The sequence below is a fragment of the Pleurodeles waltl genome, chromosome 2_2, assembly GCF_031143425.1.
Source record: "Pleurodeles waltl isolate 20211129_DDA chromosome 2_2, aPleWal1.hap1.20221129, whole genome shotgun sequence".
Taxonomy (NCBI): Eukaryota; Metazoa; Chordata; class Amphibia; order Caudata; family Salamandridae; genus Pleurodeles; species Pleurodeles waltl.
The window spans coordinates 878,573,018-879,726,450 of NC_090439.1; the positions used below are offsets into that span (position 1 = coordinate 878,573,018).

At 45.1% G+C, this 1,153,433-nt stretch overlaps 1 protein-coding gene across 2 annotated transcripts; it reads right to left on the reverse strand.

The window, feature by feature from the left end:
* Positions 1–55,028: 55,028 nt before the first annotated feature.
* Positions 55,029–537,671, reverse strand: RNF19A (ring finger protein 19A, RBR E3 ubiquitin protein ligase). 2 transcript variants are annotated; one of them, XM_069220555.1, is made up of 12 exons: positions 537,383–537,671; positions 469,160–469,261; positions 394,921–395,106; positions 388,803–389,553; positions 351,342–351,550; positions 320,269–320,416; positions 290,850–291,012; positions 249,466–249,580; positions 164,608–164,769; positions 136,008–136,221; positions 76,292–76,435; positions 55,029–57,534 (listed from the first exon to the last, which is right to left on the reverse strand). In XM_069220555.1, exons 4-12 carry the CDS (start codon positions 389,396–389,398, stop codon positions 56,847–56,849), a joined length of 2,439 nt encoding a protein of 812 aa, XP_069076656.1. In that variant the 5' UTR covers positions 389,399–389,553; positions 394,921–395,106; positions 469,160–469,261; positions 537,383–537,671; the 3' UTR covers positions 55,029–56,846. The 2 variants fall into 2 exon arrangements, with proteins under 2 accessions (XP_069076656.1, XP_069076657.1); XM_069220556.1 differs by lacking the exon at positions 394,921–395,106 and having other exon boundaries at positions 537,383–537,590.
* Positions 537,672–1,153,433: the final 615,762 nt, after the last annotated feature.

The following is a 1,153,433-nucleotide window of genomic DNA, read 5'->3' on the forward strand; positions in this document are numbered from 1 at the left end:
AAATGACTGGGGTAATATGAAGACTAATGCATTACTAATATAATACAGCACAGGAGACAGAAGGAGGAATAAAGAGAGCTCTGGTTCCATTCTCTTTATTTTATTCTGCAAAGGTTTTGTATTGCTGGGTGACAGCTTCCTCAGCTATAGTTTTCTTTATGTTTTCATGTACTGCTAAGTATTTAGCAGCTTTATCTGACATGCCATGTCATTTACAGGTTTCTCTTCATCAGTTTATAAGCCTGTCTGTATGTGTTTTTCTCTAGCATGTTTATGCGCTATTACTGTGTGTTTAGTCATTGTCTGATTTTACCATTGTCTTTTTATTATCACAAGGCTTTAAGAGGAGGATGGTCCTTATGATCTTGTGGCCTTTACCATAACTTGTCTTTAAGTTTGTGAGACATAGAAATAGAGCCTCATTCGCATGAGCAGTAATGTGAGGGTGGGGTGCTGAAGTGGGATTGATTGTGAACAGGCATCATGACACAATATTCAGTGAAATGCAGGTGCATCTGCTTAACACTCAACTCCCTTTGGTAATTTGGAGAGTGACCTGTTGTGGTGCAAAAGTTCAAATACATCATTAAGAACCTATAAAACTCTAAACACTCTGTTCCAGGAGCTTTTAGTCATTCTTGGTATATTTCAGCAAGTCACTCCAGTGCATCCAGTCTCCTGGATTAATTTTCCTCTGTTGTATCCCTCGCAGGGTACACTCCACCATCTCTTCTTTTAAGAACAATCATTTGAGTATAATTAAACTGGGAAAGAGTAACATCAGATATTTACAACATATTGGATTTGAAACTGCAAAACTGCAGAATAGGGTGTGTTAGAAAGTCAATTATTAGTTGGGGTGGATGGAAGTCCACCACAAGTCATAGGGCCTCATTCCAACTCCGGCGGGCGGCTGTCGCCGCCCGCCTGGAGGGAACCGCCATTTGGCCGCCCGCGGTCAAAAGACCACTGGGGCCATTCTAACTTTCCCGCTGGGCCGGCGGGCGCTAGCCAAAATAGCGCCCGCCGGCCCAGCGGGAAAGAGGCCTGCAACACTGAAGCCGGCTCCGAATGGAGCAGGCGGTGTTGCAGGTGTGCGACGGGTGCAGTTGCACCCATCGCGCTTTTCACTGTCTGCTAAGCAGACAGTGAAAAGCATACTGGGGCCCTGTTCGGGGGCCCCTGCACTGCCCATGCCAGTGGCATGGGCAGTGCTGGGGCCCCCAGGGGCCCCAGGAAACCCGTTCCCGCCATCCTGTTCCTGGCGGTGAAAACCGCCAGAAACAGGCTGGCGGGAAGGGGGTAGGAATCCCCATGGCGGCACTGCTTGCAGCGCCGCCATGGAGGATTCGGCCAGCTGGGGTTAATCCGGCGGGAAACCGCCGGACCCGGTTTTCCGACCGCGGCTTTACAGCCGCGGTCGGAATGGCCCAGGAAGCACCGCCAGCCTGTTGGCGGTGCTTTCCGTCATTCGCGGCCCTGGCGGCTTTTACCGCCAGGGTCGGAATGACCCCCATAATGCCATTATTTTTGTTAGGTGCAGTAAAGTTTTCAGTAATTTAAACCTGAGCCCAACCCTTCATAGCTATGGCAGAGAGCAGACAGGCTTAGCTTAAGAAAAATGTGTAAAGCATGAAGAAATACCAAAATAGTTAAACAGTTGAAAACACAATGCAGTGAAAATTCCCACTGGAATGTATAAACATGAAAAATAATTTAATGAACAAAATGACACTGAAATGACAAACATCCAATAAAGGGAACCAGAGTTATGAATTTTAAAAGTTTTAAATATAAATAGCATTAAAAGAGTGCAAAGCACCAACGGAGAGTTACTCGCTGTGCTAAACAGAGACAGGTATATTTTCAGACTAGCTATGATACAGTGCGGGTTGGGTACAATGACCTGGTTCGTCCCTCTGGAAAGGTTACCTCCTAACGTCAACAGTCATCAGAGAATGCAGGAAGTGGGCTGGCACTGAGAGAAGGGGCTCAACCTCAAAACATTCTGACATTTGAGAAGGAGCCTCAGTGAAACTGTTAGCTTATGGAGGAAAAACTCCAGCAGCAGAAGTTCAACTTTTCGCTCCCCAATGGTCTTCGGTGTCGATCAGGTCTCCTTCAACAGCAGTGCCGATAAAGCTGGGGTTGGGAACCGAGGAGGGCTTGGTGTCAACAGATTCCGGCATTGACAGGAGAACACAGTGGGAGCTGTGGTGACATCTGACCCACCGGCAATGCACCTTTGGTGGATTGGCTGGCAGGTTGGCCCTAGTCCCTCAAAGGTTCTCCAGGAGAAAAGTTAGCAGGACGTTTTCTAAGTCCCCAGGTTTTAGTGTTAAGCAGGAGCAGTACAGTCTGACATCAGCAAAGGGTTACATGACTCCAGAAACAGCACTTGGGGGTCAGGACCTACTCCCTAGAAGCCACCAGCTGGGCTCTGGGCCCATTTGAAACTAGTCAGTTGGGCTCTTCCAGGAAAGTGGGCTTCTTACAGCTTTTGTGTCGCTGTAGCTTAACAGGCGGGCAGGCAACTGACCCTTGGAGTCCACTTCTTTGTCCTGGGTAGAAGTGGGAGCAAGCCCAACCCTTAAGAATTCTCCTCACTGGTCTCAATGGCAGGTACAGCCTTCCTGCTGTCTTACACAGGTCCAGTAGTGTTCTGAAGAGGGGTGTTCAGGGGTACTGCATTTTGACTGGCACCAGCCTTTGAGTGAGTGTGACTCCTAGATCCTCTCTAACCAATAGGGAAAACATTCCTAGGGGTAACCTTACCTACTTCTGCAGTAGTTTCTGGTGCACTTCTGCAAACATTCTCACTGTTTCCCTCACTACCTAAATCCATGACGTCAGAGCCTTCCTCTTCCTTACCCTGTGCAGATCTCCTATGCCCACACTTGAGGTATAGGGAAATTAGCAACCCCACTCTGTGGTCACTCAAAACTTTCTGCAACAGCTCCTATTCCACTGAGATTGGTGCATGGATGAGTAGAGTAGCAAAAGAAGGGGCAGGCCAAGGTGCTAGCTACAGCTGCCTGTGAGAGGGCAGACCTCTTTGCGGTTAATTTCTTAGACAATGCTCAGATGGTCATCTTGTCAGAGGAACAGAACACCCGCCAGTCAAGGTCTTTTTCTCAGCTCTGAGAGCAAGTTCACACCTCATCAAAGGGACTACTAAGCTTCTGGGTGATATTTGGAAGCTCGTGCAAATAGGTTTCCAGAGACTTTAGGTGGGTTAAAGGTGACTTTTTAAAAGTTACTTTTGTATAATATTTAGTACAATTGTAACTTAACCAATGGATTGGTTTTGTAATAAAAATTTCAAAAGTCCAAGAATTAACTTTTCAGCTGGTTCCTAGGCAGAGATAACTTTATTAACTTGAATAATGTAGCTCAGTGCTATCCTATGAACAGCTAAACATGCTACAGTGAAAATAGTTTTTAGGGCTTTGTCACTCTCGGGACATGTTTAACATTAACCCTTAACTTGTCCTACTTTTAAGTACTATGCCCCCTGCCTAATAGTCTTTTAAGGCCTACTTGCAGGTGACTTATTAATATTTAAAAGGAGGGTGTAAGCCTGTTAAATAGGGTTATTTTGGCAAATCAAATTTGAAGTTCTAAAACTGCACAGACAGGCTACAGCGGTAGACCTGCAGTCATGTTTTGCATTGTCACTCTAGTGGTGGCACAATTTTTTCCGCTATCCACTAGTGACACATAACGTACAGACCCTGGGTAGATTGTATAGCAGATACTAATGACTTATAGGTAAATTAAATATGGCAATTAGGAATAGAGCAAAAAGGCTACAGGGCCTTTGTTATGCCACTGGTGGCAATGTGTGCTTTTTGAGAAAAAAAACATTTTTTTCTTTTTGCCAATGTTTGTTACAATGGTGAGGGCTTGGCAGCTCCCACAACAGTAAAGTGTTACAAAAGCCATGTCAAAACTAGACACATTGGCGAAACCAAAAGACTCGCAAAAAATGTTGCATCGGTTGGCTTTGCCAGTGTTTGTTTATTTTCATGCTTCCCGTAATCTTGTTGAAAATGGCTACACTGATTTTCCATTAGGAATATTTTTGGGGAAATACTAGCATGCATCAACACATTTTACTAAATGACGCTTCAAAGAAATATCACCTAAAATTTCATAGTAGCGAAAAATTCATTTTTTCCTACAGCATTTTTTTCTGAACGTTTTATTTTGAAAGGAAAGAATCATCACTCTTGTGTACAAGCATCTGCAAACATTTGCATCTAATCAGAGAGCATTCTGGGAGCCTTATACTTATACAATCATATTGTTAAACGTTTCAGATGTGTGTACACTTTTTTTTGTTTTTACTGGAACCACTGTCAGTAGTGCAGTGTGACCTTAAAAAGTTTATTTACAGTGCTCACCCTAATAATGAAGGTTTTTCATTAATGAATCATAAATACAAGTGCGAACAACATTAACTTATGGACACACATATTACCTCAACTACAGACAGTTTCCTTCTCTATAAACTGGCAGCCAAGGGTTTGGGATGCAGGGGGTTGGGCATACTTGTCCCGAGGACAAAATAAACATGAAAACTTTTTGAACTTGACCCCAAACAATATATCTCAGGGATGTCTGGTCATCCGGTGATAGCCCTTGGAATATGTGTTCCATATTGATGTACTTATCAGAAAGGTGAAGTCTTAAGAAAAAGATGCAGGCCTGAATGTGGAATCAGTGAAGCCTATTCAGTGTTCAGGTCATATGTTTGAATTGGATCATGTCCACAGAAAGAAGGATGCCTTTCAGCCATGACAGCATGGAATAAGATAAACCCCTGAAAAGTTTTGCTTTCATCCAGGTTGGCATGGACCAGTTCCTGCAATGATGATCTGAAGTCATATTTGAGAAGGACGTTTCACTTTTTTTTATGGTATGCCCACAGCTAGAAGCTTATTATTACTTCCATGAGTGCACTGCATTAGTGCCTGTTGAACTATGAACTTTGGGATATGGGGAATGGTATATCTTTGATCACATGCTGACATTCAATCGCAGTTTACAATGTCCTGTGCACTCCTTAGTAGTCCCTATCAAAACGGCATCTTTTTGTTTACATTAATAACTCCAATGGTGCAAACGTTTTATAAAAAATAATTATTCTGGTATCATACACTCACTGCCCTGTGCACCCAGCCCATGTAGTTTCCTTCATGTTACTACAGGGGGTCATGCCCACATAAACAAATATTTCTGGCTACAGGCCTGAATCCCACTGGGGCATTATGAACAGAGTAGGTGGAAACATGTGGGTAAGACCCTTGAGGAATCCCCAACAATGGGTGATTTAAACAAGGAGGGTTGATCAGGTAGCCTGAGGAAAGCAAAGATGGCAGACAGATAACCCTTAAGGGGTTCCAAAGCAGAACTCTGCTGGGCAAGAGAGAGTACAAACAAAAGAACCTCAGACAGAGGTGAAGAAAGGGCATCAACAGACTACACCATGCCACAAATTTGTTCCAACGACAAGTGTATACCCTTTTGGTGTAGGGTTGCCTGGCTGTGAAGATAACATTACAGACTTTGGGCGGAAGGTCGAAAGCTGTCAATTGCCGCCGCTCAATTTCCACTCAAGAAGGTGGAGACTGTACAGGTTCAGGTGGAGAACCATCCCCTGCTGCTGCAACAGAAGATCCTCCTGAAGAGGCAGTATGAGTGGAGGATCGATGGCCATGCTCAGAAGCTCAGGAATATAGGAGGCCTAAGTTCCACTCAAGATGAAAAGAATCGCCAAGTGAGTGCCACTTTAGAAACTGCAGTGCGCAAAACAGCTGACATTGCATGTTCGCTGCAGAGGTGAACCGGTCTATCCAAGTTTCTCCCCACTCCTGAAAGAGACCTTGTGCTACTGCCAGATGGAGACGGCATTCATCATCGACCATGTAATGACGGCTGAGTTTGTGGGCTCTGGCCTTCAGAGAGCCCGCCAAATGTTAAACGACCAGGGAAATGCCCTGGCGTTCCAGCCATGTCCAGAGGCGAAGAGCCTCCTGACAAAGTGTCCACAACCCCACCCCACCCAGCCCTTCTTATTGCAGTACCATATGGCGGTGGTGTTTTCCGTGAACACCTGCACCACCTTCCCTTTGAGAGAGGGAAGGAATGCTTTCAATGCAAACCTGATCACCCTGAGCTCCAGAAGATTGATGTGGAGCCCAGTCTCTGCCAGAGACCAGACGCCTCTGATTTCCACTTCCCCCGTGTTGCCCCCCACCCCAGGAGTGACGCATCTGTCACTATTGTCAGATCTGGTTCTGGAAAGGAGAGTGATCTGCCTTTGACCCAATTGCGGTTTGAAAGCCACCACTACACATCTTGTGCAGTTTCCTCCGAGATCAGGACCATGTCCGAGAGATTCCCCTGATGTCGCACCCACTGGAACTTCAGGAGCATCTGAGAGGGAGTCAGGTGTGACTTCAGCACATTTAAAGTGAACCCCAAGAGTGCAGGAGGTTCGCCGTAGTCTGGAGGTGGAAGACAACAGCCTGAAGCAAGCCCGCCTTCAACAGCCAGTTGTTGAGGGATGGGAAGACTGAAACCCTTAACCTGCACAGATGAGATGCGACCACCGGCATCACTTTCGTGGACACCCCATGGGCGCTGGTACTGCTTGTGACCTATCACGAACCGCAAATAACGTCTGTGGGCAGGCAGGGCAGGAATGTGAAAGTAGATGTTCTGGAAGTCCAACGCTACCATCCAGTCTTCAGGGTCTAAGGAAGATAGGACCTGAGCCAGAGTGAGCATTTTGAACTTTCTGGGCACGAGAAAATAGCAGGAATAACAACTAAAACCTACTTCTGGCACAGTAAACTTCTGTAAGGCTCCCTTGGCCAAGAGAGCGTAACTTACTCATAGAAAAGTTCCAAGTGATCCTCCATCATCTGATCGTAGGATGGTGGCATGGCCAGATGGGTACTCTTGAAGGGGAGGGAGTAACCCCTTCAGACTATAGGCAAAAGCCATTTGTCCATCATGATGGATTCCCAGTGGGGCAGGTGATGGCGAATCGTGCCTCCAATTGGTCTCTGGAGGAGGGATGGACTAGGAAGGTTTGGACTGGGCCGACTGCTGGCTCCCTGATCAATGGGGATGATGGATCTCACAGAGGCTAGGCAGCATGAGTGGCACGGTGGCTGGAGGGAAATGGACATGGCAGGCCACCCCGTCCATAACCACGAAGGGGCGAAAAGCAGACTGAGGGGGCGAGGAGCAGCTGCGAGGCCATGGAACCGAGCCGTAGCGATGGGTGTCATCAAAGGGCATGTCCATAAGCGATTGCTGGACATCCCCAGAAAAGTCAGATGTCCTCAACCCAGTGTGACGCCTCAAAGCCACCATCAATACAACCGATCTGCCTAGTGACTCTGTTGTGGCCAGCCCACAACGAATCGTGAACTTGGCTGCATCTCTCCCGTCAACAACAGCTTGGGAGAGAATGGCCCAGGCCTCCTCCGGGACCTGTGGCAGCACATGCGAAACGGTATCCCAGAAAGTATGGGAATAGTGGCCCAAAAGGCATGCAGTGCTCACAGACTGCAACGCCAGACTGGAGGAAGAGAACATTTTCTCCCACGTTGGTGCAGTCATTTTGATTTCCTGTCCAAGGGTGTGGAAAGGGATATGCCAGAAGAGGGAGAAGCCTGGATCACCAAACTCTTAGGCGTAGGATGTTGGATCAGGCCTATGGCAGTGGGCGATTATCCTGTTGACAGGAGCCCCCTGTGCTGGGTTTAGACCATGTCTCCCGCAGGACATCAGTAAGGGCTTCATGGAATGGTAACAGGAGTTCAGACATAGATGCCCCAGGCTGAAGCACCTCAGTCAGGAGGTTAGTCTCTGACAGTCACGAAAGGCAGCTCAAGGCCCAGACCTCGGGTGATCTTCTCACCACCATTGAATATGCTCCTCCGTAGCCACGGTAGGGGAAGAAAGCATGCCAGAGTCAGGGGAGGTGTCAAGTCCACTGGCTTTGCCCAATTCCTGAGCCCAATCCATTTCAGGATCTTCTATCTGGAATTCTAAAGTATCCCGCAACCTCTCCATACAGTCACCATACCCATAGGCATAAGGGTCAGGTTTCAATCTGGGGAACAAAGTCCCCATCGAAGACAGATTCAGTGTTGAGCAACGTTGTTCCGGCTCAGGATCGCAGTCAGGAATTAGTCTGGGATCGACACTGATAGTGGCCCAACAGGCATCGGAAGCGTTGACGTCCTTATGTCACTGAGGAAGGTCACAATGCCATGACCCGCATTAGCACAGATCTGGTAACAGATCCTGGGTTGCCCTCCAGAGCTGAGGTCGAAGCTGCCGGCATGGAGCCCGAGGGGGGCCCCTACAACCCCACTGGGACAGAAGGCATTACAGCAGGGTCAGACTGCCTAAATATGAGGTGCATGGTGTTGTAAAACTCTCTCTGAATTGGGCAGGGGTGGCTCCAGCTCCCAGAAATTTGGGGAGGCGTGGAGCCGATCCAGGAGCAGGACCCTAAGGATGGAAACCTAGAGCATCAATGCTCCTCCTTCGTCGTGCCATCTGAGCGACAGGGTGAAGTCAAAGAATGTTTGTTCTTCTTCGACTTCTTCTTGTGACCTGAATGTCCTGACGATTTGGAGTGGGACGAGGACGAGTGGTGATGGCTCTGCGAAAGGTCTCGTGACCTTCCTCTTGAATGAGACCGGGAGTGCCGCGGAGCCAAGCAACAGGCCACCATGAGCTTTATTGACTGCTCCCTCAAAGCCTTTTGGTTCATGGCCCGGCATTCGATGCACAACTTCGGGTCGTGGCCACACTCCAGGAACCACAAGCACAGAAGGTGTGGATTCATCACCAACATCAGGTGGTGACAGGAGTCACACGCCTTCAATCCAGTCTTGCGGGAAGACATCTCAACGCTCCAAGTAGGTCAAAAACGTTGACAAAAAGGTCGAAAAGTCAGTCAAAAGGAAACTGAGGGTAACTCTTCTCCGGATCTGTGTGTAGGGTTGCGCAAACAGAAAATAACTGACGTGAGTGCGTTGTGGTGGCGTCTATTTATGACCGTGACATCATCATGGCGACCACGACGCCAACGATGAACATGGAATCGATCAACGTCACCTGACGGTGCGCTGGGGTACTGCCTAAAGAAAAATCTCTGGATCAAGTCTGACGCCAGGGGGAAATTTTAAGGTAAGGAATGTGCAACTAGAAGTCTCTATCAAATTTAGAATGCAAATGCTTCAATTAACAGGCAATCAAATTATCCTACAATCTTAAGAAATGGAGGATGAACTAGCATGGCATCGCCTCAAAAGGAAAGGACAAAGGTAGGCTTAGTCTTCTCCTACTCTCCTCTATTTTGCTCTGAACTGCATTAAAGATATACAAATGTTTACACACCTACACACTTATCAGGAAGACTGTCCAATCAGGTTAAAGCATGTTGATACAATCATACTTTAGGGTTTCAAAGTTTCTCACAGAACAGTTTCTCTCAGCGTCCTTCAAATTTACAGCAACTCAAACTAGATAAGATATACGGACTCACTGACTCACTGGAAGTATCTTTTTAAATGTGTTATTCATTTGAACTTGCCACGATAATCTCAAAGGAAAGAAAACATTTCTTCACATGGCCTTGTCTGCACATTGAAGGTGTCTTTTTGAATGTGCTATTCATTAAAACATCCCACTAGAATGTCAAAGAAAATAAAACATTCTTCACGTGTGTTGGAAAATGGGTTATTGGTAAGGGCAGGTAGGTACCTACACCTAGCAACAAGCCACCAACCTCCACTTAGGTACAGTTAGGTCTCAGTAAATTAATCCCAGCTCAACCCTTGGTAGCTTGGCAACGAGCGTCAAGGCTTAACTTAGGAGACAATGTGTAAAGCATTCAAATATCACAAAACAGTAATTAAATAAAACACAGGAAACAGTTTAAAAAATCCAAAACCAATTTATAAAAATAGTTTATATTTTTATCTTTAAAATGACACAAAAACGAATAAAATCGGAAAAAGGGAACCGGAGATATGAATTTTTAAAGAATTATTATTTTTCTAGCGCTTAGAAATAAAAAGCGCCAATCGGGTCATCTGGTTGCACCTCGACCGGGGCAAAGTCAAAGTTTCAGGCCGACCGCGATGGAGCCCCGCTCGGCTACAAGTCGCGGGAGGCCTCGGTTAAAAAGTTACCTTCTGACTTAGTCTTTATTTTGAAGATTTTCTTTAGCGGGACGAACCTGCCAGACGAATCCGACCTCCTGGAGCCCTTGTCCGGATACGCGATGCTGGATTCCTCGGTGGAGATTTTTAACTTCGGACTTAGTCGTTTTTTCGAGGTGAAAATCCTTCGACCGGGGTAAACCTGGATCTTGATCCGACGTCCGTGGAGCCCTTCTCGGATACGATGGTTGGGAGGTCCCGGTCAACTTTTTACCTTCGGACTTAGTCTCTTTTTCTGAGATTTTTCTTTACCGGGGCGAACCACCAAGTCAGGCCGGGTCGCGGTTGAGGCAAGCCGGCTAGAATTGCTGCGGCGGGTCGGTCCCTCTATGGAGCTTTTTTACAAAAATTCTCAAATCTTCTCCAAACTTCTGGGGCTTCACCCAGATGTCCTTTTAAGGTTCTTTTGGGGTCCACAGCTCACCCCAAGAGTCCAGAAGTTCTGAGATGGTCCTTGGGGGGTGCGGACTACAACTCCCAGAATGGACCTGGCGCAAACTCCTTTTTGGCCACTGGGCTGTGGTCAGCTGGTCGCTTTCTTCAGGAGTTGGTGCAGGGGACTCTGGTTAGCAATTTTTCACCTGTAGCAAACAGGGAGTCCCTCCTTGAACCAGTTGAAGCCAGGCAAAGTCCTTCTTGTGGTGAAGCCCAAGTGTGCAGCTGGTGCAGTCCTTCTGAGTGCAGGTTCCAGGTGCAGGCCAGGGGTCCAGCAGGGCAGTCCTTCTTCTCCTTTAGTTCTTTTCTTCTTGAAATCTGGCGGGGATCTGAGGTGTGGGTGCAGGTCTGCCAGTTTTATCCTTGTTCCTGGGTGAAAAGCAGGGGGGTCCTGGTTCTCCAATCAGGTACAGGGTCGTCCCCCTGTGATGACCACTTCCTGGGAAGTGTGGCAAAAATCCATCCCAGAGGGCAACATTCTCTAAAAATCCAACATGGCTGAATCTGATTTTTGGAGGTTACATCTGGCTGAGCCCACCCACTGGTGTGGCTAAAAATCATAAACACACCCCTCTCCTGCCCTCTCCTAATCTAATCAAGGGGGCACCTAGTTGTCTGGGGTTGCAGGATGTGGGGGTTTTGCTGGTTGCTCCAAATGTCCTTCTCTGCCTTTGAAGACCAGTTTGGCAGCCCTCCCCCTTCCTGCCTCACCATCTGCTGAGGGGAGATTCTCTCCCACAGGCACATTCCTTTGTGTGAAGCCAGGCCACTTCACACCTCATCAAGGCAGCTTGGCTAAGCTGCTGCAGGCAGGCCAATCAGAGCACAGCAGCAAAAACAATGCAGGGCTGAAATTGGCAACTTTTTAGGTAAAGTCTAAAACTCTTTACCTGAACAAGTTATATTAAATCCAACAACTGGAAGTTGTGGGATTTATTACAACAATTAATTTGATACCAAATTCTTGGTATGCAACATTTAAGGAGACTTTAAAATTTTAAATAAAGTCTCCCCATTCTAGCCTATGAAGGCCATGTACTTCAATGAGGGAAACACGAATTTGGCTGTTTTTACCTCACCAGGGTTTATAAATCTATTTTTATAAAGTCCCTGCTTATAGTTACATGGCACCCAGCCCTAGGGGCACATAGGGCACACCTTAGGGGTGACTTATATGTAAAAATAAGGTAGTTTAAGACTTTGGAACTACTTTTAATTCCAAAGTCGAATTTGCATATAACTTTAATTTCAAAGCAGCCAGCAAGGCAGGCCTGCCTTTAAAATGACACTGGGCACCTCAGCAGTGCACCTATGGGTGCACTACCTATGCTGTGGTCCCTAAACCTACATGCCCTACCATATACTAGGGACTTATAGGTAGGTTAACTTAGCCAATTATAATTAGCCTAATTTGCATATCCATTTTACACAGAGCACAGGCCCTGGGACTGGTTAGCAGTACCCAGGGCACCATCAGAGTCAGGAAAACACCAGCATAAAGTGGAAAATGGGGGCAAAAAGTTAGGGGGCCTCTGCAATCAGCCCTGTTTTCTCACAACGTGGGAAGAAGGAAACAAAGTAAAGATGGCAAACCACGTTAGCATATCTCTGCATTCAAGTCATGTTAATGTAAAATATGTATTAAAAAAAAAACTTCACCAGGGGTGAAATAGGAGTGCAGAAAGATGCTGATGATGGGGAAACAATGAGGGAAAAGGCTCTTTGCTCAGGATGCTACACGGCGCAGGTGTGCGCATGGACACAGAACAGGAAGAGCCCGATCATGGCCGGCAAGGGAGAAGATTCTATGGCTATCGATCAGAATTTTGAAGGGAGAGAATTCTACGCTTCTGAAGGGATACCAAAAAGATATTTAGAGAATTTTGAGGCTTTATAAAAGGCTTTAAAAAGAAGAGGTACCAATTATGCGTAGATAACGGTGAAACCTATTTGCAAATGTTGCTAATGAAACCGAATAATGTAGCAGCTCTTGATATGGATGAGTCAATCCGTGCTGGTTAATATGAGCGTGAGCACCAAGGTCAGATGGTTTGGCAATAGAGTTTTAAAAGACATTTGCCATCACATTGGCTCCTAGATTACTTGAGGTGTACAACCATTAACCTATGACAACCACTAAGTAGTATGCAAGTGTACACGTGATGGTGCTTCAGATGTCCAACCAAACCCCAAGAAAATGAAGATTGTACCAACTATTTATCTAACACCGCCAGTACGTCTGGCTTATAACTGAAAGTGCCTCTTCAATCACTGGTGAGTTTAGGCACTCATTACGTTCTATATGCAATCTCACACACATCCTTGTACTCATTCATCCATTTATTCATCTAGTGACTTATCATTGGTGTATAACTATTTTAAAGACCCAAGCTATCACGTTTAGAAGCAAATGCTGGCCTTCTTTGAACAATAACATATTGATACACTATGCTGAATACCATTCCAAAATGGCCACATAGTAAAAAGTCCACTGGGTGGCCACCTTTAGCTAATATTGTCATAGCATATCATTGTTTTACAATTTCAAGGCAGTCAGAATGTTGGAGCTAAACATGGCGGTATTCTTCGAACAGTAAACTAATGATACATTCTAAACAATACCATTCAAGATGACTGCTTTTAGCAGCAGTGGCCACATGGGATGTGGTGCACTGCAGACGAAATGAGCAGTAAGTAAAGCAGTAAGGAATAACTATCTAGAGAGCTGACAAAATAGCAAGAAGTAAAAAAATTAAATGAGGCTTATACAAGGGGAAAATAGTAATAGAAAACTACCCCTATTCCTTCCGTCCATCTGTAAAACTGGCACTCTTACACAGTGCGATGATAGAAAAGACAACCTCACACTGGTGCCAGTGGATACCTACTGCCCTGTTCACAGATAAAATATGTAATATCCGGCATTGGAAAAAGATAACTATACCATGTATGCCTGAATTGACCGCACAACATCTACAATTAGCAGCACATGAACATATTATATTTAAACAAAGGGGCATATTTATGAGAGGCTTGCTCCACTGATGCGTCACTTTTAGTCATGCAAGCGGAGCGCAAACCTTTCAACCATATCTATGAGGCCAATCAAAGCCAGTTGGCATGGCTTTGAATGGCCTCATACTTATAGGGTAAGGCAAGGCAGCACAAATCGCTGCGTTGCCTTACTCTGCGTCAGGGAGGCATTCCATGGGCATTTCAGTGGGTATTTCCACGCAACATCCATGGATTTTTGATGCATCCTCAGGGGAGCCGCAACAAGAGGAAATATCTTTATTCCTCCTTGTTTTTTACTCTTTCTGTGTGTGCTGCATTTTGCAGCACGCATAGGAGGAAAACATCTCCATTGTTTGTTTTTGTGCAGGAAGGTACCCCTTTTTGCACAAAAACAATCCTGCATTTAACGCAAGCACAATTGCCTCTTGGTGCAAGGCAGCTGTGTTGGTGCTAGGTTGCGGAAACTGCCCTAGAGCGGGGGGGGGGGGAGGGCAGGAAAGCATTGTATGCCATAGATACGGAACATTCCCGCCCTTTCACTTTGACGCAGGGCAGCACAGTAAGGTGACTTTTTGCGCTGCCTTGCGCCAAAACTCCATAAATCTGGGCATAAGAGCCAAATGGCAATTTTTGAGTACACATGGGAATCGTTTCTCAACAGCTGTGACAATGGCACCATCCGTAGGCTGGAGGGCCAAGACTAAGCACTGCATATTTAACTTAAGGCACAAATCACTATAACCAATTATTCTACTTTACTAGGTATATGCAACAGGACAAACTATAACCTTTGCGAAGGGCATGAAGGAAGCCCTTCTTTCCTCCCCAAACAATAATTACTCTAGTACTTCCCCCATCACTACAGAACAAAGTATGTTTGTCTCCAGCGATTATAATACCTAGTATTGTATGTAACATCTTTGTAATAAAGCTCCCTACATTTTTCAGTTGTGCTACTGCTACTGAAAAATATTTAGCAATTATAAGGAAGAAGAAATATTATGTTTCTGTGTTATTCCAAATGAATTGTATGGAATAAAAATCTAAAAATATTAAAAAGAAGAAATATTTAAAACAAAAGAAAACTAGCACTATCCACAGCCCTGACACTTAGGCAATTCGATTTCAGGTCGATGTGCATATGTGATCAAGCAAAACGCCATCTCTCACAGGGCAGTCCAGCCACTGGAAGAAGTGGGCTGACTCACTGACCCATGCTATATGCTGTAAAGGAGGAAAAAAGACTCTGTGAATGGCATTCAAAGAAGCCAATTGTTGAAAGTGACTGACCAAAAGTGCTTCTACGTATGCATATACACCTATTGTAATGATTTTTTTTTAAATCACAGAAGCCTTGCAGACAGCCAAGGCTGTCATACTACATATCTAAAAAGTACTTTAATACACATGCAACTAAATACTATGCATAACATTAGAAATATGTAGACAATTACATTAGGCAAAATAATATACAATGGTCTAGCACAGATTAGCACAGTATAAATCCCCCCCTAAGGGTTTGCCAGCAAGTGGAGTTTACAAGTGTTGTGTAGCCATTTTAGCTATAGCTCCATGCACGTTATTTTAACACACTAGGCCAAGCCGTAGTGCACTCTAACCTAGATATATTTTATTCGGCTTTATTTTATTATTGTTACAATAGCAACTTTTACGGTCTTGTTTTATTTTCTGTTTATCTAGCTGTTTTGCCTAGGCCAGCACTCTGTTCTCAAACAAGACATTCTTGCTCACTCTGTGCTTCTTCCAAGGCTACAGCAAGGTACATTGTCGGTGAACGTGGATTTGGAGCGACAGGTGTCACCTGCAGTCGGTTAGACCTAGTCTCCCACACTGCGGGCGATTCTGCCGCTCAAAATCCAGTAGTCTAATTAGAATAATGAAAGCCTATGCGACACCAACACCTATACCAACATATTTGAGAGTCCATGTAACTAAATACATGTCTAGAGGCTTAAACATAGTGCAATAACAATCACACCTTAAAAGACTATTGTCTTTAAAATATGCAGTTCTCTATAATGAAGAGAGCGCTATTTCCTTTGTCATAACTTCTCCAAAAAGACAGATCAGACTTATAGCTTCTGAAATATCTTTTTTTTAAATAATGAATCAGGGCTAAAGCCTTTACAACTGGCCTGTCACCAGAACGAATTCAGACCTATTGTATTGAGCATTAGCATTTCCACAAAACAACTATCAAGCATGCTGTCATAAAATTACAAACTTGTACAAAACTACAGTTTTCAAAACAATATACAATTTCTCCTCATGGGGCCTAACACTCTATAAGAATACATGTAAATTGGATGCAGACTTTAACACATTGTAATAATAATCCACCTCTATTCGCCCACTGTAAAATGTTTTTCACAATAAATGGATTGGTCCTACTGCCTTCCTCTTAACTTAATATTAAACAAATCAGATCTATGGCATCTAACACATGGCATCAACGGTTTGTCACCCTAACAAACTCAGGCCCACTGTTTTCAGCATAAGCTTTCCAACAAGGCATAAAAGTGCAATACAAACAAAACACTCTTCTTCAGTGGGAGCACAAAATTTCTGCCTAATCAAATGCTGTAGGGAGTAAGATCAACATGTGGGTAGACCCGTCTCTATTAAGCACTTATATTATAAAGAGTTTAAAAACATCAAAATCGCAAATAGATATGAGGGATAAGAGATGTATTTTATTGATATATAATGGAATCTTGGTTAAAAGACGATTGTGAAATATTAATAATTGCTTTGTCCCCCAGGTTACCAAATAGTCAGTCTGCAGAGAAGAGAAGTGTGGAGGGGGATTAGCAATAAATGCCAGACAGGCTCTGAAATGTGAAAAAGTTACTAAAGATCTTGAAGTGGTTATTAGTGGTTTGACTGATCTCATGGTACATTTTGATGGCCCTGCCGATGCACAGCAGAAAAAGTTTAGATAGACAATGTTGTTTAATCTTAATTTGCCTTAGATATCTCCAACCACCAATTGGGTGATATGCTTGATATGCTTTTCTTTGAGTGTAGGAAGCTGGCCTGGTGTGTGGTGGACACCTATGGTGTTGCCACTTTATACCAGGTCCAGGGAACCCTTGTTAGTGAATGAAGACAGTGTCTAGGAAGCCAGGGCTCTCTAGAGGTAGCTGTGGATGAGCAGCCAAGACTTACCTAGGAGACATGCAAAACTTATGCAATACCACAATAGCCACACTGTAACTTATCACACATGAAAGGTTACAAAAATAAAAATACTTCATTACAGTAACACTATAGTAGATTACTTATATGCAGTCCCCCCTCACTGGAGGTAAGTATATATATATATATATATATATATATATATATATATATATATATATATATATATATATATATACATACACACACAGTAGCATTCAGAAATCAGCATAGAAAACAACAAGCATTGGGAAGAATGGTAGAAAATAGCTAGGGCCCTAGGGGAGGGTCAAGCCATATACTAAAATAGTGGCATGCGAAGTGAAGTCCCCCACCCAAGGATAGGGAGTAGTTAGAGGGGAGCTGAGAGAACTTGGGACCCCAAGAGGTGAGTACCTTAGTGACCCGCAGCGACTAGGAGAGCAGAGGTAAGTACCTGGTTTTTCCAAGGACTTACAAGAGGACTTAGAAAATGGATTGTGCAAGAACAGGACCAGACCAGAGGAACCCAAAGATGGATTCTGGAAGAAGAGGACCTACAAAAGAAGGGGACAGAGTCCAGTCCATGATGGAGTGTCCAGTCGGGGCAGGAGCCACTACCCACTACTTCTGTGGATGAAGATCCAGGTCGACAAGGGAAGGAAAAGACTAGCTGTAGAGTCCAGGAGCTGCAGAGGAGTCCTTCGAGCAATGCAGATGGTGTCCCACGTCGGTCGCAGGTGGTCAGTGGTCAGGAGAACCCTCAACAAGCCTTGGCAAACGCAAGAGGAGGCAAAAGAAGAGTTGCAAAGCTGAAGAAGACTACCAAGTTCCAGGGGAATCAACCTTTGGAGGGGAATCCAAACTGACCCTCAGCAGTCAGGAGAGCCAGCAGAAGCAGTCGCAGCCCCCACAGGCAACCCACTGGCAGCAGGCACATTGAGTTGCGGTGAGGCCCAACCAGCACATCTGAAGCAGCAGAGAAGAGACTGTCCTTGCAAGGATGAATGCTGGGGGCCAAGGCTACTCAGAGCCTGAAGATCCCTTGGAGCAGGAGACAACAAGCCTTGGTTGCTGCAAGAGTCGCAATGCACAGGGGTACTGTCCTGCAAGGAGAGGCAAGGGCTCACTGTCTCCCATTTGGACAGCGGGCACAGAGAACCAGAGGGACCACTCCAGACCACCACCTGGGATGCAGGATCCATGCAGTTCCAGATGAGAGCAAATCCACAGCTAGACGTCATTGTTGTAGGTGCCTGCAGATGCAGGGGAGTGACTCCTTCACTCCAAGGGAGATTCCTTCTTGCTTCTTGGTGCAGGCTGAAGTCTCGTCGATCCCAGAGGATGCACAACCATGGAAATGTTGCAGTTGCTAAAAAGAGCGAGGGAAACAATGTTGCAAGGTGAGGTCGTCTCTGGAGTTGCAGTCTTGTCAATTCCTGAAGTATCCAGTTGCAGTTCTGGTGGCCAGGATCAGAAGTAAACGTTGCAGAGGAGTCCTGGTAGGGTCTTGCAAGTCGAATAAGGAAGGAAGTCCCTAAACAGTCCTAAAAGGGTGCTTGATCACCTTGCATGGTGAACACCTATCAGGAGAGGTCTCTGATGTCACCTGCCTGACCTGGCCAGTCAGATGCTCCCAGGAGCCTCTGCACATCTTGTTTCAAGATGGCAGAATCAAGTGGCCACCTGGAGCAGCTCTGGGCACCACCCCTGGAGTGGTGATGGACAGGGGATTGGTCACTCCCCTTTCCTTTGTCCAGTTTCATGCCAGAGCAGGGACCAGGGATCCCTGGGCTAGTGCAAATGTGCTCTTCAAAGCAAACCGGTGGCTTGGGGAGGTTACCCCTCCCCTCCCAAGCCTTGTAACACCTATTTTCAAGGGAGAGGGTGTTGCCTCCCTCTCCCACAGGGAATCATTTATTCTGTCTTTACCTGCCTGAGCTGGTCAAGCAGCAGGATGGCAGAAACCTGTCTGAAGGGCTAGAGCAGCGGGGGCTGCCTGGAAAACCCCGGAAGACTGGTAGGAGCAATACTCGGGGGTGCATGAAATCATACAACCAATACTGGCATTAATATTGGGGTATGATTCTGACATGCTCGTTGCCAAACAAGCCCAGGTTCGGAGTGACCATTATGTAGCTGGACAGGTGTGTCCAGAACATGATTAAAATGGTTTTCCGCGCTTACGAAGTCAAGGGCAATGGTACTAAAGTTTGTAGGGGCACCGCTGCTTATGGAGGGGTGCCCACACACACAGGGACCTGCACCTTGCCCTTTGGGCTGGAAGGGCCTACCATAGGGTTGACTTACAGTGAATGGTGTAGTGACCTGTGGTGAAAGGGTGCATACACCTTTTCACGCAGGCTGCAGTGGCAGGCCTGCAGACACATTTTGCATGGGTGCCCAAGGGTGGCATAGTACATACTGCACTCCACAGGGGACCCCTGGTGTCCTAATGCCCTGAGTATCTAAGTACCATATACTAGGGACTTATAAGGGGACACCAGTATGCCAATTGCAGAGCGCACAAAGGTCGAAGGTAACCAAATTTGGAGGGAAAGCGCACAATCACTGGGGTCCTGTTTAGCAGGATCCCAGTGGAAACAATCTAAGCATACTGATAGCAAAAAGTGGAGGTAACCATGCCAACAAAGGGTACTTTCCTACAGTGAGGATCTATGGTATTAAACCAGTTTTTTCTGTCCCTTGGATGGAACATTGTACTATCCCATTTGGCAGCATTCAGAACTAATCACAATAAGGAAGACAGTTACAGGGGTTAGTAGTCTCAAAGAGCAGCTGTGCAAATTATTAAACAACATGCACATTAATTCAGTAAGAATCAAACTGAGATCCCAGTGTGGCATCACATAAAAGGGAGTTGGAAATATATATGTAAGTCCTTCTAGAAATGTATGACAACTGGTGACTTCAATAGTAGGGGCTGATCAAGAAAAAAAAAAAGGGTGAGAGGGCCAACAGATAAACCTTTTATGATGCCCACTGCAAAGCTTGCTGGCACAAACAAAGTATATCACAAAGTTTAGCCTTCCGCTCATCAACCCAACAGTCATTGGACCAGGCCACAAACTTTGCCCAACATCCAGGATGAACTTCAAGGATAGAAGAAAAGCAGCCAGGGTGACATCCACCTCTTTCTTGGGCAGATAAAAGCCTCTCAGCTGGTTCCACTAACTTGAATTGTAGATTGTGGCGGTTCAGGTGTAGGAACCTTCCCCTGTTGTTGGGAGAGCAGGTCACTCCAAAGAGGTTAAAGAAGTGGAGGCAGATGCCGAGACTCAGCATGTCAACTTACTAGATCTTCTCAGCCTAGTCATGGAGGTTATTAGGATGAACTAAACCCAGTCCATCCTGACATTCATGAGAATCCACTGAAGTAGTGGTAGAGAAGAAATTGGAACGCATTTCTCAGGAAAACCGAGGCAGAAACTTTAGAGTGCAAAAAGTTCAATAATGAGCATTCCTGGATGTAGTGAAAAGATATACCCAAGGCTCACTCACTTGACAAATATGCCAAACTACCTTCTTGTGCAGACACCAGTTTTGGGCAGCTAAATGGTGTCTACTGAGCTCATCCATCTTGAGGTTTGGGGACTAAGATGGTTAACAGTCAAGGAAGTTCCCTGAGGGTCGAGTCAGTGCAACAGCTGTAGGCCCTCTTAGCACAGTATGTTACCCCACACAGCCTTGTTTGTCACATTACCATAGGGATTGTGTTGTCTGCCAGAACTTGCACAGAGCTGCCTAATGAAAGGCAGACAGTGCTTGAAAGCAGACCACTTAATTGCCTTTGCATATATCCAAGGGGCCAAGGGGAGGGCAAAAGACAGGATAGTGAACTGAAAGTGTTCCTTCCAAGAGCAAAGCAGAAGAAACCCTTGAGTAACAGAGGATAGGTACATAAAAGTAAATGACATGACATGCACCAGACGTGACAACAAATCACTGTACCAGTGCCTATATCACTGCCTACACACTCTGCAGCATGCAAAACGTTTTTGGCTACATTTGGTCCATCATGGACAGATCGTCAGTATTTTTAAATTCCTTAAGTAGGGTGGGCAAGATCTATTTCAACATACTCCAGAGGGTTTAAGTGCATCTGACAAACAGGTACTGCAATGCCAAATTGGCAGACAATGTACTTTTGCCACGCACATCAACGTGCTTTGATTCTTTATCGGGGCAGTATGGAAGAAGCCTATACCACAAGACTTACCAGTGTTGGGTGCAGAGTTAAAAAGTCTAGGTCACCTGGAACAGATCTACGATGCCTAGCAACTTTGGGAATGTCTGTCAGGGCTTCATTGAAAGGCTGCAATTGTTCTGTAGTGGAAGTGCCAGTTTGCAAAGTTTTAGTAAGCAGATTAGCCTTAGTTTCCACAGTTGATAACTGCAGTTCCAACACCTCTACTTCCCTATAAACTACAAGAAATTTAAGGGCTATTGCAGATGGCTGACGTGTAGCCAGATACAGTCTTTTCCCAGCTGGTGATGCAGAAGACAACCCAGTCCTTCCGGGGCTGTGGATTTGGCAAGCAATGCACAAGCCACCAGAGACAATAGTTCTCCAACTCGTCTTCCCTTGCTACAACATCAAAAATCAAGTTTTGTTTGCCTTCTACGAGCATGCCCTTACAGTGTGTGGGGGGTTGTATTCCAACATGTCTGACAGATAGGTCTTGCAAATTGTTCAAGCGGGATATGTCCTACCAAGTTATTCTTGTGGCTCCAGACTGGGCAGGAGAGTGTAGTACCCAGATCTCATGAGCATCTGTCCTCCGATCAGGCTGCCACTTCACCAGGACCTCCTGTTGCAGCAGAAAAGTGGAGTCACACCAGAATCTATGTAATTTACATCTCAATGCATGGAGATTGACCCACAACAATTAATTAACTGCTTTCGATCTGCTGCTGTAGCTGTCATCCTCACCCCAAGACTCCGGTCCATGAAATCTATTACAGGCACTGGAACACATCTGTAACCAGGTATGGTGCTCAGATCACTTACCCCTTACAAGCAAAGCTGGTTAATGTCCTTTTGTTTGTTTTGCTTTAACCCAGCAAGGCTTGCGAGTGGGCAATGTAAAAGGTTATTTCTCAGGCCACTCTACTTTTGCTGGACTAACTGTCCTTGTTCAAGTCCCCAGTTTTGAGGTGCTTTATTAAAGGTTTTACACACCAGTCCCCTCCTAGACTATTTGTCATGCCCTAGTGAAACCTTACATTATTGTTTGATTAATAAAAAACATTAAATTATATATGAACAGAACAGTTGCGGCCGAATTGAAATAAAAAATAAAAAAAAATCTAAAATATTATCCATTGTTCAAATATCGGACAAAATAAAAAACAACATTTATTGTCAAAACTATAACATGATGTGAAGTGCAACATTAGTTCCTATAATAAAAATGTCACCGTAAAGTCAAAGCTCGAGTCAGAAGATGTTAATGCTAAGGTGCCTAATTCTCATTATATTCAGATTCCTGACACCATTTACTCTCATAATCATCATAAAAAGCATGAATTTATATTCCTATCATGATTGCCTAAGTGCATAGAGTTCATAGCCTACTCCCTATGGCCACTAGGAAGAATGTAAAGTCGAATTGGAGACTCCTGAATGCATTTGAGTAACATCAATAAACTCCTAATGGTCTATTCACTACTCAGATTTGGTGTACATGTTCTATTAGTGTAAAATATTTGCAAAATCACACTGTTAATAAGTGAACTACTTAGATTATCCCCATCTATGTTTTTTTGCAGTAGATATACCTTTGTTACATAATTGATAAAATAATTGCAGTCAGAAATATACATAAGTGATGCAATTAGTAGGCCAGACACCTTGCGGGATTTCTAGATTACAGTGAATAAAAACAACGGTCCCTTACCTAGTTGTAGGGAGTCTACTTACAAGGATGCCTGTTTCATCAGAAGTGATGATCGCCCTCTATACGGTCTGTAAAGTTCTGCATCTGGGCTGAGCGAGAGAGTAATTAAAGGATGATTGGTTAGCCATGGGCTGAATATCTTCCTCAGCTTTCAGCGATTGTTGGTGCTTGTTTTAACAGGAGATCTGCTTTTAATAATAATTTCGCTACACATGCCATGAGCTGGAGTGTCAGTCTTTTGAGGCAAAAAAACGATGGCTTGTTGGCATGATTGAATGCTGTTTGCATTGAACATGTTTTTAAGGTACAGTTTGCGCCAGGGTTCCAGTGCGGGTCATATGCACAGAAGGTGTAGAAAATCTTCCTGATGATATGCACATAGCCTGCATTTCTCGGTTTGTGAGGGGTTGAGACATTTTGGGATTGGTTTAGTGTTTCTCCCATGTACGCTTGTGCTGTCAGTACCTTATACGTGTTTATAGTCATCCAAGAGTGGAACCGTGACCTGAATTTGCCTTTGTCCTTGCGCCACGATAGTTGTTTGATTTGCTTATTTATTAGCTTCTTAAAAGTACTATGTGGTAAGGTCTTTTGCCAAAGCTCTTCTGCCTGAAGTTGCTTGATTGAAGGTGATTTTGTCAGACCAAGAATTTGAGTTGACCTGCAAGTTCAGACCTGATTCCTCCCCGATTAGTGCTTTTAGTGTGTTTGGTGGTGCTTGTCTTAGTAGGGAGGCATATTTAAGGATGGCTCCATTCTGTGCCTGGGCTAGGTCTTGTAGCCCAAATTCTATTCCGATTTGCGCTGGTGAGGAGCTGTGTGGTAGGAGGAAGTGAAGCCGGAAAACTTTACTCTGGGCAATGTTCAGGAAGTCATTAAACTTGCCAGAATAACTTTCTAAGCCGTATGTCAGGGAAGGCAGGAACTCTGCTTTGATCACAGTGAGGAGCAGCCTCCAGGTAGGACTTTGCAGATTTAGGAATAGTTTTTGAAGAGCTGCTGGTTGTACTTCCCCGCTTGCTTTCAGGGTGTTTAAATGCAAGCGGTGAGACCAACTTTCCAGTAGCCAGACTCCCAAATATTTGTAGCTATTACTTCTGTCCACAAGATGGTTTCCACATAGCCATAGACCTCGGTTTTCTCTGGGTTAACCAGCAACATGTTGTATTTGCAATACTGATCCAGGCTCTTTAGCAGTTTTTGCAGTCCCAGGCCTGATAGGTTCAGGAGGACGATGTCATATGTGTAGAGAAGTGCAGTTAGAAGTTTGGAACCTAATTTGGGGAGATAGGACCTGGCAGAGTTCATATATGCACACAGGTCTGCAAGATATAGATTGAAAAGCATCGGGGCTAGGACGCAGCCTTGCTTTACTCCTCTTTCTGTCAGAATTTTTGTTGAGACTCTTTCATTGCAGCCAACATTTACTCTAGCCCAGTTGTCAGTATTCCCTTTAGTAGGTTTGGTGGAATATTGAGATCTGCAAATTTTTTGCATAACCTATACCATTCCACAGAGTCGAACATTTTGGAGAGGTCTACAAAGCAGGAGTACAAGTCCATTTTCTTTTTTGTGTACTTTTCCGCCAGTATTGCTAACGTTACCAAGTTGTCGGTGGTGCTTGATGAGGGACGGAAACCTGTTTGGTTCAATGGATTAGGTTCTATCTAGCAGCCCAGTCTTTTATTTCCACTAGCAGGGTTTCCGCGAATATTTTTGCATCGCGGTCGAGGAGAGCAAACAAGCGATAGCTGTCAGGGTTCCTATAGGGGCCTTTCTTGTAAATTGGATGGAAAATCGCCGCTCTCCAGGAGTCAGGGATTTTATTTTCTGTGACGCAAGAGGTGAACAGATTAGTAAGTGGGTTGGACCAGAATTCCAGATCGTGTTTTAGGACCCCCAAGGGGAGGCCATTTGGGCCGATGCCCCATTGGGTCTGCAGTGCCTAAGGTGACCTTCGATCTTATGTGCTTCGAAGGATAGGTGGTTTAGTTAGTCATTTAGGCTCAAGTTGCATTCTACCACTTCCTGACAGTTGTATAGCATGGAGAAGCATTCAGCCCACTTTGCTTCTGGCAAGGTGTTGCTTAGGGTTCTAGCCACCCCAGGCTCCAGTAAGTTAATGATAAACCAAAGGGGGTGGATGTTCTTTTGTTTGCATGCCTCAATAACTTTGATCCATTCTTGCTCTTGGTGAGCGTGCTTTGTTTCCCAGAGTGCCTTTTTGTATCTCTTCCTTAAAGCTTGGAAGGTACTGAGTTGCTTTGTGTCCATGTGTTGTTTCTTTAGGGCTCTTGCCACTTTGTTGAGCTGTTGCCTTTGTTGCTTTAGAGATTGTGTGAACCACTGTTTTTTATTCTATGGAGGTCCAAGTCTGTGCAATTGAAAGGGAGCTAGCTGGTTCCTTAGTGAAGTTAGCATTGCTTCCCACCTGAAGAATATGTAGCGACTGGGTCCCTGGGTTGGATAATAAGCTCACTTTCCAAACCTCATGTTTCCCCATGTACTGGGTAGGCCATCTTATACGGCGGAGGTGGCTGCCTGGATCTTTGCCCCTATGTTGTGCATTTGTTCCATGTAATGGTTGTTGTTCGTGATTTTCATGACTTGCGGGTGATGATCGCTTTCGCATCGTACTTCTATGCTGAAGCCTTGAAAGTATTTGAACATTTTCATGGATGTAAACGTGTAATCCAGGGTGCTTGCTGATCTCTGTGCTATGTGCGTAGGATTTATTGGGCTGTCTGTGGGGAAGCGACCGTTCAAGGCCCTTAATCCAAACGCCTCCAAGGCTCTCACCAGAGGGTGATTGCATTTATCCGTATCACTGAAGCATGATACTTGCTGTGGAATGCCCAAGCGTTGATCTAAGGCTCCTTCTCTGGAACTTCTGTACCCATGGTTGGCCATATTTACAATGAAGTTGCCTGTTATTAGCCAGGATGCATTCCCGTACAAGGTAATTAGCGATTGCAGTTTGTTTTCTGTTGTATCTAATAACTGCAATTTCTGGGTTGATATAGATGTTTAATATTATGACCGCAGTTGATACCTTGTCCAAATCCCAGTTTTCAATGCTGATGGCTAGCATATGGTTTGGAAGCAGGTTGATTTTCCTTGCCGTTAAAGATTTACTTGTGATTTTGTAAGTGGAAATTCCTCCCTTGGGGTGTCTCTTTCTCTTTGCTTTTGTCGTTGGCCTGTAGAATTCTTTGAATCCTGCTAACGGATTTTCTTCTACTCGCCAAGTTTCTTGCAGGCAAATGATGTCAAAAGGTTCTCAAAAAGGATTCCAGGTTCGGATCATGAGTGATTTTGGTTGACCCTGCTATGCTCCAGGATATTATTTTTGAGTTGCCCAGTGCCTGTTTGGGATGTGGTCCAGAATTTGAGCTATCTGTGGTCCTGGATCCCCACACCTATCTTGGGGTGCAGGGCTGCATCAGGGACGACAGAATAATTTTTTCAAGCTGATTTCCTCTTTTTGCTGGTCCATGACCTGGTCTCATCTTATTACTTGGTGTTCCTGTGTAATGGAGACTATCAAATCATTTGGTCCAAGGGGGAGGGAGGAGGTTGCCCCCTCGGCATCTTTTAGAATTGACCTCTGTGTGACGTCCCTAGGGATTGCTGTCTGCGTTCGGACATAGTTTCGCCTCGTGCCCTGTGGGATGAGAAATGATGGGTACTTTGCCTTGATCCCTTCTTTGAGCTCTATTCCCCAAAGTTTAAAAGTCTCTGATTTTGACAGTATGAGCTGCACTTTTTCTGTGCTGCTAAGGCTGACTTCCGTGCATTCGCTTTTGTTGCTCTTACTTGGTGGTAGAAAGGCTATGTACTTGAGATCTTTGCTGTTTCATTGTTCCAAACCTGGGATGCGGTGCACATTCTCAGGAGGTTGCCTCTATTTAGGATGTCCCAAGGGCCCTGAGATTTGTACGTGGGATGAAAGATGAGGGTATGAGTGCCTTTATCCTTTGGGGTCAGTGGAGGATTGGGCATAATTGTTTGGGGCTTTGCTAAGTGCAGCAATTATGTGATTTCAACATCTGTAATTGTCATTTGCAATGCCTCGCTGGGTGTTCACTCTATGCAGTTTGAATTAAACGCACAAACTGAGCTCTTTGTGATGGGTCCCGAGGGTCTAGGTGTCCAGGGTGAGAGACCCGTTGCGAAAGGATCGCTCAATTGTACCCTTGTGTTTTCATGGACTAACCCCGGACGGGTGGCCTGGGTGGGGATTACATAATTACCCGGTTGGGCGTGGTTCATGTGACGCTCCATTCGATTTGTTGATGTGGGGTGTGCCCCATGGAAGGCTATTGAGCCAAGATTCCCTTAAGGCTCAACCGAGGACCTGGAGGGTGAGATCTGAAAGGGTGAGCCAGAGGGGGCCGACCGCTGGAGGGTGTTAGGCCAGGGGTGGTTTAATTGGTGTTCGTTGGACCTATCCGGTTCTGCAATTTTACCGGGAACTCCTTGGTTCCTGCTTCCTGTAGAGACAGTTACTTCTTCTAACTGCTGTTGTTGCAGATCATTGCCACTTAGTAGCCTTGGGTGGAGTTTTAGTATTTGTCGATTGGGCGGGCGTTTGCCAATTCCTCTTTGATGCTACATCCTTTTTCCAAGTTCACTTCCAGTGGGTTATTACACTGGTTCCTGTGTATAGGCTGGGTTTTGCTTTCCTGACCCATTGATGGTTTTTGATGCATTTTCCTTAGCCGTTTCTTGTTTTTCCTGGACAGAAATGGGAGAAAGGGGGCTTCTTCTTGGATGTATGCTTTTTCTGGACTTTCCGTTGTTGCTCTCAACGTCTGTTCTGCGCATCCTTCGGGCTGTATAGCAGCATTGGGGACTCTCATTTAAGGTCTGTTTGTTGTTACAGGGGTTGGTTGACCTTGTGTTTGTAGCCTGCCATTTCTCCTCTGTTCAGCTTCCTGTTTTAAGTTTCCTACTATTGATGACATGATTGATGACAATTCTTGAAGTTTGTCCAAGATTGAGCTTTAGTGGGTAAGTAACTCCTTGTCGGCCTCTACTTGTGCTTGCACTCTTGATTGGTGGATTTAGTCTGTCCAGCTTGTTGTCAATGGCTATAGTTGTGGTAGCCAGATCTAGATTTGAATATCTAGTTTGTCTGTATTAAAAATCGTGGCATTTAGTTGTGAGGGTTTTGTTTAAGGCATCCCCTCCTGGCAGGAGAAGAGAGTCTGATTCTAAGGCTTTGTGTAGTTTCAGATGAGAACAGCAAGTGTGTGTAGGGTTGGTTGATGTTCCTGTTTGTGGGTGTAAGTTGGCCCTCCCCTTCATCCATATCAGTATTGAAGACCTCCTCTAACTCCTCCTGATTTAGAGAGGCCTTACCGGTGTGGTTGGGCAAATTTGACCTTGGGGTGATAATTTTGAGGCCAGATTTTACCAGCTGCATTTCTGAATTTCCTTTGTGCGATGCCCTTTAAAGAGCAGGTCACTGGTGACTATGGTTCTGTTTAGTACCACTATGGAGGGTGATAGGGGGATTGGCTGGAGAGTAAGCCCAGTTTTGTTGAGTGAGGGATCCAAGCGGGCAGAGAGCTTGGTAGTGAGAGTTCAGGCAATGATTCTTGGGCTGTATTACATGGAGGGAAGTCTGCCCAGTGACTGCCTAGGGTGATTGCACTGTCACTGAAGGATCTCCATCCGGGAGGCCGTTTTGTGGCTGGTGTTTTTCTACAGTGGCTTGAAGTACTCAAGGATTCCTTTGAGTCCGCCCTTCACCCTCTGGGTTCCCTTTTGTGTCTTCTCCAGAGGGTCTGGGGAACCCTCTGTTCTGTTGGGGCAGTTGAGGCCATTGCCCCTTTGGTGACCCCCGACGCGTGCATTGGGGCTTTGAGACCTGCCTTGTTTTGCCCCGTTTGGTCCGCCCCCCCTGTTTATTAGGAGCAGCCTTTTCTCTCCTCAATAAGTTTTTAACTCTGTCGTGGGCCATTAAGAGGAGAGAGCTGCGGGTCCTCATGGTCTTTCAATACTTCCCCCTCAAGGGTTTCGAGGTCTGTGGACGCTTCTCCTGCACCTCTTGTCTCGTGGAGTGAGAGTCTGATGGGAGTGTAAAGGGAGAGTGGCAGAAGATGGGCTGTTGGAGCTCCCCTGACTTCCAGTGCGTGGCTGAGAGGGGGCTATGGGTCAAGCGGGTGGGCCTCGCCGGTCCTCGCAAGCCCCTAGACCCTCGGGACCCATCACAAAGAGCTCAGTCCGTGCATTTAATTCAAACTGCATAGAGTGATCACCCGCGCGCCCACTTGCTGAGTACTTGCTAGGCTAGGTAGGGCACCATGGACACGCTCGCTTGCTACTACTACTGCTGCTACTGCTACTGCTGCTGCTGCTGCTGGTACTTGTTGTGGCTGCGCACCTGTAGTTGAAGCCAGGAGTGTAATCCCGGTGGCTGAGGGTGTGTCTGAGATTGTGGATCCACCATGGGGCGGCCAGGAACCTCCAGGGCTCAGACTGGGTGCTGTGGACAGCAGCCGCCGAGTTCTGCTGTGGCCCTCCTGTGGTCGCCTGACGTCCTGTGCAGCTCTGTTCGGAGTGTTAGTGTGGCGTTGCAGCTTGACTGTAGACAACAGCAGTCTGAATTTCACCTACTCGGCATGCGGTGATAAGGTGATGCTGTGTTCCCAGGGTGAGGTCAGTTGTGGCCTCGGCCTGTTCTGTGCAGCGTTCAATGCTCTGGTGGAGCTGTGGCGGTGAAGCTGTCTGCTTCGGTGTTTGGCTATTGAAGTTGCCTCTAAGATAGCTTTTCAAGGATTGATGGCCAACTGTGAGACTGGTTCCTGGAGGTAGACTCAAGGTAGACTGCTTGTTGGTGCACCCCCTCTAGTTTTGCTGCTAGCGCCTGCTGCGATCCTCTGGGCCATCCTGGGTCCCGGGTCCTACTGAGCCCTCCTGAGCCTTTTGCGGTCCTGTTGAGCCCTGCGGGGGGCCTGACGGGGATCTGTTGGGTCCTGGCAGCTCCTTCAGGCCTGGCCGTGCTAAATGAGTAAGGCGAGGGGGCGCTTGATTCCTTTGCGTGGAGCCTCCGCAAGGGCTCACTGCTGGTGGCAAGTGGGTTTCACCGGTACCCCCACAAGCTGCACCCAGACCTGGCTGGGCTGCTTCTGTAGGAGACCGGGGATCTCCCTTAGCAGCAGCTGCCTATGGCTGCTGCGTTTGCTTGAGCTCCTTGTGCTGCACTGTCAGGCGTCTGACAGCTGTCTTATTTGCCTGCTTTCTCCCCCCTCCTCTGCTGTGCTCCAGGGAGCAGAGGTTTTTGTGGAGCAGCTGGGGACCTGGGAGGGCCACGGGAAGGCCACGGGGGCGCAATGATTTTTCAGAAGGCGGGCGGGCAGAGGCACGGGGAGCAGAGAATCGCGTGTAGACGATCCGGGTCTGTCAGTGCTTCTGGATCAGACAGCAGTGCTTCTGGTTCATACATTCAGGTAACAGTACATTACTCTTGATATTCCTCAACTGAGCACCTTTCAAGCTTGGGCATGGTTGCTCTCTGCTTGTGTTGACTTCGAAAACTGTCTTCCTTATTGCGATTACGCCAGCTCATCATATGAGTGAATTGCAGGCACTTTGAGCGCAATGCACCTTACATAACCTACTTCCCAGATAAATTAGTGCTTAGGATTCGGCCATCCTTTTTGCCTAATGTTGTGGCTCCCTTCAACATCTGGCAGTCAATCACTCTACATACGTTTTTTTGCTCCCCACACCACTAGAAAAACGAGAAGTGGCCCTATTGATTGGTCCACAATAGGGCTTTAATTATTTATATTTATCATACCAAGGCCTTTCGAGTGAACTATCAGCTTTTTGTGGGATGTTTGGAGCAGGGAAAGGAAGGGCCGTGCAGAAGAGGACCTTGTTGAGGAGGACAGTCCTCTGTATCAATATTTGCACCACCCTGGCCAAGAAGCAGCGCCAGGAAGCTCTACGAGTCCATTCTGTTACGGCTAAAACAACAACAACTGCATTTGTGCAAGGGGTGTCTTTTTCTTATTTTTATATATACCCAACGCTGTGATGTGGGTTTCTGGGTGTATGTTTACAAAACAGTACCTTGACAGTGAGATAAGGCAGGAAGGAAACTACACCTGTGCGGTTCTGCAAGACGTTCTGGTTTGACCTCATTCCAGAAACTTCACTTTGAGGAAGTACTGCTTTGGTATTTATTCTAAGGTGATGAATCTGTAGTTAGAAGTATCCATCAGAAGAGCTAGTTATTAACTTATGCTAAGTCCTTCTGGTGGATATTCTAACTGCAGATTTCTCATGGCCCTCCCACCTCCTCATACTGATTCATGGCCTTTCTTTATCCTCTAAAAGACACAAGTTATTGATCATCATACTGTCACTTACAATTGTTTAAGCTGTGTATCTGAGGGTGCGGAAACAGGAACATCAACCAACCCTTCACAAACTTGCTGTTCTCATCTGAAACTACACAAAACCAGGGGCACTTAAGACTCAGACTCTCTTCTCCTGCCAGGATGGGATGCCTTAAACAAAACCCTCACAGCCATAATAAATGCCACGATTTTTAATACAGACAAACTAGATATTCAAATCTAGATCTGGCTACCACAACTATAGCCATTGACAGCAAGCTGCACAGACTAAATTCACTAATCAAGAGTGCAAGCACAAGTAGAGGCCGACAAGGAGTTACTTACCCACTAAAGCTCAATCTTGGACAAACTTCAAGAATTGTCATCAATCATGTCATCAATAGTAGGAAACTTAAAACAGGAAGCTGAACAGAGGAGAAATGGCAGGCTACAAACACAAGGTCAACCAACCCCTGTAACAACAAACAGACCTCAAATGAGAGTCCCCAATGTCGCTATACAGCCCGAAGGATGCAAAACTGGCAAAATAAAACATACACAGGAAGGTTACTATGTTTATTTATTCAGATGGATACTTCTAGCCACAGATTCCTCACCTCGTGAATATCCCTGGTGCCAGTCTATATCCAGAAATTTAAAAGCAGTGCTCCGGGGTGCTGGTAAGTGGCGGCATGCGACTACACATTAAGTGACAAACAGAGCACATATAAGCTCCACCTATGCATGCTGTCATCTGTTCCTCTCTTTCCACGCCTTCAGATGCCGATCTCGAGCTCCACTCCTTGTCTTCACTCATTGAAGACATTTATGTGAACATTTTCCAGTGTGCAAGACATCACCACTATATGACACCATTTAAACCTTGGAAGGGTCTGTCGCAAAGAGACATCTGTGACAGATCACCTTAAGGTGTGCCTCTGGTGTCTGGGTTCTTTGCATGACTCCAAGACCTGCAACAACTGCTCCCAGAACAATCCAAAAGCCAACGTGGACTGCAAAGCTCTATGTGGTGAAGCATGAAAAGGCTTCACAACAGTCCTGCTGCAAGTCAAAGTTGTTCTTGTTGCACATCTTCATGATTGAACTCTTTGGGTAAGTCAAAAAGAAACACAAAAAGTTCAAGCAGGACTCTGCCCCTTCTCACCATTCTCACTCTGCAGAGAAGGTGCAACAGCATCACTGTGTTTCTGGGGAGGTATCCAACCCACAGGTATCTAGTAAGTCCATGTACCTTTCACCTTCACCATGCATCAATGTGCCTCCATGTCTCACTACCATGCGACTAAGGAGCCGATTCCTTCATTGGTCCCAATGCACATAAAGTTTCTGGGTCCATCTGCAATGTCACAGTAGTTCAAAGCCTTTCTAGAGGCCATGCTTGCGCATCTTTGCCACTCTTCCAGCTCCCTCTCGCATACCTTAGGGACCCAAAGACCCACAGGGACCTTCTGTCAGATAATTGCTGATTGCTTCACTCTTGGCACCATCTTTGAGTCCGATATCAGCTTGGGCATGGCACTGAAAGCCACACTAACCTACGAAATCCTCCTACCCAATCCTTCTGCGATGCTCCCAACTCATTTTGTGTTGACAAGATCAAAGCGATTAAAGATTGCATCCCCCAAAGCCCTCGCCCCAGGAAAACACTCATTATTGATAAGAATCCTAATCTACTGGCCGAGCTGCCCCTATCAGTGAGGTGCGCCTTATGGACCTACTAACAAAAGTGAAATTGGATGCCCCTTCTGACGCTTGCCCTCCAAAATTGTTACAAGTTCCCTGATCTTGTTTTATTCCAACTCAATGACTCTTTGAGCCAAGGTTTGGTCCCTAGCCTGTTTAAGGAATAAATAGTGGTTCCATTATTAAAAAAACACCGGTGATGATCCATATGTGTTGAAGAAATATTGCCCTATCTTGCTGTTTCATTACTTAGCAAAAGTTTTGAAAGCACGTGCTGCTAGTTGTCTAAGTTCCTTCCTAGAGGTAACCCGCTTTCTCGACCCCCATCAAGATAGTTTCCAGGAAGCCTATTCTACTGAAGCTGTGATCCTTTCTATTGTAGGCAATATGAAGGCAGAAGTTGATAGGGGCACCACCCAGGCGTTGGTGCTACTGGATCCTTCTGCGGCATTTGACACAGTCAATCATGAGCTCTTAACGGAGCGTGTCGAGGCCGCGGGTCTTCCTACATGGCGTTTGACTGGTTTGCCTCCTTCCTAAAGGACCACTCGCAGTCGGTCCATTTATCAGGAAAATTGGTAAATTCTTTACCCCTGAAGCTCTCATCCAGGTCATCCTTGCATTAGTCATTTCACTGATCGACTCTGCCAATTCACTCTATGTAGGTCTCCCTGAAAGCAAAGCCTTATTCAGAGACTACAATTGGACTAGAATCAGGGTGTCAGATTGATGAGGGAACTACAAAGATTGCCAGTACAACAGAGAACAGCTTTTAATATGGGATGCATTATTTTCAAATCTCTTTATGGCAACTGTCCAGAGTATGTATCCTCCCACATCCAAATGTATGCGCAAGCTGAGGTCTACCTACTTGAACTTTCTTACTATCCCTTCCCTCAAGAAGAAGAGAATTGGAATTTCCAGGTTTTCCATACTGGCCCCCGCTTCTGGAACTCACTTCCATCTGACAGCAGAACAATCTCTTGCTGTCCTAGATTTAGTCAACTCCTAAGAACATGGCATTTTATCGAAGCATATTAGTGAAACAATGAGCAGTAGGTTCGGTTCTAGCGCCAAGAACCCGGCTGGTGTATGCGTGCTCTACTTACATAACATAACAGCCCCTTGAATCTTGATGCTGCCACCGGTAAAGCAACCACAATCTGTTGTGGTATCTGTCGACTAGCCAGATTCGTCTTGATCAAAACCACGTCCAGATCTTGTTGTGACGCAGCATGTAATGAATCCATCAAACTCAGGCACAGAATCTACACTAGGTTTCTGGCTCAGAAGCCAGTCATATAGAGATGACAGTGGTGTGGATGGGGAAGAGTTTGCCTCACTCTATTATGACAACAACTGGTATATGGCCATACAGGATGCCTACCCTAATACTAGGCTGGTTTCACCCCTGGCCCAGCAACAGAAGAAACTACATCTTATGACACAGTGACTAGAAGGGCTGCTGAGGTCCTTGACGTTCACCTCTCCACTATAAGGGTAACAACAAATGTGCTGACAAAGGTCTTGCAGTTGTATCTGACCAAGCCTCTCTTGCCCTTCAATGAAGCCCTCAGTTACACATTGGTGGGTAAATGGGCTAAACCATGCTCTGGTGCATATTCATCATACAAGTCATCTGTTGCCATAGACTAGCCCATGGTGAACCAGATTTCATGACTTAGCACCCAGTCCCTGAAAGATTGGTGGTAGAGGTGTCAACTAGTAAAATAAACCCCAACGTCTTTCCAACCACTCCTCCTGAGAGCGAGTCAAAATGTGTGGATACCTTTGGTAAACAATTATTCTCCTTGTCAAGCCTTGCTTTGAGGTCACTTAATGCCAGCTGTTCACTTGGTTGTTACACCATTGTACTTTCTGACATGGCTGGTGAGATCGTATTGGTGGTCCCAGATGACTTACCTGCTTCTCTAGCCCATATCATTCAGGATGCAGCCAAAGCAGCCAAATTTGTTATCTACTCAGACCCCACAAATTGCCTGGAAACAGCTACGGGAGTGAGCGAAGTGCTTTACTGCCATTCATAGATGAGGTCCACAGGCTTCTCCGGGGACATGCAGTAATCCTTAATGGACATGACTTTCGATGTTTCCCACCTGTTTGGTGCTTACTAGGTTGTTTTAAGAAGAGTAGAGTCACAAGACGTTCTTTGAGCCTTTCAGCTCCACTCTGGGAATCCCTCCCTTCCCCTGAGAATGTTGCCCTTTTCAGAGATATGCCAGATGCTTGGAGTATCCACAGCATCGCCCTCACAACAGGTCTCCCAGTCCTGTCAACGTCAGAACCATGGGCCCGTCAGACAACTACCTGGCCATCACCATTAGATGCACCACACATACCATTCCTTCGCCCCCTTAACCACAACTTTGAAACCCCTTTAGAGCGCACGAATACACAGCCATTCAGTAAGAGACAGAATCAGACACTTTAAGCAAGGGTGCAACACACACTGCAGTCGACAAATGAGTCCTGCAGATTGTCCAATGAGGCTAAGCCCTGCCATTCCATTTCAACCCACCGCAACTGCCACCTATATCTGACCACTTCACTGGGAATTATATGTCTGTTTTACGCCATAAAGTAAAGGCTCTTTTGGCCTGGGTGCAACTTCCATTACTTCCTTGTGCCTTAATCCTATTCTCGATCTTTGCCCACTCAACGCCTTCCTGTGGAGGGACAAATTCAGAATGCTCACCCTGGCCCAGGTTCTCTCTACCCTGTATCCTGAAGACTGGATGGCACTGTCGGATCTGCACTATGCACATTGTTACATCCTTGTCCTGAAGGCCACCAGGTGCTACTTGGGGTTCAAGGTGGCCCATGAGCACTTTCAGTTTGCTGTGCTTCATTTCAGCCTCCCCAGTACCTCTCCAGTTTTTACAAAGATGATGGTGGTGAAATTGCCCATCTGCAGAGGTCAGGGATACCAGTCTCTCCCTGCCTTAGGCTTGCACCTCCAGACGAATGTGAACCCCTTGACATCTTTGGAATTCTCAATCAATTTGCAAAAATCACATTGACTCCTTAACAGAGGCTCCAGAGGATCTGGACCTTCTGTGATATGATGTGCTTTTAAATGTTTCCTCCGGATCAAGGAGTCCAGGATATTTGGGCTATGATCCCAATGTTTAAGTCTCTGACCTGGGTCTCCGTGAGGATGCCTCCAAGGTTCTGATCTATTATCCTCCTGCAGTCTGCTCAACCAATCATGTAAGATGGCACACGCAAGCCTTCAAGAGGGACCCGAAGTCTCAGTGGCCTCAACACCAAGGATAAGTGTCGGAGTCTATCCAGGTGTCAAAGGAGACTGTGGAATACCTGCAGTATGACCCAACTGGACTAGCAGCAACCCCCCCCTAACCCCACCTTGCAGATTTGATGGTGACTATCTGCCAGAGGTAGAGATCACAGGACTCAGTCCCTGGTAGAGCACCACCTCCACATCAATTTGCCAGAGTTGGAGGCATTTCCTAGACATCACAGGCCTTCCAGCCATCCATCAAGGGACAGCTGGTCCAGGCTCTCATGGACAACACCACAACCACCATGCGGTACTGAAACAAGCAGGGCGGGATCATGTCTTCAGTTACTAGAGGACTTCCCTGTTGGTACATCACCTTGCAAAATCTTTAAACACCAGGGAGGACAAACTCAGCAGGTGGTGCCTAGTGGATCATGAATGACAGCTACACCCAGAGGTGACACAGGGCATCTTCTAACAATGGGGTGAACCCTGTTTTGATCTCTTCGCCACTGCTGAGAATGCTCTATGAGACGCATGCTACTTAGAGTGTGTCACAGGACTCCTGTTTGCCTTCCTGCAGCTTCCTCTCCTGCCCGTCTTCTGAAGATCAGGAATGACTGGGCCCAAGTCATCTTACTAGCTCCGGGTTGGGCCAGGAGAGATATGGTCAGCACTGGTTTCCAAAAGATAGTATGTCCTGCTGTTTTAAGATGGCAAGGGTGGCTCTGCTCAACCTCATTCAGACCGGACGTCCAACATTGGATTTTGGATTTGCCGCTTGAGGGATGAAACTCTCTTCTGAAGTCATGCAGGTGAGGTCCAGCAATCTATTACATCATAAAATGAGAAAGTTTGCTGTTAGGATGTGTTGCTGTACCGATGGCAGGTACCTTTTCATGGAGAGAGGGAGAACAGTACGTCCTTCTACAAAGGCAGTTTCCAGCCTATCATAGCAACAGAAGTCCTACTATAGGTAATGCTACCATCTGCTGCACTCTAACAGGGCATACTTCTCCTCCTACTCACACAGCCACCTAGGAACAAAAACACTAGTCAAAACAAACCAAATCCCTTATGCCATCAGTGACTGATTGTCTATCAGTAACTTTTTTTAATGCCACCCATCCCTATGGTTCAGAAGTGAGGCAGAAATTCTGCCTTCAATACACAATAGAAAGCTGTCACCTCTGATAGGTGGGTGGAGTCTGATAAAGTATGGGCATAAGATTTTACAGGAGATGTGTGAACATACCTGGGCACCACCTGCTGGGCCTGTTCCAGGAAGTGGGAGAATCAGGGGAACTCCCCCCCCCCACTCCCTCCCCCCCCAGATCTCCAGAAAGCCACCATGATTGTACTACCCAAGGAAGGGAAACCCAAGAACAGATGTGAGTTCCAACACCTGATGTCCTTACTGAATATGGAAATAAAGTAGCTTGCTACTATCTTGGCCACATGACTCTTACAAATTATATCCCCATTAATTCACTGTGATCAATCGGGATTTATGCTGGGCAGGTCTACATGGCTTAATCTCCGACGAGCACACAAGTAGCTCACTACAGTGCAGGCCCATGCAACACCACACATTTTTCTTTCCCTGGATGCTGAAAAAGCATTTGACACAGTCCATTGGCCATTCCTGGACCAGACACTGAGAAATGTGGGTCTGGCCCTCAATTTTGGAAATGAGTATCAGTACTTTAATGTAACCCCATTGCGGCTGTTAGGGCCAATGGGAAGACCTCCACCGAGTTCCTGATAGGCAGGTGTACTAGGCAGGGGTGCCTTCTGCCCCCCCCCCCCCCCTTCTGTTTGCCCATACGCTGGAATCGCTAGCATGTGTGGTGCGGCAACACTCTGGAGTATGTGGGTTCTGGATAGCAGGAACAGTTGAAGAGGAGGAAAAAATATTGCTCTATGGTGACAATGTACAGTAACAAAATATCTGGTAGAGACATATTGTAGTTGCAGATTCCTTACCTTCAAATTTCCCCCAGGCATCAGACTAGATCCTGAGATTTTTCTACGAGCAATACCCTTGCGTGTCGGTAGGTGCCATTGGTCGACTCCGCAGGCATTGTAGTTGCCATGATGACATCGGGAGTAGTATATGGACGCCGCCTTCACGCAGTGATGTCCGTTTCTTTTAATGACTTTCCACGCCAAAGCGCAGAGCCGCTAAGAACACTGAGATTGGTGTGCAAGAGCTAAGGACCTGAAACGGGAATCCCTGTCCCTAGAAATCAGTTTGCATGCGGGGAGGATGGGTGGGCGATAAGGAATCTGCAACTCGAATATGTCTCCACCAGATATTACGTTATCGAAGGTAAGTAACTTGTACATCTGATAGAGACTTCTAGTTGTAGATGCCTTACCTTAGAATAGATACCCAAGCAATGCCATCCTCAGTGGTGGGCTGCAAACCAAGATCATTCTAGGAAGTCCTGCAGGACCGAACGACCAAACGGACCTGTCCCAACGGACCGGACTGTCCAGACAGTAGTGTTTAGCACACGTGTGCAGGGACGCCCATGCAGCTGCCTGGCAGATATCCAGGACAAGAACTTTGCGTGCTAACGCAGTGGAAGCAGCAGTTGCTCTGGTGGAATGAGCACGGAATCCCTCAGGAGGTCGCCAAAGCGTAGCACATTTTGTTGCAAAAAAAAGCACCAATCGAGAGATGGTACGCTTTTGCACTGCCTTCCCTTTTTTGCACCCACATACCCAAAAAAGTGTTGATCGTCCACCCAGAAATCTTTAGTACAATTGAGGTAGAACGCCAACGCTCTTTTTGGGTTCAGACGGTGGAGTCTAACCTCCTCATGGAAAGGGTTTGAGGAAAGGGCATAAAGTTCACTCACCCTGCGAGCAGAGTTGATAGCAAGAAGAAAGGCATTTTTGAAGGTGAGGAGCCCCAAGGGACAATTATGCATTGGCTCAAAGGGAGTTCACATCAAATAAGTGAGGACAAAATTGAGGTCCAACTGAGGTATGATAAATGGAGTGGGAGGAAATAAATGGGTGAGGCCTTTTAGGAATCTACTCACAGTAGGAGATTTAAAAAGTGAGGGCTGATCAGGTAACCTAAGGAAGGCCGAAAAGGCAGATGAATACCCTTTAAGGGTGCCCAAAGCAGAGCTCTGCTGGGCCAAAGAAAGAATGAACAGAAGAAGCTCGGATAGAGGAGCAGAAAGGGGATCAACAGATTTGTTGGTACACCATGCCACAAATTTATTCCAACGACAAGCGTATACAGTTTTAGTTGAGGGATGCCTGGCTGCCAAGATAACATTGCAGACTTCGGGTGGGAGATCAAAAGTCGTCAACTGTCACCACTCAATCGCCACGCGCGGAGGTTGGACAGGTTCGGGTGAAGAACCGTCCGCTGCTGCGACAGAAGATCCGCCTGAAGAGGCAGTCTGAGTGGAGGATTGATGGATGTGCTCAATAGCCATGGAAACTGAGTGAGTGCTGCCTTGGAAACTCCAACGTGCAACACAGCTGACATTGGGCTTCTCTGCAGAGGCAAACAGATCTAACCAAGGCTCTCCCCACTGGTGAAAGAGACCTTGCGCCACCTCCGGATGGAGACACCATTCGTGATCGGCTGTGCATCAATGACTGAGTTCGTCCGCTCTGGCGTTGAGGGAAACCGCCAGATGTTGAACCATCAGGGCAATGCCCTGATGTTCCAGCCATGTCCAGAGGCGTAGTGCCTCCTGATAAAAGGTCCAAGACCCTACTCTGCCCTGTTTGTTTGCAGTACCACATGGCGGTAGTATCGCACGTGAACACCTGCACCACTTTCCCTTTGAGAGAGGGAAGGACTGCTTTCAAACCCAAACCTGATCGTCCGGAGCTCCAGAAGATTGATATGGAGCCCAGACTACACCAGAGACCAGTCCTCTGATTCCCTGCCTCTCCCATGTGGCCGCCCCAACCTAGAAGTGATGCATTTGTCAGTATAGAGAGATCTGGTTGGGGAAGGGAGAGGGATCTGCCGTGGACCCAATGTGGATTCGAAAGCCACCACTGCAGGACTTTCCCAGTCCCCTCCGAGATCTGGACCATGTCGGAGAGATTCCCCTGATGCTGTGCCCACTGGTCCCACTGCTGAGTCTGAATATGCCATCGGGCATGTGTTACTAGCAGGATGCAGGAAGCCATGAGGCCCAGCAGCCTCAGAGTCAGTCTCACCGAAACCCAAGACCGAGGCCATACTCCTCTACATAACTGATCCCTACATAACTGACCCTACGAACACCATCTCAATACTCTTTCAAATCTTACAGGAATACAGAACCCACTCTGGCTATAGGATTAACTGGGTCAAGTCTGTACTATATTCCTCCCGGGGACGGCAGGATTCCCTGCCACTGCCCCAGGGGCTTCACGTGCCCAAAGTTGGGTTTAAATATTTAGGGATTTTTGTAACAGCGCAGATGGAGCTATGTTCCAGCTGTTATATTGGTACATATGTCGAATTTCCAGACTAATGTAGTGAGGTGGTGATGATGGAGGTGTGGGTGACTTCCACTCTCCTTGATGGGACAACCAGCCCTTTTCAAAATGGCCACTCTCCCCAACTTACTATATGTGCTTAACAACACATGCTACCCTGTTTCCCAGACAGTGCTCACCAAAATCAATGGGGAACCGTGGACCCTGTTGTGAAATGGCAGACACCTTAAGATAACGATCAGAACACTGCAGCATAATCCTTCTAAAGGAGGGCTAGCTCTCCCAGATGTTGAAGGTGTTAATTGGGCGGCACACCTGATAAAAATCAATGACTGGATTTTCGCCCTGTAAGACCACCTGACTTTTCACCTCGAGGATGATGCTGAGTCAGAAATCCCACTTACACTATCTATACGGAGGGACGAGCTCTCAAAGTCTGCGCCCAGCAACACAGGTTGCACTGGCGGCGTGGCTTAAGTCCACCAAGACACTCTGATGGGCACACAATATCACTAAAGAAACACCCTTAAGGAAAGGTAAAAAACTGAAAAAGTAGACAAATCTGCTGGGTTTTGAGATCTGGGACGCAATAGGCATCTCTACAGTGGGGGACATCATTGGAAATGGAGACATTATGTCCTTCCCTTCAGCGCAGCAGAAGTACAAGATTCAATATTTTTGGAATATGCACAGCTACGCTATGCTATGCTTGGCGGGCAGAGGGGCTGGAAGTGACTGAGATCCTGGAACACACTCCATCGGAAGGGTGGAAATTAATGCAGGAGTTAGGAAAGGGCGCCATCTCCTCCACGTAAAATAATATGCCTGACACACTGGGTAAGCTGAGGGTCAGATAGGGACGGGATGTGGCTGACCTAAAAAATGTAGGTTGGGAGGTGGCATTAATGCACCCACAGGAATTAGTGATTAAATTGCGCCTGATTAAATTAAAAATACTCCAGCGAGCATACTATAACCACCAAAGCCTGTACAACATGGGAAGGGCCTCTACGCCGCTGTGTCTTTGGTGTTATAAAGTGATTGGTGCAAAAGATGCTGGACCTAAGAGTCACTGAGCACTCTGACAGCCCCTGGGCTAGCACAGTGGTGCTGGTTCCAAAGCCTCACTCTCAAAATGGGAAAAGAGAGATGAGGTTATTTGTTGATTACATAGGGATCAACATGGCCACAAAAGCTGATGCTCATCCTATCCCTAGGGCAGATGAGCTAACAGATACACTGGCATTTGCCAAATATTTTAAAACAGTTGATCTGACTGCAGGCTATTAGCACATCAAGTTACGAGATGATGCTAAAGCAAAAACTGAATTTTCAACCACTGGAGGGCATTATCACTTTACAGTGATGCTCTTTGGTTTGAAAAATGCACCTGCCACTTTTTAGAGGTTGGTGAATACAGTCCTCCAAGGTTTGGAAGCCTACAGTGCAGCTTTTCTAGACAATATAGCTGTCTTTAGCTCCACCTGGGATGGCCACCTGGTCCACCTCTGGAATGTTCTGGAGGCCCTGCAAAACACTGAGGTTCAAGACCAACCAGTTGCTTTCATAAGCAGAAGGCTGACCATCCCCACCAAGGAAAGGCCTTGGTCAGCCATAGAAAGGTAGGCCTTTGCTGTGGTCTGGGCATGGAAGAAGCTGAGGCCATACCTCTTTGGCACTCACTTCATTGTTCAAACAGACCACAAGCCCCTTCAATGGTTAAAACAGATGAAAGGAGAAAATCTCAAACTGCTGAGGTAGTCCTTAACCCTACAGGGAGGAACATAGACCTGGGAGTAACCGCTCCAATGCAGATGGGCTGTCCAGATATTTCCACTTAGACAATGAAGATTCATCTGGGCAAAGTTAGACTTCTTGTCCTTCGCTTGGGGTGTGTGGATAGGAAAGTACCCTCTTTCTTGGCATGGTTACCCCCATTTTCTGCCTGTTGTCAGTGTGTTTGACTGTGTCCACTGGGATCCTGCTAACCAGGACCTCAGTGGTTATGCTCTCTCCCTTAAAAGGTGTTAACTGTACCCTTTTCTCCGCACATTTGGCATACTGGTACCCCCATGTAAGTCCCTAGTATATAGTACATAGGTCCCTAGGGCATTGGGGTACCAAGGGATCCCCCATGGGGTGCAGCATGTATTATGCTACCCATGGTGAGCCCATGCAAAGTATTCTGCAGACCTGCCATTGCAGCCTGCGTGAAAGGGTGCATGCACCCTTTTTCACTATAATTCTCTGCACCAGATCACTATAAGTCACGCCTATGGCAGGCCCTCCGAGCCCAGAGGGCAGGGTGCAAGTACCTATGTGTGAGGGCACCCATGCGCTAGCAGAGGTGCCCCCACGCACTCTACTGCCATTTTCTTGAACTTTGTGAGTGCAAGGACACCATTTTACATGTGTACTGGACATTGGTCACTACCTATGTCCAACTAAATAATGGTAATTCTGAACAAAGGCAGTTGCCAGTAGTGGAAGTATGATTCCATGCATTCTGGGGGCTACTTAGAGTACCCCCAACATTGCTATCACCGGTCTTCTAGGGTTTTCTGAGCAGCACAAGCTGCTGCCACCCCTCAGACAGGGTTCTTCCCTTCTGCTGCTTGATCTGATCAAGCCCAGGAAGGCAGAACAAAGGATTTCCTTTGGGAGAGGGAGGTTACACCCTCTCCCTTTGGAAATAGGTGTGACTGGCTTGGGAGGGGTAGCCTCTCCAAGCCACTGGTGTGCTTTGAAGGACACATTTGGTGCCCTCTATGCATAAACCAGTCCACACTGGTTCAGGGACCCCCTCAGTCCCTGCCCTGGCACAAAACTGGACAATAGAAAGAGGAGTGACCACGCCCCTGTCCATCATCATCCCAGGGGTGGCGCCCAGAGGATCCCTGGGAGCATATGCGTGGCCAGGCAGGTGATGTCAGAGCCCCCTCCAGATAGATGGTCACCTGGTCTCTCTCTTGGGCAGGTCCTCAGATTCGGCTTGCAAGATTGCAGGAGGATTCCTCTGCAACCTCTGGCCTCTGGAACTGCGACTGGACCCTTCAGGACCTGACAATCCGCCTCCAAGAATAACTTTCTGCAACATTGTTTCCAAGGTTCCTGCCAGCTTTTGTAACATTTCCACCAGCTGTGCATCCACTAAGGGCGGCGTTTCTTCAGCCTGCACTGAAAGGAATAAGGGATCTCCCTTGGAGTGGAGGAGTCACTCCACTGCAACAACGGCTGGCTGCGTGGATTTCCTCTCATCCTGAGCTGTGTGGTTCCCGCATCACGGGTGGTGGTCCGTAGTGGGCCTCCTGGCCCTGTCTGCCAGCAGTCCAACTTTGGTGGAGGTAAGCCCTTGCCTTCCCACCCAGGACGTTACCCCAGTGCACCATGTCCATGCAGCTGCCAAGGCTTGTTTGCATCCCCTCCAAGGGAACTTCAGGCAACGTGCAGCTCCAGCCCTCAGCACTCCTTCCTGTGACACAGCCCTCTGCATGGTTCTCCTGTGGCGAGGGACCCGCCTTCTGGGGGCTGCATGCGGCTGTTCCGCAACTTCTGTGTCCCCGTCCTGTGGGACTCCTGTGGGTGCCGCTTCTACTACTGTGGGTGTTGCTTCTGTTCCTCTGGGTCGTTAAGGGTCACCTGTGACTCCCTCCTCCTGGGTTGAGTCCTCCTGGGGCTTGCTGGTCCGTGGCAGCACCACTTTCCCACTAACTGCAAATTTGCCTTAGCCAAGACTTGTTAGAGGAAATTCTGCACTGACACCCCTCTACAATCTTCACTCCAGTGTGGGACATCTTCTGCATCTATCAGGAACTCTTCTCCGGCTCCACAGCCGCAGTGCTGACCTCTTCTGCCTCACAGCCGACCAACTCCTACAAGTACAGCTGGGTGAGTAGTAGTTCCTACTTCTCCTGGACTACACCGACTCTTTTGGACTTGGTCCCTCTGACAGGTCTTCCTCTCCAGGAATCCACCGCTGGTTTCTTGTCTGCGTGTCTTCTTTTCTTTTCTGTTAAGTGGTTTGGGGAAATTCCAGTGATTTACTCCTGCTTTCCTGATTGCTGGAGGGTACTGTGTTACTTTAAATCTGTGGTTTTCTAGTACTCCCAGCTCCCCTCAACACATTCCACTTACCTAGGTGTGGGTCCTGTGTTCGCATTCCATTTTATTTTTATTTTAGTATGTGGTTTGGGCTCCCCTTAGAGTCACTATTGGTTATCTATATTTGCACTGTTTTCTAACCATTTCTGTGCCTGTTACTGTTTACTAGTGTATATAATAAGTGTATTAACTTCCATTGGAGACTTGCCCCTCGAGAATGTTGTGGTACTGTGTGACCAAAAATAAAGTACCTTTATTTTTGTACAACTGAGTGTTTTCTTTCATGTGTGTAAGAGCTGTGTGACTACAGTGGTTTTGCATGAGCTTTGCATGTCTCCTAAATGAGCCTTGGCTGCTCATCCACAGCTACCTCTAGAGAGCCTGGCTTCTAGACACTGCCTACACTACACTAATAGGGGATACCGGGACCTGGTATAAGGTGTAAGGACCTTAGGTAGCCACCAAACACCAGGCCAGCTTCCTACAGGTGTGTTTCTGGTAACAGCGTCACTTGCACTTCATGCCACTCCAGAGGGATATGTGTGCATTGCATAACTCTTGGTATGATTCTCCAGGCCTTGTATATTCCAGGTCATAAAAGGTGTAACTCGTTGGGTTTTGTTTCATAAGTTCAACCCCAAGCCGCTGCATGTGCAGTACCCTAGGGTTAGATTTTGTGACTGTCGCCCTAAAGGAGTCTGCTCTGACAGTAGCTGTATCGACCATGTAATGACTTGCATTGTAAAGCGGACTGTTAAGTAACATCTAAAAGTGTCCCATTAAAGATGGCTAACTGAATGGGCCTTGTTCCTCCACCAAACCCAAGCCTTTCAACAAACTGCTCACCCAGCATTATGGGAAACCATGCAGCAGTCATCCTGTAAATAGAAAACAAGCATAAATACAATGTGGCAAATAGCTTAGTGAGGGAAGGAAACACAAGAAAACGTGTGATAGAACCAGTTGAAATCAGTGGCGGCCTCCCTCCTGGGTCGCCCAAAACCCTATGCTCCTTCACACAAGGTGAGGGGACAATTATATTGTTGAACCACAGTTAGTGCATCAAGATTGTGTGAGTTGCAGCCGCTCTATAGCACAGATAGTACGCTAGCTGTGGCGTAATGTGAGGAAATTCATCGTCCGTGGCCTTATATCTGTCATAAGAGGTCATCTCGTTGTCGCTTGTGTCACTGCTGTCCTCTTCACTGGTTAGAGGGTAGGTCTTTTGAGCCATTGCGGGCACAGAGGTCAAGGCATCGTCCACACCATCCACGGCACACAGGGGAGTAGGGCCATTCTTTAATTGGTCTTTCCCTGGTCCTCCTTGCTTGGAGTCTCAGTTTTGGGCCTTGTTCTGAATGGGGCTCTGTAGCAGCTTCCCTCATTTGTACCCAGCTCCAGGCTTTTTTTGTGATCAGTGAAAAATAAAGACTGACCATCCACCATGCGTGTTAAGTATGCCAGGTACAGCAACGTGGGCGATATGTCTAGTTTGCAGTGCGATGTCTTGATCCCTCAAAATGAGTTGTGCTGTTCGATGGCCGCAGTGTAATCTGGGAAGACCATCACACTAGAAGTTTCAAAGGGCAGAGATCCTGTTTCTCTGGCCTTTATCAGAACCATGTCCTGGTGTCTAAAGTGAAGCTGCTTCATAATGAAGGTTCAGGGTAGTTCTCCTGGTTTTGGGTAGATGATCTGATATCCTTTAAGCTCTTTCAACTGTGAAAAATTTAGTAAGCCTATTTTAATCCACAGCTATTTAAATCCAGTGCTCAATGAATGCCATAGGGTCAGTATCTTCGCTCGCCTCTGGGATCCCTACAAAATTTAAATTTGTGCAGCACAACCAGCCTTCAGTCTTCTACTCTGTATTTAAGGAAGATGACCTGCTCCAGCAGTTCAGCAGACAGGTACTTCAGTGCCGCCACCTCAAGGGAGAGTTTGGCCATAGCTGATTCAATTGTCATTACCCTGTCATCCAATTTTCTTTTATGTGCATGCACCAGCATGAGGTCAAACACCACTAAATCAATCTTGGAATCTAGGGCCCTTTTGGTGTTCATGACAACCTTTAGTATGGCGTCCAATGTTGCTTTGTCTGCTGGTGTCAGAGTCGTTTATGAGGAATGGACTGAGGTGGCAGGCAAGAACAGGCGCATGCAACCCCATCCCCCACCTACTGGAATTTGTCAGAACCACAGTGGTTCACAAGAGCGACTGCTTTCAAGCTGGAGGCCTGTACGATTGCTCTGTAGTGGCAGTGCTGATTTGTTGCACTATGGCACCTAGGTCAGAAGTGCTGCCTCATATGTTAATCCTTAGGGCACAGTTCAACTCCTCCTCCACTTCTGTGGTGCACCAATCGCCACCATGGCCACTGTAGGATGAGGTGCCAGGTAGTGCAGTCAGTAGGAGGGGATGGAGACAAGGGTACACTACGCAGACACCCACTCTGTAAGGATCTTTTTATTGCCTCACCCGTCACTACCTGTATCTAAAGGCTCCAGGGTCTGTGCTGTCTTATATAGGCACCATGTTCTCCACCTCTCTCCACCACTGGGTGACTCAGTCAACACACCAGGCCTCACCATGTGCTTCTATGTGTGCTACTTCAAAGCAAGTGATGCAGTCTGAGGTGGGTTTTGGACTCCTCTGCTACAATCTTTGCCTGTCCCAATCCTTCTGGTATGCCCACAACTCTGATCTCTTGCCTTTAGCCATGTGGGATCCACACATGGCAGTTACGGATTCCTCTCGACTGCCCAGTCGGCCTCCAAGACCTACTTCAGTAGTCAAAAAACTAGAGCTGGCTCTGGACTGTGGTGCAGATCAAATTTCTCCATAAAGTGTGAATGCTATGGCTGCCCGGCAGTAAACTATGATTTGCCAGGATATCTAGCCAGTAATGAGCAAGGAGTAATGTACATTTGGTGTGGCATCCTTTGAGCACGTCTTACTCCATCAGCTTCTGCTGGCAAACCAAGACCACCCCCTCACTTTTTTAAATAAGTTATGTTCATATCGGACAGCTAAATGGCAAGAAAAAGAAAAGGTTACTTAGTTTTTGTCCTAGTTTTGAATCATAGCACTCTTCATTGCAGTCCTAAGCACTGAAATAATTTACTACTGCGTCCAGAGAACTTTTCACAGATGTATTGTCCACTGAAATGTCACACAGGGTGTAAGAATCCATCTGTCTTCATGATGAGCAACACCTAGTTAGCATATAACTGTATCAGCTTTTATTGGAATTCTTTTTTACGTACATTGAACAGCAGTTTCATGACTGCATTGAGCTATTGTGCAAAGGGTATGTGAAAATGTAATGTATGAAAGGTGAGAACTCCAAATTTACGACTGCCAAGGCCTACTTTAAGTACTTGGACCCGACAGTCTTGAGAGATGCAGTGTTAAGCTGAGAACTTAATATTAACCCTCTACTTATCAAGAGTTCTTCCAATGTATACACTCTTTGCTTGTGGGTTTCGTTTGGGAGGGTAGAATTCCAACAGTCTCTTTCACAAAGTGTATGTAAACCCTCTTGTGGTAGAGGATTGGGGTTTCCCAATACCCACCTGTATTATTGTGCTTCCCAAATAATTCTATTTAATGACTGGCTCTTCTGTGACAGGAGAAGCAGCAGTGTGGCTGAAGCTGGATACATTGGATCCATCTGGTCTGTATTCCCTGCTACATGATGCTCTGGTACCCCATGCACTGCCTCCAAATACCAAAATCCTGACAATGTTGGAAAGCAGCCCTCATATATATTAAATGGGATGGCATGGAATGCTCCTCGCTCAGGTAAGAAGGTAGCAGGAAATCCATTTCTGGTAACTCATTGGTATCTTGAAGCTTGGAGACATCAGGGCAACAAGTCATGTCAAATTATTACAGCAATTGACCAATTAATTTGCCCTTCACAAAACTCAATTCTTTTGGTACTTTCAACTTAGGCATATGCTGGAGCGCTATGGAGTCAGATTTGAGGCAGTACTTGAATTTCATCCACTTGAAGAAAATAGAACTCTCGACCTGCTAGAAAGAAGGGGGATCTCACAAGTTTTGAGGTCACCGGTACTCACTGCCCCTTCTTGAACCGTAGGGAAATGTGGGAGATAGAGTATGGCGGGTAGGTGGACAAAGAATGAATTGAGGCAAAGATGGCAGCATGAGTCCTGGTCATCTCACCACCCGCTAGATTAATACATTTTACGTTCCTACACAGAGTTTATTACCAACCCTCCATACTGTGGCTTCTTCACTCTCATGTTTACACCTAAAGACTGCCGGGGTTACATCTAACATACTTTTTGAAGTTGTCAGGTAATATCACAGTACTAGACAACAGTACATGGATGCCTACAGAACGGAGGGTCACACCTTTCCCTCAACACAGTCAAATTGCAATAATCGAAATAATGGATGGCTGGGAGGGTTAGTGGGCCCTGGTAGAGAAAGGACTTCAGTTGGTGAAACAAGACATTGCAAGACCAGAGTCCCAATCCTCCCAATCCTCCCACTCCTCCCACACTAAAGGAGCAGCAGAGGAGATGAACAGGTGTGCACTGGCAGAAGAAACTGTGAAAAAGGTACGAGGCTGCCTGGCAAAATACCTGAAGGTCTAGCTCGGCTGGAGGCAATATTGGGGAAGCACCTGAGCTCTTTTGAGGGTACTTCACACATATGACCACTGGGTGGGGGCAGAGTGGGTGACCAGGCGATTCTGGGTTTGGAGGGGTTATCTAAATCTATGTTCTCAAATCTAACACTACTGTGTAGTCTACTTGTTGATGCCTTGTGTATGCGAAAAAAGAGAAAAAATGACAAAAAAAAAAAATGTATAAAAGGAAAGGAAAAAATGCAGCCTCTTATAGGTGTAGAATTTAAAGTGAGGAAAAAGCATCATAACAGTTCAGAAGTTTCCCCATACTCAGGATGCACTGTATTGGCAGTTACTTCAGAAAGCTAGTTCTTTTCAATGATAGAATTTATTTCATATTTGCTTTCCTATGCTCAACCAGGAAGGCGGATGGTTAAAGTATGACTTTTATTTTTTTTTGAAGATTTCTACGATGCAGAACTAGGACTACAAGTAGGTAACCTTTTCTTTTGCATCATAGGATCTTCATTGATAGCCATAAATGCTAGAATTGAGTAACAAACTAATCTCTTCAAACCAAAAGGCAGTTGTTGGGCAGCAGGAAAAAACCTTTGTTATTAGTGTACACAAACTAGTTTGGCAAAAAGAAATTCTCTATTTAAAGTGATTTCTCAGGGTTTCCTGGCCAATCGTACCTTTTGGCTGAGTGTTGGAATTTAAGCATTAGTCTCTTGAGAATATGTTGAGAGACTTCTATGTAGCTGCCTTACGTATGTCAGCTATTGGTATATTACTGATCCAAGCTGTTGTGACTGCTTTCCCTTTGGTAGAACGAGGCTTATGTTCCCCTGCCAGGGGAGCTGGTAGCATAATGTGATATAGGATACTATCCATCTAGAAAAGAATTGCTTGCATGTTGGCTGATCCGGTCTTATTTAACTATAGTTAACAAAGAGATCGTGTTTTTTCCTTATGTCTTTTGTTGTATACAGATAGAAGCAAAGGACTTTTATAATACCTGGTGGAGGGAAGGCACAGTCTACAGGTGAGGAAGAAAGAAAGTAGGCAAAGTAATACTTTGGTTAATCTGGAAGTAAGAAACGACTTTTGTGAGGAACAAGAGATGTTTTCTCATCACCACACTACTAGAGTGAAAAACAGTGTATGGCTCTACTGCAGACAAATCTTACAACTCATTTACTCTCCGATCACAAGTGGGAAAGCTGTATTGTATGAAAAATGCGGTCTTGTGAACTGGCTTAGAAGGGGTGTTAAACGTAGACAGGTGGTGGAGAACTGGAGGGACTACTAAAGTCCTTCCAGAAAATCTTTGATGACTGGAAATTAAAAATTAATGTTGGTTTCGAGATTTTCTGTATGCTGTAATGGGAGCCAGATTAACTTTTAATGATGCAAACTGAAGTTTGGTTAGGGCTGAATGAAGTAAATAAGATAGCATAACGTCCGCCTAACAAATCACTGGTTTGTGCCCTTTAACTTGGCACCATATACAGAGTATTTTCCATTTAATGGAATAACAGTCTTGTGGCAAGACATTTCCCCTCTTTCAATATCTATGTTGGGTCAGCAGATCTGGCAGCCCTAGCACAGAAGTCTCCTTTGTGGTTTCAAAGACATCTGGAGCTGTCTGGATTTCAAAACTGCTTCAGTAACTCTGCTGCTATAAATTTATTATTTGCTCAGTATCTTCACAGTTTCAGTATTACTGTTGGAATCAACATAATCAGTGGAAAGGGGTAAAGAAATGGCCTCGGCCAATTGCTCAAAAGGACATTACATAGAGACATTCGTTCTGGTAGCCTGGATGTGAATAACTATTTTTTTGTTTTCTGCTGTTACAAAGAGGATTAGAGAAGGTGTTCCCCACTCTTCGAAGATGTTAAGACTTCATTGTCTAGGACCCATTCATTCATGAGGCTCTTTGTAACATTGACTAAGAAAGATTACTTGTTGAGTCAGTCTTCCTACAAAGTGCACCACATTTAGGTTTAGTTCCCTGGCTATGGCCCAGTGCCAGATTGTCTGTGTCTCCATGGAAAGAGTTTTATATCTGGAGCCTCCTTGTTGTTCAGCTAATGCTTAAGGTGATGCTGTCTGTCGCTGGTATCTCTTGATGAAAACGAACTCCATTGATAAAGTTGTGCCTCTTGCACCAACATGTTAAAAATTGTTTTACTGCAGAGGTTAAGGTCAAATCGTCTTTCCAATTGTTCCTCTTTTGACATGACTGGTCCTCCAGGAATTGCTTCACGAGTATCATGTGCAATGTTGCAGTTAGGAAAATATACACAGGATGCAAGCCTAGAAAGGAGGCTATTCTTCTGCTGTTGGGTTGTAGGTTGCACCACGGATATGGCATTTGTTTTGGATAGATAATACATGCTACTCCGAAAGAAACACTCATTTGAAGGATGTCTAACGTTGCCCTCAAATCAGAATCTTTGCACTTTTGTTGAGATCATTTTTTACGTTTGATCTGAAGACCTACTGAGCAGATTTACAGTTGTCACAAAATCCTGTTTCACTTTTTCCTGACTGTGAACTATTAGCAGCAAGTCGTCCAACTAAGGGTAGATGAAAATTACTCTCCATCTTAGGTGGTCTGCTATTACTGCCGTGCATTTTGATAATGTGTGTGGAGTAGACTTGAGGCCAAAGGTAGGATCGTGTATTGTTAGCGTTTGTTTCCTCCTATGAATCAGAGGAATTCTTTGAAGGGCTTTGCTATTGGGATGTGAAAGTATGCATTTTCCAGATCTATTTCACATATTCAAGACCTGATGTAAGCCCAACATTTGAAATGTTTCTTTCTTGATGAACGTGCTTATGAGCTGCAGATCTAATATTGACTTGTATTCTTTCTTCAGGCCTTTTTTCTGGACTAGGCAATACATGGAGTAGACTCTTGGGCATTTCTGGGCAAATGGAACTGGCTCAATCAGCCCTTTTTTGTAATATGATTCATGTTTCTTTCCTAAGGATGGGCATCTGGTGTTTCAAAGTTAGTTTTTAAGGGACTGGCAGTGGAATGGTCTTGAAAGGTAGAAAGTATCCACGAGCTACAATATTCAATTACAAGAGACAAATGGGTGCTGAAGTCCACTTTGCCATAAGCAAAGATACAGCTCTCCCTACTTGAGTGGGAAATGGAGAAGCGTATTAGGTCTTTCCTGACTATTACCAGATAAGTGCCTTCCTTTGGAGGTGGAAGGCTTCGCTGAGGATTATTTTCACATTGACGACCTTTCTGGAAAGAGTATCTCTAACCTTTGCAGTATTGTTGTGGCTGCAGTTGAGTAGTCCAGCACACCATCTGTCTTTTACCTGGAATTGCTGCCTGATTAACTTATTTCTTACCTCAAGGCCGACTGCCTTCAGAGTATCTGCCTTGCTTTTCATTTTAACATTTCCATTCAGTGCGTTGCCTAAACAAAGTGGACCCTGAAAAGGGGAAGATCATAATTCTTAGGTTTGACTCCAGTTTTAAGGCAGGGTCAGTAAGATCAGTGAATGGATACACCATTAGAGTACACATGAGCTGACAAATCTGCTGAATCAACAACAGCTCTAATAATCTGGTTAGAAACCACTGAGTTTTCATGCAGCATTTCAGAAAGTTCTGCTGCCGGTGTTTTGGCAGTTGATAGAAAAAGGAATGGATGCCCTCGCAGATTTCCCTTTGGTATCTTCAAAGAGTGTTGTAGCACTGGTACTTTTAAATGTATAGCTGCAGTCCAACACACTTTCCTTCCAGTAGCATCCAGACGTTTGATTTTGCACTCTGGAGGGGATATAGTTTACGGCGGTGAAGTGTGCATCATAACTGAAGTTACTCTTATTGAATCCAGTTTCGATCCTGTTTTAAGGAGTCGAGATCCTGCTACTGTGCTTTGTACTTCTTCAAAAGGCATGGTGTGGCACCTTTGACAATGGCAATAGTGAGGATGTAAAGTAACCCTAGCACTAAAGGTAGTAATAGCTTTGAAACTGCTTTTGGCTGCAGTTTCCAGATTTACAGAAATTGCTGGTTGTGGAGCCTCCAGAGCAGGCTTCTCCACTGAGTACCTTGTGAGCTACTGGTAGCTCTACAGCTACCTGTAGGTAGCGCTCCTGTGAGGCACCCCAGCCTCTTAAACTGGAATCTTTTGTTATATGTCTATGTGAACAAAAATTAGAAAGTGTGTATGTAGAGGCATTAAAAACTGACAAAAACTTTTTTTTACATCATTGTTGGAAGCCCTGCCTGATTAACTGAGATGATCATTACTGACAATTGACAAAGCCGTTCTTACATTATTGTTGGAAGCCCTGCCTGATTGAGTGAGGTGATCATTACTGACAATCTTTAATCTAATTGTGTCTCACAGGGTCACTATTACAACACAAATGTTACTAGTGGATCAGGATGATTTTCATTGAACATAAGTAGGTCTTACTACATAAAAGTCTGGAGACCCCTGTTCCAGAAGGCTATTTAGTTTAGGTGCTATCCTGGCCATCAAAGATCATGATGTCTTCAATGGTGGAGATGTGGGACAGGTTTGTCGCTGGCAAAGTCAGAATGTATGAAAAGAGTGCTGTCTGAATATAAGAAAGGATATCTGGATCTTCAAGAAGATCTGCCATTTTTCTCAGGAGTACGTTGATATCAAGAGTGTCTTCCATTTAGACAGCTAAATCATGATGCAAACGGTAGGTTGTCCTTGATGTATAATGATGGACTGTCTTCAGTGTCAATATTGAAGGATATGGGTGTTTGGCATGTTGTCAATGACATCAAAGGGAAGCAGACGTCGATCTCACTTTTGACGGAAAACAAGAAAGGCCAATGCTCTTGACATCGTTACCTGTGACAGTGATCTTGAATGATGTTGAGAATTATGTTGATGTTTCCCTGAAGATATAGTTTCTCTGAATCTCCCTCTTTGGGAGTCCTTTTAAGGAGCAAGCTGTTCTACAGAAGAAGCATGAGGGTGATCTTTCTAGTCTACTTTTCTTATTCATTTCCCTTCCACTCTCATGTACTGCATTATTCCACTGAGCCTGATGCCTTTTCTGTCCTTCAAACTCCTTTTGGACTGTTGACTGAAAATGAAAAGACAATTCTGCTGTCAAACGTAAAAAAAAAAAAACGATGTGTATAACCTCTCATGTGCTCTGAGATCCAACTCAGAGGAGCCGGAAAAAGAAGGGACTGTGAGGTAACTGGAAGTACAGTGCATCATGGGCAGTGGAAGCTCTTGGACTCTGAGATAGCATACTTTTTCTCACCTTTCTACATTAACCTGTCAGGCTGCTTAGTTTCATTATTTTCTTCCCCTTCATACATTTTGCCACCCTCCTTGCTCATTAGATGGTACAATGTAACTGCTCCTTAAGGGTCGTCAAAGGAATACCTAGAAAAAAACTGAGCCACTCATAGGCTTTTACAGGATGTTGCTCATCATGAAGACAGATGGACAATGACATACTGTGCAACATTTCAATGGACAATATCTTCCATGAAAAGTACTCCTAGGTCCATGCATGCAGTGGGGATTTATTCGACGATACAAGAGCTATTTTATATTTTTCATTTGAAAACTATTTTATGATCAATGATGCAGCAAGAGAGAGATTACATAACATTTCCAGAAATATGTTTTGAAAACCTTATTTTTTGTGTGAAGACGCTATGGTTTTTAAAAAAAACACAAAAACAACAAAAAAAACAACGCAGTACTGGTACGTTTATTTCAGATCTGCGGTTTACACACATACTTTTGAGTATCACAAGATTTCAAACAAATTTACAAATACCATACCAAGCATCATCAAATATCTGGCACTAGTGTTGTAAGCGTATAAATGAAAACTGGTGAGGAAAGATTACGGAATAGAACGGATTGCCGTGGCATTATGTCTTTTCAGTAGCACCATTATGGCAATACTTACAAGAAACAGAAGACAAAAATATTAACAGTTTGAATACCCACACTGTTTTGCATCTTACTGAATTATTTAGCATACTGTACTTTTGACAGTGCACGTACTTTGTCCAACTTAGCCCGTGAAGCTGGTGCATTTCCTTGAAAAGCAAAAGCTGAAATAATGTTGAACTAAAAAAAAAAAAAGCTGCTAGCCATATCTGATTCCATTTGTTATTGTTTCCACCAGTGTACTTGTGCAAAGCTCCGCACTGTGCTTTAAGTTTGTAACTGAAGAGGTGCATGTCTATTGTGAACAGTGTAAAGTAAAAGTGTTTCCACTAAAGCCTGAGTGAGTCTTTGGTAGGCTAAGATATCTTTGTGTTGCACACGTCTTTTCTACCACACACTTTTGATTGGGTAGGACTATTCTTTATGGTCCATGATGAGCAAAGAGGATTTTCTGGAGGAAAAGATACAGTGAAATCCCCAAACAACCAGGCACTTAAAACTGAGCCTTTTCCAAAGGCACCAAAAGTCAGGTGAATGTATTTAAATGTTCTCATTTTATAATTTACAATTGTCACGTACTGCATCTTTAGTTTTCGCTAGCTATAAAAAATATGACCGCTGCTCTCAACATTGTGTGAAGTCATCCTTTCAAAGGTACCAGATTTCCCTCCGTAAGTGTAGTGCAAAATACCAAAACCCTGATCAAAGTATACATCTGTGACATTTCAAGCGTTTGGGGTGCATAGAGTACAATATCTGCTTTGTTTGGAATAAAAGAAATAGTAAAACAACGGCTCAATGTTGTCAAGGTGCTTCACTGTCTAAAGCAACCAGTGTTGATTGTCCAAGGATTACGAACATACTATTTTTTTTATGATAACTGAAATAAAATTACAAACTAAAATATTCAGCGGGTCTAACAGAAGATTTATTTTACAAGTAAAAGCAGGGCCCTCTGTACGTTTAGTGCAGAGGTGACTAAAGCTGCTTTTTAAAAGCAAAAAAAAATAAAAAATTCAAGCCCGATGGTAACCAGTCTGTCCTTCCAGACAGAGTTAGAACAATCAACTTGGTTGACAATCTTACAACGAACGCATCTCTGGCGAACAAAATGAGAACGTAAGGCAGATTTTTTCTGAATATTTAAGAACTACATAAAACAAACAGCCAAAAGGTAGTTCCATATTTTGGAAGCCAATTCTGAACATGACCGCTGTTTCGTAAAGAATCGTGCTATCCCGAAACAAATTATCTGGAACAGGTCTGTTCATCTTCATGTCGATCACGCCAATTCAACCTTGTGTACCATATTAAAGACACCCTCCAAGCACAGGAAATGGGTTGTGGCGCAGGTCAGACCATAGAGAACACAAACTCTGATCCCAAGCTTTAATTTGCATCAGTAAACTTGTTTTTCGGAAAGTCTCCAGTCGTTCACTATTTTGTATTGTAAGAAAGATCAGTCGATGATGGAACCACACCACATGCACTTGGGTCGCAGTGTTAGGGGCACAGCTGTAGTACACACGGCTTGACATTCACCCACACCTTCCCTCTGAGAGCAGGGTTCTTTCAGTAGCCAGTCCACTGCTGCAGCACACTTGCAGATCTAGATTTCAGTCTGGATTCCAGGGTTCTGTCCCACTGCCAGTGGCGAATTGTTATTTGTCTCTTTTTTTGTATCACCTGAACATAACTCTACGTCGGGTGAGATTTCATTCCCAGTGCTTTCTTCAGCAATATAATTCAGAGGTGCGATGTCTGTGGTTAGACCAGACGGAGCAATCCCACTTATCCCACTTTGGTGTGGAGAATTTTCCAATCTGTCATTTTCTACTTCGGGGAGTGGGCTGACTGTAGCGAAGCGGGTGTGATAATCATTTGAACCGTGGCTACAGGACGTCTTCATACTTTCCATGTCAGAGCAGCTAAACTCGGAGAAATGACTAGAGTGCGAGTCTGCTACTGATGGTATACTGTCACTTAAGGAAGGCGAGTCAAATTCACTCGAGTTTGTGCTTTGCTGTTCTAACAGCTGCGCGTCCATGTCCTCTCTGGTCTCGTTAATCTTCATGCTACTCTTCTTTCTCAGTTTACCTTTGCATTTCTTGCCTGCGGTTGTTTCCTTGGACCACTTGGCAGCATTACATTTGCTCTCTGGAACACACGATGACGAGCACCCTGCATTACCCCGACAAGGAGCACTCCCATCATCAACACTACTGCTCCCACTGTTGTGTCGGAACTTTGCAGGCTTTGACTCAATGTCCACTTGCACCTCCATGCTGGTTCCTTCCCTGGCAAAAGAAAGGCATGTGTTTAAAGGAGTTTATTACGTACTAATAAAACATTTCAATTTGCAATATGAAAGATCTATTTGCTTAAATAACAAAAGTTGTAACTTTTCTTCAGCTACTGAGTTAACTCATCCAATGTGAAATTCTGTAAGAGTTATTCACCATCCTTGTCCATCAGTTCCTTTTCCCCTCTACCGGGTGAATATTCTCCTGGCAATGGCAACTTAAGAAGCCTACGAACATGCATAGGTAAACCTGCTTACTTTCAAAGTCATGTCTTTAACTCTAACAAGACAGCAAACATTTACAGACTCAAGAGTGCTGGCTCATGGGTCGCTTAAAGAACAGAATACTAGAGCACTAGGAAAACCAAGGGTGCTAGCTCCTGGGCCGCCTCAAGAACAGAATACTAATGCACCAGGAATGCAGCAAAACTGTGTTTAGTCAATTCCTCAGACCCTTCCTGCTACAAAGAATGCTCCACACCCTTTCAAGGAAAGGCAAAAATAGTTCTCAGCATGGCATTTGTCATATTAAACATTATATTTAAGTTACATCACAGAAATAATACTTACAGAAATGAAAGACCCAAGTACTTGCCTTGCAGATCACCAGAGTAGGAGCACGCCTTTAGAAAGCAGAGGTTGCTCCTTTGGCCTTACCCGCACAAACAGATTCCAAAGGGGAGAACAGTTCTCAAATAAAAGACAGTTACTTACCATCATTAACTGTGGTTTGAACTGACTGACATCATTTACCCCCTCTTCACAATGTTTTAACCCAGCTTTTCAATCGACCCCCCCAAACTCCAGAAATCACAGCTTAAAACAGGAGCTGGTGCTGCTGGGGCACCACTACTGTCAAGGTCATCCTGCGCCACTTCTCATATGTGAAAATACCACAACAGACAAGCGCCAAAGCCTTACCAGTTTACTTCCCAGAATCTTCAAGCATGCTGGGTGGCAGAAGATCCTAAGGACTCTGAAGGGAGGTAGGCGATAAAGAATCTGTAAAGGGATCACAGTATCTATCAGAGTCATAAAATTATTACTCCTATTGGATACTATACTCTCTGCAGATCATTTATCTAAGAAACATCCTGCACCAATACTTGAACAAAGCTTCTGCGCTGGCATAAAGGCCCAGGCAATAGTGCTTTGCAAAAGTATGGTGAGAACAACTAGTGGCTGGCTTACATATTGCCTGCAAAGGACCACCTCTGAAAGAAGTAGCATTGGTCACTATGCCCCTTGTAGAAAGCACAATTCTGCCAGAGGCTGCCTTCTTGACTGAGCGAGGGCAGTTTCCGATGCATTACATCACATATCATGAAAATGTCTGCTTTGTAATAGCCATGTCATTGGGAGCACTTCAATAAAAGACAACAAAAGTTATCTTGTCCATCCTATATTCGCCTGTTTTCCAAATGCACCAACAACTATTGTTTAGTTCCAACCTACTAGGGATGAATGTGGGGGTCTGAAGAAGGCCAAGAATGGAACAGATTGGTTTAAATTAAATTATGTTACTCCTAAGTAAGGAAAGATGGCTTCACTCTTAAAGACTTCTGTATGCAACTTCCTTAACATTGCCTCAAACGTATTCCCCCAACTAGCTAATGCAAATGTAACCAGAAAAACAATCTTTAGGGAAAGGATTTCACATAACAATTGTGTATATGTTCAAATAATGGAGCCACCACCTGCACCAACAATACATTTGAGTTCCACAGATCTGCAATATATAGCATTATGATGAAACCTATTCAACTTCTTGAAGAACACAAACACACCAGTGGAATCTCAAATCCGAAGTCCTGTTAGGTTCCTCAAAAATATAAAATTAATCACCATATATATTCTCATGGTTGGACCTACAGCCTCTGGCAAGTTAAGAAAATTGTAAGACCTCTGCCAAGGAAGCTCCAATGGGGATCAATATGCTGAAGGTCACACTAATTACAGGTAAGTAAGTAAATGTTTATTGTATACATATAATAAAATATCAGTTACAATCATAAAATCATTTAAAACCCCATCACAGGGGTGTGGAATTTAATAGAATATCTACTTGACCTGGGACAGGTTACTTCTTAAATCTACTTGTCCGGTAAAAAAATCTACTTGTCCCTTTGGTGCCATGTAGTGTGGCGACAAATTATGGCAGCAATCTCATTATGTAAGAGATTTGATAATAGCCTGATTAACTACTACTATAGTAGGGGTTGAACACTTGCAATTTCAATCCCTACTATAGCAAATTCCTTATTTTGCCACCTTTCCGCAGATCTACATACTGAGGCTTGAGGAAGCAGTAAGCAATAGTTCCAGGGCTCGAATGCCTTTGAGTCTGAAAACCTTGCATGTTTTATGGATTTTCACCAGCTCTTCTCTAATCTTTTCCCATAATGATAAAGGTTAGAAATTTACTCCTGACAAGGGCAGAAGCAGAAGTTCTTCCAGGGTTGGGGAAAAAAGAGGTTGGAGGGAAAGTGAACTTGTAAACGCTCAAAAGATTTTCACATGAGCAAATCTATACATGCATATTTGCTCATGCTAAAAATCAGTTCACAAATATTTTATAGGAGTACGATTTCCTGGTCTACTTCTGTAAGTTCTTGTGAATACATGAAAGCCACTAATTCAAAGACATACCATGGATACACTTTATTTACTTTCTTTAATTAAGAATTGGGTCCCTAATTAGGTCTTGTGTTAAAGACATTTTGGCCCAGATTCAAGAAAAGTGGTGCTTCACATCGTGAACCGCCACTTTTCTTGTGCCCCTCCGACACCTCCATGTGTGCCCAGAATGTAAGATACGGCGCACCACGGCGGTATCAGGTACAATAGCACCAACATTTTTTATGCTATTGTGGCACTTTGCAAAGTGCAAGGATGCCCTTGATTCCAATTGGTGCCTCCTTTTAGCGCCTACTTTCACCAGGTGTTAAAAATGATGCCAAAAATGGTGCAATTAAATCTCTTTAGATTTCACTGCACCGTTTTTGCAGGCCTCCTTGTGCCGGAACACCCCTTTGCATACATTATGCATGGCGCATCCATAATGTGGCGCAAAGGGTAGCAAAGTGGCGCAATACATACATTGTGCCAGTTTGTTGATATGGTGTGGCGTTTTTGGCAATCTAATGCCACATTAGCGTCAGAAAAATTTAACTAATGTGGCGCTAGATGGCGGAAGGCCATGCTTAAATTTGGGCCTTTGTTTTTATTAAACTTCTATTTCTCTATCTATTGGCTGGCTTTACTGCGAGTGATTGCATTCTGCACTTCCACAAAGAGCATATTGGCACACCAAGTAGTTTTGTTCTGAGCTAGGAACCACTGTGACAATCAGTGGCATAACAAAACTGCAGCCCCCCCCCCCCTGCAAAGAACATGGAGGGCCCCTCCTTCCAGTCTCACTTAGGGCAGATGCTGTGCTGAGGGAGGCCCTTAGAGGCGGGCTGTGGGACCTTTGTTACGCCACTGGTGTCAATCTGTACTTTTTGAGACCAAAAACGTTGTGTTTGTTACAATTGTAGGGGCCTAGCAGCCCCAACAGCACTAAAGTGTTACAAAAGCAATGTCAAAACAAGACAAGCATTAACAAAACCAAAAGACTCACAAAAAATGTCAGATAAGTTTGGTTTGGCAGTGCGTGCTTATTTTTATGCTTCTTATAATCCTGTTAAAAATGGTTACACTGATTTTCCATTAGGAATATTTTTGGGAAATACTAGCATGCATCAACACATTTTACTAAATGATGCGTCAAAGAAATAGAACCCAAAATTTCATAGTAGCGAAAGCTTTTTTTTTTCCTACTTGCATTTTTTTTCTGAACATTGAATTTTGAAAGCAAAGAATCATTACTCTTGCTTACAAGATGCTGCAAACATTTGCATATAATCAGAGAGAATTCTGGGAGCATTATAGTTAGCCTAATATTGCTAAGCTTTTCAAACAAGTGTGTACACTTTTTTTTTTTTTACTAGACCCGTCAGTAATGCAGTGTGACCTTAAAACGTTTATTTACAGCGCTCACCCTAATAATGAAGACTTCTAATTAATGAGCCATTAATACAAGTTCAAACTTTATTAACTTTTGGACACACATTACCTCAGCTGCAGACAATTCCCTTCTCTGTAAACTGGCAACCAAAGGGTTTGTGCTGCAGGAGGTTGGGCCTACTTGTCCCAAGGACAAAATAAACATGAAAACGTGTTGCCCTCAACCCCAAACAATGTGTGTCGGGCGATAGGAATTCCACATCCATGCACCTTCAATAATTTCATAGTGAAAAGTTCCTAAGATGTTACATTGTAAGTTTAAGTTTAAAATACACAAATAACTAAACGGCAATACACAAGATCAAGAAATGTTATAAGCTTTCTAATTAACTGACTGTTGTGGAAAAGCAATATCTAACAGCTTCATGGATTATTCTGCAGTTTGCTTTAATAGAGCCAGACTTCAGGTATTGTTCCATTAAGGGCAATAACAGTCAGCATGAGCTCACCATATGGTGTACAGATTCATTCTTGTAGCCACAAAGTCAACATGATCTGGTTGCAAGACACTTTTTATTCCATGAGCCTTCAAATTGGGCAATTGGAATATACAAAAGGTAAAATCTCAGATACATGAGTGTAGGAAGTTGGCTCTGTATATACTATCTCAAAGTGAGAGATAGTTTGCACAGAGTTCAAGGGTTCCCCTTAGAGGTTGATAGTGGAAAAATTAGATCACTCTAATGCTCTATTTTGTAGTAGTGTGGTCGAGCAGTAGGCTTATCAGAGGGTAGTGTTAAGCAATTGTTGTACACACAGGCAATAAATGAGTAAAACACACTCAAAGATTTAACTCCAGGCCAATAGTTTTTATATAGAAAAATATTTTTTCTTAATTTATTTTCCAACCTCAAGATTTTAAGTAAATACATACAATGCAAGGTACTCCACACTGGTAATTAAGGAACTTTGAATTAAAGCAGTAGTACACACAGTATAGGTTAAAATGGCAATAAGCTATTTTAAAAGTGGACACTGCAAAAATCAACAGTTCCTGGGGGAGGTAAGTATGGTTAAGTTTGTGAGGTAAGTAAGGCACTTACAAGTTCAGTTTCCTGGGCATAGGCAGCCCCAAATTCACTGCACCAGCAACACAGGGCCAGTCAGGTGCAGAGGTCAAAGGAGGGCCCAAAACACATAGGCACCTATGGAGAACAGGGGTGCTCCGGTTCCAGTCTGCTGGCAGGTAAGTACCCGCGTCCTCGGGAAGCAGACTAGGGGGGGTTTTGGAGAACACTGGGGGTGGGGACACACACACAAAACACACCCTCACAGGCGCAGGGGTGGCCGGGTGCAGTGTGCAAAGTTGGCATCGGGTTTGCTATTCAAAGCAATGGAGGGACCCGGGGGTCTCTTAGGCGATGCAGGCAGGGCACAGGGGTGCTTCTCGGGCCAGCCACCGACTGGGCTATGGAGAGGTCTACCTGATGGTCACTCCTGCACTGGAGGTTGGTTCCTTTCGGGCCTGGGGGCTGCGGGTGCAGTGCTTGATCCAGGTGTCAGGTTCTTTGTTCCAGGCAGTCGTGGTCAGGGAAGCCTCTGGATCCTCTCTGCAGGCGTCGCTGTAGGGGTTCGGGGGGGGGGGGGGGGTCGCCTCAGGTTACTCACGAGGTCGCAGTCGCCTGAGAGTCCTTTCTGCAGTGTTGGTTCCCTGAATCTCGAGCCGGGGGCGTTGGGTGCAGTGGGTGAAGTCTCTTCTGGCGGGAAGAGTGAGTTCTTTATAAGTTGTTTCAAAGTTGCAAAGTTGTTGCAGTTTTTGAACAGTGCTGCGGTTCTCAGGAGTTTCTTGGTCCTTTGGGTTCAGGGCAGTCCTCTGAGTCCTGTGCAGGTTCTTTGAGTCTGGAGACAGGCCGGTAGGGCTGGGGCCAAGTCAGCTGTCGTCTCTGCGGGGCTTTCAGGTCAGCAGTCCTTCTTGTTGTAGGGTGCAGGAATCTGATTTCCTGGGTTCTGGGTCGCCCCTAAATACTAAATTTAGGGGTGTGTTTAGGTCTGGGAGGACAGTAGCCAATGGCTACTGTCCGGGAGGGTGGCTACACCCTCTTTGTGCCTCCTCCCTGAGGGGAGGGGGGCACATCCCTCATCCTCTCGGGGGAATCCTCCAATCTCAAGATTGAGGATTTCTAAAGGCAGGGGTCACATCTGCTCAGGACACCTTAGGGGCTGTCCTGACAGGTGGGTGACTCCTCCTTGTTTTTCTCATTATCCTCTCTTGCCTTGCAGCCAAAAGTGGGGGCAGTGGCCGGAGGGGCGGGCATCTCCATTAGCTGGGATGCCCTGGGGTGCTGTAACAAAAGGCTTGAGCCTTTGAGGCTCACCACCAGGTGTTACAGTTCCTGCAGAGGGAGGTGAGAAGCACCTCCACCCAGTACAGGCTTTGTTCCTGGCCACAGAGTAACAAAGTCACTCTCCCCATGTGGCCAGAAACTGGTCAGCCTAGCACTAGGAGTCGGACTGGTATTCAGGGGGCATCTCTAAGATGCCCACTGGGTGCATTTTACAATAAATACCACACTGGCATCAGTGTGCACTTATTGTGCTGAGAAGTCTGATACCAAACTTCCCAGATTTCAGTGTAGCCATTATGGAACTGTGGAGTTTGTGTTTGACAAACTCCCAGACCATATACTCTTTATGGCTACCCTGCACTTACAATGTCTAAGGTTTTGCTTAGACACTGTAGGGGCACATATGCCCTCACCTATGGTATAGTGCACCCTTCATTAGGGTTGTAAGGCCTGCTAGAGGGGTGACTTACCTATGCCACAGGCAGTGAGAGGTGGGCATGGCACTCTGAGGGGAGTGCCATGTCGACTTAGTCTTTTTCTCCCCACCAGCACACACAAGCTGTGAGGCAGTGTGCATGTGCTGAGTGAGGGGTCCCCAGGGAGGCATAAGACATGCTGCAGACCTTAGAGACCTTCCCTGGCATCAGGGCCCTTGGTACCAGGTGTACCATTTACAAGGGACTTATCTGTGTGCCAGGGTTGTGCCAATTGTGGGAACAAAGGTACAGTTTAGGGAAATAACACTGGTGCTGGGGCCTGGTTACGAGGGTCCCAGCACACTTTCAATCATAACTGGCATCAACAAAAGGCAAAAAGTCAGGGGGTAACCATGCCAAGGAGGCATTTAGTTACACATGAGCTTACAGCCTGGTGTTAAAGCGTGAGACAAATAACTAATATGTCCCTGACTATCACGAATTTAAACACCTACACGCGATATCAAGCTTCGGATAGGACGGAACGTTATTCAAACTTTAGCTTCTAGAGGACCCACTCGACTGTGGAAGGCTTCTTGTATCGGATACAAATGACTGACCACCTCCTATGACAAAGAAAAAAAAACCAACACTAGCAGCCTACTTTGTCATTTATTTACTAAGTAGGGGATGTATGCACCAGATCCTCCCTGTTCCATTTGAGACCTTCTACATTACTCTCACATGACATTTCATGAGTTCACTAAAGACCATGTTTCTGACTGAAAAATGCATAAATGCACACAACACACAGCATCTACAATGGATCAGCACTGAGTCTTCTAGAGCAGCATCTACGGGATCCACACTGAATCTCCCAGAGCACCTCTACTGATACTGAAGCCTACAAAACATCAGTTACTTATGAGCTTAGAGAATCACAAAGAGAGCCACCTGTGGTTATTCTCAAATGTCAAGACGCTCTGAAACCACATCCTGAAGGAGAATACTTAAGTCAAGAGGTCTGAAGAGCTTCAGTAAGGGAATTGCTTTTCCCTATTAGGCTGGCCTGCTCAATGCCAGAGCACTACTGCTTCAATGCACAATTTCAAAGTGTCTTTTCAGCTGCACTTGTTGATATGGTGGATTACAATTGCATTGTCCGTCAACGCTCTGCACATACGTAGGTAGTGCCTCCAGACCTGAGAGCAGCACAGCCTAATACGGTAGTGACTTTTGCCCGTAGTAACGTCACCGCCAAAGTGAAGTCCATGGAGGTGCACCAAGAGACATTTGTGGAGTCTCTCCCATGTGACAATTTTGGCTTCAAAGAGAAGAACGTGTCAGGGAAAGAGACCCAAAGAGGGAAAGTGGCTGGTGACTGCAAACTGATTCCCTGATGGAGTCTTAAAGCTTCAAAGCTCAGGTCATTATTCTCAATCACCCAGGCCAGATTAGCCATGGATATACTCCAGTACTGCCATCTACTCAGATGGTTTAACATATGTTTGTCCTACCTCAAAACCCACATACATTTAGGACCATGGCTGCTTCCATGCTTATTGTACTGGTGCCCGTGTTGCGAACACCTGCATGCCAGCTACAGAGTCATAAGTGGATACGCAGTGACAAGTATGGTGTTGCACAAATCCCTTAATCCTAAAGTGAGGAATCTGAAGGATCCAGCATAAGAGTTTTTTTTTTTTTTTAACCTTTGTTAACAGTAAGACATTGGGTTACTAGTTGTAAAGGATGGGAGCCCTTCACAACTAAAAGGTCCACACTTTACTGGTAACCAAGTACCCCATTGTAACACTTGACTTCTTCAGGGTAGCAAAGCAGAGCAATCCATGGCAAAGAGAAGCAAGAAAATGGACCTGCACAGGGCCTTATAGGGTGCTTCTTGCCTGTTTTAGTGCATAGGGCCCTGTTGGTTCTCCACACAGTGCACTCAAGTGCACAGGAGCCGGCATCGAGTGATACGCTCTCACTGTGCATGTGCAACTGTGCAGGTCATTTACTTCACCTGCACTCCTGCTGCAGCGGGCAGAGAACACAGTGTCCTTGGCATCAGTGTCCAAGGTTGGGGTCCCTGGCCCCAGTCAACCCCATGCTGTCTATAATGCTGCCCCAGTTTGTCACCACTTTGGGGTCCCCAGGGCCAGTGCCTGGTTTGAAGAGGGTGGCCGCACGCAGTCTCCTCTTTCCAGACAATTAAAAAAATAACCCTGTGCTGACCACCAGGCCCTGAACCTCCCTGGGGACAATCGTAAGATAGTGTCGGACCACTATACGGTCCGTTTTCCATTTCCAAATCTTTCAAGAGGCATAACTTTAGCCTCAGAGGGCTGATTTCATCAACACGTGGCTCATTTCACTCCTGGTGCCAAGATCTAGCCACCAGGAGAATTCTCATTGGGCTTCCTGGCCTCCAAAGGGTGCCCTTTGCAGGAAGCTGGGCCTTCTGGATCACAGTGCCAGCCTTCTCCTTTGCCTGGTTCCTGCTGCTCCTCTGTTTGTTGGGGCATGCTGTGCAGCCTCTCTGCAACTAGCAAGCAGAGCACTCTTCTGCCTGCACGCTACTGGCTGTCAGTAAGGGCACCACCCAGGGCATTAGGTTCCAGGTCTTCTCCCAACTGTTCCTCAGGGAATAATAGGTGCCAGTGCCACTGGCCCTGGAGAGACCTATCCAAGCCCTGGGGGGTCAGCTGGTGACTAAGGTCCTGATTTAGAGTTTGGTGGATGGGATAATCCGTTGAAAATGTGACGGATATCCAGACCACCGTATTTCAAGTGTCTTATACCCAGTGACACTTGTAATACGGTGGGCGGGATATTCTTCACATTTGTGATGGCGTATCCCATCTGCCAAACTCTAAATCAAGCCCAAGTCCCTAGTCTATTTTTGCAGGGCATCAACAGGTGGCTCCTCTTTCCAGCTGGCCATATCCCCTGCTGTTGTCACCTCCCAGGTTCAAGGGTTATTCTCTGTTTCTTCCTTGTTCAAAGGTTTATAAGAGAGGGTAGAAAGTTCTAAATGACTGGTATTTCTGGCCAGTCCTAGGATGCCGCAACATCCCTACACCCCTGTCCCATCTCTCCTGAACAGCATTCTGGGTTAATCCAAGATGGCGCTGTTGAGTTTCTTCTATGAAGAGCTCCTCTGAGGGCCTTAGCTCCAACCCGAGCCGACATCACTGCCAAAATACCCTCCCACCAAAAGTTCAAAGGGGAGCCTCTCAAGTGTTGGCTCCACATGTCTAAGTTTCCTTTTTTGTCCAGGGGCTTGAGCTGTCCCAGCCCAGGTGCTTTTGACAAGCTATTTATGAGGTACAGATTAGCTCCAGATCTTTCATCTTTCATCTACCAGGAACTGTGTCAAACACCAATAATAACTCCCCTTGTGTTGAGAGGCCTTTGTTCGCTCTGCTGAGGAGAAGAGTAATTAGCTAAAGTAATTAGCGCGATCAATTAGGAGGGAAAAAGGCCTGGCATATGATTATGAGCTGAGCCAGAGAAAGAGGACAATTCTCGATGCCCCATAAGATCTATATGTGTGTTACTGGAAACTGCAAAATCAAACTCTGCATGCATGTTTCAACCTCGTTTGACATCATGCTGGACTTTGTAGAGCTAAACTGCACTTGAAGGCAGATTTCATCAATATATATTTTGTACAGTGAAAACACTACAGATTTTCAAGTAAACTCTACTGACCTATCTATGAATGCCCACTAATATAAGGCCTACCCAAGGTCAGCACTAGTCCTAGCACAATCCATTCTGTGCTAGGTTACCTGTACAGAATTACACTGCTGTACAAGACTGTTGCCTCCCACGAGACACTTGTGTAATCTACCCAGTGCCCCATGCTCTATCAGCACCCTAAGCGTTAAAAGTGGACCGTGGCAGTAGAAATGCTCAGACATATGATTGTGAATGTACCTGGAGAGAGACTGACGAAGTATAAAATCGGGGTGATCAAAAGTGAAATAGCCCGGATGGAACCAATTAGCAGCGGTAAGGAAAATGTTACTTACCCAGTAAGCATCTGTTTGCGACATGTAGTGCTGTAGTCTCACATGCTCTGCATTCTCCTGCCATCCAGTGTTGGGTTCAGAGTGTTGCAGGTCGTTTTTCTTTGAAGAAGCATTTTCGAGTCACAGGATCAACTGGCTCCTTCTGTGATACTGTGCATGGCCTTATTAGACTGTTTTCCCACAGGTGGGTGAGAAAAGGAGTGTAGCAGAATTACAGTGAAAGATGTACATATATAGTTAGATTTCCATGGACAACTATAAACAAGTATAAGGTAACAAACAGCCACAGGTGTCTGCGGAGGAGAGAGGGAGAATGTGAATCTACAGCACTACATGCCATGAACAGATGCTTATTGGAGTAGTCCCTCCATGAAAGCAGTGGCTAGCCTGTGGGAGTTGTAGTTGTCTGGAAAAAACGTCTTAGTACCACTTAGCCTACATTAACTTGCAGGTGTGCAAGTACATCTACATAATAGTGTTTTGTAACTGCATGTGGTGTAGACCATTTAGCTGCCTTACAAATGTCAGCTATGAGTATATTTCCAAGGAAAGCCATAGTGGCTCCCTTTGTTCTGGTAGAGTGTGCTCTGGGAGTAACAGGAGGCTGTCTTTTTTGCTTTAGTATAATAAGTTTGAATACATTTTACTATCTACTCAGCTATGCCGTTCTTGAATATTGGTTTGCCTTTAGTGAGAAGGCTATAAAGTGCTGTTTAGTCTTCCTAAACTCTTTAGTCCTGTCAACGTAGAACATTAATGCATGTTTAACGTCTAAAGTGTAATGGGCTCTTTCAGGAACTCAGTAAGGTTGCAGAAAGGAGACTGGTAACTCAAGCGATTAATTAATGTGGAATTGAGAGACCACTCTAGGTAGGAACTTCGGATTAGTGCAAATAACCCCCTTGTCCCCATGCAACTGGAAGAATGGTTATTCCAAGATTAGTGCCTGGAGCTCACTAACATGTCTGAGGGATCCGATAGAAACTAAAAAGCCACTGTACTAAAGAGGACATGAGTGAAGTGTCTCAAAAGGAGGACCCAAGAGCCTGGTAAGGACAATATTGAGGTTCCATGATGGTGCATGGGGCACTCCTGGTAGAATTATCTGTTTAAGGCCTTCCATTAATGTTCTGATTACTGGAATCCTGAAGAGGGATGTATGTTGTCTGTTTCATACGTATGCAGCTATCACTGTGAGATATAAGCTAAATTAGATTTTTATAGATCGAGCAAATAGCAGACAATGTCTTGGACGTAGTTTTAATGGGAACAATTTGTTTGTGTTGACAGTAGCAAACAAAGTATTTCATTTTAGATATGTTTTAGTTTATAGCATTTTCAGGCTTTAGGTTTGGACTTGGCACTCTCTTTCCTGCAATGGGAGCGTGTCAGGGTCCATTTTATTCTTGTTCGGGCAAATATATTTTAGCTTGGCAGAGGCCTTCGGCCTGTGCCCTCTTACCTAGATAAGATGCTCTCTTTTTATTTATTCATTTTAGAATAGCCTACTTTCAGTTGTAGTGTTTTATTTTCCTAACCAGTTGCCATTTAGCAAACACATTTTCATGGTTTTGTATGACATTTCATTGTGCTCTTTGCCTCAGGGTTGACAAGAGCAGATAAGATAATGAGCACAAGATAATGTTTATGATAATGATAATGTTTTGTATTGCTGCTGCATAAACAATAGAACACTTAGGCACATGTTCACGTCAGGCCTGCTTCGCAGAACAAAACAGGTTTACCTATATAAACACATTGTGGGCCAAGGGTCGTTAGAGGGGTCCTTCTGACTAGGAATTTCCACCGATGCTGCAGGCCATTTTGCATTCAACCACACCCCCTGTGTCTGTAGCTGGATTAAGAGACCCTTGTGCCAAGGTAACGGGAATGGTTGCATCTCTCAGACTCAGAACTGACATACTGGGTTAACACTGCCATGCTCTCGCTACATGCTAGAGGTTAGGCACTAGGTTGGAATCATTTATTTATGTTCATTGCAATATGCTGGGGTTATTTATATTTACATCACTGATTTTCACAGTCCTAATTTTATTATGTCTCATTATTATAGCTAATGTGTTTAATCAGAGATTGCAGTCTATTCAATAAATCTATTAAAAACTATCCTGCATCTCCTTCTTTGCCTGTGTGTGCATACAAGACTCATTGCTGATGAGAGAAAAGGGTATGACCAGTTCACCGTGACTCCACTGAGAAGTCACTAGAGTGCATGCGCTAGACTGCCACAAATCACCTTCACCCTTTGTATCTGGATGAGGTGATGCTAGCAAGCTGGTGGGGTTGGGCTCACAGCTGCCAAACTGGTGTGGAAGAGACTCAGTCACCCACAAGCGGCGGTGCTGGTGCCCCAAGTCCAGCAGAGTTGTGGAAACATGAGAGTTACAACACTTTGCAGCATAACATGCTCTGATAGTGGACTTACGAGCTTCTCTGAGGATGTCCATGCATTTGCAGGTAAATCTAAATAACCAAACTCTATGACCTCAGGAGGCATATTGCAAGGTTGAGAGATTTGGGGTCTGGGTGCTTGACTTGGTTTCGAGTGAGAAGGTCTGGCCTGCTGGGAAGCTTCTCATGGAGGACTACTGAAAGGTCCAGTAGAGTAGTGAACCAGGGCTGGCATGCCCATGTGGGAGCTGCAAGGATCATGTTGAGAGATGTTTGCCTGATCCATCGAACTAGAAATGAAATGAGAGGGAGAGGTGGAAAAGCATAGGCAAAAATCCCTGACCAGTTCATCCATAGTGTTGCCTTTGGATAGAGGATGTGGTTACCTGAAGGCGAAGTTTTGGCATTTTGTGTTTTCTGCTGTGATGAAGACCTATTTGCGGTGTACCCCACTTCCGGACATATTTTTGAAGGACTTGTGGGTGGAGTTCTCATTCATGGACTTGTTGCTGCATCGTGCTGAGCAGGTTTGCAAAGTCATCCGTTCCTGGGGGATACTCTGCCACTAGGTGAATGTGATTGTGGAGAGCCCATTTCCATTCTGTCTGAGAGAGTTGTGACAACTGGAGTGGCTGCCCCCCCCCCCCGTTTCTGAAGGTAGTACATTGCTGCCATATTGTCTGTGCAGACTAGGACACATTTGTGAGAGGGGTGATGAAGAAATGCCTTCATGGCTAGAAATACTGTCTGAGCTCTAGGAAGTTTATGTGTAGGGATTGATGAGGATCTCAATTGTCCTGTACTGATAGGTCTCGAAGGTGAGCACCTTAGCCTGTGTGTGAGGCGTCTGTTGTCAGAATGATGTGTGGCACAGAGTCTAGAAAAGGCCGTCCTTTAAACAGGTTGATGGTGTTCCATTGCAGAGAGCAGTGAGTATGGTAGTCTAACACTAGATTTTCCTAGTGACCCTATGATTGAGCACACTGACACAACAGACACTGCTGTAGGGGATGCATTTGGAGTCTGGCATGGGGAACGATGGCTAAGTAGGGGGCCATCATCCTTAACAGGTGCACCACAGTCCTGACCATGTATGATGAGTTCTCGCGAAACTGAAGGAGAAGAGACTGAAAGGTCTTAACACGAGCTGGACTGGGGTATGCAATCCCTAACTGTGCAATGAGTATAACTTCTAGATAGGGCTGTTGCTGGAGAGGTTGAAGGTGGGATTTGAGAAAGGAGTGTGAAACCTAAGTTGTTCAGAAGATACACTCTCATCTGAGTGTGGCGTTGGCATTGTGACACCGTACTGGCTTTGATGACCAGTAGTCTAGGTAAGGGATGCGTGTAAGTTTTGTCTCCTGAGATGTGCTGCTAAGCACTTTGTGAAGACACTGGGAGCTGGGGTGACTCCGAAATAATGTTGAGTCGGAATTGTTTTCCCACAATCGTATATCTGAGACTTTTGTGGTGTGCAGGGTGGGTGGGGTTATGGAAGTAGGCATCCTTAAGATGTAGGGCAGTCATTAAGTCACCCGGTTCTAAGAGGGGGGGCTAACGTCTTGATGAGTGACCATGTGAAAGTGTTCTAAAAGAATGTAGTGGTTTAGGGCCCAAGGTCCAGAATGGGTCTGAGAGAACCGTCTTTTTTGGGAATGAGGAAGTATACAGAGCATACTCCTGTTCCTTGGTATTGTAGCGGAACTGGCTCAATGGCTCCTTTGAGAAGAAGGAATTGTACCTCTTGTTTGAGAAGATGGCTGTGTTCTTGAGATAGCCTGTGAGAGCGAGGGGGAAAGTTTGGAGGAATGGTAATGAGCTCCAGAGAGTAACCATGTTGGATAATGGAGAGGGCCCACTGGTCCGAAGTGATGTTGGCCCATTGTGTATGGAAAATTTTAAGGCGTCCCCCGACAGGTGTGGACTGGGGGGTGGGATGTCATAGATAGTCACTGTTTAGATGTTGATTTAGAGGTGCGGGTGGTGGCGCTCTTACCACTACCTCGTGTGTTGTTCCCTCTTTAAGTGCCTCTTTAGAAGCCTTGCGAGTATGAACTGGAAGGCTGTCTGGCCTGAGATGTGGAAGCCTCCAAGGTAATTGGTTTGTAACGACCTCTGAATGTGAAGTGACAAAAAGTACCTCTTTGGGAGGGGGGACTGTAAAGCACCCATGGCCTTTGTGGTATCAGTGTCTTTTTTTCAGCTTCTCAAGGGTGGAGTCACTTGAGGGCCAAATAGATGCTCCTTGTCTAAGGGCATGTTTAGTACCACTTGCTATACCTCCGGTTTAAAACGTGAGCATCTAAGCCAGGCATGTCTCTTTACTAGGACAATACTATTGTTACCATGAGCAGCAGTGTCCACAGCATCCAGGGCATATCTGTTGGAGTTATTACTGATTCTCTGCCCTTCTGTGACAGTCTGTTGTCCACTTTTGCAGTGCTCATCTTGGAGATATTGGAGGAGCTCCTCCATTTCATCCCACCGAGCCCAATCATATCTTGGCAGTAAGGCTTGCGAATTGGAGATGCACCAGTGATCCACCCTTTTACCTGCGGCGTCAATCTTTTTGCTCCCTTTATTGGGGGGGGGGGGGGGGGCACAGGGGGAACGGGGGGTAAAAGAGTCCCCTGTGGCCTGACTACTGGCCCATTTAAATGTGGTAGTAGCCACAACAGAATCTGGCAGGGCTTGTGATCTTACATATGGCGGATCAGAGGGAGCAGCTTTGTATTTTTTGTCAACTCTAGGGGTGACAACGTCCACACATAGGGTTATCCAGTTCCTCCCCATGCTGCCAGGGAGCATGGGGAGGAACTGGATAGCCCTATGTGTGGACGTTAGGGTAACAAAAAGAAAGCCTTGTTCAATGGGGTCCTTGTGAAGCTTGACACTGTTTTTCGGAGTCACCCATAGTCTGGTAGCAATGGTGGTCCGGCGACCTTGGTAAAGAGTCAGAGTCCTGGATGGAAAAGGCCTCTTCCCGTTCCGGCTATTCCTGCGCGTGCTCCTCCTCAAAGATGTCTGGAGTCACCTAGCTCGAAGGGTCTTTTTCGACTAGAAAGATCTGCAGGCGTTGCAGGTGGCTTCTTCATGGTTGAGGGAGAGGAACAGGTTACACACCAGATGATGATCAGTGTGTGGGAATTCAGAGTGGCATCAAGTACAGCAGCAAAACGACCTCCATGCCATCAGAACAGCATACTGGTTGGTGCTGTGCATTGAGGTAGGCCCGAATGGATGAGGACACCCCAGACAGTGTTTGGTGGGTTCCTGGAACGACAGATTGAGACGAGCGCGAGAATGTGAGAAAGTGTGGTAGAGAACAATATAGTTGATGGGAGTAAAGACAGAAAAGAAAGGTTTGGAAACCAGAGCGAGGGAAAAATGGTGCAAAGAGACACACGTCTGAACCCAATGGCAGAGAGCAAACAATCTAACAAAGGAGTTGATGCCCATGCGCAGTATCATCAAGGAGGAGAAGGAGAAGTCATTCGATCCTGTGACTCGAAAATGCTTATTTGAAGAACTCAACCCAACACTAGATGGCAGGAATATCCAGAGCATGTGTATCTACAGCCACACAAGCCACTGAACTAATATTTCTGGTAGTTGCATAATCTCAATTCCTCACTTTACTTCCGAACCCCAAATCCAATGAGCTAATGCATAAGGTCTCAAGGTACACAAACATGTCATGAGCTGTACTGTTGCTGTTGGTTCTGTTTCTCGCTGCACAACTCGACTGACTGCAGAATGAATATCCAAATCCACTTAGCCTCACCTAGTGGCGCTAGGGAGTGACTGTTGTGAAAAAGTATTCCAGACTAGTCTGAAGCCTGGAAGAAGTATTCATAAGATGAGGAATCTGTGGGATAATGTATTCATCAGAAACCTCTTTTCTTGGGAGACATCCTTTAAAAGTCGGTCACTCAGACAAGGTAATATCAGCTATCCTGTCATCACTTCCAACACTTGCAAACAGAGACAACACCACAAGGCAAAGGGCAGGACCAGTGCTTTCCACTACAAACTGCCAAAACTATTAGAATCAATCAAGGTGCACCTTATATGTCACCATCCAGGTGGGTCAAAAATTAAAATCTGCAGAACTGTCAAATGAAATGGGACTGGTATTAGGTGAAAGGATCCTATTGTGCTGTATAAACAGTTTTCTCGCTGGCCTGCACAACTGGACGGGCACTGCTGAGGTAGCAGTGCAAGGAATAGAGCAAAAGTTAGAAGGTTGGGTGAGCAGGGTGTTACCAGTTACGAAACGACATGAGACACATAAAGGTGACCTATGAAAACTAGAAAACGTTGAGAGAACACTGGTAGGTTTTAGGACCTAAAGCCATTAAGGAACTGTGCTGGGCATGCTCGGACGTGCTAGGTTATATGGGAAGAGGCAACCATTTTTTAACTCCGGGCGTACCAGGGAGAATTCTGCAGAGCACCCTCATGTGGAGTATGGAAGAGGTTATAACAGAGCTCCAGAGAAGTAGACAAGACAGTCAACAGAAGGTGGTGGTGAAGGCCTATTGACTACCCTCCAACTACAAAGAAAACGTGAAACAATATGGATGGCATAGTGATAGTCCAGTCCCTGCAACAGACTCTCCATGCAACTATGTAGAAAAGAGCTGTTATGATGGGAGAGGATCATTTGCTGTTGTAACAGATTTAAATTGCAAACCTTTGGTCACAAAGAAATAGTTGATATCGGGCATCTGTGAGCTATCTGGCTCAACTGCAGGTGGGAGCAAGGAGGAAAGAACTACTAGCTTTTGTAGTGTAAGTCAGAGAGGGTACTCAAAGGATGTGAACCATCATTAAGGCTGACTTCTAGCATTGCTGGGCATAGGGCCTCCTTGCACCTATCCAAAGGACAGGGAAATTAAGTTTTCCTCAAGTAGGCGGGCCAGGGAGCCTTAAGGATCAGTATTTCTCTGCAAAAACAAATGGTATTTATGCAGCGGAACACTGTGTGCTTACTGCAAAGACTAATGTGTGGCATATTACTAAAACATATATGAAACAATGCCCTTCTACTAATACTGGAAAACACGGACTGTGGAAATGGCACCAGAACACTGGGTCATGAAAGCTAACACGTCACTGAGCCTAGAAATAGTCAATTGCAATAATACACAAGGAATCTAAAATTAGAAAGTAAAATAGCAACCAGTGTTTTCAATATATATCAGTGTTGCTCAAACAACCCACAGTGCTGTGATTTTGCCACTATATGCAGGTACTCCTCACCATATACGCAGGTGCTCTGAAACATGAAGACGCAAGCACAGAGAATCACACATGAACGATCTCTCACACATCCACACTTCAGTTAAAATGTCCAACTACTTAACATTTAATGGAAAACACTGTCTAATAGTTCTGCTTGTTATAGCAAGGAGTAAGAAAGAGAAAAAATAAGCAATGCTACATAACAGTTAATAACATTATATAGAAAGAGAAACAAACTAAACACTTTTGAGAATGTGAAATGCAACTGTTGGCTCGTTTCTTACCTGTCCAAAAGTGTGTAGGAATTTAAAATGGATCCAGCCATTGCTTTGGTACTGGCATTATCACTAACTGTTCCCAAACTTACAGTGCCAGATTCACCACTTAGACTGTACTGTTCTTTTTGCACATCTGCTTGAATTTCCAACCTTAAAAAAGTAAATTTCCAACAAATATTTCAATAAACATAGATAAGTTACCAAAATAAATTACCTTTAGCACAGTGGCTATGCTTTTCAAATGTGGCTGCAAATGTACCTATAGCATGAAGTAAATATGTTTTCTTTCTAAAATTCTCAATATTGTCAAATTGAATTCTAAGAGTACAAGACACCAACTAAGGACAAGATATTTATCTGTAATGCTAGTTCTTTTCTGAGGGAATCTACATCATATGCATGGCATTTTCTCACCACACATGATATTGCAGTGGGCTGTATAAAATATATGCATAGAAATTTACATATGAACACATGTGCAAAGCTTTTCAGCTGAAAAGTATGCTTAAATGGATGAAATACGGTCTTTCATTTTTCAATTACAAAAAGACGACAACCTAAGAAGTCACTATATAAGCAACCTATGACTAGAAATAGCTTCTACAAACCTTTTTTTTTTTTTTTAAAGGAAAAGAAAAGACATTACGGGTAATTTTAGTAAATTTATTGCACTATACATTAGACCAAAAAATTGAGCTGTGCTTTATGGCCCTCATCCTGCCTCATGCTATTCACAACGCCCAACAGGTGACAACTCAGTTCACTGGTACGTAATCAAGAGGATCCTTGGTGCAACAGAAAAAAAAATACTGCACTCTTTCCTGTCACAGGAAGGTGGGAGAGTTGCTTACGAATGTGATAAGGTTTGCACTAACATTATAGGTAAGCCCCCTTTCCTTCTCCTCCAGGGAATCCTCATTAACAATCATAAGCACTAAAAAGAGTAGGAAGCACATCAAACTAAAAATGGTAGGCAAGAAATAAAAACATCATTGACCATCACCCAAACAGATTCCTCACATACTCATGACAAACTTGGGCACCTGCCCTGGAAGCCGACTCAAAATAATACTGTCTGATAAACCTGTGTATGGACCATATTTCTGAAATCAGACACTTCTTTAAATCACTGTGACAGCAACCTTTCCCCTGGTTGAACGTTCCTTAAGTTTTACCAGGCGGGGATTTATTTGCAAATTGGTTTGATAGCAAAAATCAAGAACTATCCATCTTGAAACTGATTACGTTGTCATGGCCAAGCCTGTTCTAAAGGTCAGTAGCTTACAAAAAATAGGTTGTTTTACATCGTTTGCCGTGCCAAGGGAGAACCTTAATACTCCTTCCACAATTAATGTGTGAAGAGCTTTTCTGATAGACCATAGGGTTCAGAAACAATGTTGGTGAGGAGACTGAGTGATTTACATGGAATATTACTTTAGAAAGAAAACTAGGAGTTCTCATCACCACCCTGTTCCTATGGAAAACCGTGTAAGGATTTTGAGAACACAAATCCTGAATTTCACTCACTTTACAACCAAAAATGATGGCTACCAAGAAAGCAGCCTTACAATATAACTGTTTTAGTGCAGTCGTAAAACTAGCTCAAAAGGTGGAACCATTAGCTTATAGCGAACAATATTAAATTCCAAGAGTGGAGATAGGGATTCAGAAGGAAATAATATATTTTAACAACGTAAATGCTTTAGTGCAGCCCTGAAGCTAGCTCAGAAGGTGGACCCATTATTCTTGTAAAGAATATTCAATTCCCAAAGTGGAGCTAGGGATTCAGAAAGTGAGAACACGTTTTTAACTCCCTCCAAGAAGCCTTTTACCAAAGGCATCTAAAAGTTTGCAAAGATTTCTTGTATGCAGTGATTACTTCAAGGAGTACCTTTATTGATCTAAGTCACAGTCGAGACCTTGCTAGATGAATGTAAGGAATCATAGCTTCTGCTTGGCATTTGGAAGGGTCATATTTATTCTGAATACACCAAATGCAGAATCTCTTCCACTTGAAAAATCTATCACCTTCTAGTGGATGGACACTTTGCCTCACGTACAATGTCAATACGATCCTGTGGTAGGCCAAGATGTCCATTTTTAGGGTCGAGTCTGCGTATCGCTTGCGTGACGATGTAGTAGTTAGAAAAGGGCCTGGAGCCCCGTCCATGTCACGTCAGTGTCTTTCATTGGTTCATGGGCTTGCCTTTTAAAATCTGCTTGCTTTCACTAGTGGAAGGCATGCAAACGTCATGCCTTTTCCGGTGGTTAGCCCTCCTCGAGCGCAGAGACCAAGTGTTGAAAACATATGAGGCTCGCTGTTTTCCGGCCAGTTTGTGGACTACTTTTTCTTGTTTTCTCGCAGCGCGATCTCGCTTGTTTAGCAGCGCAATCGCGCTCGTTCCCCTCCCCCCATTTAATGAGGCAAGAAAAGTCCGGTTGGGAGTTTACAACTGCTAATAGCTCTAACTCTGAGGAATGCGAGACGCGTTGCATTGCAAATGCTTGTTTGATAAGTCAGAGGCTGTTTTATTTTTATGTTTATTTACATTCATAAGCAGCATTATTTACAGGAGTGAGTTGTGAGTCATTAAGTTTCTTTAGCTATCACAATCATATTTAATGCAACAAAACATATGAAAATATAATTATATTTAAAAACACTTTTTCCACTGACTCCGTACAATACAATCACTACACACAGTGTAACACAATAGTCCTATCCTTTCCTCTTTAATACTACCGTCACAAAGAATAGTTAAATAAAAACTGGAATTGCAGGTTTATATTTGGAAAGAATTCACATCCAACAATAACATTATTTAATGACCGTTGAACTAACTTATCCTCCCTGCTGTTTATGCCCTAGAAGGAACAGACCCAATAAAAATAAATGCTGTACTGAATTGCTGCCAAATAACCAGCAGAAGGGAAACGGTCAAATAGGGTTTTTATGCACAAACCAACTCATTCTCATGTCTGGATCATTTCTAAAATTCAACCAGCAACACCGTATTACAAACTACAGACGCTTACAACAGACTAATGGCATGGGTGTTTGTGGAACAGGCCGCAAACCTGCAACCGCACTATGCGACAAATAAGATCTCCATGTGCATAAACAGGGAAGGAAACGTTTTCAAAGTTTTACAAGCTGCTCATCATGTATGTGATTTTCTTTCACATATGGGGCTTGCAGGACATGGTGGACGGTGGCTCTGAGACTAGAGAGAAGGGGTTGTGGTTTAAAGCTTACCAAGCGGTAATGAAATGGGAGTTATGTTTTATTTTTGAAACCTCTGCTTTATTGTGACACATATGCAGTTTTTAATCATAAGTAGGCAGCAGGTAAACTCTTGAAATATAAGCACTTGTAATGAAGAAATGTTCAAGGCATGGCGACAATCATTTTATGTGGGAAGCTCACCAAGTAAATACTTCTAATGCTAAATCTCCTAATATGTTACCAGATTCCTGGTTCCTATGTTGAGGATCTGGACCAATGATTATTCATCTGAACATTTCAAAATATGAAAGAGTTGTACATGCAAGACAATTTAATATTTATTTCTGGAATCCAAAGTTCAGATCCAGAAGTATACCCCTAAATAATTATCTCAGTTTTGACAGTGGGGTTGAGTCACTGAGAAGTATTATCCCTTTAACAGTGGCCTAGGAAACTAAACAGAATGGAGTTGGGTGCCAGTTTCTTCCGTGCCAAAGATTTTGAAAAAAAAAAAACCAGAAGTAGTAGTACATTTTATATATTTGAGCAAAATTCCTAACACATGAGAACAATGATATGCAACAGGAACAGGCAGCTGTGAGGCTACAGAATGTGTGTAAGCTCTACACTTTTGTCAAAGAGGTTTAAAAGCGAAGTCTGTCAAAGGTAGGTATACATTCTGAATGTAGTTCCCCTGATGTTAGTTGCATTAGCTGTTGCACATTTGCAGATCTCACAAGCAGAGATGCTTCCTCTGGGAAACTGACGTTTTTCTAAATGTTAAGCAATGAGATCTGGTCTGCGTGGTTCAGTGGCATTGGATTATTTATAGCACACAACTATTTAATACAGAATGCAAGATGCCACTGACATATTTTCCATTTTACGGAGGCCTGAGAGCAAAGAGGAAAAATATAAACTAATTCAGGCGGAAGTGTGACACCAAGTTGGTGTGAAAGAGAAGGCATGCCTTGTTATCTTGGCTAGTTGGAAGTCTGAAATAATAATCGAGAGAAATAGGAGTGCCTCTTCATTGCTCCTGATTAGATGTCAAAGTTGTGATGGAAGTCCGTTTTTCTCACCTCGGGGGACTGGAGAGAAGTGGGCCTCTCTTTTGCTGCACAGGATCGGTGATTTGTGTACCTTGGAAAACCTTGTAACTTTTTGGATTTTGTGGACTATTAAATACGTGGACATATGATCAATAAGCACTTCAACATGTTTGAAAAGCCAGATGTCAAATACCTAGCAAATGAGTGGGATCCTAAAACAGCACTTCTAAGGGGCTAGTGTTCTTCTATTTGTGAAAACGAACTTTCTTTTTCAATACTGAAAATGAGTTGTATTTAAACATATAGCAAATGTTGAACTTTTGTAATCAACAATGGATGAAGCAAACAATTATGAATGAAATTAAAGCAGGTTCCTGTGTTTTGTACCGATTACTCATAGCCACTACTTTAAGGGCAGTCAACGTTGAGTAAAGAATGCAGTGCATGCAATTCAGAAGAGGCATAGGAAAGGAGAATACCACAGAGCATAAATAGTCGTGTTCAAGGAAAGTATGGACTGTGCAAAGAGGTAGACATCATAGTTCAGCATCTACCTCTGCTGACAGACATTTGGTACCACACTCAAGAGGTGAAGCTGTACCTCTGGCTTATAGTCTGAAACACCTTGCCATGTGTGACAGCGACAAAGGACACTAATTGTTAGGCCTCAGGAAGCTGTGTCCGCTATATCTAAAGTGCAGCGGGAAGTTATTGTCAGAGAAGATCTTCCCTTCCGCCCCTAGCGTCTTCCCTAGTTTTTTTTATATTTGTCTGGGAGATGTTTGACGAGGCCCTCCATCTGATCACCAGTGGGCTCAGTAGTACTGGGAGAGAAGGCCTATGGAATTTGCAATGTGCCAAAGGGTGGCAGACTGTGATGCAACATGTTTGCCACCAGAATAAATGTTCTTACCTTCCTAGGTGTCTGGGAGTCTTCATGCTTCCTGGCTGCATGAGCGACTGAAGAGTTGGAGGGGGATAGCGGACACCTGATGTAGGGCGGGTCAGAGGGAGAGGCCTTGTGCTTTTTGTCCACCTGAGACGTGCTGCTTTGTGTCTTCACAGACTCCCTAAGTATGTGCCCAGCGAGCTTAAGCGCGCTCCTGAGCATTGGGATGTATTAGAGGGACCGCTGCGTGGAGGAGAGGATTTCCATGAGATTTTCTTCCTCAGGCTGGCTATGTACCTCCACCTTGTGGAAGGTGGCTGCTCTGTTTAAGACCTTCTGGTATGAGGCAGTGTTGTCCAGAGGTGAGAGCTTTGCAGGGTGTACATCAAGGTCAGTGTCAGAGCTGAGTCAATCATTCGGGGGACTGGGCATTATATGGTGGGTCATAGGAGTCCGAAGGTGATCCCCTCCTCTCAAATGTGAGGAACCCTGTGAGGAATGTTGAATGTTCATGGGTATTATTGGAGAGGTAAGGACAGGAGGAGGAGGAGGAGGAGGATGGGAAAGACAGGAGGTACTAGATAGGTGCCACTGTCATGACACCAAGGCTCCACAGAAGGGTTGAGTGCCTCCTCGAAAGTAAATGACCTCTTGTGAGGAACCAAGTCTTTGGATGCCGTGGGAGGCTTGGCCAAGATCCGCCTGGTGCCAGACTAGATGTGGATGTGTTGTTGCCTGGCGTGGAGGTGTTCTTGGAGCAGTTGAAGGACTGGCTGGTTGAGATCCCTAAGGGCAGTAGAGGATGAGGCTGCTGATGGCGGTCTGGAGGGAGCTGAGGAGGGGCCACAGCTTGAGGGCACGAGGGGTGCTTTAGGTCAGTGGGTCTCGGCTCAGAGTGCTGCAGCTCAGTGGATTTGAGCTCCAAGGGCTTTGGCTTGGTGGTTCTCGTCACCGAGTATCTTGGCTCTGACAGAGGCTGAGAGGGTATCTTCTGGGCCAGCGCTGAGGTGGTGGCTGACGTATGAGGCTTTGAGGAGAAATTTGGCACTGAATGCAAGAATAACATCGGGTCCGGCTCAGGCGGTTGGGCCAACCATCGCCGTGAGGAAGGCGGACTGGAGGCCTCTGATAAGGCACAGGAGCTCAAAGCTGGTGGCTCTGTGGGGTGAGTGGTAGACGGGAGCGCGGTACTCTCTGCTGTAACCTTCTGTGGCAGGTGTTCAGCAGGTTCTGGGGGCCTCTCTGCATTGTCTTCAGCGCTTGCCGACGGGAAAGCCTCCTCCATCTTGATGCCAGAAACTCCAGGAAGCTGTAGATCTTTGTCCCAATCTCCAAAGAGGTCGAAAGTATATTTTTCCTCCCGAACATGCACCCTGGAGGCCAAAGCAATGCACCATGCCCATCAATTCTGAAGTGTCTTCTTATTTTGAGTACTCTTAGTGATCAGGAGACAAACAGAGGGTGCAAACTTTTTGCAGGTCTGTCCTCGAATATTTTGTGCGGCAAGTGAGACAGGAATAGAACAGAGTCCTTACCATCATGTGGGTATTCTTTTTTGTCGAAGTGATGATGGTCTAAGGGGCTGTCCCCCCGCATTTTATAAGTCGTTGATTGCAGAATAGAGTCAAAGGAGTGTGTAACGTGGGGACCGACGCGTAGGCAGGATTGTTGATTCAACTGGTGAGGAATGGATCTGAGACCCAGGTGAGTACACCACTCTGCGACAAACCAGAGTGCACACAGACCCAACTCGACAGTGGAGAAAAAAACGATCTAAAAATGGAGCAGATGCACATTACCAGGAGACAGGTGGAGTACATTGTAACGTGAAAATACATTTTTGTTTAAAAACAAGTTGTACACGTCTGAGCGTAACACTAGATGGCAGAAGTCAGCACAATATGTATATCTATAGTTACACATACCACAATTGCTATTTTAAATACTTTTTTAGCCTGTTAATTGATGACAGATGAATTCTATATTGATAATGTTTGAAAATGTTGAGTGTCAGCATGCACCTTCTAAAAGAAGAAGCCAAGCAAAAGGACTTATTTGCCATCATCCATCTGCACAGGAAGTGACATTAGATTTCCACTAAAACTGTGTTTAAAAGAAGAGGCAAAGCAAGACGTCTAATTTCCCAATATTCATCTGCACAGAAAGTGACATCACTGGATTTTTTATCATGCATCTGCACATGAATTAACATCTCTGGAATTCCCATCATCCATCTGCACAGGAAGGGACATCACTGGTTTCCCATCAAAACTGTCTTTAAAATAAAAAGCCACGCAAAATGACCTATTTCCCATCATCAATCTGCACGGGAAGAGGCATCACTGGGTTCCTGCCAAAACTGTCTTCGCTCAATGGCAGCAACAGTGTGGACTTGTGGCAGGCACAGTGCTGGTGCATCAAGGGCAAGTCCATCTGCTCCCGTATGCACTCAGCACCGGAACGATAGGTCCTCCTACAACCGACCCCCCCGCCCACCACCTAAGCCACTAGTCCACTGAGACACTCTAGTCTCCTGAATCCTGGTTGCATCTCCAAGCACTGCTGCTATGCCTTGTTGCTCACAACTCACTAGGTGTGTTCTCCAGTCCCAACTGCCATACACCCTCCTGCACCTACCAGTAAATTGTGCAGCCCTGACACCCAATAAACACACTTGAACTGCCCCCCCCCCACACAATACTGCAACCTCCCAGTCCTGCAAACACCTCACTAAAAATGCCACCAAAATGTGGGATCTGCTAGGAGACTGCTCACTGGACCTCCTCTTTCTGAATGAAACCTAGCTAACTCCCTCACTGGCCCCCTTTCATCGCCACAGGCGATCCCCCTACATACAAGATCACATGGCACAATAAAAAGACCCAGGGGTGAAATCTCTAATCTCTATCATCTTCAAAGAATCCATCCAATGCTCCACCACCTCAGAAAGCACCATCAGCAACATGGAACACTGGACCTTCAAACACCTCATCACTGCAAACGACACCCTGAAAGGCACCTTACCTACCGCCCCTCTAGCCACCCCGTCCACCCCCTTGGACCACATGCCGAATTCGGTAGTACCTCTTCCAGCAAGCTCCATCAGTGTACAGCAAAATCCCTTGTTAGGACCTCAGCACTCAGCTGTCCCTATTCTTCAGCAACAAGATCACCAGCATCTAAGAAAGCTTCAAGCCCCAAGCAGACCATTCTGCTCATGCAGCCCTCCTGTGCATCTCAACCAACACCCAGAGGACCACCTGGCTAACTATACCCACTCAAGATACGGCAACGACCCTGCAGTCCATACACTACAGAGCACTCTTGGACCCCTGAACTAGCTGATTATCTCACTGCTACCCTACCTAACAAGAGTCATGGAAAAGATGATAAATGCCTAGCCACCCACCTCAACAACCACGTCCTTGATACAGCTCAATCCAGATTCAGGCCCAACCACAGTACAGAGAGCTCCCTCATTGCAGCCACAGATGACATCCGGATGATCATGGACAGAGGTCGTGGACCTTTCCACCACTGCCTTTGAATCAGTCACCCACCCTATCTTTATCCAATGACTACATGAAGCCAGCATCCAACATACACTTCACATGATTTGCTCCTTTCTGACAGGCTGCACCCAGTCGGTCAACCTGCCCGCCTTCATCTTGGATACTGTCAACCTCATCTGAGGAGTTCCACAAGGATTCTCACTCAGCTCCACTTTATTCAAGGACTACATGGCCCCACTCGCTAGCATCATCCATCCCCATGAAATCAAAATTATATTCTTCACTGACAAAACCCAGATCATACTCGCCTTCTCTGACAAGACGCCAAACACCAGGACCAATTTCTCCATGAGCGCGACTGAAGTCACCAGATGGATGTAAACCAACCGCCTAAAGCTCAACACAGACAAGACAGAAGTAGGTATGCCTGGCAGCAACATCTTCTGGGACTCCACCTAGTGGCTTGCCAATTTCAGGCCCACATTCCTCACAGGAATATATGCGAAGAACCTTGGAACAGTGATCAACATATCCTGCTTCCACATACTCGAGATGCTCAAAAATATATTCAAATGGCTCCCCCACCAACACTTGCAGAACTTAACCAGCAAGCTGGTCTATTGCAATGCACTATATACTGGAATCAATGCCCAAATGACCAGAATACTCCAGATGACTCAAAACTCAGTGGCCAGGCTTACACACAATCTCCCACCCTGCACTTCAAACTCCTCACACAAACATACACAGCTTTAGCCACAAATACCTCAACAACAGCATAACCATTCATACGTTTAACAGCCACCTCCACTCAAGGTGGACTCCTATTTGCAACCGCCCCATTCGATAGGAAGACCCAGATCCAGCAGTCGTGCCTTCTCTTGCTTCTCTTCAGAAGCCCGGAACAACCAGCCCTTGCACATCAGAGCCACAGCCTTAGTTCTTGAATTCCGCAAGAAATTGAAGATCTGGCTCTTCACCTAACCCCAGCTCTGCCTCAGTCCATACAGTGCCTGCTTTAGTATCGGGATACCCTCCCGGGTGAGTTGTGGCTATATACAAGCGAACATAAGAAACTTCCTTTTTTAATCATTAGCAAGGTGGACTGTCTTGAGTTAAAATTCTTAATGTTGTGGATAGCACATATAAAAACTATATCCTTCAATACTCAGTTTGCCAACGAATCAATTAGCATTTTTTTCAGGGGATGATTGTACTTCAAAGTTTGTCAATAATATGATTAAAATGTTATATCCACATATTATAGAAAACACCTAATTTGCACAAAATACGCAAGTAGCCACCCTAACATTATACATAAATGTACAGCCCTATCTAATGTATTATATAAATGAACGTGTTAAACTAATTCTTTTAATTGTATTATATATGTAATTTGTGTAGATTTATCACCTGATTCCATGTATTATACAGATCATACACAAGAATGGGCAATAGTTTTATGTGTGTTATGCTATGCTTCTATATAACACATGAGATCTGGCAGCAGATTTATCCAACATAATAGGGAGTTTACTCAAAGTATGCAAATTAAGTGCTGATTTCTGCAATCTACGGAACTAAAAACTGTAAAAACTGTACTCTTGCTATTACCAAGCTTTAAACTAATTAAAGTCAGGTGCTCAAACAATGACTATTTGATGCTTTACACAAGTGATAAAAAAAAAAAAAAAAAAAAAAAAAAAAAAATCGACAAAGTTACTAGGTGTAGCTTTAAAAATGTCGACAACTACCATTAGAGACTAGAAGGGTAACAACGTTTGGGTCTGAGAGTCTTAAAATAAGGACTGGCTGTGTAGATATCCTTAAAATAATCGTTCTTTTTGTTGTCAGGTTTACAATGCTTCACTATAAATATAAACATTTATTTCATATTCTTATTTCTTTTTATAACATTTTATTGGTTTTCATTAGCTACAACCACATCAACACTGTATAACCGTTCTCCTTCCTTACTCACTCAATATCGATCCTTTAGCCAAAGAAAAGTGAACAAGAACAAAAAATGTAGATTTAGTTCATAGCTAACAAGTACACATTATTTTCTTTAGGTTATATTCTGGGATCGTTTGTTAACATCCTCTAGGGTCCAATTTAGTCTCAGAGCCCTCGACGTTTGTGGACGTTACAGGTCGGTTGACTCGTCTTGAAAGCAATCCATCAACCACATCTCTTCATATTTCCTGCGTTTGTCTCTCAAGTCATATGACAATTCCACTGCTATTAATTCCAGATGGAAGCCCAGATGTGGGGGTTTGAGCCGAGGGAGGGAGTCTTGGATGAAGTGGAGCTGTACACAGATGACATCCTGATTTTCCTGACCGACTCAGAGGTCACTGGCCTGAAAGCCTTGCAAATCCTTAGATATTCGACGAGACATCGGGTCTGCACCTTAACGATGCAAAGGCCTCAGTGTTCCACCTAATTAATACCCCAAGAACTTAGGTAGGTGGTAAATCTTAAGGTAGTTCACCCTGGATTCCACTATCTAGGGGTGTACATCACTTTGCACACACAGACAGCCCAGAGCGTAACATGAAATTACTCACTGAGAGGCTAGCTTCATACATTAAAACATGTTCTCCTTTGCCCCTGTCGCTGCTGGGTATATCTGCCATTTTTAAAATGGTAACTCTGCCAAGATTCGTACATCAGTTACAGAACTAACCCTACGAGACCACCGCTCCCTTTTTCACAAAGTGAACTCCATGCTGCACAGCTTCCCGTGGAATCAGGGGTTCCCCCACACTGCTTTTGTGAAATGCTATCAATCGACATACCTTGGGGAATAGCGACTGCAAATGTTGACGCATATTATAAAGCATCACACTTATTGGTTGTCAAAGAATGGTAGAGTGATACCCAAGGTGACCCTGCATATGCATAAGAGAAACATTCTGGGAGGCATCCCTTTACATTCCCTTCTTTATATAGGGGAGAAGGGTCTGACACTCGCCAGTAGCCGCGGTGGTATTGAACTTATGGAAGTTCACCTTGAAACAGATGGGGCAGGAGAGTAGACTTTCAGAACAGACGCCTCTGTGGGGGGTATCTAGCTGCTACAGGTGGCAGTGCTAGCGGGGTTGCGACAATGGGATCTCATTGGTATCACTACGCTAGGGAACGTAATGTAAGGAACTACCCTTAAATCATTCCAAATGCTACAGACCGAATACGTCCTACACCAGTCACAATTTTATTGATATCTATCCCTCAGTCATGCTTTAATGCCATACATTGCAGAGTTAGAGGACCTCCCCGCATTGAATGCACCGGAGGGCAAATTGCTCATGGGAGAGTTGGTGGGACCATAAACTGACAAAGGTGTATCGCTCATTGCTTCTCAACCAGCCCTACCCCCTCAGTGCACTGCGCAACACTTGGACATAGGGGAAATTACAAAGGAGTGGGTGGAGGATAGGATGCCCCCACCCCTGGGATCAGTAATAGCAGCCAGATTCAGTTTAATACAAGTAAACATCGACTGGGTATACCTGGAGGTTGTGGAAGATGGGAGAGGGTGACTGTGTCCCCCTTTTGCCTCCGATGCCATACCGATGAGGGTGACTTCATACATACGGTCTGGGAATGGGACATACTGGCCCCATTCTGGATGAGTGTCGCCTAGGCTCGGTCCTGGGCTTGAGGATCCCGATGGACCTTAAATACACCCTATTGCACACAAACGATGACTTAGCCAAGAATAGATATAAATGGGCACTACTTCAACTGGAACTATTACTTGCCAAATAAAAAATAGCTCGACATGGAAAAGAGACGGCTCCCCTGTAGTTGGGGGAAGTGGAAAATGGGATTAGACCACTGTACGGGTATGGAGAGATTGTTGTATGGGGCCAACGCTGTACGCGCAAATCCAACAAAATTTGGTAGGTATGGACAGATTACAGGGGGGCTTTGCTTAGAGCCAATAAGATCTGGGATTGAAGATCTAAATGTGGAAATCAGGAACTATAGAGAACGCGCGGATAGAAGAGAACTTCACGAGGTTCCATCCTGAACAGAACTATTTTGCACGGGCTGCAGGGAGGTGGGGGAAGGGGGTTGTGAGAATGGGAGGACTGGGGATAAAATGTCAGACTACTGTTGGTTGTTTACTTTGTTATGTGATGTAAATGAAACACTTGTTGGGGCACTGTGTTGCCAGATATTCAGATGGTGTCAATAAAATATGTATTTAAATCCATTGCTAATAATGTCCATAGTCTACGAGCCCAGAAAGTGACATCCAGGATCCCTACATTTTTTTCAATGTGCTACAATTGCTTTGTTTTGCTCTCAATAACATTTCCTGATAGTCCAGTTCCCACTCCTGATTCCTCCCATTTTCTAGGATGGATATCCAGCGCCACTGTGGCTGGGTTTGATGGAATCAGAAGACCGGTAGCCTTTTTTATGTTGCTAAATATTTCTTTCTAGAATAATGTAAGGACCAGGCATGTCCACCACACATGTATTATAGACCCCTCTTCATTACCAATCCAACATTTTATGCCAAGTCTCTCTACCATGTACATTTCAAACGGTCTTTGGTATTTGCCTCAACTATTTGCTCCATTAGTCCTGTGCTGTAATTTTTGGCATTGCTATATCTGTTGGCGTGATGATCTACTCCAAAACGCCAGCAGTAAGTGCGCGCTGCTTTGAGACCAATTTGTGTTGTTTGTTTGTGTGTGTGTGTGTATGTTCCGCTGCAGATTCACATGCTATGCACAGGTCCTGCCATCTAGTGTTGGGCTCAGAGTGTTACAAGTTGTTTTTCTTCTAAGAAGTCTTTTCGAGTCACAGACCGAATGACTCCTTTTCGGTTCCATTGCGCATGGGCATCAACTCCATATTAGATTGTTTTGCCGCAGAGGGTAAGGTAGGAGTGATAGAGTGTAAAGAAAGAGATGTCCATGCAATGGAATGGAAAAGGTCACTTACCCAGTGTACATCTGTTCGTGGCATTAGTCGCTGCAGATTCACATGCTGTGCACATCCCACCATCTGGTGTTGGGCTCGGAGTGTTACAAGTTGTTTTTCTTCGAAGAAGTCTTTTCGAGTCACGAGATCGAGGGACTCCTCCCATTTCGGCTCCATTGCGCATGGGCGTCGACTCCCTCTTAGATTGTTTTCCCCGCAGAGGGTGAGGTAGGAGTTGTATATGCTAGTAATAGTGCCCATGCAATGGAGTGAATACATATGTACATAATGTAGTTTAAAGTAATATATATATTTACAAATATACAGATGTTCAAGATCAACTTCTAAACGGCTACAGGCTCCCGGGGAGGCGGGTGGGTGCATGTGAATCTGCAGCGACTAATGCCACGAACAGATGTACACTGGGTAAGTGACATTTTCCGTTCGATGGCATGTGTAGCTGCAGATACACATGCTGTGCATAGACTAGTAAGCAGTTATCTCCCCAAAAGCGGTGGTTCAGCCTGTAGGAGTTGAAGTTGTTTGAAACAATGTTCGTAGTACTGCTTGGCCTACTGTGGCTTGCTGTGTTGTTAGCACATCTACACAGTAGTGTTTGGTAAATGTATGAGGCGTAGACCATGTAGCTGCCTTACATATTTCTGTCATTGGAATATTTCCTAGAAAGGCCATGGTAGCACCTTTCTTTCTAGTTGTGTGCCTTTGGTGTAATAGGCAGTTCTCTTTTTGCTTTAAGATAACAGGTTTGAATGCACTTAACTATCCATCTAGCAATGCCTTGCTTAGAAATTGGATTTCCTGTATGAGGTTTTTGGAAAGCAATAAATAATTGTTTTGTTTTACGAATTAGTTTTGTTCTGTCAATGTAGTACATTAACGCTCTTTTGATGTCTAATGTATGTAGTGCTCTTTCAGCTACAGAGTCTGGCTGTGGGAAGAACACTGGTAATTCTACTGTTTGATTTAAGTGGAACGGTGATATGACTTTTGGTAAAAATTTAGGATTTGTTCGTAGAACTACTTTATGCTTGTGTATCCGAATAAATGGTTCTTGTATGGTAAATGCTTGAATCTCACTTACTCTTCTTAAAGATGTGATGGCAATTAAAAATGCAACTTTCCATGTTAAGTATTGCATTTCACAAGAGTGCCTGGGCTCAAAAGGTGGACTCATGAGTCGTGTTAAGACAATGTTGAGGTTCCATGAAGGAACTGGTGGTGTTCTTGGTGGTATAATTCTTTTTAGACCTTCCATAAATGCTTTTATGACTGGTATCCTAAATAGAGAAGTTGAGTGCGTAATTTGCAGGTAAGCTGAAATTGCTGTAAGATGTATTTTAATGGAAGAAAAAGCTAGCTTTGATTTTTGCAAATGTAGTAAGTATCCTACGATGTCTTTGGCAGATGCGTGTAAGGATTGAATTTGATTATTATGGCAATAATAAACAAATCTTTTCCACTTATTTGCATAGCAATGTCTAGTGGTAGGTTTCCTAGCTTGTTTTATGACCTCCATACATTCTTGCGTAAGGTCTAAGTGTCCGAACTCTAGGACTTCAGGAGCCAGATTGCTAGATTCAGCGATGCTGGATTTGGGTGTCTGATCTGTTGTTTGTGTTGCGTTAACAGATCTGGTATGTTTGGTAGTTTGACATGAGGCACTACTGAGAGGTCTAGTAGTGTTGTGTACCAAGGTTGCCTTGCCCATGTTGGTGCTATTAGTATGAGTTTGAGTTTGTTTTGACTCAGCTTGTTTACTAGATATGGAAGGAGTGAGAGAGGGGGAAAAGCGTAAGCAAATATCCCTGACCAACTCATCCCTAACGTATTGCCCTGAGACTGATCTTGTGGGTACCTGGATGCAAAGTTTTGGCATTTTGCGTTTTCCTTTGTTGCAAATAGATCTATTTGTGGTGTTCCCCAACTCTGGAAGTAAGTTTTCAGTATTTGGGGGTGAATCTCCCATTCGTGGATCTGTTGGTGATCCCGAGAGAGATTGTCTGCTAACTGATTCTGAATTCCTGGAATAAAATTGTGCTATTAGGCGAATCTGGTTGTGAATCGCCCAATGCCATATTCTCTGTGCCAGGAGACACAACTGTGTTGAGTGTGTGCCTCCTTGTTTGTTTAGGTAATACATCGTTGTCATGTTGTCTGTTTTGACAAGTGTGTTTGTAGCTTATTATGGGTTGGAATGCTTTCAGCGCTAGAAATACTGCCAATAGTTCTAAGTGATTTATGTGAAACTGTTTTTGGTGAGTGTCCCATTGTCCTTGGATGCTGTATTGGTTGAGGTGTGCTCCCCACCCTATCATGGAGGCATCTGTCGTTATTACATATTGTGGCACTGGGTCTTGGAAAGGCCGCCCTTGGTTTAAATTTATACTGTTCCACCATTGAAGCGAGGTGTATGTTTGGTGGTCTACCAACACCAGATTTAGAATTTGACCCTGTGCCTGTGACCACTGTGATGCTAGGCACTGGTGTAAGGGCCGCATGTGCAACCTTGCGTTTGGGACAATGGCTATGCATGAGGACATCATGCCTAAGAGTTTCATCACCATTTTGACTTGTATTTTTTGATTTGGATACATGGCCTGTATTACATTGTGAAATGCCTGAACTCTTTGTGGACTTGGAGTGGCAATCCCTTTTGCTGTGTTGATTGTCGCCCCTAAGTATTGCTGTGTTTGACACGGCAGAAGGTGTGACTTTTGTGTAGTTGATTGTGAAACCTAGTTTGTGGAGGGTTTCTATGACATACTCTGTGTGCTGTGAACACCTTTCTAGCGTGTTGGTTTTGATTAACCAATCGTCTAGGTACGGGAACACATGTATTTGCTGCCTTCTGATATGTGCAGCTACTACTGCTAGGCACTTTGTAAAAACTCTTGGCGCAGTTGTTATTCCGAATGGTAACACCTTGAATTGGTAATGTATCCCTTGGAATACAAACCTTAAGTACTTTCTGTGTGAAGGATGTATCGGTATATGGAAATATGCATCCTTTAGGTCTAGTGTTGTCATGTAGTCTTGTTGTTTGAGTAGTGGGATTACGTCTTGTAATGTCACCATGTGAAAGTGATCTGATTTGATGTAGGTATTTAATGTTCGGAGATCTAATATAGGTCTCAGACTCTTGTCTTTTTTGGGTATGAGAAAGTACAGAGAGTAAACTCCCGTTCCTTTCTGGTGTTTTGGTACTAATTCTATTGCTTCTTTTAGTAGTAATGCCTGAACTTCTAGTCCTAGAAGATCTATATGTTGTTTTGACATATTGTGTGTTTTCGGTGGGACGTTTGGAGGGAATTTGAGAAATTCTATGCAATAACCATGCTGGATAATTGCCAGTACCCAAGTGTCTGTTGTTATCTCCTCCCAATGTTTGTAAAATTGGCTTAGTCTCCCCCCCACAGGTGTTATGTGTTGGGGATGTGTGACTTGGAAGTCACTGCTTGTTTTGAGGGGTTTTGGGGCTTTGGAACTTCCCTCTATTTTTTGGGAATTGTCCCCCTCTATATTGCCCCCGAAAACTTCCCCGCTGATATTGGCTTTGATAAGTGGGCCTTGCTTGTGAGGTTGTGGCCCCTGTAGGTTGACCTCTAAATCCTCCCCTAAATTGTGTTTTGCGAAATGTGCCTCTGCTTTGTGGGGAGTAGAGTGCGCCCATGGCTTTTGCGGTATCAGTATCTTTCTTGAGTTTTTCAATAGCAGTGTCGACTTCCGGCCCAAACAACTGCTGCTCATTAAAGGGCATATTCAGCACGGCTTGTTGTATTTCCGGCTTGAACCCTGACGTACGCAACCATACGTGTCTCCTTATTGTTATTGCAGTATTTACTGTCCTTGCAGCTGTATCTGCTGCGTCCATTGATGACCGTATCTGATTATTGGAGATACTTTGTCCTTCTTCTACCACTTGTTGTGCCCTTTTCTGGAACTCTTTGGGTAAGTGTTCTATGAAATGCTGCATTTCGTCCCAATGAGCTCTGTCGTATCTTGCCAAAAGTGCTTGTGAATTGGCAATACGCCATTGGTTTGCTGCTTGTGCTGCAACTCTTTTACCCGCAGCATCGAATTTGCAACTCTCCTTGTCTGGAGGTGGTGCATCTCCCGAGGTATGAGAGTTTGCTCTCTTGCGAGCTGCCCCAACAACCACAGAATCTGGTGTTAATTTCTGCGTAATATAAACAGGGTCTGTTGGTGGTGGATTGTACTTCTTTTCCACCCTTGGAGTTATGGCTCTGCCTTTAACAGGATCCTGAAATATTTGTTTGGAATGTTTTAGCATTCCCGGGAGCATAGGTAAGCTTTGGTATTGGCTATGAGTGGAGGAGAGTGTATTAAACAAAAAGTCATCCTCAATTGGTTCTGAATGCAAGGTGATGTTATGAAACGCAGCTGCCCTTGAGACCACCTGCGTGTAGGATGTACTGTCTTCAGGTGGTGACGGCCTCGTAGGGTAACAGTCTGGGCTGTTATCTGATACAGGAGCATCATAAAGGTCCCATGCATCAGGATCATCTTGACTCATTGCAGTATGAGTCGGGGATTGCATCAGTGGTGGAGTGGCTACCGGTGATGTGTGCATTGATGGTGGTGGAGATGGTGGTGGAGTTGTTTGTCTTGCCACCTTTGCCTGTGGCTGCTTGTCCTTTTCTTGAAAGGCAAGTCTTCTTTTCATCTTAATTGGGGGAAGAGTGCTTATCTTCCCTGTGTCTTTTTGAATGTGGAGCCTTCTTTGAGTGTAGTCTGGCTCAACAGATTCAAGTTCCTCTCCGAACTTATGTCCTTGCATCTGGGAAGACAATCCCTGTTCCTCTGTGTAGGAACCTGTTTTCGGTTCCGAGGCTGGATGTTTCTGGATCGAAATCTTTTCGGTTGCCTTTTTGGGCTCCGAGGCAACCTTCTTTATTTTCGGCGTCATGGTGTCTCGGTGCCGAACCATTTCGGTGCCACTGTCTCGGTGCCGAATCTTTTCGGAGCCGCTGTCTCAGGCCCGAGATTGCTGTGTGGCGGTATCTCGACCGGAGTCGGATGACTTCGCCACATGCATGCCCTTTTTCGGTACCGATGATCGGTCACCTATTTTTTGGGTTAAGCCATGGCCTGTTGGCGGTGGCGTCCCCTGGGCTTTTGTTGTCTTCTCGTGAGTTTTATGTTTCGACGTCTTACTCACGGTTTTCGGCGTTTCTTCGGGATCGAGCTCGTCCGAGTCCGATTCATGGATGGAGAAGGTTTCTTCTTCCTCCTCGAAACGCCCTTGTCCTGTCGGCGCCGACGCCATCTGCAGTCTTCTTGCTCTTCGGTCTCTTAATGTCTTCCTCGACCGAAACGCTCGACAGGCTTCACAGGTATCCTCCTTGTGCTCTGGAGACAGACACAAGTTACAGACCAGATGCTGATCTGTATATGGATACTTGTTATGACATTTTGGGCAGAAGCGGAATGGGGTCCGTTCCATCAGCCTTGAAGAGACACGTGGCCGGGCCGACCAGGCCCCGACGGGGGGATCGAAAAAAACCCCGAAGGGCCACCGGAGCTCTTCAAAAGTCGGTGTCGATCTGTTTTAACTAACCCGATACCGAACGCAAACAATACCGACGATTTTTCCGAGATTCTAACTAACTTTCTCACCCGAAACACGGAGCGAAAAGGAACACGTCCGAACCCGATGGCGGAAAAAAAACAATCTAAGATGGAGTCGACGCCCATGCGCAATGGAGCCGAAATGGGAGGAGTCCCTCGATCTCGTGACTCGAAAAGACTTCTTCGAAGAAAAACAACTTGTAACACTCCGAGCCCAACACCAGATGGCGGGATGTGCACAGCATGTGTATCTGCAGCTACACATGCCATCGAACAGAGATATATATACACATATGTACAAATGTAAATGTAACTTAAAGGCTACAGGCTCCCAGGGAGGAGGGACGGCGCATGTGAATCTGCAGCGGAACTTGTCACAAACAGATGTACACTGGGTAAGTGACATTTTCCGTTCAATGGCATGTGTAGCTGCAGATACACATGCTATGCATAGACTACAAAACAGTTCTTACCCTAAGCGGTGGTCAGCCTGTAGGAGTTGAAGTTGTTTGGAATAGTGTTCTTAGTACAGCCTGTCCCTACTGTGGCTTGTTGTGTTGCTAACACATCTACACAGTAATGCTTGGTAAATGTATGAGGTGATGATAAAAAGTGGTTGCTTTACAGATTTCTGTCATTGGTATATTTCCTAGAAATGCCATTGTTGCTCCTTTTTTCCTAGTGGAATGTGCTTTTGGTGTTACTAACAGCTGTCTTTTAGCCTTTAGGTAACAAGTTTGGATACATTTCACTATCCATCTGGCTATGCCTTGTTTTGATATAGGATTAATATGGGGTTTGATATAGGATTAGTATGGGGTTTTTGGAATGCAACAAACTTTTTAGTTTTCCTACATTATTTTGTTCTGTCGATGTAATAAATTAAAGCTCTATTAATATCTAATGTATGTAGTGCTTTTTCTGCCACTGAGTCTGGCTGTGGGAAGAAGACTGGAAGTTCCACTGTTTGATTTAAATGAAACGGTGAGATGACTTTAGGTAGAAATTTTGGGTTTGTGCACTTGTATAAAGGGTTGTTCAATAGTGAATGCTTGTATTTCACTAACTCTTCGTAATGAAGAGATTGCCACTAGAAATGCTACTTTCCAAGGTAGGAATTGAATCTGGCAGGAGTGCATGGGTTCAAAGGGTGGACCCATGAGTTGTGTGAGTACAATGTTAAGATTCCATGAAGGTACTGGTGGCGTTCTAGGAGGTATGATGCATTTTAGACCCTCCAAGCAGACATTGCTGTGAGTTAGATCTTAATGGATGAAAAAGGTAAATTTGCTTTTTGTGGATGGATTAAATAGCCTACAATGTCTTGTATGGTTGCATCTAAGGGTGTTATGTGTTTTGCTTGGCAGTAGAAAACAAATCTTTTCCATTTGTTTGCATAACACTGCCTGGTGGTAGGTTTTCTTGCCTGTTTAATCACTTCCATACATTCTGGTGGAAGATGTAGATATCCAAACGCTAAGATTTCAGGAGCCAGATTGAGCATTGCTGGATTGGGGTGTCTGATCTGTTGTTTGTGTCAACAGGTCCGGTCTGTTTGGGAGTTTGATGTGTGGTACTACAGGGAGTGCAGAATTATTAGGCAAGTTGTATTTTTGAGGATTAATTTTATTATTGAACAACAACCATGTTCTCAATGAACCCAAAAAACTCATTAATATCAAAGCTGAATATTTTTGGAAGTAGTTTTTAGTTTGTTTTTAGTTTCAGCTATGTTAGGGGGATATCTGTGTGTGCAGGTGACTATTACTGTGCATAATTATTAGGCAACTTAACAAAAAAAATATATACCCATTTCAATTATTTATTATTACCAGTGAAACCAATATAACATCTCAACATTCACAAATATACATTTCTGACATTCAAAAACAAAACAAAAACAAATCAGTGACCAATATAGCCACCTTTCTTTGCAAGGACACTCAAAAGCCTGCCATCCATGGATTCTGTCAGTGTTTTGATCTGTTCACCATCAACATTGCGTGCAGCAGCAAACAAAGCCTCCCAGACACTGTTCAGAGAGGTGTACTGTTTTCCCTCCTTGTAAATCTCACATTTGATGATGGACCACAGGTTCTCAATGGGGTTCAGATCAGGTGAACAAGGAGGCCATGTCATTAGATTTCCTTCTTTTATACCCTTTCTTGCCAGCCACGCTGTGGAGTACTTGGACGCGTGTGATGGAGCATTGTCCTGCATGAAAATCATGTTTTTCTTGAAGGATGCAGACTTCTTCCTGTACCACTGCTTGAAGAAGGTGTCTTCCAGGAACTGGCAGTAGGACTGGGAGTTGAGCTTGACTCCATCCTCAACCCGAAAAGGCCCCACAAGCTCATCTTTGATGATACCAGCCCAAACCAGTACTCCACCTCCACCTTGCTGGCGTCTGAGTCGGACTGGAGCTCTCTGCCCTTTACCAATCCAGCCACGGGCCCATCCATCTGGCCCATCAAGACTCACTCTCATTTCATCAGTCCATAAAACCTTAGAAAAATCAGTCTTGAGATATTTCTTGGCCCAGTCTTGACGTTTCAGCTTGTGTGTCTTGTTCAGTGGTGGTCGTCTTTCAGCCTTTCTTACCTTGGCCATGTCTCTGAGTATTGCACACCTTGTGCTTTTGGGCACTCCAGTAATGTTGCAGCTCTGAAATATGGCCAAACTGGTGGCAAGTGGCATCGTGGCAGCTGCACGCTTGACTTTTCTCAGTTCATGGGCAGTTATTTTGCGCCTTGGTTTTTCCACACGCTTCTTGCGACCCTGTTGACTATTTTGAATGAAACGCTTGATTGTTCGATGATCACGCTTCAGAAGCTTTGCAATTTTAAGAGTGCTGCATCCCTCTGCAAGATATCTCACTATTTTTGACTTTTCTGAGCCTGTCAAGTCCTTCTTTTGACCCATTTTGCCAAAGGAAAGGAAGTTGCCTAATAATTATGCACACCTGATATAGGGTGTTGATGTCATTAGACCACACCCCTTCTCATTACAGAGATGCACATCACCGAATATGCTTAATTGGTAGTAGGCTTTCGAGCCTATACAGCTTGGAGTAAGACAACATGCATAAAGAGGATGATGTGGTCAAAATACTCATTTGCCTAATAATTCTGCACTCCCTGTATTGACAGGTCTAGCAATGTGGTGTACCATTGGAAGACGTGCCCACGTTGGTGGTATAAGTATGAGTTTGAGTTTGTTTTGACGCAGTTTGTTTACCAGAAATGGAATGAGCGGGAGAGGGGGAAAAGCGTAAGCAAATATCCCTGACCAGTTGATCCATAGAGCATTGCCCTTGGATTGAGGGTGTGGGTACCTGGACGCGAAGTTTCGGCATTTTGCGTTGTGGTTGGTGGCGAACAGATATATGTCTGGTGTCTCCCACTGACGAAAGTATTTGTGAAGTACTTGGGGGTGAATTTCCCACTCGTGCGTTTGTTGGTGATCTCGACTGAGGTCGTCTGCTAATTGATTGTGAATCCCTGGAATGTATTGAGCTAACAGGTGTATGTTGTTGTGAATTGCCCAATGCCAAATGTTTTGTGCTAGAAGACAAAGTTATGATGAGTGGGTTCCTCCCTGTTTGTTTAGGTAGTACAGTGTTGTCATATTGTCTGTTCTGACAAGAATGTGTTTGTGAACAAGAAGAGGTTGAAAGGCTCTTAGTGCAAGGGATACTGCTAGCAGTTCTAAGTGATTTATGTGAAGTTGTTTTTGTTTGTTGTCCCATTGTCCCTGAATATTGTGATTGTTGAGGTTTGCTCCCCATCCAATCATTGAGCATCTGTTGTAAGAACAGCATGAGGCACAGGATCTTGAAATGGCTGCCCGTTGTTTACATTTTTGGGATTCCACCACTGAAGCGAAATGTGTGTTTGGCGGTCTATCAACACTAGATCTTGGAGAGGACCATGTGCCTGCGACCATTGTTTTGCAAGGCACTGTTGTAAGGGCCGCATTTGTAATCTTGCATTTGGGACAATGGTGATGCATGATGCCATCATACCCAGGAGTTTCATGACAAATAGGACAGTGTACTGTTGGTTTGGCTGGATTTTTGGCAATATGGTGTGGATCGATTGCACACTTTGTGGACTTGGGCTTGCAAGTGCTTTTTGGGTGTTCAATGTGGCCCCTAAGTACTGCTGAATTTGTGCTGGTTGTAGGTGTGATTTTTGGTAATTTATTGAGAACCCTAGTGTGATTAGGGTGTTTATTACATAACGTGTGTGATGTTGGCACTGTTTTTGAGTGCTGGCTTTTATTAGCCAGTCGTCGAGGTATGGGAAGACATGTATATGTTGTCTCCTTATGTATGCTGCGACTACGGCAAGGCATTTTGTAAATACTCTAGGAGCTGTTATCCCGAAAGGTAACACTTTGAACTGGTAATGTTTTCCCTGTATTACAAATCTGAGATATTTTCTGTGAGCTGGATGGATGGGTATGTGAAAATACGCATCTTTTAGATCAAGTATTGCCATAAAATCTTGTTGTTGTAGCAGTGGGACTACATCTTGTAGTGTTACCATGTGAAAGTGTTCTGATCGGATGTAGAGAGTGAGAGTCCTGAGATCTAATATTGGTCTTAATGTTTTGTCCTTTTTGGGAATGAGGAAGTACAGGGAGTAAACCCCTGTTCCTTTTTGATGATGTGGCACAAGTTCTACGGCTTGTTTGAGTAATAGTACCTGTACGTCTTTTTGCAACATTGAAATGTGTTGAGATGGAAGTTTGTGCGTTTTTGGGGGAATGTCTGGAGGAGTTTGTGTGAACTCTATGCAGTAACCATGTTGGATAATGGATAATGCCCAAATGTCTGTTGTGCTGGGTAACCAGTGGGCGTGGAACTTTTTAAGTCTTTCTCCCACCCGGGAAGTGTGGTGAGGGAAGGTGGTGGTAAAGTCACTGTTTGGTATTAGTGGGTTGTTTTGAGGATTGGTATTTTCCTCTAGATCTGGGGAATTGTCCTCTGTAGGATCCCCAAAACCCCCCCTCTCTGGTATTGTGCCTGGTAAGAGGGTTTGGCTTGTGAAGTAGATGGCTGGGATGGTTGGGGTCTGAAGCCTCCCCTATATTGAGGCTTTCGAAATGCGCCTCTGTAGTGGGATGAATAAAGCGCACCCATAGCTTTGGCAGTGTCGGCGTCTTTTTTCATTTTGTCGAGGGCTGTGTCAACTTGTGTGCCGAATAATTGTTGTTGGTTAAAAGGCATGTTGAGGACAGCCTGCTGGATTTCAGGTTTAAATCTTGATGACCTAAGCCATGCATGTCACCTAATGGTGACAGCGGTATTAATAGTTCTTGCGGCGGTATCTGCGCAGCCTAGCGCCAACCTTATTTGGTTATTTGTGATTGCTTGCCCCTCCTCTACTACCTGCTGGGCTCTCTTCTGTTAGTCCTTGGGGAGATACTGAATAATGTCCTTCATCTCATCCCAGTGAGCCCTGTTATATCAGGCTAGTAGGGCCTGCGAATTGGCTATATGCAACTGACTGGCTGCCTGTGACACCACCCTTTTACCTGCAGCATCAAATTTTTTACTTTCTTTATCTGGAGGGGGCGCGTCTCCAGAGGACTGTGAATTAGCCCTTTTTCTTGCTCGCTGACCACAACGGAATTTGGGATAGCTGTTGTGTAATAAAAATGGGGTCTGAGGGTGGTGGCTTATATTTCTTCTCTGCCCTTGGAGTTATGGCTCTTCCCTTAACTGGTTCCTGGAAGATTTGCTGCGCATGCTTTAGCATGCCAGGAAACATGGGTAGACTCTGGACTATTATCTGAGACGGGATCATCATAGAGATCCCATGGATCTGTGTCATACTGTGATTGCATAGTGTGTGATGGAGACTGTGCAGTGTGTGTAGCAGCCGCTGCCCTGGCTAGAACCTGTGTATATGAGGTGCTATCCTCAGGGGGTGATGGCTTTGATGGATAGCACTCTGGACTATTATCTGAGACTGGATCATCATAGAGATCCCATGGATCTGTGTCATGTTGTGATTGCATAGTGTGTGATGGAGACTGTGCAGTGTGTGTAGCAGGCGGGGAGACAGTCGAGGAGAAGACTGTTGAGGTGAAAACTGAGGAGGCGGAGATTTTTCTCTTGTTTTTGGCACTTTAGCCATTGGCTGGTCATGGAAGGCCAGTTTCCTCTTTGTTCTTAGAGGAGGTGCTGTGAGGATTTTGCCAGTATCTTTGTGGATTTGTATTCTGGTCTGTTTTTCATCTAAATCCTCCATTTGTGTCAATTCCTCATCAAATCTATGGCTTTCTTTTAATTGCTTTGAAAGTCCATGCTCCTCAATGTAGGTATGCTTTTTCGGCTCCAAAGCTGTTTTATTCGGCACCGAAGGGCCTGGAGTACTTGTTGGCCTCGGCTCCTAAAGTGACTTTCGGGATTTCGACTCGATGGGTCGGTGCCTTATAATTTCGGAGCCTGTGCCTCGGCTCGAGTCCGAAGGCTTTGTTGTTGGCATGGCCTTTTTCGGTGCCGAAGATTTTGCTTGGTCACCGGTAGCTTTTTTACGGGTGGAGTCATGGCCTTCTGGCAGTGGTGTCCCCGAGGCCTTGTATTTGGGCTTGGATTGGGTTGGGGCAAACGTACTCACGTGCTGGCCCGCTGTTATCGGTCGGTCTATGTCGGACTCTTGTTCGGAATCAGACCCCCGAACGGAGATGGCGGTGTGGATCATCTCCTCTTCTGCGTCAAGGCGTTCGGTGCTTCTGGACGCCATCTCTAATCTTCGCGCTCTTCGGTCTCTTAGAGTCTTTGTCGAGCAGAAGGATTTTACAGGCCTTGCAGGTATCCTCTCAATGATCCGGAGATAAACACAGGTTACAAACCAGATGTTGATCCATGTAGAGATACTTGGCGTGGCACCGAGGGCAGAACCTAAACGGGGTCTGGTCCATGAGGCTTCAGCGATACTTTTGGTCGGGCCGACCAGGCCCAAGTTGGGCACGGGTGCCCCGAAGGGCAAGTAGAGATCTGTATCCACCGGTACTGAGGTGTCAATGATAGATGATACGCGATCGAAAACAATACCGACACATTTAGAGGGTTTGTAAGATTTTTCCGACTCGAACAACCGGAGTGAAGAGTAACACGTCCGAACCCGATGGCGGAAAGAAAACAATCTAAGATGGAGTCGATGCCCATGCGTAATGGAGCCGAAAAGAAGGAGTCACTCGGTCCGTGAATCCAAAAGACTTCTTCGAAGGAAAACAACTTGTAACACTCCAAGCCCAACACTAGATAGCAGGACCTGTGCATAGCATGTGTATCTGCAGCTACACATGCCATCAAACATATATATATATATATATATATATGGAAAATGTCACTTACCCAGTGTACACCTGTTCATGGCATGTAGTGCTGCAGATTCACATGCTGTGCATATCTTGACATCTAGTGTTGGACTCTGAGTGTTACAAGTTGTCTTTCTTATAAGAAGCCTTTTTCTGAATCACAGGATCAAGTAACTCCTCCTCTCGGTGACAGTGCCCATGGGCACAGACTCCTTTGTTAGATTGTTTTCCCACAGGAGGGTAAAGAAAGGAGTTAAGAATTGTGTATGTACAACTATAGCTATATAAAAAGTAAAGATGTCCATGCAACTGTATATACATACGTACAAATAGGTACTGCAACAACTACAGGCTCCCGGGGAGGAGGAAGGGCGCATGTGAATCTGCACCACTACATGCACATAAACAGATGTACACTGGGTAAGTGACATTTTCCGTTCAATGGCATGTGTAGCTGAAGATACACATGCTGTGCGTAGACTAAAAAGCAGTTCTCCTCCCAAGTAAGCGGTGGTTAACCCGTAGGAGTTAAAGTAGTTTGAAACAGTGTTTTTAGCACCGCTTGTCCAACACTGGCTCGTTGTCTAGATAACACATCCACACAGTAATGCTTGTTGAATGTATGTGGTGTGGACCATGTGGCTGTTTTGCATTTATTTGCCATTGGCATATTTCCTAAGAATGCCATGGAGGAACCTTTTTTCCTAGTGGAATGTGTTTTTGGAGTTAATAGCTGCCTTGTTGCTTTGAGGTAGCATGTTTTAATACATTTTACATTACATCCAGCTATACCTTGTTTTGAAATGGGGTGACCTTTAATGAGGTTGTTGGAAAGCAACAAAAAGTTGTTTAGTTTTCCTAAAGTCCTTTGTTCTGTCTATATAAGCTCTTTTGAGATCAAGAGTGTGGAAAGCTCTTTCAGCAGTAGAGTCTGGCTGTGGAAAGAAGACTGGCAATTCCACTGACTGACTGATTTTAAAAGGTGAAACCACTTTAGGCAAACATTTTGGATTTGTCCTAACTACTACTTTGTGTTTGTGTACTTGGAAGAAAGGTTCTTCTAGAATAAATGCTTAAATTTCACCTACACTTCTCAGGGAAGTAATTGCTGCAAAGAAAGCAACCTTCCATGTTAGAAACTGAATAGTACAAGAGTGCATGGGTTTGAATGGGGGACCCATAAGTCGTGTGAGTACAATATTAAGATTCCATGAAGGAGCTAGTGAAATAACGTGTTTGAGCCCTTCCATAAATGCTTTAATTACAGGGACTCTAAACAGAGATGTCGGTTGTTTGTTTTGTAGGTAGGCTGATATGGCTGTTAGATGAATTTTAATAGAGGAATAGGCAAGATTTGCTTTCAGTAAATAAAGCAAAGAACACACAATATCTTGTACCAATGCTTTAAGTGGATCTATAGTTTTAGGTTGACAGTAGTATACAAACCGTTTACATTTATTTGCATAGCGCTGTCTGGTTGTTGGTTTACGTGCTTGTTTTAGAATGTCCCTATATTCTAATGGAAGCTGCAGGTATCCAAATTCTATGACCTCAGGAGCCAAACTGCCAAGTTGAGCACACTGGAATTGGGATGCCTCATTTGATCACTGTTCTGAGTTAATAGGTCTGGTCTGTTTGGAAGCTTGTGATGTGGTACTACTGACAGTGTTGGTGTGCCCATGTGGGAGCTATGAGCATCATGGTGAGGGATGTGTGATGCATTTTGTTGACCAGGAGTGAAATTTAACGGGAGCGGGGGAAAAGCGTAAGCAAATATCCCTGACCAGTTGATCCATAGAGCATTGCCCTTAGGCTGAGGATGTGGGTATCTGGATGCAAAGTTTTGGCATTTTGCATTTTCGCTTGTTGCGAAAAGGTCTATGTTTGGTGTTCCCCACATCTGAAAGTAATATTGAATTACTTGTGGGTGAATCTCCCATTCGTGTATTTGTTGCTGCATCCTGCTTTGAAGGTCCGCAAGCTGGTTGTGGATCCCTGGGATGTATCCCGCTAGCAGGTGAATGTGATTGTGAATTGCCCATTTCCATACTGTTTGAGCTAGAAGGGACAATTGGGATGAAAGTGTTCCCCCCCTGTTTATTCAGAAAATACATTGTTATTATATTGTCTGTTCTTATTAAGACTATTTTGTGTATGATCTGTGGTTGAAAAGCCCTGATGGCTAAGAACACCGCTAATAATTCCAAGTAGTTTATGTGATGTTTTTTGTATTGAGTCCCATTCCCCTTGTATCCTTAGATTGTTGAGTTGGGCTCCCCAGCCTGTCATTGACACATCTGTTGTGATTACGGTCTGTGCCACAGGGTTTTCAAATGGTCGCCCCTTTGTTAAGTTGTAGTGATTCCACCATTGCAGAGATTTGTAAGTTTGGCAGTCTAACAACACTAGATCCTGTAGCCAACCCAGTGCCTGCGACCATTGATGGGAGAGACACTGTTAAAGTGGTCTCATGTTTAGCCGTGCATTTGGTACTATCGCTACTGCATGATGCCATCATGCCCAATAGTTTCATGACAAATCTTACTGTGTGAGTTTGATTGACCTGGATTTGTGATATGAGGTAGTGAAAGGCTTGTATTCGTTGTGGATTTGGGTATGCTAATGCTGACTGAGTATTCAGAATTGCACCTAGATAAGGTTGAATTTGTGCTGGTTGCAGATGAGATTTCCAGTAACTGATTGTGAACCCTAATGTGTGTAGGGTATCTATTGCGTATTATGTGTGTTGTTGGCATTTTAGAATGGTGCTGGATTTTATTAACCAATCGTCTAGATAAGGGAAGACATGTATGTGCTGTCTTCTGAGGTATGCCGCTACTACAGATAGACATTTTGTGAACACTATTGGTGCTGTTGTTACTCTAAAGGGTAGTACCTGGAATTGGTAGTGCTTGCCTGAAACTACAAACCTTAAATATTTGACGTGAGCTGGATGTATGGGAATGTGGAAGTAAGCATCTTTTAGATCTAGCGCTGTCATGTAATCTTGTTTTTGTAGTAGGGGAATGACACCCTGTAGAGTGACCATGTGAAAATGTTTTGACAGGATATATAGATTTAGAAGTCTGAGATAGAGAATGGGTCTGAGAGTACCATCCTTGTAAGGAAATGCCTCCTTGGCATGCTTACCCCCTGACTTTTTGCCTTTGCTGATGCCAAGTTATGATTTGAAAGTGTGCGGAGGCCTGCTAACCAGGCCCCAGCACCAGTGCTCTTTCCCTAACCTGTACCTTTGTTTCCACAATTGGCACACCCTGGCATCCAGGAAAGTCCCTTGTAACTGGTACCCCTGGTACCAAGGGCCCTGATGCCAGGGAAGGTCTCTAAGGGCTGCAGCATGTCTTATGCCACCCTGGGGACCCCCTCACTCAGCACAGACACACTGCTTGCCAGCTTGTGTGTGCTGGTGGGGAGAAAATGACTAAGTCGACATGGCATTCCCCTCAGGGTGCCATGCCAACCTCACACTGCCTATGGCATAGATAAGTCACCCCTCTAGCAGGCCTTACAGCCCTAAGGCAGGGTGCACTATACCATAGGTGAGGGCATAGGTGCATGAGCACTATGCCCCTACAGTGTCTAAGCAAAACCTTAGACATTGTAAGTGCAGGGTAGCCATAAGAGTATATTGTCTGAGAGTCTGTCAAACATGAACTCCAGCGAACCATAATGGCTACACTGAAAACTGGGAAGTTTGGTATCCAGTGTACATTTTATTGTGAAATACACCCAGAGGGCATCTTAGAGATGCCCCATGAAAACATACCCGACTTCCAGTGTGGGCTGACTAGTTTTGCCAGCCTGCCACACACCAGACATGTTGCTGGCCACATTGGGAGAGTGCCTTTGTCACTCTGTGGCTAGTAACAAAGCCTGTACTGGGTGGAGGTGCTTCTCACCTCCCCCTGCAGGAACTGTAACACCTGGCGGTGAGCCTCAAAGGCTCACCGCCTTTGTTACAGTGCCACAGGGCACTCTAGCTAGTGGAGATGCCCGCCCCCTCTGGCCACGGCCCCACTTTTGGCGGCAAGGCAGGAGGAGATAATGAGAAAAACAAGGAGTCGTCACTGGCCAATCAGGACAACCCCTAAGGTGTCCTGAGCTGAGGCGACTGACTTTTAGAAATCCTCCATCTTGCAGATGGCGGATTCCCCCAACAAGATTAGGGATGTGCCCCCCTCCCCTCAGGGAGGAGGCACAAAGAGGGTGTAGCCACCCTCAGGGCTAGTAGCCATTGGCTACTAACCCCCTAGACCTAAACACACCCCTAAATTGAGTATTTAGGGGCTCCCAGAACCTAGGAAAACAGATTCCTGCAACCTGAAGACGAAGAAGGATTGCGGACCTGAAAGCCCTGCAGAGAAGACGGAGACACCAACTGCTTTGGCCCCAGCCCTACCGGCCTGTCTCCCCACTTCAAGAGAAACTGCAACAGCGACGCGTTCCCCAGGGTCCAGCGACCTCTGAAGCCTCAGAGGACTACCCTGCATCTAAAAGGACCAAGAACTCCAGAGGACAGCGGCTCTGCTCCAAAGAAGAAACAACTTTGCAACAAAGAAACAACTTTTAAAGGACCACCGGAAGCGTGAGACTTTCCACTCTGCACCCGACGCCCCCGGCTTGACCTGCGGAGAAACAACACTACAGGGAGGACTCCCCGGCGACTGCGACCCTGTGAGTAGCCAGAGTGGACCCCCCCCCCCCCCCAGAGTCCCCCCAGCGACGCCTGCAGAGGGAATCCAGAGGCTCCCCTGACCACGACTGCCTGCTTCTAAGAACCCGACGCCTGGTAAAGACACTGCACCCGCAGCCCCCAGGACCTGAAGGATCCGACCTCCAGTGCAGGAGTGACCCCCAGGTGGCCCTCTACCTTGCCCAGGTGGTGGCTACAACGAGGAGCCCCCACCTTGCCTGCCTGCTTCACTGAAGAGATCTCCCATTGAACTCCATTGCAAACCAGACACCTTTATGCACTCTGCACCTGGCCGCCCCCGTGCCGCTGAGGGTGTACTTTTTGTGCTGACTTTTGTCCCCCCCCCCCCAGTGCCCTACAAAACCCCCTGGTCTGCCCTCCGAAGTCGCGGGTACCTACCTGCTGGCAGACTGGAACCGGGGCACCCCCTTCTCCATTGAAGCCTATGCGTTTTGGGCACCACTTTGACCTCTGCACCTGACCGGCCCTGAGCTGCTGGTGTGGTAACTTTGGGGTTGCCCTGAGCCCCCAACGGTGGGCTACCTTGGACCCAACTTTGAACCCTGTAGGTGGTTTACTTACCTGCAAAACTAACAAATACTTACCTCCCCCAGGAACTGTTGAAATTTGCACTGTCTAGTTTTAAAATAGCTTATTGCCATTTTTGCCAAAACTGTACATGCTATTTTACTGATTCAAAGTTCCTATGATACCTGAGTGAAATACCTTTCATTTAAAGTATTGATTGTAAATCTTGAACCTGTGGTTCTTAAAATAAACTAAGAAAATATATTTTTCTATACAAAAACCTATTGGCCTGGAATTGTCTTTGAGTGTGTGTTCCTCATTTATTGCCTGTGTGTATGTACAACAAATGCTTAACACTACCCTCTGAAAAGTCTACTGCTCGACCACACTACCACAAAATAGAGCATTAGAATTATCTTTTTTTGCCACTATCTTACCTCTAAGGGGAACCCTTGGACTCTGTGCATGCTATTTCTTAGTTTGAAATAGTACATACAGAGCCAACTTCCTACAATCCTTCTTTGGTATAAGGAAGTATACAGAGTATACTCCTGTTACTTGCTGTGAGATGGGAACTATTTATACTGCCTCCTTGAGTAAGAGATTGTACCTCTTGTTTTAGTAGAATAGTGTGTTCTAGAGAGTCGGTGAGTGGAGTTGAGCTCTAGGTAATAACCATTGAGGATAATTGAGAGTACCCATTGATCTGTGGTGATGTTTTGCCAGTGAGATTGGAATTGTTGCAGTCTTCCTCCCACAGGAGACGTATGGGATTGTGGAATGACTGGGAAGTCATTGTTTGGTGGGTGTGGAACTACCCTTTGAGGCTGCAAAATTTAAGAGCCTTTAAATGACCCCCTTGGGTAGTATACTGTCCTTGCTTTGGATGGGAGGTAGAAGCCTCTGTAGTCTGGGTTTTAAAACCTCTCCTAAATTGTGGTTTCCGAACAGAACCCCGAAATGGTGTGGTGTAGAGGGCTCCCATGGCTTTTGCTGTGTCAGAGTCTTTTTTGAGTTTCTCTATGGATGTGTCTACCTCTGGACCGAAAAGCTGCTGTTTGTTAAACAACATATTAAGGACCAACTGTTGTATCTCCGGTTTAAAACCAGAGAACCTCGACTATGCATGTCGTCCAATTGTTATGCTAGTATTAATTCCACTAGCTGTCAGATGCATCTAGAGCAGACCTGATCTGATTTGTTATGGCCTGACCCTCTTCCACAATTTGTTGCACCCGCTTGTGGTGTTCCTTGGGTAGGTATTGCAGGAATTCTTGCATCTCATCCCCAATGTGCCCTGTAGTATCTTGTTTAGAGAGCCTGGGAACTGGCAATATGCCATTGGTTGGCTGCTTATGTCGCCACTCATTTCACCACAGCATCTAATTTTATGATTGCTTTGTCAGAAGGTAATTTTCAGCTCGACCCGACACTGAAACAGGCATGGTAACCTGTTGGAGTGTTTTGGCCTTTTTCAGGGCCAAACCCAAGGCTCTCTCGACAATTCTTTTTGGGTGGAACCATGGCTTGACAGCAGTGATGCACCCAAGGCCTTGCCTGATCTTTTAAGAGCTGGTGTTGGGGCAGGTGTACTCACGTACTGCGCTACTGTTATTGGCTGGCTGTCAGCGTCTGAACCCTGCTCAGATTCGGAGTCTGGGATCAAAACTGCCGTTTGTGTCTGCTCTTCTTAGAGGGTGTTGGTGGTGAACTCCGTGTGCTTGGACGCTATATCAAGTCTTCGTGCCCTTCGATTACGTAATGTTTTCTTCGATTGAAAAGACTGACACGCCTCACAGCTTTCTTCTTGATGTTCCGGAGAAAGGCAGAGATTACAGATCAAGTGCTGATTGGTATAAGGATATTTTGCGTGGCACCAAGGACAGAATCGGAATGGAGTCTGATCCATCAGGGTATAACGCAGTAGGTTCGAACAGGCCCATGGAGGGCACGAGCGCTCAAAAGGGTTTTTCCTTGATCCCAACAGTACTATCAGATCGAGTTCAGAAGAAACCGCATTCAAAAAATGTTTAAGAGGATATAGAGTTTCTGAATCGAAAGTCTCGGAGCGCGAGGGAACACGTCCGAACCCAACGGAAGAACGAAAACAATCGAACAAAGGAGTCGATGCTCATGCGCACTATCACCTAGAGGAGGAGTCCCTCAATCCCGTGACTCAGAAAAAGACTTCTTCGAAGAAAAAAACTCGGTCTCGTGACTCGAAAAGACTTCTTCGAAGAAAAACAACTTGTAACACTCCGAGCCCAACACTAGATGGCAAGATATGCACAGCATGTGTATCTGCAGCTACACATGCCATCGAACATATATATATCTATATCTATATATATATGGAAAATGTCACTTACCCAGTGTACATCAGTTTGTGGCATGTTCCGCTGCAGATTCACATGCTGTGCATTATACTTCTGCCATCTTGTGTTGGGCTTGGAGTGTTACAAGTTGTTTTTCTTCGAAGAAGTGTTTTCGAGTCACGGAATCGGTTCCATTGTGCATGGGCATCGACTCCATGTTAGATTGTTTTCCCGCAGAGGGTAAGCTAGGAGTGATAGAGTATATAGGTGAAAAGAAAAGAGATGTCCATGGTAATGCAAATCAATCTATATATATATATTATATATCTCTATAAATATATTCATATGTTCAAGTGTTTTTTAAAAATTAAACGACTACAGGCTCCCGGGGAGGTGGGAGGGTGCATGTGAATCTACAGCGGAACATGCCACTAACAGATGTACACTGGGTAAGTGACATTTTCTGTTCGGTGGCAGGTGTAGCTGCAGATACACATGCTGTGCATAGACTACAAAGCAGTTTGTCCTCCCATAAAAGCGGTGGTCAGCCTGTAGGAGCTGAAGTTGTTTGAAATAATGTTGAGTACAACTTGACCTACTGTGGATTGTTGCCTTGCTAAAACGTCTACACAGTAGTGTTTAGTGAATGTATGTGGTGTTGACCAAGTAGCTGCTTTGCATATTTCAGCCATTGGTATATTTCCTAAAAAAGCCATTGTAGCACCTTTTTTCCTTGTAGAATGTGCTTTAGGAGGGATTAAGAGTTGTCTTTTGGCTTTAACGTAGCATGTTTGGATGCATCTTACGATCCATCTTTCCAACCCTTGTTATCATATGGAGTTCCCTGTATGAGGTTTTTGGAAAGCTACAAACAGTTGCTTAGTCTTTCTGAATGGTTTTGTTCTGTCTATATAGTACATTAGAGCTCTCTTAATGTCTAATGTATGTAGAGCTCTTTCTGCCACAGAATCTGGCTGAGGGAAGACGACTGGCAGTTCCACTGTTTGATTTATATGAAAAGGTGAGACGACCTTTGGCAAAAATTTGGGGTTTGTTCTTAGTACAACTTTATGCTTGTGTACCTGGGAGAACGGTTCTTCAATAGTGAAGGCTTGTATTTTCGCTTATTCTTTGTAAAAATGTAATTACGACTAGGAAGGCAACCTTCCATGTTAAGAATTGCATTTGACATGAGTGCATAGGTTCAAATGGTGGGCCCATAAGTCGTGTAAGCACTGTGTTTAAATTCCAAGAGGGAACTGGAGGTGTCCTGGGTGGAATGATGTGTTTTAAACCTTCCATGAAAGCTTTAATAACAGGAACTCTAAATAAGAAGCTGTGCTGTATATTTTGTAAATATACTGAAATTGCAATGAGATGTATTTTTATGGAAGAGAATGCTAAATTTGATTTTTGTAAATTAAGTAAATAGCATACAATATCTTGTATTGATGCTGTAAAATGAGCAATCTGTTTAGATTGACAGTAATATACAAATCTTTTCCATTTATTAGCAAAGCACCGTCTAGTAGTGGGGTTTCTTGCTTGCTTAATAACTTCCATACATTCTGATGGGAGTTGTAAATATCTAGATTCTATGACCTCATGAGCCAAATCGCTAGATTGAGTGTTTTGGGATTTGGGTGCCTGATTTGTCCTTTGTTTTGTGTCAACAGATCTGGTCGGTCTGGGAGTTTGGAGTGTGGTACTACTGACCGGTCTAACAATGTTGTGTACCACGGTTGGCAGGCCCACGTTGGTGCTATGAGTATCATATTGAGTGAGTTTTGACGCAACTTGTTGACTAGAAATGGAATGAGTGCGAGAGGGGGAAAAGCGTAAGAAAATATCCTTGACCAATTGATCCAAAGAGCATTGCCCTTGGATAGAGGATATGGGTGTCTGGATGCAAAGTTTTAACATTTTGCGTTTTCGCTTGTGGCGAACAGATCTATGTTTGGTGTTCCCCATTGTTGAAAGTATTTTTGAAGTACTTGAGGGTGAATCTCCCATTTGTGTGTTTGTCAGTGATTTCTGCTGAGAATATCTGCCAATTGGTTGTGTAGCCCAGGAACGTATTGTGCTAACAGGTGAATTTGGTTGTGGATTGCCCATTTACAAATTTTCTGGGCTAGAAGGGAGAGTTGGGACGAATGTATCCCTCCTTGTTTGTTTAGGTAATACATGGTTGTCATGTTGTCTGTTTTGATAAGGACATTCTCCTGTGTGAGAAGAGGCTGAAACGCTTTGAGTGCTAGGAAGACAGCTAACAACTCTAAGTAATTTATGTGTAGTTGTTTGTGTTTGGCGTCCCATTGTCCTTGAACGTTGTGATTGAGGTGAGCTCCCCAACCAATCATTGATGCATCTGTTGGAATTATGGTCTGAGGCACAGGGTCTTGAAATGGGCGCCCTTTATTTAGATTTGTGAAATTCCACCACTGAAGGGACATGCATGTTTTGCGGTCTATCAACACTAGATCTTGAAGTTGACCGTGTGCCTGGGACCATTGTTGTGCAAGGCACTGTTGTAAGGGCCGCATGTTTAGTCTTGCGTGTGGAACAATCGCAATACATGATGCCATCATCCCTAACATCTTCATGACAAAACTGACAGTGTACTGTAGATTTGTCTGTATCTGTGTGATTATGTTTTGGAATGCTTGAATTCTTTGCGTATTTGGAAATGCTAACGCTTTTTGAGTATTTAGTATTACACCCAGATATTGTTGTATTTGTGATGGTTGTGGATGGAACTTTTGGTAATATATCGAGAACCCTAGCGTGTGCATGGTTTGTATTACGTAATGCGTATGATTTTGACACTGCGTATGACTGTTTGTTTTTATTAGCCAATCGTCTAGATATGGAAAGACATGTATATGCTGTCTTCTTAGGTAGGCTGCGACTACCGCTAGGCACTTTGTGAATACCCTTGGAGCTGTTATTTCTAAGGGTAACACTTTGAACTGATAGTGCTTTCCTTGAATGACAAACCGGAGATATTTTCGGTGCGCAGGATGGAAGTGGTATATGAAAATACGCATCTTTGAGGTCTAATGTTGCTATGAAATCGTGTTTTTGGAGTAGTGGGATAACATCTTGAAGTGTTACCATGTGAAAATGTTTTGACAGGATGTAAAGATTGAGGGTCCTGAGATCTCATATTGGTCTCAGGGTGCCATCTTTTTGGGGAATTAGGAAGTATAGTGAATACACTCCTGTCCCTATTTGAGCTTGTGGCACGGGTTCTATTGCTTGTTTGAGTAATAGAGATTTGACTTATTCCTGTAACAGATTGATGTGTTCTGTAGATAGTTTGTGTGACTTTGGAGGAATGATTGGGGGAGTTTGCATCAATTCCAGGCAATAACAATTACGGATAATTGATAGTACCCATTTGTCTGTGGTCATGTTTTGCCAATTTGTGTGGAACTGTTGTAGTCCTCCCCCCACAGGAGAGGTGCGGAGTGGAAGGGGATGAAGCAAGTCATTGCTTAGGGTGCTGTGGAGTTTGCTTAGAGGTTTGAAATTTTCCTCTATTTCTGGGATACTGCCCCCTATATGTGCCCCTAAAACCACCTTGTTGGTATTGTGGTTGGTTTTGCCTGCGATGTGGATGCCTCTGCTGTTTGTGTTCAAAATCCACCTCTAAACTGAGTTTTCTGAAAGGATCCCCTGTATGGTGTGGAGTATAGTGCACCCATTGCTTTTGCGGTATCAGAATCTTTGCACAATTTCTCAATGGCTGTATCAACTTCTGGGCCAAAAAGTTGTTTTTTATTGAACGGCATATTTAACACCGCTTGCTGTATTTTGGGTTTAAAGCCCGAGGACCTGAGCCATGCATGCCTGCTTATTGTTACTGCAGTGTTGACACTTCTCGCAGCGGTGTCTGCTGCGTCTAGGGCAGATCTAATTTGATTATTGGTGATAGCTTGCCCTTCCTCCACTATTTGCTGTGCCCTTTTCTGATGTTCTTTGGGGAGATGCTGAATTATGTCTTGAATCTCATCCCAATGGGCCCTGTCATATCTAGCTAACAGTGCCTGTGAGTTAGCTATCCTCCACTGATTCGCTGCTTGGGATGCAACTCTCTTCCCCTGCAGCATCAAACTTCCTGCTTTCTTTGTCTGGTGGGGGTGCATCACCCAATGACTGGGAGTTTGCCCTTTTTCTGGCAGCGCTCACTACTACTGAATCTGGAGGAACTTGTTGAGTTATGTAATCAGGATCAGAGGGAGGTGGTTTGTATCTTTTCTCTATACTGGGCGTAATTATCCTTGCCTTAAATGGCTCATCAAATATTTGATGGGCATGTTTCTGCATGCCTGGGAGCATGGGGAGGGACTGATATTTTGAATGTGTAGAGGAGAGTGTATTAAACAAAAAATCCTCTTCCAACGGTTCAGTGTGCATGGTGACACCATGGTATGCTGCAGCCCTAGCTAAAACCTGATTGTACACTGTTATCCTCAGGTGGTGAAGGCTTAGAGGGATAGCAGTCCGGGTCATTGTTGGGAATGGGATCGGGATCATAAAGATCCCATGGATCTACATTGTCCTGTTGTGAGTCAAAAGAGTGTGATGGTGACTGCACTGGTGTGGGACTGGTAGGAGAGGTATGCAGGTGTGGAAAGAGGAGTTGAATGAGGAGGAGAAAATTGAGGAGGTGGTGGTTTCTCTTTCGGTTTTGGCACTTTAGCTGGAGGCTGCATAGTGTCCAATTCCGCCTGAAAGGCTAGCTTCCTTTTTAGGTTTTAGTGGAGGTGCTGTTAGGATTCTGCTGGTTTCCTTGTGGATATGAATCCTGGCTTGCCTCTCATCCATTACTTCAAGTATTGGCTGTACTTGAGTCTCCTCTTCAGAGGTTTTGTGGCTTTCTTTTAGTCTTTTTCAAAGTCCATGTGCCTCTGTGTATCCTGCTCTTTTCGGTTCCGAAGCTGGCTTTTTTCAGTATCAAAAAAGATGGTATAGTGGATGTTCTCGGCTCTGAAAGGGATTTCCGAAATTTCAACTCTGAAAAATTGTGTTTGCTCGAGTCAGACACGGATCCTTTTATCGACTCCGATGGTTTAGGAGGAGTGGCCTTTTTGCGGTGCCGAACTCACAGTTTGGTCACAGGATGTCTTTTTTTGGGCTGAGCCATGGCCTTCCGGCAGTGGCGTACCCAAGGCCTTATGTTTCTGTCTTTGTGATGGTACAGGGGCAGGCATACTCACATGTTGTCCTGCCGTGACCGGTCTGTCTTCCTCGGATTCCTGGTCATAGTCGGAACCTCGGACGGAGACTGCTGTCTGCATGATCTCTTCCTCCTCCACGTCGAGATGTTCGGAGCTTCTGGACGCCATCTCAAGTCTTCGTGCCCTCCTGTCACGAAGCGTCTTTTTGGACCAGAAGGATCGACAGGCCTCACAATTTTCTTCCCGATGATCTTGGGAAAGGCAAAGATTACAGATGAGATGTTGGTCTGTATAAGGGAATTTTGGTGGCACAGAGGACAGAATCAGAATGAAGTCCAATCCATGAGGCTTCCACGCAGTCGTCCCGACTTGGCTCGAGTTGGGCGCGCGCTCCCCGAAGGGCGAGTAAAGTTGTCTTATCCGACGGTACTGATGTGTCAATGGAAGATGTAAACTCGATCAATACAATACCGAAGAAAATAAGGCGTTTTCTAAGTTTTCCGAATCAAACTTTCGGAACGAAGGGAAACACGTCCGAACCCGACAGCGCAAAGAAAACAATCTGACATGGAGTCGATGCCCATGCGCAATGGAACTGAAGAGGAGGAGTCACTCTTTCCTGTGACTCAAACCCTTCTTCGAAGAAAAATAACTTGAAACACTCTGAGCCCAACACTAGATGGCAGAAGTATAATTCACAGCATGTGTATCTGCAGCTACACATGCCACCGAACATATATAGATTATATTTATATGGAAAATGTCACTTACCCAGTGTACATCTGTTCGTGGCATGTAGTGCTGCAGATTTACATGCTATGCATTATTCTGCCATCTAGTGTTGGGCTCGGAGTGTTACAAGTTGTTTTTCTTCGAAGAAGTATTTTTGGAGTCACAGGATCGATTGACTCCGCCTCTCGCGCATACTGTGCATGGTCATCTACTCCATTGTTAGATTGTTTTCCTGCAAAAGGGTGTAGGAAGGAGTGATAGAGTATAGTAATATAAACGTTGTATAGAAATAGTAAGTAAAAATAGATGTCCATGCGAATGTAAATGTATATACATATGTACAAATTAGAAACGACTACAGGCTTCTGGGGAGGAGGGAGGGTGCATGTGAAATCTACATGCCACGAACAGATGTAGACTGGGTAAGTGACATTTTCCGTTCAATGGCATGTGTAGCTTCAGATACACAGGCTATGCATAGACTACAAAGCAGTTACTCTTCCAAAAAAATGTGTTGGCTAGCCTGAAGGAGTTGGAGTTGTTTGAAATAATGTTCTTAAGACAACTTGAACAACACTGGCCTGTTGCTTTGAAAATACATCTATACAATTATGTTTTGTAAATGTATGAGGAGTAGACCATGTGGCAGCTTTACGTATGTCTGCCATTGGTATGTTTCCTAAGAATGCCATAGATGCACCTTTCTTTGTAGTGGAATGTGCTTTGGATGTGATTAAAAGTTGTCTTTTTGCCTTAATGTAACATGTTTGTATACATTTAGCAATCCATCTTGCTAACCCTTGTTTAGAGATAGGATTCCCTTTATGTGGTTGTTCAAAGGCAAAGAAAAGCTGTTTTGTTTTTTCTGAATTGTTTGGTTCTGTCTACGTAGTACATTAGAGCTCTTTTAATGTCAAGAGTATGAAGGGCTCTTTCTGCAATTGAGTCTGGCTGTGGAAAGAAGACTGGCAATTTCACTGTTTGGTTTATGTGAAAAGGTGATACCACTTTTGGCAGAAATTTGGGATTTGTTCCAAATATAACTTTATGTTTGTGTACTTGGAAAAAAGGTTATTCAAGAGTGAATGCTTGTATTTCACTAACTCTTTGCAATGAAGTGATGGCTACCAGGAAGGCAACTTTCCAGGTTAAGAATTGAAACTCACAAGAATGCATGGATTCAAAAGGTGGGCCCATAAGTCTGATGAGTACAATATTTAGATTCCAAGTAGGAACAGGTGTTGTTCTAGGGGGAATAATACATTATAATCCTTCCATGAAGGCTTTTATAACTGGAACTCTGAAAGGAGAGGTATGTTGAATAGTCTGCAAGTATGCTGATATTGCAGTAAGATGGATTTTAAGGGATGAGAAAGCCAGATTTGATTTCTCCAAATAAAGTAAATAGCATATAATATCTTGTATTGATGCTGTAAGTGGGTCAGTATTTTTAGATTGACAGTAGTAAACAAATCTTTTCCATTTGTTAGCATAGCATTGTCTAGTTGTAGACTTACATGCTTGTTTGAGAACTTCCATGCATTCTAATGAAAGTTGTAAGTATCCAAATTCTATGACTTAGGGAGTGAAATGGCTAAGTTGAGAGCACTGGGATTTTGATGTCTGATTTGTCCCTTGTTTTGTGTTAACAAATCTGGTCTGTTTGTAAGTTTGGAATGAGGTACTAGTAACAGGTCTAGGAGTGTTGTGTACCAATGTTGTTGTGCCCACATTGGGGCTATGAGTCTCATGATGAGAGAGATATGACGTAGTTTGTTGACCAGAAAGGGAAGGGGTGGATTTGTGCCCCAGTACTTTTGAAAGTACTGTTGAAGTACCAGAGAGTGAATCTCCAATTTGTGTGTCTGTTGGTGCGTTCTGCTTAGGAGATCCGCTAGCTGATTGTGTATTCCTGGAATTTATTCTGCTAATAGATGAATGTGATTGTGAATAGCCCATTTCCATATTGTTTGGGCTAGAAGGGACACTTAAGATGAATTTTCCCGCCTTGTTTCTTCAGGTAATTCATGGTCGTCATGTTGTCTATTTATCAGAACAAGTTTGTGTTTGAGAAGGGGTTGAAACGCTTTTGGGGCAAGGAACACAGCTAATAATTCTAAATGGTTTATGGGAAAATTTCGATGTTTTGAATCTCATTCCCCTTGAATGGTAAAGTTGTTGACATGAGTTCCCCAACCTAACATTGATGCATCTGTTGTTATTGTGGTCTGAGGCACAGGGTCTTGAAATGACTGCTACTTCAATAAATTGCTGAGATTCCACCATTGAAGGGACTTGTGCGTTTGGCGGTCCAACAACACTGGATCTTGCAATTGGCCCGGTCCTTGAGACCATTTCTCTGAAGCACTGTTGTAGTGTCCTCATATTTAGTCTTGCATGCAGTACTATTGCTATGCAGGATGCCATCATGTCTAATAGTTTCATGATAAATCTTACAGTGTATTGTTGTTTTGGCCGCATTTGTGGTATGAGATTTTAGAAAGATTGTATCCTTTGTGTATTCAGATAGGCTAAGACTTTTTGCGTATTTAAAATAGCACCTTGGTAAGGTTGCACCTGTGCTGGCTGAAGATGAGATTTTTGGTAGTTGAGATTGAAATCTAGTGTATGTAGACTCTCTATTACGTATTGAGTGTGTTGTTGGCATTGTATAAAATTGCTTGATTTTATTAGCCTATCATCTAGATATGGAAAGGCATGTATGTGTTGTCTTCATAGGTAGGCTGCCACTAGTGCTAGACATTGTGTGAATACTCTTGGAGCTGTTATGCCGAATGGTAGAACTTTGAATTGATAATGCTTTCCCCGCTATCACAAACCTTAGGTATTTTCTGTGAGCTGGATGGATGGGTATATGGAAATACGCATCTTTGAGGTCTAGTGCAGTCATGTAATCTTGTTTTTGTAGTAGTGGAATAACATCCTGAGTTACCATGTGAAAGTGTTCTGACAGGATATATAGATTTAGGGATCTGAGGTCTAGGATGGGCCTGAGAGTGCCATCCTTTTTGGGAATGAGGAAGTATAGTGAGTATACTCTTATTCCTTGAAGAATGTGGGACCAATTCTATTGCTTGTTTTAGTAGTAGCGATTGTATTTCTTGCTGTAATAGAACCTTGTGTTCTGGGGACAGCTTGTGGTAACGTGGAGGAATGTTTGGAAGGGTAGAAACCAATTCTAGGCAATAGTCATCGCGGATAATTGACAATACCCAATGGTCTGTGGTGATATTTTGCCAATGGGAGTGGAATTGCTGCAGTCTACCCCCCACAGGAGATGTGTGGGGCTGAGGGATGGCAAATAAGTCACTGTTTAGGTGGGGTAGTGGCTTGTTTGGAAGTTTGGAACTTGCCTCTGTTTCTAAAGTACTGGCCTCTGTAAGACCCTCTAAATACTCCTCTCTGGACCTGCTGTTGCCCTTTCTTTGCCTGGGAGGTAGAAGCCTCAGTGGACTGTGGCTTGAATCCTCCTCTGAACTGCTGTCTGCAAAAGGAGGCTCTATTGGGCGTTGTGTATAATGCTCCCATTCCTTTGGCAGTCTGAGTCTTTCCTCAGTTTTTCTATGTCCGTATCGACTTCAGGGACAAACAATTGGTTTATATTAAAAGGCATTTTGAGCACTGCCTGCTGGATTTCTGGTATAAAACCAGAAGAACGTAGCCACGCACATCTACGTATAGTAATGGCCGTATTGACACTTCTAGCTGCTGTACCTGCAGCATCAAGGGCAGACCCTATTTGCTTATTGTTTATGGTCGGACCCTGTTCCACAATTTACTGTGCCCTTTTTTGGTGTTCCTTTGGGAGGTGCTGTATGAGTTCCTGCATCTCGTCCCAGTGGGCTCTATCGTACCTTGCTAGCAAGGCTTGCAAATTGGCAATTGCTTGGCAGCCTGTGTGGCTACCCTCTTGCCAGCAGCATCAAATTTCCTACTCTCCTTTTCAGGGGGAGGAGCATCCCTTGATGACTGGTTATTAGCCCCTTTTCTAGCCGCACGTACTACCACTGAGTCTGGAGGAACTTAGTGTGTAATATAATCACGGTGTGTAGGAGCAGGTTTATACTTTTTATCAATGCGTGGATTTACTACTCTAGCTTTGACTGGCTCACTAAATATTTGGTCTGCATGTTTAACCATGCCAGGTAGCATAGGAAGGCAATGATATCTTGAGTGGTTGCAGGATAGTGTGTTAAACAGAAAATCCTCTTCTAGGGGCTCAGTGTGCATAAGCACCCTTTGGTCTGGTGCTGCCCTGGACACAACCTGCGTGTATGTAGTAGTGTCCCCTGGTGGATGAGGCTTAGAAGGGTATAAATCATGATCATTGTCCGGAATAGGATCTGGGTCGTATAGATCCCAAGGATCAACTGTAGCACCATGTGAATATTGCTAATGAGTTTGTTAAGGTAAAGGTGGTGGGCTAGTGGGTGGAGGCAAAAAAGAAAGTTTTGGTTAATGAGGTAGAGAAGTATGGGGAGGCACTGGTTTCTCCTCCTGTTTATACATTTTTGCTGGTTGTTGAGCAGTGTCTAATTGTTCTTGAAGAGCCAACTTCCTTTTGGTTTGTAGAAGCAGTGCAGTAACAAATCTGCAAGTCTCTTTATGGATGTGGATCCTTGATTGTCTTTCATCCATAACTCAAGGATAGGCTGAATCTCAGTGTCCTCATCAGAAGGTCTATAAGATTGTTCATGCAGTGATTTTGAGCTCTGTTTAAGATGGCTCGAAAGTCTTGCTCTTCTGAGTGAGATTTTTTCGGCTCCGAAGATGGTAGCCGCCTTTTCCGGCTCCGAAGCAGGGTGTCGAGGCTTCGACTCCGAGGAGTAAGGACGCTTGCTCAAGTCTGAAGTAGAACTCTTAATGGATTTACTAGACTCCGATACCGACGGAGTGGCCTTTTTCGACGTCGAACCTGAAGGTCGGTTGACGAAAGTCTTCTTGCAGGTCGAACCATAGCTCTCTGGCAGTGGTGTACCCAAGGCCTTCGATTAATTTTTATAAGTGGGCGTAGGAGCAGACGTACTCACGTGCTGTCCAGCAGTTTTAGGCCTATCTTCTTCCGATTCTTGTTCGGAGTCGGTGTCTCTGATTGAGACTGCTGTCTGCGCCTGTTCCGTACCCTTCGACGCCATTTCGAATCTTCAGGTTCTCCGATCATGCAGGGTCTTCTTGGATCGAAACGATCGACAGGCCTCACGATCTTCTTTGTGACTGGGAGAAAGACACAGATTACAAACAAGGTGTTGATCTGTGTAGGGAAATTTTACGCAGCATCCAGGACAAAATCAAAATTGAGACCGGTCCATCAGGCTGACTCAGTAAGCTCGAACAGGCCCGAATCGGCACACGCTCCCAGAAGGGCGAAATCTAGTTTCTGACTGTACTACTGGTTCAAGGCTAGGTGGAAACACAATCGAAACAATACCGACGATTAAGGGAGTTTTCTACAACACGTCCGAACCCGACAGCAGGAAGAAAACAATCTAACAATGGAGTCGACGACCATGCACAGTATGACCGAGAGGAGGAGTCACTCAATCCTGTGACTCCAAAAAGACTTTTCCGAAGAGAAACAACTTGTAACACTCCGAGCCCAACACTAGATGGCGGAATAATACATAGCATGTGTATCTGCAGCTACACATTCCATCGAACATACATACACACACACACACACACACACACACACACACACACACACACACACACACACACACTCAACAGCTCCACCTTGTTGCCCAACCTTAACTAGTATTGGCTTGAGTTTTAAGTAGCTAGGGAAGGAAGGTATACATTTACTTGGCAAGTATATGGGATTAGTCAGGACTTTGATGAGTACAAAGACATGAATAAGTAGGAAAACCACGTGCTTTCACAGGGATATCGTACAGTTAAAAGGCAGATAGTCAAGGAAGGACAGGTCTATATGCCATCACTTCATCTACAGATTCAAACCCATTGGCGCCACACTACCCCGATACTGAATTACTCTCTCACTTTACTAAGCATAAGACTCCAAACCATAGAGCATGCAGCAGGCAGCCTCCGTCCTCGACATCCCAACATGCACACACCCTACACCTCAAACAGCTTCACTGACCCCCTCTTCAGAGCTCTTTTTAAACTTCTGACACACGCATTGAAAGCCTCACACCGCACTGCCCTGCATATCTCAATACCACCTCAGATTTCAGAAGTCTTTCAGACACCTTTGCTTATCCTGACTCGTACTCGCACACATGCCATGCATATGCAGTGCCAAAACAAGGAGAAGTGATTGGCTCCAGAATATGCCCCTACACATATGCGCCATCTCTAAAATTACTGCACTCCACACAAACCTGAAGACTTGGCGCTTCAGCTAGGTTAATCTATGGATCAGCCTGCACTGCTCCTGCGTCAGTAGGAGGATACCCTCCCGGTGATAGTGTGCATTACAAAACAATCACATAACAACATTACAGAAAACTCTGCACCCAATGCTACAAGTATTGGGTAAAACGTTTGTCCTGCTTACTTACCTTGTTCATCCTCCTTCAGAACTTGGCGGATGTTCAGTCTGCTGTATGACAAGTGTCTTACAGTCACAGCACTGCAGTTAACGGTGGACAGGACATATGCTACATTCTCACCGACTACCCTGTGTGTCAAAAATGAATGTGATCGCGATCAGCCCCCCAGGGAAAGCACACATTTCCAAAACAAATATCGGCCCAACAGGAGGGTGGCCCACATAACAAGAGAGCCAAACCCCTAACAACGTAACTTTTTTTATTTTATGGTTTTACTATTTAACTTTTATTGTTTCTGCGATGGCTGACCACTCCCAGCCCGAAAAACATTTTTTTATATATATATATATATATATCGCGTGTAACAATTTCATAATCCAGAAAAGAATAACCGGACACCATGACCATGCAAAATTACATTTATTGACGCGTTTCGGCCGTAGCCTTGCTCACAATACTCCTCCAATTCATTCAAAGCACATATAAATCTAATTTATACAACATAAAGAAAGGACTAATTTACAAAAAACAAGCTCCTAAAGAGGGAAAGCGTGGCGGCCATTTTGAACTGTATATTTTTACTTCTTATAACGTAATAAAATGTTAAAGGCAACACAACATATTCAACACTTTTGCCTATAATAGGGAACTGTATTTATCTTTATATTACCTTCAGTTTGTCAACCTATAGTAATAGTTCATAATAATGCAGGTTAAATATATTTGCCCTCTGTAATTTTTAAAGATGTTATAATTCTTTTTATTAACAAAACAATAGTAAATCCACTTATCCCCTCTGGCTATTTTTCAATTAATTTACATAAAATGTACATAAAAATATTATCTTCACATTAAGTCCCTAATCACCCACTCTTAACTCCAATATAAATCTAAATTCAATTCTAAAAAACCCATTAACAGTGTTATAAAACCTAGATTTTTTTTTTAATATTTAAAATATTACAAATATTTTGAATATTTTATTTATTTTGTTTTAAATATCTTAAATATTTTAAATATGCCTCATATATAAATAAGACTAATTGGAAAAAATAAGACCAATTGAAAAAAAATCTAAATTGTTAAGAACCCAACTGCAATGGTTTACTCTTGTCCATCTTAACTACTTATTATTCCGTTATTTAGATAGACATCCCATTTAAATAGCTAACAATAGTAGGGTATCCTTACTATATATAAGTAATACCTCAATCTAAATAATTATAAATATTTAAATATATTCAGAAATCTCAGAATAAATAGATAAATAGACAAAAAGCTAAGTCTGCAAATTGGAAACTTCCTATAAATACCAATACTACACAGGTTCCCACACCGCACATGGCTAGCTTGTACACATATTTAAATGGGATGTCTATCTAAATAACGGAATAATAAGTAGTTAAGATGGACAAGAGTAAGCCATTGCAGTTGGGTTCTTTACAATTTAGATTTTTTTTTCAATTGGTCTTATTTTTTCCAATTAGTCTTATTTATATATGAGGCATATTTAAAATATTTAAGATATTTAAAACAAAATAAATAAAATATTCAAAACATTTGTAATATTTAAAATATTTAAAAAAATATCTAGGTTTTATAACACTGTTAATGGTTTTTTTAGAATTGAATTTAGATTTATATTGGAGTTAAGAGTGGGTGATTAGGGACTTAATGTGAAGATAATATTTTTACGTAAATTTTATGTAAATTAATTGAAAAATAGCCAGAGGGACTAAGTGGATTTATTATGGTTTTTTTAATAAAAAGAATTATAACATCTTTAAAAATTACAGAGGGCAAATATATTTAACCTGCATTATTATGAACTATTACTATAGGTTGACAAACTGAAGGTAATATAAAGATAAATACAGTTCAATATTATAGGCAAAAGTGTTGAATATGTTGTGTTGCCTTTAACATTTTATTACGTTATAAGAAATAAAAATATACAGTTCAAAATGGCCGCCACGCTTTCCCTCTTTAGGAGCTTGTTTTTTGTAAATTAGTCCTTTCTTTATGTTGTATAAATTAGATTTATATGTGCTTTGAATGAATTTGAGGAGTATTGTGAGCAAGGCTACGGCCGAAACGCGTCAATAAATGTAATTTTGCATGGTCATGGTGTCCGGTTATCCTTTTCTGGATTATGAAATTGTTACACGCGAGATTTTGGGCTCCTGGAACCCGTGCCGGACCGCTTAAGAATTCGCCTCGTCACTGACCAGGAGTGTGAGTGTGAGTGTGAGTGTGTGTGTGAGTGTGAGTGTGAGTGTGTGTGTGTGGAAAATGTCACTTACCCAGTGTACATCTTGCTGTGCATTATCCTGCCATCTAGTGTTGGGCTCGGAGTGTTACAAGTTGTTTTTCTTCAAAGAAGTCTTTTCGAGTCACGAGACCGAGGACTCCTCCCTTTCGGCTCCATTGCGCATGGGCGTCGACGCCATCTTAGATTGTTTTCCCCGCAGAGGGTGAGGTAGGAGTTGTGAATATACTAGATGCGCCCATGCAATGGAGTAGGTATGTATGTACATAATGTGTATTAAAATAATATTTATTTACAAATTTAGAATTTACATCCAACTAGTAACGGCTACAGGCTCCCGGGGAGGGCGCATGTGAATCTGCAGCGTCTCATGCCACGTACAGATGTACACTGGGTAAGTTACATTTTCTGTTCGGTGGCATGTGTAGCTGCAGATACACATGCTGTGCATAGACTAATAAGCAGTAATCTCCCCAAAAAGCGGTGGCTTAGCCTGTAGGAGTTGAAGTTGTCTGAAATAATGTTCTTAATACAGCCTGTCCTACTGTGGCTTGTTGTGTTGTTAACACATCTACACAGTAATGCTTCGTGAATGTATGAGGCGTAGACCAGGTGGCTGCCTTACAAATTTCTGTCATAGGTATATTCCCCAGAAAAGCCATTGTGGCGCCTTTTTTCCTAGTGGAATGCGCTCTTGGTGTAATAGGTAGATCTCTTTTTGCTTTAATGTAGCAAGTTTGAATACATTTAACTATGCTTCTGGCAATGCCTTGTTTGGATATAGGATTACCTGCATGAGGTTTTTGGAAGGCTACGAACAATTGTTTTGTTTTACGAAATTGTTTTGTTCTGTCAATGTAATACATTAGTGCTCCTTTTATGTCTAATGTATGTAAGGCTCTTTTGGCTACTGAGTCTGGTTGTGGAAAGAAGACTGGGAGTTCCACTGTTTGGTTTAAGTGGAATGCGATATGACCTTTGGTAGGAATTTGGGATTTGTACGGAGAACCACTTTATGTTTATGTATTTGTATAAAGGGTTCTTGTATAATAAATGCTTGTATCTCACTTACTCTTCTAAGTGATGTGATAGCAAATAGAAAGGCTACTTTCCAAGTTAAGTATTGCATTTCACAAGAGTGCATGGGTACGAATGGTGGTCCCATGAGTCTTGTTAATACAATATTAAGGTTCCACAAAGGTACGGGTGGTGTTCTTGGGGGTATGATTCTTTTTAGTCCTTCCATAAATGCTCAGATGACTGGGATTCTAAAAAGCGATGTTGAATGTGTAATCTGCAGATAGGCAGATACTGCTGTGAGATGTATTTTAATTGAAGAGAATGCTAGCTTAGACTTTTGTAAGTGTAATAAGTAGCTTACAATGTCCTTTGTGGAAGCATGTAGTGGTTGATCTGATTAGTGTGGCAGTAGTAAACAAATATTTTCCATTTGTTTGCGTAACAATGTCTTGTAGTAGGTTTTCTAGCTTGTTTAATGACCTCCATACATTCATGTGTAAGGTCTAAGTGTCCAAATTCCAAGACTTCAGGAGCCAGATTGCTAGACTGAGCGATGCTGGATTCGGGTGTCTGATCTGTTGTTTGTGTTGAGTTAACAGACCTGGCCTGTTTGGTAATTTGATGTGAGGTACTACTGATAAGTCCAGCAGTGTTGTGTACCACGGTTGGCGAGCCCAGGTTGGTGCTATGAGTATTAGTTTGATTCTGTTTTGACTTAGTTTGTTTACCAGATAAGGAATGAGTGGGAGAGGGGGAAAAGCGTAAGCAAATATCCCTGGCCAACTGATCCATAATGCATTGCCCTTGGACTGAGGGTGTGGGTACCTGGACGCGAAGTTTTGGCATTTTGCGTTTTCTTTTGTTGCACATAGGTCTATTTTTGGTGTTCCCCATCGTAGGAAGTAATCCTGTAGGATCTGGGGATGAATTTCCCATTCGTGTGTTTGCTGGTGATCTCGACTGAGATTGTCGGCCAACTGGTTCTGACTGCCTGGGATGTATTGTGCTATTAGGCGAATGTGATTGTGAATTGCCCAATGCCAATTTTTTTGTGCTAAGAGACAGTTGTGACGAGTGTGTCCCTCCTTGTTTGTTGAGATAATACATTGTTGTCATGTTGTTGGTTTTGACAAGAATGTGTTTGTGGGCTATTAGTGGTTGAAATGCTTTTAATGCTAGAAACACTGCCAACAGTTCTAAATGATTTATGTGGAGTTGTTTTTGTTGATTGTTCAATTGTCCCTGTATGCTGTGCTTGTTGAGGTGTGCTCCCCACCCCATCATGGAAGCATCGGTTGTGATCACATCTTGAGGCACTGGGTCCTGGAATGGCCGCCCTTGGTTTAAATTTATAGGGTTCCACCACTGAAGCGAAAAGTGTGTCTGGCAGTCTATCAACACTAGATCTTGGAGTTGACCCTGTGCTTGTGTCCATTGTTTTGCTAGGCACTGTTGTAAGGGCCGCATGTGTAATCTCGCGTGTGGGACAATGGCTATGCATGAAGACATCATGCCTAGAAGTTTCATTACAAACCTTACTGGGTAGTGTTGGTTTGGCTGTATGCTTGATGTTATATTTTGGAACGCTTGGACCCTTTGTGGACTTGGAGTGGCAATCGCTTTTTGTGTGTTGAGTGTTGCTCCCAAGTATTGTTGTATTTGGGATGGCTGCAGATGTGATTTCTGGTAATTTACAGAAAACCCTAGTTTGTGTAGAGTTTCTATAACGTATTGCGTGTGAAGAAGACACTTGTTGAGTGTTGGTTTTTATTAGCCAGTCGTCTAAGTATGGGAATACGTGCATGTGCTGTCTCCTTATGTGAGCGGCTACTACTGCAAGGCATTTTGTGAATACCCTTGGGGCTGTTGTTATCCGGAACGGTAACACTTTGAATTGATAGTGTACACCGTGTATTACAAACCTTAAGTATTTTCTGTCAGAAGGATGGATGGGTATGTGAAAGAAGGCATCCTTGAGATCTAACGTTGACATGTAGTCCTCCTTTTTTAGTAAGGGAACCACGTCTTGAAGTGTTACCATGTGGAAGTGATCCGACTTGATGAAGAGATTTAGGGTTCTGAGGTCTAATATAGGTCTTAACGTTTTGTCCTTCTTTGGAATTAGGAAATATAGTGAGTAGACGCCTGTTCCTTGCTGATGGTTGGGTACTAACTCTATTGCTTGTTTTTATAATAATGCTTGGACCTCTAGTTGTAATAGGTCTAAGTGTTGTTTGGACATATTGTGTGCCCTTGGGGGCACATCTGGCGGGAAATTTGTGGATTCTATGCAATAACCATGTTGGATAATGGCTAGGACCCATGCGTCCGTAGTAATGTGTGTCCAGTTTTGATAGTATGCGGTAAGTCTCCCCCCACTGGTGTTAAGTGTTGCGGTTTTGTGACATTGAAGTCACTGTTTGGTTTGGCTTGTTTTAGGTGTCTGGAACTTTCCCCTTCCTCTTGGGAATCGTCCACCTCTATATGAGGCATGAAACCCTCCCCTCTGGTATTGTGCCTGATAGGTGGGTCTGGTTTGCGATGTGGAAGGCTCTGGTGTTTGCATTAGAAACCCCCCTCTAAATTGTGGCTTTCTAAATGTGCCTCTGCCCTGTGGGGAGTAGAGCGCGCCCATGGCTTTGGCCGTGTCCGTCTTTCATTTTTCAATTGCTGTGTCCACTTCCGGCCCAAACAATTGTTCCTGGTTAAAAGGCATGTTCAACACTGCTTGTTGGATTTCTGGCTTGAATCCAGAGCTTCGTAACCATGCATGCCTGCGAATGGTTACCGCAGTGTTGACCGTTCGTGCTGCCGAGTCTAATGCGGACCTTATTTGGTTGTTGGATATTGCTTGTCCTTCCTCCACAACCTGCTGGGCACGTTTCTGGTGTTCTTCGGGCAAGTGTTGTATAATGTGTTGCACCTCATCCCAGTGTGCCCTGTCGTAGCGAGCAAGTAGGGCCTGTGAGTTTGCAATCTGCCATTGATTGGCTGCCTGTGCTGCCACTCGTTTGCCCGCTGCGTCAAACTTCCTACTCTCTTTGTCAGGCGGTGGAGCGTCTCCTGACGATTGAGAGTTTGCCCTCTTTCTTGCTGCTCCTACAACCACCAAGTTTGGTGTAAGTTGCTGTGTTATAAACACCGGATCTGTTGGGGGAGGCTTGTATTTTTTCTCCACCCTAGGCGTGATAGCCCTTCCTTTAACTGGCTCCTGGAATACCTGTTTTGCATGTTTGAGCATGCCCAGGAGCATTGGCAGACTCTGGTAGGAAGTGTGGGTGGATGCCAAGGTGTTAAAGAGGAAATCATCCTCTATTGGCTCGGAGTGCATTGCTACATTGTGGAACGGAGCTGCCCTTGATAGTACCTGCGTATATGCAGTACTGTCCTCTGGAGGTGACGGCTTTGTTGGGTAACAGTCCGGAATGTTGTCTGATACTGGTGCATCATACAAGTCCCATGCATCAGGATCATCCTGCGTCATCCCTGTATGCGTAGGTGAATGCATAGGAGGTGTTCCCACCGGAGACAACTGTGGTGAGTGTAGTGGGGAAGGTTGTGGAGAAAAACTTGGTGGTGGTGGTTTTTCTCTGGCCACCTTCGGCTGCATTTCTGACTCTTGAAATGCCAGTTTTCTTTTTGTTTTAATTGGAGGATGAGTTTGTATTTTTCCAGTCTCTTTCTGGATATGCAACCTCCTTTGCGTATGGTCTGGCTCAACCATATTTATTTCCTGTTCAAATCTGTGCTTTTCATGCATTTGGCTGGAAAGTCCTTGCTCTTCGGTGTAAGAGCTTCTTTTTTGGTTCCAACGTTATTTTTCTCACCTTGGGTGAGTCGAACTCTTGGTGTCGAGATCGTTCGGTGCCGGAATCTCGACTGGAGTCAGAAGTCTTCAGCAAATCTCTGGCCTTTTTCGGTGCTGATGTTTGGTCACCTTCTTTTCGATGGGTTAAGCCATGGCCTGCTGGTGGTGGCGTCCCCTTGGCCTTAACGATCTTTGTGTGAGTTTTGGACGGGGCAGTTTTACTCACCGTTTTCTGCATCATCGTGGTTTGCTCACTTTCGGAATCGTCAGAGTCCGTCCCCTGGATGGAAATTCTTTCCTCCTCCTCGGCGTCGAGTTGTTCTCTCAGTGTCGACGCCATTTGTAGTCTTCTCGCTCGATCAGAAGGGTCTTTTTTGATCGAAACGCTCGACAGGCCTCACAAGTATCCTCCCTGTGTTCTGGTGAGAAACAGAGATTACAGACCAGGTGTTGGTCGGTATAAGGATACTTTGAGTGGCACTTCGGACAGAAGCGGAAGGGGGTCCGATCCATTAGTCTTCGTCGATGGATGCGTTCGGGCCGACCAGGCCCCGCTGAAGAGCGGAAGACCCGAAGGGCCGCCGGAGCGCCTCTGCGATCGGTGTCGATACGATAACACTAACCCGGTACAGAGCGAGAACAATACCGTCAAATTTTTTATATTTAGCTAACTTTCCCAATTCGAAATACGTAGCGAAGAGGAACACGTCCGAACCCGATGGTGGAAAGAAAACAATCTAAGATGGAGTCGACGCCCATGCGCAATGGAGCCGAAAGGGAGGAGTCCCTCGGTCTTGTGACTCGAAAAGACTTCTTCGAAGAAAAACAACTTGTAACACTCCGAGCCCAACATTAGGTGGCAGGATAATGCACAGCATGTGTATCTGCAGCTACACATGCCACCAAACATACATACATACATATATTTATTTCTTTTTTGTAAACTTTTTTTTACTTTTCTCTGTGGACGCAATTGCACCACCCAGTGGAATACAGTTTAAAGAAAATTATTTGAGCCCCAGAAAGGGGTGTGGAGTCTGGTTAGGCCCATCCTCCATGAGGGCAGACTCCCCCTAAATACTAGTTGTTGATGGCCTAGTGGGGTTCCTGGCTGTGAAACACAGAACGACCACGATCACAGCCAGGAAACTGTTTCAGGGAGGCCTCATTGAAAAAGGTAGACTCTTTCCTTTCCAGTGAGGTCGCCTTGAAACATGTGGACATCGTTTTGGGAATTAGTTGGATAGGGGGGAGGCGGGGTCAGACACGGAAGTGATTCAGTATCCCTCCCACCCTTAGTGTTAAAAAATAATAATCCTGCAGTGCAAAAACCGTAACATTCTTTCCAGTCCTCCCCAGGTTTGGCCAATGCCCAACAGGCGCATTAGGGAATGGCTGATGGCTGCACTTATAGGGCTAATATTTATGAACGCTACAATATTCATAAGTATTAGGTTTCTTGCAGCAAATTATAGCCTAGAGTTAAGTACACTTGGTACTCAAATATCTGTTGTTTTTCGATCTCTGTCATATTTAGTACATAATAATTACAAAGTTGCATTTGCAAAATGTTTCTTTCGTGCTTCTTCAGAGCACTCACTTTGTTAGATCCAACTCCTTCCAGTTTGTGATTGTAAGTTAGGGGTGTCCGTTAATGCATTCCAAGGCTTACATTCCTTGAACTGAGTGGGCATATCTATTTTTTAAACTAAGGCAAACATACTGGGGAATACTCCCCTAAGTTCCCTAAAGTAATTAGTCAAACAAATGCCCCATGAGACTCATTCACAGACACTTTTACTTCTGTTTTGAAGTGTGAAAACTCAATTAGTAACTTGCATCATGATCAATGCTATAGAACAGATGTCTCCAACCAGTCGATTGTGATTTAAATTAAGCATAGGGTCACATTTTCCCTTTTAAAGTTAAGGGAAGGCAGCGTCTATTTTACATTACTATCATCAGGCTTCAGATAGCATAGCCTGATAAGGAGCACTGCTGGAGTCGGTTTGATGACCCATGACGAGGCACAGAGGTGAAGAATTGAAGCATTAAGTTATTTAACTCATTGATAAAAGTACTTTTCAAATCAGTACTGGAGATGAGAAAACAAATGATGCTTCTCAATGCTTTTAAATCAAAGAAAACTGAAATAAGTTACCTTATGATTAAGTTAACTTTTCATTTTAATGTTCTCAGTTTGTTTCCAAAGTGTTGCATTTACATACAGCAGGCCTCTTGCTCCCAGTGGCAAGTAGAACACTGTACATATTTATAACAGAAAAATAGTCATTTTTTAAATGAGAGAAATTTAAAGTGTAGAACAATGCTCCAAATTGTGAACATTTTGGCACTTTAAATTTCTCCCATTTAAAAAAAAAATGGTTGCATGTTTGTGTGATACGTGAAACTGTGCCACATATGGCGAACTGTGTTATAAGTACATTTAACACAGGCTCTCAGTTACCCATACAGATATATCACATTTACATGCACACGTTTATACATCCACAAACCCCACTCTCCCTAAGACATATAGCAGCCCTGTCGTAGTGCCCCTAGTTAAAGCATTTTGTTCAAACCATAGTATCTGGCTCTATGGACATTAGGCATAAAGCCAAGAAAGCCTGGAACAAGGGTGTCTGGTAAAACTGTGCAAGTTGTTAAGCCTTTGGTAGCTCACAATGCTATTCAGTGATCAGAAGTAGCTATCACTACAGAAACAGTTAGACACCCCTGTTATAGAAAAAGGGAACGGACACAATATCTTGTATGATGATGATTTTCGCATTTTTAGTACAAGGATATTATACATTTCATTATGTATCAAAATTGGTGCAGACAAGGCAGTGCTCAGACAGTGAACAGATGTGTGGAGATATATATGTATATATATATACACACACACACACACACACACAAACACAACATAGAACAAGACACTGAACCAATCCCAAGTTTGTAGAGGATTTTATATCAAACAAACATCAGAGTAGATTCTTTCTCTTCCTTTATCATATCTCCTAGTGAATCATAACATGTTTTGAAAGGAACTTAGGGAGATGTCGGCAATGTTTCAAACCGTTGTTACTTTTCGGATCACATCAGGTCAAACGCCGCCCGAATAAAGTTCCCTAGAAACTATGGAATCCTGGGCCCTTCAATAATACATCCTCTAAGCAATATGTGCTAGAGTACTTCAAAACAGTGTCTACAATGCATAATAAACTGCTCAGGCAGTCGGACAGTTCCGGTGGGGTAAACAAAAAATTCAGGAGAAGTAAACCTTTTTATTGTGTGGAAAAAGTGGCCATACTCACAAACACACAAAAAAAGAGTATATTGTATATAAAGCCAACAATGAAAAATGGGCTGCTCGGTTCCATAGAGGTAAATGGATTACTTAGGAAAAGCACACCTTTGGATTATGCCATGCCGCTGCAATGATCTGCAATCATAAATCCCTCGCCAGGGAACTCCTATCAACGTTGGTTTGATCTGTTTCTGCCACATGCATTAGGTCCAGCCACACAAACAGGGTAGTGGTTTTATTGGCACAAGCACGGTAATGTAGGGTGGTAGGAATTTTGTAGATTACTGTGGATTCTGTCAATTTCCATCACAGAACTGAAAGAAAACTGCATCGTGTAAGGCAATGTTTGAGCATTTTAAGGCATTATAGGTAAGAAATCCTTGTGGGATCCACATAGGGAAACACCACCTTGACTCCCCTGTTTTTCTAGATTCCACAAACGACAGTGAAAACTTAGGGTGGGAGGAAATTTGTAGCTCCCAGAAGATTCCAGAAGTTTTCCACAAAGCAATGTGTGGAAAATGTTTTTAGTAGAAGTTTGAAGTTTGCAAAGGCTTACAGGGAAAATTACCTGGCAAGAGCCATGCAAACCATGCACTGCTGGGCATCCAATTTTCAAAAATGTGCAGGTTTGCTAAGTTTACCTAGGTACTGGCTGAGCTGGAGCGCAAACTTCACGGCTATACACATCGCAAAAAAAAAAGTGCCACTTTTCAGTGTAAAAATGTTATGTGTCCTTTCCTGTGATGGGCACAAGGCCTACCCAACTAAGGGAGGTACCATTTTTATCAGGAGGCTTAGGGGATTGCTGGGTGGAAGGAAGTTTGTGGCTCACCGCAGATTCCAAAAATTTCCATCACAAAAATGTGAGGAAATGTGTTTTTTTAAGCTAATGTTTGAGGTTTGCAAGTTTGCTGGGTATCCTGATGTGCTAGCTGAGCCAGGGCTCAAAATCCACAGCTCCCAGTTTATAAAAAAAAAAAAAAAAGGGTCAGTTTTGAGTGGAAAAATGTGATGTATCCATGCTGCCTTTTGGTCTATTTCCTGTTGCGGGGACTAGATTCACACAAGGGGTGTACCATTTTTATTGTGAACCTTCGGGAAATGCCAGGAGAAAGGAAGCCCATGGCTCCTCGCAGTTTACAGAGCTTTACATCACAGAAATGTGAGGAAAATGTGTTTATTTTTTTTCCTGTCAAAGTTTGAAGTTTGGGTTAAAAACTTTGTGAGAGCCATAAAAGTCACCTTAAGTGTTTAGTTTTCAAAAATGTACAAATTTTCTAGGTTTCCCTAGGTGCCGGCTGAGCTAGGACTCAAAATCCACAGCTACCCACGTTGGAAGAAAAGGTCAGTTTTCAGTGGAAAAATACAATATGATGCATCCATGTTGTGTTTTGACCTGTTTCCAGTCGTGGGCACTAGGCCTACTCACACAAATGAGGTACCATTTTTATAGGAAGAAATATGGGAGCATATAATAGTAGAAAATGTGTTATTACCAATCAGATTGTATTGCATTTGTGCCTTTTAAATGCAAGCCAGTGTGCAAGAAAAAATACATTTTTAAAAATACCCTCTAAATCATATGCCAGTTCAGGTACCCACAAAGTCAGAGATGTACAAATAACCACTGCTCTTAAACTCCATATCTTGTGCTCATTTCAGAAATAAACAGGTTTCCATGATACTCATTATCCACCCTACATATTCCACTATATAAATTGTTATATACTCCGTATACAATGAAAAAACATTCTATAGGGCAGCTCAGCTGTTGTGTCTGTGTAACGGTGGGTTCTTGGAGACCCTACAAACCCTACATATACCCGTAACTAGAAGGGTCTAGTAGGTCATAATGGCATACTGTCTTTGTAAATTGGCCATTGTGAAAAAAGGTTACAGATGAAAACTGTCACAAAAGATCGTTTTTCTGTACTCATTTTCACTATCTCTTTATTCAACAATTACTTTATTTGGGAAAACCTTGAAGGATCTATCTACACATGACCCCTTGCTGAGTTCTGAATTTTATATTTTTTTTCTACTGTTCAGAAAACATAGCTTTCCTGGATCCCCCAGCGGTTTTATACTGTTTCCCCCCACAAACTGGAAGTAGGTTGAGAGCACAAAAATAGGAAAAGTGGGCTACTGCTTTGAAAAATGCCAAAAGTGTAGAAAACATATGTGTTTTTTATTCAGCTGTGCATGTTCTTGAAAGCTGGGAAGATGGTGACTATCACAGCAAAACGTTCACTGATGCCATTTTCAGGAAAAGAAAAAACAAACACTTGCCTGGAGGTAATTTTTTTTTGTTTTACTATTTTTCCTAAAAAAAACTCAACATTTAGCTATATTTTCCAATTTTCTTGACCCTTCCAGGGAAATTAACAACCCCTGGGTACCTTTAGAGTCCCCAGCATGTTAGAAAAAAGGATGCAAATGTGGAGTAGATACCCTTATGTGGACAAAAATGTATGCAGCCCTAAATGCGAACTTCCGCAAATAGCCAAAAAGGGGCTCAGCACTGAGGAGGGACAGCAGTTAAGGAGTTAGAGGATCCCAGTATGGAGAATGTTTGATTACCTGGCTCTCCCTACAATGTTTTTGTGGGTGGAAAAGGAAAAGCCATTCAAAAATATTTAATTTAAATAAGTAAGCAAAACCACATCAATGTCTTACTAGGAAAACAAACTAGGGACACAGGCTGATAATACTTCGGAAACGTATTTCACACATTACCTGTTAAAACAGCTGACCATGGCACTTCCTGACAGACTTCCTGTGATACTGGCTCCAGCTAGTGCCATTGTACTGGCAGTTTCACTTAAGTTGTCTCGGATCGCGCCTATTCTATCCATGTGACTCCCGCTAGCGCTCAGGCTGCCAGTCAATCCACCAACACTTCCTTCCCCTATGCTGGGATTATTACGTGCTTCTGCTACTGATGTAGTGTCTACAATGAAATAACAAGAAAGGATAAAACATTATCTGCATCACAAATACTAAGCTTAGCTATTAGTCTGACAAACGTTTTACAAAGTCGTAATCGAAGACTTGAACATTTTAAAATGGAGAACTCTTCGATGTAAAAATCGTTTTTCTAACCATGTGTTTATGTAGACAGCACACTTCGGAATGGTACTTTTAATAACGCCTAAAAAACACAACCCAATCTAAAATAAATACTTGGTACGTTAAATGCTCAGAATGTACACAGCCAGCGGAAAGATATCAACCGGATTAAACTAATGTTCATTTTTAAAGTCTATTCTAACACGATAGGTGGTTTTTACGAAGAAAGTTGGGTTTCTGTGTGCAGCTCTAACAGAAGTCGTCAAATTAGCATGCTCAATAAATAATGTGGTGTAGGACAAATGCAATCAGCCAATATAGGCATATGTATGATACAATATATTTTTTTCAAACACATTTTATTACTCGTGGCAGGTAACAGTGACACACACACACACAACATCTATGAGTAATATATCAGCGATCATAAATTCTCAACTAGCATAGTAGTAGTGTTGGCAATCATTCGCCCCGTTACAGAACAGACATAATCGGCGTCAGTGCCTTTGTTTTAACATGGCTTTTCCCATCTTCTCCAGAATTTTATTAGTAACCGTATCTCCTCTGCCAATTCGGGAACCCCATCAGCCTAGGGCGCCCGATCGGACGAGTGATGTGCAGGACACCATGACACTTAAATTCACCCGATACCTGGAGCCATGCATACATATGGAGAGTGTAAAATGTTCAACTAATATGTAACTTATCCCCTCCCCCCCCCCCTCAGCTTATGGCCTGTGATGAAGAACTATCCCGTCTGGTCGTGCTAGATCCTCCCCGGTCGTGCTAGTCGCGCGGTGTGTCCCGGATAGTTCCTCTGGTGACCCGTTCTGCTCTGTTGAGTGCCACGTGGTTTGCCCCCTGTGAGGACATCAGTCCGCCAGTGTGTCAGCCTGCGTGGGGGGACTCCTGCTCTGGCATATGTATGATACAAAACATAAATCATGCTTCTTAGTACAGTAATAAGCGCTACACATACTATACTACAGAGTATTTTCTGAACAAATAACCTTTGAATGGGTCGTTTGTTCAGTCAGCATTTATTGTGTGAACATGAATACCAGAAACGTATCATAAAAGGAGAGCTCTATCATGGTAGCATTTTGGTGGAATCAAAGATAAAAAAAAACATGAGACCACAAAAAATGATAACGCATAATACAATGCATTTTATTTAATGATTACCGCATGGACATTAATACTCTCCTCATGAGACTACGGTAATTCATTTTGAGGAATCAAACAACCTTCTGAAACTCCATGAGGTCCACAAACATTTTATTAGAGTCAGCTGACTCACTCTGGGGATCTGACAACTAGTATCAACAATATTTAAAAATATGTTACATTTATCTCTACAGTAGTGTCTGGAACCTGACATTTATTAAAGATTGACATTATTTGCGCACTCGTGCTGCCTGGAAATCGGATTCAATTAGCCTTCACAAACTGAAAACCAACCTATGGGTGTCAGCATGGGACCATTTTGACAGGAACCTTACATTTCTATCAGGTTGGACACAATCTTCAGTTTATTTTCTGAACTAGCACAGAGGACAGCAATGTTTTCCGTTGACTCTTTAAAGTGAGGTTGTGTACATTTTATGCAAATCCAATTTGTTTGAGATAAATAAACTGCCTGGGATAATCCTGTGGTCGAAATTCTTGTAAAGCTTAGCTGCTTGAGCAGTCCTCATTAATTAGGAGAACCTGCCACTTCCAAGGGGTAGTCACGTTTTGGAATCATGTTTTATATTTGCCTCTGTAAAAGAGTCATGGGTGACAACCTGTTTTCACCTTCTGACTACCTTTAGGTAGCCTGGGATGAGAAGACAAAAAAAGGAACAGTATACTGAATACCTAGAGAAATCAGGAATTCTAAGACTATTTATTTATTTATTGGAGTGGGAAGCTTCCATGTTTTAAGGTATCCCTTTGCGTAATTTGTGCATTTATGCATAAACTCCTTATGGGTCAGTGCGTCTTTCTTCATGGATGCTATTTATAGAACACCAGGTGGTAGCACCTTTTATCCCTGGCCATCCCCAGGCTGGGGACGAATTAAATAAGGCCCAATAGCTAACAAAGCATAGGGTTTCTGTTCTAAATGCAAGCGAATCCTGTTTAATTTGCATCAGTATCGCACTGCAATTTAGCCTACAGACGTTCCATGCAGAGCGAAGCGAATAAATCGTGACAATGTATGCACAGCAGAGTGGCCCCAAAGAGTTAACAGATGCAGTGCAAAACGTTTCCATTGTTATGGCACCCTCCTGCAACATAAACCTGTGTGGGCTTGATTTCTAGAGGTGCACGTGGTACTGCCCCATCCGTGGGCATAAGGAGTCGACCTTCTTTTTTATCCCCCCCCTCCACCCCACCCCGACAGTGACTGCTTTTGTAACTTCAGGTACCTTAGTCTTAGTGTGATCGACATTTGCTGTATGGGTACCATTCTGCACTGTGAATATTGTTCATATTGTGCATATTGTTATCATGCATGCTTTCCTTCTGCAGCTAGCACATTGTGGCGTGTTTAGTATGGGACTAGATTATTCCAAGAGCCCAGCAGGAGATAACTTGGTAAGTAAGCAAGCACCATCTACAATTAACATAGTGCTTGACAACAGATGTTGCCATTCATGTGCTTCCCGAGTCCAGCTAGCCACTCACTTGTCCTTGTTACAGTCAACCCTGCAAGTGCATGCACCTCGCTTGTGAGACTTAGCTAAAAAGGGCTTGGAGCCTGCCTGTCGCTTACCATTTGTTGGCACTCTTCTTTACAGCCTTGTAATTCGTCAACGCAGGCCAAGCATCATTTCCGTTCCTCTCTGTGGAGCAGGGACGAAGCACTAATTGAGTAAACGTAATCAGTGGCAATGTGATGATCTCAGTGCGACTGAGGTACTATTTTGTTCTTTCTAACTTCTAATTCCCTGCAAACAGAAGGCTTGTGACGGGCAAAAACGTGCCCATCAGGACACACAAAATTGCAAAGTTATTTTTTATAGCTAACTTTCTTTTATTTTGCCAAAGTAGTCTTTTCTCACTTTGCACTCATGTTTTCTTTTGTTTTTGCTGGTGTGCGATGTTCTCAAAAGATGAAAATTATCTTGTCCTAAATATTGCAAAGCAACACTGGTTCTTTAATATGTGTAATTTCTAAAATGATGCTTTAACACATAATCGTGCAGGGCGCCCCAATCCACCCCACTACAATTCACCCCACCTCACACCAATTCATCACTCTCGAATCCAAACCACTCCCCTAATCCACTCCAACCTACCCCACTCCACTCCACACCACACACCAATCCTCTCACCCCACAACACTGCAATCTGCCCAACTCCAATCCGCCCCACTCCAATCAAAAACAATCCGCCCCACTCCAATCAAAAACAATCCGCCCCACTCCAATCAAAAACAATCCGCCCCACTCCAATCAAAAACAATCCGCCCCACTCCAATCAAAAACAATCCGCCCCACTCCAATCAAAAACAATCCGCCCCACTCCAATTCGCCCACGCCGCGCCAATCCTATCCACCCTACTTCATCCCAATTCATCCCACTCCATCTTAAGTCACCCCCACTCCATCTTAAGTCACCCCCACTCCATCTTAAGTCACCCCCACTCCATCTTAAGTCACCCCCACTCCATCTTAAGTCACCCCCCACTCCATCTTAAGTCACCCCCACTCCATCTTAAGTCACCCCCACTCCATCTTAAGTCACCCCAACTCCAATCTACCACAAACCACTACACTACAATCCAGTCCAGTCCACCCCACACCAATCCACCTCAATCCAATCTCAATGCATTTCCACCCCAAACCAAGTCACTTCAATCCAATCCACCCCACTCTAGTCCAGTGTAATCCAACCACCTCCCCCTCCAGTACAATCCAACCCACTCCAGTACAACATAATCCAACCCACCCCACTCCAATCCATCTCACTCCAGTTTAGCCCACCCCACTCCTATCAACCCGATCCACCTCACTGCAATCCAATCCACCCACGCCACCCAATCAACCTCACTTCAATACAATCCACTTTGATCCACCCTTCTCCAGCCCTATCCACCCCACTCCAAGCCACCTTAATTTACCCCACTCCAATCAAGTCCACCCCTCTGTAATCAATCCACCCCACCGCAATCCAATCAACCCCACTCAAACCCAATTAAATCCACCCCATAATACACTCCACTCAATCCACATCACTACTGTCCAATCATCCCCACTCCAATAATCGACTTCAATCCAATCCAGCTCACCCCTATTGAATCCACCACACTGAATCCAATCACTCCACCCTATTCCACCTCACCCTAATCCCCATTCAATCCAATCTAGTCCACCGCCCTCAAATCCACCCCACTCCAATGCAATCCACCCTCCACTGCAATCCACCCCTCCAGCCCATCCCACTCCGATCCACCTGATCCCATTTCACACCACTCCACCCCATCCCATCTCAGTCCACCACAGTCCAGTCCAATCCATCAAGCCTACCCCCACACGCCAATCCATTCCACCCCATGGCAATCAGATTCAATCCATCCCACCCCAATTTGATCCACCCCACTCAAATCCACCCCATTCCAATCTAATCCACCCCACTATCGACCACACCCCACTCTACTCCAATCTACCCCACTCAAATACAGTGAATCGAATACACCCCACTCCAATGCACCTCACGCCAGTCCAATCTAATCCACCCCAAACCACCCACCTCAATTCAATCCACCCTACGTCTAGCACACCAATCCAAACCACCCACTCCAATCCACTTGACTAGATTCCACCCCAATCCACCCCACTTTAATCCAATCCACCCTATTCCACCCCACTTTATGACACTCTGCCACTGAACCACAGAATTCTATTCCCCTCTACTCCAACTCTATGACACTCTACTCCCCCTACTCCATTCCAACAAATCAACTCTACGATATCATACTCCCCCATTTCATTCTGACACTCCATATGTGGAGCTTATAAAAGCACCACTCCCACAAGCAGAAGTCCATTGCTTTTAGGGATGCCTGTGTCCCCAGATTCAGAACCCCAAGAGCAATACTGATCGAAAGCAGTGTGCAAAACCCTAGACTTAGGATCTTGTTCTTTTTCTTTTGTTTATTAATATGTCTCCACACAGGTACATCATGAATTAAACAATGATCATACAGACTATGATTCATATTACTACTTGATTATCACTATAGAACAGCATCACAGTTCAACATTCTGACCTCTGTTTCTCTTTTGTTACGTTGCCTTATATGAGAAATAGGAGCATTAAACATCCATAAAAAGTAAACTCCTGATGCTTCTGACTTCCCCCTCCCCAACCCCTATCATGCCTGAGCCCGTGCAAAGAATATCTACCCCTCACAATGCCATTCATTTCCGAAGTATTTCTTTTGTTTCTCCCCCAAGTGGGTTATTGACCAAGATTATGGATTCATCTATGGGATATATTCTAATGCATTTGTTCATTCATCCTCCCCCCCCCCCTTGGGACTGTGTAGGGGGGCAACCCGATCGCCGCCCCCCTTCCACAGTTCATGACAACTCTTGTATCATGAGACCCCATGCCAGCAGCAGTTCTGGTAGTTTTGCATCTCTACTTGGTTGTCTCATATGTATTTGTTCCACCCCTGCCCACTCTCTTAAGTCTGCCAGCCAGCATCCTTAGTCAGGATCTGATTACTCATCCAGTGAATTGCAAATCTTCTTTTAGCCACGGCAAGGCCTACTACTGCAAATTTCCTGCTAAGTCTACGCTTTGGATCTTGGAGCAGCAAACCCAGGACACAGCCACTGACCGTACGAGGAATGTCTCATCTCCTGGTGTCCCTAATTTGTTCTGTGACAGCCCTCCAAAACGTACGTAACTCCCGACATGACCAAAGCATGTGTAAAGAATCAGCCACCAGATCAAGGAATTTTGGGCATCTGGAGTCCTGTGTCCGGTAAATTATGTGAAGCCGTTTGGGTGAGAGGTAGGTCGTGAATTATGTTGTATTGTATTTGTTTAAATATGGCACAGACCGATACCCTCTGTACTTCCTCGTGGATTTTGGACCAATCCTCTGGGAGAGCGGTTCACCCCCCCCCCCCCCACCCCCCCGACCAACTCCCATTTTTGCAAAATTTTTAACTGTTTAAACGGTCTAGCCTATTAAAATGATCGGTATAAGTGTGTCACTAATTTACGCCCACCGGCCATGGATAAACAGTGGAGTGTTTCTGTGAGGACCAGGAATGCTGCCCATAGCTGCCTCACCGTGGCTCCAATCTTTGCATATTGAAGGAACTGTCCCCTACCTAGCACAAAGGTTTCCATAGCATCTTGAAGGGATATAAACCAACCATTTGGATACAAATCAGCTATCGTCAAACATCCACCCGTTGCCAGCGATCTATTGACATTGAGTGCTGGATCCGTGTAAAATGGGGTAGGATCCACACATCGAGATCAGGGGAATAAGGGTGCTTCTGCAGGACCCTTTGTACGGTTCTCCTCCACAGCCTCGCCATTAGGCATCTCAAGTCGGGGCAGGCGGTCAGAAGCGTCTCCCCTCGATGATAGTCCCAGTGATTGCCTAGCGTCTGTTGTATTCAAGAGGGATTGTTACCAGTTCGGGTCAAACCAACTCACTGTGTGTTGCATCTGTGCCGCTAGATAGTATAACTCCAGGTCTGGTAATTTAAGACCCCCATTCCCATCCTCTCTTCACAGTGTGTCAAGACTCACCATGCTCCTTTGTCCGTTCCAAAGTAGGTTCACCAAGAGGGAATCCAAGTTGCGGAACGTCTTACGCTGTTTCTCATAGAAAGTACCTTGCATAATGTACAGACAACTCGGCAGCACCACCATTTTTATAAGGGCAATCTTGCCCATCATGGATAATCTCAGAGTGTTCCAGAACTGGATAGATCTCTGCAAGCCGCCTATCACTCTGCCCATATTCTTTTCATAGTGGGAGGCTTCGTCAAAAGTGATATACATTCCCAGGTATTTTATTCCATTCGGCACCCAAGGCAAGTCTACCCGTGGGAGTCATTCCTCCAAGGTGCCAACCAATCTGCCCAAGGGAAAAAGGAAAGATTTTGTTTGATTCACTGTGAGGCCAGAGGCTATTGCAAATGCCTCAAGCTCCGTCAACAGCCTCAGGACTACTTCCGCTGGCTTCCGCATATAGATTAATGCATCGTCTGCATAGAGGGAAATTATATGTTCCAGAGCTCCCACTCGAATCCCCCAACCTCGGAGTCTACAGGCGCATGGATCAGGGGCGATAAAGGGCAGCCCTGACGGGTACCCCTCTGAAGCTCAATTGCAGCCAAGACTGTGCGGCCTGTATGCACCATGACCTGTGGGTTCTTATAGAGAAGTTTTACCCATTTAGTGTATTGTGGGTCCAGGCCCAAAGCTTCCAAACTTCCCAGACATACCTCCAACTAATGGTATTGAACACCTGCTGTATGTCCAAAAAGGCCAGGACATAATATTCATCCTCCCTCTGTAGGGAGTGGATGAAATGAGTCAGTCGGCGAATATTACGCAAAGTATTTCTGCGCGGAATGAACCCCGACTGGTCATCATAAACCAAATGTGGGCGAAGAGGCAGCAACCTTGTCACTAGTACATGACTAAGCACCTTGAGATCTACGTTCAACATTGAAATGGGTCTGTAGACACCCGGCTCGGCAGGATGTTTGTCTAGCTTTGGTATCACCACTATGAGGGCCTTTTTCATGGATTCAGGCAAGTCCTCCCTCTCCAACGCCTCGTTATAGACTGCCAGGAGCCTATCTACATACATTTCAGAGAAATGATTATAGAATTTGGACGGGAATCCATCGGTACCAGGAGATTTTGCCGATTTTAAATCTCCTATGGCTTCCAAGAGTTCCGACCGACCGATCGTGCCTCTAGGGTACCGCTAGACTCCGGGGTCAGTCTCGGAAGCGGGACCATCTGCATGTAATTGCGCAGCCCCTGACCGCTGCTACTCCATGATCGTCTGTGTATACTCTCTGTAGGTGTGCAGCAAATATCTTATTAATAGCCTGTTGTGTGTGTACTAATTTTCCCTGCTCATCTCGCATTTCTAGGTTTGGCTGACGTTAGTGTTCAGTCCTGATAATGCGCACCAGTAGGCGTCCCCATACCACCGACCCCGACCGACCAGTTATGCTTGTCGAACCGGTCCCATAGCTCTCCTACCTTCTGACGTTGGATATTCCACTCCGATTTTTCTATGCTCCCTGTCAATAGAGATTTTTCAAACTCAGCTAATTTGTTTTCTTGTAGGGTCAGTTCTTTTTCCAAAGCGTGTCTTATACCTTTTGATGCTGATATACAAATTCCTCTTACTACTACTACTTTAATCACATCCCATTCCAGGGTCCTCTTCTCAGGAGATCCCCAGTTGTCTCTAAAGTAATTTATAAGTCCTTGTTTAATCTGTTCTCTAAAGACCGGATCTTTAAGCGCTGGTGCACACAGACGCCATAGTGGTTTCGGAGGGGGCAGAACATGATGCAAGTATGTGACCAGCAGTGGTGAGTGGTCTGACAGGTACCTCCCCAGATATTGGCCCCAGAAATATTGTGTTCTTCTGATGCTTGTGTAAACACATAATCTAAGCGGCTATGTGTATCGGCTGCCGGAGAGTAACAGGAAAAGGCCTGGGCTGTCGGGTTCCAACTCCTCCAAAGGTCTATAAGCCCAAGAGCTTTCTGCAACATCCTCAGGGCTGCTGTGGCCTTTGGCTTAGTGCCGAGGCGTGGTGGGTTTCTGTCTAACTCGCCATTCAAAACACAGTTAAAACTGCTGCCTTTAGGATCCCTGTGTCTGGGGAAAGGTGAAGTTGTCACAGCATCCCCCCTCAAAGAACTCCCAGTCATCCCCATTTGGAGCATATACATTCACTATACTCAGAGGGTGGGCATCAAGTGTGCCTTCAATAAGTGTATATCTGCCTTTCTCATCATTGAGAGTCCTAGTACGCCTAAATGGGACCCCCGGAGCAACACATATCAGAGTCCCTCTCGCGAAACCAGAATACGAGGTGGCGTACAACTGGCCCCTCCGACATCTTCGTAGGTACTGTAGACACTCACACCACAAGTGTGTTTCTTGAAGCAAAGTGAATACCCCATACCTTTTCAGATAAGCATACACTCTGTTACGTTTGACATAGTTATTTAACCCACAAACATTCCAGGTCATAATTCTGTAATCATTCTGTAGACTCAACATTTGTTTTGGTGGTGCGGTAAACAACCCCTGGGCAAAGTACTAGTAAGTGGCATGTCGGCAAGGTCAGTTACACCCCCCACCCAACACCCTAGCTTCACGAACATAAGCATTGCTTTCAAACTAACAACAAAAAAGCCAGCACACAATACCAACACCACCCTCCCGCAGACAGTGACCCACCCACCCCTCCCAGCTCAACAGTAAGCAGGAGGGCAGCAAGTGCCACCCCACTGTAGTAATCCCTGCCCTTTAATTCAAAACAATATGTAGTATGAAACTGTTAGATAAACAAAGTAACCAGAGTGCTCGAGCCCACACCCGGCGCTAACTCCCAATGAGGGATCATCACCTTGCATAAGCCAGGCCCCTGGTAATACCTGCAGTTTTTACTGCTGCATGTCTAGTGGTGTCCTTATGAAAAACTGTCTTTGGGACCGAATTCTGCATCAGTACCTCCCATGTCGGCCCTTCAAGTCACTCTTTGCGACTAAGTTCCATCCTGCCTTTTACAACTTCAGCCTTGGCTATCAAGTCCTCCATTCTCCTCCTCTCTGTGCATGTCCTGTCAATATGAGCAGTGAGAAAAGATTTCTTGTTTTTAAATGACTGGATTTTGCTCGTAATGTGCCGTTGTCCAAAACCACTATTTTCTCCGTAGGTTTGCCCCCCTCTCAGTTCTGCAGTTCTCTGCACGTCACAGATCTTTCCTTTGGGTCACCAGTTAGATTACGATTGGGTAGTGTAGGAAGTTGCACAGATTCCAAGGGTTCCCATTAGAGGTTGATAGTGGCAAAATTAGATAATTCTAATGCTCTATTTTGTGGAAGTGTGGTCGAGCAGTAGGCTTATCGGAGGGTAGTGTTAAGCATTTGTTGTGTACACAGGCAATAAATGAGGAACACACACTCAAAGACTTAACTCCAGGCAAATAGTTTTTATATAGAAAAATACCTTTTCTTACTATATTTTAGAACCACAAGATTCAAGATATGAGGTAAGTACATAAAATGCAAGGTACTTCACACAGGTAAGTATAGAACTTTGATTTGAAACAGTAGTACACACAGTTTTGGTTAAAATGGCAATAAGCTATTTTAAAAGTGGACACAGTGCATAAATCAACAGTTCCTGGGGGAGGTAAGTTTGGTTAGGTTTCTCAGGTAAGCAAAGCACTTACACAGTCAGTCTACTGGGCATAGGCAGCCCACCGCTGGGGGTTCAAGGCAACCCCCAAAGTCTCTGCACCAGCAACACAGGGCCGGTCAGGAGCAGAGGTCAAAGGAGGGCCCAAAACATATAAGCGCCTATGAAGAACAGGGGTGCTCCGGTCCTGGTCTGCTTACAGGTAAGTACCTGCGTCCTCGTGGAGCAGACCAGGGGTGTTTTGTAGAGCACGGGGGGAACGGGGAGACACGAGCCCTCAAAACACACCCTCAGTTGTACTGGGGCGGCCAGGTGCAGTGGACAAAGTAGGAGTCGGGTTTGCTATTGAAAGCAATGGAGGGGCCCGGGGTCACTTAGGCGAGGCAGGCAGGGCACGGGGGCTTCTCGGGCCAGCTACCGACTGGGCTAGGACGAAGGCCACCTGCTGGTCACTCCTGTACTGGTAGGTGGTTCCTCTCGGTCCTGGCGGCTGCGGGTGCAGTGCTTGGTCCAGGCGTCAGGCTCCTTTGTTATCAGGCAGTCTCGGTCAGGGGGAGCCTCTGGATCCTCTCTGCAGGCGTCACTGTGGGGGTTCAGGGGGGTCGATTCAGGGTGTCCACGTCGTTGGAGTTGCCTGGTAGTCCTCTCTGCAGTGTTGGTTCTCCTGAACTCGAGCCAGGGGCGTCGGGTGCAGAGTGTGAAGTCTCACGCTTCTGGCAAGGAAGGGAGAGTCTCTTTCAAAGTTGCTTATTTGTTGCAAAGGTGTTGCAGGTTCTGAACAGTGCTGCTGTTCTCTGGAGTTTCTTGGTCCTTTAGGTTCAGGGAATTCCTCAGAGGTTGCTGGTCCCCGTCGGATGCGTCGTTGTGCAGGTTCTTTGAGTCTGGAGACAGGCCGGTAGGGCTGGGGCCAAGTGAGTTGGTGTCTCTGTCGTCTCTGCGGGGCTTTCAGGACGGCAGTCCTTCTTTCTCCAGGTTGAGGAATCTGATTTCCTGGGTTCAGGGTCGCCCCTAAATACTAAATTTAGGGGTGTATTTAGGTCAGGGGGCAGTAGCCAATGGCTACTGTCCTTGAGGGTGGCTACACCCGCATTGTGTCTCCTCCCTGAGGGGAGGGGGGCACATCCCTATTCCTATTGGGGGAATCCTCCAAAACCAAGACGGAGGATTTCTAAAGGCAGGTGTCACCTCAGCTCAGGACACCTTAGGGGCTGTCCTGACTGGTAGGTGACTCCTCCTTGTTTTTCTCATTATCTCCTCTGGCCTTGCGGTCATAAGTGGGGGCAGTGGCCGGAGGGCCGGGCATCTCCACTAGCTGGGATGCCCTGGGGTGCTGTAACAAAAGGCATGAGCCTTTGAGGCTCACCACCAGGTATTACAGGTCCTGCAGGGGGAGGTGAGAAGCACCTCCACCCAGTACAGGCTTTGTTCCTGGCCACAGAGGGACAAAGGCCCTCACCCAATGTGGCCAGAAACTCATCTGGTTGTGGCAGGCTGGCAGAAACTGGTCAGCCTAGCACTAGGAGTCAGACTGGTATTCAATGGGCATCTCTAAGCTGCCCTCTGGGTATATTTTACAATAAATCCCACACTGGCATCGGTGTGCCTTTATTGTGTTGAGAAGTTTGATACCACATTTCCCATATTTCATTGTAGCCATTATGGAACTGTGGAGTTCATAACTGACAGACTTCCCAGACCATATACTCTTTATGTCTACCCTGCACTTACAATGTCTAAGGTTTTGCTGGTCATGCAACTATGCCCTCACCTGTGGTATAGTTCACCCTGCCTTAGGGCTGTAAGGCCTGCTAGAGGGGTGACTTACCTATGCCACAGGCAGGGAGTTGAGGGCATGGCACCCTGAGGAGTGTGCCATGTCGACTTAGTCATTTTCTCCCCACCAGCACACACAAGCTGTGAGGCAGTGTGCATGTGCTGAGTGAGGGGTCCCAAAGGTGGCATAATACATGCAGCAGCCCTTAGAGACCTTCCCGGGCCGCAGGGCCCTTGGTACCAGGGGTACCAGTTACAAGTGCCTTATCTGTGTGCCAGGGCTGTGCCAATTGTGGAAACAAAGGTACAGTTTAGGGAACAAACTGGTGGTGGGGCCTAGTTAGCAGGGTCACAGCACACTTTCAATCATAACTGGCAAAAGGCAAAATGTTAGGGGGTAACCATGCTAAGGGAGGCATTTCCTTACAGGTAGAGTCTGTTTCAGCCCTATTAGTCCATCCAATCTGTTGCAGCACGAGGGGTCTCAAAAAACAATACTTTTGCCACATACTGCACTCGCAGTCTGGCCGGGATGATCAAGCTATACTGAATATCATGCTCCGTTAACCTACGCTTGAATCCAAGGAAACTGTTACGTAGATCTTGGACTTTTTAGTCTGGGTAGATATGAATCTCCCGGTCCTCATAGTGGGGGGGGGGGGGGGGACCAGCTCTTCTAATGTGCTTGAGTATCACATCTCTGTCCCTATGATTGAACATTCAGGCCACAACTGCCCGTGGGGGAGCTCCCACTTTGGGGTGGGGTGCAAGAGTTCTATGCGCTCTTTCAATTGAGAAAAAGTGTGACAGTCAGATTGATTTCAACACTTACGGATTCCTTTGCACCAGGAACAGCTCGGCCGAGGGTTCTTCCTCCCTCTCTGGAAACCCAAGGAATCGCAGGTTATTCCTCAGGAACATCTCTCCGCGTCCTCGACACGGCTGTCATTTGTGTTGCTTCAGCTTGGAGCATTTCCATGTTGGCTTGAAGTGTTAGGACTGTATTTTGAAGTTCAACTACTCCCTCTTCCGTGGACATGACTCTTTCTGCTACTTTGTACAGGTCGAATCTCAAATTGTAAATATCTATGGCCATTGTGTCCATTTTACCCTCAAGCGCTAATCTGGTGCTGCGTATGGCTTCCAGGATTTCATGTGTGTCCTGTGTTTGAGGTCTGTCTTCCACATTATGAGGGTCCTCCACCCCTCAGTCACTTGTTCCTTGACCAGGAATGATATTCTGCACTATTTTGTTAGATTGCGTCCCCCTCTGAGGTTTATCTTTTCCTATCTTTCTGCGACCCCCCAGTGCATTACAAGGAGACCTAGATTTGGGGGTAAAACTATTGACATAGGAGCACTGTCCCCATGCACCTTACTATTGTCCAGGACTATGTCACTTCACCCACCACCGCGGGTGGGTGGATGCTGCAACACTGTTGCACAATTACTCCAGGAAGTAAGAAGGGAGGAGGGGCCCCCATCCAGAGTTACTGTCTACTGCAGGGCAGAGGAGGAGTTCCTAGTATGTGTGCCAGTGCTTACTGCGGAGTCTCTCATGTATTGTTTCTGGACCTTTCCTGGTCTTGTTGGGATAAGACGTCCCGGCAGAAAACATGTGGAGGGGCGGGGTCAGGGGAGGGCCTCTGTCCACCACCACTCAGTGCGAGCAGTGCTGTATTTCTGGGTAAGGGTTTGAATTGCTCGATCAGTTTGTTCACAAGCCCATCCAAGGGCCGTGAGCCCCACATCCCCCAGTTCCCCCACACCCTACCTCCAATTCCAGCGACAATGCTTCTCCTCACTCTCTTGGGCCCCAGCCGCCTCGTGTGGGCATGGCCCACAGCCCCTGGGAAGCAAGGCCGGCCTCCTACCGCCTGCGATAGTCACAGTGCCGCCAATTAAGCACCACAGGGCCCCGCCACGGAGCGCCGCCAGTCCAGATCGTCGACATGAGCGGATCTCTCCCAGGAACGGTCCGTAAAGGCCCACTCTCAGTGCACCGCTCTCAGGCCTCCGTGTTCAGGAGCGAGACAGGCCCCCCAACGGTCTGGCTCCACCATCTTGGAGTCAGGCGGCTCCAACACGGCTCAAAGGCGTCCCAGCAGCTCACAGCTTCCCCTCTTTGTTGAGGCACTGGTGATTACTGTGCCTTCCATGTAAACACGTCCATGGCGAGGTGGGTTAACAACGGACCCACTAAACTCGCCAGGATGTCACAGGATGACTTAATGCAGGTGAGAACCAGATTGTCAATGCAATAGTGCTTCGTAAATGTGCTGAGGGATGGCTGCGTAGCTGTCTGGCAAATGTCTAGGGCAGTACTCAAAGTGCTAATATGCAGTGGGACCAGCTTTGGCCTTAGTAGAATGAGCATGCAGTCCTTCCAGAAACTGCTTTTTGGCCAGTGCGCAGCAGATTTTAATGCAAAGCACTATCCGATCAGAGACAGTTCTCTTCTGCTTTGCCTTGTCTTTCCTTGCCAGAGAAAACCCTGCAAAGAGCTGATCATCCAACCAATTTTCTTTGGTACAATCAATGTAAAAGCTCAGTGCCCTTTTGGGATCCAAGCGATGGAGCCTCTCCTCCTCCTTAGAGGGGTGAGGTCGAGCATAGAACGTCAGCAGGGCTATGCTCTGCCGACCTGGAACAACGTTAACTTTCAGCAGAAAGAAGGCCTGTGTCCACAGAACCAGATTGTCTGGAAAGAAGGAAGTGTACAGTGGATTAACACAAAAATCCCTAAGCTCGCTCACACACTGCACTGAGGTGATGAGGAACACAGTCTTGATACTGAGGAGCTGCAAGGAATAGCTATGAAGTGGCTCGATTGGAGTGCACATCAGCTAAATCAGGATTAGATTAAGGTCCTATTGTGGCATGACAAAGGGGGAAGGTGGAAACAAATTTTGCAACTCTTTCATAAATCCCATCACAACCAGTGGTTTAAACAATGAAGGCTGATCTGGTAGGCGTAAGAAGGCCAAATGATAATATTTAACTGTGCCCAGAGCCAAAACTTTCTGGCAAATAACAGCAAGTCCAATAACTTGGTTTGGTGGGGGTCTATCTGGCAGGTGCTGCACCAATCTCCAAATTTGTCCAACGATACAGTTTTCACCAAGGGAAGCCTGGCTGGCAAAATGACCAACCATTTCCAGGGAATGATCGAATGCGTTCAGCTGTCACTGCTCTGTCTCCAAGCATGAAGTTGAAGAATACGAAGGCCTGGGTGCAGAACCCTGCCCTGTTGCTGCAACAGCAAGTTCTCCCATAGGCACATCCTGATTAGAAGACATGCTCAAGGCCAAATTCTGAATACCATACTCTACTGTCACAATCCTGAGCCACTAGGATGACTTGGGCTAGGTCAGTCCTGATCTTCGTGAGAACTTGGGGGAGAAGTGGTATCTACAGAAAGGCATACAGTATATACTTGATTTCCACTTGAGGTTTATGTGTCTGCGCGAGAGACGACTTGTAAACTCCAATGCTCAAAAGTGCATCCTCAGCGGTGACAAAAAGATTTAGTCAAATTCTTACCATTAGTGGAAGCGACCCTGTGCCACCTCTGAGTGTAACTATCCTTCATGATTTTCTAGGCATTGACGGCTGAGCTTGTCTGCCCTGTCATTCAAGGATTCTGCCAGGAGGTTCCCCACCAGGGAAATTCCTTGGCAGTCCAGCCATTTCCAGAGGTACAAGGCCTCCTGGCACAATGTCTGTGAGTCCACCCTGCCCTGTTTGTCACAATACCACATAGCAGTGGGCTGTCTGTGAGTACCTGTAACAGCCTTCCTTTGAAGGAAAGCTTTCAACACCAAGTGGATGGCGCTCAGCTCCAGAAGGCTGATGGGAAGCTGGGACTCAGCTGGAGACCATAGGCCTCTGATCTCTACTTCTCCCAGATGGCTGCCCCAAACCAGAAGTGCGGTCTCGGTCACCACTGTTAGCACTGGGTGGGGAAAGGAGAGTACTCTGAATTAAGCACTTAGAGGACTAGAGGCTTATGCTACATTTCCAAACTGTGACAGGAAAATCATTGGCTTAGTTATTTATCAACTTCTACTATGATGCATATCACTTAACTGTGCTGCTGCACAGTGGGAAGTTTTGTGATTCATTTTTGTCTCTTTTGATTTCTGATGCAGCAGTGCCCCTCTGTTCCACAAACCTGCACTAAGAAATTTAACATTCACATTTGTGGGCTCAAGAGACAGACTTATTTCTCCTGAAGTTGCAATGTGTCCTTATGTTCTGCATAGATCTCGTAGTAGAGAGTTATTAGCGTGCATGACTGGATTATAAATCCAGTAATTCAGTTAGTCAGTCAAGAGAACTTTAGTTCGGCCACAAGAGCCATAAATGCACATAGCAGCAGTAAATTAATACACAAGGTTATATTAATTATGTCAAATGCATGTGACTAGATAAACTAATACAATTAAATGCACTCCCAGAGTGAAATGATCCATTCTTGCTAAAACCATTATACAGATAAACATTTTCCTCTGACAATTTAACTTGCCCCAAGGAACTTGGCAACAGCAATCACTAACGTCGGGCAAGTGTCTGATCTGAGAATTCGGAGGGCTATGTCGGACATGCGAACTCCCAGCAGTCTACAAGCCGGGGCCAGCCATTTCCTACGAAAGGCAACGTATGCAGGGCAGACAAATAAGACATGAGGGAGGTTTTCTATGGGTGCTTTGCAAGCTGGGTAGATGGTTGTTTCTTCATGTGACCAGCAACTGGTAAGTAATCTTAGTGGCAAGGTGCCAATGCAGAACTGGAAGAACAACTTCCTTTACCTTGCCACCGTAATTATGTCCCAGAAAGCCTCATATTTGCACGTCTCTTTTACGTTGGCAAAAACACATGATAGTGTAGAGTGAAGTGCAAACCCAGATCTTCAGAGTCTGCCATATGCCAATACAATTTTTTGAGGTCGCTTTTTGAAGGAAAGGAGGTAGTAGTTGGAGAATCCCAGAGTTCTATAAGCCCAAGCGAATAAAGTAGCCCCTTGATGTGTCCGAGCCAGGGGATACTATGAGAATGGTCAGCTTCTAAAATGACCTGCAGGGCTACAGTAAAGGAGGCAAGCTCTGGGGTAGTCCAAAGACGCAATCAGTACTGGTTTGGTATACGAGAGTTAAAAATCCTTCATTAAAACCCCTGTGGTTTGCTTTAGTTTTAGTGCTTGCAATATGTGATTTCCAAGACATTTTTCAGTTAACGTTAGGCCCAGGTAACTAAATGTGCCCACCTTTTCAAGTGGAGTACCCTCGAGAATAAACTTCCCTCTGAAGGATCTGTGGGGATTGAGTCATCAATTTCGTTTTAGAAGCATTGATTTCAAGTCCACGAGTGGAACAAAATCCCCCAAAGCACGTGAGGTGTTTCCGTAACCCGCTTGGGGTCTTGGATATCAGGAGTGTATCATCTGCAAAGAGTAAGACCAGAATTTTCTGTGTGCCTAATGATGGTGTGTCAGCCTTCACTCTGAGTAGAGAGGGGACGATATAATTGATCTACAAGGAGAAAAGGGTAGGGGCAAGGACACACCATTGCCGTACACCCCTTGACACCTGGATTCTGTTAGCTAGCTGCCCCTTGTCATCCCACCTGACACTTCCATAATTACCCTTGTGGAGCCGAATTAACAGTACAAGAATGTGCTTGGGGATATCCATTAGGGAAAAGACTTCCCACAGCTTGTTACGGAGTACTAGATCGAATGCGGATTTCAAATCCACAAAAGCAACATACAGGTTCCCTTTGCTAAAAAAAACTGTTTTCCAGCATAAAAGCAAAAATCGAAGGGCTTGCTCAATGGTAGACATTTTTTTTATGAAAACCTGCCTGGAGGGGACTAAGGATGTTGTGTTCAATCATCCAGTCTTGAATCTTGCCCAAGAGGCAGTGACAGAACACTTTCTGCATCCAATCTATTAAACTAATTGGCCTATAATTAGTGGGGAGAGCTCTGTCCACCCTTTTGAAAAATTGGAACAACAATGGCCCCCTTCCAGGACTAGGGGATTGGCACCCCAGGTGTTATTGCATTCGCTATGATGGCGCTATATCTTGACCAGATTGCAATGTTGGTTAAGAATAGGTCTGCTGGAACACCAACCAAGCCAGGTACCCTACCACGCTTTAGAGTACCTAAGGAATATGCTACATACGCTTGGGAGAACAGTTACAGCACTGGAAGAGTGGGTGTTAAAGTAATATTGGAACAAGGATCCTTAAGTTCAGAAGTTGTACTATCATGGTCATAAGAGTACAACCCACTAAAATGGTGTACCCAGTCCTTTGGGGCAATATTAGTTGTAATGTTCAATTTGCTGTTTTCTTAACCGCGCGCTGCCAAGGACCAGAACTCATTACAGTTCCTCTCCAAACAGTATCACTAAGTGCTGCCCACCACTTGTTATCTAGTTCACGCTTGGCTTTGCAGACAGCTGACTTGTAAGACTTTCTAGCTGAGAGAATGGCGTTTATATCCTTAGATTTAATAGCTTGGATTAGATAATTGTTTGATGACCGGCACTCTTTGTTAAACCAGCGATGCCTAACCTTAAGCCTCTTGCCATCAGGAGCTATATCTACTAAGAAGTGGGCCGCAACACCCTTGAAGCATGAGGTGTGAGTTAAGCTTATTTCCTCATTGGGGATTGCAGGACCCGCCTCTAAGCCCATCAATGTGGTCCTCAAGGTGGTGTTAGCGGCAGTGATAAGCACGGGTCGAGCCAGAACCTTATTCCACTTTAGGTGAAGTTTGTCATTAACCAGACTAATTCCCTCTGGTGCTACTACTGAGGTGTTAATCATGGACAAATGGTTACACAAAGCTGACATAGGGACTGAAAGAGGGTTATGATCGCTTTCAGATCTCTGAATAACTATCATGTCGATGACCAGGAGCCATAGTCTTATGTCAACAAGACAGAAATCAATTCTACTGGCATGGTTCATTTTGTTATATGTGTGACAACCCTTTGCATCTGATTTGATCCTGCCGTTATGCGCCCAGAGTCCAAATTCCATAGTCAATGATTTTACTTGGACAGCAACCGGCGTCCACCTTTTGATGGGCGGGATATTCAGGGCAGGGATAGACCATGCCCGATCTTCCTCGTGCGTGGACCCAAGATCATCCCAGTCAAGAGGTTCAAATGTGACATTGAAGTCACCTGCCACAATGATTTTATATTGCTGGGGACAGTTTTGCAAATATGCCTCCAGAGCACAGAGGGTTTTGGAGACCGGACCCCCATAACCCTTCTAGTGTAGATGTTAAAAATGACTGTGTCTGTCCCGAATGATAGGCGAAGACCTAACAGGTCGGGGAATCAATAGATAGCTGTGATATGCGCCAGTTTAGTGATGTTCTAGTCCAAATGGTTAAATCCCCGGAAAGCCTGCCCCTGATACTGGGCAAAGCAGGGATATAAAAATGTGAGGAGCCAGTTCGAAAGAGTAGATCGGTCGACTATATCTCCTGGAGAAGACATATATTATGTACCTCAATGAAGGAGGTAAAGGACGGGAGGTGGAGGATAGATCTCAAACCTGCCACCCTCCATGAGGCAAGTCGTACCCCAGCGATTGGAGGGACCGCCCTGTCCACTGGCGTGATATCTGAAGGTTTAGGTACCGGAGATTGGTTTCGCAGGTGGAGTTGGTTGAGGGGGTAGGGATCGTTATCACTATTGTCCAGCAGGTCCTGGGCTGAGTGGTGGTATCCATCTAGGGGAGCTGGCCTAACCCTAGATGAGGTGTTCTCATGCTTGGCTGTCTGTTCTTGGATTGGTAAGTGATGTTCCTGTGAGAGGGAGAGTACAATGTTATCACGGTTGTGCAATGGGTCATGGGCAGTCTGGTGGAATCTGCTAGGAAGAGGACAATGTGGTGACAATGTTGGGGGACATACAGCCAGACCAGGGACAGTTTTATGTAAGTTGGAGGGTAGTTCAACATGTGCTTCAGATGGTACATCAAGTCAACCATTCTCACTGAGAGCAGATAGATTACCTGCTGGACAATGAGTGGGGAAAGCCTCCTAGTGACCAGGTGGCCTAGGGTATTTGAACTTGATACAGGATTGCCCTGGAGCACTTATCCTTGCACCAAGGGCCACCAGGTTATCAACCATGCTCCTGTCCCTAAATGTCAATTTTAGCATGTCAAAGCGTGTGCCTGGATCAGGCCTTCTGACCGCATCAATTATATCCTCACATATTACACAGTAGCAGCCTCTTACGTGGCGAATCCAATGAATTGCATCATTTCTGATAGAATCTCCACCTTCCCTTTGTGCCAGTGGGTGTAGCTCGGGAACGCTGACCACTAGAACAGTGTTTTTAGATTAAAACCGGTCAATGGCGGGCTGTGCAGTACATTTAGGGACAGTGTTGCTTGTGAATTTGGGGATTTGGTAGCAGGCATCAGATGCCTTTCCTGCACCTAAGCTGTTGTGAGGAGCAGGCTGATAGGAATTCTTGATCTTGGCACCAGCTAAAGGTTGGCCAGCACAACTGGCTGCTGGCGATTTGGGCAGCTTCATCGAGGTACCTAATAGATTTGGCATTGGGCTACGGATATGATTCATGATGGCCGTGGCGTCTGAAGGAAAGAGCTGCTTGACTAGAGCAATTAAGGAATTAGCCATAGACTTTAGTTCTGACACCTCCTCTTTAAATCTTGTATGCTTAGGATGTGCTGTGCATTCATCTGGGCTGAATACACATTTACGTCTACTGACCCACCCACCCACCCTGATGCCTCAGTTGGGGTCGTCATGTGGGTCTGAGATATTTATTAAAGGGCTAAAGCGGTTTCTACACTGAAGAGAGTCACTAGGATCTAGTGGTGGCTCTTCGCTGATAATGAGGGAGCATGGGTAAGGACATTCCTACCCTCCCCCTGCCCTGGAGTGGCTGTGACCTGTTGGCCGCGTCTTATGAATATGTCAGCAATTTTCTTGTGACCCCTTCCTTACTAGGGAGCACTCGCCCCCAGTTTCGTTGGGGCCGTTATCTGGGGAAGAGGTTAACATTTCTTTGCATTCACCAAGAAGGTTGCAATTCTGTCCATAACACAGTTATTAGTTGCATGCTTATGTCTTTTCCGCTTAATTTTTAACAGCGCCCCTGCCCCACCCTCTTTCCTTTTACCCAAAGGACTGTAATTGGTGGATAAGTATTCTATAGACAGTTCAATGATACAACCTGTAGGAGGATACAATAATAAAAACAAGAATCAATGATTCCTACTAGGAGTTAAATGTTAGGGGAGTGGCCCAGCCTCCTCTGGGCTCCGACAGGCCCACCCTTGGCCCAGGCACGGCTCATGCCCTTTATAGTGCTCATTGGTCTGATCAAGTGGATGCAGGTGCTGGTGAAAGTGGCCGCCTCTTGGGGCCTCCAAGCAGTCTGGGATATGTAGTCCCTTGTTAAAGTTTCTAGTGCGTCCAGTAATTCAATGCTATAACACAACACCAGTGAGTAACAGAACATGTTAACTGCTGTTGCTAGTCAAAATAATTCCAGACTGCACTAGCAAGGCTCTTGAAATAGCCTGTCAGAGCAGCTCTAGAAAGCAGGAAGCAAAGCTACTGGATGGGAAGAAAAGCAAAGCATAGAGAGTAGTGGTGGGCGTGGGTGGCAGGAAACCACGTATTATATTTTAAATTAGGACAGGCCACGTTATGTATGGCCTCTCCATTACTCCTGTGTAGCTGCTGAATGCAGGGGAAGGTGACTTGGGGCTCCTATATAACCTAACATTATAGATGGGTAAAAAGTGGATTACAGAGATGTTTTTTTTACCTTGAGGTTAAGAGTGACAACATCTACATTCTAGTTGTCTATTTGATGTCACTCAGTACTCCTAGGTGAAAAACATACCTGCAACTCACTGGTACCCATCAATAATTTTATATGTTATGTATGGAACTTCTATTGTTTACATCAGTTTCTTAATCTGGTAACTCACTGCTAAGTTACAGCAACAGTTGATAACACAACTTGATACCCACTGTTGGTATGTCAGAAAGGCCTTCCAGGTCAGGCTGTCAGAGCTCTCTGAGAACCTGTCAGTGCAGCTCTACTTATCTGCATTGACTGAAAGCAGAACGCACAGCTTGGAGGGTGGGGGGTGGGAGGTGTTGAATGGAACTCAGGGAAACTGATGGGGCTGGTAAAGAATGGCAGATAAGGTATTTATTTTTCACATGTAGGTCAAGGAGAAAAGGGCATGTTATGTACAGCTCCCCCATTACTCCTGTCCAGCAGTTGAAGGCTGATGATTTTGGGAACTATACATATCATAAATTTAGAAATGGATAAAAATTGAATTACAGGCATGTTTTTCAACTGGGGTTCTGAATGATCTCTGCTTTTAAAGACTAAATATTTGACTTTTGACAACATCTACTTAATACATTTGTGAAGAAGCAAAAGAGGAGACAATTTAGCTCATTCAAATTTTACACTTGAAACCGAAAACCGCACATCACAAACACCTCTACGAGAACCAAGTTTACTACGACATTCAGTAACATTTTATTCATACCTGAGGGGTGGCCTGGAAAGGGAAACAGGGAGCTTTCCTTTTACCCAATGTGCCACATCACCTGTTGTGAGAGCAGAGGCAGAGAAGTATTTCTTTGATTCAAGGCTCACTCAACACCAAGACCAGAACCTATCTATTTTGTGGCTCTGCCACTGCCACAACAGACCTTTTTCACAGACTCAAGTGCACATGAACTCACTCAGCCCCTTCTACCCTTATCCCCAGACAATCGTAGCTGAGCTATATTATGCTGCAGCAGACGTACTAGCAAAAATCCACCCAAATTCAATCACCTAAAATCAAAGCAAAAGTAAGGAGAGGGGGAAGGCAAAGTAGCTATGTCTGGGCAAACGAAAACTTTTCCTAAATAGAGGACACTGCTGGGGCTGATGAGTCTGTAGATAGGTATAGGAGTCAGTATAAGGTAATTTTAAGCATCCTTGATACCTTGATTCTCTGAATAATGGGCATTTGAGATTACTGTTACTGTACATGGGTGCCTGGGCAACTGGGCCTGTGTCTGGAAGTATGATGCTAGTGTTTGGGACATGAAGTGCTTCCTTGGCATAGGATGGAATTACCTGGATACAATATGATGCACCTCGATGCTGGATACATTGTGCCTTTGTAGTTTGGCTTCTAAGAATATTGGCTGTATTATGACACAATGTATGATGGCTGCAATCAAACATATATGCCAAATAGATCACAGCTGTATCCAGGACATTTCACTCCACAATTCATTATGGGTGGTAACCAAAACAGACTGATCAGTCAGTTATTTATTTCAGTTTTTACTTGAGTAACATAACTTTGCCTAGTGTCAAAAAGTATCAAAGAACACTTGACATCACTCTTTTGTTACATTATTGGAGTCAACGATTATGTGGTCAATTTATGTGATGTCCAAGGGCATAATATGCTATTTCCAATATGCCTGGCAATTTGGTGAATCAATCATTTTACTATTTAACACTGTATTATATTTGGTAAAAATGTTTATGCAGATCCTCATTTTTCCCCCTCATATTTATTTTGTTTAGTTTTTGTTATTACATAAATTGAGAGCATAGAAAAACCAAACAATGTTTTGAGCATGTCACATGTCTTTGAAAAAATGTAGTATGTTTCTAGTGGTTTGATTTTAAAGGAACATAAGGAGGCAGTCTTTTTATGCAAATTAGCCTGTTTTTACTATCTCGCTACAGCAATATACAAATAAAGTAGCACCAATCATAGAATATAAGGGTATTGCAAGTCACCTCGGATTTCTGTGACCATATACAGGTAAGAGGCCACAAGTAGTAAATCCAGAGTCTTAAGACATTAAAAAGCATGGGAATAAAATTATTCATGATAGTATGACCTGTCTGTGTCAGCAGTCAACCAACAATATGAATACAAAACTATCTGCACAGTTAATGCGATACGAACCCATGCATGAGCAGCTCATAAGAACTGTGGAAAGGACCACAGTAATGAAAGATAAAGACAATGAAAAGATGGGGAAAACGCTACCCATGACAGAAGGACAATTTTGACAAATGACCCAATGAAGATAAATGTATTTGCTCTTATATCCAGACCTGAACTGCTTGTGCGACAGTTTTGTAAAAGGGAGCAGCAGGCCTTGCCATTGAGCAGAGCCTCTGTCATATAAAGGTATACTCTAACCAGACCTACCCCACAAACACAGAGCATGTACTTCTCCTGTGGAAAAAGCCTAAAAATGCTCACTTATGAAAGATGTTGAAGATAACAGTAGCAACCATTAGCATCTAAGCAGTCTTTTCCCTCGGACAATTAACTAGAGATAATACAAATACATTTAGGATATCCCCAATATATATACTGACATCGGGGGAAAATAAACGATTATGCAGCGACAAAAGAAAATTTATATATTTAGATATTAGGAAACCACAGAGTAATTAGTCAGACAATACTGATATAGCAGAATGGTACCTAAAGTGGGTATCATATTGCTTAGGAGTATCATACGGCTGAATAAGATAGTAGGTAAACAAAAGACTCAATTGTCTAACGAAGACCAATGATAGTACATGACCCTACTATATGAACGGAAACCCATCTACCAAAGATCTAGAAAGGTCTCCATATTTAAACCACAAAATGTAAAAGATTCTGTAAGAAAAAGAATAAGACTGATTTTGTATATTCCCTCGAAAGACAACACTTCACAAAATGTGAGCATAAAGCACAAACAACTAGAGGTAGTCAAATGATGAAAACAGTTGTCCCCTAGAAGAGCAACAATCTTTTAATAAGGAAATAAAAGTCTTCAACCACAAGTAGACGTAATTTGGCAACACCTATTGCTCTCATGTACTATGAACATTAACATCTTCAAAGAACAGAAGAGTACCCCATAAGAGGGTAAATCCCTTAAGAAAAGAAGGAAATCTTAAATAATAATGCAGACGCATCAGAACAACTCTGACAGAGTGAAGATTTTTAATTACTCTGTACACATGAGTGACTGGACTCATCCAAGAGCCTACATCTCAATGGAGAACCATGATAATGTGACAAGGCTGGGACATTAAAAGAATAATGTTCAAAGGACATGTCGAAAATATACAAATCTTTAGATAAAGGTGCAGAATGTACACCAACCTGTGACAGCTAGGCAAGTAAACCTTTAAGACCAAAACAAATAAAGTCTCAAAGCCCACAGATCGTTACCGTCGGGTTTATAATGAATCAAGTCTAGCAAAAGTAGAAAACGTTTTACCACTGAATATCAGAAGTATATGGCAAACACACCTGAACAAACAATGTAGACAAAAGCTACCTTGTTTGAAAGTAAAAGAAGGACTTAGTATAAAGTATTAGTGTAGTATAGTTTCTTCATTGGGATATTATTCTATTAACATAAAGGAGAACAAGAAACTCTTCTTAGAAATCATGATTCATAGGAGGATTCTATAAAATACCTCTTATAACAGAAAGAAGATAATATACCGATACTCCCAGGGAGTTGCTAATAGTAGAAGGGATACAAAATTTTATTATTTTATGTATATAAATGTGCATCAGGCATACAAAACCCAATACTCCACCTACAGTAAGGCACATACCATGAAGGTATTACTTCTTGAGTGCAAGCTTTTCTTCGGAGTAAAGGAAACGATATCACCCTTATATCAGGTATTGTTAAGTATCAAAAGAAACAAACGGCTAAAAGCCTGACCTAGACCAACAATGTGGAAAGCCACCACTTCTACACCAAGTAATAACAATATTGAAAGTAGCCTTGTAATATCAGGCATGAAAACCTCCATAGGGTCCAAGGGTAATACATACCCCAATAATCTACCCTTGACAATTTAAGGAAAAATAATACCTGCCGAAAGCAGAAACACCCACCGGGTGCCACCATTAGGTGGAACAGACACAGAACTGAAAAAGCCTCATGGCACTGCCAAAGCATGGCTCTTCTGTGAAAAGTAAAGACAAATAACTCTCTACAAACCAGTACAGGAGGTATTCACTAGGCCAAAGGATAGAGAGGAACCAAACTAATTTGCTGTTCCACTCCTAATATCACGAAAACGCCTTCAAGTAGAGTCAACCTGTGCATAAACTAAATGGGCATCATCAAAAGGCATGTCAATCAACCTGGCCTGAACTGCCTTAGAATATCTGGAGGTATGTAATCAGCACGGTGATGAAGTGCAACTGAAGAAGCCGTAGCCCGACCCGCTGAATCAATAGTATCCATACAACAGCTAATCATTTGTTTAGTTGCTTGTTGGACATCTTGAATCATAAGGGCAGGAGTGTACCTGATATTATCCAAAAGCGTAGGCAAGATGCTTGCCAATGAGTCTCATAATGAATGTGAGAAATGGCCAAGAAAGCAAGATGCATTAATAGAGCGTAAAGCAGAACTTGGAGGAAAAAATATGTCTGTCACAAAGATTTAGACTCCTGGAATCTCTATCAGATTGGACATGTGGGAGAGACTCAATATCATGGGAGGCCAAAGCAGCCTGTACCACCAAACTTCGATGAGTAGGATGTCTTAGGAGACAAGTAGGCTCACCAGGATCAGGTCGATGCCTGTGAAATGTAGCCTGATCAACACAGGCCCCTGTATCAGCCTTAGCCTAAGCCCCCCAACAACATTCCATGTAGGGCTTCACTGTAAGGAAGCACTGGTTAACCCCCTGTTTGGCCTTGGAGGACATCAATAAGAGGACCAAAAGTTAATTCCACTGGAAAAAAAGTGTTATATCCAAAACTACAGCAACTCTTCCCAGCATGTCAGCAAAAGAGGAACTGCTTCCATAGCAAGGCCAGGGGGAGAAAGTAGGACTGAGGCTGGGAAAGAGCCCAAAGCCAATAGCTGCAGCCAGATCAGCCAGCCAGCTACCCTCTCTCTCTGAGGCTGATGAATAACTATACCCTCCAACTCTCACCATGTCTCTCAGAACAATAAACAGAGGTGACTCCACAGAATGTGGGGGAGGTCAGAGATAACCGGTATGACTGGTGCCGTATCCAACGAGAAGATGATTCCTGGATGTCAATTGCAACTTCAGACAGGGAGCGACTCAACATCAGTCCTTGCCACCAGCAGGGCGCCGGAGTCAGCTGATTGGATACAGGCACTGACGGAGGAAACACTGAAGGGCTGTGCACCAGCACTGCAATGACTACATCAATTGAAGTGGAAGGCCTAACTGAAGTAGAGGGCCAACCGTAGACACACGAAGACATGGACAGGAAAAAGCACATTGTTCCACCAACAACAAGGTCGCAGTAGGCCGAAAATGGTCTGATAAATTGTTACCGGATCCGCATTGCAATTGCAGTGTAAAAAACAAAAAAAAACAAAAAAGAAAAAAAAGGAACGGACGTTGGTGCACCAGCGAGGGGGTTATATGGACTCCGCTGATGTCACATCCAGTGGACGACATCTATACAGAGTCGCACAACACCCTCTTCTGATGTCCAGATGTGCTATGGAAAAAAGTTTCCTGATCCAGGCTTGCGCCTGAGGAAGATTCTAAAGTAAGAAAGCAGCAGCTAAACGTCTATCAGATTACTGGTTTATGCATATGCTCAAACTGTGTTTTTATACGGTCCTTTTTTGCCATGCATGAACTGTAATGTTTGCCATACCTGTGCAAATCTACTCATTACAAATTAAAATGCAGGTATATTAGAGAATAAAGAATACCCACCTTCTTTTCTTTATGTTGTGTTGAGTTTTAGCCTTCTAATCAGCATTGGTAAATTCACAAACTACGACAGAAAAGGGTACTTAACGTTCAACATTTAAGACCTTATGTTCCAAAGTATAAGGTTTCAGTACTATGAAAAAGTAAAATCTTGTAAGACCATATTAATCATCAAACGTAAGAAAATATTTGTGAATTCTTAGGCTTTTGATACAGAAAGAAAGTAAAATATATGGTTAAATGACTGAAGTACAAGTAAAGTGTAAATTATCATTCACCTATTGCTGCATTTGTACCACCAACGTTTATATCATTTTCCTCATCAAATTCTATCCGAACTCCCTTTCCATTGCCTGCAGACACACCACAGCCTCCACTTCGACAGAGAGAGATGGGAACAACTCCATACACATATGCCAACATAATAGGAACACCAATACCTAAAAAATAAACAATGTATTGAATAAACATGCTACAGTGCTATATAAAACATTAACATTTTGCTGCTGTTCTTGTATATTGATGTCCACAATTATACTTTAAACAGATAACACATAAATATACCCCCAAAATAAAATTTCTGCAAGTGGGTGCGCAACATTATAGAACATTTTTCTAAAGAGTCAAACAGAGTAGGAAAAGTTAGTAAGACAGGGCACCTTTACCAAACATTCAACACAGGAAAAGGCTAAGAAGTGTTGCATCTGGATCCCTCCTGGGATCTTTGCCTTTAAGTATTTGTCCGATTGACATTACTAAGAAATGCTATAATTAATCAGGATAAAAATGTCTTTAAGCATTAAAAAATGCTTGAATAAAGTCACCAAGTTTCTTTATTGATATAGTTGCATGCTCAAACTATCAAGGACTGACTCATTTACAATTAGATTTAAAAAACATCATTTTATCAGATCATGGACATTTTAGCATTTTAAGATTTTAGTACTGGTGATTTGCTATCAGAGGGATAGGGAGGTGGGTGGGCAGAGTGTTTGCAAGAGAAAGAGATGACAAAGGAATACCTACAAACAAGTAGCAGTAGCATTCTGGTCCACTCTGACTGTTCTCTAACACGTAGAATATAGAACATGCCGTTCAGTATCCTTCGTTTCAAAGGAATTATGAAAGGCCCATCCTTTAAAGGGTTTCTTGGTTCAGAAGAGGGGGGAGCTATCGATTGGATAAATGTAATCAAAGTATAGCATCATGGAAGAATGTTTGAGATTATTGGACGATTTCAAATCCCAGAGTGTATTCCCTCAAAGGTTTCTATCATGGACCGTGGTGGTGGTGTAAGTGAGATTCCAGGAGGTTCTCTGAGTGTGTTGCTGTAACTGGATGCCACATGTATGAGTGTTTGCATGGTAAAAAATAGTGAGAGAGAGAGTAGCCTTCCCAGGTCCTGTCCTCGAAATAAATATGAAATCGGATTTAAGCTCAATAATATAATGCTGCAGCAAATCAGATAAGGCAATGGACCTATAAGTTCTTAGAGGATAAATGAGCAGCAGTAGTTTGACAGTAGTGAAGGTGGTCATCTGAAGAACAACAGTAAGTTCTGTGTAAGTGAACGAATGATACTCCAAGCACAGACGTTCCCAATACTTTACCAACAGACTGATAAGGTTTGGCTATTAAGCCCTGGAGAATGCCATACACCTCTTCGTAGGCTCATTAGGATTGGCAGAAACACATTGAACCCAATGTCACACACTGGATGAATTCACATCCCTTTTCAGTTTTAATGTGCTCCATGGGAACATTTAATAAAACATGAGTTATGTCCACAGTTAGGATATTTTAATTTTCTTTTTACATTCTTTTTATTTACACTTTGTCCACCCTCACCAACACCATACAGAGCACGCTGGTGTACCCTCTGATACACAACACTTAAGTGTTCCTCCTTTTTTGGAAGAGCTGAAGCCCACACAACTACCATATGTTCTAGTGGTTTGAGGAGGAGCCCTTTAATGAAGCATGCCACACACAAGTGGCTGAGGGGTTTCATCCTTAAACCAAAAACGTTTTCATTTTCAAATCTTCCCTTCCTTTCCTTTCAAAGAGACTTACAACCTTAAAGCACAACAGATTAGTCTGTCGCTTTGTGTAGACCCCCACGTCAATTTGGTGCTTCACCTGTGTTGGGAGTGAAGTACCTTGTCTTTAAATGCTCCCTCCTGGCCCAGTGTGTGAAAATTTAAGTTAGGTTGCCATGAAAGGCATACAGGATGTGCACAAATGCTATGGCATCTCAAACATTTGTTCACCACATCTATACTATTGGCAATGTAAGTGGCTTCAACAAAGTGGTAATCAGAAGCTGGGCAGCTGAGTAGACTCTGTTGCGCTAAAAGATTTGAGAACATTCATGCTTTAAGCATAATTCATTCCTTTCAAAGAGACTTAAACTTAGGAAGCTAGACTAATTAGTCCGTTGCTTCATTTTCAAGTTGTTCAAATCGTACTCCCTTACATTTACCTTAAGAATTAGGCTCTTCACTACTCTGTGACCAAATCATTCACTTTGAATTTACTCTTTGATAGTGTTCTATCATGTATTCCTAGAGTAAAAACAGTCTCCAAAACTGTACTGCACTGTCCACATCTGCTGTAATGAGTTCTGCCATTATTACTGTGTTCCCATTAAATGTCACTAATCCCAACTATGGTCAGGTCCACCCTGGACTATTGAAACCTCTTAATCAACGAGGATAGGAGCATCTTCAAACAGGCCTTTAGACTTTTCAACCAAATGATCTGCTCCACCTTTACACCTCATACATGGACCACATAGATAAAAGAGCAGCTGCCTCAAACCCAATTCCGACAAGACGGATATCCTCATCTTCGTCTCCACCCCCTCCGCATGGGATGACTCCCGGTGGCCTGCCACTCTCGGAACCACTCCGACTCCCACCCACCAAGCATGCAGCCTAGGCTTCAAGTTGGACCCTTCACTATCCATGACCCAGCAAGTCAATGCCATCTCCTCCACCTGCTTCAACACCCCCCGCATGCTCCGAAAGATCTACAAATGGATACCCACTGCAGCCAGAATAACAGTCACCCAAGCCCTCGTAAGCAGCAAGCTGGACTAAGGCAATGCCCTCTATGCAGGAACCACAGCCAAACTCCAGAAGAGGCTGCAACGCATCCAGAACACCTCTGCACACCTCATCCTGGACATCCCCCGCCACTGCTGCATCACAGACCACCTAAAAAAAACCTGCAATGGCTCCCAGTCAACAAGAGGATCACCTTCAAACTCCTCACCCATGCTCACAAAGCTCTGCACAACACCGGACCAGAATACCTCAACAGACGACTCTCCTTCTACACCCCGACCCAGCATCTCTGCTACGCCGACCTCGCAACCATCCCACGCGTCCGCAGAACTACAACCGGCAGTAGATCATTCTTGCACCGCGCCGCCAAAATGTGGAACACACTTCCCACCCACCTGCGCCAGACCAAATACCTCCTTACCTTCAAGAAACGTCTCAAGACCTGGCTGTTCGAGCAGTAGCAGCACCTCCCCCTCTCCACTCCCCCCCCCCCCCAACTCCATCTCCCCCCCACTCCTCAGTGCCTTGAGACCCTCACGGGTGAGTAGTGTGCTTTACAAATTCCTGATTAAATCACTCACCTCCCTAAAATTTCTGTCCCAAAAATCCCAGAGGTCAAAACTACACATGCAAAATATTCTCATTGTAACTTTCTAGACACTATTTATAATTTCTTTGATAAAAATACACCCCTAATGTGTTCACTTACTGCAGTATCCTATGTAGGAATTGCTTTTAGTTTTACATATCTGGTTCTATCAAAATAGTGTTCAGGTGTGCCCCACATTTGTCATAAAATGATTCCCAGGCTGAGAACATAGGTGAATGAAGAAGCAGATCGCTAAGCCACTAGCTTGGTCTCCCGATGAAGACATTTCTCAAAATTACTATTCATAGCATGTACTGGCAGCAGATAAACATGCTATGCTTACTCCTGCCATCTAGTATTGTGATCAGACTCTACAACAGCTTGTTTTTCTCAAAGAAACCTTTTCTTGCCAATGTGATATCTAGTCTCCTCCTCAAGAGAATTAGCATGCTCAACGGCTGCATGAGTGTCTGAGTGCCTCTGTGAGTATGTCCATGACTGTTTGGCACACTCATCCACCTACTCAATGTATTTTCTTTTAGTTTTTTTCCAATATTTGCTAATTTGCAGAGTTGCTAACAAGGGGCCCACGTTGGGCGTCATGGCGTATTGGCGAATATCCACGTTGTGGGAAAAAAAACACCTTCCAGTTTTTAAAATCCATGTCAGTCACAATATCATTTTTCAATTTCATTCATGGGGCCAGAGTACCTCAACGCTGACCCATAATCCCACCTTGCCCATTTTTTCTTCCTCATTCCAGTCCCAAAAACCATTCCACATTTTACAAAGTGGCAACTGCAACTTTCAGATCAGGTTGCAGCCAGCCAATGAGAGCATTCATGTGGATCGGGGGTATGCAAATATGTCACAAGTTTATTTCTGAATTGTTCGCACCTCCAGATATCTATATTTAGTTTTCTTTTAATATTTAAAAAAAAACTACTGAATGGATTTACATCAAACAACAAAAAGCACTCTTTCTGGACTAAGAGCAGATGGTCTGTTGGAATAAATTAAAATTAATACTGCAGACCTGCTCTGTGCTGTTTCCTGGTGGGAACTCTGTGTGTGTGAGAGAGAATATTATTATATATTATTATATATTCACCCAACAAACTCCCGAAATAACGAGGCTCATCGCGTGGCGGTCCGACCATGGAGTCGGGAATTCCATAAATTATATCCATATAATTCCATAAAATATACACGTCCTTGCCCAATAAAAGGAAAGGAACAAACTTGGTGACAAACATATCTGCAATTTATTGAAAGCGTCCTAACTGTGTATATCTATATATATATATATGGCATAAGTCCGCAATCTAGTGTTAGGCTCGGAGTGTTACAAGTTGTTTTTCTTCAAAGAAGCTTTTTTGAGTCCCAAGATCAAGTGACTCCTCTCGGTGATAGTGTGCATGGGCATTAAGTCCTTTGTTAGATTATTTTCCCACAGGGGGGTGAAGTAGGGAGTGAAGAAATGTGTATGTACACACACACACACATATACATATATATATATATATATATATATATATATATATATATATATATATATATATATAAAGAAAAGAAGATGTCCATGCAATGTATATACATATTTACATAAGAAAGTACCACAACGGCTACAGGCTTCCAGGGAGGACGCATGTGAATCTGCAGCACTACATGTCACAAACAGATGTACACAGAGTAACTGACATTTTCTGTTCGATGGCATATGTAGCTGCAGATACACAAGCTTTGTATAGCCTCCTAAAATAAGCAGTGGCTACCCTGTAGGAGTTGGAGTAGCTTGACAAACATGTGTACGTTGGCTAGACAGCATATCCACATAGTAGTGTTTAGTAAATGTGTGTGGTGTGGACCATGTGGCTGCTTTGCATCAGTCTGCCATTGGTATATTTCCTAAGAATGCCATTGAAGCTCCTTTTTTCTAGTAGAATGTGCTTTAGAAGTTACTAATAGTAGCCTTTTAGCTTTAAGATAGCAAGTTTGAATATACTTTACTTCCCATCTGGCCAATCCTTGTTTTGACATAGGATGACCCTTATGAGGCTGTTGAAAAGCCACAAAATGTTTAGATTTTTAAAAATCTTTGTTCTGTCTATATAATACACAAGAGCTCTTTTAAGATCAAGAGTGTGGACAGCTCCTTCAGCAACTGAATCTGGCTGTGGAAAGAAGACTGGCAATTCCACTGACTGACTGATGTGAAATGGTGAAACCACTTTGGGTAGAAATTTTGGATTTGTCCTAAGTACTATTTTGTGTTTGTGAATTTGGAAGAAAGGCTCTTCTAAACTGAATGCTTGAATCGCACTGACTCTCCTTAAGGAAATAATTGCTACCAGGAAAGCAACTTTCCATGAGAGAAACTGAAGAGCGCAAGAATGCATGGGTTCAAATGGTGGACCCATAAGCCTTATGAGCACAATGTTAAGATTCCAGGCAGGAGCTGGTGGAGCCCTAGGTAGAATAACTCTTTAAAGGCCTTCCATAAAAGCTTTTATGACAGGGATTCTCAACAGAGAACGTTGAGATCCGTTTTGGAGGTAGGCTGATATTGCTGTTAAATGAATTTTAATAGATGAATATGCAAGATTTGCTTTTTATGTGTAAAGCAAATAACACACAATATCCTGTACTGATGCTTTAAGTGGATCAATGTTTTTGGGTTGACAGTAATATACAAAAGTTTCTATTTAGCTGCATAGCCCTGCCTGGTTGTAGGTTTACGTGCTTCCTTTTGAATGTCCATACATTCAGACGGAAACTGCAGATATCTGAACTCTATGACCCCAGGAGCCAAATCGCCATGTTGAGCATACTAGGATTGGGATGCCTGATTTGACCTTTGTTTTGAGTCAATAGGTCTGGCCTGTTTGGGAGCTTGTAATGTGGTACTACAGACAGATCCAATAGTGCTGTGTACCAGTGTTGATGTGCCCATGTGGGAGCTATGAGGATCACAGTGAGGGAAGTGTGACGGATCTTGTTGATCAGAAACTGAATTAGTGGGAGAGGGGGAAAAGCGTAAGAAAATATCCCTGACCAATTGATCGACGGTGTGGGCACCTGGATGCAAATTGTGGGCATTTTGCGTTTTCAATTGTTTCGAAAAAGGTCTATGTTTGGTGTTCCCCACATGTGAAAGTACTGTTGAATTACTTGTGGGTGAATCTCCCATTCGTGTATTTGTTGCTGCATCCTGCTTAAGAGGCCCGTTAGTTGGTTGTGTATCCCTGGGATATACTCTGCTAATAGGTGAATTTGATTGTGAATTGCCCACTTCTAAATGGTCTGTGCTAGAAGGGACAATTGGGATGAGAGTGTCTCCCCTGTTTCTTTGGAAAATACATTGCTGTCCCTCTTAACACTGTCTTGTGTGTGATCTGTGGTTGGAATGCTTTGAGTGCTAAGAACACTGCCAGCAATTCCAAGTGGTTTGTGTGGTAAGTCTGCTGGATTGAGTCCCATCCTCCCGGTATAGTGAGATTGTTGAGATGGGCTCCCCAACCTGTCACTGATGCATCTGTGGTGATTATGGTTTGTGGCACAGGGTCCTCAAATGGCTGCCCTTTTGATAAGTTGGTGTGATTCCACCATTGCAGAGAGGTGTAAGTCTGGCGGTCCAACAACACTAGATTGTGAAGTTGACCCTGTGCCTGAGACCATTGTTGTGAAAGACACTGTTGTAGGGGACATATGTTTAGACGTGCATTGGGCGCTATTGATATGCATGATGTCATAATTCCCAGTAGTTTCATAATAAACCTTACTGTGTAAGTTTGATTGTATTGTAGCTGAGATGTGAGACTGTGGAACGCTTGAATTCTTTGTGGGCTTGGGTAAGCAAATCTGACTGAGTGTTCAGAATTGCTCCCAGATATGGTTGTATTTGTGCTGGCTGAAGGTGTGACTTCGGTAATTGATTGTGAACCCTAGACTGTGGAGGGTATCGATGGTGTACTGTGTGTGTTGTTGACCGATTTGCATGGTGCTGGTTTTTATGCGCCAGTCATCCAGATAGGGAAAGACATGTGCATACTGTCTTCTGAGATATGCTGCAACCACTGTTAGACATTTGATAAATACCCTTGGTGCTGTTGTTACTCCAAAGGGTAGCACTTTGAATTGGTAGTGCTTGCCTGCTATCACGAACCTTAAGTATTTGCAGTGTGCTGAATGTATGGGAATATGGAAGTAAGTATCTTTTAGAGCCAATGCTGTCATGTAGTCTTGTTTTTGTAGCAAAGGAATGACATGCTGAAGAGTGACCATGTGGAAATGCTCAGAGAGAATGTATTGATTGACGGGTCTGAGATCGAGGATTGGTCTGAGAGAGCCATCCTTCTTTGGTATGAGGAAGTATAGAGAATATACTCCTGTCCCTTGTTGAGTTATAGGTACTACCTCTATTGTACCTTTGAGTGGAAGTGATTGTACATCTTGTTTTAGCAGAACAAGGTGTTCTGGAGAAAGCCTGTGTGAGCGAGGGAAATATTTGGAGTTGAGGTGAGTTCTAGGCAATAACCATTATGGATAATTGACAGTACAGATTGATCTGATGTAATGTTGTGCCACTGATGGTAGAAATGTTGCAGTCGTCCTCCCACAGGAGATGTGTGCTGTGTGGGGATGCAGAGTAAGTCACTGCTTTGATGAGGTGGATGCACCTCTCTTGGCAGTGGATATCACCCTAATTCTAAATTTGTGTCCTCTATAGGATCCTCTGAAAGACCCTTTAGAATAATACTGTTGTCCCTGCTTTTGTTGGGACGTAGAGGCCTCTGATGTTTGGGGTTTAAAACCCCCTCTGAATTGGGGCTTGCCAAAAGCACCCCGAACAGTTGTTGTGTAAAGGGCATCCATGGTCGTTGCTGTGTCTGAGTCCTTTTTTAATTTTTTAAAGCTGGTATCACCCTCTGGTCCAAATAGCTGCTTTTGTTAAATAGCATATTAAGGACCGCTTGCTGTACCTTAGGTTTGAATCCTGAGGACCGCAACCAAGCAGGAGTCTATCATGGCGCTAGTATTTATACCCCTAGCTGCGGTGTCTGCTGCATCTAGGCTGGATCTAATTTGATAGTTGGCAATAGCCTGTCCTTCTGCCACTACCTGCTGTGCCCTTTTTTGGTGTTCTGGTGGGAGATATTAAATAAACTCTTCCATCTCGTTCCAATGGGCCCGGTCATACCTGGCTAAAAGAGCTTGGGAGTTGGAAATTCTCCACTGATTTGCAACTTGAGTTGCCACTTGTTTGCCTGCTGCATCAAATTTGCAGCTTTCTTTATCAGGGAGAGGAGCACGGTGGACTGACTATGCCCTCTTTCCAGCTGTACTGACAACAATGGAATCAGGTGGCAATTGTTGTTTTATGAAGAGTGGATCTGATGGTGTAGCTTTATATTTTTTCTCCACCCTCTGTGTGAGTACCTTAGCCTTTGCTGGGTCTTCATCAGCATGTTTTAGCATGCCTGGTAGCATTGGTAAACATTGGTACGGTTATGTGTAGAGGATAGCGTGTTGAATAGAAAGTGATTCTCTATGGGTTCAGAGTGGAGCTGCACATTGTGGTATGTGGCTGCTCTAGCAATCATCGGATTATAGGCCATGGTGTCTTCAGGTGGAGATGGCTATTGGGGTATAGATCAAGGTCATTAGGTGAGATACGGTCTACAGTATAAGTATTGTCACTTATATAATCCCCATGTGAAGAGACAGGAGATTGCATAAAATACTGAGTAGGTGAAGGTGGTGGTGGAGTATCATGTGGTGTAGAAGTAGGAAGCAAATGAGAATGCGGTGGAGAAGTCTGCTGTATCGCCTTTGGTTTCTCCTTGTCCTTAAATATTTCTGTAGGTGAAGGACCAGCTACCAAAATCTTTCTTGGAAATACAGTTTCCTTTTGGTTATTGAAGGAGGAGAGGCAATCATTTTCCCAGTCTCTTCCTGAATCTATATTTTCCGTTGTTTATCGTCCATCACTTCATGAATGGGCCTAATGTCTGTTGACTCCTCTGCAGATGGAACATGTTTATTTCCCCTATTTCTGTGCTCCGAAAGCGTGGTGACTGTCTGCTTTAATCGGGCTGAAAATGTGGACTCTGAAACAGATGGGAGTTTTTCCGGCTCCAATGAGGAGCTTGGATGCTTCGGTTACGAGGCGGTATGCAAACATTTCTATTCCGAGGTGGCAGTCTCCACTTTGCGACTCAATCCTGAAACAGGTGTGGCAGTCTATTCGGTCAAATGCATTTTGGTATTTTTCTACGCCGAACCTGAGGGCCGGTCGTCAAGGTGTAACTTTCGGGTCCGACCATGGCCAGCAAGCAGTGGTGGACCCAAGACCATTTGTGCTGACTTCTTGGAATCTTTTTGTTGATAGGAAGGGGCTGGTTTACTCACGTACTGCGTTGCAGGAATAACTTGGCTGTCTCCATCTGAATCTGAGTCTATGATGGAAACTGCCGTCTGCGCCTGCTCCTCACCAAAAATGTCAGCAGTTTATTCCGTCGACTTTGATGCCATCTCTAACTGATGCGCTATTTGATCCCGCAGAGTGTTCTTGGAGCAGAAGGATCGACACGCCTCGCAGGTTTCTTCCTTGTGGTCCAGAGAGGCATACGTTACACATGGAGTGTTGGTCAGTGTAGGGGAACTTGGCATAGCACCGAGGGCAGAATCGAAACGGAGTCTGATCCATGAGCCTGTGACGCAGTAGGCCAGTGAAAGGCACGGGCACCTAAAAGGGCGTTTAATCGATACTGATGCTACAACTGAATCGAGTGTAGAATGGAAAACGCATTCGAAAACTACACTGACATTTGAAGGAAAGCTAGGGAAGTTTAGATAGTACCGAACCGAGATCTACTGGAGCAAGAGAGAACACTTCCAAACCCAACGGCGGAAAGAAAACAATCTAACAAAGGACTCGATGCCCATGTGCACTATCACCGAGAGGAGGAGTCACTCGATCTTGTGACTCGAAAAAGCTTCTTCGAAGAAAAACAACTTGTAACACTCTGAGCCCCACACTAGATGGCGGACTTATGCAAAGCATGTGTACCTGCAGCTACATGTCATTATTATATATATTTATATATATATATACATACATACACACACACATACACACACACACACAAAAAGTTAAGGTGATGTTATAACTAGCTGTGGAAACAACACTAACATTAATGGAAAAAACATTCACTGAACAAATAATATTAAAGTGACATAGTTAGGTATGGAAAATCAATTTAACCTACATATAAAAACATAAATTCACCGAAAACATACAGTTTAAAGTGACTGTTGGGAAATATGGATTTTCCACCTTGTCACACTGGATTGTTAATCTTTTGCTGGACCACATACTTTTCCTGTTTTTAGGACTCTACACTTTATTCTTGCTAACCAACAGTAAAGTGCCTGTGGTCCTTTTAAACATAGTCAAATTGACATGTTCTTAATTGGTATATTTAACTTACCCATAAGTCCCTAGCACATGGTACAATATGTACTTTAAGCTTAGAACTTAAATGCCTCCAGTGACCTGCAGCACCTACTGACCCATTCACAACAGTGCAAACAAGTCTTCAGGCCTATCCTGTGTAGCCTAACCGCAGCAGAGTAAAAATTTTAATTCTACCCATCAAAACAAATCCTTTGGTCAGGTAAAAACATTGTTTTAAGTATTATTAAGTCACTGTTATGAAGGAGTTGTAGCCTGCAAGGTAGGGGGACATGGTACTGAAAATAGAACATGTAGAAATGTAATAATGTCAACATGTCCTGACAGTGACTTGCACTGTGGCAGGCCTAAATGTCCTATGTATAAAAACAGACTACCGATTAAAATCCTAATACTGTATCTGTCGTGTAGCCATTTTAGTTATAGCTCCATGCACGTTAGTTTAATACATTAGGCCACAGTGCACCTTGACCTAGATATATTTTATTCAGCTTTGCATTGTTATTTTTACAATAACCAGTTTTACGGTCTTGTTTTAATTTCTTCTATCTAACTGTTTTTGCTTAGTCCAGAACTGTGTTCTCAAACAACACATTCTTGATCACTCTGTGCTTCAGTCAAGGCTACAGTTTGGTACATTGCCGGTGAACGTGGTAGAAGTTTAGTCTCCAACATTCGTAGAAAATACACCTCCTTATGTAAGGAATTTTTGTTTAGAATATCAGCTATATTATAAAAACACTTCCTAGTCCCATTACACGTCAAGAGGGAGATTCTAGCCAGGGAACCACAACTATACGCTGAATGCTTCGTTGCAGATGCTAATGCAGACTACAGGCCTTTGCTCAGGTATGAGGGTTGAGGTCCTTCCGGGGGAACCTGAAAGGCAGGATTAGAGCTTAACATGCTGTGCTCAAAATATGATTTAGATGGAAAATAGCCCATTGATTCTAGTGGCAATATGATAGCATTATTCTTATGCTTCACTCTCATCGTCACCATTTTAATATTGTTTTGTTGTGTCGTTTTGGTAATTGAAGCTCACGCTTTGCTATCTAAAATGCAGTTGTTTTATTAAACCAATCTTTAAAGCGTATACTGCTTTTATTGTCATTTATATATGAGACCGAATTGTGAATGAGAGAACCGGATGCGACCTGAGTGACCACGACTTCCCTGAGAAGTATGATATGTCATGTGCTCAGCTGCCCAATCATCTCTACCTTTTGGGAGAGATGAGGCACTGCTAGTTAGCCGGAGCAAAACCCGGATTTGGAGCAACAGGTGTCACCCACCGTGGGTCAGACTCAGTCTCCCATACTGTGGACGATCTTGCTGCTCAAAATCCAGTACTCATTAGAATAATGAGAGCCTATGCGACATATCTTGAAAATGGAAATAGCTACAACAATAGATTAAACATCTATTTTTTATAATTATTAAAAACTCTACTCAATGATGAAGTTGGATTTTTAATAAATATTAACCGAAGTAACTTTTAGAAAGTTCTCTTTTCTCTTCTTGAAGTTCTTTGAAGGCTAATTTGCATTTGCTATTCAACTTCTCCCAGCCACTGATCAACATTTGAGTAGGTGTGAAAGAGATGTGAAATTCCTCCCAGGAGTTACACAATAAGTAACAGTGTTTGGCAGGCTGACAAGAATGGGCAGAAAGGACTCCTCTGAGCCTCACAGAATATGCAAGGTGGGGGCTGTGGGCATCCTTCTTGACATTACAGTGTCAGATCTTGCTGGAGTTTCAAAATCCTTCTGGACAGGTCTGCTGGGGTTTACACATTCAGTGGCTGCCTCAAAGTGGCTTTTAGTGCTAGATGTGGGAGGACCCTAGGATTAGCATAGTACACTCCCCACAATATTTGGAAGGACACTAGGATTACCATAGTAAACTCTCCACAAAACAAGGATTACCATGGTAAAATCCCCCCAGACACACCCCTGCTCTCCGAGACTAAGTTAAGTGTAGAAAAAGACTTCTTGAAAATTCAGAAGTGAGTAGTTTTGGCCCTGGAAACGTTTACTGCACTGGTTAAGGCTTCCCCAGGAGTCATTCCCACCCATTAGCTCATTCCAGACATACATGTGGGATCTCCAGGCACCCTGAACACTTCCTGGATCTGAGGAAGATCAGAAGTGGACTGGACCTACTGTCTGTGACCTCAGAGAAGCACTGGACCTGCTCCCTCCCGTACGAAGAAGTGGACTCAAAGGGTCTACTGGTAGACCTCACGTGTGGCTAAAGGGAGACTACAAGAGGAATCTCCTGTAACTGCCCAGCTGACCAGTGGCAATTGAACTGGACTGGACTCTGCCTGTGAGTCTCCGACTGCCTTCCCCCGAGGTCCTGAGGGCTTTGAAAGTGCAAGCCTGTTGCGGAATGAGACTTAAAGGACTACATAAGAAGGTAAACTCTGACCAGGACGAGCCTGGTGTGTATATATGACCCGCACTCAATGGCAGCCAGCCTCAAACAGTGTCTAGGTCCTGGTACATGAGACAAATAACTAATTGACACTTAGTGCCTCTTGGCCCTATTCCTACTTAAAACATCATTGCTCTGGTCCCTCATATTGGATTTATTTTCATTTCAGAGTCATTTTGTTCATTAAATTTTACTGTATTTTTCAAGTTTAGTGTTGGATTCTTATTGTGTTGCTTTTGACTTTATTACTGTTTTGACACTGCATACATCCCTTTACACATTGCCTAAGTTTACCCTATCTGCTCCGCCATTGCAATCAGGGGGTTGATCTCAGGTTAATTTAGTGTCTTGGAAAGTTCACCCTGACAAGGGTTGTGATTACCTGAGGAGTTTAGTCATCCACCCCAAATAATAATCCCATTCTTATCGTGACATTATAGTTAGGTGAAAACGAAAAAGCACTAGACTCAATGTTCTTTCACCTTTGTAGGGCTAGTGGGAATAACCTTTTGCAGGACATGAAGCTTATTTGTGAAATCACACACATTTTGTAGATGTTGTTTGTTTTTACAAGTATTTTAAGTGCATTATGTTTCTGCAAATATTAATGTGATTAGCAATTTGTGTAAGAATGAACTCAAGTGTGTAATTACTGACAAGTGTAAGTTACCTTTGTGAACAGCCCCAGTAATGTTTCCATGGACATTAATGCGATCAGCAATTTATTAAACCTCAAATAACATTCGCAAGAGTGCTTGGTTATTAGTTTTCTTAATGAGATGTACCAGTTAAATACCTCACCTGACATAGAATTTTAAGTCAAAGGTTTTACATTTATGCCTTGGCCAAAAAAATAGGGCACGTACAACCAGGTCCTATGCAAAACCTGATGTAGTTTGTATATACCTTTCACATATTCCTGAACTGAGCAGGATAACATACACCATTAGAACAATGTTTACAATCATACATCAAACTTGAACCGTATGCGAGTCATTCCCATGCAAGTCCCGCAAACCCAATCACCTAGATATCTATACATTTCAAACCTTCATTTCACAAAAACAGATTTACAACAAATCGCAAAAAGCATCCTTTCTGGGTAAAGATTTAGCTTTCTGCTAAATCTGGTGTACTTCCATTCAGTCATTTTAGTTTTAGCTGTAGAGCTGTTCACAAATCCCTATGGAAATTGGGTGTCACCCCTTTCCCCCTCCACTACAACCCCTTTTTCGGCCCCTGCTTTCTAGATCACCCCAAAATGTTTCATGAAGGAGCAGAGGTGGATTAACTTTTTTTTAAAAAGTTTTGTTAAGATTTGTCAAATGGCAACAAAGTTATTATCAAACCAACAAATCAATTTCCTATGGTAACACATGCCATCGAACATATATATATATATATATATATATATATATATATATATATATATATATATATATATATATTCACACACATATATATATATAGAAATGTCACTTACCCAGTTTACATCTGTTCATGCTGTGCATTATCCTGCCATCTAGTGTTGGGCTCGGAGTGTTACAAGTTGTTTTTCTTCGAAGAAGTCTTTTCGAGTCACAAGACCGAGGGACTCCTCCCTTTCGGCTCCATTCCGCAGAAGGTGAGGTAGGAGTTGTGAATATACTAAATGTGCCCATGCAATGGAGTAGGTATGTATGTACATAAGGTGTATTAAAATAATATTTATTTACAAATTTTCAATTTTCATCCAACTCATAACGGCTACAGGCTCCCGGGGAGGTGGGAGGGCGCATGTGAATCTGCAGCGTCTCATGCCACGAACAGATGTACACTGGGTAAGTGACATTTTCCGTTCGGTGGCATGTGTAGCTGCAGATACACATGCTGCGCATAGACTAATAACCAGTAATCTCCCCAAAAAGCGGTGGCTTAGCCTGTAGGAGTTGAAGTTGTCTGAAATAATGTTCTTAATACAGCCTGTCCTACTGTGGCTTGTTGTGTTGTTAACACATCTACACAGTAATGCTTCGTGAATGTAGGAGGCGTAGACCAGGTGGCTGCCTTACAAATTTCTGTCATACGTATATTCCCCAGAAAAGCCATTGTGGCACCTTTTTTCCTAGTGGAATGCGCTCTTGGTGTAATAGGTGGAACTCTTTTTGGTTTAATATAGCAAGTTTGAATACATTGAACTATCCATCTGGCAATGCCTTGTTTGGCTATAGGATTACCGGCATGAGGTTTTTGGAAGGCTACGAACAATTGTTTTGTTTTACGAAATTGTTTTACGACATTGTCAATGTAATACATTAGTGCTCTTTTTATGTCTAATGTATGTAAGGCTCTTTCGGCTACTGAGTCTGGTTGTGGAAAAAAGACTGGGAGTTCCACTGTTTGGTTTAGGTGGAATGGTGATATGACCTTTGGTAGGAATTTGGGATTTGTACGGAGAACCTCTTTAGGTTTATGTATTTGTATAAAGGGTTCTTGTATAGTAAATGCTTGTATCTCACTTACTCTTCTAAGTGATGTGATAGCTATTAGAAAGGGTACTTTCCAGGTTAAGTACTGCACAAGAGTGCATGGGTTCAAATGGTGGTCCCATGAGTCGTGTTAAAACAATATTAAGGTTCCACGAAGGTACTGGTGGTGTTCTCGGGGGTATGATTCTTTTTGATCCCTCCATAAATGCTTTGATGACTGGGATTCTAAAAAGCGATGTTGAATGTGTAATCTGCAGATAGGCAGATATTGCTGTGAGATGTATTTTAATTGAAGAGAATGCTAGCTTAGACTATTGTAAGTGTAATAAGTAGCTTACAATGTCCTTTATGGAAGCATGTAGTGATTGAATTTGATTAGGGTGGCAGTAATAAACAAATATTTTCCATTTGTTTGTGTAACAATGTCTTGTAGTAGGTTTTCTAGCTTGTGTAATGACCTCCATACATTCTTGTGTAATGTCTAAGTGTCCAAATTCTAAGACTTCAGGAGCCAGATTGCTAGATTGAGCGATGCTGGATTTGGGTGTCTGATCTGTTGTTTGTGTTGAGTTAACAGATCTGTCCTGTTTGGTAATTTGATGTGAGGTACTACAGATCGGTCCAAGAGTGTTGTGTACCACGGTTGGCGAGCCCATGTTGGTGCTATGAGTATTAGTTTGAGTCTGTTTTGACTTAGTTTGTTTACCAGATAAGGAATGAGTGGGAGAGGGGGGAAAAGCGTAAGCAAATATCCCTGACCAACTGATCAATAACGCATTGCCCTTGGATTGAGGGTGTGGGTAACTGGACGCGAAGTTTTGGCATTTTGCGTTTCCTTTTGTTGCAAATAGGTCTATTTTGGGTGTTCTCCAGCGTAGGAAGTATGAATTTCCCATTTGTGTGTTTGCTGGTGATCTCGACTAAGATTGTCGGCCAACTGGTTCTGAATGCCTGAGATGTAGCGTGCTATTAGGCAAATGTGATTGTGAATTGCCCAATGCCTAATTTTTTGGCATAAGGGCCACAGTTGTGACGAGTGTGTCCCTCCTTGTTTGTTGAGATAATACATTGTTGTCATGTTGTCGGTTTTGACAAGAATGTGTTTGTGGGCTATTAGTGGTTGAAATGCTCCTAATGCTAGAAACACTGCCAACAGTTCTAAATGATTTATGTGGAGTTGTTGTTGATTGTCCCATTGTCCCTGTATGCTGTGCTTGTTGAGGTTTGCTCCCCACCCCATCATTGAAGCATCTGTTGTGATCACATCTTGAGGCACTGGGTCCTGGAATGGCCGCCCTTGGTTTAAATTTATAGGGTTCCACCAATGAAGCGAGAAGTGTGTCTGGCGGTCTATCAACACTAGATCTTGGAGTTGACCCTGTGCTTGTGTCCATTGTTTTGCTAGGCACTGTTGTAAGGGCCGCATGTGTAATCTCGCGTTTGGGACAATGGCTATGCATGAGGACATCATGCCGAGAAGTTTCATTACAAACCTTACTGGGTAGTGTTGGTTTGGCTGTATGCTTGATGTTATATTTTGGAAAGCTTGGACCCTTTGTGGACTTGGAGTGTGTAAGGAAATGCCTCCTTGGCATGGTTATCCCCTGATATTTTGCCTTTGCTGATGCCAAGTTATGATTTGAAAGTGTGCTGAGGTCTGCTAACCAGGCCCCAGCACCAGTGTTCTTTCCCTAAAACTGTACCTTTGTTTCCACAATTGGCACACCCTGGCATCCAGGTAAGTCCCTTGTAACTGGTACCACTGGTACCAAGGGTCCTGATGCCAGGGAAGGTCTCTAAGGGCTGGAGCATGTCTTATGCCACCCTGGGGGCCCCTCACTCAGCACAGACACACTGCTTGCCAGCTTGTGTGTGCTCGTGGGGAGAAAATTACTAAGTCGACATGGCACTCCCCTCAGGGTGCCATGCAAACCTCACACTGCCTATGGCATAGATGAGTCACCCCTCTAGCAGGCCTTACAGCCCTAAGGCAGGGTGCACTATACGATAGGTGGGAGCATAGGTGCATGAGCCAAACCTTAGACATTGTAAGTGCAGGGTAGCCATAAGAGTATATGGTCTGGGAGTCTGTCATATACGAACTCCACAGCACCATAATGGCTACACTGAAAACTGTGAAGTTTGGTATCAAACTTCTCAGCACAATAAATGCACACTGATGCCAGTGTACATTTTATTGTGAAATACACCCCAGAGGGCATCTTAGAGATTCCCCCTGAAAACATACCCGATTTCCAGTGTGGGCTGACTAGTTTTACCAGCCTGCCACACACCAGACATGTTGCTGGCCACATGGGGAGAGTGCCTTTGTCACTCTGTGGCTAGTAACAAAGCCTGTACTGGCAGAGGTGCTTCTCACCTCTCCCTGCAGGAACTGTAACACCTGGCAGTGAGCCTCAAAGGCTCACCCCCTTTGTTACAGCGCCCAGGGCACTCCAGCTAGTGGAGATACCCGCCCCGTCCGGCCACGGCCCCACTTTTGGCGGCAAGGCCGATAACGAGAAAAACAAGGAGTCGTCACTGGCCAGTCAGGACAGCCCCTAAGGTGTCCTGAGCTGAGGTGACTCTGACTTTTAGAAATCCTCCATCTTGCAGATGGAGGATTCCCCCAATAGGATTAGGGATGTGCCCCCCCTCCCCCCAGGGAGGAGGCACAAAGAGGGTGTAGCCACCCTCAGGGCTAGTAGCCATTGGCTACTAACCCCCCAGACCTAAACACACCCCTAAATCGAGTATTTAGGGGCTCCCAGAACCTAGCAAGAAAGATTCCTGCAACCTGAAGACGAAGAAGGACTGCTGACCTGAAGCCCTGCAGAGAAGACGGAGACACCAACTGCTTTGGCCCCAGCCCTACCGGCCTGTCTCCCCACTTAAAAAAAAACTGCAACAGCGACGCATCCCCCAGGGTCCAGCGACCTCTGAAGCCTCAGAGGACTACCCTGCATCTAAAAGGACCAAGAGCTCCCGAGGACAGCGGCCCTGTTCCACAAAGACTACAACTTTGCAACAAAGAAGCAACTTTTAAAGACCACACGTTTCCCGCTGTAAGTGTGAGACTTTCCACTCTGCACCCAATGCCCCCGGCTCGACCTGCGGAGAACCAACACTACAGGTAGGACTCCCCGGCAACTGTGACCCTGTGAGTAGCCAGAGTTGACCCCCCTGACCCCCCCCCAGCGACACCTGCAGAGGGAATCCAGAGGCTCCCCCTGACCGCGACTGCCTGCTTCAAAGAACCCGACGCATGGTAAAGACACTGCATCCGCAGCCCCCAGGACCTGAAGGATCCGACCACCAGTGCAGAAGCGACCCCCAGGTGGCCCTCTCCCTTGCCCAGGTGGTGGCTACCCCAAGGAGCGCCTCCCCCTCCCCCCCTGCCTGCCTCGCTGAAGAGACCCCTGGGTCTCCCATTGAAACCTATTGCAAACCCGACGCCTATTTGCACTCTGCACCCGGCCGCCCCCGTGCCGCTGAGGGTGTACTTTTTGTGCTGACTTGTGTCCCCCCCGATGCCCTACAAAACCCCCCTGGTCCGCCCTCCGAAGTCACGGGTACTTACCTGCTGGCAGACTGGAACCAGGGCACCCCCTTCTCCATTGAAGCCTATGCGTTTTGGGCACCACTTTGACCTCTGCACCTGACCGGCCCTGAGCTGCTGGTGTGTTAACTTTGGGGTTGCCCTGAACCCCCAACGGTGGGCTACCTTGGATCCAACTTTGAACCCCGTAGGTGGTTTACTTACCTGAAAAACTAACAAACACTTACCTCCCCCAGGAACTGTTGAAAATTGCACTGTGTCCAGTTTTAAAATAGCTTATTGCCATTTGTGTGAAAACTGTATATGCTATTTTGCTAATTCAAAGTTCCTAAGTGAAATACCTTTCATTTAAAGTATTGATTGTAAATCTTGAACCTGTGGTTCTTAAAATAAATTAAGAAAATATATTTTTCTATACAAAAACCTATTGGCCTGGAGTAAGTCTTTGAATGTGTGTTCCTCATTTATTGCCTGTGTGTGTACAACAAATGCTTAACACTACCCTCTGATAAGCCTACTGCTCGACCACACTACCACAAAATAGAGCATTAGAATTATCTCTTTTTGCCACTATCTTACCTCTACATGCTATTTCTTAGTTTGAAATAGTACATACAGAGCCAACTTCCTACAGAGGGGCAATTGCTTTTTGTGTGTTGAGTGTTACTCCCAAGTATTGTTGTATTTGAGATGGCTGCAGATGTGATTTCTGGTAATTTATAGAAAACCCTAGTTTGTGTAGAGTTTCTATAACGTATTGCGAGTGAAGAAGACACTGTTGTTGAGTGCTGGTTTTTATTAGCCAGTCGTCTAAGTATGGGAATACGTGCATGTGCTGTCTCCTTATGTGAGCGGCTACTACTGCAAGGCATTTTGTGGATACCCTTGGGGCTGTCGTTATCCCGAACGGTAACACTTTGAATTGATAGTGTACGCCTTGTATTACAAACATTAAGTATTTTCTGTGAGAAGGATGGATGGGTATGTGAAAGTAGGCATCCTTGAGATCTAACGTTGACATGTAGTCCTCCTTTTTCTAGTAATGGAACCACGTCTTGAAGTGTTACCATGTGGAAGTGATCCGACTTGATGAAGAGATTCAGTGTTCTGAGGTCTAATATAGGTCTTAAAGTTTTTTCCTTTTTTGGAATTAGGAAGTATAGTGAGTATACGCCTGTTCCTTTCTGATGGTTGGGTACTAGCTCTATTGCTTGTTTTTGTAATAATGCTTGGACCTCTAGTTGTAATAGGTCTAAGTGTTGCTTGGACATATTGTGTGCCCTTGGGGGCACATCTGGCGGGAAACTTGTGAATTCTATGCAATAACCACGTTTGATAATGGCTAGGACCCATGCGTCCGTAGTAATGTGTGTCCAGTTTTGATAGTATGCGGTAAGTCCCCCCCCCCCACTGGTGTTAAGTGTTGGGGTTTTGTGACATTGAAGTCACTGGTTTGGCTTGATTTAGGTGTCTGGAACTTTCCCCTTCCTCTTGGGAATTGTCCACCTCTATATGAGCCACGAAACCCTCCCCTCTGGTATTGTGCCTAATAGGTGGGTCTGGTTTGCGAGGTGGAAGGCTCTGGTGTTTGCATTCGAAACCCCCCTCTAAATTGTGGCTTTCTAAATGTGCCTCTGCCCTGTGGGGAGTAGAGCGCGCCCATGGCTTTGGCCGTGTCCTTTAATTTTTCAATTGCTGTGTCCACTTCCGGCCCAAACAATTGTTCCTGGTTAAAAGGCATGTTCAACACTGCTTGTTGGATTTCTGGCTTGAATCCAGAGCTTCGTAACCATGCATGCCTGCGAATGGTTACCGCAGTGTTCACCGTTCGTTCTGCCGTGTCTGCCGAGTCTAACGCGGACCTTATTTGGTTGTTGGATATTGCTTGTCCTTCTTCCACAAACTGCTCGGCAAGGTTCTGGTGTTCTTTGGGCAAGTGTTGTATAATGTGTTGCATCTCGTCCCAGTGTGCCCTTTCATAGCGAGCAAGTAGGGCTTGTGAGTTTGCGATCCGCCATTGATTGGCTGCCTGTGCTGCCATTCGTTTGCCCGCTACGTCAAACTTCCTACTCTCTTTGTCAGGCGGTGGAGCGTCTCCTGACGATTGAGAGTTTGCCCTCTTTCTTGCTGCTCCTACAACCACCGAGTCTGGTGTAAGCTTCTGTGTTATAAACACAGGATCCGTTGGGGGAGGCTTGTATTTTTTCTCCACCCTAGGCATGATAGCCCTTCCTTTGACTGGCTTCTGGAATACCTCTTTTGCATGTTTGAGCATGCCCGGGAGCATTGGCAGACTCTGGTAGGAAGTGTGAGTGGATGCCAAGGTGTTGAACAGGAAATCGTCCTCTATTGGCTCAGAGTGCATAGCTACATTGTGGAACGTAGCTGCCCTCGATAGTACCTGCGTATATGCAGTACTGTCCTCTGGAGGTGACAGCTTTGTTGAGTAACAGTCTGGACTGTTGTCTGATACTGGTGCATCATACAAGTCCCATGCATCAGGATCATCCTGCGTCATCCCCGTATGCGTAGGTGAATGCATAGGAGGTGTTCCCACCGGAGACAACTGTGGTGAGTGTAGTGGTGAAGGTTGTGGCGAAAAACTTGGTGGTGGTGTTTTTTCTTTGGCCACCTTCACCTTTGGCTGCATTTCTGACTCTTGAAATGCCAGCTTTCTTTTTGTTTTAATTGGAGGAAGAGTTTGTATTTTTCCAGTCTCTTTCTGGATATGCAACCTCCTTTGCATATGGTCTGGGTCAACCATACTTCTTTCCTGCACAAATCTGTGCTTTTGATGCATTTGGCTGGAAATTCCTTGCTCTTCTGTGTAAGAGCTTCTTTTCGGCTCCGAAGCCGCTTTTTTCAGTACCGATGTTTCCGATAGTCTTTTTCGGTTCTGACGTTATTATTCTCACCTTGGGTGAGTCGAACTCTTGGTGTCGAGATCGTTCGGTGCCGGAATCTCGACCGGAGTCGGAAGTCTTCGGAAAATCTCTGGCCTTTTTCGGTGCCGATGTTTGGTCACCTTCTTTTCGATGGGTTAAGCCACGGCCTGCTGGGGGTGGCGTCCCCTTGGCCTTAACGATCTTTGTATGAGTTTTGGACAGGGCAGTTTTACTCACTGTTTTCTGCATAGTCGTGGTTCGCTCACTTTCAGAATCGTCAGAGTCCATCCCCCTGGATGGAAATTCTTTCCTCCTCCTCGGCGTTGAGTTGTTCTCTCGGTGTCGACGCCATTTGTAGTCTTCTCGCTCGTCTATCACAAAGGGTCTTTTTTTTATCGAAACGCTCGACAGGCCTCACAAGTATCCTCCCTGTGCTCTGGTGATAAACACAGATTACAGACCAGGTGTTGGTCTGTATAAGGATACTTTGAGTGGCACTTCGGACAGAAACGGAAGGGGGTCCGATCCATTAGTCTTCATCGATGGATGCGTACGGGCCGGCCAGGCCCCACTGAAGATCGGAAGCCCCGAAGGGCCGCCGGAGCGCCTCTGCGATCGGTGCCGATACGATAACACTTACCTGGTACCGAGCGATAACAATACTGTCAAATTTTTTATATTTAGCTAACTTTCCCGATTCGAAATACGGAGCGAAGAGGAACACGTCCGAAGCCGATGGCGGAAAGAAAACAATCTAAGATGGAGTCGACGCCCATGCGCAATGGAGCCGAAAGGGAGGAGTCCCTCGGTCTCGTGACTCGAAAAGACTTCTTCGAAGAAAAACAACTTGTAACACTCCGAGCCCAACACTAGATGGCAGGATAGTGCACAGTATGTGAATCTGCAGCTACACATGCCACCGAACATATATATATATATATATATATATACACACACACACACAAACACACACAGTATAGATAAATTTATATATGTGTACACACAGAGTATAGATGGATTTATATATGTACATACACACAAAAAAGGTTACAGGGATGTTATAGTTAGGTGAAAATGTCAGTTAAAACACAATTTTAAACGATAAAACCACTGACATTTACCAATTATATTTATTGTAAGTAACTATAACTCGTGCCCTAAATTAACTACCTCGAACCATGCCATATAGTGTTGTCATCAATGTCGTCTTTTCAGATGTTGCACTGATGTTATCAAGGGGGCCAGAACACGGCATGAGTGAGGTAATATGTGAGGTAATTATCTGTTCATGGCGACGGTGCAAGGTATAGTTAATTTAGGGCACGAGTTATAGTTACTTGAGATAACTGGTTCATTTCTGTAGGTTTGTTCTTTTAAAACAGTACGCTTAACCTGACATTTTCACTAACTATAACACCCCTTTAACCACAGTTTTTTCAGTGAATTTCTAGAGGTTTTTTTTTTTTCTTAAAATGATATTTTAATACCGTACGTAATGCCAACCCCATATCGGGCATGGTCTTTGGATGTGTGAAGCGTGAGATTGGCCACAGGACGTGGCCTTTGGCCAGGCTCTTCACCCAACCCCCCCCCAAAACGAGCACTGCGAAGGCTGTGCACAGCAGACAACAGATGTGCGTGGCAGTGTGGGAAGGCACTGGCCTCTGCACTGAGACTTCTCTCCAGGGTGCTGGACAAGTGTAGTAGACTGTAGTGATGGAATGCTCTCCTCTGCGAGATCTCTCCCCTAGATGATGGGTGTGCACAAAAAGTGAGTGTGAAAAGTTCTGGCCTCTCTGTTCAGACCTCTCCTGGATGAGATCTCTCCCCAGTGTGATGGTGTGTGTAGCAGGGTGTAGGGAGGCACATGCCTCTCCATTGACACCTCTCCCCAGGGCAACGGGTGTGAGTAAGGACTGGTCTCTCCACTAAGAACTCTCTCCATGATGATAGGCATGCACAGTAGGGTGTTGGGATGGAATGTCCCCCCCTTGCAGAGACGTCTCCTCGGGGTGACATGTATGAGTAGTAGGATGTGTGGAGAGACTGGTCTCTGCTGAGATTTCTACCCAGGGTGACAGGCGTGCATAGTAGGGTGTTGGGATGGAATGTCCCCCCCTTGCTGAGACGTCTCCTCAGGGTGACATGTATGAGTAGTAGGATGTGTGGAGAGACTGGTCTCTGCTGAGATTTCTACCCAGGGTGACAGGCGTGCACAGTAGGGCGTGGGGATGGATTACCCTCCCAGCGATCTCCTCTCCCCAGGGTGACAGGTGTGCACAGTAGGGTGTGTGAAGGGACTAATGTTTCCGCTGGGACCTCTCCACATAATGAGCGTGTGTAGTAGGTTGTGGGGGATCAACTGGTCTCTCCACTGACCCCTTTCACATAGGCAACACGTGTGCTACTAGTAGGTTGTGGGGAGGGACTGGCCATTTTATTTTCACGATCCTGGGAGCGTCTCAAGGTAGTTCCCGCAAACACCTGCAGGATTGCAACTTTTTTTGGGGGGAAGAAGAATTTATAGTTTGCTTAATCACACTATGGGAAAAAAGCCCTCTTGACAAATCGGATGGCTCTATTTTGAATTGTCGGTGACTGCAGGACTTTCGCAAGATGCTCGTGAACCCAACCGTCCAGATAAACAAATATTTTTAAACCTTAATTGCTTGAAAAGTACTAAACGGATTTCCACCAAATCACAAAAAGCACACTTTCTGGACCAAGATCTAGCCTCCTGCCAAATTTGGTGTAATTTTGCCTATAGGACATTCCAAAAATCCTTATGGAAACTGCTTGGGGAAATTTGGGGTCTCCCTTTTTTCTCAGTCTCCAGTTCACGGATCAATCCAAATCTTTCCAGGAAGGAACTGAGGCAGATGAACTATTTTTTGGAAATTATTGGGAAAATTCATCAAACGGCACCAAAGTTATCATTAAAATTTATTTTCTATTTACACTTGGTCCTAACTATAACTACCCACTTGTGACCGAGTGTGCGTGTGTGTTTGTGTGTGTGTGTATGTGTATGTGTATATATATATATATATATATATATATATATATATATATATCCGGGATTCACTGAAAACAAAAATCAAAGTTTAAAGGCCTGCTATAGTTAGGTGAAAATGTCAGTTAAAACATAACGTTTTACACAAACAAAGCCACTGAAATTCAACAGTTATAGTTATCTTGTGTAACTGTAAAGTAACTGTAACTTGTGCCCCTGCCATGCACAATTTTGTTATCAATTATGTAATTCCGAATGTTGCAGCGATATTATCAACGAAGTCATAGAACATGTCATGAGTAATGTAATACATGGGCTAATTACCAATGTATGGGAAGGCACGAGTTATAGGTACCTTACAGCACGAGTTTAGGACAAGTCTGAATCAAACCAAGGTGAGTTCCAGTTAAACTTGACACCTTCATGTCACAATCATCCAGTGGTAAATCCAATTAGGAACTCCAGGAGCATCCCAAGGGTCAAAACTGCAGATGATTCCATTTATCAACACTCACCTTAAGTACTGGGTTTATTAACCTTCATCCAAAGAAAGCCTACTAATCAGTGCAGTTAGGAAGAACCTGAGATGCAGGGATATGATCCTGCTAGTCAGTATCTCTACTGCCAGGCTGGAACCAAGCTTGGTCCAAAGACTCAAGAAGTGTGACAGTGACCGCCTTGCCTGGGGAGAGACAGCTGCTTGTGGAAATGGCACTGGATTGCAATTTTTAGGTAGCATGTTTGTCTCATTGTGAGGTCTAAAGATCACCTGACCAACAGGAATTAGTGAGGAGTCGTTTTACTGTACCATCCCCAGGATACAAGCCTCCCATCCAACCAACTGCTGCAGTATTTACCAACAGCATCTACTACATCACTGGGAGCCCAGGAAAAGAGCCAAACCAGTTGTTGCCATTGACTTTGATTCTCCAACTTCCCAGATCCCACCTGTGCTGCAGGGACGCGTGCACAGTGGTTCCAGTTGTTTTTGGCACCAATAACTACCTTGCTCTGTAAAAAGTATAGTCACTTTTCCGGAGACTCCAATCCCCATTGTCCACCATGCCAAGAGATGGCAATGAAGGAGGGGGAGGAGCCATACCCCCAGCACTCAAAGCACCACTAAATTTCCCACTGTGCAAGACGTAGCAACAAGCACCGGCACTTTTTGAAAGACTCCAATCCCCATTGTCCACTTCACATGGAGGGTGCCAATGAAGGAAGGGGGGAAGCCATACTCCGAGACTCAAAGTGCAGCTGACTCTCCTGGTGTGCAGGCTGCATCCAGGCCAAGGGCAAGCCCATCCTGTGCCTGTCAGCACCAGGGGAGAGCCAACACCCTTGGTTGTCCCTTTTGGGACAACTACGTGCCCAGGTCCAGCAAAGAAGGTCCCACAAAGACGTGTGAGTATTACTGAGTGCCCATAATGGGGAAAAAGAAGGCCACAGAGGCCATTAGAGGCTCAGGCCTAAGCCCAACTCAGCTAAAAAAAAATGCTGCCAAAAACTGTACATTGGATGTTATAGATTAACCGGATAGAAGAGATAGAGGATCTGTTAAGCAAGGGGAAGTGCGAACTGAGAGTAAGGGTGAGAGATCAAAAATAACTCATGTACTTAAAAACAAAGAGGCTAAGGCCAATTAACCAACCAACAGTCCTACTTCGAATTTTTCGCCCTTGAAGTAACTGAGACTGATTGTTTAAATTTTACACAACTACGGTCATCTGCAGGTGATCAACTGCCATTGTTAAAAACACCCGAAAATCAAACAGTTCCCATCCTTAATATATTGTGCAGTAATCGTTTTGCTCCACTTGCCGATCCAACAAATGATCTACCCCCACCAACCATATCAGAAACAACATCAGTAAAAAAACTTGGTGGGTACAACCCTGCTTATTGGCAAACTGTGGAAGGACATTGGCAACTTGAAGATTACCCTGCAGTTAACACATAAAACGCTATCAGACCGTTACGAGCTGAACACAACCTTATGGAGAGAAATTCAAAAAACTCTAAATGGCACATGTGAGACGCAGCAGTACTCTTAAGACTGCCAGCCACACCCCACTAAGGCAGGGGTGATAAATGTAGGTCAAAGCCAACTCTTACCTTACCCAAAGCTTACCAATTTACAAATGTGACAGATCATGGATCCAATCCAGTGCAACGAGGTGAGAGAAGAGCTAAAAATCACTGTCGCAAGCTGAAACTCAAAGGCCAGTGACTAACCAAATAAATTACGCCTCCCTCGTTTCGTATTTGTGAGTCTCCTACCCATTTAACTGAAGCAGACATTACCCATGGATCTAACACTGAATAGCATGCCAGGAAATGGGACACCTCAATCTTAGCCTCTAATCGGATGATACCCACCCCTGGTGAGATGATAATTTATTTTTTTATCTTCATGACCAACGTTCCAAGGCTTAAACCAGACCAACTGGAGACTACAGAATCACTGGTGAACAAGGTAACTCATTGGATTAGAACACGTTTGATTTAATCAGTCACTTTGACGAGGCTATATTACACGAGACATGGGCTCTGCAAAAAATCTTCAGGCAAGGGTACTCAAACCATAGTGTAGAGGCAATACCATCTAAAATAGCTTGCCCATCTGGTGGGCTACTGATCAGGGTTAAAAATATGCCAATGTTACTATAAAGAGATTAGAGCTTGACAGCAACGATATTCTAGGCTTGAGCATTAGTGGGCAAAGTGGGCGTAGTGTAAAGGTTTTTAATACCTATAACCTATCCAAGCACAGGAACAATGACTCACCTACATTAACATTAGTGGCCCACCATCTCACAGACTTCCTAAAAAAAGTGCCTGTCATGCTCGCAGGTGATTTTAATACCACATTCGAGTCTCTAGAAGGCCCACCAGCCATTACTGAAGGGGAGGATGGGTCAAGGTGTATCCACAGGCTTAAGTCAAAACTACTTAGAAACTGGTCACCTACTGCATTACAAGTACTGACTTTTAGTATAACCTTTGGCTTACAGGCTTGTAAATGGTGATGTTGGTTAGATTACCATTTCACTCCCACCTTTTTGAGAGGGAACAGCCACAGTCATTGATGACATCATTGTAGACACTGACCTCAGGCATTTCATAAAAGATTTAAAAATTGTGACCCAGACAGATGGCAACCATATTGCCCTTAAGCTAACAATAAAAGACAACTTGTTTGTGATCAATACAAACAATGTTTCTCAATCTGAAGTGGCTCTTACCCTTTCAAACAAAAGGCAAGCTGTGAAATGGTCCAAGTTAAGTCTTAACCACAACATATTATCACAAATATATGCCGCATTCAGCAGCATTTTGAAACGTTTCCAACTAACAAGATTCCATTAGGCAAAGTGCAAAAATATTTGTTTATACTGCCTGTCTACAAGGGGAATTGTGATTAGAAAGGGAAGAACAAACCAACCTCACCCTTGGTACTCTGGTGAGTGTTGCAGGGCCAAAGAGCATCTAATTAGGGCAATCGAACGGGGTGATTGTGATCAAATCAAGCAATCCTGTGTTAATCACTAAAGAATTATCAACATACATAAGAAAGAATGGATTATTCAAAGTGGCTAGCCCTTATTGATGTATTCAAAAACAAATATCAGAAATCCTTTTGGCAGATTTTTCTCCATGGTGATCTATTCACCCAAAGTAATACTAAACATGCAGTACCCCAGTAATAGGTAGAACACTTTTCAGATATCTATGCTGCAACACCTTAGATGGCACTTTCTACAGTCAAACAAATAATTGCCATGAATGACTTGGATAGTAAAACTAATGACAAATTCTCCCCATTTTCAATGGATGAAACACTCAGGGCCATTCAATCTTTATGCCCCGGGAAGGCACCAGGCCCGACAAAGTTCCGTTTAGAGTCTGAGGTATGGGGACCTTACTTTAATGTACTTTCTAATTAAATCATGGCAGGTGAAAATATACCAACTTCCTGGCAAGGTGCTGAGATTATCCTTATCTATATTAGAGACACGAAACATATATTAAGCATACTTTCAGATATACAATGGGATAAAGGAATGATTATGGTAACTTTAGATGTGGTGGCACTGTATACAAGTATACAACATAAATTTGGTATTAAGGCATTAGAACATATCTTGTATAAGAGGTCTGCTAGTTTGATGGAACATACGAAGATGATAATTAGTATGATAGAGTTTATACTTAATAACAACTACTTTCTATTAAAAAATGAATGGTATAAACAAAAACAAGGAGTAGCCATGGGATCTAAATTTTCCCCCTCATATGCCAACCTGTTTATGGGGTGGTTCGAAGAAATCTGGATATGGGGCCCAAATGCAGCAGAATGGCACACCAATATTTTATACTGGGGACGATACATCGATGATTGTTTTATGTTATGGACAGGAGATGTTAGTACATTGGAGGAATTTTGTAAATATCTAAATGGTAATGATGTCAATATTAAGTTTACATACAAACATAGTGAAACTTGCTTGGAATTTTTGGACGTTGAATTATTCGTTGAAAATAATTCAATAGAGAGTAGATTGTATCGTAAACCAACGTCATGTAATAATATATTGCATTCCACCAGTGCTCACCCACAGCATCAGATTGAATCAATACCACTTGGAGAAATGATAAGAGCGAGAAGAAATTGCAGTAAAAATAGTGATTTTCTCCAGGAAATTGATAATATGGGACGTAGATTTCTAGCTAAGGGATATTCTATGAACACAATTAAGAAGTCCATGCAGAAAGTTAAGAGAATATCACGTGGACAGACACTAGGTTGGGTCGCACAAAAAAATGATACCCTAGGTAGAGATGAGGCTCGAAAGATTAGGATTATTTTAGACTATACTGAGAAATCTAAGATTACTTAGGAGTATGAAAAAATATTGGTCGATACTGACACAGGATGATATACTCAAGAAGTACATTGGCAACAGACCTGAGGTTGCTTATAGAAGGGGTAATACCCTTAATAATATATTGAGTCCAAGTTACCCTATGGAGAGAGTGAATTTGGATTGGCTAGGGAAGCGTAATTTAGTTTTTTTCAAGTGTGGTTCGTGTACAGTATGCAAATGGGCATGGCAGCCCAAGACGGAATTCATGGACTACTACGGTAACCCAGTGTCTATCAAATCACATATTGATTGTAATACAAAATTTGTGATATATATGATCATATGCAATTGTGGTAAGATTTATATAGGTAGCACGATTCGTCCATTAAAGCTTAGAATTTCCGAACACTGGAGGGCAATAAATTCAGAAGATGAACGTTACCCCATAGCCTCACATATTAAGATTTGCCAAGCACAAACCAAATATAAAAAGTTTAAATTTTTTGGTTTTGACCACTGTGCAGTTAATCCACGTGGTGGGAATAGGGAATTAGCCTTGAGGAGAAAGGAGTCTTACTGGATTTTGAAGTTCAGAGCTGTAGAGCAGGGTTTAAATACCGATCATGAAATGGAGTACTTCTTGGGAGATGATTAAGTAGTTATTGGATAATACTATATATCAGGTAAGGTTGGGCTATACCCTACTACATAATAATTTAATGTTTAATAATTATTTTAGGTTTAATTCTATTTATTGGCACATTACAATATGATTATTGTGATACTGATCATAGGGGTTACTTATTCAACATAGTGGTAATGATACAATGCAATCGGGGGTCTATAGGGAGCCTAAGTTCGATTAACACATATTACTAATATAGTTAGTTTCAGTATGTCTTCAATATACCACTTGAAAATTAAGATGATAGCTCATAATTTTAGGAGCTACAGTGAGCCCCGATATTTACTTGTACAAATAGTGACAACTCGTTGGTATGGGAGTCTTTCATTTATTTCTATTATTTGGAAGACACGGACGCTCCTGAGCTGTTGTCCGTTTTCTATTTCTACATCTTATTGTTGTATTTAACGCGGGCAGCTGAGGCGCCGCGTTGCTAGATACTGCAAGCCGTCGGAGCAGCGTACTCGTGCGACGAAGATAATATCAACAATATATAAAACAGCGGTAAGCATTGAGATAGAGCCCAACCTTAGATCTCTTGTGATATTTCAATGAATGAATATTAGGAGCATATATTTTAAATTATGTTCTGTCTTACCAAAGGATCGTGGACTATTGGACAGATGACAAGGGACACATCATCACTTTCAGTAGTGGAATAATTAGCTAAAGGTACGACTATGGCATGAACTAATTATTAAATAGAAAGAGGTTAAGGGTCACGTTATAATAGCACTAAATGACTTGCTTGATCACAGGGTTAGTTTTAGTCACAGATAATAGTAAGGTCACCTAATTTTATGATAATTGTTAAGAATACACAACTTGGGGTTGATGAGATTTAAGTGGTAATATTGGGTTCTCACAGTACACCTATTTAGATGTAAATTGAAAATGTCACTTACCCAGTGTACATCTGTTCGTGGCATCAGTCGCTGAGATTCACATGTTCTGCATAGCTCGCCATCTGGTGTTGGGTCGGAGTGTTACAAGTTGTTTTTCTTCGAAGAAGTGTTTTCGAGTCACGGGACCGAGTGACGACTCCTTCTGTGCTCATTGCGCATGGGCGTCGACTCCATCTTCGATTGTTTTCCCCGCAGAGGGTGAGGTAGGAGTTGTACTATAGTAATAGTGCCCGCGCAATGAAATGTGTAAGTATGTACCTATTAAAGGTTTAAATAATATATATACAAATGTACAAAATTGAAGGTAACTTCTGAACTGCTACAGGCTTCCGGGGAGGTGGGTGGGCACATGTGAATCTCAGCGACTGATGCCACGAACAGATGTACACTGGGTAAGTGACATTTTCAGTTCGATGGCATCTGTCGCTGTAGATACACATGTTCTGCATAGACTAGTAAGCAGTTATTTCCCCATAAGCGGTGGTTTAGCCTGTAGGAGTAGAAGTTGTCTGAAATAGAGTTCTTAATACAGCTTGACCTACTGTAGCTTGTTGTGCGGATAGCACATCTATACAGTAGTGTTTGGTGAATGTGTGAGGCGTAGACCATGTGGCTGCCTTACATATTTCATGCATTGGGATGTTTCCTAAAAAGGCCATTGAAGCACCTTTTTTCCTTGTTGAATGTGCCCTGGGAGTAATGGGCAGTTGTCTTTTTGCTTTAAGGTAGCAGATTTGGATGCATTTAACTATCCATCTGGCTATACCTTGTTTTGATATTGGGTTACCTGCATGAGGTTTTTGGAATGCAATAAATAGCTGTTTAGTTTTTCTGATGTTCTTTGTTCTGTCAATGTAGTACATTAATGCTCTTTTGACATCTAATGTATGTAGTGCTCTTTCAGCCACAGAATCTGGCTGTGGGAAAAAAACTGGTAGTTCTACCGTTTGATTTAGATGGAACGGTGAAATAACTTTTGGTAAAAATTTTGGATTAGGTCGTAGGACGACCTTATTTTTATGTATTTGTATAAAAGGTTCTTGTGTTGTGAACGCTTGAATTTCACTTACTCTTCTTAGAGATGTAATGGCGATGAGAAAGGCAACTTTCCAGGTTAGGAATTGTATTCCGCAAGACTGCATGGGTTCGAAAGGTGGGCCCATGAGTCTTGTTAGGACCACGTTTAGGTTCCATGAAGGAACAGGTGGTGTTCTTGGTGGTATAATTCTTTTAAGACCTTCTATGAATGCTTTGATGACTGGTATCCTATACAAGGAAGTTGAATAGGTAGTCTGCAGGTATGCAGATATTGCTGCAAGGTGTATTTTAATAGAAGAGAAGGCTAGCTTTGCTTTTTGTAAATGGAGCAAGTAATTTACTATATGTTTTGGAGTTGCGTGTAGTGGTTGTATCTGATTATGATGGCAGTAACAAACAAATCTTTTCCACTTACTTGCGTAGCAGTGTCTAGTGGATGGCCTTCTGGCTTGCTTTATGACTTCCATACACTCTTGGCTAAGTTGTAAGTGTCCGAATTCTAGGATTTCAGGAGCCAGATTGCTAGATTCAGCGATGCTGGATCTGGGGGTCTGATCTGTTGGTTGTGTTGCGTTAACAGATCTGGTTTGTTGGGCAGTTTGATGTGGGGTACTACAGAGAGATCTAGCAGTGTTGTGTACCAGGGTTGTCTTGCCCACGTTGGTGCTATTAAAATGAGTTTGAGTTTGTTTTGACTCAATTTGTTTACTAGATAAGGAAGGAGAGGGAGAGGAGTAAAAGCGTAAGCAAATATTCCTGACCAGTTCATCCATAGGGCATTGCCTAGGGATTGCTTGTGTGGGTATCTGGACGCGAAGTTTTGGCATTTTGCGTTCTCTTTTGTTGCAAATAAGTCTATTTGAGGTGTTCCCCAGAGTGTGAAGTAGGTGTTTAGAATTTGTGGGTGGATTTCCCATTCGTGGACTTGCTGGTGATCTCGAGAGAGATTGTCTGCCAGTTGATTCTGGATCCCTGGAATAAACTGTGCTATTAGACGAATTTGATGGTGGATTGCCCACTTCCATATGTTTTGAGCTAATAAGCTTAACTGCGTTGAATGTGTTCCTCCTTGTTTGTTTAGATAATACATCGTTGTCATGTTGTCTGTTTTGACAAGGATGTATTTGTGGATTATGATTGGTTGGAAAGCTTTTAGTGCTTGAAAGACTGCTAATAATTCTAGATGATTTATATGCAGTTTTGTTTGATGTATGTTCCATTGTCCTCTTATGTTGTGTTGATTGAGATGTGCTCCCCACCCTGTCATGGAAGCATCTGTTGTTATTACGTACTGTGGCACTGGATCTTGGAAAGGCCGCCCTTTGTTTAAATTTATACTGTTCCACCATAGAAGCGAGAGGTAAGTTTGGCGGTCTATTAACACCAGATCTAGAAGGTGACCCTGTGCTTGAGACCACTGTGAGGCTAGGCACTGTTGTAAGGGCCTCATGTGCAGTCTTGCGTTTGGGACAATGGCTATGCATGAGGACATCATGCCTAGGAGCTGTAGTATTGTTCTTACTTGTATTGTCTGATTTGGAGACATGTGTTGAATGACTCTGTTGAAATTGTGAATTATTTGTGGAGTTGGCGTTGCTACTCCTTTTGTCGTGTCTATTATGGCTCCTAGATATTGCTGTACTTTGCTTGGCTGAATGTTGGATTTTGCAAAGTTGACGGTGAACCCTAGTTTGTAGAGGGTTTGTATGACTTGATTTGTGTGGTTTGAGCATTGTGTGAGCGAACTGGTTTTGATTAGCCAGTCGTCTAGATACGGGAATACATGTATTTGCTGCCTTCTGATGTGTGCAGCGACTACTGCTAGGCATTTTGTGAATACTCTTGGAGCGGTTGTTAAACCAAAAGGCAATACTTTGAATTGGTAATGTATTCCTTTGAATACAAACCTTAGATATTTTCTGTGTGATTGATGTATTGGTATATGGAAATATGCGTCTTTGAGGTCTAGGGTTGTCATGTAGTTGTGTTTTTTGAGCAATGGTAACACTTCTTGTAGTGTGACCATGTGAAAGTGGTCTGATTTGATGAATGTGTTTACTACTCTGAGGTCTAGAATTGGTCTCAGTGTTTTGTCCTTTTTTGGTATCAAGAAGTACAGTGAATAAACTCCTGTGTTTATTTGTGTGCTTGGTACTAATTCTATTGCATTTTTTTGCAGTAGTGCTTGAACTTCTATCTCTAGAAGCTGTGAATGGTGTTTTGATAAATTTTGTGATTTTGGTGGTATGTCTGGAGGGAATTGCAGGAATTCTATGCAATAACCATGTTGGATAATTGCTAGGACCCATGTGTCTGTAGTTATTTCCTCCCATGCTTCGTAATATTGGCCTATCCTTCCCCCCACTGGTGTTGTGTGGGGGGGGGGGTGAGTGACGTGTGAGTCACTGCTTGTTGGTAGTGGTTTTGGGGCTTTGAAATCTTCCTCTATTCCTAGGGAATTGCCCTCCTCTATACTGGCCCCGAAAGCCTCCCCTGTACTGTCCCTGGTAGGTGGACGGTGCGGACTGTGAGGTACTAGCTTGTGTGGCCTGACCCCGAAACCCTCCTCTAAAAGGTGTTTTGCGGAAGGTGGTATAAGATCCTCTGCTCTGCGGGGAGTAGAGTGCGCCCATGGCCTTGGCAGTGTCAGTGTCCTTTTTGAGCTTTTCTATGGCTGTGTCGACCTCCGGACCGAACAGAAGTTTTTCGTTTACTGGCATGTTAAGTACTGCCTGCTGAATTTCTGGCTTGAATCCAGACGTTCTGAGCCATGCGTGCCTACGGATGGTAACCGACGTATTAATGGTCCTTGCGGCTGTGTCTGCTGCATCCATAGAGGAGCGTATTTGATTGTTGGAAATGTTTTGACCTTCCTCAACAACCTGTTTTGCTCTTTTTTGTAGATCTTTTGGGAGATGTTCAATGAGATGCTGCATCTCATCCCAGTGGGCTCTGTCGTATCGCGCTAGCAGCGCTTGTGAGTTTGCGATGCGCCACTGGTTTGCTGCTTGGACAGCGACCCTCTTCCCGGCTGCATCGAACTTTCTGCTTTCTTTATCTGGGGGAGGTGCATCCCCAGAAGTGTGTGAATTTGCGCGTTTTCTGGCAGCCCCTACCACCACAGAATCTGGTGGCAGCTGAGAGGTGATGAATACAGGGTCCGTAGGAGGCGCCTTATACTTTTTGTCCACTCTAGGCGTTACTGCCCTACTTTTAACTGGCTCCTTGAAGATCTCCTTTGCATGGCGTAGCATGCCTGGGAGCATAGGCAGGCTTTGGTAGGAGCTGTGGGTGGAGGAGAGGGTGTTAAATAAAAAGTCATCCTCTACTTGTTCAGAGTGTAGTTCCACATTATGGAACTGTGCTGCTCTAGCCACCACTTGTGAATAGGCTGTGCTGTCCTCAGGTGGTGATGGCCTAGTTGGGTATGTGTCTGGGCTGTTATCAGACACTGGTGCATCGTACAAGTCCCACGCGTCTTGATCTTGGTCATCGTGGCTCATGGCGGTGTGAGCTGGCGAATGTGACGGGGTGTAAGTTGGCGAAGCCGGAGTTACAGGTGGAGGCGAGGGAGGAGGTGTTACCTTCTTTGCTGTTTGTTGCTGAGGAGCCTCTAGTGCTATAAACTGAAGTGTTCTCTTTCTTTTGACAGGTGGAAGGGTACTGATCTTCCCTGTCCCCTGCTGAATAAAGATACGCTTTTGCGTGTGATCCACTTCAGTGGATTGCAGTTCCTGTTCGAATCTGTGTTTTTTCATTTGTGAAGACATAGAATGTTCTTCAGTATATGAGCCTGAAACTGGGTCTGTTGGTGCTTTTTTCGGCTCCGAAAACCCTGTTGTTTGTTTTTTCGGCTCCGAGGTAACCTTCCTCTTCTTTTGTGCCAAAAAATCTTGGCCTCTATGGTCTTCGGCGCCACTGTCTCGGCGTCGATCCGTGTCGACACCGAACTCTCGGTGTCGATGCTTCTCTTTAGCACTCTCTCGGTCCCGAGGAGGCTGCGTGCCGGTGTCTCGACCGGAGTCGGACGATCTCGACACTGAATGGGCCTTTTTCGGTGCCGATTGTTGGTCACCGGGAATTTGGGTTGAGCCATGGCCGGTTGGCAGTGGCGTCCCCTGGGCCTTTTTGCCTTTTTTAAGTTCTGATCTCGACGTCTTACTCACAGTTTTTGTATTGTCGAGTTCGTCGGAGTCTGAATCCTGGATGGAAAAGGCTTCCTCCTGTTCCTCTTCTGCCTCGAACTGTCGATGCTCCTTTGGCGTGGACGCCATCTGCAGTCTTCTCGCTCGACGGTCGCGCAGAGTTTTTCGGGACCGGAACGCCCGACAGGCCTCACAGGATTCTTCGCTGTGCTCGGGTGACAGGCACAGGTTACAGACCGAGTGTTGGTCCGTATAAGGATATTTGTTGTGGCATTCAGGGCAGAATCGAAACGGGGTCCATTCCATCGGCGTTGTTCTCCACGCGGTCGGGCCGACTAGGCCCCGACGGTGTGCCGAAATCTACCCCGAAGGGCACCGAAGCGCTTCGATGTTCAATGCGTCGTCGTATGTGTTTATCTCGAACCGGATCGCAACGATACCGTCGAAAGTCTTCCGTTTTCAGCTATCTTTCCGTTCCGAAACTCGGAGCGACAGGAACACGTCCGAACCCGATGGCGGAAAGAAAACAATCGAAGATGGAGTCGACGCCCATGCGCAATGAGCACAGAAGGAGGAGTCACTCGGTCCCGTGACTCGAAAACACTTCTTCGAAGAAAAACAACTTGTAACACTCCGACCCAACACCAGATGGCGAGCTATGCAGAACAAACATGTGTATCTACAGCGACAGATGCCATCGAACATAAATATTTCATTATGACTAAGTATATTACTTGATTACACACATAATATTGTTGTAGGAGGTCCTGAAGAAATCCGTGGGCACTCCCAGGATGAAACACGTGTTGACAGCAGGGACAGCGTGACGTTAGGATGGATACTCACACATGAACCATATTGTATTGGATTATACCTAATTGGAAATTTGAAGAACTTTTGGGATTTAAATTGATGCAACTGTGACAGCGGGACGATGAAATGGAATAATTCTTAAATTGGATTATATTCATTTTGGAATTCAATGAATGTTTGGGATTTAATTAATGCAACTGTGACAGCAGGACAATGAAATGAACATTCTGTTATGAAGAATTTGTAAATTAGATTATATGTATTCTAGAACTGGAGTAGTGATAATAATTTCATGAACTATATTGTATATAACGGTTTGATGAAATCCTTTTTGGAGCATACTAACTTGGTTAAACTGTAATTTGTTGTTTCTTTTGGGATGTGGATAATTATATGCAAATAATCAGCATGTGAACTTACTTATCATTATTGAATTTATATATACTATTGCATGTGTGCTAATACCGTGTATCTTATTATAGGTAACTTTGGATTACCTTTTTAGGGGAGATTTGAGGGTGCAACCCCAGTATTTGGCACCGTGCACTATAATAGTAGTGGTATTAAATTTATAGAGGCAGGAGCGCCATATCATTCTTATCCACCCCCATTTCAGATTTATCCTTATCTACTAAAAGGGCAAAATAACACTTCCTAGTAACCACAGCCCAATCAGCCTGATTGACAATCTCCAGAACGTTTTTAACTACAAGACTGGTTGGATAAATCCAAGGTCCTGTCACCGCTTCAAGCGGGATCCCGTCCCTAAAGGAAGTGCCACTGACCAGATCTTTCGACTGAATTTTATAGTTGGGAAATATCTGGTGCTCTCTAATGACCTTCTATATACAAATTCTGTAGATATAAAGGCCGCCTTTTATCTGGTCCTCAGACATCAATCATGCCCCACCCAGTCAAAAATGAGTGTAGAACCTAGCTTGCTTGATGTCCTAATTAGGCTACATGAAGGGAATTTTACCCAGGTAAGGTGGAGCTGGGGGGCTCACAGAACATATACTCATCAATTGCCATGTGCACTAGGGATGTGTGCTCGCCCCCACACTGTTTTCCCTTTACATAAATGAAGTGGCCAATTTTCTATCTATTTGCATCCACAACTGCCCCAAACAGGGGGGTTTGCTAATTCCCTAACTATTATTCGCGGGTGACACTATGCTTTTATCTTGCATCACAATTGGGCTGCAGAATCTTTTGAATGGCTTTTCTGATTACTATGACTCTTGTGGCCTGGAAGGAAACTCTTCCAAAACAAAGATAATGGTCCTGCAAGCACATAGATCTTTTAAAGGGGGATTCCATATGAGAGGGACTAAACTCCAACAGGTAGATCATTCTGATTACCTGGGAGTTAGAACTGATAAATCCACCAAACGGAAAGCCCAAACACTGAAATCAGAATGGTCTGTCCTCCGCGGTGTTTCTGTAGTCAAATGCTATTAAGCCACCATACCGCAATCAGTATCCCCAGCCTCTGAGATCTATAGGGCAAAGGTGCAATTTGCATCTCTTTACGGTGCAGAAATCTGGGGTCTCTGGAATTTGAGTGGGCTGGTCTCCAAAATGAACCGTCTTCTAAAATGATAGTTCAAACTGCCAAGAAGCACCCGGGCTGTCTCTATATTCTTTAACACGGGCCTTAAAAGGATTGGAGAGGCAGGATTGGGCAGGCTGAAGCGGCTAGTCTTCTGGGCCAGACTATTGTGTAGCCTGGAACAGCTTCTTATAGAACAGCATTGCAGGAGGCTGTTAGTTTAGGGACTATCAGCTCCATTCCCTAGCTCCTTTATATTAAACAACAGCTGGGGATGCTAGGTTTGGGTGTGTTCTGGTCTAATCCTTCCTTAATAGATAATCATACAAAGGCAGTTGTCAAAGAGAAGAAAAACGTTACTTACCCAGTAAGTGTTCATGGTATGTAGTGCTGTAGATTCACAAGCTAAGCATAATTCCGACACCTAGTATTGGGCTCAGATGTGTGCAAGTTGTTCTTCAAAGAAAGTCTTTTGAGTCATGAGGTATAGCGGCGACCCCTCTTGCTAGCAATGTGCATGATCATCAACTCCATTGTTAGATTGTTTTCCTGCACGATGGGTAAGGATAGAATGTGTGGGATAATGAGATGTTCATCCTGAAAAAGTGAGTGATATGGAAAATGTCACTTACCCAGTGAACATCTGTTCGTGGCATGTAGTGCTGCAGATTCACATGCTATGCATAGCTCTTCCGACATCTAGTGTGGGGCTCGCATAGCTCTTCCGACATCTAGTGTTGGGCTCGGATTGTTACAAGTTGTTTTTCTTCAAAGAAGTCTTTCCGGAGTCACAGGATCGAGTGACTCCTTCTCTCGGTTACAGTGCGCATAGGCATCGACTCCATAGTTAGATTGTTTTCCCACAAAGGGTGAAGGAAGGAGTGATAGAGTATAAGAATATAAAGAGATGTCCATGCAAATGTAAATGTATCTACATATGTACAAATGGTCAACTTAAACGACGACAGGCTTCCGGGAGCAGAGAGGGAGCATTTGAATCTGCAGCACTACATGCCACAAACAGATGGACACTGGGTAAGTGACATTTTCCGTTCAATGGCATGTGTAGCTGCAGATACACAAGAAATGCATAGACTATAAAGTAGTTAGTCTTCCCAAAAAATACCAGTGGCTAGCCTATAGGAGTTGAAGTTGTTTGAACTAGTGTTCTTAAGACAGCCTGGCCTACAGCAGCCTGTTGTGAGAAAACATCAACACAATAGTGTTTTGTAAATGTATGAGGAGTAGACCATGTGGCTGCTTTACATATATCAGCCATCGGTATGTTTCCTAAAAATGCCATTGACGCACCTTTCTTCCTTGAAGAATGTGCTCTAGGAGTGATGAAAAGTTGTCTTTTTGCTTTGATGTAGCATGTTTGCATGCATCTAACAATCCATCTTGCTAAGCCTTGTTTAGATATAGGATTGCCTTTATGTGGTTGTTGAAAAGCAACACAAAGTTGTTTTGTTTTCCAAAAGTCTTTAGTTTGGTCTATATAGTACATAAGAGCTCTTTTGAGATCTAGAGTATGAAGAGCGCTTTCTGCAACTGAGTCTGGCTGTGCAAAGAAGACTGGCAATTCGACTGTTTGGATGATGTGAAAAAGAGATACTACTTTTGGTAGAAATTTTGGATTTGCCCTAAGCACAACTTTGTGTACTTGGAAAAAAGTTACTCAAGAGTGAACGCTTGTATTTTACTAACTCTTCGTAAAGAAGTAATAGCTACAAGGAAGGCAACCTTCCATGTTAAAAATTGAATTTTACAAGAGTGCATGGCTTCAAAAGGTGGGCCAATGAGTCTGGTAAGTACGATATTTAAATTCCAAGAAGGAACAGTTGGTGTTCTAGGTGAAATAATGCATTTTAATCTTTCCAGGAAGGCTTAAATAACAGGAACTCTGAATAGAGAAGTGTGTTGAATAGTTTGTAAATACGCATATATTGCAATAAGGTGGATTTTGATGGATGAGAAAGCCAAATTAGATTTTTGCAAATGAAGTAAGTAGCATACAATATCTTGTATAGATGCTGTAAGCGGATCAGTGTTTTTGGATTGACAGTAGTAGACAAATCCTTTCCATTTGTTAGCATAACACTGTCTAGTAGTAGATTTAAGTGCCTGCTTAATCACTTCCATACACTCTGATGGAGGTTTTAGGTAACCAAAATCTACGACTTCCTGAGCCAAATCGCTAAATTGAGAGCATTGGGGTTTGAGTGCCTGATTTGACCTTTGTTCTGTGTTAACAAATCTGGTCAGTTTGGGAGTTTGGAATGAGGTACTACAGACAGGTCTAGGTGTGTTGTGTACCAATGTTGACGTGCCCATGTTGGGGCTATGAGTATCATGGTCAGAGATGTCTGATGTAGTTTGCTGACGAGAAAGGGAAGGAGTGGGAGAGGGGGAAAAGTGTAAGCAAATATCCTTTAACCAATTGATCCATAGAGCATTGCCCTTGGATAGGGGATGTGGGTGTCTGGATGCGAAGTTTTGGCATTTTGCATTTTCGTGAATAGGTCCATTTCTGGTGTTCCCCACTGTTGGAAGTACTTCTGAAGTACTTGGGAGTGAATCTCCCATTCATGAATTTGTTGGTGATTCCTGCTTAGGAGATCCACTAACTGATTGTCTATTCCTGGAATGTATTCCGCTAATAGATGAATGTGATTGTGAATTGCCCATTTCCATATTGTCTGGGCTAGCAGAGACAGCTGAGATGAATGTGTCCCGCCCTGTTTTTGAGGAAATACATGGTCGTCAGGTTGTCTGTTTTTATCAGAACAGTCTTCTGTTTGAGAAGGGGTTGAAACGCTTTTAGGGCAAGGTACAAAGCCAATAATTCCAGGCGGTTTATGTTGAAATTGTTTCTGTTTGGGATCCCATTTCTCTTGAATGGTATGATTGTTGAGATGAGCTCCCCAACCTATTATTGATGCGTCTGTTATTATGGCCTGAGGCACAGGGTCTTGAAATTACCACCCCTTCGTTAGGTTGCTGAGATTCCACCATTGAAGGGACGTGTGCGTTTGGCGGTCCATCAACACTAGATCTTGAAGTTGACCGTGTGCCTGAGACCATTGTTGTGAGAGGCATTGTTGTAAAGGCCTCATGTTTAGTCTTGCATGTGGAACTATGGCTTTGCAAGATGCCATCATCCCTAGAATTTTCATGATAAATCTTAAAGTGTATTGTTGATTTGATTGTATATGTGGGGCGAGATTTTAAAATACCTGTGTCCTTTGTGTATTTGGATATGCTAGGGCTTTTTGAGTATTTAGTGTAGAACCTAGGTAAGGTTGTACCTGTGCTGGTTGAAGGTGTGATTTCTGATCATTTAGAGTGAATCCTAGTGTATGCAAGGTTTCTATTACATACTGAGTGTGTTGTTGGCATTGTGTAAAATTGCTTGATTTTATTAGCCAATCATCTAGATATGGAAAGCCGTGAATGTGTTGTCTTCTTAAGTAGGCTGCTACTACTGCTAGACAATTTGTGAACACTCTTGGAGCTGTTATGCCGAACAGCAAAACTGAACTGGTAATGTTTTCCTGCTATGATGAAACTGAGGTATAAGCTGAATGGATGGGTATATGGAAATACGCATCTTTGAGGTCTAAAGCAGCCACGTAATCTTGTTTCTGTAGTAGTGGAATAACATCCTGCAGAGTTACCATGTGAAAATGTTCTGACAGGATGTATAGACTGAGAGGCCTGAGGTCTAAGATAGGCCTTAGAGTACCATCTTTTTGGGGAATGAGGAAGTATAGTGAGTATACTCCTGTTCCTTGCTGAGAATGTGGGACCAATTCTATTGCTTGGTTTATTAGTAGGGATTGTACCTCCTGTTGCAACAGAACGTTGCGTTCTGGGGACAGTTTGTGGTAATGTGGTGTAATGTTTGGAAGGATGGAGATTCATTCTAGGCAATAGCCATTGCGGATAATTGATAACACCCAATTGTCTGTGGTGATATTTTGCCAATAAGAGTGGAATTGCTGTAGTCTTTCCCCCACAGGAGATGTGTGTGGTGGAGGGGTGGGAAAGAAGTCACTGTTTGGATGGTGTAGTGGCTTGTTTTGAGGCTTGGAACTTGCCTCTGTTTCTGAAATATTGTCCTCTAGAGGACTCCCTAAACACCACTCTTTGGTATTGTTGCTGCTGTTGTCCCTGCTTTGTCTGGGAGGTAGAAGCTACAGAGGATTGTGGTTTGAATCCTCCTCTGAACTGTGACCTGCGAAAGGAGCCTCTATATTGTGTGGTATATAATGCTCACATTGCTTTGGCAGTATCAGAGTCTTTTCTTATTTTTTCAATGGTGGTATCTACTTCAGGCCCAAATAAGTATTTCTTTTTATCAAAAGGCATGTTAAGTACTGCCTGTTGAATTTCTGGTTTAATACCAGAAGAGCGTAACCATGCATGCCTTCTTATTGTAATGGCAGTATTTACACTCCTTGCACCTGTATCAGCAGCATTGAGGGCAGACCTCATCTGGTTGTTACTTATGGCCTGTTCCTCTTCTACAACCTGTTGTGCTCTCTTTTGATGCTCCTTTAGGAGGTGCTGTATGAATTCTTGCATCTCATCCCAGTGGGCTCTATCACATTTGGCAAGAAGTGCTTGCGAATTTGCCATTGGTTAGCCGCTTGCGTGGCTACTCTCTTGCCAGAAGCATCAAACTTTCTACTCGACTTATCAGGTGGAGGAGCATCCCCTGATGATGTGCTCTTAGCTCTTTTCCTAGCCGCACTCACCACTACTGAGTCTGGAGGAACTTGATGTGTGATGTAGTCTGGGTCTGTAGCAGCAGGTTTGTATTTTTTGTCAATTCTGGGAGTAATTACTCTAGCTTTGATGAGCTCACTAAAAATTTGGTCGGCATGTTTGACCATTCCAGGTAACATGGGGAAGCACTGGTGTATATAGGGTGAGTGGAAGACCGTGTTGAACAAGAAGTCCTCCTTTAGGGGCTCAGTGTGCATAAGCACTCCATGATAAGCAGCTGCCCTAGAAATGACTGGAGTGTAGGGAGAAGTGTCCTCTGGTGAAGAAGGCTTAGAGGGGTATAGGTCAGGATCATTATGTGGAATAGGATCTGGGTCATATAGATCCCAAGGATCCACTGTATCTCCATGAGGGTGTTGTGAGTGTGGTGGAGAAGGCAATGGTGGTGAACTATTGGGTGGAGGTGAAAAAGAAAGCTGCGGAGAATGAGGAGGAGAAGTAGGGACATGTGCTGGTTTCTCCTTTTGTTTTTGAACTTTTGCTGGTGGTTAAGCAGAGTCTAATTCCTCTTGAAAAGCCAGCTCTCTTTTAGTTTTTAAAGGAGGTGCAGTAATAATTCTGCCTGTCTCTTTATGTATATGAATTCAAAATTGTCTTTCATCCATAACCTCCAATATTGGCTGAATCTCAGTGTCCTCATGAGAAAGCTTGTAAGATTCTTGCATCGGCTTCGAGAAGTGTGCTCGAAAGTCCTTGTTCCTCTGTGTATGAGGATTTTTTTGGTTCCGAAGTCTGAATCTTTTTTGTTCCCGAAAATGAAGTCGGCTGTTTCGGCACCTAAGCCGGGCGTCGAATCTTCAACTCCGAGGAGTGAGTACGCTTACTGGAGTCTGAAGTGGAACTTTTAACCAACCTGCTCGACTCCGAAGTGGACAGAGGAGTGGCCTTTTCTCAGCACTGAACCCGAAGGTCGGTCGATGACAGTCTTTTTTCAGGCTGAACCATGGCCTACCGGCAGTAGTCTACCCAAAGCCTTCGGTAGTTTTTTGTTTTATATATGGGCGTATGGGCAGACGTAACTCATGTGCTGGCCAGCGTGATAGGCCTACCTTCTTCCGATTCTTGCTCAGAGTCGGTATCTCGCCTGTTCCTCTTTCATGACGTCGTACTGTTCTGTACTTTGACGCCATTTCTAATCTTCGGGCTCTGCGATCTCTTAAGGTCTTCTTGGATCGAAACGATCTTCTCGGTGGTCCGGAGAAAGGCACAAATTACAAACCAAATGTTGGTCTGTATATGGGAACTCTGGGTGGCACAGAGGGCAGAATCAAAATGGTATCTAGATTCTGACAGTACTATGAGTTCGATGCTAGATGGAAGATGCAATCGAAACAATAAAGACAAATAAATAGGTTTTCTAAGGTTTTCCAATTCAAAATCTCAGGGCAAGAGGAAACACGTCCAAACCCGACAGCAGAAAGAAAACAATCTAAAAATGGAGTTGATGCCCATGCGCACTGTAACCGGGAGGAGTTATTCGATCCTGTGACTCCAAAAAAACTTCTTCGAGAAAAACAACTTGTAACATTCCGAGCCCAATGAGTATCTACAGCTACACATGCCATCGAATATATATATATATATATATATATATATATATATATATATATATATATATATATATATATATATATATGGAAAATGTCACTTACCCAGTGTACATCTGTTCGTGGCATGAGATGCTGCAGATTTACATGCTGTGCACATCCCGCCATCTAGTGTTGGGCTCGGAGTGTTACAAGTTGTTTTTCTTCGAAGAAGTCTTTTCGAGTCACGAGATCGAGGGACTCCTCCCCTTTTGGCTCCATTGCACATGGGCGTCGACTCCATCTTAGATTGTTTTCCCCGCAGAGGGTCAGGGAGGAGTTGTGTATATAGTAATAGTGCCCATGCAATGGAGTATGTATGTATGTACATAATGTGACTAAAAGTGATATATTTACAAATTTACAAATGTACAAGTTTAATTTTTGGTCAACTTAAAATGGCTACAGGCTCCCGGGGAGGTGGGAGGGCGCATGTGAATCTGCAGCGTCTCATGCCATGAACAGATGTACACTGGGTAAGTGACATTTTCCATTCGATGGAATGTGTAGCTGCAGATACACATGCTGTGCATAGACTAGTAAGCAGTTATCTCCCCTAAAGCGGTGGTTTAGCCTGTAGGAGTTGAAGTTGTTTGAAATAATGTCCATAATACTGCTTGTCCTACTGTGGCTTGCTGTGTTGTTAACACATCCACGTAGTAATGCTTGGTAAATGCATGAGGCGTAGACCATGTGGCTGCCTTACAGATTTCAGTCATTGGTATGTTTCCTAGAAAGGCCATGGTGGCACCCTTCTTTCTAGTGGAGTGTGCCTTTGGTGTAATAGGCAGTTCTCTTTTTGCTTTTATATAACAGGTTTGAATACATTTAACTATCCATCTGGCAATGCCTTGTTTGGATATTGGATTCCCTGTATGAGGTTTTTGGAAAGCAACAAACAATTGTTTTGTTTTGCGAATTTGTTTGGTTCTATCAATGTAGTACATTAGTGCCCTTTTGATGTCTAATGTATGTAATGCTCTCTCAGCTACAGAATCTGGTTCTGGGAAGAACACTGGGAGTTCCACTGTTTGATTTAAGTGGAACGGTGATATGACTTTAGGTAAGAATTTAGGATTTGTGCGTAGAACTACTTTATGTTTGTGTATCTGTATAAAGGGTTCTTGTATTTCACTTACTCTTCTGAGAGATGTGATAGCTATTAGAAAGGCTACTTTCCATGTTAAGTACTGTATCTCACATGAGTGCATGGGTTCAAATGGTGGACCCATGAGTCGTGTTAATACGATGTTGAGGTTCCACCAAGGAACTGGTGGTGTTCTTGGTGGGATAATCCTTTTCAGACCCTCCATAAATGCTTTTATGACTGGGATTCTGAATAATGAAGTTGAATGCGTAATTTGCAGATAAGCCGAAATTGCTGTCAGATGTATTTTAATGGATGAAAAAGCTAACTTGGACTTTTGTAAGTGTAGTAGGTAGCTTACGATATTTTTTGCAAATGCGTGTAATAGTTGGATTTGATTATTATGGCAGTAATAAACAAATCTTTTCCACTTATTTGCATAGCAATGTCTTGTGGTTGGTTTCCTAGCTTGTTTTATGACCTCCATGCATTCTTGTGTAAGGTCTAGATGTCCGAATTCTAAGATTTCAGGAGCCAAATTGCTAGATTGAGCGATGCTGGATTCGGGTGTCTGATCTGTTGTTTGTGTTGAGTTAACAGATCTGGTCTGTTTGGCAGTTTGATATGAGGCACTACTGACAGGTCTAGTAGCGTTGTGTACCAAGGTTGTCATACCCAAGTTGGTGCTATCAGTATTAGTTTGAGTTTGTTTTGACTCAATTTGTTTACCAGATACGGAAGGAGTGGGAGAGGGGGGAAAGCGTATGCAAATATCCCTGACCAACTCATCCATAACGCATTGCCTTGAGAGTGAGGCTGTGGGTACCTGGATGCGAAGTTTTGGCATTTTGCATTTTCTTTTGTTGCAAATAGGTCTATTTGCGGTGTTCCCCATCTTTGGAATTAAGTTTGTAGTATCTGGGGATTAATTTCCCATTTGTGGATCTGTTGGTGATCCCGAGAGAGATTGTCGGCTAACTGGTTTTGAATTCCTGGTATGAATTGCGCTATTAGGCGAATGTGGTTGTGAATCGCCCAATGCCATATCTTTTGAGCTAAGAGACAAAATTGTGTTGTGTGTCCCTCCCTGTTTGTTCAGATAATACATTGTTGTCATGTTGTCTGTTTTGACAAGAATGTGTTTGTGGGTTATTAGTGGTTGAAATGCTTTCAACACTAGAAATTCTGCTAGTAGTTCTAAGTGATTTATATGAAGTTGTTTCTGTTGAGTGTCCCATTGTCCCTGGATGCTGTCTTGGTTGAGGGTTGCTACCCACCCTACCATGGAAGCATCTGTTGTGATCACGTATTGAGGCACTGGGTCTTGGAAAGGCCGCCCTTGGTTTAAATTTATAGTATTCCACCATTGAAGCGAGGTGTATGTTTGGCGGTCTATCAACACTAGATCTTGAAGTTGACCCTGTGCTTGTGACCATTGTGACGCTAGGCACTGTTGTAAGGGCCGCATGTAATCTTGCGTTTGGGACAATGGCTATGCATGAGGACATCATGCCTAGTAGTTTCATCACTAATTTTACCTGGAACCTTTGGTTTGGGTGAATGGCTGCATTACATTTTGGAATGCCTGTACCCTTTGTGGACTTGGAGTGGCAATCCCTTCTTTTGTGTTGATTGTTGCTCCTAAGTACTGTTGTATTTGACACGGCTGTAGGTGTGATTTTTGGTAGTTGAGCGAGAACCCTAGCTTGTGAAGGGTTTCTATAACGTATTTTGTGTGTTAAGAACACCGTTCTTGCGTATTGGTTTTGATTAACCAATCGTCCAGATACGGGAACACATGTATTTGCTGTCTTCTGATATGGGCTGCCACTACGGCAAGGCATTTTGTAAAGACTCTTGGCGCTGTTGTTATCCCGAATGGCAACACTTTGAATTGGTAATGTACCCCTTGGATTACAAACCTTAAGTATTTTCTGTGGGAAGGATGTATGGGTATATGGAAATACGCATCCTTGAGGTCTAATGTCGTCATGTAGTCTTGTTGTTTGAGCAAGGGGATTACGTCTTGAAGTGTCACCATGTGAAAGTGATCTGATTTGATGTAAAGATTTAGTGTTCTGAGATCTAAGATGGGTCTTAGAGTTTTGTCTTTTTTGGGTATGAGAAAGTACAGGGAGTAAACACCCGTTCCTTTCTGATGATTGGGTACTAGTTCTATTGCATCTTTTTGAAACAACGCTTGGACCTCCAGCTGTAATAGATCCATGTGTTGTTTGGACATGTTGTGTGTTCTTGGTGGCACATTTGGTGGAAATTGTAGGAATTCTATGCAATAACCATGGTGGCTAATGGCTAGGACCCACATGTCTGTTATTTCCTCCCAGTTTTGGTAAAAATCTGTTAGTCTCCCCCCCACTGGTGTTATGTGTTGGGGATTTGTGACACTGAAGTCACTGTTTATTTTGAGGGGTCTTGGGACTTTGGAACTTTCCTCTAGTTTTAGGGAACTGTCCACCTCTGTATTGTCCCCGAAAACTTCCTCTCTGATACTGGCTCTGGTATGTGGGTCTGGTTTGTGAGGTTGAGGGTTCTGTGCTTTGTCCCCGAAACCCCCCTCTAAATTGTGTTTTCCGAAATGTGCCTCTGCCCTGTGGGGAGTAGAGCGCACCCATGGCCTTGGCCGTATCTGTGTCCTTTTTAAGTTTCTCGATAGCAGTGTCCACTTCCGGCCCAAACAACTGCTGTCCGTTAAAAGGCATATTGAGCACCGCCTGTTGAATTTCGGGCTTGAATCCTGAGGTGCGTAGCCATGCGTGTCTCCGTATGGTGACCGCTGTATTTACAGTTCTTGCAGCTGTGTCTGCTGCATCCATTGCCGACCGTATCTGGTTATTAGAGATACTTTGGCCCTCTTCCACCACTTGTTGTGCACGCTTTTGAAACTCTTTGGGTAGATGTTCTATGAAGTGTTGCATTTCGTCCCAATGAGCTCTATCATATCTCGATAGCAAGGCCTGTGAATTGGCAATGCGCCATTGATTGGCTGCTTGTGCCGCAACTCTTTTACCTGCTGCGTTGAACTTGCGACTTCCTTGTCGGGTGGTGGTGCATCTCCCGAGGTGTGTGAGTTCGCCCTTTTGCGAACTACACCTACTACCACTGAGTCTGGTGTCAATTGCTGCTTGATGTACACAGGGTCTGTTGGGGGAGGTTTGTACTTTTTATCCACCCTAGGGAGTGATGGCCCTGCCTTTCACAGGCTCTTGAAATACTTGCTTTGCGTGTTTCAACATTCCTGGTAACATAGGAAGGCTCTGGTACTGACTATGTGTGGACGACAGAGTATTAAACAAAAAGTCATCTTCAATTGGTTCTGCGTGCAGGGTGACATTGTGAAATGCGGCTGCTCTGGACACCACCTGTGTGTAAGCAGTACTGTCTTCAGGTGGTGATGGTCTTGCTGGATAACAGTCGGGACTGTTGTCTGATACAGGCGCATCATAAAGATCCCATGCATCAGGATCACCTTCGCTCATCCCTGTGTGCGTTGGAGACTGCATCATCGGTGGGGTAGCCATTGGTGATGGTTGTGGTGAGCGATGTGGTGATGGTGGCGGAGTTACTTGTTCTGCCACCTTTGCCTGTGGTTGTTTGTCTTTATCTTGGAAAGCAAGTTTCCTTTTCATTCGGATTGGAGGGAGAGTTCTGATTTTTCCTGTCTCCTTTTGAATGTGGAGCCTTCTCTGTGTGTAATCTGGCTCCCCTGCTTCTAGCTCTTGTCCGAATTTGTGCCCTTGCATTTGTGAGGACAGGCCTTGTTCCTCAGTGTAGGAACTTGGTTTCGGCTCCGCAACCGGATGTTTTGGTATCAAAACCTTTTCAATGTCTTTTTCGGCTCCGAAGACACTTTTTGGGCTTTCGGTGTTCCGATATCTCAGTGCCGACTCATTTCAGTGCAGGTATCTCGATGTCGAGATTGCTCTGACCTGGTGTCTCGGTGCAGAGTCTGTTCTGTGCCGGTATCTCGACCGGAGTCGGATGACTTCGAGACATGTGTGCCCTTTTTCGGTGCCGATGGACGGTCACCTAATTTTCGGGTTAAACCATGGCCTGTCGGCGGTGGCATCCCCTGGGCTTTAATGTATTGTCCGTGAGGTTTGGCCAGGGGTGTTTTACTCACGGTTTTCGGCGTCTGTTCGGTTTCAGCCTCGTCCGAGTCAGCAATGGAGAAGGTTTCTTCTTCCTCCAAGTCTTGGTGTCCTGACGGTGCCGATGCCATTTGAAGTCTTCTTGCCCTCCGGTCCCTTGGCGTTTTCCTCGACCGAAACGCTCGACAGGCCTCGCAGGTATCCTCTTTGTGTTCGGGAGACAAACACAAATTACAGACCAAATGCTGATCTGTGTAAGGATACTTGTTGTGGCATTCGGGACAGAAGCGGAATGGGGTCCGTTCCATTAGCCTTGAAGACGCACGTGGTCGGGCCGACCAGGCCCTGCCAGGGAATCGAAACCCCAAAGGGCCACCAGAGCTCTTCAAAATTCGGTCTCGATCTGCATTAACTAACCCGATACCGAACGCAAACAATACCGTCAAATTTTCCGAGATTTAACTAACTTTCCGAACCGAAACACGGAGCGAAGAGGAACACGTCCGAACCCGATGGCGGAAAGAAAACAATCTAAGATGGAGTCGACGCCCATGCGCAATGGAGCCGAAAGGGGAGGAGTCCCTCGATCTCGTGACTCGAAAAGACTTCTTCGAAGAAAAACAACAACATATATATATGTGTGTGTGTGTGTGTGTGGGTGTAACAACCACAGGTGTCCAGGGAGGAAGGTGGGCACATGAGAATCTACAGCACTACATGCCACCAACAGATGCTTACTGAGTAAGTAACATTTTCCGTTCAGGGCCTGTGTGGCTAGAGATACACATACTTAGCACAGACTGAAAAGCAGTCCTCCTCCTTTGAGCTGCGCCAAGAGACTTCCAAACTCTTTTTGTAGAAAATTGAAAACTGCACTATTTTCAGTATAGTCCTAGTCTTATCTTTTTGCGGTCCTCTGTCAGCGCTGGGAAGCCTTCTGGTAGCCATGCACTCTATGAATCCCATAAACTAAACTAAACTTCTTAAGCAGTGGATAGCCTGTGAGTGTTGCAGTTGTTTGGAATAAAGTACGCAGGACTGCCTGGCCGACATTAGCTTGTTGGCGAGCCAGTACATCTGCGCAGTAATTCTTTGTAAATGTATGTGGTGTAGACCAAGTAGCTGCTTTACATGTCAGGTATAGGTATATTTTGTAGAAAAGCCATTGAAACTCCAATTTTTGCGAGAGGAGTGAGCTTTAGGAGTAGGTAAAGGTCTTTGAGCTTTGGATACATTTGACAATCCAACGTGGAATCCCTTTTTGAGGGAGGGCTCTTCCTCTATGTGGGAGATATATATATATATATGGAAAATGTCACTTACCCAGTGTACATCTGTTCGTGGCATGAGACGCTGCAGATTCATATGGTTTGCACATCCCGCTATCTAGTGTTGGGCTCGGAGTGTTACAAGTTGTTTTTCTTCGAAGAAGTCTTTTCGAGTCACGAGATCGAGGGACTCCTCCCCTTTCGGCTCCATTGCGCATGGGCGTCGACTCCATCTTAGATTGTTTTCCCCGCAGAGGGTGAGGTAGGAGTTGGGTATTATAGTAATAGTGCCCATGCAATGGAGTAAATATGTATGTACATAATGTAGTTTAAAGTGATATATTTACAAATTTACAAATGTTCAAGATCAACTTCGAAACGGCTACAGGCTCCCGGGGAGGCGGGTGGGCGCATGTGAATCTGCAGCGTCTCATGCCACGAACAGATGTACACTGGGTAAGTGACATTTTCCGTTCTATGGCATGTGTAGCTGCAGATACACATGCTTTGCATAGACTAGTAAGCAGTTAGCTCCCCAAAAGCGGTGGTTCAGCCATTAGGAGTTGAAGTTGTTTGAAACAAAGTTCGTAGTACTGCTTGTCCTACTGTGGCTTGTTGTGCTGTTAACACATCCATGCACTAGTGCTTGGTAAACGTATGAGGCGTAGACCATGTGGCTGCCTTACATATTTCAGTCATTGGAATGTTTCCTAGAAAGGCCATGGTAGCACCTTTCTTTCTAGTTGAGTGTGCCCTTGGTGTAATAGGCAGTTCTCTTTTTGCTTTGAGATAACAGGTTTGAATGCATTTAACTATCCATCTAGCAATGCCTTGTTTGGAAATTGGATTTCCTGTTTGAGGTTTTTGGAAAGCAACAAATAATTGTTTTGTTTTACGAATTTGTTTTGTTCTGTCAATGTAGTACATTAACGCTCTTTTGATGTCTAATGTATGTAGTGCTCTTTGAGCTACAGAATCTGGCTCTGGGAAGAACACTGGTAGTTCTACTGTTTGATTCAAGTGGAACGGTGATATGACTTTTGGTAAGAATTTTGGATTTGTTCGTAAAACTATTTTATGCTTGTTTATCTGAATAAAAGGTTCTTGTATCGTAAATGCTTGTAACTCACTTACTCTTCTTAGAGATGTGATGGCAATTAGAAATGCAACTTTCCATGTTAAGTATTGCATCTCACATGAGTGCATGGGTTCAAAAGGTGGACCCATGAGTCGTGTTAAGACAATGTTGAGGTTCCACAAAGGAACTGGTGGTGTTCTTGGTGGTATAATTCTCTTTAGGCCTTACCTAAAATGCTTTTATGACTGGTATCCTAAACAATGAAGTTGAGTGCTTAATTTGCAGATAAGCTGAAATTGCGGTAAAATGTATTTTAATGGATGAAAAAGCTAGCTTTGACTTTTGCAAATGTAGTAAGTAGCTTACGATGTCTTTAGCGGATGTGTGTAATGGCTGAATTTGATTATTATGGCAATAATAAACAAATCTTTTCCACTTATTAGCGTAGCAATGTCTTGTGGTTGGTTTCCTAGCTTGTTTTATGACCTCCATACATTCCTGTGTAAGGTCTAAGTGTCCGAATTCTAAGATTTCAGGAGCCAAATTGCTAGATTCAGTGATGATGGATTTGGATGCCTGATCTGTTGTTTGTGTTGGCTTAACAGATCTGGTCTGTTTGGAAGCTTGACATGAGGCACTACTGAGAGGTCTAGTAGTGTTGTGAACCAAGGTTGTCTTTCCCAGGTTGGTGCTATAAGTATGAGTTTGAGTTTGTTATGACTCAATTTGTTTACTAGATATGGAAGGAGTGGGAGAGGGGGAAAAGCATATGGAAATATCCCTGACCAACTCATCCATAACGCATTGCCCTGAGATTGATCTTGTGGGTATCTGGATGCAAAGTTTTGGCATTTTGCGTTTTCTTTTGTTGCAAATAGGTCTATTTGTGGTGTTCCCCATGTTTGGAAGTAAGTGTTTAGTATTTGGGGGTGAATCTCCCATTTGTGGATCTGTTGGTGATCCCGAGAGAGATTGTCTGCTAACTGATTCTGAATCCTTGGAATAAACTGTGCTATTAGGCGAATGTGGTTGTGAATCGCCCAATGCCATATTTTTTGTGCCAGGAGACAACTGTGTCGAGTGTGTTCCTCCCTGTTTGTTCAGATAATACATCGTTGTCATGTTGTCTGTTTTGACAAGAATGTGTTTGTGGCTTATTATGGGTTGAAATGCCTTCAACGCTAGAAATACTGCCAGTAGCTCTAAGTGATTTATGTGAAACTGTTTCTGCTGAGTGTCCCATTGTCCTTGGATGCTGTGTTGATTGAGGTATGCTCCCCACCCTATCATGGAGGCATCTGTCGTTATTACGTATTGAGGCACTGGGTCTTGGAAAGGCCGCCCTTGGTTTAAATTTATATTGTGCCACCATTGAAGCGAGGTGTATGTTTGGCGGTCTATCAACACTAGATCTAGAAGTTGACCCTGTGCCTGTGACCATTGTGATGCTAGGCACTGCTGTAAGGGCTGCATGTGCAACCTTGCGTTTGGGACAATGGCTATGCATGAGGACATCATGCCTAGTAGTTTCATCACCATCTTGACTTGTATCTTTTGTTTTAACCTTTTGTTTTGGATACATGGCCTGTATTACATTGTGAAATGCCTGTAGCCTTTGTGGACTTGGAGTGGCAATCCCTTTTGTTGTGTTGATTGTCGCCCCTAACTATTGCTGTGTTTGACACGGCTGAAGGTGTGACTTTGTGTAGTTGAGTGAGAAACCTAGTTTGTGGAGGGTTTCTATGACGTACTTTGTGTGTTGTGAACACTGTTCTTGCGTGTTGGTTTTGATTAACCAATCGTCTAGATACGGGAACACATGTATTTGCTGCCTCCTGATATGTGTAGCTACTACTGCCAGTCATTTTGTAAAAACTCTTGGCGCTGTTGTTATCCCGAATGGCAACACTTTGAATTGGTAATGTACCCCTAGGAATACAAACCTTAAGTACTTTGTGTGTGAAGGATGTATCGGTATATGGAAATATGCATCCTTTAGGTCTAGTGTTGTCATGTAGTCTTGTTGTTTGAGCAGTGGGATTACGTCCTGTAATGTCACCATGTGAAAGTGGTCTGATTTGATGTAGGTATTTAACGTTCTGAGATCTAATATAGGTCTTAGAGTCTTGTCCTTTTTGGGTATGAAAAAGTACAGAGAGTAAACTCCTGTTCCTTTCTGTTGAATTGGTTCTAATTCTATTGCTCCTTTTTGTAGTAACGCTTGGACCTCTAGTCCTAGAAAATCCCTGTGTTGTTTTGACATAGTGTGTTTTCGGTGGGACGTTTGGAGGGAATTTGAGAAATTCTATGCAATAACCATGCTGGATAATTGCTAGGACCCAAGTGTCTGTTGTTATTTCCTCCCAATGTTTGTAAAACTTGGTTAGTCTCCCCCCCACAGGTGTTATGTGTTGGGGATTTGTGACATGGAAGTCACTGCTTGTTTTGAGGAGTTTTGGAACTTTGGAACTTTCCTCTACTCTTTTGGCATTGTCCCCCTCTATATTGTCCCTGAAAACTTCGCCGCTGATATTGGCTCTGATAAGTGGCCCTTGTTTGTGAGGTTGTGGGTTCTGTAGTTTGTCCTCGAAACCCCCCTCTAAACTGCGTTTTGCGAAATGTGCCTCTGCTCTGTGGGGAGTAGAGTGCGCCCATGGCTTTGGCCGTATCAGTGTCCTTTTTAAGTTTTTCGATAGCACTGTCCACCTCCGGCCCAAACAACTGCTGTCCGTTAAATGGCATATTCAGCACGGCTTGTTGTATTTCTGGCTTGAATCCTGACGTACGCAACCATGCGTGTCTCCTTATGGTTACTGCAGTATTTACTGTCCTAGCAGCTGTATCTGCTGCATCCATTGCTGACGGTATCTGATTATTTGAGATACTCTGTCCTTCCTCCACCACCTGTTGTGCCCTTTTCTGGAACTCTTTGGGTAAGTGTTCAATGAAATGTTGCATTTTGTCCCAATGAGCCCTATCATATCTTGCCAGCAGTGCCTGTGAGTTGGCAATACGCCATTGGTTGTCCGCCTGTGCTGCAACCCTTTTCCCCGCAGCGAACTTGCGACTCTCCTTGTCTGGAGGTGGTGCGTCTCCCGAGGTATGAGACCTTTCTCTCTTGCGAGCTGCCCCTACTACCACAGAGTCTGGTGTTAATTGCTGCGTGATATATACCGGGTCTGTTGGCGGTGGCTTGTATTTTTTTTCAACCCTTGGAGTTATGGCCCTGCCCTTCACAGGCTCCTGAAACACCTGTTTGGAGTGTTTTAGCATTCCAGGTAGCATAGGTAGGCTTTGGTATTGGCTATGAGTGGAGGATAGTGTGTTAAACAAAAAGACATCCTCAATAGGTTCTGCATGCAAGGTGACATTATGAAATGCCGCTGCTCTTGACACCACTTGTGTGTAGGCTGTACTGTCCTCAGGTGGTGACGGTCTCGCTTGGTAACAGTCTGGGCTGTTATCTGACACTGGCGCATCATAAAGATCCCATGCGTCGGGATCATCCTGACTCATTCCAGTATGAGTTGGGGATTGCATCAGTGGTGGAGTGGCTACCGGTGATGTGTGCGTGGAGCGTGGTGGAGATGGTGGCGGTGTTATTTGTCTTGCCACCTTTGCCTGTGGCTGCTTGTCTTTTTCTTGAAAGGCAAGTCTTCTTTTCATCCTAATTGGGGGAAGAGTACTTATCTTCCCTGTGTCCTTTTGGATGTGGAGCCTTCTCTGAGTGCAGTCTGGCTCCATTGACTGTAGTTCTTGTCCGAACTTATGTCCTTGCATTTGGGAGGACAGTCCCTGTTCCTCTGTGTAGGAACCTGATTTCGGTTCCGAGGCCGGATGTTTCGGAATGGAAACCTTTTCGGTAGCCTTTTGCGGCTCAGATGACTTTTATTTTTATTTTCGGCGTCCCGGTCTCTCGGTGCCGACTCGTTTCGGTGCCGCCCTCTCGGTGCCGAACTTGCTCGGACCCGCTGTCTCGGGGTTCAGCCTGCTGTGTGCCGGCATCTCGACCGGAATCGGATGACTTCGACACATGCGTGCCCTTGTTCGGTGCCGATGATCGGTCACCTATTTTTTGGGTTAAGCCATGGCCTGCTGGCGGTGGCGTCCCCTGGGCTTTTGGGGTCTTCTCGTAAGTTGTTTGTGCCGACGTCTTACTGACGGTTTTAGGCGTCTCTTCGGGATCGACCTCGTCCGAGTCCGACTCCTCGATGGAGAAGGTTTCTTCTTCCTCCTCCAAGTGTCTTTGTCCTGTCGGCGCCGACGCCATTTGCAGTCTTCTCGCTCTTCGGTCTCTTAATGTCTTCCTCAACCGAAATGCTAAACAGGCTTCACAAGTATCTTCTCTGTGTTCTGGAGACAAACACAAGTTACAGACCAGGTGCTGATCTGTATAAGGATACCTGTTGTGACATTTGGGGCAGAAGCGGAATGGGGTCCGTTCCATTAGCCTTGAAGAGACATGTGGTCGGGCCGACCAGGCCCCGCCGGGGGATCGAAAAAACCCCGAAGGGCCACCGGAGCTCTTCAAAAATCGATGTCGATCTGTTGTAACTAACCCGATACCGAACGCAAACAATACCATCGATTTTTCCGAGATTCTAACTATCTTTCCGAACCGAAACGCGGAGCAAAAAGGAACACGTCCGAACCCGATGGCGGAAAGAAAACAATCTAAGATGTAGTCGACGCCCATGCGCAATGGAGCCGAAAGGGGAGGAGTCCCTCGATCTCGTGACTCGAAAAGACTTCTTCGAAGAAAAACAACTTGTAACACTCCGAGCCCAACACTAGATGGCGGGATGTGCAAAGCATGTGTATCTGCAGCTACACATGCCATCGAACATATATATACATATATATATATATTTGCATTTAGTAGATATTGCTCCATACAAATAATCAGTCATCATACAACACAGTAAGCAAAAACATTTACAGCTCCATCTGTAGTTGGTCAAAAACATACAATATACATGTTACAGTCTCTTCCATATGTAGTCGATGTGGCAGGAACATATTAGTCCATTTTAATCATCTGATATTGAATCTGTGTGTTCTAGCAAGTAAACTGTGTGGGGTTCCCAAATGTATCTGGGGCGAGACTGCATAGGACGGTCTGCATACTTTTTAAGATTGTCTTTGCAATAAACCAAATCTCTCAACCATTAGTTGTATGTGGATACTGATCTTCTTTTACGGCAAATTGCCACTGTCCATTTTGCTAATAAAATGCTACTGCCACTAGCCTACGATTGGTTGCGTTATAACTAAGCCCAAGAAGCATATCTGTATTTTGCAAACCACTGTATCAGATGTCATTAAACATAATTCATGTACCACTTGTTTCCAAAACACGTGTATATGGGGAGAGCGAGATATACAAAGTCTGCATCATCACTCCCACATGTATTAATACATCAAGTGCCCTCCCGCAGCCCATAACTATAAAGCCGCACTGGGGTGTAATACATTTGAAGTGTATAATAGGTAGGTTACAATTAGGGGTCAGTAGGATTGTCAATGAGTAACAATGTTCCCATTCTGTCTGTGTCAATGGCAAGTCTAGAACATTGTTCCATTTCTCCCATGCTTTGTCCACTGGGAGTGTACCCTCTAATAGTGCAGTGTTGTACAATATAATAATGAAATGACGTCACGTATGGCTAGTAAGCATTGCCTGTAGGGTATTTAACGTCAGCGGTGTCTCTGGAATCAGGAGGTATAAAGCCTTAAGCGTTGATCGAAGTCGATAATATAGAAAGGTGAATAGGGGTGTTAGGTTATGTAGAAAGAACATGTACCAAAGCTCTAGGAATCTACTTTCTGGATAGAGGTCGCCCAATGTTTTAATGCCCACTTGATTGAGAAGAGGCAAGCTAGCTGTTTCCTGTGGTACTATAATATCAGGAGAGTGCAGGCTCCTGAAGAGGGAATTTATAGATCTTACTGTGCCATGATAGTATTGTTAATTGTGTTTATTTCAGCACGTGTAATTTCTTGCTTCTTATTTGGCAGGATATAACGAAGGGTGTAGTGTGTGCATCATCATCTTCTACAGCCAAATAAGTAGATATACTTGGGGCTGTACCTGTAATGTGGGTATTGGGCCTGGGCACACATAGGAAAAATACATATCTGGGACACCAAAGCCACCCCTTGCATATGACTGTGTCATTATCGATCCCCGAAAACGGGGTTGCTTACCAGCCCAGATTAACCGTGTGAGATGTTTGCGCAAAAGTTTGAAGAAACTGAGTGCGAGCTGCACTGGTATAGTATGGTAAAGATATATAAAATGTGGCAGTACCACCATTTTTATAACTGCTACTCTGTCAGCTAAGGAAAGGGGCATTCTTATCCATCACTCCACTTGTGTTTCCAATATCTCAAATGCATGGCCACAGTTATCCTTGAGTATCTGGGAGGGGTCTCTGTGGATCATTATCCCCAGCTATTTAATCAAATCAGTATGTCATTTTAGCGGGTATTCTAGGTCTGGGGGTTTTGTATTTGGTTTTAGTGGAAATACCGCTGATTTATCCCAAGGAATATACAGACATGAAAGGTCACAAAACCTAGTAATTTCTCGCAATAGACGTTGAAGATTTTTGGCAGGGTTACATACATATACCACCATGTCGTCTGTGTACATGGAGACTGCAATAGGGCGCTGGCAGATTCGGAGGGCCACAGTGGAATGTTGTTGTCACAGCACACAAAAAAGTGGCTCAAGTGCCAAAACAAACAGTATCGGTGATAGGGGACATCCTTGTTGGGTGCCCCAGCATATACACAGCGGTTCTGAGATGATCCCATTTGCATGGACTCTAGCCAGGGGATCAGTGTACAGTGGCCTTATCCACTGTATAAAGATAGGGAAGGGTGCCAAGGTGGCTTAGGATTGTGAACATATATGACCATTCAATAGAATCAAAGGCCTTGACAGCGTCCAATAAGACTGCTGCTGCCTCTAATTGATGCTGTAAGGAAACTATGCTATGCAAATTATGTGAAGTGGACCGTGCAGGCACAAAGCCTGACTGGTCTGGTAGCACTGTATTCAGCAGGAGGGGTTGTAGTGTGTTGGCCAGTATTTTTGCTAATATTTTAACCTCTGTATTTATTAATGGTAACGGGCGATATGAGTCACATCTCTCTGCACATTTGCCCGGTTTGAGCTATGTTATTATAAGAGCTTCGCGAAGAGTTGGAGGGAGGCTATGATTGTTATATGCTAACAGAAACATGGCATGCAGGTGGGGCAGGATCAAGTCTGTGTATTCTTTATAAAATTCACTGGTCAGTCCCATCTGGTACTGGCACCTTACCGGTGGGCAATGCATGGCTAGTTTCCTGCACTTCCACCTACTCTATTGGTTGAGATAGATACTCCAGTTGCCCTGGTGACAGCCATGCAAGAGCTATATCATCTAAGTACGCACATATGTCCGTGGATGAGAATGCATATTGGAGGCATAAAGCTCTCTATAAAGGTCAGTAAATGCTTCAGATATTCTTAAGGTGCCAAAGTGTTCAGTACCTTTTTTGTTGATGATTCGGATCACATGTGGTGGCCCCCCACTTAGTCTTAGTTTTGCTGCTACCGTACTACTGGGTTGTCCGCCCTCTCCCATGAGCAGGCTTTATACCTACTAGACATATATTTATGTTCCCTCTCAGCCATGTCCTGATAGTTTGTGATATAATCACGAAGTTCAGCTAATGTCTCAGATAGGGGTTCATGCTCATAATTTTGTTCAAGCTGGTGTATTGCATGTCCTACTTGGGATAGCTGGGTTCGGATGTCTGAGTATTCTAGCTTTAGTACTAATGCAGATTCCCCCGATTGAGGCCTTAATGGCCACCCACAATTTTCCTGCCTCAGTAATGGAGCCTACATTTATGTAAATAAATTCTACAATAGCCTTGTGAAAAGTATCTCTGTAGACTGAGTCTAGTAGAGCTGGGCCTGAAATTGGCATGTGTATAATGTTTGACCGTCGGTTTGAGAGGCGGGGGGGGGGTGTCAATTTCCAATACAACTGGTTTGTGGTTGGATAGCGTCTGCGCCAAATGTTGTATAGCCCTTGTCTGGGTACTTGTCTCTCTAGATAGTAACCATTAATTCAGTCTAGACCATGTGCTATGGACTGTTGAAATATAAGTGCCTTCCCTTAACTTGGGGTGTCAAGATCTATCATATTCAGTTCCTCCATACCCTCATTGAGTATTCTTGCTGCCTAACGGTTGGTGCCAGACATCTGATGTGATCTATCCCGCACATGGTCTAGTGTCACATTGAGGTCACCACCCCACAATATCTCAGTCTGAGGCACGGGCAGAGATCGTAGTGTGTTCCAAATAGCAATGTAATAGTTAGGCTTGTCAATATCGGGTCTATAGACACTGACCAGAGTAAGACAGGTTGATCCCAGTATGCCTTGCAATATTGCATACCAACCCTGATCATCTGTAAGCATGTGCGTAACCTTAAATGGAATTCCTTTTTTTATTAGTATTAATACTCCCCTTGAATAGGAGGAATATGAGGATGCCAATCGTATTCCTGCCCATCTCGCCCCTATGGCACCCTCCGTTGTCTTAATCAGGCGAGTCTCCTGGAGGAGTGCAATGTGGATATTGTGGCAATTTAAATAAGCCAGCCCCTGGCGAACCTTCTGCAGGTTGTTTAAGCCTCGCACATTCCATGTTAACATTGTTATGGGTAAATAGTGCTTGGACCTATTCATCAAGAAAGACCGTGTGGGATGCCATGTATGTTGGGTGTGTAATTATAAGCATATGGATTTAACATGTTCCATGGTGTTAAACTGCAATAACAATCAAACAATACAACTATCCCTCCTACTTCTGCATCCCAATCATGCTACAGGTTATCCCAATTAACATAACAAAATGGAACTGCATCTTAATCAAAATGCAGCATCACCTTCTACACTCATTACAGTGTGCAGTTCACGTGGGGTGCACCCATATGAGGAGTTCCTAGCAACCCGTGTCACCCCGGTGTGCGGGGGTAGCCATGAGTCTCCAGCGTGTTCAAGCATCATCAGAGACTCTAGCGATGTGGTTGTGCACAGATATAGGGCGTAAAGGGGAAACATACCCTTTCACATAGTAAGGAATGTATATGTTAACCAGATAACTGACCACTTCATCACAGCAACAGCGCTAGATCATCACAGTCAGTATATAGAAAACCGGGCGCCTTAACAGGTTTGTAGTGGTCAGGATTAGTCTGTGCACTCAGCACAGTCCAGTGGCAAGAGTTGTGGCATGTTATTAAGTCGCTTGTGATCAGCTATTTAAGCCTTGCCCACTGCCAGCATTTATTCCTCTGTTTCATCTTCCGTGCATGGAGACGGACGCTTCAGTTTGTGTGAGGATAACTGGTTGACATAGTTCATCACCGCATTTGGAGGACTGAAATATTCTTGTTTTACCTAGGTGTTCAATTCTAAGTCTCTCTGGGTAGAGCATCGCGTACAGAATTTTCATGTTTTGTAATTTTTTCATGACAAAGATTCCTTACGTGGTGTTTTGACTATAGCTGTGGAGTCGAGAAAGAAGGACACTGGCTGCCATCATAGGTTAGGTCTTTTTTCCAGGCCAGCAGCAACACTGCATCACGATCTCTATAATTAAGCAGCTTAGCAATTATAGAGCATTGTGGTGCCCGTGGAGGTGCACACAGTGCTAATGACCTGTGTGCGCGCCCAACCACAAGAAGGCAAGACATATTATCCACGCCAAACATAGCAATCAACATACACTCACCAAATTCTTCCAGCTTTCCCATGTTTGTTGATTCAAGGATCCCCATAATCCTTATGTTATTTCTTCTGGAGCGAGCTTCCAGATCTTCATTTCTTGCAGTGATTGTCGCAAGTGCCTTTTCAATAGCGCTGTGGTTACTGGCTAAAGTTTGGGTGGTAGCTTCTATGTTTAAAAATCGCTGTTCTGCTTTTGTTAATCTGGCTGAGCGCTGTTCAAGTTTAGATGCCAAGTGATTTACACGCAGATTTAGACCGTCTATTTTGGCATTGATTGCCTGCTAACTCTGTTGCATTGCCAAGAGGGCACTTTCCAAGGGGCCATGTCCCTGGGCTGCCTCACCCAAGTTAGTTTCCATTAACAATTCCGATACAAGCTTGGTCCCACCTCTGGGTTGAAATGTGTTCATTGCATGCGTTTAGTCCTTCTTTCCCATTAAGACTGATGCACAGGTGACAGACCCATGGGGTGATTTACAGCTTGCCAGAGACCACTGATGTGTAGTATAAAATTAGGCACTTCTTAAGATCATATTACGCACAGAGCTTGGGAGAGGACTGTTGCAGCAAGGTAAGTTGTAGCTACTCAGTGTCAGATAAATGAGGCACTTTTTATATTCTGGAACAGATAGCGTGGATGTAGTGATTAGGAGATCTGTGGCGCAGGTGTTACAGGGATCTGTGCCACACCCCCTCAACCCTTGTGCGCCCTGATGACAGTGTCCACCCAATACAAACAACAGCAGCTCAGTAAAGGGCCTACTAAGTGGATATCATTAGTTACTGCCTTGAGAATAGCTTTCAGGCGTTCAATCGTCTTGCTATGATGCCATCCAGAGCCAGATCGGGCCTCACAATATCCCATAAAACAGAATGCTGCATATCAGTGTACACTACTGCATTAGCCGTCCACTATGCCTGCGCTTCTGGGAACAGACTGGGGTGTGAGCAGACCCAAGGGATGACTCTTAGCTGTTCAGTATTCATTTTATAAAGTAAGGCAACAAAATAATGAGCCTATTTTTTGGGGTTCTGCAGGTGAGCGCGATGGAGTAGGCCGCCTTTGGCCTCCGCGGGTCTGTTGTGTTGGCCTGTGGTGCCGCTGTTTTGTAATGTAACAGACAAGAACTGCCCAGCGGTCTTCGGGCTGCCTGTCAGGTGTGCTATATTTAGGCTGTCACCCTGCTCATACCAATACCTGCGCGCGTCCTTATGGGCTGGAACCAAGGACCAACCACAGAGCCAGTCTGCTCTCCTCACCCCTCTGCAGATCAGACGCCCCCCCCCCCCCCAGCTATGTACCTGTAGTTCTTTCGGTGAGTCCTAAACCAAGATGTTGCTGCGGCTGCAGGCAGGTATTACGTTTTGTGTTGTGACACCGGGGGAGAGTTGTTGCCGGCGCCCCTGCATCTCAGCTGCCACCTTCTCCACTCAGCCGCACTAATTACTGGTGGGTGACATCTTGTTGAAGGTGTTAGGGTCAGTCACGTGACTTCTGTAGCTTTAACTGACAAAATCAGAGATTTGATTGCTTTACGTGCAGCGTTCACTTCTGAAATGTTCTCTGTCTCCGCAGGCGCCAGGTGCACAGGATTGCAGCTAGAATAAAGGATAATGACAGGATTACGTGCTCATGCCTGGCAAAGCTGCACTAATGTGCGGCCATCTTGCAGTGAGCTCGTCAGCGCCACCTCATTTATGTGGGTTAGAGAAAGCAACAAAGAGTGTTATGTCTCAGTAAATATCTTGGTTCAATAAATATAGTACGAGGGCACGTTTGGCATCTAGATTGTATAGAGCCTTTTCTGCAAATGAGTCAGGTTGAAGTAAAAATACTGGTAGTGCTGTAGTTTAAGGTGAACTTGAGATACCACCTTAGGAAGAAATAAAGGACTGGTACATAGTACCACCCTATCCTTATGTAGTTGGAAGAATGGTTCTTCTAAGGATAATGCCTGAAGCTCAATGAAACATCTAAATGAAGTGATAACCACTAGAAATGATTGTTTTCAGGACAAGAACTGCAGGGGTTCGGACACATTAACGTTGTTAATATAATATTAAGATTTCATGCAGGAGCTTGAGGCATCCTAGGGGGAATGACCCCTTTCAGGCCTTCCAAAAAGGCTTTAACAACAGGGATCTAAATAATTATGTACGTTGTCTGTTTTGCAGATATGCGGCTACTGACGTTGTGTGTAACCTTATAAATGTAAAGGCTAGACCACAGGTATGCAGGTGAAACAGGTAACAAATGATATCCTGAACACAGGGTTGCAAGGGATCAAGTTGCTTGGAATGACGATATTGGGGGAAAAAAAAAATCTTCTTTGCTGCACAGCATGAAGAGTGGGTCTGCATATTTCTTTGAGAATGTCCATACAGGGTTGTGATAGATTTAAGTAACCAAACTCTAGGACATCAGGAGCCAGAGGGCAAGGTGGAGGGACCTAGGGTCCAGATGTCTGATTTCTCCATGGTTCTGCATGTGAATGTCCTGTATGTTCATTAGTACCTCTTGGGGACCTACTGAAAGTTCCAGGAGTGTGGTGACTAACGGTTGTCTGGCCCATGTGGGAACTACAAGGATGAGGGTGAGATGTCTGCCGAAGTTTGCAAACCACAAACGGAAGCAGTGGGAGAGGTGGAAAAACATACGCAAATATCCCCTACCAACTCATCCATAGTGCACTGCGCCATGGACTGTGGGTGCGGGAACCTGGAGGCAAAGTTTTTGCATTTTCCATTATATGCTGTGGTGAAGAGGTCTAATTGTGGTTGACACCAGAGCTGAAAGTATGGGAAGACGACCTGCGAGTCGAGTTTCCACTTATGGACATGTTGACTGCTCCTGCTGAGATCTCCAAAGTTGTTGTCTGCTCCCAGAAGATACTCTGCTAACAGATGGATATTGTATCTGAGAGCCCACCTCCAGATGTTCTGGGCTAGATGAGATAGCCAAGGGGATTTGGTGCCCCCCCAACGTTTGTAGGTAATACATGGCAGTCATGTTGTAGGTCTTGATGAGGACTACCTTGCGAATCAGGTGAGGAAGGCTTTGAGCACTTGATGAACAGGTAGCACCTTCAGGTGACTCGTATGGAAATGTCTCTGGGTGAGTGTCCAGGATCCCTGGACTGTGAGATCTTGTGAATATGCTCCCCAACCGCTGATACTGCTTTCTGTGGACTGGGTCTAGAAGTGGCTATCCTTTGTGGAGATTGTTGGTGCTCCACCACTGCAAAGAGTGATACGCTTGACAGCCCATCAACACTAGATCTTCCAGTTGACTCTCTGCTTGAGTCTATTTGTGTGCTAAGCAATCCTGTAGCGGAAGCATGTTGAGTCTGGCATGGAGTAATATGGCTTTGCATGAAGCCATCAGATCGAGAAGACCCATGACTTCCCCGACTGTTACCTGCTGGAGGTTAGAACTGTGCATTGAGAGCCTGAAAGAATTGAGACTTGGAAGCAGTGTGATAAGCTATCCCTCACTGAGAGTCCAAAATGGGTCCTAGGCAGGGTTGTACTTGGAGGGGTTGGAGGTGGGATATGACTTCATCAATGGTAAAGTCTAACAGATAAAGCAGGTTTATGGTGGCCTGAGTATGTTGAAAATTGAGTTTTGAATTGCACTGTTCATGAGTCAATCGTCTAGGTACGGAAAAACGTGCATGTTTTGTTTGAACAGGTGGGCTGCTACTACTGCGAGACACTTAATGAAAACCCCGGGGTCAGTTGTAACCCCAAAGAGGGGACATTGAATTGAAAATGTTGGTTGTTTATTATGTATCTGAGATATTTTTAATGCGCTGAATGAACAGGAATGTGAAAGTAGGCATCTTTCAGATCCCGTGCTGCCATGAAGTCTCCTTGTTGTAGTGATGGAATGACATCTTGCAAAGGGGCCTAGTGAAAATGCTCAGAGAGGATGTACTGGTTTAGGGGTCTGAGGTCCATGACTGGCCTTAGGTACCCAGAAGTTTTGGGTATAAGTAAGTAGAGTAAATAAATGTCTGTGCCTTGTTAGTGCATAGGCACAGGTTCTCCGGTGCCTTTATTGAAAAGTGCCAGAAATTGCTCTTTGAACAACTGTTGATGTTCTGTTGAGTCTGTATTTATGAGGTGGGATGTTTGGAGGTGTGGAAGTGAGATCCAGTCACTCATGCTGAATAATATTCGACACCCACTGGTCAGAGGTGATGTTCCGCCATGCGGGAACAAACTGTTGTAGTTGCCCCGCCCCCCTCCCCCATCCCCCTTTCCCTCCCAACAGGTGTAGTGAAATCAGGGGTTTGGGAGGGGGACATTTAACGTGGAAGTTTCAAGGGAGGTTGTTTTGGATCCTCCACTATAAGTGGGGGGGAGAAATGAACTACGTTGCAACGCTATTTGCAAAGCTCCCATAGTCTTAGATGTTTGTGTCCTTTTTTATTTGTTCTAATAGGGTGCCTACCTGGGACCCAAAAAGATGTCCAAAAACTGACACCCTTAGCCAGGCATGGTTTCTAAGGCTCAGGTTTGAATTACTGCCCCTAGATGCTGTGTCAGCTGCATCGATAAGCTTACCCTCGGAGGCAATCTGAAATGCCATTTTTTTGTGCTCTTTTGGAAGATGCTGGAGATTTTTCTCCATCTCGTACCAGTGTGCCCTATCGCACAATAAGAAACCAATGGAGTTAACATTTCTCCAATAGTTTTCAGATTGTGCAGCCACTCTCATCTTTACAGTATTTATCTTCTTACTTTCCTTATCTGGTGGGGGTGCCTCACTGAATGTTTGAGAGTTTGCTCTTTAACAAGCTGTGGCCACAACTAGGAAGTCAGGTGTAAATGTCCTTTGATGTATGCTGGGCCATTTGGTGAAGGCTCATATTTTTTTTATTGACCCTGGGAGTGATAACTTATTGAATATAGCTGCTATTTATGAGGTCATGATAAGTTGTTGTATCACCCGGTGGGGAAGGTCTAGCTGGATACAGATCGGGATCCGTATTATCAAGTGGGTCTACATCATAAGAGTCCAATAGATCATCCTTAAGTGGATATGGTATCTCCATCCTTCCATCCCCTGTGTAGGAATGTAGTGAACCCTCGGGTGACTCAGTAGTATGAATAGGTAAGAGTTGTGGTGATGGGGTGTGCACAGCATGCTGTGAAGGTAGTGAACTGATGTGCAGTTGACTTATCCTCCTTTTTCTTGGTGGAAGAGGAATGTCCAAAGCCTCTTCAAAAGACAGCTATCGTTTTACAGGGTGTACCCCTGAACGAGGGTGTCTGGTATTATACGTCCTGTATCTGGATGAATCATGAGGTGCTTTTGCCTTGAGTCCAACTCCTCATGAAGTTTTTCAAGTACTGGTTGCACTGTTTCCACTGACTGTTTAGCATCTGGCAGAGATTTCCGCTCCGATACGGGTCTAGTCAATAGTATTTTCTCATCACAGAGGTAGAATGTTGTTTTTGAGCTGAAGCTTTCGATCCCAAAGTTCGACTTGCATCTGATGTGGTGGGTTCGGAGTTGACGATGTGCTGCTTAGGCTGTTTTTTTCCAGCGCCAACCAGAGGCTGAGCATGCCTGAATCATCTGGTTGGTGCTGACCATGGCTTAAAGGAAGTGGTGGCACAACAATAGTCTTTGCTTTTTGGTGCAAGGGTAATCAAGTTTTCATCAACGTTTGCTGTAGTCAGGGTGAGGGTGGATGAAGCACAGGACTCATGAGCTGACCGGGAGTGATGTCCTGCATTTTCATATTGGTCCCGGAGCTCTCATCAGGAGAAAGATTGCCTTCATCAGCAGCCGATGGATGGGTCCCCTCCTTGAGTTCGGGGTCTTCTGAACCGAAAGGGTCCAGCATGTCTTCAGTGGTGCGTCGAGACATTGTGAATCTTCTGGCTCTTCGATCTCTTAAGTGTCTTTTTCAGTCGAAAAGACTTGCAGTTTGTTTCCTCATGTTCGGAGGGCAAGCACAAGTTGCACACCTTGTGTAAATCGGTGGGTGGGAACTTGGTGTGGCAAGACTGACAAAAACGGAAAGGCATCTATTCCATCACCAAGTGGATATCTCTTGGAGAGAACGTCAATGGGAAACTGTGCCCAGAAGGGCAAAGGCCCGAGATGGCCAAGGATGAATGGGAAACACCGGACAAATTCAATGTTGATGTCTTAACAGGAAGATGGGAATCGAGCCACGATTGAGAACAATACAGACGGTATAAAGCAATAACCAACGACTGTGTCAAAACGGAGTAGGCCGAGCACATGCCCAAACCCGATGGCTGAAGAAAACAATCTAACAATGGAGTCTATGATCACGCGCATTGCTAGCAAGAGGAGGAGTCACTCTACCTTGTGACTCAGAAGACAGTACACATCCGAGCTCAATATTAGATGGTGGTATTTTGCTAAGACTGTATATCTACAGCTAAACATGACCCGAACATATTGGTTTGACATGATCCACTCATATCACCAAAACGAAAAGGCAGGCAGGCTGGTTGAAGAGTTCCTATCTTTCAAACCCACTCTGAAACTAGAAACGTATATGGATACCTACATATCGCCTCTAGTTCGCACTTTGCTTATATAACTTAGGAGTAGGCACACTGCTTGTGAATAAATTCAGCTACAATTGGGTCTCTAATCATCCTACATCGCAAAATTGTTCATTCTGCAATATAACAGGATGAAGAGCATGTACTATTTTTCTGTCCAGCTTATGTTAAACCAAGGAGATTTTGGCTGAGACCTATTTGCATTTGTTTAGGTGTGAAACACTATAGAGAAGCTTACTAAAACCCAAAGATAGCTTGTAGGACTTTGATTCCATTAGGCCTTGGCAGGCACCTGCAAGCTGTTTAGCAAATACGGAAATCCGTAGGCATCCCCCATAGCACTTTAAATTACTCATCTATCTGTATAGTTTTGTTTAACCTGTTTACTGAAAATTGCATGTACTTGTTCTTAAACCACCACAGTCACATTCTTCATCAATACTGTATTTTAGGGTGTTGAATGATTTACAGATATATTGTACTTCGATTTTAGTTTAAGGATGTATTTATGAGTGTTTTTATCATTTTTGTATGATGTATTTCATGGGCTTGAGCCCTAAACAAACATTACTAACTTAACATTGTTAAACCTGGATGAATGGTTCCTGTACCATAAGAGCTTGAAGCTTAACGCATCTGATGGAGCAGTTGCGAGAGGAAGGCCACCTTCAAAGAATGATTAATTAATCACAGGATTTGTAGAGCGCACAGCTACTCAGAGTGTCCTGGTGCAAACAAATTCACTGACCAGCAAAGCTGAACCAATTATTAATATGCTAATTCATAGCCAGGTTTACATTCTTTCCAGCCTGTAGATGAACAGGGAGGGTATTGCAGTCCCTGGGAGCGAGAAAATAGAAGGAGGTGCCATCCCAATTCTTCCTTTATATTCACAGGACCACTGCCATCAGAGCGTCAAAGCAGCAAGAGGTTCTTGCCGGCTGGTAAGGGATAATCTGACTAGCAGAACAGCACAATGGAAGGCCCTATGAGCCAGCATGAGCCCCTTGAACCACACTCTCTTTGATAGGTAGCAAGTGCAGCTCTTTAAGGTGAGGATGGATATGGAGCCCTCGAGGGAGTTCAACAGGAGCCTTTGAGCGGCATTCTGTACCAATTAGAGTCGCCTGAGTTAAGCTGGTTGGCCCCAGTAAAAAGAGTTGACATAATCAAGCTGAGAATTGAGAAGGGTATGTATTACAATTTTCTGACACTGCACTGAAAGCAAATAAACACTTTTTTTTTCCAGGGATTTCATCAATTCAAAACATTAGCCCACAACACCAGCTACCTGCGGACCAAAGTGGGCTTGATTGTCAAACTTCACTCGTAAATGACGTGCAATTGTGGCTGGAGTAGGTTGGTTGAGGGACAAAACTAGGCCAGCGTTCACCATTCCAAGGGAAAAATGTGGGTTATGTTGAATAACAGAATTTTGGTTTTGCTTGGATTAGAAAATTAGTTACTTACCTGTAACTGCCAAAAGAGTCAGCGACATTCAGGCTTTCACTGTCAAACAGCCTTTCCTCCAATTCACAAACTCAGGTGTGATCCTGCGAACAAATCCTAAATTCATCCCGAAAGTTCCCTCAACCTTTCACTTGAATGAACCAGTCATCTTAAAAACCTTTTTTCCAAATCCGCAAACAGTAGCCGAAAAGAGATTACATTCCCTTGATATTAAAAGATGTTTAAAGTTTTATCTACAGAAAACTCAAGCCATCGCTAGTCTGATCAATTATTTGTGGCATTTGGCGGAAAAAGAATGGGGCACGCGGTGTCCAAACAGACTATAGCAAGATGGATTGGCCTGGCAATTCAATTCTGCCATTCAAAAGCAGGAAAACCGCTCCACACCAAGGTGAGAGCCCACTCTACAAGATCGGTAGCCACTTCAGCTGCACTCTTTGCAGGTGTACCACTACATAGCATCTGTAGAGCAGCAACATGGTCCAGCCAGCATACATTTACGAGGCATGACTGTTTCGAGGAAACTAACAACGCCGATACAGCAGTGGGACAGGCAGTGCTGAGGCATCTATTTCGTTAAGGTAAGCCTCTTACACATCCCACCACCACACTCAAGGTATGTTCGATATTGGTTCTTAGTCTAGTTAATATCTAATTTTATATCACAGTGTGTTTTACTCTAATGATGTGCTTCAGATTATTCGCTTTGTTATATTGTGTTAACATGTCGTAGACCTCAAAACAATAACAAAACAGATTGTGTCAAAACTTTATGCCACACAGCTTTTCTATTGCTCTTCTATTGAGATATCTATGGATATATATATATAGAAGAAAGATGGACTGAACATCACTGACAATACCACTTGATTTCTGCATATCTGAAGAGTTCTCAGGACTGCATTGATTCCACATTCCAATTGGAATCTTCACTCATGATGCTTTTTTTTTTTAATCCACCAGTGTGAGCTGTGCAGCCACTGAGAAAACCATCTTGTACTACCTGAGGAAGGCGGAAGCTGAAACGTTGTAGTAGAAATATATTTTTGTTCTTTAGTGAGATCATCTGTTTGAGTCACTTCTTTCTTAGATATTAAATTTTCTTGTGGCTCTTTGTATCCTTTGGGATCCAGATTTTTGCCCTGGCTGGCTGTTGTTTTCTTGTGATCCTGCATCTTCCAGTATGTGTGTGTGTATATATATATATATATATATATATATATATATATATATATATATATATATATACACGTGGATGTATAAAGCTGAACTAATGTGAGTCACATCACTTATAAAATTACGATAAAATTACAGTCAATGTAATTCACTAATTAAGAAGACATTACTGCTTGTTATTCTGATTCAAGCATGTGAATCTATGAAAGATCCAATACTGGAGAAGAAAATTAGTTACTTACCTGTAACTGCAGTTCTCCAGTATTGGTATCTTTCATAGATTCACATGCGACCCACCCTCCTCCCCTCAGAGGCTACCCTATTATACAGATATTAAACTTCACACTCCTACTAGAAAATCTGAGGGAATTCAGCCTCTGTTGGGAGTGTTTGGGAGGGGCTGAATTCTGATTGGTTGATACGGAAGTTTGGGTCTTTTCACAAAACAAAGTGGATAGACTGTAAAATACCCTATGAGGCCTACTGGTTTTACTTTTACTGGCTTACTGCTTTATGTATTTAAATTTACCGTGAGGCTCCCACCTCGACGACGGGGATGATTCAAGCATGTGAATCTATGAAAGATCCAATACTGGAGAACACTCTAAATTAATAAAACGCATCCAATGAAATATGGCTGTTAGGCATGACTTAAATCTGCTGAAAGCATTAGGAAATTTTTTGACAAGGGTGAGGAGAATTTGAGTGTCATCAGAGTAGGACACAAATTGCAAGTTGAAGGATTCTACCAGAGCAGCCAATAGTGTCACGTATATATTGAACAACGTCAGACTCAGGGCAGTGAAGGACACAATTTGCACGTTGAAGGATTCTACTAAAGCAGACCAAACGGTCATGTATATATTTACCTTTGGACTCAGGACAGAGACCTAAGGGACACCAAACCTTAAGGGTCTAGGACCCGAGGCACAACAGCCATCCTAACCGAATGGCTTCTGCCAGACAAAAACAAGGTATCTATATTGACCAAGTCAGGCTCAAGGCATAGCCCTGAGGGACAACGAACCTTAAGTGTTTAGGATGACACATAAGGAGCCATCCAAACCGACTGGCTTTTGCCAGATGGAAACAAATGGAACCAGACTAAGGTGGCTCCACTAACGTCTGTGTTTTCTAGTCCTTGCAAGCGAATAGGGTGAAATACTGCATCAAAAGCCACAGACAATTCTAAGAATAGTAGAGCAACCTGTTTCCTTAATCTACCGCAAGCTTAATAGTGTTTGTGACCTCTACCAAGGTGGCTTCAGTGCTGAAGCTGTGGTGGAAACCTGATTGAGAAGAATGCAGCAACTGAAAATGTTCTAAATAATTAGATTAGTCAGCAATTGATCAGCTTCTCGAGTATCTTTGTGAAAGCCAGTAAGAAGGAGATAGGTCTCAAGTTCGCCAGAATCTATCTGTCTGCAAGGCAAGAACTGTAGATCACGTGTGCAGGTGCTTAAGTGCAGGACCTATGTGTCATGTGAGGACCACATTCAAGTTTCTCACAAGTACAGAGGTCGATGTCGGAGATACCACTCTCTTAAAACTCTCCATGAAGGCCTTGATGACTGGGATCCTAAAAAGAGTTGAGAGCTGCTTTTTCTGTAGGAAGGCTGCAACTGAAGTTCAGTGTAAGCATATGGCAATGTGGGCAAGAGTTGCTTTATTTATGTGCAGAATGTAGCAGACAATATCACATGAACATTAAAGGATATAACTGTTTACAGCTACAGTGCTGCATAAACCTTTCCATTTGGCTGTATAACAGACACGAGCAGTGGGGTTACACACCTCTCTGAGGTGCATTCGTCTGGACATTTGAGGGAGCCAAATTCCAAGAACTCAGGTGCTAGATCAGAAGGTTCAGCTACCCGAGATCTGGGTGTTTGACAAGGCTGTGAAGTTGAGGGAGAGGGTCTGGTTGGAAACATTTTGTGGGGCCATGACTGGCTGACCTCTCTCTAGGAGCAGTCAAAATAAGGTCTGTCTTGCCATGGTAGGTGCTTGCCTCATCTTCTTGACTACTTACTGGATGAAGGGGAGAGGCGGAAAAGCTTAGGTAAATATTGCGGACCCATTCATCCATAGCATGCTGACCAGGACTGTGGCTTGAGGCACAGTTTTGTCATTTTGCATTTTCAGAAGTGGAGAACAGGCCAATGGATGGGGTACACCACCACTGAAAGTAGTTGTGAAGGACTTGAGTGTGATGTTCTCACTCATGAACTTGTTGATGAATCCTGTCTGCTGAGAAGGTCCACAAAGTTGTTCACCTCTCCCAGCAACTGCTCTGCCAACACAAATGTTGCTGGGTGCCCAGTGCCAAATTTCCTCAGATAGTGCAGAGAGCTGGGGTAGTGGATGCTCCCTGCTGATAGATGTAGTACATGGCTGTCATGTTGTCTTTATTAGAACTGTTTTTTCTTGAAGACGTTTGAGAAACGTTATAAAGGCTAGTATGATGGCTAATGGCTCCTAGTAGTTTAAGTGGCATCCCTAAGGGATGAGAGATCCAGGTGCCTTGGACAATCATCTTGTGGAGTTGAGCAACCCAACACACGAAAGACATGTCGGTTGTGATGGTCATCCACAGAAGAGGGAGTAGAAAGGACCTGCTGTGCAATAGGCTGGTGCTGTTCCACTAAAGCGAAGTGCGTTGAACTACAGTCAGTACCAACAATAGATCATCTCTATGCCTTTCCGCTTTGTAACCTGTAGTATGGCACAAACTCTATGCATGAAGTCATCAGTCCTAACAGTTTCATCACAGTTCAGCCAGTGATGGGACACTGTCTGGAAAGGAGGAAGGAGCCGTCAGAATGTCATCAACCTCTGTTCGTTGGAGTATGCTGTCCCTGTTACCGGAAGCATAGGAAAGGCTGCATCTACTGCAGTTAGAAAAATCTAGCCTATGAAGTAGAGAGACCACTGTTTGGGTGAGTGCTAGACACTGACATTCGTTGCTGTCTTTGATGAGCCAATCGTCTTGTATGGAATTTCTGTGTAGATGCACTGCTACTACTGTTAGGGACTTTGTAAACACCCTTGGAGCAATAGTGACTCTGAAGAGCAACATTTCTAACTGGTAGTATTGTCTACTTACCACAAATTGAAGGAACTGGTGAAACTCTGGGTGGATTCGGTTGTGAAAGTGTGCATGTTTCAGATTCAACACTGACATGAAGACGACATAGCGGAGTAGTGACATGACGTCCAGCAGGGTGATATTGTTAAAGTGTTTGTCTTTCTCCAGCCGATACTAGGCCACTGGCCATTGAAAAGTTTTGTTCTATCCACTCTCTTTTGGAGATGAGGTAGTAATGGGAGTACACCCCTTTTCCACACTGATATGCAGGTACTGGTTCAATGGTGCCCCTCCCGAGGGGCATTTGAACATTTTCTTCTTGAAGGCATATGTGGTCTGAACGGAGTACGTAGTGGCCGGGTGGGATGTTGAGGGATGTGTGGAATTTGAGGTGGTAACCTTCGCACACAATGGAGAGGACCCACTGATCTGAGTTAACGTCCTTCCACTGAGCAAAGAAGAGCCTCAGGCTTCTCCCAAAAGGTGTGATATGATAGAAAGAAGGGATAAGGCATTACTGCTTACCAGCGGAGGTACCCCTTGAGGTGCTACTTATGCTTTTATCTCAGCCATTTTTCCAGTAGAACCCTTGTTGGGAAGTTTTGGCTTGTTGTGGGTCGTGAATGAGCAGTCAGTACTGTTGGTGTGGGGGTCTCTGGCCTGAGCCTACTGGTTTAGACCTACTTCTTGTTTGCTACACCCATAGACTTTGCAATGTTGGTGTCCTCCTTTATTCTGTCGAGAATCTGGTCCATTTGAGGCTAGACAGATGGTCAAAGTCAAACGGGACATTCAAGAGGTTCTGTTGTTCTGCGGGCCTAAACCCCTGACACCTTGAGCCAGGCTTGCCTGCAGAGAAGGATGCTAGTGCTGATCCCTCTAGCAGCAGCATCTGCCACGTCGAAGGAACATCTGATATTAGTTTCTAAGTTTTAACCTCAACAACTAGCTCCTGACCTCGTTTTTGGTGGGCCTCATGGGGGTGGTTCATCCAGTCTTCCTCAGTTTCCTTCCAATGATGAAGGTCGTGCCTAGAGAGGAAACCCACAGAAATGGTAATGCACCAATGGGTGGTTGTTCCAAGCACTGCACATGTTTGGGGAACAGTGCTGGGCTGATGGCCAAGCCCCTGACCTGTTTTGGGGGTGAATTGCCACAATAGGTTGAGGAGTAGTACCTCTACAAAGGCCAGATTACGTTTCTTCAGGATTTGGATAATTGTTGCAAATGGGTGTTTGGCAAGAACTTTGCCAGTGTTGGGATGTTTAACCAGTGTCTGTTTTTTATTGAGTACCACTGACTGTCAAAGCTTCATGCAGTTCAGTAACTTTGGATGGGTGCCTTTTAATGGAGCCACTGCTGCCATTGACCAATCTCTCGAGTCCAAAGCAACCCAGTCAGAAGAACTAAACTTGAAGGCATTTGCTGTTTCCAACATACCTTGGGGCTTTGTTTTTTTAAGTCTACATTCTTTCCCTCTGGGAGGATGTTGTAGCAGAAGCACAGCAGTCTTCATAAGACTTCTTGTCATCTAGAGAGGTACAGATCACAAATAATGTGTTGAGTGGTGCAGAGGAAGTTGATACTGCACCTAGAGCAGAACTGGAAGAGTGTATGCTCCATAACCTTGCTAGAGAAGCATTCTCTGAGAAAATACCAAGAAGACTCGAGGCTTGTGGAGGAGTAAAGCCCTAAGGCATGGTATGCTGAAGACTAACAATTAGCAACAGTCAGGTCTGTGATCTCAGATTCTTCAGCGGATACTCTAGGCAGGGCAATAATGCTGTTTTCATCGCAGGATTCGAAGGGCGAGCAGAACAAGTTGCTTGTGCAGCAACATTCCGAAACATCCAAGCCAGATGGAGGTAGAAAATCTGAATAAGAACTAGTTTTATGGTGTACTGTGGACCAAGGGTAAAGTCACAACAAGTCTTGTGACTCAGACTTTGTCACAGAAAAACAAGTTGCAAACATCTTGGTGGAATAATAAACGGCAGGATTATGCAGAGCACATATATCCATAGCCACACATACTACTCACACAAACATATATATATATATATACATATACATACATATATATATATACACATACATACATATATATATATATACATACATATATACATACATATATATATATACATACATATATATATACATACATATATATATACATACATATATATATACATACATACATATACACACATATACATACATACATATATATATACATACATACATATACATATATACATATATATATACATACATATACATATATACATACATATACACACATATACATACATATATATTTATATACATACATATACACACATATACATACATATGTATTTATATACATACATATATATATATATATATACATATATATATATATATATATATATATATATATATATATATATATATATATATATATATATATATAATAATATGTCACTTACCCAGTGTACATTTCTGTGGCATGTAGTGCTGCCGATTCACATGCTATACATAGCTCTTCAGATATCTAGTGTTGGGCTCCGAGTGTTACAAGTTGTTTTTCTTCGAAGAAGTCTTTTCAGAGTCACAGGATCGAGTGACTCCTCCTCTTGGTTACAGTTCGCATGGGCATCGACTCCATAGAGATTGTTTTTCCGCAAAGGGTAAAGGAAGGAGTGATAGAGTATAAGAATATAAAGAGATGTCCATGCAATTATAAATGTATCTTCATATGTACAAATGATAAACTTAAATGACTACAGGCTTCCGGGGAGGAGGGAGGATGCATGCGAATCTGCAGCACTACATGGCACGAACAGATGTACACTGGGTAAGTGATATTTTCCGTTCGATGGCATGTGTAGCTGCAGATGCACATGCTATGCATAGACTACAAAGCAGTTAGTCCTCCCAAAAAATAGCAGTGGCTAGCCTGTAGGAGTTGAAGTTGTTTGAAATAGTGTTCTTAAGACAGCTTGGCATACAGTGGCCTGTTGCTGTGAGAAAACATCAACACAATAGTGTTTGATAAAGGTATGAGGAGTAGACCATGTGGCAGCTTTGCATACATCAGCCATTGGTATGATTCCTAAAAATGTTATTGACGCACCTTTCTTTCTTGTGGAATGTGCTCTAGGAGTGATCAAAAGTAGTCTTTTTGCCTTGATGTAGCATGTCTCTATGCATCTCACAATCCATCTTGCTAAGCCTTGTTTAGATATAGGATTGCCTTTATGTGGTTGTTGAAAATCAACAAAAAGTTGTTATGTTTTCCTAAAGTCTTTTGTTCTATCTATATAGTACACAATAACTCTTTTGAGATCTAGAGTATGAAGAGCTCTTTCTGCAACTGAGTCTGGCTGTGGAAAGAAGACTGGCAATTCCACTGTTTGGTGGATGTGAAAAAAAAGATACTACTTTTGGTAGAAATTTTGGATTTGTCCTAAGTACGACTAGGTTTGTGTACTTGGAAAAAAGGTTCCTCAATAGTGAAGGCTTGTATTTCACTAACTTTTCCTAATGAAGTAGTAGCTACAAGGAAGGCAACCTTCCGTGTTAAAAATTGAATTTAACAAGAGTGCATGGGTTCAAAAGGTGGGCCCATGAGTCTGGTAAGTACGATATTTAAATTCCAGGAAGGAACAGGTGGTGTCCTAGGTGGAATAATGTGTTTTAATCCTTCCACGAAAGCTTTAATAACAGGGACTCTGAATAGAGAAGTATGTTGAATATTTTGTAAATATGCTGAAATTGAAGTAAGGTGGATTTTGATGGATGAGAAAGCTAAATTTGGCTTTTGTAAATGAAGTAGGTAGCATACAATATCTTGCATAGATGCTGAGAGTGGATCAGTATTTTTAGATTGACAGTAGTAAACAAATATTTTCCATTTGTTAGCATAACATTGTCTGGTAGTAGGTTTACGTGTCTGTTTAAGCACTGCCATACATTCTGAGGGAAGTTTTAGGTAACCAAATCGCTAAATTGAGAGCATTGGGGTTTGGGTGCGTGATTTGACCTTTGTTCTGTGTCAACAAATCTGGTCTGTTTGGAATGAGGTACTACAGACAGGTCTGAGTGTTGTGTACCAGGGTTGGCGTGCCCATGTCGGGGCTATGAGTATCATGGTAAGTGATGTTTGACGTAGTTTGCTGACCAGAAAGGGAAGGAGTGGGACAGGGGAAAAAGCGTAAGTAAATATCCCTGACCAGTTGATCCATAGAGCATTGCCCTTGGATAGAGGGTATGGGTGTCTGGATGTGAAGTTTTGGCATTTAGCATTTTCGCTTTTTGCGAATAGGTCTATTTCTGGTGTTCCCCACTTTTGAAAGTACTTGGGTGTGAATCTCCCATTCGTGAGTTTGTTGGTGATCCGCTGATTGTGTATTCCTGGAATGTATTCTGCTAATAGGTGAATCTGATTGTGAATTGCCCATTTCCATATTGTTTGGGCTAGTAGAGACAGTTAAGATGAATGTGTCCCGTCCTGTTTTTTGAGGTAAATACATGGTCGTCATGTAGTCTTTTTTTTTTTTATCAGAAAATTCTTCTGTTTGAGAAGGGGCTGAAACGCTTTTAGGGCAAGAAACACTGCCAATAACTCTAGGTGGTTTATGTGTAGTTGTTTCTGTTTGGGATCCCATTTCCCTTGAATGGCCTGATTTTTTAGATGAGCTACCCAACCTATCATTGACTGCCCCTTTATTAGATTACTGAGAGTCCACAATTGAAAGGACATGTGCGTATGGCAGTCCATCAACACCGGATCTTGAAGCTGACCATGTCCCACAGACCATTGTTGTGAGAGGCATTTGTTGTAAAGGCCTCATATTTAATATTGCATGTGGAACTACGGCTATGGAAGATGCCATCATCCCTAGAATTTTCATTATAAATCGTACAGTGTATTGTTGATTTGGTTGGATAGGTGGGATGCAATTTTGGAAAGCTTATATCCTTTGAGTATTTGGATATGCTAGGGATTTTTTAGTATCTAGAACAGCACCTAGGTGAGGTTGTACCTGTGCTGGTTAAAGGTGTGATTTCTGATAATGTAGAGTGAACCCTAGTGTATGCAGAGTTTCTATAACATATTGACTGTGTTGTTGGCATAGCATGAAATTGCTTGATTTTATTAGCCAATCGTCTAGATAAGGAAAGACGTGAATGTGTTGTTTTCTTAAGTAGGTTGCTACTACTGCTAGACATTTTGTGAACACTCTTGGAGCTGTTGTTATGCCGAATGGCAAAACTTTGAACTGGTAATGTTTTCCTGCTATGACGAACCTGAGGTATTTTCTGTGAGCTGGATGGATGAGTATATGGAAATACGCATCTTTGAGGTCTAAAGCAGTCATGTAATCTTGCTTTTGTAGTAGTGGAATGACATCCTGCAGAGTGACCATGTGAAAATGTTCTGACAGGATGTATAGACTGAGAGGTCTGAGGTCTAGGATAGGCCTTAGAGTGCCATCTTTTTGTGAATGAGGAAGAATAGTGAGTATACACCTATTCCTTGTTGATGTGGGATCAATTCTATTGCTTGTTTTAGTAGTAGGGATTGTACTTATTATTGTAACAGAAAAGTGTGTGCTGGGGACAATTTGTGGTAACGTGGTGGAATGTTTGGAGGGGTGGAGATTAATTCTAAACAATAGCCATTGCGGATAATTGATAATACCCAATTGTCTGTGGTGATGTTTCGCCAATGAGAGTGGAATTGTTGTAGTCTTCCCCCCACAGGAGGTGTGTGTGGTGGAGGGGTGGGAAAGAAGTCACTGTTTGGATGGTGTAAAGGCTTGCTTTGAGGCTTCGAATTTGCCTCGTTTTCTGAAATATTATCCTCTATAGGACCCTCTAAAGCCCCCTCTTTGATATTGTGTCTGTTGTCCCTGCTTTGACTGAGAGGTAGAGGGTTCAGAGGATTGTGGCTTAAATCCTTCTCTGAATTGGGGCCTGCAAAAGAAGCCTCTATATGATGTTGTATATAATGCTCCCATTGCCTTTGCAGTATCTGAGTCCTTTCTCAGTTTCTCTACAGTGGTATCCACCTCAGGCCCAGATAAGTGTTTTTTTTTTTTATTTTATTTTTTTATCAAAAGGCATGTTAAGTACTGCCTGTTGAATTTCTGGTTTAAATCCAGAAGAGCGTAACCATGCATGCCTTAGTATTGTAAGGCTGTATTTACACTCCTTGCGGCTGTATCAGCAGCATCAAGGGCAGACCTTATCTGATTATTACTTATAGCCTGTCCTTCCTCTACAACCTGTTGTGCTCTCTTTTGATGCTCTTTTGGGAGGTGCTGTATGAATTCTTGCATCTCATTCCAGCGGGCCCTATTGTATCTGGCAAGGAGTGCTTGCAAATTTGCAATTCGCCATTGATTTGTTGCCTGCGTTGCTACTCTCTGGCCCGCAGCATCACATGTCCTACTCTCCTTATCAGGTGGAGGAGCATCTCCTGATGATTGGCTGTTAGCTCTGTTAATAGCCGCACCCACCACTACCAAGTCTGGAGGAACTTGATGTGGGATGTAGTCTGGGCCTTTAGTAGCAGGTTTGTATTTTTTGTCAATCCTATGAGTAATTACTCTAGCTTTGACGGGCTCACTAAAAATTTGGTCAGCATGTTTGACCTTTCCAGGCAACATTGGGAGGCACTGGTATCTAGAATGAGTGGAAGACAGAGTGTTGAATCAAAAACCTTCTTCTAGGAGTTCAGAGTGCATAAGCACCCCATGGCAAGCAGCTACCCTAGAAACTATCTGAGTGTAGGCAGTAGTGTCCTCTGGTGGAGAAGGCTTAGAGGGGTCTAGATCCGGATCATTGTCGGGAATGGGATCTGGGTCATGCAGATCCCAAGGATCCACTGTATCCCCATGCGAGCATAGTGAGTGTGTTGGAGAAGGCAATGGTGGTGGACTATTGTGTGGAGGTGAAAACAAAGCTGTGGAGAGTGAGGAGGAGAAGTAGGGAGAGGTGCTGGCTTCTCCTTTTGAAACTTTGCTGGTGGTTGAGCAGAGTCGAATTCCTCTTGAAAAGCCAGCTTCCTTTTAGTCTTTAAAGAAGGTGCAGTCAAAATTCTGCCAGTCTCTTTATGTATATGGATTCTAGATTGTCTTTCATCCATAATGTCCAATATTGACTGAATCTCATTGTCCTCATGATCAGGATTGTAAGATTCTTGCATTGGCTTCGAGATTTGTTTAAGTTTATTCAAAAGTCCTTGTTCCTCGGTGTATGAGGCTTTTTTCGGTTCCGAAGTCTGAATTGTTTTTGGTCCCGAAAATGAAGTCGTCAGTTTCGGCTCCGAAGCAGGGCGTTGAATCTTCGACTCTGAGGAGTGAGGATGCTTACTTGAGTCCGAGGTGAAACTTCTGACCGACTTGCTAAACTCCAAAGTAGATGGAGGAGTTTACTTTTTCGTCGCCGAACCCGAGGGTCGGTTGCCTACAGTCTTTTTTCGTGCCAACCAATGGGCTTCCAGCAGTGGTGTACCCAAGGCCTTCTGTAGTTTTTTATGTATGGGAGTAGGGGCAGACGTACTCATATGCTGGCGAGCTGTGATGGGTCCATCTTCTGCAGATTCCTGCTCAGAATATGTATCTCGAATGGAGACTGCTGTGTGCGCCTGCTCTTCTTCCATGACGTCAAGATGTTCTGTGCTTTTCGACGCCATTTCCAATCTTCGGGCTCTACGATCTCTTAAAGTCGTCTTCGATTGAAACGATCGACAGGCCTCGTAATCTTCTTCTTGATGGTCAGGAGAAAGGCACAAATTACAAACCAGAAGTTGGTCTGTATATGGGTACTTTGTGTGGCACCAGGGGCAGAATCTAAATGGAGTCCGATCCATCAGGTTTCCACGCGGTAGGCCCGAATTGTCTTGAGTCGGGCGCACGTGCCCCAAAGGGCAGAATTTAGGTTCCAACTGTACTACCGGTTCGATGCTAGATGGAAACGCGAACGGAACAATATCGACGATTAAATAGGTTTTCTAAGGTTTTCCAATTCAAAATCTCGGAGAGAGAGGAAACCCGTCCGAACCAGACAGCTGAAAGAAAACAATCTAACAATGGAGTCAATGCCCATGCGCACTGTAACTGAGAGGAGGAGTCAGTCGACCCTGTGACCCCCGAAAATACTTCTTTGGAGAAAAACAACTTGTAACACTCCGAGCCCAACACTAGATGTCAGAAGAGCTATGCATAGCATGTGTATCTGCAGCTACACATGCCATCGGACATATATATATGTATATAAATGGAGTGCTTTAAAATGACAAATGTGGGTTACAGAAGTACAGCTGGAACTTTTTCAAATGGGTGAGGTACACATTTCTTTAGCCAGGGGTGGAGCAGCTGGTGTATATACAAAATAGACCAGGAACTGGCCAGGGGCTCAGGAGAGATGAGGGTGAGGTCAAGAATAGGGGAGTTTGATCGATGGAGAGGAGAAGGCAGTCGGAGTAAATGAGTTCTCCTCTTAGATGGTGGGATACATTTTTTTCAAAGGATAATGGCAAATGATAAAAGGCCTGTCATTCTTGTCTTTATTTTAGCAATCTCACTTGACACCAGATTTGTGCTGAAGCTGACGTGTGGCCATATAAAGACAGTCTTTTGCAAAGTAATCTGATTTGTTGGTGTGGATGGCTGTCTTTATTGCACAGGAGGTCTATAATTTCATACATCCTACTATCAGGAACCACTGAAGTCCCATAAGAGGAGGATTGATGTGGTTGTACTTGCGCTCATGAGAGGTTTTGATCTGGCAACCCAAAAGGATGGTGTAATGCATGGGGGGGGGGAAGCAACCTGAACTGATGGCCAACAGGCGCTTGTCCCCATTAACGTGGAAGGGGACAAGAGCTTGCACCCCGGAGCAGAAGTGGTGGGCTGGGAACAGGAGTTTTAGCCATTGTAGTCGATGAAAAGAAGAAACCCTATATTCTGAGGGGGGGTCTTTAGTGTCTGACAAATACAGACAACGACACACAAAAACCAAGCCATTAAAGGAACATAACTCCATTTAGAATGGCTATTTATAGGTGCATGCTGTCAGCCCCAAGCAGGTGTTCACAAATAAATTTGCCTATGAACAGTAAACAAAATCTCTAAGCAGATGCAGGATCCTTCTTCAAGATATCCGAAGCCTGCAAATCAAACATTAAGACTGTGCTGGAAACGTTGCTGTAAAACAGAACCTTTTTCATGTTTGTAAAGTCTAATGCTTCAGCATTTACAAATTGGTTAAACTCATATGAAGTCTAGTCGCAAACAGAGGCTCTCTGATGACCTGTCCTCCATTTCACAAGTGTTGGAGTGGAAAAGGTCAACAAACAGGATTCAAGTATGAAAGAAAAAAATAGCATGCAGAGTTTTACTGGTGACATGGAGTCTAAAGAAAGCAACAGTGTGTGTGTATAGCCCCTCACTCTCAAAATCTAGGTTGCCAAACCAATTGCAATGTTAACTTCTAAATGCAACATATTTCAAACATTCAACACTTCATTTATATGAACTTTAGTCACTAGTACTTTGAATTCTGCACATCATAGAAAAGAATCATGGTGCTTATTCAGGATAGAAAGGATAATAGTTTCTTTTTACTTACCAACAGTGACTGCAGCAACAACTGGAGACACTATCACGGACAATGTAACACCACCTGCAATGGCCAAGTTGCGCTTATGCTTTGAAACGTCTTTGCCTTCATATCGATTATGAATCTTAAATATTGAAGTAGTTGGGAAAAAAGTAGAAAGGATGTATACACATCAGTCTTTAAGCAAAATTCAATCAAGTTCCATGTACCTTAAATTTATAACTGAATAGTTAAAAATATATAGAATTTAATACCAGTTGAAAAGTGACAAAATACATTTTTATTTAAAAACTAATTTTATTAGGAGTTCCATCAGGAGTGGTATAAGTAGTGAAAACTGTGATATAGTGAAAGAACAGTCTGACATGTTTCAAAGACTACACACATGTTCATTCATTCTCCACATTAGGATGTAGGAAACTCCCTAGCACAATAGCATTCATGTACACAGTATATACATATCCCCTCCCACCGCCCAATCGCTCCCCTGTCTGGGGCCTAACCACAACATTTGTAAATATTTTTCTGACAAGGAGCACCCTATGAATTTGTGTAGCCATTTTTTAAACTTTTTTTGTGCGGGTGAGATCGTCTTTTCATAGCTAACTAAACAAAGGGATTGCTACTAACAAGCTCTCCGGCACTAGGGACAGTAGCAGCCACCTCTCTCACAAACATGACTGCAGCATGATTTACAGTGACACTGTACGCAAGAGACTTTTCCAAACACTGAAGCACAGGGAAGTGCAAACCAAGCTTTCCGAAATACTCTTTAAACCTCACAAGATCTTAAAGCTAATTCTTAAGAGTGAACAAATGGAGAAATTCCAGACGTACTAAAAGGTGGATGAAAACTGCAGCAGAATCAGTTACATGAAATTGTAACACAGGTTATTCTCTTGCAACTTAACTTCTATCAGAATACACAAGGTCCCTTTCTTATAACCATAAAGTTACAAGCACAGGTAAAGCCAACTTGTTTGGGTCTAATGCGCTAACACTTGAAACAACACAGGCTGCATAAGTATGCATTTGTGCATGCTTAAGTAACGAGGAGCTGGAAGAGGGAGGAAGATATGAAACAGTGGCTCGTACATCTCAATGTACTCCAGAAAGAAGGATACACCCAAACTGCTTATAGCACTAGCTAAGGGTAAAATATTACTGTGGGCTGTACCAAGATTTGATTGACAAAATATAATCACTATGGCAGAAAGGGGTCAATGGATGAAAGGGGGAGGCAGGAGTTCCCTGTATGTGTATTAAAAACAGATATACTTAGATAGCTGAGCTGACAAACCCAGATCTAGAAAATTATCATTGTATCTCACCTAATTTGTATTCACTCTGCTAGAGCATCAGAGGCAGGCTAATACTGTCAAGTATGCTAGTATTTAAGTCATAGTACTGAAAATGGAAAAAAGTGAAGACGTTCAATGACCGTAGCATAAGAGAAGATTACTTGCCTGTAAGCCTTGAGGTACATCAGGTTAAACTCTTGAATCTTCCTTGCACTCCTATTGAGGCATGGGATTTCAGTTACCCTGATGTTTTCCAGCTAACATTTCCTAGTGTGGCCCTGAAATCGCTGCAAAGTGAAGTCAAATGAGGCAGGTTGAACTCCTAACCTGCTTGCGCTATATGCCTTGTGGATCCTCAGTAGTAGATATCTGTACAGGCACAGGTAGGCTGCCAAGATTTTCAAACTACTTTATACTACGCTCGACGCATGAGATAAGAAGAAACAAAGATGAGCCTTAGCAGAAAAGATCATTTAAGAGGAATCTGACAATAGCTGCTTATAGTCCTCAAACTAATATTGATGTTAATCATGGACGAAAGATTGGAAAATGCCACAAATATATGGTAAATTAAGATTTGTACAGAAGAAGACCACTCACCACAATATGTTGGGTTATTTCTTTTGGGAAAATTGTTTTAGGCCTCTGTGGAAAAGGGGTAGCGGGAGAGAGAGAGAGAGCTATACAGAGCAGAAAATAACATATCTTATAAATTAGAGACTTAGTAAAATGCTTAAGTGAATGGCCATATTATTAATTAACTGGAGTCATTTGACAATTTCCTTAGTCAAATAAATTAGTGGGTGAGTATAAACAGTGGGTTCGTGAAGTTATTAATTAAGCCTAGAGAAAGAACTACATGGGGTGACGGTGGATGTTTAGAGGTTAAACGTTTTCAGGAGGAAAATGTGGCAATACACACTAAATATGTAGGAAAGAAGTGTAAGCTCCCCATAAAAACATTCTGAATTGAATAAAAACTTACAATATATAGCCCACCGAACAATCGGATGTAAGCTAATCAAACAAAAGATGTGAATGCCTTCGGGAAATTTCCAAACAAAGGCCTACGTAAATCTTGGAACAGCAACTTCTCCAAACATTGCTTTTGGAAGTTGGAAACTACCTGGGGGAAAGGTAGAGGCTTTGTCTCAGTGCAGGCTCTAGTAATTGAAAAGTTCACTAGACTGGTCAGTGACATTCATGAGGAGTCAAGTCATTCTAGGTATCAAGTCATTTAAATTAAGGAGTGCCCTGAAGCTCACAACTGGGGTTATAAAACATAATATAGTTGGGTAAAGTAGATTTTTATTGAATGCTTCCAAGGAACTCATGAGGTTGGATACTATTTCACTACAATATATAGTAGGGTAACAGGCCAAATATACAGGCCAATATATAGTAGAGTAACAGGCCAAATTTATAAAAAATAAAAAAGACCAATAGGAGTCACAGACCTAGGTGCTGTGTTTGACAGCCAAAGACCACAAGTAGATGCTTTGATGGTCCACCAACAATATCTTCTAATGGCCTCTCTGATATGCTTTAAGCCTCATCAAGTAGTAAAAGACCTTTGACCTGGTCACTGTGGAAAGCTGAGGGATTGTTTCACTGAAGCGCCTAGAAGATCACAGACAGAGAAAAATAGGAAATGGGAAAAGCTAGGTGTTCAGTGCCTTAAATGTCCAAACGCCATCACATGAAGCAGCATTTCACCATCTGTTTACATTGGGGAGCCTGGTTTATCGGGGAGCTATTGTTTGCGGGGGTGGGGGCGGGGGGACAGCCTGATCCAGTTGGTCGCCTGGATGATAACCATAAGGTGAGTAACATGGGTGAAGATGTATCCATCAGAAACTCAGCACATTCAAACATTTGAAATTATCATTGCTTCTGTGACAATGTCTTCTCCTTAAGAGGCTATTTGATTGCAGATATTATGCAAGCTCTGTGTTCGCCTTGGAATCTGGAGATACATGCATCTCAATGTTAAGGGAGTCTTGCTGGCTGCTTTGTACTTGCATTCCACTCTGGGTTATTGTTGTCTTTGTTGAAGCAGAAGCAGTTTTGCTGCTTCAAGAATTCTGTCGATTCACATCCGACCCTCCTAGAATTTAGGTGCTTTATCACACACAAGGTGCCAAACGATAGGATACTAGACAAACAGGAAGCCCAAGTACAGATCAGTCACCTAGGAGGGAAAAATCTCAACATGGTGATCACATTCAGGAGTTTCAGGGCTGTACATCTGTCATCACAAGAGGATGAACATGACAGCAAATGGTGGTAGGGATGCCCAGAAAGATAAAAAAGGGATTAGAGAAAAGAATTTCAGAACATACCAGTAAATTACAAAGTCACGGGCAGCACAGCATATGAAACTTTTTCATTTTGCAACTTGAATCTTTTCTTGATTTACAAGCTGTGCATCTATTTTGTAGCATTTCTCCCTTGGGAGGTGGGCTGAAAACAGGGAGTATAGCACTTTGTACCTCCTGAGCGTCTCTTTTGGTGTGAATGTCCTCACAACAATGTTTGGTGAAACTGCCATGCAAGTAATTAATTTAAAGGTTTGCCAAGAATGAAATGCTTCTCATTTTTGACTTGTAGACTAAGCTTTAGTTTCTCTTTGAATGCAATAAGTACATTATACACAACTATAATATCGGGGGGAGGGCCTAGAAGGATAGGCGTAGACTCCCTTCTCTGTCGAATCTGTATCCTAGTCTTGCCAGACTTCTTAAGTTTGTCTCAAGGTCGTGGAAAAGACCCTGCTTGCACTGTTGTTCTTAGATGCAGAAGAGTTCTTGCTCTTCTTCTTGGGGCTCAGGTTTGGTCAGTGTTTCAAGGTCAACTTGCTCCTCTACTTGTCCTCAGGATCTTTTGTTTGGCTTCGAGGGTAAGCTGCTTCTTTCTCTTCGCAGTATAGGCTTCACCTACAGACTATTTTCCCTCCTTATATAGCTTTGTGGCATTGAACTGGTGTCTACTGGGTTGTGTCCGGCGGTGTCCTACTGACAAGACCCCTGGGGCTCTTTGTGCTTCGATGCCCTTTCGTGGTTGAGGTTTTTGCATCGCAGGGGTTTTAGGTTTGAGACCAAAGTCTTTATTGGCATCTGTGTCTGCTGATTTTTCAGTTGCTTACTTATTGTTCCGTTGACGCATTCCTTTAATTCCGCTTTGACGGTTCTGGAGCTCTGACCTTAGCTTCCTGACACAATGGTGGAAAAAATTATCTAAAAAATGGTAACCATGCTCAGGGGCTTCAAGGACATTGCCTAACTTCACAGGCGGATGGAGAGGACACCAAATGGTGGCTAACAATGCCAGAGGAGGAGTGAAAAGGGACTTGAGAAAAACTATTTCAAAACCCACAGTAGGCAGAATAGTGCACAGCTTGCAAATCCAGAAAAGGTTCACACTGCAAAAGCTGGTTTTCCTACATTTGAAATGTCATGGTGATGCCCTGGTGCTTTGCAGCCATTTTTATCACTCCATAATACCCTTAACGTACGCCAGAGGGGATGCACTACTGGGATACTGTTCCAAGACATTCTCGTTTGAGGAGTCAAATATGTACTTATTCGTGTGTCCTCTGTGACCTTCTCACACGGCTGGCCCTAGTCCTCCTCTTCATCTATGTCTGTGTGATGGTGTGACAAAGATAGTTTTGACATCTTGAGGACTAGGTGACTGATAAATGAAAAGCTGACACTATTTGGCTGAGCGGATTTGGTAAGCACTGTAATTTAACAGTGGCACGAATCTGGTGAAGGAACTTTTTCAAAAGATATTTTGCACTTAATACCAGTTGTCTCAATGTGATACATTATTTGATAATGGAGTAGTTGATTTGGAGGTGTCTGTGGGCCTAAACATATCCTTCTTGTATTTTGACATTATAGGGCCTGCTTCTGGGCCAATAAGAATATCTTTGTTTTAAGTTTATTTGATATTAGTGTTTCCTAAATGGGTTCCTCGAATTGTCTTTGGGATCAAGGGTGTTTGCGAAGTTGAGCATCAGATGGTAACCAACAGAAGTGAATATCTGCCTGCCAATCACCCAAAAACCCTCTACACCTAAATAATTCAGTGTCCTGTATTTCTACGAGGAAGTAAACTACTTTAAGTAAGTTATTTCTCCTAAGAAATCCAAGGCATTGAATTATTTAGGTGTAGAGGGTTTTTGGTTGATTAAGTGGTGGATACTGACTTGTATTGGTTAGTGTCATGGGAGAATGTATCAGTCTTCCATCGCAGTCATTAGAAGGTCTCTCCTCCCTCCCAGGGGGTCTCACCTATCTTTTAAGGGGCCTCACCCTTTGTGTTATTTGAGCTTTAGATGGTATCAAAGCAGGCTCTGAAATGGTAGAACCTCCCATGGTGATATTCTGCAACCAGTCATCCTTCGGCATGGAAGGTATTTCTTGAAACTGAACCTCATGCTTTGCTCAAAGGTGGGTTTTCAAGTCTGCTCAGGGGACTGAAGTGGAGACTTAGAATGAGTCTGTTTGGACACTGCACAAAGTACCATGTGTTTCAAGCAACCCTCGAGTGGATGCAGTGCTCATTTTGTTAATCTAAGGTGCAGCATCTGCACATGTCTGCAGTCTTCTTTCCTCTTGTATCTTATTTGGCTTATTAGCGTCTTGGACAAACTTTAAAAATAAATTCACAGTGTGAGAGAGGATGAAGAGAAGTAGAGGGCAGGGCAAGTCACTGTAAAAGCAGCCATATGGTGGTAAGGAAAGAAAAAGAGGGAGGTGAGGTTTTAGACACTCAGCACTCACTCCTACTCACTCCCTGCAAAACACAAGTAGCCTCCTGCACTCAATGGAATGGAATGGAATGCACTTATACAGAGCCTTCATACACAAGCGGGAAACTGTAACCCTGCATAGGTGACCTTGTGAGTTGCTTCTTCCAGGCTTTGAAATCTAGAAGGTCTGAAAGAGCCCTTGTCGGAATAAATGTCCTCAGGTACCTAAAAAGCTATTTTGATTTGATCATAGGATGCCATAGTGATGTATTAAGCCCACCTACAATCAAGTCAGTTACAAACAGTAAATTTACACCACGAATACGGAGAAGACAACCGCTTTCTGGCATTGGACTTGTAATCGGACTCAAGAAGACTGATTACAAACCCAATGCCAATCAGAGTGTGCCCACTACATGTGACATCAAGGACAGAACTGAAATGGTGTATTTTCTCCCCCCAAACACCAGGGAGTAATTCTTGAGTGACCTAAAAGTTGAGTATATAGTATCCAAGAACCTTTAATGTGTTAAACCAATGTCTTCTCACCGGTGATTCATAGTAGAGGTCATCAAAGTTGTTTAGTACGGTCTATTGTTGTTTGAGGCACTTACTGTTGTTTTTGCAATGGCGATTCAGTTCCTAAGACTAAGAACACAACTTTATCTCCAAATTGAATGGCTTATGACAAAAAAAAATCTAAGGTGGAGTCTGTGAGCTGATGTATTGCTAGTTTTCATTATGTGTTCACGTCACCATCCATACCAACTGTTTGTGGACTGAGTTTAGAAAGGGCCTCATGACAGTAAGTTCACATGAGAGAAAAAGAGAACTATTTGCTTGTAGCTCCCTTCTCTTCCAAGAAAAACGACTCCTAGTTTCTGCAACAACCAAGTTATAGTTCATGGATGAAAAAAGAACAAGTTCCTTTCCATCAGTGCTGTTCTTTCCGAATGATGTCATTATTGCCATAGATTACATACGTGAACCACTTTCCAGGTGCTAGACAGGATCTAGAAACATTTCTTTACAGCACATACCGTCAAAGGAGTCAATGGAAACTGCATGGCATCTGTTTGACAACAGAGTTCACCTAAGACAGCCCACTCAGATACTACACCGACTTGTTCCCCACTAGATGAGCTGATTACAGCCCAATTTGCTTGTCTAGGAGCCTCCAAGAAAGGGCAACACACACTGCCCTCCTCTGCTTCTGGATGAGTCATATGGCTGTTAAAATCTTCTGCTCTATACTCTAAACCATAGGTAGAAATGCTCTCAGCTAATTCTAGAATATTTATATAACGTCTTTTCCTGATCTGATTACAGAGCATTGTCAGATTCTGCAATTCTGCACCTTATCCTTCCGGAGAAGACACACCGAACTAGCTTCAAAGAAGAAATTCCTTGGGACCACCTTAACTCCATCTAATAAGTTGTTTCAAGTGAGTCCTGAAAAGCTATGTGTGTCTTGCCCTGCCAAGGCTATAGGCTCTCAGTGGGTCTTCCCTCTATTTGATGACTCTCCCAATTAACAGGACTTCTGCTGACCAACGGTGCCATTCGCCCTCCTTTTCTCAAGATCCATTTCCCCCCCCAAGATTCCTTTGCTCACCCTTCTACTGTTCGTAACCTGGGTGAAATTTATAAAAAACATTAGACCATGCCCCAGCGAGAATTACTGCCTCTCCTATGGATCTTAGAGCCTTTTTAATAATCATTGCCACTTATTTGCATAGCAATGTCTAGTGGTAGGTTTCCTAGCTTGTTTTATGACTTCCATACATTCCTGTGTGAGGTCTAAGTGTCCGAACTCTAGGACTTCAGGAGCCAAATTGCTAGATTCAGCGATGCTGGATTTGGGTGTCTGATCTGTTTGTGTTGAGTTAACAGATCTGGTCTGTTTGGTAGTTTGACATGAGGCACTACTGAGAGGTCTAGTAGCGTTGTGTACCAAGGTTGTCTTACCCAAGTTGGCGCTATTAGTATGAGTCTGAGTTTGTTTTGACTCAACTTGTTTATCACATATGGAAGGAGTGGGAGAGGGGGAAAAGCTTATGTAAATATCCCTGACCAACTCATCCATAACGCATTGCCCTGATACTGATCTTGTGGGTACCTGGATGCGAAGTTTCGGCATTTTGCGTTTTCCTTTGTTGCAAATAGATCTATTTGTGGTGTTCCCTAACTTTGGAAGTAAGTGTTCAGTATTTGGGGGTGAATCTCCCATTCGTGGATCTGTTGGTGATCCTGAGAGAGATTGTCTGCTAACTGATTCTGAATCCCTGGAATAAATTGTGCTATTAGGCGAATGTGGTTGTGAATCGCCCAATGCCATATTCTCTGTGCCAGTAGACACAACTGTGTTGAGTGTGTCCCTCCCTGTTTGTTTAGGTAATAAATCGTTGTCATGTTGTCTGTTTTGACAAGAATGTGTTTGTGGCCTATTATGGGTTGAAATGCCTTTAGCGCTAGAAATACTGCCAGTAGTTCTAAGTGATTTATGTGAAACTGTTTTTGCTGAGTGTCCCATTGTCCCTGGATGCTGTGTTGATTGAGGTGTGCTCCCCACCCTATCATGGAGGCATCTGTCGTTATTACATATTGTGGCACTGGGTCTTGGAAAGGCCACCCTTGGTTTAAATTTATATTGTTCCACCATTGAAGCGAGGAGTATGTTTGGAGGTCTATCAACACTAGATCTAGAAGTTGACCATGTGCCTGTGACCATTGTGATGCTAGGCACTGTTGTAAGGGCCGCATGTGTAACCTTGCGTTTGGGACAATGGCTATGCATGAGGACATCATGCCTAGGAGTTTCATCACCATTTTGACTTGTATTCTTTGTTTTGGATTCATGGCCTTTATTACATTGTGAAATGCCTGTACTCTTTGTGAGCTTGGAGTGGCAATCCCTTTTGCTGTGTTGATTGTCGCCCCTAAGTATTGCTGTGTTTGACACGGCTGAAGGTGTGACTTTGTGTAGTTGATTGAGAAACCTAGTTTGTGGAGGGTTTCTATGACATACTTTGTGTGTTGTGAACACCGTTCTTGCGTGTTGGTTTTGATTAACCAATAGTCTAGGTATGGGAACACATGTATTTGCTGCCTTCTGATATGTGCAGCTACGACTGCCAGGCATTTTGTAAAAACTCTTGGCACAGTTGTTATTCCGAATGGCAACACCTTGAATTGGTAATGTACCCCTTGGAATACAAACCTTAAGTACTTTCTGTGCGAAGGATGTATTGGTATATGGAAATATGCATCCTTTAGGTCTAGTGTTGTCATGTAGTATTGTAGTTTGAGCAGTGGGATTACGTCCTGTAATGTCACCATGTGAAAGTGATCTGATTTGATGTAGGTATTTAATGTTCCGAGATTTAATATAGGTCTTAGAGTCTTGTCCTTTTTGGGTATGAGAAAGTACAGAGAGTAAACTCCTGTTCCTTTCTGTTGAATTGGTACTAATTCTATTGCTCCTTTTTGTAGCAACGCTTGGACCTCTAGTCCTAGAAGATCCATGTGTTCTTTTGACATATTGTGTGTTTTCGGTGGGACGTTTGGAGGGAATTTGAGAAATTCTATGCAATAACCATGCTGGATAATTGCTAGGACCCAAGTGTCTGTTGTTATTTCCTCCCATTGTTTGTAAAACTTGGTTAGTCTCCCCCCCACAGGTGTTATGTGTTAGGGATTTGTGACGTGGAAGTCACTGCTTGTTTTGAGGAGTTTTGGGACTTTGGAACTTTCCTCTATTTTTTTTGGCAATTGTCCCCCTCTATATTGCCCCCGAAAACTTCCCCGCTGATATTGGCTTTGATAAGTGGGCCTTACTTGTGAGGTTGTCGCTTCTGTGGGTTGACCTCGAAACCCCCCCCTAAATTGTGTCTTTCGAAATGTGCCTCTGCTCTGTGGGGAGTAGAGTGCGCCCATGGCTTTTGCTGTATCGGTGTCTTTTTTACGTTTCTCAATAGCAGTGTCCACCTCCGGCCCAAACAACTGCTGTTCATTAAAAGGGATATTCAGCACGGCTTGTTGTATTTCCGGCTTGAATCCTGACGTACGCAACCATACGTGTCTCCTTATTGTTACTGCAGTATTTACAGTCCTTGCAGCTGTATCTTCTGAATAAATTGCTGACCGTATCTGATTATTTGAGATACTTTGTCCTTCCTCCACCACTTGTTGTGCCCTTTTCTGGAACTCTTTGGGTAAGTGTTCTATGAAATGCTGCATTTCGTCCCAATGAGCTCTATCATATCTTGCCAGAAGTGCTTGTGAGTTGGCAATGCGCCATTGGTTTGCTGCTTGTGCTGCAACCCTTTTCCCCGCAGCGTCGAATTTGCGACTCTCCTTGTCTGGAGGTGGAGCATCTCCCGAGGTGTGAGAGTTTGCTCTCTTGCGAGCCGCCCAACAACCACAGCGTCTGGTGTTAACTGCTGCGTAATATAAACAGGGTCTGTTGGCAGTGGCTTGTACTTTTTCTCCACCCTTGGAGTTATTGCCCTGCCTTCCACAGGATCCTGAAATACTTGTTTGGAGTGTTTTAGCATTCCAGGGAGCATAGGTAAGCTTTGGTATTGGCTATGAGTGGAGGATAGTGTATTAAACAAAAAGTCATCCTCAATCGGTTCTGCATGCAAGGTGACGTTACGAAAAGCAGCAGCCCTTGAGACCACCTGCATGTAGGATGTACTGTCTTCAGGTGGCGACGGTCTCGCAGGGTAACAGTCTGGGCTGTTATCTGATACCGGGGCATCATAAAGGTCCCATGCGTCGGGATCATCTTGACTCATTGCAGTATGAGTCGGGGATTGCATCAATGGTGGAGTGGCTACAGGTGATGTGTGCATTGATGGTGGTGGAGTTGTTTGTTTTGCCACTTTTGATTGTGGCTGCTTGTCCTTTTCTTGAAAGGCAAGCCTTCTTTTCATTTTAATTGGTAGAAGAGTGCTTATCTTCCCTGTGTCCTTTTGAATGTGGAGCCTCCTTTGAGTGTAGTCTGGCTCCATTGATTCAAGTTCTTGTCCGAACTTATGTCCTTGCATTTGGGAGGACAACCCCTATTCCTCTGTGTAGGAACCTGTTTTCGGTTCCGAGGCTGGGTGTTTCGGAATCGAAACCTTTTCGGTCGCCTTTTTGGGCTCTGACGAAACCTTCTTTATTTTCCGCGTCGTGGTGTCTCGGTGCCGACCCATTTCGGTGCCACTGTCTCGGTGCCGAACTTGCTTGGAGCTGCTGTCTCGGGTCCGAGATTGCTGTGTGCCGGTATCTCGACCGGAGTCGGATGACTTCGACACAAGCGTGCCCTTTTTCGGTGCCGATGATCGGTAACCTATTTTTCGGGTTAAGCCATTGGCGGTGGCGTCCCCTGGGCTTTTGTGGTCTTCTCGTGAGTTTTATGTTTCGACGTCTTACTCACGGTTTTCGGCGTTTCTTCGGGCTCAAGCTCGTCTGAGTCCGACTCCTGAATGGAGAAGGTTTCTTCTTCCTCCTCGAAACGCCCTTGTCCTGTCGGCGCCGACGCCATCTGCAGTCTTCTCGCTCTTCGGTCTCTTAATGTCTTCCTCGACCAAAACGCTCGACAGGCTTCACAGGTATCCTCCTTGTGCTCTGGAGACAGACACAAGTTACAGACCAGATGCTGATCTGTATATGGATACTTGTTGTGACATTTTGGGCAGAATCGGAATGGGGTCCGTTCCATCAGACTTGAAGAGACACGTGGCCGGGCTGACCAGGCCCCGACGGGAGATCTAAAAAAAAACAAAGGGCCACCGGAGCTCTTCTAAAGTCGGTGTCGATCTGTTGTAACTAACCCGATACCGAACGCAAACAATTCCGATGATTTTTTTGAGATTCTAACTAACTTTCCGACCCGAAACACGGAGCGAAAAGGAACACGTCCGAACCCGATGGGGGAAAAAAAACAATCTAAGATGGAGTCGACGCCCATACGCAATGGAGCCGAAATGGGAGGAGTCCCTCGATCTCGTGACTCGAAAAGACTTCTTCGAAGAAAAACGAGTGTTGGGCTCAGAGTGTTACAAGTTGTTTTTCTTCGAAGAAGTCTTTTCGAGTAACGAGACCGAGGGACTCCTCCCTTTTGGATCCATTGCTCATGGGCGTCGACTCCATCTTAGATTGTTTTCCCCGCAGAGGGTGAGGTAGGAGTTGTATATATAGTAAAGGTGCCCATGCAATGGAGTAAGTATGTATGTACATAATGTGTATATGAATAGTATATATTTACAAATTTACAAGTTTCATTTAACTTTTAACGGCTACAGGCTCCTGGGGAGGCGGGAGGGCGTATGTGAATCTGCAGCGTCTCATGCCACGAACAGATGTACACTGGGTAAGTGACATTTTCCGTTCGATGGCATGTGTAGCTGCAGATACACATGCTGTGCATCGACTAGTAAGCAGTAATCTCCCCAAAAGCGGTGGCTTAGCCTGTAGAAGTTAAAGTTGTTTGAAATAATGTTCGTAATACAGCCTGTCCTACTGTGGCTTGTTGTGCTGTTAACACATCTACACAGTAATGTTTTGTGAATGTATGAGGCGTAGCCATGTGGCTGCCTTTCAAATTTCTGTCATAAGTATATTCCCTAAAAAAGCCATTGTGGCGCCTTTTTTCCTAGTGGAATGCGCCTTTGGTGTAATAGGCAGATCCCTTTTTGCTTTAATATAGCAGGTTTGAATACATTTCACTATCCATCTATCAATGCCTTGCTTGGATATAGGATTCCCTGCATGAGGTTTTTGGAAGGCTACAAATAATTGTTTTGTTTTGCTAAACTGTTTTGTTCTGTCAATACAATACATTAGTGCTCTTTTTATGTCTAATGTATGTAAGGCTCTTTCAGCTACTGAGTCTGGTTGTGGAAAGAAAGAAGACTGGGAGTTCCACTGTTTGGTTTAGGTGGAATGGGGATATAACCTTTGGTAAGAATTTGGGATTTGTACGGAGAACCACTTTATGTTTATGTATTTGTATAAAGGGATCTTGTATAGTGAATGCTTGTATCTCACGTACTCTTCTAAGAGATGTGATAGCTATTAGGAAGGCTACCTTCCAAGTTAAGTATTGCATTTCACAAGAGTGCATGGGTTCAAATGGTGGTCCCATGAGTCGTGTTAATACAATATTAAGGTTCCACGAAGGTACTGGTGGTGTTCTCGGTGGTATGATTCTCTTTAATCCCTCCATAAATGCTTTGATAACTGGGATTCTAAAAAGCGATGTTGAATGTGTAATCTGCAGATAGGCAGATTTGCTGTGAGATGTATTTTAATAGAAGAGAATGCTAGTTTAGACTTTTGTAAGTGTAATAAGTAACTTACAATGTTCTTTGCGGAAGCATGTAGTGGTTGAATTTGATTATTGCGGCAGTAGTAAACAAATCTTTTCCATTTGTTTGCATAACAATGTCTTGTAGTAGGTTTCCTAGCTTGTTTAATGACTTCCATACATTCTTGTGTAAGGTCTAAGTGTCCAAATTCTAAGACTTCAGGAGCCAGAGTGCTAGATTGAGCGATGCTGGATTCGGGTGTCTGATCTGTTGTTTGTGTTGAGTTAACAGATCTGGCCTGTTTGGTAATTTGACGTGAGGTACTACTGATAGGTCCAGCAGTGTTGTGTACCACGGTTGGCGAGCCCACGTTGGTGCTATGAGTATTAGTTTAAGTCTGTTTTGACTCAGTTTGGTTACTAGATAAGGAATGAGTGGGAGAGGGGGGAAAAGAGTAAGCAAATATCCCTGACCAACTCATCCATAACGCATTGCCCTTGGACAGAGGGTGTGGGTACCTGGACGCAAAGTTTTGGCATTTTGCGTTTTCTTTTGTTGTGAATAGGTCGATTTTTGGTGTTCCCCAACGTAGAAAGTAATCTTGTAGGATCTGCAGGTGAATCTCCCATTCGTGTGTCTGTTAATGATCTCGACTGAGATTGTCAGCTAACTGTTTTTGAATCCCTGGGATGTATTGTGCTATTAGCTGAATGTGATTGTGAATCGCCCAATGCCAAAACTTTTGTGCTAAGAGACACAGTTGTGACGAGTGAGTCCCTCCTTGCTTGTTTAGGTAATACATTGTCGTCATGTCTGTTTTGACAAGAATGTATTTGTGGGCTATCAGTGGTAGAAATGCCTTCAGTACTAGAAACACTGCCAACAGTTCTAAATGATTTATATGCAGTTGTTTTTGTTGAACGTCCCATTGTCCCTCTATACTGTGCTGATTGAGGTGTGCTCCCCATCCTATCATGGAAGCATCTGTTGTGATCACGTATTGAGGCACTGGGTCTTGGAATGGCCGCCCTTGGTTTAAATTTATAGTGTTCCAACATTGAAGCGAGAAGTGTGTCTGGCGGTCTATCAACACTAGATCTTGGTGTTGACCCTGTGCTTGTGTCCATTGTGTTGCTAGGCACTGTTGTAAGGGCCGCATATGTAGTTTTGAGTATGGGACAATGGCTATGCATGAAGACATCATGCCTAGAAGTTTCATTACAAACCTCACTTGGTAGTGTTGGTTTGAGTGCATATTTAATATTATATTTTGGAAGGCTTGTACTCTTTTTGGACTTGGAGTGGCAATCACCTTTTGTGTGTCCAGTGTTGCTCTCAAGTATTGTTGTATTTGGGAGGGTTCTAGATGTGATTTTTGGTAATTTATAGAGAACCCTAGTTTGTGTAGAGTTTCTATAACGTATTGTGTGTGTAGAAGACACTGTTGTTGAGAGCTGGTTTTTATTAACCAGTCGTCTAAGTAGGGGAATACGTGCATATGGTGTCTCCTTATATGAGCGGCTACTACTGCAAGGCATTTTGTGAATACCCTTGGGGCTGTTGTTATCCCGAATGGGCACTCCCTGTATTACAAACCTTAAGTATTTCCTGTGAGAAGGATGTATGGGTATATGGAAATATGCATCCTTTAGATCTAACGTTGACAAGTAGTCCTGTTTTTTGAGTAAGGGAATCACGTCTTGAAGTGTTACCATGTGGAAGTGATCTGATTTGATGTAGGGAGTAGACACCTGTACTTTTTTGATGTTTGGGCACTATTTCTATTGCTTATTTTTGTAACAATGCTTGAACTTCTAGCTGTAACAGGTCTAAGTGTTGTTTGGACATATTGTGTGCTCTTGGGGGCACATCTGGTGGGAAATTTACAAATTCTATGCAATAACCATGTTGGTGCTATTAGTATAAGTTTGAGTTTGTTTTGACTCAACTTGTTTACTAGATATGGAAGGAGAGGGGGAAAAGCGTACGCAAATATCCCTGACCAATTCATCCATAGCGCATTGCCCTGAAACTGATGTCGTGGGTACCTGGATGCGAAGTTTTGGCATTTGGAGTTTTCCTTTGTTGCAAATAGATCTATTTGTGGTGTTCCCCAAATTTGGAAGTAAGTGTTCAGTATTTGGGGGTGAATCTCCCATTCGTGGATCTGTTGGTGATCCCAAGAGAGATTGACTGCTAACTGATTCTGAATTCCTGGAATAAATTGTGCTATTAGGCGAATGTGGTTGTGAATCGCCCAATGCCATATTTTCTGTGTCAGGAGACACACTGTGTTGAGTGTGTCCCTCCCTGTTTGTTTAGGTAATACATTGTTGTCATGTTGTCTGTTTTGACAAGAATGTATCAGTGGGTTACTATGGGTTGAAATGCTTTCAGCGCTAGAAATACCGCTAACAGTTCTAAGTGATTTATGTGAAGCTGTCTTTGCTGTATGTCCCATTGTCCTTGGATGCTGTGTTGATTGAGGTGTGCTCCCCACCCTGTCATGGAAGCATCTGTCGTTATCACGTATTGTGGCACTGGGTCTGGGAAAGGCCGCCCTTGGTTTAAATTTATACTGTTCCACCATTGAAGCGAGATGTATGTTTGGCGGTCTATCAACACCAGATCTAGAAGCTGACCCTGTGCTTGTGACCATTGTGATGCTAGGCACTGTTGTAAGGGCCGCATGTGCAACCTTGCATTTGGGACAATGGCTATGCATGAAGACATCATGCCTAGTAGTTTCATTACCATTTTGACTTGTATCCTTTGTTTTGGATACATGGCCTGTATTATATTGTGAAATGTTTGAACTCTTTGTGGACTTGGAGTGGCAATCCCTTTTGCTGTGTTGATTGTTGCTCCTAAGTATTGCTGTGTTTGACACGGCAGAAGGTGTGACTTCGCGTAGTTGATAGAGAAACCTAGTTTCTGTAGGATTTCAATGACATATTTTGTGTGTTGTGAACACCGTCTTAGCGTGTTGGTTTTGATTAACCAATCGTCTAGGTACGGGAACACATGTATTTGCTGCCTTCTGATATGTGCAGCTACTACTGCCAGGCATTTTGTAAAAACTCTTGGTGCAGTTGTTATTCCGAATGGCAACACTTTGAATTGGTAATGTATCCCTTGGAATACAAACCTTAGGTACTTTCTGTGTGAAGGATGTATTGGTATATGGAAATACGCATCCTTTAGGTCTAGTGTTGTCATGTAGTCTTGGTGTTTGAGCAGTGGGATTACGTCTTGTAAAGTAACCATGTGAAAGTGGTCTGATTTGATGTAGGTATTTAATGTTCTGAGATCTAGTATAGGTCTCAGACTCTTGTCTTTTTTGGGTATCAGAAAGTACAGTGAGTAAACTCCTGTGTTTAATTGTTGTTTTGGTACTAATTCTATTGCTTCTTTCTGTAGCAATGCGTGAACTTCTATTCCTAGAAGATCTATATGTTGTTTTGACATACTGTGTGTTTTCGGTGGGACGTTTGGAGGGAATTTGAGAAATTCTATGCAATAACCATGCTGGATAATTGCTAAGACCCAAGTGTCTGTTGTTATTTCCTCCCAATGTGTGTAAAACTTGGTTAGTCTCCCCCCCACAGGTGTTATGTGTTGGGGATTTGTGACCTTGAAGTCACTGTTTGTTCGGAGGAGTTTTGGGACTTTGGAACTTTCCTCTACTTCTTTGAAATTGTCCTCCTCTATATTGTCCCCGAAAACCTCCCCGCTGATACTGGCTCTGGTAAGTGGGCTTTGTTTGTGAGGTTGTGGCTTCTGTGGTCTGCCCTCGAAAGCCCCCTCGAAATTGTGTCTTTCGAAATGTGCCTCTGCTCTGCGGGGAGTAGAGTGCGCCCATGGCTTTGGCCGTTTCAGTGTCTTTCTTAAGTTTTTCTATCGCAGTGTCCACCTCCGGCCCAAACAACTGCTGTCCGTTGAATGGCATATTGAGCACAGCTTGCTGTATCTCTGGTTTAAATCCTGATGTACGCAGCCATGCATGTCTCCTGTCCCTCTTCTACCACTTGCTGTGCTCTTTTTTGGAACTCTTTTGGTAAATGTTCAATAAAGTGTTGCATCTCATCCCAGTGGGCCCTATCATATCTGGCTAACAAAGCTTGCGAATTTGCAATGCGCCACTGGTTTGCTGCCTGTGCCGCCACCCTTTTGCCTGCAGCATCGAATTTTCTACTTTCTTTATCTGGAGGTGGTGCATCTCCTGAAGTATGTGAGTTGGCTCTTTTGCGCGCTGCTCCCACTACAACAGAGTCTGGTGTTAGCTGTTGTGTGATGTACACTGGGTCTGTTGGTGGCGGTTTATATTTTTTGTCTACTCTTGGAGTAATGGCTCTCCCTTTGACAGGCTCCTCAAACACTTGTTTGGAGTGTTTGAGCATTCCGGGTAACATCGGAAGACTCTGATATTGACTGCGTGTAGACGACAGTGTATTAAAAAGAAAGTCGTCTTCAATGGGTTCTGAATGAAGGCTGACATTGTGAAATGCTGCAGCTCTCGATACCACTTGAGCGTAGCCTGTCCTGTCCTCTGGTGGCGATGGTCTTGCTGGATAGCATTCAGGGCTATTATCTGACACTGGTGCGTCATAAAGGTCCCATGCGTCAGGGTCATCTTGACTCATTCCCGTATGTGTTGGGGATTGCATCATTGGTGGAGTGGCTACAGGTGATGGTTGCGGAGAGTGATGTGGGGATGGTGGTGGTGTTACTTGTTTAGCCACCTTTGTGTGTGGCTGTTTGTCCTTGTCTTGGAAGGCAAGTTTACGTTTCATTTTGATTGGAGGAAGAGTGCTGATCTTCCCCGTATCTTTTTGAATAAAGAGCCGCCTTTGTGTGTGATCTGGCTCTATTGTCTCTAATTCTTGTTCAAATCTGTGTGTCTTCAGTTGTGAGGACAGTCCTTGTTCCTCTGAAAAGGAACTTATTTTCGGTTCCGAGGCCGGATGTTTCGGTACCGAAACCTTTTCGGCTGCTTTTTTCGGCTCGGACGAAACCTTCTTTACTTTCGGCGTCGTGCCCTCTCGGTGCCGACCCATTTCGGTGCCGCTGTCTCGATGCCGAATCTTCTCGGAGCCACTATCTCTGGCCCGAGATTGCTGTGTGCCGGTATCTCGACCTGGGTCGGATGACTTCGACACCAGCTCGCCCTTTTTCGGTGCCGATGGACGGTCACCTATTTTTCGGGTTAAGCCATGGCCTGTTGGCGGTGGCGTCCCCTGGGCTTTAGCGGTCTTCTCGTGAGTTCTTTGCTTCGACGTCTTACTCACGGTTTTCGGCGTTTCTTCAGGATCGATCTCCTCAGAGTCCGATTCTTGGGTGGAGAATGTTTCTTCCTCCTCCTCGAAACGCCCTTGTCCTGTCGGCGCAGACGCCATTTGCAGTCTTCTTGCCCTTCGGTCCCCGAGTGTTTTCCTGGACCGAAACGCTCGACAGGCCTCACAAGTATCCTCCTTGTGTTCTGGTGACAAACATAAGTTACAGACCAGGTGTTGATCTGTATATGGATACTTGTTATGGCATTTTGGACAGAAGCGGATTGGGGTCCGTTCCATCAGCCTTGAAGAGACACGTGGCCGGGCCGACGGGGATCGAAAAAAAACCCGAAGGGCCACCGGAGCTCTTCTTAATTCGGTGTCGATCTGTTGTAACTAACCAGATACCGAACGCAAACAATACCGACGATTTTTCCGAGATTCTAATTAACTTTCCGACCCGAAACTCTGAGCGAGAAAGAACACGTCCGAACCCGATGGCGGAAAAAAAACAATCTAAGATGGAGTCGACGCCCATGCGCAATGGAGTCGAAATGGGAGGAGTCCCTCGGACTCGTGACTCGAAAAGACTTCTTCGAAGAAAAAAAAAAATATATATATATATATATATATATATATATATATATATATTTTTTTTTTTTTAAATCAGACCAGGAATTTGCATAGGATGGGAGTCTCTCTGGTTTGGCTGGAGAAACCCTTTATAGTGTGCGTTTGCTATAGGGAGAGTGTATGTTCTAGACCTCCCAACTGATATATCTTCCTTTCCCTCTTAAGTGCTGGGGATGTAGTTGGCCTATGTCCATTTTTTGTGGATTTAGCATCAGCTCTGGCCAGTGATTGAAACTGCCCCCAAATCTATTATGAATGGTCGTCCTGCATCCACCACTAACGCTGCCTAAACAGGTCATGCCTCATTAATACTTTGTTTATCAGACTTCCATAATACTGATTAAACTGACTACAAAGGGCACTTAGGGTTTTCCGCCGCAAAAGGTCTGAGGAATCAAAAATAGACTGCAAGCCACGAAACTAAAAACACACAAGCTGACCAGACTGGCTGAAAAAGTTTTTCGAAATTGAAAGATCTGCCTCTTCCAGCTAAAATCCTCTGGAGGGGGAAATGTCCACATGATGTGAGTGTACAAAACCGTCCACGTATACCTAATCAACAGGGCTGGGAACAAGATTGACTTTTTTCCAGTTTAAAGACCAATATATCTGAAAAGTTGGTTGTAACCAATACACTCTTGGATTCCAGAGATTAGTTAGCTTTTACTGTCCAATGACCCAGATATGGAAAGACTTCAATGGAACATTGTCACAGATGCTCTGCTACCACTGTCATGCCATTTGTCAAGACTCCCTGAGACATTGACAGGCCTAAAGGAAGCATATTGCACTGATAATGCATTTGTCAAATACTGAACCTCAGGAACTGCCTGCCAGACTAGACAATGGCATTATGAAACTAGGCATCGTTATCAAGAGATACCATCCAAACCCAGTTTCTGCAGTACTTACAGTACCAGACGCAGTCAACATTTGGATATTCTCTTTATTTATAAACTTGCTTAGAAACAGAAGCCCATATGTCTACCCCCTCCTCCTTCAGAAAAGACAGGTATAAAGAACCTTCCTATCTGAGAAGGCAGATCTAGCTCTATAATTCCTTTTTACAACGAGGATGCTGCTGCACTCACCAAGATGTTTGTGAGGGGTGGGGGAGCGGCACAGCAGAGGAGACAGGGGCAGGACTCTTGCCAGAAAAGGCAGTCTGTTACCTCGAGCTATAAACTGCAAGATGCACTAGTGTGAAAAAATCTCCTCCCATTCACTGTAGCCATTCAACTGCTGGAGGCAAATTAAAAACAATCAAATGAGGACTCAGAGGGGTTTTGCTACTACAGGGATTTAAAGTGTTCAGTACAAGTCGATGGCTAGTTAGTGAACCATGTCTTCCCTAATCCCTAAGGAACTGCTTCTGCAACGTAGGTTGATATGGTGCCTGCTGCCTTCAAACATATATCCCTGAAAACGGTGTTACTGTTAATGAAACTCAGGTAGGTGAAGAAAATTCCAGCACCATTGCTGCTGTGTGAAGTGACTGCCTTTCCACTCAAGAGACACTGTCTAAAGGCATAGCAAAGAATTCTGTGTCTACATCCAACGAAAATGAAAATGTTACTTACCCTGTAAACATGTTGGTGGCATGTAGTGCTGTAGATTTACATGCTGTGAACACTCTTGCCATCTAATGTTGGGCTTGGACTTGTAAAACGTGTTTTTGTTCCAAGATGTCCTTTCGAGTCAGGAGGTATAGTGGCTTCATTTATCTCTGCACATGGGCATCTGCTTCATTGTTAGGTTGTTTTTTTCTGTACAGTGGGCAAGAATGTAGAAGAAGCATAGAGGTAGAGAGAAGATGACCATGCAAAGTAAAGGTAAAAAGATAAGACTATCTGCCACGACCCCTTTAACCTGTTGGGGGGGGGGGGGGGGGGTGGAAGCTTACAGGGCAAGTAACATTTTCCTTTTGTGGCATGTGTAACTGTAGATACACAAGCTGTGCATAGACTGTAAAAGCAGAGGTGGCTTAGCTGGAGGATGTTGCAGAAGATTGGAAAAGTGTACAGCCCTGCCAACATTAGCTTGCTGGTGGGCCAAGACGTCCACACAATAATATTTGGTAAGCATGTAGGGGGTAGACCATGGAGCTGCTTTCCAGATGTCAGCTACCCAGAAAATCAAACGATAGATACCCACGATGATAATTTTCTTGACCTCATAGTTATTTAGTTAATATTCTTAAAACAAACATCACACTTTGACAATATTTTAAGACCACTAACTCAAAAGGACATAAATCATATCATCATACATCAAACCACTAACAAAACAGTACTATAAACAACATTAAATTATACCATCATTAATTCAAGAAGTGAATGGAGTTGTCCTATTCTGCTCTATTTTTAAGCACACTCCTTACTTATACGCATTTAGAGGGGTTGTACCACCCCATTTTGTTCGGATAGAGCAAGGCATCCAAGGTTCCTTTTTGGATTGCCTGTGTGTGGTTACTGATCGACGCCAACTCTGTTGCGCAACACGGTCAACGTGTTTCAAATTCCCCTTATTATGGGTTATCCTCAGGACCAAGACTAGTTTCTAGACCGATGCCGGTGTTGAACTACAAAAAAACATAAGTTAAAACATTTTTGTAAACTAAACTATTTCAAAGAAAGGGGCTATGTGTTATCTTTGCCATTTAATTTTTGACATTTACCTTTCCTTTTTCCCCTTTTTAAAGGGCTGTTATTTCCAAGAATTGTATCAAGTACTTCAAACCATCTGTGGACTTTTTTTTTACTCGTTTCTTTACCTTAGTTTTGAATTTTAGTTCGCAGTCACCGTTCTTTGTATGAGCAGAAAAAGGAAAAATGGAATCCCATCTTCTAGGTTTATTCACATCGTGTTTGAAACATTGTTTGTCATACATATGTATTTTTGAAAAAAATCAGTTTACTTTAAGCATAGCTGTGCAACTGTGTTAATTATTCGTTTTCCAACCTAAATTCAATTGCCTCTCTGGTTAAGTGCAGCCTTTCCAACTTCAATCTGTAGCTCAGTGCTGGGCTGAGAGGAAATACGTGAAAGCATTTGTTCCCTTCTAATCTTTAAACGAAGGTTTCAGTATAAAGGCCTGGGGTTCCTTTCATGAAGCGGTCACTCTGTTTATGTGCTGCCTTATCTAAATTCCATCTATGACTTTACCTGGAACTCGTCAGAGATTTCACTTTCTCTCAGCCTTCGAAAGCAAAGTTTCAGTTGCTAAACACACATCGAAAACTCGAGCTTCATTAGTTATCAATCGGTAAGTCCTGTTACATTGTTGCGATGAATCTCAACTTTTGTGATTTAAAAGAAATGCTTTTTCAACACAAATCGCCTTCTATTTGTTACTTCTCTACGGCTGAGCTCCTTGGCTGCAGCGTTCTCTGCCTTGTGGTCATGTCATTAATTACACTAGCAATGTTGTTCTTAGGACTATACCTTAGTAGTTGATTTACTGATTATGCCAGTGGCATTTTGGTCTATGTAGTGATTAGTGCCCTTTATGTCTCCACTTTTTAACCTTGTTTTGGTCCTTACGACATGATACTATGTATGTTGTCTTGCTATGATTTTCACTTAAAGTTCATTTTACCATCATTGACAATGTTGTGTCTGATCCTAGGGGACGCCCGGAATATTACATTTCTTGACCAACTTGGGTTTATTTATATTCCTTCTGGTTCTCTTTACAGTCAATGTAATTGAGACATTTGATTTAATCCCATTGCTGGAGTATTTAAACGCAAAATTAGATAAGCTTCCTTTTGTTGGAGAACTGCCTCTAAATCTCTGGCACTCGGGGTGTGCTGGACTACCATCAATACTGTCTATTTAAAGTGATTTCGGGCCAAACTCATTGCTCTCAGCAGTGATGGAACGCAAGCAACCTGTTGCGCAGGCGGCCTTTTTTCGACCCAGTTCTGCATGAGACCATCACAGATGCGTCGCTCACTGGCTGGGGGGTGCACCTACAGCACCACAGCATCCAAGGGGTGTGGACACCTGCCCAGCAGGATCTCCACATCAACCACCTAGCGCCGTTAGCTACACAGCTGGCCCTCGGGGCATTACTTCCCTTCCTGCAGCAGAAGGTAGTCTTGGTCCAGACGGACAATATGACTGCTATGTTTTATAATTATGTGAGAAAATTAAAAATAACTAAGATGCCCCAAATCAAATTTAACACAGGGCTCCCTTGTTATGATTAGTGTAGTTCTTAAAGAGTGGTCAACATGTTTCTCGCTTTTGTTGTCAAAAACATGATAGCAATTCTTCAGGACTGGCAAACCTAATCTACATAATAGTGAAGACAATATCCTAAATCACATTATAACCACTGGATCCCAGTTGTCGTCTTCAAGTCACTTATAAACTGACCCTACTCAGGTGTAATAAGTGCAACCTGGGTTGTCGCGGAGAAGGGCTCAACACTGCAAAATAAGGAGTTGACGTATTGCACCTCTGGCTGCAACCTACCCTTCTCTGCGTTGCTGAAGACTTTTCTTTTGTTATTCCTTTTATACTCGCCCCACGAGGGTGTCTGTTGCTGTTGTCTACAGAGAAGTGGAAACCTCAGGAGTTGGAGTTTATGATGTGCTACAATACTGGGAAAAGCTAAAAGAGACCCGGGCAGTTGGTGTTTGAAAGACGCCCATAGCTTTAGCCATATTGCTGTCATTCTTACATTTTTCTAGCATGTTATTGACCTGAGGGCCAAAGAGATGCTCCCCACCAAAGGGCATGTTAAGGAGGTACTGTTATACCTTTGGCTTAAAGCCAAAAAAGAGCAGCCATGCGTGGAGGCGGTGAAGGACACAAGTGTTTAAGCCCTAGGCAGTTGTGCTTGTGGCATCTAAAGTGCAACAGATGTTAGTGTTGGACAGCAACTCACACTACTAACTCCTACTCATGCTTTTTGTCTGGGAGATGTTGGATGAGTTCCTCCATCTGATTCCCGTGGGCTCAGCTGTACTGGGAGAGAAGGTCTAAGGTACTGGCAAAACACCAACGGGCAATACACACTTGTCAACAACATCCATCCTCACACTTTGCGGACGTGTGCACGACGAGGTAATTAGGGGTCCAGTTATGAGGGGTGGTCAGCGGGGGTGGAGGGTTTAACTGGCCCTTGATATGGGGCGGGTCAAAGGGAAAGGCTTTTTTTTTTGTCCAACGAGGCATGACAATTTGCGCCTTCACAAGATCCTTAAAGATGTTCACAATGAGCTTAAGCATACCCTGAGCATTTAGAGATTTCTGAGAGACCACTGTGTGGAGGAGAGGGTTCCCATGAGGAAGTAGCTTTACAAGAGCTGGACGTGCATTCCCACCTTATGGAAGGTGGCAGTCCCGTGCAAGACCTCATGGTAGAAGGTGGTGTCACCTGGGTTTGAGGACTTTGCATAGTATACATCTGGGTCACTGTCAGCTGGGGTCTCTGTCTCATAATCATCCCAGTGTTAAGGGGCATGGGGAATATATGGTGGGACATAAGGTGATCCCTGGCTCTGTCATCCCTCCAAATGTGAGGAACCCTGTGGAGAATGTTGAGGGTCCACAGGCAACAGAGAGGAGTAGAGATAAGAACAGGGGGGAGGAAGAGGCTTCTTTGGTGTTGGTACCACCGGAGGGTTGAAGGCTTCCTCAAAAGTCAATTTCCTTTTGTGGGGTACCGAGTCCTTGGATGGTTAGGGAGGTTTGACCAAGATCTGACCGGTGCCAGGCTATATGTGGCTGCGTTGTTACCTGATATTGAGGTGTTCTTGGAGCCATTGGATGATTGGCTGATCAAGATTATTGGAGGCAGTGGAGGATGTGGCTACAACAGCAGTTTGGAGGGAGCAGAGGATCGGCTCGAGGAGTGCTTTAGGTCAGTTGTACTTGGCTCCAAAGGCTTTGGCAAAGAGTTTCTTGGCGGGTCTCGGCTCCAACGGAGGCTGAGAGAGTCTCTTCTGGACTGACAACGAGGTAGCTATTGACTTACAAGACTCAGTGGAGGATTTCAGCGCCGAATGGAGAAGGGCATCTGGTCCGGGCTCAGACATTTGGTTCCAACCAAGGCAATGAGGCTGCGGTGGACCAGAGGCCTATGAGCAGGGATGGGAGCTCGATGCTGATGCTTCTCTGGGGTGAGGGGTAGGCAGGAGAGTAGTACTGACCGTGGCAACCTATGGTAGCGGGTGAGGAGCCAGCGAGCCCCTCTGCTTCAGAGCTTTCCTGCGAGAACACCACCTCCATCTTGATGTCAGAAATGTCTAGCAGCTACAGATCTTCATCTTGTTCTCTTAAGAGGTCTTCCTCCTCCTAATGATGAGCCATGAAAGCCAAAGCGATATTTCACACCCATCGTTTCCTAAGTGTCTTTTTGTTTTGAACCCAAGGGACAACATGCAAGAGTCCTCTCGATGTTCAGGGGACAAAGAGAGGTTGTAAACTTCATGCAGGACTGTCCTTGGATGTTTTGAACGGTAAATGGGACAAGAACGGTCCTTTCTATCATGTGGACATTCTCAGTCATGAAGGTGATAGTGATCAAAGGTGCTGAGCCCCTTATTGTAGAAGTAGTCAACTGCGGGACGGTGTGAAGGAGAACGCAATGGTGGGGACTGGCGTGTATGCAGGATTGTTGATGCAACCGGTGAGGAAAGGATGAAAGGGCCCGATGAGAAAACCACACAGTGTTGAACCGGAGCTCATATAGACATGTACGAATCCAACAACTGAGAAAAAAAACATCTAACACTGAAGCCGTTGCCCATGCGCGTTACCAGAGATAGGCGGAGTCACTATACTAAGTAACTGAAAAATACATCTTCGAACAAAAACAAGTTGTACATGTCCGAGCCCAACAATAGATAAAGGAGTATGTACAGTATGTGTATCTAAAGCTACACATGCAACAACCACTATTAGTACACATCCATGGGTGCCTCCATAACACAAAAGAAGACTTCCATTGAATGAGCCACAGTACCCACTGTGTCTAGAGGCACGTGCATACTTCGATGGAAGTATTCATGTTGTCTTCTATGAGAAAATGTTTGTTTTAAATGCTAAAATGCATTACTTTTATTGAAGAAATCTAACAGGAAAAAACAAACAAAGCATGTGGTCAGAAAAAACAAAAGTATAGGCAAAGCAGTACATGATAAAACACCAATCACTCTAGTCCACAACCTGTCCACCCTCAACCTCAAATCTTTGTGTGTTTATGGGGGTACCCTCTAGCAGCTTACGCTGGTTCTTCAACTTTAGAGCAGCAGTCCATTTCTTTATGCCATGCTAGTATCAATGGCAGGTTGGCCACGCTCCAGACTCCAACGAAGTCCGGTCTGGTACCCAATCCCACCAGCCACCTTTCCCCGCTGACCACCCCGAGCCAAACAACCATACCCCCCTTGGAGCTGGCCCTCTAGACCACTCAATGGGAAAGATCTATGGGCCAGGGCCCATGACAATGTGCCAAAGACATTCCACCCGGTATCAGGTTATCGCTGGGCAGTACATGACCATGTGAAAAAATCCACTCTCTTCCTTATTGCACCTACAGCATTCAGAGGATGGATGTAGGTGAGCTTGGCACGGCCCATTGGTGCCAGATAGTTGATATGAAAATATCTTAATTGAATCAGGCTGCACCTAAAGGATATTGTCAGTTCCCGAGAAGCCATTACAATCCTCCCTCCACTTGCAGTTCTCAAGCATTCCCACCTACTTTTCCCATCTGGTTTCATGAAGATAAAGAGGTCCAGTGAATTAAATACCAAGGATTTGAATAAGTGTGATATTAGCTTTTTCCCTAGGACCCCATCCAAGGGGCTAAACTTGGGGATCTCGTAAACAGACTCCCAATAGAACCCAAGGGTGTGACGCAGTTGCAGTGATCTATAAAACTGCAAATGTTGAAGCCCAAAGTCTACATGCAACTCTTGAAAGGTTTTCATGTAGCAGCCTCTCCATACAAACCCCAAACTGAAGATACCAATTAAGTCCCTTTTACCATAATCTTCTAAGCCAACTGCCTGTCGCAGCCTCCTGCCGCTCCAGAGTGGGTATCCTCAGTTAATTTCCCATCACAGCCCGTCCAGGGCAGTGACAATCACCACACCATGAAGACCTGTGACAGACCTGACAGAAATTGGGGATTCAGTGCCTCATACACCATATCCATAATGGAATTCCAATCCATGGCCAGTACTTCAGTCAGAAGCGCTGGGTCCGCCCAGCCTCCGTGAATCAAATCATTAAGGACTACCAGATGGGATGCCCAGTAGTACAGTTGCACATCAGCTATAGGCATACCACTATTACAGGTAGACTGAGGACATTTGCCAAAGGCTATGTGCAGCACTTTACCCACCCAGACAAAGGACCTTACGCTGCCTCAACGTCCGCAAACCATATCTGTGGTTTCACATGTGGGAAGTTTTGGAGCGTATATAGTAACTTTGGCAAAACAATCATTTTAAAGAGGGCCGACTTCCCTAGAAAGCCGAGCAGTAGATGAGCCCCTCACCCGTGTCTTTCTTCATCTTCACTACTAGTGGAATTATGTTCAAAGTCCAAGGAACATCCAAGAGTAGGGAGATATGGATTCCCAAATACTGAAAGCTTAATCACTGTGTAGGCACCAGGTTCTGCCAACCCCTTTCACCTCAACATCACCAGTGTTTGGCGACAGCAGGGATTCTGACCATATGACTAAAAGTCCCAACACCTGTCCCTAAAAGACTAGCATCTGGAGCAGCCTGGGTTTGGCAGCCTCGGGCTGAGACAAACAGAGTAGAACGCTGTCCGCATATAAGGCAATGTGGTCTTCCGGCCTGTCTCCCACTCCCGTTCCCAGACCTGTGCATTACATCTGACACACTTTGCCAACATCTCCTCTGCTAGAGGAAAGAGCAGATAGGATAGGGGAGACACCTTCTTCCTGGTGCCCTGCCCGACACAGAAAGCCTGAGGCAGAACTCTACTCACCCGAACAAGAGCTGTGGGGTGGGTTTGCAACACCTGCAAACTTATAAACCACAGTTCAAAGCCCATTCACCGGAGCATATCCCACAGGAATTCCAGTCAATATCATGCAAGGCCTTCTCAAAATAAAGGAGAAAGGTGATACTTCCTTAATAACGTTAAAGGAACCTTTGTGTGCTTCAAAGAAATTAAACCAAATGCATGCTGTTTCCCATCAAGCATGACTGCGAGGAGCCACAAAACAGGTGGCACTAGCACAAGAAGTCAAACTCTGAAATGCACACTTCATCTTCCCTAGAAAGTCTAGTCTCTTAAATTCTCTACCAAGGGTATTTGCTAGAAATGTATTCTGCTTAAGCGTTCTAGCTGAAGTCTACAAATAAGGGTAATCAAAGTCGCAAGCAAGAACATATATGGAAGATTAGCAGACATGCCAGGTACTTTTTTTTAAAGTTGATCTAAGAACTGAAATAGCTGAAAATGGCTGTGAATAAGAATCCTTTGCCTGGTCAGTTTGAATCTCATTGAAAGGCAATGTCCTCCAATTACTATTTTCATGTTGAATCTAGGTGTAAAGAACTGTTTCACGTCCAAAATCAGATTTAAAGTACCAGTTCCTTTCTTGACCACTGCAGCATGGGCCTGCTCCATAGACACAGGTACCTTAATGTCTGGTAGCTCAGCCTCAATGGATGTATTAAACCATTAGTGTTCTTCAGAGCAGGCTACCCCAAGTACCTAGTGCCCAAATCAAACAGTAGTTAAAATCATCAAGGAATGAGAAACATGCACAGGATTTAGAAACTGCAGAGCATCCTAATTCAACCCCAAAATACCAGCCTGTAGAGAGCAGTACCTTAAATGATATTTGCAATGCTCTAGAATGTTTGCTTTTCTAAAAAGCTTCTCACTCCTGCTCCCAATGTCAACAAGCTCCTTCTGATCTAAAAATGAACCTTCAATGACATTGGCCATCATTGAAAAAGGCACTGCTGGCTCTGAGGAGAACGAGGCCACTGGCTTTGAAGCATGTTTAATATTTAACTTCAGCCTGGTCTGGTTCTGGTGTCCACTTTTACTTCAAAATTCAGAGTCACTGACGTCAGTGCATCATCTGCCAACATCAAAGGCATCTTTAGAACTACATGGGCCCAACTGAGGTATCATAAAAGGAGAGCCAAATACTGTGAACAAAGCCTTCAAGCTTGTTACAGGAAGAACCAAAACTGGGAAAGTGACTTTAGGAACAGTCTGCAGTGTTGGTACTCACTGTGAAGATAAATTGGAAGAATCAAGCTTATCCCTCTCTCCCTTCCTTGTATGATTTATCCTTTCATTCCACTGCTTGATGAAGCACCACCAGCACATGTGGGGCATTATATGGTGTTTGGCACATAACGTCTGCTAGAATCGGCGGGGTCCCTAATCTAGTAGTACCGGAGAAGGTAAATTCTGTAAAGAAATGTTTCCACATCTAGTCCAGCAGCTGGGATGAGGTTTGTGTATCTTATCCTGCACAACTATCAGGATGACGTGAGATCTTGACACTGCATGGAGATCACTACTTTATAGATTGTAGACTATGATCTATTGACCACAGATGATGACCCATGCCTCCTGATATTGCAAGACCTCTCAGCAAACTTTGACACAGTCAACCATTCCACCCTAGAGTCTAAAATGGGATTCACCTGCAATGACCTTCACTGGGTTTTAGAATTACTTTTCGAATCAGCACCAGTTTGTTCACATGGGCATCTCCAGGTCCCAGACAACCCATATCACCTGTGGAATCAGCGTAGTATATTGTCCTATCTCTTCTACTTCTACATGGAACCACATGATGCTCCAATACAGACAACAAAAAATATAATAAAGTGATTGACGGATTTCCTGACTGAATCTCAACCGTTGGTAATTACTGTGGGTCACATCCCAATCCATTTTTTTTTGCCCACCATGCCACCTCAGATTAGTGTCAAACATGTGCAAATCAGCCATGGTCCTACTCTAATAGGAACAGTGCAGCCCAGGCTGACATGCCAGGGCCTCTCTGAACAAGAACAAACGCAACCCAAAGCTGGTTTCAGTCTAACTGGGAATCTTCAATTGGGTACAGCTTGTTTCAACTTAACACTTTGCTACACTTTGACACAGCAATCCCTGCTGAAAGTATGAGAAAGTGATAGGCTGCTATAATGAGTTTTTCATGAAGGCAACAAAAAAAAAACAAAAAAAAAGACAAAAAAAAAAGCTTTAGCATTTTGCAGTTGGCCTCTACTTAGTGTGACATCCTTCCCGCTGCTAACTGGTGTCGTCTGCTGTTGGCAGAGGTGACAACCAAGAGACAGGGACAACAACTGGAATGATTGCCGATCTCCAGGAAAAAAAAGGATGCCCTAATTTAGCCTAAATTACAAGTACTCAAGAGGAGTTTTCAAGCCCTCCCCATTCAACAAGCATTGCCAAAGTAAATCGGTTTTGCTTATGCAAGATCTATGGGCTTTGTCAATGTGCAACAGTGTGTGCTGCAGTGTAACATGGCTTAAAGTAAAAAAAAAAAAAAGAATAAAAAAAATAAAGCACTGGCCGCGTCATAGCACTTTTTCCTCCTTTAAGCCATGCTACACTGCACCAGGTTGGGGTGGGCAAGCAACCTGAGGGAGGAAGGCGAGGTGCATGCTTGAAGTAACCACAGAAAGCAGGGGTAAGGTGATGGGCAGGTGGGAAATAATGACATTCGGAGGAGGGTGGAGGAAAGCAATACGACGGAGTAGTAACAGTAGAAGGGCGTGGCAGGGAGACAGACTGCAGAGACCCTCACTCTCTAAGAGTGCATGTTAGAAGTGAAAAAAAACGAGTGCCTGCTGGAGTCTGCAACCAGTGGAAGGCCATCAGCCAGTCAGGAAGCTGAACCACATGAAGACCTAGAAGGAGGCTCAGACCAATAAGCCAAAAAACAAACAAAAAAACAACAACAAAAAACACAAGAGTGACGTTTGAAGAAACCAATGGTAGGAAATAGTAAGTTAGGGGTGGACTAAGTCAATGTTAAGATTACTACTTTTTTTTTTTTTTACAAGATATTTCAAAAGCGCAACTTCTGAGTGTCTAGGGAGAGTTGTGGTAAGCAGCATGAGCGGTGCATATAATATTCAGCTATTACATGGTTGAGAGTACATGTCTGGATGTGTATTAAGTATGGGTGCAGTGACTGTAAAGACAACGTTTTCAAGGACAAAGAAAACAAGCAGCTGACAAATCCTTACAAGTACGGCCTGATGTTGCTGGAATCTCTGGAACCAGATCCCACAATAAGCTACCTCCATGCAAAGAACCTCAAATTGAAAATGTCACTTACCCAGTGTACATCTGTTCGTGGCATCAGTCACTGTAGATTCGCATGTTTTGCATAGCTCGCCATCTGGTGTTGGGTCGGAGTGTTACAAGTTGTTTTTCTTCGAAGAAGTCTTTCGAGTCACGGGACCGAGTGACTCCTCCTTTTGTCTCCATTGCGCATGGGCGTCGACTCCATCTTCGATTGTTTTTCCCCGCAGAGGGTGAGGTAGGAGTTGTATTGTAGTAATAGTGGCCATGCAATGGAGTGACTAAGTATGTACCTATTTAAGGTTAAAATAATATATATACAAATAGTTGAAGGTACCTTCCGAACTGCTACAGGCTCCCGGGGAGGCTGGTGGGCACATGCGAATCTACAGCGACTGATGCCACGAACAGATGTACACTGGGTAAGTGACATTTTCAGTTCGATGGCATCTGTCGCTGTAGATACGCATGTTTTGCATAGACTAGTAAGCAGTTATCTCCCCAAAGCGGTGGCTCAGCCTGTAGGAGTGGGAGTAGTCTGAAACAATGTTCTTAATACGGCTTGACCTACTGTGGCTTGTTGTGCGGATAACACGTCTACACAGTAGTGCTTGGTGAATGTGTGAGGCGTAGACCATGTGGCTGCCTTACATATTTCTTGCATTGGGATGTTTCCTAGAAAGGCCATGGTAGCACCTTTCTTTCTGGTTGAGTGTGCCCTTGGTGTAATGGGCAGTTGTCGTTTAGCTTTAAGGTAGCAGATTTGGATGCATTTAACTATCCATCTGGCTATACCTTGTTTTGATATTGGGTTTCCTGCATGAGGTTTTTGGAATGCAACAAATAGCTGTTTAGTTTTCCTGATGCTCTTTGTTCTGTCAATGTAATACATTAATGCTCTTTTGACATCTAAAGTATGTAGTGCCCTCTCAGCTACGGAATCTGGCTGTGGGAAGAACACTGGAAGTTCCACTGTTTGATTTAGATGGAACGGTGAAATAACTTTTGGTAGAAATTTAGGATTAGTCCTTAGGACGACCTTATTTTTGTGTAGTTGTATAAAAGGTTCTTGTATTGTAAACGCCTGAATCTCGCTTACTCTTCTTAGAGAGGTAATGGCGATGAGAAATGCAACCTTCCATGTTAGGAACTGTATTTCGCAGGAGTGCATGGGTTCAAAAGGTGGACCCATAAGTCTAGTTAAGACAACATTTAGGTTCCATGAAGGAACAGGTGGTGTTCTTGGTGGAATAATTCTTTTAAGGCCCTCCATGAATGCTTTAATGACTGGTATCCTATATAAGGAAGTTGAATAGGTAGGCTGCAGGTATGCAGATATTGCTGCAAGGTGTATTTTAATGGAAGAGAAAGCTAGGTTAGATTTTTGTAAGTGAAGCAAGTAACCCACTACATGTTTTGGGGTTGCGTGTAATGGTTGGATTTGATTAATATGGCAGTAGCAAACAAACCTCTTCCATTTACTGGCATAGCAGTGCCTGGTGGATGGCCTTCTGGCTTGCTTTATGACTTCCATACATTCTTGGGTAAGTTGTAAGTGTCCGAATTCTAGGATTTCAGGAGCCAGATTGCTAGATTCAGCGATGCTGGATCTGGGTGTCTGATCGTTTGGTTGTGTTGTGTTAACAGATCCGGCCTGTTGGGCAGTTTGATGTGGGGTACTACTGATAGGTCTGGCAGCGTTGTGTACCAGGGTTGCCTTGCCCAAGTTGGTGCTATTAATATGAGTTTGAGTTTGTTTTGACTGAGTTTGTTTACCAGATAAGGAAGGAGAGGGAGAGGAGGAAAAGCGTAGGCAAATATCCCTGACCAGTTGATCCATAGGGCATTGCCGTGGGACTGCCTGTGTGGGTATCTGGATGCGAAGTTTTGGCATTTTGCGTTCTCTTTTGTCGCAAACAAGTCTATTTGAGGTGTTCCCCAGAGCGTGAAGTAAGTGTTCAGAATTTGGGGGTGAATTTCCCATTCGTGGACCTGTTGGTGATCTCGAGAGAGATTGTCTGCGAGTTGATTCTGAATTCCTGGGATAAATTGTGCTATTAGGCGAATTTGGTTGTGAATTGCCCAACGCCATATCTTTTGTGCCAGCAGGCTCAATTGCGTTGAGTGCGTCCCTCCTTGTTTGTTTAGATAACACATTGTTGTCATGTTGTCTGTTTTGACGAGAATGTATTTGTGAACTATTATTGGTTGAAAAGCCTTTAGTGCTTGAAAAACTGCTAGCAGTTCTAGGTGATTTATATGCAGTTTTGTTTGATGTACGTTCCATTGTCCTTGTATGCTGTGTTGATCGAGGTGTGCTCCCCACCCTGTCATGGAAGCATCTGTTGTTATTACGTATTGTGGCACTGGGTCTTGGAAAGGCCGCCCTTTGTTTAAATTTATATTGTTCCACCATAGAAGCGAGAGGTAAGTTTGGCGGTCTATTAACACCAGATCTGTAAGGTGACCCTGTGCTTGTGACCACTGTGATGCTAGGCACTGTTGTAAGGGCCTCATGTGCAGTCTTGCGTTTGGGACAATGGCTATGCATGAAGACATCATGCCTAGGAGTTGTAATATCATCTTTGCTTGTATTTTTTGTGTTGGATACATGCGTTGTATGATGTTGTTGAAATTTTGAATTCTTTGTGGACTTGGAGTGGCTACTCCTATTGTTGTGTTTATTATGGCTCCTAGGTATTGTTGTACCTTGCGCGGCAGAATGTTGGATTTTGCGAAGTTGACTGTGAACCCTAGTTTGTAGAGGGTTTGTATGATTTGATTTGTGTGGTGTGAGCACGTTATTAACGAATGGGTCTTGATTAGCCAGTCGTCTAGATACGGGAATACATGTATTTGCTGCCTTCTGATGTGTGCAGCGACTACTGCTAGACATTTGGTAAAGACTCTTGGTGCGGTTGTTAAACCGAAAGGCAGTACCTTGAATTGGTAGTGTATTCCTTTGAATACAAACCTTAGGTATTTCCTGTGCGATGGATGTATTGGTATATGGAAATACGCATCTTTGAGGTCTAATGTTGTCATGTAGTCGTGTAGTTTCAGCAATGGTAACACTTCTTGTAGTGTGACCATGTGAAAGTGGTCTGATTTGATGTATGTGTTTAGTATTCTTAGGTCTAGGATTGGTCTTAGCGTTTTGTCCTTCTTTGGTATTAAGAAGTACAGTGAATAAACTCCTGTGTTTATTTGTGTGTTTGGTACTAACTCGATTGCGTTCTTTTGCAATAGTGCTTGAACTTCTATCTCCAGGAGCTCGGAATGATGTTTTGATAACTTTTGTGCTCTTGGTGGTATGTTTGGAGGGAATTGTAGAAATTCTATGCAATAACCATTTTGGATAATTGCTAGAACCCAAGTGTCTGTAGTGATTTCCTCCCATGCTTTGTAATAATGACCTATTCTTCCCCCCACTGGTGTTGTGTGGAGGGGGTGAGTGACATGTGAGTCACTGCTTAGTTGGAGGGGTTTTGGGGCTTTGAAATTTTCCCCTATTCCTAGGGAATTGCCCTCCTCTATATTGGCCCCGAAAGCCTCCCCTGTACTGTCCCTGGTAACTGGATGGTGTTGCCTGTGAGGTGCTGGCTTGTGTGGCCTGACCCCGAAACCCTCCTCTAAAGGGTGTTTTGCGGAAGGTGCTGTAATTTCCTCTGCTCTGCGGGGAGTAGAGTGCGCCCATGGCTTTAGCAGTGTCTGTGTCCTTTTTAAGTTTCTCAATCGCCGTGTCCACTTCTGGACCGAACAGTTCTTTTTCGTTGAAAGGCATATTGAGAACTGCCTGCTGAATCTCTGGTTTAAACCCAGACGTTCGTAGCCATGCATGCCTTCTGATGGTCACAGATGTATTTATTGTTCTTGCAGCTGTGTCTGCTGCATCCATGGAGGAGCGTATCTGGTTGTTTGAAATGTTCTGTCCTTCCTCAACCACTTGCTTTGCCCTCTTTTGTAGGTCTTTGGGTAGATGTTCAATGAGATGTTGCATCTCATCCCAATGGGCTCTGTCATAGCGCGCAAGAAGTGCCTGTGAGTTAGCGATGCGCCACTGGTTTGCAGCTTGTGCTGCGACTCTCTTTCCAGCTGCATCGAACTTGCGGCTTTCCTTATCTGGGGGTGGTGCATCCCCAGATGTGTGGGAGTTGGCCCTTTTCCTAGCTGCTCCTACAACGACAGAATCTGGTGGCAGCTGTGAAGTTATGAAAATAGGGTCTGTAGGAGGCGCTTTATACTTTTTTTCCACCCTTGGTGTGATTGGCCTACTTTTGACCGGCTCCTTAAAGATGTCTTTTGCGTGCCGAAGCATACCAGGGAGCATAGGCAGGCTTTGGTAGGAGCTGTGGGTGGCGGAGAGGGTGTTGAATAGAAAGTCATCCTCGACTTGTTCTGAGTGGAGGCTTACCTTGTGGAATTGTGCTGCTCTAGCCACCACCTGAGAATATGCAGTACTGTCTTCTGGTGGTGATGGCTTTGTAGGGTATGCCTCCGGACTGTTATCTGACACAGGGGCGTCGTATAAGTCCCATGCGTCCTGATCCTGGTCACCTTGGCTCATGGTGGTGTGAGCCGGGGAATGTGATGGAGTTTGTGCTGGTGAGACGTGAATTATAGGTGGAGGAGAGGGTGGCGGAGTAACCCTTTTCACCATTTTTGTTTGTGGTGTTTGGTCAGTTTGAAATTCCAGTCTTCTCTTTCTCCTAATAGGGGGAAGGGTGCTTATCTTTCCTGTCCCCTGCTGTATAAAAATACGTTTCTGCGTATGGTCTACATCAGTGGATTGCAGGTCTTCCTCAAACCTATGCTTTCGCATTTGGGAGGTCATTGATTGCTCTTCTGTATAAGAGCCTGAAACTGGGTCGGTTGCAGGTTGTTTTGGCACCGAAACCCTGTCTGCATCTTTTTTCGGCTCCGAGGTGACTTTTTTCTTTTTCGGAGTCGAAACATCTCGACGTCTATCTTCGTCGGTGCCGCTGTCTCGGCGTCGAGCCGTGTCTACACCGCTATCTCGGTGTCGATGTATGTCTCCAGCACTTTCTCGGTCCCGAGAAGGCTGCGTGCCGGTGTCTCGACCGGAGTCGGACGGTCTCGGCACTGTTTGGCCCTTTTTCGGTGCAGACGGTCGGTAACCGAATTTATGGGTGGAGCCATGGCCTGGTGGCAGTGGCGTCCCCTGGGCCTTGACAATCTTCTTATGAGTGGTTTTCGACGTCTTACTCACGGTTCGTGGATCGTCGAATTCCTCGGAGTCCGATTTGTGTATCGAAAAGGTTTCTTCCTCTTCTTGTATCTCGAACTCTCGGTGGGCTGTCGGCGTGGACGCCATTTGAAGTCTTCTGGCTCGACGGTCTCGGAGTGTTTTTCGGGACCGGAACGCAGGACAGGCCTCGCAAGTGTCTTCACTGTGCTCAGGTGACAGGCACAGGTTACAGACCAAGTGTTGGTCTGTATAGAGGTATTTTTTGTGGCATTTGGGACAGAAACGGAACGGGGTCCGTTCCATCGGCGTTCTTCTACACGCGGTCGGGCCGAGCAGGCCCCGACGGGGGATCGAAAACTACCCCGAAGGGCTCCGGAGCTCTTCGATCTTCGATGCGGTGTTGATTCCAACTACGCCGATCCCGAACGCAACAATACCGACGAAAATCTTCAGAAATTTAGCTGTTTTTCCGTTCCGAAACTCGGAGCGACAGGAACACGTCCGAACCCGATGGCGGAAAAAAAACAATTGAAGATCGAGTCGACGCCCATGCGCAATGGAGACAAAAGGAGGAGTCACTCGGTCCCGTGACTCGAAAGACTTCTTCGAAGAAAAACAACTTGTAACACTCCGACCCAACACCAGATGGCGAGCTATGCAAAACATGCGTATCTACAGCGACAGATGCCATCGAACTTAGGTTTTTAGAGGGTATCAATGGAGTCTCATCAAGGCTTACTACTAAAGTGCTGCTACATCAGAATGTCATCGAATAAATTTAATACCGAACTTTGATAAGTCTCATTCACAATTGAAGGGGCATTTCCAAAGCAAAGCTTTCAACACAAGTGATGTGGATAAGCTGGCTTTTACAGGTACAAAGGGGGACCTTATGTATACTAACAATATCTGTGCGGGCAAAGCTCAGTGTAATAGTTGTATCTGACCTGCCTGCTTCTTAAGATGGTTGCTTTTCCTAATAAGCACCTGCTGGTACACCCTTGTTGTGAACCTCTAAAGTGGAGTAGAACGTAAGTGCCCATCTGTCAATTGTATACTTTCCACGCTTTAAACTGAACACTTTTGTTCACTAAGGAAATGTGGCTGGAAGGGAGTGAGACTGGCCTGAAAGATGCATGTTACCAGGTTTTGCTCTCTCAGCAGAGCACGGCTTAGCAGGTGTTTAGACCCTATTAGGTGCAATGGCAAGGGGCGGGGGGAGTGTGTGTGTTAGTGAGGGTGTTAATAAAAAAATTAAAAAAAATTATAATTAAAAACAAAACACAAAAAAACACTTATGGTTCCTGTCACCACCGCTTAGCTGCTTTTCTGGTGTCCCAGCAGTCCCTTGGACACCAGCACAGGCTCCCCCATGCAATCGTGGCACTGCTCTCATGCTGAACCTAGCATGATAGCAATGCCAGGATTGGTCTGAGTGGTTTGGTCTGCCGCTCAGACATTGCATGGGAGTCTGTGCAGATTCTCTACACAGCCGGGTTGGAGAAACCTAAGTGCACACATGTGTTTGGCCAGCCTAAGACAGACGGCCAAACACACATGTGGACTTAAGTGCACTCCATTTCCCCCCCTGCACATGCTGCTGGCTGACCCAACAGCTGAAAAATAAAACAGTGGTAAACTATCATTTTATTTTTTCAGCTGCTGGCTTAGCCAGGGAGTGATTCTCATTCGCCACTGTGAAGAAGCTGCCCCTGCCTAGCTGGTTGAAGAACACAGAACTGTCAGAGAGAAAACATATTGTTTTAATGTAAGAAGGAGTCCATGGTCTAAATGTACCCTTCACCAATTTGCTCGTATGTAACATTCTACATGTATATGTTACTTCGTTAATGCTACAGGCGAAATGGTTGTGTATGATCTTAACATTGTGGGTAATATCAGGGACACCAAGTAATATTGTAATAACAAGACATCCTTCTTTAAGGTCAGCATTCAAATCAACAACATATAAGACAAATAATGAAGGCACAGGGTTTTCTTCACCTACTTCTATCCTAACCCAGTTCTCTATATAAAGCTTGCTAATAATTGTAATCAATACGTTTGGGAATTTAGCTGTATTAGTTTTTCTTTTTTATAATGTGGGTCTGTTCAGTATCACTGCCTTGAGGTAACTAAAACTGCACAGTACAGTGGCCTGGTCCTCCCACAATCTTTCTTGTAATGATGTTTAAAGGAGCAGTCCAGTTTAGAGAGAAAAACAGTTGTCTTTACCAGTCACGCAACGCTAACAATAACAATCTATAGGCAAGCCAGAATGTTTGCTGATCTTTTCCACAGATCTGGATATAGGCCTTACTGCAGTGATACACACACTGGAAGCAAAGTGATGCCCCACCGTTTTCAAGGCAGTTCCTACTCCCAACTTGTTTTCAACAGTGGCTGGAAGATTTGGTCGATCAAATATGTTTCATATCTTCTCTTATTGATATTTTAACAGATTAGTTACCTCAGTGTATTATCTAATGGTCTGGTTTACATTTGTAGTATAAATTGAGGTGGCTAAATACTTTCCTCGATTGTCTTCCATTAATTTGTTTAGAAAGGTATGCCTTTTTCTCGCCTTGTATCAAAATTCCTTTACCCATCTGCTTTGAATAATTTCAAGTATTTTCATCCATCAGGAAGTAGTATAGTTCTTTATTGATTACTTTTTTTATACATTCATTTTGACAGGTTCACTGCAGTCTTATTTTTTAGATTGTAAAAGTTATTTTTCAATCCCCTGTAAGTTATTTGTAATATATACAAGTAACAAGCTGCAACCCTCTGAAAAGCCCCACTTAGGACATAAGCAGTCTTGTGTTGCCTGTGTTATGGTTAAGAGGCCATGGCTTAGCAGTTCATGCTGGGCTCTTCCTAGTGAAGCAGGACCAAGGATAATTTGCATAGACCTGGTTTAATCTGCAGCGGGATAGTGGGCAAAAAGAAACTAAGGACTGGGATGCAACCACAGTAATTATCAATGACTGAGATTAATTCAAGCATTTTATTCGTTATTTGTTTAATTTAATGTGATACCCTAAGTGCGAGAGGTATGCACAGAAATGGGTTCCATGCTCACTGTGTCACCGGAACCAAGTTGTACCTTACTAAGGAGCCTAGACTAGTGTGAAACTGGTCTGGGGTTGTTGTGTTCTGGTTCAGAGAGGACCTGGCATAGCAGTCTGGACTGGACGGGGTGTGATCTGAGGTGGCATGATGGGCAGAAAAGTGATACTCAGATGCAGCAAGAGTAATTATCAGTGTTAATTCAAGCATTGCATCCATCACGGTTTTGTTTACTTTAGTAATCTATGGTTCAGAAACGTCATAAAACAATGCTTATTTAGGATGAATCCATATTTCCGGCCTTACTGATGATTCATTCTGAAATATTTTTCAAGCATATATACACAACGTTTCCTACTTTTGGATCTTTCTTGAAATGCAAGTAAAGACTGCTGAATTGGATAATAAACACTTTGCTACATTTTTACTGAATGTCAATGTGAAGGAACTGATGTATGAAATGTGTAAATTCTGGAATGTTTTTAACTGTTGATTATGTGATACCTGAATTAATGTACGTAATTGTGTAATATTTATCATTACAAATGAGTATCTTCATAGGGATCAATAAACCCTGAATTATATTATTAATGGAATACAAAAAAATAACTTGGTGTGAAGGGCATTGTCCAGCTGCTTTTCAAATATAGCCAAATAAGATGTCCAGGATTTCTTCTGAACCTCTGCTCTAAAGCCTTGAGTCAAGCTTGCTTCCTCATTCTTTTTTGCCACTAAGGGAATAACAATAAGTGAGAAGAGAGTAAAACATTAGCCGTCTCAAGGGTGGGAGCAATGTGAAGGAACAGAGGTGAGGATGCACAGGTAGGTGAAGGAGGCAAACGGACATCTTGAAGTAACCTAAGCAGTACACAGTTTGGCAGGGTTGAAGGTCAAGTATGCTGATAGGAAGTTGCAATGAATTGAGAACGTTTGTATCTCCTTGTCAGTTGTGGTCCAGGACAAGACGCAATCTCGCTGCTACAATGAACTTACATCATTGTGTGGGGTTATGTAAGGTGCATCTTGTATTTATACATTAAAGCCTTTCAGTCACCTTTAATGGTCAACCTTCTTGCTTCCTTTCACATTGTTGCATCAGCAGTCATCTTAGGACAAATTGTTAACTATATGGGAAATCCTAAAATACCTGCCGAGCCAGTGAGCTGTCAATCTGTAGTATGGAGGGTTAGGGATGAAAGGGAATTGAAGGTGCAAGTGCAAAGTGACTTGGTTTGCCTCTCTAAATTTTATTTACACATGGGTAGAATAACCATTTCCATGCTCCTATAAACATGATAAATTGCGGGGGCGTTTTTATTGTTCCACTTGTCCTTTCAAAACCTGCATTAAGCATATTACCATCAAGGAAGTTACAACACAGTTATCCCTTCTGTAATCAGAAAGTTCCACTATGATGCAAAAAATATACTATTCAGATTGTCATAAAAGTAAGGAACGCTTATGCCGGAATAAACAAAAGAAGTTGAATACAATGAAAAAGTGTAAACTACATTTAATTTACTGAAATAGTATGTAATTTACCTTGCGTCCCACATAGACAGGAATTCCAATAATCATGGCAGGGATAGCAATTCCAGCAATTAAGGCAATGCCCACAGGGGCACCCACAAGAGTTCCCAGTTGCCATAAAATTTTCTTTTTTCTGCTCCATGGTTTTTTCCCCCAAAATGTACATCCTGAAGGGCTGAAAAAAGAATTTTTTTTTTTTTTTTTTAAATCATGAAAAGTATGATTAACAACCTAGACACAAATCTTGGAGTTCTTCAAATATGTTTCTATTTCGAAATCTCAATTCTTCATTAAAAATTAAGTTAAGGAACAGTTTACATTTCTGTTTCACCACAAGTATGCAAAGCGTGCCACAACAATTGAAGTGTAAAATGTTTGGCACATGTACCCTAATCAAACGTTTACTACTGCGAGCATTGCTGGAGTAGATGTCTCATGCCCACCTACATTACAGAACGTAGGTACAGCAAAACTACTTACAAAGCCTGATGTGATGGAAATATACTCTACACCACTTGTGCACATGCAAGTCTAGTTCAGATTCACTGCAAACTATGATTTCTACTCAGTCAAAAAATACATAATTTCTAAATGTGAATATTTAGCTACATCCTTATAATGGTCAGCTTTGCCCAAAATTGCAACTGTATACTTTTCACTCTCAATTCCAAGAACAAAAGACCTCATGAATTATTTTGAGCTCATTATAAATACATCTGTACCGTGTGCTGCAAACTCTAAGGCAGATAGAATAACTATATATTGAAACGTTCAACATAATTAGACCTCACTGTGGTGATAAACCTTGATCATTTTGATTTGATTTTTCCTCAAGTTCCTGCTACTGAGCATACTACAAGGGGACTGCAGCTGATAAACGTCCTCAGAGAATAATGTATAAAAACAGACTGCATACTAATCCACGACAGCCCCCTTTATATTGAAATTACATGGAGCAGCGAGTAAGGGGAAAAAATTGCAACCTAATTTATGAAAAGTGAAACAGATGCATCAATGTGCTGAAATCCAATGTTAATTAACATTATGTGAATGAACTCAGAGCAGGCACGTTGATTAAGATGCTTTCTACTAGATTACAAGCATATTCAGGAAATATTTCAAAAGAGACAGTAAAGATTTTAAGAACCATTCTTAAGAGTAGAAAGATGCCACAGAACAGGATAATCTCAAACACAACAGTAAACAGATTCATAGATACGGAGTAGAAGGAGCAAAGGTGGTTTGGTACTATGATTCAAACAGCACTCGACACAGTAATGGCAACTGCAGACAATTCAAAGGCAAGGTGGCCCCACATTTAGAAAGCAATCCGTTCATCTGGAGATTGAATAAAGTGATCAATCACATGGTTAATTCACTGGAATGATACATGGAGAAGCTAGGCAGTCGGCAACTGAATCGTGTACTTGGAAAAACAGAGCATTGACTAACATTCAAATGTCCTAATATTTTTGGTAGTTCTAGTACTAAATAGGAAGATACACTGAAAAGAAAAAAATGGTTTGCATAGGAACTATTGAAAGTACTAAGGATCTATGTGATCTTAGAAGCGCCTAAGTCCTACAACAGAGTACAAGGTTTAAATATTGATTGAACCTCGACTGAACTGATACTACATGCCTATCTTGTAACCACCAGAAACGTCATTTTCACAACCAATATTTAATGCCACATTTGTGCCTATGTTGAAACTGACGGTCCTTAAGGTTTGTCGATACAATGGGGCTGCTTCATTCAGTGGGGAAACAGTTTTTAAACTTCCAATAATTACACAGCAAAGGCAACCTGAACCATGATAATATGCCTGGAATTTTTACTTTACTATAGGTTGTAAAAAAATGTTCACTGGTATAAAACGACAGAAAAACATTCAATTTATTAAAAATAACAAGTACCTAATTTGAAGTTGTTTTCTTTTCCTCGACCGTGCTCTGCCAACAGGAATTTATTTCCTGACACATTCCAAAACCACAGCGTCGGAGGCCTTGTTTCAGTATGTAGCGCATTGTTTATTTGTTGTGCAATCAAATGAGAATTAATTTGCAACAGTCTCATTACTATCAGCGCACAACGCTGAAATTGTTGCTACCAAGTGATTAGCAACTAAAAGGAAAGTAGATAAAGATAAGGTAGACTATTAATAAGTGATTGCTTTTCTTTTAAAAGATAATTATTCTCCTGAGAATTAAAGGGAAGGGACATCCCCTTCAGGCTTTCCTGTTCTCCAGGGCGGTGACTTCAAAAGGACGTGCCCCTCGCGGGACGCGCTTGCTGACATTGTTGCCGGGGGAAAGGATCTTCCCTTCCGGCTTCCCAGTTCTTCACGGCGGCGGCTTCAAAAGGACGCACCCCTCGCGGGACGCGCTTGCTGACATTGTTGCCGGGGGAATGGATCTCCCCTTCCGGCTTCCCTGTTCTCCACGGCGGCGGCTTCAAAAGGACGCACCCCGATCGGGACGCGCCCAGGCGAAGACCGGGCCAAGTCTGGCCCGTCATCGCCCGATTGAGGCAGGGCCGCGCGCCTAGTCTCTTTGCAGCAGACCCAACAACAAGTAAGATTAGTACTTTATTATATATTGGGTTGCCATTTTTTTAACTATTGAAACATGGGGAAAAGGAAGGCTGTTGATTTGCCGGCACCATTGAACGACACTGAAAAACAGAAAAAGCGTCCCAGGAAACCAGCTAATAAGGCCGTAGGATGTGGCCCTAAATCACTCGAGGAGCTTGATCTCCTATTTGAGGAGATGGAGGCTATTTTGAACAGTGAAATGAATATTAATGGAGCCCTGCCCCCCAAGAAGGCTTTGCTTCAACCTAAAAGGATCCAAGAGTTTTTTAAAAAGAAGAAAAGGGCCAAACCTCTGACACTGTTAATCAGACTGATGACGCAGGGAACTTGCCTAATACTAATGATACTACTCTTTCCTTCCCACAGGGAACTGTGGGCAGTGCCACTAACCCCTCACTTAGTCGGAGGATATCTCAAGTAGAGGAAGTAGAAAGTATACCCCTTCCACTTAGTCCTGAGATAAGGCTGGTTCCCAATCTACCATGTAGAAACCGATTTGGGCCTTTGGCTGAGGAGGGTGATTTGACTAGGGACCATGAAAATCCTATGGTTGTGTTGGATACTGAGGATGTTACTTCCCCGCCAATTCCTACTACTACCCTCTCTGAGCCACCTGTTAGCGAAGTTAATTTGTCTCTTATTCTGCAAAGAGTTGACGAAGTTAGGAACCTGGTATTGCAGCTAGCTAAATTTCTCCAGGGGAAAATGGTATACCCATCGAGATGCAAATGCCAAATGGTAGAGGTGGCTGGAAAAGGAGGAACCTTGGTGGTTGGACCAATTACACCCACCTCAACTGTACATGGGGGATCAGCCAACCAATCCCAAAGCAAAGGGATATATATGGGTGATACAGAGGCCAATCACTCCCCCCTTGTGGATAAATTCGTGAATGAGCGGTCGGGTACCGTTAACATTTCAGTGGAAGGGGTCCCTACGGTGAATTGCGCCGGCAATATTAGTAGTCCTCCCGTCCCTCTGAGTAGCCAGGCCCCTAGGAGGTGTAATGTTATCACTAACACATTAGGTAAGGGGAATCGTACCTCCTTTAATGTTAGTAGGCCGGCTGCACCCCCCCCTTCTTGTGATCAAGTCTGTGCTACCTCCTTTCTTAGAGATTATAGTGACCCAGCTATCTCAACAAAAAGCTTAGGTACCAAGAGCGGGAATAATACCCCTTTTTTGACTAATGTCCCGAAGTTGTTGTCAGGGTCTGCCGAGGATCATGATTCCCGGATCAACTAGGTTACTCACTAGTTACGCTTCTGATGGAATTGTCTTTCGGTTATACGTTTGGACATCTCTAAAGCCAAGAGATGGAGCCCCTTGGGGTTAAATTACAACGTAATTTCAATTGAGTTTTTCAACAAGACCTTGGTGGACCAACTCATTGCCTTTGATGCACGTACGTACCAGCACAGGGGGCAAAAAAGGGGAGGTATTACCTTACTGCCAGAATTAGGTGATACAAGTCTGGCCCCTGCGCATGGTCAGTTGGCTCACAATAATAGGAGGGATCCCCCGAAACTTGCTGAATCTATGCAGTCCAATTTTGTATGACTGTCTTCAGTCCAGGAAGCACTTCCCAGGGATAGACCAGAGGAGCCACAAACGAATAGCCTTGATGAACCCATTACGAATGAGTTGATACCAGAGGATGTTTGTTCCCAACCTTATGGTACTGAGTTAGATAACACTGGTCTCTCAATAATGACTTGGAATCTAGCTGGACTCGCCAGGAAATTGGATGATACAGATTGGCTTACGTATTTAAAGACTCAAGACGTGTGTCTTTTCCAAGAAACCTGGGTTGAGGATAGAATCGATATAGATGGGTTTCTTTCTTTTGATATCCCTACCCAGTCATCAGAAAAAGCGTCAGGTCGCGCAAAAGGGGGGCTTTTAATTCTTTTAAACACAAAACTGCAATGTGATTATAAGATTTTAAAATTTGATTGCGTTGATTTGATGGGTTTGCAAATTTCCTTCCAACAGAATTTTAATGTAATTTTTATTAATGTTTATGCGCGATCCGTTCCTCGAGGATCAAAGTCTCAGTCCTTAACCTCGCTTTCTGATTTTTTAGATACCCTACAAACTAAATGTTATTTAATTGTAGCAGGGGATATAAATTGTACCTTCGAACCTTCTGCGCTGCTTAGTGGCCTAACAGTGGAGGAGGACGAACTACGGGGAAATGCACAATTGGATGGCAATCCTCCGTGCCCACATTCCCGAGTGGCTGTTCAGTTGGCCTCCCTATGTTTAAAGTATGGCCTTAGGGCCTGTAATGGTCGCACACCCTCTGATTTAAACCTTGCACCCACATTTAAACGAGGTCTAATGGCAAGTGTTATTGATGATTTTTTAGTGGATGTGCGACTATGGCCCTTGTTGAGAGACATCAGGGTGGACTTGAGATGCGAGAGTGACCACTACCCACTGCTACTCTCTCTTTCTGGGAACGCATTTGGAAGAACCTCAAACACACAATTTACAATGGTTCCCTCTCCTACTCTAAATAATTCATACACGAAGGTTGGGTGGCCAAAGGTGATGTCGAACCCTTATCTGTTACGTGAGATTTATCAAACGTTTATAGATAAAGTGAAAATTTATGAAGATCTTGATTCAACGGATATTCCTCTTCTTTGCATACATGAAACCATGACTGTAAAATTGCAAAGTATTTTTTATTAAAAAAACTGGGGCAAGATCGCAAAGCGGGGCTCCTACAAACAACAAATGGTTTGACGAATCATGTTCCAGGGCCAAGCCTGGGTTAAAAAAAAGCTATTATGAATAGGCCCCTGGGGGAAATCCAACAAGCTAGACGTACCTACAAGGAGATTACCTTATGAGCAAAGAAATCTTGGGAAGATTCTATTTGGCAGGAGTTGCTGGATGCCACGAAATCCAACAACAATTCATTGTTTTGGGAATTGTTGACCAAACGAGAGAAAGGGGGCAGATTCAGCTAAAGGAACCATATTCAACCCGAATCTTGGGTGGAACACTTCTCTTGCCTCTATGATAAAATTGATACTCCTGCAGCCCCTGACACTTATGATGTGTGACGTGATTCCCTCTCCTTGTTAGATGCGAACTTTGCCAACGCCCCCATAGATGGGAGCCTACATGACACTGAGGACCATATCTGTTTTTCTTTAAAAGAAACTGCTGTTGCAATTCACTCCCTAAAACCTGGCAAAGCTCCAGGACCATATAAAATCCTAGTTGATCTCTATAGATCAGAGCCAGCTATATGAACCTGGTACATCAATTTACTCTCAAACAAAATTATCGAAGGAAGACAGATTCCCATTACATGGAAGGGTGCTGAAATTATTCCTATCTAGAAAAAGGGCAATGTAAATCTCCCAACAAACTATCGACCGGTTAGTCTCATAGATAATCTGCAAAAAATCTTTGCTAAACAACTCTTAGGTAGATTATCGAGTTGGGTCATGGAACATCAGATTCTCTCTCCCCTTCCGACCTAGAATTAGCACGGTGGACCAAGTCTTCAGGCTGGCCGTGCTATACTGGAAATATGTAGTTTTGGCAAAGCAACCCCTATATGTGGTCTTTGTTGACTTGCGATCTGCATTCGATTTGGTCCCAAGAGAGAAGTTGTGGGAAGTGCTATATAGAATAGGGACTCCAGCTAGCATAATCTAATTACTGAAACTAATGCACGAAGATACATATGCGCAAGTGAGATGGGGCAACAAAGGCGAGTTGACTGATAAATTCCCCATAAAAAGGGGCGTCCGCCAGGGTTGCGTGTTAGCTCCGCTCCTGTTTTCCCTTTTTATTAATGAGGTGGTACAGGTACTAATGGCATGTCAGAATGATGCCCCCTCTCTAGATGCCCAGAAAATCCCTATCCTCCTCTTTGTAGATGACTCACTACTCATCTCAAAGACTCCTATGGGTCTGCAAACTCTTGTTGATAGATTTAATCTATTCTGTAGGAACTATGGTCTAGAATTGAATTTCAAGAAAACGAAATTAATGGTATTTTGCTCTGGCCCACGGAAGAAATGCACTATTAGCTTAGACAGCAATCTTCTGGATAAGGTTAATTCCATCGATTATTTGGGTGCGAGGTTCACAGATACATTACATTGGGAAGAACAGGTTACCAAAAGTGCTGGGCTCCTGCAACAGAATGCAGCATCTATACTGCACTTTTATAGGAGTACGACGGCCAAAACTGTATCTCCAGCAACCAAGATCTATGTGGCCAAGGCACAGGGAGCTGCTGTCTATGGTGCGGAGATATGGGTTTTTTTCAACAGTAACAGGATAACCACTGGTGAGAACAATTTTGCGAAGGCTCTATGCGCGCTCCCTCCTAGCACCCCATTGTTTTTAGATCTGGGATTAAAACGGATAGCAGATTTAATTATTTTAAGACCCTTGTTATACTGGGTAAGGCTATGGATTGTTCCTGAATTGGTTGTATATAAGAACTCACTTCTAGAACTGTTAAAATCCCCCAATTCTACTTCTATTCCATGGGTTAAGCATGTATCTAGCTGGTTCTGTACCTTGGTCTTAGGAGACTTCTGGGAGAATCCACATAACCTTGAGAAATCTCATGCAAAAGTATTTACAGTGTGTCTATTGGGCCTATGTACGAAATGACTATATTAGCCGTAAATCACATGGCCGTTTAACTAATCTTTTTATTGACTTCATATGGTATCCACAATTTGAATCATATTTAGATGTAATACCTGATTTACTAGGCAAAGGACTATATGCCAGATTTTGTTTTTGTAACATTGCCACTGAAGACCCTGACGAGCAGATGGGGACCAAATGCCACATCCGATATTTGTCCTGTGCGTGGTAATACTCCAGAAACAGTTGAAAATGTTATGTTTTTTTGCCCTGCATATTCATCCCCTAGGTCTAAATGGATCCGTAAAATTTGCCGGGAAATGAAGATAAGGAAATGTGTCTTAGCCTTGAGGCTTTTAAAAAGCCATTGCTCCAATGTTTTAATTTATGCTGTTAGCAAGTTTTTAGTGGCAGCATGGCGCATACGTAATTCTTATGTAAACAATGATTTTTAATGGGTTTTATAGACTGGGTGATTGTGGTATTACTATTGTTAGATACTGGTTTTAGGACGGAATTGTACTAACTTATTTTATGATGATATTTATTGTTGTATCGCTTTGATGGTCTTTTGATCGAATAAAGCTTGTGTTGACTGACTGAAAGGGAAGGGATAGTATTATTTTGTAATCAAATGGTCTTCGATTCCTGTCAGTAAGGTGTTCTAGAATGTAGTCTTATGACTTCTTTTAAGAGGGTCATGCAATATCAAGTGCAATCTTCTGTGTTGTAACCTTGACATTTGCAAGAGTTCTGGATATTAAACCTGAATCGTCCAGCAAATGTAAGCTGTCATTTGTAAACATTCCTTTTTTTTTTTTTTTTTTTTTTACACAGATACTCAAAAGAGAAGTGCACAGAAAAGGAACCGCCCAGCAATCACTTTTCATCCTAGCTGCAAACAATCCTTTAGCACGTGTTAATTTTGTCATCGCAAGAACATCACTTTATGACAGAGCCCAGTTAATCGTAGCAACAGCTGGTCAAAAATGGACTCCAGTCTCTGGATGTAATCAATGGAATTAAGATTTTGTGCACTGGTGGTAGGCTGTGTAACTTTTCTTAATTGTTAATTGTATTGATTTTTGGAAGGCATGTAATGGGTGCTTTGGAAAGTAAGTAAATAGGCAACTTATAGATTGTATGTTGACAAAGGCACATCCTGGTAAACATCCATTTTTATGCAGCTCACCGAAATCAATATTACTAACATTAATCTGTAGAAAATATAAAAAGTTCCCTTTATTTTTAGTCCATTAGATAGTAAAAAGAGGGCGGCGGCACAGTCAAGCAAAACACATCAACAGTTCACCTGCCTCAATTTACTTTCTCAAGTCAGCTCTGGCACGGGCTTCCTCCACCATGATAAAATGATGGCGAAGGAGTGATATGATAGCTCACAAACGCCTGGCTGCCCTGTGCACTTTTACATACAGGATAGTTGTTAACAGATAGGTGGTCTCAATTACAGACCTTTCTCATTCCCTTGGGCTAGGCTGGAGATATTCGGGATACATCTACATCAGTCTGCCTTTCACTAAGGCAAGAGGTGTTGGGGCGAGGGGGTGGTAGGTATTGCTCAGTTTTCTACCTTTGTCACCCTTGACTGCAGCAGAGGGATTGTCTTCTAATTCAACCAATCATATTTTGCTACAACGCAGTCAATAGTACAAGCCCCCATCCAACCCATCATAATCTCAAAGATGCTGGCAAAAATACCAGAGGATAATTTTAAAACCTCGATACCCACGCACCACATACATGGAAAATGCTGCACAACAGTCAACACCACTGCAGTGGTCATTTCCCACATATCCATTTGAGGCAGAGATATGAAAAGGGGCAAGACCCCAATAGGGTCAGGCTCTTGAAGAAAATTACTTCTTATAAAAGGACACCCACCACGTAACACCAGTAGGGGGCCCAATAGGAGATTTTCCCCAGGAGTGGAGGGACATCACCTCTGACAGATATTGTACATCATCTCGCATAGTTACTTCACTGATCGGTTAAAATCTCCTCCAATCTTGAAACCAAAAACAGAGCACATACTAAGGAGGAGCTACAGCGTCTAAAGGATGAGGTGGAGGAGATACTGCAAAAACAAGTAATAAAAGAGGTACTGAAGGCAGAGAACAGCCAGATAATCTATTCCTAAACAAATTTGTAAAAACTCAAAACCTCACGATGACAACGCTTCAAGAGGTCACACCGCTTTAAGAGGTCACACCGCAGCTACAGGAAAAAGGTTGTCTTTGAGATCCATTGTTGCCAAATTGTATATTTCCGTGAGTATGAACAAGCACCACAAAAAACATGATTTGCTTTCTGGTGCACCAGATACACTATCAATTCAAGGTACTCCCCTTTTGCTATGAAGTCAGCACCAGCAGCATACGTACGACAGCTCGTTCACTCATTGCCAAAGGAGCATAAAGACAGTCATGCACATACTCCACAAACTGAGCCTCTCAATAAATGTGAAAAAATCCTCTCCAATACCAATATTCCAATAAGAGAGAAAATATCTTTTTAGGATCAACAGTCAATTCATGGGAGGCCAAAGCTTTTGCCACAGCTAAGAATATCCAGGCATTGACAGAGCAAGCTTGCCTTTACCAGAATGGACAATCTCCGACAGTGAGCACAGTGGGAAAACTGATGGATGTAAGGGCCTCTCATTTCGTTGATCCCACTTCCAGGTTACGCATGAGACAACCCAAAAAAGGATGAAGGATCAAGAGTCAGAAGCCGTAGGGAGTTGAGACGACTTAGTGCTTGTTACACAGAAAGTACAAAAGGAAATTGTATGGTGAAACTTCAGCTATGTAACAGTAGGTAGACACTCTGTAAAACCAACTCCATCAGTGACCATCACCATGACAGCATCCCACAAAGGACTGGGAGCACGCGTGGTGACCCTCAACCTCAGAGGTTTGTGGAACACAAGGGGGGCCGCCCAATACATAAAAGTGTTATAACTAAATATTGTTTTCCTAGCTTTAAAAGGCCTTCCAAATACAAGTAAGGGGAAGGACTCTACCAATCCAAACGTACAACGCAACTGCAATGTTTTACCTCAACAAACAAGGACGGACAAAGTCATAAGCACTGTCAAAACTAGCCCAAGACATCTGCAGCTAATTGAAAGAGATTTGGAAATGGGCCATCGAAAGACAATCTTTATAGCAATACACCTACTAGGCATACAAGATTTAAAAGCAAACACTCTCCACAGACAGACAACTGTTTCTCACGAATGGGGTATTAAACAAATGCTAGAAAATGTTTTCTAACAATGGGGTACACCAAAGGTGGACCTATTTCCAACACCAGAAAAGTTGAAATGCCAGGCAACCACACCAACTGTCCCTGTGGAATGCTCTATCAATGGACTGGTCGGGGAATGTTATATATGCACTTCCCCCAAAACACTAATCTTCATAGCCCTGCGATGGGCAAGACAAACAGTTTTTAAAACAAATGAAAAATGTCACTGTGGGAAATAATAATATTCCTAGCAGCGACAGACCTACTTTGAATACAAAAGGGCAGGGTCTATTAACTGGCGGCAACCAACCTCAGCCTAGCAGTTTGGCTTCTGAAGACTTAGTATTTGGACAGCTGGAACTACAAAACAGAGCCAATGATGTTCTCGGAGAAGCTAGAAGATCAAGCACAAGGGAACATGATCCATCTGAATGGAAGAGAGATATCCTATGGTGCAACAAAGTGGATATTTTTGACAACAGAACACAAGACACAACAGTCATTAGATTCGCAATATGCTATTAGATGAGAAGCTAAATGTGCTAAATATCCACCTGTAAGGTATAGCAGCATTCACAAGGGGACACATTGGTTGGCGTTTTTTCAGTCTTCTAGTCATCAAAAGATTCCTAGAAGGAGTAAGATTAGCTCTATCCAGATCTGCACCAACCCCCATGTGGAACCATAATCTGGTGCTCACACAGCTAATGAAGAAACTCTTTAAACTGCTGCATAAAGCATAACAAAAGTTCCTTATGCTAACAACATCATTCCTAAAAGCATTTACATCATTTTTCAGGGTAAGCTTGCAGTAAGTGCTAACCACTCAGGAACCCTACATTTAGGACATGCAAACTATCCCGCAGTTCCTGCCATAGGTCTAATAATATTTCTATGAAAATCAGGGTATCAAACTATCGAGTTTTCCGACAACCAAAGGCACATGTAAAAGGGGCCTGCCATACTCTGAACATCCGTAGGCCAATCATGTATTATTGAGAAACAAATAAATCAGAAGGCAAACTAGTTCTTTGTCTCTTATTCACAAGCAAAGAAGCGCTTACCGTCACAATGGATAGTTTATACTCTTCAAATGTTACATAAGTGCAGGCATTCAGTTAGAGCAAAAACCACAAAGAAAAACTGAGCCAACAACCCTTACTTTCTTAGTAAGTATGTATATTAACAAACATACGGATGGCAGCCACTTGGTCGCCCATACACACTTTCACAAAACATTTTTGCGTGGACATTAAACTTAACAAGGAAACACAAGTGGATCAAAGCCTATTAAAGCATCTGTTTGCAAGCATAAACTAATTTCAACTCAGCCTCCAAGAGAAGGAGGGTACTGTTACATAATGAATGCACAATATGTGAATCCAGACAAAAATCAAGCGTCAAATGTAAATGGTTACTTACCTGTAGGTGTAGTTTGCAGCTTGAAGAATGTTTTGGTTTCACATGCGACTCTCCAAACTCACCAAAAAATGAGGTGCCTTCAAATGAACTATAGAGGAAAAAACATTTGTGCATGCAGAAAACAGGAAACCGAAGGAAAACATGGGCACAAAGTCATAAAGATGGAAAAGGGAATAGGAAGATGGTAATGGCACAGAGGGGTTTCCGGGGCAAACATCTGACATCCCCAAGGGGACGGATCTACCACCAGATGGTGACTGGAGATGCCCCTATGAAGGGTAAAAAAAGATAAGAGGACGAAAAGAGAAGCATTTTAGTCCCAGTAACCATTTGGATTTTGATACATCTGTTTGGGAGATCTAAGCAAAATGTGACTGGCCAGCCCATAGGCATAGCTATGTATGTTTTGGTAAATATTTAATATCTCTGGAAAATTATGGCTAGTAATTGAATATAAACAAAAGAAAATATAATAAAGTGTATTTGCCTTTAAGTGCTTGCTTACTGGACATTCAGAACCCTCCCCCCTCCCTTTCAAGTGCCCATGAACACTGGGATGAAAAAGACTAAAAACTGCATAATGCAGTTTGGCCATCCATGTATATAGTGCTTTAAATGGGCCGGTACTGTCCGGTACCGAGTACCGGCCCTTTTCTATTTTGAGCGGGAGTACCGGTACATCTCAAGAAAAACGTAATACTTTCAATTGGAAGGTACCGTCACTTCTGAGAAACAAACAGGTACTCTAGCACAGAGTACCTGCACTTTATTTTTTCAATTTCAAGCACCCCATTAAGCTGCAAAAGAGCCCTCTCACCCATCTTCCATCTCCATGCTCAAGGCCTGGCATGGCAGTTAGAGATATCCCCCGGCTGGAAAGTGAGGGGAATTAATAAATTATAAAAAAACTGCCTTGGCAAGTGGGTATCTTGGTTCCTCTATTTTTTTTGTTTGAAATATCCATACCCTTTTTAATAGGGGGGATAGGGTGGAAATTTTGAGAACCATTTTTCTTCTTTGCCCAAAATTCACAGCTGCCCTGGTGCGATTATTACCCCCATGCGCATCCACATCATGTTCATGTACAGAGGGGTATTTGAGCACCCCACATCTTGGTCTAAGGGCCTAGGGCACTAATGAAACACCCTCACCATATTCACCAACATCAAGGATGTATTTTTGCATTCTATGTACGCCAGGGCAAATAATCAGAAGGTCAAAGGTAATGGCATTAGTGAAGGCGGCTTCAATCAGCTGCCATCGTCATCCTTCACTGCAGCAAAAACGATGGCGTCCGCTCACAGTTGTCCCACTGCCCTGTCAGCAAATGTGTGCACAAGGGCACACATGGCATCAGGGTCCGCTTTAGCGCTGGCGGCGCTTGTTGTGTCACACATACATTTCATTTGTTTTAAAGGACTGGTAAAAGCTGGCTTTACTAATCCATCTCTCTAGCAGGAACATTAATCACAAGGGTAATCTTGACATTTTTATTGCTGCCTGAAAGCTGGGCGCACGAGAAACTGCATCAGGTGCTTTTAAATAATAGGTTATTGCTAAAAACTGCGCCTCCCCTTCCCCTCCCTCCCGAGGTCAGTGACCCACCCCCCCACCCCTGCTTAGTGCGGCCGCACCAGCTGCACTGCAATAAAGCCGGCCCTGCCTCACCTGTTGCCATTCTCTGTTGCCCACTTCTGGTATTGTTCATGTAGCTGCTCCTTTAGTTACTTAATCTTTTATCACAGTCGGTGGGCAGAGCGGTCAAGAAGGGCGGTTAAGATACCAATTCTTCATTGCGGGGTGGCTGAACTCTTGACTTCGCAAGCCACCATCGTCACGCTTTGGCTCTCCTCGTCATGTAGTGGGCCTGTCAATCTCGGGACATTAGCTTTCTTTGTGGCCTTGACCACAATAATTGAGTCTGCCACTTCACTGCCCTTAATTAGGGGGTCTTATTTTTCTCCACACTTGAAGTTAGTGGTTTGCATGTTGATGATTCCCTCAAAGACCCTCTTCCTTGACCCAGAAGGTTTGGCAGAATAGGGAGGTATTAACGTCTCCTTTTTTATGGTAAAAAAGTATCAAGCAGAAAGCAAGCCTGCTAGTATTCCTTTTGCAATCGCACCCCATGTTTACCAGCAGCTTTAGATCATTGCACTGCACACTACAAAGTCATCTGGGGGTGATGGCCTCGAAGGACAGGATCCAACACCCTCCCCTGAAGAATCGGCATTGAGGTCTTGCCATTCTCCTTTAGTGCTTCCTAGACCTTGAAACTCCCTACCCCTGTATTTATCCTTTCATCGAAGAGCACCGTTTGCTCCTCTTCCTTTGGCTGAGGGTCAGCCTGCTTCTCCTTCTCATGTGTCACAGGGCACATTTGTGGTGGCACTTGGGACATAATCTTAAGTTAGGGTATGGAGTCTCTTGCTTAAGGTTTAACAGATAGTGTCAGGCTATGGTGTAAACTCCCTGGACTGTTTACCTGGGGTGTGGAGTAGTTTGTCTGTGTTGTGGTGGGTCATGTCAGTCAGGGGTCGGAAATTACCTGAGCCAGCGATTATGCTGCAAAGTGTGCAAGCACTGGATATCTGGGTGACCAGAGAGCAAACACACTGTGACTGCTGTATTGTCTGGTGTAGGTTCTGTCAGGCAGGGAGTATGGACTCCCCGTATGTCTTTGCTTCTACGTCAGCAAGCCCAGGAGGTCTGGGTAGAAGGCTGGACAGCCAACATAACTTGTAAAGAGATCGGTATTAACTGACAGCCAGCTGGCTCGGTAGTGGAACTGTGAAGTACGAGTGTACCTGGTAAGATAGTTGAGTCCATGCACAAAATCTAGAATCTGTTCCAGAGGGATAAAATATGTTCTAGGGAACCTATTAGTAAGCAGTTAATGTAGTCAACTTTGCAAAGATGAGTGATGCGATCAATATCTGTGCTATAGTAAATGAAAATGTTTACTCAGTTTTCCCTGTATGCAGTACTTGAAATCTGGCTGTTGTGGCTGTGTTAGTTAAGAATGTTCCTATATGACTAGCTTTACCAAGGGTTTGTAGGGTCCCCAAAATTTCAGGCTGAGACGGTCCTAAAAATGTACTGATTTTTAAGTACGTGTGTAGGAAAATGGCTCCTTGTTGCAGTTACCCCCCACACTTTTTGCCTGATACTGATGCTGACTTGGCAGTGTGCGCTGGGACCCTGCTAATCACGTCCCAGCACCAGTGTTCTTTCATTAAAAATGTACCATTGTTTCCACAATTAGCCCACCCCTAGCACACAGATAACTCCCTTGTAAAAGGTACCAGTGGTACCAAGGGCCCTGTGACCAGGGAAGGTCCCTAAGTGCCGCAGCATGTTTTGTGCCACCCTAAGGGACCCCTCACCTAACACATGCACACTGCCACTGCAGATTGTGTGTGCTGGTGGGGAGAAGAAGACAAAGTAGACATGGCATCCCCCTCAGGATGCCATGCACACACAATACTGCCTGTGGCATAGGTAAGTAACCCCTCTGGCAGGCCTTAAAGCCCTAGGCCAGGGTGCACTATACCCCAGGTGAGGGCATAGCTGCATGAGCATTATGCCCCTACAGTATCTAAGTCTATTCTTAGATATTGTAAGTACAGTGTGGCCATATTAAGTATGGTCTGGGAGTTTGTCAAAATGAACTCCAGAGTTTCATAACGGCTACACTGAACACTGGGAAGTTTGGTATCAAACGTCTCAGAATAATAAACCCACACTGATGCCAGTGATGGATTTATTAAAAAATGCACAGAGGGCATCTTAGAGATACCTCCTGTATTTTACCCAATTCTTCAGTTCAGGACTGACTGGTCTGTGCCAGCCTGTTACTGAGATGAGTTTCTGACCCCCTGGGGTGAGAGACTTTGTGCTCTCTGGGGCCAGAAAAAAGCCTGCACTGGGTGGAGGTGCTTCACACCTTCCCCCTGCAGGAACTGAAACACTTAGCAGTGAGCCTTAAAGGCTTAGGCTTTGTGTTACAATGACCCAGGGCACTCCAGCTAGTGGAGATGCCCGTCCCCTGGACACAGCCCCCACTTTTGGCAGCAAGTCTGGGGAGATAATGAGAAAACCAAGGAGGAGCCACCCCCTCAGCCAGGTCCACCACTAAGGTGACCAGAGCTGATGTGACCCCCTCCCTAGAAAATCCTCCATCTTGCTTTCAAGGATTTAGCCCAATAGGATTAGTGATGTTCCCCCCCCTCCCCATAGGGAGGAGGCACAAGGAGGGTGTAGCCACCGTCAGGGACAGTAGACATTGGCTACTGCCCTCCAGTCCTAAACACACCACTAAATCTACTATTTAGGGGCGACCTGCTAGCAGACTGGAACCAGAGCACCCCTGTTCTCCACAGACGCCTATGCGCCTGTGGAGAACAGGGGTGCTCTGGTTCCAGTCTGGACAATCCCCTTCTAAGGGCTCAGTATGCATAAGCACTCCATGGTACGCTGCAGCCCTAGAAATAACCTGCGTGTATGCATTTGTTTCTTCTGATGGAGAAGGTTTGGAAGCGTATAAGTCCGGTTCATTACTAGGCATGGGATCCGGATCATAGAGATCCCAAGAATCAACCGTATCACCATGAGAATATTGTGAATGAGTTGGTGAAGGCAAAGGTGGTGGGCCAGGGGATGGTGGCGAAGGCTTCTCCTTCCTTCCGTATATAAATGTTTGCTGTTGGTGGAGCAGTGTCTAAATGTTCTTGAAAGGCCAACTTTCTCTTGGTCTGCAGAGGAGGTGCAGTAATTATTCTGCCAGTCTCTTTATGGATGTGAATCCTTGATTGTCTTTCACCCATGATCTCATGGATAGCTTGGATCTCATAAACCTTTTGGTCATATTTCTGAGGGCACTATGACTGTTCATTGAGAGATTTTGAGCTTTGTTTAAGATGGCCTCGAAAGTCCTTGCTCTTCTGAATAAGAAGAGTTTTTCGGGTTTGAAGACGGTAGTTTTTTCAGGCCCAAAAATACAGCCGGTTGTTTTGGCTCCGAAGCAGGGAGTTGAAGCTTCGACACCCCGAGGAGTGAGGACGATTGCTCGAGTCGGAAGTTGATCTTTTGATGGACTTACTCGACTCCGATATTGATGGACGAGTGGCCTTCTTCGACGCTGGACCCGAAGGGTGGTCGACGATTCGTTTTTCAGGTCGAACCATGGCTTTCTGGCAGTGGTGCACCCAAGGCCTTCGAGGACATTTTATAAGTGGGTCTAGGGGCAGACGTACTCACGTGCTGACCAGCAGTGAAAGGCCCATCTTCTTCGGATTCTTCTTCGAAGTTGGTGTCTCTGATGGAAACCGCCATCCGCGCCTGTTCTTCCTCTGTGGTGTCGAGATGTTCTGTACTTTTCAACGCCATTTCCAGTCTTCTGGCTCTCTGGTCACGCAGGGTCTTTTTGGGTCGAAACGATCGACTGGCCTCGCAATCTTCTTCTCTGTGATGGGGAGAAAGACACATATTACAGACAAGGTGTTTGTCTGTGTATGGAAATTTCGCGGGGCATCGGGGACAAAGCCAAAATGGAGTCCGATCGATCAGACTTCGACATGGTAGGTCCGAACAGGCCCGAGTCAGGCGCACGCGTCCAGAAGGGCAAAATTTAGTTTTCAACTGTACTATTGGTTCGAAGTTAGGTGGAAACACGATCGAAACAATACGGACGATCAAGGAAGTTTTCTAAAGTTTTCCAGTTCGAAATCTCGGAGCGAGAGGAAACACGTCCGAACCAGACAGCAAAAAGAAAACACTCTAACAAGAGTCGATGCCCATGCGCAGTATGATCGATAGGAGGAGTCACTCGATCCCGAAAAGACTTCTTCGAAGAAAAACAACTTGTAACACTCCGAGCCCAACACTAGATGGCGGAATAATGCATAGCATATGTGTATCTGCAGCTACACATTCCATCGAAAATAATATATATATATATATATATATATATATATATATATATATATATATATATATATGGAAAATGTCACTTACCCAGTGTACATCTGTTCGTGGCATGAGACGCTGCAGATTCACATGCTTTGCACATCCCGCCATCTAGTGTTGGGCTCGGAGTGTTACAAATTGTTTTTCTTCGAAGAAGTCTTTTTGAGTCACGAGATCGAGGGACTCCTCCCCTTTCGGCTCCATTGCGCATGGGCGTCGGCTCCATCTTAGATTGTTTTAACCGCAGAGGGTGAGGTAGGAGTTGTGTATTCTAGTAATAGTGCCCATGCAATGGAGTAAATATGTATGTACATAATGTGGTTAAAGCGATATATTTACAAATTTACAAATGTTCAAAATCAACTTCAAACGGCTACAGGCTCCCGGGGAGGCGGGTGGGCGCATGTGAATCTGCAGCGTCTCATGCCACGAACAGATGTACACTGGGTAAGTGACATTTTCCGTTCGATGGCATGTGTAGCTGCAGATACACATGCTTTGCATAGACTAGTAAGCAGTTATCTCCCCAAAAGCATTGGTTCAGCCTGTAGGAGTTGTAGTTTTTGAAACAAAGTTCGTAGTACTGCTTGTCCTATTGTGGCTTGTTGTGCTGTTAACACATCCACGCAGTAGTGCTTGGTAAACGTATGAGGCGTAGACCATGCGGCTGCCTTACATATTTCAGTCATTGGAATGTTTCCTAGAAAGGCCATGGTAGCACCTTTCTTTCTAGTTGAGTGTGCTTTTGGTGTTATAGGCAGTTCTCTTTTTGCTTTGAGCTAACAGGTTTGAATGCATTTAACTATCCATCTGGCAATGCCTTGTTTGGATATTGGATTTCCTGTATGAGGTTTTTGGAAAGCAACAAACAATTGTTTTGTTTTTCGAATTTGTTTTGTTCTTTCAATGTAGTACATTAACGCTCTTTTTATGTCTAATGTATGTAGTGCTCTTTCAGCTACAGAATCTGGTTGTGGAAAGAACACTGGTAGTTCTACTGTTTGATTCAAGTGGAACGGTGATATGACTTTTGGTAAGAACTTAGGATTTGTTCGTAAAACTACTTTATGCTTGTGTATCTGAATAAAGGGTTCTTGTATGGTAAATGCTTGTATCTCACTTACTCTTCTTAGAGTTGTGATGGCAATTAGAAATGCTACTTTCCATGTTAAGTATTGTATCTCACATGAGTGCATGGGTTCAAACGGTGGACCCATGAGCCGTGTCAAGACAATGTTGAGGTTCCACGAAGGAACTGGTGGGGTCCTCGGTGGGATAATTCTTTTCAGACCCTCCATAAAAGCCTTTATGACTGGGATCCTAAAAAGTGATGTTGAGTGCGTAATTTGCAGATAAGCTGAAATTGCGGTGAGATGTATTTTAATGGATGAAAAAGCTAGCTTTGACTTTTGTAAGTGCAGTAGGTAGCTGACGATGTCTTTAGCAGATGCGTGTAAGGGTTGTATTAGTTTATTATGGCAGTAATACACAAATCTTTTCCACTTATTTGCATAGCAATGTCTTGTGGTTGGTTTCCTAGCTTGTCTTATGACCTCCATACATTCTTGTGTGAGGTCTAGATGTCCGAATTCTAAGACTTCAGGAGCCAAATTGCTAGATTCAGCGATGCTGGATTTGGGTGTCTGATCGGTTTGTGTTGAGTTAACAGATCTGGCCTGTTTGGTAGTTTGACATGAGGTACTACTGATAGGTCTAGTAGTGTTGTGTACCAAGGTTGCCTTGCCCAAGTTGGTGCTATTAGTATGAGTTTGAGTTTGTTTTGACTCAATTTGTTTACCAGATATGGAAGGAGTGGGAGAGGGGGAAAAGCGTATGCAAATATCCCTGACCAACTCATCCATAACGCATTGCCTTGAGACTGATCCTGTGGGTATGTGGATGCGAAGTTTTGGCAGTTTGCGTTTTCTTTTGTTGCAAATAGGTCTATTTGTGGTGTTCCCCATCTTTGGAAGTAAGAGTTTAGTATTTGGGGGTGAATCTCCCATTCGTGGATCTGTTGGTGATTCCGAGAGAGATTGTCTGCTAACTGATTCTGAATCCCTGGAATAAACTGCGCTATTAGGCGAATGTGGTTGTGAATTGCCCAATGCCATATTCTCTGTACCAGGAGACACAACTGTGTCAAGTGTGTTCCTCCCTGTTTGTTCAGATAATACATTGTTGTCATGTCTGTTTTGACAAGAATGTGTTTGTGGCTTATTATAGGTTGAAATGCTTTCAACGCTAGAAATACTGCCAGTAGTTCTAAGTGATTTATGTGAAACTGTTTCTGCTGAGTGTCCCATTGTCCTTGGATGCTGTGTTGGTTGAGGTGTGCTCCCCACCCTATCATGGAGGCATCTGTCGTTATTACGTATTGAGGCACTGGGTTTTGGAAAGGCCGCCCTTGGTTTAAATTTATATTGTTCCACCATTGAAGCGAGGTGTATGTTTGGCGGTCTATCAACAGTAGATCTTGAAGTTGACCCTGTGCCTGTGACCATTGTGATGCTAGGCACTGTTGTAAGGGCCGCATGTGCAATCTTGCGTTTGGGACAATGGCTATGCATGAGGACATCATGCCTAGTAGTTTCATCACCATCTTCACTTGTATCTTTTGTTTTGGGTACATGGCCTGTATTACATTGTGAAATGCCTGTACCCTTTGTGGACTTGAAGTGGCAATCCCTTTTGTTGTGTTGATTGTCGCCCCTAAGTATTGCTGTGTTTGACACGGCAGAAGGTGTGACTGTGTAGTTGATTGAGAAACCTAGTTTGTGGAGGGTTTCTATGACATAATTTGTGTGTTGTGAACACCGTTCTAGCGTGTTGGTTTTGATTAACCAATCGTATAGGTACGGGAATACATGTATTTGCTGCCTTCTGATATGTGCAGCTACGACTGCCAGGCATTTTGTAAAAACTCTTGGCGCAGTTGTTATTCCGAATGGCAACACCTTGAATTGGTAATGTACTCCTTGGAATACAAGCCTTAAGTACTTTCTGTGTGAAGGATGTATCGGTATATGGAAATATGCATCCTTTAGGTCTAGTGTTGTCATGTAGTCCTGTTGTTTGAGCAGTGGGATTACGTCCTGCAATGTCACCATGTGAAAGTGATCTGATTTGATGTAGGTATTTAATGTTCTGAGATCTAGTATAGGTCTCAGACTCTTGTCTTTTTTGGGTATGAGAAAGTACAAAGAGTAAACTCCTGTCCCTTTCTTTTGGTTTGGTACTAATTATATTGCCTCTTTCTGTATCAATGCCTGAACTTCTAGTCCCAGAAGATCTATATGTTGTTTTGACATATTGTGTGTTTTCGGTGGGATGTTTGGAGGGAATTTGAGAAATTCTATGCAATAACCATGCTGGATAATTGCCAGTACCCAAGTGTCTGTTGTTATCTCCTCCCAATGTTTGTAAAATTTGCTTAGTCTCCCCCCCACAGGTGTTATGTGTTGGGGATGTGTGACTTGGAAGTCACTGCTTATTTTGAGGAGTTTTGGGACTTTGGAACTTCCCTCTACTTTTTTGGAACTGTCCCCCTCTATATTGCCCCCGAAAACTTCCCCGTAGATATTGGCTCTGATAAGTGGGCCTTGTTTGTGAGGTCGTGGGTTCTGTGCTTTGCCCTCGAAACCCCCCACGAAACTGTTTTTCGAAATGTGCCTCTGCTCTGTGGGGAGTAGAGTGCGCCCATGGCTTTGGCCGTGACAGTGTCTTTTTTAAGTTTCTCGATAGCAGTGTCCACCTCCGGCCCAAACAACTGCTGTCCGTTAAATGGCATATTCAGCACAGCTTGCTGTATTTCTGGTTTAAATCCTGATGTACGCAGCCATGCATGTCTCCCTATTGTCACTGCTGTGTTGACAGTTCTAGCAGCTGTGTCTGCAGCATCCATTGCTGACCGTATCTGATTGTTGGAGATAGTTTGTCCTTCTTCTACTACCTGCTGTGCTCTCTTTTAGAACTCCTTGAGCAAATGTTCTATAAAGTGTTGCATTTCGTCCCAATGAGCCCTATTGTATCTGGCCAACAAAGCCTGTGAATTTGCAATACACCACTGGTTTGGTGCCTGTGCCGCCACCCTTTTGCCTGCTGCGTCGAATTTTCTACTTCCTTTATCTGGAGGTGGTGCATCTCCTGAAGTATGTGAGTTCGCTCTCTTGCGAGCTGCCCCTAATACAACTGAGTCCGGTGTTAGCTGTTGTGTGATGTACACGGGGTCTGTTGGTGGCGGTTTATATTTTTCTCCACTCTTGGAGTAATGGCCCTTCCTTTTACAGGCTCCTCAAACACTTGTTTGGAGCGTTTTAGCATTCCGGGTAGCATGGGAAGACTCTGGTACTGGCTGTGTGTGGACGACAGTGTGTTAAATAAAAAGTCGTCTTCAATGGGCTCTGAATGCAGGCTGACATTATGAAATGCCGCTGCTCTCGACACCACCTGTGCGTAGGCTGTACTATCCTCTGGTGGCGAAGGTCTAGCTGGATAACAGTCTGGACTATTATCTGACACTGGTGCGTCATAAAGGACCCACGCGCCAGGGTCGTCTTGACTCATCCCTGTATGGGTCAGGGATTGCATCATAGGTGGAGTAGCTACCGGTGATGTTTGCGGCGAGCGTTGTGGAGACGGTGGCGGGGTTACTTGTTTAGCCACCTTTGCCTGTGGCTGCTTGTCTTTCTCCTGGAATGCAAGTTTGTGTTTCATTCTAATAGGAGGGAGAGTGCTGATCTTCCCAGTTTCTTTTTGGATGTGGAGCCTTCTTTGGGTGTGGTCTGGCTCCATTGTCTCCAATTCCTGTCCAAACCTATGTATTTTCATTTGTGAGGACAGTCCTTGTTCCTCTGTGTAGGAACTTGATTTCGGTTCCGAGGCCGGATGTTTCGGTATCGAAACCTTTTCGGCTACTTTTTTCGGTTCCGACGAAACCTTTTTTGCTTTCGGTGTCGTCGTTTCTCGGTGCTGACTCATTTCAGTACCGCTGTCTCGGTGCCGAACGTGCTCGGAGCCGCTATCTCGGGCCAGAGATTGCTGTGTGCCGGTATCTCGACCGGAGTCGGATGACTTCGACACCAGCGTGCCCTTTTTCGGTGCCGATGATCGGTCACCTATTTTTCGGGTTAAGCCATGGCCTGTTGGCGGTGGCTTCCCCTGGGCTTTTGCGGTCTTTTCGTGAGTTTTGTGTTTCGACGTCTTACTCACGGTTTTCGGCATTTCTTCGGGATCGATCTCATCCGAGTCCGATTCCTGAATGGAGAAGGTTTCTTCCTCCTCCTCGAAACGCCATTGTCCTGTCGGCGCCAACGCCATTTGCAGTCTTCTTGCTCTTCGGTCTTTTAGTGTCTTCCTTGACCGAAACGCTCGACAGGCTTCACAGGTATCCTCCTTGTGCTCTGGGGACAGACAAAAGTTACAGACCAGATGCTGATATGTATAGGGATACTTGTTATGGCATTTTGGGCAGAAGCGGAATGGGGTCCGTTCCATCAGCCTTGAAGAGACACGTGGCCGGGCCGACCAGGCCCCGACGGGGGAACGAAAAAACCCCGAAGGGCCACCGGAGCTCTTCAAAAGTCGGTGTCGATCTGTTGTAACTAACCCGATACCGAACGCAAACAATACCGACGATTTTTCCAAGATTCTAACTAACTTTCCGACCCGAAACACAGAGCGAAAAGAAACACGTCCGAACCCGATGGCGGAAAAAAAACAATCTAAGATGGAGTCGACGCCCATGCGCAATGGAGCCGAAATGGGAGGAGTCCCTCAATCTCGTGACTCGAAAAGACTTCTTCGAAGAAAAACAACTTGTAACACTCCGAGCCCAACACCAGATGGCGGGATGTGCACAGCATGTGTATCTGCAGCTACACATGCCATCGAACATTATATATATATATATATATATATATACACACATTTACACACATACACTAAAAAATGTATTCAAGACAAGAAGCTGATGTTTAGAGAACAAAATATACATTTCCACAATGTATTTAAAGCCGATTTTGAGTGCTAAATCATGTGGGGAGGCGGATTACTAATATTACTTTCATGCCAGTGGCACTGCAGCTGTGGCTGGTACGTACCAACTACTCAGAGGCATTCCCTATCGTCAAAGTCTTTTTACACAACCGCTAGCAACCCTGCCTAATATACTGAGGTGATCACTACCGGTAACCTTGAATTTGGTGGCCACTAAAGTAATCTTTTCCGATGAGGGCACTATTACACCACTAATAATATTAGCTGTAGCTAATATGCAGCTTTTAATGATTTTCATTAAACATGGGTAACTCTTATCACACACTAGCTGGGAGACCCCTGGTTTAACCTTTGTTTTTAAAGTGAATTTTTTGGCTTTTTAGTATCCCTAACTATAACGTCACTTTAACTTTTGTTTTTTTCAGTAAATATAAGTGTATCAAGACCAAGGCTACAATGGCTTGTGAAAGTGAAAATCAATTTGCTACTTTGCAAATGTCAGAAATAGGAACATTCCATAGCTAAGCTATGGTTGCAGCCTTAGCTCTAGTAGGTCTGGAAGGGGCTTATTTGTGAGTTGACAGCAGGTAATCATACACAAAAATATTCATATAGCAATACATTGGTTTGAGGTACAAAACCCCTGCCTAATACGGCCATAATTTATGAAACATGAGATTGCTTTAAGTCCCTAATTTTATGAAGCTTGAACTTCAAGACCCTTTTAATATCTAATGAGTGAACGGATCATTCAGCTGGAGTAGAAAGGTTCAGCAAAAATGATGATAAAGTAATGTCTAGTTAATGTGGAAACCGAAACATACTTTTGGTAGGAACAAAGGATTTGTACTCACCACTACCCTAGAAGCATCAAAATAAAACAATGTTCTATAGAAGACAAAGCTTGAATCTCGCTAACTCATCAAGTTGAAGTAACAGAGATTAAAAAGGTTGATTTTCAAGAAAGATGTTGCAACAAAGCCTTATGTATGGGTTCAAAAGGAGGGCCCATTAATTTTGATTGTACTGATTAAGCTCTTTTAATCGGAGGCAACACTTTCTTCAGGCCTTCCAAAAAGTCTTTGACTGATGGAAGTTTGTAGAAAGCATGATTGGGAGGCCATTAATTAAGTTGGAATCAATGCTAGAGGGACCTTTATCAGAGGAAACTGTAATTTGGACTGGGCGAAATGAATTAAATAAGGAAGTATAGTATGTTCTTGACATGTAATTCGATTGTGCCCACTGTTATGACAAAATATGCAAAAGAGCGTTCACTTCATGGAATAACAATGCCTAGTAGACTGATGTTTTACTTCTCTTACTTTTCCATGCATTCAGAAGATAAATCTAGAAGACTATACTGACTGATTTTTGGAGCTGTGCTGGCAAATTCAACAAAGATAGTTTGGGCAGAGAATCTGGCTCTGAAATCTCAACAAAGGCTGGGTTTGAGTGGAAGTCTCCTGTGTGGTTTAATGAGCATTTGGAAACCACCACTGCCTTGGCCATTCGGAGTGATCAGGATCATCTTCCGTGAAGATGTTTTTCATTTCTGGATTACCAATGGAATTGGGAGCCATGCAGGGAAGGCATACCATAAATATTAGTGTCGTGTTTTCAAAAGGGCATTGCCTTTCAACAAGTGTTCTGGTTGCCTGGATATGAAGTTTCCCATTTGCGGTTTTAGCTGAGGCGAAGAGGTCTATAGAAGGTGTACTCCACTGTTCAAAGAGAATTTCATATTTAGCACCCAAATGTGACGGGGAGAGTTCACTGCCCCTTGGAATATAAATTGCTGTTAACAATAATTTCCCTGCTGTTGCCCAATGCCAGCTCACTTGTGCTTCCAGTGATAGTTTTCTCAATTTGGTGCCTCCCTGCTTGTTGATGTAAAAATGCTGGTTGTATTGTCCATTTGAATCCTGATTGTCCCACAGGCTTTCAGAGAAAGAAAGCAAGATATGACAGCAAATCTCAATTCCAATAGATTTGTCTGATAATTCTGTTCCTTTACTGTGCATTGACCTTGGATGGTGAGGTGCCACAGATGATGAAAATAAGCATCTGTGACAATTGATTTCTCTGATTTTTCTTAGTTAAATGTAACTCCCTGCAATAGATTAATCCTACAACTAGCTTGGATATTTATTTGCCATACTTGCTAGCATCAGATCTTCCCAGATGTCTTTTTGAACCCACTGATCCTCCGGGCACTGGTGGAGTGGTCTCAGGTGTAATCAAGCAATGTTGTCTCACTTGCAGTTGGTTTTGAGTACTTTGCTCAGAGTGCTGCATTTGTTCCAAATTGTTAAGCATGTCTCCTCCAAAGAACATAGCTTTTCTTTTACTGTTTCCAAATTCACACCTAGATAGGTCAATCTTTAAACTTGGGTCAGATGTGACTTGTTATGGAGACTTAGGTTGTTTCGCAGTCTGCAAGCTTACCTGAGATCTTGTTCCACCTTTTGTTGGGTGCTTGCCTTCAGAAGCCAATCATCCACGTTAGGATAAATAAATATTCCTCTGTTTTCTTAAGTGAACTGTTACTACCGTCATACATTTAAAAAAAAAGTTTGTGATGTCCAATTTAGGCCAAACACGAGAACTACTAAAAAACTTCAGACACTTCCTGTGATGTGAATTTATTAAAAAGTGGAAGTATGAGTCTATAACGTCTAAGGAAAAAAAAAACAATTATCCGTTTTATAGGAGGAATGATTTGATGTAATGTCGTAATGCAAAATTTGTCTCTTGATATATTTAATAGACTTAAGCGTAGAACTGGTCTTAAGCCTGCTGTTAGACCTTTTTTAAAAAAATAAAAAAAAAATATCCTGAAAACATGCCCTGGCCTTTTTGGTTGCCTGGTACAGTTTCAATGGATTTTTGAAGGAAAAGGTTTGCCACTGTCTCCCTGATAAAGGGCTTCCCCTTCTGGGGGCTCATGACTTCGGAGCAGTCATCTTAAATCTTGCCTGCGGCTTTAGGTATTGATACTTCAGCCGTTGTAATACTGGTGGTTCAAGTGATCAAACCATCAAGGGGATTGAACCCTGTGTTGGTAGGATTTTCTTTGGTAACTCTTAAATTGAAGACTCTTATCCTCTCCTCTAGCCCAACTGTAGGAAGAGTTTCTGCTTCACTCTTCATTTTGAGAAGTTCATTGTCTGAGGGCTGGCCAACCAAAGATAAACCTGTAAATGGCTGACTTGCTAAAATTAGTTGTGCCTCTGGCTTCAACAATGTTCTGATAGCCACACCATGGCAAAAGAAGTGCAAGCTACATCTAATGAGTCTACTGCTGCATTGATAACTTGGTTGGATTTTACCTATTCTACCTAATCTTGTAGCCCATGTTTGGGCAAATCGTCGACAAAATACTTCATACAGTCTCTTTCAAATCAACCCAAAAAAGCTGCATCACTTGCATTTTTAAGATGGGCAGCAGCTGTACCACATACTTTTTTTACCCACCAAGTCCTATTTTCTTACATTTGTTTTCTGGAGGAGCAGTCTTTTTCGGAGCTGATGCAGGCTGTCTTTATACTGAAGGGACAATGACAGAATCTGGCTTAGGGTAATTAAAAAAACAAATCTGGATCTTAATGTGGAACGTTATATTTCTTTCATAACCTTGGTGCAGCTGACTGAATCATTTCAGGTGTCAGGATTTTTTCTTGAGCTATAGTCAGAAGTCCTAGCACCAAAGGGAGCAGGGGTTTTGGAGCTGGTCTTGGCTGCGACTGTTGGTTTTGTTGTGCATTTTGATGCACCTCTAGATAAAACCTCATGAAAGGTGTTAGTATCATACATGGAGGACGCATGAGAAGGAGTATTTGTAGGTGACTTTGGAGTATACGACAAATGTGTATCATCAGACTCTGAGAAGGAAGGTCTTGATCGAGAAACATCAGCTCTCTGTTTTTCAGCAGTGCATCCTCAGTGAGATAAAGGAGATCTGGGCGGAAAAAGACATGGGCAAGACAACTATGTAATCTTGGAAAACATACTCAGACGGTAACTTGTACAAGATGAAGAAGTTCCTGAACTAGATCCTCGAAGGAAACGACTGGTCTAATTGACTTGCATGGTAATTAATGACAGTCTGGTTTAAAAGAAGGCCTCATTCATCACAGAGGCTTAGAAGTTGGTTGCACCTCAATACCTGATGTCTTAATCCAAAGTAAAATCAGAGATCGTGATAAGCCTGCCATAGGAGTGTCTTGTTAAGAGTCAGTAGGCGATATTGAGAAAGATACCAGAGAACAGGACTATGATGGAGAGTGGGTTATTTCTGCACTTGAATGAGACAAACCCACTGGAACATATGGGAATTTCCCTCAATGTTGATGAAGGTGGTTTTGACAGAATGGAGACACTTTTTTGAGGTCTAAGGGTTTGTCAACATCACATTGTGATGTATTGTCTGCATCAGATGACACAGGTCACCACCGAGGTCCCCATTCTGAAAGGGATCGGTAAGAAGGCTTTGCCATCAAAGACTATCTCTGGTCTCCAATATAGTCGTCTTCCACATCAGCAATGCGGCATGCCACGGACTAAGGCTTACTACCAGGTCTTCCAATGATGTTTTGAGTCATGACAGAGAACATGTTTGTCTCTTCTTTTCTCTGATCTCCCTCTTGGGGAATCCTTAACAGTGTTCTCTCTTCTACCTCTTCTCTTCACCCTCCAAGTCTTGAAGTACCCCTCAAAGTCTGATCCCCTCTCTGCCTTCAAGTGCTGTATTGGTTATATTGGACACTTTCTGGCAGATACTGCAGTCTTTAATATTATGAGATGGAGGAAGGCATACAAGACAAGCACCAGGGAGGGTCTGAGACTGCTCTCTTTCTACCATAGGAGGGACACTTCTCAAAAAGAGAAAGCATTTTTAAAAAGAAAAAAAACAACCCCCAAAGGTGGTAAAGAATTACCCACTCGGCAGAAGGGTGTTAAAAACAGAGTGAAAATAAAATTATGTCTAAAAAGTTAACTTAGAAAGAAAAAAATTGAAGCATGAAACTCTGATTACTCTCACAGAAGCCAGAAAAAGAAGTGTCTGGGTAACCCACATTCCAGGATAATGCATTATGGCTAGAGGAATCGCCTGGTATCCTTAAAGAGACATGACTCTGATCCCTCTGTTTGCAATACAAGTTATGTTTTTTTTCTTTCTTATTTTACATTTTAACCTGTCTTACAGGGTGCTATTCATCCTCTGGACAAAGCCACCCTGTGCTATATTCTATGAACAACATTTATAAGGTAAGTGCTGCAGGTGAACACAGACAGCAGGATCTCCTCAAGCATTTAGTACTATCAATGAAGATATTACAATACAAAATAGAGGTTACAATACTATCATCACAGCTCGAATTGAAGTTTTAAAATTTAATGAAAAGCTAACAGCATTTTAGTTCTAAAGTGTCAAGGTATAAAAGAGTCAAAGCTATGTTTAGGGAAAAAAAAACTGAAATTATTCTTAACAGACTTAAAGTGTATACAATGCATCCATACATAACTAAACAAAATTGGCATGCTCACCTGAGATAATGAAGGTCAGAGATCTCCTTCATGCAAAGCCAACAGAACTCACAACCACAGACAGCACAAGTCATGTGATTACAGCTACCATCATTCATCTTTATTATGTAGGCAGCACATCGTGGGCATGGTTTTATGTCATCCGTAGCTAACAATCAAAAGAAAAAGAAGATTTGAGTATCAGCCTTCTAGTACCATTACTCTGATCTATACACAAGAAAAACTTTAGGGGCAAACCTATTCTAGAAAACGTCTAGTGCCCTTTTCCGTTTGCGTCTTAAAGCTCTGGTGCAAGGATTTTTTGGAGCCCAAGGCATAGTGAATGTTTACAGTCGCCACTCCCTCTGTCTAGGGACATATTGAAGCCCATTAGCTGCAATCTAGTGACATATAGTGATAGAGTGCTAAGTTGGTTGCTTACTATCATGTAAGGGAGCCTGAGTTGTTAAAATTCTTTTCACCTGTCCAAATAGTAAAAAAAAGAAAAAAACTGTTGCAAAGAAAATTTGATTGTGTAGCCTGTGTAACTTCTACAGAGTAACAAACCCCACAAATCCTTTCATTTCGGCAAGGACATTGAGAGCAATATTTTAAAAACTCTTTGGCTAACCCTTCAGCACCAAGTTAGACTAAAAAAAAGAAAGTTCTTTTTGATTTCCAAAAACCGTTTTATCACTACACCTTTTCAACAAAGTAAGAAGCATTCCATCTCGGACTGCAGCAGTACCAAATTATGTACTGAAACGTTTTAAAGCATATTGGTCATATGCATAGCTATTAGAACTTAAGGGTGGATGTCAACTCCATCGACCTGTGCTTAGAAATCCAAAGTTTTCAACCTCAAACAGCTCTTACCGTATTGTAGTGAATATTCTGCACATACGGAACAGTTAGGGTATGAGGTGGAGTTAAAACACTAGACAGTTATTATTTTTTTGTAAATGTATCATAAGAAGACAGGGTCATAATGTTCAGTGGGAAGGAATTCCAAACTCTAGGGGCACGCATGGAAAAAGATCGCTTCAGTGTCTTTTTGCTTTAACACAGGGCTATCAAGAAGGAACGTTTTCATTTCACTGGCCACAGAAATTGTACTTTCCAGGCTACACAGGGTGGAGAAACAAACAGGATAATGCAGGCACCTTTTGCTTGAAAATAAAAAGTAATTTTAATGTAGTTAGGATTGAGGAAATAAGGCCAAATATTATTGTGCGAATGGCTAGGCTAGCCACTGGGAGGAATGCTGCTTTGAAGTGACCAGGAGTAATTTAGAAATTCCTACAAGCAATGAGATACTATACTCCACTGTTGATAACAAAACAGTTATAATAACATTTCAGTTAAACGTAATCACATTGGTCAGTCATTCTTGAAACAAAATGGGGGAGACGTGGCCTAATTGCCAGAGCTGTTGACTTTGGAATTGGGGATCCACATTAGTCTCGGAGTCACTAAATCTCCCTGTGCCTAAAATTAAATAAAATAAAAAAAGACATAATATAATGTAATTTGGGGTTCATATAAAGCAATCTGATGCACTTGGGCCATGTTTCAGCTATATAAAAACTGCAACAAAAAAAACTGCAAAAAAGAGCAAACATTTTCAGACAAATGACCAATGCGTCTCAAGTAATTGTTTTATTTCTTAGACCATATTTAACCTACATGCATGAAGACAAATCAAATGTCTGGCTAATAGCGGTCCAACACTTTTACCCTAAATTCTCCTACTTATGAAGGTGTAGTACAGTATAGCCAACAATAGCCTGCAAAATAACTATAGTTGGTTCCTTAGAAAGGCAAATCTACCGGACAGGATGTACAGCAGTAACGGCTGACACTTTCTGTCAGGGGTTAATTGGCCAGGTTTTAAATATAAAGGAAAACAATGGGCAGTCCATCTAGATATCAGAACAAAATACTTAACCTGTAGTAATAGCTTTGCAGCATGAAAAATGTTCTGGTTATGTCTGAAGAACAAATGATTTACCTTCATTAACGCGGATTCTGGTGGATGCTGTTGCTAACCACAGATACTCACCTTGTATATACCCTAAGGTGCCAGACTGGATCCAGAAAGCTTTCTCAGGATTGCTTCCGTGGGGCAGCAGCTGTGTGTCAGATCAGTCTAGCCCTGGAAGTGATACTTGAGCTGGATATATACACCAAACCTGAGCTGATGTAAGTTTATTTGTGGACTCTGTCCGTGCTGTCGGATGCAACGCTTAACTATGGATCAGACGTGACAGTGTGCAGATTCCTAGATTGGAACCTTCTTAGTTGGAAGAGACAATTCCACAGGGTAGGTAGGTGGGAGAGCAGTTAGGAATCTGCTGTTAGATTGAGTATTCATCAAAAACAGCATACTCTTTTGTAAGTGTTACCATATCTCACCCCTTAAGTGCCAACTTACAGTGTCTGACACGGTGGACAGGTTGCTATCCAACATGGCTGTTTAAGCTCTATCAGTGCCATATTCCAGTGATAAGCTTGAGAATACTTGTTTGTCACCTTATTTTTTGCAGGTAACACATTTCTGTTGTGTTATCTGTACAACTCAAAACATCTTATACAGGTGCATCTAGAATGCCACAAGAGATAATTCAGGACAATGTCGTTTTGGAGAAATTTGTGCTTTCCTAGACTGAGGGTAATTTTCTGCTTGACGGACTGGTATGGCATAGTAGACTGAAAATATCACTGGTAATGATGGTAAAGGAATGTTGGCTATAGTGGCAACAGATCTCAAAATGGTAAAATGTTCTCCTGGTAGGATAACAGCTCTCACAAATAGCCTCTGCTGATTTGCAAGGATGCTAAAGTTATTGCTATCTCACTGTCACCTCAAAGACCACATCCACGTGTTTTCCAAACAAAGTGCAATATTCATTTGTCATGTCCATAACATTACTTTGGAATTTTGTTCTAGAAAATGAACCATGAAGCCATCCCTGGTGCTGTAAATTATACTTCTGGCAAATGCTTGGGTATTCTTCCTCCTAGTTTCACACTTCCACTTTCAAAGTTTTGGAACATCTTCATCAGGGTCTGGTTTGAGATCTTGAGCATGTTCTGCTCCATTCTTGAATCAAGTTCACTCTGTGGCACAGACTGAGAATTGGTGGCAGAATCATAGGAAACAGGGTATATTCTTGTGAGCAGTACTAGAATGACTTCACCACGGTTGTGCAGGAGGAAGATCGTGCCTAGATGGCATCTAAACAGGCAGGGCTGGAAATGTATGAAATTTATGTAATTAGCCAGCATCATTACTTTGAGAAAAATAGAAAATACATCAGCACCTGAACCCCAAGAACGAGGTCTGCTGGCGGAATACAGCATCAAGATACCTACAAGAATAGTGAAGTCTGCAGTAGGCATTCTCATATTCTCCCTTCACATAATACTTTTATTCCATCTCGAATTGATAAGACATCTATGTCTCGCTGTAGTGGAGCCAGGGTGGCGCTGGCCATCTTCAACTGGCTGACAGACCATGGAGGGCTGAGGGTTCCTGATTTTGAGCTACATTATTTAGCAGCCCAGACACAGCGGCTCCACCGTTGGGTGGCGCAGCTGAACCTTTGCAAACTTTGGAGTGTTCTGCAGGCGACTGAGTTGACATGTCTGGCTCGATGTGTATTATGTCCAAACTGGCCTCAAACCAACACACCCTGTCTTATACGAGTAGCACAATATTCCCACTGGAAACTAGTACAGCCTCGCCTGTTATTCACTCAGTTGATTGTGCTAGATAGCACTGCGACCACTAGAAAGGGAACACGATGAGCTAATATCGATAGGAGAGCTTTTTGAGAACTGATCTTTAATTCTTTTTGAGTCATTAACACAAGCGAAAGGGCTCCCTCTGGCTTCCTTCCGTGCCCACAGCATGTTTATAGCTTTGATGCATAACGTCTCGGGTATCACTAGCACCGATCCTCGGCCCCATATTTGTATGCAGACTCTTACACATGAGAAGAGATCAAAAACGCCTTACGTGGTTATATTTTCCTTTATTGGCTCAATCCTCCTCCCCTTTACTCAAACTGAGATATCACCATGAGAAAGACCAGAATCACCCTCTTAGTGATAAAGACTAGGATAGATTCCAAGAATATCCTAAATAAGCCTCTCATAAAGTCATGGTGCAACAAATTCAATATTTTCAATCACACAGGGCCTAAATTCCCCTCATGTGATCAACAAGCTTCAACATAAAAGGGAGTTGCCCTTGATGACTATTCAACAACCCAGATTTCTATCACATGATGTGGTACTGAAAGATAACAGGGCTCTTTAAAGACAGTAACTGGTAAGGGCAGTTATACTACTCCTGAAACCTGTCTCAGAGACCTTCACCCTCTTCCTCAGCAAGGTAAGGCTGAGCAAAATTGGCAGATTTATTATTGATATTTGCGAGGAGTGCCATTACTATGCCTTGAAAGTCTGCCATGGGACCACACATTACACAAAAGGAGACAGGAGCTAGAAAGCTCAGATCCAGTGAATGTGCAGCATTACATAAAGAAGAAGCCCGGGGCCTCTGCAAGTTTCCATAACTCATCCAGCTGATAGAGAATGGGAGTTACGAGAGGCTCTAGCGTGCTGCAGAAAGGATGACACTAGACACCCCCAGAAGACCTAGGTTAGGTTCACCGTTTTCCGGAACTTACACAATTATTGCCCCATTGTAGGTCTCAAACAAGTTAACTTCTGAGTAATTCTATTGTATGGCTCTCCAGAACAACATAACTACCCACACACACACTTTATCCATGTTCTTTCTGAACACTTAGCTCCACCTAGCGATACAAGTCAACCCACGTCGAAAAATTAACCATTGATCGATGCCATCATAGGGGATTGCCACACCTTCACACTCAATTCAATAGGAACCTGTTTCTGTTACATGATTTTATTACTCCTGAATTCGTAGGTTAATATAAATATAGCATATCCTAGGATTTTTTGACCATTTGTAGGCTACTTCCACTACAAGACATGTGAAAACCTCTGCCTGAAACAGATCATTTTATGGGTACACATTCACAGACAGAAAACATAGCCTGCAGAGAAGTATGACTCGTATTGGTTTTCTAGAGCGATGTCAAAATATGTATACCTGTACCATTAACAATCTTATGTGAAAACAGTATCCTACAACTGAATGCCAACAAAAACATTTGAAAAAAACGTTCCTCTCTTTAGTCTGGACAGAATGACTGTTAATCCCTAGGTGTGCACTTGAGAGGCCGAAAGAACATTGGATACAGCCAGATCAATGCCACTGGGATAGGCACCAACTGAGTAAGAGTTGCGTTGCTCCCTGCCAAATTCCACCATCCAAAGCCATCCTGTTGCTAATTTGCTCGAGATCTAGATTCCACCTTGGTTGCTGAGTCCCTAATCTACTGGGGCAATGACTGCTGCTGCTGCTAAGGGCTAGATGCATGCAGTGCAATCAATTGTTCTCCCCTCCAATGACAACCCAGGTGGCTATGACAAGATGGCAGTGGCACCCAACATCGAGCCCGAGACTCTTCCCAGGCCACTCCAGCTGCCTACAAGGACCCTGCTTTGTGATCGAGATTCCAGATAGAAGCGGGCAAGGTGGTGGAGGCTCCGTCTAGAGGGGCGAATGACAACAACTGAGACCCGAGATCGCCTGAATCAGAGGAATACTGGCATGCAGCATCATGACTGCATGGCGGGTGAGGCAGCTGACCAGAGCTACTCCCCGCCATCCCTGAGACAGATGGAACAGTGCAGAGGACCGCACCCAACCAGACTGTTGCCCCGGCCTCATTCGCCTCATTTCACTGACATGCTGGATAAGGGGGTGGGGAGAGAGCTACACTGACCTGTTGGCACTATTTCCTTGTTGCACGCAGCCCGCCTGGAGCAGCGCTTCCTATAAACATTGAGGAGGGGTGTCATGCACCTCTTGGAGCAAGGAAGGGGCTGGGGCTCGCTCTTGGGCCCCTCGAACATTGTGATGCTCACCTGACCATCAGTTTCTCTGGCCAGCACAGAGGTATGGAGAGACTGTTTCCTTGTGTGCATTGACCCGAGTAAAGTTGGAAGAGCCGAACCCAACTACACCTTGCTTTGTGGTGCCCTGATGCAACTAACATTCTAGGGCAATGTGGGGGGGAGGGGGCACTACTATCCTTGCTCGGTCGGCTGGTCATCACATTGGACTTGTGAGGGCATAAAATTATTTCAGTGCTCCAGGGCACCTGGCAGTCTTGCACTGCACTTCCAGGTAGGGACTCCATACAACCCCTCCCCCCCCACCACTGTTGTGCCTTCCTTGTAAGAAAGGTCCTTCAAAGAGACTCTGCTCCCGCCCATTGCTGGACAGGACTCAAGGTGATACTGAGGAGATTGCGCAGAACCAGGGGGACATTGACCCAAATTTCACTAGTGTACAGAGGAGCCAAGTGAAAATGGTGACAACACTATTGGGGCGGGTGGGTGTCATAATGCTGCACCTGGCCCTGTAGGACCACTGATGTTGGTGGCTCAAGTGAATTGTACTTTCCTCTTGCCCCCACACGAGAAAGACACAGAACTTACACAATGGGCAAATACACCAAAAAGAAAGATGCTAGAGAACTTGGATCATCTCAGGAGTCACCTCCCTTGTAATACGTGCAGGGGATGCTGAAAATAGAGCTCGAAGGAACAATATGCGCATCATAGGGTTACCGGAGCACACAGAATGTCCCACTGCAAACAAGACTGTATTTTTGGAATCGTGGCCTAGAGATAAAATGACCCGGAGGGTCTTTCTCAGTTCTATGCCCTTGAGAGGGATCATCGAGTACCAGCATGACACCCCTCCCCTCCTCCCCCCAGTGGTGGCTAGGCTTTTACATTTCAAAGATCCTGACCATCTCCTGGCCAAGTCCAGAGTCAAAGGGAATATTATGTTTGAAAACCAAAAAGTAATGATAATCCCGGATTTTACCAGGGAAGTCCAGAAACAGAGGGCCTCCTTTATAGATGTTAAACATTTTTTTTTTTTTTTTTTTTAAAAGCACCTCTAAGAAGCGGGGATTTCCTATGCCATTCTGTTTCAGGCGAGGTTCCAAGTCACCCACAGAGAAGAGGCTCTGTTCTTTACTTCCCCTCCCCAACTTTGGGATTGGATTGATATTCTGCCCCAGGACGTGGGTGGCCCCTCCAGGAACAATAAATATTCTGCCCGACAGCCCCACAGAAAGAAGGCGAAAAGGGGAGTGGGGGTGATCCGCTCCCGGTTGCAGGCTCGGCAAGAAGAGCAAAACGTGGTGAAGGAGGTGAGTGATTTGGATGGGGAGTCGTTTTTTTATTTCCTGGTGAAAGGGGCTTGGGTTTTTATATGTTATGTTAAGGGGTTGAGGTTCGGGAGCGGTTCTTTGGGTCCTCCCTTGGGTCCGTAAACATATGGACTTAATAAGTTTGCACTTGAGTATTTTAAACGTTGCCATACCCCAGCTCCATGATATCAACATCGACATATCTTGAAAGCTGGAATGTCAGGGGCCTCAATAGCATGGCTAAAAAATATAAGGTCCCCACTTATTTAAAACGGCAGGGCGCACACACAGTGTAATTGCAAGAAACCCACCTTATCACTGAAATAGATGCCCTGAAAAAAAATTGGCGGGGTCACCTTTATGCCACAACATACTCCACATTTGCCAAAGGGATCTTGCTATGGATCCACGCAGGGGTGCCCTTCCAGAGAACAAGTGAGATTATTGATCCCAATGTGAGGTATCTAGAGTGTTGGGACGCCTTGCGGGCCAAGACTTAGCGCTGGTTGGAATCTATGCCCCAAAGACCGACCACTGCATTCTTTCACAGAATTGTACCGAGTATTTGCACCACACCTAACACAAATCACAATACTGGGAAGAGACTATAATAGTGTTGCAGGCCCCGATTTGGATCGCTCTCATCCCCCACTGGGTGACTCTCCAATCTGGCTCCAGTATTTTCTTGTTGGCAGTGTCAATGGGGGCTGGACTGGAGAACGCAATTGTTCCTTTTTCTCTGAATTGCACCAGCTTCATGTGCATCTAGACACCTTCCTCTGTGCCCCTGAGGTGCACTAAGCAGTCCGTAACATTGAATATTTATGCATAATGGTCTCTGACCATAGGCCAGTATTACTTTAGATTGGCACAAAGAGCACCTGTAGGAAGTTGGCTCTGTATGTGCTATTTCAAAGTAAGGAATAGCATGCACAGAGTCCAAGGGTTCCCCTTAGAGGTAAAATAGTGGTAAAAATAGATAATACTAATGCTCTATTTTGTGGTAGTGTGGTCGAGCAGTAGGCTTATCCAAGGAGTAGTGTTAAGCATTTGTTGTACATACACAAGACAATAAATGAGGTACACACACTCAGAGACAAATCCAGCCAATAGGTTTTTATATAGAAAAATATCTTTTCTTAGTTTATTTTAAGAACCACAGGTTCAAATTCTACATGTAATATCTCATTCGAGAGGTATTGCAGGTAAGTACTTTAGGAACTTCAAATCATCAAAATTGCATGTATACTTTTCAAGTTATTGACAAATAGCTGTTTTAAAAGTGGACACTTAGTGCAATTTTCACAGTTCCTGGGGGAGGTAAGTTTTTGTTAGTTTTACCAGGTAAGTAGGACACTTACAGGGTTCAGTTCTTGGTCCAAGGTAGCCCGCCGTTGGGGGTTCAGAGCAACCCCAAAGTCACCACACCAGCAGCTCAGGGCCGGTCAGGTGCAGAGTTCAAAGTGGTGCCCAAAACACATAGGCTAGAATGGAGAGAAGGGGGTGCCCCGGTTCTGGTCTGCTTGCAGGTAAGTACCCGCGTCTTCGGAGGGCAGACCAGGGGGGGTTTTGTAGGGCACCGGGGGGGACACAAGTCCGCACAGAAATTTCACCCTCAGCAGCGCGGGGGCGGCCGGGTGCAGTGTAGAAACAAGCGTCGGGTTTGTAATGGAAGTCAATGGGAGATCTAGGGCTCTCTTCAGCGCTGCAGGCAGGCAAGGGGGGGGTTCCTCGGGGAAACCTCCACTTGGGCAAGGGAGAGGGACTCCTGGGGGTCACTCCTCCAGTGAAAGTCCGGTCCTTCAGGTCCTGGGGGCTGCGGGTGCAGGGTCTCTCCCAGGTGTCGGGACTTTGGTTTCAAAGAGTCGCGGTCAGGGGAAGCCTCGGGATTCCCTCTGCAGGCGGCGCTGTGGGGGCTCAGGGGGGACAGGTTTTGGTACTCACAGTATCAGAGTAGTCCTGGGGTCCCTCCTGAGGTGTTGGATCGCCACCAGCCGAGTCGGGGTCGCCGGGTGCAGTGTTGCAAGTCTCACGCTTCTTGCGGGGAGCTTGCAGGGTTCTTTAAAGCTGCTGGAAACAAAGTTGCAGCTTTTCTTGGAGCAGGTCCGCTGTCCTCGGGAGTTTCTTGTCTTTTTCGAAGCAGGGGCAGTCCTCAGAGGATGTCGAGGTCGCTGGTCCCTTCGGAAGGCGTCGCTGGAGCAGGATCTTTGGAAGGCAGGAGACAGGCCGGTGAGTTTCTGGAGCCAAGGCAGTTGTCGTCTTCTGGTCTTCCGCTGCAGGGGTTTTCAGCTGGGCAGTCCTTCTTCTTGTTGCAGGAATCTCTTTTTCTAGGGTTCAGGGTAGCCCTTAAATACTAAATTTAAGGGCGTGTTTAGGTCTGGGGGGTTAGTAGCCAATGGCTACTAGCCCTGAGGGTGGGTACACCCTCTTTGTGCCTCCTCCCAAGGGGAGGGGGTCACAATCCTAACCCTATTGGGGGAATCCTCCATCTGCAAGATGGAGGATTTCTAAAAGTTAGAGTCACCTCAGCTCAGGACACCTTAGGGGCTGTCCTGACTGGCCAGTGACTCCTCCTTGTTATTCTCATTATCTTCTCCGGCCTTGCCGCCAAAAGTGGGGCCTGGCCGGAGGGGGCGGGCAACTCCACTAGCTGGAGTGTCCTGCTGGGTTGGCACAAAGGAGGTGAGCCTTTGAGGCTCACCGCCAGGTGTGACAATTCCTGCCTGGGAGAGGTGTTAGCATCTCCACCCAGTGCAGGCTTTGTTACTGGCCTCAGAGTGACAAAGGCACTCTCCCCATGGGGCCAGCAACATGTCTCGGTTTGTGGCAGGCTGCTAGAACTAGTCAGCCTACACAGATAGTCGGTTAAGTTTCAGGGGGCACCTCTAAGGTGCCCTCTGTGGTGTATTTTACAATAAAATGTACACTGGCATCAGTGTGCATTTATTGTGCTGAGAAGTTTGATACCAAACTTCCCAGTTTTCAGTGTAGCCATTATGGTGCTGTGGAGTTCGTGTTTGACAGACTCCCAGACCATATACTCTTATGGCTACCCTGCACTTACAATGTCTAAGGTTTTGTTTAGACACTGTAGGGGTACCATGCTCATGCACTGGTACCCTCACCTATGGTATAGTGCACCCTGCCTTAGGGCTGTAAGGCCTGCTAGAGGGGTGTCTTACCTATACTGCATAGGCAGTGAGAGGCTGGCATGGCACCCTGAGGGGAGTGCCATGTCGACTTACTCGTTTTGTCCTCACTAGCACACACAAGCTGGCAAGCAGTGTGTCTGTGCTGAGTGAGAGGTCTCCAGGGTGGCATAAGACATGCTGCAGCCCTTAGAGACCTTCCTTGGCATCAGGGCCCTTGGTACTAGAAGTACCAGTTACAAGGGACTTATCTGGATGCCAGGGTCTGCCAATTGTGGATACAAAAGTACAGGTTAGGGAAAGAACACTGGTGCTGGGGCCTGGTTAGCAGGCCTCAGCACACTTTCAATTGTAAACATAGCATCAGCAAAGGCAAAAAGTCAGGGGGCAACCATGCCAAGGAGGCATTTCCTTACACAACCCCCCCCCAAACGAAAGAGGATGAGACTAACCTTTCCCAAGAGAGTCTTCATTTTCTAAGTGGAAGAACCTGGAAAGGCCATCTGCATTGGCATGGGCAGTCCCAGGTCTGTGTTCCACTATAAAGTCCATTCCCTGTAGGGAGATGGACCACCTCAACAGTTTAGGATTTTCACCTTTCATTTGCATCAGCCATTTGAGAGGTCTGTGGTCAGTTTGAACTAGGAAGTGAGTCCCAAAGAGGTATGGTCTCAGCTTCTTCAGGGACCAAACCACAGCAAAGGCCTCCCTCTCAATGGCACTCCAACGCTGCTCCCTGGGGAGTAACCTCCTGCTAATGAAAGCAACAGGCTGGTCAAGGCCATCATCATTTGTTTGGGACAAAACTGCCCCTATCCCATGTTCAGAGGCATCAGTCTGCACAATGAACTGCTTAGAATAATCTGGAGCTTTGAGAACTGGTGCTGAGCACATTGCCTGTTTCAGGGTGTCAAAGGCCTGTTGGCAGTCCACAGTCCAGTTTACTTTCTTGGGCATTTTCTTGGAGGTGAGTTCAGTGAGGGCTGTCACAATGGATCCATATCCCTTCACAAACCTCCTGTAGTACCCAGTCAAGCCAAGGAATGCCCTGACTTGAGTCTGGGTTTTTGGAGCTACCCAGTCCAGAATGGTCTGGATCTTGGGTTGGAGTGGCTGAACTTGGCCTCCACCTACAAGGTGTCCCAAGTAAACCACAGTTCCCTGCCCTATCTGGCATTTGGATGCCTTGATAGAGAGGCCTGCGGATTGCAGAGCCTTCAAAACCTTCCTCAGGTGGACCAGGTGATCCTGCCAGGTGGAGCTAAAGACAGCAATATCATCAAGATAAGCTGTGCTAAAGGACTCCAAGCCAGCAAGGACTTGATTCACCAACCTTTGGAAGGTGGCAGGGGCATTCTTTAAACCAAAGGGCATAACAGTAAACTGATAATGCCCATCAGGTGTGGAGAATGCTGTCTTTTCTTTTGCTCCAGGTGCCATTTTTATTTGCCAGTACCCTGCTGTCAAGTCAAAGGTACTTAGAAATTTAGCAGCACCTAATTTATCAATGAGCTCATCAGCTCTTGGAATTGGATGAGCATCTGTCTTGGTGACAGAATTGAGCCCTCTGTAGTCCACACAAAACCTCATCTCTTTCTTTCCATCTGTGGTGTGAGGTTTGGGGACTAAGACCACTGGGCTAGCCCAGGGGCTGTCAGAGCGCTCAATTACTCCCAATTCCAGCATCTTGTGGACTTCCACCTTGATGCTTTCCTTAACATGGTCAGACTGTCTAAAGATTTTGTTCTTGACAGGCATGCTGTCTCCTGTGTCCACCTCATGGGTACACAGGTGTGTCTGACCAGGGGTTAAGGAGAAGAGTTCAGGAAACTGTTGTAGGACTCTCCTACAATCAGCTTGCTGTTGGCCAGAGAGGGTGTCTGAGTAGATCACTCCATCTACTGTACCATCTTTTGGGTCTGATGACAGAAGATCAGGGAGAGGTTCACTCTCTGCCTCCTGATCCTCATCTGTTACCATCAACAGATTGACATCAGCCCTGTCGTGGAAGAGCTTAAGGCGGTTTACATGGATCACCCTCTTGGGGCTCCTGCTTGTGCCCAGGTCCACCAAGTAGGTGACCTGACTCTTCCTCTCTAGTACTGGGTAAGGGCCACTCCATTTGTCCTGGAGTGCCCTGGGAGCCACAGGCTCCAGAACCCAGACTTTCTGCCCTGGTTGGAACTCAACCAGTGCAGCCTTTTGGTCATACCAAAACTTCTGGAGCTGTTGGCTGGCCTCAAGGTTTTTGGTTGCCTTTTCCATGTACTCTGCCATTCTAGAGCGAAGGCCAAGTACATAGTCCACTATGTCCTGTTTAGGCTCATGGAGAGGTCTCTCCCAGCCTTCTTTAACAAGGGCAAGTGGTCCCCTTACAGGATGACCAAACAGAAGTTCAAAGGGTGAGAACCCTACTCCCTTCTGTGGTACCTCCCTGTAAGCGAAAAGCAGACATGGCAGGAGGACATCCCATCTCCTTTTGAGTTTTTCTGGGAGCCCCATGATCATGCCTTTTAATGTCTTGTTGAATCTCTCAACTAAGCCATTAGTTTGTGGATGGTAAGGGGTAGTGAATTTATAAGTCACTCCACACTCATTCCACATGTGCTTTAGGTATGCTGACATGAAGTTGGTACCTCTGTCAGACACCACCTCCTTAGGGAAACCCACTCTGGTAAAGATACCAATGAGGGCCTTGGCTACTGCAGGGGCAGTAGTCGACCTAAGGGGAATAGCTTCAGGATATCTGGTAGCATGATCCACTACTACCAGGATATACATATTTCCTGAGGCTGTGGGAGGTTCCAGTGGACCAACTATGTCCACACCCACTCTTTCAAAGGGCACCCCCACCACTGGAAGTGGAATGAGGGGGGCCTTTGGATGCCCACCTGTCTTACCACTGGCTTGACAGGTGGGGCAGGAGAGGCAAAACTCCTTAACCATGCTGGACATATTGGGCCAGTAGAAGTGGTTGACTAACCTCTCCCACGTCTTGGTTTGTCCCAAATGTCCAGCAAGGGGAATGTCATGGGCCAATGTTAGGATGAACTCTCTGAACAGCTGAGGCACTACCACTCTCCTAGTGGCACCAGGTTTGGGGTCTCTGGCCTCAGTGTACAGGAGCCCATCTTCCCAATAGACCCTATGTGTTCCATTTTTCTTGCCTTTGGACTCTTCAGCAGCTTGCTGCCTAAGGCCTTCAAGAGAGGGACAGGTTTCTTGTCCCTTACACAGCTCTTCCCTTGAGGGTCCCCCTGGGCCTAAGAGCTCAACCTGATAAGGTTCAAGCTCCAAAGGCTCAGTTCCCTCAGAGGGCAGAACTTCTTCCTGAGAAGAGAGGTTCCCTTTCTTTTGCTGTGTTGCAGTTGGTTTCCCAACTGACTTTCCTGTTCTCTTGGTAGGCTGGGCCATTTTTCCAGACCCCAGCTCTACTTTTTCACCCTGTGCCTTGCATTGTGCTCTTGTTTTCACACACACCAGTTCAGGGATACCCAGCATTGCTGCATGGGTTTTTAGCTCTACCTCAGCCCATGCTGAGGACTCCAGGTCATTTCCAAGCAGACAGTCCACTGGGATATTTGAGGAGACCACCACCTGTTTCAGGCCATTGACCCCTCCCCATTCTAAAGTAACCATTGCCATGGGATGTACTTTTCTCTGATTGTCAGCGTTGGTGACTGTGTAAGTTTTTCCAGTCAGGTATTGGCCAGGGGAAACCAGTTTCTCTGTCACCATGGTGACACTGGCACCTGTATCCCTCAGGCCCTCTATTCTAGTCCCATTAATTAAGAGTTGCTGTCTGTATTTTTGCATGTTAGGCGGCCAGACAGCTAGTGTGGCTAAATCCACCCCACCCTCAGAAACTAGAGTAGCTTCAGTGTGGACCCTGATTTGCTCTGGGCACACTGTTGATCCCACTTGGAGACTAGCCATACCAGTGTTACCTGGATGGGAGTTTGGAGTGGAACCTTTCTTGGGACAGGCCTTGTCTCCAGTTTGGTGTCCATGCTGTTTACAGCTATGACACCAGGCCTTTTTGGGATCAAAGTTTTTACCCTTGTACCCATTGTTTTGTGAAGAGGCTCTGGGCCCACCCTCCTGTGCAGGTTTTTGGGGGCCTGTAGAAGACTCTTTACTATTTTTAGTTTTGGTTGTCTCATCACCCTTCTGCTGGGGAGTCTTTGTGACCCCTTTCTTTTGGTCACCCCCTGTTGAAGTCTTGGACACCCTTGTCTTGACCCAATGGTCCGCCTTCTTTCCCAATTCTTGGGGAGAAATTGGTCCTAGGTCTACCAGATGCTGATGCAGTTTATCATTGAAACAATTACTTAACAGGTGTTCTTTCACAAATAAATTGTACAGCCCATCATAATTACTTACACCACTGCCTTGAATCCAACCATCTAGTGTTTTCACTGAGTAGTCAACAAAGTCAACCCAGGTCTGGCTCGAGGATTTTTGAGCCCCCCTGAACCTAATCCTGTACTCCTCAGTGGAGAATCCAAAGCCCTCAATCAGGGTACCCTTCATGAGGTCATAAGATTCTGCATCTTGTCCAGAGAGTGTGAGGAGTCTATCCCTACACTTTCCTGTGAACATTTCCCAAAGGAGAGCACCCCAGTGAGATCTGTTCACTTTTCTGGTTACACAAGCCCTCTCAAAAGCTGTGAACCATTTGGTGATGTCATCACCATCTTCATATTTAGTTACAATCCCTTTGGGGATTTTCAACATGTCAGGAGAATCTCTGACCCTATTTATGTTGCTGCCACCATTGATGGGTCCTAGGCCCATCTCTTGTCTTTCCCTCTCTATGGCTAGGATCTGTCTTTCCAAAGCCAATCTTTTGGCCATCCTGGCTAACTGGATGTCCTCTTCACTGGAGTTATCCTCAGTGATTTCAGAGTTGTTGGTCCCTCCTGTGAGGGAACCAGCATCTCTGACTATTATTTGTGGAGTCAGGGCTTGAGAAGCCCTGCTCTCCCTAAGTAGGACTGGAGGGGGGGAATTTCCCTCCAAGTCACTATCTTCATCCTCTGAGTTGCCATCCTCAGAGGGGTTGGCCTTTTCAAACTCTGCCAAAAGCTCCTGGAGCTGTACTTTGGTAGGTTTGGGGCCCATTGCTATTTTCTTTAGTTTACAGAGTGACCTTAGCTCTCTCATCTGTAGATGGAGGTAAGGTGTGGTGTCGAGTTCCACCACATTCACATCTGTGCTAGACATTATGCTTCTAAAAGTTGGAATACTTTTTAAGAAACTAAAACTGGTTCTAGAATCTAATTCAAACTTTTACAAACTTTTAAACTCTAAAAGAAATGCTAAACAGGATCTAACACAAGGCCCTAGCAGGTCTTTTAAGAATTTAGAAAACTTTTCAAATTGCAAAAATCAATTTCTAATGACAATTTTGGAATTTGTCGTGTGATCAGGTATTGGCTGAGTAGTCCAGCAAATGCAAAGTCTTGTACCCCACCGCTGATCCACCAATGTAGGAAGTTGGCTCTGTATGTGCTATTTCAAAGTAAGGAATAGCATGCACAGAGTCCAAGGGTTCCCCTTAGAGGTAAAATAGTGGTAAAAATAGATAATACTAATGCTCTATTTTGTGGTAGTGTGGTCGAGCAGTAGGCTTATCCAAGGAGTAGTGTTAAGCATTTGTTGTACATACACAAGACAATAAATGAGGTACACACACTCAGAGACAAATCCAGCCAATAGGTTTTTATATAGAAAAATATCTTTTCTTAGTTTATTTTAAGAACCACAGGTTCAAATTCTACATGTAATATCTCATTCGAGAGGTATTGCAGGTAAGTACTTTAGGAACTTCAAATCATCAAAATTGCATGTATACTTTTCAAGTTATTGACAAATAGCTGTTTTAAAAGTGGACACTTAGTGCAATTTTCACAGTTCCTGGGGGAGGTAAGTTTTTGTTAGTTTTACCAGGTAAGTAGGACACTTACAGGGTTCAGTTCTTGGTCCAAGGTAGCCCGCCGTTGGGGGTTCAGAGCAACCCCAAAGTCACCACACCAGCAGCTCAGGGCCGGTCAGGTGCAGAGTTCAAAGTGGTGCCCAAAACACATAGGCTAGAATGGAGAGAAGGGGGTGCCCCGGTTCTGGTCTGCTTGCAGGTAAGTACCCGCGTCTTCGGAGGGCAGACCAGGGGGGGTTTTGTAGGGCACCGGGGGGGACACAAGTCCGCACAGAAATTTCACCCTCAGCAGCGCGGGGGCGGCCGGGTGCAGTGTAGAAACAAGCGTCGGGTTTGTAATGGAAGTCAATGGGAGATCTAGGGCTCTCTTCAGCGCTGCAGGCAGGCAAGGGGGGGGTTCCTCGGGGAAACCTCCACTTGGGCAAGGGAGAGGGACTCCTGGGGGTCACTCCTCCAGTGAAAGTCCGGTCCTTCAGGTCCTGGGGGCTGCGGGTGCAGGGTCTCTCCCAGGTGTCGGGACTTTGGTTTCAAAGAGTCGCGGTCAGGGGAAGCCTCGGGATTCCCTCTGCAGGCGGCGCTGTGGGGGCTCAGGGGGGACAGGTTTTGGTACTCACAGTATCAGAGTAGTCCTGGGGTCCCTCCTGAGGTGTTGGATCGCCACCAGCCGAGTCGGGGTCGCCGGGTGCAGTGTTGCAAGTCTCACGCTTCTTGCGGGGAGCTTGCAGGGTTCTTTAAAGCTGCTGGAAACAAAGTTGCAGCTTTTCTTGGAGCAGGTCCGCTGTCCTCGGGAGTTTCTTGTCTTTTTCGAAGCAGGGGCAGTCCTCAGAGGATGTCGAGGTCGCTGGTCCCTTCGGAAGGCGTCGCTGGAGCAGGATCTTTGGAAGGCAGGAGACAGGCCGGTGAGTTTCTGGAGCCAAGGCAGTTGTCGTCTTCTGGTCTTCCGCTGCAGGGGTTTTCAGCTGGGCAGTCCTTCTTGTTGCAGGAATCTCTTTTTCTAGGGTTCAGGGTAGCCCTTAAATACTAAATTTAAGGGCGTGTTTAGGTCTGGGGGGTTAGTAGCCAATGGCTACTAGCCCTGAGGGTGGGTACACCCTCTTTGTGCCTCCTCCCAAGGGGAGGGGGTCACAATCCTAACCCTATTGGGGGAATCCTCCATCTGCAAGATGGAGGATTTCTAAAAGTTAGAGTCACCTCAGCTCAGGACACCTTAGGGGCTGTCCTGACTGGCCAGTGACTCCTCCTTGTTATTCTCATTATCTTCTCCGGCCTTGCCGCCAAAAGTGGGGCCTGGCCGGAGGGGGCGGGCAACTCCACTAGCTGGAGTGTCCTGCTGGGTTGGCACAAAGGAGGTGAGCCTTTGAGGCTCACCGCCAGGTGTGACAATTCCTGCCTGGGAGAGGTGTTAGCATCTCCACCCAGTGCAGGCTTTGTTACTGGCCTCAGAGTGACAAAGGCACTCTCCCCATGGGGCCAGCAACATGTCTCGGTTTGTGGCAGGCTGCTAGAACTAGTCAGCCTACACAGATAGTCGGTTAAGTTTCAGGGGGCACCTCTAAGGTGCCCTCTGTGGTGTATTTTACAATAAAATGTACACTGGCATCAGTGTGCATTTATTGTGCTGAGAAGTTTGATACCAAACTTCCCAGTTTTCAGTGTAGCCATTATGGTGCTGTGGAGTTCGTGTTTGACAGACTCCCAGACCATATACTCTTATGGCTACCCTGCACTTACAATGTCTAAGGTTTTGTTTAGACACTGTAGGGGTACCATGCTCATGCACTGGTACCCTCACCTATGGTATAGTGCACCCTGCCTTAGGGCTGTAAGGCCTGCTAGAGGGGTGTCTTACCTATACTGCATAGGCAGTGAGAGGCTGGCATGGCACCCTGAGGGGAGTGCCATGTCGACTTACTCGTTTTGTCCTCACTAGCACACACAAGCTGGCAAGCAGTGTGTCTGTGCTGAGTGAGAGGTCTCCAGGGTGGCATAAGACATGCTGCAGCCCTTAGAGACCTTCCTTGGCATCAGGGCCCTTGGTACTAGAAGTACCAGTTACAAGGGACTTATCTGGATGCCAGGGTCTGCCAATTGTGGATACAAAAGTACAGGTTAGGGAAAGAACACTGGTGCTGGGGCCTGGTTAGCAGGCCTCAGCACACTTTCAATTGTAAACATAGCATCAGCAAAGGCAAAAAGTCAGGGGGCAACCATGCCAAGGAGGCATTTCCTTACAGCACCCTCGTACACCAGACTGGGAGCTGCAAGTTGAAGCCTTAGAAGATCATGTATTTCGGCATGCTATAGGGGAGGACATTCGGCAGGTAATGCAAACACTGCTACCTAACTGCTACTCAAATGGGACGCCTTTAAGGCGGTCATTAGAGAACGTTGTACAGCTGAAGTGGAGGGGGTGCGGAGCACTCTTGTGCAAGAAAGAGAATCCCAGGAAAGAGTGGTGAGGGAGCTGGCTCTGGGAGACCTGAGCGGAAACACCAACTTTTGGAAACAACTAGGAACAATTGGCAGTCTGCACGGAAAAGCTCTGCTGCTTTGACCAATTCAAGTACATGATTCGAGCACACACTCAACACGACTAGGCGGGGTCGTTATAGGCATGGCTCACCAACCCTGCCATTAGGAGCATGTTGCCTCAAATATCTTGGTACTAAAATATATCACAGCTTCACTGACCTACTAGACGGTAATATTACGGCTGCACTCCGGGACCAAGATCAATCGCTGATTTTAGACATTGTTGCCGTTGTTGGTGGCAGGGAGGATTGCAATAGCTAAAATGGTGGCACTTCCCCACCTAGTATGTTTCTTTTCCAGCTTGTGGCTCTTCAACGCTCGTTGCATATTTCAGGACCTGAACATAGTGATGGTCAACCTTGTTTGGTGTTTGAGCAGACGAAGAGTGGCGATGGCTCAGCTGCGGCAGCACACATCGGAAGGAGGGCTTGTGGCACCTGACTGACTAGCGGCGCAGGTCCAGTGGTTCAACCAATGGATCCAAGCCCGTATAGCGCAGATTGAGAGAGAGAGATCGACTTTACTCCACACAATAGCACATTGCTGCGGGTCCTTTTGAAATCCCGACTGCCGCTTTGTGACAGTTCTACAGAGCAGCAAATCTTCAGACTCTGCTGGCAACATTGCCTTCAGAAAACCCGAACCCGCCTACCTTACTCCCCCGATATTCCTCTGCTGAGACTGGGGATACTTGCTAGAAGGGGGGGCTCTATGGGGATTTGGAGAATGAGCAACCTACGGTGTGACAAGGGTGGGTGATCTTTACAGAGAGGGGGAATTACTGGACTTTGCAGCAACTTTTGAGATACCTAAAGGTCAATTTCTGCTGCATAGGGCATTTGTGGCGACAGTGCATGACCATTGTAGGGTGGGGATGACAGAACCCACCACCAACCACTACTCCCGGATCCTTTGCACCACCACAGGCAGTACCCTTTGGTAACGCTTTTTCTGGTGGATAGGGTAGCTACCTGTGGATTCCTCACCTTATAAATTCTCTTCAACGGAAATGTCCTTCCTAGCTCTTCACGTCGTCGTCACAATTGCACAGCTCAGCATGCAACTCCATCTGGCATCATCATGGCAATAAGAAGTCCTTGCTGGCGTGCTGATGTCCGTTTCACCAATTTTTACATGCCTTCGAGGCGAACAGGTGAATACCGACTTCACAAGAACAAGATATACCAATCCAAATACAAATATAAACCACAATATTTCTTTATATAAAATACCAAAAACGTACATACATTTATAATAAGAGAAGTCTTGGTATGACCAGACAGGCAACGGGGAGACGGGTGGGACTGTGAGGAACCCACAGGTAGCTGCTGTATCCACCAGAAAAAGCATTACCAAAAGGTAAGTAACTTGTTCTTCTGATGGATACAACTACCTGTGGATTCATCAACTTATGAATAGAATCCCAAAGCAGTCCCGCACTTGGAAGTGGGTGCTTGACTGGTCAAACCAAGAAATCCTGCAAAACAGAACGCGCAAAATGGCCGTCCCTCCTAACTACTGTGTCTAAGCAATAATGCTTTGCGAAAGTGTGGAGGGAAGCCCAAGTTGTGGCCTAACAAATTTCAGCAACTGGGACACCTGTAGCCAAGGCTGAAGTAGCAGACTTAGCCCTGGTGGAATGGGCCCTAATACCTTCTGGAGGAACCTTCTTTGCCAGTGAATAACAAATCTTTATGCAAAGAATGATTGTAGGAAGTTGGCTCTGTATGCACTATTTCAAAGTAAGGAATACTATGCACAGAGTCCAAGTGTTCCCCTTAGAGGTAAGACAGTGGCAAAAAGAGATAATTCTAATGCTCTATTTTGTGGTAGTGTGGTTGAGCAGTAGGCTTATCAGAGGATAGTGTTAAGCATTTGTTGTACACACACAGGCAATAAATGAGGAACACACACTCAGACAATTCCAGGACAATAGGTTTTTGTATAGAAAAATATATTTTCTTAGTTTATTTTAAGAACCACAGGTTCAAGATTTACAAACAATACTTTAAATGAAAGGTACTTTACTTAGGAACTTTAGGAACTTTGAATTAGCAAAATAGCATATACAGTTTTCACACAAATGACATATAGCTATTTTAAAAATAGACAGTGCAATTTTCAACAGTTCCTGGGGGAGGTAAGTATTTGTTAGTTTTGCAGGTAAGTAAACCACCTACGGGGTTCAAAGTTGGGTCCAAGGTAGCCCACCGTTGGGGGTTCAGAGCAACCCCAAAGTTACCACACCAGCAGCTCAGGGCCGGTCAGGTGCCGAGGTCAAAGTGGTGTCCAAAACACATAGGCTTCAATGGAGAAGGGGGTGCCCCGGTTCCAGTCTGCCAGCAGGTAAGTACCCGCGTCTTCGGAGGGCAGACCAGGGGGGTTTTGTAGGGCACCTGGGGGGACACAAGTCAGCACAAAAAGTACACCCTCAGCGGCACTTGTCCGGCCGGGTGCAGTGTGCAAACAGGCGTTGGGTTCGCAATAGGATTCAATGGGAGACCAAGGGGTCTCTTCAGCGATGCAGGCAGGGGGGGGGGGGGGGGGGGGATTCCCTCTGCAGGCGTCGCTGTGGGGGCTCAGGGGGGGTCAACTCTGGCTACTCACAGTCTCGTAGTCGCCGGGGAGTCCTCCCTGTGGTGTTTGTTCTCCACAAGTCGAGCCGGGGGCGTCGGGTGCAGAGTTCAAAGTCTCACGCTTCCGGCGGGAAACGTGTGTTGTTTCAAAGTTGCTTCTTTGATGCAAAGTTGCAGTCTTTGTGGAACAGAGCCGCTGTCCTCAGGAGTTCTTGGTCCTTCTAGATGCAGGGTAGTCCTCTGAGGCTTCAGAGGTCGCTGGACCCTGTGGAACTCGTCGCTGGAGCAGTGTCTTTAGAAGTGGGGAGACAGGCCGGTAGAGCTGGGGCCAAAGCAGTTGGTGTCTCCGTCTTCTCTGCAGGTTTTTCAGCTCAGCAGTCTTTCTTCATCTTAGGTTGCAGGAATCTATCTTGCTGTGTTCAGGGAGCCCCTAAATGCACAATTTAGGGGGGTGTTTAGGTCTGGGGGGTTAGTAGCCAATGGCTACTAGCCCTGAGGGTGGCTACACCCTCTTTGTGCCTCCTACCGGAGGGAAGGGGGGCACATCCCTAATCCTATTGGGGGAATCCTCCATGTGCAAGATGGAGGATTTCTAAAAGTCAGAGTCACCTCAGCTCAGGACACCTTAGGGGCTGTCCTGACTGGCCAGTGACGACTCCTTGTTTTTCTCATTATCTCCTCTGGCTTGCTGCCAAAAGTGGGGCCGTGGCCGGAGGGGACGGGCAACTCCACTAGCTGGAGTGCCCTGGGGTGCTGTAACAAAGGTAGTGAGCCTTTGAGGCTCACCGCCAGGTGTTACAGTTCCTGCAGGGGGAGGTGAGAAGCACCTCCACCCAGTACAGGCTTTGTTACTAGCCACAGAGTGACAAAGGCACTCTCCCCCATGTGGCCAGCAACATGTCTGGTGTGTAGCAGGCTGCTAAAACTAGTCAGCCCACACTGGTAGTCAGTTAAGGTTTCAGGGGGCACCTCTAAGGTGCCTCTGGGGTGTATGTTACAATAAAATGTACACTGGCATCAGTGTGCATTTATTGCGCTGAGAAGTTTGATACCAAACTTCACAGTTTTCAGTGTAGCCATTATGGTGCTGTGGACTTCGTGCATGACAGACTCCCAGACCATATACTCTTATGGCTACCCTGCACTTACAATGTCTAAGGTTTTGCTTAGACACTCTAGGGGCATAGTGCTCATGCACTTATGCCTTCACCTATAGTATAGTGCAACCTGCCTTAGGTCTGTAAGGCCTGCTTGAGGGGTGACTTATCTATACCTACAGGAAATGTGAGGTTGGCATGGCACCCTGAGGGGAGTGCCATGTCGACTTAGTCTTTTTATCCCCACTAGCACACACAAGCTGGCAAGCAGTGTGACTGTGCTGAGTGAGGGGTCCCCAGGGTGGCATAAGACATGCTGCAGCCCTTACAGACCTTCCCTGGCATCAGGGCCCTTCGTACCAGAGGTACCAGTTACAAGGGACTTACCTGGATGCCAGGGTGTGCCAATTGTGGAAACAAAGGTACAGGTTAGGGAAACACTGGTGCTGGGACCCGATTAGCAGGCCTCAGCACACTTTCAAATCATAACTTGGCATCAGCAAAGGCAATAAGTCAGGGGGTAACCATGCCAAGGAGGCATTTCCTTACAATGATCCACCTGGTAAGGGTTCTCTTGTGGACGGCCTTGCCCCTCATCTTGCCCACATATCCAATGAAGAGTTGGTCATCAACTCGAAAGTCTCTTGCCCTCTCAATGTAGAAACTCAGAGCCCTTTTTGAATCCAGGCGATAAAGTCTTTCCTCCTCCTTTGATGAATGAGGAGGGTAAAAGGATGAGTGTTATAGACTGACCCATATGAAAGGGAGTGACCACTTTAGGAAGGAAAGCCGCCCTGGTTCTCAGCACCACCTTGTCAGGATAAAAGGTTGTAAAAGGAGGTTTCACACTATGAGCCTGAAGCTCACTCACATGCCTAGCTGACGTGATAGCCGTTAAGAAAAGTGTTTTTAAAACAAAAAGCCTCAATGGGAAAGAATGCATAGGCTCAAACAGTGAACCCATCAAGAAAGTCAGAACCAAATTCAAATCCTACTGAGGCATGACAAACTGAGTGGGAGGAAACTTTCAGGAATCTAATAACTATAGAGGACTTAAATAAGGAAGGCTGATCAGGAAGGCCCAGAAAGGCAGAGGGCACGGATAAATAACCCTTCACAGTCGCAACTGCACATCCCTTTTGTGCCAAGGAAAGGGCAAAAAGCAAAACATCAGACACATGGGCCTTTAAAGGATCAATTTGTCTCTGTCCACACCAAGCAACAATTTTTGCCTATCTGTTAGCATAGACAGGCTTGGCGGAGTGTCGTATGGCCGATAAGATAACATCAACTACTTCTTGAGGGAGAGAAAAGGAACTCCGATTGCCCCGTTCAATCTCCAGGAGTGTAGGCTCTGAAGGTGGGGGTGTAGAACCTGCCCCTGCGAGAGGTCTGCCCTGTGAGGGAGACGGAGCAGACGGCACAGTGAGAGTTGAAGAAAGTCTGTGTACCAAACCCTTCTTAGCCAATCTGGGGCTATTAAAATGACTTGAGCCTGTTGCTGGCAAATCTTCCTCTGAACCAGAGGAATCCGAGGCATGGGGGGTGAAAAGCGTAAAGCAACTGGTTGCACCAAAACATTTGAAACGCTTCCCCCAACGCTCCCTGCACCGGATGCTGGAGGCTGCAGAACGACAGGCAGTGTGCATTCTTCTGACTGGCAAACAGGTCTATCTGTGGAAATCCCCACATCCAGAAGATGTGAAGAACCGGGTGTGGATGGAGACACCACTCGTGATCGGTCGAGAAATGCCGAATGAGACTGTCCGCACGTACGTTGAGAACTCCGGCAAGATGGTTTGCAACTATGCAAATCCGATGGTCCTGCGCCCAGGACCAGAGACTCTCTGCAGAGAAGATACAACCCTACTCCCCCCTGCTTGCTGATGTACCACATCGCTGTAGTGTGGTCTGTCAAGACTTTTACTGATTGACCACAAATGGACATGAGGAAGGCCTTGAGAGCCAGACGTACTGCCTGCAGCTCTAACAGATTGATGTGAAACATCTGTTCTACTGGAGACCAAAGGCCTTTGATCTCCAGGGCTCCCAGATGAGCTCTACCCGCCCGCACCCTCCCCCCCCCCGAGTGGGAGCATCCGTTATGACCGTAGCCACCGGTGGCAAAAAGTCCTTCCTTGGGAAATGTTGGCATCCACAGCCCACCATCGTAGATCCACTGCAGCATCTCTAGAAATAGTTATCGACTCCTCCAGATCCCCTTTGTGCTGAAACCACTGCTTGCGGAGGCACCACTGGAGAGCCCCTCATGTGCCAACGTGCATGAGTGTCCAACAGAATGCAAGAAACGAACAGACAGAGCAGACGTAGGACCTTGAGATCCTGAACAGCCGCTCCCTTTTGAAACATTGGAATCAACGCCTGAATGTCCTGAACCCTCTGAGGTAGAGGGTAGGCCAGATTCAAAATTGTATCCAGTTCTGCCCCTATGAAGAGGAGGTACTGAGAGCGCTCCAGGTGAGACTTGTTGTCATTTGCAAGTGATGCAGCACAAGCTCTGGGGACCTGGCTTTTATCAGCCAATCATCTAGGTAAGGGAATACAGATACTCCCTTCCTTCTGAGGTTCGTTGCAACCACCGCCATCACCTTTGTGAAGACTCGAGGTGGGGAAGTAAGACCAAAAGGAAGGACCGCAAACTGGTAGTATTGGGACCCTACCACAAACTGGAGATACTTCCTGTGCGACTTCAAATGGGGATATGAAAATAAGCATCCTGCAAGATGACAGACACCATCCAGTCTTACTTGTTCAAAGCCAGAAGCACCTGTGCTAGTCAGCATTTTGAATTTCTCCTGTTTGAGGAACCAATTCAAAATCCTCAGGTCCAGGATAGGCCTCAAACGACCATCCTTCTTGGGAATCAGGAAATAACTCAAATAGCAATCCCTGACCCTTTTCCTGCTCTGGAACCAACTCCACTGCACCCTTTAACAAAAGGACTTGCACCTCCGGCTGAAGCAACAGGAGATGATCTTTCATGCAAAACAAATGACTGGGTGAGCGAGGAGGGGGAAAATCCTGAAAAGGAAGGGCATAACCTTTGCCCACAATATTCAGCACCCAAGAGTCCGATGTGATTAACTCCCACTCGTGGAGAAAATGAAATAGCCTTCCCCCTACAGGAGAAGTAAGATGCAAGATGGAGAGAAAACTAGGGCTGCTTTCCCTGATGGATTCCCCCAGAGGAAAGACCCACAGCCAAACCCCCTGAACCTCCGAAAAGATGTAAAGGGTGTAGACGCTGAAGCCTGGAGTCCCAAGGACTTTACAGTAGCCCTGCTGTCTTTGACTCAGCTTTGGAGCGTTTTAGCCTTGGATCCAAATAACTTCTCGCCATCAAACGGAAGGTCCAACCAAGTTGTCTGAACATCTGTTGAAAAACCAGAAGACCTAAGCCACGCATGCCTCCTGGTCACCACCAAAGTGCCCATTGCCCTGGCAACTGAAGCCGCCATATCCAAACCAGACTGGATAAACTGCTTGGCCGCCGCTTGAGTGTCCAACAGGAGTTCATCTAACCTCCCCTGCACATGCTTGGCACCACAGCTCTTGCCGTGTCCATCAGGATATGAATATACCTCCCAGCACACAATAGCACTGGCAGACTTCAAGGCCTTACTGCATGAGGAGAAACCCTTCTTTGCTGTTTGTTCCGTTCATTTAGACTGTCTAATGGAGTAGCAGGGCAGAACAAGAGGCTTGCACTATCAAGCTCTCAGGTGTTGGGTGCTTAGACAAAAACTGTGGATTCCCTGGAGCAACTCTGTACTTCCTAGCCACAGTCCTGAAAACTGCTAAAGTTGTGACAGGTTTCCTCCAAGTGTCTAGAATGGGCTCAGAAAGGGCATCATTAAAAGGGAGTAAGGTCTCCACAGACGTAGAGGAAGGATGCAAAACCTCAGTCATGATGTTTGTCTTCCCCTCCGATGTTGGTAAAGGAAGTTCCAAGAATTCAGCAGCCTTTCTTATCACACTGTGATAAGATGCTGCCTCCTCTGTGAATTCACCAGGGGATGAAAGATCCCACTCAGGGGATGTATCTAGACCACTTGCAGAATCCAAGCCCTGAAATTCACCCATAGGCTCAGGAATCTCCCCTTCCTCCAACAGCTGTTGCCTATACTCCTGCTACTCCAAGAGCCTCAAGGCCCTACTTCTCGACCTCAGTCTGGCCTCCAACTGTGGCATAGACAGAGAATTAGCAGACGTCGACTATGCCGGTTTGAAAGCAGATGGCCACCAGCAGGGGAAAGGGTGGAGAGACACTACGTTCCGATCGGGACCCATCCGGTGCTGGCACCGACTCCATCTGCAACATCATCTGGGGTGAAGTCATCTGTGCCGAACCAGCACCTTCAGCTGGATAGAAAGGTACAAACGGGGCCCAGGCAAATCCAGCGTGAAAGCTAAAAGATCTGTGTAACCAGCCGATGCACCAGCAGGGGCCATAACTCTGTTGAAAATGCTAAACATACCATTAAGGAACGCTGTTGGATCCGCTCCCAGAGTCGGGAAGTCTGGAAGGCAGGAAACCTCTGCTCGTCCTGAGGCACTTGAACCGAATACGAAGCTTGTGCGACCAGCTCCTGAGTTGAAACAGGAGAAAAGTGAAACTGAGGACTCGGCGGGGACTCTAAGACCTCTATCACCTTCAGTGCCAGAGAAGCCTGTGGACTCTGAGGAGTGACCATTGGACTGACCTCCCACATCATACGGCGCCATCTCAGAGTGGATTGAGGCCGATCCCTGGAAGAACGGCATTGAGAATCGTGCCGGCGCCGCTTATGTGACCTCTTATGTGAAGAACAGTCCCTCGCCTTAGATCTTCGATGACACTTATGCTCCTTCTTAGCTTTTGCCAAGAAGAGCTTAGCCTCTCTCTTCTTCAAGGCCTTCAGGTGGATCCGCTGCCCGGACACACACACACCCCTTCAGGTTGTGGTTCGAGCTTAGGCTCCACAAGCAGTTCTCATGAGGATCTGTGACAGACATGTGACCCCCACACTCATGACAAGGCTCTTCGGTGGAGACACTGTAACTGAACAACAACAACAACATCACCTTTGAAACAGTAACTGTTCGAGAGCCAGGAAAAAACGTTAGTGTCGAAGGAGCGGAAAAAAGGGAACTGACATCAGCACGCCGGTGAGGACTTATTGCCTTGATGACGTCAGACGAAGTTGCATGCGGAGCCGTGCAATTGTGACGTCCTCGTCGACTTGAACAGCTAGGAAGAAAATTTCCGTTGAATGCTGGTGCATTGGGAGAATTCATAAGGTGAGGAATCCATAGGTAGCAGTACCCATCAGAACAACCTTTACTGGTCCCTGGGAGATGACACTGTTACACCCCTGGTGGGTCTGGGTGAGAAGTGGGGGGAGGATTTGGGGGCACCTATCACTGAGGTAGAATGGAGAAGGATCCTAGCCACTGCCTACAAAAGGTCTCATAATGCTAGACTTAACTTTTATCTCCTCCATAGGGCATACCTAACCCCTGGCAAAATTATTAGGATATTACATGCGGCTGAATCTGCCTGTCCCAGGAGTAGAGAGCTGGGGGCCGAAATGCTACACATGGTATGGACATATACTAATTTGTAGGACTTCTGGAGTGAAGTGGTTCAATGTATCTGCAATATTACCCTGAGGCCAATTCAGTGCAATCCCCTGGTCAGTTTCTTGGGGAGTTTCCCACGCCCTAGTAAACACAACGTTACTACCAGATTTATGGACCTAGCACTAGTCCTGGCTAAACATGAAATCACATTACACTGGAAAGCTACTGGGGGCCTAAAATATACAAATGGAAGGAGAACCTGACAATGTGGGCAGGCTATGAAAGTCTTGTGTTATTCCAGGAAGCTAGAAGAGGTGTGGCATCAATAGACCGAGTCAGAGTGTGGGACCACCTAGTAGATTGCCTGAAAGAACCAGAAGGAGAGTCGCTTGTCATCTCCATATCAGCTGGACCCACACCTGAGGGAGTAGAGGGAACACATTGACATCGATGGAACTGATGAGAGGGAACAGACAAATTGTGGACTTAACAAACCCCCAGGTAAATCAAAGACTATGGGCCTGATTATGACCTTGGCGAATGGGATACTTCGCCACAAACGTGACGAATATCCCGCCCACCATTTTACAAGTTCCACAGGATATAATGGAACTTGTAATACTGTGGGCGGGATATCCGTCACGTTTGTGGCGGAGTATCCCATTCACCAAGGTCGTAATCATGCCCTATGTGCATAACGACAGGCTATCCGAGACCAATTGGACAAGCAGGGGTCAGGTGGGGAGGGGCAGGAGGGTGTGTGATATCGCTATAGTGCCAGTGAGCATAATATATACACAATGTGATCCTAGATGTAACAGTTGCTAATCTCTGCTATTCCAGAAGGGAGTTTATTGTACAAATATGCCAAAGGACCGATTATCATTGCTCAATGTAAGTGCACCTATTTGCTATCCTATTGAAAACCTTAATAAAATGTGTACACAAAACAAATTGATCAATGCCATTGAGCAATTCACTTGATTAAGACCATGCAAATTGTGGCATAAAAAGCAGAACTTTTTGCAGACCTAAATGAAGCAGTCATTGATAAGGAGGCTGTCAACAAAAGTAATTGACAGCAACTTTGCTTCTGTCATCTGGTTTGGCAACAACTAAGCTGGAGGCATTGCAGATGGAGCAGAAGTCTATGTTTGGCAAGGGTATCATAAAAGGGGACACAGCTGATATGGTTCTCATCAATGAGGTTTGGTCTTGGAGCAGGAGTTCTCAATAGAAATTTTATCAAAAAGGGGCCTCATCGATAAAAACCTCAGCGACAAGGCTAGAGAGGCAGGTGACGTTACCACTACAGACATAGCTGACAAACCTTCAGAAGGCAGCAGAGATTAAGTGCTTTGAAGGGAGATGGGATGTCAATTGCTTTGCTGTAAGTGGGATTTGCTGGGTTCAAATATGATGCTAGGGTCTGCATAGTAGCTGACACTCCCTTATATTACCAGGTTGTGCACATCTTAGGCCTTTCTGAAGAGGGGCAAAAAGGAAGAGGTTTTGCAAACTGAACCGTCACCAGAGGATAGTGCCTACTTAAGCATAAATACTAATCTGCACCCTGTCCCTTAGAGTCTTTCCAATTAATAATTGATGGTTGTCACACTTAGGGACACCGAGTGTATTAAAACAGTGGATATCCTGAATTTGGAAACCATCTGCATGGAATTTCATTGCCACAGAAGTATGATATGGTTTAATGAGAGATGTATGTGTGTGTCAGCCATGGTGATGACTTCTCCCTGTCCTAAATATCCAGCCCTTGAAATATGTCAACTAGAGTGGGACGCCTTTATTGTGTGGAAGAAAAGGGTTTTTTTCTGCCGTAATCAATCTTTATAGGTGAGAAAACTCAGTGACAATACTGGGAAACAGCACTGCTGTAAAACAGATTCTCCTTTGTTTGATGTCTGGCGACATATCTGAATTATGCTGATATCACAGGGCAGTTTCAGGCCTCTCTATCTTACAGAGAATCTATGTCAATGAGATTAATGGGTTACACATTGTTCTGCATTAAATGCACGCACATTCTGAATTCTGTTATGTTACCATTTCACCAAGGATTCTCGACTGAAGAAAACAATAACTGAAGCATGGTAATTTATGAAACATCTATCGCTGTATAAGTTCTTTCTGAAAATGTAGTACTGTTACAACAACCTGTAGCAAACCTCAGACATGTGAATACAAACTATGCAAAAGTACTTATCTTAGGCTTGAAAGCAAAGGCATTATTAAGGTAGATGCTTGGAATATACAATCAAGAAGTCAACAAAAATGTGTTTGGGGGCTAGGAGGTTGAAGAGCTGAAATATCTGTAGGAAGTTGCTCAGAATTCAAAAATAGATTTCAAGCTTCTGTGACATGATAGGAATGGTTGGTTCCAAGTCCTTCTGAGAATGAGGCGTTCCCTGTGGTCGGCAGACCATTTGCCAATCACCCAAACCTGGTCTACTATATAATGCTGATAAATGTAACCTTCACAGGGGTATGGTTATTTCCATACCTAACATATCTGTTACATTGACCTTTTAGAGGACTCTTCAATCAACAGTGATCACCGAGGACACACACTTCATTAATGATTAGGTGCGATGCCAATAAGGACTACAGGTGTAATTTTGGAACTAGAGTCACAGAATTTATATCTGCATTACAGAAGGCAGAAACACAGTGAAGAGTGAATGTGTCAGTCAAAATAATGTATTTAACTAAAAAACTCAAACATCCAAAAGTGGCAGAAAACAGTTTGTGTCAAAGGAAGTCAATTAATAAGCTTTGAAAATCTAGAAAGTGTATTTAAGCATTTAAAAAAATGGAAATCAGATGTGTCTAGCCGCATTTCTCAAGCAGCGTGTTAAACTCATAAAAAATACCTGCTGCTCCAGACTCCTGACTGTAACTAATTGATGAAGAGCGAATGGTTCTCAAGCGCAAGCTCTGTGCCCTCTCCTGCCGAGCAGCATCACAGGTCTGGTTGGGATGCCAGATCTGTTTGCAATGGTAACAGAACTCTGTTCCACAGCCATCACGTCCACAGGTGAGCTTTGGACAACTAGCACAGCCAAAGGCTATCACAGCATATCTAAATAAAAAGGTGTAAGGAAGAATGATTGTTAAAACAAATAAAGTTATTTTGACATCAAAACTCTTTATCAAACACCTCCTTTTTACAAAATGACAATCATATTTATCAAGGGACTTTCAAGATAGAACATTGGCATGCTAACCCAAAACTGCTACATATACAGTTTGAAAATTATGTCTGCAATAAAGGCCGATTACAATAAGAAATCTTAATAGTTCTTGGAATGTTTAAGACTTACAAAACAGGTACAGGTTACTGCATATTGCATTAAAACACAATTAACTTCTCTGTGAGCATTTCCTATTACTGTGTACTTTCACGGCCACTGTAATTATGCAATTATAAGTTCAACTGACCCGGATATTAGCCACATACACCTTTGATAGGGTACAGTTCTCTTTCTGAAACATTGTCGTTCTCTGGGAAAAAAATGCCATGCAACGATCAAGTACTTACTGTCCTAAAGCAACAAGTGTTTCCTGTTTGCCCGTTCTAGTGTAACTAGACAAACTTTGGACACACATTGGTTGATTTTAAAATGCTCTGACTGCGTCAATGATGGAGAACGTCTTCATTTGAGCCCTAACATTGAACAGTGTGGTAATCAGAATTAAGTAAAGAAGTAAATGCGACTTTTAAATCAGCATTGGAATGGTCTCTGCGCCTTTGAGCCTTGAATGTATTTGGTTGTTGAATCTTGTACTGCACAGATGTCTGTTCAATAATGGCCTGATCCTAGATGATTGGTGTGCTTTTCTTTGTGTTATTTTTGAAAACTCAATAAAATTGTTTACAAAAAAACAGCATTGGTTGGAATGCTCAAAAGCATAAAAAATCATGCTACAACAAGGGCCCATGAAGACCATGGAATGCTTCTTGGAGCAAAAGCACAAATGATGTTGTCATTGTTGCTGAACAAAAAGATTACCATATTACTCAGACAAACGTGAAACAACTCTGCCACGCTTCTCTTCCTTTTCCTTTAGCAAAAAGGCAATGTTGAGATGAATGGGGAGTAAAGAAGTAACTTAACTGGTAAACGTGCCTTAGGATGGAGATACACATACACACACATTCCCAAACACCGTTAAAGCCATCACGGGCTACGCCAATAGGTCAAATCTTGCAAGATAGTGTAATCTTTTTTTTGCAGTAAGCATATGCCATAAAAATATAAGCAAAGAAATAAGACATGCCACTGCCTAAATATGGTGTTCATGTTACTGAATACAGCAGGAAATTAAAACATAGTCATGGAACATCATTTTAATCGAATATTAGTGCTTGCCTGCAGGCACATGTAGACAAGGTGTAGATAACCTTTTCAGTGTTAAAGAACATAGCAGGCAAACAGGAGTCATGTTGAAGCAAAGGAAATGTATTATTTGCTTTTCATAGTTAAAGCACTTAAGGATGACTACAAATGAAGGATTTGGAAAGAACAGTATTGGTCCACCTTCCCTGGCAGTGGAGTCCATTTCTTTTTTATGTGGATGTGCGCGTGATCAGACAAAATACCATAACTAACACTGCCGTATCCTATGATGGAGAGAAGAATAACTGCATTCATTTACCACCTGATCCAAGCAAGTAGGAAATGCGCCTGAATCTTAGCTTGTTAGCTCCACCAGAAGGGGGAAAATGTGGTGGAACTGCCCTCAGTATCAGTGGGTTCACATGCTAATCCACATTCTGGGAAAAATAGCTTACGTCCCAAATTAAGGACGTGGGGACACCAGCTGCAATTTTGAAACTATAGCACATCTGTATCACCTCGTCTAAAATTAATGCTTTGAGAAGACCACATATCAAAGCGCAATATTCCAGTAGGAGATAAACGGAGTTTCCATTAGTGTATATCACACTTGGAACAACCACACCCACCATAACCGCCACACACTCTTGACGGTTACATCCTAACCAAAGGAGACAATAACTCTTGTTTTTATCCGACAGCTAAGTGGTTGAATGCAGTGTGATGATAATGAGACAGGGCCTACACCCTAGAAATAGCAGACTCATCATAAAGATAACGTTGGCATGTTCTTACATCTGGCTCAGAATTAAAGGAAGGAAGGGAAGCCAGCATCAGGTAGCTTAGGCCAACGTATTTTGCAGAACCTCCTGACCAAACTGCACATTGCTTAGAGAAGAAAGCTCAACAGTAAGCAACAACTACTTCACAAGTATCAGACAAGTACACAAGTGAAGAAAGTCACCATCCCAGCTCTGGTGGATTGTGCTCAGACACAGGGTGGAGGTTCTCTTCCCAAAAAAGAGAAGAGACATTATCGAAGCAAGATGCAATTATCTATAAATGGTATGTTAAGTTACAGCTCACGCAGCGTGATTTTCTCCAAAAATTGGTAGGATGCCAAGTTGCTTTCAGCTCTGTTAAAAAGATAGGGAGAAACGTTTTCTTATTCAGTTGATATTAAGTCAACACCTTTAAAACATTTCTAAACTGTGAAGGTTCACCTGTTGTTAACTTGCTACTAGTTCGTCCAAATCCCCCCTCTGACATCTAGAATTCATGAGTACCAGATTCAGCATTGACATAAGAGTTAGGTCTTTAAAAGTTTCCTAAAGTTCAACAACGATTTTTCCTTTCGTAAGGCACAGGGCACGCCATTCCACAATGTTGCTGCAGCTCCGAAAAAATTCTCTCTCACCCAGGGTCATCTAAAACCAAGCATTTGCAATGCAACGGGTCTTGCATTTCTCCGAGTTACAGCTATTAGCAGTTGTAAACGCCCCTTCCGGACTTTTCTTGCCACATTAAATGGAAAAACAGCGCGATCGCGCTGCTACAGTTCACTCGTAGTGAAACCTATTGGTAAAAGTGCAATTATGTACAGAACCAGCAAAAGTAAAATTAACTATGTAGCAGGGTCGATGTCATGCAAAGCGCTCAACTTCTGACAAGCGAGATCGCGCTGAGAACAAATATAAAAAGTAGTCTACAAACCGGATGGAAAACAGCAAGCCTCGAATGTTTTCAGTAATTGGTCGCTGCGCTCGAGGAGGGCTAACTACTGGAAAAGGCATAACGTATGCATGCCTTGAAAGCAAGCAGATTTTAACAGGCAAGCCCACGAACCAATGAAAGACCACTGACGTGACATGGACGAGGCTCCGAGCCCTTTTCTAACTCATAAAGCGCATGCGACCCAGGCTCGACCCTAAAAACTGGGCACATTTGACAAAGTTTTTTTTTTTTTTTTTTTTTTAAACACAACCTACATCTTGTAATGTATGGTACAAACTGTTTAGTTAGTGGGCAGGGCCTACAATTAAGTAATGCTTTATGAATTAAGCATACTGAGTTGAACTTGATCCTCTTCCCATCTCCTAATAATAGAGGTGAGGACAATCCGTAACTAAACTATGTCTCAAGGGAATACTGTCTACAGTTCCAAAGTGCATAGGGTCTGACGCTCTTTAAAGCTCCTGCCATATGCTGGAGACCAAAAAAAAAGGAGTCTTAATGAGGAACTTCATTTCATAGGGGTTCTTTGGTCTGAAGGGTTGGTGCATTAGCCTCGTCAGGGCCCAACGAAATGTCAGCTAACAGTAGGACACTTGACTGGAGGAAACTGGTGCATTAGGGCCGTCAGATGACACTTGATCAGGATTTCCCAGGTCACTTTCTGTAGGTTCTAATGGTCACCACAATGACAGAACACAGGCTTGTCCCTGATATTGTGTACTACTCTCAGAATGAGAGGAGTCAGATGAATGTCAAACAGGAATGTTCCTTTCACCCAATCTTTGTTTTTTACAACATAGTTTTATTGGGGTTTTCACATTATTGAAAAAGTCACACATTACAATAATGAAGAGGAGGTCTCTCTGCGTTCTTGCTCGTCTCACAGGTGCCTCAAGTGACACCCTACTCTGCCAGTTTGACTGCCAGCTGGCAGAATTGCAGGCATGGAGTACAACTTTGCTTCCATACATCCAGGATGAATGTGGTTTGCTCTAGGCAGATCATTGTTCATGAAGATGTGGCAAGTGGCTTTGCCCTTGACCACAACTGATTTATACTGATGGTGGGCTGTTCTGGGTAAAAAGTTACTATCCTGTAGTCACAGTTTTCCAGGATTGGTAGGTTTCAAAGATTCACATGCTGGAGTCATCCCAGTTGTCAAGCAAAGAGTCCCACATTAACATCTCAATAGCAGTTTGATGGTAATGTAAACATAAGGCTGAAACAAAGACTGCTTAGTAACCTAGTTACATCACTTGAAAATACCCATCTTCAACCAATCAGAGACAATCTGTTTGTTAATCACAACCAAAGTAGCCACCAACCTTCAGATTTTGTTTATCACTAGTGTGAAGTAATGCCAGCATGAGGTTAACCTCTAAGAGGGAGGCGGGTGGGTCACATATGAATCTGTGAAAGATGCCAGTTCTGGAGAACTACAATTAGAGGAACTAACCTTTATCAACTCCTGAACTGGATCTTCCATAAATTCACAAGCTTAAATTTGAGTAGCAAGCAGTTGACTTGAAGCAATAATGCAGAGTAAATGTGTGCTTGTTCTTCCAGGTAGCTACACAGCAAATATATAATAATGACACGTGTAAGAAAGGGGGTCTCTAGTTGGCAGTGGTGTGCACTCTGTACAAGTAGGGACCCTCACTCTAGTTCGGGTAAAGGAGTCACACAGCTAAGATAACCCCGGTTCAACCCCTTGGCAGCTTTGCTCAAGAAATTAGGCTGATCTCAGAGGCAATGTGTAAAGTATCTGTCCACACACACTAACACACACAGTAACAGTGAAAACACCACTAAAGTACTCCACACCGGTTAGGAAAAATTGCCAATATTTATCTGAGTAAAACAAGACCAAAAACGAAAACAATCCAACATACATAAATAGAGATATCACTTTTTAAAGGTTTAAATGAGTCTTAATCCATAGGAATCAATGGTCGTATCTTTTTAGCACCAAGTACCTGGGATGCATCAAAAAGAAAAATGATGCAGGCCACACGGGAGGTGAGGTGCCAAAAAAGCAAAATGGTTCCTTACTGCACAGGGGAGGTGATGTCTCGATTCTTTCCTTGCAGCGGAGGCAATGTGTAGGTTCCTTATTGGCAGGAGAGGTGATGCCTTGATTCCTTCCTCGCAGGAAAGGTGATGTGTTGATTTCGGGACACACAGCCTTGGTTCCTTACTGCGGTGCGGGTGGATGAGGAAATTGACACCGAAGGACGATGCGCAAAAAATCCAGACACGCTGTGTGGATGGGGCCGCGGTGCAACAGGACCAGAGTTGATTCTAAAACCTCAAGACAGGTGCTGCATTGATTCCTCAAGTGTTGCATCAATTTTCCAGCCGTGGCGCGTTGGTGTGTGGATTTTGACCTTCAGGTCACCAGTTTACACTTTCAAGGGCACAGAGACTGGAATTAGCACTACTTGGCAAGTCAGGACTCTCAGCAGAAGAGCCCAGGCACTGGCAGATGACGTCTTTGATGTCCTTGAGACTTTACAGGAGGCAATCTCAGTTCAAGCCTTTGGATAACCTTGGAAAGCAGGAAGTAGAAAGCAAAGCCCAGTCCTTTCACTCCCAGGACAGAAGCAGCAGGACAGCAGCAAAACAGGCAGGGTGGCGGTACCTCCTATAGCATCCAGCTCTTCTTCCTGGCAGAACGTTCTCAGTCCAGAAGTGTTCTAACTTTGTGGTGTCAGAGGTCCAGTATTTATACCCATTTCCATCTCTAAAGCAGGCAAATTTCAAAGAGAAGCCCTTTAGTACACAAGACCCTGCCTTTCTCTGCCCTGGCCCCAGACACAGCTTTGTGTAAGAGCAGGCACAGCCCTATTCAGGTGCAAGTGTCCATTCCTCCCACCACTGTAGCTCAGGAAAACCTATCAGGAAAAGCACGGCACACCTCAGCTCCCTTTGTGTGACTGTCTATAGTGAATTCACAAACAGCATAACTGTCACCCTGACCAAGACGTGCATTCCATAGACAGGCAGAGGCACTGAATGGTTAAGCAAGAAAATGCCTACTTTCTAAAAGTAGCATTTTCAAACTTACAATTCAAAAACCAACCTCACCAAATGTTGTATTTTTAAACTGAGTTCGGAGATCCCAAACTCCATATCTCCATCTGCTCCCAATGGGAAATTACACTTAAAAGATATTTCAAGGCAATCCCCATGTTACCTTACGGGAGAGATAGGTCTTGCAGTACAGAAACCCGAATTTAGCAGTATTTCACTATCAGAACATGCAAAACACACCAGTACATGTCCTACTTTTCAAATACACTGTACCCTGCCCATGGACTGCCTTGGGCCTACTTTGGGGTGACTTACATGTAGTAAAAGCGAAAGTTGGGGCCTGGCAAGTGGGTGCACTTGTCAGGTCGAAATGTCAGTTTAAAATTGCACACACAGGCACTGCAGTTCAGGTCTGAGACATGTTTACAGGGCTACTCATGTGGGTGGAACAATCAGTGCTGTATGTCCACTAGTAGCATTTGATTTACTGGCCCTGGGCACACACTGCATTTTAATAGGGACGTACAAGTAAATCATGACAATCATGGATAAACCAATCACCAATACAATTTAGACAGAGAGCACTTTCACCTTAGCACTGGTCAGCAGTGGTCAAGTGCCCAGAGTCCTGAAGCAAGCAAAAAAAAAAAAATGCAGCACCCAGTCAAAACCAGGAGATTGGAAGCAAAATGTTTGGGGATAACCCTGCAAAAAGGGCCATTTCCAACAACACCCCAGGGATCAAAGCAGTTAATGTTGACACACTTCTGCTTGAATGCACTCAAATTCTTGCTTGTATCGGGTGACCAGTCTTGATGTGAGAGTACCAAATGGAAGACAACCAGTGAGCTATAGTTTGTTTTGACTTTTTTTGTGATTGCCCTCTTCTAAAGATACTGTAAGCTATGAGAAGTTGAACAGACTTCCTGAATTTGCTTGTTTTGTTGATATAACAATTAGGCATCGTCTAGGGCAGAGGTCTTCAAACCTAGGAGGTGTGGGGGGCAGGGCACCAGGCTCCAGCCAAACAGCCAAAAGAAGCATTATACTGATAAGTGTTTTGTTTTAGTGAGTTGCAGTAAGCCCCTATGTAATGGGCCCTTTCAAACATGTTTTTTCATTTATATCCTGTCTGGCAGAAGGTGTCAAAAGGGAAGGTAGTGTAGTTGGACTCTTGCTCGAGGCAAGACTGCTGGTTCAGGGATGACAGCACTTTTGCTTGTAGGCGACTAAGCCATTCCTACAACAAATCACAACTGTCGGCCCAACCCTCCCGACTCACAAGCAGTACCTCACCCAAAAAATAAATAAAAAAAATAAAAAAAACAGTAAAAGGTGATTTCTAGCAGTCTTTAGTCATGGACTCTCGAGTGCGACATCTCAGGTGAGTTGTGGTTAAACGGAGAGTACCCTTGGAAGACCACTGGTCTAGGGTATGTAGTGCCATTTCGGCTGCATTGTTGGGATTTTCTTTCTTTTTTTTTTTTTTTTAAGAAAAGTTTCAAGGATTATAGATTCATTTAAATGAAAATCCGATGGGTGGTACTTTAGGCATAAAGTAAGGATTACTACTTAAAATGTCTGTCATCAGGGACTTGTAGGTAAGGCTCTCTTACTTTACGTGTTTGAATTTCACTTAACCATCTCACAGAGCAAGCCTCGAGAAATCATAAATTCCAGATCAGCAGGTCTAGTGACTGGAATTATCCACTTGGCCTAATTGTAATACTTTTGACTCAAATTTGTCTCAAATATTTAACAGCGTCACCTTTTCCTTCATTATCACTTATGAAAACATCTTCAAATATATGAGTGCAGCACATCTGTTGTACGAAAAACTCTTTGATTTAATAGACTAAACTTTTATTAATTGGAAAATAAGAATCTAGCCCACATGTAGGGGACACCTGACCCCTGACTTGTCCCTGAGTTCATCAACGTCTTCAGGCAGTGGGTAGGAATGATTCTTAGTTCATGTTTAAAATCTCTCACTTGTAATAAATATAACAATAAAGAATGATATGATAGCACATTGTCATTTAAAGACCACAATTTCCACTGAAATGGCCTAAAATTTCCCAGTGACATGCAGTTTTAATCATAAAACGATATAGTGTGCAAGTGATAACATTTGGAAATCCGGATTCAGCACATATTTATCATTTGCACATCACAGAGTAAAGTGTTCAGATTGGTTTTTATCTTAAGATCTTGGTCTCCATCATACCTCTGAATTACAAAAAGTACTTCCCAAACTGCTGATAGATTGTGAAATATTTGTAGTATTAATTTACAATTTATTTAAATGCTGCGTGTTAGAGAAAAAACATCCTACAGCCTTTTGTTTTACACTTCCTGTTCCCCCAGCACGATTGTCCAGCAGTTCACTTTACAAAAACCTCTAACTTTACAGTCAGAGAAAGAAAAGTAAACATTGATCTCCAGGCTAAAGCATGGAGCAATTTGTAAGGAGACATAAGCAGGCATTTGTCCTCTTTCTTTGAAGGCACAGCAAACATCAAAAGATAAAAGCAAGATTTAAAGGCATCTTTATTGCTCATTCACTTTCTAAATAAACAGAGCAACTGTTCTTGGCCATGCTCTCTCACTAGAATGGGCCAGCAGGATAAAAAATTAGCTTGCCCTGATAAAATATGACTTACGATAGCAAGTGAGGGAGTGAATTTTTCGGGGCTTGGGTTAATGTTAACAGACGTGTAAAGTTCTGAGACAGAAAATGTTATTTCCGTTTTATGTTTTGGTTCAGACTTTTCATAAGTTAAGAAAATACTAAATCAAGTTGCCAAACAATATGTGGATGTTTAGCAGGAAAACTGAAGAGTCCTTTAAGAAACTACTTTATAATCCTCTCAGAACAGAGAGAAGGTTGATCTTGTGCTGTTCTGTACCATGAAATAGCTAACAAGTGGACTCTCACTGATGAATGACTAAGACCTGCACAGGACAACTGTAGAAGGCAGGGAAGAACTTAATGTGGAACAGAGGAAACTAGATGTAAATTTTGTTAGGTACACCAAATACACATGTTTCCACTTGGCTCTGTACAGACTTCTTTGTGGAAATGGTTCTAGCTTTAACTAGAATTCTCTATAGACATCTAGAATTACTGAGTGGTGAAACTCATTGTGTTCAGAAACCATGCTGATAATCCTAGAAACACTGGATATGGGTGGAATACGAAGTTGTTATGGGTAAGAAGATTAAGAAGTGGTGGGAACTGTATGAGTGATTGTTCGAAAAAGAGAAGAGGCAATGTGAACCAATGCCATCTTGGCCACAGTGGTCTATTAGTATCATTTGGCATGGTTCCTCCATCATTTTGTACAGGTCCACTGCAATTAGGAAAAGTAGTGGGAAAGCAAGGAAAACTATGCCTGCTGGCACATTTCCTGTTCCAATCGGTCACAACTGGGGCCAAGTTCAGTTTTCCCCAGTGCTTCAAGATCTTGTTCAACTGAATATGATACAAGCTCCATTTGTGGCATTCTTTTTTAATCCTTCTTAGGGTGTCCGCTCATGTGTTGTCTAATCCTGGAACAAGTTTATCTGTTGATTAGATATGGTTTTTGATGGTCCAAGCACACATTCTTTGGGCTTCCACTTAGGTGAGAGATCAAGTTCCCCTTTCTTTGTTCTAGAAATACAATGATGTTGTACTGTCTGTGTGATTCAATACTGAGCTTCCTTTTGTTCTTTGGAGGAAAGATTACAGACCAAGGGTAACAGCACATCTCCACAATGCGGACATGGAGGTGGGGTTTGTCTTCTGACCATATGCTGCTTAACGTTAGATGGTTAAGATGTGCCCCTCAACTGTTCAGTTACACATGTTCTATCATTACAAATTAGGACCTTTGTTGATCAAAAGTGAATCCAGTAGTGGTGTTTTTGTGTTGACACCATCATATCAGAGCTTGTTTTATCCTCCGTATAAGATTACAAAAGTTGTCAAAAGAACCCCAAGTTTGGAGCCACTAATTGTCTAACGCTTCCTACAATGAGTGCATATGCAGGCTGCAGTTTTGTGATCAAACGTGAATCCAATAGTGGTGTTTTTGTGATGACACCATCAGATCAGAGCTTGTTTTATCCTCAGTATAGATTGCAGAAGTTGTCAAAAGATCCCCAAGTTTGCAGCCACTGTTTGTCTAACGCTTCTTCTAATGAATGCATATGCAGGCTGCAGTTTGGAATTAAATGAATGTAAAACAACATTACTCTTAAAAGAAACATGTTTGTTTCTCAAGGTGATTTTGTTTTCTTTCTGTAATTGTAGTGTTACCTTGGACATCTGTGCAATTCCCTCTTTGGGTGGGATGGCTTTGCATGCTCCTGTATCCAAGATCGCTTAGAGGAACTGAATTCTCTTGTGGGGTACTAATATTGATTTGTCTTTTTTGAATGTTATGTCTAATTCTTGCAGGGTAGACTCCACAGCGTTCTATGCCACCTTGAATGACTGTCCCTTAACAAATCAATTGTCGAGGTAAAGAAACATTTGATGTCTGTTTCCTTAGGGGTGCTACAACTGGAGCCATACGCTTTGTGAAAATTCTTGCCGCTGATATGGGGCCAAATGGGACTATCTTCAATTGATAATGATGGCTTACCGCTTCAAATCGGAGATACTACGAAAGGTTTGCCCATCATTAAACATAGGATTAAATGGAGCCTGCATCATAGGTTGATCAGTGACCTGCCTATCACTCTCAAAGTTATTCACTGTATTGTCATTTTTGTTGTTGGTTCTCCTGATAAGTTTAGTAAGGAACTCTCGATGCAGAGGTTTCTGTATATCTGTTGTAGACATATTGAGAATGATGCTCATAACTGCCATCCTACAGGTCCTGATATTTCAGATTGAGCTGAGTGGGGTATAAGCTGACCCAAACATACTCTCATCTTCAGAGTTTTTGGATTAACAATGTGGGGTGGAGGGTTTGGAGATATTTGGCGACATTGCTATGGGGCATATGCTCTGGAACTACAGCAGATGTAAGCTCTAGAAGCAGACAATAGTGGTGCCTCTTTACGATATTAGTAAAATCCAAGGCTAGAAACCAAAGAGAATTATTTTTGTCAACCGTGGAATCATCGTCGGTGCTGTCCTCGGGCGTAACATCAACAATGGAGTTGGTTTCGACTGTGGTTTTGTTGCAGATGGTGGTAAAAATCGATGGGACAGAGGTCGATTGCTTAGTCGAAGAAGCAGTCTGACATGAAGTGGATGTTTTTGTGGTTGCCGACATGACCACTGCAGTTCTGTCACACTAACTTGAAGATGACTCAACAACTGTATCTGCGCTAATATTCCTGATGACAGTGGTCTTATTGCGGAATCTTTAGTGAGAATACGATGAGTCTTTTGCTTCAACAGTGGTTCAGACACTGGTTTAAGACTAGATGTCCCAATATGAATTATCTCCTCAGAAAAGGGACTTTGGTCTCCCTACTTCCTCCTCAAAAGAGGAGGTTCCTTTGAGGCAAATGGCTTAGACCTTGAAGATTCAAGATGTCGTGCCTCTGAATGTACCTTTTTGTGTTTGTTTAGGCTTTTTTGAGGTGTCAGTCTTCCTTGAAAGATGGTGCTTCTTTAAATCTGACTTTCTGTACGCAAATTAAAAGCCTTCCTTCTCTATCATGTAAGGTTTTAGATGAGGAGGTGCACCATACTATGCACTTCTTAATTTATGGTTAAGGCAGCAGCGACAAATAGCAGCTTTTTTTTTTTTTAAGGAAGTGTCAGACATTCTTTCAGATGGTAATCCCAGTGAAATGTGACAACTTTACTGAACATCAAAAGATAAAGTTGAAAGAAAAGTTACTTAAGTATGAGTAAATTAGCAAAGCTCAGAGCACTCCGTTCACACAAAAGGTGCAGCAGAAATTGCAAGGATGGAGGCCTCTCAGTGTGGTCATCCGGGTGAATGTGTGATGAGCTGAAGTTAGGTTCTTATCAAATGATGTGACTAGGCTACTAAGCAGCAATTTTTCAACTTTAGGGTTACAGTAACATAGTACCTCTATGAAGATGTTACAGTGAGACTGCCCCATCAAAGACAATATTACTCTTAAAAGAAACATGTTTGTTTCTCAAGGTGATTTTGTGTACTTTCTGTAATTGTAGTGTTAGCTTGGACATCTGTGCAATTTTCTCTTTGGGTGGGATGGCTTTGCATGCTCCTGTATCCAAGATCGCTTAGAGGAACTGAATTCTCTTGTGGGGCACTAATACTGATTTATCTTTTTTCAATGTTAGATCTAATTCTTGCAGGGTAGACTTCACAACATTCTATGCCACCTTGAATGACTGTCCCTTAAACTTATTGTCGAGGTAAGGAAACATCTGATGTTGCTGGTTTCGCAGAGGTGCTACAACTGGAGCCATATGCTTTGTGAATATTCTTGCAGCTGATATGGGGCCAAATGGTACTATATTAAATTGATAATGATGGTCTACCACTTCAAATCTGAGATACTAGGAAAGGTTTTCCTAACATTAAACGTATGATTTAATGGAACCTCCAACATAGGTTGATCAGTGACCTGCCTATCACTCTCAAAAGGTTATTCACTGTATTGTCATTTTTGTTGTTGGGGATGATTCAAGCATGTGAACCTATGAAAGAGCCAAATCTGGAGAAGGGGTCAAAGAACATCTTCCAATCCAATGCTTCCCAATTCATTGTGTCTAATGAATCAGTTCTAAACCCTACAGCCATGACTGATTGCTCATGGATAGTCCAGTGTTTAGATTGCTGGTACAGCTGTTGAGAAGGTTCATGGACATCAGCAGCTTAAGATGGTTTCATGCCTGCAAAAAATTATCTTCCAAGGAGTCTGGGAACACAGAGGTGTAATGGTCTAAGCTATAAATATGCAGCCCTTACATCGCCACAATGGTGTTAGTTAGCCTCAGCAAGACACTCATGGAGAAGTACAGTTTCTTGCTCTAGATATTGTTCCTTTATGTCCAAGTAGTAGTAAATAAACTTGTCTTTCATAGAAGCTTCCATCAACTAAAGAGACTAAGTTCCCAAAGACAAAGTTGGGAGTGTGATTTTGGTGGTAAAGATTTGTTTCCTAGAAATTTATAAAATACCTACTCAGAGTTACTTCATTCATAACCCCTGGCCCTGCACGAGGTCTTTACGTTTTATACTGAGAACTGGCTTCACTGAAAGAGCAAAATCTATCACCTGTCCATAGATAAACTAACTTCTAGGATGGGCATTGATAATTCAGTGGAGAGAGTCCAGACAGTTTTTTCAGCAATGAGTATTACCGCTTAAGGTGTGCTAATCCTCTAGTTTATTCACAGTACCATCAGTATCTCAATTCCCAAGCATAGTCTTGTGAAAAGGGAGGCAACTTAAATCAGGTCCACCCCAAATGTGCCTATTAGTGAGCCCAGCCAGAAGCAGACCGAAGGTGGCAAAAAAGGGTGGAGAATTTCAAATACAATTGCTTGTCTTAACATAGCTTTAACTTGCTGTTCCCGTGTTTTATTGCTCATGCCAACTTAGCTTATCAAAAATGCCTATGAGCCTAAGAAGTGCTGTGTCCAGGCACTAAAGATGCTAAAGTTGAAAACATGCTTGCACAGAAGAAACTATAAGGCCATATACTAATTTTCATGAGTTCATCTAGGAGTCTGCTTATTCTATTAGTGGGAAATATTAAAGTAGAGTGTACAGGAGGGTATATAGAGAGCTTGTGTCTTATCAGGAAGCACTTGCTCCATTGCTGATGTATGGGCGATCCAGTTGTTGATCATCTGATTTTTGCAATAAATACTTTCAGATTCACCAAAGACACCATAAGAAGGTTTCCGTTCAACAATTTTTGAATGTTGGCTGGAAATCACCTGCAATTGGCTGGGTTCAGTAAGCAATGCTGGACAATTCCTCTACTCCATGGCCCCAGACACCAACGTAAGACAGAGGATTCAATGAAGGGAAGATGGGTGGAAGGGTGTTTGATTAGACAATCAATTCAGATGGTCTTGCACTAGTCAGTTTTAAAATGTGAGTCTTCTAGTGCCTATTGATTACAAAAGTTACATATTTTTTCATTACTTTAATTATGGACAGGTTGCCTGGGTAGGTGACAACCAGGATGGAAATGGTTAGGCAGCAACAGGAAAGCCCTGGGATATAGGCGATAGAAGTGTAAGTGAAATCTACAGCACTCGAGCAGATAGATTTCAAGGGTTGGCAATGATTGCTTAAGTCTCCAGTGCAGACTGGAGTAGATGAATGTGATGAGACAGGTACACTGGTTCAGCCATCTGAACGTTCTGTGAGCCTCAACGGGCTGTACGTGGAGGTGTTCCAATTGCAAGGAGGCAATGGACAAGACTGAAGGTAGTCCCTGACCTTCCTCCTAGACAGCTGCCTGAAAGAGCTATCAGATATTACCTTTACCCTTTTGCCCAATTGAATCTCTCTCGTTCCAAGGGCATGAGATGCTTCAAAAGGTAGCAAACTACCTAAGTATTTTTTCCTTGGTTGCAATGGGAGCCAAAGAAGTAAAGGTGGGTTGGGCTCAAAGCTAGAGCAACTCTTACCTATGTTATGTACCACCAGTATGGCAAACGGATGTGCAAATGTACAGATAATTGGGTAAAATGCACTAATGGTGACAAAGTCCATTCTGGAGGAAAGTACCTTGGGAATGGAACGCCAACATAATCATAAGAAAAGACTAAAGAATTCTAATACTAAACCTACCCAAGAGAAACGGCCGCCCCTCCTCTTTTCTCAGATAAAAGCTGCCCTTCCCTCTAGTCTGATGGAAGCCTGCCTTCAACCCGGCAGCTACATCAAAGTCAAAATTAACCAATAAAAGTCACTGCTTCTACCTCGCCAGCACAGCCCATTGCAAGTCCAGCTGATCACCAACGACACTGTTAAGTGCAGATGACTGATCGCCTGGAACCAGCATTGCACTGCAAGTGGACCACAGAGTTCATAACTATCAACCCTGCTAACAAGAGAACTCCTGAACCGGCATGTACCTTGCATGGATCGAGTTCCTACTGTGTTGTCCATATTGAGGCCAGGGAGTGGTAAGCCTCCCAGCCACATGATCAATGAACGAGTCTGTCTGTCCCTCTTTGCTGCAAGTTTATTCGACTGGGTCATTGTGTAGCTATATCAGGAGGAGGTGAGCCTGAAGAAATCAAACTGCACAGAGCCCACTTTTGAAACATGCCATATCTACAAAGAGCCACAAAGACAACACTTTCCATTAGGTCCTGGATCAATTCAACAGATGTGAACCTTTCTGTACTCTGTGCTTCCATTTGCCTACCGATTTTAATGGGATGAGCATATAATTCAAATTTCCTTTTGAATGGGAGAAACAATATACTTGCCATGGCTTGCCACAGGTGCTCAGCCCCACTCCCATCTGCCTCTGGTCCTGGGCATGACGCCAATGATTGTGGCTGCTACATGTGAGCTGCCCAGTTTGACCCACACCCCCAACCCATCACCTGAACAGCCAGTCAAGATCCCGTGCTGGCACCCCAAAAGATGTGACCTTATGCCACATTTCAGTAGATGGCAACAGGAGGGTTTGCATAGCAAGTGCAGAATTTGAAGATCTCAGGATTAAAGATCTACTAAAGAAGTCAAGTATCCTATAGAAGACACACCCAGGGCATGTTTAGGTGCTTGGCTTTCTTCCTTGTTGAGAAGAGGAAGCTGCTGGTTGGGCTCTGCTCTTCTCCTGTGTTATGCTTGATTTTTGCTCTTCACCTGTGTTCCAGCTGAGACAATCTGCAATTTAAATGTAGAGTTCATCTAAGAAGTGTTCTGCTTATGGTGAATATTGGAACTTCATCTGTAGCATCACTTCAAAGAATTTCCTAGCTTTCTTTCACCTCTTCAAGTGTTGCCTTGAGAAGCCTCAGGTTAGTTATCAGTTAGGAAGATTTACTTATGTAGACTCTGAAACTACTGTTTTAAACCTGAACTGTCCCTTGCACCTAGGTACTGGAACTCTGTCTCACCATCTAAGGTGTGCTCTAACATATGTCTCATAGCATTCACAGAGTTATTTGCAAATACTGAGTAATTTTTTGTTTCTGTTCAGTGCCTCAAGTAGCGGGGCTGTACAAACTGTATAAGACATCGGAACAGGACATGTTCACAACAAATCCCTTGGCTAAAGCAAGATAAATTGTACTGTGCCATTGATACATTGAGTTTGTAGTTGCTATAGTGATTATTGGCTATATGTTTCTTTTTAATCTTATTATTCATGTGAAATCTGTGGTACAGAAACTGCATGCAATTAAAATTGATGTACGAGCAGAGAGTAACAGTAGTCCTGTGTTCTATTTAGTATAAAACAGTTTTCCCTCATGAGATCCTGCAGAATACTCAAGTGAGCCTCCAGTATATTAGATTCACATCACAACCCCATGATATGTCTTGTGTCCCTTCTTTCATATCATTTTTCCTCTTCCATCCTCTGGGAGGATAGTCCTGAGCACAGACTTGGATGTGTCCAGCATTGTTGAGAGGGAAGGAGACTAACGGGTGCCATGTTTTTTCTGCAGCAGCTTTCAGAAGTACACGTTGGTGATAACTTGAGCCGAACAGTGCTGATTTACACCTGCTTGAACATGTTTTCCCAGAAATCATAGACTGTAAAAATTACACCTTCTGTGTTACTCTTGATGAGCATGCTCCGATCCAAATAAGAACTATTGCCCCTTCTATCCTTTTAACTTCATCTGCTAATGGAATGGGTTTGTGAAGAACAAAACAATCATCTCCATGGGACACAGTGAGTACAAGGTAACCATCCCTAAGTAAACTGCGCACCTATCTGTTTTCCATCTTTTTTCCAAGCTGAGATTCCAACAACCATTCTCATTTCATGTGCTGTTCCCCAAATGGGCGTTTCTGATCAAATCTTACTTACTACATATGTAGCAATAGGGCTTATATGTGGCTATCTAAAGACTGTGCAAATCCTGCAAGTCTGCAAAAGCTGTGCCAGATACCAGGCATTTTCTACCAGCCTTACGGCCCTCTATGGGAGAAAGAAAAGACATTTCAGAGACTATATGGTTCTTCACCATTCTAATCCAAAGAAACACGATGGGTCTACCAAGCTATAGGATTTGACAAGTTGCTTAAGTGTTGGAGAAGGTGGCTACCTTGAATGCCAAAGCTCTTGAGCTAATACCCACTTATTTGGGGCTCAACAGACTGTTATTTTGCCAAATACAAAGGCTGTGGATTTTGCTGCTAAGAACGGCATATGTCAGATCTGAATATCGTACTTCTAGCTTGCTCTTTCTGTAGAGACCCACAAGCGGACTGAAACTAAAACCCTAGAAGTAAAAGACATGCATGCAATGAACAAGGATTTTGCATGGTGGGGCCTAAAGTCATGACCAAAATGCCTTTCTGGAGGTGGGATGTGACAAATCTGAAAGTAGTTCAGATCATAAATGGTGCTCTCCTGCCAATTTTAATTTTTAACGAAGTCTGAATTGCCACCATTTCAAGTCCTATCCAAAGCAAGGGTAACTTTACTATTTTACCCTTCAACAGCTTATGATGACCATAATTAAGATACTGAAAATGATTATAGCACTCTGGGATATTTAGAAAATTATAAAAAGCAAGAAGTGGTTCAATTAATGAGTATTAAGTTGTCTTAGTTGTGCAATGAAGTACTGCAGGAGGGGCTATGTAATAATTTAAATACATCAGTCTGTCTCGCTGCAACTGTAACCTGCTATTGGCATGCCTTTTTTTACTTTTTTGGTACTAGGTGTACCTTTCTTTGAGCCTCAGAAAAGCTGAGTGCTGGCACTAGAGATGCAAAGGCTGGAGAAAAACTTGTCGATGGGATCATCGTCATGTTATCAATACTGAAACAGTGTCATAGGGTACATATTTGAGTTTTGCCTTGTCTAGGGAAGTACTGCTCCATTGCTCATCCCCTTGGAGGTAATCTCTGTGATTCATAAGCTAATATATTTTGTGTTAAATGCTTTCAGTGTCAACCAAAAACGTGAAACAACTTTATTTGAAAGGGTTTGACCCATCAATAGGAGGGAAAAAGGAGTCATTCCATCAATGCTGCAGATTGGGAACATTCTGGATTTTCAAAAATATAAAATGTCCCAGCAGGCAGTTGCAGGCTGCTTGCCCTCGGTATTTGAGTATCCGACTAGGCTATGCACCCCTCACAATGGCAAACATTTCAGTGCTGATTATTATTAGCTAGGGAAGAGGGAATTAATTTAACCCCTTGGATGCCTGGGACATAACTTATGTCCTGCTCCCGGCCCTCGGGGAAAGCGCTAGCGATCACGCGCTGACCTCATCAGAGGTCCCCTCCCATCGCGCAGGAAGCATGGTTCCAGCACGATCCGAGGAGAAACAAATTAGTTTCTTTCTCCTCTGTACGGGGCAGGGGAGTTAAGGGAGGCATGAAATGGGAAGGAAAGGCGTTTCCTTCCCTTTTCATGTCTCTGAGCATTCCTGAAGCACGATCGCAAAGCGATGGTGCTGCAGGAATGTCACTGGACACCAGGCATTTGTTTTCTTTTTCGTTTATGTATATAAGGGGAATGACCCCCTAGGCAAGGGTCGCTCGCCAGGGGGAAATTTTATCATTATGCTGTTTCTGCCCACAGGGGGGCTGAAGCCACTAGTCACCAGGGATTTTGTTTTTGTGTTTATATTGATAAGGGGGTGCAACCCCTTAGGCAAGGGTCGTTCCCGAGGGGGCAATTTGTTTAGAAGGCCTTTTTTGCCCCCCCGGGGGGAAGATCAGCCTGTATTAATTAGGACAATCTGCTCCCAGTTTGTGGGGGGACGGGGGCAGAGACCACCAGACAATAGGGACTATTTTTTTGTTTACATTGATAAGGGGAGTGACCCCTTAGGCAGGGGCAGATCAGCCTATATTAATTAGGTCTAACTGCCCCCAAGGAGAAAGAGCCCACCAGGGATTTTTTATTTTTTTTAAACAGATGGGGAGCGACCACTTAGGCAAGGGTCGCTTCCTTGGGGGGCAATTTTATTTTAGGCCATTTCTGCACATCTTGGGTGCAGAAAGCCCACCAGAGAAGATTTTTTGTCAAAAAAAAAAAAAAAGGAGGTGGGGGGAGACATGGCTCTCCCACCCCAAATAAATGGGGACAATGTTGTTCTGCCCACCGGTGGGCAGATGGGGCAAATACCCCTGATCCACTCCCACAGTCTTTCAGCTCTCCCCCGCCATTAAAACATCTTATCCCACAGCAAGCAAGAGGACATTTGATTATTTTGGGTTTTGGTTTTACATTTGGGCCATGAGAGCTTGACTAACTCTCAAAATCGTACCACTTGGAATGGTGAAGGTTGCACTTTTTGGACTGTGGGACGCTGCCATCTAGAAAAATCTACAAGATCTAGACACATCTGAAAACTAAACATCTGGGTGAATCCAGGGTGGTGAGCTTCACATGCATCCACACCATTTTCTTACCCACAATGCCCTGCAGACCTCCAACTTTGCTTGAAATCACAATTTTTTCCCCACCTTTTTTTGATGGAACCTTCGGGAATCTGCTGAAATCCACAATATTCCTACCACCCAGCATTGTCACATCTATACCGATAAAAATTCGGCCCCACTTGTCAGCCTAAAAACTTTTTTTTTTTTTCAAACTGCCCTTTTGGACCCGCTTTGGTTCCCCCTCATTTTCGACCTGTTTTTGGCTCTTCCTTGTCACAGGCACTTTGCCCACCTACACAGGTGAGGTATCATTTTTATCAGGAGACTGTGGGGAATGTTGGGTGGTAGGAAATTTGTGCCGGTGCAATGATCCTACACAGAAATGTGGGATACGTGATTTCTTTAGCTAAATTTGAGGTTTGCTGAGTATTCTGGGTAAGAAAACACTGGTGGATCCACGCAAGTAATACCTCCCTGAACTCCCTCGGGTTGTCTAGTTTTCAGAAATGTCTAGGTTTGGTAGGTTTCCCTAGACGGCTACTGCCCAGGCCCAAAAACGCAGGTCCCCCTCACCCCCCCAAAAACAGGTAGTTGTGTATTTGATCATTTTGATGTGTCCACGTAGTGTTTTGGGAGATTTCCTGTTGCAGGCACTAGGTCTACCCACACAAGTGAGGAACCATTTTTATCGGGACACCAAGGAGAATGCTGGGTGGAAGAAAATTTGTGGCTTCTCTAAGATTCGAGAAGTTTCTATCACCCAAATGTACAGAAAGTGTTTTTTGCCAAATGTTGAGGTTTGCAAAGGATTCTGGGTAACAGAACCAGGTGAGCGCGCCACAAGTTCTCCCATCCTAGGTTCCCCTAGGTGTCTAGTTTTCAGAAATGTTCAGGTTTGCTAGTTTTCCTAGATGCCGGATGAGCTAGAGGCCAAATTCCACAGCTAGGCACTTTCCAAAAAACAGGTCAGTTTTCTTTGGGAAAATGTGATGGGTCCACGTTGTGTTTTGGGGCAATTCCTGTCGAGGGAACTAGGCCTACCCACACAAGTGAGGTACCATTTTTATCGGGAGACTTGGGGGTAAGGCTCCTTTCAGATTCCAGAACTTTGTCACCAAAATGTTAGGAAAAAGTTTTTTTTTGTTTTTTTTTTTGCCAAATTTTGAGGTTTGCACAGGATTCTGGGTAACCTGGTGAGAGTCCCACAAGTCACCCCATCTTGGATTCCCCTAAGTGTCTGGTTTTAAAAAAAAAACTGCACAGGCTTGTTAGATTTCCCTAGGTGCCGGCTGAGACAGAGGCCAAAATCCACAGCTAGGCACTTTCTAAAAAAACAAGTCAGATTTCAATGTAAAAATGTGATGTGTCCATGCTCCGTTTCCTGTCGCGGGCATTAGGCCTATCCACACAAGTAAGGTGCCATTTTTATCGGGCGACTTGGAGGAACACAGAATAGCAGAACAAGTGTTACTGCCCCTTGTCTTTCTCTACATTTTTTTCTTCCAAATGTACGACAGTGTGTAAAAAAAAGACATCTATTTGAGAAATGCCCTGTAATTCACATGCTAGTATGGGGACCCCGGAATTCAGAGATGTATAAATTACCACTGCTTCTCAACACCTTATCTTGTGCCCATCTTGGAAATACAAAGGTTTCTTTGATACCCATTTTTCACTCTTTATATTTCAGCAAATGAATTGCTGTATACCCAGTATACAATGATAACCCCTTGCAAGGTGCAAACTACTTTATTAGCTCTGGGTACCTAGAGATCTTGATGAACCTACAAGCCCTATATATCCCCTCACCCAGACGAGTCCAGCAGACATAACGGTAAATTGCTTTCGACAATCTGACATTGCAGGAAAAAGAGTAAAACGTGGAGAAAAAGGGCTGTTTTTTAATCTCAATTTCAAAATTTTTATTTTTTTATTTCAGCGGTTATTTTCTGTAGGAAAACCTTGTAGGATCTACACAAACGACCCCTTGGTGAATTAATAATATTGTCTTTTTTTTATTTTTAGAAATGTTTAGCTGTCCGGGATCCAGCACTGGTTTCACGCCCATTTCTGTCACTAACTGGAAGGAGGCTAAAAGCACACACAAACAAATAGGAAAAATAGATATGTCCCAGTAAAATTCTAAAATTGTGTTGACAAAATTGTGGTTTTCTGATTCAAGTCTGCCTGTTTCTGAAAGCTGGAAAGATGGTGATTTTCGCACCACAAATTCTTTGTTGATGCCAATCGCAGGGGGAAAAAAAAACACAAGCCTTCTTCTGCAGCCCTTTTTCCCATTTGTTTTTAAAAAAACGAATTTTCTACTGTATTTTGGCAAATTCTTGGTCTCCTCCAGGGGAACCCACAAACTCTGGGTACCTCTAGAATCCCTAGGATGTTGGAAAAAAAAGGGCGCAAATTTGGCGTGGGTAGGTTATGTGGACAAAAAGTTATGAGGGCCTAAGAGCGAACTCCCCCAAATAGCCAAAAAAAGGCCTGGCACCTGAGGGGGAAAAGTCCTGGCAGCAAAGGGGTTAATGTATTATGTTGTCTATGTTCATAATATTTACTTTTTTGTTGGTTTATTTTAAGGTCTGACTTAATAGTTTTGCATATATCGTTCAGTACACTGACTTCAATTAAACTCTTCAAAAATACTACTTCATTTTTTTGTGTGCGCTCTACTGGGGACCTGACCTGAAACCTGTATCTCTGACAGGTGTTATATTACGGTTAGTTCCCAAAAGCAAACTCTCTCTGGCTTAGTTTAGTGAAGACGTGCGAGGCACCACCTGTACATTTTCCTGCTCAAAATGGTAAAGGGACACGCCTGTATTTGCATAACGAGTAAGAGAAATCTACTAGGTTGGGTCAGGACAGACCCATAGCACCTAATACTCTTGGGACTGTTTTTGAAATAGGATGCTCTTTCAAGCAATGTTTTCTGGGAATCTGCCTTCCTACACAGGAGTTGTTTAAATCCTCCACTCTAAGGCGACAGAGCAAAAGCACACCCTTCATGAGTGAAAATCCTTCACTGCGTAATGATCTTTTGATTGTTAGTCCCCAGAGTATTAGTACTAATTAAAAGGAAAGAGTTAATCTGTGGTCAGCTGCCCCTAGATGATCCATTTATAATATTTTTAGTGCATAGTATGGGAATGCGTAAAGCAGTTGTTTTTTCCATGTAAGCCAGAAAGAGGCAAAAGTCTTTTAGGACCAGCCAGATTGCCTGGAGCTGCAGAAGACGGATATGCAGCTGTCTCTCTGCTGGAGACCAACAAGTTCTGATCTTCACTTTTCCCAGGTGACCCTCCCCCCACAAACCCAACAGAACCCGGACTACTGCCAATATGAAGTCTGGGTGGAGGAGGGAGAGTTGCCTGCCACAACCACCACTGCAAATCCTGATCTCTCAAAATCTAGATGGAGTTCGAATGGCATCCCCGATGCTGGGCCCAATAGGATCTGAGGTTCCACTGCCTGGAAATCGATTTGAGAAGGTTTCACAAAGCCAGGAGATCAAGAAGTCACAGTGCTGTCCTCAATGAAACCCAGGATTGATCCCAAAACATCAGGCTCATATTCTGAATGGCTCAGACTTGTTGCGATGGAGGAAAGGCTTAAAGATTAAACACCACCATCAACAGAATTGTTTCAATGAACAGAAGCCTCTGTAAGGTGGGACTTCAGCTCTGTGATGGTGAAACCCAACAATGTCTGCAGTTCGGCCATCACCCACAACTGGTATACGACTAACTGTAATGAGCCTACCTTTAGCAGCCAGTCATCGAAGTACAAGAATAAATTACTCCAGAATTCTGAAGGTGACCAGTGACCATCATCATCACTTTCACAAACATCCCAGGGGGTAATGAAAGGCTGATGGGGAGCACAGTAAATTAAAAATGCTCCTGGCCCACTTTGAACCACGGGTAATGCCTGTAGAACTGCAAGGCAGGCAAATGGAAATACATATCCTGTAGTTTCAAGGATGTCATCCAATCTGCTAGGTCCAATGCTCATAGAAACTGAGCCAGAGAGAACATTTTGAATTTGTTATTCCTTAGAAAGTTGTCTAAAGGGTGAAAGTCCAGAAGGATTTGCGGATGTTTCACCACATTGCAAACAGTGCCTCTCTGTCGGCATTGGTGTTTGCCCCGTAGGGTGATTGCCGTTGCCACATTTTTTTTTCTTTTTTAATTGGGGGTGTGTAGTGCAGGTGGCAAAATCTTTGCAGGAAGAATGCAGCCCAAAGTCTACATACCATCCAAAAGAGGCTTAAGGCCACTCTCCTTCCACTGGCTGAGGAAATAACGCAAACACCATCCCCCTTCTCTGATTCTGGTAAGCCGCTCTATGACATAATTGCACCCTTAAACAATAGAAGGTGAATTTCCTACATCAGGATTGTGCAACGTTCTTTCGAAAGTTGCTTCAGTGTGGGAGAAAGGTGGGTTGGAGAGGATGTGAATGGCACAATCTATGGCACAATATATAAAGTCCATCTGTCTGCTGTGATGGATCTCCCACCAGGGAAGACATATCATATCCTGCCTCCTGCCAGCCAGACATGAAATTGAAATGCAAACTAAACAGCTTGGTAGCCACTGCAGAAGGGGAAGAAGAATTAGAGGACTCCTGTGCTTCCTGGCTGGAGTGGTTTCTGCCAATGCTAGAGCCTCGTAAAGGACTGTGTGCTGCTGCTGTAAGGGTCAAGAGGGCTGGTACCGTCTTAATGCTAGCCGTCTGGAGCAGCCTCTGAATTTTGTGTATTCACCAGGAAATTATTGGGCTGTTGTCAAGAGCCCCACACTCACCGTTCTTTCTGCCAATAGAAGCCCCGCCCCCACCAGGACCTACTTAATTCAGGCTGCAGCAGAACCACACAGGCAAGCGAGTCTGCGCCAGTCCGTGCCTGGACCGGGCCCAGCACCACAACCTCTGGCCCTCCCTCCCCCCAAGATACACCAACACTCTACATCCTCCTCCCCAGATACTGCAAAAAACACTGCCACTTCACTGACCCCACCCTCCACATTAGGACCTTTTACCTGCAACCAGTGCCTCTTCCCCGGCCACAGAACACACCACCAACAAGCCCTACCCCAAACGCACCACAGAGACCACCTAAGCAAAAACACCAACTCGCATGCGAACTTCTCAACATGCTCACTATGCAAGCATTCCACTGAATTATGGGACCTCAACGCCACCCTCGCACCGACAGTCTTCCTCACCGAGACCTGGATCAACCCCCACATCCACCCCAGATATTGCCACAACAATCCTCAACAGATATAAAATCACTCACTAGGACCGCAACAACAAGCCGGGAGGAGGAACAGCCATCATCCACAAAGAGACCATACAGCGCACCAGCACCACTGACAACACCACCACCTGCACAGAACATCTCAACTTCAAGCTCCACACAGACGAAAACACAACCATCAGAGGCATGTTCCCATACCGACCATGAGGCCCATACAAGCTTATGCAACACCATCGTAGACTTCCCTGCATCCCTAGCTTTAGACTCCAAAGACATCTTCCTCAGTGACCTCAATATCCACAGACAACCCCAACTACAACTCTGCACACCTCCTCGCCAGTATGAGCAGCCTCTAATTGACCCAGATCATCCACAACAATACAATACAATACACTGCAGGACACACGCTGGAACCCATTTTCACCCCCAGCAATCACATCAAATACAGCCATGTTGCGGAACTCACATGGATCAATCGCTTCATTGTCCACTTCGGCATATCTCCATTTCCCGCACCTCCACCCCCAAGATAACCAGCACCCCCCACTGGAAGTGGAACAAAATCTCAGAGACCAGCTGGGCAAATGCCTTCAACACTTCCAACCCAACTACCGTCACCAACCTCTAACAGGGAGTCAAAAACTTCAATCACCAATTGAGCTGACCGTATAGTCCCCCATTAAGAGCAACTTCCAGAGAAAATCCTTCAAAAACATCAGCTGGTAGACCCAAAAACTCAGAATAGGGAAACGAGAAAGCAAACAGGTGGAGAGGAGATGGCGCGCCAGCAAGGACACCTCTAACAGAGCTGCCTTCAAAACCTCCCTCAACTTCTACCACCGCCCACTGAGGGCAATAAAGAAGACAGCACTTGCTGCACGCATCAAAACCAATGCCAACAACATCAAGGAACTTTTCAACATCATTAAGGAATTCTCCAAACCGGCTGCTAGTGAAAACACCACCACACCCTCACAGGAGCTCTGCGACAACCTCACCCACTTCTTCCACAACAAGATTGCAACGATATACAGAAACTTCAAAACCAAACCCAGACCTTTGGACTTCCTCAACAGGTATGTCACCACAGTAACCAACAGGAACCACACACTGACCACCTGGAACATCCTCACTTCCACCATGAAATCCATTAATTTGGAAGCTTCCACAAACCCATGAAAGCACCACATCTTCAACCTTGGAAACCAAAGGATTGGCCAGGAACTCGCCACCCTGCTCAACAACCATATCACCACTGTAACATTTTCTAAAGCCTGGAAACACGGCAAAGTCAAAACACTACTAAAAAAAACCTTTGATGACCCCAGTGAAGCCCCAAACTACCGGCCAATCTCCATGCTCCCATTCTCAGCAAAGATACTGGAAAAGACCATCATCAAGCAACTGATCACATACTAGGAACTGAACCAGCTGCTCAATGCCTCCCAATCCAGATTCCACAGCAATCACAGCACCAAAACTGCCCTGATCGCAGCCACCGATGACATCTGAATCCTCCTCTACATAGAAGAAACAGCAGGTTTCATCTTCCTTAACCTCTATGCAGTCTTCGACACGGTATCCCCACTACGTGCTGATCGAAAGGCTCCACAACATTAGCATCCAGATGGCTCACCTCCTTCCTCACCTTAAGAACCCAGAAGATCCACCTCCCACCTTTGAACCCAAGGAGATCACATGCAGTGTCATCTAGGGCTAATTCCCAAGCCCCACTCTCTTCAATGCATACATGATCCCGCTGGCCAACATCGTCAGATCCCATGGTCTCAACATAATATCCTATGTAGACGACACCCAACTCATCCTCTCACTCACCGACAACCCCTCCACCACCAGAACCAACTTCCACAGATGCATAACAAGTGTCGCTGACTGGATGAAGAACAACTGCCTGCAGCTGAACAAAGACAAGACGAAAGTACTGATCTTTGGCAACAGCAGCAACACATGGAATGACTCCTGGAGGCCATCAGACCTAGGACCTGCACCCACTCCATCCGAAAACGCCAGACTTCGGAATCATCACTGACAACAAGCTCACCATGAAATCATAGATCAACGCCGTCTCCTCCGCCTGAGTCCTCACTTAGCGCATGCTATGTAAGATCTTCAAGTGGCTACCGTACACACAAGATGCACAGTGACAAAGGCCTTCATCACCAGCCGACTGGACTATGACAACACCATCTAAGTAGGAATTGCTGCACACCTCCGACAGACTTCAGACCATACAGAACACTGTAGCCAGACTCATCCTTGGCCTTCGCTGACAAGCCCACATTACACCCCCACCTGAGTCAACTCCACTGGCTCCCCGTACCAAAGAGATGCCAAATCAAGCTGCTGACCCATGCACACAAGGCTCTACACAACCAAGGACCCATGTACATTAACCACCGCCTGAACTTCCATCAACAGTTAAGAAGACTGGGACCCCCGGATGCCAATATTAATTCAGTGGAGGTCCTTCGGTTCAAGTAATGATAAAGTGGGAGTCTGCAGAAGTCAAAAGGTTGAGCATCACTGGCTTAGACCATGCAGCCGAAGTGCATGAAAAAGAGCTTCATTAAACAGTATTAAAGGTTCAGATGAAGGAAGCCCTGATCAAAGAATCTCAATCAATACATTTGTCTTAAGTTTTGTAATGGACAACTTTCACTCCAGTGTTTTAGCTGTTTTCATCATCATCAGTGTCCTGTAGAACATAGGGTGCTTCTTTTACTGGGTCCGAATCAGCGCCAAAAGAACAAGTTACTTACCTTCGGTAACGCCTTTCCTGGTGGATACACTAGCTACCTGTTGATTCCTCACCTAATGAATTCTCCCAATGAGCCAGCATTCAACGTAAATTTTCTTCCCAGCTCTGCACGTCGACATCACAACTGCCCGACTCCCACGCGACGCCGTCTGACGTCAGAGGCAATAAGAGGTCCTCGCCGGCGTGCTGACGTCAGTTTTCACTATTTTTTACATGCCTTCAAGGCGAACAGGTGACTACCGACAATACATACTTGACATGAATACATCAATCAAATATAAAACAACATTTAATCAAATATAAACAGCAATATATATATATATATATATATATATATATATATATATATATATAAAATCACATATACATACATATATATACATACATACATATATATACATATATACATACACCCTAGGATATCTTGGTAAGACCAACCAGGCAATGGGGAGGCGCGTGGGACCATGAGGAATCCACAGGTAGCTAGTATATCCACCAGAAAAGGCGTTACCGAAGGTAAGTAACTTCTGATGGATACAACTACCTGTGGATTCCTCACCTAATGAACAGAGTCCCAAAGCAGTATGGTATTCTGTGGCGGGTGCCTGAATGGTCACACCAAGAAATCCTACAGCACAGACCGTGCAAAATGGCCATCCCTGCTAACCTCTGAGTCCAAGCAATAATGCTTTGCAAAAGTGTGTAGGGAAGCCCAAGTTGCGGCCTTACAATTATCAGCCACAGGAACACCTCTAGCCAAAGCCGAAGAGGCAGACTTAGCCCTGGTGGAATGAGCTCTTATTCCAACAGGGTGAACCTTCTTTGTCAAGGAATAACATACTTTTATGCAAAGAATGACCCACCTGAATAGTGTTTTTGTGGACAGCCTTGCCTTTCCTCTTCCCCACGTAGCTGATGAAGAGCTGATCTTTCACTCGGAACTCTCTCAATGTAGAAGCTTAAAGCTCTTTTCGGGTCAAGCCGATGCAGTCTCACCTCCTCTTTTGTTGGATGGGGAGGACGGTAGAAGGAGAGTGTTATAGATTGCCCTAAATGGAAGGGTGTAACAACCTTCGGTAGGAAAGCCGCCCTGGTCCTCAGCACCACCTTGTCCGCATGAAAAGAAGTGAAAGGGGGCTTAATGCTAAGCGCTTGAAGTTCACTCACTCGCCTAGCTGATGTGATGGCTATGAGAAAAACAGTTTTTAACACCAAAAACCTTAATGGACATGAATGTAAAGGTTCAAACGGCGAACCCATCAGGAACGTGAGAACTAAATTCAAAATCCCATTGAAGCATAATAAAAGGAGAGGGGGGAAACCTATTAGTAAGACCCTTTAAGAACCTTATAACTATAGGGGAATTAAAGAGGGTTGGTCAGGAAGGCACAGAAAGGCAGACAGTGCCAACAAATAGCCCGTAACAGTCGCAACTGCACAACCCCTCTGCGCCAAGGATAACGCAAACAATATAATGTCCAACAAATGAGCACGTGAGGGATCAATTTGGTTCTCTCCACACCAATCTACAAGTTTTGCCCATCTGCCAGCATAGATTGATTTGGTGGAGTGTTGCCTGGCCGATAAAATAACGTCTACCACTTTTGGCGGGAGAGAAAAGGAACTCAGATTGCCCCGTTCAATCTGCAGGCATGAAGGTGCAGGTTCTGGAGGTGGGGTGTAGAACCTGCCCCTGCAAGAGGAGGTATGCCCTGTGAGGGAGACAGAGGGCACAGTGAGAGTTGGAGAAGGCCTGAATACCACACCCTTCTTGGCCAATCCAGAGCTGTTAAGATGACTAGGCCGGGTCTTGGCGAATCTTCCTCAGAACCCGAGGAATCAAAGGTATGGGGGGGAAACGCGTAAAGCAACTGGCCATACCAGGACATCTGAAACGCGTCCCCCAACGCTCCTTGCACCGGATACTGGAGGCTGCAGAACGACTGACAGTGTGTGTTCTCCCGAGTGGCAAAGAGGTCTACCTGAGGAAATCCCCACATCCTGAAGATGTAAAGGATCAGGTCCAGATGGAGACGCCACTCGCGATCGGCTGAGAAGTGCCGACTGAGACTGTCCGCACTTACGTTTAGAACCCCGGCAAGATGGTTTGCTACTAAGCAAACCCGATGGTCCTGTGCCCAGGACCAGAGCTTCTCTGCAGAGAAGGTATGACCCTACTCCTTCCTGCTTGTTGATGTACCACACTGCGGTGGTGTTGTCCGTCAGAACTTGGACCGACTGACCACAAAGGGAGGGAAGGAATGCCTTGAGAGCCAAACATATCGCCCACAACTCCAACAGATTGATATGAAACATCTGTTCCACTGGAGACCAACGACCTTTGATCTCCAGGTCCCCCAGATGAGCTCCCCACCTTAGAGTGGAAGCATCCGTTATCACTGAGCCATTGGAGGAGTTAGTGAAAACGGCCTTCCTTGGGAAAGGTTGCCATTCACAGCCCACCATCGTAGATCTGCTGCAGTGTCTCTGGAGATCTTTATCGACTCCTCAAGATCCTCTCTGTGTTGAAACCACTGCCTGAGGAGGCACCACTGAAGAGCCCTCATGTGCCAGCGTGCATGACTGACCAACAGAATGCATGAAGCAAACAGACCGAGCAGACGAAGGACCTTGAGGACTGGAACAACCGCTCCACTTTGAAACATTGGAATCAATGCCTGAATGTCCTGAATCTGCAGAGGCGGAGGAAAGGCCTGATTCAATGTTGTGTCCAGTACTGCCCCTATGAACAGGAGGCGTTGAGAGGGCTCCAGGTGAGATTTGGGCACGTTTACCAAAAACCCATGTCGAACAACAACTGGATTGTCATCTGCAGGTGAAGCAGCACGAGCTCTGGAGACTTGGCTTTGATCAACCAATCGTCCAGGTAAGGGAATACCGCTATCCCCTTCCTCCTGAGATTCGTTGCAACCACCGCCATCACCTTTGTGAAGACTCGAGGCGCGGAAGTAAGACCAAAAGGAAGGATCTCAAACTGACAGTGTTGCGACCCCACCACAAACTGGAGATACTTCCTGTGCGACTTGAGAATAGGGATATCGAAGTAAGCATCCTGCAAGTCGACAGACACCATCCAATCTTCTTCGTTCAATGCCAAAAGCAGCTGCGCTAGGGTGAGCATTTTGAACTTCTCCTGCTTGAGGAACCAGTTCAAAACCCTCAGGTCCAGGATAGGCCTCAACCGACCATCCTTCTTGCAGATTAGGAAATATCTTAAACAACGAAACGGACTCCTTTCCTGCTCTGGAACCAACTCCACTGCACCTTTCGACAAAAGGACTAGAACTTCCTGTTGCAACAACAGGCGATGGTCTTCCCTGCAAAAGGAGGTGACGGGGAGGGATGGAAGGGGGAAGGGAAGGGCATAACCTTTCTCCACAATATTGATGACCCAGGAATCCGATGTGATCAACTCCCACATGTGGTGAAAATTAAATAACCTTCCCCCTATAAGAGAAGCATGGGATGCAATGGACGTAGGACTAAGGCTGTTTTCCCTGTTGCAACCCCCAGAGGAAGAGGAAGAGGCAGGGTGCTGCTGGGTGGCTCCTCTGGTTCAAACTCTACCCAGCCCCTCTATAGGACCTATAGGGAAGAGTAGAAGGTTGTTGGGATGCTGGCTGGGGTCTCACCCCGAAAGGAAGAGCCTCGTCCAAACCCCCTGAATCTTCTAAACGATCTGAACAGGGTGTTGGTAGAAGCCTGCAAGCCTAGAGACTGGCGGTAGCCCTGCTCTCCTTGAAGCGCTCTAAGGAAGAGTCAGCTTTAGAACCAAACAGCTTGTCCCCATCAAACGGCAAGTCTAAAAGGGTCGTTTGCACAGCCAATGAAAATCCAGATGATCTCAACCAAGCATGTCTCCTGGTTGCAATGGACGTGCCCATTGCCCTGGCCACCGAATCTGATGTATCCAGCCCCGACTAAATGACCTGAGTTGCTGCCACTTGCACATCAGTCAGAAGACTCGCATGTCCTGGGGCAAATCAGGCAGCACAGCCTTGGCAGCGTACTTCAGGACATGGATATACCTGCCTGTAGGAAGTTGGCTCTGTATATACTATTTCAAAGTAAGAAATAGTGTGCACAGAGTCCAAGGGTTGCCCTCAGAGTTAAGATAGTGGCAAAAGTAGATATTTCTAATGCTCTATTTTGTGGTAGTGTGGTCGAGCAGTAGGCTTATCAGAGGTTAGTGTTAAGCATTTGTTGTACACACACACAGGCAATAAATGAGGAACACACACTCAAAGACTTAATCCAGGCCAATAGGATTTTGTTTAGAAAAATATATTTTCTTAGTTTATTTTAAGAACCACGGGTTCAAGATTTGCAGTAAACACTTTAAATGCAAGGTACTTCACTTAGATACTTTAGGAACTTTGAATAAAAGCAATATCATTTACAGTCTTTGTACAAATGGCAATAAGCTATTTTCAAAGTGGACACAGTGCAAAAATCAACAGTTCCTGGGGGAGGTAAGTAAAGGATAGATTAGGAGGTAAGTAAAACACTTACAACTCTCAGTTCTGGGGCATAGGCAGCCCACCGTTGGGGGTTCAAGGCAACCCCAACGTTACCACACCAGCAGCTCAGGGCCGGTCAGGTGACGAGGTCAAAGAGGTGCCCAAAACACATAGGCACCTATGGACAACAGGGGTGCTCCGGTTCCAGTCTGCCAGCAGGTAAGTACCTGCATCCTTGAGAGGTGGACCAGGGGGGGGTTTGTAGAGCACTGGGGGGTAGGGGGGGCACAGTAGGCACACAAAACACCCTCAGCAGCACAGGGGCGGCCGGGTGCAGTGTGCAAAGCAGGCGTCGGGTTTCAGGTAAGAAACAATAGAGGGACCCGGTGGTCACTCTAGCGGTGCAGGCAGGCACAGGGTGGGCTTCTCGGGATAGCCACCACCTGGGCTAGGCAGAGGGAAGCCTGGAGGTCACTCCTGTGCTGAAGTTCAGTTCCTTCAGGTCCTGGGGGCTGCGGGTGCAGTGTTGGTTCCAGACGTCGGGTCCCTTGTTACAGGCGGTCAGGGGGAGCCTCTGGATTCTCTCTGCAGGCGTTGTTGTGGGGGCTCCTGGGGGTCGTCTCTGGTTACTCACGGGCTCGCAGTCGCCGTGGAGTCCTCGTTGAGGTGTTGGTTCTCTGAATCTTGAGCCGGGGGTGTCGGGTGCAGAGTGTGAAGTCTTACGCTTCCGGCGGTAAACGTGCAGTCTTTGAAAGTTGCTTCTTTGTTGCAAAGAAGTAGCTGGTTTTCAACAGGGCCGCTGTTCACGTGAGTTTCTTGGTCCTTTAGTCCAGGGCAGTCCTCTGAGGCTTCAAAGATCGCCAGTCCCTGTCGGATGCGTCGCTGGTTGCAGGTTTTCGAAGTTGGAGACAGGGCGGTAGGGTTGGGGACAAAGCAGTTGTCGTCTTCTTCCTTCTCTGCACGCTTGTAGGTCAGCAGTCCTTGTTTCTTCAGGTTGCAGGAATCGGATTTCCTGGGATCTGGGGTGCCCCTACATACTTAAAGGTGTGTTTAGGTCTGGGAGGGCAGTAGCCAATGGCTACTGTCCTTCAGGGTGGCTACACCCTCTTTGTGCCTCCTCCCTGTGGGGAGGGGGGAACATCCCTAATCCTATTGGGGGAATCCTCCAATCTCAAGATTGAGGATTTCTCAAGGCAGGGGTCACCTCAGCTCAGGGTACCTTAGGGGATGTCCTGACTGGTGGATGACGACTCCTTGTTTTTCTCATTATCTCCCCTGGACTTGCCGCCAAAAGTGGGGGCAGTGGCCGGAGGGGTGGGCATCTCCACTAGCTAAAGTGCCCTGGGGCATTGTAACACAAAGCCTGAGCCTTTGAGGCTCACTGCTAGGTGTTACAGTTCCTCCAGGGTGGGGTGTGAAGCACCTCCACCCAGAGAAGGCTTTGTTTCTGGCATCAGAGAGCACAAAGGCCCTCACTCCAGAGGGTCAGAAACTCTTCTCTCAGCAGCAGGCTGGCACAGACCAGTCAGTCCTGCACTGAAGGATTGGGTAAAATACAGGGGGCATCTCTAAGATGGCCTCTGTGTGCATTTTCTAATAAATCCAACACTGGCATCAGTGTGGGTTTATTATTCTGAGAAGTTTGATACCAAACTTCCCAGTACTCAGTGTAGCCATTATGGAGCTGTGGAGTTCGTTTTGACAAACTCCCAGACCATATACTTAATATGGCCAAACTGTACTTGCAATGTCTAAGAATAGACAGACACTGTAGGGGCATATTGCTAATGCAGCTATGCCCTCACCTGGGGTATAGTGCACCCTGCCTTAGGGCTGTAAGGCCTGCTAGAGGGGTGACTTACCTATGCCACAGGAAGTATTTTGTGGGCATGGCATCCTGAGGGAGATGCCATGTCGACGCTGTCGTTTTCTCCCCACCAACGGCAGTATGCATCTGTTAGGTGAGGGGTCCCTTAGGGTGGCACAACATATGCTGCAGCCCTTAGGAACCTTCCTTGGTCACAGGGCCATAGGTACCACTGGTACCTATTACAAGGGACATATCTGTGTGCCAGGGGTGTGCCAATTGTGGAAACAATGGTACAGTTTAGGTGAAAGAACACTGGTGCTGGGGCCTGGTTAGCAGGGTCCCAGCACACTTCTCAGTCAAGTCAGCATCAGTATCAGGCAAAAAGTGGGGGGTAACTGCAACAGGGAGCCATTTTCTTACACTGCCCAAGACACACGAGGCTTTAGCAGACTTTAGGGCCATACTGCACAAAAAAAAAAGGTCTTCTTGGTAGATTGCTTCATCCTTTTTGATTCCCTGTCCGACGGGGCCCCAGGGAAGGATCCAGGAGCTGAGCGCGAGGAGCAGGAGGCCTGAACCACCAGACTCTCAAACCTGGGTCTCCAGGAGCCACTCTATCACCTCTCCACTGATCTGCTAACAGCAGTCGAAGACACCGGTTTTCTCCAAACCTCCAGGATTGGTTCTGTGAGAGCCTCGTTAAAAGGAAGGAGTGGCTCCGCAGCAGCCGAAGCAGGATGTAACACTTCTGTGAGGATGTTCGTTTTCACCTCAGCTGCTGGTAGCGTGAGATCTTGGAAGTCCGCTGCCTTCCTCACCACTGAGTGGAACGAGGCAGCCTCTTCAGTAAACTCACCAGGAGATGCCAAATCCCACTCCCGCTTGCAGAGTCCAAACCCTGAAAGTCCCCCAGGGGCTCTGTGATCTCTCCTTCCTCCAGGAGTTGCCTTCGATACTCCTGCTCCTCCAATAGCCTCAGAGCCTTCCTTCTCGAGCACAACCTGGCCTCTATCCTCTGTGTCGATAAGGAATTGGCCGACGTCGACGACCTCAGCTGACGCGGATCTTCGGATTCGCCCAACACCGGATCCACAGACGCCATGGAAAGGCAAGCCCTCTTTGCCGGCGTCGACTGGAGTCGTGGCAAAGTCAACGGCACCACCGGATCAGCAGAAGCTAACGGCGTTGAAGGTCTCCTTGGCGACGCCAGAGGCACCGGCACCAGACCAGCACCCTCTACTGGACAGAAGGGCATGAATGGCATAGGCTTGTATAGAGCCGGAACGCCCAAACCAAAAGCCAAGGGACCTGAGGGACCAGCCGGTGCTCCGCCAGGAGCCATGGAGCTGAAGATGTTGTACATAGCCTTCAAGAATGCTGCCGGATCCGCACCTGGAGCCGAAAATGCAGGATACTCCTGCGGCATCGGCACTGGATACCCCTGCGGTGTCGGCGCTGGATCAGGCACCTCTGACTGCGCAGGCGAGAAGCAAGGGCTCTGGCGAGGATCGACCACTTCAAAGACCGACGGCGCCGGAGAAGCCTGGGCTTTGTGACTGAGGTGTCACTGTCGGGCTGACCTCCCACGTCGTACGATGCCAAGTAGACGGAGATCTCGAACGGGATCGGTCTTTCTCCGAACGACGTCGGGAATCATGCAATGCCAGGAGTCATGACAACGCCGCCTCTTATGGGATCTTGAAGATTTTGAAGACGACCTCCGTTGCCAATGTTTCTCTTTCTTTTTTGATTTGGCCAAAAACAGCTTGGGCTCACGCTCCTTGAGCGCCTTTGGGTTCCTCTGTTGGCACGAACTACCCTCCTCCACGTCGTGCTCGGAGCTCAAGCACCACAGGCAGTCATTATGCAGGTCTGTCACCGACATACGGCCCGCACTCCCTACAAGGCTTGAACCCGGACTTCCGAGGTGGATAAATTTTTCTACAAAGTATCACATCCGAGAAACAGTAGCTCCTCAAGAGCCAGGAGAAAAAACTTTGCTTCGAAGGCACAGAAAAAAGGGAACTGACGTCAGCACGCCGGCGAGGACCTCTTATTGCCTCGATGACGTTAGACAGCGTCGCATGGGAGACAGGCAATTGTAACATCGACGTGCAGAGCTGGGAAGAAAATTTCCGTTGAATGCTGGCACATTGGGAGAATTCATTAGATGAGGAATCCACAGGTAGTTGTATCTATCAGAAATAGTTTGAATCTTCTGCTGGTACTCATATTGGGGCAGGGTTATTGAATGTGAATCTAACATCAGTTGCACTTTTGTAATTTCATAGTTCAACATAGGCATCAAAGAAACTATCATCTAACGGCACAGGTGAAGTCTGTGTTGGCACAAAAGTTACTGGTGTAGACCTTGGCATCAGAGTGGAAGTCTATGAGCAGATAGTATTGGGGTAGACCTGTCCAAAACTAACCTGCTCCCATGATATTTTCTAACAACCATCCGCCATCTACACTTCAGCAGTCTTTGACAGTCTTCTGTATACAGACTAGGAGTTCTAGGGAACCAATGATTTCTATTTCTTTTATGGCCCATGCCAGTGGTTTCATCCTGCTATATTTTGTAAAAATCAAATTGTTCATCAAATCTATGGTAATGCATTGTCTTCTTTCCACTTCTGCACTTTACTCCTACCCTCCAAATGAGACAGGTCCCTGCCCACATGTGTTCATGCAATTCTCACATATCTCCCTTTTTTACTGCTCTGTGCTGGCCGTTTGGCTTTTCTTGCATGGTTTCAAATGCATCCACTGTCTCAACAAATGTAGCACTATGTCCTCGGCCATGCTTTTAGTTTTTAATCACAGGCAATCATGATGATTCAAGATAACCATTCTTGGTTACAAACATTTTTCTTAATGCACCCAAAGATGGGACTACATCCTCTCCTCAGCCCACTGTTCCCCCACTCCTTCAAACACCTGTTTCCATTTGGAACCTATGGCTCATTTCCTGCATTTTCAACCCATTTCAAAGTCAAACTGCAAATGTCATTGTCCACAAAGTGACATACAAGTGTGCAAGTTGATTTATATGTCCCATGTCCAGGACAAAGATTATCTTAAAACAAAATCTAACTTGCTTCAGCTGGTTGCAGCCTAAAAATGAGTGCAGACTTCAAAAGGCAGAGGGGAAATGTACTGATTTTTCAACAAATAGGCCTAACCAAGATTTTAAGAACATATTAATTAGAACAATATGAAAAACTGCAAGATTAAGACCAATGAGCAGGAAATTATTTTGTTCGCTGGAAGTGTTGCTAATTATTCCATAGTGTAAAAAGGAAAAAATACAGAGTTAGACATTTAATGCACTTACAGAAGAGTTACATAAAAAAAAAAAAAACAGATGAAGACACGTCCTTACCCACAGTCTGGAGCAGGACACCACCTACAATCAGGGTCTGCCACTAGCCAACGTCTCAGCATAAATTCTTCATATTTGTCCATCAAGATAATGTCATTCAGTATCAAACGGATATCATGGGGGTTAAAACGTTCAGAGCATTCGGGGCAACTGATATTAACTCGACTCTCTGAGATCTCTATTCGCAGATACTGACGCAAGCAGTCCAGGCATGATCTATGTGAACAAGTCATAATATCAGGGAAACTGTCTTTTGAGTGACGTAAAAGGCATAAAGGACATTCCAAGGAGTCTCCACTCTGCTTGTTGTTTGAGGCTGAACCAAAGTCAGAAGAGGTACAAGTGGAAAAAATAGAGTTTTTCTCAACACACATTTCTGAGTGTAAACTTTCAATGCTTGCAATCCCATCAACCCCTCCATTTAGGTCTTTTGACTTGCGCTTGGAGTCCTTTTTTCTGCGGAACAGTGAGCCTAATGATATTCGTCTTTTCTTTGGGGCCTTTCTAACAGAAGGCAGACTCACAGAGGAGGCCGATGACTGCAGATCCCGATCCGAGCCCATCTGCCGATGCAAACTCATGTCTAGTATACTCATTACATTTGGGTCAAAGCTCACATGTGGGCTGAACCATATTTGCCGAAAGCAGAAGTTGAAAAAAAATTAAGCCATGTTACATTCGCCTTGAAAAATTTGGTTCACTAAGACACATTCGTCGTAGAAGTAGCATTCCAAAATTCAAGTCAGACTTCCTGCAGGGGGAAAAAGAATTATACACATAAGTATGATTTTATGCGACAGTAAACATCTTGTCTTCTTACTTGTAAATCACCATGAGGGAGAGTTGTTCTATTGAGTTAGACCTAATCTTCATTTGTTTTATGATATTGTGCCTGTTGTGTTCAGTCTAATAATCTACCAGTTTTTACATAACTTCCCTCTCTCAAGAATTCACCTTTCAGGCGCATCAAAAACAATAATTGGTACTGACGGCAAAAAAGTTTGAAAAATAGAATTTTACATTTTCATTTCCAGACCTGATCGGTCACAAAGGTATGTTTAATTACACTGAGATTTTTTCGTTTTAGAGGCTTTCTTTCATGTTTGAACGATTAAGTGTTTAGCTGCATCTCCAATAGTTAAAAGTATTTTAAATTTATGGCTGCATTTCATATTGGAACACCCATTAAAATAGAATAACCTAATGCATACATCAACTCACTCATTTCGCAAGGAATAATAATACGCTGATGTGTCTCCCCTTCGGTGTCCTGCACATTACATCTCAAACAATAAGCCCTTAAGGATTTCTTGGACACTGTTTTGTAAGGCCAATTACTGTAACTGACACAGGAAGGTTCTTGGGCTAAAAGGTACAGGCAGAGATAGAGAGAACGGACACGGTGTTGAAAAGAAACTGTGGGTACAACTGGAGCACTCCATACGAAATATTGGCGTGGAATAGTAGGATCATTAGCTTATGTGAGGCTAGCGGAATAACGAACGTGGCCCAGGGATAGGAATGCTGAGGCCAAGATCACATGGGCACAAGGCGGAAAATACTGGAAGAGACTCTGCCCTTGCTCCTATGTGCTTCTCAAATTGCCAAGGCCCGAACATTAGAAATTTGTTTTGTCTGGTCTAACTATGAACTCTCAGGTCAACGTGGTGACTAGTAGTTGGTTCGTTTAGACTTCAGTTGAGGTACTTTTTGGCTTTTTCCCAATTTAACTGATGGGGCATCTAAACTGTAGTAAGGGGCCAAATTCTACATTGGCCGTGTGCCTAGATGTCACCCATCTATTTGAAGAATGTATGTCTACTTGCTAAAGCCAGTCTCATACTGGACTATGGTACCAACAAAGTTAAAACTTGTACCACCTTGCAAATGAGTTATGAGCTACTGAGGTTATGTTTCTTGTAGATTCAAGGTCAAAATGTCTGTTAGTCATTACCTGAACAAAGGGTGCATGTCAACAAGTGGTACATACACATACAAAGCCAATGCACAACCTCCCACAATGAAGGTTTTGATCAAACAATGACTGAATCAAGAAGATCTCATCATCAAAAACGCTACTGACAACATGTAATCATGTCATTCGTTTTTTTTTTCCCTCTTCAGGCCGCTCCTTTTATGTAAGCTAAGACAGTCGCACATGCACCACCCAATGAAGTGAAAGGAGAAAAAATATCAACTTGAGACATGCTTTTAAAACTTAGGACCCAAGATTTCATTTAACATTCTAGTCAAAAACCCAATGAGCCCAATGAAGAATTTAGTGATGTATTGGTGCCTTCTTTGAGGTTATTTCTTCCATATCCCCCTCCTGAACCCCGCTCCCCTAATCTGGGGCCTTGAAAGTACACCTACTAGCCCATCTTGTGTTCTTCCATACAGTACCTGGACCACGTTGATGTCTGTATCAGTCAATCCCCTTCACTTTACATCCTAAGTGTATACTCTTATGATAATCACTTTGCTTTCTTTACATGGCCATCCACATATATTCAAGGCAGTCCGACCCAAGTACACCACCTTTTCTGCAATCATGCGCCGTTCATATTCTGGATCCATGTTTCTTTCATTGGGTACTTTCCCACACCATTGTTGAGCAATGCTTTTTCTAGCTACCATCATGGAATGATATTGTCTTTTCATATACCCAACATCCTTATCTCTAAGGGCATTTCAAACTATTCCAACGGTTCTCTGGAGTTGCTCTTTGAATCCATCCCAGGTTTTGCAGTACAGGGCAGGTCCTAAATAGTTGCATTCCAGAAGACATATATTTCCTTGTCTTCTACCAAATTTGACCAGTTGCACCCAGGTGTAGTATGTACAGTTCATTTTGAGTTTAACTAGTCTAAATCTAAATCTTATGGACACCTCCCATGGGTATTTACATGCCTTATCCCAATCACTACCATCTAGTGATCCCACGTCTTTTTCCCACCCACTTGTGAGCCTCCTGAGAGCTTTTTGCAAATTATTTGTGTGCTATCCCCCAGAGATATTGCATATGTATGGAGCGGGCCAGAAAGCACTTTTTGTTCCAGTGGGGATTCATATTATAATTCCGTAACACATTAGAAATTTGGATGCACAGGTAGCACAGCCAGTTGATTTTCTTCCTTTAGGGTCTCAAATGTTTTGAGTCACTCCGAGTTTAAAATGTAGCCCAGTTGTTAGATAATAATTGTGTTCCATTTCTGGAATCCCTACAGATTCTGTAGCTGGTTTAGACTCATTGATACCCATAGGGCAGTTTCTAGTATAGGTTTGCATTCACAGCTCATCTGGTGGTTTACCATTTTCCACATTTTAATCGCAATTGTTTGATTCAGCCATGGAGCAAGTATTTGCACTCCTTATAGTGTCCCTAACTGTCCTTTCTCCTTCCTTGCCTATCTGTCATTATTGATGGGCTCTGTTGCATGCAGAATGCCCATTCATTGATAGCGATCAGTTGCGATGCTGAGATATTATTTTGATGTCCAAGAGGGCAGTTCTTCTTTTAAAGATTCCCCTGCAAAGGGTATTCAAAACTATTCTAGCTGTTCCTGCCACCCTAATAACAGTGCACACATTATTACTTCTATTTTCTTACAATAGTCCTCTGAAATTCTATATTGAGTATTTTGGAGCAAGTACCGGAATTTAGATAATACTATCTTTTTATTGAGGACAGCCTTGCAAATCATTAAGAAGGGAATCTCCAACAATGCTCTTCATCTGCTTTGAGGTTTTCCAAAAGTATCAAGTTCACTTTTATAAATCTCTCACTGTTTCTGGTCACCAGAAAGACTAGATATCAAAAGCCCTTACTGGACATTTGCAAAAGGCATTCAGTGCCTGCCAGTGGGATCCAGTTTGTTAAAGGGAATAAAATCAATTTGGACCAGTTAATAAAAAGCATTGGGTACTTCCTGTATAAATCTGAACCACCTTAAGTACTCTGGTAACCGAATGTTGTGGATCTACCATTTAAAGAAGATTATGATCTGCATACAGCGAGACCACATTTTCCCAGCTCTGATCCCATTCCAGTCCTACAATTAAGCCATCCTAACGGAGCCAGCAGGCTAGACTATGGCAAAGAGTAGTGGTGACAATGGACGGCCTTGCAACGTACCGTCCCCAGTTGGAGGTGCTCAGATGTGGTGCGGTTTCAAGTCAGTAAATATTTGTATTCAATTCCTTTATCAATTTGTTCTCCTCTGACATGGAGGAGAATAATCAGAGGAGGATAAACTGATGAAGTCTACAACAAAACTAAAACGTGTTGTTCAGTCTGCAAGCAATGTGTTGTGAAGATTGGCTCTTTGTGCAATTTGTTCAACTCAGAGAGACTGAGATCTACACGTTACATGTGTTATTTAACTAAGCTTTAGGACAGAGTTGTTTATTACCTCTTGAGTGTGGAATTTCTCTCTAAATTAATTTAGGAGTCATCTTTGGTTATTTCTATATAGCCAATGGTAGTGGCTGATCCCTGTTTAACTCGTGCACCATTGATAAAATTGTGAAATAAGAGTAATCAGTGAATTGTGCTCTCGCACCTCAGACACTAGTTTGACCGTGAAACACTAAAGGCAGAAGGTTTACACTTTTAGAAAGACATATGGTGGGTACGTCCTGCAAGAATTGTTCTAGCTTTTCTGTCATGAATGTCAGTTTTGATCATAATTAGTGTTATAACATAGCAAGCAGAGCCATCTCCTCTGCTTGACGGCTTTATTCCATAGGTTATCTTGTACCTGCTTCATTCAGTTTTAGGCTCTTTTTGAGAGCCAAGCCAAAAATTGCCAGCCTTACTGTCTAAATTGCACACTCTGTGTGCCAAAGTCATGCCACTTTTCTTTGACTGGAATTGTAAAGCGTACACTCAACGAGTGCCAGAGTCAGTGACTGATGCTCTTGGGCACTTGGCTTTCATGTAGTGGTAGCTTATAAACATTCTTTTGGTCATTTAATCAGGACAACAAACTAACATGCTCAAGGTTTGTTTAGTGAAAGATCAGATTCGAGGTACTGCTGTTGAAATCCGGAGGACCTAAGCAAGGGCGGACTTGTATAAACTCTTTTCCACATTCAGTTACATCTATTGAGATTCAGAAAAGTACTCTAAACATGCTTGCTCAAACTTGACCCCCAAGTCCGATTCCTTAGTTCCCAGTTACTGGAAGTGTATTTTTTTTTGTTAGCCCTACCTGACATCAGTTAAACCCTCAAAAAGATCATGGAAAGTTGTAAGCTTTTACTAGGAGCTGGCGAAATTAACGTTACACCGGAATAATCATGGTAATTTTGTGCATTTCACATTGTGCTGGTTATGTCAAATTTCCCCAAATTACACCATTTTGACAGGTGAGAAACCTTTAGTACTGAAACAACGCAGAGGATCAAAACACTAGCAGCTGTTGACTAAGGCACTTTTTTTTTTTTTAAGCAGAAAAAGAACCATTGCATCTTATATTGACACAAGCACACATTTCATGCTGAAATATAGTGCTAAATGCAAGTTTTGTGTAATTTTGTACACTTTTTATGGATTTTCATGTAATTACGCAAAAACAAATTATGCTGACATAACAAGCACACTTCACAGTAACAAAGAGGAGGTACACAAGAGCAGGGGAGGTAGATATACCCAGAAAACAGGATACATCAAATTAGACCACACAAGTTAAGACAACAAGAAAAAAAGACAGTACAACAGAAGAAAACTGTAAATACCAGCAACACAATTTGTGACTTTGGTAAAGAATGGAAGGTTTTGAGGTTCCCATGTCAAAAGCAGATGTCAGGAAAGTTGCTCTCCAAACACCTTACATTTATGGCGACTCCAGTCCTCCTGGTCCAAGGCTCTTTTTCTTAGAACCCACATCAATTACTGAACTGAGAGTGCATGAAATCTCACAATATTATACGGATTTAGAAAGACAAAACTAATGTAGGCAAAAAGTGTAGAAGAATTGTCTGAGGGATGAAGGACTTGAAGAATATTATTTCTGTACTGCTCCTGAAGGTCTTAAATGCCCACAATTAACTTCTGGATGGCTCATGTGTCCTTGTGTTTTAGCTTCACCAAGTGTTTCAATAGTTATATAGATACCTTTACGGAGGTGTCTTCGGATATATTTGGCTGCTCCTTCAGTATTTATGGACGGCCTTCTTCTACCATTTACTGTGTGGATTTACTTGAGCTGTACCTTCTTTGCTTCTGGATGGCATCCACATATCCTTCATGGTGGTGTCTACATTCCCCTAGGCTGTGGTTGTCAGCAGTTCTGAGTTGACCCTATTGACAGATATAGGGCTGTGTTAATTTACTCTACCTAAATGAGACTGTTATAGCACGCCAACCAATCTACTGACCTGCAATCAGGCACATAAAATAAATGCTGCATAGTGCACGGGCTACTTCTTTTCATATTACTTCTACTAACCACTTCACGCATAATAGCAGTGTCAAGTTTTCCACAAAACAGCCAGACTGCCTTAGGACCTCACACACTATACCAAACGCTTTCCGCATATCTCCTGACCACAACCTAGTATCTCACGCACCTTATCAAACTCTTCCCACATGTCACCCTAAAAATCACATTCCTCTCCAACCAATCATACAAGCTTGCCTGTAACCACTCCAGACAGATCCCCCTGACACCAAATTAGTGGCAGTTTCCCTTTATACAAATGCCAGATAAAGGGACACATGAACAATATGCATGGATAACCGCATAGGTACAACATAAGCAGTAGTGTTCAGCAAAGATCTAGGACTCTGAAGTTGCAATACAAAAATATACAAACCTTTACTGAGTAGTTTACGTCTTCGGATAATCATACATGGTTGCTGATAATGGTGCACATCGGGCTTAAAATGAACAATTTTCAAACTAAATATCATGTGCGCTGAGAAACAAAATGCTTAATAGAGATTTGAAAGTACAGTGTATTCATCTAGAAATAAAACATACTTATTTAATTGCAAACAAAGTGTGGGAACATTTGTGCCTACATGGAACTTGAGGTTTACCACAGCGTGGATGGAAAGCCTGAAAATTCTGCAGGTTGCCATTGAATTAATAAAATTAAAAAAAAATTGTGTTTTAGAGAAATGAGTTGCTCTAAAAGCTGGTACATGCCTCGGTCAGCAGCATGCTATAAATCCATTAATAAGGGAATTATGCATTGGAGACATCCCAGAATGTTCTCTAACTTACTGATACATGAGCACCTTAGAAGTGTAAACAATTCTCTAGCAAGAGATCATCCCGAAGTGACTAGGTTTTACACATATCCACCACCACATGGCTAGATCAATAAAAGGTGAGTTAGTCCTTTAAAAACATTGTCATTTTCAATACCTTTTGGCTCGGAGGCCTCCAGCATCATCACAGCAGAATCTCTGAACATTAGCTTGTTTTTCCCAAACATTTCTTAATCATGCTTGTTCAACATTTGGTAGGTTTAACATCCCACTTATTAAATTATTTGCTGTCTTCCATTCGGAAGGGAAAAAAGTACTCAGGAAGCTACCAGTAGTTTAAATGGGACAGCTGCCAGTATTTTCAATGGAACATGGATGCCCTTTAAAACTGAGCATGTAGTGTGGAACAATAATGTAGACACTACTAAAAGACCATACGTTCTGTATCTATCCTGTTTTTTTCTTATTCTCCTCTTAGTAGGTATACAATTTAATTAGCAGGTCGAGAAAGTAGAAAAACTGCATGATAAGGTCATCTAAATGCCCAAACAAATCAATAAGGAAAATCAGTGGAAAGATCTAGTTCTGCCTTTGTAGGTCAATGCTTGTAATCAGAGAGGTCTGGCCCAAGGAAGGGCACTTTCTGACAGAAATGTTTGGCTACTCCTGTTGGGACTAGATTTATTTTGTTAGCCAACAAACTTTGCTGGCAGAAATAGCTCTTCACAGACAGGCTTCAGAAAGTGATAGAGGAGCTGCCTCCCCTGGGAATGGCAACGTTTGTCAGAATCATTTTAAGTACTAGTTTTTGCATTTTAGTCTTTTTGCTAAGGGTGAGAGGCGAGCAAAAGAGAAATAGAAGGAGTTCTTCAGCAAAGTTGGCTAAGAGTTATAATGTGTGTTGAGGATGCGGAAAGATGTGATGAGAACTACCAGAGATGGTGGGCTTCTCTGCAAGACCGGTGGGGCTGCTAGATGTTAGGTCTTTGTAAATGATGCAGCTGATTTTGAAGACTAGACGGGCTCGCAAAGGGAGCCAACTGAGTTCCATCAAAATTAGGGTGATATGAAATTATTTTTCAGGCCCTGGATGATACGTGCTCCAGAGTGTTGGATGCCCCCTAGGGGGTACTATTGTGGAGTCTGGGGGCCCAGAATGTACAGCATTACCATCATCCTGATCCAGAGTTCAAGGGCCTGAACAGAAGTTCTGAAGACGTTTCCTGGAAGAAATGGTTTGACTTTCTTTAGAGTGAGAGTTTGTACCAGGCCACCTTTGTTTCTTTGGCAATGTATTCTTTGACAGAGTGTTGGAGTCTATGGTTATGTACGTTATGCAGATTTGTACAGTGCACTATCACCCGGGAAGTTATCCTGGCTTTGAGCAGGTGAGTCTAGGAACACCTAGGGCCTACAAGGACTACATGGCCATGTCCTCAGCTTCTTGCGGAATTCAAGAAAAGGGGAGAAGACTTATGTGTAGCTGCTGGTCCTTCCATGTTTTAGGAGCGATGGACAGGGCTTCACTGACAGACTTTGTTTTCCATCTGCGTGGGATTTGTGCAAGTAGGAGTTAGGACGAGCAGCGGTGTCTAGAAAGGTTTGAAAAAGCAGATGCGATTGTTAACTTATGCTGGGCCAGTGTTCTTTTGTGCTTTGAAAGTGTGGGTGAGGAGTCTGAATTGTTCTTGTATGTGAATGGGGAGACAGAAGAGCTCCTTCAGGTGTGGTGTGATACAAGTGCAGTGTGAGAGTTTGAAAGAGATTCTAGATGCCAAGTTCTGAACGGTCTGCAGCCTTTCTGGTGAGTTGTTTTGTTGATTCCAGCAGAGAGGATGTCCCCACAGTCCAGCTTGCATGTGGCCAGGGCGTGCATGACAGTTTTCCGAGTGCTGATTAGAAGCCATTTGAAATTCTCCCTCGGCTTCCTCAGGATAGGGAAGCATGAGGAAGTAGTGGCATTGATTTGGGCAGCAATTCAAGTTTGCTGTTGAGGGTGATGGTGTGGGTGGTAGGGATGGGTGACAGTCCAAGCTTTGTTGGCTAGCTGGTGGAGTCCCACAGTTGTGTGCGCTTCTTGAAGATCATGATTTCGGTTTTGTCTGTGTTCAGTTTCAGACAGATGATCGAGTTGGAGGTGGCCGATTCAGAGATGAAATATTTCACAATGGCAAAGATTTCATTACCTTTGTTGGTTCTGGAATCAATGCAGTCCACCAGAGAGGTGTGTTTGCTTGTCCAGATCATTTGGTGGTAGCATCTTAGAACAGAGTTAGACTTGGTGAACCCAAGTCATTTGGCATTCAGTGAGAGCTGGGGTTCGAAAATGTCGAGGTTCATATCCCAGGGCCAGGTTTGTACAGGATCTTGTTTGTTGGTCTTTGCAAATAATAGGAATTCTCTATTGACTGGGCTGAGTTTCAGATAGATGCTGGACATCCAGGTGGGTGCATGATATCCAGGTCTGGGAGATGTGCAAGCATTGTTTGAGACGTTAGAAGCCTGAAGCAGAGGAGACTTTCAAGTAGAGTTGTGTATCATAGGCATGCTGGTAAATCTTGATGCTGTTACCTGTGAGTAGAGAACCAAGCGACTCCATGTAAAGGTTGAAGGTAAAAGAAGTCATTATGGAACCCTATGGGACAGTACATACAAAAGGGTCCTTTATTGAACTGGAGGTGCCCATGTGAAAAAACTGTTGTCATTTGGAAAGGTTGGAAGAGAACCAGTGAAGGACATTAACGGTGAATACCATTCACAAATTGAGGGTGTGTATAACAATGGGAGGGTAGAATGAGAAGTCCAGCAAAAACAGAAAGCAAGGGTCATCTCTATCTGCTGCCAAGAGTGCATTGTCTACAATGTATAAGGTGGCAGCCTCCAAGCTGTAGTATGATCTGAAGCAAGAATGGTAGTCGTGCAGGAGATAACTAGCACTGATGTGATCTTGGAGTTGAACATAGTTTTTTTCTCAATGGTCTTACCAATGAATGGAAGAAGAGCGGTTGGCCAGTATTTGGCAAGGTATCCCCTACACGTAACACAGAACCACTCATGAAACAAATCCATCTGTAGCATGAACATAAAGCTTCAAAAGGGTCTCTTGGTGAAACTGACCATTTATTATTACCAACTCAATAGTGAAAATGGTGGGTTTGCCTGATCATGGTATACAATGTTTCTCCCAAAAGCAACAATAGGTGTTGCATGCTTCCTGCTTAGGAGATGTTTAGGTAATTGGTAAGTGCCCTCCAGCAGACCATAGAGACAACAAAGAACTCACTTAACAGAAAGGCCACCCACCCAGAGAAGGACCAAAAAAACAAAACTTAGAACAGGGCATAACACGAAAGCTCAGATTGTGGTCTGGGACAGAAAGGCTGATTTCTCGTTCTGATGTATATGAAGACATCCAATAGCACAGTTAAACAATACTCTGCATATACAAATAGTTTGCACTATACAAATGCCAATCCCATAAGAATAGACCATAACTCCTGTAAACAAACACTGTACTAGGATGAAGCTCAGGGCCATCAATAAATAGCTGGTAAACATTTGTACATACGCCAATAAGAAGACTCATCTTATTAAAGAGCCAGGACAGAGCAGCTCTTAACAGTCTGCTGTGGTCACAATTTACATGGCCGGAGCAGAATCAGCATTCTCCTTCAAAACAAAAATCTTTCCACAGTTTTGGGAAGGCGGTCTTGGAAGCACTTGGATCAAATTGCGTGGGAGATACTGTCTGCATAAAGCTACAAAGCATTGGCTGTGCCAAGAAAATGTGGTGCCAGCCTCATGAAGGATGGTAAAATGGCAAAAGGGCAGAGCTGCTGGAACATTCAGTTAATCATCAAACTATCATAACAACTTAAGGCTTAATGGTTTACAAGAACAAAAACAGAACAAAATACAGAAATGAACAAGGGAAAATAACAGACCGGGAGAACATAGGAAACCCAAGGAATTGAGTCCAAGTTGGCACAGCATCAAAAGACAAACAAATGTTCAGGTCTTGGTAGAACATATGGATGTCCGCTCTCAAACCAACGCATACATTAAGAGAGCAGGACATTTTAAAATTTGCAGGACACCCCCTGGATTAGCATCCTTGAATGATGCAGCCATTTGCTGTGATCACTCGAGTATTCTCCAACTGGTAATGCCCTTATTCTATGGGCCACCCACACCGATAACTCACCTGTACAATGCACATGTACATGTACATACCACGCTGTCACAGTCACAATAGTTTGATCAACTCAGATGTGATTCCTGGTCAGTCACCACACTGGAGACAGACACACTGGACACAATCAGAGATGCTGTTCCAAGTTGCTATTCGCTCACCTTCACTAATGTGGACCCACCATACAATGGTAGACCTCAGAAGGAAATGAGCACTTGCTCCACAAAATAGCAGATGCACTGCAGTAAATACAAGATTAAGATAAGGATGGAATATCTCTGACAGGCCCAACTAGGTAAAAAGATTTGTACTTCTGCAGCAGTGATTGTTTTTCAGCCAATCGATTTGGCAGCTGCTCTACCATAGGTTTGACACATTATAATGAGAAAGAGGAAGACTCATCAGATTATTTTCCACTTGAATAACAGTTTCAAGTTCAATCTTTGGATCAGTGTGAGCAAGGTGAGTCTAACAAACTAAGGTATCTAAAGAAGCTACTGACCTTACCTTACTGTGAGAATATTGCTCACTTACCGCCTCCGCCCGACTCATCCTCGACGTCCCACGCCACAACCACATCTCTGCCCACCTCAGAGACCTACACTGGCTACCCGTTTTGAATAGGATTACCTTCAAACTAGTCACCCACGCACATAAAGCCCTCCAAAACACAGGTCCGGCCTACCTCAACGACAGACTCGCCTTCCACACCCCCCATCAGCCAGCTTCGCTCCACCAGCCTCGCCCTCATATCCATCCCCCACATTCGCCGCACCACCGCCGGAGGAAGATCCTTCTCTCACCTCGCCGCCATGACCTGGAACTCCCTACCGCTCCAACTACGCCAAACCCAAGACCTCCTGACTTTCAGGAAACGCCTCAAGACATGGCTATTCGACCAGTAGCTCCCCCCCCCCCAGTGCCTTGAGACCCTGACGGGTGAGAAACGCGCTTTATAAATGAATTGATTGATGCATAATGTCCTTTGGCCTGGCCACCTGATTTGAGGTAATTGCTTCAATAGGGCAGGTGCCTAGAAAATCTATGCGTTAATGAAGTAGAAAGGATAGCTCAGTGAAAGCACAAGCATTACAAAATGCTTGAAAATATATTTTTTGACATTGAGACATTCAATACTGACACTAAATCAATTAACTCTAACTCAACATCCTCGCAATCAATATCTTTGCTTGGATGTTTTCACTAAAGAGGATGCAGCTTCATTTAGAAAGAGCAACATCTCTGAAGGATGTCGCCATTTCCACCTGCCACTATCCATGACAATGCAAGTTACTGCCCATGTTACGTAATAGGCTTTGCAATAAAGACTCTCCACTCAAGGAGACTTCTGGAATATTTCAGTTAGTCACATACTGGCGAAGGAGTACAGTCCTACTGACTACAAATAAACACTTCTTTTGCCTTAAATAAGAATTCTCTCAAATGCTTACTGTGCTTTAGGACATAGCACTGTCAACAGATTCCTCTACCCAGCTCTATATTGTACCCAAGATGCTATTTTAAACCAACCAATCTTTACTATGGCAGGGATCATGCAGCAAATGAGCACCATGGAGGGGCTCTATTTACTGGTGTGCCTTGGGCGTGACTGGGACTCTGCTGCTCTCCCATGGGGCAGTCTGGTGTTTAGGTGATTTGGGGACATGAGATGGTACAGGTTCTGTGTTTCACCTCACCAAGCAATCCTCTACATGGAACATACCATTTCAGAAAATAAAATGAGGGCATACAGGAGAATGTTTGAGACGATTGTGTGACCAGACACCATGCACCTAGCTGAGGCAAATGGGCTTCACACGTGCAAAGGCATCGGTAGGTCCCACAGATGAGACGGAAGCGCCCCCACCCCAAATCCCTCCCCACCCCGATCCATCCCGCTGTCACCATCATGCCACCCATAACAGACATTAGATTCCTTACCCTCAAAAAAGCACTATGCCTCTATTACTATGTTATGCGCCAACAAGCATACACTGACCTCCTCCACAAACCCCACAAAACTGCTGAGGAATTAGGGTGCAAACACTGGAAAGGAATACTACATGCCGCTACCTACATATACAGGCGGCATCCTGATATGGGTCAGATCTGGTGTCCTCCATCAGAAAACTGATGTTACAATGTGCATGCTTACAGAGGGTTGCCTGGATGGTAGACCCATCCTTAATAGCAACATTTATGCACTCAACACAGAGCAAGGGACCTGCTGGGATACTCTCTCTCTGCTGACCTGGCCCATAAAACCCAGGTGCCATGGATCCTAGGCAGAGATTACATCTACGTGTTAGGTCCTGTCCTGGACAGATCCCACCCCTGACACATCCTCCTAACTCCCACACAGGTGGCCCAACTTCAGCGCTGGGCTCATCACTGGTCCTCAGTCGACACTTGGAGGTTACAACATTCCAATAATAAACTTTACTCCTTTCACTCTATCCCTCACAATCTCTATGTTCAGATGGATCAATTCCTATGCTCATCCTCTGTGATACCCCCCTGTACGGCACTGAGAATATTCAGGCACATAATTTCTGACCAGGATGCTCATGTGGTGGACCTCAGATGGCTGCCATCACGTCCCCGACACCGGCATGGCACCTTCCCTACGACAGCTTGGAGGTCACGGTCTTCCGTGCATTGTAAGAGGCGCACATCCATCATTACTTCATAGAAAATCATAATACAGCGACCACTAGAACTATAGAACAGGATGCATATAAAGTAGTGACCAGGGGTATGTGTATGCAAGATATAAATAGATTCCGCAGGGACCTAGAAAGGGAGATAACTGAAGCCGAAAGCAGTCTTGCGGATTTGGGAAAAAATGTAGATCGGGACCCATCATCTCCACAAAAACTAGTTATACCACCCACCTCGAACATCTCAGAGCTTTTAACTTCACAGCACATGCAGCCAACATCCACAGAGAAGTAGACAGTCCGGGCGCTTGATCGCCTGGCATGCCCAGCAGGACACTTCTACCGGCCCCGTCACAGAAATCCAGCTGCACTAGGGCACAGTGTTGCGTGCCCAGGATGAGATTCTGCAGGAGTTCCACATGTAGTATTCTGTTTACCAGGCTCTCATAGATACCTCTCCAGACGTCACATGAGCTTTCCTGGTAGATATAGCTCTCTTACATATTCCTGTCACTATTAGAGCTATTTACATACAGTACATACTACCCTGCAAGAGGTCACAGAGTTCACAGACATTAACACATGGAAGGCATGCGCATTGGGCATTTTCAAGTGCAGGAAGAGAGACAAAGGGCGCACCAGCTTTGCAGCTCTAGCACTTCTCCTCACCGAGTGCACACTCACCCTCTGCTGGTGCTCCCGAACACCCCCGCCAGTGGAGACGCAGCACAGGGCTCTGCGCAAGTGTGGCACTGCTGAGGAGGAAACCCTCTGCTATCAGGAGGTCCAGCACCTTTTAAACATCCCATCTCTTCCCAATGGGCCATCCTCCTCATTGATTTTTAACAGAAAGCGAGCAAGGATGATATGTCCCCATGACAATCCTCCCACCTACACTACCACACTCTGCCCCCTACAGCTAGCATCCCCGGCAACTATCTCTTACACCCTTTGCTTCCATTTACAAACCCCAACTCCTCCATCCGACCCTCTCCCACCCCACTCTAATTTACACCCCCATCGTCGACTCCCTACAGAAGGTGCTTCGCACTCAGTCATGAGAGCTCACTTCACAACGCGACAACCCATGCTCTATACCACATGGCACTTTCAAGACAGAGCTCCACACATTGCCAATGCCACTGCACCACCTCTGTCTCCCCTCCCAGGTTATAACACCTCCCCCAAGTTACAGGTCTAGTGGCAGAGCATGGACATATATATTTAGCCCATTGGGCACCTCCTGGTACTGTACAATGCTTCTGTATTTCTTGGTGTGATGTCATCCGCTGTACTGTTGTGCATCTGTATGTACTCTTACTACTACGCTGTATTTTTTCAAAACCCAAATAAAAAGATGTTTAAAAAAAAAAAAGAAAAAAAAAAAAGTGAGGCTGTCTCAAATTCTACACAGGCTAATAAATCCACAATGATCCAGGTGTATCAATTCTGGGACAGCTGTCAGACGCTTCCTCGCTACTCCACCAGTTGAGATCTGTGTCTCCATCGTCATCATTGACAGTGGGTGGCAAGAAGTGTAAGTCTTGTTGTTTTTTTTCTAGTTTAGGTAATACTGTATTCAAAACTTCTCTCATGGAGTCTGGAAGCCAAACCCTGTACAGGGTTTGGCTTCCAGACTCCATGAGCATACTTTTATATTTTCTTTCAATTCCATCAACATTGGTGGTTTTGTCTTTCTTCCGTATTACAGAGAGGGGCTAATAGCTGCTCCCTAGTATAATGGTCTTCCAATGTTCTTCAGTTAGTCTGGGTAAAAAAGCCTTGTATTGAAATGCTTGGACTTTGCAATGTGCCAATACAATATTTTATAAACAAAATCTGGTGTATTGATGTCTCTTATCAAACATACTAATATTTCCTGACCCATTTCTTATCTATGGAAATGTAAAACATCCTATCTAGGGATGTACAGACCTCCCTGTGTTTGTATTCAACTCGAACTGACACTCTGGATTATGTACAACATCTTTCAAGTTTATCAATTATTTCACCATATTTCAGATATTTACTTTCAATTTTAGACTCACCCCACATGTCTTACCAAAGAAGACACCTGTTATAACTATATTCATTATCTCTCATGCCACTGTCAAAGTGGATGCAGTACCCAAATTATTCTCAAAATAGTTTATCAGACATTCTTTAATCATTTTTGGTCTGTTACCATACCACGTATAAAAACAAAGTAGGAAGGAATTAGATATCCCTTCGAAAATAGAGCTGATATAAAATTGTCAAAGCTCGAGTCACTAACAAAACAAAATATAATACATTTTACTATAGGAACCATGTGAGTTTGAGAAGTGGGGCGGATAGGTGTGAGTTTGGTTTTGGTGGATGTGCCCCAGCCATACATTAAGACGGCCCACCTGACCAATTGTGACCTGCGCATTTACAAATCCCACACCTATCTCACATTGTAGACACATATAAAGAAGCTAGAGAACAACATGTTACACACACACACAAAGGACATATCCCCTGACTGTCCAGGATACTATGGGACTAAGGTATATTTGCTCTCATGGTCCTGGACCACTGTAAGCTTTTTTTAAAGGGGATTCTGCTGTCGTTCTGTACTGCAACCCCTGTGGGGTATGTATAGTATGAGTAGTACAATTCACCTTTCCATTTGTAAGCCAGTTGTTTTATGTGGTAGAACAATGAAGTGATTTTCTTAGGAGGAATGCCACTACTACCCAATGAACTATGAGTTATTTTAGTACACCATAGCATTTTTTGTTTAGAATTTAGACCTCATACATTCTATACACTACTGTCTACCTTTTCATTCAAGTAAGGAAGCCAAAGTGTACTGCTGGGATACACACAATGAAGAGTCAAGAAATTATAGTAAAATCCCTGGAATTTGTTCTTGAAGAAACTCTAGTAAAAGAAACCCACAACTTGGAATGGCTCAATCCAGCTCTTGAGTCTTTCAGCAACTGCCTAACGCGGAATGCTACCGCTCCGCAACAGTCAAGGGGATTCCAAGATCAAACTATAATGGTGAACAACTTAACAACTACATAAGTGGAAGAAACCAACTAACAAAAGCTCATCAACAAACTACTACTACAGACATCCGCATTCCTAAAAAACAAAGTGAAAGAAAGAATTACCACAAAGCATGTATATACAAGCAATAAATATAACACCTCATTAGCAAAAATATACTACATATTAAAGATTAGCCCATTCTAGAAATCAGTAAATCTTGTGAGTAGTTTAACTCTACATCATAGAATATTTCTCTTCTCTCAACTGCCCTATGGTTCTCACAATTTTGAGAAACAACTGGGGACTTATTCAACACAAAACAGTTTGAAATTTTCAGATTATGAGTAGAAAAAGATTATTGTTCATCACACTTTTAGACTTGTTCATTACTTTGTCCTGATTTGCATTTCAAATATGTTGTCCGCCAATCCAAAGGAATGTCAGTGGCCAACATGGAAACATCATTAGAACCAACTCATTTAAATTCATTTATATAATTATAATCAGTGATTGGAACTAGACTATTTTTATTCAACCACCCATTTCCTTCCAAAAAAATAGAAGCTGTAAGGATTTTTATATTCTTAACTGGAGTAGTTTATCATTAAGCACCTTTTGGCCCTCTGAAAGGTTTTTTGTTAAGTACCCATTTTCCAATATCAAATTTTAATCTGCCATTCAGTTAGTAATTTACTCTTGGGTTCCCCACTTCCCAACAACCTAAATGGTGTTACTTCATTCACAGAATACAGAGAAATGGCAAAATGTTATATTTAAAAAAAACTCTCAACATTGAGCCCAGCAGAAAAAATCTGCTTGTACGTCTTCCTTAAGAAAGTGATTTGAGCGCTCTACAAGACTATTAGATGCTCGTCTGTACAATGCAACTTTGAGTGTTTAATGTGAAATTTCCTCATGAAAGTACACATGGTTTGAAAAACATAGTGCATTCCGTTGTCTGTGACAATACACTTTGGGTAACCCTCAATCATAAAAACATTCTCCAAAAGGTTGATAAAACTGTTGGTGGCAGGAGCATCATCAAATTAAAAATATAACTGTAGGAACCTGGCCCTGTATATACTATATCAAAATGAGATATAGTGTACACAGAGTCTAGGGGTTCCCCAGAGGCTTAACAGAGGCTAAAGAAGATAATATTAACGCTCTCTTTAGTTGTAGTTTCATCGAGCAGTTAGGCTTATCAGAGGGTAGTGCAAAGCATTTGTTGTACACACACAGGCAATAAAATGAAGCACACACTCAGGGGGTCATTATGACCCTGGCAGTGAGTGTCACTGTGGCGGTATGACCAACAGGCTGCCAGTACATACTGCCACTTTTTGGGATTGGCTGCATCCAACCTGCCAGAGATGTGTATTTCCAGCCCAGTGGACGGCATAGTACCGCCGGCGGCACTATGAGCCTGCCTACCACCATGGTTTTCGTAGCGTTATCAATGCAAGGAAAACCGTGGCGGTAGGCCCTACTGGTGAGAGGGAATTCCTTCCCTGTCACCGGTAGGCGCACTCCCAACACTCACCTGACACCCCCCACCCGAACACTCCCCCACCACCTCCAATCCTCAACCACCACCCCCTTGATCCTCACCCCCCCACCCACTCTGATCCTCAGACACACACCCCCACCCCCTCAGATCCTCGGACACCCCCCTTATACACCCACAGACATGTACCACGCATACACCCACTCACACTTGCATACACGCATCCATACACACACGCATCCATCCTCGCATACTTCTAGATATGCTCACACACATTCTTACAACAATCACACTGACATGCAGACACGCACTCACTTCACCAGTCTTACACGCATTCACTCACAAGCATACAACCATGCAAATAACACAATACAAAGACGCATTCACACACTCACTCAAACATTCAAGCACACACTCAGACACACACGCATATACAACACTCCCCACCCTCCCACCGCCCTCCACTGTCAGAAGCCTGATTTACCTTGAGCGAGGAGGTCTTCCAGTAGGGAATGGGAAGGGGCGCTGCTACCGCCAGCAGCGCCCCGCCAGCAGAACCCCACCAGGCCATATGAACTGCCATAATACATCTGCCAGCGCTCTACTCGCGTGGCGGTGTTGGTGGTAGCAGCGCCATCTTACCACCGTCCACCACCATGAACACTGACGGATTTCTGCCCTTCTTGTGGCGGAAGTTCGGAAGTGCTCATAATATGGCAGACGGATGGTAGCCGCGGTGGTGGTATTTTGGCAGCCGTCACCGTGGCAGTAGACTGTTTTTACTGCCGATGTCATAATGATCACCTCAATGACTAACTCCAGGCCAATTGTTTTTATATACCAAAATATATTTTGTTACTTTATTTGTAGAACCACAAGATTCAAGTTGCAGGTAAGTAGATTTGTAAGTAAGTATTCAACATATGTATCAATACCATTTTGTTTCCATTTGGCAATTTAAATAGTTTTAAAATAAATAGCAATAATCAGTTTTTAAAGTTGACACTGCAATGTTCAGAAACAGCCTAGGGGAGAAGAGTTAGTGCAGCTCTGAGGTAAGTACAAGACTTACAGTTACAGTCTCCGGAGGTTAGGATGTCCACAGGATGAGGTTCAAGTTAACCCCAAACACCCACCACCAGCAACACAGGGCCGGCCGGGTGCAGAGGTCAAAGTTAAGGTTGATTTAACATGGGCTCCTACGTAAGTACCCGCGCCTTCGGAGGGGGGTATGGTTGGCACAGGTCAGTACCAAACACACCCTCAGCGGCATAGGAGAGGCCGGGTGCAGCGTGCAAACAGAGTCAGACTCCCAATGCTTTCCTATAGGGGACCCCAGGGGCCACAAAGATGCTGCAGGTGAAGTCCAGGGGGTCGGTTCGGGGAAACCAAAGGCTAGACAAAGAGGGGGGCCACCTGCTGGACGTTGTGACACTGAAGGTCGGATTCTCCAAGGCCAGGAGGCTGCGGGTGCAGGGGTACCTTTTGGTGTCTGGAATCTTCGTCTGGTTATGTCGCGGTCAGGGGGGTCCTCCAGATTTAGGCTGTAGACGTCATCGTGGTGGACAGGAGGGGTCAACCCAGGGCGGACACTTGCTGAGAATCGCCCGAGGGCCAGCTGTGGTCGGTTGGGCCACCTGGACAAGGGCCATGGGCATTGGTTGCAGAGTGGACAGGACTCACAGATCCGGGGAGGCTCTGGGGTCCTTAGATGGAATTTCTTCTCAGACAAGGCTGCTGTCCACAGGAGTTCTTGGTACTCTTAAGCATCTTCAGAGGTCGCTGGTCCTGCAGGATGCATCACTTTCTTTTAACAGGGTTTTAGAAGTTTGAGCTGCGTCACCTCTTTTTTAGCAGGTCTTTAGAAGCTGGGCTAAGTTAGTTTGTGTCTTCAGTCTTCTCTGCTGGGAGTCAGCCCAGCAGTCCTCCTTTCTTTTTGTGAGGTCGCCGGGAATCTGACGAGCTAAGTTCAGGGGAACCCTTAAATCCTGGATTTAGAGGCATTAGAGGGGTCAGATGGCAGTAACTAAAGGTCCCTGTACCTGAGGGTGGCTACACCCTCCTGTGTCCACTCCCTTTGGGGAAGGGGACACAGACCTAACCCTACTGGTCCCTGTCCTCCAAACTAAGATGTAGGACTTTGCAAGGAGGGGGTCACCTCAGTTCTGGATGCCATAGGGGTGGGCCCAGCTGAGGTGGTCACTCCTCTTTTTCCCTATTTTCCTGCCGGACTTGCTGGCAAAAGCGGGGCTTTGTCGGTGGGGCGGGTAGCTCCACTAGCTAGAGTGTCCTGGTGCACTGTAACAAGAGGCCTGAGCCTTTGAGGGTCACCGGCAGGTGTTACAGTTCCTGCAGGGGGGAGGTGTGAGGCACCTCCACCCAGTGCAGATTTTATTTCTGGCCACAGAGAGCACAAAGGCTCTCACCCCATGGGATCAGAAACCTGTCCGGAAGTGGCAGGCTGGTACAGACTGGTCAGTCCTGCACTAGCAGTTCGGCTAACATAGAGGGCATATCTAAGATGCCCTCTGGGTGCATTTTCCAATAAATTCAATACTGGCATCAGTGTGGGTTTATTGTGCTGAGAAGTCTGATACCAAACTTCCCAGTATTCAGTGTAGCCATTATGGAGCTGTGGAGTTCGTAAAGAAACTCCCTGCCCATATACTCAATATGGCCACACTGCACTTACAATGTCTAAGAATAGACTTGGACACTGAAGGGGCATATTGCTCATGTAGTTATGCCCTCACCTGTGGTATAGTGCACCCTGCCTTAGGGCTGTAGGGCCTGCTAGAGGGGTGACTTACCTATACCAAAAGGCAGTGGTTTGTGTATATGGCACCCTGGAGGGGTGCCATGCCAACATTGTCTTTCTTCCCCCCAGCACACACAAGCTGCAATGGCAGTGTCCATGTGCTTGGTGAGGGGTCCCCTAGGGTGGCATAATACAGCCCTAGGGGACCTTCCCTGGCCATAGGGCCCTTGATAGCATGGGTACCTTTTACAAGGGACTTTACTGTGTGCCACGGGTGTGCCAATTGTGGGAACAATGGTACAGTTTTTTGTGAAAGAACACTGGTGCTGGGGCCTGGTTAGAAGGATCCCAGCACACTCAGTCAGTTGGCATCAATATCAGGCAAAAGGTGGGGGGTAAAAGGGCACTTTCCTACAATAACCATGTAGTAAAGTAGTTTACAAGTACAATTAAGTACCTCAAGTCACCAGATGACTTAAAAGGACAAGAACAATTCTTAGCCATTTTTTTCCCATGGACATTCAGGAAGTGGTACTGTTAAATCATGTTTTTTCAATGTTTGTAAGATAAACACTTGTTATAATGTTCAATTAAATTATGCACTTGAACATCCACATATGGCCACCAATATAATGGATGTTTTTTCATGTGGTAGGGACACCTAAATGCTCCTCTAAATATATGAGTAATTTACGTAAACCTGCAGGAAATACAAGAAGGTCATGCCTTTGGCAGATACCCTCTCTAAATGTCAGCTCTGAGGCCACTTGAGCAAAAGGTCTTTAAACCTCCCTGTACATTTTTTCAAGTTTTGCCAACCTTCTTTTACATAAATAATTACCTACAGAAAAACAGAATCTTCGAGTGTTGCATTAGCCCAGTCCAACTCACTGCAAATTCCAGCCCACTTTTCAAGAGCATCAATAGGTGCCGCCACACATTCAATTATTGGGATCAAAATCTGAGACTGAACAGTCCCAAGTGTATTTCAGAAAGGCAATCAGCCTTTGAGTTCTGACCACCTTGAACACATTTCACAGGCATGCTGTAGTCCTGTAATTTCGATAATAATATCACAAGGTATGCAGAAGCATACCACAAGAAACAACAATGGCTTGTGGTTGGTGTAAATATCAAAACACTGGCCCTAAGAAACGTTTTACATTTCTGGACTGCCAAAACATAGGCTAATGCCTCCCTCTCAGTAGTGCTGTAGTTGTTTTCAGGACGTCTTAGGGAACACAATACAAATACTATAGTGCGTTCAACCACACCAACCCACTGACCAGATTCAGCACCTAAACCTCTCAACATTGATCAAATATATGGCTCCATATACGTAAGGTTTAAGAGAACTGGCATTCAATATCCATTTATTTACCTCTTCAAATGTTTCATTAATCTGCTAATTCCAAACAGATTTAGAAAGTATAAACCAAGATAAAACTGGCATAATATTCTGTAAGCCCCAAAAAGGAACTAAGACTATCAATAGCAAAGGGAGGAGATGCCTTGAGATTACTTTCAAGATTGTCAGCTTAGGTTTAATACAGGCTTGTGAAATTGAATGTCACGGTAATCAACTTTATTCCCAAAATGTTTGCATTTTTCTGGTCTGACAGTCATCCCACTCTTCTCTCATATATGTAATACCTGTTCAAGCACTAGGAAATGTACCTGAGAAGTTTAGGTGAATATTATATCATCCTGAAAAGATTGAACACTGTTTAAACTAGAAAATAAATGACCCTTCGATTTATGAAATACGCTGACTACGGAAGTCAGTCCCAAAGGCATCGCAAAAAATTGTTAGCTGAAAATGGAGTCACAAATGTAGTTAAGTTTTGATATTCACTTGTCAAACAGGTATGTGCAATGTAATAAAATATCTACTTCTACATGGGACAGGTTGCTTTAAAAATCTTCCTGTCCTGTAAAACAAAAATCCACTTGTCCCTTTGGCACCACATAATTATTAGGGCAGCAATCTCACTATATAAGAGCTCTGATAATAGTCTCTCTGAGAATGCCAGGGCTCATAATATAGTAGGGTGGGAGTACTAGAAATCCCCATATTTTTACATCTTTCTGCAGATCTACATACTGGGACTGGAAGTAGAGGTAAGCAATAGCTTCAGGGCTAGAATGCCCTTTTGAGCCTATGCAAAGTTACTAACCTGCATGCTTTCGGGGTTTTTCACCAGCTCTTCTCAAATCTTTTCTAATGCTGAGAAAGGTTGGAAATTTACTCCAGACAAGGCAGAAGTCAAACTTTTTCCAGCGTTGGGGAATAAAAGAGGTTGGAGGGAAAGTGAACTTGCAGACCCTCAACAGATTTTCACATGAGCAAATCTGAACATGCGTATTTGCTCATACTAAAATACAGTTCAGAAATATTTTCTCGGAGTATGATTTCCTGTCCTACGTCTAAATTCTTGTGAATTCATGAAAGTTGTAAATCTGTACTAATGCAGGGGCATTTATCATAGGTGCACTTTTGTAATTTTCTTTAACAATTGTGTCCATAATTAGGTTCTAGCATTAACTAATACCTCTCATTTTTTACTACATTCTGCCTCTCTGCTTTCAAGCTTCTGCAAATATTTGCATTTTATCAGAGAGCATTCTGGGAGCATTACACGTAGCCTCATAGTGGTGAACTTAGCAAACTTGTGTACAGATTTTTATGCTGGAACCCCTGTCAGTAGTGCAGTATGAGCTTACATTTCCATAGTGCCCTCACTCTAATAATAGAGTTGTTATGCTAATGAACCATAAATACAAGCTAGAACAGCATTAACAAATGGACACAAATATTACTTGAATTACAGACAATGCCCTTCCCAATCCATAATTTGGTACTGTAAAGCGGAAGCTAAATGGTTGATGCAGGACGGGGTTGGTCCTACTTGTCCCAAGGACAAAACAAACATAAAAAACTTGTTGTCCTTGACCCCAAAGAATATGTCCTGGCCTTTGGGCTATAAGAATTCCACATCCCTGTCAAAGGTATTTGATGTTAAGCCAAATGTACATCTAGGATTGAAAACAATGGCACCTGGCCCAAATTAGCTAACATTTCTTGAATTGTGGGTAGCAGGTGACAGACAGTCCAATAGGATTTTTTATTTAAAGTGCAGAAATCTACAAATATTTGTAAATCCTCAGAGCATTTCCTCACCGAGACAACAGGAGAAACCCACTCTGAAGAGTCTGTTGGAAGTAAAATACACTCTGACCAAAGATTGTCCAATAAAGTCTTAAGATCCTTCCTCACACCCCAAGGTAACGACCTAACTTTATGCACTATAGGAACAGCAATTTTTTCAATTTGATTTTGCGTTTAAACTTTGACAGTTCCAATTTTCACACACATACAAGGGGAAATTTGGATATCATTTGCTGAACAGGATCCTCAACAAGATCAAGGTTAAAAATCGAAATATCCCCTATAACTATTGAGGTATCTGAACCAGGATTGAGCATTAATCCCAACAACACTAAAATATTCCCACCCCTAGCAAATCATGTCTTTTCTGATACATAAATCTTTCTAGATTTTGAACTTTCTTTCCCAAACATTATATTCTTAAGCTTTAGCATTTACATTAGGAGCAAGTTCTTTGGCTTGTGGCAGTACGTATAAATGGCTTTATCGGACAAAATAGTAACAGATGCCCCAGATTCAGCCATAACCGTAATGTGCACACTGTCAAATATAGCCTCATACAAAGGACCTTTAATTTTATTGACACCTTGAAACATTTAATTTGAATCTGGAGCCAAAATCACAATACTTTAAAACTTTCCCCACACTCATCCACTTGCACACTGCCGATTTTCATCTGAAAAGCAATAGCTTTGCAAACAGCTTGGAATTTTTTTTTGTATTTATTTATTTTTATAATTATTACATTGTTTCACAAGTGCAGGAAATGAAGAAGAAATCCCATTGTTTTTTGAACCACACCTATGACATAAAGCAGGTGTTTTCCTAGTAGTAGTTTTGTTCCTGCATATGTTTAAACTGAATGCTCCTGCGTCTTCCATAACACTGTTTACTGAAGATTGACCTACTTGTGTAACAATAGCTTTCAAGGATATCTGTGGCCTCTTTTTATTTTTAGCTATATCAATTACTTCAGCAAGTTCCGGATTCTTACAGATGAGCAAACATTCCTTTGTCCTTTTAGAACTGTAACTGAAAACAAATTGATCCATGTAGGTATCTACAGCTTCCTCAAAGTCACATGTCTTTTCTAAAATACGCAGTGCAGCTATATACTCCTCTACACTCTCCTCCACTTCTTGCTTACTCATCGACAAAATGTCTCCCCAATGACGCACTAGGCTGCTCAGGGAAATGTTTGCGCAACCTTTCCTTTGCTTCTCTGTAATCGTCCCACACACTAGATTGTCCTTCAGGTGCACCCACCTCTGGAAGGTTATCTAAAACCAGCCAGCATGACCAAAATGATTCAACAGTAATGCAATTTTATGATGGAAGTCAAATTAAATGGCAATAATAGCAGCTAGACAGTTTGCAAAAATGTGTAACCACTGTCTCAAACTAATGCAGGGTTTGCTGGTTGCATGACATGTTGTACTGAAGCCATGAGTGAATATCAAATAAACATTTACGAGGCAATGAGATATTTGTAATATGAAGGCATGATGATAGTGATGCTTTGTATGACCTGAGGGCAAAACTCAATCAGCTGTCTAACAAGTGGAGCCAGAACGTTGAAAAATAAAAACCTTAAAGTTTGCTTCCAAGAAATTCATAGAGTGTCCTCTTCAATGCAACAAAGTAAGAGGCGCCGATTCAGCAATTCTAATAGCCACCAATGCAATATGAAGGGACACATTTAATTTGTACCCTCAAACCCAATTCAAAACGTCCATGATGCAAAACACCTCCATAATGCTTGATGGGAGAAGTGCAGCACAATATCTGCTGCAGATCTGTGGCGTTGATCAGTGACAGGAAAAAAAAAAAAAAAAAAAGAAGATTTGAACACATAAAAGGTAAATGCTTCAGAACTGCTGCGCTCGAGTGAGTGCATGTGGGTCCTTTTTTTTTTTTTTTAAGTGCGTAAAACGATGTATTCATAAAGTTCAACTTACCAGTTTCTTTGCCTCAATAATAATTTTCATTTACACTCTCTATGGTATGGCATCATGGAGGCTCCTTATTCTTTGGCTATATATCAGCGAGATTCAAAGAATACGCCCACTCGTAGCCAATATGTAGCATTAAGAAATACACAATGAGGAATCCAGTAATTACAGTAAAATTCCTGGGGTTTATTCTTGAAGAAATTCCTGTAAAAGAAGCTCATGATGTGGCAGTGTTCCATATGTCTCTCGAGTGTCCCAGCATCTGCCCAAAGGAGAATGTTAACAACACTCCAGATTAAATGAAAAGATTCAAAGGTTAAACCATCACTGGGAAAAATTAAGCAACTCCATATAAGTGGAAGAAACCAACTTAACACAAGAGCTAAAAATATCTAGCGCATGAAGAGTCTAGACCATTCCACATTAGCCACAGTTTGCTCCTCTCCTATATCATGACACCTTTTTCATGTAATTAGTAAATGCAACCTCACAATTTACATCAATATTCAAAAATTTAAACACAACCAGCCCTTTGCAGAAGCTGAGAACATCATTTAGGATGGCCAAAAGATTACGCAAGCCTCCACATCCTAACTAGAATAATATGGTACCAGCCACACTGACTCAATCCACCAAAGCAAACAGCGGCAGCAGAATAAATAGTTAACCATAGTAAGTGTGATAATTATCTTAGTTATAAACAGCTCATGGGTTTTGAGGGTTTTTCAGGACTGGGCTGTATGTACTGGCATAGCAAAAAAGTGGCGGATGGAATTTGAAATTAAGCCTAGAGCACTGTCATACCTTAGGTTCCTTGTTAAATGCAACATAGGGAACAACATAAGTGACTAGTCACTGAGATACTTTAAATTAAGTCCAGCACCAGAGCGCCATCTTACATAACTGTTATTCTTGTTTACAACTGTGTTTTAATGTCTCCGGAGTAATCTTGATTGACTTTTCAATCTGAACACTGGCACTCTAGTTTATGAGCTATTGAGACAAATAAACTCATCAATCCAATTAATCAATCAATATGAAGATGACTAAGTAGCATGCATATCAGCCAGCTCCTCAGAACAACCTCTTCATTATCTCAAAGGATTTCCTTTTAAGGTATACATTTTGTGTATGGTCTGGAAAATATTTGCCCTCATGCTGTACTCCATGTCTAGTTTTCATCATGATATCTCTACCTCAAAATGTTTGGATATGGGCTATCAAAGCTGTCGATTTCATCCTCTTTAAGGGAGAAGAGTTTTGACAATCCATTAGACACAGCATCTGCAGTAAACCGAAGCACATACTTTAGCTATATTGGCAGGAAAGGTTTCAACTACTCCTTCAATAACTATCGTATTCTCCACAAAGTCATCTCAATCAATACAGAATGAGAACAGTGTTCCAGATCTGCATGGAGGTTATTAATGGCAGTCATCAGATCAGAAGATTAAGGCAACTATGGGGCAGCACCCTTGTAAATAGCTGTGGCATCTGGCAACAGGGCTTCACATCCAGAGTAGTACTGCATGATTTTGTTCCCTTTTATGAGCTTAGTTGCCTTGTCTCACTATTATAACATTGTAGTCATGCAATGGTAGCTACTACTGTGCAAGGACTTAGCACTGTAGAAGTAAGGATTTAAGCGAGGCACAGAAAGTAGGCGGACTAGGTGTTTTTATAATCTGCATCAGGAGCACAGCGAGACCTTCAGCACCCCAGCAAGCATAATTAGATAGCAGACCTGCAATCGCCCTCATACCACCAAGGTTACTTAACTGGTATTTTGTTGGCACTGAGGGTCTCCCAGCTGACTATCTGAGCTCAGCACCATCAAGCAGGCTCCCGCTGCAACTGTTTCAGTATTTTCCACACTGTCAGGAGCTCATACAAGTATCTGCTATGGAACATGCTCAAGGATAACCAAACTTCTTTCCCAACTCCCCCGCCCCCCCCCCCCCCCCCCTCAATTGAAGAGCTGACAGGCACACTCCATTTCCACACTGAGACCCAACTCTCCCCTGCACCTGGGCTGTTCCCCATTCCAGGCCACACCAGCACCAGGTGAACAGCAGTGCCATAAGCTCAGCAACCCCTAGAAAAGTGCAAAGCCTGGGCATTCCAATGCCTCACTATCCAGGGCTGCTACCTCCCCCAGCACACAGGTGTGTTCCTACTGTCACAGCTGGTCTCTTGGGTACAATACACAGCGGCACTTGGGCCTCCTTAAGTCCTGCATCTGCTTCCTCCATCATGCAGCATCGTCAGCACCAGGTGCACGAGTTCTCAAGAGCACACACGTAACACACTTACCACAACTAATTCAAAAGGAAACAAAAAAAATATACTATTTTACGGTTTTACCTGTAACCTTGAGTTCAAGAGTAGCATGCTACTTGCCTCAAAGTGCTTCAATCCCTCGTCAGAGGTATTAGGCAATAGATAAGGAAAATGTTACCCTGTAAGCATCTGTTCGTGACATGTAGTGCTGTATATTCACATTTTGTGCGTACTCCTGCCATCTAGTGTTGGACCAGGATGTGTGAAAGCTGTTTTTTCTTCAAAGAAATCGTCAGAGTTATGAGGTACAGTCACTCCTCCTCTTGCTGCTAATGTGCATGGTCATCGACTCCATTGTAAGATTGTTTTCCTGCACAGTGGGTGAGGATACAGTGTGAAGCAAAGTGATGTACTGATAGATGTCCATACAAAAGAGGGAGAATAGTAAAGGACACTGCAACTGAAATAGGCTTCTGGGGAGGGTGATGGGTGCAAGTGAATCTACAGCACTACATGCCACGAACTGATCCTTACAGGGTAAGCAGCATTTTCAATTCGAGGCATGGCTGGCTGTAGATACACACGCTGTGCACAAACTTTAAAGCAGTCCTCCCAAAAATGGTGGCTAGGTTGTGGTTGCTGCAGTAAATTGAAAAAGTGTACAGAGTACTATCAGGCCAAAATTAGCTTGTTGGCGGACTAGAACTTTCACACAGTAATGTTTTGGAAAAGTGTGTGGTGTAGACCAAGTAGCTGTTTTGCATATATCAGCTATTCAAATGTTCCCCAGGAAGGCCATGGAAGGTCCTCTTTTCTGAGTAAAGTGGGCTACAGGAGGAATTGGCAAAGACCCTTTAGCTGTAGCATTGCATGTCTAGATGCATCTTGCGTCCCATTTGGCAATGCCTGATTTTGACAGAGCCCTCCATTTATGGGGTTTGGAGAATGAAACAAAGATGTTGTATGTTCCTAAATGGTTCAGTTCTGTCAATGTGGTGCATGAGGACTCGTTTCACATCCTAAGTATGGAGAATGTATTAAGGTGGAACTGGGAGACCACCTTAGGGAGGAATTTGGGATTAGTGTGGAGGACAACCCTAGCCATATGTAGTTGGAAGAAAGGTTTTTCTAAGGTTGGTGCCTGTAGCTCACTGGCACGCCTGAGTGAAGTGACGGCGACCAACAAATTCCACCTTCCAAGAGGGGAATTGAAGAGGGCAGGAGTGGAGGGGCTCAAACAGAGGACCCATGAGTCTTGTCAGTACAATGCTGAGGTTCCAAGCTGGGAACAGAGAGGGAATGACTCGAAAACCTTAATGAAAGCCTTAATGACTGTAATCCTGAAGAGAGATGTCGGAGAGAGATGGCCACAGCAGCCAGGTGTAGCCATATAGAGAAAATGCCCGTCCGAAAACCTGCACATGAAGCAGATAGCAGACCATGTCGTGGACTGTGGCTATTAAAGGGTCAATTTGTTTTCAAGGGTAGTAGATCACAACACATTGGACTGCGTCGCAAGCACAGGTAGTAAGTCTGTGTGCTTCCTTGAGAATGCTCATGCACTCAGGTGGAAGATTAAGGTACTCAAATTGTGCAATCTCATGAACCAAATCACAAGGTTGAGAGACCTGGGGTCTGGGTACCTGATTTCTCCATGGTTCTACGTAAGAAGGTCCAGCCTGTTGGGAGCCTCTCATGTGGAACCACAGAGTTCAAGCAGAGTTGTGAATCAGGTTTGGCAGGCCCTTATGGGAGACACCAGGATGAGTGTGACAGACATCTGCCAAAGCCTTCGAACCACAAATGGAAGTATTGGGAGAAGCACAAAAGAGTATGCAAAAATGCCTGGCCAACTAATCCATAAAGCACTGCTGTTGAGTTGAGAGTGTGGGAACCTTGAGGTGAGGTGAGGTTTGGGCATTTGGCATTTTGTGCTGTGGCGAAGAGGCCTACTCCTGGGAAGCCCCATGGCCGAGAGTAATGGACGAGAACATGCAGGTGGTGTTCCCACTTGTGGACTTTTTGCCAATTCCTGCTGAGGAGGTTGTCAAAGTCGTCGTCCATTTCTGGAAGGTTTATCGCTAGCAGGTCAATTTTGTGGAAGATAGCCCAGCGTAAAATGCTCTGTGCTAGCTCTGAGAGCTGGGGAGACAGGGTTCCGCACTGTTTCTGCAGGTAATAAAGGGCTGTCATATCGACCGTCTGGACGAGAACAACCTTGCCCGTCAGGTGAAGTAGAAAAGCCTTCAACGCTAAATGAACGGCTAGGACCAATAGGTGGTTGATGCGGAAGCCGTGCTGTCTGGGCTCCCATTGGTCTTGGACAGTCAGATCCTGTAAGTACGCATCCCATCCCATAAGTGAAGTGTCTGTTTTAACAGTCCTCTGTAGGACAGGATCAAGGAAAGGAACTCCTACAACAGGTTGTTGGTGTTCCACTGGAGAGAACGATTTGTAAAGGCCCATCACCACTAGATCATCCCAGTCACCCTCTGCTTGAAACCACTGTTGCGCTAGGCATTCCTGCAACACATGCATATGTACCTGCCATGGGGTACTATCAAAATGCTGAGGACGTGCATGATTGTTGTGAATGTGACCTGGTGGTCTGGCTGGAGAGGAGGAATCAGTGTCTGAAAGGAATGGATCCTGGCAGGATTTGGATAGATCATCCCGACCTCTAAGATGAGAAATGACCCTGGGTAGGGTTGGATTTGGAGGGATTGGAGGTGGGATTTGGTGGTGTTGATGGTAAACCCTAACTGGTATAGGAGGTTTATCGTAATTGGAGTGTGTTTGCAGCTTTGTTGGCAGTTAGCACTCTTGATCCGTCAGTCGACCATGTAGGGGAAGACATAAATGTTCTGTCTGAGCAGATGAGCGGCCACCACCGCGAGCATCTTGGTGGACACCCAGGATGTAGTGGTGACCCTGAAAGGGTGCACTTTGAACTGGTAATGCTTTCCGCTGACCACAAACCTGAGATATCAACAATGTGCTGGGAGTACTGATATTTGGAAATAGGCGTCCTTCAAGTCGAGAGCGATCATGACGTTGCCTTGTTGCAGAGGCAAGGGGACATTTTAAAGAGTAACCATACGGAGGTGCTCTGAGAGCAGGAGTTTGCTCAGGGGGCAGAGTTCCAGAAGGAGTATGAGAGAACCATCCTTTAAAGGAATAAGGAACTAAAGGGAGTATACTTCTGTGACCTGGTGATGAATGGGGACGGGTTCTACAGCCCCTATGAGAAGGAGTGCATGGGCCTCTTCTCTGAGTAGCCTTTGGAGTTCCAGGGAGAGTCTGTGTTTGCAAGGTGGAATGGTGAAAGGTGTGGGAATGAGCTCCAGGCAATAGCCATGTTGGATAATGTTCAACACCCACTGGTTGGAGGTGACGTTGTACAGTGTGGGAAAGAACCATTGAAGGCCCCCCGACAGGTGTTGTGTAATGAGGGGGGTGGGGAAGAGGGGAGGCAAGTCAGGGTTTTGTGGTGGTAGCAGCTACTTTGGGAGAACTGCCTTTACTTCTGCCTTTTGAATTGTTGCCTCTGTAGGAGTCCCCCTGAATTAGCCTCTGAGAGGGCTGCTGGGCCTGTGGAGGATGTGGAGTTGGAGGAGAAGGTGGTCTGTGAGCCTCCATGGAAGAGCATGCGACAAAAGGAGCTGTAAGGAGCAGGTGTTTGAAGTGCTTTTACAGCCTTTGCTGTCTCTTTTTACATTGTGTTTCTAGTGTCTGTCCCATCTGTGGACTGAATAGATGTTGACCATCAAACAGGATGCCAAGAAGATTCTGCTGGACCTCCAGGCTTGATGCCAGAGATACGGAGTCAGGCGTCCCTGCACACGAGGATCCTGTCGTTAACCCCTCTGGCACCAGTGTTGGCAACATCTAATGCATGGCAAATAGTGGTTTTAGAGATCTGTTTCCCTTCAGAGGCTAATCTCATAACCCCTTTTCCTTGCTACTCCAGGAGCTCTTGGAGGAGCTCCTCCTTCTCATCCCAGTAGGTGATGTCATAGCTAGACAGTAGCCCAATGGAATTAGCAATATGCCAATGATTGGTCAATTGCACGGCCACCCTTTTCCCTACAGCGTCTATACATTTGCCAACCTTACATGGTGGAGCAGCATCATCAGTTGGCACCCTTAAGGGTGGATAGTGATTATCAGGGAGTCAGGAGGGAGCTGTCCACAAATGTAATTTGGGTCTGAAGGGGAGGCCTTGTATTTGTACACCCTGGGTGTAATGTCCCTAGTGCAGACCGGGTAGTGAAAAATGTCAGAGGTACGATGCCACATGTCCCTGAATGTTGGGAGGTACTCGATAGAGTGGTGGGTAGAGAAGAGGATCTCCAATAGAAAATCCTCTTCTAGAGATTCTATGTGTTTCCTATGGAAGGTGGCAGCCCAATCAATTCATGGATGGACGTGGAGTCATTCAGAGGGGAGGGGCAGGGAAGGTACAAGTCAGGGTCTGTGTCCGCTGAGGGGGGGGAGGGGGGGGGGGGGGGAACGTAGGGGTATGAAACGTGTCCCTCCACTTACCTTTTGTGTCAGAATGAGGTAACCATTGCGGTGTGAAGGAAAGGGGGTCCCCAGGAGAAGCAGATGGAGAAGGTGAGTTCTGTGGAGCAGGCTGAGGTGATGGGCGTGTGCAAGGCAAAGGACTAGTTGCCTTGTCTGCCTTCTTGTGCTGCTTGGGTGGTGCTGGCATTTGTCATGGCTTCTTTGATGACCAGCTGGCGTTTGGATGGTTGAGCAGCAGACCACCCCCCCGTCCCCCCCACCCGGCGGGTGGGTGTGGATTCAGACTATGTGGGTATGAATGACCTAATGTCTCTTTTGAGTGTCAATCTCCTCTTGGAGTTTATGGAGGATCCATTCGACGTTGCCCAAGTCACCGTTGGACTTGCGGATCGACACCAGTGGTTTTAATTTCGGCACTGACTGTCGCCCATAGTGGGTGGGAGTGGTCCGTGCTGAAGCAGCTGGCCTTGATGGTTTCTTTGGCGCAGAGGTTAAACTGGGCATTATGTCCGAAGGTGGTGGTCGTGTCGACCCTGGTCCAAAGGCAATGGTGGACCGGTAGCTTGTCCCTGGCACTTCAGAGTGGCAAGATGACCGTTGGAATGGGGCCATTTGACTTGCGATTGGTGTTGAGGGGGAGGGGGTATCAAACTCACAGCTTGCTGAATTGGTGGAAGATGCTCAATCTCGAGATCGGAGCCAGAGCTGAAGTTGGTGGAGAAAACGTCCTTGTCTGCAGCAGACGGCTGTGGATGATGATCCTCTTCAGAGTCCTTGGTGTCGAATTGGTCTGAGATGGGGTCTACACTCCTACAGTGACAACAGACTCGATGGTCTTTGGGGGTCTTCTTGGAGCAGAAGGAATGACCGGTGTCGCAAGCAGCCTCAATGTTTAAGTGAGAGGCACAAATTACAGATATGATGGAGGTCAGTCTGAAGGTACTTTGCATGCAGCAAGGAGAGAAACGGAATGAGCTGCGGCTGATCCAAACACCACTCGAGCGAAGCACCAAGCATCAACCCGAGATGGAAAAGGAAGATGTGCTCGATAACAAAACATACGCAACAATGTCGAACCGTAGCACACGTCCAAACCAGGTGGCGTAATAAAATAATTTAACAATGTTATCTATGACCTTGCTCATTAGCAGCAAGAGGAGTAGTCACTGTACCTCGTCTCTTGAAAGACTTCTTTGAAGAAAAATAACTTGCACACATATGGGCCCAAACTACATGGCAGGTGTATGCACAGCATGTGTATCTCTAGCCACTCTTGCTTCAAACATACAATTTACAATTACAACAACACAGTTGTTGCAGTCCACAACAACTACTACTAAACCAGCCCGGGGGGAGCAGTATTTTGGTCAGCTTTCTGACGAGGACTTGGCAGACAGGCAGCAAACCTCTGAATTACCATTAATCATAGACTTGTTACTACAACCAACTTTGGTCTACTGTGTTGAGCATGCGCTTTCCCACATGGCAAGAGGTGCAGTACAAGCACTCTACTGCAGTGGAAACACACAGATTTTGCCAATAAAAACTTAAACAGAGATGGAATGGAACAAGTGAATGGAACCAAAGTCCCTTTCTCAAAACGGATTTGTAAAGCTTTTCTCTGGTGATCATTAAAGATTACAGAGACAAGGTAAAGCACTCCTACAAAACTGCTCCTTGTAGCATAGCTTGCGAACCCTTAAAAACCTGAAATAAATCTAAAAACCTATAATAAGATAAAGATACTGGGCAACAGGCATTTTAAATGCTTGAAATATGTTATTGTTTTAAAATGGTCCCCGGCGATCACCTCTACACAAATAGCAATGCACAATAAAGTGTCAAATTACTAGCTCTTTCGTTTGGCTCTTAAAAATAGATGTGGTTCGTATTCTGAAAGGTGACTGGCCAGTTAACATTTTAACTAAACATTCACACACCCCTTTATGCCACAAAGTCGCTGTTTCCCAACTATCAGTCTGCTGAGACAAAGAATCTTACTTCAGTGGGTGGCTTTTTGGTTGATTTCCAGACCCCTAAGTCCAGGACACTTTAATGACATTACAATACACAATGTGTCGGTCGGCCATGTCCTAGGAAGAGGGCACCATTAGTCAGGCTACAAAACCAAAACATTTCAGGACTAAAATATTTCTGCATCTGGCTGCTACCTCCCCGTAAGAGAAGTGTCTGCATTTTGTTGTACATTAAGACATTCACCCTAATATACAAACCTGGTTTGTGGCAGCAAATGCTAAGATTTGCAAAAAATGTGTGTTTGCAAAATACTAGTTCCATTGTACTAATTCCACTGTAGAAGTCCACAAGCTTTTACTCACTCCTAAGGATTGCAAATGAATGCCAATTCACAATTTGGAAGGGGTGTAATGTAGGCATAATTTCCTAACAGTGAATCAGAATAAGGTGTATCAATGTTTTTCAACCATAATTCAGTTGCAAAACATTGAAAAATTACGGGCTCCTGAGTTGTACAGATAAGTCAGTCACAAAAATGAAAGCCATCAAGGGCGCCTCCTTTTTTATGAATTAAAAAACAAAAGTGTGTTGAGGAGTAAGCAGTGATCCCCTGGACCACTGACAACTTTCAAACAAACCTTAAAAACAAAGTTTTTTTTAAACACATTTCCAAATCCTCTAAGGAAAATTGGCTGCATAAAAATATATATATATATATATATATATTATATTTAAATGCGATCCCTGTTAATCTCAGTGGGTCACCATCCTTGTCATCACATTCAATCAAGAGTAAGTCACAATTTGTGACCTCCCTCATTAATATTCATGACCTAAATTGGCTTGCTACCCACTTCAAATGTGAATTTTGTGAAGAGAACTATTAGTACATAGGTTGTAGAACATTCTACAAAGGTTACAAAAGTATTGGCTGCAGTTTGCGACCAGTATTTTATACATCAGGTTCACTGTTCAATCTATTATTGGTCAACTGGAATACAATCCTGCCTTCAACCCCGTCCAAAAATGCCACAATTTCTTAGCACAAAATATTAACAGAATTTAAAAATATGAAGACTCAAAGCAACAGTTTGCATTGGTTTTAGTGTACACACAGGGAACTGAATCAACAAACTAAGGGTAGTATGTCCGTCCTTGATAAAGAACATATAAACGGAAATTTTGCACAGAAATGTTACCCAGGAGCAAAAATATGTTTAATTGGTTAGGAAAACATAGTAGCTTCTTTCATTTTTGATGTGCAGTAATCAGAATTCCGTTACTGATCGTAACATTGACAGGAGTGCCTTATTTTTGACTTTGCACAACATGGTTGTTAACATCACGAGCAGTCATTTTCAACCATTTATCCCAAGCTAATAAGGGGGGAAATTAAGTAAACCACCTTTAAACAGACAGTAATGTAGAATTTTAAAAAGTAACCACTCCAGAACTCTGGGATTCTCCAGAAGAAAGAGGGTCACCCATTTACAGTTCGCAGAAGTAAAGGGGTAAGTAAAAAGTGCTTGAACTAATGATCACAGCACACTCTGGCATCATTACCTCTCCTAACAGTCTTAATGATGAACATCTAGCAAAGTTATTTTATTTAACCATGTATGCTGGAAACTAAACAAATGTGTTATGACCGTAATCCAACATCAATTCATAGACTTGCTTACGACAGCAATATGAGTCCAACGTAAGTATTATTCTAAGACACACCCTACCATCAGTCTTGAGAAACAGGTTTTGCGTTGGGGCATTTCTATAGTGCCTACCTGCCATTAGGTTGGCATCATGGCACGCTAGACTTTGTAGTCTCTGTGGAAACATTCATGTTTGGTTGGAGAAGTGACTGGTTGTAGTGTGGCCAACAGAGGAAAGGTCAGGTGAGGTGCATTAAGTCCTACCATATGGTCAGTTCCAATCACAGTGATTGGGACACCGCTAATATGCCTGCAAATATTTATAAAGATAGGTCAGAGGATAAGCCAAGAGTGAGTTCAGCAATTGTGCTACACACCTAAGTGTAGAACAGTAACATGGTCAGGAGGCTATCCCCTTCTCGTTAAGAACCAAGCTGCAGACTTAACAGAGCATTAAGCTTCAGTATTTGGGGCAAGAGGTGCACTCAAAAACAGTCAAGGAGCAGACTCTGGAAACTGTCATCATCCTGTATCCAATTGTTTGACAGGTTTCTAAAAAAAATAAAATAATAATAATAATAATAATAATTCAACACACATTTTCACCCGCCTGAAAAAAACAAAGAAAAAGAAAAAACATTTTTTGTTTTTTTACCAAAATTACTAGTTTGTCACTTTATTGTCTCAATGGCTTAGGTGGAATAGGTCAGTACTCCCTTAATGGGGTATATTAATGTGGAGTAGTGTACATACTGCCCTGAAAAATATACAATAACATGTGGCATTGCAAACGTACCAATACTGATTTTGGCAGATTAAAAACTTTGAATAAGTGAACTTCATGGGCTAGTTTAATATAGGTGTTGCTTCTAGAAACAAATCCCTTGGAGAGAAGCATGTTCTGATTGGGGGTAACCTCCTTTCTGCCTTCCACATGTCCTCAAGCTTTTATGCATGGTGATAATTTTCCAGGAATTTAATATTATTCATAAAAACAGAGATCAGCATGAACATCTCACTCGAGTCACAACAGTAGAGGAATGGTCTGGGAAGTCATAAAACACCTTGTGTTTATTTTTGTTTACAAATCACCTTGAGATCATCTCAGCTGATTTGGGTGGAAAGCGGATAACAATTTATTTCAAAGTGAATCATGTTGTCATCAATAAAGGTGGAAAGCCAATTAAGGGATAAATTACTATGAAGGCAGTTGCCATTCGGGTCATTAAAGAAATTACTTCAAAGCAAGATGGACCTTTTTTTTTTTTTTTTTTTTTTTATTTAAACCGTATTGTGCATTACCTCATAGTTATGCTTAATTCGCAAACATCTTCCTTAAACTCCAAGCAGGATGATCAAGAGGCACAAACATGAAATCTCTCCCTTTAAGTATATTCTAGGAATTGTGCCAAAGCAAGCAGATGTGTAAAATCAAAAATAGCAGACACAGTGAATCGCCAACTGTATTTCCTTTACATAAACAGAGATTCTCACCATGCCCTATAAAACAGAGAACATTTAATCGTGTTATGTTTTGAATATCTTATAATACAGTACAGTAAGCTCTGAAGGTCAAACAAGGTGCATGACAATGTTTCTTTCTGGGTTTATTGCACAGGCAAGCGTAATTCATGTCTGTTCAATATAGGTTTACCCTACTTAAATGCATTAAGCCAAGCTGGCTAAAAAGCAATGAAAGAGGAAAATCAGATACTATTTCTGAGACTAAAAGTACACAAACAATTTAAATTCATGAAATGTTAACCATCAAGTTTCATAATCTTACATGACGAGACATATACTTTACCGGAATCCAAAAAACTAACTACATAGTCTAACGTCCATTGCCCTTCTTACCAGAATCGCCACAAGCAACAAATTTCAGAGGTCGGGTAATGGAAAAACACTTTCTACAGTGTTCAAAAGACCAGGTCTCTGTTAACTTATCTGTTGTGTCGAAAGGAGGAGACTCATACAGGTGAATAGGATTCCAATAAGTTTATTTATCAACCCTGCAATATGTCTGCACCCACTCAATGCCAGATGCAACATCCTGAACCATCTCTACTTACAACTTGATAAAACATTCTTAAAGTTATTATGAGCTTGCACGTTAAAAAGCTAATGGCATGCACCATATACGTTGGGATGCTAAGTATTCTAATACTCAACACTACACATATCCCTTACCTTTAAAAACATATACTTAAATGTTACTATGGTATATAAACTTCCTAAAAATAAACAATATTAACCTAAATCCTAAATGTAATCTCCTAAAATCTATTTAAAAAAATCTGAACAGAAAGAATGTTGAGCATGAAAATAATAATTACATTCAGTTCAGTTGATAATCTCTCAAATTCATGTTATAGGTTAATCCAGTAAATCATTCTAAAACAGTTATTTAATTTGCATAGTAATTTGACTGTTCTACCAGCACGACTTATTATAGGCTGTTCATTTGAGGAATGATCACTTTCAATATTACTCTCTACTGTAGTGTCATCACTATAAGCGTCTTGAGCAACCCCATTACCAGATACAATGGCTGGAATAGGTCTGGGCGATGTTTTATTATCATTCTATAACCAATTCCATAAGCCTTCATTGTTTCTGTCCAAACTTTATTATCCTGGAATAAGTTCTCTGCAATGTGGCTCATATGCCAAACTTTTCCATCACTAAATTTGACAGAATGTTTCAAACATTCCAACACCCTTAAAGGATTCAACAATACACTTTGCCCTTTGATGACCTTGTCTGCTTTCCTCACTCCTGCCCACTGCCCGTCTTTGAGATCCACCTCACAAGTATGTGTTTCTTATCATAGTAATCTTTGCGTGCATTGTGTGCCTTTTGTATGTTCCCAATGACTGATTCTGCAGACCAATTTGTACGTTTTGACACACTCATCCAAGCAAAATTATCGTTGATGTACGACTTCCTGCCAGTTAAAACCGAGTAAATCCTGTATTGATGTGAGTAAGCTCTAGGTGCCCAGACCATTTTCTTTACCTCTGACCACCACTTAGTTCTATTCCTGATGGCCAACTGAATAGTGCTTTGATTACACAGTTAAAATGTTCCAAAGCACCATTTACAGCAGGATGATAAACCCAGGTACTAATATGGATTACACCACTTCTTGGCTGGAAACTTTCAACCACAGCTGACTTAAATTGTGCTCCACTGTCACTCACCACTTTTTTTAGGCAGTCCCTCTCTAACGAAAACATAATCTAAAGATTTCATTACAGGTACAATTTCTGTTTCCACCCATTTTGAGAAATGATCCACCAAAACCAATATAAGGCTGCATTCTTTACATAGAATTTGTTCCATTACGTCAATACCAATAGCTTCCCATGACGTTTGTGGGCATTCTACTGGACTCAAGGTTGGAAGCAAAGTTCACAACATTTTTCAAAGCCTGCATATTCTTGACAATTCACCAATAAGACTCTTTTACTGATTTCTTACACTTGACAATTCCAAGATGACCTTCATGACCAATAACTATTTTTCCTTAGATTAGATGGTGGAACTCCCTTATTATTACTCATAAATCGCCCATTTTCACAGAACAGTTCATGCCTGACATCCCCAAACGTTATTAGAATACCACTTAAGTTGTTCTCAAACAGGCCAACCACTTGATACAAACTCCTGATATTCATCAATAGTTCATTATTACACTCATCCATCCACTCATCTTTATTGATGCAAATAACATCATCACAATCAACCAAGGAAACACAACAATCACTTCCATTATCAACAAAACATGCTTACAATGGCAATGGTAACCTACTTGAGCAATCTGCTACTTGTTTTGTACACCAGGTACATAGTGAATACTATATCTAAATTTATATAACCTAAGAGACATTCTAGCAATGCATGGTGATGCTCTCTGCAATCCACTAGTGGTTAACACTTTTGTCAAGGGTTTATGATCAGTTCTCATCTCAAATTCGGAATCCCAAATAATCTGAAATGTTCCAAACCCGAAACACATGCTAAGATCTCTATCAATGGCTGAACACCGCTCCTCGGAAGGCAAGACTCCTTGATGCAAATGCATTTACAACCTCCTTACCAGAAGGTTCTTTTTGAGTCAAAACTGCAGCAAATCATTTGTTGCTTGAACTGGTGGTTACACTTCTGTGTACATTTGGATCAAACCCTTGTAATGAAGGTGCCAAACTAATATCACATCTTATACCCTTGAAAACATTGACGCTTATCTGTCCAACAAATGTAATTCTTTCTGTCAAAAGTTTCCTCAACACAAACTTTTTTTTTTTAGAACTTAAATACAACTTTAGAATAGTATTTAGTAAATTCTTGGAATTATCTTAATTCATCTTTACCAGAACGTGCATGTGTATTTTCTACTACTTCAAACAATTCCTTTTGTTTGGTTTTTATACCACATTAACCTATTTCAAGTCAAAGATATGTCACTTGATGTGCCGCAAAATTGCATTTTGAGAACATGGTAGTCAACCCCTTGTCACTTAATATGGTCGGAATACTTCTTAATCTTTCATCATGTTCACTCTTATTTTTCCCATAATGAGAATATCACCTTGGAAGAATAAAATACCTTCCAGTTTCCAACATATGCCTCTGAAAGACTGCAGTTACGAGCCCAAATGGCATTTTCACAAACTGAAAACAATCAGCATGTGTTATAAATGCTGTTAATCTTTTGCTTTTTTATGCAATGACATCTGTATTAACGAGATGAAGGATAAACAGTGGAAGCGGAAGACCATACATTACCCTTAACTCATGATTTTTGGAAGGGTAAATTGGTCAATCAAAATATTCCTATTTAGATCTCTCAGGTCCACACAGTCTCAATTTTCCATTGGATCATCTGGCTATGACTAAAGGAGAAAACCGGTCTAAGGATTCTACTGGTTCTATTATTTCAGCAAGCTGCCAGGTCTCAAGCTCTCTCAAGATCATCTATCAACAGTATTGTAACATATCGTGCCTTATGTACCACTGGGGTGGCATTCCCAAAACACAATTTTGTGTTGGAAACCTTCCAACTGGCCATTTTTGCAGAAGATATTTCATGAAACGCTCTCATCAATTTGTTATACATTTTTACCACTTTTCAATTTCCCCAACCACCAACATCTGCTCAGGACTATTGGGGACCAAAATTATACTCTAGTTACGATGCTCTATTCATCCTAGGACTGAGGGATGATACTCTGCAACATATAATTTCCCCTCAGACTATCTTCCTTTAAATTCCTATTGCAGCACATACTGTTGGAAAATATTAACTGCCCAATTCATCCAACGCAGTCGTATATACAGTCATCTCTTGCATGCCAGCTTTTTTTTTTTTAACCATCGGATTGTATTGTCCTATACCTTCCAGACCTAAGAGGTGAAGTAAAATCTTCCTTTTCTTTCCAGCACTCAATGTTTCATTATCCACAGTACCCATGTAGTTTTCAAAATACTGCGTCCATTATAGATATTGGTGATGTTAAGGTAAATGTTTGTGCTGCACACATGGTAGCCCTTGCAAAGAACAAGTATAAAACAAACTTCAGTAAACACATAGTAGGTATAGGTTGTCTTTGCAAATTATATGTTGACCCCAGGTCTCCTAACAACCACTTAACGTTTCCTCAGAACTCCTTGCAAATAACAAAAGTATTCCTTTATTTATTTATATCTAATACATCTGGTTTAATGCTTACATCCTCGTACCAGGAGAGAAATCTCTCCAAAAAAGTCAACAAAAGTCTGCAAAAATGGCAGTCAAAAAATGACTGAAGGTAGCTCTATCTGGCACAGAAAGGAAGTAAGGGACATCAGTGAACCCGGGTGGCGCATAGATAGGTACTGCGCATGTTACTTCCGGCATGGACGACACTAATAAAGCGGAGTCGAATGACTTCACCTAATGGAGCTCAGAGATACTGCTAAAAAATCTTCTGAATCCAGTCTGATGACTGAGTATTCTAAAGTAAGGATTCTACAGCTAAATGTCTATCAGATTTAAACATTTACTCCCTTCCTTTAATGTTCCAAACCTACTCCCCTACCCTTGATGGATTGGCACAAAATTTAACATATCAGTAAAAAAACAATCCTTCCAAGCCTCTAATAAGTTTGTGCATATTTATCACATAGTTCCAAAGATATTAGCAGATGATCACTCTATTGCCCTCGTTCTTTAAACTCCGTTTCCCCACCACAGATGGAGCTGCATGAATTTGAAAATTTTAATAGTTATTTCAACACAATGTTTGCCAAATTTCATTCAGATTCATCAAAGGTTGCAAAAGGTATAGGCAAATCAACAAATGACTTTTCAAATGATGAGATCTCTCGTTATTACACAAAGGTTGTAGCCAATATGCAGTTATACATGTGTCAAAAGTTTCCACAGGAAGAGCATTTTTTGTGGCCAAAAACGTTGACACGTACAGGGGTGTGCAATTTAATAAAATATCTACTTGTTCATGGGACATGTTGCTTCATAAATCTACTTGTCCTGTAAAAAAACATCTACTCGTTCGGTGCCATGTAGTGTGGCAACAAATTATGGCAGCAGTCTCCTTATGTAAGAGCTCTGATAATAGCCTCTCTTATTATGCCAGGGCTAATACTATAGTAGGGCTTGAATACTAGTAATTTTAAGCACTATTATAGTAATTTACTCAATTTGCCACATTTCCGCAGATCTACATCCTGGTGCTGGAGGAAGCAGTAAGCAATAGTTCCAGGGCTGGAATGCCTTTGAGTCTGTGCAAACCTGCTAAAATGCATATTTTAAGGATTTCCACCAGCTCTTCTCTAATTTGTTCCCATACCAAGAAAGGTTGGAAATGTAACTCTAACAAGGGCAGAGGTAGAAGTTCTTTCAGGGTTGAGTAAAAAGTGCTGGAGGAAAAGTGAACTTGTAAACGGTCAAAGGATTTTGGTATGAGCAAATCTACACATCCATAATTGCTCATGCTTAAATACAGTTCACAAGTATGTTCTAGGAGTACAATTTCCTGGGCTACCTATGTAAATTTGTGTGAATTCATGAAAGCCACTAATGCAAACACATATACCATGGGTGCACTTTTGTGACTTTCTTTAAGAATTGGGCTCCAAATTAGGTCTGGCATTAACACAAACATTTTGTTTTTATTAAAATTCTATTTCTCTCTCTATCCATCCATCGACTGGCTTTACTGTGGGTGATAGCATTCTGCTCTTCCACAAGGAGCATATTGGCACACAAATTAGTTTTGTTCAGTGCCAGGAACTACTGTGGCAATGTGTGCTTTTTGAGACCAATTAATTTTGTTTTTTGCCAATGTTTCTTACAATGGTGAGGGCCTTACAACTCCCACTACAATAAAGTGTTACAAAAGCCATGTCAAAACAAATCACGCATTGACAACACCTAAAGATTGACCACAAATTATAGGATCAGTTAGCTTTGCCTGTGCTTGTTTATTTTCATGTTTCCCATAATCTTGTTAAAAATGATTACACTGATTTTCCATTATGATTTTTATTTGAAAATACTAGGGTGCATCAACACAGTAAACGATGCTTCAAAGAAACAGTACCTAAAATTACAAAGTAAATTAGCAAAACTTTTTTTCCTACTTGCATTTTTTGTTGACATTTTATTTAGAAAGCAAAGAATCATCAATCTTGCTTATAAGCTTCTGCAAACATTTTCATATAATCAGTGAACATTCTTAGAGCATTACAGGTAGCATCATTGTTAAACTTTTCAAACGTGTGTACACACATTTCTTTTTTTTTTTACTAGAACCACGGTCAGTAATGCAGTGTGATCCTGCAACGTTTATTTAGAATGTTCACCCTAATAATAAAGGCTTTGCATTAATGAACCATAAATACAAGTTTGAACGGCATTACCATAAGGCTATCCAGCAAAATTAATCAAGGCTTGCAGCTGAATTCGTAATAAAGCACATCTCAGCACAACCAACAAGTGTGCATGGTGGTTCCTAAAGAAATATGAGCTGAACTATGGTTTAACTACATATATATGAAGCATTGTCCCCCATTTGGTCCAAAGTGAAATCTCACCACTCTGACAAGCATCTTAAGGAGGCTGCCTCTCGTGAAACAAAATGAGACATAATTCAACACCTTCACAACATGGAGAGGGGCCCCTCTCCCACTCCTTCAGCCACTGGCTCTTCATAAAAAGGACTCCTTCTCTTGGACACACAGAATTGATATACGAATCCTCGGTGCCCTCCATACACTGCAAATTCAACACTATGTTACAACTGAGGTTTTTCTGCTACACCTGGCAACCTTGAGGGGGCAAGCAATGCCCTTCCGCACTCCCAACACCCAGCTCTGCAGCTGCAGGCAAACACAGGCACCTGTCTGATCACCTTGCATTTTCCGGCTGCTGCTGCCCTTGCTGTCTGTCCACTGGGGTGGACGCAACACTATTACTGGAAAACTTCCCCCCTCAATTCAAACATTAGGAGAGCGACATCTCCAGTATGGCTGGTGTTTTATGGTGTTGGTCATCCCGGGATTCAAGCGGCTGGTCCAGATGACTGCTCCCACCTTGATGAATGTGTGACTATAAGAGGCATTATCCCCACTCCAGACCAGGGACTAGTTGCCCTTAAAGTTTAGGGTCCTCCAGATTTGAGTAAATACTCAGGTAGGCCTCGAGTGTGTTGTATACGTGCCTTCTACTGTTAAGACAGGGTAGGTTTTTTCTTCACACTATACTTACTAGTGATCCCAGGCCCTGAAGAATTCCCCAGACCAGTAATGGCTTCACGTGTGAGCAGAAACATGGTGGCAGTCAGGATTAGAGCAACGCCATGAGTCATTATGCTAAAATAAAAACATCCCTACTTTGTTTTTAATTTACCAGCAGACACCACTATTAAAAAGTGTGATCCACACTGGTCATCTGTAAGGTAATTTCTTTTCCAAACAACTGGATCCCGAAATTATCCAGAAAATATCATTTAAGAACTCCCTCTGGGTTCATTTAACCAAGAGTTTGAGTCCGCCCAGGTGGTATTGTCTTACCTGGGTGGGGGTAGGTGGCCAAATGATGAAGCATGACACTAAAATGTGTGTGAGACCACCTATTCCGTAAGGAGGAACCCCTAAGATAAGTCCTAAATATATGGATTTCACAACCATGTTTCATAGAAAAGTGTGGTTCTACCACAGGTTGATCAGGTCCTGTATACACTGGGGTGGATGTTCCCCATAATCTCATTGACTCTTACCTTAACACTTGCACAAGGGAAGCCTTAGAACCACAGCATGCAGAACTTTTGGAAGCTCCCATCACACTGACCAAGATACAGCTCACTATACGGGATCATCCGGTCTGCAAAATGCTGGGAACAGATGGTCTTCCGGTCTCCTTCTACAGGGCCTTTCTTCCTTCTCTCCAGGATCCTCTCCTGAAATTATTCAATTCACTAACGGCTGACTCAGGCCTTACCCCGCACAATAGCGGCAGCAGAGATTGCCCTCATACCTAAGCCAGTTAAAGATCCCACCTTATGTGCATCTTACCAAACGACTGCTCTTTTAAATACTGAATCTAAACTATTCAACAAAATCCTGGCGACTAGGTTGGAGCAATACTTTCCGGACCTCATAGACCCGCACCAAGTGGGTTTCATTCGCCAACATCAGGAGCAGACAACATCTGTTGCATTGCCCAATTCATTGAGAAATCACACCACCACAACATCCCCTCCTCCCTTCTCTCGCTTGATGCAGAAAAGGTATTTAATGGGCTCTGTTGGCCTTTTTCCGGGCAGTCCATGAAAAGCTTTGCCTTTGAGCGGGCATGACTGCCTGCATCATGGCCTCCTATGTCTCTTCTATGGCCACGATTAATGTATGCCAACTTTCATCCCTGCTGTTTGCGTTGGAACCCCTGGCCATTACTATACATCAAATGAAGTCCATTTCGGGCATTCAATTTGGTTGAAGCACACAAGCTTTGTCTCTTTGCAGATGACCTCCTCCTCACCCTTACTCAACCGGCTACTTCATGCGGTGGCTTAAGCTCCAACAGCCTTTGAGCATGTCTTTTGCTTTAAGGTTAATATGACCAGGTTCTATGCTCTAAATCTCACAATAACCAAGGCAGACCTTCCTGCTGTTCAGTCCCTGGCCCCATTTCAGTGGGCCTCGAAGTCCATCTGCTATCTTGGCCTTCATCTTACTCCATCCCTCACCTCTTGGATGCAGGCCAACTGGTATGGGCTCAACAAAACCATTGGTGGGGATTTTTGCTGGCGGAAACCGCAACCTGTGTCCTTGCTAGCCCATTTAAACGCTGTCAAAATGACCATTCTCCTGAAATTACTCTCCCTCTTTTAATCACTGCAACCCTCCATCCCAGAGGACGACATCATATGTCTCCAGGGTGACATATGCACATTCATGTGAGGGAGCATCCCCCCTCTGGTTTTCCAACACCGTGCTTATGCTACCCAGAGACCAAGGGGGCTTGGAATGTCCTAACCTCCTTGACTACTACTGGGCGCCACATCTCCGCTTCCTCTCCGAATGGACAGACCGCAAGAGTGAAAAGCACTGGCCCACATGAGCTTTCTGCCCTCTGTGGGACATTGCCTGGCTCCCTAAACACCCAAGACCATGCACCAACTACACTGCCACCCCCGATTAGGACTGTCCTGGAGACCTAGGACAAGTCTGCGATAAAAAAGGGCCTTACCACCCCCAAATACCCCAAACACTTCCAGTCCGGATTTTATGCATGTCCTTGAATCCCAATTGTTCGCCAGTTAGGGAGAGTGGAAATGCCGCACGTTATGAATTGTATAATATACGCTTGTTTTTGCTTTGATGTCATGACATCTAGTTATGTTACTCAATTCTGTGATGTGCGTCACAGTAGGTTCAAAAGCCTTTACCCATTTTTGGTGTACTGAAATGTCAACAGTACCTAGAGAATAAGATTCTTTGTAAGGAGGTTTAGTGAGATGTTTTTACATTAAATAACGTGTGTTAAAAACACTGATATATTTGGCTGTTTAATACGGTATGCTTTAATTTATTTATTAAGAGCCAGATCTTCCTCCAGTTTTATTTCACTTAACTGATAACATACGTCTGCTAATGAAGACTCTTCTGTTGCTTCGGTATAAAAGTACCGCGTCCTAAAATGTTGTAGTGCGATTGTAACAATGAAAATAATGTGTTTACGCTTTTTGTAACGGTCTATGAATTAACTGTAGGATATTGTTTTGAGAATGGTGCAGCTGACTGACGTTTTGAACGGGCCGTTTCTCTGGGATACCCTTACCCCCAAAAAACCACAACATTAAGTAACTTGTGTCTTATTCAATTACAAATAACATGTTGGGTATTTCTTCACTACCTAGGTCTTAGTGAGTTGGGCATAAACCATCATATCAAGTTTCACTCTTTCAACCAGTGCTTCACACAAAGTTAAAGTAAAAACAAGTGGGAACAAAATGATACTCCTTCAAGCGAACATCGACTGCGTGTTCTCAAATTGAGACCATTGAGAGCTTTAGGGAATTGTTCATTTAGAGATGCACACAACTCCATTTACTTGACATTTCACGCAAACTTTACTTTTACCCCCAACTAATCAGCCTCTTCTAACTTGGGGGGGAAAAAAACTAACTAAATACAGTCGTAGCTTCGGGCTTTCTTCTGCACTGGTATTTTAAAATGACCTACACCTAAAATAAATGATATTTTGGTTTAATACTGTAACAGAGGAAAGGTAAACAACTAAAGCATATTTATAAATATTTGTCACCACCTATGAAGTATCAAACCAGTTTGGGTTTAAAGAAGTTAAAAGAAAGAAGAAAAAAAAACAAAGAAAAGAAAAATCAGAAATTGGAGCTACGTGTTAATGAAAGGGAGTTTTGACATTACAGCAATCAAGAAGAGGGGCAAGTGTATTAGCAGACAGGTAAACAAGAAGTGAAACTGCTTTATCACAATGTACCACAATAGCATAGTTGACATACAAACACAAAACCATGTCACACTTTTACAAGTGTGGCAAGACAACTACATTTCCAGAAATGGTTTTAAACTGTTGGGTGGTCGTCGCAAAAGAAAGCAACTGAATGCATAAGAGAGCTTCGGTGGTGGGTGTGGAATGAAAAGGCTCGTCAAATGGTCTATTGTCAAACTCACAAGACGGACATTTAAAAGGCTCCTGGACAGTCACCCTTTGTTAGTATGTATTACTGTTGTCCCTCAAACACAGTATACACTTTTTGTTTTTTAAAGAACTTGTGAAGACTATGAACTTTATACTGAAAATTGTGGCTTTCAGCGCTAATGGAAACAGGGATGTAGCTTCGGGTGGATGGTGGTGTTTGGGAACAAGTATATACTTTCAGTCAGGTATGGTGAGGTGTCTTTTGGAATGCACCTGGGATTTTTACATGCGCACGCACACACACTCTCTCTCTCTCATCTGTTTTTAAGTTCTTAAAAAATATTGGTTATTTTACAAAATTATCACTAACAATCTCCAGTGCTCTCCAATTCCACTGCTCCTTAAGCCACCCTCATGTCCTGCTTCTCAGATAATGTTTGCTAACAAGGTATGAGTGCGAGGAAGCAACAGACGGAGACTGAGATCAGTTCGCCAGTCATAGTGAGCTGATTGTCAATTACTATTCTTTCCTAGGTGGGGTGTAGGTCAAAATTCAACAGGCCACCAAGTGGAGTCCCAGAGCAAGGTGCATTTGTTGAAGACTACTACCTCTGCTTTTCTGCACTGAGCTTGAAACAGTTGGTTTTCATCCACCTCGTGGCTTTGGGCATGGAATCGAAGAGGTTTGTCTGCTTGCTCTTTGTCTTGTCGGACAAGGAGCAGATGTGCTGGGTATTGTCTGAGCAAAACAGGACGTTGACCACGTGGGGACGGATGATGCTGGCGAGGGAGCCATGTAGATGCTGAACAGGGTGGGGTTAAAGGATGATCCTTGTAGAACTAAGCAGATGAGGTTGGTAGCAGTCAAGGTGAAGAGAGCCAGGCAGATCAACTGGGTGTGGGCTGTAAGGAAACAGCATATTCAGCAAGGCACGGGTCCTTGAATGCCAGCTTTGTGTAGTTGTTGGTTAAGGATGGGTGGGGGGTAGTGTTAAAGGGAGCAGGTTGGGCCAGAAGGATCAGGGCAGCACAGTGTCCTCTGCCCACGATTAGCTGGATGTCATCTTTTGCAGTGATCAGGTTGGTTTCTGTGCTGTGACAGACCTGAATCCGTATTGACTGAGGTCAAGGAGGTGGGTGACTATACGTTTATAATCTTTTCCATGACTTCTGTTATGTAAGGTAGAGGGGAGATGGGCCGGTAGCTGGCTAGTGCCATCGGGTCCGCCGAGGGTTTCTCCAGAATGGAGAAGGGTGGGCCTGGATCATGCTTCCAGGCATCTGAGAAGGTGGTGGTGTTCATAAAGTCGTTCAGGATCAGGTTGAGGGCTGTGTTGATTGGGGTCTAGTCCTCTCATGAAGACGTGATGAGGGTAGGGGTCGGAGACTGCTCCAGGGTGTATGGACTGCACGGTCATAGCAGTTTGAGTTGTGATGGTAGGCCAGGCAGTTAGGGTGATCCTCTGGGTGTTGGAAGGATAGCCATGTAAGGATGCAACAAAGAAGGCTAGACGGTGTGTCCTGTTGGAAATTGAGGACTCTTTTTCTATTTACAGCACCACACTTGAGAACAACTGAATATCACTCTCCTTCAATCAACTGGCATGCAAACAACAGCCCCACCAACCTTGACCCACTAAGTGAGAAACTTCAGATTCATTGCTGAGTTAAATCAGACTACAAATCAACATGGTTGCAATGAGTAGTAACTTTTACCTGACAATCAGAAGGAAAATACTATCACTCCACTGGACTAACCATAGATTGCAATTGAGTTGACAAGCCCTGTGAAGGACCTATTTTCTGTTACACAAAGTGGCCTACAACAGCTTTCCTAGAAATAACACCGCCAGACTACATAAGAGTGTAAAATCAAGTAGCAAGAATGTGTTTGCATTTATACAGCCCTGAAAGTACTTCACTGGCTTCAAGCGGAATAGAGCATCAAACACAAAACTACCTCTATCATGCACCAAACATATTGGGGAATATATCCAAAACCGCCTTTAAATCCTTACCCCAACCAGAAGCTTAAAATGGGCATCCTCACATCGTTGCCAAAAACAATGGTTCAAAAGATTTAAGCACAGCAGCAGATTTTCTTGTTCTGATAGAAGACACAAAACTCTATAAGCCCACATCTTCGCTTGGTCCCTAAAAACCTTCAGTACAGAAACCCTTGAAAATGAGAATTCCACCCAAGTCCTTAAAAAAGTGGCTGAGAAAGTGTCAGATCCAGGATAAGCCCCTGCACTTGGCTGGCTTCTATCTCTTCCCTTTATACTCTATTTTGTTTTTTTCACCTAGCCCCTTGAAATGACCAAGGTGATGAGGCGGGCATGCAACTCACAAATAAATAAATCTGTCAGCTCCCTTTTGTAGGTCGAGCGCAAAAGTGCTCTGGCCTGTTTGAATCCATCTGTGGGCTTTTAACCACGCCCACAGCACGCCCATCACTATCACTCGTTCATGGGCTTGCCTTTCAAAAATCCTTTGTTACCATTGATAAATGCTTTACGTTTGTCCCTCCTTGCGGCAGTTTTTTTACTGCCTTGGCCATCGATCCTCTTAGATGGATAACTGCACTTTTTCCAATACTTCTGGCTGCGAGCGAACTTCTTTTTCCTTTTACATCTCTTTCTTGCTCATGCTCATGGCGGCTGTGGCACTTTGAATCAGCTTGCGCATGGCAACGGTTTTACTTTTCATTTTCAATTTATGCGGCAAGAAAAGTCCAGTTAGGAATTCACAACGCTAATAGCTCTAACTCGAGTAAATGCGAGACCCATTGCATTGCAAATGCTTGCTATTTTATGCAAAGACTTCTCTTTATGCCCTCCACTGACTGAAATGTGATATTCCGTGTCACAAACATATTCAACAATGAAATGCTGAAATATCAATCTAGAACTCTGAAAAACTCTGAAAGTGTCAAACGCTGCCAGAGATGGTATTCCGAGATCCCCGTGTACCAAGGAGCAAACAAATAAGTTATACAGTACTTTCGCTTTTACAAAAACATGATCTACTCCAAACGTTGTGCTGCATCCATTATCAGAGCAACTCTGTTTATTAACTGCTCTGATGAATTTTCTCTCTCGTCTCAGTGCCCAAACCTATACAAATTTGGATTTGCTTCATAATCTTCGACTCCAATGATGGTGACATACCCACAAAATCTCAGCGGAGATCCAACAAGTTTTACAAGACCTCTCATTTCAATTTAACAAAAAAAAAGAGAACATTTTGCTAAAACCAAAATAGCTTTCCGACAATATAAAGGAGACTAGTATTTCAAAAAAAATTATTGCAAATTTGGAACTGAACTGTTTTTTTTTTTCCTTTTGGCAAGACGGCTGAAGTACACATAAGCCGCAAACAGACACGTTGCCAAAGTTTATGTGCACTAGTCCAAAAAAAAAAAAAAATGTTAACAGTCGATTCTTAGTTACCAACTGGCCTCATGTTTCTCGCAGCCACACCCAGATGTGGAGGTAAAGTGTGTTACAGCTGTTTGTAACCATTGTCCTCGGAGAGCAATCATGCTTGTGTTTACCAGAAAATATTGGTACATCAGGACTGCTGCACTCCAGTGAGCTGCAGTTAAAGGAGTGGACCAGTGTTTCAATTTAATTTGAACGGGCTTAAAAATCTGACAGGTGGAGCTGGAAGTTGGCAAGTAGTCTTCGCGCTGTGAAACACAAAAAGGAGAATACAATATAGATTCCAGGCGTTGTGATTTATGCAGTCTGAACAATTTGCAGTGGATGTCTGATGTCACTGCAGGCACCATGCGCTTTTCAAATCTAGGGAAACGAGTCAGTCTGTGGATTATCTCCTCTAATTCGTCAATTCAGTGTGATTGATAAAATGTGTGAGGGGTCGAACTGGGCTGGACACCTTCCAGTACAGACATAGTTACACACTACCCAGTTAACATACCTCCACTTGCTAGAGTGTCGTCCTCGGAAGTCAGCCTCTTACCCTAGTGATAGGTAAGAAGGCTTACATAAGCGTGCAACAAGATATCACGATGAGCAGATGATAATCAATTACATGGATTCAGGAACTACTGCACAGTTTGTAAACTGCAACTTTCACAGTTAGCAAGGAAGCAGCAGGTTACTGAGGGTTTAAAACTTAAGATCGCTTAAGTGGCTAAATTCAAAGGTCACTGTCCACTGAGGGCTACCTTTTAAAACAAAACAGCATTGTAGTTACATGCAGGAATGAAGGGCAGTTAAAATAGAGAACAGGGCAAATACAAAGTCCTAGCCTCTTCATGGGCTAAGGTATGACCCCTCCCACCCCCCAAGCACCGGTAAGGGCCTATAAAACAAGTCATCTAATGTCTTACAGCGAATGTTATTTTATGTGGCCAATGTCAATGGGTCCAAGCACAGGAAATTGAGAATCCAGTAAAGGTAACCCAAATAAACACCCAGAAGGAACAGGATCCCAACCAAGTCAACTGTGATGCCCAAGAATGGGACACAGTTCAGGTCAAGAGCAATGAGGGATCTAGATACCCACAGACCCTCACTAAAGAGCAAATGCTGAGGAATGAAGAGTGACCAACTGAAGCTGAAGGGTGTTAGCATGGAAAGTAGATCTCCGATGTGTTAGAAACATAAGGGGTTCGTATCGAAAAACTATCTGGTCGTGTTCAAAAATCTCCGTTGGGGGAACCTACCCCAAACTCTTCCCAAACCTATGACTTCACTAATCTGAATACATTAGGAGGGATTTACCCTCCGGGTCAAACACAGATTTAAAAATGTGATAACGCTGGAGAAGCTAGACTTAGAACGAAAATGTCAATGGTTGTGAAATTTAGATCACTGATTATATGCTAAAGTACAATCTTTCAGATGCACCAAAAGGATTACCCCCAAGTTTCGTATGCTGTGGTCAAACTATTTGAATCTGTAAGAAGTTATAAGTGTCTGGCTATCAATAGACCTACTCGAAACTGCAATCCGTTTCAATGCTTGAGAATTATTCTTGAAACCCAATATCTCCCAAGATTTTTCAATTCCCTATTCTACAGCAGCAGGTATCAAATCGGTTATATTACAAAACACACAAAAAAGAATATCTGAACATAGGCAGCTTTTTAATGCCCACTCACTTTCCCTACCATATGAATACCAGCATTGGCATACATCTTGTGCACCAGAGGCTCAATGAAGAGCGCAAAAAACGGTTGTGACCAAGGGCATCAGTGAGCTTTGGGTCCATCTGTAGCCCAAGACATTTTTCAGCAGTCTTCTGGACGAATCCGCAATCAACCCTAATAAACATCTCCCACCTATTTGGTAAGAGAAAGATCATGAGAAAGTTATTGTGTTGTGCTGGCTGGACAAATACTAATATCAGCAGCGTATCTATTTTCTATGCACCCCAAACAACAGGAAGAAATAGCAGGTGACAGCACTTCTAAATATGTCACCATCACATAGGCAAGGGTGTTAGCACCACAAATCAGTGATACTGTGGTACCATATTAGCCACAGCTTTCGGTGTCTCTATCAGGCTTCAATAAAGTTGGCAAATTAGAATCCATCATGCCATCAGTGAACAAACTGGTTTGTTGAAGTTATATACCTTTGTTAGTGGTACTAAAAAGAGGATGAAAAGCTATGTAAATCGACGCAGTAAACCTTTTGGACTTAATAACCTTGTTGGCCAGCATTCGCAATATAGCACAGTGTACAGCCTCTTCGGAAAGGGATTCTTCTAGGAAGGCTATATGAGGGTCAAGGCCAGGGAATTTTACACCCTAAAGATATTCCTCCTATTTTTCTGTATCACATCATGACGCCTGACGTAGATCAGTGTGTAACACTTCCAAAAAATTCCACCTAAACCTGCTGATTTCAGATTTATCTTGTTGTTTAGTCTCTACTTTTACAAGTGTTTTGAGCACGCACTGCTTAAATCTTGTAAGTTACAGGCATATCTGCCTTTCTCCCCAGCCATAATAGAGCAGTCTCGTGCTCAATAGGTTATTTGCTCCCTAACTATCCACAGTACCCAAACTGTCTCCTTTGTTGAGTTTTTGCTGGGTTCCCTGCTGCAGATGATATTCTCGTAGTCAACCATGATTTGTCTTCTATTTTCATAGTCATCACCACTTTTGCCTTCCCCTGTGTTCCACATCCTTCTCCAAGCCAAACCCTCTTTGGCGGCTCGTTAAAGGAATGGTTTAGCATTACCTTAATGCGCTCTTCGAGTACGAGACTGCAAAATGTCACCTCATTTATTTTCCATTGGCATCAATATAGTGTCACCTGAGGTAGCTCAAATAATATAACTGAAACTAGAGTATGTTCCAAAAGCACCCAAGACCCTGTGGAAGAGGGCTGCCTCACCCAGCACAGGAGTAAGCAGGAGGAAGGCAATGTTGAATGTGTCCTGTGGACAACGGAGTAAAAGATATAATCACTTTCTCACACATACTTGTATCTCTGAATACCCACTAAGTTTAAATTATACTTGCGCTGTAACAATGAAGTAGAAAGCCTGGCGTAACATGTATTGAAAAAGCCCAATCCATATCCTCCAAGATCAGATTTCCTGGAACACAACTTGTCAACAAGAGGAAAGATAAGAAAAGAACTGCTCTTTGACATTGCTGGGTGCGAATGTCGAGAGAAGGGGAAAAGGTTTGTTTTTAAGGGTGCCTCGGAGGTCCATTACTCAGTTGTATATCATTATATGCCTTTTGTATGACAACATGAACCCAGCATTCATGAGAAATGTGATTCACTGGTTCAAAAAGAAAACGGCCAGGGTGCAGTCTCACTTTACCTCTCCCCCACTGAAGAGGTCTCTTGTAAGACAGCCACATCAGCATCTTTTGTGGAGCGCCATTTCAAGACAACCTTTCTTTTCACTGAAGAATTAAGACCCAGAACGTTTAGAGATCATCAGAACCACAGTTTGCCGACATGGGACCCCTGATCATCAGAGAGCACACCTGGCTTTCACTCACATACTTCCCCCTCACCATCTCTCACGATCATGCCCTCATTCAGGAACATCAAAACCTTAACGTCAAGGGTACAAACCCCCGTTCAGTTCTGAAAATCAATCTCATACATTAAAGAAAAATATTTGCCTTTCAGCATTACGGAGTACACTAAAATGTACCTAACACCAAACTGCATGTTATAGCACATCGACTCAATATGAGAAATGCTGGTAGTTAAGACTGCTTGGCTGATGTGGGCCTAACCCAGGCCCAACCAAGCCTCTCGTAACTTAGTCTTTTGCCAAGGTAATAATGACTGAGTCTGGTGTTTACTTGCTGCGAAATGTGTGTTTTAGAATAACAATTATCATAGAAAAGAGCAATAATTGTAGTTCATTTGTCGGGAGAAAAGCATGTCATGTCGCAAAATGAAAATGTCACTTACCCAGTGTACATCTGTTCGTGGCATTGGTCGCTGCAGATTCACATGTTGTGCACAGTCCGCCATCTGGTGTTGGGTCGGAGTGTTACAAGTTGTTTTTCTTCGAAGAAGTCTTTCGAGTCACGAGACCGAGGGACTCCTCCTCTTTGCTTCCATTGCGCATGGGCGTCGGCTCCATCTTAGATTGTTTTCCCCGCAGAGGGTGAGGTAGGAGTTGTGTGTGTTAGTAATAGTGCCCATGCAATGGAATAAATAAGTATGTACAAATTAAGGTTAAGTAATATATATATATATATATATATATATATATATATATATATATATATATATATACACAAATGTACAAATGTACAAATGTTGAAGATAACTTCCAACGACTACAGGCTCCCGGGGAGGCGGGTGGGCACATGTGAATCTGCAGCGACCAATGCCACGAACAGATGTACACTGGGTAAGTGACATTTTCAGTTCAATGGCATCTGTTGCTGCAGATACACATGTTGTGCATAGACTAGTAAGCAGTTATCTCCCCAAAAGCGGTGGCTCAGCCTGTAGGAGTGGAAGTAGTCTGAAACAAAGTTCTCAGTACGGCTTGACCTACTGTGGCTTGTTGTGCGGATAGCACGTCTACACAGTAGTGTTTAGTAAATGTGTGAGGCGTGGACCATGTGGCTGCCTTACATATTTCGTGCATTGGAATATTTCCTAGGAATGCCATGGTAGCGCCTTTTTTTCTGGTTGAGTGTGCCCTTGGTGTAATGGGCAGTTGTCTCTTTGCTTTAAGATAGCAGGTTTGGATGCACTTAACTATCCATCTGGCTATACCTTGTTTTGATATTGGGTTTCCTGTATGAGGTTTTTGAAATGCAATAAACAGTTGTTTTGTTTTCCTAACCTCCTTTGTTCTGTCGATGTAGTACATTAGTGCTCTTTTGACATCTAATGTATGTAGTGCCCTTTCAGCTACTGAGTCTGGCTGTGGGAAGAACACTGGTAACTCTACCGTTTGATTTAAGTGGAACGGTGAAATAACCTTTGGTAGGAATTTAGGATTGGTTCTTAGTACAACCTTATTTTTGTGTATTTGGATAAAAGGCTCTTGTATTGTAAACGCCCGAGTTTCACTTACTCTTCTTAGAGATGTGATGGCAATGAGAAATGCCACTTTCCAGGTTAAGAATTGTATTTCGCAAGAATGCATTGGTTCAAAAGGTGGTCCCATGAGTCTTGTCAAGACGATGTTAAGGTTCCATGAAGGAACAGTTGGTGTTCTTGGTGGTATTATTCTTCTTAGGCCCTCCATAAATGCTTTAATGACGGGTATCCTAAACAGTGAAGTTGAATGGGTAATCTGCAGGTATGCAGATATTGCTGCAAGGTGTATCTTAATGGAAGAGAAGGCTAGATTTGACTTTTGTAAGTGTACTAAGTATCCCACTACATCTTTTGGGGATGCGTGTAATGGATGAACTTGATTATTATGGCAGTAGCAAACAAACCTTTTCCATTTGCTTGCATAGCAGTGTCTAGTGGATGGTCTTCTAGCTTGTTTTATGACTTCCATACATTCTTGAGTGAGGTTTAAATGTCCGAATTCTAGGATTTCAGGAGCCAGATTGCTAGATTGAGCGATGCTGGGTTTGGATGCCTGATCTGCTGTTTGTGTTGTGTTAACAGATCTGGCCTGTTGGGTAACTTGACGTGTGGTACTACTGACAGGTCTAGTAGTGTTGTGTACCAAGGTTGTCTTGCCCATGTTGGTGCTATTAATATGAGTTTGAGTTTGTTTTGACTCAATTTGTTTACTAGATATGGAAGGAGAGGGAGAGGGGGAAAAGCGTATGCAAATTTCCCTGACCAGTTCATCCATAGGGCATTGCCTTGAGACTGTCTGTGTGGGTACCTGGATGCGAAGTTTTGGCATTTTGCGTTCTCTTTTGTTGCAAATAGGTCTATTTGCGGTGTACCCCAAATTTTGAAGTAAGTGTTTAGGATTTGGGGGTGAATCTCCCATTCGTGGACCTGTTGGTGATCTCGAGAGAGATTGTCTGCTAGTTGATTTTGGATCCCTGGAATAAACTGTGCTATTAGGCGAATGTGGTTGTGAATTGCCCATTGCCATATCTTTTGTGCTAGGAGACATAGCTGTGTCGAGTGTGTTCCCCCTTGCTTGTTTAGGTAATACATTGTTGTCATGTTGTCTGTTTTGACAAGAACGTATTTGTGGGTTATGATGGGTTGAAATGCTTTTAGCGCCAGGAATACTGCTAGTAATTCGAGGTGATTTATATGCAGTTTTGTTTGATGTACGTCCCATTGTCCTTGGATGCTGTGGTGATCGAGGTGTGCTCCCCACCCTGTCATGGAAGCATCTGTTGTTATCACGTATTGTGGCACTGGGTCTTGGAACGGCCGCCCTTTGTTTAAATTTGTACTGTTCCACCATAGAAGCGAGATGTATGTTTGGCGGTCTATCAACACCAGATCTAGAAGGTGACCCTGTGCATGTGACCATTGTGATGCTAGGCACTGTTGTAAGGGCCTCATGTGCAGTCTTGCGTTTGGGACAATGGCTATGCATGAGGACATCATGCCTAGGAGTTTTAAAACCACTTTTGCCTGTATTTTTAGTGTTGGATACATGGCCTGTATGACCTTGTGAAAATTTTGAACCCTTTGTGGACTCTGAGTGGCTAATCCTTTTGTTGTGTTGATTACCGCTCCTAAGTAGTGCTGTATTTTGCACAGCACAATGTGTGATTTTTTGTAGTTGAGGGAGAACCCGAGTTTGTAGAGGGTTTGTATGACATACTCTGTGTGTTGTGAACACTTTGTTAGCGAGTTGGTCTTGATTAGCCAATCATCTAGATACGGGAATACGTGTATTTGCTGCCTTCTGATGTGTGCGGCTACTACTGCTAGGCATTTGGTAAATACTCTTGGTGCGGTCGTTATACCGAACGGTAAGACTTTGAATTGATAGTGTATTCCCTTGAATACAAACCTTAGGTATTTCCTGTGCGAAGGGTGTATCGGTATGTGGAAATACGCGTCTTTGAGATCTAAGGTTGTCATGTAATCTTGTTGCTTTAGCAGTGGTAACACCTCCTGTAGCGTGACCATGTGAAAGTGGTCTGATTTGATGTAGGTGTTTAGTATTCTGAGATCTAAGATTGGCCTCAGTGTTTTGTCCTTTTTGGGTATTAGAAAGTACAGTGAATAGACTCCTGTGTTTATTTCTGTACATGGTACCAGTTCTATTGCTTCTTTTTGCAGTAGTGCTTGAACTTCTATTTCTAGGAGGTCTAAATGCTGTTTTCACATTTTTTGTGTTTTTGGTGGGATATTTGGAGGGATCTGTAGAAATTCTATGCAATAACCATGTTGGATAATTGCTAAGACCCAAGTGTCTGTTGTTATATCCACCCACGATTGATAAAACTGACTTAGTCTTCCTCCCACTGGTGTTATGTGGAGGGGTTGAGTGACTTGTAAGTCACTGTTTGGTTGTTGGGGTTTTGAAATTTTCCCCGGTTTCTCGGGCATTGTCCCCCTCTGTACTGGCCCCGAAAACCTCCCCTTTGGTACTGTCCCTGGTAGGTAGACGGTGTTGATTGTGAGGTGCTGGCTTGTGTGGCCTGACCCCGAAACCCCCCTCTGAAGGTTGTTTTACGGAAGGTGCCGAAAGTGCCTCTGCTTTGCGGGGAGTAGAGCGCTCTGGTCCGAAAAATTGTTGTTCGTTGAACGGCATATTGAGTACTGCTTGCTGTATTTCTGGTTTAAAGCCAGACGTGCGTAACCATGCGTGCCTTCTGATGGTTACTGCAGTGTTTATTGTTCTTGCAGCTGTGTCCGCTGCATCCATAGAGGAGCGTATTTGGTTATTGGAGATGTTTTGTCCCTCCTCAACCACCTGTTTTGCCCGCTTTTGAAATTCTTTGGGTAGATGCTCGATGAGATGCTGCATCTCGTCCCAATGGGCTCTGTCATAACGCGCTAGGAGCGCCTGAGAGTTTGCGATGCGCCACTGGCTTGCAGCTTGTACAGCGACTCTTTTCCCAGCTGCGTCGAATTTACGGCTTTCCTTATCCGGGGGTGGTGCATCGCCCGATGTGTGTGAATTGGCTCTTTTGCGAGCTGCTCCTACCACGACTGAGTCTGGTGGCAGTTGAGAGGTGATAAAAGCAGGGTCTGTGGGAGGTGCTTTATATTTTTTCTCTACCCTCGGAGTGATCGCTCTACTCTTGACAGGGTCTTTGAAGATTTGCTTCGCGTGCCTTAGCATTCCTGGAAGAATAGGCAGGCTTTGGTAGTTGCTATGGGTGGAGGAGAGGGTGTTAAAAAGGAAGTCATCCTCGACAGGTTCTGTGTGTAACGACACGCTGTGGAATTCTGCTGCCCTAGCTACCACCTGCGCATACGCTGTGCTGTCCTCAGGTGGTGAGGGCTTGGTAGGGTATGACTCTGGACTATTGTCTGACACTGGGGCGTCGTATAGGTCCCAAGCATCTTGGTCATCTTGGCTCATGGTGGTGTGAGCCGGTGAATGTGACGGAGTTTGTGCCAGTGATATCTGAGTTACAGGTGGAGGAGAGGGTGGCGGAGTTGCTTTCTTTGCCACCTTTGCTTGTGGTGTTAGTTGTCCAGTTTGGAACTCTAGTCTCCTTTTTCTCCTGATTGGTGGAAGAGTGCTAATCTTCCCTGTTCCACTCTGGATGAAGATCCTCTTTTGTGTATGGTCTACATCAGTAGTCTGTAACTCCTCTTCAAACCTGTGTTTACGCATTTGAGAGGACAATGATTGTTCCTCTGAATATGAGACGGTAGTGGGTTCGGTTGCTGGTTGTTTTGGCACCGAAACTGTGTCTTTTTTTGTTTTCGGCTCCGAGACGAATCTCTTCTTTTTCGGAGTCGAGCCTTCTCGGCGTCGATCATCCTCGGTGCCGCTGTCTCTGCGTCGAGCAGCGTCGGCTCCGCTTTCTCGGCGTCGATCTTTTTCGGCAACACTTTCTCGGTCCTGAGAATGTTGCATGCCTGTGTCTCGACCCGAGTCGGACGATCTGGGCACCAGTTCGGCCTTTTTCAGTGCCGATGGACGGTCACCTTTATGGGTTGAGCCATGGCCAGTTGGCAGTGGCGTCCCCTGGGCCTTGTCTGTTTTCTTGTGCTGTGTGCTTTTCGACGTCTTACTCACAGTTTCATCGACGTCGAATTCATCCGAGTCAGATTCATGGATGGAGAAGGCTTCCTCCTCTTCTCCTTGTTCCTCGAACTCTCGGTGTTCTGTCGGCGTGGATGCCATCTGTAATCTTCTGGCTCGACGGTCACGGAGCGTTTTTCGGGACCGGAACGCACGACAGGCCTCACAAGTTTCTTCTTTGTGCTCGGGTGACAGGCACAAGTTACAGACCAAATGTTGGTCCGTATATGGATATTTATTGTGGCATTTAGGACAGAATCGGAACGGGGTCCGTTCCATCGGTGTCGATGTTACACGCGGTCGGGCCGACCAGGCCCCGACGGGGGATCGGAATTACCCCGAAGGGCTACCGGAGCTCTTCACGATTCGGTGTCGATTCTAACTATCCCGAGCGAAACAATACCGACGTAGTTTTTCGAAGTTTTGACTATCTTTCCGTCCCGAAACCCGGAGCGAAAAGGAACACGTCCGAACCCGAGGGCGGAAAAAAAACAATCTAAGATGGAGCCGACGCCCATGCGCAATGGAAGCAAAGAGGAGGAGTCCCTCGGTCTCGTGACTCGAAAGACTTCTTCGAAGAAAAACAACTTGTAACACTCCGACCCAACACCAGATGGCGGACTGTGCACAACATGTGTATCTGCAGCAACAGATGCCATCGAACATCAGTTTTTCAGTATGCTATGATCTGCACCCAGTCCTCACCTTTGTACAACATAGCGGTTTGTAGTTATGCATATCTACACGTCCCCAGCTTCCAAGCAAGCATAGATAGGGTTAAAACATAATATTTTTGAGTAAACAGATTACTATCCCAATCTCAATGGAGTTTCATGATGCACTTCAGGTATTCGTGAAAATGTGTGGAGTGGCTCAAATGAATTTTTGAGTTTCCTCCGTTTTCTTTCTTTCTGTATCTGTTCCATCTATGCAGTCAGCTCCCTCACTTGTCCGATTACTCCATTCAGGTTTTGCCCTTTCATGTATTTAATGTTTCCCACGTTGTTGCTAAAGTCCAATATCAGAACTGCTTTGTTCTTGAGATAACGGATATCAGTATTTTATTGTAGATAGAGAAGAGCCGAACAGGATATCCCCATATGTATGGAATATTTTCACTATAAAGAGTTGCCTGCTCTTTCCCTAGATCAATGAAGAAATGTCCGAGAATAAGCAGATGGTATTGCCACAAAATTGGAGAGGATGCCTTTTCAGGACTGCTTTCAGACTTTTCTACTTGATCTTTCCAAATGACACCAGTTTGTTCACATGGGAACATCAAAGTCACAAAATATCCCTACAACCTGTGGAGTCCCCAAAGGCTCCATACTGTGTTCTGTCATCTTCAACCTATACTTGGAGCCACTTTGTGCTCTTCTCACAGATAGCAGCATCAAGATTCATCAACATGCTGATGATACACAACTCTACTTGAAAGTCGCTTCTGCTTCGACATCAAATGCCTCTTACACTGCGTGCACAATCAGACATGGATGTCCAGCTCCTACCTGAAAGCTCAACCCAACCAAGACAAAATTCTAGTCATTTTCCTTAAAAAAAATACAGTACAAACCTGGCTCAATGACATGAAACACAACTTTCACCTAATGTCAAGTCACTTGGATTTAACCCCTAACACCAGCCTCACCCTCAAAGAACACACTTCTAAAAAACAGAATGTCTGGTACTTGTTTTCTCTTCGAAAGAAAGTAAAAACGTTTCTTCCAAAAAGTGACTTCAGAACTGCTATTCAAGCACTTTTACTCTTGCATCTGAATGGCTGTAATGTCCTGCTCCACGGCCTGCCGGACACCACACCGGCATCCTTTAGGGGCATCCTACATGCTGCAGCCTATTACAGGAATACTGTAATCACATCATCCCCATCATAGTGGGACTTTTAGTTCCCCTTGCAAGCCCTCACCATCTTAAAATCCAGCTGCATCATTTACAAAGCAATCACAACCAGCACACCCGCTTATTTTGCAGACAAGTAAGTGGATCTCGGCACACACGTAGGCAGGACACCATCAAATTGAACAGTAAGAAGTGTAAAAAGAAATAGAAAACAGCAATCCTTATCCATCTATGCAGCAAAAATCTTGAGTAACATCCCCATATCTATCAGCACCACTCCAATGCTGCTCAAATTTAGGAAAAAGCTGAAGACTCACCCATTTAAAAGAACACTACATCACAATGCATTAACCATTCTCATTCCAGCTCCATCTACTATTACTTGTTGACTTTACAATGGTCTTTGACCGGGTACAGCGTTCTGGTGCCTTTTGGCTAGGTCTGTGCTATAGATATAACCATACATATACATACTGAAGAAATGTAGTTGGGTGAGCACATACAGCTCTAAATTGTTCTTCGTTGGGTAGGTAGGACGTTGTTGGGCAGAGGTCTGCATTTTTGACATCCATGTTGATGCCCCTGATCCTTAGAAGGTTTCTGCAAGACCTGTTCTCACTATAGTCCATTTCCTCAACCAGGGATTGATGTTACTCTTCCAAATATGCCACCTGGACTGAAAATGTGCTGTTTTCATTGGCCAGCTCTACGGATTAACTCTCCAGCTGATCCACAAGCCCCAAATTTTCAGTGGTCTCTCTCTGAAATTGATCGAGCAAAATCATGACTGAGCGGCAATGTCCTTTTGGAATTTGTGAATCCTCAAGCTAACACATTTGGCAGACAGCACCAGCAGGTCAATCATGGACAGGACAAGCCTGAATGTATTCCTAACATATTGCTGTGGTGCTCAAGTATTCCACTTATCTTGTTGGTGTGTCAAAATCCCTTTTATTGAATGATTTCCTTTAACTTTTGTAGCCTCAACTGTTCCACACTCCTCCCCAAATTAACATTAGGTGTATGCCAGTGGTGGTGTTGCCTGACCATCCTCACCCAAAACGTCCCCGAACAACTTCAACAGCTGTATTTTTGAGGAATTTCTGTGCCCTATGATGCAAGCTATTGTGATGCGGGCCAAGTACTCTTCCTTCATCTGGCAGTAAAAGTGGTAGCTTCTATATTTTGGGGTTCTACAAGACTCCGTAGCTTGTTAAAGTTGTATGTAGGAAGCTGGCCTGGTGTGTGGTGGGTACCTGAAGTACTTACACCTGGAACCAGGTCCAGGTATCCCTTCTTAGTGAAGTGTAGGCAGTGTCTAGAAGCCAGGCTCTCTAGAGGTAGCTGTAGATGAGCAGCCAAGGCTTATCTAGGAGACATGCAAAGCTCATGCAAAACCATTGTAGTCACACAGCATTTACACACATGAAAGAAAACACTCAGTTGTACAAAACTAAAAGGTACCTTATTTTTGGTTACACAATACCACAAAGTACTAGAACAGCAACCCTCCAAAAGGAGGGAATACATTAAATATATACACTAGTAAACAGTAATAGGCATAGAAAAAGTTAGAAAACAGTGAATGCAGATAGACAATAGTGACCCTATAGGGAGCCCAAACCATATACTAAAAAATGGACTGTGAACACAGGACCTCCAACTAGCTAAGTGGAATGTGTAGAGGGGAGCAGTGAGTACATGAAAACCACAGAGGTAAGTAACAGTACCCCCACTCCCTCCAGCAACCAGGAAAGCAGGAGTAAATGAGTAAATCACTGGAATTTCCCAAAACCAACCAAAAGGAAGGAAAAGAAGACACCCAGAAAAGACTGCAAGAAACCAGCAGTAGATTTCTGGAGGGGACTACCCTGGAGAGAGGGGACCAAGTCAAAAAGTCACCCAGCTCTACTTGCAGGAGTTGGTCCACAGTGATGAAGATCAGGTCAGCCCTGCAGCCCTAGAGCCACAGAAGAGTTCCTAAGGGATGTCCCACACTGAAATGAAGAATTACAGATGGTTGCCAGTGTAGGAATTCCACAAACAGACCTTGGCAAAGGCAAATTCACGGTTAGTGGAAAAGTGGTGCTGCTGAGGACCAGCAAGGCCCAGGAGGACTCAACCCAGGAGAGCGAGTCAGCGGGGACCCCCATTGAGACAGAGAGCCCAAAGGAACAAAAGCAGCACCCACAGGACGGGGACACAAGTTGCAGGAGGGCCCATGCAGCACTACAGAAAGGGATTCCACTCCGCAGGAGAACCACGCAGAGGGCTGTGCGTCGCAGGAATGAGTGCTGAGGGCTGGACCTGCATGCAGCCTGAATTTCCCTTGGAGGAGATGCAAGCAAGCCTTGGCAGCTGCAAGAGACGTGGTGCACGTGGGTACTGTCCTGTGTGGGAAGGAAAGGGCTTACCTCCACCAAAGTTGGACAGCTGGCAGAGAGGACCAAGAGGACTACTCCGGACCACCACTCGTGATCCAGGAAGCTCAGGATGAGAGGCGATCAACGCAGACCGTCGTCGTTGCAGTAGGTGCCTGCGGATGGCGGGGAGTGACTCCTTCACTCCAAGGGAAATTCCTTCTTCCTTCTGGTGCAGACTGAAGACTTGCTGTCCTCAGAGGATGCACAGCTGGAGAAATGTTGCAGAAGCTGGAAGGAGCAGTGGAAACAATGTTGTAAGAGTCTTCTTTGTGTATGCAATTTGTCGGTTCCTGGAGGGTCCAGTCACAATTCCAGGGGCTAGAAGTCACAGTGGAGGTTGCAGAGGAGTCCTGCTGGAACCTTGTAAGCCGAATCTGAGGACCCACCCAAAAGGGAGACCCTAAATAGCTCTGAAAGGGGGATTGGTCACCTAGCCAGGTGACCACCTATCAGGAGGGGGCTCGGACGTCAACTGCCTGGCCATTCAGATGCTTCCAGAGGTCCCTGCCAACCTTGGATTCAAGATGGCAGAACCCAGGGACCCTCTGGAGAAGCTCTGGGCACCACCCCTGGGGTGGTGATGGATAGGGCAGTGGTCACTACCTTTCCCACTGTCCAGTTTCACGCCAGAGCAGGGACTGGAGGTCCTTGAACCGGTTTAGACTGGTTTATGCATAGAGGGCACCACATGTGCCCTTCAAAGCATACCAGTGGCTTGGGAAGGCGACCCTCTCTCAAGCCATGCAACACCTATTTCCAAAAGGAGAGGGTGTTACCCCGCCCCCCCCCCCCCCCCCCAAAGGAAATCCTTTGTTCTGCCTTTCTGGGCTTGAGCTGTTCAAGCAGCAGGAGGGCAGAACCCTGTCTGAGGGGTGGCAGCAGCTTGGGCTGCCTGGAAGACTGGTAGGAGCAATGCTGGGGGTCCTCTAAGGAGCCCACTGAGTGCATGGAATCATACTTCCAATACTGTTGCCAGTATTGGTGTATGAGTCAGACATGTTTGATAGCAAATATGCCTAGGTTCGAGTTACCATTAAGTAGCTGGACACCTATGTGCAGTACACGCATAAAATGGCCCGCATTCACAAAGTCCATGAAAATGGCACTGGAGGTTGTGGGGGCACCTCTGCTAGTGGGGTGCCCTTATACACAGGTACTAGCACCCTGCCCTCTGGGTTAGGAGGGCCAGCCATAGGGGTGAATTATAGTGACCTGGTGCAGTGACCTATAGTGAAAAAAGGTGCAAACGCGCTTTCACACAGGCTGCAATGACAGGCCTGCAGAACCCTTTGCATGGGCTCCCCATGGGTGGCATAATACATGCACCCCAGTACCCTGGGTAGCGGTGTACCATATACTAAGGGCTTAACATGGGGGCACCAGTATGCTAAATGTGGGGTGAAAATAGTACAAGTTACCAAGTTAGAAGGGAGAGAGCATAACCACTGGGTCCTGGTTAGCAGGATACCAGTGGACATAGTCAAACACAGTGACAACAGGCAGAAAAATGGGGGTAACCATGCCAAGGTAGAGGGTACCTTCCTACATTGTACATCACTCAGAGGACTCCGGGTCCTTGAGTACAACCCATGCTGGAAGTGGATGAACAGGGTCTTTCATGCAAGTCACCTCTGTCCGAAAGATCTGCAAGATCTAATCACACCACAGAGTCCACTTTAGAGTAATCACCACACCAGGTAGCTTCTTACCTTCTGGCTCCCCATTCTCCAGGTTCTTGGATTTTGTTGGATTACACAGAAGAGGCTTCCAAAAGACACTCTTCTAAAGGTCACCACCCCTGGTCTCACTAGATCACTTTCCGTGGTCTTCTCTTGCCAGACCTCCGTCATATAGATCCTTGCAGAGGAAGCAGATTCTATGATTCTCTAATGTGTCTTTTGTACTTTTACCCCCTATGGAAACATGATATCTTGACTCCTGTGGGTACCCCAGGATGCACACTGGGCAAGACTCTTCCTGCCAATGCCAGACCTTCCTCCCAGAAGGCATCAGCCCAGCCTGGAAGCACGGTAAGGAGCCCAGAGAGTGAGGGCAAATGCATTTCTCATTAATAGCCCTGAGTCTAAACAGTTCCCATAGCTGCAAGAGGCACTACAGACCCCCATAGAGGCATAAGGGAGGACTATCATTTCAACAATGTGATCATCCACTTAGAAGAGCGGAGAGCCTTGGGGCCAGCTGCTATATTGTTTGTGCTCATGGATTATGAGGAGGAGGCCTGTCTGCTGTAATCCCTTCAAATAAACAGCCTCAGTTATAATAAAAACTTGTCGAAAGTCCCCAGGCTAATTAGACACATCCTCCTAAGTCCCTACTCCACCTATGACCCATTTAATGTGGTGTAGTCGATCTGCTTCATATTGGATAGTTATTGTTTTTCTTTATGCTTTTGTCTGGGAGTTGTGTGTTGGGAGGCTCGTGGGCTGTTTGATCATGAACTGAAGGATCAGGCATCAGATGGCAGTGAAGACAGCGGTAGGACTCAAAAGGCTATAAAACAAGGGCTCCGTCAGCAAATTCTTGCCCACAAGGTGCCAGGGTCAAGTTCGTTTTTTCAAACTGGGTAAAGGTAATGGAAGGAGCATTGTGTAGCATTCATTTCACTAGAACCAAAGTGGGTTGTAAGGAATCACAAAAACAGGTAGGCAGTCTGCAGAGTGGCTATGGTGTAGGGCTTTGTGTACAAGAGCGGCGTGCTTCTGCTTTGGTGTTGGTTTTGCGCTGGATGCCCATCCATCTACCAGGATTCTCAGAAGTCATTTCATCTTGAGGTTTCAATATGTTAACAATCAATGACAGAGAAAAAGAGAGCAGAAAAGCAATAGCTCTTTCCTTTATCCATGCTGAAACGGGCAAATTACCACAGAAATATCAGGACGCCACTAAGCTCTATGCAGATGCAGTTACTCCTAGAACTTTTTTTTTTTTTTTTGCATTATGCAAATTTAATACCCTTCATGAACCCTGATCTGATACCTGACGGCTAAAAAAAATAAAGACCTAGAATATTTTTGTTAGATTAAAATATTAACATGCTAAAAAAAATGATACACAAGTTTGTTTAAAGTATTTTATTGATAAAGGGTAAGTACATCAGACTATATATCATGCATAAAATTAGGCAAAGGGAATTTTTACAAATGGCACTGGTCCCTTTAAAAGCAACTGAAGGCTCACAACGACCATACCATATGCACAACACAAGAGGACGAGCCTGCTAAATTGTGCAAAAACTATGATGTTTGCATTTCAGGAGTGGATGCATCAACAACTGTGGAGACTTTCCCCCCCAAGTACCGCTGCTGATCCCAAAGCCTGTGTGTGTGTTATAGGTTCATCACACAGCTTCAAACAGCAGTAAGCTTACTGCTGTCCACTTGTTTCACCAGAGAAAACATGGCTTGAGCATGCCTTGCTTTGCATTTTCTAATCTAACGCCTCTTGATGTGAACAGGAATTGAAGCTCTGTACATTGAAGACAGCTGTGCTATACTTGGCATGTCAGATGAACTTGCCTGAACAGGTGTATAAACCAACCAGTAAATGCCAAAGATTAGCTTCCATGAAGGGAAACCAACAGACGATCAGAACCTCAGGCAGCATTCAAAGAGGCAAACAGTGAAATTATCAGCAATCTTGACTTTAACACGGATATCCACATCACAATCAATGGAAAATAACAAGCACTAGCAAAGCCAATATGTCCCACCTTTAGAATGTGAACACTAAGCTCTTGGCTATGCCATTACTTGCTTGTAAAGCATGGTTAAAAATATAACATTTTTAAACACTGAAGGAAAAGTGAACATGTCGAATGGTATTTCAAATCTTTAAATTGAACTTAATATTTTCAATGTTGATCAATTAAATTGTTTATTTTTCAAATAGTTTACAATCATGAAACAGGCTTTAAAAAGAATGAAGAAGATTCAACATTTAAAGGAAAATGTTTGCCAATCCACAGGACTTCCAAATGATACAAATACTCCTGCCAGGTGGTCACCTGCAGCAGCCCACAGCCAGGGAGTACATTTATGGGACTCCAGGCGAAGAGTCCTCTTCCTCTCACTCATGTCTCATGTCAACTTCTGTCTTCAACAGCAACTGAGTGCGTGAAGGTCTGTACATTCATGGAATATGTGGAATGCATGAAATAAAAACAAAATCTAAAGTCTGCTCTTTAGTCATACCTCAGCAAAAATATACCTGCTGCTGTGCTTTTACAGAGAAACTGGGATGGTTGTGGAGCAACACTGACCACCCAGGAAAAAAAAGAATTCCCTCAATAAAAGCTGTGGAAGGATGCAAGTCATCCAATCCAAAGGATGGTAAAAACGTTATTTCCCAGTGGAGGGACAAACAAAGTAAGGAGAAGGCAAACTATTTAATATGAGAGCAAAATAGAATGACAATAAAGCCAGTGGTAGGTAATAAGTGGGTTCTAACCCCACTGTATGTTTTTGGTGTGGTGTGTAAGAGATGCACTAAAAGCTGTATGGTAAGCAAGACCTAAACAAAAACAAGTATTTGCAATACAATGGGTCTCGCGTTTGCTCCAGTTAGAGCTATTAGCGTTGTAAATTCCTAACTGGACTTTTCCTGCCACATACATTGAAAATGAAAAGAAAAACAGTTAACGTAAATGAGCTGATTCAAAGCGCCACGGCCGCCACAAGTGTGAAGGAGAGACACAAAAAATTTGCTTGCAGTCAAATGAATCGGCAAACGTGCAATTATCCATGTAACCGGGTCGATGGCCAAGGTGGTAACAAAAACGTAAAGCATTTACCAATGATGATAAAGGATTTTTGAAAGGCAAGCCCATGAACGAGTGATAGTTATGGGCATGCAGTGGGCATGGTTAGAAGCCCACAGAGTGCTTGCACGCTCGACCTAAAAAAGAAAAGAAAAAAACTAAATACACACTATTCATAACCTTGTGGCAACATTTAATTTATCTCTTAAAGAGGGCAAATGCCTGCGTTGAAGTGGTGAAGTATAAAACAGAACATGCACGAAAGCACCCTATCAAGAAAGGACTTGAAAACAAAAGAAAAGCAAAAGAAACCAGCACTCTAAAGCCAATGTCTCACCTTTTGGCTGCTAAGGCACAACTACTGAGTTTTCCAATGCTGTTGGGAATCAGCAAAAGGTAACCAGAAAAATATATTGTTTTAAAAAGGACGTATGCATGACCACATGCTATGGTGGCCCAGTGTGATGACCTACGTGCATGCATATGGCATGATGCAGCAGTTATTTTTGTTTTATACTTATATATAGAGTCTGAATCTCTGAGTGGTAAGTTAAAATATCGTTTAAACTTGTGGTGAAACTGCATTTTGTAAAAAGGAGCAGCCCAACATTAAACAGCAGTTGTTGGGCCTTCCAAAAAAATGTAAAAAAGTTTTTTTTTAAATGACAACTGGACGAATGAGGAAGCAACTAAGGAGCAAGTAAGGGGAGAAGTCAGCTAGGTACAGTAATAGCAGACATTGTGCATAGGTTATAAATATAGTTGCCTAGATTAAATAAGCAGCAGGGTTAATTGCTGGATTTACCCTTGTTACCTGTATTTCACAAAGGAGGCCAGTGTTAACCATTTTGTTAGCAGTTTCAACAACTGCAAAGTTAATGGAGCTCAAATGACAGAATTCCAGACATCCTGAGGCTAAATGGAAACATGAGACAACCAGGACAAGGGGGCAGCGCAGATGGAAGCCAATGTTGCCTGAAGAAGGGATGAGAAGTTGCTTTCAAGGAGCAGATGAGGTTGGCTGTTGTCCCACTATAAAGTTTGGATAATTATAAGGGGTTGCAGATGAATCATGAAGGTGCAATATGTGGAAATGCCAAATAAACCCAAGTAGGTTACATCTATGTGACATAGGATCATGAATACCATGGCACCACAAGTGAGGGAACAAAGTCCACTGTAGCATAACACGATATTCAAAATGTCCGAAGGGGTGTGAAAAGTAATTGTTCACTTATCACTATTTTATATGCACAAAAATGTTAAGCATTTCGTAAATGGAGTTTGGTGAACATTTGTGCTCCCTGTAAGTATTCTAAAAAGTGTGGTAAAAAGAGAATAAGGTTATCAATGTTTGAATATAATTTATTTAAACCCACTATAGACTGTACAGGACCAAGATTCTAAGTCCTTATTTGAAAAAAAATTAAAGGTGCCCTAAGTGGGGCGTAGAAAGCTCACTCAATTCATTTGCGAAACGCGTTGGCTGCTTCTGTTGAGAATTTGTCTATTTCAAAAAGAGAAAGAAGAATAAAAAGAAGATTTAAAATGGACTGATATTAACATTGATTTTCTTTTTGGGTGGTGCACAGTTGGCAAACTATCTGTTTACTGTTCCCCTTTGGATTGCACCTTGGCAGCAGGTGTTGGAACGAGTGCACACGCTAATAATTTGATGATCATTACTGAGTTTTTAATACATGTTGGGTGATAGGTGGTAGGTGCATGACTAAATAGCCTGCTGCTCTGTTTTTTGTATATTACTACTCATATATCAGTCAAACTTAAAGCTGAGGTCTTTTAAGGCCGAATTCTCATGACAAAGTTGTTGTCCCTCTTGAGCAGAGTCTGAAGAACAATCCAGGCAAGTCTTAGGATTCGTCCTAGATCTCAAGTTTAATTCTTGATTACCCCGAATAAAGTGTAGAAACAGTCCCACCTAGATTTTTTAATTTAATACAGACATGAAAGGTGTTAGGTTTCGCCTTCATAGAGTCACATTTAGGAGAGAAAAGCTGCAAATGCAAAAAAACATCCTTGACAAAATTTGAAATTCTTGACTGCAGTTGATAATAATTGAATAGCAAAGCACAAAAACGACCGTGCCCAGAACAGGCTCATCCAGAAAAAAAATAATCCATACAAATACGGCTGAAGAAAAGAGCAACAATTCAGGGACAAAAAGATATCTGAATAAGCGATGAATGCAATGAAAAATAGGGACAGAAATGTGTTTCAATTTATCATAGCGTCTTTTACACATGCTCTGAACAGGAAACCTCACACAGTCTTTGATGGGACCGTCAAAAAGCAAATATTGGAGGAACAACCATCTTGAAAAAGGCACAATAAAAGGCTAGTCATGTCTACTTTTCCAGGAGAACAGTATTCCCACAAAATGGTAGACGAAGGAAGAACCAACAAGTGTTTGACATCTTTCAGGCTTCTGCACTCTGCGTTGTGCTAGCCCTGCAACTTTACACGTCACACGCAGAACTAGACGCTTGTGTCTGCTTGATCGTCTGGTGGAAAACTTAATGACGGCAGATTAAAAAATGTAAAGGCTCTATGGCCTCTAGTAGAAAGGTGTGAGCTCAGTGGAACACACCACTCACGTCCTACAAGTCTTGCTCAGAGATGGAACAAAGTTTAGGGTGGCAGGTGTCACTCTGGGCTACCATCAGGTGACTTCCATTATTAGATACTGAAACTATGTGAGTTAGTGGTAAAGTATTCCAAACATATTTTGCATTGTTTGTCTGCTTCCTGGATTAATGTAGCTTGGTTTGTGACTTTTGAAGTATAAAGTATATATTTTGTATTCTAGTCTCAAGCTGGTAGCATTAAGATATTAAAAGGATAAAAACAGTAATCCCATGTATAATTTTAAGCTAACCACATACACCACCACTAATTAATTTTCCCAACTGAAGCTTGATGCCTCTATGTAGTTGCCATTCTAGAGCAGAAGGTTCCGTTAATGAAGATAGTATGCAGTTACATCTTTCTGTAAAGGTAATATGCCACCATACAAATTATTCATTGTTATGATCTTATATAAGCGGTATTAGCTTCCCTGTTTTTTCACTATCTGTTTTATTACTTCACAGCTACAAGAGCAACAGTCAAGCCTGAAGAAAATATATGCAGTACAGAGTTATGCATACAATGATTGCAGATATTTCGAACACAATCGGAGCACAAGAGAAGTAACAGTCAGTCATTTACAATAGCACATGTAAGGAATATAATAGCGTGTGGGGTGGAGGAGGGCACCTAGCACTACAGAGGTACCCGGGGGCTTAGGCAGTGGTAAAGAGGGTTCCCCGAGCCCTGGTGTTGTGTCCCAGGACCGAAGTTTGCTCAAACTCATCAGTGCAAGGGAACTGGGAGCCCAACAGGTGGTCATGTGTGTCAAAAATTTCAGGTGGGGTTTGGTATCTCCTTCAAGGTGGGCGGGTGTTGTTTGTTGCTTCGATGTTCACTATATGGGTATGCCAACTTCCACCCCCCTATCACAGAGGGAGCGCAATACACCAGCTTCTGCCCGTGCCCACTGTAGTAGTGTGTTCAACCATTTAGCCGTGTCTGGAACCACAAGTGCTTTCCACAGCATCAGGATTTAGCATTTTCATAGCACGAATGCAAGGTCAATGATTCAGTGAAAATGTATGTCACCTTTAGGGCGAAGCCCAAGAAGGCAGGATTCGGGGTTGGGAATCAGTGCATGACCCATCAGTTCCACAGTGGTGGATGCGATTTTGACCCTATCCAGTTTTTTTGTTTTTTTAGGGGGCTGTAAAATACCAGACCATATGATAAAATCTGAAAATCTGGCCTCTGCGAGTTTGCCTCATGGACATTCAGGAATGGACGTCAGGAACATAAGCGTTATGCATTGGGGAGACAGGTATGCATGGTGTATGATATTTAATTGTGTGAAATGTAATCTAGTATTCTGAGATACTTCCTTCACTTGCTGGAGACCAGGTGTCCAGGTCTTAGCTATCAGTGGTTGTTGGAGCATGTCATTCCCACGAGTCAGTGCCCTCACTACATCCACCAGGTCAGCAGCAGTCAGTCCCATATACATAACCGTGAGATGGCTTGACGTTGCCCGGCATGTGTAAGTGCATGTAAGACAGATTAATGTGGTGGCTCCATGTCACCACCCCTCCAGGTCGCCCTTACCATGTGTTGTATGACATGCCAAGTCAGAAAGTGGTTTGCAACCATGACATAAATGTCCATAACATCTGCAAAGGAAATGAGAACTCCTTCATGAAAAAGATAGAAAACCCAAACGGTCTATTCCCAACACCCTCCAGAGAGTCATGCCATGTCATTCTGTCTACGCGCACATGCCTGGTAACTGCTGTAGGTGACTTGAGGGGAAATAGGCTATGAGGGGAGTTTACCCATGTACGAGCACATGCATGCATATGTGCGTCCTCTTCATCAGACTAGTACCCCCTAGTCAGTCAGCCCGATATATACACTAGTTGCACCCAACCATGCCCAGACGGCTGCCTGTTAAGCGCTATTAGTCTCACCGAACCAGCGCAGGTGTCATTGTAGCTACACTGCGGTGTAATAAAGCTCAAAATTAGGTGCACCCAGACCTCCCTCCAGTAACGATCTTTGTGCTATCGCCAACTCCATGCATCTACAACCCATGCACCACAAGTCCAAGAGAAGGAGGTTCAAGTCACTGAAGAATTTCTTGAGAACCACTTCTGGAAGTGCTGCAAAGAAATATAGCAATCTGGACAGCCGGGACAGCTTGGCCAGTGCCAGAAGGACTGGTAGGGATAAGGGCAGTGAACCCTAGAAGGTGAGATATCTGCATATAGATCATAGAACTTAGTCGACATTGCCCTCCTTAAGGGCCCTATCTGCATAGTATATTTGAACGCCCAGATATTTGAATGTCTCATAGCACTACTTGAGTCGGCACTCCAAAGAAGCGGGTCAATGAGGCTCAGGAGTATAGGTGAGAGAAAGCAAGCAGGACTTAGGCAGGTTCACCTTAAGGCCAGAAACAGTGCCAAATTCATCCAACAGGTGCATCAATCGCAGAAGGAAGACCCCAGCATTATTCAAGAAGACCAGGGCATCGCCCGCATGCAGCAACACAATATGGTGGAGGTCTATTTCCCGGATACCGCATTGTCATGCCTGCAGGTGCAAGCAACACACCCCTGGCTCCCTGGCAATCACAAAAGGCAATGGCAGCAGTGGGCACAATGTACAATGTCCCAGACGTGGGCCCCGGGCTCACTCTGCCACTGCATTCAAGCTAGTCTGGCTGATGAAGGGTGATACCCTGAAACCAGTCCCAGGATGCTTGTTTCCAGTCCAGGAAGGATCTGGCCTGGCAGTTCGGGCTGGACTGTTCCCATGGGGAACAGGATCAAGACTGATTTGCATGAGGCTGGGTCCAAACTGGGGTGCCATGGTGAGCAAAAGAATTGATGGATTAAACCCAGATCTGTGACTGGCGGTGAATGTTTGATTGGTTCCGCATTCCTTCCATCATTTGTGTTTGTTTGTAAAGTCAACTAGTCAATTTTAAGAAATGCACTATTACACCTTATCACTAGTGAAACCACCAGTGCAGTTTTAACTGTTCATCACTATGTACATTTGTGCACTTTAACCAAAAATAGGAAGTTATACTGGGTAGAAAACATTCTGCAGTTAAGGCAAAGCAGTAAGGTAACTTGAGTAACAATCCTAAAAAGCTTGAGGAAGATCTGATAAAACAATTTAAAAACGTCCAGGTTTCTCTAGAAACAGAATATTACAGTTCTTTCTTCATGATCTTTGTTTTGTGCTTGAACCTTTTTCATGTTAATCTCCCTTACCTTCCGTCCCCTACTGTCCATGAACTGGGCACATCACTTTTCCAACATTGGAACAGGGAACAAAAATGAAAGAGCCCCTGATTTCTGCAGCTTATTCTCACCCTTGATGTGTTGCTAATACAACTGATCAAACATACACAGGAATGTCGAAAAGTTTGATAAGTTGGACCTTATAATGACGCATTGCATACTGGAATAAGGTTACTTACCTCTTGCTGAGATCCTCATGAGTTGGTGTTGTATATTCGCAACCATAAAAGCAAACTGCCCCCAAAGCAGGCTCCTGTACAGCTGCATGATGGATTAGACTTGGAAGTTTGTTGTGGAAGACCACACTGACAAGCAGGATAGTACTGAAGAGGTGAAAATCAGCCCTTTTCTCAGTGGTAAAAAAACAAAGATGCCTGGTGTCATTGAAGATGGAATACATGTAAATAAGAGACTGGAGCAATAGCTAGTGAAACAAGTACTTACCACTCAACTGAAGAAGATTGATCATCAAGTTCTGACTCTCATAGGAAAGCTTCTCCCACAACTAAGCACAGGGAATCACCATACATATTAGACTGCAGTCCAAAGGGGGACACTTTTAACTGGTAATCAAGGTTGCCCATGATAAAAATGAATTACTCTCTGGTTCCTCATCTCTTCTGAAAATCCTTTTCAAATTGGTAACAAAGGAGTCACTAACACATCTATTTGCACAATTGCTGCAAAATTTGTGGGCTCATTTACAGCCATTCACACTGCATTATATTTGATGCACGTTTCTGAACATCGCATACCTCAGCCAAAATCTTACACATGTGACATATGTTCTTCCAACACAATTCCAAACCAGACAGGAAGCTCAGCGGTCTTTGCGCAATCATGAAGTGCTACACAAATGCTGCAATATAATACAATGACGACAATCGCTGAAACCCTAGAGGTAAAACTAAATCACTCTCAAGGTTGGAAAAGTCTGTGGATTCTTCATGGGTACTTTCTGAGATGGATCTGGAATTGTTCAAGATTAGAGAATAGATTAATATTAATTTATTGCTCGACTTATAAAGTACATTGCCTTTAGCACCATACATTTCACAGTTAAGTTATTCTGCATGCCAGAGTGTTTCTGGGCTGGGTGTTTTAGTGTTTTTTACCATCAACTACTTTTTTTTGTTAACTGCCGTCTGGGGAACGGACAAGAGGGATAGTCATTACAGCCCTCCCTTTTTTGTTCTCTACCATTTGCAAGTGCTTCACTGCATGTAGGGTACAATTCCTAGTGAATTTGATGTTAATACCTACATTACATTTGTAGCAGATCACTCTCACCCCCCCATTAGGGAATCCTTTTAATCCAGCATGAGTTTCAAAATTTCCATCTCGACTGCTCCCTCATGACTACCGCACACCTTTCATAACCTAGGTCTTGCTCTTTGCCTTTCCTATCCGTATGCAAGCCTTCTTGTTCTAAGCTCTACAGCTTTCTCACCTTCTAGGGCAAGATGAAGCAGACAGGTTTCTACAAAATGTAAATTATTACTTGCCTTGAGGAGAAACCCCCCCAAAAAAAAAAAAAAAAAATCAAGCTCCTGTTAAATTTCTTCCTGGGCTGGTGCAGTGTCTCCTCTGGAATTCCACAAAGAACTCGGAAGGGATGGGACCAACATTTATCGGGTTAGTGGAATTGCTGGGAAGCCAAAGTCAGCCAGTGCACAAACTTTCTTAAGGCCTGGCCCTTGAGAAACCATTCTAAAACTCTGGTTGAACCCCCTTTCACTCCCAACCCCTCCAAGACTGATACTCAGGAGGTATTTACTCCTCCAAAACGGCTGGAGGCACCTACCGAACTAATTATCAACAAGAAAGAAGTTGTCTCTACACAGAAGTACTTAAGAACAGTTAAAGGGCAAATCCAATAGGGTAGCATGAATCCCCTCAGCGATTCTTAGAGGCACAAAGGGGCAAAGTGGCACAAGTGACACAGGTAAACCCATGAACCTGGAAAAAGAGTTAGTCGAATCAAGGCCAGTTTCGAGAAGTTGCCTTGCGGGTCTAAGCTCATCATGCACCACTGTTGCAAATAGACCACTTCCTTGATCTGAGAGGAGCAGAACAACCAGCTCTCCTAGCTACAAAAATGCATTGGAGTAACTAGCCAACAATCACATGGCACTGCAAGAACAAAAGGATGAAGTCCCTTGTTAAAATAGATTAATAAAATAACTCCCCATCACCCCCAACACATTAATAGGAGGAAGGAAGGAAGGGACGTGTTGCCAGACCAGAATACCAAAGAGGGAGACTAAAGCAAGTCCTCTATTAAGGATGCAGGCAAAAAGGCTTGCCCCTCCTCAGACAGTGATACAAGAGTGTAATCCAAGCATCAACAACTAGAGACGAGGTAGGCCTACCCCAGATTGTTTCAAGAGAGGACACTAAGCACCTACCAGTGGGACAACAAAGAATCCAATGAAGAGGAAATATGTTATAGGATTTCTGTCAACAATTCTCCAACTCCACCATGAGGGGGACAATTCCAGCACAGAAGCTGCCTTATTGAAGGTAGAATTGAAGGCTAATGTGTCCATCAAAGAGGGGTCTCAGGAGTAATGTAAGTTAAACTTGCACTCTGTGAGATCAAACCACAGAGAGTAGAAATCCTAGCAGAACCCATACAGTGTCATGGAAAGAAGAAAGGCCATTTGCATGCCAGGCAATAATTTGACACTATAATGGGTAGTGACCCAAAGTTGGTACTGAAGACCATAGAACACCCAGAATTCTGGGACCCAGGCAGTTTGTCTTGAAGAGGATTATCATCCACCCAAATCTTGACTGAATGGTTGCATCATTCAGAATGGTCTCTAAACACTTATAAACAGACGAAGCAAGGAGTGGAGTGGAGTGGAGTGTGATGCCCGACACTGAAGAAAGCAGCAAGGCCTCTGGTCAAAAGATATGAAGATATTTTGAGACTTGTCTTTCTCACATCAAGGTGAAAGCCCATAATCTCATCTACAGACCTTCTGGTCCTGCTATAGGATGCTATGTTCCTGGATGACACCAATAATCTCCTGCAGCTCACACAGGTTGCATGAATAAGTCTGGCCCACAAATGAATCAGTTTCTGGGCCCCCATTCCCTGGTCACACTTCAGAAAGTCTGAAACGACCAAGAGGCCCAGACACCTGCAGAATTGTCAGATTGTTATTGCTCAATGGTGAGTTAGGTTGGCAGGGCGTTCTTGCTATGCTTTAACTGACCACGTTTACTCTCCAAACACTGAATTATTTTTCACTCTGCCTCTTGGTAAAGCACTGTTGCTGTTCCTTCATATGTATGTTCTGCCTATTTTGTTATACAAACCATTTTACTGACATCTACTCAATAAAAAAATAGTTTGATAATTTGGGTTGGGCAGTAGAAATACTAATGGTCAGGTTCGAACTGTAGTACTTCAAAACTACTCCCAAAAGCCTGAGCAGATCAGATCAATGTTTGATTACTATGACATCACATTTCTTCACTTGATCACTACTTGACTTGGTGTTAGCTGATATTTGGTCTGCCATTAACTTGCATGTACTTGATTCCTACTGTACCAGATGTAGGGATTATTTTTACAGAGTTTAGGGCATTAGTATCTGGAACAAATTAAAATACACAAGTAAGAAAACTCTCTTCTGCTAATATCAGGAAATACGCACTGCTGTTTCCACTTACCATCAAGTGCATATTTACTGCAACATAAATGTATCGGTGCCACTGGAAAGGTTGCAATCTTCTACAACAGTATTTTATGACGATGGGTGTTTCACTGCCATTCTGTGTAAAAGGAATACATTTGGATTTAGTGAAGGCTGCAAAAGGTTTTAGATCACAATACACCATTTTTAACTACATCTTGAGAATCAATAGAAACAGAAAACTACCAATAATGAATCCAACACAATACTCCAAATGTTTTGAGGCTCTTGGTAATGCATTTACACTAAAGTGTCAAGCTTCAAAATACCTGCAGAAGAAATATGTTTTGATGACATGCATAATTGTTAGAAACCTCTTTACTACTTAACCAGTCATTACATTTCAGAAACAAATATCTTTGGGTAAAATGAAGCCAATATATGGGCTTGAGGTACTAAGATTTCCATTCATGAGGATAAAAATCGCCTGAAGGCACTATGTATTGTTGTACCTTACTTATAGTGCTACACTGCAGTACAGCATTAACAAGACCAAGTCTGAATTTCTAAAGAGAACATTATAGGAAACTCACACAAATACCACCATTTTAGAACCATACAATGTTCTGAGGTTGATGTTTTGGTGATGTGCAGCTGGAGGTCTTACATGCTGCACTTATACTGCCGTTCTCCACCTGCCCCTGTATCTAACAATTGTATGCACACTAATTATTTACAACTGTAGAAAGGGAAGCAAACTCAGGGACTAAAACACACATAAAAATGGATAGAAAGACAACCCATAACATTAAAAAATGAATGTACTTGTACAGACAAAACAAATGGGTTAGATGTGCTTCTGTGTCTCTAAAAATGCAAAATCAGGATATATACTTATTACACACTGATATAAATGTCAGCAGGCCAGTCCTGTGTTGGCATATATAAATAGCGCACTGTTTAAGTACAAGAACAAAAATATCCCTGCAGAGAGGAACTAAAAAAGGGTAATAAGAAATTAGGGACATTCTTCAGAAAAGGGATTATGAAATGTAAGTAAAATGTACTCATGATGAATAAACCTTAAAGCAGGTTCCTTGTCTTGAAAGATTACCATGACTATTACACACAAGGGACGGGTCCTAAACATCATAAAGCACTTATGTGCAACAAAAAAGTTTGGGAATTGCCCCATCAATTTGAGCATCACTCCTTGCACTGCAATACAAACTGTTTGGTGGGCATATGAAGTGATGATGAAGCGACATCTTGAACATTTTCAGTTAGAAGTTGTGAGATCACAAACCTTCTGTAAAAGTTCTATCTGTAGCTGGTGATTTATATTGGTTACGTCATAAAATATTCTAACATATACAACAGAATGAGAGAAATTATTTTTCTCACAGGCTTTTTCTTCTTTGAATTAAGGAAGACTACACAGAGCTGATCACAGACCCTTTTCCCCTTTTTGTTTGGATAGCTGTGCATACAAATACGTGTCAATCTTTGTTAACAGAAATTATGTAATTAGTTATTCATAGTTCTTAGGGCATATTTTATACTAATTCTAGAAATGAATTCCATGTGTCTATACTCCCTAAAACCCTCCTTTTCGCTCAGCATATATAGTCTCTCAACTTAATTTTGGTCATTTTTTTTCCAAACTCATCTGAAATTTATTGTTGGGGGGAGGGGGGGGGGGTGTTTGAGATGATTTCCAATTCACCGTAATTACCTACCTTGCTATAACCACTGCAGTGGATATATGCTTCACATGAACATTGTTTAAGGTTCTCTTTGGGGGGTGTGGGGGGTGGGGGCATTCCAATAAGGGGATCACAGTAACTTGCTTGATTGCTACATGCAGCTGTTGATTGATGCATGTGAAGATTTTGCTTTAGTACTTCCTCAAATAAAGACAGGTCCAAAATACATTAATTAAAGCAATCACTAGGTACCCTCTCCAACACTTAAGGCACTAGCGTATTTCACATGCCTTTTTTGTGAAGATAAGCTGGTGTAAAGTAGAAAATCTATTAGCTATAAAACATGAGTACAGCAAAAATTCAAGCTTCCAAGCGTAAAATTCAATATACTAGTTTGCTCTGACATCTGTTGTGTAAGCGCTATATCCATCTCACTACCCCATTTATAAATAGCTTTTTGAGTATTACTGAGGCAGGAAAGTAAAATTTATACCAGACCACGAATTCCATAGATGCTTTAAAAAAGAAACCCTCACACATAGTTGGAGAGCTGGTTCTGCATCACTGACTCAACTGTGGACCTAGTTATCATACTGAGCTTAAGTCATCCAGAACCAGCTTTCTATATAGAATTTTTGTTCAGGCTTACAGTCCTGCAAAAAAAAGGTCATATGTAAGCCTTTGTCATTCCATTGGTTAAATTCTAGGAAGGGTAAGAAAAAAAGGGAACATGTCAACAATCAACAAGCCTGTTTGGAACATCAAACATTTGCTCTTTTTTCCCCCTCTAAATATAGAAGCTGAGGAATCATTTGGGATCCAGATGCTGGCAGCGATCACCCACCTTGACTGATGAAAAGGTGGAGAAAATTAGGTCATTTTCTGGAAGAGATAAAATTCAGAAAACACCTCAGCCTGCAAGAAAGGGTGTATTCTTAGTATCACCTTATAAGTGTTCTCCATTGTCCTCCAACTATTCTAGCAGAAGTGCACAAGAAATGCTACTTTGAGTGTCAAACTACACAACAAACAAGCAGGCACGGACTTAACCTAATACTTGTATTTCTCATTAGCGACCTTGTTAAGGTTCCACAATAACACTCCAAAGAGGGTTGGGAGCAAATTAGTTCACAACCTTTGCTCGGAGGGGACAGATATGTGGAATCAGCAGCCAAATAAACTTTTGAATAGTCTGTTATGAGCCCCCCCCCCCCTCTTGTTAAACAAAGGGTAAATTGTGAGATTTAAACATTTGCTGCATGTGCCTCATATACACAAATACAGTGGCTTGCCGGAAGGGTGTCTGACAACACAGACTACCCTGGTACACTTTGGAAAAAGACACTGGAATTTTGATGTTTTTCCTCATTCACCAAACAAGGTGTAGAGTTCAAATGTTCTGAGGCAGGACTGCCTCTTCCTCCTGATGGAGGTGTATCTGCCTTGTCCAGTCTGAGTATCAGAATGATTTTGGCCTCATGGCGTTCAATTTTATATATAGTTCTTGGATTGACAGTCAATGGTGACAAGAGAATGATCAGTCTACATCATCATCTTGCCTCACCCAACAGTACTAGTAGCACACAACACTTTAAGGTTGGTGGATATATAAGTGACAAACCTAGACAGAGAGCCTTCAACAACTCATTGTCTCAGCTCCTGCTTTCTTTCTTAGGGTAGGTAAGGCAGATACGAATTACACTAAGTTTCTTCCTGCCTCATCTGTTGCATAACTTTCTCGTGTATATCAAACATTACTCTCCTGTCTCCTATTGTGTAAGGTGTATTTAAGCAGATATGTGGGAGTCCTATTACCCAGCAACCAGGGCATAGTGCTTGGAGTCAAGGACATGACGTTTTCATGTTTATTTTATCCTTTGGACAAGTAGGCTAACACCCCGAAGCACAAACTCACTGGCAACCAATTCACAGGTACCACATTATGGATCTGTGGAAGAGCAGCTGAGGTAAGACGGGTATCCATATGTTCATACTGATAGAACTTGTATTTAAGGTTCACTACTGATAAATCTTTATAAAATAGGGTGAGCACTGTAAGGGAACTACTGTGAGCTTGGCTTGCAGTGTTAAAAAAAAAAAAAAAAGTGTACACGCATTCGCAAAGTTTAACAATTTGAGGCTACCTATAATGTTCCCAGAATGCTTCTGATTAAACTAAAATACTCACAGAATCTTGAAAGCAAGAGTGATGATTCTTTGCTTTGAAAATAAAATGCACACACAAAAAAAAAAAAAGAAGTAGAAGAAAAACACTTTGCTAAACTATGCAATTCAGGCACCATTTCTTTGAGGCATCCTTTAGTAAAATGTGTTTGATACATGCTTGTAATACCAAAAAATATTTTTAATGGAAAAATAGTGTAAAACCAGGTCTGCAAAATTATGAGAAACAAAGAACTGACAAAGATAATCAGTCTGGCGGTGGGTAACCGCGTTTTGGTTTTGTCAATGGGTGATTTGTTTTGATATTTTTGTAAAATGTTATTCTTGTGGGAGCTGTCAGGCCCTCATCAATGTTGACAAAAACATCTGCTCAAAGAAAAAATGTTTTTGGTGTATAAAAGCACAATTTCAATAATAGTCCAAGGAACCTGAATTACTTTGTGTTCTATATGTATATCCCAGTAGCAGTTGCCACTGGGTAGTTATAGTTGGGATCTTGTTTCCAAAGGAAATGTTTTTGTTTGTGTTTGTGTTGCTAGTGACTTTGGCACCATTTGACTAATGGCCACACAAAAAAATTGGCAGAAAGCTAGATCTTGGTCCAGAAAGAGTGCTTTTTAGGTTGACCTGTTGTAAGTATTGTGGGCTTTTAACCACACCCATCGCTTTCACTTGTTCCTGGGCTTGCCTTTAAAAAAATCCCTTGATGTCATTGGTAAATGCTTTACGTCTGTCCCGCCTTGAGGCTGTTTTTCTTTTTGTTTTTTTTCCACACCTTATAGACTGCCCCTACGACATGGATTATTGTACAATTGCCAATATACTTCAGCGTTGGTAAACTATTTTTTTTAACTTGTCTTTCCCTTTTGTGCTGCATGGTGACCACAGCGCGAATAGGCACAACAGCGTGAACTTGATTGGCGGTATTGAGCGCTAGTCACATTGTTCACAGTTACCTAATCAGAGTAATTTCTTGTGGCTCTCCACTTAAAACTGGTAAATGCTTTACATAAAACAGAAATTCTCAAAACAAAAGCACCTCTCCCGGCACAGCGTGAGAGCTGATACTACAATATTTACTGCACTCTGGAAACTCATTGCATAGTGCTTTGTAAGAAATTACTTTTACAAAACATTTTTTCTCAGAACTCAGGCTGTGGTGATCCTAGGACAATAGGACCACCACCAAAATGTTCAGCATGACACACTTTCTGTTTATGTCACCTCTAGGTCCCCACACTAGGTTAGTGGGGACCCCAAAATAATAAGCCCTCCCACCATTCAGTGTCTTTTTCAGTGCTCTCAGGTCTGGAACTTTAGTTTTGCAGTTAAGAGTTGTTAATGTTTTGAGGACCTTCTTTGTAATATTGTTGCAGTAGGCCTACCAGCCCTGAAAATATGTGTACTGCACTACACCCTCTAGGGGATAAATATATTGTTACAGTGCATTACTTTCTGCCATTTCTTTGTGTGGTTATGTCCTCAAGGGGCTAACTATAGAGTTACATGGGGCGTGGCCAACATGGCGACCGGAGCGGCAGGATAATATTGCAGCTCTGTGCCTGGCCCACATTTATATCCTGAAAACGGCGCCTACCACCCTCTCTGAGGCGGGCGGCGTCCACTCAACTTCTCTGGACCACTAGCCAGTAGCCGAGGCAGTGATCCTCTCCGCGACACCGGGGTCGCCTCGCGCGCCGAGGAGGTGCTGGCGGCCTGCCGTACCGACATCCGCAGCTGTGGGTCTGCTTTCCGGGGCCAGCTCCTCCTGCGGGCCTCTAGCGCTCGGCGCTGCTCCGGAGAGGCCCACAGGGGGCCGAGGGGCGCCAGAGACTAGGAAGGTCCCCGTTGCGGGGATCGCGCCGCTACAGTGAGAGTGAACGCAGCCCGTCACCCGAGTCGGGGCTGTTACTACGGCGCTGGACCTTTCGGGGCATCCGGCGCGGCGCGACTCGACAGACCGCGGCTGCATCAGGGCTCCTCGGCCTGCGGTGCTCCCTTCCCAACTGGACACCATTTTTATATACACAAACCGGACGGCATCTGAGTCATTCACTGTGGCCCCCCATGGCGCTGGAATACTGTACTTAACACGGGCACGGACCGATTGTGCTGAGGCCCCCGAGACCACACTTAATCCAGCTCAGCGGGCGACCTGCGGTGGCGGAGCAGCCGACGTACTCGTGCTGTCCGGGGAGACCGCTCGGGGGATCCCCTGCTGGGCCCCAGGCACTCATGCTTGTCGGAGCGTCGTGGAGCTGCACTCCTCTTGGCGACACAGTTCGAGTCACGGTGTGGAGGGAAATTGCTCTCTCCCCCTCGGGGCCTGCTCAAGTGAAGTGGACAACAGAGGAATAGGGGTGTGGGAGACACCACCCCTGGCTTTACCGGCTGAGCAGGTACACAGCGTTGCCCCAGACCCTCATCAACTTGTGCATTCCCGACCTGCTCCCTCACCGTTGATCTATGGCATTTACAACATAGTGAAAGACTAAGCCGGCGCGCCAACTGCCTCACCCGCACAGTGAACTCCTCTCACCCTGGTCACACCGTCGTCCCAGCACTGAGTTGGGCATCCGGGCTCCGCTGGTACGGGGGCTGGAAGTGAAATCGCGCCCCCCTGACAGAACTGGTGTTCCTGCCGTGCTGCGCCGCGCGGATCTGCGGCGAACTTAACCAGACCTCTGGCATTACTAATGGCACTATCATTGCTTGCAACTTGGGAATCTCCGGGAGTACTGAATTTCGGGCTGTCCCCCCTGACCAGGGGTATGCATGACAGCGGGCCCAACTGGGTCCTGCTGGTTGCCGGGAGCGGCGGCTGCCGCGCGGCGAGGATCGGCTAGGCACCGGACGGGGTCTAAAACTACAAAAGACGGAGCAAGAAAACGGAGAAACTAAAATAGACACTAATATTAAACGGTTACACGCTACTCCCTCCTGAACTTCAGAATTAAACAACGATCTAACTTCATCATGCATATGGGCGGGGGGACATGAACTGCGTCCCACACATAGATAAAGACAGATCACACCCCCCGCTTGTGGCCGCCCCAACAATGAAAAACACCCAAATACTGGGCGCGTGGATGGAAGAACGGCGACTAATCGACATATGGAGGCACTTGCATCCACATGAAAAAGTGTACTCCTACTATTCCCCAGTACACCTATTACATACCCGAATAGACCTCATCCTCACCTCACAGAATCTAACACATAAAATAACGAGAGCGGAGTACTCCGCCAGGGTAATATCAGATCACTGCCCACTCATAGTACAAATAAGATGGGGCAGACCTCGCTCATGTATTCCTACCTGGTGACTGCAAACACACTTACTACAAGACCCCCCTTTTAGGAAGGATATTGCTACATACATCTCAGCATATTTCACATCGAACGAAGGGACGGCCAGTTCAAGGGCCATCGAATGGGATGCACATAAGACAGTCATAAGAGGCGCATGCATATCAACCACAGTAGGAGTGCGACAAACACTGATGCGCGAACTCCGAGTATTAGAACAAGAAATTCAGTTAGCTGAAGGCGAATTCGCTAAAGGTTCCATAACATCGAACATGCTCACTAACATGTGCTCCAAATGGACAGAGACTGACAACCGCCTCAGACATTTTGATTATCGACATTACATGGCCCGCACACACGCGGAGGGCGACAGATCTGGTAAATTATTAGTGTGGCTTATAAAAAACGAACGCCGCAACACCCCCATAGGCGCTATCCGACTGGAATCAGGTCGGATAGTTAACACACAGGCAGAGATAAATATTGCTTTCAAAGAGTACTATAGCTCGCTGTACCAGGTACGGCCTCCGCCCACCAATGCCCATTTAAACAGTTTCTTCAACGTGTCACCCTGAGCCACCTGACCGCTGCTCAAACTACAAAACTAGATAGCCCGATAGAGATAGCTGAAATCCAACGAGCATTGCTGCAGTTAACACACGGCAAAGCACCTGGCAGCGATGGTATACCCATAGAATACTATAGCACGTTTCAACCGCAGATTTTAGCCCCATATCTGGCAATGCTAAAGGAAGCTTTGGAACTAGGCCAACTTCCTGATACATGTCGTGAGGCATTGATAGCAGTATTACCGAAGGCAGGCCGAGACCCTTTGGATGTCCGCTCATATAGGCCATTATCATTACTAAACGCAGATTGCAAATTACTCGGCAATTACTCGGCCTGCTCCCATATATATCAGAGCTGGTACATCAAGACCAGGCAGGCTTCATACCCGGTCGCAGCACATTCAACAACATCAGGAATCTACTGCTTCTAATGAGAAAATCCCCGGTAGAAGGCAAGCAGCAGGTTGCAGTCTCATTGGACATAGAAAAAGCGTTTGACACTCTGGGCTGGCCTTTCTTAACAGAGACACTCAAACGGATGGGCTTCGGGCAAGCATACATTGGCTGGGTGAGAATATTATACACTGACCCAACAGCTAGGGTTAAGACGGGCGATACGATCTCTGAAAAATTCAACATTAGTAGAGGCACTAGACAGGGATGCCACCTGTCCCCATTGTTATTTGCATTAGCGATTGAACCTCTGGTCGCCCGCCTTCGCATAATGGCCCCCACATGGGGTGTCTTGGACGGCCAGACACACCAGATAGTATCCTTATATGCAGATGATGCGCTGATCTTCCTACGAGATCACACGGGAGCCCTTCCGGGTCTGTTGGAACTTCTAGAAAAATTTAGCTCGGTGGCTGGATTAACAGTGAACTGGACAAAATCCTGCATATTCCCTATGCGCCCAGTCCCCGAGGCATTGAGAACACTAACGGGTCCGGGTGGCCTCAAATGGAAAATGTCACTTACCCAGTGTACATCTGTTCGTGGCATTAGTCGCTGCAGATTCACATGCTGTGCACAGTCCGCCGTCTGGTGTTGGGCTCGGAGTGTTACAAGTTGTTTTCTTCGAAGAAGTCTTTTCGAGTCACGAGACCGAGGGACTCCTCCCACTTCGGTTCCATTGCGCATGGGCGTCGACTCCATCTTAGATTGTTTTCCCCGCAGAGGGTGAGGTAGGAGTTGTGTATGCTAGTAATAGTGCCCATGCAATGGAATGAGTACGTATGTACAAAATAAAGGTTTGAAGTAATATATTTACAAATGTACAAATGTACAAATGTACAAATGTTCAAGATCTACTTCTAACTGGCTACAGGCTCCCGGGGAGGCGGGTGGGCGCATGTGAATCTGCAGCGACTAATGCCACGAACAGATGTACACTGGGTAAGTGACATTTTCCATTCGGTGGCATGTGTAGCTGCAGATACACATGCTGTGCATAGAGTAGTAAGCAGTTATCTCCCCAAAAGCGGTGGTTCAGCCTGTAGGAGTTGAAGTAGTTTGAAATAAAGTTTTTAGTACAGCTTGACCTACTGTGGCTTGTTGTGCAGATAACACATCTACACAGTAGTGCTTAGTAAATGTATGAGGCGTAGACCATGTTGCTGCCTTACATATTTCTTTCATTGGAATATTTCCTAGAAAGGCCATGGTAGCACCTTTTTTTCTGGTTGAGTGTGCCTTTGGTGTAATAGGCAGCTCTCTCTTTGCTTTAAGATAGCAGGTTTGAATGCACCTAACTATCCATCTAGCAATGCCTTGTTTTGAAATTGGATTTCCTGTATGAGGTTTTTGAAAGGCAATGAATAGTTGTTTTGTCTTCCTAATTAGTTTTGTTCGGTCAATGTAGTACATTAGAGCTCTTTTGATGTCTAATGTATGCAGTGCTCTTTCTGCTACCGAATCTGGCTGTGGGAAGAACACTGGTAATTCTACTGTTTGATTTAAGTGGAACGGTGAGATAACCTTTGGTAAGAATTTTGGGTTTGTCCTTAGAACTACCTTATTCTTGTGTATTTGAATAAATGGTTCTTGTATGGTAAATGCCTGAATCTCACTCACTCTTCTTAGAGATGTGATGGCAATGAGAAATGCAACTTTCCACGTTAAGTATTGCATTTCACAAGAATGCATGGGCTCGAAAGGTGGACCCATGAGTCTTGTTAAGACAATGTTGAGGTTCCATGAAGGAACAGGTGGTGTCCTTGGTGGTATAATTCTCTTTAGGCCTTCCATAAACGCTTTAATGACTGGTATTCTAAATAGGGAAGTTGAATGAGTAATCTGCAGGTAAGCAGATATTGCGGTGAGATGTATCTTTATGGAGGTGAAAGCTAGATTTGATTTTTGCAAATGTAGTAAATATCCTACTATATCTTTTGGAGATGCGTGCAATGGTTGAATTTGATTATTATGGCAGTAACAAACAAATCTTTTCCATTTATTTGCATAGCAGTGTCTAGTGGAAGGTTTTCTAGCTTGTTTTATGACCTCCATACATTCCTGTGTGAGGTCTAAGTGTCCGAATTCTAGCATTTCAGGAGCCAAATTGCTAGATTCAGCGATGCTGGGTTTGGATGCCTGATCTGTTGTTTGTGTTGTGTTAACAGATCTGGTCTGTTGGGTAGCTTGACATGAGGTACTACTGACAGGTCTAGTAGTGTTGTATACCAAGGTTGTCTTGCCCATGTTGGTGCTATTAGTATGAGTTTGAGTTTGTTTTGACTCAATCTGTTTACTAGATATGGAAGGAGAGGGAGAGGGGGAAAAGCGTACGCAAATATCCCTGACCAATTCATCCATAGAGCATTGCCTTGGGATTGATGGTGTGGGTACCTGGATGCGAAGTTTTGGCATTTTGAGTTTTCTTTTGTTGCAAATAGATCTATTTGAGGAGTTCCCCAAATTTGAAAGTAAGTGTTCAGTATTTGGGGGTGAATTTCCCATTCGTGGGTTTGTTGGTGATCCCGAGAGAGATTGTCTGCTAGCTGGTTTTGGATCCCTGGAATAAATTGTGCTATTAGGCGAATGTGGTTGTGAATTGCCCAATGCCATATTTTTTGTGTTAGGAGACACAACTGTGTCGAGTGTGTCCCCCCCTGTTTGTTTAAATAATACATTGTTGTCATGTTGTCTGTTTTGACAAGAATGTATTTGTGGGTTATCATGGGTTGAAATGCTTTCAACGCTAGAAATACTGCTAACAGTTCTAAGTGATTTATGTGAAACTTCCTTTGATGTATGTCCCATTGTCCTTGGATGCTGTGTTGATTGAGGTGTGCTCCCCACCCTGTCATGGAAGCATCCGTTGTTATGACGTATTGTGGCACTGGGTCTTGGAAAGGCCGCCCTTTGTTTAAATTTGTACTGTTCCACCATAGAAGCGAGATGTATGTTTGGCGGTCTATCAACACCAGATCTAGAAGTTGACCCTGTGCCTGTGACCATTGTGATGCTAGGCATTGTTGTAGGGGCCGCATGTGCAATCTTGCGTTTGGGACAATGGCTATGCATGAGGACATCATGCCTAGGAGTTTTAATACCATTTTTGCTTGTATCTTTTGTGTTGGATACATGGCCTGTATTACCTTGTGAAATGTTTGAACCCTTTGTGGACTTGGAGTGGCTATCCCTTCTGTTGTGTTGATTGGCGCTCCTAAGTATTGCTGTGTTTGACACGGCAAAAGGTGTGACTTTGCATAGTTGATGGAGAAACACAGCTTGTGAAGGGTGTGTATGACATATTTTGTGTGACGTGAACACCTTGTTAGCGTGTTGGTCTTGATTAACCAGTCGTCTAAGTAAGGGAACACGTGTATTTGCTGCCTTCTGATATGTGCAGCTACTACTGCCAGGCATTTTGTAAAGACTCTTGGCGCAGTTGTTATTCCGAATGGCAACACTTTGAATTGGTTATGTATTCCTTTGAATACGAACCTTAGGTATTTCCTGTGGGAAGGATGTATCGGTATATGGAAATACGCATCTTTTAGGTCTAATGTTGTCATGTAGTCTTGCTGTTTGAGCAGTGGGATTACGTCTTGTAATGTGACCATGTGAAAGTGGTCTGATTTGATGTAGGTATTTAGTGTTCTGAGATCTAGTATTGGTCTCATCGAGTTTTGTCCTTTTTTGGTATTAGAAAGTACAGTGAGTAAACTCCTGTGTTTTCCTGTAGGCTTGGTACTAATTCTATTGCGTCCTTTTGTAGTAATGCTTGAACTTCTAGTCCTAGAAGATCTATATGCTGTTTTGACATATTGTGTGTTTTCGGTGGGACGTTTGGAGGGAATTTGAGAAATTCTATGCAATAGCCATGTTGGATAATTGCTAAGACCCAAGTGTCTGTTGTTATTTCTTCCCAAGATTTGTAGAATTGGCTTAGTCTTCCCCCCACAGGTGTTGTGTGAAGGGGTTGTGTGACTTGTGAGTCACTGTTTATTTTGAGGGGTTTTGGGACTTTGAAATTTTCCCCGATTTCTTGGGAATTGGCCTCCTCTATATTGTCCCCGAAAACCTCCCCTTTGATATTGACCCTGGTAGGTAGGTGGTCTGGTCTGTGAAGTGTTGGTTTCTGTGGGTTGACCCCGAAACCCTCCCCTAAAAGGTGTTTTCCGAAATGTGCCTCTGCTCTGCGGGGAGTAGAGTGCGCCCATGGCTTTGGCTGTGTCGGTGTCCTTTTTTAGTTTTTCAATGGCAGTGTCTACCTCCGGCCCAAACAATTGCTGTTCATTAAACGGCATATTGAGCACAGCCTGTTGGATTTCGGGTTTGAACCCAGAAGTGCGCAGCCATGCGTGCCTCCGTATTGTGACTGCAGTGTTTATTGTCCTTGCAGCTGTATCGGCTGCATCCATGGAAGACCGTATCTGATTGTTCGAGATACTTTGTCCCTCTTCCACCACTTGTTGCGCTCTTTTTTGGAACTCTTTGGGTAGGTGTTCGATGAAATGTTGCATTTCATCCCAATGAGCCCTGTCGTATCTTGCCAAGAGTGCTTGCGAGTTGGCAATACGCCACTGATTTGCTGCTTGTGCTGCAACTCTTTTCCCTGCTGCATCAAATTTGCGGCTCTCCTTGTCTGGAGGTGGTGCGTCGCCTGATGTATGAGAGTTGGCTCTCTTACGAGCTGTCCCCACAACTACTGAGTCCGGTGTTAGTTGTGTTGTAATAAATATTGGGTCTGTGGGTGGTGCCTTATATTTTTTCTCCACCCTTGGAGTTATGGCTCTGCCTTTAACTGGCTCCTGAAATATTTGTTTTGAGTGCCTTAGCATTCCTGGGAGCATGGGAAGGCTCTGATACTGGCTATGGGTGGAGGACAGGATGTTAAAGAGAAAGTCATCCTCAATAGGTTCCGAATGTAGTGAGACATTGTGGAATTCAGCTGCCCTTGCTACCACCTGTGCATATGATGTACTGTCCTCGGGTGGTGACGGTTTAGTTGGATACGAGTCTGGGCTATTGTCAGACACTGGAGCGTCGTAGAGGTCCCATGCATCGGGATCATCCTGGCTCATTGTGGTATGAGCTGGTGAGTGCGTTAGTGGTGGAGTTTGCGCCGGTGATGCATGTGTTGATTGTGGTGGAGAAGGTGGTGGTGTTACTTTCCTTACCACCTTTGCTTGTGGTTGCTTGTCCCCTTGTTGGAAGGCAAGTTTCCTTTTCATCTTGATTGGGGGAAGAGTGGTTATCTTCCCTGTGTCTTCATGGATGTGAAGCCTCCTTTGAGTGTAGTCAGTTTCTACAGTTTGAAGCTCTTCCCCAAATCTATGCAATTGTGTGTTTAGTCCTTGTTCCTCTGTATAGGAACTAATTTTCGGTACCGAGGTTTTTTTCGGTACCGAAACCGTTTCGGTAGTATTTTTAGGCTCCGAAGAAGTTTTCTTTGATTTCGGCATGGTATCTCGGTGCCGAACCTCTTCTGCACCGCTGTCTCTGCGCCGAAGTTTCTCGGAGCCGGTGTCTCGGCTCCGAGGTTGCTGTGTGGCGGTATCACGACCGGAGTCGGATGACTTCGACACCAGCATGCCCTTTTTCGGTGCCGTGGCTCGGTCACCTAGTTTTTGGGTTAAGCCATGGCCTGTTGGCAGTGGCGTCCCCTGGGCTTTTGTGGACTTTTCGTGAGTCCTAATTTTCGACGTCTTACTCACGGTTGCTATGTCTTCGGCGTCGGATTCCCCCGAATCAGACTCGTGGATGGAGAACGCTTCCTCTTCGTCCTCGAACCATTGTTGTCCTGTCGGCGTGGACGCCATTTGCAATCTCCTGGCTCTTCGGTCTCTGAGCGTCTTCCTCGACCGAAACGCTCGACAGGCTTCACACGTATCCTCCTTGTGCTCGGGGGACATGCACAAGTTACAGACCAGATGCTGATCCGTATACGGATATTTATTATGGCATTTAGGACAGAAGCGGAACAGGTCCATTCCATCAGTCTTGAAGTCGCACGCGGTCGGGCCGACCAGGCCCAGACGGGGGATCGAAATTGCCCGAAGGGCCACCGGAGCCCTTCAAGATTCGGTGTCGATTTGTTCTAACTAACCCGATACCGAACGCAACAATACCGACGTTTTTTTCCGAGATTCTAACTAACTTTCCGACCCGAAACACGGAGCGAAAGGGAACACGTCCGAACCCGATGGCGGAAAAAAAACAATCTAAGATGGAGTCGACGCCCATGCGCAATGGAACCGAAGTGGGAGGAGTCCCTCGATCTCGTGACTCGAAAAGACTTCTTCGAAGAAAAACAACTTGTAACACTCCGAGCCCAACACCAGACGGCAGACTGTGCACAGCATGTGTATCTGCAGCTACACATGCCACCGAACGGTGCTATACAACATTTAAATATCTAGGTGTAAATATATACCACAACAGTCAAGATCTTAGAGATGGTAACCTTGGCCAAGTGATCAGATCAACGAGGGGCTCCTTACCCTTCTGGTGCTCACTCCCACTATCCCCTATGGGCAGAGTGGCTATAGCAAAGATGATAGTACTGCCCGACTACTCTATTATTTTATGGCATTACCCTTGATACTCCCGAGCTCCTTTTTTAAACTACTGAATAGCTTACTAACGGATCTAATATGGGGCAATGGCCGTAGATGCGTCGCATTAACAAAAGTGCTCCAACCGCTCAAACTGGGGGGATTGGGCGCCCCCAAATTTGAAGCGTACTACGCAGCTGCCCAGATACAATGGATATCCACATGGGTCGGTAACCCAGCCGGGGCCGAAACTCAGAGGGTGTTGCTAGAGCTCGGCGGTACAGAAATAATGCAATACCTCAAGAATCGAACCGATCCAGTATACACCAGCAACGTGCTGCTGTACACTGCACACTGGGCTTGGGGCAGATACGCGTTGCAAAGCGCAACAGATCCGCAGTACTCACCGAGGATCCCACTGTTGGCTCACCCGACATTAGCAAAAATAGCAGCCAAAGTGGGCCTGAATGCGTGGGGTAGCAGGGGCATACACACACTGGGAGATATTTACCAGGACGGACAACTTCAAACCTATGAGGCACTAGCCGACAAGCACGCGCTGGGTCGGGGAGGATTCATAGCTTACAGAGCAGTTCGGCAGGTAATGCGAGAATACTGGAGAAAGGGCAACTCGGAACCAGATGTCTCCCCTCTTCTTCATGAGCTGTTGGGGAGCACGAACGCCCCATCAAGTATATTGAATATATACAACATCCTCACAGCCCAGGCTGAACACAAACAGGAACAAGCAAAAAATAAATGGGATTGTGTGCTACCGGAACCACTATCACTCAATGCATGGGAACAAGCGATGAAAATGACTCGCGAGGTCTCACGTAATCCCTGCTTCCGATACACACAGTTTAATTATGTGCATCAGACTTACCTATCACCACACCGCATAACACGCATGTTTCCCCGATCACCGCAAACATGCCCCAGATGTGACACAGAAGAGGCCACTTTCTATCACATGACATGGGAATGCCCCCCGATTCGGAACACATGGATAGAGATAATAACGTTACTAGCCGAATGGACAAACACCACACTATCTCCCACTCCTGAGGTGTGCCTGTTGGGTATAACACCCCATCCCAAGAAACGCAAAAGTACATATAAATGCATTGCCCTGGCGTTGGTGCCGTATGGACGCCTCATTGTCATGAAGTGGAAAGCCCCTGGTGCTCCCAGTATTGCCCAGTAGCGAGAAGAGGTAATACGATGGACCAAACCAGAAACACAGACACTACAGAATTTACTGGATAAGGGCACATTAGTTAAAGGTCTAGAGGTATGGAACTTATTCTTGATAGCTGCAGAAAACAAAGACAATGAACGCCCTCCCTAAACAGATTGAGTAAGAGATAATTGACATCACATCAATGGCCACAGCAAAACAGTATTATATAGATCGATTGAGGCGTACGGGGGGGAAAAAAAGATGAACCAATATAAAACTGTAATGCCCCTCGCATGTAACCCTAGGCGCATCGGTGGAGCTCCGTGATGCGCCGACGGGTATTGGGGCTGAGGGACTTCGAACCCTGCTGATCCCTCCTATTATGGCCCGCTGCCCATGCACAGCAGCCCACGGCTAACAGCGGGCTGGTCCCTTGTGGTCCTGGGGCAATACGGCTGTGCGTTGGTGCGACGTTATCGTAGTGATGTACACGCAATCGCTCTGCATAGCTCCTCGAAAGTACATCTTGCCCTTACGACAACTGGCCCTCCCCCCTTCCTAGACCCTCCCCCCTCCCCTGCTGGTCCTCCCCACCCCACCCCCCCCTCGGTCTGAATCCTCCGGAACTGCCTCAGCTCCTATCTTACTCTCTCTCTCTCCATGTATCTTGTTTCTTGAATAACTTCGCACATGTTGAATACACCTCGTGTGTAAATACACAACTCTCAAGACCCAATTCGGGTAATTGTGCACTCATACTGGATTTGCAGAATGTGCATACGTAATAATTACATGTATAATGTATGTTGAAACATAATATAACCTCTTGTATTTCATTTAAATGTTGCCACTTGGCTGGTAAAACAATAAAAAGGTATTTAAAAAAAACAAAAAACTATAGAGTTACATGACCATGTTTCTGACAAATGCTATTTTCATTGTGGTGTCTTCTATGGGCTATTCCAAGCACTAAAGTCATATCAACATACTAAAATATTCCTGGCACAGAAAGTTTGCCCATAATGTTTTGCAGGACATTACTTTTACAAAAAAATATTCTCATAACTCAGCATGCGGTAGTACTAGGACACCAGGACCACCTTCAAAACACTGACCACAACGTGTTTTTTCTGTCTACATCATCTCTGCGTTCCCACACTATGTTAGTGGGGACTCCAAAATACCTTCAAAATCATTATCGTTTTAAGCTCTCTCATGGCTAGAACATTTTTTTTTTTTTACAGCTGGGAGAAGTTTGTTTTTATGGGCTTTGTCATATCATGGTCACTGGCCTGCTAGCCTTGAAAATGTGTAATGCACTATGTACTCTAGGGGCTACATATATGGTTACACTGCATTAATTTCTCCCATTCTTTTTTTACATGTTATGCCCTCAAAAGGCTGACTGTCTAGCTACATGACAATGTTTCTTCTAAATGCTATTTCTACTGCTGAGTCCTCTAGGGGCTGTTCTGAGCGCTGCAGTCAACACACTATAATATCTGTGTCATGAAAATCTGTCCCATAATGCTTTGCAGGGCATTACTTTTATAAAACATTTTGCTCATAACTCAGCCTGTGGTGGTACTAGGGCAATGGGATCACCTTCAAAACGCTCTGTCTATATCATCTCTGGGTCCCCACATTAGGTTAGTGGGGGCCCTAAAATAATAACCCCTCCCACCAGTGAGTGTCTTTTAAGCTTTCTCATGGCTTGTTTTAAATGCTGGGAGAAGTTTTGTTTTCAAGGCCTTCTTTGTACTATCATTGCAGTAGGACTCCTAGTCCTAAAAACACCCTCAAGTCGCTAAGTATATGGTTACACTGCATTACTTTCTCCTGTTTTTTATGGGGTTATGCCCTCTATGGACTAACAATATGGTTACATGCCCATATTTCTTACAAATTATATTTTTGTTATGGCACTCTCTAGGGGCTGTTTTGAGCATTACAGTCTAATGCCAAAAGTTTATTTCTGACAAAGGTTTATATGATAAGTGTATATGTTTCAATAATCTCTCTTTATTACAATTATGACCATGATCCAGGCCAACTTAACATCCTTATTATACTACGACTGTTTGAACACTCTTGATAGGTTTGGGTGACCCTTCTAGTTTATTTCTTCTCCATGGCTGCACTGTGTCTTTTTTTTTGGGGGGGGGGGGGGGTCGTGTTAGCCATCCAGCAACTCTAGTCGTGGGGTGGTGAAAGTGGTATTCTATTGGAATTAGCAAGGCAGATTTAAATTAGGATGCTAAATGACAACATTTTCTTTTTTTGCTGCAGAAAGAGGAATAAGGTAAATGGAAGTGCTTTAGTTATACGCAGGGCCACTGGAATTACATGGCAGGAAATGATTACATTATGAGGCAGGGTTGACCAATGTATGTGGCAAAGAAAAAAAAGGCCAGTTATGAATATACAATGCCAATAGCTCTAACTCAAACAAATGCGAGACCTATTGCAGTGTAAATCTGTTTAATTGTTTCTGAGAAATTAATGCTTACTTTGCATATATCAGGTCGCTAAGGATCCGCTGACCTGATAGATTTCAAGCTGAGATTTGATTGGCTGCTACCACATCAAACAGGATGTGGCGGCAGCCATCTTAGAACTCTGGTCACAGCCCAAAGTCCTAGTTAAAAAAAAAAAAAAAAAAAAAAAAAAAAAAAACACACACACACACATAAGGGCCAGAGTAGGGATATGCTGAAGGTCAAACATGTTGCCACAAGTTGTGTAGGATCTGCAAACTGATGGCAATTTAAAAAAAAAAAAAAAAAAGAAGAGCATAGCCACCTGAGCTGCTCTTTCAAAAATAAATAAAATAAACCTCTGGGGTTGGGCTAGGGCCCAGACTCCAATTATTTATTTTGGGGTGGGGAGATGGTTCCCCTCCCTGAGCCTGTGAGGCACAGGGGATCCCCATCACCCTGGGCCTATGTGGAACTGAGTGGAATAGGGTGTGCACCCCCCTCCCAAACTTTATTAGACCCCAGGTATCCCATTCCCCAAAGCCATATTACACATTAAAAAGGGATAAGGTCTTTGGATGCATGGCCTGGCCTGCCACCCACCAACCCCACGTTTCGCACATCCTTCAGTGTCGTGTTGGCTGCCTGAGGTCAACCCCTCAGCTGCACACAGCTTGGCTTTACACAGTACCAAAATATTACTTTACATTAAAAAAAAAAAAAAAAAAACTCTAGAAGTTCACTGAAAAACCAAAGGTTTAATTAATGTTATTACAGTGACTATACCTCATGTCCTAAGGTAACTAACTCGCGCCCTTGCCATGCACTGCTAATTATGCCACATTACTCCACTCATGACATCATTGATAATATCATACATACACACATATATAAAAACCTCAAACTCCCCAGATTCTTCCGGCCTCATCACAACAGCAGCATGAGAAATGAGCGGTAAATGCCATTATTATCCATGCATCTTTACTAGCATATCATTGATTGCAAAGAGACTCATGCACCTCGAAAATCAGGCAAACCTGGGTTTATTGAGATAAGCAACTGCTGCACTCTGGAAACTGTACTTCTTTGTGAACTGCTTGAGTAAATAAGCATGTGTATGTTTGCTCATGCAAGAATCTTCTGAACGTTTGCAAGTTCACTTTCCTTATAGACCCTTTTTCCACGGTGGGTTAAAAATGTTTTACTTCTGCCCTTGCCAGGAGTCATTTTCTAATGTGTTCCAGTGTGGGAAGAGATTTAGAGAAGAGTTGGTAAAAACCATTAAACATGGAAGTTTGTAAGTGTGCACAGACTCAAGAGTACTCCAACCTTGGAAACAGCACTTCTCGCTACTTCCAGCTTCAGTACGTAGATTGGGACAAAGGTGGAATAATCATGGCATTGATAGAATACAAACCCTTCTATAATATGAGTACTGAGGTGGCGTGGTGGGTGAAAATGGTAGATTGGGATGCAGCCCCAAGAGACTGCCAGCAGCCAACATTAATTCAAGCATTCCATCCATTACTTTGTTGTTTTGTATTTGATGCTCTAAGTGTTCTGGGTATGCCAAGAAGTGGGTCCAAGGCTTACTGTGCCTCTGGAACCAACTTATACCTGGCTATTCTGTTGTAAAGTATATCCTCAATGCTTTCAACAACCCAGGATAGCTCTCAATCTAGATATAATTGATGAGCATTGAGCGCTCGTGTTTCTTACCTACATACATATGTATTTTGAAATGCAAGTCCTAGGTGAAGGTCAAGTCTCGTCTTTCTGTTCAACTCTGAGCAACATTCAGCGCGGTGCAACTTGTACAAGACAAAGCTTTCTGAATCAAAATGATGTCATGAAGCGGCAGATTGTGACCTTTTCAGACTACATATTAACCAAGAACCATTCGTGAGTGGGAGCAACCACAGAGCACATTCTAAAGAAAGATTTTAATAACACAGACAACGCAAAGCTGCATGCTGGATAATTATGAAGCTGATCGTCAACCCATGTTACCTACAATGGAGAAAATATTGAAAACGAATAATCTAATTTAATAAAAAAAAGAAAAGAAATGTCAGTTTTACAATAAATAAATCAGACTTTTCTTATCAGCAGAAAAAAAAAAACGTTCCATGATTGTCACTGTCTACTCTAACAGCCCTTGTCTAATAATACCAGCCATGAACGCGGGTTTCTAATGCAACCTGTGGGGGGTGGGGGAGACTTAAAGGTAGCGCAGCAAAACAAGTACTGAGTGCCTGTAGCATTTATGCAGCGCTTCATGCTCCTGACGACAGCGCTTCATCACCAACTAAAAGTCAAATGTCATTTTTTCTCCCCAGACTACGACTACCGTCTTGGCCAGCAAAGGCTACACAAATGGTGTAAATTACCTCTTCCGAGGGAAGACAACCCCAGTCAAGGAGGCGCTAAGGCAAGGGCACAAATCTCCTGTTTCAGCGGCCTAGCGGTAGCTGGTCCAATTCCTTCCTGCAGTCTGCAGCTGAAACGGGAGATTTGTGCCTGGGCCCAGCAAGAATATCCAGTAACAGAGGACAGTATACTTCCGAAGGACGAAAACAATGCCGCGGGCAGCATCGCCACGTGTCCAGATTAGCCACAGAGCGCTAAAGGAGCAGCTCCCTGCCATCTACCAACCTGTAAACAAGTACAGCATGGGGTATGCAGTTCACTAAGCGAGCACTAGAGAGCCTTTGGGGCTGAAAGTCATCGTATGCCAAAATTGTACTGTTCCACTCCGCCCCTGTTCTCTTTAAGTGCCCGGTACTTAACTACAAGAAGACTCTCGTTCACTGGCAGATTATTCCTAGCACAGCCTTAAAGTCTTCCAGTGCAACCTCTGAAGAGTACATACAGCAGTAGTGTCGGCTAACTATGGCCACAAATGATCAGAGAGCAGGTGGCAGCTAAATTCTAGTTTAGGGGCACAGGACTTTTCACTTTTTCCCCCAGGTGGAAGAAAGCCAGGTCTGAGTCCTTGCACGTTCCAGCTCTGGGGAAACACGGACGAGGTATCGAGAGAGAAGGTGTCATAATACACATACATTAAGCATCTGGTTTCGTGTGCAAGGTGAATGGTAAAGTAGGACAAGCTCAGTGCTTGAACGGAATGTGGCTTCCCCGCTATTTGCCCTGGTCCTCGAGGACAAGACAAGCTGCAGATCCACACTGCCTGGGATGAATACACATCCTGTGGCCTTTTGTTGACTTTCTTGTAGGAAAAGACGCCCAGAAAAGTAGCCCACAAAAACACAGTTGCACTGGAAGGCCCACATTAGATCGTCTGGAGCTTCTTGCCACTGCGCTCACGGTTGACAAAACTGGCCTTGTTTAACCAAAGGAGTAAACTTGTCAGAACAAAGGGGACTGCATTACTAGGGCGACCTGAGGGCACCAGAAATCTTGAACGTGCACAGACACATTCCAAGTGATTGGCCGGGATGTATGAGATATATATAAGAAAATATATTGTTGTAATTAATTGTTTAAAAGGAAGTAACGGATCTGTATAAGCAATATGTTAAAAAATAAAAATAAAATTAAAACATTTTTGAAACTTGGGTGACTTGCGGCATGAATCACAGAGTGATTACCTACAGAACAAATGCAGGTTGAGCATAAGCCTAACTGATATACAGTGGCGTGTGAGTGCCGAGTGAGAGGTGTGAGCACAGGGCGAGTGGTTTATGAATGCAGTGTGAGCGGTAGGCTAGTGCTTAAATGGTGGGAAAATGCAGGGTAAGATGTTTATGAGTGGAGGGTGAGTGGAGTTTGACTGAAGGGTGAGTGGTGTGTAAGGTAAGCAGTGTGTCAGGCGTGTATGAAAGCAAGCCGAGTCGGGTCTGAGTGCATGGTGAGCAACGTCTGAATGGATGGTGAGTGTGAATGATGATGCGTGTCTAACAGCTAGGTGAGTGGTGTTTAGAGTGCCAGGAGAGAGGGGTGCCTGTGTGACTGCAGGTTAAGCAGCGTGTGTCTGTGTAAGTGCAGAGTGAGAGAAGTGCTAAAATGAATTTAGAGTGAGCACCATGTCTCTGTCGTAGCACAATAAATCCAGACCTGCATTGCCAAACCTTATTTGAGGCTTAGTATCTTACAGTACAAGTCTTACTGCAGTCTTCAGATACAGACGGCACGTGTGTTACAGTTTGTTTATATACCTTATTTTCATTGCCCTCATTTTAGTAAATTACATTTAAAGACTTATTTATTTCTAAAAGTGGTAGTTCTGATTGGACAGTGAGGTTTTTGGGAGTAAAGTTGATCTAACATAGTAACCAATTGCCACCTACAACATTAAGCACCAATTGCTCAACTTAAAGTGCCCAAAGTAAGTAACTTTTCCCCCCAAGGAGTGCAAAAGTACTCCTGAGACTAAACATCAGCAGTAACCTCTTGGATACCCCACAAAACACACATTTTCCAAGAGAGCAAAATAAAAGTGAGAGCGATAAACTGATCTTTACGCACTGGATGTTTCTTCTGCCGCTTTTCAGTATGCATCCAACCTAACGAAGAAACCACAAATGTAACTATGGTTTATTAATAAATTATATATATACACTGGTGCTACAAGGATCCCACTCTCTGCCTGCTTTATGGTGGGAGTAAGTGGTGTGGCATGGTGATGACAGCTTCTGACCTGGAACTGGCCTGGATTTCTCAAATCAGGTCGGTTGAGTGTACAAACAAATCAAATGGCAACAAACACTGTTGGAGGAAAGGATGGGTCTGGTTTTACCCGAGACCTAGAGAAAAAAGATTCTGTATTGCTGTGCAAAAAACTGTTGGGTCAATTAACCATCACTGGAGCCACCATGGTTACAATTTTTGAAGAAAGCATGTGTTGAGATAAATACAGTTTAAATACAAAAAAACAGTAGATCATTCCAGTATATTTCATCAGCATTTAAACTAGTCCAGCCTTGCAAAATTGCCAAAATGAGGGTACTATGCAGGAAACCAACATCATAACATCCACACAGCAGGCTATCCTCACCTCTTGAAAGGTGGAAAGCTGAAAAGGGATATTCTACGAAGAAGCTAATTTCATGCTGATTGACGAGCATCATGCACTTATTCTGGAATTAGGCATATTTCTATTTTATGGCTGTTAAAGAAACAGAAAAGTTGAAACTGCCTGGATGATTGAGAAAAAGTATTAGAACATAAAATCAGCACATGCGCAACACATTATATTCATCCTTCATAAACACAAGATGGCCCGAAGACTACTAGTTGCTTAAGTGTTGCCATCTTAACGTCACTCTAAATCTAAATTTAACCAGTTCATCGTCCTACATCAACAATACACTCTAAACAACTGATGAGACTATCATGTAAACAATACTGCTTTAGGGAACATAACTGACTACGTGTTTGCCAATTCAATAACAAATCCTTACCCTCTTACCAATCTACATAGCAACCATTCACAAATTAAAGTTATCAAACCCACATAGCACTGCAAAGCCAGATATTGGGCAAAGATGCCCCAAAACATAATAAGCAAAGAACAACCACACAACCCCAGCAAGACAAATCGATGGACAATGTCCTTTGGAACCCACACACCTATGCACATAATGCTCCACACAGACCAATAACACGATCTAACTGTCCACTATCCAGTGTAGTCCATCACTAAACAATACAAACGCAGGGCTGGACTGGTCGTAGAGGGCATCGGGTGTTTCCCTGGGAGGCTGGGGTCCGTTTTGTTACTGTGGGCCAGTTTTGAAATAGTATTGCAATTTCACACCTCAGTAACAAAAACAGCAATCAAGCACAATCCACTCACACTTTCTTCCAGCCTCCCTGTGGCGGCTGGTCTGACAAAATTGCCAGGGCTGCTTTGGGTTACCAGTCTAGCCCCGTACAAATACCGGTTCTAACCTTGCTGGCCGCTATCCAACATGAATAACTTCTACACTATAAAAAAAGCAAAACATAAAATATAATGCTAACAGACAACACTGACCTGGACTGTAGTGCACAAAATCCAGATATCAATGTTTTTAAGAAACCAAAAGAGTGTTCAGCTAACTTGTAGGCTGCAGACACCGAGATCACAGAAAAGGTTAGCACATGATAATGGAATAGAAACAGGTGTCGAAAAATCATAAAACTATGTTAGTAGACCTGCAGGTCGAGTAATTTGAATAATCTATTTGACCCAATTGAAAATGTTCCTCACCTATAAATGAGTCTCAAATCGTGTGATCATAGACAAATATTTTATTTTACATAGTCACCTTTTTCTTCATCCTCACATGAGTGCACCTTTAAATATGTGAGTTCAGCATTTCTGCTGAACAAAAAAAACTGTTTTATTTGATTAAATAGACCAAACGGTTGCTCCACGTATAATAAGAATCTAGCCCACATATAGGGTACAAATGATCCATGACTTGTCTCTTAGTTAACTAATAGCATTGCCATCAGAGCAGGTGTGTTTCTAAGTTTATGCGTAAACACTCACTTAAAAAATATAAAATATATTACTAGAGCATGATGTAGCAGCACACTGTCATTTACAGACAGTAAATTTCCAAGAAATGTCTAAAAACCTTCCTCCCCCATGGAGGAGTGGGAGTGGCTGTCAGTAGGATGGAATCCTCTCTCCTTGGATTCAGATACACTGGAGGTTCCTAGTAGAGAAGAATTACAAACAACCAAGGTAAACCAATGAAGTAAAATGTCATACTCTCATATAGTCAAGTGGGAGACCCCAACATAGTAGGGTTGTTTTCAAGTTCATCAAGAGCATCCCTTTTTAAGGTTTAACATATGAAGATGATAGCCATGTTTTTACGAAGAGTGATTTTTACACCAGTGCAGGGTTTGCCAGCCAATTTAATTAGGGGAAATTAGGACAACCTTCAGTAGTGCCCACAAATAGGGAACCAGAAGCACTGAAACAGTTTACTTTATATATAAGAATAGAACACAAAGGCTCGACCACATTAAAAGAAGGATTTGCAAAGTCAATAAGTATTGCCTACGCAAGGTATTGGCTTCCTCAATGTTTTAGCCATGTTGAACAGCGGTGCAGAATAGCTGAAAGTTTTTTTAAATGATATGACGCAGTCACAGGTCATAGCCCTTTTTAGTTATGCTAGTTAGGAGGGCAACAAATACAACATAGGGAAAGTAGACCGGTGAAAGAGGCATGCAACATGGACAACTGAAGGAGTGGCCCGGCTGGGGGCAAGAAACATAGGGAGCAATGGAAATGGGGACGGGTGGAATCAACAGTGCAGGAGGGGAAAAAACAAGCACTGTGACACAGCCAGCAGTGTCCACATTCTAGCACATTTTACATGGAGAACAGAGTAAGGAGTGATGGGTGATATGCTTATATGGACCACAACAACGGCTCGTGGGGGCAAGCAACACAGCCCACAATTGAAGGATTAAGCCACACTGGCAACAACAACAGAAGGAAGGAAGGTGGGGGCAAGAAGGTGAACGGCAGAGGGTGAGAAGTACAAGAGAGAACAAACTGAAAGAGACATACCAAAGTGCTTAAACGCAAATAAAGTAGTGCATAAAAAAACAAGCAGTGGAAGGACATAAACAATGCATCCATCCTCAAGGGAAGCAACAAATACATGAAGAGGAAAGGAAGCCCATGGCAACTGACCAATAAGAAGTAAGCAAATGAGAGTGACAATTAAGCCAGCGTATTGTAAGTAGCTGGCAGTCTCCAAGTCCAATGATAGAAGAAAAATAATTAGATGGCAGCACATGAACTATGCAACACCTATTAACTTTGTCATTTTTTTATATTCAGGTTATGCAACAGGGCAACTGCTCTGCATTATTTAGTATAGCATGGTATGGCACTGCCTACCATTGTCTAGTATGGTTTGCCATTGTATATTTTGGAGTGGTCTGTCATTGTATAGCATGGTAAGACCTGTCATTGTATGTTATGGTGTGGCCTGTCATTGTCTAATATAGTATGGTCTGTCATTGTATGGTATGGTCTACCATTGTGTAGTAATGGTTGGTATGGCCTGTCCCTGTATGCTATGACATAGGGCGATATGGGCGGTCATTGTATGGTATGGCCTGTCATTGTGTGGTGTCGTATGGTATGGTATGGCCGGCATTTGTACACTATCATATGGTATGGCCCATCACCGTATAGAATGGCCTGTCACTGTATAGTATGGTATAGTATAGGCTGGTAAACTGCAAACTTCGCACTTGTATAGCGTACTACTCACCCGTTAGGGTCTCAAGGCACTGTACGCATACCGCTGTGGAACCCCTCCTGGCTTTTCTCTGTGAGGCACCCACTCCTGGGCAACCCCCAGGGTGAAGCCAGACATCCAAGCGCTGTCAGGGCCGTTGTGGAGATTTAGCAAGCTATTGCCCAGAGTTACAGAGTGGGACCCATTAATTAGATTAGGCACTGAGGCGAGAATTATCTGGTTCAAGGGAATTGAGCCCAAGACCCGCCAAGGCGGGAATTGAACCCTGGTCCCGGGCCAGATCTCTGCATCAGGGTCTGCCACTCTAACCATTGTGCCACACTTCTCCACGAGCTGGTCTGTCACTGTATGGCATGGCATGTCATTGTACAGAATGCTATGATATAGTGTGGCTTGTCATAGTATAGTACGGTATGGTCTGTCAATATGTAGCATGGTTTATTATGGTATGGCCTGTTACTATATGATATGGTGGGCACCGGGTAGAATAGTATGGAACGGCCTGTCATGACATAGGTTGCCTCTCATTGTGTAGTATGACCTATCATGGTATGGAATGGGCTATGGTATGGCCTGTCATTGTATAGTATGGTGATGGAAAGAGGGGTCAAAAGCCACAGGAACAGAGGATGGAAGGGAAGGGGGCAAAGACACAGACGGAGGGTGGGAGAGATTGGGTAACGGCAACATGGACGGACAGAAGAAAAGAGGGTAACAAAGGAATATTTTGTCTGTATTATACTTAAAAAGACAAAAGTCAGAAAAATATAAGTGAAACATGCATTCCGAAAATAAACTCTCTCTACTAAAAAGTAGCGTATATGAAGCACTAACAAAGACAGATATGGAAAGAAGGGTCAAAAACCACAGGGACAGAGAGTGTGAGAAGGAAGACAAAAGCAACACGAGCGGAAGGACGGGGGGCGGGGCAAAGGCGACCGACAGACGGTGGAAGGTAGCAGATATAGACAACACGGAAGGACGGAGGGAAAGAAGGCAACACAAAGGCATAGCATACCTGCAATACATCCAAAACAAAACTAGTCACAAAATGTAAGTGGCACTTACACATTGAAAATAAACTTTCCCAACTATGATGTAACATGTTGGAAGCAGTAACAAAGATGGGGATATGGAAAGAAGGGTCACAATCCTGATGGGGAGTGGGCAAAAGCAACACAGATTGACATGTCTGTCATACAACAACAATTTTAAAAAAAACACAACAAACACGTACAGTCTGCAAATAAGCTTTCTCTTCCATGGTGAAGCATGTTTCAAACAGAGAAGGGATTTTGAAAGAAATAGATGGGCCCTGCAAACAGATGTGGTATTATGGAGTGCTTCCTCCAAAATACAATATTATGGTGTGCTTCCACAGTGAGAACAAGCACACAAAGCGGAAATCGAACAAGCAAACGTTAACCAAATAAAAGCACAAAAATAAGAGTGACAACGAAGCCAGCCAATAGTATGCAATGGGGAAGCCCCCTTTAACCTAACAAAATGTCTTGCTAACAACAGCGCATATGGTGTCTCAGGCGAGACCAAAAAGGATACACTTTGAAATTAACATTATATGCTTGTATTCTCTTTTTAGACAAATGTTGTGGAAGAAGCAACGTAAAGGTTTGGCTGTGGTGTATTTCTGGTCCACCAACTTGAATATAAGACATGTTCTAATGTCTGCAAATTAAACCCCAGATGAACTCTTTCTTTTTGTGTATGTTTAAATATATATATTGACAAAAACACTACTGCAAAACAGTGTAACTCAATCAGCATGCGTGTATGAGGAGATTCAATTTCCAGAAAAAAACAGAGGGTTTACAAGATGTACTGCTGAATGCTTCTAGACGTTTCACAGATCAGTACAAACACACAAAAGAGTAGGAGTGGTAAATAAAGTCTAGAAGTTAGGTGCATAACACCATTTATAAAAATGAACGTTGGAGAAGTATAAGTGAAATAATGGACACTGAAAAATAATTTGTCACCTGAAGTAATCTGCTTGTTGGAAGTAGATTCAGGTCTTTGAATCAGTGTTTGACGGTGACAAACAAATTAGCATTGACCTAGATATTGCCTGAAAACTGACATCGGGTTTTTTTTGTATCCAAAAACCGCAATTACTTTACTACCTTCAACAGAGCATATTATCTGTAGTTATTTCAGGTTTGATATATAATTCCATGTAAAAATCTCTTCTGCTGACCGTTATGAAAGCGAAGAACCTGGTCAGTGTCACAGAGCTGGCAATACAACACAGGAGGAGCATGGCAGGCAAGCTGATGGCAAAAGACACCTACCAACCAATCTCTATTCTTAGATTATAATAGAAGTGCACCATAAAGAACCACTGAGGCAACGCTCTGCCATCACATTATTGATTTGGAAATTCTTCCATAAACTTTATTTTTATTCTTTACCTCAATTGTGCTTATGGCACCCGGGCTTCACAAATTCCAGATCTACATTAACTCAAGAGTTTCCCTGGGGGTGCAAACGTGAGGTATGCCTAGCATTATCCCTACTTATACCCAAAAGATTTGTCATAAAAAATAATTTAAAAAGGAAACGGCACTTGTGGTCTACTGGTCTTCAAATGTGTGTAAACTTCTGTACTAGGGCCTCAGCCCCTGTAAACTTACATACAACCGCATGCACTAAGAAACCAAATCTAGCGGCAAATTATTTTAAACAGAAATACACCATGAAAAAAGGCAGAACGCCTACCTAAATGCAGAGCCTAAATTAAATTTGCTCTCCTCTGCACCCACCCACACAGTCACCAGTTCAGTTACCCACTGTGCATGTGAATCATGCTTTCTGTCGCAGTTCAAAATGTTGTTCATGGAGATTTTCAGCCACTGACTAAGATACAAAGCCTTTGGAGCAGAAGGGCTTATAGCGTGAAGTCACTGAACATACCATCCAAGGGTGTGCCACAGGAAGATATTGACTATGAACTCAGAGGCTTGCTAAAGGAGGGTGTGAAAGCTTGGAATGCAGTAATGCACTTCCGCAAGACATCAAGGCCTTCAGCAGGGTGGACTAATATAGAAGGGCTTTGAGTGGCTTCACTGTGCCTTAGTTGTTTTGCTAAACACAACAGTTCGGTCTTTTATGAATCTATGTTAAGAGGAATATGTTTTCACCACCAGTTCATTTGTCTTTAAGTGTATTTCGGTTTAAAAAAAACTATTACGATCTGAAGTGTATAATGCTCGCAGCTTATGGGCAATAGGCGCCTTGGGGTTTTAGGTTAAAGAAACCCCAAACTCATTACTATAAACAGAGGAGCAGGTACACATACCTAGACATTAAAGAAACAGTTGAATATTGGACATGTGGCAAAGGACTAAAGGTACTTAATTCTATAGAAGAACGAGAAACGCACTTCAGGACACATGCTGTAAACATTGCTATTAGGGGACCGATGGATGTGTTAGATGGTATTGAAGGTTAATACTGAAGTGAGGGTAGGTGGACCAACATTACGATACGCTTGGCATGCTAGGCACGATTCTGAAGTCTCGAGTACACATTAAACCACAAAAGCAAACCCGGACTCACTGACTGGATGATTTAATATATATATTCACTTAAAAAATACAAAAGGTTACAGGGAGGGTATAGTCCGGTTCTGAATTTACTCCTACAAAACCATAGAAATTCAGCAGTTATAGTTACAGTTCTTTCAAGTAACTATAACTGGTGCCCGAAGGCAACTATAATTTGTGCCCCACAACTTTCTGTGCGTAACAATCACAGTGACACCTTTTTGGAAAATTTGTCAAACGGCACCAAAGATACAGGTAAATCAAAAAATGCTTTTTCTATGGAAACATGGTCCTAACTATAACTACCTACTGCAACCACGAGTAGGTAAAATAAATACATATATATTTAGCTTTGGACAAGAATTACTGTTTGCTTTAAATATATATATATATATATATATATATATATATAAAAAATACATAAAAACACCGTAACACGACAAAAGCATATGAGTTGGGAGGTTAAAAGTAAATCAGGACTACAACAATGTGAACTAATAGTTAAACTACAATTCATTTCATGCAGTTGCCTTATTCGCTGTTCCTCAGTTTCCAATGTGACAGCCAAAAATATAAATTATAAATACCTATCCTTAAAACAGTTATTACATTTTTATCTTAGCACCCTGGACCTCTAAGCAGATCTGAATCTCTTATCAGGCCAATGTCTAATCATGATGATGCAACGTGCTGATCTAAGGCCTCAAGCTACCTTCGAGCTACTAAAAGGTAAACTGAGACCAGCTTTGTGAACAGAGTTATCCTGGGCACAAATTAAGGAGTACATCACTACTACTGCGGCTCTTACCCACAGTCTCTTCCAGCATGAGCCAACTTCCTTTTCTCACCGTGCCTTTTATTAGCATAAATCGGAGGAGAATACTGGATGTTTTAAATGATATTTGCAAGTTCTTTCTGAGCCGGTGACAAGTTGTTTGCCACAGGTAGCAACAATGCATATTGCCATGTAAACAATAAACCTTTTTTGTGTATCTTTCACCTTCTGCACACACAGCTGTATTAATCTGACATAATGCAAATATTTGGCCAGACCTTGTGTGTTAATCAATTTAGGTTTCTTTCTACTTTGGTTGCACTACAAAGAAGCAGTCCCACTTCAGTAGATTTAGCAGCATTGATTTACTCTCTGTATGAGGACCCTTGAATGTCAGTAGTTTTTCATATCCATGATACAGGTGCCGCTTCTAAGTACTAAGCAATTTTTCAAAAGAATTTTTATGTTCACTGGATGGTCTGTTGATGCAAACTATTTTCACTGCAAGCTGTGCTTGCAGTTCTGTAATGCGTCTGGATACCCTCATGGGTGATAAATTATGCCAATTTGTATGCCGCAGCTTAACATAACATGCCAAATTTACCTCATGTGCTACTGATAGAAAGCTCTGATACCATCAACTGTTTTTTTAACCAGATTATTTTGTCAACATCTCTTCTAGAAGTCTAAAATCACACACTTCAGCACCATAAACCAAACAGCAGTCATATTTTGCTGACCACATTTTATAACCTGGGCTTACAAATAGTATTGCCACATCTTTTAAAGAACTTTATGACTGCCTTACCTAGCAATTCTGATTTTAAAACTACCTCTTGGATAAGCCATTTCCAGCTTAACTTATTGGCTACTTGTACTCCTAAATATGGAGCGCCTCAACTTCCTGTAGGCAGTTATCGCCCTTCTTTTTAACACAGTCATAAAGTTTATTAATGCTGTTGATCAAAGACCATCACTCTTAATTCCAAAATGTTAATCTGAAGATCATTAGCTTTGCAGAAGTCCTTCCCAATGCAACTAAGCTTGTAAGGCATTTGGCATGATGGCAAGCAGCACAGACTCATCTGCATATAACAAAACAGTTTCAAAAATGTGTTTGATTCAAGGTACATCTTTATATATATATATATCTTTTTTTTTAAAACGCAAGCCAGTAAACATCCTTGGTAGACTCCACTTAAGGTACAAAATTTGGCACATTCACGTTTATTTGAGTTTTAGAGCGAACAGCCATGATATTGCTGAGCAGACTTTCTTCCACATGAAAATCTTTGAGCGACTGTCTCAACTTTCATCTATTTATCAAATCAAAAGTAGATTAAAAATATAGATAAGCTGCAGTTCCTGTATTATTGCATACGTGCACGCAATGCAAATCTAAACAAAAATTTGATCAACAGACCTTCATGGAAGCCCCTTGGAATCACAGAACGTTTCCTGTACAATCAACACCTTCAGTTCAATCAGAATAATTCTTCAAATGCCTTGCATTCAATGTCAATTAAGCATACAGACACGTCTGTCTTCTCAAAGAAAGTAACTTTAATACTATTTTTCGGTAATTTAGGGTATCAAGGTTAACTGTGAAATTAAAAAAACACATCTCATTTTTTGGGGAAATCCACCAAGATTGTAGTAAGGCGAATCCCTACAGCAGGACCATATTAGCTCCTATGGTTTTCCTGGCATAAGCTGCAATTCTGCTTTGTTGATGTTAGATGCCATAAGATCTACTAACTAGACTGTCATCTTGTAATAATTCTCCCACTCAATTCATGGGGTTTTGGCATACTTCTCTTTAATTTTATTCTCAGGATCAGGAGAGAGATGCTCCAGATTTTGGTGAAATAACCTACCCACGTGTTATCAGAGATTTCCCCCATCTTAAAGTTTAATTTCTGGTTTCCCATTCCCTGGGTGACAATATGTCCACTCACTATAACATTCCTTTTCTTAATCTCGATCATGCTTTTATACACTGTTATAAATTATTTTAGGAGGAAAGAAAAAGATTCTTGTTTAATTGTCTTTAACTGCCTCCAATATCACAGTCTTTTCCTTTGCCAAACCATGCTGGATGTTGGACTGATGCATTTCATGTTTTGTTCCGCATAGCCTTTTTGGCAGAAGAGAGGAAAGAGTAATTCTATGGGTTTCTCATTACCTTTGATTTTGTCACTGCCCTGAAATCTGTCAGAAGCCTTATGTGCTCTTAATAGATAAGAGGATTCTAGTGTCACTGCTCCACCCATACATATTATTTTACAAATCCGGTCCCCATTTCACCTTTTGACAGGATGTAATTTCCCAGATGCGGTCCGTATCCTGGATCAACTGAGGTTCTAGTTCATCCCTTTTTGCTTTTCACCCAAGGTCAGTACATTGTGGTAATTTTGAATCAGTTTTTGAATATTAAAATTTTCATAATAGGTTATGTGCTTCTATAAACTGGCAAGTAGCTCTATCACTACACAGGCACATATTGCACTACAGTTGAATATTCAAATTTGTGGGTAAAAAGTATGTGCTAAAATGAGGTCTGTCTTGACAGAGCAGTGCTTAACGGCAGACCCTGTGCATCTCTGGCCAGGTAATCTTTTGATCCGTTTGGAATTTCTGGTAAGGACTTTACCGGATTCATAAACATTTTCCTCTTCTCCATAAATTCCTATCTTTACATTTAGATGTCTGTGAATAATGAAAATATTTTCCTCTGCGTTTAGAGGTTACGAAACTGCTTTTACCAGTGGCATCTCAAACTCTTTTTGTTGAAATTCAGGGAGAGAGTGTTTTTGCTCTTCGGCTGAAATCTGATGACAGAAATCTATACGTAACAGAAGTTACATATTAGATTTCATCATTTGAACATTAAGAGGGTCATTACGACCCTGGCGATGGCGGTCTGACCGCCACCAAAGCAATGGTCAGACTGCTTTGGCGGCGATCTGACCACCACATTACGACCGTGGCAGTTGTGCCACGGTCAGCCTGCCAGCACCGCTAGTCTCCCTCCACAGGAGGGGCTGGCGGTGCAGCGCCACCCTGAGGATTACGACCCCTCTCTCCACCAGCTTTCACATGACTGTAGCACCACCATGTAAAGGCTGGTGAAGATGGGGTGCAGGAGGTCCCAGGAGGGCCCTTGCACTGCACATGGCATGGGCAGTGCAGGGGCCCCCATGGCCAGCCCCAATCGCGCAATTAACTCTCTGCATTGCAGACAGTGAAGTTTGCCGCTGAATCAATTATGAGCTGGCATCAATGCTGTAGGCTGTTCACAGCTGGGCCAGCGGGCAGAAACACAGTTTCTGCTCACTGTGCAAGTGGGGAACTCTTAATGGGGCCTGTCGAAAGGTGGAAGCACTGGCAGCAACCTGACCACAGGAGTTTGGCGGACGGCCTTTTCCATCCGCCAAACTCAAAATTACCCCCCAAGTGATTCATTCAGAATCATAAAAAATGTTGTCAACTGCTGAAGCCCTTATTAACCTCGGGCCTCAGGGTAGCAGAGCCAGCAGCTTAGCCATAAGACCACACTTCAAAACAACGTACTACAGAGATTCAACATCACTGGTTTAGGGTTCTAAACTACATTTATCGGGTGACCGCTTGCAGTCTTGCTCCTTTTCACTTTTCCCTCACTGACTGAGGGTTTCCCCCCCCCCCCCCCAAGTGGACTGGACAGCTTCAAACCCTCTGTAGGAAGTTGGCTCTGTATGTGCTATTTCAAAGTAAGGAATAGCATGCACAGAGTCCAAGGGTTCCCCTTAGAGGTAAAATAGTGGTAAAAATAGATAATACTAATGCTCTATTTTGTGGTAGTGTGGTCGAGCAGTAGGCTTATCCAAGGAGTAGTGTTAAGCATTTGTTGTACATACACATAGACAATAAATGAGGTACACACACTCAGAGACAAATCCAGCCAATAGGTTTTTGTATAGAAAAATATCTTTTCTTAGTTTATTTTAAGAACCACAGGTTCAAATTCTACATGTAATATCTCATTCGAAAGGTATTGCAGGTAAGTACTTTAGGAACTTCAAATCATCAAAATTGCATGTATACTTTTCAAGTTATTCACAAATAGCTGTTTTAAAAGTGGACACTTAGTGCAATTTTCACAGTTCCTAGGGGAGGTAAGTATTTGTTAGGTTAACCAGGTAAGTAAGACACTTACAGGGCTTAGTTCTTGGTCCAAGGTAGCCCACCGTTGGGGGTTCAGAGCAACCCCAAAGTCACCACACCAGCAGCTCAGGGCCGGTCAGGTGCAGAGTTCAAAGTGGTGCCCAAAACACATAGGCTAGAATGGAGAGAAGGGGGTGCCCCGGTTCCGGTCTGCTTGCAGGTGAGTACCCGCGTCTTCGGAGGGCAGACCAGGGGGGTTTTGTAGGGCACCGGGGGGGACACAAGCCCACACAGAAATTTCACCCTCAGCGGCGCGGGGGCGGCCGGGTGCAGTGTAGAAACAAGCGTCGGGTTCGCAATGTTAGTCTATGAGAGATCTCGGGATCTCTTCAGCGCTGCAGGCAGGCAAGGGGGGGGTTCCTCGGGGAAACCTCCACTTGGGCAAGGGAGAGGGACTCCTGGGGGTCACTTCTCCAGTGAAAGTCCGGTCCTTCCGGTCCTGGGGGCTGCGGGTGCAGGGTCTCTCCCAGGCGTCGGGACTTTAGGTTCAAAGAGTCGCGGTCAGGGGAAGCCTCGGGATTCCCTCTGCAGGCGGCGCTGTGGGGGCTCAGGGGGGACAGGTTTTTGTACTCACAGTCTTAGAGTAGTCCTGGGGTCCCTCCTGAGGTGTTGGATCGCCACCAGCCGAGTCGGGGTCGCCGGGTGCAGTGTTGCAAGTCTCACGCTTCTTGCGGGGAGCTTGCAGGGTTCTTTAAAGCTGCTGGAAACAAAGTTGCAGCTTTTCTTGGAGCAGGTCCGCTGTCCTCGGGAGTTTCTTGTCTTTTCGAAGCAGGGGCAGTCCTCAGAGGATGTCGAGGTCGCTGGTCCCTTTGGAAGGCGTCGCTGGAGCAGGATCTTTGGAAGGCAGGAGACAGGCCGGTGAGTTTCTGGAGCCAAGGCAGTTGTCGTCTTCTGGGCTTCCTCTGCAGGGGTTTTTCAGCTAGGCAGTCCTTCTTCTTGTAGTTGCAGGAATCTAATTTTCTAGGGTTCAGGGTAGCCCTTAAATACTAAATTTAAGGGCGTGTTTAGGTCTGGGGGGTTAGTAGCCAATGGCTACTAGCCCTGAGGGTGGGTACACCCTCTTTGTGCCTCCTCCCAAGGGGAGGGGGTCACAATCCTAACCCTATTGGGGGAATCCTCCATCTGCAAGATGGAGGATTTCTAAAAGTTAGAGTCACCTCAGCTCAGGACACCTTAGGGGCTGTCCTGACTGGCCAGTGACTCCTCCTTGTTATTCTCATTATTTTCTCCGGCCTTGCCGCCAAAAGTGGGGGCCGGGCCGGAGGGGGCGGGCAACTCCACTAGCTGGAGTGTCCTGCTGGGTTGGCACAAAGGAGGTGAGCCTTTGAGGCTCACCGCCAGGTGTGACAATTCCTGCCTGGGAGAGGTGTTAGCATCTCCACCCAGTGCAGGCTTTGTTACTGGCCTCAGAGTGACAAAGGCACTCTCCCCATGGGGCCAGCAACATGTCTCGGTTTGTGGCAGGCTGCTAAAACTAGTCAGCCTACACAGATAGTCGGTTAGGTTTCAGGGGGCACCTCTAAGGTGCCCTCTGTGGTGTGTTTTACAATAAAATGTACACTGGCATCAGTGTGCATTTATTGTGCTGAGAAGTTTGATACCAAACTTCCCAGTTTTCAGTGTAGCCATTATGGTGCTGTGGAGTTCGTGTTTGACAAACTCCCAGACCATATACTCTGATGGCTACCCTGCACTTACAATGTCTAAGGTTTTGTTTAGACACTGCAGGGGTACCATGCTCATGCACTGGTACCCTCACCTATGGTATAGTGCACCCTGCCTTAGGGCTGTAAGGCCTGCTAGAGGGGTGTCTTACCTATACTGCATAGGCAGTGAGAGGCTGGCATGGCACCCTGAGGGGAGTGCCATGTCGACTTACTCGTTTTGTCCTCACTAGCACACACAAGCTGGCAAGCAGGGTGTCTGTGCTGAGTGAGGGGTCTCCAGGGTGGCATAAGACATGCTGCAGCCCTTAGAGACCTTCCTTGGCATCAGGGCCCTTGGTACTAGAAGTACCAGTTACAAGGGACTTATCTGGATGCCAGGGTCTGCCAATTGGGGATACAAAAGTACAGGTTAGGGAAAGAACACTGGTGCTGGGGCCTGGTTAGCAGGCCTCAGCACACTTTCAATTGTAAACATAGCATCAGCAAAGGCAAAAAGTCAGGGGGCAACCATGCCAAGGAGGCATTTCCTTACACAACCCCCCCCCAAACGAAAGAGGATGAGACTAACCTTTCCCAAGAGAGTCTTCATTTTCTAAGTGGAAGAACCTGGAAAGGCCATCTGCATTGGCATGGGCAGTCCCAGGTCTGTGTTCCACTATAAAGTCCATTCCCTGTAGGGAGATGGACCACCTCAACAGTTTAGGATTTTCACCTTTCATTTGTATCAGCCATTTGAGAGGTCTGTGGTCAGTTTGAACTAGGAAGTGAGTCCCAAAGAGGTATGGTCTCAGCTTCTTCAGGGACCAAACCACAGCAAAGGCCTCCCTCTCAATGGCACTCCAACGCTGCTCCCTGGGGAGTAACCTCCTGCTAATGAAAGCAACAGGCTGGTCAAGGCCATCATCATTTGTTTGGGACAAAACTGCCCCTATCCCATGTTCAGAGGCATCAGTCTGCACAATGAACTGCTTAGAATAATCTGGAGCTTTTAGAACTGGTGCTGAGCACATTGCCTGTTTCAGGGTGTCAAAGGCCTGTTGGCATTCCACAGTCCAGTTTACTTTCTTGGGCATTTTCTTGGAGGTGAGTTCAGTGAGGGCTGTCACAATGGATCCATATCCCTTCACAAACCTCCTGTAATACCCAGTCAAGCCAAGGAATGCCCTGACTTGAGTCTGGGTTTTTGGAGCTACCCAGTCCAGAATAGTCTGGATCTTGGGTTGGAGTGGCTGAACTTGGCCTCCACCTACAAGGTGGCCCAAGTAAACCACAGTTCCCTGCCCTATCTGGCATTTGGATGCCTTGATAGAGAGGCCTGCAGATTGCAGAGCCTTCAAAACCTTCTTCAGGTGGACCAGGTGATCCTGCCAGGTGGAGCTAAAGACAGCAATATCATCAAGATAAGCTGTGCTAAAGGACTCCAAGCCAGCAAGGACTTGATTCACCAACCTTTGGAAGGTGGCAGGGGCATTCTTTAAACCAAAGGGCATAACAGTAAACTGATAATGCCCATCAGGTGTGGAGAATGCTGTCTTTTCTTTTGCTCCAGGTGCCATTTTTATTTGCCAGTACCCTGCTGTCAAGTCAAAGGTACTTAGAAATTTGGCAGCACCTAATTTATCAATGAGCTCATCAGCTCTTGGAATTGGATGAGCATCTGTCTTGGTGACAGAATTGAGCCCTCTGTAGTCCACACAAAACCTCATCTCTTTCTTTCCATCTTTGGTGTGAGGTTTGGGGACTAAGACCACTGGGCTAGCCCAGGGGCTGTCAGAGCGCTCAATTACTCCCAATTCCAGCATCTTGTGGACTTCCACCTTGATGCTTTCCTTAACATGGTCAGATTGTCTAAAGATTTTGTTCTTGACAGGCATGCTGTCTCCTGTGTCCACATCATGGGTACACAGGTGTGTCTGACCAGGGGTTAAGGAGAAGAGTTCAGGAAACTGTTGTAGGACTCTCCTACAATCAGCTTGCTGTTGGCCAGAGAGGGTGTCTGAGTAGATCACTCCATCTACTGTACCATCTTTTGGGTCTGATGACAGAAGATCAGGGAGAGGTTCACTCTCTGCCTCCTGATCCTCATCTGTTACCATCAACAGATTGACATCAGCCCTGTCGTGGAAGAGCTTAAGGCGGTTTACATGGATCACCCTCTTGGGGCTCCTGCTTGTGCCCAGGTCCACCAAGTAGGTGACCTGACTCTTCCTCTCTAGTACTGGGTAAGGGCCACTCCATTTGTCCTGGAGTGCCCTGGGAGCCACAGGCTCCAGAACCCAGACTTTCTGCCCTGGTTGGAACTCAACCAGTGCAGCCTTTTGGTCATACCAAAACTTCTGGAGCTGTTGGCTGGCCTCAAGGTTTTTGGTTGCCTTTTCCATGTACTCTGCCATTCTAGAGCGAAGGCCAAGTACATAGTCCACTATGTCCTGTTTAGGCTCATGGAGAGGTCTCTCCCAGCCTTCTTTAACAAGAGCAAGTGGTCCCCTTACAGGATGACCAAACAGAAGTTCAAAGGGTGAGAACCCTACTCCCTTCTGTGGCACCTCTCTGTAAGCGAAAAGCAGACATGGCAAGAGGACATCCCATCTCCTTTTGAGCTTTTCTGGGAGCCCCATGATCATGCCTTTTAATGTCTTGTTGAATCTCTCAACCAAGCCATTAGTTTGTGGATGGTATGGTGTAGTGAATTTATAAGTCACTCCACACTCATTCCACATGTGCTTTAGGTATGCTGACATGAAGTTGGTACCTCTGTCAGACACCACCTCCTTAGGGAAACCCACTCTGGTAAAGATACCAATGAGGGCCTTGGCTACTGCAGGGGCAGTAGTCGACCTAAGGGGAATAGCTTCAGGATACCTGGTAGCATGATCCACTACTACCAGGATATACATATTTCCTGAGGCTGTGGGAGGTTCTAGTGGACCAACTATGTCCACACCCACTCTTTCAAAGGGAACCCCCACCACTGGAAGTGGAATGAGGGGGGCCTTTGGATGCCCACCTGTCTTACCACTGGCTTGACAGGTGGGGCAGGAGAGGCAAAACTCCTTAACCATGTTGGACATATTGGGCCAGTAGAAGTGGTTGACTAACCTCTCCCACGTCTTGGTTTGTCCCAAATGTCCAGCAAGGGGAATGTCATGGGCCAATGTTAGGATGAACTTCCTGAACAGCTGAGGCACTACCACTCTCCTAGTGGCACCAGGTTTGGGGTCTCTGGCCTCAGTGTACAGGAGTCCATCTTCCCAATAGACCCTATGCGTTCCATTTTTCTTGCCTTTGGACTCTTCAGCAGCTTGCTGCCTAAGGCCTTCAAGAGAGGGACAGGTTTCTTGTCCCTTACACAGCTCCTCCCTTGAGGGTCCCCCTGGGCCTAAGAGCTCAACCTGATAAGGTTCAAGCTCCAAAGGCTCAGTTCCCTCAGAGGGCAGAACTTCTTCCTGAGAAGAGAGGTTCCCTTTCTTTTGCTGTGTTGTAGTTGGTTTCCCAACTGACTTTCCTGTTCTCTTGGTAGGCTGGGCCATTCTTCCAGACTCCAGCTCTACTTGTTCACCCTGTGCCTTGCATTGTGCTCTTGTTTTCACACACACCAGTTCAGGGATACCCAGCATTGCTGCATGGGTTTTTAGTTCTACCTCAGCCCATGCTGAGGACTCCAGGTCATTTCCAAGCAGACAGTCCACTGGGATATTTGAGGAGACCACCACCTGTTTCAGGCCATTGACCCCTCCCCATTCTAAAGTAACCATTGCCATGGGATGTACTTTTCTCTGATTGTCAGCGTTGGTGACTGTGTAAGTTTTTCCAGTCAGGTATTGGCCAGGGGAAACCAGTTTCTCTGTCACCATGGTGACACTGGCACCTGTATCCCTCAGGCCCTCTATTCTAGTCCCATTAATTAAGAGTTGCTGTCTGTATTTTTGCATGTTAGGCGGCCAGACAGCTAGTGTGGCTAAATCCACCCCACCCTCAGAAACTAGAGTAGCTTCAGTGTGGACCCTGATTTGCTCTGGGCACACTGTTGATCCCACTTGGAGACTAGCCATACCAGTGTTACCTGGATGGGAGTTTGGAGTGGAACCTTTCTTGGGACAGGCCTTGTCTCCAGTTTGGTGTCCATGCTGTTTACAGCTATGACACCAGGCCTTTTTGGGATCAAAGTTTTTACCCTTGTACCCATTGTTTTGTGAAGAGGCTCTGGGCCCACCCTCCTGTGCAGGTTTTTGGGGGCCTGTAGAAGACTCTTTACTATTTTTAGTTTTGGTTGTCTCATCACCCTTCCCCTGGGGAGTCTTTGTGACCCCTTTCTTTTGGTCACCCCCTGTTGAAGTCTTGGACACCCTTGTCTTGACCCAATGGTCCGCCTTCTTTCCCAATTCTTGGGGAGAAATTGGTCCTAGGTCTACCAGATGCTGATGCAGTTTATCATTGAAACAATTACTTAACAGGTGTTCTTTCACAAATAAATTGTACAGCCCATCATAATTACTTACACCACTGCCTTGAATCCAACCATCTAGTGTTTTCACTGAGTAGTCAACAAAGTCAACCCAGGTCTGGCTCGAGGATTTTTGAGCCCCCCTGAACCTAATCCTGTACTCCTCAGTGGAGAATCCAAAGCCCTCAATCAGGGTACCCTTCATGAGGTCATAAGATTCTGCATCTTGTCCAGAGAGTGTGAGGAGTCTATCCCTACACTTTCCTGTGAACATTTCCCAAAGGAGAGCACCCCAGTGAGATCTGTTCACTTTTCTGGTTACACAAGCCCTCTCAAAAGCTGTGAACCATTTGGTGATGTCATCACCATCTTCATATTTAGTTACAATCCCTTTAGGGATTTTCAACATGTCAGGAGAATCTCTGACCCTAGTTATGTTGCTGCCACCACCATTGATGGGTCCTAGGCCCATCTCTTGTCTTTCCCTCTCTATGGCTAGGATCTGTCTTTCCAAAGCCAATCTTTTGGCCATCCTGGCTAACTGGATGTCCTCTTCACTGGGGCTATCCTCAGTGATTTCAGAGGTGTTGGTCTCTCCTGTGAGGGAACCAGCATCTCTGACTATTATTTTTGGAGTCAGGGTTTGAGGGACCCTGTTCTCCCTAGATAGGACTGGTAGGGGGGAATTGTCCTCCAAGTCACTATCCTCTTCCTCTGAGTTGCCACCCTCAGAGGGGTTGGCCTTTTCAAACTCTGCCAAAAGCTCCTGGAGCTGTATTTTGGTAGGTTTGGGGCCCATTGTTATTTTCTTTATTTTACAGAGTGACCTTAGCTCCCTCATCTTAAGATGGAGGTAAGGTGTGGTGTCGAGTTCCACCACAGTCACATCTGTGCTAGACATTTTGCTTCTAAAAGTTGGAATACTTTTTAAGAATCTACAACTGGTTCTAGAATCTAATTCAAACTTTTACAAACTTTTAAACTCTAAAAGAAATGCTAAACAGGGACTTTACACACAAGGCCCTAGCAGGACTTTTAAGAATTTAGAAAACTTTTCAAATTGCAAAAATGAATTTCTAATGACAATTTTGGAATTTGTCGTGTGATCAGGTATTGGCTGAGTAGTCCAGCAAATGCAAAGTCTTGTACCCCACCGCTGATCCACCAATGTAGGAAGTTGGCTCTGTATGTGCTATTTCAAAGTAAGGAATAGCATGCACAGAGTCCAAGGGTTCCCCTTAGAGGTAAAATAGTGGTAAAAATAGATAATACTAATGCTCTATTTTGTGGTAGTGTGGTCGAGCAGTAGGCTTATCCAAGGAGTAGTGTTAAGCATTTGTTGTACATACACATAGACAATAAATGAGGTACACACACTCAGAGACAAATCCAGCCAATAGGTTTTTGTATAGAAAAATATCTTTTCTTAGTTTATTTTAAGAACCACAGGTTCAAATTCTACATGTAATATCTCATTCGAAAGGTATTGCAGGTAAGTACTTTAGGAACTTCAAATCATCAAAATTGCATGTATACTTTTCAAGTTATTCACAAATAGCTGTTTTAAAAGTGGACACTTAGTGCAATTTTCACAGTTCCTAGGGGAGGTAAGTATTTGTTAGGTTAACCAGGTAAGTAAGACACTTACAGGGCTTAGTTCTTGGTCCAAGGTAGCCCACCGTTGGGGGTTCAGAGCAACCCCAAAGTCACCACACCAGCAGCTCAGGGCCGGTCAGGTGCAGAGTTCAAAGTGGTGCCCAAAACACATAGGCTAGAATGGAGAGAAGGGGGTGCCCCGGTTCCGGTCTGCTTGCAGGTGAGTACCCGCGTCTTCGGAGGGCAGACCAGGGGGGTTTTGTAGGGCACCGGGGGGGACACAAGCCCACACAGAAATTTCACCCTCAGCGGCGCGGGGGCGGCCGGGTGCAGTGTAGAAACAAGCGTCGGGTTCGCAATGTTAGTCTATGAGAGATCTCGGGATCTCTTCAGCGCTGCAGGCAGGCAAGGGGGGGTTCCTCGGGGAAACCTCCACTTGGGCAAGGGAGAGGGACTCCTGGGGGTCACTTCTCCAGTGAAAGTCCGGTCCTTCAGGTCCTGGGGGCTGCGGGTGCAGGGTCTCTCCCAGGCGTCGGGACTTTAGGTTCAAAGAGTCGCGGTCAGGGGAAGCCTCGGGATTCCCTCTGCAGGCGGCGCTGTGGGGGCTCAGGGGGGACAGGTTTTTGTACTCACAGTCTTAGAGTAGTCCTGGGGTCCCTCCTGAGGTGTTGGATCGCCACCAGCCGAGTCGGGGTCGCCGGGTGCAGTGTTGCAAGTCTCACGCTTCTTGCGGGGAGCTTGCAGGGTTCTTTAAAGCTGCTGGAAACAAAGTTGCAGCTTTTCTTGGAGCAGGTCCGCTGTCCTCGGGAGTTTCTTGTCTTTTCGAAGCAGGGGCAGTCCTCAGAGGATGTCGAGGTCGCTGGTCCCTTTGGAAGGCGTCGCTGGAGCAGGATCTTTGGAAGGCAGGAGACAGGCCGGTGAGTTTCTGGAGCCAAGGCAGTTGTCGTCTTCTGGGCTTCCTCTGCAGGGGTTTTTCAGCTAGGCAGTCCTTCTTCTTGTAGTTGCAGGAATCTAATTTTCTAGGGTTCAGGGTAGCCCTTAAATACTAAATTTAAGGGCGTGTTTAGGTCTGGGGGGTTAGTAGCCAATGGCTACTAGCCCTGAGGGTGGGTACACCCTCTTTGTGCCTCCTCCCAAGGGGAGGGGGTCACAATCCTAACCCTATTGGGGGAATCCTCCATCTGCAAGATGGAGGATTTCTAAAAGTTAGAGTCACCTCAGCTCAGGACACCTTAGGGGCTGTCCTGACTGGCCAGTGACTCCTCCTTGTTATTCTCATTATTTTCTCCGGCCTTGCCGCCAAAAGTGGGGGCCTGGCCGGAGGGGGCGGGCAACTCCACTAGCTGGAGTGTCCTGCTGGGTTGGCACAAAGGAGGTGAGCCTTTGAGGCTCACCGCCAGGTGTGACAATTCCTGCCTGGGAGAGGTGTTAGCATCTCCACCCAGTGCAGGCTTTGTTACTGGCCTCAGAGTGACAAAGGCACTCTCCCCATGGGGCCAGCAACATGTCTCGGTTTGTGGCAGGCTGCTAAAACTAGTCAGCCTACACAGATAGTCGGTTAGGTTTCAGGGGGCACCTCTAAGGTGCCCTCTGTGGTGTGTTTTACAATAAAATGTACACTGGCATCAGTGTGCATTTATTGTGCTGAGAAGTTTGATACCAAACTTCCCAGTTTTCAGTGTAGCCATTATGGTGCTGTGGAGTTCGTGTTTGACAAACTCCCAGACCATATACTCTGATGGCTACCCTGCACTTACAATGTCTAAGGTTTTGTTTAGACACTGCAGGGGTACCATGCTCATGCACTGGTACCCTCACCTATGGTATAGTGCACCCTGCCTTAGGGCTTTAAGGCCTGCTAGAGGGGTGTCTTACCTATACTGCATAGGCAGTGAGAGGCTGGCATGGCACCCTGAGGGGAGTGCCATGTCGACTTACTCGTTTTGTCCTCACTAGCACACACAAGCTGGCAAGCAGGGTGTCTGTGCTGAGTGAGGGGTCTCCAGGGTGGCATAAGACATGCTGCAGCCCTTAGAGACCTTCCTTGGCATCAGGGCCCTTGGTACTAGAAGTACCAGTTACAAGGGACTTATCTGGATGCCAGGGTCTGCCAATTGGGGATACAAAAGTACAGGTTAGGGAAAGAACACTGGTGCTGGGGCCTGGTTAGCAGGCCTCAGCACACTTTCAATTGTAAACATAGCATCAGCAAAGGCAAAAAGTCAGGGGGCAACCATGCCAAGGAGGCATTTCCTTACACCCTCCATTTATGAGTTTTGACAGGGCGTGAATGAAGTGCATGCTGAGTTTTGGTGTAGTGCGACTGATAACCTCATCAAGGTCACTGCAAATTTAGCATGAGCTAGAGGTTTTAATCTGTGCAGCCTTGTGGATGCAACATTCCCTGTGTAGATCTCCGTCTAGCCTGCCTGAAAGAGTCTCGGGAATCCACATTCAGCTGCAGTTAGGGCTGAACTAGGTCAAAGAAACAAAAATGAGCCAAACTTTGTTTTTTTGGTTTGTTTTCATAAGTTCTGCATGCAGACTTGGCCAGCAACAACCCATCACTCATTGGAAAGACTCATTTCTGGTTAGCAAAATCCACTTCATATGTTCATTAAAGGCCTCCCTTTTGTCTTATATCAAGGTCATATGGAAATCTAAACTGCTCAAAAATTCCACACTGTGGTCCTTAGAATATACACTTCTACGACTGGCTCCTTGATGAAGAAAGTTCAGAAAGAGGTGGCCTTTTCTGGTTAGCTAGAGCAATAAATTGTGAACAGCACACACTTTGGCTGGGCTTGAACCCCCACAAGTGGCCAGGTATGGGGGTAAAGACTGGCCTCCTTCTGTCAAAAGTTTGCATTCATATGGACTTCTGGAGTAACTCTTCTGTAAACTTAGATGGATTTCTGACCACAAGCAGTTTTCTGTAAATTGATATGTTTCCATTCAGATGCTGGGAACGGGCGTACAACTGTGAATAGAGAACAGCTACTTGCTTTAGAAGGATAACCATTTTATAAATAAAATTACAGAAGGTTGCCCCCCCTTCCCTCCCCAGGAGCCACGTGAACTTTAGTCTTGCTAGCTGTACGCAAACGAAAGACGTTTGCTGTGCAAGGTAGGTGATAACAGGGTGACAGCAAATTCAGGAACATTACCAGACTGATTGCCGTGAGCCAGCAGCTCCCCCCAATCTGAGCCATACCACCCTTTACTCTGTTGGATTATGTATAGTTACCAGTCCAGCTCAAGCGGGGCATAGGTTTAATATTCCCTAGTTAAGGTAGTGTCCAGATTGCTGAACATTTAGAATACATTCTCAACCTCTTACAGCTCCGGAGATATTGTGGTTTAATTGTGTGACTGAACCTTGTGCCCATCCACACAAAAACATATATGTGATTGACCAGCCATTAATTACCTCTGGAGCCTAAATGTTTAGTACACAATAGGAATACCCAAGGACCCAATAAAGGTGAATTCAGCTCTAACTAGTTTCTTCCCAAACAACATTCTAGGCACTCTTCACCAATCGCCATAGGCCCAGTGTCCGGATAACTAGGCATTCGGCTTTAAGTTTCTAAACTAGTTCTCTGGCACTGTGAAACAATCATTTACCTAAGGGTAGGCATCAAAACGCTTTTTTGGGGAGGGGTTGTGATATTTTGAGCAGAGTCTCAGCAGCCTGGCTTGAACTCCACTGATTTATACTCTCATACACCCAGATCCACTAAAACAACTATCCAAAGATTACGTTCATTAAGCATACTGGTTGAGAATTAACCAGCTGGCACTCACATTGTCAAAAGAAGCTCATGTTATTTTTTCTAACTGTTTCATCTTGCTATTTTAGCGCTATAAACCTAGCCGGGGACGTGTCATGACCTCAATAGGCCATAACACCTTCTGGTTTAAATGACTGCTACAGTTTTTAAGCATACTGCATTTCGAAAGTTAAAGACCAGGTGATTAAAAAAAAAAGATATAGCTCCAACTGCATATCAAGTATTTGCAGTGCTATTACAATATTTTACTGTAAAGGAGTTCCAAATATACTTCCTCCTGGCATATGTATACACTGCTTGACAGTTACCTTTGCACAGCAAAGAGTACAAGCACGTAAATTAGTTGTCCATATATGGCAGGAACATCAGTGGATAAAAACAAAGCTCGTCACAGACCCTGCACAGTACACCCTGCCTGCCCCAGAGGGAACAGAACAAGCCTTGAACTGTTGACACATTTAAGCCTATACACAGCCATTTTTAATGTTTTTTCACTAATGTTATTACGAAAGCATTTCGACACAGCCGCTCATGCAAGCGCAAGACCCATTTTTCTAAATTGTTTTTCTACTAAAGTTTTTTTTTTTTAAGTTAGAAAATGAAAGGCATTGGCAAAGCAAATTGGGAAGGTCGGACCTTGGTTTTGCTAATATTTGCAGAAATGTAGTATCACTTTACATCTTTGTAATGTTAGTTTCAAAATATTATAGATTTTAGGTTATCTAGTATTATACCATTATTATAAGGGAACAACCTACTGACCAGAAGTGAGTCCCAATGATGGCATGCATCTATATGGTATTTCTATAGCATAAACCTAGAAAAGAGGCAGTGGTGCGCTCTACAGATTTAAAGACAAGCATAACGTCAAAGGGTAATAGGAGATTAAGCTGGGTTGTGGATGGTTAATGCGTTGTTCTTTAAGCAGCTGAGTCTTCAAACTCCTTCTTACATTGAAGCAGCACTGAGGTGGTTCTGATGAAAACAAGAATGTTGTCCCAGATCTTGGGTGCATAGATGGAAAGGCCTGCTGTCTTGTTTTTGTTTTTTTTACACTTCTTAGACTGCAGTTGATTGGTGTCCTGGCTGCAGGTGCCTAGAACCACCAGAGATAGTGAGATTGTCTGCTTGATAAGCAGGGGTATTGGTCATGATGGCTTTGTAAATGACGCAGCTGGTTTTATAGATGGTGTAGGCAGGAAAGTGGATCTAGAAGGGAGTGATGTGATCATATTTCTATAGCCTTGGATAAGAAGTGCTGTGGCATGTAGGATGCCCATGAGGGGTGCAAGTGTAAAGTCATGGAGGCTGAAGACTAGGATTTTACCACAATCCAAAAGTAAAAGTATGAGGACTTGAACAGCAGTACTGATAAAGCTTTCTGGAAGAAACTGTCTGGCTCTCTTTAGACAACAGAGCTGGTACCAGGCCAAAGTATTTTGTTGGCTATGTGTTCTTAAGGGTTTGGTGAAATTTGGGGGTTGAAGCTGGTAAGGGTCATGTCATTGGGCCAGGTTTGTACTATATATCGTTTGTTGCTCCTGGCAAATAACAGGCGTTCTGTCTTGGTTGGGATGAGCTTCAAGAAGGTGCTGAACATCCATGTCTGGAAGATGTACAAGCAGGGTTTGAGGCGTTGAATGTCTAAAGCAGTGGAGACTTGCCCGGTAAAGTTGTTTATCATCAGCACATTGGTGAATCTTGATGCCCTTACCTGTCACTGGAGCACTAAGTAGCTCCACATAAAAGTTGGTGATGATAGAAGACAAACACCCCTGTGGGTCGCCATAGGCAAAATGGATCTTTTGTGACCTGGGAATGCTATTTTTAATAAGGACTTCCACACTTACAAGCTTCTTACAAACACTCCTTTGTGCATACACCTTTTACTGATTTATTTTTGTTTGTTATATCAAGGGAGCATATCTCATATAGACAGCCCTAAAGAGAACAAGCATTGGCAATGCCAACTGATCTGGCTTTTCAATGAAAGTGCCTCTTCTGTCATTGATGAGTTTAGGCACACAAGCAATCATACTTGCATTCTCTCACTCACCCTTTCAGTCATGTATCCATTTATCCACCCACTGACAAATTTTTGCATTCACCCGCTTAGACAACCACAATAAATCACACCCACAATTTCAACAACATATGCACGATATATGATAAGAACAAAAGCAAAAAAGAAAATGTTTCTGCATACATGTTGGGTATAAGCTTACAATAACAAATACAATTAAACAAAGCAGTAAGTAGCTGTCCTGGAATTGTTTTGTACAAAGCGTGTTGTGGTTTTAAAGTTCCAGAATGGCAGCTACATTTAGATCCAAAGTGTCAGTTGTCTTTTATTGATGATTAAACAATGAAGTAGGAACAATTCTATTCAATGATGGTTGCCTGGTTTAGATGCAGTGGCCTTGCTGTATGAAGTGCACCCCATTAAAACGGTCTTAGGAGCTGTAACGTGCTCTAAAAACATACAATATAAAGAGGAAGGAAAGAAATGAAAACTTATAAAAGGAAATATGGAAAACTAAACGACTGGCCCAGCAGCCCTGGCTAGAAGTGCACTCGTTTTCAAGTGGATGTGCACATGTGATCAGATAAATGCTGCCGCTCACAGAACAAGAGGGCCAATGGCTTATGTGGGCTGACCCACTGCCACGTGCTGCATGCTGTCATGGATCAAAGTAGAGCCTAAATGACACTATTACAGACCAACGTCAGAAGAGGGTTGACCCAAAATCCCTCTGGGTATGAAAGTATGTACAGTTATTCATTCATATCCTGCTCAGTTGAAATAAAAACATAGAATGGCACTCATTAGGTGTTGCTGGTGGTTAAATCATTCTCATGACATCAGCAAATGGCATCAAAGACACTGCTCACGTTGTTGCCATGTTTACAAATAGCAATTTAAAATCATTTCCCATGATGTGGTTCTAACAGGCATGGAAAAATACTGATGGAACTTACTCTCAAAATCATGTTTCACTCATTGAAAGCAACACATTTCCTTGGAAGCACAAGAATCCTTATTTCTAAGCAATTATCAACAATACTATCTCAAGCTGCATAGTCTCTGAGAAAAATTTCAAAACTTTGACATTTGTGGTCTAATGACAACCACAGAAACAAATGATTGCGTTAAAAGACAAGCAGTGCAATAGAAAAGTCATTCTACAGCCCAAACAAGACTGCATAACAGTATATAATGTCAAATGAATGAAAATAAGTCCAAGTGAGTAATTCCATGACTGCAAGTAAATTTCACTGGACAGTTGCGAGAGAACAGTTCTATGAAAAAATAAAAAAACCTCAGCTACTTCCTCTTAGCCATTACTGAATATACTGGAATACAGAATAAGTTGGTAGTTTAATAATTTCAACTATGCACTGCAATAACTGTGAGAAAACCATTTTGTAAATGCCATTGTTCAAATCACATCTTCCTAGTTAATATAACACATTTGTTTCTCCAAAATGTGCGATCCAAATTATTTGACAACTTTATTACTTCCACACTGTGATCATAAATATGAAATGTCACCAAAAAAAGAAAGAAAGGAAAAAAAGTAGAAAGATATTTTCCTCATTTATAGAAAAGGACAGGATAAAGAAAGTGTGATCAAGTTTAATTATGTACACTGCAAAAAATAGCATAAGTGTACATAAAGTCCAGCATCCACATTCAAACTAGACAACTCTTTAGTGTTAAGATTAGAAAAAATATATCTGGATTCCAGATGCCAGAGACAAACTAAAGCATAGACTACATAGTAACTCTTACATGTAAAATGTTTCCTAATGACACTCGGCATGCGAAAGGGTTTTCATATATGCTTTTATCAATTCCATATTTACATGCTTTATATTTCCTACAACGGAAGTGCAATTATCCCTTCCTTCAACCATGTGCTGCTGTCATCACCCTCTTGAAATTAACTTAACAAAAGCTTATCACAGAGGGCTCTAACTTTTCTAAAGGTGATCATCGGTCCATTCTGTAGTTTTGTTTCCTCAATGACAGTCTGAATTTAGTACTTTCCAATGATGTTATCTTAGAATTGTCTGGACTACTTTATGTTCAGTCCTTTATTTAGTTATCAATCTAGACACAGCAGATGTTTTTTGTGTTCCAAACAGTTTTTTAAAACTTTTATAATGTTTTACTCTGTTCAACGCCGTTGACAAAAATGTGCTGGGGCATGGTCTCTCTGCGTGATGGTTGATCATTCTAGCCTGGTCTTCCTCAAATAATGGTGGTGTGCTACAACTTCTTTTGGAACTGAGGAGTCAACTGTATGAAATGGTCTATTCATGTAATGGGGGTGAAAACTCGTGGTGTGTAGTATAAAGTCAGCACTGTGGCCATTCTAGAGAGGGATGATACAACTTGTTCATCTTGTATAGTTAGCAGTAAGCACAAAATCAAAGAGGCTATATTCAGAGCTTTTATATAATAAACTTGCTGCCATAGTTTGTTGTTGCACCAAAGTTGATTTTTTTACAGGGCAAGTAGATTAATGAAGCATATGCAAACCATATTTTATTAAAATTAAATTTAAATTAAATTAAAATTCCATACCCCTGTTTTAGGCATGCCCAATTGTCGCTGGAATTTACATTGAGTGATTTCACATTGTCCAGCTGTAAGCAGTGCAGACTGGATGACAATGGTCTTAATGATCACTATAATAATAGACTCTACCACAGCTGTAATTGGTACAGGCTGAGTGACAGTTCTACTGTTTCAGCCATTCTGATAACTCAAGTCTAGCCCAGTTGGTTATTACAAAGAGAGACTAGAACTAGAATAGAATATGCCCGAGAGTCAATAAACCAACATCCATCTGCCTCTGTAACACCAACGACAACATGCACCCAAGGTAGGTCTGCACATGTGGCTGGCATACTATAAAAACTTCAATATAGACCAACTCTGTAGGTCCTGCCCTAAGTGTTCAAAACTGAAGGTACTGGAACATTACTCATCCAGGGGATGATCATAATGCAGACAATCCAGGAAGACCTCTGATTTCTATCTACAATATCTCTCCATTGACCAAGAAAATGTGTAGTTTTGATTGTCTAAGCACTGTACTTAAAAAGCAAAAACAAAATTTAGCTTTACCTGGCTGATGATCCCACAATAAGGGTGAAACCAGTCGTGGGTTTTGTGTATTGCTGGCCTCGCAGTTCAGACTGGACTGTTCCCAGGAGGACCAGGGTCAAGGCTGATTTTCTTATGGCTGGATCCAAACTGAGATGGCATGGTGAACAATGGATTAGAATGCGGACCGGAGTGATCGCTAGTGGCTGAGAGTAATTCAAGCATTCCATCCATTACTTTGTTTTTTTATGCCCCAAGTGTGATGGGTATGCCCATATGTGGGTCCTGTGCTCACCGTACCAGAGGAACCAAGCTATACCTGACTGATGAGCCCATAATAAGGGAGAAACCGGTCCTGGGTGGTTTGTATTCTGGTTCAGGGAGGACCTGGCCTTCCAGTTCGGGCTGGACTGTTCCCATACAGAGCAGGGGTAAAGGCTGCATATAGCTGGGTCCACGTTGAGGCAGCGCGGTATGCAAAAAACAATGGTTTGGGATGCGGTCCTGATAGATCACCGGCGATTGCCAGTGCCTGAGATCAATTCAGTCCATCACTTTGTTTTTTGATGCATTTAGCACTGTATTCAGCATGCAGAGTGGATTGAAAATCTTTAGTAATCACCAGAAATTGAACCTAGGACCTGAGAAGTAAGCCTGAACAGTGAGCTAATATAATCTAAGTGTGCCCTATCCCACAAATAATATTCCTACATCACAGCACTAGACACTACAACGACATCAGAGAACCGCTTTGGTCCCTCACCCTTAACATCAAAGCACTTCTTATATACAGGCCCACAGAAAATATAACGTGGCCACATGGTTTAGTATGCCAGCCACTCAATATGGTGTATGAAGTGATATACAATACCACCGCAGTTCAGGAAAAATTGATTTTTGCTTTAACTTCTCATGAAAATGAACAAAGCTGTTCAGAACAACAAACACTGGCAAAGCTAAAAAAGGTCGAATAATGCCTTTCAAAGGAGCGACATATTACCTTTGCCAATGCTCATTTATGTAGATGGAATTTCATACGAACTCTGCATGCCGTATACAATCATAAGTCAGATGACAGTTTGTGCTTTAGTGTTTTCATATCAAGACATAGGGGTAGCATGGGTTAGTGGGGGTAATGACATGCTAAATAGTTTTAGGGTAATGAGGAAGAAATATAAGTAGTATTTAATACGAATGCTGGTAGCTCATTCTGTGGTGGAAAACCCAGAGTGGCCAATGAGACAACAGTGGAGAAAAGAAAACAGTATGAATGTGGAAAAACTAAGTCTTTCACAGAGTCGGACTAATCCAGTAACAAACCAAAATATTCAGTAAGTAGCACTTGATAAGATAATGTTTTCTCCAATGAGCTCACTTCTGAAATTCTCATTCTTATAAGCACCTCTGGGTCTCCGGATGACCGTCACAGACTTGTTGACACCTTGTATTCTCATGTCATTCCATTGCCTTGCACGTCTAAAGTGCACAAACACTTTATGTGACAAGTGTCTTTTCAAACCAAAGACAATTCCAAAGTTTAAAAGAGTGGTACCTTATATCCAAGAAAAGAAAACACGGGAAAAGTTTAGCGGTCTGTGTGGAATTTTTCCATTTACGTGCACGAAATGAAAAAACTTATACATAGCAAAGCTACTTTAAATTAACAGGTGCGCAAAATGTGTTGACTCGCAGAGGCTAAGTACAGATAAAACCAAGAGGGAAGATATGGGCAGAAACAAAATACAAATTTCCAGTTCAGATCTTTCAAGGTGATCCAAATGTACAAAAAAAAAAAAAAAAAAAAAAAAAAATTGAAGCTCAATGGAAATGTAGTCACAGTCATAGCGAAAGTATGCATGCACTGTTGTTTCACTGCTGGAGACGTTTCCATTACCGCGTTTTAGAAATCCCCTGTGAGGCTGAATAGCTTTCTGTAATCCTGAACAGTTTCGGTGAACGTTTGGCACCAGTAATGATTCAACCCACATATTAGAAACAAAACAAAATCCTACACTGAAATACAGTTCTACTGATCTCAGCACTTACGCCAAGGTGAATAGTCAAAGGCGACGAGAAAGCACCTAATCACAACCGTCATAAAAACAAAAATAAGTCCCCGCATATGAATGTTTCAGACATAATTAACAGACTGTCGCTAATAAAGAAATCTGGACAATCGCAGCATGGAGGAGCGAAGGGCTGCACTTTTCAAGAAAGGACAGTGACCGCTTACAGCAGCAATGTTTTAATGGCACCTGTTGCCAAGTTATAACTAAAATTTCTAGCACTCACAAGGAGGATGGAAAGTGTGTCTTCACTCCTGGACAAAAACACTTTAAACAAGCATGTGCAATGCAACAGGTCTCGCATTTGCTTGACTTAGAGCTATTAGCATTGTAAATTCATAACTGGACTTTTCTTGCCACATACATTGGTTTACCCTGTCTCATAATTTGATCTTTTCCTGCAATATAATTCCAGTGGCCCTGCACTTCCATTTACCTTCTCCGTCTATCTGCAACCAAAAATGAAAATGTTGCCATTTGCCATCATAATTTAAATCTACCACGCTAATTCCAATAGAATACAACTTTCAGCACCCCACCATCAGAGTTGCTGGCTGGCTAACACAATTCCCCCAAAAAAGGCACAAGACAAGGAGAAATAACGTATCAAGAGTGATCACAGTCATAGTGTAATAAAGATGTTAAGTTGGCCTGAATTATGGTCATAACTATAAGGAGTGATTAAAACATATGCAATTATCATTTAAACCTTTATCAGAAATAAACGTTTGGCATTAGACTTTAATGTTCAAAGCAGCCCCTAGAGGGCACCGTAACAAAAATATTATTTGTAAGAAACATAGGGGGTTATTACAACTTTGGAGGAGGTGTTAATCCGTCCCAAAAGTGACGGTAAAGTGACGGATATACCACCAGCCGTATTACGAGTTCCATAGGATATAACGGACTCGTAATACGGCTGGTGGTATATCCGTCACTTTACTGTCACTTTTGGGACGGATTAACACCTCCTCCAAAGTTGTAATAACCCCCATGGTCATGTAACCATATTGTTAGCCCCTAGAGCAGATAAGCCCATGAAAAAAACAGGAGAAAGTAATATAGTGCAACCATATACTTAGCCCCTAGAGGGCATTTTTAGGGCTACCAGGCCTACTGCAATGATATTACAAACAAGACCTTTAAAACAAAACATTTCCCAGCTGAAAAATAAACATTGTAGCCATGAGAATGCTTAAAAAGACACTGAATGGTGGACCCAGAGATGATGTAGACAGAAATAGCATTTTGAAGGTGGTCCCACTGTCCTAAGATCACCACAAGCTTCGTTATGAGCAAAACAATTTTAGAAAAAGTAATGCCCTGCAAAGCATTATGGGGCGAGTTTTCGTGCAGCGATAATATTATGTTGACTGCAATGCTCAGAACAGCCCTAGAGGACACTGCAATAAAAATAGCATTTGGGAGAAACATGGTGATGTAACCATACAGTCAGCCCTTAGAGAGCATAACCACGTGAAAAAGGAATGGGAGAAAGTAATGCAGTGTAACCATATACTTAGCCCCTACAGAGCATAGTGTTTTACACATTTTTAAGGCCAGCAGGAATATTGCAATGATATTACAAACAAGGCCCATAATACATAACTTCTCTCAGCCCTAAAACAAAAGTTCCAGCAATGAGAAAGCTTTAAAAAATAATGAATGGTGGTAGGGGTTATAATTTTGGAGCCCCCACTAACAGTGTGGGTACCTATAGATGATGTAGACCGTAAGAAAACATTGTGGTCCATGTTTTGAAGGCAGTCCCATTGTCCTAGGACCACCACAGGCTGCGTTATGAGCAAAAATGTTTTGTAAAAGTAATGCCTTCAAAGCATTATGGGACAAGTTTCCGTGCTATGAATATTTTAATATGCTGATAGGACTGTAAAGCTTAGAACAGGCTCTAGAGGACACCACAATGACAATAGCATTTGTAAGAAACATGGTCATATAACTATATAGTTAGCCCCTAGAGGGCATAACCACACAAAAAAAATGGCAATAAATAATACAATGTAACCATATATTTACCCTTAAAGGGTATAGTGCATTACATATATTCAGGGGTAGCAGGCATATAACAATGATATTACAAACCAGGTCCTTAAAACACAAGCACCTCCTAGGTGTAAAGCAAAAGTTCCAGCCACGAGAGAGCTTATACAGACACTGAATGGTGGGAGGGGTTATTATTTTGTGGTTCCCACTAATCAAGTGTGGGGACCCAAATATGATGTAGACACAAAGAGCACATTGTCATGAATGTTTTGGTGGTGGTCCAACTGTCCTAGGACAACTACAGGCAGAGTTATGAGCAAAAACGTTTTGAAAAAGTAATGCCCTGCAAAGCATTATGGTTCGAGTTTTCCCGAGTGCAGTGAATATTGTAGTAGCGAGTCTCCTGCTGTGCCGGGAGAGCCACTTTCACTTTGAGGATTTCTGTTTTACGTAAAGCATTCACCAATTTCAAGTGTTTTAAGGGGAGAGCCACAAGAAATTACTGATTAGGTAACTGTGAACAATGTGACCAGCGATCCAATACCTCCGACTGAGTTCACACTGCTGTGCCTGTTCGCGCTGTGAACGTCATGGCTGCCATTTAGCACGAAGGGGAGAGACAAAAGAAAGTTTGCCCACACTGAAGTGTATTGGCAATATTGCAATAATCCATGCAACAGGGTCAGTCTGCAAGGCGTGACAAAAACAGGCTCAATGTGGGACAAATGTAAAGCATTTATCAATTACATCATGTGATTTTTGAAAGGCAAGTCCACGAACAAGTGAAAGTAATGGGTGTGACATAGGCGTGGTTAAAATCCCACAATATGTACAAAAGGTCAAAACACTTGCGGGCTCAACCTAAAAACGGACACTCTAGTGCTTCAGCGGTGCACTATCTCAAAACACCGGGTCCTGTGTGCCAAGATCATACAACACCTGCTCTGAAGCCTCCCAATGAAACAAACAGTGAATTCCAAATCAATATATCTGGACCATATTCTTGTACACAGACGTTCAACAGATTATTTAGCAAAACTGTTCATTCTTCCATTTATCCAGAAGATTAAGATCTGCAAACCACAACTTACTATCCATTCCGTTACAAGAAAATTGGAGCTAGAACCCTTCATGTGCAAGGATCGTCTCTGTTTAACACCCTCTCAATGCTTTTAAAGCTGTAGAATAACTTTCTCTGGTTACAACAACAAAAAATAATAGTAATAAATGCCAAGCAGCACAAGAAGGCACAGAGGGAAACAATGAAAAAACTGGTGGAGAGTAATAAAGCGTGTTGGGTAGAGTAGCGATTGTGGAGAGTAAAACAGCACACACGGGATTGTGAAGAGCAACATATCACATGCACTCCCCGGGAGTGCTAAAAGGAAAATATAGTAATTCTCAACAAGGTGGATACAAACCATCCAATCAAAAGGACGGTAAGGAGGCTGTGCTTAAGAGGAACAAACAAATACAAGATAAGTAAGGAAGGCCATAGAATAAGAAGCAAGAAAATGAAACTGGCAAGAATGCATACCAATGATAAGCAATGAGCTGACCCAGATCCCACTTCAAGTATTGGTAATCCCCCATATAATATCTCTTAACAACAGACAGCTTAAGCTATACGTGTGAGAGACCTAAAAAGAGGCAGACTACTCGTTTCATTTGTTAGTGGAGTCCATGCTGACTCAGAAAGCTCAGCCCTAAAAGGAACAGTTTAGCCCATGCTCATTCTTCAGTATAATCAACTAACATCTAATAAGCAGAGGACAAGCTAGTCATTTATGAATCAATCTGAGAGTACCCTCAATAGAAAGTTATCATTAAAGAAAAGTAACTTTTCTTTACTCCGCAACAGATACATTTCGACTTTGGGAACTATTGGCTTTGCAAAGGCCTTTTAGCCATACTGTACAGCATGGCAAGATGCTAAGCATGGTGAAAAGATTACAATAAAAAGGCACTATGGCGTAATCACATCATTTTGTATGGACCAGCAAGCTCTATTACTCATGCACACCTATAAAATAATGCTGGTGCAATTTTTATTTTTTAATCAATCCAAAGAGGGATTGGTAAAAAAATATATATATTTAGAAGTTGGGAAATAGTGCTTTTAAGAATGATACTCCAGCAGCAATTTGCAAAAGAAGGGGAAAGCAGCACACTAGGGAGAAGCACATGAAGAAGAAAGCATCTTGAGAGAGGAAGCACATGAGGGCAAGTATAACATTGAGGGACAGGATTAAAGCACACAGGCAACAGAGAGCAACATGGAGCAAAGCAGATATAGTAGAAGAAAAGTACAGAAGGGAGAAAGCCGGAAACGACATGCAGTCTCATGAAGTGCTTAAGTAAAAGAGAAAAATGTAGCCCCTGAAAAGTAAAGAGTAGAAAGACAAAAAAGTTAAGATACAATGCTGTAGGGGAGAGACAAACACAGAAGAGAAAGACAGGCAGACTTAAGACAACAAATAACAAGCATTTGCAATGTAATGGGTCTCGCGTTTGCTCGAGTTTAAGCTATTAGCGTTGTAAATTTCTTACTGGAACTTCCTGGCCATAAAAACTGAAAATAAAAAGTATAACAGTTAACATAAGCCAGCCAATTCAAAGTGCTGCAGTGAGCGCGAAGGATAGAGACAAAAGGAACAAGCATTTGGAATGCAACGGGTCTCGCGTTTGCTCATGTTAGGAGCTGATAGCGTTGTAAATTCCTAACCCAACTTTTCACCTATCGGCAAAAGTGCATATGTACGTAACCCGAAAAAGTGCAATTAACTATGTAAAGCGCTCGACTTCTGCCAAGCGAAATTGCACTAGTAAATTAGAGAAAAAGTAGTCCACCAGCCAGAAAGAAAACAGCGAGCCTCGCATGTTTTCTGTACTTGGTCGATGCGCTCGAGGAGGGCTAGCCACCGGAAAAAGCATGACGTATGCATGCCTTCGACTAATGAAAGCAAGCAGATTTTATTAGGCAAGCCCACAAACCAATCAAAAACACTGACGTGACGTCGACAGGGCTCCGAGCCCTTTTCTAAACACTAAAGCGTCTCGCTGCAATACGCATGCGCAAGCGCATGCAACGCAGGCTCGACCCTAAAAATCAATGCAAGTGACAATAAAGCTAACCAATGGTAAGTAGTGAGCACACTCTACACTCACAATAGGTCTTTTGCAACCTAAAAATCGTGTATATTGGAAAACCCCAATTTATACATAATATCTGGGATAGTAACCTGATTCAAGAACTGTTTTTGAGCTTGTACTTTTTGCTAGAGTCATAGCGCTTGCAGGAAACCAACCTTTTAACAAAACCAGGAGATTTCACAGGGGAATTAAAACTTGAAAACAACGTAGACGTATTCATGAAACTTAACACGGTAACCTAAAAGAGAACCAAATAAATAGACCAGCAGCAACACAACATTGTAAATAACAAAAGATAGCAAATGGTCCCTTACAGCATGCAGAACTGTTGCTGTCAATATATCATTAGCTCAAGAAAATGGCAGAAACATGAACATATTTTAGGCGAATTAAACATGTTGGACCCATATCGTTTGCACAGTAATCATCAGATGTTTGTATATTTCGATCTTCAGGAGATGCTATGTGATGTATATAAATATGACTGTGACCTAGTGCAATAGCACTCGATTTATTACGATCGGAAGTCTTAAGTGGCCTTGTTCGAATTCGAACTTGTGACAGGCCTATCACATTGTTTTTAGGGGTGAGCTGTTACCCTACTGAGCTAGCCTGTTGGCTAATAGGAGATGCTAGCAATTTTCAAGTAGGTGAAAATGTGGTAATGAGCTCCTGAATTATTTTACATTTGGACTCTTCCCAGCCAGAAAGCACATTTTCTTTCTGCTTGTGTCTAAATCCAAAGCATTCTTTTGGGTATTGTAATGGTCACTTCTCGACCAACCTAGTTTCTTATTTGTATGACAGATTTTGGACTCCACAAAAGACAACTAAAGGAAATAGCATGCAAGTGTTTACTGTGATTCTGACAACAGAAGCAAAGCGCTATTTTCATTTTTACGCCTTTATCCAAATGAAGATGAAGCATTTATTGCAAGGCTGCTCTTGGGGAAGTCTGCTGAGGATTTATGATGACAGCGATCTAACACATTCTTCTCCTACATGGCTAATGGAGTTTTCTTTGTTCTCTGCTTTTTTTTTTTTTTTGTATTTCCGCCATAACCAAAACCCATGAAATAAATGTTAACGTAATTTTGATTCGAAACACTGATTAGGAAGCCTTCCTTAAGTGGCTGCAGTTCAACGCAGAAACTTGAGATCAGATTGGAATGTGACATTTTTGCTGTCCTTTCATTTGCTCACACTCCGCTTTGTAGTTTGAAGATAACTGTAGGTCTCTTAATCTGGCAGCAAACTGCAACTGCTATACCTGATGAAAATTGAGAAGGGAACGAAGTAGGGAGAGGCTGTTGGAGCGAGTGACATCAATGGTGGAGGGAAGACGAGAAAGAGAAACAGAGAGAAAGATCAAGAGAAGCACACAAGGGAGGCAGCAGGAAATACATGCACTCTCATGTAGTGCTTACACAAAGAAAAAAGTAGTTCCCTAGAACGGAGCACAGGAAGCACAGAAGCCAGCCAATCAAAACGATAATAGAGAGGTTATGCTCCAATGAAGGGAGAAACACAAGATCGACCGGCTAAACCAAGGAAAGCCATTGAAAAGAAAACAAGCAAAAAAGAGAGACAGTAAAGCCAGCCAATGAAGGGGACGCAAACCATCTTAAGTTCTTGGTACCCCAACTACATGCCTTAAGCACCCAGATAGCTTGCACGGTCTTGTAGACTGAATCTAAAAAGGCCCTCTAAGTAGGGTTTGGAGGTGGTGGTGTGCAGGTTCAAGAAACTAAATATGAATTTAATGTTTTAAGTATAATTGCTATGATCGACCACAAAGTCATGAGATGCTAAATACAAGAAAAGGACTGGCTATAGAGAATTTACAACTGATTAAAAGTAAAATATTTTGGTAAATATATGAAGATCACAACAGTGCCTACAACTGAACAGAGAGGTGTGTGTGCTTCTATTGTTAACAACAAGGTTTTCATACATAACTTAGCTACTGCTTTACAGAACACAACCATTGAGGCAGTGAAACTACAACACAATCAGACAATGTATGAACCCTGGATAGTTTAACATAAGGGGTACATATACATAAATCCAGACACACAGAGACACTTTAAGCATAGTCCCCTCACCAAGCCTATAAATGGTTATTTACTTTGTTGAAAACCCTTCCTTCTTACTTGATACCAACTAACCCAGTTCCAGCATAGCACTGAGCAAAGGTACATCATGACTCATCAGTCCAGGCACCAGAAGAAGTATTTTCAAGACAAACCCTGGCAAACCCCTTAAACCTGCCGTGCTTGCACAGAGAACCAGTACATGGCTGTACTGTGTGCTAGCCAAATCCTAATGTTCAAAGATGGCCTGGACAGGTCCTGTGTGCCTACAACAGACATCTCTACCAAGAGAGAGAGACCCATCAGTCTCCTGCTTTCAATACCAAGATCCAGAGCTTCTGGACTTGAAATAAGTGACATTGTAAAGCAGCACCTTTGGCTTGGGCAATATCCAGGTTAGGCCTCTCTCAAAGCATAAACAGGCGACAGCAGGTTTCCTGTGTGAATAACCTTTTGCTGAAAATGAGATACCTCATTTTATTAGTGTTATAATTCTCACAGTCCCATTCATCATACTGTGTATTTATAATTTTCTCAAATTTTACAATCAGCCAGTGATCATAAATCGTACTCTTAAGAAGTAACTAGTTAGGTGAGGAAATCACGATTCAATTTCTAAAAAATACCCAGCAATTGTAATCAATAATCAATTGTGAATATAGTAAGTGCAAAGCAGGTGCTATTTATTGATACTTTTGTTCCATCTGAGAGATCTTCCTGCCATAGTTGTTCTTAATGCTGTACATATTAATATAGCTGATGCGTTGTACAGGAACATATCAGTCTTTATATGACTATTGTGTTATACCAAATCAAGTTACAACCTTCACACATCCTCCTTTAAACTTAGCCCTGAATGTTCAACCCAACTACCCCAGAGTCTAGACGTCTTGCTAGAAAGAAGATTCTCTTACTAGATGGGGAAAACCCCCCATCTTTAGATAGACTAAGTGATCGCTACTGAGAACCTGTTCCTATGGATACTTCATGCACATTATTATATCATGTTGTGATGTAATGCTCTTTAATTTTTGGTTTGCTTTATTTAATTTGTATGATTATTAAATGTCAATTAAAAAAACGTCTTGTTGTTAGGAAAACTTTGTCTTTAGCTAGTGTTCTGATTTATGAAGGCCACATGCAATCTTCTCTTTAATATTGCTGAGCGGTCTCTGGGACTTTAATGATGAGAGAAACGTCTAACAACGCATACTTCCTGCAGTGATTATAAGAGGAACTGTGAAACCTCTAATTTATCGTAGTGTTGGCCCAAAAGATTACTCTATGGCATAGTTGAATCCCCAGACTCTGGTTCTACTGGTGCTTCTTACTGTACTTAATCAGTGGCACAGTTATAACCTCAACTGCTAAGAAGCTTGTTGTATTACCTACTGCATGGCACGCCACTATTCCTCTATGTTTGCAAGCAATTTTGAAAGTAAAATAGTAATGAACATTTGAAGAGGAGTGTATTAGGCCACGGTTTACATAAAGTGAGCCAGGGTGCAGCCAGCAAATCAAAGGCTTTTGTCAATGTTGTCTTTAATTCACTGGTTGCTTCCTATGGCTAGAACACCACATACCCCGGAAGCTCTCCCAGGCATCATGCATGTGCCAACATTTCCATATCATTTGATATTGCAAAGAGCACTCTACTTTGAATTAGGATGATTCATTGGTGTGCACGAGGCCATCTATTACATATTTTCATTCACCTATACAGTGATAATTGGGTTTTCAGTGTTATTGTCACTTAAAGAAACTGTGTAAAAGGATAGATACGCTGTTGAAGGTTAAGGCAGTGGTTCAGTTGTTGCCCGTATCCAAACTGTGCGATCAAAACAGTGTGGTATCAACGCTGCTTAGATGCTCTGAATTCCTACTTTCTGTGTAATTTATGCAAGTATTTTTTTATTAACAATTTTATTGTTTTTTTGAAAGATATAACAAGTCACATTAAAATCCATCAGTAAAATACATACACAATAATTCACAGTTGGGCCCATCCATGACCCTACAGGGCAATAGTCAGTAGATCTTACTGCAGGACTATGGGTACCCCTGGCAGTCCTCTCATAACACGTCTGATTCCACATTTCCATTCCATTTACCCTACATTTCATCATGTTTGGCCGGGCAACCCCGCACTTCATATACCTGTTTCTCCCTTGGGTGCACCAGTCAATGCCACACTACCACTGGGCCAGCGAGCGGGCTTTGCAAGTGTCCACTTGGCTACAATGTCTTGCTTCCCAACCAGCAGAGCCGTCCCAAGAAAGGTGCAATCTGCCCGGTTACTCCCCACACCATGGAAGACGTAGTAGAGCCATGTCTATATCAACACCCAGGATGATGGAAAGTTTAGTGACAATCGCCTCTCAGTACCATACTGTACAGGGACAGGCCCAGGCCGAGGCCCAGGCCCACACCATATGGAAAAAATCCACACAGGGCTGTGAGCAGCGAAGAGAATGAGAGCTAGCCTGGAGCCCCGCATTGTGCATCATGTCCAGGGTAAGATAAGCGTCATGCACCATGTAGGCAGAAAATCTGGACAAGTCGACGTTGCAATGACATGGTCAGAACTCCAGGGACCATTAGGGTACCCTGCCAGTCCTCGTCCTCTAGCTGCCCCAGCCAACCCTCCCACCAAGATCTAAGGCCCGTCAGTGGGTCTAATGGGTTAATACTCAGGGTGCCATACAGTTGGGACACTCCGTCTTTGCCCAGTACACCCATCATAACCTTAGCTTCCACCGGACTACATTCGGGAAGCACCATGTCAGGCGGAATATGAACCCTCATCACGTGTCTCAGTTGCAGGTACGAACGGAATTGGGTATTGGAAAGGAAGTACTGCTGTCCAAGTGCTTGAAATGAGAGGATATGTGAGCCACTCCAGAGGTCTCCCTGAACGGATATACACTGCAATACCTAGATTTGCCAAATTCCTCCAGAGCAGATACCTCCCTGAGCCACATACCGTGCCATAAGGGGGTCTGTTGAGTAAACTTACACCACCAGGATGTGGAGCGTAATGCAGTCCTCCACCTGATGAACACGGTCCGGGTCACCTCAGGAATAATGTTGGGAAGCAGGGCACTGTTGAGCAGCATCAGAATATGGGGAAACCCTAAAGTAAGGAGCTCAAGTCTCTATGTCGGGTCCGAGACCACGTCCCAGTCAGTCTTCGACCACCAACAATTGTGAGGCTAGGTAATAAAGATATAGGTTGGACATAACGAGCCCCCCCCCCCCAATAGGTGCAAATTGGTAGGTGGAAAAAGCCAAGCGGTGGCGCAAACTGTGTCACAGAAAATGTTTCGTCACAGAGGCCATTTCAGTAAGCCAGTGCCTAGAGATCGCATGGGGAAAATTTAGGAGGAGATAGAGAAATCGGGACAGTATCATCATTTTATATAGGGCTATCCTGACCACGACATTGAAGGGAACTGCCTGCCATCTATGAAGGTCCTCTTTAATCTTACGAGTAAGGGGTGTAACGTTAAGGGACAGCACCAATTCAGGCTCCAAGGCGATGTGGATGCCCAAGTAGCGGAAGCTGATGCGACAGATGGGTATATTATGTTGCCAGTCGAAGCAGTCCCTTGCAGGGTGCAATGGAACCAAGACGGATTAGCCCGGGTTAAGTGCCAGCCTGATGCCTCTGTGTAGAGACTCAGAAGCTGCAAACATCGGGGGCCGCTGTCACTGGGTTGGCCAGATATAGGAGGACATCATCCGCATATAATGCAATGTGGTCGTTGCGTCCAGTGGGCCAGACCCATCCCTGTATCAGGGAGTCACCTCTTAAGATTCTCGCCAGAGGCTCTATCACCAATGCAAAAAGAAGTGGGGACAGAGGGCAGCCCGGACGAGTCCCAGGTCTTATGGGAAAGACATCTGACACCACATCATTAACCTGGACCCGAGCTGACAGGTTAGATTAGAAAATTCGTACCAGGCTGCAGTATTTGGGTCCGATCCCCACTTTTACCAGCACACCAGACAGGTAAGATCAATCAACTGTATTGAAAGCCTTCTTAAAATGTATGAGGAGCAGCGCCAACTTATCCTAGTATTACCTTCTGAAAGGCAAGTTGAAGATTCAAGTGTACTTTTCTTTTTTTTAATTCAAGATTTGGAACGCCTATGAGATCCACAAGATAAATGGCTACAATAAATAATATATCATTCAATGTATAGAGATAATACTTATAGAGTTAAAAACATACAAACAAAAAAAAGCATATACAAAACACTTCATTCAAGTGAGGAAACAGTAAAGAACATCTTCAGAAAGTAACATTGGCACCTAATCAATACAGATAAAAAGCAAAAATGTAAACAATGTAAAAACTTGTGTGCAAAACATTTTAGGTGGAGAAAACAGTAAATGAAGGGCTGCCGCTGCTGTTCCGGCGTTGTAATTTAAAACCAGAAAGAGAAAGAATTAATAAAAGGGACAAACAAATAATACTTTGCTCAAATTCAGCGCACCATAATTACAAAGGTTACAGACACTGTCCTTCCTTAGTGATCTGGACCAGTTTTCACTTAAGATTTTTAGAGGTAGAATATTTAAGCAGAGTAGCGTCCAACAAAGTCTAATTTCCAAATCAAATATGTGTGTGGATTTCTTGGAAAGGAGGAATCAGTTATTACATTAAGTTTACAGTTTTTACTACAGCATTCAGAGTCTAACAGTAAGCTTAATTTACTAAAAAAATAAAATAAAAATAAAAACATGCTTGAGAAAGGATTTAATCGAGTTTCTGACCAAGTACACAAACATTAGCAGTTTAACTCAAAGAAACGTATTGCAAAAATGAAAATTCTATAAAACAGAGACTATTCTTTTTTCATTTAAAAAAATGTCTATGTGCATGAAATTCCTCAATGAATTCATATCACTATGAATGACAAATGTAACTTTGACCACTGTTGGCTTCTGGGATAAAAGCACCCATAGATCGTCAAGACAAACGCTTAGCTTGAGGTCAACATAAATGCCTAATTTGGCAGTTTCTGCTTGACAGAAAGAGGAACATTAAGAAAACCATCAGGAGCTTCCATTATAAGTATGGTGCTCTGTTTATAGCCGTTATTAAAAATAAAAAATAAATCTCCCTTGCTAAAATATAGCCTATAGTGTACACATAACAAATACTGTGGATAAACATTCTAGGGCTTAGAAGGCTGTTCCATTACAACTGAAACTATGTATTGCCACGTCTCTCTTATTCACTTTCCCTCCAAACCTAAATGTGAACTTGATGCAAAAGATAAGCCTTCTAATATGTTGGCATTTTTTATTTGCTGACAGCCATGCTGCTCTACAACATGGCGAAAAGACACTGACAAAGCCAATAGCTCTCACATAGGCAATAACTATTGGCATTGCCAATGCTTGTTTAGTCCTGGCCACGGGTGTTAGGAGAAGTAACAATACTGGAGGGTGGGGGGCAAGGAACAACAACTAGGCAAATAATGATGGGGAAACAATAACAGGGCAATCAACAACAACACAAGCGTGGGACGGTCGGCCTGTAAACACATTCACTCTGATGGAATCCTGCAACATTAAAATTAAAAAAGTGCCCGAGAAAGCAAGTGAGCAGTGGAAGGACACTGGCCACTGCTAGGAAGCTGTAATTACTTGGTCAGTGCTCCAGGGGAGGAATAAAACACAAGAAGAGGAAGTGAAGTCGGCACGGGCTGATTAAAAAGCAGAAAGGAAATTGCGCTGTCGACAAAGGCAACCAATGGTAAACAACCAGCGGGCTCTAAGCCCTTTGCAAACTAACAAGATGTGAAGTCTGGAGCTAGGTATTTGGCTCTGACAACTCAAGATCCTCTTGAGCCCAAAACTAGCTGAGCTTTCAAGCGGCTTCTATCTACCACCCACAATCTAACCTCTTGTGCCGAGAATTAAAAAACAAAGTATTAACCTTTCACATAAAACAGGTGACAGAAAACACATACCTATTTAGTAGGTGAATTACGCAAACTGGAACCAGGAAACCTGGGATTAATCTTGGCAAATAATTTAATCAGCTTGTTTCACGGTTTGGCTCATGTCTCGAGTTAATATGTTGGGTTGCTCACTTCTAGAACACTGACGTGAACTTTTGGAAAAGTATATACCCACACACATATATGCAAGTTGCCCTATGCGGGCAGGCCAGTGTGCCGTTGATCCAGATTTATTTATGACGAAATTAGGTTATTTTGAATACGGATGAGACCATAACGAAGGAAAGCAGGAAGCTCACTTCAGATGTAACTATCGAAAGGTCATCAATATATAAGGGTTGTCAGTACCAACGATTGGAATGTGAATTGTGTAATTATTACTGTACTTGTAAATAGCATTTTTGGGTTTTAAAAATCAAAATGTATGCGAATGTAGAATTCATGTTATTTTAAACCGAAATGAATACTCTTTAACTTCCCCCAGACTAAGTTGTCCTTCAACTGCCACGTTGATTTCTCCAGTCCCTAAAAGACGATCACAAAGTTTATGTTCAAAGGAAGACATTTTTGGATGAACGAACGTAAAAGAGTGTTGTCATTTAAGAGACTATTCCACGTTGGATTTTGTTGTATTTGGATGGCAAGAAAGAGTGGTTAACAGCCGTACTAATGATTACCCAATTGTTGTTATATAATGGATTTCGTGTATGATTTATAATACAAATTAGTGACAAATACAGGACATTGATTTTAATAAACCAGCGAGCACGCCACTACTTGTGCTTACCATTATTGCTCCACGGAGAATTCCAGGAAGGTCGATGTACACAAAAGGAAGTAGACAGGAGACACATCAGGTTTAACGTTGCACCCGATGTGAGTTTACTTCTACACCCTTACCTTGAACTATAGGGTATTTTCCTGAAAGGAATTTAAAATTGAACAGTTGCGGAAAAAGTGTCACTCGAAAATGTCACACATACTAAGCTGAGCGAAAACTACTCTTGCCAAGCATGAGCGCTGCGGGTCCACAAGGCTGTCGCATCCCACCTCCGCAGGGGTGGGTAGGGGGTGGCACTGCAGCCCCTACTGCGGGGGACAACCTCACTTAGCAGCACGTAGGAGTTTCACTCACCGCTTTCGCCGTGGCCTCGGAAGAGGCTGTGGGAACAGGGGCCGGAGTCCCGGAGGGAGGCGCGGAGGGCTACTTCAGACCTACTCGCAAGGGGCACCCTGCAGCAGCGGCATAGGGTGGGGCGTAGGCCGGAGCCGACAGTCGCGGTACTCGGGAAGAGGGGGAGGAACGGAGAGGGCAACAGGAGATGACGCGTGCCTAGTGACGTACGGGCCGAGTGGCGATCCGCCGCAGAAGTTGCTAAGGGGCGGAATCTGGCTGCCCCACCTCACGCCGCGATGCTGGCTCCAGGTGATAGGCAGGAACAATTACCCAGTACAGTCAGCATCCTTGTGCTGACATCACTAGATCCCGCCCACTCGCGGAAGGCAGGAAGATGCGGCTACGATTCTGACTTACACACGCTGGTGCTCCACAGCCACCCGTGGACCAGTGAAATCAGATTTGCTAACGCCCCTCTAGCCTAAAGGGAGCCCACGACCAGCCCAATTGTGTTACTTCGAGGATGGAGGAGCTGAGCCAGAATGATACAGTCGGGAATTAAGCTGACTGAATGGCTGAGCTATCATAGGGAGGTGGTGCACAGAAGACACCCCTCCTCCTGCTCAGCGCTTTATTTGCCTCCAGTGTGAGCCAGCTGCCAGCGGATCTGTGCTCCCTTTCCCTTCCGCTTGTGCCCTAGTCGTGGGAGGTGAGAAGCAGGTACAAACATGACATTTCAAAAGAGAAAGTGAAAACAATTGGAGTCAATTTTAGGATGGCGACAGATGAAGCTGTTTTTGGATTTAAACATCGGGAGTTTTCAGCTTGATTCGGGTTTATTGGCAAAGATGCAGAGTCACCTGCAACAGGAAATTGCTGTTCACCTTAATTTTTAACATTGGTAACAGGTAGAGAAGATGTAGCCACACAGGCTAGAGCTGCCGACTTTGAACCTGGGGAACTAGTTTTGAGTTCAGTCCTAGAATAGTGTGATTGTGGGCAAATCACGTAACCTTCACATGCCTACAAATGAATCTGACCTTCATAGCTGCCATGTTTTCAAATTGCATATGTCTGACATTTCCATGAATTCGGTGATCGTATGAGTGCGATTAAATTGTCAAATGTGTGACTTTAAACATCTGAAACGGATGCAAAACCACTGAAATGGAAAACCACTAACCTACAACCCCTTTCTAAGATCATTGCATATTCACAGCTCTTTCAGTCACAGGCTTGGACCTCATAGCACTATGACTAGAGAAGACACTATTCCCAACTGCGTCAGCCAAGTTTCAATCTGGTTACACACACACAGGGCCGGCTTGTGGGTGGTGCGAGCGGTGGGGCCGCACCGGGCACTGACCACTGACCACAGGGGGGTGCTGTGTTTAGCAATCACTTAAGAAACTTGCGATTTAAAAGCCCCTGCTTTAAAGTTCCTTGGGTGACAAGCCTTCAGGAAACAATTAAAATGTCAAGATACCTCTTGTGATTAATGTTCCTGCTAAGGAGAGAGATGGGAGTTTTGCCTACCGGCAGCTTTGACTCTACATAAAGTAGAATAGAGGGTTAATATGCCTGCTGCAAAAAACTGAACTATGGGGCATGTTTAAGAAAAGTGCCATTGCACATAGTGCAGCGCCACTTTTCTTGCACCCCATAGCGCCCTCTTAACACCATCATGTGTGCATCCTATTTAAAATAAGGCGCACCATGGAGGTAGTTAGGGGACTAGGGTCAGAATTGTTTACAGCAGTCTGGAGCTTTGCAGGATTAGTGTCAGAAATGTTGACGCCAATCCTGCAAAGCACCTAGAGGCCACTTGTAACCAACGGAAGCCTCCTTTTAATGCCGGCTCTGAGCAGGCTTTAAAAAAATGCAGGGAAAAAATGACGCAAAGTAATCTGACAGATTTCTTTGCGTCATTTTTTTGTTCCCCCTAATGGGAGATGCCCCCTTGGCATACATTATGCCTGGCACAGGCATAATGTAGCGCAAAGGGTTGCAAAGTGACACAATGCATGCATTGCACCACTTTGTAAATATGGCACAGTGTTTTTGGCCTTCTAACGTAAAAAAAGAAATGACTCTAATGTGGCATTAGAATGGCACTAGGGGCTCTTAAATATGCCCCTATGGGGCATACTTGAAAAAGTGCTGCACCACTTTTCTTGCGCCCCTTAGCGCCCCCCTAACTCCACCATGTGTGCGTCATATTTAAAATATGGTGCACCGTGGCGGTAGTTAGGGGACTAGCATCAAAATTGTTTACGCTAGTCTGGCGCTTTGCAGGATTAGCGTCAGAAATGTTGACACTAACCCTACAAAGCAGCCAGAGGCCCGTTGTAACCAACGGAAGCCTCCTTTTAATTTAATGCCTGCTCTTAGTTGGCGTTAAAAGTGCAGTGAAAAAATGACGCAAAGAAATCTGTCAGATTTCTTTGCGCCATTTTTTTGCCCCCTAACGGGGGGGAATGCCACCTTTGCATACATTATGCCTGGCGCAGGCATAATGTAGCGCAAAGGATTACAAAGTGGCGCAATGCATGCATTGCGCCACTTTGTAAATATGGCATGGCGTTTCTGGCTTTCTAACGCCACATTAGCGTTACGCTCATGTGGCGTTAGAACGGTGCTACGGGCTCTTAAATATGCCCCTATATTTTCTGTGGATAGCTGAGTGGATTAGTAAAGTTAGCCTTTACAAGTGCTTTAAAACACATGAATGTATGTGAAAGGGGAGCAATGGAGTGATGAGGGGCACATTTGCCCGGTGGTATTGAGTGAAACCGAGAAGGAGGTCATGGGGTTAAGGGGGGGGCACCAAAATAAACTGTCACAAAGGGCGCCACCAGTCCTAAAGCCGGCCCTCCACACACACACGCACACAGTCAGACAGGTGTGTAGATCACAAGCAGTGCCTGATGGGTTGATCTGACAGAACAGTGTGTGGGCTGTGTGAGTTTGCTGGCTAGGTTTATGGCCAGGTGGGCCGGTATTTGCTGTTGGCTTACCTGATATTGCCACAAACAGTACCTGTAGCTAACACAAATGCATGTAGTTTCACATACAGTGCAAAATACTGATACAGCCTGTCTTTGCAAGTTCAAAACTGGCCCAGTTTCCAAACGTAGGCCACTTTTAACCTATCTGGTTTGGTAATGGGGGGCCCAGGCCTATTGTTTGTCCCAGTCCGACCCTGCACACCACACAATATCCGCAGTTATTACATTAACCAATTGACTTTTCATAAAGTAAACATAAAATAAAATGTGCATTTCTTTAATGTGCGTGTTTTATCGTTCTAGGTACCTGAAGATGAAAGACCAACAAAATGGTTAGAGAATATGTTGTTCTTTAAGCACAGCCATGTTTTTGATTCCACCCTCACACTCTAACAAACATTGCAACCCCCGCTTCCCTCCCCCCTCCGCCCCACAATTATTAGTGGATTGCTCTAGTGCTGGCTCACCTGTGACACCAGAAGTCCTCCATAGATTGTCTTAGGCTACTGTGTTCTTCGGCAGATGGGCCTGTGAGCTCACTGGCCGTGCTGCTATTTTTAAACTGTAGATGGCTGCTGTCCTACTGTGTGCCTGGCTCTGCTTGCCTGTTGCACACTGCTCTAGCATCGCACTAGCTCTCTGGTAGCCAGTGTCAGCATGTGTTTCACAGCCTCTGGCGCGCTCGTGTCCGGTCAGCAGCCCCAAGTCTGTAACTTGTATGGCGGGCCAGTGCTCTGCTGGCACTTTTTATGCGTGCACCTGCAGGAACACCCGGGGACACCCCTCTCCCTGGCCCTCTGCACACTTCCCCAGAGATAAGGTCAGGCCAGATTTTTAAGTTCTGTTGAGACACTCAAGTGTCAACAGCATGATTTATAAATCCTGCGGCCGGCAGGCAAAAATGAATTGTGAAGGAGCATATGGCGCCCAGGAACGAGCGTGGAGCCTTGTGAGTCTGCTCTCCCTGGATCGGCGACACCGCAAAAGCATTCAACACGATGCCCGCGTGCTGCCCGCTCGTCCACCTTCGCAGCAGGCACACACTGCGAGGGGTCGTGGCACCGCCTTGTCCGGCACCACTTGGAAGTGATCCAAACTGCCGCCTAGCCAATTGCAGTAGAGTGTGACCGGAAAAAGAATCAATTGAACCAGATACACATAACACTGTGCCCAACAATTAGTGTTGTTTGTTTGTTTCTGAAGGCAGTTGCCGGATCAACTTGGCCCGGCGAGTTCGGGCCTGACCGCACCCTGCTCTCATTATTTTTTAAAGGAAACCACACTTTGGGGAAAGAATAAACAAATTGAATCAACTTTTGTAATAGTTTTACTGTGACCATAGCAATGTGACTCCACTCCAGGCCGGCCAACTGAGTCAAACTGCTTACAGTGGCAGGCTGAGGCAGGCAGCAAGCAGCACGGCAAGGTGAGAAGATGGCTTTTGTGTTTATAATTTCCGCGACCATTGCACAAACTCGGAGAAGCTGTGATTATGCATGACTAATGCATTTTATTGCGGTGATGCAGGCATCAGATCTAAAATGTGGCAGTCTAACCCCTGATGCGTGGTACTTGGCAGGGCTGGACCTTGTGTAATGTAAGTAGTGCTATGTAAAGCACCCCAACACCTGCGCTAACACAAATTCCAAGCCCAATACTGTAAAAAATAGCACAACATATTATTTAAAAATGCCAATATTTGGCAACCTGCACAAGTCTTTATTTTCCCACAGAACTGGACACAGTTTAGTCCAGTTGTGCGAGAACGAGTCCAGTCCTTCAACATTGCCATTGACCAGTCGCAAGGAATTACATCGGCGGCTCCTCTGCTATGACAGAGGAGCGTCACCCACTGCCAGCAGCTGCAAACCGAAAAATAAAAACGATAATAAACTATGTTTCTGTATTATCGTTTTTATTTTTCAGGGGCAGGATCACGGGCAGTGAGAGGGATGGAGGGTGGGAGCATGTGTATGTTTGGCCGGCCGTCTCGGGCCAGCCAAACACACATGCGCACTGGGCTCTCAGAGACAGCAGGCAGAGGCTCCCACTCTGCCTTGGAGCACCAAGCCAGGGAGCTCCGGACAATCCTAACGTTGCTTTCATGCTGCCAGATGCAACAAATTTATTGTTTGTTGTTATCCCCGCCACACCCCTTCTGACCGCTGTGAGCCGTGACTGAGGAATTATCTGACAAATCCCATTCAACAGTACCAGCCCTGTTGCCTTACAGCCAATTGAAAACTGATGTTATGTCCCACAGCCAATCACATGACTGTGTTCCCCAAGAAAATCTGAGATCACTTGACTTTTGTCATATGTTTTGTCCACTGCTGTGCGTTTTCATGCGTTTGAAGCCACAGACACAAGTGCTTGACCTGCTTTCTGTGTTTCTGGGCATAAAGTCATGTATTAAAAGAAGTGATAATGGCAACTAATTTCGCACATCTCTATAAAAGTAAAATGAGGGTAGTGGGGACACCAAAGCAACCCAGAGGAGATTCAGGGGGGATGCAGAAGCAACACAGGGTAGGGGGTTTGGAGTAAGTACTGTGGAGGGTGTAGGTGGGAGAAAGCAACAACGCAGGAAAACAATGAGGAGAAGCACACACGCAAACTCAAGAGGGTGGGAGTAGAGTGAAGCAAACAGGAAACAGAGCAACTCAGAGCAAGTGGAGAGTACACGAGGGAGACTGCTCGAAAAAACACACTTTCACGGAGTGCTTCACATAAAAGAAAAAAAGTAGTTCTTGAAAAGCAAGGAGTGGAAACAGAGATGCCGCCAATAAAAGGGATTGAGTAAAGAGGCAATTCTCCATGAGAGGGACAAGCATGAGTCTCAAGCTCGAACTCGAATAATAAGCAGGCAAATGGGAGTGAAAAGGAAAGCCAATGAAAGGTAAGCAACGGTTGGGCTCCAAGTCACTCTGTGTTCTGGGTCAGCCACAACATGTCTTTTAGCAGACAGCACATGTGCTGTGTGCTAGGCTCCACCTTAAAAGGCAGGCCGATGATGAATACATATGTAAGCATGGTCATATGTAAGCATGGTGATACATGCATGCACATGTCATCACGCTAAGGTGACCCCAGTGTGATGACGTGTGAACATGGATCACCATACACATCATGACGGAGCAGCCACTTTTTAAAATGTTGTTTACCATATCAAGATTGTGGATTAAACATGAAAATGTGTTAGGGGCCCACTCCTAAAAGAAGGAGACAAAAGTGCACCCACAAATGTTTGTCCTTGCATTGGAGCAGATATACGACTTTCAGTAATTCACAAAGGTTTACTACATTATGGGCCTGATTCTAACTTTGGAGGACGGTGTTAAACCGTCCCAAAAGTGGCGGATATACCACCTACCGTATTACGAGTTCCATAGGATATAATGGACTCGTAATACGGTAGGTGGTATATCCGCCACTTTTGGGACGGTTTAACACCGTCCTCCAAAGTTAGAATCAGGCCCTATATGTGGAAACCGTGATCCTTGTAAACATTTGTGAATTTCATTTTCACAAGAGCAAATATATACAGACAGGTTGAAACCCTGGTGGGTCCACTTAGCCTTTCATTTTTCTGTAGTAGATAACCTGAGTACCATTGAGTTCAGTAACAATAAACATCTGTAAAACTCATAGTATCCTCAAGGAGGTTAAATCGCATAAATTGACAGCCCCAGAGCTCATCTTTCTCAAGTCCCAGGGTTCCAGAGTTTTTTTTAATGGTCAGCAACTCACAGCAAGAAGGCAGTCTTTTACTACCTATTTACTGGGTGATGTCACTAAACAGATATCTCAGTTGTGCAACTACTTCCTATATTGAACTGAAACACTTAGGAATCTTGGGCCTTGACAAACAGGAGAGTATCCTTTAAACACATATTGGCTGTGTTTGCATTGAGTTTGTGAGAAATACAATTAACTAATGAATTGGAAAAATATATTTTAATTAGGAATCTTGATTAAATAAAGGAAATAAATGAACTAGAACATGGATCTGGGACTGTCAACTTATGCAATTTAACCTCCCTGAGGATTTACAATGCATCACTAGTGTACTGGTACAGGAAAAAAGAAAGGCGCTGAGCTACATGTTCTTTTCTACCCTACTATTGATACCTTACAACAAACATCTTTTTCATCCTCATCAGCATGCGGAAAAAAAAAACTTTTTCTACACACTCTCTTATCCCCGGGAAAAAGTTCTACTCCTGGACTTATTAGGAGTAAGTTTTCAACCCTTTCTAGTGTGGTAAGAGATTGGTGAGGCATTGGGGAATGCCCATCAACATGCAAGTTAGTGGGTGTGCACAGAATCACAGGGCATTCGAACCATGGAATTACTGCTTTCTGTAGGAGGCTGGCCTGGTTTGTAGTGAGTACCAAGGGGTACTTACACTTTGCACCAGGTCCAGTTATCCCTTATTAGTGTAGAAGAGGTGTCTAGCAGCTTAGGCTGATAGAAAAGGGTAGCTTAGCAGAGCAGCTTAGGCTGATCTAGGAGGCATGCAAAGCTCCTACTATACCACTGGTGTCATATGCTCAATATCATAAGAAAACACAATACACAGATATACTAAAAATAAAGGTACTTTATTTTTATAAGAATATGCCAAAAGTATCTCAGTGAGTACCCTCAGTATGAGGATAGCAAATATACACAAGATATATGTACACAATACCAAAATTATGCAGTAATAGCAATAGAAAACAGTGCAAGCAATGTATAGTCACAATAGATTGCAATGAGAGCACATAGGTATAGGGGCAACACAAACCATATACTCTAGAAGTGGAACGCGAACCACAAATGGACCCCAAACTTATGTGAGCTTGTAGAGGGTCGCTGGGACTGTAAGAAAACAGTGAGGGTTAGAAAAATAGCCCACCCTAAGACCCTGAAAAGTGGGTGCAAAGTGCACCTAAGTTCCCCAGAGAGCACAGAAGTCGTGATAGGGGAATTCTGCAAGGAAGACCAACACCAGCAATGCAACAACAATGGATTTCCAGACGAGAGTACCTGTGGAACAAGGGGACCAAGTCCAAGAGTCACACTCAAGTCGGGAGTGGGCAGATACCCAGGAAATGCCAGCTGTGGGTGCAAAGAAGCTGTGGATTCTGCAAGAACGAAGAGGACTAGGAACTTCCCCTTTGGAGGATGGATGTCCCACGTCGTGAAGAAGCTTGCAGAGGTGTTTCCGTGCAGAAAGACCGCAAACAAGCCTTGCTAGCTGCAAGGGTCGCGGTTAGGGTTTTTGGATGCTGCTGTGGCCCAGGAGGGACCAGGATGTTGTCAATTGCGTGAGGAGACAGAGGGGGCGGCCAGCAAGACAAAGAGCCCACTCAGAAGCAAGCAGCACCCACAGAAGTGCCGGAACAGGCACTACGAAGAAGAGTGAACCGGAGCTCACCCGAAGTCACAAAAGAAGGTCCCACAACGCCAGAGGACAACTCAGGAGGTCGTGCACTGCAGGTTAGAGTGTCGGGGACCCAGGCTTGGCTGTGCACAAAGGAAATCCTGGAAGAGTGCACAGGAGCCGGAGCAGCTGCAAATCACGCGGTACCCAGCAATGCAGTCTAGCGTGGAGAGGCAAGGACTTACCTCCACCAAACTTGGACTGGAGAGTCGCTGGACTGTGGGAGTCACTTGGACAGAGTTGCTGAGTTCCAGGAACCACGCTCGCCGTGCTGAGAGGGGACCCAGAGGACCGGTGATGCAGTCTTTTGGTGCCTGCGGTTGCAGGGGGACGATTCCGTCGACACACAGGAGATTTCTTCAGAGCTTCTAGTGCAGAGAGGAGGCAGACTACCCCCACGCATGCACCACCAGGAAAACAGTTGAGAAGGCCGCAGGATCAGCGATACAAGGTTGCAGTAGTCGTCTTTGCTACTTTGTTGTGGTTTTGTAGGCGTCCAGAGCAATCAGCGGTCGATTCCTTGGCAGAAGGTGAAGAGAGATATGCAGAGGAGCTCTGATGAGCTCTTGCATTCGTTATCTAAAGAATTCCCCAAACCAGAGACCCTAAATAGCCAGAAAAGGAGGTTTGGCTACTTAGGAAGGAGGATAGGCTAGCAACACAGGTAAGAGCCTATCAGAAGGAGTCTCTGACGTCACCTGCTGGCCCTGGCCACTCAGAGCAGTCCAGTGTGCCAGCAGCACCTCTGTTTCCAAGATGGCAGAGGTCTGGAGCACACTGGAGGAGCTCTGGGCACCTCCCAGGGGAGGTGCAGGTCAGGGGAGTGATCACTCCCCTTTCCTTTGTCCAGTTTCGCGCCAGAGCAGGACTGGGGGATCCCTGAACCGGTGTAGACTGGCTTATGCAGAGATGGGCACCATCTGTGCCCATCAAGGCATTTCCAGAGGCTGGGGGAGGCTACTCCTCCCCAGCCCTGACACCTTTTTCCGAAGGGAGAGGGTGTAACACCCTCTCTCTGAGGAAGTCCTTTGTTCTGCCTTCCTGGGCCAAGCCTGGCTGGACCCCAGGAGGGCAGAAACCTGTCTGAGGGGTTGGCAGCAGCTGCAGTGAAACCCCAGGAAAGGTAGTTTGGCAGTACCCGGGTCTGTGCTAGAGACTCGAGGGATTATGGAATTGTCTCCCCAATGCCAGAATGGCATTGGGATGACAATTCCATGATCTTAGACATGTTACATGGCCATGTTCGGAGTTACCATGGTGACGCTATACATAGGTAGTGACCTATGTACAGTGCACACGTGTAATGGTGTCCCCGCACTCACAAAGTCCGGGGAATTTGCCCTGAACGATGTGGGGGCACCTTGGCTAGTGCCAGGGTGCCCACACACTAAGTAACTTAGCACCCAAACTTTACCAGGTAAAGGTTAGACATATAGGTGACTTATGAGTTACTTAAGTGCAGTGGTAAATGGCTGTGAAATAACGTGGACGTTATTTCACTCAGGCTGCAGTGGCAGGCCTGTGTAAGAATTGTCAGAGCTCCCTATGGGTGGCAAAAGAAATGCTGCAGCCCATAGGGATCTCCTGGAACCCCAATACCCTGGGTACCTCAGTACCATATACTAGGGAATTATAAGGGTGTTCCAGTATGCCAATGTGAATTGGTGAAATTGGTCACTAGCCTGTTAGCGACAATTTGGAAAGCAAAGAGAGAGCATAACCACTGAGGTTCTGGTTAGCAGAGCCTCAGTGAGACAGTTAGTCATCACACAGGGAACACATACAGGGCACACTTATGAGCACTGGGGCCCTGGTTGGCAGGGTCCCAGTGACACATACAACTAAAACAACATATATGCAGTGAAATATGGGGGTAACATGCCAGGCAAGATGGTACTTTCCTACACAACCCCCCCCAAACGAAGGACAATAAGACTAGCCATGACCTGATGAGTCTTCATTGTCTAAGTGGAAATATCTGGAGAGTCCATTTGCATTGGAGTGGGTACTCCCTGGTCTATGTTCCACTGTGTCGTCCATTCCCTGTAGGGATATGGACCACCTCAACAATTTAGGGTTTTCACCTTTCATTTGTTTTAGCCAAAGTAGAGGTTTGTGGTCTGTCTGAACAATGAAGTGAGTGCCAAACAGGTATGGCCTCAACTTCTTCAGTGCCCAGACCACAGCAAAGGCCTCTCTCTCTATGGCAGACCAACGCTTTTCTCTAGGGGTCAACCTCCTGCTGATAAAAGCAACAGGTTGATCCTGGCCCTCAGAATTAAGTTGTGATAAGACTGCCCCTACCCCTAATTCAGATGCATCAGTTTGGACAATGAATTTTTTGGAGTAACAGGGGCTTTTTAGGACAGGTGCAGAGCACATGGCCTGTTTCAGCTCCTCAAAAGCTTTTTGACAGTTAGCTGTCCACAATACCTTTTTAGGCATTTTCTTTGAAGTGAGGTCATTAAGAGGGGCTGCTATGGAGCCATAGTTCTTTATGAACCTCCTGTAGTACCCAGTGAGGCCTAAGAAGGCTCTCACCTGGGTCTGAGTTGTAGGGGGAACCCAATCTATGATAGTTTGGATTTTCCCCTGAAGTGGTGCAATCTGTTCTCCACCTACAAGGTGTCCCAGATAAACCACTTTCCCCTGCCCTATCTGGCATTTTGAAGCCTTGATAGTGAGGCCTGCCTTTTGCAGGTCCTCCAAAACTTTCCACAGGTGTACCAGGGGATCATCCCAGGTGGAGCTAAAAACAGCGATATCATCTAGATATGCTGCACTAAAAGCCACCAACCCTTGCAGGACTGTATTCACCAACCTCTGAAAAGTGGCAGGTGCATTTTTCAAACCAAAAGGCATTACTGTGAATTGGTAGTGCCCTCCAATGGTTGAAAATGCAGTTTTTGCTTTAGCATCCTCTGATAACTTGATCTGCCAATACCCTGCAGTCAAATCAAAGGTGCTTAGATACTTGGCAAATGCCAGGGTATCTATGAGCTCATCTGCCCTAGGTATAGGGTGAGCATCAGTTTTAGTTACCTGGTTGAGACCTCTGTAATCCACACAAAATCTCATTTCCCTTTTCCCATCTTTGGAATGAGGTTTTGGTACAAGTACCACAGGAGAGGCCCATGGACTTTCAGAGTGCTCAACCACTCCCAGTTCAAGCATTTTCTGAACTTCTTGTTTTATGCAGTCCCTGACATGGTAAGGCTGCCTATAGATCTTACTTTTGACAGGCAAGCTGTCTCCTGTATCTATAGTGTGCTCACACCAAGAAGTGGGGCCTGGCACGGTAGAAAAGAGTTCAGAAAACTGACCCAGGAGATTTATGCAGTGGTCTTTCTGCTCAGAAGTAAGACAATCTGCCAAAACTACACCTTCCACTAGAGCATCTTGTTCTGTGGAAGAGAAGAGATCAGGGAGAGGGTCACTCTCTTCTTCCTGTCCTTCATCTGTTGCCATGAGCAGGGTGAGATCAGCCCTGTCATAGTAGGGTTTCAGGCGATTGACATGGAGCACCCTAAGGGGACTCCTGGCAGTGCCTAAGTCAACCAAGTAGGTGACTTCTCCCTTTTTCTCAACAATAATGTGGGGGCCACTCCATTTGTCTTGGAGTGCTCTTGGGGCCACAGGCTCCAAGACCCACACTTCTGCCCTCGTTGGTACTGAATCAGAACAGCCTTCTGGTCATGCCATTGCTTTTGGAGCTCTTGGCTGGCCTGAAGGTTTTTACTGGCCCCTTTCATATACTCAGCCATTCTAGATCTTAGGCCAAGTACATAGTCCACTATGTCTTGCTTAGGAGCTTTTAAAGGTTGTTCCCAACCCTCCTTTACAAGTGTTAGAGGACCTCTTACAGGGTGTCCAAATAGGAGTTCAAAGGGCTGAAGCCCACTCCTTTCTGGGGTACCTCCCTGTAAGCAAAAAAGAGGCAAGGTAACAGGACATCCCATCTCCTCTGGAGTTTTTTAGGGAGTCCCATTATCATTCCTTTGAGAGTTTTATTAAACCTCTCAACCAGTCCATTTGTTTGTGGATGATAGGGTGTGGTGCATATGTATGTTACACCACATTCCTTCCACATGGGCTTTAAGTAAGCAGACATAAAGTTGCTACCCCTGTCTGATACCACCTCTTTTGGGAAGCCCACCCTGGAAAAGATTCCCAGGAGGGCCTTTGCCACTGCAGGAGCTGTAGTTGTCCTTAGAGGAATTGCTTCAGGATATCTGGTGGCATGGTCCACTACCACCAAGATAAACCTATTGCCTGAAGCAGTAGGAGGGTCAAGGGGCCAACTATGTCAACCCCTACCCTTTCAAAGGGAACCCCAACCACAGGCAGTGGAATAAGGGGTGCCACCTGTTTTGCCACTTGCTTGACAGGTGACACAGGACTTACAAAATTCCTTTGTGTCCTCTGACATTCTAGGCCAATGAAACAAGGGGACAAGCCTGTCCCATGTTTTCATTTGCCCTAAATGTCCAGCCAAGGGAATGTTGTGGGCTAGAGTTAGGAGGAACTCTCTGTATTGCAGGGGAATAACCAATCTCCTGGCAGCTCCAGGTTTTGGGTCCCTTGCCTCTGTATACAAGAGGTTGTCCTCCCAGTAAACTCTGTGAGAGTCACTGACATCCCCATTTTGCTGTTTGACAGCTTGCTGTCTTAGACCCTCTAGTGTGAGACAGGTCAGCTGTGCCACACTCAGCTCCTCCCTGGCAGGCCCCCCTCCACCCAAAAGCTCAGCAGTGTCTGCTTCCAGCTCCTCTGGTGAAGGTTCTGCACAGGGTGGAAATTCTTCTTCCTCAGAAGTTGAATCCACTGTAGAGGGAGGGATAGTAGGTAGTGTTTTACCTTTACTAACCCTAGCTTTAGGGAGCACTTGGTCCATTGTTCCAGGATCCAAGTCACCCTGTCCTTTTTGCTTTTTGGCCTGAGCCCTTGTCAAAGCAAAAATATGCCCAGGAATGCCCAGCATTGCTGCATGAGCCTCCAACTCCACTTCTGCCCAAGCTGATGTCTCTAAATCGTTCCCTAGTAGACAGTCTACAGGTAAATCTGAGGCAACCACAACTTTCTTTGGACCATTAACCCCCCCCCAGTTGAGATTCACAACAGCCATGGGGTAGCTAAGAGTGTTGTTATGAGCATCAGTCACTTGGTACTGGTGACCAAGTAGGTGTTTTTCATGGTGGACCAGTTTCTCTATTACCATGGTAACACTGGCACCTGTGTCCCTGTAGGCCTGAACCTCAACACCATTTATTAGGGGAAGTTGCTTGTACTTATCCATATTAAGGGGACAAGCAACCAAGGTGGCCAAATCAATGGCACCTTCAGAGACTAACACAGCCTCTGTGGTCTCCCTAACAGGACCAACCCCAACTAAATTACCAAAAGTGAGCTCAGCTACTCCCTTGGATTGGCTATTAGTTGGTTTGCTCCAACCACCACTGCTATTGCTAGGGGCACTAGGTGTAGCAGTAGGGGTTGTGGTAGTGGGAGGCTTGGTGCTTTTCTTTGGACAACTGGCATCAGTTGTCCAATGGCCTTTTACTTTACATAAATAGCACCATGGTTTCTTTACTTGATTAGAAGAGGATTTGGACCCACCACCCCCACCAGAGTGTTTTTGTGGGCCTGATGAAGACTCATTTTTAGATTTGTCCCCACCCTTGTCTGAAGACTTACCATCCTTCTTCTTGCCATCCTTGTCACCCCGTGTATGAACGTTTCTGTTCACTCTTGTTCTGACCCATTTGTCTGCCTTCTTTCCCAATTCTTGGGGAGTGGTCAGATCTGAGTCCACTAGATATTGGTGCAACAAATCAGACACACAGTTATTAAGAATATGCTCTCTCAGGATTAAGTTATACAGGCTTTCATAGTCAGAAACTTTACTGCCATGTAACCACCCCTCCAAGGCCTTCACTGAATGGTCAACAAAGTCTACCCAGTCTTGTGAAGACTCCTATTTGGTTTCTCTGAACTTGATCCTGTACTGTTCAGTGGTTAAGCCATAACCATCTAGGAGTGCATTCTTTAAAACTGTAAAATTATTGGCATCACTTTCCTTCACAGTAAGGAGCCTATCCCTACCCTTTCCACTGAAAGATAGCCATAGGATAGCAGCCCACTGCCTTTGAAGGACCCCCTGTACAACACAGGCCCTCTCAAGTGCAGCAAACCACTTGTTAATGTCATCCCCCTCCTTGTAAGGGGGAACTATCTTGTGCAGATTCCTAGAATCATGCTCTTTTACAGGATTACTATCTGTAATACTGCTGCTGCCACCATGGGCTCCAAACCCCAACCTCTGTCTTTCTTTTTCTAAGTCATATGCTTCCCTGTCTAGATCCAGCTGTTGCTTTTTAAGCTTCAGTCTGGACTCTTCCACTCTCAATCTATTGAGTTCCCTTTCTAACACTCTGTCATCAGGGTGGGTGGGTTGGGCATGCTTAGACACAGAAGAATGGTGTAAATGAACAGAGGGAGACCTGTCCCTAACAGATGGTACCCTAACAACCTGTCCTAAAGGAGTGACATCCCTACTGTGATGAGAGCTCACACTAGTACCAGCCATACTAGGTTGCCTGCTAAGGGTCAGATTGGGAAGGTTCCCATCTAACACTTTTGCTGGGGCTACCCCAGAGTCAGAGTGTGAACCATCAGCTAATCTGTCACCTGATGTGCTAGCTATGGCCTTATCATTCTCAATGAGCATATTAACTAACAGTTCTCTAGAGGGATTCTTCCCTACCCCTAAACCTCTATCAATGCTGAGACTCCTTACACCTTTCCAGTTAAGGTGGTCATAAGCTGTGCTGGCCAGATCCAGAGTTTGACCTGTACCAGACATGATAGGAAAAGGTTTAAAGGTTTAAGGGACAGAAAAAGAAAGAAACAGTCTCAGAACTTTTTAAGGAACAGAAAAAAACTTTTTCAACTTTTAAGAAACTTTTTGAAGTTTTTTAGGTACTTTTCAGCACTTAGCAATACAGTAAGAGGAGAAAAGCAAAACTTTTTGGTTAGGTGTACATACACTGAACTTGTTTTGTATATTTTTCTCTTATGAAAAGTACAAAATGACAAAGTGGTAAGTAGTTGCAAGTACTTATCCCACCACTGCACAACCAATGTAGGAGGCTGGCCTGGTTTGTAGTGAGTACCAAGGGGTACTTACACTCTGCACCAGGTCCAGTTATCCCTTATTAGTGTAGAAGAGGTGTCTAGCAGCTTAGGCTGATAGAAAAGGGTAGCTTAGCAGAGCAGCTTAGGCTGATCTAGGAGACATGCAAAGCTCCTACTATATCACTGGTGTCATATGCACAATATCATAAGAAAACACAATACACAGATATACTAAAAATAAAGGTACTTTATTTTTATGACAATATGCCAAAAGTATCTCAGTGAGTACCCTCAGTATGAAGATAGCAAATATACACAAGATATATGTACACAATACCAAAATTATGCAGTAATAGCAATAGAAAACAGTGCAAGCAATGTATAGTCACAATAGATTGCAATGAGAGCACATAGGTATAGGGGCAACACAAACCATATACTCTAGAAGTGGAATGCGAACCACAAATTGACCCCAAACCCATGTGAGCTTGTAGAGGGTCGCTGGGACTGTAAGAAAACAGTGAGGGTTAGAAAAATAGCCCACTCCAAGACCCTGAAAAGTAGGTGTAAAGTGCACCTAAGTTCCCCAGAGAGCACAGAAGTCGTGATAGGGGAATTCTGCAAGGAAGACCAACACCAGCAATGCAACAACATTGGATTTCCAGACAAGAGTACCTGTGGAACAAGGGGACCAAGTCCAAGAGTCACACTCAAGTCGGGAGTGGGTAGATGCCCAGGAAATGCCAGCTGTGGGTGCAAAGAAGCTGCAACATGATGTAGAAGCTGTTGATTCTGCAAGAACGAAGAGGACTAGGAACTTCCCCTTTGGAGGATGGATGTCCCACGTCGTGAAGAAGCTTGCAGATGTGTTTCCGTGCAGAAAGACCGCAAACAAGCCTTGCTAGCTGCAAGGGTCGCGGTTAGGGTTTTTGGATGCTGCTGTGGCCCAGGAGGGACCAGGATGTCGTCAATTGCGTGAGGAGACAGAGGGGGCGTCCAGCAAGACAAAGAGCCCACTCAGAAGCAAGCAGCACCCGCAGAAGTGCCGAAACAGGCACTACGAAGAAGAGTGAACCGGAGCTCACCCGAAGTCACAAAAGAAGGTCCCACGACGCCGGAGGACACCTCAGGAGGTTGTGCACTGCAGGTTAGAGTGTCGGGGACCCAGGCTTGGCTGTGCACAAAGGAAATCCTGGAAGAGTGCACAGGAGCCGGAGCAGCTGCAAATCACGCGGTACCCAGCAGTGCAGTCTAGCGTGGGGAGGCAAGGACTTACCTCCACCAAACTTGGACTGGAGAGTCACTGGACTGTGGGAGTCACTTGGACAGAGTTGATGAGTTCCAGGGACCATGCTCGTCGTGCTGAGAGGGGACCCAGAGGACCAGTGATGCAGTCTTTTGGTGCCTGCGGTTGCAGGGGGACGATTCCGTCGACCCATGGGAGATTTCTTCGGAGCTTCTAGTGCAGAGAGGAGGCAGACTACCCCCACAGCATGCACCACCAGGAAAACAGTCGAGAAGGCCGCAGGATCAGAGATACAAAGTTGCAGTAGTCGTCTTTGCTACTTTGTTGCGGTTTTGTAGGCATCCAGAGCAGTCAGCGGTCGATTCCTTGACAGAAGGTGAAGAGAAAGATGCAGAGGAACTCTGATGAGCTCTTGCATTCGTTATCTAAAGAATTCCCCAAAGCAGAGACCCTAAATAGCCAGAAAAGGAGGTTTGGCTACTTAGGAAGGAGGATAGGCTAGCAACACAGGTAAGAGTCTATCAGAAGGAGTCTCTGACGTCACCTGCTGGCCCTGGCCACTCAGAGCAGTCCAGCGTGCCAGCAGCACCTCTGTTTCCAAGATGGCAGAGGTCTGGAGCACACTGGAGGAGCTCTGGGCACCTCCCAGGGGAGGTGCAGGTCAGGGGAGTGGTCACTCCCCTTTCCTTTGTCCAGTTTCGCGCCAGAGCAGGGCTGGGGGATCCCTGAACCGGTGTAGACTGGCTTATGCAGAGATGGGCACCATCTGTGCCCATCAAAGCATTTCCAGAGGCTGGGGGAGGCTACTCCTCCCCAGCCCTGACACCTTTTTCCAAAGGGAGAGGGTGTAACACCCTCTCTCTGAGGAAGTCCTTTGTTCTGCCTTCCTGGGCCAAGCCTGGCTGGACCCCAGGAGGGCAGAAACCTGTCTGAGGGGTTGGCAGCAGCAGCAGCTGCAGTGAAACCCCGGGAAAGGTAGTTTGGCAGTACCCGGGTCTGTGCTAGAGACTCGGGGGATCATGGAATTGTCTCCCCAATGCCAGAATGGCATTGGGGTGACAATTCCATGATCTTAGACATGTTACATGGCCATGTTCGGAGTTACCATTGTGACGCTATACATAGGTAGTGACCTATGTATAGTGCACGCGTGTAATGGTGTCCCCGCACTCACAAAGTCCGGGCAATTTGCCCTGAACAATGTGGGGCACCTTGGCTAGTGCCAGGGTGCCCACACACTAAGTAACTTAGCACCCAACCTTTACCAGGTAAAGGTTAGACATATAGGTGACTTATAAGTTACTTAAGTGCAGTGGTAAATGGCTGTGAAATAACGTGGACGTTATTTCACTCAGGCTGCAGTGGCAGGCCTGTGTAAGAATTGTCAGAGCTCCCTATGGGTGGCAAAAAAAATGCTGCAGCCCATAGGGATCTCCTGGAACCCCAATACCCTGGGTACCTCAGTACCATATACTAGGGAATTATAAGGGTGTTCCAGTATGCCAATGTGAATTGGTGAAATTGGTCACTAGCCTGTTAGTGACAATTTGGAAAGCAAAGAGAGAGCATAACCACTGAGGTTCTGGTTAGCAGAGCCTCAGTGAGACAGTTAGTCATCACACAGGGAACACATACAGGGCACACTTATGAGCACTGGGGCCCTGGCTGGCAGGGTCCCAGTGACACATACAACTAAAACAACATATATACAGTGAAATATGGGGGTAACATGCCAGACAAGATAGTACTTTCCTACACTTCCTACCTACTTCCAGTCCCCTGTGCATAGATTTTTATAAATTCTGAAAAATCAAAGCCTTACGAGAATACAAATCCTGGTGTAATATGAGCTTACCCAGACAGTATGTTATAGCGCTATTATGATGAAAACACTGCAATAATTCAATCATTTGTCTCTCTTGCGCTTAAAATATGTTTTTGGAGGACCCAGCAACTCCAAGTAATACCACTTGCGCCTTTTAAAAAAATTAAAAATAAACATAATGGATTGCATCAAGAAGTGTTGTATAGCTATTATAGTCATATTTTACACAGCGTTATTTTAACAAACTAGGCCTATCGGTGTGCACTTTAGCCCAGTTACATTTTATTGAGAATCGCTTTATTTTTCTAGCATTAGTCACATTTGCGGTGTTGTTTTATTTTCTCTATTTAATTGTTTTTTCACCTAGGAAAGCATCTCATTCTTAGTACCACATTCATTTCACTTTGTGCTTTCCTCAAGGCTGCAGTCAGGGTTGGCAGCAAAAGTGGTACTCTGTGTCTCCAACATTCACAGAAATATACACATCCTTATGTGGGACATTTTTTCCTAGAACATCCATTGTTTAATTATAAAAATACTTCTCTGTCCCATACAGGTTAGATGGAGATTCCAGTCAGATGGCCATTACTGCATGCTGATTGCTGATCATCTTCGCTACAGCTGCTTGCTTAGACTACCAAATCCCTGGCCTATATGTGAACAGTGTCTTTTTAGACAACAGGCTTCTCTGCTCAGGTATGGGGTATGATGTTTTCCCAGGGGGTAAATCTGAAGGGCAGATTAGGGATTATCACGCTGTGCTCTAACATAGCTTAGGTGGGAAAGATATATATCACTCCTAGTGACAGTATGGTGGGACTGTTTCTGTGTTTCACTCTCCTTGTCACAATTTTGCTTCTATTGTGTTTTATCATCCTAGTTATTGTAATAGATGCCATTTTATCTAAAATGCAGTTACTTCAATAAACCCTTATTGAATTATATTCTGCCTCTGTTTGTCTTTGCCTGTGTGAGACTAATGTAACCGAGAAAAAGGGGTGAGATCTGATCAACCACGATTCCCCTGAGGAGTCTTTCTTGTCATGCGCCCGGTTGCCACAATCAGTCCTGCACTTGGGCAGAGATGAGGCGCTGCTAGTTAGCCGGAAAACCCGGATTAGGCCAACAGGCGTCACATGGTGTGGAATTGTACTCAGTACCCCACAATTCAGGTGATTCTGCCAACCAAATCCAGTAGCCTCATTAGGATAATGAGAACCTACGCGACAGAAGCAATACCTAGGATGAGGTCAAAAGATAACTATAAGTAATAAATAACCTACAGATTAAGGACAAAATACTGAAATACAGAGAAAAACAATGGGAACCCTCTTCCACTAATCATGGGGGGTTAGTGGGACTGTCCATCACATATGGCGGGTTGGATATATCGCTGTTTCAATCAATAAATCATCCTTCAGACCTAATGTTTTGTTTATTGAACTCTTTCTGGATCTTCCAGAGGCCACTGCTCATGCATGCTATCAATGTGAAACAAGAATCAAGAAACGTTCTGGTTGTTTTCTGGATGGTCTGCCCCAGTAGGTAGTAAAGGGTTCACATCTACATTCATATCAACTGAGATATGTAGAGCAGGGGGTGTATGTAGTCAGAAGAGTTTGTGATAGGTTTTTCTGGCTAGTGCCTGCTTGGTAGAATAGTTTTTTGGCACTGAATGAAGCAGTACTTAACAGGCCTATAAATTACTCTAAGTGGCCCCTTCATACGGAAAAGTCCCCTTCTAAATGTTTTTGAGCTTGGTATCTGTTCGTAAGTTACAATACAGCTGTTAGGTACAGTATCCATTCTCTAAAGGCACCATGGAAGGACTACCACCCCTGCTAAAATAGCTGTTTACAAAAAGGCACATTACACTTTCTAGTGCGCTCAGTAAGCTAGTTTTATATTAACTATCCATCCAGAACCAGGAAGCAATAAGGATTCTTCTCAAATATCCCCCAAGACCGCTGCACAACAACTGGCGTCTGCTCCCACTCAGAACATTTGGCTGACAGCACCTCCTGTTTGCCGGCGACCCAACCTAGGCAGCCCAATCGCCTGAGAAACCATCTAACATCTCTTCCTCCTTGTGTCTAAGCACTGTTGTACCCGCATTGGAGGGTGCACAGATGCTCTCTCTCTTATCCCCACAATCGGGTTAATCAACAGGGCTGTCCTTATTTGAGACATAAAGCCCGGCCTGAAAAACCTCTGTGTGCTGTTCATTGTGCTCGTGGTAGGGATGTTTGCCATGATTGCATATGACTTGCCAGCCCAGGACACCCTATTGATGCCTGTGACTGACAGTCTTCTTTTGTATTTATTGCTTCTAATCTTTGGCTAAATCTGGCAACTCATCATATACCAAAGTCATGGAAAGACTGTTTTTTGCTCAGTTCCATTTCTGACCTGGTTATATAGCGCTTGGCTTCTGCTGTCACTTGTTTGTTCTAGATCAATGGGCTACATGCTGCAACTCAGCCTTTTTTACAGATACTCTCTCTGACCTGTCAGATCTATGTGTTTTTCCACTGAGTGTCACTGCAGGATGTGGTATGATGGGATGTGCTCTGTCAGAGTTGTTTCTGGGTGCCTACTGTCACTGCCGTAGTCTGGGGTGCTCTGCTCTCGTGTATTTGAATTTCCCAGCATTCCCCTTGTTCTCACAGGGTCTCAGTTTTGACCTCAGACAGCCTTAGATGTATTTTGTCAAAATACCTGTTGTGGACAGTACCAGTACTTTGGGATTTGCGTCAGCCTTTTTCTTATCATTGGCTGGTTTTGTGATGAACACATTTTGCATTTATTTTGCCTTTGTTGTTCAGGTTGTCACATAGCATTGACATAAATGGAGCAAGTGTGGTGCTCAGTGCCAGAGACAACTCCAGATGCCACTTCAGCACCAGCTACCATACAACTACTGCTGCAGGTTAGCTTCAGTGCCTGTAGGGAAAGGAGAAAAAGCAGTGTATTGCATTATCCATTCGGCTGGCTTCTTAACTTGCTAAATGTAAATGTGTAAACATGGACTATGGCTGAGAGTACCCACATTTTAGATGTAAAATAGCCTCTCAAGCATTGCAACACAAGTACGTCAAAGGAGTAGGAATGATACACACAGTGGCCAATAGCACTAGGTGAGACAGCATTACTCTTATGGGCTGAGTCAAGATATGACTGACTGGCTGCACAGTGTTGGTCCTAAACAGCTAGTGGTTGAAGGGGTTGGTACAAAGTCCAGTATATGTAGATTTTAACCGATCACAATCTGGTTGACAGCTGTACTTTCAGAACCCAAACCTAAAAAGGAAGCAGTCACTGGCACTGCTTATGAATGAAAGTGCCTTGTGTGTAGCTGACTCATCATTACTCTCATGAATCTGTTCATCCATCCACTAACTCATTCTTGCATTTCCTGTCTGACACCACTGCAATAAAACACAAACAAAGACAGCAAAATCTGCAGGAAAAAATAAAACAATACAAGTAGAAAAAAGGAAACATACGGCCATCTAAACATGGCAGGCATATGCTTGCAATAACACAACTAGATAGAAGCATGTGTCAACCTTGCAAAGGTATTGTAAACAGTCTATTGTTGTTTTAAAGTTCAAGCATGGCTGCCACATTTAGAACCCACATATTGGTCATCTTGGAATGGTGAAACAATGATACATTATAGACAAATGCATTCTATAACGGTCTCCTGATTTAGAGACAGTGGCCACGTGGGTTGCAGTACAATGCAGAAGAAACGAGCAGCATGCAGCTGACCAGTTAGCATTGAAGAGCTGTCGTTTCATCTTAAGAAACTGTAAAATAAAAAGAGAATAAACAAATAAATGGTTTATAAGTCTCCCCATAAGGCAACCATCAGGTATCCCAGATTAAAATAACAAATAACAAATACATACAAAATAGAGTTGTCAAAACAATAAAAAATCCTTGTTAATAGAGCCTAATAAGGATTACCATTGTGCACATTGTTTTTCCCCATGGTTTGTTCAGGTGGGTCACCAACACCAACATCCTTGCCACATATAGTAATCTGTGAGATTCCATGTTACAAAATACCTCCCTAAATGCTTTTGCACAGTGTAATAACAATCCACCCTAAAAAGCCTATTGCATTTAGCACACGTTTTTTACAATGAGTAAGAAAGGTCTACTAGCTTTGTGATAACTTTTCCTTATAAATGAATTACACCTAAGGAATCTGACATAATATTTTCCAGTAAACTGATAATGGCATGACACTACAAACAACCCAGGCATCCTAAAGTGCACATAAGCTGGCAACAATCAGGCATACGTGTATACAGCTACAATTATGTACAAAATACCAATTGGAAAAACAGTACGCAACCCTTCAAAAGACAGCATAAAAAGAATCATCACAGTAAAATTCTATGCCTAATGTTTGTCAAAGTGGCTAACCAACACCAAAGCCTCTGTCTACAATGGTATTCTTTTTAGATTATATGTAGCCAAATACCTTTCTACTGCCTGTAACATAATGTGATAATAATCCACCTTTAGATATCTTTTGGCTTTACTAAATTACTTTCAAAATAAACAAGGCAGGCCTACTGTCTTTGTATACCTTTTCACAATAAGCAAGCCAGACCTATGGCATCAGGCATACCTTTCCCCTGGACACCAATCAAGCCTATAGCTGTTTTCATTGGCCTCTCACCATTATCACCTCTGGACTACTGTACTGAGTGTAAGCTTTCCCACAAGGCAACCATTAGGCATACAGTCATAAAAATCCACGTTTATGCAAAATTACAATTGTTGATGCAAAATATTATCTCTCCTCACAGAGCTTAGCACGGATTTTCCCAGCCCAAATCTTCAAAGAGGATAGCCAACACTAAATCCCTTGCCAATTTAGGCAATTAATGAGATTCCATTTAACAAAAACTTACCTGTAAGCTTTATTTCAGAGTGATAACAATCCACCATTAAATGCCTGTCACTTTAACATATGCTTTTCACAGTCAAATGTTCGGCATTCTGCCTTACTCGTAGCATTTCACAACCTAGCACATGGCCTTTATCAGTAGCTTGTTACTATTACAAACACAAGCCCTTTTTACTAAGCATAAGCGTTCCACAAGGCAACCACCCGACGTACGGTAATAAAAGTGCACATGTATACAACATTACAGCTGGCAAAGCAAAATATTGTCTCTCCTAAGTGATCCTAACAAGATTTATGATAGTACACATCTTCTGTTCCACAGTTTGGGTGAATCACCAGCTCCAAATATCTTGCCTACTACGAGAAGCTGTAAAATTCCATGTAACAAAATATCTGCCTACAGACTTTGGAACAGTGTAATAACAATCCATCTTTAAAAGCCTATTGTCTTTAATGCATGCTTTTCACAATACATATGTCAGGCCTACTGACTTTGTCATAACGCTTCATAACAAACAGATCAAACCTATGAAATCTGGCATGACTTTTTCAAATGAACCAATGAAGCCCTTACCATTGACTTTACACTTTACCCAACAGTAGCCTATTCAAGTGTACATAAATTCACAACCGTCATGCATACAGTTATAAAATTACAAATATGCAGAAAGACACAGTTTGCAAAACAATACACTACCACCCACAACAGTGCCTAACAAGAATCATCACAGTGAAAGCCTCCAGGGTGTCAAGTGGGTGGCCAACTTTAAAACCCTTGCCCACTGTGATATCTGTGAGACTACATGTAACAAAATACCTGTCTGTAACCTGTAGCACAACATGATAAAAAGCAACTGTTAAAGGCTCACTAGCTTTAATGCTTTTCACAATTATTAAGCTGAACCAAATGCCTTTTTCCTAATGTTTCATATTAATTAGACTAAACCTATGGCATCGAACAGGCATATAGCTTGTCACCATAACAAACTCAGGCCTACAGTGTGAAGTAGAAGCTTTTCCACAAGACAGCCATCAGACACAAGGTCATAATAGCATAAGGGTATACAAAATTACAGTTGGCCAAGCAAATACTATCTCTCCAGAGATGGCCTAATAAGGATTCTCATAGAGCAAACCTTCTGTATCCAAGGTTTGTTATACTGGGAGACCAACACCAAAACCATTGGCTATTATTGTAATTGTGAGCTTTTATGTAACATAATAACTATCTGTAGGCTTTAATATATAGTAATAACACCCCATACCTAAAAGTAAATTCCTATTGACTCTACCATATGCTCTACACAACACAATTTGTCGAGACTAGTGTCTCTATCATAACATTACATAAAAAATCAGATCAGTCCTATAGCCACGATCATTGGCTTGCCACCATAACCAACTCAGTCCTGCTGTATCAAGTATAAACTTTTCCACAAGCCAAAAGGTGCAATAGAAGCAGTTTGTAAGTAGTAGCACACAAATTTGGCCCAATCAAATCCTGTACTCAAGGGAACCTACATGTGGGTGGAGCCTAAGACTGTCTCTCAGTAGGATTCCTAAAGTTCTTTATTGTTGATCAAATAAGATCACATGCCGATAGCACTATCAAGGCATAACAAAAATCTATGTAGATTAGTGTAGTCCTGAGCTCTAAAACACAAAACTGCATTCTAAAAATGTAACGTTAATGATTGCTCTCCTCCCGTCTGTGCTGCTGCCAGAGAAAACAATACACATAATTAATTAGCTAGTTATCTAAGGCATTTTAATAGCATTACAATGTTGCGTGTGGCCCTGAAAGTTCACAGTCGGGTACCCTACAGCTGCTGCTTCAGGCAGCTGGTTAAAAAACTCAATTGCTATGTGGAGGAGAAGCACTTTTTTGTGAAACGTCCACCCAATCAAAACGTTCTCCTGGCTACCAATCTGAGGGTGGAGACAAAGCCCATTCTGTATTACTCCTGAAAGGTCTTTTTTAGGTTGATCACATTATGTCTGTATTTATTTAACTTGTTAAATTTGCTGCCCTTCAAAGACAGAGGTCAAATGTCAAGCTTTTTCTTCTGACAAATGGGGGATTAGTGTGTACATACTCCTCACACTTTGCCATCAGAGAGAGCAAAGTAAAATGAGTTAAGTGACAATCTTGCTGGCGTGCAGAATGTAGATGGAAAGGCTATGGGATGCCAAAGTTTGTAACGTACAACAAATTGTAAATACCTGTAAATGAACTGTATACATGCAGCAGTTAGGAAAGCAAAAATTATGCATGTTTTGTAATTCTGTAGTGTGCTAGAAGCATAAATTTTAATAAGATAAAAACAAATCACGACACTGTACTTGGTGATGCACAAATTATAACTATTCACTAAAAAACAATTTCCACACCTTGTCATGTGTTCAGTATAATGTTATCTTAAAACTGTATGTCTGTGCAAATTTAGTGGTCTTTTCAATATACAATGTCCTGTCTGTAAATGAGAGTGTACTGCCACACTATGTTTTAGTTACATTAAAAAATCGCCTGCCTCATGACCATTAAAGCTAGGTGGGTTACAAAACTTTGTTGTTCTGAAAAGTGGATTGTGGTTCAAAAAGGTTTGGGGAGCACTGATCTAGGGCATGGTAATGATTGTGAGGTAGCTTTTATCAACAGAAGTCATACCTAAAAGTAATGAGGCCACTGGCCAATTAAAATAAGGCCAGTCTGTCCTGTATGTGTTCTTATGTATACACAACACCAAAATGAGACCCATATAAATAAGCACACATATTGACCTAAAAGTGCTTCGCGCACTCCCATGCCCAACTCGCCCTAAAAGGAGCCTGCTCCATATTCTCCATTATTAGAAACAACATCAAAATCCGATCTCTCAGTGTTGCCCCATGGCAAAGAGGAAATGTTTACTAAAAAGAATAGCAAAGTTTTATATAAACATTTTGGAGCTGAGACCAAAGGCTCAGGGATTTGAACCCTTCGACATTAAGCGAAATAAAAAGGCTCTTGACAATGAAGATAATCACCTCACAGTGCTCCCCGTTGTCAAAGTAGTAAGTAACTTGCTTGCACCAAACCCTTCTTCTTCCCGCACCGAAGCCCTGGAGCCAAATAGAAGCAGCAGTCAGGCAGAAAATTAGGTAGCCCATGGAGGCTGGATCATAAGGCGTCTGCCGGTGGTGACGGCTGCACAGTGGTGGTGGGAGGCTTCTGCTCAGCCCCTGCACCCTCCGATGGCTGCACTGTGGTGGTGGTGGTTGCGGGAGGCTCATGCTCAGCCCCTGCACTCACTGATGGTTGCACAACCACGGCTGGCGGTGGGGGCTCTGTGACAGCTGCTGGTGCAGGCTCCGTCCCCTTATTTATGGCTGGTCCATGCTCCTTCCCCTTCTTTGTGGCTGGTGCAGGCTCCTTCCCCTTTCTGCTGGCTGGTGCAGGCTCTTTCCCCTTTCTGCTGGCTGGTGCAGGCTCCTTCCCCTTTCTGCTGGCTGGTGCAGGCTCCTTCCACTTTCTGCTTGCTGTTGCAGGCTCCTTCCCCTTTTTGATGGCTGGTGCAGGCTCCTTCCCCTTTCTGTTGGCTGGTGCAGGCTCCTTCCCCTTTCTGTTGGCTGGTGCAGGCTCCTTACCCTTCTTGCTGGCTGCTGCATGCTCCTTCCCCTTTCTGCTAGCTGTTGCAGGCTCCTTCCCCTTCAGTATTTGTGGCCTGGAATCCTTTCCACAACGAGTAGGTGCTGATGAAACTGGGACCGTGGGATGTTTGGCTGAGGTGCTTGGCTGGGTTCTTGATACCCTGGCCAAATGTGCAAGACGGGGGGAGGGGTAGGGAAGAGGTCAGTGGTGGAAAGGAAAAGCTTTTTAGGGACATTGGGGTGGGAAGAGAGAGAAGAAATGGGAGTGGAGGACGAGGGAGTGGTTGTTGGAAGTGTTTGCTGGATTTGGGTGCAGGTGCATGGGTTGTATGCTGTTGTGAGGTGTATGGCTGTTGGGTGTCTGAGTGCTTGCGTTTGTGTACTTTAGGAGGGGGCACAGACACGGTGGGAGAGGACACAGGGGACATGTGCATGGATGTTGTGGAGATGTCTGCCATTGAGGTGTGTGTTCTGCTTGGTGTGGTGATGATGCTGGTAGTGGATGATGATGTAGTGCATGCAGGTGTGAGTGTGGATGTAACTGAGTGGGATGGTTAGAATGAGGAGGAGGAGGAGGGGGAGACTGTGGAAATAGTGGATGTTGTGTCTGCAACTGAATGGTGTTTGTGTGAGTGCCTGTGGGATGACAAGTGGTGCTTGCATGTGACACTGTTGGGTGTTGTCCTGTGTGCATGCTCATCTGCCTGTGTGCTTGGGATGGGTTGGGGTTGAGGAGAATGGAACTGGGAATTGGAAGTTTTGGGGGGGACAGTTGAAACAGGGACAATGATTGCCATCAGAGAGGAGGCCAGAGCCTGGATCAATCTCTGTTGGGCCACCAATCCACCGTGAATGCCCTCCAGGAATGCATTAGATTGTTGCATCTGGGCTGCCAGCCCCTGGATGGAATTCACAATGGTTGATTGCCCTACAGAGATGGATCTCAGGAGGTCAATAGCCTCCTCACTCAGGGCAGCAGGGCACACTGGGGCAGGCCTGAGGTGCCTGGGGCGAAGGAGCTGCCCACCCTTCTGGGTGAGCGGGCACGGGCAACTCGCTGAGGGGCTGCTGGGAGGGCGGTGCTGGTACGGGGGATGACGCCTGTACCTGTAGCTGGGGTGGTCACAGAGGTGTCCAGCACCACCAGTGAGCTCCCATCGGAGGAGGTATCAGAGTCTGTATTGTCCTCTCCAGTCTCTGTCGTGGTGCTCCCCTCGCCCTCCGTCCCACTGGTGCCCTCAGCGTCGGTGGAGTGGACTCTGCCTCCTGAATCCTGTGGGATACAGCTCCCTCCGTCGTCGGTGCCTCTGCTCCTCCACCAGATGATGCTAATGCACATAAGGACAGGATGACAAAACAAGAAAGGGGGTGGGAGAGAGACAAAGGATACACTGGGTCAATGACTGCACCAACACCACCGTTGGCATACACAGCACCCTCACACACAGGGAACAGACCTACGCACTATGCATTGCACTACCAGTGATACTGCTAGCCCCCAAGGCGTGAGAAGGAGCACACACCGCCAACTGCAGCACACTTGGGACCCACGCAGCCCTGACCAGTAGTGGATGCTTACAAGCTAGGTAGGCAGTATTTCCCCTTCAGACCCATAGCCACCAGAGGACCTATGCTGCGATGTCTGGCCTGGCCTAGAGGCACCCACTGACACACACCAAGCACCCGGATACCACCCCTCCAGCCGTTTCCTTCAATGATGGCCACTGTACTCACCCCCTTGTGGCTGCTGTGATGCCCTCAAGCACCCATCCAGTTCCGGATAGGCCACCGCCAGTATGCTGGCCATCAGGGGGGTCAGGGTTCGACGGGCACCCCTTCCTCATTGGAAGGCCATCCCCAGCTGGGCCTCCGCGGTCTTCAGTGCCCAGCATCTCAGGTCCTCCCACCGTTTGCGACAGTGGGTGCTCCATCTGCCATAGACCCCTAGGGTCCTCACCTCCTTGGCGATGACACGCCATATACCCTTCTTTTGATGGGCGCTGACTTGCAGAGGCAATACAGACAGGAGAACACCATTAGACAAACAGTCCAGCCAGTAACACAAATGGCCCACCATATCTGTTTACATCACTATTGGCACACACATAGCTCAGCACTCAACGTGTACCCAGCCAAGAGGACATCCCTCCCCCTTACACGATTCCTTCACACACACCTCCATACATTCATGCCACATGCATCGTGGACACAGTGTACTCACCTGTTGGTCTGGAGGCCCGTACAGCAGTCTGTATTTGGGTAGGACTCCATCCACTGGTCGCTCCAACTCCTCTGAAGTGAAGGCTGGAGCCCTTTCCTGGTCACCAGGGCCATGGTAGGTTCCAGACACAAGTCACAGCACCACATGTAGTGTAGGTCCTATCCTATGGAAGGTCGGGAAACAAGTGAGGAATCAGATAGAAAATGCGGTCACGTCTGCTGTGGTACATACCATCACCGCCGGCGTAGATCACCATTGGCCACTGTACCCCATAGGGCCCACCTTTAACCAATGATGAATTGAATGGTGGTTCCTGACCGCCTCCCTCCACAGCGCACAACGTCAGCCGCATTACCTCACTTCCACCTGTCCCTCCACACAGGACAGGCGGATGCCATTTCACGGGGTGGGGGCAGGCCTATGGAATAATGCTGCGTCACAGGAGAAATAGGCACATACTGGACAAATCACACTGACCCATAACATGTTTACAGATTGCAGACTACTGTTGTGGCTCTATTGTTCAGTTTCCTCACTCTTTTGTCCCTTAGATTCCTACTGCTGCAGATGATTAGGAGATGGAGAAATACCCTGTGTATAGACCCCTGGTGGACTTGGCTACACTAAAGGACAGGCACATAATACTCACCTATAGACTGGACAGAGCCACAATTACTGAGCTGTGTGCCCAATTGGAGCCTGACCTGATATCTGCTATCCGTCATCCGACTGGGATCCACCCTCTTGTGCAAGTGCTATCAGTTCTCCATTTCCTGTCAACTGGTTCATTCCAAGTGACAGTGGGCTGGCAGCAGGAATGTCACAGCCAATGTTCTCAATAGTGCTGACAAGAGTGTTGTCTGCCCTGATAAAACACATGTGCAGCTACATTGCATTCACCCAGGTTGAGGATTTGGCCACTGTGAAGGCCGAGTTTTATGCAATGGGACATATCCCGAATATAATTGGGGTGATTGATAGAGCAAATATTGCATTTGTCACCCCTCCCGCCAGAATGAACAGGTGTTCAGGAATCGTAAGAGTTTCCACTCTATGAATGTGCAGATGGTGTGCTTGGCGGACCAGTATATCTCCCACATCAATGCTAAGTATCCTCAGTCGGTGCATGATGCCTTTGTCCTGAGGAATAGCAGCATCCTAAATGTGATGGCCCAACTACAGAGGCATAGGATGTGGCTAATAGGTGAGCCCTGGTTCCCACTCAGTATATGTTGGTGTATGCCTATGCTGTTGGCCATTGTAGAATAGTGTGTGGCTAAATGTTTTCCCTCAATATTTGCAGGTGACTCTGGTTACCCAAACCTATCATGGCTGCTGACCCCTGTGAGGAATACCAGGACAAGGGCAGAATAACATTATAATGAGGCACATGGTGCCAGAAGGATAATTGAGAGAACCTTTGGCCTCCTGAAGGCCAGGTTCCGGTGCCTCCCTCTAACAGGTGGATCCCTGTGCTACTCACCCAAGAAGATCTGCCATATAGTAGTGGCATGCTGCATGTTGCAGAACCTGCCCCTCAGACGCCATGTCCCTTTTCTCCAGGAGGAGGAGATGCCCCTGTGGCAGCAGTGGACCCTGTGAACATTGAGGATAAGTAGGCAGAGGATGAGGATGTGGACAACAGAACATCTGTAATCCTTCAGTACTTCCAATGACACACAGGTGAGACAGTGCAACTTTACATTTCAATGACTTTGGTTGTATTCTGTGTGGCATTGGCATGCTGGTATTTCCCACTTCTATGCCCACTTATTGTTACCTCTGGCTATTCATTTTGCAGATGTTGGTGATTTGACAAATACTCCTGTTGTGATCACAACAGCCAGCTACATGTCATTAATTCTACGCTCATTCTATGTACAGTTCATTTGCAATGGTTGTACCTGTTTCAATCAATACATATTTGAAATACATGACATACTCGAAATCGATTTTTATCAAAGGATGTTTATTGAAGTGCTAATATATAGAGGGGAAAGTGCAATGGGATGGGGTGATGATGGAGGGAAGTCCAGGGTATTGTTCCAGTCTGTTCGTAGCACAGTCCAAGGGGACATAGGAAGGGGAGCAATGGCAGTTCAAGGTGGACAGGGTGACTGAGTGGGACACAAGGGGGAGAATCAGGAGAGTCTCATTTCCTGGCAGGGGTCCTGGCAAGTGTCTCTGGCTTCTGTCTGGATCGCAGGGAACGTTTGCGGAGTGGTTCACCTTCTGCAGGGGGAGGGATGCTGGTGGCCTGTGAGTCCTGTGGCGGGGCCTCCTGGCCACTAGTGGCAGCGGAAGTGGAAGGCTGTTTAGATGACTAGCTAGTGGCAGGGGCCCCCTGGTGTGACACTGCCTCCCTCATAATGTTGCCCATGTCTGCCAGCACCCCTGCTTTGGAGATCAGGGTGTTGTGGATGGCCTGCAAGTCCTCCCTGATCCCCTGGTACTGTCCCTCGTGCAGCCACCTGTTCTTTTGCACGTTGTCTAGGATCTGGTAAATCGTGTCCTGGGAATGTTGGTAGGCTTCCAGGATTTTGGAGAGTGCCTCCTGGGGAGTCGGTTCCCTGGGCCTGTCCTCCCTCTGGTGCACAGCAGTCCTCCAAGTGTCCCTGGTGGCCTGTGCCTCTGTCCCCTGAACCGTGTGCCCACTGCCACTGACCCCAGGTCCCTGATTGTCTTGTGTGCGAGGTGTGGCCTGGGGTCCCTGTACAGGTGGGCACACTGCTGTTTGACATGTCCTGGGGACAGAGGTTTGGGGACGCTGGGTGGGTGCTGTGGTGTTGGATACTGATGGGGGAGGCTCTGTGGTGGTCTGTGACTGGGCTTGGGTAACCGGCTGTCCAGTAGTCCCTGATGGACTGGTTAGATCGTCCAGATCCTGAAGACCAGAGTTACTGTCATCACTGTGGGCCTCTTCTGTTGGGGGACTGAATAGTGCTGCCACTTCCTCTCCGGTGACATTGGCTGGGGTACCTGTGGGGATGTAAAAGATGTGTTATGGTTAATGTGTATGACATATTGTACATCCCTGGCTTCCCCTCTATAGTTGGTGTTCCCCTGCCAGCTTTTACTTGTGTATGTTGGTGTGTGGTCGGATTGTTAGTTCTCCATGCTGTGCATGCTTTAGTGATGAGTGTCCAAGCAGGGCTGTTAGGGGTGTCCATGCATTGGTACAGAATGCAGGGCTTGGCATTGGGATTAGTGAGATGTGATGGTGGAGTGTGTAGGATGGAGTGGAGTGATGGGAGTGAGGGTATGTGATGGCATGCAGGTATGGGGGGTGATAATTGTTGAAAGTTGACGTACCAGAGTCCAGTCTTCCTCTGACTCGGGCCAGACCCTCAGGATGCAGTATTGCCAAGACTTGCTCCTCCCATGCTGTGAGTTGTGGGGGAGTAGGTAGGGGTCCACCACCAGTCCTCTGGATAGTGAGCTGGTGTCTTGATGCTATGGAACGTACCTTCCCCGTAGGTTGTTCCACCTCTTCCTGATGTCGTCCCTTGTTCTTGGGTGCTGTCCCACAGCATTGACCCTGTCCACGATTCTCTGCCATAGCTCCATCTTCCTGGCTATTGATATCTGCTGCACCTGTGCTCCAAATAGCTGTGGCTCTACCCTGATTATTTCCTCCACTATGACCCTTAACTCCTCCTCAGTGAAACGGGGGTGCCTTTATGGTGCCCTGGGTGTTATGTGATGTGTGTTGGTAAGGGTGTGTTGGGTAATGTGTTGAGGTGTGTGAAGTGGGGTGCATGAGGGATGTATGGGTGTATGTGGTGTGTGTATGTAGTTGTGTCACTGGTCTTGGTGTCAGTCTTGTGCCAATGAATTGTATTCGTAAAGGGTTGTGAGTAATGTGGGGGGGTGTTTTATAGTGGTGTGGGTGTCAGGTGTGTATATTTGGTATTGGCCAATGTGGTGTTGTTTTGTATGTGGGTGTCCATTGTGAGCGTGGCGGTATGTACCACCAATGTTTTACCGCCATTGAATGTCCACCGTGGTGATTCGTGGGTCATAATGTTGTGGCCGTTGTTCTGTTGGCGTAATTCTGTTGGTTTTGATACCGCCAGTTTATCACTGACCTTTGGTCTGGCGGATTTGTGTCTGTGGCTGAATTCTGTTGGATTGGTGTGTGTGTGTGTCATAATATGGTGAAAGGATATCTGCCGCAGCCGCAATAAGTTGGCGGCAGTCAGCGTAGCGTTAAGCGGGATTTACAGCCAGGGTCATAATGAGCGCCTATGTCCTAAGGAGACCCTGAAATCATTTGGGGTCGAAACATCAACATATTGTTCCATGTAGTTAAGAATGTTGTTTAAAACAAGGGGGAAGCCCTCACAAACATGCTACCCCATATAACCAGAACTATGACGATAGTATTGGCAATTGTACACTGTATTATAATTATGTTTTGTCTAGATTGGTGTATTTATATATTGAGCACTGTGTCATCTGCGCCTTTTAACTCAATTCTCTCACACCTTCAATACACTAACTACAGTATTATGAAATTTTGAAGATCATGATAATAGAGGGATGTTATAATTGATTTGAGTCCAGCATTGTTTATTTATTTATACCCAGGAGTGGTTGCTTTCAATTGAATTTTATATTTAAATCAACTTGAACAATTCACTAAGCTTTGAGACCAATTGGTATACAGCTCTGATTCAAATGAGTCCCATGTGATAATTGTGATAGATTGTTAGCATCTTGAAAAGGAGTAAGGTGAAAGGAATATAAATGAAACTGTAATAAAAATATGAGACTATTTGGAAACATTTTTGAAGCGCAACATCACAGCTTCAGGCAGGAAAAAATACCGAACAATGCTTGTGTTTTTTTTCAGAAAATAAATATTCTTTTGGTGAGAAGCGATACGACTCTGAAGGGGTCTGAATGATAGAAACAATACTGTCTATTTACAACTTTCAGATGAAAACGAAAAATGGAAAACATACTAGCTTACATCTGTAGTAATGGGTTGGATTAGAATGTAATTGGAACGCAATGTGAAAGGTTCTAAATGGGAACACTGCGTTCAGACAGTTGAAGCTGTGACCGGGACGAGACGTTTCTTGGTGTGTGGGGCTTATAACGTTATGAAATAAATACTTTAAACCTACCCGCCTCCGGATCTTCACTACAGAAATTGGTGACGAGGAAAAAGGTCAGCCCCCACACCGCCACCGCCCTTCTGGTCCGTTTGGACGGCAACCTGCTGCTTCTTCGCGTCTCTCTCTTTTTGATTCTAGATTCCGGATCCTGGTGAGTGCTACACTCCTCCGCGGTCTGCAATTCGGGCTCAGCCTGTGCTGTTTGGCACGGCTCGAGCAGCATCCAGGACACGAGATCCTTCGTCTATGCTGTTTGCACGGCTCGAGCAGCATCAGGGCATGAGATTCTTCGCACGCCTGCATTATCATCCTGCGCGCGCTGTGACAGCTGTTAGACACGTCTCCTGAGGAATCTGGCGCGCGCGCTGTGGTTGTTACCACGCGCTTGGAAAAAAATAAGCTTTAGAGCCTGCGTGTTGACGATGCACTGATTTAAAGGAAAGACCCTTAAGGTCAACACACACTGTCAAAGAACCAACATCCTAAACTGTTGAGGTAAGACTCGTATGAACAACATGCTCTCAAAGTTTGAGAAGAGTTTTTCCTGGCAATCGGAAAATCATACTTTTCACAGTTATATCTTGGCTCATTGAAGGATTATTAGAGGAGCATAAATAAAAAAAAATAAAAAATGTCTAGTCTGAATTTACACGCACCCCAACCATTTCTTTTCGCAAAAGGAGAGCCTGTCATGAGATGGCAAGAATGGAGAGAATATTTTTGCAATTACATTGGTACATTCGAAGAAGAAGAATTTTCTGCTGAAAAAAAAAAGAAACTTTTATTGCATTGCATTGGTCCTGGAGGTTTGAAGTTGTACAATGAGATGGAAAAAAAACTAGGAGCGATGCAGATAGTGGAGATGTATTTATACAAGCGTTAGAGGAGCGGTGGACAGATTCAAATGTTTTCAGAGGAAACAGTTTAAGTCTGAATCTGTTGAAGAGTATGCACCTGCTCTTAGGAACTTGGCTAAAACGTGCAGATTTGGAGGATTACAAGAAGAACTCATACATGATCAAATAGTAATGCACACCAGTAATTCTAACATTTAAGACAAATTGTGGGTAAATGGAGAAGCGCCGTTAAAAGAAGTTACAGCGCTAGTTAAAAAAGCGAAACTTACTGGTAGATGCGTCAAAGCCATTGAAGAGGATATGAGAGATACTAAACAAGTTTTGATCACTAAGGAAAAATCTAGCTGCAAAAACGACTTGAAGGGTGTGCGCTATAAACAGAAGGAACAACGAGATCAACTTAATCAAAAAAAATGTTATAGGTGTGGTAGTGCTGAACATTTTGCTGATAATAAGAAATGTCCAGCAAAAAATCAGAAATGTTCAATTTGTGGTTGCATTGGGCATTTTGGGAGAGTTTGCAAAAGTTATAAAAAAGGAAATATTACGTTTATCGAAGAAGAGAATGATTCGGACTGTCAGAGAGGGACGATGAAAGTGGAGTCTTATTGCATAGAATATGATTTACTGGATATTGAGCAAACATTGAAAAAAAAAAACTGTATGAGAGTTGTGCATGGGTGGTATTGCCGTCAAAGTAACAGTTGATTCTGGTTCGCCTTTCTCCATAATAGAAAAAAATATATGGCTAGAAAAATTCAAAGAAACCTATGGTGACATGCTAGATAGTACGGATGTGAAAGCGAAAAGTTATACTGGGGCGAGAATTAAATTTGTTGGGTACAAAAACATGGAATTCGAATTTAAAGGAAAAAGGGCAATGTTCAAATTGTATTTTTCCGAAAAAGGTCCTTCGGTTTTGGGGTGGGAAGATCAAGGAAAATTAGATATAATTCTGAACCCAAATAGTTCTGAACCTGTACTATCAACGCAAAGTATGGTAGATAGTGATGAAATTGTTCACAAGTATTCCAATGTGTTTTCAGGGAAAGTGGGTTGTTTGAACGACTTTACTCATAAGATTGTATTGAGAAGTGGTGTTAAACCAGTAGTTCATAAAGTTTGATACGTACCCTTCTCGGTCAGAGAAGACGTTTTATGCGAACTTAAAAGACTCACGAATGAGGGCATAATAGAGCGTGTAGAATCAGCAGAATGGATTTCTCCTCTGGTTGTTGCGAAACGTACGAATGGTAAGATCAGATTGTGTGTCGACTTGCGAAGCTTGAATGAAAGTATAATGGTTGATCAGTACCCCTTACCGAAGATTAAATAAATGTTTGCTTACACGAAGGGTATGAGTTGGTTCTCTACACTTGATTTAAAATCAGCCTATCATCAAATTAAGTTAGAACCTGATAGCAAAAAATTAACAACGTTCATTACACCATTTGGTTGTTATCAATTCACGAGGGTACCTTTCGGGCTAGCATTTGCTGCTGCGATGTTTCAGAGAATTATGAGTGACTTATTATTGGGTTTAAATGGTGTCATGTTCTTTCAAGATGATGTACTAATAATGGGGAAGACAAAGGAAGAACATGATGAGCGATTACATCGGGTATTGGATGTGTTTCAAATGAAAGGTTTGACTGTAGAGTTTGGCAACTGCAAGATTGCTAGCAGAGGCGTTAAATACCTTGGTCATGAAATTAGTGTGGATGGTATAAAACCAAAGGAAGAATTGGTGGAAGCTGTCAAGTTGGCACCAGAGCCACATAATAAGGACGAAGTACGTGCTTTTTTGGGTCTGGTAGAGTTTATTTCAAAATTCATAAAGAATTTATCTGAAAAAACATTTGCCATTAGACAACTACTGAAGACCAGAGTTAAGTTTGTGTGGTCCAGGGATTGTCAGGAGGAATTTGATAAGCTGAAAGTAGAGATTAGTAACGCTCCTTTCTTGAAAGGTTTTGATCCTTTAAGTAAAATTATTATCACCACGGGTGCCAGTGCAAAAGGGTTAGGAGCCGTTTTATCACAAAAAAATGATGTGAATGAAGAATGGATTGTTGGTTTCTCTTCAAGATCATAATCTGATGCAGAGAGTAAATATTCAGTGATAGAAAAAGAGATGTTGGCGTGTTCTTGGGCTTTGGTGCATTTCAGACAATACATATGGGGACTTAGAGTGATAATTAGAACCGACCACAAGCCTTTGACAAAAGTTCATACTAGCAAAGGGTTACAAAACGCTTCTCCGAGACTAGCCAGAATGTCTGTAAAACTTTTAGATTTCAACTACGAAGTACAATACATACCTGTACAAAGAATAGGGTAGCTGATTTTTTAAGTCGGTTACCATTACCTTTTGATTCTAGAAATGAAAGGGATGAGAAGTTTGTGGAGGATGAGCAAGTTGCATTGCTATTTGATGAAGGACAGGATGGTGTCAACATAGATGAATGGAAAAAAACCATGGCGACTGACAAAGAATTGCAGAAGGTATTGACTTATGTGCGTTCTGGATGGCCGAACAAAAAAATTCTGAGTGAAATAGAATGGAGTTTTTGGGAAGTTCGTAACGAGCTTAGTGAAGAGCAAAACGTTCTCTTGAGGTGTGGCAGGTTTGTACCACCAAAATTGTTAAGTACGAAAATTGTGGGAGTTTGCCATGAAGGGCATTTAGGTATCTCTAAGACCAAGGCGAGAGTGAAAAACATGTACTGGTGGCCTGGCTTGGATGTTCAGGTGGAGAGACTAGTTAGAGAGTGCGTCGTGTGACAATGCAGATAAAACACGGAAGACTTTCAACCCGCTGTTGTTTCCTGTTCTTTGCCCAAATTTGCCATGGGAAAAAATTGGTATTGATATCATGGGACCGGTTGAAAATTATCTGGGTGAAAAGAAATTCATTATAGTAGCAATGGATCATTTCTCTAAATGGCCGGAAGTGAAAATCACAGGTAACGTGCAGAGTAAGGATGTCGTGAAGTTTCTGGATAAGTTGTTTATTAAGGAAGGTCTACCAAGATGTGTGATTTCTGATAACGGCCCTCAATTTATTGCTGATACTTTCAAAAAATTTCTGCAAAGGAATGGAGTTTTACACAAATTGACTTCTGTATACCATCCAGAAGGCAATGGTTTAGTTGAGCGGTTTAACCGTGTAATCAAGAGTACGATGCATTTGGCAACTAGTAGTGGTTTGAATTGGGAAAATGAAGTATCCAAAATGATTTGGGCGTACAGGATAACACCTAGTAGTAGTACGGGTAAAAGTCCATTTGTTATCATGAGAGGTAGGGAATCCATGAGTAAGGAGTGTGCATGGATTCGGGAAGGAAAAGTTTCTGAATGGTCCTTGGAAAATGTGAAAAAAAAATTATTAGAGGCAAAAAGGATGTATAAGTTGAATTATGATCGGAAACAGAATGTGAAAATTGTGCCTGTGAAGGTGGGAGACTGGGTGAGAGTTAAAAAAAGTTGTAAGGTACGAAAGGGAGAAAGTAGGTTTAGCGAACCTTTGGAAGTTAGCGAGTTATTTTGTAATTTGGCGCGGTTGAGTGATGGGAAGGTGTGGCATCTAAGCCGCTTGCCTAAATGCAAGAATTAGTCTGATGGGGGCAGATTGAGGAATTATGACTGGATGATCTATGTGAGGGAAATATCATCGGAGGAGAAGTGGAAAGTCAGGAAGCAAGAATTGAGAATGAATATAAAGATACTATTTCTGGAGGCAGGATGGGAAGGTTTGGAAGGAATTTCAGAACACCATTGAAATTGAGAGATTTTGTACATTAATAAAGTTAGGGTTTATATAAAGTGAATTTGCAATTTACGTTGTGAGTTGTTATAGCAAAATGTTTTACCACTAGTAGATTTACGGGGTTTGCTTGCATATATATATAAAAAAAAATGTTTAATGGGGGAGATGTGTAGTAATGGGTTGGATTAGAATGTTATTGGAATGCGATGTGAAAGGTTCTAAATGGGAACATTGCGTTCAGACAGTTGAAGCTGTGGCCGGGACGAGACGTTTCTTGGTGTGTGGGGCTTATAACGTTATGAAATAAATACTTTAAACCTACCCGCCTCTGGATCTTCACTACAACATCAGAAACTCTTATGCCTCAAAACGGTCAGCATGCTTCCATGCCCACAGTCGGGCACTGCCTCATGTGGCACATTTATCTGTTTGAGCATGCCCATTGTGAAGTGATGATGTCACTGCTAATCGCTTCATAAAATAGGTCATGTAATTCAATTGTAATATGAAGAACTGGAACCACAGACATAAGGCCAAGAAAGGGAGTGACCACAGAGCCCATTTCAAGATGGGCTAGTTAGACACAATAATGGGCTGAAAGCATTTTGAATTCAGTGCAAAACTAGCTGCTCTGATGCACAATGATTTACGTGGTGAAAGAAACACAATTTATACAATTATAGAGGGGTACCAGTGAATTACAGGAATGTTTTACACCAAGGGTTTTGACATCAAATAGTCAATGAGATTGAAACTCGAGTTGTCTGTGATGTCACTCAGAACCCTGAGGTGAAAAACATACCAGTAATTCACTTTTTATCCATCTATAATTTTATGTTATCTGTGTCCGCAAAACATCTGCCCTGGCTTTCAACTGCTACACAGTGGGATAGGAGTATTGGAGAAGCCATCCATAACAAGGCCTCTGCTATGTATCCCTGTCCTAAAAAAAACTTACCTTCCATCCTTGCCCAACCCCCTCCACTTTCCCTTCTTTCCTTCCCCCTGCTGCAGCTGTACTTTCTACTTTCATTCAAAGCAGACGAGCAGCCTGGCCAGCCTGGCCTGGAAGACCTTTATGACATCACAACAGTTGGTAACCAGTTTTGTTATCAACTGTTACTATGTGATAGCGGTGGGTTATGAGATTCAGAAACTGAAATAAACGAGAGAGGCTCTTTATGAAAACCATACATAGCAAAAGGCAAAATAAATGTTAGTCTTTGATAGTTTGATTTCTCCAAAATGTGATTAATTTATCACCCAGATGGTTTTATAAAATGATTTAACTAAGCTTTATCTTACATGGGTTTATTTTATTTTCTTCCTCAAAAGAAAATGTTTTCCTACTTGTTGGTTTTCTGAAAAGCAATTATTTAACCAGGTTTCTTGGAATAAAATGCCTGGCAAGTGCTTGCTTCACGACGGTCACCAACATGACATAATGAAAAATAACCCCCCCCCCCTGCAAATGTGAAGAGAGGCCAAGTCTCAAAATAAAAAAAATGGAAATCTCCGTTTGCTACTAAACCCTAGGCAATAGACCTTGGAGGTGTGTTATGAGGCAGGTAGAAGCTGCAAATCAAAATATTAACAATTCTCAATTTATTAATAACATATTTATATCAGTCAGTGATGAGAGCTGTAAGAAGGTTCAGTATTTTATTATCAGTTTTCTTAGTTTCTTCTCTTTATTAACAGAAATACATTTTATAATCAAATATCAATACAATGAATGGTAAACAGAATAATGCAAAAAGCTTGTTCCATACAAATAATTTCCCTAGTCTAATCTAAAGGATAGTTTTGTAAAAATAAAGGATAGTCAGCCAGCTAGAAGAACCCACAAAGAATTTGTAAATTCAGAGATGTGAAAGCATTGAGAAAACTCAGAAGAATGAATCTAAGTGTCAAATCTAAACCGGCTCAAAGTGAGTCTGAGATGTATCCCAGAGAGTGTCTGTGAGAAGTCGGAAAACCCTCAACAAAATGACAGAGTGTCAGAATGTCAGAATGGGGAGTAGGATCAATGCCGAAGCCTCTCACACTAATCTACGAACACATATTTCATAATACAATATTGAAACTTGTAACTTCTTTCCTTGTCTTCTCCTCTGGTTCATCCAATCAGTCTTCAATGTTTTCGTGAGAACAGGACAACTTCCATTGACAAATCTATCTAAAGAAGCAGCTATAAAACATTTTATTTATCATGTTCTAGTGTTGCAACTAATCTACTGGATGCTGATTCTCGCCATTGTAAGAAATAAAAGAGAAAAAGTTCATGGCTAGTGTAATGCATATTTGTTCATCACATTCCCTTTACCATATGCCCTTTTCTATCCAGCTTATTCATAAAGAAATACATTTTGTGATTGTAAGTTAAACATTTTATTCTTTCTATGAACTTATAGATGCGGGAAAGTTAAAAAGAATATATTTTACAGCACAGACCATTGTTAAATGTTTCAAACAAGTTTTCAACAGTTGTTCATATTACATTGTTAACCTAGGTCACTAATGACAATCAAGTAAAATATGTACTCAATGGTGCATTCATCAACTATGGTCAACAGATATTGTTGCCTTGTGCTTTTTCAGCTGCTAAGAAAGCATAGAAAGGAAAAATAAATGCATTTTTTCTCATTTTCAGGCCTACATGTTATTTCTACACGTTTAATCCTGCAACTAATATTTTTTAATTACAACGCCCTCCCAAAGGTCTGGCAAGCGCTTGTTTCAAGATGGCCACCAGCATAACATAATGAAAAATTATGGCTCTCCTTCCCTTGGAAATGTGAAGAGGGACCCCCCGAATATCTCATATCTCACAGTTATTTATTGGCCTTGGGCTGAATGAAGGTCCCCCCGAGGGTTGAGGGTGACCCACTATGCTGCAGGAGCTGAAGGGGCCAGCGTTACTCCTCTGAAGTAAAGAAGGCGGAGTTTCACAGGAGAGACGGAGGTAGCGCTTACAGCTACACAGCTGACAGACTTCAGAACAAGGGTGTGGATCCTCAGTGAACGAACAATCAATCTCACATTCCTGGCTGTGAAGCAACCAGGGCTGCAGGGAGTCCTGTTAAGCCTGTCTAAGGCAGAGTCATGACTGAAGGCCATGCCCTAAGAACAATAACAGGTGACAATGCTGAACAAGTTGTGTTCCCAAAACAAACAACATACTACATTTACACCACGGTAAGGCCAATAAATCACCATACTGTAAAGAATTACTAAAGGAAAGATGTGTGCTTGGTGAACTCCAAATCTCATTCAAAGCAGCAAGGGGAAAGGTGCTACACAATGTAATAAAGGAAATTAATACTCATAGTAGAGGTGGATGAGTCAACAAATTAACAGGGTGAGCCGAGCCAAGGGTCTGGCTTGAATCATAGAGCCCGTACATGAGCCGAACATTTTGGTTGTAAATAGTGTTGTAACAAAACGTCAGGGGGTCACCCTGCAAAGTACCTAGAGCTCCTCTCCCCCTGCGCCCTACCTACCACTTTGCTCCACAGCCAAACAAACCCTATATATTTTGACTGCACTGTGTTGAGGGACCCCTCTGGAACTTGCCTCCTTCACACCATGGGTGGGGGCTCTGGAGCTTTGGAACCCCCTCACCATGGGGGTTGCTGGGGCTTATGGTATGTCACTGTATGTAAATCATACAGCAAACATCAAGTAAAATATGATAAAGTCTCAAAATTCAACAACATGTATTTCTCTAACATGTAGAAGCTTTGACATTAATAGGGCATATTACAGCACTGCACTGAGATGTACTTATTAAAAGTGACATCTTTGTACAACTGATATTATGAACTCATATTTCAAAATGATTTCATATGAGAATGAAGAAAAAAAGATTTTTGTTGAAATAAAATATTTGCTTAAGTTCACACAATTTAAGCAGGGAAACCGCAATTTGTCCATGTTTTATAGATTGACTTTATAGGAATCAGCCAGTAACTGGGTATTTATCATTCCTTATTTTAAGGCTCTGCTTTTACCTCTTACTGCATTTTCTGAAATATTGTGCAAACTCTACCCACTTTACATGAGCGCCAGTTACACTACACAAGGTAATGTGCATTGTTGACAGGCATAGGGAGAGTGATTTGCCCAGAATCACAGGATGTTGAGCCGATGCTGAGACCTGAAGCTGGTTCCCCAATTCCACAGTCAGCAGCTCTGAACAAAACGCCACATCCTGGGTAGAGGGAGGAAGGCAGGCAGAAGCGATATGAGAGCTTGGCTCGTTATGGGCTCGAGGTCCCAACAGGACCTCAAGCTGAGCCAGGCTTCAGGCTTCAGGCTTCAGGCTTCAGGCTTCAGGCTCGAGTTTGGCTCGGGCTTTCCGTTGCTCATCTACCTCTAACACACATCACTGTAGTAGCAAAGTGAAGTGCTTGTAAAGAGACCAATTCACATAAGAGAAGGACATGGAACATGGCTGCTGTTCGGGCCCTATCCTGATGTAACATAATGCATACCATATGGTAAAACATTACTGTTTCGGGCACCTCCCTATAGCTCGCGGCAAGAGTGTCACAGGACACATAAGCAGCGCTACCAATCTGTACAAAGAATCTCAAAAATGCAATTCAATATGAAGAAGCAATTATATCAGCATAACCGCATTGAATTATAAATGTCAGTATCTTTTTTATTCTAAGAATTGAACACGCTCTCATGGAGTGAAACAGGTGTCGCCAAAATTGTGTAAACCAGTGCTTCATTGGTAAATAAAAATGTGCCGGTGCCCAAAGCCCTCCTCTTAAACACGCAGCTCCTGCAATTAAATGTGGGAACACGGAATATTGAAGCGGCCTAATACTGAAGCCATCTCAAGCCTCTTCGATCTCCTTACAGCCACTCACTGCCCCCTCAGCTCACTCTAGCAGCTTTCTACTTTTTCCCTTTGTGACACTTTTTCGTTTTCCCATATGTGTCTTTTGCTCGTGCCAAATGCTTGAGGCAGAAGAATAAGCCCTGGCACTCAAAAATAAGTGCCGGTGCTCAGCACCGGAAACAACAAGCACAAATTAAGCACTGGTGTAAACAGTGAAAAAAGTGAGATTAAAAAACACAAGCTGCCGGTGCACAGGGAAAACAAAAAAACACCATTCATAAGAATGCATCCTATAGAACTGAGAAACAGAATCCAAATTACCATAAAAAACTGAAGCTCAATATATTTGACAAAACTAATAAAAACAATATTAGCAATATACTAGATAATAATATTTAAATAAAACAAAAAACATTAAACTTGCACTTGAAACAAACTGGATTCAGGAGGAAGAAACACAAAGTAATGTCTATGACCCTAGGCTTTAGGGGTGGTGGGAGGGGGTTCCTGCCAGTGCTCAGCATAAGCAACAATAAACAAGCATTTGCAATGCAATGGGTCTCATGTTTGCTGGAGGTGGAGCAATTAGCGTTGTAAATTCCAAACTGGACTTTTCTCTCTACACCAACTGAAAATAAAAAATAAAATAGTTGACATAAGCAAGCCGATTCAAAGCGCCGTTGTGAGTGCGAGGAGAGAGACAAAAGGAAAAATAAGTTTGCTTACAGCCAAAGTTATCGGCAAAAGTGCCACTATCCATGTTGATGGCCAAGGCGGTAACAAAACCGCCCCAAGGAGGGACAAATGTAAAGCAGTTACCAACGGAAACAAAGGATTTTTGAAAGGCAAGCCCATGAATGAGTGATAGTGATGGGCGTGCGGAGGGCGTGGTTAAAAGCCCAGATACATACCAACACGTTGGAAAAGCAGCGCATGCACGCTGCTTTGCACGAACTAAAAAACAAATACTAAAGGGGCCTCTAACAGCCATGTATTCACGCCCTTTACGAGCACAAACAAAGATCTGTTTCTCAACAATGTGTGCAAGAGCCATTAAAGTAAGCCAGTTCAGTGATGCCAGTGAGTGCAAGAACCATTAAGGTAAGCCAATTCAATGATACAGTTCATAATTTTACCTCAAATTATGTCCCCTTTTCCAAGGATATTTATTTTTTTCCCATTTGTGTCTGTATAACTTTGTTTTATATGCAAAATATAAGTCTTGTAAAGTGCATATTGTGGACACAGTCACCTCTAGGTGAGTCCAGGGGGTAGATGAGTGTTCATGACAGGGCACGTTTGAGAGCTCTGGAGTTGATGCTGAAGGCCCTGTTGTGCCGGTTAATGGGTCATAAAGGTATTCAGACTACATGCTCATCCAATCCTGGACCTGTCCGCAGATTGCACAGAGTGATGCTCACATATGTATGTGTGCCAATTGTATTTACAATTCTATGGGAAAGTGCGAGAAGGATGTACAGTTACTGGAATATAGACAGTGCCAAAGGAAAATGTTGGGTGTGTGAAACAGAGGCAGAGTGATAAAGCAGAGAAAATTAAGGTAATATTGAATAAAAACCTGTGGTAAAGTCAAGAGGTTTAGTTTGCTTTACGTGAATGTGTTTTTTGTTGTGTGATGTATTACAATGTACTAGCAGAAAATAAACAGGGGCACCCAAATACTGGTCAGGCAGCATGCTATGTAAAGCTCAAGATTCCAACATACATGTTTTAGACTATGTTGCTAGTAAAGGATCCTAGTTAAGCCCTTTTGGGAACATCCCTCCTAGAGATTCCAGTCTCCTACCCTTTCCATCCCACCTAAAGCATTGCTGCACATCATTCTGATTAGTGCCAACGGTGAATGGTGTCCTATGAATCAAGACTTCTGGTCCTTTTTGATAAATTGCAACAAAGTAGGAGCACCCTTGAAACACCCCGGAGACCGTAGCTCCTAATATAAACGAAGTAAGAATAACAATTTCCCAGAAAACAAAAACCAACACACTCTATTTTAGTTGAAATACAATAAAATTGAAGACTCTCTGCTTAAGCTCCAGTAACCCTCCTGGAATAAGTAGTACGTGCAATTTATATTACAGTGTCAGCCTGTAAGTAAACCTAAGGTTAATAACTATCTGACTGCATCATTAGGCAGACTCACTAGGATCACAGTGGAGTCTGGGGATTAAATCTGAAGCCAGTCTTTGAATGGGACATGGCCTTCAACAGAAAACATGCATCTAGAGGTAGTAAAGGGATGCATAAACACCTTCTACAACACAAGAAGAGCACAGCATAGCAGATAAACATTAAACAGTAGTTGTGGCCATGGTTGATGTTTACAAAGAAGAAAAAAACTAAATACAGACAAGTAAGGACCAACAACAATGTTGCTCTCCAATACAAAAAAAAACAGGAGTAGTTAAGTTACTTTGAATGACCTATTGCAATTGTCGTGAGTGTAGAAACGTACAGAAGTACCTGTATATTCAATGAGTTTACTTACTTGAAGCAGCCTGTGGAAGTGAGTTGTATCAGAGCAAACAATTATTTGATAAATAGAGGGATGAATTGAAAGAGAAGGGCAAAGTGCAACCAGCTAAACCTTTACCGCGAATGTTTACGTTGTGGCTCCTCTTCTTTCCGTCAGCAGTAAGCATTGTCCAGCACCTAGCAGGGAATGCACCAAGTGCAAAAGACGGGTCACCTTCCCAGTGTTTGCATCAGTACTTCCAAAAGAGATAATGTGATTCAGGATGATGGGAATAGGAATCTGAACCCAAAAATATAACTGAATCGGCTGAATTCTTTGCAGCCAGGACAAATGCAAGAGTGTGCTGTTGATGGTAAAAAGTGAAAGTGTGTTGATGAAGAACCGTATATTCCACTGATAAGTCGATTTATTAATAATATCATAAAATTGTGTCACAAAAGGTATTAGCACCTACATATTCCCCTGACAGGATCATGTCGGGTAAATATTTTGAGAAAACGTGGTATAATAAGTTACTGGTAAAGGACCAGATGTAAAAACTTTCCCACATTTTGGAAAAACAATTTATTTGTTGTAATTTGCCATTTGACAATTAATTCCAAAGATACAAATATTTTGGGGAAAAGTTTATATTGCCAAGAAAAATCAACTTCTGGTTGGCGACATCAGAGAAATGTGGGGATGACTCTGAGACATGGCACTTCTGTTGGCATCTCAACACAGAATAGCAGTATATTTAGGGTGGCCTAGAGGATTTTCTCATGAGATTAGACTGAATGATAATTTAGTATTGTCGGAGGCAAGGGACAACAGAAAGAACCTGTTATCAATCCCAGACTTCCTTTTATCCCCATGTCTAGTTAGGTAGGAACCGACCAACCTGGAATTTGGGGAAGACAGGGTAGGGTAGGGATTGAAGGAGACACTGGAGCCATCTTGGTGTTCAGAACAACTCTCACTCTTGTCCATCATATGGAAGGCAGGACTCCAGGCATGCAAAGTAGTCTCCTGGCAATGGTATATATGTTAAGAAGCTCTATCACCGAATAGGATACAGGCAAAGAACCTGTCTCCCTCCTCCCACGAGATTGGAGAACATCTATTGTGGGAGGCAAGCAGAGGACACCAAACAAGGTAAAACAGCATAGACACAGAGATTAAGTGGGAAACTATAACTCAAAGGAACAGAGGGGAAGGAAACCAAGAAAGGTGCAGGAAAGCAGGGCAGAAAGACAAACTAATTGAGAGTAAAATGCTGAGTGCAACTCAGGATGCGTTGGCAGGAAAAGGTGTAATGTGAAAACATCCTTTTTGTGCTGACTGTAACTACTTTGACCAAGAAGTGAAACAAATTTACCCCCAGCCAAGTTCTCTCCCTAAGATCTCTGATGGGGCTGCTGCCACAATCCCATTCTCCATAGCCTCTGCACTTCTGCCCTGTTGATCTTAGCGCCCATGTAGGTATAAAGTGGTATTTAGCGGATTGCGTAGGGAGAGTGACATTGTGGTGTTTAGGGAGTGGTGGTGCACAGTGTAATTTCCATTTTTGAGTCATAACCTGACAGTCCAAACCACCCCTCCAGCCCCCCCAGGGACTTTGCTTTGGCCCTGGTTTGTGAGGGAATTTCTCATCAAAGGCAGTTAGTAGAATGGAAGCATGTACAAAATAAACCCATTCCCATGATCTTTTCGAGACATTCTCATAACCCATTTCAAAGGGCAAGCAGGAAATAATAGGCCCAACCTTAGGGTTTGAAACCTTTTACTCCAAATGGCCCGGACCTGACTTACAATGGACTCTGAGCAATTGGGCCAGGTACCATTTCAGCACCTAAATCTCAGTGGTAGCATGGGTTGAGCAGTCCAAGGCTTCTTGGAGGAGGTAAATGAAGGTGTACTCAGGTTCACAACTCAAAAATACAATTAGCAGCCCCAATAAATAAATAAATACATTTTCTGACAGATTCTTGCTTTTACGGAAAAAGCAGTATTTATATATGAACACAAAGTGAAATATTGCACACAGTAAATAATACACACAGCCGTTTTAAGGCCTCCAAGTCCCACTTCCCTGTCTGAGGACTGTGGTTATTCCCCTTTCGTGTGAGGCGCCATTCAGACTAGGTCCCACTATTAAGTACAAGTCATAGAAGTTCTATAATGGTTTCACTAAAAGTCAAAGTAATCTCAATCAGTGGTGCGTTCAGTCAGAGCAAGTTCCCCCAGAGGCTCATGGACTAAGTGGAGCAGCTGTTTAGAAGGCCTGGGCATGTGTTAATGGCCCGGTGGTAAGTAGAAGTCTACATGTAGCATGCGAAGTGGCAGGCATCCATAGTGCTCCTCCAATCGTGCAGTAAGTTCTTCCCGAGTCTGGCGGCAGGTCTCGGGTGATTCTGGGCTCAGTGAGTCAGTGCTCTGCTTACATGTGTTGCAACCTGCTACACTTCACTGTTGCATGCTACACCAGAGAAATAATCCTCAATTTTCACAGGATCCTCCCCTTGGCATATGGGGGTCACAGACAGCACACTCAGGGCAATTGCGTCCCCGGGTCACAACAATGGCTAAGGTGATGGACCTTTTCTTGCCACAGCAATGAACTTGGGCAATGGCCCTTAATCTTCACCAAGGTCCCTATTTGACATATGGAGGTCGCGAACAGCAGCACTCAGGCGATGTTCCCTCTGGGTCACATCGCTGCTCAGGATGATGGCCCTCCTTCTTGCCACAGTGATGCACCAGGACAACAGGGCTTAATCTTCACTTTGATTTCCACCTGGAACACGGGGGTCGCTAACAGAAGCACTCAGAAACACAGCCCGATCAGTGCAATGGCCCAGACGTGGACCCGAAGCTCACACTCTGCTTTAAGGATACACTCAACAGGATCCCCACTAGACTTTGCTCCCCACAGACACTCTTCTTCCCCTCACAGGGTCCTCTGGTCTCAGCAGGCAGAAAGATGCTGATGTTCTAGGCTCGGTGATATCCTCTCACCCAGCTGGGAAACTAGTAGACCTTAGTCCCTGGTTCTGGCCACAACAGGAAGACGTCATGCTGAGCTTCTCCATGCTGATGTACAGCTTCAGCTTGACAATCTTATGAGGCACAAGCTCCCCTTTCTATAGTCCTGTTTGAGACAGTGCTCACTCCTCTGACCTGTCCTTTGTCCACAAAGCAGTCTGTCACAGCAGTAATGACTCCAAACTTGATAGCCTCGCAAACAAACCATGGGAATGGCTAGAGGATCCCACCTGGATGTCAGACTCGCTAATACAGGTCTATCAAAAGGTTACACAGGCCCTCAGCACTATTCTTTATTGATCCCCTGTCTTGAGATGTGCTCAGGTTCACTGGCCAGTGACTATTTCAGACTCAATGTCAGAGTCACCAGATCCTCGGGTTCTGTGCACGTTCCCAACACGTCCACCACTGAACAGCTCCAAGACTCTGATAGATAAATCACAGAGACTGAGAGAGTTCAAGAGGGGAAGAGGGGATTAGGAAGGGAACAGCTGGGAAGGAGACCTGTAGTAAGAAAAAGATTAGAACACACAATATGAAAATTATATCTCCTGAAATCAATACTAGACTATGATTCTAAGCCTAGTCACTCTGAAAACATGAACAATCTAAGAGTTAAGTTTAAAATGACTAAGTTTCAAGATGGCCGGATACCTGTAGGGGAATCAAGATGAATTAAATGAAAACTTTCTTATTCCAGTACTTTCCTTTCTATGAGAATCAGAAAAACATTCTGACTAAATTTTAAACCAGTCATATAAATCCTGTTTTGAGAATGTATACTAAGACCATACAATATTGCATCTAGAAACTCTGGCCTTCTGTGTACTCTTAAAATGTTTCAACACAAATTGCGCATATTGCATATATATATATATATAGTAAACACCATAAAATGATTGTGCACCATGAATAACACAATATGGATTCAGGAAACAAATCACATAACTTGTCAACTCGAATATTACATAATAAATATCTTAGAATAGTGGCATACAATAAACAACATGAAATAAACTTGAGGAGAGAATCATGCGTCTTGCCGATTCAAGTGTTACCATGTAAAATACCAAATGGTAGCACGCAATGAATATCAAAGTCAAATCATCATTAATCGAATCGCGCGTCTTGCCGATTCGTAAAACACAATGTAAATGTCAAGAAATAATAGCTCACAATAATTAACAAGATCAAAGTACAATGAAACGAATCGCGCTTCTTTTTCCGATTCTTAGGCCACCATGTAAATGTCAAGAAATGGTAGCGCGCAATGAACAACAAAGCTAAATTCTCATGAAATGAGTTACGCGTCTTGCCAATTCGTAAAACATCATGTAAATGTCAAGAAATAGTAGCACGCAATGGACAACAATGTTTAAACACCATAAAACGAATCGCACGTCTTGCCGATTCTTAAGCCACCATGCCAATGTCAAGAAATGGTAGCACGCAATGAATAACAAAGTCAAACCTTTATGAAAAAAATTGCGCGTCTTGCCTATTTGTAAACTACCATATAAATGTCAAGAAATGGTAGCGCGTAATCTGTTACTCATTTAAGAATTAAACCAAGAATATGAAAATTCTCAATAACGGTGTCGGGACAGTCCAACCACCGTCTTACTGCCTGGAACAATGATCACCAATGAAGGATGAAGGGCAGAAGACTGGAAGATCCAAATAGGCCGCCGGGACAGGAGCTCAGGAAGAAGCTGCTGCTCTGCACCGGGACCTCTGAATAGTGAGCACTGGGAGTTGGGCTGGCTCTCTTTTATAGAGTCTTGGCCAAGCCCAGAACCACGCCCAGGCATGTTGCAGGGAAAGTCTCTGGAAGGCCCTGGAAAGGGGCCACACCCTAACACACTCTGAAAACCTGCAGCAATACATTGCAAAGGAACAGCATTTGTAAGCATATTAAAAATACGTTTTCAGGATTGAACTCTGCAATGCAAAAGGTTAAACCACAACATATCAGCACAATGCATGAATTACGTTGTTTTGAGAGTGCAGGGTTTTTGCATTTTTGTCGCCAATAGAGCGCGTACTGCTCTGGTGATGACACTCAAAGAACCATTTCAAGTGTACAAGAGAGCCTGGCTCCCTATTTTTCCAGTGTGTGCTCCACCCAGCCTCTCAGGAATTCATGTAATCCATAAATCTGTCTGGGATTGCTCCGCCACCTCTACAAGCCTTTCCAAGACTCTCTAGCATGGTGCAGGCCAAGGGCGAGTTAGGTACAAAGCAGAGGAAAATTACATGAGTGAGCCGGTAGGCCTCACACCAGCAACACAAGTAAAAAGTCCTGGTCACTCCACTGAGCACCATTACAAAAAGGGTATGTTGCCACTACTGCACTTGCACTATTTAACTCTTGGTAAGGGATGTAGCCCTTTATGAGGGTAGCACTTTGGGTGCCCCTTCCCCTCTAATTAGACCGCAATCTGTGGGATAAGCCTAGGTCATGGAGAACAAACATGATCTGTGTCTGCCTGTGATGCAAAATCAGTACCAATGGTCCAAAGATTGTTACAGCTGGAGTACTTTGGGAAGGGGTGCATGTCCATCACTATGCAGGGGACTTTTTTGTCCCAACAGGTGTCATAAAACTTCCAGGCCAATAAATACTGTAGTTGGCCTGTCTAACCATATAATCTCATAAGGGCTCAGCCTCATACTCCGGAGGCCTATCAACCAGTATGGGAAGAGGGTAGAGTGGGAGGTACCATGGGCCTTCTCGATTCTAGAGATATGAAGCACTGGATCAATTCACCAATGGGATGGTCTGCAGAGGATCTCACTACCTTTATCAGAAAAGGTTCTACATAGCTAGGCAAGAATTGAGGATGTGATTTAGGTATAGTGATGAACTTGTTAGGTAATCATATTTTAGCCCCTGTTCTGTATATGGGAGTGGTTTGCCTGGGACTAGTTGATAAATCTTTATAGGCTGCTTTACCTTTGGCCAGATGTTGTATTAATGTTTGCCGAATGGATCTGCTCTTGGACACTAGATGGGGTAAAGAGAAACTTAAAGATTCAGGTTTTGTGAGGGATCATCCTGTGACGTATTCCATGGCTACAGCAGAATTTATAAATGCCTGTTGAACTGTGTAGGGAGTTATACACTTATTCTGCCAAGATAATCCATCAACTCCATTATTCATGAGGAAACATCGCAAATATTGCTCAAGTGATTGGTTCAAGCGATCCATCTGTCTGGGGATGGCAGCTGGTAGATTTACAGTGGGTTATACATGGGCGTTTCATTAATTCAGATTATAATCTGGCAGTTTATGAATGCCATGTAATCTAAATATGTGTTGTAAGAAGATGTCTGCTCGGGTTACAGCTGTGGGAAGGTGTTTCAGGGGAATGAAATGACCTAACTTGGACAGGTAGTGTACCACCACTAATAGATTTGGATACCCATTGGAGGGAGAAAGGTAAGTAACAAACTCCATTCAAACTCCATTCAAATCCTTGTCCATGGCTGACTAGGAGTGTGGGAAGATGAATCAGTAAACCCGCCTGTTTCCAATCCTACATTTTGGCCTGCGCACAAATGGCACATTGTCCCACAGATGCCTTCACTGATTGTTTTAACAGGGCCCCTAGAAGTATCTGTCTCTAGTTTTTTAGTTTTCCTTTTTTCCATGTGACCAGCTACCACAGACTCATGGCACAACTACAGAGCTTGTCTGTAAGTGGCTCTCCGTAAGGAAGGAGGGCCTTGTTTTGAAATCCTAGTTCTCTATTCCATACTGGATTAGGTGTTGATTCTTCAATTTCTTCCCATTGCCTGGAGAGAGTATCAGTTTTTTCATGTCTGTTTTCGGGTTGGTAGGTTTTCTGATAATGGAAATGAGAAAAGAGTAATATTCAACAAGCACGTCTAGCATTAGTGCATTCCACAGATGCTGCAAGTTCTTGTAGTCTGTCCATACAATGACCTGATGTGCCGCTGCCATATAATGTTGCCATTTGGTGAGCCCTTCTTTCATGGCTAGTAACTTACGTTCATAAATTGTATAATTGTGGCTCACACTCCCGAACATTCAACTATGTTAGGCATGGGCATAGGAAGTGTGGGGGATGAAGGGGATGTATCCCCCTCAGATTTTGGAGGGTGGGGGACACGGGGGACGAAGGTGGGGGGGACAAAATAATTTCCCCTTTTACATCTATTATTCAGAGGGCCATTAGCGCACAAAAGCGCTACTTATAATAGCCCTGTAGGGACCATCCTCCAATCTGATGGGAACAGAATGAAGGTGAGTCAGGAGGCCCCCTGCGCCCTCTGTGGGCATTAAGGGTGCTCATAAGAACAAAGGGCACGAGGAGGAGAAAAGAGTTTTGGATGATTACTGTCTGCATCACCTGCCACCGCCTTGAAGAGGAGCACTGCAGGATGCCTTCAAGAGGAGCTGCAGGACAATGAGGAAGATCTATAGAGGAAACAGAGGAGACTCTGCGAAACACAATATTTGTATTTGCCTAAGATCACACCAGTTGCTGGAACAGTGAAGTCGAGATTGAGCCCAGATTTGACCTTTTCACACAACAATTTAGCTATTAGAAGGGTATATTTTTCTAACATTTATGTTTAATGTTTTGTTATCTAGGTAATGAAGGTCTTGATTACAGCTTGGCTAACAGGGAGAAGCCATATTTCATTTTGGGCCGTTATGCCTAGCGTTATAATTTATGTTGCTATCGTTACATACTTAAGCATATTGAAGTATATTATCTTTTCTCTATCTTTTCTTCACTCTACTCTGAAACAATTTACCCTATGCCACTGCACCCTACGCCACTTTTCTCCACTCTGTGCTACTCTACGCCACTGAAATCTATTCTGTACCACTCCACTCTACACCACGCCACTGCAATCTATGCTATTCTACTCTAACCATTGTACACTACACCCCTGCGCTCTGCCAGTGCACTCTTCACCACTTTACTCAAAACCAATGCACTCTATCGCACTGCACTCTATGCCAATCTACTCTGCACCACAGCACTCTATTCCACTGCTTTCAATGCCACTGTACTCTGCGCCACAGCACTCTATGCCACTGCACTCTATGCCACTCTACAATACACCACTGTACTCTGCGACCCTCTAATCTGCAACATTGCACTCTCTGCCACTGAACTCCACGCCACTCTACTCTGCACACTGCACTCAATGCCACTGTACTCTGTCCCACTGCACTCTTTTCTGCACCACTGCACTCTAATCTACTCTACACCACTCCACTGTAGGGCACTTCACTCTACTTTCAAATCATCTCCTCCATGCCACTGCAATCTACGCAACTCAACTCTATGCTATGCCAGTCTAATCTATCCTGCACCACTCCAATGTACCCTGCGCCACTCCAATCTGCTCTGCACCGCTCTATGCTACTGCACTCTACATCACTATGCTCCACTCTGCAACAATCCACCCTTCACCACTATACTGTACTCTGCAGCAATCTACTCTATGCCACGGCATTCTATGCAACTCTATTCTACTCTGCACCTCTGTACTCTACGCCACTCTTCTCTATTCTGCATCACTCTATATCACTGCACTCTACACCAATGCATTCTATGCCACTCTACTCAACAGCACTGCCCTTTATGACACTCTACTCTGCAACACTGCACTCTGCCACTGAACTATACTCCTCTCTACTCTGCACCACTGCACTCTACTCTGCACCGCTCAACTATATGCCACTCTACTGCACTCTACACCAATGTACTATATGCCACTACACTATATGTCACTCTACTCTGCATCACTGCACTCCACCACTGCACTCTACACCAGTCTACTCTACCTTGCACCACTCCACTCTACCATGCAACGCATCACTCTATGACACAGCACTCTGAACCACTGCAATCTATGCTGTGCCACTCCACTCTGCTCCCCTCTACTCTTCACCACTCTACACTACTGCACTGTACGCTAAACCAGTGCAGTATTCGCCAATGCACTCTACACCACTTTACTCAAAACCAATGCACTCTATACCACTACACTCTACACCAATCTACTTTGCACCACTGTACTCTATGCCATTTCACTCTAGACCACCCAACTCCACTCTATGACACTTCAGTCTGACATTACACTCCATGATACTAGACTCTGACACTCAATTCCATTAAACTCTAACACTTTCTCCACTCTGTAACTCCCTACACAACTCCCTATATGCCACTCCATTCCACTTTACTCCACTCTATGCCACTCCACACCGCTTTATGCCACTTCAATCTACAATACTCTACTCAACGCCACTGCACAACCCTCTATGCCATTCCACTATACAACAATGTACTATGCTCAACAACACTCTACCTAACTTTCTCTGTGCCAGTTCACGTTACTTTACTTCACTCTACTCCAGTTCACTCTTATTTATGCCTCTCTACGACACTCTGCCACTTCACTCTATGACACTCTATTACACTGTGACACTACTCCACTCTACTACTACTTTATGGCATTGGCGTTTGATTAGAGATTCAGATCTCCATTGATTGCCTTCTCGCTCATGTGACACGTGGGTCAGATTTATCTTCGCCGTTTTGGTTACAAGCACACTGTAACCCTTTTAACTCAAGCTTAACGGAGGCTTAGGATGATACTGATACTTGTCTAGGGGATTGAAATATCATCGGCCAAAGTACCTTGACTTGAATTTGTGATATTGTACATAAGCTGGCATAAGCATAGGTACTATGAGCTAATGACTTCTTGATTCACTATTTGAGTAATTCATGTAAAAGTCGGTGTATAAAAGCTTGTAAGTCATTATTGTGGATGCTAACCTTGTAGGAAAGTAGCCTCTTTCTAGGCTTGGTTACCCCCCACATTTGGCCTGTTTGCCAGTGTGTTTGAGTGTGTCTACTGGGATCCTGCTAATCAGGACCACAGTAGTTATGCTCTCTCCCTTAAATTATGGTTGTTGCATACTGGTAATCCAGTATTTCACCCAAACATGGCATACTAGTGCCCCCTTAAAAGACCCTAGTATATGGTACTTAGGTACCCAGGGCATTGGGGTTCCAGGAGACCCCTATGGGCTGCAGCATTTCTTTTGCCACCCATAGGGAGCCCATGCAAAGGCTTCTGCAGGACTGCCATTGCAGCCTGCGTGAAAAGGTGTATGCACCCTTTCACTGACAGTTACACTGCACCAGGTCACTTATAAGTCACCCCTATAGCAGTCCCTCCAGCCCTAAGGGCAGGGTGCAAAGTACCTGAGTGTGAGTGCACCCCTGCCCCAGCAGAGGTGCCCCGCGACCTCCAGGACCATTTTCCCCGACTTCATGAGTGCGGGGATGCCATTTTACATGTGTACTGGAAATAGGTCACTACCTATTCCCAGCTACATAATGGTACCTCAGAACATAGGTATGTTTGGTATCAAACATGTTGGAATCATACCCCAAGGCTTTTGCAAACATTGGTTGTATGATTTCATGCACTCTGGGGGCTCCTTAGAGGACCCCCAGTATTGCCATTCCAGCCTTCTGAGGTTTTCCAGGCAGCCCCAGCTGCTGCCACCTCTCAGACAGGTTTCTGCCCTCCTGTTGCTTGAGAAGCTCAAGCCCAGGAAGGCAGAACAAAGGATTTCCTTTGGGAGAGGGGAGTTGCACTCTCTCCCTTTGGAAATAGGTGTTACAGGCTTGGGAGGGGTAGTGTCCTTCCCCAGGCCACTGGAAAGGCTTTGAAGGGCACATTTATGCCCTCCTTGCATAATCCAGTCTTCACCGGTTCAGGTACCCCCAGTCACTGCTCTGGCACGAAACTGGACAAAGGAAAGAGGAGTGACCACTCCCCTGTCCATCACCACCCCAGGTGTGGTGCTCAGAGCTCCTCCAGAGGGTCGCTGGGTTTTCACATCTTGGATTCCAAGTTGGCAGTGAACTCTGGGAGCATCTGAGTGGCCAGTGCCAGCAGGTGGTGTCAGAGCCGTCCCCTGATAGGTGCTTACATGTTTAGATGACCAATCCCCCTGTCGGGGCTATTTAGGGTCTCTCCTTTGGGAGGTTCTTCAGATTCAGATTGCAAGACTCCAGCAGGAATCCTTTGCATCCTTTACTTCACCTTCTCACCGAAAAAACTGCATCTGGACCTTCCAGGAACTCCACAAACTGCAACAACGAAGCAAAGACGACTTCTACAACATTGTATCTTCAGCTCTTGCCAGCAAATGCAACCGTTTCCCGTTCGTGCATCCTCAGAAGACAGCATGTCTTCAGCCTGCACCAGAAGAATGAACGAATCTCCCTTGGAGTGAAGGAGTCACTCCCCTGCTTCAGCAGGCACCTCTCTGCAACGACGACCATCTGCGTGGGTCCCCTCTCCTGAAGCGTTGCATGGATCCTGCATCACGGGTGGTGGACTGAAGTGGTCCTGATGGTCCTGATGTCCTACTGTCCAACTTTGGTGGAGGTAAGAGCTTGCCTTCCCACGCAAGACAGTACCCCTGTGCACCACGTGTTTTTCAGTTGCCAAGGCTTGTTGACATCCTTCTATGAAATTCTTTGTCCACAATGTAGCTCCGGCCCCCAGCACTCCTTCCTGCGATGCACAGCTTCCTGAGTGGTTCTCTGGCGGCATGGGATCCTTTGTTTTTGTGCTGCATGGGCCTCCTTTTGCAACTCCTTTGCCTCGTGCTGGGGGACTCCTGTGTGCGCTGGCTGGTCTTCTGTGGGCTCTCTGAGTTGCTGAGAGCCCCCTCTGACTCCTCCTCCTGGGTAGAGTCCACCAGGTCCCTTCTGGTCCTGGGCAGTGCCATTTTCCGCTAACCATGAGCTTTGCGTGTGCCAAGGCTTGTTGGCGGAATCCAGCAACGCAAACCAGACTGCAATCATCCATCCGGTGTGGGATATCATCTGCACCAACCAGGAACCCGCATTCATCTTCTTGGGTGCAGTACTGACTGTTGTTCTTCACCAGTGGTTCTTCTTTTGCACCTTGATTCGGGTTTGCAGGGGCTACTGTCCTCCCTGGACTCTTTTGTTCTTCTTGGACTTAGTCCCATTCTTCCATAGGTCTTTAGGTTCAGGAATCCACCCTTTGTGTCTTGAAGTATCTTCTGGTTCTTGCATTATCTTCTTTCTTGTGTTCTTGTGTGTTCTAGGAAAGTTATTGTGATTTACTCCTGCTTTCCTGGGCTCTGAGGTGGGTTCTGTTACTTACCTTTGGTGTTTTCTAATACTCCCAGTGCCCCTCTATACTCCACACTTGCCTAGGTGGGAAACCGACATTCACATTCCACTTTCTTAGTATATGGTTTGTGTGTCCCCTAGGCCCATTTCTAACCACTGTGATTTTCACTAATTGCACTGTTTTCTAACAGTTTTTATTGCTATTACTGCATACTAGTGTATATAATTGGTGTATTACTTACCTCCTAAGGGAGTATAATCTCTATGGTATTTTTGGCATTTGTGTCACTAAAATAAAGTATCTTTATTTTTGTAACACTGAGTATTTTGTTTCATGTGTGTGAGTACTGTGTGACTACAGTGGTATTGCATGAGATTTGCAGGTCTCCTAGCTAAGCCTTGGCTACAGCTACCCCTAGAGAGCCTGGCTTCTAGACACTCCCTACATTTCACTAAGGGATAACTGGGCATGGTATAAGGTGTAAGTACCATAGGTACCCACTACAAACCAGGCCAGCCTCCTCCAAACCACTGTACTATGTAGGTTACTTTTTACATTTTTCTTGTAATTGGTGACATTGGGTCATCCAGATAACTTGTGTAATGCCCGAATACCAGTCCTTCTCGATTTCCCCTATTGATGTTTTCCCACCACATTTGATCTTTTATATTTTGATTGAATAAATGCATGAAACACTCCATTTGCATACTACTTTAAAATCATTGTTTATGGGAGTGGTGTTGCATTTTATTCAAGGGACCCCTGTTCCTTTAAAGTTAGTTTACTGCTCCATTCTAGGACACTCTACTTACTCCATGACACTACACTACACCAGTCGATGACACATCATTCACCTTTATGCCATTGACTTTGAGCCATGCTGAATAGTAGTCTCTCTAGTGTACAGCATGCTAAAACACATTGGCAAAGGCAATAGAACTTGCATAGGCAAGACCTATTGGCTTTGCCAAAGCTTGTTTATAAGGTATGAACTTCAAGGTGACTTGCAATATCCTATATCCTTATGTACGCAGGGGGTATTTTACCCCATATAATACATAGTCACACCACCAACTTTCCCACAAACCACTTAAAACCTTAGTGCATAGCTTCTGTCATTCCAAGCTATTAAAGTAGAGCAAAGAAATAAAAGCAACATTCAATTTTTTGCTTTAAACAGCTGCATTAATTATGCTCTGTGACCCGATCTGCCTTTTACCTTAGCTGCTAGCTGTGGCAGAAGGCATTGTAATGTCAGAACTCGACTGTAATAACCCTATCCTAGTCATTTTCTGATGTATTTTCTGTATAATCAGTGAATGTCTTTTCTTTATACGCAGTGACTTGGTGCATCACAAACAGCCGTTTCTAAATAAATTAGTGACTGCAATTTATACAGAGATTAGAGAATCCATGTTTATATAGCCTGTAACTCCAAGAGCTTCTTCAGTTGAAATGCTTCTAGTTATAACTGATGTGGAGCTGAGCATCCCAAGATCACACACAGGAGTAGAAGTGTTATTAGAACTATGGTTTCCGAGCACAGTTTACAACTGTTGTACCTAATCGCTTTTGATATCTCCAGTGCAGTTCCAAATGGCATGAGGCGAAGGGCATGATGGGTATGGGGCACAAAGGGTATGTTCTTACTTTTTACCCTCCTACCTTTATTTGCTTGGTGCATGAAGATACAAGGTTAATCAACATGTTATTTTCACATTTGAGCTAAATACTTTGTAAATGTAAATAACAATAAAATATACTTTCAGACTGTGAAAACATGCATTCCTTTCTCCCTATTTCACTTCCAATATATATGATTGTGTATATTTATCGGAGCCTGCAGTTCGTAAACAGCAAGCGATTTGTATAGGGTTGATTGAAAGTCCCCAAGGCTGTCCCTGACCCCCCCAGAAATGTATTGGCTCCTACGCCCCTGATGTTAGGTGAATGATATAATTAATGCCTCCACGAGACGATCATTCTGTGAAAGTACCTTTCCGAAAGAAGAGGCGCCCGTTTATCCATTTATGCTATGAAAGGCAACTCCTCATCAGGATGCATGAGAATAGGTGAAGTATATGCCTATTTCAGTGCCTGGGAAGCCTGCTCTTGCTCACTACCATAACAGAAGGGCCTTCTTTTTTGTGAGTTGGGCGGTGGGGATTGTAATTGTAAAAAGCTCTTTCATTAAATGTAGATACATTTTGGCAAACCCCAAAACCATTGGATTCCCTTAACGATATTTGTGGTCACTAGAACTACCTTCACTTTGCTGATCCCATGGCTAAAAGATTTAGAAACCTAAAAGGGTTATCTGTGGAAATTCAAATTCACCTTTTTCAAGCTTTGCTTATACTGAGTGCTTCAAAATTTGCTTATACTGAGTGTTTTCATAGTCTAGCTAAAACCTCTCTTATAGGACTTCGATTTTGTAGGAGATTCTCAGTTTACTAAGAAAGTGTCCAACAGGTCTATAAATACATCAGTTACAAAATGCTGAATGGCAGCAAGAGCGCTGCAAAGGCCTCAAGGCATCACCAGATATTAATCTTCAAAGTACCCATATTACATGTTGAAAGTGGTCTTCCATTCATCTCTGCCCCGTATAAAGACCAAGTTCTAGGCTCCTGCAAGGTCGAATTTGGAGAAGAAATGTTAATGTGCTTATTTGGTCAAGCAAAATTGAAATGAGAGGCAATGGATAGCTGTTCTGAATGGTGTTGGAGTTAAATCTCTCGGTAATCAATGCATGGTTGTAGTAATCACGCAGAGAGGCTGGAACGTAAGATGTTTATTCAATGACTCCTCACAATCAACTGCCGCTACACACACACTCAACATTCTGAACCAAACTCCAGGGTGATCCAAAACTCAACATTCTAAGGTGAGTGGAACGTACTATTTAAACTATAAAGACATTAAATATGTACATTTAAGGGGTTCAATATATCTCACTAATATGTATAAATATTTATATTTACATATTTACAACATTAAAATATGTAGTCCTTTTACATTTATGCTTACAACATATCTCCTTCCCTTACGGATAGAGTACATAGTCTCTCTGCCACACAGGAAATCTTCGGTCACGGGAACTTGTTCTTCTCTGAGAGGTATTCGAAACTTGTCTTTCATTGTCAACAATCACAGCCTCTTTTCTTGGCCTGTTTATCCATCCATTGCTTGGTACAATGCGATCCATGCTCCATACTTTACCATCTTGTAATTTAACTACGTTACGATGTACTTCTTTGATTTTAATGGGGTTAGAAAATTTGCTTTTACTATCTTGATCACATCTAGGAAATCGAACTTTCACCCATTGACCCACATACCAATGCTTGTTTTTGGTTCCAAATTTTCTATTGTACCACTCCGTATACTTATTTTGTTTTTGTTTAAAACACTCGGCAGATACCTCTCTTTGTTCACACACATGTTCACCACCTCTTAACCAATTAGGGTTCAATTTTGTTCCAGGTTGCCTTCCCTTCAATGATTGAAAAGGTGACAAACCCGTGACTGAGTTCGGGGTATTATGATATGACCACAGCATCTCATTCAGTGCTATTTCCCCTTGCATACCTGATACTTTGGCTCTTTGGATACACTCTTTAATCACTCTATTCATTCTTTCGACTAAACCGTTAGCCTTAGGATTGTACAATGCTGTTCTAAAATGATGCACCCCCCACTTCTTCAAGAACTCTTTCATGTGGTCCGAGGTGAATTGTACTCCGTTATCTGTCACCAATGTGCTTGGGATACCTTCTCTCATGAATGCTTCTGTCAGAAATTTGATGACTTCAATTGTAGTTATTTGGTTAACTATCTTGAACATGGTCCAGTGTGAATGATAGTCAACAAGGACAAACATGTACTGACCTTTATTTCCTAAATAACTCATTGGGCCTAATATATCCAGGCCAAGCTTATCCCATGGTTTCACCGGAATATTCACAGGAGACAGTGGAGCCTTACGTGTCGAGTGAGATTTATCACTCGCGGCACATGCCCAACAATCCTGCACTATCCTCTCTACCTCACTGTCCATTTGGGGGAACCAGTACGTGGCACGTAGTTTGTTTTTCGTGAGACTACGACCTAAGTGTCCCTCATGAGCCAGTTCTACAAGTTTGGTCCACAAGTTACAAGGAGGTACGATTCTTTCACCTCTCATTACCAGGTCATTTGAGATGTGAAGTTCAAATCTGACATTCCAATAACTTTTTAAAGGTTCTTCTACATCTTTAACCTTATCAGGCCACCCATTAACAATTTTATTCTTAATTAATTGCAATGTTTGATCCTTTTCTGTTTCTTCTATCCATTCTTTTTTTGTGAGGCTAGCAAGATCTATCCACAATATGGATTCATTTTCTTGCAAATCCTCCTCTTGTTCCGCTACTTCCTCATTTACTCTATTGCCTCCCGTAGATCTGGACAGAAAATCAGCGATGTTGTTTTTGTCACCTGGCACGTATTCTACATTAACATTGTACCCCTCCAGACCTAATAACCATTTGGCTATCCGTGGAGTAGCACGTTCCCTGCCTTGAGTAGTGAATACATTGATTAATGGTTTGTGGTCCGTTTTGATTGTAAATGGTAAACCCCATAAGAAGAATTTAAAATGAGTTATGACCCAAAAACAAGCCAACATTTCTCTTTCGATGGTTGAGTATCTTCTTTCTGCTTCATTTAAAGCTCTAGAAGCAAATGCCACGATTTTCTCCTGCCCATTTGATTTCTGGCCTAACATTGCTCCCAACCCTTGGCTACTGGCATCAGTTGTTACATATGTTTTTAATTTAGGATCAAATTTTCCTAAATGTGGTGAATGCATTATGGCTTCCTTAATGTCACAAAACGCTTGTTGGCATTCACTGCTCCATAGAAATTGATTGTTTTTTTTCAAAAGTGTTCTTAGAGGAGCTGTAATTATAGCAAAATTCCGCACAAATTTCGCCATGTATTCGGCTAGGCCCAGAAAGATCTAAGCTCTTGTTTGTTTGAGGGAGCTAAAGCCTCTTTTACTGCTTTAACCAGATCATTTTTGGGTTTAACCCCTTCCTCTGAAATTTTGTGACCTAAATACTCTACTGATGATACCCCAAATTGACATTTTTCTTTTCTAATTGTCATTCCAGCTTTGTGTAAAGCTCGAAGAACGCTCCTTAGGGTGTCATCATGCTCAGGTCTACTGTTACCATAGATCAATACATCATCTTGGAAACACAACACGTGTTCCATACCTTCCAATATTTTCTGCATGATCCGTTGGAACACCGCCGCAGCTGAGGCCAGTCCAAAGGGCATCCTGCAGTACCTATAGGCTCCGAAAGGTGTGATAAATGAGGTGAGAGAGCGTGAGGAGGGATGAAGCTCCACTTGGTGATATGCTGAGGAGAGATCTAAAACACTAAAGATTTTGGCTGGTCCCATTGTACTTAACATCTCATTGATTTTTGGTAAGGGGAACCTCTCTACCCAAATATTAGCGTTCAAATCTCTCAGATCTACACAGACCCGTATCCCATTGCTTCCAGCTTTCTTTGTAATCACCACCGGAGCGACCCATAACGCACTATCAATTGGTTCGATGATTCCCAACTGCTCTAAACGACACAATTCTTGTTTCAGAGGTTCTTGCATCAATAATGGTACCGGCCTTGTTCTATGTGCAATAGGAATTGCCCCTTCTTTAACTATGATTTTGTGTTGATAATCTACCAAACGACCCAGTTTATCTTCAAAAAGGCTTGGGAACTCCTTACACACGGTGTAATCATTGTCTGTATTCCCTACCAGCAATACCGGTTCCTCCTTGTTAGGGTCCAAACGTATACCTAAATCCCGTTGATGCTCCCATCCTAAAAGATTTGAGCCTTTACTGGTAAAATACACTTTACCCTTAGTGGATCTACCCTTGAAGGTTATGTGCATGGACAACATTCCCTTCAGGGGTATGGGATCACTGTTGTAGCCACCTGGACAGATATCTGCTGGTTGTAACTCATATCCCTTGCTCTTGAATTTACTCTCAAATGTGTCAAAGTTTATAAAGGTAAATGGAGAACAGGAATCAGCATAAACCCATATACGTTCTCCATTAAGATCTATTTCGCACGAAGGGTAGGTGGTCTTACGGCCTGTGTTATCCATGCCCTCCTTCACTTGTAGTACAAATTTGCTATAACTGTCTTGGGTATCTTCCACTTTATGTACAATTTTTCTACTTAGATTCTCATCTTTTTCTCTCCTACATGCTCTCGCATAATGCCCCTTGTTCCCACACTTCCTGCATATGCAATTACGAGCTGGACATTCCGGGCTGTTAGCCAAATGTTTAGTATTACCACACCTGTAACACTTGTTCCTCAAATTCCCCATGAAACTTTTTTTATTAGTAATTTCCTGGATTTTGAGTTCCTCACTACCTCTAGGTTCCTTGTCTTCTTGGTTAGATATAGTTCTAACTTCCTTTATTCCATCTACTATGCTGGAATTATTGAAAGCTCTTATACATTCTGCTGTTTGCTCAATGCTCTTAGCCACCTCAATAGCTTCTTTCAAAGATTGACTTATAATTAACAGTTTCTCCTGAACTTTGCTATTATTAGTACATCTCACCAATTGATCTCTAATAAGAGAGTCTTCTAGGTTACCAAAATCGCAAGTTGAAGCCAAACCCCTAAGACTGGCTATATAACTCGAAACTCTCTCATCCCTCCCTTGGACTCTACTGAAAAATGTGTGTCTTTCAAACACCACATTTATTTTTACCCCAAAATGACCTTCCAATTTTCTAAGAGTCTCTTCATACACATCCAGTTCCTCTTCCTCGTTCTCCACTTCTTCTCCAAAATCTGTTAAGTTGTCATATACCTTACGTCCCTGTACCCCTAGATTGTGTAGTAGAATATGCTGTTTCCTTAGTGGTGAAAATTTCTCTCCTCCTATCGCTATGAGGTAAGATTCAAACAAACGTCTCCAATCTTTCCATAGTAAACTGGGTTCCCCTGTATCATTTAGGAAAGGAGGGGGTTGAGACATACTAGCTGCAGCCATGACCACTTTACTACCTGTTGTTTTTGTTTACTGTTAATATCTACTTTCGAGTATTGTTAAAATGTTATGTACAATAATTAAGTTCCTAAAGCCTTAATCATCTACTTATCAATACATCCCCAACCAGATTTGATTTACATATTAAAAAACTTCCAATATTATATTCTGTACTGGAGATTCAAAAGTTATTTTGTTCTGGAAAGTCAGGGGTTAATCCTCGATCTCTTGAGGAGCGTCACAGGCTCGTGGTACGAGACGCTGCCAAATGAAAAGCAGGAGATTTGCTCGATTGCCCCTTTTTTTTTTTTTTTTCCTTCACCGCAATTGCGTAGTCCGATGCAGTCTCTCAAAGAGACTGGGAACGCCGCTTTCCGTGACAATGTGCACCCGCTAACAAAGTCGGCTGGAGGGACGGAGAACGCCTCCACTGTCACGCGATGAGCGCACCTCACATTCAATTTGATTTCAGTCTCCCCGCGAGACCGGGAACGTCGCTTCCAGCGCACAATGTGTACACGATACAAAACTTCGGTTGGAGGGACGGAGAACACTGCCACCGTCCGAGATGAGCGCACTTCACTTTCGGATCGGCTAGTCGGAACCTTCCTCTGAAGAGGCAGAACGATTGTAGGTGAGCCACACAGCGCCCTGTTGGCCCCGTCGAGCTGTCAAACTACCTCACGATGAGGTTAGGAAAGTTGGGGAGTTTTGTGCCAACGCACAGCCATGCACCACGTCGAGAATCTTAACAACAAGGTTCCAGCCTGCCCCCAGGTACTCACGCTCGACGTGGTGCTCCTACTCCGTTCCAAGGACTGCCATACGTCCTGGTTCGCAAATCAGCACCTCAGTGACAGCTCATATCCGCACCAGTTTCCGACTCAAATAGTTCAAAATGTCAGTTTCCTCCTTGACAGCGATGTCCTCTCAGTTGTACCCGATGAGAGAACGCCGTACCTTTTACCACCCTACACAGGCGTCTAGGCCTAACACGAATTCCCTGGTTCAGGGGTGGTTCAGGGGTGAGGAGTCACACTGCCCCTGCGCAGTTCCTCGGTAGATGGATCTCAACAGACGATGTATCCCATCCTCGTCGCCAAAAGAATTATTTCTGTAGTAATCACGCAGAGAGGCTGGAACGTAAGATGTTTATTCAATGACTCCTCACAATCAACTGCCGCTACACACACACTCAACATTCTGAACCAAACTCCAGGGTGATCCAAAACTCAACATTCTAAGGTGAGTGGAACGTACTATTTAAACTATAAAGACATTAAATATGTACATTTAAGGGGTTCAATATATCTCACTAATATGTATAAATATTTATATTTACATATTTACAACATTAAAATATGTAGTCCTTTTACATTTATGCTTACAACAATGGTCTATGAAGTTTAGCTGCAGGAAAGATGGTTCAGAGGACATGGTAGTGATGCGGTTCAATATGGTCGGGAATTGCCGAACCTCCGCTGGGGCCTCTGTCTCAGGGCCTCCCCAGAAACGTATGGTGCCTTAGATCCTTAGATGAGGCAGCTCAAGAAATGGATTCAGAGACAGCCGTGCGTGGGTGAACTAGCGGCTCTGGAAGATTACTTTATGAACCACACAGTGGCTCCGGGCTCAAGGCAGTGAGGCTGCACCTACTTTCACCACATTGGAAGATTAGGGTCCCCATGTGCAGGGAGACAAGCTTGTGCGTCCTTTCTCCTAGAGAGCAGTTGAAGAACCTTATTATCAGGTAGCACAGGTAAGGCTCTCGGAGCATCCTCTGATCCTTGACGGCTCTGACCCCGTAATGCAGGAGCTTTGCTCCGCATCTACATGCCCATACCAAATGGCACCTGCAGCTGGGAGCTCCACTCCATATATTTGCGGTGCCAAGCGAGGTGGGTCACAGAGATTAGAGGACACCGATCTAGCAGTTCCATAGAGCCCTCATTTAAACCTTGATTGGGACCCGGAAGCAGCGCCTTCATTGTGGGACTCCACCATGGAGAAGAAGTCATGTAGTACCTAAGAGATCAATTAAAGTGATTTGAAGGATGAATCTGCTCATCTGTAACTACAGATCAAATGTGAGAGTCATGAAATCATGCCACAATTGATATTCCCTGGACACCTCAGAGTGACATCAGTCACCACGCTGGTGGTAGGATTTCCTTGCATGAAACAAAACTCCTTCCTCTGGGAGTGACTGCAACCTGCAAAGTCATAAGACTTCTTAATATAGAGCTTGCCCCTCAAGTTGATTCACTTGAATTCCTGGAAACCTGAGTATACTCTTTGAGCACCCAGCTTACCATATCAGTCCGAATGCCACCAAAGAAGCCCTCACAGAAATCAGTTAAGAGCCTTTTTGAATCCTGTAAAAGAGAGGATAAACTCTCATTGGCAACCATAAAGAGCTCTCTGCACTGAAGAAGTGTTCCCACCCTTTCACAAAGTCAGACCTATTAGACATGTGGCAAAGTTTTAAAAATTAAATCTGAGAAGAAATCAAATCTGATGTTTCATAAAAGCAGGTGAACTTGCGCTCAGATGTCAGCAAGGGAATCGCCCCCAAACCAAGGAGACAATACTAAAGGCAGCCTGCAACTGCTAAAATATATAGGCCCTCATTATGACTTCGGCGGTCTTTGACAAAGACCGCTGAAGCCGCAGCGCCACAATACCGCCAGTGCAGGCGGTATGCATGGTGCCCTATTATGACTTTTCCGCTGGGTCAGCAGACGGAAACAGCGACACATCAACATTGAAGCCGGCTCGTAATAGAGCCAGCAGCAATGTTGATGTGCAGCGGGTGCAGCAGTACCCGTCGCGCATTTCACAGTCCGCAATTCGGGCAGTGAAATGTGCGATGGGGCTGTGCCTGGGGGCCCCTGCACTGCCCATGCCAAATGCATGGGCAGTGCAGGGGCACCCAGGGGCACCCTGAGTCCCCCTTACTGCCAGCCTTTCAATTACGGTGTTTACCGCCATGGACAGGCTGGCGGATGGGGACTCATAATCCCTGGGGCAGGGCTGCTTGCAGCGCTGCCCTGGTGGATTACGACCGTCTGGCGGTAGGTTGGCGGTACCGGCGGTATGACAGTGGCGAATGCGCCACGGTCATAATATGCCTGGTAGACACCGCCAGCCTGTTGGCGGGACCGCCGGGGTTGTAATGACCCCCATAGTATAAAAGGGAGCATTCACTTTTCCAGGACATCACTCCGATAACCCTGGCATGCCAACAACAATTTCAGCACATCACAGATAAATTGCAAAAGGATAGAATATGGCTGGCTGTACCCATTTGGAATCTCTTTTGAATTCCTTGAACAAGGCCTTCAAAGTAACGAAACAACACAATACACAACAGACTTTGGGCCTGCAGTTGGACTACCAACCAGGAAATGGAGTAATACTCCCATTCCTGAAAACCCAGAGTGGAGGACTGTCTGACCTCATGTTATGAGACCAATACGACATCCCAACAATGACTAACTGTTGATGTGTAGAGCTATCTGGTAACTCTGTTATCCAGCTACTGTCTACTATTTGAGGAGAGTTAAGTAACTTGAGAATCTAAGAACTTAAAATCCCAGTTACTTACTGGTAAATTTCTCTGAGTCCATGCTTTCCTTGCCACAGTCCTGAGTTCCCACTGGCCTCTCCCTGCTGGTCAACTGATTTCTTTCTGGGTTTTATTATTTCAGGAAGTCCTTCCCAGGAAGTGATGTATTTATACTCCCTTCAACAGGGGCCATCTTGATTGGAGAGGAAAAGTCAAGTTTGGTAAACTCATACGTAAGGACTGTGAGAGCAAGGCAGGCGAGAAGGCAATAGGCAGATAAATGAATACATGGGCAATGGGCAGATAAATTAATACATGGTGGACACAGTCCTTACATATGACAAAGTTCTTATGTATGACACAGACAGTGTTGTCTTAGGGAATGATTGCAAGCCGTGCCCACTGTATCATAAACTGCCAATTAAACAATACCAAAGAGTTGACCGCCCTAGGATCGCTTTGATATAGCCCTTACAGCAAAGATATGTGTTTCTGGGTTGTAACTTGTTGGGGCCTTGGTGAGGTGAGATATCCGAAGCACTGTCGCATCTGGGTGGCGCACAGTTAATCCAGTTTTTGATACAGGAGAGCCTGCCTACGAGCCAGGTGCTGACTACTTTGTTCTCATTGGGTTTTGTTGTTGCCTTGTGGTTTTACCTCTGCTGAGGGAATCTTTCAGTGGGGTATAGTGCCTACTAGTCATTGGGTAATCCATTCATGAATCACACAAACTACTAGACTAGCCACTCTATCCTTCTCCTTAGATCAACCGCAATGGTTGATGGTAGATTATCCTGTGGATCAGTACTTTCTTGCTTCCTTTTGTAAAACCTTTAGATGGTGAAGTTGCAAACACTGTCACATTTCAAGAATCCACATCCTAAAAGACTAGAGGAGAAATTACTTAGGCATAAACACTATCCCCAGACCTACTATTCCTTGAGCAACGTAAAACCAAATGGTTTATTGCCATTCTGCCACATGTTTCCCCTTCATATTGCCGGATACTAAGAGGGATGAAGATTACAGAATACTACTAGTTAAGGGCTCCTTTGATGGGAAGAAACTCACTATTGTTACAACATATGCCTCCAAGATAGGCCAAGATTCTTTTCTGTGCAACCTTTTAATTACCAAAGCAGAATTTTCAGAGGGGAATCTGATTCTCATGTGTGATTTCAACAAAGTATGGGATCCTTGGATAGAGAGAACGGGGACCGTAACCTCACAGTAACCAATGGTATGGGAATCTGGGACATCTGGCACAAACAACATAAGGACTCATAGAATACACCTTCTTCTCACATGTGCACAGAACATACTCAAGAACCAACTACAACCAATTAGCAATTCATTGGTTCCCATCACTTTCTCCTCAGGTATTTTCTGAATTCACATATTAGACCATGCTCTAGTCCGAATTGAAATAGATTGGCATTTCAAACCAAAACAAACTGGTAGATGGATCTTCCATCCCTCAGTGCTTTGCAACCCTGATGACGGGGAGCTTCACACTCAGCTCTAAGTATACTTTCAGAATACTGTTAATAGGGAGGTGACTCAGTCTCACCTATGGGATGCTTTCAAGGCTGTCTTCAGAGGTAACTGCATTGGGTTGATATTGACTGTTAAAAGATGCAGGTGAAAACACAAAGAACAGCTCGTACAGGAATTGAGAACAGCAAATCTACAATATAGGGCATCCTCTTTCCTACACCCCATCCTATTAGTGTCACTGTTCAGGGGACCATTGAGAGCTTTAGATATGAATAAAGTGGAACAATGTCTTCTCCGCTTAAAACACAAACACTACACTCAAGGTAATAGCGTTAGCAAATACCTTACAAAGCAGCTTAGACAGAAGCAGGAGAGGCTATATAATTAGGAGAAACAGCTAGATTCTGGAGATACAGTGAATAGAGTGCCAGATAAGCTATTGGTATTCTATCATTTGTTTATACCAACTTATACACTTCTGACTTATTTTTGACTTAGGCTCAAAGTTAATATCTGTAGAGAGACTATGCTGCCCAACTCCAACAGGAGCAGTGAGAGCCCCTCAACTAACCAATAACTGAGGAAGAGGTTAAAGCAGCTATAAAGATTTTGGGACCCAACGGGTTCACTGGGGAATTCCGTAAGACCTTTGCACACCTTTTGATTCTACATATCACCATACTATTTGCTGGAGGCGGGACATTCTGGTTGTCTAAGGTGAGGCCCTAGCCATGCAGAACCTACCACGCCCATCTGGGGTGGACAATTACATTCACTGAATAACCTGCCTCACCCTTGGATAGCTTGGCACTGAGCAGTCATGCTTATCACAAGGGCAATGTGTAAAGCACTGGCACAGGACTCTCACACCACAAATACACTGAGCGTCACAAAAGAGACTTCACACAAGGTGTATGTAACTAAAGATTGTATTTAACACACATTAGTTAACACAACATGAACATCATGTATCTCTGGGCATAAATCACATTTGAAAATATCACTAGCAGTACGAGGCCCAACCAAGTTAAAATGACATTAGTAATATGTACACTTTGGGAAAGATTCTACTTTACCCCCAGCACCCTCATGTGGTGCAAAATGTTGTCAGCACAAGCCCCACCCAAGCAATTATTCTAATTCAATCCTACACCGTTATAGGCTGCACCCCAGTTCACAGCGATAGAGGTAATGTGTACACATAGGTAATTATAACACTATTAACTAGCCTTGTGGGCCGGGGGCCGCACAGGTAAAACCAATGCCAAACATAATATACTCTTGGCAAGAATCAACGTGTAGGGCAACACCGCCATGCAGCATTGTTAATTACACATCTATATACAAATATTAGTCAGTGCGGGGGAAGTAGAAGTCTTGACTTCAACGGCAAAAATACACGCTCCCTGAAGGTAAGGTATTTGTATAATTACATTTATTTGGATAATTCTTAATTATTTAGAAAATAAAATTCTTTCATAAATCAATATTGTAAACCAAAAACAAACGAGGAATAGAACATCAAGAATATCAATAAAAATCAGTTAAAGCTGAAAAAAGAGACAATATGGTTATCTTACAAAGTGACGGTGCAGTGAAAAGTGAATAAGTGAACTTAAAGTGCACCAGTGGTATTTACAGGTATATACACAAGAACATGTGGCTGTCGAAATTCAGTGATTCCATAATCCAACATCCATGGTTAGAGTGTCATAAATCCTCAACTATATTTTTAGCAAACAGTCCACATTGATTCATTGTTGACGTTTCGACCATAGCAGAAAAATTAATTACCAACAGGTCATCATCAGGACCAAGGACCAAAGAATATTATGCAAAGTACCTAAAGGAAAGGAAACATGAATCAGAACTCTGTAACCATGTAACCATGTAACACAAGTGACCTATAGTCCATTTTAGGCCCTAGCTTTGCATACATGAATTGCACAGCAACGCGTAGCTTCAATTAGAATGCTCCCCCAGGAAAAAACCCTCCAAGGGCCAGAAAGGACCCAGAAACCAAAAAGTCTCCAGTGAGCCAAATAAATAGTCCAAAAAAAGCCAAGGGATAAACATGTTAAAATCACACAAAAAACACACAAATCCAACTTACCGACAAGGTGCCACAGAGATTAATCAGGCCAAAATCATATTGACAATTGCTTGCATCCCCATACATGTAGGCAGTAGCTGGAAAATATTGGGAAAACCTAGTAGGAGTACAAGAGATTACAAAGAATAAATCACAACATATGTCACAATGTCCCATAAACCAATTAAATAATCCAAAAGATAGCCAAGAGATAAAACACCAAGTCAAGAAACACACAGTCAAAAAACACAAACCCAAATTACTGACAAGGCTCCATGCCGATTAATCAGGCCAAAATCATATTCTCATGTGCTTGCATCCCCATACAAGCAGGTATTGGTCGGAAAATATTTGGGAAAACCTAGCTTGCAATGTCACATCAAGTGAAGACTAAAAGGAACATGCTGCATATACAGATTTATACTCAGAAGGCGGTAACCCAGAAAAACACACCAATGTGAACCTTGGTCTCACAAAAAACTAAAGTGAAGGCAGAACAGCCCTCAACATAATCCTGTGCAAATCAGGGAGCTACCAACCAATTATAACCGGCTCCAGGGTTACCATGTACACTAAGCAGGGGGAAGCAGTCACACTCCTCAGTCATAGCAGCTAAATAAACACTGCATTGCATTGAACTAAAACTGAACTGTTGCTGCTGCAAAAAATAAAACATCTTGCTGTGCTCACCTGAGCGTTAGAAATATCACTGCAAAGGTGAGTCTTCGGCCTCTTAACCTTTTGAGGCACGGACACGGTAACTCCTCCCCATGTACCGTGGCAACCGGGGACACTAAACGCTGGCGCGCCACAGACCGCACAATGTTCACATTGTAAGTGCAGAGTGCCATCTAGTGTTGAGAGAGCGTAGCTTATATAATCAATATTAATATGAAAAGTTTATGAATTAATGTACAATAATGCCGCATAGAAACTCTACTAATGTATCTTGCTAAACGTTCACTTGAAATGTGCCCACGGGAGTGGCCATCAATGTATATGGGGACTAATGAAATCGACTAATGATGATGAAAATGTATTAATATAGTTTTACACTAATTATTATAAGTTGTAATGTTAAGGTTTGCTATTAAATCACTAGGCCTTAGTTAGCATGAGTCGAGGCCTAGCTGCCTGACTCATATTAAATGTATTTTTCTAACGTGCACTGTGCTGACTTGCTAAAGGACATGAACTCTTGTTTTTCCAAAGCTAGAAGCTGAATGTAACTGTAGTAGATCCGTTCTCATGAAATTCATCCTGCATGTAGAAACATTTTTAGCTAAATGCAACAGTGTAGATTAACATTAGGTACAAGGTCGCCTAAACCTGTACAGACAATGGAGCTACTGACAGAAGATGTGCAAAAGACCACGAGAGGATGAAATCATACCAGACATTCTACCCCCTGAAGACGTCAATCACAAGGACCAATAAAATATGTGAGAACTGTTATGGGGTGACAAATTCGATGATCTAATTTGAAGTTAATTGGGTAGAGATAGTGGGGTGCAACCCCTTAGCCAATTAGATTTTAGAGGAATGTACAACGAAAAAGGGATAAATACCTATGACACAGGGAGTCACTTAGATTGGTGAGGGAAATGCTATTGATTTGATCCAGAAACGTTGTCACTCTGCTTGGTGACTTGCTGATCTTACTTAAACCATACTTGCCCTTAGATTGCCCGTTTATACTTTACCTCCTTATGAGGGAAGTACCCTTTTGCCCTTACTGCTGAGCTGAGTTCCTGAATGATGGCGAATCGACTGATGTCCTGAAGACGAAGACTGAGTGCTGACCCCAAGTGGAGGGTAACTATGACAATGAACTTGTAATTGTCTGTTTGCTTTTCCTTTCTAGGTACCAACTGCTTACTTTTGACATAGACCATAGCTAGATGTTTTCCAAATTGGTGTTTCTAAATTGTTTTGCATGAAGCCCAACATGCTAATTAGAGGTTAGGAAAGGGGTTCATTAGATTGACGCAAATAGACAAATGACTGAATCTATGTTTTGTTGAACCGAGACGGTAATGACACTCTACTGAAGCTAATCTATGTTGACGTTGTGTTATGTTCTAATAATTGTGGTTCTTGCTTTGATGAAGTCTTATTCGAGTTGCCAAATTATGACAATGTTGATGAGCGTTTTGCTATTGAGATTAATAAATTTGCTATTAGAATTGTAACTAATAGGGAATAAATATCATAAAGTTCTACTAAACTGGTGTGGTTATTCGTGACTGAAAGGTCATGGTGGTTTCTGAGTTTTATTAATGTCTTTGACTAAAGTAAATTGCATTGTTATAGTAAATATTGATGACATTATTGACGTATTGATTATGTTGACTAGCTATCTCGTCCTAAGGTGTCTTCAATCAGGGTCAAAAGATTCATCTGCCTAAAACGAGTCCCAATGTGTATAAATTAGTCATAAAGGGACGCGTTGGCAGTTCCTTCAGACAGGAATATCCAAAAGTAAAACTCAAATAAGCACAATACTGATTGCTCAATAATGTAGAAAAAATTGATTATAGATAAACACCAAAAGAGGACTCACACCTATGCAACCCACATACACTTTAGAGGGGCCAATACAAAATCTATCAGCAGGCAGCAGTCGATAAATGGAGGTTTGGTCTCACCTCGGGAAGTTCGATCAAAGGTCGCGCCACCGTGCCTTCACGCACTTGCTTAATTCTGCAAAGCGCAACAGGGGTCACCAAGTTTTGGGACATGCTCCCAATCGCTCTCACCACCCAGGCCCGTTCCATCAATACGACCTGGTAACAAGGAGTTGTCAGGCCGGGTGAGGAGATGGCAGTTGGTCCGCCGCACTGAGGGCATCAAAAAGAGCAATTGAAGAGTGAGAAATGAAGCAGGGGAGCCTCTCAGAAGGAGGAGGTACCCTGTAGGACACACACTAAACAAAGTTGCACCCGGAACACAAATTTGCTCTCCCGCGCCTCACTGGAAAGGAGGCACAACATTAGGTGCGCGATGGTAGGTGTCGCACCAGGCAGTTCTGATCACACACAGTGCAGAGCAGGAAATTCAGCCCCTCCTTGGAAATGAGGCACAACGTCTGGTGTGTGGTGTTTCGAGTCGCACCAGACAAATCTGGTCACACAAATGAAGAGTTACCAATTCTATACCTCCCTGGAAATGAGGCACAATGTCTGGTGGGTGGTGACTTGAGCCACCTTAGACGATTCTGGTCTCACAAACAAAGAGCTACCAATTCCATACTTTCCTGGAAATGAGGCACAAAGTCGGGTGCACGCTGACTTGAGTCGCACCAGACAATTACGGGCACACACACAGGCACAAGTTCGGCCGTGGCACACGAGGTAGAATGCAACACTGCTACGGGTATGCCCTCACCTCGGAGGGTTGCAACCAGCGAATTGAACACTGCACGCAATGAGCATGCAGGTGGCATGTCGTACAATAGAAATACGGCAGGATCGACGAAGCATGCTATGCAGGGTCCCGCGACCAGTGAATCCGCTCAGCACCAACAAGACGCTTATGCGTGTCAAGGCCCTACAATGCAGGTCCACACTCCTTGAATGCTGGCAGTTCCTTTGGGGTTCCTCACCAATCAATGCAGTCTCCAGGCTCAATACGTAGTTTTATACTCATACCACTGCTACCAGGTCAGATCCAGCAGACGATGTGGGCACTTAAGAGGCCACCCCTCTCCAGGTGTCACAGGGAGGCGGTGTGGGTCCCTCGCTGTAGGTCTTTGATGTTCCTGAGACCTCTACCAGATAACAAAGGGCAAGCCAACAAGCCCTTGGAGAGCATCCTTCGGGGTGCCACACAGCGACAATCAGTCAGCCCAGGCCAGGCTAATAGAGAAAGGGTGCCCTCATCTCCATTGACTATAGGCTTTGCTCATTGTGTGCTTTTCACTGGGCATGTTTATTTTCAGGGTAAATACTCTCTTTCCGGTCATTGTGCACTATGTATCTATCCTACACCAAACAGTACCCCTCGCTCTCTGTGATCTTTTCATGATCTCCATCACCTGTTTCTTTCCTTTGTTTATAGCGGAGGTTCTCAATCACCATTCATCGGTGTTTTACCATTTTCGTTGGTCCTTATGAAGACCCCGGCATAGTCAACTTAAGTAGGGTCCAAACGTCGACTTTTCTTTTTCAAAAAATCTATACAATTATCTAGGACATTAGAAGCTCATTAATATCGCTTTAGTTGCTTCTACGAAGTTCCATATTGGAAATTGACCTCTCACATTCTACTAACATTGCATATGTTCATTGTCTCATATGTTTTTTTTGTTTGCTGTTGGCGAATTGTGTATACTTTCACTGCATTGTCACTTGGAGCACCTATATGTTTTGTTTTTTTACAGATCAGTCAGGCCATATCCTTCAAAATGGAGGGTAGGCCAATTGTTTATACATATGAATATAGTGATGTATGTTTTTGTGGATACGGAAGTAATCACACACGTGTCTCTTTGAAAAATATTAGAAAATAATTTGATTCTTAATGTCATTTTACATCCCATCACCATATTATTCATATTGAAGTTTTTGTTCCTGGCAGAAATATTGTTTATGTCTTGGTCTCACTTTCTAGAAGTGGCATTTCTAAGTAATTATTGTCAAAACCAGCTTTACCACAGGAAGGGATTTGTCAGGACGAATCCAGTGATAGGAAACATTATGAGGCTGCTCTGCTGCATTCCACTATTGCAGCCAGGAATAATTGTAAACTTCCCCCATGTTAACCTATGGACAGAGCAACTTTCATAGGTAGTGAAAACACACATGGGTATTCTTCACTCCCTGGGCATACATGCCCTTGCGCACACACAAGCCTGCAATGACAGGATAGACTCATGCTTAAGAACACCATAGTGGCAAGTGCGCGCACACAGACCTGCAATAGCAGGCTTATCACATGTTTGAAAAACGAGTGAGCATGCACGCACTCACTAGCCAGCGCCACTCCCTAACAAATTTAGGAAAGGCGCGGACACTTTCACACTGTACTTACAGTGGGTAAGTGCCCAGGGCCCTAAAGCCACTGGACATAGAATCAGCAAACCTATGGGAAGAGCCGATCCCTTAGGTAGTTCTTCACTGCCGGGGCAGGGGACAGCTATGTGCACCTGCCCAGCCTTTCATCTACCACTTGCTCCACCCTTCAGGGAGTTCTCTAGGGGTAGCGGAGGGTCCACTCAGGATTGGCTACGGAGTTAGAAGAGCCAACCTAAGCACAGGTGCAACTGTATCTCTACAGACCTGCATTGTCAGGCTGGATACCTGCTTGACAGGCTATTCTGGTGGGTGGCACACTCAGTGCAATGTCCCACTAGTAGCCAAGGCCGTACCTTCCCTGGGTATGTGGTGTACCTTTTTACAGGGAACTCCTGAGTACAGTACCTGAACGATTCATGTAAGCTCCCCTTCCTGACATGTGTAGAAATGGCACCTGTACTTTCCTACTGAAGTACAGTGGGGAAGTGCCAGAGTCCTAAGGCCACGCAAAGAGAGTCAGCAAAAAACCGGGAGGAAAAAGCAAAACGTTTCAGGGAAATCCTCTAAGAAGGGCCATGTCCAACATGATTTAATACTTTCTCTTTGCGGATGGAAAAGTCACTTCAACAATGTCAGAGGCAACCATGACCGTGATTCACAAACAAGGAAAGGACCCGTAACCCTGCATTTCTTATTGACAAATAGCCCTACTTAATATAGATGCAACCTTTTTTACGAAAATACTAGCTACACTGCTAGAAAATATTCCTCCTAAGTTAATACATACCCAAGACAACCTTCACAGAGTGATCCACCTCGTCGAAAAGGTGAAAAAAAGCAATACCTGTGGTCCTTGTGACGTTAGGCATAGAAAAGTCCTTCAAATGGGTGGATTAGAACGTTATGAAACTTATTCTACAAAATATGGGTTTAGCCAATTATTTACCAGGATAATTCTGACTGGGTACAACTCACAGCCCTATAGGATATCACTCAATTGTAGGATGTCCCTCATCTTGCGTTACACAGGAGGACCCAGCTGGGTTGCCTCTGTTACCCTTGCTGTTTGTGCTCACTATCAAACCTCCAATGAGGAGGATTATCATTGAGGAAGACAAAAAGAGGCTGCAGTTTGGCCAAGAAACACATAAAATAATATTGTTTGTGAACAATACCCTACTGATGCTTTTAAATCCAGATACCCCTCTCCCTCACTAGCAGAACCTTCTGTGGGAGTATGAGGTCTCTGGTTTCAAAATAAACATGTTGAAATCCAAGATGCTAAACTTCACAGTCCCACAAGCAGATATAAACTTCCTTAATAACTCATCCCTATTTTGATGGGCCACAAAATCAGTTAAATATTTGAGGGGTCGTTATCTCCCAAGATCCCTGAGTCGTATACAGAGCTAATTTTCCTTCTACACTTATGAGACTCAAAGATGAACTGAATAGATGGATGAACACATACACCCATCTCATGGATTAGCAGAGTAAATGCTATTAAAATGACTGTGCTTCCTAAGTCTTTATGTCTGTTCAAGCCTTACCAACAAAACTCCCTGAGAGCATTTTTATGACCTTAAAAGAGCTATGTTAAGGTATAGCTGGTAAGGCAGCCATCCAAGGGAAGTTTTTGTGCCAGCCTAAAGAAAGATGAGGTTTGGCTTTACCCGATCTAAGGCTTTACTATAGGGCTGCCCAACTTAGAGTCATTATAGAGTGGTGTTCCAGAGCATCTGATAAAATATGGGTGCACAAGGACAGAGCAATTGTGGAATCTCCTATGGATCCAAAATTTGACCTCCCAATGAATGCATATCTTAGCACTCCCGCGTTAACAACATTGCATATCTGGGCCTTTCTAAAGAAGCACCTACATCTACACTCAACCATCAGCCAGGTATCTTCGCTGTGTGGTGCCATGGAGACTGAATCATGATATCTGATCTCCTGTGCAAGCAAAAATTAAGTTCTTTAAAAAATGTGAAAAAGAATTTCCTGTTGATGAGAAAGAAAGACTCCATTACACACAACTATCTCACTGGGTGGTGCATCCAGGATGGAGAGACGATGTCACTAGAGAACTGACCCCCATTGAGAAATTTGCGAAACAATTTCATACTTATCAACATTCCTTCTAGAAACAACCCTGTATGATTTACAGAAGCTAGATGCCAGGGTCTTGCAGGTGTGGCGATCTCTGAAGGTCAATGGTTGGATATGTGGAGGTATCCACAATGAGGCATTCGCAGTATAGTGGACGAAGAGGCACAATGTAAACATTTTTGTTAGTATCCCTACCTAATAAAAAGTCATAAATTCTACCCTTTTATCACCTGTAAATGTTGAGGAAGGTCAATGCACTTGGGGATTTCAAACATATTTTGGCCATTTTGGTGGGCCATAGTGGGTGCACTTAAGACTGCTCTTGACTACCTTATGCTACTTCACTTTCCCACTGTTCTCCCTGGGTGAGAACTCCAGTGCTGCAACCCCAGACCACGGTGGAGAGAATGTTTCTCTAGGTGACTGGCTGGGGGCTATCAAAACTACACTGGTATTGGTGTAGGGGAGACCGCCCCTGCCTATCACTAATTGGCATATGCTTTTGTGGACCCCTCCACTTATGGAGAAAGTAGACACTAACCTGCGTGAGAGTAAACTTGACTTTGTGAGTGAGTCCTATTAATTTCTTACTTATCGGAGGGGCCTTCCTCTATGTTTTGCTCACCGGGATTGAAAGCCCTAAATCTATTCACTAAGAGAGGGACTAAGAGGCAGGTTGCTGTAATTGCTCTACGTTATTCCACTAGCATAGTAGCCGTTATGTGAAACTTCAGTTGGGTGCCGCCACTCCTTATAGAGAGGGAGATCTAACAATGACAGTGAATGTAAATGTTGTGAATGACTATCTTACTTTGGAGGGCTATTTTTGGGGTGAAAAGGGAGGAAGACTTCATGTTTATTCAAAGTTTTATGTTGTTTCAAAGAATTATCCTTTGTATTACATCCGCTATGGATATTGTAAATGCTGTGTCTTCCTTGCAATATATTTACTATCTGAGATGGGTTCAATTTATTGTCTATAATTTAATCTGCAAAATCAATTTAAAAAAACCGACACTGTTAAAAAAAATATGGTTGCCCCCGTTGGTGACATAGTATCAGATGAACACCTTCTCAAGCTTTTATTTGAGATTACTGATGTAGTACCTCATCTTCCTTGGTAGTTATAGGATGAATATGACTATGAGGAATTTCAGCACCTGGAACTAAATCAATGTCACCATCATAATGTCTTTGGAGAGGATGGGTGTTGGCTCCCTTCTTATTGAAAACATCCCTGAAGTAGGCTTTTGGTGAAGGGTCTTCTTGAGTAATTTTGATGACTGGCTCTGGCTGGAGGTGTGCTTCAGAGCAAAGCAGGTTAATGGCATTATCTCTTCCCAATTAGGACATGGAAAATAATGATTTTTACAATACAAAGAGGAGACCATGATAGAAGTTTTTTTCCAATAAATTGAGGGATTATGTTTCCGCAACCAGGAGGTTCCAAGTATAATAGGAAAGGAGGGAGCCTAGATGAGATTAAACTAAATTGCTTCCATCCTTCCATTGGCTGTAGCCATGGCGACTGAGTTTCTCTCTTAACCTTTCCTAATGTGAAAGATGTTCTACTATCTGTTCCTTTTTATGTTTTCTGGACAGGCATTTTCCTTTTTTGAAATACTCATCTCTTGTTGGAATTCAATGTCCATTAAACAGCCGGAGGCTACAGAGTTAAAAGAGGCGAAGACTGGCAGGGGTCTCCTTGATGTTGTGTTTAATACCTGAATATGGAAATGAACTTTCAAAGCAACAGCGACAGACAGATAGGTAACTTCAATGCTCATCATGGGTCTGCCATCTAGGGATGAGCTAGTCAGATTCTTGACAAGTTTTGGACAGTGACGGATAAAATGCCCCCCTTTTCCACGATACAAAGTTCTGCTTTCCTCTTTCTTTCCTTCCACTCCTGTTTGAGAAGTTCACATATTTATCCAACTTGCAATAGGCTCTTTACCACTAGTTTCAGAATTCACTAAGGACATGAGATTGCATATGTTATGTGTATCGTCTTCTTTCCATCTTACAGAAACTCTGTTAAGCATCAATCAGCAGAGTTCAATCTGTTCAAGCTGTAGTTGTGGTAGCTCTGTTTACCACCAGAGCCAAGGCATCCTTAAGTTTGGCTCTGAAGCCATGGTTGTAAGCTGCTGCTTTGGCTTCATCTGTCAAGGCAGCCTCAACCCTCAGTTGCGGAAAATAACTACAAGGGGAGGCTAATACTTTATTCCCTTGTCTGAGAGTAAGGAGACCTGTCTGTGCTATCTGGGTAGTGTGCCGCCTGTTAAAAATAGCTTTGAACTGTGGGAAGAACTAGTCATAATTTGTTATTTGTCAAATAAGCAGCATAGGGTCCTTAATTAGGTAAGACAAAAGAAACTCCACTTCCTCTGTATGACTTGGGAAATTCTGAGGTTGTAACATAAAGTGCTGGTATTGGGCGACAAATGACTGAAACTAACATGTCCTTCCAGAATACTTTTCCATGAGGTGCTAGTACTGTTGTTCCTACAGAGCTTGTAAAAAAACCTGAGGGTGTGATATGGGTAAAATTTCCGTGTCCTATTGTGCTTATTGGTGTGACTGTTGGCAGACCTGTTGAGGACCCTTCCTCAGAAGTAGGTATTGACACCGGTGAATCATTCCTTTTAAGTAAATATGCCTTCTCCCAATGAAATGGAACACAATATTGTAGCATCTTGCTAATCCATTGGGACATAGATTGGAGGAAATTCTCAGACAGTTTAATTATTTTTGAGCATTTTAACTGTCAGGTTCACAGAACAAGAGACAGGGCGTGTTGTTAATCTTAGCTCCAATGTAATCTAGTTCTACGTTCGACACTGTCTCCAGTTCAAAAGAACTGATGTTTAAAAATGTATGCCACCACACATTTGGGCTGGTGGCCTCCTTAACAACCAACATTGCGCCTGCACCAATCTGGCCAGAGAAATGGCAAGTGGCAAAACATATACCCCTGTGATGTAGGGTGGGATCAGAGGTGAGTGCCCCAGTATTATTAACTTAATCCTGACATGCAAGATTCCATTGAGCTTCCTAAAAATATGGCCCCAAAAACAATGCATACAAAATGCAGCAAACTGAGACTCTGTGCCAATCTCTTAACAAACAGGCACATGTTTATTGTCATCTCCTTCCCAGAATTCAAGATTTGATGACAGCAATGGATGGTGCAAAATACTTTTCGATCCTTGATCTGTACAAGGTCGGCTGGTACCCTTTGAAAGCGATGGGGCAAGTGAAGTGCCCCACCACTTACCAAACAAACAAAATAAAACACCCACTCCGTCCAAAATCCCAAAGAAAACCATGCCGCCCTCAAAAAAACAAAAATAAAATACCCCTTCCCTCCCCCTCCAAAAGCCCAAATAAAAACATAACCACTAACCACAAAATAAAGCTCAGCCACTACACTTACATGCATTACACATTTCAAATAAAAAAAAAAAAATTGTACTTATCCACGGGCTGAGCGTCCGCCTCACTGTTCTTCTGCTGTCCGATGCTCGAAGAGCTCCCCTAACTAATTCAGACACTGCCCTCATGCTGTTAATCAGCATGAAAGAAGTGCCTGGATTAGATGGAGTGGGCTGGCTGGATGCTCTTTCACGTCCTGAAGGCCTGTGCTTGGTCTCCACCTAGCTGTCTGAGGGTGGAGCTGAGATAGCTAAGGGGAGAGCTTCAAAGTGCACATGTCACTTTGGTTGGCTGTCTTCCACCAGCCAAAGTGACATGAGCACTTTGGAGCTTTCCTTCAGTCCTCTATGCTGCCAATCGGCAGCAGAGGTCATGCCCAGTATGTCTTTGGGCTGCTGCAGTGTGCACTGCACATCGGTAAAAAAATTTCATTGCCATTTTATTTTTCCTGCGTGGCTCGCAGCAGGTGGGGTATGCGCACTGCACATCGACAAAAATAAAATGGGAATGAAATCTTTTCATTGTCATTTTATTTTTTTCCAGCGTGGCCTGCAGCGGGCAAGGGGCAACATCCCCCCGGTAAGAAACCGCCACTAGCTCTGTCTGCAGCGCACCACCAAATTCAGCTATGTCAGAATTGTCATTTGACAACTTTTTGACTCCTGATGGTGTCTTCTATTATTTGTGCATATTTTTTCATCTCACGTCAGCCACCTCGATATCCAAAACTGTTATGGACTATCTTTTTGGAAGCATGGAGTGGGTGCTGCTTTCTGAGATTATATTCTTGTTTGCATCATCACTAGAAGAACATAACACATTGTTGTGCAATGTTCTTAACATTCTTCAGAATAGAAGTATGATACATTGTAAGGAAATGCCTCCTTGGCATGGTTGCCCCCTGACTTTTTGCCTTTGCTGATGCTATGTTTACAATTGAAAGTGTGCTGAGGCCTGCTAACCAGGCCCCAGCACCAGTGTTCTTTCCCTAACCTGTACTTTTGTATCCACAATTGGCAGACCCTGGCATCCAGATAAGTCCCTTGTAACTGGTACTTCTAGTACCAAGGGCCCTGATGCCAAGGAAGGTCTCTAAGGGCTGCAGCATGTCTTATGCCACCCTGGAGACCCCTCACTCAGCACAGACACCCTGCTTGCCAGCTTGTGTGTGCTAGTGAGGACAAAACGAGTAAGTCGACATGGCACTCCCCTCAGGGTGCCATGCCAGCCTCTCACTGCCTATGCAGTATAGGTAAGACACCCCTCTAGCAGGCCTTACAGCCCTAAGGCAGGGTGCACTATACCATAGGTGAGGGTACCAGTGCATGAGCATGGTACCCCTACAGTGTCTAAACAAAACCTTAGACATTGTAAGTGCAGGGTAGCCATAAGAGTATATGGTCTGGGAGTCTGTCAAACACGAACTCCACAGCACCATAATGGCTACACTGAAAACTGGGAAGTTTGGTATCAAACTTCTCAGCACAATAAATGCACACTGATGCCAGTGTACATTTTATTGTAAAATACACCACAGAGGGCACCTTAGAGGTGCCCCCTGAAACTTAACCGACTATCTGTGTAGGCTGACTAGTTTTAGCAGCCTGCCACAAACCGAGACATGTTGCTGGCCCCATGGGGAGAGTGCCTTTGTCACTCTGAGGCCAGTAACAAAGCCTGCACTGGGTGGAGATGCTAACACCTCTCCCAGGCAGGAATTGTCACACCTGGCGGTGAGCCTCAAAGGCTCACCTCCTTTGTGCCAACCCAGCAGGACACTCCAGCTAGTGGAGTTGCCCGCCCCCTCCGGCCAGGCCCCACTTTTGGCGGCAAGGCCGGAGAAAATAATGAGAATAACAAGGAGGAGTCACTGGCCAGTCAGGACAGCCCCTAAGGTGTCCTGAGCTGAGGTGACTCTAACTTTTAGAAATCCTCCATCTTGCAGATGGAGGATTCCCCCAATAGGATTAGGGATGTGACCCCCTCCCCTTGGGAGGAGGCACAAAGAGGGTGTACCCACCCTCAGGGCTAGTAGCCATTGGCTACTAACCCCCCAGACCTAAACACGCCCTTAAATTTAGTATTTAAGGGCTACCCTGAACCCTAGAAAATTAGATTCCTGCAACTACAAGAAGAAGGACTGCCCAGCTGAAAACCCCTGCAGCGGAAGACCAGAAGACGACAACTGCCTTGGCTCCAGAAACTCACCGGCCTGTCTCCTGCCTTCCAAAGATCCTGCTCCAGCGACGCCTTCCAAAGGGACCAGCGACCTCGACATCCTCTGAGGACTGCCCCTGCTTCGAAAAGACAAGAAACTCCCGAGGACAGCGGACCTGCTCCAAGAAAAGCTGCAACTTTGTTTCCAGCAACTTTAAAGAACCCTGCAAGCTCCCCGCAAGAAGCGTGAGACTTGCAACACTGCACCCGGCGACCCCGACTCGGCTGGTGGAGAACCGACACCTCAGGAGGGACCCCAGGACTACTCTGATACTGTGAGTACCAAAACCTGTCCCCCCTGAGCCCCCACCGCGCCGCCTGCAGAGGGAATCCCGAGGCTTCCCCTGACCGCGACTCTTTGAACCTAAAGTCCCGACGCCTGGGAGAGACCCTGCACCCGCAGCCCCCAGGACCTGAAGGACCGGACTTTCACTGGAGAAGTGACCCCCAGGAGTCCCTCTCCCTTGCCCAAGTGGAGGTTTCCCCGAGGAATCCCCCCCTTGCCTGCCTGCAGCGCTGAAGAGATCCCGAGATCTCGCATAGACTAACATTGCGAACCCGACGCCTGTTCCTACACTGCACCCGGCCGCCCCCGCGCTGCTGAGGGTGAAATTTCTGTGTGGACTTGTGTCCCCCCCGGTGCCCTACAAAACCCCCCTGGTCTGCCCTCCGAAAACGCGGGTACTTACCTGCAAGCAGACCGGAACCGGGGCACCCCCTTCTCTCCGTTCTAGCCTATGTGTTTTGGGCACCACTTTGAACTCTGCACCTGACCGGCCCTGAGCTGCTGGTGTGGTGACTTTGGGGTTGCTCTGACCCCCCAACGGTGGGCTACCTTGGACCAAGAACTAAGCCCTGTAAGTGTCTTACTTACCTGGTTAACCTAACAAATACTTACCTCCCCTAGGAACTGTGAAAATTGCACTAAGTGTCCACTTTTAAAACAGCTATTTGTGAATAACTTGAAAAGTATACATGCAATTTTGATGATTTGAAGTTCCTAAAGTACTTACCTGCAATACCTTTCGAATGAGATATTACATGTAGAATTTGAACCTGTGGTTCTTAAAATAAACTAAGAAAAGATATTTTTCTATATAAAAACCTATTGGCTGGATTGGTCTCTGAGTGTGTGTACCTCATTTATTGCCTATGTGTATGTACAACAAATGCTTAACACTACTCCTTGGATAAGCCTACTGCTCGACCACACTACCACAAAATAGAGCATTAGTATTATCTATTTTTACCACTATTTTACCTCTAAGGGGAACCCTTGGACTCTGTGCATGCTATTCCTTACTTTGAAATAGCACATACAGAGCCAACTTCCTACATTGGTGGATCAGCGGTGGGGTACAAGACTTTGCATTTGCTGGACTACTCAGCCAATACCTGATCACACGACAAATTCCAAAATTGTCATTAGAAATTGATTTTTGCAATTTGAAAAGTTTTCTAAATTCTTAAAAGACCTGCTAGGGCCTTGTGTTAGATCCTGTTTAGCATTTCTTTTAGAGTTTAAAAGTTTGTAAAAGTTTGAATTAGATTCTAGAACCAGTTGTAGATTCTTAAAAAGTATTCCAACTTTTAGAAGCAAAATGTCTAGCACAGATGTGACTGTGGTGGAACTCGACACCACACCTTACCTCCATCTTAAGATGAGGGAGCTAAGGTCACTCTGTAAAATAAAGAAAATAACAATGGGCCCCAAACCTACCAAAATACAGCTCCAGGAGCTTTTGGCAGAGTTTGAAAAGGCCAACCCCTCTGAGGGTGGCAACTCAGAGGAAGAGGATAGTGACTTGGAGGACAATTCCCCCCTACCAGTCCTATCTAGGGAGAACAGGGTCCCTCAAACCCTGACTCCAAAAATAATAGTCAGAGATGCTGGTTCCCTCACAGGAGAGACCAACACCTCTGAAATCACTGAGGATAGCCCCAGTGAAGAGGACATCCAGTTAGCCAGGATGGCCAAAAGATTGGCTTTGGAAAGACAGATCCTAGCCATAGAGAGGGAAAGACAAGAGATGGGCCTAGGACCCATCAATGGTGGCAGCAACATAAATAGGGTCAGAGATTCTCCTGACATGTTGAAAATCCCTAAAGGGATTGTAACTAAATATGAAGATGGTGATGACATCACCAAATGGTTCACAGCTTTTGAGAGGGCTTGTGTAACCAGAAAAGTGAACAGATCTCACTGGGGTGCTCTCCTTTGGGAAATGTTCACAGGAAAGTGTAGGGATAGACTCCTCACACTCTCTGGACAAGATGCAGAATCTTATGACCTCATGAAGGGTACCCTGATTGAGGGCTTTGGATTCTCCACTGAGGAGTACAGGATTAGGTTCAGGGGGGCTCAAAAATCCTCGAGCCAGACCTGGGTTGACTTTGTTGACTACTCAGTGAAAACACTAGATGGTTGGATTCAAGGCAGTGGTGTAAGTAATTATGATGGGCTGTACAATTTATTTGTGAAAGAACACCTGTTAAGTAATTGTTTCAATGATAAACTGCATCAGCATCTGGTAGACCTAGGACCAATTTCTCCCCAAGAATTGGGAAAGAAGGCGGACCATTGGGTCAAGACAAGGGTGTCCAAGACTTCAACAGGGGGTGACCAAAAGAAAGGGGTCACAAAGACTCCCCAGGGGAAGGGTGATGAGACAACCAAAACTAAAAATAGTAAAGAGTCTTCTACAGGCCCCCAAAAACCTGCACAGGAGGGTGGGCCCAGAGCCTCTTCACAAAACAATGGGTACAAGGGTAAAAACTTTGATCCCAAAAAGGCCTGGTGTCATAGCTGTAAACAGCATGGACACCAAACTGGAGACAAGGCCTGTCCCAAGAAAGGTTCCACTCCAAACTCCCATCCAGGTAACACTGGTATGGCTAGTCTCCAAGTGGGATCAACAGTGTGCCCCGAGCAAATCAGGGTCCACACTGAAGCTACTCTAGTTTCTGAGGGTGGGGTGGATTTAGCCACACTAGCTGTCTGGCCGCCTAACATGCAAAAATACAGACAGCAACTCTTAATTAATGGGACTAGAATAGAGGGCCTGAGGGATACAGGTGCCAGTGTCACCATGGTGACAGAGAAACTGGTTTCCCCTGGCCAATACCTGACTGGAAAAACTTACACAGTCACCAACGCTGACAATCAGAGAAAAGTACATCCCATGGCAATGGTTACTTTAGAATGGGGAGGGGTCAATGGCCTGAAACAGGTGGTGGTCTCCTCAAATATCCCAGTGGACTGTCTGCTTGGAAATGACCTGGAGTCCTCAGCATGGGCTGAGGTAGAACTAAAAACCCATGCAGCAATGCTGGGTATCCCTGAACTGGTGTGTGTGAAAACAAGAGCACAGTGCAAGGCACAGGGTGAAAAAGTAGAGCTGGAGTCTGGAAAAATGGCCCAGCCTACCAAGAGAACAGGAAAGTCAGTTGGGAAACCAACTGCAACACAGCTAAAGAAAGGGAACCTCTCTTCTCAGGAAGAAGTTCTGCCCTCTGAGGGAACTGAGCCTTTGGAGCTTGAACCTTATCAGGTTGAGCTCTTGGGCCCAGGGGGACCCTCAAGGGAGGAGCTGTGTAAGGGACAAGAAACCTGTCCCTCTCTTGAAGGCCTTAGGCAGCAAGCTGCTGAAGAGTCCAAGGGCAAGAAAACTGGAACCCATAGGGTCTATTGGGAAGATGGACTCCTGTACACTGAGGCCAGAGACCCCAAACCTGGTGCCACTAGGAGAGTGGTAGTGCCTCAGCTGTTCAGAGAGTTCATCCTAACATTGGCCCATGACATTCCCCTTGCTGGACATTTGGGACAAACCAAGACGTGGGAGAGGTTAGTCAACCACTTCTACTGGCCCAATATGTCCACCATGGTTAAGGAGTTTTGCCTCTCCTGCCCCACCTGTCAAGCCAGTGGTAAGACAGGTGGACATCCAAAGGCCCCCCTCATTCCACTTCCAGTGGTGGGGGTTCCCTTTGAAAGAGTGGGTGTGGACATAGTTGGTCCACTAGAACCTCCCACAGCCTCAGGAAATATGTATATCCTGGTAGTAGTGGATCATGCTACCAGGTATCCTGAAGCTATTCCCCTTAGGTCGACTACTGCCCCTGCAGTAGCCAAGGCCCTCATTGGTATCTTTACCAGAGTGGGTTTCCCTAAGGAGGTGGTGTCTGACAGAGGTACCAACTTCATGTCAGCATACCTAAAGCACATGTGGAATGAGTGTGGAGTGACTTATAAATTCACTACCCCATACCATCCACAAACTAATGGCTTGGTTGAGAGATTCAACAAGACATTAAAAGGCATGATCATGGGGCTCCCAGAAAAACTCAAAAGGAGATGGGATGTCCTCTTGCCATGTCTGCTTTTCGCTTACAGAGAGGTGCCACAGAAGGGAGTAGGATTCTCACCCTTTGAACTTCTGTTTGGTCATCCTGTAAGGGGACCACTTGCCCTTGTTAAAGAAGGCTGGGAGAGACCTCTCCATGAGCCTAAACAGGACATAGTGGACTATGTACTTGGCCTTCGCTCTAGAATGGCAGAGTACATGGAAAAGGCAACCAAAAACCTTGAGGCCAGCCAACAGCTCCAGAAGTTTTGGTATGACCAAAAGGCTGCACTGGTTGAGTTCCAACCAGGGCAGAAAGTCTGGGTTCTGGAGCCTGTGGCTCCCAGGGCACTCCAGGACAAATGGAGTGGCCCTTACCCAGTACTAGAAAGGAAGAGTCAGGTCACCTACCTGGTGGACCTGGGCACAAGCAGGAGCCCCAAGAGGGTGATCCATGTGAACCGCCTTAAGCTCTTCCATGACAGGGCTGATGTGAATCTGTTGATGGTAACAGATGAGGATCAGGAGGCAGAGAGTGAACCTCTCCCTGATCTTCTGTCATCAGACCCAAAAGATGGCACAGTAGATGGAGTGATCTACTCAGACACCCTCTCTGGCCAACAGCAAGCTGATTGTAGGAGAGTCCTACAACAGTTTCCTGAACTCTTCTCCTTAACCCCTGGTCAGACACACCTGTGTACCCATGATGTGGACACAGGAGACAGCATGCCTGTCAAGAACAAAATCTTTAGACAGTCTGACCATGTTAAGGAAAGCATCAAGGTGGAAGTCCACAAGATGCTGGAATTGGGAGTGATTGAGCGCTCTGACAGCCCCTGGGCTAGCCCAGTGGTCTTGGTCCCCAAACCTCACACCAAAGATGGAAAGAAAGAGATGAGGTTTTGTGTGGACTACAGAGGGCTCAATTCTGTCACCAAGACAGATGCTCATCCAATTCCAAGAGCTGATGAGCTCATAGACAAATTAGGTGCTGCCAAATTCCTAAGTACCTTTGACTTGACAGCAGGGTACTGGCAAATAAAAATGGCACCTGGAGCAAAAGAGAAAACAGCATTCTCCACACCTGATGGGCATTATCAGTTTACTGTTATGCCCTTTGGTTTAAAGAATGCCCCTGCCACCTTCCAAAGGTTGGTGAATCAAGTCCTTGCTGGCTTGGAGTCCTTTAGCACAGCTTATCTTGATGATATTGCTGTCTTTAGCTCCACCTGGCAGGATCACCTGGTCCACCTGAGGAAGGTTTTGAAGGCTCTGCAATCTGCAGGCCTCTCTATCAAGGCATCCAAATGCCAGATAGGGCAGGGAACTGTGGTTTACTTGGGCCACCTTGTAGGTGGAGGCCAAGTTCAGCCACTCCAACCCAAGATCCAGACTATTCTGGACTGGGTAGCTCCAAAAACCCAGACTCAAGTCAGGGCATTCCTTGGCTTGACTGGGTATTACAGGAGGTTTGTGAAGGGATATGGATCCATTGTGACAGCCCTCACTGAACTCACCTCCAAGAAAATGCCCAAGAAAGTAAACTGGACTGTGGAATGCCAACAGGCCTTTGACACCCTGAAACAGGCAATGTGCTCAGCACCAGTTCTAAAAGCTCCAGATTATTCTAGGCAGTTCATTGTGCAGACTGATGCCTCTGAACATGGGATAGGGGCAGTTTTGTCCCAAACAAATGATGATGGCCTTGACCAGCCTGTTGCTTTCATTAGCAGGAGGTTACTCCCCAGGGAGCAGCGTTGGAGTGCCATTGAGAGGGAGGCCTTTGCTGTGGTTTGGTCCCTGAAGAAGCTGAGACCATACCTCTTTGGGACTCACTTCCTAGTTCAAACTGACCACAGACCTCTCAAATGGCTGATGCAAATGAAAGGTGAAAATCCTAAACTGTTGAGGTGGTCCATCTCCCTACAGGGAATGGACTTTATAGTGGAACACAGACCTGGGACTGCCCATGCCAATGCAGATGGCCTTTCCAGGTTCTTCCACTTAGAAAATGAAGACTCTCTTGGGAAAGGTTAGTCTCATCCTCTTTCGTTTGGGGGGGGGTTGTGTAAGGAAATGCCTCCTTGGCATGGTTGCCCCCTGACTTTTTGCCTTTGCTGATGCTATGTTTACAATTGAAAGTGTGCTGAGGCCTGCTAACCAGGCCCCAGCACCAGTGTTCTTTCCCTAACCTGTACTTTTGTATCCACAATTGGCAGACCCTGGCATCCAGATAAGTCCCTTGTAACTGGTACTTCTAGTACCAAGGGCCCTGATGCCAAGGAAGGTCTCTAAGGGCTGCAGCATGTCTTATGCCACCCTGGAGACCCCTCACTCAGCACAGACACCCTGCTTGCCAGCTTGTGTGTGCTAGTGAGGACAAAACGAGTAAGTCGACATGGCACTCCCCTCAGGGTGCCATGCCAGCCTCTCACTGCCTATGCAGTATAGGTAAGACACCCCTCTAGCAGGCCTTACAGCCCTAAGGCAGGGTGCACTATACCATAGGTGAGGGTACCAGTGCATGAGCATGGTACCCCTACAGTGTCTAAACAAAACCTTAGACATTGTAAGTGCAGGGTAGCCATAAGAGTATATGGTCTGGGAGTCTGTCAAACACGAACTCCACAGCACCATAATGGCTACACTGAAAACTGGGAAGTTTGGTATCAAACTTCTCAGCACAATAAATGCACACTGATGCCAGTGTACATTTTATTGTAAAATACACCACAGAGGGCACCTTAGAGGTGCCCCCTGAAACTTAACCGACTATCTGTGTAGGCTGACTAGTTTTAGCAGCCTGCCACAAACCGAGACATGTTGCTGGCCCCATGGGGAGAGTGCCTTTGTCACTCTGAGGCCAGTAACAAAGCCTGCACTGGGTGGAGATGCTAACACCTCTCCCAGGCAGGAATTGTCACACCTGGCGGTGAGCCTCAAAGGCTCACCTCCTTTGTGCCAACCCAGCAGGACACTCCAGCTAGTGGAGTTGCCCGCCCCCTCCGGCCAGGCCCCACTTTTGGCGGCAAGGCCGGAGAAAATAATGAGAATAACAAGGAGGAGTCACTGGCCAGTCAGGACAGCCCCTAAGGTGTCCTGAGCTGAGGTGACTCTAACTTTTAGAAATCCTCCATCTTGCAGATGGAGGATTCCCCCAATAGGATTAGGGATGTGACCCCCTCCCCTTGGGAGGAGGCACAAAGAGGGTGTACCCACCCTCAGGGCTAGTAGCCATTGGCTACTAACCCCCCAGACCTAAACACGCCCTTAAATTTAGTATTTAAGGGCTACCCTGAACCCTAGAAAATTAGATTCCTGCAACTACAAGAAGAAGGACTGCCCAGCTGAAAACCCCTGCAGCGGAAGACCAGAAGACGACAACTGCCTTGGCTCCAGAAACTCACCGGCCTGTCTCCTGCCTTCCAAAGATCCTGCTCCAGCGACGCCTTCCAAAGGGACCAGCGACCTCGACATCCTCTGAGGACTGCCCCTGCTTCGAAAAGACAAGAAACTCCCGAGGACAGCGGACCTGCTCCAAGAAAAGCTGCAACTTTGTTTCCAGCAACTTTAAAGAACCCTGCAAGCTCCCCGCAAGAAGCGTGAGACTTGCAACACTGCACCCGGCGACCCCGACTCGGCTGGTGGAGAACCGACACCTCAGGAGGGACCCCAGGACTACTCTGATACTGTGAGTACCAAAACCTGTCCCCCCTGAGCCCCCACCGCGCCGCCTGCAGAGGGAATCCCGAGGCTTCCCCTGACCGCGACTCTTTGAACCTAAAGTCCCGACGCCTGGGAGAGACCCTGCACCCGCAGCCCCCAGGACCTGAAGGACCGGACTTTCACTGGAGAAGTGACCCCCAGGAGTCCCTCTCCCTTGCCCAAGTGGAGGTTTCCCCGAGGAATCCCCCCCTTGCCTGCCTGCAGCGCTGAAGAGATCCCGAGATCTCGCATAGACTAACATTGCGAACCCGACGCCTGTTCCTACACTGCACCCGGCCGCCCCCGCGCTGCTGAGGGTGAAATTTCTGTGTGGACTTGTGTCCCCCCCGGTGCCCTACAAAACCCCCCTGGTCTGCCCTCCGAAAACGCGGGTACTTACCTGCAAGCAGACCGGAACCGGGGCACCCCCTTCTCTCCGTTCTAGCCTATGTGTTTTGGGCACCACTTTGAACTCTGCACCTGACCGGCCCTGAGCTGCTGGTGTGGTGACTTTGGGGTTGCTCTGACCCCCCAACGGTGGGCTACCTTGGACCAAGAACTAAGCCCTGTAAGTGTCTTACTTACCTGGTTAACCTAACAAATACTTACCTCCCCTAGGAACTGTGAAAATTGCACTAAGTGTCCACTTTTAAAACAGCTATTTGTGAATAACTTGAAAAGTATACATGCAATTTTGATGATTTGAAGTTCCTAAAGTACTTACCTGCAATACCTTTCGAATGAGATATTACATGTAGAATTTGAACCTGTGGTTCTTAAAATAAACTAAGAAAAGATATTTTTCTATATAAAAACCTATTGGCTGGATTGGTCTCTGAGTGTGTGTACCTCATTTATTGCCTATGTGTATGTACAACAAATGCTTAACACTACTCCTTGGATAAGCCTACTGCTCGACCACACTACCACAAAATAGAGCATTAGTATTATCTATTTTTACCACTATTTTACCTCTAAGGGGAACCCTTGGACTCTGTGCATGCTATTCCTTACTTTGAAATAGCACATACAGAGCCAACTTCCTACATACATCAAAGAAGTAAGTACAATTGTTTTCTGATAGGTTGAATATTTAGGAACTGTATTTGTGATGAAGGATTCAAGCCAAAGGAATCCTTCATAACACAATTAGTGATGTACCAACTCCTGTAAGTAAAGATCAGTTGGCTTTGTTACTAATTAATTAAATATAATGTACAGTTTGTTGAAGATTTACCTATGCTGACTGCACCCAGGAGTTTGTTAATGAAGAATGCCAAATTGAAATGGACACAACATATGTCAGATGATTGTTGTAAACTGAAGGATAACATTTTTAATGCACCGGCTCCTATGTCACTTATAGGAGATTTTTAAAGCATCGGTACCATAGACACCAATGGTGGTGGTCTAGGCGCACTTATTACTCAGAAAATCAAAGTGAATAATCAAGCAGATAACCTAGTTGTTTTGCGTCTTGGGGTTATCCTGAAGCTACACCATGGTACTCTAATAGAAAGACAAGCATTAAGTTGCATGTAGACTGTTGAACATTTCAAAGACACTTTACAATTAAAACTGATCACAAACCCTTGTTTTGTCTCATTTCTTGTAATGGAACAGGTATGGTTAAGTCCAGACCAGTATGAATTTAATTTTATAGAGTACATTGCAAGTAAACATAACACTATACAGTGAAATGTTTATTTGGACTGCAAAGTAAAAAGGAGTGTGATGATATAATTTTGGATTTAGAGGAATGTACGGTGGCCTTGCGATTTGATGCCATTGGTTCAGTAGTGGAGAGATTAGTGAAGAAGATTGGTTCACACATATGAAGTCAGATTGCATTTTAAAATCAGTAAAAAAATATAGAAATTGGCTACAAGAAAGACCTTTACCATCATAAATTAATCTCCGAAGGCAAATGGTTTTTGTGATAAGAAATCTGTGTTCCCCCAGAAAGCATTAGAATGAGAATCATTAAAGTCTCTTATTGGGTACATTTGTGTGAAACTACCACCGACCAATTGGTAAGATTAGTGTTCTGCTAGTCATACGTAGATGAGATGCTTTCAGGGCTTGTCTGGTCATACATTGAGCGCTTGAAATTTTGCAATGTGCCCTTTATGCCCCTGCCCTTTTCTGAAGGCCCATGACAACAGCTGTGCATGCAATTTCTGGATCCTTTCTATAGCCTTAGAAGGCAGTTTAGATACGCCACTGTTCTTGTGGATTATTATCACAAGTCTGTGGATTGGATATTTGAAAAAGATCTATCAGTGGATAATGTTTTGGAGTTTCTTAAGGATTTTTTTTATCAGAGGGAGATTGCTCACTTCTATAAGGAAAGACAATGGTGTGATTTGTTTTATAAACAAGTTTTATTAGATTTCAGAGAGTAAACAAAAATAATAATAAAGAACAAAAATGTGGGAAAATTACAATAATACATCTTCATGCCAATAGTCCCCATCCCGTCCCTGCTCACCACCCACCCCCCTCGAAAAAGCAAATAACAAGACTCACCAAGGACTTCAGTGTGGAAGATAGTCTGTTATACTCCCACCATTTAACCCCAAATCCTGGAGAATTTTGCGGGACAACCCCTTAGAATGTAAACTGGTTCCTCCAGTTCAGCACATCAGTCCATTCCAGCGCGCCACTGTTTCAATGTGGGCGGGGAAGACTATTTCGAAGCACGAGCAATGTGTCTTTTAGCTATTAGAGTTGCCAGTCCAATCAATTTTCTGCCTCATGACTCTTCCAGACCATCAAGCACAACCAGCATCACCATCTTAGGAGTTAAGTGTTTGGAGGTGCCCAGGACCACCAACAAGGTAGTGTCAACCCAGGACCAGTAGGGTGCAGTGTGTGGGCACAACCACACCATGTGGAAAAAATCAGCTTCTGAAGATTGTCAGCAGGCACATCTGGGATCAGGAGTGATTTGCTTACGGCCCAACCTCTGAAGAGTCACATAACTTTGGTGGAGATAATTCAATTGGACCAGCCATAATCGGGCTAATATCGCCAGCTCTATGACATCCATGCAGGCCTCCCGCCAGTCAGCCTTGTCCAGTTCCCCAAACCATCCCTCCTATTTCAAATGCAATGAATCTAGAGATCCTGGGGCATTCCCCACCAGGGCACGATATAGTTGGGAAATTCCTCCTTTGCCCAATCCCCAAATACCAGTCGAGCTTCGAGGGGATTAAAGTCTGGGAAGTCGTGCAGTTCCTCGCTGTAGGAGTCAAGGGTGTGGCACACTTGTAGGTATTGGTGGAATTGGGTAGTAGATAAAGAAAATTGTGTCTGGAGTTCAACAAACGAGTACATGACAGACCCTTTCCAAACATTGGCCAATGTAGAAATACCAATGAGACCCCAACGGTGGAATTCCTCGAGTTGGGTCAGCTGTTCAAGCCACCAACCCCTCCAGAAGGGAGTCTGTTCCAGCCCATGAATCTAAAGGCCCCTTCTCCATAACCAGAAGATCACCCTGGTAACCTCCGGTAGCGTGAGGGAAAGCAGAGACCCGTACAGATAGTGCATTGCCCAATTCAGATGCAGGCCATTAAGTTCCAATTGGTACGCTGCGTTGTCCTATCTGACGGTCAAACAATCGTTAATAACAAGAAGGTGGGACGCTGAGTAATATAGACGAATGTCCGAAGGTGCGAAGTAGTGACACTGCCTCCGTGAACCAAGTATTTGGAATGTAGAGCGGGCAATTCTGTTGTATATAGAGAAAACAGGGGCATATCATAATTTTTATCAATGTGACTCTATCTAGGAGGTTCAAGGGAAGGTTGCATCAAGCGGTTAGGCTAGCCTTCGTGCTCTTCAAGAGGGTTGTCAAATGAAGGTCCGAGTAAGTTCTGGTAAAGTCACCACATGTATGCCCAAGTATTTAAAACTGATCCGACAAGGGAGATACTTGCCCTCCAGTCCATTGATCCATTATCTCCCCTTAAAGGAACAAGAAGTGATTTTGTTTTGTTAAGATGCAGGTCAGAGGCCTCTTCAAAAAGGTAAAGGAGTTTGAGGGCTCGAGGACCTGAAATAGCCAGGTTTGCAAAGTAGAGGAGGACGTTGTTTGCATATAATGTGATTCTATCCTCAAAGATGCTTGCCCAGCTCCATCCCTCAATTTAAGCATTGCTTCAGACCAAACGAGCCAAAGGCTCAATGTCCAGGGCAAAGAGCAGTGGAGAAGGGGACAATCCTCTTGGGTTCTTCGTTCAACTGGAAATTCATCAGATTTCACCCAGTTGATGTGGACTTGGGCCATCGGGTGTGAGTAAAGAAGGGAGGTCATCATGCAAAAAACAGATCCCAAAGCCCATATGAAGCTGGACTGACGCCAGGTGATCACAGCCGGCAATGACAAAGGCCTTTTCAAAGTTAACAAAGAATAGCGCTAAATCTCCTGTTAGATCTCCCATCGGGGCAAGAGTGCAGTGCAGTCACTAGATACAGTGCCAAAGTAAATAAAGTAGCATTGATCAGGATGAATCAGCGAAGGAAGGACCGGTGGAGCCTGGTTGCAAGCATCTTGCCGTCAATTTTAATGTCAGCATTAATTTAGGAGCTAGGGTGATAGGACCTGCGGTCGAGCGAGGTTGGTTTGGTTTTAGGAATGACAACAATAGTCACCAAGTCCAGGTCCTTGGGAAATGACCCCTTTTCAATGGTCTCCGTATAGAGCTGAATTTGATGGGGAACCAGTTGGTCATAAAATGTGGACTGAAATTCAAGAGGGAAACCATCTGGGCCTGTGGCCTAATGGCAGCATGAATTTCGTCTGCTGTGATTGGTTCCTCTAAGGCTCGATGTTGGGGCAAAGTCATGGAGGGGAGCGGGATGTCATTGAGGAGCGGTTTAGTATACTCCATGGGGGGGTCATATGTCACGGGCGAAAAGCCACCGATAGTAGCCTACAAATGCCACCGTGTTTTAAGGGGCTGTAAGAATCGTAGAGCCTGAGTTGTCCATCACTGCGGTGATAAAATGACAGGTGATGTCTTGATTCGCAAGTTTGTATAAAAGCGCCACCTTTTGTCGCCATGCTCATAAATGCATTGGGTTGTCACCTTCCAACAATGGTGTGACTTTGCAGTAGAGTATCTGCCATAGTGGGGTCCTATCTGTACCCAGTTGGCGGGTGATCATCTCAGTAATTGCTCGTGTCAATCTAGACTTATTATCAAGTATGCGATTCTCAAGTTGCGCAATGTCATGTAGTCTATCGCTTTATTTATGTTTGAAAGAGCTCCTCGCCTGTCCCTGATTTGGTGGCTTACCGGCTGCCCAAAGAGTGCCAGAGTCTTGTACAGAGCCATTATTAAGGTAAAAATAGGATGTAAGCTCTCCAGCTAGACATTCCACCAACCCTTCATCTATCAGGAACCAAGCATTAAACAGCCACATGGGGCGACTAGAAAGGATCGAGGCATATAATCGCAGAACTTGTGGGAAGGGACCGGAAATACCCCTTGTGAGCATAGATATGCCCGCGAAGATGTATGCTGCTGAAAGGCAGACAATCAAGTGTGGACAGTGATTGGGCGGGCCGGCATATGAGAGTAAGCCCTCTCCCCCGGATTCAAAACCCTCCAGACATCAGAGGCCCTATGAGGTCAGCCAGTCCTTCAAGGAGAGGGATCGAGCCGGTCGGTCTAGAGAAACAGGGCCAGACAGGTCTAACAACGGATCAATTACTGTATTAAAATCGCCCACAAGGATCAGTGGGCCAAAGGACAAGCCAGCCACGAGTTGAGATAGGTCTTAAAGTGTCTGCATTTGCAAGTGTGGAGGAACGTAAATGCTAAAGACATTGTATTACCTATTCTCCAACCCACCCATCACCCCCACTTATCTATCGTGGAAAGTCTGGGTGACCAATAGAGGGAAGCTTTTATGGAGGAGGATTGCTGCTCCTTGGAAACCCCTAGCAAAGCCAGTGTGAAAGACCTTATACCTGAATCTACCAAAGAAGGAGCACATTGTGCCCATGAGGTGAGTCTCCTGCTATAACACTATATCTGGGAGGTGACAGTGTAGAAACTTGAGGACCACTGTGTGCCTACTACGGTCCAGGAGACCGTTTACGTTCCAGGAAAGGAGGGACTGTTTAACTGTGGAACCAAACAAGATGTGACATATATAGGGGTTGAAAAAAGACAAGTTGGTTCTCCCAAATGAGCAGGCAGTAGCAAGAAGCAAGGAGCATAAGAAAAAGAAAAAATCAAAAGGCATTCACAAAGAGATCAGGCAAAATCCACAACACTACCCTCAATTCCTCCCCACCCCACACCTCCACCCCAGAATCATGTGTCGCACAGAACACACAACTGGGCTTTCGAAGAAGAAGACCTCCTTATACAAAAGAATTAATGGAAAGAATATCAACATTAGTAGGCACCCTAGATCAAGGGAGAATGAGTGTCAGCACGGATTCGTGAGATCATGGTGGGGCAGCCAAGAATGGTACATTGTTGGCGGCACCCGTGCCCTCCCAGCGCCTGGGGTCCTGGACCTGCTGTGGAGCCGTCTGTCTCCAGGGGTAGGTTGGGATCTGAGGCAATCAGAGTCAGATGATTTAGGGGAACGGATGTGACCCCCCCCTTCCCGCCCATGGATTTGAAGCATCGACAAGAGTGGGAGGGAGCCACAGATGCTTGTGAGGCAGTTGAGGTCCCATTCCCTGTGGCTCCCGAAAGGTCATGACTGCAAAAGGGGCCGCTGCTCGGTTGTCCACTCCCATACTACCTCTGGGGTGTCAGAGAAACAAGTGCTGGCTGCATGCACCACTCTTAGTCTGGGGGGAAGAGCAGCATATAGGGGACAGAAATGGCCCTGAGCTTCTGCTTCACCACATCAAAGGATTTGTAGTGAAGCTGGTTCACCCTTGTATAATTAGGAAATATCATGATTTTCAACAACTGATAGTAGTGTTTCTTTGGTGCGAGCCTCACACAGTATTGCATCATGGTCTCAGAAGTTGTAAATTTGAATAATCAATGGGTATGGATGGGCCCCAGGATGGGGTTTCTGTGTCAGCGAGCAGTCAGCCCATTCCACCATGAACCATGGTGATAGGGAACCCTCTGACAAACAGGATCACAGTCATGTCTCCACAAAGGTCGTCGAGGGGGGGGGGTCTCAACCCCGTCGGGGAAGCTCACACGGTGAAGGTTATTCTGTCCGGAGTGGTTTTTGGCATCTTCCGCCCTGGCTTCAAGAGTGTGAACTGTGGCCTGCAGGGCAGAAACCTTGGTTTTAACATCTGAGGAGTCACCTTCGAGAGTAGACAAGCGAGCCTTTGTCATCCGTCCCGCCGCATTCCGGAGATCCTGCTGGAACAAGACCACGTCTATTGTAATATCACCAAATTTGGACTCTAGGATCTCCCTGGATGCCTGGATGGCTTGGAGGCTATGCTGCACATCAGGGGAGACCATGTCAGTCAGGAAGGGATCCCCTCCCATGGGTTTCTTCTGGTGATCAGTGGCACAGGTAGCAAACTTGTGCTTGGGTTGGGCGCATAAGGCGGACGGTTTGTGTTTCCCCATTCGTGTCGCCTTCATCCAGGAGTGGAAATCAATCTTATAAATAGTTGCACACTGAAAGGTTCATGAAGGATTTGAGTAGGGCTGCTGGTGGATACTAATGTACGACCCCCCCTAAATCCAGCAGCAGACTGTAGAAAGAAGGTAGGTATATAACCTCAGTGCACTTACCCTGATCTTGGAATAGCACAAGCAGCTGAGACAAAGTGCAAAAACATGTGGCGGTCGATCAAGGAGGGCCATTCACTGGCAATGGGGCTCCATTCACGCATCAGAGGGCCCATTCAGCCCCATATACATCAATAAGGGAGGAGAAGCCAGAGCTGCACTGTCATGGCACGTGGGGGTAGCCTGTTTCACAGAAATCTTTTGATGACATAGCAGGAGTCAGTCATGGGTCCTTGGGGATGAAAATACCCCTTTGAGGAGGCTCAGGTCACGTGGGCAGGCCATGTGGCCGTGCGACCTGCAATCCACTGGGCAGTGCAACACCTCCACCGGGAGCACACCCCTACAGACACATGGACCCAGCTAGCGTCCTTGGGTGTCCCACCATCCCCCCAAGGCACAGCATTTTAGTCTGGGGAAAAGAGTGAGGCGGGCCCGTGACTCCAACCGCCCGGCCTCAGTCAGCAGCTGTGCGTGAACCAGCAGCAGGCAACAGGCTGATACAGCCCAAATTGCAGTCTCTCACAAGTGGCCACGCCACAGAGGTGACTGCCGCAACAGTAAGGTGCCAGGCTGGGGTGGTGACAGCAAGGAGACCGGGGATGTCCCTCAGGTGCAGGTGGCGTTTATGGGGCTACAATGAATGGGCTGTCACCATGTTGTGGAAGGTTGAGGCGAACCTGTGCAAGGTGAATTCGGTGATTCTCTGTCTCGTAGAGGCACTGTGGTCAAAGCGGGGCAGCCCTACTCACTCAGGTGGCTCAGAAAAGCATTGTCATGCCAATGGGGGACCCAGGGTGCCAGGATGGCAGAGGATTTAGGAGGAAGTCGCAAGAGCGTCTGTAGGACAATTTGTCCATTTTGGCTGCTTCAATGGTGTGAAATTATGTTTTCTCGTATACCTTTATGTGCTTCTAATTGTGTTGGTCTTGGAGCGAGAATCAACATTGTGGTCTGAAAGGGTGTTCACTCAGCTTTGGCCTGTGATAGGGTTATGAGAGTTTTTATGAAGGAGAAAATGTGTGCATACCATTACACACCTCATATCACTACTGGGTTCTCTCTGTTGAAACTGGTAAAGTACTGCATTTCCCATTCAGCTAATAATCCATGCTGGGTGCCCAAGTATACGTCTCGAGGGGTAAATAATAAAATGCATGAAACTACTTTTGAAAATGGGAAAATTAAGACAGCAACAATCTAAAAAGAAGGTATGATTGGAAAATAAGTGTCATCAAGTCTAATACTGAGATAGGGGATGGGGTCAAAGTCAAGAATCCATATTTTGTATGCAAGCATAGCTCTAAGGTTTCAATGCTTTGTAGAGTGATGGATATAGCCAGAGCTTCTGTGAAGCTGAATTGTGGAATCTGGGGGAGTCTTAACAGAGTAATTAAGTGTAACTAGATAGTCTCACTCGAAGAGGAAGATGCCATTGATGTGTGGATGGACTTAAACCAGATAACTCTAAATGCAAGAGTCAGTGCCAATAATCAGAGTTCGGCTTCAAATTAAGGCTTAAGAAGCATGAATGATAATTACTTGGATGAACAAAAGCACTTTGGCATCTCTTAATTATCCAGAAATGTTACATGACCCAAGCATCTGAAAGACACTGTGTGAATTGCTGTTTGCTTTTGGTGACACATGTAATTTCTATGTTAGTTTCTTGTTAAGTTTCATTACTTTTTTTATTCTTCCTTTGTACATAAGGCAGAGGTGTGTTTAGTTTGTATCCTTCTCCTTCAGCTGCATACCTTTTACCCCTATTTTTTGACCAGGCTTCCATGTATCATGTTGTCTCTCTGTATTGTGCCATGTGTTCTATTCTCATGTCTTGTGTTATTCTTCCATTTCAGTTTAAGGTTGTTCATAGTATCTTCTGTTGCCACAGCACTGTGGGACTCTCCAAAGAAGGCCTTAAACTTTACTGCATGTGAACAATTCTTACTTTCACAGACAAAACTGAATTTAGCTCTTTTCTAGACCACACCCCCAAGAAGAATTCATGCTTGCCACTGAGACGCCCCCTCAAAAAGTAGGTTACTAAAAACCCTAGAGGCGTCTCACTCAGTCAAAGGATCTTTTTACCAGTAGAAACTGTGGTCGAGGTATAGTCTAAGCTGTCTGTTATGTTGTTTAGTTTTATGCCCAATCATTAAGTGTGTAGTGTTAAGAATGTTCTGTTCCATCATATTTCTCAAAATTGATAGATAAGCATTCTAAGAAAACTGGCAGTGGCTGGCCACTCCCTCTCCTTCCTAAGTGCAGTTATCTTGTTCTGTGGCTTTTTGACAAATTCCTTTTTAATAATCACCGCACTATTTCGGAAGTGGCTTTACGGGCAAGTCCCCGTTACAGCTTTTACAGTGCACTTTCACTGACCTTCCTTGGTGTCTTCAAGATCACTGAAAGTCTGAAAGTTTTAGTTAAATGGGGTGGCAGTCCATGGGAAGAATTATGGAGTCATTGTGAGGGAATCCATTTCTGTGGAAGAGAATAGGATGAGTTTCCAAATCCCACTCTCCAACACTGATCTCTCAGGGCTTGGGTAGTAGGTGAGACTGAAGGCCAGTTTGTGTGAAGGGATGTCCTCAGTGAGATTGGTTTAAAACTACCTGTTGATCAGGCTAGTTAGGGCAAGGAGTTAGTGAACTACAAGGAAGGCTCGCCTTTGACATTTTATTAATTCTGTCCAATGATAAAGGAAGATCTGACTGAGTACAAGCTGGCTAACAGGAAACATTGCACTCATTTCGTACATCTTAGTTTATAACAGCCGCATGCAAGGGGATGGTGGCAAGTTTTACCAAGCAATGGACACAGCCAAAAGGACTGCCCTTGACAAACGGGTGCAATGCACATGTATGCACTTTTATTGCAAGTACATGCCATAAATATGAAAAGAAGAGAAAAAAAGAAAACATTCCATCACCTAAATGTGGCAATAATATGCTTGTAATAAACATTTTAATTTAAAAACAAACTAACCATCACATATAATTGTACCAGATCTGTACGGGTGCTTCCTAATGTGCAGGTGGATTTAGAACAGGTATGGGGACCCTTTGTAGTTTTGTTGCACATCATTGGAGAATATTAATCTTATTGGTGTGAGGAAAATGGACACACATGAATAGCCAACAAATAAAAAACTCACATCACAACATTTTCAAATAATGCTCATCCGCACACAATCAGCAATAAGTCACACCCGACATCATTGTACACCACAACCTAGATGCTCTTTCGTTCCAGACATCTGGATCACACATTCCTCCACACACATTCTTTATGTCCTCCCCCCTTTCTGAACACAACATCCAATGCAACATTCAATACATTAACCACACATGCAAATCTGGATTGAGAGTCAAAATCATACTCTAGTTAAAGTGGCCGCACTTAAGTATTTTAAGCTCCTCTTCTGCCATTTTTCTGTATCATCTACGAACCCCTTAGAATCCACAAGTTAGAAACAATAGTAGACCTCTTCACCTCATCCTCCATCTAACACTTCCACCAACCTTACTCTGAGTCTTCAATCTACCTGGTGATGCCAGCACCCATCAACCAAACAATGAAAGAAGCCCTTAACTCTTTATTCACTGCCTTAGAAATAAAACTCCACATCACCAACCCAATTTACTCCAAAGGAAACACATTGGGCCTTATCCTCTTTCAGTCTCTCAACATCCACTTCAAGCCCCCATACCCATGGACTGATCATCTCACTATACTCTTCACAGTCACATGTGCCATATGAAGGCCAACAGAAAAAGGAAAAAGTTACTTTCACTCCTGTAAGGACATGCAACTAAAAGAACTCCAAGAAGAACTAATCAATCTACCCAAACACTTTCATCCTTCAACAGATGTTAACCCCCTTCTCCACTCCTGTAACATCTCTACGAAGAATCACGTAGGACACTATACTCTGAAAAGTTGTGCCGCCAAGCCTAAACTGTCAGCAACCTGGTACACTCAAGAACTTAGTAACAAAAAAGCAGTCCATATGAAGACAGTAGAAGAAATGGAGAAGATCAAAATGGCAGGAAGAGTTTGCCATTCTGAAAGTACCCCACTCCACCCGTTGTTCTATCATCACCACAGCTAAAGCCATTTATAACAAGACCATCATCAAAGGTGCAATCAATAGAAACAAAGCTTTCTTTAAGGCCGTCAGTGTAGTGTGCCTAATCCAGAACCCATAATACCACCATCAGAAAGCAGATGCAAGGCTGTCAACCTCATCTTAGTGGAAAAATCTACAAAATTAGATCTAACATCATCAATTTATAATTCAAATTCACACCATCACCTGTATCCATGTGCCACACCACTAACTGGTCAGCTCCCACACAGACATCTCCAACATTCAAAACCCACTCAAAGCCACCTCCTTCAAGGATGATGTCCTTCCCTCTTTTATGCAAGAAGCCCTCACACCCCTTCTTCACAGTATCAATGCCTTATAATCCAGGGCACATTCCCTAACAGCTTCAAGACAAGACAGATAATCCCCTTGATAAAAAAGGTTCCAATCGGCCCAACCGACCTTGCCAACTTCTGTACTGTAACCTAACACCCATTTGTTGGAAAAACGATCGAGGAGGCAATGCCACCCAGCTACAGAAGTACATTGGAAATTATAATCTACTTTGAGACTATCAGACCATGTTGCAAAATTGAACAAGACACATTCCAAATAGATGTAAAGACCCTGTCCCTCGACAACAAACATGACCCAGATCAACCTGGCTACAGCGTTCAACTCCATTGAACATTCAGAATTGATCCAGAGAATGAAGGTGGGTAGCACTAATGTATCTTTCAATTTGTGGGAACTCTAAAACACGTCCATTTTACCTCTGTAGAGTGCATTTTTCAGTATATGTGCAGTTTTCCTGTTCCACGTGAACGTCAAGAGTTTCTATTGAATATGCTTCAGCGTGCTTTTCAGTAACATTTATAGTAAAGTCTGAGTTAGACGAATTAATCTGGGGATGCAATTAATCATAATACAGGCTATTCTGCCAATCCAAGATATTTCCAGTCTCTCCAGTCTGTACAGAACTTGCCATTCAACAGCATTTTTTCATCTAGCAAACTATTAACTTGAACTCTGATGAGTATGAAATCTGTTGTGTTTATAGTGGGTGGCAGTACGGTGTGACCTTTGGAGGCTTGTCTTTATAGGAATAGGATTAGGACTATTATGGCCTTTCTGAAAGTCTTTGGAAGCAGGGCCTTCATTGTGGCCATTCAAAATGGCTACCAAGTGTTGCCTTTTCGCTTTCACCACTTCGTTCCATATCTCTTCTGGCCATCCGTTTGGACATAGTGTTTTGCCCATTTGTATTTGGCACTCAACCAAATCGTCCTCTGTAATGGTACTCTCTAACAACATTATCATCTCCTTCGCTACTCTGCTCATCTGGAAGGCCTCTAGAAATCTCTCAGCCTGTAGCTCCCCATCCCTCCTGAGTTCCATACACGTCCTAATAATAATTTACACAGTCTTTCTATCTGTGTGCGAACGCTTTAGCAGTAGTGGACATTTAATTTTAATATCATACTTGTGCAAAAGTTGGAAAGGAAGTTGTTTGTTTCTGAATGCAGCCACGTGTAATCGTCTGCGGCATTCTTCTTTGGAAAACAAGTTATAGGTGTATGAACGTGCTGAATATCAAACAGTTTAAAGTTTTGCTTTTAGACAGTTGAGTCACTATCTTTCAACAATATGCTTTCGATGAAAGTGTTGCATTGTCAAGTTCACGTTTAGCAAATTTGATTTTTTTAAAGACAATATACTTTTAATGGAAGTATTGCATTGCCAAGCAGTTTAGGCCCATATTTATACTTTTTGACGCTAAACTGCGCTAACGCAGTTTAGCGTCAAAAAATGTAGCGCCGTCTAACGCCATTCTGAAGCGCCATGCGGGCGCCGTATTTATGGAATGGCGTTAGCCGGCGCTAGCAGACCGGCGCTGCCTGGTGTGCGTGGAAAAAAAACACATAGACCAGGCAGCGCCGGCGTAGGGGGAAAATGGCGTTAGGGCGTCTTAAAATGGGGCAAGTCAGGTTGAGGCAAAAAAATCGCCTCAACCCGATTTGCGCCATTATTTTCGACGCCCAGACGCCATTTAAATGACTCCTGTCTTAGTAAAGACAGGAGTCATGCCCCCTTGCCCAATGGCCATGCCCAGGGGACTTATGTCCCCTGGGCATGGTCATTGGGCATAGTGGCATGTAGGGGGGCACAAATAAGGCCCCCCTATGCCACCCAAAAAAATTAAAAAAAATAAAAAATTATACTTACCTGAACTTACCTGAATGTCCCTGGGATGGGTCCCTCCATCCTTGGGTGTCCTCCTGGGGTGGGCAAGGGTGGCAGGGGGGGTCCCTGGGGGCATGGGAGGGCACCTGTGGGCTCATTTTGAGCCCACAGGCCCCTTAACGCCTACCCTGACCCAGGCGTTAAAAAGTGGCGCAAATGCGGGGTTTTTTGACCCGACCACTCCCGGGCGTGATTTTTGCCCGGGAGTATAAATACGACGTCATTTTTTTAGACGGGAACGCCTTCCTTGCATCTCATTAACGCAAGGAAGGCGTTCACGCAAAAAAATGACGCTATTTGCCCATACTTTGGCGCTAGACGCGTCTAACGCCAAAGTATAAATATGGCGTTAGTTTTGCGCCGAATTTGCGTCGAAAAAAACGACGCTAATTCGGCGCAAACGGAGTATAAATACGGGCCTTAATGTTTTGCTTTTACCTAGTTTGAACGGTTATTTGTAAATGAATGTAACTCTTGCCTGGCAGATATTGTAAGAGGCAGGATAGCCTGTCCTTGTCACACTGCATAAAGCCTGTTTGCTACCGGGTGGATTGGGCTGCCTTTTAGCTTCACTGATATAAAGTAAACTTAATCCACCTGCAATCTAATAATAATAATAATGCATGCATTATTTAATCTGGCTTTAGTACAGTACTGTTGCCGTTTCTAAATACCGAATAACAGATCTTGCTTTAGGCAGCAGTAGCTTTTTAGTTGCATATGTTTATAATACTTCACAGTGTGATTAATAAAGGCCACATGCATGGTTTCCTTATAAAGTGAACAATCTTTGAATATACAATTAATTATGGCATCAGAAATGTTCTACTCTAGTGGTTCCCAACCTTTCGACTTCTGTGGACCCCCACTTTATCATTACAGGAACCCGGGACCCCCATTGAATCATTATTGGAATCCAGGGACCCCACACTGAGTCACTACTGAAACTGGGGACCTAATCTGTTCATATTATTTAATTTTCTGACCAGCTGCGGACCCCCTGAGGAGGCTTTGCGGACCCCCAGGGGTCTCCAGACCCCAGGTTGGGAACCACTGTTCTACTCAATCGAGGCCAGCCTATTGGATTTGCTTATGCTTGTTTCTTTATGATAATGGAAAAGATTGCTGCCCTGTCTGTACTATTTCATATGCCCCCAGCACCACCACCCTAGTATCCACAGAATATTTCTTTGGGTCAAAGAATCGTTGTTGCCAATAAATGTAGGCATTAGACAAACTCTAGATCTTGCAATGGAACGTGCTAAGTTCTTTGTGTCTTGCTGTCTCTGCCCCCACACTCAAGTTTTCAATCAGGTATGAGATTTTTGGTGGGCGACATCCTGCCTTTATTATCACAGACTGCTTAGTTTCTGAGAAGAAACCTAATCTAATCTCGAAAATGAGTTGAATGCAGCTACATAGAACAAATCCACCCTTTCTCTCAAGTGCAACTCTCTCCATGCATCTTTTTAGCTCATGATCTTCACAGGGGAAGCTAGTCTGGTGGTGGTGCTTTGTTCCATCCCCACCTTTGTAAGGCGATAGACCATGGTTTGCAATAACATCACCTCTTTCTGAGGCAGCTGAAGGGCATCAAGAGCCCATCAGCGGCCTCAGAAAGAGGAGTCTAAATCTCATCAAGTAGCTGTGTGGAAATGGTGGCTGTCAATGTAGGTCAAATAAGTGCATGAAAGAACATGCAGTGATCCAGACTTATGCATGAAGTGGACAGGAAGGTCGAAGGGTGCGGCGTGCCCGTCCCATCTGAGATCTGTCAACATATACAATACAAACAGCCAAGCCATCGAGTTATTCATTACCTGCCACCTAGGACATCCTCTTGTTGGAGTATCAAATCTCCATGGTGTATGCTGCTTGGATATTTGGTTGGAAGTTCCTTAAACATTAAGGGCCTCATTATGAACACAGCGGGAAAGACCGCACCGCCGGCGGTGGCAATAACTACCGCCAACTGGCCAGCCCGCCAAATAATGAAGCACATATAAAACAGGCAGCCTGAAAACCACTCACCACCAGCAGAGGAGTGCCGACAACGCCAGAAGAGGCCGCCCACAGGCCGACGGAAAGACCCTACCCGCCCAACAAATAATGAAGCACAAGACCGCCGTCAGTTCCGGGGCGGGAACCACTGCGATGCAAAGCCTGGTGGAAATGAACCAAATAAAAGGAAACACTCACCAGAGGCACACACAACACACCGAAGCAGACATGGAGAGAGAATTGGCAATCACGCCAGTCCTGCTCCTTGCCATATACCTCCACGACCCTAACCGCTGAGGAAGATGACAGTAAGTACCACAACCTACCAAACTAGGGAAGAAAGGGCACAGTTACATAACCACCCACTCCTCCCACCCCGCAACACACCCCTAACCCCTCACAACAACACTAGCCATGCACACCTGAGAAAGAGGTACTTACCCGACACAAGGCCAAGACAACCTGCCCGAAGTACACACATGTGCACAACACCCCCTCACAATGAATTGATGAACCACGTATCCAGAGTTTGCCAACACTAGGTACACAAACTTTATTAGAAAAGTCATAGTGGATTGTCCAAATGAGGCCAATGGCCAGTCCAACACAAAAAGGCTGATGGGACCAAATGGCCGGAACTTGACACCCATATGTGCACATGGTCCTCCACCATAAAGGGACATCAATGGGGCAGCCAGGCACCTCAGGGAACAGGGGTAGGGTGTGGTGGGGGTGGGGACTTACATCTGGGAGGGGGGGCTTGGGCTTACGTTTGGGAGGTGAAATGGTTTGGGTTTAGCCTTGGGAGGTGAAAGGGTTTGGGTTTAGCCTTGGAAGGTGGGGGAGCGGGCTTGGACCGGGGGGTGGCAGATGGACCAGGGCCAGCACAGGGCTTCTTGCTCACTGGAGAAGGGTCACCGGAATGGGAAGGGTGGACAGGGGCGGACTTGGACGTGGAAGGAGTGGACAGGGCAAGGAGGTGTGCACGTTTAGGGACGAGACGGGGTGGGCCAGTGGGATTGAAAAGGTCAACACAGGACAGGAAAAATTTTAGAGGCAGTAGGGGTGGACATGGAGGAAGGTGTGGGAGTGGAGGTAGAGGGAGTGGTTGTACCAGGTGTAGGTGTGCTTGACGTGGATGCAGGTGCCTGTACAGTATGCTGAGGTGTGGTGGATGTGTGTTGCGTGGGCTTCTGGGAATGTTTGAGTGTCTTGGGAGGAGGGGGCGGCCACAGTGGGACAAAACAGGATGCCAGTGTAAATGGATGTTGTCTGGGTGTCTGCAAGTTTGGTGAGCGTGCTGCAAGTGTCACTCAAAGTCGTTGTGGTGAGTGCAGGTGTGGTGTCTGGGGTGCATGACTGGATGTCTGATGTTGTGGTGACTGCAAGAATTGGGCCAGCAACAGTGACTGAGGGTGCAGTGCATGTGAGTGTGCATGTTGAGGTGACAGACAGGGAGACGGGAGAATTCAACACACTGAGGGAAGTGGATGTTGTCGTGTGTGCGTTTGTATGTTGGCTGTGTGTATGCCTGTGGTGGGAAGTGTGGTGCTTGTGTTTCTCTGTATGTTTTTTGTGTGTTGAGGTGTGTGTATGGATGTTTGGACGTGTGCTTGGGTTGGGTGAAGGGAGTGGGGTGCTGGAAGGGGTAGAGGTGGTTGGAGGTGAGGGCGGAAAGACCAGCGACACTGGCTGCCGTCAAAGAGGAGGCCAGAGCCTGAAAAGATCTCTGTAGGCCAGACATGGCATCGTGAATGCCTTCCATGTATGCATTGCTCTGCTGCATCTGGGATGCTAGCCCCTGGATGGCATTCACAATGGTTGTCTGCTCTACAGAGATGGTCCTCAGGAGGTCAATAGGTTCCTCAGTGAGAATAACAGGGCTTACTGGGGCCAGGGATGTGGTGCCTGGGACGAAGGAGACGCCCACCCTTCTGGGTGAGCGGGCACGGGCAACTGGGTGGGGAGCAACTGGGAGGGCGGTAATGGTATGGGGGTGGGGGAAGAGTCAAAGATTGGGTGTGCCCACTAGGGTCCGCCACCACCAGGTAGCTCCCATCGGAGGAGGTATCAGAGTCACTACCTCCAGTGGTAGCAGCCTCCCTTGTGGTACAACCCTCGCCCTCCAACCCACTGGTCACCTTGGTGCCTACTTGGAACCGTGGGCCGTTGCATCCCCACTCGCCCGTGCCACTGCTCCCTCGCCAGATGCTGCTGATATACACAGACAACACAACAATACAGGGGTGGGGAGACAGAACAGGAAAGAAATATGTTAACACCTTATTGGATGTATATATGTGGTTCAATCATACTCCCACCCATGCAGCGCCTACAGCTATAGTCATGCCTATGCCCCTGACTAGTGGCCACAACCCTAGCATACAACCATCTCCCATATTACAGAAGGACCTGAGGAACTGCAGACCTGCCCCTAATTATCTAATTGCCATGGGGGCTCTATTGCTGTAAGACACCAGTCAGAGTCCCTGCCACTAAACAGCATACATATTACAGCACCCTCAGACATCCATCAAGGAGGCATAAAATGGTTTTGGTACTCACCCCCTTGTGTCTGCTGTGCAGCCTTCAAGCGCCTATCCATGTCTGGATATGCCACCATCAGAATGCCGTGCATTTGGGGGGTCAGGGCCCGACGGGCACCCCTTCCTCGTTGGGAGGACTTCCCTAGCTGGGCCTCGCAGGTCTTCCTGGCCCACCGCCGCAGGTCCTCCCACCGCTTCCTGCAGTGGGTGCTCTGCCGGTTGTAGACCCCCAGGGTCCACACCTCCCTGGCGATAGCCTGTGGGAGTCCCCTCTTCTGATGGGCGCTGACCTGTAGGGGACACACAGAAAAGTAACTCAGAGATCAGACAATGCCCATTTGATACTGCTGGCTACGTGTCCCCTATGGGATGGACACTTAGCAACATCATTCCACCACCTCACTCACACTGATTGTCAAACATTCAACACCTGTGCAGATACAAATTGTGCACACATGCATACAGGCATCCACCACCATCACACACATCCATGCACGCCATGCGCCTACTCACCTGCACCTCTGGTCGGTAGGACCCCGTCCACCAGCTTCTCTGGCTCCTCCATGGTGAAGGCTGGGCCCTTTCCCCTGTGACTCTTGCCATTTGAGTAACCAGAGTCAGGACACAGCATCACACTCAGTGGAGTACTTCCATGCACAGAATCTGGGAGTCAAGTGAACCTGGGGTGATGAAATGGCGTACGTTCCGCGGCGGTGTGCACCGTCACTGCCGACGGCGATCATGATAGGCCTATATTCACCATTGACAACCATGTTATACAATGAATGGGTGTGCGGTGAACACCACCTTTCGCCATTACAGAAACCGCTAGCGGTATGAGGTCACTTCCACTGCTACATATCTGGATGGCAGGGGGCTGCCATTTTGTAAGTACTATGCAGATATTTCCTGGTCATAGGCCCCATGCAAGTCCTATGGATCCCAGCCCTCATTTGCATGTCCAAATGACTATTTACTGCCCACAACACTCCAGACATATCAGTTCAAACATGTCACTCCAGTTGTACATCCTACAATGCTTATGTGTGACCTACATGTTGTACAGCAGTATTTTATACACAACATATTGTGCAAATGAATGTGTGTCCCTCACATGTGTTCTCCACTCCTCCTAGGTACAGAACCATGTGGCCAGGGAGGGCCCCATCTGGGTACAGACCTCTTGTTGATTTGGAGACCATGGTGGAACATCACATCATTATCAACTACAGACTCACTGATGCTAGTAGCCATGAACTCTGTGCATTACTGTACTGAGACCGGCAAATCAGAATCAGCATGCTATCCCTACTGAAGTGCAAGTGCTCTCTGTACTCCATTTCCTGGCCACAGGCTCATTTCAGGTGACAGTGGGCATGGGTGCAGGGTTCTCACAGCCAATGTTTAGCCTTATCCTGTCCAAATTCCTGGATGCATTTGTACTATACCTGCAGACATATGTGAAGTTTCCCCAAAGGGCTGAACTCCCTGCCATCAAGTCAGACTTTTATGCCTTTGCCAACATTCCCCATGTGATAGGTGCCATCAATGGCACCCACATAGCTCTCATCCCCCCAAGAGTAAGTGAATAGGTGTACAGAAACAGGAAGAACTTCCACGCAATGAACATACAATTGGTGTGTACTGCAGACCAGTACATTTCACATTTGAATGCCATGTTCCCTGGATCAGTCCATAATTCATTTGTCGTGAGGAACAGCAGTGTGCCACACATGATGGAACAACTACAAGGGGACAGAGGATGGCTCATAGGTGAGTGTCTTTGATAGGTTTTCTGTACATAGCTCACAGCCAGGCTGTCTGCAAGTCATGGTAGTTTGTTACAGTCCTGTTTCGCCCACTTTTGCAGGTGATTCTGGCTATCCCAACATGCATTGGCTCCTGACACCAATGAGGAATCCTAGGATGGATGCAGAGAGGAATTAAAATGAGGCCCATGGACGTACTAAGAGGGTGATAGAGCGCACTATAGGTCTCCTGAAGGCTCGATTCTGTTGCTTACATCTCTCTGGGGGATCCCTGTGATATGGCCCTGGGAAGGTGTGTATAATAATGGTGGCCTGCTGCATGCTGCACAACGTGGCTGTGAGGAAGTCTATCCCCCTACTGGAGGAGGATGGTGCTGTATATCCAGACCTGCTTCCTCTGAAAGGGGATGAGAGTGATGGTGATGATGAAGGGGGGAAGATGTTCACTCCAGGAACCAACTGATCCAACTATACTTCCAGTGACTATGAGGTACTGTTCACTGATGATGTTGTCTGCACTGCATATTGTTAGTCTGACTTATTCACTATGGGGATGTGGGGTCTGTAGTCATTGACACTGTTACATGAATTTGAGGTGCCATGTACAAAAATGGTGTACATTTTAGTTTACTCCACACAATGTTGTGCGTGGGGTGACATTACTGCAAAAAAAGGTCAGAATATTGAATTTAGCTGGCAAATGCATTCATACTTACATTTGAGTCAACATAATTACAGGGGATGTAGGAATTGGTGTACATGTGTTTTATTTGTTATCAGGATTGAATTGGTGCGCATTACAGTGATAGGAAGTGGGCGGATGGTGGATGTCCACACTGGGTACATGGGCTGGGCGATTGGTGTCAATGGGTAAAGGTCCATCTGTACCTTGCAAGTTGTTGAGTTGCAATTGGCTGGTGAGGATGGTAGCAGACTGGCACACTTGGGAGCCAGTTCATGTCAAAGTCACTTCTTTGCGGGTGCCTTGGTCTTGGCAGGTGTTCCAGTGCCATATCTGGGTCTGAGGGACCGTTTGAGTGGATGGTGCTGGGCTGTACGGGTAGGGGAGCTGATCTCCTGTGTGTCCTTAGACAGTGACACCAGTCCAGTTGCTGCTGCTGAGGTTGATGGCTGCTCTGTGTCCTGGTCGGTGGTAGGGGCATCCTGGTTTGTGGGGGTCTCAGACTGGGTTGGGTGGTGGTGCTGCAGCACCCCTGCCATAGTGGCCATGGTGGCATTGAGTTGTTTCCACTGATCCATGGTCTCTTGATGTTGGGCTATCTGCAGCCTTTGACTTTCTCCAGGGTGGCCAGGATCTGGCCATTCCTGTCTTGAGTATGGTGGTATGCTCCCAGGACCTCAGATATCACCCGCTGGGCTGCAGCATTCATCCTTTGGCTTCCCCCTTGGGCCACTGATACCCTGCCACTGGGCCTAACCCCCTGTGCCTGTGTCCCCTGTACAGGCCTGGCGGTACCACTTGTACTAGTGCCATCGTCATCCTGCCTTTTGGTAGGTGGAGACTGTGGACTCTGTACCTGTTTTCCACCAGTCTGTGGCCTGGATACACTGGTGTGGGGTCGTTTGGCATGTGCAGATGTTGGTGGATGGGTGGTAGGGGTGTCAGTGGTGTTATGGGTGGGGCTGCTGGAGGGTGACAGTCCAGGACTGTGTGACGGGCCAGGGTATTCCTCAGTGTCCACAGTTCCCTCTCCAGTGTCCTGAGTGGTGCCTCTGTCTCCATGTGGGGCGCTGGCACTCCTTGGCCTTTCCGTCAGTGTGGCATGGGTGGTGGTGCCTGTTGGGGGAATGGACATGTATGTTACATTTACAAATTTGAATGAGGATGCACAGCTCTGCCCTGTTTTATGCAGTTTTTTCCCCTGTTGGGCCATGCAATGACCTTTGGTGGGATTACCATTGCATTTTGGAAGGGATGTGGTGGTGCATTGTGGGTGGTGTAGTGCCATTGTGATACCTTGCAGGGGTTGGTGACTGTGCACAGGGAGAGGGATGTGGGCTTGTTGGTGGGTTTGTGGGCATGCAAGGTTCCTGGATGTGGTGACTTGGGCCAGGGTGGGGTGTGATCCTGGTGGTAGTTGGAGGGGGTGAGGTAGTGCATGCATTACAGGTGTGATGGATATGGGGTAATTGTAGATGACTTACCCAAATCCATCCCTCCAGTTAGTCCAGTGAGGCCCTCAGGGTGCAGGATGGCCAGTATATTTTCCTCCCAATCGGTGTTGTGGGGGAGTGTAGGTGGGGGTCCTCCCCCAGTCTTCTGGACCGCTATGTTGTGCCTCGATGCCATTGACCTCACCTTCCTGTGCAGGTTGTTCCATCCCTTGCGGATGTCGTCCCTCGTGCGTGGATGGTTTCCCATTGCGTTGATCTGGTTCGCTATAGTCTGCCATGGCTCCATCTTCCTGGCGATGGGTGTGTGCTGGACCTGTGCCTGACGATTTGTGGTTCGACCTTGAGTATCTCATCCACCATTGTACTTCGCTCCCTTTCGGTGAAGCGTGGGTGCTTAGGGGGTGCCATGGTGTGTGTTGTGGGTGGTGTGTTGTGTGGATATTGGTGAGGGGCCTGTTGTGTGGTTGGGTGTGTGAGTTGTGTGATGTTGCATTCAGTGTCTGCGTGTAGTGTTGTCAGTCTGGCTTTTCCTATTCAGCGATGCTAAGGCTTGTGGTGTGTGTCTGTGCGTGTTTTATAGTGTTGTGGATGTGTGTCAGGTGTGTGGCTTTCAAACTTGCTAATGTGTGCTTTTCTTGCAGTTGGGTCCCATTGCTGGCCGTGGCGGTCTATACCGTCAATGGTTGTTCGGCATCCACTAACCGCCGCAGTGATTTGTGCATCATTATTTGGAGGGCGGGGATTTGTGTGCTTGGCGATGGCGGGGTGGGATGTGTGGCCTTTCTGCCGACAAGGCCCTGGCGGTGGCTGGTGGTAGCAGAGATTTTGGCAGATTCTGTTTTTGGCATCTTTAGATGCGGGTTTCTGTTACCCCGCAACTGGCAATCTTCTGTTCACCCTCGCCACGGCGGCCGACGGTGTTTACCGCCATGTTCATAATGACCCCCTAAATGTAAAAAAATGGCAAGAATAAATTATAGCACTATTTTGGCCACAATATATTTTTAGGTGGGAATTTGTGTAATTCAGTTGAAGAAACTCCATGGGCCTGATTATGACCTCGGCGGATGGGATACTCCGTCACAATGTGAAGGATATCCCACCCTCTGTATTACAGGTTCCATTATGTCCTACGGAACTTGTAAAACAGTGGGCGGAGTATCTGTCACGTTTGTGACAGAGCATCCCAGACACCAAAGTCATAATCAGGCCCCGAGTTTTTACCAACTAACTGCCTGTAGAAAGGGTCTGAAGTATAACTAAAGAACAAAGAAGAAGAGATGGGACCACTGTTTTAATAGTAAGGAAGAATGTCCCGGGTTAGAGGAGCTAAGTGGGCTATGGCCCACATAAGGATAATATACTTTTCCCCTACAAGAAAGCAGTATTACACATACTAATAAAAAGTAGTATGGAGGGTTCTGCATGGATTTTTGACATACTACTATTAATTGCTTGATATTGTGATATGTATAATAAAAACCCTTGTGCAGAACACGTAACCAAGCACTGAGAAGGGAATCTTATTCTGATTTAGCGGAGGGAATGGTGCTTTCTTGGCTGTCATTCTCAACACATCCCTCGGTATACGCAAGTGACAAAAATGAATTTGTGTTGGTCACATACCCTGCAATATTGAAAGATTTGTGTGATTACACCTACAACATTTTTTATGTATTTCAGTGCAGTTGTCTTAATTACACTGACCTCAGCTCTCCCAGGTCACCGTCTGTAACATTGTTGGTGACGGATACTTGGAGATAGACAGCGTGTATAAAAAATAAAGAAGGAAACATTAATTTGCACATCCTTTCTTGTATAACTCCTCCCTGTAGTCCTACGTAATAACCTGGCAGTGCATCATGAAAAGACTACCCAACCACCAGGCAGGGAGGATGTATGTAGGCGGGAGGTGAGGAAGAGTAAGACTAACGTGGATTCTCCAATATAATTACCACCTCGTACCTCATCTTCATTACAGTTCAAAACTTGGAGGACATATAGGGGGTCATTCTGCCGCCCGCCAAAGTAACCTCGTCGAAAGACCGCACCGCGGTCAAAAGACCGCGGGGGTCATTTCGACTTTCCCGCTGGGCTGGCGGGCGACCGCCGAAAGGGCGCCCGCCGGCCCAGCGGGAAAGACCCTGCAACAATGAAGCCGGCTCCGAATGGAGCCGGCGGAGTTGCAGGGGTGCGACGGGTGCAGCTGCACCCGTCGCGATTTTCACTGTCTGCAAAGCAGACAGTGAAAATCTTAATGGGGCCCTGTTAGGGGGCCCCTGCACTGCCCATGCCACCGGCATGGGCAGTGCAGGGGCCCCCAGGGGCCCCACGACACCCGTTCCCGCCATCCTGGTTCTGGCGGTGTAAACCGCCAGAAACAGGCTGGCGGGAAGGGGGTCGGAATCCCCATGGCGGCGCTGCAAGCAGCGCCGCCATGGAGGATTCTCCGGGCCAGGGGAAATCCGGCGGGAATCCGCCGGATCCCCTTTTCTGACCGCGGCGGTAATGGCCCTGGAAGCACCGCCAGCCTGTTGGCGGTGCTTCCGTGTCCCTCCACCCTGGCGGTCCATGACCGCCAGGGTTGGAATGAGGGCCATAGAGTCCAAAATTGTCATCACTCTTTTTGTGAGCCTATGAGCAGTGCCCCACGCATGGGGTGCCGCAGGTGTCAACCATTGTGGCCTGTGCATAGTAGGAGAGAACCCTCCATGTTTGAGCCCTCTTGAGGTGGTCCTTGGTAGTGCTAAAGCTTGTGTACCTTCCCTCCCAGAAGCAGACTGACTGAAAATCATCAGCCGAGCAGCTGATGTTCCTTAGTTCCACCAGATGAGTACCTTCAGGAACAAAGACAATAAAAAGGAAAGTACAAGATTTTACATATCTGTCTTTAGAAATACATAACACAGCGTAATGAAAGATACAAAACACCTCCTTCCTGTCAAAGAAACAAAACAAAAAACAGATGTTCAAACTACAGAAATCAATAAAAGATATAGGTGGTCGTTATGACATTGGTGGTCAGCTGCCCGCCATGCCGGCGATGGCGGTAGGTCTGTCGCCAGGCTGGTGGTGAAGCCCACCATATTATGACCACAGCGGTGATCCCTCCAATACACAGCCAAAGTACGATCCAAACCACCACTGCGGTCCGTCCACTGATGACGTTGGCTTACATCTTCAGGCTGGCGGAACACTACTGTAAATCCCACCCACCATATTATGACATAGCAGACCACCAGAATTTCCAGGATGGGGCCACGAAAAGCTTGGCGGAAACAAATCATATAGAGAAGACACTTAAATCCGGTGACACAGAGGAGTCCGTGGACGCCATGGAACCCAAACTGAAAGTCAAGCCGATGCTGTACATGTGATGGCAGTCCAGGAGCAGCAACACCGATGACGATGGTGAGTACAGCCGCCTAGCACACATGGGAGCGAGAGGAAAGTGACACACCCACACGCAAAACACACCCCATACACACATACCACACACCAAGAACTATCTGCAGAGAATTCAACAACAACACAAGCCAGGAGTAAAGAAAGCCAGGACACATACCTTTGGTCCAACCACTGTATTCCGGTGGGAACATCGACCACAATTAAAAAATCAAATATATACAGAAAGGGCCATTGGCCAGTTCAATGTATTTCAAAGGCCACAGGGCAACGTCCAAGGCCCAACTTGACTCCAGACAGCCCAAGTCACTCCACTGGGCAGGGGCATCATGCTGATGGTAGACAGGCACCTCAAGGGGTGGGGGGCTTCATAGAAGGGGGAGCCTTGGACTTGGGAGGTACTGGGCTGGGGGAGAGGAACCTTCCTTTTTCCGTCAGGGCAGGGGGAGGAGGAAGGAAGAGGCCAGGCGGGCAAGGAAAAGTTTCTTAGGTCCCATGGGGTGGGTTGTGGGATGAGGTTTGGGAATGGTTATAGGAGGAGTAGGTGTGCTGGACTGGGTTGCAGGTGCATGGACAGTGTGAGTGTGTGAGGTGGATTACTGTTGAGTGTCTGAGTGGGAGCATTTATGTGTCTTTGGAGCGGGTGGGCAGGCAGGGTGGGGAATGACGTATGTATGTTGTGGTGGTGTCTGCAATTAAGGTGAGTGTGCTGCACGTTGTTGTGATGGTGGTGGTGGTGAATGGGGTGCTAGTCTGCATGGCTGCTGTTGTGGTGACCGTGGTCAAGGCTGTACAGGTGGCAGGATTTGGAACTGATGATGAAGTGCTTGCAGATGCGACTGTGGGGGGAGAGACAGGCCCTCATTATGACCCTGGCGGTGTTGCACCGCCAGGGCCAACGGGGGCGGGAGCACCGCCGACAGGCCGGCGGTGCTCCCTTGGGCATTCTGACCGCGGCGCTTTGGCCGCGGTCAGAAATGGAAAACCGGCGGTCTCCCGCCGGTTTTCCGTTGCCCATTTGAATCCCCCATGGCGGCGCAGCTCGCTGCACCGCCATGGGGGATTCTGACACCCCCTACCGCCATCCTGTTCGTGGCGGTTCGCCCGCCAGGAACAGGATGGCGGTAGGGGGTGTCGCGGGGCCCCTGGGGGCCCCTGCAGTGCCCATGCCAATGGCATGGGCACTGCAGGGGCCCCCGTAAGAGGGCCCCGCTAGTATTTCACTGTCTGCATAGCAGACAGTGAAATACGTGACGGGTGCAGTAGCACCCGTCGCACCTTCCCACTCCGCCGGCTCGATTACGAGCCGGCTTCATGGTGGGAAGGTCGTTTTCCCCTGGGCTGGCGGGCGGCCTTTCGGCGGCCGCCCGTCAGCCCAGGGGAAAATTCAAAATACCCGCCGCGGTCTTGCGACCGCGGTACGGTATTTTGACAGCGGGACTTTGGCGGGCGGCCTCCGCCGCCCGCCAAGGTCCGAATGAGGGCCACAGTGTAGACAGTGGCGGCAGTGGCTGTTGTTGTATGTGCTTCTGTGTGTTGGCTGTGTGTATGCATGTGTTGTGAAGTGCAGTGCCTGTGCTTGTGTTTGCGAGTCCTCTCTGTTGTCTTCAGTGCATGCTCGTTTGATTGTGTGCATGGGATGGGTGAGGGAGAGAACTTTGGGCTTGGGAACAGGTAGTTGGAGGGCGGATGAAAGGACAGGAACACTGGCTGCCGTCAAAGAGGAGGCCCGAGCCTGAAACGTTCTCTATAGGGCAGCCAAGCCACCGTGAATGCCCTCCTGGTAGGCATTGCATTGTTGCATCTGGGAGGGCTTTGCTGGTACGGGGGTGGTGGAAGATGTTGTAGGTGGGGTGGTCCCAGAAGGGTCCACCACCACCAAGGAGCTTCCATCGGAGGAGGAATCTGAGTCAGATGTTGTAGCTCCTGTCTCCTCCGTGGTGCTCCCCTCGCCCACCAACCCACTCTTCCCCTTCGCATCGGTGGACTCTGCCTCCTGGGTCCCGTGGGCTGCAGCTCCCCCACACGCCGGTGCCCCTGCTCCTTCACCAGATGATGCTAATGCACACAAGGACAGGATGAGAAAAGGAGAGAGGGTAGGGGAGAAAGAAAGGGAGCACATGGTCAATTACAGCAACAATAGCACATATGGCATACATATCACAATCACTCACTGGGACTAACACTGTGCAGTATGAACCACAATGCCAAACCTTTGCCTGGGAACAACAGCAGAAATGAACCCAAACACTACCATCTTCACACCTACTGGGATGCACTAGGCCATGTCTGCCGTGGTATGCCAGCTACCTGCCAATACCAAATATACATATCACCCTAAATTGCTAAACAGGACTCCACAAGATTAGCTAAACCGGCATATTAGGGCATCCACTGACTAGAACCTTACACCCAAACAACAACAACAAGTGATGGACGGAATGCTGAACATTGTCAAACACTCACCCCCAGTCACAGATCTGGGTTTAATCCATCGTTCTTTTGCTCACCATGCCACCCCAGTTTGGACCCAGCCATATGCAAATCAGTCTTGACCCTGTTCCTCATGGGAACAGTCCAGCCCGAACTGCCAAGCCAGGTCCTCACTGGACCGGAAACAAGCATCCTGGGACCGGTTTCGGGGTTTCACCCCTCATCAGCCAGGCTAGCTTGAATCCAGTGGCATGGGAAGCACGGGACCCACGTCTGGGCATACCCTTCCCACTTAGGGCGACAAAGCAAAAACAACACGTGATGGACGGAATGCTGAACATTGTCAAACACTCACCCCCAGTCACAGATCTGGGTTTAATCCATAATTCTTTTGCTCACCATGCCACCCCAGTTTGGACCCAGCCATATGCATATACACCCAAACAACATGGCAGGCATCAAAAAATAATTCCACACAGTGTGTACTGACCCCCTTGTGGCTGCTGTGCTGCCCTCAATTGCCGATCTAACTCTGGGTTGGCCGCCGCCAGTATGTGGACCATTAGTGGGGGCAGGCTCCGTCAGGCACTCCTCCCTCGTTAGGAGGCCGTCCCCAGCTGGGCCTTTACGGTCTTCCGAGCCCAGCATCTCAGGTCCTCCCACCATTTCCTGCAGTGGGAGCTCTGCCAGCTATATACCCCCAGGGTCTGCACGTCCTTGGTGATGGCACGCCACAACCCTTTCTTCTGATGGGCGCTGACCTACATAGGGAACACAGATGAATAGACAACATAAACTCAACATTCCTTTCCAATGGCTTACATACTGCATGGATCCCACATTAAGCCCACACATGACCCGGACCTCTGCATACACATTGCATTCAGCAAAACGACACTCCACATATGACACACTGCCAGCACAGACCTACATCTTCATCCAGCCATATCGCATTCAACGTACCCATAACGTACTCACCTGTTGTTCTGGAGGCCCATACAACTGCCCATACAAGGGTAAGACCCCATCCGTAAGCTTCTCCAACTCCTTTGGTGTGAAGGCTGGGGCCCTTTTCCCTGTAGCATGGGCCATTGCGGGTTCCAGACACAGGACAGAGCAGCACACGCAGTGGAGGTGTTGTTCTGTAGATAGTCAGGAATCAAGTGAAGTGGTACAGAGAAAATGGCGGTCACGTCCGCGGCGGTGAACACCGTTACCTCCGGCGTTGATCATCATTGGTTCCTGAGCTCCATAAAGCTCCATGTTAGTCAATGAGGAGTTGCATGGGGGTGCAGACTGCCTTTCACCATGACGCCAAATGCCAGCGGAGTGAGGTACAGGACAGGCGGTTGTCATTTTCTAATGCTAGTACTCATGTTGGACAATTTAATGTGCATCATAGGTATAAACTGTACACATCAAGACAATTCCAGTCTACTACATACATACATACTCTGTGTACTGTGATAATGTGTGTCCATACTTCCTGCAGTCACACACATCTCATGTTTGGTTGACTTACCTACCTACCACTGCGGAGGAAGAAGCAAGCACCCGTGTACAGACCCCTAATGGACTTGGCTTCACCAGAGGACTGGCACATCATACTCATCTTTCGTTGGACAGGGCCGCAATTGGAGCCAGATCTGATTCCTGCTATCCATAGCACTACAGCAATACCCCCCTGCAGGACAGGTACTGTCAGTGGTTCACTTCCTGGCAAGTGGTTCCTTCCAGATGACTGTGGGCTTGAATGCAGGAATATCACAGCCAATGTTTTCAAATTTGCTGAGTAGAGTTTTGGCTGCCTTGCTAAAACAAATGAGCAGCTACATCTCATTCTCCCAGAGTACGGATTTGTCCACTGTGAAGGCTGAATTGTACACAATGGGACACATACCACATGTGATTGGGGCTACTGACGGGATCCATATTGCCTTGGTCCCTCCCAGGACAAATAAGCAGATATACAGGAATAGGAATAGTTACCCCTCTATAAATGTCCCGATGGTGTGCCTTGCTGATAAATACATCTCGAACGTCACTGACAGGTTCCCTGGGTCTGTGCATGGTGCCTATGTGTTATGGAATAGCAGCGTCCCACAGGTGATGGCACAACTACAGAGGCAGAGAGTGTGGCTCATAGGTGAGCTTGAGTCTTTACCTAATGTATGTCACGGTATGCTACCTTAAGTTGTACTGTGTGTCATTGTACATAAGTAATGTGTGTCCCTCACTACTTCCAGGTGACTCTGGCTACCCAAACCTGTCCTGGCTGTAGACACCAGTGAGGAATCCAACGAAAGAGGCAGAAAATCAGTACAATGAAGCACATGGAGGTACCAGGAGGATTAATGAATGTACATTTCGGCTACTGAAAGCCAGGTTCCTGTGCCTCCATGTAACTGGTGGATCCCTATTCTACGCCTCTTAGAAGGTCTGTCAGATAACAGTGGCTTGCTGCATGCTGCACAATTTGGCCCTCAGATGCCATGTGCCTTCCTGCAGGAGGAGGGGGGAGACAATGCACCTGTAGCAGCAGAGGACACAGAATTCAGTGATGAGGATGAGGAGAAGGAGGATGTGGACAACAGGACACATCTGATACAGCAGTACTTCCAATGACACTCAGGTAAGACTGTACTTCTGTTCATACCTCTATTACAGTTAAGTGCTTTGTGGCTGCTGTGTTGTGCCAAGAACTACCTTTACTTCTCAATTGACTGTCACTTATGCGTTACCTTTTTGCAGATGTTGGTGTGGTCACAACTGTGTACTGATGTGATGACTACAGACTGCTTCCACAAATTTGTTGGATGGATTCACACATTACAGGACATTTGCACAGGATAATGCAGGTCAGGACATTGCATTTTGTTGCAAATAAAGCACAAAAACTTCAGTTGTGTTCAAGAGTGTTTATTGAAGTGACAAAAATGAAGGGATAGTGCAATAGAGTGGGATGATGGTGGACGAAACGTTTAGGTTAGTGGCCCAGTTGGTTTCTAGCACAGGTCCAGTATCCATGGGGCCATAGGAAAAGGGACCATTGTCAGTCCAAAGTGAACAAGGTGTCTCAGTGGCACACAAGGGAGACATTCGGGACGGGCTCATTTCTTGGCAGTGGTTTGGGTCTTGGCAACAGTCTCTGGTGTCTGTCTGGGTCTCAGGGAATGTTTGCGGGGTGGTTCACCTTCTGCAGGGGGAGGGGTGCTGGTGGCTGTGAGTGATGTGGCAGGCCCCCCTGTCCACTACCTGCAGCAGATGTTGTTGGCTGATGAGTACACTCGCTAGTGGAAGGGGCCAGCTGGTGTGCAATATCACCCAGCACCCCTGCAATGGAGGCCATGATGGCATTCAAGGCCTGCAACTGCTGCATGACCTCCTGGTGGTGTACCCCCAGCAGCCGCTGGTTCTCCTGCAAGATGGTAATCACCTGGCCCATCCTGTCCTGGATTGTTTATAGGCCCACAGGACATGTGTGAGAGCCTCCTGGACAGTCTGTTTCCTGGGTTTGGCCTCCCCCTGGCCCACAGATAACCTCCCAACGGCCATGGTCCCCTCTGCCTGTGTCCCCTGAACCGTGTACCCACTCCCACTTACACCAGGACCTTCATCATCTTGCCTGTGTGGTGTCGACTCGGGTCCCTGTATAGGTGGGCACACAACTGATCGATGTGTCCTGGGGACAGAGGTCCAGAGGGTGTTGGGTGGCTGTGTAGTGAATCCTATCTTGTTTTAATGGGAAGCAGGAGTTAGCTTAGCCTTCTGGCTTGCAGACCTGTGCCCCCATCACCCAGTGATTTTTACTCTACTTACCTTTGTCTGTTTTAGTGCAATTATTTATATATATCCTTCCAAGATGGCTGCATTGTTTTTAGTTAGGACAATATTTTAGTTCCCCGCTATCAGTGCCACTCTGCTAAGGCATCACTATCAGCGCCAGAGATAGATAAGATGTAAGTATTCACATTAGGTACTTTCCCACTTTTTGCTTTCGAGGAATTGTTTATGTAATTGCCGCCCCAACATGTCTTGTTATCTATTGTTTGGGAACAGACCTACGTCAAGGGTCCGAGCAGATCTGTATAAATGCACCTTACATAGACAGATAGTCAGAGGGATTCTGACCAGATGCCATTGCTGCTATCGATGCTGCATGTAGCCTTGACGCTGACCCAGTCTTCGTGTCCACACAGAGTCTGAGCTAGATACCCTATTCCAAGGTAATGAAGGTTGCGGGGCTCTTCTCATGAACAGGGCATTGGCAGATTAGGTTTATCACACCTAGCTCGCTATATGTTAGGGGTTAGGTTCATTATGCTAGGGTATTAGGACATATTTCATATTTCATGTCACTTCATGTCATTGCAAGATGGTGGGAGTCTTTGTATTAATGACTCTTGTCTTCACAATTCTATTTCTTGCTTTGTTCATTATCCTTATCATTGCAGCCCATGCAACTTATCATAGATTGCAGTTTTGTTAATAAAACCTATTGAACTTTTACTGCTTCTCCGTCATTGTCTGTGTTTGACTGAGACATGTTGTTCATATGAGAAAGGGGTATTCTCTGTTTAACCACAACACTTCCTGAGATGTCGCACTCATGAGTCCATGCGTAAAGGCTGCCACAAATCACCTTTTACTGTTTGGGGTTTTTGATGAGGTACTGCTAGTTAGCCAGGAGGGTTGAGACAACAGTTGCGACTTGTTGTAGGACTGGCCTAGTCGCCTACAAACATAAGTACTGTCATCCTTAAACCAGCAGTCTTGCCTACAGCAAGAGTTAAACTACTACAGCTGCAGTGGTGTTGGAGTCGGATGGGGGGGGCCTGTGGTGGACTGGGTGTGGGATGTGGAAGGCGACTGACCAGTGGCCCCAGATGGGCCAGGGAGATCATCTAGATCGGGACATCCAGAGTTGCTGTCATCACTGAGGGCATCTTCTGGTGGAGGACTGGGTTGCCGTGGCACATGCTCGTGGCAGACATTGGCTGCGGCACCTGTGGACATGTAAGAGATTTGTTACAGTCATTATCACATATTCAGCATTTCTGACTTTCCCCATGGGTTGGGTGTTGTCCTCCCACCTTTGGTTAGTGTATGCTGATGGATTGTGGGATTGGTAGTACTACATTCTGCCCATGCATTACTGTTGTGTGTGCATGCAGAGCTGAGAGGGGTGTGTTTGTAGTGGGTAGGGAATGTAGGGGTACACAATTGAGGGTGGTTATCGGGGTGGTTTACTGTATGGGATAAGGTGGGGTGAAGGGAGTCAGGGTAAGGGGGTGACATGCCATGCAGATATCGGTGGTGGTAGGGTAGTAATGGTGACTTACCAGTGTCCTACCCTCCAGCAACTCCAGTGAAGCCCTCAGGATGCAGGATTGCCAAGGCTTTCTCCTCCTATGCTGTCAACTGTGGAGGAGAGGTGGGAGCTCCACCGCCAGTCTTCATGATGGCAACGTGGTGCCTGGAGGCCACTGCACGCCCCTCCCCTGTAGGTCATTCTACCTTTTGTGAATGTCCTCTCTTTTGCATGGATAGGTTCCCACGAAGTTCACCCTGTCCACGATCCTCCGCCATAGCTCCATCTTCCTGGCAATGGATATCTTCTGGACCTGTGCACCAAACAGCTGTGGCTCTACCCTGACAATTTCCTCCACCATCACCCGCAACTCCTCATCTGTGAAACAAGCATTCTTCTGTGGGAACATCCTGTTGTATGGTGGGTGTAGTGTGTGTGTTGTGCAGAGTGTGATAGGTGTTGGGGTATGATGTGTGATGCATGAGAGGTGAATAGGTGGCTGTGGTGTGTGTGTGTGTGCGGTTATTGTATTATCTTTTGCTGGCAAGGTATAGTTAGTTTTTCGATTTTGCACAGGATTGTGGGTTGTGTGTCGGGGTGTTTTATAGTGCTGTTGGTGGGTGTGTACGGTGTGTGTATATGTGTCAGGTGTGGGGTTTTCAATCTGGCCAATGTTGGCTTCTATTGGTGTTGGGTGTCCAATTCTACTGCGGCAGTCTGCACCCCCAATTGCTGACCGCCGTTGAGTGTCCGCTGTGGTGATTCGTGGTCTATAATTTGGATGGCGGTGTATTGCTGGCGTGACGGGAAGGGTGGTGGGTCCGACAGATTTTTGCCTCAGTTGGGTCTGGCAGCATTGTTGTTGTGGCTGGTTTCTGTCGGTTTTGTGTTTGTGTATCATAATGTGGCGGGCAGATTGCAGTCTGTTGGCGTCCGTCACCATGGCGGTCTTCGGAAAAGACTGCCAATGTCATAATGAGGGCCATCATCATGAAACTTGTTCGGCATCCTTGATATGTGGCAGCTTCCATCTTTAGTGTTACAAAGAGAAGCTAAATCACTAGAAATGTCATTTTTGTTTACAAGAGTGCCATTGCCAGCTGTAATCTCCTTCTGTGGAACACTTCAACCATGGGACACCAAGACTGAATTACTAGTATTAGCATTTTCAACCATGGGGTCATCACGTGTTGAGATTTCATTCTTTGAAGCATTCTCCTTTCACTCCTGACCAGCCAATAGCCGCCTTTGTGAGAGACACATGTCAATATTACCTTCTGACCTAAGTTCATCAAACGTTGTATCCATCCAGTCACCCCGTGAATTTGCAGAATTGAGACGCACTATGACCTTCTCTTGGTTAGGTGGCAATTTCACCACACTGCTCTTCTTCCACCATCTTCAGTCTTTCAGCAACCCTGCACTCCTAGTTATCTTTTCAACTTGCATTGGTTCAGTCAATTCAGATTCACATTTCATTACCCTATGAGTATTTTTGTTGATCACCCACCACACACTCTTACCCTAGTGCAATTCACTACGTCATGATACTGCTTACTCTGGAACTGATTCTGCTTAGGTCTGTCGCTGGTGGATTGCATTAGCTCTTGTAACAAACCCACCCCTCACTAAAAAATTCTTAGCATCACTACTGCTGCCAGCATCAAATGAATTTTAGGTCATGGGTAACTGTCATCTATTATACTCTAATTTAAAGAGCTTAGATCGCTGTAGAGGAGTATTTCACCCATTTTTTTTATAAAACAACTGCAGATACCCAGTCTACAATTTCTGTTCGATCTATGACACTGCATAACACATCCAAGTGCATTTCGCACACTTAAAGGTTCAGATAGAGAGGGTGTAATCTGATAGGAGAGAGGAGCATACAGGGGCCTCATCTACATGGAGGTAATTTTTGGTAGCAGAATAGAGATATCTGCATATAAAAACGGAAGAATTAACTAATTTGACCATTTGTTTCTGGATTATTACACAGAAGAATCAAAGGATATTCACCTGACTAGAATGTGACAATCGTCTAAGGTAAACTGCAGAAAACTATGTCACATACACTCACTTCTGTGACACACAAGGACTAGTCTGCACATCCAGAAAATATACTGGAGGAATAGTTAAAACCAGTGCCTAGGCTAATGTCCAACAACTTTGCAACTCTAACTAAGAACTACTAAATCAGGTGGAAATTCTGAACAGTCAAAAGAAACTCAGCTGTTAAAGACTTTGTTGTTGTCAGCAGTTAGAAAGCCTTCACTCAACAGAAAAAACAGAAATTAATCAGAATGCAGCAGAAACTCTAAAGAGTCACGTTGATCAGCATTGATCCTGTTTCACAATCCTATTTTAATGTCTCTTCTGTGACAGCACATGCACTGTTTCATACAAGACATTTTGTTAGCATACAGTGGGCTTAAGAGCTTCTCCATTGCTTACTATTGATTGGCTTCATCATCACAGTTATTTGCTTGCTTCTCCTTAGTGCGTGCCGACTTTACTTCCTCTTTTTGTGTTTTTCCCTCCCCTTTGAGCACAGCTTAAGTACTTGTATCCTTCCGCTACTTTTGTTTTCGGTGGTACCTTTTTCTTTTTGTGGAAGCACTCGGAAACAGTGCATGTGCTTGCAGTTCTTCTCCTTGCCTCTCCCTCCTCTCAAGGTCACGCTCTCTAACGTGTGTGCTTTTGTCCTGCTCCATGTGGTTGCTGGTCTCACCTGCCCTCTGTGTTGTTGCTAGCCATCACCAGCCTTCCTTGTGTTCCTTGCCCCCTTCTGCTCTGTGTGGCTACTTGTCCCTCCCACCCACTGTGTTGCTGCTTGCCCCTCCTGCCCTTTGTGTTGTTGTTTGATCCTTCCTAACCTCCATGTTGCTGTGTTCCCCGTCCTACCCTCCTTCATCACAGTGTTGTCCCTGCCTGCACCAACCATAACAAAAAAATGTGTTGTGGCGTGGCCTACTTTTAAAAAAAATTCAATCTATTCCTTACTCCCTTTCAGGGTTGCTGCTTTCAAACACAACAAAATGCACTGCTTGGAAAATAAACAGATGAAGTAGTCCGGACTCCAGGCTGAAAACATCGAGCCTCGTGTGTTTTTGGTACTTTACCGGTGCTGTGTAGGTGGGCTAAACACAGGAAAAGGCATGACTATGCATGCCTTTCACAAATGAAAGCAAGCGGATTTTAAAAGGCAAGCCCACTAACCAATTTAAGTGACTGGCGGGGCATGGGCGTGGTTTCAAGCCCAAAGAGAGATTACAGAATGGACGAAGCACTTTGTGCTCGCCCATAAAAAGCACTATGATGTGGACATCGCTGGCCGTGTCATAGTGTTTTTTCCCAAGTTCACCCTTTCCCCAACATGCCTCTCGCTCTCACTAGCAGCAGGTAGTAACTTTGATGAAATTGGCAAAAAACATGACACGGAATGCCTAATGTTTCCCTCAGCTTAGCCTTAACTTTTTGCAGACCTGCCAACTCACGGTGTGACACAGTATTGGCTCCCCTCGGATGGTCTCCTGCCGAGGAGCCAATATCACACAGTGGCAGCTGAAAACCACTCTAAAGAATGGTTTTCAGCTTGTTTTAGGAGGCTTTTAACTGCCGATGTCCATTCATGGGTGTTAAAACACCCTAGGGAATTGGCAGCAGCCCCAACAAGCTGTTCTGTTGTTTTTTTTGTAGAAGGGGGTTTGAGGTCGGGGTGGGGGCAAAAGTGCCTTTCATGTGCTGCTCAACACAAGGCCAGGGCTCCTCCAAGGCCCCACCCCTTCCTCACACTGTGAGGTTTTTGGTAGAGTTGGCAGGTCTGTTTTTGTCAGTTAGAGTTTGACTCTCTCCTTGTGGTGGTTAACTTTTTCTTGAAGTAAACACGTTAGCATTTCATCTTGCTTCAGGATCTGTCTCTGCTCTCTGTCACTTTACTGCAACGCATGGCAAGCTTTAAAAGGAGTAAACTGGGCGATCTCTGGTCACACGTCAGCTTTATTATTCAAACAGAATGATTCCCACAGCAGAATGAAGCCTGTTAGTGCATTGAGTCTGATCAGAAGCCCCGCATGCGAGCCAATGAGAGAGGTTGAGCTGCGATCGTTGCCATGTTTATTATTTTTTAGCATCAATAATAGTTTCGATATGAGTGTTCATAGAAATGCATTTGAAAAAAATGCATATTCCTATTGAGAATCATACACATTCGAAAGTGTAAATAAAATCTCACCAGAACGCTCCATCTCTTCCAGCTAATATTCCTTCTTCGGGTACTACTCCTTTTCTGAATCGTTTTCTGGCCCTTTTCCTACTTTAGTTTTTATACTAGCACATTTACCTGCACCATTGTCTTCTCCTACGACGTGGATCACCTGTTTCTTAAATATCACACCTTTTATTGACTCAAAATTCAAAAGCATCAAACAATAACATTGTCTTGACCCTGGTCTCCATGCACCCTGCATGCAGACTCTCTCATGCGGCCGGGAACACATGAGGTTTCGTACTTATTATATTTTAATGATCCAAGACGTCTCTCTCAATGGGAGGTCACCCGCAGGTTTTAGCGCTGTGATGAGGAGGCGGGACAAAGCAATGACAGAGCAGAAATCCAGAACAACGTCAATTTCAAGACGCGAAGATCAAGCCAAGTGATTGCGGTTTGCTGCAGCGGAAGAGGATAGTGAACGAGCGTGGGATAAATGCATCTCATAGATTGAAACATTTCCTAGTTAGCTTGAAGGGCAATTTCAATTCTATTAAGACACTGAGGCAAAGATTAGGCTTATAACTTCCTTTACGTCCTCACAGCAGCAAAAAATACAATATCCCATGAGAACAGTTTAAGACATAACATATGAAGTTTAACCAATCATAGCAATCATAAATGTACTCCTAACCAATCATAATGCACAGAACAGAATATAATGGTGCCTCATCTTCCACAAGTCCTCTTTCTATGTGCGAAAGGTAGCTGCGGAAAGTTATGCTCTGGGTGTTGCAAAATCTCACTGCTTCTCTTCATTAGCCAAAAGAACAGAGAATAATTAACCATACATCCATATTCGATGTGAAAAAAGAAAAGTGTGATAAATTGCAACCAGTAAGAACTAAGAACAGAAAAACTTATAAAACTGGTATGCAAGAAAAATGCATAATACATAATATCTATGCTAAGGTTGAACCTGAACTGCTTACTTCAACAAGTTTTCGTAACGAAAGAAGGGTGGGATAATCTTTTCCTTCGTATCCTTAATAGAAGTGAAAATGTCCTTCATGCTAGCGAGGACATTTTTCATTTTATGGTAGGATGCAGAGGCTCAGGTATGCTTGTACAAACCTTAGGCACCACCATTAAGCCTAATTATGAAATTGGCTTGAAATAGAATCTCTTAAATGTGGAGTCAGAAGAACAATCTGCTGCAAACAAGATATACTTCAATCGAACACCCAATGTGTAAGCTTCTGAGGACATTGTACTTCTGGTTGCATGAGCCCCACACAAGGAAGTATTGATGCTGGCCTCATTCATAACCCATCTTACCCATCTAGCCAATGTGGGTGAGGAGACTGCTTGATGAGGTTTTGTAATTGCGGTCAATTGTTGTTTGACTCCTCTGGGATGCAACTCCTGTGACACACTCTCATACTCCTGTAAGCAGCGCACTAAACACAACTTGTGAGATCCAGGAATGGATCTGAGAACACCAATGCATATTCGTTTTCATGTAGTTGGAAATAGAAAATATAACTCCTTCTGGAGTAAAAGACCTGCCTGTTATATCTACGGGCCGGACATCCAAATCCCTTTTGTAGGATATAAGGCATAATAAAATGGTCAACTTGGCAAAGAGGTGTTTCCTAGACAGATCAGCGTTGTCTGCCATCTAATAAACAAACGTAACATCTTGTTAACATCCCAGGAACAAGAGTTAGCCAGCCTGATGCCTCTCCTTAACTAGCATATTAAGGAATGAGATTTGCAAAAGGAAGTGTCATTGGAGTATGCCCTACCTACCTCTGCCAGTCCAGGCACTAAATGTAAGAATTGTACAATGTGGGACCCTATGGGATTCAAGTGTCTTTCCACACACCAACTGTTCCAGGCAGACCATGCAGACTTGTATCGTGTATGTCTGCCTGGGTAAATGTATGGGGTCGCTGATGCACAAGCCTGTGCCATAGGAGCGGAAGCTGTTCTCAAAAAGGCCTTGCACGCTTAATTTTCTCCTGATATTCTCCATGACATCAATGTCAGAATATCTTCCCTGATAACTGGGTGGATTTCTCTCCCAGGGCCTTTTAAGATGTCCTGAAACATTGGAAGTACCACTGGACAGTGAACTGACATTTTGAGGAGAAGATGGAACCTAGCCTGGGATCTCCCAAGTGCGGTCATTAATTCTGCTTGCTGACATCTAGTCTGAATCGCCACTCAGTGATCATGATGAAAGGGGGGGAAGGCGTAATTCAGCCCCTTGCACAAGTGCTGAAGAAAAACATCTACTGCAGAGGCATCTAGATCTGATCTCCAGCTGAACTAAGGAAATTGCACATTCAATCTTGAGGCAAACAGATCCTTGTTTGGCACGCCCCATTTCTTGCAAAGGCGATGGAATACCTGGGTTTGAAGCCTCCAGTAGCTGGGATCCATCAGAAACAGTGAATACCAACCTGCCACATTGTTGGCCATGCTTTGGAGTGCCAAAAATCTTTGGCTATCTCCAACAAAGTCTGCGATCTCATGCCCCCCAGCTTGCTCACATACTGTACTGCTGAGATATTGTCCATTCTCAATGAAATAGAGCACCTCTTAATTTTTCACTAAGCTGTGAATCACGAAGGAGCCCGCCAGTATTTGAAGGCAGTTGATATGTAGATGCAGGTCTTCCTTCGACCAAGTTCTCCTTCCCCTTGGAATTGTTGATTACAAACCTTAACGCCTCCAAAAGTTGGACAGCCATCTGGGCTCGATGTATGAGCATGTTCCCATCTTGAGCCATGAATATCATGTCCTCCAAATAAGTTATCATCCTGCAGCTCTGAGATCACAGTCATGTGACTGTTTGCCTGAGAAGCTTCGAGAAGCACCAAGGGGTTGACGACAGACCCAAGAGAAGGACCATGAACTTCCATACTTGAAATCTCCAAAGGAATTGGAGAAACCTGCAGAGGGGTTGAAAGACGCAAAGCCTGCAGAGCTGCCATGTCAGTCTGCATGAGCAGCTTGCCTGCTCAAGTTCGACTCTGCCCACACCAAGTACAGGGAGAGTCCCTTCACTGCCCAGAGCAAGGGTCAGTCACCCCCAAGGCAAGCTCCCTATAGCCCAGGAGTCAGGGTGCACTGTGTTGTGAGTGTGGACATATATGTACAAGCATATATGGCCCTGTCGCAGCATTGAAAACTTAATGCTATTGCAAATGATTGGCGGTCCATAGGATAGCATAGGCTGGCACCCAGACAGTCCCGGATGTCCAGCTTCATGATGGCCCGGCCGATTTTCCCAGTGTTTGGTATCAAACACTATGCTTTTTAACCCTGAGCATGATTCTTGTGCAGAGGGTTAGCTAGCATGTACCCTGGTGGCGTCATTAGATGATGTCCACCAAAGTACCAGCTTTCCCCTGTCTTGCTGGGTTCTCCTGAACCATTTGCTGCCCAAACAAGAGTCTGCCCTCCTGCTGGTTGTGCTAACACTTCCCCCACGATGGAGATAAAGGACCTGGGCAGGGAGGAGGTCACATCTCCTCCCTCTCAGGAAGGCTAGTGTTTACAGTAATCAAGGCGGTGACCCTCAAAGGCTTCACTGCCCTTGATGTGTAATCTCTTGTCCCCCACTTGAGGACAAAGTCCTTCCTGCCCTGGCCAAGTTGGCAGGCAGGAAAATTAGCTATTCAGGAGGCGTACACCTCCAAAGGCTAGCCACACCTTTAGGGTGGGCTAGGAGGTCTGTACATCCGAAGAAGGGTTCTGGCATGTTGGCAAACCTTTGGAATAGTGGGTTCTGTATAGAAAAGTAACGCAGTCCCACAGGAAGTCATCGCTTTAGGGGTGGGACAGCCGCAGGGAACAGTAGCCTGTTGGCCACTGTCCCCCACACCCTTAACACTCCCTAATACAGGATTTAAGGGGCTCCCCTGGCACCAGAACCTCAGTTCTAACTTTGAAACGAGGAAGAGGCAGAAAGAAGATGTCACAGACAACAGGACTTCGGACTCCGCCGCAGTGCAATGAGAGGACACTTAAGTTCCCTGAGGAGACATATACTAGAACTGTGTGATTGACTTGTGCCCGCGGTAAAAACTCATTGCTCCCAGCAAGATGCATTCCAATGGACACCAGAAACTAAAGCAAGCTCCTGCAGAAGAAACGTGCTGCATCCCCAGAAGTGTAACTCTTCGGGCCCCTTTGAGTGAAAGTCGGTGACCTGCACCATGGGAGTGTAGTGAGGCTCTCACCATGTTTTGAGATGCTACCCCCTTCCGGACGACCTCCAGCCACCAAATTAACTGTGGATTACTTTTGCCACTGCCAAGACTTGTCTGTCACCAGTTCAATAAACTGAAACTTCTCGGACATCACCGACTCCAGAGTGGTTCCCCAGCATATTGACCATTGTCAGCAATGACCCCACTCCTGAGAATCTGCGTCCTGAAGGAGGCGACTTTGAGACGAGCAGCAAAGCATTTTTGGCATGTCCAGTCCCCATGACTGCCAGCTGCAAGGCCACCTCTGCGCCCAGAGCCGCCGGAAATGGTGGCAAAATTCCAGCTGTGGAATTCAGGTCCTGGAACCCTAAAGGCCTCTACTTTTCAATGGGAGAGTGTGTGTCCACCCTGAAGTGTGCTTTTGTCAAGTGCTGCATTTTGGCAGCACCCGCGGGTCCCGTCAGCACCAAGGATAGCCGGAGAACCTCTGCACCTGGACTCCCTGGGCAAGGTAACTAGAAACTGGCTGTTGAGGCTTAGTCTGGGTACCCGCAAGACCTTATCTTCCAGTGGGTTCCCTGGAGTTCACCCTAAAGTGACCAATTGCACACTAAGGGGCATATTTTAGTGACGCTCCGATGGCGCTATGCACTGCACCATATTTACAAGATGGCGTTAGGCCACTTTTTGTGGCTTAAAGCCACCTTGCAAATACGGCCCCTTCACATGCAGCATTTCGCGTGGAAGGGGCCTGCCATGGGTGTTGCTGTGGGTGTGCCACAGCAAAATCCATTGCATTTTGACCCTGCCCCAGATTTAGGAGTTTAATTAAACCTGAGACAATGCCAAAATCTAATGCAACCTCAGGGGTGGCGTTGGCAGGGTGCAATAAGGAGAAATGCCTTTGTTTCTCCTTGTTTTTTGCTCTTTCTATGTGTGCTGCATTCTGCACTACACATACAAAGAGCAAATCGCCATTTACAATTGTTTTTTTGCAGGAAGGTGTTCCTGCTGTATTGACGCATTACAGCAAATTCAGCCCAGGGGTGCTCTGTATTCTATTCAATATGGTGCATCCCTGCATTGTGAAAATGACGGTACGTGACGCAGCCAAATTTGGCGTAGTGACACGCACCGTCATTTTCCCTTAAATCTGGCCCTAAGATTTTCCCCATTGACTTCAATGGGAGTTGTTTGACCACTCAAAATGCTCTACTTCTCAACGCTTTAAAAATTCTGAACTCTGGTTGTCTGCAAGATAAAAAGTTCATCTTGGTGTCTAAATTAAGATAAAAATCTGCTTTATTTTTCTAAATTGGTTTTGGATTTCTTTCAAGTTGTTTCATTTTCTTAATGCCCATGTGGATGTTGTGAAATACTTTACACATGTTCCTCAAGTAGCCTGACTGCTCTTTGCCACTCTACAAGGACTCAGCTATAGTTTACTTCTGTGAACCCGAGGTCCACTTCTGGGTAACTTGTTAGTATTACATGGTAACATTCCCCAGTCATAATACATAATACTGCCACCTTGCTACAACGGTATACTAACCAGTCATTAATTTATTGTAGAATGAACACAGGTTGCACCCCTTTGTCTTTCTTGTTTACAATGAAAATGTTGCTCAGAAAGCCCGTTGGATGTAGGAAGGGTCTTATGATGGCCCTTTGGCTTCTAGATTTTGGATCTCTAAATCTATAAGGCTGGAAACCGCCTCTGAAAAGAGGCAGTGCTCTGCAGGGCTGTCTCGTGGTACCCCAAACCTCTGTGTGAAACCCTTGTACTGTCTGAAGTACCCAGACATCTGATGAAATCTCCTCCCACTTGTGCAGATATTGTTCTGTTCTGCCCCCAGTCCTACAAGGGAAGAAAACCCGGTTCTTCCCTGAGGAAGTACTGGGTCTTCTGCCACTATTTCTGGAGATACAGCCCTGGTTGGATCTAGTCTTGAAGGAGAAAGAAAGGGGGTGTACCCCTGCTGGTCGTTCCAATCTGAATGTCTAGAGCCTTGATTCCCTCTGGAATCCTGGTGGTAAAAACTGCAGGACCAATGGCCCGTCCGTCCAGACCCTCGAAAAACTCTGGGGCTGAACACCTTTTTGAAGGAGGCACCTGTGCCTTGTCCAAGGCTGTGAAGGCCTGGACAAACTTTGCCAGGTCTTTGACAACTGTGTCTCCAAACAATTGGCCTTTAGCGTAAGGATCTGCCTCCGTAGAGGCAAGTTCTCCCAGTTAAGGGCCCAGTCAAAGGAGGAGAGAATGCCTCTGCTTCATGGAAAGCACACAATTGGCATTGCACAGAAGGTATACTGCCCGAGAGAATCTCTAGGTTGACTGGATCCCCTGTGTATCTGGCATCTTCTGCAATTTCCAGAATTTTTGTGATTGGACCAGCAATATTGAGCAACTTGAATGCCAGGACCTATCGATACTTCACTGGGGTCTTTAATAAGCTTGTATATGAAGGTGACCACTATGTCATTTATTTCTGAGGTGGCAACAAGTTTACCCTCAATGGCGGGTCTAGGGCATGCTGCCTGAAGTTTCTTATGCACCTCCTTACCCAATGGGTGTCTGAGGTGTTGCTTTAGGTAATAAAACACCTTAGCAAAAGGTTCCCACTCTGAAGGGTCTGGATGGCGTATGTCTTAGGGATCAAAAAGGCCTTTGGATGGGGTCTGGTCATCGGGGCTTGTGACTGAATCGGTCGTCAGTTTCTTCTTTGAACCCCATTAAGGGATGCCACTCTCATCCTTCTTGACAACTTGTCAGAATCTATAGAGTAATGAAAGTCCGTATCATCATGGTCCTGGTTTTGATCCTAATCCAACAAAAAGGTCCCCTTAGGGGTATCATCTGAAGGGAAGAGGCCACTAGGCAGTAGCAGCCAGTATTATTTCAAAATGATGGGGCGGGTTGCAGCTCAATGCTGGAAAAGCTCACCCATGTTGCCCGAGTCCCAGGTGATTAGCAAGGACAGGAAGGTGGTTCACGACTTCCTGTCATGCCAACAACCAATCGTGGCGCTGCTCTTATGCTGTTTTCAGCATGAGCTCAGCTCCAGGAGTGGTTGGTGCAGGCTAACCCAGCGCTTATTTTGAGGCTGTTGGCCTGTGCCAGAAATCCCCCATCTGTTTCACAGCCCTGGGATTGGTGGGGCTACAGTGCGCATGTCGGTTTGGCCGGCTGTAGACAGCTGGCCTATCCGACATGCGCACTGGCAGCAATCATGCTGCTATTGCAGGCCTGCCCCCATCCTCGCACACATGCTGTAACAGTGCTGGCCAGCACTGCAGCACACAGAATAATAAAATGGTAATGACCATTTTATTATTCTGTGCGTTTACCTGCAGCACTCGCTGCAGGTGGGTGCGACGCTTCTCCCCCTATTAAGTGGAACCGCCGCTGCCACTAAGACCTGTGCCCACCTGGGAAAGATCCACTTTGGTAGTTTGTAGGAGGTGGCACAATTTCCCAAACAACTTCGTCAAAGTTGTAGAAGGATGGAAACCTTGTGCCCAATGGGGGCCTTACCTACACCCAGAGGGTGTGTCAGAGGCAAAGCACCTTTATAGCCCCTTAGGGTCGTTGGCACAGGTGTCTTGCAATTTCTGTAGGATCAACACCATTGCGTTATCTACAGACTTGAAGACCACAAGGTCTCAATTCTGCCAATCTGGGCTCATTGGCCCTTAATTGCTCCTCCTGCTGCCCATACACATAGGTGGTCATTATGACCTTGGCAGTTCTGCCCCGCCACACCGGCGGTGGCGGTCATACCGTTGACAGTGTGGTGGTGCAGTACCGCTGAGTAATGACCGTGGCAGTGAACTGGCTACATCGTAGCCAGTTCACCACCTGTACCGCCTGGGGGTAGGACCGCCTGGCTGAAGGTTGACCATCTTCGACCCGGCGGTCCACCTTACACTGCTCGTGGTATAATGAGTATCCTTACTGCCAGGGATTCCGCGGTGGGAGCCCTGCCACGAAATCCCTGGAGGTAAGGATACCGGTGACAGGAATACTAATTCCTGTAACCACAACAGGACTTCCCAACCCCCCTCCATGTAGGAGGCCCCCCACCCCTGACCCCATCAAAAGCCCCCCACCCCCAAAGCACCAACACCAACCCTCTCCCCATCCCCATACTGGCCCCCACCCAGATCCACGCACACACATAGCACACTTCCATACATACATGCACACATAATCCCCCCAACACCCGCATACACGCATTCACACAAACACACAGACACTTGCACACACACGCACAACACCTCCCCACCCAGTCCATTCACACACACACCCCCATTCACCCACACAACACTCAACACCTCCCTCCCCTGTTGGATGATCACCTTACCTGGAGGTCGCGGTGGTCGTCCGGTAGAAAATGGGGTCCATGGCACTTTCTCAGCCCCCCGCCAACACAACACTGCCCCGCCACTTACAATGTTGTAATATGGCGGGCACTTTTGTGGTGATGTGGCGGTGGTGGTGGAGCAAGCTCCACTAGACCGCCGACCGCCAGTATGGCTGCTTGCGGCTTCCCAGTAAAATAGTGGCAGAGAGCAACCAGCGGCCATAATATGGGGGTCTTCAAACCACCAGCACTGGCCGTCATATGGCGGTGATGACTTCAGCGGTCTACGGAATGGACAGCCAAAGTCACAATGAGGGCCATAGTCATCTAACATCTTTAAATACAAACATCCAACACTACGCCCCAACAAGAAATCAAGGGTAAAGAAAAAACCTAATGTTAAATCGCGGTGCGGTTACAGTGCTGCTCTAAGTCCGTTTGACAAAAAGCTCGTCGGCTGATTCAAAATGGCTGACGCAACTCATCAGGGAGAAGTAATCAATGTTTCCAGGTGTGGAAAAGCCTTGGACGGGTGCGCTGGAGCAAAAAAGGTTAAGGTGGGGAAGGAGGTCCTTTTCCTCCTCTCCTGCCTTACATCTCGCAGTCACTTAATAGAAAACAGACGGTAGAGAGAAGGAAACCACGCCAACGCTGATTCACTCAGCGAGGCGGGAGACGGTGAGCGGTGCACACACGTTCCCAAGGCCTCAATTTTATAAGCACACCAATAGTAATAAAAAAAGACTGCAGCAGCTCTCAGTACGCTAATGCTAAAAATAACAATGAACAATGCATTTCATGAGGTAAAACAAACAAGCACTTATCTGATGCTGCCGTGAGCAGCACAGAGGACTTGTGGAAAATGAGGCACCATAATGCATCCATTTAAGACCAAAGTTCAGTAGCTGAGTGTGGCATAGACCTGCATAATACTCCCTGATTTAGCGTGTTGAAACTGTGGAAAAGGAATCTCAAAACAAGCCTGGAAGAGTTCGAAGTGTATAGTTAGTACAAGAACAGCGCTTTTCAACCGAGTTAAAATTATTTTTAGTCCCTCAATATGTCATACATACCAACATTTTAGAAGAGGAAAGTGGGAGATTTAAAAAAATGATCGAGTATGTATTTCCCCATTGGCATCTACTGAAGCAGAGGCAATTTCAGGTGGGAAACAGCCAAAATAAAGCCATTTTTGCCTCAAAAAGTGTGAATCTTCCACCTGAATCAAGTCTATTGGCATGTATGATATGGCCTAGTACATATTAGATCTTAGTTTAGAGTTCTTAATTAAAAAAGATGCTGGCTTTGCAATACTTTAAATTCATTGCAAGGTGGCAGAGAATGGAAAGCCTGGGACGTTTACCAAAAACCACCTGATAAACCCATGAACACCTTTGGCCTTGATAGCATGTGTCTAGCTCCCAGTGTCTGGTACTTTCCGTCTCCTCCCACGCTAAGGTTTAAGAGGGGTCAGAACAAGTCATTCCTGAGCCTCTTATATGAGTATATCAGTGACCACCATCTGGCCTTCACATTCCCCAAACGTGCTGATGAAGAAAACACGCCTTAAGCCAGTCCTTCAATGTTATATGAAAAATTTGCCACATGCCAGGCCAAGCTGCCTCCTCTTGATTCCAATGAATGTCTCTTTCTTCGGCCATCCAGCTCTGCCTCTCTCTGTCTTTCTCTATCTTTAAGGTTCTTTTTTATCCTTGCATTCTCCCATTGTCGCTGTTAAACAATAAGTACCACTTCCCAAAATGGAGAGTTGGTGGCCACCATCTGCAACCCCAGCACAAATTAAGCCCATTCTTTTATGTACAGTGCGGACAGTAAGACTTGCTTTCCCTTGAAAACCGCTCAATCCAGTAGAAACAACACTTTGTATTTTGAAATGTGTGCTTGAAAATATGTTATTAAGCAATGGATTTATCATTTTACTAGTATGGGTGTGAAATAAATGGTACCAATGCCGTTAAAAGTCTGACTGCTAACCTTATTTTTAAACCTTTGAAGCAACGCTACTGTAAACTAACCAAATCAGTGCAAGAGAATTGTTTCAGGCAGCTTTCTGTTTAATAAGACATCTTGGAATGGTGAGGGGATGTTAGCTTTAATCCGAATTACTGTATTTTTATCAGTTGTACACTGAAATTATTTCTTAACATGTGGGAAACGCACCCTAAGCTTTAGGTTTAAAACAGAAAAATAACATGATTGACTCTTTCCAGGCACTGATAACAAGCTCCATTTCGAAATGGCTGCTCCATTTGTACGAGGAGCAATTTAAATACTTACAAAGTGGAGCTATTGACAACACTGTCAAATAAGATATTATTTTTTTTAAAAAGTACCGGCGTGAAAAGCCCCATTAGTAAAGGATTTTCAACCTTTGCAAACTGATCAACACCTATTCAAACACAGGAGGCTTTTAGGCACAGCTTGATTCCATGTCAGCTAGCCCATGTAGTCTGAGTAATTACATCTGGATAGCTGTATGCATCCCTATCCAACAGCGACGAGAAACGACAAACCTCGTCCTCTTGTCCGCTGAATATTAAACCCTCTCACGGTTACTCAAAGAGCAGCAAATAATGATAAAAGGTCTCTGCAATTGATACCAATTTCTACTGAGAGTTCCCTCAGGCTCTGCCCACTACAGTTCTATTTTTCACGCCCTTGGTTTAGAGGGCCTTTAAGGATGCCAGCCCCCATCAATTACACATGTTTTGAGGGGATGCATGAAAGAATATTTCTGCCCTGTGCCTATATGCAAACATTTTGTAATTGGAAAGAGGGAAATCTTGAAAAAAAAAACCGAGGGACTGTATTTTCTCAGTGAGTGACATTGAAGCAGAGGAAACATTAGCCTGAGACAGCAATAATAAAGCAATTTTTGGTTTAAAAAATCGGGCGTCTTCCTCCTGAATCGAGTTTGGTAACAAGTATGCCCATGCCATGCCTTTTCCCATCCACGTCAATTTCCTAAAAGATCAGGTGGAGCGGTAGTGACATCACACACCCTGATGACTTCGCAGAGTTGAGCCTTAAACAACGTCCCCCTTGCTGAGAAGGTGCTATTAGACGAGTAAAGGTGGGCACCACATAATCCCGGCTTTAGGGCAGTGCGGCCGGTGCAGCCGCTCCAGCCGCTGCCCTCGGGAGAGGCGCTGTGTGCAGAAATACCTGTTGGTTTAAAAGCACCTGCTGTTCCTTGTGTCCGGCAGTTTATCAGGCAACAATAAAAATATCAAGATAACGCAGGTGATTAATGTTTCTGCTGGAGAAAGAGGTTTTGTCTGGTAGCAGTTTTGACTCATCATAAAGTAGCGCGGAGGGTTAATGTGTCTGCTGCAGGGAAAGTGCCCCATGCAGGTCACAGAACGGTAGTCCTCATTGTTTTGTGTAACACTTCCTTTGGGATGATTTTCCCATTGCCTCTGTACAACGTGTGGGTGATATAAAGTGTTGCCTGTGACACCCTAGGATTGGTATGAGCAGCGCTATAGAACAAAATAAATGGATGTGAGAAAGGGGCTGTGGAAAGATGAGCGGCACTACTGGAAGAGGGTAGGGGGAGAGTCCGAGGAGATGGAGGTTATTGGGGGCAGGGATGCCCCCAAAAGATTGTGCATCAGGCGCCTCTAACTCTAAAACGGGCCCTGAATGTAAACAGAGGTCCCAGAAACCTGTTTACTTCCTATTCCCGATGCTGCCTCCATGCGCCTTGAGATCAGCGGGAGGAATGAGAGGCGCTGTGGCCTAACCCTGAGGGGCCGACCTGTGAGCTGGAGGAGCAGGTGAGGACCAGCATCAGCTCAACCTCCTGCGAACCTGGACAAATCACTTCATCTCCACATGCTCTAAAAAAATCTGTTTTTCTGTAATGTAAATACTCTGATGCCTTTGGGCCACGTTCGCGCTTTATAAAAATGCCAAAATAGAGAGGGTAAGCTGTTAGTACCCTTAAGTAACCCGACGCCTTCGCCCTATTTCCTTTTAGCCAGCCCTTAGCACCGCCTGGTCACTAACATCCTATAGGAGTAGAATCTGGAACTCTATAGAGGAGTCGTGTTGCTTTTCAGAGTCCACAGTGGCCTCCTCGCGATGTTCCGTATGTTTCACCTGCATTGTAAATGTGCGCTCAGGTCTCCCCCTCTGTATTCTGCCTCGTGCATGTGTTGACGTAAGCGGTGCTCGGCCGCCTCTCTCCGGACAAGCAGGGCGCTGGTTCTATCGGACTAGGTATACCCCTTCAATGTAGGCACAACGCTTTTCACACGTTTCTTTGTTTAATTTTTTATTCATCTGTTTTTTCAGTGATCTGGGACTGAATCTAGGCCTTGTCACGCTATGTATATCCCAGCCGTTTAACAATGGAGACTGGATGAATAGTAAACTTAGGTGCTCAATACCACACTTACGCAGTTTCTAAGCACTGCAAGCTATAAGTGTTTCTATTATCCAGTTGATGGTTCTGTATTATAGAATGTATACTGTGGTTCATAATACCGGACAAGGCCTCGACGTGCCCTGATTGCTTTTATATTCTCAATTTACCAACGCAGAAGATAAAAGGCTGAGTTACCTGGCCGGACTTGCAAATCAAAGCAGATTTCAGCAACAAGTTTGACTGAGCCATCTTTCAAACCTGTTTTTTAACAGACATTTTCACCCGAAGAAGCTAAATGCAGCTCATTGGTTCCTTCAGTTTCAAAAAATGTACGGTGAGCTTTTCTGTTCTGGCTCTTACATGAAAATTATTATTTGTGTGTGGAGCCGAAGAGAACATTTTTATCCAAAGTAAGCACAATATAATTTTACTTTTGCTCTTTACATCAGACTTGTTTAATTTCGGTGTCTTTTTATTACTTAAATCCATACATTTTCAACTAACTTGATCTGAGACTTTAACATTTTTTTTTTTTAATGTTCTTATCTGTATGATTCGTGTAGCTAGTTGTTGTGGCTGATTGAGCCAAGCTAGCAAGGGTCAAGGATTCTTCAAGTAAACCAGATTATCTGTTAAGGTTCAGATTGGTCGGGCGTTTTGGGTGGGCTCCGCTTAACAGTCAATTTTCCCACATTATTTTATCACATTTTATTTTCTATTAGATGCCTATAATTCTGCATTAATAGAGGAAAAATACATCTACAAGTAACAGAATGCAATGAAATAACAGAAGAAGATGAGTTAACACATCTGATAGTAGAAATTAGAGGTCTCTAGATTCAACAGGCACATGCACACTCCGCCATTTGCAATTTTGGAGTTAATTATAGCTGTATTTTAGGTCAGGGTATAGCAAATAGCAGATCCAGCGTTGCCAGAGAAAACGCAGTATGCCTGCTTTGTGTGAATTGTGTCAGACAGGAACAAGTCACGCTGATTGTTGGCTTCTGCACAGATGCTGCTTGGCATTGCTATGGGTTTTGATGATCCTTTAGTGAACAGAGTAACCGACGACTGCCCTGTGAGGGAGGAGTTTTGAAGTGCAAAGGATGGCGACATGGCAACCACACAACGTCTGTGCTGAGAAAGTCATCAAGGTTCCTGCTGTCTGTGGTCAGGGTGTCAGAGCAATGGGGGAAAATCAGCAAAGGCAGCTTGACTTCAACGAGCACTTCAAGTATTGAGGTTCTGACAGTACAGTCAAGCACAGTCTCTGCAGTATGGAATTCTCACAAAGTGGAGGACCTTTGGTCCTCTCTGTGTGCAAACTAAATTCCTTTCTGGCTCTCCCTGGGACAAATGGGGAAAATAGGAAAGTTCTTAGAGCCTCCTTGAAGATCTGCAGCAGGATGCAAACTGGACTGGGCAGGACTGAGGACACCGGTAACAGTTAAAAAACAAGTGGACTGGGTTCTCCCGGGCTAAAAAGGGCGCAGTGAGAAATGGCCCACCACATTCCAGGGCAGTGTAATACTCCCCAAATAGCTTTCAGGCTCTCATTGCGGTAGGAGAAGGTAGTCACGAAATACCTGAGCAACACTACTGTTTCACCCAAATCACTGGAAGTTGGACTTGCTATAACATCTCTCTCGGAATGCCGGTCACATTTATAAGCAAATCCACAAGGGCAGAAGACCACTTCGTTCAGAAGGCAACATAGTCATCTACTATAGGTACCTATCGGGGCAACGGGGCATGGGACTATGGGTCCCTACTCTGATCTGGATCTACCTCAAAACCAGAGCATAGGTTAATAAGGATTTCATTCATGGTGCATCCTGGTCTGCACTTGTGGTCAGTGGAGTGAGACGTTCTGCTAAACGTCTGGGATCCCCTCTTTTGCAAAGTGTGGGTCTACCTGTGTGATGGACCGCAGACTTTCAGGAACAAGAAGTGTTGGATAGCAGCCATCCCAGCCGCTGCAGCCTTCCCACATTGTCAAGCTATCTTGTAAGAGGCACAACCTTACACAGTCTCAGCAACAATGACACAGCTTTGTCTTTTCTGAGTACATGCCCTCTCCTATAACCACAACATGACCTGGCCACTAACAGCCATGATACCCTTCTGGTTATAGTCCTGCATCCCACTAAGCCCTTTCAGACCCATCACCAAACATGGTCTTTGTTCTATTAATTTCACTCCCCTCCTAGACAGAGTCTGCCTTCAGATCACTGTCTCAGTAAGTGCAGTCCCTCGTCAATCATCAAACAGTGTGCCAGATCCTCTGAGATCCAGCTCTCTCTTGGATAAAGTCCCAACCCCACAGGCATCCCCCAACCCCAGCCTCAACCACAGTTTCCCAGCTCTATCCCATCTACCCTTCTTGTCACCTAACTGGCCCAGGCCTGTAGAGATTCCGCACCACAAGCCTGAAAGTAGATATTGCATGAACTCAGTGAAAGGGAGACTAAGGAGCGTTATCAAAAGGAAGACGTGTGGGATGTCGCGAAGCCATGGGCTCACCTGATCCACAGCAGCATGATTCCACCAGTTGAAGGTGAAGCCACACAAACCTAAAAGAGGTCCTTTACTACATTAGGAGCAGAGCCAGCCTGTGGGGCTGGGAGCTCTACAGTTCTTGATAGAGATGTGTGTGTGGCAGGTACGATGGGGCATATGAGGACACTTGTGAACTAAGTGCATGTGAGGTGCACATTTTGTAATGGTGCACTGCAAAGGTACTGTGCACCGGGCACATGGACATGGTCCGTGTGTACGTGGCACAGACCATCGTTGCTGGTGTTCTGGGAGAGAAATCAATTACAAACATTACTTGACAGTGGTGGTCTGTAGGTGCCAATTTTCTTCTTGGACATTAGTTGCTCTAGGCGAACTGCCTATAGTGATCAGAGCTGTGTTCCAAACCAGGTCCTGCAATAGTCCAAGTAACCTGCTGCTGCTGCGCTCTCCAGTCCACTGAACATACAACCAAACCAAAATCAAGCTCTGGTATGAAAGCCACCAGCCTCATGAGACCGCTTAATACCACACTGACTACACAGCCCATGTACACAGGTAAACCAAAAGTGTCGTTCTTCCCTCAAGACTAACCTATCTCCTCCACATCCTTTAATGATTAAAGTTTCAAACCTAAATGTGAGCATACAGGAAGATGTCCCTTAAGGAAAACAATGTATCTACAGTCTGGATGGCCAGCGAGAATTGACTGGGGGAAACACATCCACCAGAAAAGAAACATTATATGAAAATGAATAAAAGACGACGAAATTCATATTATAGTTGCATCATTCATACTGAAAAAGATTCATCTGACATCATTTAAGTTGACATTGATTGGGTCTTCCCCACTATCAAAATACAAATGAACCCAGGCGCCTATCAGTGGTGCAGCAGATGCAGTAGCACCGGGACCTACGTGTCTAAGGTTATGACATTTCTTTTTACGATAAAAACAGATTTTATAGACACTCATTTCCTTCCTTACATTTGGGCTCATGACACTCTTGCTTTGCCACCGACTGAGCCACGCAATTATGGCACTGAACAAAAACTACACAAAACTCATGTACCTCGTTTGGGAGGTCATTAGTAATTTTTAGTTTTGACTAAGTAACGCATCTTTGTAATGTTAAGAAAAAGTATATAAGTAGAAAGGCATAGCTTCTTTGTATTTTAAACAAGCAAAGTGGTTATCTAATGAATATCCTGGAATCCAACACTGCACATGTTAAAATGTATGTAAGAGGGAGCGTGTCTTGACTGCTGAGTATGGCAGCCGCACCTTAATAAAGCTCCATGCGGTTGCCTTATATCCATCACCATCCTGGCCCACATCGGCTGGAGGACCCTGCAAGCCTACTCCGCTTGGCCTGGCTGGGCTGTGGACAAAGTTTGATGAAGGTAGTTGCCTTCGGGACAGTCTGGTGATGAGGAACTCAAATCGCTGGCTGGGGAAGTGGCACGTGGAGGCTGACAGCACAGTAGATCCTGGTTCTGTGACACTGGGACCAGAGATATGGCAGCGGTTGGCAGATGTTACTTCCCCCCCCTCCGACCTCCGTGCCGCTTCTTGGTGCAGGAGGCACTCGGTGTTACCAGATGTCATTATTTGAAAGGGCAGCCTTGTGGTGTAGACTGAGACCGGTGCTGTGAAGGATTGCGACTCCCCAGCGATGGGTCTGAGGTTATGGTAGCGGTGAGTGACTGAGGAGATCCCCTCACTCCTCCTGTTGCTTACCCTGGGTCTGTATTGTGGCAGAGGGCCGGTATCACCATGCGGCCTATGGTGGATGCCATGGATGCATGGCTTCGGCTTGGTGCTGACTTGTCTGGATCCCTCAAAATACGACCAGCAGATGCCGGTGGGGTACCAGTGGGCCCCAGGAGACACTAAAAGATGCCAGGCAGATTCTTGCTGCAGAGGTGTGAGCTTGTCTGGCCTTATTTGGTCTTTGATAATTTATTTATAAGGGGACGAGTTAGAGGTTTGATGGACCTTTTGACTCTGCTAAGAGTGTTCCACCAGGAACACAAATTTTACTCATGACATAATCATCAACAACACATTTTGTTTAATAAATCATTATCAGAAACTTTGAGTCAGTACACTTTACACACCATGGCCCATGTGACAATGAATAACCACACCTTCTGATAAAGTTAGAATGTTTATTTCTCTAGATTAACAATGCTAATATCACATAAATTAATCTTAAAACCAAATGATAAACATATATGAATTACACAGGCTGACCAAAATGGTAGAAAAAAAGAAATCTAACCAAAGCATTTAACATTAGACACTCAAGAGTTACTGTACAAATTAATAACAGCAATAACCGAACAACAGAAATGTCATACATTTATACTCGACAGGTGAATAAAATCAATCTTTTGTTAATAACATTTGTTGAACATGGACCCAATAACTAACCCTCTAATTCGATTTGCATGTTTGGGCTGCAAAAGAAAATTAGACAAAAATTAATTTGGAAAACATCTAGCTATGGCTCTAAAAGTAGCAGTTGGTACCTAAAAGAAAATAATGCAATTCTATAATGGAGACAATTTCATTTTGTTATACCTCTCCTGAATGGATCAGCAACCTGTGATTTCTTCAATAGTTGGACATCTGTCTGGTCAATAACCAAAGGAAAGTGAAGGGGATGGACTCAGCCATGATTGTGCTCTAAGTTAACTTAACAAACTTGGAAAGAGCATCAAACTAAACAATAGTATTAACAATCAAATATTAGCAATAACTATGCGATAAGGCTAAAACTAGGAAGAGAGGGTATCTGGAACTGCTCCTGGTATGTGCATTCGGAATACGTCAACTCCACAAAGTAATTTCTCACGCCGTCATTGGTTAGAACATCGTGTGTTCACAGTAGAACCAATAAACATTAATTCTTAAATCTAAGATATAGTTAGTCTTTTACACGTCTCTTCTCCCATTCCCATCATCAGTTTTCGGTAAGTAACCTTTTAGTTGAGATCATAATTCCAGTCAGTGAAGCTATTGTCATGTCCTGGGAACTTCAGCTTCTCACACACCAAAGATACAAATGTATCGATAGCTACTACCTCACATTCTAGCAGAAAGTTCTCACAAGAAAGTTTAAGACATCAACTAATTTAACGTTGCAACATTACAGATCTATTTGGTCTGCACTGTGTGAACAAAGAACAAGTGTGAATTCTGCTTGAGACAAAAACATTTTTACGGAAATTTATTTATGCCATGAAGTTTAACATAAGGCCTTGTCGACTAGGCCCATAATTTCACAATTACTTTATGCCTAGAAAAATTCAGCAAATAAATTTTATTAACACATTAGTATGGTCCACTAATACATTTAATTCTATATGTGCATAGTACTTCTAAGCAGTTAAAATTATGTCTTTATTAATGTCATACACATTAAGGTTGCTCCCTAGCTGGGAACATTTTCCAAACACTTGATTTCTCTATATTAGCATAATTCATGTCAATTCTTAGCTACAAATCAATGCAGATTTATTATTAATTAATTCAGCTTTCACAGCGGCGGCTGTCCCGTTCCCCTCTGAAGAGGGGGGGTCCTGGTCACTTGGGTATCCATCGAGGCTTCCTCCTACCCTTCTTTTCCTTCCCTCCTCTCCACCTTTTGCCACCCTCTCTTCTGAATACAGGAGGCATCCCCAAATCCTTCGTTGGAGGTACCAGTTGTATGGGGCCCCAGACTGCATACCTTCCATCGGCCTAAACATTCATATTAGAAACACCGTGATCTGGTCTCTATATTGACTCCCTCATATCTCCAGTAACCCTGCAGCTGGATTGTGATTGAGCGCAGTGAATTCTGATGTACATTGTGGCACTGGAGGCTGGTGCGGGAAAGCCAGGGAGGCTTTTTCCCCTAGCCACTGAGGTGGTGATCCTCACCATGTACTATGCTTGTTCCTTGGTGTGTCAAGGGTTTGGCATGTAACGCCGTTAGGGGGCCGCACTAAGGAGGGGTGTGCCTATTACTAAGATGACCAGGCTAGGTCCTAGTGTGGTTTGCACAGGTATGCCCTCTCCTGTCCTCCTCCTGGATCTTTCTGCAGACCTGTGTTGGGGCTCCAATATCACCGCAGCCAGGGCGTGCCTCTGACTGCTCGTGCCGCATTCCGTGGCAAGCCGCAGCAAGCGTCCAGCAGGTCGGTTGAGGCACTGTGAACTGTAGTGAGGAGGCTACTTGGTTTGCCGTCGCTACTATGGCCAAAGGCAAAGCCCCCCAAGTGCCGAACAGAATATGATGGACAAATACACCCAGCCCGGGAGACCTCCTTCTCTCCCTGGGGCAGGCAGTCAGGATGGCCTGAATCCAGACAATGCTACGCTCTTGGTATCTATCACTCAGTCACGAGATGTGCTGGATGCTAAAATCGGAGGGGTGGGTACTGATGTCACTCTGCTCTGCCAAGACGTCAGGAATGCTGTTGAGAACAGGGTCTCAGGAGTGGAGGACTCCGCCAGCGCCCTGCAGCAGATGGTGACTAATTTTACAGCGGTTACCAAGGAGCTGGTAGCAAGGGTGGAGGATGGAGCCAGCCACAATAATTTGAGGTTTGTGGGCTTCCCTGAAGGGTTTGAGGGTCCCTCAGTGGATCATTTCCTTGACCAGTAGCTTTGCTCATTGATGCCATCGGCGGCCCTGTCCTCCTGCTTCATCGTTGAATGAGCACACAGAGCACTGGCCCGGCATCCTCCTCCTGGGGCTCGACCTGACATGTGATTGCAAAGACCTCAACTATATGGATAGAGATGCTATTATCAAATATGCCCGACTCCAAGACAAGCTCACCTACTAGTCTCACACCATCATGATTTTTCCAGACAATACCAGAATAGTACAGCAGCAATGGCAATCCTTCTTGGCTGCTAAACGATGACTCTGAACTTAAAATTCAATACATGCACCTGTTTGTGGCTAAAATAAAGGTCATCTACAACTCACAGATCCTCTTCTTCGAGACACCTGAAAAGATCTTTCTTTGGACCGACAAAAAGATCCAGCTAAAGTCACACATCCCCTCATGGATGGACTCTAACTCATCCCAGGGGGACTGTCGCAGCCGCCCTGTTATGACTCCGGGAAAGAAGCGCAGCAGGTCTCAATCATTGTGGAGAAATTCCAAGCGGGATGGGGAGCCTGGGGTTGGAGGTGAGGCACCCATTGACTTTTAGCCATTAACCACAACACCTCCTACATGACATTGGCAAAGAATGCTACTCTTTATGGGGTTTGCGTTAGACTGTGATATGCCCAAATTATTCATGACTACACACCTTTGGGGGCAGAGTATCTGGCTTCCCTGGTTGACTGATTTCATTGAGTATGGGGATCCCTGGGGACAGGCCTCGTGGGGTCCCCTGTTTGGGCCTCGTGATGGTCTACCCTGTGACAGATACTTTCCATTTTCGAAGAATGGGGGGCTGTTGGGATTATCATTTCTGCTTCTTTCTGTCTCTGTTTTGCAAACATGCCACATGCCCTTCCCATTACTTACCAATTCTGCTGCGAGTTCCACCGTAGAAAATTATGAGTAATTGTAAGGAAATGCCTCCTTGGCATGGTTACCCCCTAACCTTTTCCCTTTGCTGATGCTAAGTTATGATTTGAAAGTGTGCTGGGACCCTGCTAACCAGGCCCCAGCACCAGTGTTCTTTCTCTAAACTGTACCTTTTTCTCCACAATTGGCACAACCCTGGCACTCACGTAAGTCCCTTGTAACTGGTACCACTGGTACTAAGGGCCCTGATGCCATGGAAGGTCTCTAAGGGCTGCAGCATGTCTTATGACACCCTAGGGACCCCTCACTCAGCACATGCACACTGCCTCACAGCTTGTGTGCTGGTGGGGAGAAAATTACTACGTTGACATGGCACTCCCCTCAGAGTGCCATGCCAACCTCACACTGCCTATGGCATAGGTAAGTCACCCCTCTAGCAGGCCTTACAGCCCTAAGGCAGGGTGCACTCTACCACAGGTGAGGGCATATGTCCATGAGCACTATGCCCCTGCAGTGTCTAAGTAAAACCTTAGACATTGTAAATGCAGGGTAGCCATAAGAGTATGTGGTCTGGGAGTTTGTCAAACACGAACTCTACAGTTCCATAATGGCTACACTGAAAACTGGGAAGTTTGGTATCAAACTTCTCAGCACAATAAATGCACACTGATGCCAGTGTGCAATTTATTGTAACATACACACAGAGGGCATCTTAGAGATGCCCCCTAAATACCTACCTGACTTCTAGTGTAGGCTGACCAGTTCCTGCCAGCCTGCCACACACCAGACATGTTGCTGGCCACATGGGGAGAGTGCCTTTGTCACTCTGTGGCCAGGAACAAAGCCTGTACTGGGTGGAGGTGCTTCTCACCTCCCCCTACAGGAACTGTAACACCTGGTGGTGAGCCTCTAAGGTTCACCCGTTTTGTTACAGCACCCCAGGGCATCCCAGCTAGTGGAGATGCCCGCCCCTCCGGCCACTGCCCCCACGTTTGGCAGCAAGGCCGGAGGAGATAATGAGAAAAAACAAGGAGGAGTCACCCACCAGTCAGGACAGCCCCTAAGGTGTCCTGAGCTGAGGTGACCCCTGCCTTGAGAAATCCTCCATCTTGAGTTTGGAGGATTCCCCCAATAGGATTAGGGATGTGCCCCCTCCCCACAGGGAGGGGGCACAAAGAGGGTGTAGCCACCCTCAAGGACAGTAGCCATTGGCTTCTGCCCTCCCAGACCTAAACACCCCCTAAATTCAGTATTTAGGGGCTCCCCAGATCCCAGGAAATCAGATTCCTGCAAACTGAAGAAAGAAGAAGGACTGCTGACCTACAAGCTTGCAGAGAAGGAGGAAGACGACAACTGATTTGGCCCCAGCCCCACCGGCCTGTCTCCAACTTCGAAAACCTGCTCCAGCGACGCATCCGACAAAGACCAGTGACCTCTGAAGCCTCAGAGGACTGCCCTTGACTACAGGACCAAGAAACTTCCGTGAACAGCGACCCTGTTCAAAACCAGCTACTTCTTTGCAACAAAGAAGCAACTTCCAAAGACTTCACATTTCTCACCGGAAGCGTGAGACTCTACCCTCTGCACCCGACTTCCCCGGCCTGACCTGCAGAAAACCAACACCCCAAGGAGGACTCCCCGGCGACTGCGAGCCTGTGGGTAACCAGAGACGACCCCCTGAGCCCCCACAGCGACGCCTGCAGAGAGAATCCAGAGGCTCCCCCTGACCGCGACTGCCTGTAACAAGGAACCCGACACTGCACTCGCAGCCACCAGGACCTGAAGGAACTGAACTTCAACGCAGGAGTGACCCACAGGCGACCCTCTGCCTAGTCCAGGTGGTGGCTGTCCTGAGAAGCCCACCTTGTTCCTGCCTGCACCGCTAGAGTGACCCCCGGGTTCCTCCATTGAAACCTATACAAAACCTGACGCCTGCTTTGAACACTGCACCCAGCCGCCCCTGTGCCGCTGAGTGTGTGTTTTGTGTGCCTACTTGTGTCCCCCCCAGTGCTCTACAAACCCCCCCTGGTCTGCCCACCGAGGACGCAGGTACTTACCTGCTGGCAGACTGGAACCGGTGCACCCCTGTTCTCCATAGGCGCCTATGTGTTTTGGGCACCTCTTTGACCTCTGCACCTGACTGGCCCTGAGCTGCTGGTGTGGTAACGTTGGGGTTGCCCTGAACCCCCAATGGTGGGCTGCCTATGCCCCAGGACTGAGACTTACCTCCTAATCTAACCTTTACTTACCTCCCCCAGAAACTGTTGATTTTTGCAGTGTCCACTTTGAAAATAGCGTATTGGCATTTTTACAAAGACTGTACATACATGATATTGTTTCCATTCAAAGTTCCTAAAGTATCTAAGTGAAGTACCTTACATTTAAAGTGTTTACTGTAAATCTTGAACCTGTGGTTCTTAAAATAAACTAAGAAAATATATTTTTCAATACAAAAACCTATTGGCCTGGAGTAAGTCTTTGAGTGTGTGTTCCTCATTTATTGCCTGTGTGTGTACAACAAATGCTTAACACTACCCCCTGATAAGCCTACTGCTCAACCACACTACCACAAAATAGAGCATTAGAATTATCTGCTCCTGCCACTATCTTACCTCTAATGGGAACCCTTGGACTCTGTGCACATTATTTCTTACTTTGAAATAGTATATACAGAGCCAACTTCCTACAGTAATGCTATAATAGAACAGTCCACGGACCAACTTTATGTGATCTCATGGAATGTACCTGGTTTGCTCTAAGATTAAACGGGGGCAGTTCTGAAACATGTCAAGAGGATGGGGACAGATGTACTGCTGGTTCAGGAGACTCATCTCTTGGGCAAAAAAGTCCCTTGTCTGGCCTGGTTTGGCTACATTCAGGTTTTCTACTCCGGGTTTGCAAGGGTATCCAGAGGTACGGTCATTCCCATCAGAAATCATTTTCTTTTCCAACACATCAAGTCCTGGGTGGACCAGCAGGGTAGATACACAGCTGTCACAGGAACATTACACGGCGAATCCCTCACATTTCTTTGTATTTATGCCCCTCCTCCTCTTGGTCAGTCTGTTGAGGGTCTTGTTACGGCATTAGGGGCGACTTCCCAGACAGGCTCATGATACTGGGGGGGGTGATTGGAACAGTGTCATAGATCACTTGCTGGACCGTTGGTGCCCACATGGGCCTCCTTTGGGGCCTAGCAGGACCCACCTATCTTCCCTTGCAACTACATTATGTTTAGCTGATGTTTGGATGACACATCATCCCTCCGGGACAGCTACACCTTTTTCTCTCCGGCTCATGACTCCTTGTCACGCCACGACTATTTCCTTGTCCCATATTCATATTTATATCGAATTTCAGATGCCACTATCTTGATGCAAGTTGATTCTTATCACTCCCCAGTGGCCATCCGACTCGGCATAGGGCATCAGTGCCCAGGGACCTCTCGCCCATGGATTTACAATACCCATACTATCGGTTATATATAGCATACTCCATTGTGGATTGTTTTGTACATAATGGTGACTCTGACGTCTAAAGCAACATTATGGGAGGCTCTGAAGTCCATGCTAAGGGGAGGTAGATTTTAGATTTTCTCTAGGGGAGTGTCAATGTCAGGCACAAGACTTGGAAGATCTTGAATTGCAGATGGTTGATTTGGAGATGTGGAGTTGTCATGCAGATGGATGCCTGGCGCTTTGACAGTATCAGCATGTTTTGCTGAGAGAGACTAAACAGTCTTGGTAGGCAGCCCAGAGCCGCACATATCAATGGGGTGGCAAATTGAGCAAGATGCTATATAGATTGTGGTAAAATACACAGTATTCTTCTTCTATCTCTCTCATTCAGGATCCGTCAGGCACTTTAATCACTAATCCCGGGGAGGTGGCTTATAGTTTAACTGCTCATTTTGAAGCTGTGTACGCTCAGAAGGAGACCTTATCTTGGGAACAAATAGTTGACTTCCAACATTAGCTTCCCTTTGAGCCATCTTGTCTACTCATTGAGATCTGTTAGAGGATATGGTCACCGTGGATGACTCTCACCAGCCTTGGCAAAAATTTGATCCGGAAGAGCCCCAGGTCCTAACAGGTTCCCAAGTGAATTCTTTCAGGCTTACATGCCTAAACTTTGGGAATATATGCTGGCAGTAACCCATTCTGCGGCTACTGGTGCTGCCTTGCTGCTTGATTGCTGACATTCAGATTGTAGTGTTCCTAGACCTGGTCAAACTCTGGATGCGCAATCCTCATATCACCTGATTTTCTTCTTGAACTTGGAGGTAAAAATTCTGGTGAAGGCACTGGTGAAGCAGCTAGTGCAATACATCGGAAACTTGGTGTATCTGGATTAGGCTGGCTTTATGCCTGGTCATGCCAACTGCCATAACATCCGGCATTTATATAGTGCCTTGTCGCTAGCTGGTAGACTGGAAGGACCGGCGGCAACTCTCCTTGCTGATATTGACATGGCATTCAACTCTGTGAGTTGGGAAAACTTGTTTGTCCTTCTCTGTCATCTAAATTTCATCCCTAGATTCTTACCCTATGTTCAGCTACTCTACACTTACCTAACAGCATCCATGCGGGTGGCTGGTGCCAGATCGGATTCCTTTGGGATACAGCGGGGAACCAGGCAGAGTTGTCCCCTGTTCCCCCTGCTGTTTGCTCTTGCTATGGGTCCTTGGGTGTTCTGGATGAGGATGGCTTTGAATTGAACTCTCTGGAAGAATAGCATTATATGCCAAGGATGTTCTCTTCTTCCTGACTGTCCCTGGGAACTCGGGGATCTGCATCTGGCAATTCATGCATATTTTCAGTGAAACCTTGGACCTCTACATTAATACGTTAGAATCTACAGTGTTTCCAGTGGTTGGCTGCCCGCAGGAACTCGGTAGGGCGACGGAGCTGTGGATTGCCTAGGGTGGCTTCACATATCTGTGTGTCTTCTGTCCCCCGGATGTGGTGCTGGCATGGTCGTGCAACATGTAACCTGTTCTGACTCGCCTGAAGGAGAATTTTAGAGTCTGGTGGGTTTTACATTTGTCTGTGAGTAGTAGGTCAGCAATTCTTAAGATGGTATCATTGCCCTGGACTCTGTACCAGCTCCAGAATTGTTCATATGACATTCTGCATCAATGGTTCCAGAAACTGAATTTCATTCTCATTGGCTTTCTTTAGGAGGGTAGGACCTTTTGTTCGGGTATTGCCACAGTAGACCATGAGTCATATTAACATGTGTACATTTGCTAGTTATTATAGTTATTAATTACTGGTGTTACAGCCTTCAGGGCGACCCGGCCTTTGCATCTGAGAAGTGGGCAATGGGACACCTCTCTTCTTATTTGTATGGTGGGGGCCATGTTGGTGGTCTCCCCCCAGCAACTAGGGTGGTTCTGACCCTATTTAAACAATCTCTATATCAGATGGGATGGTGGGGGAGGCTGGCAAAGTGGATGCCACTCTAGCAGGGCAGCCTGCTGCCAAGGGTGGCTGTGCTGGAGGGCTTTTGGAAGTGGGACTTCATAGGAATCTGTTCTTAAGTCCTTTCAGACCTCGCAGTTAGAATACTAACTCCATTGTAGTCAATTTCATCGCTATCTTCAGCTTCGACATGCGTTAACCCCATGTTTCGTGGCCCTACCAGATCTCCCAGAATTTAATCCACTGGAAGGTAAACTCATTATGGGAGACCTGGGAGACCACAAAGATTGTTATGATACATCAAACCCTTAGTTCTAATCGCCCAGATACTTCCCTTGCTCTCAGGGGGGCGTGGGAGGCTGATGTTGGGGTACTAGAGGCCGAGGATTGGACTGAGGCTCTGTGAGCACCTCTTGAGGTGGCTATTGCATTCGGACTTCTGCTGATCCATCTTAAATACCTCCACGGGGTGTACTACACACTCCATCATTTTTAGCGAATGGGGTGATCCCCTGCCTGACCTTTGTCTGCTGCAACATTGCAGATGGAATGTTTCTTCAAACAGTATGGAGTTGTCTGGTGCTGGATCGGTTCTAGCGCAGGGTGACATCATGTCTGTGTGGGGTCTTGTCTCGGTCGATTCCAATGGACCTGAAACTTATTCTTATCTATGTCACTGACAGTTTGGGTGGCAATTGATACAAGTTTTCCCTGCTGTATTTGGGACTGACTTTGGGAAAACAGGACATAGTGAGGGTGTGGAAGGCCGAGGCTCCCCACCCCTTGAGGTATGGAAGAAGGGGATGGATCACTGTATGGATCTGGAGGTGGCGGTATACAAGACAAGGGGGTGTCCGCAGAAACTGCCTAAGATTTAGCAGGTATGGGCAGATTAAAGAGGTGTTGTGCTGGAATGAATCCGATATTTAGCTCATCTAATGATGGATGAATTTTGACTGTTAATGGGATGAGAATCGGATGGGTGGTTCGGAACACGTGATTAGACTAGTATACATTAACCCCACCACCCTCCCCTAGATCTGCGAATGGAAGCAGCTCTCCACAGAGGACATCATCGCCACTATGACCTCCATCCACTCGGCTCTCCCGCGAATCCCTGCCTGCACCACCTATACAACCTAGGAAAAGAAGTAATCGGAGCAGCCTTCTCAGATATCCTCAACGAATCCATCACTACAGCCACCATCCCCGATGCTTGGAAACACGCCGAGGTCAAGCCGCTACTGAAGAAACCATCAGCTAAATAATGATCAACCAATCTCACTCCTCCAGTTCCCCGCCTGAGTCCTGGATAAAGCCATCAGCCGCCAGCTCACATACTACCTCAAACACAACTTACTCGACCCGTCCCAATCAGTCTTCGAGCCCAACCATGGCACTGAGACCGCCCTGATCGCAGCTACCAATGATGTAAGACGCCTACTGGAACTTGGGGGAACAGCGGCCCTCATCCTCCTCCACCTAACCGCAGCCTTCGACACCATCTCCCACCACACCCTAATCACCAGACTCCACACCATTGGCATTCAAGACAAGGCTCTCAACTGGATCTCCTCCTTCCTCACTGGCTGAACACAGAGAATCCTCCTCCCATCTTTCGGCTCCGCCCCCAAAGACATCATCTGCGGCATCCCCCAGGGCTCCTCCTTCAGCCCCACCATCTTCTTCACCTACTTGATACCGCTAGCTGACATAGCCCGCACCTACGGACTCAAAATCATCTCATACGCCGGCGACACCCAGTTCGTCCTCTCCCTCTCAGACGATGCAACCTCCACACGAACCAACTTCCAAAACACTATGACAGACATCACCACCTGGATGAAGTTCAACTATCTCAAGCTAAACTCAGACAAGACGAAGATCCTCATCTTCTGGAACAGGCCTTCCCCCTGGGATGACTCATGGTGGCCAGTCACCTTCGGTCAACCACACCCGTCTATCAGCCAAGCACGCAACCTCGGAATCATTCTAGAACACCGATCTAATCATGAAACAACAGATCAACTCGGTGTCCTCAGCCTGCTTCAACACCCTTTGCATGCTCCGCAAAATCTTCCGCAGGATAGCCATCTCCCACAGGAAGACAATCACCCACGCCCTCATCTCCAGCCGTCTCGACTATGGCAGCGCACTCTAAGTCAGAACCACCAAACATCTCCAAAACCGCCTACAGATCATTCAGAATGCTGCAGCAAGACTCAACCTCCCCAGAAGGACTAGCATCTTCCCCCACCGGCTCCCCATACAGTACTGAAGCCTCTTTGAACTCCAAACGCACGCATACAAGGCCCTCCACAACACTGGACCTGCCTACATTCCACCAGTCGACCAGTGAACTCCGTTCTGCCTCCCTCACCCTGGCCCACATCCCCCACATCTGCCGCGAACGCCTCGGAGGATGATTCTTCTCCTATCTCGCCGCCAAGTCCTGGAACAACCTCCCCATCAACCTGCGCAAGTCCCCTTCCCTGAAGGACTTCAGAAAACAGCTCAAAACCTGGCTTTTCGACCATCACCTCTGCCAGCAACGCGAAGCGCACTGCAACAAATCAGCACCTGGAGACCTCAGGGGTGACAAGCTCACGCTCATAAAGAACTCCCTGAATGACTGATTGATTGATACATGCTATGTACCTTGTTGTCATGTTGGGGCAGGGGGGTGGATGGGAGTGTGGGATAAGATTGCGTGAGCAGGTAAGTGCTTTTGTTTCTGCTTATTTGGTTTACATTTTTATCGTTTATGTAATGGCCCTCCGGGTCCTGTTTCTTATTTCAAAATTAATCAAATCTGTTATTTTAAAAAGGTACGTAAGAATAGAAAACAGAGAAATACTGATTTGGGGGCCTAACACAAGCACGCTTCGTTTCCATAAACTTCTGTAATATTCCTCTTTGGGAGCCTATACTCCGCCATCGTTATCCACCCGTTTCTTACATCATCACCGGTGAGCCCTATATGTTAACAAAACGCACAGAACACCGAGGCACACATTTTATTATAGGACAGTAATAAGTGTTTTGAAGTCGCATTTAAAAACTAAGACAGACATCTCACATCAGTGAATCAACAACATTCTGTCCATATGATGCCACTGGTGACAACATCTGTGATTTAATGTGTGAATTCATGAGCGCCGCCATGGAGGTTTGTTGTTTGTGCGAAATATAGCTTCATAATGTCAACATTTGTAAGTTTTTTAGAAGTAGGCCTTTGAAAAGTTTTCCGACAAAATTTTAGATTTTCTACCAATGAAGGTCAGGTGTTTAACAAAGTACAGGCTAAGAGAAGAGGTATGAAAGCAATGCACACGTTTGTCACGATTTCCCCTAAAGGGTGCCAGCGATGAAGAAATTAACATAGAATTTCACCCAAGAGGTATATTTAGTCCAAATGAGCAAGCAAGGCTGTAATGTAAAATGCAAACGACGCCTGTAGCTAGAGGTGACAGTTATGGCGATGATTCCAAGCTCTGCCGCATGAGAGGTGCCCTTGTGCAGTGCCCACATCAGAGCTGGCACTAGTGTACACTCATTGCTTAGCGTTCTGTCGCAAGACAGCAAACATCACTAATCACCTCCGACCGACCACTCCAGCTAGTTACACAGTGTGCATAGCAACGAATGAGCGCTACCGAGAACACTTCCACCACACCCACCCATTCAGCCTTCAACAGAGACCAAAGTCCTGTGACTCCGTCCTCTCATACATTATACTTAAAGCAAAAGTGCCAATTACAGCATAAACAGAGCACCCACAACTCACCGTTGGATCGATTCCACTGCTGCCTGCTCAGCCCTGTGATGGCAGAGACAGGAGGAGATAGAGCCCCATGCCAAGTCCATTTGTAAATCAACCCAGGTAGGAGATTCCCTATGGCTCCCTGTGCAATTCAGGTGTTTCATGGACAGTGTCATCCCAGGCAGCCAGCACCACCTCCCAGTGAGTGGTACATTCTGCCTCACAGCTCCGATGAGTCCTCAGAAGAGGTCAACCACGAAATACCTACCCAAAGAAAAAGCATACATTCTCCCTACTTTCCGGAGAAAGTGGTGGACTCAATGCGAGACATGGTTTATCAAAGACCTGTGACCAGAATATTTCATTGTAAGTCAGAATTCCGCGATCCCGGGCCTGCCCTGGTCTTTAAAGTTGTCTAAAAGTGTCTTAGTCTTTCTGAAGGCCATGATTTGGATATTATTCTGTCAGTTGGATTCTTGTTACCTGATGTTGAGGAGCAGCACATGATCTGGTTGGATCATTAGGTTGCTTACTTTCGTCATCGAAGCTTGGATGGTAAAGATGCATTACTTTAATTTCACTGATACATGGTCTGGAGGTGGGCAGTGTATACTCTACGCTTCAAATACATACATTATCAGTCCAGTTACTAGTCCATGAGCCAAGAGCCCTGGTGTTGCTCAGCTCAGCTTCCCATCCTGTCCCATCAGCTACCACCTACGTACTTAGAACGCTTAGACAATAACATCACAGCATAGCATTTGTTGTTACTAACATGAACATTTGTTGTTGCTGACATGAGATCTTCACATAGAGGGAGAGCTCACATGTGATGGGCAGGTAGAAAGAGGCGGCCATTTACAAAAAGGTACCATCAAAACCAGTGGACCACTTGAGTGCTGCAGAGAGGTCCAGAACAACGAGGAGAGGACTGACATCACCCACCACACAAATGCTGGATGTCACTGTGGTGCACTGTGGTCTGAATCCTGTCTGAGAGCACCACGAGTAAAATGATGCTCAATTAACAAATACATGGAAGAAAATGTGGAAGGAAATCAAATAAGCCAAAGAACGTCGGTGTGCACAGTGAGCGTAAGGTTGAGTGTTAAATCTTTTGTGAATATGGCTCCACCCGCCACGTGAGGCTCATCGGTGGCACAGCGTCAAAAGGATATGAGGTTTTGAGGAGCTGCAGTGATGAGACACACAGTAGCAGTGGAGCACGTTTATTCTGCACAAAGGAGCGCCAATAACTGCAGTTCCAATAGTCCTCCAACGCTGATAGCATTGTACAGACCAGCCTGCAGGGAGGCGGGCACAGACACAAAAGGGATCAAGGATGGGGAGAGAGATATAAGGGAAGCAATGCAAATGAACAGCATCTATAATGCAAAAACAGAGAAACTATCTTACTATGTAAAAACAGCGGAATACATTCAGCTTACTAAATGTGAATGTTGCATGGTTTGTGAAAAATCCAGAAACAAGTTTGTTGGAGAGAAACACCCTTATATTCTGATATTTTCTTTAAGTTACATATTATCTAACAGCAGTGCTTTAAATGGAATTATAGACGTGCAAGCACTCACTATTTAGAGTACCTGCTTGGTCCTGAGAAGTGCCGGTACACTCCCATTCAATGTACTGCAGCAGTGCTGAGAAGTGCAGGTACTCTTCCTTTCAAATTAAATAAGAGCAGGCACTCAGTACCGGACAGTACCTGGCCATTTAAAGCACAGTCTAACATACAATCGTCTACAGAAAGCTAAATAAAACGATGAACATAGGCTGTGCACGATGACACACTAAGCGGGAAACAGAATGTGAAATGTGTTGTAGCCCTGGAGACAGGCGTTGGTGTATCTCGTGAGGTCGTATCTTGTGAGGGTCATAAATTCCCAATGGTTGCAGCAAACTGTCTCGATGGCAGTATGCAGTCTGAGGAGGTCTGTAGCAAGGATTGTGTTCAGTCAGTAACTTTAACCTGATTCTGTTCAATAAGGAGGGGAGGTGCTGCACAATGTGTGTTAACCCAATAAATAGCAAAATCTGCATGGGCTGCTAAGATTTAATGTGCCACGTCATCTACCAGAAATCCTCCTTGCCTGAATGGACACATAAAAAAACAATGGTTGTCCTTGTTTCGTTTAGATCAATTCAGCAATAGTCTGTCCAATTAACAGTATACCTTTAGGGGGTCATTACGACTTTGGCGGTCTCAGGACCCATGTTAGCGGCGGTCGTACTGGCAACGGCGCGGTGGTGAAGACTGCCAAATTATGAACAGAACATAGCCAAACTATTGCCAGTACCGCCAGTGCGGTTAGGCCGCCTCAGATGGCAGTAGGCACCTTCAGACCGGCGGGGACCATGTTTCTGTCGGACACATTACGAGGCTGCACAACATAAAGGTTTCCGCCACTGTCACACCGCCACCAAAACCCTGGCAGAAACCAACAGAATAAAAAGGAGACACTCCCCTTCAGGAAGCCATACTCATCCGGAGTGGACATGGAACCTGAACTCGAAGTCTTCCCACTGCTTCTGCTCGCACAATGACTCCGGATCTAGCGACAACGACGAAGACAACCATAAGTACACCCACTTAGCACACACTGGAGGGAAAGGCATTAGTACACATGCACACACAACACACACAGCTGGGACGGCTTGTGACGGCCACACAGACACACCCATACGAACACACACACACCTCCATACACACATGCACACACATACTACATACACGCAAACTACACACACCACGGCCAACACACACGTGCCATACACACACCAGCCCGCACACACACATCGCAGCCACTGTCTAACACAATCATACAGAACTCCACTGAATCACACAATGATATCACAACCACAACTACACAAATGCTTCGGCAAACAATGTCACTGTACACGACACATGACAGCACATACTGACAAGAACAGGAAACAACACCACACAACCAACCAACATTACCCCACTCTGATAAAACATTCCATATGTCACACCACGCCCACACACCACACAAGGGCACACCACACCACCATAACACATGGAAACACAAACAATACACAATTTATCTTCAGACATGCATTTACCAAATACAAACATATCCTACACACAATACACAGCAATGACAGTGGGAGTAATGGCAGGGCCACACACACACATTCAGCCCAGGCACAACAGCTAGCACAACCAACACACACACAAACCAAATCCCACAAACACTAAACAGCAATGTAGAAAGAAAGGCAGGACAAGTATGTTGCCAACAGATCCAACACCAGGTTGGCTCAGATGTATTTAGAAGGTCACATTGTAAAAAGAAATAACTATTTACATTTATAAGGTCTTTGGCCAGTACAATGCACATGCTGCCAAAGGCACAAATGGCACTTCACCGTGCCCCTACTTGACACCTGACTGCAAAATGACCTCCACAGGGTAGGGGCATTAAGGAGGCAGGCACCTCAGGGGTGAGTGAGGGGTTGGTTGGGGGGTTGGGCCTGGGAGAGGGGTCTTTGGGCCTGGGTTCGGGAGTGGGTCCTTGGGCTTGGGAGGGGGGTCCTGGGCTTGGGAGGGATAGACTTCTTGGCAGGGTGAGGGGCATGGGCACTACCAGGGGGGGCAGGGGAGGACCTGGAGGTGGAAGGGCTGGACGTGGGGTGGGACACAGAGTGCTTGGGGGTATCACATGGTGAGAGAGGGGTAGGGAATAGGGAAAACTCAAAGAGGAAATGCTTCTTAGACACAAGCGGGCAGTCACAGCTAAAGGGTTTGGGAGTGGAGGGAGAGGGAGTGGTTGTAAGATATGTCTTTGTGGATGTTTTGGGTGCAAGTGCGCATGTGGAATGCTTGTGGGTGCTGGGTGTCTGTTGGGTGGGTGAGTGCAGGTGTTTCGATGTTTTGGGAGGAGGCAGGAGGAGGTGCTGGGGGATGCGTGGTGGATGGGTGACTGTCTGTTGGGGTGGTGTCTGCAGGTAAGGTACCTGTGCTGCATGTGGGGGTATCAGTGGTTGTGGTGACTTAGGATGTGGTGACTGGGGTGGATGTCTGTGGGTCTGCTCTTGTGCTGACTGTGGGTAAGATAGGACTGGTGGCTTGATCCGTGAATGATGGTGTGGTGGTTGCAGGTGTATCTGGTGTAGTGTCTGTGAAAGAAGGGGTGGCGGGAGAGTCAGTGCAGGGAGTGGATGTCTGTGAGTGGATGTTGCTTGTGTGCATGCTGGTGGTGGGTCTTGTGGTGCTTGTTTGTTGAGGTGGATACATACCTGTGTGAAGGTGTGCTTTGTATGGGTATGAGGAGAGGGCTTTGGGATTGGAAGAGGTAGGTGGAGGGTGGCAGGAGACAGAGGGACACTGGCTGCTGTCAGAGTGGAGGCCAGAGCCTGAAAGGATCTCTGTAGGCTTGCCATGGCACAGTGAATACCCTCCAGGAATGCGTTGCTGTGTTGTACTCGACCTGCTAGTTCCTGGATGGCATTCACAATAGTGGACTGACCTACAGGGATGGACCTCAGGAGGTCAATAGCCTCCTCACTAAAGACAGCAGGGCTGACTGGGGCAGGGGCAGAGGTGCCTGCGGCGAAAGAGGTGCCCCCCCTCCTGGGTGAGTGGGCATGGGCAACTGAGTGGGGAACTACAGGGAGGGCGGTGGTAGTAAGGGGGGTGGTAGACAAAGATGGTGCTGGGGTGGTCCCAGATGGATCCGCCACTGCCAGGGAGTGTCTACCGGAGGAGGATTCAGAAATATAGGTGGTAGATCCAGTCTCCCCCATGGCACTTACCTTCCCCTCCATCCCACTGGGTCCCTCAGCCTCGCTGGTTCCAGCTTCCTGGGTCCCGTGAGCTGCTGCTTCCCCACTCACCTGTGCCGCTTCTCCTTTGCCAGATGATGCTGATGCACACAAAGGGAGAGAGTGGGAGAGAGAGAGTGAGAGAGAGAGAGAGAAAGACAGATGGGGGAAAAAGGTCAACATATACCTCCCATAGACACAGCTAAACATGTTCATCTGTGATAATACATATCATGGCTAGGTAATTGCATTTGCCAATACACATTACCTACATCATGCCATTACATGTCACTACTACCCAGACATGTTGCCAATCCTCACACCTACATCAATACCCAAGTAGGACTGCACTACTCGAGTCATCCCCATGATGCCAACCAAAGCCATTTTAGCTGGCACAGCATGCCCTGGATGCTGTATAAATAGTATGCCTGAATGCACATCTTACCTCTCCGTACCCCATTCACCCATTGGATGTGCAGCTGACACAACATCTCAGCCCACTACAGTAACAACACTTGATTAGTCCATGTCCTCTGCAATATGTCTATTGCAGTGAAGACAACTCCATTCAGACCACACAGCACCTATCTGTCATACTACATGGCTGGCCACTCAGTACAGTGATGCCATTATGGAGAACAACTTTATGTTAGCCAATACAAGTCAGACACCCAAACATTTCACATTTGATGTGTGCTATGTGAATCTGTGGTATAGCCATGTGATAGGTCAGACCCTATCACATAGCCAGAGCAGCTGACACCCAACACATATATCACTACTCAGCATACTGCTAAGTGCATCTACAATGGGCCATGTACCACATATCACACATCCACGGAGTGCAGTGTGACAACAGATGTACCTCTGAAACACACATCATATCATAGACGACTACCAATGCCACCACATATGCAGGTACACCAGTTGTACTATGCACCATGACAACTCCAGCCTCACACACACCATTTCACAAATGGCAAAACCTGGGGAAATATTGGCATTCATGAGGCACACATGGACAAACACCACTGGCTGTACACCAATTACACATCCTACTACCACATAAGGCAGCATGAGAAGACTTAATACAAAATGTGGATCACATCTACCCGCATTGTGTCATGCTATGCCAAAACGACTCCTAAGCTGCCACTACCTACTGCCCAAGTCAACCTGTAATAGTCACAGGCCATCAGATGTGCCCACAAATTGCCATTATTACATGATGTAGGCATTTACTCAGCATTGCAGCATAGGAATTGCTAGGGCTTTGTCACATATGCCATATACACACCATGGTGTCAAATTAAGAATCTCTCAGGGCACTTGCCACCTCTAGTACCATCCCGTATATTTAAAGGCCACATCCCCACAAGTATAGCTCCTAGGTATGCATTATCTGTGCAATCAGGCCTCATAACATCCGCACGTATCAGTATCCCAGGTTGGCTCCCTACATATACCCTACAGTCAGCAGATCACCTTAATATGCCTAGTCAGCTATTAGGATAATACTCCTGTCCCACGAAAGCCATTCATGTGATAGAACTGTAAAGCCAGCCCCACAATCTGTCAATACCAGCTACAGAACATGATGTATGGAGACCCAGTGATAAAAGGAGCGTCACACAGTAGTATATACAGGTAGGCTACACGGATGGGAATGGACTGACCCCTCAGCGTGCCTAATGCAGATGGATGGAGATGGTCATACACAATTCTTCTAGTGATTCAAACACTCACATCCATTGTATTGCCAGGATGGAGTCACACGTGCCTATGTCATTAGTGCATCTCCACATTACAGACATGGAGAGGTATAGAAATGGGAGATGTACATCCACTGACAGTAAAGCATGGACAAACATCTACAAAAGATACTCTGCAAGGGTGCCTAATACCCATTTCCAATTGTAGAGAAATATGTAGCATTAACACCAATGTCACATTGCCTGCAGTGAGGAACCCAATCTCATTTAAGGCCTGCCAAGTCCCTGGATACTGTCAGTACTCACCCCATTGTGGCTGCTGTGCTTCCGTTAAGAGCCCATCCACCTCAGGATAGGCCACTGCCAAAATGCAGGCCATTAGGAGGGAGGGAGTCAAGGTCCAATGGGCACCCCTCCCTTGTTGGGAGGACATCCCCAGCTGGGCCTTCAAGGTCTTCTGGGCCTAGCGTCTCAGCTCCTCCCACCACTTGCGACAACGGGTGCTTGCTGGCTATGGACCCCCAGGGTCCACACTTGCTTGGCGATGACACCCATGTCCCCTTCTTCTGATTGGTGTTTACCGGCATGGGTGGCACAGACAGAAGGATAATCATGTAGACTGGCACCATACCGATAGAAGTGGAGAATAAACATCAGACTCAGCAAATGCCCACACATGCCCATCGTCATGGTTCATACACCTTAACTCCATGCCCCCTGCATGCATGTACTCCCCGACCGGTACACTTACGTCATTCACTGTCACACACACCCCAATCACACATGACAATGGTATTGGACTCACCTGCTCCTCTGGTGCCCAAAACAGCTGTCCATACAGGGGTAGGACCCCTTCCATCAGTTTCTCCAGCTCTTCTTGGGTGAAGGTTGGGGTTCTATTACCTGCAGGATGTGGCTCCCAGAGACAGTACACAGCAGCTCACGTCGTGGAGGTCTTGCTTGCAAGAGTGTCAGGAGTCAAGTGAGCAAGGCTGCAGATAATGGCGGTCACGGCCGCCTCGTACAGGACCGTCGGCGGTGATCGTCATTGTCTCCAGTCACCCACAGGCAGCAATGTTAACCAATGAAAAGTTGCACGGTGGTTCTGACCGCCTACTGCCATGACAACATACGCCGGCGGACTTAGGTCACTTCCATCTGTCCAGTGCATGCAGGACAGGCGGCTGCGATTTTATGCACATATCATGCCTTGCTGCAGCAAAATAAGTGCACCATACAAGTTTTTCGTCCAGAATGCGGAGCCGACCTATGTTGTGCCACCATGGTTAGGCTTACACAAGTGACATGCATGACACAGTGACGTTTCATGGCTGGTTGTCTGATGAAGTGCACGTCCAGATACTTGGAGCCTCATAGGCGGTGTAATCATATAGGTATATTGCATGACTACATACATGGTCAGTGCAGGACAGGTCTTTGTACCACATATGGAACAATACACATGTGATGTATGTCACAAACTATTGATCAGGGCCAGCAATGTGCAGCAAGGATGGTGTCCATGCCGCTTCAGCATGCCGAACATTGTATGTGTCAGCAGTGTGAGGCTTGTCTGCAGTGTTAGGTGTGTGCAATAAGGACATTTTCAGCTAACATGTGGAGTGCTTGTCACATTGTACATTCTCTCCTCTCTATCCTAGATATCCTCTCATGAGGAGATTGAGACGCGCACCAGTGTACCGTCCGCTAGTCGACCTTGCTACCCTGGAGGATAGGCATATCATCATGACCTCTCGTCTGATTCGTCTGACCATCATGGATCTATGTACCCAGTTGGAGCCAGAACTATTGCCTGCTATACGTAATCCCTATGCCATCCCTCCCACAGTCCACGTCTTGTCAGTGCTACACTTTCTTGCCACAGGCTCCTTTTAGAATACAGTGGGCTTGGCAGCAGGGATGTCACAGCCCATGTTCAATCTTGTGTTGAAGGATGTACTGTGTGCTTTCTTGAAACACCTGGACAGCTATAACAGATTCCCCCAACGTTCGGATTTGGCCTATGTGAAGGCAGACTTCTATGATATGGGACACATCCCTCATGTGATAGGGGCCAGAGATGGCACCCATATTGCTTTGGCCCCTCCCAGTGCCAAGGAACAGGTGTATAGGAACAGGATAAACTACCACTCCTTCAATGTTCAGGTGGTGTGTGTGGCAGACCAATACATCTCCCAAGTGACAGCCAATTTTCCAGTATCTGCGCATTACTCCTACATCCTGAGAAACAGCAATGTCCCCCACATGATGGCACGACTACATAGGGAGAGGGCTTGGCTCATTGGTATGTATGAATTTGGACATGTGTGTTTCTGTTATGGCATGTGTAATCAATATCTACCCTGTGGCTGTACCTGTATTGTAACAGGTCCTACCTCTGTGCACACAGGTGACTCTGGCTATCCTAACCTTCCCTAGCTGTTGACACCTGTGAGGTACCCTGCAACGGAAGGGGATCACCATTTCAACGAGGCCCACGGCAGGACAAGGCATGTAATTGAAAGGACATTTGGCCTACTCAAGGCCAGATTCAGGTGCATGGATGTCTCTGGAGGTGCTCTCCTTTACACTCCCCAAAAGGTATGCCAGATCATAGTTGCCTGCTGTATGCTCCACAATCTAGCCCTGAGAAGTCAGATACCGTTACTAGCTGATGATGGGAAGGCAGCTGGACCAGTAGCTGGTGATGCAGACATGGAAAGTGATGAGGAGGCAGATGAGGAAGGTGCAGCTGACTCTAGAGACTCTAGGACTGAGCCAATCAATCAGTACTTCCAGTAACATGCAGGCATGTTGTGTGGGTATTTGCAAGTGTTGTATTTCCACTTTGATTGTTGTCAATGGTCCTCCTGATTTGGGTCATCAGTGGAGGAGTGATGTGTTCCTATCCCTATGTGTGTGTTGTGGGAGGTGACTGATTGCATGTAAGGTGCAGAGGTCAAATCTCATCACTAACGTGTACTCTATGCAGGCTGCAAGATTCACAATTCCTATGGACACGCTTGATTGTGCCAGGTGTCCTGCATTCTCCTTTTCTCATGTCATTCAAGCTGTGAATCTTTGCCTCTCCTACCTATTGCTTGAGGCATTTATGTTCATTAGCCTTTGGTAACTGTTTACAGAGTACATGTTTGCCCATGACAAATGCCAGCTACAGTGTTTTGCAATGCATTTCGTGAGACTGGTGATGTTTAAGTGACATCTGTTGTGTTCTGGTTAGTTGGAAATCTACACTGGGCACAACAACTATGAACTGCATATGTGCTTTGTGTATTACCATGCCTACTATCTTGATGGAAGTCTCTGTCATGGTCTTTTTGCAGGCTGGATAAGTGGATATACTCTGGTGTGTGGCTGGACTAGTGACTCCCTAACTTCTGCCCTGGGACATGTCTGCTGTACTGTGTCTCCTGCAGAGGATGCCTCCCTCTGCTGTCCATTACATTGCCTGTTTAGGGGGGTCATACCCACATAACCTTTTGCTGCCCATACTAATGGGTGTGTAAAAATAAAGACGCATATGCAGTTACTGTATTTATTGTACATACAGTGACAAACAGGTGATGAGTGGGGTTATGGTGGATGAAATCATCACAGTAGGTGGCACAGCTGTAGGTAGCACAGGTCCAGTGTCCAAGGGCCATGGGAAAATGGAGAAATGTAATTGAACAGTCAACATAGTGTCTCAGTGGCACACAATGGAGAGACATCAGGAGAGGGTCACTTCCAGGCAGTGGGTTTGGTCTTGGCATCTGATCCAGCCAGATGTCTGGATTGATGTCCACGTTTGCTGGGGGCTCTTCAGCTACAGAGGGAGGGGTGCCAGAGGCCTGTGGTTCCCTTGGCAGGGCCTCCATTCCACTAGCTGCCACAGATGTTGAAGGCTCAGAAGTGATGTGGCTAGTGGAAGAAGCAGGCAGAGTGATGTTAATGTCCCTGAGACCCCTGCAATAGAGGCCATGATGACATTGTGGGCCTGCCACTGCTGCATGACCTCCTGGTGCATTGTGGGAGATGTAGTGATTGAGATTGGCAGTGCTATCCGTGCACTTGGCAGGGAACTGTGTGGGCATTGAGGATGGGTGGTGGTGTGGCATGCAGGGGAAGGGCAGTTGGTGATTAGGTGGGAGGTGTAGGGAAAGATAGGGTGAATTGTAGAGTGATTTGGTGGTGTGGAAGCATGCTGGGCCGGACAAATTGTGCCAGGGGAGTGTTAGTTACTCACCAGAGTCCAGTCTTCTGGGCATTCAAGTCAGGCCCTCTGGATGCAGGATGTCCAAGACGTCCAATGGGTTTCTACCATCAGCTGTGCTGATTTGTGGGTTGTAATGTGGTGAGTGGAAGGTTGTCGGGCTGGGGGTGGAACCACCTCTTTCCCGCCCTCCAGTGTCCTGGCGGTGTCGGATTTGTGGCTGTTTTTTTGCAGTCTTCAGTGTTTGACTCTTAATATGGCGGTCGGATTACCGCCAACATGGCAGTCTTTCGGTGGCCGCCACCGGAGCGGTTTTGCGAAAAGACCGCCAAAGTCAAAATAGATGTTTTATCAGTAACAAATATTTGAATGAATACACTCAACGTAAAATGGAAAAGGTCATGACCACCATATTTTTTGGGTAATAGTATATTGTGTCTTTATGCTTTGTATATTTAACAATTATTAAAAACACTTTTTGTGCAGTGTGTCCCAGTGAGAAAGTAGCCTAGAGGTATGGGAATATTTACAAAGAGGTATAGTCATTTTGGAAGTATCAGAATTTTAATTAATGTTACTCGGCCCACAAAAGAAAGCTGAAGAGCAATTCACTGAAACATCAGTGACGCCAATCTGTCCAGTAGTGGGAACAGTTAACTGGCAGTTTCACTCTTTTTCTCTATTAATAAGGATGCCAAAATATCACATAGGCTCCTCACACCAAACTAAGAGGAAGTTGGAAACAAATCTCTGCGTCTCCCCCAATCAAAGAAAATATTTCAGATTTTGCACTGTTAATTCGTAGGTCAGAGTAGACTTCAAAGTGAATGACATCCTGAATGATATGGTGTAAATTTTCACTAGAGTTTTTTTTAAATAAAAAGCTGGATGTCATCCTCTACATTGAGATCAGGTACCTATGTATAGGATACACTATGGCGCATTTGATGTGTCTCTCCTACAGCAATGCAACAAGAGGTTCCACAGCAAGTGCAAACAACAGCAGAGATATGGGGCAACCCTGCCGCTTGCCCCAGCGTAATTTGAATACAACAGACATGTAGCCATTCAGTCATATCTTAGCAGTGGGGTCTGTATACAGTAGTCTGGTGATATTAAGAAAGTACTAATCCAGGACCATGGTACCCTGATCAAACGCTTTCTCTGCAGCATAAAATACTATTATTCCCTGCATCTCCAGCCTGATTTGGTAAACGGTTCTGACATTGGGTTTCCGCCTCTGTCCCGGTCTCCAGTTTGTCTACAGGAACAAATGGCAGCCCACTCAGGAGTGTTTGCTTGGCGGCCCTTCAAAGGTGGCTTCCCTTTGAAGCTTGCCTTTTGGGCTAACACCCCGAGTGGCCATCCTGGGGAAGGAGGTCACACCTCACTCTGCGGCAACTACCTTTGTACCTTTGTTCGTAAGCCTGAAAGCCCCCAGGCGGGGAGAAAGCTGTCTGGGTGCCAGTGCCATTGGTAGGCTACTGGACTAGCTGGGACACTGAGTGTCAACTTTCTAAAAGTTGTTAACTTTAAAAATGACATTAATTTCAACTTAGCCATCAAGTCGCATTTAATGCCACAATTAATTGAATAATTTATCATACCTAGTTAAGTAATCCTATTCAGGAGTTAGAAAGGTTGGGGTTACCAACCAGTAACCCTGCATTAGCAAATAGGGCTACTAGGTTTTTCCACAGCAAAACGACGTTTTGGAAGTGTTGCTGTTAAGACATATGAAAACTATTTGTCCTACTTAACGGAACACATCTCCCTGCCATAGGGCTCTATAGGCCTTCCATCGGGAAGACCTATATATATATATTTATATATTGCAAAACAAGTTTGTCCTCTATGAAAGCGCACTCCCAACAGGTTATGTAATCGGGAAAATAGTGAAGCCAGAAACTCACAGTGAATTCTTTTTAGCATTTTCGTTATTCCTGGCCTTGTTCTCATTTATCTGTGGACACGTGTTTCTGGGTTAATCCCTTCATCAGCAGAGAAATATAAAGTATTTCACCTTCGTAGGTGCAGCCATTGCTGGAGGCATTCCAGACATCTCTTCGCTTGTTTAAAGACTGAGTGCTTGGCTCTTCAGCTGGTTCAATTGCAGGCACCTGGTTAGTCTGTTTAGGTACCAGTTTTGCCCCAGTGGGCCTCTGAAGTGAGTTACAAAGTGCATTCTGGTTACGGTAGTCCTGCACATTATGTCATATTCTCCCAAGTGGGTTGCTGGAGCCAAACGAAATAATAATAAAAAAAATATATATATATATATATATATATATATATATATATATATATATATATATACATTGTGTGTTAAGGGATAGGGTGGATTTGTGATTGGCTTTAATGTCAGTCAAATTAGAAGTGAAAACACTCCACTGTCAGTCTGCAGTATCAGACTGAGAGCCTTTTTGCGCCGTGTTGCACTCAGGGTGGTGCAAACAGTGCTGCAGTCCTGGGTGGACACTCTGCCTTACATGCCCTGGGTACCATATACCAGGGACTTATAAGTAAGTCAGCACTTGTCAATTGGGGGCACCCCAATTCAACATAACTTTTGCAATGGATCAGAACACTGGCACTGAGGTCTGGTTGGCAGGCCTCCGTGCACTCCCAGAGTCAAAACACTAGCAGCTAGTAGTCCAAATGGGGCAAAACATGGAGAGGAACTTGCAAAAAGCCTGTTTCCTTACATAAGGGCCTCCATCATCGACCGTGGCAGCAAGCCCATGTCGTAAGACATCTTTGTAGATCCCCAGAAGTCTGGGAGGGGGGTATTGACCCTTTGAATTCTTTGAAGAATTCAAGCATTAATTCATCTGAGCCACGGGCCTTAACCCTGCTAAGCTGGCTGTGGCCACTGTTATCTCCTTCAGTGTGATAGGAGCGAGCAAAAGCTCCCGGCCACCCAGGCTATTGAGCTGTTCCTGGTAAAGTACTGCCCCAGGTGTGTGCAAAATTTGGTAGTAACTCTGGAAGGCCTGTAATATCCGTGCATTTCCAATTATCAGCTCCCCGTCCTCCGTTCTCAAGGGGCAACTCACAGTTCCAGGCCGACCCTTCTCAAGAGCCGCAACAGTGTCTGACTCTGTCGCTTCCCTTCCCCGTACGTCCAGGCTTGGGTTACTTTCCACAGGTAAAGGACTTCACACTTACAACATCTTTACATTCTTTCAACAGTATGTGCAGTGACACCAGCATGGTTGTATTAGGGGTCAAAGTGTAGCGCCGCTGAGCACTGTCCAGCTCTGCCTTCAGGTTCCGTAGCCCAGTACATATGGATTTAAGCACCCCAAGGTTATTGTACTTACTGGGAAAATGTTCCTTTTGGGTAGAGACAAATAAAAAGAAACATGCGTAGCTTCTCATTTAATGGGATTCTCAATATCAACCCAGGTGTTTTCTCGGCTGTAATGAGAAGGAATCCATAAATGGCTATATAAAGAATTTAATGGATTAAGGCATTTAGGCCGACTGCGAGTGCATGCCTTATTAAATCGCGATAGAAAAAGAGCTCAAGAAACTATACGACACTTTGTATCTTATTTACCCTATTTACATAATTCAGATCTTCCAATGGGTTTGGATCTAATTTTGAGCTGCAATGAAACTAAAGATGTGATAGTTGTCTATGAGGATTGGACATTCAAAACGGTGTTCTCGCAATCTATTCTATAAAAACATATCTCAAATCTGTCAGTACTGGGTGTCACAAGTTTATTCCATTGTGGGGTTGAGGTAAAACAAAGGTCCCTTTGCATGAAAAACAAAAAACTTCTAGTAATTTTTCCAAGTGTATAAGCAGAAAAGAATAAAGCAAGAGAAACACCACATGTTTACATTTAAAACATGGCGGAGCCTAATTTACTTGACCCGTTGTTTCTTGGAGAGTTTTTCATTTTTTTTTGCCTATTTTTTTGTGCCATCTTTATAATCAAATGCACTAGCAGAAAAAGTTCACCAATCATTTGTAATGCTAAGGAGAAACTGCTGCTGAGTGCACCCGCCATGACTTTTCATCCATTTCTTTCTGATTCAAGTTAAGATTGTTCCTTATGATCTGTCGTGATGGTTCTTCTAAATCTTTTTGCGCCTTACTTTTTTCTGTGTTTCTCCGGCTTGTTTCTTCTTTGCTTAGGTACTCAGAATCAATTTCTTATAAAATAAACGCAGACAGTAAAATAGACAGGGGCGGCTCCTCCATTAGGGCGGAGGAGCATCAACTCCCTGACAGCAGCGGCAGCTGCAAAATCTTTCAAAGAAAACAGAGTTTATTATCGTTTTCTTTGAAAGGGGCGAGGCCACATGGATGATGAGCAGTGAGGGGGAGTGCTCACAGCACATGTGTGTTTGGCCAGCCGTCTCGGGCTGGCCAAACACACATGCGCACAGGGCTCCCTCCAGCCAGCAACACAGTTGCTGGGCTGCAGACAGCCTGCACAGGCTTGCATTCTGCCTGGGAGCATCCTGACTGGGCGCTCCCAGCCAATCCTGATGCTGCTTTGAGAAGTGTTAGGAAAGGCTGCAGGGCAGGCTGGGAGCCTGTGCATGCAGCTTGAAGATGCAGGAGCAGATCGGAACAGCACTACGGCGAGGAAGTAAGTGTTTTTTTTTCTTAGTTAATTACATTTTTACCCCCCCCCCCCTCCATGCACCTCCCCGCCCCTTCTGCGTCCTGCGAGCCGCCACTGTGAATAGATGGTTTTCTATCAGCATTTAGCTTATAAAAAAATAGTATAAAAGTAGAACTGGGAGACTGAAATATAAAACAAAGCAGTATGAACATCCTTCATAACAAGTAAAAAGTCATTTTTAGTAAAACTAGTAAGAGACAACACATATGCTTTCCTCTGTCATGTAAATGGAATGTCTTTTAAACAATCACACAACTTTCTCAGCTTATAAATTATTTGGTTTAGGACATACGCCTAGAAAATGTCTCACAGACTATTCTTTCATTCCCACAAATGTGATAAATGGAAGTCAACATTACCAAGTGCCACTCTCCCACTACGTTTTTTAGCTGCCTAATGAAAGCCATATTATAAATACCGAGTATAATTTTTTTGGCAGTAGCAGCCACATTTTTTAGGACATTTCCATAGTTAAGTACCTTTGGGGAGTGGGGCTACGCCAAGTATCAGCCAGAATTTTAGTCCTCTATAAGGAGTATTAAACTGATATAAAACGTTTTGTTGTATAATTATTTTAATGTTTCTTTTAAACACATTTGTCGGCATCATTAATTGGCACTATGGCCCTGATTCTAAGCTTGGCGGGCGGCGGTAGCCGCCCGCCAAGCGGGAACCGCCAGAAGACCGTACCGCGGTCAAAAGACCGCGGCGGTCATTCTGGGTTTCCCACTGGGCTGGCGGGCGACCGCCGAAAGTCCGCCCGCCAGCCCAGCGGGAAACACCCTTCCCACGAGGAAGCCGGCTCAAAATGGAGCCGGCGGAGTGGGAAGGTGAGACGGGTGCAGTTGCACCCGTCGCGAATTTCAGTGTCTGCAAAGCAGACACTGAAATTCTTTGTGAAGCCCTCTTACGGGGGCCCCTGCAGTGCCCATGCCATTGGCATGGGCACTGCAGGGGCCCCCAGGGGCCCCACGACACCCCATACCGCCATCCTGTTCCTGGCGGGAGAACCGCCAGGAACAGGATGGCGGTATGGGGTGTCAGAATCCCCATGGCGGCCAGCAAGCTGCGCCGCCATGGCGGATTCCCATGGGCAGCGGAAAGTCGGCGGTACACCGCTGGCTTCCCGCCTCTGGCCGCGGCTGTACCGCCGCGGTCAGAATGCCCGGCGGAGAACCGCCAGCCTGTTGGCGGTACTACCGCCAACCTCCGCCATGGCGGTATTTACCGCCAGGGTCAGAATGACCCCCTATATGTCTTCCAGTTCATTTCTACTGACTAACCTTTCAAGGAAGCTAGGAGCTTTGCCAGATGAAGTGAAAGACATACCACCCCTCCCCCCCACAGTAAGGTACAATTTGTCTCAGTGCCTTCTCCTCTTGCCTCAAGGATGGTGTAACTAAAGAAGGGCAGAATCATCACATAATTTATCAAATTCTAAGTGCAAATCTCACCCAGTGTACCTTGGCATAATCAATAATCTCCCCAAGAGAAAAGTCTCTTGGTTCTCAAATTCATTATTTAAATGGCCCACATAAATGGTCACGCATTAGCAGAAAAACAGGACGATCTTACTGTTAAAACCAACTTCAATTTTAGGGTAGGATACTGCATTGTATTAACCTCCCATTATGGGGTGCATATGGGCACCCCATAATGGGAGAAGGGTGGGGTGCTTCCAATGAGTATAGAATTCTGTTTAATACGGGGAGTCTCTCACTTTGTTTAACCCTTCTGAAGGAAACTTATACTGTGTACCTCAATCATATTGGATTGCTGTTTTGTTTTAATATTTACCATAATTCGAATTTCTAATCAGAATTCAACAAGAATACGTGGTTTCCTAGCAGCGAAAGGGATGAGGAACTCCTTACTGGATCCCTGACTGCCTGGAAGCTCGACATGGAGATAACCAACTGTAGGATAACTGTCATCTGGCATAAAGTCCTGTTAAGGCCCAGAATGGAATCCCTACCCAGAATCGAGTCGGTACCCTAAAAGGGATAGTCCTTCAGATTAACTGCTGTTGAATTTAGAACCAAGACTAAAACTGAATTTGACTTGGCAAAGTCGGGATTCTGTGGCACAGCCTGAAAAATATCACTGCGCCCCGTGAATGATAAGATCTAAAGTGAAATATCTTGCAAGGTTTTTTCCTGTGGGGCCTCCGCGCTGCTGCAGGAAGATTATGAAGGAGTCGAACAGTCATTAGGAATGTCAGTAAGCCTTTGCTGCATTTGGTTCTTTTTAATTGGAGCAATTTCACGATCAGCGTTGTACTCTATAGCAGAAATAATGTGGCTTCTCTTTTTGCAGTAATCCAGACTCAACAGGGAAATCTAAAATAATTAATTTGAGTCTCATTCACTAAATCCAGGGTTGTTGGCACCTGGTCTCTAATGATATAGAAAAAGTAATTATCTTTGGTTGCTGGCAGATTCTCACTAAAGTAGTGGAGTTTCAAGAATCACGAACATCAGTCTCAAAGCAGAGATAAGGTTATTGCTGGTCAAGCGATTTAGCTGCTGTGTATGAACAAATTCAGCCCCAGTCATTAGTTGGCTCCTTACCTCCTTGCACGTGCTTGGTCTGATTTCTGCCGAATCCCAGTAGCCGCATTAATTCAAACTGGTCTGCAACGCGGTCACTTTGATCCCTGGTACATGCGCCACTTTGTTCCCTGACAGATACTTTGCTGACCCAAAACCCTCTGCCACCAAGAGAAGCCCTACCCACCTGGCTTCCCAGGGTAGGAATGGGCTCTCGCTGGGAGAACTGAGAGAACATGAAGAAAGAGGCCCAAGTGATCACCAAGGAGAGGTACAGGCACAAGCGCAGCCGGTACCATTCCTGGGCTGTCCTGGTGGATCTCTGGTCCATCATCCATACATGAGAGGCAGCTGCTCCTCGAGATACATTGGATAGGCCTCCAACATCGAGGTCTCAGGATCCAGTACACAATTCAGTCATTATCAATGTACAAAGTAAATAAAAAAAAATCGCCAGAGGAAGGTTTCTGCAGCTGGCAGCGTCGCGATGACCAAGCTGAAGACTGAAGAGACAGTGGGGGATGAGAGGAGAAAGCACAGGAGTCACAGCAAAACAGTTGAGGCTACATCATAATGAATTGCTTGTAAATGACATTCATCTCATTGTTATCAAGAGTTGGCAGTGCCAGGTACATTTCAGACTTTGCATGCCAGGGTCCACATAGGAACAACACAAGTTCCCAGTAACACGCACTGTTACAGGAGCCGGAATAAATGAGTCTAGAAGCGACAACGAAGCAGCACATTGCATGCCATGATTACAGGCACCCAGATAAATGCCCACTGTGCCCACCCAGGAGCGACAGCGGAGTAGCACGTTGCATTCCATGATTACAGGCACCCAGATGAATGCCCGCTGTGCCCACCCAGGAGCGACAGCGGAGCAGCACGTTGCATGCCTTGATTACAGGCACCCAGATAAATGCCCACTGTGCCCACCCAGGAGCGACAGCGGAGCAGCACGTTGCATGCCATGATTACAGGCAGCCAGATAAATGCCCACTGTGCCCACCCAGGAGCGACAGCGGAGCAGCACGTTGCATGCCATGATTACAGGCAGCCAGATAAATGCCCACTGTGCCCACCCAGGAGCGACAGCGGAGCAGCACGTTGCATGCCATGATTACAGGCACCCAGATAAATGCCCACTGTGCCCACCCAGGAGCGACAGCGGAGCAGCACGTTGCATGCCATGATTACAGGCACCCAGATAAATGCCCACTGTGCCCACCCAGGAGCGACAGCGGAGTAGCACGTTGCATGCCTTGATTACAGGCAGCCAGGTGAATGCCCACTGTGCCCACCCAGGAGCGACAGCGGAGCAGCACATGGCGCAAGTACTGCAGAGAGGGTTAGCAGCAGACTTTTTGTAGGGGATTCGTTTCTATGAGAGCACCCTTTTCCCTCACCAGGCATTGGGAAAGCAACAACTAGTAAAACAAGTTTTATCTCTACAAAAACAAATTTTGCATGCAACTTTAAACAGTCTTCCAAGCAAACAGTCCATTCCTTTTAACTTTACGGAATTTGGCATATCACACTTAAGTAATTCACTCGCCCACAGATCTTGCTTAAGTACTGCTAAGTTTAGAAAAGGGTTTCTTCTACCCTGAAGCAGGACAGAAATTAAAAAGGAAAGTTTATCGATATTCAATTTTGAAAGCAAGCTCCTAGTTGTAGGCCTTCTGACTGGAGATTCTCCTCACTCAGCAGGGGTGCATAAAGGTCAGCTTGGGTGATCCTGAACTGTTCCTCCACATGGACAACAGATCTAGGGGTTCTAGCTGCAGCTTTTTTATGACTCGAAATCAAGGTTCTTCTGCCACTGGTGATCGCCGAGCCTGGTCCCAACCACTGGAAGACTCAGCACTATGGAGAGAGAGTAAATTCTGCAAGCAGCCTCTGAAAAGCCCAATTGCTCTAGCATGTACATTATAGCGCCAACAAGGTAATTTAGGATATATCTCTGTCCAACTGGAGAACTTTGTCAGTGGTGGTCAGTCAACAGGGATGTAGTTCATCCTTCCATTATATCTATGTTCTGGTTTCTTTTCTTGGACATGTTGCATCATGAGACTAATATCACACATGTGCCCAGCCAAGGGTCATCCTTTGCTGGGGGTGCAGTGCAGGGATATGAAAGCTGATGAGGGCCTCATCTGGAATCCACCAATGAACATCACGCTCTACTGAAGGCTCTGCTACAGCACTCTTCGGCCTGCAGTGGAGCAGAGGAGAGCATTGTATCTTAAGATGCCACCCAGTCTGGCCACAAGGAAAGTGATAACTGCTTCCCCGTGGCACTTGGACGCCCTCCCTGAACTCCTCTCTTGGCCTGGCACATGAGGATGGATAGTCAGACAGATTGGCTGCTCCCATGAACTCTCGGCTGCACCCGTGGGCAGCTGAAGGGAAGAAGACATTCAAACAACTACAATCAAATGTTTAACTTAATAGGACACAACTGACGTTTTTAAAAATATCTGGCTGGCCTTCAAGAGAAAACATTGCTAGAGGCAAGGGTCCTATTGGAGGCATTAAACACAGGGGCCTCTTAATAAAGTAGGGGACATTATTAAACAAGGCACCGGAGAATGATGTTGGGTACATGGACAACTTTGACTAGAAGAAGCACTGACATACCAGAGAAGTACTGACAAGGGTTAGTATGTAGTAGAGCCAACTCAACATGATGCACAGCGCTGATTTCATTCTGCATGAGACTTGCTTAAGGGACTGCCATGATGGACATACCTCCTTGCATATTAAGTGGGGTGCTTTAAAATACAAGCTTTCTGGAAAGTGATGAAGACTATACTCTTGAGGGTTATAGTACATGCCACAGATCTACAGGTGCAAACTGCCCTGCAGGTATATGAGATTACCAAGAATCAGAAATGATTTGCTTATGTTGGGTTGATAACCTCCCTGGGATATTTCACAGAAGTAGGCGAGTCTGGGTGCTGAAATATCAGTGGGTGTTATCTCAAAACATTCGAAAACATCTGGGGTTATGTGAGTGGCCATTTTGAGTTTGTTTTGGATGATCAGCTTTCACTTTGATTCGGCATGAATGGTGGAGCTAGAGAAATGTGGCCTGGGTCTCAGTAGTGCTTTTTACTTCTCACTTTCTTGACTTCATTACTACTGCAATGTCTTTTGCAGTGTGTATTTTGGAAGTGGGATTAGCATGACATGGGGACGTATTTTTATTTGTCTTGTTTGAGCAAGGTTATCTGTGTTTGCTTGAATAACATGTGCATGACTTTAATAACACTTGCACGACTATAGTCTAATCAATGGGTACTTGCGAACTTTTTCCCAGGGGCCAAAATGTTTGGTCATGGTGTGACCAAGGGCAGCAGGGTGGTGGCCTGGGAATGGGGAGGAGAGTTTAAAGTGGGCATAGGGTAAGCAAAGCATGCACATCTAGTGGCTGAATTTCACAATGTCAAACCACAAACGCTGGAACCTGCTATCAATCCTGCCTTCCCCACTTGACCAAATTGTGTGATCTGAGGCAATTGCTTTATTTCATTTTGCCTCCTTTTTCTTCATTATCACATATGAGGGGACCTGAAATACATGACTTCATGATGTGTGCTGTACAAAACCTTCTCTTGTGGTTGATTTAATAAACTATAATGTTAACCACGTTTAATAGCAACCCAGACCACCCAGAAGGTGCACATAACTTACTTGCCTCTTAGTTCACTTTCGGCTAAATTTCAGTTTGAAACTTATCACTTAAAAATCTTTCTTAATGCAATGATATAATCTGATGTACTAAAGTGAAAAGCTTCTTCTTGTCAGTTCTTCCTGAAGCAAATAGCCGCACAATGTTGCTGTGGAGCAGGGGAACGCATGTAAACTTCAACCCACTCCGAGTATCGCTAGTCTAATCTCCCCAAATGTTCAAGATGTAAATATTATTTTTTCTAAAGAGTATTTTATTGCATTATGATATTTCCTATGTCCTTTGGTTGCTTTTGCAGCTTAAAAGTTTTGGAGGCGCACCCAGGAGAGGCGAAGAATCAGCAGTCAGCAGGTCATGATGAGCTTTGGGTAACTCAAGGAGGGGCCTTCCCCAGTTGGCGTGGATGTGAAGGAATGCCTTCCTGTTCCTTCCTGCTTTTCTCAAAGGGTTGCAGCACATATCGATTTTCACAAGTTGTCAACAGGGATTTCTAGCAGCTGGTGTCCGGTCACGTCTCTGAGGGTCAGCCTCCCTGTTGCGTGTGTGTTTACAAGGGGAGTTATTCACAGGCAGTCAGTCACTGGCGTAACACAAAATGATCAAAGCTGCCAAGTTTGTATTGTGTTCAGGTGTGACATTTCTATGTCCTCAGTCTTATTAAGTGTGACATTTCAATGTCTTAAGAGTGACGCACAAGTGGAGCAAAGCAGGTACGTCCATGTAACTAGTTGCATGTCACAAATGACACATTTTTGTGCCCTCAAGTGACATGTGAACAGGTATGCAACCTGCACGTCGCTTCCAGTTGGATTAAACTGAAGACATCTGTTACACCTCATAAACAATGGAAAGGGAACTTAGAAAGGGAAAGGGAGTTGTGAGCTCACAGTTTGAGAAGGAACCTATAGCACCTAGAAATAGAAGGCCTCTGATGCAAATTTAGTGTGAGGGCTATTTCCGCATTGCAAGACAGTCAGTCTGTGTCTGTGGAGCATGAGATAAACCATTGCCTCGTGCAGCATTGAGGTCTAACACTTCTCTGCATCCAGTTTAGACAGCAAGGTCAGGTGTGACACGTCTATGTGATGCAGCTGGGGCACTGGGAAGCTGAGGGTTCGTCGTCAAACTTAATTTTAACCCCCAGAAAGTTTTTATTAAAAAAAGAACAGTGAGTGAGGTTTATGGCCAGAACCGTATGCTTTTAAATCCCAGTCTAACGGGTCAGACTGTACACAAACGTACGCTAAGCTGCCTGGTCGAAACGCATTTGCAATGTAATGGGTCTTGTGTTTGCTGGAGTTAGAGCTATTAGCGTTGTAAATTCATAACTGGACTTTTCTTGCCACATAAATTGAAAATGAAAAGTACAACAGTTGACATAAGCGTGCCGATTCAAAGCGCCATGGCTGCCATGAGCATGAGCACGAAGGAGAGACACAAAAGGAAAAAGAAGTTGTCAACCATATTGGCAAAAGTGCAATTATCCATGTAACAGGGTCATTGGCCAAGGCTGTGAGAAAACTGCCCCAAGGAGGGACAAATGTAAAGCATTTACCAATGATGACAAAGGATTTTTTGAAAGGCAAGCCCATGAACGAGTGATAGTGAGGGGCGTGCGGGGGTGTGGTTAAAAGAGCACAGATAAATTACAACATGTCAGAGCGCTTCCCGCTCGACCGAAACATAAGTGCACTAACACCCTCCAGTTTGTGACATGAGATGAACTATTAAACAAATCTCAAGAGTTTTAAAGCAGTTAACTGAAATGCGAATTTGAATCATTTGAGCGAGAGATCTTTTATCTGTATTTACTATTATCCAGTTTTACTCTTGAGGGATCACCCCATGCACTCAGCGCTGTCCGTGTCCTTTGACTCATCTAAGTAGCTCTTTACTTTGCCAAACCGCCCCGGTAATGACCCGGCTGTTGTCTATATTGACATAACCAAGCTTCGCTGACCACGTCATTCGCACAGACGCCTGTGAGGCCGGGAGGCAGGCTTGACTGATCAGAAGTAGTTTAGCAACCCCAGCCTTAATGAATGCGAAAACAACAATAAAAAGGCCTGAGCTCACCCATCTCTTTCATGCTCTGTGTGGAACTATTTATCAGAGGCTCGGGACAGCAGCAGCGCCACAGGCACTTTTGACAGAGAAAGGTAATTTAAAGAGCAGTGGGCTGGCTGCTTTTGTGAAAAGCAACCTCCTTGTGCCTCTTACAGGGGTGATCCAAGGGAGCTATTATGCGTGACTAGTGCATTTTAGTGCGGTAGTGCGTGCACCAGCACTAAAATGCATTAATCTGACCCCTGATGCGTGGTACTTGGCAGGGCTGAATGATGCTCCCGCCCAATGTGATGGAGGGCCCCCTAGTCTCCCTTATTGCTATTGTACTGTACTTGTATAACTATTACTAACCCTGATGAGACATTGAAGCACTTTACAGGAGTATCAGGCTACTCCAGAACCCAAGGTTAGGGGTTAATGTAGTGGTTATTGTCGTCAGACAAAATTATTGGACTTGGACCTAATGGGCCTCCCTGAAAGTTTGGGGGCCCCTAAATGTTTGAGGACCGCCCTGCACCACAGGGGATGCAGGGGCTTGCTTTACGCCCCTGAGGTGAATTAGAGAATCACCAGACATTATTTATGAAAAAGGAGCCCAAGCCTTCTGTAACAGCTTTGACAGGAAGCCCAAGGCAACCGCCCCAGCCGACGTCATGTCTGTCAGCATCATCCCAGAACTCAGAGAGCCAACAGAATGGAGAGCAGGAGCGCGCTTACATGAACACACGCCCTGCGTTACACAGTAAGCAAATATACATACTGTATAATATTATTCTGTAGTTCCACAGGTTATAACACCTCCTGATTAATATAAAAATATAAAGAAGTATAAAAAACAAACAGATAATAGAAATAATTAAACAATAACGCAACAACCTAACGGTGTTGATAATAAACAATACCACTGCAAAACATAAATCTGGTATTTTTCTGGCAGAACGATGTTTCTTTTGCTATAACTGCAAGCAAGAGAGTGGTTAACTGGATTATTACGTAAATATACATTGTCATTTTGGCAGATGTGGGAGTTGTTTTTTTCCTTTTCTCATAAAGAATGCATTATAAATTGAGCTTACGCTAACATAAATTGTGATTAGACTGTCCTCCATCTTGCAATAATGTCACAATACATCAGGTGTCGACTATTGTTGTTTCTTGTTCTAAATAAATAATTGCAAGTTTAACACTAATAAACAGGGCGTTCCCAGAGACATTTCGCGAACTGTACCTAACCAAGGACATCATAAATGTCCCAGGCATTTGACATACAATATATTAATTAGCATGTTGAAACTGAGAATAACTGAAATTGAATGTGGTATTACCATGAGAGAATCTCCAAATGTATTTTGTAGTAAAACGTTTCTTCTTGCTTGTTCCTTATTGTTTCATATCCTGAGAACGCATTACTCATAGAAATGTATGAAAATCTTTGTCTAAAGTCCTATTAAAATATTTTTATTTTTCGGTACCCCGGAGCTTCTGTTTCCCCACTGTTAGAAGGAAAATCTGTGTCGAATTAAATATAGAAATGTACTGAGTTCTTTATACTTATGATTTATATGCTATGCTGCTAAATTTACTGATGGAATATTTGACGTACATTGCCTATTAACTCTTTATATAAAATTTCAAACGGTGAGTCTTGTCTGTCATTCTTATAAGAATGTTTCAGTATTGATTAATTAACTTGATCAAATTAGTATAAGTCACAAATCCAATCAGGGAGCACCAAAGTCTGCATTGGGACCACATCGCTCCAGGTCCTACCCATTGGTGCACCTTTTAGGGTATGATAATTTACGATAAGTTGCACGCTGGCAGATCTGGTAGCAGAGGTGATGGTTCTGACTAGAGCTGATCAGTAATTGACAAACTAATTGGCAATAGAACAGAGTACTGCACCTTCATGGTCCAGATGGTTTGACCCGAGATTTAAATTGACCTAGTCCCAACCCTATCCCGGTTCCAGAAACATGCGGTTGTTGAAGAAGAATGACGTGAGTATCAATAGGGATTTTATGCATGCGAAAATGAATCATTTGTGGAACAGTGTATGTTGGGAGTTGTAGTAGGCAAATTGTGGTGGAATGCAGCGGACAAATCTTGAGAGTAGTTATTATGTGGCTTTGATCATTGGATCTGTGGGAGCGAAAGTTATTGTGATTTTGATGTTATATTTAGATTTTCTTGAAATTGACAAATGCATGAGTTGTCATACATATGGTATAGAACTAAAGAGATGTACTCCAGGTTCTAATATTGAATTGTTGAACTTGCCTGCTAAGGTGAGGTGTGCTGTGAAGCGCTATCAATTATACCTACATATGGGCGTAATCCTTTCTTGCACGATTGTACTAATTGTATGTAGTGGAAGCTTGTTCCTTAGCGGATGGGATTGAACGCGCCAAATACATTGACTTTTGCAGATTGATGGCTCACTGTTGGAAGAAAGTAGGTAGTATTCTCATTGCTGTAGAGATTTTCTGTTTAGTTGAATCAGGCAAACAGTGAAAATGTAGTGAAAGGTAGTTCAGAAGCAGTCATGAAAGGATGGGAAAGGTGGCTGAGGAATGTGGCATCAATATAATCCAGTGAAAGAAACTGCAGAAGAATGCTCGGATGACAATGGGTGAGAAGGAGCTAAAACTGTTGAAATTGAGGGTGTTGAGAACACATGGAAGGGAATTGATTGAGGACATCAGAGAATGGAGTGAGACTGAAAATTGTAGGGAGTTGCGGTCCAGGAAGGAGAAGGTCAAGGTGAAGCAAAAGAAAGGGACTCTGAAGGAAGAAAGGAAAGGAGCTGCAGGGGGTAGAAGTAAAGGAGTATCCCTTGCAAGAAATACAGGGAGGAGCATCTGTGCATGTCCCATGGTCACAATCAGATTTTTACCATTTTACAAACTCCCTTCACAAACTCAGAGAGAATCCCGATAAGTGGTACACACAGGTGGAACAGATTGTGAAAATTTTCAAGGTTCTATGTGAGCTATTACTATAGTTCACATAGGTTACTATTTGAAGTGGAAGTACCAAAGAACCTTTGGACAGAATAAAGGAGGGCAGTTGATTGACTAACACAAGAAACTTCTCGGGAGGTAGAATGAATGCCCCTTCACCCATAGTCAAAGCCATACATGACAAGGTCATAAAACACCTAAGTACAAAGTTCCCCAAAAGGAGAAGAATTGGCCTAAGCTTTTCTGAACATCTGAAGAGCCGAAAGAGTCAGTGCACGCCTACTGTGAGAGACTTATGCAGGAGTCCAGGGAACACAGCGGGATGAACAATCCACTGGGAGATAATATGAGAAGGTTTCTTGCCTCCTTTGTACTTGGTCTGAGACCTGAGCTTAACAATCAGATCATCCAAGGTGTACTCTGCTGGCAAAGTAAACCTGTTGACAAGATCTTACAGTATGCAAAATACAGCAACAATATGTTGGAGGCAAAGCAAAAGAGGCTTAAGGAGATGTACATGATGGCCCAGAAATGGTTGGCACAGGATGAGGAGGGGGGGCAAAGGGACTTAAGGTCTGCTCCAAGGCCCGGAAGTAAACCCTATTTACGGGATGTCAATGCTAGGAGTCTCCATTTCCTACTGTGGAAATGTCTCGGGAGTGGGAAGAGGTCTAGGTAACACATCAGGGTCTAGTATAAGTGCTGAAAAAAAAGGTCACCCCTTGTCACATTTGCAACAAGGTGGGGCATTGAAAGAGGGAATGTTGCTACAGTGCAGAAGAAATCATGACCGAACCCCAAGCTGTGAGTCCATCAGGGAAGGGAGAGCTTACCCCAATACCTAGATGCCCCATGTCAGCCCTGATTGTCCCTAAGTCTGGGATGCCGCTGAATTTCTTTAACGTAATGCAGATGCAGGGAGGTATTTCACATCCCGAGCGGAACAACAAAACATCACAAAGTATAACGATGTCTCAAAATGGCCCAGTTTCCATGATACTTGGGACTTTCAGATTTCAACCAGGAGCAATGATGGTGCCTCTTGGGGGAGGAGGAGTGCATACTTGGTGCAGTCCTGGAAGCGAACCGTATGTGGGCAGAGAGGTTAATGGACATCCTGTATCTTTTTTAATAGGCACAGGAGCCACTCATTCTATGGTCAGAACAGTTGAGGTCCCTAACCTTTCCCTCTCAGGAAAGGAAGTCCAAGATGTAATCATTCCTAATCAACAGCATACCAACCACATTACTTCTCAGTAAAAATAAGAGAAATCAGAGAACACCACAAGTTTGTGATTCTAGTCCTGTAAATAGGTTAGGACAAGACCTTCTCAGTAAACTCACCTGTGTAATCTATTGCACACAGGATGTGGTCGGAAAGGAAACCCAAGCAGCTGATGCCGAATTTAAATTACAGTCACCAGAACCTGTTGTCAGGTAATACCGGGTTATTACAAAAGAGGATCTACCAGTTGATCTGAGAGAGACTGTTAGGGAGGATGTGTGGGATTTCACAAGGTGAAAAACTGGATCACTCAGTGGTGCCAAACTCCTAAATATCACCCTCTGAGCCAATGCTGTTCCTCCACTGACCCGCCCTTATAAAATTACTCCAGAAGCTACCACAGGGATCACCGTGGTCATTAAAAGCATGACAGAACTAGAACAAGAAATTTTTAAGGATGTTCCCGGGAGTCTATATAGCTTACTGACCATGGCTTTACAAAAAGGGGAATATAGTTCAGGACTTTCAAAAAAGTAACCAAATTGTCATTCTGTGCTATCCTGTGGTACTGAACCCCACTGTCATTTTGTTTCAAACTCCCCCTGAGACTGAGCGGTTCACATGCATTGATCCCTGCCAAGCCTTCTTGTCGGTTCGCTTACCAGAAGAGAGCCAGTTTCTCCTTGCATTCCGGCTCCAATAGAAGACCCTTGTATGGTCTTGCGCTCCACAAGAGTGTACTGAAAGTCCATCCTATTTCATCAGATAGTTAAAAAGTATCTCGAGTCTCTGCAGCTGCCAAGCAGTTCGACCTTAATACAGTACATCAATGACCTTTTGATCGTATCAATGACCATGGAAACTTGCAAGCAAGACCAGACTGCTCTGCTCAACCATTTGGCAGAAAACAGGCATAAGGTCTCTTGAGAAATTACTATACTGTCAAAAGAAACTCATGTACCTGCAATATCAGATTGAAAAGCGAGTGAGGCAAATGTCTTATGAACTCAGAGACAATTTTTAAGACGATGTTCCCAACCACAGAAAGAAGAGCAAATGTTCCTGGGCATGGTTGGCTACTGCTGATAATGGATCCCAAACTTTTTTTTGTGGCACACACACCAGTGCCATTGACCCGGTGGCAAAGGATGATGAAAGCATGGAAGATGTGCAGGAGCATAAACATCTACTTTGTAGCGCACTCACTCTTAGAATGACGGACTATACGAAACAATTTGTACTCTTTTGTCATGAAAGAGAAGGGTGTGCACTGTCTATACTAACACCAGCCCATGTTCAGACTAAACACCTTATCGGATACTTCAATCTACTCTTGATCCGGTGGCAGCAGTGTTGCCTGGTTGTCTCAAAGCTGTTGCAGTTTTTGAGCCTTACCATTCAGCAACTGAGGGGATAGTGATGGGTTACCTCCTAATTGTTATGGTACCTCACTCCATTGAGATACTTATGACCCGTAACCAAACTCAACATTTGACAAATAGCCACTTAGCCCACTCTAAGAGAGTCATTTTGGCAGCAGAAAATGTTTCCATTCGGAGACATAACAAGTAAACCCTGCTTCTCTCTTGCCGACCCCAGAGGGAGATGATGAGGCAGAATTTGATCAGGATTGTTTTAGGGTTACCAAGTTGTGCACAGAACAAAAAAAAGACATATTGGATGCACCCTTGCCTGAACCTGACCATACTCTTTGTTTATGGGTCCTGCTTGAGAGATGGATGCAGAATTTTAAGAGTCACCTATACTGTGTGTACCCTGAGCGGACTGGTGGCAGTGTCTTGTTTGTGCCAAGTAATGTCCAGGCGAATAGCCAAACGGATTTCCCTTAACAGAACCTGCTGCAATTCAGAACACTCACCAGTCACTATGTATACTGACAGCCAGTATGGTTTTAGAGTTGTGCATGACTTCGTGGTCATAACAATGTTTCATGACCTCGGCTGGTTCTACCATTTAGAATGGACTGCCATTCATTTCTGGGTGTCCAGGGATAGGAAAACAGTTCTCGCTGATTCCCTCTTGCCCGCAATGGTGCAACACATGTATGGTCAAACACATCTGGGTAGAGATATAAAGGTGTCCACTTTCAGGCTTTATTGGTATAATTCTCATTTCCAATCAATGGTAGAAAGCTTGTGCCAGAGTTGCACCAACAGGCAGAAACATAGTGTGGGCAAAAGAGTTTCAGTGACCATGAGCCACATTAGAAGGTCTGATGGTCCCTTCAACGGTCTCCAGATCGATTTCGTGGAGATGCCCTGATGTAACAACTGAAGTATATCCTCATCATTGTGTGGTTGTTTTCAAGATGATTTGAGGCATATCCCACCAGATGTGACAGCTTAACAGTTGCTAAATTACTGTTGCGGGAGCTATTATTGTGATTGGGGATGCCAGTTCATCTTGAAATGGATCAAGGAACTCACTTTAAGAGTGAGGCAATGCAGTTGCTGTGCACAGCCTTAGGGATTGACCAGAGATTTCACAGTAGCTACAATCATGAGGCGTCAGACACTGTAGAAAGATTGAACAGAACAATCAAAGCTAAACTGGCTCAAGCCTGTGTCTCCACATCGCACAAGTGGCCTGAGGCTTTTCCTTTGATGTTAATGAATATCCAAAGTAACTCCTGTAAGTAAACAGGATTGTCTCCTCACGAGGTGATTCTGCCACTCTTATGAACATCACAGATGACCTAGTTCTTGAGTACTGCAGGGGTGATCTGATGTGGTGCCTTCCATCTCTCATCAGGTCGATGCTGCTACTGCAGCTGTACCAGAATCTCCAGGACATGATTTGAACCCTGGTGATTGGGTTCACGTCAAGAAGCATGTCCACAAATTTTGATTGGAGGGGCACTGGAAAGGCCCCTATCAGGGGATCCTAGTCACCAACACTGCAGTCAAGTGTGCTGGTCTGCCAAACTGGATACATGCCTCCCATACCAAGAGGGAAAAACAAGAAGAGGAAGCAGCAGAGCCAACATCCACTAATTCCTCAAGTCGCCCCAGGTTTGAAGTGTCCGAGGCTTCAGAAGAAGAGGAAGACCAGTCTGAGGATTCACTGGTCTACATCTGATGAGCGCCATCCAGGATGAGAGCCTGATGAAGGTGCTGTTATTCCAGTGACCACTGTGGAAAGCTGCAACTAACCTGCCTCAGTCAAGGTTGCAAGAGGCAGTGAGCGGTGCAGGAAAAGGAAGTTCCACCTCTGAGGGTGAAAAAAACTTCACCAGCACCTGAGATTTTAAGCACCTGTAGGGATTGAGGCCCATCAGAGGAAGGCTGGCCAAAGTCTAAAACACCCAAAAGGGACTCTTGACAGCTAAGAAACAAACAGAGAATCAGGAAGAATAGCGAGTTAGAGGAACCCGAACAGGCTGACCAGCCTGACATTGTGGAAGAAAGCCTGTACTTGACCAGTACCAAATGACCCAAAACGGAGAGAAAGGTCAACCACAAGTATTCAGGACCAGATTGGACATATCATTCAAAAATCAAATTTGACTCTGATTGCCTGATTGACATTGACGAACCACCCTGAGACTAAGACAAGCCACACCAAGAGCACATCCATGTTGAACACTGACAAACGTTGAAAGGATGGTCAGAGGACGGTAGCTCATTTGAGCTTCCAGGTGACGCAGAATACAAAAAGCTATGTAGCTTTCGATATAGAGTAGTGATGATAGGGTAGTGCCTAGAGGACTAACTATTATCATTTGAGATTCCGAGATTTTCTTGATCTGATTTTAGCTAACATGGTGCATCACAGCTGCAAAACTTTGATCGTCGGTGTGGCAGTTCCCATTTCTGTTTCCATGTTTGGATGGCTGTTGGATGTTTATCTCTTGGGAGGGGATATCCCTCATATTGTGACAAACTCCACCCTTCAATATGTAGTCATACCACCTGCACACATGAGTAAGGTCTCACATGACCCATAGCATGAGATGTGTGTGGTTATGTAAATTAGCAAATGTTAGCTGAATGTATGAAAGTTCTGGAAGTAGAGAATTGTTTTGTGTTCCCCTCCCTCCCAGCCTCTGTGGCTAAGGGAGCAGCATATTTCCATTTATCTTTGTCCAATTCCTTTTCTTGCTTTGTTTTCTTAAATGCCTTTTACGAACAGGATTTTATTAAACTGTTCTCTGATTTTTATGACCCACTAGAAGATGTGCTAATTGTAACCGGGGAAATCCGTATTTGTGAGCTATTAAACATATTCCTTGTTCTTACAAAGGGTTTAAGTCAAAGGATCAGCATAACCATATGATGAAATTCTTACTCCGTGACTAACATAGGCATTGCTAAACAGAGCATGCATGTTGCTACCTGGAAATTTAGTAAAGCTGAAAGGGTATTTGTGGATGAACTGAAAGAGAGGCTAAGAATAGATTAAGTGAAATGGGAAAAAGAAGTGCAGAACATAATTTTGGAAAGGGTAAGGAGACCTTAATGGAACTATCACCCAGATTGAGCATTGATGTCATGAAGAAGAGATGTCTATGTATAATACAGTAACCAGAGGGAAATGAGACTGTTGAGAAATTGGAATGGAGCGGATATGAGCATAATCACTTTGTTAAGGAAGAAACCTTCTCAAAATTAGAGGTAACTTTAAAAGGAATCTATTATGTGTGTGGTACGTCAGTCTATTTCCAATTGCCACACAACACGATAGTTAGTATGAAGCCTTAGTTTTCCCTAGGACTTACCACACTAACTAGTTAATTGTTCTCTTTAGCAATACATAAGGCAAAGAAAGCATGCTTTTCTTAGATTCATAGTGATATATTTGGGGCACTGATACCTTCTATAGCAGTGGCATTGGCATTAAATAACAAAGATTACAAAGCTGCCTACATTGGTAGATTGGCTTGCTACTAATATGGCAGGAGCACGAACCATAATCAATAATGAATTGCTTGAAATGACTGCTATGATTATGGAAAATCCCCTTGTGTTCAATTTACTCCTCACAAAAGAAGGTGGAGTCTGCAAAGTCATTCACGCTCAGGAATGCTGAGCCCATATCCCGTGCATAGAAAAGCAGCTTGACAGCCACATTTCTAACATTCCCAAAAAAACTGATGAACTAACTGAGATGGAAGAATCAGGAGTCTGAGAAGGATTAGGATCTATATTTGGATCTACTGGAGGAGGTTTTATTAAGATAGGAGAATGGCTTGGTAGTGTAGGTGGAGGAATACTAAAATTGCTTTTAACCCCTCTCTTGATTATACTAATAGGTATTGCATGTGTGCCTATTTTTCTTAACTTATGCAAGAGAATTTCATCATTGAATGGTATGGATTGTGGGCATAAGAATCTGCCAACAACAAGAGGAAGTTAGAGAAAGAAACTTGAAGTAAAGGTTGAAGAAATACAGCATGAACTCTACAACACCTTAAAGGATTTGAGAGAATCTAAATAGAAGAACTCAAAGTTAATGAATGATGCGTTGTCATAAAGAAATGAAGTGATGATTTAGAACTTTGGAAATCATCCAGGGGTTGATGGGAGTTGTTTTTTCATTTTCTCATATTAAATGCATTATAAATTGAGCTTCCACTAACATTAACTGTATTTACACTATTCTCCATTATGCATCGATGTCACACTACATCACGTGGCAACTACTAATGTTTCTTGTTCTAAATAAAGAATTACAAGTTTTACACTAATAAACAGAGTGTTCCCAGAACATTTTCCCACATTGTACCTAACCAAGGACATCCCAACTGTCTTAGGCTATTGAAGTACAATGTATCAACTAGCATGCACGAATTGACTGTAAGAATGACTGAAAATTAATGTAATATTACCATGAGAGAATCTCTAAATGTATTCTGTAGTAAAATGTTTCTTCTTGCTTGTTCCATATTGGTGCATGCATGTCCTGAGAACCATGTACTCGTATAGAAATGTATGAACGTATTTGTCTAAAGTCCTATAAAAAAACATGTATTTTTCTGTACCTCAGAGTACCTGTGTCCCCCACTGTTAGAAGGCGAATCTACATCGTATTTCATATAGAATTATACTGAGTTCTTTATACTTCTGACTTGTATGCGTTGATGCTAAACTTACCGATGTCATGTTTCATGTGCATTGCCTATTCTTTATATAAAATTTCAAACAACAACTCTTGTCTGTCATTCTTATAAGAATGTTTCAACATTGATTCTTTAGATCTCAAATACTTCTCAACATCGAAATTACAAGAGAGTGAAGTTTGCATCCCTTCTTTAATGATCGTACTTGCCCCTTTGACCAACAATTCGACTGTGGAGCATACAAGGCAACAGTGAAAAGGCCAAGTCCACAGTCTTATAAAAGTTTTATCATACAATCATTGACAAACTGAGTGCCACTATGACACCAAGATTTTAGGAAAACCTAAATTGAAAACATTTTCTAAAAATGGTTTAGAATTCAAAATGGTTATTTTACTCACAAATAGAAAATGGGTCCACTTAGAAAAGTAAACTATGACAACAATTAAGTATCTAAGCAGTCCAAGAAAATCTATATCTAAGGCATTTTTGCATTTTGTTTTACAAATCAATATTTGTCTAATACGAGATATTACTTACACATATTGACATATGATTCTACCATCCTTTCTAAACCTGGCCACCAATAATGGTTTATAGTAAGTTTTTAGTTGCAGTAAGTCCAAGATGATCAACATGCGCACAATTCAGTTGTCTTCTTCTGAGAGATTCAGGAGGTAACAATAAACAGTTTCTCATGATAATATTATTTTCCACACTTCACTCTTCAGCAACTCGATTGAACCCTTTTACGGTTAACAGAATAGGTATAGCATCTTTAGGCCAACCTCCATCAATAAATGTACTTAACTTTCTTTAGGTCAAACCCTATCAGTAAATGTAAATAATTCATGACAATCTTTGCTGTGTAGACATCCATCCAACCATTCTTGAGGGGAAATGGCATCCTCACAGTATTCAGTAACATCAATAGATGCTACCACACATGTATCACAAGAAATCACGTCAATTTCGTTAACTTCAAATCCACAATGGGTGTATGAGACATATAGGGACTGATTTAGAACTCAGCCAATGGGTTACTCCATCACAGTGGTGATGGATATCCTGCTGCTGAAATTTAAATGCCATTATCTTCACTGGGATTTATATTTCGGTGGACGAGATATCCATCACTGATGTGTTGGGTGTAACCCGTCCGCCGGACCCATAGTCTGCTCAGACATTGGATTAACCTGAAATGTAACAAATTTCAAAATTGAATTCCTTCAACTTCAGAGTTCTTCTTAAAGAGTAGATGAGGCTTTGCCAACACCTTTAGCATCCATCAAGTACACCAATGGCTTATGATGAGTGCACAAAATGAATTTACAACCCTAGAGGTATGTGTTCAATTTGTGCACCTCCCACATGCAAACTAAGACTTCCTGTTCAATGGTACTGTAGTTGCATTGAGCTCTCTTTATTGTGTGAGAAAGAAAAGCATCCAATCTTTCTACTTCTCTGAATCTCTGGCACATAATAGCACCCATGCCAATATCACTAGCACCAACTGTAACTTCACACATTTGATCAGCCAAGAAGTAATAAAATCAATCAATGTTTTGTTTCAACAATACCTACAATATAAATAAGTATACATATAAAAATGCAATACAACTTCCATTCAGAATTATATTGGTCACTTAACCATTGTAAATACAAACTTTAAAAGGTGACCTGCAAGTAGGGCGGTATTAATCTAGCATGTGCCTGGGTAATGGTTGCATAGAGTATTCCCCTCCTATCCCAATTGACCCTACATCGACCCCCCCCGTTAATAAAGTGCTAATGTCCTGTCGCAAATAATATTTGATCTGGGAAAAAGACCGGGGCTCCATAAGATTTAATGTGGGTTAAATATATACAGACAAGCACAGGAGTATGTTTGAATAACTCCATGACAATATTTGTTTTTGGTCTGCTCCCACTCCTGTTATTTTTAACGAGGGGGACACACAGTACATATAGAGGAAGACACAGAGTAGAAAATTGTTTCATCATCCAACCATTATCACAATGCTAGAGCGTTCAAGCTTGATTTAATAGTGTAATTGGAGAACAGGAGCAGAGCCAACAGTTATGAGCTGAGACCATTTTTGTGCATGGAAACAGAGTGCACAATACTGTCTCTACTGCCAAGGGTACAATCATAGGTTCCTCTAGTCACAAAAGTGTTAGCATTTTTTGATGTAGGGCAACCAGCTGGCTCGACCGAGCCTGTTATGAAATCTCAATACTAGCGCAGATTTTAAAGTATACTGCTGCATTCTGATTTCTGTGCAATCTTAGCCAGTACCTAACTGGTCTTAATGCAGGCACGTCTGTAACCGGGGTGACGCCCTTCTCCAATAAAGCGTCACCAGTGATGGTCCTTGTCCTAGCCTTAGCAGAGACCTTATTCAGCCAAGTAAGATTTCAATAGATCAGCATTTTCTATCAAATTTTGTATTTCAGAAAAAGTGCCCTCTTGTGCAACATCCTAAACTTTTTATTCTTTTGTAAAAGTTTTTTGAGCAGCTCCATTATCATTGCAAATCCACACACAAAATGAGCATAGTATTTACTCAATCCTAAGAATGAGTTTACTAATTTTTCTCACAAGGTTTTGATGCTCACGAAGTACGAAAATCAAGATTGACAGAAATTCCCTGGGAAGAGGAGTGATAACCTGAGTATTCAATTTAACTCGCAGGAATGTATACATCTGATTTTTCTAACCATTGTACATTTTTCAGACAAAATATTTACCACTTGACACAAAATAGGATCATGTTGTATACATCCTTAGCAAAATTTAAAATATTGGCTTGAAAGATTGCATGCCTTTAATATTTTTAAACAAACATCCATATGTTTTGAAACATGTTCGTAGCAGAAAGAAGGCCGATGGAAAGTCCTAAATATTTGTGTGCTCCAAATGAAGTTATGACTATTGTTAGTATTTGAGATGCTTCAATCAAAAGGTACCTTATGGTATGCAACTTTAAGGTCAATAGTGCTGAAGACTTTAGTGTCACCAATTCGAAAAAACAACTCTTGTATTTTAGGTAATGGATGGCAAGCTGCTACAATGTTTTTATCTGAAGAATGCAAATCTATACACAATCTAATCTCTCCAGATTTGATCTGTGCAGATACCACACTTACAATGCATTCAGAATTACCCACATGTTAGTGGGGCACTAGAGAGCCCGACGCAAGATGGCTGCACTATAGGGTAGCTCTGCTGACTGGGAGCTAACATTCGACAAATTTCCTGCACCCGGCTGACCATCTGCCCTGATTTAAGCGAGTTCTAAAATTGGAATGGTGAGGAGACTGTGATGACTTACAAACAAACTCCTTCCGGGGCTGCTGCTGCATCCTACTGTCTGCTGGCTACCACGAGTGACTGGGTAATGGAGGTGACGCCGATCCCTATGTGAGACCCGGCACACTCGCAGCACAGAAAGACCCACAGAACTGTAGCCTAACAGAGATAACACGCCTGCCCCATAGTGGAACGTGCGCACAGATCTCTTATCACAGATCCTTCTCCAGGACCCACCCCTCGTCCTATTATAGCATGTCTATTGAACTATTGAGTTCACAATGTGGTGCTCCACCTATCTAGGAAGAAGTCGTCCTTTCAACATCAGGGCAATAAGATCACCTTCTTTACAGACTTCACCATGGCTGTCCAGACAGCTCGCAGAGATTTCCTGCCAGTAAAGAAAAAAATGCAGCAAGCCGGCATGGAGATTGCCATGCTTTACCTGGCCACATTAGGTATCGCTCATCAAGATGGTCAGAAGGTATTTTCCACTCCTAAAGGGTCAATGGATTATTTGAGAAAAACCCAGTATTGGCCACAAAATTCCACCTGAAAAGGCCAACAGTACTGGGTAACAATGCAGCGACAAACTGTTAGTAGGACTGCAAACTTGGAGATTACCTCCCTCACACTGTGTTTGATTGAGCTATGGTTAGGACAAATGCCACCCCACAGACCATTGACACAGCCAGGGTGCCTTATAGGTGACTCTAACTCCCGGTCACCTCCCCCCACCTAGAGGCTACTCGGATCTCTAACTTTCCTCACGACGGAACATCCGTTATGCTCATGATGGCACTAAATTGTTGATTACTACATGGGAGTTTATTTGTTTATTAATGTCAGTTGAGAAATTGGTTCTCTGGGGGTGTGTCTTCAGCAAGTTGGGGCAGCTGAACTGGAGGGCATTTTGAGCTGGAATTACTTGCCTATTCAATACCTTTAGTGGGTTTGCTATAGAGAGATGATATACAACATATCCGCACACACAGGTTGTTACTTAGGAAGCTGGCACAAGCTTGGACACAGCCCCGCTAACACTATTGACATGGAACACAGGATTAAACAACCCAATAAAAAACACACATCAGGTTCTAGCCTACCTAGATCACCATCAAGTTCATCTAGCCTTACTGCAAGGACCGCATCAAGCACAACATGCAGCTAGTGCAGTGGGGGCCAAATGAGCAGGATTTCGGATGGCCTCTTTTTACTATACCTATGCTAGAGGAGATTTTTTTTTTTGTACCCACACACTCAGAGGTCGACGACCAGGGAACGTATGTCATTGCCCAGGTGAAACTATGTGAATCCATGATGATCGTAGTCAACACATAGCGCCCAAACAGTGATGACCCCGAATTTCATTCACAGATGTGGTGCAGACTGCATGTTTTGCCACCAACACCTCTACTGTGGGGAGGGGATCTGAATTTATAACTGGACCCACAGATGGATAGATCAGCCACAGCCGGCAAGCAGGGTAAAAAAACCAGCCCAGGTTTTGAGGGATGGTATGGCAGAATATTACCTCATTGACATGTGGAGGTTTCAACACACAGGGGTAAAGGAGGGAACATTCACCTCAACGGCACATGGCTCCTGGTCTTGATTAGACTACTGGCTAGCAATGAGTGAGATCCAAACATGGGTGAAAGATATTTGTCACCTTCTTAGGACCCTTTCTGATCACACGCTTGTAAAACTGATGACCATAACTACATATATCCCTACACAGTTCAGATGGTGATTACACCCTTCAGCATTGTTAGATCGGGTTTTCCGGGAGAGCATTCGGAAACCTATTAGAGTACTTTTTCATTAATAAAGACACTGTTGAAAGTGAAGCCACAATGTGGGAAGTCTTTAAGGCCATGATTAGGGAAGTGTGTATTGGTACACAGACAGGTATCCTGATAGCAAGGCCCCCGAAAAGATAGCATAACAGGCAAATTCTACAAAGAATGTGCTGAAATACTACCCCCTATTTGCAGATCATGCTTGAGGAGGTCTACATAGCACAATCACTGCCCCCCCACACTCAGGGAAGCGCTCATAATCACGTTATTGAAACCTGACAAAGCGTCAGAACAACACCCATTGTCATTCATTAACATTGACAACAAAATCTTAGCTAAACTATTAGCCACTAGACTGCAACCACTTCTCACCTATATGGCTTGCCTGACCAGGCGTGATTCATCCCCACCCAGTCCACTACACATAATCTCTGTACTAACTTTGCCATACTACATTATCTCGATCCCTCTATGAAAGTTGCAGCGATCTTGTTAGATGGCGCTAAGGCTTTCAGCGCTATCACTTGAACATACCTGTTTGTGATTTTGCAAACGATGGGGATACCCCCATCTTTCCTCAGATGGATGTGTTTGTTATACACAGACCCGACTGCACGGGTGAGAGTTAATGGCCTCACATCAGACCCGATAAGGGTGCAAAGGGGCACGAGGCAAGGATGCCCTCTATCACCTATTCTCTTTGCTCTAGCGTTTGAGCCTCTGGCCTGTGTGATCAGGCAGAGAGACGCCACTGCCGCCCTTAGATTTAGATTCCGACCACAGTCCATTACATTATACGCAGACGACATGGTGTTGTATGTACGAGATCCTGAGACTTATCTCACACTGCTCATCCGAGAATATCTGCAGTCTGGGTTAAGTGTCAATTGAGAGGAATTATGTATTGTGCCACTTAGACCACAAGTACTAAACTATACACCTTAGAATTCCCATTGTAATGGTGCTCAGATCCTGTTGAGTACTTGGGTGTCTGTGTGCACAGAGATTCTGATCTAGTGATGAGATATTTCTACGGTAGGGCAGTATCCAAATTGGAAGACCTGCTGAAGAGCTTAACGTGACTGTCACTGTCCTTTGCGGACCGCGTGGCAGTGATGAAAATTATAATTCTGCCCCTGCTAGAGTCTCTACTGCTATTGATTGCATGGGCTGGTAAATGCCAGAGGATCACCTAGAGCCAACTAATATGAACAGGGAGGCTTCAATGCTCTGGATCTACACCTATATTACTTATGTGCGCAAGCACAACATGTGCACTAGGAGGTACACCCCTCACGGTACAGCCCTCATTTGGCATTTGAACATGATGACGCCCATCCAATACTACTGCATGTGATGATACTGCACACACGGAGGGTTGGAGCCTGCGGGGAAATAAACACCACAAATTGTACCATTAGAGCCTGGCAAGTGCTAAGTAAATGAGCAGGTAAACAACTGCTGCATCCCCATGTGCTTTCATTGACACATTACCCAGCCCTATCTGTTACACACGAACCTAGAGCATTCCACAACATTGCTTATTGTAGGGAACAACTAGAGACTCAAGCTGAAGAGCTACCAGGAACCTCACACCCCAAAGGCATATGGGCACCCATAACCGCCTACCTTCGGACTCTCCCAGAAGACCCATGTGAGGGCACATTCCACACTGAGATACAATGCTACCTTCCTTACAAGCTTGTATATATATGACTGTACCGTGATATGGGGCCTGTATTATCCACTAATATCGCAGGCAATGGTTTTATTAGATGTTTTTTGTATTGCATATACAGAAAATGCTTAATAAAAACTTAAAATAAGAATTATTCACATGTAGAATGATGACTTCCTCACTACATACTAGTTGAGAAAAATATTATGCTTGAAGACTTTAACACATCCCACTCTGTCACCAAAAAGACCCTTGTAATCGTGCAATAAGTAATCCAATCTTCCATCTAACTCATAATTTTAGAACAATTTGATTTTAGTGTGATGGGTTCTGTAGTGCAAGGTTTAAGTTTCACACCAAATCTCTCTTGATCCTTCCAACCAAATAAGTCTTTACCATGAGATGCAACTGCATTACCCAATTAGTATAATTCACTCCAATTTCCACAATTCCATAATGACTTGATTTTAATAAGCCAAAGAAAAAAATCTTAGGAGTAATTTTGACATCAACTTCAAAAAAGGCACTGCGAAAATTACCAATTTTTTTTTATTTCTGCAACAACAACATTGTACAACATGACCATCGTCCACACATTGACACAGGAGTTACAGTGCGTAAGGGCAATTATAACATTTCCACACCCAGTCCATGATAATCCTACAACCTGCCCCCGCACTTCTCATGTTTGCAGGGACAACACCTTGCGTCGTAAATAGGCTGATCCTGCTGGGCACACAAGTCCACCCAACTCCTCCACTCTGCCACCGATGGGGGCTCCTGAGACTTTCACTTGCGACCAATATCGCGTTTGGCCACCAGTGTTGCCACCCCATTGAAAGTGTGTTTCATCCTTTGTCCTCCCACCTCCTCCAACAGCCTCAACAGAGCAATCCTGGAGTGAGGCCAATCTGACAGTAAAGAATCACAGAGCATTCTCCTTTGATCTCCTCCTAGAAAGGGACCAGTCTTGGACATGCCCAGACCATGTGGAAGAAGTCTGCCTCTGCTTCAGAACAATGGGCACACCAGGCTTGGTAGGCTCAGCATATACGTAAAGTGCAAATAGTTGAGCTGGAGCATATGGAAGCATGCCGAGATATCCACTTCTTTGGGGGTCAATCTGGCCTCACGCCAGTTGCCATCCTCTAGCTTGCCCACCCAGGTCTCCCTTCGCTAGCGCAACCCAGGAAAGCTATCTGGAGCATGAACAGTGAGAGATAGATAAAGAAAGGAGATGGCTCCCTTACCCAGCATCCCTATCAAGCTCTTGGCATCACAGGGGTTGTATTCTGGAACTTGTGTACCAGGGAGAATAATAGCTAACAAGGCATGATGCAATTGCAAGTATTGGTGGAACTGTGTGCGGGAGAGTTGGTATTGCTCCTGCATTTCCTGGAAGGTCTGCATTCCATCACCATGCCACACATCTTCAAGATAAGTAATGCCTATCTTGTCCCACCTCGCAAATCCCTGCATCCAATCAGTATGCTGTAACCATGTCCACTGCCACAGTGGTTCAGCTTGGTGAATTTGGGCCCCCACTGGTAAATCGCAGTGCTGCCCTCTAGCACAGCAGTGCTACTCGCATACTGTAAGGTAGGGCCCTGGGTTTTCGGGACCTGTAAAGCAAGCCAAGCAGCCCATCCAGGCCCAGCATGGTCCATCTGATAAGACGGGTCATCCCATATCCAGTTGAATCAGTCGTTAATCATGACCAGCTGATCAGCTAAATAGTAGCCATAAAGGCCTGCCATACCCATTCCTCCATCATGTGGGGAGTGTCGACTATTAACAAAGGCCACTCTCGTCCAGCCCCCTGCCCAAAAGAAGGCAGTAACATTTGAAGCCAGCGCCTGGAAACATTTCGGCTGGGGGAAGTTTGAAAAAATGTATAGAAAGGGCGGCAGGATCATCTTTTTAAAAATGGCCACTCAGCTCATGGCACTCAACGACAGATAGTCCTATCGCTGCAAATATCAATTCATCCCGGCAGCCAATGGGGTCAAGTTAAGACTTCAGGCCAAATCTGGGAGGCAGGAAACAGATGCCTAAATATTTGAAGGACAGAGGGCGTATCAAGATAGTGGCTCTCCAGGAGCAGCAACTCTTGTCTCCGCAAGTAGGTAACAACAAGGATTTGGATTCATTGACCCGGAGTCCGGAGGTTTCCCCTTATAAATGATAGATTTCCATACAGCTTTGGCTTGAAGACTTCAGGTACCCTAGGAACACCAAGACGTCATCAGCATATGTGCTTATCCAATCTACCAATCCCAGGACAATCCCTGCATCCGAGCATCACTTCGAATTAGGGTCTCTAAGGGCTCAATCGCCACAGCAAAGAAAAGGGGGGAGAGGGGACAGGCTTGGTGCATGCCACTGTCAATCAAGAAGGGTGGTGAGAGGGTCAAGTTAACCCGAACCTGGAAGGCTGGGCTGGCATACAGGAGAGTTTACAGAAGTGAGGGCTCAGTCCAGCCCTCTGTAGCACTCCCTCTGAGAAGGACCAGTCGATGGTGTTGATGGCCTTATTGAGATCTATTAGGAGCAGGTATGTAAGATTTCAGTGGAGGTGAGCAGGAGAGGGTACCATCTAGACCCTCCGGTTACAGTGTTGAGTGCTCCTGTTTGACATAAATCCACACTGGTCCAGGTGAAACAAAGAGGGCAGGGTACAGTTGAGCTGAATAGCCAAGACATTTGCAAATACCTTAGCGTCAGCAATAATGAAAGAGCTAGGTCTGTACGAGGAACATCGATCTGTGGGTTGGCCCGGTTGAGGGAACACAAAAATAGTTGCCATGTGAAACTCTGGGGGAAATAACCCCCATTCTTCCACTTTGGTGTAGATCATCAGGAGATGGCGGAGCAGGAGAGGTCTAAATCGCTTGAGAAACTCAATCAAGACTCCATCAGGATCCACGGTTTTTCCTGGGGCCATAGCAGACAGCACCTCCCCTCCACCTCTGGAGCTTGCTCACAGAGGTAGCCCTCAGTGTGGTGAATCAAGGGCACACTCTAGCAGCCAGCCAGTACAGGAGCTTCTCAGATTTATCCCCTTGCTCGTATACATGTTGCGTCAATGCCCTCCAACACTGTCTGGCCTCTTCCAGGAAAAAACGTTGTAGGTTAGACCTCACCAGTGGCAATTTGCGGTATAGGTCAGCCGAGGGCCGTTGACGCACCAACCATTCCAGGGAAAGGATCTGAATCTCTAGGGCTGTTTTTGACAGTTTGTGTGCCTCCTTACCCAGGACATACCCAATCCATATAATATTTAGTTAGTCTAGGGCTTTTTCAGGGCTGAAGCAACAAATAATAATGAATATACATAGCTAAAGAGCAAAATAACCAAATGATAACATTCACAATATGTAAAATAACCAGAATCCTGAATAATAGAAAAAAAGAAAGAAAAGAAAAGAGATAAGAAATGAAAACACAAAATTTCAAATAAATAAGGGAGAAATAAAGAGAAAATATTTTATTGATAATAAATAATAATTTGATGTAGAGACATGCCTGGTGTGACACTGAGGTAAAATTAAAACAGAAAAGTTATGTGACACATACGTGCGGATATGTAGTACTACAAACATAGGGCAAAATGGTGAGGAAAAGTTAACTAAAATTATGGCTGTTATTGGCCATAATGGAGAGACTAATCAAGAAAGGGCAAAAGTTTAAAATTAAATTAAAAATGATTTTAATATCATGCTTGACCTCACTGATCCAGAGGTTATGACTATATAAATAAAATATGCCGTGTCGTAACATGGTTTTCCAAAATAAGCAAATTCCTTTTGAAAAATACTGTTTCACAAAAAATTTACATATTTAAGATTACGGGCAATTATTCCCAAATATGGTGCCCTGTTGGGAGATGATAAAACCTTGTTTACGGAGAAAGTTCAGAGGTTTATTCCACAAAAGAACCACCATTACAGCCACAAAATCTACTTACACCTGTTAGGGCTGTGGATTTTGAGAGCAGATGTCAATATTATTGAAATAGCCCAGATGTTAGTGGTGCCCCTCATGTCACAAAAGCCAGAATGTGATAGTTTATGCCTTATGCTAATTAAAGTGCAAATGGTTTGAACGTAGAAATTGCACTGACATTTTTACTATTGTGCATCCATTTATAATGTAGAGTATGACGTATGTGGTATTTGAATGAAATCAAATGTCAAAATGATTAAAGTGATATTAAAATGTGATTTAGATTCTAGATTAACAGACTGTATTGACAAAATATTGAATTTATAATGACTAATGATTTAAATGCATGTGCAAAAATAGGAGAAATGTAGTTCTCCATTATATCTATTGAAAAATTGTAACAGAATTCTTTTCCCATTTAGAATCAATGTAACATGCATATTACTGAAGCATTATTAATGATGAACCTATAAGTTTGCATATTAAGTGTGTTTTATTAGGTCATATTAATTAAATGTATTGCTGTAATTCTCTTTCGTTAGCCTAAGTAAGTCCTTCTAAGTTTGTATTTTGCAACTGTGTAGGAAATGCAGATTCATATTTTCACAATGTGAGTCCATTGTTTACACAGAAAGAGATCCCTCCAGATTCCTGAGGATGAGAAGCCCATGTTCCTGCATGCTGAGCCTATTGGAGAGGTATCTTCCTCCATGCATTGTCCCTTTGAGATGCCCTGCTAAGACTCAGAATTTCTCTCCCTAACCCTTTGATGCCGCAGATTACCGTTGCATCCCTTTTTCTGACCACGGTCAGGCCGATAGTTTGCATTTCAGGGCGCCGGAACCGCTGCAGCCCGTTTTTTTGTATTCATTTTGCTACAGTGCGGCCCAGGAGGCACATTCCGGGCTCCAGGTCACACCGCAGCCCCTGGCAGCCTCCCTGATTTTCTTTTCACTTACCTCCTTGGTCCCTTTCTCTTCTTTCTTCCTTTTTTGTCACTTTTTCTTCTGTCTTCATTTCTTCTTTCTTCCTGATCTTCCATATCGTCTTCTTCCTTGGTGTTTGTCTTCCCAGCATGCCTGTTTCCTTTTCCTTTTCTACTTGGTCTTTTTTCTCATTCATTTCTATGTGGTCTTTCCCAATCCAAGATGGTGTTGTACGTTCTTCCTGTTGTGTCACTTTCTGTTTCATGGTATATAAGCACTGCGGTTCCTTCCTTCCTTGCGTTGCAAACACTTCCGTCTTGGTGGTGATCCTCACTCCTGTTTCCAGTTTTCTCTGCGCTCGTGCTTAATTCCTGCAGAATTGTCTTCTATTTCTTTTCCCTTTTTTCGTTGTTTTTTCCTTTTTTTTCAGGAGTTCCTGTGGTAGAGGTTTTTTCCCATTGCTTGGGTTTTTCCTCTGGGACTCCTTCTGGAGGGTACGGTCTGCATTGGCGTTTCTTCTAGTTAGCAGCACTGTGTCTGCTAGAAAGGGTTGCCCCTATCTTGGCTAGTACAGAACCAGTAAGAAACCAGGCGTTCCTCCAGGTTATGGTGGTACAAGACGTGCAGATCATGATAAACTCCTTTCAGAAGACTCTTGGCCAAGCGTTTGACATGCTGACACTTTCCCTTTTTATCTATCTTTTGTCCACTTTAGTTAGAACATTACTGCCCCAGTTTTCCTTTTCCTAATTCATTTGGTCTTTCGCCTGCAAGTGTTCTGCCCCACATGTTAATCCTTAATTCGGCCATGGTAGGGGTTTCCCTTGTAATCAGCTGAAACTATATTTTAATGTCTTTGATACTGATTGATGCTTGCCAAGCCTGAGCAACGCTTACTTTCTATGTCACAGTTGATTCTATTATTGTTTTGTGTATTTGTTATTGAATGCTTAGTCTCATTAATGTTAGTTCGACTAAACTTATTTTGTCGCCTTGAGCAACCCGTAGTGATACTGTATCTTTATCATTTTGTTCTGAGAATAATTTACATGACTTTGAGCTTGAGTTTGTAATAGAGCTCCCTAACTTTATACCTTTTCTGACTGGAGTTTCCCTTGTATGGCAAAATGGGTCATACTGTTTAATATTATTGGTCTGTATTGAAATTGTGTTTTATGGTTCTACCACACTCTATAGCTGGGTCCAAAGGTCCGTCAGCCTTGATGGGCATGGAATCCTGTAAAGGATGAAAATGCTCCAGCAGTATCATGACCTACAAGTGAAAACAATTGATATTCTAAACACCCAGAAATTACTTGAAAGATAACAGAGATGAAAAAAGTAGGTATCAAGGCCTGAAAGCATATGGGTACTGTAACGGAACCGCCGTTACCACGGGCCAAGACCCACAACAACAGAACACAATGGGCAAGTTTGCAGAGGAAGGAAACACCTGGCGTGTTCCCCAGGGGCACTGTAGGGAGAATCTTCTTCCAGGACAACGTCTACTTCCGGGGTCACAACCCGAAAAGGCTCACGAGCCAGGAACGCGTTGAAAGGAGGAGTGGAGACGAGGAGGAGATGCAAACCAAGCCGCAACGAGAGGGGAAATCCAGGCAGCTGCATCGGGAGAAGACGCAGGACCCATTGCTGAGAGACCATGGAGATGAAACGAGAGAACACCAGGAGCTGGATGCAGAAGCTGAGAGGCCCGAGGACATTTACACTATGGAGCAGCCATGTCAAGTTCCTGGAGCGACGTAGATGCACAAGGTACAACGATATTTTAAGGAGAGAAGGTCCTTCCTTGAGAAGGGTGAGGGGAGGAAGCGGGAGACAGAAAAGGGGAACTAAGGCCCCCTTGTAGGGTCACTTAGTTAAAATACAGAACCCTGATTGGTGGTGGAAGAAGCCTGGTACAAGTACACCCATTTGCATGAGTCATTATTTTTAGTTGAGAAGCACCTTGATTATCTCTACCCCACTGACACCTCCCCAGTGACCCCAACCCCACAATATATATTAGAAACACTTACCGGAAGCCTGTCCCGGTTCATTCTTCCGAGGTAGATCCACCGTGGTTCGGACGCTGGGAGAGAGTGTCATACCCTGCAGCGCTCTGTGGAAGGCTAGCAGATGCCAGACAAGACCTAACGAAGGGAACAAGAAGAATACAGAGAGACAAGTTACTTTGTTCACCTCATAGAAACGGTAAATAAATACAATTATCTTGTGAAAGAACCTTAGTAAGACTGGGTTATTCATACCTACCCCATTACAGGTACTTTCTTCATGGGCTCCCGGTCATAAAATTCAAAATGAGCAAGAGACCATCATTGCCCAGCATGAGCATTTCATGTGGTTTGTTTTGGCGAGAGCAGCTGCCAGTGCTTGCTCTGTCCATTTTAAACTCTGCCTCCCTGTGTCAGACTGACCCACAATCCCAGGCGCTTCCACGGGTATTGTAGTGGTCATCTTAAATTTGGGAACACATTAACGCTTGAAAGACTAATATCTGTCTATGGTATTTTTCCTTTTCTAATACAGTGAAAGAAAAATCTGACTAAGTAAAGGCACTTAATAAGAATACAAACAATCTCTAAATATCATAAAGTTTTCACCCCAGACATGTGAGCATGCAATTGAAAAAACAGTGGTTTAAATAAAGCCAGCAGAAGCTGGAAATACCATTGTGAAGAAGGTAATCAGCATTTATAACACCACAAAGCATATCAAAACTCCCCCTGAAACTCAGAGCAACTTCCTGGTTGTGTCATGCCAAAATAAAATAAAGATATTAATAAGTATAGTATATGAATAATCTCCAGTTATTATTTGTACTAAGACACATCAAATTGTTTTCAAAAACATTACTTGATGGATAGCCTGTATCCCACAATGAAGTACATTCAATATAATACAAGAAGTATTTTAAGGAAAAAGAACATTTCAATGTAGATCATACACATTGCTTTATCAATCTTAAATGAAAAGTATCCATCAGTGGTATATGCCAAATAAGAACAGATGTTTCGGCGGAAGAGAACATTTCATTATGCTTCATAAATGTTCATCCTTAAGTCTAATATATATAATTTTAACAAAAAACATGTTATTCAACAGTCAATATTGTATGGAGATATGGACGTCCGTATAGTATTCAGAGTAACCAATAATGCATTTCATGATCTTGATTTAAACCCAACTCAATAGTATTAGCCTGGAGAATCCAGAGGCTTTCTGTTTGTCACATCTTCAGCTCTCTACTAGCTCCTCTGGGGTGTGTTGAGATCTGTTGAATACCAAAAAATTCAAATCTATCATGTTCATTGTTTTTGATGAAGTGCTTAACCAGAGGAAATTTGGTATCCTGTTTGTGTATATTTCGGTAAAGTTCCTGAATAAGAGTTTTCAGAGGTCTCTTGGTACTACTGATGTAAAATGTTGACCAAGAATTTTCAATTGCACATATAACAAATGAGCTATTGCAATTATGAAACTGATTGATAGTACAGTAATATTCATAGCTGAATATTATATTGTTTCTTATTCATCCCTATCTTATAAATTGAACAGTTTTGGCAAGTGAAGAAACCATGAATTTGGTCTTGTTTTTTTGATGCAGGGTCGAAGTAAGAAGGACACAAGATCTGTTTTAGATTTCTGGCTCTCTAAAAACCCATATGTGGATAATCCATTAGATTACTATTTAGCACTGGATGGCGCCTCAGGAGAGGCCATTGTATTTTAAGGATGTTCATAATATGGAAATGACCATTGTGAAAATTAGTTATGAATTATATTGGATCTTTGTCTTTTGGTCCCTGATCTTGGATTGTTGTAATAGTGTAGCCTGTGAGTTTCCTTTACCAATGAGGCAGTTTTACTGCATCCTCTCTTACAAAGTCTGTGTTTGATTCCCTTAGCAGTTGATTCACAGCTGGTCATACTGCTGCAGTTTCTTCTTACTCGGAGCAGTTCTCATTTAGGAATATTTTTTATTATACCAGGTGGGCAACATCTGTCTGCTCTAAGTTGGAGTTGGCAGCATTTTGTTCCATGAGTTGTATGGATTTGTCCTTCATCACTATAGATAAGCAGATCCACGAAATTCACTTGTGAATTAGGAATATTGTATGTGATCTTGATCTTCTTGGTCTTGTTGACAGAGCATATTTTTTTGCTGCAATCCAGTCTTTATGAATATGAATTGGCAAGGTTACCTATTTGCAGCCGTAGCTGTAGTCACTCTCTATACTTCTATTAATCATAAATACAGAATTGAGGCACTAAAACCACCTCACTTGCAAGTTTACAAGCACACCTAACCAAAAGGTAAGCTGTTTCATTGCTGATATATTTGTGCGGCTGCACTTGGTTGACTAAAGCTCTTCTGTGGCTTCTGCATTAGTGTTACCTGCTGGAAGAGAAATGGGCAAGCGCTCTCCCAAGAAAGGCATCTTTCTCCTTCCAGGTCCCCATTATCATCGCTTTCTTTTGGGGTCTCTTGTCCCTCTCCCCAAAGGGTAAGTGAGGGGGGGAGGAGCTGAGGTAAAAATAATCTGCAGGATTGTTCTGGATACCCGAAAGTTGTTCAAGGACGTAAGAAGAAGAATATTAAAAAAGCAGTTGGGCAGAATCTTTCTGCATTGGACATTTCTTTGGACAGTGAGGATTCCTGTCCTCCTCCGGGAGTCGTTACAGGAGGTTTTGTGTCATGTCAGGGATAACATTGACTTTTATCAGATGGAAAGACCTTAAACCTTGCAGGATTTTATGCTGCGTCAGTTTCATATACCACCTAACCCAGGCCTGGCTATACATCAGCATGTGCTAGAGGTTATAAAGCAGGAGTGCAAAGAACATTTATGGCATAACTGTTAATTTCTTCAAGGCTTTGTTCTAGTCTATTCAAAATGAGATCAACTGTTTTAAATTACTGGAGTCTATGGAACAACAAATAGAGTTCTTATCAGACATCTCATTTGATGTAGTTCGAACCCCCCCTTTGGTCAGTGGGTCCTCGATTGTGGCTAGAAGGAACTTATACTTGAAGGATTGAAACACTGACTCAGTGCATAGATTCACCACCCTCAAGATGCCTTTAAAGGGATCTAAGCTATTTGGAGTAGAGTTGGTGATAAATTGTTCAAGGAGAGAAAGCTGTTTTCATCCTTCAAGAGACACTACAAAGCCTTCCTGGTCCTCCAAATAGAAGTCTTTTAGACAGCCTTTGTGATGACAGTCATCCAACAGTCATCTAGATTTAAAAGGAAGACTTTTCCATTCTTGCTTTGTTTGTTTTGGAGGCAGAAGCAGAATTTGAGATTCAAGCATTAGAATTTCTGGCCATGCCGGGTCCAGACCACCGTTACAGATTGAAGGACAGATAAATAATGTTTTCTCCGAGTGGGAAAGGAGCACATCAGACAAATGGTTCTCAATATAGTCAGATTGGGCTACCAGATCGAGATTTGTCTCCTCCTGTTCCATCAGGGACCATTCAGACACTGGTTCCCAGGAAGCCCAGTAAGAGCCAAACCTTGAAGGTGTTTGCTTCCCTACTGAAGAAAAGGGCAACGTTTCCTGTCCAGAAGATGGAGGGGGATCTAGACGTCTATTCAATAGTTTTCCTGGTAAAGATAGCAACCAGTAGTTACCAATTGGTGATAGATCTAAAGAACCTCAACCAATTCATTCCAGGTCTCAAATTCAAATTGAAACTTTAGAGAGAATTGCTCCTTTGATCCTTTGTCAAAGATTCATGATTGCACTAGACCTTATGGATGCCTTTCTTCAGATTTCTTTAGTAATGAAGAAATGGAAGTTCCTAAGGTTCGCAGTCAAGAGTAATTGACAACTGATGGACCTCCCATTCGGGATCAAGTCGGCTCCCAGAGTTTTTGGAAAGTTAATGGTTTTGGTGATTGTGCATCTTAACTTACAGTGAATTCCAGTCTTCCCATTCCTTAATGATTGGTTAGTTCATGCTCCTTCCATTTTAGAGACATTAAAGATTATGATGACCACAATGGAAACAATCACCATGTTGGATCTTCCCCTCAACATCACAAAGTGTCAGTTAATTCCATCCATTGATCCGAGACATCTTCGGAACAGACCGTAGAGAGTGTTCCTTCTGGTGGAGAGGATCACTGGCCTGCAGAACTTGATCAATGATCTTCACTCAAGTTCAGAGGTTCCAGTCGGACTATGTATGGTTGTCAAGAGGCACATGCCAGCTTGTGTCTTCCCAGGGCCATGGCCTTGCATGCATATGCGCCCTTTCCTCTAGCACCTGCACACCCTCTACTCTCCAAAACTCCACTCATTGGACTTTCCTGTACCCTTATTTTCTAAAGTCAGACTAAATCTAATGTGGTGGTTAAATTCAGACAATCTTCAGAAAGGCAAACAAATGCATCCCCAGCAGCCGTTAGTTCTCACCACAGAAACCAGCAGTGTAGGTTGGGGAGCAACCATACTGAACCAATCATATCAACAGTGATGGTCCATCGTCAGAGGAACAGGAGGCAGCTCATGGTGATCTTCAGAGTTCTCCTGAAATTGAAGGATTTGATTCTTCAGAAAGACATTTTAGTTTGCGCAGACAACATGGTCTACATAGCATATATGAACCATCAGCGGGGGCACCAGGTCCAAGTCCTTGAATCAAGCAGCAAAAGAGATGGGTCTTACAGCAGAGTCCAGATTCTTGAGTCTATCAGCTGTACACGTCAAGGGGAGGATAATTTCCTGGCCGGCAGATCATCTGAACAGGTACTTTCCTTCTTCAATTAACCTTGCCTTATCCTTGAGGATCTTCACCCAGATTTGCAGAAGGTTCAAGTTCCTTTCCTGGATCTTTCATGTTCAAAGACAATGCAGTCATTCCACATTTCTGCTCAACGTTCCAGGTTAAGGTAAGCTGGGGAGTGGATGCGTTACTGTTGAACTGGCCCCAGTGATTATTGTATGTGTTCCTGCCTTTTCCTCTAATTACAAGGACATTTTTGTGGATCCAGCAGGAGAAGGTGGGATGTAATCCTGATAATTCCTTCTTGGTCAAGACGGTCATGGTTTTCAACTTGGAAGACCCTAACAATTTGTCCTCCATGGGTGCTTTCTCTGGAATCTTACTCCATCAAGCCATCCTTCCCTCCTCCTCAAAATCTGGTTCTGTCGTTTTGGAGGTTAAAAGACTGACCATATTGAGTAAGAGCCTGCCTCCTAGTCTGATTGAGACAGCCCAGAAGTCGAGGAGATCTACCACTTTGAAAGCCTGCTCTAGGCACTGGGAAACTTTTGACAAGTGGTGCTCCTTGCATGACTTTTCAGCACTCTCCTGTCCCTTTCCTATAGTGTTGCAGTTCTTAGTGAAAAGGTTTCATCCGAATATTTTGCTTTCCCAGATCAGGTCACAATGGTTTACTATTAAGGCATTTCTATAATTCGCTGGACCTCAGAGGGATGTCAATATAGTAGTCAATAGGGTTTTTCAAAGTTTTTCTATGTAAAGACTTTCCTTGAAATCCTCGTCTCTTTCTTGGAAGCTTCCTGCAGTTCTTCAATGTGTCCAGTCCTTTCCTTTTGAGCCTTTGGAAGGGGTAGGCTTAAAATGTATCTCATACATGTTGGTCTTTTTGGTGGCTACCACCACTACTCATAGAATCGGGGAACTGTTGTCTCTTCTTTATCGTTGTCACTTTTTAACATTTTACTAGGATGGGGTGATCTTGAGAAAAGATCCTTTTTTTCTACTTAAGGCTAATTCTTCTTTTCACAAGAGGTGATCCTTCCTTCATATTTTCCCTCTCCTTCTTAGTTGGTATTTTGTTTAAACTCTCTGAATGTTAAGAGCTTTTTCCATTTATCTTAACAGGTCACAACTTTTTCCAGAAGTAAGGTCACCTGTTTGTAATTTTCGGTGAAGCAGGACGAGAGAGAAGAGCAACCAAGACACTTCTGAGCAGATGGCTGAAAGCCACTATTTTGCTGGCAGATCAAAGATCCTCTGAGGGTGGATCAGTTCAGGGAGATCCACTAGATGCATGACTTCCTCTTGGGCTGAGGTCCAGGTAGTCTCTATTCAAGAAATGTCATAGTCCTTGGACTCTACTTTGGTCAGACATTTGGTCATAATGTACTCAACTATGGTTCGAATTTTGGTGTAAGGGTGCTCAATCAGTTTTTGAGTAATGTATTCCCGTTGCTCTTTTATTTCTGTTGTCACTTTTGTGTGCAGGTGTATGGACTAGGACAAGAACAAGAGACGTACAAGTCATACTCTGATTACTTACTGGTAATCTTCATTACTCCTACTCGTCAGTCATTAAAAATCCTTCCCCCCCTCCCTCCTCGACTTTGATTAGGCATGGACATTTAAGGAGGATTCTGGGTAAGGCTACCATTAGGGTGGTTAGAGCTTACCAAGAATTTGCTTGCGTTTTTTCTGTCTGGAAGGTTGAGTCACCTCAAGGTGTAATGACTGTGCCTAGGACAAGTAGGACTAAGGCCCTGATTTAAGAAACGTGGTGCTGCACTTAGTGCAGCGTCACTTTTTTTGCATCCTTTTGCGCCCCCCTAACGCAACCATGTGTGTTTCTTTTTCTTCAGTATTGGGGTCCGGTCAGTGTTGAAAAACAGAATTGGCTGGACGTGATTGACATCATGTGACTTAAGAAGGCACTAATGAGTCTGCCAGGCAAAATATGGAAGTGTACTGTGGTATAACAGTGTCACTAAATGAACTACTTTCATCTGATCCATTATTAATTAAATATTAGTTGCCTTATATCATCAAACCGAAGAAGTGAGCCAAAAAACAACCGCACCCCGCCTTGTCCCAAGTTCGTACCGTCGTGCTCCCAACAAAGGCACCTGCTACTCCAAAGGTGCGACCAACCGGTCCAAAGTCTATATATTGCAGATCGAGGGGCACCAACAGAAACCAAGAAAACGTAGAGTCATCCAAATTCATTGTTCAAACATAGCCTTTATTTACTTCCAAACATCAAAGAAAAACAGCCAACGCATTTTGTTCACTAAATGTGAACTTCCTCGGGCTGTAAAACAAACACAAAAGCACACAAAGAGAGAAAGAGGAAAGCGCACCACACGTCCTCCCAACAAAAATACTAATCACAAGCAATGTGGTGGCATTGAAGTGTGACGTTTTGTCAATTTCTGATCAGTGAAACCATTTGTCACCATTCGTCTCGAAAATGTTGCTCTAGTCTATCTGCCAGAATATTTTCTTGATGGAAGAAGTGGTCTCACACACTAAGGGGGTCATTATGAACACAGTGGTAAACACCGCCGTGTTCATGCTGGCGGTCTTTCCATAGACCGCCAGCCCCCTTGAGACCCCGCTGGCCGCATTACAAACATTCGGCTGGGCCAGCGGGCGGAAACATTGTTTCTGCCCGCCAGCCCAGCAGAATGCAGCGCTGGGACATTGCCGACGGCTCCACATAGAGCCGTCGTCAACGCTTCAGTGCGGCAGGTGCAGCAGCACCCGTCGTGCAGATCACTGCCGTAAATCGGGCTGTGACCTGCGTGACGAGGCACTGCATGGGAGACCCTGCACTGCCCATGCCAAGGGGGAACCCGCCAGGGAAAGGCTGGGGGAAACAGGGTACATTATCCAGTGCATAGCAGCGCTGCCCTGTCAGATAATGTAATCCGTCTTCGTCAGGCTGCCTGTCGGCGGTAGCCTGGCAGTGGAGACGGGCCGCCTGTGTTTATTATATGGCGGTTCAGACCGCCATCCCGGTAGCGGTCTTTTCCGCCGCCGCCGGCATGGCAGTCTGAACCGCCAGGTTCATAATGAGAGCCTATGTGTCCATGCTTCACCCTTGACCACCTCTCCCCACCCTGGTAGGACAATGCCACCAGGGCGGACTCAACCTCTTGGTAAAACCTGCACCAGAGGGAGTTCTTATATAAAAGACTACTGGATAGAGTCAGGGATCCAGATCAAAGTTAAAAAATATCTCCTGGACTACCGGTGTTATTCACCTTTATTGGTGGTGTCCAAGGATATGATTAAAAACATTGTAGGACAATAATCAGGGCCTAATTACCCTAACTTTCTACTTTAGCCAACATGTTTCTTCCCGCTCTATGAGCCTAAAGCAGTCCGGGGCGTTCGTCAGGGCTGATGATCCCTAAAATCTAGAACCAAGGAGTGATACCCAAGGGACAAAAAAAGTCACTCAGGACCTAGCTGGGTGGGAATCAAAAAGTGAAGATACCCTATATTTGGGGGGTAACAAGCTTCCAGTCTGGAGCAAAGCTGATGTCGTTTTTAGTCACACATTTGCAAGCGGCTGGCACCAACAATGTCCAGGTACTGACACTTGATGAACCTTTTGACGAATGTGTGACTAAAAAGGACATCGCCTTCCCACAATTATATTGCATCTGAGACCTTGGTATGAGTGGATTACCCCCCCATTTCAAATCTCCAATATTGATGATTGTGTATAATTTACCATCATTGTGAAGGTAGGGGTTACGTAATATACTGGTAATGTATTTTATTTGATAGAGCCTTTGAGAATAGGATAAACAGACACCACCTCACAACATTAAGCAGATGTATAAACCAAAACCAAGAAACTCAAGGAGATTGAATTCAGTTATCTACCATTAATACGTCCTAAATACGTTAAAAGTTTCCATATCCAAATGTATCACTTTCGGTCGTTAACCACAAGTATTCCATTGTAATGTCTCTTTATGTGACATGTAGTAACTCCTAAAAATATTACAAAAGATCATATGAAATAAAAGCATCCATTTGTCATCCCCAAGTAACCCTTTAGCTCAATAAAAACACAGCTAGATGCCATGTTGCAATTCAGTCTCAAACTGAAATGGTGTGCAAAATGATGGTGTAAGTATCGTTTACTAATATTCCCCGACTACGAATACCGCTCCTTTTACCCTAAATTATTATACCCCCAGGGAACCCCGAATGTTACTGACAATACTTGTAACATATCTTTACTAGACCGTATATCCCATATCGTGCAGAGACGCTTCAAAGCAAACGTGTTCAAAACTTCGTTATTAGCCCAAAATTCAATTTTCGTTTGACTAAGATACATGCAGTATAACCGCACATATACTTAAAAGAGTCACAATGGTAAGAATCGACGATGTTTAAAACCACCTGTCCATATATAGTGATGAAGCTGAAATGAAGGTTTTACATTTATTAGCGCATAAACGTAGTGTAGCAATAATCAAGTGTGACTTTAATCGAACTAAATAAGATTGTACGGGGACAAATGTGCCCTCAGCGTAGTTTGCCCACATTTATAAGCGTGCTTCATATAATGTGATGTATTAGAATTGTACTAGTTTGACATAATCGTAAACGTGTGCCATGATTTGCTTGTTAGAAATGCTTTAGCTTAGCATAACTTTAGTGGAGGCTTTGGCCTAGTTGCCATGTCTCACGATTTAGATGCTCGTATTTTTCCGATGTGCTAATGAAACGTGTATTCTTGCTTGAAGCTGTACTTTTCCAGTGAGATCGTTCACATGCTTATCTTAAGGTTTCGTGCCAGCCTGGCATCTTTTTTCTTCACTCCAAGGTCAATCTGCAGGTGCAGACAATGGACGCTCTGAAAGTGAGTTAATTGGTAAAATATGTTGCAACTTACGTTCCCGACTCCAAGGATAATGTATGCTTAAGTAAAAGCTTGAGAACTGTTGTTTTTGATTGGACAATTTGAAGCTAACCTATGAACCCTCCAATGGAAGACCCTACTGGAATTGAACTGTTGTCTATTTAAACCAGGTGCACAAGGAGAAAGCAGCCATTATAGCCATTATAGACATTGAGCCCATTACGAACTTTACCGGACATTACAGCCCATATACCCGCCATTTTGCAGGACATTGGCCATTATGGCCCATCTTGCTGACTTCGTCATTTGCCGTCTTCTAGAGACTCTTAAGTAATTCTCGCCCTAGAGACTTTAACTTTGATTTGTCCCTTTGCATGAAGTATTAGTTTTATCTTGCCGCCGTGAGGCAATTGCCCCGTCCACCCTGCCCCTTTGCCCCGTCCCATACTGATCGAATCCGGTACCTGTGAGACGAAGACTTCCTTGAATGCTGATTGGATTTGGTAAATATGAAAGGAAAATTGTACAATTGCATTGTGTTTTCTTTTTAGGTAACCAACTGCTGATTTTTTATAAGAGCCCTAGTTAAGAGTTTTCTAAATTAATGTTGCTAAATTGTTTTTGCATGAAGTCCCACATGCTGATGCTAATTTGAGGTTAGATGAGGATTCATTTGATGCACGATGCAATTTGAGACCTTGTTATGCTGACTAAATGTATGCAATTAGCCCATTACAGATTGTAGTTTTAGTGGTTTGCGTTGCCATCATAGAAGGCATTGTTATTCAAATGCTGCATAGATTGCATTTGTTTCGCCGTTATGGACAGCTATTAATGTTCATCTACATATATCATTTGGTGTTGAGACACATCTACATTGTGCTAGCTTTGTTAATATAGGGAAATAAATTCATTAACTTTGCATAAATTGGTGTGGTTATTCATGACCGAAAGGTCATGGTTTCGCCGAAATGTATTCTGGATTAATTGTGAAGTGTTATGTTGATCAGGGCATTGCTTATGTTCGTTATTGATTATTGATTGTTGATTTTGATTGATTACTCCCGAGTAAGGAGAGTCCCACTTGGGCAAAAGATTCATCGACCCAAGAGCGTCCAACTACAGGTAAATTATTAGGCTGGTTAACGCTCTATCAGTAGATGGTAGCAGAGGACGGTTTCGCCTTTTGGGACCCCTCACTCTTAAAGTACATGGTGTTGAATTAACGGTTACGCCCTTTGAGACCCCACTCAAGAAGTTGAATTAGATTTTTCTTGGGTAAAACAGATTGAGAGAATGATGATGGGCTAAGTCCCTCGCGACTTTCCCGGGATCTCGGAGCTTGCGAATGGAAAGAATGGAGGTGTGGAATCAGCGTTGGTGGTACTAGTGACGGTATGAGTGAAGTTAGGATTTTGCGCTTGCACAGCTTATTGCCGCAGATTGTGTGAAAAGGTTGCGAGGATTTTAGAGAATAGCGGAGGTGCGACTCCGAGTGTAGAAGTAGGGAAGTCGTCGAACTTCATAGAAATAGCGGAGGTGCGACTCCGAGTGTGAGAGTAGGGAAGTCGTCGAACTTCACGTGTATGTGGCGCTTTGTGCAGAAAAAGGTCCACGTGGTTGTTGTTGTTGAGACGGGCCCTGCGAGGTCAAGAGACTCCGGAGTATGTTGAAAAGTGTATGAGACACTTGTTTATGTTGTGGTCTGGTCGGTTTAGTAGGTTGATCGGGCGTGGTCAACGAGTCGGTACGCGTGTTAAGGGAGTGAAAGAAACTTCGACTTTGGGCTTTGACAAATTCTAAGTGCACTAGAATAGATCATTGACAAGTTGAGAGCAGAGTCTGCGGGTCAGATTTGCTTGCGAACGTGGGGACCGAGAAAGATGGAATAACTGCCGAGGCTAGTGAAAAATCCCTAAGGTCCTGAAGCGATTGTGTTACCCTTCCTGTAGTAAACCGACAGATCTGTTTTATATTTTTGGTTGCTCGCGATATATGCTAGAAGTTGATACGAGAGGAGCTGAGTGAAGGAGGACAAGCCGCGAGGCTTTCTCAGCCGCAGTGTGTGTGGGTGTGACGTCACTAGGAGCCGCGCTGGGATAGGTTGGTTGCAGAGAAGGGTCGCGCACGGATTGGACGCAGTCCGTAGGACTCGATTGGAAGGGGAAAGGCAAGCGAAGAGTATTCCGGGAATTAAAGTCACCTATTGATTACAAATTTTGTGAAATAAAAGACGAGAAAATGAAATTTTTTAAAGCGTTTAAGAGTGCAATGAAGGGAGAGTCTTACATTAAAGCGAGCGTAGGAGAGGAGACGCCACCCGAAGGTACACCAGCTTACATTGTAATGGAGGAAAAAGGGGTAGCTCCGTGCCTTTGGCTAAAGCAATGGCACAAACTGACAGAGAAACATGGGAGCGTAGCGTTCCCGATCCATGGGACATTCAATATAAGGATCCTAGAGAATTTGAGATTTGCGATGTACGACATGAAGGTACCTCCAAGGCCAGCACAGTTTGAGGCTCTAGCAATTTGGGAACTAATGGCTAGACAGCAACAGCAAAAGAAGTTCGAGACCAGAATGAGAAAGGTAGAAAAGACACTAGCGGACGCTAGGTGGGACAATGCGCAGAAGGTGTGGAGGTCAGATGTATTGCAGGGGATAAAATTGTTTCCCGCAATTGCTAAGGAAGAAGAGGAGACAGGCAAGAAAGCTACCTGTAAGACAAATAGGAGGTGTTCCAAAGATAGGGAAGAAGAGTCAGATGATGAGGAGTTTATCATGCAATTGCTGAACGACCGTCCACCGCCTTATGCGGAGAGTGGACAAGGTCCAAGTACCAGTTCTGCCCCTCCGGCACCGGTACAGAATGATGAAACCCAGAATTCAGAAATGCCATCGGGATCTAAGGACCCGAGTTTACTGTTCACCCCACAGATACCGCAGGTCAGGAGAATATATCCAGATGTGCCCATATTGAAACCAGCAGAAAATTATCAGCCGCAGGTCCCAAGGTATTACAGCAGTGACAACAGTACGGGAATGATTCTAAATCCAACCGTAATGGGAGTACAGAATGGTTGCAACCCAACATTGGTACAAGCTGAATCAACTCAGTTTTTGATGCCTCAAAAGCAGATGCAGGGGGGAACCGCACATGCTCAGATGACGGGGAGTCAGATGGGCATGCCGGCAATGATGACCCATGGTGTGGGAATTAACATGCCTCAGAACCTGGGGAATGGACAGAACCCAGATGCGATAACGCTACCCATTACTGTAGGTCCACCGGTACCTTTGTACACCCAGCCTAACTTAGGTATGAGCGGTCAGGGATCAATGCTGCAGAATGGGACGGAGAGGAGGTGCATAGAAAACACTCCAGAGGTAACTCCGATAGCGGCTCAGCCAACTGGATCTGGGTCCTTGATGGAGTTTAGTCCCATATGTGCTCAGTCTACAGTGGTGAGGTCGAGCCCCCCGCTGATAATACCTCTAACATCGAACACTGAGAAGTTGCCGCAACCATCGATGGCAGTCGATGTGAATGCTACACTGATGGGGTTGAATGCGCAACAGCTGACACAGTGGTTCAACAGTCTGAATTCCACACAAAGTTCAACAAGTGGGAAGGGGGAAGACTACCTGAATAGGGTAAGGTTGGGCATGGAAGCAGAAGATTTGGTGGAAGGGACTATGGGTGTGAATAGGCTAGAGTCCTACTCAGAAGAAGAGCTGAGGTATCTATGTCCCAGGATTACGAGAGAAGTGAACAAGGTACACAGAAGGTTGCAAGAAATAGCTGACAAAAACGGGGTTGACATAGACAAGACAAAACACTTGAGCAGGAGCTATAGATTGGATTTTGGGACCACAGACTTTGAACACATGAGGTCAGCAGGTATGAAGACACACCTTAGAGAATTGCTGCAGAGTGCACAAGTGTGGAGGTGCTTAGACAAATGGGAAAGCAGGTGGGCAAAGAAAAAGGAAAAGAAGAAAGACAGTGTCCCAGAGCACAAGGAGAAAAGACCACAGAGTAGTGATGCAGTAACCATGTTACCAATGAGGGAGACAGCAGGGGGAAAATTGATACATGTACCGTGGCACAGGAGTGACATTCAGTCTTTTACGGATGATTTTCCCAAACTGAGAGAGAAACCGATTGAATGGTATCAACAGACTGATAGGTTTGTGAAGCTTGCAAAATGTCTTTGGGAAGACCTGAACACCCTCTTTGAGATTGTCGTTCCGGCAGACTTGTGGGAAGAATGCAAAAGGGCTGTAGGTTGGCCGACAAGTGAACCAGAGAGAGACAGGGATACGGGTGCACCATCACCTATGGTGATGAGCTTGTACCACAACGTGATTGAGCACTGGAAGACGAAGGTTGCCGCGAAAAATGTGGATTGGCAGAAGATTGATAGAACTGCCCAAGAGGCTAAAGAGTCGATTCATGGTTACTATGAGAGGTTGTTGAAGGCGTTCAAGAACTACAGTGGCACGGAAACAATAGAGGCGAAGGACATGCTTCATTTTGTGTTTAGATTTGTGGAAGGATTGAGACCAGAGATAAGTCAGATGATAAAGACGCATTTGATTTGTTGGCAGTCGAAACCGATTGATGAGGTGTTGAATTATGCGAAATACTGTAGCGATGAAATTGAAGTGAAACAGAAGAGGTTGAAAGAGAAAGTGATGATGATGCAGCTTAAAGCAGCTCAGACAGGTTTGCAAGGGTTGCAAGGGTTCCAACAGCAGGTACCGCAACTGCAGCCGCAGCCGCAGGGAAATATGGTGTTTCAGCCACAGGCGAGAGGCAGAGGCAGAGGAGGTTTTGTGAATAATGGTCCGGATTTGAATACTGTTGTGACTTCGAATGGTATGCAGGCAATGAAAAGGGTGATGCCGTGTCACGTGTGCGGAATCGTCGGACATTGGAAACGCGAGTGCCCAATGATGGTGCAGGAAGGTGCAGGTGTTGGTCAGCAAAACAATGATGTCAATGCATTCCAGACAATGAGGGGACCGAAAATGAGAGGTCCAAACCCAAATTTTCAGACCATAAATCAGCTGCAAGGATTACAGCCTATGCAGCCGCAGCAGATGCAAATGCCTCGTATGCAGATGACGCAAATGCAGCCGATGCAACAGCAGATACCCATGGTACCTAATCAGCAAATGCAAATACCTTTGGCACCAATGAATCAGCAGCAAGTGATGGTTCCTCCACAGGTCTCGAGTCAGGTGATGAATACAAATGGCACAGTACAACAGTTTCCATTACACAGTGAGAGTGGAATAAACAATGTATGGGAGAGTGAAAGTTCAGATGAGGAGGGAAATTGTGTGCTTGCAGCATCCTTGGAAGTTGATCAAAAGGGTCCATATGTAGAGGGAAAAGTTATGGGTCATCGTGTTTCATTCTTGGTGGACACAGGGGCCACACGTTCAACTGTTAGAAGCATTGAAGTCCCAAATTTGCCCCTCTCAGGTAGAACAGTTCAAGTGGTGGGAGTAGCAAACAGGTACCTGACAAACCCAATCACAGATCCAGTACCAGTCAGCATTGGTAACTATCAAGGGTTACATAATTTTGTGGTATGTGACTCAAGCCCGATAGCACTGTTAGGGAGAGACCTATTGTGCAAATTGGGATGTTCGATTATGTGTTCATACGATGGAATTAGAATTCAGACGAGTAGTGATGGGGAAGAAGAGGACAGTGTAGAAGGGGACGAGATGGAAGTTGTCGATGAAAATTATCCTCTGATTACCCTTCTTCCGATGTTAACTGAAGAAGATATTCCAGCTGAGTTACGGGAAACAGTCGGAAAAGAAATGTGGGATATGACAGGAAAGGAAGTGGGATTGGTGAAAGGAGTGGAACCAGTGAAAGTGACAGTAAAACCCAATGCAACCTTTCCCCAGACCCCACAATACCACATGGCACAAGAAACCCTCATGAAAGTTGCCCAACTCATTGACGAGTTTGTAAAACAGGGAGTACTGAAAGAAGTGCTAAGCAGTCCATGTAATTCACCAATAATGGGACTGATAAAGCCGAGTGGAAAGGTCCGAATTGTGCAGGACTTGAGGAAAATAAATGACATCATAGTCAAATGCTGCCCTGTAGTACCGAATCCAGCTGTGATAATGTTTCAAATCCCTTGCGATGCCGAGTGGTTCTCAGTCATCGACTTGTCACAAGCTTTCTTTTCGGTGCCTCTTCATGAGGACAGCCAATTTCTCTTTTGTTTCAAATTCCTAGACAGAGTCTACAGTTGGTGTCGAATTCCTCAAGGGTTTTCTGAGTCACTGTCAATTTTCAATCAGATTCTAAAGAAAGACTTGGAAGGGTTAGAATTGCCATTCGAGTCAACCCTAGTACAGTACATTGATGACTTACTGATTGCAGCTAAGACAGAAAGTGGCTGCACAGCTGATACCATTGCCCTACTGAACCATTTGGGAAGGAATGGACACAAGGTGTCTCCTTCAAAGTTGCAGTTCTGTCAGAAGAAAGTGAAATATTTGGGTCACCAAATAGAGAAAGGGTCACGGAGAATAATGAAGGAAAGAATAACAAGTGTACTTCAAATGAGTCCACCAAAGACAAGGAGGGAGGTGAGGAAGTTCTTGGGGATGGTGAGCTACTGTCGCCAGTGGATTCCCAACTTCTCGACTCTAGCAAAGCCTTTACTGAAACTGACCCAGAAGGATGCATTGGATGAAATTGAGCTGAAAGGAGATGAGATGGATGCTTTTATTGAATTGAAAGAATGCATGTGCAGGGCTCCAGCCTTAGGTATGCCTGATTACACAAAGCCTTTCACATTGTTCTGTCATGAACGTGATGCATGTTCTTTGTCTGTCTTGACCCAAGCCCATGGTGGCGTAAACAGACCAGTAGCATATTTTTCAGCTACTTTGGATCCGGTCGCAGCAGCACTTCCAGGGTGTTTGCGCGCCGTAGCAGCAGTTGGTATCAGCCTCACTCAGAGTGAAGGAATAGTGATGGGACATCCATTAACAGTCATGGTCCCTCACTCAGTTGAGATACTTTTGACCCGCTCCCGAACTCAACACATGACTGGAGCAAGACTCACAAGGTATGAGACAATAATTCTGGGCTCACCGAATGTGCAGCTGAAAAGGTGCACTATGTTGAATCCAGCAACCTTGCTTCCCGGTGAAAATGCTGAAATTGAGAACGCTGAAGACGTCGAGCATGACTGCCTTCAGGTGACTGAATTTTGCACAAAACCCCGACCTGACATCAAGGATACTAAACTTGATGAAAATGACCAAATTATTTTTGTTGATGGGTCATGTTTAAGAGATGCGATGGGAATTTTGAAAGCAGGATATGCTGTATGTACTGTAACAGGTGTCTTGGAAGCGTCCTGGCTTCAAGGAGTCTATTCTGCACAAGTAGCGGAGCTTGTAGCCCTTACAAGAGCATGCCAACTGTCCACATTGATGAAGGTTACTATTTACACTGATAGTCAGTACGGGTTTGGAATTGTGCACGACTTTGGGCAATTATGGTCACAGAGAGGTTTCCTGACTTCTTCAGGGTCCCCAGTGAAAAACGGGGAGAGAATAAGGGAATTGTTACATGCCATTCAAATGCCAGCCGAAATTGCAGTGGTAAAGTGTAGTGCTCATACAAAAGGACAGGACTATGTTTCTCTGGGAAATGCATATGCGGATCAAGTCGCAAGATTTTGTGCCTTGAACTGTATACTGCTCAGGGATGAATGGAATTCGATAAGTGAGCCAGAGCTTGAACCAGCTGAAGCATTTGCTTTAAAGGTCGTAGGTACAATGGATGAACTAAAAGCATTGCAGAATAGCGTCAGGGAGGATGAAAAGGCTTCCTGGATTAAATCACAATGTACACAGAGACCAGATGAGTTATGGGTTTCAAATGAGGGAAAATATGTTTTACCAAATTGTCTCTTATCGCAGCTAGCGCGGTTCTATCATGGGCAGGCTCACCTAGGGAGAGATGCCATGATAAGATTGTTCAAAACTGATTGGTTTAACCCCAGATTTCGTCAAGCTGCAGAAGCAGTTTGCCATCGTTGTGTCATTTGCCAGCAGATGAACCCAGAAAAGGGAACAGTTGTGAATGCGAGCCACATCGGCAGGGCCAGTGGCCCGTTCAGCAGAATGCAGATGGACTTCATTGAGATGCCTGTGCATGGAGGTCTGAAGTATGTGTTGGTGATTGTGTGCATTTTTAGTCACTGGATTGAAGCATACCCCACACGTAGAAATGACAGCCTTACAGTTGCAAAACTATTGTTGAGGGAGTTGATACCACGTTTCGGATTCCCGATCTCTTTAGAATCAGATAGGGGAAGTCACTTCAATAACGAGGTGATAAAGTTACTTTGCGCAGCGCTGAACATTGAGCAAAAACTGCATTGTAGCTATCGCCCAGAAGCATCAGGACTGGTGGAGCAAATGAATGGTACACTGAAATCAAGAATGGCGAAAATATGTGCATCGACAAATTTGAAATGGCCTGACGCATTGCCCTTGGTGTTAATGTCAATGAGAAACACCCCTGACAGAAAGACTGGATTGTCTCCGCACGAAATACTCATGGGCAGGGCCATGAGACTTCCCGCAGTTCCCGCAAACGCGCTTTTGAATATTACAGATGATATGGTGTTAGACTACTGCAAAGGTCTGGCTGACGTGGTTCGCTCTTTCTCTCACCAGGTGGAAGCAACCACCTTGCCACCGATCCAAGGTCCAGGACACACACTGAAAGCAGGTGACTGGGTCGTGATAAAGAAGCACGTGAGGAAGTCGTGTCTGGAACCCCGTTGGAAAGGCCCTTTCCAAGTGATCCTGACGACAACTACCGCTGTGAAGTGTGCGGGGGTTCCCAACTGGATTCACGCCAGTCACACAAAGAAAGTGTTGTGTCCCACAGATGAGGAAGTTGAAGCGCTGAAACTGCCAGTAGCTGATAATAAAGTGTCGAGCGCTGAGATCGAGCAAAACAGAACTGGAAGTGAACAGGCAGACATAGAGGAGAGAGAAATATTCCCTGAGGACGAAGAAACTGATTCTCTTGGGGAAGACCAAGGAGAAACCTCAGACAGCGACGAAGCAGCTGAGGGCGACAAAGAGCCTGAAGCAGCTGAGGGTGACAAAGAGCCTGAAGCAGCTGAAAGTGACACAGAGCCTGAAGAAAGTAACGGTGACAAAGGGCTCGAAAGAGGTGAAAAGGCAGGAGAGCCTGATCAGAGGAGGGCTTTCCCAGAAGCAGACGGTACCGAAAAAGAAAAGGAAAACGTGATTGTCTCTCCAGAAGAAGGGGACAAGGCAGAACAGAACGAAACTGTTCAAACTTCTCCAGAAGAGATCGCAGGTCCCTCAAGTGGACACAGTGCAAAGAGAAGACCAAGTATATCACCAGTAAAACAAAGAGCTAGAGAAAAGTTGAACGACAGTGAAGGGCCAAAAGTGAAAGAGAAAAGAAAGGAAGTGTCTGTCGTGACACCAACATCAAGTGAAGGAAAAGACTTGGCCAAAGAGGAAAGTACCAGTGAGGCAGAGTCAAAGAGAGATGCAAAATTGAAAAGGAAAAGGATACCGAACAGGAGATATTCCGGTCCTGAATGGGCATATGTAGTCCATGACGATTGGACTGACAAATTTGTATCTCTTAGCCTCGAGAACGAAGAAGAAGAGATACCAATAGAAAAGAAAAGTTTTATGGACACTGTTGATTAAAAAGCTGGTAAATGACATTGCTTGCTATAATCTAACGTGATACAACCAGCTGAGACATTGCTAAACCGGATGAGACATTTGCTAACCTGATAAGACTTTTGAAAACCTGATTGACTCTTAAACACGATTTGAGACAACGTGCCAACTGGAAAAAAAAAAAAAAAAAAAAAAAGAGAGAGTGAGTTATTGAACTTTGAAAAAAAAAATACAAAAAAATGAGTTATTGCCGAATTGAGACTGAGTTATTGCCGAATTGAGACTGAGTTATTGCCGAATTGAGACTGAGTCATTGCCGAATTGAGACAAATGCTGCTAACCGATAAGTGACTTGGCTCCTGAAGAAAACTGTGTGAACATTGCGCTCGCTCAGCTTTGTAACTGAATTGCTAAATCGTTTCTTTTACAGGTGCTTCTAGCTCTCTGATTCTATACAGATCATGACGCAAAACAGTAGAAAGAAATATTGTAAATATGTGTGTATAGGCTTGGTAATTGCATGTGTACTAATAATAATGGCAATAGTGCTTGGAATGCATGTTAAGGGTGAGAATGAGAAAATTGATGCTTCTACTTTTGCTCCTGTTACTGTCACTGAACTAACCGCACTGAAAAGACTAGAATTAGATGAGAGACACTTGCATGATAAAAAGGAGCTTTCGTATAATGTTTTCTATTGCTTGCTAACAGAATATGTTGAGACTATGGATGCGAAAGATTGTTATGTGTGTACACAGATACCGACATCGGTAACCGAAGGGGTGACTTACCATCACATGCCTCTTACATATGGGATTACATGTAGTATAGTAACTTCTAGATTTTATGGTCAAACCAACATACAGTATTTTTACTCAAATTATGATGTTACCTTTGCATATGTTCCTATAATCACGCAGCTAAGCCAGATTGCTGAAGATTGGGATGCAAAAATAATGAGGGAATTTTTCGAGCCAATGCAACCTTTTGAAACGGCTCACGCTCATAGGGAGAATCTTACCTGCTCCCTCTCTGCAGTAGAAATAAGCTTTTTAGATCGCACAGATGATAGAAGGGCACACATGAATGCGAAATTAGAAAAGGAGCTACATAAGAGGACTTCAGTAGATAATTATGTTTTTGCTGCAATAAAGACACAAGGGAGAATAGCTTTAGATGCTTGGCATGTAGGGAAATTTTGTATATATCGAGGTGAATCTTATTATGATAACATTTTTGTAGGAGCGAGTGAGTGTAAACACACGTTCATCTTTAAAGCCAAATGGACATTCATGCTGAACGGACTTGATCTTGTCATACCAGGTGTATATTACATTTGTGGGCATAATGCCTATTATCGTCTTCCAAAGGGATGGTGGGGGAGATGTTATTTGGGTATAGTGTTCCCAAAGGTTTATCAACTGGATGACCTATCGATGATTCCAAAGACATCTGGATCCCATCGTATCCAGAAAAGAGAGACCGCAGCTGCTGTGGTAGGAGATATATTTGGAGCCATGATTCCTTCATTGGGAGTTGTGTTGAATTCCATCAAAATAAGAAAGTTGTCTACTATAGTGGATAACATGTTGACAAAGTTTTCAGGTGCTATAATCCTGATAGATGCTGAACTTGCAGCGGAAAGAGCTATGACTCTTCAAAACAGGCTTGCCTTAGACATTCTTTTAGCAAAGGATGGCGGCGTTTGCAAAATGCTTGGTGCACGACACTGTTGCACGTATATACCAGATAATAGTGTGAAGATTAAAACAATGCTTGCTAATCTAACAAAAGAGAGTGCAGATTTGAAGGAACTGAAAGAACCAGGAGTGTGGGAGAAGGTTGGAAAGGGACTTGCTTCAGTGGGAAATTGGCTTGGTGGCATTTGGAATGGAATTTTGCTAAAAATAATACAGGGAATATTAATAGTACTAATTTGCATATTTGGAATTTGGGGAATAAAAAGAGGAATAATAATGATCATGGAAAGAATTAAAAGAAGGAAGGAAGAGAAAATGATGAAAAGAATGGCAGAAGAATACAAAGCAAGGACAAGGGGAACTAAAAGGCAAAGAGAACTGACAGAATTTTAATGGAATAAAATTTGTGGGATTAGTTTGTGTGATGACAAGTAGTCATCAGAGGAGGGATTGATGAAGCTGAAATGAATGTTTTACATTTATTAGCGCATAAACGTAGTGTAGCAATAATCAAGTGTGACTTTAATCGAACTAAATAAGATTGTACGGGGACAAATGTGCCCTCAGCGTAGTTTGCCCACATTTATAAGCGTGCTTCATATAATGTGATGTATTAGAATTGTACTAGTTTGACATAATCGTAAACGTGTGCCATGATTTGCTTGTTAGAAATGCTTTAGCTTAGCATAACTTTAGTGGAGGCTTTGGCCTAGTTGCCATGTCTCACGATTTAGATGCTCGTATTTTTCCGATGTGCTAATGAAACGTGTATTCTTGCTTGAAGCTGTACTTTTCCAGTGAGATCGTTCACATGCTTATCTTAAGGTTTCGTGCCAGCCTGGCATCTTTTTTCTTCACTCCAAGGTCAATCTGCAGGTGCAGACAATGGACGCTCTGAAAGTGAGTTAATTGGTAAAATATGTTGCAACTTACGTTCCCGACTCCAAGGATAATGAATGCTTAAGTAAAAGCTTGAGAACTGTTGTTTTTGATTGGACAATTTGAAGCTAACCTATGAACCCTCCAATGGAAGACCCTACTGGATTTGAACTGTTGTCTATTTAAACCAGGTGCACAAGGAGAAAGCAGCCATTATAGCCATTATAGACATTGAGCCCATTACGAACTTTACCGGACATTACAGCCCATATATCCGCCATTTTGCAGGACATTGGCCATTATGGCCCATCTTGCTGACTTCGTCATTTGCCGTCTTCTAGAGACTCTTAAGTAATTCTCGCCCTAGAGACTTTAACTTTGATTTGTCCCTTTGCATGAAGTATTAGTTTTATCTTGCCGCCGTGAGGCAATTGCCCCGTCCACCCTGCCCCTTTGCCCCGTCCCATGCTGATCGAATCCGGTACCTGTGAGACGAAGACTTCCTTGAATGCTGATTGGATTTGGTAAATATGAAAGGAAAATTGTACAATTGCATTGTGTTTTCTTTTTAGGTAACCAACTGCTGATTTTTGATAAGAGCCCTAGTTAAGAGTTTTCTAAATTAATGTTGCTAAATTGTTTTTGCATGAAGTCCCACATGCTGATGCTAATTTGAGGTTAGATGAGAATTCATTTGATGCACGATGCAATTTGAGACCTTGTTATGCTGACTAAATGTATGCAATTAGCCCATTACAGATTGTAGTTTTAGTGGTTTGCGTTGCCATCATAGAAGGCATTGTTATTCAAATGCTGCATAGATTGCATTTGTTTCGCCGTTATGGACAGCTATTAATGTTCATCTACATATATCATTTGGTGTTGAGACACATCTACATTGTGCTAGCTTTGTTAATATAGGGAAATAAATTCATTAACTTTGCATAAATTGGTGTGGTTATTCATGACCGAAAGGTCATGGTTTCGCCGAAATGTATTCTGGATTAATTGTGAAGTGTTAAGTTGATCAGGGCATTGCTTATGTTCGTTATTGATTATTGATTGTTGATTTTGATTGATTACTCCCGAGTAAGGAGAGTCCCACTTGGGCAAAAGATTCATCGACCCAAGAGCGTCCAACTACAGGTAAATTATTAGGCTGGTTAACGCTCTATCAATAGTAAGTCACATTCCTGACAGATCGAAGGTCTTGACCCAATATCAAATCTCCCATAAATATTTCAAGACACGTATCGAGTGCTTAGCCACCAAAAAAGAAAGACCCTTTATATCTTAACTCACCAATGCAGTAGATTTCAAAGTTCAATGGCCAACGGTCCCTCAGTAGGGCGCCATGATAAATCACTCTTGCTGCCAATTTCACTCCAATTTAAATGCTCTACCACAAGTCACATGTCCAAAACCATTTAAAGTGAAATGCGCACACCTTTATGTCATCAATTATTTAAACCAGTTTGCGTACCAATACGCACTGTTTGTGTTCGACCACATGGAACCAAATAAGGTAATAAAACACCATCAAAGAAAAATCCTTTTGGGGACAAGAACCCACACCATATCGTTGCCATTCCAATGACAAACAAACTATCTCATTTGAGATGTGCAAAAAAAATAACTAATCACCACACGGTATTTCTGTAATCTATAATTTAAAATAGACAAAACAATTATATATTTAAATTCAAATTCGAACCCCAGAGTGGGTCCAACCAGATAATACGAGTCCGAGGGAATACATCCTATCACTCCACAGACAACCTCTCGTTTGTACGCTTTCTAATGATAATACCAACCAAAAGGTCCCAGGTATCATTGCCGTTCCAAATTCGAACCCCCGTGTGGGTCCAACCAGATAATACAGGACCAAGGGCATACGTCCCATTACTCCACAGACAACCCCTGTCCTTATTAAGCTTTCTAACGATTTCCCAACCACAATAAGGGAAAAGGGTCCAACGACATTCTTGCCGTTCCAAGCTGTCTCAGTCAAGATGTACAAAAAATAACTAATCACCACAAGGTATTTCTGTAATCTGTGATTTAGAATAGACCAAACAACTATATAACAAAAAATGTCATTTAGAGTGTGGTTACCAGTCAAAACCAAATGCCATCTGGGTCCATCCAGATAAGACAGGACCAAGGGCACAAGGGCACCCCTCCCTTTGCTCCACAGCCAACCTCCGTAATCACTAAACTCTGTAAAAATATTGTCAAACACAGTAGGGAACCAGAAGTCCCACAGTATCATTGCTGTTCCAATAACAAACAGACTGTCTCATTCAAGATATACAAAGAATAACCAATCGCCACAAGGTATTTCTGGAATCTAAAATAGACCAAATGATCATGTAGCAAGGAAATAACTGAGGGTGAAGTCGTAAATCAGCTTCGAACCCCATGTACGTTCAGCCAGATAGCACACGGCCAGGGGCACTATCCATCACTCCACAGACAACCTCCGTAATTACTAACCTCTGTGGAGATATTCTCAATGAAAGGATACTGAGTCCTAATGCCGAGTCACTATCAAATGCCATGTGGCCCGTTGCCATCCATGGCCATAGGGCACAAACTTCAAATATGTGGCCAAATGAATCATAAGAACCACAGATGGTATATGGAGAAAGCGCGCTTCCTGCTGGCAAAGTGGCCCCATTCCCATTCACAGCCATAGAACACAAACATTGAATAACCAGACGCATACATCGCAGTGGCCAAATACCTCATAAGAACCATAAACGGTATATAACCTCAGATATCCACTTTCATACATGTTGCATTTTTAACTATGGTGACACTTGCATGTTACATAAGAAAATTGTGTACATTTTATGTATGTTTGTTTTACAGCACTGAGGAAGTTCACATTTAGTGAACGAAACGTGTTGGCTGTTTTTCTTTTACGTTTGGAAGTAAGAAAAGGCTGCGTTTAAACAATGTATTTGGATGACTCTAGGTTTTCTTGGATTAGTTGCCTTATAGTGTATCATAGGTACACATCTAATTTTCCCACTTTTGCAGATAAAATAAGTGTTTTGGCTCACTTCAGTTTTGGCTGTGGTGCTCAGGTGAAAAGAAGGTTTGGGCTATTGTCTCTAGAAGAACTGGTGCGATGGGCGATGTTTTCTACCACAAACACCCCCCATCCCCAAGTCTTACATCACCAAATACCAGGTCTGGAATGGCCATTTTACAACTCAATTTTTTTCTTGGTGGGCTACAGGCTAGTGGCCGCTTTCATAGCTGAGGAACTCCTATGGCCCAACTTTGAGAGCAGAAAGGAATCATTGTATCTGGGACCGCCTGGAGTGTGTGTGGGGCTAGTTTAAACATTTGTGCCAAGGCTAACTTTGGTTTCCAGTCCTCTTCACCAAATATGTTTTGACCACATCCAGCTATGGTTATGCTAGAGCTACCTTCTGTTCCTAACTAGCCGTCCTTACCGTGTCCTGGGGCTATGTGCCAAAACCAGGAAACATACCAGCGTACATACCTGCTAATGGCAACCCACACACATTCAGTGCTTGGTGTGCCATGCTGAACAGCAGTCTGCAGGTGAGCTGGGGCATGGATCCCCCACCAGTGTGCCCGCTCCTCTTGTTAAGGATTTCTTGTGTCTGAGTTGGGTCGTAACGGGCACAAGATGTGTACACTTCCACATCTTGCTTACAGAGTCAGCAAACAATCAGGTGAAACCAAGGGACATTCTGCGCTTCACTTTACGAGCTGGCCAAGATATACACCGGGCCATAATACCGTCTCACTTTCTCAAGCACTGTATGATGCGCACACAGAGTACACAATGACATAATGTCTGTGCGTCCTGTGTATGTATGTAATGTTTCTAGTTCTACTGATGGCACTTTAAAAAGTAAACAAAGCAAACGTATTGTTTTTTTACACTTATTAATATATGTTAATTAATTACTGTGTAATTCCATTACACCAATTCTACCAACCTCAGATGCACAAAGGTTGAGTTCAGGCCTGCAAGAATTCTAACCTGGGCATTGCACGTTTCTGGCTGCAGCGTGCAGTGTTATTAAAACCTACTGAGCTGTTTTACCAACATTGGAACTTGTGACCTTGGGCAACATAAGGATATCTATAACAAACCCATGAATTTACTGAGCTATTTTATTAGCATAGAATGTGTGCTTGCAGGTCAGAAGCAGTGCAACACTCAAAACTTTCCTCGGATTATTCAAATTAGTAATCACCAGATTACATAGAGGCGTCTCCATCAAGGGCCTTACCTAGCTGAGATATTTTATTAGAATTACACCTTGAAACCTGCTAGATATGCATGCAGCGCCCAAGTTATCTTAAAATGTGGTCTATTTCTGACAAATAAAGTAGGCCCAAAACAATAATGCCACTGCATTTCTCTTTTTATTCCATTTATGTGCAGACATAGAATGTTATACAGAGTTTTGCGGATGCTGGGCATCTGCCAAAATGTGATGGATATTCCGTCCCCTTATATGCAAAGGGAGGATCAAATTATGCGGCAGGGTATACTAACTTAGGTGGCAAGAAAAGGTAAATTATGAAGCGTAATGAGGCACATTGTGTGGCAGTATTTTCAGCATTATTTTTTTGTTTTTTTTTTCACACGTAAATGCTATCTGGGCAAAGGTTTCACCTCATTAGTCAATGTTTAACAGTCAGGTATAGCAACAGGGAACTGAAAGGTGATCAGTCCACTCTTGCAAATGGCTTTTCACTACGCAGCAACATAGCAAAATAGTTTTGGGTGGAATCTGCAAATTGTGCTACAAATGATGGCTAATGTGGCAGATGTGACAAATCAATAACTATGCAGAAAACGCTGCAGCCACAAAGTTGAATAATTCAGTGGCCCTATTTATAAACACAACATACCATGGGTGGGAAATTTGCCACTTTGGGCAGACGTCTCGGATCTGCTCTAAATAAGGCCCTTGTTTTTTTTTTTATAATACATTTGCATTGACATTTTAAACGCTGATTGCCCCTAACTCCAGTCCTCGAGACCCTGTCCTTACTGACTCTTCCTCCTTTCTGTCACCCTGCAGCCCCAATGTGTGGGTCCCAAGAGTGAATTGTTTTAATTTCCAGCACCTATAGCATCCCTGGTCAACACCTATGGGTGAGGAACAAACACAGGCCAGATGCATGAGAATCAATACAAAAGCAGTTTATAATTCTATTTCCCAGGTTTGTTAAAAGATCCTAAGGGCCAGATTTACAAGGCGCTAGCACCTCTTAGCACCACACTAGCGTCATTTTAATTATGCAAATGTGGTGTTAAGGAGGCCGTTCTCATTCGCCATATTTACAAAGTGGCACAATGCTTGCATTGTGCCACTTTGCACCCCCTTGCTCCACATTATGCCTGCGCCAGGCATAATGTATGCAAAAGGGTCATTCCCCCGAAGGGAGGCCCATAAAAATGGCGCAGTTAAATTTACAACATTTCACTGCACCATTTTTAGTGTCATTTTTAATGCCTGCTCTGAGCAGGCTTTAAAATGACGTGGCCATTACTTTCAATGGGCCTCCCTTTAGCTTGCAGGATTAGCGCCACAATTGATGGCGGTAATCCTGCAAAGTACCACAATAGTGTCATACATTTTGACGCTATTGTCCTAAGGTGTGCCAGGGTGCGCCATATTGTAAATGTGGTGCACACATGGTGTTGTTAGGGGAGGTGCAAGGGGGCGCAGGAAAAGTGGCACATGACAGCTGTTGCATCACTTTCTTGTAAATTCACAGGTAAAAAATACATAGCCACATGCTGGTTACTCTTTAGGGGCCCAATGTAATGATCGCAAAGCTACTTCTAGATCAGGATTCCACTGTAATGCAGATACCTCTGAAGGTACTTATATCTTTACATTTCGATGGTAAAGGATGAAATATACGTGGTTATCTTTGTACATGTTCTGCGCTTTCCATCTCGGTTTCTGCTTTTGGAATGTGGTTGGTCGTTTCTGATGAGGACACTGTGGTGACAAAGGATATGGTTACCTTTGTGATGGCTCTGTTACCCCAAGTCCATGAACTCTTTCCTGTTCCTAGTCCGTGGGAACCCTGCCACCTCGTCCCTAATTCTGGTCCGTGCAGTAAACGTTACTACAATGGATCAGGCCAAAATGCAGTAAAACAAATTGACACACTCCATAGCGATTTTTACTGCATAAGATGTTCTCGCATGAAGTGTTATTACATGCAAGGTTTTTGCATTTTCGAAAAAATGCATGCAGTATTATTGCAGGTATTAAAATGGGCCAAACACCCAACTGTCCTGAAGTAGATGTGCCTCAAAACCAGGAGGAAATACCCCAGAAAGTCTCCATCTCCTTACTATTCTTAATTACACATCTATATGCCTTGACGATATTTATATTAAGTTAGCTAGAGATGGAGTTTAGACTTGTAAATCTTTTCTACTTACATATTTTTGACTTCACGATATTGCGGTGGTCGTTATTAAGGCTATGATACTTTTGCAGGACAATGTTTTTGGTACATATAAAACCACTTGCATCAAAGATATAATTGTGATGACTTCTGTGACATCATTGATGATCACTTCTGATATGACCAACTTAACAGTGTTGTAGTTTACATATGAAAAACAAATGGTACTTGATTGTTAAGTTTTAAATATTTGTTTTAAAAAGTGACCCTTGCCTTAAACCCACCCTATACCCGGTGGGTATAGCTTTTTGCTAGTACCTTAGCCCTTCTTCTTCTTTGACGCGGTTCCTCTACAGAGAGGTGAGTAGCAAGGACTGATCACTTCCTCGTCCGAGGTGGGTATACCCAGTAGGACTGGGAGGCAGGGGAGGTGGCTGGGGCAATAGACAGAGTGGTACTGTCCCGGGCAGAACACTGGGATCTTTTTAAATACTCTGCCACTCATGTAGTTTGGCTAAGCATTTCAAAGCTGGCCCTTTCTACTGCTGACACTAAGATACCTGCCAGCTAATGGTGAGGACAGGTGCCATGAGCCTGTTGTCACTTTGGAAAATAGAATGTCCCTGCCTCATTTCTCTGGTGCTGCACCACCCTTGCCTCTTGCTACAGTATTATGACCACGCACATCACCACATCTTGGATGTCTTTGAGGCCAGACAGAGAAGTAGCTGTAGACTGGTATGTCTAAAGAAGTGATGCATGCCTGATCTGTAATGCTGCCTATCTGCTGTTTGAGCCCTTGGGGTACCTCAAATACAGATCTGTTCTGAGCCATTCCATTCCTGAGTGATGAGGGGGATCTCCTCTGACTGTAGAAGTCTCATCACTTGCACTCTCTCCTCAATAGGAACTTGGGGTGGTAGAGTAAGCTGGTGTGGAGGCAGAGGCATCTGTGGCGGTTGTGGTGGTTGGAAAGTTGTTAGCAGAAGTGGTGGTGGCTGGCCTGTTGTTGGCAACATTGATGCTTTCAGACCATGGTAAATTATAGAACATGTGGGCTACAAATTGATGGGAGATGTAAGAAGGAAAATAAAATTCATTTTTTTCTTAAGGATACATTACTCAGTGGTGAAGCTGTTTATTCTTGTGTTTGACTGAGATGGAACAATGGTAATTCTTCCTGTCTTATCAGGACTTTCACCTGTAATTCTTGCATAAAATGTGCCTCACCTCCTTCTCATTCACACGCCTTTTGTCTCCCACTACTCTCAGCCAAACGGGGGGGAACTTTATACCAGGATGCCGGCCCCTCATGGGTTCCAACTGTGACACCCCACCAATGGATTGTGTCCAGTGCAATACACCTAAACATCTTTTTTTTTAATAGCCCTCTCTGCCACAGTCATTTACACATATCACTCCACCATCTTATTCATTCACTGTACCACACTGTTTACATGGTGTAGGAAAGTGCCCTCTTTCTTGGCATGGTTACCCCCATTTTCTGCCTGTTGTCAGTGTGTTTGACTGTGTTCATTGGGATTCTGCGAACCAGGACCCCAGTGATTATGTTCTCTCCCTTCTAATGTGGTAACTGTACCTTTTTCTTCCCACAATTGGCATACTTGTACTTCTCCTTGAACAGCACAAAACACACAGTTCCCAGAGCTGGTTGAAGAGGAAATTGAAGTCTTTGATATCCCTGCGATGTCCAACAGGAGGCAAGCTCTACTACAAGCCCTTGGAGAACTTTCTCAAGCAGGACCCACAGCAAAGTTCACCCTTTGCACTCTTTTCAGGCAGAAGCAGCAACTACAGGCCAGGCCAGCAAAGCAACACAGCAAGGGGACAGTACTTCTCCTCCAGCTCTTCAGCTCTTCTCTCGGGCAGAGGTTCCTCTTGATTCCAGAAAGATTCTAAAAGTCTGGGGTTTTGGGTCTACTACTTATACCCCTTTCTGCCTTTGAAGTTGGCAAACTTCAAAGCAAAGTCTCACATGTTTGCAGGATCCTTCCTTGTTCAGGCCAGGCCCCAGAAACACACCAGAGGGTTAGAGAATGCATTGTGTAGGGTGGGCACAGCCCTTTCAGGTGTGAGTGACCACTCCTTCCCTCCCTCTCAGCACAGATGGCTCATCAGGATATGCAGGCTACACCCCAGCTCCCTTTGTGTCACTGTCTGGAGGAGAGGTGTAAACAGCCCAACTGTCAAACTGACCCGGATGGGGAATCCACAACCAGCTAGAGTCACAGAATGGTTTAAGCAAGAAACTGCCTACTTTCTAAAATAGGCATTCTCAAACTCACAATCCAAAAAACAACTTCACTAAAAGATGTGTTTTTAAATTGTGAGTTCATAGACCCTAAACTCCATATTTCTATCTGCCCTCAAAGAGAATCTGCGCTTTAAAGTTATTTAAAGGCATCCACCATGTTAACCTATGAAGGAGATAGGCCTTGCAACAGTGAAACCCGAATTTGGCAGTATTTGACTATTAGGACATGTAAAACACACCCGTACATGTCCTACCTTTTAAATACACTGCACCCTGCCCATGGGGCTACATAGGGGCTACCTCAGGGGTGCCTTATATCTAGTAAAAGGGAAGGTTTAGGCCTGGCAAGGGGGTACACTTGCCAAGTCGAGTTGGCAGTTTAAAACTGTACACACAGACACTGCAGTGGCAGGTCGGAGCCATGTTTACAGGGCTACTAATGTGGGTGGCACAACCAGTGCTGCAGGCCCACTAGCCCTTGGCATCTCTAGTGCACTTTATTAGGGACTTACCAGTAAATTAAATATGCCAATCATCGATAAACCAGTCACCAATACAATTTACATAGGGAGCACTTGCACTTTAGCACTGATCAGCAGTGGTAAAGTGCACAGAGACAATTCACCATCAAAAACAGAGTCCAGTATACCATAAAACAGGAGGTCAGAAGGCAAAAAGACAGGGTAGACATGCCAAAAAGCTGCCAGGTCTAACACTCTCCCTTTGGAAATAGGTTTGGCTGGCTTGGGAGGGGTAGCCTCCCCAAGCCACTGGTATGCTTTGAAGGGCACATTTGGTGCCCTCCATGCGTACACCAGTTCACAATGGTTCAGGGACTCCCCAGTCCCTGCTGTGGAGTGAAACTGGACAATGGAAAGGTGAGTGACCACTCCCCTGTCCATCACCACCCCAGGGGTGGTGCTCAGAGCTCCTCCAGAGGGTCCCTGGGTTCTGCCATCTTGTTTCCAAGGTTGGCAGAGAACTCTGGGAGCATCTGAGTGACCAGGCCAGGCGAGTGACGTCAGAGCCCCATCCTGATAGGTTCTCACCTGGCTAGGGGATCAATACCCCTTTCAGGGCTATTTAGGGTCTCTCTCTTGGGTGGGTACTCAGATTAGACATGTAAGAAGCCAGCAGGAATCCTCTGCAATGTTTACTTCATTTTCTGGCCACTGGAACCAACCACAAATGGGCTTCACAGGAACCTACAATCTGCAACTACAGCAATGCCTCTGCTCTGCAACATTGTTTCTCCATCTCCTTCCAGCAACTGCAACATTTCTCCGGCTGTGCATCCTCTGAGGGTGGCAAGTCTTCAGTGTGCACCAAGAAGCAAGAAATAATCTCCCTTAGAATGAAGGAGTGACTCCGCTGCATCCGCAGACACCTGCTACAATGACCACCAGCTGCATGGATCTCCTCTCATCCTGAACTGCTTGGATCCTGCATCACAGGTGGTGATCCAGCATAGTCCTCTTGGTCCTCTCTGCCAACTGTCCAACTTTGGTGGAGGTAAGCCCTTGCCTTCCCACGCAGGACAGTACCCCCGTGCACCGCATCTCTTGCAGCTGCCAAGGCTTGTTTCCATCTCCTTCCAGGGATCTTCAGGTGAGGTGTAGCTTCAGCCTCCAGCACTCCTCCCTGCAATGCACAGCCCTCTGCGTGGTTCTTCTGTGGCGTTGGATCGCTTTCTGTAGTGCTGTGTGGGCTCCTTCTGCGACTTCTGTGTTCCTGTCCTGTGGGACTCATGTGGGTGCGGACTCTGCTCCTGTGGGCTCTCTGCAATGCTGAGGGTCCCCTGTGGCCCCACCTCCTGTGTTGAGTCCTCCTGGGCCTCTGCTGGCACCCGGCAGCTCCACTTTTCCACTAATCACACGTTTGCCTTTGCCAAGGCTTGTTGGTGGAATTCCTGCACTGACACCTGTCTGCAATCTTCACTCCAGCGTGGGACATCTTCTGCATTTCTCAGGAACTCTTTTTGGGCTCCAGGGCTACAGTGCTGACCTGTTCTTCCTTACCGTCGACCAACTCCTGCATGTACAGCTGGGTGGGTAGTAGCTCCTACTCCCCCTCGACTCCCCTGTGACTCTTGGACTTGGTCCCCTCTCTCCACAGGTCCACTTCTGCAGGAATCCACTGCTGTTTTCTTGCATTCTTGTCTGGCTGTCTTCTTTTCTTCTTTTTCCTCCTTTTTGAGTGGTTTGGGGAAAATCCAGTGATTTACTCCTGCTTTCCTTGTCGCTGGGGGTACTGTGTTACTTACCTCTCTGGTTTTCTTGTACTCTAAGATTCCCTCTACACATTCCACTTAGCTAGGTGGGGGTCTTGTGTTCCCATTCAATTTTTTTGTATATGATTTGGGCTGCCCCTAGGGTCACTATTGTTTATTGCTATTTGCACTGTTTTCTAACCTTTTCTATGCCTATTTCTGATTACTAGTGTATTTATTTAGTGTATTACTTACCTCCTATGGAAGGGTTTCCCTTCTAGTATTTTGTGGTATTGTGTTCCAAAAATAAAGTACCTTTATTTTTGTACAACTTCGTGTTTTCTTTCATATGTGTAAGTGCTGTGTGACTACAGTGGTATTGCATGAGCTTTGCATGTCTCCTAGATAAGCCTTGGCTGCTCATCCACAGCTACCTCTAGAGAGCCTGGCTTCTCGACACTGCCTACATTTCACTAAGAGGGGATCCCTGGACCTGGCATAAGGTGTAAGTACATTGGGTGCCCACCACACACCGGGCCAGCTTCCTACATTGGTGGTGCAGTGGTGGGATAAGCACTTGCAACTGCATTACCAATCTGTCACTTGGTACTTTCCACAGGAAAGACCACTTACTACCTAGGGATCTGCACTTATACCTAGTTTCAGGACACAGTTTCCAGGGTTTGGGTAAGAGAGGGGTCTAGGCATAGCCCTTGCTCCAAACGTCTCTAACATAGACTAGAAGTTAGGGAGGTTAGGCACACCCCACACCACTCTAACACAAACATGTCTTCAGGACAGAGCACATCTCAGGTTATGGACTCTCCTTATGAGAGCCTCACCTTTCAGGAGAGGAGCGAGAGGTGCAAAGAAAGGAACCTGAAGACATGGAGGAACCCTAACAAGAGTCTGCTCCTAGGCCTTCTCCTCCAGGATGACCAGGACCATGCAGGTGGCTAGGAGGAGAGGGAGGAGGATGTAGACTCTAGCCCCCTAGTGTTAGAAAGAGAAGATCTAGACACTGAAGAAGGTCAGGAGGGTCCCTCAGAGCATCACAGGGTCCCCAGTAACACCCCAAGTGTAGCGGGGAGCACTACAGGTAGTGTGAAGGGAAGCCATGTTAGTAGGCCTCCTTTGTGTCCAGAGGGTTAGTAACACTAGGGACTGATCTTCCTCTGCCCACTCTCATGTCACCTTAGTATCTGAGGGGACATACTGCTCAACTCCAGAAGAAGACTCCTTAGACAGGGAGCTCAGGAAACAGAGGCCGGAGGAGGCCAAGCTGAGGCTGCAGCAGCAGCTAGCCCTAGACAGGGAGACCTTGGCAGTAGAGAGAGAGAGGCAGGGGTTGGGGTTAGTACCCCATGGTGGCAGCAGCAACTTTGGTTTCAGGGAGCCTAGGGTCAGGGAGGACTCTTTTGATTCCAGGAACCTTAGTAAAGGTTTTCCCACCCCCAAGGTTGGGGATGACATTCATAAGTGGTTATCTGCTATGAAGAGGGCCTGACAAGTACAGAGGGTCCCCCAGAGGCAGTGGGCTGCTATCCTTTGACTCTCCTTTTCTGACAAGGGAAGGGGTAGGCTCCTTACTGTCAGAGAGGAGGATGCTGATAATTACACACTTTTAAAGTCTGTTCCTTTGGATGGTTTTGGTCTCACCACAGAACAGTACAGGATAAAGTTCAAGGAGACCAGGAAAGAGTTCTCACAGGATTGGGTTGATTCTGTAGATTGCTCTGTGAAAGCTTTGGAAGGCTGGTTACAGGGTAGCATAGTCAGTGACTATGAGGGCTTATACAACCTTATTCTGAGAGAGCATATACTTAATAATTGTGTGTCTGAATAGTTGCACCAATAGTTGGTAGACTGAGATCTGACCTCTCCCCAAGAATTGGTAAAGAAGGCAGACAAATGGGCCAGAACAAGGGTGAGCAGAAAAGCTCACACAGGGGCTGACAAAGACAAGAAAAAGGAAGCAGGTAAGTCTCAGGACAAAAGTGGGAACGAAAACAAACTTAAAGAATTAATCAGGCCCACAAAATTCCTATGGGGGTGGGTCCAAAACCTATTCCTCTTCCCATAACAAGAAGCCTTGGTGCTATATCTGTAGGAACAAAGGCCATAGGCCAGGCGACAGCTCCTGCCCTAAAAAAGCACCAAGCCGCCCACCCCCAAAACTCCCACCTCTACCACCAGTGGCCCTAGTAACAGCAGTAGTGGTGGGCCAGGTAACAAAAGCCATTTCAAGGGTGTAGATGGGCTCACTTTAGGTAGTGTGGTGGGGCCTGGCTTAGTTAGGGAGACTACTTTGGCTGTTTTAGTCTCAGATGGGGGGATGATCTTGCAACCCTTGCTGCCTGTCCCCTTAATATGGATAAGTACAGGCAGCTGCCCTTAATAAATGGTGTTTAGGCAGAAACCTACAGGGGTATAGGTGCCAGTGTCAATATAGTGACTGAAAGACTGGTGTCCCCTGATCAACACTTACTTGGTCATCAGTATCAAGTGACTGACGGCCACAACAACACTGTGTGCCACCCCCTGGCAGTTGGTGATTTCAGCTGGTGGGGGGGTTGGGGTACAGGCCCAAGGAAAGTTGTAGTGTCCCAAGACCTACCTGTAGACTGTCTCTTGGGGAATTACTTGGAGAATCCAGCTTGGGCTGAAGTGGAGTTGGAGATCCATGCAGCAATGCTGGGCATCCCAGGGCATATTATTGCTTTGACCAGGGGACAGGCCAAAAATCAAAAAGAGAAAGGAATCTTGGAGCCTGGAATAATGGCCCAAAAGGCTCCCAAAGCCAAGGGTAGAAAGGGCAAAACGTTGCCCCCTAACCCACCCTCTAGTGAGGATTCCCCCTTTGAGGAGGAGGAATCCACTCCTTTGGTAGAACCTACACCTGAAGAATTGAAAGCTGACACAGCTGAACTCTTAAGTGCAGGGGGACCTGCCAGGGAGACATTCAGTATGGCACAGAAAACCTGCCCCATACTGGAAGGGTTAAGACAGCAATATGTCCTTCGGGAAGAAGGGGATGTCAGTGGCACACATAAGGTGAATTGGGAAGACAACCTCTTATACTCAGTGCCAAGGGAACCCAAATCTGGTGCCACCTGGCGGTTAGTAGTACCTCTGCAGTACAGAGAATGTTTGTTGACACTTGCCCATGACATACCCCTAACAGGTCACCTATAGGAAAGCAAGACTTGGGACAGACTTGTCCCATACTTTCACTGGCTCCATATGTCTGAAGATACAAAGGAGTTTTGTTGCCCCTGTGCCACCTGTCAAGCCAGTGGCAAGACAAGTGGTACCCCAAAGGCCCCCTTAATTCCACTACCACTAGTTGGGGTTTCCTTTGATAGGGTTGGGGTAGATATTGTTGGTCCCCTAGACCCGCCCACTGCCTCTGGGAAAAGATTTATACTGGTGGTGGTGAACCATGCCACCAGGTATCCAGAGGATATACCTCTAAGGACCACTACAGCTCCTGCAGTGGCAAAGGCCTTCCTGGGAATCTTCCCCGGGTGGGCTTCCCAAAAGAGGTGGTATGAGACAGAGGTACAAACTTTATGTCTGTTAACCTTAAGGCCATGTGGAAGGAATGTGGCGTAAGTTATAAATTCACCACACCTTACCACCCGCCAAACCAACGGTTTGGTAGAAAGGTTTAACAAAGCTCTTCAAGGGCATGATCATGGGACTCTGAAAAACTCAGGAGGAGAAGGGATGTCCTACTGCCGTGCCTCCTTTTTGCCTTCAGGGAGGTTCCTCAGAAGGGAGTAGGCTACAGCCCCTCTGAACTTCTGTTTGGACACCCTGTTATGGGTCCACTTGCTCTTGGAAGGGAAGGCTGGGAGGAACCTCTCAAGCCCCCCTAAACAAGACACTGTGGATTACGTACTTTGTCTCAGACCCAGGATGGCTGAGTATATGAAAAAAGCCACTAAAAACCTTCAGACCAGCCAAGAACTGCGGAAGCATTGGCATGACCAGAAGGCTGGCTTAACTGTGTACCAGCCAGGGCAAAAAGTGTGGGTACTGGAGCCTGTGTCTCCCAGGGCACTCCAGGACAAGTGGAGTGGACCCCACACTATGGGTGAGGCCACATACTTGGTGGCCCTGGCACTCCCAGACGCCCCCTCAGGGTGCTTCATGTGAACCGCCTTAAGCCCTACTATGACAGGGCTGATATGACCCTGCTCATGGCTACTGATGAGGGACAGGAAGAGAGTGACCCTCTCCCTGACCTTTTCTTGACCACTGCAGCTGATGGCTCAGTGGGTGGAGTTATCCTAGCAGATTGCCTTTCTGAGTCTCAGAAAGAAGACTGCAGGAACCTCCTAGGACAGTTCTCAGAACTGTTTTCTCTGACACCTGGTCAGACAACATGGTGTGAACACACCATTTATACAGGGGTCAGTTTGCCTATTAAAAGTAGCATCTACAGGCAACCTGACCATGTTAGAGACTGCATCAAAGCAGAAGTGCAAAAGATGCTAGACCTAGGAGTTATTGAACACTCTGACAGCCCCTGGGCTAGCCCAGTGGTACTGGTTCCAAAACGTCACTCTCAAATTGGGGAAAAGGAAGATGAGATTCCATTTTTATTACAGAGGGCTCAACACAGTCTCAAAGATTGATTCTCACACTATTCCTAGGGCAGATGAGCTCATAGATACACCAGCATCTGACAAGTATCTTAGCACCTTTTATCTGACTGCATGCTATTGGCAGATCAAGTTATCAGAGAATGCTAAAGCAAAACAGCATTCTCAACCATTGGAGGGCATTATCACTTCACAGTGATGCCCTTTGGTTTGAAGAATGCACCTGCCACTTTTCAGAGGCTGGTGAATACAGTCCTCCAAGGTTTGGAAGCCTATAGTGCAGCTTATCTGGACAGTATAGCTGTCTTTAGCTCCACCTGGGATGACCACCTGGTCCACCTCTGGAATGTTTTGGAATCTCAGCAAAAAGCAGGCCTCACTATCAAGGCCTCTAGGTGCCAGATAGGGCAGGGGAAGGTTGTGTATCTGGCCACCTGGCAGGTGAAGGCCGGATTCAACCACTACAGGGGAAGATCCATACTATTTTAGATTGGATGCCCCCTACTACATAGACCCAGGTAAGAGCGTTCTTAGGCCTCACTGGGTACTACAGGAGGTTTATTAAGAACTATGGCTCCATTGTTGCCCCTCTTAATGACCTCACATCTAAAAGAATGCCAAAAAAGTTTTATGGACAGCCAGCTGTCAAAAAGCTTTTGAGGATCTCAAACAGGCCCTGTGCTCTGCACTTGGATTGAAAAAGCCCTGACTACTCCAAGAAAGGAAAGTACTCCTTAGAGGACCCCCAGCACTGCTACAATCAGTTTTACAGGGTTTTCCGGGCAGCCAAAACTGCTGCCACTCCTCAGACAAGTTTCTGCCCTGTTGCTGCTTGATCTGATCAAGCCCAGGAAGGCAGAAAGGCAACATTTCCCTGGCTGTGCATTCTCTGAAGGTGACAAGTCTTCAGTCTGCACCAAGAAGCAAGAAGGAATCTTCCTTGGAGTGAAAGAGTCACTTCCCTCTATCCACAGGCGCCTGCTGCAACGACGACCAGCTGCGTGGATCCTGCAGCAGAGGTGGTGGTCCAGAGTAGTCCTCTTGGTCCTCTCTGCCAGCTGTCCAACTTTGGTGGAGGTAAGCACTTGTCTTCCCACGCAGGACAGTACCCCCGTTGCACTGCATCTCTTGCAGCTGTCAAAGCTTGTTTGCATCTCCTCCAAGGGATCTTCAGGTGGCGTGTAGCTCCAGCCCCCAGCACTCCTCCCTGCAATGTACAGCCCTCTGCGTGGTTCTCCTGCGTCGTGGGATCCCTTTCTGTAGTGCTGCGTGAGCTCCATCTGTGACTTCTGTGTCCCTATGCTGTGGGACTCCTAGGGGTGCTGCCTCTGCTCCTGTGGACTCTCTGCAACGCTGAGGCCCCCTTGTGATTCCCCCTCCTGGGTTGAGTCCTCCTGGGCCCCACTTTTCCACTAACTGTAAGTGAGCCTTTGCCAAGGCATGTTGGTGGAATTCCTGCACCGACACCCATCTGCAATCTTCACTCCAGCATGGGACATCTTCTGCACACATCAGAAACTCTTCTCCGGCTCCAGGGCTGCAGTGCTGACCTGTTCTTCCTTACCGTTGACCAACTCCTTCAATTACAGCTGGGTGGGTAGTAGCTCCTACTCTTCCTGGACTCCACTGTGACTCTTGGACTTGGTCCCCTCTCTCCACATGTCCTCTTCCTCAGGAATCCACCACTGTTTTTTTTACAGTGTTGTCTGGGTGTCTTCTTTTTTCCTCCTTTTGGGTGGTTTGGGGAAAATCCAGTGATTAACTCCTGCTTTCCTGATAGCTGAGGGGGTACAGTGCTAGTCATCTCTGTGGTTTTATAGTACTCCCAGCTCCCTTTTATACATTCCACTTACCTAGGAGGGGGTCCAGTGTTCCCATTCCATTTTTTTAGTATATGGTTTGGGCTCCCCCCATGGTCACTATTGGTTATTGTTATCTGCACTGTTTTCTAACCTTTTCTATGTCAATTTCTGATTGCTAGTGTACACAGTAAAACCATTCATGGAGTGTGACACCAACATTACATGCTCACAGGTACCAGGGCTTAGCTCGATTGGCAAGTCATGTTGGTGATGCCATCCCAACACATCATCACTACTCTTGGCCTTGTAGGCCTTCCACACTGCCAATCAAATCAATTTTAGACTTTCTATATTTTTGTCAGCTGGTACGAACTGCCCTTCTTCTTTTCAGAATTTCTCCTTAACATTTAGAGAACTGGGATCAGCCAACACCTCCGCTTTCCAACAGAAACTATACCTTTACAATTAGACATTTCCACCAGATTGTATGATTCATCACTATATTTCCCCATTTACAAAACCATATATTATATCTTTTGCTCAGCTTCTACTACATTTGTGTCACTGTTCATTTCCTATGATGCATGTTATGTTTGGGGTGGGACATCCCATTTCCTATATTGGACCAGGGGTGTTAAAAGTGTGGACCGAACTCGTTTTTCGTGGAATGGTTGCTGCAGTGATGGCAAAAGTAACAAGCAATTGCAATGCAATAGGTCTTGAGTTAGAGCTATTGGTACTGTATATGCATAACTGGACTTTACTTGCCACATAAATTGGTCAACCCTGCTGCATAATCTGGTCCTCTCTGCCACATAATTCCAGTGATGCTGCATATCACTAAAGCACCTCCATTTACCTTTCTTCCTCTATCTGCAGCAAAAAATTAAAATATTGCCATTATTTATTATATATTTTTATATTATTATTTTTGGGTCCCCACCCAACCTAGATTGGGGACCTAGAGGTGACCTAGATAGAAAGAGCATATGGTGTGGTGAATTATGGGCAAAATCTTTTGTAAAATGTATGTCCCCCAACGCATTATGGGGCAAGTTTCCGAGAGCAGTGAATATTGTAGTATCTTGACTGTAATGCTCAGAACAGCCCCTAGAGGGCACCACTATAAAAATAACATTTATAAGAAACATGGTCTTGCAACCACATAGTCAGCTCCCAGAGAACATAACCACATGAAAACAGAATGGCAGACTGTAACAGACTGTAACCATATATTTAGCACCTAGAAGGCATAGTGCCTTTCACATTTTCAGGCCTAGCAGGCCTACTGCAATACTATTACAAACAAGGACCTTAACACAAACTGCTCCCAGCTGTAAAACAAAAATTCCACCCATGAGAGGCCTTAAAAAGCCATTGAATGGTTAGCGCCCCCTCAACTTAATGTGGGGATCCAGAGTTGACCCGAACAGAAAGAGCGCGTTGTGCTGAATGGTTTGATGGTGGTCCCATTGTCCTAGGGCCACCACATGGTGAGTTATGGGCAAAAATGTTTTGTTAACACGAATGCCTCACAAATCAATCAATCAATCAATACGCATCTGTATAGCGCACGCTATCATCTTGTGGGGAATCTGGGCACTGTGCCTTAGTCGAACAGCCGGGTCTGAAGCTTCTCCCTGAAGTCCGTCAGCAAGGGGGATGTCCAAATGTGGGGGGGCATGTCGTTCCAGGCCCTTGCAGCAATGTAAGAGAAGGTGTGGCCACCACATCGGTTACAATGTATGCAGGGGGTGTTCAAGGGAGAGAGAGGTGGAAGGTTGGTGGAACTTCATATGTTGGTTAATGTAAGAGGGTCCGAGTTCGTGAAGAGCCTTGTAAGCAAGGGTGAGGAGCTTGAATTGGCATCTCTTTTGGATGGGAGCCATTGGAGGTTCCTCAGGTGAGGGGTGATGCAAGTGACTTTAGAGAGATCCAGGATGAGTCGGGCTGCCGCGTTCTGTATGGTCTGCAGTCTTCTGAGTTGCAGGGTGGAAATGCTGGCATAGAGGGCATTGCTGTAGTCGAGGCGTTTGGTGGTGAGGGCTTGAGTGACAGTCTTCATGGTTTCGGAGGAGATCCATTTGAAGATTCTGCAGCGTATGCAGATGGTTTGGAAGCAAGAGGAGGTGACAGTGTTGACCTGATGTTTCATGGTCAGTTGACTGTCAAAGAGAATCCCTAGGCTGTGGGCGTGGTCTGTAGGTCACCAGGTGTTGTCCCAGGCATATATGTTGCTCCCGAAGATGATTACTTCAGTTTTGTCGAAGTTCAGCTTGGGGTGGGTGTCTCTCATCCAGTCGGCTACGTCGGTCATGGGGTTGGAGAAGTTTTGGGGTTAGCTGGGTCATCAGTGAGGGAGAGGATAAGTTGTGTATCATCAGCTGATGTGTTGGGAGCTGACGAGGTTTGCATGGGGGCGTCATGTACTCATTGAACAGGGTGGGGCTGAGGACTGATCCTTGGAGTACGCCACATATGATGTTTTTGGGTGCTGAAGTGAAGGGGCGCAGGCGGATGCTTTGAGTGAGTCCAGTGAGGAAGGAGGCAAACCATGTGAGGGCGTCATATTGTATTCCTAAGTTGTGGAGCCTGTTGATGAGGGTGTTGTGGGAGTCTGTGTTGAAAGCTGTGGAGAGATCGAGCAGGACCAGAGCAGCCATTTCTAAGTGGTTGAGGAGTCTTCTGATGTCGTCTGTAACGATCAGAGCAGTCTGAGTGCTGTGGTTTGTGCGGAATCCTGACTGTGAGGTGTCCAGAAGGTGGTTCTGTTATAGGAAGGTGGTGAGTTGGAGGTTGATGGCTTTCTCCAGAACCTTGGCCAGAAAGGGTGGGAGAGAGATCGGGCAGTAGTTTGAGGTCATAGGGTTCGGCGGAGGGTTCCTTCAAGAGGGGTCTGAGGTCGGCATGTTTCCAGTTGTCATGGAAGGTTGCAGTGGAGATGGAGGCATTGATGATGCTGGTGAGGTGTGTGCCGATCAGGTTGGTTCTGAGGTTGTAGAGGTGGTGGGGACAGGGCTCGGTGGGAGCACTGGAATGGATGGAGGTCATGATGGCTGAGGTGGTCAAGGTGGTGAGTGGGGCCAGGAGGTGATGGTCTGGCTGACGTTAGCCTGTTGATTCGGGTTGCTGGGGTTGGAGGTAGCTGCTTGGGAGTTGAGACTGTGGTAGATGTTGACAATCTTGTTGTGGAAGAAATCCGAGAGGTTGTCACAGAGTCCTTGGGAGGGATGAATGGTGTTCTCTGTGGCTGTTGGGTTGGAAAAATCTTTAACTATTTTGAAAAGTTCCTTGGTGCAGTTGACTGCTGAATCAATGCGGGTGGTGAGGGCTGCTTTCTTGGCCTTTTTGATGTGTTGGTGGTAGGTGTTGAGAGCTGCTTTGTAGGTGGCTATGCAGGCGGGGTTATGGGTGGTGCGCCATTGCTTCTCGTTGGTAAAATTTCCGATTTGCTGTACAGAGCTCTGCTGTGAATCCGCTGGCTCATTTGGAGGCCCTGTTGGTTTTTGCTGGTTTCAGTGGGGCCACCCTGTTGGCATAGTTGGTGATCCAGTAGGTGAGGTTCTGGACTGCTTGGTTAAGGTCAGCAGTGGTTTCGAGGTGGGAGGAGAAGAGGACCTGTGTCCATTGGGTTTCGGTGACCTTGGTCCAGGAGCGGTGGGAGGAGAGTTGTTGCTTGAAGGTGTTGTGCTGGGCTTCGGCGATGGTGAAATGCACAATGATGTGGTCAGTCCAGGTGAGTTTGGTGGTGTGGCTGAACTTGAGTCTGTTGCTGAAGGTGAAGATGGTGTTGAGTGTGTGGCTGGCAGTGTGAGTGTGTACGGTGCCCAGTTGGGTGAGGCCAGTGTTATTGAGGCTTTCCATGAGGGTGATGGGGTTGGTGTCACTGGGATCGTCAATGTGGAGGTTGAGGTCGTGGAGAAGGATGTAGCGGTGGGAATCGATGGCTAGGGGGCTATGAGGTTTGAGATGTTGTTGCAGAACGTGGCATAGGGTCCAGAAGGTCTGTAGGCAATGGTGCCTTTAACTATGGTCTTCGGGTCAGTTTAAGATAGGAAGTTGAGGTGTTCCATTAGAGGCATGGAGTTGTCATTAATGATGCAGCATCTGATGGTGTCTTTGAAAATTATGGTAATTCCTCTGCCTTGATTGTTGGTGCATTTGTGGTGTACCATCTTGTAGCCATTGGGGGTGCCAGTGGCGATGTCAGGGTTTCCATAGGGTTTGAGCCACGTTTTGGTGATGACTACGTTGTCTGTGGAGTGGCTGGTGATGGTGTCCCAGACTTCTATGGCGTGTTTGCAGAGGGAGCAGGTGTTGACCAGGATGCATTGGAGTGGTTGAGTGGTGGTGTTGGGTTTCTTGGTTGTAATGGGTAGCTCCTTGTGGGTGGTGTTGCATGAGAAGAGGCAGTGTCGGCAGGAGAATGGTCCTTTGGTGGAGCGTGGGAAGGCGGTGGCGCAACTGCTATGACGTCCAGGGTCGAGGTCCAGGAATTCCTTGGTGGAGTAACGGAGGCTAGTGGTGGGTCCAGGGGTCCATTCGGAGGTGCATCAGCAAAGAGTTTGCTGATTGTGACTCTTGCATGGTGTGGCATCTCCATGGAGGTCCTGGGTGGTCACAGTATGTGGTAGGTGTCGCAGAGGAGAGTAGGGGCAGCAATGGGCAAGCATGGGCCGGAGTCATGCAGGGGCAGTGCTGGGCAGGGGTAGGGCACTGGCAACACAGGGGCAGACACGACTCAGGGGCAAGAGCGGTGCTAGGGCGAGAAGCGACGTAGGGGTAGGAGTGATGCAAGGGTGATGCAGGGGCAGGTGGTGCAGGGGAGGCGCAGGGGCAAGGAGGGACACAGGAGCAAGGAGTGACGCAGGGGCATAGAGCGACGCAGGGGCATGGAGTGACACAGGGGCAAGGAGCGATGCAGGGGAAGCGCAGGGGGCTCAGGGGCAGGGGAGGCGTAGGAGCAGGGGAGGCACATGGGCAAGGAGTGATGTAGGGAAAAGGAGCAATGCAGGGGCAAGGAGCGACACAGGGGCATGGAGCAACACAGGGCAGGGGTGACACAGGGGAGGTGCATGGACAAGGAGCGGCGCAGGGACCTGGAGCAACAGAGGGGCAAGGAGTGACACAGTAGCAAGGAGCAATGCAAGCGTAGGGTAGGCACAGAGGACAAAATGAAAGAGGGGTGGCCCAGCCTGATCGGGCTACGATGGGTGTGAACGGGCCTGCCCTTGGTCCACCGTTGCACGGACACGTCCTAGTCGCATCCCACACTTGTCCCACGCTCTGGAACCTCGCTAGCAACTTTAAGCTGTGGGGAGGTGGGAGCAGAGAGTTATGGCCCCTCCCCCAGTGGCGAAGGCTCCTGTGGATTGTGGTCTGGGGCTTCCAAAGTGCTGCAAGGAGTCTGGCAGCAGTGGACAATAGGTCCTGAGAGGTGGAAGGGCTCAGAGATGATGTGGGCGGAAGGAGGGCTTCAGAGTAATCCCACGCTGTGGGACCTCGCAGGTAGCTATATGCCTCGGGGAGGCAGGAGCAGAGAGTGAAGGTCCCTCCCCCAGTGGCATTATGGGACAAAGTTCCAAGTGCAGTGAATATTGTAGTATCTTGATTGTAATGCCCAGAACAGCCCCTAGAGGTCACCATAATAAAAATAGCATTTGCAAGAAACATGGTCATGTAACCATATAGTCAGACCCTAAAGGGCATAACTACATGAAACAGAATGACAGAGAGTAATGCCGTGTAACCATAGATGTAACTCCTAGAGGGCATAGTGCCTTACACATTTTCAGGTCTAGCAGGCCTACTGTAATACTACTACAAACAAGGTATTTAAAACACAAACTACACCCAGCTATAAAACAAAAGTTTCAGCCATGAGAGAACTTAAAAAGACAGTGAATGGTGAGAGAGGTTACTATTATGGAGTCCCCCCAACCTAGTGTGGGGACAAAAATGTTTTGAAAAAGAAATGCCCTGCTTGGCATTATGAGGCAGGTGTCCCGAGTGCAGTGAATATATAGTCGCTTGGCTCTCCCGCTGTACTGGGAGAGCCGCTTTGAGGATTTCTGTGTTTTTTTCTCTGTTAAATGCTCCAGTTTGTATATTTTCCAACTGCTAAACTTGTTAAGTGGTACTCTTGTAAAGCACTCCTCAGATCGAGGTAGCGATCTATGAAACTTCACTATGGGGGTCATTCCGACCCTGGCGGTCCTTGACCACCAGGGCCGGGGACCGCGGAAGCACCGCCAACAGGCTGGCGGTGCTTCCTGGGCTATTCTGACCGCGGCGGTAAAGCCGCGGTCAGAAAAGGGGAACCAGCGGTTTCCCTCCGGTTTTCCCCTGGCCCAGGGAATCCGCCATGGCGGCGCTGCTTGCAGCGCCGCCATGGGGATTCTGACCCCCTTCCCGCCACCCTGTTTCTGGCGGTTCTTACCGCCAGGAACAGGATGGCGGGAACGGGTGTCGTGGGGCCCCCTAACAGGGCCCCACAAAGATTTTCACTGTCTGCTTAGCAGACAGTGAAAATCACGACGGGTGCCATTGCACCCGTCGCACCCCTGCAACTCCGCCGGCTCCATTCGGAGCCGGCATCCTTGTTGCAGGGGCCTTCCCGCTGGGCCGGCGGGCGGGCTTTTGGCGGTCGCCTGCCGGCCCAGCGGGAAAGCCAGAATGGCCGCCGCGGTCTCCTGACGGCAGAGCGGTCATTCGGCGGTAACCGCATGGCGGGCGGCGACCGCCGCCCGCCGCGGTCAGAATGACCGCCTTAGTCATGTAAAGCGCTCCTTCGGTCGAATTTGCGCAGTATGAAACTTCACGTCCTCATGTAAAGGGCTCATCTGATCGAGTTAGTGCCATCTGAGCCTTTAAAAAAAATATTGAATAAATTAAAAAGAATTCCTCTCCAGCTTGCAGCCTTTGTGCGCACACCACAAAGAAACAACAGAATGCCCAAAACAGGGAAGAGGAAGAAACAACATATGGCCACGCAGTGTGAAGCAGCGAGGCAAAAGAAAAAAGTAGGGCACCACACTAAGTTATATGGCCGATCGTGCAATAATTCATGTAGCAGGATCAGTCTCCAAGGTGGTAACAAAGCAGCCGCAAGGTGGGACAAATGGAAAGCATTTACCTCTGAAATCAATAGAATTTTGAAAGGCAGGCCAAGGAATGAATGAAAGTGATGGGTGTGATGCAAGCCCACAGATTTAGGTCACATCATGTCGAGAGAGAGCGCTTGCGCGCTGCCAAGGCTCGACCTAATAAAGGAGCTCAAGGAGTGCCTCTCCGTGTTCAGTGCACCACACATTTGCCTCGGGTGTTTACATTTGCATGCCATTTATCTGCAAGGCCCCGACTGCACAACCTAACAGTACAAGCGCCCTGTAGAAACGTCCTGAGTTATCAAAGCCATGATCTGATCCACAACATTCTACCGCTGTACATTACTGAACTGTTATGTGATAAACACAGCAGAAGTGTGGGGGAACTAGTTTATTCTAATAGGAACAACAGCACACAATCCACAACAGCATCCACAAATATGGACCACCTGATAGAGAACCTGCGAATGCTCTAACCAGACAAAAACACACTGCATGTCACTTCATCCATGGCAGTGGGCTATGGCAACACACACCATTATGACACTTACAAGCTTGACAACTAACTACGAACTTAAGTCGCTGGTTGGCACTGAAATGAACATCAGACAAACAAGTCATGCTCCCTCTTTCGACATGTGCTGTACATATGGACTTCCACAGTCTGCGCAGTACGCAACCTCTAAAAATGATTTGGGAAGCGTAGAATGAGGGATGTTGGCTTGTTCTGGGCATGAATTTGCAGCAGCGATGGGTTCAGTCACGTCTCAGCGTTAAAAGCGTCTGTTGCTGGTCTCTGAAAAGAGGGTCATGTCGACTGCGAACATAAAATACCTATTTTCGGTTGCTATTGTGCGTCACTGGCATCTGTATTTATAGAGAGGCTGTCTGCTTTATAACTTTGTAACACTGCTTTATAATGTCTTCAGCACTGAAATGTCAGAGAGCCTTGTGCATAGTTAACCAAAGAGGTGCCGGTGAGTCTGGCTGGGCATCTCACTTGTGTGCCTAGTGACAACTGTATTGATATATGACAGGAAGCACGCATACAAAAAGCATTGCTAAAGCCAGTAGATCTTGCTTACGTCAGGCGATGTCTTTGACAATGTTTTAGCCGTGTTGTACAGCAGATGATGATCAGGTAATGACAATGATAATCCACAGGGATGGCAAGCCCGACAGCAGGAGGATGGCAATAATGCAGCCAACAGGCAAAAGCTATTAAAATATATTTGATTAGACAAAAATTGGTTAATGCTACTTCCACAGAAAAGACTATTTATTTGCACAATAAATCACACTTCCAAAATTCAGATATTCAATTCCTGGGCTTAGAGGCTTAGTGGACTAATGCAGCCACTCCAGGAACCTGTTTTTGATTTTGTAGTCACAGATTTAAATCACGGTTGGCAAAATCAGCATTTCATCCTTCTGAGGTCGATAAAATGATGACCACTGAGGTGGGTAGCAATACAAATCTGTGATTCAGTGCCACCATGTCCTAAGGGGCAAACACATGCACATGATCTACAGGATTTATAATACATATCTGTTATCATCAATGCCCAGCTACTCCATCAACACATGCACACTATCCTTACTCAACCTATCCACCCCAAGCAGCCCACCAATGTCTTATATCTAACTACTACCCTGCCTCTATGTTCTAACTAGACAAAGCAAGGCTTAGGATCCTTTCTTCTTCTTAGGGATGTTGGAGGACTCGGAGAACTGGGTAGAAAGCGTTGACCTCATGTGGCACACTTTTTTTGCAGTTTTATATAGTGTAAACTTGGCCCAAGGCCTTTAGAGCACGTTACATGATCACCATTTTACATTACACACTTTTACATAGAGGGAGATTAAGTGATTTGCTCAGAGGATGTTGAACCAAGGCAGGGACTCAAACCTGGCTCCCCAGTTCCAAAGTCAGCAGCTCTGGCCATCAAGCCACATCTCCTTACCACTTGCTCTGAAGCCTGAGAGGGGAACGAGGTGAAAATAATTAATCAGTAGTTGAAATGAAGGAAATGCTGTCCCTTAAGGTGTCTAGCGCACGGGCAGCATGTATCCTTTGTCATTCTGGCCTATCTAGAATCCAATTCAAGGCAAAGAGCAGAACTATCTGTCCCTCTGCAAGTTATGCTTCAAAGTTGTGCATGGAGGTAGCAAACCTGCACAACACCTTCAGGTTTCCTAGTCGGGTGTCCTGGCCATGGCTCTAGCACTTTTGCCTCATTCAAATTACAGCACTGGTGTAAGCGATGAAGGATTGCTGATTGACCCTCCTGCCTCAGTTACAAGAAAAGATCCTTCTGTGCATCTCGGATCTCATTCTAGGTGGATGAGTTTATTGTGGTCTGGCACAAAACTGCTACATCTAAGGTCACTGTGACATCAAGCTTCTGTGTAATTTGTGCCAGATACTGAGTATCAGACGGTTCTACTCGTGCAGCTTCTCTTTCCTTGCCTGAGGTATTTCAGGTGATGACGAGGTACCCAGATCTCTGAAAACCCTCCTCTTCTGTGCCTCAAGTCTCGTGCTGCCATAAGTCCTTAAAGAAAAGGAATTCCAGTGTTTCTTCAGAAGTCACTTGGCTCCTCTGAGATTCCAGTTGTGTGCCTATAGTGGGAATAGCGCTTGATGTGCCATTACCTGGTGATTTGATGATCTCTGGAATGAGTTGGACCAACACTGCTGGTGGTGGAGATGATGGTCATGGTAGTATCCATTGTGGTGGCCTTATGATGGATACAGTTGGTGCAAATGTTCTGGTGGTCACACCTATTGCCATAGTGGCAAAAGTAGTATTCGTTGAAACTGCAGCTGCAGGTGTTGCTGCATGGGTGGAGGATAAATATGTTGCCTTTTATTTTCTGGCTGGTGGAACATGGCTAATGAGCGGCACTTCTTCACCTTGTCAGTATTCTATCGCCCTGCCACTAGACGTCACTTATGAGGGCCCTTTCTTTACATCTGTGTACAATAACATACACATCAACACTTACCATTCTTAGTTCCTCTTCACCTTTTAGTCCGGTTTTCTGTTCCACTTCCCTGATACATTATGGTCTTTGTAGCTTCTTCTGATTTTAGACCCTTCTTACCCCATGTCCTGGTAGTGGGTTCCTTTTTACTAGCTTGGTTCCTGGATCTTGTGGTTATTGGACACCTTTCTATCTGCATTCTTGACTTTTCTCTTTCTTGGCTCTGATCCACACTCCATTCCAGGCTTTCCTGTTACATGACCTGGTTCCCCTGTTCTTCCCGTTCCAAGTCCCATTTTAGCGATCACTTCATTGGTGGTTTCCTGATTTCTTGCATCTGGTTTATTCCTTGTAGCTGTCTCTATTACTGCACCTTTGCTCCGCCCCTAAGCCTCCAGGTATTTCAGCCATGTAAGCGCATGGAGCTGCTCAGAGGATGCCCAGTGATCTTGAATCAGTTTTCACCCACTAGGGTCAATCCTCATCCTCTCAGTGTCTTACTGTACACTTCCAGGCACAATATTGAGTCTGCTGCAACCCTGGTTAGGTCATGGTGCGATCCTTCTAAAGTTCCTCCTCCACGTGCCGTATAAGGCTCAACAGGTGTTGCTAATACCACACTAAGCTTTGGACACTTCTGAGGAATGGGTTGTATATGGATTGTCGCACCTGATCCTTCCTCGATTAGCTCTCCTCCATTCCTTTACCTGGCAGAAAGGTAAGGGGAAGTCTCAGACTATCTCTCGCCAAAGTGGACTATTGTGCTCCCCATTAGAAGGGCATATCTCTCCACCTCAGAGTCCTCGAACAGGTGACCCTTACATTATGTACCAGAAGGACCTACCTTTGCCCTGTGCCCCTAACAATTAAATATGCAGAAACAGGCCTGGTTGGAAATGAATCCAGGCATATCATGATTGTGGTTTGTGCTAAGTGCCCAAAGAATAGAACCAGTTGGTTGGCCACGGTGTTGGAAATGGAAACATAACAGTGTTGGCATTTAGCATTTGACAGATCTACCATCTTTTAGAAGTGTCAGTGCTCTCCTAATGAATGCATGAGAACCCGCTGAGAAGTGCCACAAACATTGAAATAAAAACGACAGTTACTAAAAATAGAAACGTTTTTGTAAACTTAAAATGTGGGAGAATAGTCCTACAACAAAAGATTTTGTTCAATAGTTTTTCTGTGATACCTTTTTTGTGAGAAAATTATCCGAAAAAACTAAAATACTATTTTGCAAAGATGTTGTTACAAAAAAACTAGTTTTGTGGAATTATATCTTTCACTTTAAACTTACATTGTTTAAAAAAAATCTAAATAAGTTGGAGGGGGGGAGGACTGCCAACTTTACACATATTTGCTTAAAACTTTAATTGACTGTTCCACATCTCACTGATATTCTCAGATTCATTCTGGGAGCTGTGCAAGTGCATCAGACAGAATATAGTATGGACGATGAGTGGCCTCAGTGGAATTTAGAAATGTTCCATCCTTTCAGTTAAACTTTTTTATTTTTTTATATCTGTTTGTGAATTAAATAAAATACTTAATATACTATTTAATTTGTGTATTTCTTTAATGAATGTTTTTTTTCTGTATTTGTGTGTATTGTTTTGCTGTTAAAATCATCAAAAATCTTTTGTCGGGGTCCCTACTTCCAGTAATGATTCAGTGGGGGTCCCTGGGTTCCAGAAATTATTAAGTGGGGGTCTCCAGAAGTCAAAAGGTTAAAAACCACTGATGTAGGCAATTAGTGGACTCAGGTGAAGCGCTAGCATGCTCTGACAAAATGTGAGGATGGATTAGGAGCAAAATAGACAAGATTATATGGTAGGGCCCAACAGATTGTTTTGTCGTTTAGAAATAAATCCAAATTCTGCAAAAGCTTCAATCTTCCCATTAAAACGTTTGTGAATTAAAGAAAATATTTCATAATGTCTGTATTTGTTAAATGTATGTTTGTTTCTGTTGTTTTGTGTATTTTTATTTTTAGGTTTACACCATAGAAATTGTTTTAGGCAGGGGTTCCTAGCTTCTCCTCGTGATTCACTGGGGGGTCAACGGAAGTCGAAAGGTTAAGAACCGATGCCTTAAACCAATGGACTTCACATTCTGAGGTCATCAAATGGATGATCGTTTTGATTCCAGTTGATGAGGTTCCAAGGCCTTTTTGAACTCCTGGCGCGAGTGCCCAGTGTCGCCAAAGGTTATGTAAGACTTCTAGTCTAGCATTGCCAAACAACTTTTTTTTCATTTCAGTACATATTATATTTATATTTCTGTAACATTTGTAACGTGTACGGACATCCACTCTCTAGAGGCAGCATAAAAAAACAAAGGCGCTCTAATGCAGAGGAGAGGATTTCAGTGGATCCAGAAGGTGACATAGGCGCGAGGGAAGATGGTGGCAGGGGGTAAAGTGCCTGACAGAGCCCCTAGTCCCTCATAGCCTTGGACTGGCTATGATGTGCGATGGCACCAGTTTCCCATGCTCAGCTGAAAGGACTGGGCCAAATTAGATAAAATGAGGTGGAATTGAGAGAATCTGAAACCACCAGAGTTGTGCCACAAGTTTTAATATTCATAAACTAAACTTGAAGACCTGCACAAAATGTTTCTGTGGGCTACCTATGGGAAACCAACAACCTTATAGGATATTTGTAAGCTAAATTCCTAAAGAACACTGTTATAAAGGACAACCTTGGTAGTGGTTCCCTATTGAATGATATCTCGTCCCACAGGAAGTTTTACCACAATCCTATAAAATTATTTTATAAGAAAGTTAAAACTGATTTTTCATGCTGTTTTCCTCGGGTTTCTCACGCTTCTAGCAGAAACCCAGGATCACCTAATCACCCAATGGGAGCCATGTAAGAATGAAATAATAAAATGTTTAGCAGCAACCTTCTACGTGTGTGTTCACAGAAACAGACATGGGTTTCAAACTTTAAAGTATACTAGCATGAGTAAATCCTTTATGGGGATTTGATTTGGTTCTTGCACTGCAGTGACAATGTTTGAGAAATAATGCAGTGACCAAATAGAACTGAGACAAAAGCCAGAGTTAGAACTAACACCACTACTGTAGGAAAAATAACAATGCATTTATTTGTTTCTGTGTTATATGTTATGTTAGCGTGTAATTTCCGTGCACTGGACCTACATTCGAATGCTTGTTCGCGGGTATATTGTTTGGCTGTATACAAGATATGAGAAAAGCAGGGTCAAATGACTTTGTGAGCTCAAATCACGAACACCAATACAGCACCGTGGCTGCTATACTGCTGTTGAAAATAAAGGACGAGTGCTGTTAGTTGTAGTATCATGGATGTAAACTTCAGACAAGGGGGTCATTTTGGGACTCATTCAGAGGTGGGTGGTGAGTGGTTTGGTGCCAGGTCTTTGTGGCTGTCCCCGTTAACCACCTCTCTCATTGTCTGCCTCACCCAGCACGTGATACCAGCTGCAACGGTTCCCACGCTCTGGTAGGAAACTCCCACTATGTCAGGGGCGTTGCTTTTTATTTTTATTTTCTGAAGATGAACTCTTGCTTTGAGGTGGGTTTAGGTGAGTGCACGTGTGTGTATGTCTATGCAGATATGCAGGAGTGGCTCCTCCGCTAAGGCAGAGGAGCGTCGCCCCACTGGATTTTTGAAGAAGGAAAAATAAAATGATAAAAACATACACTACATCATTATCAGTTTATTTTTTCCTGGGACTAAGGGGCTGGGCTGGAGGGAGGGAGTGGGCCAGAGGAGGGCTATGCAACTCAATGTGCGCATGTCTGTCTGGCTGGCCGTGTTGGGCCGGCAAAACAGACATGCGCACTTTGCATGTTCTCTACCCATCTGTATTGCACAGTTGAGTGGAGAACGTGCACATGCTCCCACTCCCAGTCTCTGTGGCAAAGCAGGCCGCTCAGACCAAACACAACACTGCTGTCATGTTGGTGACAGCAGCGTTGTGATTGGCTGGAAGCCTGTTTGCACCCGGGAACAGGAAGAAGATATTGGGGAGACATATCCCTACCTCCCCCAGAAGGTAAGTGTATTTTTATTAACATTTTTTTTATCCTCCCGCCCGTCATGCCCCGTCCCACCCCATCCTGCCGTGTCCAGACACGCCACGCCACCCCCGTTCAGTGGCAGGCACTATTGCAGATATGTGTGTGTGTTTCTGTGTAGTGGTGTGGTGTAATGTACCCATCAATTTAAAAAGAGGTTCTTGGAGTAGGTAGGGTCAAGCTAGCTTGGTATACCATGAACGTAGAATATTTCTTATGGCTGTTAGCAAATTAATGTGCAAATTGTACCACAGGTTATTAGCACTGTTGAGCCTAATTTGTCCAATCTTATCTTGGAAGGAAAATCACTACGACCCTCTAGGAGGAAGTTGGGCTTGCTGAGTTTGCTTGGTGCAATTAAGAGGGGGAGGTATTTATGTACCTACACTTTCAAAGCTCACTTGCTGCCACTACCACTCCTAACCATCAGTGCTGCTAACAATGTGAAGATTAAAATATAAAAATCTAGAGACTTCTTCAATCATAGAAAGAACACTGTGAATGCTTGTCTGCCTATAGTAATATAATGTATACCATACTGTATGGTATTTAAATACTTCATAGAATATGTGCTTTTTGAACGGAGGTTTAAGAACATTTCTTCAATGCTTCAGTCACTGCTGGTACTTGTAAGGCTCAGCAGGTAGGCCATTACTTTGAAACCAAGGAATATACAATACAGCAATGCACAAGGTGCACACAAACCAGCCATAACAAATTATAGAAGTCCATGGGATCAACAGCTGTGGGAGTAGATCACAAAGTACATCAGAAATGTGGAAAAACATGTACAATTTAGTGTAAGCATCCCAGGAACATTGTATTGTAATAGTATTTATATAGCGCTTACTACCCCTGACAAGGTGTTGAAGCGCTTTTCGGTGAGTAGCACGCTACTCCGGAACCCAAAAGGAATTCGTGGTGGATTAGTATAGGGAAATATGAGTACAGTTTTAGTATTAGTATGAGTTAATTTGAGCCGCGGATATGTGAGTTTGTTAGTTGGATTGACTAGGGTAATGGAGGAGTAGAGGAGGGAAGAATCCAGAAGTGTTAATTGGAAGTTTATTGTAATAGGATTTAGGCTTGGGATGAGTTAAGGGGGGATGGCAGAGGGAAGAGTCTGTGGAAAGGGTTAGGGAGATCATAGTAGCAGGATGGGTTTTGGATGAGTCAAAGGTGAGATAAATGAGGGAGAATTTAGTAGGATTGTTTGGATGATCATGGTAGTGAACTGAGGTTTGGGTGAGTTAGATGTGGAAGAGGAGGGAAGAGCTTAGGCAGGGTTATTTAGGAGATGAAAGTAGTAGAATGGATTTGGGAATGCGCCAGAGTGGGAATGGAGGATAGATTGATAGAGACATGACATATGGTGATGGATAGACAAAGTAAAGCTTACAAGAGAGCAAAAATATAATATTTTTAATTATATATATATATATATATATATATATATATATATATACACACACATTTTATGATCATTATTTTTATTTAATTTATTTATTCATTATTATTAATATATATTTTTAGATTTATTTATAATTTAAATTGTATTTATAGATTTTATTTTATTTTAATTATTTTTTTTCTCCAGTACAGTAGGACTAGAGTAATAAATAAATAGATATGTAAATACATAGTAAGGGAATATATGTCCAAGGAATATAATAAACAGTCACGGCTAAATAACCTTTCTAACATTTATTTATCTTTACTCAATTTTTGAATAGCCAATGCCTATGATTATAAACATTTGATCAGTGTGATATAAAATGAGAGCAGGCATTCATAATTATCTAATATAAAAACGTATCTAGGAGCTATGCAATGACCTATGAACATGTTAAGCATAAAATAACATATATATATATATACATATATGTATATATATTAATATAAATACATATATACACACACACATACGCACATATATGTACATACATTTACATATTTAAACCTTGAGTAAATATACATTAGTTAAATAGGTTTAAAGAGTATGTGTGTAATTTATTGTTATGACATAGTAGCTATACACATTTCCTAAAGAATGATACATATCTAGAATAATCACATAATCAGATAAAAAATATTTATCAACACAGGCATATGCACATTGCATCATATCATTTATTTTTACAGGAATGGAATGCAGTTATTACGAGAGTGTGGGTTCTGCATTTCCCTAATTAATCTAGTCAACACAACTCGCCAAGTACTTAGATCATCCAACATCTTATCTATTCACACTTGCTTCATGCATATTTCCTCAGCTACCATCCATTTCCCAGCGTCTTTCTTCAACAACAAAACAAAGGGTCCATTGGCTGAAGCCGTGTATCATGATACACCTCCTAGCCGACAGAAGGGTGAAACTCAATATTTGCCTGCTTGGGCACAGGCTGAAGGCCAAACAAGCAATGTCTAGTAGTTTTCATAAATAAATACGTTGATTTAAAAAATAAACTGCTACTTTTAATAGTTATTAAAAATCCAATTCAGTGGTGAAGTTGAATTATTAATAAATATGAAGGAAATGTAAACTTTAGATAGGCACCCTTTATCTGCATGGACTGTCAGAAGGTTCATTAGCATAATCCTCATGCTGAGCCTTGAATAGGTGTGAAAAGGTGTCTAATGCCTCCTAGGAGCAAATAATATGCTGACCTGAATGGGCAGAAAGGACTCCTCTGAACTCCACAAAATATGCAGGGTGTGGGTTGTGGACATCCTTGTTGACCCTACACAGTCAAATCCTGCTTGACAGGAATTTAGAACCACATGTAACACATGGGGCACACTTGAAAGGGAAATAACAGGATACTATGACAACCTTTGTGTATCTACTGTCTTGTAGCTGGAGAACTGTGCTTTTATCCTACCAGACAACAGTCTCTGGGTTTGTTGTGGCTACAGTTCATGCCTCAGAAAGGAGTTTAGTGTTAGATTTGGGATGACACTAGGATACCCGAGTACACTCCCCACAGACACCCGAGTACTCAGACCCCAAATGTAGGGCCTTATTACGATTTTGGTGGATGGAAAAGCCCGTCTGCCGAAATCCCGACGGGGAGGTTGCCGACATTGGGGCTGCCTCCCGGCCTGGCCCATTACGAGTTTCCAGCTGGGTCAGCAGGCGGAAACCTCAGTGTCCGCCCAGTGGCCCAGCGAGAAACGGCCCACAGCATTGTCTCCAGCTTGTAATAGAGCCGGTGGCAATGCTGTAGTGCACAAGGTGCACCAGCACCCTTGCAATGTTCACTGTCTGCAAAGCAGACAATGAACATTGCAACAGTGCTGGCCAGGGGGACCCCTGCACTGGCCACGCCAAGTGTGGAGAACAAAGTTGTACTCCCCAGGGCAGCGCTGCCCTGCTGGATTAGGACTGCCGGGACGACTAATTCTGGTGGTGCTGGTGGTCTGACCGCTGCGCAACTTCCGCAGTCGTCATGTGGGACCGCTGCATTGGCCTGAGACCGCCAGGTTCATAATCAGGCCCTTAGTGTGGCCAAAGACGTTCACTATCTTTCTCAATGCCATGGTGAGCAGAATACAACTGTACATCAGATTCCCCAACACCCCACAGGCAGTACAACAAACCAAAGTTAATTTTTACCAGATAGCACAGTTTCCACATGTGCTAGGTGCCATTGATGGGACACATGTAGCAATCTGTCCACCATCGGCCACCTAGTATGTGTATCGCAACCGTAAAAACCATCATTCTATGAACATACAGGTGATATGCAATGCCTCCTACATCATTACCGATCTCGTGGCCAGATACCCAGGGAGCACACATAACTCCTACATCTTTCGCCACAGCAGGATACACACAAGACTGCTAGCTGGGGAGTTTGGGGAAGGATATCTACTAGGTAATTTGATAGTTCACAATAATGCATTGATGTAAGCATGACGTCAGACAGCAAATGTACTCATTTTACTCTCTGTGCATTCAGGAGACAGTGCCTACGCAGTGCGCACCTATATGCTAACGCCCTACCTGAGCCCTGCCACCCCAGCAGAGAGGAGGTACAATGCTCCACATAGGGCTACCCGCAATGTGGTGGAGCGCACTTTTTGGCTGTTGAAGAGCCGTTTCAGGTGCATCCATAGGAGTCAAGGTGTACTACAGTACAGCCCAGATACAACATGCAAAAGTGTGGCCACATGTGCTATCCTGCAGAACATAGCAACCACCAGGGGCATACCAGTGGAACTCACAGAGCCAGACTCAGATGAGGATGATGATCCCTTACCACCCCTTCTACCAGCAGACAGGACCAGTGCAGCAGAAGGCAGGCAAAGACGTGCTGACATCAGGTGCAACCATTTTTGATGTACGTAATGTCATATCCACTTCAATATTATGTTTTTCAGTAGTTAGCATCTTTATTACCTTGACTTCAGGTAAACATTGGGTCATTAGGACATAGCTATTCACAATGGGCAGACATGATCTATTAACAGTGTCACACTATTAACATCATAGCATGACTTTATTACACATGTTGAGGTGGTCCCCTGTAGCCCTCAACATCACTTCTTCCATCCACGCACTCCGCTTGAGTGCTCAGTGCCCTCGCTGGCACCTCTAGTAACAGGTTCACCTGCAGTACTGTGTCTCGCACTGCGACACCTCGGATCAATCACAGGGACTGTCAGACTGCTGAGGCGAAAGGATTCCTCACTGTCACCAACACCCAGTTCGCTGGTTGTGGCACTGCGTGCTGTTTGCATGGCATCCACTACATTGTTAATTTGCACCAGTCCCTGTGCAATGTCCCTACTGCAATGTGCCATCTCCACCTGTGTGGCCGTGATATCTGGGCTGTTCTACTTGCAAGCCTCCTGAGGGGAGTTGACTGGCGCTGGCGCTGGTGCAAGGACTGCTGTCTTCCTGTGCGGACTCGGCTCTGGTGGTGGTGTGGGGTCATGTTTTGGCATCTCATCTGAGTCCAGGTTGTACTCTGGCAGTGGTAACACCCTTGCCCTGCATCTAGTCGGAACAATACTGTAGGACTCACTTGTATTTGAGTCTGACTGTGGCTGTGTTTCTGCTTCCCCCACTTTTCCTGATCCTGCATCAGCAGGGTCAGAGTCATCTGCAAGGATAATGTGCAGCATGTCAGTTCTAGCATTTGTCACAGATTTCCACAGTGTTGCTTTATATGTCAAATTAAATTGTGTCACCCTGAGTCTTTTGTGGTGTTTCTCTATGTGGCTGACCATTATCTTGCTATTTATGTTGTGTATTCACCTTAGGGTTGTGTACTACCACTCCCACAAGGCACTGTTGTGTTGCATGTAAGATGTGACCTGGGCTACTTTTCATTATGCATCAAGCTATGTTCTATTTCCTAAGGGGCATGTGTACATGCACATGTGGGGATACACATAATCACTGGCCTTACCTTTGCTGGTGCTGGGTGTTAAAAATCGCAGTTTGGAAATCGCTAACTGAAATCTTGATACATCTAGCCCTAAAAGACTAAGGCCCTCATTACAACCCTGGTGGTTGGTGATAAAGCGGCAGTAATACCGACAACAAGCCAGCGGTAAAAAAAGTGGAATGACCACGGCAGAAACCGCCCAGACAGACAGCCACTTTAACACACCGACCGCCACGGCGGTAGCAACAAGCACCACAGTGATAACCGCCAACAGCCAGGCGGAAGACAGTGTACTGCCCACAGTATTACAAGAGGCCTATCCACAACCTTTTTTGGGGAGGTACCAATGACATCAAAAGCACGGCGGAAACAGAACACAGAAGGTAAACAACTCACCTCTGGACACTCAGGAAAGAACAACACCACCATGGAGCCCGAACTGCAAGAGTTCCCCATGCTGGTCTACCTCCTCCTACACCAGGAATACCAATGCCGGCGAAGACGTCCGCGGTGAGTACTGCCGCCTAGCACACAAGGGCGGGGGGGAAGAGAGTGACACACACACGTAACACCCCAACACCCACCCCCAACACCATACACACAAGCAGATGCAACATTACACATCCACCCCGTACCCCTCAGGAATAATGCAAGGACAAAAGAAAGTGATTGAAGTGAGTGTAATAAGATAAAATACGAGAAATATGTCCTAAAAAATCAAAACACTATTTACATATATACAAACGGAGGGACACAGCCCAGTCCATAATGTCCATGGGCCACAGGGTCACATCACATAGGCCAAGGCCCCACTTGACTCCTGCATCAACACAGAGAGAACACTGCAGGGGCATCAGGTCAAAAATACAAAGGCACCTCATGGGAATGGGGAAAAGGGGGCACCTCAGCTGGAAGATGGTACAACACCACTTGTCCTGAAGGGGGCAACATGCCCTGTGCGATGTCCTGGGGAGTGCAAAGCCACAGTCTCTCTAGTGGGTGGTTTGCCCACTGCTTGGTCTTGGGGAGTGCAAAGCCAAAGTATCTCTAGTAGGTGGTTTGCCCACTGCTTGGTCCTGGGAAGTGCAAAGCCACAGTCTCTCTAGTGGGTGGTTTGCCCACTGCTTGGTCCTGGGGAGTGCAAGGCCAGAGTCTCTCAAGTGAATGGCTTCTCCACTGGTCCTGGAGGGGGCTTTGGTCCCAGTGTGCTTCATCCTGGCAAGGAGGGGGTTAGTGAATGCCTTCTTCCACTGGTTCTGGAGGGGGCTTTGTGCCCAGTGTACTTCTTCCTGGCAAGGAGGGGTGAGTGGATGCCTTCTTCCACTGGTCTGGAAGGGGCTTTGTGCCCAGTGTGCTTCATCCTGGCAAGGAGGGAGTGAGTGGATGCCTTCTTCCACTGGTTCTGGAGGGGGCTTTGTGCCCAGTGTGCTTCATCCTTGCAAGGAGAGGGTGAGTGGATGCCTTCTTCCACTGGTTCGGGAGGGGGCTTTGTTCCCAGTGTGCTTCATCCTTGCAAGGAGGGGGTGAGTGGATTCCTTCTTCCACTGGTTCTGGAGGGGGCTTTGTGCCCTGTGATGCAGATCTTGGGGAGTGCAAAGTCACAGTCTCTCACCTGGGTGTCAGACCCACATGATTTGCAGAGGTCAGGATGCATTACAGTCCATTGAGGCAGGACTGCACACTGGCCGCTGGCGGCGATGGCTGCTCTGTGGTGGCAGTGCCGGTGCTGGTGTCGGTGCTGTCAGTGGTGGGGGAGGCTCCAGCCCTTCCCCTGCAGCCTCGGACGGCTGCCCACTGGGGCTGCTGCTGCTGGCAGTGGTGCTTGTGTCGGTGCTGGTGGCGGTGCCGGTGCTGGTGGCGGTGCTGGTGTTGGGTTTGCCAGTGGTGGGGGGAGGCTCCAGCCCTTCCCCTGCAGCCTCGGATGGCTGAAGTGCCATGGTTGGTGTTGGGGGCTCAGAATCAGTCCCAGCACCAGGCCTCCTGTCCTTCCTGCCTGCATGGGCAGTCCCTTTGCCCTTGCCCTTGCCGTCTGGTGGTGCCTTCTTGCCCTTGCCAGCTGGTGGTACCTCCTTGCCCTTGCCATCTGATGGTGCCTTCTTGCCCTTGCCAGCTGGTGGTGCCTCCTTGCCACCTAGTGCAGGCATACTGCCAGTGCTGATGGGTGTTTCCTTGGAGCCTCTCACACCTGCAGTAGCTGCCAACACTACTGTGGCCGTGGACTGGGTGGCTGAGGTGCTAGCCTGGGTTCTGACCACCCTGGCCCGACATGAAGGACGGTGGGAGGGGTAGGGAAGAGGTCAACGGCAGAGAGGAAAAGCTTCTTACAGACACTGGGGCGAGAGGAGGGTGAAGGTTTGGGAGTGGAGGAAGAGGGAGTGGTTGTTGGAGGTGTCTGTATGCTGTGCATGGGCTGGATGCTGTTGGGAGGTGGATGGCTGTTGGGTGTCTGAGTGCTTGCGTCTGTGTACTTTGGGAGCAGGGGGCACAGACACAGTGGGAGAGGACACAGGGGATGTGTGCATGGATGTGGGGGTGGTGACTGCCAGTGAGGGGTGTGTAGTGATAGGCGTGATGGTGATGGGGTAGTGGAAGAGGATGGGGTGCATGCAGGTGTGAGTGGAGATGCTACTGGGAGGGTGGTGGACGAGGAGGAGGAGGGGGACACAGTGGTGGCAGTGGATGTTGTTATGTCTGCATCTGGATGGTGTTTGTGTGAGTGTCTATGGGATGATGTGTGGTGCTTGTGTTTGCCTGAGCCACTCCTGTGTGTTGTACATGCTGCCCTGCCTGTGAGCTTGGGATAGGTTGGGGTTGAGGGGAATGGGACTGGGTAGAGGACGTTGGAGGGGGGAGGCTAGAAACAGGGACAATGGCTGCCATCAGGGAGGAGGCCACAGCCTGGATTGATATTTGTTGGGCCGCCATGCCAGAGTGAATGCCCTCCAGGAATGCATTTGTTTGTTGCAAATGGGCTGCCAGCCCCTGGATGGCATTCACTATGGTTGACTCCAACAGAGATGGATCGCAGAAGGTCAATAGCCTCCTCACTTAGGGCAATAGGACTAACTGAGGCAGGGCCTGAGGTGCCTGGGGCGAACGAGATGACCACCCTCCTGGATAAGCGTGCACAGGAAACTCGCTTAGGGGCTGCTGGGAGGGCGGTGCTGGTACAGGGGGTGGCAGCTGTACCTATAGTTGGGGTGGCCACAGAGGTGTCTGCCACCACCAGGGAGCTTCCATCGGAGGAGGTATCACTGTCTGAACTGTCCCCTCCTGTCTCCGCTGTGGTGCTCCCCTCGCCCTCTGTCCCACTGGTGCCCTCACCGTCGGTGGATTCGGCCTCCTGGGCCCTGTGGGATGCATCTCCCTCCGTTGCCGGTGCCTCTGACCCTCCGCCAGATGATGCGAATGCACATAAGGACAGGATGACAAAACAAAAATGGGGGGAAGAGTCAGAGGATACACTTAGTCAATGTCAGCAACAACACCATAGTTGGCGTACATGACACACACACACACACACACACACACAGGGAACCTCCTTAGGCACTAGGCAATGCACTACCAATCACAATGCAAGTCACCAGGCCATGGACAGTAATACCTAACGCCAATTGCAGCATACCTGACACCCACAGAGCCCTGCCCAGTAGTGGATGCCCACTAGCTTAGTTGGAGGTGGAGTTCATCAGCCCCTGCCCAACATGGAACCTACCCTGCAATGTCCGGCCTGGCCTAGGGGCACCAACAGGCCAACATCCCCCACCCGAAGGCCACTCCATCACGCACAACTGGTATAATGTGTAACTGTACTCACCCCCTTGTGGCTGCTGTGATGCCCTCAAACGCCCATCCAGCTCCGGATAGGCCACCACCAGAATGTGGAACATCGGGGGTCAGGGTTCGACGGGCACCCCTTCCTCATTGAGAGGCCATCCCCAGCTGGGCCTCTGCCATCTTCCTTGCCCAGCGTCTCAGGTCCTCCCACCGTTTGCGACAGTGGGTGCACCACCTGCCGTAGACCCCCAGGGTCTGCGCATCCTGGGCCATGGCACGCCTTTTTCTGATGGGCACTGACCTGCAGAGAAATATACATAGAAAAAAGGTATCAGTCATACCGTCCGGCCTTTTACACTAACGGCCCACCATATCCCTCTCATCCCCTTACGCACATACATTGCCCACCATACATGCAGCACGCTGAGCAGAGCCCTTCCCTTAGCCCCCTCCCTACACGAGGCCCTCACACACAGCACTCCATGCATCCATGCCCCCTGCATCGTGCTCATAGTGTACTCACCTGTTGGTCTGGAGGCCCATACAGCATTCGGTACTGGTACCCCATCCACCCCATCCACCAGTCTCTCCAACTTGCAGCGGTGAAGGCAGGGGCCCTTTCCCCAGTGACGCGAGCCATGTTCGGTTCCAGACACACATCACAGCAGCACATGCAGTGTAGGACCTCTCCTGTTGAAGGTCAGGTAGCAAGTGAGTGAACAGATAGAAAATGGCGGCCACCTCCATGGTGGTGCATACGGTCACCGCCGGCATACATCACTATTGGCTACTGTAACCCATAGGGACCAATGACAACCAATGAGGAGTTGCACAGCGGTACTCGACCGTCTCCCGCAACGGCGCACAATGTCAGCGCCATTACCTCATTTCCACATGTCCATCCACACAGGACAGGTGGACGCCATTTCAGGGGAGGGCAAGCCATGGAACCTAACTGCGTCACACCACACACATAGGCACCATTTGGGACTATACAACAACATACTGTTTCAGTCACAACATGCAATGCACTAAACATTTTGGAAATGTTGAATACTGACCAGATGCTCATCGTTTTGCCCCCCTAGATTACAACCACTGAGGATGAATAGGAGATGGAGGCATCCCCCTTGTACAGACCCCTGGTGGACTTGACAACAATGGAGGACAGGCACATTATCCTCACCTATAGACTTGACAGGGCCACAGTCCAAAACCTGTGTGCCCAATTGGAGCCAGACCTGGTATCTGCTATCCGTCACCCCACTGGGATCCCCCCTCTTGTGCAGGTCCTATCTGTGCTCCATTTCTTGGCAACTGGTTCTTTCCAAGTGACAGTGGGCTTGGCAGCAGGAATGTCACTGCCAATGTTCTCAATAGTGCCTACAAGATTGTTGTTGGCCCTGATGAAACACATGCACAGCTACATTGTTTTCCCCCAGGTGGAGGATTTGGCCACAGTGAAAGTGGATTTCTATGAAATGGGACATATCCCCAACATTATTGGTGCAATTGATGGTACACATATTGCATTTGTCCCCTACCCCATGAAAAATGAACAGGTGTTCAGAAATCGAAAGAGCTTTCACTCTATGAATATGCAGATAGTGTACCTGGCGGACCAGTACAGCTCACATGTCAATGCAAAGTACACCTTGGTCTGTGCATGATGCCTTTATCCTGAGGAATAGCAGCATCCCATATGTGATGGCTGAACCCCAGAGGCACCAGGTGTGGCTAATAGGTGAGCCCAAGGTCCCCACTCGGTATATGTTGGTGTATGGATATGGGGTTGGCCCTAAGGATTAGTGTCTGGCTAACAGGTATCCCTCGATATTTGCAGGTGACTCTGGTTACCCCAACCTCTCATGGCTACTGACCCCAGTGAGAATATCTGGACAAGGACAGAGGAACGTTAGAATGAGGCACATGGGCGAACAAGAAGAATTATAGAGCGAACCTTTGGCCTCCTGAAGGCCAGGTTTTGGTGCCTCCATATAACAGGTATGTTATATGTATACAGGTATTATATATATCCCTGTGCTACTCACCCAAGAAGGTGTGCCAGATCATTGTGGCATGTTGCACAACCTTGCCTTACGTCGCCCGGTGCCTTTTCTGCAGGAGGATGAGGCTGGAGATGGGCGTGTCTATTTGTATCACAGGTGCATTGTCCAAGGGGGCATAGAAAGTTGAGCAATGGCAGTTCAAGGTGGACAGGGTGACAGAGTGGGACACAAGGGTGACATTCAGGACAGTATTATTTCCTGGCGGGGGTCTTGGCAATGTTCTCTGGCTTCTGCCTGGATCGCAGGGACCGTTTACGGGGTGGTTCTCCTTCTGCAGGGGGAGGGGTGCTGGTGGCCTGTTGTTCCTGTGACGGGGCCTCCTGTCCACTAGCAGCAGCGAAGGTGGAGGGCTGTTCATCGGTGTGGCTAGTGTCAGGGGCCCGGTGATGTGCCACTGCCTCCCTCATCGTGTTGGCCATGTCTGCCAGCATCCCTGCAATGGTGACCAGGGTGGTGTGGATGTCACTCAGGTCCTCCCTGATCCCCAGGTACTGTCTCTCCTGCAGCCGCTGGGTCTCCTGCAACTTGTCCAGTATCTGGCCCATCAACTCCTGGGAATGGTGGTATGCTCCCAGGATGTTGGTGAGTGCCTCGTGGAGAGTCGGTTCCCTGGGCCTGTCCTCCCCCTATCGCACAGCAGTCCTCCCAGCTTCCCTGTTGTCCTGTACCTCTGTCCCCTGAAACATGTGCCCACTGCCACTGACCCCAGGTCCCTGATTGTCCTGTGTTTGTTGGGTTGCCTGGGGTCCTTGTAGTGGTGGACACACTGCTGATTGGCGTGTCATGGGGACACAGATATGGGTGGGTGCTGTGCTGGTGTTTCCTGAGGGGGGGGGCTCTGTGGTGGTATGGGACTGTGCCTGGGTAACCGACTGTCCAGAGGTCCCTGATGGACCAGCTTTGTCATCCTGATCCAGGCGTGCAGAGCTGCTGTTGTCACTGTCGGCCTCTTCTGTGGGGGGACTGGATGTAGTTGGCACCTCCTCTCCACTGATGTTGTGTAGGGGACCTGTGGGGATGTAAATGCAGTGGTATAGTTTCTGCAAGTGACATCTTGGGCAGGGGTGTGTTGCCCTGTATGGTTCTGATTGCCCTGGCAGCTTAGGCTTGTGTGAGTGGTGATTTGGTTGGATATGTGACTGTATCAAGTGTGCATGCTTTGGTGTTGGGTGTCCATGCAGGTCTGTGATGGGTGTCCATGCATTGGTGTTGCATGCAGGGCTTGGTAGTGGGAGGGGTGGGTTCTGTTGGTGGGGTGTATGTGAGGTGGTGGAGTGATGGGGGTGAGGGTAGGGGTGGGGGTATGTGACGGCATGCAGGTAGGGGGGTGATAGTAATAGAGATTTGACTTACCAGAGTCCAGTCCTCCTGCTACTCCTGCCAAGCCCTCAGGATGGAGTATTGCCAAGACTCCCATGTTGTTATTTGTGGGGGAGGAGGTGGTAGTCCACCACCAGTCCTCTGTACAGTGTCTTGCCACCACAGAACTCACCTTCCCCCGTAGGTCGTTCCACCTCTTCCTGTCATCCCTTGTTCTGGGGTGCTGTCCTACGGCAATGACCCTGTCCACTATTCTCCACCATAGCTCCATCTTCCTAGCAATGGATGTCTGCTGCACCTGTGATCCAAATAGCTGTGGCTCTACCTGGATGATATACTTCAGCATGACCCTTAGTTCCTCCTCTGAGAACCTGGGGTGTCTTTGTGGTGGCATGGGTGCAGTGTGAGTGGTGTGTTTGAGGGTGTGTGGGGTGATGTGTTGGGGTTGTGCTGTGAGGTGCCTGGATGGTGTATAGGTGATGGTGTACTGTGGCTCTGGTTGTGTGGGTTCTCTTGATGTATCTGTCTCCAGTGGCAATTCTTTCTAGTCGTAAAGGGTTGTGGGTGATGTGGGTGTGTGTTTTATAGTGGTGTGGGTGTGTGGGTGTGGTGTGTGTATGTGTGTCAGATGTGTGTAGTTTGAATTGTCCAATGTGGTGTTGTTTTGTATGTGTGTGTGTGTATTTTGAGCGCGGCGGTATGTACCGCCAATGGTTTACCACGGTTGAATGTCCGCCGTGGTGATTCGTGGGTCATAATGCTGTGGGCGTAGTTCTGTTGGCGTAACTGTGTGGGTTTTGCTACCGCCAGTTTATCACGGACCTTTGGGCTGGCGGACTTGTGTGTGTGGTTGTATAGTGACGGACTGCTATGTGTGTGTCATAATATGGTTAGCGGTAAACCACCGTGGCGGCGGTATGTTGGCAGCAGTCGGCATGTCGGTAAGCAGGACTTACCGCCAATGGCATAATGAGGGCCTAAGTTAGAAGATAAAATCTTTAACCACTATGAACCTTGTTGGTGAATCTAACCCGCATTCCATCGCCGTAAGCCTCAAAATTAACCAAAGCCCCGGTCCACCATAACTATAGACTATCATTGTCACTTTCTGCTTTTGGTGCTATTTTCCCTTAAAATTAAAAACTCACATCTCCGGTTCCACTTATTGGATTTTTGACATTTTGGTTTGATTTTATTTATTCAATTTTACTCTATTTTTCCATTTCAGTTTGGGATTTTTGTTGTTTTGCATTTTGATTTTATTACTGCTTTGGTTCTGCATAAATACCTTAGGTATTGTCCTAAGTTAAGCCTGCCTGCTCTATGCCGTAGCTACCAGGGGGTTGAGCTCATTTAATTTATTGAATTGAAAGGTTCACCCTGACAGGGGCTGTGAACATTTCTTGAAGTGGGCAGTTGCCCGCCCTAAACAATCTAATTTCTTACGTTAGCCTTATAAAATATGGGTATCTAGCCACTATAAAACGGTCTTAAGATTAAAGTTCATACCGGAGGTGTGTGCCGGTTGGAGCACAGAGGAGGAACATGGAGGCAGGCTGATGCTGGCCACAGGGCTAGACCAGCGATTTCCTGAGGCTCGCTGGCTCTCAAAGTAGTTATGCCGCATCCCTGACACACGCTAAAGTGTTACCCCAAATAAAACCCCTTACCAACCTCCTTTTATCTGTGTCTCACGTCTTCTGCCAGGAGTGGAGCGAATGGTGGAGCACAGAGTTTTTCCCTTTCGGCATGCTACACACTGGCTGATGTGGAGATGCGCAACCCTGGCCTAGCTTGGCTTCGGGGTTGCAGCAGGCTGCCCTTCTAGGGACAGAGTCTCTTGTGTGCAGGGGTCTACCCTGCAGGTATCTACCACAGCACATACTGACGGCAGGTGCTTTGGTACACATTGGAGCTGCACTCCAGGCAGTGCGCCTATTAATGTATGGGAGAAATGTGAAGGGAGGCAGAAACATTAAAAGGTAGAGCATTGAAGACCTGTGAAAGGGGAACGATAGGCACAGACTTTGGCCCTCATGTTTGCGGCTAGGAAGAGCACATTGAGGCCGGCTAAGGAAACAGAGAAGAACAGATATTCCCCTAGGTCATCAAAGGAAAGAAGGGCAGCAGCTCTGGTTTCAAATAAGTCTGAAGATACCCCAGAGATTAAATCACTGGAAAAAGAGCCCTTCTTATATAAGCGTGTTAAGGAGGGGGTGCAAGAAGAACTCAGAGCCAGGGTTGAAGCTCACAGAACTCCTTCAGATTTATGGAGAAAGCAGATAAGGGCACCCTGGCAGAACCGCAGATTGGGAATGAGATACCTTTAATGACATGGGGTTGGAGCGGGGAAGTGCATGAACAGAAAAGGATAGAAAACCCCCACTTCCCATTGCAGAGGGAGTGGTGTCACATGTTGGGTAGACTGGGATATGCGTACATATTCCGCTGACAAACAGGTTCCAGGCCCTAACAGACCCCATAGGCCAAACACAGAAGAAAGATACTTTGGGAGCTGAGGAAAAGTCCAGTAAACCTTCACAGGAACTGAGATACCCTCATCTCTCTGCTCTGGAGAAAGCATCAACAAGTTGCACCTCAGGAACTAGTGCGGGTGTACAGGGGCAAGGGCAGACCGAGGAGTCCTCTTTATCAGAACTCTTTCTTTCCTTGAAAGCTGACATGATGCAGAAATCCAAGACCTAAAAGCAAAACCAAAGGGAGATACATACGGTATGTCAGGCATTGGGAGGAGGAGGGTGTAATCCATTTTAAGGAAAGTCTAATCACACAAAGGAAATTGAGAGCTTACATGATCAGAATAGGCAATTGAGGAACGATCTGGAAAGGCTGGAAATGTATTCTAGCAAGAACAATCTGTGATTGTTGAACATTCCCAAGAAGGCTGAAGGAGCTGACATTAAGGGGGTCATTCTGACCCTGGCGGTCATGGACCGCCAGGGCCAACGACCGCGGGAGCACCGCCAACAGGCTGGCGGTGCTCCCATGGGCATTCTGACCGCGGCGGTACAGCCGCGGTCAGAGACAGAAAACCGGCGGTGTTCCGCCGGTTTCCCGCTGCCCTGGGGAATCCTCCATGGCGGCGCTGCAGGCAGCGCCGCCATGGGGATTCCGACCCCCTTACCGCCAGCCTGGCTCTGGCGTTTTGACCGCCAGAACCTGGCTGGCGGTAACGGGTTTCGCGGGGCCCCTGGGAGCCCCTGCAGTGCCCATGCCACTGGCATGGGCACTGCAGGGGCCCCCTAACAGGGCCCCACCAAGATTTTCAGTGTCTGCCAAGCAGACACTGAAAATCGCGACGGGTGCTACTGCACCCGTCGCTCCCCTTCCACTCCGCCGGCTCCATTCGGAGCCGGCATCCTCATGGAAGGGGGTTTCCCGCTGGGCTGGCGGGCGGCCTTCTGGCGGTACCCCCCCCAGCCCAGCGGGAAACTCAGAATTACTGCGGCGGTCTTTTGACTGCGCAGCGGTATTCTGCCGGCGGGACTTTGGCGGGCGGCCTCCGCCGCCCGTCAAAGTCAGAATGACCCCCTAAGTTGTTTGTGGTCAATCTATTGATGGAGGGTTTCCTCAAGGAGAGGCCGGATGTCAACTTGGACTTGGAAATTCAGACTGTGCATCGGGACCCCTTTAGACAGAACTCAAGTCACAAGTCCCCCAGGAGAATTCTGGTTAACTTTCAAACCTATCCAGTGAATAAATGAATCCTCTCTGCTGCTTTGAGACAAAAATATCTGTCCTGTAATTCATTTACATATGTGATTAGATCCGATGTGGGGAGACTCACGGCGCAGCAGCACTGGGAGATGGGGGGAAAGATGAAGGAGTTGAGGGACCTTGGCGCTACAGTTCAGTTTAGGTTCTCAGCAGCTCTGAAAGTGATGTGGAAGAATGAAATGTACAATGTGAGAGAAATTGATGAAGCTGATGAGTTAAATAAAATTAAGGCCTTCGTAGTTTAGTAATAATAGTGAGCGGTTTGACAAGGTTTAATGAGTTTAATGAGCTACCATACCATGGACACGGCCTGTCCTTAGTATTAGCATTAAGCATTTCTTTAAAGGCAGTAGGTGCTGCATGGAAGGGGAGGAGGGGAACAGGGGTAGTACACTGTTACCGTACTATAGGATACAGCACAGCTATCACACAAGGAGTAGAACTTGAGTTTGGGAGAGAGTCAGGGGGCCTTCGAGGGTAGCAAGGGGAGGCCCGAAAGGCATGATGATAACACCAGATGTAGTTAGGAGAGTTCCTCAGGAAGGGTGCACATGGGTGGGGAGCATGAGGGGAAAAAGCAGAGTACCCTCAGTTCACGAAAAACACAAAATTCCCAGTAAAAGTTTGTATCTGGAGTGGAGTGAGTGGAGGAATTTGAACAAACAATATTAATGAAGGGGTCAGTTATAGAAATAATAAGTTGGAACATTAATGGCTTAAGAGCTAGGAGAAAATTACATTTGGTGCAGGAGATTTTGAAGGATGCTAAGGCTCAGGTTATAATATTGCAGGAAACCCATCTAAGTAAGCCAGAGTTTTCCAGGCTTTTTCAAGATGTTCGTGGGTGCAGGAAGTGTTGTCCTCTGATCAATCTTGTAACATTAAGGGGGTGGCCATACTCATCAAGAAAACCTGTGGAATCAAAGTGGTACAGTATAATGTGGATGGCTCTGGTAGATGCGTTCTGGCCAACTTAGATAAGGGGGGATATGAGTGGTTGTGCGCAGGGTACTATGGACCCAACTGGATGATTCTAGCTATTAGAGAATTTTAGAATATCAGCTGGTGCAATTCCCCTCGCCATATATTGTAGGTGGCGATTTCAATGTGGCATTGGATACTGAGCTAGACAGAACATATAAGCCCAAAAACACGAGCATGCAGAAAGTGAGGGTCAGGCTTAGAAATCTGATGCAGGACTTGAGTCTGAAGGACACATGGTGAGAGCAAGTTGGTAAACAGAGGGGTTACACATTTTATAGTAAAAAAATATAGGCAACATTCTTGTATAGATTATTTTCTTCTGGATAGCTCTCTAGCCCAGTATGTCAAATCAGCATCTCATATCCCAGCTACGATTTCAGATCATGCTGGACTGCACTTAAAAATGGAACTACCAGTGATAACAGTCAGAGAAAGGTGGATGCTAGATAAGAGTATTATTTACTACAAGATGGAGAATTAATAGCAGGATGGTTACAAGAGTCTAAAACCCCTTTGAGAATAACAGTGGGTCCACTAGTGAGCTGATGGCTTGGCACACTTACAAAGCATTTCTGAGGGGGTATATCACCAAAGCAGCGCATGTAAAACGCTTGATCTATAGGAAGTGGTTGGGTGAGATGATGAACTGAATTGGGCAGAAGTAAAGGGAAATTTAGGCATCAGCTTAGCTGTGGACAGGGCAGGGGACAAGTCGTAAAGCTGAGGACTGAGTTGGAGATGTTACAAGCTCAGTTTACGGCCACCCTTGGGCAAAGATCACAGGAAAGATGGAATACCAGCAAGATGCAACACTTGGAGTAAGGAGAAAAAAGCAGAGCTCTATTGGCATGGAAAACAAAGACAGATCTGGCTAGGAATCAAATAGATACTCTAGTGGAAGCAGAAACAGGAAGGGTGTTGAAGGCTGAGCAAGATTTAAGAGCAGAGTTGTTAAGAACTCTGAGTACTGTTAACCATGAAGATTTAGATCCAGAACATCGAGAAATTAAGGGCTGGTTGTCAAATAGGGGGTTACCTAGGTTATCTCAGGAGCATGGGGAATATTTACAGGAATTTATTAGTGAAGAGGAAATTAGGTTTCAAGTGACGAGCATGAAGAATGGTTAGGCAGCGGGCCCCAAAATACTCCATTTAGAATCATAAAAAGGCTTGGTTGAGTGTTTGGTTCAGATCTGGAAATCCCTATTTAACCAGATTTATCTAGGCAATAAAGAAAATCCCTCATCCTGGTCTGAGGAAACAAAAGCAGGTAAAGACAAAAAAAGCAGTCACACAGACCGATATCACTATCAAACTGTTATTACAAGATTTTTGCAGGAATCATTGCCCAGAGATTGTCCAAGGTTATTCACACAGTGGTCAGCACTGAGCAGTAACGTTTTATCCCAGGTAGACATATTCATGAGTTGACCTACTAGGGGCTATGATTTAGCTGAAACCTTTTACTCCCCTTTGACCATAGTCACATTGGATGCTAAGAAAGCTTTCAACCGAATTGATTGGGCATAGGTTTGGGAGGTGATGGATACATTTGGGATTTCTTCAAACCTAGTTAAGATCTTCCAAATGTTATAAAAGGCTCCTATAGCTATGGTGTTGGTTAATGGGGAACTTAAGTCTCCCTTCCTGCTTGAGGGGCACTAGTCAAGGGTGCCTGCTCTACCCATAACTTTTCAATCTCCACATTAAACCCCTGACTCAGGCAATCAGACAAGATTAATTCATGCTCCTCTTTAGGCTATTAACTTGCCTTGTATGCAGATGACGTAATTTTGTATACTCAATTTTGAATACTCAATTCCACATCTTGAGACGCATGCAGAAAGGTTTAGAGAGTTATCAGGGTACCTCATCAATAAGGGCAAGATGGAGGTGATGATGTTGCAATTGTGAGTCCAAACTGCCAATTAAAGGCCCAGATCAGGTATCTAGGAGTTCAAATCACTCATAGCTTCGATGAGTTGCCTGGGAAAAATCTAGCAATCTAGCAAAAGTTTCCAAGGAAATTGACAGGTTATTGAGAAGTTGGGAGACTTTGCCGTTGAGTATATATGGCAGGGTGAATCTCCTAAAAATTAAGATCCTCAAGAAATGGGCTTTTCTTTTCAATACTATTCCACTGCATTTTCCAAAGAAGCAGATTGAGAGGTTGCAAGGCAAGATAGGCAATTTCATATGGGTGTCTACTTGGGGCAAGAACTGCCTGGAAGAAGCTAAGAAAAAAACTGAAAGGGGGGTTGGTTTTGCCGGATTTCCAGGATTATTGCCACACCTTCCAAGTTAAAAACTTTTGCATTTTAACAAGGACCTCCAGACTCCAACCTTTTGGGACAGCTATATGCTGCTATGCTCCTAGATCTTGGCCAGGATAATTTCTTATATACATTTGGTGACCCTAAAATTTTCAAATGAGTCTGCCTCAAGCTCCTGCAGTCAGCACTTAGAACGTGGGTTTCTGTTAGGAAAGTTATGGGGGTACACTACTATTCTGATTTGGCCGCTACTTGAGATTCCCCTGATACTTTGGAATGGTTGAAGGATAGCGTCAGGCACCCATTACAAAGGGCAAACTTTAACAAGCATTTTCAATGCAACGGGTCTGGCTTTGTTCGAGTTAGAGCTATTAGCATTGTAAAGCAAAAGAAAATGCAGAGTGATGGCGCTGCATGGAAAATCAACAGATAAAGTAGTGCGGACTCCAGGCTGAAAACATCGAGCCTCGTATGTTTTTGGTACTTTACCGGTGCTGTGTAGGTGGGCTAAACACCAGAAAAGGCATGACGTATGCATGACTTTCACAAATGAAAGCAAGTGGATTTTAAAAGGCAAGCCCACAAACCAATGTAAGTGACTGACGTGGCATGGGCGTGGTTTGAAGCCCAAAGAGAGATTACAGAATGGACGGAGCACTTTGTGCTCACCCGTAAAAACTGGGGGGACTTTAGAGTTAGGGAGGCTTTGATATCTTGGCAGGACCTACTAGTGCATACAGGTGGGGCACTGGCAAGTTGAAATATTACCAACTATGTTCATGATGGACTATGCAGGGCCTAATAAAAGGGGGTAGGCAGGATCATGAAGCTCTTATAGGGGAACCGTGCTCTATCTATAAAGAAGTGTCTTTGTGGTACTGGGATATGGTTGCAGCAGAAGGCTCGACAGCTACAGAGCCCTCTCAGATCTGGAAAAAAGACCAGCCGGAACTTGCATATGAGGAGTTATGGCTAGTATCTTTGCATTTTCTTTAGAGGACAGTGAAACCGGCTCCGCTAAAGCGCAACCATCTCTTTACACTTTACAGGGCCTACTGGACTCCCCTAAAGATGGTCAAGCTTGCACGGGGTGCATTAGGATGCAAAGGCTGCAGCACGGTAGATGAGGACGATGTACACGTTTTGTGGAATGTCAAGTGTTGGGAGATTTTTGGAGTGTGGTCTGTGAGTCACTAAGCAAAATCCTGGGTGTTGAAATCAAGGTAAGCCACTCCCTGATACTGGCTGGGACTGACGTGGAGCTAAATGGCCTAAACAAATGGCAGAGCAGTCTACTGTTTCTCTTAATGTTGTTGGCAAGGAGAGAAATTTGTAAAAACTGGCTATTGCGGGATTCTCCATCTAATCATGCGTGGATGAGGGCGGTCAGCCTCTACTGCTATAATGACATATTTTGCAATAAGAAAAAGGCAGAGAAAAGGTGGCTTCTTTTTATAACCTAGTGTGATAGAGTCATAACCGTCCAATGATTACTCTTTTGCATTGCTGAGGGGAAATATGATTCGTTAGAACTTCATTCAGCAAAGAGCTATAGCCAGTTATGAACTGAAAGTGGCAAAGATGTTTGCTCCTTGAGAAGAGAGCCAACTGCTGGCAGTGGATTGAGGTCTAATAAAAAAGGAATAAAACTGATACCCGAAATACAAAGATCAAATTAAATGAGAACAAGAAACTCATTTGAATCTCTCAAATTTTCAAGTTTATTTTTATTTTCATGAATCACAAAGGAAAATATATTCTTAAATTCAAAAATACAAAATCAAAAATATTTTATTCAGTAACATGACACATCTAGTATACGTTAAAAATGCACACTAACCATTAATTTGCTACTAATTAATTAACTAATGAATTCTAAAAAAAAATGCAGGTTATCGTTGTGCTATCAGATTGTATACAAGATGTGCTCTCATCATATTGAATCCTCTTCTTGCAGAATGTATTTCCATATTTAGCGACTGTGTACACCTACTTTCAGCGTTTGGATTTCAGTCGTCATCACTATAACACACTATGGGGGTGATTCTAAGTATGGTGGGCGGCGGAGGCCGCCCGCCAGACTTCCCCCCTCCAGAATACCGCACCGCGGTCGGAAGACCGCTGCGGCTATTCTGTGTTTTACACTGGGCTGGCGGGCGACCGCCAAAAGGCCGCCCGCCAGCCCAGTGTAAAGCTACCTTCCCACGAGGACGCCGGGTCAGAATTGTGCCGGCGGAGTGGGAAGGTGCGACGGGTGCAGTTGCACCCGTCGCGAATTTCAGTGTCTGCAAAGCAGACACTGAAATTCTTTTTGGGGCCCTCTTACGGGGGCCCCGCGACACCCCATACCGCCTGTTCCTGGCGGGAGAACCGCCAGGAACAGGATGGCGGTATGGGGTGTCAGAATCCTCCATGGCGGCGCAGCTTGCTGCGCCGCCATGGAGGATTCATTTGGGCAGCGGAAAACCGGCGGGAGACCGCCGGTTTTCCACTTCTGACCGCGGCCGAACCGCCGCGGTCAGAATGCCCAGCGGGGCACCGCCAGCCTGTTGGCGGTGCCCCTGTCATTTTAGCCCTGGCGGTCTTGGACCGCCAGGGTTAGAATGACCCCCTATATTTTGACTGTCAAGGTTTTCCTTATTTGCCTATGTGTATGCAGAAGTCTGTTTCGCAAACTCTTAAAATATTCTTTCCTCCTGGGTGAAATGCATCTTTCATATTTCATATCATACCTCGTTATTTTGTTTGTTCCAACTGAATGGTGAGGTGATTCTTGTTTTCAAGACAAACGTGTGGGTAGCAATAAAACTTGCCGTCTTTTACTCCTTGGTGGGATCAGGCATTCCCATTTTCATATCATATCACGCTTCATCGACATTTGAGGGATATTTCATTTATCTAAAAAAATAAAAAATAAAATATAGGCGTAATTGCAAGCATACGAGTAGGTCGAGGATCCCATCGCATCACATTTGACTCAAAAGCGCGTTCCGTTTTATAATTGATACAGAGCAGCAGGTAATGATGAGTCCGCGTAGACCTGGCAGTTCCAGAGACAGGTTAACTGCGGCCCTAACAACAGATGCTGTAATAGAACAGGGAGATAAGTAGTTGGGGCCGAACCAGTGCTTAATATGTAAAAATAAGTACCAGGGCCCAGTGGCGGCTGTCTTATGTTTACGGCGGTGGGCAGGGGGAGGACACAATATTAAGAATAAAAGATTTTTTTTAAAGGCGCTTACCTTGAGACGTCTTTCTTGCGACGTCCTCCTGCTCCAGGAGGCTTCAACTCACTAGGCCAGTAAACGCCACTAACCAATTCTGGCACTGCTTTCATGCTGGTAATCAGCATGAAAGCAGCGTCAGGATCAGTGTTCACCAGAGCGCTGGAGGCCCGTGCCTTCTTTAACTCAGCTGTCTTAAGACAGCTAGGTTAAAGAGGTTTAAACTGCGCATGTCTGGCTGGCCGTGGGCCGGCCCACGGGACATACGCACTTTAAACAAGCGCACAGCTCCCTGCTGCCGCTCCGAAGCAATTGCCCCGCCCCGTCCTAACACTCAATTCTGGACGGGGTGCTGAAAAATAAAATGATAATAAACAAAGTTTATTACCATTTTATTTTTCCGTTATGGGAGCCATTTTTTGGCGGGGTGACGATCCTTCGCTCAAATGGAGGGGCCGCCCCTGCCAGGGCCCTTGTCAAGAGGCCACTACAGCTTGCACAGCCCATTGCCCCCAGCTAGCGCTGCCAATGACAGTGCCATTACAACTTACCATCACACTGAAACAAGTGTCACAATTCAGACTTTAAATATACATAAAAAATGACTAATGCATGCCGTCCATGCTGTTCTTATAGCTGTGGGTGGCGGGTATTAGAGATTTTAATGTATATTTAATTGTTAAACAACTGTTGTGTTTCTCACAGAAATATACAAACAGCCTCACTGTAAGGAAATGCCTCCTTGGCATGGTTGCCCCCTGACTTTTTGCCTTTGCTGATGCTATGTTTACAATTGAAAGTGTGCTGAGGCCTGCTAACCAGGCCCCAGCACCAGTGTTCTTTCCCTAACCTGTACTTTTGTATCCACAATTGGCAGACCCTGGCATCCAGATAAGTCCCTTGTAACTGGTACTTCTAGTACCAAGGGCCCTGATTCCAAGGAAGGTCTCTAAGGGCTGCAGCATGTCTTATGCCACCCTGGAGACCTCTCACTCAGCACAGACACACTGCTTACCAGCTTGTATGTGCTAGTGAGAACAAAACGAGTAAGTCGACATGGCACTCCCCTCAGGGTGCCATGCCAGCCTCTCACTGCCTATGCAAGTATAGGTCAGTCACCCCTCTAGCAGGCCTTACAGCCCTAAGGCAGGGTGCACTATACCATAGGTGAGGGTACCAGTGCATGAGCATGGTACCCCTACAGTGTCTAAACAAAACCTTAGACATTGTAAGTGCAGGGTAGCCATAAGAGTATATGGTCTGGGAGTTTGTCAAACACGAACTCCACAGCCCCATAATGGCTACACTGAAAACTGGGAAGTTTGGTATCAAACTTCTCAGCACAATAAATGCACACTGATGCCAGTGTACATTTTATTGTAAAATACACCACAGAGGGCACCTTAGAGGTGCCCCCTGAAACTTAACCAACTGTCTGTGTAGGCTGACTAGTTCCAGCAGCCTGCCACACTAGAGACATGTTGCTGGCCCCATGGGGAGAGTGCCTTTGTCACTCTGAGGCCAGTAACAAAGCCTGCACTGGGTGGAGATGCTAACACCTCCCCCAGGCAGGAGCTGTAACACCTGGCGGTGAGCCTCAAAGGCTCACCCCTTTGTCACAGCCCAGCAGGGCACTCCAGCTTAGTGGAGTTGCCCGCCCCCTCCGTCCACGGCCCCCACTTTTGGCGGCAAGGCTGGAGGGAACAAAGAAAGCAACAAGGAGGAGTCACTGGCCAGTCAGGACAGCCCCTAAGGTGTCCTGAGCTGAGGTGACTCTAACTTTTAGAAATCCTCCATCTTGCAGATAAAGGATTCCCCCAATAGGGTTAGGATTGTGACCCCCTCCCCTTGGGAGGAGGCACAAAGAGGGTGTACCCACCCTCAGGGCTAGTAGCCATTGGCTACTAACCCCCCAGACCTAAACACGCCCTTAAATTTAGTATTTAAGGGCTACCCTGAACCCTAGAAAATTAGATTCCTGCAACAACAAGAAGAAGGACTGCCCAGCTGAAAACCCCTGCAGAGGAAGACCAGAAGACAACAACTGCCTTGGCTCCAGAAACTCACCGGCCTGTCTCCTGCCTTCCAAAGAACTCTGCTCCAGCGACGCCTTCCAAAGGGACCAGCGACCTCTGAATCCTCTGAGGACTGCCCTGCTTCGACGACGACAAGAAACTACCGAGGACAGCGGACCTGCTCCAAAAAGACTGCAACTTTGTTTCAAGAAGCAACTTTAAAGAACCCTGCAATCTCCCCGCAAGAAGCGTGAGACTTGCAACACTGCACCCGGCGACCCCGACTCGGCTGGTGGAGAACCAACACCTCAGGGAGGACCCCTGGACTACTCTACGACTGTGAGTACCAAAACCTGTCCCCCCTGAGCCACCACAGCGCCTCCTGCAGAGGGAATCCCGAGGCTTCCCCTGACCGCGACTCTCTGAAACCTAAGTCCCGACGCCTGGAAAAGACCCTGCACCCGCAGCCCCCAGGACCTGAAGGACCGGACTTTCACTGCAGAAGTGACCCCCAGGAGTCCCTCTCCCTTGCCCAAGTGGAGGTTTCCCCGAGGAAGCCCCCCCTTGCCTGCCTGCAGCGCTGAAGAGATCCCGTGATCTCTCATTGACTTACATTGCGAACCCGACGCTTGTTCTAACACTGCACCCGGCCGCCCCCGCGCCGCTGAGGGTGAAATTTCTGTGTGGGCTTGTGTCCCCCCCCGGTGCCCTACAAAACCCCCCTGGTCTGCCCTCCGAAGACGCGGGTACTTACCTGCAAGCAGACCGGAACCGGAGCACCCCCTTCTCTCCATTATAGCCTATGCGTTTTGGGCACCACTTTGAACTCTGCACCTGACCGGCCCTGAGCTGCTGGTGTGGTAACTTTGGGGTTGCTCTGAACCCCCAACGGTGGGCTACCTTGGACCAAGAACTGAACCCTGTAAGTGTCCTACTTACCTGGTAAAACTAACAAAAACTTACCTCCCCCAGGAACTGTGAAAATTGCAGTGTGTCCACTTTTAAAGTAGCTATTTGTGAATAACTTGAAAAGTATACATGCAATTGAAATGATTCAATGTTCCTAATGTACTTACCTGCAATACCTTTCAAACAAGATATTACATGTTAAATTTGAACCTGTGGTTCTTAAAATAAACTAAGAAAATATATTTTTCTATAACAAAACCTATTGGCTGGATTTGTCTCTGAGTGTGTGTACCTCATGTATTGTCTATGTGTATGTACAACAAATGCTTAACACTACTCCTTGGATAAGCCTACTGCTCGACCACACTACCACAAAATAGAGCATTAGTATTATCTCTTTTTACCACTATTTTACCTCTAAGGGGAACCCTTGGACTCTGTGCATGCTATTCCTTGCTTTGAAATAGCACATACAGAGCCAACTTCCTACATTGGTGGATCAGCGGTGGGGTACAAGACTTTGCATTTGCTGGACTACTCAGCCAATACCTGATCACACGACAAATTCCAAAATTGTCATTAGAAATTTATTTTTGCAATTTGAAAAGTTTTCTAAATTCTTAAAAGACCTGCTAGGGCCTTGTGTTAGATCCTGTTTAGCATTTCTTTTAGAGTTCAAAAGTTTGTAAAAGTTTGAATTAGATTCTAGAACCAGTTTTAGATTCTTAAAAAGTATTCCAACTTTTAGAAGCAAAATGTCTAGCACAGATGTGACTGTGGTGGAACTCGACACCACACCTTACCTCCATCTACAGATGAGAGAGCTAAGGTCACTCTGTAAACTAAAGAAAATAGCAATGGGCCCCAAACCTACCAAAGTACAGCTCCAGGAGCTTTTGGCAGAGTTTGAAAAGGCCAACCCCTCTGAGGATGGCAACTCAGAGGATGAAGATAGTGACTTGGAGGGAAATTCCCCCCCTCCAGTCCTACTTAGGGAGAGCAGGGCTTCTCAAGCCCTGACTCCACAAATAATAGTCAGAGATGCTGGTTCCCTCACAGGAGGGACCAACAACTCTGAAATCACTGAGGATAACTCCAGTGAAGAGGACATCCAGTTAGCCAGGATGGCCAAAAGATTGGCTTTGGAAAGGCAGATCCTAGCCATAGAGAGGGAAAGACAAGAGATGGGCCTAGGACCCATCAATGGTGGCAGCAACATAACTAGGGTCAGAGATTCTCCTGACATGTTGAAAATCCCTAAAGGGATTATAACTAAATATGAAGATGGTGATGACATCACCAAATGGTTCACAGCTTTTTGAGAGGGCTTGTGTAACCAGAAAAGTGAACAGATCTCACTGGGGTGCTCTCCTTTGGGAAATGTTCACAGGAAAGTGTAGGGATAGACTCCTCACACTCTCTGGAAAAGATGCAGAATCTTATGACCTCATAAAGGGTACCCTGATTGAGGGCTTTGGATTCTCCACTGAGGAGTATAGGATTAGATTCAGGGGGGCTCAAAAATCCTCGAGCCAGACCTGGGTTGACTTTGTAGACTACTCAGTAAAAACACTAGATGGTTGGATTCAAGGCAGTGGTGTAAGTAATTATGATGGGCTGTACAATTTATTTGTGAAAGAACACCTGTTAAGTAATTGTTTCAATGATAAACTGCATCAGCATCTGGTGGACCTAGGACCAATTTCTCCCCAAGAATTGGGAAAGAAGGCGGACCATTGGGTCAAGACTAGGGTGTCCAAAACTTCCACAGGGGGTGACCAAAAGAAAGGGGTCACAAAACCTTCCCAGGGGAAAGGTGGTGAGACAGCCAAAAATAAAAATAGTAAAGAGTCTTCTACAGGCCCCCAAAAACCTGCACAGGAGGGTGGGCCCAGAGCCTCTTCACAAAACAATCCTGGGTACAAGGGTAAAAACTTTGATCCCAAAAAGGCCTGGTGTCGAAACTGTAGTCAGTCTGGACACCAAACTGGAGACAAGGCCTGTCCCAAGAAAAGTTCCACTCCAAACTCCAATCCAGGTAACACTGGAATGGCTAGTCTCCAAGTGGGATCAACGGTGTGCCCAGAGCAAATCAGGGTCCACACTGAAGCTACTCTAGTCTCTGAGGGTGGGGTGGATTTAGCCACACTAGCTGCCTGGCCTCCTAACATGCAAAAATACAGGCAGCAGCTCTTTATTAATGGGACAAGTGTAGAGGGCCTGAGGGATACAGGTGCCAGTGTCACCATGGTGACAGAGAAACTGGTTTCCCCTGGCCAATACCTGACTGGAAAAACTTATACAGTCACCAACGCTGACAATCAGACTAAAGCACATCCCATGGCAATGGTAACTTTAGAATGGGGAGGGGTCAATGGCCTGAAACAGGTGGTGGTCTCCTCAAACATCCCAGTAGACTGTCTGCTTGGAAATGACCTGGAGTCCTCAGCATGGGCTGAGGTAGAACTAAAAACCCATGCAGCCATGCTGGGTATCCCTGAACTGGTGTGTGTAAAAACAAGAGCACAATGCAAGGCACAGGGTGAAAAAGTAGAGCTGGAGTCTGGAAGAAAGGCCCAGCCTACCAAGAGAAAAGGAAAGTCAGTTGGGAAACCAACTGCAACACAGTCAGAAAAAGAGAACCCCTCTTCTCAGGAAGAAGTTCTGCCCTCTGAGGGAACTGAGCCTTTGGAGCTTGAACCTTATCAGGTTGAGCTCTTAGGCCCAGGGGGACCCTCAAGGGAAGAGCTGTGTAAGGGACAAGAAACCTGTCCCTCTCTTGAAGGCCTTAGGCAGCAAGCTGCTGAAGAGTCCAAGGGCAAGAAAAATGGAACGCATAGGGTCTATTGGGAAGATGGACTCCTGTACACTGAGGCCAGAGACCCCAAACCTGGTGCCACTAGGAGAGTGGTAGTGCCTCAGTCGTTCAGAGAGTTTATTCTGACCTTAGCCCATGATATTCCCCTTGCTGGGCATTTGGGACAAACCAAGACGTGGGAGAGGTTAGTCAACCACTTCTACTGGCCCAATATGTCCCAGAAGGTTAAGGAGTTTTGCCTCTCCTGCCCCACCTGTCAATCCAGTGGTAAGACAGGTGGGCACCCAAAGGCCCCCCTCATTCCACTTCCAGTGGTGGGGGTCCCCTTTGAAAGAGTGGGTGTGGATATAGTTGGTCCACTGGAACCTCCCACAGCCTCAGGAAATATGTACATCCTAGTAGTAGTGGATCATGCTACTAGGTATCCTGAAGCTATTCCCCTTAGGTCGACTACTGCCCCTGCAGTAGCCAAGGCCCTCATTGGTATCTTTACCAGAGTGGGTTTCCCTAAGGAGGTGGTGTCTGACAGAGGTACCAACTTCATGTCAGCAGACCTAAAACACATGTGGAACGAGTGTGGAGTGACTTACAAATTCACTACACCATACCATCCACAAACTAATGGCTTAGTTGAGAGATTCAACAAGACATTAAAAGGCATGATCATGGGGCTCCCAGAAAAACTCAAAAGGAGATGGGATGTCCTCTTGCAATGTCTGCTTTTTGCTTACAGAGAGGTGCCACAGAAGGGAGTAGGATTCTCACCCTTTGAACTTCTGTTTGGTCACCCTGTAAGGGGACCACTTGCTCTTGTTAAAGAAGGCTGGGAGAGACCTCTTCATGAGCCTAAACAAGACATAGTGGACTATGTACTTGGCCTTCGCTCTAGAATGGCAGAGTACATGGAAAAGGCAACCAAAAACCTTGAGGCCAGCCAACAGCTCCAGAAGTTTTGGTATGACCAAAAGGCTGCAATGGTTGAGTTCCAACCAGGGCAGAAAGTCTGGGTTCTGGAGCCTGTGGCTCCCAGGGCACTCCAGGACAAATGGAGTGGCCCTTACCCAGTGCTAGAAAGGAAGAGTCAGGTCACCTACCTGGTGGACCTGGGCACAAGCAGGAGCCCCAAGAGGGTGATCCATGTGAACCGCCTTAAGCTCTTCCATGACAGGGCTGATGTAAATCTGTTGATGGTAACAGATGAGGATCAGGAGGCAGAGAGTGAACCTCTCCCTGATCTTCTGTCATCAGACCCAAAAGATGGCTCAGTAGATGGAGTGATCTACTCAGACACCCTCTCTGGCCAAAAGCAAGCTGATTGTAGGAGAGTCCTACAACAGTTTCCTGAACTCTTCTCCCTAACCCCTGGTCAGACACACCTGTGTACCCATGATGTGGACACAGGAGACAGCATGCCTGTCAAAAACAAAATTTGTAGACAGTCTGACCATGTTAAGGAAAGCATCAAGGTGGAAGTCCACAAGATGCTGGAATTGGGAGTAATTGAGCGCTCTGACAGCCCCTGGGCTAGCCCAGTGGTCTTAGTCCCCAAACCTCACACCAAAGATGGAAAGAAAGAGATGAGGTTTTATGTGGACTACAGAGGGCTCAACTCTGTCACCAAGACAGATGCTCATCCAATTCCTAGAGCTGATGAGCTCATAGACAAATTAGGTGCTGCCAAATTCTTAAGTACCTTTGACTTGACAGCAGGGTACTGGCAAATAAAAATGGCACCTGGAGCAAAAGAGAAAACAGCATTCTCCACACCTGATGGGCATTATCAGTTTACTGTTATGCCCTTTGGTTTAAAGAATGCCCCTGCCACCTTCCAAAGGTTGGTGAATCAAGTCCTTGCTGGTCTGGAGTCCTTTAGCACAGCTTATCTTGATGATATTGCTGTCTTTAGCTCCACCTGGCAGGATCACCTGGTCCACCTGAAGAAGGTCTTGAAGGCTCTGCAATCTGCAGGCCTCTCTATCAAGGCATCCAAATGCCAGATAGGGCAGGGAACTGTGGTTTACTTGGGCCACCTGGTAGGTGGAGGCCAAGTTCAGCCACTCCAACCCAAGATCCAGACTATTCTGGACTGGGTAGCTCCAAAAACCCAGACTCAAGTCAGGGCATTCCTTGGCTTGACTGGGTATTACAGGAGGTTTGTGAAGGGATATGGATCCATTGTGACAGCCCTCACTGAACTCACCTCCAAGAAAATGCCCAAGAAAGTGAACTGGACTGTGGAATGCCAACAGGCCTTTGACACCCTGAAACAAGCAATGTGCTCAGCACCAGTTCTAAAAGCTCCAGATTATTCTAAGCAGTTCATTGTGCAGACAGATGCCTCTGAACATGGGATAGGGGCAGTTTTGTCCCAAACAAATGATGATGGCCTTGACCAGCCTGTTGCTTTCATTAGCAGGAGGTTACTCCCCAGGGAGCAGCGTTGGAGTGCCATTGAGAGGGAGGCCTTTGCTGTGGTTTGGTCCCTGAAGAAGCTGAGACCATACCTCTTTGGGACTCACTTCCTAGTTCAAACTGACCACAGACCTCTCAAATGGCTGATGCAAATGAAAGGTGAAAATCCTAAACTGTTGAGGTGGTCCATCTCCCTACAGGGAATGGACTTTATAGTGGAACACAGACCTGGGACTGCCCATGCCAATGCAGATGGCCTTTCCAGGTTCTTCCACTTAGAAAATGAAGACTCTCTTGGGAAAGGTTAGTCTCATCCTCTAGCAGGCCTTACAGCCCTAAGGCAGGGTGCACTATACCATAGGTGAGGGTACCAGTGCATGAGCATGGTACCCCTACAGTGTCTAAACAAAACCTTAGACATTGTAAGTGCAGGGTAGCCATAAGAGTATATGGTCTGGGAGTTTGTCAAACACGAACTCCACAGCACCATAATGGCTACACTGAAAACTGGGAAGTTTGGTATCAAACTTCTCAGCACAATAAATGCACACTGATGCCAGTGTACATTTTATTGTAAAATACACCACAGAGGGCACCTTAGAGGTGCCCCCTGAAACTTAACCAACTGTCTGTGTAGGCTGACTAGTTCCAGCAGCCTGCCACACTAGAGACATGTTGCTGGCCCCATGGGGAGAGTGCCTTTGTCACTCTGAGGCCAGTAACAAAGCCTGCACTGGGTGGAGATGCTAACACCTCCCCCAGGCAGGAGCTGTAACACCTGGCGGTGAGCCTCAAAGGCTCACCCCTTTGTCACAGCCCAGCAGGGCACTCCAGCTTAGTGGAGTTGCCCGCCCCCTCCGGCCACGGCCCCCACTTTTGGCGGCAAGGCTGGAGGGAACAAAGAAAGCAACAAGGAGGAGTCACTGGCCAGTCAGGACAGCCCCTAAGGTGTCCTGAGCTGAGGTGACTCTAACTTTTAGAAATCCTCCATCTTGCAGATAGAGGATTCCCCCAATAGGGTTAGGATTGTGACCCCCTCCCCTTGGGAGGAGGCACAAAGAGGGTGTACCCACCCTCAGGGCTAGTAGCCATTGGCTACTAACCCCCCAGACCTAAACACGCCCTTAAATTTAGTATTTAAGGGCTACCCTGAACCCTAGAAAATTAGATTCCTGCAACAACAAGAAGAAGGACTGCCCAGCTGAAAACCCCTGCAGAGGAAGACCAGAAGACAACAACTGCCTTGGCTCCAGAAACTCACCGGCCTGTCTCCTGCCTTCCAAAGAACTCTGCTCCAGCGACGCCTTCCAAAGGGACCAGCGACCTCTGAATCCTCTGAGGACTGCCCTGCTTCGACGACGACAAGAAACTCCCGAGGACAGCGGACCTGCTCCAAAAAGACTGCAACTTTGTTTCAAGAAGCAGCTTTAAAGAACCCTGCAATCTCCCCGCAAGAAGCGTGAGACTTGCAACACTGCACCCGGCGACCCCGACTCGGCTGGTGGAGAACTAACACCTCAGGGAGGACCCCCGGACTACTCTACGACTGTGAGTACCAAAACCTGTCCCCCCTGACCCCCCACAGCGCCGCCTGCAGAGGGAATCCTGAGGCTTCCCCTGACCGCGACTCTCTGAAACCTAAGTCCCGACGCCTGGAAAAGACCATGCACCCGCAGCCCCCAGGACCTGAAGGACCGGACTTTCACTGCAGAAGTGACCCCCAGGAGTCGCACTCCCTTGCCCAAGTGGAGGTTTCCCCGAGGAAGCCCCCCCTTGCCTGCCTGCAGCGCTGAAGAGATCCCGTGATCTCTCATTGACTTACATTGCGAACCCGACGCTTGTTCTAACACTGCACCCGGCCGCCCCCGTGCCGCTGAGGGTGAAATTTCTGTGTGGGCTTGTGTCCCCCCCCGGTGCCCTACAAAACCCCCCTGGTCTGCCCTCCGAAGACGCGGGTACTTACCTGCAAGCAGACCGGAACCGGAGCACCCCCTTCTCTCCATTATAGCCTATGCGTTTTGGGCACCTCTTTGAACTCTGCACCTGACCGGCCCTGAGCTGCTGGTGTGGTAACTTTGGGGTTGCTCTGAACCCCCAACGGTGGGCTACCTTGGACCAAGAACTGAACCCTGTAAGTGTCCTACTTACCTGGTAAAACTAACAAAAACTTACCTCCCCCAGGAACTGTGAAAAGTGTCCACTTTTAAAGTAGCTATTTGTGAATAACTTGAAAAGTATACATGCAATTGAAATGATTGAAAGTTCCTAATGTACTTACCTGCAATACCTTTCAAACAAGATATTACATGTTAAATTTGAACCTGTGGTTCTTAAAATAAACTAAGAAAAGATATTTTTCTATAACAAAACCTATTGGCTGGATTTGTCTCTGAGTGTGTGTACCTCATTTATTGTCTATGTGTATGTACAACAAATGCTTAACACTACTCCTTGGATAAGCCTACTGCTCGACCACACTACCACAAAATAGAGCATTAGTATTATCTCTTTTTACCACTATTTTACCTCTAAGGGGAACCCTTGGACTCTGTGCATGCTATTCCTTGCTTTGAAATAGCACATACAGAGCCAACTTCCTACACTCACCAGGTAGGGGTCAATTATAAGAGCCAGTGTTGACAATAAAGTTACAGTCCCGAGCACCGTAACCAGCAGCTCAAATTAAGAACCGGCAAATTAAGTACTTGGCAGTGATTCCTACTGCTGCTGACAGGGGTTGGCAGGGACTAGGGAACACTTGGAAAATGATCCAATTAACAATGTGAAGTTAAACAATCTGCAAAGTCCACGGGGTACGATTTAATATCCTTGTGTACATGTTTCCTACTGCAAGCCAGTAAAAGCCGGGATCTGTGGGGAGTGGCCAGTTACAGATACAAACTAATTTTTTACAAGATACCAATGCAACTGAAAGTGTAAACGTTTGTGAAATACCATGGACTGTTACCAAAACATGACAGACATCCTTTGGGGGCTCTGCATGAAGGGAACTTGCCCACTCAAGCTAATGGTAGAAGGGGGTTGATTCAAATTCTCATCCTGTATGTTATGTTGTATATTGTGCTGATATGTGTGCTATCAGACATTAAGCTTACAACCTGCACCTATTAAAATGAGACTGTCAACCTCTGATATGTGACAGCTTGTAAGCTGTGGTGACTGCAACTAGGGCTAAATTATATATCTAAGCGCTTGCCCTAGATATTGTGTCACTAGTCAATCGATGTAAGTGCCCAAACATGAAGCAGCATAACTACATTAACCTGGCCTTAAAAAAAAGGCTTTATGTGCTTCTAGTGGTCCAAGGATGAAATGAACGAAATGCAAGGCAGTGGCTTGAAACTGAAGTGTGTCACACCCCATTTGGAGGCCACAGGACAGATAAAAACTACTGGGCCAAGTTGGGTCAAGTCGAGCCCTTTCTGCACATTACTCTCAGAGTAACAACTGTGAACAGTCCAAGGCTTCTCAGGAAGGTAGTGTGGTGGTCAAAAGCTCAGAATTCAACAGTTAACTAACAGAGACATTAATATAATGTCCAGCCCAGTGCTTAATGTTTATTTTATAAGAAAGTACTTTTAATCCCACAGAAGAACTCAACACATCTTGATGTGAATGTAACACTGGTTTGCAGTTTAAGTGGTATTTAACAGTAAAGTGCTCCATCGCCCCCCCCCCCCCCCCCCCCCCCACACACACACAGGTGTCCTCCCATCCTGCTAGAGATGGGAACCGATTTCTACAGTCCCCAACAAACTATCGCTTAGGCATTGATCAGACAAAGGGGCAGATAGTGTCAAATTCATTCACAAGTCAAATGCAACATAGTTCAATGTCTTAAAATTGTATAAAGGAAAAATCTCAAGCATGCCCCCCAGACCTGCGTGTCCCTGGCGTAGGCTAATCCCTACATTCACCCGCTAATTTAGATGCAGCTGGAGCAGCTGTGCGAGGCTTCACTCTCCCTCATGTCGGCAGCAGCAACAGCAGTCTTTCGAGCCCTTGGAAGACTGTTTGGTATCACGGTGGTACTTAATCTGTAATATGTTTAGTGCATCTAACACAGGCACCATGCAAAGAGGCTGGGAAGGAGCCTTCATGACGTGGGTCACTTCCGACTTCACTCTCCTGCATAGTCAGCTTCTCCTGCGTGCTCAGCCCACCGGGATCATGCCGGGCATCTCCTCTTGGGCCGCCTCTCCTCCTGCTGCAGGTCCAGACACCCTCCTTCTTTCTCTCAGCAGGCAGGTAGAATTCTAAGCACTTCAGGCAGACCCTCAGCTCCTCCACGGAAAGTGCACACTCCAGCTGATGTCCCCTCACTTCCAGAAAACGGACTCCCAGATAGACACCAACCTTGGTTACACTGCAGCTTATTGAGTATGCACTGGTGCACTCCCTTAAATGGTCAATGAGTTCGAGACCAGAATAAAGTACTGAGTAATAGTGCACCAGCAGGAGTGGAGCGAGAAACAGCACTATGATGTGATAGCTATAGCAACGTTCTCCTCTCTCCCTTTGATACAACGCACCACATCAACTTTGGTTGTTGTACTGTGTTGGGTCAAATGTTACTAAACCTGCCCCAAGTGTACAATTTCTAAATCTGTAAAAAATCAGATTGTAGTATGAAAATCAACAACATTTATAAACTGTCAATGAGCAAAGAAACTCAAATTAAAGATTCTGGCAATAATGATGTATTGAGGTACGAAACTATACCTATCAACATGTTAATCGTAAAAATGCTGAGTGGGATGATGTAGCTTTAAAATGCTACAGCTGTTTTAGTACATTCTTATTGGGCTGGCAGCTCTTTCACTAGCAACTCAGGCCCACTGTTCACAGCCGGCCGTAATTCTACCCTGCCTAAGCAGATATGAAAGTCTTGGCCAGTGACATATTTAACCACTGATGACTTATTTCTGCAAAGCCAGCCACAGCACTTAGATGCGGTTTGGATTCTGATGTAATCTCATTGTGTGTTCTTGTTTGAAGGGCGCTGGCCTGGGCACACGTGACTCGGCTCGACAGGAGATGTCATTTCATTTTTTTTCTTGTAAAACGTACTCTGGCCGGGAGACATGCGACTCCGCTCAGCCGGTGATGTCACTTTAGCACAGACTAATCCCCACAACACTCCTCTGAACGGGTTCACACCAGCATGACTCCTATCACACTTTATGACGGAAATTAGGAAATAACTGTACGCTGTGCATGCAAAAATTTCTTGCGAAAAAATATAAAGGTTTAGTCTGTTTTCCCAATGTTGTTTGGGTGGATTTTGAGACCTACAATGACATCTCACCATTGGATGCTCCTTTTAACTCTATCTATCCAGTGGCAGCTGCCACTGAACGGGGGTGGTAGGCGGAACGGGGGAGGGTAGGGGGAGGTTAAAAAAAAAATAAAAAAAATAATATAAAAAAAAAAAAAACCTTTGAGGGGAGAGTCTTCCCTTGTGCTCGTCCTCTTCCTGTTACCGGATGCACACAGGCTCCAGCATGACAGCAGCGTCGTGATTGGTCTGAGCAGCCTGCTTCGCCACTCAGACTGGGAGTGGGTGTCTGTGCATGTTTTCCACTCGGCTGTGCAATACAGCCGGGTAGAGAACATGCAAGGTGCGCATGTCTGTTTGGCCGGCCCAACACGGCCAAACAGATATGTGCAAATTGTGGTGCATAGCCCTCCTCCGGCCCCCTCCTTCCAGTCCAGCCCTGCCCATTACTCCCAGGAAAAATAAAATGATAATAACGTAGCTTATGTTATTATCATTTTATTTTTCCATTTTCAAAAATCCGGCTGGGAGATGCTCCTCTGCCTTAGCACTCCTGACTCTATCCCTCCCTTTAATCTTTAAAGGGAGAAACATGCAAGGCTCTTCTAAATATTTTTTCATGCATCTGTATTTGTAATACCATTTAGGCAGGGTCAATAAAAAACTGTAAATCTTCAGGCATGTTATTTAACACACAATTTTGAATTTAAAATACTTGCCCCACAGTGGTGGATGGCGATCTACCTTCAGGCTTTGGCTCAGCCTTATGTCCTATAGAACTCATGAGCCAAACCCAAGCCGAGCCAGGCTGTGGGGGTTTAACCTGTCCAATGCACAAACTCGATTTAACCCTTTTAGTGTCTGTGCTTCCAGGTGCTCCCCTATCACTGACTTCTCCAGCACATGGCATGAGTGATAGAATTAGAGAGAAACAGAGCTAAAGCAGAGGAAGTTGGATGGAGATAAATATGAGCCAGGGCATAGGGTGATACATGTAACAGCCTGGTGAGGGGTTTGGGAGGCAGAAGGAGAAAATAATTTGGCAAGAAAGTAGTAGCAACTTAGGGTCAGATGTACATAGATTGATGTTAGTTACTTCCTAATAGCAAATTTAACACTGTTTGCGATTCCCAGATGAGTTGCAAGAGACCTGTCTCATTAATATTGATGAGGCAGGTTGCACTTTTCAAACCATTTGGTAATGGCCACAATCACATTGGTGGTGGCCTGCTGGGGTCAGCAGACCACCATGTCTGTGATTTTTTTTTAATAAAGAAATATTTTTTTTGTAATGCAGCCTGCTTTCCTAAGGAAAATGGGATGCATTACAAAAAGAAAACTGAAAAGTTCTCTTTTCATTTTTTAAGACTAGGCAGTAGTCTGTGGGAACACCACCTGCTCTTAAAAAATGTTTTCATCCACATTCACAAAGGGGAAGGTGTACCTTGGGGACCTCTTCCCATTTTCGAATGGTTTACCAGCAACTTGAAGATAGTGGTAATCTGCAACTGTTTAGTGACTGCATTCCCGGTCCTAAACAGTCCTACATACCAGTGCGACTTACTAATAGGAATGGACGTCCCTAACACGCCCCTTCCTAATAACGACTAGCAAACCCTATTTTGCGAGTTGGTGATAGGTTACCAACTTGCAAAATATGGTTGATATGTGCCAAAAAGCATTTTACCTTACGCAAATGGCCCAATGGGCTGTTTGCGCCTGGTAAAATACTTCATACATCTGTCTCTAAGAGAGAACAGGAAGGAGGAGGAAGAAAGAAATGTCATGGAAGAGTGGTGAGGCTGTGACAGGCGGGGGTGAAAGGCAGGTAGGGCTGGGTCAGTCAGTATTGTGACAAGCCTGCACCACTGGACTACTAGGAGAATCAGCCTGTCACAGTATGTTCATATCTAACTAGGAGTAATCTGTCCCTGCTGTGCGCCCAACCCAGCCCCCCTGTCCGGTCTGTTACAGTGTGACAATTTTGTGCAAGAATGGTTTGTCATTTGGCTCATGAAGCCAAGCCGGTGACCGGGCAGATTGCTAGATCATTTCTTGTGATAATGTTTTTCTGGTTTAATCATTACTACCACATTATCCCTTGTGGGCTGCATAATTTGCATATTTCAGAATGTGTCCAGCTTAAATGGATCAGTGCTATTAAAAACACCCCACACCTGGTGCCGCGTAGTTGCAAATCCTTGGTAAAGATTAACTGGTCACCTTCCAGTTGGTCATCGCTGTATTCAGATGCTTAACTGAAGCTAGTGAGGTGAAAGTTTTCCCCAGACAGTTTTAACGTATGTTAAAATGACAAAATAGCGAAATAATGCTGCCACAGGATGTGATACATAATTTCCCTTCTTGTTCCGCACTATTTAGTCAATCTTGAGACAAAATTTGGTCCTCCATTGTCACATAATCCCAGTGGTCCTAAATGTATCTGTCAAATGGTCCTCATTGTTTGTAACACCTTCAGCAGCAATCATCTGGCCTCAAAAGCCAGGCCCTGGCTCTACATCTGACTTCAGAAAGCAATATTGAAAGCAAGCAATCAGCAGTAGAGCCAGCACTAAAGGTTAGGTGCGGCTGGACCGGCCGATAGCAATACTACGGGTTCCTGTGGTAGTCTGGAGGTTGGGTGTCTACTTTAAAGGTTTGATGGGTGTTGAATGCATGTCTCAGCCCATGCCCAGGCACAGTTCCAAGTTGCACTAAAATAGCATTCGGAGTCTAGTTGAAACCATGTGCTTCCATGTTCTCTACAACACAGGTGTAGATATGGGCTTGTGTTGTGGAAGGCAGGTTGGCAAGGGGGCGGTTATTGGTGGAAGTGTCACAGGATTGAAGTCTGCCACCGGCTACGGCTCACAGCACTGTGGGTTTACGCAGCGAGTAGATCGATCCTTTCAGCCTCAGGTCCCCAGGATCTGATCATTGCTCCTGATGCCGCTACATGCACGCAGTGTGAGTAGTAGTGAGCACGTGTGGCAGGGAAAGGGGGTTTAATGTGACTCGTGGATTGGCCATGGGACTTCAAATGATGCAGACAGTTCTTAAAACTGGTGGTACAGTAAGACTGTACCTAATGAAGTACCTGTGAGTACTAGTGTGGCACCAGGCCTTTACATTCTGGGTCAGTGAGGACTTTAGAATGAAGATTACTGGTAACTAATTACACTATTACCAGCTTGGATGAGTTCCGTGTCATTGTCTGAAGAAGTGAGCATGGACAATGATTTACCAAAATGCTAGGGGTAGCGTAAGTGACATCACAAATCCTTCGACCTCAGTGTCATTACAGGAAGTGACATTATATGACTTTAGTCTGACAAGTGGACAGTTAAAGTAGCACAGCAGTTACTAATGCAAATGCATGTTAGCATGCTAAGATGATATGCTAGAGAACCATTGCACATTTCTATTTGTTTGAACGAGGGGCATATTGTGCTAAAAATCAAAAACTGTTATTGGTTTACAAAATTCCTGCGATTGTTAGGTATTATTTAAGATCATTTAATCACTCTTACTACGCACACAGGTGAAGGTGTGTGTTTGTTAGAAAGAAAGCTTTGCTATGAAAGTTCAAGAAAATAGCTGAGTAGGAATAATCAACAAATAAACTCTTGTAATGGCAGAGGCTTCATTTTTGATGGTGAGGTAAGCTCATTTATATTGGCTGCACCATCATTATTAGGGGACACTACCAAGAACCAGACTATAAATTAAATCAATCAGTGACTGGGAATCTTTGGGAGACTTAAAAAAAAAAAAATCACAAGTGAAACCCCTGCTTCACGGGGCTATTATGATTGCATGCCTGCAAGGAAATGTAGCCCCAAGTGGACTCACTGTAACTAATGAGCCCCGCATTTTCCTTGGAGACGCAGAGCTCCAGAGGAATCGGTCTCTGGTGGCTTGGACGTGCACCAGGGACTAGGCAGGTACTGATCATACCGATGGCAGGACCTTTTGTACGCGCTATTAGTGAAGATCAAGGTTAGCAAACAACATTAAAAATTCACCTTTCGGTTATAATGTCTTTTAAAAAAAAGCTGGATGAGATAAATAAAATCATAACAGAATGTAAAGACTTTCTCACACAGTCGAAGGTCAGAAAATTCACAATAGACGATGCATTTCACAAAAGATGGAACCTTTGCTTAGTCGAAACCGGATTCTGAGCACAAAAGTACACCAAAATCAGACAGCAAATCCTTAATCCCTTCGCTGCCAGGTGTTTCGCCTCCTCCTGTGCCAAGCCTTTTTTTGGCTATTCGGGGTAGTTCACGCTTAGGCCCTCATAACTTTTTATCCACATAAGCTATCCACGTCAAATTTGAATCCTTTTTTTCCAACATTCTGGGGATTGTAAAGGTAGCCATAATTTGTGGGTTTCCCTGGAGGAGACCTAGAAATTAGCCAAAATACAGCTAAAATGTGGGTTTTGGGGGGAAAATTGGGAAAAAGTGCTGCAGAAAGAAGCATGTGTTTTTTTCCCTGCAAATGGCATCCACAAAGGGTTTGTGGTGCTAAAATCATCATCTTCCCAGCTAACAGGAACAGGCAGACTTGAATCAGAAAACCACATTTTTAAACACAGTTTTGGCATTTTATTGGGACATACCCCGTTTGTACTCATTTTTGTGCTTTCAGCCTCCTTCCAGTTAGTGACAGAAATGGGTGTGAAACCAATGCTGGATCCCAGACAGCTAAACATTTCTTAAAAGTAGCCAAAATTCTGAATTCAGCAAGGGGTAATTTCTGTAGATCCTTTAAGGTTTTTCTATAGAAAGTAACAGTTGAAATAAAAAAAAAATATTGACATTGAGTTGGAAAAAACAGCCATTTCTGTCTATGTTTTCTTCAGTAACTTTTTCCCTCTGTGGCAAATTTTTGAAAACAGTATACCATTACATCGGCTGGACCTTTCTGGTTGCGGGGATATATAGGGCTTGAAGGAAGCTGGCCCAGTGTGTGGTGGGTACTAAGGTACTTACAACTTATACCAGGTCCAGGTATCTCCTATTAGTGTAGTGTAAGTAGTGTCTAGAAGCCAGGCTCTTTAGAGGTAGCTGTGGGTGAGCAGCCAAGGCTTATCTAGTAGACATGCAAAGCTCATGCAATACCACTGTAGTCACACAGCACTTACACACATGAAAGAAAACACTCAGTTGTACAAAAATAAAGGTACTTTATTTTAGTGACATAATTGCCAAAAAGTTATAGAGAGGCAGCCCTCTACTACGAGGTAAGTAACACACTAGATATGTACACGAGTAATCAGAACTAGGCATGAATAGCAATAGAAAACAGTGCAAATAGCAATATACAATAGTGACCCTGGGGGGAGCCCAAAACATGTACTAAAAGAAATGGAATGCAAATGCATGACCCCACCTAGGAAAGTGAAGTGTGTAGAGGGGAGCTGGGGGAGCTAGGAAACCCCAAAGGTAAGTACTACAGTGTCCCCCAGCACCCAGGAAGAAAGGAGTAAGTTACAGAATTTTCCCCCAAACCACCCAAAAGGACTAACACAAAGAAAATGCTACACCCAGACAAGACTGCAAGAAACCCGCAATGGATTCCTGAAGAGGAAGACTTGTGGAAGAAGGGAACCAAGTCCAGAAGTCGCAGGAGTGTCCGGTGATGGCAGGAGCCACTACCCACCCATCTGTGGTTGCAGGAGTTGGTTGACGGTAGGATGAAGACGGCAAGCACTGTAGCCGAAGAAGAGTTCCGGGAGGATGCAGTCGATGTCCCACGCCGGATAGATGGTTGCAGTCGGTTAGTGGCATGGAAAAGCCACCAACAAGCCTTGGCAAAGGCAGAAGTCACGGTGAAGCAAAAGTGGAGTTGCCGAGGACCAGAAAGGTCCAGGAGAACTCAACCCATTGGGGAGGTGGAGGAGTTTGTGGGGGGGGGGGGGCCCTCACCAAGGCAGAGAGTCCACAGAAGAAAAGGCAGACCCTACAGGAGACCCACTGGCAGAGGAACCAGAAGTCGCAGAGGAGCCCACACAGCACAACTGGAGAAGGGTCCCACGCCGCAGGAGACGCACCCAGAGGGCTGTGCGTCACTGGAAAGAGTGCTGGGGCTACAAGGAGTGTGAAGATCCCTTGGAGGAGATGCCAACAAGCCTTGGTAGCTGCAAAAGGCCTGGTGCACAGGGGTACTGTCCTGCGTGTGAAAGCAATGGCTTACCTCAACCAAAGTTGGACAGCTGGCAGAGAGGACTAAGAGGACTGCTCCAGACCACAACCTGTGATGCAGGGTACACGCAGTTCAGGATGAGAGGAGATCCACGCAGCCGGTCGTGATTACAGTTGGTGCCTGCAGATGCAGGGGAGTGACACCTTCACTCAAAGAGAGATTCCTTCGTCCTTCTCATGCAGACTGAAGACTTGCCACTCTCAGGGGATGCACAGCCTGGAAAATGTTGCAGAAGCTGGAAGGAGGCCTGGAAACAATATTGCACGTAGAATCTTCATCATTGATAAAGATTGCCGGTTCTTTGAGGGTCCAGTCGCAGTGCCAGTGGCTAGAAGTTGAAGCAGAGGTTGCAGAGGAGTCCTGCTGGAATCTTGCAAGCCGAATCTGAGAAACACCCCAGAGGAAGACCCTAAATAGCCCTGAAAGGGGGATTGGTCACCCAGCCAGGCCTGACCTGGCCACTCAGATGCTCCCAGAGGCCCATGCCTACCTTGGATTCAAGATGGCAGAATCAAGGGACCCTCCGGCGGACCTCTGGGCACTACCCATTGGGGTGGTGATGGACAGGGGAGTGGTCACTCCCCTTTCCATTGTCCAGTTTTGCGCCAGAGTAGGGACTGGGGGGGTGTAGACTGGTTTATGCACAGAGGGCACCAAATATGCCCTTCACAGCATACCAGTGGCTTGGCGAGGCTACCCCTCCCAAGCCAAGTAACACCCATTTCCAAAGGTAACAAGTGCTACCCCCCTCTCCGAAAGGAAATCCTTTGTTCTGCCTTCCTGGACTTGTGCTGTTCAAGCAGCAGGCGGGCAGAAACCTGTCTGAGTGGTGGCAGCAGCTTGGGCTGCCAGAAAACCCCAGAAGGTTGGTAGGAGCAATGCTGGGGGTCCTCCAAGGAGCCCCCAGAGAGCATGGAATCATACTTTCAATACTGGCAGCAGTATTTGGGTATGATTTCAACATGTTTGATACCAAACATGCCTAGGTTCGGAGTTACCATTACGTAGCTGGACATAGGTAGTGACCTATGTCCAGTACACGCATAAAATGGCATCCCAGCACTCACGAAGTCCATGAAAATGGAGCTGGAGTTTGTGGGGGCTCTTCTGCTCATGCAGGGGTCCCCACACACACAGGTACTTTCACCCTGCTATCTGGGCTAGGAGGGCCTACCATAGGGTTGACTTACAGTGACCTGGTGCAGTGGTCTGTAGTGAAAAGGGTGCATGCACCCTTTCACGCAGGCTGCAATGGCAGGCCTGCAGATACACTTTGCATGGGCTCCCCATGGATGGCATAATACATGCTGCAGCCCATGGTTGTCCCCTGGTACCCCAATGCCCTGGGCATTACTTGGATGTACATGGGGGCACCAGTATGCCAAATGTGGGGTGTATGTGTTTCAAGTAACTAAGTTTGATGGGAGAGAACATAATCACTGGGGTCCTAGTTAGCAGGTTCCCAGTGAAGACAGTCAAACACACTGACAACAGGCAGAAAAGGGGGTAACCATGCCAAGAAAGAGGATACTTTCCTACATTCATCAAGAACCCAAGGTACCCAGAGCCAACAAATGAGCTGCACCTTGCAATGGGTTTTTATTGTATACCGGGTATACAGCAATTAATTTGGTAAAATATAAAGAGTGAAAAATAGGTATTAAGGAAACCTATTTATTTCTGAAATGGGCACAAGATGATTTTAGAAGCAGAATTTTCCTAAAATTTCAACAATGCAAAGTTCTGGAATCTGAGGAGAGCAACATACATCCTTCCCCCCAGCATTCACCCCAGCCTCTCGATAAAAGTGGTACCTCACTTTGGTGGGTAGGCCTAGTGCCCGCAACAGGAAATGCCTCAAAACACAACATGGACACCACATTTTTCCAATGAAAATGGACATGTTTTCTGCAAAGTGCCTAGCTGAAGATTTTGGCCTCTAGCTCAGCCGGCACCTAGGGAAACCTAGCAAACCTATACATTTTGAGAAACTAGACACCCAGAGGAATTCAGGATGGGGGTGACTTGTGGGGCTCTCACTGGGTTCTGTTGTCACCCAGAACCCTTTGCAAACTTCACAATTTGGCTTAAAAAAAAAAAAAAAAAACTTTTTCCTCACATTTCCATCCTGCAAAGTTCTGAATCTGAGGGGAGCCACAAACTTCCTTCAACCCAGCATTCCCCCAAGTCTCTCAATAAAAATGGTACCTCACTTAAGTGGGTAGGCCTAGTACCCGCGACAGAGAAGGGCCCAAAACACAACATGGAAACATCAAAATTATCTATCACAAAACTACCTGTTTTTGCAAGGGGGGCATCTGCATTTTTAGTCCTGGGCTCGGCAGCCATCTAGGGAAACCTACCAAACCCAGACATTTCTAAAAACTAGACACCCGAGGGAGCCAAGGGAGGTGTGACTGGCATAGATCACACAGTGTTTTTATACCCAGAATCCCCAGAAAACTTCAAATTTAGCTAAAAAAGAAATCCCATTTTCCTCACATTTCTGTGTGGGATCACCGCACTGGCTCAAATCTTCTACCACCAGGGTAAAAAAACATGTAGAAATTGAGGGGGAACCAAAGCGGGTACAAAAGGGCCGTTTCATTCCAAATGTTTTTAGGCTGACAAGTGAGGCAGAATTTTTATCGGTATAGATGCAACAATGCTGGATGGTAGGAATTTTGTGGATTCCTGCGGATTCTAGAAGGTTCCATCACAAAAATGTAGGGAAAATGCGTGATTTCAAGTAGATTTGGAGGTTTGCAGGGCATTTGGGGTAAGAAAATGGTGTGGGGTGCATGTGAAGCACACCACCCTAGACTCATCCAGATGTTTAGGACTCAGGTGTGTCTAGGTCTGGCAGGTTTTCCAGGTGTCAGCATACCAAAGTCCAAAAAGTGCAGCTGCTCACCATTTCTAAGTGGGACAATATTGGGAGTTAGCTAAGCTCTCTTGGCCCATATGTAAAATCAAAATCCAAAAGAGTCAAATGTCCTCTTGCTTGCCATTGGGATGAGATGCTTTACTTTGCAGGGGAATCTGAAAGACTGTTGCCCTCTTCAGTTGGGGTGTGGGGCATAATTATGCCCATAGTGTTTGGCAGCCCCTATCCCTCCATATTTTTTAAATTCCCTAGCAGCTAGTGGGCTTTCTGTCCCCCTGATGGCGGATCAGTGATAATTACGCCATCTGCCCCTCAGTAGGCAGAACAACTTTGTCCCTATTTATTTGGGGTGGGGGTATGGCCATTTAAAAAAAAGAATTCTTCCTTGGTGTCTAGTCGGCTTTCTGCCCCATTGGGGGCAGGTGGGCCTTTCAGAAGTAGGCCAATCTGCCCCAAAAGGGGGCAGAAATGGCCACAATTAATGCTCCCCAAAGAGGAGTGGCCCTTGTCGAAGGGCCCATCCCAAAACAAAACAAACACACACCAATCCCTGGTGCCTAAGTGGTTTCTTCCCCCTTTGGGGGGGGCAGAGGGTGCTAATATAAATAGGCCTGTCTGCCCCCATCGGGGCAGGAATGGCCAACAGTAATGTGCCGGAGGGCTGCCCTCCCAAACAAAACACACACACCACAATTCCTGTTGCGAGTAATTTCTGCCCCCTCTTAGGGGCAGATGGGCCTAATACAAATAGGCCAAAAACAGCCAACAGTAATGTGCCCCCCTTAGGGGAGAAACCCTTGCCCAAGGCCCCCCCAAACAAAACACACACACCAATCCCTGGTGTCTAAGTTGTTTCTGCCCTTCTTTGGGGACAGATGGGACTAAAACAAATAGGCCAAGAAACAGCCAACAATAATGAGCCCCATGAGGGGAGCAACCCTTACACAAAGGGTCACCCCCACAAACAAAACACATCCACACCCACCAATCCCTGATGCCTAAGTGGTTTCTGCCCCCTTTGGGGGGGGCAGAGGGGCCTAATAAAAATAGGCCGGTCTGCCCCCAAGGGGGCAGAAATGGCCGACAGTAATGTGCCCCCATGGGGAGTGACCCTTGCCCAAGGGCTGCCCTCCCAAACAAAACACACACACCACAATTCTTGGTGCCTAGTAATTTCTGCCCCCCTTAGGGGCAGATGGGCCTAATAAAAATAGGCCAAGAAACAGCCAACAATAATGTGCCCCCCTAAGTGAAGCAACCCTTGCCCAAGGGGCCGCCCCCAAACAAAACACACACACACCAATCCCTGGTGCCTAAGTTGTTTCTGCCCTCCTTGGGGGCAGATGGGACTAAAACAAATAGGCCAAGAAACAGCCAACAATAATGTGCCCCATAAGGGAAGCAACCCCTGCCCAAGGGGCCGTCCCCCCCAAACAAAACACACACACACACACACACAAATCCCTGATGCCTAAGTGGTTTCAGCCCCCCTTGGGGGCAGATGGGCCTAATAAAAATAGGCTGGTCTGCCCCCAAGGGGGCAGAAATGGTTGACAGTAATATGCCCTCATGGGGAGTGACCCTTGCCCAAGGGGCTGCCCTCCCAAACAACACACACACACACACAACAATCCTTGGTGCCTAGTGGTTTCTGCCCCGCTTAGGGGCAGATGGGCCCAATAAGAATATGCCAATCTGCCCCCAAGGGGGGCAGAAATGGCCTAAAATAATATGTCCCATGGGGGGTGACCCTTGCTTAAGGGGCCACTCCCCTCATGTAAATTAATACCAAAGTAATCCTTGGTGTCTAGTGGTTTCTAATTAAAATAGGCCGATCTGCCCCCATTATAATGCCCCCCCTCCTGGAAGCGACCATTGCCTAAGAATCCCCTTATGTGAAAAAACAAACTCCCTGGTGTCTAGTGGGCATTCCTGCAGCTCGATCACTATTCAATTGTGCTGCCGGAATGCTCAGAGAGACATGAAAGGAAAGGAAAAGCCTTTCCTTTTCTTTGGTGCCTCTCTGACTCCCCCGCCCACCTCCCCCTTTCCGAGGAGAAACTAATCAGTTTCTCGTCAGGATGCGCTGGAAGACTCATCACAGGAGAGAGGCTAGTCTTTCCATACACTATACTATACAGAGTTATCATGCAATAGAGCTGCATCAGGAAACAGGGCACTTTCTCCCCACAGTCTAGTATGCATAAATGCCAACATGAGAAGAAGTATGAGAGGAGAGATGCATTTTTCTCAAACCCTACTACCTACACCTCTTTCCCTGGTAATATGTGTTAGCAGAGAGGTGGCTTTCTCCCCAGACGGCATTGCATATTGCTGTTGTTCTAAGGAGAGGTGTGAGCATAAAGGCCACTGGATCACTGCACCGTACCGTATATCCAGGTTGTCCAGGAGATAGGTGGTAGTACAGAAGACAATGTTTCCTACATACTACTGTATATATCTGTTATGCTGAGGAGGGCAGTCAGTGGACAGCCAAATCCATTCCCACAAGCTAACATATATGGTAATTTCCATGGGAAGAGTTCTCAGTGGGGAGGCTAGTACTTGTTACACTTACAGTAAAAAAGCGAAGTTTTTAATGCGAGTTGAGTACGTTCACCACCCTACTATGCATGCTACTGAGCGTGGGGAAAGATGTGAATGAGGGGCAGTGTCTCTTTTCACCGTACTCTACACAAAGACTGCCTTTATTCAAGGTCTCAGTGGACAGGCCAGTCTCTCCCCATAGTCTAGTAGTGGGGATTATAAGGGATAAGTACTGTAATGACAAAAAATGTAAATTCTTCCTCTAAAGTAATTTTACGATCTTGCAAGAGTCTTGTGTGATCGTATTTTAAAAAAGGGGAGTGAAAATTCAAATTCCATTACAAAAGTACAGTCTTGGGAGATGCTCGGAATGCAAACCAGCAAACACTGCCCCCTCGCAATGGATGCAGAGGACTGTACGCTTGACTTTCGCCAGAGGTTTGCGAGAATCACCCATGCTATGTATGGGAGCATCATGGCTCTAGTGAGTGTCTCGTAAAACTCACCAAGAAGGAAAAAAAGGGGTACATAGTACAAACAATATAAATTATGAAAGTGTAAGATAGCTCTGAAATGAGTTTTTTCAAGTAACATTTTGAACAACTGTATTTTCTTGTGTTTTTTTAACACTTTTTTTTATTTTTTTTAAAGGATAAAACATAAACAAGAAACTGGGTGTTAAAAAACATCTCCTTCACAACAAAGAGGGGAAAAATATAGAAAAAAAGGTAAAAACAACTAAAGCCTATGTGGGCATTTATGATCCTGAACAAGCCTCTCCAGTGCACAGCAGCCCTGCTGGTCTACGAAGAGAAAATAATCTGCTTGCATAAGCAGCAAAAAAGGGCTTTATTCAGAAATGCAGGGTTGTTATCTACTTGAGCTGTGAGTAGTTGGGCAGGTACACTGTTACTAGGTTGGAAAGATGTGGAAACCCCTGAGGAGTTATCAAGCTTAAGGTCTGGAGCACGGGCCAACTCAGCTCGAACAAGGCATTGAGGGTGCATAGCTCAAATGTCACCACATTCCAGTGGTACTCATGGAATATTCCTTGTTCCAGCTGCCCCTGTTGAACTCTTCTTAGTATAAGTTACAATGTACATATTTGGCAGACACTTTCTTCCCACCAGGTCTCATCTGAAAAAAGTGCCAGACCAAGGACACCCTATGTGGCTGAGGTTGCTGACGTGCAGGAAACAGAGTAGGGTTAAAATCTGAATCAGATGACATTCTGATCACAGAAAATCAGCAAAGTCAGAGAGGTAGCCATAAAGGTATAATCAAAGAAAACCCCCATAGGCAAATGAAGCAACAAGAAAAGAATCTTTCTTTGCCAAATAAAGACATCTGTATGAACCAATCACAATCCTTCCTTGGGATGTTTTTTACTCTCCCAGGTGTCTTGGACGTGTCTCATGAGAGGCCCGCAAGATCATAAAAAATAAGAACTTTCTTAATATCTGAAATGCGACAGTAAAACAACTGCTTTCTACTTAAAACAACAATTCTCATGTCTTACTTTAAAAAATACGCTGTTACGAACTTAATTGCAAATGGACGATATCATGAGTGGATCGTGAGAGCCGGACAGGAAGTACAGCCCCCTCGTAGTCCATGCAGGGGATTGTGTGTTTGGCTCCTGCAATCATCTTGTGAGAGGTACAAGTTTGGAAACAAAATAGTGAATACAACATACATACATTACTGTTTTTATTATTAAACATTAGCATTCAATAATAACTGACCAGGTAAAAAAGTAATTCCGTACAACAGATTAGAACAAATGTATAACTGTGTGATTTCATGAGCCTTCCGCGAGAGCAATCACACACCGTGAAAATAGTTGTACATAGTGAAAACACATAGGCCCTCATTATGACATTGGCGGTAAATCCCACTAACTGCCATGCTGACGGCCGCCAACTTACCGCCGCCGCGGATATCCGTTCACAATATTATGGCACATACACACCAATCTGTCAGTATTCAGCCACATACACAAATCTGCCACACTAAAGGTGAGTGATAAACAGGAGGTATCAAAACCCACACCGTTACACCAACAGAACTACGCCCACCACATTATGACCCACTAATCACCATGGCGGACATTCAACGGCAGTAAACCATTGGCGGTACATATTGCCGCGCTCACAATGGACACCCACATATAAAGCAATACCACATATGACAATTCAAATCATACACACCTGACACCCATACACACACCAAACACCACTATAAAACACACACCCACAGTATCCACAACCCTTTATGACTACAAACCATTGCCATCAGAGAGACACCAAGACCACTGACACAACTAGAGCCACACACTATTCACACCTATACACCAGTCACGCACTACACATCACACACCCCAACACATAACCCAACACACCCTCACCAACACACCTCACAGAACACCCATGGCACCACAAAGACACCCCCGTTTCACAGAGGAGGAGCTAATGGTCATGGTGGAGGAAATTGTCAGGGGAGAGCCACAGCTGTTTGGAGCACAGGTGCATCAGATATCTATAGCTAGGAAGATGGAGCTATGGCGGAGAATCGTGGAAAGGGTCAACGCTGTGGGACAGCACCCAAGAACTAGGGATGACATCAGGAAGAGGTACGGTACATTCCATTACAACAAGACACCAGCTTGTGATCCAGAGGACTGGCGGTGGACGCCCCCTCCTCCCCCACGACTGACAGCATGGGAGTTGCAAATCTTGGCAATACTGCATCCTGAGGGCCTGCCTGGCGTCGGAGGATGACTGGACTCTGGTAAGTCAACTTTCAACAATTATCACCCCCCCCTACTTGCATGCCAACACATACCCTCACCCTCACTCCCATCATTCCACTACTTCCCACACACCCCACCATCACATCTCACTCATCCCAATGCCAAGCCCTGCATGCTGTACCAATGCATGGACACCCCTCAGAGCCCTGCATGGACACTCATCATTAAAGCATGCACAATATAGAAAATGAACTATCCCACCATACACTAACATACACAAGTGAAAGCTACCAGGGCAAATCCAACCAAAGCGGGGAAGCCACGGATGTACAATATGTCAGACACAGAAACCATAACACATCATTTACATCCCCACAGGTAACCCAGCCAATGTCAGCGGAGAGGAGGTGCCAGCACTATCCAGTTGCCCAACTGAAGAGGCCAACAGTGATGACAGCAACTCTGGTCTTCAGGATCTGGATGACCTACTTGGCCTATCAGGGACCACTGGACAGCTGGTTACCCAGGCCCAGTCACACTCCTCCACAGAGCCTCCCCCATCAGGAAACACCACCACAGCACCCACCCAGTGTATCCATACCACTGTCCCCAGGTCACGTCAATCTGTAGTGTGTCCACCTCTACAGGGACCCCAGGGCACACCTCACCCCCAAGACAATCAGGGACCTGGGGTCAGTGGCAGTGGGAACACGGTTCAGGGGACAGAGGCACAGGCCAACAGGGACACTGGTAGGACTGCTGTGCGCCAGGGGGACGACAGGACCACTGAAATGACTGTCCAGGAGGCACTCGCAGAGATCCTGGGAGCCTATCAAAATTCCCAGGACACGACGGGCCAGATCCTGGACAACGTGCAGGAGAACAGGCGGCTGCAGGACAGAACAGTACCAGGGGATCAGGGAGGACTTGCAGGCCATTAACAACCCTGATCTCCATTGCAGGGGTGCTGGCAGACATGGCCAACATCATGAGGGAGGCAGTCTCACACCAGCAGGCCCCTGCAACTAGCCAGTCATCTGAACAGCCTTCCACTTCCGCTAGTGGCCAGGAGGCCCCAGCACAGGACTCACAGTCCACCAGCACCCCTCCCCTGCAGAAGGTGAACCACCCCCCAAACGTTCGCTGCAATCCAGACAGAAGCCAGAGACACTTGCTAAGACCCTGTCAGGAAATGACTCTCCTGATTGTCACCCTTGTGTCCCACTTAGTCACCCTGTCCACCTTAAACTGCCATTGCTCCCCTTCCTATGTCCCCATGGACAATGCATCTGTGCTACGAACAGACTGGAACAATACCCAGGACTTTCCTCCATCATCACCCTATCCCATTGGACTTGCCCCCTCATATATTAGCACTTCAATAAACACCCTTTGAATAAAAAACAATTTTGGAGTATGTCATTTATATCAAATATGTATTCATTGTAACAGGCACAAACATTGAAAATCAACTGTACAGAGAATGAGCATAAATTAATGACCTGTAGCTGGCTGTACTGATCACACCAGGAGTACATGTCAGGTTACCAACATCTGCCTGCAAAATGAAGTGCCAGAGGGAACAGTAAGTGGGAATAGAAGTTGAAAACATCAGCATGCCATTGCCACACAAATTAAAACAAAAGTCATTGAAATGTGAAGTAACACTGTCCTACATGTGTGCCATTGGTAGTATTGTCGGATCATTTATGTTCTGTTGTCCTCATCCTCATCCTCTGCCTCCTCATCCTCACTGTCCACAGGGTCTACTGCTGCCACACGGGCATCTCCAGCCCCCCCCCCATCCTGCAGGAATGGGACATTGTGTCTGAGGGCCAGGTTATGCAACATGCAGCATGCCACCATGTTTTGCTTTCACTAATGACCGAGCTGACAAAAATCTCTGGAATGCTCTTCTTAGTTTAAAGAAGACGTTTATTATTACTTCACCACCAGGTTCCGGAGAAAGGAGATTAGCAGGTTGGAGGCACACGTTTAAAAATAGTTACAGCAAAGAAAGTAAAATATATCAAAGTGATTCTCAACTGCAATGTACACAGCAAATATGTGTGATTATATTATAGCATAATTACAAAGCAAAGAATAAAGTCATAAATCATCACCGTAGGGCCTGTCACTGCTCTTCATCTTTCTCATGCCAGCAAGTTGATGACCCCTGTTCAACTGCGAGAAAGAAATTTTCCACCCTCACGGGACAAGTGTCTGTCAGACATTTGACGTCCAATCCTGACTGAAGTCAAGGAAAATTCCCCTCGCTGCTGCCCAGGGACATCTTTTATAGGTTAAATAATCATGGGAAAAAGCCTTCTGAAAGTCCCTTCCCTCTCAGATGGGAATTATTAAAAAATGCTGACTTGTTTAGGTAAACCTTGACAGGAATGTGTCTCAAGCTGGCCATCATTTCGAGACACGCCAAGGTCAAACTGTTTTCTGCAATAAAGAAAAACAGAAAATATGCGCTTCCTTGTCATGCTATCATGTTCGGTAAGAGAAAATACAAAAAACACAAGCTTAGTTTACCATGTGGAAAAACACAGCTCATCTGCAATGTCTCAACTGCAATGTCTAACGCCATGATAAAGCCAGTAGGCAGCTAAACTGAATACAAAATGTAATGTCTAACGCCACGGTAAAGCCAATAGGCAGCTAAACTGAATACAAAATGTAATCTGCAACTGGTGAACATTGAACAACTAATATGCACAGTGGTGAAACACAAAGTCAATGGTCAAACATACTTATTTTCACTACACACCACTATCTGGCATACCTTCTTGGGTGAGTAGCACAGGGATCCACCTGTTAAATGGAGGCACCGGAACCTGTCCTTCAGGAGGTCAAAGGTCCTTTCAATTATCCTTTTGGTTTGCCCATGTGCCTCATTATAACATTCTTCTGCCCTTGTCCTGGCATTCCTTACAGGGGTCAGCAGCCATGATAGGTTTGGGTAACCAGAGTCACCTGTAAATATTGAGGGACAATATTTAGCCACACACTATCCTATACGGGCCACACCATACCCATATACCAACATATACTGGGTGGGAACCAGGGCTCACCTATTAGACACACCCTGTGCCTCTGTATGTGGGCCATCACATTTAGGATGCTCCTATTCCTTAGGACAAAGGCATCATGCACCGAACCAGGATACTTAGCCTTGACGTGGGAGATGTACTGGTCCGCAAGGCACACCATCTACACATTCATATAGTGGAAACTCTTACAATTCCTGAACACCTGTTCATTCTGCCAGGGGGTTGAACAAATGTAATATGTGTTCCATCAATCGCCCCAATTATGCTGGAGATATGTCCCATTGAATAAAACTTGGCCTTCACTGTGGCCAAATCTTCCACCAGGGGAAAACAATGTAGCTGCACATGTGTTTGATCAGGGCAGACAGCACTCTTGTCAGTTTCACACATAAGCTTTATTCGGCCGACAGACCATCAAAGCATACAATACAGTACGATATAAATATAAATAAACATCATAATATCATAGGAAAATTTAAAAGAAGAAAATAAAATCCATGTTTGCCCGACTAGTAACAATTTCAAATCATTGTAAATAAAAAATACGTATGCGCCATGCCATTACTAAGAACTTACTTACTGCATAAATTGTCACATTTGAATTGTGGCTTTTTAAAATCCTCAAAGCTAAAAAACATTTCCTTAAGTTCAGTTCCCAACAGATTTTGTGAATCCATTTAAACCTTGGGGTTGAGTAAGCGGGACAGAAAAACATAAAATGTTCTATTGCTTCAGAAGAAGTGCCACATGCAGGACAAATATCAGAGCTTAACTTAGGTCCCCATCTGCTCGTCAAGGCCTTCAAAGGTAATGTTCCAAATCGAAATCTGGCATACAAGCTTTTGCCTAGTAAGTCAGGTATTATATCTAGATATAGTTCGAACTCTGGGTACCATTTAAAGTCAATAAACAAATTAGTTAAATGACCATTCGATTTTTGAGAAATGTAATTATTACGTATGTGGGACCAGTAAGCTCCCTTCAATACTTTAACATGGGACTTCACAAGTTGCTGGGGATTCTCCCAAAAGTTCCTCAATCCCAGCGTGCAAAGCCAGCCGGATACGTGTTTGATCCATGGGATTGACGTAGAGTTAGGGCTTTTTAACAATTCTAATAGAGAAAACGTATATATGGCCAGTTCGGGAACTACCCAAAGCCTCACCCAATATACTAGAGGCCGTAAGATAATTAAATCAGCTATTCGTTTAAACCCTAGGTCTAAAAATAGGGGGGTTAATGGGGTACTAGTAGGGCAAGCACATAAAGCCCGTGCAAAGCTATTCTCAGTTTTGGTTATCCTACTATTATCTGCCATGCCCCAAATCTCTGCGCCGTAGACAGCAGCACCCTGTGCCTTAGCCACATAAATCTTTACTGCTGGAGACACAACTTTAGCGATCGTATTCCTATAGAGGCGCAATATGGATGCTGCCCGATGTTGCAAAAGCCCAGCACTCTTGCCAACTTGTTCATCCCAAAGGAGTGTATCTGTAAGTCTCACACCCAAGTAATCAATGGAGCTAACCTGGTCCAAAATGGCTCCATCTAACCTAATAGTGCATTTCTTACGAGGGCCAGAGCGAAGCACCATCAATTTTGTTTTCTTCAAGTTCACCTCTAAACCAAAATTCCAGCAGAATGATTTAAATCTGTCCACAAGAATTTGCAACCCCATAGGGGTTTTTGAAATCAATAGAGAGTCATCCGCAAAAAGGAGAATTGGAATTTTCTGATTGACTAGTGTGGGAGCATCGTTCTGGCATGTCATTAGTTCTTGGACCACCTCCTTGATGAATAAAGAAAACAGAAGTGGTGCAAGCACACATGCCTGACGGACACCTCTTTTAATGGGAAATGTATTAGTCAATTCACCTTGTTTACCCCATCTTACTTGCGCGTATGTGCCTTCGTGCATGCGTATTAATAGATGGATAATATCAGGTGGTGCCCCTATTTTGTATAACACTCCCCAAAGCTTATCTCTTGGGACCAAATCAAAAGCAGAACGTAGGTCAACAAAAATGACGTATAGAGTTTGCTTTGCCAAGACTACATATTTCCAGTGTAGCACGGTCAACCTGAAAGCCTGGTCAACCGTGCTAACTCTAGAGCGGAACCCTGCCTGGAGCGGTGAAAGGATCTGCTGCTCCGACACCCAGTTCGACAGTCTAACTAGCAACTGTTTAGCAAAGATTTTTTGTAAATTGTCGATTAAACTGACAGGTCTGTAATTGATTGGAAGATTTACATTACCCTTTTTGTAAATTGGGATAATTTCTGCGCCCTTCCACGTCTCAGGGATCTGTCCTCCTTTTGTGATTTTATTTGACAGTAGATTGATATACCAGGTCCATATAGATGGCTCTGATTTATAAAGGTCGCCTGGAATTTTATCAGGACCTGGGGCTTTACCTGACTTTAAAGAGTTGATAGCCTCCGCAGTTTCTTCTAGGGAGAAACAAATATAACTCTCAGGGTTATATGGATTCCCATCAGGTGGAGAAGTGGCAAGGTTAGCATTTTGTAAAATTAGAGGGTCTAATCCCACTTTATCACAGTCAACAACCCCAGTGGAGATAGTTCCTTCATACAAGAGAGAGAAGTGCTCCACCCAAGTTCTGGGTTGAATGTGGTTCCTTAGAATAGACCTACCCCCTCTCTCGTGCTTTGTCAGCAGTTCCCAGAAGAGCGTATTGTTGTTTGCTTTTGTAGCATCTAACAAATCCTGCCAAATAACATCTTCCAAGGTTTTCTTTGATTGTAAAATTGTCTTTTTATACATACATCTTGCTTGTTTGATCGCCCCCGTGGACCCAGCCTTTATGGCTTTTCTTAGCTCGGTCTTAGCCCTCATACATGCATCATTAAACCATTTACTGTTAGATGAACCCCCGTGTTGCCGGCTTACCAAGGCTGCCTTTTTGTAAAAAACACTTTGAAGTTTGACCATCATATCTTCGTGGATATCAAGAAGTGGGATAGCTTCCGGCTCGAGGTCTTCGTAAGCTGACAGATTATCTAAGAACACTTGATAAATCTTACATAGCAGATAGGGGTTTGACATGACTTTGGTCCACCTCACCTTCGTATTAGCATTATTTAAAATAGGGGGAGGGACCATTAATGGTTGTGTATTCGAGGTTCTACCAAAGATATTCCCAGAGAGGGTAAGCAACAGTGGGGAGTGATCACTCTCGCATCTTGAATCTACCCTCATGTCAAGCAGCAGTGGCCAAAGACGCACATCCACCAAAAAATAATCAATTACACTGGCCACAGAACCTCGTAGAAATGTCGGTTCAAGATTTAAATCAGAAGGAGTACGGCCATTGCAGGCCCTTAGGCCAAACTTTAAGCATAAAGTAGCGAGCTGTGCTGCGACACGAGAGCGTGGAGGATAATTATCACCATCCAATTGTGCAATCCCCCATAATTTGTCCTCTTCCACAGTTAAGTCACTAAGAAATGCTGAGGGTTCAAAGGTGCAATTTACATCCCCTGCAATAATTAAATAGGAATTAGTTTGTATTGTGTCTAAAAAATCAGAAAGTAGAGTTAAAATATGTGATTCTGTACCACGTGCAACAGAACGGGCATAAACATTGATAAGAGTTATGTTAAAATTTTGATGAAAAGAAATTTGTAAGCCCATCAAATCGGGACAATCAAATTCTAAAACCTTATAGTCACATTGGAGCTTTGAATTTAGAAGAATTAAAAGTCCCCCTTTCGCTCGACCAGTTGCTTTCTCTGATGGCTGTGCAGGGATATTGAAAGAGAGAAACCCATCCATACTTGATTGGTCCTCAACCCAGGTTTCTTGGAAAAGACACACATCTTGTGACTCTATGTAGGCAACCCAGTCCACATCATCCAGTTTCCTAGCAAGGCCAGCAAGATTCCAAGTCATGATGGATAACCCATTAGTTCCCGTTACAGTCCCATGTTTGGAGGGTAGAGCATCCTTATAATTCGGCTCATTAACAAGGATCTTCTCTGAATTGTCCATTATGGATGCCACTAAAGTATCCTGATTGACGGCTTCCTGGGTGGAAGATAGTCATACAGAACCATGATCCAAAGATACGCCTTCCTCCCTAGAGCCTCTCTCATTAACATTGGCTATGGGGCCAGACACATCAGCCTGTTTTGAGTCAATTAGATTAGAGACTAGCCTAATGCATCCTCCTTTTAGCTCCTTGTGCTGTCCCTTGCGTGCAACAGAGTCAATAAGTTGGTCAGCCAAAAATTTATCGAAAAACACAATCATAATTACATCAAGATTTGACCCAGAGGGGCACCATCTTTCAGTTTTTAGAATGTCTGAACGTATAACTGAAAGGCATCCCTGCCAACTGCGCAGCCAGTGAATAACCTTATTAAGTCTAGACTCGTGGCCCTCAACAGACCTGGGTGGCAGCTTTGGGACATTGGTTAGGAAAAGAGTGTTGGCTCTGTGTCTAGGACCGATACTATTTGGGGACGCATCTAGATCGCTATTCATTCTTCGGGAATAGAAAGTGCAAGCTGGGTCCTTAGTTAGAGGGTATGCAAGTAACTTTCTATTAGCTAGAAATGGGCTATCCCTATTTTTTGATATATTGGTAGAAGGATTTTGCCTCGTAGTGGAATGACAATTCGAAGGGGGAAAGAAGCTACTGATATGTTCTTCCCCATTCCTTATCTTATCTCCACCGAGGGAAGTACTGTTGCCCCCAGTGTATTTTTTTTTAGGATGGTTGATGCGAGAAGATATGTTACCTTCTGTGGCCCTCCTATTGGCTCCTGATCTCTGGGCATGATAAGTTGGCCCCTCACATGTATTAGCATTAGATGTAGCAGAATCTACTACCAAAGTTCCACCTACCCCTTCTGTCTCTGACTTCTGACATTTGCATCCCAATTGATGAGCCATATTCCCCTGAATCAGTTTAGTTATCTGCCATACTAATTCCTTAATTTCGTCTACTCTCTGGAGAATTAAGGGCAATTTAGCTACGCTGGCAGACAACTCAGAACACATATCAATAGTAATAGGAGGGGAGGTGGCAGCAGCTTCAGTAGCTATAACAGCTGTATAGGGGTCGTGGGCCTCAATCAGATCATTTTCCTCAGACAGAAGCTCAAAACGATTTTTACATGGAATATTAGGGGCCAACCTTATCTCAGGACTCAATGGTAGGGGTATACGTTCTATTTCCTCCACTTGCAGAATCCCCTGAGATTGTGAAGGATTGGAGATACTGCTACGAGCCACGATACCCTGTTGGAGTGAGGGAACAGTGGCGTTAGCAGTAGATGACTTCCCTACGCAATCTGTTGAGCCCCCAGAAATTGCTGATCGAATTTTTCTATTCTTAGTGAAAAACTCCTGGATCTTTTTAGGTTGGAGTGGAGGATTCTTCGGGGGCGAGAGGCCGTGGGTACATAGTTCACTATTAAGTATAGCCTCCACCTCCTCGAAAAGTAGATCGATCTCATCAAGTGATTTCGGTTCCCCTTGAGCAGCCTTAATAGTTGATTTCCTAGGTCGCTTTTTCTGCTTTTCTATACCTTCCAATGGAGCCGGTGGGTCAACAGCCTTTCTTTTCCCCATAATCCGAAAATAGAAATAGAAAACAACAGTAAGATATAACCTGGAGACTGAGGTTGTGCCCGGTCTCTTGACAGCAAGATGCTCCTTCTAGCAGACAAACTATGGCTTTAGCCCAAATCAGGCTCCAGAATCTGAATTGAGGGGTAAAGAAACAGGGCCCGGCCCGGCCTCATTCGGTCGAAGACGGGCCCTTCTTGGCCCGGTCTTCGCCCGGGCGCGCCCGCGCACGTCCCGGGCGGCAGGAGCGATATTCCGATTTAAAGGGCTCCTGCCCTGTGATGCGAGTCTGTGCGGCCCCCCGGGACAGCTGAGGTGAAAGCGCGGCGGGAGCGCTATTCCGATTTAAAGGGCTCCTGCCCTGTGATGCGAGTCTGTACGGCCCCCGGGACAGCTGAGCTGAGGTGAAAGCGCGGCGGGAGCGCTATTCCGATTTAAAGGGCTCCTGCCCTGTGATGCGAGTCTGTGCGGCCCCCGGGACAGCTTGTCAGTACTATTGAAAACATTTGCTGTGACATTCCCTCTGCCAAGCCCACTGTCACTTGGAAAGAACCAGTTGCCAGTAAATAGAGAACTGATAGAACTTGCACAAGAGAGGGGCGGGGTGACAGATAGCAGATATCAGGTCAGGCTCCAACTGGGCACACATCTCTGTGATTGTGGCCCTGTCAAGTCTATAGGTGAGGATAATGTGCCTGTCCTCCAGTGTTGCCAAGTCCACCAGGGGTCTGTACACGGGGGTATGTCTCCATTTCCTATTCATCCGCAGTGGTAGATATCTAAGGGACAAAAGAGTGAGGATCCGGTCACAAACTGAACAATGGAGCTATAACAGTACTTTGCATTCTGTAAACATGCAAAGGGTCATTGTGATTTGTTCAGTATGTGCTAACTTAATCAGAAAAAAACTGCATAATTGGAGGCACACACTACGGTAAATTAGTGCATGTCTTCAGTTAATAGTACAAAAGTTAATATAAAATATCTTGGTCAAATAACGATGAAAAGTCCAAGGCACATAATCATAAACAAAGTCTTTATCTTGTAGCAAGGTGAAATCAAGCGTCGCAGTTCTTCTGCGTAGTTCACCCAGTTTGGAATTTATTGGTTTCAAACAACTCCTTATACTTCCATAAATAAAATGATGGATTTCAAATGTACCCCAGCCAACACGTGTTTCGTCTAGGGGAGTTACCCCATGACTTCCTTAGGGCTAAAATCATAAAAAAGAACTGAACGTAAGTATGAAATTTAACAGTTATGGTATACCCTTCACCATAGTGTGTTAGGGATGGAGACCAATTGTAAAGGATTCACCTCCTTCTGAATGTACTTGGAATATAAATAATCAATATTACTCTTATGATTCGTGACATTTGAAGTGAAATATTATGCCGCAATTAATTTAACAAGTAATATACCAAGAGAATTTGATGTGCTCGAGTCATGCAAATCCTAAAAGCTCAAAAATGAGAATAAAACTAAAAAGAAATATAAAATAAAAGAGTGTAATGAACCATGCACACACATGTGCTGCAAACCTGATGAATGAATTATAAAAAAGACAATCCCAACTATTCACAAAATCCTACCTGATGTAATAGTCCGTTACAAAGTCAACTGTAAAGTTCACTTGTCCTATCGGGTAAGTTCCAATATAATGTCAGCCATCTTATTTGCTGAGAAAAGATTCAAGTATGGGATACTAAGGTAGTCCCACATACCCTGCAAGAATCCGAAGACCTAATATATATGAGTGTAATCATAATTCATCATGGCACTAGTCACGTTTCACCGCTACGTTATCAATATTAATAGATAACACATAAATAATAGATACGGCAAACGTGAGTTAGCAACAACTAAAAGTATAAAAAAATAATTTTAGTAACTATTAGCGGGTACATTACCCTACAACACAACCCGAGAACAGTCCGTTTTCCCGTGTGTAAACAAAAAATCAGGACGCTCAGGCGCCATAGCATTCATCTTCGGGAAGTTGTTAACATTCTGAATTTGATAATAAAGACATTACCAATATCTGTAATGCAGTACAGAACACACAGTTGTTAGATAAGATGAACCACTCACCTCGAATATGTCAAAACTAAATGCTATTTGTGAAACAACTATATTGAAATCCGCAGATAGAGGTTGCGAGTACGCAGCCATTTATTTTCTTCCGGGTGCCTCCTTTAAAGAGACCAGGGGCATAAAGGAGGGACTACTCCTCACAGCGTTTACCAATCTGCCATATTATGTGTAAATCTTCCACCATTACACATCGGCGGAATCTACGTTATCAAATACAGTCCAGTGATTTGCAAACCTATGTGCATCAATAAACACCGGACTCAGTCCCCTGTGGGTATAGTAACGAAAAATAATTAGTCAATACCTTTCGCCCACGAATCATAATGCACCCATATCACGCAAATCAGCCAATTGTCTGTCATGAACGGTGAGTACTTCGAACAAACTATATACAATTTCAAACCACTTGGATCTTGTTAATACTCCACGCTAACATATTGTGTTGATATCCAAATAGGCCCCTTTTTACAACCCTGGTGGTCGGTGTTAAAGCGGCGGTAATACCGCCAACAGGCTGGCAGTAAAAAAAAAGGGATTTGGACCATGGTGGTTACCGCCATCAAAAACCCCCACTTTAACACAACGACCGCCAAGGTGGTAACGGCCGCTGGGCTGGAGACTTTGTCTCCAGCCCGGTGGCCGCCTCAATCCCACCCTCAGGATTACAACCCGGCCTACCGTCATGGTTTTCGTGCCAAACATACAAAAAACCATGGCGGTAGGCAGTATCAGTGCCAGGGAATCCCTTCCCTGGCACTGATAGGGGTCTCCCCGGCCCCCTCCCCAGAGTCCTCCCCCACCCTCCCCCTCCCGCTCCTGCCCCCTACCGCACATATACACACCCACACGTGCACCCATATACACACATGCACACACGCATACCCACCACCACCCATGCATGCACACATACATACCCACACACCGCAACACACACCAACATACCTTGTCACACACATGCATTCACAACACACAACACTCACAATCACTCATTCACGCATGCATCCTACGCAACTCACACCCGTATGCACGCATACCACTACATACACAAACACACACCCACATACACACAACACCCCCCTCTCCGGTCGGAGAACCCGAATCACCTGCTTGCAGGGGGTCCTCCGGCTCTAGACGGTCCTCGTGCTGCTGTCAGCAGCATCGTCCGCCAGCAAAACACCGCCAGGTCGTATCCTTGCTCCTGATACGGTCGGCAGTGTTTTGCTGGCGTGGCAGTGCTGCTGTCAGCAGCGCCACCTTACCACCGTCTGCCGCCATGACTGTCGGCGGTGTTCCGCCAGCATTCTGGCGGAATACCGTTGGCTGTCATGATACCGGTAGACGGCTGGTAGCCACGGTGGCGGTATGTTGGTGGCCGTCGCCGTCACCGTCGCCGTGTTGAAATGAAGGCCTTAATGTCTAATCCATCATATAAAGTTATCGTATCTCACCTACATGTCTGAAGCCATATGTTATATTCTTAACTTAATAGTGATATAAAATCTATCGTAGAGCATGTGTGTGCATGTCCAAATACTGTAACAGTATAACGGTCACCAAAGGGTCTTTACAATAACCAAGTCATATATATGGCAATATTAGCTCCAAATATTGGTTTAGATTTAGATTGACAAGAACATCATATATAAATATGCACACAATCATAACAGAAGCGAAGTACATTATAAAATCAAATTTGATAAATATACAATAACATACAGAACTAATAGGCAAATCTCATGAAGCAGAAGTCTCTTTGTACCTAAATAAGAGCAAATAGTACTCATGGGTTTAATCCACCAAAAAATACTCAAGTTCATGATCCGTATTAAGACCGTCCTCCACTGCTCTGACGCGCATAATACAAAGTGCCTCCTTTCTTCTCAGGGTTAGTTCCCTGTTGCCACCTCTGGGGTCTCTCGGTATATGTTCAATACCAAAAGATCCAAATATCTTGCCAACTTTCTGTGTCTGGCAAGTCCTTATATGTGTCACTATCGGATATCTACCATCATCTTGTAAAAGTGCTCTCGCATGTTCACTGATCCTTATCCTAAGGGAATGGTGCTTCCAACATAAGTACAGTCACACTTACACACTATGATGTATATAACAAGCGTCGTATTACAGTTTATAGCAGATTCAATCTTCTAAGTATGATTGGTAGCACTGGTAAATTCCTTCTTACCATGACAGGCCCATCTGCACATCCCACAATAACCACATTTGAAAAAACCTTTCCTGTGGTCGGAGAGCCAATCTCCCAGTGATTTAGGTGTTGGAAAACTACCACCTGGGAGGCCAATTGTAACGGACTATTAAATCAGGTAAGATTTTGTGAATAGTTGGGATTGTCTTTTTTATAATTCATTCATCAGGTTTGTAGCACATGTGTGTGCATGGTTCATTATACTCTTTTATTTTATATTTATTTTTATTTTTAGTTTTATTCTCATTTTTGAGCTTTTGGGATTTGCATGACTCGAGCACATCAAATTCTCTTGGTATATTACTTGTTAAATTAATTGCGGCGAAATATTTCACTCCAAATGTCACGAATCATAAGAGTAATATTGATTATTTATATTCCAAGTACATTCAGAAGGAGGTGAATCCTTTACAATTGGTCTCCATCCCTAACACACTATGGTGAAGGGTATACCATAACTGTTAAATTTCATACTTACGTTCAATTCTTTTTCTATGATTTTAGCCCTGAGAAAGTCATGGGGTCACTCCCCTAGAGAAAACACATGTTGGGTGGGGTACATTTGAAATCCATAATTTTATTTATGGAAGTATAAGGATTTGTTTGAAACCAATAAATTCCAAACTCGGTGAACTACACAGAAGAACTGCAACGCTTGATCTCACCTTGCTACAAGATAAAGACTTTGTTTATGATTATGTGCCTTGGACTTGGACATTTCATCATTATTTGACCAAGATATTTTATATTAACTTTCATACTATTAACTGAAGACATGCACTAATTTACTGTAGTGTGTGCCTCTAATTATGCAGTTTTTTCTGATTAACTTGGTTTCCTCAGAGGAGGGGGTGTGGGTGTTCCCCTTATGAGAGCAGTGCTGTAATGATTTATATGCACTGTACTGTTTGCTGATTGGGTCTCTGGGCATCCATTTTCTCTGCTGTCCAACACCCTCTTATATTTTTCACTCTGTGCTAATATCAACTGTGACGCAGCATTAATCTAGGGCCTGCCCTTCCCGAAATGGCGTCCGCCTGTCCTGTGTGGAGGGACAGGTGGAAGTGAGGTAATTCCGCTGACATTGTGCACCGCTGCGGCAGGAGGTCGGGAACCGCCGTGCAACTCCTCATTGGCTAACATTGGGCCCTATGGGTTACAGTGGCCAATGGTGATCTACACTGGCGGCGACAGTATGCACAGCCGCGGACGTGACCACCATTTTCTATCTGATTCCTCACTTGTTACCTGACCTTCCATAGGAGAGGACCTACACTACATGTGCTGCTGTGACCTGTGTCTGGAACCTACCATGGCCCGTGTGACTGGGGAAAGGGCCCCAGCCTTCACTTTGGAGGAGTTGGAGAGACTGGTGGATGGGGTCGTACCCTAGTATGGAGTGCTGTATGGGCCTCCAGACCAACAGGAGAGTACACTGTGATCACGATGCATATGGCATGAATGCATGGAGTTGAGTGTGTGAAGGCCTCGTGTAAGGGGGGTGGGTGGATGTCCTCTTGGCAGTGTACAGGTTGTGTGCTAGGCCATGTGTGTGTAATGGTGATGGGAAGGGGTATGGTGGGCCATATGTGTAACAGGCAGGGCTGTTAAACTAATTCTATTTTCCTATGTGTATTGCCTCTGCAGGTAAGCGGCCATCAAAGAAGGGTATATGGTGTGCCATCGCCAAGGAGGTGCGGACCCTGGGGGTCTATGGCAGGCAGAGCACCCACTGTTGCAAACGGTGGGAGGTCCTGACAGGCTGGGCACGGAAGACGGCGGGGGCCCAGCTGGGGATGGCCTCCCAACGAGGAAGTGGCAGTGACCTATCCTGAGCTGGATGGGCGCTCGAGGGCATCACAGCAGCCACAAGGGGGTGAGTACACTTCTCATCATTACAACATACGCATGGTATAGTGGGATCCGGGTGGGGGATGTGTCAGTGGGTGCCCCTAGGCCAGGCCTGACTTTGCAGGGTAGGTCCCCTGGTGGCTAGGATTCAGAAGGGAAAATCTTGCTACCTAGCTCGTAGGCATCCACTATTGATCAGGGATGCGTGGGTCCCAGGTGTGCTGCATTTGGCGGTGTGTGCCCCTCCGCATGCCTTGGTGGCTAACTATTTCTCTGGTAGTGCAATGCATATTGCGTAGGCCTGTTCCCTGTTTGTGAGGGTCCTGCCTATGCCAAAAGTGGTGTTGGTGCAGCCATTGACAAAGTGTAACCTTTGTCTCTTCCCCCCCTTTTTTGTTTTGTCATCCTCCCCTTATGTGGATTAGCATCATCTGGTGGAGGAGCAGAGGCACCGGCGACGGAGGGAGCTGTATCCCACAGGACCCAGGAGGCAGAGTCCACCAATGCTGAGGGCACCAGTGGGACGGAGGGCGAAGGGGGCCCTATGGCGGAGACTGGAGGGGACAATACAGACTTTGATACCTCCTCCGATGGGAGCTCCCTGCCGCCCCGTACCAGCCTCGCCCTCCCAGCAGCCCCTCATCGAGTTACCCATGCCCGCTCACCCCCGAGGGTGGGCATCTCCTTCGCCCCAGGCACCTCAGGCCCTGCCCCAGTTAGCCCTGCTGCCCTGAGTGAGGAGGCTACTGACCTCCTGAGGTCCATCTCTGTAGGGCAGTCAACCATTGTGAATGCCATCCAGGGGCTGGAAGCCCAGATGCAACAATTTAATGCATTCCTGGAGGGCATTCACACTGGATTGTCGGCCCAAAAGAGATCGATTCAAGCTCTGGCCTCCTCTCTGATGGCAGCCATTGTCCCTGTTTCTACCACCCCACTTCAACTTCCACTGCCCAGTCCCATTCCCCTTAACCCCAACCTATCCTAAGCACACATACAGACGAGCATGCACACAAGACATCACCCAAAAATGTCACAAGCAAACACAAGCACCACACTTCATCCACCCAGGAATTCACACAAACAGCATCCAGTTGCAGACACAACAACATCCACTGTTTCCACTGTCTCCCCCTCCTCACCCTCCACCACCTCCCTCCCAGCCACGTCAACACTCACACCTGCATGGACTACATCAATATCCACTATCAGCATCATCACCACACCAAGCAGAGCACACAGCTCACTGGCAGACACCTCCACAGCAGCCATGCACACGTCCTGTGTCCTCTCCCACTGTGTCTGTCCCCCCCTTCTAAAGTACACAAACACAAGCACTCAGACACCCAACAGCCATCCACCTCACAACAGCATACAGCCCATGCACCAGCATCCAAATTCCAGCAGAACAACACCTCCAACAACTACTCCCTCATCCTCCACTCCCATTCCTTCTCTTTATTCCCACCCAAATGTCCCTAAAAAACTGTTCCTATCCACCATTGACCTCTTCCCTACCCCCTCACCCCCTGTCCTGCACGTATGGCCAGGGTATCACGAACCCAGCCAAGGACCTCAGCCACACAGTCCACGGGCCCAGTCCTAACCGCACCCACTCGTGGTGGAAAGGGATCCAGGCCACATGTACTGAAGGGGAAGGAGACTGCACCTGCCAGCCTAAATGGGAAGGCGACTGCCCCAGCAGGCAAGAAGGGCATGGAGCCTGCACCTGCCATCCGAAAGGCCAAGGAGCCTGCACCTGCAGGCAGGAGGAGCAAGGAGCCTGCCCCAGCATGCAGGAAGAGCAAAGAGCCTGCCCCAGCACGCAGGAAGAGCAAGGAGACTGCACCAACAGCTCACAAGAAGCCTGCACCAGCAGGCAGGAAGAGTAAGGAGTCAGCACCAGCAGGCAGGAAAGGCAAGGAGCCTGGACTAGGAACTGTGACGGAGCCCCCACCACCAACCATGGTTGTGCATCTGTCCAAGGGTGCAGGGGATGGGCAGGAGCCTCCTCCATCCAGCAGCACCACCACTGTGCATCCCTCTGAGGGAGCAAGGGATGGGCAGGAGCCTCCCCCCACTAGCAGCAGCACCACCACTGTGCATCCGTCTGAGGGTGCAGGGGATGGGCAGGAGACTCCCCCCCAGCAGCACCACCGTGCAGCCACCACCGCCGGTGGACGGTATGTAATCCTGCCTCCATGGGCTGCTGTGCGGCCTGTCCACTCCAGAACCAGTGGGGAAGACACACACTCGAGAGACTGTGACCTTGCACTCCCAAGGACCAGGTACAGGGCATGTTGTCCCCTCCAGAACCAGTGGGTAAGACACCCACCTGAGAGACTGTGGCCCATCACTCCCCAGGATTAGGCACAGGGCATGTTGCCCCCTTCAGAACCAGTGGGTAAGACACCCACATGAGAGACTGTGGCCCATCACTCCCCAGGATCAAGCACAGGGCATGTTGCCCCATCCAGAACCAGTGGTCTTGTTACATCTCCCGGCTGAGGTGCCCCCCGCCCCCCTGAGGTGCCTGCCTATTTACCAACTGATGCCCATGCAGTGTTCTCTCTGTGTTGAAGCAGGTGACATGTGTGGCCTTGGACTTTGGCCTGTGGCCATGTGGCCCACGCAAATTGAGAACTGGGCTGTGTCCCTTTTCCTGTAAATATGTATATATCTATTATCTTTCCTGACTTATTATTTCCGTTGTGTTGATCTTATTACAAACACTTTGGTGAAATTGTTTTGTCCTTGCATTATTCAGGCGAGTTACGGGGTCAAATTGTTCCTGTAATGCATATGGCTGTGTGTATGGTGTGTGTGTGTGGGGGGTGTGTGTTGTGCGTGTGTGTGTGTCACTCTCTTTTTCCTCCCCCCCACCTTGTGTGCTAGGCAGCTGTACTCACCGTCGTCATCTTCACCAGCGTTGGTGTTCGTGGTGGAGCAGAACGTAGAATATCATCGGAAATACTTGCAGTTCGGGTTCCATGCCGGTGTGGTTCTTAGCTGTGTCTCCGATGGTGAGTCCTTTCACTTTTAAGGTCTGCTTCTGCCAGGCTTTTGATGTCGTTGGTAGCGCCCTGGAAAAGGTAGCGGTTTCTTGTGTCTTAATATGTTGGGCGGAACATTGACTTCCGTCTGGCTGTTGGCCGCTACCGCCGTGGTGGCTGTTGTTTCCGCCCTGGCAGTCAGTATGGAACATTGGCTGTCTTTCGGAGATCTTTCCACCATAGTCATAATTTGGTGGTAGTTACCGCCAGCCTGTTGACAGTATTACCACCAATTTATTACGGACCGCCAGGATCGTAATGAGGGCCATAGTTTAAAGTATAGGAAAAATTGATCAGCATCTCTTTGAAATATAAATATGAAGCTTATTTGAAGATGCATACAAAGACTAAGAAAACTATGCAGGGAATATTTCTGTACATGTGCTGTACAAAAATCAAGAATTGTACATTCTAAGAGTAAACATTGTTGGAGGAATCAGTGTCTGTGGTTTTAAATGTTTATTTAAAAAAAAACTAGAAACTCACTGAAAAAAACAAAGGTTAATCTAACGTCATACTTGGGTGTAATAAAAATATGAGTTTGATTTTAAAAAAAACTTTGGAATTCACTGAAACAAACAAAGGTTAAAGTAACATTATAGTTAGGTGAATTTCTCAGTCACAAAGTTAAAGTTTTGAAGTAAAAAAACACAGAAATTTAGCACTTCTAGTTAGTAGCAGTAACTATAACTTGCACCCCTGCCATGCCCTGCTTATGTCTTCACATATGGCATCACTCTATGATATAATTTATGACATTACTGATGACATCTTATGGACCCACAGTTGGTCCTTCCTTTAGGCCACTACAGCATCTTCGCCCTTCTGCATAATCTCAAAGAGCAATTGCAAATCAATTAAAAAGGACTGGACAGTGCAGGTGGCATAGGACCAAGCACAGAGGGCAAACACAGATGCAGAGAAAGTACATTGTAAGACCATATCACCCTTATTGTTCATGGAATTGGCAGGAGCAGCACTCTCTGAAGGAACAGCGGAACTCGAGGAACCACTAACCTAATAGATAAAGACTCTGAAATTGTCGGTTTTCTCTAGTAAAAAATGAGGAAGTGGGCAGTGGGGGTTTCTTTATGGGGGCGTTTGGGGATCACCCACCTGTAATAGTTGCCTTCCAGCACCCATATTAAAAATGTTAAAACATAACATTTGGATTAATTAAAAGGTTTTTTTTTCCTGGACTCGTTGGTGCTTTTATTTCAACCGTGGGGCGGGTTGTGTGCACTGCACACTGCAGGAGGATGCCTGGGCTATAATCATGAGTGGGTGGGGACGGGGCTTAATTATTAACAGCAGGCAGACTGGATAGATATGCACTGAGTGAAGTCTTAGTGTGCATATCGAGTTGGATGGGTGCCATTCTATGACCAGCTTGACATGCACACTTGTGTTCTCTTACCAATGCAATGTTAGTGAGCAGGGATCACAGCCACAGCCGACCCTGTCTCATAAAGAACACTGGTTTTGTCTGCTCCAGCCAGTCCTGGCTCTGCTGCTATGCTTTTTGCTAATATGAAACAGCAAGGGAGCAGCATCTGGATTGGCACAAGAGGCGCAAGTAGTCCTAGACTAGAAGGCAGCTTGGGGATGGGAGGTTTGAGCTTACAGAAGAATATGGCCAATCACTGTATGGCTTAATTATGAAGCAATGCCATGACTGGGCATCTTGGGTCCCTTGCTGCCTTACCTAGCAGTCTCTACTGTTCCCTCGTTGTCATGCCAAGTGAACAGAGGGTATGGAAAAGGCGAGGGCAAGACAGCTGCCTGAGCCAGAGACACTGGGATGCACTAGAAGAAACAGGCCTTGAAGGAGCAGACCACACTCTCCGAAGAATGTGGGCCTGAAAAAGTTAGCTTTTAACTTCATACAACATGTAAATATTATTACCACTACCCCGGGCAGATTGTAGCTATTTAGTGCTGTTAGATCCTATCAGGTGTTGTAAATCAATGCATGCTGTAATAATGTGGTTCCCTCCAAGTACCTTGCAACTTACAGGTGCTTACAAATATGGCCATTGTGGTTCGCAATGTCAAAAGCATATTTCCACGTCCAATACGAATATTGCAAAAGGGGACTCTGCACATTGCTGGCTTTATGACTGCAAAATTTCTTTGCACATGCCCCCTATTCACGCGGTATTTCCCACTCCACATCGTGTGGTCCTGGTCACAAGAGACCTAAATGCGTAAATTACTAAGTAGTTTAGTTAAAGTTCCTCTCATTTGGTGCTGTTACTTATTTTCAGGGGCATCTCCTCCATTAGGGCGGAGGAGCATCGCCTCCCTCCCGGCTCCCGCCAGCAGGAGAAGCTGCAATGCTTTCACCACAAAGGAATAATAAACAAAGTTTATTATTCCTTTGTGGTGAAAGGGGCGGGGCATAGGGAATGACAGCCTTGGTGGGGAGTGCACAGAGCACTCCCCTCAGAGCGCATGTGAGGTTGGCCGGCCGTCTCAGCCGGCCAAACAAACATGCAGTGTAGGCTCTCTCCAGCCCAGCAACATGTTTGCTGGGATGAAGAGAGCCTGCACAGACTTCCAGTCTGCCTGGTAGCACCCAGCCAAGGCGCTCCCTGCCAATCCTGATGCTGCTCAGAGCACCGTCATGATTGGCACAGGGCAGGCTGGGAGCCTCTGCCTGCAGTGCCAGCGAGACGGAGTAGAGGAGCGGTGCAGAGAGGAGCGAGGTAAGTTTTTGTTTTCGTTATATTTTTAAACCCGCTCCCGCGCGCTGCCCTCCCGCGCGGCACCCCCACCCCCTCCTCATTAATGGTGTGAGTGCTTATTTTCGTAAACATTCTGTGAGCTGGAACTATGATTATGAAGAAAACTAAACTTGTGCAGCACTGGAGGATAGCTTGGTGAACTGTAGCGTAGCTTGCAGTAGAACTACTACTTTTCCCTTGGTGGTGCACATAGAAACCAGCTTAATGGCTCCCATAGCACAATAGAATCTATCGATGCACCTCTCTCAACTGGGTAAATTAATTGTTGAATGAAAAGAGAGCACATACTAGAGACTGTGGCCTGTAAGAAAATTATTCTAGTGTTTGGCTTGCTAAACGTACAGACATATAAACAGGGGCGTAGCTTGGGCAGTACGATCGGGGGGTGGTGGCTTCAGATTTCCTGACAATCACGCTGGCACTTGATGTAAAAATGCATTGCATGACAAGCCAGGCGCACCAGAGGGTTTTAATAGGCAGTGGGAAGGGCGAGGAATGCGGATTGGTAGGTTTACTAAGTGACAGAAACCACATTGTTTTGTAAAATAACCAACATTTTTGAAGTCTTTCCAAACAGAGAGAGAGAGCGCAAGTGTGTGTGCGTTTTGTCTGTGTAAAACGTCCTAGTGAAATGCGACAGACACCTTACATACCCGACTGAAGGCACCTGCACCCAACTGTGTATCACAAAACACATTTATTAGGGGTGTAACTCCCCTCTCTTCAAGCTACGCCCTGCATGTAAAAGAAATGTCCCGTAATCTGGCTTCAGGCAGACGCTTGATCTCTGGTTGGGTCGCCATACCCCTCTCCTGTTGTTTATCACCGGTGTGTGAGAGGGAGCTCTGGTATTATTCGGACTGTGACCTCTTCTCTGACGGAGTCAATGAGAGGACGCAACAGGTCGTAAACAGGTATATCTTTCTGATATATTGAATGGATGCTGACGATCAAGCTAGTGCCCTGGAGTTTAATCACCGATTTGAAAGGGACAAGCTGTGACGATGCCATGGAGGGTTGTTTTGTGCTATTAAACATCTCAGTACTTGTATTTGTGGAAAATCTAAACCTGTCATGTTTACCAGTCTGGTAAGAATCCCCTCAAATAACACTTTCATGTGAATTACGAAGGTGTGCAGACCGTGGAGTTGAGCAAGAATGCTTATTAGCAAGATAGACCAACCGGGAATCAACAGTGTGCGCACTGTTTTGTCTTCCTACAGAGAGAACAGAGTGGAAGAGCAGTAGAAAGTAAACCCTCTTTTCATATAACACACTAATTGCTGAACACATTTAATGCAGCAAGGCATGGGGCAGTTTTTAATGTATTTAAATATTTCAAGACACATTCACAATAAAACTATTTTGCATTCTCAAATTTAATTTAAAAAGCACCATTTGCAATTCCTTATTTAAAATTTTCTTGGGTGGACAACCCTCCCAAACACCCTTTTTGTCCATCAGGCCCACTCGCTTTGCTAACGACATAGCGCACATCTACAACTTTTATGCCCCGCCATTTTCAAACGGCACTAGCCACAACCGGAAGTGAAGACCATTCAATGTTGTTCCACTTCTAGTCCTAGTACAAATCGCCTGATCACTGAGGGACTCTGATGCAGTGGGGGCTGGTGAGGTTTGTGAGTGGTGGGGCTGGGCTTGGCGTCGAGGGGGATGTGCGTGGGCATTTTTTCGAGAGGCTGGTAGTAATTTCCCTTTCTTCTGCAAATCCTATTTAACAAAATAGATATACATTTTTTAAGATAAAAAGGACCAAAATAGCTTTCATTGGCCTGGCTTCGTAGGCAAGCCTGACTTCCTTCTTTAGCAATGTGTACAGCATCAAGACGTTTTGGGGTTAATATCTCACTCACAACGTGTTTGTGAAATTAGTTCTCCTCTCCATGTGAATATGTTAGGCGGATATATAGAGAATAATACCATTTTAATGATGTTGCTGTTGCATAAAAAGGTTGGAGCTGTCTATTGAGCCAGTACATGCCAGAGATAACATGGCATTCAGGATGGTCCAACAAAGTCAATGCCTTCTTAGTCCACATACAATAATATATTGTTTAGTTTTCCCATACTGAAACTCAAGATCATGCATAAAGGCAACTCACATACACTAAAAAAAGAGAAACATGGACAGATAAAATATATACATGCAACACAGAAAATGTTTTTCTTAACTTTAGTGTGTGTCTGTTTCTTTTCTGAAGCATGTGTTCGAAGCCAAGCACATAGGAGTTCAAACAAATATTCATATAATATAATTGGCCACAGTCAGATAGAAGAAATATTTATTTGAATAAATAAATAATAATTTGATCTTATAGAAAGTAAACTACATTTTGGCCAGGGTAGTTGAAACACAAAAAGTAAATATCCATCTCTGAAAACTTTTTGTGTAGGGACAGTTTAATAGTTCAAAAAGTAAATTTGCACACTTTAACATTATACTTTAACATTAAATACTTTGTACATCTCTGATAAGGACTTTAGTTACCCAGTACTTTAGAGAAATTATATAATGAATTTAAATATGTGTTGGTTCAAAGGAGAAATAAACCTGTCTCCAAGATGTATGGGTTTACCCATTTATATATAAAATATATTATCTGACACCCAAGCCCCATCACAAAATCTTACTAGTAGTCGTAGATAAGTCAACATGTGCCAACGTACACAAACATTGTTATATCATCATTTATCAATCAAAAATGAGCCAACATTCAGACAACTTTGATGAAAATGTAAGTGCACCTTCATAGCATTTGCATCACTGCAGATGGCGATTAGACTCAGATTCTGCTAAACAAACACACTTGATCAACATGAAGTGATGCCACCTCTATATAATTGTTTGAACTATGAACCTTTTTACTTTGGCATTGAGCAATCAAGTTTGACGTAACACGCCATGTGTAGATCTAAAGCTATTCACTGGTGTCAAATAATCTACTCTGCTCTTCAGTGGAAAAGGATATTAAGCCATATCAATTCAGTAAGGAAGTCTATCATTATAAAGCAAGAAATATAATCAACAAATTCACTCATTATCAGTCCATGTGGTACTCATAGCCCTAGATATGGTAAACATTCTACAGGCTTCTAACAGTACAGCAAACATTACAGCTTATGATTTCATCAGAAAATCCCTTCTCCTAAAAAAACACTTGCTGTACTGCTAGAGTTTGCAAACCACGACTATCAAACCCTCAGGAAAAATTAGAGCAATAAATAGAATCCTGTAGCTTCTTACAAGACTGGTTGTTGGTCAGTATGCGCCATCATTACATATGTCATGGAAGGTACATTGTCAGTCTGTCTGGCTGTGGTTTGTAAGTTTGTCCAAAGCTTTCCAGAGTTTAGCTTATTTACATAACTGGGCCAATTTGCTGGTGAACTTAAAAAAAAAAAAAAAGAAACAGTGAAAGGTATATTATCTAATACCCTGAACAACACCAAGCTATGTGTCTTTGTAAGGATAAGCAAGTCTGAATTCCTCTCAGGCAATGCAAAATACTGAAACATACATTAAATACATGGTGCACTTTCTTGCATACAAGGTACCTACGGTATTTCTTAATGTTACTTACAGTACAAACTAAACCAAAACTGTATTCCCTAGGAACAATATTTTACAACACTACATGCATTGCCATGGTTTCTATTTATGCAGAAAGTTTGCACAACGTTCTTTAATGTGACCAAGCCTTTCAATAGTTCTTTTGTTGAATTCTGGAATCTGATTTATTAGTTCCTTTTCCATTGATAGCATGGCTAATGCATTTAGTCGAGCTTGAGTCATTGTGTTTCTTAAAAATGTTTTTATTCTCTTCAGTGTAGAAAAACATCTTTCAGCTTCAAATGTTGTCATGGGCGTTGTAATGACAATTCTCAATAACTTTAGAGTCTCAGAAAAAGATTTCTGCAGGTTATTTTGACATAAAAATATATATAAAGAATGGCACCGCCTGTAGCCTGATGAAAATCCTGTCTTCCATACAGGATTGATAGCTCAGTGCGTAGTCTTGACTTTGTTAGCATTGGATATGCTTCAACTGTTTCATTGAGAGCTGCACCACTAGGAAAACATTTGGCATGTTTTTGAAACAGCTCACTATGCAGTAGTGTTGCACTGACAAGATGCCTTGTAAATGCAAAGCGCTCCCTGGCATGCACCACAATAATGTCACATACTTCTTTTCCCTCCTGTATCAAGGTACTAATCTGCAGTTTACGGTTTGCAAATTGACAATCTTGGGGCAATTCAGAGTCCAAATTGTCAATGGATTCCCGTACCTTGTTGATGCTTATCACAAAGTATGAAGTGGCCCTTTGTACAAATAAAGTATCAACGTCTCGCTTTTGCAACTGATTGTATAAAATATTGACATGAGGCATTATGCTGTGGAACAGCAGAAGAAAAAAAAGAAACTCCTTGTCTTACAGAGTTCTGGTGAAGCCCTTTGCTTCACATACAGAAGTGGAATCAAATGTAGTGTTTTGTGTAATAGATTTCATGCATTCTACAAGGTCCTCTCTGTGTTCGTGAATTATATTGATAGCTCGAATGTTGAAGTTCCAGCGAGTTGCAGACCCTCTCGGTATTCTTCTTGCCACTATCTGTTCAAGAATTTCAGTCCGTTTTGGAGAACGGGAAAAAAATGCAGTACTGCCACCCAGCTCTTTAAAGAAAATTCTGACTCTGGATATTTTTGATGCAGCCTGTTCCATTATTAGATTTAGTTGGTGGGCGTAGCAGTGGACATAATGTGCATTAGGGTATATATCTCTGATTTTTTTTTTAACCCCACCAGAGGCACCACGCATGACACTAGCGCCATCATAGCTCTGAGCAATTAACTTCTCTTTACCACTACGCTCTGGTAATATAAGGTTAAGTTCATTAAGAATAGCTGCTGAAATTGTATCTGCAGATGAATCTTTCAGATACGAGAAGCAATAAAATCTTTCTACCACCTTGGAATTGCCATCAATGTAGTGAAAAACAAGTACTGACTATGTCTTGGTAGAGACATCAGTTGTATCATCGGCCTGGATAGCCACGTAATCAGTGCTTCTTTATTGCTGTACAATGGTTTCTTTTGTTACCTCCAGCATACAGTCAAGCAACTCATTCTGGATTGTCTCAGAAGTGCCTTTAAATACAGTTGTACTTTTCAAGTGTGCTTCCATTGCACTGTCTATATTGGACACAAAATCAACCAGCCCTCTGAAGACACCTGGATTTAGTGACTCTTCTGTTTCATCGTGGCCTCGCAGCGCCAATTCAAAGGCTCCACAAAATTTCACACAGTCAATCAATTTTGATAATATATACCGGTTCTTATCAACCTCCTCATTATGTTTGATTACTCCCTTGCGGTAGGCTTCATTTAACTGGAGTGCAATATTTGATTTTCCAAACAAAGATAACTTTAACACATTGGTCAAGTGGGATTCACTGTAGTCGTGTCTCTTTATTTATTCTGCCAGATGCTTAAGATCAGTAACTCCTGGTCTAGTCCAGCTAACGTCACCCCCAAAGAGCAAGCAGGGGAAACAGAACAAGGCATTCTTAGAAGAACTGGCAGTAAGCCACTCCATTTTATCAAACCATGTTCGTGCAAACCTGCGTGTGTAACCTTTCCCCCGGTCTTTTGCAGACTGCTCAATGTGTATGTCGGGTTTCTCTGGTCCTAGTGCTTTAACACGAAGTTTGTCTTCGGGTGTCATTCCCAGAAATGGTTTTGTCAGTAAACTGTCTACTGTATTCATTTTTGCAAACAATTAAATTAACAAGACAAAGAAAGGCTAAACTAGATTATAGATTCTTCACCCACTTGCAACTGCACTTCAAGTTACTTTTTAGCAATAGGTGATGAACTTTCTGCTGATTTAGTAAATCATGCCTCCTGATAAAATATCTGCTGAGTTCCTCAGGAATCTGGAGACAACTTTCTGCTGAGTTCCTCTCTTGTTCCAATTGATAGGCTATCTGCTAATTTCCTTCCTGGCACTTGTCAACCTATCTGCTGCTTTTCTCTGGTGCCTGGAGAAAAAAATTCTGCTGGTTTCCTCTCTGCTGCTTGAGGTTTAGCTATCTGCTGACCTCCTCCCTGGTGCTTGTGAATAATTGAAATATGATATAAGCTTTGAGACTATGGACCATTGGATACAGAGAGTCGCGTGCAAAGAGACTTACGATCACAGCAACAGTAGCCTCGGGCTAGGCCCCAGCCCCAGCCCCAAGCAAGAGGTGTGTGCATTTTTGTTTTACAGATTAAGAGTTTGTTTTCACTTTTGTAATGGGGGCGGAGCCCCGACACCCTCATGCAGAAACCGCCACTGACTCTATCACGGGCAATACTGGTACTGGCATTCATACAAACATAAGGCAATTCTGCCTGAAATCATCTTAGATTTGTTTATATAGCAGACCCAGATTATGAGGGTTACCAGGTCCACGCCGTGCATATGTAACTTGGGTACTGGCATTTGGCTGCAGTGATGGGGCTGTTGGTGATGTCAGCTGGAGAGGACTCCTATGAAGTGCATTGGGCCCTAGCACCCATTTCTTTTTTACAAATTAAGCACTGGGAGAGACCAATGCAAACTCCAGCAATGCCGGTTTCATGTGCAGTGGAGGATGTGCATCACTCCATCAGAGCTTGTCTAACCCACGGGGGAAGGGCAGTGGTAAGTACACACACCACCAGTGCCTGTTGCACGTGTAGCGGTGGCCTACCTGGACGGGGGCCCCCTCCCCTCTTGACCCAGTCAGGGGCTTGCTGCACACGCACAGTATACAGCGCTAAAGAGGCCCCCTGGAGTTCGCCCCCGTCCTCGCAGCGCGGGGGCTGCAAGGGCCTTTGTGATGCTACTGACGTGTAGAATAGGAAGCAGAGTGCACATCTCATCTGTGCCAATATTATGTTGTCAGGATGCTTATGCACACCACACCTCGTCATTGCCTGTCTTATATTGTGATGATCCAGTGCACACCCAATCAGTATCTGTTTTACAGATCGTGTGGGTAGCACAGTGCATCCTATCAGTCAGTGCTTAATTTGTGCTTGCTGTTTCCGGTGCTGAACACCGGCACTTATTTTTGAGGGCCGAGGCTTATTCTTCTGCCTAAAGCATTTGCTGCGAGCAAAAGACACATATGGGAAAGATGGAAGAAGGGAAAAACTAAAAAGCGTCACAAAGGGAGAAAGTAAAAAGCTGCTAGATTGAGCTGAGGGGGCAGGGAGTGTCTTTATATGGATTGAAGAGCCCCTAGATGCCTGAGTATTACGTGTTCTCACATTTAATTGCAGAAGCCGTATATTTAAGAGGAGGGCTTTGGGCACTGGCACGTTTTTATTTACAAATTAAGCACTGCTATCATTGTCTATAACCTTACAGACAGTGTATGTAACTCAGTGCACACGCTATCAGTGCATATCTCATTTGCAAAATAGAAATCAGAGCACATTCTTTTAGTGCCTGTTAAATGCGTTACAGACCGTTTGCACTCTTCGGCAATGGCGAGTTACATGACGGACAATTTCTGCAGTGTTTTTCCACGTGGACAATGCTCTCTTCCTGTTTCTATCCTGCCCCTATAACAGATCATATTTTATATATGTTTGCCCCTAACATGAGAACCAAAGATTGAATGGCCAAGCGCATATTACTGAAGTTCACGCAATTCTGTTTTTATAATGATGTGCCATTGTATGGTGACAATATGTTTACAGGCTGTATGATTCACGTCTGTTGCAAGTGCAGTGCAGAAGGCCTCGGTGCACACCCTGTCAGTCCCTATTCCATGTGCAGAGGAGGTAGCCCAGTGCACAATCCGTCATTGCCTGCCTCGTGGACAGGGTCAATGTGCAGCGCAGGAAGCCTCTGTAGACCCGGGATCATCAACCTTTTCAATAATAAAAGCTAATTATGTTTAATTTTAAAAAAACATCCTGAGCTACTAACACAACTTGTGGGTGTTTACAATAGTGACCACAAAAGACAATATTTCATTAGTGGACATTACATGCAGAATTACAAGCAGTGACCAGCTCTGTAAATCAGGCAAGGTTAGAAGCAACAATTTAAAACAAATTCTCAATTTTAATTTTGAATGCCTTTATATGCCATACCTGTAATATACGGGACGCCCTCTGGCACCTTAGAAAGAACAATGGTAATAAGACTTCCCAACAAAACATGAGTTACCATTTAAATATCAGCCTTAACTATAATTTTTCTGCAAACATCAGCCCATCAGGTCCGGAAAAACACACATTTTACTTTAAATACATCCTTTTCAACTTGGGAACTATACTTAATTCAACCAAACAAAATATATCCATTAAGCTTGTGCTCAGGTCTGACGTCAGTGAGCTACTCGCAGTCAGTAAAGCTACCAGTAGCTATTAAGCTTTCTAATTGAATTGACATTTCATCAGGGCCTGTGTCGTCACAGGCAGTGCACGGAGACCCCGTGTAGAACTCAGCAGCGCTGTTCAATCACCGTTGCTGATAGTGCATGGGGCCTGCACAGACCAGGGGCGTGCGCTGGTCCCGTGCTCAGTAGTGCAGCAGGTGCAGTGGCACTAGGGCCCAAGGTTGTGAGGTGCCCGCCGTGCCCACGAGATATGGCTGTTCATACATTTGGGAACGGCAGAGAGTATTCCTTTCTTGTTTTAGGGCCATTGGGGTGCTTGCAACGCTAATGAAGTGAACCCGATGTGTCCCATATATATATCTGCCTCTAATTAAAATAGATCAATTGTACAATGACAAAGTTTCTTAAATATCAACAGATCCACACCATTAATAACCAACTCGATCTCATGTATGACAGTAAAACAAAAACACATTAACCCTGTATCTTTATATTTTATGATTCAGTAATCCTTACATGAATTAAAGCGCCTGGAAGCCGTGCGGCGAGGCCCGTGTGCTGGTGATGACTCTGAGCCCAGGTGGAGGGAGCGCGCGCGCTGCTGCTGGTGTGGGCTGGGCTGCTCAGGAGCAGGAGACCGACTCCCAACCGCAGAGTGGGAAGCAAACACCTCGTGTTTGCTAATAGTGCACTGTGCACAAACTACACAGACTCGATTTTGAGCTTGCTGTCTGCAGCCCCTCCCACCATTTCCCAACTTGTCACAGGGCTAGACCCACCCTCTGTGACGAATTGGGAAAGGGTGGGGTGGCCATCCTCCACTATCCTGACTGACGTGAAGCCCCTAGCGCTACAGGGCTTCAACCTGAAGCGCTCGGGGCTAACTTTATCCACACGTCATTAGGGGGTGGAGACTGGTCCTCTGAGCTATGTCTTTGCCGAGCTGATGACCTCACAGGCCTCAGGCTGTGAGCTTGTCAGCCCGGCAAACATAGACTCAGTCAGGGGAGGGCCTGGCCTGATCCTGCCAGTCTCATGTCACGTGACACAGTAGCCCTAGCCAGGCCCCAGCCCCTAGCAAGACAAAGGTGTGTGCATTTGTTTTAGGGGGGAGTTAGGGTAGTTTCTTTCACTTTTTTGTTGTTGTTACGGTTACGAGGGCGGAGCCCCTACGCCCTCGTACAGAAACCGCCACTGCTCTGATGTAGCCTAACGAACGCGAGGAAAGAAGCCCTCCTGCGCATCAGCCATGGGAGGGGGGAGTATACCCAAGGTTTTCCAGTATAACGACCCGAGCTCAAATTTCAGGTCCTCATCATCAACATCATCTGACAAATAAATCCTCCTCAGGCGGTCACTACTTAAGCATCCTTTGGTGTTGAGTAACCAAAGCCCCATCCACCCGCAATGGCATGCAGCACCTCAGGAGTAAAAAAGGTAGAAGAAATACGGTCTTTAGGATTAGGAAACTGTCCTTCTGAACACTTGTGCTTAGCAAAGCACTTCCCCACTTCTGACTTCATGGTTTGAGAACGCAGGCAGTGCAGAGGATAAAGACGAGAGATTCTGCAAAAAAACATGGTTTCGAGCAGTGGCTTAACACAAAATGATGGAGCTAAATGGGTACCCTCTTGAATGGTTTGGGGCCCCCTGGAGTGTTTGGGGCTTCCCTGCACTACAGGGGCTGCACTGCAGGGACCTGTGTTATGCCCCTTGTTCTGAGTTCCCAGTTGCTATTGGGAGAGAGTGACCAAAACCATGACACGTGCATTGTGTGTAAAAGGGCGCTTTATTGGAACAGGTGCCCCTGAGCCTACCCCACCTAGCCTTTGCCTTACAAAACTAAAACCTCACTAGACATCGAATAACCTGTCCCCTGCCCCGCCCTCTCACCTACCCCGGTCCCTCCCCCCCCACTCTCATCCTGTCTTTTCCTTCTCCTCTCGTCTCCTTACTTTCTCCCATCCTACCCGCTTCTTTGAACTTGTCAGCTAATGAGCAGTCTCCTGCCTGTCCATGTCTAATTAATGCTCCTTCCCGTCCTAATACCTGAATTGCCCTGCCAACTCCGTCCTCCACCCGAGCTTTTAATAGCTGCCCTGCAGCTGTACCCGCCACCAGAAAAAGGCCCTGACTTTTTCTGCCCCCCTTAGGACTCTCTTAGCAACACTTTTATTTGCTCCCTCAACTGCAACAGGTACAGCTCCATACCTACAAAAGACAGATGCACTCCATCGTGCCTGAAAAACTCAGCATCCTCGAACCTTAAGTCCACATGCTCCAAAAAGGTCACCCCCACCCCACGCAAAAACCTTTCATTTCCTTGTTGAGTTTACGTCTAGCCCTCTCTATAGCACCCGGCTTCCTAGCTCCTCTCCACACCCGACGTGGAACAAAGGCAGTGAACACAACATGGCAACCCTTCCACTGGTCTACCAGGATCTGTAAATCCCTCTTCATCACTTTCAAGAGGTTTAGCCCTGTGGTCACCACCAGATCATTCTCCTCCAGATGAATGCAGAGTAAATCCGGACAATGGACCCTCCCCATTAAGCTCTGCAAGCGAGGCAAAAGCTCGTTCCACCTCATCCCCCCTTTTCCGAACCACGTAACCCGATAACGCGCTGGGTCCAAACCCAAGTTATCCCCTAGAGCCGTCCGTCGAGCTTGCCGATGGGCCCATTTGATAAACGAATGGCCAATCACCCAGATTGCAAGGTAATCCGCTTCTGGCCCCAGGACCACACCTGGAAAAGAAAAAAAGACAGGAAGACTCAAGAACACTCCCCCACTTCTTATACCCCTTAAAATTCCCCTCCTCGCACATATCGCCTAAAGCAATCGGATCTCCACCTCCCCAGAGCCATCAGTTCCTCTCTACTCCAACCCTTGTTCCCAGCTTCCATAGCCACCCCAATCCAAAAGGAATGCGTCCCAAAACTAGCGGCATCCAACCCAAGATGAGCCAGCCCTTTCCGCAAAACTGCTAAGAGCTGCGCCGCGGACACCCTCTTACCGTCAGCGTGACGAAAAACCTGCCCGACCGTGGACATAGACCCGTTACGCAGCTGGTCACCCAAAAAACGGGGCAAATGCTCCTGACCGGATAACGCCTAAGGACGACCGTAACCCCCAGCCCTATTTGATCTGTCTTTGATCGCCGCACGCGCAGCGCCACCCGTTCCGCCGCTGGTTGCACTTCACACCCCGGCAAGCCCAGTAACTCCGACACACGAAAGGCCCCAAAAAATAGCCACAACATCAGTGTCCTGAAAAGTAAAGTCTCATGCTCATCATAGCAAATATCTCCCAGGACCGGTAGCAACCGTTTTAGCAAAATCAGGGATATTGGCCGTCGCACACGCCCCGTAACCCCAATGTTTTTTCCCAGCCTTGAAGGATCCTAAGCCCCAGTTCCCCCGCCGAGGGAAGGTAGCCCCAAAAAAGCTTCCCCATAAACCCCAACACTGCCAACTTAACCGAAATCGTGACTCTGGATTGCCCCTTTCCAATCAAATCCATAATAAACTGTACCACATCCTCCACGACCTCCTCCTGCCTCACCCGTCGCTGTGACCCGGATCCCAGGAACTCTTCCCATGCTTTCGCATATGCCCGCCGTGTAGACAGTGCCAAAGAGTTCATAACCAGTCGTAGCATCCGGAATTGCCTACTCTCCACAGCGCAACAGGCATGCAAATTCTCGTCAAAGCCACGCCCGTGGCTAATCCATGGAACCGCTCCCACTGAGAACGAGACAAAGCATCAGCAATGTCATTATTCACACCCGGAACGTGTCTCGCTCTGAAATGTATGTCATTTTGCAAGCATTGCAGCACAAAACACGCATTAACTGTAGTACCCCGGCTTCTCGCGTGGACTGACGATTAACCATCTGTACCACCGCCATGTTGTCCACCCGAAAAAGCACCCGCGAGTGCCGAAGTTCCGTGCCCCACAAGCACACCGCCACTATCAGCGGGAAAAGTTCCAAAAAAGCGATGCTCTGACCCCCCTTCTTCCATTCGTTCGGCCATTCTTCTGCGCACCAACGACCCTCCCAGTACAACCCAAACCCCGTCGACCCCGTTGCATCGGAAAAGAGCTGAGCATCCCACTCACAGTCATGCCACACCTTCAAAGGAATGCCATTGAAGGATTCCAAAAACATGGCCCACATTCGCAAATCCTGTCGCACCCCCACCTTCAACCGCACATGGTGATGTGGAAGCGTCTGACCCTCCAACGCAAGAGCGAGCCGCCTGCAGAATGTTCATCCAGCTCGCACCACTCTACAAGCTAAATTCAAATGCCCCAAAAGCACTTGGACATCTCGCACCGTGACCTTACGCCTGTCCAACATTCCGGAGATCCTGCTGACCATGTCCGCTTTCTTGTCAGCCGGCAACCTGGCCATACCTACCACCGTATCCAGTTCAATCCCCAAAAATGACAGCGCCGTACCTGGCCCCACTGTCTTATTGGGAGCCAGGGGCACACCCAGGTCTCCCATGATCTCCACAAACCGGCCCAGCACCGCCGCACAACGCGGGCTGGCCGCCGGCGCCGCAAAGAAAAAGTCCTCCAAATAGTGCGTTACCCATTGGTGACCCGTAATTCTCTCAAAGATCCACTGTAGCGCCGTGCTAAATCGCTCAAACAGCGCACACGAGCTGGAGCACCCCATGGGCAATGTCATGTCAACATACCCTTGAAACTGGATGGCCAGCAGCTCAAAATCGTCCGGATGGACTGAAGGAGCCGAAATGCAGACTTAATGTCAGTTTTTGCCATTAAAGCCCCTGGGCCCAACTGCTCCACCATAGTGACCGCCACATCCACCGACGCGTAAGACACCTTGGTTAAGTCCTCTGGGATGAAATCGTTGACCGACGATCCTTCCGGCCAAGACAAGTGATGAATTAACCGGAACTGCCCCCTCTCTTTCTTGGGGACAACGCCAATAGGCGACACAATGAGGTTCCGCAGGGGCCACACCGAAAAAGGACCAGCCATGCGACCCTCAAGCACTTCCTTCTGTAGTTTCTGCTGCACCAATTCTTCCTTACTGGGGACAGACCGCAAATTCTCCGCCCACCGCCGCACCCTCGGGCCCTGATAACCCAACCGAAAACCGTCGCGAAAACCCCGCACCAACAAGTCCGCGTCCACCAACCTGTCATATTCCACCAAATAAAACGCAAGGCGGTCCACATTAACCGGCGTAAGAGCCCTTTCCTGCAAATCCCTGCCACTGCAGCTGCCCCTCTCTCCCTCCAGAGCTATTGGCCGTTCCCCCACTCTGTGCTCCCCCCGAGCTAGAGGAATTCTGCTGTCCACCACATGATGTGACTGGATGACGCCCCGCGCACTTCGAACATTCATGGCGGAACTTACAATATTCCCTGGTACACAGGCCTTTATTGTAGTCCCAGCAGGCCCCTGAGCGACCGGACCCTGTAGTGGTGGAGCTACTTGGACTAGCGCCCCCGGACCCGACCCCTTGGGTGGTGCGCTCCCGAAAGGGCCGATAAATTATGGGCAAACCACTGGCAGTGAAGACCGTCTTGCCAAATTTGTCTGCCCCCATAGTGTGCTGCTACAGATCCGCATCGATTTCGCCCCACTGAACCTCCGGATCCGCGGCCATTCGTGCCTTGAACTCCTCGTCATACTGCCGCCACGCATAACCCATAGTTAAGTTGAGCCTTCCGGATGATGACCATATACTTGAACAACGCTACCGCCCTCTCTGGAAACCGCTCACAATACACGCTAGCAAAAATCAAGAAGGCAGCCGTCCAATTTTCGATATTCACTGGCACCTTCGGCCTCTTGGAAAGCTCCCATTCCTCCTATTTGGAGCCCTCCTTCGCCCTGACCTCCCGGTTCAGCAATTTTAAAACATCCACATATTCCCCTTTCCAAATTTTGTCTTTCGTGGCTTGCATTAAATGCACCCCTAGAGGTTTTGCCGTGCCCATACAGGGCAATTTTACCAGCTTTGAGGCCGGCTCCCCTTCTTTTTCCTCTTTTGCGCCCTTCCCCGCGCCCTTGTCCTCCGTACCCGCCGCTCCCTCTCGAAGCATCCCCGATGTCTGCACCTCCTTCGCCGCCTCCCCATTCGCCCCGACTTCGGTGGCCACACCTATGTCCTGCACATACACCCCTTTTTACCAGGCGCACCGACTCCTCTCTCGCTTCCGAAGCCACCGATACCATAGAGCAGGAAGATCCCTTACCTGGAGAGAGTAGCGGGGCCGCTTCTGCACCGTCCACACCTCTCCTCCAGCTCGTTCCTTCTGGCGGCCCCCCGGCCGCCCCAACAAGTGCTCCGCCACCTGAAACGACTTACGGACAGGGTTAGAATCCCCCCGCCCCTTCTGCTCCCACCATTCAGCCTCGCTCACGCTATTCCGCAATTCTCCTTCCTCCAGGCTCACATCCGACTCAGCCTCTTCCCGCGCAACCGTCCCCCTGGCATCATGCGCACCATAACCACCACAAACCACGCAGCCAGCATGCACCCCTCTACTCTTCGCCCGTATACCTGACGGGCCCGGACGTTGCTCCTCCCAAGCAGCGGCGTCAGGGGAGCAAAACCCACACCGCCACACCGCCCAGCAGAAGCGGCTGCAGCCTCCCGCCGTCGTCCACTCCGTTCTGCCGATGACATCCAGCTGGCCGGCCCAGGGCCCGGCTTCGCTTCTTCCGAGGGTGACCGAGCCGCATCCTGCTCGCCTGGGTCTTTCTTCACGAAGTCCAGCGGATCCTGCCAAACAAGGTCTGGTGTGCCAGGGGATGAAATGGACTCTACCTGCCCCCGTGCGGCAAAACCACCCTCCCTGGACTGAAGCTCTCCCCCCACGCTAACTTCCTCATCCTCCAACATAATCCCTGCCTTCGTGGCCCCATAGACCCTCCCAGGGGCCCCCAGGGCCCTATAAGTTTCTGGGTCCTCACTCTCTGACCACCCACCCTCTCTTACGCCTAGACCCCCCTCGTCCTCACTGCTGCTCCATTGCAGCATGGTCGGCCATTTTTGGGAAATTGGGACCCTCGGATCACTGGGGCCCCTCAACCCTGATGCCTCCTCTTGGCCTCCTTCCCCAGTGCCTTCGATTGCAGACCCCGCCCCCCACTGTCGGAGGGGGGCTGCTGCCAACAGTTCCCATAGTCCCCTCCTCCCTGCACCCCCTCGTCTTCTGAACTGCTGGGCCCCCTGTCCCAGCCAATTTCGGGCCTGCCCTTGGGCCCTTCACTTTCCCGGCACTGCGACCATGGAGCGCACCGGTTTTGGGGCCACTGGGCCCCGGGCGGCGCGCCGCGCCCAGCGCACCTTTCCCAAGGCGGTGCTCTGTTCCACCGCTCACCCTCAAAGCCTGAGGGTGCCCCGCCCTGGGGGAAGCCCTCGGGAACCCCGAGTCCGCCTCCCGCCTCCCGGCCCTCCCTTTCCCCGCCCCAGCCGCACCCTTCCCCACCCTCCCGATCGCCCCCCGGGCAACTCCCCTTACCTGGATTCCTGCCGCGGAGCGCGGCGGCGAGCAAGCCGCAACCGCCGCTGCGACTCCCGCTGAGGCCCTGCGCACCAGGCGTCCAGGCGCCAGGGCCTCTTCTCTCACCAAGTCCATGCGGCGGGCCTACTTCAGCAGCGCCAAGGCCTCCCGGACTTTTGCGTCGTGAGCCATGGGACCAACTCCAACCGCAAACTTCGACGTGCACAGCAGGTAAGAGTACACATGCCCTAATCCGCCTTTTCTTCCATGACTCCTTCAACAACTTGAAAGCTCTACCCAGCTAACAATTACAAAACGCACTCACTAAGCCTAGGCTGCTAACCACGTGAAAAGGAAACAGAGCTACCGGACAGATCCCTGGCCACCAGGTCACCTTTTCTAAAATGGTCCCAAGGCCACAAAATGTCCGCATATATACTTATGCCCACCCACCCTAATTGGCACCCCGGACGCCCAACCGCGTTGCGGGTCGTGCCACCTCTCCCAAAAACCCCGGGGGGGAACTCCTCGTTCCTCCTCTCCCCCCCCGAGGCCCCATTGTCAACCACCAACAACCATCATTTATTAAGGTATATGGGCCAGGTGGCACTTCCTTCTAGAGCGGCATCTTGTTTGCCATCAGCCTCAGAAACTGCCACCTGCGCATGCTACCAAAGTGAGAACAAGTACACGGCAGCAGCACAGTGGAATGCGAGAGCAACACAGGGAAAGGGACTGGCCGTGCTCGGTCAGCCCCACTGCCAGCATGACACCAATCCTCAATGGTTAAACACAGCACCCAGAAGGTAGTGAAATTTAGCTGCATTTGGGGTAGCAAATGCAGACATCAGAATGATCAGAATATAAGAAACAAGGAAGCAGGTTTAGACACTTAGCAAGTGAAAAGGGCTCACAAAAGCACTATCTTTGCAGGAAACAAACAAAACAGGATATATTGTGGGCCAAAAGAAAGTTACACCAGAAAGGGAAAGGTTTAAAAAAAAAAGGAAAAGGGGAAGAAGGAGTCCTTTAACCACAAATGACTGTGATGAGAAAGGCGAACAAGGTGCTGATAAAGATTTTCAAAACAATCGTCACATAATTGCAGCCCTACCAAGTGCCACGCATCTCGAGTTAGACAAACGCACAATAGCAATTTTCTCGCATTCGTCCAAGGACACAAGATTGTCCACCAATGACGCACTTGACAATGCTGAACGGAATGAGAAAATTAATTTGATCATTGTGTGCATCTTGTTTTATACTGTAAGAGTGTTTGCTATGGAGTTCCTGGCTGTAGGAAGTGATGATGGCACCAAGGTAACAGATGATCATGTGGCATGATAATTAATGGCATAAGACTTAGATGGGAGGCTCGCTCCCAATCCTTAATTTCTACTAGTGGTATTTTGGAGGTTAGGCTGGTCCACCTCCAGGGTTTCGCCATGGACAATAATGTACTGTCACTGCCCGCAGGGAAACAGCCTTTACAAGTATGTCTTTACCGCACATATAAGTATTTTTGCATTTACCATGAATGCCTTTACGATGCAGATATGTTTTGTAAAATAGCATAAATATTATGTTATTTAAAAAAGGGGGTTTGGATGCAAGTAGTGGTAAAGTGAGTAAATGTGATTTTAGTTTAAGGGGTGGGCCATTGTAAAGGGGATAAGGGTAATTTTAGGTATTAGTATAAGCAGTGTTAAAGGAAGGTAAGGGTAAATTTAGGGTTGGGAAGTGGTAAAGGGAGGTAATGGTAAATATATAGTTTAGGGGTTGGTAGTGGTAAAGGGAGGAAAGGGTCATGGTAGGGCTTGGGGTAGGCAGTGGTAAAGTGAGGTTTGGGGGATTTCCCCCCACAAACAAAAATATTAAATTCAAAATATACACACACACATACATAAAAATTGTGATATCAACATCTGCTGTGCAACCCGCCTATCATACACCTGTCTTCAGTGAAGGCACAAACATAGCTACTTTTTACATGAAACCAGCATCACATTGTGTGTTGATCACCAGGTGAAGCCAGCCATCCTAGAATGAAAAGATGATCCTGTCAAGTAATTAAAGCAAATTTGCACTGTGGTATTTTCTGGGAGGCCACAGAAATGTGTGGCTTGGCATGCAGCTGGTGAAAAATGACCCAAGTGAGCAGGTGAGACTGTCATTTAAAATATCCAGTTTCCTACAATTTAGGGTTGCAATGTCAAAAATGTTACGTTGCACTCCTTTTTTCAATCCGGCTCTGTAGTCCCAGTTTGCCCCGATATGGTTATCGGCCTCGCTCATAGTGCTTGGTGTACGTTTAAGATCCTTGAGGATTAAAAATAATTTTGAAACATTACCAGCTTTGGGACAGAAGCGGTGCTTAATTTGAACCCGATGGTTCCAAGTGTAACCTACCGGCCCTCATTTTTTCTCATTGGACATTTCCCGAGAGCCAGAGAGGGAAAAACAAAGGTACTAGAAATGGGGTCTTTAGTTGGCAGAGGTATGCATCCTGTCCGAGTAGGGACCACCACTCTAGTCGGGGTAAGTCAGATACACACCCTAAATTAACCTGTGCTGACCCTGTGGTAGCTTGGCACAGAGCAGTAAGGCTTAACTTAAGAGGCAATGTGTGATGCATTTGTGCAACACTTAATACAGTAAAACAGTGAAAACACTACACAAAAATAATCCACACCAAGTTAGACAAATAGATCTTAATTTAATTAACAAAATAAGACTAAAATGACAAACATTCAATAAGTAGAAGTCGAGATATGATTTTGAAAGAATATCTGCAAATGTAGTGCTTAAAAACTTAAAGCACCAACTGGGGCTATCTGGTCGTGCTAGACTGGGGTAAATCCAAAAGTTCAGGCCGACTACAAAGGAGCACGAGACAATTACGGGGACCAACCTGGTCCTGCTCAAACACTGTCTTGTGTGGAGGGTTGCGCCGATGTCAAAGGGGAGATAATGTAAGGGCGAAGCGTCTGTTCCGATTTGCGCAATCAGTTGATGCATTGTTGCCAAGCAGCTTTCGGTTCTCAAGCAGTGGTGCGGCGTCAAACCCCTTAGTGATGAAGGCGATGTTTCGTCGTCAAGCCACGCAGCTGGAAATGAGACAGTGATGCGCTGGCGTTGATGATGATGTGTTGATTCGAGCCGTGCAGTTGGCGATGAGAAGTCCTCAGTGACAGCGGCGATGCATTGAGGAGAGGTGCAGCGGTTTCAATCACGCACTGACGGCGATGCGTGGATTTTCTCTGAATGCCACTACAGAACCCACTTCCAAGGGTCCAGGATTGGATTAGCACAACTTGTAAAGTTGGACTCACAGGAGGCAGAGTCCAGGAGCTGTAGGTGAGTTAAAGGCACTCTTTGATGTCACTGAGACTGCAGAACACGAGACAAGCCAGCAAACCCTTGAAGTCACTTTGCTCTGGGGATGCAGAGATGCAGGTCCAGTCCTTATCACTCCCACGCAAGGCGGCAGCAGGGCAAGCACATCAAAGCAGGAGTCCAGCAAAGTCCTGCACAGTTGCAACAGAGTGACAGTCCCTTCATTATCACAGCAGTCTTTTTCCCTGGCAGAGTATCCTCAAGTCCAAAAGTCTACTGATTTCGTAGGGGCAGAGATCCGGTTCGTATACCCAGTGGTGCCTTTGAAATAGGGGTGACTTGAAGGAGGGGCTTTGAAGTGCACATTGGCCCTCCCTTTCCTGCTTTGGCTCCAGACACACTACAGGGGGGTAATAGTTCTTTGTGTGAGGACAGACACAGCTCTATTCAGGTGCAAGTGTCAGCTCCTCCATCCCATCTAGCTCAGGAAGACCCATCAGCTTGGTGATGGGCCATCAGGATGTAAATGGCACACCTCATATTCCTTTGTGTGTGACTGTCTAGAGAGAATGCACCAAGCTCACCTGTCACCCAACCCACAGGTGTATTGGAGGTAGGCTGCAGACACACAGGGCTTAAGAGCAGAAAAATGCCAACTTTCTGTCTGGCCTACAAACCCGGATATGCCTACAACTTCTGACTTGATCATTTGCCTTTGCAGGGACCAATGCTTGTTTACTGATGATGAATGCTTGTTTTCAGAGATCAATGCTTGTTGAAACTAATGCTTGTTAGAGACCAATGCTTGTTTGGGAACATGTGTTGCACAAGCCTCCAGCATCCCTATGACGCATACTGGGTGTATCTCCCTATGACTCAGACAGGGTGTGGCTGGATGCAGCAGGTATTTAAACCACACCTGGCCTGAGTGAATTGCTTGCTGTAAAGGTCACCGGCGGCAGAGAAGGAATCTCTTCTCTTCCTCTTTTGATCTTAACGTTCTGTTCTATTCTGTTCAGCATCTTGGAGGCAGCTTCTGGTAGAAGAGACTGAGGGAATTAACCCTTAAGAAGGCGGTAATGCACTGCGCGGGATTTAAGAACATTTATTGCTAAAACTTGGTGACTTGAAACTTGATACTTGATAAGCGAATGTCCCAGGATGTGATGCGCCTAAAAGGGCACATCTTTGTTTTTTAAGGTCTTTGAAATGTTCGCCGCTTGTCATGCTATAACGCTTATCGTAGTTGCTTGCATTATACCACAGAAAGGAGTTTCTATTGAACAATTATTCTGAAAATGATATACTGTTTATACGTTTATTATCGCTGAGTTTAATGTGGCATTAATATTGTTAGAGATACGTTGTACTGTTAATACGTTTATTATCACTGAGTTCAAAGTGGCATTTGCATTATTTCAAATTGTTGCTGGTGATGCGGAACATTCTGTGTTTGGCACTTAGACGAAGTTGAAGCTTATCTTTGCCATGCTCAAAATTATGGAGAGATGAAACAGTGATAACCTGGTTGTTCATGAAGTTGAATGCTATTGATTAACCCTATGTTTTCATAGTATTACAACGTGACCCGTAATCCTTAATATTAATCCTATGTTTTCAGTGTGATTTAATCACTGAATTGCGTTACTCGCAATACTAGCACAGTACAATGAATAACCCATGAATATCTGGAGAATCTAATTCCCTAAGTGTTTGTTGTTATTATTGTTGCCCACCTAAATGTCTATGAGTCGAATAAGTCAGCATCTAGGGAAATCTCTTCAAAGTGAAACATGCAAGATATCCACTGAATGTCAAGGAACATCTAGGTAGGCTTAATTGAGGTGAGGAGGGACTAATCTGGGATCACACCGGGAGTAGTTATAGTATAGGAGGTTCAAGGCTCTTATTTAATTACAGGTAATCCACATTGTTTCTGAAAATTCCTAGAGAGAGAGAGAGAGAGAGAGAGAGAGAGAGAGAGAGAGATCAAAAGCAGGAAAAGGGACCCCCAACAGGTACATCTAGCTTGCACATCATGTTATGTTATGTTAATTCACTTGTAGAGCACATGGCTACCCGAAGGCCTCCCAGCGCTAAGGACAATCCCCATAACTAAGAGAGAGAAGCGGCTAGATCTAGAACAGCCAGGTTTTAAGTGCCTTTCGAAAATTGAGTTCATGACTGGTTAATCGAAGCCTGAGGGGGAGAGAGTTCCACAATTTAGCTCCCAAATAGGCCATTGTGGAACCGCCCCATCTAGCCTTTTTGACTCTAGGTAACATAGCCAATGCTGCTGACACAGACCTAAGTTCTCTAGTAGGCTTAAAGAAAGTTGCCAAGGTCTTTAACAGAGGGGGACCTCTGTTATATAATGACCTATGGATACAGCATAAGGTTTTGAACTTTATATGCTGTTCCACTGGGAGCCAATGAAGAGATGCAAGGGCCGGTTTCACGGAAGTATGCCTTGGTATTTCTAATAAGAGGCGGGCAGCAGCATTTTGTACCACCTGTAATATCCTCTTCACATATTTGGGGGAGCTGAGAAACAGTCCATTACCATAATCAAGTTGGGACATAATAATCGCCTGGATAATAAGCCTTTTCGCCAAGGACGGAAGTAGTGCAAGAACCTTCCTTAGGAGCCTCATTAATCAAAAGCAAATGGTAGAGATTTTCTTGGCTTTATGTTCAAGTGTAAGTTGGGGGTCTAATCAAATTCCTAGGCTTTTGATGTTCTTCTTGGGGGGGAGGCAATTCCCCCAAGGGGCTTGGCAGCAGAAGATTCTTACCCGGACCAGGATAGTGGTCCAAAATCATTATTTCTGTTTTGTCACCGTTTAGTTGGAGCATAATCCATCCTGGTACTGCCTATAGGCAGGAAGAAAGTAAAAGTCACTCCAAAGCTGAGTTCATAGAGAATGAGACCACTAATTGGGTGTCATCTGCATAAGAAAGAAGTGAAAGTCCAAATGATTCCACCAGCTCAGCCAGTGTGGCCATATATATATTAAATAGCGTGGGACTGAGGGAGGAGCCCTGTGGCACACCACAGCTACAGTTAAACCTGTCAGAGAAATAAGACCGGTCAAGGACCTGGAATGATCTATCCTCGAGAAATGAGGCATGCCAACTAAGTGCTAGACCCTCAAGTCCAATCTCCTTCATCCTTTGGCTGAGCACATGATGATCTACTGTGTCAAAGGCAGCACTGAGATCAAGAAGCACAACAGCCGCCTTGTAACCCTGGTCCATACGATTTCTGGCCTCTTCCATGACGGCTATCAAGGCTGATTCATTGCTGTGTCGAGGTTTAAAATCCATCTGAGTAGGATGAAGGATATTGTTATCCTCCAAAAACATAGATAATTGAGTATTAATATATTTATCCAATATTTTAGAGGGAGAAGGTAGTAATAATATGGGTCTATAGTTTTTGAGCACTGTGGCATCCAAGTTAGGTTTCTTTAGCAGGTGTTTGACTATGGCATGTTTTCACTGAACAGGGACGGTGCTCCTAGATAATGTAGAATTCAACAGTTCAGTGAGAACTGGAACAATGGCAGGAGCCCCAAGAGCAAGTATAGAAGGAGGGGCCAGATCTATCGGGGATCCTGACTTTAGAGAGAAGTAAGAAACGAGGCAACCTGATCCTGTGAGAGAGAGGTAAATTGTGAGATGGTTGCTACACAATTATGAAGATGGTTAGCCTGAACTTCAGACTTAGGCTTACTCTTAGGAAAGTTTGAATAAATATCAATGATGTTTTGTTGAAAAAACATAGCCAGATTGTTACTGTGCTCTTCAGAAGCTACAATTGAGTCCCCATCTAGAGAAGACTGTAGAATTTCTTTGAGCATCTGAAAGATCTCTTTGGAGGAACTGGAAGCTTGTTCATATTTTAACAGTAGACTATACATGGGTTATGAAATATTAGAACATTGGAATGTTGCTAGCTCCATTGAAAACAATGGAGTGCTGCGGGCTTTTACTGGCCAGTAAAAGCCCGCAGCGCCAACATTCCAATGTTCGCTTTGTTCACAGCAACAGCTGTGAACAAAGCCTCACGGAGCCCGAGGGGATTTTAATCCCCTCAGGCTCCGTGAACTTTTTTTTTTTAATAGAACATTCTGCCCTGAGTGGCAGAATGTTCTAATAGCCTTAGAACCCGCCGTAGCGGGCTCTACCGGCTATTAAAGTCCCTCTCCCTTGTTAAATGCCCTCGCCTTCGGCTCGGGCATTTAACGCGGGGAGCGGGCCTTTAATAGCCGGTAGAGCCCGCTACGGCGGGTTCTAAGGCTATATTAGTTATTTGACTGATGTGTAATTTATCATAGGAAAGACTGGCTCTTCAAGAACTATCAGTAGGCGCCCAGATCCAGCCCTCCAACTCCAGTCTCTCTCCTTCTCTCATCCATCCCCTTTCCCCCGGGATGTTGCAGTGCCAATCATGTGTATTTAAGTGGGAGGCATGCAATGTTTAGGTGGAATTGAGGAAAAGCAGCTTGGTCAACATTGTCTCTCTCTGTTGGACAAACAGATCAGTGCTTGACACTTTCTAAAGTTGTAATCATAAATCCAACTTTACTACTAAAGAGGATGTATTATTACAAGTCCATAGGTATCACACATGGCTGTCCTACTCCTTCTCAATCAGGAATTACACTTATTGCATGTATTAAGAAATCCCACATGTTATCCTATGAGAAGGGTAGGCCTCACATTAGTGAAAAACGAATTTGGGAGTTTTTCATCACCAGGTCATATAAAAACTTAAAAGTACATAGCCTACCTTTTAAATACATAGAATCCTGCCCTATTGGCTACCTAGGGCCTCCCTTAGGGGTGGCTTATATGTAATAGAAAGGGGGTTTAAGGCTTGGCAAGGGTTTTAAATGCCAATTCAACATGGCAGTGAAAATGCAAATAGAGGTTCTGCAGTAGCAGACCTGAGACATGTTTAGAGGGCTACTTTAGTGGGTGGCACAATCAGTGCTTCAGGCCCGCAAGTAGCATTTTAATTTACAGGCCCTGGACATATATAGTGCACACTACTAAGGACTTTTAGGTATATTAAATATGCCAATTGTTGATACACCAATGCTACCATGTTTTAGGGGAGAGAACACATGCACTTTAGCACTGATTAGCCATGGTAAAGTGCCCAGAGTACTAAGGCCAACAAAAACAGATCAACAAAAAGTGAGGTAGAGCAGGCAAAAAATTTGGGGGAAGACCACCCTAAGGCTGTCAGGTATAACAAAAGGGGGGAAGAAGGAGAAAAAGAAAGACGGAACAATGTCTTAAGGGGAGGTGTCTGGTAGTCGAATAAAGAAGCATGAGGTGTATTCAGGGCTACACAGCCTTGGGTGCACTGACATTTAATAGTTCTTGCCGCAGGCTTCTAAGCAGAGCTTCGGACACTGGCACTCTTTCTTTTAGACACTAAGCACTGGACGGAAGCTCTTTTCCACAGTCTCAACTTTTGGATGTGCAAGACTTATCCTGAGCCCATTGTCTCAAGGGGCCCAAAAATCCTCAACCACATGACAGAGCCTGGTCATGAAGTAGAAGCAGTCAGTTCAGTCAAGGAGAGCAATCGAGGACAATCCCAGATGGGAACAGTAAGATGCAGGCCTGAGAGAGAGGACAGTGGCTGTGAAAACTCTGTTGTAATTGAGAAAGAATGTGGCTAGTAAAAAAGGGCAGACTAGAAGGAGTTGATGTAAGGGAGGATAGAGGCATGGGCGAAGCTATCAAGTTTCCCAGGTCCGTGTGTGACCAGCTGCTCCAGTAGTTTGTTTCCCATGAATTCTGGGACTTGTAGTCCTGTTTTGTAATGGGCCCAACAAGACTGCAATTCTCAGAACGAAAAGAAAAAACTCCTGGATGCAGCAGCTAGTCACACATTGGTCTGGGAAACTTGGCAGCAATGGGCTTTCCCCTTTGATACAATTATCATAAGTTTCTTATCAGTCTTTCTTCTAAGACAGCTCTTGTCATGAGTGCTCCACTTCTCACTCGGAAACACCCAGCGATGCGGGCACAAATACCACACCGAAGACAGGGGTCAAACTACAAGCATGCTTTATTGATATAACTACTGGTTGTCATTACCCTTCTCAAGCTGTGAGCTTACATCTCACTTTTCCAATGGCATGTTTTTATATATATCTTTAAGCTTTCACAGAGAAGAAATGCCAGTACAACACATCGATGCAGTACTTTACAACAGCCAAACGGCTGAAGCCACGGGGGTCGTCGTCCAACAATAATGAGAAGTCCAGGAGGAATAACAATCAGAAACTGAGGGAAAGGGGGCGAGGGGGGAAGAGGGAGGTGAAGGGGGGCGGTCGTGGATTCTGGTGCCTGTTGTAGTTGCAATAGGTGACCTCCTAACAGTGTTGGGGTTTTAAACGTGCAATACGTCGTCTCAAGCTAGCGTATGCCCTCTTTTCGTCTCAGGTACAAATGCATGGTAAATTTGTATTGTTTATTCTGGTGCACCAAAAGTTTTCAGCACAATCCTGTTAGAAAAGGTAAGTAGGTTACAGAGCTAATATCGGAACTTCAGGGATGTTACAACCATTTTAGGACCATTCATAAATTATTATAGTGGTCAGAAAGGTTTTTTCGTGTGAAATGTATCTACCTAAATGGACATGACAGATTTGCACTACGTGTGATAAAGTGTCATTAAAAGTGTCACGCATAAGTCCTTGAAATATCACACATTCACAATGAAAACCTAGATATGTCACACATACATATAATTGCATTTTGGCAGCTTTGTAACCAGGAGCAATTTTATTTATGGTTAGGTTTTGTACTGCATTGTAGTTGCGTTTATAACACTTCATATTCCTGACAAGGTGCTGCAAAGCATTTGCAAATGGGTAGCATGATACCGCATGGGGTTCTGTGGATGGAGGAGTGTCTGCCATTGGCCTATATGGGTATTGGTCTGGTGTAGAGTGCGAAGACCAGAGCTGTGCTCTTATTGTATTTTGTCATCTTCTACGAAAACACCACATACTCATTCATCCCAGTGGAGTATGCACCGCCTACGCTAACAGCACATGGCCATCACACTATTGGAGTACTCACCCTACACACAAATAGAAAGTGGGTCTTCAACCCAGCAGAGTACGCACCCTCTACACTAACAGCACACGTCCATTAAAACACCCTGAGGAACGCACTTTTACGTGCGGCCAACAACCAAAAGTACATTTACGAACAAACTGTGGACACTACTGCCAAGTGCCAAAGTACACTCAAAGCTACACACACATTCCCCTCCCATGGACTCATGTACTCGTGCTGCACTCAGTAAAAGTTTGCAAGGAACTCAGCAAACAAATCAGCAGGAAAGTTGTGTAATGAGGTACACGATCCATTGTGCATAAAATGAAACATACATTTGCACTAAACACCTATCTATAGCAGAATTGATTAAAATAAATCCATGCATCAGAACAAACACTGGTATAATTAAAAAAACTCTACTTTGACTTCTGCACTGATGCCTATAAACAATCTGGCACATCAGTATTAAAAATGCATAAACACTTCATAAACATGTAATAGAAACCAGGCCCGACGTCTGCTGCAATGCGCTTAGGCTCTCATAAAAGATTCACTTGCTCAATAAGATATGTGATTAAAAGTAATGCAGCTGTAGTTGGTCCTAGGATTCCAAGAAGCCTAGCCTAACAATTAATCTTTACAATGTTTTTTTATGTTAGTGGGAATTGCACAGAGAGCAGAAAAAAATGTGAAAGGCTAAACTGGTTTCTTTGATCTCTGCAAACCAGACACATACTCTCCTTAGGAAATTTGCCCTTCCTGCCAGGTCACCCTGGATTGCTGGACATCAGATTTTTACTGTCTGTAGAACTCTGTGCACTATAACCCTGCTAAAGAGCCTGTGTTCTCCCTTTTCCACATGGTGAAATTGGCATAACCCTAATTGGCATATTTAACTTAATTATAAGTCCCTAGTATATGGTACAAAGTGTGCCCAGGTCCTGTAAGTTAAATGTCACTAGAGGATTGCAGCACTGATTGTGCCACCCACTAGAGTAGGAGTGCAAACATGACTGCAAGCGTACCATTTGTAGCTGTTTTCAACTGCAAATTCAGCCTGTCAAAATATCCCCTTTGACAGTTCAAAACCTTCCTTTTAAATATTTATATGTTATCCTCATGTTGGTCGTATTTGCCATAAATCAGGGTGCATAGTATTTAAAAGAAGGACATATAGGAATTTAATGTTAGACATGTCCTTACAGTAAAAAAGCCCTAAAAGCAATTTTCACTGTAGCAAGAGTGGCTGTTCTATAGGACAACATTGGGTTACATTATTACATTTATTAATGCCAATTTCCATTAGAAAACATCTAGAACAATAATCAAACAACTATGTGCATCAGACAATGGTGAAGGTGGGTGTTTTTAAATATTAAGAAAAAGGTACTTTTAGAAAGTTACATTTTCCCTCCCAAAAGCCTTAGTAGGCCCATTTGCATTAGCTCTTCCACTTCTTCCAGCCAGAAATTAGCATTTGAAGAGCAGAGAACACAGGATTAGGTGTGGGGAGCTGTTGTTGTTCCCTTGACAGGATGACCAGTGGGTTTGTGCACAGGAACTGAAATAACTTCAAAGAGGCTTCCCCTGTCATAGGCAAACATTAGATGACACCTGGGCAGGTTCCTCCCATTGTCCTCCCTCCACTCTGAGCCAGGCAGGCATCAAACACAGTGGGCCCGTTTTTTAAATTAAGGTGCCAAATTCTGCCTAAATGTCATGTCTTGCTTCATAGGTCTGCTAGGGTCTTACATATAAAACCTGAGGTTCACTTCAAAGGGTGGAAACAAAATGGACAACCTATTCTGGTCTATTCACTGTCTGGTTGCTGTACCTACCTACCCACTTAGGGCTTCCTACCAGTTTTCATCTTTAAAATCCAACAGTGGGATCAGTGAAAACTGAAGGTGTTTGAAGGAGATCGAAATTACTTCTATCTCTGGGTCTATTGTAGGTAATGGATTTCAGTATTAGATGTCAGAGGACACCAGGATTCTTGCAGTACAGTGCTCCCCAGACCAGGTTTAGTGAGGCAGAAGATGTCCACAATCATAAAAATGGCCACAGTGGGCAGGTGTCATGGATCCATGACACTCCTTTGTCAGATACTTACAGCTGCTGCCAAGGGTGCATGTTATACATTTGGCGTGCCCTATATTTGGCGTGCTCTCTATATAATGTGCGTTATGTACATGTTGTGCTTTACATTCTATATACAATTATGTTTTTATATGCAATACTTGTTCTCAGCTGTCGAGCACTGTGCCCGTTGTTATTATGTGTCATGTTTGTTTCCATCTCCCGAGCACTGTGCCCGTTATGTTATTATGTGCCGTGTTATGATTGCAGCCCTCCCAAGGGGAACACAGGGCTTATTTTTTGAGCTTCTAGAGCTCCGTATTCCTTTTGTGCAACAGCAAGCCAGACACGCAGTGAATTGCCGAGATCCTACAAGACCTCGCCAAGTTCTGGCTGCCATCTTGTGTGTGGCGATATTTATACCGCACCTGAGACCATGAGACTTGCTTTGCTTTAAAGATTCAACTGCAGGAGCAGCAATTGTTCATCAGTGCATGAGGACAACAAAAGAAAGCCAGAAAACCTGCATGCTCACCATCGCCACTGCTCCGGATTCCTTCCAGCTCACCGCCACATAGGTGCAGTACTTCTCATCTTGAAATCTGAAAAGAAAGCAAACAGAACGTTACAAAAGGTTCTGTTTTTGGTATTATATGATACTAACATGCAGGAGAGCGCAAAGACCCTAAAACACAGAGCCTTAACGTGCATTAAAGAACCACCATGCCAATTCCTTCTCCCCTCAGTACAGGAAATGAAATCCCAGGATTCTGCACTTCTCCCCCCTCCCAGGGCCTGCCTAACGGCAGTTGCAACACAGATAGGAGGCGGAAGCAAGCAGTGGGTGTGTCACTGGTGCACCAAAGGCAAGACCATCTGCACCCGTCCATGCCTGGACCATGCCCAGTGCCAGGATTCCTGGTCCAATCACCGTCCAGCGATACTCAGCAGCACTCCTTAGGATGCAAGACGCCGTTCCCTCAACTGCTGCCAGGTAGCACCTCACACCACAGTAGGGGCTTTCATCTGCACCCACTGCCAGTTCTCCGGCAGCAACACATACACACCCCATGCAAATATTACCAGTGCCCTCTACACCCACTCCCAACACACACACACACACACAACACAAGTACTAACAACGGTTTCACCCTCACCCTACACCACAGCAAATCCGCAGTTCAACACCCACTCACACGCACACTTCTAAACACACAATTGCTCAGCAAATAGACAAACAAAATATGGGACTTGCTGAGCAGTGACGCACTTGACATCCTTTTTATCACCAAAACCTGTCTCAACCCCTCTTCAACTCCAGACATTGCCACAGAAATCCCAGTGGGCTGCAAGATCGCTCAACAGGACCGCCTTCACAAGCCAGGAGGAGGACTTGCTATCATCTACAAGGAATCCATCAAATGCACAACAACCACAGAGAACATCACCCTATTCATGGAACACCTGCACTTCAAGCAGCAAATCTCAGAAAACTTCATCCTGAACGGAGCCCTTGTCTACTGACCACCTGGCTCACGAGCCACCTTTACCAACCTCATCACCAACTTCAGTCTGCACACCATTGACTCCAGAGCCTATATTCTCCTTGGTGACCTCAACTTTTATCTGGAAGACAAAAACGATCCCTGCTCCACAGCACTCCTCAAAAGTGTGAGCAACATCAGACTTACCCCAGTTGTCCCAGAACCAACACACACCACAGGCACACTGGACCCCATCTTCACTACAATCAACAGCATGAAATACAATTCTACCACACCGTTCATATGGACCGGCCACTACATCATCCTCTTTCCAATCAAGACATCTCAAGTCAACATCCCTTCCAGGTTCAGTATTCCAAGGTGCAGCTGGGGCAAAATCACAGAAGCAGACTGGCTCACCACCCTCAACCTAGCCTCACAGACAACCTTGACAAGGACATCAACAACTGGATCAAAAACTGCGCAGACTCTCTTTCACCCATCAAACTCAACAAGCTCTATATGACGGGATTTCAAAACAACTTCTACACAGACTCCAGACCATCTAGAACACCGCTGAAAGACTCATATCAACCTCCAACACCGCACCCACAACACACGGCACCTTAGGAAGCTTCACTGCCTCCCCATTCACAAACGCAGCCAATTCAAACTTCTCAAGCACACATACAAATCCCTACACAACACAGGGCCAGAATACCTGAATAGCTGCATACACTTTCACCAACCCCTCCAGACACCTACGCTCTGCCTCACTGTCACTCGCACACATTCCTCACATCCACAAAATCAAAACTGGAAGTCACTCATTCTGTTACATTGCACCCAAGACATGGAATGACCTCCCTCTTGACATCAGAGCTTCCTCCCCACTTCTTGAGCTACACAAGAAGTTGAAGACTTGGTTCTTCGTATAAGCACCTTGGGGGCCACAAAACAACACACATGTCCAAGCGCTTGGATACTCTCTCGGGTGATTAGTGCACTATACAAATTAATATAACATACCATAAAGATTTAGACTAAAGTTCAGTTTAAGAATTGTGCGCACATTGTTTATTTCTAAAGATATACAAGTTGTGTTGAGGAACAAAACCAAAAGCCCTGCGAAGGTTGAAGGGCAAAAGACAATATGCTTGTGAAACCCTCCTATATTTGAATCCATCACTACTCCACACCCTATACCACTAGTACCACTGGAACGCTTTTATGGATACAGCACTAAGGGCCAGATGTAGCACGCCGTTTGCATGGCGCAAACTGCGAAAAACGCAGTTTGCGCCATGCAAACGGCCTCACGCGATGCACATTCCCAAATTGCAAGTCGGTACCGACTCGCAATTTGGGAATGCGACTCGCAAATAGGAAGGGGTGTTCCCTTCCTATTTGCGACTCGCATCGCAACGCAATTCAGAGTTGCTTTGTGACCGCGAATGCGGTCGCAAACCAACTCGCAGTTACCACCAGTGTCACACTGGTGGTAACACATTCGCAAAAGGGAAGGGGTCCCCATGGCACCCCTTCCCCTTTGTGAATGTCGATAAAAATATTTTTTCAGAGCAGGCAGTGGTCCTATGGACCACTGCCTACTCTGAAAAAAACAAAACCAAATGGTTTCAGTTTATTTTTCATTTTGCAACTCGTTTTCCTTTAAGGAAAACGGGCTGCAAAATGAAAAAAAATAAACTGCTTTATTTATAAATCAGTCACAGACATGGAGGTCTGCTGACTACAGCAGGCCACCATCCCTGTGAGTGCAGGGACTCGCTATGGGGTCGCAAAATGCGACCCACTTCATGAATATTGAGGAGGTGGGTATTTGCGACCCCATAGCGAGTCGCAGAAAGTGTCTGAGACACCATTCTGCATCCGTTTTTGCAACTTGCAAATTGCGAGTCGCTCAGACTCGCAATTTGCAAGTCGCAAAATCTGATTTTTCTACATCTGGCCCTAGGTTTGGCATTTTTCCTAACCAATGCCATTTGCACTCTATGGCGCATTCTGCGGCATTCCTTGATGAGGCCCCTAAAGTGGCCTTTATTATCTCATATTTGGGAGGAGATGCTGCTCAGTGGTCCATTCCCTTTGTGGAAAAAGACGATCCATTCTTGTACAACTATGTAACCTTCAAAGAACTCATGCAGAGAATGTTTGTACACCATACGTTCTTATAAGCTGCTGACAATGAACTTCTCAATTTGGAACAGGGAAATTCAAACTTACTACATTATGCAGCTACCTTTCATCGTTTGGTAATAGAATAAGACTGGCTGGAAGGCAACAAAAATCTGTCTTTTACCATAGTTTACACAACGATTTAATAGTACAAGTGGTGGGTCCACCCGACAAACTCAGTGAATTTATTGATATAGTGGTAAAATGAAACCACCTGCTATTAGAAGAAAGTCAGAGATAGGAAAAGGGGGTCATCACAAAGTCAAAGCAGTCAGAGATAGACCCAGAGGAGATACCCAGAGGGGTAATGATGAGTCTGAACCTATACAAATAGCGGGTGCTTGAGGACAACTGAATTAGGAGGAAAAAGATAAGAGAAGGACATTGAACCAGTGTCTAAATTGCAGGAAAACTGGGCACTTCATGAAAGAATGTCCGAATAAACTAACAAAACCTAGAGAGAACAAAAGAGGGATAACTGTAGTACCAGTAGCCGGCATAGTGTTGGGGGGAAATGAACAAGCACTTTAGGAGTCACGGTCGGTCTGCTGGGTTCATCTTCTAACTCGACCTCTAGGGGAATTCTCTGTGCTTTTCTCCACCATGTTAGTATAGCCATCCCTTTAGCATCAAACTCAGGTCACACTTGGCAAGTAAGTGCTCTTATCGATTCAGGCACAACTGGGAACTTCACAGATACCCACTTTCTCAAAACAGGCATAACGACGATGCGAAAAGACAAACCCAAAATCATGAGAATGGTCGACAGAAAAGAACTAACCTCTGGGCTCATACAATGCCAGATCAACCTATGGTAATGGCTTGTCCAACCAATCACAAAGAACAAATTACATTTGATTGAATAGATGCCCCTCAGTTTTGACTGATCCTGGGACTTCCTTAGCTCAACACACATAACCCACATGTCTTGTAGTAAAGTGTATGCTTTAACAGAGAAAGAAAATTAATATCTAAGAAAATGCCTGGATGAATACTTGGAAAATTGATTCATTCACCATTTTAAGTCCCCTGTCTCTTCTCCCCTAGTTTTCCTGTGGCGCCTGCATTGATTATCATGCTCTGAATGATATTATGGTCAAGAACCATTATCCATTGCTGTTAATCCCTCGTCTGCTGGATCAGGTGAAGGATGCCACCTTATATACAAAACTTGATTTGTGTGGGGTGTACCATCTACTAAGAATCCAAGATGGTGACAAATGGAAGACTGCATTTAGAACTAAGTTTGGTCTTTTTGAATACCAAATCATGCCTTTCGGACTCTACAATGCCTCCTCCCACTTTTCAATTCTTCATCAATGAGGTGATGAAGGAATTCATCACTGTATGTTGCACTGTCAATGACATACTAATCTACTCAGTAATTTTTCAGAGACCATTACTTGACTCCTCTGAAAAGGGTTAAAGTTCGCCCGGGATCATAAAACAGAACAAGCATTCCAAATCCTTAAAAGGAAATTCACCACAACACACATTTTGACTCATTCTAATACAGGACAACCTTATATTGTAGAAGCAGATGATTCTCAAACCGCCTTAGGTGGCATCCTGTCTCAATGAGCTACCAACACAGGAAAACTCTATCACATAGGCTACTGCTCTTGAAAACTACTCCCTGCAAATTGTAGTTATACAATCGTAGATTGTGAGCTGTTGGTTATAAAGGCAGTATTCGTGGAGTGGCGACAATATCTCTCAGAAGACAAACACCCAGTGACTACATACACAGACCACAGAAATTTACAATTTTTATGACCGATAAGGGCTTTAACTATTAGTCAGTTAAGGTGGACACTGTTTTTATGATTACAATTTTGTAATGAGCTTCCGCCCAGGAAAGGAAAACGCAAAGGCTGTTGCCTTTTTCAAAATAGGAGAGGACAATGATTCACAAGACTCACAGGAACCTAAAACCATTTTGCCAGCCATTTTTTCAGGGCCTTGTGTCGACGTCCACCTTTTTACTCGATCTGCGAAAAAGCATAAGCAGCAGTACTCCAGAAGAGTGGCAAGCAGTAATCCAGAAGTCAGTTTCCAAGATGGTCTATTACTTAAGGTCTATAAATGGTATCTTCCCACTAAAGAACACCAACATCAGGCATTGTATCTCTGTCACATTTATTTCCTGACCAACCATCTGGGGTATAATAAGACTTTAGAACACTTACAAAAACACTTCTGGTGGACATCCATCTCCCAGGGTATACATGAATATGTATCCCAAGCAAAACCTTCCATGTGCCCCGAAGTGGTTTGGTGCATCCCATACCTGTATCCCCAAAACCGTGACACAGAGCGTCCTCAGATTTTGTGGTGAAGATTCCAAAAACTAAGACAGGGTTCACTACCATCCTCATTATTCTAGACCATTTATCTAAGATGGCACATTTCTCGCTTTTGAAAAAAGTACCTTGGCATCCAAATTGGAACCCCTTTTTATGACTCACGTAGTGCGTTTTCACAGCATGCCATCTGTCTTGATCACAGATTGGGCGTCACAATTTGTGCCCCACTTCTGGAAAGAACTATGTAAATCTTTGGACATGGATGTGTGTCTCTTCTTCTTACCATCCTCAGATAGATGGTCAAGCAGAAAGAACAAAGCAGATCATGGAACAATGCCTGAAATGCTTACTACGTGCCATAGAGGAAGAATGGTCTGATCTGTTGCGGGCAGTGGAATTTGCTTACAACAATGCAGAACATGCATCTTTAGGTATGTCCCCTTTCTACTGTCTTTAGGGTGACCATCTGAGAATAATTCTATGGGACACACCACACACTATTAAGATGCCAGCTGTCCACAACTTCCATGCCACCTTACACAGTCTATGGTACTGGGCTCGTTTGAATAAGCTAAGGCGAAAGATGCATTCAAAGAGTCACTGACAAATATAGCCAAGCAGAACTTGCACTAACAGTGGGAGACAAGGTATGGTTATCCATAAAAAACATGCACCTTCATGGTTGTAAGAAGTTTTACCATAGTATTTGGGCCCCTATCCTATCACTAAAATCATCAATGGCAATAACACTAGCCCTACCCCCCTGCTATGAAAATACATCCAGTCTTCCATGCATCTTAGCTAAAGAAGGTCCACCCAGACAGTCACCTTAATATACTACCACCCCCTATCACAGTGAGAGATCATGCCATTTTGGATTGCCGTAGAACCCAGGGGAGGCTTTATTACCTCATGATCCGGAAGGGTTATGGCACAGATGAACATTCCTCAGAGACTCTTTCCCATGTTCTTCATGCTCCCCGTTCAGTTGGAGCCTTCCATACCAAACATCCACTGAAGCCTTCCCCAGCTTCCTCTGTTTTGGGGCTTCTGTCTCACACTGGGGTACTGTCATGGACCCATGACACTCCTTTGTCAGTGCTGCCCATCTGACCACATTCCTACAGCTGCTGCCAAGGGCTAAGGGTGTGTATAATACATTTAGCATGCCCTCTACATTTGGCATGCCCTCTATATAGTGGTGCTTTATGCGCTTGTTGTGCTTCACATTCCATATACAAATATGTTATTATGTGCCATGCTTGTTCTCAGCCCGTGAGCACTGTGCCAGTTATGTTATTATGTGCCAGGCTTGTTCTCAGCCCCTGAGCACTGTGCCCATAATGGTATCATGTGCCCTGTTATGACTGCAGCCCCTCCCAAGGGGAACACAAAGGTATATGTTATTTTGAGTTTCTAGTGCTCTGTAATCCTTTTATGCAACAGCAAGCCGGACATGCGGTGAATTGCCAAGATCCTGCAAGATGTCGGCAAGTCCTGGTGACCATCTTGGGTGTGGCAATGTTTATACCACACCTGAGACCACGAGGCTCTCTTAGCCTCGAGGATTCAGGAGCAGTTGTTGTTCATCGCTGCATGAGGACCGCAAAAGAAAGCCAGAAAACCTGCTTACTTACCCTCACCACCACTCCAGAGTCCTGCCAGCCCGCTGCCACATAGGTGCAGTATTTCTGATCTTGAAATCTGAAAATAAAGCAAGCAGAATGTTACAAAAGATACTGTTTTTTGGCATTGCATGCACAGACCAAAACACTAATGGTCATAGGAATGCAAAGACCCTAACGTGCATAAAAGTCCTAACGTGCATAAGAGCGCTACTACAACAGTGAAAGATTCAGACTAAAGTTCAGTTTAAGATTTCTACGCACATCGTTTATTTCTAAAGCTATGCTGGTTGCATTGAGGAACACGACTAAAAGCCCTGCAAAGGTTGAAGGACAATATGCTTGTGAAACACTCGCATATTTCAAGTTTCAGGCCCTGCAAGGTTGAAAGGCTAAGGACAGTATGATTATTTGACAAACCTGTGTACTTGTAGAGTGTGTGTCTAACTTTCTCTTTAGCAGAAACAATCACCAGAAGGACCTGCTATTGCTGATACCTACAAGGTTAATGTCCAATATAATTAATACCTCACTTAACACTCTCCCTCATTGTGCAATGTGATTGCAATACTAAAGTTATGTACTTATATCATGTAGGAGAAATCCTGAACCTATCCCTGAACCAGTTACCATAAACAAAGAATGTGTTGAAGAACAGCAACAATGCATGCCTTTCTATGAGACCCTGTTGATTGCAGGTAGTCACGACATTTTTAGCATGCATCTGGAACCACAGGAGGGGTTCCTCATACGGTACTCAGCGACTGATGACTGTTCGCTTACTTTGCAAGGTTCAACAGCTGTACACGTTGAGGGAACATCTACGCCAAACAACCATGACCTTCTCCCCTGTACCCCAACCATCTTCCTTGTTGAGTTTACCAGTACAAGTATGATGGTAGGGAATGAGTAGTTGGCCCACATCGCCCAACAGTAGGGTTAGCCACAAGAGCCTATATACTATTTGTTATGGCATGCCTAGAAGTCATTCCTACCCACTAGCTCATGCCAGCCATAAATATTGCAACTCTAGGCACCCATTTCAGAGCAGTTTGGACCTGAGAAAGATCAGAAAAAGACTAAGCCTCCTCTGTCTTGTACACAGGAAAATAAGTGGACTACAAGGGACATAAGGCTGACCTGTTAAAGCTACAAGAAGCTACAGGAGGCCTTTGCTTGCAGCTGCCCAGATGACCAGTGGTAACCGGACCAGGACTGGTCCCTGCTGTTTTGCCTCTGCCCAACACCCTGTGAGTTGCTAAGTGCCTTCCATGAGGCCCTGGGGACGTTTAGCAGTGCACTCCTGTGGTGGACAAGACTTAAAAGGCCAACTCTCAAAAGATGCAAGCGCTCATGAAATCCTTCTTCAGCGTATCAGAGATTGTGGTATTGTTGGATCAGCCCTTACCTGGTTAGAATCATTTCTTACTAACAGACAACAGATGGTCAAGCTGGTGCCATATTATTCCAAAGATTCTACAGTTACGTCTGGTGTTCCGCAGGGCTCTTCTTTGAGCCCTGTTCTGTTTAATATCTACATGGAACCTTTAATTTCCCTAATCTACTCTTTTGGAATAGATACAGTATCATATGCTGATGATACTCAGATGGTTTTATCACTGGATAAGTCTTTACTGGCATCGGAACAGAACTTTACAAACTGTTCAATGGCCACTATCCATTGGATGCATGCCAACCATCTGAAGTGTAAGAGATAAAACTGAGATTATGCTTTTTGGCAAACTTGATGATTTTGTGCCCTCCCAATGGTGGCCAGGCGCCACACTCTCCTCCCCCAACTACAGTGGAGGTCGTCAGAAATTTTGGGGTAAATTTCAACGTCTCTTTGTCCTTTCGTCCGCAGGCCTTGTGAGTTGCAGGAACCTGTTTAAACTTTATCAAAGCTGCCCTTATCGGCTAGGAAAACTGTTGCTGTGCTCTTATCACCTCCAGATTAGACTATTGTAATAGTCTGGACGCAGGCTCTTCCAAGCAAATCATATACAAACTACAAATGGTCCAACATGCAGCTGCTAGAACAGTTCTCAAACTACCTGTAAAATCATCTGCCTCTGCTGCGTTATAAACTTTGCATTGGTTACCAGTCCATAAAAGATATCCGTTTAAACTTCTTATGACTTTCAGAGCTTTTACTGTGACCATTCCCAAATTCCTCACTGCCAGGATTACCCATTATAAGGCTGGCAGATCCCCGAGATCTTCACAGGCAAATCTGCTTAAACCTGTATCCCTCAAATTAAAAACCAGAGGAGGAAAGTCTCTCTCTGCTCTTGGCACCAGAGTGTGGAATGCCCTGCCCAGATACCTAAGGTTTATAAACAAGGAATTGACCTTCCAAAAGCAGCTTAAAACTTGGATTTTTGAGATCCTGGACACTTTATGCTACTCCCTGATCCTGTGAATATCTGGTATCTGATATCATCTTCTCTCTAAGCAGTTTTTTTTTTATGGATTAACTGAAGCACCAGGACGCACCTTTGAGAGTGACGGTTGCTCTATAAAAATAGATATGGAAATAGAAATAGAAGTTTGAAAGTGAAATATTTAACCAGGATGCACCTAGTTGGTGTAGCCAACCTTCGCTCCATCGTGGTCAGTGTCAAATTGCGCCTAGGTTGCGGTCTACTGTGAAAATCGACAATCATTGGCACTTTATACTTCATGGCCCACTGTGTTTGGAATGGAGGGACGGGACAATGGAAGGCCCTTGCCCAGGTGTCAGCTACATTTCAAAATTCCTTTCGCCCTTACCCCTTATTGGATTTTTAGTTCGTTTGGTGTAATTTTGTTTATTAAATTTTACTCTATTTTTCTAATTTGGTTTGGGATTTTTATTGTGATGCATTTCAACTTCATCACAGTTTTGGTACTCCATGAATACTTTATATATTGCTGAAAGTTAAGCCTGTCTGTTCTGTGCCACAGCTACCAGTGTGTTGAGCTCAGGTAAATTTGATGAATTTAAGGGTTCACCCTGACAAGACTTGTGATTATTTCTTGAGTTGGGTAGTAACCCGTCCTCCTAAGTAATTACATTTTGTACACTTGCTAATGGCAGATATATTAACAAATGTTAAAAAACCCAAAACACATGTCTTGCAAGTGATGAGACAGGTCAGTCGTGCTTCAGTTTTGATAATGTGCCTTTTATTTCCTGAATTCCAGTCGCAGGAATAATAGGTCCAGAAATTCCGACTGTATGTACTTTGATAACACAAGTGGCTGACTGCGTACCAAACTGGCTTGTCAGGTTGAGGTGATCACCCACAGTGTAGCACTTATATATTGAAGTTTAACTCATTCTGCAACAACCTATACTCACTGATGGTGGTTTTTCCAGTAGGCCACTTACAAAAAGGCAGGCCACCAAAAAAAGGTAAAGCAAAATCCCACTGACCCACACTCTTACACTGAAAACATACCCTCGGATTTCGTATGAAGACTCTTTGGTCATCCTAAATTGTGCTTTTGTTTTAGTATTGTACAGCCAGCATTATGTAATGATGCAGCACCACACTTTTCTTTCAGATCAATGATCCCATCACTGTACAGCAGTGCCACATAAGCTTCCTGCATCACAATGCTGTTGACACTTGCCATACTCTGATGATGCCCCTGGTGATCTAAAGCAGAAATGAGTTAGACTTTCCAAATTCAAAATTGTAAAAAATGCTGCAACAACCACCTTCTCATTTCTCCTGAATCAGGACTCCTCGGCACTCTGTCTCTTGCACCAACGTAAACTGAATTGGTAGCCCTTCCTGCAGCACACTGCTGAGCAAGACTCACATGTACCTTTCTTAATCAGCACATCTCCCTAGTGATCACTTCAGCTGCACATTCATCATATAGCTGTTGTGCTCTGCTTTAGGGCTGCCAGGTCTTGTGGCACTGGTTGGGTTATTTCCTCAGCTTGGCAGTTGCACGCATCTCCACTTTGGTATCCTTTTGAAAACACCTTTAGTTGTGACTCATCGCCCCTGTTGCGATTTGAAGATGCAACCTGGTAGGAAGACCCAAAAGGCAGGTAGGAAAAAGTTATAAGTAAGGAAAACCCACTAGGATGTAACAAGCTGAGCCCACAGCTTTTGACAGAAACTCAAAGTGGCAAGGATAGAACACACACTAACAACATCACACATTCCACATGATTATATGTCACACGAGTCTAGAATAGAAGACACACAAGGCTAGAACAAAAGACAGGGTACACAGTTTCTTTGTCCAGCATGAACCCATAGAGGAGGATATAAGAATCTAGAATGGGGTGAGGGGGAGTGTGTGTGGCTTGGATGGCCAAGATGGTGGGGACAAATTCTTGAGCTCCCGGCTGCGCAGCTCCGAGAATGCTACCCTGCAGGTGCTGGTGTGGTGAAAACAGGGGAGAGAGAGCAGGTGTATCCCCCCCAAGAAGATATCGTGCACCCACTCAGTGCGAACTGGGGCCTATTGTGAGATCCCCAGCTGCCATCGAACACTGGGCCTGAGGCATGATGCCTCCAACATGGCAGCCTGGGAGTGACTGCGGGGCCTATGCTGACTCATGGCGAGTGTGCGGCCGCACCTTTGGGGGTGGTGCTCGCAGGGAGTCCACGGTCGCTCTTCCACCACCCCTTTGTGATGGGCCACCCCTGACGGAGCTCCCTGAACTCTTTTGTTGCTAGGGAGGACCACACCGGACTCCCTGAGCAGGGCCTCAGATTCAGCGATGGCCCACCGGAGCGGGGACAAGACTATGGGATCCCACTCCCCTAAGCCCTAAGACCATTGAGGGCTTTCTGGGGAGCCCATCGGCTCAGGTGACTGGTGGACAGGGAGCGCGCCCGCCCCCCCAAGACTTTGTTTGCCAGTGCTCACCTGCGGGCTCCAGCACAGGTCTCTGGCAAGGTTTTGTGTGGGCCCATCGGGCCGGGGGGACGAGCAGCCACCTTGTTTGGGGTAATTCCCCTGACGCGTCTTCGGGCCTGCTAGGTATGCGGCTTCAACCAGGCCCGCTTTAGGCATCTACATAGGTGGCATCTACATGTTACTTCATCAGGCCACCCATGCACCCTCTCTCAACTGCCCAGGCCGCCATTTAATACTCTTGGGTCCCCTCACAGAAGCAAGGGGTAGGACATCTGCTGCTTCAACAGACCTAGAACTAGCCACTGGTACCGGCTGCTCGTGCTGTCCAGGCTCTGTGCCTGGTGCAAGTGGGTTGGTTGCGACCTACAACGCCACTCACAGGCACAATTCACGCCCTTGCCGCCACCTTGGTGAAAAAAAACATTACAAAGCCTACCGCAATACATCTCGGATGCAAGTCACACAGACTCAAACACTTAGGGTGGGCCAAGACAAGGGCCAATTGGGCCAAGCCAAGATGGACATGTACACAGCTCATGCTGGGAATACAGGAGGTGCCTCAGGAACTGGTATTGGTCTCCCCCCCACTCAAAAATAACACGTCCATCATTCTCTAAGCCATAAATGTCTCTAAACTAGTCCTGGAAACCGAAATTGGGGACTTTCCTCTGAGGTGACACGACTGTCTCGTGATGCAAAACTCCTCCAAGACTGGACAGAAGATGCTGAGAACAGAGCATGGTGCAACAACCTTTGCTTTATTGGCTTTCCAGAGGGGTCTGAAGGCCAGCCTCCTGAGAGTTTCCTTGAACAATGGATCCCCACTTGGTTAGAACCAGAGGCACTCTCCTCTTGCTTTGTTCTTGAATGGGCACGTCAATCCCTGGCTCCAAGGCCCCTTCCAGGTCCCCCTCACACCGCCTGATTGCCCGCTTTCTGAACTACAAAGATCATGACGTGGTCTTGCGGGGGTGGAGGGGAAATGTGGATGGTCTCAACAAATCACCAACCTTAAATTCCAAGGAGGTCAAATATTGGTCTTTCCAGACTACGCTCACCTTGTTCAGGCTCAGTGATCAGGTCAAGGCAAAGCTGCAATCTATGCATGTCTCTTACATGATCCTTTATCCCGCAAAACTCAAAATCATTCATCAATCCAAAATTATCTTCTTTGAATCCTGTAAGGAGGCCTGGACTTGACTCCCCTCACCACTAACTGTCCTCTCCCCTGGGGTGCTTCTCTCCTTCCCCAGAAGGATGACCAACACCCATGGGGGAAACAAAAGAGTCAACACCAAAGACAACATTCACATCATCACCACACAGGCCACTTGGATATGGATGCTGCTACTGACTCTGAAGGGGAGGGGAGCCAACGGCTCAGGGAAGGCACACCAGATGACCGCTCAGCGTCTGATCCCAACACCAATGCAAATTCTGGTTGACCAGTCTAGGCCCTAACACAAATGTTTGCTTGCACACTAGCACCACGGTATCCTACACAAATACGGTTTAATGCAGTCCTTGGGGCACCAGTAGGGAGACTCGTTGGTCCTCTTAGAATCATCTCCCCCCATAATTCCTGTTGTTCTTTGTCGGGAATGGGTGACAGATGCTTCTTACGGGTGGGAAGTATAGAGCAGGGGAGTTGGGGAGATTGAGGAATGTTCAACAATTGTTGGTTCTGTTTGCATTGTGTTGTTCTTTTGCCTTGCATATGCTTGGAGATATTGCAACTTCCTGGATGGGGTCTTTGGCTGACTGTCCTTGCTGTTCATCTCCACATCACTGGCTTCAGCAGCTCTCCTACAGCCTGCATGCATGGACTATCACCTTTTTCTAAGCCAAACTATGACTCACGTATTTAACATGGAATGTTAATGGTCTATTACATCGCATTAAGAGAGGGGCCGCATTTCAGTTCTTTCAGCGTCACTCTCCACTGGTAGTAATGATGCAGGAGACACACCTCATAGGTACCAATGGTCACTTTCTAGCCCGCAAGGATTATGACAGGTTTTTCCATGCAGGGTATGCCAGGGGCGTCGCCATCCTCCTCCACAGATCTTTCCTGATGGCAATCACAAAGGTCACACAAGACACCCTGGGTAGATACCTCCTACTGCAGGGCTCATTGGAAGGACTCCTATACAACATCTCATGCATTTATGTCCCACCCACTGTGCATCAGACCACGCTGAAGGCCTTTGGAGATTTGGCGGCTGCCATTCCACGGGCGACGACGATTATAAGGGGTGACCTCAATTACATTATGGACTCAAATGACTCATTTGGGCCTGAGGGTCTTATCCCCAGATGCAGCCGGGGCCTCAAGGTCTGGACGGGGGCATTCGGCCTCAGTGACTCATGGCGAGTATGGCGTCCTGTGGACTTGGGATTTGCACACACCTCTGCTGTTCACAACTCCCTTGCTCATATAGACTACCTGTTTTTGCCAGCTAATGACCTTCATAGCTCAGGTTTCGAGATCCTGCCATGGGGCAGATCAGATCATGCACCAGTTACGCTTTGGTTTGACTTGTCCCTCAGGGGTGAACGCCTTATTTGGCGTTTTAACGCCTGGTTCCTTCGGGATGAAGCGTTCACACAGCATTTATCTGTCGAATTTGAGCCTTCTCGAGACTAATGAGGGCTCTGTAGACTCTGCCAAAACTTTATGGGAGGGGGATAAATCCTATATGCGGGGTGTGGCAGCTTCTTTATCCTGGGGTCCAACTGCAAAAATCATCATCGGATGGTTGAGCTCGAAACATCATTAATAAATACTGATTGCAGGAACTCAGGGACACTTACAGTCCTAGAGAGATGTCAAGCAGAAATAGATAGGACTTTGTTGTGCCAACTATGTCTGGACAAAGCCTGCAAATGTTGGATGGGGTCCTAGTCGAGTAAGTTGCTGCATTGGCTTGCTACTCACCAAGAGGAGAAAAAGGTGATACCCCGCGTAGTGGGGAGCTATGGGGCGTGGAAGGATGAGACAACGAGGTTAAATGATATGCCAAGATCTTGGCCAATCGATTGCTCAAGGTCCTCCACATCCTGGTCTACACGGACCAATGTGGGTTTATTCCCTGGAGAAGTACTAGACATTCTATCTGCCACGTGCACATAGCACTGTCCCATATCAGAGTTCTTGATGGCCCCTCAACTCTCCTGCTTCTAGACTTTGAAAAAGCTTTCCGTACAGTGAATTGGTCCCACCTAGATGAGGTGCTCATTGTTATGGGCCTTGGCCCTCTGTTTCGGGCATATGTGAGGGTCCTCTACACAGGAGCTCGAGCCCAGGTGCAGGTTAACGGTGTCCTATTGGACCCCTTTCCAGTGCACAGGGGCACTAGGCAAGGATGCCTGCTGTCCCCACTTTTATTCGCACTTGCCATCGAGCCCCTGGTGGTGTGGATCTGGTGTGATGCCCAGGTATGGTGATTTGACTGGGGTCTGACAATGGAGGATGTATAGCACTGTATACGATAAGATCATCTTGTTTATGTCCAAACCAGCTGAGACAGGGCTTAGAGTGTTTATTATCCTTGGTGTCTTTGGGGAAGACTAGGGACTCCAGGTCAACTGGGGTAAGTCTAGGGTACATGTCTCCTGGGAACCACACCTAGCAAGGAATTCGAATCTTGCCCCTGTAATGTGCAGGGCCAAAGAGGACATCTTATGCTGGCTTAATCTTCATCTCAATACTATGGGTAGAATAGCTTTATACAAGGATGACGATTTTGCCCAAATTACTATTCGCTCTACAAAATGATCTCTTCCGTGTTCCACAAAAATGTTTTGATTCAGTCTTGGCCATGGGTGGAGATTTATCTGGGCTGGGGGCACCCCCAGAATGACCTTTGGGAAATGTACCCAAACAATGTATGACAGTGGCTTGGCCATGGCGGACATTCGACTATATTATTTGGTGGCCCTCCTATTAATGACTGAGTGCACAGGGTGGGACAACCCAGCCAATAGGGGCGAACTGGCCCTACTATGATTCAACAATGTACTCTATATCTTGTATGGAGGCCCAGTACCCTCTGGTATTCCAGACGTTACCCAGGGGGCCTTCAGGGTATGGAGGGCACCAGCTGGGATGGGACAGTAGACCTACATTGGAGACCCCACTTTGGATGTGCAGGTTGTTGTCTCATGTCCTCTCTAGAGAGATTTAAAGGATGGGACTCTACTGGACTGTCACAACTTGGCAATATTTTGGACAGCCAACACATGAGGTCGTCCAGAAACTCCAGATGGAATTTCACATGCTTTCTTCACAGTTTTATCATTATTTGCAACTCCTTCATGCCCTGCAGGCCCACAGTAATGAGGTCAAAGAACACCCAGAATAAACCCCCGAGAAAATAAAATCCTCCTGGGCCACCTGGACAAAGGAGGGGTAGCCCAGATTTATAAATCCCTAGTGCTACACTTCGCATTATCATTGATTCTGCTGAAACAAGAGCGGGAGGGCTAGGTGTGGTCCATGGACGGGGGGATTTGGTGTGATGCTTGTATGGCTCATTGCACTTTAGCTATTTCTGCCACACTCCACTTCATTCAGTTTAAATATTTACTCCTCTTCGCCTGTGGCGTGTTGGGCTAACAAATTGCCCGGGATGTCATAGATGTAGAAACCCAACAGAGGAACTTCTTTCACATTGTGCAGCTCTGTAATGTCATACAGAAATTTTGGTCTGCCGTTTTAACCTTGAGAGAGTAAAGAACCACAGCACATCCAGATGTTCATAATTATATCCGTTTATTGTTTAAGTGGGGTCAGATGATAAATCAAAGCAGATTTGAAGTCATCACATTCATGAGCCATTAAATGTGATATCGAATCAGAACACTTGTATGGTATTCAATGCAAAGACAGCCGACACGTGTTTCGCCAATAGTGACTTTCTCAAGGCTGTGAAACAATGTTGCAAACAGGAAATAAACCAACTGTTAGTTCCAACAGTCTAATATAGTGTATCAGCTAGCCCAAAAATTAACAATCCACCTATAGTGTATTGTATCAAATAGAAAAAGTGTTCTGTCCACTATATAATCATCACCACAGTGTCTGAATAAGTGAAGTTTATATTGGTTAGGTGCTCCATAAAGAGATGTGTGTGCCATGTAAGAAAAGAGTAGACGCGGGGAGAGGTAGAGGGCTACTGGTGCTATTACTGTCTAAAGAGTGCATAGCTATTTAAAGTGAAAAGCAGGTGAAGAGTAAGTTGAAGCAGAGAAAAAGTTACTTGGAATCAACATACCTTAGAGATATGATAAAGATACACACGTGCTAGGTGTGAGAGTTGAAGATGTAATATTTTGGTTCCAAGAGCAGAATCCTTTTAAATACAAAAGGTTCCTTAGTTAGTGAATCCAAAAAAGTGCGCTCTGGTATTGTACCAATAACCACACTGGGACCATGGTAAGTCTAAGTAAGAAAGAGAAAGGGGGTCATGATCACTTGGGAGTAGTCACAAAAGTAAGGTTTAAACAGAACTTCCATGCAGAAGTAAGGATCTAATAGGGAGAATTCAAAGTAGTGGTGGTGAGGGAAATGGCTACATGTTATCACATGGTCGGGGTAGGAGTAAACAATTGAAAAGGTAAATAAATGTATGTTAGCAAGAACAAGGTCCTGAACGGGCAAGTTATATTATTTTATTATATGTAAGTGGACGGCATATGTAAGACAAACCAAAGAAAAATATTAGGCTTCCAAAAAAGAACTGCAGACCGTAGATGTCAAAACAGTGTAGATCCGGCAATCGAGTAAGCCTTGGGTAAAATAAAGGGCCCATGCTGAGGAATCATGCGGATAAGGAAGAAGCATCTTGCATAGTCGGGGAAAAGTGAGGTTCCATGCGCCCAATATCAGATATAATAATGTAGATCTCCGAGGGATAAGTGTGCAGAGCACGCGTAAAAGACGTGTTTAAGTGCACTTGTCTGTTTGTATGATGAAGTACAGAGAGCCGGCAGAAGGCCAGACAGGGTAACAGAATAATAACATAAATGGGGTGGCGTCTTACCCGTTAGAGTGAATCCCTGATGGTTCTGAGTCCGTGGCGTTGTAGAGTAAGGACTTGTGCTCCAACACCAAGCCGTTTATAGTAGTTGAGTATGATGGAGATAGAGAAAGGAGTATGATATGCACAGAATTGCAAATGTCGGCCATATTGGAATGGAGAGAAATGTGTGATATAGAGAGGAAATAGTAAGTGGTGCACGTTACCCCAAAAGATATGGAAAGTGAAAATGGCAGTAAGGGTCAGAAAGAAGAAAAAACGAGCCCACATCGTCAATGACATCTTTGAATCTAATATACATTCACATTGTGGAAATGATGAAACGATGTATATATATAAAAAAATGCACACAAGTCAAGATTTGTAAATAGACACATAAGTGCACATTGGTGTAGTTGCCTAGTCGGTGTTCTATTACAGAATGTCTACACCCATTCTTTATATGATTACATAAGGTAATGACAAAGCATATACACATGAAAGTACCACTAATATTCAATGTATACTATTGATCAATGTTATGATGAACGCTGTGTCCAAATGTGACGAGCGCAAATCTATACGAATTAAGCACATCCAGTCATACATATGTTAAGCAAGTTTTGACATGTAAACTAGCCAGTAACCCCATAGCCAGAATTACCAGTGACATAGAAATCAAACTACGCACATGGAGGGATATGGGTCTCCTGTCGGACTTAGAATTTAAGTATGTGTTCAACCCTACACCTAGTTTCCCGTGCATTTACATACTTCCAAAGGTACACAAAACAGCTAACTTCCCTCCAGGCAGACCCATCATATTGTGTATAAATCACAATGACAGTACTTTCACACTTGACAATGGTGTCCATGTGTGAGTATTGCAAGGGGACCTGTACTGGTAGGTTTGTGCTATCTGTTGAGTATGTGAGTCAGTATGTGTGTGTGTGTGTGTGGATTGGCTGGTTGAGGTGGAGGGAGATGGAGTAGCTGTTGTGGTTGTGTCTATATGCATGTCACTTGAATGACTTGCAACTGATGTTGTGCATGTTGCCATGTGACTCTTTCAGGTGAGTCTTGTTGTGTGGCAGACATTGTCATGATGTGTGTAGTTGTGCTTGTGTATGAGTTTGTTTGTGTAGCTGAGTGTATCGTGTTGGTTGTTGTGGTTGTGTGTCGGTGCAGTGTCAATGGTGTGTGTGGTATTATGGATGTATGTCAATGTGTGTTTTTGGCATGTACGGGTTGTGTTGGACTTGTAATGGAAGATGGTGTGTATGTAGTGTGTTGTGTAGTGTGTAGTGCAGGGGCGCACATATGGCTAAGGTACAGTGTGTGTGTCACTTCTATTCTATAGCCCCTTGCATTGCATGAAGTCCACTAAGTCCTACCGCCATCTCCCTCAGCCACCAATTCGTCGCAAGTTTGCAGAGCTGTAACATTTAAATATGGCAGGCCGAACACTGTCAACTTGACAGTCTCCTCGGGTCCACCGCCGGCGCTGCTTGGCAGCAGCAGCAGCACCTGCCAAACTTCTACACTACAACGATAATAAACTATGTTTATTATCATTGGAATGTAGAAGGGGTGGGGCGATGCTGAGCACTTCCCCTCAGTACGCACGTATGTTTGGCCGGCCGTCTCAGGCTGGCCAAACATACATGCACACTAAGCTCTGTCCAACCCTGCTACGCAGTGCAGGATTGGAGAGAGCAGACAGACTCTTCCAGTCTGCCTAGGAGGACCCAAGCTGAGCGCTCCGACCAACCCGAACGCTGCTGTCATGCTGCCAGTAGCATGACAGCAGAGTTTAGATTGGCCGCACGGCAGGCTGGGAGCCTGTGGCAAAGGAAAGAGGAGCTGCGGTGGTGGTGGCTGCAGGGCATTCTGGTAAGGTTTTCCTTTTTTTTTTTTATTATTAATTTTTCTTCACCCCCCGCTCCCTGCACGCTGCTCTGAAACGCCCCTCGAGCCGTGACTAGTAACACCATCAAAATCTAAATCAGGCCCGAAGTCTTAATTGTTGCCATGAACTTGGACCCTACAAATCCAGATGAACCTATTTTAAATGTGCTAATCACTACTCAGTGACTTTCACAATCATTGTTGCTACGGTTAACACTAGGATTTACTCGCACTAGACAACTTGGATCACTTACGTTTAGATAAAATAATTGAGAATGGTTTTATATCTTTCCAACATTTTAATTCAATTTCCAATTTGTAGGTGATGTTGGTATGGTTTGTTTTTACCTGAAACAATAACCTCGCTAGAAGTGCCAGGTTCATTAAATTATTGATGGGGCACATTTCATAAGAGCAGTTCCTTGTGGAGGCAAGATGACGAGCGTGCCCAGCTGGTTACCTTTATTCACAAGTATGATGTTCCAGGGCCAAGACCATGGAAGGAAAGAACTCACCCTAACTCAAGACTAACGAATAAGCAACTCATTTATTAAATTTGTGTGATGCCAGCCAACCAGTGCTGGACGTTTTAAAACGAGGGGTACATTTGTTTGTGCATTTAAAAACGGCAGTTTTACAACAAGTAAAGTAAATGTTCTCCCTTGAATGTTATAGTATGTGGGTGTTGAATGTTAAGCAAAGGAGAGATGGCTTTGAATTGTAGCCTTATCTGACTTTGACACCCCACCTCAGTCCCCAATTAAATGTTGATCACTCTTTCACACCTTGGTGCCTGGCAAAACATGCGCCTCAGCACATTCAGCCAGTTAAGAAAGTGAAAGGTCCTGGCCCTACCCTTCGGCACTTATCACAAATCCTTAGTGGGGCCCCATCTCCACCAGCCCTTATATCCATGCGCCTACCTATAGTGATAACATTTTCTAACTGAAACTCTTCTGTATGGCTCATACATTTTTCTTTTAAAATAAATTGCTAAAAGCGTGTCTTTGTTAGGAGAAATGCCGGACATATCTATGGAGACAGCAGCAGTGTCTGATACACTTGCCATCACTAAGAGAGATCCCTCTGGACCACACACCGGTCGATGATAGGTGATTGTACTAAGGGATGTCGGCTTCCAAGCAGGCCTGGCCTGGGAACTCAAAGAAGCCCTAACAAATTTTGTCAGACCAGCACCCATGGGGTTCATAGTGAACGAGCCTGACCACTACAATGGGGCTTGGAAAGGGGTTCTCTCTCCAGAAAATTTGGAAAAACTGGCAGAAACAGTACATTCTATAACACACTTTTCATTATACAATTGTATTGTTTTTAAAGCATAGCAAAGGATGACCTTACAGACCACCAGGATACCGCAATTTTTATTGGGGCTCTTCAAGGATTCCGTCACTATCACCCTCTAACAGTGCCTCTCATCTCTCCCTAGCAGCTCTCTCACACGTATTTAATTTGTTTTTATAGTGCCTCTCTTACCAGTGTAGGGCGTTGAAGCGCTTTAAATCACACACACATACAGAGACAATGAATCATACATGTGTAAATCAGTGAATAGAAAATGTTGTTTGAGATAAAGGGGACTACAAGATGCACGTCTGGACTTGGCTCCCAAAGCAGCCCTGGCAACTTTTTCTGACCAGCCCCTGTTGGGGGGGTACCTTTGCACGCACAGTGAGGTCTTAAAACTGTGCGTGGAAAGGTACCCCACATAGTTTTAAAGGTACCACACACTGTTTTAAGACCTCATAGGAGATATGCAAGCACAAGCTTGTTGCTGTTTTGGAGGCTGAGTTTGCAGCACTGCTGCAAAACCAGCCTCCAGTCACAAAACCAGGCACTACTGCTCCAAAACCGGCCCCCACCCTTCCAGCCCACCGGACAAATTGCCTGATGCCTGCTACGACCAGTCCGGAACTGACAAGGTTTAGGTTTCACATGTGATCCATACTGGTACATTTTGTTTAAGAGTGCTTAGTCTAGGGAAACAAACTCAGGATTCAGAACCTAACACAGTGGTTAAGGTTGACATTACTAATAACAATTTATTTCTACCCAGACAAACCATTTTATTCCAGATTAGGACAATCAAAGACTGGGCAAAAAGCAAAACATTCCAACCTGTACCATGCAGTTTGCATGCAGCTGTTTGATGGCACTTTATAGCTCACTGTGCTAGAGTATGATTGTAACTTATGAACTGCAAAGGATCTCTATGACAAGCAGTATCCCAGTGAGCTGTGCACATAAAATACTGTTCTGTAATCTGCATAGTACACATTATTTGCGACAGGCATATTAATGCTACCTTAGAGGAGTCAAAACTGCCACAAGACAATACCCGGATCTCTCGTCAGCAAGTACATTAATCAGCAGAGTTATCTTGGCACTTTTATTGTTGCCTGAAAGCTGTTGGATATAAAGGAACACTGCAGTGCTTTTCAAACTGCTGAACTGCTACAAAACTGGCCTCCCAATAACAAAAGTGTCCCCCGCCTTTCCAGCCTCCCAGGGAAATGACCGATGCCCGGTAGGGCTAGTCCCTTACTCTCAAGGCAGAAGCAGTATCTTACATGGATAGGCTAGGGAGCCGGCCCTTTATCCCAATCAACAATTTATCGAACACTTGGGACTCTTCTTTCAGGGCCTCGAACACAACGCAACAGCATAGAAGTCGGAAGTCATAACAGACCCAACAAACAAATGAAGCAAAGTGAGGATGAAGTCAGGTCTTCAGCGAAGGGTGGAGTATCAGTCTTCCCCACTCAGCCAGCACTAGAGATCCATTTAATATCACAACAACATCCTCAGCCAGGGGCTGGTTACAGGGAGTTGTCTGGTACTCGTAGGCAGGGCCACTTGAATTATTCTGCAGGGGAACACCAAATTATGCACTAGGGATGGCTAAAGTATGTGGGAAGAAAAGGCAAATTATGAGGCATAATGAGGCACATTTTTTGATAATATTACTTCATTATTTTGAACGTTTTACACATGGTAAAGTCTGGGCAAAGATTTCACCTTGTGGGTTGTAGTGCAAGGAAGGAAATGTCCTCCCCCAGCTATTTGAGGTATAACATACATTAATACTCAGGGTTCAGTGGGCCCCTTGGGCCTCTGGGCCTTGCTGTCACTACACATACTGCACCAATGGAAGCCACGCTCCTGCTTCCTGATCTGTTTCAACCATTGCATCGAAGATAATTGAAAAACATGTCAACAACCAACTGACAGGTTTTCTTGAAAGTCATAAACTTCTCCATCCTACATAAATGGGCTTTAGACCACAACACATCACTGAGTCTGCTCTGTTGGCCGTCATGGAAGACACTCGTCAACGATTGGACTCAGGTGGATACACAGTCGTCATCTTATTGGACCTCAGTGCCACATTTGATACGGTGGACTATAATATATTACTTCAAAGACAATTAATAATAGGAATTGAAGGCACCACCTTCAAGTGGTTTTCCTCCTTTCTGAGAAATAGGACCTTCCAAGTTCTTGATCGTTTCTTCTTTTCCAACACATTTCCCTCACTTGTGGGGTTCCTCAGGGCTCCTTGTTGAGCCCCACTCTTTTTAACATTTATATGTCTCCTTTGGCTAATATTGTGAAACCTTACGGTCTTTCCTTGATATCATATGCTGACGATACTCAGTTGGTAGTTTCTATTACCACCACTGGCAATGCAGAGCAGGCCAACCTATCCTCCTGTCTTTCAGATGTAGCTAGATGGATGGCCAACTCTAAACTTAAACTTAATGGTGATAATTCAGAAGTAATGTTAGTTGGGAACTTCTCTCTCCTCAAGCCTCCAGCCATGGTATTGGAAGGTCTAAAAGACCTTCCTCCGCCTAAGGAAAATGTAAAAAGTTTAGGCTTCTGGTTGGACTCCCTTCTCATGATGGATTGCTATTCTAAAAAGTTGACCGCAACATGTTTTGGCCTACTAAGAACCATTAGAATTTTTTTTAAAGTTCTTCTGTTCTTGGCCAAAAGACTCATCATTCAGGCCCTTATATTATCTCGTCTAGACTATGGGAATTCTCTTTTCCTGGGCTCTCCTGGCTACCTAAAAAAGAGATTGCAGGTTGTGCAGAATGCTGCTGCCCGTTTGCTTTTGAACACTCCCAGACATCTCTCTGCTACACCAGCATTAGCCTCACTCCACGGCTTCCCATAGAACAACATATTAATTTTGAGGCTATTTACATGGCACATAAAGCCCTCCATAATAAGGGTCTGATGTTTCTCAAGCAATTCATAACACCTTATACCCCTCAGAGGGCACTTAGATCCTCTATCGCCTTGCTGGTTAATACCCCTCGGTTTAAGAAAGCAATATGGGGAGGCAGTTCTTTTGCTGTTAAAGCTGCCTATCTTTGGAATTCACTCCCTCTGGAACTTCGTCAAGAGCATCTGGAATCCTCCTTCCGTAGGAAACTGAAGATGTTTCTATGCTCAGCGTAGGCATTTCCTAGTTTGGTGGTCTACTTTCAGCGCTGGGAAGCCTTCGGGTAGCCACGTGCTCTAAAAATGCAGTAAACTAAACCCTGGCTGGGAAGGGCCAGTGACATCAATGGGAAACTACCTGAGGAGGAGTATTCAGCGATTCCCCAGATTAGTGGGGTGTACGCAGCCTGTAAAAGAATCAGGGAAAGTATGTAGCATATTATTCGGCAACTTTGGACTCCAACCAGGTCACCCCTCAAAAGCCTCTGAAAACATTGTTGTAAGTACTACTCTGGTTGTTAATGTGCCCCATGCGGTTGTTCTTCTTCTCCTCACTACCAAAACTCCACACCTTTCGAGTGTCAGACTGTCTAGATATGAAATATTGTTACTGTCTGCTTCCCATATTCCGCTGTCTCACTTTGAACCCTGTATCTTTGATCCCACTCTGGAAGAGGACGAATCTCATGATTGCCTGGTTGTAACTGCCCATGTAACCAAACCTATAACTGATTTTACTAACACCCCATACCAAACTGACAATTAATGTATTTTGTGGATGGTTCATGTCTCAGAAGTGATGAAGGTGTCTTGGAAGTAGTTTACACTGTATATACTGTACATTAAGTTATTGAAAGCCATCGCTTCCTTCATATTAAGTATGTTCTAGTTGCAGAACTCATTGGAGTCACCTAAACCTGTATTCTGGCCGAGAAAAGGATTGTGACCATGTATGTACACAGACTCAATGCAAGCATCTGCAGTGATGCCTGATTTAGCACGCTTCTGGATAGAAAGGGGATTTTTAACATCCACTGGAACACCAATCAAAAAGGGTCACTATTAACAGAAACTGTAACTTTGGTGTTACCCCAACAATGTGGAGTGGTTAAGTGTGCTGCCCCCCAATACTCTCATGATTCCTAGGGGATTGCCCTTGCTGATTTGGCCTTCTCTAAAATATTAGCCTCTGTTGCTGAAAGATATTGTACTCCTGTGCCACCTGCTAGTTAGGGTGACCACCCGTCCGTAAATTTCACGGACTGTCCGTAATTTCACCCTGCTGTCCGTTGTCCGTGATGAAAGCTTTAACGGACGGCATTTGTCCGTAATTTTAGGCTTTCACCTAAAGGGCAACGGAGGCAGGGCGAAATTACGGGCAGAAGAGTTTCCCCAACTGGGCTGGAAGGCAGGGGGTCTCCTGTGCTCTGAGGGAGGGAGGGGCAGACAGATAAGAAAAGGCCTTCTTGCCAGGGGGTCTCCTTCCCTAAAGACATGCAAATGTGTGTAACTGGTAAATCTGCAAATACAAAGGGGCTTGAAAACCTGCATTGACTTTACTAAAAGGAGCCACTTGAAGTTTTCTGGTGGCAAAGATATTTCTTTCAGAGAGGTATTGTAATGGTGTTCCAAGGTGAGCTGTGGAGTGTGTGGTTTTAATGGAGTGTTATAACATTTTTTTAGCACTAGGTATAAACTGTATATTATTCAAATCTGTATTTGAGAAGCGTTTTTTTTTTATTTAACCGAAATGTATTCGCGCATTTTGTAGCAGCCTTTATTATGATGTCATTGTGGCTTTGTTAGTGTGTTTTAGCCATTAGCCATGTTATGCACCAGAGTAGCTGCTGTTCAGCATGGCTTAAAGCTAGTGGCATAGTGGTGTGGAGTGGAGTAGAGTAGCATAGGAGCAGTGGCGTAGAGCCCAGTGGTGCAAAGTACAGTGCAGTGGGGTACAGTGCAGTTGTTTAGAGTGCGTTAGCGTAGAGTGCAGTGGTTTAGAGTGGAGTGGCGTGGGACAGAGTAGAGTGGCATAGAGTGCAGTGAAGTAGAGTGGCATACAATAGAGTGGCAGAGAGAGCAGTAGTGTAGAGTGGTGCAGTGGCATAGATTGCAGAGTAGACTCACGTTGCAGGGAGTGCAGTGGTGTAGTGTAGAGTGGTGCAGAGTAGGGCAAAGTGCTGTAGAGTGTAGTGATGCAGAGTAGAGTGGCATAGAGTGCAGTGGCATAGAATGCAGTAGTACATAGTACATTGGTGTATAGTACGGTGGTGGAGAGTGCAACACTGCAGAGTAGAGTGTCAGTGCAGTGATGTTTTGTGGAGTAGAGTGGCACAAAGCAGTGGCGTAGAGTACAGTGGTACAGAGTAGAGGGCAGTGGCGTGCAGTTGTTTAGATTGCATTGGTGCAGAGTGCAGTGGAGTAGAGTGGCATACAATAGAGTAGCAGAGAGTGCAGTAATGCAGAGTGGTTCAGTGTCATAGAGTGCAGAGTAAACTCATGTGGCATAGAGTGTAGTGGTGTAGAGTGGTGCAGAGTGAAGTATTGTAGAGTGGTGTAGAGTATACTGCCTAGAGTGCAGTGGCATAGAGTAGAGTGGTGTAGAGTGCAGAGTTGCAGAGTAGAGTGTCAGTGCAGTGGTGTAGAGTGGTACAGAGAACAGTGGCATAGAGTACAGTGGTGCAGAGTAAAGGGCAGTGCAGTTGTTTAGAGTACACTGGTGTAGAGTGCAGTTGCATAGAGTGGCATTGGGCAGAGTAGAGTGGCATAGAATGCAGTGGAATAGAGTATATTGGTGCAAAATGCAGTAGTACAGAGCAGAGTGGTGTAGAGTATAGTGGCGGCCAGAGCAGTGTTGCAGAGTGTCAGCTTGCAGTGGTGTAGAGTGCATTGAACTAGAGTGCAGTGGTCAGAGTGGTATAGAGTACAGTGGCGTAGAATAGATTGTTTCAGAGTAGAGTGCAGTTGCATAGAGTGGAGAGGTGCAGGGTAGGGTGCAGTGGCATACAATACAGTGGCACAGAGTGCAGTGGCATAAAGTAGATTATTTCACAGTAGAGTGAGGTGGCTTAGAGTGGAGAGGTGCAGGTTAGAGTGGAGTTGCATAAAGTGGCATAGAGTGTGATGGGATAGAGTAAAGTAGTGTAGAGTGCCGTGGCATAGAGTGCAGAGGTGCAGAGTAGATTAGAATGATGTACAGTGTATTGATGTAGAGTGCAGGGGCATAGAGTTGAGTGTTACAGAGTAAAGTGCATTAGCATTGAGTGTATTAGCTTAGAGTGCAGTGGCGTACAGTGCAGTGTTGCAGAGTGGCAGAGAGTGGAGTTGTGCGGATTAAATTGGTGTTGCCTAGACTGGAGTGGTATGGCGTGCAGACGAGCAGAGCGCATTGGTGTAGAGAGGCGTAAAGTGCAGTGGCTTAGAGTAGAGTAGTACAGAGTAGAGAGGCATTGTGTGAAGTAGCATAGAGAGCAGTGGCATAATGTGGAGTGGTTCCGAATGGAGAAGAGTGCAGTGGCATGGAGTGGCGTAAAGTGGAGTGATACAGAGTAGGCTGCAGTGGTGTGGAGTGGTGCAGAGCAGAGTGGAGTGGAGCATGCATGGTGTGGTAACACACTGCCATTACAGACAAAACATTTTTGATTGAAATGACCATTACATTTGCACAGATATACAGTTTTTCAAATCAAACTATATTGTGCAGAGACAATGATGTGTGGAAATTGCATCACCTAATTCAATGATTTGTTTTAAGCATGTAAAGGTATTTGTTTCCAGCACAGTTCAGAATTAACAAAAATGTGCTTGATTTGTACTTCTAATTCTGATATATTCTGAAGTCTATTTAAATGTTGTCATGTGATAGAAAAAACTCTTTCCTAACCCCAGTATCCAGCAAGATTGTCGCATAAATCCTCTCACTTTGAAGTCAGAGAAAGGAAAGGAAATACTAAGTTCCCACCGAAGACAGAGCCTGACATTTGACTTTGTTCTTTGAATGCACAGCAAATATGATAAGATAAGAACAAGATTTACAGGCCTGTTTACAGAAAGGGAGCACTCGGCAGGATACTGTAAATAAGGTTTTGGCAAGGGAAGGGAGTAATTCAAGCTGCATAGCCTAAAACAAATAAAGCCAGCAAATTGAAAGCAACAAATTGTGAGTTACAAACCACAAGGCCAATGGCAAGCAACGGGCAGAATGCATTCACAAGGAAGCACTATGAATTTACTTAAAGTGACAGCTGTGGGATACTTTGTGGGGAAAGTCCAGTATTTTAGTCCATATCTTGCAGAGGTTTGGTACATCAATCACCCAGGTAGTATGACAAGAAGACCTGGAGTGGTTTCCATGTTGCAGGATAGGTCTGTACACCCATTCAATCAGTTTGCCACCATTTCCTATGGTGGAGAGCTTCTGGCACACCTCTTGTAGGGTTAGTGCTAGGTAGCAGACATGAAATATGGCATTTAATGATTATTTAAGGTGGTTGTAAGTAAGGAGTTGACCGGGGTGAAGATGGTAGTCTGCCACAAGGGTTTGGAAATTTAGTAGCTCACTGTTCAGAAACAAAGTCCCCAATTTTAAGACACCTGCAACATGCCACTGATGGAGTTGCTCTGAGCACAGCCATCCTGTGCGAGTGGCAAGGCTTAGCAAAGGTAGTGCAGGAGCATAGGGTTTCTTTGTGTCAGTGAGTTTACAGGTTCTGACAAGGCAAGAGAAAGCCATGCATGATAACCCCAGATTGTGAACCATAGAATGGTCAGTAGGAAACGATGAGCAGTGCATTAAGCCTTCCTTAAAAGTCTTTACTGGTAAACCCCATCTCATGCAGAGAGGTGGGCAGAAAGCCAGTGAGCCACCCATTGGACATCTGCAGCTGAATAAAAGCATTCTAAGTCCAGAAGATCTAATCCACCCGCAGTCACAGTTAGCTTTAGAGTGGAAAGAGCTCCCGATGGCGCCGCAGCGACTAAATCAGATGTGTGGCCTGTCTGAAGAAGGAATGAAGGACGAGCAGGGGAAGGTTTGCAAAATAATGCTATCATAGGGGTAGCACACCATCTTCGCTAGTGCCACATGGCCTCTACAGAAAGCAGAAGAGAAGACCAAAAAGCAAACTGGGCTTGGAGGGACCGTTCGCTCTGCCGAGATTTTCATCCTGGAAATCAGTGTAAGAATGGTAGATATTAATCATTAGGTATTGTAAGGTAACTGGTTCCCAGTTCAATCTGAGATCTAATTGTGTATGAAGGGCGAAAACAGTGCCATATGTTAAAGAAACACTAATTAAATTTTAAAATTTGTAAATTTTGTTTGTGCAATTTACATCCCAAATATTTTGAAGGTTCTATGTGTACTTGACACTTAGGGATAACCCAGATCTCTAGTTTGGCTTTTGCTCAATTTCAAAACCATATAAAGACATGGACTAAGCAGGCAATTGCCTTGCACAACCTTGCAAGGGGTCTGGCCCCTGCTCACCCTTCACAAGCACTAACAGCGAACCATTACACCAGAAGAGTTTGCCAAGGTGGATGGGTGTTGATTGTTCAACCACTTGACAGTGCCCCTTCTGTTTCGCTCCTGTGTGCAGACAACTCCCCAGGTACCCAATACCTTCAAATAGTCTTGGTGGACCCATCTTGTCTGATTTTAGGAATTGTCCCACCTTGTTCTTCTCTTCTTTATTTGTCCAGTTGTTAGCAACAACCCTTTGAATTACTTGCTGTGGATCTCCCATTTGATCTCGATTTCATCCTACTCTTTTATTATCTTTGACTGGTAGTCCGGGCTCTCATTTCTGAGATAAATGTAGAGTCCCAAACATACACTCTAGTTCACTGAGACTACAGACAAGTTATGGCTACATCACATCCTGTCATTAGGTGTGAGACTGTCACCCACACCATCTGCCCTGCCTCTTTAAAAAAAATTAGGTTGAAAGTCCATCGGCGGTTGGGGTAAGCCAGATGTTTTTGTTCAATTTGTTTAAACTAGCATAACGTTAATTACCTTAATGTTTCCCAAACTGTTTGCCAGGGGTTTTGAAATGTTCAGAAACATAATCAAAATGTTGCTGTTACTTTCTCTTCAGGAAAGATCGGGTAGATTTGGGTAGGGGTGATGGCCTTGCCGTGAAGGGCATTATTTACTACTGAACAAGGACGTAATGTGACACCTGAATGTAGCACACCAGGAGGCAATCACAAAAGGTCCACAGTGAATAAATAGTGCTATGTTAAAAAAGAGTAAATAAATGCACTGACAACATAGTGAGGCATGGCCTCTCTTGTGTGTGTCTGTAAAACTGACGTTTGTTCTTGGATTTTTGTCCTGAATTTTGACCCTTTGTCCTGAATTTTTGTCCTGAATTTTGACCCTTTGTCCTGAATTTTTTACAGTCCTGTCCAGAATTTGCCTCAGTGCCAGGTGGTCACCCTACTGCTAGTCCCACATTACGGGGAAAGGGATCAAAGGGCACCCCGCTGCTACTCTCCCCCTCTGGGCCCATTTGTTCACTTCCAAATGTATTGTATCCAGATGTATCCAGATGTATAAGTGTGCTTCATACTCTTACGTGCTGGTGATAGTCTGTACGTTTTCTTGGTGAGTAGAAACGTATCCCTGCGTAAGAGCACATTGCACTGCAGTCGAGTTGCTAAATTAGGACTTTATTCCACACTTGGGAAACCTGAGTTTCACATGACAGAGGAACATATAATTCATTCATTAGTAGTTCAAATAACTTTTACTTCAGTTAAAACACATAAAAAGAACACATGCAACATTTCATCATACAATACAAATTTCAAATAACAGTACAAAATATTAATAGTTCATCATCATTCCATTTCCGAGTACTAATTAACAATAAAAGCATTACAAATAAAGGATAAAATCGTAGTCTATCAGCACATTAAAATTGCGGGCACCTCTCCTTTCGCACTAAACCTACAGCAAAAAAGATATCAGACCAAAGTCCATAAACGGTGACGTATCTTGTTTTAAAATTGTTAGTGCATCTAAATATTTCCTAATCCCAATGTTACAACAAATTGGCCTAATCCATTTCCTTCTGGGATTAACATAGGCCGGACAGAAAAACATGTGCAAGGTTTTCTTTTGGCCTTTAAAGTGCCTAGAGTACAATTAGATTCTCCGTCAATGTAGGGACCAGATTTCCAACACACATCCCTGTCTTACACCTCTATTTATCAGCAGGGCATTTGTGAATTCACCGCCAGAACCCCAGCAAACTTTGTCATAATTATCTTGGTACAGTCTGGCAATGTGCGTTAGGGGATCATCAGGCACGCCTTGGCGAGTCCCTCAGGAGACGTCTTGGGACAAGGTCAAAAGCCGCTTTTAAGTATACAAATGTTTATTCGGTGTATTTCCACGCAATGCATAAAAGCCTAAGGGGCATATTTATACTCCGTTTGCGCCGGAATTGCGTCGTTTTTTTTTACGCAATTCCGACACTAAACTAACTCCATATTTATACTTTGGCGTTAGACGCGTCTAGCGCCAAAGTCCATGGAGTTTGCGTCATTTTTTAGCGTGGACACCTACTTTGCGTTAATTATATTTAAGGTAGGCGTTCCCGTCTAAAAAATCGACTCCGAGGCATGTGCGCCGTATTTACACTCCCGGGCAAAAATGACGCCCGGGAGTGGGCGGGTCAAAAAAAATGACGTACGGCCGCTTTTGGGCCGTTTCTTAGCACCTGCAAAAGGCAGGCGTTAAGGGACCTGTGGGCTCGGAAGGAGCCCAGAGGTGCCCTCCCATGCCCCCAGGGACACCCCCTGTCACCCTTGCCCACCCCAGGAGGACACCCAAGGATGGAGGGACCCATCCCAGGGACACTAAGGTAAGTTCAGGTAAGTATAATTTTTTTTTTTTTGGGTGGCATAGGGGGGCCTGATTTGTGCCCCCCTACATGCCACTATGCCCAATGACCATGCCCAGGGACAGAAGTCCCCTGGGCATGGCCATTGGGCAAGGGGGCATGACTCCTGTCTTTGCTAAGACAGGAGTCATTTCAATGGGGGTTGGGAGTCAAAACAAAATGGCGCAAATCAGGTTGCGGCGCAAAATTTGCCTCAGCCTGACTTGCCCCATTTTTTGGCACCCAAGCTCCATTTTCCCCTACACCGGCGCTGCCTGGTGTACGTCGTTTTTTTTTACGCACACCAGACGGCGCCGGCGGCTAAGGCCGGCTAACGTCATTCAATAAATACGGCGCCCGCATGGTGCTTCAGAATGGCGTTAGCCGGCGCTAATTTTTTTGACGCAAAACTGCGTTAGCGCAGTTTTGTGTCAAAAACTATAAATATGGCCCTAAATACCTAATCAATCGTGCTAACCCCCATTCTAAAACCGGCTTGGCATGGTGAGGGAATGTTGTTTTCATCTACCCAATTGCTGAGTTTATTTAAAACCTTTTTGTCAAAGAGTTTTTGCAAAGTATCAATTAAACCTATAGGTCTATACTTTGCAGGATCCTGCCTATTGCCCTTTTTAAGGATAGGGACTATTTCAGCCACTCATGTGTCTGGCATTGGTGACCCCGAAGCCCCTACTTTACGTAATAAATGATTGCATGGTACCCAGGCTTCCCTATGTTTTAATAGGTCTCCTGGTATTTCGTCATGGCCTGGGGCTTTCCCTGGCCTAATTGCCTCGCTTCCCTAGTCTCATATAAATTAAAGTGGGGCACATGTTATGTCGCGGTTTGATTGGACATAAAGTGGCCCATGTGAGGCTTGAAGCTGTTCAGTGGAGTCATAGTATAAATGAGTAAAGTGCCTACTCCAGGTACCAGGATCCAAACAGTGCTCTGTACTAGTGTATGCATCCTTACTCGCATGTGCTATTATTTTCCAGAATGTGGTATATTCTGTATTTGTGGCTACAAAGGTCAGGTTACTCCTCGACCGATTTCCTTTCAGCTAGGGTTAACACTTTCTTATATTCTGTCCTAGCTTTCTCGCACTGCCACAATGTTTTTGGGATTCAAGGCCATTACTAACAGCCTCTTAGCCACTCAGCCAGGGGTTGCTCTAAGGGCTATTAGATGTACCACCTTTTACACTTTGAGGGCATCTTGGTCCAATAGGGTTTTAAATTCTCACCCAAGGAACCGTGGATGTCTATAATAGGAATATCAGAGGGCAAATTGCCTACAAAGGGAGATAGAGCATTCAAGAATGTATTATAAATCTTGATCATAGTCTCTAGTTCATTCACTAAAGGCGGCCACTTAACTGATCAACTGACCTACGGTTGTTGCAGATAATTGGTTGGACTGAATTACTGGTCTTGTAAACAGTCCAGGTCTCAAAAGAGTCCCTGCCACTACTAAACCTAGTGGAAGGTGGTCACTATCTTATCTGCTGTCCACTTCAAAATCTATTATACTGCCCCAGAATGTGACGCTTACCATTACATAGTCAATTTTTGACTGGGTGATGCTTTTTTAAAATGCACTGGGACTGTCGTAGCCCATATTCTGATGGTAAATGGGCTAGTTGCATAGCGTTTGATGTGCATGAAACTGAGATGTCTGCATCAAGGAGGGGAATGCCTCTCGCCATATTCTCTTCCTCCAGGATCAGAACTAATGCAGATATTGGCTCATATTTGCAATTACAGTCACCACCTATAAAGACTTCTACTTCAGGGCTTAGGGTGCCAAGGACGGTGGGTCCATCAATTTCTGTTTTAACCCTGCTATGTTCCAGGAAACTAGGGACTTGGTCACCAGTCGTATCTCCTTTGGTCTACTAGATTGGGACTTGATTCCAAAACCCCTTTCATCCGCTAACTGGTTTTTCTCTCTGTCAGCACCCTGGGGTGCTTAACAATGAGGCCTTAGAGACCTGCTATCTAACATATGGGGTATGGGATGAAAAATGTTTTGTGAGGGATTGCTGCTAACTTTCCTTAAAGGCTACAATCCTACACTCAGTCGAAAGACTCAAGGCTATCCTGGGCGTGGCTGGAGATAGGACAATTCATCGAAGGTTCCTGAAATGTGATTTTTTTCCCTACATGATCTGTTCAGTTTGAATCTTATCAATACATTTGATGGTGGGCTGGTTCTTAAATCCATAGCTAGCAGGCCATCAACCAGACTTTTGGCCCTTAGGGCAAGGGCTATGTTATAAAAATTTCCATTTTCACTAGGTAAGAGTTCAACCTTAACTATATTAGAATGCACAACTGACAAACACCGGCGGTCATGTCTAATCCAATGGATCACCTCTTCTTCAAAGAATCTTCACCTTCCCTAATTACTGATCTTAGCTTTGTAACATTAATCATGTATATTCTGTACTATCCATTATTATTTGAGTATTTGCTTCCACGGTCTATTGGATGTTGTGTGAGATCTGGATACTGGCATTTCGGGTACAGATGGAAATTACACAGTTCCCACTGTGCTGATATTTGGTGCTTATTTCTCTCTCTCTACTTACCCACTGCTGTGGATCATTTGAGGGATGAGTATGTTGGGGTGACCTATAATCACTGTATCCGACCTCATACACCAACCCTTTTTGTAGCATGGAGTCTCTCTGTGGCCTTCTGTGTTTTGATTGCTCTCACCACACTCTAATCACTTTATGCTGGTTTTGTCTGCAAGTGGCATTGTCAGATGTCAATCTATGGGTGTGTGTCAGGGGTGGGTTAACTGTGTCATCAGAAGGCGAGATTTTAGTGTATGTGTGAGGGGGTGTTCCGTTTGCACAGAACTGCTCCCTTCAGCGTCTGAAGGGCTCACCCCTTCTTTCCAAGCTTGAGCATTTTATTATAACTTTTAAATCTGCTACCTACTTTGTCAATGAATCGATTCTTGAATTAAGCTTCAACACCACTATGCTAATGAGATTGCATTGTGTTGGAGCGGCAGGTCTCACGGGTTCACTTGATGGGAAGGAACTTTCTGGAGTTTGAGAGGCGTAATGATTATTGTCTGTGCTGAAGGTTGCGCTTCGCTATCTTCCGGCACTTCCGAGAGAGCCAGGGTGCGTTTCTATTTGATCATGGTATGGCCGCAGCTCCAACCCCTTGTGCTTGCTATCAGAAGTATTTTCTGTTTGGGGACAACTAGCTACTGGGGTTCCATATTTAGCAGTCGAACTACAAGTCGGGACTGATGGTCGTGAAGGCCCTGGGTCTTCATATACTACATCTGGGCCGGTGTTACTTCCGGGTTTTTTTGGACAATGCACACCTTGATGCTTCTCATAAAAGGCTGTTATTTTGGAAGTACGTGCAGTAGCCATTTTCCGTTTATCACTCAATATTGACTCAACTTCCTCAAGTCATCGGCCTTGCAAAGTGGAGCCTCACAATCCTTCCACTTGCCCATTCCAGACCTTCCAACGTTTCCCATAGGAAGGTACACTCAGTACAAATGCTGGTGGTTTTTCAACATCAAATACCACACCTCCAATTGGCAGAACCACAACCTACAATGAAATGGGATGACACAATGCAGCAGTACAAAAACATTAATGCATTCTGCAGCTCTAAGCAAGAAAGGAACATAACTGTGATGGGGAAACTTGCTTATTAATTGATTTCAATAAAGGTTTAGCTTTAAGGCAGCAAAAAAAACAGGATCACGACAAGGTACAAAAGCGCTAATATTATCATATATTAGCCTCCTCATTGGCCATTTTAGTTTTGGAAAGTGCATCTCCAACGGACTCGCAAATTCAACATCCACGACAGAAGAGTTACCGCACTTTATGGCGCCATAAGGCGAGGTCCATAGTGTCAAATGAGCATAGAATGGTAACGATGTCATTCGGGAGGCCTTCTCCTGAACACCGCTGATTCCTGAAGTGTGCACACCCAGTAGCTCCTAAGGTTTGCACACCCTGGTTGCAGCTCCGGAGGTGGTTGCCTCGGGTAATGATTCTGTGCAGATTCACTAGACACCTGCTGGCGACAGGGGAACTTGCTTACCAATGAATTGCAGTCGACCGTAGAAATGCGGAGCCAAGGTAGGTGGGCCCTGCTCTGCTGCTTCCTGGCACTGACGGCCACAGGAGGGGCATGCCTTTGGCCCAGGCTTTGCCCGGGCGCATCCCACGCTTCGCCAGGGAGCATCTTACGCAGTAGAGGAAATGCGCTTTATAGCACCAGCAAGCATCAGGTCTAGCAGGTTTCACGAACATCCTCCTCTGGCCCAATAGATCCTATGACAGGCAGTCCCCAAAGCACGTGCAACAAACGCAGTGGGCAAAGGAAATGTACTTTACAGTGCCAACAAGCCTCAGGTGTACGAGGTTTCAGGAGACTCCTCCTCTGGTCCAAAGGATCATGGGACAGTTAGTCCCAAAAGTGCACCCAAAAAGTGCCCCGCGCAGCCAGTTGAGGGAATGAGTTTTATACTGCTAGGAAGCCTCAGAAGTAGCAGGTTTCAGGAGCCTCATTCTGCAGTCCAATCAATCCTGGGACAGTTAGTCCCCAAAACCCACCCAACAAACGTTTCTTTAGTAGCATAGGAGGTTTACAAAGCATTAGGAATAGATCAAACTTTGGTCACCTCTTACGACTTATTTATGTCTCCCACCATCTCAATTTCGTAATAACACTTTCATATTCCAGCCACCATGAAATTATAGTTTCAATACATGTTTCAGATACTACTTAATGACTGTTCTTATTGTTTGATGTTTTATGATAATTACTGCTTCTAGTCATGTACTTTCATTTTATTAACCTTTCATTTCTCTCTTTTTCCTTTTCTTCTTTCTACATCTTTTTCCTTCTTACTTCTCTTGCTGTATCTATCTTATATCCTCTCTTTTCTTTTCTGAAACAAAAAAAAACATAAATTGCGTGTCTAGAAGTGGTTCATTCTTTTCTTTTAGCTCATAATTCAGTATTTATAGCCAGTACTATATTCATGCTTTATTCTTAAACTCTGTATATATTACAATTTTGTGTATTGCTTTTTGGAATAAGTCTGATCATTTTTTTCTGTAAGTTATTGTTCCTTTTTACTCATACTTTCATATAATAAAGCATTCGTAAATTTAAAAAAAGGAATAGATCAAACACTTCCACTGCGCTTACCACCCAGAATCAGCAGGTAAGATAGAGAGGAACAATGGCACCATCAAATACAACATAGTGAAGATAAGGCCAATGTCAAGCCCCTAGTTTCGTGGTCCATGAAGACTGTACAAATACAGAAAACCAAGCTAAGCCCTTATGAGATAGATATGGGCTCACCTACAATTGTGCCCTTGAACCTTTCCATTTCTGCTGCTAAGTTAGACTTCTAAACAAATGATGACGCAGTCCTACAATATTTTAGAACGTTTATATACCATTTTTACAGTTTCTGTTCTTAGGTTCAAGATGCCTTATCTGAGTGTGGAACAGAAGTTTGCGATTACTTTTGTAAAAGCTGAATTTATTAATAACAAATCTGTATTTGATTAGTAATTAAGAATTTACATATTACGCTAATATAGAGACATCAAGTGTTTTGAAAATGTGCCCACCTAGATGGCAACAATTATGTGTTCTACATTAATAAAGAAATAATATTAACTGTTTAGAATTAATATGCACATATGGAATTAAGGGCCAGATGTATCATCACGGCCCTTTGCGATTCGGAAATAGCGATTGTTAAGAAATCACTCGCAAAGTGCCATGTATCACATTTGCGATTCGGTAATAGTGATTTCTTAAAAATAGCAAATGCTATTACCGAATCGCAAATTGCGATACCGGCCCCATTCGCAGCTATGGGCCTGTTGGCCCATATCTGTGAATTTTTTGCATTTCCAAAATTGCGATTTCTGAACCAGAAATCGCAATTTTGGAAATGCAAAACCCCAGGGTCCTGGGGAGCTAAGGCCCCCTCTGCTGCACCCCAATATTTTTTGGGGGGACATCTAAGGTGCACACATGCCAAAAGGGCATGTGTGCTTTACATGTACAATTTAAAAATGCATTTTAAATGCATTTTTAAATTTTGCACATGGTTACCACCAAGTTCAACTTGGTGGTAATTAGCGATTCCTAAATGCCAAAATTGCATTTAGGAATTGCTTCATACATGTGCTAAGAAATCGCAAATAAGGAATCCTTATTTGCGATTTCTAATTTAGAGAGTCGCAATTTGCGACTCTCTAAACAGGGTCGCAATTTTAAGGAATCGCTATTTTAGCGATTCCTTAAAATTGCGTTCAGAATGTATTTCATACATTCTGAACTGGCATTTTGCATTCGCAAACGGGCATTCACACCGTTTGCGAATGCAAAATGCTTTCATACACCTGGCCCTTAATGTATTAGTGGACCATATTAATGTATTAATGAAATGTATTTGCTTAAACATAATAGGCATAGCAAAATTGTGAAATTATTGGCCTAGTCAACAAGGCCTCATGTTAAGCTTCATGGCATACATAAATATTCATAAATGTTTTCTGTTGCATTATAAATCACTTAGTTATTGTTCACACAGAGCTGATCAAATAGCTTTGTAATGTTGCAACATAAAACTAGTTGATCTTTTAAACTTTCTTGTGAGAACTGTCTGCTGTAATGCTATGTACTACCTATGGATACATTTGTATCTTTGGTGCACGAGAAGCTGAAGTTCCCAGGACGTGACGATGGCTTCACTGACTGGAGTTATGATTGCAACTAAAAAGTTACCTGACGAATGGGAGAAGAGGAGCCAATCACTGACGTGTGAAAGACTGTCTAACTATAACATAGATTTAAGATTTAATGTTTTTGGTTCTACTGTGAACAGCCGATGCTCTGATCAATGAGGACTCAAGAAACTGACTGTGTGGTTTTAACTTAGCCCGACTGCACTTACCAGGAGCAGAGCAGTTCCAGATGTCTTTTCCTCTTAGCCTTTATCCTCTTCGCGCAATTTTGTAAATGGTATTGATGCTCTTTCCTTACTTTGATGCCCTTTGTAAGTTGGTTAAATTAACTTAGAGCCCAACCGTGGCTGAGCCAAATCCCTACACTTTCCCTTGCCAACACTGACCAGACGGATTTCCAACTGACAAAGAAATCACAGCTTGCTGATCCATTCAGGAGAGATATAACAAAATGCAAATGTCTTTGTTATATATTTTATTTCTTCTGCTATTTTGTTAGAGCCCCAGTTAGATGTTTTCCAAATTAACTTCAAGCTAATGGTTCTTTTTGCATGAAGCCCGAACATGCCACTCGAATTAGAGGGTTAGTTAGTTTGTCCATGTCCAACAAATGTTATTAACAAAGGAATTATTTTACTCATCTGTCAAGTCTAGATGTACGCCATTTCTACTGTTCAGTTATTGATGTTATTAATTTGTACGGTAACTCTTGAATGTTTAATGATAAATGCTTTGGTTAGATTGAGATTCTTTTGCCGCTTTGGTCAGCCTGTGTTGTTTGTATATGTTTATTGTTTGGTACTAAGATTAGTTTACGTGATATTAGCATTGTTAATCTAGGGAAATAAACTTTCTAACTTTACCAAAAGGTGTGGTTATTCATGGCCACATGGGTCATGGAGTGTACAGTTTTCTGACTCAAAGTTTTCTGATAATGATTTGTTAAACCAGTTGTATTGTTGTTGGTTAGGTCATGAGTAAATTTTGTGTCAATGGTGGAACACTCTCAGGGGAGTCAAAAGGTCCATCGAACCTCTAACGCGTCCCCTTATAACAAAGACCAAATAGGGCCAGATGCGCTCACAACTTTTGGTAGCAGAAACGGACGGCTACGCCTCCCTAAGAGGCTGCCGTGGTTTCCCAGTCATAGATAATAAAGTAAATGGTCACACAGTTTTAATAGAAATGGATGGTGACGTCTCCTTAAGAGGCCACCATGGTTTCCCAGTTGTAGTGGTCCCCAGTTTTTGGTAGTTTTTAGTAACAGACAGACGGTTACATCAGCTTGAGAGACTGCCATGGCTTTTCAGTTTTAGGATGACTTTCCCGTAACCTTGGGCTTTGCCAATGCTTGTTTGAAGATATCCTCAGCATTCTTAGTGTGATTGTGAATGGAATAGGTTTTGCGCTTGCCCTGCTTAAGCGGATCCCAGGTGAATTGTGATGTTTGAGAGTAATAGGGAGTTTTCTTTCTCCAATTTAGATGTTTAGGGAGTGTGCGTACTCCAGCGTATGTGGGGAAGTCTTCGCATTTCACTTGTGTGTGGCACTTTGTGCTAAAACAAAATTGCCTGTGTTTGTTGGTATACGGACCCTGCGTGGTCTAAGACTCCGGAGTATTGACTGAACACGTGTGGAAGACACTTGGTTGATGTTATAATTTGTCTGTTTATTAGGTCAATTGGGCGTGGTTGACGAACTCTTAGAGTGTGTGTTAAAAGTGAGTGCTAGTTTTTGACAGAGATTTGGTGATTCCTAAGTGCAACAGGAGTATCTGTTGATCAGTCAAGGGTAGAATTTGCTGGTCAAATTTTGCTTGCAAGTCAGGGAAGCTGAGATCAAAGGAGTATCTGTTAGAACTGAAAGCAGCAGTTGAACATTCAGTAAGGTTTCTGAAGCGATTGTGTTTCCTACCTGTAATAAACAGACATGTTTGGTGTATTGATTTTCTATTAGTGCTCACAATATTTGCATTTAGTTTGGCATGTATCTGATTTGAAGAAGATAAGCCGGAGGGCTTTGTCAGCCGCTGTGTGAGTGTGATGTCACTAGGCCCCCGCTGGCATAGGTTGTTTTGGTGAAAAAGCTGCAAACGGATTTGTGGACAACCATGAAGCATTATTGGTTGAGAAAGGGAAACAAAAAGGATTTTGGGATTTAAATTTACTTCCTGATTTGATTGAAGCATACCTTAAATCCGAAAATGAAATTTTTCAAAGCATTGAAGAGTGCCCTAAGGGGAGATGTGTTAATTCCAGTTAGAATAGGAGAAATTACACCGCCAGAAGACACATGCGCATATATTGTTTTGAAAAGACAAGGTGATGCGCCGTGTCTTTGGTTAAAGCAATGGTGAAAAGATACAGAAAAGGAAGGAAGCTTAGTGATTCCTACCCATTGAACCTTTAATTTGAGAATCTTAGAGAACTTGAGGAGAGTACTGTATGATTCAAAACCTCCTCTGAGACCTGCACAATTTGAAGCATTAGCTATTTGGGAGTTAGTGGCCAGACAGCAACAGCAACAGAAATTTGGGAGGAGAATGAGAAAAGCTAAGAAAACTTTAGCTGAAGCGAGATGGAATAGTGAGCAGAAATTTTGGAGAACTAAAGACGTTACAGGGAATTAAGATGTTTCCTGCAACTACACAAGAAAATGAGATCAATGCCAAACAGAATGCCAAGAAGAAGGGTTCGTATCCTTCCGAGGAAAAGGAACAGAAATCAAAAGAGTCACGAAAGTCTTTGACCTATGATGAAGAATCAGATGATGATGAGTTCATTTTGCAATTGTTGAGAAATCATCCCCCACCAAATGCAGCACATGAAACAGGTCTAAGTACTAGTGCCAACCCTACTGCTCCCGTACCCACTGAAGCGACACAAATCCAAGTTCAGGTTAGCCACAATGCTCCTGCCACTTCCACAATTCAGACCCTTATGCCACTAGGAATTTTGTACATGTCCCTTAGAGCAGAAGTGACATTCTGTCATTCACAAATGACTACCTGAGTTTGGGAGAGAAGCCAGTGGAATGAAACCAACAAACAGAGAGGTTTGTGAATCTTGCAAAATGCTTGTGGGAAGATTTGAAAACCTTGTTATAAATAGTAGTTCCAGCAGATTTGTGGGTTGAATTCAAAAGGAGTGTAGATTGGACAACGAGAAAGCACTCACGAGATCCGTCTACAGGTGCTCCACCTCATGATGTAATGAAGTACTATTACAAGGTGATTGACTTTTTGAAAACAAGAATTTCACCCAAGAATATTGATTGGCAGAGAATAGATAGGACAGCTCAAGAAGGAAAGGAGTACATACATGCATATTACGAGAGATTGTTGCAGGCATTGAAACATTACAGTGGTACAGAAACAATTGAGCCAAAACACCAATTTTGTGTTCAGATTTGTTGAAGGATTGAGACCTGAAATCAGCCTGATGACTAAGAGTCATTTGATTTGCTGGCAAGCAAAGTCGATTGATGAAGTATTGTAATATGCCAAGTACTGTAGTGATGAGATTGAATTGAAGCACAGAAAGTTGAAAGAGAAGGCAATGGTGATGCAGATTAAAGCGGCACAATCAGGAATGCAGGGAATGTTTCCACAGCAACAGCAGACAACATGTTGTTTCAGAATCAGGCAAAAGGTAGAGGTCTTGGTGCAAATGTAAATGTGAACTGTGGTGTCGACTTGAGCACTGCAGTTACTCAGAATAATATGCAGGCAATGAAAAGGACGTTACCTTACCACGCTTGGGGTAGCCTCCGAAATTGGAAGTGGGAGTGTCCGATGCTAGGAAAGGAAGGTGTTGTCACACAGATGAATGAAAGCAATCTTTTTCAGACATGAGAGGACCAAAAATGAGAGGTCAAAATGTACATTTCCAGAATAATGTGAATCAAGTGCAAGGTCTTCAGCCCATGCACCAAAATGCTAATTCCATGTTTGCAGATGCCACAGTCACAGCAAATGCAACCCAAAGTTCAAATGGTTCCCAGGCAACAAATTCAGATACCTCAAGCCCCAATGGAACAGTAGCACATGATGCTTCCTCAGCAGGGCACAGGTCAACGGTTTAACATCAGTAATAACACCATACACCAATACCCATGACACAGTGAGGATGAATCGAGTGATGAGTTGATGAGTGAGAGTTCAGATGAGGAAGAATGTGTGTTAGCAGCTTTATTAGAGGTAGACCAAAAGGGTCCATATGTGAAGGGAAAGGTGATGGGTCACAAAGTCTCATTTTTAGTCGATACAGGAGCTACACATTCCACTGTAAGATCTGCAGAAGTCCCTAATGTACCCCTTTCAGGGAAAAGAGAGCAAATCGTGAGAGTTGCAAATTTGACAAACCCGATTACAGAACCAGTTCCAGTTAAAATTGGAAACTTCAAAGGCTTACACAAAATTTGTAGTTTGTGACTGAAGTCCGGTTTCCTTACTACGAAGGGATTTGAGGTGCAAAACGAGATGGTCAATTACCTGTACAAATGATGGGATTGGCATTCGAACAAATACTGATGATGAAGACAATCAGTCTGAAGAAACTGACTGTAACTCAGTAAATGAAGAATACCCATTGATCCGTTTTTTCCTGTCTTTACATTACAAGATCTTCCTTCGACTTACAAGGAACAGTTAAGATGAAAGTATGCAATTTTTCAGGGAAGGACATTGGTTTAATCAGAGGAGTAGAGCCAGTTAAAGTCCCAGTCAAACCACATGCAGTTTTCCCCCAGATTCACCAATACCATATGACTGAAGACAGTATTGAAGGGATGGCACTTATAATTGCAGAATTCGTAAGACAAGATTTTTTTAAAAGAAGTACTGAGGAGCCCATGCAACTCTCCTATTATGGGATTGGGAAAACCCTGTGGAAATTTTGGGATTGTTCAGGATTTGAGGAAATTTATGATATTGTGATTAAATGTTGTCCAGTGGTGCCAAATCCAGCAGTGATGTTATTTCAGATGCCATGTGATGCTGAATGGTTCACTGTAGTGGACCTATCTCAAGCATTCTTTTCTGTACCTCTTCATGAAGATAGCCATTTTCTTTTCTGTTTTAAATTCCTTGACCGTGTATATTGTTGGTGCAGAATCCCACAAGGTTTTTCAGAGTCCCTGTCCATCTTTAAACGGATATTGAAGAAGAACCTGGAAAGATTAGAAATGCCTTTCAATCAACGTTTGTTTAGTACATTGATGATTTGTTGGTCGCTTCAAAAATGAAGGAAGCATGCAGGCAAGATACTATTGCCTTTCTAAATCACTTGGGGGAAAAACTGACATAAAGTGTCCCCAGCAAAATTACAGTACTGCCAGAAAGAAGTGAAGTATTTGGGACATCAAATTGAGAAGGGAGCTAGAAAGATTTCCAGAGAGAAAGTCACGGCCATACTACAGATGTATTCCCCCAGCTACACAAAGAGATGTCAGAATGTTTTTGAGAACGGTAAGCCATTGTCCCCATTGGATTCCCAATTTCTTAAGCATTTCCAAACCACTTCAGAAACTCACTCACAAAGAGGTTACTGACCCCTAGAGTTGGACCAAGTTTGTATGAAAGCCTTTGCGGAGTTGAGAGATAGCTTGTGTGAAGCTCCAAGCTTTGGGAATGCCTGACTACACAAAACCATTCATGTTATTTTTTCATGAACGTGATGCATGTTCTCTTTCTGTTTTGACACAGGTCCATGGTGGTGTAAACCGCCCCCTAGCATATTTTACCGCTACTTGGGACCCAGTTGCAGCAGCTTTGCCTGGCTGCTTGCGAACTGTGGCAGCGGTTGGATTGAGCCTCAATCAGAGTGAGAACATTGTGTGTGATAAGACAACCCTTAACTGTTTTGGTCTCTCACTCTATTGAAATTTTGCTTACCCCAACAAAGACGTAGCACTTAACAAATGCAAGACTGACCAGATAAGAAACTGTAATTTTAGGTTCCCCAGATGTTACTCTGAACAGGTGTACAGTGTTTAACCCAGCAACCTTGCTTCCAAAAGAAAATATTGAAATTGACAAATTGAAAGATGTCAAACATGACTGTCTGGAGGTTACTGAATTGTGCACAAAACCTAGACCTGACATTCAAGATACCCAATTGGAAGAAAATGACCAAATTATTTTTGTTGATGGTTACTGTTTAAGAGATAACGTGGGAACATTAAAAGCAGAATATGCTTTGTGCACAATTTCTGGTATACTTGAAGCTTCCTGGCTTTGGGGGGTATTTTATGCACAAATAGCTGAGTTGGTGGCTCTTACTAGAGCATGCCATGTTTGTGTGCAGCTTACAGTTACCATTTATACAGACAGACAGTATAGATCTGGGATAGTGCACAACTTTGGCCAGCTATGGTCACAGAGAAGTTGTGTTACCTACTCTGGTTCACCAGTTAGAAAGGATGACATAATCCATGATTTGTTAAAAACTTTACAAATGACTGAAAAGATTGCTGTGGTGAAATGAAGTACACACCAGAGAACGCATGATTTTGTTTCAATGGGAAATGTATATGCGGATCAAGTCACAAGGTTTTGCGCATAGAATTGTATATCTTTCAAAGACAAATGGGAACTCTTGCCAGAAGAAGAAGTTGCTACAAATTATACATTGACTGTTGTTGATACCTGTGAAAAATTAAAGGGTCTGTAAGAAAATGTTAACAAAGAAGAAAATAAATTGTGGGTTTAATTGAAATGTGTACAAAGAGAAGATGATGTTTAGGTGTCTGGGGAGGGACAAATGGTGTTGCCAAACAGTTTGCTGACTCAAATGGCTAAATATTATCATGGTCAAGCACATTGTGGGAGGGATGCCATGATTCGAATATTCAAGCAGTCATGGTTTAATCCAAAATGTAGGCAGGTTGCTGAAGCAGTTTGCCACTGTTGTATAATCCGTCAACAGATGAATGTAGGTAAAAGAACAGTTGTTAACATGAGCCACATTGGAAGAGCTGGAGGTCCTTTCAGCAGAATGCAAATGGATTTAATCGAAATGCCTGTGTGTGGAGGATTGAGATATGTGTTGGTGATTATTTGCATTTTTAGTCACTGGATTGAAGCATACCCCACATGTAGGAATGACAGCCTTACCATAGCAAAATTATTGCTTAGGGAGCTGATACCACGTTTTGATTTTCTGGTCTCTTTAGAATCATATAGAGGAAGTCACTTTAACAACAAAGTCATTAAATTATTATGTTTAGCCTTAAACATTGAGCAGAAGTTGCACTGTAGCTATCGCCCTGAAGCCTCAGGACTCGTAGAACAAATGAATGGTACCCTGAATTCACAACTTGCAAAGATGTGTGCGTCTATGAATCTGAAGTGGCCAGATGCACGGCTGTTAGTTCTGTTGAGTATGAGAAATACACCCGACAGAAAAATTGGACTGTCTCCTCACGAAATTGCCAGCGGTTCCTGCCAGTGCTCTTGTGAACATAACAGATGATTTGGTGTTGGATTACTGCAAGGGTCTGGCTGATGTGGTTCGCTCTTTTTCTCATCAGGTAGAGGCCACAACTGTGCATCCATCCCAATATCAGGGTCACAACCTGAGAGCTGGAGACTGGGTTGTGATCCAAAAACGCGAGGAAGACTTGTTTGGAGCCCCGGTGGAAGGGTCCTCACCAAGTAGTACTGGTTACTACTACTGCTGTGAAGCATGCAGGAGTTCCAAACTGGGTACATGCCAGTCACACAAAAAAATGTACCCTGTCCTTTGGATAACGAAGACGAGCTGTTGAGAGTACCATAAACGTCCAGAGAAACTCCAGAAGCAGACAAGGAAACTGGAGAGTCAGAAACAGACTCTGAGCAGACGGAGGAAAATCAGATACCCCTGTAAGAGACGAGCCGGAGGTCTTACAGAAAATTGCCATTGAACCAGTGTCAACTGAGGCAGCAGGACAGTATAGTCAGAGGAGGGCTCTCCGAGAAGCAGACGATCTTGAAAGTCAAGCAGAGCTCCCCACTAGCCGGGTGGAAAGAGTTGAGTTAGGTCAGAGTCAAACAGATCTGACTCCTCCGGAACCAGTTGCAGGTACATCAAGTCAAAATCCTGCAGAACAAGGAGCAGCTGTAAACCCAGAACTGAAAAGAGCATTAACAAAGGGAACACAGAAAGAAGACAAATGGTCAAGATCGCAAGCTAAGAGAAAAGACTCAGTTGCATTGTCTACAATCAAAGAAGAAGTAGGCACCACAAGAAGAGAAGATGTGAGTGATGAAGAATTAAGTGGAGATCGAAAACTAAAACGAAAACAAATTGTAAATCGGAGATACGCAGGTCCCGAATGGGCCTAGGCAACAACTAGTGATTGGCAAAGCAAATGTTTGTCATTTTGTTTTGATCATGAGATTCCAGGTCAATACATTGGCACGTGAAGTTGGTCCATGAACTGAACTTTAAGGAAAATCTGTGAAACTGAGAAAGGAAAGAGACATTAAAACAATCTGAAAAGACTTAGAAAACTGATTTGGCAGAGCTGCCAAACCTATTTTGACAAGAGTTACTAATTTTTGACAGAAGTTCTGGAAAAGAGACTAAAAGCTGTAAATAACCGCAAAGAAGACTGAAGATTTTCTTTTGGTTTTGCTGCATAGTTGTAATCTTTTCCTTCTACTTTCTGATTCTTTACAGATCATGAGTAACCACAACAAGCAGGTTAGAAACAATAGGTGCTGTAAGTACATAGGTATTTGTTTAGCAATTGTATGCATGGTAGTATGTTTGCTATTGATTGTGAGCATGAACTTTCTTAATAAAGCTGAAACTAATTAAACCTCTTCTTTAGAAACTATTACTACACTTACAGAACTAGACAGGTTTAAACAGGATGAGATATATTTGCACCTAGATAACTCCCAACGAGATCTTTCCTCTAATGTTTTCTATCGCTTGCTGCATGAATATGTTGAAACAATGAATGTGAGAGAGTGTCATGTTTGCACGCAAATTCCTTCACCTGTGGAAGAAGGAATAACTTATCATTGCCTACCACTAACTTACCAAATTAGTTGCAGTCTTTTATTAACAAGTTTTTATAACCAAGAATACATACAGTATTTTTACTCAAATCATGACATAGGCCCTCTTCACGAGTTTGGTGGTTTTCGGGCAAGACCGCCATGCGAAATGGCACCACCATACCAGAAGTGATGGTGGCATAGCAACCACCGGATTACGAATCACAAAACACAAACCACCCAAATACAGACACAAATCCATACACCACCAGGCCAGCCCACGACGAAAGAGTGACTGATCAACCATCTGCCCCGCCACGCTGACACCATTGCGATTGTCATATTACGAGGCAACCTCCAGCACAGTGGAACATGCATGGTGGGAACCGTTGGTGGTTTGCACTGCAGCGGAACAAAAAGGCACCGCAGAAAGTAGCCAATACCACATTGGCTAGTTCAAATATCCCACAACTGATAACCATAAACCCACCACGCACACCTGACCATTGCGCCATATAACACCCCCCCACACCAACAATCCCTTGTGCCAAATACGAGCACACTTGTGACGAAGCACACGCCAAACACATCAAATAAATATCACACAGCACACATTGCACAAATCAACGCCACAGCTCACCGGCACACACAGCCAAATACCCCCACATCACTACACATCCCGCACTGCACCCGACACGCCCAATACATACCCATCCCACAACATGTCACACCAGAGTAGAGCCACAGCTCATGGGAGCCCAGGTACAGCAAACACCCATAGCCAAAAAGACAGAGTTATGGCAGGGGATCATCGACAGGGTCAACGCAGCCGGCACATACCCATGCACAAGGGAGGACATCAGAAAGAGTTGGAACGACCTCAGGCGGACGGTCCGGTCGATGGCATCCAGGCAGAAGATAGGTCAGTAACAAGACCGGCGGTGGGCCCCCACCTCCTCCCCTTCAGTTGACATCCTGTGAGGAGAAGGTCCTGGACATATTGCAGCCCGTGGGCCTGACTGACATCAGTGGAGGGCTTAACTCTGGTAAGTCAGCAATACTCCACAAGCACCAACCACCCATGCCCAGCATGCCTCCCCACCACTCTCCAACCCACTGCATACCACCCCACTGCCCCGTCCCAAACACCCCACACCCCTCCTCTGCATGCCACACCACCCCACTCCCACCATCCCTACTCACAACCCGCTAATGCACAGATGTCAACCACAATGTGAAGAACCACAGCTCCCACAATCCAATCCAAATCAATGTCTGCAGTGCAATAGCTGTCATTGCCATCACTGGGAAGCAAGTCGAGCCACTGCATGCATCACAACAGGAACATAACAACTACAGTCACACATCTGACATCTACCGTATCCATCCACAGGTACCCCTGCCACTGACACCCTGCAGAGGATGCCAGGCCCAGCAGCCCTCCCCAGGATGAAGGCCCCACTGGATGTCTGGATGAGGACAACTTGCCTGGGCCATCTGGGGCCACTAGACAGTCCACCAACAGCACACCCACACTGGACTGACAGGCCGCCCCTACCCATGTGGCAACAACACCACAGCCAGACCCTGAAACCCAAACCTGTGCCCCAGGGATCCATCAATCAGAAGTGTAGTACAGGGGCCAGAGTAAAGGGCACACACCCAGACAATGAAGGCCCTGCTGCTACTGAGAGTGGGCACACTGTGCCAGGGGCCAGGCACAGGTTGCCAGGGGTAGTGGGAGGGAAACTGTGGGCCTAGGCTCGGGACAGCCACACCAACTGACTGCCCAAGAGGGCCTCATCCAAGTCCTGGGTGTATACCAGCACACCCAGGACACAGTGCCCAGATCCTCGCCACTGTGCAGGAGACCAAGCGGCTGCAGGGGCAATACCATCAGGAGGCCATGCAACAGTCGCAGGCCCACAATACCTCCATGGCTCCCATAATAGGGGTGCTCAAGGACCTGACGACCGTCATGCGTGAGTCTACCACCCACCAGCAGGCCCCTACCACTGGCCACATCCCATCACAGTCCTCCATGTCAGCAGCAGCTAGTGCCATGAAGGCCCCACCACAGGACTCGTAGGACACCACCACCCCGATCTCTGTAGCTGAGGTACCCCCACGCAAGCGAGGATGTAGACATCCAGCCGGACATGATGGCCGGACCATGACCACGGCCAGGAAGTGACCCTCTTCTGAACATTCTCCCTTGTGTGTGACTGTGACACCCTGTCGACTGTCCACTCCCATATATCCGTCTACCCATAGCCAGCAGACTAGACCTGGACTGCCTCACCACTCTGATGATCTCCACCACCATGACCCCACTCATCACCCCTTACACTTGTCCATCCCATATAAATGACAATTGAGCACAGTTTATGTCTACACATTAATTTGGCTTGAGTACGCATGGAACTGCCAATACATGTACAACTGGCAACCCATCGCTCAGCACATTTAAGGGAGTGTGACAGAGGTGGGAGCAAAATGCCAGGAGGTCGATTGTGGAGCAGGCAGTGGCTGGAGAGAGTGTGTCAATGGAGGCAACAGGCCAGGCAGGAACCAGAGTTCACCACAACATTGTCATGAAAGTAGAGCAAGACAGGGCCAACAGTCACTGTAGGAGTCACAGATGCCAACTCCACACAAATGCACTGTAGGAACAGGAATCCAAGGCAGATATGCCGATCAGGTCCACAACCAGGTAGCAATGCCACTCAATGTCGACTTCCAGGATACATGCTGCACAGATGCAACAACCCTGTGTGGCACACACATAGCATTTGAATTGGCAGCTCAGGGAACATTCAAAATACACATTGATAGGAGTAGTGCACCAGCACAACAGCTGTCTGACAATAGGCATGTCCTGTACACTGTGACTACCTAAGTCATGGGCACATGTGACACCCCCCAACCCACCCAGAGCTGCAACCAATACCATCAGTGGTCACAGACAACAGGTGGCATCAGGGACAAGGCAGACAGTTGTAGAGGACACATACTACACAGTTCACACATACCTGCATCTCAGCCGAAGTAATTGTCGAAGCATCTCCGCCTTGGGTCAGCTGCATCCTCAACATCCTCCTCTTCATAACTCCCTATGTCGCCTTCATCAGCCACTGGCAGAGCTACCCAATCCTCTGCATCTAGCAATGGTATCTGACACCTAAGGGACAGATTGTGGAGCATGCAGCAGGCCACAATAATCTGGCACACCTTCTGTGGCTTGTAGAGCAGGGCAACCCCAGACACATGCAAACAGCAGGACCTGGCCTTCAGCAGGCCAAAGCATCTCTCAACGACCTGTCTGGTATGACTGTGGGCCTCATTGTAACGGTCCTCTCCAGCTGAGGTTGGATACCTCACGGGTGTCATGAGCCAGGGCAGGTTGGGATAGCCACAGTCACCTGTGTGCATAGAAGGAAGAGGCATGTTAAGACTGGGAGGCCAATAGGGCAGGGACACAAGGGTACAGAGAGCTGAGGGGCACAAATATGCATGGGTACATACCGACGAGCCAGGCTTGGTCCTTCTGGAGTGGTGTCATTGTGTGTGGGACGCTGCTATTCCGCAGGATGTAGGAATCATGCACAGAGCCTGGGTGCCTGGCCATCACCTGAGAGATGTATTGGTCCGCGAGAAACACCTCCTGCACATTGACCGAAAAAGGTTTTTGCAGTTTCTGTACACCTGTTCATTCCTCCTGGGTGGCACCAGGGCAATGTTGGTGCCATCAACAGCCCCAATCACATGTGGGACATGTGCCACATGGTAGAACGCAGCCTTGACAGTGGGCAATTCTGCACATCAGGGGAACCGGATGTAGCTGGACATATGTTTTATCAGGGCACACACCACATCCCTCAAGAGGTTGCTGTACATGGGTTGCGACATGCCAGCTTCAAGGCCCACTGTGACCTGGAAGGAGCCTGAGGCAAGGTAGTGGAGGACTGACAACACCTGCACTGTGGAAGGGATGGCATTGGGATGGTGAATGGCAGGCAACAGATCCGGCTCTAACTGGGCCACCAGTTCCATTATGGTCCCACGGTTTGGGAGATAGGCGTGGATGAAGTGACGCTCCTCCAGGGTGGCAAGGTTGACTAGGGCCCTGTACATCGGTGCATTCCTCATCTTCAACCATCCATTATACCTGGGAACAGGAGAGAGTTGGTTCAATATCGTGCACCATAGACTGTGTCATCAGTGTTGATGTGGCCGCAGGCCAGCACATATCACCCATGACGCTCTAACTTTCACACACGTTACACGTTGGACATGTAAAATGGTAGCCACCTGTCTGCATGCATTGGGACAGGTGGAAGTGAGATCACCCGCCAGCGTAACACTTCATGGCGGTAGGTGGTCAGGACCACAGTGCAACTCACCATTGGTTTACACTATTGCCAATGAGAGGCATGGGGCCAATGCTTATCACCGCCGGCAGTGACAGTGATGTCTGCGGCAGCCGTGACCACCATTTCATGTGCTCCTGCTCTCTTGACTCCTGAACCTAGTGCACTGAAGAACTCCACTGCATGTGCTGCTGTGTTCTGACTCTGGAAGCCGAGATGCCACGTCCTGCAGGAGACAGGGCCCCAGCCTTCACCCAGGAAGAGTTAGAGTGGATCGTGGATGGGGTTTTGCCCCTGTATGGACAGTTGTATGGGGACCAGCAGGTGAGCCCAATGTCATTGTCCTGTATGTGATATGTGCTCATGGGGATGGGACCTTGGTAGGTGGCAGTGTGTATGGACCATGGACACGGGTGAGGGGCCTAACGCTACATTGGCTGACGACATGTGGGTGTAGAGATGTGATGTGTACTGTCCACTACTGTCCCAGGGATGCCACTCTACATGACTGTCTCTTTCTGTCTGTGTCACTCATGCAGGTCAGCACCCATCAGAAGAAGGGGATTTGGTTTGCCATCGCCAAGCAACTGCGGAGCACCCACTGCAGAAAGCGGTGGGAGGACCTGAGACGCTGGGCCCGGAAGACCGCAGAGGTTAGCTGGGGACATCCTCCCAACGAGGGAGGAGTGCCCATCGGACCCTTACCCCCCTAATGGCCTGCATATTGGCGATGGCCTACCCTGAGGTGGATGGGTGCTTGAGGGCAGCACAGCAGCCAAATGGGGGTAAGTACTCACTCTCACTTGCAACATGGTGGCTCTGAGTGGGCGCCATTAGGTAACTGTGGCATGGATGGTAGGTACAATGATGTCCACTATGGGTTGTGTCCATGTGGGAAGGATTGACATCACAGGTGTAGGTAATGCCATGCAGTCAGTGGTAGCGGGACAGACTCCTCCAATGTTGAAAATGTGTGGCCACCTATTCCCAAACGCCTGCACTCAGCTAGATGAGCTTGCCAGCTCATGGCAATAGGATCATTAGACTTGGTGTGTCAGGGCATTGTGATTGGTCCTGGACAACCACTGTGCCAGGGGTGGATCAATTACCTCATTCAGCTGACAGGCACTGCATGTTTAGTGGGGTGGGTGCACCAAGTAGTGACAGTGCTACTTGACAATAGCCAAGTAGGCCTGCCAACTAGCTGTGCAGGATCCAGTTGGGTGTGCAGTCTTTTGCATGCCTGTCTCAAAGGGTATTGGTCGTGGACAGGCACTAGACATGTGTGACACTCATAATGTACATGTTTGCAACAGTCAGACCATCAACGGTTGACATGTGCATTGTTGCGGTTTCCCCCATCGTGTTCCCAAGCTGTAGGATGTTCAGAGGTGGGTATAGTGTATGATGGCATGGCATCAAATGCTGATGTACTACCCTGTGTGACTGTTGTGCTGGCATTGACCCATTGCACCCTGTCTCTCTCTCTCTCTCCCTCCCCTGTCTTGGTGTGCATCAGCATAATCTGGTGAGGGAGAAGGGCCACCGGCGAGTGGGGAAGCTGCAGTCAACGGGACCCAGGAGGCTGACATCAGCAGAGCCAAGGGGACCAGTGGGACGGAGGGTGAGGGGAGTGCCACAGGGGAGACCAGATTGACCACTACATCTTCTGATTCCTCCTCCAATGGACGCTCCCTGGTGGTGGAGGACCCATCTGGGACCATCCCAGCACCGCCCTCTCTGCAGCTCCCCACCCAGTTGCCCGTGCCCGCTCACCCAAGAGGGTGAGCATCTCCTTCACTCCAGGCACCGCTTCCCCTGCCACCAGTCAGCCCTGCTGCCCTCAATGAGGATGCTATTGACCTCCTGAGGTCCATCTCTGTGAGGCAGACAACTATTGTGAATACCATCCAGGGACTGGCATCCCAGATGCAACAGAGCAATGCGTTCCTGGAAGGCATTCACAGTGCCTTGTCTGGCTTACAGAGATCGTTTCAGGCTCTGGCCTCCTCCTTGACGGCAGCCAGTGTCCCTTCTTCTTCCGTTCCCCCTCCAGCTACCTGTTCCCATACCCACATCCCACGCCCCTCACCCATCCAAGGCACACCTACCGATCCACATGCATCCACATCAACAAACACGGTACACAAGGACAGACATAAGCACCACAGACGCCATCGCTGCCATGCACACACTCAACAGACACATGCAAACATGACAACATCCACACCCTGCACCAACCCCCCCACAACCTCCCCCCACACAGTCGACACACGACTCACACCAGCAGTCAGCATCACATCAGTCACTGATCCTGCCACATGTGCCCTTAATGCCACTGTCACCACATCCTCTGACCCCCATTCATGCACCCCATACACCACTGGCGCAGACACCATGACTGTCAACATACCCACATGAAGCACATCCACCCTACCTGCAGACACCACCCCAACATTCACTCACACATCCCCCCTGCCATCTCCCTGTATCTCCTCCCCACCACCTCCCAGTACATCTAAACGCCTGCACTCACCCACCCAACAGTCCCCCAGCATACATATATCATCCACCCACGCACCTGCACCCAAGGCACCTCCACTTACACACCTCACAACCATACCCACTCCCAAACGTTTTACCCTTGACCTTCCATGTGTCCCCAAAAAACTTTTCCTATGTGAGTTTACCCTGTTCCCCACCACTGACCCAGTCCCTATTCCCCAAGTTCCCTGCTACTCTAACAATGCCCCTGCCTTCTGCCTCCCAGTCTGACACTGCCCATGCCCCTCCACCACCCGTCCCTGTCACATCCACTGCTCCTGCTGCCAAACCCAAGCCCACGTCCTCCAGTTCCCAGGCCAAGCCCACTTCCTCCACTTCCAAGGCATAGCCCAAACCCCTGCTTGCTAAACACTCCCCCCCTCCAAGGGCAAGCCCAAGGACCCCCCATCCAAGTCCACCCCTAAGAACCCCCCATTCATGCCCAGATCGAAAGACCCCCCTCCAAACCCAAGGCCTTCCCCGCCCCCACCCTCCCCCACCCCGAGGTGCCTGCATTCCCCATTGATGCCCCTGCCCTGTGGAGGCCTGCACTTTGCAGTCAGGAGTCAAGTTGCGGCGTCAGCTTGTGCCCAATGTGCTTGGGCACTGTGGACTATTGGACTGGCCCTTGGGCCTGTATGTTCATTTTTTTATGCACAGTTATTACAATGTTATTATATTTATGTGGCACAACACCGCTGGTGTCGATGGTACCTACCTCTTCCTGGCTTTCCTTCAACAATTATGTGTGGTGGTTGTGGGTATTGGCATGTATGTGTGTGTGTGTTGGTATGGGTGTTTGTTTGCATGTGTTTGTGTGAGCATGGCTTCCCGTGTTGTGTGTGTTCTAAGGTCATTCCCTCCAGTGTGTGCTAGGATGGTGTACTTACGGTTGGTGACGTGGTCGCTGTCGCTGGTTCGGGAGTTGCAGAGCCAGGTAGAGGACTGGGAAGAGTTGCAATTCACATGCCATTGCGGTTAGGAACTTGCCTGTGTTCCTCATGGTAGGTGTTCCCCTTTATATTGTTTGTTTCCACCAGGCTTTTGGTGGCGGTGATTGTGACCTCCGCAAATCCTGGTGGTGTGCAACTTTGTAATATGGCCGTGAGATACAGCCTGACCGCCAGGCTGAAGATGGCTTCTACCTGGCGTGCCAGCTCTTTCACTGTGGTGGGCCAAACTGTTACTTGGCGGTGTTCTGCAGGTGCCTTCCCAGTACTTTTTATATGGCAGTCTTCACTGCCGGGCCTGCGGCGGTGCGTCCGCCAACTAAACTGTGGCGGTAAGCTGACCACCAAACTCATAATGAGGGCCTTAGTGTTTTCTTTTGTTCCTAATATCAAATACTTGAGTAGCCTAGTGAGGGAAAAGAATATAGAATTAGTGAAAGGTTTCTTTGAACCTACACCAATCTTTGCCACAACTTACGAGCACAGGAACAACCTCAGATGATTGCTTTCACCCATAGAGAAGAGTTTTCTAGATCAACCTGATGACAGGAGAAAGGCATTGAAAGAGAAAATAGATAAAGACTTAGAGAAAAGAAGATTTAGAAATGACCACACATTTAGTGAAATTAAAACACAAGGGAAGCTAGCTTTAGATGTGCAACATGTAGGAAAGCTTTGTGTGTACAGACCACTATAGAGAACAGACACCTTATTTGTGGGAACGAGTGAATGCAGACATGTATTTCTTTTCCAGAGTAAATGGACTTTCATGCTGAGTGGACAAGACTCAGTGATTTCTGGGGTTTATTACATCTGGGGACCAAATGCCTATTACCGTCTTCCAAGAAGATGGTATGGCACTTGTTATTTGGGAATTGTTTTCCCAAAGATTTATCAACTTGAGAAACTAAATGAGGCACCTAAACTGAATGAATTACACCTTGCTAGACCAAAGAGAGAACCTTATTCTGGCATAATTGGAGATATATTTGGAGAAATTATTTCCTCAGTGAGAGTTATTATAAATTCCATGAAAATGTAAAGGTTATCTACTATTGTGGATAACATGCTGACTAGTTTTTCTGGAGCCATGGTCTTAATGGACACTGAAATGGCTGCAATATGTTCTATGACTCTTCAGAACCACCTTGCATTAGGCATCCTTTTAGCATATGAGGGCGGAGTCTGTAAAATGCTCAAATCGCAACATTGTTGCACGTATATTCCTGATAACAATAGAGGAGTTAAAAGCTTTGTTAGCAATCTGACTAACATCAAGTCTGACCTAAAAGTTCTAAAAGATTGTGGAGTTTGGGAAAAGATTGGCAAAGGTTTTACGACTGTGGGAAATTGGCTGGGCAACCTGGGAAATGGTATTCAAAGGATAATATTGAAACCAGTGTTGAATATTACAATTTGTGTCATTTGCATAATGGGAGCTTACAAATTGTATAAACTAATTAAAAGACAAAGAATGAAAGATAAGCAGAGGAGAGAAGAAATTAAATTGGGAAAGTCAAGAAGCAGATATTTTGATGAGAAATGAAAAAGGAGGGAAAATGTCAGACGTTATGAAGAAACAAAATTGTAGATTAACAAAAATTTGTGTTGTGTGATGTAGGATGTGATGACACATTTACTCATCAGAGGAGGGATTGTGAAAGCTGAATTTATTAATAACAAATCTGCATTAATTAGTAATTAGGAATTGACATGAATTACACTAATATAGAGAAATTGAGTATTTTGAAAATGGGCCCACCTAGATGGCAACCATAACGTGTACTACATTAACCCCTTGGGTGCCACGGACGTAATGGTTAAGTCCTCGGCTACAGCACTGCTATGCCAAGGATGTAACCGTTATGTCCTGCACCCAGCCCACAGGGGGGGAAGCGCTTCCCCTGCCACCCCCAACCCCCACCCCCTGGGCATCTAATGATGTCAGCGTTCATCATACACTGAGATCATTAGAGGTCACCGGACACACTGGAAGCCATTTGCTTTGCACGTGATCGGGCAGCAGGAATGCCCACTAGACACCAGGGATTTATTTATTGTCAATTTCATGTGGCAGGGAGTGGCCCCTTGGGCAAGGGTCACTCCCCTAAGGAGGTCATATTATTGATCACAATTTCTGCCTCCGTTGGGGCAAATGAACCTATTATTTTTAGGCCGATATGCTCCCAAGGGGGGGGGGGGCAGAAGCCATTAAGGCACCAGGGATTTTTAGTTTAGTTTTTTTGTGGGGGGGCAAGGGTCACCCCCAAAGGGGGGACACAACGGTTGGCCATTTCTGCCCCCCCCTTGGGGGCAGATCGGCCTATTTTATTTTAGGCCCATCTGACCCCAAGGGGGACAGAAACCATGAAGACACCAGGGATTAGTATTATTATTATTTTTTTGTGGGGGGGGGTGAACCATTGGGCAAGGATGCACTTGACTGTTGGCCATTTCTGCCCCTCTTGGGGCAGACCGGCCTATTATTTTTAGGCCCATCTGCCTCCAAGGGGGGCAGAAGCCACTAAGGCACCAGGGATGTTTTAGTTTAGTTTTTTTTGTGTGGGGGCGACCCCTTGGGCAAGGGTCACCCCCCAAAGGGGGCACACAACTGTTAGCCATTTCTGCTCCCCTTGGGAGCAGATCTGCCTATTTTTTTTAGGCCCATCTGCCCTCAAGAGGGAGATAATCCACTAAGGCGCCAGGGATAGTTTTTGTTTCTGTTATTTTGTGGGGGGGGGGCAGCCCCTTGGGTAAGGGTCACCCCCCCCCCAAAGGGGGCACATAACTGTTAGACTTTTTTGCCCCCTCTTGGGGGCCTAGTTTTTTAAGGCCCATCTGCCCTGGGGGGGGAGAGAAACTACTAGACCCCAGGGAAAAAGTCCAAATGTTTTGTGTTTGTCAACTGGGAAAGTATTTACATTTGTGATTATAATGGTTTATTTCTCCTTTTTGTTGTAGTTCAAAGCTTTTGCTTCCTTTACTGTGAATCCTTGAGGTTTTGTAAGTGGTTGACCTGCAGTTTGTGTAGTTGCATGTTTTAGGTAAGAAAAAACAATTTACTCCAAATGAGTATTGTTGCCATGCATGGATGAAATTTTTGTAAATGGTGTACTAAATGCAGGATTGTGTGCGAAATTGTCCTTAGATTTGTGCATGATGATATTTGTGTTGTATTATGTGTAATTTTGTTTTCTTTTTCCTTTTTAGTGGGATAACATAGGTGATTGCTGTGCCTGTGTAAAGTAGTTTCTGGCGAATCTAGCTTTTCAGGCAAGTGAGTGGTATAGTTTTTGAGTACATAACTCTTTGCGATAAAGCCACACTTTGTTTATTACTTATTTTACACAGTGCTGGTTGTTGTTGGCGCATTTGTCAAGTTACTTTTCTTAGAAAGGATCATGGCTAGCCTCAGGGTGACCGCTCAGCAGGTTGTTGGTATGCTTGTTGAGTCATCTTCTGACCATGAGGATGAGACTGACTCTGCATCTGAGGCAGAGGAGGAAGTGCAAGATTCTGGCAGTTAATTTTCTGTCCGAGAGGGATCATCTGATGAGGAAGCCACTCTGAGTGCAGATGAAGTGCCTGTTTTAGAGGAGGACACTGATATGCCAATACTGAGGCAGCCTGTGGCTTAAAGACTTCCCATTGGAAGACCTGAAATCTGGGTTGCCCCAAACAAGGAGCAGCCAGAGTTGCCTGCCTTTACTGGTCTCCCAGGGTATAGGGTTAATACGGAAAACTATTTGGCTATCAATTTCTTTCAGTTGTTTATGGACGATGTATTTTTGGAACAGATTGTTGAGCAGACTAATTTGTATGCTGAGCAGTATTTGAGGGACAACAGTGCCAGACTTAGGCCACACTCCAGAGCTACCCAGTGGATTCCCACAAATCTGGAGGAGTTGAAAAAGTTATTGGGTTTGACTTTTTTGATGGGGTTGATAAGGAAGCCGTCACTGTCTTCATATTGGTCTACTAGTCCCTTGATTGCAACGACTATATTTCCTGCAAAAGTAAGTCATAATCGGTATTTGCTTTGTCTTCTGATGCTGCATTCTGTTGATAATGCTTTAGCCTTGCCACAAGATCACCCTGATTCTGATCGTCTTTTTAAGATTAGGCCTGTCCTTGATCATTTTGTAGATCAGTTTTCAGGGGTCTATGTACCAGGGGAAGAAATAGTTGTGGACCAGTCTTTGGTCCTGTTCAAGGGCTGTTTGGTTTCTAGGCAGTACATTCCTAGCACAAGGGCACGGTATGGAATTAAGATGTATATGCTGTCTGAGAGTAATACAGGATATGTTTATAATTTCTGGGTCTACACTGGTAGGGATTCCAGTATTGACCCCCCTGGTTGTCTGCCCACTTTTGGAGTTAGTGAGAAAATTGTGTGGGAACTTGGTTGACGACTGTTTAACAAAGGTCACCATTTGTACCTAGATAACTTCTACACTGGAGCTCAATTGTTCAGGGAATTGTTCAAAGTGGACACTGTTGCTTGTGGCACAATCTGCTGTAACTGTAAAGGCTATACAAGGGAGCTTGTGTGTCAAAAACTTGAGAGGGGACAGTGCAGTGCCTTGTGTAATGATGAGCTGCTAGCTGTGAAATTTGCAGACAGGAGGTATGTCTACATGCTGACTACCATTCATGATGAGCGTACTTCCCCTGTGATTGTTTAGGGTCAGGTTGCTGAAGTGTGCAAACCTGTGTGCATTTTGGACTACAATAAGCACAAGGGTGGTGTAGATAGAGTAGATCATAGGTTGGAACCTTACACCTTAATTTATTGGTCTCCTTCAGGGGAACCCCCAAACACTGGGTACCTTTAGAATCCCTAGGATGTTGAAAAAAAGGGCACAAATTTGGTGTGGATACCCTAAGTAGACAAAAAGGTATGAGGGCCTAAGCGCGAACTACCTCAAATAGACAAAAAAAGGCTTGGCACAGGATAGGGAAAAGGCCTGACAGCGAAGAGGTTAATAAAGAAATAATATTAACTATTTAGAATTAATACACACATACAGAATTAAATGTATTAGTGGACTGTATTAATGTATTTATGAAATATATTTGCTTAAACATACAAGGCATAGAGAACTTGTGAAATTAAGGGCCTATTCGACAAGGCCTCATGTTAAGCTTCATGGCATAAATAAATGTTCGTTCGTAAATGTTTGCAAATGTAAATGTGACTTTGATCTAGTGTCCCTAAGCAAAAACTAAATTTACCTTGATCTCTTTTATCATTGACACAGACTGCTTGAGTGTGACAGTAGCTCCTCTCAGGCCTAGAAAAAATATAACAATCCCACTGGGCATTATAGACCAGATGCTTTATATATGCCTCTTCTATAAAGAGATTGTTTTGTGAATACTGATAAGCAATTAACTGGAGTGCATGTATGGGCCAAAATGAATGTGTCACTGTTGTAGACACTATACATCAAGAAGTAATTACTTTTGAATTCCGTCTCTCTGGAATTATGTTTCACAAGTGTCAAAGTCAAATAAGGTACACACATTTTGTTTGCAGCAAGAAAGCCTATCACTGGTAGCCTCGAGAGTTGGTTGGGGTCTGTTCCCTTGGCAACACCATACCTGCTATCAGACATTTTGCTTTTCACCTTCTCAAACAGCTGCAGTGGAGCCATGAAGGCCCAAAATTGAACACATTGTTCTCCATTTTCGTCCACAACTATGATGGGGGACAGGCAAACCTAGAGACTAGACACAAAGCTCAGATACTAGAAGTAGCTAAAACTACTTCATTTTCCTAGGTTTTATAACAGATCAGTTAGATGTCCAGAAGGCCATGCTTCTGCAGAATATAATGACGTTAGAGTACATCCTAGCAACCAAAGGTTGGAGTGGGGCCTATACAATTGTAGGCTCTGAGTGTTGTAGGCACCTCTTCACTACCTCCCTTAGCATACACAAGCAGATAGATCACGTTATGGATAGTATGAAGAAACTATATGAGATCCAGGATGGCTTTCATTTCAATTTGAGAGGCACCTGGTCTTGGTTGTCATGGATATTCAGGAACTGGGGTATGAAGATCTTCGAAATCATGATTGCTGTTATTCTTGTCATAACAACTTTACAGGTTCTGATCAAACTGAGTATGTGCATCATACAACCTGCTTGCAGTATTAAAGTCACTGCTCCAATTCATCTGCTTAGTACTTTTGAGGATGATAAAGAATATGACAACAAAGAATTTAAAACAGAAATAATTTGTCTATATGTTTATGAATTGTTGTAGGGATTTCATCTTCCAGCGAAAAAGGGGGGTTTGAGAAAGTAAATCTAGCTGACTTAATGCTTGCATATACACTATGGAAATGCAAATGCCCATAAGTGCCTAAATGTGCGCTGTTACATTTGATTAATCAATTGCTAGTTCTTCTTTGTACCTGCCTGAAGCCACTAGGCCTTAGACTTATTTCACAATTACATGTATTTTAAATGAGTTATTTTGTTATTCCATGATGTACAATGCACAATTTGGCTGAACCATTCAGCGAGTATAGCCTTGTTCTGAAATTAAAAGCAAGGATTATAGAAAGTAGTAAACTTTGCTATTGTTGCTGATGCATGCATCTGTTTTGCCAAGGCCTTCTTGCATTCTTCCAATGAGCAGAGCCTGCCTCCCGCTTATTAGTGCCTATCTATCGGTTTCAACTTTATCAAGTGTTCTTGCTTTCATGCACTGAGTGGTCCATGTAACATCGCAATGTATGGATTTTAGCATTACATGCTTCGACCTATCGGGGTGGGAGGGGAATCTCTGGTGCACTGAAACAATTGCTTGTCTTGGTTATTTTGAATGCTCACTGGCTATTTTTGCATTAAACTCATGTTTGCCTTCTGTGCCCTATGCCAAGTGTTTGCATTCCTTTTACAGAACACTAAGAGAAAAATGCATATGCCAGGCAATGTCAAGAGAGCTGCAGGAAAGGCGTTCTATAGAGTACATTGGTCCTTTCTTGAAGATGTTTTACAGAGAAATGGAATTGGCCCCAAATTCACAGCATGATGTCTTAGTGGAAACAGAGAACCAATCAATAAAGTTAGGGTGAGCTGGGGGGCTTCAAAAGAGTTTGATATACAAAGAGGGACAAGGCAGGGATCCCCGATGTTTACGTTCCTTTTTTCCTCTTATGCGAAGACCTTAACAAAAAGGGCGCAAGGCAATCTAGGCATTCAAGGGGTGAAAAGTAGGCAAGATATCCATATGATATGTCTGTATGCGGACAATGTTTGGTGATGCTCACAGCCCCAATGTGCTCAGTTTCTGCATACATAGGGGTAGTCAACAAATATGGCCTAGTATCGGGTTTCAAAATAAATCTGCAAGAATCTCAAATCTCAAACATCTACATGCCACTTGAATAGCAAAAGCTACTGGATAATACATTCTCATTACACTGGGTCATAAACATCAACAAATATTTAGGTGTCAAAATCATGGTGTCCCTAGATACATCTTCTAAGAATTACACTGTGCTCTTTAATTCAACCCAGAGAGACACACAGGGCCTCAGTTTGGCTGTCTTTTGGGAAGACTGCAGCAGTGGCAGCCGCCAAACAACTGCCATGTTGGCGGTAATCCGATCGCCGTATTAGGGTGGTCATTACAGGTTCGGCAGTGTCATGACCGCCATGTTGGCGGTGGTGGTCATACCACCAACAGGCTGGCGGAGAAGACCGTCAAATTCTGACCATGGCGGTATGCCCAACAGAATACAGCCAATCCACCGCCGGCACCGCCACTGCGGTCAGGCCGCCAAGGATGATGGTAGCCACCTGCAGGCCGGTGGAAACCATGTTCCTGTCGGACAGATTATGAGGCTGCACACCGCCAAGGATTCCGCCGTAATCGCAGCACCAGAGAAACCCTGGCGGAAACGAACTCTATAAAAGGTGACGCTCGCCTTCAGGACCACATACCCATCTGGAGCGGCCATGGAACCTGATCTACATGTCTTCCCACTGCTCCTGCTCGCCCAGTGACTCCTGAACAGCGGCAATGACGACAATAGCAACCGTGATTATACACACTTACCTGTCACTGTTGCACGATGACAATGTATCTACACACACACAACATAACATCCTGAACGGTTGGCGATGGCGACATGGCGACACAGGTACCCTCACACTGACTTGCACACTCATACTCACACACAGCCACATACACACATGCGCATACATAGTACACACACTATGGCCAACATACACACACACATGTCAAAAACACACACCAACCCCCATATACACAGCACCGGCACAGTCAAACACAACACTGCCAAATGACACAACACCACAACCCCAACACCTCAAAAGCCCCATTTAGCATCCAAAATACACACCTCCACTTGAAAAATCATACATATAACACAAAGTAACAACACCAGAGAATGAACACTAACACATCCATACAATGAGACATATGTCACACCCCGCAAATGCACTTCACAACGGATCTGACATACCAATCACCACGCACACAGTACAATCACACAAGGGCACATAACACTTCAAATAACACAATCACAACACACAATACCAACACAAATCCATGTCCCCAAATCATACATGCCCATCACACAATATACACCCATCACTGCAGGACAAATGCAATGCACACACCCACACTGTTCAAGCACAATTGGTAGCACAACCACCACACTCAAAACTAGCTCACACACAAACAAAAGCAGGCAAGACCAAAAAGACCTAAGAAAGGAAAGGCAGGACAAAGATGTAACCTTCGATCCAACAACTGGTTTGCCCAGATATATGTAAATAACTATATATATATATATATATATATATATATATATATGCAGAACTATGTACGAACATGAAGGCCATAGGCCAGTCCAAACACATATGCGCATCATGCACATATGGCACTTCCAAGTGCCCAAAGTTGACTCCTGACTGCCATATAACCTCCACAGGTAGGGGCATCAAGGAGGCAGGCAGGTTCCTCAGGGATTGGGGGGGTAGAAGGGAGGTTTTGGCTTCGGTTTGGGAGGGGGATCTTTGGGCTTTGGCGGGGGGCTTAGGTTGAGGCTTAGGGGAGGGCTGGGAACTCTTGGTAGAGGTCGACTTCCTGGCAGGGTAGGGGCATGACTACTTGCAGGGGGGCCAGGGGAGGACTTGGAGGTGGAAGGGCTTGACTTAGGCAGGGACACAGAGTGTTTGGGGGTCATACGGGGTTGGAGAGGAGTAGGGAAAAGGTTCAACTCCAAGAGGAAAAACTTAGACACACAGGGACAGTCATGGCAAAAGGGTTTGGGAGTGGAGGGAGAGGGAGTGGTTGTATGAGGTGTTTTGGTGGATGTCTTGGGTGCATGTGTGTGCGAGGTATACTTGTGTGTGCTGGGTGTCTGTTGGGTGGGTGAGTGTGGGCATTTATGTGTCTTGGAAGGAGGGGGGTGGAGGTGCTGGGACACACCACTGTCTGTTGGGGTGGTAACTGCAGGCATGGTGGATGTGCTGCATGTAGGTGTGTCTGTGGTTGTGGTGTTTGAGGATGTGGTGACTGGGGTGGATGTCTGAGGGTCTGCTATTGTGCTGACTGTGGATAGGATAGGGGTTGTGGCTGGATCGGAGAATGTTGGTGTGGTGTCTGCAGGTGTGTCCGTGTTTTGGCTGTGAAGCTGGGGATGGTGGAGGAGTCAGTGCAGGTAGTGAGTGTTGGTGTGTCTGCAGGTGGGTGTTGTTTGTGTGGATGCCGGTGGTGAGTCTTGTGGTGCTTGTGTTTGTCAGTGGTACACTTGGATGTTGAGGTGGATGCATGCTTGTCTGTCTGTGTGCTTTGGCTGGGTCAAGGGAGAAGGGTTTGGGATTGGGAAGAGGAAGGTGGAGGGGGACGGAAGACAAAGGGTGACTGGCTGCCATCAATGTGGAGGCCAGACCCTGAAAGGATCGCTGTAGGTGAGCCAGTGCACTGTGAATGCCCTCCAGGAACGCATTGCTCTGTTTGATTTGAGCTGCTAGTCACTGGATGGCATTCACAATGGTCAACTGACCCACAGAGATCGACCTCAGGAGGTCAATAGCCACCTCACTGAGGGCAGCAGAGCTGACAGGGGCAGAGGTGTCTGCAGACAAGGTGATACCCACCCTCCTGGGAGAGCGGGCACTGACAACTGGGTCAGGAGCTACAGGGAGAGCGGTGGTAGTAAGGGAAGTGGTGGACAAAGATGGTGCTGGGGTGGTCCCAGAAGGGTCCACCACCACCAGGGAGTGTCCACTGGAGGAGGATTCCGAGGATGATGAAGATGATCCTGTCCCCCCCATGGCACTTCCTTCAGCCTCTGGGCCACTGGGTCCCTCGCTGTCAGTGGCATCAGTACTCTGGGTCCTGTGGCCAGCAGCATCCCCACAAACCTGTGCCCTGTTTCCTTTGCCTGCTGATGCTGATGCACACAAATAGAGATAGCGGGAGGGAGAGAGGGAGAGAGAGGGTCATCACATTCTTCACATACATACATTACTACATGTACAACTGTAGATATACATCTCCTGGCTAGGCAATCCCATATAGAAAACCACATACCTACAGCATGTCACAACATGTTACCTCTATCCAACCCTTTACGTCATCTCTCTCACCGACATCCTAATCCAAGTAGGTATCACAACTGGTGCATTCCAACAAATTACCTGCAAAGCTATGTCAGCATGCTCATCATAACCTGGCTTAAGCTCAAATTTTGTCCTAATCCTGATCATAACTCTCCATACTCCTATTACCTTTAGGAAAAGCAGTTGACTGATCACACCATATCATGCATGTTCTGAGTCAATACCTGACCAGACCATGTCCATAAGAAATGTCCCATGCTAGTTAAGGCAACTGTATTCACAGGCCTCAAAGCACCTGCCATTCCAATAACATGCCTGGCTGAACCCTCTGTACATATATGCGATAATGGTTACAATCTCTGATGAAGCCACAACAAGCGGCACTCCCATACAAGTGACATCTGATGTTTAGAATCCACATCTGGAGAACAGCCATGTCAACACATGTACTAAATCCCAGAGGAATATCTGCAAACACTACACACAGATACACCACAACGCATCATACATGCATGTACAGCTACAGTGGCCTACATAGCACTCATGACACATCCACTGACAATCACAGAGAGCAGTGTAAGAACAACTAAACAAATGCCAGTCAACAAATACACTATAGGGCACATAACATTCCACCTGACATGCACATACAGTTCCACAACATGAGTAAACCAACATCACTCACGCCATTCCTGACATGTGATCACCTGTACCTAAGTCCAGACAACACACATATCCCACTGAATAGGCATGTACACATGATGTACACATGGACCTACATGATTGCCATTGTACTGACAATATATCCCACAATGACAACACCTGTATTAGAAACAGTAGTACAGCTAAACCATTACATCTGGAATTATGAGGCGAGTCAATACCAATTCCTGCCCAAACTGTCCACATCAGCTAGGCTTAGGGCAGCAATGACTGTCCCACTCCATAAGATGTGCCCCCAAGTAACCTTTGAGACATGATGTAGGCAGGAAATACTATATGTTGCACTCTTATTGGTAGGGCATTGGCAGATATAGCATGGACATGGCATATTGTCAAAGGGTAGGTCAGCGCAGCCACTTACCTCCTCTACAACAAAGCCATTGGGACAAAAGTGATTTGCCCACATGTCAATGGCATGGAAATGCATGGTAAGGGCAAATAGACAAAAACAGACACCCAAGGTTGAATCTTCTTCCGTTACAACCTTCACATACCCCATACTATGAATATGAAGGGACAATAGGGATACAAGTACAAACCCATATGTACAGTCCTATACTGGCCATACCTGTTGACTAATTAAGTCAATACCTGTACCAGGACAAAAGTTAACTAGACCCTGGACCACATTTGTCAGGCACTCAGTAGCAAATACAGGTGATCAACACAGATGGCAGTGGTCTGACACCTTAGAGCTACATCATAACATATGCTGATGTATGGACCTGGAAATACTCTATGGGCAGGATGATACAGTAGCTTACATCCATATGTATGGCTGGGTGGAGTCACAAACATGTGGCTTTGGCATTTGTGCATCTCCACATGAAGTCATAGATATACCTTGACATAGATGATCTCAACGTACACATGGCCAACCCTAATGACAGATCTCCATCTAATAGTCAGGCAATGAGAGTACCACATATTCCCACAAGTCTACATACATGTAGCACCTACTACATTGTCACAGCTGCTAAAGTATGACAGCAAAAACCATATTACCAGAACTAAGTACAAGGATACAGTCAGTAATCCCCCCCTTGTGGCTGCTGTGCTGCCCTCAAATGCCCATCCACCGCAGTGTAGGCCACCGCCAAAATGCGTGCCATTGGAGCGCCAGTGTCGGAAGGGCACCCCTCCCTCATTGGGAGGAGATCCCCAGCTGGGCTTTATTGATCTTCCAGGTCCATCGTCTCAGGGCCTCCCAGCGCTTTCGACAATGGGTGCTCTACTAGCTGTGGACCCCCAGGGTGTGCACTTGCTTGGCAATGGCATGCCAAATCCCCTTCTCCTGATGGATGTTGACCTGCATGGATGAGGCAGAGAAAAGGAGAAAGTCATGTACCCATGCACCATACCAATAAGAGTGGTCAGTACACATCAGTCACAACAGGTAGGCACACATACCCATCCTCTCTGCTCACACGCCTTCACATTATGCCATCTTCATGCATCTACACCCTCACAAGTTCAAATGCTGGATGCAGTCTCACACACAACACCTATCACACATGGCTAGGTCACTAGACTCACCTTCTCCTCTGGTGCCCCATATAGCTGTTCATACAGGGGTAGGACCTCCTCCACTAGCTTCTCCAGCTCTTCTGGGGTGAAGGCAGGGACCCTATCACCTGCCTAACTTGGCATGATGGCTCCCAGAGGCAGTACACAGCAGCTCATATCGTGGAGGTCTTGCTGGCAACAGCATCAGGAGTCAAGTGAGCTATATTTCAGAAAATGGCGGTCACGCCACCACGTACAGGTCCGTCGCCGCTGGCGGTCATGCCCATTGGCCCTAGTTCACCAAAGGCAGCAATGTTAACCAATGGTAAGTTGCATGGCAGTTGCGACTGCCTACCGCAAAGACGACTTCCGCCAGCAGACTTAGGTCACTTCCAACTGTCCATTACAGTAGGTCATGCGCCGGCCACTTTGGGCACATGTAATCAATTGATGTGCTTAATTATCTGCGTCTGTCACTTACTCCCCCAAACATCTGTGTAACCATGTGTAGAGCCATCATGGTTGTGCAACTGATTGTGTAAATTTGAAAACAATGATGTGTTGAGGGAGTATATATGGTGAGAACAATGTAAAGCTACTCTGAGGTACCTAGGCCACAGGTAAATATTGGTAGAATCCAAAACATATGGGTGATTAGTGCAGGACAGCTTAGTCTCACACACATGTACAATGACATTTGACATTTGTTTCAAATGTACAATCCAATTTACATGTTAGACAATGTGCAGCAATGAGGGTGAATTAGGTGCATATCTTTGGTCTGTATTGTATATGACAGAAGTGCTACGCATCCTCTACAGATGTTAGGTGTCAGGTAATCTACAATGTGTTAATGATGTGTGCATACTGCATAACTCATTGTATATTCTCTCCTCTCAACATAGTTATCCTGCCATGAGGAGAGTGAGACATCCACCAATGTACCGTCCACTAGTAGAACTGGATACCATGGAGGAAAGGCATGTCATCCAGACATATCATCTGAATCGTCATGCCATCATGGATCTTTGTACTCAGTTGGAGCCAGATCTGATGCCAGCCATTCCTAATCCCTACGGCAAACCTCCCATTGTTCAAATCTTGTCAGTGTTACACTTCCTGGCCACAGGGACCTTTCAGAATACTGCTGCCTTAACAGCAGGGATGTCTCAGCCCATGTTTAGTCTGGTGTTGAAGGATGTACTGTGTGCATTGTTGAAACACCTAGACAGCTACATCAGGTTTCCCCAACAAGCAGATTTAGCCTATTTGAAGGCAGACTTTTATGACATGGGACACATTCCTCATGTGGTAGGATCCATTGATGGCATCCATGTAGCCCTGGTCCCTCTCAGTGCCAAGGAACAGGTTTATAGGAACAGGAAGAACTATCATTCAATCAACGTACAGGTGGTGTGCCTGGCAGACCAGTACATCTCACAAGTCACAGCCAAGTTTCCAAGATCTGTGCATGATTCCTACATAATGCGGAACAGCAATGTCCCACATCTGAGGGCACAACTACAAACAGAGAGGGCCTGGCTGGTTGGTAAGTTTGCACTGTGTTGTGTGCCTGTGTAATATCACCTGTCGTCACAATATAGCCAGTCGCAGGACCCATTTACGAGTTGTTCTACCATTGTGTTCACAGGTGACTCAGGATATCCAAACCTTCCTTGGCTGTTGACGCCAGTACGGTACCCAGCTAAGCCAGGGGAACTCCGTTACAATGAGGCCCACGGGAGGACAAGGCGTGTAATCGAACAAACATTTGGGCCCAAAGGCAAGATTCAGGTGCCTGGACCTATCTGGAGGAGCCCTCCTCTACTTGCCCCACAAGGTACGCCAAATAATCCATGCCTGCTGTGTGCTCCACAATCTAGCCCTGAGATGTCAGATACAATTGATAGCAGATGAGGGTGAGGCAGCTAGACCAGTGCCTGGAAATACTGATATGGCAAGATGAGGAGCCACTAGAAGAGGGAGCAGATGACATTAGGGCAGATCTCATCAATCAGTACTTCCACTGATATACAGGTATGTGAAGTTGACCTTTAGAAGTGTTGAATGTGCACAATTTGAAGTAGATGGCTGCCATAACACCTCCTGTTTTGAATCATCAGTGGGGGTGTAATGAGCTCCACTGCCTATGTGTGAGTGTGGAAGCAGACTGATAGATTGTAATATGTACAGTAAAAAATGGTCTGCTCTAACATGTATTCTTACAACTGATCCTAACATACACTTCTGTAATGGACTACTCAGTTTTGTGTTATGTTTCTAGCATTCTCCTATCCTCTTTTCCTTCCACTCACTGAAATTGCTATTTCGTATTTGGCTCTGCAACCTATGGCTTGAGGTATTCATTGTCAGTGCCCAATGGTAATTGTTGACAGAAAATGAGAGGTGTACATGACAGATAGCTGGTAAAATAGATCTAGTTACAGTTGGATGGAAACTTTTTGTACTACCTTCATATAAGTGTGGTTGTGACTGCTTAGTTCTTTCCTATTACCAGTGGGATTGGGGGGATGTGAAATGGTGAGATACATGTCAGTTGAAGTTTGTGGCCCATGTGTGATGATTGGATCATGGCCTCGGGCTACACAATAGGTGGGGTACTTTGTGATGACCATGGGACCTAGTTGTGTTTGTATTCTGATGTTGCTGTCCAGGGGGCAGGTAACTGTATTGTGACAAAGGTGAGTAACAATCCTACAGGTACGGGCCCTATATTAGTGTATGGTTAAAGTACAGGGTTCCTCAGTGACCTCATGGGACATGTGTTCATGTAGCTATGGTATGGTATGTGAAGAGTCTGTACCTGGTGATATATATGTCCAATCTGGGTGCCCCTGCTTTGTAGATGGGTTTCCATGAGCATGACTTCTATTACCTGTATTTGGGCACTGTATGGCACCATGCCTTCCATCCTGTTAGTACTCTGTCATGCTCTATTTGCAGAATGGAATGCTGACTATAAAATGGTGTTGGCCTGGATTTCACCCTCTCTGGCATCTGTTATGTGACATTTATGTTGTCATGTGTCTCCTGCTGAGGGAACCTCCATCTGATGACCATTACACTGGCTGTTAGATGCAGAGGGGTATGACCAGAGCACAGTTGGAAAGCATGGCAATTGTTGATATATTATAAAAGACACATATACAGTAGCTGTGTTCAATTGTGATTTATTGTGCATATCAGGACACTAAAGGTCAAAATCAAAGTGCTTAAATGAAAAATAGGGTGATGAGTTAGGTCATGGTAGATGGATTCATCAGAGTAGCAGCTACACCAGTTGGTTACACAGGTCCAGTGTCCTTGTGCCATGGGAAAATGGAGTCATGTCTCACAATAGTCTACAGGGTGTATCATTGGCACACAAGGGTGACATATCAGGAGAGGTTTACTTCCTGGCAGCGTGTTTGGTCTTGACATCTGCTCCAGCCGGATGTATGGGTTGACGTCCATGTTTGCGCGGGTGTTCTTCAGCTACAGAGGGAGGGGTGTCTAAGGCATGTGGTTCCCCTGCCGGGGCCTCCATTCCACTACCTGCTGCAGCTGTAGATGGGGCAGATGTTAAGTTGCTAGTTAAAAGGGCCTGATGGTATGTTGTGGAACCAATGAAGGTGGTATTGATGTCCCTCAGCACCCCTGCAATGGTAGCAATGGTGGCATTATGTGTCTGCCACTACTGCATGACTTCCTGATGGTATTCCCTATGCAGCCTTTGACTCTCCCCCAACATGGTGATTATTTGGCCCATCCTGCCCTGGGAACTTTGGCATGCTCCCAGGACTTGGTAGATGGTTTCCTGGTCAGTGGAGTCCATTTGAGGCCCCATCCTCTGACCCACAGCATCCCTCCTACACACCTTACCCCAGGTGCCTGTGCCCTTGGCACGGTGTACCCACTCCCAGTGGTAGCAGGGCCTTCATTGTCAGGGATGTCAAGGTTCGACTCAGGTCCCTGTACTGTGGGGCGCACAGTTGATTGAACAGTCCTTTGGACACAGGTTGGGGGGCGAATGGCTACTTATGAGGGGTGGGCGATGTTGATGTGGGCAGGGTGAGGCAGGGAGTAGTTGACTGACCGGGTGTCACAGATGGTTGTTCGTCATTGCCCAGACATCCAGGTGTGTTGTCCTCACTGGGCCCTTCATCTTGAGAGAGACTGGCAGTCTCAGATATTCTCTCCACAGTGGCAATGGCAGGGTTACCTGTGGAGGGAGGGAGACACAGAGTTCAGATTGGAATGTGTCTTTGGTTACCTCTTTGTGAGAGGCAGGCAGTGGCTTTACATGATTTCCTGCAAGGACATTGACAGATGCTGCACAGCACACCTTAGCTGCACATACTACTCTGTGACTTGATTTCCATACTCACTCCATGTTGGGAGCTGTCATACAAGTTTGGTACAGATAGCGCTGCAAATGGTTCTGCTTTTGTCTGATAATTGTTATGACTGTTCACCTCTGTTATCTAGTGAATAGTAAGGCTTGCTAAATGTCACACATTAAAGCTGCACAATGATGTCCTAATGGGAACACAGTATGTGAGTTGCAAAGGTAATAGTCCTGTATCTAGATGTTGTGCATGCGCATTAACTCAACCATCTTACTTTCCAACCCAGGTCAGTTTATTTCTGGCTTATGATATTTAATCTGTGGCCATTAGGAATGTACACTCAGCTGTAGCTGTATATTGTTTTGTTTGCTATTGTGAGTGTGCCATTGCATTGATGTCATTGCCATGTACTGGACCTCACTAGGACAATCTAGATAGTGTAGCTAGTACTTTAGTTGTACATGCATGAAATGTGATGTGTTGTGCATGTTCCAGGTTTTCACAACTAATGGGTTAGTGAATTTTGGGAGTCGTAGTGATATGATTAGCCAGCAGTTAACGTGCTATTGCCAAGGGCTGTGAGGGCATGTGGGATGAGCAGAGTGGTGGCATGCAGGAGAGGGGCATTAGTTGAATAGATGGGAAGTGTAGTTGGACATTTAGTTAATTAGGAAGTATTGGGTGGTGAGGAAGCATGCAAGACAATAGAGATGTGTGACATGACTGTTGTGGGTACTTACCAGACTCCAGTCCCCTAGGTATTCCAATCAGGCTCTCAGAATGCAGTATGTCCATGACCTTCTCCTCCCATGATGTGAACTGTCAGGGAGGAGGAGGGGACCTAACGCCAGTCTTCTGCACAGCTATCTGATGGCGTGATGCCATGGAACGTACCTTCCCTTTGAGGTCTTTCCACCTCTTCCTGATGTTGACCCTTGTGCATGGATGGTTGCCTACTAAGTTGACCCTGTCGACTATCCTTTGCCACAACTCCATTTTCCTGGCAATCAATGTTTGTTGGACCTGTGCTCCAAACAGTTGTGGTTCTACCCTGACAATTTCATCCACCATGACCCTCAACTCATCATCAATGAAACATGGGTGTTTTTGTAGGGACATGGTAGTAGTTGTGTAGACGGGTTGAGGGGGTGTTGAGAGTGGAAGGGTGCAGTGTTGGGTAATTGGTGAGGTATGGGTGTTGCGTTGTAGGAGTGATACGCTTGTCACGAATTGTGTGTGCTAGTGATATGTATATTGTGTTAGTTGTGCTGATAAGGGGTTTGTGATGTGTATGTGTGCCTATTGTAGAAACATGCTATATCTATTATTTTCTCCTACTCTCTAGTTATCTGAATGGCATTTTTGTTGCAAAGGATTGTGGGTTGTGAAGGGGTGTGTTATATAGTGCAGTGAGTAGGTGTGTCAGTGTGTGGATGTTTGCCAGGTGTGGGGTATTCACACTATCCAATGTGGTGTGGTGTTCTGACTGATGTGACTTTTGACCGTGGTGGTTCGCACCACCAATGGTTTTCTGCCAAAGCAGAACTGCTGTGGTGATTTGTGGCTCGTAATCTGGTGGGTGGATTTGTGTGGGGGTGGCGGTGCTGGTGGTGGGACCACCTTTTTCTCACCCTCCAGTGTCCAGGCGGTTTCAGATTTTTAGCTGAATTTCGGCGGTCTTCACAGTGTGACTCTAATAGTGCAGTCGGAGTGCCGCCAACATGGCAGTCTTTTGGCATCCACCACCACGGCGGTCTTCCCAAAAGACCACCAAACTCGGAATAAGGCCCATTATCTGTGAAATCTCACTGTACTGATGCCCTTCCACACTGTTTATTTTCCTGTTGTTGGCATATGTTTGTGCCTTTTTTGCCATATTTCTAAAACCAAATAAAAATATTTTTCAGGAATCTGACTTGCCCTACATTTTTAAGTCTTGCACATTACTGAAAAGTAAAGAACCAGAGGGTCTAGCTAACTTGGTTGGCAGCTATGCTAAAGCTATGAATAACTTAATATACATAAAATCATAGACACCAGGGATGTTCATGCGCCTTGCAGAGGTGCCTTAAACCACAGGTTCAGGCACAGTTGTTCTCGGTGAGGGGTAAGGTGGATTAGTTTAACCCATTGTCATATGTACCTTGATATCACTGTAGCTCCACTGGCTAGAGGTTGTAGGCATGAATATGTGTTATGAAATAAGTTAATAAAACAGAAATGATCCATAAAGTATTTATATGATACTGAATTACACTCAATGTAATTCTCGACTACCTACAGGGCAGAAACTGATCATTGTGTGAAAATGAGCATTAGCTCATTAGTGAAAGGGGTTGCTATTGAACTTCAGTGCACATTCAGTACCCATGAACAACATTAGAGCCAGTCTCAAATAAGACAGTAGAACAGTATACTCATTCTACACTTATCTAGGACAGTGCAGATCCTAACTATTCAGGCTACCTAAAGTCATCAAATATAGAGAAGGTTAGACTTCGTCACACACCTAAGTGTGACTACTGCAAGTGGTCCTTTGGATAATAAATACTCACTAAACAGGCTTTGGAGTGTCAAATGGCGAGTCACTCAAGAGACAGTACTTTTGGACCGGTAGTAGAATGGTGGGTACTTGATGAATGTGGAGTGCTATCCTTTGTTAATGGTCATGCTTTATTTCAGTTCAACAACAGTTTTGTAATCTAAGTCTGATGGGCCATTGTTCACTAAATTACATTCTTCTAACTCAACAGACCCTGTTATTCGAGGTACAGGAACTCACTGGTTGCTGGACTTCTGCACAGTCCAGCGATAAAAATCAAGTTTGGTAGAAATAATTTGCTCTGATCTTCAAATCTAGTGGTATCAATGTGCAAAGGCTTCTATATTCCATTCAGTATGATCTCACCAGGACAACTAGGAAAGACATTATCAATTGTTGCAAATGATAAGGCTACTGACAAATCAAGTTTCCCAATGAAGTAAAAGTTGGATCTTATTATGATTCATTTTTTAATTGTGGAAGATGGAGCAGCTTATTATTTAACATTCCCACTCTTTGAGATACAGAGCAAGGATGAAGTGGGATGAAGTGGGCTGAAGGGAGAGACAGATCTTGTAATTATAAACATAGAGCCTCATTTACAAGTGTAATTTTGTATTATGTAAAGTAGTGCTACGTAGTACTACTTACTACAAAATGCAATCTCAATTTTGCAGGAACTCTCCCTCTTTCCTCCCATATTTACTGCTAAGTAGTAAACTTACGTGTGTGAGGCTCTCCACATTGAAAATATGGGAGAGGTGGAGATTTCCACTTGCAGGTTTGTGAATTATCCACCACTAAATGGGAGGAGTTTATGGAGGGTTAAGGAGGGGTTTAGGAAGGGTTAAGGGGGAGCCTAGGGAGGAGCAGGCGCCCACCTATAAAAAAATAAGCCGATTGCTATTCACAAACTGCACTTCTAAAGGTACTGCTACCAAAAATGAGCCAAAACAGTAGTAAATGTAGTCCATCTCTTCACCCATCTCAACACAGCACTGCCGCTTTTCCTCTGAAACTGTTGGCAGCCCAGGATCACACTTGTCAAATGATCCAGGAGAATCTAAATGAGAACAAATGCAAAACCAAAAACCGACTACTCTACAAAATTACATCTGCATACATCAAATAGTTAGTCATTATTCGAAACATGTGTTGATCCCAACATGTAACATACATATAATGTTATATTTTCTCATTAGTTTTTATTTATTATTTTTAGCAATATTTCTTATTATCCACACAACTTTACATCTGATTACATCACCTATTACAACATAATCTACCACAATATAATCAGTTATGCCTACACGGCTAAACAGACCCTTCTCCACACATCGTGATATAAAACTCAACATATATTCACACAAATCCACAGTCATTCATCAAACATACCTCAGTTATAACAAACATTTCAAAACATTAAATGAGCATACAGGAAGACACAGCAAGAGTATATTTATTAAATCCTAATATATCAAGAATTATTGAATACTTCAAGAGCAATTATTAACTTTCCTCTATTGCAGTGGTTCCCAACCTTTTGACTCCTGAGGACCCCCAATGAATCATTACTGGAAGCCGGGGACCCCCAGCAATTTGTACAATTTAATTTTCAAACATTAAAACAGTAATTCGCAAAAAATATAACAAGTACACACCAAACAAGTACTCAAATTACTAAAGATAAAATTATTTTATATTGAAAAAATATGCAAAAATCGAAACATTTTACTGGAAAGGTTGGCGCTGCATCTCGGCAACTACCTTTTCAATGTTTGTTTTTTATTTAGGAAAGGTGAATCCTCAGGTCAGATTCTACATTTCCGGAGCGATTTGTTTTTATTTTTTAGGCATGCAAGATCTGAGAAAGCTTTTTCACATAAACAAGTGAAGGGGAAAGGAAGTAAACCATAAGGGCCTCTCATCTCTCCCTAGCCTCTCTGTCACATGTATTTCATTTGTTTTATAGCACCTCTCATACCACTGTAGGGTGTCAGGGCACTGTACAGGGGACTTACCAGGTGTAGGATTCACATGTCATCCACACTGGTAGGCATTTTCTAAGAGTGCTTGGTCCCGAGAAGTACAAATTTAGGATTCAGAACACAGCACAGTGATTATCAATGACGTTGGCTAGAAGAATGTATTTCTACACAAGCAAACGTTTTTTAGCAGCATAAGGAAAATGAAAGACTAGGAAAAAAAAACTTTCTAATTTGTGCCATGCTGTTTGCATGCAGCTCTTTAATGGCAGTTCACAACTCATTGTGCTAGATTAAGATTATGAACTGCACCGTAACAAAATAATCTCTGTGACAAAAGCAGTAACCCACTGTGCCATGCACATAAAATACAGTTTTTTCCAATATACACGTTCTTTGCAGCAGGCATATTAACCACCTGTGCTATCTTGGAGTCAAAACTGCAACTAGACAAAGCTCCCATCTCTCTTCAGCAGATACATTAATCACTTGAGTTAGCTTGATGTTTTAATTGTTGCTGTACAAGGAGCTTTGCAGTGGGTTTAAAACTGCTCAACAAATGAAGTAATAAAAATGAAAACACGCACGCAGAGAAGTGCCTTTCTCCTAGCCCAGGCCTGCGGACCCCCTGGGAATGTGTCACGGACCCCTTGGGGTCCGCGGACCACAGGTTGGGAACCACTGCTCTATTGTATACTACAGTGGTTCCCAACCTGTGGTCCGCGGACCCCAATGAAGAAAATGCTACACAGAAGGAAATGCTACACTGTATCTCACACAAAGTGAGTACTACCTCAAACTAATGCCACACTGTATCTTACACAATGTGAGTACTACCTCAAAGAAAAAAGAGTATCTCTTCGTCCATGGGGTACCACTGAAGAACTTTATATGTCCACAAGTGAGTGATAGATAGACTAAATGGGCCAGATGAATGACGCCACCTGGCGCAAAGCCCTAAGCTCCCCTAGAAACTCAGTCACTGCTGCCCAATCCAGTCCAGATTCATACTATTCAAAAATCTACACAGGGTTTACCTCATCCACGTCAGGTTATGGTTAATGGGATGAATTACCTTCCTACTCTGTTTACGCTGCTCCATGCACCATGGAGATTTGCTACAAATGACTAGAGGCGGCCCGGTCCTGACCCCGTATTGGGGGGGTCACAACTTGTCTTTGGAGCGTCCAGGGGTGGCCCCTACCCCACAACTCCAAACTCATTATCCTACTTATCTTGGAAAAATTTGAAAGTGATTGATATAAAAGAGCTATACTATGACTGAGACATGTGGGAGCAAAGCACAATATAGGAAGACTCTGGAAGGCAGCAAAAGCCCTGACAGAATGGAAAACAGGATTAGATGAATGCATGGACCCAGACAAATCAATCTATTCAGCTAGGGGCTACCCAGAACAACATGCAAAAGTCTGAGGAGCCTGGGCCCACAATAAGGGGATACCACTTAATCTGAACACTGCCACACCCCAACCCTTCACAGAGTGTGGGCCTATGATGCCTGAAAAATAAGTCCTACATACCAGTGAAGAAGAGGTCCTACGTGTGAATCAATAGAAGAAGGCAAGGAACTTGGAGGAGATGCAATCCAGGGAGGATGGGCTTGTGTGGTGATTTCTGAAGACTTTTTATTATTTCCTCTGTACTTAAAGAGGTATTGGGGAAATGATAAAATATGTTATGAAAATATACTCCATTTCAGACCTGGAGTAAGGCCAGCACCACACATGGACACTCATAGGGATGGCAACACACGCCTATAAAAAATAATAGAGATAGGGACTTCAATTGGAACCCAGTAGAAAATAATGTTAAAATAAACTAATTGTTTGAATTTAAAAATTTTAAAGATATACCTACATTTAATTTGATATTATCAAAAATAGGTATTATTTCATGCTAAAATGTTTTATTAAGTTTTTATTTAAAAATAAAAGGAGATTTACTTTAAAATAATTAAATTCATTTAAATTAACTCTACACATCACTTTTTGCATTTGTTAATACAAAATAAATAAATATAAACATGTAACTTTAGGTGGGATTATTTTAATGAAACTTTTTAAAATAATTAGAAACGAATGCAATACATTTAGCTGACTAAACTATTTTATTACCATTAAATTAATGGTGCTGCATAATTTTTTATTTTGCTTTACAGTTAAAATAAATATATAAAATTAATTTTCATTAATTAACATAAGAAATAATATTGTTTTAAAAAAATATACAACCTCATTTTTAACATTTTTCCGATACTTTGCCATGAAAGATATCTGCCTGAATAGTGGAGAACTCTGCCTATGTGCGAAAAGTTACTAATAGTAGCTTTACAGTCATAATTTTGGCTCCATCTCTGTTTTAGGGCATGGAAACGTTTAAGTCTATACTTTGTAGTAAATTTACAATTGGAAATGGTGAAAAGCAAAAAGTAGGAATTTACTACAAAGTATAAGAGTAAATTTGCACACATAGATTTACCCATGTGTAAATTTACCTTTGTGGTTAGGCCCTATTGCCTTTACACTCTACAAAAGAAGTACAAACTCTCTTCTTTTGATTCAGTTTGTTGTAGGAGGTCCTGGGCCTAAGTAATAGGAGTCTAGTGATACCTGAAGATAAAAGGGTTTCCAAAAAAGGAAGAATGTGGGTAGAGGGGCATTAAAAAAATTACAATTTGCACTTTTAATGACAGCAGATGAGTGAATTTGGTGTACTGGAGGCTTGCGTACTAACACTCAAAAGCAATCTCTTGCAGACACAATTTTGAGCTGCACAACAAAGGGCAAACAGCAATAGTAACCACATGAGTTGTGGGTGAGTAATAAAGATTCATTATTTTATAATAATTTTACCATTGCCTCAATTTAAGGCAGCAACACTGAGGGGGTCATTACGACCCTGGCGGAAGGCGGAGAAGCGGCAGTAAGACCGTCAACAGGCTGGCAGTCTTTTTTTTTGTATTATGACCATGGCGGTTACCGCCATGGTCATCCGCCGGTTCTCTGTTCCGCCCGCCGGGCTGGAGACCAGGGTCTCCAGCCCGGCGGCCGTCACCATACTGCCGCCGGTATTTTGACCCGGCCTACCGCCATGGATTTCATGCAGTTTGATACCGCCATGAAATCCATGGCAGTAAGCACTATCAGTGCCAGGGAATTCCTTCCCTGGCACTGATAGGGGTCTCAAGCCACCCCCCACCCCCACCCCGACTCCCTCCCCTACCCCCCCACCACCCCCCAAAGGTGGCAGGATCCCCCTCTCCACCCGACCCCCAACATAACAACACTCATACACACACGACACGCATGCAGGCACCACCAACACACATACACGCACACACCCCGACATACATGCAAACATCCACACACACAGTCAGACACCCACATCCACATTCAAACATACACGCACACATCCATACCGACATAACTACAGATATACACGCACTCATTCCCATACACGCAACACCACGCACGCACACAACACCCCCCCGCCCCCCTCCCCTCACGGACGATCGACTTACCTGGTCCGACTATCCTCCGGGAGCCATGGGGGCTGCTCCGCCGACACCACACCGCCAACAGAACACCGCCATGGCGAATCACAGGACGTGATTCGCTGGGCGGGGTTCTGTTGGCGTGGCGGTGGAGGTGGAGCAACCTCCACTTCCCCGCCGCCCCCCAGTATGGCTGTTGCCGGCTCTCCGTCCGTAAAAGGACGGAGAGCTGCCAACGGTCATAATAGGCCGAGCGGCAAACCGCCACCACTGGCGGTCTTCCGCACGGCGGTCCCTCGGCGGTCTTGGAAAAAGACCGCCGAGGTCAAAATGACCACCTGAAACTTGTTCTAAAGCATTGTTTCATATTATGATACTTGTAGGGGAGATTTATACAAAGCAGATTTTATCATTCTCCATTATCCGAACACTAAAAAAGACACAAATCAAGCCAAACTAGTGAACATGATATCTATCATATGACAAACACAGTGAGATCGGGATTTACAGACATTCATCCTGTTATGTATATCCCCATTACTACCTAAGGAGCTACTGTTTACTTGTTTTCATATATTCTCCTTGTTTTCATTCTGCTTTGCAGTTCAGTGTCCCAATGCCTCACAGTAATGGAGCCTACAGAAATCTGCTAAATAAATATCAATAAATTGGACACAGAGTTTGAACCATGATCTGTCAAGGATTGATGAGTCATATTTAAAATATCAACTGACACAGATAAAGCATGGTTACATTCTTATGTGAGTGTGCTTACATGTCTTTATGGGAACTGTGACCAACACAGATAGACCCTATGTAGGATGTTATTGATATTAGAAGATACGCAGTTCATTGAATGTGTTAGTGCCAGGTCATAGGAATATTTGTAGCTTAAAAATTCATGTACTATCTAGAACACCCATGCAATGGTTTTATTTACTGAATACATGGCAAGACAGATGCCTAATGAAAAAAAAACTTTCTTTGGAGGCAACAGAATTGATAAATTTACAAAAGAAGCTCAAACAAAATAGAATAGTTACGAAAAGAGCACCTTTCCTGGCAGGAGTCTACCTTCTTAGTTATTTTAAAAGTCAACAAGGGTTCCAATGACGGGTCACTTATTCATACCCATCACCTTGTTGAACAACATATATGGGAAGATAGTAGTTAACAGGCTGTCTGTAGGAAATAGCAGCCATAACATTTGGATACATATTTTAAAAGGAATGTTAAGTTATATTAAATTGTGTGTTTTCCTATGTTCTACTTTCAAGTATATACAGGTATTAGAAGTGTTCCTTGTCCCTCATTAGTTCAATGTATGAACTAAGCCAATAGATGAGCAATTTATAATATGTCAAAATTGGGAATTCATCATATTTGCATTTCTCATTAACTCATTCAGCAGCAGTAGAAGAAACAAAAACATCACAGAGCAATACTGTTAGGACGTTGGCAATCTTGAGTCTTCAGTATAAACTCCTGATCTGGTGAGCCTATTGGTATGTTGTCAGATGATCTTGAGAAGTCAGAAGGCTCCGTCTCTTTGGGGTGCAAAGCAATAGTTGTTCATGTGGAGCCTAGTAGGAGTCTGGTTACAGGTCTATGGGCCCAATAGGGTATGGTTTAGGAAATCCTTTGTACTCTTCACATGGGCTTGCTGTGCTAGGCAGGGGTGTAACAAAGGCCCCAGCAGCCCCTGCGGTGCGGGGGGGGCTGGGCTCCAGGGAGCTCCCTCCCCATAGCACCTGCCTGTGTGAGTCTAGAGGGGGGTCCCCTCCACGTTCAAGTTTCACTAAGCCACTGGTGCTGGGTTGGTTGGGGGAGAGCATTAAGGACCATAGATCAAAATATCAAGTCTCTGTGACACAGACCTGATGAGTAGTGAAGCAGGGGCCCTTTGAAGATTTCATTTTACCAGTATTAGAGTAAAACCAAATCTCTACACTACATATGTAGAACTCAACATATCATCTTATTTTCCTGAAACTCACCGATGCATCTCTATACGAGAGAGACAGTGAGCTACAGAGCAGCTGCACTATACTAGAGTTGGGGTCTTAGGCACCCCTGCTCAGGAGGTTAGCCTGATGTAGGATGTATTTATCTTGGCTGTTCATAGCCAAAAGGAATGTAACTAAAATATCAAGCTACAAATTTATTCAATGGTCATTTATGCCTTGATTATAACCAAACAACACTGGATCTGTGACTGCAGCATTTGCACTGCCTCTCTTTATGCTTCTGTTCACGGAAAAACCCTACATTTAAAAGATGTTCGTGGGAAGAATGCCTGTGTCACACCAGCACTCAGAGAGAAAGTTGCCTGAAAGAACTGTGGTTGACTGGGTGTTTGACATCTTGTGACATATCAAGTTATACTACCACATTACCCTTTAGACAACAACATTACACATTAAACACAACACCTGAGACCATCATGTGCACAACACAGCATTGAACACATCCATATTAAGCTATACTCACATTTTCATACTGTAACAAAAGTATACATCAGACATAACTACTGGCATCACCATATGCACAAGGCTGCAATGCATCTCATTTTGCCTTCAACAGCTCATCCAGATCCCGCTACACTCACATATTGCATTACAACAATAATACACATTGCACACAGTCCCTGGAACCATCATGCTCAGAACACAGCTCCAAGTAATCTATATGATTATGAGTTTGGCGGACGGGAACACCCATCCGCCAAACTCCCGACAGGGTGGTTGTCACCATGCTGGCTACCTCCCCGCTGGCCCTATTAAGACTTTCACACTGGGCTGGCCAGCAGAAACCAAGGTTTCCTCCGGTCAGCCCAGTGGGAAAGTGGCAGCAGCATTATCGCCGACTCATTAGCGAGCTGGCGGCAATGCTGCCACCCGCAGGGGGCACCAGCACCCTCATAAAGCACACTGTCTGCTGTGTAGAAAGCGTGCATTACGAGGGTGCTGGGCAGGGGGGCCTTGCCACGGGCATGGGCAGTGCAGGGCCCCCCCCTGTGGCCCGCCTGCTCCTGTTCTCAACTAGGTTGTAATCAGTAGGGCGGCGCTGAGTTCAGCTCTGCCCTGGATGATTCCAACCTCCACCACCGTCAGCCTGTCAGGATCTCCGATCCCTGGCTGCCAACCTCGTAATGTTGCGGTTGGACCACCACAACCGCAGCGGTCTGACAGCCAACACGAGTGTGGTAGTGCGAGGACCACCACACTTGTAATTAGGCCCTAAGTGTTTGACAGTTATGCGCCACGCCCATATGAATCTATTTTCATACATTGCCCCACACCTTAGATACAATTCTTGGCACCATCTCATACACAGCATGGCTCCAAGCCAAACAGGTGACAAAATGTTTTTCATCTCAACCTTACAATGATTGAAGTTATGCTGACACGCCATTATCTACGTGTCAGTAATTCCCCAGAGGTTCATTTAAACTTACAACACCCACATACATACAGAATGCCATCAAAGTCATATGACTGGAAATATCGCATTCAGCAAGCACATCAAGACACATAATGCTCCATATAGCTCTATAACAGGATTCAGCCGGTCAGTATCTATTTCATCACTAAACAATACCCCTAAACACCACAAAACACAATCGAATTAAATACAACAAAGACAGATAATTTTGACTCTGGTCAACCTAAATTCCAGAACTGGAAACTTCTCTCAGCGTCTTAAAGCACTCGCCCTTACAAATGGTGGGAATGCCCTATACAAAAGCACCTAACAAAATCACTTTACAAAACTCCTTAATAAAAAAACACTAAATAAGATATCTAATTATGAACCTATATTTTGTTTGAACAAGTAATGCATTCTCGTTAATCTGTTGCGAATCTGTGCTCGCTTGTCCCCCGTCTATGTTACTATTGGAATATAATTCAGCACTGAGTGGCTGTTTCGATGTTGTTTTAATTGCAAGCAATAAGCACGTCCAGCTTGTACTGTTGCTTTCATAGAACCAGATTATTGGGAGTCTTTAAGTACCTGTTCTAAATGTTCCTTTGTCCCTGTAACAGAGTGACAGCAGTCATCGATGTAACTCCAGAGTTATGGAATGCGTTTGGAAGTTCCTTGGTCAGTATCTTCAACCTCACACGTGTAACACATCCCACCAATATTCTCAATAGCAGGGCCCATATTTCTGATTTTCATGAAGCTGAAGATAAGCCTGGGACCAAAAGGAGCCCCTAACGATCTTAGATGGATCATACTGGAAACTGTCAACGATAACAGAGACTGTACTAGTAGAGTAGACTTTTTGAGAAGGAACAGCGTTGGGTTTATAGATTGAAAACTCACCTAATTGGGCTCAACGATGAGATACCATGGACGAACTTTATCTACAGATAACTATTCCCTCTCTTGGGCTCTGTTTTTATTTTTCATTTTATTTTTGAGTTCCTTCTGTTTCCGGTCCTTATGTTTGACATATTTTCACCTATTCTGGCATTTTTTGATTTTTGCCAATATGGTGTCTATACATGATATTACAATGTAAAATACCACATATCAATGTTCCATTGGAATAGATTTAGCATTTGAGCTTTCCTGCTTTTATTTACTACCCTTTGTTTATGATATCCCAATGGGATTGTCGTCCCCCCTTAGTTTTTTACTTTTATTTTTATTCTTACTTTTTTTTCTTTGTAAAGATTTCTTTTCGTGAGAGTTTTCCCTCACAAGCAGTACCTTACTTCCATTGTATTGTGTCCTTTTTGAGTGTTTACCATTTTGGACCTCTCGTTCTGAGAGCCCTTCCTGTGAGAGTTCTTCCTCTCTTTTTGTGGCTCCTTTTCATTTTTAAGGCTCCTCCCTCAATCGATTCCTCATTGTACTGGGAGCACTGAGGAAATGTAGGTGGAACCGCGACGTGTGGCAACTCCACGAGTAAGTGTTAATATGCCCCTCATATCTTCGAGTTTGGTGCGATCCCAGTCACGAATCTGTAATGGATACCTTTAACGGTCCCGCCACTCGGACTCGGCCGACTTTTTGAGCGCATTATACTCTTGCGCTGGATCGCGTTCCCGCGTCCTTTACAGCTAGTATCGCTTTTCCGTTGCAGAGATGACGCCGAGGGCAGCGCGTCCGCACATTTTTGAGACTCCGTGCTGTAAGGGTGCTTTACTGGAACACTAATTATAACTTGTTTCTGTACGGCCATGGAGACGGGCCATAACATTGCGCAAACATATATTTGCTCTCTCCATTTTGGTCATTTGAATGAAGAGTTTTGGACTAACTTTGGAGTAACATGTTTTGATTTTTTTACAAATTCTTCTTCTATATTAGATTTCGAGCTATGTAACACACAGGTCAAACTACTATATTGGTGAATACATATACATATGCATGCTTTATTTCTCTGTGTCACAGATTTTTGAACATCCACATTTTGGCTGATATTCCGTATCTTATGTATAGATCTAAGGGGACTCCAGATGGATGCATGAATTTTGGGTATATGCTCATTATAGAACTGATTATTGACAATATAAGTTACCAATGTGATTCTTGTTTCTACATCTATACATACTTAGACCCTGTCGGACCATGCAAACTTGGTGCTTCTCCCAAGGGGGGCCATCCTCTAAATTATGGAGGGTAAGCACTGAGGCATATTTGCCTTACTGTATTTAATTTTTTTGCCACTAACTATCCGCGCACTTCACCGGAGGAAGTCTTCACGAGTGTGCGGTTGCTTTGATTTTGACACAGTACACATCATGTATGTTTTGGTATTTATTTCTAATTTATGCCTTTTGTCCCATTTTTCCAGGTTCCTGCTAATTAAAATATTCCCTATTATGGGTTATTAAGTATTTAAGGATTAGGTAGGTGTTTTCGGTCCTGAAGAATCGCACCAGATCATTTTTTGGCTACTAGCGAGAAACATGTTGACCAAGATGCATGAGTAGTACAGGGGATCCTGTGTCTACTTTCGCTAACCTCTAGACTGTGAGACTTAGGGCCAGATGTAGCAATCTTCCAAATTGCGACTTGCAATTTGCGAGTCCCTGCGACTCGCAAATTGCAACTCGCAATTTGGAATGCAGTACGGTGTCTCAGACACCGACTGCGACTCGCTATGGGGTCGCAATGACCCACCTCATGAATATTCATGAGGTGGGTCGCAAATTGCGGCCCCATAGCGAGTAGAGGCACTCGCAAACATGGAGGCCTGCTGTAGTCAGCAGACCTCCGTGTTCGTGACTGCTTTAAATAAAGCAGTTTTTTTTTTTTTTAAGTGTAGCCCGTTTTCCTTAAAGGAAAACGAGCTGCACTTAAAAAAAAAAACGAAACCTTTAGTTTCGGTATTTTTTCAGGGCAGGGAGTGGTCCCTTGGACCACTCCCTGCCCTGAAAAAATATTTTTGGGTCCATTCACAAAGTGGAAGGGGTCCCATGGGGACCCCTTCCAATTTGCGAGTGGGTTACCATCCACTTGAAGTGGATGGTAACTGCGACTCCATTTGCGACCGCGTACGCGGTCGCAAATGGAATTGCATCCCACTGCGAGTCGCAAATAGGAAGGGAACACCCCTTCCTATTTGCGAGTCGGAAATGCATTTTGTGAGTCGGAGCCGACTCGCAAAATGCATTTCTGCATTCCGGTGAGGCTTTTGCGACTCGCAAACGGCGTTTTTGGCCGTTTGCGAGTCGCAAAACCCTTGCTACATCTGGCCCTTAGTGACTACCAAGAACATTTCCTGTTTTTTTAGGGGAGTTTAGACATTGTTCCATTCTCTCCCCGATTTATGTTTTTAATCATGTCAGGGGTCAGACATCTAATTAAATTACGTTGTACCTCTAGTAATTTTTAACTGTTTTTCTTTTTTTCATACCAATCCAGTACTTGTTTTGACCGGCTTGTTATCATCTGCAAAAGATCTCCGGCAAAGAGCCCCCTTGTGGGGCCCGTCAGGCATTGCAGCGCCGGCCTGACAAGGAGCAGAGCCCTATGATGAAGCATGTCACCGAATGGTGAGTGAGGGCTCTTGCTTCAAAGATTCTGACTCCCAGGGACCTGTGATTAATGGTTACAGTTTTTGTGATGGAACTGTGTATATATATTTTTGATTTATAGATCTCTGTTTGGAACACAGGTAGGTGGAGTGCTGGGTGTAGAGTGGACCACTCTGATTGTAAGAGTCTGACTCAGAGGTCAGCTTACTAAGACCTAACCATAGCACCAACTCTAGGCACATCAACCCAGGAGACCTGGAAGCCAAGATCATCACAACATAGTGGAGGAAGGACTGAAAGAAATTGATAGGACTGCATATGCTTTTGCCCTTGAAGTAACAACAAGGAAAACCAGCCTTACAGTCAGGTAATGTACACCTTAGCTGGAAGCCAATAGTGGAAAGGCAGTGTGGCCTTGAAAAGGTCACTGCAATCCTTTTGAATTTGTGGAGAGTCCGTGTATCCAGAATTTAAGCCCCAGAAGAACACTGAGATTTGATGGGATAACCACGATTGGGTTGGGCTAGGACTGTTGAAGTTTAGAATCTCTGAACTATCTCTATAATGCCAGACTTACTGTGATTACGAGCTTTGGTATTACACTAACTAGGATGCAACACTCATTATCCACTGAGCACCCCCAGTCAAATGAGTGTCCCTCAAAAGCAAAAATGCACTAATGGTTTTTTAGCAACCTAGGGTGTCAATTGAAGAATACTATTCCCTTTCCTTTTCACTTTTGAACTGCATTGGGACCAGTTTGTGTTGCAATCTGTCCACTGATTTGTGCCTGATAGTACCATTAGACTGCGGATGCCCCGGACTTCCTTCTGACTTGAGACACTGTCTAGTTTAATTTGCCCAACACACAAAAAGTGATGAGAGGAATGTTTCCAAATTGTCTACCCACTGGCAATCACTCAGGGTGGCATTCCAACCCATGTTTTTTTGCCACCATGCCACCTCAGATTAGACACACCCACATAGGCGTGTCAATCTTGGTCCTAATGCGATGGGAAGAGTCCAGTCGAACTGCCAGCCAGGTCCCTTTCTCGACCAGAACACGAGCAGCTTAAAACTAAACAATAACAAAATATATGGGAAGCTACTAGTTAACAGTTCGGTCACAAAAATTGTACAGGAAACCTGAAATGATGAGGGGAAACCGAAGTGAGGCCTTGTGGTAGGCTCTGCATGGCTGCTAATCCTCCCGACCGTCTTGAGGAAGAAAATAGAGAAGCAAAGGGCGCGTGAGGGTCCCTAAACCTGCAGCACCCTCTTTTGGGCCCAACTGTTACCCTCGTGAAGAGACCACTGCTGTATACAGCGGCCTGTCAGGGCGGGATTACGTGCTAATGCACTGGGTTTCCACAGGGAAGTTTGTATTTACTCAGTGAGCCAGTTCAGAGACCGTTAATACGCATGGCATTTGAGTAATTGCCTCTTATTACCAACAGACCTTTTACCCTTTGCCAGCTTAAAGACTTTTTGAGGCCCTGATCAACAATGGCAGGTGCAAGGGAGGAGATTGCCTGTAGGATTGGGGAGGAACAGTGCCCCTTTGCCCTGATGATGACTTTGTCCCTTGCCCTTGAGCCTTTTAGCAGGCAGATACTATTGATGACTGCTCAGCACAGCATGAATCCCCTAATGGGGAAGCCGTGGCTCCATGGGGACCACTAGGCACCCACGAGGCTCCCATGACAGGTTATGAGGAAAATTCTATAAACACAGTGGAGGCCAAGGCCACAAGAGCTCCTTAAACACCAAGTCTATACTCTGGTGGATCATAGCAATTTGCACCAACCTGCCCTTACCCCTATCAAAGAGCTGCTACCTCAGGGGAGGCGGAGATGATGGGGAAGATTTAGGTGACCCGTGCCAACATGACAACTTGAACACCAAGCTGGGGCCTGGTAGACCCTGAAGACCAGAAGGCGGTCTCAAGCGCCCCAGGTTGGACAGCCTCAATACTGAAGGGGCTTCTGAGGTCACTGATACAGAAGATTTGTTAGATCAAGATCCTATTTATCATCCATGTTCTGTTGACTCTGTCCCAGGACCTAGCGTGTTCCAGTATGTGGCTAATCGAATCAAGAAGCCCTTAAACAAGGAGCTTGCAGGCTGCCTTATGGAGGCGTGTCCTCTCACATATCTGGTCAGAAAAGTCATTTTGATGCTGGAAATTGACAGCAAAATGACCAACTTTATTACTAAGATTGTTAGGGACACGAAGAAGGGGACTGACTATTTCTAAAAGGCCTATCATGATATCATACTAGACATCCTGAGCACCTTAACAAAAGTACTGGATATGGCGGAGGAGGCCAAAGATACTGGTGCTAGCGGAGATGTTTTAATGAAAATTATTAATGAGTGTTTATGTATTTTGAATAATACGTTTATGTGGAAAATATAATAATGTAGCAAAATAATGCACGCATTTGAAAATGTGATTACGAAGAATGGCCACCAATGTTAATGAAATGTACTAATCAATGATTTAATATTATGAAATGTTGAATATATGTTAGACTAATGCAGTAATATGACATATTAAGGGTGATGAATTAAGCTTTGGCTTTATTAATTGTAGGCATTAACTTAGCAAGTGTCTTGGCCTACTTGCCAGGCCTCATGTAAAAGCTGTATTTCTTAGCGTTTAGTAAAATAGCTGACCAAGGAAGTTAAACTGTGAATTCCTATTGTATCATGTAAATGTGCTCATAACAGAAGCTTTTCGTGTGAACCGACTGCTAGGAGATGATGTTCCTGTTAACATTTTATATGTAATGTGTGTGAGACTAACTTTCCCAGGACAAGAACAATGAAGATACTGACTGGAGTAGAAGCTGCAACAATATTGTTACCTGATAAGCTGGATGATAAGGACATCGCAACACAAACCAATCAATGACGTGTGAACGGAGTAATATTAGAATTAATAGATTTGGGATTTTAGTTTTATTGGACAGAGTGCAATCATACGATTAACTGACCAATAGGGATTTGGGGGGTAGCTTAGGTAACTTTGACTTTACGACACCGCACAGAGAGAAGAGGGTCATTTCGAGAGAAGACAGCCATTATTGCCCATTTTTCCTGACCGATGGTTACTACTTTCTTATGTGTCTTGACAAGAGACATGCTTAACTTTAATGCTTAAAGACTTTGCCCTTTTTAAATTCTGATGCTAAATCCTGATGCCTTGCTGATCGACTGATGTCCTGAGGACAAAGACTGATTCTGCTTTGCTGATCCACCCTGAGGATAGGAATATCCAAATTGTGATTATCATGCATATTTGCTTTTTCTTTCTAGGTACCAATTGTGCTGTTTTGTCTATGGCTCTACCATAGTTTGATGTTTTCCAAATTTGTGTTACTAAATTGTTTTGCATGAAGCCCAACATGCTGATGCTAATCTGATGTTAGTTAAGGACTCTCACTAATTGAATTATGATAACAGGGACTAATGTTTGATGAAATTCTTTGCTAAACTTCATATACATCAACGTTGACGCAGCTGACTTTGCTATTGATTTGCACCATAACCTTCGAATGTGTTGTAGTTCAAGCTTTGATTAGATTACGTTTCTTCCGACATTATGGACAGCCGGTATTGTTTCTGTATGTGTTTCTTCTTTTTTTTTAGATTAATTTACATGACCTTAGCATTGTTAATATAGGGAAATAAACATTCTAAACTTTTAATAAAGGTGTGGTTATTCATGGCTGATAGGTCATGGTGCGTGATAGTTACTGACTCCATTGATTATTGATTTTATTGATTACTAATCATTATTGATTAATGCATATTGATTATTGATTAAGTACTGGATCTATGGTACGAACATCTTAATTGCGAGTCAAAAGGTTCATCGACCTATTCGCGTCCCCTTGTAAATTTACTTATTAAGGTCAGAAGCACTAACACCGGCAACCTTTTTCCCTCTAAGGCAGCAGTTCTCAACCTTTTGACTTCTGTGGACCCCCGCTTTATCATAATTAGAACCTAGGGGCCCCCACTGAATCCTTATTGGAATCCGGGGACCCCCCAGTGAGTCATTACTGAAAGCTGGAGACCTAATCTGTTAATATTATTTAATTTTCTAAGCAGTCGCTGACCCCCTGAGGAGGCTTTTTGGACCCCCATGGGTCCCCGGACCACAGGTTGGGGATCAATGCTCTAAGGGTTTTCAAGTTGGGCACAGAATGCCATATGCTTCCTGGGGAATGTGAATTTTGCCATCTGGATGGAAAGACAACTTTCCTTCCTCATAAAGATTGATCCCAAGTTGGGAGAATTAGCTAGCTCAGAAATGGGTTCAGTAGCCAAGGGGGGGCAGGGGTCGCATAAGCAGAGGAGGCTTATGTGGAGCAGATAACACCCCAGGTGAGGCAACAGTTATGGAGTACCAATTCTTTCCAACCAAGGGTGGGAAGTTGTTTTGGATTGCTCTTTCACAGTTGGAGGGTGGTGACAGGGGATGTGTGGGTCTTGCAAACTGTCTCGGGGTTTCACATAGAATTCTATGGGACCCCATACAGGTAAAAAAACCTTGTCCCATTTCTCTTTCAGCAGCAGACAGTGCCCTGACTTTTCTAGGACAAGAGAGTTACTGTTCCCACAGTCCTGCACCTGTTTGGATTCATCAGCAACTTGTTCAAGGTTAGAAATAAAAGACAAAGGTATGCAGTCAGTGGTAATTCTACGGGAGGTCAATTAACAGCTGTGCACTGTCTTTTCAAGGTGAAGGGCATCCATGTTTTGTGAGAGATTCTTTTGCCAAACAACTGCATTGTGAGGCTGGACCTCAAGGAAGCGTAATTGACCATCTCTATTTTCTCCCCACACAGCAGATTCCTGCAATTCGCCTGAGGCAACCAGGTTTAGTAGTTCTTGGCACTCCTGTTCAGACTCTCATTGGTTCCTTGGTGTTTCATCAGGGTCATGCATCTGGTGTGGAACTAATATGGTCCAGGAGCAGTAGACTGATCATTTATCTGGATGATATTCTGATTTTATATCACGACCTGTTGACACTCCGCCACCATCTGGAGTTATCTCAGTCTCTCCTTCAGTCTCTAAGATTCATTAACAATGAGCATAAATTCAAGTTCAATCCGTCACTGTCAATATGTTTTCTGAGCTTTTTCATAGATTCAGTTCAGCAAGTTCTAAAACTTCAGCACAAGAAACTGTCCCTCGTGAGGAAACAACTGAGGCGCAACTTGGCTAAAGAGTTTGCTGTCTTCTATACCTGGCCCAGATTGTGGGCCTCCTAGCATCCTCTATCCAGACAATCTTTCTGGGCCTTCTGCACTAAAGGGTGCTTCAGGGACTTAAAACGGCCCATTTTCGGAAAGGACTCTCTTATTCATCACCAATCAGCACAGGACAAAACAAAGATGAAATGGTGGCTTGGCCACATGATGACCTTTAACGGCTGAGCCGTTTTTGGTTTTGTCCCTGGCGTGCCCATTAAATCAGATGCCAGTTTCTTAGGCTGGGTTGCTCGATGTGGAGAAGTCACTACTGGAACTCCATGGTCAAAGCAGGAACTAGAGTTGCATATCAACCCTTAAAGGTGCTTGCAGTTTCCTTCATGGTGCAATCACTCAGGAAAGACAAGGTGTTGTGCTTCATCCTGCAGAAGATGAAGTCCGATACATCAACCATCTTGGTGGAACGAAATCAATGGCACTAGCAGAACCCGCAAAGGATTTCTTGCACTTCTGTCTGGACAGGGTAATAGTAGTCAGAGCAGAGTATCTACTGGGAAAATTAAACTACCGTACAGATTGGAACTGCCTGCATTTAAAGGACTTGAGCACTTGGAAGCTGGACCCAGATCTTTTCAGGATGATCACGGACAGTTGGGCTTGTTGCATCTTGCCTGGTCTGCACTTTTTCAGCAGGAGGCTCAACTTCCTAGTGGCAGCAACGGATGCCTTCATGCAAGACTGGAGTCAAATCCAGAGATAACCAGGGTGACAGTGCAGGTCAAGCGTCAGCGGTCATCTCTGATTCTGGTAACTCTGATTTGGAGATCTCAAGCATGGTTTCCATTTTCTTCTGGAACTTTCTATGGATTCTCCAATTCAACCTCCTCAGAATCAGCCCATGCTGATGGACGCCGAGGGCAACTTACACCAGCTGGTGCTGGATGGGTCACTCAGTCTTCTGGCGTGGAGGACTACAGGAAAGACTGGGGTCTCCCAGGCCTTTTTAAACAGGCTTAGGACCTCATTAAGAGAGTTTGTGGGATTCCACATCTAAACAGCTTGGCTCTTCTTGGCATAGATGGACCAGTTGGTGCTTGGGAAGAAACCTGAGTCCCATAGGGGCGAATTTCGTACACATTTTGAATTTCTTGCCAAAACTATCTTGGAGGGGTCTGGTGTATCATTTAGATGTGCAATCTCAGCTAGTAATTAGCCTTGGCACAGTATGCCGGTGGGAGAGCATCCTTTGGGTGTAAATTGTTGAGGGGTGAGCATCTCTCTAATCCCCCACAGTGTTTATAGTCTCAGTTATGGGATGTCAATTTGGTGTTGCGCCTAGTTCAGTCGTGGCAGGATAATGCTTATCTATCCTGGTAAGAACTAACAGGTAAGCTGGTGATGCTTCTATGTTTGAACTCTTGCAAGCGAGTCTCCAACGTGAGAGCGTTGGATGTGTCTTCTAAGATTTTTACCCCAGATGGTGTTACCTTTCCGGTGTCTTGAAGCACCAAGACAAGCATTATGGCGGTCTATAACTAATTGTTTCAGGATGATCCTAAGCTCTGTATGGTGAGATGTATTAGAGCTTATGAGACACTCACAGAAGAGATCATGCTGGCAGGTACTTAACAGGTATTGAGCTCATTAAGAAAGCCTTTTAAACTGGTTTCCCCTCATATGATTGCCAAATGGATCTGCTGGGTGATGTCAGAAGCAGGCATAGATACCACATCCTTTGGGACATATTCTGCCAGGGGAGTCTGGCCTTACTGTGAAGTCTTCACAGTGGGAGGCAGGTTGGAGGATCATCCTTAGGGCAGCAAACTGGTCTTTGGATTCAACATTAAAAAAATTATATTTTAAACCAGTCATGAACATGGGAGCTTTGGTGGTGAGTACATTTTAAACAAGCATAATCTGAAGCCCAGGGTTCTGAAATAGAAAGAATAATGTCCTAACTACTGTGAAGGAAATTTTCAATTCTATTAAGGAAATGGAGTGATATTATCCCACTCTGTAGGCGATCGCCATCATCCTTTCCACCCTCATGTTGTTCACTCTTGGAAGTGAGTCGGGATATTCTCTGATATTTGGTTTACAGGCTACGCTTGTTAATAATGTTGATATAAATGTTTGTGTTATCATCATCTGCTTGAAAAGGTTTAGGTATACTGATGCATAGGTATTCATCTCGAAAGTATTTGTAATGGAAATCTCTTTTTGCAGGTAATTATCAGAAGCATGTTTTCCAGTAAAAGATCTACAGTATTGGAGACTTCCACACACAAACAGGAAGTTATTTTCCCTTAGGATGGTTTTATGGGGTGTCTCAACTACCTGACTGGTGGATTTGCTTTTTGAAAGTTGCTCTGACTCATGGAATTTGAAATCTCTCACATTTTTTGTGGTTGTTCAAATGTTGTTTGGCTGCTGAACTTAATAAATGAAAAAAAGTAAAGCAGAATTTTCACTTTGGTGTCCTTTATACAATTGAAACTTTCCTTCACATCAGCTGGAAATGTTTAAATTTTTCCATTACTACCTTCAGGGGACTTCCTTGTATCGTTTAAATTAGAGGACACTTGTTTGTACATTTCAATGCATCCATAGTCACAAAGGTTTCTTAGTTTTTGTGTTCTGGCCCAGCATTATTAAATCTGAGTTATATCATTCTGTATTCAGCGGTACCCAGAGTGTTCATAAAAGTTCTTTTTTCTCTACTGGGCATACTACATTTTATGGGTATTAAAATATTCCGACATCTGGTCAACAGGCTGATCTTTATCCTCTTTTTTTCAAAGGGGGAGCAAGGATATGCATCTAGTGAGGTAGATGGTCCAGAACTCTGGATTCATCATCTTCTGGAAGAAGTCTTACATAACTCCATCTCAGGCTCTGCTTGTCATTGGAGATGGTTTGGCACTAACTTAAGACAGGTTTTTGATCCTCATTTCAGGAAAGGGAAGTTGACATCAGATCGAGAGCCACTGTTGGAAAAGCCTCAAACTTCAACAAGAGGGTGGGTGAGGGTGAGGGGGGTTCTGACTACCTCTCTAAAGGTAGTCCCTTGGTCTTAAAGTCATTCTCAGCACTTAATGCAGCATCTTCTGGTCGATTGCTGACCCTCCTACCAAATGTATGAACTTGTGATTGATGTAGTTTCACAAATTTGTCTGGCTGTGAAGGAGGCTAATTCCAATAAATTTAATTAATGAGTAGTGTCCTTCGCATCTAGACCCCAGATCTTCCAAACTGGTTGTAATAACCACAAATACCATCAGCATGAGCTGGCGTGTAGTTCTGGGAGAAATGTCTGTACAAGGGTGTTGTTTCTGGAAGAGTCAGAACTCTTCCCCCCTCCAAGTGTGAAACAGAATGAGGCTATTTTCACTGATTGTCCTCTGTTCACACAGTCCTCTCCTGATCTCGCTGCAGCATGTTTTCTCTCATGAGTGCCTCCTCATACTCCAGTACTGTATGTATAGCTCGTATTTTTTAGCCGCCCTCCTTACTAGTGCAGCTGCCATATTGAGTGAACCCCATACATATCTGAGCTTACTCTGAGCTAGATAAAATCTAGCTTCTTGTTTTAATTTATGCTTCTCTTCACCACTATGATGGCATAGTCTTGTTTCAATATATTGAACTTTTCCATATATATATATATATATATATATATATATATATATATATATATATATATATATGAATATATATGAATATATACATATATTACATAGTGGTGGTTGCCACTAGGTAGTTATATATAGAACCTAGTTTCTATAGAAAAAGCTGTTTTTGGTTGCCTATATCTTTGGCGCTGCTTGACAAACGAAATTTTCAAAAAAAATTCAACTGTCATGTGAGCTGCTGTCTGGAAAAGTGCGGAGTGATCTGTCAAGCGGGGGCAGAGAAAAAGGAGAGGTGAAACTTAAAACATTTCCAATGTTAATTCCCACAGGGTAAATTGAACAACGATAGCTCAAAAATCACTGGATGAAATTACACCAAATTTGGCAGTAAGGTAGCTCTTGGTCCAGAAAGATCCCATTTTGTTATTTGGTGTAAACCCGTTCAGTAGTTTTTGAGAAATTTAAGGAGATCCAAATCTGAATATAAAGGCACGTGAAGGATTTATGACCCATCCTGATCTCGTGCTGGCAACACTTCAAACCATGAAGTTTTGGCAGCCATCTTGGGACTTGAGCAAACTCCCAGGGAAAAAATAATAAAAAATACAAAAGGGACCAGGTTATGAACACCCTCACCCCACAGCTCTAGTGCTGGGGTTTTCAAGGGACCCCCCACCCAGGGCTAAAAAGCATTTTTTAAAACTTTTACTGCCGGAGTTGCAGTGGACCTACGGATCTGCCATAAAATTTTAAAAAACTAAGCGCATTACCTGTGCTTCGTTATTATAAAGCCCTGCGGTGGGCCAAGTCCCGGGGGCATTTTTAAAATAATGCGGGGGCCACCTGCCATCCTACCACTGCTCCGGGGACCACCACCTCCCCAGGGATCATGAATAATAGGCGGCGGCCGTGAGCACCTTGCTGCCCCTGGGACCAACACCCCCCAGTTCAATTTTTTTTTTGATATGTGGGGGAGGCCCGATGGCATTCTCCACAGCCCCAGGTACCACCACCTCCCCGGAGCGACAATGAATTATGAGCGGGGGGTGCAGCCCCTGGGCCCCAGTGACCACCATCCCCCAGGGCAAAAATGGTTTTGAGATGTGGGGGAGGCCCGTTGGCCTCCCTCACAACTCCAGGGACCACCCCCGCGTCCTAGGGATCTCCACCCCCCACGGGGCAATAAAATACTAAATAATGTAAAGGGGGTCCATTTTGGACCTCCTTTAGCCCCGGCGATCACAACCTCCCTCAAGCTATGATTGTTGGAGGGGGTGGGCTGCCTCCCTCAAGGAGCCACTGATGGCCCTGGTGACAGCCACCCTCAAAGGCTGGCTCCTGCTATGCCCCAGGGTGCCCACCCAGGACATAACTGTTTGCTGTGGCTTGGTTGCAGTTCAAAGCTGCAGTCAGGCCACAGCAAACAGTCCCTCTGTCAATCAGGTCCCGCTGTCAAACAGTGGAGCTTTCATTGGTGTTCCCTGCACATGTGAAGTGCTCCAGCAAGCAGGGAGCAGCTGTTAAAGCAGCTTCTTGTTTGCTGAAGCAATGGCACCACGAAGGAAGCCTTAATGCTTCCCCGCAGTGCCAGATAGCCCATAAAGGGCATTTGTTTGGAGATATATAAAAAAAAGAAAGAATACCTCAGTGTGAAGGTCACAGACCTTCACACTCAACATTCAGGGTTCAAGTACAGCTGGACTCGCTTTCCTCTTTTTTTTTCTTTTTTTTAAACTACAAATTATTTTAATTTGTAAAAAATTACACATACATTTTTTATTTTAAATTGTACAGAAATATCTCATTCTAAGTATATGATACATCAATGCCTAAAAAACTTGCTATCTCTCTCCCTCTCACTTTCTCTCTCTCTCTGTCTCTCTTTCAGTCAATTTCTGACACTCACTCAGACACTCACGCACCCACTCACAGACCCACTGAGACCCTCGTGCACCCACCCACAGCCCCAATCAGACCCTCACGCACCTACTCACAAACCCACTCAGATAGTTACGCACCCACTCAGACTCTCACTCCCATTGACAGCCTCATGCACCCACTCACAGGCCTGCGCAAACACTGATGATCCCATTAAAACACTGATGTACGCACTCTCACACCCAGACAGACACCCTCACAGTCACTCTCATCCCCAGATACATCGTCTTACACCTAGTCTCACACCTAGAGTGATAAGCTGCTGTGAAGTCCCACCGCGCACTGCCAAACGGCTGTGTCCAGAGTAGGGTTGGGTGGTTAGGGGAGTTGGTCGCAGGGACTGGCTGCAGGCCAGCCTTTGTGGGCATTCCACACTGTGCACGGACGAAGGCAGTACATGGTTGGTTTCTTATAGGGGGTTGGCCAGAGGTCCTGGCCAAGACCAGGCCCTGTGGTCAACCTCAGTTGCGCAGAGCCAAAGGCCGTGCAGCAGTAGCTGGATTAACGTATAGTCATAAAAATTACTACATGTTAGAAAAAACATAGAAATTCACTGAAAAAAAACAAAAGTTACATGGATGTTATAGTTAGGAAATAGAACTTTTTTTAAACATAGAAAGTCACTTTAAATGTACAAAACCATACTAATTCACCAGTTACAGTTAGAGTAATCTCAAGTAACTATAACTTGTGCCCTAAGGAAATTATAACTCACACCCTCGCCATGCGCTGCTAATTACCCCACACATTACGGCACTGATGACATCTTTGATAACATCACTGATATCACTGTAATATTTGCTGTAAACTTTTTGACAAAAAAAACTGTGCATGGCGGGGGCACGACCTTCAAACTGAGCACTTGTTTTTTGTGTTTTTTAGCCCTTTATGGGCTATCTGGGCCATTGAGGGCTCCCCCGGTCCCTACTTGTTTATTTTTTATTTTTATTATTAAACTGGGACTGCCAGGGAAGCCTCAAGGCCTCCCCCACGGTTCCATTGATTCAGCAACCAAAGAGTTGCTTTAGAGCAGCTGCTCTGTGGTTGCTGAAGCAAACCTTTCATCTCTGTCCCCTGCACGCATACCTGCATGCAGGGAACAGAGATGAAAGCTTTGGTTTTTGATGAAAGCTTTGACTACCGAGTCCCAAGATGGCTGCCAACACTTTATGGTTGTGGCACTTTTCTATAACTACAGTCCCTTTAAAGGTCAAAGTCAGGTTCCCAGAGACTTTTGAGGACATTTGAAAAGCTTCTGGGGGAATGCATTCCACTCATTGCCACTATTGGCTTCGCGGTTTGTAACTCTCAGTTGATTGCTTTCTATTTGCTGGCTTTATTTGTTTTAGAATGTCCAGTATGTCTTTGTCCCTCCTATGGAGCATAGCCTGTTCACTAAATTCTTCCATGAGTGCTCACTTTCTATAAATGGGCCTTTATATGTTGTTCTTATCTTGTCACATTCAGTGTACTTACAAAGACAGAAGTCAAATGTTGGGCTCTGTCTTCCAAGGGATCTAAGTGTTTACTTTTCTTTTTCTGACTTCAAAGTGAGAGCATTTATGTCACAATCAAGCTGAGTACGCTAGAGGAAGGCTGTATTTTCTATTTTTTTTCTATCACACAACAACATTTAATTGTCTGTAAATAAATGGTGCAAATATTTCAAAATATATCAGAAATAAGAAAGCACTAATGAAGTTTTTTTTGTAATTCTGAAGTGTGGTGGAAACAAATATTTCAATATGATCAAGACAAATTAATACACTAGGTGAAGCCATTTCCACACCTTATTGTTTGTACGCTGTATAGTTGTATCAGTGAAACTGAATCTCTGTGCAAATATAATGGTCATTTTAAGTTGAAAATGTGTTGTCGGTAATGGCAGTGTGCTACCACACTCTCTATACCAAAACACTCTACAACACTTTACTCTCCTCTACACCACTCTTCTCTATTCCTTGCCACTCCACTCTATGTCACTCCACTCTACTCCACTCTACGCCACTCCACTCTATGCCACTTCTCTCGGTGAACATTCTACTCCATTGTACACCACACAACACCACTCTACGACACTATACGCCACTTTATGCCGCTCTACTCCACTCTATGCCATCCATTCTACACCACTTCACTCTGCGCCACTTCACTCTAGGCCACCATACTCTACTCTACGCCATTCCATTCTGCAACACTCCACTCTACAACACTCTTTGCTACTCTAAGACACTCCACTCTATGCCACTTTACTCCACTCTACAACACTCAACACCATTCGATGCCATACCACTCCATTCTATGCCACTGTATTCCATTCTGGCATTCCATACCAATCTACAGCACTCCACTCTATTCCACTCTACAACACTTTACTCCATTCTAAGTTATGCCACGCTACAGCCCTCCACTCTACGTCACTCTATGACACTCTACACCACTACATTCCACTCTACTCTACGCCATTCTACTCCACTCCATGCCACAACACTCTATGCCCTCTACTCAACGCCATTCCACTCTATGCCACTGTACTCCACTCTACTGCTCTCCACTCTACAACCCTCTATGACACTCCACTCGGCTTTATGACACTTTACTCAATGACACTCCACTTTGCGACACGCTACTCCATTCCAGTCCTGGTCTTCAGGAACAAAAGTTCTCCATGGGACTCCTCCTAGTGGCCAACAGGCTGGGAACCCACGCCCAACCGCATTGACCACAGCAAAAACATCAGCATCATGGTGGACAACAGACTCATGTTGGCCAAACACATGAACCCCGTTGACTCCTCCTGCTTCTTCAACCTACAAAATATTCCATGGCTCTCCACCGACACGAGGCACACGGTAATCCAGGCCTTCACCTCCAGCAGACTAGACTATGGCAATGTACTCTACGCCAGATTTCTGAATCAACTCATACAAAGGACTCCAGACCACCCAGAATGCCTCTGCCAGACTCATCCTCAACATCTACCTCAGCGCACACATCACTCCCCACCTCAGAGAGCTACAATGGCAACCAATCTGTAAGTGATGCTAATTCAGACTGCTCACACATGCATACAAAGCCATGCACAATGTCGGACCTGCCTACCTCAACTTCCCCCAACCCACCAGGCAACTGTGCTCAGCCTCACTCCACCTCGCCCAAATACCCCTTATCCGCAGAAGCAAGTCAGGAGGTCGCTCATTTTATTACATCGCCACCAAATCCTGGAACAAAACTTCCACACCACATCAGGACTTCTCCATTCCTTCTCAAATTACGCAAGAACCGGAAGACATGGTTATTCACCTAGGAACCCAATCTGTATACTCATCTTTTCCAGCACCTGGATACCCCTGGGTCGATAAGCACGCTATACAAATCCTCATAACATAACTCCTCTCTATGCCACTCTAGGACACTCCACGACACTTCACTCTACGACACTCCACTCTACGCCAAGCCACTCTATGACACTGTACGCCTCTCCACCCTACAACGCTCCATTCTCCCGGCTCTACTCCACTCTACACCACCCCACTCTATGATGCTCTACAACACTTTACCTCCCTCAGTACCACTCCATTCTATGCGACTCCACTCTATGCCCCTCCACTCTGTCCCTCCACTCTACGCAACTCTACATCACTCCATTCTACACCCCAACACTCTATGTCACTCCACGATGCTCAACTCCACTCTACGCCACTCCACTCAATGCCACTACAGTCTACTCTATGCCACTTCACGCTACTCCACTCCATGCCACTCTCCTCTATGCTACTAATTTTTAGCCACATTGAAGATCAGTCACTCTGGTGTGCAACATGGCTAAAACACTCTGGCAAAGCCAATTGCTCTTACATAGGTGAGACCTATTGGTGTTGCCAATGCTTGTTTGATGTGTGTTATTTCTGTGTTCTGAGTGTTGCAAGAACAGTGACAGTTAATTGCCCCATGTGTGATATTTATATACTGACAGTATTCTAAGTGTGCATTTTACATGTCTTCTTGACAAGTGACATTTCCATGTTGGCATTATTTCTGTACGTGTGACATTTTACAAGCCCCATATGTACATTTTTAGATATTGGTAGTGTTCTAAGCATGGCTTTTCATTGCCTCCGGGGCGACATTTTCAATTACACTGTATTGTGTCCTTTTTGACAATGGCTAGGATTTAAAATCAATCAATCAATCATGGAATTGGAGTGCGTGACTAATCACCCATAGGGTCTCAAGACGCTGTTTGTGGGCGTGCTGCTCAGTCGAAGAGCCAGGTCTTGAGGTTCTTCCTGAACTGCTTCAGTGATGTGGTCTGCCTGAGTTTGTAGGTAGGAGAAGGAACTTCCTCCTGCAGCGCTTTTCCGGATCTTGGGGACAACTACAAGGGCGAGCTGGGAGGAACGGAGACGTCTGTTGGGTATGTAGAAGGCGAGGCAGTGGTTGAGGTATGACGGTCCTGTTGCGCAGTGCCTTGTAGTTGTGGATCAGGAGTTTGTATGTGATGCGCTTGTTGACTGGGAGCCAGTGTAGATCTCTGAGGTGGGAGGAGATGTGGCTGGATCGGGGGATGTCCAGGATGAGTCTGGCTGCTGCATTCTGGACTCTTTGTAGCCTTGATTGAAGTTTCTTGGTGATGCCAGCATAGAGTGCGTTGCCGTAGTCCAGTTTTGCTAGTGATGAGTGTGTGGGTGATTGTCTTCCTCGTGTTGGAGGGAATCAACTTGAAAATCTGCCGCAGGAGTCAGAGGGTGTGAAAGCATGATGAAAAATGAAAAAAGAAAATGAAGGAGCCCAACGCTGCGCCACCTTTGGCAGCACCGCGTTCTGTCATTTTCAAAACGCAGGGATACACTTTATTTAATAGAATACGGTGCACCCCTGTGTTGCCCCCTGCACTAAATTTGCTGCTGAGCGCCAATGCAGCCACCCTTGCACCATGGGGGAGATTATTTTTGTGCAGGAAGGGAAACCTTCCTGCACAAAAGCAATCTTCAATGTGGAATGAATGCACATAGAAAACAAAAGGAGAAATGAAAGCATTTCTCCTTGTTGTGCAATGCTAGCGCTATCCCTGGGGTGGCGTTAGATTTTGAGGCTGCCTCAGGTTTACGGAAACTCGTAAATATGGGGCAGTGTCAAAATACAATGGGTGTTGCTGTAGTACATCCACAGAAACACCCATTGCACACTCCTTCCATGCAAAGTGCTGTGTGTGAAGGGGCCATATTTGCAAGGTGCACAAAAAGCAGCTTAGCACCATCTTGTAAATACGGCACAGTGCATAGCGCCACCAAAGCATCACTGCAAGTGATGCTCTAGTGGCGATAGGGCCTTTAGAATCTGGCCGAATGTTTTTAAGGAGTTGCATGCTCCATATGTGCCTTTCCCTTGTTGACAGTGTTCTGTGGCATGAGTTTCAGATAGTGTTGTTAAGGCCTGGAGTTGAAAAGAATTCTGAGCCAGCAATAACAAAGGCTAGTTTAAGCTTTGTATATCTCTCTTCCAAGATAAGAAGTAGTCATTGCTATAGCTGTCTCATATTTTTTTCTCTCCAGTCCGAAAAGTACATGTTTTCTGCCTTTCAAATGAAAGAAGTGTAGGTGCTCAGCACCAAACAGTACCTGCCCATTTAGAGCACGGATCCGCTCCATTTGAGGTCAGACACTGACGGCCCAACAATGCAAAATGAGGGCAGATGCCCAAAGCTCTGCTTAGAAGCTAACACTCGGAGCAATTAAATGACCCGTGTAATTTGCCTTTGCTTGCTGCATAATTTGGTCCTCCCTTGCTGCATAATTTGAATGGTCTTGTTTATAATGATCTTTGTAAGGAAATGCCTCCTTGGCATGGTTGCCCCCTGACTTTTTGCCTTTGCTGATGCTATGTTTACAATTGAAAGTGTGCTGAGGCCTGCTAACCAGGCCCCAGCACCAGTGTTCTTTCCCTAACCTGTACTTTTGTATCCACAATTGGCAGACCCTGGCATCCAGATAAGTCCCTTGTAACTGGTACTTCTAGTACCAAGGGCCCTGATGCCAAGGAAGGTCTCTAAGGGCTGCAGCATGTCTTATGCCACCCTGGAGACCTCTCACTCAGCACAGACACACTGCTTGCCAGCTTGTGTGTGCTAGTGAGGACAAAACGAGTAAGTCGACATGGCACTCTCCTCAGGGTGCCATGCCAGCCTCTCACTGCCTATGCAGTATAGGTAAGACACCCCTCTAGCAGGCCTTACAGCCCTAAGGCAGGGTGCACTATACCATAGGTGAGGGTACCAGTGCATGAGCATGGTACCCCTACAGTGTCTAAACAAAACCTTAGACATTGTAAGTGCAGGGTAGCCATAAGAGTATATGGTCTGGGAGTCTGTCAAACACGAACTCCACAGCACCATAATGGCTACACTGAAAACTGGGAAGTTTGGTATCAAACTTCTCAGCACAATAAATGCACACTGATGCCAGTGTACATTTTATTGTAAAATACACCACAGAGGGCACCTTAGAGGTGCCCCCTGAAACTTAACCGACTGTCTGTGTAGGCTGACTAGTTCCAGCAGCCTGCCACACCAGAGACATGTTGCTGGCCCCATGGGGAGAGTGCCTTTGTCACTCTGAGGCCAGTAACAAAGCCTGCACTGGGTGGAGATGCTAACACCTCCCCCAGGCAGGAGCTGTGACACCTGGCGGTGAGCCTCAAAGGCTCACCCCTTTGTCACAGCCCAGCAGGGCACTCCAGCTTAGTGGAGTTGCCCGCCCCCTCCGGCCACGGCCCCCACTTTTGGCGGCAAGGCTGGAGGGAACAAAGAAAACAACAAGGAGGAGTCACTGGCCAGTCAGGACAGCCCCTAAGGTGTCCTGAGCTGAGGTGACTCTGACTTTTAGAAATCCTCCATCTTGCAGATGGAGGATTCCCCCAATAGGGTTAGGATTGTGACCCCCTCCCCTTGGGAGGAGGCACAAAGAGGGTGTACCCACCCTCAGGGCTAGTAGCCATTGGCTACTAACCCCCCAGACCTAAACACGCCCTTAAATTTAGTATTTAAGGGCTACCCTGAACCCTAGAAAATTAGATTCCTGCAACTACAAGAAGAAGGACTGCCTAGCTGAAAACCCCTGCAGAGGAAGACCAGAAGACGACAACTGCCTTGGCTCCAGAAACTCACCGGCCTGTCTCCTGCCTTCCAAAGATCCTGCTCCAGCGACGCCTTCCAAAGGGACCAGCGACCTCGACATCCTCTGAGGACTGCCCCTGCTTCGAAAAGACAAGAAACTCCCGAGGACAGCGGACCTGCTCCAAGAAAAGCTGCAACTTTGTTTCCAGCAGCTTTAAAGAACCCTGCAAGCTCCCCGCAAGAAGCGTGAGACTTGCAACACGGCACCCGGCGACCCCGACTCGGCTGGTGGCGATCCAATACCTCAGGAGGGACCCCAGGACTACTCTAAGACTGTGAGTACAAAAACCTGTCCCCCTTGAGCCCCCACAGCGCCGCCTGCAGAGGGAATCCCGAGGCTTCCCCTGACCGCGACTCTTTGAATCCTAAGTCCCGACACCTGGGAGAGACCCTGCACCCGCAGCCCCCAGGACCTGAAGGACCGGACTTTCACTGGAGGAGTGACCCCCAGGAGTCCCTCTCCCTTGACCAAGTGGAGGTTTCCCCGAGGAACCCCCCCCTTGCCTGCCTGCAGCGCTGAAGAGATCCCTAGATCTCCCATTGACTTCCATTACAAACCCGACGCTTGTTTCTACACTGCACCCGGCCGCCCCCGCGCTGCTGAGGGTGAAATTTCTGTGTGGACTTGTGTCCCCCCCCGGTGCCCTACAAAACCCCCCTGGTCTGCCCTCCGAAGACGCGGGTACTTACCTGCAAGCAGACCGGAACCGGGGCACCCCCTTCTCTCCATTCTAGCCTATGCGTTTTGGGCACCACTTTGAACTCTGCACCTGACCGGCCCTGAGCTGCTGGTGTGGTGACTTTGGGGTTGCTCTGAACCCCCAACGGTGGGCTACCTTGGACCAAGAACTAAGCCCTGTAAGTGTCTTACTTACCTGGTTAACCTAACAAATACTTACCTCCCCTAGGAACTGTGAAAATTGCACTGTGTCCACTTTTAAAACAGCTATTTGTGAATAACTTGAAAAGTATACATTCAATTTTGATGATTTGAAGTTCCTACAGTAACTACCTGCAATACCTTTCGAATGAGATATTACATGTAGAATTTGAACCTGTGGTTCTTAAAATAAACTAAGAAAAGCTATTTTTCTATAACAAAACCTATTGGCTGGATTTGTCTCTGAGTGTGTGTACCTCATTTATTGTCTATGTGTATGTACAACAAATGCTTAACACTACTCCTTGGATAAGCCTACTGCTCGACCACACTACCACAAAATAGAGCATTAGTATTATCTCTTTTTGCCACTATCTTACCTCTAAGGGGAACCCTTGGACTCTGTGCATACTATTCCTCACTTTGAAATAGTGCATACAGAGCCAACTTCCTACAATCTTACTCTTTGTCTAATCACATCTACTAGCATTGGCACTGACCATTACCCCGTTCAATGAAGGGCTAACAAGAATTATGCAATAATGATGGTTATCCAAACTTACCTCTGAACTAAATAATTCATTCAACAGGTATATTTTTAATTTGATTTACACTCTGAAGATAACACTGGTTCTACATGTGCACCAGCGCTATCAGTACTCCTGAAGGGGCTGCACAAGTGGCCCACTTCTGTAATACCATAGTACCCCGAGGGCACACAAAGCGGCTCAAGTACTTTATGTAGTATTGCCCCAGAAGGTTACCTATTTGACTGCAATTACCAGTTTTACAATTGCCAGGCATGAACACTGCTCTCAGTAGTCAAAACTACTACTTTCTTTTTTCCACGTGTTGCGATTTTTTTTATCAATGAAAGCAAAAGAGTGACATGAAAGTAAACAGTTACAAAGATCACAGTGTGCAAAGAAATAAGTGTTGGGCAAATTGCAAGGAGTAAATAACCCGGCTTCCTAGTGCACAGGTGTCAAGGCTTGAGTGTGGTAACAGTGACCTCCTTAAGCTTGAACTACTGCTGCAATCTTCTTGGTATCCAGGAGGCATGTATTGAAGCCTGGACTGCTGCAAATGATCAGCATAGACATCCGCTCTTACTCTCAAATACCTCTTCACATGTTCTGTATGACTGTTTGGAAGAAGAAGTAATGTACATCCAGAGCTTGGAGGCTACCTCCAGAATTGACGACAATTGGGCAAACATTGGCCGACCAAAATGCACCATTGGCCCATACAGACAAAAATTGCTAAAACCGCCCCCTGTCGGCAACCACTGGCTCAAATTAAACTCTGACTGCTTTTCACTTTGAATAGAGAACTTATAGTTTTAATATGACTGTTACATTCTTTGTTGGGCTTCTCTGATTTTCATCACACTTTTTAAATTGGTATGTTGCCAAGTATTGCTTACGGTAAACCAGTCACTCCCCTTCTTTAGGCCTGGGCTGTCAATGTAGGAGCCAGGTACACTGTTTTAGTTAATCATAACCTGTAGCGTTTCTTCTCTCCTATTGGTAATCGCAGGCTAGAAATATGGCTAGGTCCATGAAATCCCCACCACGTTCTAGTTTTAATATTGTTTACCCAACTAATCTGTCCAAAACTGCATCAAAGAACGGCAAACACTCGATACTCAAAGAATACCCAAAAACACTACTAACCAAAGAGAGGATGCCTGAAAACATATAACTGATCGTCTTTTCATGCAATTGGTCTCGCGAGGTGGAGCTCTTTAGCTACTCTTTGCTCACTGACTGCCGTGCAAAAAAATCATTCTGGGCTGAAACTGATGGTCTTGTGTAAGGTGGAAGGGACTATCCCTATATGAAACACCATGACTCAAGCGTCTGATTCTAATCTGACAATGGTTCCTCTTCAGTTCATGGCACAGCTAAGCATCTGGTGTATCATGAAAACCACACAAGCTCCAAGATCCCTCTCTCAATCACTCTCCATACTGCGACTCTCAGACAATAGTACAACCAATGCCAATACTCAACACCACTCAACAGAAAAACTGTATCTCTGCCTCCTACTTGGTCAACCAGTGGGAACCACCCCTTGATTCTTCTGAACAGTCTCTGCACTACCTGGGCCTCCTCGCAACCTCTCGTCCTTGCAGCACAAGAACTCAAAGGGGCTCTCCTCAGCAGCTTTCCAGTCCTTAAACTATGGAAAATAGAGAACAAGTTGCAGTAAGTCTTCCTACCAAACGCTGAAATCATAATCTTTAATGGAGTCAGAGCAGCAGAAGGTCCACATTTTCTTTGGCCACCAACTTGCCCATTTCTAAGGGTTCAGAGGACTGTGGCGAAACTCCCAGCATAACTCGCATTATTTTGGTTAAGCGAGGTGAAATCTGCAGAGAAATTAGATGTTCATTCTCCCATTATTTGACACAAACCTTATTTTTGAAATTCTTAAAAACAAGATAAACATAGGCAACCTATCAGGTCACAGCTGATTGAAATATATCCTTCAACACCAATCAGCTTCTAAGCCTCCCGCACCAAGATGCACTGAACTAATATTTACCTATTAAAACTCCTCAAACACATCTAATGCTCCCTCAAACTTCATCTATGGTTCCACAATGATGGGCACTAGAAAGGAACATACTCTCCTCAGTAAACACCTCATTTTAATAATCATATAGACGTCTACAGCACTTTGGTACCAACCAAAATCACCTCACAGCCTCCTTAAAATGTTTATGTATAACTGTAGGTCGACCACAAACCTACAATAGGATATATACCTAATATTTTGAGCTTAGTCATGGCTTAATGAAGCGTCCTTCACAGTCCTAACAACATTCCGGATTCAGACTTTAAAAATATAGTAAAATTAATGGTTATTTTCAGGTTCAACTATGAGGATGGTTAACTAGCTGGAATACCCAAGTCACATCTTGCTCCTTTGAAGACAGCCCTCCATATCTCAGAAAGACTATTCCTTGGCAAAAAGCTTTGATCATTGTCAGTAAGCATCCTTGAAATTTGAAACTCATTTTTTTCTGAGATTTACACAAAACCCTTGTTGAAGATATTAAAAAAGCAACTGAAACACAACACATCTACATGAGTGAGTGCTTATCTGAAAATGTAGGTTCCTTCTGTCCTAAAATAAGATGGTCATCTCTGAAATCTGTTTATATGTATATATACTAAATCTACATTTCTGTATTTTATCTTTTACTTAATGACTGGCCCTCTGGATATAGAATGTATGGACCATATCACTGATCGCTGCGAACTCTCTGCAAATCGTGTTTATAGCTATGTATGTATGTATGTATGAATGTATGAATGTATGTATGTATGTATGTATGGGTAACAGTAGAGCTAAATCTAGCTGAGAAGCAGTGGAGTGCTGAGCGAAGTTTAGGGGCACATTCCATTGTGTTTGACAAAGAGTGGAACGGCATGGATTACTTTGTTAAATGGGAGGTATTGTTTCTTGAACACATGAGTTCTTATTTTCTTTCTGGACTGCAGGAAGACTGAAGCAGTTCTGATGTTGGTAGAAATACCCTGGAGTGTGGATGGAAAAGGCCTGTCTTCTTTTCTAGCACATTTTCATTTGAAGCTTGGTGTTGTCCTGATTCCGGGGATGGTGCTGTCCTCTTGAAGAGTTTAGCTTATTGTCCAGGTATGTCGGAAATGATTTTTCATGGCCTTTTAGGTTATGCAGTTCACCTTCAAAATAAAATGAGCCTGGATAGAGAGCCTAATGTGTTTCATTCAGTGTTGGGATGATGTGGCTGAATTCCTAGAGACCCCAAAGGAGATGTGAAGTGGCATATAGAATGGCTTTTAAAACTGCCAGAATGCCTCCATCCAGATGTGACTGTTTGAAATCGGTTTCTGGGAAGTATGTCTAACGTTTTTTGATGCGGGAGGGATGGTATCATGCTGTCTTCATTTTCCTGGTCGTGTTCTTTGAAGGCGAGCTGGGCTTTGATTTGAGCTTGTTTGGAGGTGCTGGCAAACAGAAAGAAATCAATTTTTTTATTTTTATTGCAAGGTTTTATTCCCTCCCACAAACAGTCACAATAAGATGGTGTAGGAAGTTGGCTCTGTATATACTATCTCAAAGTAAGAGATAGTGTGCACAGAGTCCAAGGGTTCCCCTTGGAGGTAAGATAGTGGCAAAATTTGTTAATAATAATGCTCTATTTTGTGGTAGTGTGGTCGAGCAGTAGGCTTATCAGAGGGTAGTGTTAAGCATTTGTTGTACACACACAGGCAATAAATGAGGAACACACACTCAAAGACTTAACTCCAGGCCAATAGTTTTTATATAGAAAAATATATTTTCTTAATTTATTTTAGAACCACAAGATTCAAGATTTGAAGTAAGTACATAAAATGCAAGGTACTCCACACAGGTAAGTTAGGAACTTTGAATTAGAGCAGTAACATACACAGTTTTAGTTAAAATGGCAATAAGCTATTTTAAAAGTGGACACTGCAAAAATCAACAGTTCATGGGGGAGGTAAGTAATGGTTAGTTTTTCAGGTAAGTAAGGCACTTACAAGTTCAAGTTCCCGGGCATAGGCAGCTCACCGTTGGGGGTTCAAGGCAACCCCAAAATCACCGCACCAGCAACACAGGGCCGGTCAGGTGCAGAGGTCAAAGGAGGGCCCAAAACACATAGGTGCCTATGGAGAACAGGGGTGCTCCGGTTCCAGTCTGCCAACAGGTAAGTACCTGCGTCTTCGGAGGGCAGACCAGGGGGGTTTTGTAGAGCACTGGGGGGGACACAAGTAGGCACACAAAACACACCCTCAGCGGCACAGGGGCGGCCGGGTGCAGTGTGCAAAGCAGGCGTCAGGTTTGTAATAGGAATCAATGGAGGAACCCAGGGGTCACTCTTGCGGTGCAGGCAGAGCACAGGGGGGCTTCTCGGGCCAGCCACCGACTGAGCTAGGCAGAGGGTCGCCTGGTGGTCACTTCTGCACTAAAGTTCGATTCCTTCTGGTCCTGGGGGCTGCGGGTGCAGTGCTTGGTCCTGGCGTCGGGTTCTTTGTTACAGGCAGTCGCGGTCCGGTTTTCTGCATGCGTCGCTGTGGGAGTTCAGGGGGGTCGTCTCGGGCTACTCACGAGGTCGCAGTCGTCTGGGAGTCCTCCCTGCAGTGTTGGTTCTCTGGAGCTCGAGCTCTGGGTGAAGACTCACGCTTCCGGCGGGAAGAGTGAGTTCTTTAAAAGTTGCTAGAAAGTTGCAAAGTTGTTGCTGTTTTTGAACAGTGCCGCTGTTCACGGGAGTTTCTTCGTCCTTCGGGTTCAGGGCAGTCCTCTGAGGCTTCAGAGGTCGCTGGTCCCTGTCAGATGCGTCTCTGTGCAGGTTCTTTGAATCTGGAGACAGGCTGGTAGGGCTGGCGCCAAAGCAGTTGCTGTCTCCATCGTCTCTGCAGGGCTTTCAGGTCAGCAGCCCTTCTTCTTTGTGTAGGTTGCAGGAATCTGATTTACTGGGTTCTGGGTGCCCCTAAATACTGAACTTAGGGTTGTGTTTAGGTCAGGAGGGCAGTAGCCAATGGCTACTGTCCTGGAGGGTGGCTACACCCTCTTTGTGCCTCCTCCCTGAGGGTAGGGGGGCACATCCCTAATCCTATTGGGGGAATCCTCCAATTTCAAGATGGAGGATTTCTAAAGGCAGGGGTCACCTCAGCTCAGGACACCTTAGGGGCAGTCCTGACTGGTGGGTGACTCCTCCTTGTTTTTCTCATTATCTCCTCCAGCCTTGCCGCCAAAAGTGGGGGCAGTGGCCAGAGGGGCGGGCATCTCCACTAGCTGGGATGCCCTGGGATGCTGTAACAAAAGGCATGAGCCTTTGAGGCTACCGCCAGGTGCTACAGTTCCTGCAGGGGGAGGTGAGAAGCACCTCCACCCAGTACAGGCTTTATTCCTGGCCACAGAGTGACAAAGGCACTCTCCCCATGTGGCCAGCAACTTGTCTGGTTGTGGCAGGCTGGCAGAAACTGGTCAGCCTAGCACTAGGAGTTGGACTGGTATTCAGGGGGCATTTCTAAGGTGCCCTCTGGGTGCACTTTACAATAAATTCCACACTGGCATCAGTGTGCATTGATTGTGCTGGGAAGTTTGATACCAAACTTCCCAGATTTCAGTGTAGCCATTATGGAACTGTGGAGTTCGTATCTGACAAACTCCTAGACCATATACTCTTTATGGCTACTCTGCACTTACAATGTCTAAGGTTTTGCTTAGACACTGTAGGGGCATAGTGCTCATGCACATATGCCCTCACAGGTGGTATAGTGCACCCTGCCTTAGGGCTGTAAGGCCGGCTACAGGGGTGACTTACCTATGCGACAGGCAGTGTGAGGTGGGCATGGCACTCTGAGGGGAGTGCCATATCAACTTAGTCATTTTCTCCCCACCAGTACACACAAGCTGTGAGGTAGTGTGCATGTGCTGAGTGAGGGGTCCCCAGGGTGGCATAATACATGCTGCAGCCCTTAGAGACCTTCCCTGGCATCAGGGCCCTTGGTACCAGGGGTACCATTTACAAGGGACTTATCTGTGTGCCAGGGCTGTGCCAATTGTGGAGACAAAGGTACAGTTTTAGGGAAAGAACACTGGCGCTGGGGCCTGGTTAGCAGGGTCCCAGCACACTTTCAATCATAACTGGCATCAGCAAAAGGCAAAAAGTCAGGGGGTAACCATGCCAAACAGGCATTTCCTTACAGATGGTATAAGAAATATACATAATAGCTCTAGCAGATATAGGTGGTTATTACGAGTCTGGCGGTCGCATGACCGCCAGACTCGCGGTAGTGGTCCCACCGCCAACAGGCTGGTGGTGGGACTGCCACATTATGACCGTGGCGGCGCCGCCACGGTTGGACCACCGACACCACCAGGCTGCAGCAGCCGGCAGCCTGGCGGTCCCAGTGGTTTCACATTCTCCAGGGCAATACTGCCTGCAGCGCCGCCCTGGAAATTAGGAGTCCCCATCCGCCAGCCTTTCCATGGCGGTTCAAACCGCCAAGAAAAGGCTGGCAGAATGTGGGACTTGGGGGGGCCCCAATGTACAGCCCCATCGCGCATTCCACTGCCCAAATTACGGGCAGTGGAATGCGCAACAGGTGCTGCTGCACCTGCTGCACCACCACATTGGCACTGGCTCCATTAGGAGTCGGCGTCAATGTTAAGGCCCTGTTCATTGCAGGGCCGGCGGGCGGAAACAGTCCTGAGATGAAGTCCTACTGGGGCTGGCAGGGTTCAGGCCGCACCAGCGGTCTGAAGGCGGGAAGAGTTTGGCAGGTGGCCTAATCCTGAAGCCGTCTCGGGCCTCTTTAATCCATTTACGGCCACTCCCTGTCCATTCAGCTCACTCTTGCTGCTTTCTCCTTTCTCCCTTTGTTTTTCTCTTCCTCCATCTTTCCATATGAGTCTTTCGCTCGCAGTAAATGCTTGAGGCAGAAAAATAAATGGCGGCCATCAAAAATAAGAGCTGGTGCTACGCACTGGAAGCCACCAGCACAAATTAAGCACTGACAGCCAGTACTGTTCTCGTAAACCTTGTAATTTCTTGCTTCAGCAATTCCAGTGAGGGACATGTGCTAACCATATGAACCAAGTCCGTCCCCAGGCTTTGACACCTGAGGCAGGAAATACCTGCCTCTCCTCCTCATTTGGCGACTTTAGCAGCGTAGAACACAAGCTGAAGAGTGTTTTGTAGAGCTGCGCCTGTAATCCAGCAGACAATTGCAAGGTTTGACCGAGTTCCAGGGATTCATAAAAACTACTGGAAGAAATCCATTTTTGTGAGATTAAGCGTTGGGTAGGTAATTGACATTCACTTATGATTTAACCTGAAGCTGAATTAGAGTTGCTGAATGTCATTAGCTGAAGAGACAAAGGTAAAGTTGAGTAACATCAGTATTTTATTGGATCTTAGTATTATTGTTGATAAGAGTCAAAGGGGGTCCATATGGAGTTTGAGGATGATGGGCATGTGGGTAAATCCCTGTGGTACTTGGACACAGATGGGGAGATTCTGGGATCTTTGGTTCCTATCACTACACGCAATATAAGTTTGTGCGGTTGTTGGGATCCAAGGTCGGTTTCATCAGCAGGGGAATCAACTGCACTCTTTTCAAGGTATCCAGAAAGTTTCTGGACTATGTAGAGGGTTGCCAAAGAATCGCTTTTAGGAGATTTGAAGACAGATAATTGTAGGATATTGTCTACAAGGGAGGTGGACTTGAGTGAGTTCAGACTGGTAGCGAGCTCAGTGTGTGAGAAGAGGTTGAAGGTTGTCCACTTGTGGTTGAGCAGTGCAGCTGGGAGGTAGTGTAGATATAAATTTTGTGTTGTTGGATCAGATTCTATTGATTAGGCAAGTGAAGAAATGATTTAAAGCGGTGTCAACAAACTGATGGAAGGAACCATCAAGCAGTGGACTCGATGGTGAATTATAGTGCTATGCTTCTGTTATTATTTTTTTTTAATAAACCCTTTTTTCTGATTTTTATGAACATTATCCAAAAGCGAGACAAAGTCTTGAACAGGAAAATTAGAAGGGACAAAAGTACAAGCAAATGAAATTTCAAAAATGTTGGTGTCCCCAGTGTATTCAATAGCAATTGATTATGGTATAACAAAGTGAAAATAGTCGACCAAAGTCCAAATAGTTTGTCATGTTTCTTAGAACATCCTCTGTCTCTGTATACTGCTTGCAATACATGTTAGCTGTGCTACATCTCCAAAGCCAGTTCCCTAAAGGAGGTGCCCTAATTGATCTGCTTTGTTACAGAAAAGCTCATTTGATCTGGAGAAATTAAATCCTTCTCAATGTATAAGAGATCTGGGAAATAAAAATTGCCTCCACAAGCCCCAGTATTGCCGTTTTTGGTGGGAGATCAACCAGCCATGCCAGTACTATTGAAAGTCCAGCTACAATCCCACACAACATGGAAACAATTCTCCATTACTTCATGTCATATCAGGGAATTTGGGGGTGGACTTCCATCCATCTAACACAGTGCTTAATTTGTAAATAAAAAGGTGCCGGTGCCCAAGGCCCTCCTCTTAAACACGCAGCTCCTGCAATTAAATGTGGGAACATGGAATACTGAGGCGGCGTAATCCTGATAAAGCCACTCCCTGCCCCTTCAGCTCACTCTTGCAGCTTTCTACTTTCTCCCTTTGTGACGCTTTTTTGTTTTTCCCTTCATCCGTCTTTCCCATATGTGTCTTTTGCTCGCAGCACATGCTCGAGGCCGAAGAATAAGCTCCGGCCCTCAAAAGTAAGTGCTGGTGCTCTTCACCGGAAACAACAAGCACAAATTAAGCACTGATCCAACACAAGTGTAGTATATTCTAGGAAGACAAATACATTGCTTGAGGCACAGGTGAGTTGAGATCACCAAATATTGAGGAGACATTTTCTCTATCCACTCATATTCATTGAAAGATCCTACCTGTTGCTCCCAGGGGAACTCAAGGTTTATGAGGGAGTCTGGGTTATCACCAATAAGAAGTAAGTCCGTGCGACACCTTTCTTGCCCAGCAATGCTAGTGTTATCTTTGCCTCCAAGGGGCTGAACTCAGGGAGGGTCAGCAATTGTGCACAGTAGATTGCTAAAGCATGCCTCAGGTGTAGGTACTTGCAAAATTGAGAGTTACGAAGAACAAATCCCTTTTCAACTCTTCAGTTTAATGTATTTCCCTACTCATAGATTTCCAGGACATGGACCGGACACAGACAGGCAGAACATATAAATTGCGTTCACTCTTCCGTCTTGTCTGGGGCATCCAGGAACAGAGGTCACCACATACCATAGCCGATGCATGACTCCCATATAGTACAGCTGCAATGTTGACTATCGCCTGGTCTGCCAAGATGCAGGCCATCTCTCTTTCAGATATACATATGGTACCTCCCTGGGCTGTGTTTCTCCCTTGCCCTGTCCTAAGGGTGATTAGCAGAGCAGGAGTACTATATGGGAAGGAAGAAAATCGAACACTGGGCCTCCATGCCTTAGTTAAGAGCCACGTTGCATTGCGTTAGTATGAGTGTATTTTCACCTCCATGCACTCTAGCTTTAAGAGCTGGTATATGGAACCTTCACATGAACTTTACTGTCCCAGACACTACCTGCCTAGATAGTGTCTGTGATATTATCGCACTGCTGGTCTGCAAAGCACATCATCATGTTTAACACAGAGGGGGTCAGCGGGAACTACCTTACGATCTGCCCATCTTAAATCACCTCAAAGGGGAAGACTCATCACTTGCTCTCACATCCTCCCTCACGGGCTGCAGGGCTTTCAAACTCTCTGTTGAGGGCACAGCAGAGTCCATTCGCTCTAATGACCTGATGGATGCCATCAGGATCAAGAGATCACTTCACAACAGTGTAGAAACGCCCCTCAAAAAGAGTATTAAATATGGTATAATTAAATATTAAATGTGTACTTTTTAATTATTTTTAAACATTAAATTACATTTAATTATTTGTTTAACTATTTTAAATAATTTAAAATAATGTAAAACATTTTCCCATGAGGTTTTAATTTAAGTCCTTCCCTCCATTATTTACTATGGGAGGGCATTGCAGTAGCAGTGGTTGGCATTGTGTTGTGCTGGGCTTACTTCAGCTCTGAGCTGGAATAATTTACTAATGTTTTGTGGCCCTTTTTAGCTGGGTGGGTGCATGTCTCTACCTAAAATCCTTTCTATCCTTCCCTAAAGCCAACTTTGCTCTTCCCTAAAATCCTTCCATTTAGTAGTAAGTATGCCCCTTTTTCCTACTCTACTGCACCCTCTCACAAACACTATTAAGTAGTAAATGTACATGTCTGAGGATCTCCCCACAGAAAAGATAGAAGTGGTAGTCGAGATTTGCACTCATAGGTTTGTGAGTAGCATTTTGTAGTACTTTAGTAGTAATACTAAAGATTATGAAAGTACTAACAAATGCAGTTTGTGAATCAGCCCCTGAGTTTTAGTGGGTCATTTACTTATACATTTACTTCTAAATGTGTTTATGTTTTGCCTGAACAGTGCATACGCTGTCCTTGCGAAGCCTCTTGGAAATGTTTAAAAGGGACTTAGAGCCTGCCCTTTATTTACCATTACTTAACAATTGTTGGCGTGCATGTCACTATAGTTTATTTTCTTCTTATTGTTCAGCCTTTTCCTGGGCTTCAAGTTTTGGTTCTGCAGTGGACCATGGAACAAATACAGTTTCCTGTCTGTGGCCAGTGTCCTTCGACTGGCTGCAGGCTTCTGAAAGTACTTTTTTTCCATTTTGGACATGCACTCTCCAAGAGTGCATGTCTTTGCAGTGTGTGTCGCGCCCTCCTTCTGTTCTGTTGTGTAAGCTTTCCCTACCCCCTCCTCATACAGTCCATAGTTAGTGTACCATCCCACCCTGCTACAGTCTTTTGTTGCTCCCCAGAACTTCCTTGTGTCCGTTTACTGCCCCTGCTCCCACTGTGCTTTTTTCCTTTTTTTTTTACTGCTCCCTTCCTCTTACCACACCTCCATCATGTGGCATGTTTTATTTATTGTCTTGTTTTAATGCCCCCTTTGGCCCTCCCATCTGCCACAAAATAAAAACATTAACCAAGCAAAATGGAAAACAGCCTAAATGACGACTCCTAAACAACGAGTTGCGTTGTCCACGAAAGTGGAACAATGCTTTAGTGAACAACAACTCTGTTTTTCTCTGCCTTAACCACGTATGTCCGGAACTATGGACATGCGTGGTTAAGAGGAAAATAGACTCAGGATCGGGAGAGGACGCGGACAGGTAAGTGGGGCTGGGGTAGGGTTGGGGGTAGTTTTAGGGGCGGGGTGGGGTAGTTTTAGTTTTGAGGGCAGGGTCGGGGAAGTTTTAGTTTTTTAGGGGTGGGGTAGTTTTAGGTTTTAGGGGCAGGGGTGGGGGGATTGCTGTAGTTTTAGGGGCAGGGGTAGAGGGTTGGGGTCATTTTATTTTTTAGGAGCGGAGTGGGGGGTCAGGTAGTTTTACTTTTTAGGAGCGGGGTGAGGGGGGTCAGAGTAGTGTAAGTTTTAGGGGTGGGGGTCGCTGTAGTTTTAGGGGTGGGGTGGGGGTTGGGGTAATATTACTTTTTAGGGGCGGGGTGGGGGGGTCGGGATAGTTTTAGGTTTTAGGGGTGGGGGTGGTGGGACAGAGTAGTTTAAGTTTTAGGGGTGGGGTGGGGGTCAGGGTAGTTTTATTTTTCAGGGGCCGGGTGGGGTAATTTTACTTTTTAGGGGCGTGGGTCGGGTAGTTTTAGGGGCAGGCGGGGGGATTGGGGTAACTTTAGGTTTTAGGAGGGTGGTGGATCAGGGTAGTTTTTAGGGGCAGGAGTGGGGGGTCAGGTAGGATTGTTTTTAGGGGCAGAGGTGGGGGGTCGGGGTAGGATTGTTTTTAGGGGCGGATGTGGGAGGTAGGGGTAGGATTGTTTTAGGGGCAGGGGTGGGGGGGGTCGCAAGCTGGAACCATGCATACCGTTCCACCATGCCTTTACCAGGCATGACTTTACAACAAAAAATTGTTGTTAACGGATTCGTGGTAAAGGCATTAGTGGTAACAACGCGGTCATTGTTCCGACCGCGTTGTTCAGACATGCGTGGTTCCAGCATGCGTTGTTCTGTCGTATATTCAAGCAAAATAGCTTTTGCAGAGCTAGATGGTTTTGTTAATGATTTTTAAAAAATGTTGCACAAAAGCGCGGATTTAGATTCTGGTTGCTGGTTGGGAGCTTGTGAAAGCCATCAGTTGCGCTGAGGCTTGTGGGGAGAAATGTGATGTTGATGTCTCAGAAGTACCTCCTGTTGAATTTGAAGATAGATATGTTGATTTTCGTTATCTTACTCTATATAAAACTGAAATAAATAAATATCACATCTTGGAGAAATACTCGACTCCTCTCACAAGATTCCACTGTGAAGTGAATAGTGCAAAGTGAGCCGATAGTCTATGATGTTGGTTTGCAATAGTTCCAAAGGGCTCGGAACATCAGGAGTTAACAACAGCCACCACCACAGACCTTGCCCAGTAGCTCAGAATAGTGGCAATAACAATAAAGATATAAAGAAAGATGACGTACACTGGCCCATCTTTTATTGAAATGCTAAATAAAATCTCAGAATTAGAACGGGTGTGTTCCTGGTGACACGAGTCATCGAGTCATCTTAATAGAGGTGGAAGAGGCGAGCAATTGTAGGTTCATCTAGGGTGACAAATAGTCCTAGACCTCCAATAGGGGTCACATCCACAGATGCCCCCTTTAGAATCCAATCAACGAAGTGGCTGCAAAGAATAAAAACCTCATCGCGCATTGAAAGAATAACACCTATTCTTTGGTAGCAACCCACCTGAGGCGTGCAGAAATAATGGCCGAGGTGTGTTTATCACGGAGACTACCACGGAAAAACAATAAAGCGATTAAACGCGGATCACCCACAATGAGACCTACCGACTCTGGATACCCAGCCGCGTGCATGTTCCGTTTAACCCAGAGAGGGAAATATTTAATTTATACAGCTTTTATGTCTCTCTAGCCTGTCACAAAAGACGCTCATCGCCAGTAGGCTGAAAGAGTGACTCAACTAAGTGGAAACATGCTGCTGTCACCTGCCTGGCTGGCACTGTCATTTAATGGCCGTCAGCGTGCGTCATGGAAATGTGATGCAAAGTCACATCCGAGCTGCTGCTGTCTCTGCTGCAGAGCCGACCGCGGACGAGTCTCTCTCGAGGCTGCCCACTTTTCAAAACCCTGACCCTGGTATCAATGTTCATAAAAAAAAAAACACATATGTCTCACGCCACTGGTGGGCACCTCCAGGCTCTCTGCCCAGAGGCGATTTAAGGCATGGACAAAGACGGCTCTGGCCGAAGGCCCAGACCTGCAGGGGCTCCCTGATCCAGCCAGCTCCTTTCTGCAGAAAGTCTTGGCCTGATGACCTTGAATAATTCTTAAGGGGGTTGTTTTAAATACCATTTCCTTTATTTTTTTTAATGTGGGTGATGTGTGAGGCTGTTATAGTTTGCAGAGAAATGCTGTGTTTATGTTTCAATCAACATTCATAAAAAAGAGATCAGACATGAGAAATGGGAGGTGTGACAGAGATTATTTGCAGTAATATTAGTGAACTGCTGCTGTGTTACAATATTGAAAAACACGCATCAAAATCCCTGAATATTAGATGTAAACACATTCAGGCGAGTGTCTCTGCACTTCACTATATATAGATATAGATACAAGTATACACATACACACACAGACACACACACATATATATTTATATATGTTGTAGGTACATATAGCGAGGAATTGAAAAACTGAAAAACTATACTTGCCTGTTGATATTTTGGATTCAATGTTCTGTCCTCGATATTCTCTGCAATCAATATTCTGATTTCGATATATTAGGATGCCCGCAGCGTGATTCTATGTGAAGGAATATGTGGATTTTTCTAAGGTACCTATTAAAGCACAATCAACTTTTCACAATCCGACTTCAAATCCTAACAATTAGATGGGAGTTAAAGTAGAAGGTTGTGATGTTGTAAAGTAAGTTGGCACAGCTTTGTATGACCCTCAGCTCAGAACCCTCCATGTCATATGGTCTCACCTCTTACCTGAGGTGGTGGATGTACAGCCTCCACACTCAAAATTTGTTTGCTGGAGGATGTCCCACCATGGGGAAATCATCACACCTGAAAGGCCCAAAAAGATAAATATCACCTCAAGTAAAGTTAGGAAACTTCATCTGTTTCAGATGACTGGAAACCTCTCATTAGCCTATACCTGTATTTGCATGTGAAATTGGCACTAATGAAGTGAAACCTTTGCCCATACAGTGCTAGTGTGCAAAAATAACGAAGTGATACTATAATAAAATGTGCTGAATGAAACCACATAATTTATGTTTTCTTGCCACATAATTTAGTCAAATGTTACCGCGTGATTTAGGCGTTATTTAGGCCTCCCCTGCTGCCTAATTCCAGTGGCCCTAAAATAAAATTAAACAACATCTCCTTATTAGAAGAATAAACAGCAATTTTTGGAAGACATAGCCTGACATTTAAACTGTCTTGGAATGTGGATCAAATGCAACAAGATAAAAACAACACTTAAATGCAATTTGCTCATCCACCTCTGAACCTACGCACATATATAGTGCGCCAGGTGCTGCGGTCGTTTGAAGGGGTCAGCGATCATTATGGGCTGGCGTGCCCTCAAACGCCCCCAGTGGCTTCAACTCTGCTTCCGGCCAGAGATCTCCACCTCTCCTATTTTTTTCTGTACAAACAGGTGAAAAGTTAATATAGTAAGTCCCCCCCCCCGGCTACTTTTGAGAGGATGGTAATTTGTAAGTCTACATCTTGGTAGAGGTAATGTTGAATTGTCTCCATGAGGAGAGTTACACCTGAGTGTAGCTGTACAGCTACACAGGAAGAGATCTACACATGCAAAATTGCCTTTATGAATAGACTTTTTTAAACCTCTACCAGAATCGTGACCTTTTACTGGAACTCTGATTGGCTGGGCACTTTTCAGCCCTTCCTCAAATGACACAAGACCTTTTTTGCACCTTAACTAGGTCACAATGAGCAAATCATCCCAAACTACTCATTGCGATGAGGCAAAGTTAGTTAGATTAGATTAATTCTAAGGGTTAGGGGTAATATTAGGGAGAAGGTTAAGTTTACATTGTTGGTTTGGATGAAGGTTATGAAAAAGCTTGGGTTATGGATAAGGTTTGGTTTATAGTACGGGCTAGGGATAAGGTTAGCTTTATATATGTGTGTTCAGGTGAATAGGTAAGGTTAAGTTTAGAGTGTGGGTTTGGGATAAGGTTAGGTTCACAGTGTGCGTTATGGGGTTTGTTAGGTGTAGAGTATGAGTTAGGGTTGATGGGTCAAAAGTTAGATTTACAGTGTGTGTTTGGGATAAGGTTAGGTTTACAGAGGCTTATTGATAGAGGTAAGTATACTGTGTGGATTAAGGTGAATGTTAAATTTGCAGTGTGGCTTAGGGTGAAGGTTGAGTTTACAGTGTGGATTAGGATGACGGTTAGATTTACAGTGAGGGGTAAAAATAAGGCTAGGGTTACAGTATTGGTTATGGATTAAGACAATTTGCACAGTTTGGGTAAGGAAGAAATTTAAGTAATTTATCTAAACTCTTTACATAGAGCCTAGCAAGACATTATCAAACCCCAAATCAGGATCAACACCTCGTCATATTATTAATATATAAGTAGGGTGAAAGCCTCCAACCAGATCAAGGTAAGAGCCCACTATACCAATTAGTGTCCCCATAGCAGAGCGTAGATAATTGCACATGGCATTTCTTCCTTTAAACCAACAAGTCATAAAATAAATTTTCTCACTCAAAGAATGTAACCTTAGGAATAACTGACCAAGCCAACCAAGTATAGCAGAGCATTTATTGGGCTCCTGTTAGAGGATCAGTAAGTGAAAACACAGACTATTCAAAAGGAGGGTACACTCATTGACAATTACACCCACAGAATAGCAAGTGTTCTGAGGGATTTAGGCTGCAACTCAGTGGCAACACGTGGGGTTCTCGAGTTGCATTTTTGGCTCGTCTGAATCTATGTCAAGGAGCTCAGGGAAAGACCTCGGTGGGGCTCTTAGTTTGCAAAATCTGGTTTGATTAGCTAATCTACTATTGTATTATTTGCAGGTGACATAACTGAAAACAAATTCAGTATCATTTCAGAGTGATCTTCAACACTCAAGAGTGCAGCAAGTGTAAAAAACACAGATCATTTCTAGGAGGGTTCAAGCTGAATTTATAGCTTCTCTCATAGCACTGACTTCTTTCAAATGGTCTTCACTTTAGGGAGGCAAGAAGAATTAACTATTCCTATCAGAAGGGAAACAGTATCTAAACCTGTAGCAACAGAAGAATACAGACTTACTGAATTCCTTCCTGTCTCACAAAGCAGAATATTAGTCAATACCTCTAGATGTACAGCCAATGGAGACCATACTCATTCCTTGCAGTCAAGTTTATTTTAAAGCCCTCTCATCTACTGGTACAACAGATATGGCTCTGAAGAATGAGATGGTAAAGAATTTAGGCCCTCATCATGACATTGGTGGTAAATCTCACTTACCGCCACGCTGACTGCCGCCAACATACCGCCCCGCAGTGGCTATCTGTTCCCCATATTATGACACACACAAGCCAATCCGTCACTACTCAACCACAGATACAAGTCCGCTACACCAAAGGTCGTGATAAACTGGCGGTATCAAAACCCACACTGTTATGCTAACAGAACTACGCCCATCACATTATGATCACTAAGGCGGACATTCAATGGCAGTAAACCATTGCCGGTACATACAACTGTGCTCAAAATACACACACACATACATACAAAACAACACCACATTGGACAATTTAAATAACACACACCTGACACCCATACACACACCATACCCACACACCCACACCACTATAAAACACACACCCACATTACCCACAACCGTTTACGAATACAAATAATTGCCAACAGAGAGAGACAGCAAGAGCACTCACACAATCAGAGCCACATACCAATCACACCTATACACCACTCACGCACCCCACATCACATACCCCAACACATTACCCTACACACCCTCACCTACACACCTTACACAACAACCATGGCACCACAAAGACACACCTGATTCTCAGAAGAGGAGCTAAGGGTCATGGTGGAGTAAATCATCAGGGTAGAGCCACAGCTATTTGGAGCACAGGTGCAGCAGATATCCATTGCTACGAAGATGGAGCTATGGCGGAGGATCGTGGACAGGGTCAACGCTGTGGGACAGCACCCAAGAACCAGGGATGACATCAGGAAGAGTTGGAACGACCTACAGGGGAAGGTATGTTCCATTGCAGCAAGACACCAACTCGCTGTACAGAGGACTGGCTGTGGACCCCCACTTCCTCCCCCACAACTAACAACATGGGAGGAGCAAGTCTTGGCAACCATGCATCCTGAGGGCCTGGCCGGAGTAGCAGGTGGACTGGACTCTGGTAAGTCAACACTTTACTACTATCACCCCCCTACCTGTATGCCATCACATACCCCCACCCACATCCTCACTCCCATCACTCCACCACCTCCCACACACCCCACCATCACATCCCACTCATTCCAATGCCAAGCCCTGCATTCCATACCAATGCATGGACACCACTCACAGCCCTGCATGGACACCTATAACTAAAGCATGCACACTAGAGAGAATCAGCTAGCCCACCACATACCAACTTACACAAGTTAAAGCTGCCAGGGCAAATTCAACCAAACGGAGCAACCCACCAGTGCACAATATGTCACACTCAGAAACAACAACACTGCATTTACATCCCCACAGGTACCCCAGCCAATGTCAGTGGTGAAGAGGTGCCAGCACTATCCAGTCCCCCCACAGAAGAGGTCCACAGTGATGATGGCAACTCTGGTCGCCTGGATCTGGATGACCAACCTGGCCCATCAGGGACCTCTGGACAGTCTGTTACCCAGGCACATTCACACACCACCACAGAGCCTCCCTCCTCAGGAAACACCACCACAGCACCCACCCAGTGTACCCACACCTCTGTCCCCAGGACACGCCAATCAGCAGTATGTCCACCTCTACAGGGACCCCAGGCTACACCTCGCACCCAAGACAATCAGGGACTTGGGGTCAGTGGCAGTGGGCACACGGTTCAGGGGACAGAGGCACAGGATAACAGGGACACTGGGAGGACTGCTGTGCACCAGGGGGAGGACAGGCCCAGGGAACCAACTCTCCAGGAGGAACTTGCAGAGATCCTGGGAGCATACCAACATTCCCAGGATACACTGGGCCAGATCCCGGCCAACGTGCAGGAGAACAGGCGGCTGCAGGAGGGACAGTACCAGAGGATCAGGGAGGACTTGCAGTCCATTAACACCACCCTGGTCTCCATTGCAGGGGTGCTGGCAGACATGGCCAACATCATGAGGGAGGCAGTCTTACAACAGCGGGCCCCTGCCACTAGCAAGACATCTGAACTGCCTTCCACCTCTGCTGCCGCTAGTGGACAGGAGGCCCCGCCACAGGACCAACAGGCCACCAGCACCCCTCCCCCTGCAGAAGGAGAACCACCCTGCAAACATTCCCTGTGATCCAGGTAGAAGCCAGAGACTATTGTCTCTGTCTCTGACCCCCACCAGGAAATGAGACTCTCCTGATTGTCACCCTTGTGTCCAACTCTGTCACCCTGTCCACCTTGAACTGCCATTGGTCTCCTTCCTATGTCCTATGTCCTATGACAATGCACCTGTGCTACCAATAGACTGGAACAATACCCTGGACTTTCCTCACCCCAGCCCATTGCACTTGCCCCTCTACTTCTTAGCACTAAAATAAACACACTTTTAAAAAATACAAGTATGGAGTCTGTTAAACCTATTTTAGTAAGTATTGGTATAACCAGGTTCAAACATTGCAATTCAACTGTACAGTAATGTTAAAAAAGGAAAGACCTGTAGTTGGCTGCAGTGATCACACCAGGAGCGATATTGGGGCACCCACATCTGCAAAATGAGTTGCCAAAGGGTACAGTGAGTGGGCATAGAAGTGGGAAATAACAGCATCCCAGTGACAAAGATAAATCGTAAATTGAAAATGAAATATGAAGTAACACTGTCTTACCTATGTGTCATTGGAAGTATTGTCGAATCACTGCAGTTCTGTTGTCCTCATCCTCATCCTCTGCCGCCTCATCCTCATCCTCTGCCGCCCCATCCTCACTGTCCACAGGGTCCACTGCTGCCACACAGCCATCTCCAGCCTCCTCCTCCAGCAGAAAATGCACATGGCATCTCAGGGACAGTTCTGCAACATGCAGCATGCCACGATTATCTTGCAGACCTTCTTGGGTGAGTAGCAAAGGGATCCACCTGTTAGATGGAGGCACCGAAACCTGGCCTTCAGGAGGCAAAAGGTAAGTTCGATAATCCTTCTTGTTCGCCCATGTGCCTCATTATAACGTTCTTCTGCCCTTGTCCTGGGATTCCTCACAGGGGTGAGTAGCCATGATAGGTTTGGGTAACCAGAGTCACCTGCAAATATCGAGGGACAACATTTAGCCACACACTATCCCATATGGCCCACACCATACCCATACCCCAACATCTACTGGGTCGGAACCAGGGCTCACCTATTTGCCACACCCTGTGCCTCTGTAGTTGCGCCATCACATTTGCGGTGCTGCTATTCCTCGTGATATAGGCATCATGCACCGACCCAGGATACTTAGCACTATCATGGGAGATGTACTGGTCCGCCAAGCACACCATTTGGACATTCATGGAGTGGAAACTCTTTCGATTTCTGAACATCTGCTCATTTTGATGGGGGGACACAAATGCAATATGTGTACCATCATTTGCCCCAATGATGTTGGGGATATGTCCCATTGCATAGAAGTCAGATTTCACTGTGGCCAAATTCTCCAGCTGGGGGAAAACAATGTAGCTGCACGGGTGTTTAATCAGGGCAGACAACACTCTTGTGAGCACTATTGAGAACATTGGCAGTGACATTCCTGCTGCCAAACCCACTGTCACTTGGGAAGAACCAGTTGCCAAGAAATGGAGCACAGATAGGACTTGCACAAGAGGGGAGATCCCAGTGGGATGACGGATAGCAGATATCAGGTGAGGCTCCAGTTGGGCACACAGCTCTGTAAATGTGGCCCTGTCAAGTTTATAGGTGAGGATAATGTGCCTGTCCTCCAGTGTTGCCAAGTCCACCAGGGGTCTTTACTCTGGGGTATGTCTCCATCTCCTATTCATCCGCAGCGATAGCAATCTACGGTGCAAAAGAGTGAGGAGCCGGTTACAAACTGTACATCGTAGCCAAAACAGTACAAGGCATGATGTTACATTTCAATGTATAAGTGGCATTTGTCCTGAATGTCCAATTTTGAACTGAGATGCAGTTATTTTCCAGGGCCTGCCCCCCAACCCCTGAAATGGCGTCCGCCTGTCCTGTGTGGCGGGACAGGTGGAAGTGAGGTAATTACACTGACATTGTGTGCCATTGTGGGAGGCGGTAGGGAACCGCCGTGCAACTCATCATTGGTTATTATTGGGCCCTATGGGGTACAGTGGCCAATGGTGATGTACGTCAGCGGTATGCACCGCCATTTTCTATCTGATCACTCACTTGCTACCTGATCTTCAACAGGAGAGGACCTAAACTGCATGTGTTGCTGTGATCTGTGTCTGGAAACTACCATGGTTCGTGTCACTGGGGAAAGGGCCCCTGCCTTCACCTCAACGGAGTTGGAGCAACGGTGAATGGGGTCCTACCGCAGTACGGACTGCTGTATGGGCCTCCGACCAACAGGTGAGTACACTGTGGGCACGATGCATGTGGCATGAATGCATGGAGTGGTGTGTGTGAAGGCCTCATGTAGGGGGGGTGGGTGGATGTCCCCTGGGCGGCATGCAGCTTGTGTGCTGGGCCCTGTGTGTGCAAATTACAATGTGAAGGGGAATGGTGGGCCATAAGTGTAACAGGCAGGACTGTTTGTCTAAATCTATTTTCCTGTGTGCATTTCCTCTGCAGGTCAGCGCCCATCAAAAGATGTGTGTCTGGCATGCCATCGCTAAGGAGGTGTGGACCCTGGGGGTCTATGGCAGGTGAAGCACCCACTGTCGGAAACAATGGGAGGGCCTGAGACGCTGGGCACGGAAGACGGTGGAGGCCCAGCTGGGGATGGCCTCCCAACGAGGAAGGGGTGCCCGTCGAACCCTGATCCCCCCTGATGGCCCACATACTGACGGTGGCCTATCCGGAGCTGGATGGGCGCTTGAGGGCATCACAGCAGCCACAAAGGGGTGAGTACAGCTTCCATCATTACAATTTACGGATGGTAGGGGGGACCCGGGTGGGGGATGTGTGTCAGTGGGTGCCCCTAGGCCAGGCCTGACATTGCAGCGTAGGTCCCCTGGTGGCTAGGGTTCTGAAGTTATAATCCTGCTACCTAGCTTGTAGGCATCCACTACTGGTCAGGGCTGTGTGGGTCCCAGGTGTGCTGCAGTTGGCAGTATGTGCCCCTCCCCATGCCCTGGTGGCTAGCGTTATTACTGGTAGTGCATTGCTTTGTGCATAGGGCTGTTCCCTGTGTGTGACAGTGGTGTGTACGCCAACGGTGGTGTTGGAGCAGCCATTGACCAAGTGTATCCTTTGTCTCTTCCTCCACCTTTTTGTTTTGTCACCCTGTCCTTATGTGCATTAGCATAATCTGGCGGAGGAGCAGAGGCACCGGCGACGGAGGGAGCTGCATCCCACAGGTCCCAGGAGGCAGAGTCCCCCGACGGTGAGGGCACCAGTGGGACAGAGGGCGAGGGGAGCACCACTTCGGAGACAGGAGGGGACAGTTCTGACACAGATACCTCCTCCGATGGAAGCTCCCTGGTGGTGGCGGACACTTCTGTGACCACCCCAGCTACAGGTACAGCCGCCACCCCTGCACCAGCACTGCCCTCCCAGCAGCCCCTCAGCGAGTAGCCCGTGCCCGCTCACCCAGGAGGGTGGGCATCTCCTTCGCCCCAGGCACCTCAGGGCCTGCCCCAGTTAGCCCTGCTGCCCTGATTGAGGAGGCTATTGACCTCCTGAGATCCATCTCTGTAGGGCAGTCAACCATGGTGAATGCCATGCAAGGGGTGGCAGCCCAAATGCAACAGATTAATGCATTTCTGAGGGGGGCATTCACACTGGCTTGGCGGCCTAACAGACATCAGTCCAGGCTCTGGCCTCCTCTCTGATGGCAGCCATTGTCCCTGTTTCTACCGTCCCCCCTCCAACTTCCTCTTCCCAAACCCATTCCCCTCAACCCCAAGAGTGGCACAGGCAAACATAAGCACCACACATCATCCCACAGGCACTCACACAAACACCATCAGATGCAGACATACCAATATCCACTGCCTCCACTGTGTCCCCCTTCTACTCCTCCTCCACCTCCCTCCCAGTTCCATCTACACTCACACCTGCACGCACTGCACCATCATCCACTACCAGCATCACCACCACACCTAGCAGAACACACACCTCACTTGCAGACACCACTACAACAGCCATGCACACGTCCCCTGTGTCCTTTCCCACTGTGTCTGTCCCCCCTCCCAAGGTACACAAATGCAAGCACTCAGACACCCAACAGCCATCCACCTCACAACAGCATCCAGCCCATGCACCTGCACCCAAACACAGCAGACCCCTCTTACAAACACTCCCTCTTCCTCCACTCCCAAACCTTCTCCCTCTTCCCACCCCAGTGTCCTTAAGAAGCTTTTCCTCTCCACCATTGACCCCTTCCTTCTCCCTTCCCCCCCGTCCTTCACATCTGGCCAGGGTGCCAAAAACCCAGGCAAGCACCTCAGCCACCCAGTCCATGGGACCACTAGTCTCCACACTCACTTGTGGTGGGAAAGGATCCAGGGCACCAGCCAGCCTCAAAGAAAGTGTGCCTGCCCCAGCCCGGAAGGGCAAGGAGCCTGCGCCAGCTGCTTCCCGGAAGGGCAAGGATCCTGCCCCAGTGCTGCCCAGAAGGGCAAGGAGCCTGCCCCAGGTGCTGCCCGGAAGGGCAAGGAGCCTGTCCCAAGTGCTGCCAGGAACGGCAAGGAGCCATCCCCAGCTGCTGCCAGGAAGTGTAAGGGACCTGCACCAGCAGGCAGGAAGGACAAGGGGCCTGGTGGAGGGACTCAGTCGGAACCGCCACCACCAACCATGGTTGTGCAGCCATCCGAGGCTGCAGGTGAAGGGCTGGGGCTTCCTCCCACCACCAGCAGCAGCAGCACCGCCACCACCAGCAGTGAACAGCCATCCGAAGCTGCATGGGATAGGCTGGAGCTTCCCCCCACCACCACCAGCAGCACCAACACCAGTGAGCAGCCATCAGAGGCTGCAGGGGATGGGCTGGAGCCTCCCCCCCACCAGCAGCTGCAGCAGCATCACTACCACCAATGAGCAGCCGTCACCGTCGGCGGACGGTCTGTAGTCCTGCCTCCATGGGCGGCTGTGCAGCCTGCCCCCTGCAAATCCTGTGGGAATGACACCCAGCTGAGAGACTGTGACCTTGCACTCCGCAGGATCAGAAGCGCATGGCACGATGCCCCCTCCAGAACCAGTGGGTAAGCCACCCACTCACCCCATCCTCCCAGGATCAGAAGCACAGGGCGCAATGCCCCCTCCAGAACCAATGGGTAAGCCACCCACTCACCCCATCCTCCCCAGGATCAGAAGCACAGGGCACATGCCCTTTCCAGAAACCAGTTGGGAAGACACCCACTTGAGAGACTGTGGCCTTGCACTCCCCAGGACAAAGAGCAATGGGCATTTTGCCCCCTCCAGAGCATGTGGGCAAGTCTCCCACTTGAGAGACTGTGGTCTTGCACTACCCAGGACCAAGCACAGGGCATGTTGCCCCTTCCAGGACCGGTGGTGTTGTTCCATCTGCCGGCTGAGGTGCCCCCGTCACCCATAGGTGCCTGCCTATTTTCCAACTGATGCCCCTGCAGTGTTCTCTCCGTGTTGGTGCAAGTGACAAGTGGGGCCTTGGACTTTGTCCTGTGGCCCACGCACAATATGGACTGGGCAGTGTCCCTTGAACTCTACATATGTATATACCATTAGATTGATTTTTTGTATTGCTATCGTATTTATATTATTACACTCACTTTTCATCAATTCCTGTACCCTGCATTATTCCTGAGGGGTACAGGGTAATTATGTTTTATTATTGTATCTGATTGTGTGTATGGTGTTGGGAGTGGGGGTGTGTGTTGTGCGTGTGTGTGTGTCACTCTCTTTTTCCTCCCCTCCTACCTTGTGTGCTAGGCGGCTATACTCACCGTGGTCGTCTTCGCCATCGTTGGTGTTTGTGGTGGAGCAAAACGTAGAGGAGCATGGGGAAGATCTGAAGTTCAGGCTCCATGGCGGCATGGTTGTTCCCCGTGTCTCCCAAAGTGAGTCCTTTCCCTTCTGTGTTCTGTTTCCGCCAGGCTTTTGATGTCATTGGTACCGCCCCGGAAAAGGTGGCAGATTGGGTTGTCATAATATGGTGGGCGGAACATTGACTTCCGTCTGGCTGTAGGCGGATGCCGATGTGGTAGCTGTTGATTCCGCCCTGGCAGTAGGCGTGGTAAAGTGGGTGTCTATCCAAGTTTGGACCGCCATGGTCATAATTTAGCAGTAGTTACCACCAGCCTGTTGGTGGTATTACCGCCACTTTCTCATCCGACCGACAGGGTTATAATGAGGGCCTTAATCTTAAAAGGAGTCATTCAACTTGTTGCAAACTACAAAGAAGGCCAGGAAGTCATTACCAAAGTCCACCTGGTAGAAAGTAAGGACAAAAGTATTTGGCCTCTATAAAAAAACTCTGGGCTCTGAAAAAGACTAGATAAAAAAACATAGGCTATTGTCTATTCCAGTAAAATGCAGAACCTTTAATATATATTTTTAAGATCTCTAGGGCTTCTTTCCTTGTGCATGTTCCTGGATCCTCGCTGTTGCCTGAGCATGATTTCCTATTAGCAAGCTATCTATGTATGTATGTATGTATGTGGTATTTGTGTACCAGAAGCCTTGCTGAAAGACTATACAATGTAAAAGAAAAAGATATACCTCATAAGTGACTGAGAGGTAACTGGGTTCTGACAGTGGTGGTCGACTGTTACTTCATCATGATGTAGTGTTTTTAAAGAGGTGTGTCTTCAGTTCTTTTCTACAATGCAGGACATTAGGCCATCCTGTTGGACACAGTCATTCCAGGTACCTACATTAAGAAAGTCTAATGGATTTAATTTTTTCTCCACTCTGGCAACAGGTGTGCTGAGAGCCAGCAGAGGTGGTGTGCTTGTCAGACAGATTAGATGACACCCTGATGGTGATGGATTTATGCATGATGTCACTGTTTTGAAGGTTCTGACAAGGGGTGGATTTCCATTAGGGTGGGAGTGATGTGGTTGTATCTATTGATGAGCATGCTGCAGTGTATAGGATATGCTTAAGAAGGGCCATTGTGAAGTCTAAAAGGCCACAGAGCAGGATGTTGCCACCATCCAGGTGCAAGAGTACAAGGACTTGGAACAGCATTTCTCAAGTTGCTTTTTTGGAAAGAATAGTATTAATTTCTTTAGTAGAAAAAAGTTGGTACCAGGCTGTCTTGGTTTTCTTGCCAATGTGTTCTGTGAAGTTGAAGTCAGTGTTCAGTGTTCAGTGTGAATCTGAGTGACTTGGGTGTGTATGCAAGTTGAGGTTCAAATACTTCCAGGGTAATGTAGTTGGGCCAGGTTTTAACTAGTTGTTCTTTGTTGTTCTTGACTAGAAGAAGATATTCTATTTTAGTAGAGTTGAGCTTCAAGTAGGTTTTAGTTATCCCGGCCAGGATGAGGTACTGTTAAGCTTCACCTGACAGGGACTGTGAGTCCTTATAAACCCTGTTCACTTGCTTTGAGCTGATGGAACCTCAGATCCAGTATGCCTCCTAAAAAACGATTAAGGAACACAGGATTTTGGGGAAAATAAGTATATTTGCCTGCATGCAACACATACTTCTTGAAACACACTTATTTGAACAATCCAAAAAGGATGACGAGGAACAACATTTACACCTATGGAACTCTGTAGATGATAAGACTCATCTGGATTCTGTAGGTACCAATGTGAATGAATTGGTGTCAGCTGGATAAGTGGAAGGAGAATCAGTGAAGGACATTGCCAGTGAATCCCATTTGAGACTTCGGGGTGTTGATGATGATAAGATATCAATGGTCTTGAGAGGCCCAGCAACATCAGGAGGCAGGGTTTTTGTTTTTGCCTATGGTGTGTAAAACTGATGGGGCTACCTGATGGGGCCTCAACCTTCAATAAGAGGTAACTAACAAACATTAAAATGGAGAATACTTCAGTTCATACTAATATCTAACTTTTTAAAAAGTGTTTACAGTTTTCATTAAAAAGATTGCAATTCTTTACACTACTTAAAAGACTGAGATTGGTTAAGAGCCTGCAGGAAGGCTCCCTGTGCAAATATGCTATGCCGGCCTCTTCACCCACTCGTCAACAAAACTTTAACCTGCATGACATAATCTCTGTGCATAGTGCAGTCATTTCCTTCCATTAGGTTCCTGTATCATCTCAATTCTATTCAGTTTTTCACAGAAGTCACTGTTGGAACGGAAAAGTCCTCTGCCTGATAATGGATGTGTAGCCTTGCCCTGAGTGCCCAACTGTACTGTTGTTTGGATCCCTAATGCTCATTTTTAATGTCATAGGCAAACACGGATTACGTATGTGCGCAGACAGAGACCTGTTGCACGGATTGCGGTCTTGTTGCATTCAAAGCACTACCCTCATAGTGGTGGACTACAACTGCCCTCACCAAGAGTTAAGCAGCACAAGCATGGTAGTGGCACCATAGCATGTAGTGATCAGTAGGAGTAAACAGGTCCCTTTTGACCTGTGTCACTGGACTGAGGCCTACAGGCTCAGGTTTCACTGCTGTGTGCTTAACTCACCCCTTGGCCTATAACAGTTAAAGTTCGAGTGCTGCTCAGAAGTGGTGATTTTGCACAGGATGTGTGTGTGCCTGGGAAGGGTACAGTGCAGGTATAGAGCAGTGCAGTAAAGTAAATGCATGGTGGGTGGATGTATTGGGTGTAGGTATACCTGTGAGGGATTCATTAAATGAGCGATTTAACACTGTGCTGTGCTGTGCAATGCATGTGCAGTAAAAGCATGTGCTGTGTGTGTGTTTGAGGTTGTGAAAAGTACGATAAATTAAGGGTACAGCGCAGGCATGGTAAATGTGTGTGCTGGCAGTGCGTGTGTTTGCAAATGGCCCACCATGGCACAAGACAGAAAAGCTATAGAGCACACCAAGCAGTGAGCACAGAATTACTTTTTGAGCTGAATGTATGTGTGCTTGGTGTGACACAATACATGCAGGTGACAGTACTGGACAGTATGGTGGTCATTACAACCCTGGCGGTCGGTGTTAAAGCGGCGGTAAGACCACCAACAGGCCGGCGGTAAAAAAAATGGAATTACGACCGTGGCGGAAACTGCCAACATAGACAGCCACTTTAACACTCCGACCGCCACGGCGGTACAAAGAAACACAGCGGCGGTCATCGCCAACAGACAGTCAGAGGACAATGTACCGCCCACAGAATTACAACCTACCAATCCGCCATCTTTTCCGGGGAGGATTCACCGCAAACAAAAACACGGCGGAAACAGGACTTCGAAGGGAAAACGCTCACCTCTGCACACCCCACGAGGAACCAGGACGCCATGGAACCCGAGCTCCACATTTTTCCAGCCTTTATCTTCTTGCTCCTCTACCAGGAACACGAACGCCGGCGGCGAAGACCACGGTGAGTACTGCACCTACGACACAGGGGAGGGGGGAGGGAAAAAACAGTGACACACACACGCAACACGCAACACCCCCACCCTCACCCACTACAACACACACATTAATACAGCATGATACATTACAGTTACACCCCCCGGAAGAATGCAAAGACAAAAGGAAATGAGGTGAACGATTGTAATATATTAAAATTCAGTATTCAAAAAATATACATACACTATTTACAAATATATACACCAATAATATTAGTCCAAGGTATTCCACCATTAAAGTCCGTGGACCACTGGGCCCAAAATGCATGGGCGAGGCCCACACAAGATACCAGAACAAGACGGAGAGAACACTGCAGGGGCATCAGATAGAAATAAAACAGGCACCTCAGGGGGAAGGGAAAGGGTGGGCACCTCAGCCGGTTGAGTGCACGACGCCAAATCCACGAGGGGGCCCCATTCCCACTGTTCAATCCTGGGGAGTGCAAAGCCACAGTCTCTCAAGTCTCTACTGTGGGTGGTTTGCCCACTGTTCAATCCTGGGGAGTGCAAAGCCACAGTCTCTCAAGTCTCTACAGTGGGTGGTTTGCCCACTGCTTTATCCTGGGGAGTGCAAAGCCACAGTCTCTCAAGTGGGTGGTTTGCCCACTGCTTTATCCTGGGGAATGCAAAGCCACAGTCTCTCAAGTGGATGTCAATCTCCACTGGTTCTGGAGGGAGCCTTGTGCCCAGAGTGCTTCATCCTGCCAAGGACTGAGGTAGTGGATGTCAATCTCCACTGGTTCTGGAGGGGGCCTTGTGCCCAGAGTGCTTCATCCTGCTCGTGGCGGCCTCAGTAGCGTCAGAGCTTTTGGCGCTCATGGGCCTGCGGTGCTTGTTGAGGCGGTGTCCTTGGCAGCGGTGCTTGTGGCGGCGGTGTCCTTGGCAGCGGTGCTTGTGGTGGCGGTGTCCTTGGCAGCGGTGTCTTTGGCAGCGGTGCTTGTGGCGGCGGTGTCCTTGGCAGTAGTGCTTGTGGCGGAGGTGTCTTTGGACAGCTCCTTGGCAGCGGGGCTGCTGCTGGCGGTCCTGTCTTGGGCAGCTGGGCTGCTGCTGGCGGTCCTGTCTTGGGCAGCGGGGCTGCTGCTGGCCGGCTCCTTGGCAGCGGGGCTGCTGCTGGCGGCCCTGTCTTGGGCAGCGGGGCTGCTGCTGGCAGTCCTGTCTTGGGCAGTGGGGATGCTGCTGGCCGGCTCCTTGGCTGCGGGATGATGGCAGTCCTGTCTGGGGCAGTGGGGCTGCTGGCTGTCGGCTCCTTGGCAGCGGGGCTGATGGCGGTCTTCTCCGCAGTGCTGATCTTCCCAGACTTGCCGGTTTTCTTGTGCCCCTTCCCCACTTTGGAAGGTGTCGCAGCTGACTCAACACTCTCACAAGTACCCCTGGGAGCGGCTTTGGTGGCTGGTGTCTTCCCCCTCTCCCGCCGGGCACTGGCCACCGTTTGATGCTTGACAGGTGGGGGACTGTCCGTGCTGTGGCTCCTTGCCACACTGCCTGCCCTGCTGCCTGGTGCACTCCATAATTCGGTGACTACTGGCACCACTGGTCCCGCCGATGTTGTGGCTGAGGTGCTAGGTTGGGACCTGGAGAGTCGGGCCCTAGGAGACTGACGGGGTGGGGGAGGTGAGGGAAAGAGGTCAAGGCTGGCCAGGAAAAGTTTCTTAGGAACACTGGGATGGGTAGATGGAGGGGGTTTGGGAGTGGAGGAAGAGGTAGTGGTCGTGCTGACTTTGGGTGAAGGTGCATGGGCTGGAGGCTGTTGTGAGGTGGATGGCTGTTGGGTGGGTGTGTGGCTGCATTTGTGTACCTTGGGAGGTGGGCTCACAGACTGGGAGAGGACACAGGGGATGTGTGAATGGTAGTGGGGGTGGTGACTGCACGTGAGCGGGGTGTGGTGGTGGGTGTGCTGGTGATGGACGTAGTGGCTGAAGATGTAGTGCATGCAGGTGTGAGTGGAGACGAGACTGGGAGGGAGGAGGGAGGAGGGAGACGAGGAGGAGGGGGACACAGTGGAGGCAGTGGATGTTGGTATATCTGCATGTGTGTGATGCTTGCGTGAGTGCCTGTGGGATGTGTGGTGCTTATGTTTGCCAGAGCTTCCTTTGTGTGCTGAGGTGTGTACATGCTGATCTGATGGTGTGCTTGGGATAGGCTGAGGTACAGGGGTGTGGGTCTGGGTGGAGGAAGTTGGAGGGGGGAGGCTAGAGACAGGGACAATGGCTGCCATCAGTGCTGAGGCCAGAGTCTGAAAAGCTCGCTGAAGGGCTGCCTGACCAGAATGAATGCCCTCCAGGAATGCATTGGTTTGTTGCAACTGCCTCTCTACACCCTGGATGGAATTCAAAATGGTAGACTGCCCAACAGTGAGGGACCTGAGGAGGTCAATGGCCTCCTCACTTAGGGCAGCAGGGGTGACTGGGGCAGGGCCTGAGGTGCCTGGGGCGAAGGTGATGCCCACCCTCCTGGGTGAGCGGGCACGGGGCAAAGGCTGAGGGGCTGCTGGGAGGGTGGTGCTGGAGGGGGTGGTGGCAGCTGTACCTGTAGAGGCGGGGGCACAGTTGGGCCCGCCACCGCAAGGGAGCTCCCATCAGAGGACGAGTCCGTATTACTGGTGTCAACTCCTGTCCCTGCCGTGGAGCTCTCCTAGCCCTCTGTCCCACTGGTGAAATCTGAGCCCGTAGTCTCGCCCTCCAGGGCCATGTGGGATGCAGCTCCCTCCTACTCCTGTGCCACTGCTCCTCCGCCTGATGATGCTAATGCACACAAGTACAGGGAGACCACAAAAAGGGGGGGGGGAATACAGAAGAAAGACATGTTGAGTGCATGCATTACCGCTACCGTTGGCGGACACGACAGACACAGAAGCTCCCTACACTACGCCGCGCACTTGGGGTCCACTATTACATCCCTGGGACATGGCCTACAAGGCTATGGCCGATATCTGCACACATGGATGTCACAGGAGCCTGACTAGGTGTAGTTGGCACTGTACCCAGGTGGGGTGAAGTGCCACAGGGTCTGCCTGAAAAAGGGGACTTAACTAGCACACTCGCCCTGGCCTAGGGGAACCCACAGCCCACCTCCCCCACCCAGACACCTCCACTGCGTGCTGAATCAGCAGAATGAGAGCGTACTCACCCCCTTGTTGCTGCTGTGATGCCCTCAAGCGCCCATCCAACTCCGGATAGGCCACCGCCAGGATCCTGAATATCAGGGGGGTCATGGTGCGACAGGCACCCCTCCCACGTTGGGAGGCCATCCCCAGCTGGGACTCCGCCGTCTTCTTGCTCCAGCGGCAAATGTCCTCCCATCTTTTACAGCAGTGGGTGCTCCGTCTGTGGTAGAACCCCAGGGTCGGAACGTCCTTGGCGATGGCACACCAAACATCCTTCTTCTGGTGGGTGCTGACCTATAGGAATTGTACAGGGGAAAAAGAAAAGTTATTACCAACTGCACCGTCACAGTCATTGGCCCGCATCCCTACCCTTGCCATGTGGCACATGCACTCACCGTTGTTTCATGCACTCCTCATTCTCCCCCCACTATCTTTCATCCACCCCACTCCACACAGGTATTGCCCATACAGCATGCTCACAGTGTACTTACCTGTTTGTCTGGAGGACCGTAGAGTAGCGTGTACTGGGGGAGGACCCCATCCATGAGTTTCTCCAACTCCTCCGTGCTGAAGGCAGGGGCCCTTTCCCCAGACGCACGAGCCATTGTCTCTTCCAGACTGAGGTCACAGAGGCACTTGCAGTGTAGGTCCTCTCCTGTCGAAGATCAGGTATCGAGTGATTGAACTGATATAAAATGGCGGTCACGTCCGCGGCAGTGCGTACCGTCACCGCCGGCATACATCGTCATTGGCTCCTGGGACCCATTGGGTCCAATAATAACCAATGCAGAATTGCGCCTCGGTATTCGACCGCCTAACGGTGTACAACGCCAGCGCAGTTACCTCATATCCCATTGTCCCACTTTACAGGTCAGGCAGCCGCCATTTCAGGGGCCCACATGGTTTTATTTTTAAGTGCGTCACACATACCTAGGCCTTGGCTCAACACTCATACAGGCAAATTTCAGGTTATGAATAGTTTTCTGAGTAAGCTGTGTTTTCGTACCTCTGAGTTGGTTGACTCTGTGCTCACTCTGTTGTGGGTCCTTTCAAACAACAGTGGCCATAGCATCAAGGATGTCCCAGCCTATGTTTTCCAACGTGTTGTCCAGAGTGTTGTCTGCCCTGCTGAAACACATGCAGAGCCACATTGTTTTCCCTCAGGTGGAGGATTTGCCAACAGTGAAAGGTGACTTCTATGCCCTGGGACATATCCCCAACTTCATAGGTGTCATTGATGGGACACATGTGGCCTTGGTTCCCCCCGCAGGAGTGAACAGGTGTACAGAAACCGGAAGAGTTACCATTCGATGAATGTGCAGATGTTGTGTTTGGCAGACCAGTACATCTCCCATGTTAATGCCAAATTCCCTGGCTCAGTGCATGACGCTTACATCCTGCGGAATAGCAGCATCCCTTATGTGATGGGGCAACTACAGAGGCACTGTGTGTGGCTACTAGGTGAGCACCTGGAACCAAATCAGTGGGAATAGTTGTCTGGGTCTGGGGATATCCCTAAGAGTTAGTGTGTGTCTAACAGTTGTCCCTCGCCATTTCCAGGTGACTCTGGTTATCCCAACCTGCCATGACTACTGACCCCAGTGAGGAATCCCAGGACAAGGGCAGAGGAATGCTACAATGAGGCCAATGGGCGAACTAGGAGGATTATAGAGCGGACCTTCGGCCTCCTGAAGGCCAGGTTCCGGTACCTCCATATGACAGGTGGTTCCCTATTCTAATCACCACAGAAGGTGTGCCAGATCATCGTGGCTTGCTGTATGCTTCACAACTTGGCTTTGCGACGACAGGTGCCTTTTCTGCAGGAGGATGGTCCAGATGGAGGTGTTGTGGCAGCTGTGGAGCCTGTGGACAGAGAAGACGAGGAAGCTGAAGAAGAGGACATCGACAACAGGAACTCTGTGATCCTGCAATACTTCCAGAGAGACACAGGTAAGAAGACAAACCTGCCTACTACATGTACTTTAACACTACTACCTCTCTACTGTCTGTCCTTTTCACCCAGTGTATGGTCACTGAGTTTTCACTTTCTCTTACGATTTCACAGATGTGGGTCCCACTGTGTGACATCTGCTTTGTTTCCTCATGGACTAGAGCTGTGTGACATAGGTATGTTGACATTGACATTGAAAGAGCATTTTGTCACTGTAATTGCTAATACACTAATTCGAAATCACACACAGACTCCAGATTGTTTTGTGCTTTAAGGGTGTTTATTTAAGTGCTCAATATTGGAGGGGGTTGTTAAATGGTGAGGGGTGATGGTGGAGGAATGTCCATGGCAGAGTCCAAGCTATTAGTCTCACAGGTGCATTGTCCAAAGGGGCATAGGAAGTGGAGCTGGGGCAGTTTGAGGATGGACAGGGTGACAAGGTGGGACAAATGGATGACAATCAGGGTGGTCTCATTTCTTGGCGGGGGTCTTGGCATCGATCTCTGTCTTTGTCCTGGATCTCAGGGACCGTTTGTGGGGTGGTTCTCCATCTACATGGGGTGGGGTGCTGGTGTGGTGGTCCTGTGGCAGTGCCTCCTGTCCACTAGCACCGGTGGAGGTGGGTGGCAGTTCATCGTCCAGGCTAGTGTCAGGGGCCCCTTGTTGTGCCACAGTGTCCCTCCTGGTGTTGGGGACTTCCTTCAACACCCTACGATGGTTCCCAGGGTGGAATTGATGGATCTGAGTTCCTCCCTGAAGCCCAAATACTGTTCCTCCTGCAGCCGCTGGGTCTCCTGAAACTTGGCCTGAACCGTTGCCATCATCTCCTGGGAATTATGGTAGGCTCCCATGATGTTGGAGAGGGCCTCATGGAGAGTGGGTTCCCTGGGCCTGTCCTCCCCCTGTCGCACAGCAGACCTCCCAGTTCCCCTGTTTCCCTGGGCCTCTGTCCCCTGAACCATGTGCCCACTTCCACTGCCCCCAAGTCCCTGTTGTTGGGGTGGTGGGTTAGCCTGGGTTCCCTGTAGTGGTGGACACACTGCTGCTTGACGTGTCCTGGGGACAGAGGTATGGGCCCGCTGGGTGGGTGCTGTGTTGGTGTTTCCAGAGGGAGGAAGCTCTGTAGTGGCCTGTGACTGTGTGAGGTGAACCGACTGTCCCGAGGGCCCAGATGGGCCGGGCTGGTCATCTAGATCCAGTTGGACAGAGCTGCTTTCATCACTGTGGGCCTCTTCTGTTGGTGGTGTGGACATGTCTGGACCCTCCTGTCCGGTGACGTTGGGTAGGGGTCCTGCAGGGGAGTAAAAGCATGATTATTGCATCTGTGTGTGCCATGGTGTGCAATGGGTGGGTGACCGTGTACCCCAGTGCTTGCATTCCTGTGTCGGACCTTGTGTGATGATGGTTTGGGGGGGTGTATGGGTATGTGCAGTGGCCATGCTTTGGTGATGGGTGTCCATGCTTTGGTGTTGCATGCAGGGCTTGGTGTTGGGATGTGTGGTTTGTTATATTGGGACATTTGTGAGGAGTTGGAGTGACGGGGGTGAGGGCAAGGGTGGGGGTATGTGATAGCATGCAGGTAGGGTGCGGGATGTAATATTTAAGATTTGACTTACCAGAGTCCATTCCTCCAGCTACTCCTGCGAGGCCCTCAGGATGCAGAATAGCCAAGACTTGCTCCTCCCATGTTGTTAGTTGTGGGCGAGGAGGTGGGGGTCCGCTGCCAGTCCTCTGAACCACAATGTGGTGTCTTGAGACCACGGAACGCACCTTCCCCCGTAGGTCGTTCCACCTCTTCCTGATGTCATCCCTATTTCTTGGGTGTGTCCCACTGCGTTGACCCTGTCCACTATTCTTCGCCATAGCTCCATCTTCCTAGCTATGGAGGTGTGCTGCATCTGTGATCCGAATAGCTGTGGCTCTACCCGGATGATTTCCTCCACCAAGACCCTGAGCTCCTCCTCAGAGAACCTGGGGTGTCTTTGCGGTGCCATGGGGTGGTGTGGGTGATGTGTGGGGTGGTGTGTGTTGTGATGTGTGGGGTGATATTTAGTGGTGTGTTGTGTGAGGTGCGTGGATGTTGTGTGAGTGATGGTGTTGAGTGCCTGTGGATGCTTGTTTGTAGATTGTGGTGTCTCTCTCTGGCCTTCTTTCGGAATTTCTGGTAGTAGGGGTTTGTGGGTGATGTGGGTGTGTGTTTTATATTGTATTGGGTGTGTGGGAGTGGTGTGTGTATGTGTATCAGGTGTGTGTATTTGGAATTGTCCAATGTGGTTGTGTTTTGTAAGAGTGTGTGTATTTTGAGCGCAGCGGTGTGTACTGCCAATGGAATACCGCGGTTGAAAGATTTGCGGGTCGTGATAGTCTGGGCGTATTCCTGTTGGCGTGACGGTGGAGGTTTTGTTTTCACCAGTTTATCACTGACCTTTGGTGTGGTGGACTTGTGTCTGTGTCTCAATTTTGGCAGATTCCGAGAAGTGGGTCATAATGACCGGGGCGGAATTCCGCTGCCGCTGCGGTGTGTTGGCAGTCTTCTGCACGGCGGTAAGCGGCTTTTACCGCCAATGTTGTAATGACCCCCAATGTGTGCTATGTATGTGCACTGATTGCAAGTGTGCCTGTGATAGTATATGACATGGGGGGCCCTCAGTTCTATTCTGAGAAGCCTAGGCCTGCCTGGTGAAGACATAATTACAGGAATCCCCAGATAGATTTGTGTATTCCTGAATTCCTGTGAGCTGGGTGGGACACACTAGAGGAAGGGAGAGAGAGACTCCTTTGTACACTCCAAAAGGGTGCTCTTTGATTCAGTGATAGATCACAAGGAAATGGCCTGGACACATCTCAAGAAGGAGATGGGGCTGACAAAGGAATCATAAAGAGGAGGATTAACATTTTGCTGCACATATCACTGTGACTGACATCCAGGTGTGAGCTCTAGTCACTCCCATGGCCTGTGTTGTTGGACTATCAGCTTCAGAGTCTCTCCTATCATGACAGACAGCCTTTCTGTATACTGCACACTTCAAAGGAAACAGAACCCCAGCATAACATTTCAAAGACCCAGATCCTAAATCACAGCTGGTGTCTGCAAATGGATTATAAGAAGGGGAGTTTAAAACCCCAAATTTGTCATCTGCCAAGCAGCTCAGTGGGCTGTGTGAGGAAGGGAATCTCTGGAAGACTTCTCCCTGTGACCAGGACTGGGGGCCAACGCCTGCTAGTCTTGGTGCTGAGAGAGGGAACATCACCAAGGGAAATCAAGACAACCTGCTCTGGTACCTGGAGCATCAGCGTCTGCCTGCTTGCCAAGACAAGTGTGCCCTGTGAGGAGAAGGAGAGCATTGGAGGGATTCAGATCCAGTGGGGAAGGGATTCAGATCCTGTGGGGAACCCAGCCAAGTGGACTCCCGGTGCAAGGTGTGAGGAGACGGCTGCTGCATCAATCTGGTTGTTGCCAGTGTGCAGAATCTAGTCATTGACCCCCAGATGCCAGGAGAGGGATGCCGTGAGCATAGCCATAAGCAGAGTGCTGTGCAGAACTAGTGAAGCTGTGCCTGTGGTGGCGACGCGATGTGCCAGAAGTAGCTGCCATAAAAGTTATTGCTGGATCGGAAGGGCCGAAGCCTGCTTGACAACAGCTACCATTGAGAGTCAAGTGAAGAAGGGATACTTGGTCCAGTTGCTTTGGATCCATAGTAGGTGAGGCCCTGGGAAATCAGGACAAAAGATCTCAATCTTGACGGTTGAGCCCAGTAACCCCTGCGTGTCCCCCAACCCGCTAAAAGGGGCTCTTACAGCTACTTTGAAAAATCTAAGACTAGAACAATGGCTCAGTTTGAACTCTGAGCATACCAATGTTTCCATATTACAGGAAGGTTGATCCAAATCTTCCAGATGTGGAGGCAAACCTGGGCATAGCGTCAGCACTTAAAATATCACTACTTGGTTGTCCAGAGGCAAGATAAGCTTTCCTTGCCTATTCTTTTGCCCAGTCTCGACCTGCCTTCTATTTTCTATCATAGCAGGTAATTGGCTAGCAAGGGAATGCAAAGGTCCCACAGATCGCATTCCTCAGTGTAGACTGAAATTGGGGCGGGCACATGTACTAGGCATCAGATGCTGCCTGCTGTTTGCAGTCAGTAGCACAGCTGTGACGAATATGACCCATTAGTTTTCCCAAAAGCTGTGCTGGCTTCTGTGAAGTAAGGAGCTGCTGGACTATAGGGAGTCCTGTCAGAGCTAAGCTGGCACGGGTCATGGGAGATGGTTACACCAAGTGCCTTTGGGTTGCAGTGTCTTGCCATCTCCACCATTGACAATGACACCACAGTGAACTTCTGGATATTGTTTGTCTATACTCTGCTTGCTGTGGTCTGTGATTTGGACACCAGCTTCATAATGGGCTGGATGCTGAGACTGTGGTTGTGAAAGGAACGTGTTGTGCTGAATGTTATCCTGTGTTGCTGGTGCGGGTTTTTTTTTAGCCAATTTTTATTGATCATTGCTGATATACACTTAGACAACTAGTACATTCAGATCCATACATAAGTTATGATAAGTACAGTCTCAGCATACAGACTATATGCATATGTAAGCAGCAGCGGCCTGTGTTTAAGGGCGGAGGGGCCATGCTCCCGCACCTTTGGGACATAAAGAGTGCATGTAAGGCTGAGCAAAGGTCAGCCTGAAACTCTTTATTTTCAGGCCAGGCAGCCAAGAGCGAAACATGAGCTAAAGGCGCAGGCTCTTGGCTACCTTAGCTGAACTTTGCTGGGCTGAGGAGTTCACAGCCCCTGTGGGCGTGACCTCCTCAGCCCAGCAAATGACCTTAAGGCCCTCCCACTCCTGACGAGCCTCGTACCTGGACGCTTCAGGTTTAAGCTCAGAAGTGCCAGGGCTGAGTGTCTATCACTGACACCTTGTCACAGAGTGGGTGGGGTCACCAGTCTCTTTGACCCCCATCTTACTCTGTGACGAGGTAGGTCCTGCTGCCTCCTCTCACTGGCTGACCTAAAGTCAACCAATGAGGGGATGCAGCAGTCCCAAACTTCCTGACGCCACCAGGGCTTCTCTTCCAGACAGCTGCAGCTGGTAAGTATAGTTTTTAATGACTGTTTGGTGTGTGCATGTATGTATGAATGTACATGTAATTGTGAGTGAGCGTTGTGAATGAGTATGTGTGTGTCTGTATGTGAATGCACAGGTGTAAGTGAGTGCGCATATGTTGTGCGCCTCCCCACTCCCACCCTCTCAAATTTGTACATACAGGCCACCACTATGTGTAAGTATAATAATATATGAAGCAGGAGTCATTAGTCTTTTAAAACATGGAAACAATTAAGAATTTAGAAGTCATGGCAGTTACATTATCTTGTAGATAAAATAATCTGAGGAACATCAAGTAGTTTTGCATCTTCCCTTGGGTTCAGTTAAAAATAAAAACCCAGGGCTACATGCTACTAATAATTGTGCCATCAAAGCCATAGATTAACTCATAATGGAGGCAGAAACTCTGCTTGATACAAGGAAAAAAGGGAAATCAAGGAAGGGCAAGGTAAATTAGACCAACGTGGCTGACATATCTGCTAAATCTAACAAACTTATAGACAAGTCACAAACATCACCAGGCCAAGGGAACTGTGGTAATGTTGAACTGCAAAAGGCTCTTGTGCAAGCTAGCCCAACTAGGAGCATAGTCAGTCAGACAACTATAAATAATCCACAATCGAGTTCAGATGATTGTAGTTAAATTGTCACGTTTAGAGAGGTGACTGCTCTTGCCAGTGTTAATAGTAGGTTCACCTAAGGAAGAATGCTCTCATAGATTTCGAACTTTTGAGAAGTTTGGGATTCAACGAGCCAAATCCATCAAACAATCAAGCCACTGCCTCAGTGACTAATCAGTGGACTAGTACTATGCAGTCCAAAATAGACTCTGCCCTTACTAAAGAGCAATTACATATTATTAATTGACAGTCACAGGATGTCTGTCAATTAAGAGAACTTGCCATGACCTTGACTAACAAAACTGAAGAATTTAATGAGATTGTGGACCAATTCTGGTGGGGAGCATGCAAAGACCTTCGTTCTGTTTCACCCCCACCATTCCAAACCAGCCAATTATAAAGGTCCACCAATCATCCTCTAGTATAGGTATGGTGTGATCAAACACCAGTGATGTAGGTTCTGATGGCTTAACAGAGTCCGCAGCTTCAGGAGTACCACTCTAAGGGGATCCTTACCGAGCCAGCAGAGCAAGCACGGCAGCAAGCACAGCAGCAAGCACATTGGTCAGTTTTCTTTAAATCCAGTTCTGTCTAGTTCTAGGTGCCCTTTAACCCACCAAGGAAAGCAGTTTATGGCAGGCCACCTCAAAATTTTCAATGTGATCCCTCTATATCAACTTCTTCCAAAGTTGATGACACCAAACTGTTTATTAATAATGTTCGACGTTTGACCCCATGAACAAGGGAGAATAGAGATTCTTTAAAAAATAAAATTGTACAGTGATATAGGCATTCCAAGCAGTGCTATTCTGTTACCAGATCAAATATAGTAGAAGTGTGACAATGCTCAAATGGATCAAATCATTACATAAAACTAAGAATGAGGTAAAGCAGGCTAGCAGAAGGGCTGATTGATCTTGAACAAACATTTACTCCCTAATTAGGCTTAGGAATACATTTCAAACTCAACCCCCTATTGCAGCAAACCATTTTACTCTCCAATTAAACTGCACATCATTAAATACCTAGCCCATCTCCAGCAGTGGAAGCAGATTGATACAGAGTGAGCAAATGTTGGGGGGCCGCAGTGCAGTAGATTGACTCACATTGAATCCAAATAAGATCCAGATAGAGTCAACTAGGGCTAAAGTCATCACCACTTTTTTCATTGACTGTACTACTGACACTTGTACTGGTGTGTCTACAGGGCTCAGCTTTAATAGTAGCATAATGTCTGCTAAAAGAAATAATATTAGCAGGACTACGGTGGAAGGGGGCCCTCTATGTATGACCTATAATAGCTCAACCCCTAAAAATGATTCCAGTAAAATTGAGCTGATATCCTGGAACATTGCAGGATTACTTCAGGAATGAATAGATCCCAACTGGCATAGTTAGATCGAAACCCAGGACCTATGTCTACTGCAGGACACATCTATGGTAGAACAACCTCATAAATAGGGATATTTAACATTTTATGTTCCATCTGTTCCTTCCAAGACAGGGAAACCTGCTGGCCGCCTGGTTACATGGATTAAAATTTCAGCTAACTTTAATGTGAGGAACCTTGATATTAATTCCCCAGATATGCTTGGGTTGACCTTAAAATCTGTTAGTGATAGGTCACTTGATATCTACAATATTTAAAACAGAAACATTGCTGGCAATTGTCAACCCTTTTGACACAATTGGATCTCCCCTTGAAATCTTAAACAGAACATCCAATGGTAATTTGGGGTGGAGATTTCAGTGGCCATTGATGGTATGTACCAGTTCTATGAGGAGGATAAGTTGAGAGGCATCCCCCGTATGGATGTGGAATCGCTTAGGAATTGTCCAATGAGTGCTAGCCCACTACTGTCTTTAACTCTAGATGATGTGCTAAGAGCCTGCAATTCAAGTTCTAAGTCTGATGGTACTAGAACATACACCTTCAAAAAGGGCAGATACATCAATTGGATCAATTATATACTGTTGGACGTCAGATTCTGGTCCCAGATGGTAGATTTTAATATTGTAGATAGACAACAGTGATCATAATCCCCTAACTATGATTATGAAAGAGTTGTATCCTTTTGCCAATGGTACTCAGGAGGCAGATACAGCAGAATGACCAATTATTGCTAGTGGGGGAAGAACTGTTTAATGGCCTAACAGTAAAGAAGATAGGTTGCATCTTGCTGATACATGTCACTTATTTTTTTGATGAAATAGCACCATATACCTACCTAGATCGATGACATATCGCCATAGCACAGATGCATTCTTCCCTCTTTTGCTAGCTGACAGAATGCTTTCTCTCACCTCTTTTTACAATAGAACAAAAATCCAAACCAAACATCAAACCTTGGTACACTAGAGAGTGTAGGAAAGCTAAAACAGAACTGATTACATCTAATAGAGTTAAAGATCTAAACTCTATCCAACAAAATAGGAAGACCATGACCAGATGCTTGATTGTAATAAAAGAGAATGGGATGATTAAAACTGGACAGATTTACTGGATGTTTCCAGGGAGGGAGACATTACTAGGCTTTGGCACATTAATCCTTATAGCACCGAGATGAGACAATGCCAACAGATAATTTTTTTTAACCAGACCAATGGGTTAACCATTTTGCTTCCTTGTATTCCATATCTGAGGATCCGACCCACTCCCACCTCTTGGCGGTCCTTTGCCCTCATTGGCACTAGCTACTAACACCACCTGCAAGGCAACTGATACTTTAAAGCCAGCGAAGGCACCAAGACCAGACGGGACACCCGGTGGGCTTTTCAGGTCTGAACTGAAGGTTTGGAGTTCCTACTTCAAAGTACTCTTCAATACCATAGCAGCAGGGGCCCCTGTACCAGACTATTGGAAGGGGTCTATAATTGTCCCCGTTTTCAAGAAGGGGGCAAGGGCTCCCCAGGCAACTAAAGGCCAAATAGCCTTCTAGATTATACACAAAAAATATTTAGTAGATTAATTGTGATCGAACTTCAAGGGTGGACAGAGGCAGCACGAGTCCGCCCAGACATCCAAGCGGGCTTCAGGTCTAAAATCAGTACCACTGACCAATCCTTCTGTTTGCCATTGATAACTTGGAAATACATAAAGATACTTAAGGACAATGCTTAATTTGAGCTGGTGGTTGCCGGTAGGGGGGCATCAGCACTTATTTTCGTGGGCTGGCACTTATTGTTCAGCATCAGCCAATTACTGCAAGCAAAACATACATAAGGGAAAGATGGAGCAAAGAAAGACGGAAATGCGTCACGAGGGGAGAAAGCAGAAAGCTGCAAGAGTGAGCTGAAGGGGTAGGGAGTGGCTGTATATAGATTAAGGAGGCCTGAGATAGCTTTATGATCACAATGCCTCAATATTGTGTGCTTGTGCATATAAATGCAGCAGCCAGGTGTTTCAGAGGAGAGCTTTGGGCACCAGCACGTTTTTATTTACAAATTAACCACTGCTTAAGCACCATATGTATATTGCCTTTGTGGACCTAAAGGCGGCTTTTGATCTGGTACCCAAGCATAAGCTTATGGACCATCTGAGAGCCATTGGAGTTCCACACTCGCTTACTGCCATTTTGGTCAGAATCCATGTGGGCAACTATGCCCAGGTGAGGTTGGGGTAGTTGACAAGTGCATCCCTGTTGATAGGGCACTCCGGCAGCAGAGTGTCTCTTTTCCCTCTACTCGAGTGATGTTAACACTTGCATGCTGTAATGCATTCATGGTACTCCAAAACTTGATGGCTTGCCCATACCTGCTTCATTGTTTGGGTGATACTCTGCTTATCTCCCACACACCTGCTGGGTTACAAAAGTTGATGGACAGATTCCAGGCCTGCTGTAAAAAGAAGGGCCTAGAAATAAATATGCTTAAAACGAAATTTATAACCTTCAATCGCCATTAACCCCGTAAGGGGAAACTTACAATTGGAGGCATTGGCTTGAAAAAAGTAGAAAGGTTTGATTACCTAGGAATTAGAGGGACAGTAGGTTATCTTGTGCTTCCCACAATGAAAAAAGTAAGGTGACTCTTATTCAAAGTGCTGCTGACCTTAAACACTGTCGCACATCTTATTCTAAAGCAATGTCTTCCGCATTAGAGGTGTATAAGGCAACTTACGGGGCAGACATAGGGGGCTCATAATGTTAAAAAAGAACAAGTGATGGAGGTGAATAATGTCAAACATTCACCCCCAGTACAGAGATTTGGGCCTAAATCCATCATTTTTGTGCTACCTATGCCATTCCTCTTTGGACCCTGCCATATGCAAATCAGTCTTGACCCTGCTCCCCATGGGAACAATCCAGCCCAAGTTGCCAGGCCAGGTCCTCCCTGGTCCAGAAACAAGCATCCTGGGATCAGTTGTGGGGTATCACCCCTCATCTTCCAGGCTAGCTCTACTCCAGTGGCATGGGGAGCACAGGATCCCCATCTGGGCACACCTGTCCCACTTAGGGCGACAAATGAAAAAATAAGAAAGTGATGGATGGAATGTTGAACAATGTCAAACATTCACCCCTAGTACCACCATTTCAGCTTCAGGCAAAAAATTCCTTCCTTAGATCGCTGATTGGGCTACCAATGAATACCCACTTCTTGCCCACATAACTATGATTTGGGTTTGAAGGGGGTAGACCAATGGGCAATTCTTCAGCCCTTACTGTACTCTATTCATGTTTGGGTGTGTCCTGAGTTATACATTTACAGAAAGGGTTTGAAAGAAATATTCGGACTGTTGGGCTTTGATTTGTTACCGTGGCTCAGACATGTGAAGAATTGGTTTGGTATTTTGGGTAAGTCGCATTTATGGTAAAGGCCATAATTATTGCAACTAAAGAGATACTCAGAGAGCCTAATGGGATCAAGGGCATCCTAAGGACTTTGAGGGCCAAAATTATGTGGGGGCCCCTTTTCAGGACCATTTCTGAATTTATGATCCAATTTCAACTCCATCAAACCTTCTTTGGCCAGGTCACTGACCGCACAGAAGCACACTTGTGTGTTTACATCTAATATTCAGTGATACTGATGTATGTTTTTCAATACTGGAACACAGCAGCAGTTTAGTAACATGTCTGCAAATAATCTCCAATACACCCTCCCATTTCTCATATGTGAGGTCCTGTTATGACTATAAGAGGCTTTTTTTAGGGATGGTGCATGAAATATAAACACAACATTTGTCTGCATACTATCTATAATAGACACACTTCACCCATATTAAAAATCATAAAGGAAAACTGTATTTAAAACAATCTCTTTAAGAATTATTCAAGGTCAACAGTTGGCTCTATCAGGGGTCCCCCCTAAAAGGCTAGGTCCCTGGGCCAGAGCCCACATTGTCAATAGCGTAACATGCATCTGCATCAGATTACATAACATGTAGTCAGAATCCCATACCACATAAGAGCACCTTGTCTGAATTTGGCGTAAGCCTCACTCTTGTCTTGTGTTCTCTCCTTTTGTCTGCCCATCACACTGCCTGACGAGGGTTTGAAATGGTCAGTTTCCGCGTAATGGAGGATTTCCTGTCCTCCATTGTCCCGGAACAGATTGTAAATTCTAAAAATAACTGTGACTCTTGAAATTCAGTCCTTTTTATGTCACACGTTGACAAGTTTTAAATTGTCCTTTTATGCGCTCATGTGTCCTTTTAACTTGTCATTGACATTTTTTAGATATATTTCTTGGGTTGAGTTTTAGTTGCTTTTACGTATATTTAGGCTTTGAACCACCTTCAACCGACAAGGGGAGGGTGTTGTGTAGCCATTTTAGTTATAGCTCTATGCATGTTATTTTAACATACTAGGCCTGCCGCTGTGCACTTTAACTTAGATATATTTTATTCGGCTTTGCTTTATTATTGTTACAGTAGACACTTTTACGGTCTTGTTTTATTTTTCTCTATCTGACTGTTTTTGCCTAGGCCAGCACTCTGTTCTCAGACAAGACATTCCTGCTCACTCTGTGCTTCTTCCAAGGCTGCAGTAAAAGAGGTTGCCGGTGAATGTGGTATAAAGTTTTGTCTCTGACATTCATAGAAAACACACATCCTTACGTAGGGACATTTTCTTAGAACATCAGCTGTTTTATTATAAAAACACTTCCCTGACCCTTGAACGTTAGAGGGAGATTCCAGCCAGAGAACCACAACTGTATGCTGATTGCTGAATGCTTCCCTACAACTGCTTATGCAGACTTCAGGCCTTTGCTCAGGTATGGGGGATGATGTCTTCCCAGGGAAACCTGAAGGGCAGAATTAGAGCTTAACACGCTGTGCTCTATTATAGCCTAGGTAGGAATTAGTCTATTGACTCTAGTGACAATATGGTAGCGTTTTTTTCTATGCTTTACTCTCCTTGTAAACATTTTAATATTGTAATGCTGTATCGTCCTGGTTATTGCAGCCTATGCTTTGCTATCTAAGATGCAGTCGCTTCATTAAAACCTTATTGAAACATATACTGCCTCTGATTGTCATTGTGTAGGTTAAATTAATGTAACTGAGAGAAACAGATGAGACCTGAGCAACCATGGTTTCCCTGAGAAATCAATTATGTCATGTGCTCGGCTGCCCAATCATCCCACCCTTGGGTGGAGATGAGGCACTGCTCGTTAGCCAGAGCTAAACCCGGATTGAAGCGACAGGTGTCACTGTAGTGGGTCAGACTCAGTCTTCCACACCGAGGCGATTTTCGAAATTCAGTAGTCTCATTAGAATAATGAGAGCCTACCTGACATTCCCTTTACACTACCTTCCTGTCCAGTAGCCTGTTCAGCACCGTGCACTATCCATCTCTTAGACAGTGATTAGCTGCATGGGCAGAGTTCAGCACAGAGTCTGCACCAGTGGATGGGGACGGGGTGGGGACCATTTATGGCAAAGCCATTTATTTATGCTGATATTTACACCACTGATAGAAGAACATGCCTGGGCCTATGTCTACTGGGATGTTGTACACCAACTGATTAAATTGTGAGTGAAAAAGAAATTTACTAGTAGTATTCACGCTACTCCCTGCCACTTTATGCTACTACATTCTACGCCACTTCACAATACTCCACTCCACAACACTCTATTCCACCCTACGCCACTCCACTTAACACCACTCCACACCACTTTACCCTACACCACTTCATGGCACTCTACTCCACTATATAACACTCCAGAACACTCTCCCCACACTACTTTACTCCACTCTATGCTACTCCACAATATTTTACTTCACTCTATGACATTCCATGCCGCTACACTCTACAACAACATTTACTCCACTCTACAACACTCTACTCCATTCTATAACACTGTTCTCCACTCTAAATCACTTTAATCTAAAACACTATATATCACTCCACTCTAGGCCACTTTAGACTATGACTCTCCACCCCACTCTATGCCACTCCACACTACTTTACTCCACTCTATGCTACTACACTGTACATCACTCCACTCTATGCCACTCCATTTCTACAACATACCCCTCTGTGCCACTATACTCATCTCCAGTCTGTGACACTCTACTCTATGCTACTTTACTCCACTCTACACCACTCCACTCTGCTATACGACATTCTAGTCCATTCTATACCAATTCACTCTATGCCACTCCACAACACTTTAGTCTACTACATTCTATGACACTCCACTCTAGACTACTCCACACAACTTTACTCCACTCTACAACACTCTCCACTCTGTGCTATTCTACTCTGACACTATGCCACTCTACTCCAGTCTAAACCATTCCCCAACACTCTATGACACCCTACTTTCCTCTATGCCATTCCACACTTCTCCACATCACATAATCCATTGTACATCACTATTACACTCTACGCCCCTCCACTCTACTTTAAGACACTACTCCACTTTACTCAATTGTATGGCACTCTACTCCACTCCACAACAGCCTAATCCACTCTACACCACTCCATTCTATAACACTCCACTCTATGCCACTCCACGCCACTCTTGTGCGTGAAAAATAAACTCAAGCCACTCCACTCTACAACACTCCAAGCACCAATACTCGATGGCACTACACTCTAGGCCATTCCTCTCTACAACACTCTACTCTGTGCTATGATACTCTATGCCACTCCACAACACTTTATTTTACACAATTCCACTCTACAACACTCTACTCCACTGTAGACTATTCCATGATACACCACTCTACTCTACACCACTCCACAACACTCTACACCACTCCAAGCCTCTCTATGACACTCTACTCCACACTACTTTACTTCACCCCACTCTATGACACGCCATGCTACTTTACTCTACGACACTCTATTCCACTTTACCCCACCCCACACTACACTACTCAACCCGGCAACACTCTACTCCACTTTATGATACACCACTCTATGACAGTCTACTCCACTCTATGCCACTCTATGCCACTCCATGCCGCTTGTTTGTGAAAAATAAATTTAGTTGTACTCATGCCACTCCCCTATACAACACCTCAATCTGCAACACTCCAAGACACATTACTCCATGGCACTACACCGCTCTACAACACTCTAGTCTACAAGAGGATACTCTATGCCACGCCACAACAGTCTATGCCACTCCATGCCACTCCACAACACTCTATGACACTATACTCCACTGTACACCACTCCACGCTTTGCCATTCTAATCCACTCAGTGCCATTCCACAGCACAACACTCTACACCACTCCACTCTTACACTCTACACTACTCCACTCTACAACACTCTGTTCCACGCTACTTTATGACACTCCACTCTATGCTACTCCATGACACAACTACTCCAAGCCACTTTAATCTATGCCACTGCACTCAATTCCACTCTACTTTATTCTACAATACTCTATGCCATTCCACTCAATGACACTGTACTCTACTCTAGGCCATTTCACTGTAGGTCACTCCAAGCTACAACTCTCTACTTCCCTCCATGCCACTCCACACCACTTTACTCCACTCTACACCACTCCACTCTATGCCATTAAGCAACATTCTATGCCACTCCATTCTACCCTAAGCCACTCTACGATACTCCATGCTACTTTACTCCACTCTGCTGTAAGACATTCTAGTTGATGACACTTTATGCTGTTCCATTCTATGACACTCTTCTCTACAACACTCGACTCCACTATATGACATCTTACTCAACTCTACAATACTTTACTCCACTCTGTGCCACTCTACATCACTTTATTCCACTCTATGCCAGTTCACACCACTCCACACTATTCGACAACACTTTACTCCACAACACTTTACTCTACGACACACTACTCCATTCGCCATTCTACACCACCCCACTCAAAGCCGCTCCACACCACTCTATGCCACTCCACTCAACGCCACTACAGAATAGTCTACACCACTCCACTCTACGCCACTCCAATCCTCTCCACTCCATGAACTCTCCTCTATGCCACTAACTTTTAGCCATGCTGAACAACAGCCACTGTGGTGCACAACATAGATAAAACACATCACAAAAGGCAATAGTTCTTGCATGGACAAGACATATTGGCTTTGCCAATACTAGTTTTTAACTTTGTACACAATAGTAGATCAAGGGTGCAGGTAGATGTCTCATGAAATCTCAACTCGTTTTGGGCTCAAGGTTCCAAGAGGACCTCGAGCTGAGCCAGAACCTAGCATCTGGCTCAAACCTGGCTTGAACTTTAAGCAGAGCAATGTACATTGGACATGAGTACAAGACAATATTTCTATCTTTAATTTTCGCCCGCTTGGGCACTTTAAAAGTCTACATCTTGAATTTGTCAAACTGTGTGATTTATACGAAAAAGAACGAGGTGCAGCAACTGGAGCAATTTCTGTGATCCCTAGTGCTGGATTGCAGAAAAAGTGTCCAGCTGTGTGAGCTGGTTAAGATATGATCTTGGAGTGATTGAGGGTGGCTAGTACAGATGTGATGGTGTAAGATTGGGGCATTTTTGGCTTGTCACACCAAATGATTAGGTCACAGAAGAAGGATTAGTTAGGGTATAGTTATAGTTCTCTCAAGTAACTATAACTAGCACCCTACTGTAACTATAACTTGTGCCCCCGACATGCACAAGGGTGCAATTTACCTTAGAGCACAAGTTATAGATATTTGAAAAGACTATAACTGCTGAATTTTTGTGGTTTTGTGTGTGTGTAAAATCTGAATCTAACTATAACATGTCTGTAACCTTTGTTATTTTAGTGAATTACTAATGTGTTTTTACATTTTATTTCCTAACTATAACGCCCCGGTAACCTGTGTTTTTTTCAGTGAATTATTATGTTTTTTAATGTTATTTCTTAACTATAACTTCCCTATAACCTGGGGTCGTGTGAGTGGTTGTGGGAGTGGCTGTGTGAGTAGGTGTGCGAATGGGTGTAGCTATGTGGGTGGTTGTGTGAGTGGCTGTGTGGGCCTGTGAGTGGGTGTGTGAGTGACTGCATGGGTGTTGTGTGAGTCTGTGAATGGATGTATGTGTTTTTAAATAAGCTCTGGACTCGCAACTCCACCCAAATCCATGAGGATCCAAGAGGATTTGGACAGATCCTCCGGGACACAAAAAAAGAAATTGGACAATTACTTGCCCATGAGGGGTCCCTCGCAGACCCCTCCATCATTCCCTTGGGGTCAGGGTACTTCCACCCTGACACTGTCTATCACTTTTAAATGTTAGTTTCCCCCCTGGGAACAGAGACCCGATGAACAAAATGGCAGCTGCAACTTTCCTATCAGGTTGCAGCCAGCCCATCACGGCAATGCTGTTGGAGTGTGTATCTGCGAATCCACCCAGATCCACAAAGAATCCACCCTTCTAGATAGACATACATCTTTTTACTTTAATAACTCCAAAACTACTGAACAGATTTATAACAAATTACAAAAAGCACTCTTTCTGGTCCAAGATCTAACTCTCTGCCAAATTAAGTGCAATCGGTTCAGAGGTTTGGGCTGTAGTCATGTCTAAAATCCCTATGGGAAATTTCATGGGAAAAGTGTGTTTTGGGACATCCCCCTCCCCATTTTTCTCGGTCCTGCTTGACAGATCACTCTGAAACTTTACAGACAGCATCTGAAGTGACTGGCACATCAGTTTTGAAAATTTCGGGAAGATTTGTTAAACGGAGCAGTTATTAGCGAAACAAAAATTGTTTTTCCTATGGAAATTAGGTCCTACCCTTTAACTACCTACTGGTGCCCCCCAGTAGGTAATGAACAAGTTACTTACCTTCCGTAACGCCTTATATGGTACAGACTATGGGCCTCATTAGGAGTCTGGTTGTCACTAGACCACCAGACTTGCTGATGGCGGTCGGACTGCCGCCAACATGGCGGTCCGAGCACCACATCACAACCCTGGTGGTCAGGCCACCAGGGAACTGCCATCTCCGCAAGGATTTGAGATCCTTGTGGGGTGGAGGTGGCGGCAGTCCTAATCCTCTAGGGCAGTACCACCGCCATGAAAAGGCTGGCAGAGAACGGTTGCAGAGGGTCCCAGGGGGCCCCTGCACTGCCCATGCACTTGGCATGGCAGTGCAGGAGCCCCTCTGGCCAGCACCATCGCAATTTTCACTGTCTGTTTTGCAGACATTGAACATTGCAAGGGTGCTGGTGCACCCTGCTCATTGCAGTATTGCCGCCGGCTCAATTACGAGCCGGAGACAATTCTGTATGCTGTTTCCCGCTAGGCCAGCAGACGGAAACTCATTTTTCCACCCGCTGACCTCACGGGAAACTCTTAATGGGACCGTGGGGAGGTTGACTGTGTGGCGGCAACATCCCAGTCCGAAGTTCGGCAGAAGGTGAAAACCGTCTACCGAACTCATAATGAGCCCCTATATCTAGCATCGGATTCCTTACCTTTGAATTCTCCTCCGGCGCCAGACTTCATCCGGAAGATTTTTTGTGAGCAGTACCTCTGCGTGCCAGTAGGTGGCGTCGATCGGCTCCACATCTGTCATTCTGCTGTATTCAGTTTCTTTTCACAACTTTCCACGCCAGAAGTGCAGAGCCATGAAGAACACGGACTACTGGTGTGTTAAAACTAGGACCCTAAAACGGCTATCCCAGACCATAGAAATCCATTCGCAGATCAGGGAGGATAGATGGGTCGGTAAGCAATCTGCAGCTAGATATAGTCTCTACCAGAGAAGAGGAAACTGAAGATAGGTAACTTGTCCATCTGACAGAGACTTCTAGCTGCAGATTCCTTACCTTTGAATAGATACCCAAGCAATACCATCCCTGCAGGTGGGTCTGCAAACCAATTTCAAACGAGGAAGTCCTCAGGATGGAACAGGCAAAAAGCCCACTTCCTACAGACCTGACTGTCCAGGCAGTAATGTTCAGTTCCACATTGCTGCCTGGCACATGTCCAGTACCAGAACTCCACGTGCTAATGCAGTGGTCACAGTTTTAGCTCTGGTGGAATGAGCTCGCAAAGCATCAGGAGGTTGCTTGTTGCCTAATGCATAGCAGATCCTGATAGAGAGTAGGACCCATTGACAGATGATTTGCTTCTGCACTGCCCAACCTTTCTTTGAACTCAAATACTTCACAAAGAGTTGGTCATTCACAAGGAACTCTTTGGTACAATCAAGGTTGAATGCCAACGCTCTTATTAGGTACAGGCAGTGGAGTCTCTCCCTCTTCCTTAGAAGGATGTGGTGGTGCATAAAAAGTAGGCAGGTTGACTGATTGGCCTACATGATAGGATGTGACCACTTTTGGTAGAAAGAGGCCCTTGTGTGAAGCACCAGTTTGTCAGGATATATAGATAGGTACAGCAGCTTAGAAGACAAGACCTACAGTTCACTCACTCAACGGGTAGTTGTAATTGCCACAAGGAAGGCTGTTTTCAGTGTGAGAAGCCTGAGGGGGGAATTGTGGAGAGGCTCGAAAGGAGCCCATATCAGAAAAGTCAAAATTAAATTAAAGGTCCCACTGGGGCATAATGAATGGGAAAGGAGGGAAGATATGAGCAAGACCTTTGAGAAACCTACATACAATAGGGGACTTGAACAAAGAGGGTTGATCAGGCAACCACAAGAAGGCTGAAATGGCCAAAAATAGCCCTTAAGAATGCCCAAAGCAGGGTCCTGCTGGGAAAGAGAAAGAATGAAAAGTAACACATTAGAAAAAGGGGCGAAAAAAGGCGGAGAGTGGACAGGTTCAGGTGAAGGACCCTCCCCTCAGATGAACCTCCCAAAGTGGCAGCCTAATTGGCGGATCATTGGCCGTGCTCAGTACCTTGGGATACCAGACTCTCTGTGCCCAGTCCGGAGCCACAAGGATGACCTGGGCCCAGTTGTTCTTGATCTTCTTGAGAACTGTGGACAGGAGTGGTATGGGAAGAAAGGTGTACAGGAGGTCTGAGTTCCACTTGAGACGAAAAGCGTCTCTGAGCGAAAGCTACCTTGGAAACCCCAGCACGCAACCCCAGCACGTAAAACAGCTGACACTGTGCGAACAGATCTAACCAAGGCTCCCCCACTGCTGAAAGAGACCTTGCGCCACCTCCGGGTGGAGATGCCATTTGTGATTCGCTAGGCATCTTTGGCTGAGTTAGTCTACTCGGGTGTTCAGAAAGCCCGCTAGGTGTTGAAATACTAGGGATATGCCCTGATGTTCCATTCATGTCCAGAGTCGCAGAGCCTCCTGACAAAGGGCCCTGACCCGACTCTGCCCTGTTTGTTGCAGTACCACATGCCCATGAACATCTGTACTAGCCTTCCCTTGATGGAGGGTAAAAAGGCTTTCAATGCCAGTCGGATCACCCAGAGCTCCAGCAGGTTGATGTGGAGTCCAGATTCCATTAGAGACCAAAGTCCTCTGATCTATGACTCTCCCACATGGGCGCCACATCCCAGGAGTGATGCATCACTCATTACAGTCAGATCTGGTTGACCCAATTGTGGTTTGTTAGCCACCACTGCAGATCGTTTGCAGTTACCTCCAAAATCAGAACCATGTCAGAGAGATTCCCCTGATGCTGCACCCACTGAAACTTCTGGTCCCACTTCAGAGCCCACACATGCCATCTGGCATGTGTCACCAGCAGGATGCAGGAGGCCAGGAGGCCCAACAGCCTCAGAATCAGTGTCGCCGAAATCCAGATTAGAAGCTGAAACAGTGGCATTTCAGTATCATGGCCTGAATATCCCAGACTCGCTGCTTGAGAAGATAAGCCTGAAACTGCAGTGTGTCTAGTTCCGTTCTGATGAAAGAGAGCATCTTGAAGGGAGTCAGGTGTGACTCTAGCATGTTTATAGTGAACCCCAGTGAATGCAGGAAGTTTGCGGTAGTCTGGAGGTAAGAGAGGACATCCTGGGGCGAGCATGCCTTTAGCAGCCAGTAGTTGAGATAGAGGAGGACTAGAACCTCCGATATCCACAGATGAGCTGCAACCACTGGCATCACCTTGGTGAACACCCGAGGGGTGCTCATAAGGCCAAAAGGAAGGGGTGAACTGAAAGTACTCATGGCTTACTGTAAACCACAGGTAACGTTTGTGGGCAGGCAGGATGGGAATGGGGTAATAAGTGTCCCGCAAGTCCACTGCTACCACTCAGTCTCCTGGAGCCATGGCAGGCAAGATCTAAGCCAATGTGAGCATTTAGGGAGATATTGAGGGCTCATAAATCTAAAATATGGCAAAGAACTTTGGCCCTCATTACAACCCTGGTGGTCGGTGTTAAAGCCAACAGGCCGGCGGTAAAAAAAAGGGAATCACGACCATGGCGGAAACCGCCAACATAGACAGCCACTTTAACACTCCGACCGCCACGGCGGTACAAACAAACAGCATGGCGGTCACCGCCAACAGACAGGCGGAAGACAATGTACCGCCCACACTATTAAGAGAGACCAATCCGCCACCTTTTCCGGGGCGGATTCAACGCAAACAACACGGCGGAAACAGGACTTGGAAGGGGAAACACTCACCTCTACACAACCCACGAGGAACCAGGACGCCATGGAGCCAGAATTCCAGATTCTCCCTGTGATAGTTTTCCTGCTCCTCTACTAGGAGCACGAACGATGGAGGCGACGATCACGGTGAGTACTGTACCTACAACTGAGGGGAGGGGATAGGGGGGAGGGAAAAGAGAGTGACACACACATGCAACATGCAACACCCCCACCCACAACAACACACACACCAATACATGCTGCAACAATAGATTTACACCCCCCAACCCCCCCTGGAAGAACACAATAAAAAAAGGAAATGATTGTAACGATTGTAATCAATAAAAAACCATTAGTCAAAACTTTAAATACAGTATAAACAATTATGTACACCAACTATACAAGTCCAGATAGTGCACCATTCAAAGTCCGTGGACCACTGGGCCCAAAATGCATGGGCGAGGCCCACACTCGATACCAGACTGCAAACGGAGAGAACACTGCTGGGGCAACAGATCGAAATGAAACAGGCACCTCAGGGGGAAGGGAAGGGAGGCACCTCAGCCGGATGAGTGCACGACGCCAGCTCCACGAGGGTGCTCCATGCCCATTGATGTATCCTGGGGGAGTGCAAAGCCACAGTCTCTCAAGTCTTTTCAGTGGGTGGGTTGCCCACTGCTTTATCCTGGGGAGTGCAAAGCCACAGTCTCTCAAGTCTTTTCAGTGGGTGGGTTGCCCACTGCTTTATCCTGGGGAGTGTAAAGCCACAGTCTCTCAAGTGGATGCCTTTCTCCACTGGTTCTGGAGGGGGCTTTGTGCCCAGAGTGCTTCATCCTGCCAAGGACTGAGGTAGTGGATGCCTTTCTCCACTGGTTCTGGAGGGGGCTTTGTGCCCAGAGTGCTTCAACCTGCCAAGGGCTGAGGTAGTGGATGTGACACTCCACTGACGGTGGTGCAACATGCAAGCTGACCAGGCTCCTGGAACTGACCACCAGCCTTGTACGACTGACCACTGGGGATGGCAGCCATGTCTACAGTGGTACCACTGGCTCAGGATGTCGCGGGGCCGCTGGTGACGGTGTCAGTAGCAGTGGTGCTGGCAGCGGTGCTTTCGCCAGACTCTGTGGCATCGGTACTGGCGGTGGGCTCTGTGGCATCGGTGCTGGTGGCGGGTTCTGTGGCAGCGGTGCTGGTGGCGGGCTCACTGAATGCGGTACTGGTGGTGGCCTCACTGACTGCGGTGCTGGTGGCGGCATCACTGACTGCGGTGCAGGCGGCGGTGTCAGTAGCGGCGGTGCTGGTCGCGGGCTCACTGACTGCGGTGCTGGTGAAGGGCTCTGTGTCTGCAGTGCTGGTGAAGGGCTCAGTGTCTGCGGTGCTGGTGAAGGGCTCAGTGTCTGCAGTGCTTTCGATGGTGTCTGTGGCGGCGGTGCAGGTGGCGGTGCCGGTGGCAGTATTGTCCGCTGTGCAGGTTGGCGTCGACGTGGACCTGCCTTTGATTTTTTGGCCCTTCCCCACCTTGGATGGTGGCGCAGCTGTCTTCCCACTTTCCACTTTTGTTTTGCCTGAGCCCTTGGTGGCAGGTGTTTTCGCCTTCTCCCTCCGGGATGTGGGCAACTTTTTCTGTTTTGGAGGTGGGGGAATGTCCTTGCCCTCGCTCCTTGGGACACTGGCAGCCCTGTTGCTTGGCGCACTGCAAAATCCCGCTATTGCTGGCACCACTGTGCCCGGTAATGTGGTGGCTGAGGTGCTGAGTTAGGACCTGGAAAGGCGGGCCCTAGGTGACGGACGTGGGGTGGGGAGGTGTAGGGAAGAGGTCAAAATTTTATAGGAAAAGCTTTTTAGACACACTGGGATGGGTAGATGGAGGGGGTTTGGGAGTGGAGGAAGAGGTAGTGGATGTAGGAGGTGTACGTTTGCTGACTTTGGGTGAAGGTGCATGGGCTGGAGGCTGTTGTGAGGTGGATGGCTGTAGGGTGGGTGTGTGACTGCGTTTGTGTACTTTGGGAGGAGGGCTCACAGACACACTGGGAGAGGACACAGGGTATGTGTGAATGGTAGTGGGGTGGTGAGTGCACGTGAGCGGTGTGTGGTGATGGGTGTGCAGGTGATGGAGGTAGTGGCTGAAGATGTAGTGCATGCAGGTGTGAGTGGAGACAAGACGGGGAGGAGGGAGACGTGGAGGAGGGGGACACAGTGGAGGCAGTGGATGTTGGTATGTCTGCATGGGTATGGTGCTTGTGTGAGTGCCTGTGGGATGTGTGGTGCTTATGTTTGCCTGAGCCACCCTTGTGTGTTGAGGTGTGTGCATGCTGGTCTGATGGTGTGCTTGGGATAGGCTGAGGTACAGGGGATTGGGTCTGGGTGGAGGAGGTTGGAGGGGGGAGGCTGGACACAGGGACAATGGCTGCCATCAGTGCTGGGGCCAGAGCCTGGAATGCTTGCTGTTGGGCTGCCTGGTCAGAATGAATGCCCTCCAGGTATGCATTTGTTTGTTGCAACTACCTCTCTACACCCTGGATGGCATTCAGAATGGTAGACTGCCCAACAGTGAGGGATCTCAGGAGGTCAATAGCCTCCTCACCGAGGGCAGCAGGGCTGACTGGGGCAGGGCCTGAGGTGCCTGGGTCGAAGGAGATGCCCACCCTCCTGGGTGAGCGGCCATGGCACACACGCTGAGGGGCTGCTGGGAGGGCGTTGCTGGTAGGGGGGGTGGTGGCTGTACCTGTAGATGTAGTGGGCACAGAGGGGCCCACCACCGCAAGGGAGCTCCCATCAGAGGAGGAGTCGTGTCGCTGGTCTCTGCTCCTGTCCCCGCCGTGGAGCTCCCTTTGCCCTCCGTCCCACTGGTGACTTCAGACTCTGTTGTCTCGCCCTCCAGGGCCATGTGGGATGCAGCTCCCTCCTGCTCCGGTGGCACTGCTCCTCCACCTGATGATGCTAATGCACACAAGAACAGGGAGACCACAAAAAGGGGTGGGAAGAAGAAAGACATGTTCAGTGCATGCAATACCGCTACCGTTGGCGGACACTACAGACCCAGCAGCCCTCTGCACTACGCCATGCACTTAGAGTTCCCTAATTAATCACAGGGACATGGGGTACAAGGTCTATACCCGATTGCTGCACACATGGAAGTCACAGGAGCCTGACTATGTGTAGATGGCTCTTACCACTGGTGGGGTTGGGTTGCCACATAGCCTGTCTCACAAAGGGTCCTTGCCTACAAAGCTCGCCCTGGCCTAGGGTAACCCACTGTCCACCTCCCCCACCCAGACACCCCATAATGCGTGCAGAGTCAGATGGATGTGACGGTACGCATCCCCTTGTGGCTGCTGTGATGCTCTCAAGCGCCCATCCAACTCCGGATACCCCACTTCCATGATCAGGAACATCAGGGGGGTCATGGTGCGACGGGCACCCCTCCCACGTTGGGAGGCCATCCCCAGCTGGGCCTCTGCCGTCTTCTTGCTCCAGCGGCAAATGTCCTCCCATCTTTTCTGGCAGTGGGTGCTCCATCTGTGGTGGACCCCCAGGATCCGGACGTCCTTGGCGATGGCACGCCAGAAATCCTTCTTTTGGTGGGCGCTGACCTAGAGGAAAAGTACAGGGGAAAAGGATGATCTTTAACCGTCCGGACCGTCACAGTCATTGGCCCACGTTCCCACCCTTGCCCTGACGCACATACACTCACCGTCCGCTAATGCAGGCCTCAGTCCCCCCCGTATCTTCCATCCACACCACTCCAAACAGGCATTGCCCATACAGCATGCTCACAGTGTACTCACCTGTTTGTCTGGAGGACCGTAGAGTAGCGTGTACGGGGGTAAGACCCCATCCACTAACTTCTCCAACTCCTCCGAAGTGAAGGGAGGGGCCCTTTCCCCAGACACATGAGCCATAGTCGCTTCCAGACACAGGTCACAGCAGCACTTGCAGTGTAGGTCCTCTCCTGCTGAAGGTCAGGTATCAAGTGAGTGAACAGAGAGAAAATGGTGGTCACGTCTGCGGCGGTGCGTACCGTCACCGCCGGCGTACATCGTCATTGGCTCCTGGGACCCATAGGGCCCAATTTTAACCAATGCAGGATTGTGCCATGGTCTACGACCGCCTACCGTGACGGTGTACAATGCCAGCACAGTTACCTCATATCCCCTTGTGTGACAGGTCAGGCAGCTGCCATTTCAGGTGGCCACATAGCATTATTTTTAAATGTGTCACACATATCTAGGCCTTGCATACACACAGTGACAGGCACATAGCGTATTGACAAATGTGTGTAATAAATTATTTTTTTACTACCTCAGTGTTGGCTGACTCTGTGCTCGCTGTTCTCGTCCATAGGGCACGTCCGCTGGGGCAGGTGAGGAGATGGCGGCAGGTGAGGAGATGGCGGCATCCTCCGGTGTACAGACCGCTGGCAGACCTGTCGACAATGGAAGACAGACACATCATTATCACTTACAGACTTGATCGTGCCACAATCCAGGAACTGTGTGCCCAGTTGGAGCCAGACCTGATTTCAGCTATCCGCCATCCCACAGGAATCCCCCCTCTAGTGCAGGTCCTGTCAGTACTCCATTTCCTGGCAAGTGGGTCTTTTCAAACAACAGTGGCCATTGCATCAGGGATGTCCCAGCCTATGTTCTCAAACGTGTTGTCCAGAGTGTTGCCTGCCCTGCTGAAACACATGCGCAGCTACATCGTTTTCCCTCAGGTGGGGATTTGCTCACAGTGAAAGGTGACTTCTATGTCCTGGGACATATCCCCGACATCATAGGTGCCATTGATGGGACACATGTGGCCTTGGTACCCCCCCGCAGGAGTGAACAGGTGTACAGAAACAGGAAGAGCTACCATTCAATGAATGTGCACATGGTGTGTTTGGCCGATCAGTACATCTCCCATGTGAACGCCAAGTTTCCAGGCTCAGTGCATGACGCTTACATTTTGAGGAATAGCAGCAGCCCTTATGTGATGGGGCAACTCCAGAGGCACCGTGTGTGGCTAATAGGTGAGGACAAGGACCCTATACCCTGTGAATAGTTGTCTGGGGTTGTCCCTAAGGGTTAGTGTGTGTCTAACAGCTGTCCCTCAACATTTGTAGGTGACTCTGGGTACCCCTACCTGTCATGGCTACTGACCCCAGCGAGAAATCCCAGGACAAGGGCAGAGGAACGCTACAATGAGGCACATGGGCGAACTAGGAGAGTGACCGAAAGAACCTTCGGCCTCCTGAAGACCAGGTTCTGGTGCCTCCATATGACAGGTGGTTCTCTCTACTACTCACCAAAGAAGGTGTGCCAGATCATTGTGGCCTGCTGTATGCTGCACAACCTGGCTTTGCGACGACAGGTGCCTTTTCTGCAGTAGGATGGTCCAGAAGGATGTCTTGTGGCAGCTGTGGAGCCTGTGGACAGTGAAGAAGAGGAGGCAGAAGAAGAGGATATCGACAACAGAAACAACGTGATCCAGCAATACTTCCAGTGAGACACAGGTAAGAAGACATCACTGCCTCCTACATCTCATACAATTGTTAGACCTATCATATGTCTGTCACTTTCACCCAGTGTATGGACCCTGACCTGTCACTTTGCCTTTCCATTTCACAGATGTGGGTCCCACTGTGTGACCTCTGCTATGTTGCCTCATGGACTAGAGCTGTGTGACATAGGTATGTTGACAATACAATGTACATTACTATTTTCCTTAGTTATAGCAAATACACATTTGTGAAAGCACAGACTGACTCCAGATTGTTTTGTGATTCAAAGGTGTTTATTTAAGTGGAAATTAGTAGAGGGGGTTGGAAAATGGTCAGGGGTGATGGTGGAGGAATGTCCATGGCAGAGTCCAGTTATTTGTCTCACAGGTGCATTGTCCAAAGGGGCATAGGAAGTGGAGCTAGGGCAGTTTAAGGATGGACAGGGTGATGAAGTGGGACAGAAGGATGACATTCAGGGTGGTCTCATTTCTTGGTGGGGGTCTTGGCATTGTTCTCTGTCTTTGTCCTGGATCTCAGGGACCGGTTGCGGGGTGGTTCTCCATCTGCAGGGGTTGGGGTGCTGGTGTTGTGGTCCTGTGGCGGTGCCTCCTGTCCACTACCGCCTGCGGAGGTGGTGGGCAGTTCACCATCGAGGCTAGTGTCAGGGGCCCCTTGTTGTGCCACAGTGTCCCTCCTGGTGTTCACAAGGTCCTTCAGCACCTCTACAATGGTGACCAGTGTGGTGTTGATGGATTTGAGTTCCTCCCTGATCCCCAAATACTGTTCCTCCTGCAGCCGCTGGGTCTCCTTAAACTTGGCCAGTACCGTTGCCATGGTCTCCTGGGAATGATGGTACGATCTCATGATGTTGGAGAGGGCCTCGTGGAGAGTGGGTTCCCTGGGCCTGTCCTCCCCCTGTCGCACAGCAGTCCTCCCAGTTCCCCTGTTTTCCTGTTCCTCTGTCCCCTGAACCGTGTGCCCACTGCCACTGCCCCCAGGTCCCTGATGTTCTTGGGTTTGTGGGTTTGCCTGGGTTCCCTGTAGTGGTGGACACACTGCTGCTTGACGTGTCCTGGGGACAGAGGTATGGGCCCGCTGGGTAGGTGCTGTGCTGGTGTTTCCTGAGGGGGGAGGCTTTGTGGTGGCATGTGCCAGTGTGTGGGGAACTGACTGTCCTGAGGTCCCAGATGGGCCGGGCTAGTCATCTAGATCCAGTTGGACAGAGCTGCTGTCATCACTGTGGGCCTCTTCTGTGGGGGGGTGGACATGTCTGGAACCTCCTGTCCGGTGACGTTGGGTAGGGGTCCTGCAGGGGTGTAAAGGCATGATTATTGCATCTGTGTGTGCCATTGTGTGCAATGGGTGGGTGACCCTGTACCCCAGTGCTTACATTCTCGTCTAGGACCTTGTGTGATATTTGGTTTGGGGATCTGTGTGGGTATCTGTAGTAGACATGCTTTGGTGATGGATGTCCATGCTTTGGTGTTGCATGCAGGGCTTGGTGTTTCGATGGGTGGTTTGTGATAATGGGACATATGTGAGGTGTTGGAGTGATGGGGGTGGGGGTATGTGATAGCATGCAGGTAGGGTGGGGGATGTCATAGTTAAGATTTGACTTACCAGAGTCCATTCCTCCTGCTACTCCTGCAAGGCCCTAAGGATGCAGTATAGCCAAGACCTGCTCCTCCCATGTTGTTAGTTGTGGGGAAGGAGGTGGGGGTCCGCCGCCAGTCCTCTGAACTGCAATGTGGTGTCTTGAGACCACGGAACGCACCTTCCCCCGTAGGTCATTCCACCTCTTCCTGATGTCATCCCGTGTTCTTGGGTGCTGTCCCACTGCGTTGACCCTGTCTACGATTCTGTGCCATAGCTCCATCTTCCTAGCAATGGAGGCGTGCTGCACTTGTGATCCGAATAGCTGTGGCTCTACCCAGACGATTTCCTCCACCATGACCCTGAGCTCCTCCTCAGAGAACTTGGGGTGTCTTTGCGGTGCCATGGTGTGGTGTGGGTGATGTGTGAGGTGGTGTGTGTTGTGATGTGTGAGGGGATGTGTTTGTGTGTGTTGTGTGAGGTGCGTGGATGTTGTGTGAGTGATGGTGTTGTGTGCCTGTTGATGGTGGTGTCTCTCTTTGTGCTTCTTTCTCAATTTTTGTCGTAGGGGTTTGTGGGTGATGTGGGTTTTATATTGTATTGAGTGTGTGGGTGTGGTGTGTGTATGTGTATCAGATGTGTGTATTTCGATTTGTCCAATGTGGTTGTGTTTTGTAAATGTGTGTGTATTTTGAGCGCAGCGGTGTGTACCGCCAATGGAATACCGCGGTTGGAAGACCACCGCGTGGATTTGTGGGTCGTGATAGTGTGGGCATATTCCTGTTGGCGTGACGGTGGAGGTTTTGTTATCATCAGTTTATCACTGACCTTTGGTGTGGCAGACTTGTGTGGGTGTCTAGATTTTTGCGGATTCCAGCCTGTGGGTTGGAATAGCTGTAGCGGATTTCCACGGCCGCAGCGGTGTGTCAGTGGTCTTCTGCATGGCAGTAAGCGGCATTTACCGCCAATGTTGTAATGAGGGCCTTTGTCCTTTTTGGGAACCAGAAAATAGAGAGAATAACAATTGCATTCTACTTCTGGCACCAGAACCCTCTCTATGGCCCCCTTGCCCAAGAGAGCCGTGACCTCCTTGTGGAGAAAGCACAGATGATCCTCTGCCAGCCGGTCGTTGGATGGTGGCATTGGGGAAGAGGTAGTCACGAATGGGAGGAAGTAGCACCTTCGAACAATCTACAAAACCCACTTATCCTGTGCTATGTACTGCCAGTGGGGCAGGTGATAGCAAATCCTGCCACCAGCTAGGTGCTCATGGTGGTAAAGGGTCAGACTAGGAGGGTTTGGAGGCTGCTGCAATTGGGGGAGGGGGACAGACTGACAAAACCGCTGGCCACCTGTCCCATTGTCAGGGCTACATTTCCCACGGGGTCTGTATGAAGCTTAACAGGGCCCACCTCCAGATACCTCCAAATCTGAATGTTCTTATAGCGCAGATTTTTAGAGTGATCTGATGAGGGGAAGATTGTGGGTTGGGATCAGCAGGGAAGGAGATCTGAGAAAACAAAAAGGTCACAGGAAAACAGTACAAAGCACATTAACAATTCTGAACAGACTTGAACTGCAGTCTTGCGTAAGGGTTTCAGATTACTTTGAATTTTGACTATAGTATGGAAAGATGATTGAGAAAATAAAAAGGCACCAGGACTTTCAGCAGTGGGTTTTGTCGAGCCTTTCCCTAATAAACATGCAATTGGTTGTCTAATGATACCTTCTTTAATGTAAGATATATATATCGTAAGTCAGCAATAAAACTCTTCAACTTGTAATTCTATTTATCATGTTTATAAAACTCTTGACTTCAGAGTTAGTTGCAGGCTAAACAATATTTTCAAAATAATTCAGTGCTCTTTTAATTTTATCGGGGAGGCTTTATTCTCCGGAGGGAGTAACCTTTATTATCTCTAGAAGAACCAAGAGCAACTGCAGGTCAGTAACCTACCCTTGGTTTCCAGACAATTCAAAATTATGTGTGGTACAGTGTCTTAAAGATTATGAAATATCTACAGAAGAGCATAGACAGGACATGAATGGGCAAGTATTAATTGCACTTCAGAAACCTTTTAAACCGGTTGCTTCGGCCACTCTTGTGAGATGGATAAGATGGCTTATGAATGAAGCAGGCATTGATACTAGCCATTTTGGAGCTCATTCAGTAAGAGGAGCAATGGCATCTAAGTCTTTTACGTTAGGTTCCAGTTTAACGGACATTATGAAATCTGCAGACTGGTCGTCTGAAAGTACTTTTCATAAGTTTTATTTTAAGCCTGTTTTAGATGTGGCCTCTGTTGTTATGGGTCAGCTTTGAACTAGCATAATCCGAGCCTCCGGTCCTGATATAGAATGAAAAATGTTCTAGCTTACGCGTTAAGAATTTTCAATTCTATTAAGGACACGGAGGCGAGGATTATCCCACCCTTTCATGAATATTGATAATTTTAATTGCACTTAAATTTTTTATTCATTGTTACCCTCCCAGGTATTATATTGTATAATAAGATGTGAAAGATATTAATTGGACTGTACCATTTAGTTTGAAAATATTACCGGCTGGTATTTATTATTGTTTCCTAGGAACGGATCAGAAGAATTCCTGAAGTTCTTTCCATCCAGATGTCTACGTTTTATGAAAACCGACTTGATGTTCAGTCTGGTCTTCTTCGTTGTTTTTTTCCTTCCAAGATGAGAGTTCGTATCATTTAAAGACTTTGAGGTCGTGAGAAAGGAGTTACAGTTTTTGGTTGAAGCAAAGAAAGAGGATATGACGTTTGAGGTTAAGGCTTTTATGGACTAAGGTCACTATAGTTGATTGGTGCATGTGACTTATACACTAGAGCATAAGCATAATCCGAGCCTCCGGTCCTGATATAGAATTGAGGAAAATATCCTTAGGAATGTCTTCACCAAGATGAGAGCAAACCAGACTGTTTGCTGGGCGGGGCCAGTTTTATACTAGGTGCTACGCCCAAGATGGTGGCTGTACAGCCTGCTGGGAATTGTAGTCTCTTTCAGACTACTACAGTGAAGCAGCACAACGCTAGCAAACAGCTATATGGAGGAACAAACATTTGTTTAGCATTCAAGACATACCAAATAATACTATAAAATATCTCATGGGGTAATAGCACAGTTTAATAAGAAAACAAACAACGAGACCACCAGTTAGCTTTGCAGGTGGCCTCGTGAGCTTTCCCACAAGATGGTTTGGCCACAATGGTAACAATGAGCGCACAGGTAACTTAGCTGGGGTGGGCCCAAGATCGTGCACCAGCCGTGTTCTGACACCCATGAGGTGTGTGGGTACCAAGTCCTTGTCTCCGCAGAGGCTGGTAAGCATGCGCTGCACATGGCTGGGCAGAAATTGGTGCAGCTGGAAGCCCCTTTTGTAGCTGCAAAACGAGCGAAAGGTAGATTGAAGGAGACGAGGGACTGCTGCGAGACCCAGGCCGTAGCTCAAGAGTCCTTGAAGAGCTCGAGCGCCAAATCTGCCTTGTCACCAAAGAGACAGGTGACATTGAAGGGCATTGTTCTGCTTTCCTTCTTATCTCGTAATCAGAGCTTACAGAACATATCAAGAATGCACTTCTGAGTTCAAAGAAGACCTTTATTGTTGTTAATTCTTCCCCACCCACAAGTTCTTAAGAGACGAATTAATAGATTTCAAGCACACGTTCAATGAAAACAAAATATATTTGCAATGTACACAGCAGGTTATATTTATAAGATATTGAATGCAAAGCAAAACAAATACTTCACCGTGTGAGAAACTATTTACAGCTTCATCTTTCTAGGGTCTGCAAGTTGATGACTCCAGTCAACTGCGAGAAAGAGATAATCTACCCACACGGGATACCGGCAACTGGCGCCAAGTTCCAGTCCGAAGTCAGGCAGATTCGAATCTAATTCTCTGAAGCCTTGAGCCACCCTTAGAAAAGTGTTCCCCCTCCTCTCAGACCCGGGAAAACTACGTAAGCCTTTGGAGACTGGCCAGATCTCCTAGACTGCTCCTCTTCCCAAGCTTGAGCAGAAAGGTAAACACCCAATGTACTCTCTCTTATCAGGTCTAGTCTAGTGTGAGAAAAAAACAGCTTGGTTCATCTTGTGGCAAAACACAGCTTGGAAAAATACAGCTTGGATTCTCAACTGCAATGTCTAACCCCACGTTAAAGGCAATAGGCAGCTAACCTAAATATCAAATGTAATGTCTAGTGTCATGTCAAAGCCAATAGGCAGCTGAACTGAATACAAAATGTAAGGTCTAATATCATGTCAAAGCCAATAGGCAGCTGAGCTGAATACAAAATGCAATGTCTAATATCATGTCAAAGCCAATAGGCAGCTGAGCTGAATACAGCATGTCAAAGCCAATAGGCAGAGTACAGAATGTAATGGCTAATGCAATGTCAAAGCCAATAGGCGGCTAAACTGGATACAGCATGTCAAAGCCAATAGGCAGAATACAGAATGTAATGGCTAATGCAATGTCAAAGCCAATAGGCGGCTAGGCTGAATGTGCTACTGTTGAACATTAAGCAACTAATATGCGCAGTGGTGAAACACAAAGTCATTGGTCAAACTCCATTCTTAGCATCACAGGCATGTCCATAGGAAGCCTGGACATTCCCCAAAAAGCCAGATATTCTCATCCAGGCATGGCGCTTCATGGTCACTGTTGTGGAAACCGTTGTGCCCAATGAGTCAGTCATGTCAAGTCCACAACAAACTGTGAACTTTGCTGCGTCCCTCCCATCTGCAACAGTCTGAGAGAGTATGGTCCAGGTCTCCTCCGCAACTTCTGGCTGCACTTGTGAAACCGTGTCCCACAGAGTGTAGGAATAAAGACCCAAAACACGTGGTGTTCACAGACCATAATGCTAGGCTGGTGGAAGAAAATATCTTCTTCCCAAATGAGTCAAGACTCTTGGATTCCCTTTCCATAAGAGTGGTAAGGAAAGCGCCTTGGGAAGTTGAGGCTTAGACCACTAAGCTCTCAGGGGTAGGGTGTTGCGTGAGGATGGTTGGGTATCCAAGTGGGGGCAATAGTCCTATTCACAGGAGCCCCTGTGCTGGGTTTGGACCAGGTATCCATAAGGACGTCTGTGAGGGCATCACTGAATGGGAGTAGGGGGCTCAGATGTGGAGACTCCTGGTTGCAGCACCTCTGCCAGGAGAATAGTCGTGACTGCCACCGAGGTTAGCTGAAGGTCTAGGACCTCAGCTGCGCTCTGCACTACCACTGTGAAGAAAGCTCCCGCAGCTATGGTTGGGGGAGAAGGCAAACAAATATCTGGAGAGGTATCCAGTCCACTGGCTTCACCTAAATCCTAACGCCAGTCCATTTCTTCCTCACAGGGCTGGTATTCTAAAGGGTCCAGCGACCCCTTCCACTCTTCCCCGAAGGCTAGCTCAACATAATACGGCTCAGAACCCAATCTAAGAAGCAAGGCTTCTGCTGGCATCAGGGGATGCACATCCGGATACGTGTCAGGGATGACAATGGGGATGGTGCCACCAGTGGGTGCTAATGGCACCGGGAGCGTCAGCATAAGGACCAGTGCCCGGGAAGGCTGAGATGATATGACCGGTGCTGATCTGTATCCTTGGGAGCCCATTGTGCCAGGGCCAGATCCGCCAATTTAGAATCAGATGGGGCCCCCTCCGATCCTGTGGGGCTCAAAGTCGTACGGACATGGTCAGACTGCCTAAAAATGAGGCACATGGCCTCATAGAACTCTTTTAGTTGGGCAGGGGTCGCTCTGGCTCCCAGAAAGTCGGTGAGGAACGGAACCAGCCCTGTGGAGAGGAATGAGATCTAGAATGCTGACGCTTCCTCTTAACATCAGCCCATGGACGAGGAGAAGTTGAAGCCCGCCTCAACTTCTTAATCTTCTGCTTGTGCCTCGACTTAACCGATCGTCCCAAGGACTTGGAATGGGATGAAGATGACTTTGCGCTCTGGGACCGTTCCCCCGGTCTTCCTCTTGACCAGCACCTCGACCTGCACAGAGTCGCATGGCAGCCCACAATCTACTTTAGGGACCGCTCCCTCAAAGCCTTAGGATGCTTGGCACAGCAACCGGAGCACAACTTCAGGTCGTGGTCGCACTCTAAACACCGCAGACAGATGAGGTGTAGATCTGTCACCGATATCAGCTGGTGACAGGCTCCGCAGGGCTTAAAACCCATCTTTTGTGATGACTTCCTCAGTACACTAGGAGGGAGAACCGCAAACACTGTAGACAAAAAGTTTTTAAAAAGTCCAGTCAAAAGTTGAGTGGTAGGTCTCCTCTCGGATCAGCGCTGGCTGGGGTTGAAAGAAAACAACTGACGCCCGCATGTCTGGGTGGCACCTATATACGTACCGCTACACCACTCCCGGCGCATACGATGCCAACGATGAATGCAAAGCTGATGGATGCCACTTACCAGCGCTCAGAGATACTCCTCATTAAAAACCTTTTGGATCCAGTCTGATGCCTGGAGAGAATTCAAGGCTAAGGAATTTGGAGTTACAGTCTCTATCAGATATATATATATATATATATATATATATATATGAATAATTGGGTTTTTTTTGCTGGAAAAAAACCCAAAGGTTACAGTGATTGCAAGGCAAAACTTTAGAAATTCCTTGAAAAAACACAAAGGTTAAAGTGATGTTATGGATGGGTGAAAATGTTACACTGTAAACTAATACAAAATGGAAATATACCAGTTACAGTTAACTGAGCAAACTATACCTTGTACCCCCCGCCCGCACTGCTTATGACCTCACATACTACATAACTTATGACATGTTAAATGGGGCGTGACTCTTCATCAAACCATCTCATTATATACACAAAGGGGTCTTTATTCACACAGTTTGGGGGTGTCATTTCTACACTTTTTTTGTTTGTGGTGGAAGATACTCTCAGATATTTTAGTTTAGATAGTCATGGTGTCTTCAAGATTGCCTTGATGAATGTCCTGGACGGTTCAGAATGTAATTGGGCCTAGTGCTTCCAAAACAGCACAGATCAGCCCTCCAAATAAGACTGGATCAACAGCATGCAAAGATGTATGGCTATGAAGATCCCAATTTATGATGCACAGGGATGTCTAAGGAAACAAGACACGATTTTGGGTGCTTGACAACCTTATTTTTGCTTTACAAGCGGTGCATGCTTACTGATCAGGGATAATTTGAGTGGCACACCTACAGACATCACTACGTAATGAAGGATTCGGTCAAAGGAAGATGGGCATCTGACTTGGGTTTTACTCCGTTATGATGACAGTAGCTTGTTTTTACAAGCTTGGGTACCAAGCTGTTTGGTCGTACTCAACATGCTAATAAACTGTTTATATTTATATAAAACATGATACAGTAACATCTAAATTCATGCTAGCTGCTGGGACCAAGAGGTAACCTGAGGCAGAATTACAAAACATCTACTCGTGAAAAACATTTCACGTATATAAGTGTGCCCAATTACAGTGAGTGTCAGACACACATGAGCACTGGAGCACTGCAATTCTCTAAAATCCAGCACGAAGAATTTCTAAAGTATTATTAAGTTTCAATTTCTTATTGAGCATCGATTCTTCAGTGAGACAAAAGATGCATTTGTGCTCAACCCAGCCCTTGCGCAAATGTAAATGATTCTTGTTCCTGGCGTTAAAATGTGATAGCACTTTAAAAGTACTTTCACTGAGAAAATAAAAAAGGCCGAAAGAAACAGGGGTCCATTTAATTATTTAGTGTTCAAGCTAAAAAAAATCAAGAAAGCTTATTTTTTATTTAAAAAATGTTGTATAAACGCAGACGCTAGTGAAAGCAATATAAAGCAATAAAGTTGAATGCCACTGATTTATAGACAGAAGCACATGGTGCAAGAGGGGAAATGTACAAGAACGGAGACACTCGTGGATATTTTTAAGGCAAAGATGATCAATGAGGAACAGATCATCTTTCAAAAAAAGTGTATCAAGAAGGAAATGTCAGCAGGCGAAGCAGCTCCACTGTGAAGTATAAATCATCTAAAACAATTCAAATATTATTTGATATGAACAAGGAAATTAAAAAATGCAAGGGTTGCATTGCTGGGGCAGTTACTTATTGGTTATCACAAAGGCCAAGATTCAAGGCTGGAACACTAGACTGCTAACCTCAGCTTAGACTTGCAATTACTTACATACTGAGTTTGGGTCCTTTCTGGGGATGAAGAGAGCTAGAGTCCTATTTAAGACTCCTTCTGGGATCTAGTCATCCCCTAGTGACAATCCAATTGGATCTAAATGTAGTTTGCAGGGTCGGACTGCCCTATAAAGGATTCAGGCACTGACCAATGGGTTGGATGTGGGCATGTTTTGTGGTCTGTTGGGTCGGATTTTACTGTTGATTTCCCTGATATTAAAACAAACTTTGCCTTCAGCAAGCTCAAATCCATGCAGTGTTCCATAACTTGCAGACCATGTACACGTCTTTGCAAGTTCAAAACTGCCTCATTTTTTAAACATTGCCATATCTTTAGCTTTATTATTCACTAACGAGGGCCACTTTGATTTTGGTGCCTGAGTATAATTTGTGTCCCAATCCGACCCTGTTAGTTTGTACCTGCTTTGGATAGCACACGTTAGTTTTCATCCTTCTTGGTTCCCTAATTAGTTCTTATGATTGTCCTTTTGTGCTATCTCTTGTATAGTCCATTGGTGTTTGCGGACACGACTTGGGGCATTCCCCTGGATTCCTGGTCAGCTCAAGATTTGTCACAGCATCGTCCACTGATGGAACCAATAAGCTTGGTTTCACTTAACATTTACCATTGGTTAAATAGTGTGTGACAGTGAATTATCACCTGTGCTCTGTCTTTCAGGAGATTTGGATGTACCACACTTTGTAACAACCAGACAGTGGTGCTGTTCTCCGTAACAGATGTGACTCAAAGGACAGTGGGCTCCGTCCAATATTTCTCTTTCTCCCCCTTTCCCTCTTTCTTCCCAGATGTCTATGTCTAGTGGCATATTCTAATCAGTCCACCAGGACGGGTATTCAGGGACGCCACGGGCTTTCAGTAGGTCTACAATACCAGAATCCGACATATGTAAACGTGTTTATAACCAAGATGCAAAACATCGAAATAATGCACTGTTAGATTGAAAGCCATAACATGAAGGCCCTGATTTTCTGGTGCTGGATTACTTCGAGGACAAGACGGGTTTGCACTGCTGGCTCAGCTTATCCTCATCATTTTGACCAGCATTTCTGTAGAATCTGACAAGATGAACCACTGTACCATTCATGAAGGACTCAAGAGTGTGGGTTGGCCTTGCAGACTCTATCGCCACACAGTCCATATTTCTTCCAAGACTGACAACAAAGGCATGGTTATGTTGCCGCCCCTCAGTCTATTCAACATTTTTATACAGCTTCTAGGGGATATCCTTGGGCATATGAGTTCCAAATATTACCAAGCGCAAACTTTTTGTTGCTGGGAAGCAAGAAATTCAGTAGGCAAACACAGGTTGAGGAAGAGATAGATGTGACTTTTGGAGGCGAGTGGATCCAGACTACTTTCGCAAACAAAGAACACTATGTGCAGGAGTAGGTAGACATGGGGCACTGGCTTCATCAGAGAGGAAAAGTATTATTTTCAGCTGAGCAGGAGGAAAAAAGGGAATGTAAGGTTTGAATATCAGCGAATCAGGACCCAACAAATGAAGTGTTTCAAAAAATAAATCTTGAATGGCCATAGAGAAGATGCCCACACAGAGAACAGATCAATGGAGTAGCGGATGCATAACCCTTGTTAACAAGATTAATACACTGAAGCACCCTGAGCTCTGTGACGTAGTGAGTAACAAGCACGGAGATTCGTCATAACTGTTTGTATAACAGGTTGGTGTCAACACTTTTCTGTTCTCTTGGACAGGTATCTACATTGTGCCTTTGGCCACATGGAATACCATATAGCAGGATAATCCAAAGAAGAAATGAAGCCATTGAGATGAAGTAATCTTGTTTGCATGCTTATGCAGAGGCAGCTGTCTATGGTCCTTGTCGGGCCCCAGAGAGTAAAAATAAATAATCAAGCTCAGTATGACAACTTTCAACAGGCAGAGTCTCCTCTCTCTTCATGATTGATGACTATACAACTGTTAATACTGAGGGCCTCATTATGACCAAGCTCTTTGGTCCAGAAGACCTCCACTCCGGTTTTCCACCCGCTGGTTTTATTACAAGTTTCCCACAGGGCTAGCGGGCGGAAACAGCGTTTCCGCTTGCTGGTGCAGTGGGAAACTCACTACAACATTGATGCCAGCTCGTAATCGAGCCGGCGGCAATGTCGCGGTGTTTTGGGGTATGACAGCACTCGCCACGCTTTTCACTGCCTGTAATTCAGGCAGTGAAAAGCGCAACGGGGCTGTCCATGGGAGCGCTATACTTCCCACGCCAAGTGCATGGGCAGTGCAGGGGCTCCCTTGGGGCCCCCGACACCCTGTCTCCGCCAGCCTTTGCTGCGCTGCCCTGGCAGATTAAGACAGCTGGCCCTGCCAGGCTGTCGGCTGGCCTAAAAGTGGCAGTGCCCGCCACGGTCGTAATGTGGAGGTCGGCCCGCCACTTTGGTAATGAGGGACTAAATCTCCTGTGCTTTATGTTTATGATCGGCTTGCAGCCTCCTCTGATATGTATTAATTCTGTTCCATCTCGATTTCTCTTTTGATAGGGATCTGATATAAGTGTTAAGCAAAAAGTAGGATTGTGGTATTATTTCACACTATGCAATAGTTTGCCCACTTCACTGCCATTTATGATACTTCTCAAGTTGCATTCAAAACCTTTATTTGTTTAAACAATTCTGGACCTCTTACCTGTTTTGGACAATGCTAATTAGCGTACTCTTCACACCATATAATCATTTATTTGTGTTTCCAGATCTCCCATGGATGTTCTTGTCTGAATGTCCTTCCCATCCTTCTGTGATTGACTATAACTCTCTCGCCACTCCTGTGAGTTGCTACTTCATTGTGTTGCCCTTGGTCGACCAGTCTAACACATCCCCGTGGGGTTCTGGAATCATGTGGGCTTGAGATTTGGGTGATTCTCACTGGTCCTCGTGGCATCTGTGAATTCACTTATTTTGACAAATTGTTCCTGCTGAGCCTCGTTTAAGCCCAACACTGGAATGGGATTCTCCTCTCAATCAAACCAATGTAAAAACATGTATTTCTCCTCAACACTTTGTACACATCACATGCCAATATGTATTTTGAGAAATCTAGCAAAAAACGTATTAACAAAAAACCTTTCTCACACAACACCATTCACACACCCTCCTATGCATGATTAAAAGTTTGTCTCCCGTAGGATCCTATATAGTAAGCAATTTCTGACACCTATACATTCCCAATGCTAGACCCACACACTGAACGAAAAAAACATCAATGCATATTTCACAGCAATGTGGCAATTTTTTTATGTATCTGTTTTTTAGATTACCAAGCGCTTTTGGAAGACACTCAAAGGGGGAGTTAGTCTGCATGACAGACAGATGATTAGGGGTCATGAGGGCTGGGCACGACATACTTGGGTACAGAAGCAAGAGTAAACCAGTGAGGGGCATGGTAGACCCTTGCTAAGATGGCCACACATTAACAAAGCTCTGTAAAATGAAATCCTCAACCCCACTATCCAGCCTTAATCCGAAATCATCTGTATTCTCAGAATTGGCACAGATGCTGGCAGAGGCGTAATCTGCAGCAGTCGCGAGCAAGCCTGCGGAGATGGCGCATGCCTTGATGGGGTCGGAGGGGAGCCACCATTAGAGTGCAAGCCTGGCCAATGCCGGATATCTTAGGGAGGTGAAATGCCGATACCTCTTCCTCCCCAACGAAAAAGGAGGCAAGCGAGCGGGGAGGTGACTGGTCCGGTGCAGGGGCCTGGTGGCCAGCCCGGCTGTGACAGTGGGCCTGCTATGCACCTACTGTGGGAGAGCGGCCTCGGTCAGTGTGGTGGGCCCGGGGCTGTTGTCGGGTGTTAGAGGCGGTGCCAGCGGCAACTGTGATTTGGACCCCCTCCCCCCCCCAGACTGGCCCAGAAGAGAACAGGACAGATAAACAGGCTGCTGAAGAGCTGTGCGGGCCACGCGTGAAACTTCAAGATTGACGCTCATGTGGCCTCTCCCCTGTGACTGAAGTGAGATTACTTTCTAGGCAGGAGACAGGGAGTGCACTGCTCATCCCGGATTTCCCTGGGGGCTCTGTCTGGGACCAGGGGTGAACTGCCCCCCATCCACCCACCAAGCTAGTTGAAATCCGCTAGACTGGCTTGGTGAACAATACATAGGAGGGCCACTCCAATAGCTGCCTAAGTGCGATTTGTTGGTTTCCTCCAAGCTATCTTCGGTGCACTAGGCTTACTCGCCGTGTAAAACCTGAGGAACCGCTTCGCCATCCCCACCCCCCCAGTCTTGGGCGTTGGGGGGGGACAGTGGAAGACCTGTGTAGCGAGTGGGAGACCCCTGTCACCACCCACAGGAAGCCCGCACTCATGGAGGTCTACTTTATGAAAGTGCCCAGATTAGATTTTTTCCAGACTTCACATTACAGGTTCAAAAACTGAGGCACAGCTTTGATGAAGTTAAAAAAGCCTTGCGTTAAAAAAAGAAATCATATTCATGATGCTCTTTCCGGCAAAGCTGTGTGTAATAACAGGGGACAAATCCTGGTTCTTCACCTCGCCTGAGGAAGCTTGGGACTGGATGGAGGGCTGGCGGAAACCTAGGCAATCCTCCCTCAGAGGGACGATGAGGAACGACCACAGTGCCCAGGGGTTGGACAATTCCTCTCCACAATCAGAGGAGGGCACCGATGATGCAGAGGCAAAAGAGACTGAGAGCTACCCTAGAGGATCACGTAACAACAATAAGCTAAGCATGATGTGATTGGGGTGGGAATGAAAGTCTAATTATAGACCGCATGGAACGATGCCCACACAAAACAAGGGGATTGTATTTCCTACCATATATAGGGGGTGATTCTAACCCTGACGGGCGGCGGAGGCCGCCCGCCAGAGTTCCCCCCTCCAGAACACCGCTCCGCGGTCATAAGACCGCTGCGGTGATTCTGGCTTTTGCACTGGGCTGGCGGGCGGCCGCCAAAAGGCCGCCCGCCAGCCCAGTGCAAAAGAGCCTTCCCACGAGGACGCCGGCTCAGAATTGAGCCGGCGGAGTGGGAAGGTGCGACGGGTGCAGTGGCACCCGTCGCGTATTTCAGTGTCTGCAATGCAGACACTGAAATACAATGTGGGGCCCTCTTACGGGGGCCCCTGCAGTGCCCATGCCATTGGCATGGGCACTGCAGGGGCCCCCAGGGGCCCCACGACAACCCATACCGCCATCCTGTTCCTGGCGGGAGAACCGCCAGGAACAGGATGGCGGTATGGGCTGTCAGAATCCCCCATGGCGGCGCAGCAAGCTGCGCCGCCATGGGGGATTCCCAGGGCAGCGGAAAACCGGCGGGAGACTGCCGGTTTTCCACTTCTGACCGCGGCAAAACCGCCGCGGTCAGAATGCCCTGCGGGGCACCGCCAGCCTGTTGGCGGTGCTCCCGCCGACCCTGGCCCCGGCGGTAAGGAACCGCCGGGGTCAGAATCAGGCCCATAGTGTTGTTATTAATCTCCCATGCAGGAACTACCTAGCAGATGCTGTTTAATTGCCACATCAAAGGGGCTCATACCAAAGCAATTAACCCCTTGGCTGCCAAAGACGGAGCTAGCCACCACTTAGCACAATCCATGTTTGTGTGACAAGTTGGGGGGGGGGGCAGTTCTAAGCCAACTACTCAGGGATGAGGAGATTTACTGGGAAATGTTTATTGTTTATGTCTTCTACAGTTTTTTGTTCAGATCTGCTTTGCTATATGGAGGGGAGGGAACTGAGGGAGAGGGTGGGAGGAAGACCATGTTCCATTGCTCTATCCGCTTGCAGGGCTCACCACACAGGCACTCACGCTATGGAGAGAACTAGCCGAGTGCAGCTGACAGCCATGACATGGAATGTCAAAGGCCTCGGTAATAAGATTAAACATGCCATGCCCCAGATATCGTTCTAATGGAGGAAACCCACTTGAAAGGTAAAAACCATAGGGCACTAAACTGAATTTGCTACTCCTTACTGGCACTTGCAGGTTTTATCTCCAGCTCAAGGGGAGTAGGAATTCTACTTAAAATACCCACACCATTCATTTCACGTCACATATGGACCTACCCCCTGGGTCTTTTTGTGGCGCAGACCGGCACTTGGTAGAGTCAGACACTAAGGCCCTCATTACAACCTTGGTGATAAATCCCGTTTACCGCTGTGCCGACGGCCGGCAACATACCGTGTCCGCGGCGGAAATCTGTAACGGGTATTATGACCCACAGTTAGAATTCTACCACTATACAGACACCCACACAAGTCTGCCACACCAAAGGTCAGTGATCAACTGGCGATAGCAAAACCCACACCGTTATGCCAACAGGAATACGCCCACAGTATCACGACCCACGAATCAACGCAGCGGTCTTACAACCGCTGTAAACCATTGGCGGTACACACCGCTGCACTCAAAATACACACTTACACGAACAAAACTACACCACATTGGACATTTCAAAATACACACACCTGACACACATACACACACCACACCCACACACTCACAGCACTATAAAACACACACCCACATTAACCACAACCCCTTACAGTGAATAATTTTGAAGAAGCAGAGAGAGAGAAAAGCAAAGACCACACCAGCATCCAGAGGCACAGAACACCATCACTCATACACCATCCACGCACCTCACTCCACACACCCCAACACATCACCCCACACATCACATCAACCATCCCTCACCCATCACTCACACCACATCATGGCACCTCAAAGACACCCCAGGTTTTCTGAGGAGGAGCTCAGGGTCATGGTGGAGGAAATCATCCGGGTAGAGCCACAGCTATTCGGATCACAGGTGCGGCAGACCTCAATTGCAAGGAAGATGGAGCTATGGCGGAGAATTTTGGACAGGGTCAACACGGTGGGACAGCATCCAAGAACAAGGGATGACATCAGGAAGAGTTGGAACGACCTACGGGGGAAGGTACGTTCTGTGGTATCAAGACACCAGGTAGCCGTACAGAGTTCTGGCGGTGGACCCCCACCTCCTCCCCTACAACTAACAACATGGGAGGAGCAAGTCTTGGGGATCATGCATCCTGAGGGCCTCACAGGAGAAGCAGGACTGGACTCTGGTAAGGAAAATCTTTACTACTATATCCCCACCACCCTACCTGCATGCCATCACATACTCCCACCCTCACCCTCACCCTCACTCCCATGACTCCACCACCTTCCACACGCCCCACCATCACAAACCACCACTCCCGCAACCAAGCCCTGCATGCAACAACAATGCATGGACACCCATCACAGACATGCATGGACACCCATCACCAAAGCATGTCCAATAGAGAGACTCACCCAGGGCACATAATCACCACTCACACAAGGGCCAAGGCGATAGTGCAAGCACAGTTATAGAGGGAAACATACCCATTGCTCAAGATGGCACACACAGATAAAATAACAATGCATTTACATCCCAAAAGGACCCCTACCCAACGTCATCGGACAGGAGGTGCCAGCAATATTCAGTCCCCCCACAGAAGAGGCCCACAGTGATGACAGCATCTCTGCACGCCTGGATCAAGATGACCAGCCTGGCCCATCAGGGACCTCTGGACAGTCGGTTCCCCTGCCACAGTCCCAAGCCACCACAGAACCTCCCCCCCTCAGGAAACACCACCACAGCACCCACCCAGCGGGCCCATGCCACTGTCCCCAGAACACATCAATTAGCAGTGAGTCCACCACTACAGGGACTCCAGGCAAACCCACTAACCCAGGACGATCAGGGACCTGGGGTCAGTGGCAGTGGGCACACAGTTCAGGGGACAGAGGCACAGGACAACAGGGAAGCTGGGAGGACTGCTGTGTGACAGGGGGAGACCGGCCCAGGGACCCGACCTTCCTCGAGGCACTCTCAAACATCATGGGAACATACCACCATTCCCAGGAGACCATGGGCACGGTACTAGCCAAGTTTCAGGAGACCCAGCGGTTGCAGGAGGGACAATCAGGGAGGACCTCACCAACATATACACCTTCCTGGTCACCATAGCAGGAGTGCTGGCTGACATAGGCAAGACCATGATGGAGGCAGTGGCACAAAAAAGGGCCCCTGACACTAGCCAAATCGAGGAACAGCCCTTCACCTCCGCTGGCGCTAGTGAACAGGAGGCCCCGCCACAGAACAACAGGCCACCAGCACCCCACCCCCTGCAGAAGGAGAACCACCCCGCAAATGGTCCCTGCGATCCAGGCAGAAGACAGAGAACATTGCCAAGACCCCGACAGGAAATAAGACCCTCCTGATTGTCACCCTTCTGTCCCACTATGTCACCCTGTCCACCTTTAACTGCCATTATTCCCCTTCCTATGCCCCATTGGACAATGCACCTGTGATACCAAGAGACTGGACTCTACTATGGACCTTTCTCCAGCATCACCCCAGCCCCTTGCACATGCCCCTATACTCATTAGCCCCTAAATAAACACCCTTTAATCACAAACCAATCTGGAGTCAGTCTGATCTTTCACAAATGTTTTATTACATTAGCAACAAGTAGCAATGTAAATGTTAATTTGCTCATACCAATGTATGACAGTTGTTGGGCAGCAGTACATGTAGCCGAAGGCAGAATGAAGTACCCAGATCTGAAAAATGGAAATCCAAAGTGAACTGTCAGTGTCCATAGACAGAGATTACGAGGCTGACTTATACAATGTCCTACAGTATTCAGAAGTGTGAGGAGTTACAGTCTCTTACCTGTGTGTCACTGGAAGTACTGCATGATGATGTTCATTCGGTTGTCAATATCTTCTTCCTCTGCCTCCTCTTCCTCACTGTCCACAGGCCCTACCGCTGCCACAAGACCATCACCATGCTCATCCTCCTGCAGAAAAGGCACCGGACGTCGCAATGCCAAGTTATGCAACATGCAGCATGCCACGATTATCTGGCACACCTTCTTCGGTGAGTAGTATAGGGAGCCACCTGTTAGATGGAGGCACCGGAATCTGGCCTTCAGGAGGCCGAACGTCCTCTCAATAATACACCTAGGCCCATATTTATACTGTTTGACGCACAACTGCGCCAACACAGTTGTGCGTCAAAAATGTTACCGCCGGCTAACGCCATTCCAAAGCACCATGCGGGCGCCTTATTTATGGAATGACGTCAGCCGGCGCTGCGGACTGGTGTGCGTAAAAAAAAAGACTCACACCAGGCAGCGCCGGCGTATGGGAAAATGGGGGTTGTGCGTCAAAAAATTGGGCAAGTCAGGTCTGAGGCAAAATTCAGGCCTCAAACCAGATTTGCGCCATTCTTTTTGACGCCCAACCTCCATTGACATGACTCCTGTCTTAGCAAAGACAGGAGTCATGCCCCCTTGCCCAATGGCCATGCCCAGGGGACCTCTGTCCCCTGGGCATGGTCATTGGGCATAGTGGCATGTAGGGGGGCCCAAATCAGGCCCCCCTATGCCACAAAAAAAATCTGAAAAAAATACTTACCCGAACTTACCTTTACTTCCCTGGGATGGGTCCCTCCATCCTTGGGTGTCCTCCTGGGGTGGGCAAGGGTGGCAGGGGGTGTCCCTGGGGGCAGGGGAGGGCACCTCTGGGCTCCCTCCGAGTCCAAGGTCCCTTAACGCCTGCCCTGACCCAGGCGTTAAAAAACGGCACCCATCAGGCTGTGCGTCGTTTTTTAAGGCCCACCCCCTCCTGTGCGTCAAAATGACGTCAGAGTATGAATATGGGGCACAGGCCTTAAAGTCATTTTTTGGAAGGGAACGCCTATCTTGCATATAATTAACGCAAGGCTGGTTCCCCCTTCCAAAAAATGACGCACATGGTGGAATTTTGACGCCCGCGGGGTCGGACGTCAAAGTATAAATATGGGGAAGGGTTTGCGCCGATTGTGCAGAATTTTTTTTTACGCACATTCGGCGCAAACAGAGTATAAATATGCCCCCTACTTCGCCCATGTGCCTCATTGTAGCGGTCCTCTGCCCTTGTCCTAGCATTCCTCACTGGGGTCAGTAGCCATGAGAGGTTGGGGTAACCAGAGTCACCTGCAAATGTTGAGGGATAACTGTTAGACACACACTAACCCTTGTGGACTACCCCAAACCCAGACACCTACTCATACTGTGTGGGGACCTTGGCCTCACCTATTAGCCACACCCTGTGCCTCTGGAGTTGGCCCATCACATAAGGGATACTGCTATTCCTCAAAATGTAGGCATCTTGCACAGAGCTAGTGTTAATGGGCATCTACTACTGGGCAGGCTCCTGTGGGTTCCGGGTGTGCAGCTAATGGCGTTAGGCATTGTACCCCATGACCTGGTGACTTTCCTACTAACTGGTAGTGCATGGCCTAGTGCATAGGGCTGCTCCCTGTGTGTTGTGTCCGCCAACAGTAGCGGTGTTGCTGGCATTGACCATGTGTGTTCTCGGTCTTTCCCCCCCTTCTTGTTTTGTCACCCTGTCATTGTGTGCATTAGCATCATCTGGCGGAGGAGCAGAGGCACCAGCGACGGAGGGAGCTGCATCCCACATGGCCCAGGAGGGTGAATCCATGGAGGGTGAAGGCACCAGTGGGATGGAGGGCGAGGGGAGCTCCACGACGGGGACAGGAGGGTATACCAGCGACAGCTACTCCTCCTCTGATTGAAGCTCCCTGGCGGTGGTGGACACCTCTGTGCCCACCCCAACAACATGTACATCCGCCACCCCCCCTACCAGCACCGCCCTCCCAGCAGGCCCTCAGCGAGTTTCCCGTGCCCGCTCACCAAGGAGGGTGGGCATCTCCTTTGCCCCAGGCACCTCAGGCCCTGCCCCAGTCAGCCCTGCTGCCCTCAGTGAGGAGGCTATTGACCTCCTGAGATCCCTCACTGTTGGGCAGTCAACCATTCTGAATGCCATCCAGGGTGTTGAGAGGCATTTGCAGCAAACAAATGCATACCTGGAGGGCATTCATTCTGGCGTGGCGGCCCAACAGAGAGCATTTCAGGATCTGGCCTCAGCACTGATGGCAGCCATTGTCCCTGTGTCCAGCCTCCCCCCTCCAACTTCCACTACCCAGACCCAATCCCCTCTACCTCAGCCTAACCCAAGCACACCATCAGACCAGCATGCACACACATCAACACACAAAAGTGTCTCAGGAAAACATAAGCACCACACATCCGACAGGCACTCACACAAGCACCATACCCATGCACACATACCAACATCCACTTCCTCCATTGTGTCCCCCTCCTCCACGTCCTCCACCTCCCTCCCTGTCTCATCTCCACTCACACCTCCATGCACTCCATCATCAGCCACTGCCTCCATCATCAGCACGCCCATCACTACACACCACTCACGTGCAATCTCCACCCTCACTACTATTCACACATCCCCTGTGTCCTCTCCCAGTGTGTCTGTGAGCCCCCTCCCAAAGTACACAAACACAGGCACACTAAACCCACTCAACAGCCATCCACCTCACAGCAGCCTCAAGCCCATGCACCTTCACCCAAACACAGCAGACGTACACCTCCTACAACCAATACAACCTCTTCTTCCACTCCCACACCCCCTCCATCTTCCCGTCCCAGTGTTTCTAAAAAACTTTTTCTAGCTAACATTAACCTCTTCCCCCATCCTTCCCCTAGGGCCAGGATGTCTAGATCCCAGCCCAGCACCTCAGCCACCAAATCTGCATCCGCTGTGGTCCCTGCTAGTCCGGTACGATCCAAAGGGGGCACCCATCAGAGCTGCCAGTGTGCCACTGACAGATAAGAAGGACCACCCTATTCCACCACCTGCAAAGGTCAAAAAGGGGTTGGCTTCCAGCAGGGGAAAGTCACACCACCCACCCAGCAAGGCCTCGCCGAAACACCAAGAGGACAGTGCCAAGGTCCCTGCAGCGACTGTCAAGATGGGGAACGGCCACAAGCCAAAGGACACATCACCTCAGGGCACGATGTCTCCTGGTGAGGGGCTGGTGACCACCATATCATCAGGGATGGCAGCCACCTGCACCACAGTCACGACCGCCACTCCATCCGGCACCTGCACCGCCGCTGCCACAACGTCAGGCTGCAGCATCCTCCCAAAGGATCAGCCATTCGAGGCTGCTGGAGATAGTATGGTGTCTCCATCCACCACAACAGACACTTGCACGACGGCCAGCACTGGCAGCATCTCCGCCGCAGCCACAGCCACCTGCACCACCATCAGCGCATTGTACACAGCCGATGCCACTCTGTCGGACGTCAGCCCCATCCCCAGTAGGCAGCTGTCCAAGTCTACAGGTGACGTCCTGGACCCTGGACACGCCACTTGAGTCACCACCTCCAGCACTGACACGAACCAGCAATTGGCAGCCTAAGGCGCCACAGGATGGAGTGTGGCTCTGCCTCCATGGAGTATCATGCTACCTGTTCCAGGAACATCGCGAGGCTAAGACACCAGGTGAGAGGATGTCAACTGCCACACCCCCGGTGCAGCATCACTGGGCACAAAGCCCCCTCCAGAACCACTGGAGAAATGCATCCACTCACCCAGTCCTTGGCAGGATGAAGCACTCTGGGCACAAAGCCCCCTCCAGAACCAGTGGAGAAATGCATCCACTCACCCAGTCCTTGGCAGGATGAAGCACTCTGGGGAAGCACTCAGGGCACAAAGCCCCCTCCAGATCCAGTGGAGAAATGCATCCACTCACCCAGCCCTTGGCAGGATGAAGCACTCTGGGCACAAAGCCCCCTCCAGGAACAGTGGAGAGATACATCCACTCACCCAGTCATTGGCAGGATGAAGCACTCTGGGCACAAAGCCCCCTCCAGAGCATGTGGGCAAACCACCCACTTGAAAAACTGTGGCTTTGCACTTCCCAGGACCAAGCTGTGGGCAGTGCACCCACTTGAGAGACTTGAGAGACTGTGGCTTTGCACTCCCTAGGACCAAGCAGTGGGCATGGAGCCCCCTCGAGGAGCAGTGGCGTTGTACCATCATCCGGCTGAGGCACCCCCCATCCCCCCCTGAGGTGCCTGTTTTTTTTTTTACCTGATGCTCCAGCAGTGTTCTCTCTGTTTTGAGGCAGGTGTCATGTGTGGGCTTCACCCATGCTTTTAGGACCACTGGTCCACGGAAATTTCATGGGACAGTGTACTGACTTGTGTACTTGATGTAAATCTTTGTGTATACTGATTATTTGCTGTTCTCTTGATCTATCTGATTGTTCCAATATAACACTAGCTAAACCCATTTCATTTTGTCCTTGTGTTCTTCCAGGGGGTGACAGGGTGTATCTGTGATGTTGTTGGATATGTGTGTGTGTATGTTGTTGTAGGTCGGGGTGGGGGTGTTGCTTGTCAAGTGTGTGTGTCACTCTCTTTTCCCTCCTCCCCTCCTCTGTGTGCTAGGTGCAGTACTCACCGTCGTCATCGCAGCCGCCTTCTTTCCACTTTGTGGTGTATTAGTAGATACAGCAACATGGGAAGGATCTACAATTCGGGCTCCATGGCTTCCTAGTTCTTCCTTGGGTGTCAAAAGGTGAGTAGTTTCCCTTCTGTGTACTGTTTCCGCCGTGCTTTTGATGGCGTTGGTACCACCCCGGAAAAGCTGGCGGATTGGTGCCTTGTAATAGTGTGGGTGGTACATTGTATTCCGCCTGTCTGTTGGCGGTTACCGCTGCGGTGTTTGTTGCTACCGCCGTAGCGGTCAGAGTGTTAAAGTGGCTGTCTGTGATAATGGTTTCCGCCATGGCCGTGACCAATTTTTTTTTACTGCCGACCTGTTGGCGGTATTAGCACCACTTTAACACCGACCACCAGGGTTGTAATGAGGGCCTAAATATTTTTCAGTATACGGGCCATCTAAGTCGCATGACAATAAACTCACAGCTCTGGGAACAGTGCTGTTGTAAATGCCACCTGGCACCTTATTACTAGGGGGGGACATGAAGGACACCATAGACTGAGATCTACACTTCCACCAGTCCCTTGAGAACGTATCAGACTCCGTGGGGCTGATAGACCTATGGAGAGACCACAACCCCATAGCCCGACAGTTTACATACTTATCAATATCACACGGCAGCTTTTCTTGACTGGACTACCTATTTACACACATTTCAGATGCTGGAAGATTCCAAAGTGCGAGACACTTAGTGTGTGGCATCTCAGATCATTCCCCAGTTGTAGTCACACTAACAGGATCCATGAAAGTCACGACTCTTCCTTCCTAGGATAGCTACATGGTACCTCAAAGATCGTAAACTCCAAGAGAACATTAGAGAGGGGGCAGAAAACTATTTCCTGGAAAACTTAGAATCAGTGGATTCAGCTGATACCCTCTGGGAAGCCTGCAAGGCGGTACTGAGAGGCCATACACAAGCAGTAATTGGGGGAGTAACCAAAGAGAGATGAATCAAATACAAGAGACTGGAGAAAGAGAGATTGCAGACTGGGAGAAAAGACCTGACCCCAGACCAATGTCACCGTTTTCGACTCAAACAACAGGAGCTCAAAGACTTGGCAGAAAACACGGCTAGAAACCATGTGGTGTCAGTACAAAGACTACTCTATGATGTGGGAGACAAGGCCAGCAAAATTACAGTGTGGTTAGAGAAGACAGATAAGGGTCGCAATTGGGTGGCAGAAATTCAGGATGCGGAGAGGGTAACGTTTACTTCGGGATAAGCGCAATAGCAGATGCATTTGCCTCTTACTATGAACAGATATACTCCTCTAGGACTTCCCCACAGCAGAGGATTGTGCAGAGCTCCTAGAAGACCTTCATCTTCAGGTTCTCTTGGAGGATGATAGAGTAGCACTAGACCAAGACTTGACTGTTCAGGAGGTACACGGGCCATTTGGGGATTACAATCGGGCAAGCCAACGAGCCCTAATGGCCTACCAGTAGAGCTGTACAAATGTGTTGCCAGTATAGTGGCCCTGCACATGCTGGCCATTTTCCAAGAGGCCAAGAGTGTGGGAACCCTTCTACCAGACCAGAGAAAGGCCACAAAAAGGACAAAACTTGAGCGGCTTGTAGCTGCTACCGTCCCATATCACTGCTTAACTTAGAAGCTAAAGTACTCCAGTTAGTAATAACGAGTTTGGTGCACGCTGACTAGTCAGGCTTTAAGCCGAACAGAAGCACCAAACTTAATCTCAGAAGATTATATAGGATTCTGCACATCACAAAGGCCCTTGACACAGATAAAACTATGGTACTACAGTTAGACGCGAAAATGGCCTTTGATAATATGAAGTGGCCATTCCTTTTTGCAGTCTTTGTAGTCCTCACTAGATTGGGATTTGGCCCCTAGTTCTGCACGTGGGTCCAGTTGCTATATATCGAGAACCAAGGGCAAGGGTTAGAGTAAATGGGGCAGTCTCACACTCCTTTGCTCTTCACAGAGGCACGAGACAGGGCTGCCCACTGTCTCCACTCTTATTTGCCTTAGTGATGGAAAAACTAGCCGTCTGGATATGACAGGACCCCCCCTAATTTGGGGAATCCGAGAGGAAGTCAGCTGGAAAACGCGGATCCAATATGCGGATGATATTCTTTTATATTTCACAAAGCCCCGTCTCTCAATAGATAGAATACTACACATCATACACACCTTTGTGAACTATTCGGGTACCAAATAAACTGGGACAAATACCGGGCCATCTCTTTAACAGAAGGCAAACAAATCTTGCCGACCCGCTGTGAGATTTCCTTGACCACAGACGGGTTTACGTATCTGGGAATATACATCACAAAGAACCTGGAGTCTTTCCTCAAGGAAAATCTCCATTCCCAATTAGATCATCTTCATGATGATGCATCACACTGGCGGAGACGTCCGATATCTTTAATGGATCGCACGGTCCTATTTAAATAATGACCCTCCATTGACTATCGTATGCCCTCCAAAACACTCCATATCAGGTGCCCAAAGATTTATTTTCCAAAATCAACAATGAACTGCGTATCCTCCTGTGGGATGGGGTAGCTCCCGCTTAGCCCTTAAGAAGCTTCAGAGAGGAGTCTTTGAAGGGGGATTAGTGGTCCTGGATATCCAGGCATACTAGTAGGCGTCCCAATTGGCCACTTTAAGTGACTGGGTATTTGCCGACAGTGGAGAACCTGCGTACAGAATAGACAGACTAGAAATGGAAGAACATGGACACCCGGAAATCCTATATGCTAGGAAATGATAGGCTGGTCTTCCGCCCCATACATTAGCCATGGTCTGAGCATGGAAAGAGGCAACAAAATTCTTGGGATGGGAAGGCAAACTGACAAACATAACCCCCACTCTGGACTAGTGACCAATTGAGCGAGTTAAGTAAACTGGTGGTGTTCAATAGATGGGGACTCATTGGTAAAGACTCTCTGGGTGATGTGTGGAGGAATGGGAGGCTTCCGTCCTTTAAAGAGCTTTGTAATGAGTTCACAATGGCAGACTTGGAAAGATATAGATATCTACAGTTAGGGCATGCACTCAAACGACACATACAGGAGGGGGAATCACTTCTAGAATCATTCGCTTTGGAGGACAGACTGCTACTAGAGCCACTCCCAAGTAAGACATTGTCAGTGATCTATAAAAAAATATTTCATAATACCCCAGATCCCTAGTGCTCAATCCAGGAAGCCTGTGAAGGAGACATAGGCCCCATAAACAACGATAACTAGCAGGAAGCCCTGCAGAGCCCTCGAGAAGTGCCACTCCGAGCCAGGTTCTGCCTTATACAACTTAGGCCCATATTTATACTTTTTTAGTGCTGCATTTGCGTCATTTTTTGACACAAAAGTGGCACAAACGTACAAAATACAATTGTATTTTGTAAGTTTGCGCTGATTTTGCATCTAAAAGCAGCGCAAATGCGGCGCTAAGAAAGTATATGGGCCTTAGACTTATACATAGGTCATAATACTCCAAATCCCTCTTACATCACATAAGCCATAGTGCATCTAATCTGTGCGGCAGGGGTTGTGGCCTAGTGGGAACTTTCTTTCACACTCTTTGGAGTTGGCCAATAATTTGTTTCTGGTCCCAAGTAGTAACGGTGATGACCCAAGTAACGGACCTAGCAGTGCTGCTAGAAGCTAATTGGCTTATCCTAAATATAATGGTGGAAGAAAATTGGCCCTGACACTAATGAATCTGGTTGAGATTGCAGCAGGGTTGGCCAAAAGAGATATAGCCAAAGCATAGGGAGCAAGTAGACCCCTGACGATCCATGACTGGAAACACAACATAGACTGGTGTCAAGTAGTCAAACGGGAGATATATAAAGGAAGGGGCAGCCCTAAGAAATCGATAAAATCTGGTCCCAATGGCACAATTATAGAGACCTATGAACCGACACCCGGCATGGGACAGTCATAGACTAAAACAGAGCATTGGTTAGCAACCTCGTTTCTAATAGACGCATGATCGATATTGGACTGAATGCTGAACAGCTGATACGCTCTCTTGTACGTTTTTCCTCTAGATGCAAATTGATATCCACATAATGATAATGACATTGCTTTGTATACTGAGCATTTGTGTACTTTAATAAAAAGAGTTTAAACCAGTGGACTGCAGCCTAACCTTTGCCAGCTATAAGAATCTCTAAACGAGCATTGCCTTGATTGTGGCTAAAACTGCAGTGAGGAAAAGCTAACCGGTTTAGTCCTATTGCCCATCCTTTCTGTTCACCATCAATTCTGCATATCACAGGACCCAGGGGGTATCATTTAAGCTGAAACTAGTAAATAAAGTGTTGCTGAATAGTGCAGGAAAATTACCCATGTTGCTGATTAAAAACCAGTTATCCCCTCCAGAGTGAGAAGTACTTGAGGATCAATTAGAGATGGTAAAGAGGCTATGCTCCAGGGGAGGGGCAAACAAGAGATCCCAAACTGGGACAAAAAAAGCCAGCCAAAAAGAAGCAAGCAGGAATGACAATAAAGCCAACGAGGGGTAAGCGGCAGACAGGCTGTAAGGCCTGTAAATTCTGGGTGAGACCCACAAAAGGTATTTGCAATCAGACAGTTTGTGCTGTCGGGTAGGCTCGGTCTAAAAACTATATATGTGTTCGTTCTGAGAAACGTGCAGCAAAGGATCACTCTACCACTGGATTTGTGTCTGCTGTACAGATTAAGTCATTTTATTGTTGCTCAAGTCACTAGAATGAGGAGGTACTGTTTACTGTAAATTGGGAAACTGTGCCAGGGCCAAGAAGTGGCGTTGATCTTCCTAGATCACCGGCGTGACATTGCATGTATCACTCCCGTCTGCACTACATTTCCTGCTCTGACTTTTCTGCAGAGTTAATACAGTCACGGCTTGCACCGTTAATAGGGGGTAAGGGGTACGCACAGAGGGGGGAGGGCAGTACGCGAGAGCAGGTTTAAAAAGTAATTTATACAAATAAAATAAAAACTTACCTCGCTCCTCACTGCGCCGATCCTCTCCTCTGTCTCGCTGGCACTGCAGGCACAGGCTCCCAGTCTACCCTGCGCCAATCCTGACACTGCTCAGAGCAGCATCAGGATTGGCTGGGAGCACCCTGGCTGGGCGCTCCCAGGTAGACTGGGAGCCTGTGTAGGCTCTCTCCAGCCCAGCAACCCCGTTGATCCTACAGCGCATGTGTGTTTGGCCAGCCCGAGGTGGGCATCCAAACCCACATGCGCTCTGAAGGGAGTGCACTCCCCTCCAAGGCTCTCATCCCCTATGCCCCGCCCCTTTAAACTTAGTTTATTATTCCTTTGTGGTGAAAGCGTTGCACCTTCTGCTGCTGGGGGGGGGGGGTGAAGGGGGCAGCGCTCCTCCGCCATAATTGAGGAGCCGCCCCTGAAAAAATATACAAAAGAAATGTAGAAGTATGTGAACAAATCAGCCTGTTCCCCTTGCGTTGTATTGGTATTGCTTCGTACTGATTTTGTATTGCGATTTAGTATACGAGGCCCAAAGCCCTTAAAACAGAGTTACTTGAATGTTACTTAGGGAGACGGATTCCTACGACTTCAAAGTGAACCTTGTTTGAGAGTAAATATGCTGCAGTTACACTAGTCCCCCGCACTCACCTTTGCAAAAAAAAAAAGTCAGGAAGCAAATGGAGGTATGGATACTGGCAGGTAGTTGAAATGCATTCGTAATAATGTGTAAATAATTATCAGATAAAATTAAGAAACATAGCCAAAACCAACACAGACAAAGCCCAACCGGCTTGTTTTGATTTTGAGCCCCGAGTAAAGCTTTAGAAACAGCCTGCTGCAACAGAAAACCAAAACAAAAACAATTGGTTTCTATGCACAATTCATCTAGTAGATAAAGATTTAAATCTCTGAGGATTCTGAGTAGGTTTGGAATGTAAAATGAATCCTGATGCATTGCAATGCAAGCACTCGCCTGAAGGCTGAAAGACCGATCAAACAGTCAATAGCATGAGTTGATAAAAAAAACTCCACCGGGAAATGCAAAAGCTCACCCTCTGTGCATTTAAAAAAATGTTAACAAGAGGGTATTCGGGCAGCTGTGCTGTCCACCCCGACCTAAAAAGCAGTGGTGGCTCACTAAGTGCAGAAGGGGTAGGGTGGCGCGTGGCGGTGGGGGGGGAGAGGAAATAACAAATAAATTAATAAAAAAAAGAAAATAAACTTACCTTTGCCGCTGTGCGCCGCTCTGCTTCTCTGCTTCGTCGCTGGCTGCAAACAGAAAAATGCTCCCAGCCTGCCCTATGCCAATCCTGACGCTGCTCAGAGCAGCATCGGGATTGGCTGGGAGTGCCTAGCCAGGGCACTCCCAGGCATACTGGGAGCCTGTGCAGGCTCTCTCCAGTCCAGCAACTGTGTTGCTAGGGTGGAGAGAGCCCAGCGTGCATGTATGTTTAACTGGCCCGAGAAGGCCGGCCAAACATACATGTGCAGTGAGGGGGAGTGCTCGGCACCCCCGTGGCCCCGCCCCTTTTACTGAAAAATGATAATAAATATAGTTTATTATTATTTTTCATTAAAAGGTTTGCACCTAATGGTGCTGGCGGGGGGGCGATGCTCCTCTGCCCAAATGGAGGAGCTGCCCCTGCTAAAAAGAAAAGTGAAAAGGAGGCGAGCTTCTGCATGCACTACTTTTGCTGTCAGTCACACTTTCTTGCCGTAAGTGGCACAGTGGGTTTCAATTGGCGAGTAACAGAGGGATGAGAGAGCAATATTTTGGTTGAGGGGAGTGCAGGGCTTTCAAGAGGAGCTAAGGAACTAATGGCACTTCAAAATTAACTTTCCATTTGCCAGCAAATCTGTGAAAGTTATTCATCACTCTAAGAAGTCCTATGCCTTGTTTACAGTGTCCACTTATAGAGACAGGGCTCCCAAAGGTAGAAATAACAAGCATTTGCAATGCAATAGGTCCTGCATTTACTTGAGTTGGAGCTATTGGCTTTGCAAATGCATAACTGGACTTTTTTTTGCCACATTAATTGGTCAACCCTGCTGCATATTTTGGTCCTTTCTACCACATAATTCCAGTGGCCCTACCTATAACTAAATGGCTAGTATGCCTACTGGAATATTTTTTTTAAACAAGGCCCTGAAAACACAAACTACTCCCAGGTGCAAAACATATTTATTTGGCAGTTGGTACAGGTGACATTCCCCACGAGTCAATGAATAACTAATTGTTCTTCAAGAATGCGTGCTTACTGGATCACTGTCCCTTTACTGCAGTCTGGGGAGTCGTGCAAAACGCCAATGATTTTTCACACGCTTGAGGAGATCCTCAGTCAGTCTAGAACTGAAATATTAGTTATAAAATATTGACCATTGTACAGCATAATCAAATGTAAGCTCTCCTCAAGGTTAGTTTTATAAATACATGCACACACAGCTCAAGTTTCACAGACTCAAACTTGTGCAGTTTACCTAGTCAGGTTTCTGCTTTGTATTCTCAGCTTGTTTCACACTATAAAAATAATACTACAAGTCCCAGAATGCAAAGGAGACACAAACTAAATGAGCGAATCGCACATTAAACTAGGGAGCCGGACAACTCTACTAATACTACTCCCAGGGCTGGTTTCCAGCTTGCATCACGTTATAAAAATAAAACTACAAGCCCCAGAATGCAAAGCAGAAACAAACTAAATGATTGAATCATGTTTTGAACTAGTGAGGTGGATAGCTCAACAAATGCCACTCCAACAGCTGGCTTCCAACTTTTAGATATCATAGTTGGAATGCTCTCTTGAATAGTATCACAGTAAAAACACAGCAAAGCCAGGATTTCAGCACCTTACCTGACTGTTTCCATCACAGACTGCAGCTACAGCTTATGACCTGGGCTTGGCTGCCTGCACAGGGTTTGGAAGCGTATACAGTGCAAAAATGTCCAGGTTATTTGTGAATGAGCTTAGTAATGTTGTAATATTGCACTTAAACCAATAACTCATTATTCCTGGAGGCCCAAAAAAAGCAAAAACCTTCAAAGCAGAAAATAGCTGTAAAGTGCCATGCAGTAACACTGCTGCTGCATATAAATGTTAAAGCACTAAATACTGAGGCAACATAATTTTAAAGCTATATTGGGATATATGTAGCACAGAGGGTTAAATATGCCTGCTGCAAAGAACGTGTACTAGGCAGAGCACAGAGTGTATGTAATATAAAAATGTCAAAATAACTCTGGTGATTAATGTTTTTTTAGGAGACAGAATGTACTTTTATCTAGTGGAAGTTTGGATTCATCATAAGGTGGCGCAAGGGTTAATGTGCCTGGTGCAAAGAACGTGTACTAGGCAGATCACAAAGTGCATATAATGTAAAAATGTCAAAATGACTCTCTGGAGAGAGAACATACTTTTGTCTAGTGGAATCTTGGACTCATGAACTATAAAGTAATAAACCATAAAGTAACGCGAGAGGAATGCCGTAGACATTTTAAAACCCAGAAATAGTTTTTTCATAGATTCATATGTTGCAACTTGAAAAGGGGGCAGCAATCTTCTTCCAATTCTGCTGTGTTATAAAGGTCCCGCGGCACTGAGATCATGTGGAAGTCAAACATTAACTTGCCACATGGCCAAACCACAGCGGCCAGTAACTGAGACTTGAAGGGTTGTTCCAAATACCTCTTTCCCAGGTTCCGTTTAAACTTAGTAAATCTGAGACTTTACACAGCTAGTGTAGTCAGTCTTTAGGGCAATGGATATCGTCATAAGGCCAGGTTTAAGATAATAATATGATCAACATTTAAGTTCTCATTTCCTAAATCTGTTCTAAATTGCATTCATCAGTCGAGTTAGGATTCTGAATGGTAATTTATGAGCATTCATTATATAAGGCGCCTGTTCTCTTGTAAACCAACTTCCTTATTTGTTGTTCAAAACCTGCAGAATTGTGAAAAGATCCTAGTGTGCCATGCAAACTATTTTGACGTAACATGCCTGAGGACAGAGCTTTTATCCATTCCACTTCCCTCACTGAGATCCGAAAGTCAAAGGCGGCTGGAAAGTGATCCTGTGTGCAAATTACAGGCAGTACTTGCAGAACACTGAATTCCTCGAACAGAGGGACTGTTAGCTGAAAAGACGTGCAATGCATTTCTCACAGGGGTAAAGTAGAAACAAACGTTTATTATGTCCCATGCTTTTTTTCCCCTTCAAGACGATTTCTAATGTTTCTCTGCAGTAGATACACATACTATTTGCAAGTGTTTCGTCATGCTTGCTGTCATCTTTGAGCGGCACGAACAACAGGCAAAAATATGTGTAAATAGTCGGAATCCACAGAGCACAGACAAAAGGAAAAAAAAGTAGTTAGCTCTCACTGAAATATATTGGCAATCGTGCAATAATCCAAGTAACAGGGTCAGTTTGCAAGGCATGATAAAACAGCCTCTAAGCGAGAGAAACATAAAGCTTTAAGCAACGACTTCAAGTGATTTTTGAAAGGCAAGCCACAAATGAATGAAAGTGATGGGAGTGGGGTAGGCGTGGTCAAGAGCCCACAATACTTACTACAGGTCAAAGCGCTTGCGCACTCAACCTAAAAATGCAGCTATCAGACCCTCCTGGGACTAGGACAAAGGGCCTGCATGGGCTACGTGCCACAGCAATGGGAGCTGTGGTCCTCTGCTGTACCAGTGTCTATCCTGCTGTGGCTCCACAAAATTGGGCTGAGGGAGCTGGCTTTGAATATACTATATCAAAATGAGATATAGTGTACACAGAGTCCAGGGGTTCCCCAGAGGCTTAACAGAGGCTAAGTAGATTACTAATGCCCTCTTTTGTGGTAGTGTGGTCGAGCAGTTAGGCTTACCAGTGAGTAGTGCAAAGCATTTGTTGTACACACACAGACAATAGAAGAAGCAAACACTCAAGGACTTAACTCCAGACCAATGATTTTTATACAGCAAAAATATATGTTCTTAATTTATTTTTTAGAACCACAAGATTCAAGTTGCAGGTAAGTACTTCAATAGATCTGCATTTCACACAAGTATCGACAGTACTTTGTTTGAAACAGAAAAGTCATACAGTTTTTGAATTATTGACAATAATCTGTTTTAAAAATGGACACTACAATTTTCAGAAAAAGGTATAGTAACGGATTGGTGTATGTGTGTCATAATACGGTGAGCAGTTATCTGCTGCGGCAGCGGAATTTTGGCGGCAGTCAGCGTGGGGGTAAGTGGGATTTACCGCCAATGTCATAATGAGGGCCATAGTCCTTCGACATCAGATATGCACTGCATTCCACCACGGCAATCTTTTCAGGCATTTGAATAGCATGCAGCAATTCTCTAATTTTCTCACCATTTCTCACTGGTGAACAAGAAGATGTCAGGAATCCTCTCTGTGACCACAATTGTCCAAAATCATGGACTATTCCAAATCCGTGCTGGCTATCCTTATAGATTGTAACTTCCAACTGAGCAGAAACATGGCACGCTCTAGTAAGACCTACCAGTTCCGCTACTTGGGCAGAATACACTCCCCGAAGCCATGAAGCTTCCAAGGTACCTGTAATTGTGCACACAGCATATTCTGCTCTGTGTGTCCCTGTATTGTCTCTCAGACAAAAACCATCAACACAGATAATTTGGTCTTTTTCTTCCAATCGGGTATCTCTAATGTCAGGTCTCGGTTTTGTGCACAAATCAGTTACTTCGAGACAATCATGTTCAACATCTTCCTCTTTTTCAGTTTCAGCATTTTCACTCGGAAGTAAGGTTGCTGAGCTCAGCACTGTACATCTCTTCAATTATACATTTGGTGACCCCAAAATACTTGTTTCATATCTAGTCAACCTCGCATCAGTCAAGTATTGGGTTTTCGTCCTTATCAGCAGAATCTCAAAAGAATGAGGGACCATTACAGTCGGGGGATGTCCCATCACAATGCCCTCACACTGTGTAAGGCTTTGACCAACTGCAGCAACTGCGTGCAAACAACCCAGTAAGGCTGCTGCAACTGGGTCACGAGTAGCTGAAAAATAGGCTACAGGGCGGTTTACACCTCCATGGACCTGTGTTAAGACAGACAAAGAACATGCATCACGCTCATGACAAAACAATGTGAAAGGTTTCGTGTAATCAGGCATACCCAACGCTGGAGCCCTGCACAAATTCTCTCTCAATTCAGTGAACACTTTCATTTCATCCTGGTCTAACACTATGAGATCAGTGACTTCCTTATGTGTCAGCTTCTGCAATGGTCTCGAAATGTCTGAAAAATACGGAATCCATTGACAACAATAACCCACCATTCCCAAAAACATCCTGACATCTCTCTGTGTAGTCAGGGGATTTATCTGCAATATGGTTGTAATCCTTTCTCTGGCTATCTTTCTTGAACCCTTCTCAATCTGGTGACCAAAATACTTCACTACTGTCTGACAGTACTGCAATTTCAGAGGAGACACTTTGTGACCATTCTTTCCCAAATGGTTCAACAGGGCAATCGTATCATACTTGCACTCGTCCCTTGTTTTGGACGCAATCAGTAAGTCATCAATGTACTGCACCATGGTCGATTGGAAAGGCAATTCCAATGACTCCAAATTCTTTTTCAAAATATGATTGAATATGGAAGGTGACTCTGAATACCCTTGAGGAATTCTGCACCAGCAATAGACTCGATCCAGGAATTTAAAACAAAAGAGAAATTGACTATCCTCATGAAGAGGCACAGAAAAGAAGGCTTGTGACAAATCAATGACAGTGAACCACTCTGCATCACATAAGTTTGGAACATTATCACAGCTGGATTTGGCACCACAGGACAACATTTGACCACAATCTCATTTATTTTTCTCAAATCCTGAAAAATTTGAACCTTCCCACTGGGCTTTTTCAAACCCATTATCAGTGAATTACATAGACTGCTCAATACTTCTTTCCAAACAGCTTGCTTCACAAAGTCTGCAATTATCTGGGCTACTTTCATCAGGACATTTTTCTTCATATGGTACTGCAAAAGTTGGGGGAAAACTGCATTCGGTTTTATAGTAACTTTGTCTGGCTCCACTCCCTTTACCAAACCTACTTCTTTTCCTGTCAGATCCCACACCTTCTCCTTTACCGTTCCCTGCAAATCAGGATGGAGCTCTTTCACTATGAACATTGGGAAAAACTCAATCAAAGGGTACGCCTTATTTGTAGTTTCACATTCCATCTATGGAGCTTGCTCTTCTTCATCATCACTATTCGTCTGAATCTCAATTCCATCGTTTGAGCAAGTAATTAAACACTTTGGGGCATATTTATACTCTGTTTGCGCCGAATGTGTGTCAAAACTTTTGACGCACATTCTGCGCAAACCGTACACCATGTTTAAACTTTGACACCCGAGCCCGCGGATGTCAAAATTCCTCAGTGTGCGTCATTTTTTGGGATGCGGGAAACCGCCTTGCGTTAATGACATGCAAGGTAGGCGTTTCCGCCCAAAAAATGACTTTAAGGCCGGTGCGCCTTATTTATACTCCTGCGTCATTTTGGCGCACAGGAGGGGGTGGGCCTGAAAAACGGCACACAGCCTGATGTGCGCCTTTTTTTAACACCTGGGTGCGGCAGGCGTTAAGGGACCTGTGGGCTCACTTCCATGGTCTCTGACCATGGAAGGAGTCCAGAGGTGCCCTTCCCTGCCCCCAGGGACACCCCCTGCCACCCTCGCCCACCCCTGGAGGACACCCATGGTAAGTACAGGTAAGTTGAGGTAAGTATTTATTTTTATTTTTTTAAAGGGGCAGAGCGGGCCTAATTTGGGACCCCCTACATGCCACTGTGCCCAATGACCATGCCCAGGGGACAGAAGTTCCCTGGGCATGGACAGTGGGCAAGGGGGCATGACTCCTGTCTTTGCTAAGACAGGAGTCATTTCAATGGGGGTTGTGCATAAAAAAATGGCGCAAGTCGGGTTTGAGGCATGATTTTTGCCTCAAACCTGACTTGCACTATTTTTTGACACACAACCCCCATTTTCCCCAACGCCGGCGCTGCCTGGTTTGAGTCTTTTTTTTTTACTCTGACCAGTCCGCAGCGCTGGCTAACGTCATTCCTTATATAAGGCGTCCGCATGGCGTGTAGGGAAGGCATTAGCCGGCGGTAAAATGTTTGACGCTGGTTTGCGTCAAAAACTATAAATATGGGCCTTTGTTTCACACGACAGGTCTCTTCCCAGTCGGGATACCAGACTTGAAACGCAGACTACAAATGTATGCAATCCCTGAAAGCTGCCAATCTCGACTTGAACTGGATCTGTAATCAGGTTTGTCAAATACTGGTTTGCTACTCCCCGACCTGAACGGTTGTACCTGAAAGGGGCATATTTGGGACTTCTGCACTTCTCACTGTAGAGCGTGTAGCTACCGTGTCAACCAAGAACGAAACCTTGTAACCCATAACCTTCCCCTTCACATAGGGACCTCTCTGATCTACTTTTAAGGAAGCTGCAAGCACACACGGCTCCTCATCTGAACTGTCACTCGTCCATTCATCATTTATTCCATTCTCACTGTGTAACAGGAATTGGTGCACTGCTACTATTTCTGTTTTGCCTTTGACTTGTGACCTGTTGAGAAAGCATCAACTGTTGCTGCTCCATCGGGGCTTGAGGTATTTGAATTTGCTGTCTGGGTACCATGGGAACCCGCTGCTCTTTCGGCTGCAACTGTGACACTTGTGCACGTGGCATTTGCACCGTCTGCCTGGGCTGAAAATTCTGCACTTGAGTCACATTATTCTGAAAATTTGGATTTAGACCCCTTACTCTTGGTCCTCTCACATTCTGGAATGAATTTATGCCATTACTCTGCTGAACAACACCTTCCTGCACCATCATTGGACATTCCCGTTTCCAATGTCCAACGGCTCCACAAATGTGACATGGCAATAGCTTCTTCATTCCCTACACATCATTCTGAACCACTACAGTATGCAGGTCTGGACCACAATTCATATTACCTCCACAACCTCTACCTCTTGTCTGAGGCTGAAACATGGGGTTCCCCTGCTGCTGCTTTGAAACATTTCCTTGCACTCCTGTCTGAGCAGCTTTAATCTTCATCGCCTTCTCTTTCAACTTTTTCTGTTTCAACTCAATCTCATCACTACAGTATTTCACATACTGCAACACTTCATCAATCGGCTTTGTTTGCCAGCAAATCAAATGGCTCTTCATTTTCTGGCTAATTTCAGGTCTCAATCCTTCCACAAATCTGAACACAAAATGTAGCATGCCTTTCGTCTCAATTGTCTCTGTACCACTGTAATACTTGAATGCCTGCAACAATCTCTCATATTACTCATGTATCACCTTTCTTTTGCATTTGTATTCTTATCTCCCTCTGGTTCACTTGTTGGCCAGTCTACACTCCTCTTGCACTCGATCCACAGATCTGCTGGACCCACTATCTCTAGTAATGTGTTCAAGTCTTCCCACAAACACTTTGTAAGTTTCACAAATCTGTCTGTCTGCAGATACCACTCTACTGGCTTTTCTCTCAATTTTGTATAATCATTTGTAAATGATAGAGGGGGTCATTACAACATTGGCGGTAAAAGCCGCTTTCCGCCGTGCAGAAGACCGCCAATACACCGCCGCGGAATTCCGCCACAGCTATTATGACACACATCTCGGAATCTGCCGAAATTCAGACACCCACACAAGTCCGCCACACCAAAGGTCAGTGGAAAACTGGCGAAAACAAAACCTCCACCTCCACGCCAACAGAAACACGCCCATGCTATTACGACCCACGAATCCGCGCGGCGGTCTTTCAACCGCGGTATTCCATTGGCGGTATACACCGCCGGGCTCAAAATACACACACATCTCCAAAACACCGCCACATTGGACAATTCAAAATACACACACCTGATACACATACGCACACCACTCCCACACACCCAACACAATATAAAACATACACCCACATCACCCACAAACCCCTACGACCAAAAATCAGAGACGAAGGCCAGAGAGACAGAGAGCACAGCAACTGAGAACCCCACCACACAGAGGCACACAACACCATCACCCATACAACATTCCACGCACAATACACCACACACCACTACACATTACCACACACATCAACACTGACACCACCCCACACAACACCCAAACCACCCCATGTCACGCCAAAGACACCCCCGGTTTTCCAAGGAGGAGCTCAGGGTCATGGTGGAGGAAATCCTACGGGTAGAGCCACAGCTATTTGGCTCACAGGTGCAGCACACATCCATAGCCAGGAAGATGGAGCTATGGTGCAGAATAGTTGACAGGGTCAACGCAGTGGGACAGCATCCACGAAATCGGGAGGACATCAGGAAGAGGTGGAACGACCTACGGGGGAAGGTGCATTCTGTGGTCTCCAGACACAGCATTGCAATACAGCGGACTGGCGGCGGACCCCCACCTCCTCCCCCACAACTAACAACATGGGAGGAGCAAGTCTTGACCATCATGCATCCAGAGGGCCTCGGAGGAGTCAGTGGAGGAATGGACACTGGTAAGTCAAATCTTAACTATCATATCCCCCACCCTACCTGCATGCTACATCCCAGCACCAAGCCCTGCATGACACAACTAAGCATGGTCACCCCTCACCAAAGCATGCTCACTGCACATACCCAGAACAACCCCCTAACCATCATCACACAAACCCACACACAGGAATGCTTGCACTGGGGTACACAAACACCCACCAATAGCACACCATTACACACACAGATGCAATAATCATGCTCTTATATCCCTGCAGGACCACTAAGGAACGTCACCACACAGGAGGGTCCAGACATCTCCACTCCACCCACAGAAGAGGCCCACAGTGACAACAGCAGCTCTGCCCTACTGGATCCTGATGACCAGCCCGGACCATCGTGGGCCTCGGGACAGTCGGTTCCCCTTGCACAGGCACAGCCCAACCCTGACCTTCCATCCTCTGGTAACACCAGCACAGCACCCACCCAGCGGGCCCATACCTCCGTATCCAGGACACGTCAATCAGCGGTGTGTCCACCACTACAGGGAACCCAGGAGAACCCAGCACCCCAACAACAACAGGGACCTGGGGGCAGTGGTAGTGGGCACAAGGTCCAGGGGACGGAGGCACAGGAACATAGGGGAACTGGGAGGGCTGCTGTGCGACAGGGGGCAGACAGGCCAAGGGAACCCACTCTCCACGAGGCCCTCTCCTCCATCATGGGAGCATACCACCACTCCCAGGAGATGATGGCGGCGGTCCTGGCCAAGTTTCAGGAGACCCAGCGCCTGCAGGAGGAGCAGTATTTGGGGTTCAGGGAGGAGCTCAGGACCATCAGCTCCGCCCTGGGCACCATCGTAGGGGTGCTGAAGGACATACAGCATACCATGAGGGACACCGTGGCACTCCAAGGGGCCCCTGACACTAGCCTGGAAGATGAACTGCCCACCACCTCTGCCGGCGCTAGTGGACAGGACGCCCCGCCACAGGACCACCACACCAGCACCCCACCCCCTGCAGACGGACAACCACCACGCAAGCGGTCCCTGAGATCCAGGAACAGGACAGAGCAAGATGGCAAGACCCCCGCCAGGAAATGAGACCACCCTGATTGTCCTCCCACTGTCTCACTTTGTTACCCTGTCCAGATTTAAACTGCCCCAGCTCCACTTCTTATGCCCATATGGGCAGTGCACCTGTGTGACCAATAGACTGGACTCTGCCATGGACATTCCTCCACCGTCCCCATCACCATTTTCCAACCCCCCTCCATTTAAATGAACACCCTTGAACCACAAAACAATCTGGAGTCAGTCTGTGATTTGGTAAATTTGTATTATCAATGACAGTGTCAAAATGCAATCTCAGTTGTAAAGCCAACATACCTATGTCACACATCACAAGTCCGTGAAGGGTGCAAGCAGATGACCACGTTGCTAACCACACCTGTGAAACCGTAATGGAAAGGCACAACTATGTGACCAAATACTGCTATTAAATGACAGACAGGATAGAGGTGGTAGTGTGAAAGTGAATGTAATGGTAAAAAAAACTGTTCTTACCTGTGTGTCACTGGAAATATTGCTGTATGACTGACTCCCTGTTGTCTATGTCTTCTTCCTCAGCTTCCTCCTCATCACTGTCCACAGTCTCCACAGGCTCCACAGCTGCCACAACACCGCCATCTGGACCATCCTCCTGCAGAAAAGGCACCTGGCGTCGCAAAGCAAGATTGTGAAGCATCGAGCAGGCGATGATGATCTGGTACACCTTCTTCGGTGAGTAGAATAGGGAACCACCTGTCATATGGAGGCACCTGAACCTGGCCTTCAGGAGGCCGAAGATGCGTTTGATCACCCTCCTAGTCCGCCCATGGGCTTCATTGTAGCGTTCCTCTGCCCTGGTCCTGGGATTCCTCACTGGGGTCAATAGCCATGACAGGTTGGGGTAACCAGAGTCCCCTAATAGCCACACACGGTGCTTCTGGAGTTGACCCATCATATAAGGGATGCTGCTATTCCGCAGGATGTAGGCGTCATGCACTGAGCCAGGGAACATAGCATTTACCTGGGAGATGTACTGGTCTGCCAAACAGACCATCTGTACATTCATCGAATGATAACTCTTCCGGTTCCTGTACACCTGTTCACTCCTGTGGGGGGGGACCAGAGCTACATGGGTCCGATCAATAGCACCTATGATGTTGGGGATATGTCCAAGGGCATAGCAGTCACCTTTCACTGTGGGCAAATCCTCCACCTCAGGGAAAACGATGTAGCTCCTTCGTGTTTCAGCAGGGCAGACAACACTCTGGACAACACGTTGGAAAACATAGGCTGGGACATCCCTGATGCCATGGCCACTGTTGTCTGAAAAGACCCACTAGCAAGGAAATGGAGCACTGACAGCACCTGCACGTCAGTGGGGATTCTAGTGGGATGGCGGATTGGTGACATCAGGTCTGGCTCCAACTGGGTACATAGTTCCTGGATAGTGGCACAGTCAAACCTGTAGGTGACGATTAAATGTCGCTCCTCCATTGTCAACAGGTCCACCAGCGGTCGGTACACCGGAGGATTCCGCCATCTTCTCAAATGTCCCAGCTGACGGTGCCTAGGAAGGACAACAGCGACCACAGAGTCAACAAATTCCCAGGTATGTACCCACAGATACACAGAACACGACACCAAACACAAAACCCTTCCTGTATGTGTGTTGAGTGTAGGCCTAGCTATGTGTGACGCAGTAGTAAATGAAGCCATGTGGGCCCCTGAAATGGCGGCTGCCTGACCTCTAAACTGGGACAATGGGAATGTGAGGTCACTGCGCTGGCGTTGTACCCCGTCGCGATAGGCGGTCGTAGACCGCGGCGCAATGCTGCATTGGTTAACATTGGACCCTATGGGTCCCAGGATCCAATGATGAAGTGCGCCTGAGGTGATGATACGCACCGCCGCGGACGTGACCGCCATTTTCTATCTGTTCACTCACTCGATACCTGATCTTCGACAGGAGAGGACCTACACTGCAAGTGCTGCTGTGGCCTCGGTCTGGAAGAGACAATGGCTGCTGCGTCTGGGGAAAGGGCCCCTGCCTTCACTGCTCAGGGAGTTGGAGAAGCTAGTAGACGGGGTCCTCCCCCAGTACACGCTACTCTACCGTCCTCCAGACCAACAGGTAAGTACACAGGGAGCACGTTGTATGGGCTATGCCTGGGTGGAGAGGGCTGGTTGGAAGAGGGAAGGGGGCAGAGTTCAGGGAAGATGAATGCATGGGCCACATGGCAAGGGTAGGGATGGGGGCCACTCACATCGGCGGTGCAGTTGGTAATGACTTCTCTTCTTCCCTTGTGCATGTCATGTAGGTCAGCGCCCACCAGAAGAAGGACATTTGGCGTGCCATCGCCAAGGAAGTCCGGACCCTGGGGGTCCACCAGAGACGGGGCACCCACTGCCGGAAAAGATGGGAGGACATTCGCCGCTGGAGCAAGAAGACGGCGGAGGCTCAGCTGGGGATGGCCTCCCAACGTGGGAGGGGTGCCCGTCGCACCATGACCCCCCTGATGTTCCGGATCCTGGCGGTGGCCTACCCGGAGTTGGATGGGCGCTTGAGGGCATCACAGCAGACACAAGGGGGTGAGTACACTCTCATTCTGGGGACTTGGCGCGCAGTTGAGGGGTCTGAGTGGGGGAGGAGGGCTGTGGGTGTACCTAGGCCAGGCAGAAATACTTAGGGTAGGCCCCTCCGTAATGCAGGGCATGTGGCACTCCACCCCACCTCAGTAGTGGGCCAAGTACAGGTATAGATGCCCCTGTGGCATCCATGTGTGCATATGTCCACCATAGCCATGTAGGCCATATACGAGCAATTGCATCTCTAGAGGCCAAGAGCACGGCGTAGTGCAGGGGGCTTCTGTGTCTGTATTGTCCGCCAACGGTAGCGGTAGCGGTAAGCCATGCACTCAACCTGTCTTTCTTCTGTCATCCCATTCCCCTTTTTCTGCTCTCCCTGTTCTTTTGTGCATCAGCATCATCAGGCGGAGGTACAGTGGCACCGGGGCACGAGGGAGCTGCATCCCACATGGCCATGGAGGGCCACACCACGGACTCAGAATGCACCAGTGGGACGGAGGGCGAGGGGAGCTACACGTCGGTCACCGGATCACCAACCAGCGACACGGACTCGTCCACCGATGGGAGCTCCCTTGTGGTGGCGGCACCATCTGTGCCCCCCACTTCTACAGGTACAGCCGCCACCTCCCCTACCAGCACCGCCCTCCCAGCAGCCCCTCAGCGTTCGCCCCGTGCCCGCTCACCCAGGAGGGTGGGCATCACCTTCGCCCCAGGCACCTCAGGCCCTGCCCCAGTCACCCCTGCTGCCCTCAGTGAGGAGGCCATTGACCTCCTCAGGTCCCTCACTGTTGGGCAGTCTACCATTTTGAATGCCATCCAGGGTGTAGAAAGGGAGTTGCAACAAACTAATGCATTCCTGGAGGGCATTCATTCTGGTCAGGCTGTCCTTCATCGAACCCTGCAATCTCTGGCCTCAGCACTGATGGCAGCCATTGTCCCTGTCTCTAGCCTCCCCCTTCCAACTTCCTCCACCCAGACCCAATCCTCTGTACCCCAGCATGTCCCAAGCACACCATCAGACAAGCATGCATACACCTCAACACCCAAAAGTAGCTCAGGCAAACATAGGCACCACACAACCCACAGGCACTCACACAAGCATCACCCACATGCAGACACAACAACATCCACTGCCTCCACTGTGTCCCCCTCCTCGTCGTCTCCCTCCTCCCTCCCAGTATCGTCTATACTCTCACCTGCATGCACTACATCTACAGACACTAGGACTCGCACCAGAACACCCAGCACCACACCCCGCTCACCTGCACTCACCACCCCCACTCCCATTTACACGTCCCCTGTGTCCTCTCCCAGTGTGTCTGTGACGCCCCCTCCCAAAGTACACAAACGCGGGCACCCACACACCCAACATCCATCCACCTCACGACAGCCTCCAGTACCTGCACCTGCACCCAAAACACCTAAAGTGACACCTCCTACAACCACCTCCTCTTTCTCCACTCCCAGACCCCCTCCAGCTACCCATCCCAGTGTTCGTCAGAAACTGTCCCTCTGCAACGTTGACCTCTTTGCCCCCACCCCCACCCCTCCAATTCATCAGTCCCATCGTAGCGCCTCAGCCAAAAAGACTCCAGTACCAGTGGTGCGTGTTCAAGGTGTGTGGAGTGCACCGGCCACCAGGGCAGGCAGTGTGACACGGAGCCAAGGCACTGCCAGTCCACCCCCTGTAAAGCATCTCAAGTTGGAAAGTGGCCGACGGGACAGGGTGAAGACTCCTGGAGGCAAAACTACTCACAAGGGTCCCAGGGGGATTGCAGAGCCAGCTGTGACTCCTCCAAAGGTGGGGAAGGGCCAGAAGAAGTCTGCACAGCCTTGTGTGAGTAGCACAGTGGAGAAGGGCGGCATCCTTCCCGGCAGCCAGGACGCCACCGCCACCACCGTCGTCACTGGTCAGGAGACCACTGCCACCGCCGGAGTCATTGCCCAGGAGGGCACAAGTTTCGTCACTGGTCAGGAGACCACTGCCGGAGTCATTGCCCAGGAGGGCACAAGTATCGTCACTGGTCAGGAGACCACCGCCACCGCCATTGCCCAGGAGGGCACAAGTATCGTCACTGGTCAGGAGGCCACCGCCGGAGTCATTGCCCAGGAGGGCACAAGTATCGTCACTGGTCAGGAGACCACCGCCGGAGTCATTGCCCAGGAGGGCACAAGTATCGTCACTGGTCAGGAGACCACCGCCTGAGTCATTGGCCAGGAGGGCACAAGTATCGTCACTGGTCAGGAGACCACCGCGACCGCCGGAGTCATTGCCCAGGAGGGCACAAGTATCGTCACTGGTCAGGAGACCACCGCTGGAGTCATTGCCCAGGAGGGCACAAGTATCGTCACTGGTCAGGAGACCACCGCCGGAGTCAGTGCCCAGGAGGGCCCCGGCTGCCACAGCCCCGCTGGGCAATGAGGGACCGTCATGCCACACAACAATGCTCAGCCCAGAGACCGCCATGGCAAAGCACCGCTGAACAGGGCAAGCACCGCTGAACAGGGCAGAGCACCGCTGAACAGGCCAGAGACTGCCATGGCAAAGCACCGCTGAACAGGGCAAGCACCGCTGAACAGGGCAGAGCGCCGCTGAACAGGCCAGAGACCGCCATGGCAAAGCGCCGCTGAACAGGGCAAGCACCGCTGAACAGGGCAGAGCACCGCTGAACAGGCCAGAGACCGCCATGGCAAAGCACTGCTGAACAGGCCAGAGACCGCCATGGCAAAGCACCGCTGAACAGGCCAGAGACCACCATGGCAGAGCACCGCTGAACAGGCCAGAGACATCCATGGCAAAGCACCGCTGAACAGGGCAAGCACCGCTGAACAGGGCAGAGCACCGCTGAACAGCCCAGAGACCGCCATGGCAAAGCACCGCTGAACAGGGCAAGCACCGCTGAACAGGGCAGAGCACCGCTGAACAGGCCAGAGCACCGCTGAACAGGCCAGAGCACCGCTGAACAGGCCAGAGCACCGCTGAACAGGCCAGAGACCGCCATGGCAAAGCACCGCTGAACAGGGCAGAGCACAGCTGAACAGGCCAGAGACCGCCATGGCAAAGCACTGCTGAACAGGCCAGAGACCGCCATGGCAAAGCACCGCTGAACAGGCCAGAGACCGCCATGGCAGAGCACCGCTGAACAGGCCAGAGACCGCCATGGCAAAACACCGCTGAACAGGGCAGAGCACCGCTGCAGAAGGAAAAGACCGCCACATCAAGCATCGTTATCCCATGTACAGCTGGACAGTGACGGGACAGGAACTGTCATAGGGAGCCTAATCCAGTCTAGGCACCATTCCCCCTCCAGAACCAGTGGAGAGATCCATCCACTACCTCTGTCCAGAAAACAGGATGAAGCACTCTGTGCACCAGTCCCCCTCCAGAACCAGTGGCGGCTGTTATCCACTTGAGAGACTGTGGCTTTGCACTCCCCAGGATGGTACAGTGGGCAACCCACCCACTGTAGAGACTTGAGAGACTGTGGCTTTGCACTCCCCAGGATGGTACAGTGGGCAACCCACCCACTGTAGAGACTTGAGAGACTGTGGCTTTGCACTCCCCAGGATGGTACAGTGGGCAACCCACCCACTGTAGAGACTTGAGAGACTGTGGCTTTGCACTCCCCAGGATGGAACAGTGGGCAACCCACCCACTGTAGAGACTTGAGAGACAGTGGCTTTGCACTCCCCAGGATGGTACAGTGGGCAACCCACCCACTGTAGAGACTTGAGAGACTGTGGCTTTGCACTCCCCAGGATGGTACAGTGGGCAACCCACCCACTGTAGAGACTTGAGAGACTGTGGCTTTGCACTCCCCAGGATGGTCCAGTGGGCAACCCACCCACTGTGGAGACTTGAGAGACTGTGGCTTTGCACTCCCCAGGATACATCAATGGGCATGGAGCCCCATCGTGGACGTGGCGTGGTGCTGTAATCCGGCTGAGGTGCCCCCCCTTCCCTTCACCCTGAGGTGCCTGTTGTATTTCTCTCTGATGCCCTGGCAGTGTTCTCTCCGTTTGTGGACAGGTATCTTGTGTGGGCCTCGCCCATGCATTTTTGGCCCAGTGGTGCACGGTCATTGATATGTGCATATCTGCACTACTTCTCGTAATGTATATACTTTTGAATGTGTTTATATCTATCTGTACATATTTGGTACAGGTATTTTGATACGTTACAGTGTTTGAACTGATTTCGTTTTGTCTTAGCATTCTTCCGGGGGGGTTGTGGGTTGTTACTGTGCGGTTTGGAACTGCATTGGTGTGTGTGTTGTAATGTGCGAGGGTGGGGGTGGGGGTGTTGCGTGTGTGTCCCCCTGACTTTTGCCTCCCCCCTCCTTTATGTCGTAGGTGCAGTACTCACCGTTGTCTTTGCCGCCGCAGGCGCTGGTGTTCATAGATGAGTAGGAAGACAAAGGCAGGTAGGATTTGTAATTCCGGCTCCATGGTGTCCTCCTTCCTCGTGGGATGTGTTAAGGTGAGCGTTTTCCCATTGCAAAAGCTGTTTCCGCCGTGTTTTTATCCACGGTGAATCCGCCCCGGAAAAGGTGGCGGATTGGCGGGTTGTAATACTGTGGGCGGTACATTGTCTTCCGCCTGTCTGTTAGCGGTGACCGCCGCGCTGCTTGTCTGTACCGCCGTGGCGGGCTGTGTGTTAAAGTGGCTGTCTTTGTTGGCGGTTTCCGCCACGCTCATAATTCCCTTTTTTTGTCCGCCGGCCTGTTTGCGGTATTACCGCAGCTTTAACACCGACCGCCAGGGTTGGAATGACCACCAGAATGTCACTTCTGCTCCAAGGGACATGAACAAAATTTCCCCTTTGAAGCTCTCTCATTGGTAAAATCTTTACTGGATCTTTATTATCCTGCTGCACATTTTCATTCAGCTCTAAAAAATCCCTTATTCTCTAGTCTCTTTTCTTTACCCATCTGCCTTCCCATTTGTCTAATTTTCCCCAAGTCTGAGCCCTCTGAAGCAATGCCTTAAGGTGTGCCTTCATTCCGGCAGATCTCATGCGTTCAAAATCTTTTGCCTCAAAATCTAATCTGTAACTCCACTTCAAATGCTTTGTTTTCTCAATCTCTATGCCGTACTTCTCTGCCAGGTCGGCTAGTCTCTGATGTACATTGCTCACCTCTCTCATAATCTTTGGGCACAGATATCTCAACTCTGCCTCTGTGTAGGAATCTAACCTTTTCACCCCCATAGTTCCTTCAATGAGTTCACCTGCTTCCATTCTTAGCCTAGCAAAATTCAAATATTCCTCTCCTTTAGGGGCACTCTGTGGGGTATTCAGCTTGTCTAACCATTCAGTTAATTGCTGGGCTGTCAATCCTTGTAATGAAATGTTACTCACTTGGACTGGGGGCGCCTGCTGTGCAACTGCATTCAGAGTCTGTGGTGTCAATAATTTCAGGTTCTGGCTAACGTTTGGCCCTGTATCTGGAAGTGCTACGAATGGACTAAGGTCTAGCAATGATCTAGATCCGTCAAAAGTCTGACCCACAGGAGAGACTACCTGAACATGTTCATTATGTCCTCCCCTCATTAGGCTCTGGGACATTGCTCCCTGTTCACTTACAATCGGTTTCTTTTGTGCAGATAATGGTTCCACTGGACCAACAGTAATAGGTAGCGATATAGCATCTGGGGCTGCTTTGGCACCTTCGCTCTGTGGGAGAGTAACTCCCATATTCTGAATAATCTTAGGAGTCCTATCTGATTGTGTCCCTCTCACTGGAGTAAATCTTGGCATTACCTGCAGCTGCACTTGGGGCAACAAAATCGGAGTTGGCTTAGTCTGAACCAGTATTGGTCTCGGGAAGACCTGCTCCGTAGGCACCACTAAGTTCAAAGTTGTTTCCATAATGGGCACATCAGGATGAATTCTTTGCACCTGTGGCGGTTGCATCTGGATCTGCACTACAGGAGTAGTAGAACATTAGGACCACTTTGCACCAAAGTCTGTGTCGGGTTAGCATCAACCTGTACCGGACTCGCTGTCCCATTAACCTGTGTCGGAACTGTCAGATCAACACTGGTTCTTGGACCACTCTCATGTACTGTATATGATGGTGGTTGATTTCTCAATAACTGTGTAATAAACTCATCATTGTCCGATTCCTCCTATATGGTTAAAGACTTTCTAGACTCCTTATGCTCAGCCGGACTTTTACTAGTTTTCCTAGTAGCTTTCCCCTTCCTTCTCATTCTCCTGCGTTATTCCCGGAAACAACTTAATCCCCTGCAAAGTCTCCATTCTCCGTGCCTTGTGAACACAACCCCATCTAGCCTCCGCTAGAGTCTTTTCTGCCATTCTCATCCTCTCAAATTTCAATTGCTGTTGCTGTCTGGCTACCAGCTGCCAAATCGCTAATGCCTCAAACTGTGCTTGTCTCAGAAGGGGCTTTGATTCATATAGCACCATCAGTAAATGCTCCAAAACCCTCAAATTGAACATCCCATTTGTAGGAAACGCTAAGTTCCCATCTTTCTCAGTTAATTTGCACCATCGCTATAACCAAACACATGGCGTGGCACCCTTTGCTTCCATTACAGTGTAAGCTGGTGTATTCTCTGGCGGAGTAGCCTCGAGGTGTAGCCTCGCCTAGACGAGCTGTAATGTACGCAATATCCTCTAAGGGCACGTTTTTATGACTTGAAAAACTTCATCTTTTCTGGTATTCAAAATCAAATCAGGAAATTACTTTTCATCCCAAGATTCCTTTCACCCATGTTCTCAACCAATTGCATCTCATGGACGGCTGCCAATTCGTACGGGACCCTTCTCACTAACCGACCTATCCCAGCGCGGCTCCAATGATGTAACACTCACACGTTCTGCGGCTGACAAACTCTTGCGCCTTGTCCTCCTAAACTCCAATTCACACAAAACTAATGCAAAATATTGCGAGCACTAATCCAAAACCAAAAAAACAAATCTGCTGGTTTACTACAGGAAAGGTAACACAGTCACTTCAGAAACCTTATAGTTTTTTCCCTGATGGCTCTTCCCGCACTTACAGCTACTCCTTCTTTCTCCGGTCTTCCAGATTCGCAAGCAAAATTCGACCCGCATATTTTACTCTCAACTGATCAATGGGTCTGTCCTGGTGCACATAGGACTCACCAAATCTCAGTTGAAATTTTCTTTCGCTCACTTTAACTCACACACTGACTTGTTGATCACGCCCGATCAACCTACTAAACCAGACAAATTATGACATAAACCAAGTGTCTCATACACTTTTCAATATACTCCGGAGTCTTAGACCACACAGGGTCTGTACATCAACAACCACATGGACAATTTTTGAGCACAAAGTGCCACAAACATATGAAGTTTCACGACTTCTCTACTCTCACACTGCGGAGTACGCATACTCCTACTACAATTTCAGTTGGAGTACGCCAGCTCCCTAAAATCCTTACACTTCAACTGCGATTTGCACAAGCTGTGCAAGCGTAACCTATTTTACTCACACTATCACTAGAACACCGGGAATATCCTTAAGCAACCATTAGCAGGATCCAGGAAAGTAATTTCTGGGCTTAAGGGAACATCATTTTCTCTCCAATTATCACCATCAAAAACAAAATCTAAATCTCAATAATAATGAACTCAGAGAACCAACTCATCAAGCTGCTACTATCTCTGTTTACTGAACGTCTATGGTAAGCTCCTAAGGAGACGAACCATCAGTCTCTTACCGTCTCTGTTATCACTCTGTACCGAACATCTATGGCAAGCTCTTAAGGAGACTAACCATCAATCTGCTACCATCACTGTTAGCGCACATGACCTTAATAGGTAAATAGGTCGTTGAACCTTTTGACTCGCAATTAAGATGTTCTTACCATAGCTCCAGTACACAATCAATAATCAATACACAATAATAAACAATCACTAGTAATCAATAAAATCAATAATCAATGGAGTCAGTAATTATCACGCACCATGACCATTCAATCACGAATAACCACACCGTTAGCAAAAGTTTAAAATGATTAACAATGCTAAGGTCATGTAGATTAATCTCAAAATCAAATGAAACACATACAGAAACAACACTGGTTGTCCAATGCGGCGGAAGAAACGCAATCTAATCAAAGTTAGCTGTGTCAACGATATAGCATACATGGAATTCAGCAGAGAAATTCATTAAGCATTAGTCCCTCTTATCATAAGTGAGGATCCTTAACTAACAACAGATTAGCATCAGCATGTTGAGCTTCATGCAAAACAATTTAGGCCCTCATTATGAACAGGGCAGTGTTAACCGCTGTGTTCATGCTGGTGGTCATTTAACTGACCGCCAGCCCCCCTGGGAACCCACCGGCCGTATAATGTACATTCTGCTGGGCCGGCGGGCAGAAACATTGTTTCCGCCCGCCGGCCCAGCAAAATGCCTGGCCGGGACATTGCCAAGGCCTCTGTGCGGCGGGTGCAGCTGCACCTGTCGCGCAGATCACTGCCCATAAATCGGGCAGTGACCTGCGCGATGGGGCACTGCACAGGGGCCCCTGCACTGCCCATGCCAAGTGCATGGGCGGTGCAGGGGCCCCCAGGGCACCCCTTCTGCCAGCCTTTTCCTGACGGGGGAACCCACCAGGGAAAGGCTGGTGGCAGTAGGGATCATTATCCGAGGGGCAGCAGCGCTGCCCTGTCGGATAATGATTCCTTCCACTGTCAGGCTGCCTGTCGGAGACAGCCTGGAGGTGGAGTAGGGCCTGTGTTCACTATATAATGGTTCAGCCCCCCATGCCGGTGGCGCTTTTCACCCACCGCCGGCATGGCGGGCTGAACCGCTGGGGATCATAATGACCCCCTTAGTAACACAAATTTGGAAAAATATCTACCTAGGTTCTATCAAAAAAGCGCAGTTGGTACCTAGAAAGAAAAAGCACATATGCATGGTAATCACTTTTCAAAATATACCTATCCTCAGGGTGGATCAGCAAAGCAGAATCAGTTTTCTTCCTCAGGACATCAGTCGATCAGCAAAGCATCAGGCTTTGACATCAGAATTATAAGGGGCAAAGTCATTAAGCATTAAAGTTAACCACGTCTATAGTAAAGACGCATAGGGGTCATTACAACCCTGGCGGACGGTGTTAAAGCGGCGGTAAGACCGCAAACAGGCCAGCGGAAAAAAAAGGGAATTATGACCGTGGCGGAAACCGCCAACATAGACAGCCACTTTAACACTCCGACCGCCATGGCGGCACAGACAAACAGTGCGGCGGTCACTGCCAACAGAAAGGCGGAAGACAAAGTACCGCCCACAGTATCACAACCTACCAATCCGCCACCTTTTCCGAGGCGGATTCACCGTGGACAAAAACACGGCGGAAACAGCCATTTCAATGGGAAAACGCTCACCTCTACACACTCCACGAGGAAGGAGGCCACCATGGAGCCGGAACTCCAAATACTCCCTGCGATTGTCTTCCTGCTCCTGTACGATCATCATCAAAGCCGGCGCCGAAGACAACGGTGAGTACTGCACCTATGACATAGGGGAGGGGGGAGGCAAAAGTCAGGGACACACACACGCAACACCCCCACCCCCACCCGACCCTCACCCACTACAACACACACACCAATGCATATCCAAACAGTACAGTAACAACCCCAATACCCCCCGGAAGAATGCAAAGACAAAAGGAAATGAGTGCAACCATTGTAATGTATCAAAATACAGTAAGAAAATATATACAGATATAATTTCACATTCAACAAAATATACATCACGATTAGTAGTGCAGGTATGCACCATTCAATGACCGTGGACAACTGGGCCCAAAATGCATGGGCGAGGCCCACACATGATACCTGAGCAAAGCAGAGAGAACACTTCAGGGGCATCAGATAGAAATACAACAGGCACCTCAGGGGGAGGGAAGGGGCTCTTCCCAGACTTTGGCGCTGTCTTATGCCCCTTCCCCACCTTGGGAGGAGTCACAGCTGAGTGGACAGTCCCCCCGGGACCCTTGTGAGTGGCTTTTTCAGCTGGACTCTTCCCCCTATCCCGTCGGGCACTGTCCAACTTCTGGTGCTTCACGGGGGGACTGGCTGTGCTGTGGCTCCGTGTCACACTGGCTGCCCTGGTGGCTGGTGCACTCCACATACCTCTAACAGACACCACTGGTACCGGCGATTTTTTGGCTGAGGTGCTAGTACGGGACCTATGAATTGGAGGGGGGGTGATGGTGGGAAAGAGTTCAAGGTTGCTAAAAGTTTCTGACGAACACTGGGACGGGTAGCTGGAGGGGGTCTGGGAGTGGAGGAAGAGGAGGTGGTTGTAGGAGGTGTAACTTTTGTTGATTTGGGTGCGGGTGCAGGTGCAAGCGCTGGAGGCTGTTGTGAGGTGGATGGCTGTTGGGTGGGTGTGTGCCTGCGTTTGTGTACTTTGGGAGGGGGCGTCACAGACACACTGGGAGAGGACACAGGGAACGTGTAAATGGTAGTGGAGGTGGTGAGTGCAGGTGAGCGGGGTGTGGTGGTGGGTGTGCTGGTGCGGAACCTAGTGGCTGTAGTGGTAGTGCATGCAGGTGAGAGTGTAGATGACACTGGGAGGAAGGAGGGAGACAACGACGAGGGGGACACAGTGGAGGCAGTGGATGTTGCTGTGTCTGTATGTGGGTGATGCTTGCATGATTGCCTGTGGGGTGTGTGGTGCTTATGTTTGCCTGAGCTTCCCTTGTGTGTTGATGTGTGTGCAGGCTGGTCTGATGGTGTGCTTGGGATAGGCTGGGGTGCATGGGATTGGGTCTGGGTGGAGGAAGTTGGAGGGGGGAGGCTATACACAGGGACAGTGGCTGCCATCAGTGCTGAGGCCAGAGATTGCAGGGTTCGATGATGGGAAGCCTGACCAGAATGAATGCCCTCCAGGAATGCATTAGTGTGTTGCAACTCCCTTTCTACACCCTGGATGGCATTCACAATGGTAGACTGCCCAACAGTGAGTGACCTGAGGAGGTCAATGGCCTCCTCACTGAGGGCAGCAGAGGTGACAGGGGCAGGGGCTGAGGTGCCTGGGGCGAAGGTGATGCCCACCCTCCTGGGTGAGCGGGCACGGGGCGAAGGCTGAGGGGCTGCTGGGAGGGCGGTGCTGGTAGGGGTGGTGGCGGCTGTACCTGTAGAAGTGGGGGGCACAGATTTTGCCCCACCGCAAGGGAGCTCCCATCAGAGGACGAGTCCGTGTCGCTGGTTGCTGATCCTGTGACCGCCGTGAAGCTCCCCTCGCCCTCGGTCCCACTGGTGTATTCAGAGTCCGTGGTGTGGCCCTCCATGGCCATGTGGAATGCAGCTCCCTCGTGCTCCGGTGCCACTGTACCTCCGCCTGATGATGCTGATGCACAAAAGAACAGGGAGAGCACAAAAAGGGTGGGGGGGACGACAGAAGAAAGACAGTTTGAGTGCATGGCTTACCGCTACCGTTGGCGGACAATACAGACACAGCAGCCCCCTGTACTACGCCGCGCTGTTTGCCTCTACAGATGCAGTTCCTGGGATATGGCCTACATGGCTATGGTGGACATCAGCACACATAGATGAAAATGGCGGTGACGTCCGCGGCGGTGCGTATCATCACCGCCGGTGCACTTCGTCATTGGCTCCTGGGACCCATAGGGTCCAATGTTAACCAATGCAGCTTTGCGCAGCGGTCTTCGACTGCCTACCGCGATGGTGTACAACGCCAGCGCAGTTACCTCACATCCCATTGTCCCAGTTTAGAGGTCAGGCAGCCGCCATTTCAGGGGCCCACATGGCTTCATTTTCAACTGCGTCACACATACCTAGGCCTGGACTCAACACACATACAGACAACTTTTTGGATTATGTTTTGTGTTCTGTGTAGCTGTGGGTACATACCTCTGAGTTGCTTGACTCTGTGGTCGCTGTTGTCCTTCCTAGGTATCGTCCGCTGGGACATGTGAGGAGATGGAGGAATCCTCCGGTGTACCGACTGCTGGTGGACCTGTTGACAATGGAGGAGAGACATTTAATCATCACCTACAGGTTTGACCGTGCCACAATCCAGGAACTGTGTACCCAGTTGGAGCCTGACCTGATGTCAGCTATCCGCCATCCCACAGGGATCCCCCCTCAAGTGCAGGTGCTATCAGTGCTCCATTTCCTTGCAAGTGGGTCATTTCAAACAACAGTGGCCATGGCATCAGGGATGTCCCAGCCTATGTTTTCCAACGTGTTGTCCAGAGTGTTGTCTGCCCTGCCGACACACATGAGGAGCTACATCGTTTTCCCTCAGGTGGAGGATTTGGCTACTGTTAAAGGTGACTTCTATGCCCTTGGACATATCCCCAACATCATAGGTGCCATTGATGGGACCCATGTGGCTTTGGTCCCCCCCCACAGGAGTGAACAGGTGTACAGGAACCGGAAGAGTTATCATTCGATGAATGTACAGATGGTATGTTTGGCAGACCAGTACATCACCCAGGTAAATGCTATGTTCCCTAGCTCAGTTCATGACACCTACATCCTGCGGAATAGCAGCATCCCTTATGTGATGGGTCAACTCCAGAGGCACCGGGTGTGGCTATTAGGGGACTCTGGTTACCCCAACCTGTCATGGCTACTGACCCCAGTGAGGAATCCCAGGACCTGGGCAGAGGAACACTACAATGAGGCCCATGGGCGGACTAGGAGGGTGATCGAACGCACCTTCGGCCTCCTGAAGGCCAGGTTCAGGTGCCTCCATATGACAGGTGGTTCCCTATTCTACTCACCAAGGAAGGTGTGCCAGATCATCATCGCCTGCTGTATGCTTCACAATCTTGCTTTGCGACGCCAGGTGCCTTTTCTGCAGGAGGATGGTCCAGATGACGGTGTTGTGGCAGCTGTGGAGCCTGTGGACAGTGATGAGGAGGAAGCAGAGGAAGAAGACATTGACAACAGGGACTCAGTCATCCAGCAATATTTCCAGTGACACACAGGTGAGAACACTTTCTTGCCTACTACAAGTACTTTCACACTTCTACCTCTAGCCTGTCTGTCAATTTCAAGCAGTATTTGGTAACTGAGTTGTACATTTCCATTACGGTTCCACAAGTGTGGTTACCAACGTGTGTCATCTGCTTGCATTCTTCATGGACTTGTGATGTCTGACATAGATATGTTGACATTACATTTGTGAACGGATTTTGTCACTGTCATAGGTAATACACATTTTCAAAATCACAGACTGACTCCAGATTGTTTTGTGCTTCAAGGTTGTTTATTGACGTGCTAATTATTGGAGGGGGTGGTAAAATGGTGAGGGGTGATGGAGGAGGAATGTCCATGGCAGAGTCCAGTGTATTAGTCTCACAGGTGCACTGCCCATATGGGCATAGGAAGTGGAGTTGGGGCAGTTCCAATATGGACAGGGGATGACAATCAGGGTGGTCTCATTTCTTGGCGGGGGTCTTGCTATCGTGCTCTGTCCTGTTCCTGGATCTCAGGGACCGCTTGCGTGGTGGTTCTCCGTCTGCAGGGGGTGGGGTGCTGGTGTGGTGGTCCTGTGGCGGGGCGTCCTGTCCACTAGCGCCGGCGGAGGTGGTGGGCAGTTCATCGTCCATGCTAGTGTCAGGGGCCCCTTGGAGTGCCACGGTGTCCCTCATGGTGTTCTGTATGTCCTTCAGCACCCCTACGATGGTGCCCAGGTCGGAGCTGATGGTTCTGAGTTCCTCCTGAACCCCAAATACTGTTCCTCCTGCAGGCGCTGGGTCTCCTGAAATTTGGCCAGGACCGTAGCCATTGTCTCCTGGGAGTGGTGGTATGCTCCCATGATGGAGGAGAGGGCCTCGTGGAGAGTGGGTTCCCTTGGCCTGTCCACCCCCTGTCGCACAGCAGCCCTCCCAGTTCCCCTGTGTTCCTGTGCCTCCGTCCCCTGGACCGTGTGCCCACTACCACTGCCCCCAGGTCCCTGTTGTTGTTGGGGTGGTGGGTTATCCTGGGTTCCCTGTAGTGGTGGACACACAGCTGATTGACGTGTCCTGGGTACGGAGGTATGGGCCCGCTGGGTGGGTGCTGTGCTGGTGTTACCAGAGGGTGGAAGGTCTGTGTTGGGCTGTGCCTGTGCGAGGGGAACCGACTGTCCCGAGGCCCACGATGGTCTGGGCTGGTCATCTGGATCCAGTTGGGCAGAGCTGCTGTCATCACTGTGGGCCTCTTCTGTGGGTGGGGTAGAGATGTCTGGACCCTCCTGTCTGGTGACGTTAGGTAGTGGTCCTGCAGGGGTGTAAAAGCATGATTATTGCATCTGTGTGTGTCATGGTGTGCAATGGGTGGGTGCGCGTGTACCCCAGTGCTAGCATTCCTGTGTGGGGGCTTGTGTGATGATGGCTGGGGGGTGTTATCGGTATGTGCAGTGGGCATGCTTTAGTGAGGGGTGTCCATGCTTAGTTGTGTCATGCAGGGCTTGGTGTTGGGATGGGTGGTTTTTGTTATTAGTACATTAGTGAGGAGTTGGAGTGATAGGGGAGGGGGTGAGGGTGGGGGTGTGTGATAGCATGCAGGTAGGGTGGGTGATATGATAGTTAAGATTTGACTTACCAGTGTCCATTCCTCCACCAACTCCTCCGAGGCCCTCAGGATGCATAATGGTCAAGACCTGCTCCTCCCATGTTGTTAGTAGTTGGGGAGGAGGTGGGGGTCCGCCGCCAGTCCGCTGTACCGCGATGTTGTGCCTGGAGACCACGGAACGCACCTTCCCCCGTAGGTCGTTCCACCTCTTCCTGATGTCCTCCCGATTTCTTGGGTGCTGTCCCACTGCATTGACCCTGTCGACTATTCTTCGCCATAGCTCAATCTTCCTAGCTATGGAGGTGTGCTGCACCTGGGCTCCAAATAGCTGTGGCTCTACCCGTACGATTTCCTCCACCATGACCCTGAGCTCCTCCTCGGAGCTCCTCCTCGGAGAACCTGGGGTGTCTTTGCCGTGCCATGGGGTGGTGTAGGTGATGTGTGGGGTGGTGTATGTGGTGATGTGTAGTGGTGTGTGGTGTTTTGTGCGTGGATGTTGTGTGGGTGATGGTGTTGTGTTCCTCTGTGTGGTGGGGTTGTCTATGCTGTGCTCTCTCTCTTGCCTTCGTCAATAATTTTGGGTCGTAGGGGTTTGTGGGTGATGTGGGTGTGTGTTTTATATTGTATTGGGTGTGTGGGAGTGGTGTTTGTATGTGTATCAGGTGTGTGTAATTCGAATTGTCCAATGTGCCGGTGTTTTGGAGATGTGTGTGTATTTTGAGCGCGGCGGTGTGTACCGCCAATGGAATTCCGCGGTTCAAAGACCGCCACGTGGATTCGTGGGTCGTGATAGCATGGGTGGGTTTCTGTTGGCGTGACGGTGGAGGTTTTGTTTTTGCCAGTTTATCACTGACCTTTGGTGTGGCGGACTTGTGTGGGTGTCTGAATTTCGGCGGATTCCGAGATGTGAGTCATAATAGCTGTGGTGGATTTCCGCTGTCGCAGCGGTGTATTGGCAGTCTTCTGCACGGCGGTAAGCGGCTTTTACCGCCAATGTTGTAATGACCCCCATAAGAAATTTCGGCCTTTCAGTCAGCAAGCAAATGGGCAAACATGACTGCATGAAGGCAAGGACAGAATGACCCAGAATGTCCGTCTTCTCTCTGTGCAGTGTTGTTATATTAAAGCTACCTAAACTATCCCCTAAATCCATATTGGTCAGTTAATCAAATGTTCACACTCTTTCCAATAAAACTACTATCCCAAATCTATGAATTCTAATATTTCTCCGTTCTCATATTGTTGATTGGTTCGTCTTGCGATGTCCTCATCATCCGGCTTGTCAGGTAACAATATTGGTGCAGCTTCTACTCAAGTCAGTAGCTTCATTGTTCTTGTCCTGGGAAAGTCATTCTCACACACATTGCACATAAAATGTTGCATTAGCAAGGACATCATCTTTTAGCAGTCAGTTCACACGAAAAGCTTCCGTTATGAGCACATTTAAACAAAACAATAGACATTTCACAGTTTAATTCACTTGGTCAGCATTTTATTAAACGCTAAGAAATACAGCTTTACATAAGGCCTGGCAAAATAAGCCAAGACACTTGGTAAGTTAAGGCCTGAAATTAATAAAGCTAAAGCTTACTTCATAACTCTCAATATGACTAATATACATTAGTCTAATAGATATTAAATATTTCATAAGTATTAATCATTGATTAGTACACTTCATTAACATTGGTGGCCATTCTTCGTAATCACATTTTCGAATGCGTGCATTATTTTTCGACGGTATTACATTTTCTACATAAACTTATTATTCAAAATACATATACACTCATTAATACTTTTTATTGAGAAACCTGTGCTAACACACAGACCGTTCAGTCCTACACTAGCAGTTTGGCTAACATACAGGGGGCATCTCTAAGATGCCCTCTGTGTGCATTTTTCAATAACTCCCACACTGGCATCAGTGGAGGTTTATTGTGCTGAGAAGTTTGATATCAAACTTCCCAGTATTCAGTGAAGCCATTATGGATTTGTGGAGTTCGTAATGACAGACTCCCAGACCATATGCTCAATATGGCTACACTGCACTTACAATGTGTAAGAATGGACTTAGACACTGTAGGGACATCTTGCTCATGCAGCTATGCCCTCACTGTGGTATAGGGCACCCTTCCATAGGGATGTAAGGCCTGCTAGAGGGGTAACTTAACTATGACACAGGCAGTGGTAGGAATGGCACCCTGAGAGTAGTGCATGTCGACTTTGCCCTTTTCTCCCCACCAGCACACACAGACTGCATGGGCAGTGTACATGTGCTTGGTGAGGGGTCCCACAGGGTGGCATAACACATGCTTCAGCCATTGGGGACCTTACCTGGCCACAGGGCCCTTGTTACCATGGCTACTTTTACAAGGGACTTAATTGTGTGCTAGGGTTGTGCCAAATGTGGAAACAAAGGTACAGATTTGGGAAAAGTTGCCATCAAACCAGGCAAAAAAGTGGGGGGGTAACCATGCCAACAGTGGCGCTAACTTACACGGGCCAAGTACTACCCCTTCAGCACTTGAATCAGTGGTAGAGATGGCAGCAGTCACAGCCTTTCTAGGAAGTGTAGTGGGCTATAGGAGGCTCAGAGAACACCGAAAGAGCAATATATAACGTGATTGTGGATTGTCCATACCAGTGTGAGCACGTCTAACCTTATTATTTTCTTTATGTTAGTTGATAAGGGGTCGTGTTTAAGGGTCGATGGACCTTTTGACTCATTTAAAATGTTTACACCCTAAGTCCATGCATATTATAAATATCATCAAACAAAACAATATAAATCTTTGGAGTAACTTTCACACACCATGACCCATTAGGTCACGAATAACCACACCTTTAGTATCAGTTAGAAAATGTATTTCCCTAGATTAACAATGCTAGTATCACGTAAATTAGTCTCAAAACCATTTGATATAAGTATAAAAACAACACTGGTTGACTGAATCTTCTAAACAATCTCAACTTAAAGCATTGACAACTAATCCCTTTAAAGCCAAAGTACAAATCAACAATGAGAGTAATTGTGCAATGGAAATAACATACATTTGGATTCAGCAATAGAGTAACATCAATTAGCAATTTAGTCGGATGGAGGAAAACTCACTAACATCAGATTAGAATCAGCATGTTTGGGCTTCATGCAAAAGAATTTAGACAACATAAATTTGGAAAACATCTAACTATGGCTCTATCAAAAGTAGCAGATGGTACCTAGGAAACAAAAGACAAATCAACAATAAATAAATTTCCAGTTTGATATACCTGTCCTTATGGATCAGCAAGCGGTGAGAGTCTTCGAAAGGCGGACAACAGTATAATAAGCATCAGCATCGGGACATGAAATGGTTCAGAATCGGGGATTCTAAGCTCTCTGAACCATTAGAAAGAAATACCTAGAATCTGCAGCATTCAGTAGTGGATCTCTGCTGACTGAAATGAAGTGGCCAAAACTCTTAGTGCAGTGCGGTTAAGTTAAAGTTGTACCACATTGTCATTGGTCAAAGAATCATGCGCTAGCCATTAGTCCAATATTATTATTATTTCAAATCTAAGATATGACTAAACAGTCTTTCACACATTGATGATTGGCTCCTCTTCTTCTGCGCACATCGTTCGACTCATCATTAAACATTTTAATATCCTTCCATCAGTACATCCATTGTTAGTTCTTGGGAACATCGCTTTCACAAATGCTAAACTTTACGTTATATCTTTAACTATTACACAATTTTTTAACAAGCAGTTCTCATGAGAATAGGAAAAACAGTTTGCTACTACTATGATTAGAACAATGCACCTTTTTATTCAGCAAGCATGAGATCATATTTTATTCTGACATTGCATTTTTCAATATGAGGCTGTGTAATATTAAGGCCTAGACCTCACTAACTTAAGGCCTACAGTTAATTTAAGCCATATTAAAATTTTGAAATAACATTAATACGCTTTTAATAAAACATTACATAGTAGATGGCAGCCATTCAAGTGGGCACATTTCAGAGTTGCACATTATTTTCTATTGTTAATTCATTTTCTATGCAGATTCAAAATACAGAATACATGAAATATTTTATTAGTGATACTTTCAGCGCTCACAATCCCTCTGATGACTAAATGTCATCACACTTCCATTACCCAAAAGGAACATTTTTTTTTTCTTTTCAAAATGTGGTCTCTTTTATATTCCTTTACCTTTTGAATTTTCCCTAAACAATTTTTCCATTCTAATTTCTTCCCTCCTCTGATGTCTAACGCAAGGCTGTTCTGAAGAGTCAAAGCTCTCAATGTAGCCATCTTTGTATCCACTAGGATAATGGCTTCTGAAAAGTCTGTCAGCATGTTATCCACAATAGTAGACAACCTTTGAATGTTAATAGAATTCAGAAAAACTCCCACTGAAGGAATCATTGCTCCAAATATGACTCCAACAATGCCAGAATATGATTCTCGCTTTTGTATTTCAGTCATTTTAGGTAATTTGTTCAAGTCTTCAGGTTAATACATTTTTGGGAAAGCTATCCCTAAGTAACATGTGCCATACCATCCTCTAGGTAGATGGTACTATGCATTTGGCCCGCAGATGTAATAAACTCCTGGAACTGCCAGATCCTGTCCATTTAACATAAATGTCCATTGATACTGAAACAGAAACACATGTCCGCATTCACTCGTTCCTACAAACACCTTGTCAACCCTAGATTTAGACCTATATACACAAAGCTTTCATACATGCTGTGCATCTAAAGCTAATTTTCCTTGTGTGTTTATGTCACTAAATGCATGATCATTTCCTGGTGTCCTTATTACTAACCCTTTGTCTACTTTGTCTTTTAGTGCCTCTCTCCTGTCATCAGAATGATCTAAAAAGCTTTTTTCTACAGGTGTAAGCAAGCATGTTAGATTGTTGCTATGCACATAAGCCATTCCAAATGTTAATGTAGGTTCAAATAAATCTCTCACTGTTACTATGTTATTGTCCTTAGCTTTTTTATTCAGGTCTCTAATTATGGGGACAAATGAAAACACAACGTCATAATTGGAATAGAAATATTGGATATACTCATGGATATAAAATCTTGTTAATAAAAGACTACAACTTATGCCATAAGTAAGGTAAGGGGCAAATTATGATAGGTTACTCCTTCCTTGACTGAGGCAGGAATGTGTGTGCAAACTAAACATTCTCTCGCATCCATTGTGTCAACATACTCATGCAATAAACAATAGATAACATTAGAAGAAAGTTCTCCTTGTGTGTCATCTGCGTGCAGATATTTCTCATCTAACCTAAACTTATCTATGTTTGAGAGCATAATAGTTGTCTCTAGAGCTGAGGTATGGTTGGCTTCGTTCTTGTCAAGAACAGTCACACCTACAATCAATACCAGGCTCACTATCATGCATAAAATTGCCAAACCAATACCCATACATTAACAGCATCTACTCTTTTTACCCTGCTGGTTATGGTTACTCATGGTATGTAAAGAATCAGAAAGTAGAAGCAAGGGAAAATTTATAGCTATGCAGCTAAAATCAAGAACAAAATCTTAAATTTTTCTTCCAGGACCCTTGTCAAAAATAGGTAAATTTGTCAAAATGTGTTTAGCAGCTTGTCAAAGACAGGTTATCAAAAAGTAATTTCCGGTTAATTTCAACATTCTCTTTTTCTCTTTTCTCAGAATTACCGATTAACAACAGTTCAGTTCATTGGTTTTCTTCAACTGCCACAATATTGACCTGGAATATCTCAATCAAAACAAAAAGACAAAACTTCTTTCTGCCTCTCACTGGTAAATACATATGCCCAGTCAGGACCCACGTACCTTCAATTTGCAATTCTCTTTCTTTTCAGCTTTCGATCTCCAATTAATTCTCCATCAGTCAAATCTTCCTTTCTTGTGGTATCGACTTCTTCCTCAATTATTGTCACTGTAATTGCTTTCTTCATCTGTGGTTGTGATTCTGGTCACCTTTTACCTTTCAATGGCCCTTTCGTCAATGTTCTTTTCAGTATCAGACTTGTAATTTCCTCTCGCAGTGCAATATCTTCTTTTGACGTACCCGCAACTGGTTCCAGAGGAGTCAAAGTGTATTGGCTTTGATCTGGCTCAACTCCCTCCCCGCTAGAGTCAGTTGATTGTTCTGCTTGCCTTTCAAGATCGTCTGCTTCTGAGAGAGCCCTCCTCTGATCAAACTCTCCTGTTACCTCAGTTGAGGTTGGCTTATTGTCACTCCCCTGTGGGTCATTTCTTTCATCTCTCACAGGAGTGGCTGAACTGTTTTCAGTTTGCTCAGACTCAGTCTCAGTTTCTCCTTCTCTCCTCTTCAATTCTGGAGATGGTCTGGATGTTGTTGGTACTGTCAACAACTCTGCTTCCTCATCCGTAGGATTTTGTACTCTCCAAGTGTGCCTGGCATGGATCTAGTTTGGAAGTCCAGCGCACTTTACAGCTGTTGTGATCAACTCTATCTGGTAGGGGCCTTTCCACAGAGGCTCCAAGCACGACTTCCTCGCGTGCTTTCTGATCACAACCCAGTCACCTGTTCTCAGGTTGCATCTTGGTCTTCAGGCGGTTGCAATGTGGTAGCTTCCACCTGATGGGAGAAAGAGCGGACCACATCAGCCAGGCCTTTGCAGTAGTCCAGCACCATATCATCTGTAATGTTCACAAGAGCATTTGCAGGGACAACTGGCACTCTCATTGCTCTGCCCATGAGGATCTTGTGTGGTGACAGTCCTGTTTTCTTGTTAGCTGTACTTCTCATTGACATTAGAACTAATGGTAGTCCGTTAGGCCATTTCAGATTTGTGGATGCACACATTTTCGCCATTCTTGATTTCAAGGTACCATTCATCTGTTCCACAAGTCCTGATGCTTTAGGGCAGTAACTACAGTGTAGATTCTGCTCAAGGTTTAAAGCTGAACATAGCAATTTAATTACTTCATTGTTGAAGTGACTTCCTCTGATCTGATTCTACTGAGACCGGAAACCCAAAACGTGGTATCAGTTCCCTAAGCAATAACTTTGTTACTGTGAGACTGTCATTTCTTCGTGTATTGTAAGCTTCAATCCAACAACTGTAGATACACACAATCATCAACACATATCTCAATCCTCCACATACAGGCATCTCAATGAAATCCATCTGCATCCTGCTGAATGAACCTCCAGCTTTTCCAATGTGGCCCAGGTTAACCACTGTTCCTTTTCCCACGTTCATTTGCTGACAAACAATACACCTATGGCAAATTGCTTCGGGAACCTGTCTAAACTTTGGATTGAACCAATGTTGCTTGAAAGTACAAACCATCGCATCCCTTCCAATATGTGCTTGACCATGATAATATCTAGCCATTTGAGTCAGCAAACTATTTGGCAAAACCACCCGTCCTTCCTCTGAGATCCAAACATCACTCTCCTCTGAATACATTTCATTTTGACCCATTCCTCCTTTCCATCTTTAGGTACATTGTCCTGCATTGCTTTCAGTTCCTCCATGGTATCTACAACATGCAAAGCATAACTAGAATACATTTCATTGTCATCAGGTAACAGTTTCCATTTCTCTTTGAACAATATACAGTTCAATGTGCAAAACCTTGCGACTTGATCTGCATATCCATTTCCCATTGGTACAAAATCTTGCAATTTCAGGTGTGCACTGCATTTCATCACAGCAATCTTTCTGGGCAACTGAATAGCTTGTAACAGCTAATTAATTATCTCGCCATTTCTTACTGGTGAACCAGAAGAGGTCAGGAAACCTCTCTGCGACCACAATTGGCCAAAGTCAAGGGCTATTCCAAATCCATACTGGCTGTCTGTAAAAATTGTGACCTTAAGTTGTGTGGAAACATGGCACGCTTTAGTAAGAGCTACCAGATCTGCTACTTGTGCAGAATATACTCCTTGAGGCCAGGATGTTTTTAGTATCCCAGAGATAGTACATACGGCATATCCTGCTCTCAATACGCCCATGTTATCTCTCAGGCAGGAGCTATCAACACAGACAATTTGGTCATTCTCTTCCAAACAAGTATCTCTAATACTGGGTCTTAGTTTTGTGCACAAGTCAGTTACCTCTAGACAGTCATGTTCGATGTCATCCACCTTATCAATTTCAACATTCTCGTTTGGAAGTAAAGTTGCTAGGTTAAGCACTGTACATCTTTTGATTGACACATTTGGGGACCCCAGGATGACTGTCTCATATTTAGTCAACCTGGCACTGGTCAAATGCTGGATTTTGGACCTAGTGAGTAAAACGTCAATGGAGTGAGGGACCATTACTGTTAAAAGGTGTCCAATCACAATGCTCTCACTCTGAGTGAGGCTCTGTTCAACTGCTGCCACAGACCTTAAACAGCCTGGTAACGCTGCTGCAACTGGGTCCAAAGTGGCTTGAAAAATGTTGCTACTTGGTGATTTATACCACTATACGCTTGTGTCAAGACAGGCAAGGAACATGCATCACACTCATGACAAAACAACATGAAGGGTTTTGTTTAATCAGGCATACCCAAAGCTGGGGTTTGACAACAACTCTCTCTCAATTCCCGAGGGGCTTTCATACTGGCTTGGTCTAACACTAGAGGATCAGTAACCTCCTTGTGAATCAGCTTCTGCAAGGGCTTTGAAATGACCGAAATATTTGGAATCCATTGGCAGCAGTAGCCCACCATTCCCAAGAACATCCTAACATCTCTCTGAGTGGTTGGAGGATTCATCTGCAATATGGCTGCAACTCTTTCTCTAGATATTTTCCGAATTCCTTTCTCAATTAGGGGACCTAAATATTTCACCTCTTTCTGAAAATACTGCAATTTAGCTGGAGAAACTTTATGACCATTCTTCCCTAAATGATTCAGTAAGGCAATAGTATTGTGCTTACATTCTTCTTTTGTTTTGGATGCAATCAACAAATCATCAATGTAATGTACCAATGCGACTAGTAAGGCATTTCCAGTGACTCTAATTTCTTTGTGAAAATCTGGTTGAATATGGAAGGTGACTCTGAGAACCCCTGTGGGATTCTACACCAACAGTAGACTTGATTTAAGAATTTGAAACAGAAGAGAAATTGGCTATCCTCATGAAGAGGAACAGAGAAGAATGCTTGTGGCAGGTCCACTATGGTGAACCATTCAGAATCGCACAGAATCGCACAGGATTTGAAACAATCACTTCAGGATTTGGTAACACCAGGCAACATTTAACCACAATGTCATTTATCTTTCTCAAATATTGAACAATTTGAAACTTCCCACATGGTTTGCGCAATCCCATTATTAGTAAGTTACATGGACTGCTTAACACTTCCTTCAAAAGACCTTGGTCTACACATTCTGCAATTATTGGTGCCAAACCTTCAATTGTCTCTTTTGTCATGTGGTACTGAGGAATCTGGGGGAAAACTGCATTTGGCTTGACTAACTTTAACTGGCTCGACTCCCTTTATCAACCCGATATCTTTTCCTGAAAAATCCCACACTTTCATCTTGTCAGTTCCCTGTAAATCAGAAGGAAGATCTCTCAAAGTGAAAACTGGAAAGAAACTAATCAGAGAGTATTCCTCAGTTACTGTGTCACAATTTGTCTTGGTGCGTAAGTCATCTTCATCATCACTGTTTGACTGAATTTCAATTCCGTCATTTGAACAAGTAATTGAGCATTTCGTTTTGCACAACAAATCCCTTCCCATTAGTGACACAGGGCTTGAGTCGCAAACTATGAATTTGTGCAATCCCCTAAAATTGCCAATTTTGACCGGGACTTGTTTTGTAATTGGGTTAGTCAAATATTGGTTTGCAACTCATACAATCTTAACTGTTTTCCCTGAAAGAGGCAGGTTTGGAACTTCTGCAGTTCTTACTGTAGAGTCTCTAGCTCCAGTGTCAAACACGAATGAGACCTTGTGACCCATCACCTTTCCTTTAACACAGGGACCTTTCTGATCTACCTCTAGTGATGAGGCATCATGCATTCTTCCTAATCCGAACTCTCACTCACCCAGTCACCGTTTATTCCATTCTCACTGTGCAGGGGAAATTAGTGTACAGTATTATTACTCTGGTTTGACCTGTGACCGACTGAGAAAGCATCACTTGCTGCTGTTCAATTGGGGCTTGAGGTATTTTAATTTGTTATCTAGGCACCATTTGGAGTTGAGGTTGCATCTGTTGTGTCCGGGGTATCTCAAATTGTGCCAACTGCACCTTATGCATGGGCTGGAAACCTTGCATCGGATTCACATTATTTTGAACATTTGGATTTGGACCTTTCATTCTTGGCCCTCTCATGTTTTGGAAAGAATTGACATCACTCATTTGCTGATCAGCACCTCCCTGACCTACCATTGGGCACTCCTGTTTCCAATGCCCAGGGCCTCCACAAGCGTGACATGGCAAAATTATTTTCATTCCTTGCACTTTGCATTGTACTACTACCATACTCAAATCAGGACCATGATTTACACTTCCTACTCCTCCTCGACCTTTACCTCTGCCTTGATTTTGAAACAGTGCATTTCCTGGTTGTTGCTGTTGTGGAAACTTCCCTGTAACCCTGTTTGTGCCACTCTAATATGCATCACCATTGCCTTCTCTTTCACCTTTCTCTGCTTTAACTCAATCTCATCACTAAAGTACTTTGCATACTGTAACACCTCATCAATCGGCTTTGCTTGCCAGTAAATCAAATGGCTCTTGATCATCTGACTAATTTCAGGTCTCAGTCCTTTAACAAATCTGAACACAAAATGAAGCATGTTTTTCAGCTCAATTATTTCTGTACCACTGTAATGCTTAAACGCCTGCAACAATCTCTCATAGTATATGTGTGTGGATTCTTTTGCTTCCTGGGCTGTCCTATGCGCTGCCAGTCAATGTTTTTGGGCAAAGTCCTTGTTTTCAAAAATGCAGTCACCTTATAGTAATATTTCATTACTTCAGGAGATAGTACACCTGTTGCTGGATCTCTCTCTGGTTCCTTTGTCAACCAATCTACACTCCTATTACATTCCACCCATAAGTCTACAGGGACTACTATCTCTAATAGAGTGTTTAAGTCTTCCCAAAGGCATTTTGCAAGTTTCACAAACCTATCCATCTGCTGGTACCATTCTACAGGTTTCTCTCTCAGCCTGGTGTAGTCATTTGTAAATGACAGAATGTCACTTCTGCTCCAAGGGACATGAGCAAAATTCCCTCCTGGAATTTCTCTCATTGGTTAAAATTTTACTGGGTCCTCAGCCTGCTGCATATTTGCAGGTAGAGTTTCAGAATCCCTTTTTCTTTTATCTCTTTTCTTCACCCATCCGCCTTCCCATTTGGCTAATGCTCCCGATGTTTGAATGCTTTGAGGCAATTCTCGAAGGTGCTTTTTCATTCCTGGAGTTCTCATGTGTTCAAAATCTTTTGCGTCAAATTTTAACCAGTAACTTCTCTTCAAATGTTTAGTTCTCAATGCCTATATCACATTTATCTGCAAAGTCTGCTAATTTTTTTATGTATTATTCCTGGTATTTTGCTAATTATTGGGCACAAGTAATGCAGCTCATCTTCTGCGTATGACTCAAGTCTGTTTACCCCCACTGATCCTTCGATTAGTTCCTCTGCTTCCATCCCAAGTCTAGCATAGTTTAGGTAATTCCCTCCACTAGAGTTGCCTCGAGAGCTACTCAGCCTCTCCAGTATTTCGGTTAATTGTTGGGCTGTCAAACCTTGTAATGAAATGTTATTGGGCTTAGCATTTGGCAACTGCTGTAAGGTTTGGTTCGGAGTCTCTGGTGTCACTAAGCTCAGGTCAGGGCTCATGTATGACCTTGCATCAGTATTTGGAGGAGCTCTGTACTCAAATCTATTAACGGTCCTGTTTCATCAAGTGTCAGCCTCATGGGGGATATTATTCTGGCATTCTCTTCTACTCTCTCTCCAGATACGTTTTGGCTCATGACTCTCTGTCCGCTAGTCCCGAAGCTTCCCTGTGCAAACAATGGTATGAATGGACCAATGGTAACTACGTCTGGACTTGGTCTGACATTTGGGTCTCGTGGGTGCATTATTCCCGTATTCTGACTCATCAGTGCAGACATCTCTATCTCTGATCCTGTTATAGGTGTATATCTTGGAATCGTCTGTGACTGTATTGAAGGCATTATATTCGGAGTTTACTATATCTGAACCAATGCTGGCTTCGGGTAATCTTGTTCTGTCGGCACTATCAGGTTCGTTGCACTATCTATAATGGGTACATCTGGGTAAATTCTGAAAATGTTTGACTGTGACATTGGATATTTAACTACTGAAGTAGTAGGTCCACTGGGACTACTCTGTATCTGATTTTGTATTGGTTTAACTTGTGTCGGTGTTGTAGGGTCTACATTAGGGTTTGAGCCTTTCTCATGTGCTGCATATCGTGGGGGGACTATTTTTCAATAACTGCAAAATGAACTTATCATCATCTGACTCTTCATTGAGAGTCAAAGACTTTCTAGTTTCTGTTGATCTCTGCTCTTTGCCCTCAGAAGTACCTGTATCCTTCTTTCTGGTGATTTTTCTTGCTTTGTTTTCATTTTCTTGTGTAACTGCAGGAAACAATTTAATTCCCTATAAATTGTCGGATCTCCAAAATTTCTGATCACTGTCCCATCTAGCCTCTGGTAGTGTCTTTTCTGCCTTTCTCATCCTTCTCTCAAATTTTAGCTGCTGTTTATGTCTAGCTACTAGTTCTCAAAATGCTAATGCTTCAAACTGTGCTACTCTCGGAGGTTTCAAATCATATAATACCTTCCTCAAATTCTCTAAAATCCTCAGATTAAATGTCCCATGGGAAGGAAACACTAGATTCCCATCCTTTTCTGTCGCTTTGTACCAATGTTTTAACCAAAGGCACGGCGCAGCACCCTGTTCTTCGAAAAACATATATGGGCGTACCTTCTGGTGGAGTAGCTTCCCCTATCATCTCTAGAATATACACATCTCCCCTTAGAGCACTCTTTAAAAGCTTTGAAAAATTTCATTTTGTAAAATTTGACGCTACTTCAATCAAATCAGGAAATGACTTAATCCCCAAATCCTTTTCACCGACCTTCTCAACAAATTACACTTCATGGTTGTCTGCCAATTTGTGTGCGACCCTTCTCACTAACCAACCTATCCAGGCGCGGCTCCAATGATGTCACACTCACACGTACAGCGGCTAACAAAGTCTTGCCGCTTCTCCTCCTCAACTGGGATTCACACCAAACTAATGCAAACTTACTGTGAGCACTTCAACAAAATCCAAGAACCCAATTTGTCAATTTTTCTTTATGTTAGTTGATAGGAGGACGCGTTCAAGGGTCGATGGACCTTTTGACTCGTTTAAGATGTTCACACCCTAAGTCCATACATATCATAAATATCATCAAACAAACAACATAAATCTTTGGAGTCAGTAACTTTCACACACCATGACCCATTAGGTCACGAATAACCACACCTTTAGTATCAGTTAGACAATGTATTTCCCTAGATTAACAAGGATAGTATCACATTTCAAAACCACATGATATAAGTATAAAAACAATACTGGTTGACCAAATCTTTTAAAGAATCTCAACTTAATTAAAGCATTGACAACTAATCCCTTTAAAGCCAAAGTACAAATCAACAATGAGAGTAATTGCGCAATGGAAATAACATACATTTGAATTCAGCAATAGAGTAACATCAATTAGCAATTTAGTTGGATGGGGGAAAACTCACTAACATCAGATTAGAATCCGCATGTTTGGGCTTCATGCAAAAGAATTTAGACAACATAAATTTGAAAAACATCTAACTATGGTGAAGTACTGGGTTTTTCAGAACCCAGTGGTGCCAGGGAACACACCCTAAAACTTCGAGTCCTTCCTGTTTCAGACTACAGAAACACAGAGTCTTCTTGGTGAAGTCAAAAATCTTGTTTATTGGCTGCAGCCAGTAACAGGTATCCTAGAAGTACAACACGGTGTATATTCTCAGGAGACTGCTCTCCTTGCAAAGCTAACCTTCTCTTTTTATACAAAATATTATGCTTTAGGCAAACATCCCTTATTTTACAGTTGACCATTCACATATTTTCACTACAAAGAAATAGCAGGGTTATGATGACAAGCCCATATTTCAGTTTGTCCAGCCCTCAATCAATTACCCGGCAAGGCTCAGTACTTTCATCAGATATTGACGGACCCCCAATATAAACAGGCACCTCCTCCTTGTAAAGCAAGTAATAAAGAAAGAAACAGGGACAGGTGCGTGTAAGATTAGGCATGGTTTGTGTGTGATGAAAGGTTTTATGATGTGTTGTGCCTTGATACTAATCTCATTCGGCCACTGGGAAAGAAACTGGCCGAACAGGTTTGGCTTCAGGCAGTGGAGTCAGCTTGCCCAGGTCACAGAGGAGTCAGCAAAGATGTACGTGTCCTTCAGACTCGTTTTCGGCATTAGTCATTGGCCTATGTGAGGGCAATCACAAAATGGCTGTCGTTTAAATGGAACCCGAGAGTTCAGGACGGAAACTCTGATATTCGGGTGATTTCGTCACCCGAATATGAATACAATGCTTGTGCATACTATTCTAATCATTCTCGGTCTGCTGATACCAAAATCGTTGTGATACGATGATGTTTATAACACGGGTCCAGAATTTTCAGTACCACAGACCCTCCTTTTGCCCTTACATAGGCAATAACCTATACTCACGCTAATCTGAGTCCAGGTCTATATTCATAAAGTCGTTGAGATGTTGCTGTAGCATCATCCTATTACCTAGCTCGTCTTTTGATACAGGTTTCCTTACACACGATGTAGCACAGAGGCCACATATTGCAGGAGCACACTGTACACACAGACAGGACAGGAAAAGAATGGCTAAGATCATCCCAATGACTACCAGAGTCTTCCATCCCCAGGCGGATATCAGCTCCCAGAACCACCTCATCAATGACCAATCTCCTTTATCCACGTGAATAGATTCGGAGATCTTATGCAGTTTGGAAATGGCCTGGTAGACTGTCGGAGCATTATCTGGGATGAAAACACAGCAACTTGATTGGATCACTTTACATACCCCACCTCGGTCTGCAAGTATGACGTCTAATGCGACCCTGTTCTGAAGAGTCATAAGGCGATCCGACTGGAGCTCAGCAGTCAAATTACTAAGGGCACCGGCGTTTTCAACTACCGTGGATTCAACCACCCTTGTCAATTGCCTTATGTTCCTGCTGTTAACCATAGGACCCCAAAACCGCAGAAAACCCTTTACGAAATCTCCAAATTCTTGTCCTGTAGTGTCTTCTTTACTTATGACACCTCTAACTATCCTTGTCTTATGCTAATCTGCCGCGGCCGTGTAGGTGGGAGGTAACAGGAACGAAACAAAACATGTGCCTGAGAAGTCAGGGGGCAACCATGTATAGGCTCTATTATGGCAGATGAAATAGGTACCCTTAGCTGCTAAGAACGAAGGAGAAGTCTGAGACGCAAAAACATATGTTTCAGTGCAGATACTTTTCCCTAACTGAGCTCTGGGATTCTTGCCATTACCTTGCAGATATAGGTGACCCTGATGGGGTACAATCCAAATCGGGGAGGATCTCTTTGCTCGCTGTTTCCCACTCAGAGTAACTCCATATCCTGTTATGTTCCATCCAATATATGCTAGTGTCTCATCTCTCGGGATAGTCTCATAGGAAATATCTTCCCTAATCATATCTACTATACCCCTAGCTAGAGCACTATTCTTAGGATTATCTTTCACAGAACGTAGGGGGTTGGCTTCAGACGCGTATATGAACACCGTTCTAAATGCCCACACAGAACCATTATGGCTGAAAGGCAGGACCAGATAAGGGATACCTTTATCAGTAGTATGAGGCATAAGACCACACACCCAACAGTTAGTTGTGTTCACTACTAATTGGTGTTGGTGTAGAAGCTGAATGAATGAATTGTTGACAAATTCTAATCTTCTGGCAGACTCGTGTTCAGGCAGGGGGTGAAAAGAATGCGAGGAAACAGTAGAAGGAGGTATGGGCTGTGTAATGGGTGCAAATGTCACTTGAAAAAAGAATAAAACATATCCTATTAAAAACGTCATTACACTAAGCAACATGAAAATACATAATATCAAAAATCGTTTCTTTGTCATTATTATACACATTCTGGCTTTAAAGTCCATCTGTCTGGCAGGTCTCTCATTCTTGAAAAACTCCATCCTCTCTAATTGCTGCTCGCGGTGGTAGGGTGTTCTATGCTAGGGAATGCTTCTGTCAGTCCAGGGCAACTCTCTTAGACCGACCAGAACTGTCGACCTAACGTCTTCAGCTGCACTCCAAAGACTTGGGCAACCACGACCCTACAGCTGAACCCGGATTGCGGTTCGAAAAGAAAAAAAACAAAAATAAGAAAGTTTCTCAGATGAGAGAGCCGCACTTTTAAAAAAAATAGCAAAGGAACGGGAAAAAAATTATTTGTCCTTAGTTCTTGGTCTCAAATTATAACAGCTTTTTCCAGGTACTGTCTGGTTCTGGAACAAGAGTTCAGGCTCTGTAGTGTTCAATCGAATTGACGGTGGCACAGCTTCTTGCAAATTATTGTCACTTTCTCGTTCAGAAATTGTTCCTTTTACACGTGCATCGCTAAATGGCAAAAAACGAGGCACAGTCTCAGAGTCAGCGATCCCCTCCTGGACCCCCCGGTCGTACGGTAGAGGAAAAGGGACCCTCTTGCAGTGTACGCCGTGGATCCAGTTCTTTTTCCCTTCCACTCGAACAGCTGATCTTGTTGAGAGAAGGACGAGGTGGGGGCCGGTCCAACGGGGCTGGTCATTCTTTGTCTGCTGGAAGTTCTTGACCAGCACCCATGATCCAGGATCGATAAGATGTCCTGGAGCTTCAGAGACCTGAGGCAGAGTATCGTGAACCTGTTGGTGTAGAACACGCAATTTAGCCATCAATTCATACAAATAATCAAGCAGTACAGGGTGTTCGATCTCACTGAATTTTGTTGGTCTTGGCACTCCCCATATGTTGGCCGGGCGGCCGAACACAATTTCATAGGGACTAAGTCCCACTCGCGAATGCACAGTCATTCTTGTTGATAGGAGTGCTAAAGGCAGAGCGTCAGGCCATTTAAGACCAGAGCTCGCTTGTATCTTTGCCAACTTCAGTTTTAGCGTGCCATTATAGCACTCTATTAGTCCAGCTGATTGTGTCACGGTTTCGGGCGGGTCTGATCAGGACTTTGGTTGGGACACCCCTTGAGGTCACCGAATATCCTACAGAGGTAGTGTACTGGGGCAGAAGAGCAGCTAAAGGCATACACGGAAAGGACAGCTATGGATAGGCACAGGAAACAGGAAAGTAAAAGCAGAGCAACCCTTGTGTGAACAAACAGGAAACGGATTACCAGTGGACAAACACGCTGGGGTTGTACACAGAGTAAGGCGCAGAACCTCCCACAGTGACAGGGAATCTCAATGCCTCTGTGCAGTTTGCTCTTACAGATAGTCACCCTGCCAGCCCCATAGAAAGGAGGCAGCAGAAGTGATTCTGTCTCTGGACCCTAGAGCACAAACAAGGATAGTACTTACATACACAGGACACGCTCTTGTGGGTCCAGCTGGAAACACAGTGGCGATTCCTGAGAAAACAGCAATAGCACACTGTCACTGTTAGGCACAAAATACAACGTATAACACTGGACAAGGATGGGGGCTGGAATTGCCTCCTGGAAACCAGGAGCCAACCCCAGTACACAGGAGGACACGTATACACTGGTGAAGACTGATAGAACACTTACCAGACACAAAGAACCAAGAAGAAACAGGAACAGAAGGGAACAAACAAAGAGGCAGAGGCAAGAACTAGGAACAGGCTCAGACTGAAGCAAAGGCGGGTCTAGGACTTGAAAACAGGGCACAAACTTCTGGCTGGGACAGACAGAGACAGGACTGGGAAACTGAGAACAGGCTCTGGCTGGAACAGGCAAGGACAGGACTGGAATACAGGGAGTAGGAAATGAGCAGTAAACAGGACTGGGAAACAGAGAGAAGGTTCAGGCTGAAACAAGGCAGGAGCAGGGCAGAGAAACAGGGAGCAGGCTTTGGAAGAAACAAACAGGTACAAGGCTAAGAAGTAGGGAGCAGACTCTGGCTGGAACAATCAGGAGCAGCGCAGAGAAACAGGAAACAGGATCAGGCTGGAATAGAACAGGAACAAAACTGGAACACCATCCGACAAGGGGTCTGTAACACAAAGGAATTGAAGTCCGATGCACGACGGGGAGCTTGAGGAAATGGCTGCTTATAAGCAGTTCCAAGCTGGGCTGCACAGGAGAGGTTTCAGGTGTGTGTGGTTTCGGACACTTGCAAGTCCTGGAGGAGAGGATCCAGTGAAAAGGAGCAACTGGACTTCTCCCATTGAAAACAATGGGAAACAGAATCCGGGTTTTCCTGACTACCAAGCTGTGCATTATGGGATTTGCAGTCCCAAGAAGCAAATGTAGTCCTACACAAGTGTACCATGGAGAAAAGAGAAACAAACAGGAGTCAGCAAGGGACTCTAGATAGGTGTTCAAGGTGATTCCCAGGCTTCTGACAGTCCCCTTACAGCGCCCCCTGGAAATGGGACGATCGAGTCGTAACAGTATACCCCCGCCCACCAGTCTGCTCAAGAAGAGAAGGCGATCCTTTGGCTGAAAAAAGTTGAAGAGGAAAAGCCACAGCAAGAAAATCCAACACCAACCTTGGTTGATAAGTTTACAGTCCTGCCATAGGTGAAACTTCCAATGAGCAAAGCATGTATTAATACCCATATGGGCTCCGATGTCTTTCCTCTCTATTGTTCGATTGATATGGGAGGAGTGCATGGAGTTGGTTTCTGGTGAAGTAGATTCAGGAGCAAGGAGATCTGGAATGGCATTACTGGCGGTATTCTTTATGACATTAGTTTCCTGTTCAATACTTTCCTCTTTGGAGGAGCTGATTGGTGTATTAGTAACTGTAAGGTCTGTAACACCTTCTGACAAGCAGGATTTGTCTGTTTCTGCAGCAGTATTTACATTGATTGTGGTCTGAGGCTTGCAAAGCATAGAGACTTGGGAAACATGGGTAACTGGTGTTCTCAAAGTAAACATGAAAAAGTCAGAATTTTCTTTCGTCTTGGATGACTTCGGAGTATCAAATTCAGGAGCAACAAGAGTTTTCAAGTCTTTAGAAACTGGATTAACATCTGAAAATGTAGAAGTTCCATAAGCTAATTCTTTAGGGTGATCTTCAGACAAGACTGGGATTTCTTCACTGCAAGTGCTCTGTGGTGTATTCATGGTATCAGAAATGGTTTCTTTGCAAAGCGTTTCTACTACAGGTAGTTGATCTTCAAATCTGTTAACACTGAAAGGTTGTTCTTTGGAAAGAAATGGAACCGGAGTCTCTTCAGAAATCGCCTTTACATTGGTATCTAAATTTTCAGCTCTTGCCTTTGTATTGATGATTGTTTCTTGCAATAAAACACTAAGAACAGTACTTATCATCAGATCTTCAAATACAAGATTCCAATTCAAGTCTTTAGTCTTAGTGGGAAATATTACATCTTTCAGCACTTGAGCTTCGGTTTCAGATTGCTGATTTTCAGGAGGCTTTAGTTTCAGAGACACAGCAGGTGGCATTGGTGTGGCTGATTTTACATCAAAATCAGATACCGTTAGTTCAGAGATCTGTTCTTCACTAACCGTTGAACTGGAAACAGGAAACGCAGTGGCAGGGAACAGCAACTCAGAATCAGTGGTTGAGGCTGCAACTGTGTCCTGTTCTAGGAGAAGGCTCTCATTTCTTATGGCAGGCTTTTCAGTTTCAGATTGCTGGCTTTCTTCCTTGTCTGAAATCTCCACGGTTTGCTTTGACACAGAAGAGATTTTTAAACTTTCTGAGAAGTCCATTACATTCTTAGTAATTGCGGGTATTTCTTCACGGTCAGAAAAATCCATTAATTCACTTGAAACAGAAACTGTCTCTTCATTATCTGAAAATTCTATGATATTGTTTGAAAGGGCAGGAGTATCCCCACAATCTGAAAATTCTGGTGTGTGCGCCATTTGAACAGCACTATCTGCAGGTTTGTTCACGGCAAGGCAGGAACCACTGTCATCACTAGATTCAGATTCTTCAACACTGTTGCACAACTTGCCATTAATCTCCAGAAAAGTCATATCTTGGTTTCTTAAGGTGCAGCTATTGGAGTCTGTATCAGAACTCTCTTCTTCCTTTGGCTTTATTTGTTCTGATAGAGGGGCTGAGACACTTCCTTCTGAAGACTCTGATCCATCCTTTGAATCAAGAGGTGTCAAATCTCTCAGAGATGTCAGAGATTCAGTCAACTGTACAGGAATTGTCACTGGAGAACTACAGGCTGAGAGAGAGTCTGAGGAAGAGGCTGATATATTTATAACTGGAGCTGTCTTTTGACTGTCATAAATAGAAGGGACAATCTGCTCGATAGAAGTCTTTGGAGAGGCACACAAAGTAGCATACTGTTCTTTAAGCCAAAGCTGGTGATCATTTTCTTTTTTCAGGTTTTCAAATTGCCTTGCAGTAGTTTCCATCAGCTGCTCTGTTACTTCTTCTACCTTACAGATAAACAGAATGTCTGGTTCTGCCAACAGTGAAATATGCATTGATGAAAAGAGCCCATGTGCAAGATTTCTTGTGTATGTTACAACATATTCATCATAGAAGTCTGATATCTGCCTTTTAATCTGCCAAAACTGCTCATTTAGTGTGTGTATGTCCATATTGTTATCAAACCCACTCAGAATAGAAAAGGGTTTAGCAAAGCTTTTAGAGATTGAGACTGGTATATTATCATCCAGTTTGGGAAGAGCACAAGCTTTTTGAATTGAACTAAGGAATCCCACAGTCTTTACTGATCCCTTTGATACAGGTTCTATCCTGCTCACTTGAAAGCACTGAGGGACTGGTAGATCTTTACACGAGTCAGCACAACACTTAGGAATTGAGACTGATGTACTTTCATCCAATTTGGGAGGAGCACAAGCCATTTGAGTTGAACTAAGGAATCCCACAGTTTTTACTGATCCCTTAGATACAGGGTCTAGCCTGCTGACTTGAAAACTCTGAGGGACTGATAGGTCTTTATAAGAGTCAGCACTGCACTTTGAATTCTGAGAAACTGGCCTAGATGGGCTGAAGCACTCAACAGAAAACAAGGGAATCGGTAGTGTGGCTTCTTGAACAGTGTCAGGGTTCTTTGTTTTGGCAGAGTGCTGGAAGTGAATCTGGGATGCACTAGCATGAGGCAAGGAATTAACCAGGTTTTCTTGAGAGTAAATGTCTTGTGCAGAAGTAGCAAAAGCACTTTCACTGTTAGGAACATTCTCCCCTGTTTGAGGTAATAGAACCTCCAAAAACTCATTATTACTTTGTAATTCTTCTACAGACAGGGATTGGGGGTCATAATCACATATATTATAATAGCTGAACATTGAGGAATCAGCAAGCCACGCAATGTAGTACTGCATTTGCAATCTTTGATTTTCTTTAACAAGTCGATCCTTTAAACTAAGGCCTTTTTTAGAGGTCTTCTGAGAAAGTCTAGGTTTAGAAAGGGGTGTCTTAACATGATAGGAAAGCATTTTAGGTTTGAGTGTGCCTTTACTGCCAGGGGAGCTTGAAATGTTTGGGTCGTGCATTCTGTCACGGTTTCGGGCGGGTCTGATCAGGACTTTGGTTGGGACACCCCTTGAGGTCACTGAATATCCTACAGAGGTAGTGTACTGGGGCAGAAGAGCAGCTAAAGGCATACACGGAAAGGACAGCTATGGATAGGCACAGGAAACAGGAAAGTAAAAGCAGAGCAACCCTTGTGTGAACAAACAGGAAACGGATTACCAGTGGACAAACACGCTGGGGTTGTACACAGAGTAAGGCGCAGAACCTCCCACAGTGACAGGGAATCTCAATGCCTCTGTGCAGTTTGCTCTTACAGATAGTCACCCTGCCAGCCCCATAGAAAGGAGGCAGCAGAAGTGATTCTGTCTCTGGACCCTAGAGCACAAACAAGGATAGTACTTACATACACAGGACACGCTCTTGTGGGTCCAGCTGGAAACACAGTGGCGATTCCTGAAAAAACAGCAATAGCACACTGTCACTGTTAGGCACAAAATACAACGTATAACACTGGACAAGGATGGGGGCTGGAATTGCCTCCTGGAAACCAGGAGCCAACCCCAGTACACAGGAGGACACGTATACACTGGTGAAGACTGATAGAACACTTACCAGACACAAAGAACCAAGAAGAAACAGGAACAGAAGGGAACAAACAAAGAGGCAGAGGCAAGAACTAGGAACAGGCTCAGACTGAAGCAAAGGCGGGTCTAGGACTTGAAAACAGGGCACAAACTTCTGGCTGGGACAGACAGAGACAGGACTGGGAAACTGAGAACAGGCTCTGGCTGGAACAGGCAAGGACAGGACTGGAATACAGGGAGTAGGAAATGAGCAGTAAACAGGACTGGGAAACAGAGAGAAGGTTCAGGCTGAAACAAGGCAGGAGCAGGGCAGAGAAACAGGGAGCAGGCTTTGGAAGAAACAAACAGGTACAAGGCTAAGAAGTAGGGAGCAGACTCTGGCTGGAACAATCAGGAGCAGGGCAGAGAAACAGGAAACAGGATCAGGCTGGAATAGAACAGGAACAAAACTGGAACACCATCCGACAAGGGGTCTGTAACACAAAGGAATTGAAGTCCGATGCACGACGGGGAGCTTGAGGAAATGGCTGCTTATAAGCAGTTCCAAGCTGGGCTGCACAGGAGAGGTTTCAGGTGTGTGTGGTTTCGGACACTTGCAAGTCCTGGAGGAGAGGATCCAGTGAAAAGGAGCAACTGGACTTCTCCCATTGAAAACAATGGGAAACAGAATCCGGGTTTTCCTGACTACCAAGCTGTGCATTATGGGATTTGCAGTCCCAAGAAGCAAATGTAGTCCTACACAAGTGTACCATGGAGAAAAGAGAAACAAACAGGAGTCAGCAAGGGACTCTAGATAGGTGTTCAAGATGATTCCCAGGCTTCTGACAGTCCCCTTACAGCGCCCCCTGGAAATGGGACGACCGAGTCGTAACAGATTGGGGGTGATTTGCAGCGTGGAATTTTTGCTGGATACCTAGCCCCTCACATACTTTTTTCATCACTCGACCCACAAATTCACTCCCATTATCACTCCAGACCATTCTCGGCATTCCAAACCTAGGGAAGAATTCTTTGGCAAGGGCTTTAGCTGTGGATAAGGCAGTGTTGTCTTTTAAGGGATATGCTTCTACCCATCTTGAAAAAGCACAAACAACAACGAGTACGTATTTCAGATTGTTGCACCTTTCCATGTGGATGAAATCTAGCTGCAAAACCTCGAACGGATACGTTGGAGGTGCAAAATGACCAGCTGGAGTTGGGGTTCCCCTACCAGGATTGTATTTCAGACACACCCTGCAATTCTTGACCACATTCTCTGCACATTTAGGAATTCCAGCATTTTGCCATACTGGAGCCAACAACTTACAAATCCCTTTCACACTGATATGGGCCATTCCATGAGCCATTGTCACCACTGCAAGCACATACGCATCGGGTAACAACCATCGCTGATGTTCTGACAAGTCAACCCAACAACCATTTTCATCCAATTTACCCGTACTTTCTTTCCACACATTCAACTCTTTCTCTGAAGCTTCAGCTTGAAGAGACTTTACACCCTCTATCGTATCTTCACACATTCCAACGTCACCAACCCATCTTGCGGGGCCTGCAACAAACATTCGATTCATCACATCTTTTGCTGTTTCTTTTGCGATTTCGTCAGCAAATGCATTGCCACGACTGACATCATCAGTAACCTTCTTGTGTGCACTGCATTTCACAATCGCAACTTGTAATGGCAAGGTCAGTGACTCAAGAAGCTCATTCACCAACTGACCATGCTGAATTTTAGCTCCATGCGAAGTCAGGAACCCACGTTCTTTCCACAATCGTCCAAAACTATGGGCCACACCAAACGCATACTGGCTGTCGGTATATATGGTCACTTTCATTCCTGTCGATAACACACACGCTCTCGTAAGTGCAATCAGCTCTGCTGCTTGAGCTGAATTATGTGGTATACGTGCAGCTTCAACAATCGTATGCAAAGTTGTGACAGCATATGCTGCAGTCGTATCACCATTCGGAAGCTTGAAGCATGAACCATCCACCCATAAGGTACCATCACATTTTACAAGAGGAGTATCTTTAAGATCTACTCTCCCTTTCGTTTCTTCTTCTGTCCTAAGAAAACAATCATGTTGTTCAACATCATCTGTCTCTACTGAAATCGGCAATAACGTGGCTGGATTCAACGTATTGCACCTTTTTATGTGCACATGACTCGCTAACAGTGTCAACTCGTAACCTGACAATCGAGCACTAGTTAAATGCTGTGTCTTGGTCCTGTTTAACAACGTGTCCACTGCATGTGGAACCATCACAATCAACATATTATTCATCACTAACCCAGCAGACTGTCAAATAGAAACAGCTGGTGACGCTGTGGCTCTCAAGCAACTCGGCAATGCTTTAGCTACCGGATCCAAAGTCGACGAAAAATATGCGCGTGGGCGCTGCTTGTCTCCAAAAGACTGTCAGCACTGACAATGCACAACCCTCTTTCTCATGGACATACAGTGTAAAGGGCTTATTGTAGTCGGGGGTACCCAACACAGGAGCCAAACACAATGCATTACGCAATTCGGAAAAACGTTTCTGACAATCTTCAGACCACGGAACGGGGTTCGGTGTATCTTTATAGGTCAATGCTACCAAAGGTTTGGCCAGCAAAGAAAAATTTGGTATCCATTGTCTGCAGTATGATGTAATGCCCAAGAAAGCACGTACTTCTCTCTGTGTCCTTGGCACACTCAATTTTGCAATTGCCTGAATTCTTTCTCAGGTCAGTTTCCTTCCCTCCTTCGATAAGAGATGACCTAAGTAGGTCACTTCTTGTCGACAATATTGCAGTTTTGAAAGGGACACTTTGTGATGTAAATCAGACAAATGACGCAACAACGACAAGGTGGCTTCTTTACAAATCTCTTCAGTATCTGTAGCGACTAGCAAATCATCGACGTACTGAATAAGGGTAGCGCCGTCAGGTAAAACAATTGCATCAAGCTGTGTTTTTAAAGCCTGACTATATATTGATGGACTTTCACAGTAGCCTTGAGGAGCGCGTTTGAAGCGGAAACTTCGGCCTCCTAAACTGAAGCCAAAAATATCCCTGCTCTCCTCGGCAATCGGGATGCTGAAGAAAGCATTCTTTAAGTCAATCACCGAGAACCAGGTGGCGGAAGCTGGAATCATAGTCAATAGGGCAGTGATATCAGGAACAACTGGAAACTGTGGCACAACTATTTTATTTACCTCTCTAAGATCAATCACGAACCTGTAAACAGGTGGCTTAGAGGGGTCAGTACGTTTCAAAACAGGCAGAACAGGACTATTACAAACGTTGCCTCTTGTCTCTTCAATTACATCTTTTTCAATTAAATCATAAATGATCGCTAGCAACGCCTTTTCACCTTCACTAGAGATCTTGTATTGTTGAATGCGTAGTAATTTAACATTGGCTTTCAATGTCACAACATAAGGCGGTATTTCCAAAAGACCCACATCATTAGGACCAGTAGCCCAAATGATATCAGGAAGAAACGATAATTCGGTCGGAAGTTTATCCTTCGACAAATACATTGGAGAGACCATTTTCCTACCCAGTGTAAGTTGTACTCCCGAAGGAGAACAATATAATGTTGCATACAATCTTTTCAACAAATCCAATCCTAACAAGTTTTCACCACAACCTGTCATCAGAATAAGGGGTGCTTCCAATTCACAAGGTCCAACAGAAAGGGACATAGGACTAGAAATCGGGTTCCTAACCGGGGCGTCAGAAAAACCTACTGAAACATTCATCTCGCCAGACAAAGGTGCGCCAGGGAGTTTTGAGTGCATAATAGAACTCTTTGTAGCACCAGTATCCAACAGAAAAGGCTCCGATACACCTGATGTAATCACCTTAACATAAGGTCCATTCTGATCTACTGGAACTAAAAAAACTCCCTCTCTTCGTCTATGGCTGTCCTAGCAATTATTACCTTCCAGATTCTCATCTTCTGCATAGTAGTCGTCAGCATAGTACTGAGCCGTCCTACCAGACGCGTTATGTTGCTGGTCAAAACTATTAATTGAGTTTTGAGACAGAAAGGAACGCGTGTTCTTGGGGAAACTTCCACGTCCTCTACCTCTAGGAGCTTGTTGAACACCTCGACCTCTTGCGCCAGAAGCACCATTCGTACGCTGTAACAAAATAGGACAACTATACTTGAAATGACCCTCTTCTTTACAATATGAACAATGATTGGGACCTACAGGAACACGTGGTTGAGAAAACTCGAACCTTTGCGAGTTTCTCTGGAACTGTTGAGGTTGCTGATAGTTACTCTGACCACCACGTGGCGGATACACCTGTTGTAAAAGAACCTTCGTTTTTAATTCTTTAGTTTTCTTGTCTGCTCTATCCTTCTCATCTTTATCCCTATTTTCGTAGTACTGTGCAGTAGCCAATATTTGTGCTGAAGAGGAAACGGCCCAAGAACTCTCTGAATCCTTCAATTTCTTACACAGCTCGGCAAGCAAATTGTGCACAAACTTGTCGACGAACAACCGTTGACCACCTTCTATACTCATATCTTGACCACTGTGGTCGATAAACGTTTCCTTAAACCTGGTGAAGAAATCAGACACTGTTTCATCTTTCTTCTGCTTACACGCAGACAATTTATCCCAATTCACACGCATCGCAGGCATTAAAGTCTTCATGTAAGTAATGATCCTAGCAGGCAGTTCTGCTACCAAAGGCTCAGGCTTGGCACCACCAACTTGTCTATCATTTGCAGCACTAATATTAGCCCATGAGTCACCTAACTCGTGCGCATGATCTGTATGGCGAATCAATCCCCACAAAGGCTGTGGAACAACATTCCCAAATAACATGTCTATGTCGGCTAAATTCATAATGCATGAGTCTGCAGTCTGTGATAATTCCTTATAATACCCTGCAGGGTTTTTACGGGGATCAGGCAAAGTCTGCTTAAGGGCTAAAACTTCAGCTCGCTTCCACGGAACATGTACCCAAACACGCTGAAAATGAGCTGGGACAGCATCAATTTTATTAGCAACATCAGCCGCAACGGCGTCCTTCCATACCGGAGGGACTTCTCTCATTGGGTACTGTTGCACCTTTTTTTTAACAGAGGAGTCATGTTCGAACAATGACCGAGAAGGATCCTTATTCCTAAAGGACAACAACGTCGCAACTGCTTTCTCAACATTGGAACCCACAATCGTGCCCTTTTCAAACTCAAACCGTACACAGCACAAATCAGGCGGATTTGTTTCCAAATCATTATCCTCCAATTCCTCACAAAGGAAAGCACACATTTTCTCAAAAACGTATCTTTGTTTCGGTGCTTCCCATTGACGGAAGACATCCATAACAGACTCTACATCGTATCTTAAAGGGTAAACAACCCATTTACGCGCCATACGGTCAAACATTTCTCTCTCGAGAGAGAGAATTAGGCAGTTGACTACGCGACTGCTTACGCTCCGAATCTGGGGTCACACCAGACGACCCAAAGAGAGGAAATATAAGGCTGGCAACAGTATCTGTCATTCTCTGTCGGACAGAAGGAGAAGTTGATGAAAGAACAGGAGGAAAAACAGAGGGAGGCAAGGCAGACGCAGAGGCAGACGCAGAGGCAGTATCAGGAAGAACACCAGAAGAGGCAGTCGATGTAGTACATAAAGTCGTAGGAGGTACAGATGGAGCAGGTAGCGAAGTCGGCGGCCCTTGAAGGGGCTGTGCCAAAGTAGTAGGAGCCAACTGAAGAGGAGCTGGCGGCTGTGGAAGAACCTGAGGCACAATAACCGGAGGTTGCACAGCTAAAGGTTGCGGGGGTGCTGTAGCATTCTGCGCATAAGGGGTTGGCGAACTCAACAAGTGTGACATTAAAGGATCTTTCTCAAGTTCTTTTGCTGCATCTTGCTGAAGAAGCGGAAAAACTGGATAACATTTATCGGTCACCATTTTACGTTGCCTGTGCAACTGCTCATTCATCTGTTCTTCTTCATCATCTTTAAACTGCATGGCAGCTTGCATTATCGAGATACCCTCTTCCCTCTTATTTCTCTTTGCTAATTTAATTTCCTTCTGTTTGGCTTCCATAGGCGGAAAGAGTCAAACATCGCCGGCCGGGCTTTCTTCTTAAAAAGTTTAACCTCCAGATTATCCAGAATCTCTGTGTCAAAACTACCATATTGGGGCCATTTTAAAACACTATCTTTCCTGGTGTATCGGATCCATACTTCATTATATGTGAGGGGGCCTATGCCATGCTTCACATATAGTTCATAGGTTGGAGTTCCAATCGGAGGAACCGGACACGAGTCCTCCAATCGGGAATCCCTATTATAACCAAGACAAAACAAATTTCCATGTCTGCTAAGACCAGGCATCTTCGCTCTCCAGTCTAGCGTCAAACTTCAAAGGATTATCGAATACGATAGTCTCGTGAATACACGAATCCCTCGGCTTTGGTACTTGCAAGTTCCAAATCAAAGATCCCAAGGGGATACCAAACTAAGAACTGGGAGACGCTCCACTTATACTTAACTGAGGTATCGATGACGTCACAAGAAGACTCGTTTATCGTTTCGCTCTACCAAATCATCAAGGGTACAAAACAGGGCGATAGTCAGGGCAGCAGTCCTTCGTAGCTGTCAGGAAGCGGGGAACCTCGCAGCAAAGACTTTCAGACCACGTCGACATACAGGGGTCGATGAAGTGGCGGCCTCCCTCCAGAATTTTCACACGAAGCTCCTCACGAACCTCTGGCTTGGACCGGTACCGCTGACATCGCCCCACGTTGGGCGCCAACTGAAGTACTGGGTTTTTCAGAACCCAGTGGTGCCAGGGAACACACCCTAAGACTTCGAGTCCTTCCTGTTTCAGACTACAGAAACACAGAGTCTTCTTGGTGAAGTCAAAGATCTTGTTTATTGGCTGCAGCCAGTAACAGGTATCCTAGAAGTACAACACGGTGTATATTCTCAGGAGACTGCTCTCCTTACAAAGCTAACCTCTTTTTATACAAAATATTATGCTTTAGGCAAACATCCCTTATTTTACAGTTGACCATTCACATATTTTCACTACAAAGAAATAGCAGGGTTATGATGCCCATATTTCAGTTTGTCCAGCCCTCAATCAATTAACCAGCAAGGCTCAGTACTTTCATCAGATATCGACGGATCCCCAATATAAACAGGCACCTCCTCCTTGTAAAGCAAGTCATAAAGAAAGAAACAGGGACAGGTGCGTGTAAGATTAGGCATGGTTTGTGTGTGTTGAAAGGTTTTATGATGTGTTGTGCCTTGATACTAATCTCATTCGGCCACTGGGAAAGAAACTGGCCGAACAGGTTTGGCTTCAGGCAGTGGAGTCAGCTTGCC

Bases quoted from the DNA above. Each gene is read 5' to 3' on its own strand.
- RNF19A (XM_069220555.1), bottom strand. From the start codon at position 389,398: ATGAGTATACTAGACATGAGTTTGCATCGGCAGATGGGCTCGGATCGG. The intron at 249,581-290,849 runs GTAAATTACATA...TCAATATTTAAG, and splicing joins CTGTCTATGTGGGACGCAAG to ATTCATAATCGATATGAAGG. The intron at 136,222-164,607 runs GTGAATGATAAT...ATTTCATTGTAG, and splicing joins TGGTACAAATGCAGCAATAG to ACACTACATCAGTAGCAGAA.